Source organism: Bos mutus, chromosome 6 (assembly GCF_027580195.1).
Source record: "Bos mutus isolate GX-2022 chromosome 6, NWIPB_WYAK_1.1, whole genome shotgun sequence".
Taxonomy (NCBI): domain Eukaryota; kingdom Metazoa; phylum Chordata; class Mammalia; order Artiodactyla; family Bovidae; genus Bos; species Bos mutus.
Window position 1 is genome coordinate 92,255,094 of NC_091622.1, and position 1,153,433 is coordinate 93,408,526.

The 1,153,433-nt window shown below is 40.7% G+C and overlaps 5 protein-coding genes, 2 non-coding genes and 1 pseudogene across 16 annotated transcripts; 5 read left to right on the forward strand and 3 right to left on the reverse strand.

Moving 5' to 3' along the window:
• Positions 1–7,645: 7,645 nt before the first annotated feature.
• On the forward strand, positions 7,646–78,456 carry MRPL1 (mitochondrial ribosomal protein L1). The gene is made up of 9 exons (XM_005890199.3): positions 7,646–7,865; positions 16,102–16,213; positions 29,286–29,544; positions 31,955–32,038; positions 33,761–33,832; positions 40,666–40,777; positions 51,137–51,243; positions 76,448–76,529; positions 78,153–78,456. The coding sequence occupies exons 1-9, from the start codon at positions 7,835–7,837 to the stop codon at positions 78,269–78,271; spliced, it is 978 nt and encodes a 325-aa protein (XP_005890261.1). The 5' UTR covers positions 7,646–7,834; the 3' UTR covers positions 78,272–78,456.
• A 106,162-nt stretch (positions 78,457–184,618) lies between these two features.
• Positions 184,619–718,856, forward strand: FRAS1 (Fraser extracellular matrix complex subunit 1). Of its 2 annotated transcripts, XM_070372562.1 has the most exons (75): positions 185,674–185,742; positions 193,229–193,260; positions 282,559–282,618; positions 378,257–378,364; positions 389,606–389,698; positions 401,362–401,521; positions 403,985–404,118; positions 414,277–414,360; positions 416,006–416,107; positions 416,613–416,804; positions 421,695–421,784; positions 423,702–423,737; positions 425,036–425,183; positions 426,912–427,055; positions 428,522–428,656; positions 449,366–449,509; positions 461,103–461,243; positions 463,046–463,186; positions 464,679–464,855; positions 492,850–492,990; positions 495,928–496,071; positions 527,887–528,039; positions 528,306–528,452; positions 535,037–535,183; positions 540,431–540,571; positions 542,149–542,289; positions 544,108–544,248; positions 547,912–548,182; positions 551,983–552,067; positions 556,194–556,520; positions 567,951–568,104; positions 574,444–574,622; positions 579,686–579,802; positions 588,091–588,205; positions 590,507–590,644; positions 593,190–593,222; positions 604,468–604,599; positions 605,682–605,807; positions 607,761–608,008; positions 615,863–616,011; positions 616,195–616,357; positions 617,928–618,063; positions 621,945–622,135; positions 623,345–623,498; positions 626,229–626,492; positions 629,299–629,487; positions 630,896–631,015; positions 631,534–631,713; positions 640,052–640,176; positions 640,461–640,601; positions 642,452–642,679; positions 645,248–645,361; positions 647,052–647,202; positions 648,495–648,654; positions 651,175–651,343; positions 654,499–654,745; positions 656,101–656,445; positions 658,221–658,381; positions 659,277–659,424; positions 666,026–666,231; positions 670,271–670,427; positions 672,961–673,161; positions 674,913–675,100; positions 676,475–676,750; positions 679,682–679,914; positions 682,345–682,505; positions 684,720–684,934; positions 688,620–688,770; positions 690,628–690,735; positions 692,461–692,620; positions 696,729–696,845; positions 703,439–703,605; positions 709,941–710,146; positions 712,050–712,196; positions 714,668–718,856. In XM_070372562.1, exons 5-75 carry the CDS (start codon positions 389,660–389,662, stop codon positions 715,259–715,261), a joined length of 11,769 nt encoding a protein of 3,922 aa, XP_070228663.1. In that variant the 5' UTR covers positions 185,674–185,742; positions 193,229–193,260; positions 282,559–282,618; positions 378,257–378,364; positions 389,606–389,659; the 3' UTR covers positions 715,262–718,856. The 2 variants fall into 2 exon arrangements, with proteins under 2 accessions (XP_070228662.1, XP_070228663.1); XM_070372561.1 differs by lacking the exon at positions 282,559–282,618 and having other exon boundaries at positions 184,619–185,742.
• On the reverse strand, positions 455,455–456,486 carry LOC102280553 (heterogeneous nuclear ribonucleoprotein H3 pseudogene; annotated as a pseudogene).
• Positions 717,257–717,328, forward strand: TRNAC-GCA (transfer RNA cysteine (anticodon GCA)). The gene has a single exon. It is a non-coding gene; the product is annotated as a tRNA-Cys (tRNA).
• A 5,914-nt stretch (positions 718,857–724,770) lies between the features above and the next one.
• On the forward strand, positions 724,771–802,324 carry ANXA3 (annexin A3). 2 transcript variants are annotated; one of them, XM_005890201.2, is made up of 13 exons: positions 724,772–724,875; positions 729,783–729,835; positions 752,055–752,142; positions 759,101–759,195; positions 762,739–762,852; positions 766,810–766,900; positions 772,096–772,175; positions 777,884–777,940; positions 778,291–778,384; positions 781,224–781,319; positions 785,932–785,990; positions 787,949–788,071; positions 801,922–802,324. In XM_005890201.2, the coding sequence occupies exons 2-13, from the start codon at positions 729,821–729,823 to the stop codon at positions 801,979–801,981; spliced, it is 972 nt and encodes a 323-aa protein (XP_005890263.1). In that variant the 5' UTR covers positions 724,772–724,875; positions 729,783–729,820; the 3' UTR covers positions 801,982–802,324. The 2 variants fall into 2 exon arrangements, with proteins under 2 accessions (XP_070228664.1, XP_005890263.1); XM_070372563.1 differs by lacking the exons at positions 766,810–766,900; positions 772,096–772,175 and having other exon boundaries at positions 724,771–724,875.
• A 106,431-nt stretch (positions 802,325–908,755) lies between these two features.
• Positions 908,756–908,828, reverse strand: TRNAE-UUC (transfer RNA glutamic acid (anticodon UUC)). Its single transcript has one exon. It is a non-coding gene; the product is annotated as a tRNA-Glu (tRNA).
• A 54,903-nt stretch (positions 908,829–963,731) lies between these two features.
• BMP2K (BMP2 inducible kinase) lies at positions 963,732–1,079,365 on the forward strand. Of its 4 annotated transcripts, none has more exons than XM_070372564.1 (16): positions 963,732–964,418; positions 1,014,253–1,014,371; positions 1,017,187–1,017,292; positions 1,022,711–1,022,853; positions 1,025,720–1,025,841; positions 1,028,051–1,028,132; positions 1,032,128–1,032,260; positions 1,039,347–1,039,450; positions 1,042,263–1,042,342; positions 1,047,114–1,047,274; positions 1,051,560–1,051,744; positions 1,052,861–1,052,959; positions 1,053,760–1,053,944; positions 1,054,701–1,054,858; positions 1,061,267–1,061,377; positions 1,075,538–1,079,365. In XM_070372564.1, the coding sequence occupies exons 1-16, from the start codon at positions 964,259–964,261 to the stop codon at positions 1,076,938–1,076,940; spliced, it is 3,351 nt and encodes a 1,116-aa protein (XP_070228665.1). In that variant the 5' UTR covers positions 963,732–964,258; the 3' UTR covers positions 1,076,941–1,079,365. The 4 variants fall into 4 exon arrangements, with proteins under 4 accessions (XP_070228665.1, XP_070228667.1, XP_070228668.1 ...); XM_070372567.1 differs by having other exon boundaries at positions 964,331–964,450; XM_070372565.1 differs by lacking the exon at positions 963,732–964,418 and adding an exon at positions 966,794–966,927.
• Positions 1,076,835–1,107,458, reverse strand: PAQR3 (progestin and adipoQ receptor family member 3). 5 transcript variants are annotated; one of them, XR_011464527.1, is made up of 8 exons: positions 1,107,072–1,107,458; positions 1,101,472–1,101,634; positions 1,096,430–1,096,585; positions 1,091,788–1,091,985; positions 1,089,347–1,089,437; positions 1,085,411–1,085,559; positions 1,082,686–1,082,804; positions 1,076,835–1,076,971 (listed from the first exon to the last, which is right to left on the reverse strand). XR_011464527.1 is itself a non-coding variant. In XM_070372569.1 (6 exons), the coding sequence occupies exons 1-6, from the start codon at positions 1,107,254–1,107,256 to the stop codon at positions 1,085,417–1,085,419; spliced, it is 936 nt and encodes a 311-aa protein (XP_070228670.1). In that variant the 5' UTR covers positions 1,107,257–1,107,458; the 3' UTR covers positions 1,083,170–1,085,416. The 5 variants fall into 5 exon arrangements, 1 of the variants encoding a protein (XP_070228670.1); XR_011464529.1 differs by having other exon boundaries at positions 1,101,472–1,101,584; positions 1,107,072–1,107,200; XR_011464530.1 differs by lacking the exon at positions 1,101,472–1,101,634 and having other exon boundaries at positions 1,107,072–1,107,197.
• Positions 1,107,459–1,153,433: the final 45,975 nt, after the last annotated feature.

A 1,153,433-nucleotide genomic window follows, 5' to 3' on the forward strand; every position in this document is an offset into this window, starting at 1 on the left:
TGAAGAAAGCTAGTGGAGGTGATAGAATTCCAGCTGAACTATTTCAAATCCTAAAAGATGATGCTGTGAAAGTGTTGTACTCAAATTGCCAGCAAATTTGGAAAAGTCAGCAGGGGCCACAGGACTGGAAAAGGCCAGCTTTTATTCCAATCCCATAGAAGGGCAATGTCAAAGAATGTTCAAATTACCGCACAATTGCACCCATTTACATGCTAAAGAATCTGCCTGCAATGCAGGAGATTCTGGTTCTATCCCTAGGTTGGGAAGATCCCCTGGAGAAGGGAATGGCAACCCATTCCAGTATTCTTACATGGGAACTCCCATGGACAGAGGAGCCTGATGGGCTATAGTCCATGGGATTGCAAACAGCTGGACATGACTGAGCAACTAACATGCACATGCTAACAAGGTAATGCTCAAAATCCTGCAAGCTAGGCTTCAACAGGACATGAACCAAGAACTTCCAGATGTACAAGCTGGATTTAGAAAAGTTGGAGTAACCAGAGATCAAATTGCCAAAATCTGCTGGATCATAGAAAAAGCAAGAGAATTGCAGAAAAATGTATTTCTGTTTCATTGAATACACCAAAGCCTTTGGCTGTGTGGATCACAACAAATTGTGGAAAATTCTTAAAGAGATGGGAATACTAGGCCAACTTAACTGCCTCCTGAGACCGGACATGCAACAATGAACTGGCCCAAAATTGGGAAAGGAGTATGTTAAGGCTGTATATTGTCACCCTGATTATTTAGCTTATATGCAGAGTACATCACATGAAATGCTGGGCTGGATGAAGCTCAAGCTGGAATTAAGATTGCAGGGAGAAATATCAATAGCCTCAGATATGCAAAGGACACCACCCTAATGGCAGAAAGTGAAAAGGAGCCTCTTGATGAAGGTGAAAAAGGAGAGTGAAAAAGCTGGCTTAAAACTCAACATTCAAAAAATGAATATTATGGCATCCCATCCCATTACCTCACAGCAAATAGAATGGAAAAAATGGAAACAGTGACGATTTAATTTTGGGGGGCTCCAAAATTATTATGGATGTTGACTGCAGCCATGAAATTAAAAGACGCTTGCTCCTTGGGAAAAAAGCTATGACCAACCTAGACAGCATATTAAAAAGCAGAGACATTACTTTGCCGACAAAGGTCTGTAGAGTCAAAGCTATGATTTTTCTAGTAGGTATGTACAGATATCGGAGAAGGCAAGGGCACCCCACTCTAGTACTTTTGCCTAGGAAATCCCATGGACGGAGGAGCCTGGTAGGCTGCAGTCCATGGGGTTGTGAAGAGTCGGACACGACTGAGCAACTTCACTTTTACTTTTCACTTTCATGCATTGGAGAAGGAAATGGCAACCCACTCCAGTGTTCTTGCCTGGAGAATCCCAGGGACGGGGAAGCCTGGTGGGCTGCCGCCTATGGGGTCGCACAGAGTCGGACACGACTGAAGTGACTTAGCAGCGGCAGCAGCACGTACAGATATGAGAGTTGGACCATAAAGAAGGCTGCTAAAGAATTGATGCTTTTGAATTGTGGTGCTGGAGAAGATGCTTGAGAGTTCCTGGGGCAGCAAGATCAAACCAGTCAATCCTAAAGGAAATCAACACTGAATATTCATTGGAAGGACTGATGCTGAAGCTGAAGCTCCAAAACTTTGGCCACCTGATGCAAATGAGCCAACTCATCGTAAAAGATTCTGATGCTGGGAAAGACTGAGGGCAGGAGAAAGAGGCAACAGAAGATGAGATGGCTGGATGGCAACACTGACTCAATGGACATGAGTTTGAACAAACTCTAGGAGACAGTGAAGGACAGGGAAGCTTGGTATATTGCAGTCCACGGGGTCGCAGAGAGTTTGACATGACTGAGTGACTGAACATCAACATGGAACAGCAGTGTCAGTATCACTTAGGAGCCAATAGATTTCCAAAGAAGTCATAATCCTAGGCTCCACCTTGGGTCTACTAAACTAGAATATATATATTACGATTCCTGGATGATTTGTATTTACATTAAATTTTGAGAAGTGTGGCTCTAGAATTGGTTTAGAATAGGCCTTCTAAAGTGGCTTCCCTGTTGGCTCAGTGGTAGAGAATCTGCCTGCCAAGGCAAGAGATTGGGGTTTGATCCCTGGGTAAGGAAGATCCCCTGGAGAAGGAAATGGTAACCCACTCCAGTAATCTTTCCTGGGAAATCCTGTGGACAGAGAAGCCTGGTAGGCTACAGTCCATGAGGTCCCAAGAGTTGGGCACAGGTTAGCAACTCAACAACAACAAAGGCCTTCTAAAAGTTATCGAAGGTTTTTACAAACTCCCAGTAGTGCTCTAGCCATGTGAGAACCAGTGTTAAGTTGTCAGAATTTTGTAAGTTGCATGATTTTATGTTTGGTAGCTTGAAATTAGCTATTCTGGGAATGTTTATTCCATGGAAATTGGCAAATACTATAAATTTGTGTGTTTTGTACTGGAAAGCCTATCGTCAAACATTTACCAGCATTCCACTGGAAAGTTCTAAATCTAATTCAATCTGGAATTAGAACAGTCTCCTAGGGATTGTTGGACACAGAAGCTCCCATATATGGAAGGGACAAGACAATGAGTTCCAATTCCTCAGCAAACTTTCAATCTTGTATGACAATATTATTCTAGATAGTTATTTCTTTATAAAAAATAATCTGAGGGACCTCCCCAGTGGTCAAGTGTCTAAGACTTCATGCTCCCAATGCAGGGGCCCCAGGTTTGATACCTGGTCAGGAAACCAGATTCCACATGTCTTCAATCATTAGACTGAAGATTCCGAGTGCTACAACTAAGACCTGGTGCAGCCACGGAAATAAATTTTTTTTTTTTTAATCTGAGTATGAAAGAAGCACAAGGAGGGAGGGGAATGTAGGAGTTGGTAATACTCAAAATTTAGATAGGTAGGCAGGCAAACACTGAGGATTCTCCCCGCTGACAGCTGGACAGCTTTGGAGCTGAAACCCAGACATGGAATAGCAGTTTCCAAATAGAGGAGAAGACAAGGGTGAGTAGATTCTGGTCCTGGAGACATATCACATGGGGAAATTCATTGCTTGTATTGTATTGAATATAAAATTGTTAAACAAAATGACTCCTCCCCAAGTTAATGGTAGGTATGGATGTAAATGTTTCATGCTATAATATAGGGAGTGGATTTTAAAGTGTGATCTCTAGACTAGTGCATCAGCATCACCCAAGAATCTATTGTAAATGCAAATTAATGAGCTTTGCCTTAGACCTACCAGATCAGAAACTCTGGGGAGTAGAGAACAGTGAGCTGAGTTTTAGCAAGCCTTCAAGTGATTCTGTTGCACACTCCTGAAGCAGGAAATGTCGGAGAGTTCCTTTTTTGGTCCAATCAGAGGATCCATTTTCAACTTGAACCCCAAATGGGAAGTGACTCTTCTTGCAAAGGAGTTTCCAGCGCAACTGGAAGATAGGTGAGGAAGGCAGAGAACACAGGCTAAGAGAACTACAGGGCTGGGCAAATATTAAGAAGCTTTTTCCAGGGAAATCAGCCAGGCATGCAAGCACCTGGCATGATGCCAAGACTCCTGGAGAGTAAAAGCCTTCCTGGAAATCAATTGAGAAAAGTTGCTTCAAAGTGAACTTTGAGGAAGTGCATAAGTACTTGCAGTATTTCTGCAAATACTAATAAAAGTTCTCATTTAAAGAAGGTGACATCCTAGCACACATAGGAATAAATCAATTAAGAATTATTCAGATATTGGAAGAAAGGGTACTAGAACAGCTTATTCATTTTGCTTCTCTGTTTAAGAGCTCTCACTGATTCCTTAATATAATGACAACATTTAAAGAGTATACCATACCTGGCACAGGTATGGTAGTAAGTACTTCAGTAAATATCTCATTATTAGCCCCGTATCACAGGTAAGGAAATTGAGCCCCAGAAATGTATAGTAACTTGCCCCAACTCACACAGCTAGAAAGTGATAATACTGGGATTCAAATCTAAGAAGTTTTGTTCCAGAGCACCACTGCTTAAGCAAAATTGCTCTATTATTTCTCTTTAATGAGAACGTCATTAAGTCTTAAATATTCAGAGGCTTGGAGTTCCCATTTCAGAGGGTGCATTTTTGTGGTTTTTACAAGTCTCAAGCTAAATAACCTCTTTATATATTTTTGTATAGGGACTCTGGACCCTACGTGACTGATGCTATCAAGGTCTGACTGACAATCAGGTGAGCTACACCTCAACAGGACATTGTTTCAATAAGGCTACTATCACAAGCATATTACATGCTACTCTGAATCCACATATTGGATGTTTAAATTCTCTTGTTATAATACAAGACATAAAAGTCACATACATGGGGGCCAACTGATTCCAACTATGAAAAGGAAGGGATGTTGAATCAAAGGACCAGCACCTGTAATTTGGATGTTTGCATTTTGTCTGAGATAAATTAGGTGAACTTGCTCTAATTCTGGCATTTACCCTCATACGAAATTCATTTTTAAGCATCATGAGAGCAATGGCTATTTTATTCACTCTATGTATGCAGTCAAAAGGCACTGCTTGACACGTGGTAGGCACTCAGGTATTTGTGAAAGGAAGGGAGGAAGGGAGGAAAGGTAAGGAGGGAGAGAGAAAAGAAAGTTATAAAGGTATATTAAATGTCTTTGAATTTTTTTAACAGCCCTAAATGTGTGTGTAACCTTTGAAGTAACTGTTTAGGTGTTGACAAGCCAGGCCAACAAAGTAGAAGAAAACATATTTCATGTAGAGGAGTACAATATGCAAATATGAAATAAAGCATTTGTGAAATTTCTACTTTGATCCAGTCCTATGGGCAGCTTCATGGAAGCAAGTTTGCAAGTCAATAATTCAATAAGTATAATGACTTATTCAACAAATATTTATTGAGAGCCTCCTACCTGCCAGGCAGGTAGTATGTGCTGAGGTCACAAAAATGAGTAAGACACCATTTCTGGCCACAAGAGCTCAGACAATTAGTGGGAAAGACAGATGCATGGTGGTGATGGTCACACAACTCTATAAATTAAAAACCATTGAGTTACATAATTTAGATTGGTGAATTGTATGGTATGTGAATTACACTTCAATAAAACTGTTAAAACAGAAAAAAACAGGTATATCAGATCAGATCAGATCAGTCGCTCAGTTGTGTCTGACTCTTTGCGACCCCATGAATCACAGCACGCCAGGCCTCCCTGTCCATCACCAACTCCCAGAGTTCACCCAGACTCAAGTCCATCGAGTCAGTGATGCCATCCAGCCATCTCATCCTCTGTCATCCCCTTCTCCTCTTGCCCCTAATCCCTCCCAGCATGAGTCTTCTCCAGTGAGTCAACTCTTTGCATGACATGGCCAAAGTACTGGAGTTTCAGCTTTAGCATCATTCCTTCCAAGAACACCCAGGACCAATCTCCTTTAGAATGGACTGGTTGGATCTCCTTGCAGTCCAAGGGACTCTCAAGAGTCTTCTCCAACACCACAGTTCAAAAGCATCAATTCTTTGGCACTCAGCCTTCTTCACAGTCCAACTCTCACATCCATACATGACCACAGGAAAAACCATAGCCTTGACTAGATGGACATTTGTTGGCAAAGTAATATCTCTGCTTTTCAATATGGTATCTAGGTTGGTCATAACTTTCCTTCCAAGGAGTAAGCGTCTTTTAATTTCATGGCTGCAGTCACCATCTGTAGTGATTTTGGAGCCCAGAAAAATAAAGTCTGACACTGTTTCCACTGTTTCCCCATCTATTTCCCATGAAGTGGTGGGACCAGATGCCATGATCTTCGTTTTCTGAATGTTGAGCTTTAAGCCAACTTTTTCACTCTCCACTTTGACTTTCATCAAGAGGCTTTTGAGTTCCTCTTCACTTTCTGCCATAAGGTTGGTGTCATCTGCATATCTGAGGTTATTGATATTTCTCCTGGCAATTTTGACTCCAGCTTGTGTTTCTTCCAGTCCAGCGTTTCTCATGATGTACTCTGCATATAAGTTAAATAAGCAGGGTGACAATATACAGCCTTGACATACTCCTTTTCCTATTTGGAACCAGTCTGTTGTTCCATGTCCAGTTCTAACTGTTGCTTCCTGACCTGCATACAAATTTCTCAAGAGGCAGATCAGGTGGTCTGGTATTCCCATCTCTTTCAGAATTTTCCACAGTTTATTGTGATCCACACAGTCAAAGGCTTTGGCATAGTCAATAATGCAGAAATAGATGTTTTTCTGGAACTCTCTTGCTTTTTCCATGATCCAGCGGATGTTGGCAATTTGATCTCTGGTTCCTCTGCCTTTTCTAAAACCAGCTTGAACATCAGGAAGTTCACGGTTCACGTATTGCTGAAGCCTGGCTTGGAGAATTTTGAGCATTACTTTACTAGCGTGTGAGATGAGTGCAATTGTGCGGTAGTTTGAGCCTTCTTTGGCATTGCCTTTCTTTGGGATCGGAATGAAAACTGACCTTTTCCAGTCCTGTGGCCACTGCTGAGTTTTCCAAATTTGCTGGCATATTGAGTGCAGCACTTTCACAGCATCATCTTTCAGGATTTAGAATAGCTTAACTGGAATTCCATCACCTCCACTAGGTTTGTTCGTAGTGATGCTTTCTAAGGCCCACTTGACTTCACATTCCAGGATGTCTGGCTCTAGGTCAGGTATAAGCCTTGTACAAAACCAAGAAGAGGTGGCCATAACTCAGCCTGGGAAGGGAAGAAGTATGCTTCATCAATGAATAGAGCCTGAGCTGAAATCTTAATTAAAAACGAAACAAAACAAAACAACCAAAAAGTTACCTAGGTGATATGTACAGGACGTTCCAGAGGGGACAGAATGAACAAAGGCATGGAAGTGAGAAACCAGGTATGTGTACGGGGGTGGGGGGTCGGAGTCGGGGTCGGCGGGTGGGCTGTTGGCAGGGCTTTAAAGCCAGAGAGGTAGGCGGAGGCCAGAAGCGAGCTCGAGGTAGTCGTGAGAGGGTTTTATTTAAACTGGAAAGTGTTACAATTCGTGATCAGATTTGTTTTAGATAAGCCACACCATCAGCTGTGACGTAATGGAAAGGATGCTGATTTCCCACCCCACCCCCCGCCCCCGTCCCCGCACCCGCCCCCAGTCAGAATAACCTGTGCGTAGGACTTGGGTCTGCCATTTTAAAGCTAGAAGTGTTATATAAATTTGTCGTCCTGTTAGTCGATTGAGCCTAACAGCATGGTTTGTCAGCAGGGGGAACATGGAAAGTTGCTTAATGTTCAGATTACCTTAAAACCACGCTGATCCTGCGATGAGTGAAAAAGAGTTTGTCAGTGAGTGGGACACAGCCTGGCTAATTTTTAAAAAGTCTTTACAAGGCTGGAAATGTGGTGCTGAGAGTTGGTGAGATTCTCCAGATTTTCTGCTTTTCGTATTCTCCTGGGTACTCTCACAATTTATTAAAATGACCGTTCTAAGTACGCTTGTAGAATCAAATAAAAAGGAATAAAATAGTTGGAGCATCGCCAACAGGACCGCACTTTCCAGGAAGGGCAGATTTTTCCTGAAGGAGGTTGAACCGTCGAACCGGAACCACGAACACAGGCCCCTACGCAGCACGAAGGACTGACGGGAACACCGCCACGGGGCACCCTGCTGTCCGCCCTCCCCTGCCCCCCTTCTTGCCGGCTCGAAAGTCTACTTTGGTTCCCGCCCCTTTCCTCTTGCGCTTTCGAATCCCTTCCCCCTCCGCCATTTCCGGATGGGAACCCTTTGTAAATTTCTTTCACGTTGAAGCGTGGGACCAATTTCGTCAACACAATCCGGAGTGGTTAACATGGCGGCGACCGTAAGATGCTTCGGTAGAGGTAAAACAGAGGGTCAGCTGGGCTTGCGGGGAAAAATAGTTCTGGCGCGGGGTCTTCTCCGGCTGCGCAGTGCAAGTCGGACACTCCAACGTGCGGGTCTGCACTGGGGGCTTGATAAGTCTGTTAAGTCGCTTGCTCAGTCGTGTCCGACTCTTTGCGACCCCGTGGACCGTAGCCCACCAGGCTCCTCCGTCCGTGGGATTCTCCAGGCACGAATACTGGAGTGGGTTGCCATTTCCTTCTCCAGGGGATCTTCCCAACCCAGGGATCGAACCCAGGACCCCCGCATTGGAGGCAGACGCTTTAACCTCTGAGCTACCAGGGAAGCCAGGGGGCTTGATAAACCTCTACTTTTTCTTGGCTCTAAGTTCTCCAGAGGGTCGTTGATACTCAAAAGCTACCTCATAGAGGTTTTCACTCCTTTCTGGAGCTGTCCACCCTAGGACTGAAGTGGGAGGGAGATGTACATGGACATCCTTCCAGCCGCCGTAGGGAAGGAGTCAGAGACACAGTTTTGTCTCCGATGCTGGAGATGTGGGCTGCGAGGACGGGGGAGGAAAGGAGTTAGAATCAAAGGTTATCATTCTCTCCTTGCCACGTATTCTTCTCATGGCTCTCAGGATGCCTTACTCTCTTAATTTCCTTTTTATCTCACCTGTCGTTTGTCACATTACTTTGCTGGTTCGTCTTCCTGTTTCCAATCTCTTACCTTGGAATGCCTCAGCAGCCAGGATTCTCCATCCTTCAACCTCATGTCTTTGTATCTGAATTCACTCCTTTGGTGATCTCGTCCAAGTTGTGTGGTTTGACTGTTGTCTGTATCTTAATGGTTCTCAAAATTATCTACAATAAGTACTTGAACTGTAGATTTCTAAACTACTCTCTATTCTAGATCTCCAATTGTATATCTAATCAGCATCTAACTAGAATCAAACTCATTGTCATGACCTGGAGTCTTACCCGTCTCATTTGATGGTAACTTCATCCTTTAAGTTGCCCAGACACAAAACCTCAGAATATTCCTGACTCCCCCTCTTTTTCCTCACACTTCACATTAAGTAGTTGGCAGATCCTTTTGGTTGTACTCTCAAAATAAATCCAGAATCTGGCGGCTTCTCACTACTTCACTGAAACGACCTTCCAGGCCATTATCACCCCTGACTTAGATTTCTCTACAGTCTACCCTCAACAAGTAGTCAGATTGGTTCTTTAAGAACATAAATCAAATCACGTTGCTCCTATGATCAGAATTCTCAAAACCTCCCCATTTTTCTAAGTTTTAAGTCTTTAGAATAACCAACAGCTGTGCTGTCCATTTTGTTATCCGTGATTGAGCACTTTAAATGTGGCTAATCCGAATGAGTGTGTTAAACATGTTAGATTTTGAGGATGTGGTACCGAAAGAGGTAAAATATCTCTAATTTTTTTATATTAAAAACATGTTGAAATAATATTTTGGCTATTGGTTGTAATAAAATGTTAATTTTTATTATTAACTTTTTTTTTTTACCCTTTTAAAAATTGTGGCTATTAGAAAATTATTCCTGTGGCTTACATTATATCTCTGTTTGACAGCACTGACCTAGGGTCTTCCATGTCATTTGGTGCCTGCCTTCTCCTCCCTCCACTCACCCAGTTTACCACCCTGAGCTCTTTTTTCTCTTCTTTACTCATTGTACTCACAGCAGCTTCTTTGTTCCATAAACACACCAAAAACATTCCTTTGTTGGGAGGACGTTTTCTCTCAAGTGGAATGGGCCTGGAACACTTTTTCTAGGTATTTGCATTACTGACTTTCTCAATTGTTTCAAGCCTTTGCTCAAATGTCACCTTTTTAAAAGGGCCTACCTTAACCTTCTTATTTAAAATTACAACTAACTTTCCCCTTGATTCTCAATTCCTTTTACCCAGAGGGTTTTCCACTGAAGTGCAAAAGTGAAAGACTTGCTCATTTGTCTCCACTCTTTGTGACCCCATGGACTGTAGCCTGCCAGGCTCCTCTGTCCATGGGATTCTCCAGGCAAGAATACTGGAGTGGGTAATCATTCCCTTCTTGAGGAGATCTTCCTGACCCAGCAATTGAACTCAGGTCTCCTGTATTGCAGGCAGATTCTTTACTGTCTGAGCCACTAGGGAAGCCTCAGGGTTTCCCATTACCACTACCATATTATGTTTATTAGTATTGCTTCTCCTTACTACGATGTAAGCTCCATGAGCAAAAGGATTTTGTTCGTTTTGTTTATGAAATACTTAAAGCAGTGCTAGCACATTGTTTCATTGGCATAATTATTGTCCAATAAATGATGAATGAATACATGGATCTTCAACAAAATGCCACTCCTCTTTCATACGTTGTAAATTCAAGCTAGTTTTAGAAAAGGCAGAGGGACTAGAGATCAAATTGCCAACATTTGCTGGATCGTTGAAAAAGCAAGAGAGTTCCAGAAAAACATCTATTTCTGCTTTATTGACTATGCCAAAGCCTTTGACTGTGTGGATCACAATAAACTGTGGAAAATACTGAAAGAGATGGGAATACCAGACCACCTGACCTGCCTCTTGAGAAACCTATATGCAGGTCAGGAAGCAACAGTTAGAACCGGACATGGAACAACAGACTGGTTCCAAATAGGAAAAGGAGTATGTCAAGGCTGTATATTGTCACCCTGCTTATTTAACTTATATACAGAGTACATCATGAGAAACGGTGAGTTGCAGGAAGCACAAGCTGGAATCAAGATTGCCGGGAGAAATATCAATAACCTCACATATGCAGATGACACCACCCTTATGGCAGAAAGTGAAGAAGAACTAAAGAGTCTCTTGATGAAAGTGAAAGAGGAGAGTGAAAAAGTTGGCTTAAAAGTCAACATTCAGAAAACTAAGATCATGGCATCTGGTCCCATCACTTCCTGGCAAATAGATGGGTAAACAGTGTCGGACTTTATTTTTTTGGGCTCCCAAATCACTGCAGATGGTGATTACAGCCATGAAATTAAAAGATGCTTACACCTTGGAAGGAAAGTTATGACCAACCTAGATAGCATATTCAAAAGCAGAGACATTACTTTGTCAACAAAGGTCCGTCTAGTCAAGGCTATGGTTTTTCCTGTGGTCATGTATGGATGTGAGAGTTGGATTATAAAGAAAGCTGAGTGCCAAAGAATTGATGCTTTTGAACTGTGGTGTTGGAGAAGACTCTTGAAAGTCCCTTGGACTGCAAGGAGATTTAACCAGTCCATCGTAAAGGAAATCAGTCCTGGGTGTTCATTGGAAGGACTGATGTTGAAGCTGAAATTCTAGTACTTTGGCTACCTCATGCGAAGAGCTGACTCATTTGAAAAGACCCTGATGTTGGGAAAGATTGAAGGCAGGAGGAGAAGGGGACGACAGAGGATGAGATGGTTAGATGGCATCACCCACTCAGTGGACATGAGCTTGGGTAAACGCCGGTAGTTGGTGATGGACAGGGAGTCCTGATGTGCTGCAGTTCAAGGTGTCACAAAGAGTTGGACACGACTGAGTGACTGAACTGAACTGAATGAATAATGCTTAAAGTAATTTGAATCCAGGTTTTGCTGTCATTAGTTCACATTTCCTTCTTTCGTTAAAGAGATATTTATTGTGTTTTCATTTGAAAAAACACTGGGTTTTGTGTTAGAAACACAATAGTGAACAAGTTATATACATTCTTTGGCCATGGTGCTTATCTATTGAGAAGCAGACATTAACTGGATTGTTCTTTCCATAATTACAGATGTCCTAAGTGCTGTGAAGGAAAAGTACAAGTTGTAAGAGTGCATGTGAGAAACCTTAGTCGATTCTGAGCCTTTAGGGAAGACTTTTCTGAAGGAATAAGCTTAAGTAGAGTCCCTGAAAGATCACTCGATAGTTATGAATTAGCTTTGGGAAGTGGGGATTGCAAAGTAGTAGACGAGAATGTCACAGAAGGAGGGAAGATTATGTTTGAAAGTCTGAAGGTTGTAGAAAACTCGGTGTGTTCAAGTAACTCAAAGGAGGCAGTGTATTTGAAGTGCAGAAAGCCTAAGAGAGTGGTGTTAGATGAAGCTGCCTAGATAGGTTAGAGGTAGCTCACGGAGGACCTTGTTAAGTATTTACTTTATTTGAAGAAGCATCCAAGTGTTGTAAGGATATGTGATTTCATTTTTAAGTCATCCCTCTTAGTAGGAGGAGGAAAAGAAATGAAGAGGGCCAAAGACAGAATAGTTTGGAGTCTGTTGCAGTGTTTCATGTAGTAGATGATGGTGGCCTGCACTGGTGCTTATGGTGGGAAGGCAAGGACTAGATGAATGAGATCTCCTGGGGAAAACAAGGATTATAGAGTTAGGTTGAGAAGTCCTGGGGATCTCTAACCTTTCAGTATCCTGTGTAAGAAAATCAGCTAGCAAAGGTGATGGATTAATTTCCATCTTATTGCTGTGGGGTAGGGGTGGGGATGACTTTTGAGAATGAATGCAGATTTAGTTAGGTTCCTAAGTAGTGGAGGAAATTCGGAGAGCATCTGCTTTCTCTGAAGTAGCAAGTGAGGTTTTCTGCTGAGAGGAAAAGAAATATATTAAAGGAATATAATAAAACACTACAGATAGATAAACTGATTACAGAGGAATTGAAAATACAGATATGTTCTAATAGTGCTGTTTCTCTGTTGTTCAGTCACTAAGTTGTGTCCAGCTCTTTTCCAACCGCATGTACTGGGGCCCGCCAGGGCCGTCTGTCTATGGGATTTCCCAGGCAAGAATACTAGAGTGGATCGCCATTTCCTTCTGCAGGGGATGTTCCTGACCCAGGGATCAAACCCATGTTTCCTGCATTGGCAGGAGAACCATCAGGGAAATCAACAATGCTATTTAAGTAGTGTTTTTGTAGTTTGGTTTTTTCCTTAGTCTGAGGCAGTTTGATACCTGTTGAAAATTTTAATTTCTGGTTGTCATGACTGGGGATTCTTGAAAGTAGTGTTGATTATTTTATAGCAGGTTGCAATTGATGCAAGAGAATTATTATTATTTTGAGTATCCTGCCAAGGTTGTCGGGTTTTTGCTTAATACAGTTAGAATTATTTTTTTGAAGTGTTTGCCAAATCGTAAGTGGATAATTGCTCTTCCTTCACTTACCATACGTGATTTTTCAAGATAGCTGGCTTTAAAAATGTGGGGGATCTCCTCCTAGACAGTTGCGTACCAGCATAGCCCACTCAATTTGAGACTCTGAAGGGCAGGAACTGGATCTCATTAGTCTATTTCTCTTTTTTTCCCCTACCCATTAAAGCCCTTTGCGCCACAAAGAATTCCCAGTAATAAACAGGTCTCCTAGACTGTCTCAGATGTCATTTCCATACACTCATAGAATTCACAGTTTAGGTGGTTTTCCTGTACTTGTTGCTTTGTTGTGGGATATTAGAGATGAAATTGAGTTGTTAGGCATGTGATGCCATTTGAGCTAATAATGAGGGGAAGGCCAGGGCAAGATCTGGAGCTGGTCCATCCCAGTCAAATATCACATTAAATGTAAAGACCCTAAGGCAGGAGTTAACCTGAGGGACTGGAGGGATTCAGGGATCTGAAAGAAGGATCAGAGTGAGGAGGTTAGAGAGGGGTTTGGAGTAATAGGCAGGGACAAGCTCACATAGGGGCTGGTAGACCACAGTGAGGACGTGGGCGCTCCTCTGCAAGCACAGCGCTCTGCACTTGGAGGCGTAACTCACGAAATGAATTCATTTGATGTGTAGACAGGTCTCTAGTTTACATGCTCTCAGTTTGTTGAATGGATTTTAAGATTCTGGATTTTAATGGTCATTTTACATGAAAACTTAGTTGTGGAGCGCCAATTTAAAAAATGGAGTTTAAGTGAATTCAGCAGAAGATATAGATGATCAAACATGAAAGCATACTCAACCTAACTCTTAAGGAAATGCAGATTAATACAACTCCAATACCATCTTTCTTCTGCTAGATTGACAAAAGACCAAAACATTTGGTGACAGACTGTGTTGGCATGAGTGTACGGAAATAGGTAGCCTTTTCATTGTTGGTGACTATGTGCATGGCACTGTTATTGCAGAGAGCGGTGTTTATCAGAATTGCAAATGCTCATATCTTTTGACCCAGCACATTTCCATCTTGAAATTTATCCTGTGAAATACTTACTTGTGTGCAAAATGGTATTTGTACAAGGTCATTCCCTGCAGGATTGTTGATAATAGCAAAATATTGTAAATGACCTAATGGCTGGTCACTGATTAAATCATGATACAACCCCACAGTGTCATACTTTGCAGCTCTAAAAACATAGTCTTTATGAAGTGATGTGAAATTATTGCTGTAATATTTTCATATGAATGTACCGTTATGAAAGGTATACATGAGATTATACATATGTGTGTAGATATATATACATCTCTTATAAATAGGCGTGTATGTCTATATCTGCTTGTGAAAATGGGCTTTATCTAATACCTTTACATGAAAAAGCAAGGTGTAGGACAGTGAGTGGGCTTCCCAGGTGGCTCAGTGGTCAAAAATCCACCTGCCAGTGTAGGAGATACAGGAGACATATGTTTGATCCCTGGGTCGAGAAGATCCCCTGGAGGGAAGAAATGGCAACCCACTCCAGTATTCTTGCCTGGAGAATCCCATGGACAGAGGAGCCTGGGGAGCTATGGTCCATGGGGCTGCAAAGAGTTGGATATGACTGAGCACGCACACAGACCTGTGACGGGCCATCTGACTACTCCTTAAGCAGGGCTGTAAAATGATATCTTACTGTGGTTGAAATTAATATTTACCTGCTTGCTAATGAGACTGTACATTTTTCCATATAATAATTCATCGTTTGTATTTCCTTTTCAGTTAGAAATCGATTCATCTCTTTTGTTTATTTTTCAGTTGGGTTGATCTTACATATTCTGGGTGTTAATTCTTAGGCCAGTGTGTGTGTTACTATTCTCCCAGTTTTTGGCTTGTCTTTTCAAGTATCTTTTGATAAACAAGTGTTCTTTTTTAAAAATTTATTTATTTTAATTGAAGGCTAATTACTTTGCAATATTGTGGTGGTTTTTGCCATACGTTGACATGAATCAGCCTTGGGTATACATGTGTTCCCCATCCTGAACCCCCTCCCACCTCCCTCCCCATCCCATCCCTCAGGGTCATCCCAGTGCACCAGCCCTGAGCACCCTGTCTCATGCATCGAACCTGGACTGGCGATCTATTTCACATATGATAATATACATGTTTCAGTGCTATCATCTCAAATCATCCCACCCTCGTCTTCTCACACAGAGCCCAAAGGCTGTTATTTACATCTGTGTCTCTTTTGCTGTTTCATATATAGAATCATCGTTACCATCTTTCTAAATTCCATATATATGCGTCAGTGTACTGTATTGCTGTTTTTCTTTCTGACTTACTTCACTCTGTATAATAGGATCCAGATAAACAAGTGTCCTTAACACTAACAGAGTCACTTTTTAGTGCTTTTGGGTTTTGTTTGTGAAATTGTTCCCTCCTCAAAGGTTGTAAAGATTACTTTCCTATATTCTGGAAGTCTTTTAAATTTTGCCACTCACATATAAGTCCTTAGTCCATCTAGATTTGATTGTGTGTGTATGGTATGAGATAGGGATGTAAATACACTCTTCCCTATTGATAATCACTTGTCTTAGCGCCACTTATTGCATTCTTTGCCCAGTGATTTGTGATAACATGTCTATCATATTTCCATATCCATATGTGCGTAGGTCTGTTGCTGGGCTGTTTATTGTTTCGTTAGTCTGTTTTTCTATACTTGTACCAATACCAAAGTGCCCTAATTACATAGCTTCATACCAAGTCTTAACTTCTGCTAAGGCAGTTCCCTTCAATTTGTTCTTATCCTTCAGAAGTGATTGGGCAACTTGAATGCATTATCTGTGTGAAATTAAATAAATAAAATTTAAGAAAAGTTCAGGATACATATACATAATCCATAAAGATAGAGCTAACATATTCTGTTGAGTCCAAACTAGATTCAGTTAAAAATAAATGAGGATGCAGATCTTCAATTAGATTTGTTTACTTGGCTTTCATTTCAAGAAGAGCAGTTTCCATTTTTACACTTTTTAAAGATTGTGGTTAACAGTCACAAAATCTGGAATATTTTTGTTTTAGAAAACATGGAGAATGTAAAAACTATGAATATAATGATGAATATTAATATTTTATATGTTTTTTCTTTTAAGTCTTGATACGTCATCAAAGGTGTAGTCTTGCCACAGTGACTTCTCAGACGTCTCTCTATCCTTGTTGCATATACGTTCCAGTGCCCAACAGACATTTTGCAGCCGCTGCAAAGTAAGTATTTTATATCTTGGTTATTTCGTCTGCTACCATTTCAGTCTTTGATTAGAAAACATTGTGCTTGGTTCTTTAAAGATGTACAAGGACATATAGTTGTAAAAGTTTAACATCTCTGCTTCTTTGCCTGATAGTTCTGAAGGAGAGATATGACTAATTATAATAATACTTCATATGTATTGAACACTGACATTCAGTAACTAACTTAATCTCTACAGCAACTTTTTGAGGAAACCATTGTTGTTATGCTCTTTTTTAGAGGCGGAGAGCAAGGCACCAGTAGATTATTGTAACTTGCCCAGGGTCACAGAGCTAGTAAGTGTCAGAGCTAGGATTTTGTGACATAAGAAGTGTTTAAATTGGTCTCTGCCACCAAATCCTGTCTCACAGGTCCTAAAATCCTTGTGATCTCCTGAGCCATAGGGGTGCTGCTGCTAAGTCGCTTCAGTCGTGTCCGACTCTGTGCGACCCCATAGACGGCAGCCCACCAGGCTCCACCGTCCCTGGGATATTCCAGGCAAGAACACTGGAGTGGGTTGCCATTTCCTTCTCCAATGCATGAAACTGAAAAGTGAAAGTGAAGTCGCTCAGTCGTGTCCAACTTTTAGCGACCGCATGGACTGCAGCCCACCAGGCTTCTCCGTCCATGGATTTTCCAGGCAAGAGTACTGGAGTGGGGTGCCATCACCTTCGGAGAGCAGTTTTCAAAAATACCTGGCCTTTGGCCCAGTTCCTGATACAGAGCTCCTAAAACCCTTAATATTTCCTGGGTCATAGGCATGTCTCTTTGTCTAGTCAGGCATCTCTTGGTGGCCAGGGGGACTGGTCACTATAAAGACCAAGCTAAGATTAGAAGCTTGGAACTTCCAGCCCTGCCTTCCATCCTCCAGGGAGGAGAGAGCGGGCTAGAGATTGAATTCATAATTGATCATGCCTCCATGATGAAGCCTCCATAAAAATCCCAGAGCTGTGGGGTTTGGAGAGCTTGTGGGTTGCCGAACTCATCCAGCTTAGTGCATCTGGTGCTTCATCCAGATAGATGGTGTCAGAACCGTGTTGAATTGCCAGCTGTCTGGCTCGTATTGGGTAACTGGAGGTTGTGAGGGACGTATCCACACATTTAGTGTCAGAATTGTTGTGAGTAGAGGAAAACAGTTTCATATCTAACTATACTCCCTGTGTGCATCTTACTTCCTTGTTTCTAACTGGAGATTGTTTCAGATGGAGCTTTCAGTATTTTTCTTTTAATTGAGATTAAAATCAACATATAAAATTATGTTAGTTTCAGGTATGTGACATAATGATTTTTTTTAAATTTTTTTATTGAAGGATAATTGCTTTACAGAATTTTGTTGTTTTCTGTAAAACCTCAACATGAATCAGCCATTGGTATACATATATCTCCTCCCTTTTGAACCTCCCTCCCATCTCCCTCCTCTTCCCACCCCTCTAGGTTGATACAGAGCCCCTGTTTGAGTTTCCTGAGCCATACAGCACATTCCTGTTGGCTGTCTATTTTACATGTGGTAATGTAGGTTTCCATGTTACTCTTTCCATACATCTCACCCTCTCTTCGGAGAAGGTAATAATGGCACCCCACTCTAGTACTCTTGCCTAGAAAATCCTGTGGACGGAGGAGCCTGGTAGGCTGCAGTCCATGGGGTTGCTAAGAGTCGGATATGACTGAGCGACTTCACTTTGACTTTTCACTTTCATGCATTGGAGAAGGAAATGGCAACCCACTCCAGTGTTCTTGCCTGGAGAATCCCAGGGATGGTGGAGCCTGGTGGGCTGCTGTCTATGGGGTCGCACAGAGTTGGACACGACTGAAGTGACTTAGCAGCAGCAGCAGCAGCACCCTCTCTTCCCCTCTCTCCATGTCAGTAAATCTGTTCTCTATGTTTCTCCACTACTGTTCTGTAAATAAATTCTTCAGTATTATTTTTCTAGATTATGTATATACGCAATAGAATACAATATTTATCTTTCTCTTTCTGACTCACTTCACTCTGTATAATAAGTTCTAGGTTCATCCACCTCATCAAAACTGACTCAAATGCATTCCTTTTTGACATAATGATTTAATGTTTGTCTATATTGGGAAATACTCACCACAAGAAGTCTAGTTAACATCCATCACCATACAGAGTTACAGATTTTTTTTCCTTGTGATGAGAACTTTAGAGATTTACTCTCAGATCAGATCAGTCGCTCAGTCGCGTCCGACTCTTTGTGACCCCATGAATCGCAGCACGCCAGGCCTCCCTGTCCATCACCAACTCCCGGAGTTCACTCAGACTCATGTCCATCGAGTCAGTGATGCCATCCAGCCATCTCATCCTCTGTCGTCCCATTCTCCTCCTGCTCCCAATCCCTCCCAGCATCAGGGTCTTTTCCAATGAATCAACTCTTCGCATGAGGTGGCCAGAGTACTGGAGTTTCAGCTTTAGCATCATTCCTTCCCAAGAAATCCCAGGGCTGATCTTCAGAATGGACTGGTTGGATCTCCTTGCAGTCCAAGGGACTCTCAAGAGTCTTCTCCAACACTACAGTTCAAAAGCATCAATTCTTTGGCACTCAGCCTTCTTCACAGTCCAACTCTTACATCCATACATGACCACAGGAAAAACCATAGCCTTGACTAGACGAACCTTTGTTGGCAAAGTAATGTCTCTGCTTTTCAATATGCTATCTAGGTTGGTCATAACTTTCCTTCCAAGGAGTAAGCATCTTTTAATTTCATGGCTGCAGTCACCATCTGTAGTGATTTTGGAGCCCAGAAAAATAAAGTCTTGACACTGTTTCCACTGTTTCCCCATCTATTTCCCATGAAGTGGTGGGACCAGATGCCATGATCTTCATTTTCTGAATGTTGAGCTTTAAGCCAACTTTTTCACTCTCCACTTTGACTTTCATCAAGAGGCTTTTGAGTTCCTCTTCACTTTCTGCCATAAGGTTGGTGTCATCTGCATATCTGAGGTTACTGATATTTCTCCTGGCAATCTTGATTCCAGCTTGTGCTTCTTCCAGTCCAGCGTTTCTCATGATGTACTCTGCATATAAGTTAAATAAGCAGGGTGACAATATACAGCCTTGACGAACTCCTTTTCCTATTTGGAACCAGTTTGTTGTTCCATGTCCAGTTCTGACTGTTGCTTCCTGACCTGCATACAGATTTCTCAAGAGGCAGATCAGGTGGCCTGGTATTCCCATCTCTTGAAGAATTTTCCACAGTTTATTGTGATTTACTCTCAGCAACTTTCAAATATACATTATAGTATTATTACATTATAGTCCATTATTACATTATATAATTTTACATTGTAGTATTATTAATTATAGTCACCGTGTTGTACATTACATGCCCATGACTTATTTTATGACTGGAAGTTTGTACCTTTTGACCACTTCACCTGTTTCACTTATACCCCACTCCCTGCCCTGGCTCTGGCAGCCGAAATCTGTTTTCTGCATCTGTAAGTTTGTTTTTTTTTCTTTTAAGGTTATACATATATGTGAAATCACATGGTATTTGTTTTTCTGTCTGACTTAGTTCACTTAATATAAGAGAAAGGTCTATCTGTGTTTCACGAATGGCAAGATTTCATTCTTTTTATGGCTGAATAATATTCCTGTGTGTGTGTGTGTGTGTGTGTGTGTGTGTGTGTGTGTGTGTGTGTGTGTGTGTGTGTGTGTGTGTGTGTGTGTGTGTGTGTGTGTGTGTGTGTGTGTGTGTGTGTGTGTGTGTGTGTGTGTGTGTGTGTGTGTGTGTGTGTGTGTGTGTGTGTGTGTGCGTGTGACATTTTCTTTATGTATCCTTCCATTAGTGGGCTCTTAGATTGCTTCCATGTCTTGATTATTGTATATATGGCTACAGTGAACATGGGTATAATATTTTATTGGGTCTGTGTTCCATAATTTTACTTAATCATTCCCCTATTGATATACATTTATCTTTCCAAAAGACATGTCTTTTGCTATTATAAATGATCCTGCATTGAAGGGTCATGTACATAGAACTTGTCAAGTATTATGAATATTTGTAGTATGAACTCAGAAATAGAATTGAATCAAAAGTTGTGTGCATTTATAATTTTCATAGGTAATACCAAGTTGCCTTCATAGAGATCCTGTATACAGTGTAGTCAAAATTTTTGAACTTCGCCAATTTGGTAGGTAATAAATAGTCACATCATGGCTTTAATTTTTATTTTATTATTATTATTGAGGTTGTTTGTCTTTTTTTATCTGTTTAAGAACCATTTATGCTTTCTTTACTGTGAGTTTTCTGTTTATATCCTATTCTCAGTTTTTTGCTGGTGATTAGTAGAAGGTCTTTATAAATTAGCACATATGTGCACTATAACTTTAATATGTTTTAACTGTTATAGTGGAGGAATGGACCAGGTGCTATGTGCTCACAGATGAAAAGTCATTTAATTCTTCCTAGAGGAGAATACGGCAGGAAGTATTTGAGCTGAGTCTTTAAAGATAGATAGGATTTTGCAGGGAAATTGTGAGAAAGGTATTTCAGTGGTGCAGAGGCACGAAAGTAAATGACATGAATACAGGATGAAGAAAGAGGAGGCAGAAATGTTACTAGAAAGGAGACTTCCTTTGAGTCTGAATAGTACGTGGGTTCTTTTTGGTTGAGAATTTGAAAGAGTATTGGTTGTACCAACTTACATCCCTACGTAGTAGTGAGTAACAGTGCCCTAACTTGTAACAACTCTGGAGATAGTCAGTCTTTATTTGTGTTTCTTCATTATATATCTGATTTGTACATTTTGCCCATTTTTCTTTTGAGCTGTTTGTCTTTTTTCTTTCTGTTTTGTGGAAGTATTTGTTTGTTAGCAACATAGCTTATTTTGAGAATATTTTTTCTTTAAATGTTATTTTCTTTTATAGAAATTTTTCATTTTATGTCTTCCTCATATTCTATTTCAGTACAACTTTAAAAGAGTTTTCCCTCACCTAAAAACTGTAGCATATGAAATATGCATGTTAAAAAATGTTAAAATGTTTAGTGTTTAAAAAATTTTTTTTTTTTTTTTTTTTACTGTTAATTAAAAAAAAACTATGAAAACTTATTGTGGTGAGCGGAGACTACTCTCCCTCACGTTGTGTGGCTTCTCTGTGGAGCACAGGCTCTCGGTGCGCAGGCTTCAGTAGCTGCCCCACGTGTGCTCAGCAGTGTGGTGCACAGGCTTTATTGCTCCGTGGTATGTGGAGTCTTTTCAGACCAAGGATTGAAGTCATGTTTCCTGCATTGGCGGGCAAGAATTCTTGTCCACTGAGCCACCAGGAAAGTCCTAGCTGTGGTTTTAGTTTTTAATTTATTGGTTTTATAATATCCTAAAAAATAGTTTTTTCCTGGCTAATTTTTTATCATGGATCTGAGACAGGGTAGAGGAGCTTGAACTTACTCTTCTCTTCTGTCTTGTCACTCTGAATTTCCTTTCTTCTCCATGGTTTGCCAGTGATGTCTCTGACTCTGGTTCTGCTTCTCTCTTGACAATAGATTCTTTTCCTTGCTTCTTTGGTTGCATCTCAGAATTTTTTATTGACCGCTGGATACTTTGTGTACAATAGTTGAGGCTAAAATATATAATATTTATGACTGGAAAGGGACACACCTCTTCTGGCAAATGTTGTGTCAGTCCCATCAGAAGCTGAGCAGGGGACTGGTTTTGTCATTGCTGTGGTTACCACAGCAGCATCAGATTTCCGGACTGTTACCTTGTGCTCAGGGTGAAGGCTGGGTTGCTGGAAGGTTTTTCCCCTCAGGGTTCCTGTTCCGTGCTCAGTGTTGACCCTTGGCTGTGCAGCTACGCCTCAGAAGGGGGCTGCTCTCCATACTCTGGCTTCTCTCCTAGTAGAAGACTGCTGTTGCTTATTGCTCAGCTCTTGTTAGGCTGGTGATGGGTATGGACGGGATTCTCAGTTTCCAAAGCCAGCCTTTGTCTTGAGCAGGCCAGTGTTGTTGGTCCTTGGGGATTGTTTTCTCCATATTTCTCTCCTCTCCCCCCATGGCCTACATCTATCGAAGGTCTTGTGCCACAGTGTCTGGGCCCTTCCGGAGCTTTATCGGTAGAGGATATCGCGATCAGGACTGTGTGCTACCCTCCCTTAAGGATAGAAGTTTTAGTATTTTTTTCATCTTTCTAGTGTTTTCTTCTTCTTTCATTTCCCTACACATTTCCTTTCTTTCATTTACCTGTGCCCTAGAGCGGCAGTCCCCCACCTTTTTGGACCAGGGACTGGTTTCGTGGAAGAGTTTTTCCATGGACCGACCGTTTGGGGTGGGGATGTTGGTTGCAGGGTGATTCAAGTGCATTACATTTATCGTGCACTTTATTTCTGCTATTACGTCAGCTCCACCTCAGATCATCAGGCTGTAGATCCCAGAAAGCTGGGTCCCCTGCCCTCAAGGGCTTCAGGGTTGCTTGTCTTTCTGGCAGCAGTGGCTGCCCTTCTCTGTGCTGCACCCTCGAAGGAGGCTCTCTATCTCCTGGCCTATTCCAGTCTTTCCTAGCAGGACCTGGTGGAGGTCTGAGGACCAGTGAGCGTGAACTTCCTTTGTGTCTGGATCTCTCGGGTTTATACTGTCACACTAGCACTAAAAGTTTAGCTGAGTTTTTTTCTTCTTCTTCTTACCTGCCTCCTTACCTTCCTTCTTACCTGCCTTCCTCTCATTCTCTGCTCTAGGCAAGACCCTCCTGGCTGTACACATGTGGAGTAGGGGGTGTGGGAAGATTTTAGACCTACTTGGTTGCCCTGCTGTCATCAGCTCTGTGATGGGTTCAAGAAAAGTTGTGATTCTGTCTGCCTGTCATTGTTAATGCTCTTTCCAGCTTTTATTTGTATCAACTAGGTTTTATTCTGTCAGTTTTTACACTGTAAGTGTAAGCAGTACTTACGCATTTTGTTTAATGACTAAACCAGCATCAGAGATGTTAGTGAATTTATTTATGTGATTACACTGAGAAATAAGAATTCCAGACATTTGCATTCCATTAATAGTTATATGCCTTAGGCATTTTCTCTTTAGTTCTGTTTAGTTTGACTGAGGTTGTGTGTCCCCTACTCTCACCCTGATTCCTCAAATTAAAGACTTATTCAGCCTTAAAAAGACTTGGATCTCTAGGGTCACAGATCTTCAAGGATCTTGAAATGAACTTTATTATAGTACTGATTTTTTTTGTCTTGTTTTATTTGGTTAAGACCATGGAATTGTTTTTCCTTTCATTGTCTTGGAGTTAGGAGACAGGAGAAGCAGGAAGAAAGTTATTATCTGACTGCAGTCTCTTGTGACTCATTTAGTCTGCATGGTTTAGTTACCCAGGTAACTGCAGCTAGACTGTGTTTTCTCTAGCTCAGACTACCAGGTGTTTCTCCCTCACCTTCCCCCAAACCTTTCTAATACAATTATTTTACTCCCTGATAACATAGTTTTTACGTTCTCCGGATAGGGCCTTACATACTGAATAAACAACAGAGTTCTTCTGGATGTGATTCTTATGAATAGACACACCTTTTGGAGGGTCAGGGACAACAGCAGGTGGTGGGTTTGTAAAATTGATTATTATTGACAGATTTTAGTCAGTTGCAGTTTTTTTTTTTTTTTTTTTTTAATTTTGGAAGAAAGTGTTTCCCTAGAATCCTATTTGCTCTATGTTAAATGATGTTGTAGGCTTCCCTGGTGGCTCAGTAGTAGAGAATCCGCCTGCCAGTGCAGGAGATGCAGGTTTGATCCCTGGGTTGGGATGATCCCCTGGGGAGAAATAAATGGCAACCCACTTCAGTATTCTTGCCTGGAAAATCCCATGGACAGAGGAGCCTGGTGGGCAGCAGTCCATGGGGTTGCAAAAGAGTTAGACACAACTTAGCACTAAACAACAATGATGTTTTACTTTATTTATTTTTACAAGTATTCATTTGTAACTCAACAATATTTTCATTGAACCATCTCAAACCATTCAAAACACCACCTCAAATTTTGTGAAACAAGGTCCAAAGCATAAATAAGTAAACTGCTGTATACCCAGCTCAATCTCTTTATGTTCCTGACTTGTATCAGGTTTTGCAAATATTAATTTAAAAATCACATTTTAGTCTCTGGGAACTTCGTATTACTAATTGTAAATTAGATGGATAGGTTCAGTCATGATGAAGAATTTAGTGGTGAAATCAGTATTTATGTAAAGTAAATCTGTGGGTTATAGCTACAATTTTTATTCATTTGTTTATTTTAGATAGTTTATTACTAAAACAGGCTCTCTAGTCTCCTTCCCCTATTGGCCACTCTACTCTTTTACTAAATATAAAGTGTGATTTCTTCAGTTTGGAAGGTTTCAGGATTTTGTGGTGTACTTCCACATAGTACTGAGGCACGTTGCATCCACCCACTCAGGCACCTACTTACACTTGTCGGCAGTCCAGTAGGGCACCTGTGTCCCATTAAAAATGAGTGTTGTCATTATCTGCTATTCTGTCAAATTGCTCATTAGCTGGGAGGATACTATTATTAGTTGTAGTAATAAGGATTCATTGAGTGCTGTAAATGAGCATGGAATTATATGTTGAATTGGTTTTTGAGGTTTTTTTTTTTTTAAATATCATTTTATTGTCATCCATTTCTTTTGCATAAATTTTATAGGACCTCTTACTAAGTTTTCTATTGCTGCCATAGCAAATTACCACAGACCTTGTGGCTTAAAGCAGCTCAAGTTTATCATCTTGCAGTTCTGTAGGTCAGAATTCTGATATGGATCTCACTAGACTAAAATTAAGGAGCTGTCAGAGTTTCGGTCCTTTCGAAAGGCTCGAGAGGAGAATCTGTTTCCTTGCCATTTCCAGCTTCAAGAGCTACCCATATTCCTTAGCTCGTGGCTCCCCCTTCCTCCATCTTCAAAGCTAGGAATGGCATATTGGGTCCATCTCATGCTCAGATTTCTCCTTCCCATTGCTTTGAGATGAGGATGAGAAAGGAGAAGGTTTCTCTGCTTTCAGGAACTGTGTGATTAGATTGGGCCCACCTAAATAGTGCAGCATCCTCTCAAGGTAATCACTTTGGAAAGTCCTTTTTGCTGTGCAGATGTGGCCATATTTGGGAAGCCGTAATCCTGTCTACCACAGAACCCAGACGTCTTTTTAGAATAGTATTTCCCTAATTTAAAGCGTTTATGGTTAAAAGATTAAAGGTGTGATTGGAATTAATGCTGAGAAAGTGTATCATATCACCTCTACTTCTGTCTTCTTAGCTTCAAACTCTTACCTGCAATTACCTGTGGAACACATTTTCTTAGATTTTTTGTAAGCGCCTTGTTGGTGTTTGTTATGTAACAAACCACCCTGAGATTATCATTGCCCACATGTCTGTGAGCTGATCTGAGCTAGGTTTGTATAGGTGTCTCTGATGACCTTGGCTGGGCTTGCTGTGCCTCTGTGAATCTGCAGGTCAGCTGAGAGTTGTCTAATCTAGCCTGAGGCTCTGTGGAGCCAGCTCTGTTGTTCACTTGTCTCTCATCCTCCCACCTTTGGGCTAGCCCAGGCCTGTGCTTATGAAAATGGCAGAAAGACAAACTTACAAATGGAAACAGATGTAGCCTCTTAAGGCCTAAGCTTAGAGCATAGAATCTGTCAGTTTTGCTTTATTCTATTGGCCTACTAGTCATGTGACCAAATCAAGGCACTTTTAAGTGGGAGGAAGTGCAGAGTCACTTAGCAGAGGGACTTGAGAGAGGAGGCAAGGAATTGGGGCCAATGATGCAACTAACCCCACACTCAGACTTCAGACTCTCTATTGCCCCAAACTGAACTCATCTCCGTGACTACCTCCCTCAAAAGAAACCTGTTTTGCTTTCTTTATTTCTGGTTTTAGTTAACAATACCACTCATGTCTAATCATGCGAGCCAGAAACCTGCGTAGTATCCTAGAGTCATCTCTTTCCCCTTTGTATTTACCTTGTAAAATGTCTCTGTAATCTGTCCAGCCTAGTATCATCACTGTTCTGCTTCAGGCTGTCATGTCTCCTTGAGAAGAGAGGGAGGGTCCTCTCTTTAACCGTCTCCAGTCTGCTTCCTTCAGATCCATCCCTTATATTGCAGCCAGAATACTCTGTGAAATACAGACGCCACCCTCTGTCCAGTGGCTTCTCATTGTCTCTAGAGGAGGCCTCTATTATCTGGATTCTCCAGCCTCCTGTGCTGCTGTTTCCTGAGGTAAAGTTCAAGAGTCAGCAAAATGTGGCCAGAGGGCCATTACGTTTTTAAGTGATGTTTTTTAAATTTTTAAGGGGAAAAAAGAATAGCATTTTGTGACACGTGAAAATTACAAAATTTAAACCAGTGTTCATAAATTTTTACTGGAATGCAACTATGCTCATTCATTTTTGTGTTGTGTATGGCTGCTTTTGCATTTGAATGGCAGAGTTGAGTCACTGAGATGAGTCCATAAAACATTTACTGTCTGATCCCCTTCCAGAAAAAGTTTACCAACCCCTCCTCTAGTCAGCTAGAACTTACAATGGCTCCCCTCATGTACCATTCTGTTAATCATGCCTCAGTACTTTTATTACCTTGTTTCTTTGCCTGGATAACTCTGTTTTTTTAAATAATAGCTTTATTGAGGTACAATTTGCATACCATACAGTTCACCCGCTTAAAGTGTGCAACTCGATGGTTTTTATAGTGTGTTCACAGAGTTGTGTGACTGTCACCACAGTCTATTTTGGAACATTCATTATCTTCCCTGTAAACCCCACGGCCATTAGCAGTCACTTCCCATTTCCCTATCCCCTCCCCAGCCCTAGACAACCTGAATCTACTTTCAGTTTCTATAGGTATACCCATTCTTTTTTTTTTTTCCGCCCATTCTTGACATTTCCCGTAAATGGAACCATACAATGTGTGGTCTTTTGGAACTGGCTTCTTTCACTTAGCATTCTGTGTTTAAGGTTCATAGAAGTTGTAGCATGTATTATTCTTTTTCATTGCATTCATTTCAATGCTTCATTCCTTTTCATTGCCTATTAATACTCTGCTGTATGGATATACCACATTTTGTTTATTCAGCTTGTTTTACCTTTTGACTTTTATTGAGTAATGTTGCTGTGAACAGTTGTGTACAAGTTTTTGTGTGTCCATGTTTTCGTTTCTCTTAGGTTTATATTTAGGCTAATTAATTATATTTAGGCTAATTCTTCCTCATCCTTTAAGAATTGACTTTGGGATGAACATTGGGGTACATGTGTCTCTTTCAATTCTGGTTTCCTCGGTGTGTATGCCCAGCAGTGGGGTTGCTGGGTCGTATGGCAGTTCTATTTCCAGTTTTTTAAGGCATCTCCACACTGTTCTCCATAGTGGCTGCATTCCCACCAACGGTGTAAGAGGGTTCCCTTTTCTTCACACCCTCTCCAGCATGTATTGCTTGTAGACTTTTGGATCGCAGCCATTCTGACTGGCGTGAAATGGTACTTCATTGTGGTTTTGATTTGCATTTCTCTGATAATGAGTGATGTTGAACATCTTTTCATGTGTTTGTTAGCCATCTGTATGTCTTCTTTGGAGAAATGTCTATTTAATTCTTTGGCCCATTTTTTGATTGGGTCGTTTATTTTTCTGGAATTGAGCTGCAGGAGTTGCTTGTATATTTTTGAGATTAGTTGTTTGTCAGTTGCTTCATTTGCTGTTATTTTCTCCCATTCTGAAGGCTGTCTTTTCACCTTGCTTATAGTTTCCTTTGTTGTGCAGAAGCTTTTAATTTTAATTAGGTCCCATTTGTTTATTTTTGCTTTTATTTCCAATATGCTGGGAGGTGGGTCATAGAGGATCCTGCTGTGATTTATGTTGGAGAGTGTTTTGCCTACATGTACCCCAATGTTCATCGCAGCACTGTTTATAATAGCCAGACATGGAAGCAACCTAGATGACCATCAGCAGATGAATGGATAAGAAAGCTGTGGTACATATACACAATGGAGTATTACTCAGCCATTAAAAAGAAAACATTTGCATCAGTTCTAATGAGGTGGATGAAACTGGAGCCTATTATACAGAGTGAAGTAAGCCAGAAAGAAAAACACCAATACAGTATACTAACACATATATATGAAATTTAGAAAGATGGTTACAATAACCCTGTATGTGAGACAGTAAAAGAGACACAGATGTATAGAACAGCCTTTTGGACTCTGTGCAAGAGGGAAAGGGTGGGATGATTTGGGAGAATGGCATTGAAACATGTATAATATCATATATGAAACGAATTGCCTGTCTAGGTTCGATGCATGATACAGGATGCTTGGGGCTGGTGCACTGGGATGATCCAGAGGGATGGTACGGGGAGGGAAGAGGAAGGAGGGTTCAGGATGGGGAGCACATGTACACCCATGGAGGATTCATGTTGATGTATGGCAAAACCAATACAATATTGTAAAGTAATTAACCTCCAATTAAATAAATTTATATAAAAAATGAATAAACAACAAGGACCTACTGTATAGCACATGGAATTTGGCTCATTGTTATGTGGCAGCCTAGATGGGACAGGAGTCTGGGGGAGAATAGATACATGTGTATGTATGGCTGAGTCCCTTCTCTGTTCATCTGAAACTATCACAACATAAATCAGCTATACCCCAATACAAAATAAAAAGTTTTAAGAAAAAGAAAAAAAAAAAGAATTGACTTTGGGGTCTTTTTTTTTTTTCCTGAACTCTTCCCTGCCTGCTAGGCTGGGTTAATAATCTTTTCCCCATAGCCCTGATAACATTCTCATAGTATTTACCACATCATATTGAAATTATCTGTTTGCATGAACATCTTCCCTACTCTGAGTTTCTGGAGAGCAACATCAATACCTTATCCAACTTTGTATCAACTGCAAACAGTTGAAAAATTTGCTTAATATTTGTTGAACTAAAAAAAAAACTATAAAACAGTCTGTGCTTTTGAATTAAAATAAACTTTATCTTTTGTAATTTTTTTTGTTTAACTTAAGTATATTAGCTTCCTTTTTAAGTCTCTTGGTACATATTTAGATAACTGATTTGAATTTTTTTTTAAGGCCTGCAAAGAAAACAAAAAAAGGTACTAAAGAAAAAGCATCAAATGAGAAAAAAGATGATATAGAAAAAATAAAGTCATATCCTTTTATGGAAGGTGAACCTGAAGACGATGTCTACCTAAAACGCTTATACCCAAGGCAGATATACGAGGTGGAGAAAGCTGTTAACTTACTTAAGAAATTTCAAGTTTTGGACTTCACGAATCCAAAGCAAGGTGTTTATCTTGATTTGACACTGGATATGACACTGGGGAAGAAGGTATGTAGACTGAATTAAAATTTATTTGTTAACAGTGGTTGAATGAATTGCTGTTTCTTAACTTAAAATATGTTTTGTCTCCTGTAATAATTTTTAGAAAATCTTATGCTCTTTCTAAACTTTAGGATGAGAAATATTAAAGTTTGTCTTTTAGTTTTCCAAATATAAAATAGAATGTTGAACTCATTCTGTAGAGTCGATGAACATATATCCTATTTATCTGGAAGTCATTGGTAGGAACAAAAGTAGTGTCAAAATTAATTGAGGTATTACTGTAACTGAAAAATGACTTAAACTGTCCAGGTATTCGTTCCTTCTCGGTCAGTAAGGACTTTGGATAGCTCAGTGGCCTGAAGATGTGTTCCTCAGAATCCTAGGTTGAGACTAAGTTTGGATGGGGTGCCAAGCCCCTTACACTCATCTCAACCAAAACATTTCTGCTTTGTCTGCTTATATATTGCAGTTCCACAAAAGACTTGTTTATAAAATTCTAAAGGTGGGAAAAATACTAGATTAGAATGAGGTCCATTACAGCTCTTAATTTGATAAGCTTCTCACTTAATTTATTTGGAGATGATACTTTGATTTTTATTCTGAGGATGTCTTTTTTTTTTTTGTCAAACTGGAGGGTCTGTGTTTTTGAGTACAATTTAACAACCTCAGCAGCAACAAGTAATTGAGGAGGAGGAATAAAACATAGTGCTTAAGAGCCTAGGCCGACATTGCATTACAGGCCAGAATCCTGGGGTCACGAGTTACCTGGTCTTTGAGCTTCTGGTTTAACCTCTCCAAATCCCAGTTTTTCCCTTTCTTTATAAAGGGAAGTAAAATGCTTATTTTCATGCATGTTCTCATTTAATTCTATATTAATCTCAAAAGAGGAAGCTGAGACATTGAAAGTGAAGTAACTTGCTCAAGGTCACCAGAGGTGGGGGTGGAATTAGGATTTAAACCAAAGTCTGTTTCATTTCTTGGTTATTTTTTGTTCATTTCAGTCCTATTGAAATTTTATTTTATACTATAGTGTTACTGTTCTTTTATTTTAAAACGTTGTAGTGTCTAACATAACCACTTTCTCAGTCAACCAATAGTGTAATTTGTAATGAAGTATTGTAGGACCACAAGTTTCATTTTGTAAATGTTAGCCACTTGTAAACTAATACCATTGAAAAGGTTCAGTTTTCTTCCTGAGACCTTTTTTGTTCTTGACAGAGTGCTTGTAAAACAAGCCAGTATTCCCCCAGGGGATGCTATTATTGTGATTGCTTGCCATTGAAAAATTTACTGAAGCCAGTTGTGACATGTTAATGGCAAAGGAATGACAGTCAGTTAAAGTGAGTTGCACGTCTGACATAAAGTGTGCTTAAGAGTTTGTGCCTTCTTGTCTGAAAAGAAATTCTCAGGAGGTTATCTTACTCAAGTTTTTCTAAAAATATGATCTTTCAATCAGTTTTAATTATGAAACGACTCTTTTTCTGGACCTTAAGTTTGCACCAAAACTATGGGCCTAGAACTTGTTTCCGTGTGAAGTCTCCCTAAGAGATCCGAGTCACAGGTCTAGGCAGGTCCTTGGCCCAGTGACTAAACAAATTAGTTTTGAGGTCCTGTAAAAACTCCACCCGTATTAGGGTGCCTCAAATGCATGCCATTATTTGGGATTTTCCGACTGACTTCCCATACATGTCTAGAAGTGGTGGGTGGTCCAGGTTGTTTCAAAATAGGCCCGCTCGAAATAGCCTTGCAGATTTGGCAATCTGTCTTGGATTTAGAGTTAATATCATCAGATTCACCTGATTGTTTAGAATCAACATGGAAATTAGGAGTGACCCACTGAGCAGATTAGCTGGATATATTGTTCAATGTGCATAGCTGTATACATGTCCTCCTTGATGATGTAAAAAAAAATTACATGTTTTTTTGAATTTAATTCAAGGTAGAAAACATTTATTGGCATTCATCATGTGGAAAGCCTTGTACTAGGTGCTTGGGAAGATAACGTGAAAGTGAAGTCGCTCAGTCGTGACTGACTCTTTGCGACCCCATGGACTGTAGCCTATCAGGCTCCTGCGTCCATGGGATTTTCCAGGCAAGAGTGCTGGAGTGGACTGCCATTTCCTTCTCCAGGGGATCTTCCCGACCCAGGGATTGAACCTGGGTCTCCTGCATTGCAGGAGATGCTTTGCAAACACAGATTTTAATTTAATATGTAAGACTGTGTGGTGAATGCTATAAAGAAAGAAGCCACGTGCCATGGGAGTGTGGAGTTGGAGAAAGAGGTTTATATCTTTATTTTGATTTCTTACAAAGGAAATATAATCTCTTATGCTTTAACAGGTAATCAATGAATATTTTGGATATTGAAAAGATGAATGAATTTTTTATAATTGTTTTTCCATTGTTGTATATTTAGAAAAAAGTGGAGCCATTTGCCAGCGTTCTTAGTTTGCCATACCCATTCATTTCAGAAATGAGTAAAGTTGCCGTATTTACAGGGGTGAGTAACTTTTTATATCCTTTAGTTTTTTGACACATCACATTAATCAATGATTAGAATAACTGAATAGAGTTAGAGAAAATTCTGGCATCCCCCTAGAATATTTTCCCCATGTGAAACTCAAAGCAGTTAAATGGCTTATTTGAGGTCATATTATTAGTTTGAGAAAGAGCTGAGCCACAATATTAACTTCATCATTATTATCTACCATTTTATGTTTCTCACAAGAGAAGAATTTATCCTACTAGCTGCTGCGTCCTGCTGAAACTCTCCAAACGACAAAAATAACATTGACTTTAAAGCAGTGGGCCATTTAGTGCTGTGAAGACACAAAAACCACACTTTTAAAATGATCTAGTCTGTAAAGTCAAGAAAGTCACGGCAATAACGAGTATAGTAATACAGCTCTTTGTCATTGTTTTTGTGTTATGCACGTTTGTTTATAACATCCTGATGAATTTGTTTTGTAAACTGTTTTTCTTCCTGCCGTCTGTCTCACTTACAATGAAGAAATTCTTTGCTTTTTTCCCCAGAAAAGTAGAGAATATAGCTCTTAGAATGCCACAAAATTTGAGTAAATAGTGACATATTTTTACAGTAAATCCAAATGGTATAAATGAAGCATATAGAGAAAAAAACCAAATACTGTGTATTTTTCTTTTGGATTTTCAGACAGTAGGCTAAATTTTGGCTCTCATTTCTTAAATTTAAAAACCTTTACTCTTACAATACTGGATTGATAAAATGTCTCCATTTAAAGTAGCAAAACTAAATATATTTTAATCTGTTATTTTTGGAAAATGATGTATTGATGACATTGGAGACTTAGGAACACTTGGTGGGTTTTAAATATGCCATTTGGACATATTTCCTCATATATTAGTCAAGAAATGCCTTCAGTTCAGTTTAGTCACTCAGTTGTGTCTGACTCTTTGCAACCCCATGAATTGCCTCATGCCAGGCCTCCCTGTCTATCACCAACTCCCGGAGTTCACCCAAACCCACGTCCATCGAGTCGGTGATGCCATCCAGCCATCTCATCCTCTGTCGTCCCCTTCTCCTCCTGCTCCCAATCCCTCCCAGCATCAGAGTCTTTTCCAATGAGTCAACTCTTCGAATGAAGTGGCCAAAGTATTGGAGTTTCAGCTTTAGCATCAGTCCTTCCAGTGAATACCCAGGACTGATCCCCTTTAGAATGGACTGATTGGATCTCCTTGCAGTCCAAAGGACTCTCAAGAAATGCCTTGCTATTGCTATTGCTAAGTCGCTTCAGTCGTGTCCGACTCTGTGCGACCCCATAGACGGCAGCTCACCAGGCTCCCCAGTCCCTGGGATTCTCCAGGCAAGAACACTGGAGTGGGTTGCCATTTCCTTCTCCAATGCATGAAAGTGAAAAGTGAAAGGGAAGTCGCTCAGTCGTGTCCGACTCTTAGCGACCCCATGGACTGCAGCCTGCCAGGCTCCTTCGTCCATGGGATTTTCCAGGCAAGAGTACTGGAGTGGGGTGCCATTGCCTTCTCTGAAGAAATGCCTTAATCACCTACAAACTAAGCTTGTTCTGAATGTACTATCTCTGATGTATCTAGTTGAAAACTGATGCACTTTCAATTAAAAGTAAAAAATACAGTTTTTATTTTGAACTGTGGTATTTCTGACAAAATACTTGAAAGCAGACTGAATTTGTTTAAAGACTAATGTTCAAACTATTGTATTTTTTGGTAGAATGCATCAGAAATTAAAATAGCAGAAGAAAATGGAGCTGCATTTGCAGGAGGAACTAATCTCATTCAGAAGGTATGGTATTGTTTTCTTATTCATTACTTACAGAAATTATTCTGTTATCTTTGCCATCCATTGATTTATTACATGTGGAACGTAACTACTCTATTCATATCTTTTGATAAAGTGGTTAGTAGAGCTTTACAGAACAAATGATTTTCCTAATCTTTTGAGTCTCAAAATCAAGCTAAGAAAAAACTATCCAGACAGCCTGATATTAGTTATACTTGATTTGTATTTATGATTTTTTTGTTTCTTTCTTATATGTGTTTGTGAGAATTTAATGGATAGACTGGAAAGGACAGTATGACTCTTGTGGTTTTAAATGTGAGATTTAAGGTGAAATCTGAAAGGTAGCCTATATGGATATCCTATTCGGAGGGATTGGGGGCAGGAGAAGAAGGGGACAACAGAGGATGAGATGGCTGGATGGCATCACTGACTTGATGGACGTGAGTCTCAGTGAACTCCGGGAGTTGGTGATGGACAGGGAAGCCTGGCGTGCTGCGATTCATGGGGTCGCAAAGAGTCAGACACGACTGAGTGACTGATCTGATCTGATCTGATTCATATTTCAAAGGCCAGATGTTTATTTTGCCTTATTGGAGTGCAAAGTGTGATTTACTTTAGTCGATTACAAAGGACAGTATCTGACCTCTATAATATGGTACTTTTGGTTACTCTTAAATTTTACCACACCTGCTCTCCCAGCTCCATCAGTTCAAGTGGTATAGGCAAAAAAATGTTATGCAGCCTACCTTGAGAAAATAACAAAGAACTGGTGGAGCCCATTTGAAGCAAAGACATTTGTTTGTTTCAGTTAATTTATTTATTTTAATTGGAGGCTAATTACTTTACAATATTGTAGTCGTTTTTGCCGTACATTGACATGAATCAGCCATGGGTGTACATGTGTTCCCCATCCTGAACCCTCCTCCCACCTCCCTCCCCATCCCATCCCTCAGGGTCATCCCAGTGCACCAGCCCTGAGCACTGTGTCTCATGCATCGAACCTGGACTGGCGATCTGTTTCACATATGATAATATACATGTTTCAGTGCTATTCTCTCAAATCATCCCACTCTCGCCTTCCCCCCCAGAGTCCAGAAGACTGTTCTTTATATCTGTGTCTCTTTTGCTGTCTCACATATAGGGGCATCGTAACCATCTTTCTAAATTCCATATATATGTGTTGGTATACTGTATTGCTGTTTTTCTTTCTGACTTACTTCACTCTGTATAATAGGCTCCAGTTTTATCCACCTCATTAGAACTGATTCAAATGTATTCTTTTTAATGGCTGAGTAATACTCCATTGTGTATATGTACCACAGCTTTCTGATCCATTCATCTGCCGATGGACATCTAGGTTGCTTCCAGGTCCTGGCTATTGTAAACAGTGCTGCGATGAACATTGGGGTGCACGTGTCTCTTTCAATTCTGGTTCCTCTGTGTGTATGCCCAGCAGTGGGCTTGCTGGATCATATGGCAGTTCTATTTCCAGTTTTTTAAGGAATCTCCACACTGTTCTCCATAGTGGCTGTACTAGTTTGTATTCCCACCAACATGTAAGAGGGTTCCCTTTTCTCCTCACCCTCTCCAGCATTTATTGTTTGTAGACTTTTTGGTGATGGCCATTCTGACCAGCGTGAGATGGTACCTCATTGTGGTTTTGATTTGCATTTCTCTGATAATGAGTGATGTTGAGCATCTTTTCATGTGTTTGTTAGCCATCTGAATGTCTTCTTTGGAGAAATGTCTATTTAGTTCTTTGGCCCATTTTTTGATTGGGTCGTTTATTTTTCTGGAATTGAGCTGAATTGAGGTTGTATATTTTTGAGATTAATTCATGTCAGTTGCTTCATTTGCTATTATTTTCTCCCATTCTGAAGGCTGTCTTTTCACCTTATAGTTTCCTTCATTGTGTCAAAGCTTTTAGGTTTAATTAGGTCCCATTTGTTTATTTTTGCTTTTATTTCCATTACTCTGGGAGGTGGATCATAGAGGATCCTGCTGTGATTTATGTTGGAGAGTGTTTTGCCTATGTTTTTCTCTAGGAATTTTATCATTTCTGCTCATATGTTTAGATCTTTAATCCATTTTGAGTTTATTTTTGTGTATGGTGTTAGAAAGTGTTCTAGTTTCATTCTTTTACAAGTGGTTGACCAGTTTTCCTAGACCCACTTGTTAAAGAAATTGTCTTTTCTCCATTGTATATTCTTGAAGCAGACATTTATTTTTTTAAAGATGTGGGAAGAAGAGGCACATCTCTCCATGCTGTTCTTCAGAACTCTGCATTCAAATGGGTATATCTTTCCTTTTCTCCTTTGCCTTTTGCTTCTCTTCTCTTCTCAGCTATTTGTAAGGCCTCAACAGACAACCATTTTGAATTTTGCATTTCTTTTTCTTGGGGATGGTCTTGATCACTGCCTGTACAATATTATGAACCTCTGTCCATAGTTCTTCAGGTACTCTATCAGATCTAATCCTTTGAATCTATTTGTCACTTCTGTATAATTGTAAGGGATTTAGGTCATACCGGAATGGTCTGGTGGTTTTCCTTATTTTCTTCAATTTCAGTCTGAATTTAGCAATAAGGAGTTCATGATCTGAGCCACAGTCAGTTCCCTGTCTTGTTTTTGCTGATTGTATAGAGCTTCTTCATTTTTGGCTGCAAAGAATAAATCAGTCTAATCTCACTATTGACCATATGGTAAGGCCATGTGTAGAGTCTTCTCTGGTGTTGTTGGAAGAGGGTGTTTGCTATGACCAGTGCGTTCTCTTGGCAAAGCTCTGTTAGCCTTTGACCTGCTTCATTTTGTACTCCAAGGCCAAATTTGCCTGTTACTCTAGGTATCACTTAACTTCCTACTTTTGCATTCCAGTCCCCTATAATGAAAAGGACGTCTTATTTGGGTGTTAGTTCTAGAATGTAGGTCAAGAAGCAACAGTTAGAACTGGACATGAAATAACAGACTGGTTCAAAATAGGGAAAGGAGTACGTCAAGGCTGTATAATGTCACCTTGTTTATTTAACTTATATGCAGGGTACATCATGTGAAATGCTGGGCTGGGTGAAGCACAGCTGTAATCAAGATTGTCGGGAGAAATATCAATAACCTCAGCTATGCAGGTAATACCACGCTTATGGCAAAAAGTGAAGAAGAAATGAAGAGCCTCTTGATGAAAGTGAAAGAGGAGAGTAAAAAAGTTGGCTTAAAGCTCAACATTCAGAAAACTAAGATCATGGCATCCAAACCTGTCACTTTATGGCAAATAGATGGGGAAACAGTGGAAACGGTGAGAGACTTTATTTTCCTGGGCTCCAAAATCACTGCAGGTGGTGACTGCAACCATGAAATTAAAAGACGCTTGCTCCTTGGAAGAAAAGCTATCACCAACCTAGACAGCATACTAAAAAGCAGAGGCATTACTTTGCCAATAAAGGTCCACCTAATCAAAGCTATGGTTTTTCCAGTAGTCATGTATGGATGTGAAAGTTGGATTGTAAAGAAAGCTGAGTGCTGATGAATTCATGCTTTTGAACTGTGGTGTTGGTGAAGACTCTTGAGAGTCCCTTGGACTGCAAGGAGATTAAACCAGTCAGTCCTAAAGTAAATCAGTCCTGAGTATTCATTGGAAGGAGTTATGCTGAAGCTGAAACTTCAATACTTTGCCCACCTCATGGGAAGAACTGACTGATTTGAAAAGACCCTGATGCTGGGAAAGATTGAAGACAGGAGGAGGAAGGGACAACAGAGGATGAGATGGTTGGATGGTATCACTGACTCAATGGACATGAGTTTGAGTATGCTCTGGGATTTGGTGATGGACAGGGAAGCCTGGAATGCTACAGTCCATGGGGTTGCAAAGAGTCAGACACGACTGAGTGACTGAACTGACTGAACTGAATTGCTTTAAGTACATTTTGCTTTAATTTTAATACATGTGAAATGTCACAAGTATGCTTGGTTCTGAGGGATTTTAAAGTTGTTTCATTTTTACTTGTCTCTAAATTGTGATTTCCATCTATAGAGTTTTGTGATATTTTATGATATCATCTTAAAGGCTACCTGGAGCATAACTTTCAAACAGAATTTTAATTTAATCCAAAGGAAAATGTTTTAGAATCAGGATTAGAAAATCTTGGCTTGGAAATTTCACATATAGTTCTTTGATATTTCAAAATTGCCTCTGCTTTCATATTTGTAGTGATGAGAGCCCTGATTTTGGAGCCAAACTGCCTTTGTTTGGTTCTGGGTCTGCCACTTAAAAGTGCAGACTGATTTGTCCTCCCTAAGCCCTGGTTTTAGAAATGGCAGAGGATCCAGAGATCAAATTGCCAACATCCTCTGGATCATCGAAAAAGGAAGAGAGTTCCAGAAAAACATCTATTTCTGCTTATTGACTATGCCAAAGCCTTTGACTGTGTGGATCACAATAAACTGTGGAAAATTCTTCAAGAGATGGGAATACCAGATCACCTGACCTGCCTCTTGAGAAACTTACATGCAGGTCAAGAAGCAACAGTTAGAACGGGACATGGAAAAACAGACTGGTTCCAAATAGGAAAAGGAGTACGTCAAGGCTGCATATTGTCACTCTGCTGATTTAACTTCTATGCAGAGTACATCATGAGAAACGCTGGGCTGGATGAAGCACAAGCTGGAATCAAGATTGCCAGGAGAAATATCAATCATCTCAGATATGCAGATGACACCACCCTTATGGCAGAAAGTGAAGAAGAACTCAAAAGCCTCTTGATGAAAGTGAAAGTGGAGAGTGAAAAAGTTGGCTTAAAGCTCAACATTCAGAAAACGAAGATCATGGCATCTGGTCCCATCATGTCATGGGAAATAGATGGGGAAACAGTGGAAACAGTGTCAGACTTTATTTTTTTGGGCTCCCAAATCACTGCAGATGGTGATTGCAGCCATGAAATTAAAAGACGCTTACTCCTTGGAAGAAAAGTTATGGCCAACCTAGATAGCATATTGAAAAGCAGAGATACTACTTTGCCAACAAAGGTCCATCTAGTCAAGGCTGTGGTTTTTCCAGTGGTCATATATGGATGTGAGAGTTCGACTGTGAAGAAAGCTGAGCACTGAAGAATTGATGCTTTTGAACTGTGGTGTTGGAGAAGACTCTTGAGAGTCCCTTGAACTGCAAGGAGATCCAACCAGTCCATTCTGAAGGAGATCAGCCCTGGGATTTCTTGGGAAGGAATGATGCTAAAGCTGAAACTCCAGTACTTTGGCCACCTCATGCGAAGAGTTGACTTATTGGAAAAGACTCTGATGCTGGGAGGGATTGGGGGCAGGAGGAGAAGGGGATGACAGAGGATGAAATGGCTGGTTGGCATCACCGACTCTATGGATGTGAGTTTGAGTCAACTCCGGAAGATGGTGATGGACAGGGAGGCCTGGCGTGCTGCGATTCTTAGGTCGCAAAGAGTCGGACACGACTGAGCGACTGAACTGAACTGAAGCCCTCAACTTCCTTGCCTAGAATGTGTGGTCAATATTAGTACTTGCCTTGTAGGGTTGTTGTATACACTTGGTGAACTAAACCATGTAACGTGTTTAGCACGTTACAAGTATTCGAAGTATACTTAGTACATTACAAGTATTCTAAGAATACTTGTCACATGCCAAGGATTCTTTTTATGTAAATTATTATTGTTCAGGGCTTCCCACGTAGCTCAGTCGGTAAAGCATCTGCCTGTAATGTAGGAGACCTGAGTTTAATTCCTGGGTTGGGAAGTTCCCCTGGAGAAGGAAATGACAACCCACTCCAGTATTTTTGCCTGGAGAATCCCATGCACAGAAGAGCCTGGCAGACTACAGTTCATGAGATCACAAGAGTCAGAGACAACTTAGTGCTATCTTTCTTTCTATTATTGTTCAGGGGAGCATAGTATGCCATTTAGGGAGTAAAGACTTTGTATAAAGAAAAAATAGTAACAGGAAAATAAAATTCCAGAATCATGCTTAATTTTGCTAGAGTTCAAGTTTTTATAGTTTAATGTGTAACCCCAAACTAAGGCTTTGAATGACATATTGTGGTAAGATTTTATGCAAAGAGAATCATTGGTAAGATAATTGTTGCCCAGGCAGTATTACTCTAAACAGTTGCTTCAATTTTAAGTCAGCTGAATTTTTAAATGGAGTATACTGTAGAAGTAAAGTAATTATTCTGAGTACCTGCCTGAGTTAATTTAAAATGTCTTCTAAAAACGGAAATTACTCTCTTTACTCTTAGAATGGAATTAGACTACGCATAATAAACTGTAAGTAAACTTGTCTTTGACCATCCCACTCCTCCTTTATTTTTTGGAGGCAAAAGGAATTTTCGTTTCAGTTGTCTTGGTGCTCCAAATTTAGGAAAGCGATGTGGTTGCTAATGATTTGGCAGCTAGTGATTATTAATTTTACATGTGATCTTGCAAAAATTTCAGCATTTTTTTTCAGTTTTGATGGACATACAAATTCAACTTTTTTGGGACTGTATGAACCACGTACACATCAGTGCAGTGTTCTAGCTTGTAGAACCAACATGAGTAATCAACACTTTTGATTAACATAACCCCAAGGAAGAATTAAACCTGTTAAATGTTTGTTTATAATGGATGTGGCTATTTTTTAAAAGCAAACATTAGAAAATGTTTTGCTTCTGAAGATTTTCCTAATTGGTAAATATGTTCATATGATCCTTGTGTTTAAAGAAAGGAATTGTGCTTAATATGTATTTTCTAAATTGTAAAAAATGATTACTACATTAGACCTTATTTTTAGAAAAATAAAGCCTTTTCTGTAATCTAAGGTTATCTTTTCCCTTCTGATTTTCAGATTTTGGATGATGAAATTCAAGCAGATTTTTATATAGCTGTTCCAGAAATAATGCCCGAGCTTAATCCATTAAGGAAGAAACTGAAAACAAGATTTCCTAAGTTTAATCGAAGTAAGGGAGAGTTCTTTTACTACTTCAGTACTCTGTCAACAACTTTCTAATATATATGTTTAATTAGAAAACAAAATTGCTAATATATGTGTAGAGTAAATACTATGCTCTGGTATTTCAGTTTTGTGTTACACAAGAACGTGTAGAATTTTTTTCCTTTGGCATTAATATTGGTGATTTAATGTAATTTGAAAACCTAGTTGCTTTATAATACCAGATCTTTAAATTTAGGCCATATTCTTGTTTTAAATTAGTGGAACACATTACCCACTAGGTATATTATCATCATACTATCTTATGTCTCTTTATCAAAACAACACGTATGCTCGTTTATGTTAGCTTTCATCATCTATATATGCTGGCTTTCTGTGTATGGTTCTGCAGTTATTTTCCCTGAGAAACTTTCCCCTTGTGAATATTTGCCCCTTATGAAATTTAGTAAGAAAAGTACGGGTGCTCCATAAATAGCCTTGTTATAAAGTATGAAGTATTATATGATAAATTCACAAGATGCAGTAGATGTTCATTAGAGGAGGAATTTATACGTAGATGGGGAAATCAGAGAAGGCATCTTAAAGGGGGTGACGTTTAAACTGTACATTGAATAATTTGATGAGCAGACTAAGAGGGATATTTTAAGTAGAATCTGTTAATCATAGACACTGAAGTAAGTCAGAAATTACAGACTACATTGAAGAAATATCAGTTAGTTTTCTTTGGCGGTAGTGAATGGTACCCCTACTTTGAAATGAATATGTTAGAAAGGTAGATTGATGCTGTATTGAGCAGAATCTTGAATAAGATCCTCAGAAATTTGGACCTTGATTCTGTATTCAGCAGGACTCTCTTAGAAGTTTTTTTAAGTTGGGGGATTCTTTAGAGCTTTAATCTAGCAAGAGTTTGTAAAATGTACTGGCATGAAATCATGCAAGGAGACCAGTTCAGATGCAGTTGCCAGAGATTAATAAAGGTGAGGCTTAAAGTCTTCATAATGAGTCTGGAGTAAAGAGGACAGATGTCAAAGATAATAGGACTTTGCACTATGTAGTTAGCAATGGACATGTTGAGAGAAAGAAAGGGAAGAGTCAAATGATGCTGAGATTTTTCAGCCTAGGGATCTCTTCTAATAAGTTGATATCATTAATGCAAATGGGGAGTAGGTTTGGGAGGAAAGAGTACATTCACTAGCAGACATAGTTCCTTTTAGGTGGTGCTGAATATCTGCTGTAGATAGATGTTTTTTCAAATAAAATTTTATAAGGTAAAAGAGCAGATATTTTAAAATTATTTTACTAGATCTTCAAATTTTAACTCTAGTTGAGCTAAAAAAAATCCTGCTAAAATTCTTCATACATGATAGCCACTAATGCTCATCTGAGTTAAAGACCATGTTCTGTACTGTAAGCAAATTCAAATGGACTCTTCAGTTCTTTTGTTATATTGGAGTTTTGTTTATTTTTAATAGCCTGCAATGAATAACACATCCTTGTGAGATATTGGACGGAGGTTTGGTGCTTGTTAGTAGGAATTTCCATTATAGTAGTGTTTGTTTTCATGGAATCACACTACATTCTTTCCTAAATAAGACCTGAAATTGAACATTATTTTAAAAATTAAACCAGAATTGCAGTTGAATTTGAGGATAAGTCTCTTAAGTTTTTTCCTAATTGAATTCAAGCTCAATAAAGCCAAATAATACTAAATATAGTCAATTAAAAGTAAAACTGAATACCGAGTTTATCTGTATTCAGCTCGCTCATTGCTTTGCACGCACGGTTAACTGGTTTTTCATGGAAATTAATTTTGTCACCTTTGCGAACTTTATCCATTCTTTGAATAATTTTTGGTCTCAGTTTCCTTTAGTGTTGAGGTTTTTTAATTGCCATTTTCATCACAAAATTTGGGATAATTAGTTTTAGTCTGAAAGGTTTTCAAAGAACATTTCTTCATCACAAATAAGAAAAGTTTCCCCTGAAAATGTTTATTTTTATTAGTGGGCTTTACTTTATTTCTGCTTTCATAATGAATCATAGCTTCTGTATACTATGGTCAAGTTACCTAGGTATGTCCCCTACCTCTATTTGCTTACCAAAGCATCTTGGAAAAACAGACAGACCTTTCACCTTCCCCAGCTTTTTCTTCTCACCCCCACACGATCTGTTCAACAGCACTGGCAAAACATTTGTGTTCTTTAAACATGAAGACAAACGATTAACCTGTCAAAAATGTTAAAACAGAGTACACCAGATGTGCATTAGAACAAATGAAGCTTGTTTTATGCATTTTTAGAGCTTATTCAGATTCTTGTTTAGGAACATTTGATTCCCCTTACATCCAACAAAAGATGTAAGGGTAAAGTAGGAATTACGTTTTGAGCAATGGATGGAATTAAAAAACAAACAAACAAGCCCCTGCAGCTGAGCTCATTAGTTTCCCATTTTGTCTTACATTTTGTCTTTGTAATGGGAGTGGGTGTAACTAACTTGGCTGGACTGAATGTGCACATTTTGCAGCATGTTTAATGCTGCAGTTTTGTTTTATTTTAATTGCTTACGTAACTATAAGCAAGTTCTCTTTTTTTTCCAATGCACATTTGGCATATTTTCTTAGTATTTCTTTTTTATCTCATTAAAAAAAAGACATTTAAAACTTGCTTTTCAAAATTTCTTTGGAAGAAATTGGGTTTCATTTTCCTTGTCAACTAGCTTCCCCCCAGTTCCCTGCCACAATGTTAACTCTAACATTTTTTCATATCTAACATAGATATATACATTTTATTGATATTTTAAAAGTTTTCTTTATTCCTAATGTTACTAACATTTACTAAACAGAAAATACTAGTGTGAAAATATCTTGACTTATAAAGCATACTAAGTTGTTGGCAGGTAAGGGACATGATTAGAAAATTGGACCCATTACTGTGTGTTCCTCTTAACACATAGCTCTTAGAACTGAACATCAGTGTTGCAGTTGGGAGTCTTGTCAAAAGGATATTCCAGCAGGCTTGTCTATAGAGTATTCACATCTACTGAGTAGGGCACTGCTTTCTGTAAGGAAGTTGCTTTTGTATTGTATTTGAGAGTAATGGATGTAAAATGATTGAAATCTAATGTCAGTTATTTTTAGCTCATAGATCAACATGCTGTATTTAAGAGTATTGCTTGCATTATTGAAACAATTAGAATTCTTTGGTCATATGAAGAAAAATGATAAAGCAAATGGAATTTGTGCAGGGTAACAAATTTGAAATTTTTCTAAATTTCCCTCTCTCGTGTACTAATAATTTAAAACTATTTATGTGTGAAAGATTCCAGTGATGATTAGGTATGATTATTACTGCTATAGATGAATTAGTGATGTATTACAACTGGTGCTGTTGATCTTCTTTATTTCCCTTACTCCAGCCATAGTTGCTTCCTTGCTGTTACTCATACACACCAAGTTTTCTCCCTTCTCAGGTCTTTGGATTCATTGTCCTATCTGTCTGTAATGCTTTTTACTAATTTGTCTGGCTCACATTCTTATTCAAGTATCACCTAGATGGAGAGACCTTCTGTGACCATTCTATTTAAATATTAATCTCCACTTCCCATTACCACTAGATTTCTCATTATCGTATTTTTACCTTCTTTCTTTTAAGGCTTATCAATCTTGGCATCTTACATTTTTAATTTGTGGGTGTGTGTTCAATTTCTTCCATTAGCATAAGGGCGTTTTTGGTTTTGTCCACTAGTATAGTCTCATGACCTAGAATAGCATCTGGCACATAGTAGGTACTCAACAAACATATCATATGTGTCAAGCCTTGAATGTGATGGCTGTGAACAAGAGAAAGTCCATACGGGTACAGAGTGAATAGTTTTGTTTTCTGCACTAGACAAGCTGACTTACTAAGCATTTATTTTTAATTTAATTCACTCAGATTTCTCTAGTTAAAGAAATAGACCAAAACAAAGCACATAACCTCAAAACCTTTATTTGTTTCCACTGTCCTTTATAGCAGTGATCTTACTTCTTTCTGTTGTCTCATACCAAGTTTCTCAGGCATGTCTCTTTAGTGATTGGCTGTCTCTATTTCCTTTCCAATTGTTATTCTTCCTTATATACTTTTCTCTCATAACTCAGCTCAAATGTTGCTCTCACTACTAATCTCTGTTCTTTCTTTTGTCACATTTAAAGGTCTCTTTTTAATTTTCTCTTTTTCTTGATACTAATTTTTACACTGTACAATATATATATTTTTTATTTTATTTTATTTTTAAACTTTACAATATTGTATTGGTTTTGCCAAATATCGAAATGAATCTGCCACAGGTATATATGTGTTCCCCATCCTGAACCCTCCTCCCTCCTCCCTCCCCATACCATCCCTCTGGGTCGTCCCAGTGCACCAGCCCCAAGCATCCAGTATAGTGCATCAAACCTGGACTGGCGACTCGTTTCATACATGATATTATATGTATTTCAATGCCATTCTCCCATGTCATCCCACCCTCTCCCTCTCCCACAGAGTCCAAAAGACTGTTCTATACATCAGTGTCTCTTTTGCTGTCTTGTATACAGGGTTATTGTTACCATCTTTCTAAATTACATATATATGCATTAGTATACTGTATTGGTGTTTTTCTTTCTGGCTTACTTCACTCTGAATAATAGGCTCCAGTTTCATCTACCTCATTAGTACTGGTTCAAATGTATTCTTTTTAATGGCTGAGTAATACTCCATTGTGTTTATGCACCACAGCTTTCTTATCCATTCATCTGCTGATGGGCATCTAGGTTGCTTCCATGTCCTGGCTATTATAAACAGTGCTGCGATGAACATTGGGGTACACGTGTCTCTTTTCCTTCTGGTTTCCTCAGTGTGTATGCCTAGCAGTGGGATTGCTGGATCATAAGGCAGTTCTGTTTCCAGTTTTTTAAGGAATCTCCACACTGTTCTCCATAGTGGCTGTACTAGTTTGCATTCCCACCAACATACACTGTACAATCTTAACACTTTTTTTTCCTAACTACTCCTCCTTTGTCTTCCCTGCCTCCTTACATTCTACTTTCTTTATCCCTGTCATATTCTCTGGTGAAGAAGAGAGAAGGTACATTAGTATGAAATACCTATATGTTAGTGTAGATTATGTTCATTATGAAAATTAAATAGAATTAGGAGAAGAGAAAGGAAAAGAAAGAGGAGAAAAGTAGACAAATGTAAAAGCACAGAGAAAAAAGAAAATAGAGAAAGAGGAGGCTATAACTACATAATCTCAAAGCCCTAAAAATAGTGGGAAAGATTTAATCTTGGGCTATATTGAAAAGCAGAATTAAAGGGTGGCTAGCATAGACCTCCTTCTGTCTTGGCTTTATCTCTCACTGTGACTTTGAAAAAATTTTTGAACATTTTTGTGCCTTTGTTTTTCATCTCCAAAATGGATTTCATGATAACATGTCCCCATGGTGTTTTTATTATAATGTGCAAGAGCTCAGCACAGGCTAAGTACATGATGCATATGACCCTCTGTTACTATTGACTCCCTATAATTCCTAAACTAGCTATGCATGTTCCACAATTACTTTTTTCTTTTTTTAAAAAAGTTTTTCCTAATTATTTTAGAAGTCATTCTTTTTCATGGCTTCATATATCGTTTCTACCTTTATAGCTCATTTATTGAATCAGCATATATTTATTGGGTGTCTACTGTGTGCCAGGCAGTACACTTAGTGCTGAAGATTAAAAGATGAATAGATAGTTCCCAGCTTTAAGGAGATGAAAATTGACAGGTGAGAGATAGTAACAAACTGCTGCTCTAAGATGCAGGAAGTGTGCTAGTAGAAAATGTACAAAGTGCTTAGAGGAATGAGGAACACCTTGTAGAATCAGATTATATAAAGAAGGTAGCAGTGAAGTTGAGACTTTAACCATATATAGGCATTTTCTTTCCTGACATTCATGGGGAGAACATTCCAGGTGGAAGAAATGGCCTGTTCTAACGCACAAAAGTGTGAGTCAGCCAGTTGTGTTCAGAAAATTATAACTAGCTTTCTATCGTTTGTTACGTAACATGCTGTCAGATAGGTCAGTGGGGTTAGCAGTGATAAGCAGTGGGCCAGATCATGGAGGACTTTGTGTGCCATACTATGGAGATTAGATTTTTATCCTCTGTGAAGGTAGGTGCTGTTGAAATCTATTGCTCAGAGGAATGAAATATGATTTGCTTGTTAGAATGACTCTATATGGGAGCTTTGTAAGTGATAGGGTGGTGATGTGAAGATAATGAAATTTTAAGAACAGAGAACAGTGAGGTAGCGAATGCAGCGGGCTAGGGGGAAGAGGAATAAGGGCAGAATCTGAGCAGTAACAGTGACGACGACGAAGAAGGCTGTTGTGGAATAGTGAGGAGGTAAAATTAACAGGAGTTACTAATTAGGTGTGGAAGGTAAGGGAGAGAGGAGTCTTGAATGAGTCCCTAATGTCCTCCTTGAGTAGTCCAGTGAGTATGATTTTAAAGATAGATACAGAGGAGATGAAGCAGGTTTGGGCAGGACAATAACATCGTGATGAGATAGGAAGGATGGAGGTGGGCACAAATCTGTTGTTTTCTGGAAGAAAATGTTAAGATGAAGTAGGCTGTGATAAATAAATGTGCACATTGTAATCTCTAGAACAAGTAAAAACATACACAAAAAGAGGTACAGCTTAAAACTAAATAAAGGAATAAAAATGATATACTAAATTTTTTTCTTGAAAACAAAAGAAAGCAGTGTAGAACAGAGAAACAAATGAGATGAGGCAAATAGAAGATGTGTATCAAAAGAGACCTAAATCAAGCCATATCATTAGTCACGTTAATTGGAAATTGAATAAACATTTCAACCAAGAGGCAGAAATTATAAGACGATGAAAAAACAATCCAATTATATTCTGTCTACAGGAGACACACTTCATATTCATACACACAAAGAAGCTGAAAGGAAAATGAAGAGTAAAAATATACCATAAAAACATTAACCATTAGAGAACTGAGTTGGCTATTTTAATACCAGACAAAATGAACTTTTAAGACAAGGAGTTTACTAGAGAAAAAGATGGATATTCTGTAACAATAACAGGACATGCTCAGCTACAGAGAGAGCCACAAAATACATGAAGCACACACAGAATTGAAAAGAGAAATAAGCTAAACAAGTACAGTTGGAGATTTTAATGTTCTTCTCTTAGTAACTGATAGAACATATATATATAGAAAATCAGGAAGTACATAAAAGATTTGAACAGTACTGTCAACCAACTTGACCTTATTGTAGCTGTACTTAATAAGTGTTTGGTGTACACTTTTCAAGAGTACGTGGAACATTCAGGTTTAGACCATTTGCTGGGTTTTAACACAAGTCTTAATAAATTTAAAAGGCTTGCAATCATACAGAGTTTGATTTCTGGTAATAACAGTTAAGTCAGAAATCAGAAACTGAAAGAAATGCAAGAAATCTCTTTGCTACCCTATGGACTGCAGTACACCAGGCTTCCTTGTCCTTCTCCATCTCCCAGAGTTTGCCCATATTCAGGTGCATTGTAGTCGATGATGCCGTCCAACCAGCTCATTCTGCTACCAATAATATTGGTTATTAGGGAAATGCAAATTCACATCAACATGTTTTTGTTAAAAAGGGAGAGAGAGAGAGGAAAATAATATGTAAGTTCAAAGGAAGGAGGTTTTCTTTGTGATTGTTTTAGGATGGAACTGGTTTAAAAAACTCAAGTATATTAATACATTATTATCTCTGGTCTGTCGCTTTTTTCCAGTTTGTTATTTCTACGTATTGAGTATTCCATCAACACCTTCACTATAGTATTTTTTTTTTTTATAGTATGTTTTAATATGGAACTCTTCCTTCTTAAGCCCTGTCCTTTCCCACTTCATTATCATTACAACAGCACTGTGATATCAGACTCAGAATGATGAAGTCATTAATTTGTTCATTCTTTCAGCAAACATTTTTCATGTACTCCTTATTAATTACCTACCTGCATTTGGGTGGAGATACTAAGTAGGTGGTTGGAGAGTCTGAGGGAACTTGTGGCCAGAAATATAAATTTGGCAGTTATCAGTGGGTAAATGTTTAAAGCAGTATGTTTAAAGAGATCACTTAAAGGCTGTCCATGGGTGGAAAAAGAGAGGTCATGTGACTGAACCCTCAGGTAGTCCACCTTTTAGAAATCGGCCAAGTAAGGGTAGCTCAGCCAACAGGAATAGAATGACTAACCAGTGAGAATAGAGTTTCAGAGGCCAAGTCATGACTCAGTAGGAAGAGGGGAGACATATTCTGTGAACTACTGTTGACGGGTCAAGTCAGAGGAACACAGGATTATTCTCAGTGGAGTATTAGGGATGTAACTTGATGGAGGTAGGTCTGAGAGAAAGTGGAAGGAAAGAAAGCCGAGACAGAAAGGATGGGCAACTTTTTTGGAAAACTTAGCGTTCTTCAGAAAGTATTAGATGGTTATTGAAAGGCAGTATTTTGTTTTAAGATGGAACATTTTATAGCAAGTTTGTCAGCTGCTGCTGATGATCTGGGAAAGCAGAGGAAGCTGACGGTGTAGAGAGAGAGAGGGGTGGTGTCGCTCTATTGGTGAGGAGGTATGGGATCCAGTGCTTAGATGAAGAGCATTGGCCTTCATAAGAACACAGACAGTTCATCCATATGATAGGGAGGAAAGCAGGTTTGTAGGTATAGATTCAGGTCAGTCAGCAGGTAATTTTTTTTTTTTAACGTATAACTCCTCTTTTTTGGATTTCATTCTTAGCTAGGTCACCACAGAGCATAGATAGAGTTACGTATGTATGCTAAACAGTAGGTTCTCATTAGTTGTCTATTTTATATGTAGTAGTGTGTATATATATATATACATCAGTCTCAATCTCCCAGTTCGTCCCACCCCATCCCCCTTCCCTCCTTGGTATCCATACATTTGTTCTTTATGTCTGTGTCTATTTCTGCTTTGTAGATAAGTTCATCTGTACCATTTTTATACACTCCACATATGTACATTAATATATATAAACCGGATAAGCAACAAGGTCCTAGTATATAGTGTGATAAACCATAATGGAAAAGAATGTGAAAAATACTGTGTGTGTGTATATAGATAACTGAATCACTTGGCTGTATAGCAGTAATTAACACAGTGCTATAATTCAACTGTTACTTCAATAAAAAATGAATTTTAAAAAGTTTAGGTAAAACTAAAAATATATGTATATATATTTTTATGTATTAAATTTGAGTTAAAATGTTTATGATCAAAGGTTAGGAGGGTATAATGTATGTTTGGAGTCTCCTGCATGATCCTTTGAAAATTCTTGGTTTTTACCTTGATTCCTTTTTTCTCCTTTGTTTATTCAACTGCATCTTTTTCTCTACCTTAATGGAGGACAAAGTAGCATTAGAATCCAGTAAACTTTCAATTTTTATCTCTTTCTTCATGCCAGCTTCTGTAACCATTGGTTTAGTAATGAGCTGCCTCCAGATTGTATCACTCAGTGAGATATTATTTCTACTGCTAGCTCTTGCTGCTTTTCTAGTTCCTTCCTTATGGTAAGGCAGGTCAGATGAATTTCATGTAAAGGTAAGTAAAATGTTCTTCAAAGATTTCAAGACTCCCCTGTTTCAGCTTTTATCTTGTGTTACTCTATAGGTTTTAATTTGCCATCAATGTTTCTAAAGTTTGATAAGCATCATCATTATATACACTTATTTATTGTTTATTACTGTGGAACAATAATATCACAGATTTAGTGCCTTAAAACAACGCACATTTCCTGTATCAGCGTCTGTGTATCAGGAATGTGTGTGCAGCTAAGCTGCGTTTTCTGCTTCAGTTTCTCAGAGCTCCAGTCGGGGTATCAGCTGGAGCCATGGTTTTGTCTGAGGCTTGACTGAGGAAGATTTGCTTCCAGATTCATATGGCTTTTTGGCAGAATCCAGTTCCTTGCAGGTTTCTGGACTGAGGGTCTCAGTTTCTTGGCTCATGGCTCTCTCCATATGCCCCCGACAACATTGGATCTTGCTTCTTCAGAGCCAGTAGGGAGAGAGACTCCTTCAAGATAAGCATTGCATTTTTATGTCATGTAATCAGTTATGCATAATCATCATGTCTCTTGCCTAGAAGCATGTTGCAGGTCTCATCCACACTCAAGTGGGAGGGTATCACACAAGGGCATGAACACCAGGATATGGGTCACCATAAAGTCTGTTTGCCACAAATCATTTTTTATATCTTAACTTGGATTGAATGTTTCTCTTATTTAGTAATTTTTGCTACTTGTATAGATATAGTGATAACTTTGGATTTCTTGTTTTTCTAACCAGATTCCGTTGGCCGGGACATCCCCAAAATGCTTGAATTATTTAAAACTGGACTTGAAATTAAGGTAGATGAAGAAAGGGAGAACTTTCTGGAGACAAAAATAGCAACAGTAAGTTATAGTGAATATTATTCAGTAACCCCTTTCTTTTTTATTGAAGTGATTCATTAATAATTTATAACATATCAGTCCTTTGAACTTGTCCTTGTCACTGACATTAGGAGTGGCACTAAATATATATATACTTTTTTTGTGGGTTGAATTCATACATTTTAATGGTGCCGTAGAAGTCCTTTTCTAGAGTTACGTGCTACTCTCTGACATTTTCTTATACTTTGCCTTATTTGTCAACTCTGTGTTATTTTTGCTCTCTAATATTTTAAGCGTTTTGGGAGCTGGGTCTAGATCTTATATATACCTTATAGGATATTGCATAATGCTGAGTCTGTAGTAAATATTTAATACTACCTTAAGGGAATTGAGTAATTTGATTTTAATAAATTGTTTCTGATTATCCTTGCTTATGTTTTAAAAACTGCCCACTTACAGAAGATGCTGAAATTAATTTCCAAAATCATTTTTGAGACATTAATATAGATAAGTCAGATTTATAGAGGACTGTGTTTTGAAACATAGTTTTTGCTAGTATTTTTTAATACTACAGAATTTCTAACATACCTATTTAATGTATGTAATTTTTTTCCTATGCAATAACTATAATAATATTGTTAGCCAAATTTACACGATGTTAACCAAGTGCCAGGCACTATTCTAAACGCTTTTCATATGTTCTTTTAATCCTGAACCCTATGAGAGGTGAATTACCATCTCTGTTTTATAGATGCAGGGATAGAAGCCCAAAGAGATTAAGTAATTTTTCTAATGTCTCACAGCTAGTATGAGGCATACTAGGTATTTGAACCTCAGGAGTCTCAAGAGTCCAGGCTCTTTAGCCTTACACCATCTTGCCTCATAACTGGAATTACTTGAAGAGCTGTTATTCCTCCTCCCATGCTACTCCTGAGAGCAATTCTACATTAAAGCCAACAGCTAGAAGTCCAAGGTCATGAGCTGAGCGTATTGCAGATCATCAAAAATATATAAAGGGCCCTTCGCTAATTTTATGGAAGGAAAACTTGGTGCAGAAAGGGGGCAACAAGTTTATTCCAGTCAGGGATTGGGAAACCTCTTATCACCTCCATTATCATCAAAGCTTAGCTCTAATTCATTTGGCACTAGCTCTACTGGAATCTGATGTTGGAATTTTCTTGTTCCCGAAAGGCCCTTGGCTGTGCATCTTCTTTCTCAGGGATGACAACATTGTAATATGAAACATAAGCAGAAAACCAAATACAAATTTTAAGATCATATTCTGGAGTTGTAGAGACATAGCTTGACTACCTGTTCTGCTACTTAAAGGATGGCAGGTTTCGGACAAATTTCTTTCCTGTTTTTCAATTTTTTTAAATTGAAGTGTGGTTGATATATAGTATTATTTGTTACAGGTGCCCAATATAGTGACTCACATATTTTAGAGGTTATACTCCATTTATATTTTTATAAAATATTGTCTATATTTCCCATGTTGTACAATATATCCTTGTAGCTTATTTTATACATAGTAGTTTATATCTCTTTAACCCCTTACTCCTATATTGCCCCTCCTAAACAAGTTTCTTATATCTCAAACTTCCTCATCTATAAAATTTATATAGTAATATCTATTTCATAGTATGGTTTTGAAGATTAAAAACTTTAGAATGGTATCTATCAACTATTGTTACTCTTTTGGTTGGACGTTTTGGGTCTGTAAAGTATCTTTATAAGACTCTTTGTTCCTAGTTTTATCTTTTTCTTAAGTAATGTTTTCAGTATATTTAATAGTTAATAATTTATGTATATATCCTGACTCAGTGTATAATAAACCATGGCATGTCATTCATTCTTTTTAACAAATATCACAGTGATTGAGACATGGGCTTCAGACCAGACTTACCTGGGTTTTTTAGAGATATAATGCTTTTTTTAATGAAAAATAAATTAATCTGTGCTTAAATAGAATCTTTTTGAGTACTACTGAAATAGTATAGTAGAGTAGGATGTTTAAAGAATGGTTTCATAGGTGTGGATTCAAATCTTAGTTCTGGGTTAGAACTGATCAAACTTTATGAGCCTCAGTTTCCCCCCTTTCTCTATTTTCCCTATATATAACATGATGTTGTTGGTATATACTTTCTAGATTAGGAAGGAATGGATGAGATAATGACCTAATAACTATAAAAATAAAAATTCTAGGCTTCCCGAGGTGGTGCTAGTGGTAAAGAACCCGCTTGCCAATATAGGAGACATAAGAGACATGGGTTTGATCCCTGGGTTGGGAAGATCCCCTGGAGGAGGGCATGGCAACAACTCCAGTGTTCTTGCCTGGAGAATACCATGGACAGAGGAGCCTGGCGAGCTACAGTCTAGGGGGTTGCAAAGAGTCACACACGACTGAGTGACTTAGCACGCAAACACATGCACGCACTTCTGGCTAAGATGGAGTAACAGGGACTTTAATTACACCCCGCCCCAACACACACACCTAAAGCAGTCAGCATTATGTTGATACCAAAACCAGGCAAAGGAAATGACAGTCCATAATGTCATAAATGTAAATATTAAAATTATAAGCTAAACTTTAGCAAATAGAGTCTAGCAGTGTGTAAAAGAATAACATATCATGATCACTTAGGGCTTATCTTAGGAATACAGGTTGCTGCTGCTGCTGCTAAGTCGCTTCAGTCATATCCGACTCTGTGCAACCCCATAGACAGCAGCCCACCAGGCTCCCCCGTCCCTAGGATTCTCCAGACAAGAACACTGGAGTGGGTTGCTGTTTCCTTCTCCAATGCATGAAGGTGAAAAGAGAAAGTGAAGTCTCTCAGTCATGTCTGACTCTTAGCAACCCCATGGACTGCAGCCTACCAGGCTCCTCCGCCCATGGGATTTTCCAGGCAAGAGTACTGGAGTGGGGTGCCATTGCCTTCTCCGAGGAATACAGGTTAGTTTAATACTAAACAATCACTGTAATTTACCACATTTGTTTGTTGTTCAGTCGCTAAGTCATGTCCGATTCTTTGCGACCTCACGAACTGCAGCATGCCAGGCTTTCCCTGTCCTTCACTATCTCCCTGAATTTGCTCAAACTCATTGAGTCCGTAATGCCATCCAACCATCTCATCCTCTGTCGTCCCCTTGTCCTCTTGCCCTTAATTTTTCCCAGCATCAGGGTCTTTTCCAGTGAGTCAGCTCTTTGCATCAGGTAGCCAAAGTATCGGAGCTTCAGCTACAGGATCAGTCCTTCCCATGATTATTCAGGGTTGATTTCAACTAACTAAAAATCAAGTCATGTGATCATCTCTGTAGATACAGAGAAAACATTTGACAGAATCCAACACTCCTTCCTGATTAAAAAGTCTCAGCAAACTAGGAATGCAAGTTAATGTCTTTAACCTGGTAGAACATCTAAGAAAAATCAACAGCTGATATCATACATAGTAATGAAAGGCTGAATGCTTTCCTCCCAAGATCAGGACCAAGATACGGATATCCACTCTCACCAGTTCTTTTCATTGTTAATCTCAGGATTCTAGGTAGTATATTCAGGCAGAAAAAAAAAGACATCCCATTAGAAAGGAGGAATAAAACTGTCATTTTTCACAAGATGACATGATTCAGCTACTAGAACAAGGAAGTGAGTTAAGTAAGTTTCAGAATACAAGGTTAATATATAGAAATCAGATTGCTTCTATATAACAGCAATGAACGTTTGGAAATTAAAATTTAAAACTAAGGAATGTCAAAGTATTATTAAATAAGTATGAAATACTTAGGGATAAATCTGACAAAAGATAAAACTCCATACACTGGAAACTTCAAAACATCATCAAGAGAAATTAAATAGATCTAAGTAAATGATAAGATGAACCATCTTCATGGATCAATAAACTTAATATTGTGAAGATGTCAATTGTCCCTAAAGTAATGTATAGACTGTATGGATCAAAATCCCATTAAAATTTTTTGTAGAATTGACATGATTCTAAAATTCACGTGGAACTACAAAGGACTTAGAGGAGTCAAAATAGCCTTGACAAAGAACAAAGTTGGATGGAGATCTATCTGACTTCAAGATTTAAAAAGCTACAGTAATTTAGACAATGTGATATTGATGTCAAGAAACAAAACAATCAGTGGAATAGAGAGAAGAAAAAAAAGTATAAAACATGTATGGACAACTGATTTAAAATAATGTGCAGAAGCATTTCTAATGGCAAAGCAGTAGACTTTTCAACAAATGGCACTGGAACAATTAGATATCTATATGAGATAAAATGAACTTTGATCCATACTTCATACCATACTTAATTACCTCAAAATGTATCAAAGACCTAAATATAAAGTTTAAAATTATAAAACTTCTAGAAGAAAAAGTTGGATTAGGGAATAATGTCTCAGATATAAACCAAAAGCATGATCCACAAAAATAACAAATTGGTAATTCATACTTTTTAAAAATTAAAAGCTTTTTCTCTTTAAAAAAGCTATTAAGAGAATGAAAAAATAAATCACAAATTGGGATAAAATACTTGCAAATCATCTCTCTGATAAATCCATAATATATAAAGAACTCTTAAAACTCAACAATTAAACAGTCTAGTTTTAAAAGTCAGAAGATTTGGAATACCTCATAAAAGTATAACAAACACACGGCAGATAAATGACAAACATTGAAATATGCTCAGCATTATTAGTCATTGTGGAAATACAAATTAAAATCACAATGAGATATAACTGCACATCTACTAGAATGTCTAAAATTTAAAAAACTGATCATACCAATGTTGGTGAGGATATGGAGTGACTGGAATGCTCATATGTTGCTGTGGGGATGTAAATGGTGAAATCCGTTTGGCAAACTGTTCTGTAGTTTAACAAGTTTAATCCACCTACTATATGATCCCAGCACTTCACATTTAGATATTTGCTCAGGAGAAATGAAAGCATATGCTTAGATGCAAAGATTTATAAACAGATGCTTATATCAGATTTATTTGTAATAGCCAAAACCCAGGAAACATATCACATGTCCATCGACAGGTAAATGTATAAACAAACTTTGTTATTCTATACAATTGAATTTTCTTTCATAATAAAAAGAAACATTGATACATGCTCTAACATGAATGAATGTTTAAAATATTGTGCTGAATGAAAAGGGCATACAAAAGTACATACTGTGGGATTCCATTTATATAAAATTCTGACAAATACAAAGTGATATGTAGTAACAGAAGGCAGCCTGGGAGTTGCTTTAGGGACAAGGTGGCTGGGATGGGGTGGGAATGAGGGATGACAAAGGAACACAAGGAATTGGGGACATGATTGACATGACTGTTATCCTGACTGGTGATGGTTTCAGGAGTATGTGAAAGTGTTAGATGCTCAGTCGTGTCCTACTCTTTATGACCCCATGGACTGTAGCCTGCCAGTCTCCTCTGCCCATGAAATTCTCCAGGTAAGAATAAAGGAGTAGGTACGCTTTCTTTTTTTCTAGGGGATTTTCCCAACCTGGAAATCAAACCCAGGTTTCCTGCATTGTGGGCAGATTCTTTACCATCTGAGCCACCAGATAAGTGTATATGTATGTCAAAACTTGTTAGATTGACACTTTAAGAGTGTGTAGCATATCTCTTGGAATACTGTTTAGCAGTTAGAAGGAACAAACTATGGATACATAACCATGATGTGGATGAACATCAAAAACATGCTTAGTGAAAAAAAGCAGATGCAGGAACCACATTTATGTGAGATGTCCAAAAAAAGGGGTGAAACTGTAAAGACAAAAAGATTAGTGGTTGCCTGAGGCGAAGGGGTGGGCAAAACAGGCATTAACAGTAAATGCACTTCAGAGATCGTTAGTTTGAAAACTGACTTATGGTGTTGGTAGAAAAAATTATTTAAAAAGTCATTGAATTATGATTTAGAAAATGGTGAATAATATAATATGCAAAATATGTCTCTAAAGTTATCAAGTAAAGATTTGATAAAGATTATCAATAAAGATTTAAAAGGGAGTAAAAAATCTGTCTGTGATTGTATCTAATATAACTATTCCATAAAAATATTTATTATTATAATTATCAGAGGTAACAGACTTTAACAGAAAATCTTTGAAAACCCAAAGCACAGTAATATATCTTCCTTAAAAGTCTGAGATTTCCACAGGTGATGTCATTGTATAGTTGGAAATACTAGAGGTTTATTTTTTTTGTTGTTTTGTTGTTATTCCTTCGTGTGATACAAGGATTGGCTTTAGAATGAACGAATGGATGAAAGGGCACTGACAGCATTACATGCCCGTTAGGGGTCCGCTTCGTTTTGGATAAAAGGAGGCTATCCAGAGCAGAGTTCACAAACTACATATGGCCCATGGACCAAATCCAATTGTGGCTGTTTTTTTAACAGACCCGTGACCTAAGAATGATCTTTAACAGTTTTGTGCGTGTGTGTGTGCTAAGATGCTCAGTTGTATCCGACTCTTTGTGATCCCATGCACTGCAGCACGCCAGTCTTCCCTATCCATCACCAACTCCCAGAGCTTGCTCAAACTCGTGTCCGTCAAGTTGGTGATGCCATCTAGCCATCTCATCCTCTGTTGTCCCCTTCTCCTCCTGCCTTCAATCTTTCCTAGCATCAGGGTCTTTTCTAATGAGTCAGCCCTTTGGATCAGGTGGCCAAAGTATTGGAGCTTCAGCTTCAGCCTCAGTCCTTCTAATGAGTATTCAGGGTTGATTTTATTTAGGATTGACTGGTTTGATCTTGCAGTCCAAGGGACTCTCAAGAGTCTTCTCCAACACCACAGTTCAAAAGCGTCAATATATATTATATGTAGTGAATCAATAATTTATAAAAATTTAACTTAAACTAAACTTTTCAAACAATCCTTGTCAGTAATATTGAAAGTAAAAATTTTAATTCCTGAGGTTTCACAAAATGAGAGTCAGAATTAAGAGTGTTGTCCTCTATTCATTATAGGCATGTTTAGTCAGGTGTATTTTTTGACATTACACAGAAAAACTAAACAGTGTCCAGATACTATATATGTCCAGATTCTGTAGCCTAAACCTGCCAGAATAAAGACTTTGAAGTAATTTTCAAAGGGTGTCTGTTAGTATTTTATAACATACCACAAATCCATTTTATGTTAGCTGTGAGGCTGTCAGAAATATGTTTTGTTTTTTCTCTGATAGATTGCTTGTTTGATTTAAGAATCTTGGCCTCCAGCCTACTTTCCCAGTAAGCCAGTCCCATTGTTGATTGGTGTTCTTAACGTGTCCTTTATGATAAGGTAAAAGTTCTTTCTAATTTTCTGTTACTGTTGACTTTCCCATTTTACAGAGGCACGCATAGTGTCTTTATATTTGTCAAAAACTGAAATGTTCTCTGTCTGTCTGCCTTCCTTCACTTTTGTTAATGTTGACTTCTTCACATATTTCAAAATCATATGTGGTAGTGTTGTAGTTAGGTTTCATTTGCTGAGACTGATGGAGATCAAAGATAGAACTTTTCACTAGGAAAAAAAATTCTCGAGCCGTAAAATATGGCACATTAGGACTTGTACTAGGGGCATTTATCAAGAGGAAAAGACATGAACTGTAGTTTAATGGAAAGCGTGGAGTGTGCGTATTTGGTTATTTAACCTCTCATAGTACTTCATACTGTAATAAATTATGACTCCTGTGGCCTATTACGTCCACACCTGAAAGAGCCTATAAAATCTGACCCATGTTTCTGTGTATGTTTTCAAGTAGCAACTAGCTGACTTTTATGTCTGAATCCAGTTTAGTAGAATCTCACATATGTAGAAATCATTACTGTAGTTTTCATCCATTTTAGACTTTGATTTTCAAATCAAGTGTAACCTAGAAATCATCCAGGATTAATAAAGTTAGATGAAGTTTCAGAATAAAAATGTAGATTTGTGATACAATGCGCGATGGACCTTTCAAAGGGTGCAGTGTACTCTAAAATCTACTCAGTTTCAGGTTATGTTTTGGAGCTTTGGCCCCTTTAAATGCTTTGGTGTTAGCACAGTAACTTCATGGGATTTCCGATGATTTATAAAAAGTGTTTAGCTTTCAAAAGAATGTTTCGTGATGACCTGCTATGATTTCAGTCACCTTTTGCCATTTTCATTTTTCACTTCAAAGTAATTCTTTTCAAGTATCCATGTACATACAAGCTTTTTAAAATGACTTTTCACTGCAGTATTTTTAAAAACACCATAAAATCAGGAATCTTGATGGTTTATCTTCATTTTATCTTAGAGCATTGGGGGCTCCTTGGGTTCATATCTCTTTAGAAGAGAAAACTGTAAAGAGAAATTAAATCACATTCATAACATTTCAGGTAAGAAAATAATGAAATATGACAGATTTTCTTGAAATTTATTGCTTAATAAAGCTTATTTAAGCTCTTTTTTGAAATAGCTTAAGCTCTTGTTTGTAAATACCCTCCACATCTGCACATCTTTTTCTTCAGTTTATTTTGAAAAATTTTGAATGAATGGAAAGTTGAAATTATAACCAACACCTATATACTCATCACCTGGATTCACTGATTTTTGTCATATTTGCTTAGAACAACTAGTATACGTAGTTTGTTTAAAGTAGTAGATATTCTTTTATATTTTCTGAATCACTTAAAATTAAGTTGCAGAAATTATAATATTTCACCCCTAAATATTTTAATGTTCATAACCTAAGATACTGAAGTATAGTTGATTTATGTGTTAATTTCTACTATATAGCAAAGTGATTGAATTATACATGTATATACACTTTTTCATATTCTTTCCATTATGGTTTATCACAGTGTATTGAATATAGTTTCCAGTGCTATCTCAAATATGTTTTTTAAAGAACTTTTTTTAGTATAGTTTTTAGAATCTATTGCTATTTTTTTCTATCTATAAATTATCAATTTGCTCTTTTTATTATCTTGAGATTTGCTTTGTTGTTCGTTTTCTGACTTTCTAAGTTTTATATAAGATTTGTGAGTTTTGTTTTTTTTAATACTGAAAGTGTAATTTGCCTCTAATTACAAGTTTGATATTTAGTTTTTTTGTCATTATTTTCTTAGTAGTTTTTATTCTTATTTGGGAGAATATTTTAAACTTTTGGAACCTTTTTTGACTTGCTTAGATTTTTAGTATGTTCTGATTTAACTGCCTTAATGGTTGAAGAATGTATCCTTTTCTTAGTTTCTACTTTTAAAAAATTTCTCAAGACTTTCATTGTGGCCTGTAGTATAATATTAATATTCTTTTCCAAAGTATCACATGGACACTTGAAAATAACATGTGCTCTGAGGCTTCCAAGTAAAGATGGAATGAATACCACAGTGGTAACTGATTAGGAAATGTCAAATCTTAAGTCATCAATGGAGAAAGCCAAAGAAATAAATTTCAGGATTTTTAAAAAGGCTAGGATCTGGCTCTGGATACCACAGGGACTGAGTGTTAATGCTGTGTGTGGGGATGGAGCAAGAACCCTCTGAAATAGGTTTAGCTGAAAATTATTGAAGATTTTTATATATTTCCTAACCCTGAGTAACTGCCGTTTCCCATGCTAGTAGGTGGCAGGAAAGGTGAAAACAAAGGTCTCTGACTGGGAGAGATCAGGAGTTGAGAAAATTGAAAACAGGGAGATTAAATGAATCTATGTATATGAAATATTGAGAAACCCTCCCGTCCTCCCCACCCTCTCCTCTTCCCTTCACTCCACCCTCTACTCTCCCCTTACCTGGCTCCCAGAATCCTGGCCGCCAGCCTAGGCAGGAGATTGTTGCTTAGGTGCGGAATCATTTGCGACTCTTTGTGACCCCATGGAGTTTAGATGAGGCTTAATTTAAGAATAATCATCATAATTAGGCTTTTGAGCAGTTTTGTAGCTTTTTTCTTCCCACTTGGACATTCATGGTAGTTTTACTCTTTCAATCTCTGGATGAAGAGGTAATTGTTCATCTTTGGTACTTTGATGATTATTTGACATGATTTATTTGTAGGCTTTTTCTTTTTAATGTAGTTTGTTTTCAGGCTCCCTTTTCCCTGCCTTCTACCCTCCTCCCTCTTTCTCTGTCCTTTTATTTTTTCCTTCTTTTAATAGCTCTCTGAAGTTTTTCTTTTCTATTTTCTTGTTCCCTATTGCTTTTTTTTCCTTTTCTACTTTTCCCTTCCTCCTTGTTCATTCACCTGCAGATTGGAAAGACATGGAAAGAGAAATAAGTTTGTGGGAAGATTAATAAGAATTACTTGAAAGTGAATACCACAGAATAGTTTTTCAGTGATGTGCAACTTACTAATATGACAACATTGAATATCTAATCAAAAAATGTTGCTTGATAGATGCAGCCTCAGCTACTTGTGCTTAGTTGCCCTGTTGTGTCTGACTGTCTGTGGCTCCTTTGACTGTAGTCCACCAGGCTCCTCTGTCCATGGAATTTTCCAGGCAAGTATATTGGAGTGGGTTGCCATTTTCCTATCCCAGGGGATCTTTCCCATCCAGGGATTGAACCCACGTGTCTTGTATATCCTGCATTGGCAGGAGGAGTCTTTACCACTAGTGCCGCCTGTAACTAACAAATCAGTTGTTTATATTAAACAATGTTTTTAATATAAATGTTTCTTCTCTAAAGATGTTTAAATATTTTTCTGTAATCTTTATTCACATTATTCATTCATTACATCATAAAACTTTTGAAATATATTTTAAAATATATTTGACAGTCTTTGAATTATTACTAATTCCAAATTAGTGGCATCAGTACATTTATTATGAAACATTGATTCCTCCTGGGAATGAGTGGAGTCCTACTCTACCTATTTATTTTCTTCTATCCCCAGACAGATTCCTATTAGTATCCTATGAAATCTGCTTAAGTAAATAAAAGAGTAAAGTATTCTAAAGAAACAGTGTATTTTCAAAATATATATGCTACTTGTTGTATTTTAATTTGGAAGGTATTGCTAATTCTTTTAATTTATTAATATGAAACTAGAACATAAACTCTTAAAAGTAATTTGGATTGAGGAAGGGTTCTAAAAACTCCATTAAATATAATTGAAATTTTGAAGAACATCTTTTAAACATAATAGCCTAGCTTTGACATGAATGGTTATCATAGCATTAAAGGAAGAACAGCTGTAGCCCTTTTACAGTTACGTGAATATCCAGGATGAGAGGTTAGATAACATCACCAACTCAATGGATGTGAAATTTGAGCAAACCCAGGAGGTCGTGGGGACAGAGGAGCCTGGCATGCTACAGTCCATGGCATCTCAAAGAATCAGACACAACTTAAGAAATGAACAACAACAAAATATCCAGATTTTGAGAACTTGTAAATAATGCTATTAGCAAACAAAACATTTTCGTAACAGGAGAAAAAAAAAAAAAAACAGGATAGGACAGCTCAGATTTTTGTTTATACTAAATCATGCCAAGACCTGATTGAACTAGTGTTTCTTGTCTGGGCTTCAGATATACTTGGATCTTTGACATACTTAATATAAAGGCCCTGTCTTTGATGTGCTTTTTTCCTCCTTTTTAAAGTTGTAGACATGGTCCCTTTCTAGGTGTGTATCACTGTATTTTGCTTGTGTAATAGTGAATTGTTTTGTGGCAAGAATATTGTCAACTTGGCAGCTGATGAAAGATGATGTATATGGTAACAAAAATAAACAAGTTCAGGGGTAGGGAATATAAACATAGTAAAATCTTGTGTTGAAATCAGAGCCTTCAGATTTAGCAAACATGTTAGAACAGGAGAAGTGAGTGTGTTGGAGTTCAGTTTAAACAAGATGTGAATAGTATAGCACATGGAAAATGAAGGCTTATTTTGAAGGCCCTAGATCCTCAAGTTGAGAAAGCTGCAAGCAAGGAGTATTGCTGAAAACAATCAGATACAAACAGTAGTTGGATACAAGGCAGCAGCTCATTGGCACATGCTCACTGCCACTTCCCCTCCTCCTCCTCCTCCATTTCTTCTAGTTGATGATTAACTTTTCTTTGGTTGCATTATTTTTGGTATACTGCAGTATACTGTGTCACAGACAAATTTAAAAGTGGAAAATAGGCTGTAGAAAATACAAGTCAAATTCTATACTTTTTAGTTCTCATTAAAAAAAAGGAAGTAGATTGGCAGTAAATCCAAGAGTATGGAGTTAAGAAAGAGAATATAGTATCTATTCAGGGCCCAGTGTATGTCAATGTACTAGCGCTTCATTGTGATACCCAGTGCTTCATGTGAGAGATGTGTATTTATTTAACTGGGATGAATAGTCTTTGTAGTATTCTAGGTTACAGCCTTTGGTTGGATTTTTATCAGTGTTCTTACCAGTGGGAATATTAGAATTAAAAAGAGTTTATTATCATTTCTACTTTTCTTAGCAATACTGTCGTGAAATCAGATGCTAATTTCTCAGAACTTTCGGGAATTGAAAGTGTCACTCTCCCCTTCCATCAGATATGAATAATACCATAAGGAAAACCATACCATTTGAGAGAAACAGCATTAACTCAACAACGTAGTGATCACTGATCAACAGGAAAACCCGTGATAAAAAGTATAAATGTGACATAACGTGGAGTAGGGGAGGGCACTGACTTGCTTTCCTTTGTTTGCAAACCTGTTCCTTGCTAAGTAGTTGTCAGTATACTGCACACACAGCTTTCTTTTGTTAGCTTTATTTCAAAAACCAGTGATAAGCCACTTTAGAAACAGTTTGATAGTAACTTGTAAAGCTAAACATATATTTACTGTTAAGTTCATTTCAGTCGCTCAGTCATGTCCGACTCTTTGCGACTCCATGAATCACAGCACGCCAGGCTTCCCTGTCCATCACCAACTCCCAGAGTTCACTCACTCACGTCCATTGAGTTGGTGATGCCATCCAGCCATCTCATCCTCTGTCATCCCCTTTTCCTCCTGCCTCCAATCCCTCCTAGCATCAGAGTCTTTTCCAATTAGTCAACTTTTCACATGAGGTGGCCAAGGATTGGAGTTTCAGCTTTAGCATTAGTCCTTCCAAAGAACACCCAGGACTGATCTCCTTCAGAATGGACTGGTTGGATCTCCTTGCAGTCCAAGGGACTCCCAAGAGTCTTCTCCAACACCACAGTCCAAAAGCATCAATTCTTCGATGCTCAGCTTTCTTCACAGTCCAACTCTCACATCCATACATGACTACTGGAAAAACCATAGCCTTGACTAGATGGACCTTTGTTGGCAAAGTAATGTCTCTGCTTTTGAATGTGCTATCTAGGTTGGTTGTAACTTTCCTTCCAAGGAGTAAGCGTCTTTTAATTTCATGGCTGCAGTCACCATCTGCAGTGATTTTGGAGCCCAGAAAAATAAAGTCTGACACTGTTTCCACTGTTTCCCCATCTATTTCCCATGAAGTGATGGGACCAGATGCCATGATCTTCGTTTTCTAAATGTTGAGCTTTAAGCCAACTTTTTCACTCTCCTCTTTCACTTTCATCAAGAGGCTTTTTATTTACTGTAAGGTCCACCAATTCCATTCCCATAGAGTTGAAACATTTATGGTGAAATCAAAACATAACATTCACACAAATAGATATCCACACAAATATTTGTAGGAATTGTATTGATAATTATCAAAAGATGGAAAAAATCCAGTTATCCTTCCATACATGAATGGCTTTTAAAAAAAACCCTCCGATATATCTGTGTAATGGAATACTACTCAGTGATTTAAAAGAACGTGTGAACTATTGATAGGCACAATAATTTAGGACATTTTCTTAAAAGGTTGCATACTGTAACCTGATTGAAAGTAGTCTCAGAAAGTAACATACTGACACCAAAAGCACAGGCAACAAAAGAGATAAATTGTATTTTATCAAATACGTAAGACTCTTGTGCATCAAAGGATACTATTGACAGAATGAGATGGCAACCCACTGAATGGTAGAAAGTATCTGCAAACTATATGTGCGTGTGTATGTGTGTATATATGTATGTGTGTATATATGTGTGTGTGTGTGTGTATATATATATATCTGATAAGCATAGCTAAAATATAAAGTACTCTTATACCTCAATAATAAAAAGACAAATAAAATGAGCAAAGGATTTGAATACATGGGTTTGGAAGATCCCCTGGAGAAGGGAATGGCTACCCACTCCAGTATTCTTACCTGGAGAATTCCATGAACAGAGGAGCCTGGCGGGCTACAATCCATGGGGTTGCAAAGAGTTGGACACAACTGAACGACCAACACTTTCACTTTTTTCAGTTCTCCAAATAAGATGCACAAATGGCCAGTAAACACATGAAAAGATACTCAGCATCATTAGAATCAAGAAAATGCAAATTAAAATCAAAAGGAGATACTGCATTATGCCTATTGAAATGGCTGTTATCAGAAAAGCAGAGATTAGTGCTGGTGAGAATATGGAGAAGTTGGAAGCCTGGTGCAGTGCTGGTGGGGATGTGAAGTGGTGTAGGTGCTGTGGAAGATGGTATGGTAGTTCCTCAAAAAATAAAACATACTTACCATAAGATCCATCAGTTCCACTTACAGATATATACCTCAAAGAACTGAAAGCGGAGACATAGATAGATATATGTATATTCATAGCAGCATGGTTCACAAGCGTCAAAGAATGGATGGATGAACAGAAGGTGTATGTACATACAATAGAATATTATTCAGCCTTAAAAAGGGAGGAAATGCTGATATTTGCTACAACATGGATGAAACTTGGAGACATTATGCTAAATGAAATAAGCCAGTCACAAAAGGACAAATATGTGATTTCAAATATTACATGAGCTGCTTAGAGCAGTTAAATTCATAGAAACAGAGAAAAGAATGGTGGTTGCCAGGGGCTTAGGGTTGAAGGGAATTGGAAGTTAGTGTTTAATGGATACAGAGTTTTAGATGCGGAAGATGGAACAAGTGCTGGAGGTGAGATGGTCAGAGCTGTACAACAACGTGAAGGTGCTTAATGCCACCGAACCGTACACTTCAGAATGGTTAGAAGGGTAACTTTTATGTATATTTTACCACAGTTTTTTAAATTTTGGAGGAGAGAAAGGTTACATGTTATTCCATCTGTATGATCTTTTAGAAAAACGAAGCCATCGTGACAAGTCACTAGTTGCCAGGAATCAGGAATGACTAAGGGAGGTCACGGGAGGGAAGGTTTTTGGTTCTGTGTGTAGTATTGTGATGGTGGCTGCTCAGATGTTTGCATGAGTTAAAATTGATAGAACTGTACACCCTGAAAAGGTCGATTTTACTGCCTTTCAATTAAATATAATTATCAGTATATATAAGCCTCAGGGTGGGAGGGGGGGTGTCCCTCAGTACCAACAGTGGGAATGGATTTTATTTTGTTTCAAGGAAGCACGAAGAGATAAAGTATGCCTTGTCATTTTTTTACCATTGTAAAGGACTAGTTTTATAATTTAAAATGCTAAGTAAAGCTAGTGTTCTTTTTTGTAATTAACAGGTGATAACATGTATATAATATTTGAAAGATACCAAATAGCATAAACGAGAGGACAACATTTTAAAATTGCGATTGGTAACGTTTTAGTGCTGTTCATTATTGCGCTTTCTCTATGCGTGTATTTTGTGTGTATGTGTCTGTAGCAGAGCAGAAACCTTATTCGTGTCATCAGGGCTCCAGGAAAAGGGAGGAGACTTGCAAGGCGCTACGTGTTTATTTCCTGTTTATGTAATTACTGTTATCCTATATACTGAATTTTCTCTTTTCCTTAAATAGTGTATCTTGAATATTTTCTGAAATTATTACAATTCTTGCAAAGCATTATTTTCACAGTAGTATCTTGTGGATATCTCATAATTTGTTCAACCTCACTCCTTCTTTTGGGCCGTTGAGGTTTTTTCCAGCATCACTTGTTTGTTTATTTGGGTGTGCTGGGTCTTACTAATATTATATTTGCCACGCACAGCATCTTCACTGTGGCATACGGACTCTCTTGTTGCAGCCAGTCGGCTTCTCTCCAGTTGTGGCGTGGGCTCAGCAGTTGCGGCGCCTGGGCCTAGTTGCCCCACAGCGGGTGGGATCTTAGTTCTCTGACCAGGGATCTAACCCATGTCCCCTTCATTGGAAGGTAGATTCTTAACCACTGGTCACCGTAAGTGACCTCAGTCCATTCAGTTCAGTTCAGTAGCTCAGTCGTGTCCGACTCTTTGCCACCCCATGAATCGCAGCACGCCAGGCCTCCCTGTCCATCACCAACTCCCGGAGTTCACCCAGACTCATGTCCATCGAGTCAGTGATGCCATCCAGCCATCTCATGCTCTGTCGTCCCCTTCTACCTAGGTGTCACTTATTATTATAACCGTCACCCCTATGAACATATATTCACGTTTCTCGTGGGCACAGAATACGTCTGTGTGTAAATGTACAGACCTATTGAAAAGTTTGAATTTAGTGAAGTGCAAACATGAAATAGGCTTCCCCACTCCCTGACTCCAAGCATGCCACGCACAGTTTCGCTTCTGTCTTATGCACAGGCATGTGAGGTGAGTGACAGGCATAATTCTAGTGATCTAATTCAGAAATTAAAAGTGCAGTGAGATCCATTTCAAAACTCTGATCTCATATCCAAAGATTTTCCTTGTTCAAGTTGGAACCAGGCTTTTATGGCTCATGATCTGAAGCGGGGAGGGCTTATTAAAATTTCATTCACACCTTCTTCCGCTCTAGACTGTAGAGTGTGGCAGTGACTTAATTCAGCTGTAAATGCCTCGCTCCACTATGGGTTCCAGGCATAACTCCTCTGGGGTAAAGGCTTAACAAAGGGAGTAGAAGCAACTGCCCTGTCTTACCTGCTTGTGTTTGTGGCTCCACTTTGGTTGTCACTACTCCTCTGACCAGGGGACTTCCCTGGTGGCTCAGAGGTTAAAGCATCTGCCTGGAATGCAGGGGACCTGGGTTCGATCCCTGGGTCGGGAAGATCCCCTGGAGAAGGAAATGGCAACCCACTCCAGTACTCTTGCCTGGAGAATCCCATGGAGGGAGGAGCCTGGTAGGCTACAGTCCATGGGGTCACAAAGAGTCGGACACGACTGAGCGACTTCACTTCACTCCTCTGACCAGCTCTTACTGATTTGATGTCCTTCAAGCATGTATTTGTTCAGCCACTAGTACCCTCTTCTGGCAGTGCCCCTAGTCTACACAGGAGCTTCTTGGAGCCTTGCCTTTTGGCCTGCTTCTACTTTGCATGATTGTTGATTATGGTGAGAATATTATGACCTTAATTGTTGGTATCTTTCTTTAGAATATAGAGTGTGGGTGCAAGCGTGTGTGCTAAGTCATGTTTGACTCTTGGTGACCCCATAGACTGTAGCCCACCAGGCTCCTCCGTCCATGGGATTTTCCAGGCAATAATACTGGAGTGTGTTGCCATCCCCTCCTCCAGGAGATCTTCATGACCGAGGGATCAAACTTGCGTCTCTTATGTCTTCTGCATTGGCAGCTGGGTTCTTTACCACTAGTGCCACCTGGGAAGGCCAAGAATATAGGGCATTAAATGCCTTTTTTGCTTTCAGATGTAGACTCTGGTCATCAGTCCTGAACAAACTTCAGAAAGGCGGCATGCAATATCTTGTTTCAAGTGTGTGTGTAAAATTTGCAGCAGTTGTCAGAACAGTTGCTGAGCATTTTTCCTACTTTTATTTTAAATGGCAATTCAATTCTTAGCTTGAAAAAAACATTTTTTTGCCTCATCTGCATAAGTAGATGCATTGTAGGATACATTAAAAGTCTATCAGCACTCAACAAAGCTTTCTGTTAAACACACAAAACAAAAATCATTTCTGTTGTAGTGAAGATGATTGGTTTCTTTTAGCGACTACTTTCCCAGGCATCCTTTGGTCTGTCTTCCTCACCGGGGGTCTGCAAACTGTGGCCTGTGGGACCCTCCCAGCTCCCCAGCTGTTTCTGTAAGTTAAACTTCCTTGGAGCACAGCTGTGGTCATCGTTCATGTATTCTCTAGGATGACTTTTGCACCACAACAGCAGAATTGAGTATTTGTGACAGCCCATTTGGCCTGCAAAGCCCCAAATATTTTCTCTCTGACCAGTTATAGAGAAAAGTTTGCCAGCTCCTGTTATACACCCTTCCTCTAAAATTCTTTCTAAAACATAGCTCAGAAATACCAGTTGTTTACTTATAAACATTAAATAACTTCTCATGGTTGGCAGAATAGAGTCTAAAATCTTTAGGGCTTCCCAGGTGGTGCTAGTGGTAAAGACCCCACCTGCCAATGCAGGAGGCATAAGAGATGCAGGTTCGATCCCTGGGTCTGGAGGAGGTAGGGCAAGGCAACCCACTCCAGTATTCTTGCCCGGAGAATCCCATGGACGGAGGAGCCTGGTGGGCTGCAGTCCATGGGGTCGCAGAGTCAGACACAAGTGAGGCAACTTAGGACGCACGCATTCTAAAATCTTGAGCTATAGATTCCAATCTTCTTACAGTGTAGTCTCAAATCACTATGCCAAGTTCAAATTCAGGATTTCCTGTTATTTTCAGTGATGTAACTTGATGCCTGACGTTGCAAATGGGCTGAGTTTGGCTCCCAGACTTGTTTTGTTTTACTGATTCAGCATTTAAAAACTGGATAATATCACCCAGAAATCCAGATTCCTTGTTACTCTTGATGAGTCAAGAGTTCTGATAAACTGGCCCCAGAGACCTCAGTGTAACATTCTGTTAGCACTGGGTGGCCACTGCCTCCTCCCTGTGGGGCAGTGCTGTTCACCTCTGCACAGGCTGTGTCCTGCAGGTCATATCTGCACATGCACTCAAACCCAGTCTGCTTCAGTGGTGCATGTTACCAGCTCTGGCCACTGGAGTCATTTGAGTTTGCAGCCAGCCCTGAGCAGTGAGCCGCCTCCTGGTCACCTGAACCACCTGTTCTTACAGTAACGTGTGCTCCTCCCTCTGCCTAGATCCTCTTTGTCTTCAGAATTCTTCATCCTTTAAGCCTCCATCTGAATGTCACCTTTGTGAGGCCTTGCCTGTCACAGTCACTTCTCCTTCTCCCCTTGTGGCACTTTGTTCATTTAGTTTGAGTGGCACCTGTCATGTTGGATTCTAGTGACTACATGGGAAGCTCCTTGATGGTAAGATTTGTGTCTTGCTCATCTTCGCATTCCTAGCCCCAGTCAGTGCTCAACAAAGAGTGAAGGCCAAGTGAATGTTGCTAGATTGTGTGCTGTGAACAGTTAAAAGCTGGGAATGTAGAAAAGGATTCATTGGGCAGAAAGAAAAATTTGCATTTTTCCCACTTAAATACATATTCTTTTCCTTTCAATATTTCACCTAGTTTCCTCTTTTTCTTTCCTTAGTTTATAACAAGTCATTTGTGTTTTCCAGAGAACTGATACTTCAGTTTTCATAAGGATTACCATCACTTTCTAGCTGTGCTCAGGGTCACAAGCTAGTAAGCGGTGGAAGTGGGTTTCAGAGTTACATTTCTCTGCCTTTAGAGCTCATGCACATAGCTGCTGGACCACTCTTTATCATCTGGGTGCTTTTGAATAAGTTACAAAGTTTTCTAAGTCTCAGTTTCTAATTGTAAAAGGAAAATGATAATGGGACCCATATTTAGGATATTTGGGAGAAATAAGTGAGAATGTGTAAGTGCTTAGAATAGAGTTGGCTTAGAGTAAGCACCCAATAAATAGAGCTGCTCTATTTCTACTACTTCTATTATCACCCCTACCACTACCGCTGCTGCTATCACTTTCCTTGATGTTGTGTAGGAAATACACAGACTGTCTTCCTTTTCTTGGTTTAAACCTTCAGGAGTCAAGGGAATTAGGAGTGTTGGCCCACTTGCAAAACCACTGCCAGGCTACCCTGTGTATGAACTTAGATCATTGCACTTGGAAGAGATTTTGAAGGTCAGATGTTCTAACAAGTGCTTATTCAAAGCAGCAGTTCTCTCTGCAGTTTCCAGTTAGAGATGATTAGTCATCTAGAAGCTGTTGGAACATTTACAGTGACAGAAGCGGGCCACTCTAGGAGGAACACAGGAATGTTTAAAAATTGTGCGCACATACTTTGATTTTCTTTTTTTGGTCCGTCCCCTGTAAAATGTAGACAATTAAGTTGAATCCTTTTTCCATACTCTTGTCCTTAGTCTTTCAAAGTATTTGAGCTGACTTCCACCATTGGTGGTTCTCCAGGTGTGGCCCAAGGATTCTTTTTAACTGAGACCCTTTCCTCAGGAGCTTTTCTCCTCTCCTCCTCTTTCTCTTAATCAAAGAATCTTTGAAGACCCTAAAAACATGAGCTAAAATTTTTGTGTGCCTGAGTACCTTATTCTGGAGCAAGATTTGATAACCGAAAAAAGTTTTAAGAATCACAGCCTCAGACAGTCTCATGACTACAGTTTGTCCTGCATGTATTTGTATCTCAAAGGGACAAAAAGTGGTTAAGAATCACAGTTTTTTAGTTCTCCCATAATGGTAGAAAGTGCTTGAAAGCAAAAGTTACGAATTGCATGGAAAGAGGAAAATCTGAGAGTCAAAGAGATACAGTTTACCTGTATCCACTGAGCCACCACGCTGACATCTTTGGAAAGTTGTCTGTCTAGTGTGCTTAGAAGATAAGTGCATGCTCAGTTCTGTCCAGCTCTTTGCGTCCTCATGGACTGTGTAGCCTGCCAGACTCCTCTGTCTATGGTGTTCTCCAGGCAAGAATACTGGAGTGGGTTGCCATTTTCTCCTCCAGGAGATCTTCCCGACCCAGGGATAGAACCTTCGTCTCCTGCATTGTAGGCAGATTCTTTACTCAGTGAACCACTTAGAAAGCCTTTAGTGTGCTTAGTGAGGTATTTCTGATATAATAAGGACAAAAGCAAAAGGTAGGATTCAGTCAATCAGTCTTTTCTTAAAAACATTAATGGAGGCTTCCCTGATAGCTCACTGGTAAAGAATCCACCTACCAGTGTAGGAGACCCAGGTTCAGGTCCTGATCCGGGAAGATCTCACATGCCATGTAGCAGCTAAGCCCATGTGCTACAACTATTGAGTCTGTGCTCTGGAGCCTGGGAGCTGCAACTACTGAGCCCATGTGCCACGACTACTGAAGCCTACACACCCTAGAGCGTGTGTTCTGTAACAAGAGAAGTCAGTGCAATGAGAAGCCTGGCACCCCACTCCAATATTCTTGCCTGGAAAATCCCATGGACAGAGGAGCCTGGTAGGCTACAGTCCATGGGGTCACTAAGAGCTGAGCGACTTCACTTTGACTTTTCACTTTCATGCATTGGAGAAGGAAATGGCAGCCCACTCCAGTGTTCTTGCCTGGAGAGCCTGGGGGATGGGGGAGCCTGGTAGGGTGCCATCTATGGGGTTGCACAGGACAGGGCAGGGGAGCCTGGTGGTCTGCCGTCTATGGGGTCGCACAGTGTCCGACATGACTGAAGCAACTTAGCAGCAGCAGCAGCATGCTCATAAAACATACAACTTTTTCATAATTTTATACAATATCTAAAATAAAAAGTGAGCTGTGTGACTGAATTTATTTTAAGATTTAGTAGAGGACATAGTACTAACTATGAAAGACAAAGGGCAAGAATACACAGAAGAGCTGTACAGAAAAGATCTTCACGACCAAGATAATCATGATGGTGTGATCACTCACCTAGAGCCAGACATCCTGGAATGTGAAGTCAAGTGAACCTTAGAAAGCATCACTACGGACAAAGCTAGTGGAGGTGATGGAATTCCAGTTGAGCTATTTCAAATCCTGAAAGATGATGCTGTGAAAGTGCTGTACTCAGTATGCCAGCAAATTTGAAAAACTCAGCAGTGGCCACAGGACTGGAAAAGGTCAGTTTTCATTCCAATCCCAAAGAAAGACAATGCCAAAGAATGCTCAAACTACCCCACAATTGCACTCATCTCACAGAAGGCAATGGCACCCCACTCCAGTACTCTTACCTGGAAAATCCCATGGACGGAGGAGTCTGGTAGGCTGCAGTCCATGGGGTCGCTAAAAGTCGGACACGACTGAGTGACTTCACTTTCACTTTTCACTTTCATGCATTGGAGAAGGAAATGGCAACCCACTCCAGTGTTCTTGCCTGGTGGGCTGCCATCTATGGGGTCCCACAGAGTCGGACACTACTGAAGCGACTTAGCAGCAGCACATGCTAGTAAAGTCATGCTCAAAATTCTCCAACCCAGGCTTCAGCAATACGTGAACCGTGAATTTCTAGATGTTCAAGCTGGTTTTAGAAAAGGCAGAGGAACCAGAGAGCAAATTGCCAACATCCGCTGGATCATCGAAAAAGGAAGAGAGTTCCAGAAAAACATCTACTTCTGCTTTATTGACTACGCCAAAGCCTTTGACTGTGTGGATCACAATAAACTGTGGAAAATTCTGAAAGAGATGGGAATACCAGACCACCTGACCTGCCTCTTGAGAAACCTGTATGCAGTTCAGGAAGCAACAGTTAGAACTGGACATGGAACAACAGACTGGTTCCAAATAGGAAAAGGAGTCCGTCAAGGCTGTATATTGTCACCCTGCTTATTTAACTTCTATGCAGAGTACATCATGAGAAACGCTGGGCTGGATGAAGCACAAGCTGGAATCAAGATTGCTGGGAGAAATATCAATAACCTCAGATATGCAGATGACACCACCCTTCTGGCAGAAAGTGAAGAGGAACTAAAAAACCTCTTGATAAAAGTGAAAGAAGAGAGTGAAAAAGTTGGCTTAAAGCTCAACATTCAGAAAACGAAGATCATGGCATCTGATCCCATCACTTCATGGGAAATAGATGGGGAAACAGTGTCAGACTTTATTTTTTTGGGCTCCAAAATCACTACAGATGGTGACTGCAGCCATGAAATTAAAAGACGCTTACTCCTTGGAAGGAAAGTTACAACCAACCTAGATAGCACATTCAAAAGCAGAGACATTACTTTGCCAACAAAGGTCCATCTAGTCAAGGGTATGGTTTTTCCAGTAGTCATGTATGGATGTGAGAGTTGGACTATGAAGAAAGCTGAGGACCGAAGAATTGATGCTTTTGAACTGTGGTGTTGGAGAAGAGTCTTGGGAGTCCCTTGGACTGTAAGGAGATCCAGCCAGTCCATTCTAAAGGAGATCAGTTCTGGGTATTCTTTGGAAGGACTGATGCTAAAGCTGAAACTCCAATACTTTGGCCACCTCATGTGAAGAGTTGACTCGTTGGAAAAGACTCTGATGCTGGGAGGGATTGGGGGCAGGAGGAGAAGGGGACGACAGAGGATGAGATGGCTGGATGGCATCACTGACTCGATGGACTTGAGTCTCAGTGAACTCTGGGAGTTGGTGATGGACAGGGAGGCCTGGTGTGCTGTGATTCATGGGGTCGCAAAGAGTCGGACACGACTGAGTGACTGAACTGAACTGATAGTACTAATGATTAGAGGTGCTAAAATTTGGACAAACGTGCAAGCTGTATTTTAAAACAGTTTATGTATTTTAAGAGTTTATGAAATCATTGAGGGCATCTGTTTTGCATTTCTGGAGCCTATGTTGTTAGTTTACAGTAGGAATGGCAGTATAGGTCTGCAGGAAGAATAGTCACAAACATCTGAGGGTAGTATGCAATGTCCAGCAGTCTAGCTTGTAACTGTTAAGGAAGGTATATTGGGCCTCTTGCTTTTTCTTGTATCTATTACTTTCCCAAATTTAAGGTAGGTATAGGTCTTTGTGGGCTTCCCTGGTGGCTCAGTGGTAAAGAATCCGCCTGCCTAGCAGAAGATGCGAGTTGATCCCTGAGTCAGGAAGATCCCTGGGAGAAGGAAATGGCAACCCACTCCAGTATTCTTGCCTGGGAAATGCAATGGACAGAGGAGCCTTGCGGGCTACAGTCAATGGGAAACGACTTAGTGGCTAAAGAACAATAGATCTTTACAAAGGCTAAAGGAACTCCCCGGAGCAGTGTTGGTTACTTTAGTTGCTAATAGAAAGAAGGGCCTTTTGAGGTAAAGTGGAGAATTAAGAGAGGAATGAAAAGATACATGTTGATACTCTATATGTTTTGTTTTCTCTTTTCTGCCATAGCAAATGTAAGGTACCCTGTCTGTCAGTGAACTACTTACTTTGATGGAATTTAATGTCTGTAAGGTCTATGGATTTAATAAGGCTAACTAAGCATTGCTTTTTTTCCCCCTCTCAAAACTCCCACTTATGGATTGGCATAAAATGAAAATTCCTCCAATAATGTCCAGACCTTCTCATTTAGGGTTTGATACTGTATCATGCCCAAGTGCGTGTTGAATAAATATTGTCTGATGATGATGAGAACAATTTTCTTTTCAGGAGGAATTCGTCATATGCTTATGTACCACATTTCTCACAGTGATCTCAAGAGTCATTGGGAGATAGAATTCTTGTTTGATCTTGAATTCTTACTGTGTAATTTTTACCAATTACGCTATTACAAGTTTTATATGAATTTTAAAAACTGGATTCATTTGACAAAAGTGCAAAATCCTTTAAACATAGGACTGTAACAGAATTGATTTTTAGTGGCATATTTAAGAGAATAACATGCATTGAATTTTGAATGAGAAACTCAAGGACTTTCCAAAGATGCATGCTGGGTTAGGTGTTTTATGAATAGGGCTCATTCACTATATAGGACTTACTGTAGCTTTTGCGAAGTAGGAAGATAATTGTTATTACAGTTAAAGAGTGTTAGTATAGCATCTTGGAAATGTCTCTGTGTGAGATATATATTATCTGAATGTGTAGTCAAGGAATTTCATTTTGGACTTTTGAAAGCATTAACTTCTAAATATTTTAAGTTTCTTTTAAAAAATAAACTAAAAAAAATAATCAACAGCTTTAAGAAAAAAATATCACTGATTCCTGGGGTGGAATATTCTACCCTACAATATGCTTTGGGGAAATTTGGAATTCAAGGAACCACAAGTGGGAACCACTTCAAAATACTTTGCTGTAATATGCTCTAAAAGGTAATTGAGTCTTGACATGTAGAGACATATAAATGTAGCATTCTAAAAAAAGAGCTATGGAAGTTTTTTCTTTCACAATAGAGTCCCTTAGTAGATAATTTGCACTAGTTGAGTATTTGAAAAAACTGTCTGGAATAACTACTGATACAGTTACCAAAAATTGTACTGTTGTCTTACTTTTACATCATTAATGTTATGTGTCCTTTTCTTTCAGCTGGATATGCCAAGTGACCAGATAGCTGCCAATCTACAAGCCGTTATCAATGAAGTTTGTAGGCAAAGACCACTGAATTTGGGTAAGTGGTTCACTGGGGTTAGACTTCCCTATAATCCTGTGATGCTTTAAAAATGTAAAATATTAAGAAAACAGTCCAGTTAGTATGCAACTACAGTTGCATACTATTTCCAGGGGTTAAAGCAATACAATTGAATTCACCAAAGTATTCCTGATCCTTTTTAATAAGTTGTAGTTGTCTAGAGAGGAAACCTCTTTAACACTAATAAGGAATACACTGTGAAGCCTTTGTAAATTCCCACATTATTTCTGTCATTAAATGTAATCAAATTTGAAAGAAAACTGTAACAGATTGCCTTAAACTTAAAATAGTGTTTAAGCAGAAACTAAAATCATTTGTGAGATAGATCATATTTTGAAGCCAGACCATTCACTTTGTCACTGGTACTAGCAGTTGGCTTTCTTTATCTTATTTATTTTGGAAGAGAGACAAAGTTTTAGTCATGTTAGAAGAATCACATTTTATAAACGGGGTGATTCATGGAGAACAGTGAAACTTGATGTAGCAGCTGTGTCATAAGCTCAAAACATGTATAGTTCCCGCTGTATCACTTGCCATTCACAAAAACATGTTCAAGAGTCCATTTCCCTCAACTGATTCAGTACTTACAGGCTTCCCATTATAGGAATCTGTCACATTTTGTTTTATAAACCAAATGTATAATTAAAACACAATCTTAAGCTATATTTAACCATATTTGGGAGTTAAACCCACTGGTGAATAAATACCTCATATGTTAATTCTGTTCTCCTAAGTATGACCATAGTACTTAGTCATTGTATGTAGATTATATATATATAATTGTATATATAGATTCTTCTATGTCTTGGAGAACTTTTATTTCAGTTTAAAACCTCTGAGCCTATAGCAGGATTAGAATGATGAGTGTGTGTGTGTGTGTGTGTGTGTGTGAGTCGCTCAGTTGTGTCTGACTCTTTGCGATCCCATGGCCTGAAGCCCACCAGGCTCCTCTGTCCATGGGGTTCTCCAGGCAAGAATACTGGAGTGGGTTGCCATTCTCTTCTCCAGGGAATCTTCCCAACCCAGGGATGGAACCGGGTCTCCTGCATTGCAGGCAGATTCTTGACCACTCAGCCACCAGGGAAGCCCTAGAATGATGAATAATAAATCTTTAAAAGCAATGTAGTTATTTTCTCTTTGCCATTTTAAATGAGGTCTCTTTATGAAAGTTTTTTTAATTTTTAGGGAATTTTACTAAAAAATGCTTGGTAATACAAAGGTAGCATATGTGCTGACTGTTTTAAATAAATATTTAGAATCTTGCCAACTAAGGTAAATATCACCACCTGCTCCCTTTACTGTTGTCTTTGCAATAAAATGAATTGTAGGTGATCACCTTCTAGAAGAGAGAAATGAATTATTAGTGAATATGTATGATTTCATTGATAAATCTCTAATAAACTCTGGTACAACTAGTTTGCCTTCTTCTCTAGAAATGAAACAATCTTCCCTTTGTTATCATTTAAAATAATAGTTCAGTAATATCAGTACTTTTCAAGTGCAAATATAACACGAATCCGATAAAGGTTCTTGTTGTGTGTTTGTATTTGCTCATTAGGTATTTGGAATAAAATGAGAACTGCTTCTCGTCTCTCTTTACAGGCCCTTTTGTGGTACGTGCTTTCCTTCGAAGTTCAACAAGTGAAGGTTTGTTACTAAAGATCGAGCCGTTGTTGCCTAAAGAAGGAGAAACCAAAGAAAGTGACAAAAAAGCTGTGTAAACGTGTTGTATTGTGAAACTATTCTCACTGGATCAAGAAGCAACAGTGAAAATTATAAAACTGTCTGTTTTCTAAGTTTGGTGTCTTATTATTGATCATCATACGTGAAAGTAAATTTTAACCCTGGAAAATCTTAGAACACTGTCAAAAATAAGAAAATAAAATTTGCTATGTGTCTGAAACTACCTTTTAGATCCTGTTATATTTTCTTCCTAAGAATTCAGATTCTGCATGCTGGTAATTATAATAGCAATTTCTAGCTTAATAACTGTCCCTCAAGAGCTGTACCATCTGAGAGAAAAGTAAGGTCCTCAATTCCCACAAGACAGAAAATGGAAGAATTGTGGGCTCTATCACAAATATGACTCTTCTGAAGAAAAATTTTGGACAGTCTTCGTTCTGAAAACTCCTAATGTCTTTTGTGATAGCATGAATATAGAAAATGACTAAGCCATTAAAATGAATGGGAAATTTTTTTCCTCTTAGGAATCAATTTACATTATTTGTATTTTTTGTAATAATACTGTATATTTTAATGGTGCTTTGCAGTATATAAGGCACAGTGTATAGTATTTTCATATATTTACTTTGCATCATTTGATCCTCAATTCCTCTGCTTAATAGCAAGTTGTTCGTATCTGTAGAATGAATATCCCATGAGGTAGATAAAGCAACTTATTTATGGATGAAGAATTTATGGATGAAGAATCAGCCTAGGAAGTTCAGCTACCAATTTGCAAACTGGTGTTGGTCCTTAAATGTTTACTGGTAAGTGAAAAAACAAAAAAATTAAGGATACTTTTGTCATGTAGTTGCCAACTGTCCTTTCTTGGAAATGATTTGATTTCTTTTACTCTGAGACTGTCTTTCACTTTTTTAGGAGATGTTCAAGGGCTTTTTCTTATATGCAATTATATGCCATTCCTTTCTCCAGGAGATCTTCCCAACCCAGGGCCTGAACCTGGGTCTCCTGCATTGCTGGCAGATTCTTTACCGTCTGAGCAGCAAGGGAAGCCCTATGAAATAATAGGCCTGATAAATTTGTTGGTGGGTTTTAATAACACTCACTTTGTAAAGAATAATTTGACAGCTCCATGTAGGTCTCCCCAATTGTTTTTAAAATTTTAGTGGTCTGAGACATCCAAATGACTGTACCCCACTAAGCTTTTTTCCCCCACAGGAAAATTAAAATCTGACGAGTGTTTACTGAAAACAACTGTAACATTGACTACAAAGCAGTAACGGCAATTACCTTCTGTTGAGTGCCTACTGCTGTCTTCTGCAGTTACCTTCTGTTGAGTGCCTACTGCTGTCTTCTGCAGTTACCTTCTATTGAGTGCCTACTGCTGTCTTCTGCAGTTACCTTCTATTGAGTGCCTACTGCTGTCTTCTGCAGTTACCTTCTATTGAGTGCCTACTGCTGTCTTCTGCAGTTACCTTCTATTGAGTGCCTACTGCTGTCTTCTGCTTTGTGTGCATTCTCTCATTTCCTCCTCACGGGAGCTCAGAGAGGAAGGTGAGACTCTGATTTCACAGAAAAGGAAGTTGAAACTTGTGTGAGGTCCCATATGTGGCAATTTAAGATTTAAACCTAACTTTGTCTAATTTTGAAGCCTGTTCTTTTTAAAAGTCTGTTTGTCCATTTTACCTCCTTTTTATATATTCTAAGGTAAACTGACCAGTTTTAAGTTTTAAAAATATTGAATAATTACACTTCAGTTTCTTGGTGTGTCTAATTATGGGGTTCTGGCACAGCTGATGTGAATAAAGTAGAAATATAAGAGTTGGAGGAGTGGGTTGAGAAGGAACATTGATGGAAGGAGTGAAAAAAATCTCTACTTGTTTCCCACAGTTCCGGTCTTCTGAAAGTTGTTTTTGTTCAGTTGCAAAGTTACGTCTGACTCTCTGCTACCCCAGGGACTGCAGCATGCCAGGCTTCCTTGTCCTTTACTCTCTCCTAGAGTTTGCTCAGACTCATGTCCATTGAGTTGATGAAGCCATCCAACCATCCCATCCTCTGTCGTCCCCTTCTCCTGCCTTCAGTCTTTCTCAGCATTAGGGTCTTTTCCAATGAGTTTGGCTCTTCACATCAGGTGGCCAAAGTATTGGAGCTTTAGCATCAGTCCTGAAAACATACTGATTGTTAAAGACCCTAATTCACAGAGTAGAAGCACCATTACTGTTTGTAAATTTTTTTTCCAGTTAATAAAGTAAGTATACTCTTATTGGGAGAAGGCAATGGCAACCCACTCCAGTACTCTTGCCTGGAGAATCCCATGGACGGAGGAGCCTGGTAGGCTACAGTCCATGGCGTCGCCAAGAGTTGGGCATGACTGAGCAACTTCACTTTCACTTTTCACTTTCATGCATTGGAGAAGGAAATGGCAACCCACTCCAGTATTCTTGCCTGGAGAATCCCAGGGACAGAGGAGCCTGTTGGGCTGCCATCTATGGGGTCGCCCAGAGTCGGACACGACTGACGCGACTTAGCAGTAGCAGCAGCATACTCTTATTAAAAATTTTAGCAATAAAGTATCACTCAATGCTACTACTCAGGTAATCAGTATTAATATTTTGGTGCTTTCCATTATTTTATTCAGTTGACAGAAACAGAAAAACAGGAACATGCACACAAGTGATGTTATAAAGTAAGGATTTCCCCATATTATTTAAAATCTCGTGAAAAGCAGCATTTTAATGGATGAGCAATATTTCATTCTGTTGACCCTCTAATTTATGGAATCATTTCCCAATTTAGGGGCATTTAACTTGCTTTCAGTTTGGAGAAAATCTTTGAGCATAATTTATTTTTCTCTGTATTTCTAGAAGTGACATTCCCGAGTTGAAAGGTATGATATCGTTGAAGGTCTTAATTAAGGTGCCTTTCTGAGCAGAACAGACCAGAACAAGGAAATATGGTTGGAAAACTTGCTCTGGGCAAGAGCATTCCAGGGTCCTATTAACTGGCCTATGAATAAATTATTCACTAACCTTCCATTAGAGCATTTTTCCTTTTGGTTGTGTTCATAATGGTGTCCTTCTGGAAAAATAGAATCGCACTAGTTTACTCTTCACATAAACCTTTCCGAATTTATATCATTAATGTACTTTCTTCTTTATTAGAAAACAGTAAATTAAAGTCTTACGTTTAAAAAAGTAAAAAGTTTTAATATGTGTATGGTAAATACTTGTAACTCTCAAGCATTAGCCTGCATCCAAATCACCTGGAGAGCTAGCAGGCTCAAATTGCTTGACACCAGTTGGCAAAGTGGGGTGGACCTTGAACATTTACATTTCTAACAAGTTCCTGTTGCCAAACCCAAGTTTGTGTGCCTGGTGCACACTCAATAAGCCCGAACAAACCAAACGGGGTTTGGAGCAGAGAGAGGTTTATCACAAGGGCCGAGCAAGGAAAATAGGCTGCTAGAGCTCAAAAAGTCCGAACTCTCTGAAGAGTTTTTATCTGCAAAACGTGGAGGGGAGGGCTGCAAGGTATATGACCTTCCCCTGTAACAGTGTGATGATGTTCCAGGAATCTCAGTCATTAGCCTTCCGATCCCAACCAGTCTGGGATCCAGAGCTTGTGCTCTGCCTACAGTTACCATCCTCCACCTGGATGGGGTCTTGGTTCTCGTCGAGGAACTGTGAGGTTGTTATGTACAGCTCTTGAGGAGGACGGGCCCTGTCCCAGTGCTGCAATTCTGTTCCTTGACTGCCTTTCCTTTGTTGCTGCTTTTCACTCTTCTGTTTGAATCTGCCCTCTAGAACTCTGGGAAGTTCTAGGAGGTTAAACTTTTCCCTACAGACAAGGAAGTATGGAGACAAGGAAAGGCTTTAATACATAGGTCCTGCTTGGGTTCATTCCCAGATGATGTTGCTGCTCCAGAGACTATACTTTGAAAACCATTGATATTTACTAATGGATGTTTTAACCCTGGGTTTAAAAAAACCAAACAAACTCTGGTTTTGATATCATCATCAGTTTATTTTCAAATTTGGCAGGTAATTCTGTGTAGCAGGGTTGAGAATCACTGGTGTATACAATTAATGAAATTATAAATGATGAAAAATTTTTAATAAAAATCAAGATTTTAAAAGACTGAGATAAAAAAATAACACACCAAATTTAAGAGTCAGGACTAGTTTCTAGCTTTCTGGTCTATCCCTATGTGTAAACAATTTAAATTTCTATGGGAAAACAATTCAAAATCTGAGATCTTTTGTAAAATTAGGACAACAATAAGGTGATCATCAATACTCGAACAAATTTCATAATGCAGCTTTTATAGGTGGCATTTCATGTTAGAAATGATGTGATATAACTATTATCATTACTATTATAAACAAATTTACTGATATTACTTATCATTATCTTGTTAAAAACCAGATATTTATGCTGGGATGGGGAGACCTATTTAATAGTTTTGTTTTGTTTTCCAGTAGTGAGTTTTTTAAGAGCAAGTAGTTAATCACAGTGTCCAGTAGGTGGCAATAATAATCTTTCATACAACTTTTAAATAGTTGTGTACTTACTGGTAAATACTTGTTTTCTCATTTGATTATACAAATGAAATAGCAAAAATACTTTATAGACAACTTGGAACTTTGTTTTTGTTTTAACTTTTATCATCGAATTTTTCAAGTATGCAGGAAAAAAAGAACACCCATTTACTTACCCCCCAGCACCAGCAATGATCAAATTATGCTATTCTAGATATGTCTATCCCTTCCATCTACCTACCATTCCCCAGCTTGTCCTCATCCTTGCCAGAGTAATTAAAAGTAAATCCCATTAAGAGTTTTAAGAATAATCAAGCTATAATTACAAGACGATTTTAGATCCATTTTTCGGAACCCAGTTTATTTGTGTTCTGCTCTGGCCATTGAGAGCATTTAGGTTCTTAAAATTGTATTTTTCATGTAATAATGGGCAAAACCCCTGTTTCTAGTGCTTTGAGAATAGTAACAGATTAGACAAAAGATTGTATATAAATATTAAATAGTTTAAAAGTAAGAAAAAAGTTGGTATCCTCACTTAAATTTTTGTTTTGAATCAAAATATGAGATTAGAAATGTAACTATTATAAGGAATAGGTTGAAATAATATGCAGCTTTCATTCTGAGGATATCCATAGGAATAGAAAATAGTTCAGTCGCTCAGTCGTGTCTGACTCTGTGACCCCATGGACTGCAGCACGCCAGGCCTCCCTGTCCATCACCAACTCCTGGAGCTTGCTCAAACTCATGTCCATCAAGTCAGTGATGCCATCCAACCATCTCGTCCTCTATCGTCCGCTTCTCCTCCTGCCTTCAATCTTTCCCAGCATCAGGGTCTTTTCTAGTGAGTCAGTTTTTCACATCAGGTGACCAAAGTATTGGAGATTCAGCTTCAGCATCAGTCCTTCCAATGAACACCCAGGATTGATCTCCTTTAGGATAGACTGGTTGGATCTCCTTGCAGTCCAAGGGACTCTCAAGAGTTTTCTCCAGCACCACAGTTCAAAAGCATCAATTATTTGGCACTCAGCTTTCTTTGTAGTCCAACTTTCACATCCGTACATGACTATTGGAAAAACCATAGCTTTGACTAGAACTTTAACCATAGCTTAAAGTTTCAAGATGGAAGAGTAGAAAGACATGCGCTCATCTTCTGCAAGAACTCCAAAATTACAACTTGCTGCTGAACAACTGCTGACAGAAGAATGTTGGATCCCACCAAAAAAAGATACCCCACATCCAAGGGCAAAGGAAAAGCCCCAGCAAGACGGTAGGAGGGGCAAAACTGTGTTTAAAATCAAACCCCATACCCACCAGAGACGCTCAGAGGGCTCAAACAAACCTTGTGCACACGAGGACCCAGAGACTTACACCAGAACTTATGCATTACTGGGGAAACAGACTCTTGGAGAGCACAAATAAAATCTTGTGCACACCAGGACCCAGGAGAAACGAGCAGTGACCCCACAAGAGACTGACCCAGACTTGCCCAGGAGTGTCCAGCAGAGGCGTGGGTCAGCGGTGGCCTGCTGCAGGGTCAGAGGCACTGAGTGAGGGGTTATTTGAAGGAGGTTGCCATTATCTTCCTTACCTTTACCATAATTTGGCCTCAGGTCAAACAACAGGGAGGGAACACAGCCCCACCCATCAATAGAAAATTGGATTAAAGATTTACTGAGCATGGCCCCACCCATCAGAACAAGACCCAGTTTCTCCCTCAGTCAGTCTCTGCCATCAAAAAGCTTCCATAAGCCTCTTATCCTTATCCATCAGAGAGCAGACAGAATGAAAACCACAATCACAGAAAACTAATCAAACTGATCACATGAACCACAGCCTTGTCTAACTCAGTGAAACTATGAGCCATGCCACATAGGGCCACTCAAGACGGATGGGTCACAGTGGAGAGTCCTGACAAAACATGGTCAGGACTGGAGAAGGGAATGGCAAACCACTTCAGTATTCTTGCCTTGAGAACCCCATTAACAGTATGAAAAGGCAAAAAGACAGGACACTGAAAGATGAACTCCCCAGGTTGGTAGGTGCCCAATATGCTACTGGAGATTTGTGGAGAAGTAACTCCAGAAAGAATGAAGAGACAGAGCCAAAGCAAAAACAACACCCAGTTTTGGATGTGACTGGCAATGGAAGTCTGATGCTGTAAAGAGCAATATTGCATAGGAACCTGGAATGTCAGGTCCATGAATCAAGGCAAATTGGAAGTCATCAAACAGGAGATGGCAAGAGTGAACATAGACATTTTAGGAATCAGTGAACTAAAATGGACTGGAATGGGTGAATTTAATTCAGATGACCATTATATCTACCACTGTGGGCAAGAGTCCCTTAGAAGAAATGGAGTAGCCATCATGGTCAACAAGAGAGTCTGAAATGCAGTACTTGGATGCAATCTCAAAAACGACAGAATGATCTCTGTTCATTTCCAAGGCAAACCATTCACTATCACAGTAATCCAAGTCTATGCCCTGACTAGTAATGCTGAAGAAGCTAAAGTTGAATGGTTCTACGAAGACCTACAAGACCTTCTAGAACTAATACCCCCAAAAGATGTCCTTTTCATTATAGGGGACTGGAATGCAAAAGTAGGAAGTCAAAAGATACCTGCAGTAACAGGCAAATTTGGCCTTGGAATGCAAAACAAAGCAGGACAAAGGCTAATAGGGTTTTGCCAAGAGAACGCACTGGTCATAGCAAACACCCTCTTCCAACAACACAAGAGAAAACTCTACACATGGACATCACCAGATGGTCAATACCAAAATCAGATAGATTATATTCTTTGCAGCCAAAGATGGAGAAGCTCTATACAGTCAGCAAAAACAAGACCAGGAGCTGACTGTGGCTGAGATCATGAATTCCCTATTGTCAAACTCAGAAAGTATTACTGTATTCTTTTATTGAAAAGAAACAGAAGGACATTAGGTAAATTTTGCAAGTAGAGAAAGGAAGAACAGAGTGAAGAATTTAAAGAAAACAGTGACCCATAATTCTTTAAATAACTGCTTAACATTTTGTTGTACTTTTTCTTCCTTCTTCTCTTGTAGAAGTCTGTTTCTGCCCCCACCCTGCCCCCCCAAATAACATGGTTGTGATCATGTTGGGTATAGGGTAGGAAGAGAGGTTGGCTTTGGAGGTTTTCCACATGTCTAGCTCTTCAGGCTTTGATTTGAAAAAAGCCAACCAAAAGCAATTTTCAAGTATTTGCTAAATGAAAGGCCTAAACCTTCCTGTATCTCATCATTATATGTTACATAAAAAACTTTATAGCATTGTTTCCTAAGTTGGTAATTAATGAAAATTAATTTGTATAAAATTTTAAGTTAAATAGGATAAACCAGTGTTTCCCAAAGGGCAATAAGTATACCATTAATGGCAAGAAAGACCAAGAAAGGAATTTTGATGGTAAGTGAATCACATCTTAGAATTAATAATTAAGTATTTTTTACTGTATTATAGGAAAATATAACTTGCATATGAAAGAATATGACTTCATATTGTTGCCTAGGTGACTGTTTGTAAAGTCTATTTAAAAACATTATATATTTTTCAGTCGCTCAGTCGTGTCCTGCTCTTTGCAACACCATGGACTACAGCATGCCAGGCTTTCCAGTCCTTTACTATCTCCTGGAGTTTGCTCAGATTCATATCCACTGAATCGGTAATGCCATCCAACCATGTCATCCCCTTCTCCTGCCTTCACTCTTTCCCAGCATCAGGGTCTTTTCCGCGAGTTGGCTTTTCACATCAGGTGGCCAAAGTATTGGAGCTTCAGCTTTAGCATCAGTCCTTCCAATGAATATTCAGGGTTGATTCCCTTTAGGATTGACTGGTTTGATCTCCTTTCAGTCCAAGGGACTCTCAAGAGTCTTCTCCAACACCACAGTTTGAAAGCATCAATTATATAAATATGTAAACTATGTAAACTGCTTTTCAAAGTTTTTATGCCACTACTCTTAGACTGGAGACCACTAATCCGTGGCTCTCGTGTTGTCATCCCCTGTATCCAGCTAGGCAGATTATGACGGATGATGTGACTCATCAATCGGTGGCTTTCCCACTGACTGCTATGTGGTCTCAGGTATTTTTTTCTCTTAGTTCAGTGCTCTATGTAGTCACACTGTTGACTAGAAGTGTATTGGAATATTAAAACACTCTTTTCATCCCGTGCCTTACGGTACAAGGTAATCAACTGAGTCTTGAAATTTTTTCAAATATTGCCCCTGTCAGTTGGTCCCGTTTTATTATAGACTGACATAAATGCAGCTCACTCTTAGAAAGCTGTCATTTCAATATATTACTTAGTCATGCTAACTGAGGAGCTGGCTTATTCTTACTTTATTCTTGTTTAGTTAAAATATTTTGTTTTCCTTCCTATTTTAATGTTTAATTGAATTTTTTTCATTTGGACTAGGAAAAACTCAGACGTTTACTGCAGCTTCATAGCTCAAAGTTAGGGAAAATGACTTAAAAGAGGAGGAAAGATGATACAGATACAAGGTTACACATGAATGCTGGCAGTTTAGGAGGTTAGGGAGGACTTCAGTGGCCTATATGGATTTGGAGGATGTTGGTTATGTATGAAATATATTGATTATAGTTTGTCACTTGAAATTAATATATGGTTTTGAATTACAAGTAGCATTTATCAAAGTGGAAAGTTAAAGATTGAGTTGCTTCTTAAAATTTTGACTAAGCTAACATGATAAAGTTGATGATTAAACCCTAAAAGATAATTCAAACCTGAGAGGAATAAAGAAGGGAGGAGGAGGGATCGATGAAAAATAAAAGGGTTTTGTGATATACATGAAACCAGGATTCAAGTTTTAGGAGTTGTAGTTTATGCTAACATCACATTCCAACTCCAGCTCTTACTAAGTGAGCATTCACTGTCTTATGAACCTCAGTCTTTTTGGCTATAACACAATTGTAAGAAAGATCATCCTTATTAACTCAAAGTGTTATAAAAACTAATCAGACAATATAAATGAAATTATTTTATAAATAATTAAGATACAATCAACTGCTGTTATCATAAATACTAGGGTAATATGTGAGTCTCAACATGTAAATAACTCAAACTAGATTTAAAAAAAAATTCTAGCTATGCTTTTCTGCCCATAATGGAATAACATGTATCAGAGTTGTCCCTCTACCTGTCAACAGCTAGAAAACTGGACAAAATACTTGAAGCAATTGTTTTCTGACAATGGAAAACATGCAGTACTTGAGTGTGTTCTCTGAATGGATGGAAACAAATGAGTCATACAGAAGCCTCAGCATTCTACCTGATGTCACGTTCCAGACCCAGTACAGAAGAGGGAGACCAAGGAACGCATGGCAGTCTCTGTATAGAAGTCACTGAGATCTGATTTTGGGAAGGTCGTGGCAGCTTCAGTTTGTGAGGTGCAACACCAGAGATGTGGGAGCTATGCAGAGGAGCCCCAAGGCTCTGCAGGAGGTTTCATTGAGACTTTGCTCTGGGCTAAGTAAGGTGCACATGCATAGTATGAAATGCCATAAGGCTAGACTAAATGCAATTACTGGGAAGCTGTAAGTTAAACAGTTCCCAGAACCTACATGTGGCTGAGACACACTTCAGTAATAGATACCCTAGAGTTATGTCTTCGGATGGGGCTAAAAGAGCTCTAGAGTAAAGGCTACTCTAGACCACCAATAACAATTTAAAAACAACATCAAAAGAATCAAACTAATTGGCAAGTAACAGCCTGCCAAATTCCACACTTTAAAAGCAGAAAACAGAATCCAAAATTTTAAGAACATAGCTTTTATAGTGTCTATGTATATGGAGAAATATCAATAACCTCAGATATGCAGATGACACCACCCTTATGGCAGAAAGTGAAGAGGAACTCAAAAGCCTCTTGATGAAAGTGAAAGTGGAGAGTGAAAAAGTTGGCTTAAAGCTCAACATTCAGAAAACGAAGATCATGGCATCTGGTCCCACCACTTCATGGCAAATAGATGGGGAAACAGTGGAAACAGTGTCAAACTTTATTTTTCTGGGCTCCAAAATCACTACAGATGGTGACTTCAGCCATGAAATTAAAAGACGCTTGCTTCTTGGAAGGAAAGTTATGACCAACCTAGATAGCATATTCAAAAGCAGAGACATTACTTGGCCAACAAAGGTTCATCTAGTCAAGGCTATGGTTTTTCCTGTGGTCATGTATGGATGTGAGAGTTGGACTGTGAAGAAGGCTGAGTGCCGAAGAATTGATGCTTTTGAACTGTGGTATTGGAGAAGACTCTTGAGAGTCCCTTGGGACTGCAAGGAGATCCAACCAGTCCATTCTGAAGGAGATCAGCCCTGGGATTTCTTTGGAAGGAATGATGCTAAAGCTGAAACTCCAGTACTTTGGCCACCTCATGCAAAGAGTTGACTCATTGGAAAAGACTCTGATGCTGGGAGGGATTGGGGGCAAGAGGAGAAGGGGACGACAGAGGATGAGATGGCTGGATGGCATCATTGACTCGATGAATGTGAGTCTGAGTGAACTCCGGGAGTTGGTGATGAACAGGGAGGCCTGGCGTGCTGCAATTCATGGGGTCGCAAAGAGTCGGATACGACTGAGCGACTGATCTGATCTGATATGCTGTTTGCTCAGTTGTGGCTGACTCTTTGGGACTCCATGGACTGTAGCCCACCAGGCTCCTCTGTCCATGGAATTTTCCAGGCAGTATTACTGGAGCAGGTTGCCACTTCCTACTACAGGGGATCTTCCTGACCTAGGGATCAAAACCACTTCTCTTGTGTCTCCTGCATTGACAGGCAGACTCTTCACCACTGTGCCACCTAGGAAGTCCTACCCAATAAAAATTATGACATACAAATGAGCAGGAAATTGTGAAGCAGAAAATCAGTAGAAACTGACTCAGAAATTATGGAAATAAATGAAATAGCTGGCATGGGCTTTAAAACAGCATAGTAAATATGGTCAAGTATGTAATGGAAAATATGGACATAATGGGAGAAATGGAAGACATTAAAAATAGGCAAAGGGAACTTTAGAGCTTCAGTGCAAATTAGAAATACAATACCTGAATGAAAAATTCACCTTTGGATTATCAGCTGATTACTCACCACAAAAGAAAAGAAGCATGACTTGAAGATACTGCAATAGAAACTATGTAAATTGAGATACTGAATGAAAGTAATAATAAAAGGCTGCTGCTGCTAAGTCACTTCAGTCGTGTCCGACTCTGTGGACCCCATAGACGGCAGCCCACCAGGCTCCCCCATCCCTGGGATTCTTCAGGCAAGAACACTGGAGTGGGTTGCCATTTCCTTCTCCAATGCATGAAAGTGAAAAGTGAAAGTGAAGTCGCTCAGTCATGTCCAACTCTTAGCGACCCCATGGACTGCAGCCTACTAGGCTCCTCCATCCATGGGATTTTCCAGGCAAGAACACTGGAGTGGGGTGCCATTTCCAGCTAGATCCTCAGTAATCTGAGAAGTATGATCTCACATATGCATAATTGGAGTATCTTAATATGCCAGCGTCCACTGAATCATGGAAAAAGGAAAAGTTCCAGAAAAACATGTATTTCTGCTTTATTGACTATGCCAAAGCCTTTGACTGTGTGGATCACAATAAACTGTGGACAATTCTGAAGGGATGGGAATACCAGACCACCTGACCTGCCTCTTGAGAAACCTATATGCAGGTCAGGAAGCAACAGTTAGAACTGGACATGGAACAACAGACTGGTTCCAAATAGGAAAAGGAGTCCGTCAAGGCTGCATATTGTCACCCTGCTTATTTAACTTCTATGCAGAGTACATCATGAGAAACGCTGGACTGGAAGAAACACAGGCTGGAAGCAAGATTGCCGGGAGAAATATCAATAACCTCAGATATGCAGATGACCCCACCCTTATGGCAGAAGGTGATGAGGAACTAAAAAGCATCTTGATGAAAGTGAAAGAGGAGAGTGAAAAAGTTGGCTTAAAGCTCAATATTCAGAAAACGAAGATCATGGCATCTGGTCCCATCACTTCATGGGAAATAGATGGGGAAACAGTGTCAGATTTTATTTTGGGGGGCTCCAAAATCACTGCAGATGGTGATTGCCGCCATGAAATTAAAAGATGCTTACTCCTTGGAAGGAAAGTTATGACCAACCTAGATAGCATATTCAAAAGCAGAGACATTACTTTGCCAACAAAGGTTCGTCTAGTCAAGGCTATGGTTTTTCCAGTGGTCATGTATGGATGTGAGAGTTGGACTGTGAAGAAAGCTGAGCACTGAAGAATTGATGCTTTTGAACTGTGGTGTTGGAGAAGACTCTTGAGAGTCCCTTGGACTGCAAGGAGATCCAACCAGTCCATTCTAAAGGAGATCAGTCCTGGGTGTTCTTTGGAAGGAATGATGCTAAAGCTGAAACTCCAGTACTTTGGCCACCTCATGCGAAGAGTTGACTTATTGGAAAAGACTCTGATGCTGGGAGGGACTGGGGGCAGGAGGAGAAGGGGATGATAGAGGAGAAGGGGATGACAGAGGATGAAATGGCTGGATGGCATAACCGACTCGATGGACATGAGTTTGAGTGAACTCCGGGAGTTGGTGATGGACAGGGAGGCCTGGTGTGCTGCAATTCATGGGGTCACAAAGAGTCGGACATGACTGAGCGACTGAAGTGAACTGAACTGAATATGGCAGAGAAGAGGAAATGGCAGGAAATATGTATTTGAAGGAATAATGGTTTAACAAGCAGGATGAAAACTATGATTTTGAAACCGAAGAAAACAAACTCCCAGCAGGATAATTGAAGGGAAAACCATTTTAAAACATATCATACTCAATTTGTTGAAAACCAATGATAATATAAAACTCTTGAAAGCCACTGGAGAAACAGAAGCAGTTGGGATAGCAAGATAAATTACTGATTTCTTCCCAGAAATAATATAAGCCAAACAAGGAATGGAATGATAAATGTAATATGGTTTTAAAAAGTTATCGTAAGATTCTATGTCAAGTGAAAATATCCTTAAAAGATGAGAGCAGCATAAAGATTTTTTTTTTTTACAAAAGCACAGAGCATTCATTTATTTCCAGTGGACCTGAATTACAAAAAATATTAAAGGAAGTCTTTCTAGAGGAAGAAAAGTGATACCAGTAAAAACCCAGTTCCAAATGAGTGAAGAATGCCAGCAATGGAAAATATATGGGAAAATATGAAAAATGATTTTCTAATTTTGTCCTTTCTTTAAAAAAATTACGTTTTAAAACAAATGTGACAGTGAATGGCAGGGCTTTTAACAGATTTGAAGGAAAATGTATGAAAACAGTAACATATAGGTTGGCATGGAATATATTTATACTTGGCTCTTTTCATTTGGGTTGGGTGTAGTTTTCTGTGTTTATCCACTATTTTTTTTTAATCTACTATTTTTAATGGATGAAATCCAATGTCAAAAGTCAATATAAAATTTTTTGCTGTCATGTTAGAACCAATTTGCATTTTTGAAAACAAGTATTGTAGTAGAACTGACTGTACAGTTCACCAAGTATGACAAAAGTTTGCACCTGTGTTCAGATCAGTTCACTTCAGTCACAGTCATGTTCAACTCTCTGTGACCCCATGGACTGCAGCATGTCGGGCCTCCCTGTTCATCACCAACTCGCAGAGTTTACTCGAGCTCATGTCCATTGAGTCGGTGATGCCATCCAACCATCTCATCCTCTGTTGTCCCTTTCTCCTCCAGCCTTCAATCTTTCCCAGCATCAGGGTCTTTTCTAGTGAGTCAATTCTTCACATCAGGTGGCCAATGTATTAGAGTTTCAGCTTCAGTATCAGTCCTTCTAAGGAATATTCAGGACTGATTTCCTTTAGGATGGATTGGTTGGATCTCCTTGCAGTCCAAGGAGCTCTCTAGAGTCTTCTCCAACACCACAGTTCAAAAGCATCAATTCTTCAAAGCTCAGCTTTCTTTACAGTCCAACTCTCACATCCATACGGGACTACTGGAAAAACCATAGTTTTGACTGCTGCTAAGTCACTTCAGTCATGTCCGACTCTGTGCAACCCCATAGACGGCAGCCCACCAGGCTCCCCTGTCCCTGGGATTCTCCAGGCAAGAACACTGGAGTGGGTTGCCATTTCCTTCTCCAATTCATGAAAGTGAAAAGTGAATGTGAAGTCGCTCAGTCGTGTCCGACCCTTAGCGACCCCATGGACTGCAGCCTACCAGGCTCCTCCATCCATGGGATTTTCCAGGCAAGAGTACTGGAGTGGGGTGCCATTGCCTTCTCCCGTCGTTTTGACTAGGCGGATCTTTATTGTCAAAGTAATGTCTCTGCTTTTTAATATGCTGTCTAGGTTGGTCATAACTTTTCTTCCAAGGAGCAAGTGTCTTTTAATTTCATGGCTGCAGTCACCATCTCTGTAATGATTTGGGAGCCCCAAAAAATAAATTCTCACTATTTCCACTGTTTACCTATCTATTTGCCATGAAGTGATGGGACCAGATGCCATGATCTTTGTTTTCTGAATGTTGAGCTTTAAGCCAACTTTTTCACTCTCCTCTTTCACTTTCATCAAGAGGCTGTTTAGTTCCTCTTCACTTTCTGCCATAAGGGTGGTGTCATCTGCATATCTGAGGTTATTGATATTTCTCCTAGCAATCTTGATTCCAGTTTGTACTTCATCTAGTCCAGCATTTCTCATGATGTACTCTGCATATAAGTTAAATAAGCAGCATGACAATACACAGCCTTGATGTACTCCTTTCCCGATTTGGAACCAGTCTGTTGTTCCATGTCCAGTTCTAACTACTGATTCTTGACCTGCATACAGATTTTTGAGGAGGCAGATCAGGTGTTCTGGTATCCCATCTCTTTGAGAATTTTCCACAGTTTGTTGTGATCCACACAGTCAAAGGCTTTGGCATAGTCAATAAAGCAGAAGTAGATGTTTTTCTGGAACTTGCTTTTTTGACGATCCATGGTGCCATGATGAAAATCAAGATGCAGAACATTTGCATCACCCCTTGCTTCAGTAACAGTCAGTACACAAGACATTTGTGTTCTGTCTCTATAGCTTTGCTTGCTGTAGGATTTCACATGGATGGATCATACACAGTTATTTATAGGTTTTTATATTTTAAAACTCAGAATCCATGTTGCCACATGTATCAATAGATGTTTCTTTTCTATTGCTGAAATATATTCTGTTGTATACCAAATGTATTTATCCATTCATTCACCTGTTAATAGGTATTTGTGTTGTTTCCACTTTGCTGCTACTATGAATAAAAATTCTGTGAAGATTAATATACAAGGTTTTTTTTTGGTGGACATTTGCTTTCTTTTCCCTTGGATTAATAATGGAACTGCTAGGTCATATGGAAAGAGACAGCTTTCATAAAAAACAAACAAACAGGTCTTCAAAATGGTTGTACCATTTTATACCTTCAATAGCAATGTCTGAAAGTTGAAATTGTTTCATATACTCCAGGACAGTTGGATTTTTAATGTCTAATTTTAGCTGTTCTAGTGGGTATGGAGTGATGTATCTTTGTGATGTTAATTTGCATTTCCCTGGTGACTAATGATGTTGAACTTCTTTTTATGTGCTAATTAGCTATTCTTTTGTCTCCTTTGGTAATTAGTACAAGGTGTCCATTCAGATCTGCTCTTTTGAAAAATTGGACTGTCTTCTTCTTATTGAATTGTAAAGGTACTTTATATTATCTGGTTTCAAGTCCATTGTCAAACATATGTGTTGCAAATAATCTTCCAGTTGAAGGCTGGCTTTATTTTCTTAATTGTGTCTTTCAAAGAGCAGAATTTTTAAATTTTTGTGAAGTTTATTTTATTACTATTTCTTATATGGTCAGTGCTTTCTGTGTCCTAATAAAGCTTTTCCCTCATAGAAATTGCAACGTTTTTCTTCTGTATTTTCCTCTATTACATTTCTTTTATAAAGTTAATAAGTTTTAACCTTTACTTTTAGGTTTCTGGTTTATTTCACGTAACATTTTTAAATGATGTAATGAAGGAAGTATAATTGTTCCGTACTGATATTCAGTTGCCCTAGGACCTTTTGTTGAAAAGACTATTTCCCTAGACATTGCATCCTGGTCACAAATTTATTAGCCATATATATGTAGGTTCATTTTTGAACTCTCTGTTTTGTTCTACTGATCTATTTATCTGTCATCATAGTAATACCACACTGTTCTTAACTCTGAATCCATGTTGCCACGTATATTATAGATGTTTCTTGGTACATGTGGCAACATGGATTCTGAGTTTTAAAATGTTAAAACCTATAAATAACTATGTATGATCCATCCAATTTATAGTTAGTCTTGAAGTCAGAAAATATGAGCATTCCAATTTTTTGTTTTGTTTTGTTTTTAAAGATTTGTTCTGGCTATTTTGTATCATTTGTATTTCTATCTAAATTTTAGAATCAGGAAACACCTTGGTGGTCCAGTGGTTAGGACTCAGTGCTTTCACTGTAGTGGCCAACATGCAATCCCTAGTTGGGGAACTAAGATCCTGCAAGCCATGTGGTTCATCCCCCAAAAAAGTCTGCAAATAATAAATACTGGAGAGGATCTGGAGGAGTGGGGAGGAAGGGGAACCCTTGTTGGTGGGAATGTGAAATTGGTGCAGCCACCAAGGAGAATAGGATGGAAGTTCCTTAAAAAAAAAAACAAAAAAAACTAAAAGTAGAGCTGTTATATGATCTAGCAATCCCATTCCTAGGCAGATATCCAGAGAAAACTCTAATTTGAAAGGATAAATGCTGAAAATTCCTGGCAGACCAGTGATTAGCACTCAGTGCTTTCACTGCTGGGGCCTGGACTCAAAGAGTTGCAAAGAGTTGGACATGACTGAAGCGACTTAGCAAATGCTATTTTGATTGAGATTTTATTGTATCTGTATTCTAATTTAGAGAGAATTGGTACGTTAACAACACCGAGTCTTCTAATCCATGACTGATATATCTCTCAGCTTACTTAAATCTTCTTTAATGGCTCTCAGAAAGAAAAAGTTTGAAGAAGTTCCATCCTGTGCCTAATTTGATGATTTTGTTGATGTTGCTGTTGTTCATGAAAGTGTCGTCCAACTCTTTCTGACCACATGGACTGTAGCCCGCCAGGCTCCTCTGTCCGTGGGATTTCCCAAACAAGAATTCTGAAGTGGGTTGCTGTGCCCTCCTCCAGGGGATCGTCCCGACCCAGGGATCGAACCCACGTCTCTTATGTCTCCTGCATTGACAGGCGGGTTCTTTACCACTAGTGCTACCTGGAAAGCCCCAGGAAGTTGTTTCTCATGAGTAGGTATTAAAGTTTACCAAGTGGTTTTTCTGAATTTTATTTAAAGAACCATATAGATTTTCTTTTTTGGTTTGTTAATACGGTGAATTATATTGATTATTTTTCAGAGATTAGAACAACCTTCCCTTACTGGGATAAACCCCACTGGTCATGGTGCATTATTAAGTTGGATTTCATAATATTTTATTAGGAACTTTTCCAACTAGGCTCAGAAGAGAGATTGGTTTTTAATTTTCTTTTCTTATAATAGGTTTACTTTTGGTATCAGGGTAATGCTAGACTCATTCATAATAAGTTGAGAAGTCTGCCCTCTATTTTCTGAAACTTTCTTAAGACAACTATTATATCTGCCTCAGATGTTGGATAAAACTCACCAGTGAGTGTGTCTTGAATTAGAATGTTTTTTGTTGCAAGATTTTAAGATATTTCACTTATTCAAATAATATAGGGGTCTTTAGGTATTTAATTTCTTTATGCCAGTTTATGCTTTTATAAATTTTGGCTATCAAGGACTTGGTCTATTTCTTCTGAGTTCTAGAATTTATTGCAATAAATATGTTTAAAACATTCTTTTATGATTATTTTAATATGTATATAATCTATGGTGATATCTCTCTTTCATTTCTATACTGGTAATTCATGTCTTCTTTTTTATTTTTGATTCTTCTAGTTTATTATTCTATTGATCTTTTTTAAAAATTTCGATTTAGATTCATTGATTTTTCACTGTTGTTTGTATTTTATTTTTAATTGGAATTTTTATAGCAAATTTATTAAGATATAGTTCACATCCCATATAATAATTCACCCATTTAGAGTCTACACTCAAAGTTGTTTGTTTTGTTTTGTATTATATATTCAGAGTTGTACAACTATTACCATAATGAATTTGAGAACATTTTCATAACCCCAAAAAGAAATCTATCCAGTCACTCTTCATTTTCCCAATGTACCCTTCCCCAGCCCTAGGCAACCACTAAACTACTTTCTATCTGTATAAAGTTGCCTATTTTGGACATTGCATATAAAAGGAGTCATCTAATTTGTGGTTCTTTTGTGACTGGCTTCTTTCACTTAGCATGTTTTCAAGGTTCACTTATTCTGTAGCATGCATCTGTTTATTTTGATTGTTGAATAATATTCTATTGTATGGCTACATCACACTTTGATTATCCATTCATCAATTGATGGACATTTGGATTGTTTGCATTGTTTGGCTATTGTGAACAACGGTGGTATGGTATTTGTGTACAAGTTTTGTGTGGACATATGTTTTCATTTTGCCTAGTATATATACCTAGTAGTGGAATTGTTGCGTCAAATGTTAACTCTGAGGACATACCAGGCTGTTTTCCAAAGTAGCTGCATCATATATTCCCATCAGCAGCTTGTGAGGCTTTCTATTTCTCCACATCCTTACCAATTCTTGTCATTATCTTCTTTTGATCATAACCATTCTAGTGAAGGGCAGTGCCAAAGAATGTTCAAACTACTGCCCAGTTGCGCTCATTTCACATGCTAGCAAGGTTATGCTCAAAATCCTTCAAGCTAGGCTTCAACAGTACATAAACCAAGACATTTCAGATGTTCAAGCTGGATTTGGAAAAGGCAGAGGAACCAGAGATCAAATAGCCAACATCAGTTGGATCATAGAAAATGCAAGATAATTCCATAAAAACTACTTCTGCTCAGTTGACTACACTAAAGCCTTTGACTGTGGATTAAAACAAACTGGAAAATTCTTAAAGAGATGGGAATATCAGGTCACCTTACCTGCCTTCTGTGAAGCCTGTGTGCAGGTCACGAAGCAACAGTTAGAACCAGACATGGAACAACGCACTGATTCCAAATTGGGAAAGGAGTATATCAAGGCTGTATATTGTCACCCTCATTATTTAACTTATATGCCTAGTACATCATGTAAAATTCCAGGCTTGATGAATCAAAGGCTGGAATCAAAATTGTGAGGAGAAATATCAACAACCTCAGGTATGCAGATTACACCATCCTTATGGCAGAAAGCAAAGAGGAACTAAAGAATCTTTCAGTGATGTGAAAGAGGAAAGTGAAATAGCTAGCTTATAACTCAACATTCAAAAAACTAAGATCATGGCATCCAATCCAATCACTTCATGGCAAATAGATGGGGAAAAAGTGGAAGCAGTGACGTATTTCATTTTCTTGGGCTACAAAATCACTGCAGACAGTGACTAAAGTCATGAAATTAAAAGATGCTACAGCTCCATGTGACTCTGCAAAAAAAAAAAGATGCTTGCTCCTTCGACAAACCTAGAGAGCATATTAAAAAGCAGAGACATCACTTTGCCAACAAAGGTCCATATAGTCAAAGCTATGGTTTTTCTAGTAGTCATGTACGGGTGTGGGTGTTGGATCATAAATAAGACTGTGTGCTGAAGAATTGATACTTTCTAACTATGGTGCTGAAGAAGATTCTTGAGAGCCCTTTGGACAGCAAGGTGGTCAAACCAGTCAATCTTAAAGGAAATCAGTCCTGAATATTCACTGAAAGGACTGATGCGGAAGGTGAAGCTCCAATACATTGGCCACTTGATGCAAAGAGCCAACTCGTTGGAAAAGATCCTGTTGCTGGGAAAGATTGAGGGCAGGAGGAGAAGGAGGGACAGAGGATGAGATGGTTGGATGGCATCACTGACTCAAAGGACGTGAGTTTGAGCAAACTCTGAGAGATAGTGAAGGATATGGAAGCCTGGTGTGCTGCAGTCCATGGGGTTGCAAAGAGTTGTATATGACTTAGTGACTGAACAACAATCCTAGTGGATGTGAATTGGTATCTCACTGTGGTTTTGACCTACATCTCCATGATTACTAAAGCTGTTCCTTTTCTCTTGAGCCGGACGGAGTTTGGTAGAAATTGTGTTGACTTTGTAGATAATTTAGGGAATATTGTTATCTTGGTAACATTTTTTATTCCGTGAACACAGTATGCCTTTCCATTTATTTAGGCCTTTATTTTCTTCAGTGATATGTTATAGTTTTCAGCTACAAATCTTGTACTTTTGTTAAATTTATTCATAAATATTTTCTTCTTTTTGATGTTATTATAAATGAAGTTATTTTCTCAGTTTCATTTTTGGAGGGTTCATAGGTATTGTATAGACCTACAGTTGACTTTTGTGTACTACTCTTCTATCCAGCAAACTTGGATTGTTGAACTTGATTATTACTCTTAGTTTTCCCTGATAGCTCAGTTGGTAAAGAATCTTCCTGTAATGCAGGAAAACCCGGTTCAATTCCTGGGTCAGGAAGATCCCTTGGAGAAGGGATAGGCTACCCACTCCAGTATTCTTGGGCTTCCCTTGTGGCTCACCTGGTATAGAATCCGCCTGCAGTGTGGGAGATCTGAGTTCCATCCCTCGGTTGGGAAGATCCCCTGGAGAAGGGAAAGGCTACCCATTCCAGTATTCTGGCCTAGAGAATTCCACAGACTGTATAGTCCATGGGGTCACAAAGAGTCAGACATGACTGAGTGACTTTCACGTGTGTGTGTGTGTTCCTTAGGATTTTCCGTATTCAGGATTATGTCATCTGAATAGACATAGTTTTGATTTTTTTTTTTTTTTTCCAATCTGGATGCCTTTTATTTCATTTTTCCCCACTACCTCTCTGGCTGGAAACTCCAGTGCAGTGTTGAATAAAAATGTCAAGAAAGGATATCCTTGCCTTGTTTCTGATATTATGAGGAAAATGATTGATTTTTCATCCTTTAGTTTGATTGTTGTTGTTGTTTAGTCACCAAGTTGTGTCCAACCTTTTTGAGACTCTATGGGCTGCAGCCCACCTAGTTCTTCTGTCCATGGGATTTTCCAGGCAAGAATACTGATGTGGGCTGCCATTTCCTTCTCCAGGGTATATTCCCAACCGAAGGATTGATCCTGTGTCTCCTGCATTGGCAAGGAGATTCTTTACCACTGAGCTGTGAGGGAAGCCCGTAAGTTTAATTGGCTGAGGGTTTTTGTAGATGTTGTTTGACATATTGAGGAAGTTTCCTTCTGTTCTTATTTTGTTGAATATTTTTATCATGAAATGTTGAATTTTTTAACATATTTTGCATCTATTGGGATGAAATTGTCCTTTATTCTATTGACATAATCTATTAATTGATGTTTGGATGTTAAGTCATTGTTGCATTTTTGAGATAATTCCTGCTTGGTTATGTTGTATAATACTTTCTGTATATTGCTGATTTCAGTTTGCTAGTATTATGTTGAGCATTTTTGCTTATATACTCATACAAAATTGCTTTGTGGTTTTCTTTTTTTGTGAAATCCTTTGTGTGGTTTTGGTACTGAGGTAATACTGTCCTCATAGGAAGAGTTGGGAAATGTTCACTCTTCTGTTTTCTTATAGTTTGTGAAGAGTTGTTATTTTGAAAAACTTTGTTTGAATTAACTAGTGAAGCCATCTGGGTCTCAACTTTTCTTCTGAATAATTTTTTTTAAATTTCTAATTTAATATCTTTACTTTTTCTAGATCTATTTGGATTTTCTTTTTCTTTTTAAGGTAGCTTTGGTAGTTTGTGCCCTTCTAAAAGTTTGTCCATTTCATTTAGTTACCTAATTTGTTTCCATACATTTGTTCATAGCATTCCCTTGTTATCCTTTCTTGTATGGTCAGAAGTAATGTCTTCTCTTTCATTCCTGACTGTAGTAATTTGAGTCTTCTCTTTGCTTGAAGAGTGTATGTTTGCCAATTTTATCAATTTTTTCAAAAAACCAGGGTTTACTTTTATTAGTTGTCTCTATTGTTTTTCTATTTTCTATTTGATATATTAGTACTCTGATCTATTATTTCCCTCTTTTTGTTTGCTTTAGATTTAATTTATTCTTCTTTTTCTATTGTCTTAAGATGGAACTTTAGATTATTGATTTAAAATCTTTTTTCTTTTACTGTAGGCATTTAAAACAATAAAAATTTGCTTTAGATGTGTTCCATAAGTTTTGGTATGCTGTGTTTTCATTCATTCATCTCAAAGTGTTTTCCAATTTTCATTGTGATATCTTCTTTGACCCATTGGTTATTTAGTTGTGTGTTATTTAATGTCTACACCTTTGTTAATTTTTCCTATTTGCTTGTTATTAATTTATAATTTCACTCAATTGTAGTAGTTGGAGAACATACTTGATATGATTTCAATCTTTTAAAATTTATTAAGGTTTGTTTAATGGCCTAGCATATGGTCTATCCTAGAGAATGTTCTGTGTGCACTTGAGAAGAATATGTATTCTCCTGTTGAGTAGAGAGTTCTATAAATGTCTTTTAGTTCTAGTTGGTTAAGGGAAATAGATGGGGAAACAGTGGAAACAGTGTCAGACTTTATTTTTTGGGGGCTCCAAAATCACTGCAGATGGTGACTGCAGCCATGAAATTAAAAGATGCTTACTCCTTGGAAGGAAAGTTATGACCAACCTAGATAGCATATTCAAAAGCAGAGACATTACTTTGCCAACAAAGGTCCGTCTAGTCAAGACTATAGTTTTTCCAGTGATCATGTATGGATGTGAGAGTTGGACTGTGAAGAAGGCTGAGCGCCAAAGAATTGATGCTTTTGAACTGTGGTGTTGGAGAAGACTCTTGAGAGTCCCTTGCACAGCAAGGAGATCCAACCAGTCCATTCTGAAGGAGATCAGCGCTGGGGTTTCTTTGGAAGGAATGATGCTAAAGCTGAAACTCCAGTACTTTGGCCACCTCATGTGAAGAGTTGACTCATTGGAAAAGACTCTGATGCTGGGAGGGATTGGGGGCAGGAGGAGAAGGGGACGACAGAGGATGAGATGGCTAGATGGCATCACTGACTCGATGGACGTGAGTCTCAGTGAACTCCAGGAGTTGGTGATGAACAGGGAGGCCTGGTGTGCTGCAATTCATGGGGTCGCAAAGAGTCAGACATGACTAAGCGACTGAACTGAAAGCTGTTAAAGTGTGCTACATTTTTATTAGGTAGTATCTTTTTTTTTCTCCTTTTCTCCTTATCCCCACTACCCCTTTCTCTCCTTTTCTTTTGTGTCTGTGTATGTATGTGTGTAGAGAAGGCAATGGCACCCCACTGCAGTACTCTTGCCTGGAAAATCGCATGGATGGAGGAGCCTGGTGAGCTGCAGTCCATGGGGTCGCTAGGAGTCAGACATGACTGAGCGACTTCACTTTCACTATGTATGTGTGTGTGTGTATGAATGACATATTATTCATTATTTTTCTAAGCCCATTTTCCTTCTGGGTCCTTCATTTTTTGCTGAGGGGACTTTTATAGCTATATGATTTTTAGGAATGTTTGGGCTGAGTTATAGAACTGACTGTATGCTTAAAATGGTTAGTTTTTAAAATATAAATTATACTACATTAAAGTTGATTTTAAAAGAAATTAATAATTCTGGGTAAAAACTATTTAAGATTGTAAATTGTAGTTTCTTAGAGTAACAAATTATTGTATTGAACAGAATGATTTTGAAAACTTACTCCCTTAAAAGAGATTTTAAAAAATCTATCACACCCTTTTCTAATGGGTATTTAAATCTATTTTTTACTTCCCCTGAACTTATATAAATCCAATTTTTCTCTAAAAAATTTGGATTTTTTTTCTTTTAAATTGTTTTATAAAATGCTTCTGCCTTTATTGTTATTATTTAAAGTTTTAAAAAGTTACTGATGTTTGGAAATATGTGACCTTAAAATTCTAGCTGTCAACCATGTCAGGTTAAGAGAGCATATTTACATCACTTGTCCTTTATTCTAAAATACAGTGTTTTCCTTATGTTCATTTAAAAAGAAAGGGTTGGTTTCAACTCTTACTGTTCTCCCAATATTGCCTGTGAAGTAGAAAGCAATTTTGCATAGGTTAAAAGCCTAAATTAAACCTAAAAAAACAGCGGGTGGACTTGTCAAGTCGTCTCAATGGACTCATTCAGAATTCAAAGGAACAATAAATAAGAGCCTTCATTATATGTCTTTAGCTTGGAAAAAATCCTTTTGCAAGAGAAAGCTAATCATTTAACAAATATGCATTCCCATGGGAAAATGTTTGAGTATTAATGATAACCCTCAACATTCTAAAAGAATAAAGTACTCAACAAAACCCTTTGAGTACTTACTAAAAGTAAGGTATGGTGTGAATTTGCTTTAGCAATAGTTTATAATGTTGAAGGCATGTTTTGAGATTTATATCCAAGTTTTGATATTAAGGTCAATACATATCATTGGGCTTCTAGCTGTGAGAACTGAAGTGGTAGAGGTGAATGAATAATGCTGTCATTGTTTTTCCAAATGTTTATTTTAATAGATCTGTCTCAGGTGGTTAGTTCTAGTTGATGCTAATAAACTTCTTTTGATTTGGTTTGAAATAACGATATATAGAAAAATGAATGAATATTCTCTAAAAGGACATCTTATAAATGTAAAATGTAAGTTTTAACTTAAACATATAATCTGGCTGTAAATTAGGGAACATCAGATGGAGTTCTTCCTTTATAGTGCTACGACAATGTTGTTTGTGTGTTCATTTGTTTAATGTCGGCGTCCCACATCTGACTCTCGTGTATATATTTTTTACCACTATATGGCCAGTACCTTGAGGGCAAGAGGAGAAGGGGAAGGCAGAGATTGAGATGGTTGGATAGCATCACTGACTTAATGGACATGAGTTTGAGCAGGAGATAGTGAAGGACAGGGAAGCTTGGCGTGCTGCAGTTCATGGGGTTGCAAAGAGTCAGACGTGACTTAGTGACTGAACAACAACAATCCAGTACCTAGAACCATGCCTGGCATGTAGTATATACTCTAAAAAATTGTTGGGTGGTCAAATAAATAGAATGTCGAGACCTGCCTTGAAATCCAAGCTTAACTCTATTCTCACTTAAGAATAAGTTGAGCAAGTTACACTATTCTCTTCCTTTCCCCCTTCAGTAGTTTAGTGATAACAATACCTTACATATAATACATTATGTCTTTATAATATTCAAAACATTTTCACAACATTCACTGAATGATTACTATGTACCAGGTGCACTTCTAGGTTTTAAGGATACAGCAGTAAACCAAAAAGGACAAAAATCTGAACCTTCATTGAGCTTCTGTTGTAGTGAAATCTGCTGTTTTGTTTTGGTCCTCACAACAACCCTGTAAGGTGAGTAGGACTGACACTATTAACTTACTAATGTGGAAATAGAGACTTGAGGTTAAGTGGTTACTCCAGATCAATACCAGACCATGTGTATGGATGTGAGAGTTGGACCATAAAGAAGGTTGAGCGCTGAAGAATTGATGCTTTTGAACTGTGGTGTTCAAGATGACTCTTGAGAGTCTCTTGTACTGCAAGGAGATCCAACCAGTCAATTCTAAAGAAAATCAAGCCTGAATATTCACTGAAAGGACTGATGCTGAAGCTCCAATACTTTGGCCACCTGATGCAAAGAGGTGACTCACTGAGAAAGATTGAAGGCAGGAGAAGGGGGTGACAGAGGATAAGATGGTTAGATGGCATCATCGACAATGGACATGAGTTTGAGCAAGCTCTGGGAGGTAGTGAAGGACAGGGAAGCCTGGCATGCTGAAGTCCATGGGGCCACAAAGAGTTGGACATGACTGAGCAACTGAACAACAATCAGATCAATCAGCTAGTGAGTCCAAGAACCATCTATTTTATATCCAATGCTTTGTCTTCCTCCCCTAACTCCTCATTTATCAGGTAGGAACTTTTTTGAGGAAAAATAAGATCCAATTTATACAACATCTTCTAAATATACTGCATAAATACAAAGTGATGGTGTGATTCAGGCTTTAAAGTGGCTTTAAAAATTATGGCATTTCAAGATACCTTAAATCCAAAGGAAATTTAAAATTTTGGCCTGATCTCCTTTCTTTGGCTATGGCTTGTTATTTATGTAGTGCCTGACTCTTATACCTAGACCCTTGGCTGTAGGAGCGGGGCCTCCTGCTGTTAAATGTTCTAATACTGTACATTAGTATGGAAATCTAGACAGTGCCCATAGTAGATAACATATGAGTTGCTGAGCAAGGGAAATTATTATGCCATCTGCTGCCTCTTATAAAGTGTGTTACTACCCAACTCATTTTCTGAATCAACATACCAAAGGCACCATAAGTAATGTAAATGATAGTGGCTTGCACATTTTTTAACTAAAGCAGTTTATAAGAAAAAAACTTTGTGCCTCATCCCAATTTTAATGGATGCCATGGAAAATTATTTTTGTCCTTCAAACTGTTTTAATGGGATAATCTTTTACTAGACCATCAGATAGCCCATATTCAAATGAATGCAAGAATTTTTCTTTGTAGTGAACTTACAGCAGTTCTTGCACTGATAGCAAGCTACTCATGGAAAATCTGGCATTTAATTTGAGCACTTTAAATTTTAAAAAGGATAAAATACCCCCAAATATTCTTAGGCTTATAGAGGAACCTGGAAAAATAGATCTATTTGATTGAAGTGACAAAGTAATTTGTTTATAAATATGCCCTAAAAGCCATACATTTGATATAATCCTATTTGATCTTTTATCCTACTACAGAATTAGGTATCCATGGAAAAGCACTTCTCAAATTGTGTTCCTTGAGTGTGTTTCTTAAGATATTAATAAGTATTACTGGGAGAGAAGAAAGGTTTCTGTAGTCAAATATGATGAAAATGCTATTAAAGAGGTTTCTTCAGTCAGAGCCTATAATATGTTACTTGGCCAACAAAGGTCCATATAATCAAAGCTATGGTTTTTCCACTAGTCATGCATGGATGTGAGAGCTGGACCATAAAGAAGGTTGAGTGTCAAAGAATTGATGCTTTTGAACTGTGGTATTGGAGAAGACTCTTGAGAGTCCCTTGGACTGCAAGGAGGTCAAGCCAGTCAATCCTAAAGGAAATCAACCCTGAATATTCATTGGAAGGACTGATGCATTTAGCTTAGTTTGTCTTCATCATCTTACATAGATTGGTAAAGTAACCCTTTACCTCAGCACTCACTATTCAATAGAAATACAATGCAGGCTGAAAACCCAAGTCACATACATAATTTTAAGTTTTCTAATAGCCACATTAAAATACAGAAGACAAAACAGGAGAAATTAATTTTTATAACATGTTTTATTTAGCCCAGTATATCCAAAATATTATCATTTCAACATATAATCACTACAAAACTGCTGATATAGATGCATGCTTACGGAGAAGGAAATGGCAACCCACTCCAGCATTCTTGCCTGGAGAATGTCATGGACAGAGGAGCCTGGTGGGCTGCAGTCCATGGGTCGCACAGAGTTGGACACAACTCAGCATGGCACGGGATGCCTGCGTAGTCACTCAGTTGTGTCCGACTCTTTGAGTCTCAGGAATGGAGTGGATCCCAAACTGGAAGCCCAGGTAGGAGGAGATGAGTGCTGGGTAAATTTTCTCAGGTGTCTACTCTTTCCAGAATAATCGACTGAGAGAGGAGGAAGGTGTATAAACAAAGATGTAGACTGAAGGAACAGAGAAGGCAATGGCACCCCACTCCAGTACTCTTGCCTGGAAAATCCCAAGGACGGAGGAGCCTGGTAATCCGCAGTCCATGGGGTCGCGAAGAGTCGGACACGACTGAGTGACTTCACTTTCACTTTTCACTTTCATGCATTGGAGAAGGAAATGGCGACCCACTCCAGTGTTCTTGCCTGGAGAATCCCAGGGACGGGGGAGCCTGGTGGGCTGCCGTCTTTGGGGTCGCACAGAATCAGACACGACTGACGCGACTTAGCAGCTGCAGCGGAGTGAAGGAAAGATTTTTTCCCCCTTTTTTTCTATTTCCTTTTGTTTTCTCTTTCTTCCTTTCTTTCACTGGAAATAATTAAGCATGTTTATTGGCTCATACTTTCATTTGGATCTCATTGGTCAGCATTGTGTCACATGGCCATGCTCAGTTTCAAGGGAGGCTGGAAAAGTACAGGCCATGTAGTAGAAGTCATCAAGGGAAAAATAAAATGGGAACAGCTGGTGAGTTACCAAAACACAAGAATTTGCAGTGAGTACTTCTTTTGAAGTCTTTTTCTCCCCAGCTTCCAAGATTTTGAATGTGTTCCTTTCTTTTCTACTAAGATTGTGAAGTGAATGAAGTGAGAACAGTAAACACACACTCCAGGGTTTACTTTGCTGAGTCAGGGGTTTAGTTTTCTTGGTCAGACCTCCAGCTAACGTGAAGTGAATGTCTCCATGGGAGGGATAGAGATGAACCCTTGTATCATGGAGCATTACATCCTAGCAATTAATGTGTAAGACAGAGTAAGTCACTCTTTGATCAAGCACAATAGGAACCATTCCCTTGAAGAAGTAAAGTGTCAGGTTATATATGAACCTCTTGTACCAGTACTGTGACAGCTGATTCGGATGGCGAGGTGATCCCACACTGCTGAGCCTTGTTTTCTTCAACCAGAGATCGCATCAGAAATGAAGATGAATAAAAGTTGATCTACTATATAAAACAGATGATCCAGCCAGATCAGACCGCCTTCTCACAGGCAGGAGTGCTGCTCTCGCTGTGGTTCTGCTTTACAAGCCACCCTTCTTGACAGCAGCCATCAAGCAAGAGTATGAGGCGAAAGCGTCTATGGATCCTGCTGGCGTCTATTGACCTCACACAGCTCATTCTTCATCACTCACTTCCTGATACATAGAAATGAAGTCAGAGTGATTGAGCACCTTGAAAGGGCCAGTGTTTCCAGCTCTGGAAGCACACTGCTGTGCTTCCCCATTTATTTCTCATCAGTGGGTTTGCTTCAGCTGTTATCCAACAGCAGGGAGACCATTACTGCGTGAAAATGTTCCATGACAGTGACATTCACTCAGTGTTCTAAAGCTCAGCAGGGGCTCTGGACTTTCTGGATCCCTCTACAATTATAAGACAAGCAACTTACATTTGAATAGTGATCAGACTACAAATTTGGAAATTCAAGCTTATCCCTATTTTGTGAGCCATAGCTCATTTTCCATCTTCAGGTAAAAAGTTCTGAAAGTATCAAAGATAGTTAAAAATTCCCTGATAGTTAGATAATCCATAAACTCCAGTTTATCATTGAACTAGCTAGAGATGACTTTCCCTAAGGCATTTGTCTGTCCTTCTCAGACCAGCATCTTCTCTGATGGCATTATCCTGTTATGTGAACAAAGACACTGATTTTAATTACATGGAAATTGATGTTTACTGTGAACTTTTATGAAGAGTAATTATTATGTTTAAAAAGGATCCAAAGAGTACTTACTCATCTTACAGGCTTTGATATGGGTGTAAATGCATCTGATCTCCAGGGTACAGTAGTAAGATTGAATTTGTGTGTTGATCCACATTTATTTGTTATGTTTTCAGGTATCATATTTCTGATGCCTTTGTAGTTTTTGCTTATCCACAAATGTTGATGTCAAGGCTTTGTTTAGCTTGCCTCCTTCTCAATATATTGCTACTTCTTCTGTTACTTCCTAAGTGTGTTTGGACACATTATCAGAAATTTTGGTTTCATGACTAGATTTTGCCTTCCTCAAGTCAGAGATCCCTTCTTAGGCAGCTTTGCAAATCTTCCAACAAAGCCCGATGCCTGACTCATGGAGGGTGTTCATGTAAAAGCTGAAGAAAATAAGTCTAGGTCAGAGATGAAGTGGAACAAATGAAATAATCTGTTTGTCTGCATTGCCTTATCTGGAAGAGGTTAATAGTCTGATTTACATCAAGGTGCATGTATTTTGAGGATTGATATATGGTGGTAATCGCTCAGAAAATGATCGTTGGACAAAATTCAAAAGAGAAGGCTCTCAGCTGTAATGTGTCTGCATAAACCCTTCCTCTCCTTGTTTTGCTGATGTGGCAAGTACTTGAGCAATTTGCTGTTTGCACCTGTCCCTTCATGGGTCTGTACAGTATTACTGCTTTACAAGTTTCTCATTGTCATCGAATAGCTGTTCTTCAGAATCGGTATAATTTCAGAATTTAATTAGAAATCAGAACATGGGTCAGTTGGTCTCTCAAAAAGACGATCACCTTTTTGCCTGATACCCATTGCTCACTTGAGAGGAGAACTGGAAGCCAGCAGTGGTGTGAGGCCAGGTGTGTTTATCCATCTGCTCCACCTGAGGGCTGAGGCTACTTCACCTACATTGATGAATATGCTCTAGCAGGCGCAGGTCTTTAGAAATCAGTTTAAATAACTAAAAGCTTTAATGCCTTCTCCAACTTCACTTCCTGCCCAAGGTCAAGGGATCCTGAGGGGACTGAACAGTCCTCTGTGACTCTGTTCACTCCCATTTGAATTTGGAGTCTTCATTTAGAGCAGTGATCCCCAACATTTTTGGCACCAGGGGCTGGGTTTCATGGAGAACAATCTTTCCCCGGACTAGAAGTAAGGGGGATAGTTTCAAGATGAAACTATTGTTTCATTTATCATGTACTTTATCATATCATAATTTTGTAAGACAAACCATAAATATATCTATAATTTTGGGAAATGTATTTGGCTAGTGGGATTATTTTGATTTGGTCTGTGGGCTTCCCAGGTGGCACTAGTGGTAAAGAACCCAACTGCTAATGCAGGAGACATAAGAGATGCAGGTTCGATCCCTGGGTTGGGAAGATCCCCCAGAGGAGGGCACAGGAAACACTCCAGTATTCTTGCCTGGAGAATCCCATGAACTGAGGAGCCTGGCAGACTACATGGGGTCCATAGGGTCACAAAGAGTTGGACACAACTGAAGCTACTTAGCATGCACGCTGTGGGATTATAGGTATTTGCAAATATTTTTCCCATTTAAGCCTAACTGTATTTTCCAGGTTTTCTACAGTTTTTATCAAAAGAGCTAATTTTTAATAATAAATTAGTTCAGCTCTGTGTTTCTAAGTGATAGCCAAAAGGCGATGATTCACTTGAAGTGTGGGCAGGTCCTTATGAAGCAGACTGTAAAGGCAAGAAGTGGGGTGACAAGTGCAGCAAGGGCATGGCACCAGTGGAGGGGAGAGACCACTCGCAGAGTTGGGTCACCCTAGCCTAGGGGATGGCTGAGAAAAAAGTGGACATTCCTTCCCAAGTCAAACACATACAGAGCCTGAGACTGCTTTCAGATTATAAACTATTACATTGTTGATGTTAGGATGGAGACAGCCAGGCCTGGTTTTGTTGGCTGCAACAGAGTGACCAAGAAGATAAGAATGGGTCAGCAGGTAGAGAATCCATCTGGCTAAGGAAGAGTCTGGAAGCAGAGCTGGAGGGACAGAGCTTATTGTAAACGATGAGGGAGAAGGAGTAAACCCAGCAGACAGAGCAATGATCTGTCTGGGAAGAGGAAACCTGGGCACAGTTCAGTCTTCCTTTAACCACTCCTCTGCTCAGTACGTTCCAATAGCGACCCAGAGGAGAAGTCAGTGTTGTGAAAACCTAAATTTTAAAAGTGTTGTCCTTGGAAGCCGGCTGGAAGCTTCACATTGCCATCTTCTCCATGGTTCTTGGACTGTATGAGGCTGGCAGACTCTTCTGAACCCTCACAGGGTTCAGGGCCACAACAACTAAACCTGGAACCTTGGATGGAACCTACAGCAGATTTAATCCAGAAGGTACCCCGGAAGGAGAAACCTTGATAAAGAGACGCAAACTGGCATCTAGATGGGGAGGTGCTGTCGGGAGTGCAGTGAAGCTGAGAATTTGGGTCTGGGGCATAAGGTATCCTTGCGCTTTGGGCACAACTGCCTTTGTGCAGAGGTCGAGTCCTCTGGGTCCTGCAGAGAACATCACCAATGTGCTCAGCTACTTCAAACAGGTTTAAGTAATGAGGCTGTGGATTTGAGACTTACCTGCTGCAATGCCATTAATTTGTATCCCCAAAATCTGAAATTATACCACAGTCATCTTTATTACTAACTGGTTGACTGAATGGATATATGATAAGCAACCACTGTGGGAAGTTAAGGTGAAGGAAAGAATGAGATGTGGAGGAGAAGAAAAGAAGGTATTGATGTCGGAAAGTGGTCCCTGGGAAGCCCAGGGGAGGGGTCAGGATGGTGTGTGGCTGTACCTTGCTTTGTTTCAACAAAGCAGAATCAAAAGTGCTGCTATTAGAATTTTGAGTGAACGTTCTGATATGTACCCAGGAGCCATTGGTTTAAATCTACCTCCAACCTCTCTGAGGTCGGAGACAGAGGCAGCAAGAGAGCTGAGAATAGAACCCCTGAGCACCTGCCTCCCACTGTGACCTCCTTTAACCACACAGAACAAGGTGTATGCACACAAAGCATTTTTTATTATTAGTGATGGGAAGCAGGGCTTGCCAAGTTCAGAAGCTTCTTTGAAACCAGAGGCTTGATCTTTGCAAGCTGAACACTGACACACAAAAAATTCCTTTTTCTTCTAAGGAAAAGGAAAATTTTCTAATAATAAAGGATTCAAAGATGTTTTCCTAGACATAAGTGGTTGTTTTAAAGTAGCACTTTTTTTCTTATTTAAATATAAATGCATCTGAAAGGGCTGGATTTAAACTGTCACATGCATTTCTCAATCACATCTTCCTCTACCTGACTAACCCCACACAGAGAAATCCAGCAGTGAAGATCTGTGCTTGAAACCCGTCGTAAACACAAGCCGAGGTAACCACTCAGGTTTCTTGGTTCCACCTGCCTGGTTTTGCTGGGTTTTGACTTTGAATCAAATAAAAGAAAAGCCTAGTACAATGCCTGGCATGGAGCTGATGTAGGTTTCCCAAAGAAACTAATCATTTTTCCAGCTGAGTGTGGCATTAAGTAAGAGGACTTTTGTATCGGTACCTGGCATTTGCTGTCTTGCTGTCCAGTAGGGTAGCTCTTTGACATGTGACTATTTAAGTACAAGTTCATTAAAATTAAATACAGTAACTAAAGTTAATAATGTTGTCTGTTCGACTCTTTGCAACCCCATGGACTGCAGCATGCCAGGCCTCCCTGTCCCTCACCATCTCCCAGAGTTTGCCCAAGTTCATGTCCATTGCATTGGTGATGATGTCCAGCCATCTCACCCTCTGATGCCCTCTTCTCTTTCTGCCTTCAATCTTTCCCAGCATCAGGAACTTTACCAATGAGTCAATAGACAGGTAAGATGGTCTGGTATTCCCATCTCTTTAAGACCTTTCCACAGTTTGTTATGATCCACACAGTCAAAGGCTTTAGCATCATAAATCACTGCCTTGTGGTGGCAAAAGGGCTTGTAAGCTATGAGCCTTGCCATTTAGGGCCACCCAAGATGGACAGGTCATAGTGGAGAGTTCTGACAAAATGTGATTCACTGGAGGAGGGAATGGCAAACTACCCCAGTATACTTGCCATGAGAACCTCATGAAATAAAAAAGACAAAAAGTCAATAATACTGTGTGGCATATTGCAAGTTGCTAAAAGAGTAGGAAAAAAAAAAAGAGTAAATCTTAAAAGTCCTCATCACAAGAAAAAAATTTTTATAGCTATTTATGGTGACCACTTTGCAGTGTATACAAATAGCAAATCATTATGTTGTACACCTGAAACTAATGCAGTATGTCAATTATATCTCAATAAAATAAGATTAAATTTTAAAATTTAGCTATTGGCTAACACTAGCCACTTACCAAATGCTCGATAGCCACATGTGGGTAGTGACCATTGTATTGGACAGCACTGTTCTAGAACCATTCCATCATGGTAGAATGCTCTACTCTTATATCCCAAGTAGTTCAGGTTCTAAACATGTGTGCCCCTCAGGATGTATAGCAAGAGCCTTGAAGTTTTTCAACTAATAAGACAGTTCCATAGCAATCTATTAATCTCATTCAACAAATATGTATTGAGTACCTATTATTTCCTCATTTTGCTTGGCTATGGGTCAGGTAGGTGCTGTAGCTTAAGATTTCAAAGAAGGCCCTGGGATAGAAAATGCAAAGACTTGGTGGTATTTGAGGTGAGACTATTGTTTGCCATTAGGTAAGTGGCCATTAGGTAAGTGTTTGATGGGACACCATAGGTGTCTGCTACAAGTACTTTGCAACTATGAGTAATTATTTTGCCTTCATTTTAACATTCACTGTTACTATGATTTAAAATATTTTAGTATCCAATAGTAATGCCTTCTAAGAGTTCCTTTGAATGTGGTCCAAATAATAGTGCTGAAAAAGTGAGCCTGAAAATTGGTATCTTTAGAATAGAAATTAGCTGTGCTAAAGTAAGGCCAAACAAACACCCTAAGACACTGCTGTTAATTTAGGAGAAAGCATGTTATGAAATGGGACTTTCCTTGTGGCTCAGATGGTAAAGAAGTTGCCGGCAACACGGGAGACCCAGGTTCAATCCCTGAGTCAGAAAGATCCTCTGGAGAAGGAAATGACAGCCCATTTCAGTATTGTTGCCTGGAAAATTCCATGGACAGAGGAACCTGGGGGGTTACAGTCCATGGGGTTGCAAAGAGTTGGACATGACTGAGCAACTAACACTTTCACCATGCTATGAAATATAAGATAAGCTTGAGAAAAAAAGCAAAAAAGACAACACTGTAGTAGGCGGACATGCTGTGAGAATTCATCTCTCCCTAGTTGCCATGTTTTCCTATGGGGAAATTAACCTGGCATTATGTAAGGCTTAATGACCCTCACATGGGACAGCCATGAACAACTTTCTCCATCTAGATACATTTCTGGTGAAAGCAACCTATAGACTGGCACTCTAGGCAGCCCCCCGGATAGCTCCTGCTAGTTAGTTTCAATCTGGCACATGGTAGTAAAAAAACATCGTGGTTGCCTCTGTAACATCCATTTCATCCTCTTGCTTTTCCAGTGTGAAGCATAAGGATTTGGTTTTATGGTGGGAATGAAGAGAAACCCCTTGTGCCTCGAGGGTAAATGAGAAAGCATTTGACCCTGGGAGCTGCTGGTAGTCACTTTGCTACCATTAGGAAAGCCAGCCTAACTAAAAAGTCAGTACAAGAAGGAGAACACAGTCAAGGGAAGCACCAAAAAATGGGAAAAATGGCCCTGATGGTATTGCAAAGCTTTTGCTCAAAGTGACCCTAAAGTTGGCTCTCTAGGATTTCTCTTTATGTGAGTCAATAGATTCCCTTATTCTCTCAATTCAGTTCAGTCAGTTCAGTCACTCAGTCACGTCCAACTCTTTGAGACCCCATGGACAGCAGCACACTAGGCTTCCCTGTCCATCACCAACTCCTGGAGCTTACTCAAACTCATGTCCATTGAGTTGGTGGTGCCATCTAACCATCTCATCCTCTGTCATCCCCTTCTCCTCCTGCCTTCAGTCATTGCCAGCATCAGGGTCTTTTCCAATGAGTCAGTTCTTCCCATGAGGTGGCCAAAATATTGGAGTTTCAGCTTCAGTATCAGTCCTTCCAATGAATATTAGGACTGATTTCCTTTAGGATGGACTGGTTGGATCTCCTTGCAGTCCAAGGGACTCTCAAGAGTCTTCTCCAACACCACAGTTCAAAAGCATCAATTCTTCAGTGGTCAGCTTTCTTTATAGTCCAACTCTCACATCCATCCATACATGACTACTGGAAAAACCAAAGCTTTGACTGATGGAGCTTTGTTGGCAAAGTAATGTCTCTGCTTTTCAATATGCCATCTAGATTGGTCATGGCTTTTCTTCCAAGGAGCAAGCATTTTTACATTTCATGGCTGTAGTCACCATCTGCTGTGATTTTGGAGCCCAAGAAAATAAAGTCTGTCACTGTTTTCATTGTTTCCCCATCTATTTGCCATGAAGTGATGGAACCAGATGCCATGATCTTAGTTTTCTGAATGTTGAGTTTTAAGCCAACTTTTTCACTCTCTTCTTTCATTTTCATCAAGGGGCTCTTTAATTCTTCTTCACTTTCTGCCATAAAGGTGGTGTCATCTGCATATCTGAGGTTACTGATATTTCTCCCGACAATCTTGATTCTAGCTTGTGCTTCATCCAGTCCAGCGTTTCTCATGATGTACTCTGCATATAAGTTAAATAAGCAGGGTGACAATATATAGCCTTGATGTACTCCTTTCCCAATTTGGAACCAGTCCTTTCTTCCATGTCCAATTCTAATTGTTGCTTCTTGACCTGCAAACAGATTTCTTAGGAGGCAGGTCAGGTGGTCTGGTATTCCCATCTCTGTAAGAATTTTCCACAGTTTGTTGTGATCTCTAAGCCAGTTTAAATTGTGTTTGGGCTAGAGAAAGCTTCCTAACTGATAACAGACGCTTAGAAATAAATATTCCTTTTCCTTCCCTTCCATCAGTGGTATCTTTAGAGGACTTAAAACAGAAAGTTATAAATGAATCCTGTAGAAGACTATGTCTTTTTTCATAACCCTAATCAAATGTTCTGGTCTTTTTCCACTCAAAGTTTTTTTTTTATAACCTTACTGTTTTACTATTAGTCTCTCGTCATTGGCAATTCACTTCTAAATTGATTTACATTGCTTATAAAGTTAAACATCTATCCACTCAGTTTAATTACTGGACTCTGATTGCTTACATAAATAAACAACTCTCTGCACGTGAGAGTCTGGGCATTGCTGTCCTCAGATTGGTTGGACTCACTTGTGGCCCCAGGGGTGGTCAGTGATATGTGTGTGTAGGAGTTCTGGTTGTAACAATGGTCTGGTACAATAAAGTAATGTTGCATAAGTTCATATTTTACAAAGTACATAATTGCCTCCATTTGTCCTAGATATATTTCCAGCAACGTCTATTTCAAACAGATTCTGCAAATTATCTCCCAATAGAAATGGCTGAAATTATGGATGCATTTATATTTTATAGTTTACACCAGGACATCTGTGTAAATAAAATGTATAGCAGTGTGGGCCCTCTCTGTTGCTAGTGATGGAGGACCTAACTTAAACTGATTTAACAGAGAAGGAGAGTCTGTGTAACTGAGAAATCCAAGGGTGTTAGGTAGGGCAGGATTTGAGGTGCAAGCAATGCTGTGGGGATGCAGCTTCTGTCTGTCTCCATGTCTGTCTGAGCTCTCTGCTGCCCTGGCTTCATCCTCAGGCTCCACATGTGTCCTCTTGGCAACTCCGAGTTCCCTCACATCTCTTAGTCCAACAGAATCGAGCGTGCTCAATTTTTCAGCCATGTCCAACTCTGTGACCCTATGCACTGTAGCCCACCAGGCCCCTCTGTCCATAGGATTCTCCAGGCAAGAATACTGGAGTGGGTTGTCCTGCCCTCCTCCAGGGAATCTTCCCGACTCAGGGATCAAACCCACATCTCTTAGGTCTCCTATATTGGCAGGTGGGTTTTTTACTAGCATCACCTGGGAAGCCCAACAGAAGGGATAGTCTCCCCAAAAAACCTCAAAGAGAGGTCCCATAATTTAGGTTAGTTGGCATTGATTGGCCTGAACCAAATATTGTGATGGAGAAAGAAAACACAGAGATCAGCTAAGAATAGGTCGTAATCTCAACCTCTTCATTCAGTGGAAGAGTAGTTCCCTGGAACCACATCCACACCTCCTGGAAAGTAAACAGAATCCTAAATATGCATGCATTGCACATTCCTGCCTCAAAAAACGGGGCATTCGTGATGGGAAGTGAAAGGACTACAAGCCGTCACAAAGCGAGGTCATATCCCGCTCTTATATTGGAGCTCCAGGGGGTGGTCTCGTGGAGCAAGGCCTTTACCATTTACTGTGTATTTTCACATTCAGGTTCCTAGGAAGTAATCAAATTCCTTTTGGTGGAATTTCTTTGCCTTTCCTTCTGGCCATATTTGGGTCCTGTCTGACCACTGAGTTTTCTACAAGTTAAATTCTTGTCTTGACATCCAAAGTTCATGATTCCAAAAGGAACTGTTAAATCTATTAGCTGTTTGCTTTTTTTTTTTTTTCCTTAAGACAATTTTATCAGCCTCAGAGTTTGATTTATGAAAACCAGCAATGGCTGGTAGAATAGGAATATTCTGCTTGCTAGGTTCTGAGGCAGCTGGCTAGTTCTGATAAACAGGAAAATAACCAAAGAGAGCATGGAGAGTGCATTGGAGCCGTGAAGTATGCTGTGTAGACACCACCACTATCACCCCTCCCAGTCCCGGAATATTGGTTCTGATATATTTAGAGGTCTTAGAGATGGTCTGTCTTGGGGCCAGTGTCCTGAAACGGGGTTGGTTTTATTTTTAAAGAGGGTAGTGAAAATGCAAGGGCATTTCCAATTCTGGAAGGTTAAAATTGCCCACTGAGAAATTTGCTGATCTTCTAATTTGGCTGTTAATCAAACAACCTAAAAATAAGGGCTGCTTTAAATAAAAGGCTAAAATAAATCACTCAAGAGAAAGTCCCTATCTGTTCCTCTCCAGCAGTCCAAATATACCTTCTAATCACTTATTCATTCCCCTTTAAAGCTAACAGGGCTGGATTTGTTATCTTTACCTAACCAATATGAACTCCTTTATTTTTTAAAAAAATATTTATTTATTTGACTGCACCCGGTCTTAGTTGCAGCAAGTGGGATCTAGTTCCCTGACCAGGGATCGAACTTGGGTCCCCACACTAGGAACTTGGAGTTAGCCACTGGACCACCAGGGCAGTCCCTTGAAGCCCCTTTTTATTAAAGTTATGTGAAGAAATATACATTCTTTTTGCCCATTTAAAAGAGCATATTTTGTTATTTATTTATTTATTTTTGTCAAGGGAGATGTTACTTAGAGTAAATTCAAGGAGTCCCAAAGAAGAAGTTGAAATAATGTGAGGGAACTAGATGTCAGGAGAAAGTAATGAACTTTAAAAAGTTAGAGTTTAAATTTAGTCCAGCCGTTACAGTGTTACCTTGACCCGTTTGCCTAACCCTCTCTGAGCTTGCTTCTGAAGAATACAGAGAACAAGGAAAAGGGTCCAAAGCCACATAGTAATTCGACCCTCTCAGAGCTGAAGAGCTCCTGGGAGAACTTTGTATCTTTTCTCCAAATACTTAAAGCATTGTGGGTGGATGGATATTTACTCTATTTGAAATTATAACAATAATACCTCTGATTTATGTTAAGCTTTGCCCTCAAAGAACTTTCCTAAAAAAGAAATAATTTATTCTAAAATCTTTAATATGACTAGAATAAATGCCACTTCTTTATATCTGCCAGTGTTTCATTATCATGCTACGGAGATAAGCATTAAGTTCTGAGAACTGGAGTTAAGCCGAGTACTACTTAGATCATAGGTTCTCATAGGTGTGTGCTTGCTCAGCCACTCAGTCGTGTCCGACTCTTCGCAACCCTGTGGTCTGTAGCCTGCCAGGCTCCTCTGTCCATGGCCTTCTCATAGGTACAAATCCAAATCTAATTTGGATCATACCCAGGAATTGATGAAACTTATACCCAACCTTAACATGAAGACAGAGAAAAGAATGTGATGGGCTTGGGAGGAGAAAGCATTCAAATGCCAAGCTGAGATGTTTTGCATTCCAGATCCCAAACTCAGGGTTTTAAAATGAGCCTTTTTATTTTTTTAAAAAAGCAAGGTTTTTCTGGTTTCATTCTGTGGTTCTTGCCCCATGTTTGTTTTTTTTGTTGTTGTTGTTGTTGACATTTTACATATTATACCATGTACTCATATGAAAGAAGGTAATATTTGATAAATATTAATTTTCCCAAAGATAATTTTTTTACCTAGTCAAATTAATCCAAGTCATTCCTATCTTCAAACTCAAATCAAGCAAAAAGGAGAAAAACAAGACAACATAAAACTTGCAAAATTTTTCTTTTAAGTTAGCTTTCCTTTCTAAAGAAGTAAGTTCTGACTTCACTGGAAAGTTTTCTATGCCACTTTTTCAAATATAATCCTATCTTCTGATGATCCAGATTAGAATAAAAGTTTCTAAGCCTTTTGGAGTGAAAGCAACCAATCATGGTTAACTTGCAATTCTTTCTTCATCGTTGTTTTCTTCCTTATTCTATACATTTTTTTAAAAAATTACATATTACATGCATAATATTATATAACATTTTAGTTTTAAAGTTAGTACAGTTTATAGCAGCTTTATTGACATTTAATTCACATATCACACAATTCACCCTCTTAAAAAATTTTGCGTGCATGCTTAGTGGCTCAGTCATGTCCAGCTCTTTCTGACCCTTTGGACTGTAGACTGCCAATCTCTTCTGTCCATGGGATTTTTCAGGCAAGAATACTGGAGTGAGTTGCCATTTTCTTCTCCAGGAAATCTTCCTGACCCAGGGATCCAACCTGAATCTCCTGTGTTTCCTGCATTGTGGGCAGATTCTTTACCCACTGAGCTATATTGAAATCTAATTGATTTACAGTGTCATGTTAATTTCAGGTATATAGCAAACTGGTTCATATATATATATGTATACATATATTCTCTTTTCAGATTCTTTTCCATTATAGGTTATTTACAAGGTAACTCATCCTTTTGAAGTATATAATTCAGTGGTTTTTAATATGTTCACAGAGTTGTGTAATCATTATCCCCATCTGGAGAAGGCAATGGCACCCCACTCCAGTACTCTTGCCTGGAAAACCCCATGGACAGAGGAGCCTGGTAGGCTGCAGTGCATGGGGTCACTAAGAGTCGGGCACAACTGAGCAACTTCACTTTCACTTTTCACTTTCATGCACTGGAGAAGGAAATGGCAACCCACTCCAGTGTTCTTCCCTGGAGAATTCCAGGGACGGGGGAGCCTGGTGGGCTGCCATCTATGGGGTCGCACAGAGTCAGACAGGACTGAAGCGACTTAGCAGCAGGAGCAGCAGCATCCCCATCTAATTCCAGAACATTTTTTATGACTCCAAAAAGAAACCCTGTACCCATTGGCAGTCACTCCCCATTTCACCCTCTCCCTAGGACCTGGCAATCACTGATCTACTTTATGTCAGTATGGACTTGCCTATTCTGACAGTGTTTTACATTTTATGGTGTCATATAATTTGTAGGTTTTTGATTCTGGCTTATTTCATATAGCACAAAGTTTTTAAGACTCATCTATGTCTTAGTGTATATCAGTACTTCGTTTCTTTCTATTGCCTAATAATATTCTGTTGTATGAGTATACCACATTTTGCTTGTCCGTTTATCAGTTTATGATTGTTTCCACTATTTTTTAGCCTATAATGTTGCTATGAATGTTCATGTGCAAAATTTTGTGGGGACATATCTTTTCAATTTTCTTGGGTGTACCTTGAGTGGAATTACTGGGTCATATGGTAACTCTAGGCTTAACTTTTTAAGGAACTGCCAACCTGCTTTCCAAAGTATCTGCATCATTTTACATTCTTATCAGCAGTATATGAGGGTCCAGTTTTCCCACATCTTTGCCAAATCTTGTTATTGTCATTCTTTTTAGGATAACCATCCTAGTGTGTCTAAAGTGGTACTTCATTGTGATTTTGAGTTAAATGTATTTTGATTTGAAAGCATTTTTCAGACTTTTATGGTATCTTTTTTATTGAATATCTTTCTAAGCATTATCTTCAGTTCAGTTTAGTCACTCATTCATGTCCAACTCTTTGTGACCCCATGGACTGCAGCACGCCAGGCCTCCCTGTCCATCACCAACTCCTGGAGCTTACTCAAACTCAAGTCCATTGAGTCAGTGATGCCATCCAACTATCTCATCCTCTGTTGTCCCCTTCTCCTCCTACCTTCAATCTTTCCTAGCATCAGGGTCTTTGCAAATGAGTCAGTTCTTCGCATCCAGTGGCCAAAGTATTGGAGTTTCAGCTTCAACATCAGTCCTTCCAATGAATATTCAGGACTAATTTCCTTTAGGATGGACTGGTTGGATCTCCTTGCAGTCCAAGGGACTATCAAGAGTCTTGTCCAACATCACAGTTCAAAAGCATCAATTCTTCACTGCTCAGCTTTCCTTATAGTCCAACTCTCACATCCATACATGACCACTGGAAAAACCATAGCCTTGACTAGACAGGGACTACATCTACAGAGGATGAGATGGTTGGATGGCATCACCAACTCAATGGACATGGGTTTGGGTGGACTCCGGGAGTTGGTGATGGACAGGGAGGCCTGGTGTGCTGCAGTTCATGGGGTCACAAAGAGTCAAACATGACTGAGCAACTGAACTGAACTGACTAGATGGACTTTGTTGGCAAAGTAATGTCTCTGCTTTTTAATATGCTGGTCATAACTTTTCTTCCAAGGAGTAAGAGTCTTTTAATTTCATGTTAACTACAGTTACCATCTGCAGTGATTTGGGAGCCCAAATAAATAGTCTCTTATTGTTTCCACTGTTTGCCCATCTATTTGCCATGAAGTGATGGGACCAGATACCATGATCTTAGTTTTCTGAATGTTGAGTTTTAAGCCAACTTCTTCACTCTCCTTTTTCACTTTCATCAAGAGGCTTTTTAGTTCTTCTTCACTTTCTGCCATAAGGGTGGTGCCATCTGCATATCTGAGGTTATTGATATTTCTCCTGGCAATCTTGATTCCAGCTTATGTTTCATCCAGTCCAGTGCTTCTCATGATGAACTCTGCATATAAGTTAAATATGCAGGGTGACAATATACAGCCTTGACATACTCATTTTCCTATTTGGAGCCAGTCTGTTGTTCCATGTCCAGTTCTAACTATAGCTTCCTGACCTGCATACAGATTTCTCAAGAGGCAGGTCAGGTGATCTGGTATTCCCATTTCTTTAAGAATTTTCCACAGTTTGTGGTGATCCACATAGTCAAAGGCCTTGGCATAGTCAATGAAGCAGAAATAGATGTTTTTCTGAAACTCCCTTGCTTTTTTGATAATCCAATGGAGTTATAATTGCAGCCAGCCCTTTGTGTTCTAGGGATCCACATCCAAGATTCAACTAACCATGGATCAAAAATATTCAGAAAGAAAAATTCTAGAAAGTTTCAAAAAGCAAATATGAATTTGCCATGTTGGCAGCTTTTACATAGCATTTACATTGTATTAGGTATTATAAATAATATAGAGATGATTTAAGCTCTACAGGTGGATGTGTATAGGTTATATGGAGTTATTTACAACATTTTATATAAGATACTGAACATCTGCATATTTTGGTATCTGTGGGGGTCCTGGGACTGATCTCCTGCAGATAACAGAGGACCACTGTATTCCTATTCTACAAAGAGACCAAAGTAAGGAAAATCAAGTGCTGTTCATGTTTTTCATTAATGGTGGTGTCAGTTTTTGCATTCAAGGCTATCTAACACTCATGTCCCTGCTGTGCTGTGCTGTGCTTAGCCACTCAGTCATGTCCAGCTCTTTGCGATCCTATGAACCATAGTCTACCAGGCTCCTATGTCCACGAGATTTTCCTGGCAAGAATACTAGACTGGGTTGCCATGCCCTCCTCCAGGGGATTGTCCCAGCCTCGGGACTGAACACATGCCTCCTCCATCTCTTGCACTGCAGGTGCATTCTTTACCGCTGAGCCACTTGGGGGGAAGCCCCATGCTATAGACACACACTCTGAATCTGGTAGTTGTCAAACTCACAGCCTTTGAATTTTGATACAAAGTCCAATGAATCTTTTCATTCCAATAGAGAGACTTTAAGGTATTTGAAAACATCTGTTCAGATCCTGGTCCTAAATCTTGGAGAAGGATCAAAAGGAGCCTCACTTGAGCAATTTGTCTTGCTCTTCTCCTTGCCCAACCTAATCTGCTTCATTCTGATTGTTGGAATATTCACTAGATGATGTAGTCCTGACTTCATCAGGGATACTAAAATTTCTTGAACTGATGTAGATAATTTCCTGCCTCAGAGGTATAATTGCTTACATTATCTGGTCAACAGTCCTTTAATCCAGAAAATCGTGTTATTGGAGGAGTAAATTCAATACCTTTGTTAAGGAGAGCTGAGATCCTGTAGCAACTGCTGTCCTCAAGATATAGCCCCTGTGTCTATGACTTCCTTTCTTTCCAATTAATCTTACAAACTCTATGTTGCCTGAGCATGTATGTGCATGCTCAGGCGCTCAGCCATGTTTGAGTCTTGGCAACCCTACGGATTGTAGCCCACCAGACTCCTCTGTCCATGGAAGTTTGCAGGCAAGAATACTGGAGCAGGTTTGCCATTTCCTCCTCCAGGGGATTTCCTAACCCAGGGATCAAACCCATATCTGTATCTTCGGATTCTGTACTGCTGAGCCATTGGGAAAGACCTGACAATGCCTTTAAAAAAAAATAAATCCAGTCTAGATGTTTGTGTCTCAGTCTATTATTCAACCTACCTACGTATAATTTTTATTCAAGTAATATAGGTACATGATTAAGGGCACTAGTCCTTCACCCTATTTATTCCATCTTTATCCATTAAAGTAGCACATTTCTGAGATTACTTCTATGTCTCTAAATATGCTTTTTCTATTATGCTTGATTTGTCACTTTTAGACATTATCTAAATTTGCATTCTCAAAAATAAATGAGAAATGAAAGATTTATTCATCTCTTCTCTAGTAACTTAAGAGATATTCTCCCATTCTTAATTTTTTATTTCACCAACTATAGGCATTATTGTTGATTGCCTGTCTTGCCAGATGAGGATACTAATCCCTCTACCCTTCCATTTAGTTCTTCTCTATACCTTTCCCTTCCTAACTTTCAACATCTATACATTTTCATTTGCATTGTCAAAGAGTATAGCACTTATTGTCCATTCCGTAACCAGAAGTTAGTCTTCCTATAGGTTGAGTCTAAAAGAAATAAAATGTTACCATTATTTTGACTTTATAAAAAACCTTTCCATTCAGTTCAGTTCAGTTCAGTCCCTCAGTCATGTCCAAATCTTGGCGACCCCATGGACTGCAGCACACCAGGCTTCCCTGTCCATCACCAACTCCTGGAGCTTGCTCAAACTCATGTCCATTGTGTTAGTGATGCCATCCAACCATCTCATCCTCTGTCGTCCCTTTCTCCTCCTGCCTTCAATCTTTCCCATCATCAGGGTCTTTTTCAATGAGCCAGCTCTTCGCATCAGGTGGCCAAAGTACTGGAGTTTCAGGTTCAGCATCAGTCCTTCCAATGAATATTCAGGACTGATTTCCCTTAGAATGGACTGGTTGGATCTCCTTGCAGTCCAAGGAACTCTCTAGAGTCTTCTCCAACACCACAGTTCAAAAGCATCAATTCTTTGGTGCTCAAATTTCTTTATAGTCCAACTCTCATATCCCTACATGACTACTGGAAAAACCATAGCTTTGACTAGATGGAACTTTGTTGGCAAAGTGATGTCTCTGCTTTTTAATATACTGTCTAGATTGGTCATAGCTTTTCTTCCAAGGAGCAAGTCTTTTAATTTCATGGCTGTAGTCACCATCTGCAGTGATTTTGGAGCCCCCAAAAATAAAGTCTGACACTGTTTCCATTGTTCCCCCATTGATTTGCCATGAAGTGATGGGACCAGATGCCATGATCTTAGTTTTCTGAATGCTGAGTTTTAAACCAACTTTTTCACTCTTCTCTTTCACTTTCATCAAGAGGCTCTTTAGTTCTTCACTTTTTGCCATAAAGGTGGTGTCATGTGCATATTTTAGGTTGTTAATATTTTTCCCAGCAATCTTGTTTCCAGCTTGTGCTTCATCCAGCCCCACATTTCACATGATGTACTCTGCATGTAAGTTAAATAAGCAGGGTGACAATATACAGCCCTGATGTACTCCTTTTCCTATTTGGAACTAGTCTGTTGTTCCTTGTCCAGTTCTAACTGTTGCTTCCTGACTTGCATACAAATTTCTCAAGAGGCAGGTCAGGTGGTTTGGTATTCCCATCTCTTTCAGAATTTTCCACAGTTTTTTGTGATCCACACAGTCAAAGGCTTTGGCATAGTCAATAAAGCAGAAATAGATGTTTTTCTGGAACTCTCTTGCTTTTTTGATGATCCAGCAGATGCTGGCAATTTGATCTCTGGTTCTTTGCCTTTTCTAAATCTAGTTTGAACATCTGGAAGTTCACAGTTCACATATTATTGAAGCCTTACTTGGAGAATTTTGAGCATTACTTTACTAGGATGTGAGATGAGTGTAATTGTATGGTAGTTTGAATATTCTTTGGCATTGCCTTTCTTTGGGATTGTAATGAAAACTGACCTTTTCCAGTCCTGTGGCCACTGCTGAGTTTTCCAAATTTGCTGGCATATTGAGTGCAGCACTTTCACAGCATCATCTTTCAGGGTTTGAAATAGCTCAACTGGAATTCCATCACCTCCACTAGCTTTGTTCATAGTGATGCTTCCTAAGGCCCACTTGACTTCACATCCCAGGATGCCTGGATCTAGGTGAGTGATCACACCATTATGATTATCTGGGTCATGAAGATCTTTTTTGTATAGTTCTGCTGTGTATTCTTGCCACCTCTTCTTAATATCTTCTGCTTCTGTTAGGTCCATACCATTTCTGTCCTTTATTGAGCCCATCTTTGCATGAAATGTTCCCTTGGTATCTCTCATTTTCTTGAAGAGATCTCTAGTCTATCCCATTCTAATGTTTTCCCTCTATTTCTTTGCACTGATCACTGAGGAAGACTTTCTTATCTCTCCTTGCTATTCTTTGGAACTCTGCATTCAAATGGGTGTCTTTCCTTTTCTTCTTCGCCTTTAGCTTCTTTCCTTCTCTCCTTTGCCTTTTCCATTAGAACTATAAAATATTATTCCACTGTTTTCAGTAACCCATGTTGTCATTGTGAAGCTGTTTTCTATCCTGAGTACTGTCACTTTGTAGGTAAGCAATTTTGCTTTTAGGGAGGATTTGGTGATTTTTTTCTTTATTCTTCATGTTTCTGATTACCTATATGGTTAGTGGTCTTTTTTCATTCATTGTACTGAGCTGTTGGGGACTTCCTTAATATGGAGACTTATAAATCCTTCATCTCTAGAAAATTTTCTCATTTATTTGAAAATGTCCTTATTTCTGTTTTTTTTTTTCCTTCTGTTCTTCCTTCCAAGAACTTCTATTAATTGATGTTGAATCTGTGGTATTGATGTTATTCAATTTCTTTAGAAAAGAACCTTGTATATTTTCTTTTAGACTCTATAAATTATTCAAGAGAGCTGGAGAGGTGAAATTTTCTGAAAATACACTTGATTTTTTTTTTTTTTAATTTTAAAGAAATTTAAAAACTTGAAATACAGTTGATTCACAATGTTTTGCTAGTTTCAGGTGTACGTATTACAAGATATTGCATATAGTTCCCTGTGCTATACCCAGTAGGGTCCTTATTGTTTATTTTATATCTAATAGTGTATATTTATTAGTCCCAAACTCCTAACTTATCCTCCCTTTCCCTCTTTGGTAGTCATAGGTTTGCTGAAACATATTTTAATTAATTCCTCTCTTTTTAGCCCAAACTCAACACCACCATTTGCTGTATCTGGTGTCTGTCCTGTTGGTATTGTTTCAGTTGTTCAGTCATGTCCAGCTCTTTGCGACCCCATGGACTGTAGTTGCCAGTCCCCTTTGTTCATGGGACTTCCCAGGCAAGAATACTGGAGTGGGTTGTCATTTCCTTCTCTGGGGAATCTTCCTGACCCAGGGATCACACCCACGTCTCCTACATTGGCAAGTAGATTCTTTACCCCTGAGCTACTGGGGTAGCCCTCTGTTTCCTGTACCTCTCCTGTATTCTTCAGATTGTTATTTTCCCTGATTGTATTCCCTTTCCCACTCCCAATACTTATATATGTGCACACTCCTCTCTCTCCCTCCCACCTTCCCTGCCTCCATCTCTCTTGACTGAGGCTTCTTCTTGTTGCTTCATAAGGAAACACTTCTCCATCAGAAACTGATGGAGTTTTCAGTTTTCCAGAAATTGACGTAATATATTGTTCACTAGTAGAGCCCTTCCTCTTTAATTTTTTTGTAGTCTGTTTCTGACATTTTCATACCATCTCAAGAGGAAGAGAAGATAAATGTGTATAATTGTTTCACCATACTGACCCTGCAACAAATCAAGCTCTTGGTCAGGAACTATCTGCCTTTGATCTGTGCAGATCTTTCTCTCCTTATCATTAACTCAGCTTCCTTCATCAGCTGATTTTGCTCTACAGGAGCCATTGTTTTGACTCAGCTGCTCGTATTTGCCATTATTACCCTTGGTACAGAGAATTTCCTTGATGTATTACAAAACAGGTCTGAGAACCACTGTCTGGTGTTTAGGATTAGTGAATTATAACCTAACTGTAGTAAGATTATTATTTTCTTTAGTGAAAGTGGTAGAGTTTAGCTGTGCATTTGGGGTGAGTCCAGGGGAGTGAGAAAGGAAGAGGCGGGACAAGTCATAATTTCCTTAAAGTACAGCATCTACAAGGTTGCTAAAGAGGGTGATCAATTGTTTCCCATCCTCAGTAAGTATAGCCAAGAAGAAATAGGCTTATGTTGGAACATGAGAGGTTTTTAGAAAAACTAGGAAACATTTCTGAGCGAGAAAGAATTCCTATAGGAAATCATGTACTTTCCTTTTTCTTAAGTACCCTTAAAAATAGTAGAGGGATTCATTTTGTCTTCTGTAAGTATTTAAATGTGACCCAAAGTAGAAGCAGGAAGGTTGGACTAGAAGACCTATCTAGCTCTTTTCCCTACTAGGATGATGATGAGAAATAATAACAGTAGTGATAAAGGCTGTCATTTATTGAGCACTTATAATGCGGCTGCTTCTGGGCTAAGTACGTGACATGCTGATCTCATTTGATTTTTACTACAAGCCTGTGAAGTAAGAAATTTCATGGATGAAGAAACCATTGTCCCAGATCCCTAAAGTAACACAGATTCAGGGCCAGGTCTATTCGACCACAAACACATTAATTTGCCTCTTTTAGGATGACAGGATTTACATCTTCAAAAACAATACCTTTACTGAGGACCCCTATTCCTTCCCTATTCTAAGTAATATATGTAGCTGTAGCTGTTTTTAGGTGGTTTGTTCTTTGCTCTGTATTTTGTCATCTAGTCAGACTGAGATGATGCTTCTTTCTTTCAAGGACTTGAAGAAAGTTTTCTAGCATTATTAAAAATGTGTCACCTCCAGGCTGTCTTTCAAAGTCAGATTACTTTTCACTATAAACACAGAAGACCCTTAAAACTCATCATCCAGTGGGGAGCTTGGCTACAGCCCTGAAGGACTGACTATTCAGGAAACGGCTTCTTAGCCCAACCCCAGAGCCTCCGGCCAACTCTTAACAGCCTTGCAGGGTGTTGGCAGATCCTGAACCATGGCAGGCGACATTGCTTTCTCATGAGGATACTCTTCACATTCACCTTTTAAAACTGTATGTGCTTCATGTAGGATAAAAGGAAAAAACAAAAAACTTCTAGTTAAGGAACACATGTACACACATTGGCGAGTCCATGTCAATGTATGGCAAAACCACTAAAACATTGTAATTAGCCTCCAATTAAAATAAATAAATTTATATTAAAAAAAAAAGGAAAACCTTCATCCCCACAGAATCTTCAGATGAATTCTATTTCATTTTACAAGACTCAGTTGCATGTTTACTCTTGCTCTTGTTGGCTTTACTGTTCATTAAACAGTTGTTTGCCCCTTTCCTGTTTATACATCTGAGTGAATTGGAAGGCGCATGTGGTACTTATTTTAAACCCACTTAAAAGGCACCAGAGCAAAATAAGAAGAGGAAGCAAGGAAGGGAGAAAAGAAAAGATGTTTACTCACTTGTCGTAGTGGTAAAGACAAATCCAGTTGAGCACATCTCTGTCATAATATTGGCCAAAAAGTTCGTTTGGGTTTTCCCAAACGAACTTTTTGGCAAAACCCAAATGAACTTTTTGGCCAACTCAATACGAAGGGTTAAGTACACCCCAAACAAAGTCCTGCCAACTAAAATATAATCACAGAGTTACAGGTAGCCTACAAGGTGATTGCTGTTGCAAAGGAATTCTGTCTCCTTTCAGGCATCTATATTTTTCCCCTTTAGTAGTATTTATCCTGGGGGTGACCAAGTGGGAGGCTCCTAGCTGCTATTGACTGGCATGCCACTGCCCTCTAGTTTCCCTGTCGTTTCCTCTCCCTCCCCGCTTCGGAACTCAGTTTAACCAGGATTGTTGAAAAGATGGTGGTGGAAGCAGCAGAAATGACTGGACAATCTGGTCTATGATCCTCCCTTTGCATTTATTCGCCTTTCTGTCCATCCATATTTACTGACCACTTCTTTCATCCAATTATAGGAGATACTCTTGGTCACACAGTCGTGGGATAAACACATTTCTCTTTTCTTCACATCACTATAAAAACATACCGTAAGTAGGTCCTGTGATGTCCCTGTCACATTCTGAACCTAAGCTCTTAGTTTGCTCTGCACCAGAAGATAGGATGAAATTCATAGACTCCTGCATGAGCTAGAGAGGGCGTCCTAGTCACATTTGTACCATGTTTTAAACAACTCTGCTTCACAAATTAGGTTTTCCTCCTTTATGTAGAGGCTTTATGAGAATTCTCTGTATTATTACTGTCATTACTGGCCTCAGCAATGATGAATTTTCCAATCTGGGAACAGCAGAGAGAAAGAGAAAGTGACCCTGTCTAGACACACTCTAAAGTGCCATAACTGCACTTTGGAAAAAGTACAGAAGTCTACTGATTGAGATTCAACATAGCACATATTAAAACAGGTGATGTTAAACACATATTAAAACAATTTAGCAGATATAGTATATAGAAAGACAACTAATTTATGTAGCAGGAAAAGAATAAAGCATGTATACAATTTTAATAAATGATATTGGAAGACATGGAAAATCAGAAAGGGTAAGATTTTTCGTTAAGTGATCTAGGGAGACATGGTTTTACAGTCAGAGCCAGAAAAGTCAATTTAGATTTTTGCCATATGTGAAAATTTATTCCAGGTGGATTAAATATAAACTATTAATAAGGAGACACAGTAAGTGACTGATCTCTAGAAGAGAATGTACTCTCTTGGTGTGAGAGCAAAGATAAAAAATTACAAAGTAATTTATTATCATTTGACTATATAACAGTGTGGAACCTCTATATACCAAAACCCAATAATGATGTAAAGGGCTAATATCTCTTATATTTAAAGAACTTGTACAAACAGACAAGAAGAACACTATGACCCAATAGGAAAAGTGGGCAAAGAATATGAATAGTCAATTCACAAAGGAGGAAATTTCAGAGCCTACTTAAGATGAATAAATATTCAATTTTGTCTGTAATCAAAGAAATACAGCAAATGTCTTTTGTTTCTCCTATCAAATTAGCAGAGTTTCTCTACTGGTTGGGTCCTCTGGAATGTAGATGTAGAGATGGAGTTAGGAATATAAAGGTTTATTTGGGAGTAAGATCTCTGAAAAATAAGAAGGAAGAAGAAGGTCTGATATTGGTGTAGTATGCACATCCTGTTACAGCAATCTATCAGGAAAAACAGAGACAACATTCATAACTTTCAAATATAAACTCACATAATCCTTATAACAGCCCTATACTTTCCTGATTGTGTTAAAGATGAGGAAACTAAGGCACAGACGATAAGTAAAATGCCCAAGGCAGAGTTGGGCCTTGATCCCCGGCAATCTGCCTTCTAGTCAAAGCTATGGTTTTTCCAGTAGTCATGTATGGATGTGAGTGACATGTGAGGAAACAGTGACAGATTTTATTTTCTTGGGGTCCAAAATCACTGCAGATGGTGACTGCAGCCATGAAATTAAAAGACGCCTGCTCCTTGGAAGAAAAGCTATGACCAACCTAGACAGCATATTAAAAAGCAGAGACAGTACTCTAAGGTCCGTCTAGTCAAAGCTATGGATTTTCCAGTGGTCATGTATGGATGTGAGAGTTGGACTATAAGGAAAGCTGAGTGCTGGAGAATTGATGCTTTTGAACTGTGGTGTTGGAGAAGACTCTTGAGAGTCCCTTGGACTGCAAGGAGATCAAACCAGTCCATCCTAAAGGAAATCAGTCCTGAATATTCATTGGAAGAACTGATGCTGAAGTCGAAACTCCAGTACTTTGACCATTTGATGCAAAGAACCAGCTCACTGGAAAAGACCTGATGCTGGGAAAGATTAAAGGCAGGAGGAGAAGGGGACGACAGAGGATGAGATGGTTAGATGGCATCAGTGACTTGATGGACATGAGTTTGAGCAAGCTCCAGGAGTTGATGATGGACAGGGAAGCCTAGCGTGCTGCAGTCTATGGGGTTGCAAAGAGTTGGACATGACTGAGTGACTGAACTGAACTGAACTGAACTGGAGGAGGAAATGGCAAACCACTTCAGTATTCTTGCCAGGAAAATCCCATGGACAGAGGAGCCTGATGGGTTACAGTCTGCCGGGTTGCAAAGAGTCAGACATGACAGCAATGGATCATGTACTTGTATTACAGCGCCTCTTAAGCATAATGTCCAATATTAAGTAGTTTAAAAAAGTGATATAATGAAAGAATTTTAATGATGTGGAAAAATGCTTATGGCATAAAATTAATTGGAAAGAGCTGAATTCAAAATTATCTATATAATGAAATCTCAATTAACTGTAATATGCATAAAGTAATGGATGAAGATAGAGTAAATTATTAATAGTAACTACTTAGTGAGAGGTGAGGTGCAGGGTCACCAACTCATCCTGGCTTGCTCTGGACATGGCTGTTTTTCCCCACATTCTAGAAATCCTCTCAGTTCTTGCACAAACTGTGATGATTGGTCAACCCCAGTGATTTTAATTATCTTTTATATGACATAGGTTTCACCAACCCCCCCTACTCCACCATTTTCTAAAATAAGCCCGTATTACCTGGGTAATCAGAGAAAGAACAATAACAATATACTCATAGAAGAAGAAATGGAAGCATGCTGGCTGTATTTTGGCTGAGGAGAGATTTGAGATAGATGAGAACATCCCCAGGTAATGACTCAGATCAAAGGGATGAATCAGTAGCAGGAGATTTTAGTTCATCTCATCCATTCAGTGCAACTCTAGGCTCTGGGGATACAGAAATGAAGAAGCTGACAATCACTTGCTGTCAGGTGTCTGCTGCCGCCGCTGCTGCTGCTAAGTCGCTTCAGTCGTGTCCGACTCTGTGCGACCCCATTGATGGCAGCCCACCAGGCTCCCGCATCCCTGGGATTCTCCAGGCAATAACACTGGAGTGGGTTGCCATTTCCTTCTCCAATGCGTGAAAGTGAAAAGTGAAAGTGAAGTCACTCAGTCGTGCCTGACTCTTAGCGATCCCATGGACTGCAGCCTACCAAGCTCCTCCGTCCATGGGATTTTCCAGGCAAGAGTACTGGAGTGGGGTGCCATCGCCTTTGCAGGTGTCTACACCCTAGTAGATCAAGGCATTCAGTAAGCAAATGGCAGCACCTTCACACTGTGACGATACTGTGCAGAAAGGAAGTAGGGAATATAATAGAGAGTAATGGGTTGGGGATACTCTGGAGAGGAGGGTGGGGGAAGCCTCTGTGGGTTGGTGACTTTTGATTTGGGACTAAATGAGAAGTGGCATTATAAACATTTTTAATGCAAGTATAAAACTGAACTGAATGAAAAAATTTCTAGCAACTCATACCTTCTCAGACCTGGAGATCTGAGATAGAATTTTGAGAGCTCACTCATCTCTGGAATTCCTTGGCACCATATGCTCAACCCAAAGAAACAGTAACTAAAAGAAGTATGTTCACAATTTTGACGCCTGTGAGAAATTGGGCCAGTTTGTAAAAATGGAGGTTTGTGAAGGGTAAAATTCATGAAATGTCAGTTACCAGAGACTTTTTCCCCCAAGTATATTCTGGAGCAGTAATAACACGCCTTGACTTTATAATTATTCCTGCAAACAAAGGCTTGTAAAATTAGACTAATGCTTGTGTTTGAAGGATCTCATTTTTAGCATGAAACTACTTAGAAGCAATATACATTTTGAAGGAATAAAGACTAGCGTAAGGGAAGCTGCACTTAGCAAATGTATAACTCCTTAAAATGAAGGCTGAGCATTCAGTTTACAGAGAGGGAAAACGAAGTACCCAGGTTTGCCAAAGTCAACAGAGCTTTTGTGGCATCATCAGACTAGCAGAAGTAATGTCTCCTCTGAAACTTTTCTTAAACATTGAGAGTCTGTTTCATAAAGAGAGATAATAGGTTCACAGAACTCCTTGACTTTTCATCAAGGTAATGGCAATTGATAGAAGAAATCATTCAGTAAGAACAAGGAGGGGTCACGCTGGAGCAGGATGCTAAAAACAAAAGGGGGGTTCTTGTTTGTTGTATTTTATTTTTAATTATTTATTTGGCTTCACTGGATCTTAGTTGCAGCATGTCTAGTTCCCTGACCAGGGATTGAACCCAGGTCCCCTGCATTGGGAACATGGAGTCTTAGCCACTGGGCCACTAGGGAAATTGCTTTATTTTGTTTTACTATTAAACTAGAAGCTTGATGTATTCCTAATATCTAGCCAGGCAATAAAATAGGACCAGGGTGTCATAATATATTTTAGATTATACTGCTTATATTACAGAACTAGTCCTAAGAAGACTGTAGTATGTGTTCTTTCACATTCTTTCCCTGTGTCTTTCTGAACATACTCTTTAGGAAAAAATTGTTAAAATGCTTATTAAACACTTTTTTATGCTTTAAGCTGATTATGAATATGAACTTTAAGAAAGGAAATAAGCTGTAGAATGGATTTTTTAAATCCTCAGAGAAATTTCTATAGAGGAGATGCTTTTTCTGGGTAGCAGTTCAGGTTGGATATCAGTGTCTGGTGGTAGACTTATCGTAACTGAGAACACTGAGCTTTTCTTAAAAAACATTCCTTAGCTGAAGTGAATAATTGAAAATGCTGATCCACTAGAACTTCAAAGATTAATTCCTCCATTAATGGCAAGAGGTGATAGAGAGAAACAATCAGGCTAAAGAAGAATAATCAAACTAACCCAACTGGGGCATTTCATCTGATATTCGAAATTACTGGGCCAAAACTTTGATCTTCAGTTTTGTTTGAGGGAGTTTTTGGTCATTTAAAACTGCAGAAACCTTCTGTCTTTGTGTGTCCAAACTATATTCTGATATACAGATTTCTTTTAATCCTTTCAGGTAATAGGATACAAAGTGGTATTTCAGGGGACTGTGAGCTGCAGAATGGTTATTTAGTGACCAGTGGCAGATATTCCCAGAAGGCTTTGGGTATATTTTTAATGTGCTTACTTGATAGCCACAGGTCCATTCAGTTATATTAAACTCAGAGGCAGACCATCTTACTTTGCTAAAAAAGAACAATGATGTAACAGGAAGTCAGATGACAAACACAAGACATTTGTGTTTCAAGATAAACCAAATAAGGCAGACCCTGGATCTGAGTAACAGTTGGGGGTGGGGTAGATTTAATTTAAAAAATTTCTATTTAGTAGCTAGTTCTGCCAGTGACAGATACATTTTCTCGGCTTCCCTGGTGGCTCAGTTGGTAAAGAATCCAATTGCAATGCAGGAGACCTGAGTTTGATTCCTGGGTCAGGAAGATCCCCTGGAGAAGGAAATGGCAACCTACTCCAGTACCCTTGTCCTTTAATTGACTTGTCTAAGGGTTATAGATAATTAAGTAGTAGATTCAAGATTCCAGTAGGAGCTTCTTGGACTTTGAAAAACAAATTCCATCACAATCACTGTTTCTCAAATATCTTATACTGCTTTTCCTTGAGAATTAATGGATGGGGTGGTTTTCCTTGCCAATGTCACTCAGAAGAAACATCCTCTTTCTTTGCAATCGTATTTATGGAATATTCACAAGTTCTTCAGATCCATGGCTGTCTAACTGGTAAAAGAAGAGACAAATCATGATGGAGAACTCCACAGCATCGTCACCCTTGTGGGGAAGAAATCAGGCACACATCATTCCTTTAGCCCTAGCACTTGGAACTCTAGTGGGATTAGCTACACACACACAAGTCCTGTTCGAGTTTTCCGTGTGTTGGGCTTCAGAAGAACTGTTCACATGAACTAGTGAACAGTTCAACAATAGCCAGCATCCACGGAATGCTTTGCAGGTGTGAGGCACTTGTGCTGATTATCCCTTTTATCAGCACGTCAGCTCTCCAAGTTGACTACTGTCATTATCATCCTCACATTACAGATAAGGTCAAGGTCATTCATACTCTTATTGGTAGAATAAGAATTGGAACCTATATGACTCCTGACATCAAAATACTATAATTGTTGGGACTTCCCTGGTGGTCCAGTGGTTAAGACTCCTTGCTTCCAATACATGGGGTGTTGGTTTGATCCCTGGTGGGGGACCTAAGATCCCACACCGGGTATGGCCTAAAAATTTTTTTTTAATACTATAATTTTTTATGTGCTATCTGGTAGTTCTTTAGGTTAGTGTTATCAAGTGTCTGGAAACTGTGATGTATTGTAATTCTCAAACATCCTAAGTAGTTTGTAATTAAACTAAAATATTGAAGTTTGCAATGGTTTACTTTTTTGAAAACTAGGAATATTCAAGAATTTCTCTTAAATACCATCATCCTGTACTGTTTGTATTCAAATATATTTCATTTGGGGCTTCCCAGGTGGTGCTGGTGGTAAAGAATCCACCTGCCAACACAGGAGACATAAGAGACTCAGGGTGAATCTCTGGGTCAGGAAGAGCCCTTGGAGAAGGACGTGGCAATCCACTCCAGTGTTCTTGCCTTGAGAATCCCATGGACAGAGGAGCCTGGTGGGTTACCGTCCATAGGATCACAAAGAGTCAGACATGACTGAAAGAAGTTACCACCCATGCATATTTCTTCTTGTGTGAGATAAAAGTTTGTAATCGCAGCCAACATACAGGAAACTGAACCCAACCTTGTTATCCACTGTGCTACTTAGATTTCCTATCTTGGATCTTCAAAAGTTACCTACAAGGCCTGACACAAGCTTGTCTTTCCATGTAGCAAGTGCAGTCAGTTACTGGTAAAAGCGTGGGAGTAGGGAACAGAGTAGTTCAAAGAAAAGATGGCAGGGTCAAAGTCAGCCTTTCAGCACCTACCAGCTCTGTAATTTCAGGGGGGTTATTTACCCTCCCAAACCTTGATTTCCTCATTAAATAAATGAGGATAATAAAAGTATGCAACTCATAGGGTTGTTGTGAGGATTAAATAAGATAATCAAGTAGAAGCGTTTAGCATAGTGCCTGGCTTAGAGTAAGTGCTCAACAATGTTAGCTGATATTAGCTGCTATTCTAAAGGTTTCTTTTTTCCCCTCGACTCAGTCAAGTCTAGTTAGATCATAATAATCCAAAATAAGGAGCTATATTTTTACTTCAGGGTGAGCTAAAGAAGTCTGTGACATAGTATTATAAATGGATATATAATACTTGGTTTATTTTATTTGTAATGCCATGTATTATGAGGGAAGAGAGAAAATATGGTCAATAAATAGCCCTGGGAGGGTTAATAAATATTTACTCTTCTCCATCTAATCTTATAGACTAGTGAGCACCATTATTGAGTCTTGTTAATAACATTGTATTCAAGATGCTGAAGAATTTGTATTTAGAGAGCCTTTAATCATTTCTTGCTAGTTATTGATTTTTTTAAAAAGCTAATCATTAATGTAATAGAAATTAGCACATTTTGAATTCTTTTGGAATTTATTTTTTTTCTCCTTATAACTTGAAAATAGCTTATGCTATCTGCACAGAGAGTTAAGAAAAAAAAAAAAATCCACATTTTGCAGACCGACTTGGTGTTAACAGCCGGTAGAAGGCGCTGAGCAGGCTGGACTGAACAGTAGGAAGCGCCAGCACCAGGGCCTCCGATCCCCCGAGGACCTCCTACAAAGGTATTGTGGGGCATCACTGCTGTAACATCACCTGTCAGCATTATTGCTCTCATTCTCTTGATAGGTTGTTACATATTATGATAAAACATTGCTCGCATGTCTGCATGCATGCCAAGTCACTTCGGTCAAGTCTGACTCTTTGTGACCCTACAGACTGTAACCCATCAGACTCCTGTGTCCATGGGATTCTTCAGGCAAGAATGCAGGAGTTGCCATGCCCTCCTCCAGGGGAACTTCCCCACCTAGGCATCGAACCTACGTCTCTTATGTCTCTTTTATTGGCAGACGGGCTCTTCACTGCTACTGCCACCTGGGAAGCCTGCTCACATATCTAGGTGAGCCTTATTTTCAATAACTGCCACACAGGTTTCTCATCTTCAGTAATATTCTACTAGTATTTTCTGACTCAGGGCTGCATACCTTACACATACTGCAGGAGAGCAGTGAAGACTTTTGGCTTTCGAAATGAAGAATAGAGTTGCATATTGTGCTCTAAATGCTTTATGTATGCAGGCTTGTCTTCTCAATCTCTTTTGTACCTACCTCTGTCCCCAGAGCATCTGGCACGATCTTCCTTCTCTGTCTGAATGCCTTCCTATTGCCTGTAGTTAGATATTCTTTCCAGCAGGAGGAGTATGGTGATTAAGCTGGCTTTCTTTGACTTCTGAAATACAAAAGTACTTGAGCTACAATAAAAAGATGTCAGAAGTTGTGAATGATGGAAAAACTTGGAGGAAGCGATTTTGTTTTTATTGATATTAACCTTATTAACAAATGAAGTGAGTGGGAAGGCCTCTTACTCAACTCCCACCTCTGGTGAAGAAGGTAGTGTGATGAGATGAAACAAACATGAAGCAAGAATTGAATTTAGACAGAGAAATAAGAGTTCTGCTTCTAATCTTGTCAACCACTAGTCAGATAATTTTGCGTTAGTTATTGAACTTTCAAGGACAGAAACTTTTTGGACAGAAGGAGATCAAACAAGTCAATCCTAAAGGAAATCAACCCTAAAGAGTTGAAAGGCCTGATGGTGAAGCTGGAGCTCCAATACTTTGGCCACCTGATGTGAAGAGCTGACTCATTGGAAAAGACCCTGATGGTGGGAAAGATGGAGGGGAGGAGGAGAAGGGAGCAACAGAGAATGAGATGGTTGGATGGTATAACCAACTCAATGGATATGAACTTGGGCAAACTCCAGGAGATAGTGAGGGACAGGGAGGCCTGGTGCGTTGTAGTTCATGGGGTTACAAAGAGTCAGACATGACTTAGTAAGTGAAAAACAACAACACTGAACTTTTCTAGAACATAATTTCCTTATGAGTAAAATTAGAAGCTTGGGACAAATATTCTGAAATCCTCTTAAAAGTCTATTTTTTGGTGTTCTAAGATAAACAAAAGCCAGCATCTGCCGTGAACAATTTTCCAGGAGCTGATTATGAACCCATCACTGTAAATCAATACTGCAGTGTTAAAAAATGGTCTAATTCTATCCAGAGAATTTTAAGATAAATAGAAGTGAAATAGGTAAAGACATTTTAGACCAAAAAAAGGCAACAGTTAAATCTTAGTGATTATAAAAAGTTAGGTAATTAACCAAAGTAACTTAGCAAGAAAAGCAAGCAACAAAGCAAAACCTCGAATCTCAAAGAATTATTGACAAAATTTCTTTGAACTCTTCCAGGAGATGTTATTTAGGTTACTTTTAAAACCTGGCAGTTTCCTTTATAAAACTCGTAGAGACTTCCATTTCTGGACTTCATACAGTAACAGGTACCAGACTTTCCTTCCCATCATAAATAGCTGAAAAACTCAGCAAAACATGCGGAACAGTTTTTGTTGGACACTGGGTGTGCAATAGGCAGTGGAAGAGTGTGATCCCTAAGAGAAGGGAAGAAACAGGCTTAGCCTTACAATCAACCTGAGTTTTACTTGGAAGTATTTTCTAGATCATGATGTAGGGAGGGAAAAACCCAAGGAGAGCATGGTAGTCTCACTGAATTGAGGGGATAGAGTTTGGAGGAACCTGAGGAGGCTGGAAATTGTGGCACAGAGTAGCAGAGAAAAGAGTGTTATCTAACAAAAAACTCTTGCAAATATGAATAGGGTCTCCATGAATTAATTGTTGAACACTATATTATACATTTCTGAAATACTCATGAAGTCCAAATAAAAACAATAAGGGAACTGTAGATTAAACAATTTTCAGAGATAACATTGGGTGGAGACATCTGAATTCCCATCATCCAGAATGGAGAGAACTTATTCAATTTCTGGGACATTCATAGAGAATCCAGAGGATCATGGATAAACAGTATGGCTAAAAAGCCGTAGCATAAAGATTACTCTGCTGCCGAGTCGCTTCAGTCATGTCTAACTCTGTGCGACCCCACAGATGGCAGCCCACCAGGCTCCCCGTCCCTGGGATTCTCCAGGCAAGAACACCAGAGTGGGTTGCCATTTCCTTCTCCAGAAAGATTACTCTAGACCTATCTTTAAAAAGTTTAAAGACAAGTCTCAAAAGGATCCAGCTGATCTTCAAGCAACTAAGCTTGCAGTAACTTAATTGTTTTTTGTTACTTTGTTCATTTTGGCCTTTAGCAAGTAAATTTAATTTCTTTAAATTAATATTTAAATAAATTGTTACTGTTTTAGGCTCTGTTTTAGAGATCCTTTTTGAATGCTTCTAGCAGCAGTTATTCTGAGACTGTGTTTTTGCTCTTTATTTTAACCTGAGGGTTCACAGTGCTGTATATGTTCTATCAGCATATTACATTTGCAAAGAAAGTTCTGTGATCAAAGAAATTTGGGAAGTCTAAAGCAGATGCATATTGTAATTTATCCAAATTGTAAAAAATTATCTTCTCTTGATTGGAACTAAGATGCTATATGGAGATGGTCCTTTTCAACTTGCTTCCAATAAGTTTTTCTGAAATTTCTGATGGGCTGAATGATACATGGTGTGCATATGTAAAATTGCTTTTACTTTTGCTTATTGCTTTTTTCTAATATCTTTCTTGTGTCTGAATGAGACTCTCACTTTGTATCACTTTGCATGAAGATGACAGTTCATTGTATATGGAAAGGAATTGATTGATATCCAGAAAACTCTGGGAATTGCTGGCTTTACTGGGAGAGTTGGGAATGTAACAGGGAAAGTGAAAACAAAAGTAAAATTGTTAGTTGCTCAGTCATGTCAGACTCTTTGCAGACCCCATGCTGTAGCCCAACAGTCCTCTTTGTCCATGGATTTCCCAGCAAGAATACTGGAGTGGGTTGCCATTTGCTTCTCCATAGAATAGGGAACCTCACTGAAAATCAAAATTGTCCTATAGTCTGATCCATTCTCTCAAAAATTTAGCCACTGTCTAACGTAAAATACTCTTTAGCCTTTTGGGTTTGAGTTCTGCTTGCTTTAAAAAGGAAAATTCCAGATAACAAAGCATTACATTAATAGCCAGATGATCTTCCCTGCTGATTTTGTGTGACTTCCCTCTTTCTGCTTTTTCTCCCCATACCTATACCTAGAATCTCAGAATCAAATCTCTTATTTCGATTTTGGCAGAGTTTATGGAACAGGTGATGGACAAAGTTTAAGGTCCTTCAAAAAGAAGAGCTTTATAAAATTCAGAATGTTTTGTCTCCCCCCAACCCCCTTAGTGCTGTGTTGTAGTGCATAATTTCTTATTTTTCTCAAAATTTCTAAGCTCTACTTGACAACTTAATTAATTAACCAGGACTGTGTATGCTCACATGCATTTGTTGATATAAGGAAATCACTGTTCTGTTTAACTATTTTGAAAAACATTATCTTTTAAAAGTTTATCAAAAACAACAGCAGAGCACAGACCTCTACAAAGTTTTCTTTCTCTAAATACAGAAAATGTGTCTCACTGGTTCAAAAACAGTTTCTTCAATGTTCATTCAAAACATACTTTTGTATGCATGCAATGGGTATTACTAGAATCAACATGCATAGTTCCATCACTTCATTCTTATCAGTTTGAGATAGTGTCTAATTCCCTCCTTCCTACCACGCTTTGTTTCTGTGTTCTGTGAACTGATTCTGACAGAATCATGTTTTTACTTATCTACTGACCTGCCTGGTCAGGACAAGTCACTCATCCCTCATTGTATCAAACTCCTCATCTATAAAATAGGAACAAAGCTTGGTATTTTGTTTGTAAGTGTCCTTCTGAAGAGGAACTGCTGCTCCCGTGTCATTTAGTGTTTTTCTGCTAAGCAGCGGGTTGCCGCTGTGAACAGTCTGTGGGAGGGTACACTGATGGGGGGGGATGTTCAGTTACAAGTGCACAACCACGAGGAAAGACTAAATTGCTGACATCTTTGTTATGATGACCTTGATCAGACTGCCACCGAAATACCTGAGGCATTATTCACTTTATCCTTATGTGGTCAGTGAATTCATTTTTATTCTATTCTGCTAACATGTCTCATGGTTTTAAAACAGCTTCTAGCTATTTCACTATGCTGCTAAGTCGCTTCAGTCGTGTCCGACTCTGTGTGACCCCATAGACAGTAGCCCACCAGGCTCCCCATCCCTGGGATTCTCCAGGCAAGAACACTGGAGTGGGTTGCCATTTCCTTCTCCAGTGCATGAAAGTGGAAAGTGAAAGTAAAGTCGCTCAGTCGTGTCCAACTCTTCGGGACCCCATGGACTGCAGCCTACCAGGCTCCTCCGTCCATGGGATTTTCAGGCAAGAGTACTGGAGTGGGGTGCCATCGCCCTCTCCAAGGATTCTATACTGTCATTGTGAGCTATCCCTTAAGTCCAGTGAATGGTATCATTTCTACATGTCGCATTTAGATGGAAACATTCTTCACAAAACATATTGAGCTGTCTAATACGTCACATGATCCTGTGCACCCAAGCGGGATAACATGAATCTTGGTGGTATCGATGTGCTCCATGGGGAAACCATGGCTGCTTTCATGATCAAGAAATGAAAACTTTCTTCTGCATTCAGTTCAGTTCAGTACAGTCATTCAGTTGTGTCCGACTCTTTGCGACCCCATGGGCTCCAGCACGCCAGGCTTCCCTTCCAGCATCGCCAACTCCCGGAGCTTGCTCAAACTCACGTCCATCAGTCTGTGATGCCATCCAGCCATCTTGTCCTCTGTCGTCCCCTTCTCCTGCCTTTAATCTTTCCCAGCATCAGGGTCTTCTCCAATAAGTTGCTTCTTCACATCAGGTGGCCAAAGTATTGGAGTTTCAGCTTCAGCATCAGTCCTTCCAAAGAATATTCAGAACTGATTTCTTTTAGAATTGACTGGTTGGATCTCCTTGTAGTCCAAGGGACTCTCAAGAGTCTTCTCCAACACCACAGTTCAAAAGCATCATTTCTTCGGCTCTCGGCTTTCTTTATCGTCAAACTCTCACATCCATACATGACTATTGGAAAAACCATAGCTTTGATTAGATGGACCTTTGCTGACAAAGTAATATCTCTGCTTTTTAATATGCTGTCTAGGTTGGTCATAGCTTTTCTTCCAAGGAGCAAGTGTCTTTTAATTTCATGGGTGCAATCACTATCTGCAGTGATTTTGGAGCCCCCCAAAATATAAAGTCTGTCACTGTTTCCATTGTTTCCCCATCTATTTCCCATGAAGTGATGGGACAAGATGCCATGATCTTTGTTTTTTGAGTGTTGAGTTTTAAGCTAACTTTTTCACTCTCCTCTTTTACTTTCATCAAGAGGCTCTTTAGTTCTTCACTTTTTGCCATAAGGGTGGTGTCATATGCATATCTGAGATTATTGATATTTCTCCTGGAAATCTTGATTCCAGCTTATGCTTCTTCCAGCCCAGCGTTTCTCATGATGTACTCTGCATGCAAGCTAAATAAGCAGAGTGACAATATACAGCCTTGACGTACTCCTTTTCCTATTTGGAACCAGTCTGTTTTTCCAAGTCCAGTTCTAACTGTTGCTTCTTGACCTGCATACAGATTTCTCAGGAGGCAGGTCAGGTGGTCTGGTATTCCCATCTCTTTAAGAATTTTTCACAGTTTGTTGTAATCCACACAGCCAAAGGCTTTGGCATAGTCAATAAAGGAGAAGTAGATGTTTTTCTGGAACTCTTTCTTTTTAGATGATACAACAGATGTTGGCAATTTGATCTCTGGTTCCTCTGCCTTTTCTAAATCCAGCTTGAACATCTGGAAGTTCATGGTTAACATACTACTGAAGCCTGAGTTGAAGAATTTTGAGCATTACTTTGCTGACGTGTGAGATGAGTGCAATTGTGTGGTAGTTTGGACATTCTTTGGCATTGCCTTTCTTTGGGATTGGAGTGAAAACTGACCTTTTCCAGTCCTGTGGCCACTGCTGAGTTTTCCAGATTTGAAATAGCTGAACTGGATTTCCATCACCTCCACTAGCTTTGATCATAGTGATGATTCCTAAGGTCCACTTGACTTCGCATTCCAGGATGTCTGGCTCTAGGTGAAGGATCACACCATCATGGTTATCTGGGTCATGAAGATCTTTTTTGTACAGTTCTTCTGTGTATTCTTGCTACTTCTTCTTGATATCTTCTGCTTCTGTTAGGTCCATACCATTTATGTCCTTTATTGTGACCATCTTTGCATGACATGTTCCCTTGTTATCTTTAATTTTCTTGAAGAGATCTCTAGTCTTTCCCATTCTATTGTTTTCCCCTATTTCTTTACATTGATCACTGAGGAAGGCTTTCTTATCTCTCCTTGCTATCCTTTGCAACTCTGCATTCAAATGGGTATATCTTTCCTTTTCTCCTTTGCTTTTCGCTTCTCTTCTTTCCTCAGCTATTTGTAAGGCCTCCTCAGACAAGCATTTTGCCTTTTTGCATTTCTTTTTCTTGGGGATGATCTTGATCCCTACCTCCTGTACAATGGCACGAACCTCCATCCATAGTTCTTCAGGTACTCTGCATTAGTCCTATTTTTACTGATTCGTATGACTCCAAAATAAGTTCTTCAGTTCCCGGAAATGTCTTGACTCATGTTTCTTTATTTAAAACAATGTTTTTACTATGAGATTAAAAATTTAAGAATAAATTTAAAAAGATATGCTTCTAGTCAGACTCTACTCATAAAATTTTTGTATTTTTTTAATCAGTTCATGAACTCTTTCTGATGGTCTTTGATGAAGTAGATGTATACTTTACTTCACTTTGATGAAGTGAAGTAAAGGTCGCTCAGTTGTGTCTGACTCTTTGCAACCCCATGGACTGTAGCCCATCAGGTTCCTCTGTCCATGGAATTCTCCAGGCAAGAATAGAGGAGGGGGTACCATTTCTTTCTCCAGGGGATTTTCCTGATCCAGGGATTGAACCCAGGTCTCCTGCATTGTAGGCAGATTCTTTTCCATCTGAGCCACCAAGGTAAGCGCTTATGAATTATTTGATAACTGATTCTCAAAGCTTACCCTATCTCTCTCTATATATTTATCTTCTATTTTTAGGCATAAATATGTAAGTTTTTGTTATAACATTAGCTAAAATCAGTATCAAAGAAAATCATGGAAGAAGAATAAAAACTTCATGGATTCATTTTTTATTTATACAACTTAGAAATTTGTATTTAGTTGAAGCCCTCATTTTTTTTAAGCTGCATGAGTTCTTGGTTTGAATTGCACATCAAAGATTCTGGGATAGTGCACATTTTAGGTGCCCATATCTTTATGAATAATATATTCCATATCTTTTTTCCTCTATTGATCTAAGAGATATGTTGAAGTCATTCATTATGATGTTGTTTGTGTCAACTACTCTTTTTATTATCCACATTTTTTTGCTTTATACATTTTGATGTTATATTTTTTGATCCACAAATTTGGGTGATATAATATCATCCTGGTGGTTTGTAACTTTTATCAACATAAAATATTCCTTTTGTTTAGTTAATACATTACCCCTTTGAATTCTATGTTGTGTGTATATTTATTATTACCACTCTGTATTTTTTCTTGTTAGACTTCTCTTGATGTATCTATTTCTTTATTTTCAAACTTTTGCTGTCATTTTGTACCATATGTGTCTCTTATAAATAAGACATGAATAAGTTTCATTCCTCCAGTTCAGTTCAGTTTAGTCGCTCAGTTGTGTCCAACTCTTTGTGACCCCATGAACTGCAGCACGCCAGGCCTCCCTGTCCATCACCAACTCCTGGAGCTTGCTCAAACTCATGTCCATTGAGTCTGTGATGCCATCCAACCATCTCATCCTCTGTCATCCCTTCTCCTCTCACCTTCAATCTTTCCCAGCATCAGGGTCTTTTCCAATGAGTCAGCTCTTTGCATCAGGTGGCCAAAGTATTGGAGTTTCAGCTTCAGCATCAGTCTTTCCAATGAATATTCAGGACTGATTTCCTTCAGGATTGACTTGTTTGATCTCCCTGCAGTCCAAGGGACTCTCAAGAGTCTTCTCCAAACCACAGTTCAAAAGCATCAGTGCTTCAGCACTCAACTTCCTTTATAGTCCAACTCTCACATCCATACATAACTACAGGAGAAACCATAGCTTTGAGTAGATGGCCCTTTGTTGGCAAAGCAATGTGTCTTCTTTTTAATATGCTGTCTAGGTTGGCTTCCCTGGTGGCTCAGCTGGTAAAGAATCCGCCTGCAATGTGGGAGACCTGGGTTCGATCCCTGGGTCGGGAAGTTCCCCTGAAGAAGGGAATGGCTACCCGCTTCAGTATTCTGGCCTGAAGAATTCCATGGACTGTATAGTCCATGGGGTCACAAAGAGTCTGACTTACTGAGTGACTTTCATTTCACTAGGTTGGTCATAGCTTTTCTTCCAAGGAGCAAGCGTCTTTTAATTTCATGGCTGTAGTCACCATCTGCAGTGATTTTGGAGACCCCCAAATAAAGCCTCTCACTGTTTCCATTGTTTCCCCATCTGTTTGCCATGAAGTGATGGGCCCAGATGCCATGATCTTAGTTTTCTGAATGTTGAGCTTTAAGCCAACTTTTTCACTCTTCTCTTTTACTTTCATCAAGAGGCTCTTTAGTTCTTTGCTTTCTGCCATAAGGGTGGTGTCATCTGCCTATCTGAGATTATTGATATTTCTCCCGGCAATCTCCATTACAGCTTATGCTTCCTCTAGCCAGGCATTTCACATGATGTACTCTGCATATAAGTTAAATAAGCTAGGTGACAATATACAGCCTTAAATCCATTCCTTCAACATTCATATTTATCATGATTACTAACATTTTAATTTTTTTCTTACCATCATTTCTTAAACTTTTGATTTATCATGCTCTTTGTTTTTTTTTTTTTTTTAATTTTCACATTTTCTGATTTGAGGTTTGATATTTTTGCATTTGCTGATTTGATATTTTTGTTCCTTCTTTACTTCACCTTTAGTGATTTGGAGAGTGTCATTTGGTGTGATCTGGGGTACTTAGAAGTTTTGGCTTCCTGGTTCCCCTTCTTTTGGTTCTTTACAAAACTTCTTCCATCAATCTATATGGGGCTCTCAGTCACCATGACAGAGGTGTGGTCATAGTGACTGAACCCCATGTGACTGAAGCTGGCTAGTCAGAGCAACTCTTTTGTCTGCTCATGAAAATGAAATCAAGAATGAGCTCATCCCTGTTTGGGACCTTCCTGGGATCAAAATGATTATCACCTCCTTCACAATATCATATAACCTCTAGTATAGTTTGGGCTTCCCTGGTGGCTCAGATGGTAAAGAGTCTGCCTGCAGTGCAGGAGACCTGGGTTCAGGCCCTAGGGTGGGAAGATCCCCTGGAGAAGGGAATGGCTACCCAGTCCAGTATTCTTGCCTGGAGAATTCCATGGACTAGAGGAGCCTGGTGGGCTACAGTCCATGTGGTCACACAGAGTCAGACACGACTGAGCGTCTACACTATCACTTTTAATATATTTTGACTCCTCTCTACTCTACTCTAAAATCACCTATTTAACTGAAGTCATTTTCAATTTTAATTGTATTTTGAAGCTTTTACAGTATAGTTCTTTCATTTTCACAATATTTAAGTGTTTTCTTAAATTAAGCTTTAAGTCTGTATAAACATTTCTTTATATTTATGTATAAGTTTACTAGTTTCCTTCTTCAACACTATTTCTTATATCTCATGTCTTCCTATTTTTTAGATACTTTAATTGTAAGAATATGTATAGAATTTTTTCAGAAACCTTGAGCGAGTCATAAAGTTTCTGAGTACTTAGTTGAATAAAAATTTCTCATTTGTTTTCACTTTTCCATGGTGATTTGCCTTTGCATAAAATTTTATATAAAAATTCAGATTCAAAATTCCTTTCCTTTAGAACTCTATAGAAATATTACAGTATCTTTGCATCCCATGAAGAAGATAAAAAGTTTAAAGCCATCTGAGTCTTGACCATTTAGGACTATTTTTCTAAAATAATTTTATTTCTGGAGATGAGAAATCTTACCTGAATGATTTTAAGTGTTTCCTGTTTCATTATTACTGCTTGGGTAAAACTAAAGATTGTGCTGTTCCTTGGCTCAAAGAAAAAAAAACTTTTATTGTTATTTAAGAAACTGTTTAAAAATAATCTTTAAATAATTCAAGTTATATATAAATACATACTTACTGTGTTCAACTGCAGTAGTAACCAGAATAAAAGCCTAGAATCTACCCATCAGCTCTTTAATTTCCCCACTGTCATATGGTAGCTATAAATCTCACCAGCATGTACCTGTAGGAGCTGCTACTCTGAGACTGCATCTTAGGGTGCATGATCAAGGGGTAAAACAGTGGAAAGTTTATTGATTTCAGAGCATGTGCCTGAGATACAGGATTTAATGCTCTGGCAAAGTCCCCAGGAGATGGTATGGACGTGCTACTGGAATGACTTCTGCTGCTGCTGCTAAGTCACTTCAGTCGTGTTCAACTCTGTGTGACCCCATAGACGGCAGCCTACCAGGCTCCCCTGTCCCTGGCATTCTCCAGCCAAGAACACTGGAGTGGGTTGCCATTTCCTTCTCCAATGCATGAAAGTGAAAAGGGAAAGTGAAGTTGCTCAGTCGTGTCCGACCCTCAGTGACCCCATGGACTGCAGCCTTCCAGGCTCCTCCATCCATGGGATTTTCCAGGCAAGCGTACTGGAGTGGGGTGCCATTGCCTTCTCCGGGAATGACTTCTAGGAGCATAGAAAAAGTGTTGGCTCATAAATTATATGAACTTGAAATGCCAGAATTTCTGAGTGAGACAGTGGAGGAAGGGATCAAAAGGCCCAAAGAACTTGGAATGCTGAAGTGGGTCCGTGTTATGAAACCAGAAGACCCACTAGAGCATCATGTTTGTGAGCATTGCTAATCATGATCGCTGCTGCTGCTGCTAAGTCATGTCAGTCGTGTCTGACTCTATGCGACCCTTAGACGGCAGCCCACCAGGTTCCGCTGTCCCGTTAGTCTGTCCTTTGTATGGAAGAGGAGATTTTAATGGGAGGGGAGATTGTTACAGTTCTAGGTTGAAAAGAACCGGAAACAGTGTAGGCCAGGTGGCAGCACGTAGCACGTAACTGCTAGAAGCCAGGTGGATACAATTACTGTAATGAACTACAGGCCTGGAATGACAGCCAAGGGGATCTGACTTGAAGAGAGTTCTGTAAAAGGGTAATCAAACAAGTGACCCCAAGGGCAAAATAGATGAGAGCCAAAATATGTACCATCATAGCAAATCAAGGATAAATAATCAGAAACTTCCCTGGTGGTCCAGTAGTTAAGACTTTACCTTCCAGTGCAGGGGGTGTGGGTTAAATCCCTGGTCTGGGAGCAAAGATCCACGTGCCTCGGGGCCAAAGAAACCAAAACAGACCGAAGCAATGTTGTAAGAAATTAAATAAAGATTTTGAAAATGGTCCACATCAAAAAGTCTTTTTAGAAAAAAAAGGATAAGTGATCAGAATACTGAGAGCATTGCCTCAATAAAAATTCATAATACTTTGCTCAAATACAGATCTGAACCAATTTTTAGACCTGGAGCACATTGAATGAAGAGGAAGCTGGATCCACAGGAACAAAGTCCCTGCAAGGTGATGACAATGATCATAGTAATAATTCTGCCATCTCTTCTCCAAAGAGATGTTGTCATTTACCCAAGTAAATGCACTCTCAGAAAAGAAGAGTTGTAGGAACAATAATAGTCCCTGCAAAGATATCTAGGTTCTAATCCCTGGAGCCTATGACTGTTATGCTATATGTCAGGGAGAATTAAAGTTGCAGATGGGACTTCCCAGGTGTCCAGTGGTTGGGAGTCTGCCTGCCAATGCAGGGCACCTGAGTTTGATACTTGGTCTGGGAAGATTCTACATTCTACAGAGCAACTAAGCCCATGTGCCATAATTACTGAAGCACAGCCAAAAATAAAAATAAATAATTTTTTTTAAGAAGTTGCAGATGGTGGAGAGAGTTGCATGGAAACACATGTATTACCACATGTAAAATAGATTTCCAGTCGGAATGTGCTGGATGACTCAGGGAGCTCAAACCCATGTTCTGTGACAACCTAGAAGGGTGGGATGGGATGGGAGGTGAGAGGTGGGAGGGATGTTCAAGAGGAAGGGGGCATGGCTGATTCATGTTGATGTATGGCAAAAACCTAAAAGAAAGCTGAGTGCTGAAGAATTGATGCTTTTGAACTGTGGTGTTGGAGAAGACTCTTGAGAGTCCCTTGGACTGCAAGGAGATCCAGTCAGTCCTAAAGGAAATCAGTCCTGAATATTCATTGGAAGGACTGATGCTAAGCTGGAACTCCAATACTTTGGCCACCTGATGCGAAGAACTGAGTCATTTAAAAAGACCCTGTTGCTGGGAAAGATTGAAGGCGGGAGGATAAGGGGATGACAGAGGGTGAGATGGTTGGATGGCATCACCGACTCGATAGACATGAGTTTGAGCAAGCTCCAGGAGTTGGTGATGGACAGAGAAGCCTGGCATGCTACAGTCCATGGAGTTGCAAAGCGTCAGACACAACTGAGCAACTGAATTGAACTGATGGCAGGAACCAGCACAGTATTGTAAAGCAATTATCCCTCAATTAAAAATAAATAAAATTTTAAAAGTAAAAAAATATATAAAGTTTCAGATGGAATTAAGGTTGCTAATCAATTTACTTTAAATGTGGAAGTAAGAGAAGAGACAAGGTGTCAGAGTAATGCAACATGAGAAAGACTTGACCAGCTATTGCTGGCTTTGAAGATGAATGGGGCCCACAAACCAAGGGAATATGGGAAAATTTTAGAAGCTGGAAAAGGCAAGTCAGTGGATTCCAGAAGGAACACTAACCTTGATTTAGCCCAGTGAGACCCATTTTAGACTTTGACCTCTAGAACCAGAAGATAATAAATTTTTACTGTTTCAGTGTATGGAATTTGTTACAAAAGCAATTGGAAATGTACAAGCAATAGAGTACATACACTGATACTCATCCATTTAATTTGCAAGTCTAGCTACTACAGGAGCCAGATAAATCCTAGAGGATCACATTAGGCTACTGAAAACTTCCTCCAAGTAGTAGCCCCACTTGCAGCCCCTGTGTAAAGTGTTAATTTGCTAGCAGATTAATATGGCCTCAAGTACATGGATTGTGGCCCCTGAGTTGGCAAATGCTGTCTTTTCCATTCCAATCAGAAAAACAAAAAAACCCCACCTCTCAACATGGAATGGGCAACAATAGATATTTACAGTTTTTCCCAGGGCTACTTCAAATTTACTACCTTATGTCATAGGATAATCTATCATAATATAGTCTGAAGAGGTCTGGATCATGTGGATATCCCCTCAAAGAACACACTGAGCCACTACATCAAACATATTATTCTAGTAGTATCAGGGAACCAAAAGTGGCTAGCATCCTGGAGGCCTTGGCAAGATACCTAAGTACCTAAGCATTGAAGGTAAACCCTACAAAGATTCAAAGGTCTATCACACTGGAAAAATTTTCAGCTGTTCGGTAGTTGTGAGTGTGCCAGGATTTCCCTTCAAAATAAAAGACAAACTATCGCATCTTGCAACTTCCTTCATGAGAAAGAAAATACAATGCCTGGTAGGCCTTTTTGGATATAGAAGGCAGCACATTCTGAGCTGAGTGCTGAAGAACTGATGCTTTTGAACTGTGATGCTGGAGAAGAATCACTTGGACAGAAAAGAGCTCAAACCAGTCAACCCTAAAAGAAATCAAGCCTGAATATTCATTGGAAGGACTGATGCTGAAGTTCAAGCTCCAATACTTTGGCCACCTGATGTGAAAAGCTGACTCATTGGAAAAAGACCCTGATGCTGGGAAAGATTGAGGGCAGGAGAGGGGGCACGATAGATAATGAGATGGTTGGATGGGATCACTGATCCAAAGGACATGAGTTAGAGCAAAGTTTGGGAGATAGTAAAGGACAGGAAAGCCTGGTGTGCTGCATTTCATGAGGTCTCAAAGAGTCAGACACAACTGAGTGACTGAAAAACAACAACATTCTAATGTGGGAATGCTGCTCCAATCCATATACTGAGCATCCCAGAAGGCTGCCATCATTTTATGGGGTGCAGAACAAGAAAGGGTTCTGCAGCAGGCCCCTGCAATGTTAGCAGCTCTGCTGCTTGGCCTGAATGACATTGCAGACTCTAGTATATTCGGTATATGAATGAAGTGATGCTGTGTGGGGTTCATGGGAAACTACTGTGGTAGAATCAGGCTTCTGGAGCTAGACTATGCCCTCTTAGCAGATAATCATATGCTTTTTGAAAAACAATTCCTGCTGTGCTACTGGGCTCTGATAGAGATGGAACATCTGACTCAGAGATACCAAATGACTATGCACTTGAAACTGTATTCTATCAGATCCACTCAACTGTAAACCAGGGCAGGCTCAGTAGCAATCCATTGTTAGAGGAATATGGTACATTTGGGGTCAAGCATGAGCAGATCTAAGGACATAAGCAGCTGCATGAGCAGGTAGCCTGGATCCTCAGGCCATCTACTACTGTTGCATTTCTCAGCTCATCCCTGTTGACATTGGGGAGATCACTTATAATTAGATAACAGAGCTTTCCAGATGGGGCAGCACAGTATATGGTTTGTTGTTGCCCAGTTGCTCAGTTATGTCTGACTCTTTCCTTCACCATCTCCCAGGAATTTGCTCAAACTCATGTCCATTGAGTCGATGATGCCATCCAAACATCTCATCCTCTGTTGCCCCCTTCTCCTGCCCTCAATCTTTCCCAGATTCAAGATCTTTTCCAGCGAGTCAGCTCTTTGCATCAGGTGGCCAAAATATTGGAGTTTCAGCTTCAGCATCAGTCCTTTCAAAGAATATTCAGGACTGATTTCCTTTAGGATGGATTGGTTGGATCTCTTTGCTATCCAAGGGACTCTCAAGAGTCTTCTCCAACACCACAGTTCAAAAGCATCAGTTCTTCAGTGCTCAGCCTTTATAGTCCAACTCTCACATCCATACATGACTACTGGAAAAACCATAGCTTGGACTAAATGGACCTTGTTTGGCAAAGTGATGTCTCTGCTTTTTAAAATGTTGACTAGGTTTGTCATAGCTTTTCTTCTAAAGAGCAAGCAGCTTTTAATTTCTTGGCTGCAGTCACCCACTTGCCAAATCTGTATCAGATTCAGCTTCCATAGAATACAGTCTTTGACAGCCCACAATCCCACTTCCATTTCGAGCTTCAGGTACTAAGAAAATGTAGTGTATATTTTTCTAGGTCTTTCTTATAGGTCTATATGTGTGTATGTTTATATACATAAACACATCAACATTTAAAATGTAAACATTTTTCTTCAAAGAAATGGGATCATACTGTATATTTGGTTTTCTATGACTAGACATTGTTTAAGCAATTTTATTGAGGTATAACTTATATTTAGTAAAATTCACACTTTTAAAGTATATCTCAATGAGTTTTGAAAGGTAATTAAGATACAAGATATTTACATTACCCAAACAAATTCTTTCAGGCTCCTTGGCAATCAGTCCCTTTATTCCAGCCTAGCTCCTGGTCTGCGGACTGTCCCTATAGATCTGCTTTTCTGTAGTATCATTTAAATGGAATCTTAAACTATAAAACACTGGTGAAAGAAATCAAACAGGACACTAATAGATGGAGAAATATACCATGTTCATGGATTGGAAGAATCAATATAGTGAAAATGAGTATACTACCCAAAGCAATTTATAGATTCAATGCAATCCCTCTCAAGCTACCAACAGTATTCTTCACAGAGCTAGAACAAATAATTTCACAATTTGTATGAAAATACAAAACACCTCAAATAGCCAAAACTATCTTGAGAAAGAAGAATGGAACTGGAGGAATCAACCTGCCTGACTTCAGGCTCCACTACAAAGCCACAGTCATCAAGACAGTATGGTACTGGCACAAAGACAGAAATATAGATCAATGGAACAAAATAGAAAGCCCAGAGATAAATCCAAGCACATATGGACACCTTATCTTTGACAAAGGAGTCAAGAATATACAATGGATTAAAGATAATCTCTTTAACAAGTGGTGCTGGGAAAACTGGTCAACCACTTGTAAAAGAATGAAACTAGAGCACTTTCTAACACCATACACAAAAATAAACTCAAAATGGATTAAAGATCTAAATGTAAGACCAGAAACTATAAAACTCCTAGAGGAGAACATAGGCAAAGCACTCTCCGACATACATCACAGCAGGATCCTCTATGACCCACCTCCCAGAATATTGGAAATAAAAGCAAAAATAAACAAATGGGACCTAATAAAACTTAGAAGCTTCTGCACAACAAAGGAAACTATCAGCAAGGTGAAAAGACAGCCTTCAGAATGGGAGAAAATAATAGCAAATGAAGCAACAAACAAACAACTAATCTCAAAAATATACAAGCAACTCCTACAGCTCAATTCCAGAAAAATAAATGACCCAATCAAAAAATGGGCCAAAGAACTAAATAGACATTTCTCCAAAGAAGACATACAGATGGCTAACAAACACATGAAAAGATGCTCAACATCACTCATTATCAGAGAAATGCAAATCAAAACCACTATGAGGTACCATTTCACGCCAGTCAGAATGGCTGCGATCCAAAAGTCTACAAGCAATAAATGCTGGAGAGGGTGTGGAGAAAAGGGAACCCTCTTACACTGTTGGTGGGAATGCAAACTAGTACAGCCACTATGGAGAACAGTGTGAAGATTCCTTAAAAAACTGGGAACAGAACTACCATATGATCCAGCAATCCCACTGCTGGGCATACACACCAAGGAAACCAGAATTGAAAGAGACATGTGTACCCCAATGTTCATCGCAGCACTGTTTATAATAGCCAGAACATGGAAGCAACCTAGATGTCCATCAGCAGATGAATGGATAAGAAAGCAGTGGTACATATACACAATGGAGTATTACTCAGCCATTCAAAAGGATACATTTGAATCAGTTCTAATGAGGTGGATGAAACTGGAGCCTATTATATAGAGTGAAGTAAGCCAGAAGGAAAAACACCAATACAGTATACTAATGCATATATATGGAATTTAGAAAGATGGTAACAATAACCCTGTATATGAGATAGCAAAAGAGACACTGATGTATAGAACAGTCTTTTGGACTCTGTGGGAGAGGGAGAGGGTGGGATGATTTGGGAGGATGGCATTGAAATATGTATAATATCATATATGAAATGAGTCGCCAGCCCAGGTTTGATGCACGATACTGGATGCTTGGGACTGGTGTACTGGGATGACCCAGAGGGATGGTATGGGGAGGGAGGAGGGAGGAGGGTTTAGGATGGGGAACACATGTGTACCTGTGGCAGATTCATTTTGATATATGGCAAAACCAATACAATATTGTAAAGTTAAATAAAAAAAAAATAACAAAAACAATAGGCTTTGGGAAAAAATAAATAAATGGAATCTTACAGTATATAGTATTCTGTGTCTGGACTCTTTCTTTTAACACAATGATTTTGACATTTATTTACATTGTTGAATGTAAAAATAATTTATACCTTTTTATTGTTGAGTAATATTCCATTTATGAGTGTACAATATTTGTGTAGAGGTTTGTGTGGACATGTTTTTGATTTTTGTGGGAAACTGTGGAACGAGATTTTTGGATTATTCATTAAGAGTATTGTTGTAGATTTATAGATTTGTTGTTGTTTTAGTTGCTAAACTGTGTCCTACTCTTTTGCAATCCCATGAATTATAACCCACCAGGCTTTTCTGTCCATGGATTTCCCAGGCAAGAATACTGGAGTGGGTTGCCATTTCCTTCTGCAGGGGATCTTCCTGACCCAGGGATCGAACCCATGTCTCCTGCATTGGCTGGCTGATTCTTTACTACTGAGCCACCAGGAAAGCCCCATTATGAGAATATTTAACTTTAAAAGAAACTGAAACACTTCCAAAGTGGCAGAAATATTTTATATTCCCAAAGGCAATACATGTGAGGTCTCCAGTGAGCCTACATTCTCTTAATACTTGGTATTTTCAGGCTTTAATTTTAGTCATTCTAGTAAGTGTGTAGTGGTATTTCATTGTGGTTTGTTTTGTATTTCCTGAAAGACAAATAATGTTTAGCATATTTTAATGTACTTATTTGACATTCATATATCCTTTTTGGTGAAGTATTTATTCAAATCTTTTGCCCACTTTTTAAATTGGAATATCTATTTCTTACTACTTAGTTGTAAGATGTCTGTATATATTATGTATTCCATTTATTAATCAGATGTGTGTTTGCAAGTGTTTTCTCCCAGTATACCTTTTTGTTTTCTTAAACAGAGTTTTTCCAAAAGCAGAAGTTTAAATTTGATGGTGTTTAATTTATCAGTTAAAAATAGTTTGTGTTTTTTGTGGGCTATTTAAAAATCTTTACCTAACCCAATGACACAAAAATTTTCTCCCTATGGTTTCTCCTAAGAATTTTATAATATTAACTTTTAAGTTTGTGTCTATAATTCATTTCAAGTTAATTTCTGTATATAGTGTGAGGTAGGGTCTAGGTTCATTATTTTGCCTATGGATGTCTAATTATTCTAACATCATTTGCTAGAAAGACTATTTCTTTTCCTTATTTGTAAAAAATCCCTACAACTGACTATATACATTTAAAGTCTGTTTCTGAACTCTTTACACTGTCCCAGCAATTTATATATCTATCCTTATATAAATATTGTATTAGTTTTCTCCAGGGAAAAATCATCAACAAGAACTTCCTCTTTTTGTCTCTCTCTCTCTCTATATATATATATGCCTATGGAAGGAGAGATATATACAGAGATATATAGACACAGATTTATTATAGGAATTGGCTTGCACAGTTATGGCAGCCTACCACCTGCCATCTGCAAGCTGGAGAATCAGGAAATTTGGTGGTGTAATTCAGTCAGAGTCCGAAGGCCTAAGAACCAGGAGAGCCAAGGGCATAAGCCCCAGTCCAAGTCTGAAGGCCTGAGAACCGGAGCCAATGTCTGAGGGCAGGGGAAGGTGAAAGTGCTAGATAAGCAAAGGGAGCAATTCTGCTCTCCCTCTGTCTTTCTGTTCTATTCAGGACCTCAGGGGATTGGATGATGCCAATCTACATGAGTGAGGATTGACTCAGTCTACCAATTCATATGCCAAACCTCTTCTGGAAACACCCTCACAGACACACCCAGAAATAATATTTTACCAGCCTTCTGAGCATCCCTTTAGCCCAGTCAAGTTGACATATAAAACTAACCACCACAAACATCATATTATCTTGTTTACTGTAGCTTTGTAGACTGAGATTATTCACATTTTTGGATATAGCAGTTCATCTTTTCTTTTTTTTTTTAAACTGAAACCAAGTGGTACTGTGATTCCTTAAAATATGTCCTTTTTCAAATTTTTTTTCTCTTCTAGCTTCTTTATATTTTCACATAAAATTTAACTTCTGCTTTTGGCAAAGATGGAGTAACAGGGACCTGAAATACCCTCATGCTTGAAACAACTAGAAAACTGAATAAAATACATGAAACAACAGTCTTCAGGCATCGGACATCAGGCTGTGCCAGTCAGTGATCACTGAGATGAGAAACCGGAGATGAGCTTTGTGATTGCCTCTTTACTGCCTGGAGAAGGTTTCCAGGCCACAGCACAAGGAGGAGGAGACCCAGCAGAGCCTGACAGTCTTCCTGAGTAGAGGAGAAAATGTTGAGAACCTTGCGAGGACAAGCAAGAGTTCCTAGGGCAGAGTATAAAGGATCAGAGACTGTTAAGAGAGTTCTGAAGATCTTCTGATTTTCTGTTTTAGTTATTCCTCTGCTGGGTACTGATAATTACATGTGTATGAGGAAAGTGCTTGAGGCTGGGGATAGAATTCTATCCCCCAGGGGCAGAGGGAAAAATCCTGGGTGCTCACATGGGGCCAGAAATACATCACGTTCTCACCAGCCAGAATGAAAGATCTTGTAATTCACAGGGCATTGGGCAGAGAGTTCAGTAAGATATGGGAGCCAAATTAGATATTGGATAGAGCATTTTTTTGTATTTCACCTCACAAAGTTTAAAAGCAAGCCTGAAAGAATCGAACTGTTTCCAGATAACTAAACTTTGTATTCAAACACAGAAATATCCAGCATCCAAGCAAGGTAATATTCACAGTGTTTAGCATCAAATAAAAAACAGAAAGTACCCTATACTCTTTTTAAAATTTATTTTTAATAGGAGGATAATTGCTTTACATATGTGTTGTCTTTTTCCATACAACACAAATCAGCCATAAATATACACATGTCCCCTGCCTCTTGAACCTCTCTTCCACCCCCCACCCCATCCCATCCCCTAGGTTGTCACAGAGCACCATGTTGAGCTCCATATTATACAGCAACTTCCCATTAGGTATCTATTTTACATATGGTAATGTATATGTTTCAGTGCTACTCTCTCAACTCATCCCTACCCTAAACTCTTTAGTATAGTATAGGGTGCTTCCTTTTTTGCTGAAAAAAAAAAAAAAGATGCTAAACATTATGAATATTACCTTGTTGGGTGCCCTGTGATGACCTAAAAGGGTGGGATTCGGGGGAGTGGGAAGGAGGTCCAAGAGGGAGGGGATATGTATATACATATAGCTGATTCATAACTAGCACAACATTGTAAAGCAATTATACTCCAATAAAAAAAAAGAAAGAAAAAGAAAGCACCCAATGTGGTAAGCGGAATAATAGCCCCCAAAGATATCAACAGTCTAATCCTGGGAACCTGTGACTTTTACCATGTATGGTAACAGAGGCTTTGCAGATGTGATTGAGATAAGGATTTTGAGATAGGATGGGTTATCTTAGGTTATCCAGGTGGATTCTAAATGTAATCCCAAATTTCCTTAAAGGGGAGAAGACAGAGGGAGATTTGATTACAAAGACAGAAGGCAGTGTGATGACTGGAGCAAGATGCTACCCAGCTGTCTTTGCAGATGGCTGAGAAGCCATGAGCCAAGGAATGCAAGAAATATAGCCCTACATGCCAAGAAAGAAATGGAGAGAGTCACCCTTTGAGCCTCCAGAGTGAGTATGACTCTACAGACTCTGATTTTGGCCCAGAGAAGTGGATTTCAGACTTCTGACCTCTAGAACTATAAGAAAAAATGTATATGTTGTTGAAGAGTCAGAAACAACTTCAGTTCAGTTCAGTTCAGTTGCTCAGTCGTGTCCGACTCTTTGCGACTCCATGAGTTGCAGCACACCAGGCCTCCCTGTCCATCACCAACTACCGGAGTTCACTCAAACTCATGTCCATCGAGTTGGTGATGCCATCCAGCCATCTCATCCTCTGTTGTCCTATTCTCCTCCTGCCCCCAGTCCCTCCCAGCATCAGAGTCTTTGCCAATGAGTCACCTCTTCGCATGAGGTGGCCACAGTATTGGAGTTTCAGCTTTAGCATCAGTCCTTCCAAAGAACCCCCAGGACTGATCTCCTTTAGAATGGACTGGTTGGATCTCCTTGCAGTTCAAGTGACTCTCAAAAGTCTTCTCTAACACCACAGTTCAAAAGCATCAATTCTTCGGCACTCAGCTTTCTTCACAGTCCAACTCTCACATCCATACATGAACACTGGAAAAACCATAGCCTTGACTAGATGGACCTTTGTTGGCCAAGTAATGTCTCTGCTTTTGAATATGCTATCTAGGTTGGTCATAACTTTCCTTCCAAGGAGTAAGCGTCTTTTAATTTCATGGCTGCAATAACCATCTGCAGTGATTTTGGAGCCCCCCAAAATAAAGTCTGCCATTGTTTCCACAGTTTCCCCATCTATTTGCCATGAAGTGATGGGACCAGATGCCATGATCTTCGTTTTCTGAATGTTGAGCTTTAAGCCAACTTTTTCACTCTTCTCTTTCACTTTCATCAAGAGGCTTTTGAGTTCCTCTTCACTTTCTGCCATAAGGGTGGTGTCATCTGCATATCTGAGGTTATTGATATTTCTCCTGGCAATCTTGATTCCAACTTGTGTTTCTTGCAGCCCAGCGTTTCTTATGATGTACTCTGCATATAAGTTAAATAAGCAGGGTGACAATATACAGCCTTGACGTACTCCTTTTCCTATTTGGAAGCAGTCTGTTGTTCCATGTCCAGTTCTAACTGTTGCTTCCTGACCTGCATATAGGTTTCTCAAGAGGCAGGTCAGGTGGTCTGGTATTCCCATCTCTTGAATTTTCCACAGTTTATTGTGATCCACACAGTCAAACGCTTTGCATAGTCAATAAAGCAGAAATAGATGTTTTTCTGGAACTCTCTTGCTTTTTCCATGATCCAGCAGATGTTGGCACAACTTAGTGACTCAGAAACAATGTGTGTGTATGTATATATACATATGTATACTGTATATGTATGTATACATATGTGTGGGCTCTCCGGGTGGTACAGTGGTAAAGAATCCACCTGCCAATGCAGGAGACATGGGTTAGATTCCTGGGTCAGAAAGATCCCCTGGAGTTGGAAATGGCAACCCACTTCAGTGTTCTTGCCTAGAGAATTCCATGGACTTGAATTGCCTAGAGAATTCTTCACAGGCTACAACCCATGAGGTCACGAAAGAGTTGGACATGACTGAGCACACATACATATGTATATATATATATTCCTATTATATATATGGTAAAGAATAAATATATATATTTTTAAAAAGTATATGTTGCTGTAAGCCACCACATAGTGGTAATTTGTTACAGCAGCCATAGGAAACCAATATATATTTTTATCAGGAATCGAGTACTGCAAAGCGTTGAAGGTGGAACATGGTTTCTTCTTGTTGATTATAGTAAAATGAGAAAAGAAAGAGATAAATTAAGAGAAGAAATGTTAAGCAAAAAGAAAACAGAATTTGATGATTTAGAAAATCCTTTGCCTATCCAGACTGCAAAAAAACAAAAATGCTAAAATTTGGAGAGTCATTGCCAGAAAAGTATGCTCTAAAGTGGCGCAGTGGCAAAGAATCCTCCTGCTAAAGCAAAGGATGTGGGTTTGATCTCTGGGTTGAGAAGATCCCCTGGAGCAGGAAATGGCAACTCATTCCAAAATTCTTGCCTGGAAAATTCCATGGACAGAGGAACCTGGTGGGCTAGTCCAGAGGATTGCAAAGAGCTGGACACGACTGAGTGAGCACACACACACACACACACACGCACAAAGAGAAAACCAAGGATGTGTCTGTATATCTTTTGCTAGTGTTTTGAAAGAATCAAATGATCAGTATATTCATTCATGCAGAGGGAATTTGAAGGGACGAAGCACATGATTCATGGATCTCCTCAGCCATCTCAGCAGAAATCAGAAAAAGATGTGATTACTGTAGAGGAGCCTATTGTTTAATGGCCTACATTTCCATGACATACATTGGAGACTGACAAGAATGTTGTATCAGCAGAAAAACTGACAACTTAGACTGAAAAGGACAAGCAACAGGATGAAATGAAAGAAGATTGTTGGTCCCCCAGAATTCCACAGGCAGGAAACATGATAAAACTTCTAATCTGAAAATATGTTCTACCCTTCAAGAAAAAAGGACGACTTTAAGGGTAAGGCACTGGGTCCAGAGGTCAGAGCCAGGAGTTACAGAGGAAATGAAACCTAACAAAGTCTGGCCAGTTGGATTTTGAAATTGCTTGAGACCAGTGACTCTTTTTCTTCCATGGTCTCCCTTTTGCAGTGAGAATGTCTGTAACTGTTATCCTATGGCTTCACTGTATTGTATGAGCACACACCTTAATTTGTTATGGTTGCTATAATAAAATCCCACAGATTAGGTGGCTTATAAACAACAGAAATTTATTACTCGCAGTCCTGGAGGCTTGGAATTTCAAGATCAAGATGCTGGCAGTTTTCATGTTAGGTGAGAGCCTGATTACTGGTTAACAGACAGTAATTTCTGGCTGTGTTCCCACGTGGTAGAAGGGAACAAGGGAGATTTTTTTTTTTTAATTAAGGTTATTAATCTCATGAGGGTGATTAGATTAATCTCATGAGGGTGAAACCCTCATTACCTAACCACTTCCCCAAAGCCCCATCTCCTAATACCCTCACCTTGGGGATTAGGATTAACATATGAATTTTGGAGGATACAAACATTCAAACCACAGCAGCATATAAATAGCCTGCTAGTTTCACAGGTTCACAAATGGAGGAGAATTTTGCTCTAGAATGGATTATATCCAGAATTCTGTCCATATTTGGCTTAGATGATGAGATTTGGGACTTCTTGAGTTGATGGTATGTAGGTAAGATTTGGCACCTGCAATAATAGATTGAGACTTTTGGATATGTTGGGACGTAATAGAGCAACATCTCCCCTGACTGAAGTCATTAGGTTTCTTTTGCTTGAGAATCTGAAATGGCCTCCCATGAGTTGGTTAGTTTGCAGCAAAATGCTGATCTCCTTTAGGACCACTTCTGCTTCCTCTCATTACTGCTAGACATATAGCCAGACTCAGACCTCTTCACATCCCAGAGGGTGAGATCCCACGAGGAGACACCATTTGCCCCCAGATGACTGCAATATACACTACAGAAACACGTATGGAAATGGATCCTAAGGGTGCTAGGTTAGGATGTCCGGAAATCCTCAAATTCTGATTCTCTTCCTTCCCCTACGCGTAGTCTCCCTGCTAAATGACACCAAGTTTATTTGGTAGTCTAGAAGGAAGATATACCATATACATTTTTGGTAGGTTAGTAAGGTCCTTCCTCAAGAGAACACCAGCCTCCTCTTTATTCATATTCAGGGGACTTTAATCCTGGGAATTGACTGAGGATTCACAATTCTCTACTGTAGTGGTTAAGTCAGATTTTTTAAACATTAAGTCTAAGCCCTTTCACTTACATACATGAAGAAAGACTTGTTCACTGCCTCTCTATTTCAGTCCTAAGGGCACTGTGATCAATTCACCAACACGAAAGCTCTAAGCAGGTTTAAATAGCCTCATGACTACTTTGACTCTGCTTTCATTACAGTAACTGTAGATGCCTTGTCTTTGAGGATTAAGTGCTATCACTTGCTCCCTGTCACCCTGGCATTCCATCATCCTCAGTGAATTCACTGAGTCCAGTTAGACGGCAGCTTTTCTCATACTGGCTTGCAGAGAATAATCACCACCAAGCTCTTCAAGGACACCAGGGCTAACCTGATCAATGAACTCTCTTTTTCTCTAGGTTGCAAGATTTAGCCATTGTATTAGTTTTCCCCCCAAACTTATATGCTTTTGGTTTTATTGATATGCACTTAGTCTTTGTTTTGTATTTAATTGATTTTGTGTTTATTAATGTATTTCTTTAATTTTTCTGCACTTAATTCATCATTTTTTCTTGATTCTGAGTTAAAATTTTGGCGTTCTTTGTTTTCAATCTCTCTTAACTTTGATAAATTATTTTAATCTGTAAGCTTATTTCTTGCTTCTATATCATATGTCATATTAAACTGGATCACATATGCTTTGATAAGCAATTTTCTTTGTCATTCATTTTTCTGTAGTTTGTAACTTTGGTTTTGATATCCTCTTTAAACCAAGAGCTATTTAAAAGAGTACTTCTAAATCTCTAAGTGCACATATTTAAAATAAAAATTATTCTTTTCTTGTTATGCTTGCTTTTATTGTGGTTGTTAGCAAATATGTTATATATTATTTTTTCCCTTGAATTTATTAAGGTTTTATTTATGGCCTCATACATGGACAATGATTATAACTGTTCTCTGTGCTTGAAAAGCAAATACACCCTTTACTTTGAGGGGTTAAGAAGGAAACCTAGTTCTGTTCCTTTTTCCTATATCTACTGTCTTATCCCTTCTACCTCTCACTCCCAACAATAATTTCAAAATTCTGCTCTGGGTCTCTGTTTTAACATTCCAAAATTAAAATAGATCAGTGGCCTTCACCACTGTATTTCCCTACTTCCTCTTCCCCCTCCACCACCATCTTCTAACAAACTTTTATTTCAAAACAGCATTCTTTAACCCTAATTTCTAGATATTATTGACATTTTAGCTCTAAACTGTTGTTTATTTTTCCTTGAATTATGCCTTTTCACTTTTTATAATCCTCGTTGAACATATATTTTATTCTTCAAAAATTGCATTATCATCATTTTAATTTTAATATTTTTTAACAGTTTTTAAAAGCAAGGTTTTTTTTTTTTTTTTGCTTACACTGTTTCTTGTGAAAATGAAAGTAAAAGTGGCTCAGTCATGTCCGACTCTTTGAGACCCTATGGACTCTACAGGCCATGGAATTCTCCAGGCCAGAATACTGGAGTGGGTAGCCTTTCCCTTCTCCAGGGGATCTTCCCAACCCAGGGATCAAATCCAGGTCTCCTGCATCAGGCAGATTCTTTACCAGCTGAGCCACAAGGGAAGCCCAAGAATACTGGAGTACGTAGTATATCTCTTCTTTAGCAGATCTTCCCAACCCAGAAATCCAACCAGGGTCTCGTCCATTGCAGGCGGATTCTTCACCAAATGAGCTATCAGGGAAGCCTTGGACACTCAGTCTTTTACTAATTTGAGATTCTTTGTCCTGAATTAGTTTTCTCTTTGCTTCTTTGTTTCCTAGGGAGGATATAAAGGTAGTATATTTGAGAGCATGTAAAATTCTCTTGCTCTTCCATGGGGATGATATCTAGGCTGGTAAAGAATTCTTGAATCTTAGTTCTTAGAAATATTTTTCCCTGTCTTCCAGAGTTGCAAATGAGGAGTCCATTGTGATGTTCTTTCCTAAGTTAATCTGTGTGTGTCTATGTGTGTGTGTGTGTGTCTGTGTGTATGTATATGTATATTAATGTCTGGAATCATATTTCTTCTTATCCTTGGGAGTCATAGTTTTTTCAGATTTTTTCAAAATTCATCTCACTTGGAAATTAATTAACACTTATTCCTTGGAAGGAAAGTTATGACCAACCTAGATAGCGTATTGAAAAGCAGACATTACTTTGCCAACAAAGGTCCGTCTAGTCAAGGCTATGGTTTTTCCAGTGGTCATGTATGGATATGAGAGTTGGACTGTGAAGAAAGCTGAGCGCCGAAGAATTGATGCTTTTGAACTGTGGTGTTGGAGAAGACTCTTGAGAGTCTGTTGGACTGCAAGGAGATCCAACCAGTCCATCCGAAAGGAGATCAGCCCTGGGATTTCTTTGGAAGGAATGATGCTAAAGCTGAAACTCCAGTACTTTGGCCACCTCATGGGAAGAGTTGACTTATTGGAAAAGACTCTGATGCTGGGAGGGACTGGGGGCAGGAGGAAAAGCAGACGACAGAGGATGACATGGCTGGATGGCATCACTGACTTGATGGACGTGAGTCTGAGTGAACTCCGGGAGTTGGTGATGGACAGGGAGGCCTGGAGTGCTGCGATTCATGGGGTTGCAAAGAGTTGGACATGAGTGAGCAACTGAACTAAACTGAAAATTAATTATGCTTGGCACATTTAATCTGAAAAACAATCTTTCTTCAGTTCTCTTTTCAAACTTAGCATTTGTATGTTCTCTCTTTACCTCTTGGAATGGGCGTTGCTTTGGATCTGTCTTCCACGTCTTTTTACTCAGGACCCTCAACCTTTCTGTTACGGGGCTTCATTGTAATACACGTCTTCTATCTGACCTTTCATACTTTTAATTTTGTTTTCAAAAGTATCCACTCTGTTTCGGTGTTCCTCTAATGAATTTTAAAATTCAAGTACTATGATTAAAAAAAAAATCTTTTCCAAATAAATATTTTTGGTTTTCTGAACCTTCATTTAGCAATCTTCTTGTATGCCACTGATTTACATAGTACTTTTCTTAAATGTATTTTCTCTCTATCTAAATCTGCCTCGTGGGAGACATCTGTCCTAGTTTTTTGTTTTATGGTTGATTTTTTTTTTTTTTGCCCCGTTCTTCATCCTTTAAGCTGCTGAGCCCCTGACATAACCTGAGATCCTTTTTGCTTTCCCGTAGCAGGGCATGTGGAAGCCAGCTTGTTGGGATCTCGCAGTCAGTGGTGGAGGGACGATGAGAGCTAAGAAGGAGACTTTTCTAGTGAGGCATCCGTGAGTGCGAACTCAACACACTATCAGCATTCTTCACGTTGGGGTGTGTGTGTGTAGTGGATGGTAGTGGCCCTTCTTCACTCACAAGAAAGAGGGCAACTCAGACCAACAGTACAATTCCTCCTAAGAATGGTCTGCCATGGTAGAACTAGAGGGTTCCCTTGTTTGGAGCCATAGGCTCAAACCATTGGATGCAAAATCAATATGTGTCTCTTCCGTTTCCACCAGGGTGACAGGCCTTCTCCTCAGATGACTGACTTTGAGTCTTTTCAGCTTTGTAAAGATGCTTTACAGAAGCTGCCTTAACTAGGCCAAACAAACTGTCTGTAGGACACGAAATCCTAAGCAGGCCACAGTTTCTTCATTTCCCTTCCCAGTCCCAAGACCCTGCCCACGTTAGCCATTTATGTCACTAATCACTTGGGAAAGGGAGGCTCTGTGCTCAGCATAAGTAACTACTGTTTCTTTGCTTCTTTCCTTATGTTTTCTGTTTCTTCCATTGAGAACTCTTATTAAACAGAATCTCCTGGAGTTATATCATATTTTATTGCTCTAACTTTTGGAAATGTCTTCAGCTTTATCTTCTAGGCTACCAGTTAAAGTCTTCAGCCATGTATGTTTTATTATTCAGAAATTCTATTAAGTTTTTCTTATTTTGGAAATTTTATGTTTATTTTCTAAAAAGTCTTTTCTGTTCTTAATTGCTCTTTCCCCCCCCATAGCCTCCAGAGCTTGTTTTACAAAAATACTGTCCTTTTAAATAACTTGGAGGATATGAATTTAATCTTTTCAAAAATTTGCTTGCATGATGCTTTTAACTCTGGGGTCAGTTATTTTGTTTGTTCATCTTTATATTTCTGTTTCAAGCTGTGGTTCTTTTCTCAGAGACTCAGAATTAAAGCACTCTGTGGGTAAAAGCAGATAGGTAGGATTCCTTCCAGTTACTGGGCACTGACCAGGCAGGCTAGCAAGGGTCCTCTGTAACTGCTCAAGTTAGAAGGATATTACTAGGATGTAGTGCTTTATGCCATGAATAACACTAATTAATGTGACTATTCATCAGAGTGTTATTTTGTTTTTAAAATATATAGGTAGCCACTTATAGAAGCTGCAAATTTATACTAAAAATGAAAACAGTTAAGGTTATTTTTGGTTGTGTACATAAAGTAGCATCATATAAACAACTTTCAGTTCAAAACTTCAATTCTTTTAATATATTCAGGCTACAAGAGGATTAAATATAGTTGTGGATCAAAACAATTCCCCTCTTTCTTTTCAAATAAATTTTAGACAATCAAAGTAGGAAACTTTTGGGGGCATTTTTATCTATGAGGGGAGAACACAGAAAAATCATAATGTTCTAGCTGTGCTAGATCATGGAGGAATATATATGCATGAACTTTGTTTTGTCCTTGGATGTCTATATAATTAACTGCATTTTTACAGCAGTTCTTTCCCTTTACTTGTTTGAGTGGGCTTTCTTCTTTGTAACAAGTCTCTTTGTTATGTCCACATTTATGTAAATTAAGATAGTTGCATATTCTTTACATTTTATTAAAAGCTTTGGCCTTGCTTCATTGTAAATTAAATTTTCTATACCGATGCCATGTTTAATACGTCTTTGACATCTTTGGTTCAGATTCATACTAATTTTTTTGGACATCTTTTTAAACTTATTTGTCTGTGCTGGGTCTTAGCTGTGGCACACTCTCTTTGCTGCAGCATGTGAGCTCTTAGTTGCAGCATATAGGATTTGGTTCCCTGATCAGGGATGGAACCCAGACCCTTGAATTGGGAGCACACTGTCTGAGCCACTGGACTACCCAGGAAGTCTCATGCTGATACATTTTGTCGAGAAGAAGCACAGTGGTGGATGTTAAAGAAGGATGCTCAAGTTGATAAGAGCGAGCCAAATCAAAAAGATACCAACATCTCTCTCATCTCAGAGGCACTTTCAAATTCTGCACACTTTTTGGTTCTGTACAAGATATGAAGGGACACAGGGTCATGGCTCTTCACTGTCTGCTTTCCCACATTCTTTTCTTCTTGTGCCCACAGGGGAAATATTTCTCAACTTTATAACCTCCTAAAAATGACAGCAGGTTCAGGACTGCCTGTCTGCCAGTGGACTCCCATGAGACTCCATGGCCAGTTTTCCCCTGTCTTTTCAAAATCCACAATCGTTTTAAGATTGAATCACTCTAGGGGCACTGAAGCCAGACTTATTGCAGTTTGGCTGTTACTAGATGCTTATAAGATAAGAGATAAAAACAACAATATTAAATGCTAATGGATTAGTATGAGCAAACATACCAGACTCACAGTGATAGTAAAAGTTGCAGCTCCAGTTATATCATCACTGGAAATCTTCAAAAAATAAAGACACTGAAAGGTACTTTGTTTTCCATGGATCAAGGTATGAGACCATTATCTTTGCTTCCTGCTTCTTATTCACTATTAAAGAAATATCATCATTATCATCATTGACATCATCAGTTTTGATTTATCTGAATAGCCTGCTGAAAAAGACCTCTGGGAACATTTACATATCCAATTATTACAAGGTGATTATTCATAACCTTTAAACTGCCTCCCACAGAAAAATGCCTGACCTAGCTGGAAGTTCTTAATAATAATACTTTACACTTGTATAGTGCTCTTAAAGTTTCAAAAGATTTTCATATCTATTTTCTTAATTTGATCCTCCAAACAACCAGTTCGATAAGTAGATTACAAGTATTGCTATCTCCCTTTTATAGATGAGGACGTAGAGGAAGATCTATTAATGATTTTATATGAAGTCAGTCAACTAGCTGGTCTCAGAACTTAGACTGAGTCCTAGATGTTAGTCCCTGGGCTCAGTGAGATAAACTGCTTCTCTTCTCTCAGTTTGCAAAGGTCAGTATCTTCATATTGCACTGAAAATGATCTCAAAATAATAAAAATAATGAGTTTACTTCTGAAAATGTGGAAAATGTTATTCTTTGTCATTTCTGCTTTGAGGTCGTTAAAAAGCCTTGGTGTGGGGAATGGGAGGTCTGGTCTGAGTTCACGTAACATTGATTCCTAGTTGTGTTACCTCAGAAAGAATACCTTGAAAACAAGCCAACTTCAGGAGCCAGTCTGGCAGTCGGCGGAGTTTTCTCTAATAGAGAATATATCTGGTCTTCTCTGCCTTGTGGGCTTACTTTCTTTGCATGTGCTATTGATGGAATGCTGGTGTTCCATTCCCTACCCTCACCCCAGTTCATATGTTGCAACCTTCCCAACGTGATGGTATTTGTAGGTGGGGCCTTTGGGACATGATTAGGTCATGACAGGGCTCCCCTGGTGGCTCAAGTGATAAAGAATCTGCCTACAATGCTGGAGACACAGGAGAGGAATGTTCAATCTCTGGGTTGGGAAGATCCTCTGGAGGAGGGCATGGCAACTCACTCCAGTATTCTTGCTGGGAAATCCCACGGACAGGAGAGCCTGGAGGGCTACATTCCATGGTGTTGCAGAGTCAGACACGACAGAAGTAACTGAGCAAGCAGGCACAAACCATCACAAATGGGATTAGTGCCCTTATAAAACAGGCTCCAGAGAGCTTCCTTTCCTTTCTCCTTTGTGAGTTTACAGCCAGACAACCGTCCATGAACTAGGAAGCTCTCACCAGACACCAAACATGCCTGCACCTTCATCTTGGATTTCCAAGCCTCCAGAATTGTGAACAATAAATTTCTATTGTTTATCAGCTTCCCGGTCTATGGTATTTTATTGTAACAACCTGAATGGACTAAGACAGTAGGTATGTGATTAAAAATATATTTTTAGCATAGTTATTGTGGTTATTACCCCAGTAACCATTCCACTTTCTCTTACTACCTACCAACTGTTCATTCAGGCATCCACATCTTCCTCAGGAAGCCATGTACCTTGGGATCTCTGGTTTGTGTCTGTGCTTCTGGAATAATTATGAATATATTCTTTTTATCACTTTCTAAAGTATCTTGATTTGGGTAACAAATTAGTCTCCCTATTTTGAGAACTTGACTCCCGACTGTAGGGGTGGAGCTTGTCTTATGACTCAGGTCTGAGCTAGTCCATGAAATCCCATACTCTGTTAAATATGTTGATTCAGGGGTGAGCATGGGAGTGAATGTGAACCAATGAAATATAAGAAAATGTCTGCTGGGGGTTCACAAGGAAGCAAATTCCTTCCTTTGTTTTAAAGATAGTTCTGGATCAATTCTCTGTAAACTGAACTAAGAGGCTTGTAGCTCTGAGAATTGCAGGCAGTTATTTAGTACCTAAAATCAGGAGCCAAGTGGAAGGTGAAGTTGACACAATGGAAAGCAGCATCCATCATGATAGGTTAGGCTATTGCTTAACAAAATAAAGTTTATTTCTTACAGTAGGTGTCCAGTGAGTACTGGCAGGGCTTTGGTTCTAAAGAGTAATTCAAGAACTTGGGCTTATAGAGGCTCCACCGTCTAATGATGCTGCCATCAGAGGTTTCAGCCTTCACTCAGGCAGGGAAGGGAGCATTTCTGTAGTTGCTTTGGCTTGAAAGTAACATACCCTATTGTCTAAAAATAGTGCTGTCTGATAGAAACATAACGTGAGCCACATGTGTAATTATTTTGACTAACTTTATTGTTATTGCTGTTGTTACTAAATTTGGAGGTAGAGTTTGTTTTCTAAAACTTATTTGTTTATTGTCTGTTTGAAATTAGAGAATAGTTTTGTTGTTGTTGCTCAGTCGCTCAGTCATGTCCGACTGTTTGTGACCTCGTGGACTGCAGCACACCAGGCTTCCCTGTCCTTCACCATCTCCCAGAGTTTGCCCAAACTCATGTCCATTGAGTCAGTGATGCCATCCAATCATCTCATCCTCTGTCGCCCTCTTCTCTCACCTTCAATCTTTCCCAGCATCAGACTCTTTCTTTTCTAATGAGTCAATTCTTTGGTCAAAGCTTTGGAGCGTCAGCTTCAGCATCAGTCCTTCCAATGAATATTCAGGACTGATTTCCTTTAGGATTGACTGATTGGCTCTCCTTGCAGTCCAAGAGACTCTCCAACACTACAGCTCAAAAACATAAATTCTTTGGCTGTCAGCTTTCTTTATGGTCCAACTCTCACATTCATACATGACTACTGGAAAAACCATAGCTTTGACTATACAGATCTTTGTTGGTAAAGTAATGTCTGCTTTTTAATATACTGTCTAGATTTGTCATAGCTTTTCTTCTAAGGAACAAGCATCTTTTAATTTCATGGCTGTAGTCACCATCTGCAGTGATTTTGGAGCCTGTCTGTCCTGTTTCCATCGTTTCCCCATCCATTTGCCATGAAGTGATGGGATTGGATGCCATGATTTTGGTTTATTGAATGTTGAGTTTTAAGCCAACTATTTTACTCTCCCTCACTTTCAAGAGGCTCTTTAGTTCTTCTTTGCTTTTTGCTATAAGGGTGGTATCATCAGCATATCTGAGGTTATTGCTATTTCTCCTGGCAGTCTTGATTCCAGCTTGTGCTTCATCCAGCCCCACATTTTGCAGGATGTACTCTGCATATAATATAGTAAGCAGGGTGACAGCCTTGACATACTCCTCTTCCTATTTGGATACAGTCTGTTGTTCCATGTCCAGTTCTAACTGTTGCTTCTTGACCTGCATACAGATTTCTCAGGAGGCAGGTAAGGTGGTCTGGTATTCCCATCTCTTCAAGAGTTTTCCACAGTTTGTTGTGATCCATACAGTCGAAGGCTTTGGCGTAGTCAATAAAGCAGAAATAGGTGTTTTTCTGGAACTCTCTTGCTTTTTTAATGATCCAGCGGATGTTGGAAATTTGATCTCTGGTTCCTCTGCCTTTTCTAAATCCAGCTGGAATATCTGGAAGTTCATGGTTCACGTACTGCTGAAGCCTGGCTTGGAGAATTTTGAGCACTACTTTGCTAGCACGTGAGATGAATGCAATTGTGTGGTAGTTTGAACATTCTTTGGCATTGCCTAGCTTTGGGATTGGAATAAAAACTGACCTTTCCAGTTCTGTGGCTAATAAAGATATTTAAGTGCAAATTTTTGTGTGAAATGATAGGTTTTCATTTCCCTTGGGAAATATTTAGAGGAGTGAGATAGCTAGGTCACATGGTTGCTTCCTGTTTACCTTTGTAAGAAACTTCCAAACCGGTTTCCAAGGTGTCTGCCTTGTTTTACATTAGCATCAGCATGTGTGTGAGAGCACCAGTTCCTGTACATCCTTGCCAGTGCTTGATACTATCAGCTGTTTTTTCAATCATTCTCACAGATTAGAACTCATTCTCATATCTCATCTCATAAACAGATTAGTGGACATATGTAAACCCAATTTTCCAAAAGCTACATTTTAAAAGTAAAAAGAAACAAATGAAGTTAGTTTTAATAATACATTTTATTTAACAGAGTGAAGAGGAACTCAAAAGCCTCTTGATGAAAGTGAAAGTGGAGAGTGAAAAAGTTGGCTTAAAGCTCAACATTCAGAAAATGAAGATCATGGCATCTGGTCCCACCACTTCATGGGAAATAGATGGGGAAACAGTGGAAACAGTGTCAGACTTTATTTTTCTGGGCTCCCAAATCACTGCAGATGGTGACTGCAGCCATGAAATTAAAAGACGCTTACTCCTCGGAAGGAAAGTTACAACCAACCTAGATAGCATATTCAAAAGCAGAGACATTACTTTGCCAACAAAGGTCCGTCTAGTCAAGGCTATGTTTTTCCAGTGGTCATATATGGATGTGAGAATTGGACTGTGAAGAAGGCTGAGCACTGAAGAATTGATGCTTTTGAACTGTGGTGTTGGAGAAGACTCTTGAGAGTCCCTTGGACTGCAAGGAGATCCAACCAGTCCATTCTGAAGGAGATCAGCCCTGGGATTTCTTTGGAAGGAATGATGCTAAAGCTGAAACTCCAGTACTTTGGCCACCTCGTGCGAAGAGTTGACTCATTGGAAAAGACTCTGACGCTGGGAGAGATTAGGGGCAGGAGGAGAAGGGGACGACAGAGGATGAGATGGCTGGATGGCATCACTGACTTGATGGACGTGAGTCTGAGTGAACTCCGGGAGTTGGTGATGGACAGGGAGGCCTGGTGTGCTGCGATTCATGGAGTCACAAAGAGTTGGACAGACTGAGCAACTGATCTGCTCTGATCTGATTCAAAATACATGTAGTTAATATAAATAATTAATGAGATTTAAAAATTTTTGTGTGTTTGTACTAAGTCTTTGAAATCTGATATATATTTTATACTTTCAGCACATCTTAATTTGGACTAGCCACCTTTCAGGAGCTCAATAGCCATATGTGGGCAGTGGCTGCTCAATTGGACAGTGCAGGTCTAGACCTAGCTCATGGCCTCACTTAACTGTGAGCAGGCTGGGAAAATCTGATATCCAGTGTTTCCAGAAAATGACCATGAGCCCTAGTAATGTCTGTCACAAAGGCAGAGCAGAGAAAAAGAAAGAACTCAGGTCCTTAATGACATCATTCAAATGCTAAATTGGATCCAATCTGAAGGTCTTCTAAAGAGAGTGTTAGTTTCTAATTATGACAGAGTAAATACTACACATATGGTTTAGCCAGTTTGAATTAGCTGACTCTGTCATTTGAAAATTTCTCTAATATAATTTTGCATTGCACAGTTAAATGTGTTCAATAATATAGATGCATGAGAAAATACTGATTAGCTAAAAAGAAAAATTATTTTAAAAAATTTATTTATTATTATATTCTGGCTGTCTTGGGTCTTTGTTGCAGCATGGGTTCAGTCGTTGTGGCCGTGCCACCTTAGTTTCCCAGCAACTTGTGGGATCTTAGTTCTCTGACCAAGGACCCAGCCCACGTCCCCTGCATTGGAAGGAGGATTCTTAACCCCTAGACCACCAGGGAAGTCCTAAAAAGAGGAATGAAAACTCAGATTCTCAGATAATATTTTGGTGTATAACCTTTGAGATACGTGTGTATGAATGTGCTGTGCTGTGCTTAGTCACTCAGTCATGTCCAACTCTTTGTGACTCTATGAACTGTAGCCCATCAGGCTCCTCTGTCCATGGGATTCACCACGCAAAAATAAAGGAGTGGGTTGGCATGCCCTCCCCCAGGGCATCTTCCACACCCAGGGACAGAAACTGTCTCTTATATCTTCTGCATTGGCAGGAGGGTTCTTTACTACTAGCGCCATCTGGGAACACTGTGTGTATGAATGTGTGTATAAATGCATGAACGTGTATATGTATGAGCAAAATCATTGGAAAGTTATGTTATTTTCTTACAACCTATGTTTTTCATCCAACAATATTTTAAAAACAGCTTTCCATGTCAATACATATACATTTAAGATATAGTTTCTTCGGTCATGTCTGATTCTTTGCTACCCTATGGACTGCAGCATGCCAGGCTTCCCTGTCCTTCACTATCTCCCATAGTTTGCTCAAACTCACGTCCATTGAGTCGGTGATGCCATCCAGTCATCTCATCTTCTGTTGCACCCTCCTCCTCTTGTCCTCAATCCTTCCTAGCATCAAGGTTTTTCCCAATGAGTTGGCTCTTCACATCAGGTGGCCAGAGTACTGGGGCTTCAGCTTCAGCATCAGCCCTTCCAATGAGTATTCAGGGTTGGTTTCCTTTAGGATTGACTGGTTGGATCTTCTTGCAGTCCAAGGGACTTTCAAGAGTCTTCTCCAGCACCACAGTTCAAAAGCATCAATTCTTGGGCTCTCAGCATTCTTTATGGTCCAACTCTCACATCTGTACATAACTAGTGGAAAAAATCATAGCGTTGACTAGACAGATCTTTGTTGATGTGATGTCTCTCTTTTAATATGCTGTCTAGGTTTATCATAGCTTTTCTTCCAAGGAGCAAGCGTCTTCTAAATTTCAAGGCTGCAGTCACCATCTGCAGTGATTTTGGAGCCCAAGAAAATAAAGTCTGTCACTGTTTCCAATTTTCCCCCCATCTATTTGCCATGAAGTGATGGGACTGGATGCCATGATTTTAGTTTTTTGAATGTTGAATTTTAAGCCAGCTTAAACCACTTCAGCATTCTTGCCTTGAGAACCCCATGAACAGTATGAAAAGATATTGTTTTTAATCTCTGAATAATATTCCAGTTTATAGATGAATCAATTCACTCAACACATTTTGTATTACAGGTTGTTCACAGTATTTCACTGTTTAAATCGGGGCAGGGACAGAGGTGCTGAATTTTATAATATCTCCTTATCTGAAGCAAAAGCAAAGTGTATTTTCCTGATTTCTTTCTCTCTCATCTCTTCTTTTTACACCTGGCCTCCTTCAGTTATTTCAGTAGAAATAAATACAAATGAGGGTATACAGTTCAGCATGGCAACTGTGTGATTGGTAAAACTAGTTTCTTATAAAATTTTCAGTAATGTTTTCCCATTATCATGACCATGGTGTATTTATTACCAGTATTGTTTAGATAGGTAGGTTATTCTAGATGTTTTAGATGTAATCAGAAACAAGTTTAAAAAAAAAATCTATTGACAAGTATGTACTTGTGGGGTTGCCCTGGAAGCTCAGATGGTAAAGAATCTGCCTGTAATGCACGAGACCTGAGTTCAATCGCTGGGTTGGGAAGATGCCCTGGAGAAGGAAATGGCAACCCACTCCAATATTCTTGCCTAGAGAATCCCATGGACAGAGGAGCCTGGTGGGCTACAGTCCATGGGGTTACAAAGAGTCAGACATGACTGAGCGACTAAGCACAGCACAGCAAGTATGAACTAGTAAAGTGTGGGATGAATCTGGTCCAGTCCTGTAGGATTTTTATTTAAAAGACAAAAGCCAGTGTAATCTGTGCAGGAAAGCAACTGATTAAATGTGCAAAAATGACTTATCTTCTTTTTCTTTATTGGCTGCTGTGACCATTTGGTATTTTAAGTGACCTCTGAAGCTTGGTTTTCTGCTGTGCTGTTACATTTAACATAGGATGATATTACAGATATTTAACAGCATGGGAGGTAGGGACACTGAGCAGGGAGAGTATGCTGCAATTAATATGACCAAACCAGCATGGAAGAGTTGGGGGGCCATCCCAAGTGGGGAAGATAAAATAAGGAAAATTTAAAAACTTGGGATTTTTATTTTATCCCTGGAAAAAGACTGTAGATATGAAACCCATTTTCTTGGTTTTCATTTTGCATATCTTTCCACTAATAATGCTGGGAAAATTATCATTTCTCACAAAAATAAATGGCAAATAGCTACTCCTTTTCTGTAAAGCAATATCCATTTTCATAGAAAAGGATTAATGCTCTGAATATATGAAAAATCCTTATAATTCCACGTAGAACCAAAAACTCCACTAACAGAAAAATATAGAGGCCATTCAGACACACACACACACACACACACAAAAAGAAATACAAAAAATATAGGAATGTCCATTTCACAGACAGGGAATCTGAGGTTCATGGAGTTTAACATGTCAGTTAATAAGTGATGTTAAGCAAAATGCTATTTTACTTTCTGAGATGTGTAAAGACTAAATGATAGAATAAAAATGAAAAAATATGCCTGCCTTTCACCCAGAGATTTCACCTACAAAAGTTTATCCCAGAGAAATAATTGGGTAGCTGCAGAAAGAATCGTAAGAATGGTTAGTACTGGATTATTATAAAGGTAAAAATTGGAAACAGTATAAATGTTATTCGAAAGAGGATTGGCTCAATATGTAAAGACATATCTATACAGTGCAAACCCAAGCAGCTCTTAAAAGGAATGAGGTGGATCAATGTGATTTGGTTTGGAAATCTGTAGCCTAGCTATTCTGTTCAGTGGAAGAGAAAAGGCAGGTTACAAAATAGCATGTACATTCTGATTGCATTTTTTTAAAAATTATATTTAGTTAAGCAGAGAAAAATGAATGATTTTGCTGTGGCTATCTATGTGGAAGGGTTAGAATATAACAGAGCCCATCAGTTTATATTGTACTCATGTACAATTTGAATATTGTACTCATGAATATTTGATATTCTTTTTGACCTAAGTATTTGATGCAGAAAAATAAAAGCAAAGTTTCAGAGAATAGCAAGGAGAGATAAGAAAGCCTTCTTAAGAGAACAATGCAAAGAAATAGAGGAAAACAATAGAACGGGAAAGACTAGAGGTCTCTTCAGAAAATCGGAGATACTAAGGAAACATTTGATGCAAAGATGGGCACAGTAAAGGACAAAGATGGCAAGGACCTAACAGAAGCAGAAGATATTAAGAAGAGGTGGCAAGAATACACAGCAGAACTATACAAAAAAGATCTTAATAACCTGGATAACCATGGTGGTGTCGTCACTTCCTTACAGACATCCTGGAGTATGAATTCAAGTGGGCCTTAGGAAGCATTTTTATGAACAGAACTAGTGGAGGTGATGGAATTCCAACTGAGCTATTTCAAATCCTGAAAGATGATGCTGTGAAAATGCTGCACTCAATATGCCAGCAAATTTGGCAAATTCAGCAGTGGCCACAGGACTGGAAAAGGTAAATTTTCATTCCAATCTCCCAAAAAGGCAATGCCAAGGAATGTTCATACTTTGTACAACTGTGCTCATTTCACATGCTAGCAAGGTAATGCTCAAAATCCTTCAAAGTAGACTTCAACAGTACCAAGGTCTTACAAATAGCTCTGAAAAGAAGAGAAACAAAAAGCAAAGGTGAAAAAGAAAGATACAAGGATCTGAATGCAGAGTTCCAAAGAATAGCAAGAAGAGATAAGAAAGCCCTCCTCAGCGATCAATGCAAAGAAATAGAGGAAAACAACAGAATGGGAAAGACTAGAGATCTCTTCAAGAAAATTAGAGATACCAAGGGAACATTTCATGCAAAGATGGGCTCCATAAAGGACAGGAATGGTATGGACCTAACAGAAGCAGAAGATATTAAGAAGAGGTGGCAAGAATACACAGAAGAACTGTACAAAAAAGAGCTTCATGACCCAGATAATCATGATGGTGTGATCACTCACCTAGAGCCAGACATCCTGAAATGTGAAGTCAACTGGGCCTTAGAAAGCACCACTACGAACAAAGCTAGTGGAGGTGATGGAATTCCAGTTGAGCTATTTCAAATCCTCAAAGATGATGCTGTGAAAGTGCTGCACTCAATATGCCAGCAAATTTGGAAAACTCAGCAGTGGCCACAGGCCTGGAAAAGGTCAGTTTTCATTCCAATCCCTAAGAAAGGCAATGCCAAAGAATGCTCAAACTACCACACAATTGCACTCATCTCACATGCTAGTAAAGTAATGCTCAAAATTCTCCAAGCCAGGCTTCAGCAATACGTGAACCATGAACTTCCAAATGTTCAAACTGGTTTTAGAAAAGGCAGAGGAACCAGAGATCAAATTTCCAACATTGCTGGATCATTAAAAAAAGCAAGAGAGTTCCAGAAAAACATCTATTTCTGCTTTATTGACTATGCCAAAGCCTTTGTGTGGATCACAATAAACTGTGGAAAATTCTGAAAGAGATGTGAATACCAGACCACCTGACCTGTCTCTTGAGAAACCTATATGCAGGTCAGGAAGCAACAGTTAGTACTGGACATGGAACAATAGACTGGTTCCAAATAGGAAAAGGAGTACGTCAAGGCTGTATATTGTCACCCTGCTTATTTAACTTATATGCAGAGTACATCATGAGAAACGCTGGGCTGGAAGAAGCACAAGCTGGAATGGAGATTGCTGGGAGAAATATCAATAACCTCAGATATGCAGGTGACACCACCCTTCTGGCAGAAAGTGAAGAGGAACTCAAAAGCCTCTTGATGAAAGTGAAAGAGGAGAGTGAAAAAGTTGGCTTAAACCTCAACATTCAGAAAACAAAGATCATGGCATCTGGTCCCATCACTTCATGGCAAATAGATGGGGAAACAGTGCCAGACTTTATTTTTGGGGGCTCCCAAATCACTGCAGATGGTGATTGCAGCCATGAAATTAAAAGACACTTGCTCCTTGGAAGGAAAGTTATGACCAACCTAGATAGCATATTCAAAAGACATTACTTTGCCAACAAAGGTCCGTCTAGTCAAGACTATGGCTTTTCCAGTGGTCATGTATGGATGTGAGAGTTGGACTGTGAAGAAAGCTGAGTGCTGAAGAATTGATATTTTTGAACTGTGGTGTTGGATAAGACTCTTGAGAGTCCCTTGGACTGCAAGGAGATCCAACCAGTCCATTCTAAAGGAGATCAGCCCTGGGTGTTCTTTGCAAGGACTGATGCTAAAGCTGAAACTCCAATACTTTGGCCACCTGATGCGAAGAGTTGACTCATTGGAAAAGATTCTGATGCTGGGAGGGATTGGGGGCAGGAGGAGAAGGGGACAACAGAGGATGAGACGGCTGGATGGCATCACTGACTCGATGGACATGAGTTTGAGTGAACTCCAGGAGTTGGTGATGGACAGGGAGGCCTGGCATGCTGCAATTCATGGGGTCACAAAGAGTTGAACATGACTGAGTGACTGAACTGAACTAACTGAACAGAGAACTTCCAGATGTACAAGCTGGATTTAGAAAAGGCAGAGGAACCAGAGATCATAGATTTAATATCCATTGGATCATAGAAAAAGCAAAGGAATTCCAAAAAGAATCTACTTCTGCTTCATTGACTAGATGAAATCCTTTGACTGAGTGGATTACAACAAACTACAAAATTCTTAAAGAGATGGGAATACCAGACCACCTTATCTGTCTCCTGAGAAACCTGTATGCAGGTCAATAAGCAACAGTTAGAACCGCATGTGGAACAATGGACTGGTTCCAAATTGGGAAAGGAGTACATCAAGGATATATATTGTCACCCCACTTATTTAACTTATATGCAGATACATTGTGTGAAATGCTGGGCTGGATGAATCAGAAGCTGGAATCAAGATTGCCAGGAGAAATATCATCAACCTCAGATATGCAGATAACACCACCTTTACAGAAAAAAGTAAAGAGGAACTAAAGAGCCTTTTGATGAAGGTGAAAGAGGAGAGTGTAATAGCTGGCTTAAAACTCAACACTCAAAAAATTAAGATCATGGGATCCAGTGTCATCACTTTATGGCAAATAGATGGGGAAACAATGGAAACAGTGTCAGATTTTATTTTCTTGGGCTCCAAAATCACTGCAGATGGTGACTGCAGCCATGAAATTAAAAGATGCTTGCTCCTTGGAAGAAAGGCTATGACAAACCTAGACAGTGTATTAAAAAGCAGAGATATTACTTTGCTGACAAAGGTCCATATCGTTAAAGCTATTGTTTGTCCAATAGTCATATATGGATGACAGAGTTGACCATAATGAAGGCTGAGCACCAAAGAATTGATGCTTTTAAACTGTGGTGATGGAGACGACTCTTGAGAGTCCCTTGAACAACAAGGAGGTCAAAGCAGTCAATCCTAAAAAAAAAAATCAACCCTGAATATTCATTGGGAGGACTGATGCGGAAGCCAAAGCTCCAATACTTTGGCCACCTGATGCAAAGAGCCGACTCATTGGAAAAGACCCTGATGCTGGAAAAGATTGAAGGTGGGAGGAGAAGCGGACAACAGAGGATGAGCTGTTTGGATAGTACCACTAACTCAGTGGACATGCATTTGGGCAAACTCCAGGAGATGGTGAAGGATAGGGAAACTTGGCATGCTGCAGTCCACGGGGTCACAAAGAGTTGGACACAACTTAGAGACTAAAGAAGGGAAGGTTCAACCTGACACCTTGCTAGTGGGCAAGAGAATGTAAGGTAGAATAATTAAGATAGTTAAGGGCAAGGACTCTGCACTGAGGTGGTAGAGTTAATGCTTGCTGAGTTTCTACATGTTCCTCTATGGCCCCAGCTCCCCTTGCAGTTAGGTTAGAGTTACGGTGACTCTTGCCACTAGACTCTGAGAGAAGGGGCTGAGGCACTTAGGGATTTCAGCGCCTGTTTTATAGCTCTCTGGCCCTCCATGCAGAAGCAGTGCAAGCCTAGAGATCCATGATGGCCTAGGAATAAGAGGTTATCAATGCCCAGGGGCATATGTGCAGGAGCTATAAATGCACAGGGGCCAGGATGTGGTTGAGAAGTAAACTTGCATTATTTTCAGACACTGTGATTTGAGGGGTTGCCTGTCATTGCAGCTAGAGTTGCTTATTCCAATATACTTTGTCATGTATTAGCTGTCTTGACTTTGGATGGATTATTTAAATACCAGCATCAGTTATTTCTCTGGTAAATGAATATACTAGGAGTACCTATCTCACAAGAGTATTGGAGGATTAAATAAACAAGTATACAGTGTTAGCCACAAAGTAGTCAGTATGTGTTAGCTATTATTGTTGGTAATACTATCATTTAGAGCAGGAATGATAAATCTTTGCCCCTAAATGGGCAGTCACAAAGCCAGAGACATGCTGATAGATGATAGCAGGACTGACCAAGTAGATTTTGTGAGACATGTTAATGGGTGTCAAAACAAGATGTACAAAAAATGAGGGACTTTCCTGCAAGGGGCATGGATTCAATCCCTGGTCAGGAAACTAAGATCCCACGTGCAACATGATAGAACTGTGCACATGCTCAGTCATGTCTGATTCTTTGTGACCCCATGGACTGTAGCCCGCCAGGCTCCTCTGTCCATGGAATTCTCCAGGCAAGAATACTGGAGTAGGTTGCTATTTCTTTCTTTAGGATATCTTCCCAACCTAGGGTTTGAACTCATGTCTCCTATATTGTAGGTGGATTCTTTACCATTGGCTCCACCCAGGAAGCACGCAAATGGTGTGCCCTCCCAACCCCGCCCCCCCGCCCCCCCACCCCCGCCCCCCTGCCCCCCCACCCACCACCCCCCCCCCCCCACCCCCCACCCCCCCCCCCGCCACCCCACCCCCACCCCTACCCCGCCCTGCCACCCCGCCACCCCGCCCCCCCCCCACCCCCCGCCCACCTCGCCCCCACCCGCCACCCCGCCCCCCCACCAACACACAAAAGACAAATCAATAAAAAGCCTTGAGGAGGTAGACTTGGCTTTCTCTGCTCTTGGACTTCTGTCAGTGGAAGCATTGGTTGTTGAAACGAAGCACTCAGACTTAGAGGTTAATGTATAGACATAAGTTGGTTATGATTAGTTGTATATTCATAAAAATGCTTACTAAATTTCCACCATAATGAAATAGGGTAACATAAATCTTTTACCAATATTTTAAGTGGCCACAGGAGACACTAGATATCCCTCATGTTACTGGATTATTGGTTGACTCTTTTAACCACTGGGTCATCCAAGCATCTCAGTACACAAAGTCTAGGCCTATTAACTCTGTCTCATTAGATGATGTGAGTTGGCCAGTGTGTGTCCCTGTCTTGGGCTGCTGGTAGACTGAGCATGTGAGAAATCAATATAGCATAGATGAGTTCAGGGTAACGTGGCAGTGCCCTTCCCCTGGCCTGCCCTGCTGTTCCCTCCTACCTTCATTTCCTTTCCTTTTAAAAAACTGATATACTTGCATTAAAAACAAAATAATAGATGACTTATTGAGACTTCTGTAAGACTTTTTAAAAATAAAGTCAAATTGTTTCTTGAGAGAGCAGATTGTCTCAGTTACTCCTAGTCAGTGGTGGCTACAAAATTTCTGTAAAGTTGGCATTAGGATGGTAATGTGGTTGACAGAGTGTGCTGGAAGCTGAGTTTTCACAGCACTTTACATGGGAGAAAGAAAATGTCAACTTTCTAAATAAAAAAAGGGAGAGGATTCTTTTTTTGGGAAAAGGGTATTTTCCAAACCAACCTCATCTAAGTGACCACTGTTCTCAGGTTCTTCCTATTTCGCTCATTCTTTTAACAAACGTTTAATGAGTGCTTACTGTGTGCTCTCTGCTATAAACTGCAGAAAGCTCTTAAAGAGATGGGAATACCAGACCATCTTACCTGTCTCCTGAGAAACTTTTATGCGGGTCAAGAAGTAACAGTTAGAACCCTGTATGGAACAATTGATTGGTTGAAGATTGAGAAAGGAGTATGATAGGGCTGTCTGCTGTCACTCTGTTTATTTAATACAAACACTAAGCACATCATGAGAAATGCTGGGCTGGATGAGTTACAAGCTGGAATCAAGATAGGCGGGAGAAACATCAACAACCTCAGATATGTGGATGATGCCACTCTAATGGCAGAAAGCAAAGGGGAGCCTCTTGATGAGGGTGAAGGAGGAGAGTGAAAGAGCTGGCATAAAACTAAAGAAAAAACTAAGATCATGGCATCTGTCCCCATTGCTGCTGCTGCTGCTGCTAAGTCGCTTCAGTCGTGTCCGACTCTGTGCGACCCCATAGAGGGCAGCCCACCAGGCTCCCCCGTCCCTGGGATTCTCCAGGCAAGAACACTGGAGTGGGTTGCCATTTCCTTCTCCATTACTTACTGGCAAATAGGGCAGGAAAAGGTGGAAGTATGGACAGATTTCTTCTTCTTCAGCTCTAAAATCACTGTGGATGGTGACTCGGCCATGAAATCAGAAGATGTTTGATTTCTTGGCAGGATGGCTAAGACAAACCTAGATAGTGTGTTGAAAAGCAGAGACATTACTCTGCTGACCAAGTTCCGTATAGTTATGATTATGGTCTTCCCAGTGGTCAGGTATGGTTTTGAGAGCTGGATGGTAAAGAAGGCGGAGCTCTGACGAATTGATGCCTTTGAACTGTGGTGCTGGAGAAGACTCCTGAGAGTCCCTTGGACAGCAAGGAGATCAAACCTGTTAATCTTAAGGGAAATCAACCCTGAATATTCATTCATTGGAAATCAACCCTGAATACTCATACTTAGTCCTTCATTGGAAGGACTGATGCTGAAGCTGAAACTTCAGTATTTTGGTCATTTGATGCCAACAGCCGACTTATTGGAAAAGTTTCTGATGCTGGTGAGGATTGAGGGCAGAAGGAGAAGAGGGCGTCAGAGGATGAGATGGCTGGATGGCATTGTCGATTCATTGGACATGAACTTGGGCAAACTTCAGGAGATGGTGAGGGACAGAGAGGCCTGATATGCTGCAGTCCATGGGGTGGCAAAGAGTTGGACAGGACTGGGCGACTGAACACCAACCATGTGCTTCAGGTACAAAGGTGACAGTCTCAGTCCCTGTGACCACCTTGGACCATGGGAGACGGAGGGTGCACGATCCCTGGGTCCTGTAAAACACGCAAGTATCAGTGCTGGGTGGTCAGACGTTTCCTTTCGCTGTGGCTAATAGAATTAGTTACAGGGATCTGCCAGTTACAGTTTATCCAGTTATTCTGAAAAGTGAATCGTTCCCAGCAGCGCCAGTGTAGAGTAAACATCCAGGGATTATGGAGATGGCAAAGACTGGAAATAAGTGGGGGCCCCTGCTGTTTCACAGCTCAGGGGTTCAGTGCTTGGATAACTCCCCTCTGACAGGTTCACCCATCTCAGGTCAGCTGAGAGACCCAGATCGTCTCTTCTTGGGGCCAATCAGAATCTAGAGAGCATCTCTCTTTTGCAACTGTTTTCATCAAATAATTAACCCCAGACCAGCTATTTTCATTTGGTCCTATAAAAATCAGCTGCCCTCACTCAGTCCTGAGCCGGAATGAAGACCTCCCCTCTTCAAGTGCCTGTGCCAGTCTGCCTTGCCCAGACATTTCCTTCCCAGTCTTGGGCATTTGGGGGCGCAGTTGAAGGCACCGCGCCGAGGCCGTGTAGTGTTCCACTGACAACCTCTCTCGGGGAGGGATGGGGGTGCACTCACTGTGGGAGGCCCCGCCTCAGACACACACACACACACACACACACACACACACACACCCCGAGATCCTCCCAGGCTTCTGGTAAACCCACGATGCGACAACCCGGGGGTCCCAGAGCGAGGAAGATGGATCCGATCCGCCTCACACTCAGTCCAGCCGGAGTGGCGGGGTGTAGGGTGCGAGCCTTGCCGGGGCATTTGAAGGTGGGCATACCGCCTCCCAAGTGAGGGGTGTGCATCCTCTTGGCGGGCCCCTCGGCTGTTGAGTCAGGACCAGGCCATCTTCCCCTCCCCTTCCCTCGATCCCGCCCCAGACAAAGGCAATCTGAACTCCAGCCGAAAGAATCAGGGGATCAGGTTGCTCTCTCGGCCTCCCCTCTCTTCCCCTCCGCCCCTCCTAGCTTCTCCCCTTTCCACGTGACTCTCAGGAATCTTTTGCCAAAGCTCGGAGTCGCTGGGTCCATTTTCACTCCGAGCTCAGGAGAGAGGAAGGAGGGGAGGGAGGCGGAGCGTCTGTCCTTTAAACGCGGGGCTCCAGAGGGGGCCTGAATTTGTGCGTTTCCGGGCTCTCTGGTCCAAGTGGCTCTAATTCTGGGGTCCCTTCCGGGCTCTCCAGCTCTTTCCTCCTTGCATTTAAAATGATGATTCCTCCTCCGCTTCTGTAATCGCATCTCGACCCTGCAGACCGGCTCCGGGCGCACAGTGCGGAGGTGGCCGCCGGCACGGAGAGCGCCCGGTAGGGCTCCTCACCCCGGCTGAAGGCGGGGGCGCGAAAGTAGCGGCTGCGTGCCTCCGCGCAAGCCCCGGGCTCTCCTCCGGAGCATTCGCACTATCTGCGGCAGGGAGCGCAGCCCGAGGCGGCGCCGGGCGGCCGCAGCACCGGCGAGTCCCGGGAGCCGACCGCAGTGCCGCACAAAGTTTCCCGCGAGCCTCCCGGGGTGGCTGAGGTCCGCTGAGCCCTGGGGGCCCAGCCCAGAAAGAGGGGTGGCTGGGTCTTTCGGGGCTCCCGGCAACCCCATTGGCCGACGCGGCGCCGTCTGAGAGTGTCCTGCGAACTTTAAAAAGGTGCCGCCGAGGAACCTGCGCCGGGGTCTCCACGGTTTGGGGATCCGGGAGCCGACGTGCCGGCGTCTCCACGACCAGGGACCAGGGAGCGGTTGGGTCCGGCCTGAAGGAACTACTGGGAGATCAGGTCGGCCGGTGACCCGCAACTTTCCTGCGAGACTTGGCCTCGGGGAACTGCGTGCGCCCTGCCTTCTCTTTTATTCTTCCAGCTCAGCCCGCGTTGGCGTCCTGCTCGGCTGGAGAGCTGGGCGCGCTGTCCCCCGGCTGTGAGTGAATTGAAACCCCTTCCCGCCCCGGCGCCTCGGGGCTGATGTGAGTGTCGCTCTCGCCTCGTTTCCCCGGAGGTGACCGCTCGCCGCCGCCCTCTATTCTCGGTGCGCCCAGCCAGGGGCGCGGAAGCCTGCGTTTCGGCTGATAACTGGTTCTTGGTTGCTGGGCTCCTCCAGCGTGAGTGCCGAGGCGGCGATGAGTGTCTTCCAAGTGTGGCTCGGGATGGCTCTCACATTGGCGGAATTTGCAGCATTGCCTCATCATTCTGAAGGTGAGAGAGTGGTGCTGTGTGTGTGTGCGCGCGCGCGTGTGATCGTGCTCTTTTAAAAGCTCAGCCGGTTTATGGTATTGTGAGTCAGATGGAAGTTTTTTGGGGATGGGTAGGTGGGTGGCCGGGGAACTAGAGTGGGTTTTTTTTTCTGAGAAGATTCCATCCAACTCCTGATTGTTTTGCACGCGGATACCAAGCCCCACTCCCTCTCTGCCCTGAGCGCATTTGGGGGGCGGGTAGTGGCCGATGGAGGTGCCATCCCTGAAATTGGATTCTCTTTCTTCCACTTCCCTGGTGCCCCCGAGTGGAAAACAACTACATGGAGAGTAGGTGAGGAGAGAACAACTGCTCTTACCTGCGTAAAAATACTTCTGCTCCTATGAAACATAAAATCCGGCTCCTTAAAACCCCCCTCCTCTCCCGCCCTCCTTGCCCCAGTGGATCTCCCCGTAAATTCCAATTAAGATTTTATAAACCGGTTAGAAGTGGGCAATTCAATCGCACTAAAATAAATCTCCCTAGTACAGAAAGGCACCAGGCTGCCTCTACCGCGGAAAAGAAGTGGTTAATAAGAGTTTAGCTCCATTCTCTGACTTCGCCCTCTGCCTCCCAGTTTTCCTCCGGGGCTCCAGTCTACGTGTAAAAACCCTGGAGCTGGAGGAGAGAAAGGAGAAGGTGGGAATTGTCGCCATGATAGCAAAAGCGATGTGAGCTCGGGCAAATAAATGCATCGATAAAAAGATCAAGAGTCTGGGGGTCCTGGGATGCGGGCCTGGGGACGCGAGGCGCCAGGAATTCCCACCTGCTCGGAGTCGCCGGGAAACTCGCCTCTCTGGGCTTAGGGAGGGGGAAGGGAGCCGGCGGGCGGAGGAAGACGGCTTAATCCACCGCGCTGGGCTCTCGGCTTCCCCTCCCGGCTCCATTCATTATTCATCCAGCTTCAGGAAGGAGGGTTCACCTGCCCCGCTTCAAATCAGAGCCGCAGCGGCGGGCGCCGCGGGGCTGGGAGCCTTCTCCGCGCAGGTGCGGGCTGGCGGCGGCTCGCGGGTGCGGATCCGGGCACCGGGTGGAGGGTGGCCGCAGACCCCGGCGGGACACAGCCCTGCTCGGGTGGACCTGCAGCCACCTGAGCTGCTGCCTTTTCCTAGCTAGCTTCCCGAGAGAGGGTGGCGTGGCTTTGGAAACGCACAGCACTGGGGACTTGCTCGTAGGTGAAGGGACCGTCTGCCTGCACCCTCCCGGGAAGTATATTTAGAGTATACGGCCCCGGGAAGGAGCAGGTCTGGGACCTGTGCTGCCCTTTTCAAACAAGGCATAACCTGTAGAACCATGTCTTTATTTTATGTGTGCGTGTGTTTGCAGACTTAAAAAACAATAAAACTTAAAGGGCTTAATTGTAGTGAAGCAGATGGGAGAGTCAACCTAGGACATCCCAGTGTGAACTTGAGACGTAGAAAAATTACATTGTCACCGAGTGATGGGAGTTTCCTATTTAGGATCATATCCCGACCACGCGGAAGACGTGCTTTCGGTCCCCCATAGCTCACCAGGGAGCAGTTGGAATAGAGCAATGATTGGCTTCTCAGAAGCAGATCTTTTGAAATGACAAAAGCCATTATTATGAAGAGCCTGCAGGGTTCGCTCTTTGGAAGACTGGTTTACAAAAAGGGCAAAGTTTAAGAACGTCGAGTTTTCAGATGGGGGAGAGGAAGTGTGGGGCGTGAGGGGCACTATTCCTCCAAAGATTCTTTGGATACTTTGCTTCTTACTGTTTCAGCCCACCTTCAGAACATTCTAGAATCATCTCACAACCTGAACTGATACATGTTTGAGTTTCCATCCAAGTCATAAGGATGCTTGAAAGAAAGTGAAAGTCGCTCAGTCCACCCTATGGACTATATAGTCCATGGAATTCTCCAGGCTAGAATACTGGAGTGGGTAGCTGTTCCGTTCTCCAGGGGATCTTCCCAACCGAGGGATGGAACCCAGGTCTCCGCCATTGCAGGCGAATTCTTTAGGAGCTGAATCACCAGGGAAGCCCCATGCTTGCCTAATAATGAATGAATGAGAAGGGAATTTTATGGAGCACATACTATCTGCCTGGCACTAGGCTAAGCGCTTTACATATTTAATCTCATTTAATTAAATTAATTAAATGATAACAGCCCCACAGCCAGAAAATCAATTGTCATCTGATGAGACTTTTGATTTGATTCTGTCAGGGTTTTCTTTTTCTCTTAAAAAAATAAAAGCATTGAGGTCAGAGATGGAGAGCTTAAGGATCTTAGAGATTTCCTCAAGTTGTTAGAACTAGTCCTGGCAATGATTTTTAAAAACGGAAAAGAAGGATTCACATGTATGGGTCTCTTGATGTGACCAATTCTGTGATACTTTTGCTGTTCAGGCAGAATTTGTTTTCTTCTCAATGCTCAGAGAGCGTGTCATATATGTTTCTAGTAAAACACCATTTAATAATTCTATAATTTTAGTTGATAAAGATGCAGTCTTCTTTTTTATCTTTTTTTCTGGGTTAATTGGTTTTATTGTCCTCATTTTACATACAAAGAAATTGCAAATTTGTGCCTCAGCAAAATAACCAATAAAACTAACTTTAAAAACTAATAAAATGATTAATCAAATTAAAGATGCAGTCTTCTTCATTTAACTGTGTGTTCACTGAGGGCTGAAGATGGCTTTTGGTTATTCTTATATCTCCAGCTCAGCTCCTGGTGCACAGTAGGTACTAAAAAATATTGTTCAGGTGAATGAGTATTGCCAGATCACATTTCAAGTTAAGCTTAGACTGCTGCCGTGTGGCCTTGAATGAACCACCTAACTTCTTTAGGCTGTGTTCTGTTATTCACCAAATGCAGAAATTGGCTAGGTGATAGCTCTAAAATACTTGTGCTAATCATCCAACATAGAAAAAAAAAGTTCAATATTTACTGCTTTCTTTGCAATCGGTTGCAACTTCCTAGTTCTGAATTTTATTTTAATTATTAAAAGAAAACTGAGGTTTTACCAACAGGTAATTGACAGTGTTATTTTACATTTTCTTATATCACCAAGCGGACAAACCACTATGATTTGAGAACTTAATAAAATCAGAAAGTCACAGAGAAACTTCTAACAAACATGGCTGCTTTCTGAATCAGATGGGCTCTTCCATGACATTTCCTGGAGAAGAACATTTTGAGTTGTGTTGACCCTGGTTGTGTGAAGTTACATAGGTAAAACCTGTTGGCTTGTGGATAGAGAAAGACTCTTGAATTAGTCAGAGAACTGAGTTCTAGTCTGTGTCCGTCACACCCCATGTGACTTCAGCCATTTTTACAGTCTTCCAGACTTCTTCCTTTAAAGGCCATTAATGGAATATATTGAAAAGGATAATTTGATAGTGTTTCATTTATGGGTGGATCTACAGTCCATGGGGACGCAAAGAGTCGGGCAAGACTGAGCGACTTCACTTTCACTTTCATCCTATTTGGTTCCACTCTTGGCTGGAGAGTTCCTCCTATGTAGGAGTCAGTGCTTAAAACTCAATGTTAAGGAAGGAAAGACATTGGATAGGAAGAAATAACCTATCTCTTCACTGTTTCATTCCACAAATCTTTATTGAGAGCTTATGTATCAGGTTATCAGGTTATATCTGGTAGGGACATTTAGACATCAAAAAAAAAATCATAATACCTGCCCTGAAGGAGTTTGCATTCCTGGAAAACCATTAATATAGGTGAGAGAGCCATAGGGACATGTCAACATTGACCCTTGGTGGGTTTACCAATATTGAACAATTGCAACTCTGCATCTTTTGGCTTTTGCAACTAACTACTAGCAGAAATAAAGGTGTGTTTATATTGTCATAGGCTCTTATGTCCCTCATATTATATTTATGTTCTCCTCTGGGGATTGGATTCTAGGTGTTATCCTCTGCAAATAAATCCTTTAGTGAAGCATGGCCATCTGTATTCACTGTAGTGGACTTGAGTGGCAGTATTACTCAATTTTACTCAGACACGAGTAGTCGTAAAATACTCGGCCACCACTTGGCTCAGGAGAGGGGAGGGGTTGCCACATGGCATAGCTGGAGCCCTGTGCCAAATCTTACATGAGTTCAAAAACAGTTGGCCCGTTTTCGATTTAACTACACTATTAATTGATCTGACTTCTGGTTGACAATAATCAGGACATGAGCTGTCCTGTCAGTTCAGAAAACGATTCTGTTTTAACTGTTCCACAGTGTGCAGGCCATATGCTGGATTAGAGCACAACATAAAAGCTTGAATATTTAAATGCCAACTTGTGGCTGCTTGTTCCTAATGAGTCATGATTTTGTGATACCATGGTCTCCAAATTTTTTCATATCTTATAATCTTATCTGCCACTATTTCTTTGAACTAATGGATCTGACATTTTGTGATTCTTAGGTTTTAACATCTCTAATTTGCTTGTGTTATCAGGTAGGGGTTTCTATTATGAATAGTTTCAGGCTGTGAGTACAGGTGCAAATTGTATCTCAAATTTCCTCTGAAAACTTCAGACTTTATACAAGTGTTCCATAATAGACTCCCTTATAATGTGCCAGTGGGCCTAAAAACAGACATTTACCTGTTTACATGAATATGAAGTGACATTCTGTCTAAGGGACCTGCAAGAAAGGCACCAACCTCAAGGCGGGAAGGTCTCATGATCTTGGCTTCCTTCTTGGCACTGTCTGATCCCTTCACCCTGCAAAACTTCACGTACTTTCTCACAGGTGTCAGAACTTCAATTACTCGCCATCTCAGCTGTGTTCCATGTCCTAAAACTGGCCAAGTTCTTGGTCAGAGGACTCTGGTTCCTCTTGTCTTTTTCCTTGTTTTTCCTTCTAGAAGGCCTGTTTCTCCTTCTAGATCTGCATCACTGTGCATGCATATGAGTGCGGGCTAAGTTGCTTCAGTCATGTCCAACTCTTTTGCGACCCTATAGAGCCTAGCCCACCAGGATCCTGTCCTTTGGATTCTACGGGCAAATATGCTGGAATGGGTTGCCATTTCTTAGGGCGCGGTGTCTTCCCAACCCAGGGACTGAATCCGCGTCTCCTACATTTCATGCATTGGCAGGAGGGTTCTTTTTACCACTCGTTGGTCAGAATTCCCATTAATCTGGAGTTGCCTTTCAAGTTCAAATAAGCCAAAATTGAAACCTCAGAGTTGCGATCATTTCCTTAAGAGAAAAACTGATGATGAGTGGAGACAATAACTTTGTTTTCCAAAGTGTATGGGTTGATTGATTAGTGAAAAGGCAGCAGCAGAAGCTGCACACAGTGACTTTGTCTCCCCGTGGGTGTGAAGCTTGTGTGGGTGTGGCAAAATATGCCTGCTCACGAGGACTACATCTGGCATGGGGTGGTGATGAATGTTTGAGGGAACTGGGTGTTACAGTGGAATGCTTTCTGTCCTCCAGAAGGAAGCAGTGAGGTTTTGGAAGCCATGTTAGTACTCATTTCTGCAGCTGCCTTTTGGGTAGAGCTGTTGTGTTGTAGGAAAGCCTTCAGAGGCCAAGGCTTATTTCTTTCAGAGTTGTACATCCTGCAGCAACCCAAATTGAATTAACTCCTTTTCCTAATGATAGAATTTATCAGGAGTTACACATAGTTTTGACTTCAGTATCCAGCAGATATTTGGCTTAACGAAGTGTGTTTGTGGGGCCCCACTTACTGCCATTTTATTTTTTCATGGTACAAAGAATTTATAACATTTGTCCAAATGTCCAGAAATGGACTTTGATATGAATACTTGGATACTTCCTAAGATACCTGATACCTTTTGGAGGTTTGAAAGGATAGTGGCTTTTGAAGGGTAGTGCTGTGGAAGAGGGTAATAAAATTATTTGAGGATGGTTTTATCTAAAGGTTAAATTTTGTTAAATTGTACCTAAGTGATGATCTTTATGTTTAACTTTTAAATGTCAGAAGTTATTAAATAAGTATGTGTTTTAAGAATTGAATTGTGTTGATATGTATTTATTTACCTATATACGATTATTTAGTGGCTCAGACAGTAAAGCATCGGCCTGCAATGTGGGAGACCTGGGTTCGATCCCTGGCTTGGGAAGATCCCCTGGAGAAGGAAATGGCAACCTACTTCAGTACTCTTGCCTGGAAAATTCCATGGACAGAGGAGCCTTGAAGGCTACAATCCATGGGGTGGCAAATAGTCGGACACGACTGAATGGCTTCACTTCACTTCATACGATTATTTTGGAGAAAGAAATGGCAACCCACTCCAGTATTCTTGCCTGGGAAATTCCATGGACAGAGGAGCCTAGCAGGCTACAGTCTATGGGGTTGCAAAGAAGTCGGACATAACTTAGTGACTAAGCATATGTTTATTTTATATATATATCCACATGCCACATGATTATTTTATAAATGGATCTATATCCATATATATGTATATATATCCTTATGATATACTGTAGACTTACATAGTCTTTGGAATAGGATTTCTTAAAAGAAAAGTAAGTTACTTAGGAAGAATTTCCCCTCAAGGTTTTATCTCAATTTATTCTTATTTGAATGTCAAGGGCACAAAAGTCATTTCAGTAAATTTGCCCATAGAGATCTTTGATTCAAAGCCCAAGTGTAAATAATAATTTCATTTTCTTTGAATATTATTCTTCATTCCATTATTAGTAGATAATGTAGACCAGTCCTAACTTCATGAGAAGTTAATAGTATTGAGACTTTTCCACTGATCTGTTGGAGGCCAGGCCCTGTAGTAAAATGTGTCCTTTGCTTGTTGGCCATCCAAGTGTGGCAAATTGTAAGGGTATGCTCTTGGTGTGTGTATGCTATTTCAATCTGCTTTGAAACGTGTTTCTGAGCTAGTAGCTGTTTGCACACTGCTGCATGTTTATAGGTTAAATCAACACCTGTTGTGCTGTTCAAAAATCATTTTAGAAAAAGAATAATCATGTGGGCTGGAAAGCTTCATGAAGGAGATGGGATCAAGTTCAAGGAACTTGATTAGACCAAATGCATCTCCTGCAGGAAACGAAAATGAGTAAAGGCTTTGACAATATGAAAGTATTACCATGGGATCCTAAGTTGGCCTCTTGGGTTGGACTGGAGAATTTGTGTAAGCAAAGAAAGGCCAAGAAGCCTGGATCAGTTAACTGGGACTGGATTATGGAGGCTTTGCTGATTTGTCATATAGGAAAACGCACACTGTATGTATCACATGTCGTTGTAAACACAGTTATTTTAAAATTCAAACAATAAGCTTCAACACTGCTTTCCCTCATGTGTGTCCTAGAAATATTGTTTTAGTGTTTGGGGTTATTTTCCCAAGGGAAGAATCCTCAAGCTTTTAAGACTTTGGAGAAAGCAGAGTTTGCCGATTATGACGCATGTAGATGCAGTCTTTGTGTTAAGTTGGCCAGAGCTATGCCTATTGGTCTGTTATGCATCTCTTTTAATTCTTGTTTTGTTTTTCTCCCACAGGTGCTTGTGTCTATCAGGGTTCCTTGTTGGCGGTAGGTCATTCCTCATATATTTGACTTATTTCTTATGAATGTGAAATACTTGATTGAGGTTACTGAGTGAGGTGACCCTGTCATTGTAAAATATGTTTATTTTCCTTCTTGGTTTGATGATTATCCCTCATCCTGGCACAATCATGCTCAATTACTTAATACCTTTTCCAGAGTGAATTAGTTCCATTCAGATGCTCAGGTATTGGAAGAGAAATTCAGACACCCAACACGATTTGCATTCCATGGCTGTCTCGTGTGTTCTTTCAATCAGAGAGAAAATTAGGTCCCATTCTCTTGTCAGATATGAACTAGGGCACAACTTCTTTATCTCGCTGTTGCATTTTGAGTCCCCCCTCCAAAAAAATGTATGATTATTGAGTACAATGTGGAGGATCCTGATCATTGCTTTGCATTATACATTTAAGTGTTGTAAACAACAAACAAATTAACATTATATCTCTGAACCTTTGCCATGTAGAGTAGAATTGATTTTGAATCTAACATCAGAATGACTTGTGGGGAAAGCTGATGCAAGATTCCTGCATTTCTTTTCATTAATAGTGTACTGTGGTGCATAACAGTATGTTAATGCCTTATTGAAAAGACCGTCTACACTCCATCAACTCTAATAAATGGTGTGACGAGTCATTCTTCACCACTTTTTTATTTTAGTTTAATAAATGCTGTAATAAAAAAAAGAACTCAAATGGTTAGAAAGGGTTTGCTCATTTACATCCCAACCCGCTATTGACATGTGTGATACTAATGTGTCATCTTGAATTATCCTTGTGGAATTGGAATAAATGAGAAATATTTGAAATATCTGAGAGTCTAGATAATTGTAGATGTTCACAGTAATATTCTTGAATCTGAACTTTATGTAATAGAGTTACTGCTCTGGAGATTTATGAGCATTTTCCGTCCTTATATTTTTCTATAAAGAATCAGGAGAAAGCCCTTTTCCACTCTCTTTTCCATTCCATACCCTTAAAAGCCTACTTTTCCTTTGGTTTATTCTTTAGTACATTTTAAGAAGCATTTTAAAAATAAAGTGCTATAAAGTATATCATCAGTTTGGGGGAGCTGTAGAGATAGTTTGTCCATTTTAATACAAAGGAAATTACTTGTTGTATACAGTGCTTCGTAGCTTTTCAGTATATTTTCATAGCTATCAATCATCTACCTGATACATACAGTGGATCAGTGACATAGACAGGCCACATGTTATTTTATGCCCTCCCTCTTTTTAATGAAGAACCAAGAGTGAGAGAGACAGAGATCTGCTAAAGGTAATTGACCTTGAAGGAGTGGACCAGAATAAAACAACCTGACTTTTTTCTGGTTGTTCCTCCTGAATCTGAAGACAGTGTCCCGACTACCTTCTGTGTTTGATGCGGCAGCGTGGTAGTGTACATTTGAGTATGACTGTAGCAAGTACAGGGAGAGGTCAGTTCGGTTGGATCAAGTTAAGGGAGTGGTCACCAGCACACCTGTGACCCTTCCAGTTGTCTTCTTTACTTACCAAGACTTCGGTGTGTTTGTTCCTATATGTCCCCAAGCCTGGTATACTTACGATTGTGGTTATGCAGCTCAGTGAGAAAGACAATACATTTGCTGCAATAATAAAGCTTATTATTCAACAAATATTTATGGAGTGACACCCCTGGACCTGCTATTCTAGGCACTGGGAATGCATCTGGGAACAAGCAATATCAGATTAATGCTAAGAGGGAAAACAGTATAAGGAGAGGGGAGAGATAGAAAAGGCTAAATAGGGGACAAGGGTGGCCTCTTGAAATAAGAGGACAGGGAATGGCTCCCTGAGGAAGTAAGGTGACATTTGAAGAAAGACCTGAGGGGCACGGTAAGAGCTACCCCCTTGGACGTCTGGGAAAAGAGAATTCCTGAGCAGGGAACAGTGAGTGTAAAGGCTGAAGCAGGAGCTTGTTTGGCTGTTTGAAGATGGGCGTGGGGGCCATTGTGGATGGAGCATGTGACCCAGGGGAGTGTGGCAGGAGATGAGGTCCGGGAGGTGGGCGGTGACCGCACAGTGGGTCCTTGCATGGATGTTAGCTTGTCCTTTCAATCCGTGGGTGAGCCACTGGAGGAGCTAAGAGCAGAGGAATGACAAAACCTGACTTACCGTTTAATTAAACTGCTGGGGTGGGAATATGAAAAGAAATAGCATTTGTTTCTAGGGAAACTATATAGTTGAATACTTTAAGAGGTGAGTTGCTGAAAACTTGCTGTCAAATTAAGGGTGAGAGAAACAATTTTAAAAGATTGGGGGGAAAACATAAAAGTCCAGAGAGATTCTGGTTTGGGTTTATTTGCAACCGTGTGAAGTCGTTTTTCCATTTTAAAGAACTTCAGGACTTGAGGCTGGCAGGGAGGTTGGTGCATTGTGGCCACAGCCAATTGTCTGCTTAATTCATTGCTGTTCTCACCACACAGGCTGGTCTTGAAGAAAAGCACTGTACCTGCATCAGTGAAATTGAATGAATATGCATTTATGTATTTTTAATTTAAAATCCAGACTTAAGAACTTTTATATACTGTTTAAGCAACTCCTTGGGTGAGAGGATTTCTGTGGTAAGAGGCATGGCGTTTGGGAGCTGGCTGTGAGGATGGTGGTATGGAATTCTGAGTAAAGCTGGTGCTTTGCCATTTTTAACCAGATCCTCTTTCCATTTCTGGTTACTTACCGGCAATGAGGGTGACCTGGGTTTGATCCCTAAATTCACAGTCCCAAACTCTGTGAATTCTACCTGTGTGCCTTTTAGACCTGGGAGTGACTTCAGAGATCATGTAGTCCAGACTCTCCATTTATAGTTGGGGGAGCTGGGGCAGGGCTGTGAAGTTCTTGCACTTCTTTCGTTTCTCAGGTGTGTGTTGTGTGTTAGTCGCTCAGTCATGTCCGACTCTTTGTGACCCCATAGACTGTAGCCCATAAGTCTCCTCTGTGCATGGAATTCTCCAGGCAGAAATACTGGAGTGGGTTGCCATTCCCTTTTCCAGGGGATCTTCCCAACCCAGGGATTGAACCCTGGCCTCCAGCATTGCAGGCAGATTCTTTACTGTCTGAGCCACCAGGGAAGCTCATTTCTCAGGTGCTGTGCTTAGTTGCTCAGTCGTGTCTGACTCTTTGTGACCCCATGGACTGTATCCTGCCAGGCTCTTCTGTCCATGGGGATTCTCCAGGCAAGAATACTGGAATGGGTTGCCATGCCCTTCTCCAGGGGATCTTCCCAACCCAGGGATCAAACCTAGGTCTCCCTCACTGTCGGTAAGTAACCAGAAATGGAAAGTGGATCTGGTTGAAAATGGCAAAGCACTAGCTTTACTCAGAATTCCATGAAACATACCAAGCAAATGAGGACACGGATCCAAGCACTGGCTGCTGATTGCTCACTCTCAGCCTGTCTTGTGAGTATTCCTTCCCCTGGTATGGTTCCTATCTCATCATTAGTTGCCTTGAAAGTGGCCATATAGAGTGGAATATTCATGATACTTATAGTCTGACAGACCTTAAAAAAGTGATTTTAAATCTAAGTACAGTTGATTTACAATGTTGTGTTAGTTTCAGGTATACATCAAAGTGATTCAGTTATGTGTCTGTGTGTATGTATATATATCTTTCTCAGATACTTTTCTTTTTTTAATATAAGTTTATTTATTTTAATTGGAGGCTATTATTTTACAATATTGTATTGGTTTCATTTTAGATTATTACAAGATATTTATATACTTACCCTTGAGATATAGGAGGTCCTTGTTGGTATCTATTTCATATATAGTATTGTGTGTATGTTAATCCCAAACTACTAGTTTATCCCTCCCCCACTTTGGTAACCATAAATTTGTTTTCTGTGTCTTCAAGTCTATTTCAGTTTTGTTTATTGGCTGCGCTGAGTCTTTGTTGCTGCACGTGGACCTTCTCTAGTTGAGATAAGGAGGGCTACTCTTTAGCTGCGGTGAGTGGGCTTCTCATTGTTGGCTTCACATTGTGGAGCATGGACTCTAGACTGCTCAGACTCAGTGGTTGTGGCATGTGGGGTTAGTTGCCTGGTGGCATGTGGAATCTGCCTGGAACAAAGACTGAACCTGTGTCCCCTGCATTGGCAGGTGGATTCTTAACCACTGGACCACCGGGGAAGTCCCTCTATTTCCATTTTGTAAATAAGTTGATTTGTTTCATTTTTTTTAAGATTCCACGTATAAGTGATATCATATAATATTTGTTTTTCTCTGTCTGACTTCACTTAGTGTGATCATCTCTAGGTCCATTTATGTTGCTGCAAATGTCACTATTTCATTCTTTTTTATGGCTGCATAATATCCCATTGTATATACATGTTGCTGCTGCTGCTGCTAAGTCGCTTCAGTCGTGTCTGACTCTGTGCGACCCCATAGACGGCAGCCCACCAGGCTCCCTCATCCCTGGGATTCTCCAGGCAAGAACACTGGAGTGGGTTGCCATTGCCTTCTCCAATGCATGAAAGTGAAAAGTGAAAGTGAAGCTGCTCAGTCGTGTCTGACTCTTAGCGACCCCATGGACTGCAGCCCACCAGGCTCCTCCATCCATGGGATTTTCCAGGCAAGAGTACTGGAGTGGGGTGCCATTGCCTTCTCCGATATCAAAGCAAGGTCTGTCAAGAAAAACTCTAATTTGAAAAGATATGTGTACCCCACTGTCCATAGCAGCACTGTTTAACACATGTAACACATGCTACATCTTCTTTATTCATCTGTTTATGGACATTTAGGTTGGTTCCACGTCTTGGCTATTGTAAACAGTGCTGCTATGGACAGTGGGGTACGTGTATCTTTTCAAATTAGAGTTTTTGCTGACAGACCTTGCTTTGATTCTTCCTCGTCGGCTACAAACCAGCTATGTGACCAAGTTACATAACTTTCCTGAATCTCCATTGCTTCCTGTATGAAGTGGGGATATATAGAGCCTTTCCTGAATGATTTTGTAAAGAAGATAATGTGGGGAAGACACCCAGATGCAGTAGTTGGCATGTAATTTTCTGTAATAACAAAATTCCTCTTTATGAACCAAGAAGGAGAGGAAAGAAAGTTAATCAGCACCTGCTATGTATTTCACACTTTCAACAATCCCAGGAAACAGGCATTGTCTTTACAGATAAGGAACCTGAGTCTCAGAAAGTCTTAAGTCACTTGTTCCAAATCACACACAGCTAGTCGGCGCTTGACAGAGAACATGTTCCAACCCAGGACTGACCCTAGAGCCATTTCACTGAGCATGCTGTTTCTCGCAGCCAGGCCAGCCTGCTTGTTGTCTCTAAGCACAACTGGCTTATTTTGCTTTCAGCCCCGTGTGCCCAGCCCCTCCCTGCTGCACCTGTCATGCAGTTGTCTCTGCCAGTCTCTGGCCTGACCTCCTGCAAAAGCCAGCTGTCCCTGGCTAACCCCTTCCCAATTAGTGGAGGCTCTCCCGCACTGAGTGATGAGTGAAAGATGCTTAGTCGTGCCCGACTCTTGCAACCCCACGGGCTGTAGCCCTCCAGGCTCCTCTGTCCATGGAATTCTCCAGGCAACAATACTGGAGTGGGTAGCCATTCCCTTCTCCAGGGAATCTTCTGACCCAAGAATTGAACCTGGGTCTCCTGCATTGCAGGCAGATATTTTTCCCATCTGAGCCACCAGGAAAGCCCAGCTGTGCTAAATTCACCACTCGAAGCAAGGTGGGTTTATCAGTCCGTCTTAATGTGTAGTACATGCTGTATTATATATGTGTATCCACACAAATCTCAACTTTTGGTGGGATAATGTGTGGTGTTACCCAACTTTTGACAGCTCTGAGGACTCATGGGGACACTTTGCAGTGATTAGGTTCTAAGCCCCATGTAGCCATTTCTCAGTAATGTACTGACCTCAGCTGTCTCTTCTTTTTATGACTGTCTTCCTTCCTTTCTCTTCTTTCCATTCCTCAGGTTAGAAAATACCCAAGAAGGTCCTCTACCTTTAGAAACACTGCATAGTCTATTTTGAGGTATTTTTCTTACCTCACAGTATCCCTGCAGTCCTGGACTGTCTGGACTTTCTCCAAAGTCAGCTGCAGTGGGAGAGAGAGTGTGGTTGAATTAAATCAGGGATCTGTCAGAGGGAAACTCTCTACTTAATATGTTTACCTGTGACAGGGCATCATGTGTGAGGAGGACAATAGATTTTCTTTCAAAGTTTTCACCTATCTCTTGGTCTTTTCCATCTGTTACTGAGTAAAAAGAATTTCACTTTCCTTTGGCATCACCATAGTCAAACATCTCCTTCATAGATTCTTCCTGAGGGTGGATGGTTGGACTCTTCAGTTTTTATATCTGTAAAATGGAGACAAACAATTCACTTCACAGGATTGTTGCAAAGGTTGAAGGAGATCAGCATGAAGCACTTAACCCAGTGCTTGTGACTTTTGATAAAGTTTTTGTTGCATAGTTGCTTAGTTGTGTCCAACTCTTTGTGATCCCATGGACTGTAGCCTGCCAGGCTTCTCTGTCCATGGGATTCTCCAGGCAAGAATACTGGAGTGGGTTGCTATATCCTTCTTCAAGGGATCTACCTGGCCCAGGGATCAAACCCATGTCTTCTACATTGGCAGGCAGATTTTTCACCATGGAGCCACCAGGGAAACCCACAATAAAGGTGAGAAATGGCAGTCAGTCTGTAACTACTCCTTATGGTGAGCACTGAGGAAAAGCACAAGATACTAGCCCCAGATAGCTGAGATGCAAATGAAAGGAATGATTTCAGTGCCCAGACTCTTACATCTTCCCATACATAGAAAAGCGCTAACTTCCTTAACTTGAGATATATGGTTTTCTTTAATTCTCAGAAATACTTTTGATGTTCAGATTACCTGCTCTTTGTTGCAAACATCTATATAACCTGACTCCTCCCCTTTGCTCCTTGGAGCAGTTCTCTTAGGGTCACTTGAGATGCTGTCTCCTGGGCTTGAAGTCCTAAAAATTCCTCCTAAATAAAACAGAACTCCCAACCTTTAGGTTGTGACTATTTTTTAAGTTGACAAAGGTTAGCTCCTATTATTGTTGCTGTGAAGCAGTTTACACTTAGCAAAGGTGGACACAACTGTTCTTCTTCCTCAGATGAACAGTGTTGAGTGTCGGGATTTTCTTCCTTGGAATCCTTTTCCTCACAAATGCTGGCAAAGTTAATCATGAGGCATCAACTTGTAGCACATTTGAAAGGAGGAAAAAGTTTTCAAGAACAATGAAAATTGTGGAGTAGTTAGTGTATTCAGTTCAGTTCAGTTCAGTCGCTCAGTCGTGTCCGACTCTTTGCGACCCCATGAATCACGGCACGCCAGGCCTCCCTGTCCATCACTAACCCCCGGAGTTCACTGAGACACACATCCATCAAGTCAGTGATGCCATCCAGCCATCTCATCCTCTGTCGTCCCCTTCTCCTCCTGCCCCCAATCCCTCTCAGCATCAGTCTTTTCCAATGAGTCAACTCTTCGCATCAGGTGGCCAAAGTATTGGAGTTTCAGCTTTAGCATCATTCCTTCCAAAGAACACACAGGACTGATCTCCTTCAGAATAGACTGGTTGGATCTCCTTGTAGTCCAAGGGACTCTCAAGAGTCTTCTCCAACACCACGGTTCAAAAGCATCTATTCTTCAGCACTCAGCCTTCTTCACAGTCCAACTCTCACATCCATACATGACCACTGGAAAAACCATAGCCTTGACTAAGACGGACCTTTGTTGGCAAAGTAATGTCTCTGCTTTTGAATATGCTCTCTAGGTTGGTCATAACTTTCCTTCCAAGGAGTAAGCGTCTTTTAATTTCATGGCTGCAGTCACCATCTGCAGTGATTTTGGAATTAATGAAATTAAAAGTTAGTGTATTAATGCATAGTATAACACAGTGACTGGATCCAGACTTTGGAGTTTAAATCTTGGTTCTGCTACTACTTGCTGTCTGGTCTCAGCTCTGATACTTTAAATGGCTGAGTCTCAATTTCATTGTCTATATAAGAATATTCCTCATGGGGCCGGTGTGAGGATTACCTGAGAGCATACTTATGAAAGAACCCAGAACTGTGCTTGGCAAGAACGGATGCTCACATCATCTGGTGACAACAAGATGTCGGAGTGGAAATGACTGTGTGATAGAAGCCAGAGTGTCTTAGTTCAGGTCCTGGCTCTGCAATTACTGGCTGTGTAGTATTGAGTAAGTCACCTGAATGAAATGAAGTCTCAGTTTCTATGAGACCCTCTCCAAGATTCCTTAGCACAGTGCCATCCAATAGAACACTCTGTGCTGATGGGAATGTCCCAGAGCTGCACCCTCCAGTATGGTGGCCACAAACCACATGTGGCTGTTGAGCATTTGAAGTGTGGCTAGTGACACTGAAGAATGGGATTTTAAATTTTGCTTAATGTTATTCAAATGAAATTAATGAAATGAATGAAATTCAAATGACCACACGTGATTCATGACTACTGTATTGGACTGTGCAGTGTTAGAACTTTAAAATTCTTAACTTATAGTACTCCAGCTTGAATTTTAGTCTCATGGATGGTTCTCACCCTGGGTGAAGGCTTGCTGTTGTGTTGTTATTAGTTTGAGAAAGGTCACAAAACTTGTTAGAGCCCCTGAGATTGTTATTTGTTTGTTTACATCATTATTTTATAAATATATACATATGTGTGTAATTATTACAGCACTGCTCTCGCCATATGGCTTGATATATTTTCTTGAATAAAAGAAAAAGGAGTGGAGTTACAACTGAGCCTTCATCTGCAATCAGTCCTATATATTCTGGTAATTTTTTCCAGCTTTATTAGGTATAATTGATAAATAAAAGTTGTATATATTTAAGATGTACAACTTGACTATCTGATATGTGTATGCAGTGTGAAGTAATCACCACAATCAATGTAATAAAGATATCTATCAGCTTAGTCACCCCTTCCTTCCTCCCTTCCATCTTCCCTCCCTCTCTTCCTTCCTTCTATAGTGAGAACACTTCAGATCTACCTTCTTATCAACTTCCAAGTATATAATTTCATATTGTTAATTATAATCACATTGGTCCACATTTGTCATCTTGAGTAAGTGAAATCCTGGGCATGCATGTGTGCTAAGTCACTTCAGTCATGTCTGACTCTTTGTGACCCCATCGGCTCCTCTGTCCATGGGATTCTCCAGGCAAGAATACTGAAGTGGGTTGCCATGCCCTTCTCCAGGGGTTCTTCCCAACCCAGGGACTGAACCCGCATCTCTTATTTCTCCTGCATTGCCAAGCGGCTTCTTTACCACTGGCGCCACCTGGGAAGTCCAAGTGAAACCTTGTATCCCTTGACTAACCTCTTCCCTTTTTCTCTTCCTCCCTCCAGCTGCTAACCCTCTACTTTCTATTCTATGAGTGTAACTATTTTAGATTCCACCCATAAATGCAGTCACGCCATATTTGTCTTTCTGCATCTGGTTTATTTCACTTAGCATAATGTCCTTCAGGTTCACTTGCATTGTTGTGAAAGGAGGATTTCATTCTTTTTTAAGACTGAATAATATTGCATGGCAACCCACTCCAGTATTCTTGCCTGGAGAATCCCATGGACCGAGGAGCCTGGCAGATTACAGTCCATAGAGTTGCACAGAGTCAGACCAGACTGAAGCAACTTAGCAATATTCCATTATCAATATTATATTTTCTTTATCCATTCTTTTGTTGATAGGTATTTGGATTGGTTATTGGGAATAATGCTGGGAAGAATAAGGGAATGCAGATCTCTTCAAGATCCTGATTTCATTTTTTGGCTATAAATCCAGAACTGGGATTGCTACATCATAAAGTAGTTCTATTTTCATTTTTTTTAGGACCCTCCGTACTATTTTCCATAATGGTTACACCAATTTATATTCTCACCAACAGTGTGTAAGGGTTCCCTTTTCTCCACGTCCTTTCCAACACTTGTTATCTTTTATCTTTTTATCATAGGCAGTTTAACAGGTTTGAGGTCCTATTTCATTGTAGTTATAATTTCCTTCTATTATAGATTTTACAAAATATTTTTGGTGTTTTGTCAATGTCTGATGTATTTGTGGGAGTGTTATCCACTGTATATGGTGGTGAAAAAAATCGAAGTCTGTAAGTCTTGTTGATCAGGATTAAGGAGGGTTCGAGAAGACCAGGAGAGCTCTTCAGTGCTGTGTCATTTAAAAAACTTGATGTAGCATAATTTTCTTTTATTCGGAAGTGTAACACAAAAGAGGTTGACCATAGAGATGAAAATGTCTTAGACTTTTGTTTGTGCTGGTATTCATCAACATGCTCAAGAATTTTCATGGAGAAGAGAAATGAGAATTTGGAAGCTTTCTCTATTAAGTACTCAGCTTCCTCCTGCCCCCCCACACTTAGTAAATCTGTAATTATTCTGAGGTAAAAACTTAATTTTTTTTTAACAGAAAATTAACAGCACGTCATTACTGTGTTAGGTGCTGAAATGAAATTTAAAAAATAATGAGAGTCCTTTAACTAGAGATACTCAAGTGGAGGCTGGATAGCTTGTGTCATAAATGAGATAGTGCTGCTTTGGTCTCAGCTCAGTTGCTTAGTCGTTCAGTTGTGCCCCCATGGACTGTAGCACGTCAGGCTTCCCTGTCCATCACCAACTCCCAGCTTGCTCAAACTCATGTCCATTGAGTCAGTGATGCCATCCGACCATCTCATCCTGTCATCCCCTTTTCCTCCTGCCTTCAATCTTTCCCAGTGTCTGGGTCTTTCCAATGCGTCCATTCTTTGCATCAGGTGGCCAAAGTATTGGAGTTTCAGCTTCAACATCAGTCCTTCCAATGAATATTCAGGACTGATTTCCTTTAGGATGGACTGGTTGTATCTCCTTGCAGTCCAAGGGACTCTCAAGAATCTTCTCCAACACCACAGTTCAAAAACATCAATTCTTCAGTACTCAGCTTTCTTTATGGTTCAACTCTCACATTCATACGTGACTACTGGAAAAGCCATAGCTTTGACTAGACTGCCCTTTGTTGGGAAAGTAATGTCTCTGTTTTTTAATATGCTGTCTAGCTTGATCATAGGTTTCCTTCCAAGGAGCAAGTGTCTGTTAATTTCATGGCTGCAGTCACCATCTGTAGTGATTTTGGAGCCCCCCAAAATAAAGTCTGTTACTATTTCCATTATTTCCCCATCTATTTGCCATGAAGTGATGGGACCGGATGCCATGATTTTAGTTTTCTGAATGTTGAGTTTTAAGCCGAGCCAACTTTTTCACTCTCCTCTTTCACTTTCATCAAGAGGCTCTTTAGTTCTTCACTTTCTGCCATAAGGGTGGTGTTGTCTGCATATCTGAGGTTATTGATATTTCTCCCAGCAGTCTTGATTCCAGCTTGTCCTTAGTCCAGCCCAGCATTTCACATGATGTACTCTGCATGTAAGTTAAATAAGCAGGGTGACAATATACAGCCTCGACATACTCCTTTCCTGATTTGGAACCAATTTATTGTTCCATGTCCCGTTCTGACTGGCTTCATCTCAGTTCAGTACCGTTCAGTTGCTCAGTCGTGTCCGACTCTTTGCAACCCCATGAATTGCAGCACGCCAGGCCTCCCTGTCCATCACAAACTCCTGGAGTTCACTCAAACTCATGTGCATTGAGTCGATGATGCCATCCAGCCATCTCATCCTCTGTCGTCCCCTTTTCCTCCTGCCCTCAATCCCTCCCAGCATCAGGGTCTTTTCCAATGAGTCAACTCTTCAAATGAGGTGGCCAAAGTATTGGAGTTTCAGCCTCAGCATCATTCCTTCCAAAGAAATCCCAGGGCTGATCTCCTTCAGAATGGACTGGTTGGATCTCCTTGCAGTCCAAGGGACTCTCAAGAGTCTTCTCCAACACCACAGTTCAAAAGCATCAATTCTTCGGCGCTCAGCTTTCTTCACAGACTGGCTTGGTCTAGATGACTTCCAAAAGCCTTTCTAACTTGGGTTCTGACTTGTGTGAATTGAAGATTAGAGCTGTGTGTTTCTGCCGTAAGGAAGCGCTTGTAGGGGTGAGAAAATTTCCCGATCCCAGAGCCGACAATGATGGGCTTTTCCCTGCATGCCTTCAAAAGGACCTATTTTGTACCCTTGGGTACCAGGTGTTAAGGACTGGGCTCTAGGTGCCTCAGATGATTCTTTTTATTCTATTCTTCTTCTTTGTTAAAAATTTGGCCACATTACATGGCCAAACCCAAGGTTTGGCAGGTTCGAACCCAAGGCACCTGCATTGGAAACTTGGAGTTTTAACCACTGGACCACGAGGGAAGTTCCTCATTTTTTCCTTTGCTGGGTTTTTATAAATTGTCCACCATAATCAGATGTGGAGATTCATATCTTCTGAGAATAATTGTGAGAGAACTAATACAAGAGATTTTTTGCTTTTATTGATGAATAATCCATATGCATTTTGAGTTTTATTCATATTCTTGTGGTAGGAACAGATGTTTTAAGTTAACAAACACATTTCTTATGCTTTTGAATTTCGAAGATGCAGCTGAGCTTGGAAGCCATATTAATTTGTTCAGAATGTGGTAGTGTGATCGTATATCTCAATTTTCTGCTCAGATCATACATTTCCCACACCTTTTTTTAAGTTTGTGTCATTTTTACTACAATTGCCTAGTACCTCATTTTCTTTTTTTCTTCATTTGTCTGTTTATAAATACAAAATATATACATGTACACGTTTATTTTATACATAGTACAAAATAGATATGCATATGTATAGGTACCCTAGAAAAGAACTGTCACTCATTTATAACACCTTATGGTGTTATCTCATTATTGTTATTTTTAAAGCTGTCTGCCTAGTACGGGAAAAGATAATATATAAATATCAAATGATAATTTTGAGTTAAGCAAGCTTATGTTTTCTTGGAGTATGAGTGGCAAATGTCTAAAGAAAATTTTACTTTGAAAGTCGCATATGGATGGCATTCTGCTTCTGTGATAGGAAGGGACACTTAAATATAAAGTCAGCATAAAACAATTTTAAAAAATCCGAGCAGTTTTATGTAAAATAAGTCCATAGCCACTGGTATGCCAGCTAAATTATTTTTAGTCATGATTTCTTAGTTTCCCAGAGTTTATAAACAAAATGAAAGGAAGAAGGAAAGGGAAAAGCTTTCCTAGTAAGAAACAGTTTATTGTTAGTACCCAGAAGACGCTTGAGTTTGGGCCATGACCTGTGAGTTCTTTCCTGACAGCTCCCAAGATTGGTTATTTATTAAATTTATGTTATTCCTTTCTTCCAAAGGGAAATTGGGTGGGTGTGGGAGGGGCTGGGGAGAGGAGGGAGGGTGTCTACACGGGAGAGCAGATTTCATAGTTCCTTGAACCTTACATTCTTGAAATGGTTTTATGAGTAGGAGAGAATTATTAACAGAGATACTTATTCTGTGCTCTTACTGTACTTAGTTTCCTTCTAATCCAGTGAAAACTTTATCTAAAAGATGACAGAAGAGAAACAAAAGAAACTCTAACCTGACATCAGTGGCATGGGAGAACCCTCTCCCTCTCATATTTACCATTGGTATGCGTGGTAATAGTAGTAAAGCTTCTCTGGTGGCTCAGATGGCCGCCTGCAATGCAGGAGACCAGGGTTTGATCCCTGGGTTGGAAAGATCCCTGGAGAATTCCATGGACAGAGGAGCCTGGAGGGTTTTAGTCCATGGGGTCACAAAGAGTTAGTTTTGACTGAGAGACTAGGCATGCATATGTAGTAGTAGTGATCTACCTGGATTGCAGATATTTATCAATTAATTTCCAAGTACTAAAAGATATGAGTTACAGACCCTGGATTCTCCTTTGCCCTGCTGGCAAAGTCCTATTTTTTTTTTTTTTTCTATTTCCCAGCCCTTCCCCACTTGTGTAAATGCTAGTTGCAAGCTAGTTAGGAAGTTTATGTTTCCTTGCCAGGATTGGCTTACGAGTGAGTATAAGACCTAGTTGTGGCTAGTGAGATGTTCAGGGAAGTCTTGGGTGCTTGAAGAACGCTAAAGAGTTCCTTTTCCCCTCCAGTTCTGAAACAAAGAATGAATATAGAAAGTAAAAATACCACCATAAAAGTTTTTTAATCAATGAAATGAAGGTAGAGAGTATAATTTTAATTCTGTCTCTCTTTAAAAAAAAATTTTTTTTTTTAAATCTTTTTAAATTTGTTTTAAATCTTACAATATAGTACCTGGAAAAGTAGAGTTGTATAGTACAATAGTTGGCATACAGGGGCTGGCATTGAGTGAACAGGCAGGAAGAGTTTCTGATGGAGGAAGGAGAGGAGGTGAGAGATGGCAGAGCTGGAGGACTGTCAGCAATAGGAGACAGTGGGCATAGCTTTCATTTCTGAGTCAAATAGGCCTTCTGATTCTGAACCCCCACAATCCCCCACAAACCCCCGACTAGGCACCACAGACAAAGCTTTGCTGAGGCAGCTTCCTCATGTAGAAGGTCTGCTTGAGTGCGAATGATTGCTTCAAGAAGCAGAGGAAAACTTATGCTCTTGGTTGAAAGATTTGCTTCCTAGAAGAGGAAGGAAGACAAAACTGAGTTAAGCATGCCCAGTTACTCTGTTAAATTTACTAGTCAGATAGATCATGCCATTTTCCCAGTGATAAGAAGGCCCTGGAGTTACTCACAAAAAGGAAACCGTGGGAGAAAGAATTCTTTATTAATGAGAAATTTTATTTTATAATTATTAATTTAAATTTCTTTTTTTTTCTGGAGGAGGTTTGGCTTTTTAAATTTTATTGATTGATAAACTGAAGTGTAGTTGATTTTATATTAGTTGTGGTCTTGGAGAAGACTCTTGAGAGTCTCATGGACTGCAAGGAGTCCAGTCCATCCTAAAGGAGATCAGTCCTGGGTGTTCATTGGAAGGACTGATGTTGAAGCTGAAACTCCAGTTCTTTGGCCACCTGATGTGAAAAGCTGACTCATTTGAAAAGACCCTGATGCTGGGAAAGATTGAAGGCAGGAGGAGAAGGGGACGACAGAGGATGAGATGGTTGGATGGCATCACCAACTTGATGGAGATGAGTTTGGGTAGACTCCGGGAATTGGTGATGGACAGGGAGGCCTGGTGTCTTGAAGAGTTGGACACAACTGATCCACTGAACTGAACAAAGTAATTATATATATATATCTATATGTATATGTATGTATATATATATATATTTTTTTTTTTGGCTGTGCCAAGCAGCATGTGGGATCTTAGTTTCCCAACCAGGGGTTGAAACTGTGCCACCTGAATTGGAAGTGTAGACTCTTACTCTTAACTAGATCACCAGGGAAGACTCAATATTTTTATGGCTTATACCCCATTTAAAGTAATTGCAAAATAATGGCTATGTTTCCCTGTGCTATACCATATATCCTTGTTGCTTATCTATTTTATACATAGTGGTTTTTATCTCTTAACCCCAAACCCCTATCTTGCCCCTACCACTTCCTTCCCACTAGTATCCCCTAGTTTGTTTTCTGTGTCTATGGGACTTTTTAAGTTTTTTTAGATTTTTAAGATTACATGTATCAGTGGTAATGTACAGTATTGGTCTTTCTCCATCTGATTTATTTCACTAAGCATAATACTTTCTAGGTCCATCCATGTTGTTGCAAATGGGAGAATTCTACTCTTTACAGCTGAGTAATATTCCACTGTATATATGTTTAAATCTTCTTTATGCATTTATCTGTTGATGGACATTTGTGTTGCTTCCATATGTTCAGTTCAGTCGCTCGGTCGTATCTGATTCTTTGTAACCCCACTGACGGCAGCACACCAGGCTTCCCTGTCCATTACCAACACCTGGAGCTTACTCAGACTCATGTCCATTGAGTCACCGATGCCATCCAACCATCTCATCCTCTGTCAGCCCCTTTTCCTCCTGCCTTCAATCTTTCCCAGCATTAGGGTCTTTTCTAGTGAGTCAGCTCTTTGCATCAGGTGGCCAAAGTATTCGTTTCAGCTTCAGCTTCAGCATCAGTCCTTCCAATGAATATTCAGGACTGATTTCCTTTAGGATGGACTGGTTGGATCTCCTTGCAGTACAAGGGACTCTCAAGAATCTTCTCCAACACCACAGTTGAAGAGCATCAATTCTTCAGCGCTCAGCTTTCTTTATAGCTCAATTCTCATATTTGTACGTGACTACTGGAAAAACCATGGCCTTGACTAGATGGGCCTTTGTTAACAAAGTAATGTCTCTTTTTTAAACTGCTCTCTAGGCTGATCATAGCTTTCCTTCCAAGGAGCAAGCATCTTTTAATTTCATGGCTGCAGTCACCATCTGCTGATTTTGGAGCCCAGAAAAATAAAGTCTGTTACTGTTTCCATTGTTTTCCCATCTATTTGCCATGAAGTGATGGGACTGGATGCCATGATCTTAGTTTTTTGAATGTTGAGTTTTAAGCCAACTTTTACACTCTCCTCTTTCACTTTCATCAAGAGGCTCTTTAGTTCTTCACTTTCTGCCATAAGGGTGGTGTCATCTGCATATCTGAGGTTATTGATATTTCTCCCGGCAATCTTGATTCCAGCTTGTGCTTCTTCTATTTCAGCGTTTCTCATGATGTACTCTGCATATAAGTTAAATAAGCAGGGTGACAGTAGACAGCCTTGACGTACTCTTTTCCTGATTTGAACCAGTCTGTTGTTCCATGTCCAGTTCTAATTGTTGCTTCTTGACCTGCATGCACATTTCTCAGGAGGCAGGTCACGTAGTCTGGTATTCCCATCTCTTTCAAAATTTTCCACAGTTTGTTGTGATCCACACAGTCAAAGGCTTTGGCGTAGTCAATAAAGCAGAAGTAGATGTTTTTCTGGAACTCTTGCTTTTTTGATGATCCAGCAGATGTTGGCAATTTGATCTCTGGTTCCTCTGCCTTTTCTAAATCCAGCTTGAACATCTGGAAGTTCATGGTTCATGTACTGTTGAAGCCTGGCTTGGAGAATTTTGAGCATTACTTTGCTAGCGTGTGAGATGAATGCAATTATTTGGTAGTTTGAACATTTTTGGGCATTGCCTTTTTTTGTTATTGGAATGAAAACTGAGCTTTTCCATATATTGGCTTCCATTTATTGGCTATTGTAAAAATAATGCTATTCTAAACATTGAAGTGCATGTATCTTTTTGAATTAGTGTTTTCTTTTTTCTTTAATGTATTCCCAGGAGTGGAATTCCTGGATCATATGGTAGTTCTATTTTTACTTTTTTGAGGAACCTCCCTACTGTTTTCCACAGTGGCTGCACCAATTTATATGCCCACCAACAGTTTGGAAGGGTTCCCTTTTCTCCATATCCTTGCCAATATTTAGTTGTTGACTTTTTGATGATCTGACAGGTGTTATCTAGATGATACCTAGTTAATTAGGTGATAGCTAATTGTGGTTTTGATTTGTATTTCTCTAATAATTAGTGATATTGAGCATCTTCTAATGTGCCTATTAGCCATCTGTCTACATTCATTGGTAGAATGTCTGTTCAGATCTTTTGCCGGTTTTTAAATCCAGTTTTTTTTTTTTTTTTTTGATGTTGAGTTGTGTGATTGTTTATATGTTTTGAATATTAGCCCCTTATGGGTCATACCATTTGCACATATTTTCTCCCATGTTAATGGGAAATTCTAAAACTTAGTCTCTGAACATTGGCATGTGGAGATGTGATCCTTGGAGCTCCTCCAATTAGGTCTTCCTAATCCTTGCAGCCATTAGACTACCTAGCCAGCACATGCATGGAGGAAAAGGATGGAAAGAATTTGGTTTCTTGAAGAGTTTGGTTGTTGATCTGCTGAGTTAAGCAGCACAGGAACTGATCTTTCTGGGGAATTGTTACACGAGTTAAGAAATTCCCTCGTTGCTTGCTGCTGCTGCTAAGTCGCTTCAGTCATATCTGACTCTGTGCAACCCCATAGACCGCAGCCCCGCTGTCCCTGGGATTCTCCAGGCAAGAGCACTGGAGTGGGTTGCCATTTTCTTCTCCAATGCATGAAAGTAAAAAGTGAAAGTGAGTTGTTCAGTTGTGTCCGACTCTTAGCGACCCCATGGACTGCAGCCTACCAGGCTCCTCCACCCATGGGATTTTACAGGCAAGAGTACTGGAGTGGTGTGCCATTGCCTTCTCCCTCATTGCTTAAGCCAGTTTAAGTCGGATTTTATGGTTAGTGGCTGAAAACATTCTAACTGATATCCTACAGTCACATACTGAACGCAGTTGAAAACACTTTGGGATCAGTGTGATTGAGTGCAGCCGCATAGTTAAGGGTGTGAGCTTTAAATCCAGACTTCCTAACTTGGAGTCTGGGCTCTTGACTGTTATTCAGCCTTGGGCTACTTATTTCATCTTCAAGTTGGAGATTTTTTAAAAATTAATTTTTAAAGGAATATGGTTGGTTTACAGTGTTGTGTTTGTTTCAGGCATACAGTACTGAGAATACTGTTATTAATGGTGGACATCACTTTTCATCTTGGCCTGCAAATATGGGTCAGTTTAGAATTGGAAGAGATGAAAGAAAAGCCCTTTTGATAGAGGATCAGTGTAAATAAAAGCACGAATGGCAAAGACAGTCCGGTTTGAGTAAAGTGTGAAAAATGATGGGATAAAATACCGCAGAGGGATTTTTCAACTCCAAATCACAGAGGGCTTGGAATAAAGCATGTGAATTACATTCTGTAGACCAATTGGGACCCTTTGAAATGGAAACCATTTGCTCTTGAATTCTGACTCTGTTACTAGAAACTGATTGTTGTGCTGTTGGAAGTGAGAAACCATGGCACCATCCTCTGCCATGGTTCTCCCTCTTCTCATCCTCGTCAGAGTCCAGATGTGGTTGCCCTGTTGAGCGTTGGAGAGGTGTGAGTGGCTCCATGTAACTGGTCATCATTGCTGGAAAAAAAGATGAGTGTACCGATGTACTCCAAACAGTAAGTTGATACTGTTACATTCATTATTAGGTCAGCAAAAATGGGTACATCTTGGATTATGTGAAATGAAACTTCCTATTAGTAGGCATTAATCCACTCCTTTAATATTGATGCTTATAATGATTCTCCCTGAGGTGGTGGTGGAATCTTTCTCCTTCTTTAGTCAGCATTTCTTATTTCTACTTCACAACTTGCAAAGATTAAATTATGTTCCAGATAGTAGTAAGATAAATAAAGTACATTTTAGGGGCTTCCCAGATGGCACAGTGGTAAAGAACCCACCTGCCGATGCAGGAGACGCAAGAAACATGGGTTCAATCCCTGGGTTGGAAAGTTCTCCTGGAGTAGGAAATGGCAACCCACTCCAATATTCTTGCCTGGAGAATCCCATGGATGGAGGAGCCTGGTGGGCTCCAGTCCATGGGGCTGCAAAGAACTGGACATGACTGAATCCACACGTGGGCACACGCAAACATACACAAAGTACATTTTATTGTATTAAAGTTTTTCAAACGGAAACCTTATTTTATTTATCCAAACCCTAGGATTTGAAGAGTATAATTTTTCTCCTGTGCTGGACAATAGAACTTACTAGCTTTTGTTTGCTTTTAGAATTTTATCAGACTTATCATTCCTATGTTTAAAATATGTCATTTTAAAAAAAGATTAACTGTGATAAGATACTTTTAAAAATTGTTGGAACTCTGGAAAAATATGAACTGCTAGAAACAATTCTTAATAGTTTGACTTAGGAGAAGAGAGGGAGATTTTATGGGAATAAGATAACTCAAGTGCTTACAAAAAGGAGAGAAACACATATTTCTTTAGTAGAATGAATTAAGCTGTTGAAGATAAAGCACCTTTTTATATTTCTTACTCTGTTTCACTGATGACTTGGAAGAAAAGCTTTAATAATAAAAGGCAGGAGATAAATATAAAGCATAATAAAAGAAATTCTGTGAGCATCAAGGCATGTGAACTCCTGTAAGATGTTTTTATTCAAACTATTAGGGTCAAGAATACTTAATAAGTAAGCTTGTATCTTGAAAACTAAGAATTCTGTTTTTTTGTACTATAAATAAATTATTGAGCTAGGAACAACATAAAGAGAATAAATAATAGTATTTTGTAAAAAACCAAACCACAGACCTCAGAATATTATCTTAACTTTTGAGAATGATAACTTTGTTTTTTGGTTTTTCTAAATGAGAATGGCCATTAATATGTTTTAATATAATATTAATTATATTAAAAGTACTATTAGTTTGTTCTAAGGAAAAGAAGCCAGTTGTTGTTGTTCAGTCACCCAGTTGTGTCCAACTCTGTGATCCCATGGACTGCAGCACGTCAGGCTTCCCCGTCCCTCACCATCTCCTTAAGTCTGCCCAAGTTCATGTCCATTGCATCAGTGATGCCATTCAGCCATCTCATCCTCTGACGTCCTCTTCTCCTTCTGCCTTCAGTCTTTTCCAGCATCAGGGACTTTTCCAATGAGTCGTCTGTTCACATCGGGTGACCCCCAAATTACTGGAGCTTCAGCCTCATCATCAGTCCTTTGAATGAGTAATCAGGGTTGACTTCCCTTAGGATTGACTGCTTTGATCTTGCTGTCCAAGGCAGTCTCGGGAGTCTTCTCCAGCACCACAGTTTGAAGGCATCAATTCTTTGGTGCTCTGCCTTCTTTGCCGTTCAGCTTTCATAACTGTACGTGACCACTGGAAAGACCATAGTCTTGACTATATGGACCTTTGTCAGCAGAGTAATGTCTCTGCTTTTCAACACGCTGTGTAGGTTTGTCATAGTTTTCCTGCCAAGAAGCAATTGCCTTCACATTTCATGGCTGCAGGAGGAGGAAATAGCAAACTACCCCAGTATACTTGCCATGAGAACCTCATGAATCGTATAGAAAGACAAAAAGAAGTCAGATAAATATACAGTATAAAAGAAGGGAAAGGTATTAATTTCAGTTATTCCATACATAAGCAAAAGTAATGATTGCTAAATATTAGGTGAATTTATTGTAGAGCTTTTTTTTTTTAAGTGTGTGTGGTGAGTTGTGGGTGCTTAATAAAAACAAGCATCACAATATGCATATTTTGGGTCACTTTTAAAAATTTAATACTATGTAATGAATATCTTTATGTCAATATATATCAATCTATGTCATAAATCCATCATGTGTACACTGTAAGTTATTTTAGCCATCCCTGTTGATTGGTATTCATATTCAAATATATTAGTATTATAAGCGGCCCTGTGATTAATATTCTCGTAACAATTTTTAGTCATTTTCTGAGGGTAAATTCCTTAGAAATACAGTTTTTGAGCCACATGATATATACATTTCATTCTTTTTGTGACTGAGTAGTCCACTTTATATAAAGCAGATAAAATGGAATATATGTATATACACACACATATATATATGTTTATATTACGTCTTTTTAGCCATTCACTTGTTGACGGATGCTTAAGTTGTTTCCATGTCTTGGGCTATTGTAGATTGTTCTGCTATCAATGTTGAAGTGAATGTATCTTTTTGAATTAGAGTTTCATCTTTTCTAGATCAGTGCAAAGAAATAGAGGAAAACAATAGAATGGGAAAGACTAGAGATCTCTTCAAGAAAATTAGAGATACCAAGAGAACATTTCATGCAAAGATGGGCTCGATAAAGGACAGAAATGGTATGGACCTAACAGAAGCAGAAGATCTTAAGAAGAGGTGGCAAGAATACGCAGAAGAACTGTACAAAAAAAAATCTTCACGACCTAGATAATCATGATGGTGTGATCACTCACCTAGAGCCAAACATTCTGGAATGTGAAGTCAAGTGGGCCTTAGGAAGCATCACTACGAACAAAACTAGTGGAGGTGATGGAATTCCAGTTGAGCTCTTTCAAATCCTGAAAGATGATGCTGTGAAAGTGCTGCACTCAATATGCCAGCAAATTTGGAAAACTCAGCAGTGGCCACAGGACTGGAAAAGGTCAGTTTTCATTCCAATCCCAAAGAATGCTCAGACTATCACACAGTTGCACTCATCTCACACACTAGTAAAGTAATGCTCAAAATTCTACAAGCCAGGCTTCAGCAATATGTGAACCGTGAACTTCCAGGTGTTCAAACTGGTTTTAGAAAAGGCAGAGGAACCAGAGATCAAATTGCCAACATCTGCTGGATCATCAAAAAAGCAAGAGAGTTCCAGAAAAACATCTATTTATGCTTTATTGACTATGCTAAAGCCTTTGACTGTGTGGATCACAATAAACTGTGGAAAATTCTGAAAGAGATGGGAATACCAGACCACATGACCTGCCTCTTGAGAAATCTGTATGCAGGTCAGGAAGCAACAGTTAGAACTGGACATGGAACAACAGACTGGTTCCAAATAGGAAAAGGAGTATGTCAAGGCTGTATATTATCATCCTGTTTATTTAACTTCTATGCAGAGTACATCATGTACATCATGAGTACATCATGAGAAACGCTGGGCTGGAAGAAGCACAAGCTGGAATCAAGATTGCCAGGAGAAATATCAATAACCTCAGATATGCAGATGACACCACCCTTATGGCAGAAAGTGAAGAACTAAAGAGCCTCTTGATGAAAGTGAAAGAGGAGAGTGAAAAAGTTGGCTTAAAGCTCAACATTCAGAAAAATAAGATCATGGCATCTGGTCCCATCACTTCATGGCAAATAGATGGGGAAACAATGGAAACAGTGGCTGACTTTAATTTCTGGGCTCCAAAATCATTGCAGATGGTGACGCTTACTCCTTGTAAAGTTATGACCAACATAGACAGCATATTAAAAAGCAGAGACATTACTTTGTCCACAAAGGTCCGTCTAGTCAAGGGTATGGTTTTTCCAGTAGTCATGTATGGATGTGAGAATTGGACTATAAAGAAAGCTGAGCACCGAAGAATTGATGCTTTTGAACTGTGGTGTTGGAGAAGACTCTTGAGAGTCCATTGGACTGCAAGGAAATCCAACCAGTCTATCCTAAAAGAGATCAGTCCTGGGTGTCATTGGAAGGACTGATATTGAAGCTGAAACTCCAGTACGTTGGCCACCTGATGTGAAGAGCTGACTCATTTGAAAAGACCCTAATGCTGGGGAGGATTGAAGGCAGGAGGAGAAGGGGATGACAGAGGATGAGATGGTTGGATGGCATCACCGACTCAATGGACATGAGTTTTTGGGTGGACTCCAGGAGTTGGTGATGGACAGGGAGGCCTCGCGTGCTGCAGTTCATGTGGTCGCAAAGAGCTGGACACGACTGAGCAACTGAACTGAACTGAACTTTTCTAGATATATGCTCAGGAGTACAATCATGTGGTAGCTCTCATTTTATTTATTTATTTATTTTTTAAAACCTCCATATTATTTTCCAAAGTGGCTGCACCAAGTTTGTAGGAGGGTACCCTTTTTTCCACACCCTCGTCAGCCTTTAGTATTTGTACAGTTTTTGATGATAGTCTTGCATGGTGAATTTTTAAAGACTGATGGAAAATATTGATAAATTTGAGAAAAATTCAAAAAATATCTAATAATGTAAAACTAAAAAAATCCAAAATAGAATAAAGATTTTTAAAGAACTAGTGTATAAAGGATTACTTAGTACTTAAAAAGTGAAAGTGAAAGTGAAGTCACTCAGTCGTGTCCGACTCTGCGACGCCATGGACTGTAGCCTACCAGGATCCTCCGTCCATGGGATTTTCCAGGCAAGAATACTGGAGTGTGTTGCCATTTCCTTCTCCAGGGGATCTTCCCGACCCAGGAATCGAACCTGGGTCTCCTACATTGTAGGCAGATGCTTTACCGTCTGAGCTACCAGGGAAGCTAGTACTTAAAAATAATGCATTTAGGAATTTAACTGGCTAAAAATAAGAATACAGAATTCACATAAGAGAACTGATGCTGAAGCTGAAGGTCCAATACTTTGACCACCTGATGCAAAGAGCCAAAATATTGGAAAAGACCCCGATTCTGGGAAAGACTGAAGGCAAAAGGAGAAGGAGATGACAGAGGATGAGATGGTTGGATGGCATCACCGACTCAATGGACATGAGTTTGAACAAACTCCAAGAGATAGTGAAGGACTGGGAAGCCTGGTGTGCTACAGTCCATGGGGTTGTAAAGAGTTAGACACGAGTTAATGACTGAACCACAAAAACAATAATTAGAGAAAATACAAGTAGCAAACAAATATATTAAGAAGAATCATTGTTAGTAACGAGGTAAAAACTAAACCCATAATGGGACATCACCTTACACCTACTAGAAAAAAATTTAACCGATCAAATCCAGTTTTGATGAGACTTCTGGGAATTTTCCCTACAGAATTAATTTAGAAGAAAAATTATACATAAAGAAGTATTATTTATAAACTAAGAATTTATCTAAACGTCTGTATTACAGGAGTGGTTGAGTATATCATCATAGATTAAGTTGACATGGGACATTATACAGCCATTAAGATAATAGATGTGAAGAGCATCTAACCGTGTAGACACATTTATGAGGTAATGTTAAGTGAAAGGCAGAGTACTCAATTCACACCTCATGATTAAAACCACTCTAAAAAATATGCCTTTCTGTGATTGGAGTCTGATAAAACGGGAAAACTCATTTTATATCAAAAGTTGAAGGAGAAAGCTTATAAAGTAGGGGGTTTGGAGTCAGAGAAGAGAAAAGATAGAAGTTATGAGAATGAAGAAACAGGAGATGGAGACAAGAAAGGATAAATGGTTGGAGTGGGATCAGACCTTAGATGGCAGGGAGCCCCCAAACAAGGTTCTTTTTCTAAAATGGAAGCAAAGTAGGAGAAGGCATATGAAAAGTACTTTATTTAGGACTCAGTGTAAGTGATGGAAACTCAATTTAAACTGGCGTAAGCAAAGCCTGTGACCTGTGGCTCCCTTAACCCAAGCGTTTAGCTTCAGGGGGTGTGTCCCTTTGCTCGTGTGACACACCTGTCTCATCTGTGCACTGCTCTTGGTTGGCACTATCTCAAGGCAGTCTCTTTGTGGGGGCAACATTGGTTTACTTAGTTCAAATAGCTCTTATTCACAGAGAGCCCCTTTCTGGAGTGATATCGCCAGTCAGAATTCTAGAAAAATCCCTGCTTGGTCCGGCTTGAATCAAGGATTGTACCCTCAGGTATAATCATATCCTCACTGGGGAAGAAGAAAGCTTATGATTTACCAACATTACCAAGCAGAGGAGGGCAGTTTAACAATGAAAGCATGCTGGCCAAAGAGACAGAAACAGATATTCTCCATAAGGATAAATAGACATTAAGAGGCTGTGTGGCTAAGTCTTAAGTGAGAGCTACCATCTGCTTGATTGACCCAATCAGCGAGGCTAGAGCAAGTATCACTGGATCCAGATCTCCCATCTCTCGACTTCTCCCATTATGGTCAGCCCTGGACTAATATCCATGTTTACTTGCGTTTATCTGAAGTTGAGAAAGAAAGTTGGACCTATTTCGATCTATAATACACCTTTACTTGTCTGAGAAGAATACTCAGCAAATATCAACGGGCCTAGTTGATGAATTAAGGCCATGTTGAGGCTCTTTTTGCTAATTTGGAAGGGTGTGAGGTGAATGGGTGGTAGGTTAGATGTTAATGTAGTTTGAAATGGAATGTTTGTTTTCTTGAATGCTCGTTTGGAACATTTCTTGGATACTTAGTTCTTAGTTTCATTTACTTTCCTTTGATAAATGACTAGTACAAAGAGAAAGATGTCTGTAACGGAGACTGAAAATGCATTGACTAGAAAGGTGAGGCTTATTGCTTACGGGATTTTTTCCAGTCCTCTGGAATGAGCCAGTGATTTGTACAGCCTCCATGGTGAATTCATGGTCCTGCCGTGAAGAATAAGAGCAGAGTGAGGTAAACTGGGGCACTTCAGGGGTTAGGAGCTTTAGACTGTTATCTGATAGGATCAGCATTTCTAGCATTCTTGCAGTTGTTACTGTTCAGTCGCCCAGCTGTTTCTGACTCTGTGACCCCATGGACTGCAGCACAATGTCCAAAAGAAAACAAATCCCATTCTTTGATTCCTAAAAGTGTGGAAGGAAGATAGCAATTTTGTGGTATTAGACATAAGTTAAGAAGCTTGATAATTTCTCTGTCCTTAATTTGTTGTTGTTGTATTGCTAGTCGTGTCTTTGCGATTCCCATGGACTGTGACCTGCCAGGCTCCTCTGTCCATGGCATTTTCCAGGTAAGAAGACTTGAATGGGTTGCCATTTCCTTCTCCAAGGGATCTTCCTGACCCAGGGATCGAACCTGCACCTCCTGCTTGGCAGGTGGATTCTTTACTACCGAGCCACCCGGAAAGCCCCGCTCCTTAACTTGCATCTGTGTGTATGTGTGTGCACCAAGTTGCTTCATCGTGTCCAACTCTTTGTGACCCCAAGGACTGTAACCTGCCAGGTTCCTCCGTCCATGGGATTCTCCAGGCAAGAATACTGGAGTGGGTTGCCATGCCCTCCTCCAGAGGATCCTCCCGACCCAGGGATCAAACCCATGTCTCTTATGTCTCCTGCACTGGCAAGTGGGTTCTTTACCATTAGCACCATTTGGGAAGCCCCCTTTATTTGGAATAATTCGTTTACTTGCTTCTATTCATTGAGACCCTCAAAGACTGCTTTTAAGGAAAAGAAATAAAAACTCTGCCTTTTTGTATTTAATCATAGATAAAAGGATTGTGACTCAGCGTTTAGATGTACGTTGTATTTCATGCTGGCACTGACATTTCTCAGCATGAGTTTTGTATAGTTGAGACTCCTTACTGCTCAGGGATTCTAGATGCCATTTATTCAAAGCAAGGAGAAACTGGATAAGTTTTGGTAGTTTAGGCAAAGGAGCATAGGTCAGGATTGAGCAAGTGAGAGAGCTTCCCTGGTGGCTCAGATGGTAAAGAATCTGCCTGCAATATAGGAGACCCAGGTTCAATCCCAGAGCTGGGAAGATCCCCTGGAGAAGAGAAGGACTACCCACTCCAGTATTCTTGCCTGGAGAACCCCATGGACAGAGGGTCTTGAGGATGTCCTGGGTGGAAGGAGGCATGTCATTTTTCATCAGTGTGAATCCAAAATATTAATATTTATGAGTCTTTATGTAAGAGAACTGTGTGGAAACATTGGAGGATATGCTGGAGAGAAAGAACAAAGAAATAGAAATGTGAGTTATAAAGGTCGTTTTGAAAAGAACTTTGGGGGCCACTGGTTTTTATAGCTAGAACTGTCCTTAGAAAGCATGGCTTCATGCTTTCATTTCTTATTGTTGTTGTTTTATCTCCTTGTAAGGATTTTGTGTATAGATGTCAGAAGCAGCTTGATTTTTAGTGTAGAGGTTGTTGTATGTCTCTGCCTTTTGGCATGGTCTCTAAATTCTGTATTCTTGTCTTCCCTATCCTCCTCCTCACCTGCCTCCTCCTGTCTTCTTTTCTCTTTTGGTATATGTCCTAGCTTTTCTCATCTACATCTCTCTGCTCTAATGTCTCAATTTTAACCCCAAATTGATGATGTAATAAAAACATGGAAACAAATTAGGAGCCAGACCTAAGAGCTTTCATTTTCAATATTTACAATCATCTCCTTATTGTATTTGATTTTATATATATATATATTTTTCCCTAGTGGCTCAGCTGATAAAGAACACCCCTGCCAATGCAGAAGATGCGGGTTTGATTCTTGGGTTGGGAAGATCCCCTGGATGACAACCCACTCCAGTATTCTTGCCTGGGAAATCCTCTGCCATGGTCAGAGGAGCCTGGCGGGCTACAGTCCAAGGGGTCAAAAAGAGTAGGACACAACTGAGTGACTAATACTTCCACTATCTTTTCATATATGTGTGTGTGTGTTATAGCCATTAAAGCTATTTTGCTGTTAGTCCTGTCTTGAAAACTGCCATCTTCTGGCTCCCTGTTTGGTCTCAAGTATTAACAGGTGTGCTCCTGTGTACAACTTACTCCACACAAATGGGACGACATCTCACCTTTGGTAACTGTGCTCATGGCAAATACATCTGTTTGGAACATAGCTGAGAAACAGGAACTGACAACGGAGGTCTGTGAGGAGCCATGGGTAGCATGATGTGTATGCCTCCAAGGGCTTGATGGTTTCATTCCCCCAGAGCTGCAGAGAGCATTCCTGTCCATACGTGTTAGAGGAGGAGGCGTAATTGGAGTGTTCAGCAGTGTCGCGTGGAGAAGAGGCTGGTGCGCTCAGGCGTTTAAGAAGTAGCAGGCGTAGGTAAATGCCTTGGGCAAAGACTTGAGTTTTATTTCCATGTATATATAAAATACACATAATGCATATATGTTTAAATCATTTTTTTCTATCATAGACAAGATGTCAATAAAAAATGAAATCTTTTCTAAGTGAAGTAGGTTTTATTTTAATAAGATACTTTCTATTGTCCAGAGTTTCTACATGTGAATCGCTGACGAGGCATCTGCGTTGGGAAATACAGTGTGAAAAAATATTTTCTGTGTTCAATTCTGCTTTTGCCAAGAGTACATAGTTTCAACTGTACAAATCTGCTTTACAAGAAGATACATGTAAGCATTCCATGAGACGCGTCTTGGGATGCATTCGTTTTGGGTTCACTTTACCACCTGAAATTCTTTGACAGTTACGGGATATTTATTTTCAGTTCACTTCTAATCTTCCATTTGTGTGGCAAGATTATGCTATTTTTCTTTTTAAATTCTTCATAACTACATTACCTTTTTTTTTTTTTTTTGGACTGTGCTGTGAGACTTACAAGATCTTATTTCCCTGACCAGGGATTGAACCTAGGCCCAGGCAGTGACTGTGCCAAGTACTAACCACTGGACTGCCAGGGAATTCCCTTAATTTTTGTTTCATTTTGGGGTATAGTTGAATAACAGTGTTGTGTTAGTTTCAGGCATTGTTGATACTACCTTTTAAATCTGTCCTTGATGTCTTGCTGGATTGATCTGAACTGGGATGTGCAGGGGGGGGTGATGTTGGGACAAGTCTGTTCTCCTTGCCTGTACTGGAGAAACAAAACCTCCCTACCTGATGCTGAAAGCTTGTGTTTAAGTGCATTCCATGGTTTACCTGGGGCCTGATATCCCCCTGAGAAAGAGCTTTAACTCCAAAAGCAATTGAAATTCAGACATCAAGTGTCACATCTTAAGGCCTGTGAGGCTGGCATAGTATGGGGCCAAGGATAAGAAAGATTAAAGAGGGACAACAGGTTTCCTGAGAGGAGAACCTCACCCACCCCATACCTTCCAAGGACAGTTTGGCATGGTGGAACGTTCCAACAGAACTTTCTGTAACAGTGAAAATGTTCTGTATTTGTGATGGTGGCCACACACTACATGTGACTGTTGAGTCAATGACATGTGGCTAGTGTGAAAGAGGAGGAAGTGGATTATAAAGTTTCTTTTAAAATAAATTTAAATAGCTGCATGTGGCTAGTAGCAATCGTATCAGAAAACACTTGTATTGACTTTGTAGTAAAACTGATAACCCAAAAAAGCAGTGGTTCTCGGTATAGTTTTGGGCAACACATAAACACCCCACACAGCCTGTCAGAGCAGTTTTGCACATAGAAAGGAGATGCTGGAGGGGGTAAAACTGAAAGAACCACAATATTTGGAATTCAGACACTCTTATAGACTTGGGAGATAAATTGGCAAAAACCTTATCACTAGTTTCCCAACCCACCCTTTGCTGGCACCCCCACCCAGCTGCCCATGTCAGCTAGAGATATATGGGTGCCCCAGAGGTTGGTGTAGATGGCAAGGAACTCTAGATTTGGCTAAAGGTTCACACACTGCCAAGAAGACCTCCGTGTGCCACAATGAAGACCTGGCTTAGCCAAATAAATAAATATTTTAAGAAATGAACTCTGTTATTTTCAGGCATTTTTCTCTCTCTTGGCCATATCTTTTAGAAAAGAGGGGCCCCCTCCTCAGACGTAGTGATAAATTTTCTTTGGCCTAAGTCAGTGGTCTTCTTTTTCTTCATTTCTACTCACATATCCTCAATATAGTTTTCAAAATCATGTACATCTTTACATATTTACAATTTTATATCTAAATTTTTTTCAGAAGATGCATGAGTTGCAGTGGACATACTCTTTTGCATATGGAAAACATTGACATTTTAGGACTGTTACAGTTCCATCCTAAAATGTCATATACCCAAACAGAATCAAATGTAGCAATTTTATTTCAACCATCATCCATAAAAAGTACAGAAACTCATCTTTGTAAGGAAATATACTTTGTTTCCTTCTCAAACTTTCATTTCTGATCCAATTTTCCCTGCAGAATTTATCCTTATGTAATTTATTTTTATGCTTGAAAGTCTTCTATTGATTGCCCTATTATACTTTTCTGCAACAAAATATGTATATAAACTTAAATTTAAAACATTTGTAATGTTTCCTGTGAACATAAGGCTTTTAAGTGTTAAATAGTTTCCTTTGGATTGAGTTATCACAGTTGAGCAAAACAACATAAATACATTACAAGTTTTGATAAATACTTGTTAAATGTTAGGAAGTACAGTTTTATCAGGAGTGCATCTCTTAATGAGATGGATGGAGCTTTTTTCCCTTCAATTAGTTTATGCAGAATACATATTATTTATTACTATATGAGGCACAGTTAAGCATCAATTCTATTTCCATTTTTCATTTGTCTGCATGTAAACTCTGTGAATTCCTGTTCACATAATAAGTAGATAGGAAAGAAAGGAATTTGTTATAGCCTCTTTGAACTCCTAACCTTCTGTGTTGTAGGCTAAAAATCAATCGTAATCTATCATGAAACATTACTTTTAATGATCCACTGACAACTTAAGTTCCTCCTCAATTTTATTAAAAGCAAAGGATTGCTAGCTGTCTGATTTGCAGAAGAATAGTTGCAAGTTACCAGAGTAATTTACTTTCTTAACACCTACATTGATATTTCAAAATGCCCTGGTGTTTGGTGACCCTGAGATTTTAACATACCAGAGCATCATACTATATAAAAATTCAGGATGGGTGAGATGTGTGCTTCTCTTTTATAGTGTGAAAGGCTTAGCCTATCCTTAGAAAAGAAAGCATATGGATATGGGCATCTGGAAATTGCTTTAAATTGTCTGTTCTCACTCTACCCTTGAGGAGACTTCACATAGCCCCAGGGATACAATATCTGTGTTCAGTCGCTAAGTTGTGTCCAACTCTCTGTGATCCTATGGACTATAGCCCACCAGGCTCCTGTCAGTGGGATTTCCCAGGCAAGAATACTGGAGTGGGTTGCCATTCCCTTCTACAGTACTCTAAAAACCTCCATTTGAAGGCTGATAACCTACGTATTTGCATGGTTCCCTTCCCCTGACTTGCATGGCGTAAGATGCAATTCTGGATTCAGGGAGGCAAGGAGAAGTGTGCTGCAAGATTCTGGGAAATGTCTCCTTGTTCTCAAAAAGAAATCCAGGAAAGAGTCAGTCTCTTGTTCCTCTGATCTGGTTGTCTCTGGTGCTGTGGAGCAGCTGCAAAAATACACTGGTCATCAGGGGACTAAGCTTAAAGACAGAGTGCCACCTTAGCATGTCAGAACAGAAACAAAGAAGAGAATTGGAGTCGCTAATGTTGCTGTTGATCCCCTCAACTAACCAAGCCTAGAAACACTCTACCTTTGAACTTCTTAGTTAAACAAAAAAGATTCCTTATTTGTTTAAGCCACTTGGTTTTGGCCACTGCTGTATTATTATTTTGACATTTATTGTGATAGAATTAACATACGATATGATTAACTCATTGAAAATATACAATTCAGTGGGTTTTGGTATGCCCACAGACTTGAACAAACATCACTGCAGTCATTTTAGAACATTTTTATCCCTCCACAAAAAGAGCGTCTATACCCTTAACAGCATTATCTCCCTTCTAGTATTTCTCCCCACTCCTCACCCCATTTCAACCCTAGCCAAGCAGTGTGCTCCTTTTTGTCTGTATGGCTTTGCCTATTCTGGGTATTTCATATACACAAAATAATTTCTGTGTGGTCTTTTATGACTGGCTTCTTTCACTTAGCATAATCTTTCAAAGTTCATCCAGGTTGTAGCATGTATCAATATTTGATTCCTTTTATTGTCAAATAATATTCTGTTGTCTAGATATACTGCTTTTTATTTATCCATTCATCAGTCGATGCCATTAGGGCTGCTTCCACTTTGGCTTTATGAATAATTCTGCTATAAATATTTGTGTACATGTGTGTGTGTGAGTATGGATTTTCAGCTCTCTTGAGTATATACCTAGCAGGGGATTGGTGATCAGATGGTCATTCTATGTTTAATCATTTGGGGAACTGCCGAACTGTTTACCAAAGTGACTGAGCCATTTTACAGTCCCACTTGCAGCATATGAGGGTTCCAATTTTCCACATCCTTGACCACACCAATTATTTTCTGAATTTCTCCGACTGTTTAGCTGCTGCTCCATTGTGGTTTTCATTTGCATTTCCCTGATGACTAATGATATTGAGCATTGTTTCATGAGCTTAAGTGGCCGCATGTGTATCTTCTTTGGATATTGCATTATCGAAATCTCTTTTTTTTTCATGTAAGAAAATTTCATCATACACAAAAGAAGAAAGACTAGTATAATAAACCTTCATGTTCCCATCACTTATTAAAAATTATCAGTTCAGGACCATCAACTACCTTGTCAATGTTCAGATTTTTCTGATTTTCTAGTGGGTTATTGTTTGTATTTGGATTGTTTAAATATAATTCATATTGGTCCACACATCTCTTAATCTTTAAGCATATCTTTTCTCCCTAGCGGTTTATTTGTTGAAGATATTTGTTCGCTTGCCCTGTAGAATTTCCTACATTACAGATTTTTCTGAATGCATCTCTGTGATGTCATTTAACATGTTTTTCTATCCTTGGTATTTTCTGAAAATTTAAAGTTAGATTCTTTACTTATTCAAAATCTTTTTAAAAAAATTTTAATATAGATCTCAAAACTACTTTCATTAAGAGGTACATGGTTTTCTCTCTTTTATTGTGATGTTAAGAGTGATAATTAGGTTCAGGGTTATCAGTTTGACTATACATTATAAAGTAATCCATCAGCTTTTCACCTAATTAGTGTTAGCTGCCATCAGTGACCGTAACTTGAATCTCTTATTTTATTCGATTTTAGCAAAATGCTGATATTCCAGTTCCTCACTTGAATCCATCTAAAAGATGAAAGTTCCTGTGTCATGTAAATATCTGGTTATCCTAAGCCATAGTGCAGAGAGGAAAAGCTGGGTGGATTCTTGGTTGTTTGTTTTTCTCTTTTATTTACCAGTTTTAAGAATACTGGTGTGGTTCTCTGGCATTAACCAAAAGGGGCCAGTGAAGTTTCCCCTTTTCGCTTTTGAAAGCTATGTTATTATGGATTCATGGTTATTTAATGTGTTTGAGGTGTGGCAGTTCACTGCTGCTAATTTTCCTTCTGCTGCTCAGGCTGTCTCATCTTTGGGTGCCTGCATGCTCAGTTGCTCAGTTGTGTCCACCTCTTCATGATGAGTCCTATACTTTCGTTGTTCCCTGGTAGCTCAGTTGGTAAAGAATCCGCCTGCAATGCAGGAGACCCTGGATCGATTCCTGGGTCGGGAAGATCTGCTGGAGAAGGGATAGGCTACCCACTCTGGTATTCTTGGGCTTCCTTGGTAGCTCAGCTGGTAGAGAATCAATCTGCAATGTGGGAGACCTGGATTCAGTCCCTAGGTTGGGAAGATCCCCTGGAGAAGGGAAAGGCTACCCACTCCGGTATTCTGGCCTGGAGAAGTCCATGGACTGTATAGTCCATGGGGTAGCAAAGAGTCAGACACGACTGGGCAACTTTCACTTCCCACTAGTCCATGGTGACAAATTCTTTGATTCTGGGATAGAAGATGTTCCATCCTCATGCATTCCTGCCTTAGTCTGTAAAGTCAGCCCATTTTTCCAATATGGGAAGTGGTATTCAGGGGCCAAAATCTAGGTGCTGAAAACTACATATTGTTCCTGGATTGAAAATTGTTTCCTGATCCTTTCATAGGACAGAGATAAGAAATATATATTTCCTTTTAAAGAGAAAATGAAATATGAGTTAATACTTAATTCCCTTTCAAATTTAGAGATATTTTTGTTTTCCTGTGTCTTTTCTTTTGAAAACCTTATTTCACATTGACACTAATATAATGAAACATATGCAGGTACTATGTATCTGTGATAATTTTATATGAGCAAAGCATGCTGAATTGATCAATATGATTATTGAAAATAGTTTAAGTTTTTTTTCTCTTTAAAATGTACTCTGTTAAGGATAGTCAAACTTCTGTGTTTTAAGGTCATTTGATTCTTTCTGTAAGACTAAGTATGCTGTCAAACTTTTGGATTTGATAGGTAAGACCTGGTAACTCAACATAGTTTTAATTACATTTTTTGTGTTCATGTATTTACAGGCCATTTACATTTCTTTTACGCATTATTTACCCTTCCAGCCCATCAGTGATGATCTTTGGATTCTCTAGTTTTAAAGAAGCTTATACCACTTGTACTTGGTCTTTCTGTGACTTACACCTGAAGACATCCTAAAAAATAAATCAAAGCTACCAACTTGTGGGCTTCAGGAACCGATCGTAGCATTAAAAGTCAGATCGCATCAGCAAAGCAGTGATGACAGAGCTGGAGGCAGAAGCTTTGAATATTTGAAAGGCCTATCCCCCTGGCTCCCCATCCCAGCTTCCTCTTCTGGGGACTCTTAGTCACCAGAAGGGGGAGGGAGGCTCACCTCTCAGCAGTCATGTGAGAGTTGTTGATCCTGTGGACTTAGTTGTTGTTCTTGTTCTTTAGTTACCAAGTCGTGTCCAACTCTGCAACCCCGTGGACTGTAGCTTGCCAAACTCCTCTGTTGATGAGATTTTCCAGGCAAGAGAATTGGAGTGGGTTGCCCTTTCCTCCTCCAGGGGATCTTCCCTACCCAGGGAATGAACCCATGTCTCTTGCGTCTGCTGCATTGGCAGGTGGACTCCTTACCACTGAACCACTTGGGAAGCCTATGGACTTTGTAACAAAGTGTTAACAGAAGCCATAAATTGGTTGGATCCACCTAAGAGGCCCTGCCTTTGTTTTTATCTTCTTTTGATATATTTATTTATTTATTTGGCATGCCCAGTCTTAGATCAATGGACATGAGTTTGAGCAAACTTTGGGAGATAGTGAAGGACAGGGCAGCCTGGCTTGCTGCAGTTCACAGGGTCACAAAGATTCAGACACGACTTAGTGACTGAACAGCAACAGCAACAATGGGGTCTTAGTTTTGGCATGCAAGATCTTTAGCTGCAGCATGTGGGATCTTTTTCAGTTGCAGCATGCAGATTCTTAGTGGGATGTAGTTCCCTGACCAGGGATTGAACCTGGGCCCCCTGGATTGGGAGCGCGGAGTCTTAGCTACTGGACCTCCAGGGAAGTAAGTCCCCATTGTCTCTGAATTATGGTTTGATTATATATGGACCCTTTCTTTTGATTTCTTATTACTTTCCTTTGGTGAATTCCCAGTTTTTAATTTATCTCTGACTCTGGGATACAAACTCCAGGTCATTTGAGTTCTCATTTTGTCTGCCTGGAGAACACATGTGAAATTAGCTAGGTGTCTGGGCTCCTTATAGAATATAAATCGGATCTAGCTCTTCACACTTCACTTTTTCAAAATCTACTTGAAATCAGCCATGTTGACAATGTGTAACAATTTTCAGTGAAGACCTTGACATTGCAAACTTGTGACTTAGAACCAACCAGCCCTGAAGCTGTACTTCCTTGCTCTACACATAATTGGGTATACATAGGCCAGGCAGAGTTTATGTTGTACAAGAACATAATACTCTAGCAAAACACAAACAGTGCATTTATGACCATTGCAGAAGGCAAGAGCCTTAAGGCCCAAATTGGAAAGAAGCTAATTCACTTGATGTAAAGAACATATTAAATGAACTAAACAGTTTCTAGTACAGAACTGTATGCTAATGTAGAAAGTTCTGAGCATTTATGGAATTTGAGGGCCAGCTATTGGTTCAAAACTACAGGAAGGTAAAACGGTCTTAAAATTATACTAAGTTTGAAGCTGTTTTTTTTTGAAAAAAATTTCCCCCATTTTTTTCAAAACTTACTTTACAAACTACCATGATAGATAGAGTGCAAAATTGGGCTCTGAGAGCCCAAGAGGTCTTCCTAAACTCAGTCCCTTTCTTATTTCATCCTTGAGTTAGGCTAATGCTGTTCCCGTGGCCTTCAGATCATTAACTCATCTAGGCTCAGAATCATTGAACTTATAAATCACGCTGTTCCTAAAGTATAGCTGTGTGTTGCAAGACACGATTTTCTCATTGTCATTAACAGAACAAATGCCCATAGGAGATTTTTTCCTAGAAGTCAACAACAAAACAAAGGCATTTGTCCTCTAGTTGATATAAAGGTTGTCATTGCATAGAATGGTCTCTCTTATCCTTTTGTACATTAACTGAGCATAATTTTCAAATGTAAAACCTCGAAAAGGAGCATAATTCTGGAAATGGCAAGATTATAATTATGTGAAGCATAAAAGATAAATTTGTGGTTTATAAATCATGGATATTAATATTCAGCAGGAGCCTAATTCACAGCAAAACTTGAAATAACTACATTGTTAAAAATAATTGAATTGGGGTGTTAGAAGAAATTTTAGCAGTTAAAGATTATTTTTGTGGGGAAGGTTTTGGACCATCTGGGCTTTAAATTTGCATATAGGTGGGGCTGTTTGCATTGCTCTTCAAAACAGTGGCATACGTTTTAATTAATTTAGCTTAATTTTTTTCATCCCTACTATGTGTCCCTTATCCCTCTAATATGTCACAAATGCTTGGTTGTTTAACTTTCATTTATTTCTGAATTTCTCTTTCCTGCTCTTTATACTGCCATGGATCTTGGTTCATGCCAGCATTAATTTTTTTTTTTGGGTATAGTTGTTTTACAATGATGTGTTGGTTTCTGCCATACAACAAAGTGAATCAGCTATATGTGTATGTATATATGTCTCTTCCCTCTTGGGCCTCCCTCCCGCCCCCATCCTTCCCACCCCTTCTTGGTCAAGTTTGAGCTTAATTTCTACAGGGCCCTCGGACATGTACATGTTACCCTCCAGACCTGTGCCCTTCAGATCCGTTTGATACTGCATCAAGAGATACCTAGTTGATGGGTGAATCTCATGTTTCTCTTCTGCTTAAAACTCCTCAGTGCCATGCCAGTATCTACAGAGTTGGAATTTACTGTGCTGCGAAGGGCCCTGGTGGCTCTGGGTAGAGTGAATGAGTCAAAATATACTTTACTCCTGAGTAATGCTGGACTTTTCCAGCACTTGATTGTGGCTAATTTTCAAAAGGGAAAACAGATTCACTGCTTCTCAAACAGATTTAGTTTTAAAAATCATACATGCTGTGGTTCTGGGAGCTGAAACCTGGATGCCTCAGAGGGAAGCACTTCCCTGACTAGTATTTTTGGAGCTTTCAGTTCTTCTTATTTTCTCACTGGTTTGGTGGAAAGAAGTGTGGAATGGTGGGAAAAAGGGACTTCAGGATGCTCTTGACCATATCCTGCTCTGCTTTCTTATGTGGTAATTTTACCCTTTTTTCAGTGGTTATTTACTTAGCCAGTGTGCCCCTCAGGCTCCTGTTCTGTAGGATGGATTATCATGAGGACTAGCACACGGTGGGTGCTTCATCAGTGGCGGTGGTACTGTTCTTTGGGGTCTTTGGTGGACCTGCGGGGAGGTGGGTTTGAAGGAACTTACAGTGTTATTCCTTGCACCTGTGTCACGTTGGATGCATTTATAGATCACAGATTAAGAGAGATTTAAAGCCTTGAGAGTAACTCCGGTAGTTCCACACAGAGCTAGCCGAGGCTCTGTCCTGTGTGTGTATACAGCCCAGGCGGTCTGTGTGCATGGAGTGGGAGTTGCAAATCTCAGAAGGGTTGTTACAGTGAGTGATGACGTGAGAAAGAGAAAACTCATCTGGCTTTAACCTGTGCTTCTTGTGTAGCTTGGTGTCAATGAAAAATCACAATGAGGCACACATAATTTTCCTTCAGTGACCCCTTATTTTGACTACATTGGTTCACCCCAGGAAAATTCCAAACCCAAGCCTGTGGTCGTATTCCTATCTTGATTCAGTTCAGTTCAGTTCAGTCGCTCATTCGTGTCCGACTCTTTGTGACCCCATGAATCCCAGCACACCAGGCCTCGCTGTCCATCACCAACTCCTGGAGTTCACCCAGACTCACGTCCATCGAGTCAGTGATGCCATCCAGCCATCTCATCCTCTGTCGTCCCCTTCTCCTCCTGCCCCCAATCCCTCCCAGCATCAGAGTCTTTTCCAATGAGTCAACTCTTCGCATGAGGTGGCCAGAGTACTGGAGTTTCAGCTTTAGCATCATTCCTTCCAAAGAAATCCCAGGGCTGACCTCCTTCAGAATGGACTGGTTGGATCTCCTTGCAGTCCAAGGGACTCTCAAGAGTCTTCTGCAACACCACAGTTCAAAAGCATCAATTCTTCGGCGCTCAGCCTTCTTCACAGTCCAACTCTCACATCCATACATGACCACAGGAAAAACCATAACCTTGACTAGACGGACCTTTGTTGGCAAAGTGATGTCTATGCTTTTGAATATGCTATCTAGGTTGGACATAACTTTCCTTCCAAGGAGTAAGCGTCTTTTAATTTCATGGCTGCAGTCACCAGTGATTTTGGAGTGATTTTGGAGCCCCCAAAAATAAAGTCTGACACTGTTTCTACTGTTTCCCCATCTATTTCCCATGAAGTGATGGGACCGGATGCCATGATCTTCATTTTCTGAATGTTGAGCTTTAAGCCAACTTTTTCACTCTCCACTTTCACTTTCATCAAGAGACTTTTGAGTTCCTCTTCACTTTCTGCCATAAGGGTGGTGTCATCTGCATATCTGAGGTTATTGATATTTCTCACGGCAATCTTGATTCCAGCTTGTGTTTCTTCCAGTCCAGTGTTTCTCATGATGTACTCTGCATAGAAGTTAAATAAGCAGGGTGACAATATGCAGCCTTGACGTACTCCTTTTCCTATTTGGAACCAGTCTGATGTTCTATGTCCAGTTCTAACTGTTGCTTCCGGACCTTCATGTAGGTTTCTCAAGAGGCAGGTCAGGTGGTCTGGTATTCCCATCTCTTTCAGAATTTTCCACAGTTTATTGTTATCCACACAGTCAAAGGCTTTGGCATAGTCAATAAAGCAGAAATAGATGTTTTTCTGGAGCTCTGTTGCTTTTTCCATGATCCAGCGGATGTTGGCAATTTGATCTCTGGTTCCTCTGCCTTTTCTAAAACCAGCTTGAACATCAGGAAGTTCACGGTTCATGTATTGCTGAAGCCTGGCTTGGAGAATTTTGAGCATTACTTTACTAGCGTGTGAGATGAGTGCAATTGTGTGGTAGTTTGAGCATTCTTTGGCATTGCCTTTCTTCAGGATCGGAATGAAAGCTGACCTTTTCCAGTCCTGTGGCCACTGCTGAGTTTTCCAAATTTGCTGGCATATTGAGTGCAGCACTTTCACAGCATCATCTTTCAGGATTTGAAATAGCTCAACTGGAATGCCATCACCTCCACTAGCTTTGTTCATAGTGACGCTTTCTAAGGCCCACTGGACTTCGCATTCCAGGATGTCTGGCTCTAGGTGAGTGATCACACCATCGTGATTATCTGGGTCATGAAGATCTTTTTTGTACAGTTCTTCTGTGTATTCTTGCCACCTCTTTTTAATATCTTCTGCTTATGTTAGGTCCATACCATTTTTGTCCTTTATTGAGCCTATCTTTGCATGAAACGTTCCCTTGCTATCTCTAATTTTCTTGAAGAGATCTCTAGTCTTTCCCATTCTGTTGTTTTCCTCTATTTCTTTGCATTGATTGCTGAGGAAGGCTTTCTTATCTCTTCTTGCTATTCTTTGGAACTCTGCATTCAGATGCTTATATCTTTCCTTTTCTCCTTTGCTTTTCGCTTCTCTTCTTTTCACAGCTATTTGTAAGGCCTCCCCAGACAGCCATTTTGCTTTTTTACATTTCTTTTCCATGGGGATGGTCTTGATCCCTGTCTCCTGTACAGTGTCACAAAACTCATTCCATATTTCATCAGGCACTCTGTCTATCAGATCTAGGCCCTTAAATCTATTTCTCACTTCCACTATATAATCATAAGGGATTTGATTTAGGTCATACCTGAATGGTCTAGTGGTTTTCCCTACTTATTCAGGAGCAGCCAAAAGGGGGGAGCCACTCTCAAAAATAATAATATTAATAATTAGGTATGTATTGAGAAGCTTTCAAGATATGATAAAGTTACTCTAAAATGGAAAAGTACCACAAGTACCAGCTTAAAACTCAAATGCCTGTGCAGGAGCCATGAAAACAAATAAACATTTAAGTAATGGAAGGGAGTTAACCAGGGTTTCTAGGGGCTAAGATAGAAAATGCTAAGTGTAAATCGAAGTGAATCTCTATTTTTGCAGCTGTTATGACTGGGGCACGTTGCTTATATTGGGAAAGAAGAACAGTATTCATACCACTATGACAACTGATTATATTTAATATCTATTCCCATAAAAGCCTTATTAAGATTTTCAGAAGAGCCAAAGATTAAGTTACCAGGATTAAAATTATTTTTGTCTGAATAAATTAAATCAAGAATAGCAGGTATTTAAAATGTGAACTACCAGATCTGATGTATCTGGCCAGATGCTCTCCAAATTTTTATTTTATTTTTTTATAAAGAACCATCTGCTCTAAGTGGAGGTGCCTATTAACTTTTCTAGTAGAAAAATAAATTTGCATCTGAAGACACAAAGTCAGTGAATTGTGAAAGAACACAGTTATGAAGACAAAATTAAAAAATCCTCTGACACCCCAAGGACCAATTTAAAAGAGTTCTATTTAGAGAAATTCTGTTTGTGAAGCATCTGTTTTCAGTTATTTCTGTTAAGGTTGCTATGAGCAGCAGTCTTAGGTTTTAACAGATGCTGTATGATGTCGTAGGTAATGAGGGTGGGCTTTGCCTAACAGGTCATCTGTTTATGGAGCCGACTCTCCTGTCCTTTACCCCAGCCTTAGTCTTGATGGCCAGTCTGCGATGGCACAGCAGGCTATCTGAAAGTCATCATGCAGTTAGAAACACAACATCAATGTGAAAGGAATAGGTAAAATTTTATATGTCACTTAGTGGGTTTTTGTGACTATTAAAGTGAAATTAGGAAAGCCTGCAGCGCTCCATCTTTATATTATCCATATCTTTCCAAGGCACTTTGGGTCACACAACATCTCTCATGTTAGGGAAAAGATGAAAAGTGCGATCAGTGGATTTTGGATAATTCTCTCAAAATGAAAATGATGACAAGTGTTCCAGTTTACTTATTTGGGTTGTTTGAGGTAGCAGAGATTTTTCCTGAAGTGAATTCAAGCCACGTGCAATATTCTTTTCTTCCCCTATTTGGATTCAATATACGTTTGAATCTTTAGCTTAAAAAGCTTTAAAATTGGAATTTTTCTGACTCTTATCTATAATAGAATCTTAATAATGTGGAGTGTTCTAATGAGAACTGTGTGATAGGAACTCTCCTTTTTCGGTGGAAATTTTGCTGAGTTGAAATTTGACGTTGCATTAAGAAAAAATGTGTAATTAATTATCACATGTGCTGTGCTTAGTTGCTCAGTCGTGTCTGACTCTTCGCGACCCCATGGACTATAGCCCGCCGGGCTCTTCTGTCCATGGGGATTCTCCAGGCAAGAATATTGGAGTGGGTTGCCATGCCCTCCTCCAGGAATTATTGCATAATCATTGCTTAACCTGCTAAAACAGATTGTTTTCAAGCCTATTAATGGAACCTATTTATGTACTGTCAGTTGAGTATCTGATTCAGTTATAAAGTGCCACTTAGGAGTGTCAATTCTGGAGCCAGTTGATCTAAGTTCAGATTTGGATTCTTTTATTTAGCAGCTGTTGGTCCTTGAGCAAGTTACAGAATCCCTATGTTTTGATTTCCTCATCTGTACAATGGGATTATAATAGTATTCAACACATGGGGCAGTTGTGGGGGATCCAACAGTTTCATATATTTAATACAGTGTTTGATACAGAATAAGCACTCAATAGGTTATTATTTGGTAGTCTCCTGGGAGTTAACATATGGACCCAGAAGAAATGAAACTGAGTTGAAAATATATTATAGCCAAAATAGTCACTAATTCTTAAAGCAACTATGCTCCAATTAAAGAAAAACCAGAATATTCACTAATTCTTTTTGAAGATGCTACTTATTCTTTAAATGAATATTAGTATGTTTTTTATTTATTGTGTTAGCTGCTCAGTCATGTCTGGCTCTTTGCGACTCCACAGACTGTAGCCTGCCAGGCTCCACTGTCCATAGGATTCTCCAGGCAAGAATACTGGAGTGGGTTGCCATGCCCTTCTATAAGGGGATCTTCCCGACCCAGGGACCAAGCCTGGCTCTCCTGAACTGCAGGCAGATTCTTTACCATCTGAGCCACCAGTGATTTTTATTTATCAATTAACATTAAATTACAGACAAGATCAAGCAATAAAAGATATTATTCTTAATTTTATTCATATTTGCAAATTAAAAACTTTGTGACCAAATTCCTGATATGACCAAATTCTCGAAATCTTCCTGAGGTATTTTTGAAAAAACACAATAAATAACACCTTTATGTAACATTTACCTTTATTTGAATGGTTTGTCTCCCATATGAAACTGGCAATAATTAATTTTCACAGTGAAAACACAGTTACTAGTTTCTTTAATGATTTCACATATCAAAGAGGTCCCTGTATTGATTATTGGTAGACATTGCTTGTAGTCTATAGTTGATACAAGCCATGAATAGTTTATTTATATGTCTGTGTCATTAACTTTAGGAAGCAAACATGGATGTGAATAGCTCGTGAAAATGAGGGAGGAGGGACAAAGGTATAAGTGCCAATTTATCTAAAAACATTTCATTAACACTTGCAATTCATTTGGGTTTAGTGTAAATTCAGGGTCTGGCGTTGAATAATGTTCTTATTGGTTGTTTAGGTTTAGGCAAATGGCAGCTTCTCCATGTCTCAGTTTTGTCATTTTGAAAATGGACATGAGATTATGTACCTACTTCACAGGGTGCTTGTAAAGCCTATGTAATACCACTAACAGTTGTAACTGCAATTTACTATGTACTTACATGGTAGACATTGTATTAAGTGCTTTACATGCAGCCCTCGTGATTAATCTTCTCCAAAGCGCTATGAGATAGCTACAGTCATCATTTCCATTTTATGGAAAATCAGACATAGAGAAAATAGGGAACTTTTTCAAGGCTTCACTGAAAATGGTAGAGCAGAGACTAAGACACCAAGGCCTGTCTGCTTTGCCTCTTATAAAACTTCCAGAGTTTTTTTCCTCTTATAAAACTGGGAAAGTTTAGTGGCTACAATTCAGCATTTAAAGCATTAGACACAGGTAGATGCAAAACTATTATATATAGGATATCAAACAGCAAAGTCCTACTGTATGGGATGGGAAACAATATTCAGTGTCCTGTGATAAGCCATAATGGTTTGTATGGTTTAGCCATGTCTGACATTTTGCGACCCCATGGACTGTAGCCTGCCAGACCCTTCCATTGCCATTTCCTTCTCCAGGGGATCTTCTGGACCCAAGCACTGAATCCTTGTCTCCTGCATTGGAAGGTGGATTCTTTACCCTTGAGCCACCAGGGAAGCCCAACCATAATGGAAAAGAAACAAAAAAGAAAGTGTATATATGTTTAACTGAATCACTTTGCTGTAGAGCAGAAATAAACACAGCACTGTAAATCAACTATGATAAAATTTTTTAAAAAAAGAATATGTGCATTTTCACAGAGTGATTTAGTAATCTACTTATTATCAAGAGCACCATTTTGAAAAATAACAGAATTGTAAGGGAACTATGGAGAGGCTTCTAGATAATAAACTATTGCTAGAATTACCCAGTTTCTTTGAGGATAATACTTGCTGTCTGCTTGATACCATTGTCCATTTGAGAAGCAAAGTATCTGTGATGACTTGCTAGAATTTTCCAATTGTCATAAAGTTTACTAAAATTAAGTTCTGAATTTAGGGGTTTTGCTTAGTTTAGTTTTTTAGTTACATATATGCCAGCTTAACCTGTGAAGCCAGCCAGAATGAAGTTAGCTCTCAGCCTGTGTTCAAACTGGAGCAGTCCTCTTCCTGTGAGCGGCCCCTTCACCAGGAAATGTCTTCAAAATTCACAATTGTAAAAGCAATGAACTATCTGTAAGTAAAGAAATGTTTAAAATCCATCTAATTGACCAGAAAGATCTTTATTTTGAATGTAAAAATGTCAAAACTTTTTCAAGAGAAGGAATTCTATTCTGATGCTGTTAGATCCTGCTTGGTTAGGTTTTGTTCAAACAATGAAAGCTGCTTTGTAGGTGGGGGCTGGGGAAGACTATTTCCTGATGGTCTACTAAATTGATAATAAACTAAATAAACTAAAGAGTTTATTTTTAATTGCTTATTTGGAATTTAGAGCATATTTCTCCCACAAAATAGTTTACAAAATCTGGTTGGGTCTATTTAAGGCTTGGTGAAGTCTCACTATTATATTATCTTGGTTTTGAGCTTAAGAGTAGAGAGAGGACTGATAGGGGCTGATTTGTGTCCTCCTAAATTCACATGTTGAATTTGTAATTTTTGGTACCTTATAATACAACTGTACTTGGACATAGGGCCTTTAAAGAGGTTATCAAGGTAAAATGAAGTCATTCAAGCAGACCTTAATCTGAAATATCTGATGTCTTTATGAGAAGAGGCAATCAGAACACTGACATACACACACACTGGGGAGACTGTGAGAGGATCCTGGAAAAAGATAACCATCTGAAAACCGGCCCTGCCGACACCTCGATCTCCTGACTTCTACCCTCCAAAATCTGTTGTTTAAGCCACACACCTTGTGATACTCTGATGGCAGCCCTGCCGACTGAGACAGGCACCATATGGTGTGAGGAGAGTAGCCTTGGCTATAGACTGAAAATGCAAAGACAGGAGTTAGCCTGTAGTCCTCTTTTACTTTTTGTTCTGTTTCCCTGCTTTTCCCATTGTCTTCTTGCCATTCTGCATTCCTCTAGTATAATCCTCTTCTTCAATGTGCTGGGTCAGCATGGATCTTGATTCTCTCCAAAGTGCTCCCTTTGCTCCAGATAAAGTTAGGAATAAAGAAATAAGAGACGTTAGTGGTTTTAACCACACATACTAGAATGTGAGTGCCCGCCGGCCCCTTAATTCCCTAAATATGTGTGCCATGGGGGCATGGATTTTGTTTAGTGGCCAACATATTCCTATAGCCAAGAATAGCATCTGACATGTGGTAATTATTTCCCATTATATTCTTGAATAAAGGTCTTATTTTTAAAAACTAGAGTCAAACTCAAATGAATCTCTTAATATAGGAATTATAGACTATTTATGGGCTTCCCTTGTGGCTCAGCTGGTAAAAAATCTGCCTGCAATGCGGGAGACCTGGGTTCGATCCCTGGGTTGGGAAGATCCCCTGGAGAAGGGGAAGGCTACCCCACTCCAGTATTCTGGCCTGGAGAATTCCATGAACTGTATAGTCCATGGGGTGGCAAAGAGTCGGACACGACTGAGTGACTATCACTTTCTTTCTTTCAGACTGTTTATAAGCAAGTAGACTGCTTAAAGGCATTCTAGACTGTGGTTCCTTGTTTGTGGTAGTGGTGGTGGTTGTTGGGAGGAACAGTAACAGTAGCCCCCTAAGTGAATGCACACTCCTAGGATCACTATGTTTTGTTTTTTTTTTACATTTCCTCTCTTTCTAATTCAGTACACATAGATCTTTAAAAAATCTTCTCATTGCTTTTGCTTATAAGGGCTCCGCTGGTACTGCGGGCCAGATGTCAGCTTTTGGGACTGGAAGAGGCATGGGGCAATGAAGGAAGAGACCTTGGTGCATCAGGGTCATTTGAAAGTGGAAGGTGACATCAGAAAGTTATTTTTTTACTTCATCAGGTGTCATGTGATACCTGAAAGGGGTTGGTGTGAAACATGGAATAAGGATAAGTCAACTTGGAATGCTTCTGTAACTGGCCCTTTGAGACAGCAACAATGGCTGTGATGGGTATTTTTAGCAAATGACAGCAGGCTCTGAGCACTTCTGTCTGTGCCCTGGTTCCAGCCCCCTCCTCCACTTGTGAAATCCTTGGGGCTAAGTTTTTGAAGGATGGAGGTGAAGGGGCACATTAGATAGGAGGTAAATTAAAATTGTATTTATTGATTCAAATAACACTTAGCACTTACTATGTTCCAGGCACCGTGCCAAGTGGTTTATACATATTCGTTTACTTAATCTTTATAATAACCCTAGGAGAAGACTCTGGCAGGAGAGGTTTTCACTCTAGATCACAAGTGAGAACACAGTTGGGGGAGATTCGTTCCCAGGCTGTGTGATTCCGCAGCGTGAGTTTTTCATGAAGGAACTGATAGCAGCTGGGTGCTTTGTGGAGTATCAGGGAAGACAGAGAACGCCAGGTTTGGGAGAGAGATGTTGGATATAATGGTGGCACAGCTAGGGGAGAAATGACGGAAATAGCTTATTATCATACTGAATTGATCTCTAATTCATCCCGTTTTGTATACGTCTTCCTTCTCCATTGTGGTCATGTTAACGCTGTAGTCACCTCTGAGGGAGCTGGGTTTCTTGAGGCACTAGAAAGGGAATATCCCAAGAAGGAAGTAACTTCTGGAAGCTGGAGGGGAGAGAGGCAGCCCAGGAAAGAAACTGGTGTTGCGATGGGTAGGGCAGGCTTTGGGTCATGACGCAGCCCTAGACATGATGTTGACTCTGTATATTTTTTAACAAATGGAAGTGGTGTTAGATTTCTACTTTTAAGGCTGTGAAGATATGACAAGAAATAGAGCATGGACCTTAAAACTGGAAAGGCAGCAAGCTCAACAAATCTAGTAGTTTTCATTTATTATGTAACTCATTTTTTTTTTCCCAAATGAAGGTAAGCAAGTCAAACATAGTCATTCTGTTTCAAGTAAGAGTGACCCACTTGGCTTGCCCCCTGTCTGCCTGCGCCTGTGTCTTTGAGGGTACTCCAAGCCTTCTTCAGGGAATAGCTTCAAAGTATAGTTTGAAAACTACTTCTCTAAATCAACTTCTATTCTGAATATGGGAAAATTTTGGCCAAGAGACATTCAGTGTCTTTCCAGCAGTTGTTCCATGACATTTTCACTCTCTGAGGGTTGTGTTCCCATTAGGAAAACCATCTCTCCATGAAACATTTTGAAAAATTAAAAGTTCATATCAAAGTAAGCATTTTAGTAATACCTATCATTTATTGAATACTTGCAATGCTTTTTCAGGTGTGCAAGGACAGATTCACAAGTGTGTGACCTGTGCACTATCACAAGTTCCACATTCAGAAGGGCTCCACACTTGGGTTTATGCTCTGCTGTTGCCATCTTGAAAATTATAGTAGTTTTTGAGCGTGTTTTCATTTTGCACCAGACCACACAAATTATGTAGCTGATCCTTGCTCCTGATATGTGTATACCTCATTTACCCTAATACTCCAGTCATATTCAAGTGTGGATATTAGTATCCCTGTTGCACAATTAAGGGAATTGAGGCAAAGATTGTTTCCTGAGATCACATGCTTTGTGAAGGGGCAGAATGGGAAATGTAGTCAAGAATTGTTGGCTTTAAAGCCCATTGTCTTTACACCTTAGGTTAGTGTTAGTCTAAAGCAAGAATGTGCTGGAGAAGGGAAAGGATACTAGTGCTAAGTCTTTGTTTGAAGATATGTAGGAGCTGCCGAAATGCTTAGCTTGGCTACAGGAGCCATATAATATGGATAATCATCCTTTAATTTTTAAACATGGTTAACTTGATAGTTTAAAAGCATAGATTATTATAAGACTGATTTATATAGGACCATTACTCCATAGAGCTGGTGGCTGACTCAACAAGTGTGATTTTGTTTCTTTACAAAAGGAGAAGCTGAGAAACATTTATGAAAGAACATGTTTTAGTTTAGCTGTGAACTGCAGGCAACTTTAGGATCTAGAACTCCCTTGTGCTTGCTTTTGCTACAACATTCAGTCCTTGTGGTTTTTTTTTTCTTTTTTTAATGTCTTCCACATACAGACATGAGACAATATAGTGATTTTGAATTGTTTTGATGAGAAAGTTGTAGGAGTAAAAAATAAATTAGTTGGTATTCCTGTGTTTACATCTGGAATAACCTAAAACTATGCTTAGTCTCCTTTTCCTTTGAAATTTCAAAGTGACAGTGTAATTTTTAACATGTTTCATCCAAAGCATTGGTGAATTTTTTTTATCAGTACCTAGGCTAGAAAACTGGAATTTTCTGTCTAAAGAAAATTCTTGACTGAGAATTTCTGGTTGTGATATTCTTGGACAACATTATGGCTCAAGTTGTAATAATAATACAAATAATTTATATTTATATAGTGCTTTTAGTCCATAATGTGTTTTCACATTCGTTATAGGAAAAAGGATAAGACAGCTGAATGGAGGAAAGAAAGAACATTGACCTGATATTCTAACAGAACATGAAGAACACTAAATGAGAGTTCTAGAACAGGAGCAAAGCTGCATACATAGAGGCAGGGCCCTAAATAGAATTCAGGTGTGTGGTTGCTTGCTCTGCTACTGTCTTTTTGGTTTGCTTCACTCATTCAGCAAATAGTCGTTGAATCTCAAAATACCAAGCAAAATCCACTCCCTTTTAATACCTCGAATGATACTGTAGTGACTATCAAGACCTAACATTGCACATTTATATCAGTATCATTTTTTAATTTGAATGGCACTTCTAAAATGTTCTGATCAATTGAACTTCTTTGATCAAGGTTGAAAATGGTGATTTTCAAAAGAAAAAAAAAAAATTAGAACACTTTTTTTTTTTCTCTTTTCTGAACTGTTGAGCATACTTTCTTAGATACTTCCCAGAAAAGAAACCACTTCCAGAGGACCTCCAGCAGCACTTTTACAGAGGAAACAGCACAGAATGCATCCCTATCACTACTCCTCACCTAAGTCCTTGAAAACTCAATTAGTGAAGTTCATGCCCAGAATCTGTCAGACCCGTTGTAACCAGAGAGTGTTAATGGCTCAATTTTTTAGTTATCAAAATGTCACTTCACATGAAATGAATGAACCCTAAGTACCCATATGCTAATTGGATTTATTCCGTACATGTTGGCTGTTATCATTTTCACGCTGAGTATGAACTTTACTGAACGACTACAAATTCCCCTCAATTCCCCAAGTTAGGATGGCATTGGGTACCACCTTCACAGAGGTATTTTAACTTCTAGCTGAACAGTGTAGATCAGGTACAAGCTGCAAATTGGACAAGAGATTGAGTGGGGAAAAGGTATTTAAAAAAAAAACACAACTGAGTTAAGCTGTGTAAACTAAATAGATGAAGTCATGAGGACTATATTCTTTTTTAGTTTTTATTTATTTATTTATGGCTGTGTGGGCTTTGGCTAGTCGCAGTGCATAGGGTTCTCATTGTTGTGGTTTCTCTTATTGTTGCAGCTCATGGGCTCTAGAGCATGGGCTCAGTGGTTGTGGCACAGGGGGGGCTTAGTTCTCCCAAGATGTGGGATCTTCCTGGAGCAGGGATCGAACTCATGTCCCTTGTATTGGCAGGCAGATTCTTAACCACTGGACCATCAGGGAAGTCCAGTGTGGACTATTATAAAGATTTTATTAACTTGAGATTGAAATTAACACATTACTATAGATTTCTCTCAGGCAGACATATCTAAATTTATTGCCTCATAATGAGTACACTCACCCCTCTTTAGGCTCTGAGGGGTGGGGACACAAGAGAGAAAGTTTCACCCAAAGGAAAAGCAAGCGCAAAAGTAGAACACTGAGTGATTCTCCTATTCTTTAAACCAAAGTGAAAATGTATCTAAATTTGAAGTGACTACCCACCACTGCCACCATGGCTCAGAGTGTAGAGAATCTGCCTGTGATGTGGGAGACGTGGGTTAAATCTCTGGATTGGGAAGATCCCCTGGAGTCGGAAATGGCAACCCACTTCAGTACTCTTGCCTGGAAAGTTCCATGGACAGAGGAGCCTGGCGAGCTATATAGTGCATGGGTTGCAAAGAGTATGGACACAGCTGAGTGACTTTCACTTTCACACACCATCACCACCATAGAATAACAAAACACTCTTAGAGATGGTGGGGTGTGTGTGTGCATGGTGGGTGGCTTTATCTTCTACATGTGAAATATGCCAGTACCCACCTCTGCTTATTCTGGAGCCCAAAAAGAGGCAGGGGAAGCTGCTTGCTGCTTCTTAATGAACAGGTTTTTCTGCTTCTCCCTTTAAGACTTAGGCAAATAAGAGTACCTTGGGTTCAGGGACTTCAGAAGTAGCTACAGGGAAGCTCTGAGGAAAGCCAACTGAAGCCAGCCTGTAAGTCATGAAAGGACCAGTATTTAGACTTTTTTTTTTGGCTGTGCTGAGTCTTACTTGTGGCTGGCAGGATCTTTAGTTGCAGCATGTGGGGTATAGTTTCTTAACCAGGGATTGAACCTGGGACCTCTGCATTGTGGGTGTGGAGTCTTAGCCACTGAACCATCAGGAAGTCCCTTAGACTTTCTACATTATCTCTAGGAGTCACTCACTCTTGGATACTGGGTGGTATTGGAAGAAGACATTCACTAAAAAATTTAAATTGTTAAATAAAACATTTGGCATTGTTAGTCATTTTTTGTCAGTACTTTAGTATGCCCAAGAGTCTCAAATGCAAGTGTTTCAGTTCTCTCTTGCCTTCTGAGAGGCCATGATAGGCAGGTGGCCTTATAGGTCTACGTGTGTAGATTATGACTGTTTCTTACAGATCTTCTCCTCCTGGGGATGGAGTGGAGATGGGGGGTTGGGGACAGAATAGATTGCTGGGCTGGGTGAGGGATATCCATTTATGAAAAGTGGTATTTTACAGTTCTTCACCTTAGCCTTGTAGATCAGTCATGCTGATGGGAGGAGCTAAGCTCTGTGCCCAGCGGCCAGATTGCAGCCCCTGCACCTTCCTGCCCCCAGCATTTGATGGGATCAGCTGGAGCGGAACACCTACTTGTGGGCAGCAGCCTCCTCCACGCTCAGAGCTCATTTAGCTCAGTGCCCTCAGCTAGCACAACATCCTCTATTGCTATGGAACCGTGACTGTGTTTTTATTCACTATTTTACTCCAGTTTCCTCCAGGAATGATTGTGACAACTTTGACATTAAACACAAGGTGGAAATCAGATGTTGAGGAATAAATCAGAACAGAGAGCCCTTGAGAGGCTGCTGAGCCAAGATAGCACCAGACTCACCACACTTGTCTTGGTCACTATGATCTTAACATGCTTGCTCCATAATGTCAACAACGATTTGCAGAATATTTAGTATAAATCTATCAAGGGCAAGAGAAAGTGAAAAGGATGGAAACACAGCCTTGGCAGACATATAGAGAAGACAGAAATTCGATGCTACCCACCAGATTTTTCCTCTTTTGAACAATTATGGTGTGTACACAATTGGTCTTATCTGTAATACATGCAGATCACTATCTTCTTTTTAAATTCTTTTTTTTTATTGAGGTATAATCGATTTAAAATATTAGTTTAAGGTATACGGCATAGTGATAACAAGTTTCTGTAGATTATATTCCACTTAAAGTTATTGTAAACATTGACAGTATTCCCTGTGCTGTGTGAGCTTCCCAGGTTGAGCACTGGTAAAGAATCCACCTGCCAATGCAGGAGATGTGGCTTGCATCCCTGGGTTGGGAAGATCCCCTGGAGGAGGAAATGGCAACCCACCTCAGTGTTCCTGCCTGGAAAATCCCATGGACAGAGGAGCCTGATGGGTTACAGTCCATGGGATCGAAAAGAGTCAGACATGACTGAGCAACTGAGCATGCACACACATCCCTGTGTTGTATGAGATACTTATACAGAGTACTGTCTTTATTCTTTTACATCAGTAGGTTTGGTCTTGTTAGCAAGATTAAATGATTCATCCTATGCATTTTTTTTTTTTGCTTGCTTTCATGCTATTTGTTAATGAATGCATTTCAGAAAAAGAGAGAATGAGATATAAACTTGTTCATTCATTCTGTCAGGTTAGCAGAAATTCATTGCATAGCTGCTATGTCTACCATGCTAGTGCTGGTAGTATAGCTATGAAAGGCCAAATGCTTGTTTTTCAGGAACTTACAGTAACATCAGAAGACTTTTTAGCTAAAAATTTTAAAAGAAAGCAAATAATACGTACTTCCATATTAAAGAAAATAAGCCCTGTTTTGAAATCATACGTTTATCCTATACTTCATGTCCTGCAACAATTTTCTGCTGAAGTTATAGAATGCTTCATATTGTTATATTTTGTAAGAAAGTTGAATTAATCCTGAGGTTCCGACAAGGTGTTCAGCCTCACCTTGCATCATGTTGCCTTCCTCCATTGATTGTTCTTCTGATTTAGATTGATTGGATTTAGTTGTTTTCTCAGCAGAGGGTTGATTTCCTTCCCAGTCTTTCTTTACTTTAGATCCAAATTCTTTAGAAAACCTGCTGTTCCCTAGTCTCTCCTCCTGGCATCAGATGGCTCTGTGTGGGTGGCTCCCACCAGTCTGAAAGAGTATCTTGTTCTGAAGCCAGAATTCAGGCTCCGGTTGGCATAATCTTCAGAAGAGTAGATGTTTAAGGGGAGTAGTTGCCTTCCATGTCTGCTCTGTACTGTTGAACTTACCTAACATAGTATGTTTTTATATGATTGTGCAACACTCACTCAAAATCCTTATTTTGGAAGAGGTGAGAGAGGTGGTTGGCAGGCACCATAAAATTCTAGAAATTTGGTTGTTCAAAGCATGGAAGACTCAGTGACAGGGGAGATGCTGACATCCTAAACCAGGACCTCTTATGGCTCTTCTCAGAGGGTGTGGGGAGGAAATGAGGAGAAGCCATGGGGTAGGAGACTTCTTGGTGCCTATGAAGACCCCCGAATATTCACTTTTTGTTTCATTTGGATAAAGAGATGGTGGGGGAGATGACGTAGGCCCCTTACTGTTGTTTTCAGACTTCCTGATCTTAACATAACAGAGAGAAACTGTTGGAAATAGTCTAAAATATGAAACAGAGCAACTAACAGAGCAACTGTTGGATATAGGCTAAAATATGAAACATGACCAAACTTGAAATCAGTACATAAATTGTGAAATGTAAGATGAGGTTCTGTTTTGCCACAATGCAAAAGTCATGAAGAGTTAATTAGGGTAGAGACGAGGCAATTTGGAGTGTGTGGTGGGGCAGCAAGACAAGCCTACTGCGGCCATATTTACATCCCAAGATGGAGCACTTTCAAGAGATATAAAGGGATTCTGAACCAAGGAAAAGTGTATATTTTAAAAATGATATTGAAAAAAAAGACAATAAAAAACAATTTTTTGAATGCTTGACATCTCAATTTTTTTTCATATATTGAGAATTTCTTTGATAATCTCCTTCACTTTAATGAGTATATTGCCTTGCTTTCTATGTTTTTTTCCACAATAAATCTAAATTTTAGTTGAATTAAACATTTGTCAGAGTAAGAAGGGAAAATGTCTAATTGCAGGCAGTTATCATATTTTTGATGCTTGACTGAAAACTGTAATAAGATCGCCTTATAATAATGTGTAGAAAAGCAATATAGAAAGCTAACTGAACAAATGAAACTAATGAATAACCAACAAATATATTAAAACAGGTTCAATGCAGGATACAGGATGCTCGGGGCTGGTGCACTGGGATGACCCAGAGGGATGGTATGGGGAGGGAGATGGGAGGGGGTTCAGGATTGAGAACACATGTACACCCGTGGTGGATTCATGTTGATGTATAGCTAAACCAATACAATATTGTAAAGTAATTAGCCTCTAATTAAAATAAATAAATTTAAATAAAAAAAGAAAAAATGATGAAAAAAATTTTTTTGATTTTTGCTATTGCTTTAAAGGAATCATACAATCATTTCATGTATATATTTATAATTTAACTATTCCCTAGGATACATAATTCTGGAGATCATAAATCTATAATTTATTTTACTGTATTTTATACCTTAGTTGGGCTTCTGTGGTGGCGCAGCGGTAAAGAATCTACCTGCAATACAGAAGCTGCAGGAGACTCTGGTGGGGAAGATCCCTGGAGGAGGGCATGGCACCCACTCCAGTATTCTTGCCTGGAGAATCCCCATGAACAGAGGAACCTGGTGGGCAACAGTCTATGGGGTCCCAAAGAGTCAGACATGACTGAAGTGACTTAACACACACACACATACCTCAGTCACGTGTGAGCTTTTCTGTTAGGTGACTCTCTTTTCTCATAGCTATTTCTTGAGACCTCTGACTTGTGAAAGGGCTTTGAAAGCATTGACATACTACACAGAAATTAGGATTCAAATCATTCATATTTGGTGGTGGTTTAGCCTCTAAGTTGTATCCGACTCTTGCAACTGTAGCCCTGCCAGGCTCCTCTGTGCATGGGGTTTTCCAGGCAAGAATACTGGAGTGGATTGCCATTTCCTTCTCCAGAGGATCTTCCTGACCCAGGGACTGAACCTGGGTCTCTGGCACTGCAGGCAGATTCTTTACCGACTGAACTACCAGGGCATTCCCCTCATTAATATTTAGGTCTCCAGAAATGGCTCATGAAAGTACTACAAGAGTAGTGATATATAATTGTCTTTGCCAAATAAATTGTTTGTGGCTACTTGTTTCTTAGTTACTGTAGTTATGAAATGTCCAAACCAAAACCAATAAATGGCTATATTCAATATTTCTTTCTTTTACTACTTTTATTATATTTCCAATCGTTCCTCAAAAGCTATGGCAGCAAGTTCAGGTCAGACTTTTTAGACTAGTAGCTCTTAACCCTGACTTTGAGTTATAGTCAGGGTATTTATTACAAACCCAGCCAGCTAACTCAGTTCTGAGATTCTGATTCAGTGAGACAAAAATGGATGGCTGCAAGCTTCCCAGGTGATTTGATGTCTGGTCCATGGACTAAGATATGGGAAACTCTAATTTTGAGATCTTCACTATCAGGTAATGGAAACAAGCAAAATGTCGTGACTGACAGCTGGTGTTGGAATTGAGTGGTTCAGATTATGCTTTCTGCAAGCAGCTAATATTACTACATTGAAGAGAGAGGAAGAGCCTCTCTTGTCTGTTTTCCCTTCTTGTCTACTGAAGCAAAACAATTGTAAAATACATCTTTTTTTCCCCCTGTTTGCTCCTTTTTATTTTTTTTAGTCAGACTGATGGGGAGAATTTTTTGAAGTTATAAATGAATGTGTTTCCTTAACTGCTTGCTTCCTAGAACATATCTGAGCAGAGTACAAGTATATTGGAATTTTATATATTTTGCTTACTTTGGAGTTGACGGCGTGTTTGGTTTTATTTAAAATGTACACTGATTTTTTATGACCAGTGTATATGCCAAATATCTTTAATCTGAACAAATAAATTTCCTTATAAAAAATAAAACACCAACAATAACAAACTTTGTATATGTGACTGTAGACAATAAAATAATGCTTTCCTCTCTGATAGTGGCAGCAGGGCAAGAATCAACTTTGCCTTCATCAACATGTGGGGCTGTTACATGTATGAGTTTATCTCTAAGGCTTAATCTAGAGTTATCCAAGGTGTAGTACATATTCTCAATAAGGCTTATTTCTGAATCCATGGGGTCACAAAGAGTCAGACAGGACTGAGTGACTGTCTTTTTGAGATTCTCAAAGCATGTTTCATATTTCTCACATTCCTGCCAGTTCTCTGGATAGGAGTCTTGGTCCCATGGTGAGACGGTGGGAGAAGCCCCCAGTAGCTCTGGTTTGTTCTTTACTAGGGTCCAGGCCAGCCAGGTTGATGGGGCAAAGGAGCACATGTGTAGAGCTGCCACTTTGGCCGGTCTTGCTTCAGACGAGGGTGTTTGATACCATGTCTGACTTCAGTGCTGCTGTGCAGCTTTGAGCATACTCTTGGGGATTACGACTTTTGGGGTCTATTACAGAATGATTTATTGTCTCTCAGTCTTTGAATCTTAGGATACTTAAGCTCGGTTCCTGGACTTTCTCTACTGTGGTCTCAACTGAATTAAAATCTTGCAACACGTGGGTTCAGAACCTAGATTTGGGCCAAATCTGGTGCTGTGATACAGATAAGTTGGATGGAATGATTGTGGTTCTGGTGTTGGCTTCATAGTCTTAGCTACTTTGTGGGAAATTGTCTCAATCCCAGGACAAGTCAAGGAAGACATCCAGCCAGGGAACCCTAGAAAATACAGCCCCTGGATGCTATGATACTTTACTCTTCTGGACTACCAGCTTTCTTTGGAAATGCAGTGAAAGTTCAGAAACTGCTCAACCAACTTGCCTCTGAATTGGCCTTCTCTGGAATCTGAATGATCTAGTAGTGCAGGCTGGTTGGATCTTTCTCCTTGGAGCAATAGCCACATAAACAAAGTTTTGTATAATCTCCAGGGTGGGAAGAGGCCTGATTAGGGCTCCTGCTCTATGTGTGTGTTAGCCGCTTTGGTCACGTCTGACTCTTTGCAACCCCGTGGACAGTAAGTAGCCCACCAGGCTCCTCTGTCCATAGGATTCACTAGGCAAGAATACTGGAGTGTGTTGCCATTTCCTTCTCCAGGGGATCTTCCTGACTCAGGGATCAAACCCAGGTCTCCCACAATGTAGGCAGATTCTTTACCATCTGAGCCACCAAGTAGGCTAAAGTAAAACAAGTTCCTTTCAAGAGTTTGGCCCAATGCTTCTGATTGTAATGCTTTCTTTTTGCTGAGGTATAAATTTGTTAATAAAGCTCGCCCTCCTCTACACCTTGGAAGTATCCTGGGGCCTCTGTAATAGAGAGGGAACCTCAGTTAGGGTAAGGGACTTTGGAATGGTGCTGGCCTTCATTCCTTCCTTGGGTGTGTCTGCAGGGCCCTGGTCAACAAGTATTATAATCAAGCATACTGTGCCTTCTGTCCCTCCTGGCATGGCTTGTGAAAGCACTGTATTAAGTCATAGTGCAGAAATTAGCCATCCAGGCCTGGGAGACTTATCTCCTTGCTGGATAGTAGGTAAGGAGGGTATTTTATCAGACTCTCTGCCACCTTTCATATTTATTGATAAACAAAGACTTCTTTGGTAATACTTGAGCTCTGCTCAGACTGGATTGTGTATGTTTTGCAAGAAAATAGCTATGGTGTATGCCTGTCTAAAGCAGCAAAGTAGACTTGGCTGGATCTTTTTGTCTCATTGCACACATAGCAGATTTTATTCTGAATGGCCACCTATAGCAGTTGAACTATGAACAGTTCTTGGATGATGAGCCTCGGGTGCCAAAATTTAAAGGTGTTGCTGTGATCTGGATTTGTGTGGTCTATCTTAGACTCTAGAATCTGCAGTCTAGATCCCTAAAGGATAAGAACTGTATCTGTTTATGCCTCAGCAGCATAACAGGTGTATAATATAGAAATCCTTGCTACTCTTTGTGTTGAAAATTCTTGGTTTTATCCAACTGCACAGAGCTAGACCAGCCCACCTTCCCTTCCTCAAATTTTATTCTACCCTTTGATTTATTTTTGGATCTAGCACATTGTAAAATTTTAGTGTTGATTCATAATTTTATTCCTATCTCATGTCTAATCATAGATCATGAAACAGTGAATAAGTAAGATGGTAAATGGGGGAAGCACTGTTGACAGAGGATATCATTCACCAACTTCCTCATGTGCACGGAGACCTCTAGAATATGTTTATTTTATGTTAGTCAAAGCTTTTGTTCTGATAACAAGCAGTTTAATGGAACTTTGAAATTATTGCCACAGGATAATTAAAAGCCACTCAGAATGAACCCCAATATTCACTAATTCATAAAATACATTTTAAGGTCCTGGTAACTCAGACAGTAACAAATCCACCTGCAATGCAGGAGATGGCTTTAATCAGTGGGTCAGGAAGATCCCCTGGAGAAGGGAATGGTTACCCACGCCAGTATTCTTACCTGGAGAGTTCCATGGACAGAGGAGCCTGGGGCACTACCGTCCATGGGGTTGCAAAGAGTTGGACACAACTGAGCGACTAACATGTGCTCAGCATTTTACTAGCCATTAGAATATGGTGAATCAGACAGATGCAGTCCTGTATTCATGGAAATAAATCTTGATGGAGGTATGATTAAACAACTATTAAAGAGAATGGATGAAGGATGTTACAGGCAGGGGGAACAGTATACCTGAAAGCTGAGAGAGAGGGAGAGAGAGAGTGAGAGGAGTATAGCATATTGGAGGAACCAAAAGCATTTCATGTGGAGTAGTGGTAGAGAAGTGGTGAGAGAGAAGGCTAAGCAGAGAATTCTCGGCTCTCTAATGAAGGATTAGAAGCCTTTTTAAGAAGTTTGGACTTTATCTTAAGGCAGAAGGAATTACTGTAGGATTTTGAGCTAGATAGAGATGTGATTGTTTTCACATTTTCATAAAGGTGTCTATGCTCTGACTATGGCCTGGAGCACCACTGTCCTTGACTATTGCCCCATTCACTTGGGTTCGATCCCGGGGTTGGGAAGATCCCCTGGAGGAGGATCCACTCCAGTATTCTTGCCTGGAGAATTCCATGGACAGAGGAGCTTGGTGGGGCTACAGTCCATGCAGTTGCAAAGAGTTGCACATGACTGAGCAAGTAACACACACATAATTAGATTACAGGGTAGATTATAGGAATAAAAGAACAGCAGGAGGTGAGTGGTGGGTGAGCAAGCAGCCACTCCCCTTTGCTTACATTGCTGCATGAGCCCTACCTCCTGGCAGATCATCTGAGGCATTAGATTCTCATAGGAGTGCGAACCCTACTGTGAACTACACGTTGGAGGGGTCTAGGTTGCCTGTTCCTTATAAGAATTATCTGGAAACCATCCCAACTCCCCTCTGTCTGTGGAAAAATTGTCTTCAATGAAACTGATCCCTGGTGCCAAAAAGGCTGGGGACTGATGATATATAGAATACATTGACTAGATTTTGTTGTGTTTAATAGCGTTAGTAGCACTGAGTTTGTAATCAGTGCTCAGTGCTGTATACTTATTGCTATAAATGATGATATTAATCGAGTCCAGCCAAATCAGAATCACTGATTCACATCTTAGTTTTTTCCCCCATTCTTCTGTCTTAAAAAGTTGAAACTGTGAAAGTTGTAAGCAACTTCAAAAGCGTACTCAGCTGGGGATTCAGTCATTCATTAACCCCCTTCATTCATAGACAATCTCTGCGTCCACACTGCTTCCAGGCACAGGGGATGTGGGGATAGACATGGCCCTACCCTCGGGCAGCTCGTAGCTTGCGGGAGAGCTTGTTACAGGCTGTAGTGTTGATAGCCATCACTTCCGCTGCTATGAAGCTGTGGTACCAAATAAACTGAATTATTGCTTCTGATATTTTCTGATCTTCCTTTCAGGTATTATTAACACTTGAAGTAAAAATTACATTTTTTTTTCCTTAAGATACATGCAGGTTTTTGAAGACGTGCTGCATTCTCCTGTGCTTTCATTGTGCCTTGGATAAAAGCGTATTTCAGAGGAATAAATTCTTTTAGGCATTAAAATTCTGAGACTGGTATATAATCACATAGGATTTGCTATAGAGGTTTAAATTTATAGAAATCTTCTTGACTAAATCTATTTGACTGAGCCGGGCTCAGCCATGGCAGACTTTTCCTTTCAGCTCAGCTTTCCTTGAGACTCCTCGACCCCATCCAGACTATCATTCTTTCTCCTCCACCATTCCCGCCCATACCTCCAGAGTTATTATACTGTTTCTTTTGATATCAAGTGAGGAAAATGTTTGCATCTTGATGATTATAGAGGAATTATGGAGTCTGGTGAGAGGCATGACTGTTGTGTTGAAAATGTCTGTGCTTCATAATAAAAGCAGTGTAGGCAGAAGCCGAAACTGCTTACCGCTCCTGACACCTGAGTTTGTGCCACGTGGAGAAGATGATATGTTAGCATTAGAAAGGCGTGTTTACCTCAGAGACGCTTTTCAGGGCTGAAATCTACTGCAGTGTAAAGAACAAAGGAGCGTTTGAGCATCATGCCAGAGAGCCCAGTGGTGTTAAGTGACTGGCGTCATAGATTCAAGTGGGAAGAAAAAAAGTTAATTATTCATGACTTATTCGGCATGTATCCTACAAGAATGGGTAAATGTGAAATTATTTTGCCGGCATTAGCTGGAGTAAATTAAGGACTATGTAATAACTTTGGTGTGGTTTAAAGTAGTTGCTGATAAATAGGTACCTGGGACCATCTCCATGGGGATAGTTTGTTTCATTAAATGAATTCACTAACCAGGTTTTAAAGCGCTCTCCTGTTTCAACCTGTCCCAGACTGAACCTGTGTAATTCTTTCGCTCTCCCTTCCTGTGTGTGCTGCAGGTCTGCAGGGCTGGTGGCTGGTCAGCGCTGGCTTGTGTTTCTTGGTGGTTTCTCACCAGGTCTCCTACCAGTAAGTGACCTCATGCAGACCCGGGTCCCCGTGGAGAGGGTGTGTAGAGTCAGGAGGGGCAGCTAGTTGCTATTGATTTTTACTTCCGGTTCGACTGGGAGAACAACCCTATTCCTGTTTCATTTGAGAATTAGTTCAGTGTTTATACAAGAAGTGAGGTCTTTGTCTGGTGGTCCATCATGCTATGCTAAGTGCTAAGTCACTTCAGCCGTGTCCGACTCTGTGCGACCCCATAGATGGCAGCCCACCAGGCTCCCCCGTCCCTGGGATTCTTCCAGGTAAGAACACTGGAGTGGGTTGCCATTTCCTTCTCCAATGCATGAAAGTGAAAAGTGAAAGTGAAGTCGCTCAATCGTGTCCAACTCTTCGCTATCCCACGGACTGCAGCCTACCAGGCTCCTCTGTCCATGGGGTTTTCCAGGCAAGAGTACTGGAGTGGGGTGCCATTCATGGGCCCCTTAAAATAAGATAAAACAAAAGTCAGAAAGTATCTCTGGCAACATAAGCAGTAGGACCAGGCCCTGTCTGAATTTGGGTGTTAAAGCTCTCAGTCTAGCCAAGTCGTATTCTTAGGAAGCCCACAGCTTATGTTCCTGATGTGAATGCACACATGACAGTCTTAGGGTAAGTACTGCAGAGTTGTAACACTTTTGGGGGGCTAAAGTAAGGAAACAGCTAGAAGAAAAGGAATGTCTGGAGATGCAGGAGCCAGGAGCAGTGATAGATTTCTTTCAGGTAATTCAGGAGACAGAAGATGATAGAGAGCAGAAGCAGGGAGATTTTTGCCTGGGGCAGAAGGAGGAATGCTTCTTCCTTTGGGAAGCTAAAAAGAAGAAGGGATGGCAGTAGATTCAAATGCATATGTGGGAGGTGGGTGCGAGGAGAAGGGTGTGGTTTGCAAGTGAGGATGCAGGGTTTGTCAAGAGTGGTTGAAGTGGGGCACAGCCACTGAGTGGAATGGGAGGGAGTCTGGCTTTGTTGGCTCAGCCAGGGCAGATGCTGGGGGTTTGCATGGAAGGAATGGTCCTGCCAGATAGTCCAGTGTTTACAAGTTTGGATTTGGAGCCGTTTGCTGGCCTTGTATCTCATTCTGTCCTCTCTAGCTCCTTGAATTCTGACTTCTCAGCCCTAAGTTGCGTTTACAAGTCAACCTGTATGTGCTTATTCACTCAGTTGTGTCCGATCCTTTGTGATGCCATGGACTGTAGCCCGCCAGGCTCCTCTGTCCATGGAATTCTCCAGGGAAGAATACTGGAATGGATTGCCATGCCCTCCTCCAGAGGATCTTCCCAACCCAGGGATCGAACTCAGGTCTCCCATATTGGAGGCGGATTCTTTACCATCTGAGCCACCAGGGAAGCCCAAGAATACTGGAGTGGGTAGCCCATCCCTTCTCCAGGGAAACTTCCTGGGAATCGAACCAGGGTCTCCTGCATTGCAGGTGGATTTTTTTTTTTTTTTTTTTTTTTTACCAGCTGAGCTACCAGGGAAGCCCACAAGTCAACCTAAACCCCTCCAATTAGACATATAATCAGCTTCTCTGTATCTGTATCTTTATCTCTGCTTCCTGACTATATATAGGCTCAGCAGTTTGGCAAATGGATTTCTAGGTAAGAAATACATTACAGGATCCAGCCCTCAAAACTTTCTTCTTTTCCAACTTTAAGGCAGCCCTCACTGTTCCAGCTTGTGAGCTGGACTCAGACAAATGGAGCAGACCAAAGACAAATAAAAGGATTAGTGACCTGGTCAAGGGTCCAGTTGTGTTGGAAAGTGGAGTCATTGTAGGGGAATGTGAGGTTTGTCTAATTGTGTGGAGCACCCCTGAGAGATCAGGTTTTGGGTTGGATCCATTGTGGCTTGTGGGGAGTTATGAGAGAAGATACATGAGGATTTATGAGAGAAGATACATGGATGAGGAAGATGAGGGGTCCACAGTGGGGCTGTTGATAGAATGACAGCAGGGGATGTGTCAGCTGACCAAGACCTTAGTAATGCCCGAGATGGGAGAAGGAAGTGGTACTATGATCTCACACCCATCTTATATTTATGTGGACAACTCTTGTGTGTGCTAAGTTGCTTCAGTCATGTCCCACTCTTTGCAACCCCATGGACTGTATAGCCCACCAGGCTCCTCTATCCATGGGATTCTCCAGGCATTAATACTGGAGTAGGTTGCCCTCTTATTCCCATCTTAACTGTCTCACCTTTTTAAAACCATAGGTATATATTGAGAATTCATAGTCAGGTTAGAGTTAACCCAAAACAGCCTTTCAAGGCCCATAAGTCCATTATGTTTCAAACAGAGAAAGAGCAGATTGACTCACTTTATCAAGGACAGCAGAAAAGCAATGTATCTTTAGACCTTTAGCCCTATATTGGCCTCTTTTCTTTCTTTCTTTAAACCTCATTCATCTTGGATATGTGTTTTCAGTACTTTACCTGGAAGATTCCTGAACTGTGTCTTGGGAGGGCTGGAATTCTCTGATGTCCTGATGCCAGTGTTTTTCTTTCTTTCCTTTAATGATGTTTACTGTGACTCCTTCCCTCAAAATGATTATTTCAGAGTCAGGACTCCATTATAGGTATTCATGCAGTGTGGGCCGGGTTCCTATAGATCATATACAAGGAGACTCTTTTTCCCATTAGGGGAGGCAGGTCTTGTGATACATATTCTGAGATGCTGGACATGTTACGAGTAGTAGCCCTTTCTTTGGGCCTCTGAATTCTTAATTTTTCCTTCCCGAGTTGTTCATGGTGGCGACTTTGGCCCTCGAGGTTTTTTCCTTCATCTGCTACCCATTTTCTCAAGTCTATTTTCCTGTCGCTTGTCCCTCCTTTTCACGTCAGTGCGTTAGCACTGTGGCTTCCAAGAGCTGTGCCTGTAACCACATTATTTTCACTTGTAGGATTAGATTTGGTCTCTGGGAAGTCATTGATCCATTACTTAGCAATGAGAGAAGAAAAGTGGAAAGCCTGAGACGCTCACAAGAAAATTGCTGTTCTCTCTTCTTTTTCCTGCCAGGATCACTCCTTTCATGATCGATAACCCCAGAGGGGTTTCTGGGAGACGTGTTCAATGCTGTGGTTTTACTTACTGGTTTAAAACCCCATGTGACCTAGATCAGTATGTGAGTTATCAATTACTGTATCAAATTAATAAATGACATTTTCTGTATCCTACATATGGTAGTAAGTGCTTTTATATGTACTATTTCATTTATGTGGTAGAGGAATCTAAAGTTTAAAAGTTAAACCACTTACTGACAGCCTTTAGCTTAGTGGTATGCACACAGTGCTTAGTCACTCAGTCGTGTCTGACTCTTTGTGATCCTTTGGACTGTAGCCCACCAAGCTCCTCTGACCATGGGATTTTCCAGGCAAGAATTCTGGAATGGGTTGCTATTTCCTTCTCCAGGGGATTTTCCCAACCCAGGGATCAAACCCGCATCTCCTGTCTCCTGCATTGCAGGCAGGTTCTTTACCCACTGAGCCTTTGTAGCTTCATGGTATGAATGGGATTTGAGCCCTCATGTCTGAGTTCAGAGTTTAAGGAGCATGATCTTTTTTATTCAAATTTTGACATCCTCAAAGGACAATTGCATGCTGGCAGGGTTTATTTGTATGAAATTGTTACACCATGAGCAGTGTGATTAGGCTGACTATATATTTTAGCCCTCCAGTAACAAAGCATATTGTAAAAGCCAAAAGCCCCCGCCCACACTCACAAATAGAAAAAAATTTTGATCTATGTTGCTGATGCCTTTCTCAAGTGCCATTTATTTCTAAAACTCTTACTATTTTATACTCAGTCTTTCTCTTTCATTCTCTTTCTTCCTGATTTTTCTCTTTTCATTTTCCCTGCTTTTGTGTTCTCTCTTCTTTCAATAACTCTCCCAGTATATTTTCTTAGTATTGCAAGTGCATGCATGAATTATTTACTGTTACTGCCCTGTGTTTCTGCAGTGGATTTGTGGCAAACTTTCTCACAGGGGCACCATCTGCAATTATTAATGACAGTTACAAACTGATCTGAGCAAGAAACTTAGAAACACGTGGGCAGTTTCTCGTAAGATTCAGAATGCCGATGTAAGCATAAGAGGAATGGAGGAAAGGCATTCCAGGAGACAGTCAGGCTTCCAGATGGGTAGACCATGTCAAGGACAGTCATTTCATAGACACCCCATAGACAGTCATTTCATCCTGAGCGCTGGCTAATTCTAAAAGTTTTTAAAATTTGGGGTATGTTAAGGATAGGAGTTTCTATTTTGTTTTTCGGTAATATCCATTCCAACTAGATCATATCTCAAGGGCGGTGCTGCTCCATATGGTTGGGCATGCTGTGCACTGAGTAACTCTAGGGGACGCTATTTCCATTTCTACTCAACTGTATATGGAAGCCAGTCTGAGGATACATAGTCAGTTCTCATTATTTGCAATAGTTATATTCTATAAAGTTGCCATGAACAGTAGATTAGCAAACAATGAACCTTTGCTTCAAGGAGAAATACAGAGTAGGGCTTCTGTGAGCCTCTGATCACTTTTTCATCAGCTGATCAACACAGAAACTTGTTTTATGTGTGTTTTTATTGTTTAACATACGCCGTTGATCCATTAACACTAAACTTATGACCAACAGCAGTGTAACTCATGCCTTAATAAAGAGTATCTAACACATGTATTTCCTTCCTGAGAACCATCACAACATTCTTGAGCTTAGGAACACCAGTACCTCAGCACTCCACTCGGAGGGCATTTTAAACTGCAGAATCACTGATGAAAAGTACAGAAATGTGAAGAATGTGGCACTAAATAGACTGCAGAAAAGGACCCTGGTTTATAGTTTGGGATCAGAAACAAGAAGGCAGAGAGTCCTCTTATTTGACTTCAGCTGAGAATGTAATGGCAGGTGACCTAAATTTCTCGTTGCTCTCTTCATATGCTTGAACGACCATGAGAGCACAGTAAGTATTGATTTGGGGGTTACAAATAAATTGTAGCCAGTAGGTGAATTTGCAAATATGGAATTGGTGAGTAATGAGGATCAAAAACTTATGTTCTTTTAACTAAGAACCAGAGGAACCCAGGGTGGTAGGTGTTGCACTGCGACTCTTCCTATGGACAGTAGGATTTTAGCATTTAGAGTTGGGAAGAACTCTAGATGGCACCCAGCTTAATCTTGCCAGCTCTTGGATGAGGAAGAGGCTCAGAGACACTATGTGACCTGTGGAAGGCCATGCAGCTAATGCCTGTGGAGTAAACACTTAGGCTGGAGTAGTAGTTTATGGGGACAGAAGACCTCCTGCACCAGGGGTGCCCTGCCCCTCTCTGTGCCATGGTAAGAGTTCTTGCAGGGCTTCCTGGAGCTGATACTCGGAAGGGAAGGGCCAGGGAGGTGGTGTCATGAATTAGCTCTTTCATGTATGGGCTTCAGTCACTCTATTCAGGCTCCTCTTACAGAATACCTCAGGTATAACAGAATAAATACCTATTATAAACAACAGAAATTTAGTTCTAGAGGTTGGAAGTCCCAGATCAAGGCACCAAGAGATTCGGTGTCTGGTGAGACTCCTAGTTCCTAGTTCAAAGACAAGCATCTTATGTCCTCACATGGAGGAAGGGGACAGGGCTGTCCATTGAGCCTCTTTCATGAGGACATTAATTCTGTTTTTTTTCTTTTAAATTTCGCTGTGCCAGGTCTTAGTTGCAACATATGGCATCTAGTTCCATGACCAGGGATTGAACCTGGGCCTCCCTACCTTGGGAGCATGGAGTCTTAGCCACTGGACCACCAGGAAAGTCCCACTAATTCTGTCTTCATGACTTAATCACCTCCCAAGACCCCATTTCTAAATACTGTCGCACTGGGGATTATGTTTCAACATGAATTTTTTAGGGGCACACAGACATTCAGTCTATAGTTGCCTCCCACATATTTTATTTCTTTGTTCAAGAACTTTTTTTTTTTTTTTATATACTTGCTGTGTGGCAGCACTATGCTAAGTGCTAAGGTGTTAGGGGTGAATGGGACCTCATGAGGAATTAAGAGCCCACCCAAAGGCCCTCCTAGGGGTGGGCACCAGCATACACAGGTTGGAGGCCATTGGCACTGAGCCATCTGGAAGAAAAATTCCCAGCCAAAAAAACCCCCCAAAAAACAACTCCCCAAAGAAGCTAGACTTAATGTCACATCTCAAACTCCTGCCCTAAGAAGCCTCTCATGTCACCTACCCAGCAAAGGTTTTTTCTGAATCAAAATAGGGCTGGACTATACTTAAAGGGCTTTTATAGTCCTTTGGCTCATTTTCTATTCTCAGATACAGAAAAGATGTGAAGTGTGTGATAGAGTCTAATGCCTCCCCTTTACGTGGCCACAGTAAAATGCTTAAAGGCTCTCTGTAGGCTCTATTGGTTCCAGGGAATTAGAACCAATAATTCTTACTTGTTAAATGCTAAGTGAAGACTTTGCTCAGTCATGTCAGAATCTTTGTGACTCTATGGACTGTAGCCTTTGTCCATGGGATTCTTTAGGCAAGAATACTGGAGTGGGTTGCCATTCTCTTCTCCAGGGGATATTCCCAACCCAGGGATCGAACCTGGGTCTTCTGCATTGCAGGCAGATTCTTTACCCTCTGTGCCACCAGGAAGCCCACATGCTAAGTAAAATAACTTATTTAATTATGTATCTGTATGCATATAAATATATATGTGTATATGTTTTCTCCTCTCAAGCTTAAATGCATAGAAGACAGAATGTTTGATTTTGATAACCATATCCTCTCTTGGAGATAATTGACAAGGGAAACCTGATGCATTGTGGGGGGAAACTATATTGAGCTCCATGGAGGGTGCCCCGTCGGTGTGTGTTGTTTTGGCATTGGTGGATGTCTGCATTCCATCTCTGAAGGAGAGCTGAGCTTCACACCTGGATTGGGGGCATGTGCAGCGGTGTGAGTGGTAGTTAATAACATTTGCTTTGGAGTTAAGCCGAACTGGGTTCTAATCCTGTCTCCATGTCACCTTGGGCACATTACTAAAGCTCTCTTTGCATCTGGATTCTTATCTGTGAAATATGGTAAATAACACAATACATAGAGATAATTATATAAAATGCTTGGGGTTATGTTATATAGATAAGGCTGGATAAATGGTATTTTTGTAGTAGTAATTGGCCAGTAGATTCTAGTTGTTATCAGCGTCTGTGTGCATGCAGTGTACACTAGTTTAATCTAAGGCAAGAGCTTCCAACCTTGGACTCTGCCACTGGGCACTTGTCTTCCTTCTGCATGTGGTCTTAGGCTGATAGGCAGTTCTGCCTTCCATTCCTGGCCTGCAAAGAGCTTCACTTCCACTTGTATTGGTGCCACTTAGCCCTCAGCTGCTGTCATTTCAAGTAAAGATATTGTTCATTGCATTTAATAAGCACCATCATGGTCTATATTTTAATTTTATACAACTATGGAGCTTAGCTAAGAAAAGTAAGGATGGCCATAGAGAGCAGGAGCTGAGCTGTATTGTTTCGGGAGGGCTCCATGCCAGTTTCTAGTGAGGATGTGGTCAAGAGGTTGGGGAAACGTAAGCTAGGGATCAGCAGTATTACAGGTAAGCCCGGACACTCATCTGGGATGTGCGTAGAGGAATATGTCTGCAAGGGTATGCAATTTTTTTTAACTCTTGCTCTTACTGCTTGTTTTTATAATGAGATTGGGTTTTCAGCCTTGATAAAAATCCCAACTATTACATAGTAATTCTGTTACCACTGTGTATCCCTGGACAGGTGATCTCTCTGGACCTCAGTTTCTCTTGCTAGAAAATGGGGGGATAGCTTTAGTACCTATCTCCTAAGGTTGTTATGAGAATTGAATGAGATAAATGTGTGCATGAGGAAATGAATGTGCATGAGATAAGGTGGGACCATGAACTTAGCGCAATGGCTCCCTTATATCAGGCAAGCATTTGATAAATGACATTTGATAAATGTCAGCTGAAATTATTTAAGTTACTATTGAACTGTAGTTAATAAATAAAGAGTAAGTTTGATATTCCTTCACCTTAAATAAGTAAATACCAAACACTGAGGATCTCTGTAGTTTCCGGTCCCTGGGATTTATAAGCAGCGACTGTGTGCGTGTAAGTGCTTGCACGTGCTTGTGCAGATCTGTACATCTGTGTATTTAAATTGGGCTTCCTCAGTGGTTCAGTAGTAAAGAATCCACCTGTAATGCAGGAGATCCGGGAGACGAGGGTTCAAGCCCTGTGTTGGGAAGATCCCTTGGAGGAGGAAGTAGCAACCCACTCCAGTATTCTTGCCTGGACAATCCCATGAACAGAGGAGCCCTCTGTTTATTTAAACGAGAGTGATCTAGCTCCCTAGTTCACAGACTCTCCTAGTTTGGGAAAGTGGTGCGGTATTCTTCAGAAATAAGTCATCCCTCCTCACTGACTGGTAAGATAGTGGGCTGCCTTCTGCAGACAGTCACTGGACAGGGGTTAGCATGGTGCCAGCCTCAGACAGATGGGGAGGCAGGCAGGTATTGGACTTATGGGCTGAAGAGCAGGAATGTCAGCAAGAATATGGTGGAATAAAGAAAGAATGTGGGGCATAACCACCAGTGAACACCTAGCAGATGAATGATTAAGCAGGGAATATTTGATGGGATGTATGATAAAATCATTTTCTGAAAAAGTTCTCCTATTTTATATTTGATCTCTGCTCCCTATCCCCAAGTTATGACTTTTAAGATATATTCAGGTATGAAAGAGCAGTTTACAGGCGATCTAGGACAGTGTTAATTGGTTTTAATCCTGGTACTCATTTTTACCTTCTAATTCCTGCTGCTGCTAAGTCACTTCAGTCGTGTCTGACTTTGTGCGACCCCATAGATGGCAGCCCACCAGGCTCCCCTGTCCCTGGGATTCTCCAGGTAAGAGCACTGGAGTGGGTTGCCATTGCCTTCTCCAATGCATGAAAGTGAAAAGTGAAAGTGAAGTCACTCAGTCATGTCTGACTCTTCGCAACCCCACGGATTGCAGCCCACCAGGCTCCTCCTCCCCTGGGATTTTCCAGGCGAGGGTACCGGACTGGGGTGCCATTGCCTTCTCCTCTAATTCCTAGTTCCCCCAATTTATCCTTTTCTCTCTAGTAAGTCTTATGTGGATTCTGAAATATCATCAATGTGGCCAGCATTCTACACTGGTGATGGTTTGTTAGTAGGGAAGAGTCTGGGTTGTAGAATATTAATAATGTGTCAAACAATGAGTGCTGAGTTAGCATAAATAATTTCTTCTAGATTTAAAGAAAGATTATAGTTGATAACCCTGTATTATAAAATGAAATATACTAGGAACTGAAATGTTCTCACCAAAAAAAAAAAAAAAAAAGATAAACATGTGAGGTTATGGATGTGTTAATTAACTAGGTGGAAGAAATCCTTTCACAATATATATTGTGTGTGTGCGCTCAGTTGTATCTGACTCTTTGCAGCCCCGTGGACAGTAGCCCACCCCTTTCCTCTGTCCGTGGGGTTTTCTAGGCAAGAATACTGGAGTGGGTTGCTATTTCCTACTCCAGGGGATCTTCCCAACCCAGGGATTGAACCCATGTCTCTTGTGTCTCCTGCACTGACAGGCGATTCTTTACTATTAGAATGTGAATATATATAAAATCACCATGATCTTCACTTCCAATATCTTATAGTTTTGTCAAGTATTCCTCAATGAAGCTGAAATTTAAAAAAAATTTCTAGGAACAATATTATTAATACTTATGTGATCAAATGTTAAAAAGGAGGTTGAATTATGCTAAATAATGTATTATTTTGCCTCTTGCTTAATTTATAAGTTGCACAAGTTACTACTTAAAGCATTTATTCTGTTGGCTGAAATTTCTTATCTAGAGATATTTATTAAACTGTATTGGATTTGACTTTTAGCCCTCTTTATTTAACTGGTAACTCTTTTTTGATTAAAAAAACAACTTTCACTTTCTAATTCTATTTTTACTGTTTATTATGGAAAATTCCAACCAATTATAGATGATTAATGTAATGAATATCTATGTATTATCATCACCCAGAAACTCATGGCCAGGGTATTTAATCACTTTAGTCACATGCTTCTTCCCATCTTGTATTATTTTAAAGTAGTTCCATTTGCTTTATCATTTCATCAATAAATATTTAAGATGTGTGTGTAAATGATAGTGACTCTTTTAAAAATAGAGTCAAATAACATTTTCATATCTAACATAATTAGTTGTTCCTTTATAACTCAGATATTCAGTCATGTTTGCATTTCTGTCTCTATTTTGTTCTTGGTTTGTTTATAAGGATTCATGTTAGGTCCAGATATTGTAATTGGTTATGATTGGGTTTCATTATGTTCCATTTTACTTATCTCTTTAATAAACTTTTTTTGAAGCTGTGTTTTTTTCATTTGAGATACTGTCAATGTAGTTATTGACAATGTAATTATGTATATTGAAATACTGTCAAACTAGATTAGTTTCCTAGCTCTTTTAAGAACTGGTATAGTTCAGTTCAGTTCAGTCGCTCAGTCATGTCTGACTCTTTGCGACCCCATGAATTGCAGCACGCCAGGCCTCCCTGTCCATCACCAAGTCCCGGAGTTCACCCAGACTCACATCCATCGAGTCGGTGATGCCATCCAGCCATCTCATCCTCTGTCCTCCCCTTGAGCCGATTACTTCACCTCTCTGAGTCTAAGTTTCCTAGTTTGTAAAATGATAGTGTTGAGGTAGAAGACCTTTAAATTCATCTACAGGTCTCAAATTTTGTAATGATGTAAACTACTTGCAAGAAAAAAAAAGATATTTGTGTTTTCTATGTTCTTTTGAGAGTGGAAATGGCTTTTAGAAAGGTCACAAGTTAGAGCCACAGATAAAACATTGGATGTTGACTGAAAGATTCTTTTTGATTTTTTAAAAGAGGAAATTCTGTTTTCATGGAAGCTGATATTTGACATCACTAGAGCACTCAAACCATCCTTTTCACCTGTATTTAACTTATTATGCCAGCACTGATTTGAAGTTGGTTCAGTTCAGTTCAGTTCAGTTGCTCAGTTGTGTCCGACTCTTTGTGACCCCATGAATTGCAGCACTCCAGACCTCCCTGTCCATCACCAACTCCCGGAGTTCACTCAAACTCATGTCCATCGAGTTGGTGATGCCATCCAGCCATCTCATCCTCTGTCGTCCCCTTTTCCTCCTGCCCCCAATTCCTCCCAGCATCAGAGTTGGTTATGAAAGATAAAAATATTTATTTGGGATTTAATTTTAAGAACCTGTTAGGTTAGTGAGTTCTCTTGGCAGTGGTGGACAGTGTTATTTTAAACTATTCTCCTGCTAAAAACAACTGGAAAATATGTGCAAAATATGAAAAACATTTTGATTAAAGGTGTTAGGAGAGCTATTAGGATAGTAACTTACAGGAACAAGATACAGGTGAGGAAATGTACAAAAGTGGCAGTTGAGAGTGGGAGCATGGCTGGTAAATACCCCAGACTTTCATTTGAGAGCTTGAACGATTGCACCCTAGAAGCAAGAATAAGCAGGAAATAGACCAGTCCCACAAAGCCTGAAGCTGAGCTATGAATCAGGTCAGTCTGGTTGGATTAGAATGGTTTAAAAATTATTGGTAGCATTAGCTAGCTGCCTGCCAAAAGCGAAATTATTCCTCTCTGGAGGAAGATAGCATCATCTAGAGTTTCTAACGAACTCTACTAGTTAAAAAAAATACATAAAAATTGTTCTTTGCTCAAGCAGCAATATCCAGGTATATAAGACAGGCTGTAACTGAAAATTAAAAAGGAAAAAAAGATAGGAAAAGGCCCACCAGGGTTTCAGGTAATGGGACTATCATAGTCTTTACAACAATGATTAATCTGTTCAAGGAATTAAAAGATAGGACTGAGAATTGTACTGAAGAAGTGAAGTTGCTCAGTCATGTCCAACTCTTTGCGACCCCGTGGACTGTAGCCCACCAGGCTCCTCCGTCCATGGGATTCTCCAGGCAAGAATACTGGAGTGGGTTGCCATTTCGTTCTCCAGGGCATCTTCCTGACCCAGGGATTGAACCCAGGTCTCCCACATTGCAGGCAGATGCTTTAACCTCTGGGCCACCAGGGAAGCCCAGTAAATTGTAGTAGGCAACTGGAAACTAAGGAAAAGGACCAAATAAAGTTATATAATTAACTGAATAAAACAACTGATTAAGAACATTTAATGGCTTTAACACATATGACATGGTTGAAGAATGAAGTAGTGAACTGAAAGAGCAGAAGGAAATATTTAGTCTGAAACACAATGAGCAAGAAGAAAGGAAAATAGAGTAAGCAGTGTAAGAGATAAATGAGATCTGGTGAAAGGTACAGCATTTGTGTAATTGATGTCCCAGAAGGAGAGGAGAGATGGAACAGGAAAACATTTGAAGACTGAGAGAGATGAAGGATGGCCTTTGGACTCTATACAAGATAAAGGACAAAGAGAAATCTTAGTATAAGTACTGAGAACCAACACAAAGAGAAAATCATGAAATTAGCCAGAGAATAAAGATAACATTACCTTGAAAGGAGAAACAAGGTACTAAGAAGATTTTTCAGAGGAAACAATGAAAGCCAGAAAACAATGAAAAGATGTTTTCAAAATGTGAAGAAAAACAACTGCCAATGTAGTATTCTATACCTAGCAAAAAGAATCCTTCAAACTTAAAGGTGAAAAAAGATATCTTCAGACAAAACTGAGAGAATTTATTGTATATAGATCTACACTAACCAAAATACTAAAGAATATTCTTCAAGCAATAGAAAAATTATATCACAGGGAAGCTCAGGGATACAGGAAGGAATGAAGAACAAAAGGAAAAAATGGTAAATGGTAAATATGTGAGTTAATCTAAATGATTATTGACTATGCAAAAAGGAAATATATATATAATTAAAATGCACAGCCAAAATAGTACATAGTTTGGGAGAGGATTAAATAAAGAAAAAACATTCTAAAATCTTTGTGTGACCTAGGAAGTAGTAAACACACTAATTTAAGTTAGATTTTGCTAGGTCAGGGATGCATGTTGTAATTTCTAGGTTATCAACTGAAAGCATAGTTAAGGAATGAATAACTAACAAGAAAGTTAAGGGGAAGGGAATAGAATAATAAAAATTCTTGATAAACCCAAAATAAGGCAGAAGAGAAAGAGGAACAAATGTAAAGCAAATAGCAAGTGGGAAAATTTAAACATAAATATGTATTTAATTCCATTGAAAATAAAATATCAAAACCTTCCATCAAATGATAAAGATTATCAGCCTGGAAAAGTAAGCAAACAGAACGTGGGTATACGGTGCTTACAAGGAACACATCTTAAATATAAAAATTCCAAAACATTGAAAGTAAAGGTTTAGAAAATGAAAAATCATACAAACACTAAATGAAAGATAGCCAGTATAGCTATGCTATCTAAAAGCAAGAAGAATTTCTTGGAGCAGCATTTCATAATGATAAACAGGTTAATCCACCGAGAATCTATACCACTTTTAAATGTGTATATACCTAATAATATGACTTCAAAATATATAAAGCAAAAATTGGAAGTATGGCAAGGAAACGCAGACAAACCCACAGTGACAATGGAAGATTTTAATATAACTTTGATGATAATTGATATATAAGTGGACAAAAAAAATCAGAGGGTATAGAATATTTGAACAAATTAATCAACCTGACTTAACTGATATACAATATGTAGAATAGGACACACAACTGCAAAATATGCATTTCTTTTAAATGCACACTGTACAGTTGCCAAAAATGAACATGTACCAGTTATAAAGCATGTTTTAATTTCCAAGGAATTAAAATCCAAAAAGTACACTTCTGGGTACTGAGGAAAAAAAGCTAGAAATTACTAACAAAAGCAACTTAGAAAATTCTCAAATATTTTAGAAAATATCAGTGTTTTTCTAAACAGTAAGTCAAAGAAGAAATCGCAAGATAAATTAATATTGAACAGAATGGTAAAAATTGTATAAAGTACAGCTAAAGCACTGAATAAAGAGAAATTAAAATATTTTTAAATATATGTAAATAAAACTTTTAAAAAAAGGCTAAGAAAATCTCAAAAAGTTTTAGGAAAGAACAATAGGTGAAACCTAAAGAAAGTAGAAGGAAGAAAAGAATGAATATGGGAACAGTATTAATGAAATAGAAGCAAACATTCAAAATGAATGAATAATATCAAAATGTTTTGGAAAGATTAGAAAAATTGATAAACCTCGGATGAGATTGTATTCTTTGACTTTGGAGAATTACTATTTGGGCCAACAAATACATTCCAAAATTGACATTGCTGCTTGATCATTACCTTTTTTCCCCCTGTCTTATTTTTAAACATTAATGTATGTATATAACATTTAAAAACATTAGTACTTTGGTAGCCCTATGTTCTTTACTTAATTAGCTTTAAAAACAAACTTCTTACCTTTCTTTTCATTATAAAATGATATATGTTCACTGAATGAAATACACATAAAAGGAGATTTACTGGAAAAATTTCAAATTCCAGATAGCAGTTGTTTTTGTTGTATATTCTTTGAAGCTCATTTCTTTGCTTATAGAGTTACATATATTTATAAAAATGTGATAATGTGTATTCTGTAATCTTTTTTTTTCTACTTAATATTGTGTGATGACTATTTTTCTATGTAATTAAATATCTTTCTATTGAATTATTTTAATGACCACATGACCTAAATTACTCAAGTATATGAGTTGCCTGTGTTTGGACATTTAGATTGTTTGCAACATTTTTGCTGTTATAAACAGGTCTATAATAAACAGTCTTGTAACCAAATTTTTGTGCAAATCACTGATTATTTCCTTTGGATAAATACTTGAGAGTGAAATTGCTGAGAGGAAAAAATAATCATTTTTAAGGCTTCCTATATTTATTGTCCGATTATCTTCCAGAAAGAGTATGCTATGTTATAATGTCATCAACATCAACAGAGTATAAGCATATCCATTTCCAATACTGTCTCCAACATAAGGCATAACCTTTTGAAATAAACGTCACTTAATTATCTTAACCTATTCTAAAAGTGCCTCAGTACTAAGAATCCGCCTGCCAAGCAAGGGAATTGGGTTCTATCCTTGGGTCAGGAAGATCCTTTGGAGGAGGGCACGGCAACCCATTCCAGTATTCTTGCCCGGAGAATTCCATGAGCAAGGGAGCCTGACCTGCTGCAGTCCATCAGGTCGCAAAACATCAGACACGACTGAGTGACTACCCACTTAGAAGCCCAGAAATCACACTGTGGATACATGCAGGTCTCTTTTGGAAGTCAGCATCCCCAGTGAGCTCAACAACTTCAATTTATAAAGTACTTTAAAGTTTACAAAGATTTTTATGTTTTTGTTACTGATAAAACTATAAAAGAACTGCATTAAAAGATATTTTAAAAATGCACCCCCTTTCCAAACACTGTAGCACAACTATTTTTAATTCCTGTGTTCATTTTTTTTTAGCAAAGTAATAACGTGCATAGTCTTAAAATACAAATAGTGAAACAAGATTTTTTTTTCTTGTTAATTCTAACTTTATTTTATTTTTAAACTTTACAATATTGTATTGGTTCTGCCACATATCAAAATGAATCCGCCACAGGCATACACGTGTTCCCCATCCTGAACCCTCCTCCCTCCTCCCTCCCCATACTATCCCTCTGGGTCGTCCCAGTGCACCAGCCCCAAGCATCCAGTATCGTGCATCGAACCTGGACTGGCGACTTGTTTCATATATGATATTATACATATTTCAATGCCATTCTCTGAAATCATCTCACCCTTTCCCTCTCCCGCAGAGTCCAAAAGACTGTTCTATACATCAGTGTATCTTTTGCTGTCTCATATACAGGGTTATTGTTACCATCTTTCTAAATTCCATATATATGCGTTAGTATACTGTATTGGTGTTTTTGTTTCTGGCTTACTTCACTCTGTATAATCGGCTCCAGTTTCATCCACCTCATTAGAACTGATTCAAATGTGTTCTTTTTAATGGCTGAGTAATACTCCATTGTGTATATGTACCACAGCTTTCTTATCCATTCATCTGCTGATGGACATCTAGGTTGCTTCCATGTCCTGGCTATTATAAACAGTGCTGCGATGAACATTGGGGTACACATCTCTCTTTCAATTCTGGTTTCCTCAGTGTGTATGCCCAGCAGTGGGATTGCTGGATCATAAGGCAGTTCAATTTCCAGTTTTTTAAGGAATCTCCACACTGTTCTCCATTGTGGCTGTACTAGTTTGCATTCCCACCAACAATGTAAGAGGGTTCCCTTTTCTCCACATCCTCTCCAGCATGTATTACTTGTAGACTTTTGGATCGCAGCCATTCTGACTGGTGTGAATGGTACCTCATAGTGGTTTTGATTTGCATTTCTCTGATAATGAGTGATGTTGAGCATCTTTTCATGTGTTTGTTAGCCATCTGTATGTCTTCTTTGGAGAAATGTCTATTTAGTTCTTTGGCCCATTTTTTGATTGGGTCATTTATTTTTCTGGAGTTGAGCTGTAGGAGTTGCTTGTATATTTTTGAGATTAGTTGTTTTTCAGTTGCTTCATTTGCTATTATTTTCTCCCATTCTGAAGGCTGTCTTTTCACCTTGCTTATAGTTTCCTTTGTTGTGCAGAAGCTTTTAAGTTTAATTAGGTCCCATTTGTTTATTTTTGCTTTTATTTCCAATATTCTGGGAGGTGGGTCATAGAGGATCTTGCTGTGAAGTATGTCAGAGAGTGTTTTGCCTATGTTCTCCTCTAGGAGTTTTATAGTTTCTGGTCTTACGTTGAGATCTTTAATCCATTTTGAGTTTATTTTTGTGTATGGTGTTAGAAAGTGGTCTAGTTCCATTCTTTTACAAGTGGTTGACCAGTTTTCCCAGCACCACTTGTTAAAGAGATTGTCTTTAATCCATTGTATATTCTTGCCTCCTTTGTCAAAGATAAGGTGTCCATACGTGCATGGATTTATCTCTGGGCTTTCTATTTTGTTCCATTGATCAATATTTCTGTCTTTGTGCCAGTACCATACTGTCTTGATGACTGTGGCTTTGTAATAGAGCCTGAAGTCAGGCAGGTTGATTCCTCCAGTTCCATTCTTCTTTCTCAAGATTGCTTTGGCTATTCGAGGTTTTTTGTATTTCCATACAAATTGTGAAATTATTTGTTCTAGCTCTGTGAAGAATACCGTTGGTAGCTTGATAGGGATTGCATTGAATCTATAAATTGCTTTGGGTAGTATACTCATTTTCACTATATTGATTCTTCCAATCCATGAACATGGTATATTTCTCCATCTATTAGTGTCCTCTTTGATTTCTTTCACCAGTGTTTTATAGTTTTCTATATATAGGTCTTTAGTTTCTTTAGGTAGATATATTCCTAAGTATTTTATTCTTTTCATTGTAATGGTGAATGGAATTGTTTCCTTAATTTCTCTTTCTGTTTTCTCATTATTAGTGTATAGGAATGCAAGGGATTTCTGTGTGTTGATTTTATATCCTACAACTTTACTATGAACATTGATTAGTTCTAGTAATTTTCTGGTGGAGTCTTTAGGGTTTTCTATGTAGAGGATCATGTCATCTGCAAATAGTGAGAGTTTTACTTCTTCTTTTCCAATTTGGACTCCTTTTATTTCTTTTTCTGCTCTGATTGCTATGGCCAAAACTTCCAAAACTATGTTGAATAGTAATGGTGAAAGTGGGCACCCTTTTCTTGTTCCTGACTTTAAAGGAAATGCTTTCAGTTTTTCACCATTGAGGATAATGTTTGCTGTGGGTTTGTCATATATAGCCTTTATTATGTTGAGGTATATTCCTTCTATTCCTGCTTTCTGGAGAGTTTGTATCATAAATGGAAGTTGAATTCTGTCAAAGGCTTTCTCTGCATCTGTTGAGATAATCATATGGTTTTTATTTTTCAATTTGTTAATGTGGTGTATTACATTGATTGATTTGCAGATATTGAAGAATCCTTGCATCCCTGGGATAAAGCCCACTTGGTCATGGTGTATGATCTTTTTAATGTGTTGTTGGATTCTGATTGCTAGAATTTTGTTAAGAATTTTTGCATCTATGTTCATCAGTGATATTGGCCTGTAGTTTTCTTTTTTTGTGGGATCTTTGTCAGGTTTTGGTATTAGGGTGATGGTGGCCTCATAGAATGAGTTTGGAAGTTTACCTTCCTCTGCAATTTTCTGGAAGAGTTTGAGTAGGATAGGTGTTAGCTCTTCTCTAAATTTTTGGTAGAATTCAGCTGTGAAGCCGTCTGGACCTGGGCTTTTGTTTGCTGGATGATTTTTGATTACAGTTTCAATTTCCATGCTTGTGATGGGTCTGTTAAGATTTTCTGTTTCTTCCTGGTTCAGTTTTGGAAAGTTGTACTTTTCTAAGAATTTGTCCATTTCTTCCATGTTGTCCATTTTATTGGCATATAATTGCTGATAGTAGTCTCTTATGATTCTTTGTATTTCTGTGTTGTCTGTTGTGATCTCTCCATTTTCATTTCTAATTTTATTGATTTGATTTTTCTCCCTTTGTTTCTTGATGAGTCTGGCTAATGGTTTGTCAATTTTATTTATCCTTTCAAAGAACCAGCTTTTGGCTTTGTTGATTTTTGCTATGGTCTCTTTTGTTTTTTTGCATTTATTTCTGCCCTAATTTTTAAGATTTCTTTCCTTCTACTAACCCTGGGGTTCTTCATTTCTTCCTTTTCTAGTTGCTTTAGGTGTAGAGTTAGGTTATTTATTTGACTTTTTTCTTGTTTCTTGAGGTATGCCTGTATTGCTATGAACTTTCCCCTTAGGACTGCTTTTACAGAGTCCCACAGGTTTTGGGTTGTTTTGTTTCCATTTTCATTTGTGAAACAAGATTTTCAGTGAAAAATAGCTCCCCTCTTCACAAGTTCTGTCACCCTCCAGAAGCAGCCACTTTTAATACTTTTAGTTGTTTCTTCAGGCATATTTTTCCGCATTGCAAAATATCATAGTTACACTGCTATTCCTTGATTTTATTTTATTTTTAAGGTATCAGTTCAGTTCAGTTGCTCAGTCGTGTCTAACTCTTTGTGACCCCATGAATTGCAGCACACCAGGCCTCCCTGTCCATCACCAACTCCCCGAGTTCACTCAAACTCATGTCCATCGAGTCGGTGATGCCATCCAGCCATCTCATCCTCTGTCATCGCCTTCTCCTGCCCCCAATCCCTCCTAGCATCAGAGTCTTTTCCAATGAGTCAACTCTCCGCATGAGGTGGCCAAAGTACTGGAGTTTCAGCTTTAGCATCAGTCCTTCCAGTGAACACCCAGGACTGATCTCCTTTAGAATGAACTGGTTGGATCTCCTTGCAGTCCAAAGGACTCTCAAGAGTCTTCTCCAACACCACAGTTCAAAAGCATCAATTCTTCAGCGCTCAGCTTTCTTCACAGTCCAACTCTCACATCCATACATGGCCACTGGAAAAACCATAGCCTTGACTAGATGGACCTTTGTTGGCAAAGTAATGTCTCTGCTTTGAATATGCTATCTAGGTTGGTCATAACTTTCCTTCCAAGATTTAAGCGTCTTTTAATTTCATGGCTGCAATCACCATCTGCAGTGATTTTGGAGCCCCGCAAAATAAAGTCTGACACTGTTTCCACTGTTTCCCCATCTATTTCCCATGAAGTGATGGGACCGGATGCCATGATCTTTGTTTTCTGAATGTTGAGCTTTAAGCCAACTTTTTCACTCTCCTCTTTCACTTTCATCAAGAGGCTTTTTAGTTCCTCTTCACTTTCTGCCATAAGGGTGGTGTCATCTGCATATCTGAGGTACAGATAGCATCTGTTGATTTCCATAGAAGATCAGTAGGTAGTTCTCCCTTATATACACACATATCCCATGCCTCCTTCTTCTTCGTATTCTGTAGCACCTTCCCATGCTCCCTATATTATTGTTGAAAACCTTTTTTCATTATGGAAAATTACATACAAAAAGTCATGAGGAGAGTGAGCCTAAGTGTTCACTAGCTTCAGCAGTTGTTAAGTTGGGATTAATCCAATTTAACCATATTTGCTACCTTCCTACTCCTTCAAATTCCCCTGTAGTGAATATTTTGAAGGAATTCCTTCCCATTCTCCTCCTTTTCCTTCTGTTTCTCTTTCTCCCCATCCCCTTCTCCCTCTCCCTCCTCATCTCCACCTCTCCCTTATTTTTCCCCACCCTCCCGTTTCTCTTCTCTCTGTCATTTGATTTCGGATCTTTCTGCAAAGGAACCTGGAATCATTTCTGGGGACGGGGGCTGGTGGGCTTCCCATTGATATTCAGCCTTTCACTTATCTCTTCCCTTTTCATAAGATGTTCCATTCAACTATGCTTGGTAGTACCTGGTTCAAAGCATTTCTGGTTCAGCCTCTTCACAAGTAAAATCTTTCTTCCATCAGGGTTGTGTGGGGGTGGCTGGTAGCTCTAGTTTGCAGGTCAGAGGTGGCTGGTAGCTCTCGTTTGCAGCCTTTCCAGGGCTCTGCAATGTTGGCCACCACCTTAGAGGCACTTAACGCTGAGAAACCTCAAATGTCAGTCACTATTTGTCTGTCTGCTTCCTGTCTCTAAAAATTGTGAGCTCCATCATCCACTGTAATTGCTCCCTCTTCCCTTTGACAAGGATTTGTATGGCTTTATCTCTTTTCTTTCATTTTAGTGGGTCTTTAGGAAAAAGTGGAGGTAAACGCCTGTTCTATTCACTGCATTTCACTGTAAGACTTAACACAATGATGTTTATTTCTGCAGGTTACCTTTCTAAAGTATTTAAGGAGACAAAAAAGGAAACAAGAAGAAAGTAAAGGAAGGAAGGGGAGGGAGAAAGGAATGGATTTGGTTACACTGAAGGAGAGCTGCTGATCCTAGTGCCATCAATGCCCACAGGGAGTAAAACCAGGACCAAGTCATGGCTTGAGGACCTTCGTCTGGAGAATAAGAAGGATGACATTTGCCAAACAAGACACTGGTGATCTTTGGCTCAATACAGCAAACATTTATTACAAACAAATCCCCAAGATCACTTTTCACCTTTTAAACATAATTAATTTAATGATTTAGTTCTGCTTGATCAAACAGGGGATTAGATTTCTTTAGAAATGAATGGAGAAGTACTTCCATTTCCATTGTGGTTTACTCTGTTCTTCAAACAAGTTTCTTCTTTATCACCACTAGAATGTGGGTCCCACAAAACATTCATTCATTCACTTACTCATTGTTTCTTTCTTTTAATTCCCAAAGCAGGATAACTTTTTCAGTAGAAGATTTAAGGCTTAAAGTGGTACAGGCTTGTTTTCATTGTTAATCAAGTATTTCAGCACAAATTAATTGACCACTGTTATTTGGCATTGTTTAGGGTCCTTTGGACCAAAAAGTGAAGAAGGTGTGATTTTTTGGGGGTCAATTTAAAGAATTTACACCTTGTAAACATCTGACCTCCATTTTAAAGAATAAAATTGCGAGTTGAGAAAGTAATTTTGCACATAGAGTGAATCAGTAGTCAGGAAACCAAGTTCCTGGTAGGGAGGCCTTATTCCACAATGGTAAATCTCACAGGCTTGGAATCAGTAAGACTTGGCTTTCCTTCCAAGGTTTGCCATTATTTCTAGAGGGAAGTCATGGCTCCTCTTTTAGCCTCAATTTTTCCATCTGTAAAATGGAGAGAATAATACCACTTAGCACATTTGGCTTAAAAGGTGATAACACATGTAGACGACCTGAGACCTGACTCTGAGGGAGGTTAATGGCAGGTAGAAGCTTGTAAGGAGAGCAGAGAATGTCAAAGGTTGTGAGCTCACATTTCCAGTTCTGCCTCTTCTAGGTATGCAATGTTTGATGAAATGTTGTCTCTCAACTTCAGTTCCCTTGTGTTTAAAATCTGGATATGGTGTCTGTCTTATAGAGCTGCTCCAAGGATGGTGTTAGACAGGATAGTTTGCTCAGTCTTGGCTGTATGTACGTGTTTTGTGTCAGTTTTATTATTAAGAGGTTAGGGATACTGGAGGCTCGATCACATGGTGAGACTGTGTTTGAGGAAAGCTGAGCATTGGTTGGAGAATTTGCCTGCTATGCTGTTCGGTTACCTGATCTTTGTGATGCTTTCCTGGGTTGGGCTTTCCAGAAAATTTAACTTGAATCTACTTCATTGTAAGACTTTTCCTGACATGTTGTGTGGAGATAGTCCAATCTAGAGATGACCTTGGAAATTAAAATTAAAATGAACTAATTTATCTGGCATGGTATGTGGTGAAGTTGTCATTACTTCACTGTGAATTTTAAGACCTTCTCTTCTGTAAGACATGTGAACAGCTTCTAGAAATGAAGAGTTATTTGTGGTTTTGGTTTGCTAGTTTGAAAGAGCAGAGGAATGACTGTTTGTTTTTTTTTCCCTCCAATTGGCAAGTAAGCTGCTAGTGGAGAATCATTAGAGCTGAAAAGTGGTCTAGTGATCACCTGATTAAAATTTTTAATTTTATTGATGAAGAAATTAAGCTTTAAAAAGGCTGTTACTTGTCTAAGACCACACAGCTATTAACTAGTGAAGTCTAGGAAAATAGCCAGGTCTTTGTTTAAATTTCAGCTAAAACAACATTATATAGTAAAATAGCTCAATATAATATTATAATTGAATGGCTTAAATACTTTCTCATCCATCTCAACGTAGAATACAAAAGATGGAAACCCAAAAGTTTTCTAAACAAGTTTGTTGAAATCATATAAGAATTACAAAGAAACAACAAAAAAAATCAAATCATCAATAAATTGAGACTTAGTAAGCATTCTTTATTTTTTTTAAAAGGTTTTTAAAATGTGGACCATTTTTAAAGTCTTTATGGAATTTGTTACAATATTGCTTCCACTTTATGTTTTGGTTTTTGGCTGCAAGGTCTGGGATTTTTGCTCCCCAGCCAGGGATCTAACCTGCACCTTCTGCCTTGGAAGGTGAAGTCAACCACTAAACCACCAGGGAAGTCCCATAGCAATCATTCTTGAGTTTCTAGATTAATGCTCTGATTTTCATAGGCTATATAGATATTAATTATGTATTTGTATTCTTAATTATTTATAACAAAATATATCAAAAGCATGAAGTTCACCCCATGTGAAGAATTCTGGTGATCAACACTGCTTATTTGGGGACCATAGTCATTAATGCTCAATAGCTTGACCTGAACTTGGCCTCTTTGATTTCATCTTTAAGGAGATCCATCGTTTTCTTAATAGTGTTTATTGTTGCAAATTATATTGACCGTGAATACACAGTGTGTCTGGAGGAACACATGCACCAGCAAAATCCATCTGATTTGTGTTTCATCAACTGGAAATGAGGCATTCCTGATGGGCAGCAGAAGGGACCTGGCTCTCCTGTGACTAATTCCTTTTTAGTTTGAAATAGGGAGTGGAGAGGGCTTTGCTGGTAGCTCAGCTGGTAAAGAATCCTCCTGTAATGCAGGAGACCTCAGTTCGATTCCTGGGTCGGGAAGATCCCCTGGAGAAAGCATAGGCTACCAACTCCAGTATTCTTGGGCTTCCCTGGTGGCTCAGATGGTAAAGAATCCGCCTGCAATGCGGAAGACCTGGGTTCAATTCTTGGGTTGGAAAGATCCCATGAAGGAGGACATGGCAACCCACTCCGGTATTCTTGCCTGGAGAATCCCATGGACAGAGGATCCTGGTGGGCTACAGTCCATGGGGTCTCAAAGAGCCAGGCAGATTGAGCAACTGAGCACAGCACAGGAGCTGGAGAAATCTTCTTTTAAACTCTCAAAGATTGTAATTCACACACTTTGGGGAGAGTCATCTCAGTGTTGCTGTTCCTTTCTGTGTTGAGTGAAGCTCCGGATTTGGAATTCTGTTGGCTTTTTGTATTTTGACTCCCCCCAAATTCTTGGAGGAGGGAGTGACTGGGAACAGCACGGTCCTGGAAATGGTGGAGCTGAGGAGGCGCCTGCAGCGTGAGAGGACCACAGCAAGTGTCGTGTTTTGGTTAGCTGTCCTAAAAGCCCGAGCATCCTTGGCAGGAAAGAAGCAATTGGCTTTTAAATATCTAGTTTTAGGTTTGCATTACTGCTTCCTTCTCCTTCTTAAATTCTGTTTCTGAGGAGTTAGCTTTTCTTAGTCTTCTGTGTTAGACTTTATAGTAAACATTGCAAAATTATTATGGGGTCAATATATACTCACAGTTAAGGGTTTAAAGAGAACAAAATGTTTGTGCAATGCACTGCACACTCCCTCCAGTCTCACTCTTTATAGGAGCCACCATCTTGGATGTCCTAGATATTTTCTATGTGAACACACCCCTGCATGTATAGATATGCATTTTTCTTGAATGGGAGAGTAGTGTATATGTGTAGGCTTGCATGCATGGTGCCTACGTGCTCAGTCGTGTCTGACGTTTTGTGACCTCATGGACTGTAGCCCGCCAGGTTCCTCTGTGCATGGGATTTCCCAGGCAAGAATACTGGAAGGGGTTGCCATTTCCTTCTCCAGTTATATGTGTGTGTGTGTGTGTGTGTGTGTGTAGATATCTTTTTGCATTACTACATAGAGTGAATTCTTTCTTTTAAATGGCTGGGTAGTTCTGAATGTTAGGGATGTTCCATCTTTTATTGGTTTTCTCATATTCTTTCCTCTCTTCCTGAAATAATATACTTCAAGACAAGCATTTAGTCAATCTCACACCTAAGGCTTGTGTCCTCTGGAGGAGGCTTAATTTTCCAACCTTGAGACAGCAAGCTGGTGGCAGCCTGGGGGCTGTTAGCTATCACCATCTGCACCTCTCTTCAGTGTTTGAGGTGCGGTGTGTGTTTTTGTGTTTGCCAAAGCCAGAGCTGTGGTCGTGGCTCCTAGGCTCAGTGGAGCGTGGAAAAGTGAGTGGGAAGTTGGGTACGTCAGTGACAAATCTTCAGATTGGACATAATGAAGCAGAAAATCAAGGTCCTGTGCTGTCAGAATTTTCAAGGTCAATAATGCAGCTCACTCTCGTTTCAAGTCAAGCCGAATCCAGCAACTTTGCCATTTTTCCCAGGTAGGAGGAAAGTCCTAGAGCTTGTAAAGCCCATCTCAAGAGCCCGCAGACTCCCAAAGGAAATGGAAATGTCAGTTTTAGCCTGCCTTCGAGCGAGAGTGCTCAACTTTGGATGAGATAAGCAGTTTTCGTATTTCTTTTAGAAAGGGAACCTGTTTTTCAAATGAAATGTCTTTTACAATTCCCAGTATATAAAAGAGATGAAGGGCTTCCCAGGTGGAACTAGTGGTAAAGAACCTGCCTGCCAATGCAGGAGACATAAGAGATGTGGGTTTGATCCCTGGGTCAGAAAATAGCCCCTGGAGGAGGGCACTCCAGTATTCTCGCTTGGAGATTTCCATGGACAGAGGAGCCTGGCGGGCTCAGTCCATAGGGATCACAGAGTCGCACATGACTGAAGCGACTTAGCAGGCAAAAGAGATAAAAGTGGAACTGCAGGGTTGTGTATGGTAGATTGGGGATCTGTTTGGTTCTTCCAACTCCAAGCCCTCACAGCCCCATCAATTCCCACAGGCTGGCATCTTCCAGGACATAGACAGGAAAAATAGACAGTATTTCATTTCATCCAAGATGTTGAGTTTAATCTTTCTTTAACTTTAAATAGTATTTGGACACCATGAAGAGTTTCTACTTTGCCAATAATTTCAAGGAGGAAACATCTTCTTTTTGTGGTTAAAGAGCCTGCTGAGTCTTTGCTGGATCAAAGGGCAGCCTCGGTTGAAGATTGGATGTGTTCCATCAGTTAAATTTTAGCTCCTAAAGAAAAATTTAGAAATATGCAGACTGGAGAAACTAGCTTATAAGGGCAACAAGTCTTTACACAAATTCCAAAGCCTGTAAGATTGATTGCTTTCAGTGTTTACTGCAGCCAAATTATTAACTCAGGACCCTGAAACTGAGCTCTCTGGAGAAGTGATTTATGCTGGGAATGCAGAAAGGATGTTTGCATATGACCATCAGATTTCTTGGTGAAGCCTTTTAAACACTGTTTATCTTGGGGACACCCACTACTTACAGCGTTTGTATTTCCTTTTGTGTTTTATAGTCCTACACCAGAGGCCAAGGGCAGGCTTGTAGTAAGTACTGACTCTGATTGCTCAGGGCTTTCCAGGATGCCACTGAGTCTGTGGGGAAGTGTGTACATGCTCAGTCACTCAGTCGTGTCCAACTCTTGCCCATGGACTGAGGCCCTCCAGGCTCCTCTGTCCATGGAATTTTCCAGGCAAGAATACTGGAGTAGGTTGCCATTTCCTTCTCCAGGGGATCTTCCTGACCCAGGGTTTGAACCCCAAGTCTTTTGCATCTCTTGCATTGGCAGGTGGATTCTTTACCAACTACATTCTCCAAACTACCTGAAGTGTATAGTGCTTTGAAATGAAAATAGTTGGTTTTAGGATTAATCGATTTTTCTAACCCAAAGAAACACAATGCCCACAAACACTGAATCATAATATAAATATTTGGGATTTCAAAAATAAAATATGTGTTGATCAAAGAGCCAACTTTTATGGAACCTTCTTTTAAACACTTTTATCCCAGCTTTAGGTTTTATTATGGATTAAAAGTTCCCATTTCCCCCACACTGAAATAACATACATATTTCTTTAAAGAATGTTTATTGAGTCGGCCAGGTTCTAGGTCTTTGGGATACAGCAGTGAACAGAAGAGACAAAATTCCTGCCCTCAGGGGACTCTCACTTTTTTTCTCTTGTAACTAGTTTTTTTTTTTTTTTTTTTTTTGATCTGGCAGGGGCTTCCCTCCTGGTCCAGTGATTGAGAATCCCCCTGCTAATGCAGGAAACACGGGTTAGATCTATGGTCCGGGAAGATCCCATATGCCATGGGACAGCTAGGCCCCCTCGCCAGAGCTGCTTAGCTTGTGCTCTAGAGCCTGGGGGCCGAAACTATTGAGCCCATGAACTGCAACTAGCCCCTGTGCCCTAGAACCCATGCTCGACAACCAGAGAAGCCACTTCAAAGAGAAGCCCGTGCACCACAATTAGAGAGTAGCTCCTGCTCACTGGAAGCAGAGAAAAGCCGGCTTGTGGCAACAAAGACCCAGCACAGCCAAATGTAAATAAATAGATTAAATGAATATTTTTTAAAAAATCAGGTGAAAAACATGTGCTGCACATTCTGCAAAAGGAGTAACGTGAGGAAGGCAGTGTGCTGCAGGGTAGTGAAACCTGCAATTTTGGTAGGTGAAATTTCATTTTCTGTGCACTCAAGGTAGGACTCATGGAAGATGATCATGGGCTTGTCCTGAGTACAAAAAATAAATAACACACAGTTTCTCAAAATGTGTTATTACTTACCTGCATGGGAAGAGTCAGGCATTTTCTTAAAAATACACGTCCCTCTAGGTGTAAAGCAGGTTTAAAAGAAAAAGCACTCAGTTGCCATTCTCTTCCAATAAGGAGCATCAAGAGAGGTGAAGAGTAGCTGATAGAGAGATGCTTTCTTTCATTCCCCAGGGCCGGGGATTTCTAAAGCCTTCATGTTTCTTATCTTTCTATTAGAACCAGCAGATGTGCCAAAGCCTAACGGCTGATGAGAACTTTATAAAGAATTCTTACTCTTTCTTGGGAAGATATATAAATTTTTTAAGGTAGTATCTTTGCTTGCTTTTGAAATAATATCTTAGTCTATGGATGGAAGGAATCAAGGGCTGTTCTGAAAAGGACTGATTCTAAGCAGCATCCAGAAGCTAAATCATTATTTGTGTTGTTCTCTTTATCTCTTGTTGTGTTACTCTTCAATTTATCATACCATTTTGCTATATTTTAGAGAAATGAATGTAGATGTTGCCATTGAGAAGGGTTGAAATCTGTTTATAAACTTCAATCAGTGTCTTTCCTTGTGAACTGGTGTGTGTTTGGAGTGTGACTCCTGAAGAGATGGGGTACTGCTCCAGGGATCCCACCCAGCCTCCCCCCAGGAAAGATTGCAGAAAGGAGACTGAGAAGCTTAAGGTAACTGGACACATGGGGATCCATGTTAAGTTTTTCACCTGCATACCTTTGTCAGATAGACTAGTTCTTTATATATAAGCCTTTTTAAAAATATTTGCCAGTTCTCACGCATAGTGACTCATTCAGTTTTGGAGTCATTGATTCCTTCCATGGATATTTGTCAAGGTCTTACTGTGTGCTGAGGAAGCAGTGAGAATAAATAAAGTGCTCCTTTGGTTTGATCTAAATCTGTTTTTCAGCGGTAATGCATTATATATGACATGGCTATAAATTGATGAGACATTTCCCAGAGAAATTGGTCTCATTAGTTGCAGTCGTGTTCCACCAGCCTACTAGTCCTACTCACTTGACTGCCTAAATATAGCACAGAGCTCTCCTCCCTTCCTACCCTGTAACCTGGCGTAAGTGTGAACCTTCATGATTGCTTCCCTAGATTGTTGCTGAAACAACTCATCCTGTTTCACGGGTGTTCTCTTCTCATTCTTACTGTCTTCTAGGTTCTTCCACACTGATGCTACAGGGATTTTTCTAACCTGAAGTTTGATCATATACCTGAGGTATTTGTCCATGACATGTAAAATCTTCTGCTAGTCTTGTAGCCCTAATTCCAACTATGCCCCCTCCCCCACCCACGTTTTGTGTTCTGGGAATCTCCAGTGTCCATATCCACTGGACTGAGAGTTCTGCGAGGGTAAGGTCCATGTCTGCTTGTGCCTCTTTGAATTTCTGGGATCCAGAATGGTGCCCAAGATATAGTGGGGTTCTATAAGTTTTTGTGGAATTGAACTGAGTTGCGTATGCTCTCTGAAACTAACAAGATTTCAGCTTGTTAGTGAACCAAATTACATTGCCTTCTGTCTATTTCCTTAAATTCTTATTTGATGTATTCAGCATTGTTTGTCAAAGCACTTTGTGAAAATAGATGGCTCTTTCCTCTCACTGCTCAACAAAACTCAGAAGTAATTTTGTAACAGTTAGCACTTGATGAGTGCTAACGACTATATATTTTATCAGGTTGTCCTCCTCCTCATCTGATAGCAGGAGGTGGTATTGGCTTCTAACGTAATAGAAGGAGTAAAGCAAGGCAAGAGATTCGTTCACACTGTATTCTGCAAAGTATCTTTTGTCTTCAGTCATCTTGAGAACGGAACAGGCAATAATTTAACAGATTTGCTCATCATTTCTTGAATTTTCTTTACATTTCAAAATCATTCCCTTTTCATATTTTGTAAAGCAGTTTTCTTTATAACATTGATTCTTGCATTTACCCAGCAATGTTCAACCAGAATTGATGGAACCACTGTTACTTCAAGATCTCTTTTGTCCAATAAGACTAAAATCTTTACTCAAGAAATTTCTGCAAGTTCTTCAGTCTTCTTGCTCAGGAGAAATTCCTCTATCCTTACAAATTTAGATTGCAGATTATTCACTATGATTTGCCTTGTTCACAGCCAGATTTTTAAGTTTTTAAAAAAATTAATTGAAAGAAAATGTTAGTTGTTCAGTTGTGTCTGACTCTTTGTGATCCCATGAACTGCCCACCAGGCTCCTCTGTCCATGGAATTCTCCAGGCAAGAATACTGGAGTGGGTTGCCATTTCCTTCTCCAGGGAATCTTCCCGATCCAGCGATCAAACCCAGGTCTCCTGTATTGCAGGCAGATTCTTTACCATCTGAGCCATTAATTAATTAATTTTTGACTGTGCTGGGTTTTCGTTAGTGCACGGGCTTTTTTCTAGTTGTGGTGAGTGGGGGCTATTCTTCGTTGTGGTGCTTGGACTTCTCATTGCAGTGGCTTCTTTTATTGTGGAGCACGGGTTCTAGGGTGCGTGGACCTCAGCAGTGACGGCTCTCAGGCTTTAGAGCACAGGCTCAATAGTTGTGGCGTACGTAACAATAGTTGTAGCATGTAGGATCTTCCCAAACCAGGGAAGGAACCTGTGACCCCTACATTGGCAGGTGGACTCACGTCCACTGGGCCACCAGGGAAGTTCCACAGCCACTTTTAATTTATGGGATTTTATTTTCTTATCCCTCTTTCATGAGACCAAGAGATGATATATATATGTGTGCAGCCAATATATGGCATGCCTTTTATATTGAGAGATGAGTCCACTTATTATCAGGCTTGCTATCTTGAGTTGTGTTTCATGGAAATACATGGACAATAATGTCATCCATAATTTCTTAAAATCTCCTCATTCTCTTAGAACTAATGATGTACACTTCAGAGGGAATTGTATTGTCTCTGTAAAGAAGAGGAAATTCAGGCTTAGTGGAGTTAAGTAACTTGCTCAAGATAACCCTGCTCTGTTTGCCTAAAGTATTTTTTATCTTGAGGTTTTATCAAAGTTCTTAAACAGAAAAAGAACGTTATAAAGAAATCTAATGTACCCATCACTCAGCTTGGAAAACTAGCAACATTTGCCCATTTTAAGAAATCCAGTTGCATTAGAAGGATCAGAAGGCATTAAATTTCTTTTTAGGCCCATTTAATTTACATTTCGGAGAAGGTGATGGCACCCCACTCCAGTACTCATGCCTGGAAAATCCCGTGGATGGAGGAGCCTGGTAGGCTGCAGTCCATGGGGTCGCGAAGAGTCGGAGATGACTGAGCGACTTCACTTTCACTTTTCACTTCCATGCATTGGAGAAGGAAATGGCAACCCACTCCAGTGTTCTTTCCTGGAGAATCCCAGGGACGGGGGAGCCTGGTGAGCTGCCGTCTATGGGGTCGCACAGAGTCGGACACGACTGAAAGGACTTAGCAGCAGCAATTTACATTTATATAATTATTTTCATAACCATTTAAAATCATTCTCTTTGTTACTATATAAAAAGTAAGAAAATCTATTTTTAATCCCAGGAGGGAAAAATATGAAAAATAAGCACAGTGGAAATCTTAGCAGATGGGTAATTAAAAGCAAACAAAGCTGGATTATCTTGACAGTTGATCACAGTTCCATATATAAGAATGTGTACTTTGTTTGGGAGATTAGGCACACCCAGTCCTTGAATGTGTGCCTGTGTGCCAAGTGGCTTCAGTTGTGTCTGACTCTGTGTGACCCTATGGGATTCTCCCAGCAAGATTAGTGGAGTAGGTTGCCGTGCCCTTTTCCAGGGGATCTTCCCAACCTAGGAATCTAACCTGTGGGTCTTATGTCTCCATCAGCAGGCAGGTTCTTTACCACTAAAGCCACCTAGGAAGCCCCCTTGAATGTGTAGCAGCAGATAATTGAGTTTGTCTTAGGCCTTATCCACCCTGTGGTCTGGTGTGCTTCCTTCTACCCTCTTGCTGGCCCAGTGAGGAACAGAGGCGGTGGCGTAGCGTGAGTGGCCCTACATGACACTGTCATGAATTATTTTTGGATGAGGCATTGGTTGGTGTTTGATTATTTCCACCACTTTTCCGTTATGTTCACAAAGATAATAAGACACTGATGCAGGTAGCTGCAATAAACTAGAAAATCCTGAGGCCATGGCTTCTTCAGCTTGTATCCCAGGGCCCAACTTCCGGTAGGGTCTGGGTGTGGGTTTGTTGGCTGGAGCAGGACCACCTGAAGGTGCTGCACCACTGGCTAAGAACCTGCAAGGGGACTGCTTTATTTTTAAAACGAATTGATATAATCTGAGGCAAAACTTTCTGCCATGTGTTTAATGTAAGAAAAAGATTGTTATTGTTATTTTGAAAACACTGAAATATGAAAAAAGTAAATGGATCTAATTTTTCTTTGAGCTTGTTGCCAAGCGTAAAATAAATAGTGTAAATTGTACTGAAATGGGAAGAAAAGAAAACAAAAGCTAAGGGTGGGAGAGATTATTTTTAGCAGGCAAAGTTATTTTCCAATACTATTGTTTTTGTCATGATCTTTTCCTCAAGTTTACTGATGATACAGTCATTTGCTTTTTCTATATAGAAACACATGGACTTCTTGGGGCTTATTTATAACCCACTGTGAAGAGCAAGCAGCTAAGAAGGCTCAATTATGCATTTTAAACACCATGCTTCGTGTGGTCAGGATGAAATGTCACTCTGCTTGTACGAAGGTATCTTTTACATCTGAGCAAACATACCTGGCTTAGTTTCCTCGACTTCCTCTTCTCTTTTTTCTCTGTTCAGGAAATCAATTTGGTTGGGTTTCTTGTGCAGGGTGAAACCCATGGACTCATACAGAGCTGGCGAGTGGGCCATCAATGGGATCTCTGTTAGCTCATTTTTCATCAGGGAGATACGCTTCTTTCCCAAAGCTGTGATCTAGGAGAGCTGCCAAGCAGCTAGAGTTTTTTAAAAAATAGACACAAAACAGCAAACAACGTAATTCTTTCATGTGGCGATCTCTCCCTTTGTGCTCATTATGCTGTGGCTGGCTGATCAGTTTTAAAATAGAGCCCATGGTTCCTTTGCCTTCGGCTGTTTCTGGGCTCATGGAATCTTGGTCAAAGCTTGATTCCAAACAATTGTTCATGACAGCATTCAAAGGGTGAAAGTGAAAGACTGTCTTTTTTGTATGATGGGACTAAATTAAGAAATAGTAGAAGTTCATGAACAATTTCTCAGGTTCACTTCTGTAAGCTTAGTAACTTAGCATTTGCGAAGCTTTTCGGTCCTTATTAGAATCTGTGAGTTGTTTGAACCCAAAGTCCTCATCTTTTTTGATATCACTGTCTATCTCTTTGATAAGATCGATACTAGTGGCTTAAAACTCACATGTGTTTTCTTTCTGGATATTCATTAGGGCTAGTAATAGAATAAGCCAATGGACACAATTTGCTTGCATCAGCTTTGTTTTCTGAATGCCTTTTTGGTAGCCAGGGCCAGCTCTCTTGACCAGAGAAAGCAATGATGCTCACCCAGTCAGTGAGGGTTATTTATTTATTTATTTGTGGACACTTGAATTTAATTTATGTGCAAGATTCTCTAAAGAAGCAGTTGCTTTTCCCTTCCTTAAACGAGGCTTTGTCCCCAGGTGGCTTCAGCAGTCTGAGAAATGACCTCTGTTTTAAGGATGGTTGGATTGAATCTGCTGATTCTAAATATTCCACCATTAGCGAAAACTATCCAACAATCATTTTGGGGACCTGGAGCAAATGTTGTTTTAGCTCAGCTGGTTTCATCAGGGTACTGCTGTGGCCTCTCTTTCCCGCTGTATGCCCATACTCTCCTTTTACTGACCTCTGCCCCACCCCTTCATCCCTTCTAGAGTGGCCTTTCCAGCTGTTTTCTCTACTCTGTGGGAGCTTCTCCTTTAAGTCTGCTGAGAGAAGAGAGTGATCACCGGCTATGATGCTCAAGCAACATTTGATGAATTAAACTCCCACACAGACATTGTAATCGATAAGCAAAATATTTCTATTTTGCCTTGAAAATACACAGCTTATTATGTTTTCAGGCTTGCTGCAATAAATAATATGCTTGAGACAAATGGCACTTGGGGTCTTTTAATCTCAGTTCTTTGGAGCGAAGCTAATTTTTTGTTTGCATTCTTATACCCCACATTACCTCTTTTCCCAAAGTAGGCTGGCTGTTGGACTCTCTGGTCCACTTAGCTATGCCATTACCGTTTCATTCTCTTGCTGGAGAATGGCTGTTTTGTTTGATATGCTGTTAAAGTTACGATCACTGTGTTGTGGCCATGGGCATCCGGTAGTGATGAAGAGCAGCTTCAATGATTGGAATCACTACATGTTGTCTGGGGTAGTTTAACTATAGCCCTTAAAACCAGACAGTAAGTAGCAGGAGCTCTTTGACAACGAGGCAGAACTTCTCAATCAAATAGTCAGCAGTGTGTCACACACATTTGATACCATGTGTGGTGGGGTAAAGGTTACCAGTGTGTGGGTGTTCATGGACTTTCCAAGACCCTACTTTCCGAGAAAGAAGGACAAAACTCAACAAATGAATGTTTGAGAGAAAAACAATCAAATTAGAATACAAACTATTTCCTTTGGGGCTTCATTGGGAGGAACCTTGCTATAATGGGAATATGAAGGAGGGGCAGGAATAGTTTAGAGAGAAGTGACCTAGAAAAGCAGAAAAGGTATGATGATGCAGATAAGTGAGAGTTTTCTTACAGTGGGACAGTGAGTGGCTCCTGTAAGTCACTCACAGGAGTGAGTCACTCATGGGTTGTTTGAGAATAATATAAGATAGAGTTTTCAAGTTGCTATGGACTCTGTTCTTAAACTTCTTTAATGACTGTGAAAAATGCAAGAGGAAATGGAAATCCTTCCTCGGGTCACAAGTTTTAATTGTGACTTTGTTTCTGGACTGGCTGGATCATGGCTTTTGAAGTTTGCAGTGGTGATTAATATGAGACATTTTGGGGATGATTTACCTTTAAAGATAATTTAGTACTAATTTGTGATTATTCCTGTGTCATTACTGTCATTGATAATCATTTAAAAGATTTTTCTCCCATGGGAAAGAAAGGATACCCAAGGGATAGCACCTAATCTCCAACTTCTCTTATCTACTCTACAACTCAGAGTAGGTATCCATTACCATTAAGAGATACTATTAATAGTGTTAATCAGTGTGGCAGTTACATTTATTTATAGTGCTTGTGATTTTATAGTTTTTAATTTACCCATGGGTAAATTTTTAATAAGGAGGAAGGCAAGGGTAAATGAAGAAAGTCGAGTTATATGTCTGTATCTCCACTGACCATAAAATGTTTGAAATGTTTCTCTTAGTGAAAATACGACAGTTCTGTGAGTCATAAACTCAAGAACTGTAGGTCAAATACATCAAATAGTATCTATTGACATGTTTTATTTGTCTCTCATGGTGTTTTAAAAGAACTGCGTCTATTTCCAAAATGTCAGTTTATGGAGATTTCAAAAGAAAATCTGAATTTCTAAACTGCCTTAAAGAGTTGGAAGGTTTGGAAACACTGGCCGCATATTCCCATGGCCACTGTCATTTGGGTGTTTTCAGAAGTTCTGCTCATTAGGTGGGACTTGTACATGTCAGTTTCTTGTTGTCTCCACAATGCTGTTTTCTTAGACACTTCTTTTGTTTATATAGACTTTGTCAGTTCAGTTCAGTCGCTCAGTCGTGTCAGACTCTTTGCGACCCCATGAATCGCAGCACACCAGGCCTCCCTGTCCATCACCATCTCCCGAAGTTTACTCAGACTCACATCCATCGAGTCAGTGATGCCATCCAGCCATCTCATCCTCTGTTGTCCCCTTCTCCTCCTGCCCCCAATCCCTCCCAGCATCAGAGTCTTTTCCAATGAGTCAACTCTTTGCATGAGGTGGCCAAAGTATTGGAGTTTCAGCTGTAGCATCATTCCTTCCAAAGAAATCCCAGGGCTGATCTCCTTTAGAATGGACTTTGTAGTAAATGCTATTCCTAACTAATCACTAAATCAAAAGTAAACAAAATAAAGTTTAAAAAGCTTGTAATAATCCTAGTATTATGAATAATGTTAGACACCTGTACATCCTTTGTAATGTAATGTAAAACATAAAGTAGGGCTTATTTATTTTAATTAGAATATTTTATTTAATGTTTTTATACAGCAATATTTCTGATATTTTCCAGTGTCTTATTTTATTATCTAGATGCAAGCCTGAGCTTTGCAAAGATCTAAAAAGAAGATGTTTTATAAGAAAAAGAAAGAAATAGGATTGTTTTAATTAAAAGAAATAATCATATTTTTTTCTTTTTGATAAGAATTAGTCTTTTCCAGATCTCTAATCCATAGGTTATATTAGTAAGTGGGCCGGTGTACATAAATGAACTCTATTGTTTTACATGGCTTTAGATTGTCATGCTTCTGGATTAAGGTGGCCTGGGTTTGAATTCTGACTCTACCACATACAAGCTGTGTGAGCTGGAAAAGCCAGAGCTTCTCTGTGCCTGGATCTTCTCACCTGTGATTCAGGAATCATTACAGCACCTACCTTCAGAGGATTTTTTTGATGACTGAATTGAGAAATCTAAACAGGGCAGTTGGCTCAGAATGAGAACTTAATAAGTGTTACCTATTTACTTCTAGATAAAGCATCTTTAGTGCTATTTTTTTTTTTTCCTGGTGCATTATTGGGAGTATGCTGGGCATATCTACATTATCTGTCTGAAGTAAGGTTGTAAAATTCTGCCCTAGGAACTGCTCTTGTACTAAATTTCAACTTCAAAAATTTCATCTAAAACCATTGATCTTCATCTGTAAAATGAGGAGACTACTTTTTGTCCTCTACCTTGTAGGGCAAAACAAGATAGAAATTTTGTAGTGATAATTGAGGCTCTCAATAGGAAAAATGCTGAAAAGACTTTGTCTTCCATAAATGAATTTGATGATGAGTTTTATTGTCCATTTTACAATTTCCAATTCCATGAAATTTCCCAAGCATTGGTAATGAAATGTAGAAAAGCATGAGTGTCAAGTTGTGGCCAAAAGATAGGCAAACAGCTAATTTATTATATGGAAATATGTTTGTTCTTACTGTGTCTCTTGTAATTTATGTTATTTTTTTTAAAATTATTTTTATTTGGAAGATAGTTGCTTTATAATGTTGGGGAGGTTTCTGCCTTAAAACAATATGAATTAGCCATGAAAGTGAAAGTGAAGTTGCTCAGTCGGGTCCGACTCTTTGCGACCCCATAGACTGTAGCCTACCAGGCTCCTCCTCCTTCCATGGGATTCTCCAGGCAAGAGTACTGGAGTGGGTTGCCATTTCCTTCTCCAGGGGATCTTCCTGACCCAGGGATTGAACCCCGGTCTCCCGCATTCCAGGCAGACGCTTTAACCTCTGAGCCACCAGGGAAGCCCCACCCCCTGCTCTTGAACCTCTCTCCCCTCCCTACCCATCCTGTCCCTCTGGGTTGTCACAGAACACCGAGTTGAGCTCCCTGTAGTATGTAGCAACTTCCCACTAGTTATCTCTTTTACACATGGTAGTGTATATGTTTCAGTGCTATTCTCAATTCATCTCACTCTCTCCTTCCCCTGATGATATGGAGAAAAGGGAATGCTCTTGCACTGTTAGTGAGAATGTAAATTGATACAGTCACTATGGAGAACGGTATGAAGATTCCTTAAAAACGTAGGAATAAAACCACCATATGACCCAGCAATCCCACTGCTGGGCATATACCCTGAGAAAACCATAATTTAAGAAAATATTGCGGCACCATTTACAACAGCCAGGACATGGAAGCAACCCAGATGTCCACAACAGATGAGTGGATAAAGCAGCTGTGGTACCTATATACAATGGAATATTACTCAGCCTTAAAAAGGAACGAGTTTGAGTCAGTTGAATTGAAATGGATGTACCTAGAGCCTGTTACACAGAGTGAAATAAGTCAGAAAAAGAAAAACACATGTTGTATATTAATGAATATATATGGAATCTAGAAAAATGGTACTGATGAATCTATTTGTGGGACAGGAATAGAGATGCAGACATAGAGATCAATGTTATTTTTCTTGAAGTTGCATTTCACTTCTTGCTCGAAGGAAAGCAGGTTTTACTCCTATGCCTAAGAGGAATCCACAAGAACAATGTTTTCAATCATCATATAGGATAAAGCGCTAACTTGGATGATGTCCCACATCAACAGGAATTTATGATAATGTCCTTCTATTTTGTTCCTTGTTCCTCTGGAAAAAATTGTTTTTAAGTTGGAAGAGATAGAAATGGTGACATGGGAACTATTTTTTGGATCCAGAATTGCTGTTGTTTTACACCATAGGAATTCTACATCACTGGGCACCCACTGTCCTTTCTGAGGAGGCAGAAAGCAGTATTTCACTGTTGTAATTCAAGATTGAGAGTGATGGGTGACATTTGAGGCAAACATCCTCTTAAATGATTGCAAAAACAGAAATCTCTCTCAGCTGGGGGGTTTGCAATGTAGAGGATCTTGTAAATTGTGTCTGGCTGCCACTGACATTGTTGTTACGTTTATTCCATTTCTGTCACTGTCTGTTGGGTGAATGTTTGACTCTTATCTGATAACTCTGGAAACCCAAGTTATTTCTCCTGAGGCTATCAGGCAGAGGAGCCGTTCAGAAGCTGGTTTGTTCTAAAGTATGAAGCTGCTTTTCCTGAAGGGAAGACATAGTTTTAGTTCCTTGCTATGTGAGTGTAACGTGAAAGTGTTAGTCACTAAGTCGCGTCTGACTGTTTGTGTCCCCGTGGACTGTCCCCACCTGGCTCCTCTGCCCATGAGTGGGTAGCCATTCCCTTCTCCATGGGAGCTTCCCAACCCAGGAACTGAGCCCTGGTCTCCTGCATTGCAGGCAGATTCTTCACCATCTGAGCCACAAGGGAAGCCCTGGGGAAAGAATAAAATGGAATTATGTAAGAAAAGTAAGTTCTGAGTAGTTATTCCAGTTGTTTCTATAACTAATTTTTAAGAAACTATTTGTGGGATGAACTCTTCTCCTCTCTAGCCTTTTCCAGGATGGAGCATGGATGCTATGAAGCTCTGGTTCTTAAAGAGATATGAAACCAAGAAGCAACAGCAGATGACACAATTTGGCTGACTGCTTGTCTCTAAACAAACCTCAAACCCAGACAACAGAAATGATGCTGAGTGGGGCAGAACGGGTACATGTATATGTATGGCTGAGTCCCTTTGCTGTTTACCTGAAATTTTCACAACATTGTTAATCAGTTATACCCCAATTAAAAAAAAGAATCATTAGCTCTAAATAAAAAGATACCAAAGACACCACTCTTAATGGAGACTCCTGGAGCATTGCCCCACTCTATAAAAAATATTTTATTCACATTTTCTCATTCCATTTTTATTCATCTTTTTATGAGTAAATTTATGTGCATAGACCTTTATTTATATAGATGTGCACCTTCAAGTAATTTATATTTCTCAGTCCTTGAAAATCTTGTATTTTTCTCTCTATTATAAGAAAAACTGATATCCTGTCTCTCACAATTTAAGAAAATCTATTTCAATTAAATTTTAGGGTCAAAGATTTCATTTATTCCTGGGGCCAGTTAATCAAGTTACCTGACTATTCCAAGAGTTTTTTGTGTGTGTGTGTGAATGATATTTATAATTTTTTTCTCATAGAAATTAACTTTATTAAATGTCTGGTGGTTTGTACCATCCAGAAAATACAGTCTTTATCAATTATCCATAGAAAATTCACCTGCTTCTTTTTGACTTATTTAAAAATTTTAATTGCAGTATAGATTTACAGGATTATACTAGTTTCAGGTTTACAGCACAGTGACTCAGTATTTTTACAGATTATACTCCATTAAATATTATTACACAATAATGGCTGTAATTCTTTATCTGATACAATATAAACTTGTTGCTTATCTATTTTATACATAAGAGTTTGTATCTCTTAATCCCATATACCTAATTTGTCCCACCACCCTCTGTCTCTCCTTTGGTAACCACTGGTTTGTTTTCTGTATCTGTGTAGTTGTTGCTGTTTACTTGCTAAATCATGTCTGACTCTGTGCGACCCCATGGACTGTAGCCCACCAGGGCACCTGTCTGTGGGACTCTTGAGGCAAGAATACTGGAATGGGTTGCCATGTCCTCCTCCATGTGAAAGTCGCTCAGTCGAGTCTGACTCTTTGCAACGCCATGGACTATACAGTCCATAGAATTCTCTGGGCCAGAATACTAGAATGGATAGCCTTTCCCTTCTCCAGGGGATCTTCCTGACCCAGAGATCGAACGCAGGTCTCCTGCACTGCAGGCGGATGTTTTACCAGCTGAGCCACAAAGGAAACCCTGTGGCTCCTCCTCCATATAATGGTTTTATTAGCAGAGATTATAACTTTGTGACTGGTTTCTTTCTAAGTTGTGCGCATTTTCTAATGCAAACCCTCTTTCCTCTCTACCTCTCCCCTACTGCCAAGGGGATGGTATTTTAAATTACAGTGAATGAGGGCTAGATTTCCATTCTAACCCACAAGCCTTTGTAACTCAGATTGGGGCTGATCTAGAGTGCTCTAGTTTCTTATGGCTTCTTTGGAAATATTAGTCCCAAGTCATAATGTGACATATGATTTCCTCAATAGCTCCAATATTGACAAAAATAATATTTTCCCTTTACTTTTGCACTCCCCGCCCGCCCCACCCTGGGAACACACACACACCCATCCCCTCCGACCTGGGCAGTGTGAGGAGTTCTAATTCATTTTCTTCCTTTTGGTGCAGAACCATGAAAAAGTTGTGCGTGGTCACATCTGACAAAGATGGCAGGGGTATGGGTTTTTGCTTTGCTTGTTCAACCTCCAGTGTCCCCCAGGTGGGAATTACACTGGGCCCCATGCTGGAATAAAGTGATTCGAAGAGACTGGAGACAAATGCAGATTCCTGCACTGGACATAGAAATTGGGAGGGGTCAGAGTGGCAGCTCTCGTCAGAGTTCCTGAGGACAGATGTTAAGTCAGTGATAGAAAGTGAATCGTGAATTTCCAGATGTTCAAGCTGGTTTAGAAAAGGCAATGGAACCAGAGATCAAATTGCCAACATCTGCTGGATCATCAAAAAAGCAAGAGAGTTCCAGAAAATCAGCTATTTCTGCTTTATTGACTATGCCAAAGCCTTTGACTGTGTGAATCACAATAAACTGTGGAAAATTCTGAAAGAGATGGGAATACCAGACCACCTGACCTGCCTTTTGAGAAACCTGTGTGCAGGTCAGGAAGCAACAGTTAGAACTGGACATGGAACAACAGACTGGTTCCAAATAGGAAAAGGAGTACATCAAGGCTGTATATTGTTACCCTGCTTATTTAACTTACATGCAGAGTACATCATGAGAAATGCTGGGCTGAAAGAAGCACAAGCTGGAATCAAGATTGCCAGGAGAAATATCAATAACCTCAGATATGCAGATGACACCACTCTTATGGCAGAAAGTGAAGAGGAACTAAAAAGCCTCTTGATGAAAGTGAAAGAGGAGAGTGAAAAAGTTGGCTTAAAGCTCAACATTCAGAAAACGAAGATCATTGCATCTGGTCCCATCACTTCGTGGGAAATAGATGGGGAAACAGTAGCTGACTTTACTTTTTTGGGCTCCAAGATCACTGCAGATGGTGATTGCGGCCATGAAATTAAAAGATGCTTACTCCTTGGAAGGAAAGTTATGACCAACCTAGACAGCATATTCAAAAGCAGAGACATTACTTTGCCAACAAAGATCCGTCTAGTCAAGGCTATGGTTTTTCCATTGGTCATGTATGGATGTGAGAGTTGGACTGTGAAGAAGGCTGAGTGCCGAAGAATTGATGCTTTTGAACTGTGGTGTTGAAGACTCTTGAGAGTCCCTTGGACTGCAAGGAGAACCAACCAGTCCATCCTAAAGGAGATCAGTCCTGGGTGTTCATTGGAAGGACTGATGCTGAAGCTCCAGTACTTTGGCCACCTGATGCAAAGAGTTGACTCATTGGAAAAGACTCTGATGCTGGGAGTGATTGGGGGCAGGAGGAGAAGGGGATGACAGAGAAGGAGATGGCTGGATGACATCACTGACTCAATGGACATGAGTTTGAGTGAACTCCAGGAGTTGGTGATGGACAGGGAGGCCTGGCATGCTGTGATTCATGGGGTCGCAAAGAGTCGGACATGAGAGAGCTACTGAAGTGAACTGAGGATGTGGCAGAGCACATGGCTAGATTTACTGCCTAAATGGATTTCAAGGGTGGGCAGGAAGGAATACCTTTGTATTGGATGCTCAGCATTTTCCAATGGAGAAGGTGGAGCAGTATTTTGATGATTGAAAGACTATATAAGGGATATTTTTATGTATTTATTTGGCTGTGCTGAGTCTTAGTTACATGTGGGATATAGTTCCCTCATCAGGGATCAAACCTGGGCCCCTGTATTGAGAGCACAGAATCTTAACCACTGGACCACCACAGAAGTCCCAAAGGGATATTTTTAAAGTGATATGTTTGTAACTCCAGAGTCACTCATAATGCTTTAGAATAATAAAAGTTCTGAGTCAGTTCAGATTAGAGAATATCACATAAGGAGCAGAAACTGCATTTATGACCAATTAATACAACTAATCTTTTTAAAATTTCATGAAATGTTAAGATGTAGGAAAAGATTTAGAAAGGTTTTGATTTTATTAAAATGCTGGTGTGAATTTAGTACTTACGTAAAACATTAAAATTGTTCTGAAGGGGAAAAAACCTTACCTGAGTTAATGCTTTATATAAATGTAAGTTATTACTTCCTCCAAAAGAAATCTAAAGGCTATTTAAAATCTCAGTTTTTATTATGAAAAGTCGAGTATTTTAATGAAGTTGTATTTAAACATGGGCACAACATTGTTAATACTTTTTTGTTTTAAAAGCTTGGTAATATATACCTCTTTCTTTTTTGTCCTCTTTTTTATGTAGGTCTTTCTAAAAGTAACATCTTATTTTCCTGATTCATCAGTCTAAAGCCAGTCTAAAGCTATTTTTCAAAATTTCTATTGTCTTGAACCTATTCCTATGGTTTTTTAAAAAGATCACTCTGCTTAAGATTCATTCAGTTATTCATTCATTCAGGTTCAATACCAGGCTATAGGAATACACAGATAAGGAAAGTAAAAGTTTCTGCCCTTCTAGCCTTCAGTCCTTTAAGTCAGAATACAAATTAAGAAGTCAACTTTTGGAGTAATTCGCCTGATGCTCTATAAATTGAAGGCTAATCATCCTGGAATCCTCCTCTTCCCTCACCTCTACCACTCTACCTTCTTTGTTTTCTTTTTAGAAAAAAAAAGAAAAGAAGAAGAAGAATGGTTAATGTCCAGGTAAAAAAATCAGAGCTTTCTGAGCTAACAATTTTTTAAAGCTGACTCATGACCTTTCTTTTGACAAATCAGAAATTAATAAAATACTTTCATCAATGTCTTTAGCATATAGTAGGAATCCTTGCCTTACTTTTTATAGTATTTTTCAATGTGTTTTAAACAGTCTCGTCTTATGAAAAGCTCCAATAATCCTACATGGGGTTTTCTTTAGTGTCCAGCTCTTATTGGACACAAGTTGTGTTGACTTGAGAAACTCCAAAGATCTTGGAAGTGAAGCAAAATGTTTTCATTGAAAGCACATCAAACTGGTAAATTAGAAGAACTGAATTGTACTAGCTTTATTAGCGTCTACTTTTATCACTTACCTGCTCAAGACTATGTTTAAATAACTTGCAAAATGAAGGCCTATGGTAGATGATTGTTAAAAGTCTATGAGTGCTTGAGTGCTAATTCGCTTCAGTTGTGTCCGACTCTGCGAACCCATGAACTGCAGCATGCCAGGTTATCCTACCCTTCACCATCTCCCAGGGTTTACTTAAACTCATGTCCATTGAGTCGATGATGCTATCCAACCATCTCATCCTCTATCATCCCCTTCTCCTGCCTTCAGTCTTTCCCAGCATCAGGTTCTTTTCCAACAAGTCAGCTCTGGCAATACCAGCTCTGCAGTCTTGGGCAAATCACTTCACCTCCGCGGGAGGGGTGAGGCAGGAGAGTCCTAGAAAAGCAGAGAAGATGTAGAATGGCAGTTGTATAGGGATCTTCTTTTAATTAATAAGATACTGTTTCCTAACAGTGAGAGTTCAGGTGAAGTTCGTTTCATTTCAGTCCAGTCACTCAGTTGTGACCGACTCTTTGCGACCCCATGGACTGTAGCACACCAGGCCTCCCTGTCCATTACCAACTCCCGGAGCTTACTCAAACTCATGTCCATCGAGTTGGTGATGCCATTCAACCATCTCATCCTCTGTGGTCCCCTTCTCCTGCCTTCAATCTTGCCCAGCATCAGGGTCTTTTCTAATGAGTCAGTTCTTCACTTCAGGTGGCCAAAGTATTGGAACTTCAGCTTCAGCATCAGTCCTTCTAATGAATATTCAGGACTGATTTCCTTTAGGATTGACTGGTTGGATCTCCTTGCTTTCCAAGGGACTCTGAAGAGTCTTCTCCAACACCACAGTTCAAAGGCATCAATTCTTCGGCACTCAGCCTACTTTATAATTCAACTCTCACATCCATACATGACTACGGGAAAAACCATGGCTTTCACTAGACGGACGTTTGTCGGTAAAGTAATGTATCTGCTTTTTAATACACTGTCTATGTTTGTCATAGTTTTTCTTCCAAGGAGCAAGTGTCTTTTAGTTTCATGGCTGCAGTCACCATCTGCAATGATTATGGAGCCCAAGAAAATAAAGTCTGTCACTGTTTCCACATTTTCCCCATCTGTTTGCCAGTAAGTGATGGGACTGGATGCCATGATCTTAGTTTTTGGAATGTTGAGTTTTAAACCAGCCTTTTCACTCTCCTTTTTCACCTTTATCAAGAGGCTCTTTAGATCCTCCTTGCTTTGTGTCATAAGGGTGGTGTCATCTACTTATCTGAGGTTATTGATATTTCTCTTGGCAATCTTGATTCCAGCTTATACTTCATCCAGCCTGTCATTTCACATGATGTACTCTGTATATAAGTTAAATAAGCAGGATCTTCTTTCTATTATGAGAAGTAGAAGTGCCTGGGCTTGCAGGGATCTTTCATAAACATCTAGCTATCTGGGTACAATCCTGCTTTCTTTATTGTTCACATGCTAATTCTTTGTTTACAGTAAGAAATGAATGTGGCAGATGGCAGCCTCTCCCATTCCCCCAGCTCCTCAGCACTTGCAAGGGAGGAAGTAGCTGATGGCTTCCAAATAGCTGGCTTTGTTTCACCTGGGCATGGAAACTTGCATTTGGAAAAGGCTTGTTTACTGGTAGAGGTAAAGCAGAAAACTTTTCATTTCACAATTGTGTTTGCTGGTGCTTCTGCAGTTGCCTAACAGGTTGGCTTAAGGGCTAGCTCTTCTGGAATGACCTCTCTAGACTGGCTTTTGGCTAGGCAACTAGATGAGCGTTTCATGTAGTTCTTACCATTCCTAAGGCTGCTGCTAAGTCATTTCAGTCGTGTCCGACTCTGTGTGACCCCATAGACGGCAGCCCACCAGGCTCCCCCGTCCCTCGGATTCTCCAGGCAAGAATACTGGAGTGGGTTGCCATTTCCTTCTCCAATGCATGAAAGTGAAAAGTGAAAGTGAAGTTGCTCAGTCATCTCCAACTCTTCGCGACCCCATGGACCGCAGCCTACCAGGCTCCTCCGTCCATGGGATTTTCCAGGCAAGAGTACTGGAGTGGGGTGCCATTGCCTTCTCTGATTCCTAAGGCTAGCCTGGGCTTATTCTCTGGACAAAAGCTTGTGTCCGAAGAATGTGAACCTTGGGAAATACAAGGCCTTTTAAAGTCTGTTAATTCTAACACATTTCTGTTGGCTGAAGCAAATCTCAAGGCCAGCTCAGATCTATAAGTTGGGGAAATAGACTCCAAAGTCTTGTTGAAAGGGCATGGAAACAGGGAGGAGTGAAAAAGTAGTCTCTTCTGCAATGAACTGACTTTCAAGCCCCTTTGAGCTCTCAGGTTTTGCTTAATGGAAAGTGATCTAACTGGTTATTTAAATACCTACCACTGTGCTTAGGCACTGAAAGAAATATAAAAGAAAAAATAACACTTGATTATATGGAAGGCACTTTGTATTTTACAAAATCAGTTTTGCTTTCCAGAGAAACATAAAATAAATGATACCCTTGAGGGTCTGGCAATGTGGTTAAGCAAATGAGGCTCATATATTAAAACAGAAAACATTTCCAGACCATCTAATTTTCTTTTGTATGGAAACTTGTGAGAGCTAAAGGACAGGAGCCAAAAGTGGACTGGAATTGTCTGCTAAGCGTTGAAGGGTGAGGTGGCAGTGGTTAGATCCAGACTAATCAAACTTTATTGCTTTTGATCATCTCTTATATTCATACACACAAAGAGAGCAAACTACAATTTAATTTAATTAAGCTATGGAAACTAAGAGTTTGCAGATGAATAATTAATCTCAAAATTTGTTTCCTCCCAGTTTAAGGAAGAAGTTATATCTTGACTACAGAATTTTAGTAAATAAAATCTATTCTCAAAAGAGTATGGAATTTTTTTGATACTCGCAAAATACTTAAAAGTAATGGCTTTTTGAATAAAGTAAGTGGGATTAATATTAACCAGTAGCAGAAGTTGCTAGTTCATTAAAATCCATTTCCCCTTCCTGTATCTCCCAATCTCTCATACAGCTAGATATATCATTTGATTAAGTTCTATCTTATGAATTGTGAATAGAAAAATACATGCCACTTCCTGGCTTGTTCCATGAAACCTCCAGGAAGTGCTTTTCCATACTTCCCCTTTTATTGGCATCTGGGTTGGCCATACCCAGAGTGACTTTGGAAGCCCTTGACTGAATGATTGCCTGGAGCACACGCCTCTTTCAAACAGGAGCATCTGCCCTGGATTATTAACTGAGCAAGGCATGAAATTCTCTTGTGTTTATCACAAAACATAGTGGACCTATTTGTTTTATCAGTACAGTCTACTGCAACTAATACAAAAAATAATGCACTGACTTGTAAAATCAAGGTGGGCTAAAGAGTTTTCTAGACCATCTTCTCTATCTACAGATATTACTTCTGATACAAAGTTGAGTTCATCAAACATTTATTGACTTTTCCATCTATAGAAATCTGAGCTCATTGCTGAAGACAGAACTGAATAAGACTATTTCTGCTTCAGAGAGTGCATGATCTCATAGGAGAAATACATATATAAAATAATGATTAATATACAGTGTATTTTGTGGTATTGTTGTTGTTTAGTGGCCAAGTCCTGCCTGACTCTTTTGTGTCTCCATGGACTGTAACCTGCCAGGCTCCTCTGTCCATGGGATTTCCCAGATAAGAATACTGGAGTGGGTTGACATTTCTCTTCGAGGATCTTCTTGACCCAGGGATGGAAACCAGGTCTTCTGCACTGAAGGTATATTCTTTACTCCTGAGCCACTGGGGAAGCCCATTTTGAGGTATTTTACTCTAGAGACCCTACAATTTAGTGACTTAAACAAGATAAAGAATCCTTTCTTGAGGGGATTCAGAGTAAGGTGGACAATCCAAGGTGGGTAGGTAGCTCTACTCTAGAGAGTTATAATATTGATACTGATAAGAGTTATTGCTATTGATTTTTATTAATAATGATCATTCCAAGTCCTTAAGTATAATAACTTCTTTGATAGTTACAAAACCCATATTAACTAGGTACTGTGTACAAATAAGAAAATCTAGGCATAAGTTGTTTAAATTACCCAAGTTCATATAGCTAGGACAGGACTTAGCAGGGCTTTGAACCAGGCAACGTGACCCTAGGCTGTTAACCATTACCCTGTACTTTGATAAGTAAGCTGATGCAATGAGTAGTCATTGTAGTAGGGGACAGCCATTGATCTTGGTGACAGTTGACTGATACTTTTGAAGCATTTTCTATTAGCACTCATAAACTTAGCTTGTAATGGTGGACTTGGTGCTTGTGGTTATGCTACCTTACGTGTTTTTTATGTGTTTTATGTTCTAAACATATGCTTCTTCAAGGCAATTCTGATTTTTCTGGGTTTCTATTTTGTTATGCAGTCAATGAAAGTTCTACGAGTTCAGAAAAATTAGTGATGACTGTTTGCATATAGTCTTTCCAAGCTGAGTCTTTGTGGCTCTCAAACCTCTTCAGAATGTAGAATACTGACCTTCATTCACTAAGTGCTTGACAATTGCCTTCTTGCTGAACGAATATAGAATAATTCTCTATGTGGAGTTCATCTCCTGAGTGCCATCAGAAGCATTCTGGGTAGGTCCTCTCCTTGTCCTCTGTGTTTGCCCTGCAGCTCTCACTCAGACAATAGTGTCTGAATGTTCATCTCTCTCAGCTACTCCTTAAAGAAGATTGAAAATGATTTTTCATTTCATGTTTGCTTTTTTCTCCTATAATATTCACACAAGACAGTTCCTCAAATATAAACCTAATCTGAAACCTCAAGTTCTCTTTTCAGTGTGTGTGGGCTCAGTCATGTCTGACTCTTTGCAACCTCAGTCCATGGAATGTTCCAGGCAAGAATACTGGAGTGAGCTGCCATTTCCTACACTGGGGCATCTTCCCAGCCCAGGGATTGAACCAGTGTGTCTTGGTTTCCTCCTTTGGCAGGCAGATTCTTTACCACTAGTGCCACCGGGGAAGCCCCACTGAATGGGCAAAGTGCCATTTTTTACTACTGTCCATTATACTTTTTCGTTTAATCAGAGTACTGAATTTTCTTGTCTGAGACTTGAAGCGCAGCCAGAGCGTGTCCCCGGCCTTGATGCATTGACTTTCAAGTGAGGATAATTTTAGTTTTCCTTAAAATATTGTGACTGCTCTCCTACTTTTCTTGTTCCCCTCTGTGGTCATTTTCTCCTGTGGGGATAAGAGTGGATAGAAGTGAATCCTGAGCATCCCACCTGTTGCATCCTGAATGCCTCTGGTGATAAACCAACTCTTAATAAAGAGGCTAGGCAGGTGCTAAAAGCTTCTTGGAGATGCTTTCTCCCCGGGGCCACTGCATCTGGTTAATGCTGACTCTTTTTGGATTTTGTGAGGGTGCTCTGTGTGCAATGTCTGGCAAGACAGAGTAAAGGAAGGAACTGCGCAGTGTCAGTTTACTCAAGTTGGCAACTCTTCACTGGGAACTTTTGATGTAAATTATGATCCAGGTTGGGACTGCTTCATATTCTATAAGAAGGGTTCTGGAAGTCCAAAAGGCCTAACAAGAGAGTTGTAAGTTTACAGGCTGTCCTTTTATCCCTTGAGTATAATTGACTTGAGCCATTTAAGAATGAATTAAGTCCTTTTTGTCAGTTATCATGCATTCATCATCTTTGCCCAAAGTTACTGTGGTCAGTCAGGAAGTGAATGGGGAGCTGGGAATTCTAGGTTGCCCGACTGGGTCTACTTTTCTCTAGCCATGTTACCTTGGGCAAGTTGTTTTAGTTCTGTTCTTTCTTCCTACAGCAAAGCTAATTTCAGCTCATGGAATTCATGGGCTGGTATAGGAGGTGGCATAGAGAGTGTGCCACAGTGGAGTTTAAGTCTGTTCTCTGCCACTCACCCAGTGTAACCTTGGTCAGGTTGGTTAATCTCTCAACTTCGATGCCGCCTCTCAGATGGGAAGAGGCGTGTACACTTCACAGGACTGTTACAAGGATTAGGTAAGGCTATGCCCAGACATCACCAAGCACATGATCTAGCACATTTGTTGTTGTTGTTTTTGTTCAGCTGCTAAGTGGTGTCTGACTCTTTGCAACCCCATGGACTGCAGCACGCCAGGCTCCCCTGTCCCCAGCTGTCTCCTGGAATTGGCTCGAATTCATGTCCATTGAGTCAATGATGCACATCTAGCACATAATAGGTGCCTATTAAATTCTAGTTACTATGTTTCATTATTATTATTACTAGCTGTTATCAAGTTTTCAAACTAGGTGAGATGCTGGCAAAATAGCAGCAGAGGTGCAAGGAATGTTCTTTTGTAAAAAGATCATGCCTATTGCTATGTAAAGGCATTATTTTCCAATGCAGTAGTAATCATTATATTTATATTGGAAGGTGTTTCTTCAGAAACATATTTTCACAAATAAAAGAGAATAACTTCAGACATTTTCTGAGATGAGAATTAGTATGTCATAGCAGAAAGAGCATGATATTCAGGAGCTGCCCAGATCTCGCCTTAAATTCTGGCACCACCATGTACCTTGGAAAAGTACCTTGTGACCTTGGAAAAATTAATCATTCCTCTAAACCTCAGTTTACTCATTCATAAAATAAAGGTGAGATGATAATGTTCATATAAATAAGACTCATTCTGAGAATTAGAGCTAGTATATAAAGTTGGTTACATCTTATGCATACTGCACGATTACCTAATAGCACACAGCAGGATTCTGCTGTTGAATGCCGCCTTGAGCTTCCAAGATCCCCCAATTATGTTGTCTGTTGTTCTGCTCTTAAAGCACCCTGTTCTTTTCCTTCATGGAACTTAAGCACAATCTGCTGGGACTTCCCTGGTCATCCAGGGGTTAAGAACCTGCCTTCCAATGCAGGGGACGCAGGTCTGATCCCTAGTCGGGCAACTATAATCTCACAGGCCTGGGAGCAAATAAGCTGGTGCACCACAACTAGAGCAAGACCATGGCTCTGCAACTAAGAGCCCTCACGCAATCGTGATGAAGACCCAGCACAGCCAAGATTTTAAAAATTAGTAATTCATTTGAAAAAATCACAATGTGTCTTCCTTCGTTGTATTTATGTTTGTCGACTATCTATCTTTTCCCCCTGGGCTGAGGGCTGTCTGTTCATCATTATATAGCTAGCACACTGCCTGGCACATAGTTAGTGCTCAATAAAGCTTTGTTAAATGACTGGATGAAAGAATAGCCAACAACCAATGCTGGCATTTCTCCTCTGTAAGCACACATCACTTATTTGTCACTTCGTTTCATACTACCTCGTAACATTACTTGTTGTCTTGTTAGTTAGCTCTTGTAAAATTGCTAATTATTTTCTTATACTCTCTGATTGGTTGTAAACCCTTGAAATGCTGGAGCCCTAGACTAGACCTGCATCTGCACACACTACAGTGCTTTACACCGTCATTATTTGTTGAATAAGTGAACCAGAAAAGGAGAAAAAACTCATTCTGAAGATGTCACCCAAGATTAAGCTTTGGGGAAATGTCTGGAGGTCAGTTGGAGTTCAGCCTTCTTTGTTTTTCCTATCTATTGCATTGTAATTGGGCTTCCCTGGTGGCTCAGATAGTAAAGAATCTTGACTGCAGTGCGGAGACCCAGGTTCAATCCCTGGGTTGGGAACATTCCCTGGAGGAGGAAATGGCCACCCACTCCAGTAGTCTTGCCTGCAGAATTCCATGGATGGAGGAGCCTGGTGGGCTGCAGTCCACGAACTTGCAAAGAGTCAGACACGACTGGATGACTAACACTTCATTGTGTTAGTGATAGTGATCATGGAATTCTCCAGGTAAGAATACTGGAGTGGTAGCCACTGATTAAACCTGGGTCTCCTGCATTGCAGGTAGATTCTTCACCATCTGAACCACTAGGGAAGCTCCTGAGAGATGAGAAGAAAAGCTGTAATGGCCAACTCTCTGACACTGCCTAACCTTACTTATAAACTCATCTTGGTGATTTGTGTCCTCACTGCTGTGGTGGCCCTGCTCCCTGGCCACTCTGTGTCATCAGCAGAGATCCCTTGGGTTTTGAGTTCCTTTTTCTCGGGTCACTTTCCTCCCTCTCTAGTGTTGAATGGCTCTTTGGCATTCCTTTGGCTTCCTGCACCCCAGTCCACTCTTTTTTGTCAGTTCTTTTTTTCATTTTTAACACTGTCTTTAACATTCCTGTCTACCAGCTTTAGTCATATTCAAGTTCAGAGTAAGCCAGCTCCTTCTTTAAGTCTCTTCCTGTGAGCCTTTACTGACCTACCATCAGCTTGAATTTATTTGGCTCTCTTTCTGCCCTGATTTGGTACCTTGAAAACCATGAAATCTATCCTCACCTGAACTCTCACTGTTAGGAAACAGTATTTTATTAATTAAAAGAAGATTCCTATAAAACTGCCATTCCACATCTTCTCTGCTTTCCTAAGACTCTCCTGCCTCACCCCTCCTGTGGAGGTGAAGTGATTTGCCCAAGACTACAGAGCTGGTATTGCCAGAGCTGGTACTTGGTCCCCTGAACTCTGGCTTCTGAGTCACTTACATTCCCTACTGCTTCTTTATATATACAAAATATATACTTGACATAATTTTTTAATGATTTTCTTTTACATAAATATACTATATAATGCTTAAAATCGGGCATCTTACTCTTTTTCACTCAACAACGTATTTTGGAGTTGAAGGTATTCTTAAGTCCTCCATCTTTATACCACATTTTTGTCAGATTCCCCGTGGACTCTTTTTGTGGTTTCTCTCACCACCTGATCCATGCCCAGGGTCACGCCTGTACACAGTCCATTTTGCCCAACATATTGTTGTCAAGGAAAACATACTCTTCAACAAGGAAAACAAAATAAGCATACAGCTGTGAAACTACCACCTCCCGTCTGCTACTGGTGTTTCTCTCTGGCACATTACAGTAGCCTTTTCAGTTTTCCCAAGATTTAACTGTGATCTTGCTCCTTCCCTCCATCACATTCTTCTGTGTCTGCTTCCTACTAAATTAAATACAGGCTTCTGGCCCTTAAACCCCTATAAGCCAGCCTTGCCCCGTCATTCTAGTTGTAGCTGTACTTACCTGGCACAATTCTCTGTGCTTTTCTATGGCCATTCCTTCTTCATGTCATTGGGATGTAGGATTTCAGTTCCTGGACCAGGGATCAAACCCCCATGTCCTGCATTGAAAGGTGGATTTTCAACCACTGGACTACCAGGGAATTCTCAATGTAGTTTGTATTAATCGAATAGGATCATCCAAGAAAAGTTAAGTTACATTTAACACCACTGTTTAAAAACTTTTGTTTCCATTAATGTTATTAGCCTAATGAACTATTAGTCTATTGAGATTCTTTTGTGAAGTTTTTGATTGAAAAGCCCTTTGGGGCCCCTTTGTATTTTAAAACTAAACTTTTCCTCTGAGTGTCATTATTTTGGATTGAATTTAGAGATGACCGTATGATAAAAAATAATGCTTTGTGCCCTCTGTGTGGGTGGCAATATTTTACCCGTGATGTCCAACAAACAGAAGTGCATTGTGAGCTGTTAATTTAGAAGGTGGGTGTTAATATCGGTCCACAGCTGAGGAGTGCTGGAAATACTGGCTTTATGTTCTGCAGGCTGGTCTATTTTGGACACTGAATCTCCATGCTGTCAGAGGGACAGAATGATAATAGCCTAAGTTCTTCTGACATATTCTGTTATCTTCTTGGAGTTTTGTCACAACTGAAGTCTTACACACTGCCAGTTCTTCCCAGGTTTTCCAGGGAAGTAGTTAGGAGATCAGTCCTGGGTGTTCATTGGAAGGACTGATGCTAAAGCTGAAACTCCAGTACTTTGGCCACCTCATGCGAAGAGTTGACTCATTGGAAGAGACCCTGACGCTGGGAGGAATTGGGGGCAGGAGGAGAAGGGGACAACAGAGGATGAGATGGCTGGATGGCATCACTGACTCGATGGACATGAGTTTGAGTGAACTCCGGGAGATGGTGATGGACAGGGAGGCCTGGCATGCTGTGATTCATGGGGTTGCAGAGAGTTGGACACGACTGAGCGACTGAACTGAACTGAACTGAGTTTGTCTCTATCTTAAGTCAAAACTAGTTGCCGAGAGGTATCTCTGACACTCTCCTCACTACCCCTGAGAGCTCCTTGGGTTTAGGAGTCTTTGGCTGATCCTGAAAAAGTGTGAAAGTGTTACTCACTCTGTGTCCCATGGACTCACTTCTCTGTCCATGAAATTATCCAGGCAAGAATCCTGGAGTGGGTGGTCATTGCCTTCAACAAGGGATCTTCCTGACCCAGGGATTGAACCTGGGTCTCCTGCATTGTAGGAAGATTCTTTACCATCTGAGCCATCAGGGAAGCCCCTCCTGCTCTATCCTAAAAGCATAGGTATCACCCCCACCCCCCAGCCTCTGACAGCCTGGGGTGCCCTCTGCCTAGGGCCCTGTGAGCACAAAATCACATCTCTCTGCTGCTGCTGTGCTCAGTCGTATCTGACCCTTTGTGACCCCATGGACTGTAGCCCTCCAGGCTCCTCTGTCCGCGGGATTCTCCAGGCAAGAATACTGGAGTGGATTGTCTTTTCCTTCTCCAGGGGAATCTTCCCGATGCAGGCATCGATCCCTCATCTCCTCTGTCTCTATAGGAGGATGATTATTGCTGAGCCATCAGGGAAATCTCTGTCACTAGAGGAGTCTTATTACCTCCAGAGCTGCTGTGGAGAAGTGGGGTCCAGTCTGTCTTTATTCCCAGCCCCCCTCTTTCTTTCAGTTTCTTCCCTCTTGATATCAGCCATCCTTTACATAATCTCCTGCAATCCTATGCCCAAGAACTATCTTGTCCTTGAACACAGGAAGCAACTTAGAATTGAAACTGCAAAGTGATATGGCTCTTGCAATTATCCCTTTAGCAGAGATATTTTGACTCTATTCACTTACTTCATCACTACTCATTCTTAACTAACCCACATCTTTGTATAAAGTGCAGAAAGCTGGGACTGTGTTTACTGATTAGTGGTGAAAACCAGCAAATCCTAATGGAAGAAACTATTAGGTTTTTTTCAAGACCATTTTTATTTCCTATTGGGAAACTGGAAAAAGTACTCCTCACTTAAAACATTGCATTGGAGAGCCATGGTGGATAAAAATGACGGGGCAGTTAAAGCAATAAAAAACATTTCTCTTGGCATTACACTGTTATTGTCAATGTGCTTAATAATTCTTACCACTGCTTATCATCACTGACTGTGTACATTAAGCTTCATTGTACAGATGGCATAACTGGACGCTCCGTGACTGGCTCTTGATTACCGCATCCCTTGGTGTCTGCTGTTGTCTCCCAGGCTTCAGCTGAGCACACAACTGCATCTGTGAGATCAGAATAGCAGCTTCTTTTATTTTTAGGACCAATCTCTGCTGCTTAGCCTCTGAATGAGGCTCGTGTGTCCCAGGAGCGCTCTGTAAATTGAATTTTGCTGCGTTCACCGCTTCCACTTGGAAATGTGTTGGCTCATGTTCTCGACCACATGAAATCATGGTCCATTTAGGTCACATAAAACACCTTATTGTTAATTTAGGGCCTGGTGGGCAAAGCTCTGTTAATGCATCTCTTCCGTATTTGGTATGTTTATGAGACCTGCTTAACAAAGAGGTGAATATCATTTGAATATATAAGAGGATTATGTATCTGAAGAGAAGATAATGAGGGGACAGCTGGATGGATAATAATGCTGCCTGTCAATGGCAGCAGCAAATGCATGATTCCTGTGCATACCTCATACCCCCACCCCTTCCATCACAAGACCCTTTGTTTTCCTGTAACCAGGAGTGGTTATCTATTTGAAAGTGAAAGTGGAATTTGATCAATCTTGTCTGACTCCTGTCGACTCCATGGATTGTACCCTGCCAGCCTTCTCTGTCCATGGAATTCTCCAGGCAAGATTATTGGAGTGGGTAGCCATCTCCTTCTCCAGGGGATCTTCTCGACCCAGGGATCAAACTCGGGTCTTCTGCATTGCAGGTGGATTCTTTACTGCCTGAGCCATTATCTGTCTTGGGTGTAATCAGTACAGAGGAGAGGGGAGAGGGAAAAGATAGCAGAGGTGTATTCATTCCTCCTTCTCAAAAATGCTGAGCATACCAGTTGTCGAACAATTAAGATAAGCCAAGTATTTGGCTGACCAGTACTGGTCGTCTTCAGGCGCTAAAATAGCCTGGAATATAATTTGTCTTGGGGATAAAATGACAGGATTATAAATCTTTAACTAGGCTCTCTTAACTCTAGTAAGATGGAAAGCTGAATTAGGTCAGAAGTCTCAGGCAAGAGAACACAGTCTAAATCTTGAGCCATTTGCTTGAAGTGGGAATACCTGTGTAAGAATGGTAGGGCTGGATGTTTTCATTTGGAAACAAAATATAAACCCTAAATGTAAATCACTGAATTTTCTCCTAGCCGCATACAAATAATGCATTACACTCATGCCCAGTGTTATTGAGGCAGAAAGGCATTACTGTTTTCAGTAATGTTCTGTGAAGATTTTCATTATTGAATCTCAGCAGGCTTCATTCTAGGCAGAAAGATGGAGTAGATGAAATCAGCTTTTGTTGTTTCCAGCAAAGGCAGCCACTCCTCTCTGTTGGCCCCAACCTGACACTGCCCAGCAGAATTCTGGGCCCTTGTCCCATTGCCCAGGGTCTGTTTTTGATGGAGGGGCAGGTCCCTCTTTGGGCTATTTTAGCGCTCCTGTTCTTAGCTCCCATCAGTTAAACTCCTACTGTGTGCCTGCCACTGGGTAAGGTGCTCAACACACATTCCGCCTTTCATGTTTGCACCCTGGGTGGTGAGCACTTTCCTTGACATTGTTCTGCCCTCCTGGATCTCCCACCATTTCCTCTCACCTCTGACATCCGTCCCAGGGACATATCTACTACTCAGGGACCACATTTCCACAAATGAAGCTCTTAGAACTTCCAAGGAGAAAACCAAGACAACATATTTGTCTGGGATAATACTTGAAGTGAAGTGAAAGTCACTCATTCGTGTCCGACTATACAAGTCCATGGACTTCTCCAGGCCAGAATACTGGAGTGGGTAGCCTTTCCCTTCTCTAGGGGATCTTCCCAACCCGGTGATCAAACCCAGGTCTCCCTCATTGCAGGCGGATTCTTTACCAGCTGAGCCACAAGGGAAGCCTATACTTAACAGTCATTAAACGTTAATTGTATGCCAGACCCTCTGCTTAAACATCCCATCTCACTTAATCTTTACAATACCCTTTCAAGGTAGGAACAACCATCTCTGGGTTGTTTTTTTTTGAGGTGGGGGAGCCATGATGCTACTTCATTGTGATTGCGTCGCACAGGCTTCTCTAGTTGAGGCTTGGGTCTTCTCTAGTTGTGGCACGTGGGCTCAGTAGTTGTGGCACATGGGCTTAGTTGCCCCGTGGCATGTGGAATCTTAGCTCTCTGAAGGGATCAAGTTCAAGTCCCCTGCATTGAGAGGCGGATTCTTAACCCCTGGACCACCAGGGAAGTTCCCATCGCTGTTTTATAAATGAAGAACTGAGGTTGGAGAGGCCAAGTAGAGTCTCCAGGGCCAGTCCAGGGCTAGTAAGAGCTAGCACTAGGCTTTGAGCTTGGGGCTGTCTGTCCTCTGTTCTAATAACCTGCTCTTTCTAACCTGCTTTACTTGTTCTAACAAAGAGCTAGTGAGAGAAAGAGAAAGAGTGAGAAGAAGTGAGAGAGAGAGAAAAGTTGTTCTCCTCTGTGTCCTCTCCCCAAATGCATAGTTTTCCTTCTCTGGTTCCTTTCAGCATTGTGATATTGTAACATTGGCTTGCTAGTTAGAGGTCACATCAGTCTTAGATGCCCCTCACAAAGGAATTTTAGATGAAGTAGGGTCCAAGAAGAAATGGCAGACTGGACACTGACAAATCAAATTAGGAAGGCAGGTCCCTTTAGTGTAAACCTTAAGTGGTCCAGACTTGAAGCTTGAAAAGATGAAGGCATTTCTGATATCAGTCAGAAAATAATGTCATCCTTCTCTTCATGCCAATGGCTTCTTGCTCAAGTCTTATCAAATGGAACAAAGATTATTTTCCTCTGACTTGGAACAAAAAGACTAATGTTCGTCTCTTAGTACATGTTTTTAAAAAATTGTATTGTCTAGTGGATTGACTTCGTCTTCAGTGCTACCCAGACAGGCGCCATTGCTGTTCCTCCTGTGGTTGGAGCAGCGCTGCTGGAGTGACTGGAGGAGATTCTGGGCTTGTGTGGAGGTGGCGCACTGCTTGTGTGCCCAGGGGAGGAGGGGCACCTTGCTCTGCCATGGGGCGCACACTTCAGTGTTTTGATCTTGACTGGTGTCTGGCTGTGTCCATCAGGGCTTCTGCAGAAAACAGACTGCACACCTAAATCAAGTAATTTGAGGGGAGATTAAGGGATTCTTTTCCAAAGGTGAGAGCAATGTGTGGTATAAGGAACCCACAAGGCTGGTGCCCTGCCTCAGGGTTAGTTAGATCAGAGGGCCAATATTAATTCCCTGTCTGAAAGGGCCAGGGGATGGAGTGGTGATTGGACCTGGAGCAAAGCCAGCCTGTGGGGATGGTTACTTTATGGAAACCCTGCTCTTGAGATGAGGGATGGGCCATATGTTGATGCCCAGCAGGGAGGGAGGCAGGGCCATGAATAACCTCCCTCTCCACCCTTCCTCTGATCTATTGCTGGGCCTCACTTCTGGCCAAATCCTCCTGTGAGCTGGGCGACATAGGAGGCTGCTGGTGTGGTTCAAATGGGCTATCAGCCTTGGCTGAGAATGGGGCTAAATGGAAGACATCCGGCACACAGTCTGTCAAGCCTGCCGCATAGTTACACCCCTGAGAGATTCTAGCTCACTCTCTCCTGGTGAGTGTCGTTTCTGGGAATCAATGAGATTAAGACGTCAACCACTCAGATATTAGTGAATTGGATGTCAAATCCTTCATTGGCCCTCAGGGGAAGTTTCATGTCAACTCTAACCACATGAAAGGTAACACCTATAGTTTAGTTTACCCTGGTTCAGAAAACAAAATAATTTTTATTTTAGTAGGTATCTTCCTATTTTATGTGACATATTGCTTTATCTATCAATATTTATGAGAATTGGTAGTTTAAGAAAAAAGACTCAAAACTGAGAAGCCTGTAATATCATTAAAATCTTGGATGTGGAGAAGTGTACCTAATTTATTGTCTACTCAGAGCAGAAATTCTTTCTAAAAGGCCCTCTGTAATCATCCGTGGGAGGACTTGAAACTCCATCCATTCCCTTTCCATCAGATGTAATTGTTAGAAAGAGCTTCCTTCTACTGAACAGAAATCAACTCACTGTTCCTTTCACCAGTTCTAATTTTTTTCCTTCAGAGCCACATAGCCTAAATCTCATCATCCTTCAATTATGTGAAGACAGCCATCTTTTCTCATTTCTAGGCTATGCATCCCATTTTCTGCAACCTGTCCTTGTATGACACAATTTAATTCAATAAACATTTGTTGAACCCCTGGCTGTATACTAGGCACTTAGTCCAGGATCTAGGAGGGTATACCTACTAAGCTTACAACATAGTGGGGAAGAGGAATATAAACACTTAACAGACACAAGAGAGAAGGAAATGTGTTGAGAAGTTTCACTCACATACTGTTTCCAAGTTGTGGGTTAAACTTAAACAGGATAGGAACTAGGGAAGGGAACTTTAGCTTGTCTGTGGAAGCTTTCACCAGGTTGAAACCAGCCAGTTACATCAATGGGTACTGTCATTCAACCGACTCTTAGTTCTGGTCATCTTATCTACCCATCAAGCCATCATGGAGGGCGTTTGTCATGCCTTGCTGAAAGCAATATTATGCCTGTTCCAACAATCATCAGTCACTGGGCTACATGCCTCCATAGATACAGAGCTGGGTGAGGAGAGTGGAGGTTGCAGCCCAAACTGCATGTTTCCCAGGAAATTGCCGAGAATTTGATCTTCAGGACACTTTCCAGTACCTCAGTTTTCCCATCTGCCTAAAGGGAGCCAATCATTTATCTGTGAGGTGTACAGATACGTAGAGGAAGGTGATATATTCTTTTTTTAGTCTTGTTCTGACTTTTCAGTTAAGAACACAGCAAAAGAAATCTTGAAAAGGTGACTTAGAATGAGGACACAGAGCAGAATTGGGAAAATCCAGCTGTTCTCACTGAAAGTGTGTCCACAGCACAGGCCCCCTTTGGGGTCATTTGCATTCCTCTCATTCTTTCCGCCTGGGGGCCCTTTCTTGACATCTGGCTCTCCGCAGAGACGGCACCTGTGGTGGCCTCTTCTTTTTCATATCCAGTGCCAGCAGGTAGTGAGGCGTGTTTAGCCCAGACATTGCTCACAGTCTCCTCAGGCTTGGGATGAAAGAAAGTGGAATTCCCCTGAATGAGCGGAAAGTGTTTCATTAAAAATCTTCGTTGCATAAAACTGTTTATAATGTGGAGCTTGAATAGCAACTCTTTCCCTGCTCCAGAAAATATATTTAAATGACATCTCTATAAACTTTGAACGTGTCGTGTGTACAGAAATCCAGAGAAGGTAAATAAAGGGGAGAGTCTAGATATTTATTTAGTCCAAATAACTTACCTCGGAGGATTTACTTTCATCTAAAGGTAGAATAAAGCCTGATGCTCTTAAAAGACACCTTTTGCCTGTCTCTAGGCATTTAAAGTGCTTACTGGCAGACACTTGTGAGACAAATGGATATAAATGTCATCTCTGATGGCTTGGTAAATACTAACTGCCCCAGGGAGGCATGGGGCTGGGGGATAGGCTGATGCTACAAGGATGCTGTGGCAATTGGGATCCATGGATAGATGTGGCTGAAAAGATTTGATTAACAAACAGTCTTGTATATATGAAGCTTGCTCTTTAACTTCTGGTGATACCATTATATTTATATGAACTTATTTAACCAACCAGGGCTTTCCTGGTGGCTCAGCAGTAAAGAATCCACCTGCAATGCAGGAGAGGCAGGAGATTCAGGTTCAATACCTGGGTTGGGAAGATTCCCTGGAGAATGGAATGGCAACCCACTCCAGTATTCTTGCCTGGAGAATTCCATGGACAGAGGAGCCTGATGGGCTACAGACCATGAGGTCACAAAGAGTCAGAGATGACTCAAGTGATGGAGCACAGTACATTTAACCAACCAACACTGATCAGGTTTACTATGTGCTAAACACACATAGTCGGACACGACTGAAGTGACTTAGCAGCAGCAGCAGCAGCAAACACTAGGAATATAGAAATAATAGTCAGTTCCTATTCTTAAGGGATTCCCAGTCTAGTAGAGGAGACACACAGGTAAACATTCATTCATTCACTAACAAATAGAGGATAAGGAGTGTCTCAGGCACTGGATGTGCTGGTGGGTGTGTAAAATATAAGCTAGATATATCCTAATGCTATGAAATCTTTAGTAGGGGAGATGGACAGTGAATGATTATCCAAATAACCACAGAATTATATGCATAAGAAATGCTGTAAAGGAAAAGCTCTGAGTGCCATGAGAATGCATGACAGGGGCAGCCAAGTTGTTTTTTTCTAGTTATATTACCAGGCGATAAGTACTGCAGTGGGAGATATATACAGGGAGCGTTGAGCAGTGGAACGCTACCTAGACCAGGGCAAGTTAAGGAAGGTCGCATACGAGAGTCAGCAGCTGGATCTTAAAATATGATAAGAGGTAACCAGGCAAGGAAGAAGCGTGGACTCCCTCCTGGGTCTCCAATTTTCTTTCTCTGAGTGGATGGTGACGCTAGTCAGCTAAATAGAGGCATGAGGAGAGTAGGTTTAGAGAGAGTGACACTAACTTTGATTTGGGTCCTTTGGAGTCCGAGGTACTTGCACACATCTAAGTTAAGATACCCTGAAGTCAGAGAGCTCGTGGCTTAGTGTGGAGGTGACTTGAGAATCACCAGCAGCAGACGAAAGCTTAGGAATGGATGAGACAGGGAGAAAAACAGGGTCTCAGCCTGGGAGGGGTGCCCAGAGGGAGAGGGGAGCTGGAGAAGGAGGCTGGGAGCAGCTGGACACATAGGAGGAGAACCAGGAGAGAATCATGAGGATGTCACAGAGGTCAAGACAGGGATTGATAGTGTTCAGGGTTGTAAAAGGGTCAGGCCAGATATGGACTTATCTGGTCACTGGGCTTCTGTAAGGAGACCATTGACTTCTGCAGCTGCTGCTGCGTTGCTTCAGTCGTGTCCGACTCTGTGCGACCCCATAGACGGCAGCCCATCAGGCTCCCCCGTCCCTGGGATTCTCCAGGCAAGAACACCGGAGTGGGTTGCCATTTCCTTCTCCAATGCATTAAGGTGAAAAGTGAAAGTGAAGTCTCTCAGTCGTGTCCGACTCTTAGAGACCCCATGGACTGCAGCCTACCAGGCTCCTCCTTCCATGGGATTTTCCAGACAAGAGTACTGCAGTGGGGTGCCATTGCCTTCTGGTGCCATTTCACGGGCTAGTAAGAGCAACGGACTGAATGGTGGGCATGGACATGGTCACAAAGCTCACAGTTTCAGACAGGTGGTCCATCTTTCTGGCAAGAAGGGTCAGGTCTGTGCTGACTGTGCCCAGAGAAGGTATATATTCCATTGTTTCCCTGTTAGTATTAGACTGTGCTCTGTTTCAGCCCCTGTAAATAGTGGCCTTGCCTTACTCTACTGTTCAAATGATATCTTTAGTTTTGGTGTTACAATGTATCTTGTAGCAATTGGGTTATAACAAGGCAGACTTCTGTGATCAGTCTCTAGTTCTGGGCATAAGGTATGGGAGGGCATTATTTAGTATTTGCTATCTTTTCTGGTTTGTTTTTACTCTCCTTGTGGCTTTTTAAATTTATGTTTATATATTATAGCCATCCAGAGCATTCGATGGTCAATGCATTATGTATTTCAAATGTGTTAATTAATTAAAAAGTAAAAACAAACCCAGAAACATGAAAATTGTGAGAGCAAAGAGGTCGTATGGGGAAAGCAAACTAGCATTTATTTACTGCATACTGTGTTTTCCCAGATAGCCCAGTGGTACAGAACCTTCCTGTGAACGCAGAAGATGCCGGTTCGATCCCTGAGTCGAGAAGATCTTCTGGAGGAGGAAATGGCAACCAACTCCAGTATTCTTGCCTAGGAATCCCATGGACAGTGGAGCCTAGGGGGCTACAGTCCATGGGGTCACAAAGGAGTCAGACATGACTGAGCAGCTGAGCGCGAGCATAATGTTCTAGGATGGCTCTTGCTGGTTAAACTGGGTCCATTGATCAGCAGTGTTAGTGTCCACTGGGAGCTTGTTAGGAATGCAGACCCTCAGGCCCCACCCAGACCTGCTGACTCAATCTGTATCCCTGGTGATTTGTACTCACAGTAGAATTTGAGAAGCTTGGGTCTCCATACTTTTTCAGCTATCACGTTCAATCCTAATAGTAAACCTGTGATATACATATAGTCATTCCCCATTAAGTCAGCCTTCACTGGAGAAAGAAAACCAATAGGAGATACAATTAAGAGATAAATTACAACCATGTTGCTGTACATGAATATAGGGGCTAGTTAAGCATGTCTGTATCCATAGAATGGGCAGTTGGGAAGAGACAGTCTTGGGCAGTCTGTAATCCTGGGCATAGGCTGCGGCTCGTGTCCACAGGCAATCAGGAAGAAAAACATAGAGAAGGCGAGTTCAGTCGTAGACCCAGCTGTTGTTTGGTGACTTGTTCGCTGGGAAGAGCCCAGTCCCTTATAAGGGCTCACCGAATTAGTGCAGGCCCACTGGGGATGATGTCCCTGACTTAACATCAACCAATTAGGGACTTCAATTACCTCTGCAAAATCCCCTTGCAGCAGACCTAGGTTAGCGTTTGGTTGAATAACTGGAGCAAAGTTTGTGTGTTGCTTTACCCTCTCTTCCATCCTCATAATTTAGTCCAGCCAAGTTGACATAAAAGACCATGACATCTTCATTTTTTAGCAAACACAGGTCAAGTAATTCATCTTGGATCGTGCAGTTAGTAAATGGTGCCCTGGCATTCAATCCCGGGACTGTCTACCATGCTGGTTCTGTAAGAATGATCGCTTTTCAAAACTGTTGAGCAGGCCAGTACTTACAGGGTTAACACTGCCCAATTGAGTAACAACTATTTGCAGAGCTCTGGGTGTATCTTGTACAGGCCTATCTATGGTAGGTGCTGTGTCCCTGCCTGTCATTTAGCAGAGTGCAACTAAAGTGGAATGCAGTTAACTGATCGAAGTGGCTTATAGTATGTAGCTCTTGTATTGGGTTGAGCTTTATTAAAGTAAACTTGATTTATCAAGATTATTGTCTTATGGAATCTGGACAGAATGTATTCGTGCCAGAGTTTATAGATTGCAGGTTGGTTGCTAGCCTTTTCAAATAAACCTGCAGGTGGTTTAGAGTCTCTGTTTTTTTGAGTCTCTTTTTTTCTTCACTGCAGAGGTCTTCCTTTTTTAACCTCAGGGTATTTCAGATGATACTTGTATATGTATGTCTGTGTGTGTGTCTGTATGTTTTAGTCCAATAAAGTTATTTGCTTTTCTTGATTGTTGGAAAACGTGCTCCAACAAGTGGAGCCCAGGTGCCTTGCATTGCTGACTGGTTGATTGTCGTATGGTCCTAATTTTAGAACATGCATTAGTTTGGTTAACATTTAAAAATACCTACACTTAAAGCAGATGGTGCTGTGCCATGCTAAGTCGTTTCAGTCGTGTCCTACTCTGTGTGAGCCCAAGGACTGTAACCCACCAGGCTCCTCTGTCCATGGGATTCTCCAGGCAAGAATACTGTCCATGGGATTCTCCAGGCAAGAATACTGGAGTGGGTTGCCATGCCCTTTTCCAGAGGATCTTCCCGACCCAAGGATCGAACCAGCATTTCTTAAGTCTCCTGCATTGGCAGGTGGGTTCTTTACCACTAGCGCCACCTGGGATGCCCTAAGGCAGGTCAGGAGAAGCAAAATCTCTGACGCATAGACTGCTAATAAATAAGGGTAATTTGTCCACTTGAAAATCATCAGCCCTTGATTTAGACTCATCTGTCTTAAGATTTCCATGTCTTCATTTCTTGTTTCTATCCTGATGACCCACATTTCAAGTCCAGGCTTAATTTGGCATTTTCTATTGAAAATATATCTGTGGGTCCCTTGGAGGCTGTCCTCTCTGCTGACCCTGTCCTATTAACCTGCTGATCCGAGTTGCTTTCTTGGGCCTCATGACTCCTAAAGGATCTTAACCCCTAAGTTATACATTCTTCAGCTGCCCATGGGAGAGAGAGGGTGATCTGGTAAGATAAGTAACTCTTCAGTAACATTGGAAACTTGCGGTTTTCAGAATAAATAGGTCAGGAAATTAGTAACCTATGGTTCAGCTTGCAGAAGATTCAGATATAAATTTAATTTTACCTTTCCTTAAAAACAGCTTTGATGAATGGCTGATTTTATAGAGCGGCGAGAAACAGCTGTTTGACAGACTGCTTGGGAAATTAAGATCTTGCTCACACTTTTTTTGCCTTCTAGAATCATGAAACCTTGATATGAGGCTGGGCCAGAGAATACTAAATGGTGATCAGTTATCAGGGATATCTATTATAAATGCCATCTGTTCAAGGCTTCACATATATTTAATAGCATTTTTACTGAAGTACTCTATTTATCATAAAACCTGTCACTTGTGAACTCTGTGAAAGTCTATATTAATTTGAAGCCAGCCAACTAAGCTTGGATCACATGAGGCTTATTCGCATTTGCCAGGTCAGGACCTTCTTGGGCTCTTGTCCTGTCTCTTTATATAGATGTAGTTTTTAAAGATAGACTAGTATATATTTTTCATCCCAGATTTGTCAGCCAGACAAGAGCAGCAGTATGCAAAGTGACTCAAATTATTATACAAATGGTGTCACAGTCCTATTCTTTGGTGATTTCCCTATAGACCATATCAAAATTGTGTTCTGATTAATTACTTTTCTAGTGGCAACTAAATATAAAAATAACAAGAAGATCTGAGTTTGGTGGCTGTCTCCCATGGGGTAAAAGCTCTCAGCATATCATGCCATAACTTTTCTGTGTTCTTCTTTTCATCCTATCACCCTCACCATGCCTAACTGTGTCTAAACTCCTGCAGAATTTGTATTTGTTTATTTTATGCCAACTTGTATTCCAATAATATGTGTACCTAGCTACTCTTCAAATCCTCGAGCCTAAAATCTGGACTGATTTACTTTGGTTTTTTCCAAAGCACTCAATAAATACTTCTGAGTGAATGAATGCACAAGTGAAAATGTTGGTGCACATAAAGAGAAACTGTGGTCAGTTCTGTGTACAAAAGGTGCACAGGAGAGCTGAAAGGAGCACATGAGCTCAGCTTCCTTTTTGATGTTGGAGGTCCACACAGAGCTGCAAGACTACTTGTGTGTTTCTCACTGTGTTCCTCTACTAGAAAAATGAACCCTTTGACTGAGTGTGATGTTTGAGAAGGGACATACATGGAATGGTGAGAGGGGAGGGAGCCTCTGGCCTTGTCATTTTGGTCACCTGGGCAACCAACCAGAGGATGATGTCACCCTTACACCTGCCCTTCCCATTGGTTAGGATGATGATTTGTAGACTTCCCTTACACAGGCGAGGAGGGTGATAGGCAGAAAACTGAACTAGCTATTTGCTCTTTGGAGAAGGAATCACTCCACCCATCCTTGTCTCCATAGCACACAGCCCCAGATGGTCACTGTCTGCTCAGGCATTTCTCAGGGGAGAGCTCAAGGGACTAAACTCATGGAACTAAAACTGATTTACAGACAGCATCAACGATAAATTTTTATATTTGCATGCTAAGTTGTTTCAAGTGTGTCTGATTCCTTGCGACCCTATGAACTGTACCCCACCAGACTTCCCTGTCCATGGAATTCTGCAGGCAAGAATACTGGAGTGGGTTGTCATGCCCTCCTCCTGGAGATCTTCCTGACCCGGGGATTGAACCTGCATCTCTTATGTCTATTGCATTGGCAGGTGGGTTCTTTACCACTAGCGCCACCTGGGAGCCCCTTTGATTTTGTACTTGTTTCTATTTGTGAGATTCCACAGGGAGGTGCTTTGGGCTGTACAATAAAATAAGATCTAAATTTGAATTTGCCAAATACATGAGCATATGACTAAATAGGTGGAAATTTTCTGACTAGGGTCTTCATCATCCATCAATAGCAATGCTGTTAGCCTTTGCCTCCCAGATGAGAGGGGAGTAACTTTCCCCTTTCTCTTCTATGGAAGCTGTAGTGGTATGCATTTACGTAAGCTTGACTTCTTTATGGAGAAAGGGCAAGTGTATAAATCAGAGTTCCACCAGAAAAACAGAACAAGTAGAATACACACACACACACATTTATTTATTTAGTTAGTTATGCACGGCATTGGCCTGTACAGATTGTGAGCTCTGGCTAGGCCCGTGGACTCTGCAGTCCATCATGAAATCTCTTCTTTCTCAGGGAAACCTCAGCTCTTCTCTTGAGGCCTTTCAACTGCTTAGATCTGGTGCCCCCAGATTATTGAGCATAATCTCCTCAGTCAACAGATTGTAGATATTAATCATCTCTACAAAATACCATCACCGTGACACCTAGATTAGAGTTTGAAAGAATACCTGGGGACTCCAGCCCAGCCAAGCTATGATATGAAACTATCACTGAAGAGTTTTGCATGTTGAATTTCCTCTATATACTGATTCCGTGATGTGGACTTTTCTGCATTGTTCCAGTGAAAGGTCCCTGATACCATGGTCACGAGCTCAGTCCCTTAGTGGATACTTGGCATTACTCTGCCCACTGCCCTCAATTATAAGTGGCCATAAGAAAGCAGCAGCATGAATGGACAGTCATAAAAACAGCACCATAGGTGGAAAACAGCTCGAAGCACATGCCCTACAGATGTGGTTTTATTTCCAGCTGTTAACTAATTAGCTTTGTCCAGGTGAAGAGGCATTGTGGCATTTTCATTGAGTTGCAGGTGAGACATAGAGAGGGGTTAAGGGCTTGTCTGTGCTAAACAAGACAGGAAGTCACTGGGGGCTTGCCTTGGAATATCCATCATCGGCTTCCAGTTCTGATGTATTTACCTGTATGCTTCTCTTCTCCTGATTTATCTGATCACAGATGGTAGCACATCTCATTAAAAAGCACAGTTGTGGACAATATCTTCATTTTCATTGCACTTAGGTTTAATCTTTCAAAACTGAGGGGTGAGATGTGCGCTTTTTCTTGCTTATTTTGGGAATTGATGAGCAAGTCAGTGCACCATCTTGGTTTCCTTTGGTCATATTGGGCAACCTTAATCGTTTCCCTTAATATCCCTATGACAGGCTTCCACTCTCTTGATCACTTTTCTTGTGCTTCTTGGAATCTTCTGTATTGCTCTTCACTACAGAGGTTGGAAACGTGCTCTCAGTAGCCCAGGTTCAGGACATGGTGTGAGGAGAAGGTAAGGATGTGGTTTTCATCACCCTGAGGATGTGTTTGCTGCCTCTTTCTCCTCTGAACTTAGTGTGCCTCGGTTGCTGTTGTGGACCTGCCTTTTTAGCTATATATGGGCTCTGCCTAGGTTCCCATCCAGTTGTGTGGCTCCAGCTATGTCATCTCTATACTGACTCACCAGGGCATTCCTCTATCCCTGATCCCTCCCGTGTGGAACAGAAGGAACATCTCCATTTGATGGCTGGATGGCATCACCAACTCAATGAACATGAGTTTGAGCAAATTCCGGGAGATAGTAAAGGACAGGGAAGCCTGTAGCCCATGGGTTCGCAAAGAGTCGGACACGCTGAACAACAACAATTTGCATGTCTAGTGGATCTTCTGACTCTACAAGTTCAAGAGAGAACCATTGGTTCCATAACTTGTTCACAACCTGTTTCTTCTCATTTCCATCCATCTCATATAATTTTTGGCTTAAGATAAATCTTGTATTTTTTAAAATAACTCCACCCTCCAATCCATGATCATATCCTATGCTTCTATTCCCTAAAACAGATACTAAGTCCTTTCTAGTTCATTACCTCAACCCTACTCCTAAATACCCATCATGTTTCCCTGAACTGACGTACTAGCTTTCTAACCTGGTTTTTCTCTTTCTACTGTTGCCCAGCCATATCCTTTCCTGGCCACAGAATACCCAGCTGACCTCAGTGTAGTTAGGTCAGGCCCCTCCCCTGTGTAATCCCTCCAGTGCCTCTCTGTTGCAAGCAGTCTAAATGCAAACCCTTTGCCATGATCTACATCTCCCCACCTCCTTCTCGGACCTCATCTCGCATTGTTCACCTCTGCACTTATTCAGCTCAGCCACCGTGACTTCTTTTCCTCATATGTGCCAAGCTTATTACTAACTCACATTTTGCATGTCCATTCTTTTTTCTTGAAACACTCTCCCCAGAAACCTCAAGTGATCGACTCCCTCTCTTCTTTCAACATCTCAACGTAAAATCACTCCCTCAGAGAGACTATTCCCTCTGCCTGCTTCCTCCCCCATCACCCCACCCACCTCTGGTTAGTCTTTATTAAGTTGTTTGGTTATTTACTGTTTACCACTATTGACTAGAATGTACTGTTGTCAAGGCAGGCCCTTTAACCTCTCCCTGTCTCCCTTCATTCTTTCCTCTTCACAGCACAAGATAGTATCTGAAGCAGATTATTTACTTAATAAATGTTATTTTAATGATTGAATAAATCAAATTTTTTGTGCTTTTGGTCGGTAGCAGTGTACTAGGTTGTCAACTTTAAGGGATGCTGTGTATTGAATTGTCTACCCGAATTGTGTGTTGAAGCCTCAACCCCCAATGTGAGTACATTTGCTCTAGGGCCTCTGCAGAAGTGATAGCGAAAGTGTTAGTAGCTCAATCTTATCCCACTCTTGGAATCCCACAGGCCGTAGACAGGCTCCTCTGTCCATGGGATTTTCCAGGCAAGAATACTGGAGTGGGTTGCCATTTCCTTCTCCAGAGGATCTTCCTGACCCAGGAATTGAACTTGGATCTCTTATGTCTCCTGCATTGGCAGGTGGATTCTTTACCACTGAGCCATCTGGGAAGCCCTATTATTAAGATTAAATGAAGTCATCAGGATGGTTTTGATCTGGTTGGAATGATACTCTTATAAGAAGAGGAAGTGACAGCAGAGAGTGTTCCTCTTGCTCTCTGATCCCTGCCCCTACCCGAGGTCTGCGCTCATGTACCAGGAAAGGACGTGTGAGTACACTATGAGAAGGCAGCCATCTTCAAGCCAGAAAGAGAGCTCTTCAGAGAAACCTGGTTGGGTGCACCCTTGACCTTGGTCTTTCCAGGCTCCAGAACTATGGAGCCCCTCCACCTGTGGTGTTTTGTTATAGCAGCCTTAGCAGACTAGGGGGCTTCCCTGGTGGCTCAGACGGTAAAGAATCTGCCTGCAGTGCCGGAAACCCATGTTCAATTCCTGAGTCAGGAACATCCCATGGAGAAGGAAATGGCAACCCACTCCAGTATTCTTGCCTGGAAAATCCCTTGGACAGAGGAGCCTGGCAGACTGCAGTCAATGGGGTGGCAAAGAGTCGGACACAACTGAGCGACTAACACTAGCAGACCAACATGAGGGGTGACCCTCAGTGACTGTCTGGTTGCTTTTGTAGGTCCAAACACATGTCATCTTCCACATATAATTTCGGTTGAATTTTCCTAAATGTGCGACAGTCTGCTTGTTATTTCTTGTCTACCAGTTGTCTGTATTGTCACCGAGCTTCTGAGATCTTTTGTTAGGCTGGCATTTTATTGCCCAGGGAAGTTAATGTTGTCTGGTGTATTCGAAAAATCAGAACAATGTTAAAATTTGTTAAAGTAACATTTAAAAATGTTGAAAGAAAATTGTTCCCACTCTCAGGTCCTGGGAATCTGTGTGTTATTTTCATCTAGAGAAAGGCTCATTTCTTCTTCTTTTTTTTAATCTCAAGGACAGTTCCTTATTTATAACAACCATGTCTTATTGATTACAGTATATATAGTATATAGGGCAGTAAAGCGTCTATTCTAGAACATAGTATTAACTCAAAAAGGTTACTGAATGAATAATTAAAGTGTTCTGGACCCTTGCTAATTTGTTCTTAGTCTTTGATGTGAAACCTTGTTAGAAGTCTTTAGAAAGATTAAATAATTATATACTCTGGAATAATCAGTACATACTCTTATTATACCTTTTATTTTATCCTTCATCTTGGTGTTAAAACCCTGAGCTAAATCTAGAGATTTCCTTTTGTTTTTGAATGGGTTTCTTGAACCTTATCTTGTCGGTGTCCATGGGCATATATTTTACAGTACTGCTAGAAGTGGTTGCTCACTACATTTTCATATATTCTCTGATTCGGTAAAGAATCTGCCTGTCAGTGCAGGAGATGCAAGAGATGCGGGTTCTATCCCTGGGTCTGGAAGATCCCCTGGAGGAGGAAATAGCAACCTGCTCCAGTATTCTTGCCTGGAGAATCTCATGGACAGAGAAGCCTGGCCAGCTGCAGTCCATGGGGTTGCAGAGAGTCAGACATGACTGAGCACATCACAGCAGCACTGATCCTCAGAAATGGTAGAGGAAGGATTTGGAATAATAATCTCTGGAAACTCCAACATCATCTTTTAGGGCTTGAAGGAGAGTTTTTTCCCTGTAGAATTTAAATGAAATCATGGAAATTCCATAGGTGTTATTTGTAGACTTTCTGAAAATGAGTAATAAATGAGTAAAAATCTGTTGCAAGGAAGGAGGGTTTGAAAAACAGAATGGGGTGGCCAATGATTGTGACAAAGTGGAGCAGAAATGTGGATGAAATTCTGGGGATAGTATATGTTCTGGATGTTTTAGATGAGGTTTTGCTGAACTTTGCAAAAGTTCCCTTTATCCTTATGTTTCTACAGGCAGCTCATTGTTTTTACTTCATTAACCTTGCTACAGTCCATGGGGTTGCAAAGAGTTGGACACAACTGAGTGACTAAGCATACATAACCATGCTTATTGCTTCACTGTGGTTATTTTATCTCTCCTCCCACCCCATCCTTCCTGCAATGTTAGTCTAGGCTCTTGGAGTCAAATTGTCTAGGTTCAAATCCTGACTCCTCTGCTTAATATTTGTGTGATCTTGGGCAAGTTACTGAATTTCTTTATATATCAGTGGGAAAACATCTGTAAAATAGGGTAGAAGGTTCAAAGAATTGTCGTGGAGGTTTAATGTGCTCATACATGTAAAGGACTGGCACATAAGATGTTAATAATTGGTAGTTATTGTTTTATAATCATCATCATCATTGTCACCATCATCGTCATGATTGTCATCACCATCATCTTTATTTCTCCGAAGGATCCTAGCATATCAGTATTATATTAGTTGAATAATTTTTATAAAATGATACATGGCATTGTGAAGGAGTTTTAAAGTGGAAAAGCTCAGAAATTAAGCGTTTGTTGGATAGAAAATGTAGCTTATTTCGGATACGTACATCCAAGTAAGAAGGTGTGAGACAAAGGAAAATGAGAGTAGAGAGTGGATTGAGTATTCACAGGTGATCAGAGAAGTCACACAACGCTTTTAGAGCAGGACTGGGTAACAGATGCTTTCGATGATTCACATCACTTCTCCTTCACCTATCTCTGCTTTCAGATACTTCTTTTAGGGGTTCGATGTTTCATGATTCATGCAAGCTCAGAGTCAACATTAACAGTGCCTCACCTTAATCACCAGGAATCCTCTTTTCACTTTCTATCTCAGGACCTTCTCAGACCACTGAGGTCAGCTTGGCCAGCAGACAAATTCAGCTTATAAGTATGATGGCTTATAAGTTATGGTTTATGGCCCCTGGAAATTCTTGACCAATAGCCTCAGCCTGTAGCCCTGCAGATGAATATTCTGGGAGGTATTCTCTGCTTCTGAGACGTCCCACTGGCAAACAACCCTAACTGACCCTGGTCTTTGTAACTCTTCTTCTTATTGACTTTTCCTCTGTCTTTGTGTCTTTCTTCCCTCCCAATCACTCGTGCTTTAAGGGACATCTTCCAAATGAATTGTCTTTTCCCTGAGTCCTTGACCGTGCTTTAGACCCTGCTTTGGGAAGAACCCAAACAAATAAGAAGATGAAAGAAAGACTGCGGGAAATTAATAGGTCAGTGTTCATTTGGGATGCTCTTTACCATTCTCTCTGGTACATAGCTTACTGTTAAAACACCTTAGAAATATTTCTGTGTCTTAACTTCTTTCAACTGTATTGAAACTTCCTTGAGGATAAGGGCAATCTTCTTTAAATGTATTTACTGTATCCCACCTTCCGTCACTCGGTGGTGGAATATTTATCGATGGATTGGTTTTCTAGTTGAATCTCACAATTCCTCTTGGGACTGTCATTTCAGAGTAATCTAGTTTTACCAGTGGGGAATCAGTGGCAAGTGATAAATGAGTTCCATTAGTTTGGGGATTTTAGGCTTTACGAGCTGTGGCTCATATGATCTTCCTAGCTGAAGAACAACTGTGGCTTCTGTGAGTAATTATGTCTCCAAGAGATGATCACCTCTGAAGGTCCCCTTAGCTTGCTGTCCCTTCATGGACTGGTGACATTTCTTGGCTTTCTGTTTTCGATCTGTTTGTATGAGAAAGAAATGAATTCTTTGGGGAGGACACTACTGTAGGGCATTTGTCTACAGAGAATAAAAGAATTTTTATAAACTAAGAATGGTGCAAATCAGTAAATGGTCAAAATAAAGTAACACTGAGTATTTTGAAATATCTAGTGTTTGTAATATGCCAGTTTTTTGACCTAACTCATATTCCCTTATGAAGAGATCCATGAGATTATTTGTGTACTGGCATGATATCCAGACTTCCACTTCCTTCAGAATTGTCATAGCATTGATTTGATTAAGAAAAGAAAGAAAAAAAAAAAAAAAAAGAAAGAAAAGAAAGAGTCCATTAGGATCAATGATGTTGCCATGTGTAATCAGGCCTGTGTGATTGGAAAGACAGAAACTATTTTCATAATTCAATACTAGAAAAGTGCTTTTAATTGTACCTGGCACATGGTAAACACTTAGTAAATGTGACTCTGATGATGTTGTGTGAATTAAGAACCACTAAAACAGCTGGAGAAGGGCTCTAATGCCTTCAGCTTGCATTTCCCCCTTGTGATGGGGGTCACAGGGTGCGTGTGTGCGTGTGTGCTAAATTGTGCGTGTATGCTTCAGTTGTGTCCGACTCTTTGTGACTCTATGAACTGTAGCCTGCCAGGCTCTTCTCTCCATGGGATTCTTCAGGCAAAGATACTGGAGTGGGTTGCCATGTCCACCTCCACGGGATCTTCCCAACCCAGGGATCAAACCCGTGTCTCTTATTTCTCCTGCATTGGCAGGCTGTTTCTTTGCCACTAGTGCCACTTGGGTAGAGGATACTTAAAGGATATGCAGAGAGAGCTCCCTGAATGCCTTATCTCTGTTAGGATACCAGAGAGTGGGTGACTTAGGAACAACGGACATCTATTTCTCAGAGTTCTGGAGGCTGGGAAGTCCAAGATCAAAGTGCAGATTCACTGTCTGGCTAGGGCCTGCTTCCTGGTTCATAGACACCTGTCTTCTTGCCTTGTCTGCACATGGCAGAAGGAACGAGGGAGCTCTCGAGTCTCTAAAAAGTAATGATTCCGTTCAGCCTCATAACCTAATCATCTCCCAGAGGTACCACCCCGCATAAGCGGTTAGGTTTTAATGTGAATTTTGAGGAGATACGATCATTTAGTCTGTAGATGCAACTTCTTTATAGAAATATAGGTAGCGAGAACCTCTCCTCCCCTCCCCATACACCACCACCTTGCTTATTCAATGGGAAGAAATTGAAAGTTGATCTTATCTTACTGCTGACGTAATGTGAATTTCACTTGGGTTGATGAAGCAGTATCGTCAATAGTCAGTTTCTAGCCCTTTGTAGAACCTTATTTTTGTTGTGATTTTTTTACCACTCTAAATAGATGTCAAGTCAACCAAAAATGAACAGAGCTCTTTTCTTGGACACAGCATGTGTTCAGCCACAAATAATTCACTCTAAGTTTCTGAGAGGCATGAGTCTGTGCCTCATGTTAAACACACGCATGATACAGAGTTACTGACAAGGTCCCGCCCCGCCATATGTTATTACTGAAATTTTTCTCCCAGGGAAGCAATGCTGATTATTATGGAAGCCAGGCAGGTTTGAGTGGAGAAAGAATATGCTGAAGTTAAAGGAAAATCAGAGAGTAACTTCTAATACATACTTGGAGGCTGTTTTTCAACTTTTCCCTGTATTATTTTGAAGTAAATAAAGGGATTGCTGCAATCCTGATGTGATCAATTTATTCAAGAAAGTAATACATCCAAGTTTGCTATGGCCCTAGGATTATATTTTTTATCCAGACAAGTAGTTGCCAAAGAAGTCAGTGAGGCATTAATTTGATGAAACTTCTTCTAGCAAATTGCTGTTTCTAATTATCCGGTGTATTTACCTCTATAGTCGTATCTTTCATCTCTCAAAGTGGCTATACTTCAAGGGGAGATGTCTCCTCTTATGAAAAAGTGATGGGAATGCTGTAACTTGCAGTTTCCAGCATGCCGTGAATTGATCTTTGTCTTGTTTGTCCCCAAGTCTGGAACGCCAAGCAAAGATCCTTTTCTTTCTTTCCCAACTGTTCTGTTTTCAGCCATTTCTTTTTCTCAGATATGATGAATTCTCATTAACTATTTAATGTTAGTTCATCTTTTTCCCATCTCAGATATACTCTTATTGCATTTGCACAGAGCACATATTTCATTTTGTTTTTTTTTTTTTTTTTTCTGGTGTTTGTTCTATGTTTCTGCCTCTCCATTTTGGGGTCAGAGACCATGTCTTGTCTTTTTTTGGTGTTGCTTTTCACAAAGTAGATGCTCAAGAATTGTTACTTTGGTGAGTTCTCTGGTGGTCCAGTGGTTAAGACTGTGTTTTCTCTGCCAAGGGCCCAGGTTCAATCCCTGGTTGGGGAACTAAGACCTCACAAGTCACACGGTGTGGCTAAAAAACAGAGAGAGAGAAAGAAAAAGAACTGTTACTTTGATGAAATATTTATTGAGTGAATGTTAAAATATCCTAATTGTTAAGTTTTAATACTAAAAATAAGAAATTATTGACGAAGTAGAAGAAAGTATTAGTCAGTTGGAATTACAGAATTTTTTTAAAGCACATGGAATTTTAGAGGAGCTTGAAGCTTTTCACGGATGAAGAATCTTGACTTGCTGAGGATGAGAAGTCCTTGGGGCCATGCACTCCAGTCTTTTAGTGCTTTGATTAAAGAGCTGGGGAATTAGCTTATGAAAGACCTGTTGTCAAATTAATTCTAAGAGTGAACTAAGGGCTTTGAACTTTCACCCCACTTTCACCCCTCTACATATGATGTTTATGAATTGTAAAGTTAAGACTCAACCGTTTCTGAAAATTTGCAATATTAAGAATAAAACCTTGCTGACAAAGGTCTGTATAGTCAAAGCTATGGTTTTCCCATTAGTCATGTATGGATGTGAGAACTGGACCATAAATAAGACTGAGTGCCAAAGAATTGGTGATTTTGAACTGTGGTGCTGGAGAAGACTCTTGTGAGTTCCTTAGACAGCAAGGAGGTCAAACCAGTCAATCCTAAAGGACATCAACCCTGAATATTCATTAGAAGGACTGATGCTGAAGCTGAAGCTCCAGTACTTTGGCCACTTGATGCAAAGAGCCAACTCATTAGAAAAGACCCTGATGCTGGGAAAGACTGAGGGCAAGAGGAGAAGGGGGTGACAGAGGTTGAGATGTTTGGATGGCATCACTGACTCAATGGACATGAGTTTGAGCAAATTCCAGGAGAGAGTGAAGGACAGGGAAGCCTGGTTTTCCTCAGTTCATGGGGTCACAAGGAGTTGGACACGACTTAGTGACTGAACAATAAGAACAAAGCCAAGTTAAGTTTATAGCCTAATGCCTGCTCTTCGTGCCACTGATGTGAATCAATGGAGGTGTCAAAAATGCAGAAAGCATGGAGGACCTTAATGAAAATTGTCAGAGCATTCATCTCTGGGCATTCATTGTGAGTTGAGAGATAAGAAAGATAATAAACATTTACTGATAGCCTACCATATGTCAGACCCAGTCAAATTTATTAGATTCAACAATCCTTTAAAACAATGAGTCTTAACCAGCAGTGACTCTGCTCCTTTCTCTCCCCAGGGAAACTTTGGCAATATCTGGAAATAATTTTTTACTGGGGTGACAATTGTCATCTAGTGGGTAGAGGCTGTGGTTGCCGCCAACCATTCTACCATGCCCAGGACAGCCTTCACTGAAAACAGTTATCTAGCCCCAAATATCAGTAGCGTCTCAGTATGGCAACCTGTGAACCAAGTATTACATGTGTGCTGTGCTGTGCTCAGTTGCTTCAGTTGTGTCTGACTCTGTGCAGCCCTTTGGACTACAGCCCTCCAGGCTCCTCTGTCCATGGAATTCTCCAGGCAAGAATACTGGAGGGGGTTGCCATGCCCTCCTCCAGGGGATCTTCCCAACCCAGGGATTGAACCTGTGTCTCTTACATCAACCTGCATTGACAAGTGGGTTCTTTACCGCTAGCACCACCTGGGAAGCCCGAGTGTTACATGGGGTTGGCCAAAACGTTCGTTCAGGTTTTTCTAGAATATTTTGCAGGAAAACACGAACAAACTTTTTGGCCAGCCCAATATTACTTTCATATTTATAGAAAATTGAGGGCTCCATGTTACCTGATAGTACGTGGATTGGACCTTTGGACCCAAATTTCTCACGAAGCCCCAAAACTTGTGTCTTCTTACTAACCATTCTCTAGGTGGAGCAGCAACTCCCAAGCATTGATCTGCATGAGCAGCGGAGCTTGTTAGAACTCAGCTCTCTAGATCCACCCTTAGAAAGTCTCTTGTAGTTGGTCTGGTGTAGAACATGAAATCTGTGTATTTTAATAGTCTCTCTAGCTCCTCAGATGTGCACTCGAGAAACACTGCTCTGGACACAGCATCACTGCCTAGCCAAGGCTGCTGTTACTGTCCCTGTGGCTGGAACCTAGTGACTTGGCTGCTTTGCTTTACTCTGGGTTTTCGTCTCTTTAACCTCACACCTTCCCTTCCTTTCTGCCTCAGGTGGTGAGGGGGGCTTCCTTAGTTGTTTGTATGAATGTTCCCGGTGTTACTGGGTGAACCGAGGAGTTGGAGGCAAATGTCATCTTATTTCGTGGGGATATGTTATTTCTTCATTCTGGGCTACCATTCTTCAAGATTAATGATGTTTGGTACTTTGGGTATTGGAAATAATATAGAATCGCTTTGTAACACTGGTTTCAGGGAGGAATGACGAAAGCTTCCTTTAGGGTCAGCCAGATTGCTGTGATTAATTCCACAAACATGAAATGAATGCTGTGTCTCTGGCAGCTAGGAATTTTGCTGCATGATTGCTGGGCAATAATATATCATAAAACAGGGTCAGTGCTGCTGGACCTTAGAAACCAGGAGACCTCACAGTGTACCAGGGAGTGACTTAGAGGTGCCTAAGGATAACGAGGTTGGACGTGTCTCCTTCAAGTTGTGGTACACAGTCAATTCTTTTTATTTGTGGATTCTGCATTTGTGAATTCACCTACTCACTAACATTTTATTTGTAACCCCCAAATCAATACTGCAGAGTGGCGGAAAATTTGAGTGGCTTGACTCACATATTCCTGGCTGAAATCAAACATAATGATGATCTGCTCTCTAGTTTCACTTCTCATGCTGTAAACAAGTCTGTTTAGGACCATGTTTTTCACATCTTGGTGCTTTTTCGTGGTGATTTCACTTTTCAGAGTGCTCTTCGAGATTCCTGCTGAGTGCAGTCTAGTGTCCTGAGCAGGAAGTCTAATGATGTGCCTTACGGAGATGTGCTTTCCGTGTGTCAGAAAAGTTTCGTTCAGGGATTGATTACATATGGTGCTGCTGGCTGTAGGTTCAGGGTTAATGAATATATAGTGTATATCAAATAAGGAGTCCTGGTGGCTCAGATGGTAAAGAATACGATTGCAATGCAGGAGACCTGGGTTCAGTCCCTGGTTTTGGAAGATTCCCTGGAGAAGGAAATAGCTACCCACTCCAGAATTCTTGTCTGGGAAATCCCATGGACAGAGGTACCTGGTGGGCTACAATCCATGGAGTTGCAAAGAGTCAGACATGACTGAATGACTAACACTTTTACTTCACTTTTAAACAGAAACACAAAAGACAAGGTAATTGGTTCATTGATGAAAATGTTGTGACCAGAGGCTGCAGGAAGCTTGCCCTAAATTTCCCTTAGGAACAGTGGCTCAGTATTTACTAAGTGAATGTTATGGAGACTTTATAGAACACAACTACCACGAATAATAAGAATTCCCGGTATACAGTATCAGTTTAGTTCAACTGCTCAGTCAAGTCTGACTCTGTGACCCCATGGACTGCAACACACCAGACTTCCCTGTCCATCACCAACTCCTGGAGCTTGCTCAAACTCATGTCCATTGAGTCGGTGATGCCGTCCAACCATTTCATCCTCTGCCGTCCCCTTCTCCTCCACAAGCTTTCTCAGTATCAGGATATTTTCCAATGAGTAAGCTCTTCACGTCAGGTGGCCAAAGTATTGGAGTTTCAGCTTCACCATCACTCCTTCTAGTGAATATTCACAGTTGATTTCCTTTATGGATTGGTTTGATCTCCTTGCAGGGGACTCTCAAGAGTCTTCTCCAACACTACAGTTCAAAAGCATCAATTCTTTGGTGCTCAGCTTTCTTTATGGTCTAACTCTCACATTCATTCATGACTACTGGAAAAATCATGTTTTTGTTGGAAAAATAATGTCCCTGCTTTTTAATTATGCTGCCTAGGTTGGTCATAGCTTTTCTTCCAAGAAGCAAATGTCATTTAATTTCATGGCTTCAGTCACCATCTGCAATGATTTTGGAGCACAAGAAAATGAAGCCTGTCAATGTTTCCATTGTTTCGCCATCTATTTGCCATGAAGTTATGGGACCAGATGCCATGATCTTAGTGTTTTAAATGTTGAGTTTTAAGCCAGTTTCACTCTCCTCTTTCACCTTCCTCAAGAGGCTCTTTAGTTCCTCAGGTGGTATCATCTGCATATCTGAGGTTGTTGATATTTCTCCTGGCAATCTTGATTCCAGTTTGTGATTTATCTAGCCTGGTGTTTCACATGATGTACTCTGCATAGAAGTTAAATAAGCAGGGTGACAATATATAGCCTTGATGTACTCCTTTCCCAATTATGAACCAGTCCATTGTTCCATGTCTGGTTCTAACTGTTGCTTCTTGACCTGCATACAGATTTTTTAAGAGGCAGGTAAGGCGGTCTGGTATTCCCATCTCTTTAAGAGTTTTCCAGTTCGTTGTGATTCACACAGTCAAAGGCTTTAGCATAGTCAATGAAGCAGAAGTAGGTGTTTTTCTGGAACTCTCTTGCTTTGTCTATGATCCAAAGAATATTGGCAATTTGACCTCTGGTTCCTCTGACTTTTCTAAATCCAGTTTGAATGTCTGGAAATTCGTGGTTCACATACTGTTGAAGCCTGACTTGGAGAATTTTGAGCATTACTTTGCTAGCGTGTGTGATGAGTACAGTTGTGTGGTAGTTTGAACGTTCTTTGGCATTGCCTTTCTTTGGGATTGGAATGAAAACTGACCTTTTCCAGTCCTGTGGCCACTGCTGAGTTTTCCAAATTTGCTGGCATATCGAGTGTAGCGCCTTCACAGTGTTATATTTTAGGATTTGAAATAACTCAACTGGAATTCTATCACCTCCACTAGCTTTGTTCATAGTGATGCTTCCTAAGGCCCACTTGACTTTTCATTCCAGGATGTCTGGCTTTAGGTGAACGATCACACCATGGTGGTTGTTTGGGTCATGAAGATCTTTTTTGTATATTTCTTCTATGTCTTCCTGCTACTTCTTCTTAATATCTTCTGATTCTGTTAGGTCCATACCATTTCTGTCCTTTATTGTGCCCATCTTTACATGAAATGTTCCCTTGATATCTCTAATTTTCTTGACGAGATCGCTAGTCTTTCCCATTCCATTGTTTTCCCCTATTTCTTTGCATTGATTACTTAGGACGACTTTCTTGTCTCTCTTTGCTATTCGTTGGAACTCTGCATTCAGATAGATACATCTTTCCTTTTCTCCTTTGCCTTTAGCTTCTCTTCTTTCCTCAGCTATTTGTATATGGTATATGGATTATCTTAACTACTATATGAGGGAGTACTATGCAGCAATGGTGTAGAATTGACATGAAAAGACTTTCATTTTGCTTAAGACACAGTGAGTGATGTTTTTCCAAAGTAACTATGGCTGATCTCCATTCATACAGAAATCACAGTAGATTAAGATAATTGTTCCCTAAAGGAATAAAGTAAATGAAAATAGCCCTCACCTCTCAAGATGTAATTATTGAAGACATTTAAGGGCCATTTGATTGATTTTCAGCAACCAATGTTAGTATCTGAACTGATTTCTGTTATCATTACTATGTAGTTTTATTAATCTGGCCCTGGATTTTACATGATTAAAATTTTTTTTTTACCCGCAGTTCATAGAGCACTCTATATGGAAAAAGAGAAGACCCTTTGAATTGACTTAGTTGTTGTTGGTTAATCACTAAGTTGTGTCTGACTCTTTTGTGACCCTGTGGACTGTAACCTGCCATGCTCCTCTGTCCATGGGATTTCCCAGGTGAGAATACTTGAGTAGGTTTCTATTTCCTCCTCCAGGGAATCTTTCTGACCCAGAGATCAAACCCATGTCTCCTGCATTGGCAGGCAGGTCCTTTACCACTGAACTATCAGGGAAGCCCTTTGAGTTGACTTACTCATCACCAATTTAGATTGTGTATTTTCTAAAATTAAGAAAAGACATTTTTATTTGATTTAGACTTTTTTAGGTGAAAAGAATACAAGTCATCCCTACAAAGGAAGCAAATTATGGGAAGCCTTTAAACATAGATTGATATGTTTTGTGCTGTGTTTTCTTCACCACATTTTTAATCTTTTATGTATTTGAGGATCAGAGACAGATAAAGCAGTATCTTTGTTAAGGAGAATCTGCCCAGGAGGCAGTTGGAAGTTTGCTTTGTTCTCAAGCTCCAGAGGACTTTTTGGGTGGTGGATCCAGGTAGAGAATAAACATCCTAGTGATACTCAGATGCACTTCTGACTCCATGAATGGGAAGGAGCTGGGACCTCTGAAATTAAAAGAGCATATAAATGGGTGGTGCTCTTTAAAGTTTCCAGCCAATTAGATGCTTTGGGAATGACAAAACATCTGTACCTAAGAAAATGAAAATCTGTACATTAATTCCTTGAATCAGCAACTCTAACCATCATGTACCAACCACCATGTAACCAACCCTTGCTGCCCCTGAATTGTTAGGTTGAAAGTAGGAAATAGAAATTTTTGAATAGTGCAGAGGGCTGGTGCAGGTAGCACAGAGACCTTGTGACTTAAACTTCCTCTTCTTTGGAGAGAAGCAGTAGGAAGAGGGTGGTATCTGTAACGAAGGCACGATTTGATGACTTTGCTATTGTAGGTCTGGCCCGGGCTGCTAAGACTAGTTTAAGAGGAAGCCCAGCCTCTTCAGTTGAACTAATGGCTTCCATTTCCCCAGTCTGTTTCCACTGCTAAGAGGAAGCCCAGGGAAAGAGAGGGAAAAGGCAGGTTGGATCTTGGACCTTCAACTCCCTGAATACAGAATTCCAGCATAAAGTCTTAAAAATGATAATCACAAATATGCCACCTATAGTAGGGCGAGTCATAACCCCATGTTGTTTATATTCTAATCCTGTACTGTGCCATGTAATTGTAGATGGCAAAAGCAATGTGATGAAGGGTTTTGTGATGGGAAATAGAGTATCTTAGATTATCCAGGTGAGCGCAATCATGTAATCACAAGGGTTCTTAGGGGAAGGAAAAGACAGAGGGAGAAAACCACAGAAAGGGAGATGTGATGATAGAAGCAGCAATTGGAGTGAGTAATGTGCTTTGAGAGGCTTCCCTGGTGGCTCAGCGGTAAGCAATGCAGGTTATTCAGATTTGATCCCTGGGTTGGAAAGATCCCATGGAGCAGGTAATGGCATCCTACTCCAATATTCTTGCCTGGGGAAGTCCATGGACAGAGGAGCCTGGTGGGCTACATTTTGTTTAGTCATAAATAGTTGGACATGACTTAGTAACTAAACAACAGCAACAATATGCTTTGAAGATGAAAGAAGATAAGCCCAGAAGGGGCTCTAACACAGGTTGCTGAAAAACGCATGAAACAAATTCTTCCCTCAGAGTCTTAAGAAAGAACCAGGCCTGCTGACACTTTGACTTTAGTCCAGAGGAACTGAGGCTGGACTTCTGACTTGTAGAACTGCAGAATACCTATGTGGGGTTGTAAGCCACTAACATTGTGGCAATTAGTTACAGCAGCCATAGAAACTCATATACTCTACCTGAAGGGCATTTTTATGATGCAGTTATTGTATTATTTCCATTTGGAAAAGTAAGTTTACATAACATTTGTGGGAATATGCCTCGTGTGCAAATGTTCTCTCACATCTCATCTTTCCTTTATCGGGGTAACTAAGCAAGAGTTTTTCAGCATTTTAAGGGGAATGTCTGGGAGGAATCATAAACTTGTAGTATTCAAGAGGTCAGGGAAAATTGAGTCTATTTACAGATGAGTCTACTCTTTTTGACCCTGTCGACTGTAACCCACAAGGCTCCTCTGTCCATGGGATTCTCCAGGCAAGAAGACTGGAGTGGGTTGCCATTCCCTTCTCCAGGGTATCTTCCCGACCAGATAACGAACTCGTGTCTCTAGCATTGCAGGCAGATTCTTTACCATCTGCACCACCAGGGAAGCCTACAGATGAGTTAATTGAGATTAAAGTGTGGGGCTCCTGACTTCCAGTCTAATGAGGGTAGTAGATGAGGCAAGCGTCCCGCTGCTCCTCTTTCTGGCCTCCTGGGAGTTTCCTGCCTCCTTTATGAAGAGAAGCTCACCTCTCTCAGTTGCTACCATATGTGATGGTGACATTGCTGAGGGCTATGAGCCCAGGAACAGCTCTGACTTTGTTAAGGAGAGGAAGGGGGTATGAAGAAACAGGCGCCAATTGGAATAAAGTATTTTAAAAAATTATTCCAAATGCATAGTTATCACGACAGAACTGCAGTGTATACTCTGCTGTTTTAAGCCTTCATTACAAACTGAAAGGAGTTTTCTTCAAACCCAACCATTAAGCCTTGAAACCCAATTCCTGCTCATCAAATGCAGTCTGGAAAGGAAATGGAATGCCATAAATTACCTCAATTAAAACTTTTTCTTTTGTTCTGTTCTTTCGGAGACTAATCCAGGGAGGACAAGAATGCAGCAGAAATCCAACTTGCCAAGATGATTTTAATACTCCCAGACCTGAGCCTAATTATAACCTTTGTTTACCTTCTTAGACTGCTGTCTCAGGTAAAATAAAGGTTCACGAGGAATTTAGATATAGGGAGGCTTTTAAAATAGATATTTTTTCCATGTAGGTATGAGCTACACCTAGGAATTTAACAAATAATGTGGAATTACTAACCTGAAGTTTCCTGTGTTTTAAAGGGCAGGAGGGAGCTGTAATAATGTTACACATATGCTTCTGTAATCCTGGCAACAACCTGTGAGGTGCATGTTGTTATTTTACTTGTCAAGAAGCTGTAGTTCAGGGAGCTAAAGTGATTAGCAGAGTTACAATGAGCAATCTGAAAAGAATTCAAGTCTCAAAACTCTAGAGTGAGAAAGCAGGCAGTTCTCATTCCTTCTAAACCAGCGCTCTGTCCTCCACGTTTGAGGCCTGCGCAGGGCATCTGAGTGCATGGGGCAAACGTAGCATCAAGTCAAGCTTCTCAAGTCAAGCTTTTAGATACCTATGCCTTTGTTGATGAAAAATTTTATTTGTGTAAATGTCTTTTTGAAGAAATGCATTGCAGATTTCCTTATATGAAACCTTCCTCCGTTTATAATTTATTATGAAAGTAACAACACACTCACTTCAAGGTAAACAAAGCTAAAAGCCTAGATATTCTTCTATAGTTTTCTCCAGGTTCATACAAAGGAGAACTGTCATTTGAAGGAAAAGTATTGCCTCATTCAGTTCCCATCGAACAGAGAGAGATGAATTGCTGTTTGCATACCTGTTATTCACATGTAGGTCACTGCCCCTCAAGCGCTGCATAGACTTTGATCTCTTCTGAAGTTAAAGCATTTCCCTGCAGTTTTGTTTATCCTCAGCCTAGTCTGGGGTACCTCAAATTTGAACGAAGTCACTCATGAATGACTGAGGTTTTGATGTTGACAATTCTCTCTACTGCAACTCAGGCGTATGTAACTCCACTAATCTGAACATTTTTGCCATCAAAATGGCTAAGGATCTAAGTATCAGAGTCCTTGAGGAAGAAGCTTCTTTCGTTCTTGGGAAGACATCTTGTGCTGGCTTTAGGACTTCTTCACATAGAAGGGTGTTGCCACGCTTGTGGCCAACAGGCCCACAATGGCCTGTTGAAACAAGCAGTAACCCACTCAGGAATTCACCCTAGGCCATACTCAACTTCCCAGGAGGTTCATGGCTTGTGTCTCTGGATTTTGGTCTTCAGGCACCCCCTTGGAATTGCCCTCAGCCTCTGAGAGTTCCTGTGTCATCCCCCCTCTCCCTGTTTACTCTTCCTCTGAAACTGCAGGAACAAGCCCATTCTTGCTCCAACATTCCTAACCCAGCTTATCCCCTACCTCCTCACAGCATTGATCCCCCCTGCAGAGGGCTGGTGGTGGTCTCCTCATGGTCCTAATACATCATCCCTGCCTATTTTCAAGAAGATAGCCACAGAGACCAAATTGTGTAGCCAACAGTGTATTTTGGTTGGAGATCTTTTGTTTACCCTTCCAAACCTATGGCTCCTCTCTGGTCTGAAACCCTGGAGGCTGCATGCAGTGACTGGCGCTTCCCTTCTGCCTTCTGGTTGGGCGTAGGCATTGGGAAATGCTAGCAGGAGCTGAGAAAACTGCAGGAGAATGAGAAGATGGGGTGCCCCCCTCACCCCGTGAGCTGCTTGTGATTTGTTGGGTTCCTCTGCTTCCAAAGACCACAGCTCTTTCAGATTCTCTCCTGTGTCCTTCAGGCCTGGTGGTGGTATGGCTCCCTGGCTCCCTGCTGTTGCCTGGGCTCCCCTATTCATTGCTGCACTGCTGTCAATGGTCTCTGTCTTCTCTTTTCTTTGTGGTCCTGTTGGACTGAGCCATCTGTTTTCTGCCAGGACCAGGCTCTGGCCTCCTTTTCTGAGGTTTCCCTGACTCTTACCCATGAGTGACTCCTCTTTCCCTCTTTGTGTTAGTACTCACACACACTGAGTATTAATATATAGCATTGCCATACCTCTTCCCCTGGCCCTGTGGTTTGAGCAACTGTCATCTATCATTTCCACCTCAGTAGGAAATTATCTCAGAACTAGCCATTGGAGAAACCATGTAGCCTAATTTTTTTTTAATTCAAATATGATGAAAATAGGGCCAGAGATGATAGATGTATGGTGCAAGCTCCACTAGACACTACCTAGAGGCTGGTCCACTGTGTTTTGCTTTGCACAGTATAGAGACTGGGGATAAATATTGCAGACAAGAGATGTCTTCTGAAATGCAGGTCAGAAGATGCCATCTTCTGAAGATGAATGCAGTAAGATCCAACACCAAACAGATGAAATCATCCTTCTGCACAAAAAATATAAAATGCATTCTAAGAGAAGATATTGCTTTTGAAAATGTATTTCCAACAAGTCAAGAATGTTTCACTGCCTTCAGTTGGTAGACTTAGGGAGTTTCCCAAGAAATTAAGATAAGCTTTAATCTAGTGGATTTTATATGCATAAAAGAATGCACCATCACAGAAGGGAGAGGGTGTTATTTGTCTGGAGAAGAGGGAAGCGTGTGAGACTATTTGTTTGTGTCCTTTGCCAATTAATTATTGGCTTGGCCAAAAAGTTTTTTGGGTTTGTCCATAAGAGCGTACAGAAAAACTAGAATGAAGTTTTTGGCCAACTCAGTGCTTCAAGAGTCATCTCAACTGAATGACTGGAGTGTTCTGACTCAATTCTCAGATATATCCCTCTACTTGTAGGGTCTGTTAAATTCAGCACTGACCATCTACTGTGAGATTCTCACCGTAACAGGAATTGGATGCATTAAGATAGTCTCAACATAGATCCTGACTTCTGGGAGACTATACTGGGGAGAGAGACACAAAAACAAGTCTTTTTAAAAAAAAAAAATTATATATTTTTAATTGAAGGATAATTGCTTTACAGTATTGGTTTGATTTCTGCCATACATTGACATGAATTAGCCATAGGTATACATATGTCCCCTCCTTCTTGAACCTTCCTCCCATGTCCCTCCCTTTCACCCCTCTAGGTTGTTGCAGAGCCCCAGTGTGAGTTCCCTGAATCATACAGCAAATTTCCATTTGCTCTCTCTTTTACATATGGTACTGTATATGCTTCCATGGTACTCTTTTCATTCATCTCACCCTCTCCTTCCTCCCCTCAACCCTTGTCCCTAAGCTTGTTCTCTATGTCTGCATCTCCATTGCTGCCCTGCAAATAGGTTCATCCATACCATCTTTCTAGATTTCATATATATGCATCGATAGATACTTGTTTTTCTCTTTCTGACTTATTTCACTCTGTATGATAGGCTCTAGGCTCATCCATCTCATTAGAACTGACTGAAATGCATTCCTTTTAACGACTGAGTATTATTCCATAGTCTATATGTACCACAGCTTCTTTATTCATTCATCTGCGGAAAACAGTTGCTTTTAATGAAGCCTCTCCCTGTCATGCTCTCTCATAGCCTCCTCTTATTTTTTTCAAAATACTTAGCTGCTAGGAAACTCCTAGAAAACCATCTCTTGTGGTCTTTATTTTGGAGGTATCAGCCACTCTGTGACAAAGCATACTGACATGGCTTGGGGAGTACTCAACCTCTAGATTGGTTCAAGAAAAGGTGTCCAGGGCCAAGTGAGAGGTTCAGCTTTGAAGTGAGACTGAGCTATAAGGGAGAAGATAAGTCACCATCCATAGCAAGTGAATTCATAGAATAGTTATTTAACGAGCCTGTACTAAGTGCCAGGTGGCTCAGCAGTGAAGACTCCACCTGCAATGCTGAAGATGCAGGAGAAGAGGGTTCAATTCTTGGGTTGGGAAGATAGCCCAGAGAAGGAAATGGCAACCCATTCCCGTATTTTTGCTGGGAAAATCTCATGCACAGAGGAGCCCGGCAGGCCAAGAGTGTCCATGGGGTTGCAAAAAATCAGACTCAACTGAGCATGCAACAATACAAAAGTGCCAGGGAGAGGCATTGGTGTCAGGAGTCAGTAAGACCGTGTCCATATCTTGTTGGATCCTGTATGTTGGGAAATATCTTGATAGAGTGTTTCCTGAAGAATGTGGTGGCTCCGAGAGGCAAGAGAAGCAGATACACCAAGAGCTCAAATCTGGAGCAGAAGTGAAAGTGATGGAAGTTTGGGGTATTCACTGTGGTCTGGGGTTGGAGGGAGAGTTAGGGGAAGGGGGGTTGGAGAAGACTTGATAGAGTTTCAAATCCGGGTCAGCCTCTGGGTTACTTTTCCCTAAGGTCTGTGCATTTCTGTGGGTCTGAAGACAGAGCCTTAAAATGTTGGCATCCCCTAGATGCTCATTTGTTACTAGGAGGATCAGAGCAGTAGGGCTCACTGAAGCTGACCTTTGAAAATAACTGCTTTTAATTAAAAGGAGTATTTGGTTATGGGTAAGTCATCAAGAAGGCTAATTTCATTTATGTTTTTTTACTGCTGGCCTGCCTCCCAACTGAACTGACCAAAGAAAGACCAGTGTTTTCCAGAACAGCTCATGACTCTGCACCCTTTAGCTCCCTGTGCCCTGGTTCCCAGTGTCTCTGATTGTGTCCTGTTTGGGGTTCACATGACTGTCTTTATTCTCTTGACTTGGCCTCTTCTGAGCTCACCCACCACTTCTCCTGCTAGTCCTGGCCTTCCCCTCCATGTAGTGGTGGTACACACTGCACCCGTGTCCCTTCACGCCTCTCTCTCCACGTTCCCACCCTTTCTTCTTCTGGGAACTTGGTCTCCTGCCTCCTTCCCTCCTCCCAGTACCCTCCCCCACCTGTCCCCATCTAACTCCTTCCAAGACTCAATCCAGGCATCACCACCTTCCAGAAGTCTTCTGTGCTCCCCTAAAGTTGGGCTGAGAGCCCTGGACTTTGGTTCTCATTCTAAACCATGCGTACCTCTGTTGAAGCACTCATCACCTTTTAAAATTCTTTTTATTTATTAACAAATTATTTTGGGAAGTGGTGCTGTACTGGGTCTCTGTTGCTGTATTCAGGCTCTCTCTAGTTGCGGTGAGCAGGGCTACTCTCTAGTTGCAGTGCACGGGCTTCTCATTGTAGTGGTTTCTCTTGTTGCCAAGCACGGGCTCCAGGTGCATGAACTTCAGTAGTTGAGGCATATAGACTCAGTGGTTGCGGCTCCCAGGCTCTAGAGTGCAGGCTCCGTAGTTGAGGTGCATGGGTTTGGTTGCCCCAAGCGTGTGGGGTCTTCCTGGATCAGGGATTAAACTGGTGTCCCCTGCCTTGCAAGGGGGATTCTTAACTGTTGGGCCACCAGGGAAGCCCTCATCACCTTTTATGTAAATTACCCACTGTCATAAGTTTTGTGTTTAAATTTACTATTTATTCTCATGCTGGCCTCCTTCTGGCCTGGGTGTAGGTCACTTTAGAACCTCAGCAGCAAATACAGTGCCTGGCACACAGTTTATCCTGGAAGAAGTTATTCTAATTTGTTATATTCGGGGGCTTTCCTGACTTCTGTGAAGTCTCAACTTTGTGCTTTGCCTTCTCTGCCCCAAGTTCTTCATATCTCAGGGACACTTACATGTCCTGAGAAATTGGGGCCCTAGGGATGGTCCATGTGTCATTGTCCTGTTCCTGCCTGTGAGAAGGATGCTGAAGTTATGGGAAATAGGTTTGCCTGGTATGGCGGCAGCTGAGAAAGGGAGAGGGGAAGTGGGTTACTACCTTCATCCACATAATCATTGCAGAGCAAGGAGATTGTAGGTGTCAGAGCTCTTGGCAGAAACCAGTGGTTGTTAGGTTATAAAATCCTAGAGTCTGTTCAATGGCAGAGCCTCAGGAAAAGCAGTAAGCAGCTTTCTTTCTGCCTGGGTGTGCAGTGTGGAGAGAGTCTGTGATCATCCCACATCCACACCCTCTGAGGACCATGGCCTACCATATATACAGCAGTTTTCTTTCACCGAGACAGAAGCACTCGCATCCTGATGTGCATGTGGTGGTGGGTATTATGGGCTCGCTGTCATGTGAGATGGGACTTGCTGGCAAAGAAGGCAGCTGTAGCCATTTGGTGCTTATGTTACAGTGAGAAGTTGCATCTTGAAAATAATTGCCTGATGTGACATTAATGTTTAGAGGAGCTGGAATGGAAGTTATTGCAGGAGGTATGGGTTCTAGACTGGAAAGGGACATGAAGGCAACTTCTGGGGTGCTGGAAAGTTTCTCTCTCTAGACCTGCGTGGTGGTTATATGGCTGTCCCCAGATGGAGAAGGATCATGGAGCCATGCACTGAAGGCTGGCGCACCTTACCGTGTGAATGCCATCCTTTAAGATTTAAAAGAAGAGAAGAAGTCACTTGCAAGATGGATACACCATCATTGAATAAAACAGGGAGGCAGGAGGTGGATTCTGAACCTTAAATAAGGTGGTCTGTGACTGAACAGCTGCTTTCAAACTTACGTGATCCTTATAATCACACCAGGCCATGGAGAAGTCGCAGGGAAATTGCCCTGAGGCACATGCTCGCTAAAGCCCCTATCTTTTCCAGCTTCCTTCCAGGTTCCCTCCACTTAGACACTCAGCACTGGGACTCAGGGGCTCACACAGCTGTTTCACTTCATCATATTGTTAACTGGAGTTGGGCTGAGGTAAAGCTAGGATGTTAGGCAATTTTTTTGAAATTATTTTTTTGTGTGTGGTAAAATACATAAAACATAAACTTGGTCATTTTAACAATTTTGAGTTGCATTATTTCAGGAGTGTTAACTATATTCTCAATGTGCGATTAACACCATTATTTATTTCCAAAACTCATCATCACCCTAAACAGAACCTCTTGGCTGTTGTTAATAATCATGCCTTGTCTATTGGCTAAGGAATAGTTTTCAGAATTATGTAAAACTTGGAAATTGTCACCTTCTCACATTCTTACTCATTCTTCAAGTCTTGGCTAAAATATCACCTTTTCTGTGAAAATCTTTTGTCTCACTCTCAGTGCCTTTGGGCTAATGTCCCTTCCTCTAGGCCTTAGGTTGTTCCTCTAAGCTGGAGCTGTGGGCTAGGCATGTGGGTTTTCTCCCCAAAGCAAGAGAGAGTTAACACCCAAGGAGCTTGAGGAAGGGCGATCAAGGAAGGATGTCCAAACAGATCGTCTAGAGAAAGGAATTAGAGAAAGGTCTGTCCTATGGAAACTAATGAGGGATGGTGCAAGGTTTTTGAGATTGGGGGACAAGATGGACTTTTTTCCTTCCTTCCAAGTGGTATGGGACAAGCTTGGTGGTATTTATGAGATCAGGGGTCGTCAACTCTCTGCAGCCATACTTATTTACTCTGTATTTGCATGCTGTCACTGCACCACATTTGACATGCTCCTGAGCTCAAAGGTGTGATGTCTTAACATTTCTAGCTCTGAGCTCAGCACATAATAGTACTTGAGTGAAGTGAAATATAGAACCTACTTGTACGGCAGAGCAAATAACAGTGGCTTACTGGCTAAGGTTGGGCTCTCTGAGAAGTAGATTCCGGGGGGGGAAATTGGCGTGCAGGTGTTGCGTTGAGGGGGTGCTCTTGGAGAAACACCTGTAAGGCTGAGGAAGCCAAACCCAGCAAAGGGAGGAGTGGTGCTGTGACATGGTCACACACGGAGACCTTGCTGATTATGCGAGGAGTCGGGAGTTGGGGCAGCTCTTCAGATTTGGTCATGCATCCAGACAAGGAGGCTGGGTTTGTGCCTTCTTATGGACCAGTGATTGGACGCAGGCTGCCCATGGTGGGGAATACTATTAAGGGAGGCGGCTCCCTTCAGCCAAAGGCACTTTTCAGCCAACACTTCTGGCAGCTGGGGAAGTGAATGCTTCATCTTGAAGGGGGATATCTGAGTAGCCTACCAAGACTAGCGTGTGGCTCCACAGTTTTGGGGGTCCAGGCTCTTTCTAGTGTGTTGACCTATTGTTCCCCAAGTGCTGTATGGTCATGAAGGTTTACCCACACATCAGTAATCTCAGGGAAAGGGCAGAAGGGCAGTGGTTTCTCTTCCTTCTATCTCCTCTCCAAGTGCTTTCCACTTGGACATGACCCTTAGGTTGTACATATTATTCCATTGACTTGTTACTGGTTTCAACATAGTTGCGTGAACACACCCAGCTGTAAAAGGGTCTGGGACATTCCCCTCCCCCCACCAACTTTATTGAGGACAGCTGGCAAATAAAATTGTACATCAGTTCAGTTCAGTTGCTCAGTCGTGTCTGACTCGTTAGGACCCCATGGAATGCAGTACGCCAGGCTTCCCTGTCCATCACCAATTCCAGAAGCTTACTCAAACTCATGTTAATTGAGTTGGTCATGCCATCCAACCATCTCATTCTCTGTTTTCCCCTTCTCCTCCTGCCTTCAATCATTCCTAGCATCAAGGTCTTTTCAAATGAGTCAGTTCTTTGCATCAGGTGGCCAAAGTATTGGAGTTTCAGCTTCAGCATCAATCCTTCCAATGAATATTCAGGACTGATTTCCTTTAAGATGGACTGGTTGGATCTCCTTGCTATCCAAGGGACTCTCAAGGGTCTTCTCCAACACCACAGTTCAAAACTGTCAATTCTTTGGCTTGTGCATATATTAACTGTAACATGTGATGATCTGAGATACGTATCTATTGTGACCCAAGAAAAGGTGGAAGAAGTGACTGATGCTGAAGCTTTGACATTTTGGGCAGCTGATGTGAAGAACTGACTCCTTGGGAAAGACCCTAATGCTGGGAAAGATTGAAGGCAGAAGGAGAAGAGGGTGACAGAGGATGAGATGGTTGGATAGCATCAATGATTCAATGGACATGAACTTGGACAAACTCTGGGAGATGGTGAAGGATAGAGAAGTTTGGCATGCTGCAGTCCATGGGGTCACAAAGAGTAAGACATGACTTGGTGACTGAACAACAATATATATTGTGAAGTGATTACTTTTAATACAATCAAGTTAATTAACACATTCGTACTTCACAGAGTTACCAATTTTTTGTGTGTATGTGGTGGGAATGCTTAGGATGTACTCTTAGCAAATTTGAAGTGTAAAATACAGTACTGATAACTATAGTCACCAGGTTGTACATTAAAGATCCTGAGAACTTACTTCTAATTGGAGGTTCGTATATTTTGACCAACATCTCCCCATGGGACATTATTTGTTTTGTCTGTCTCTGTAAGGTACCGTGAAGGAAACCCAAATGATGAAAGTGGTTATTTTGAATCTTTTTTTTTTTTCATGTCTTATTTCCCAAGTTTTTATGATCTAGGATACATATTATCAAAACATACAAAAGATGTATATATAATTGCTGGAAGAGCATGAATTTTTAAAGGGTAGATTTTAACTGTTTTCTTTGTCAAATTTGAGAACCATGGAGGGGAAGAAGTCAGTAGACTTTTGCCCCCAATGGCTTTAAATAACATTTTCATGAATTCATTAACTCAACAAGCACTTATTAAACATTATTCTTGGCCAGGAAAAAATTTTCTTTTATCGCTTCTGTTCAGTTTTCATTAGTCATCACCTTTGTGACCTGCCAAGGTCAAAAGTTCAGTTCAGTTAAGTTCAGTCGCTCATTCATGTCTGACTCCTTGGGACCCCATGAATTGCAGCACGCCAGGCCTCCCTGTCCATCACCAACTCCTGGAGTTCACTCAGACTCACATCCATCGAGTCGGTGATGCCATCCAGCCATCTCATCCTCTGTTGTCCCCTTCTCCTCCTGCCCCCAATCCCTCCCAGCATCAGAATCTTTTCCAATGAGTCAACTCTACGCATGAAGTGGCCAAAGTATTGGAGTTTCAGCTTTAGCATCATTCCTTGCAAAGAACACCCAGGGCTGATCTCCTTTAGAATAGACTGGTTGGATCTCCTTGAAATCAAAGGGACTCTCCAGAGTCTTCTCCAACACCACAGTTCAAAAGCATCAATTCTTCGGTGCTCAGCTTTCTTCACAGTCTAACTCTCCCATCCATACATGACTACTGGAAAAACCATAGCCTTGACTAAATGGACCTTTGTTGGCAAAGTAATGTTTCTACTTTTGAATATGCTATCTAGGTTGGTCATAACTTTCCTTCTGAGGAGTAAGCATCTTTTAATTTCATGGCTGCAATCACCATCTGCAGTGATTTTGGAGCCCAGAAAAAATAAATTCTGACACTGTTTCCCCATCTATTTGCCATGAAGTAATGGCACCAGATGCCATGATCTTCGTTTTCTGAATGTTGAGCTTTAAGCCAACTTTTTCACTCTCCACTTTCACTTTCATCAAGAGGCTTTTTAGTTCCTCTTCAGTTTCTGCCATAAGGTCAAAAGTTAGTCAACCACAAAGTGAAAAGTGCAAGTGTTAGTCGCCCAGTTGTGTCTGACTCTGCGACCCCATGGACTGTAGCCTATAACAGGCCTCTATGCATGGAATTCTCCAGGCAAGAATACTGGAGTGGGTTGTCATTCCCTTCTCCAGGGGATCTTCCCCACCCAGGGATCAAACACCAGTCTCCTACACTAGGGGTGGGTTCTTTACCAACTGAACCTCCAGGGAAGCCCGGAAAGAGGGGTGTTTTTTTTCAAGTTAGAAGCACTCGTGCCTGTAATTTCTGAGACTCAAATCTTCACAGATAGACTTAGGTATTGGGTTCTCCATGGTTGCCCCTGGATTTCAAATAGAGCTGAAACACTACACATCCTGCATCCTCAGGAGAGTCACTGGCTATCTGTTTTGGTGGTGGCAGCTGACTTCACTGTCATGTCTCCCCCGATAGACTATGTTAAAGTCGCTGAGGAAAGAGGAGTCTAAAAAAACAAAGCCTCTTTTCTTATTTCTTGCTCCCTCTCCCAGCCTGTGCACTGAGTTCCATGACTCCTGTGGGCAAAGGCAGCATAACGTCCTATCAGTAATAAAGTTTACAGATTAATTTTATAGTATCTTGATGGGTGAGGAATCATCTAACTTTTATGTCTGTCTTGAAGTCGTCCGCAAGCCTGTCATAAACCGTTCTGACACACACACGTTTAAAAAGATAAATTTTTATTACAAAAATTTTCAAGTAAACAAAAAAGTAGCAAGAAGGATATAACAACCTCCCCCACAAGCTTCATCTAGCTTCACGAATTATGAATATTTTGCCAATCTTGTTTCATCTGCCTTCCTCATTTTTTCTTTTTTTTTTTGCTGGAGAATTTGGAAGTGAATGCTTCATTTCATCTGAACATCCCACAGACATCTTGATAAAAGCAGTAGCCTTCATGGATACCTCTCAGACTTCCTTGAGGGCTGCCTGTGAAAAGTCTTTGTGATTTTACAGCAGAAATTTGCCTCGATCCAATAAGATGCTAGTGCCAAGGCCAATTAATTGGCTCATTCATAACCAAGGGAAACAGTGTGTGCTCTGTGCACGTGTGTTGGGAGTCCTTACCTGGTCTGTGCTGCCCATTTATTTTAATTTGTTTGCCCTCACACAACTTCACTAGCCAGTCACGTCTTGACAGCTTTGAACGAACTAGCTGAGGGGCCTCAGTCTCAGGATTAGGGGACAAAGAGAGCCTTTTTTTGAATGCAGTTTGTGCTCTCAGCTGTTATGATGTAGGTACAGAGTCTGTGTTCCCTTAGTGTAATGACCATGCCAGAGGTGTCCTTTTCCCCGCCCCTTTCTCTCAAGCAGTCAATCATGGGCCAGTTTGTAAACCCACCTGTCTGATATCAAGATAGGTGGAGAAAGAACTGAGGTTTGAAGCGCACTTGATGGTGCTCTCAGCCATGCTATTTGACTTCACCCTGGTCTATAAGATTATTTTTGTTTTTTTAGTTGTGGTAAAATATATATAACATTAAGTTTACCATCTTAACTATTTCTAATTAACTCAATATGGATTAATACAACTATTCTTATCTGGGCTGTGCTGTGCCGTGCTTAGTCACTCAGTCATGTCTGACTCTTTGTGACCCCATGGACTGTACTCCTCCAGACTCCTCTGTCCATGGGCACTCAGTCATGTCTGACTCTTTGTGACCCCATGGACTGTACTCCTCCAGACTCCTCTGTCCATGCGGGTTCTCTAGGCAAGAATACTGGAGTGGGTTGTCTAGTATTCTTCTAGATCTCCTCCAGGAGATCTTCCCAACTCAGGGCTCGAACCCAGGTCTCCCACATTGCAAGCAGATTCTTTACCATGTGAGCCACCAGGGAAGCCCAAGAATACTGCAGTGGGTAGCCTATCCCTTCTCCAGGGGATCTTCCCAACCCAGGAATTGAACTGAGGTCTCCTGCAGGCAGATTGTTTACCAGCTGAGCTACTAGGGAAGCCCGTTCTTATTTGTATTTTTAGTCAAAACATAACCAATGACTTTTTTTCTGTCTTCCCATGATTTGAACATGGTGGGAGCTCAAAATATACTCACTCAAAATAGGAAACACATTAATGAATGTGTCTATGAAGGAATGATTTATTGAATGAGCCAAGTAAGAATCTACTCTTTGGTGGGTGGTATATTTCTAGGAGAGCTTAACTATGACAGGAGAGACGGAGAGGGGTAAAGAGGATTGGGACATCATTTATTCTCTCATTCCATGAATATGGACATTTCTGGATACTGAGGGTTCATCAGTAAACAAAGCAGGCATGGTCTGGCTTTCAGGGTTTTACCTTCTCCAGAAATTGACAGAAGCAGAGTGATTTCCAGGTTTTTATTGTGCCATGAAGGAAACAAGAACAGAAGGATTTATTGTTCTCTAATGACTGCCTACACTGGAGAGGGCAGTCAGGGAAGACACAGGTGAGGGGTTGACACCTTAGGAGAGTGTGCAGAAAAAGCCACAGGCCAGAGGAGAGCATTTTCATGGAGCCCATGGAAGGCTGATAGATCTAGGGTGAAGAGGGGAGCACAGAGGGCTGATGCCAGAGGCCATGGTAAGGAATTTGGATTTCTGTTTAAAGCAGGGAGCATCCATTAACCTATTTGAACTTGAGAATGGTATGAGCTAATTTGCATTTGAAAGGAGAATGAAAAAGCTGGCTTAAAACCCAACATTCAAATAAGGAAGATCATGGCATCTGGTCTCGTCACTTCTTGTCAAAAAGATAGGGAAACAATGGAAACAGTGACAGACTTTATTTTTGGGGGGCTCCAGAATCACTGCTGATGGTGACTGCAGCCATGAAATTACAAGACAGTTGCTCCTTGGAAGCAAAGCTATGACCAACCTAGACAGCAAATAAATATTAAAAAGGAGAGAAATTACTTTGCTGACAAAGGTATGTCTAGTCAAAGCTATGGTTCTTCCCGTAGTTTTGTAAGGATGTGAGAGTTGGACTATAAAGGAAGCTGAGCACCGAAGAACTGATGCTTTTGAACTGTGGTGTTGGAGAAGACTCTTGAGAGTCCCTTGGACTGCAAGGAGATCCAACCAGTCAATCCTAAAGGAAATCAGTCCCTAATATTCATTGGAAGGACTGTTGCTGAAGCTGAAACTCCAACACTTTGGTCACCTGATGTGAAGATCTGACTCATTGGAAAAGACCCTGATGCTGGGCAAGATTGAAGGCAGGAGGAGATGGGGACGACAGAGGATGATATGGTTGGATGGCATCATTGACTTGATGGACACGCGTTTGAGCAATCTCTGGGAGTTGGTGATGGACAGAGAACCTGGCTTGCTGGAGTCCATGAGGTCCTAAAGAGTCAGACACAACTGAGCGACTGAACTGAACTGAATTTGCATTTTTTTAATGCTGAGTAGTGTGTCTGGGCTTCCCATGTGGCGCTAGTGGTAAAGGACCTGCCTGACAATGCAGGAGATATAAAAGATGCAGATCCCATCCCTGGGTCGGGAAGATACCCTCTAGGAGGGCATGGTAACTCACTCCAATATTCTTACCTGGAGAATCCCATGGGCAGAGGAGCCTGGCAGGCTGTGGTCAGTGGGGTCACACAGAGACTGAAGTGACTTAGCATGCATGCAAGCACATGTCTGGAAGAAGAGCAAGCTGCCTTTGGCTGCTGGAGCCACGATCCAGAGATGAGGGTGGCCTGGCCCAGAGGTGGTGGTGGAGCCAGGGGGATGTGGACAGACTGAAGGTTCAGTTTGGAAATAAGAGATTGCTTTCCTCATCTCCCATGTTTAGTCTGTTTGTGCTTATGTTTATTTTGTTACCTCTGAAGGCACTTCCTCAAGGTTGACCTAATCTATTGCTGCTTTGTCACTGCTGTTTTTATGAATAATTTTACCTGGTACTGGATAAGATTCTTAGCAGTTCATTGGACAGTAGCTATTGCATACTCCTATCCTGTCTCTCACGAACCTAAAAGATCACTCATATATATATATGTGTGTGTGTGACTTTTAAACACCTACATTAAAAAAAAATTTTTACTCAATGTTTTTAAGTTAATATTTCACTGAATGAAATATAATTCTATGCATCAAGACACTTTCTTAGGAGACATTTGACTTCTAAGAAACTTTATTTTGAAGAATACACACAAGGAACAGTCCTGGAAGGATCTGTACTTAAGATACAACATGCTACACTGCCCTAAAACTTACTTTCTGTTCATAGAGGGTGGTGAGTTTTGAGTACATCTGAAAATATGTCTCCAGGGCTAGGATTTGTTGAACCTGTTCTGAACTGGAGAAGCATGGACTATCATTTTCCCTAGTGTAGCACAGCTCATTCCCTGCAGAGCCAAACCAGGGGTGTGCACTGCAGGAGGGACGTCAAGGAAACTGTGTATGGACTGGCCTTATGATTTATGTTAAGACCTTATGATACCTGGGTGGAACCCAGATTCTGACTAAAGTCTCAGTCTTGTCTAAGGGCAGATCTAAGAGAATTACTCTGTAATTATTTAGACCCTGCTCTTAAAATTGCAGAAGATTGGCCTCAGAATCAATCAAGTCAGTCTCCCTAGAGATCTTGAAACAAGTGATGGTCTTGAACCCCTTTGGAGGAACTTGCTTCTTCCCCTCATCCTGTGGGAAGGGCTGGGAAGCCAGTTGTCTGTTGCGATCACAGAGAAGGTGATACATGTGGGTTGCTCGCCTCAACGTATTCTGAATTCTGCCCTTTCTGTGTGTGATTTTCCAAATATAAAATGTGAAATAGCTTAGGAAATGGTCATTAAAATGAATACCTTGTCCTTTCAATTCACAAAAATGGAACTTGTAAATTACAAAAGACACATTCCTTTCTATCTCAGTGGAAGAGATGTTGTCAATTTCAGGATTCATTTCCCCTGATATGGGATTTCAGCTCCAGATATAATTTTGGAGGTACTTGTCTGGTAATTGCATTTTTTTGCTGATTTCTCTCTTCCTCATCTTGAAGATGATTTCACTTTTTTTTTCATGCTATAAGGTAAACGCTATTTAGTGTTCTTATTAGGGAAGAACAATTAACATATCTGTGAATTGTGACCCTATTTATACATCTATTATCAGAGTGAATTACTTGTTTGTTTTAAGAATGACGTTCTACCTCATTTAAGACCATTTTTGTCTATTAACAAATGAATTCTATTTGAAATTTCATGATTTTGTTTTACTTTATACCAAAGAGCCATTGTTTTAGAAAACCGGAACATCGAAACATTTTTTTCATTGAAACTATTTAAAACAAACAAAAAATGTGTTATCTGCTTATAAATAGTGGAAGTAGAACAGCAAATAATGTATTTCCTAATTGCTTTTTCTTTTAGACCTAGCTACAATAGATCATGGGTAATGTTGAGAGCAACCAGTTTCCAAGACAAATAATATATACTACTAAACAGAAATGTATTTTTAAAAAGCTTTTTAAAGAGCCATGTCAAATTAATTAAGCATCTAAGTAGTGTGTTGAATTTAAAATATTTTTGTATGAAATATCTGTGTTATCCTTGAGGAACAAGAAACTTTGCTGAAAGGTTGAGCTTTCTCCAGAGCTTACTTGAGATGTCAGGATAAGTAATTGCCTTACTGCTACATATTTGGAACTTAATATTTTGTTGGGCTTATTTTTGCTGCCACCCCATAGATAATAAATTTCATGAAGGATCTTTCCATTGACAGAAGTTAGTTCTTTTTGTTTTCTCTACAGAAAATGAGTTGCTTTGCTTTGTGATAGGCAGGTGTTCAAGCACTAATACTTCCCTTTTCAGTCTGAAATCAGGCAATGACAGCCCATCACTCTCCCTGACAGCAGTGGATGACAGTCTTGCCTGTCCTGTATCTTCTAGAATAGCTCAAGGACAGGAACAGTGGCTAGAATTTTTTAGCAGGCTCAAGAGTTGGAGTAGATGATTAACTCTGAAGATTCTTCTCATGTTTTCATTTCCAAATTGACCAGAAGTTGCTATTTTACTGTAGAATCCTGAATGCCTTTCTTCATTTATCCCTCTGGAATCATACAAGCATAGTCTGTTTCATCAATCCAGTCTTTCCTTCTATCTCTTTCTCTTTCTCTCTAAAATTTTATGCAGTAGATCAAGTGTCAGTCAGCTACAGCTTTGGGACAAATCCAGTCTATGGCTGGGTTTTGCATTTTTGAATGGTTGAAAAATCAGAAGAAAAATATTTCACCAAAATGATTTGTCAGTGCCCATCAGGAAAGTTTTCTTGGAACTCAGCGTGCTGAGTCACTTGCATATTGTCTAAAGCTGTTGCTTTGCTCCATTGACAAAGGTAAATTGAGGGATTAGGAGAGATACCAAGTGGCCCACAAAGTCTCAATTGAGGTAAGTTTAGGCAGATCTCAGAAATATGTTATTTATTATGTAAATTGTTATGATCCTATTGTTAAATGTAGTGGTGACTTTTCTGTGTTGTGGAAAAGGTATTTTTTTCAGGAGCCAAATGGAGAACACATTTCTCACCGAAGTGTATTAAGGTTAGAGTAAAGCAATAAGATGTCAGAGCCAGTTTAGACAGTAAGTCATCTAATCTGAAGGTGTTAGATTAGTGCATCCATGGATTTTGCCTGCTTCCTTTTTTCCCAGCCATTTTATTTAGGAGTTCACCTCAACTTGTCAGGTGTGCAAACTATTTAAAAGTTTCAAGAATACTAGTGTTACTGAACCAAACTTGGGTCCACTCACCTACCTTTTGGCAAAGTCAATCTACTGACACTGGGTTGTGGTGAAGGAAAGTGTGGCATTTATTTGCCAGGTGCCAAGCATGCAGATCAAACCAGTCCATTCTAAGGAAAATCAACCCTGAATATTCACTGGACGAACTGATGCTGAAGCTCCAACACTGACCACCTGATGTGAAGAGCTGACGCATTGGAAAACACCCTGATGCTGGGAAAGCTTGAGGCCAGGAGGAGAAGGGGTCCACAGAGAATGAGATGGTTGGATGGCATCACTGAGTCTTCAATGGACATGAATTTGAGCAAACTCTGGGAGTTAAGGAAGGACAGGGAAGCCTGGTGTGCTGCAGTTCATGGGGTCCCAAAGAGTCATACATGACTTGCTGCTAAGTCACTTCAGTCATGTCTGACTTTGTGTGACCCCATAGACGGCAGCCCACCAGGCTCCCCTGTCCCTGGGATTCTCCAGGCAAGAATACATGACTTAGTGACTGAACAACAACATTTTCTTGACTACTTTTCTTTGCTTTCTGCATTTTCTCACTTTCCTTCCTACTTTCTATTTTCTCACTTTTCCTTCAGAGTTCAAGTTGCTCTTTGAACTCAGGGAAGGATTTTTTGACCAAAGTCTTTTTCTACAAACAAGAAACAGAGGGCATGGAGGGGCTTTTGTACCTGGGAGGGTGCTGCTCACTTCAATCACTTGTTTTCTTTGATACTTCCCAATCCTGAGGGAAACAGAGGTGGGACAGGAAAGAGAATGGAATTTGGATAGAGAGGTTAATCACAGACTTGACAGGGAACTCAGTTTTAGGAGGGCTAAACTTCTCTAGTAGCATTTTTCTTTTAAAAGAAAATAACACATTTTTATGATAAAAGGTTATATGTGATCAGCTATCTTTTTTTGTTTTAACTAAAAAAGTGGGACTATAGAATTTATTATAAAGATTAATGATACCAAATTTCTTTAGTGGTCTCTAGTAAGATTTTTTTTTCCTCCCTTCTCTATAACAAATCTCTGTGTGTACACAGAGTTAATGTGATAGTATATAACTTCTGGGCTGATTAATTGACTGTTGAAAATTGATAGTAAATTTACTCAAGTATTGTCGCATATCTTCTTCTTGTTCACTCAGTCATGTCCGACTCTTTGTGACCCCATGGACTGCAGCACGCCAGGTTTCCCTGCCCTTTACCATCTTCTGGAGCTTGCTCAAACTCATGTCCATCGAGTCAGTGATGCCATCCAACCATCTCATCCTCTGTTGGCTCCTTTTCTTCCTGCCTTCAATCTTTCCCAGCATCAGGATCTTTTTCCAAAGAGTTGACTCTTCATATTAGATGGCCAAATTATTGGAGTTTCAGCTTCAGCATGAGTCCTTCCAATAAATATTCTGGACTGATTTCCTTTAGGATTGACTGGTTGGATCTCCTTGCAATTTAAGGGACTCTCAAGAGTCTTCTCCAGCACCACAGTTCAAAAGCATCAATTCTTCGGCACCCAGCCTTGTCTATGATACAACTCTCACTTCCATACATGACTACTGGAAAAATCATAGCTTTGACTATACAGACCTTTGTCGGCAAAGTAATGTCTCTGTTTTTTAATATGCTCTCTAGGTTTGTCATAGCTTTTCTTCTAAAGAACAAGTGTCTTTTAATTTCATGGCTGCAGTCATCATTTGCAGTGATTTTGGAGTCCAAGAAAATAACATCTGTCCCTGTTTCCATCATTTCTCCATCTATTTGCCATGGAGTGATGGGACCAGATACTATGATCTTCATTTTTTGAATGTTGACTGTTAAGCCAACTTTTTCACTCTCCTCATTCACCTTACTCAAGAGGCTTTTTAGTTCCTCTTCGCTTCCTGTCATAAGGGTGGTGTCATCTGTATATCTGAGCTTATTGATATTTATCCCCGAAATCTAGATTTCAGCTTGTGCTTCCTCCAGCCCAGCATTTCGCATGATGTACTCTGTAAATAAGTTAAATAAGCGGAGTGACAATATACAGCCTTTATGTAACTCCTTTCCCAATTTGGAACCAGTCTATTGTTCCATGTCTGGTTCCAACTGTTGTTTCTTGAGGTTTCGCAGGAGGCACAAAATGTGGTCTGGTATTCCCATCTCTTGAAGAATTTTACACAGTTTGTTGTGATCCACACCATCAAAGGCTTTAGCATAGTTAATGAACCAGAAGTAGATATTTTTCTGGAATTCTTTTGCTTTTTTTATGATGCAACGGATGTTGGCATTGTGACCTCTGGTTCCTCTGACTTTTCTAAATCCAGCTTGTACATCTGGAAATTCTTGGTTTCATGTACTGTCAAAGCTTAGCTTGGAGGATTTTGAGCTTTATTTTACTAGCATGTGAGATGCCTGCAATTCTGGTGTAGTTTGAACATTGTTTGGCATTGCCTTTCTTTGGGACTGGAATGAAAACTGAACTTTTCTAGTCCTGTGACCACTGCTGACATATTGAATGCAGCACTTGAACAGAATCATCTCTTAGGATTTGAAGTAGCTCAGCTGAAATTCCATCACTATTTCACTAGCTTTGTTCATAATGATGCTTCCTTGACTTCCACTTGACTTCCCACTCCAAGATGTCTGGCTGTAGGTGAGTGATCACACCATTGTGGTTATCCAGGTCATTAATCATTTTTGTATATTAAGTAGAAACCTTAAAAAATGTGGCTTTGTTCTTTTGCATGGCAGCCCAACAGAATGCTATTTGCTGTATTAAGAGTTGCCTGTTGGCTCTCACTGCATATTTTGGTATGTCTTGGAAAAGACTCTCATTCCCCAAATGCTGTTTCTACAGAGATCTCATCCTTGCTCATTCACTCTTTGAATTGCATGGATGACCATCTTCCCACCTTTAGAATGGAATCCATGTTGAACCACCTGCTGTACATTGAGCAACAGTTCATGGACCTGAGGTTCTACAGTGTTTTGAGACCTTGAGCCACCAAAAAGAACATAGCAATCCCTGATTCACAGAACGAACTCTTCCTCTTTCATACATTTGACATTGAGCTTTGGGACAAGATCACAGAACCTTTCCACTCTAAACTAAATCTCAATCACAGGGCCAAAAATGGATAAAGCCTAGAAATTTTGGAGGAAGCTATAAGGAAGTAAATTATAATGTGTACTCTGTTGTTAATGGAATCCTTCCCCCAAGGGATGCTGGAAATCTCAGGCTCATCCATAGTTAAACCAGAGAGAACTCTCCTATGCTGTCTGCAGGGCTGTCATTAACCTCCTGTAAGCCATGGAATGTATGGTCAAAGCTATGGTTTTTCCAGTATTCATGTGTAGATGTGAGAGTTGGACCATAAAGAACTGATGCTTTTGAACTATGGTAGTGGAGAATAGTGTTGAGAGTCCCTTGGACAGCAAGGAGATCAAACCAGTCAATCCTAAAGGAAAGGAAAGGAAATCAACCCTTAATATTCATTGTGTTAGGTAGGTAGAATAGGGAAAAGGAGTCCAAAATGGTGGTGGCTAAAAGACAAGGAAGGTCCGAGGACCAGAGTGAAGACTTCAGGCAGAACAAACAGAACAAACAGCACTCCTGGCTAAGCCCAATTTGCATAGGGCAGGCCCAGGTGGAGGAAAAAACATATAAAAGGAGGAGCCAAAGCGCTTTCTCTCAGACTCTGTCTCCCGCGTGCGTGCGCTCTTTTCTTTATCTCTCTCTCTCTCTCCTGCTATCTTCTAAATAAAATAGAGCTGAAACACTGATTTGCCTAAGAGCTGTAGCACGGTTTGTCCAAGACCCGAGAGCTGTGACGCACCGAGGGCTTTAATGTCCGTTGCTCCAAATCTTTGTTGTGATGAGACAAAGAACCGAGGAACATACACTCATGTGACAATTGGAAGGACTGATGCTGAAGTTGATGCTCTAATACTCTGGCCACTTGTTGCAAAGAGCTGACTCACTGGAAATACTCTGATGCTGGGAAAGATTGAGAGCAGGAGGAGAAGGAGCAACAGAGGACGGGATGGTTGGATGGCATCACTGACTCAATGAACATGAGTTTGAACAAACTCTGGGAGATAGTGAAGGAGAGGGTAACGTGGTGTGCTGCGGTCCATGGGGTTGCAAAAAGTCTGACATGACTAAGTGACTGAACAACAACACAACCTCTGGAAGAATCTAGGAGAGCAGGGCAGTACCATGGAGCTTGCTGAGTTTCAGTATGGACTGTTACGGGGCCTAAGGCACTGGTTGATTCTGCTCATTTCTCGAAGAGTTCTTGGAGTTATCCATTCAGACCTGTGAGGACATCAGTGAAATCTACTAGAACTCTTCTGTGGGATTCACCTAAGCTGCTGACACTAGTCTGCAGATTCTAATGGTTAAGTTATTCAAGCATAGCTCCTTTCACTGTTCATCATATATTCTCCTTGTTTCCTGTGTGCATTGCATCTCACTGATAAGACTGTGAGCCCCACTGGAAACTCAATGTCTGTTTCTTTAACAGCTCCGGAGTAACTGAGCACGTGCACGCACTCACACACACACACACACTCACACACACACACACATTCACACACATGTGGGACTTTGCTCTCTGTTCAGTAATTTCTCTGTAAATGTTGACTGTGTGGCAGGATGAGAGAAGCTTGACATTCTCAGGAGAATGTGTGCTTTTGCATGTCTCTGCTGTATAGTGTTAATATGTCCCAGCCAGACCTTGCAGGGCAGCAATTTAATTCTCTTGCCTTTAGTCAAACAAACAGTAGTTGGGATGGGTGTTAAGCTGAAATATCTCCGGTGTGCCATTCAAACCATACATCCCATCTGTGGGTCATCAGCAGCCTGCCCTTTTATTGCGACGGGTCCCCTAATTCTCTTTTCAGTCCCTTTCATCTCATCATTGTTCTCCAAGGCACAGCTCTGTAAATCACACAGAGGCCTTTCAACTTCCCTTGCATTTTGTTTAATTCAGCCAATTGACTAGTACTGTCAGCTAATTGGAGTGGAAATGTAAAATGAAAGCTGTATTATTCAGCTGCCAAGTCTCTTCACTTGGCAGGGAGTGGGTGATGCTGGTAATTGTACCAGAGGTGTAATTGCCTCGAGTTCTGCTTCTGGATTTAACAGTGAACCCTGGGAGAGTCTTCCTTGGAGACACTCGATACCTGCTTCTCTTCAGCGCCTTCCTGGCAAACGGTGAGGCTTGAAGCAAATCTAATCAAGCATTCTTGTGTCGTTAGAGAATACAACCACTGTGTATTTTGCTGACAGTGGGAGTGGATTGCTTGGTCTAAGTACTTAGTCAATATGTCATTCCCATTAGAACTGGCAGTTAATTTCCTCCTGATTTGAAATGGGGGAGGATCCGTGTTTCTAGAGGTGAAGAGGCGAACCTCTATGCCAGTTGCGGTCTGTGCCAGGGTGTTCTTGGGAAGAGTAGATGATGAAGAACAGAAGCCCATTTTGTAAACTGTTTATGAATAAGGGAAAGTTTACCTGTGTGGAAAATGTTGAAAACCTTAATGGAAAAATAAGGAAAGTAAAGTGTAGTTGTTAATTTATCATTAAAGTTGATCATCACAGTGCTTTTTGCTCTGCCAGTTTTTTTTTTCCCTTTGCCTTTCTTTTACAATTTAATTCACAGATCAAGTAATGGTGTGAATAGTATTTTAGAGTACGTAATGTCTGCTCCAGCATCAGGGGACATATGGCAGAGGTCACTTCCGGTCCTTTCTATATCTGAACCCTGATCATGTGACAAACAATAGTAATTTTCCTCATTTAACCTACCTGGACAGAACTTCAGGATCTTCCTCCTATTTTAAATTGCTTTTTTCCACAGCTTATGTAAGTGATAAAACCTGTTTACTGTCTCTACCTTAGAAGAACATTTCCACTATGAACCCAGGAACTGGAAATAGTCGCAGCTAAGTAATAAACTCTTCTCACTTGCCAAGATTAAGAATGTTGCTTTCAGCAGTGTTGTCTAGTACAGTTTTGTTGCCATAACATTATTATTTTATTATGCCATGTGGCTTTATAGAAAGCTTCCTAAAACATTGCCAGAGGAGAAACTGGTTTTGTTTCCTTAGAAGCTTAAGATCTCAAGATGTTGAGAATAAGATTGCTGAGGGAAGGCTAGCTGCCTTGTTGGTCTCTGATTCCCTCCCTCCTTGAAATCCTTGCCAACTGCAAGGATGTGGTGGGGGTGGCAACAGCAGCCAAAGTCAATTAGATCTGTTGATCAGTTTTGCTCAAACCTGTTGAGAACTGTTCTCATCAGAACTATAATTTTTCAGTTGAAAGACCTTGGTTCTTAAAACCAAGCAGGCTTGGCTTTAAACCCTGGCTTCATCAATTGTACAATTATTGACCAAATACTTTAAGTTTCTGGAGTTAAAAAAAAATTTTTTTTACTTATAAAACAAGAGCAATAATAACTAAGCTATAGGATATTTGTGGGGATAAAATGTTATATAAATTCACATATTTGTTGTTTTTAGTTGCTAAATCATAAATGACTCTTTTTGACCCCATGGACTGTAGCCAGCCAGGCTCCTCTGTCCATGGGATTTCCCACGGAAGAATATTGAAGTGGGTGCCATTCCCTTCTCCAGGGGATCTTCCTGATCCAGGGATCAGACCTGCATCTCCTGCATTTCCAGGTGGATTCTTTACCACTGAGCCACCAGAGATTCCCTGGGTTTGATCCCTTGGTGAGAAAGATCCTGTGGAGAAGGAAATGGTAGCCCATTCCAGTATTCTTGCCTAAAGAATCCCGTGGACAGAGAAGTCTGGTGCTATAGTCCACGGGGCTGCAAAAGTGTTAGACATGACTTAGCGATTAAGCAACAAATACATACATATACATAATACACATGTAACATGTATTTTATAGATATATACACACTATAGATGTGCATCTATAATATACACATATAATCAGTTCAGTCCAGTCACTTAGTTGTGTCCGACTCTTTGCAACCCCATGGACTGCAGCACACCAGGCTTCCTTGTCTATCACCAACTCTTGGACCTTGCTCAAACTCATGTCCATCGAGCCGGTGATGCCCTCCAGCCATCTCATTCACTGTCATCCCCTTCTCTTCCTGCTTTCAATCTTTTCCAACATCAGGGTCTTTTCCAATGAGTCAGTTGTTTGCATTAGGTTACCAAAGTATTGGAGCTTCAGTTTCAACGTCAATCCTTCCGATGAATATTCGGGGCTGATCTCCTTTAGATTGACTGGTTGGATCTCCTTGCAGTCCCAGGGACTCTGAAGAGTCTTCTCCAGTACCACAGTTCAAAAGCATCAATTCTTCAGAGCTCAGCTTTCTTTATGGTCCAACTCTCACATCCATACATGACTACCAGAAAAACCATAGCTTTGACTACATAGATCTTTGTTGGCCAAGTAATGTCTCTGCTTTTTAATATGCCTTCTAGGTTTGTCATAGCTTTTCATCCAAGGAGCAAGTGTCTTTTAATTTCATGGCTGCAGTCACCATCTGCAGTGATTTTGGAGCCTCCCAAAATAAAGTCTGTCCCTGTTTCCATCATTTCCCCATCTATTTGCCATGAAGTGATGGGACTGGATGCCATGATCTTCATTTGCTGAATGCTGGCTTTTTAGCCAACTTTTTCACTCTTCTCTTTCACTTTCATCAAGAGGCTCTGCACTTCCTCTTCGCTTTCTGCTATAAGGGTGGTGTCATCTGCATATCTGAGATTATTGCTATTTCTCCCAGCAATCTTGATTCCAGCTTGTGCTTCATCCAGCCTGGCATTTTGCATGATGTACTCTGCATATAAGTTAAATAAGCAGGGCAACAATATACAGCCTTCATGTACTCCTTTCCCTGTTTGGAACCAGTCCATTTTTCCATGTCTGTTTCTAACTATTGCTTCTTGACCTGTATATACAGATTTCTCAGGAAGCAGGTAAGGTGGTCTGGTATTCCCATCTCTTGAAGAATTTTCCACAGTTTTTTGTGATCTACACAGTCAAAGGCTTTGGTGTAATCAATAGAGCAGAAGTAGATGTTTTTCTGGAATTCTTTTGCTTTTTCTATGATCCAGCAGATATTGGAAATTTGATATATGGTTCCTCTGCCTTTTCTAAATCTAGTTTGAATGTCTGGAAGTTCATGGTTCATATACTGTTGAAACCTGGCTTGGAGAATTTTGAGAATTACTTTGCCAGCGTGTAAGATTAGTGCAATTGTACAGTAGCTTGAACATTCTTTGGCATTGCCTTTCTTTGGGATTGGAATGAAAACTGACCTTTTCCAGTCCTGTGGCCACTGCTGAGTTTTCCAAATTTGCTGGCATATTGAGTGCAGTGCTTTAACAGCATCATCTTTCAGGATTTGAAATAGCTCAGCTGGAATTCCATCACCTCTGCTAGCTTTGTTTGTAGTGATGCTTCCTAAGGCCCACTTGGCTTCAGACTTCAGGATGTCTGGCTCTAGGTGAGTGATCACACCATTGTATATATGTGTGATTAGTTGCTTGGTAAGTAGTAACTTTGTGTACTGGACATTTTAAAGGGGGGTTTGGGAAATTGTCCCTGCATTAAGTTAAATAAAATTAACTTTAAGTTAACATTAAGTTAAACAAATTTTTTTTTTTCAAAAAACATTTCTGTCTATGGTATCTTATTTTGAAATGTTTGATTTCTAACTTGCTTGCACATAATGAAGAGTGGTTGGTATATTGATGAACTTGGTCATGAAACATACGAGAAAAAAAATCCAACAACCAATGGGCTACTTTATAAATTCTGCAACGGGTATAGTGATGATTCCTCTGAGTAGCAGAGGTCATGGAGAGATTTATCTGGGTACAGGAAGGTCTAAAGTTGGAGAAGTGGGAGTCACTGCTCTACACTGCAATTTCTGGGCACTGTGCCAAGAAATGCAAATGTGTTACCTAATTTATCCTCCTGGGTAGATTTTATTATCTTTATTCTTTTTACGTAAAAGGAAACTGAGGTTGAATTGGGATAATTGTCTTGCTGAAGGTTTTGTAATTATTAAGGCAGGGAGCTGAATTCCAGCCCAGGATGTTTTGGTCCCAAAACCCATTTCTAGATTATGGATATATAGTCTGATCTCTGAATTTTATGAAAGAGGAATCTGAGACCCATGCAAGTGGTTTGTCTACTGTGCCCTCCTTGGTCAAAGCAGGTTCTGACTCTGTCTAATATTCTTTTTCTGTACTAGGTTTTTTCTTCACTTCTTGTCTTTGCTTTGTTGTGTAGTTGTTTCAAAACTCTTGCTTCTTCGATTGTATTTCAAGTTCAAGGGCAAATATAAGGGACTGGGTTGTATTCTTCTATCTCTGGTTTGGGCTGTATTTTTCCGTACTTGCATATTGTATCTGACAATGAAGAATCCTCAATAAGTTCTTGGTGAATTGAATTCTTGAAGGAATTAGTCTCTAAAACCTTATTTTCACTGATGAAGAGATATAAATGCATACAAATATACATATATATGATGCCAGCAAGTTTGGAAAACTCAGCAGTGGCCACAGGGCTGAAAAAGATCAGTTTTCATTCTAATCCCAAAGAAGGGCCATGCCAAAGAATGTTCAAACTACCGTACCATTGTGCTCATTTCACATGCTAGTGAGGTAATGCTCAAAATCCTTCAAGCTAGGCTTCAACAGTATGTGAATCAAGAACTTCCAGATGTACAATCTGAATTTAGAAAAGTCAGAGGAACCAGAGATCAAATTGCCAGCATCCGCTGGATCATAGAAAAAGGAAGAGAATTCCAGAAAAACATCTACTTCTGCCTTATTCACTATGTTAAACCTTTGACTGTGTGGATCACAACAAACTGGAAAATTCTTCAAGAGATGGGAATACCATACCACCTTACCTGACTCCTGCAAAACCTGTATGCAGGTCAAGAAGCAACAGTTAGAACCAGACATGGAAAAATGGACTGGTTCCAAATAGGGAAAGGAGTACATCAAGGCTGTATATTGTCACCCTGCTTATTTAACTTAATGCAGAGTACATCATGCAATGTGCTGGGCTGGATGACTCACAAGCTGGAATCAAGATTGCTAGGCAAAATATCAATAACTTCAGATATCTAGAATATACCACCCTAATGACAGAAAGCAAAGAGGAACTAAAGAGACTTTTAATGAAAGTGAAAGAGAAGAGTGAAAAAGCTGGCTTAAAACTCAACATTCAAAAAACTAAGATCATGGCATCCATTTCCATCACTTCATGGCAAGTAGGTGGGGAAACGATGGAAACAGTGACAGACTTTATTTTCTTGGTCTCCAAAATCACGGCAGTTGGTGCCTGTAGCCATGAAATTAAAAGATTCCTGCTCCTTGGAAAAAAAGCTGTGACACCTGTACAGTGTATTAAAAAGCAGAGACATCACTTTGCCAACAAAGGTCTGTATAGTCAGAGCTGTGGTTTTTCCAGTAGTCCTATAGGAATGCAAGTGTTGGATCATAAAAAAGGCTGAATGGTGAAGAATTGATACTTTTGAACTGTGGTGCTGGAGAAGCCTCTTGAGAGTCCCTTGGACAGGAAGGAGATCAAACCAGTCAATCTTAAGGGAACTCAATCTTGAATATTCTTTGGAAGTACTGATACTGAAGCGAAGCTCCAATACTCTGGGCACCTGATGTGAAGAGCCGATTCATTGGAAAAGACTCTGATGTCGGGAAAAATTGAGGACAGGAGGAGAAGGGGATGACAGAGGATGAGATGGTTGGATGGCATCACTGACCCAATGGATCTCAGTTTGAGCAAACTCCAGGAGATGGTGAAGGACACAGAAGCCTGGCATGCTGCAGTCCGTGGGGTTGCAAAGATTTGTACATGAGTGAGACTGAACAAGGATACATGTCTACATATGGGGTTTTACTTTGGGAAATTCAGCTGATATTTTATAATAAAGGCTCTCAATATTATTGTATACACTGCTCTGTTTTTCACCCAGTCTGACAGTCTTTATCCTTTAACATTTTTTGTCAATGTAATTGTTCATATGCTGTGTGCTTAATCACTCAGTTGTATCCAACTCTTTCCAACCGCATGGAATGTAGCCCACCAGGCTCCTCTGTCAGTGGAATTCTCCAGCAAGAATACTGGAGTGGGTTGCCATTCCCTTCTCAGGTGATCTTCCCAACCCATGGATTGAACCCAGGTCTCCCTGGGTTCTTTCCAGGCAGATTCTTTACCATCTGAACCACCGGGGAAGCCTGTAATCGCTCATAATTTAAGGTTTATATTTAATATTGCTGTTTGTTTTCTATTTGTCACTTCTGTTCTATTTTTTTAATCTTTTTTTATCTGTTTGTCTTTTGGATCTAATCCTTTTTGTGTGTATCTAATTTCACATTAGGTTTTTAGTTATACATGCTTTATTTCTTTAATGGTCATCCTAGAAATTATAGTATGTAGTAATCATTTTATTTATCTCCTCCCAACTAATACTAGAACATTGAAACATTTCAGCTTTATTTATTCCTCTACTATCTTGTTATTTTTATTAGGCATTTTAAACTTATATATTTCAAATCTCACAAGATGTCAACATTTTGTTTTGTACAGTTATTTATTTAGATTGCTTGCATATTTGATGTCTTAATTACTCTAAATTCCTTCTTACATTACTGTGTTTCCATCTAGAATCATTTTCTTTTTGCCTGCAGAATTTATTTAACATTTTCATTTCTTTAGTTTGAGTTTGTAGGTGACAAATTCTCACACATTTTGTTAATTTAAAATGTCTTTATCTCATTTTCATTGTTCAAGGATATTTTTGTTAGGTATACAGTTCTAAGTTGATGATTGTTTTGTTTCTTTCTTTAAATATTTGTTTTCTGCCTTTCACCATTTTTTTTTTTTTAATGGAGAAGTTAGCTGTCAGTTTTAGTATTAATGTTTGAAGTTAATTCCTCTGTGGCTTTGAAGATTTTTCTCTATGAAAACAACCTAAATGTCTTTTGATGAATGAATGGATAAAGATAATATAGCATATATAAATACAATGAAATATTGTTTGGCTTTAAAAAGGAAGGAAATTCTAAGTTTGCAACAGTATGGATGAATCTGGAGGGCATTGTGTTAAGTGAAATAAGCCACATGAGAAAAGACTGCATGGTATTAGCTATATGCTGAATATATATATATATATATTTTTAAAGGCAGACTCATAGAAACTGACAGTAGAAAGGTGGTTATCAAGACTGAGGATGGAGAAAGGAGGGACAAGTTGGAGGAAAAATTTTTTTTCTCTTTGCTGTGGATTTTTTTGTGTCTTACCCTGATGTTCTTAGGTGTTTTCTTTATGTGTATTCTACTTGATGTACATAGTACTTCTTGAATCTATGGCTTGATGTTTTTCTTCTGTTTGGAGAAATTCTTGGCTATTATTTCTTAAAAAGTTTGTTTCTGCCTATTTTCTGCTATTTCTTTCTCAGGACTGAGTTGCCCATGTATTAAACCTTATGTCATGTTCCTTGTGTCTCCCATGCTCTTTTCCATGGTTTCCATACTTTTTGTTCTTAATGTTTCAGTTTGGGGTTTTCTGTTTCTTATCCTTCCGGTTGTTGTTGTTGTTGTTATTGTTGTGTGTGTGTGTGTTATATCCAGTCTGCAGTTAAGCAAAATTAATCTCATATGTTTGTTTTCTGTTTTGCAATTTAAAATTAACTATGCTTATAGATATTGGTTATCTGATGAAATATTCATAGGTTTTATAAAATCTCTAATATATGTTTTTATTGTCTTCTGTTATCTTCATTAAATTCTAAACAAAATAAAGTAAAATCTTTATTTGAGTTACATGTTAGTTAATTTCCTGGACAATTCAGGGTATATTATTAGCACTCAGTAAAGTCTTTATATTTATGTGTAAAACAGGAACAGTTGACGTATATAATCAGATAATTAGAAACAGATTTTTCATTGCTGTGAATGTTTTGTGGGACACTTGAAAGTCATGTGAAAGTGGGACAGTTTCCTAGGTGCTGGAATGTCTTGCTTATTACAAGACATCTGGAATTTATGATCCTTGTCTATTAAATGTCACTAACACTCCCACCTTTATTCTTCAAAGCAAAATTTTAAATGCCTCTTGGGGTTGCATAGTCCCTGTTTAGCAGCATGCTCTACATTAAATCATGAAGCCAGCTCACCAGTGTTGAAGTCTTTGACTCAAGGCCTGGGCTTGGCCTGACAATAGACATAGTGGAATGTGGATTTACCTGGTGGAATGTGTATGCCAGTACAACTCCCAACCATTTACTGGTTGGCCAGTTTAACTAGACCAACTGCCAAGAGACTAGCTAGAAGGAAAAGTTAGGGATGAAGGTTTTGCTGCATAGCTTCAAGTGGTATGATGCAGCTTTGGCATGCTGGAATACAGTAGCACCAGGCAGAAATAGAAGGACCCTTTTAGAACAAAAGTCTTGATGGAAACATAGGTCTAGAAGGCCGGATCTCAAATAGCACGTATTGAAATGGGCTACTGCAGCTCCAAGAGCAGCTTGGAGAGTGAAGGGCTATTGTCTGTGTATTTGACTTTCAGCGATTACATCACAAAATTGCTAGCACTTATTTAGATTTGAGAATATCTATCCATCCACCCATCCATCCATTCATTAACTCAGTCAAAATCATTATAAGTGCCTGCTATTTTTCAATCACTATGAGAATGCAAAGCTACCTCTATGTAAAGAAACTATCCTCAATTTTGGGGAGGGAGATAGATGTAAACAACTAATTATAGAACAAATGAGAATGATCTAGTGGGGAGTGGAAGACAAAAACAGAAATAATTTTAATATGAGAGATAATGGTATAGCTGTACTTTAATTTCATGTGCAAACATTTTGAATGTTTGATTTTTTTCTCCATTTGCTTTAGAAATAGAAAATAAAGTCTTTGAGAGTTGAATTGCTAGAGAGAATTAAAAAAGCAATTTTAAGCTTAAGCTATCCTAGATTCTCCCTAGTAACTGGATTACTTTGAGTGGAAATATGAGACAGATTTTTTATTCACTATAGAACTTTCTGTGGTTAACATCTCCAGGAATTTATGAGGGTTATTTTGTCACTGGAGTCCTCTTAGGTTGGGCTTTTACTGAAACAGGATTGTGTTAGAACAAATGGAAAGCTGGGGGTAAAAATAGAAGAGCTAAGCCTGTGTTTCCATTGCTTCAGAATTTGGAATGTGAAGCACATTCACTGGATATTTAATTTTATTCTATATTTTGAAGAGTATTTTGTTTGTATATTACCCTAGGAATATAATTTACACAACACTCTATAGAAGAATATTTTGTAAACATTTAAACTATAGGAAAGTAAACTTTCCCTTATCTTGGAAGCTGAAGGGATTTTCTAAATAAATCTCTAAATGCTACAAGTATTCCCTCTGTCACAGAAAATACTGTGGTCAACTGGTTAAGATAGTGGCAAGTAATCAAACTCATGGCTGACATTTATTAAGTGCTTTTTATGCACTAGTCACTGTGCTAAGTAAGTACATTAGTTTATTTCATCTTCACTGTCACCCTATTGGATCCTATCTTATCCTTAGTTTATATATTAGGAAATGGAAGCTCAAAAAAGCTAAATGATTTGTCTAAGTTCCCAAAGCTAGGAAGTAATTGAATCAGTATTTGAACCCAAGTTTATCACTCTACTGTATTGGCTTCCCCAGTGGCATTGGTAAAGGGTCTGCCTGCAATGTAGGAGATGCAGGAAATGAGGGTTCAATCCATGGATCAGGAAGATCACCTGGAGGAACCCACACCAGTATTCTTGCTGGAAAAATCGCATGAAAAGAGAAGCCTGTCAGGGGACTCCATGGAATCACAAAGAGTCAGATGCACCTGAGCATGCACTTACCACACTGGCATTGGTACTTGAGTTGACATGCTGGATAACTTGTTGTATAACTTTGTGTCCATAGACCAAGGCTGTGGGTACAGATGTGGGTGTGGTGGGAAAAATGGAAGCTTTAGAGTCAAATGGACATTGATTCAGATATACGTAGAAATACCAGACCACCTGATCTGCCTCCTGAGAAATCTGTATGGAAGTCAAGAAGCAACAGTTAGAACTGAACATGGAACAACAGACTGGTTCCAAATAGGGAAAGGAGTATGTCAAGGCTGTATATTGTCACCCTGCTTATTTAACTTCTATTCAGAGTACATCATGAGAAATGCTGGGCTGAATGAAGCAGAAGCTGGAATCAAGATTGCCGGGAGAAATATCCATAACTTCAGATATGCAGATGACACCGTAATCCTTATGGCAGAAAGCGAAGAACTAAAGAGACTCTTGATGAAAGTGATGGAGGAGAGTGAAAAATTTGGCTAAAAATTCAATATTCAGCAAATGAAGATCATAGCATCCGGTCCTATCACTTCATGGCAAATAGATGGGGAAATTATGGAAACAGAGACAGACTTTATTTTGGGAGGCTCCAAAATCACTGCAGATGGTGACTGCAGCCATGAAATTAAAAGACACTTGCTCCTTGGAAGAAAAGTTATGACCAACCTAGACGGCATATTAGAAAACAAAGATATTACTTTGCCAACAAAGGTCCGTCTAGTCAAAGCTATGGTTTTCCCAGTAGTCATGTATGGATGTGAGAGTTGGACCATAAAGAAAGCTGAGCACCGATGAATTGATGCTTTTGAACTGTGGTATTGGAGGAGACGTTTGAGAGTCCCTTGGACTGCAAGGAGATCCAACCAGTCCATCCTAAAGGAAATCAGTTCTGAATATTCACTGGAAGGACTGATGCTGAACCTGAAACTCCAATACTTTGGCCACCCGATGGGAATAACTGCCTCATTTGAAAAGACCCTGATGCTGGGCAAGATTGAAGGCAGGAGGAGAAGGGGAAGACAGAGGATGAGATGGTTGGATGGCCTCAGCGACTCGATGGACGTGAGTTTGAGTAAGCTCCGGGAGTTGGTGATGAACAGGGAAGCCTGGTGTGCTGCAGTCCATGGGGTCTCAAAGAGTCTCTCAGGACTGAGTGGCTGAACTGACAGTCAGTTACAAGCTTTGGGAATATTACCTAGACTCTCGGACTCTTGGTTTCCTTATCTGTAAAATGGAGATGATGATAATATGTATCTCAAAATATTTTAGGAAGACATATGAAAGATGTGAACATGCCAAAGCATCTGAAATCCAGAAGATGTCTTCTTTCTTAGTTTTCTTTACTGTGCCAAAAGAACTTGGAGAAATAAGATTGGCTTTATGGAAGCAGGGGGAGCTTTGGGAACATGAGACAGGGAAATACTGAGTTAAGGAGGCAGAGAAGGTCTCCCTGGAGAGGTGATGTTTAACCTGAGACTTGGAGGATGTGTGAAAATTACATGAAGAGGGGGTGGGAGTGTGCTGTTGGAGTCATGGGGGAGTCTATTAGGCAGGTGTGTCACTTAACCTCACAGCCCTTTCCCCTGAAAATTAGCAGCACTGCCATAGTTTATCCTATCTTACTGACCTATTAAAGTGAGAAAGTGGAAGAGTGATGTGAAATGGTAAGACTGCTCTATAGTATCTATCTATCTATCTATATACACACTATATACATAAAATAAAGCATGTATAGGTACATGCTAAGTCACTTCAGTTGTGTTCAACTCTGACTCTATGGACTGCAGCCTGCCAGGCTCCTCTATCCACGGGATTCTCCAGGTAAGAATACTGGAGTGGGTTGCCATGCCTTTCTCCAGGGGATCTTCCCAACCCAGGGATCAAACCCATGTCTCTTACGTCTACTTGCATTGGCAGGTGTGTTCTTTACCACTGGAGCCACCTGGGAAGCCCCCAAATAAGGCATACATATATATATGTAATAAAGCATTAATTGTTATTAATATTACATGATAACAGTACAGCCTAGAAGAAAAAAGGATGGATTTGAATCCCAGATCCACCCATTACTAGATGTGCTCTGGACAATTCACTCAGCCTTTTCACACCTTGTTCCTTCATTGAAAAAGTAGTGTAGTGAGGCTTTGTCCACAAGATGCCGGGAGGGCCCCTGAGATGCTGAGTGTGTGGGAGATCTGGAGAAGTACTGGCCCTTGGTACTAGCTTCTTTCCTTTCCTTTCCTTTCATTTCTGCCCGTCCACCAGCTCTAGCTCACTATTCTAAGACATATGTATAAGAATATGATGGTAACTTGCCGTGCTTTTCAGGGTTTCTTGTCAGCCAACTGAACAAAGACATTTGCTGTTGTATAAAGAAGCTGTCTTTTCATGTGTGGTTCATGATGTTGTTTTGGTATCTAAGTTGATCTTCTTATGACTGATTCCTTCAACTTTATCATTTTAAGACAACAGCAGGAGGAGATCAGGTACAAGCTAATCACTCCAGAATGCTAAAATGTGAAACTATTTCAGTCCTTGGCGTGCAGAACAAACTCCATAAGGGGGTATTGTGTGGAGCAAGGCTTCCCTGATGGCTCAATGGTAAAGAACACACCTGTCAATTCAGGAGATAACGGGTCTAATCCCTGGGCTGGAAAGATCCCCTAGAGAAGGAAATGGTAACCCACTCCAGTATTCTTGCCTGGGGTATCCCATGAACAGAGGAGCCTAGTACACTTCAGTCCATGGGGGTCACAAAAGAGTTGGACATGACTTAGACACTAAACAACAACTGCAAATTTTAAAAATGGGTCTCCAGCAGGAAGAGGATCCCCATTTTCTGTTCTATTTGCCTTTGGCTTGTGTTTGGTCTTCCTGCAAGGGGGGAATTTAATGTAAATACAAGGACTCTTACCTTTTCTTACCAATAAGTGTCCTCTGCTCCCTTTTATTTGAGGGTGGATAAAGAGTTTCACATGAACTTTAAAATGAGACCAAATGAAAAAGGTACTGTTTATCTAAGCTGTCTGAGGAAGGGCGCTTGGGAAAAGAATTGAACTCTGAAATAACCTTATGAAAGTTATTGATTCGTTTCTTTATGGTTCCTTGACAAACAGGAACCATTATTTCTGTGTCCGAATTGGAGCTGGGTCAAAGAACCCTTATATATGGATTATCTTTCCTGAAAACCAGACTTGTCAGGAAAATGAACTTCCAGAAATGGAGACACGAGGCCCAGTGGAATATTGCAGTCCTTTCATGGCATTAAAGGACAAATAGAGACACAGTTAGTTTTTTAAAATCTTACTGAGCACAAGAAGAAATGTTTGAGAATAACACAAAGGTTTAGGTAAATGGCTCACTCTTAGGTATTTGTTGGGTGCTTTTAACTCCCCTCCCCCCATGCCAGTTCAACTTCAAAACTCAGTTGCTTTCTACCTGTGGTTTGTAGAGAAAAGGGTACCATATTTTTGTTTTTCTCTGTCTTATATTTTGAAATTAACTTTAAAAGATCACATAAGTTACATATATTTTGCTATTGAAATAACAAAAAATATGGATAAGGATAATGGAAAGAGACAAAAATCACCAAGAATCCCTACCCAGGAATCACCATGCACAGGAATATATTTTAATTATAAAAACACATTATATTCTGCTTATTATTTTGTAACTTGAAAGCATAATTTTGGGGTTATTTTATTCCTTCTTTCTCATTTTTGGCCTAACAAGCCAAGGAGATTTAAAATGGGATAAATAAATCAATAATTAAAATAGGGTTATTATAACATTCAGATAAAAAAATTATGTCAACAGTTGATAAACTATTATAGAATATCATAAATAATGTTTCCCCAGCAATTTGAGTACTCATGAGGGATGTAGTCATTGTTTATTTTTGGCATTAAACAAATATTTAATAAATATTTAACTGAGTGAAATAGTTTTTATTGTTTTTTGAAGCACCTTGCTATTACTTCAACATGTCTGGGGATGGAGGCACTGTATTATCTGCAAGAACACTTTATTCACTTATTACTAGAAATATTAAAAACCATTTAGGTTGCTTTTTAGGTTTATCGTAATCTAATCCTTTAATCTACATTCTAGTGAAAAACTATTTTAAGACTATTTCTTTTGCAGAGTGTGTTAGATTGGAAGAGAGGATTATAAAGCGACAGAATTGCAATGGTAACATGGAAAATCTGTAAAATTTACTTTACAGTGTTATTTCTTTGGACTTTATGGCTTTATCCAGTTTTAGCAATCGAGGAACTCTAGTATCCCTTCTTTCATAAAGCAATTTTATGGTACCATAGAAATTGATTCCTAAAGTTTTAGACCTGAAGAATATATGGCCATCAATCTAGGTGTTGGTAAAGGGCTCATTCAGAGAAGGCAATGGCACCCCACTCCAGTACTCTTGCCTGGAAAATCCCATGGATGGAGGGGCCTGGTGGGCTGCAGTCCATGGGGTCGCTAGGAGTCGGATACGACTGAGCGACTTCACTTTATTTTTTCACTTTCATGCATTGGAGAAGGAAATGGCAACCCACTCCAGTGTTCTTGCCTGGAGAATCCCAGGGATGGGGGAGCCTGGTGGGCTGCCGTCTATGGGGTCACACAGAGTCGGACACGACTGAAGCGACTTAGCAGCAGCAGCAGATGAAGAAAATTTTTCTTTGTAATTTGAAAGTGAAAGTTGCTCAGTCATGTCCAACTTTTTGCTACCCCGTAGACTGTAGCCTGCCAGGCTCTTCTGTCCAAAGAATTCTCCAGGCAAGATTACTGGAGTGGATTGCTATTCCCTTCACTAGGGCATCTTCCCAACCCAGAGACTGAACCCAGGTCTCCTGCATTGCAGGCAGATTCTTTACCATCTGAGCTACCAGGGCAGTCCTTGTAGTTTGGTTCCAATGAACTAATAAGCGTCAACATTATGGGGGTTTTGTAGTGAATGTCATTGAGATATTGTTTGCTCAAGACCTCTCATCCTAACTGGGATATCTCAAGTCATGGGGAAAGAAATTTTCTTCAGGATAAGTATTTGAGTTGTTCACTAATGAAGTCAGCCGACTCTCAGTAATTGTGCTCAGTGGAGGGGCTATACATAGAGGAATAAAGCTAGCCCTCCTTCCTGGAAGTGGCATACTGGAGGGAATACAGATATGTGAACAAATTCAGGAATGCTCCCTGGGCCCAGAAATTTCGTTTTTAATTAACATTGAAAAATCATGTTTCTACAAATGAAAATGAAAAAATATTCCATGTTTTTAGGACATTCTGTTTAGAGTTGAGTGAGCTGCGTCCAGTGATTGAAAGCTGTTAAAAGGTATACTGGACTATTTTGGAGTCTAGAGTCACTGAGGAAATAGATGAGGTGTGGGGAAGAACTTAATTCCTGGTGTAGAATGGAGGCAGTTTTAAAGCCACCCTGGGTTGAAGTGAGTACCTGGAACTGGTGTGGTCATCTGAGGTCTGAGTGAAAAGGAAGATGGGTTCATGGTTAAATGCTTTTCCAATGACCTAAGTGCTCTTGAAAATGCAATCTATGGATTCATTCATTTCTTCTAATGCAACATTCCTGGGTCTTTCCAGTGAAAGTGAAAGTTGCTCAGTCGTGTCCGACTCTTTGCAATTCCTTGGACTATACAGTCCCTGGAATTCTCTAGGCCAGAATACTGGAGTGGGTAGCCATTCCCTTCTCCAGGGGATCTTCCGAACCCAGGGATCAAACCCAGGTGCTTATTCTTTACCAGCTGAACCACAAGGGAAGCCCTTTCAGTGCTTGGGTGCTAATTAAATAACAGCTTCACTCTGTTTTGCCTGTAGTGGGAAGATGGGAAAGACAGGGTCCTTAGGGGAATATTTTCACTCCAAGAAAAGGAAATGTTTAGAAAGATACTTGCTAAATGCCTATGACATCGTAGGGAGAATTTGGAAATAACAATAAATTACATTAAAAATAAATAATGGGCCTTTTGATAAGTTCCAGGCACTGTTCAAATCTCTTTAAGCACATCATCTCATCTGATCTTTTCACGGACCCTATGAGTTTAGTTCTTTATCTGCTTTACAGATGAGGAACCTGGGACGTGGAAACCTTGATAAAATGGACTCACTGTTAATGACTGGTTCAAATCCAGTAGCCTGATTTCAGAGTCTGGGTTCTTAGGTCTCAGACAGCTTTGTGAACTTGAGCAAATTGCTCAATCTCTCACGTCTTGTTTCCTCATGTTGGAATAGTCGCGATAATTACAGTACCAGCTTCGTAGGGTTGTTGTTCCTCTAAGAGTTTCACGAAGCGCTGGTGCACACTGACTTCCCTCTCCGCTGGGCTCAGCCCTCTCCGGTGATGGCAGAGGCCAGGAATATGATCAAGGCCAGCCTGCTCCAGTGCTGCAAGCGCCTTCTCCTATCAGCACTTCCTGTCAGCACAGGATACGTGATCAATAAACAGCAGCTGCTGACTTCATGAAGTTGTCATTTTTATTTCATCTGTATCTGGAAGCTGATACTATTTTCTTAAATCAGCAGGGAACATATATTACATTGTGCTTGAGAATGAATTTCTTTTTTCCCCCCTCACCTATTTGTCATTGCTTTTTGGGTTAAGAGTAGACTATGGTTGGCACACAATTGTCATTTCAGAAGAATGTGCTGTAACATAAAGAGAAAGAAATTCAGAGTTATTCCAAGTCAGGTTCCAGTATGCATTTACTTTAATTCAAGTTTCTCATGAATTAGGCACTGGGAATGTCATCTCACCTCAGATAGGTTTTGTATTTCTTCTATCACTTGGGGTTTGAAGCACATTCCCTAAAAGCTTATACATTTAACATTTCTGAACAGAAAGGACGACTTCATTTTTCCTTGAGAGTGTTATGCACAATCCATATAAGTCTGTACCAGTGTTGGTATCTCAGACATGGTCCTTCAAAGAAACAGAACAAATAGGAAACATATATATTAGGTTGGCCAAAAGGTTCATTTGGGTTTTTTCCATAAGATGTTATGGCCAACCATATGTATATGTATGGGGGTGGGGAGAGGGAGAGAAAGAAAGAGGGAAAAGTAGAGGGAGGAAGTTATTTTAAGGAATTGGCTCATATGATTGTGGGGACTGGCAAGTTTGAAGCCTGTAGGGCAGGCCAACAGGCTGGAAACTCAGGCAGAATTTCTGTGATACAGTCTTGAGGCTGAAATCTTCTTCAGGAAACCTTGTTTTTCTCTTAAGGCTTTCAGTTGTTTGGATGAGGTTCATCCACATTGTTGAGGGTAGTCTCCTTTGCTTAACTGATGATACATGTTAATCACATCTATGATATACCTTCACAGCAACATCTAGGCTTGTATTTGACCAAACAGCTAGGTACCATAGTCTAGCCAAGTTGACACAGAGGTTAACTGTCACATTTGGTGTCTGCCTTTGTGTATAGCATCTTTTACGAGCACCCATGGTTTTGCCAGCTCATCGCAGTTCAGGTTAGTGCTAATAGTTTGTGACTCTATCAAAAGTTTAGAAGTTTACTTCTCTCCGATGTATTTGAGTAGTACTTCAGTTATTCGAGGACAAAAGGATGAGGAAGTATAGAAAGGAGGACAAAACCTTCACTAAGCGACTTGTGCACTGTGAACGTTTGGTTTAGAAAGACCTCCAGTGTGCCGGGCCCAGGACACTGCCTGCCTTGGGGTGCTCACAGGCTGGTCTGGGCAGGGTAACAGGAATTTGTGAGTGCAGTAAAAGTGTAGCAATATGTACAAGAGACAGTGGGGTTCCAGAGAAGCCATGAAGAGTCACACCCGAGTGGAGGATGCCGTGCGTAGGCGTAAGGGTTAGGAAATGATTCACTCTGAGGTTGAGGCTTACCTCTGAGGCTTACCTCAGAAGAAATGTGTCGGTCTGCGAGCTCTCTTTGGGAGAGTCAAGGAGAAGAGGGAACCAGGAAGAAGATAAGCTGTTGGGCCAGGAGAAAGGAGGCTGGGGCTGTCCAATGGCTTGACCATCTAGCGTGGACAGACAGAAGTCTCAGAGCTGTCAGATTTGCTGAGGCTAGGGCGAGAGGCAAGGGCCAGGTGATGGGTCTACACTTTATCCCATCAGAGGTAAAGGTGAGCTGTGGAATAGCTGAGTGTGAGCAGATTTAGTACCAAAGAACTGGGAAGTGAAGTGTGAGATGCTCAAAGTACCCAATGGCAAAAGCTGCTCTTAGGAAGCTGGTTAGTGCTAGTCCAAGCGTCGTTTTCCTCTGGACACACTCTGATGGTTTCTGCTAGTTAGCAGCACAGAGAAACCTCAAGTCAGGGAGCAACTTGTCCTCCTGAGATTTCAGTCCAATCGATTGTTTTTACTCTGGAAATCGACAGCTCTCTGCTGCATGCCCTTGTCTTTGAGTACGTGGGTTGACTGTGGTGAAATGGATTAGGCTGCTTTTATAGCTTCTCGGGGTTTAATCAGTACCCAGCAAGCTCTGCATGTGCCTATGACTTTCCTTTGCCTTTTAAATGTTCAGGCTGTGGGGCTGTTGATGGCACCACTTCTGTGTACTCCTACCTTGACTGATCAGTTTTTAACTCAGAGCTTATGCTTCTTTGCAGGATGCCACCATTTGGAAGCCCGATTCATGCCAGAACTGCCGTTGCCATGGTGATATCGTTATCTGCAAACCCGCTGTTTGCAGAAACCCTCAGTGTGCCTTTGAGAAGGTATGGTGTCCTAATTGTTTTCTAAATGTAAAGCTGGGGAAGAGTAGGCTGTTTGCATTTTTTCGGTCATTTGGTTTTGACATTTATCACAACCTCTAATTGCAAAGTTTAGGAAATACAGGAGACAGTTTTAGCATATCATTTCTAAGAATGTCTTAATTTCTTTGTTGGACATTTACTCTAAATCAGGCACTCAAGGTTAAAACTTAAAGGTCTTACAGTGTTACCCCATTTAAAGTGTTATCCCATTTGAAGTTCTGTGGAGTAGGTATCTATAGCCCCACTTTACAGAAATGGAAAGTGTAACATGGAGATTTTAGGCAGCTTAATATGATTATGCAGTTAAGAAGCTGCTGTCCAGAGATCTTCCCTGGATCTGACAATTGCCATAGCTACTGATACTAGACACACCATTTCACAAGCCACTGAATGCATTGCAAGTCAGGATTGACTTCTCGAAGATGACTTTCTAAATACATTGTTTATTCTGTGACTGACTGTATCACTGGGCTACCTACGATCATAGGATAGACTTTAATCAAGAAATCTGGTGTTTAACCAAATGTGTGTGGGATATTTCCTCATTTCCCCTTTATTAAACTGCTTTATTTTTACTTTTTGACGATACATCTATTCTGTTGGAATTTTTTCTCCCTGGGTACTGACTCTTTTCTTTTTAAAGTAAATCTGCTTACAAACAACAAAAAATTTTAAGCTTCAAATTTGAACATTGGAAACTCCCTGGAGAAGACCAATTATTTTCTTTAAAAAGCTTTCTGTCAGTTTCACAAACACAGTTTGTTTTTCTAGAGTTTTCCCTCCCCACCCCATAATAATTATTCTTGAGTCATTATGCCATCTAATGCTAAGAAGGTTCTGTTTGTTTCTAACATCGGAGTGAAATTTTTGTATCCCTTTAATAGTATTCCTAGATTTCTTCTTGGCTATATTTCTGAGAAGCTGAGTGTACATTAAATGTTGGTAAATTTGGTAGTATTTTGTTGTCTGTTCTGCGGCTTTCTATTTTATGGAGTGAGTACTCCTAAAAGATCTCCACTTTGCTTACTGAGTAACTCATGTCAGAATTTGAGCTGGTTTTATAAGGGCCATGAAGACATGCCCTCCTCCACTTCATGTGAATAATTATGGTTTCATGGAAGAAGCCTTGAATCGAATGTTGGAAGACATAGACGGTGCTACTGAAACCTGGATCTGCTCTCTACCAGGGGTCAACAGACTAAACCTGGCCTGCTGCCTTTTTTTGTTTTGAACTGTGAGCAAAGAATGTTTTTTTTATTTTTAAATGGTTGGAACAAACCAACAGAACAGTATTTTGTGATGTGAAATTTATATGAAATCAAGTTTCAGTATCCATAAATAAAGTTTTATTGAAACACAGGCACACTCATTTATTTAAGTATTATCTATAGCTAGCTGCTTTTGTCCTACAATGACAGTTATGTAGTTGGGGTATAGACCATATGTGACCCCCAACGGCTAAAATATATCTGGCCCTTTACAGAAAATATTTCTGACCTTTGTTCTGTACCAAGCATGATTTTTTCCTTCCCTAATTTGCTCATCTTGTGAATTTTCTCAGCAAATGGAACTCCTTTCTTCCCATTGCTCTGGTCAGAAAATGTAGCATCATCCTCCCCACTTTTTCTTACATCCCGTATCCAGTATACTAGCAGATTCCCAGCTTTTCCTTCATAAAACAGTATATTTCAGATGCAACTTCTCTGCTTTTCCTTTGGTTTTACCTACTATCATTTTTTGCCTGCATTCTTCCAGTGTCCTCTTCACTTGTTTCACTGTTTTTGTACTGGCCTTTTTCACTGTAATATTGATATAGAAGTTGGAGGCGGGGGGGGATCCTATTAAAATTTAAGTCGGATCGTGTTGCTTTTCTCCTTAAGTCCCTCCAATAGCTTTCAATGGCTTCTCTCCTCACTTTGAGTAACTCCTCACAGTGTCCTGTAAAGTGCTGCTGCTGTTGTTTAGTCATTAAGTCAAGTCCAACTCTTTGCGACCCCATGGACTGTAGCCTGCCAGGCTCCTCTGTCCAGATGTTCCAGGCATGAATATGGGAGTGGGTTATCATTTCCTTCTCTAGGGAATCTTCCTGACCCAGAGACTGAACCCAGAGAAGCTGCATTTGCAGCCAGATTCTTTACCACCAGCAAAGCCAACCCTCCGATCAACTGATTCCTCTCCCTGCTCTTTCTGCTTCAGACACCAAGCCTGCTTGCTATTTCCTGGATTTGTCCAGGGAATGCTTCTGCCAGGCATACTTCTGCCATTAAGGCCTTTGTGCTCTGCTCTTCTCCCTGACATTCTATCTGGGTCTTCTCAGGTGGCTAAGTAGTAAAGAATCCACCTATAGTGAGGGAGACGTGAGTTCGATCCCTGGGTCAGGAAGGTCCCCTGGAGAAGGAAATGGCAACCCACTCCACTATTCTTACCTGGAGAATTCCATGGACAGAGGAATCTGGTGGGCTATAGTCAATGGGATCACAATAGAGTCAAACAAAATTTAGTGACCAAATATCCATCTGTCTATCTATCATCTATTTATCTATTTTAATCCTTTACTTTCTCTAAGTCTTGCCTGAATGCCATTCTATTTGAAATTGCAGTTCTTCACCCCTACCACATATTTCCTATTTCTTTTCCATGCTTTATTTTTCTTCCTGGCACTAACTACTGTCTGGACATACTCTATATTTTACTGAAAGTTCTTGTTTACTCTTTTATTTGCTGTGATTCCTCAGCACCTACAATTGCACCTGACACATGGTAGGCCCTCAATAAATATCTTTTGACTGACTGAATGAATGAATGAGAGATGAAGCTAGAGAGTTGGTAAGTTCAAGGTTATGGAGAGCTTTGTATGCTGTACTGTGGGGCTTGGAATTTTATTTTTAAGTTGGTAGAATACTAATGAAGATTTTAAGGCATGTGGGTAGGATGGCCCACTTTTTGAAAAATCTTTCTGGTTTTTCAAAGATAATGCATAATATTGGAGATAAGGAGATGAGTTCAAAGGTTGTGAGAATAATCCAGATAAAAGGGTGAATACCTGAATCAGAGCACTGGTAGTGTAGGAGTCAAGAGGAAAGGGCAGGGCCTGCCCTGGTAGTCCAGAGGCTAAGACTTCATGCTCCCAGTGCAGGGGGTCTGTGTTTGATCCCTGGTTGGGAAACTAAGATTCCACATACAGCAACTAAAGATCGTGTGCTGCTACTAAGACCCAGTGCAGCCAAATAAATAATAAAAAGAGGAAAGGGGAGACAGGAATCAAGACCATCCCCAAGAAAAAGAAATGCAAAAAAGCAAAATGACTGTCTGAGGAGGCCTTACAAATAGCTGTGAAAAGAAGGGAAGCGAAAAGCAAAGGAGAAAAGGAAAGATATACCCATTTGATTCAGAGTTCCAAAGAATAGCAAGGAGAGATAAGAAAGCCTTCCTCAGTGATCAGTGCAAAGAAATAGAGGAAAACAATAGAATGGGAAAGACTAGACATCTCTTCAAGAAAATTAGAGATACCAAGGGAAGATTTCATGCAAAGATGGGCTTGATAAAGGACAGAAATGGTAGGGACCTAACAGAAGCAGAAGATATTAAGAAGAGATGGCAAGAATACGCAGAAGAACTGTACAAAAAAGATCTTCACGACCCAGATAATCATGATGGTGTGATCACTCACCTAAAGCCAGACATCCTGGAATGTGAAGTCAAGTGGGCCTTAGGAAGCATCACTACGAACAAAGCTAGTTGTTGGGGGCCAGAGTGAGGCACTCAGCCTGTGGCAAAGGTCATGAGGAAGGAGGCTTGACATACGCAAAGGCGGGATCAAGCCTCAGGAGTCCCCCTGGAAATCCTCGAGCATCTACCCCCATAACCAGAGCCTGCCTACTTTACTACTTTATGCTCTCACCTACACCTCTGACTTTATGGGGGGCTGTCCCCCACCACCTCTTTCGGAGAAGGAGTTAACCTAGGGCTCCAGTTAATAAAAACTCCTGGGCGTGACAAGAGTGTTTTAACCTACAAACTCCTCTGAAGGTTCTCTGGCCTGCCTGACAGGCTCATCCGGCCACATGTGATTGCTCACAGCCTCCCAACCGTGAGAGTCACGAGATGCTTTAAACCCTCTAAAAACAGGTTCTTTAGAGAAGTTAGAAAACTATAAGTATAGTGGGCTGATTAGAAATTGTATTGGTGAAGGGTTTTTCATTTGTTGAGCCAATGTTTGTTGCTAAGTCTCCATATCCCCTGCCCTTACACACATTAATGAATATATAGAAGAAATAAGTATTAACCTTTGATATTAATCACGTTAGACCTTAGGCTAAGTAAATTCTTTCCTTAACTAAAACCCACTACACCCTCACCCTATAGGAATGTAACTTTATTTGGGTGGCATCTGTTTTAAGAATAATCACCCCTGGAGAAATAAGTGTCCTGGTTGACTGACCTCTTCACAAGGAGAGGGTCATAAATTGTCAGCAGGCCCCCTGGCCAGAAGATGACGTAACACCCCAACACCCCTAAGATCTCTGTATACATTTGTATGAAGCACCTGACTTTGATAAAAGTCAGGACTGCTGACCCCACATGACTTTTGCATAACATCTCAGTGTATAAAAGTAGACCATGGAAAATAAGGAATTGGGATCAGTTTCTCGAAATACTGGTCTCCCCATGTCGCTCTCTCTCTCACTCTGGCTGAGTTTCCATCTGGAGCGCAGAACCCGCCATGCTTACTAATTATGCCTGGGCTTCTAAGATCCGACCGGGGAGGCCTCAGTGTCTCCTCTCCTTCGGGAGAACGGAAGGACGCCTGTGGCCTACGTAAGTGGTGCAAACTTCTTGTCTTGAAGTTTTATTGGTCTCCTGCATAAACCAAGCTACTCAGCCTCTTTTCTCCACTGAATTTTCCTACTGAGCTATCCTCATTCTATTACTCTTTACATCTCTAATTAATATCTAATTGAAGCTATTGTATCCTGATCCTCGCCGACGCCGTCCCCGCTTTGAATACCCTGGATCAGCCGGGGCTGGATCCCGGCAGGTGGCGCCCGAGAGCTAGTGGAGGTGATGGAATTCCAGTTGAGCTATTTCAAATCCTAAAAGATGATGCTGTGAAAGTGCTGCACTCAATATGTCAGCAAATTTGGAAAACTCAGCAGTGGCCACAGGACTGGATAAGGTCAGTTTTCATTCCAATCCGTATGAAAGGCAATGCCAAAGAATGCTCAAACTACCACACAATTACACTCATCTCACACGCTAGTAAAGTGATGCTTAAAATTCTCTGAGCCAGGCTTCAGCAATATGTGAACCGTGAACTTCCTGATGTTCAAGCTGGTTTTAGAAAAGGCAGAGGAACCAGAGACCAAATTTCCAACATCTGCTGGATCATGGAAAAATCAAGAGAGTTCCAGAAAAACATCTATTTCTGCATTATTGACTATGCCAAAGCCTTTGACTGTGTGGATCACAATAAACTGTGGAAAATTCTGAAAGAGATGGGAATACCAGGCCACCTGACCTGCCTCTTGAGAAACCTGTATGCAGGTCAGGAAGAAACAGTTAGAACTGGACATGGAACAACAGACTGGTTCCAAATAGGAAAAGGAGTACATCAAGGCTGTATGTTGTCACCCCGGTTATTTAACTTCTATGCAGAGTACATCATGAGAAACGCTGGGCTGGAGGCAGTACAAGCTGGAATCAAGATTGCCGTGAGAAATATCAATAACCTCAGATATGCAGATGACACCACCCTTATGGCAGAAAGTGAAGAAGAACTAAAGAGCCTCTTGATGCAAGTGAAAGAGGAGAGTGAAAAAGTTGGCTTAAAGCTCAACATTCAGAAGACTAAGATCATGGTATCCAGTCCCATCACTTCATGGCAAATAGATGGGGAAATAGTGGAAACAGTGGCTGACTTTATTTTGGGGGCTCCAAAATCACTGCAGATGGTGATTGCAGCCATGAAATTAAAACACGCTTACTCCTTGGAAGGAAAGTTATGATGAACCTGGACAGCATATTAAAAAGCAGAGACATTACTTTGTCAACAAAGGTCCATATAGTCAAGGCTATACTTTTTCCAGTGGTCATGTACAGATGTGAAAGTTGGACTATAAAGAAAGTTAAGCACTGAGGAATTGATGCTTTTGAACTGTGGTGTTGGAGAAGACTCTTGAGAGTCCCTTGGACTGCAAGGAGATCCAACCAGTCCATCCTAAAGGAGATCAGTCCTGGGTGTTCATTGGAAGCAATGATGTTGAAGCTGAAACTCCAATACTTTGGCCACCTGATGCAAAGAGCTGACTCATCTGAAAAGACCCTGATGTTGGGAAAGATTGAGGGCAGGAGGAGAAGGGGATGACAGAGGATGAGATGGTTGCATGACATCACTGACTCAATGGACATGGGTTTGGGTGGACTCTGAGAGTTGGTGATGGACAGGGAGGCCTGGCCTGCTGTGGTTCATGGGGTCACAAAGAGTTGGACACTACTGAGCGACTGAACTGAACTGAAGGAAGAAATTAGCAGAACTGAATGAAGTAGGAGGGTCAGAGAAAGGAAAAGGAGAGATGACTCTCATATTTATGAGTTGATGACTAATTGGTTAGCAGAGCCACAAACTGATATTGAGAATATAGGAGAATGAGGAAAAGAATCCTATCTGGGAACAAAATGATAATTTCAGTTTGGACACATTGAGTTTGAAGTGTTTGTGGAAGAGAAAGGTAGATATGTCCAAAAGGCAGCGAGATGTGTGACTGTAAAGCTCAGAGGAGAAGCATGTGCTGTGCTCAGTCATGTCTGACTCTTTGCAGCCCCATGGTCTGTAACCCTCCATGCATGGAATTTTCCAGGCAAGAATACCGGAGCGAGTTGCCATTTCCTACTCCAGGGATCCTCCTGACCCAGGGACCAAACTCACCAATCTCCTAGGTCTCCTGCATTGGCAGGTGGGTTCTTTGCCACTGACACTACCTGGGAAGCCCAGAGTTGGAGACGTTACATGGGTATCAGTAGCAGGAACACAGGAGTATAAACCTATAGGATGAGTGAGCTTATCCAAAGAGATTGTGTGAAAAAAGAATAGAAGATCAAAGATGAGATTTGGGTAGCACAATCATTAAAGGAAAGATGAACATAAGAGAAGAAACTTAGGAAGATTAAGAAGACATGGTCAGAGAGGTAAAGGGTAAGGAATGGTCAGAGGAGAGAAGAATGATGTGATAGCTAGAATAGAGTGTTTCCAGAAGGAGTTTATATCGACAGTGTTGATCCCACAACAGAGAGAAAGTGTGAGAAAATTTAATATGTTTCATTGAGTTTGGCAACCTGTTGGCCACTGGTGGTCCCGCTGAAGTTGGTGGCAGTGAAGTGGTGGGTGTGGTTGCTGTATTACAGAGGCGTGAGGAGTGGATGGATAGTGGGCCTTGGATGGCCAAGTACAGGCTACTCCTTCAGGGAGCTTCAGTGAGAATGGAAGAGAGAAATGGGACATTAGGTGCACACCACTAGATCTGTGAAGTTTCTTTGAACCTCTGTCCCCAGTCATCAAGCCTCCTGGGTGTTGCCATGTGCTTGCCCTTATACTGCCCTTGACCAGACTACAAATGCCTCTGTATTTGTTTGCTTCTTCCTCCATACTCTTAGCTCCTTGAGAGCAGCAACCCTCCTTTTCACTATATGTAGCCCATCGAACAGCACAGTGCATGGCACACAGAAGATACTTAATCAATATTTGTAAAATGACCAAACAAGGGAAGGAGAGGGTTTTTTTTTCTTTGCTTTTGATATTTCTATGAACTTGATATTACTATGATCACCTTGGGAGGCAAAGGGGAATGACCTTGAAGAGAGAGAGAAATTGAAGATTTGGAGAGTGGGGGAAACACAATGATAGAACTAGAAAAACCCTTTAAAATTGATTGTCAGACTTTCTCATTTTATAGACAAAAAAAAAAAACAGATTTTTTCATTCTTTAGTCACTTGCTCAAACATACAGCACTAGAAAGTGGCACTCCCATGACAAGAACCTTCGTTCCTGGCTCATGAGTCAATGCAATTTCTACTCCACCGTGTTTTCCCTTGTGTTTCTCAGGTTCATATGTTGTTTTACACATCTGCTGGGTAGACTTACATTAGTTCACGGCACAAGTTAATGAATCAGCATTGTCAGTCAGTCAGGTCAGTCGCTCAGTCATGTCCGACTCTTTGTGACCCCATGGACTGCAGTATGCTGGGGTTCCCTGTCCGTCATCAACTCCTGGAGCTTGCTCAAACTCATGTCCATCGAATTGGTGATGCTATCCAACCATCTCTTCCTCTGTCATCCCCTTTTGCTGCCTTCAATCTTTCCCAGTATCCGGGTCTTTTCCAATGAGTCAGTTTTTCACATCAGGTGACCAAAGTATTGGAGTTTCAGCTTCAGCATCTGTCCTTCCAATGAGTATTCAGGACTGATTTCCTTTAGGATTGACTGGTTCGATCTCCTTGCAGTCCAAGGGACTCTCAAGAGTCTTCTCCAACATCACAGTTCAAAAGCATCAATTCTTCATTGCTATTGTACCCTAAACTAAATTATTATTGTTATTAATAATATTTTGGATTCCTATCATTTTAAAAAAATTTTAAAAATCTGTTTTGCAATTTATGTTTGGCTCCGGAATTAACTGGAAATAACCTAATGTTAATTGTAGTTCTGTTCGATATTTGTATCTATCTCTCTATCATCTGTCTATTCATCGTATCATCATTTATAATAGATTCTATATTCTTATCCTGTATCCATATAGAATAGCTAGCTACAGAGTCAAAGAAAAGGGTCAGAGAGAGACAGACAGATATGAGAAAGATTGAAGGAATGAGAATAGAGGCTTTTAGAATATTGACTGTCTAGCCTGGAACCAACTTTCAGGATTTCTGAAGAACATATATACAGAGAGGACAGTGCCATGCAAAAGGGTACTGTATTATTAATGCATGGAGGGATTTTTGGCTGCAAACTTCAATGCAGAGTATTTACCTAATCAAGTTGTTGTAATAAATTATATGTATATACATGTACATAAACATGTGTATCATATGCTTAGAAGAGTACCTGGCTATTCTAAGTACTCTGTTTTAGCTGTGATTGTCACATGGTCATCATCATTATTGTTAGTTGGTTCCTCTAGATCCTAGGCAAGCAATCTTCATTGGTGTCTTGTTCCCAAGCCACCACTTCCTAAGCTCCCAGTGCAAAGCCTGCAGGGCAATAGGCTTATGTGTTCCATACATCCCACAACTCAGGAAGCTATGCATGGTTACAGGGTAAGGTAGCAAGAACTCCCTATCTTTCGTTCTCCAAGTCCTACATGCAAAACTCTTCGCCCCTCCTTTAGCCCCAAATCACCTCTTTTGTGTTCCCACGGAAGGTCAATAGGTCAACACTCAAAATAGGGAACATCTACTCACAAATAAACAATATTATATTCATAAAATGAGTTTTGAGGGGCAAATCTGAGGATAGATATATAAATATATAAACCAAATCTGATGTATGTATCAAACACAACTAATTTGGGGCATAAAATATCCCTTAAAGTCTTCCATCTTGCCTGCCTTTCTCTCTGCTTCCATATTAGAATAGAAACAACACTTGGATTATCTCATTTTAAATCTATATGCTCAGTGGGATTTAGGTTCATATATTTTCTAAATTTACTGTCTCAGTGGAAGTTAGGTAAGTACAGGTTCTACTTGGGGTTCAGAGGGTACTTTTGTGAGTAGTCACTGATGTTGCACTGTATATACCATTTTAGAAAATTCCACGCCATATGTTTTATCCTTTATTAAGCAAATAAGAAATTGTTGATCACTGTTACTCGTGTATTTATCTGTTTAGTGGATTAACAGTTGTGAAATCATAGTTTTATTCTCACCCACATTATTGGGTGGAGAATATACATATTGTAGATGTAATATTATTTGTAATTGTTGTATGTACAATTAACATTCTCTTGTAGGTACAATTTATTTTAATGGCCACAGCCCCAAGTAGCAAAGAAACATTAAAGCATATGTAATGTTTTGAATCTATCAGCTGAATTCTTTGTAGACTTTTATTCTGTGGACAGGTCATGATTTCCTGGTTAATTCAGGATCTTTTACCACTATTTTTGATCAAAATCACTAATTACCTGATCTGCCACATTTCTAGACTTGAGGAAATGCTAAGTGGAAGAGCAGGATAAATCCGGGGGTCTAGAAGGCTATTATTTTGGGGTAGGGGTCATGCCATGTGGCATGTGGGATCTTCGTTCCCTGACCACGAATTGAACCTGTGACCTCTGCATTGGAAGCACAAACTCTTAACCACTGGACCTCCAGGAAAGTCCCCAGAGGGTCTAGAAGGATCATTAAGCCCCAAAGACCCACATACATGGTACCATTTTAATCATCTTGAATAAACAGATCCTTCACAGTGGCAAATCGATGGTTAGTTAACATGTGACAACCTCCCAGTAAATCTTGGGGTATCACATGGATGTCTATTCTCTTGAAAGCATCACGGGTATTGATAAGAAACACAATTGCAACAGCAGAGGCCTTGCTAAACAATGTAGATCTTTATTGGAGCCCAGGAATTCTACCCGGATACCCACAGCACATGTGATACCTCCACAGAGATGCTGTTTCCTCTCCCAGCTCTGTCCTTCAGTCACCTGCCCCTTGCGCTTTGCTCCTCTGCCCCAGGTAAACGTCAACATTAGAACTCCAGCTCCCCCTCACGCTCTCCCCTTCTCCCCACAGCCGGCCTGTTGCTGACTCCATAAGGCCTCTATAACATGTTAGAAGACCTGCCAACTCTGTGGCTAGCCCCGCCCAAGTCTTCTCCATTACAGGGAAATACAGCTCTTCTATCACCCCCAACTGCTTTTCTGGTCTGACACTCACATGGAGCATTTCTATATTTCTAGTGAAGAAAATCCTTCACTTCATTATGTGTGAAAAGATGTAGACCATTTTCAAGGAATCCACTTTCACAACGGGGCTCCTTTTAGCTTTGAGAGAAGCTCCTCATGACGGAGAGTCCTTTTTGTTAGTGTATTCTGTTTATCCTGTTTATTGTTGTCACCCGTGGCAACTCACGAGATTTAGTGAATTCGATATGACTGTGTTCACTGCTGCTATTTTACACTGAGCTGCTTTTAAATGTTCAGGGGGAAGTGCTTCAAATACCCGCCAACCAGTGCTGCCCTGAATGTGTGCCAAGGATGCCTGGATCTTGCCATCACGAAAAGAAAATTCACGGGGTAAGTATTTTCTAACCCATGGTTGATTCCTTGTCTGTAGATCAGTGACAAAGGAAAGCTGAATGCTAAACTTGTGTTGACACGAGAGGATTTTTTTCTCCTTTGTTTGGGCTAGGGAGGACCTCAGCCTTATTTGACTTTCCGTGGGCACTTAGGTTTCTTGGATAAGATTAAAACTGTCCTATTTATTTCAGAGGCCCAGGTAAATATTTGCTGATTGAATTTGTGTCTGTCTAAAGGGTAGTCTGAGAATGTTGATGATGAAGAAGTTGTAATGCTGAATAATAAAAGGCCACCTTGCCTTTGTGTACCACATAAATTTTTCACTTGATTTTATGAACAACCCTGAGTAGATGACTCCTGTATTAAAGATGGAAGAGTTGAATTGCAAAGAATGGAAGATACTGGCCCCATGTATTACCAATAGGTGGTGTAACTTGGCCTGGAGCCCTGGTCTTCTGACTCCTCATTCAATGTGAAGTTTGTAAGCTTCAGCACTATGCACACATTAGGCTTTGTAATGAGGACCATCCTCTGCAGTATAGGATGCTTAGCATCGTCTCCAGCCTCTCAGTACCCATCACCTGTTAGTATCCTCTGCAGTCCTGACAACCAGAACTGTCTGTAGGTGTGGCCGTCTTTCCCCTGGGGAGAGGGGCAAAATGAAAATGCCCACTCCCCTCATTTAGAACCACAGTGCATGCATGCTAAGTTGATTCAATCGTGTCCAACTCTGTGCAACCATATGGACTGTAGCCTGCCAGGCTCCTCTGTCCATAAGATTCTCCAGGGGAGAATGCCCTCCTCCAGGGAATCTTTCTGACTCAGGGATCAAACCCAAGTCTCTTAAGTCTCCTGCATTGGCAGGAGGGTTCTTTATCACTGGGGCTACCTGGGAAGCCCATAGCACCACAATACTAGAAATCAACCCTCAAGTTCTTTTATTACACTTTCTCATTCCAGATCTTGCAGGGTTAGCTTAGAGATATTAAATACTGTTTTAAAAGGACCATTGCAAGGACTATAATAGAAATTTTGAAACTGGATGGCTACAGTTCATCTCCATTCATGCTTGCATACTCCCCTGAGGCAGCAGGTGAAGCCGAGTGTGATAGAAAGACACTCTTTGCTTTAATCTTCATCTTCCACCTCATACAAAACTTTCTCCAAGTTAGTGTCTCTACCCTTTCAGCAGAGAGCATAATAGGTTAGCCAGAATTGATATACCCAGTCTAGGCTGCTATTCAGGGTGCATACCTGAAACTCAGTGGGGACAGTGCATATTCCCCTGGGACAGGATCACCTCACTTAGCCATTGGCTCCGCATCACCTGAGGAAGCCACTGTTTCACATCGCACAGTGTGTTGCCAAATAATAGCATGGTGTGTGATCCGAATGGTAGGATCTGTGTCTTCATACCATGTGTCACCCTGTGCTGCTTGATTTAGGGCTTCCCTGGTGGCTCAGCGGTAAAGAATCTGCTTGTAGTTCAGGAGATGTGGGTTCGATCCATGGGTGGCAAAGATCCCCGGAGGAGGGCATGGAGATCCACTCCAGTGTTCTTGCCTGGAGAATTCCAAGGACAGAGGAGCCTGGTGGGCTACAGTCCATAGCGTCACAAAGAGTTGGACACGACTGAAGCGACTGAGCATACACACATGCTGCTTGATTCAGTCTGTGTTATGTAGGGTGGTGGAAACCACGCTAGAGGACCTCCTGTGAAATGGAAGGTGCTGCAGGGCAGGCTGATGTTGGAATTAACGAAAGTTCATAATGATTGGGGCAGGTATATGGATCAAGATAAAAAATCCCAAGCTGAACTTTTCAAATAAGGGAGCCCTAGGATGTAAAATAAGGCCAAGATCTGGAGGAATAACAAACATCTCAAGTAAGAGGGGGTATCAGGGACTTTTCATAGCCTCTCTAATGACACTTGTCATTTGCTTGCTCGTCTTCTGTTCTTGCACTTGTGAGATCTTCTTTTCTTGATTTAAGATTTCTGAGAACATTGACAATATTTTGTGTACCTTCACAGTGATCTTCCTTACCCCCCACCTAACCTGATTCTTGGCACTGAACTTTTCCCAGAGTAGGTGCTCAATAAACATCAGGACTCAAGCAATAAGTAAATCCTGCTCCAGCTTATCCATATCCTTGTCCCACAGGCATGTTGATCTTTGACCACCTGACCTGCTTGGCAAGTGGCTCAAGGACCAGAGATCTGCAGATGGGTTAGTTAGAAATCTGCTTGACCTTCTACTTTTTCAGGAAGAGTTTTGAAAATCTTCTTCTCCCCTCCTCCCTTGCAATTCACCCCTCTCTTCTAACACAGCACACGGAAAGCTCTAAACTGGGTAAGACAGCGTGCATGCTTGTTTTCCCATATGCAACTTTCAGAATCTACTCCCCCGGAAAGTGTTATATTTCTGCAACTTGATGTAACTGAGAAGAAGGCTGGATTTTAGGAACTGTAGTTTGAAGGAGAAAAACAAATCCCTAGTGGTCTACTTCTCCAAATAGAAATAGAAGAACAGCTTTTTTAAAGTTGAGATAAAATCCTCTACTTTCAGTCTTAATCAATTTAAAATGATCATGTTTCTCGTCTTTCTGTTCTTCTTTCCTCTCTTTCTTCACCTTTTTAGATGCTTGCCAAATCCTTCTTAATGTTATTCATTTCCTTGAGTGGGTTAAATGCTTGTCTGGGTTGGGTCTGAATCTCCCCTTGTCACTTGCATCACTAGGATTGTTCCTGAATCTTGGAGCCTTTTCTGTTTTGCTCCCTTGGCTTCTTTTAGAAAGCAGTTTCCAGAGCACTGCTTCTCCTGTTGGACGTCGGTAATCCTCTCTTTAGCCTCCGGCTTGCATCCCATAGGGCAGGTTATGGAGTCTCTCTCCCTGTAGATATAAAATAGCCTGATGTTTTGAGAGCTTTGCAGTGGTGAAATGGAAGCTTTCCCCTGAAAGAGAGATTTAGAAGTGGCTTTAGGGTAGAGTAAGTGTAGCAGGAAGAGAATCTGTTACAGCAATGCTATCCCCAGAGAATAGACTTGAAGGGAAGGAGAATCAAGATTGGGTTGAGCTCAGGGTGGCACGACAAGGCCACCTTTAATGAAACAACTTTGCCTCATGAGGGGACCTCTTTTTCTGGCATTGTGGGCCGGTGTTCCAGCAAGTCCAGACAAGCCCCTACATCTTCTTGGAGTGAGAAAAACACTTGAGCCTTTTGGCAGACTCCAGGTTATTTAAGAGTTTTGCATGGGCTTATTACAGTCAGCATTTGGGGAGACTATTTCATCCATGACCTCCCAAAGCTATCCTTTCAAATTAGCTTTTGGATCTCTGCCCAGCCTTGCCAACCAGTTAGGGAGACAAGCCTGAAATATGTTTTCCTAAAGGGTGTTGGAATGCTTTTTCCCTGGTCTTTTCCCCACAAATTAGCTTGTGAAAGGGAGGAGAAAGGACCTTAACCTCTTTCTTTTCCTCTTTACTAATTTGATCTCAGCACCAGATAATGTCCTGTCCGAGAAGATGGTGCTTGGAGATTTGCTGAAAAAGAAAAGTGGCAGGTGGTAATGCCCCAGTGCCCACATCTGATTGAGTACAGGAGCGTGGAAGAAGTCTGCTTGCTTTGCCCGGCTGTGAGGCTAAAAGGAGAACTAATTTATGTGTGTGAGGGAAGAGATGAATATTGAATTCTGCAGCCTTGTTTTCATCAAAGTAGAGGATGTAATTACAATATGCACCAAACATCCCCAGATATTTAGTATTCTGGATCTATAACATCATAACAGGAACAAATTATATAAAGAAAAATTATTTTTTTGTTCTGTCTGTAAGCCAGACAAATACTTTATGACCGTATCTTTCCTTTGGACTTAAGTCAACAGCCAACCCGACTTGTTATTTGGCTATGCAAAAGAATATGTCTAAGATGTTGTCTGCAGAATGTGCTTTTGCCCAGTGTCAAAGTCTCATGTTTCAGAAAGCTATTAATGGTGTTGGGATGGTACAGCTACAACACAGGTCTTATGGGAGCATTGCTTTGTATATGCATTATTTCTTGATATTACAGAGCTTTCTTTGCTGTTAACTGTGCTCATGAAAATTAAAACATTTGTGACTATAGACAACACAGTGAGATTAAAAAAATGTTTATCATGTATTAATATCTGTCCCCTATCTGTCATCTATCTATCTATCCGTCTATCTTTCTATCTATGTGTCCATCTACCATCTATCTGGCTACTTCTCTATCTACCTATGATCTAGCTATCTATCAGCATGTATCAAACTCCTTGATCTCTGGTCTCCTTCTGGTGAGAGAGGTGTCACTGACTTAGGAATAGGAGTAGGAGATGAAAGTGGAGGTGACTTTTCTCAGAGAGGTAAGAGTAATTCTTCTCCATCATTCTGTTCAGTTTGGATCACTGTCTGGCTTCTATGGCTTTGACATCAAGAGTGGAGTCACCCTGACAAATGTTCTTTGTTATTCCCATAATTCTCAAACTTATTGTGAAGGGAGAATCCGTTGCTTAAATTTTATGTCTCTTGAGATAGATAATAGATTCACATCACTGGAGAGCTTGAAGGTACCAAAGAGATGAGCTAATATAGCCCTCTTGCCTTACAGTTGAAAACACTTTGGCGATTGACAGGTTGTTGTTATAATTAATTTTTGTGGTCTCAGTCTGAGAGGTGGTATGATTGCAAATGTTTGAGAAATGACAGCTAGTGTTTCTCAGTAGTAACAAAAACGAGCTCTTGTTTTAATGTCTGGATGTTTAGAAGCAATCTCTTAACTTTTAGTAGGATAAAGATGTTCACTTCTAATTACTTTATAAGATGCTTTCAAATTTTACTTATTTAAGATATATAAATGATTTATTAGATATTTTAAACAGTACTTTTGCTCTCTGATGACAAAGTGAGTATTAGTTTATTGGTGAAAATGTGGAAAAAATATGCAAACAGATAAAAAATCCACTAGTTATCTCCAGCTATGAAAACCATTATTGTTTCCTCAGTTGTTTTTTTTGGGGGGTGAAGGGGAGATGGTAGTGAATATGGATGGGTAGATTGATAGAGATATACATGGTTTCACATAATTTCACATAATGTAATTATACTCTGTGTACAGTTTATGGCTTAATTTTTATACAACATGCACTAAATAATTCCCCTTGGAATACTCTTGGAGAATGTGATTTATTATTATTAATTTTATTATTATTATTATTAGAACATTATTATTTATTACATGCCTATTATTAGGCATTTGGGTAGCTTCCAATATTCACTAAAATATTTTCAATTTCACTGTAATGAACAATGAGATGGAATTCTTTGTATTCAAACTTTTTTGTGTGTCATTGATCATTTTCTTCAGATAACTTCTTAAAAGTGAAATTAGTAGGTCAAAGCATCTAAAGAGTTTGAGTATTGAAGCTGTGACATCTATGGTCATTAAAATTCAATTTTAAGTCTTCTCTGTCTGAAGATAACCGCAGTGGGAATATTACCAGTAGTACGGCTTTTTTTCAAGTCCGATTACCTGGGGTAGTTGCCGCCTGGCAGAGTTGTTCCGGGTGCTATCATGAGACGAGTCTCTGGGTAGGAGAGTTCCACTCCACTGCAGCTTTACTAACAATAGCTACTGTGAATTTTAAACACTTCTTATATCTGATATTAAAATATATCATTTAAGTTTATTAATATTTCTTTGTAGTTAATAAAGTTCTATATTTAAGTTGAATATTCTACAAGCTTGTTGCTATTTTTTTCCACTGGGGTTTTATTTCTTTTTTAAGGAATATAGTACAGTGTACTTACAATATAGTATTAGTTTCCCATGCACAACAAAGTGATTCAATATTTTTATATATCATGAAACGATCACTACTGTGAGTCTAGTTCCCATTTGTCACCATACAAAGTTATTTCAGTGTTATTGACTATATTCCCATGCTGTACAATATGTCCCTATGAGTTATTAATTTATTAATATAACTGGAAGTTTGTACTTCTTAATCCCCTTTGCCTCTTTCACCCATTCTTTCACACTCCGTCTGCTCTGATGGCCACCTGCTTGTTCTCTGTATCTCTGAGTCTGTTTCTGTTTGGTTTTGTTTATTCTTTTGTTTTACTTTTTAGATTCCATATATTAATATAAGTGAAATCATACAGTATTTATCTTTCTCTATCAAACCTATTTCACTAAGCATAATTCGCCTCTAGGTCTATCCATGTTTTTGCAAGTGGCAAAATTTCATTTTTTATGGCTGAGTAATATGTGTGTGTGTGTGTGTGTGACATCTTCTTTATCCATTCATCTCTTGATGGACACTTAGATTGCTTGTATATCTTGTCATTAATAATGTTCCAATGATATGAACATTAGAGTGCATATATCTTTTTGTATCAGTGCTTTTGTTTTCTTCAGATAAATACCAAAAGTGGAATTATTGAATCATATGATAATTTTATTTATAATTTTCCCTCAAAAATTAAATCTCCATACTGCTTTCCATAATAACTGTATCAACTACATTCCTACCAACAGTACAGGTAGGTTCCCTTTTCTTTACACCCTTGCCATCACTTGTTTCCTCTTGTCTTTTTGATAACAGTCATTCTGTCCGGTGTGAGGTGATATCTCATTGTGGTTTTGATTTGCATTTCCCTCACGACTGGTGGTGTCATGCATCTTTTCACCATCCTGTCGGCTATCTTTGCATCATTCTTTAGAAAAACGAATCTTCAGGTCCTGTGCCCATTTTTTAATTGGATTTTTAAATATTGAGTTATATATGTTCTTTTTATGTTTTGGATATTAATCCCATATCAGCTGTATGGTTTACAAATATGTTGGTTTTAAGCTGATAGTCACTTAAGTCTGAACACATTCTAAAAACACTAGATTTTTACTTCCCCTGCAACACATTTTATGTTTTTAATGTCATATTTTACATTTTTTACCCTGTCTATTCTTTAACTACAAATTGTAATTATGGTTGATTTTCCAATTTTTGTTTTTTTAATTTTACTTGCTTTTCAAGTAGTTGATCTTTTGGCTTTACTATGTATATGCCTTTACCAAGGAGACTTTTTGTTCATATATTTTCTTGTTTCTAATTATAACCTTTACTTCTAAAGAAGATCCTTTAGCACTTTTTGTAGGGCCAGTTTAGAGGTGATGGACCCTTAATTTTTGCTTGTCTGAGAAACTCTTTATCTTGCCTTCAATCCTGAATGATAGCCTTGGTATCAAGTATTTTTGGTTATGAGTTTTTTCCTTTCAGTACTTTAAATATATCACACTACTCCTTTATGTCCTGCCAAGTCTCTGTTGAAAAATAAATTGATAGGCTTATGGGACTTCTCTTGAATATCGTGCATTGTATGCCTCTTGCTGCCTTTAAAATTCTCTGTCTTTTGCCGTATTAATTATGATCTGTCTTGGTGTGGATCTCTTTGGATTCATCTTGTTTGAGGCTGTTTCCTTCCCCATGTTAGGGAAATTTACAGCCATTGTTTCTTCAGGTAAGTTATCTGCCCCTTTATTTCTCTCTCCTCCTTCTGAGACCCTGATAATACAAATGTTGGCATGCTTGATACTGTCTTAAATTATCCTCATCTTAAAAAATTCTTTTTTTTATTTTTTGCGGTAGTGATTGGGTGATTTCTATTACTTTGTCTTTCATGTTGCTTATGTATTCTTCCATATCATCTGATGCTCTTGACACCCTCTAGTATATTTTTCTTTTTAGCTATGGTATTCTTCAGTTCTGATTGTTTCTTTTTTATATTTTCTAACTCTTTGTTGAAGTTTTCCCTGTTTTCTGCCATTCTTCTCCTAATTTCTATAAGCATCTTTATGATGCTTATAATAGAGAATTCAATTTTTAAAATTCTTTATCAGGTAATTTACTTACCTTTATTTCATTAGAGTTTTTTTCCCCTGGGGTTTTATCTCACTCTTTCCTTTGGAACAGGAAAGAACTATATGCTCATTTCATTTGATTTTCTGTGTCTATTCCTGAGAATTAGGTGAAACTGTTATCTCTCCTGCTCTTGGAGCTGTGGTCTTGTGTAGAAGTGTTTCCAATGTAGGTTTCATGTGCTGGGTGGCACATGAAACTTGGCAGGCCAGTTAAGGGTGGAGCAGAAAGGGTGGGGTGGGTTTTAGGGCCTTTTAGGCTGGGCTGAGGCATCCCTGCCAAGATGCCTGGAGCTGAAGTGGACACCAGCCATGGCTCTCCTGGGCTGGGTTGGTGTTGCCATGTTGGTGGGATGGTTAGAGTTGGAGTGGGCCCAGGCTCGAGGGTGGGCTGGGGCTGCCTTAGCAGGCTGACTAGAATGGCAACTTTTCAAACTGCTGCCTCTGTGCTGGGACTCAGAGAGAGTAAGTTTGTGCACAAGCCCTTTAAGGGGGAGTCTTGGTTTCCTATAGTTCTCTGGCTTTCACAGATGTCCATCTCACGGGTTTTCAAATCCAGTTGTGGGGCCTCATCTTTCCAGAGCAAGTCCCAGGGCTATGGGACCCAGTGTAGAGCTCTACCCAGTGTAGAGCTTGAATTCCTCACTCCTTAGGGAGGTCCTCCAAGTTTGTGATATTCCATTCTGCGTTTGGGTTCCCTTCCAAGGGTATGTGTCCCCACCTACCCATCTCGATGAGGTTTTTTATTTATATCCTTAATTGTAGAAGAGCTGTTCTGCCAGCCTGCAGGTTGTTCTTAAAGAGAGTTGTTCTATATGTAGTTGCAATTTTGATGTGTCCATGGGAGGAAGTGAGCTCAGAATCTGCCTACTCTATCATTTTGATCTCACCTCCAGTCTCTTCTTATTGCTTGTAAATGGTTTTATATATTAGAGTATACTTCTAATTAATATCTGCATTTTAAAAAAATGTTTGTCATTTACCTTTAAAATTTTTCTCCCAATGTATTCACTATATTTGACTTTTAAAAGTTTAACTCATTAGAATGTATCAGTTTTTCTCCTACCATTTCTTCCTTTGCTTTTATGCTTAGGCCTTTTAAAGCATAAAGGTCAATTGCCTGCTATGTTTTATTAGCTAACAGTTTATTAGCCAGTTGTGGACTTGCCCATTTATTTATATGCTGTACTAAATTTGAAGTTTTATATTTAATTATAGAAGAAGTAAAAATTGATGGGGGAGGAGTTGGCCTTGGTATCCCGGTCTGTTGCCATGATCCCAGGCAGCACATAGGTGTGAAAAGGAGTAGGAAAGCCATGGACTCATGGGGAAAGGGTTAAGCATCTCCTACGTGCCACTTCCCTTGCTGCCTCTTTAACAACTACCTCATGCAACCTTTACAATAGCCAAGTGAGCAGGTTATCTTCATACCATTTCAGGTTTCTCTACCAGTAAACTGCAATTTAGAAAGATTAGGTGAAACACGCATAGTCCCCAAGGCAGGGAGAACTGAGCTGTGATCCGAGGACACATATACTTCCACGGAAACGTTTTGTTCATCCAAGTCAGTACATTCCTTACGTTTCTGTCCTCTGGTACTCCCAGTAGGTCCTGGGAAAGTAATCTTCATGATGGTAAGGCAATGTCTTGGTTCCCCAAAATTTAGATGGCTGTGACAACCTATTACTATTATTGTTACAATAATAGCACAAGTTATTAGTAATTCCCAAATGTCAAACTTGGCATGCTTGCAACCTGGCAGCAATTTGCACAATAAAGGCATAGTGACTTGTTTAGGTAAGACAGAGTTCTTTTGTGTTTGAGAGAGGGGGAATAATTATTCTGGATGATGGCTTGAGGAGTAGCAAGAGGATGTTTATTTTCCATGCTTCTCAGTGACACAGTTGAAATCCCCAGATTATAGTTAGGTGACTGAGCACCTAGAACGTGGGATGTTTTTAATAGAAGCCTGTATATGATTTGTGCAGAATCAGATTTCATCATATACTACACTTAATACAGGCAGAGGAAGGCACTATTTAAGAAAATGTTGTAAGAGGAAACTTTATTGATTAAGCTCACTTTTTTGCATACGTCTTTTAAAAGGCCACCATCATTCCACTCTGCCATTGAGAACATAATGTATTTTGACAGCTACTTCCCCAAACAATCGACATATTTGTAGCTTTTTACATTCATGATTCTCCACTGCCCTCTGAGCATGGCTTATTTAGATACTTTTGAAAAGTGTTAGCTGCTCAGTTGTGTCTGACTCAACCTCAGGGACTGTAGCCTGCCAGGCTTTTCTGTCCGTGGGATTTCCAGCAAGAGTACTGGTCTGGGTAGCCATTCTCTTCTCCATGGGATCTTCAACTCAGGGATCGAACCCAGGTCTTCTGCATTGCAGGCAGATTTTTCACCATCTGTGCCACCAGGGAAGCCCTTAGATACTTTTGGTAGTTAGTAAATGTTATGTATCAAAGCATGGATATGTTAGATCATCAGTACAGTGCCAGCTTTGGGAATGTGGTGTCCTAGCCTAAAGTGGACCAGGAACTTCTGGTGTGTGTAGATGGGCACCCTCACCAGGAGTGAGTTGGCTCTACAATTTGTGGGAGAACTGGTTGGACAGGTGCCTTCTGCTGGCTATCCCACCTTCCCTGGGACCATAAGATCTCTGGGATAGGAGAGAGAGAGAAGACTTGGGGAAGGGAGAGAGAGGACGGGAGTGTGGACACTCATCAGGGTAAAAGGCAAAAAAGAAACAATCGGAGTGTGAGCTGCTGAAAATAATGTAGCTAGTGTAAAGAATTCAGTAGATATGGATGCATGTATGCATATTTTACTTTGGTCCTCATAGAAGTTTTTTAAATAATGGGATTGGGGTGATTTTTCTTTCATTGTTGCGCTTTTTTGGAATTTTCAAACACAAAATCTTAAGGATAAATATTACTCAGCTGTGAAAAGGAACACATTTGAGTCAGTTCTAATGAGGTGGATGAACCTAGAGCCTATTATACAGAGTGAAGAAAGTCAGAGAAAGGCAAATATTGTACATTGACACATATGTATGGAATCTAGAAAGATGGTGCTGTCAATCCTACGTGCGGGACAGCAAAGGAGACACAGATGTAAAGGACAGACTTTTGGACACAGTGGGAAAAGAGACGGGTGATGATTTGAGAGAATAACATTGGGAACATATACATTAGCATATGTAAAATAGATAGCCAGGGGGAGTTTGGTGTACGACCCGGGGAACCCAAAGCCTATGCTCTGTGACAACCTGGAGAGCTGGGGTGGGGAGGAAGGTGGATGGAGGGAGAGGGCCACATGTATCCCTGTGGCCGATTCATGTTGATATATGGCAGAACCCATCACAATATTGTAAATTAATTATCCTTCATTTATTTTTTTTAAATTTTATTTTATTTTTAAACTTTACATAATTGTATTAGTTTTGCCAAATATCAAAATGAATCCACCACAGGTATATCCTTCATTTAAAATAAACAAAATTTTTAAAAAGGAAAATAAAAATCAATTGATAAATTGGTCTCTGCCTTGGAATATTGGAAACTCTGATGTCAACCTTGTAAGTCTAGAGCTTTCTTCTGTCATATTGGAGCTCCGTCATTCCCTTGTTTAAGAGAAGGCTTGTTTCTGTTTGATCAAATGCAAGTCTATGTTCTCACAGTAACGTTCTTTTTCTTTTCCTAACACCCAGCACGGGACAGCGTGGGCCTCCTCCCCTTGCAGCACGTGCTCTTGCACTCACGGGGAAGTCAGATGTGCCCCCCAACCATGCCCACCACTGATGTGTGGACACCAGGAGCTGGAATTCATCCCCGAAGGGAGCTGCTGCCCAGTCTGTGTGGGCCCTGGGAGTGAGTATGAGCTTGTAGAGAGAGACCCTCTTTGCCTGTGAGGTTTACCTGGTGACATCCCAACTCTTCTCTTTCTTGCCTAGTGTGTGGCTCAAAGATCCCTGACCCCATTCCTTATTGGAACCGAGTCATAGCCTTGCACTTGGCAGGAAATGATGTTGTAAACCGTGAGGTTGGAACAAATGCTTAAGCTCCATTCCAAACTTTGGGTGCTGAGGCTCTCTGATTTATTATTTTGTCTTGGCCGGATGAAACCCTTTGTGTTCACAGCTCTTGAGGAAAAAAGGAGGAAGGACCAGATCCTTTGATATGATTCCATAAGGCCCAGGTAGTTCCTACGGCTTTTGGTGGACAGAAGAACAAACATCACTTCTGGGTATCAGTAGTATCACAACACTAAGTCTGATGGCTGGTCTTTAAGATTTCATGTCTTTCTCCAAAACGCACTGAGCTGGAAGCAGTATTTCATTTGTCTTTATGGCCTCTTTGCTGGACAGATTATGCCTGCCTGTGAACTGAGGCACAGCCCAGCAAGCCAGGCATATGCTTCCAGCCCTCTACTTAAAATTCATGCTGGGACCGAGTACCCTTTTATTACATTTTAGAGTTATATGTCCCTTTCCATTTTTATACTTAAGTAGCATATACTTCATGACAAATACAAATTATTGTCACTGCTGTATTATATTCTCTCCTGGTGTATAATAGCTCAAATTACTCTTTTTAAGCAGTACCTGGAAGCTACATTGTAATCTTGCCTTTTCTCTTTAAAAAGACTTCTGGCTTCTTTCTGATTCCCAGTTATTCCATTCCTGGCCACCATTTACCCTGGAGAATCATTCCGGGGATGGCAAAGTATGGTAACGGAATGATGAAAGTAGAGTGCATTCCTCCTGCATTTCAGATGTCACCCACCAGAAAAACACAGCCAGCCAACTTTGGGCCAGATAAGCCTGCAGGGAAAATTATTCCAACCACAGTGTTTAGGGATGGGGTGGAGGGTGGGCTGTCTGGGTTTGTGGGCTCTTTTCTTACATTTTAGGAGAATTTCTGATTGACTCTCCATGAGAAAAATCTATTGGAAGCATTTTGCCTGGAGAGATTGGAGGATCAGCCAGCACCAACTCCATAATTTCCTGGGTACATAATAAAAATGCAGGGCCCTTTGTTCAAAAAGCACTTCCCCAGTGGCTCAGACAGTAAAGCGTCTGCCTACCATGTGAGAGACCCTGGTTTGATCCCTGGGCAGGAAGATTCCCTGGAGAAGGAAATAGCAACCCACTCCAGCACTCTTGCCTGGAAAATCCCATGGATGGAGGAACCTGGTAGGCTACAGTCCTTGGGGTCTCAAAGAGTCAGACGCGACTGAGCGACTTCACTTCACTTGTTCAAAAAGCAGGGTGGGGGAAGCTTTGGTTTTTCTTCCATGATCTTTCTCAGCCTGTCATGTTTTTAATTTGCTGTTAATGTCACCCACCCTCAGGCATGGGGATATTTGCTGGGTGGGTGAGTCCTCCTCAGGCACCCTAGACCCCTCCTGCTATGTGGTGCTTAGGGTGCATGCACTCCTGAGGCACCTGTACCCAGGTATCCAATACGGGTGGAGGGTGGCGGCTTTCACTGGGCACAAATTTGGGCTCAGGCTCCTGAGAACCCAGGAAGGCAAGGAGTCGGGGAGGTAGGGCCATTCATGAACTGAGGCTCCAAACCCCTGGTTTGGAGGGGTTTGGAGGGGAAATGCTACATTTCCCACCAGACTTCACTTAGGAAACTCAGAGAGAAAGTTGAGAACTCCATACAGTGGCTCCAGAGCTATACCCCAAGCCCAGGGCCCCCTAATTTGCATCATGCCCCAGAGCACAAGACTGTGTGTGACTGCATTGGCATAGATGCAGCCAGCCCTGAGATCGTGGAGCAGTTAAGTTCAGTCACTCAGTCCTGTCTGACTCTTTGTGATCCCATGGACCGCAGCATGCCAGGCCTTCCTATCCATCACCAGCTCTCAGAGTTTACCCAAACTCATGTCCATTGAGTCGGTAATGCCATCCAACCATCTCATCCTCTGTCGTTGCCTTCTCCTCCTGCCTTCACTCTTTCCCAGCATCAGGGTCTTTTCAAATGAGTCAGCTCTTCACATCAGGTGGCCAAAGTATTGGAGTTTCAGCTTCAGCATCAGTCCTTCCAAAGAACACTCAGTATTGATTTCCTTTAGGATGGACTGGTTGTATCTCCTTGCAGTTCAAGGTACTCTCAAGAGTCTTCTCCATCATCACAGTTCAAAAGCATCAATTCTTCAGCGCTCAGCTTTCTTTATAGTTCAGCTCTCACATCCATACATGACTCCTGGAAAAACCATAGCTTTGACTAGACAGACCTTTGTTGGCAAAGTAATGTCTCTGCTTTTTAATATGCTGTCTAGGTTGTGCAACACCCTCAGTAACCCTTATTGCTCTAACCTTCCAGAATCCTGTTCCTACGAAGGCCGTGTGTTTCAAGATGGGGAGGACTGGCCATTGAGTCGGTGCGCCAAGTGTGTGTGTAGAAATGGGGTTGCCCAGTGCTTTGCAGCTCAGTGTCCTCCTCTGTTTTGTAACCAGGTAAGGAAGACAGCCTCAGAAGACCCTTCACAGACTGTTAACTTCACTATTTGGGAACCTGGAGTCTCTTCTGAGATGATGGCAGGCAGGCCTTGCAAGTACTGAAAACGAGAAGCAAAAGCTGTTTTATTTTCCTTATAGTTTTGGAGACCACCCCTGAGACATTTCTTTTACTCTTAACAGCTACAGATAGGTCTAATTACCAGTCATTTAAGCTAATTGTTACAGAATGAAACTGAGCCTTCAGGATACACACAAAGGAGCCGCCAAACTCTAGTTGCAGGTGTTCCAAAAATGTCTAGCCAAACATCTGGAAAATTCAGTAAGATGATAGGATTGTTATTGTTTGTCAATATATAAGTACAGACAGCTTTTTAAAGACATATAGATGTTTCTTTGAACCTGATCATCCAGATGTACATGATTTAATTCTTAATGGTTCACATTACCAAAGGATTTTTTTGTGGGGAGGTTTAAAATAGTGGGAACTTGTTCTTCATTTAAAACTGATCTGAGAAGAGGGTGGGATGTATGGAGAGAATAACATGGAAACATATATTACCATATGTAAAATAGATAGCCAATGGAAATTTGCTGTTTGACTCCAGGAACTCAAGCTGGGGCTCTTTGACAGTCTAGAGGCGTGGGATTGGGGGAGGGGAAGTGGGAGAGATGTTTGAGTGGGAGGCAACGTGGGTAGACCTCTGGCTGATTCATGTTGATATTTGGTAGAAACCAACACAATACTGTAAAGCAATTATCCTTTAATTAAAAATAAACAAGTTTATTTATTTTTAAAGTCCTTAAAAAAAGGACTTTACGTGGCCAGAGCGCAACTTCTATAAAAATGTTTTTTAAAAGTAAAACAAACAAACAAAAAAACTGATCGGATTTTCAAAACATTACTCTTTCATACAGATTTGCAGGCGAAAGTCAATTGCAAATAAATTTTGTATCCATGGTATTTTGTAGTTTTTTATTCTTCCAGTAGCTCCCATGGATGTTCCTTGGCAGTTGACAGATAACCATGAAAGGAGCTTGCCTCCAGTTGAAAAATAGCTCATTTTTGATCTGAGAAAAAGCTGGAAGCCAGCATTCAGTTGATACAGAGCAGTACTTTGTGTCAAATAAAACAAAATCAATAACATTGCATATTGTGACAATTGGGCAATATTTTTTAAGGCAGACAAAAGGCAATTAGGCTAGAAATGCTAAATGCCAAATAAAGGAAAAACGTATCTAATTGAAAGACCAGATTGCATTACCCACACTACAGCAAATACTGCACACTTACCACGTTATCTCCATTCATCATGAAGTCTTGTCCTAGCTTTCAGATTACAAATGAGCTTCTTGGTAGAGTTGCAGAATATCTTACATTTAAAGATATTGTACTGTTGGAGCATTTTGACTTACACATCCCAGGGTTTAGTCTTTTGTGTAAGAAGCTTTAATTAAGCAGTTTGCCACCATTACAATAAGGGAGGTGGGAGGAGGGAAGGAGGAAACACTCCGTTGTGAACCTTCTGCTTCAAGTCTTTAAAAACAACAATGACTGCATATCATGGGTTAGCTTGGAATACCAGAAAGTGCTGGTTCCCATTTTTTAAAATGCTAAATTCTAGCTTCAAACAGTACTAACTTATAGTTTGCATGAATTAACTTAAAAAGATGAAATTTGTTGCCATACTGTAGAGCTAATTGCTATGCAAGCATTCTGGAGTCTTGACAATAGATTGATTTTAAGCACTCTTGCATCAAGTTTATAGTTTTGCTTTGACATTCAAAAATACCCAACTGTCAGATTATTTAAACCATTTTTCTTGATTTAATATCACTATTAAAACATTGGGTGTTCTGATGATATAAAGAGGCAGTCAGTCCTAAAGGAAATCAGTTCTGAATATTCTTTGGAAGGACTGATGCTGAAGCTGAAACTCCAATACTTTGGCCACCTGATGCGAAGAACTGACTCATTTGAAAAGACCCTGCTGCTGGGAAAGATTGAAGACAGGAGAAGGGAACGACAAAGGATGAGATGGTTGGATGGATTCACTGACTTGATGGACATGAGTTTGAGTAAACTCCAGGAGTTGGTGATGGACAGGGAAGCCCGGCATGCTGCAGTCCATGGGGTCACAAAGAGCTGGACATGACTGAGTGACTGAACTGAACTGATAGAGTCAGTGCCTTGGTCGGAAACATAATCATTGTCACCATCTAACCATCACCATCCCCACATTTGGGGTATTTATTATGTCATAATCATTAATTTAAAATCTTTTTTATTTTCATAACAACCTTATGAAGTATGAGCTATTATTATCATCCTGTGTTGCTGTAGACAAAGCTGAGATACAAAGTTTGAATAATCTGCTCAAGGGAAGTATCTGTGCTTCTAACCTAGACAGCTTGACATTACAACTTCAACAGACCACACTTGAGTTCGATTTTTACCTGTTACACTACATCACCTCCCCAAATGATGAGTCACATATTGTTTACATCTAATAATAATCACAAAACAATAATTGCTAACATCATCAATCACGATTGCAAGCATTTTATATGAGTTAACTCATTCAGTATTTAAAAAAAAAAGTTCATCAGAAGAAATGTATTTCCAGTCTTGAGCTCTAAAAAAATTTGATTTTTAAAATAAAGTGTTTTTTTTTTTATTGTAAAAGGAATCTGTGTTCATTAAGGAAAGCTTGAAAAAAGCAGTAAAGGAACTGATCATCCATATTTCTACCATTCAAAAAGATCATAGTAGAACTTTTTTTAAATTCATTCCAATTTTTTGGTAGGCAAATATCGATATATTTCATAGTTATAATCAGATTTTTGGAGTTAGTGATTATCTCTGATAAAAGGAGTAATTCCTGTGTTCAAATAAGGGGTTGTTCCCTTGGTGGGTAGTATAAATTCACACTGAAATTGCTTGCCTTCAGCTTTTGTCCAGATGCCATGTGAACAGAGGTCTCTGTTCATATTTTTGTAGGCTTGTTAAAATGATCTGTTCAGTCTGATGAGAGTTCTTCCTGTGGCTCTATTACCACTTTTTTTTTCAATACCACCATTTTCCCATTCCCAATATTGATTAATCTAAGTGAATTGAACATCATCTTCAGGTATTTTCTTAAAAAGGTGGAAAATTGTTATGTCTTTTGAGCCACTGATGTGTTGTAGAATTATTTCCTATTTGCCTACACTCATGAAAGATTATTTGTTGGGGTCCAAAATTTAAGGAGATTATAATCTCCTTTCCACCGAATTCTGGAATTTAGTGCTGTGGAGGAGTCAGAGGTGGGTCTGTTTTCTCTTCTGTTATATCATTTAGTTTACTCTGTTGAATTTTTGCAAGATGTTTCTTTATCTTTATAATTAAGACATTTCCCCAGGGTATTTCTAAGGAAGGTGTCTTTTCACATATTTTACCTAGAATATTGTGAAGCCCTTTCAGTCTGTATTCCAGGTGTGAAATGTTTTCTTTAGTTCTGGCCTTGATTAGTCATGTCTGTTCCAATTATGCTCAGTTCTCAGAAACACCTATGATTCTTAGACTGCTCCTCTACCATCTCCCCTCATTATTGGTCATGTTCTGCCTCATTGTTTTCACTTTTGTGTCTTTGCTCTGCATTATGGGGAGAGCTTCTTGAGTTTGTGTTTCCTGCCTCCATATTGATTTTAATTTGATGATTTCTTTAATTTTCTTTTAATTCTTCCTTCTTTCTCCTGTCATAGGTTCTTCTAATTTTTTAAAATTCCAATGCTTTCTCTTTCTATATTGTTTTTTGCTTCTTTAATAAAGACTGTATTTTCTTCTGCCTTACTCAAGTTGCAAAATGGTTTTAAAATATTTTATTTGAGATCTCGCAGTATGTAGGTTCAGAAATCTGCCCTTTCTGTGAATCTTCAGAGTATTATTACTCTTTGCTTGCGCCTTAGGATTTCCCCCCAAGTTCCATTCTTTCTATTTGCTCAGCCTTAGAGAAATCTGTTCATACTCAGTGCTTCAAAGCTGCAAAGGTAAGCAGCATGCCCTTGGCTAATACCCGCTTCTTGGGTTCACTGTTGTTGTTCAGTCACTAGGTGATGTCTGACACTTTGCAACCCCATGAACTGCAGTCCAGCAGGCTTCCCTGTCCTTGACAATATCCCGGAGTTTGCTCAAACTCATATCCATTGAGTCAGTGATGCCCTCCAACCATCTCATCCTCCATCACCCCCATCTCCTCCTGCCTTTAATCTTTCCCAGCATCGTGGTCTTTTCCAATGAGTCAGCTCTTCACATCAGGTGGTTAATGTATTGGAGTTTCAGCTTCAGCATCAGTCCTTCCAATTAGTATTCAGCATTGGTTTCCTTTAGGATTGACTGGTTTGATCTCCTTGCAGTCCAAGGAACTCTCAAGCACCTTCTCCAGAGCATCAATTCTTTGGCGTTCAGCCTTCTTTATGGTCCAACTCTCACATCCATACGTGACTACTGGAAAAACCATTCTTTTGACTGTGCAGACCTTGGTTGGCCAGGTGAAGTCTCTGCTTTTTAATATTGCTGTCTAGCGACTTCACTTTCACTTTTCACTGTCATGCATTGGAGAAAGAAATGGCAACCCACTCCAGCGTTCTTGCCTGGAGAATCCCAGGGATGGGGGAGCCTGGTGGGCTGCCGTCTATGGGGTCGCACAGAGTCGGACATGACTAAAGTGACACAGCAGCAGGTTTGTCACAGCTTTTCCCCCAAGGAGCAAGTGTCTTTTAATTGTGTGGCTGAAGTCACTGTCCTCAGTGATTTTGGAGCCCAAGAAAATAAAAGTCTAAGTGCTAAGAAAGGTGTGTGTTTCCTTGACCAAGGGTCTGGCCAGTTTTAACTTAATGTTGCTCTACTTTACTGAGATCAGATTTTTTGCTGTCTCTACTGCCCAATTTTCTTAAATTTTGAATTCATGAAACGTAAAACTCTAATCTCTAGTTTGCAAGAGTTCTCACCATGTTTCTTGGTGACTATGTGCTTTACATTTGGGGTGTCCTCGTCCCCATTTTTTATCACTTCCTCTACCTCCCCCAATGCATGTATTTCCCATTCATTTTGTTATCTTTCTTTTTGTTTCCTTTTTTACATGATGGGCTCTGATTAGATGTAGAAAGGGAGGTGAAGGCTACAGTGGGCACTCTGATGGCTTCAGGTACTAGTGGCCACAGACTGTGGGGATGAGCCATGTTATGTTTGGCACTAAGAGTCAGAGAGTTCAGAGGAAGTGATGATTCTCATTTCTATTTGGTTAACAAAGCAAAGAAAGGCCACCAAAATTCTAATGGTCCGTGCAACCCCTCTTGGCACTAGCAGGAGGTTGTCTGATCTCCTTTTTGATGGTACAGTTTTCATCTCATTTTTATATTTTCAGAGGTATCATAGGAGAAGATACTTTGTGATGAACTATTAGCCATAATATACTATAAAGTTTATCATAGTATTTTAATTTAAGGAATATGGTAAACCATAATTAAATACAGTTGACCCTTAAACAGCATGGTTTGAACATATGCAGATGTTGTCAATAGTAGATAGTACAATACCCTATGACCTATAGCTGGTTGAATCCATGGATGCGGAACCACAGATGCAGAGGAAACATGGATACCTAGGACTGACTAAAAATTACATTCCGATTTTCAATTGCATGATGGGTCAGTTCCCCTTACCTCCATTGGTTCAAGGGTCAACTGTATATCCTTAATGGTGGCCCTATCCCAAATTATAATGACATTAATCATACATATTTTTTTTTGTACTGAACTCCTGTGATTACTAAGGGTACTGTGTTAGACTTAGAGTTGGCAAATTTTTCCTGTAAAGAGCCAGATAGTGAATGTTTTCAGCTTTGTGTTCCATGTAGTTGGAACAACTACTCAACTCTGCCATCACAGCACAGAAACATCCACAGGTAATATGTACATGAGTGTAGGTGGCTGTGCTCTGGTCAAAGCTTATGGAAATTGGTGGTGGGCTGGATTTGGTCATATGTCTGTAGTGTGCTGGTCCCTGTATAGTCTATAGGTTTGGAAAGGCAAATCCATGAGTTGGAAGTAATGGAATTCCAGCTGTGAAAGTGTGTTAGTTGCATAGTTTTGTCTGACTCTTCGTGACCCCATGGACTGCAGTCCACTAGACTCCTCTGTCCGTGGGATTCTCCAGGCAAGAGTACTGGAGTGGGCTGCTGTTCCTTTCTCAAGAGGATCTTCATGTCCCAGGAATTGAACCCCAGTCTCCTGCACTGCAGGCAGATTCTTTACCATCTGAGCCACCAGGGATGAAAACAATGCCAGCTGAGCTACTTAAAATCCTAAAAGATGATGCTGTTAAAGTGATGCAGTCCGTATGTCAGCAGATTTGGAAAACTCAGCAGTGGTCACAGGACTGGAAAAGATCAGTTTTCATTCCAGTTCCAAAGAAGAGCAATGATAGAATGTTCAAAGTACATACGATTGCACTCATTTCACATGCTAGCAAGGTAATACTAAAAATCCTTCAAGCTAGACTTCAGAAGTATATGAACCGAAAACATTCAGATGTACAAGCTGTATTTAGAAAAGACAGAAGAACCAGAGATCAAATTATCAACATCTGTTGGAAGATAGAGAAGGCAAGGGAATTCCAGAAAAAGCATCTATTTCTGCTGCATTAACTGCGCTAAAGCCTTTGACTGTGTGGAAAGCAAACTGTGGAATACCAGACAGTATTCCACTTAAAGTGATGGGGATACCAGACCACCTTACCTGTCTCCTGAGAAACCTGTATGCAGGACAAGAAGCAACAGTTAAACCGTATGTGGAACAATGGACAGGTTCCAAATTAGAAACGAGTACATCAAAGCTGTATACTGTAACCCTGCTTATTTAACTTATATGCAGCGTTCAGTTCAGTTCAGTTCACTCAGTTGTGTCCGACTCTTTGCGACCCCATGAATCACAGTTACTGAAGAATGAATATGACGTCAGCTAAAACTTTATTTTTACTTCCTTGCTGAAATTTTATTAAACTCAAGAGCTGAGGTCAAGGAATGCTCAATTATTTCAATCCATGTCGAATTTTCACATACTCTATGAAACATCAATTGTCATATTTTTTATAGATTCATCCAGTAATAAAAGTAACCTAGTACAGAGAAAACAGTTGTCATTTTAATTCCAGTGATTCAGGTGTTTAAAATTAATCCCTAATAGAGAGTAATGCATTAATCTAGCTGATCATATGTAATTGGATTAAAATAACCACAGGCATGACTGGAAGTTTCCATGAAAAATTAAGGTTATTTGACAACCTCCACTACCCTCACCTTCCCCCAAGTACCCTGGCCTTATTTTCTTGCAGAGTGAATTCCATATGGATTATGATAGTGGAAGTGAGAAACAGATTCAAGGGATTAGCTCTGATAGAGTGCCTGATGAACTATGGATGGAGGTTTGTGAGATTGTACAGGAGGCAGTGATCAAGACCATCCCCATGAAAAAGAAATGCAAAAAGGCAAAATGGTTGTCTGAGGAGGCCTTACAAATAGCTGAGAAAAGAAGAGAAGTGAAAAGCAAAGGAGAAAAGGAAAGATATACCCATTTGAATGCAGAGTTCCAAAGAATTGCAAGGAGAGATAAGAAAGCCTACCTCAGCGATCAATGAGAAAGGTCTCATCACTTCATGGCAAATAGATGGGGAAACAATGGAAACAGTGAAAGACTTTATTTTCTTGGGCTCCAAAATCATTGCAGATGGTGACTGCCGCCATGAAATTAAAAGACACTTGCTCCTTGGAAGAAAAGCTATGACCCACCTAGACAGCATATTAAAAAGCAGAGATATTACTTTGCTGACAAAGGTCCGTCTAGTCAAAGCTGTGGGTTTTTCCAGTAGTCATGCATGGATGTGAGAGTTGGACTATAAAGAAATTTGAGTGCTGAATTGATGCTTTTGAACTATGGTGTTGGAGAAGACTCTTGAGAATCCCTTGAATGGCAAGGAGATCAAACCAGTCAATCCTAAAGGAAACCAGTCCTGAATATTCATTGGGAGGACTGACGCTGAAGCCGAAACTCCAATACTTTGGCCATGTGATGTGAAGAACTAACTCATTTTAAAAGACCCTGATGCTGGGAAAGATTGAAGGTGGGAGGAGAATGGGATGACAGAGGATAAGATGATTGGATGGCATCACCAATTCAATGGACATGAGTCTGAGTAAACTCCAGGAGTTGGTGATGGACAGGGAAGCTTGGTGTGCTACAGTCCATGGGTCGAAAAGAGTTGTACGTGACAGAGTGACTGAACTGAACTGAATGATTATGCAATCTCATTTTCTGCTTTTTGTGAGAAGAAGTGCAGATAACTGTTTAGGAGGTATCTTCTGTATAAATTCTACCACTTCTTTGTAATTGAAACTTGGTTTATTCTAATCTTTCTTCTTTTGGCTTTAATTTGCCTTCCTTTCTTCCATTTTAAAAGCTGTAGTGATGTCAAAATGAGAAGCTGATTCTTTGTCTTCTCATCATTGTGAAAATTCTTTTTAGGGCAGCAGAGACAAAGGGTCTGATATTCTGGGGGTGGGTGCGCTAGAGCTGAGACTGTAGGAATAAGGAGGTGGGGTGTCCCTTGGGCATTTAATGCTTGTCACCCATATTTCTCTGCACTGCCATATTCCTATTAATAGATATCTCAGGGTGTGACTGATTTTTTTTTTCATGTTAAAGTGAATAAAATGAAAATGTTTGTCACTCATTTGTGTCCGACTCTTGGGGACCCGCTTGATTATAACTCACCAGGCTCCTCTGTCCGTGAAATTCTCTAGGCAAGAGGACTGGTGTGGATAGCCATTCCCTTCTCCAGGGAATCTTCCCAACCCACACATTAAACCTGGGTCTCCTGCATTGCAGGCAGATTCTGTACCATCTGAGTCCCCAAGGTACTTAAGGGCATGATAGGTTTTTTTCATGTTAAGGACTCCCTCATGCATACAGTTGAATGTGTGGATTCACATAAAGTTCCAGAAGAACAGGGAGATAGTTGATCAAGGGAAGGATCCCCTCACTTTGAGATTAGTGCTAACTCAGTGGGAGTGTAAATGTTCTGAAGTGTTGAAATGGCTGATATTCTGAAGTCCTCTCTGCCAATCATTTACCATTACTGGTCACCTTGGACAAGGTGTCTCTGTGACCTTGGGTAAGTTCCACAGCCTTTCTGGTTTTCACTTTGCTTGTTTTAAAAGGGGAATAAGAGTCCCTATTTCACAGGTTCACATAAAGTACCTAGAACAGTACTTGGCAAACAAAACCTACTCTTCTTTTTATTATTATTATTTAAAGTTGGGATATAGTTGCTTTACAGTGTTGTGTTGGTTTCTGCTGCCCAGTGAAGTGAATGAACTAAATATATATATATATATATATATATATGTATATGTATATTCCCTCGGAGAAGGCAATGGCACCCCACTCCAGTACCCTTGCCTGGAAAATCCCGTGGACAGAGGAGCCTGGTAGGCTGCAGTCCATGGGGTCACTAAGAGTTGGACACAACTGAGCAACTTCACTTTCACTTTTCACTTTCATGCACTGGAGAAGGAAATGGCAACCCACTCCAGTGTTCTTGCCTGGAGAATCCCAGGGACGGGGGAGCCTGGTGGGCTGCCGTCTATGGGGTCACACAGAGTCGGACACGACTGAAGCGACTTAGCAGCAGCAGCATGTATATTCCCTCTTTCTTGGACATCCCCCCATCCCCCTCACATCCTACCCATCTAGGTCACTACTGGGCATAATTCAAAAAGACACATGCACCTCAGTATTCACTGCAGCACTGTTTACAATAGCCAGGACTTGGAAGCAACCTAGATGTCCAAGGAAGTACTATTCTTATTGCTATTAGCTGTGCTTTTATTTGTTCTTAGAAGTAGCTGAGAGTTGAGGAATGTGCAAACTTCTCAAGTTACACTGCCCTGAGAAGTGCTAATTCTTATCAAAGCACCAGGTGACTAATAAATACTAAAGGAGAGGAAATTGCTATTTCTGGCTGCTTTGAGGCACATGTTTGAGTTGGCTGTGAGTGGAGTTTTCCTACTGTTGTGGATTTTATTAATATCGCCTTCTGATGGACTCTTTTTGGGGTGTTAGGATGAAACCGTCATCCGAGTCCCTGGAAAGTGCTGTCCACAGTGCTCTTCGCTGTCGTGCTCTGCTGCTGGCCAAGTGTACGAGGTAAGCTTTGATGTGCCCCTCGTAGGTGTTGTGACACGCGTTCTTACACACCTGCTCACTGCCTTGCTAACCATCATTCCTTCCCCGCCCTCATCTGACTCTGTGCCAGCATTAGTAACTCAGTACATAAACGGCTTTTTTCTTCTCTTCATGGAAAGCCTTTCTGAAAAAATTAAATCGGAGAGGATTAGAAATATAAAAGAATGTGCTGGCAAGCAGCACCTGGTTCATGAACCATGGTGAACTCTCTGTTCACACGTCTTGAAGGGAAAAAGGAGTACAATTGGTTACTGTCAGTGGACACTTAACCTGGAGCCTCTGGGAATATCTGTCTGGGTTGGACTTTATGCACTGATATTCAAAGACAGTGTCTCCTGACTTACAGTGATGTTGGGAGCAATGTGGGGTGGGAGGACAGAGAGGGAAGGGCAAGGGGTCTGATGGTGGTGGAGCCTGCAAGCTTGAAAGTGCTATTGGGACAGTGTAGGTGACTACCCGGCACAGAGTAGGTACCAAACGAAAGTGACTTCAACAAATTGAGTGAATGAATGTTCTGTCTTGGGAGTGCCCAGCTGAACCAAAAGAAGGTTACATTATTCTAAAGCAAAGAATCTATCAAAAATAAACCCAACTACTTCCCTTGCTTACCAGTCATTCTGAGGAAAAGTAAATAGAAATTGTGATTTTTGACTCTCAGCAGAGAATCTGGAAGAGTATTAGGGGATGAATGACATAAATTCTAGATGGGTCCCTTGAAGGCTAGATGAAAACAACTCATGGGGAAATGATTTTTCTATATACTAGATCTCTGCTGTCTAATACAGTAGACACATACATGCTGGATTATTTCCTCCTGGAAGGAAGAGCCTCTACATCTGTTACGGTGTTTCAGGCTGCCAGCAACAGAAATGCTCCTCTAAATGTAGCTAAGATGAAACACTTATGACCTCACATAGCAGGAAGCCCAGAGGTGGGGAAGTCGCAGGGTTGGTCAGGTCTCCGTGATGTTGTCTTTTGATCTTTGCAGTCTCCCGTCCTCAGAATGTTGGCATTTGCTTTCTGGCTTGTCCCCTCATGTTCCAGCCGTTGTATCTTCCACGGCTTCAGGCAGCTCGTCCTCACCCACTCATTACTTAAGCCTGATGGAAGAAAGGGGTGGGCTTTTCTTCTTCTATGGGGTGAGGAGTGTCCTTTCCTCAACCTCTAGCATTCTTCCCCTGCGGTCCCCTTGGTGGGGGACTAAGTCTGTGGGCTGGCTGCAAGGGAAGCTGGAAACGTGAGTATGTGGCCATGAGAACTGGGTCTCTCAGCAAAGAGCTAAAGAAAAACCATCTATTAGCCAGCAACACTGACTTCCTATGACGCTCAGTGTTCCCAGGCCTCTGTGTACCTAGCATAAAGCAGGCAGGCCCTCAAGGCGTCTGCAGAATGAATCTAGTTGAATAAGAATGAATCCAAAGTTCTCATTGGACATTTCCTGACTTTTTTTCTTAGAGCCTCTTGCTGTGTGAATGTTATCATTTCTCAGGATTACATTCAGTGTGACTCAATTGAAAACTAATAAAAAGTTGTGTGTCTTATGTGCCTCAGGTTTCTATTTGCTACATGTGACATTTGATTTTCTATTTTTTCCCCCTTTCTTCAGCATGGAGAGCAGTGGCAAGAAAATGCCTGCACCACGTGTACATGTGACCAGGGTCAGGTCAGGTGTCACAAACAGCCCTGCCCTCCATTAAGATGCGAAAAGGTATTTGGGAGTGTGCAGCTTGATTCTCCAACTTTTATCGAGGTCATTTTCGAAATGCTTTTCTTAGTCCATTGTGTCCCTTGAAGAAAGACAGTGTTATGATGCTCAGATTATGAGATAGAGGTAGGAAGCACCTGCCTCCCAGGAAGGAGGTGGGGGTGGAGGGGAACCTGCCTCCATTTGGGGAGGTGGGGTAAGGGAAAGTGAAAGTGCTACTTGCTCAGTCATGTCTGACTTTTTGCGACCTCATGAACTGTAGCCCATAAGGCTCCTCTGTCCATGGAATTCTCCAGGCAAGAATGGAGTGGGTTGCCATTTCCTTCTCCAGGCGATCTTCCCTGCAGGGATCAAACCTGGATATCCCACATTGCAGGCAGATTCTTTCCCATCTGAGCCACCAGGAAATAGTGTACAAACTTGGTGTTTTGTGTCCTTCCCTTTTGCTCCGATGCTTTGGTGCCCTCATGACCACTGCCCTTCCCCTCCCTTCTCTCTGCTTCCTCAGGGTCAGAGACGGGCTCGGCTTCCGGGGCAATGCTGCGAGGACTGTGTGTCTCCTGCTGGAAGCTGCTCGCACAGAGGGCTCGTGCGATACCAGGATGATATGTGGAAGGGCTCGGCCTGTGAGTTCTGCGTGTGCAACCGTGGCCAAGTGACCTGCCAGACTGCAGAGTGTGCCAAAGTGGAGTGTGCCCAGGTAAGGAGCAAAGGCATCTCTGTTTGGACTTGAAACCCTCTCTGCAGTATGATCGGTGGTCCCCCACCTGTTCCCTCCCGTCCCTTCCCAGCAGAGGGGACAGCCAGGTTTGATGGCTCAATTTCAAGTTGTCTCCTAGCACGGAGCTTCTGTAGTGTAAACGTTACTTTCTGTTCAGATTGGCTTGGAACAGCTAGCCCGGAGCTGTTAGCTCTTGGTGCAGCTGGTTAGATGGGAAGCCCTGAGCCAGAGACATGGACACAGAAAGGGATGACGTGGACAGGAGCCTAACAGTCAGCACAGCTGGGCCTCGTCGTTGATGGCTGCCCAGCTCAGTCTGGTTCTGAAGCAGAGTCCGCAGGTGCTCTGAGGGTCCAGCTTCTATCACAGGCCCCACTGGCAGCTTTTAGTGGTGAGCCGGCACCTGGAGGCTCTTCCTGTGAATCAGGAAAGAAAATGAAATGTGTCTATGTTTTTGTTTTAAAAAGGCAGGAAGGGAGACCCCATAAATAATTAACTCTGTTGACCTCCACATTCTGCCGTCTGCAGAATTTCTAGAATCTTTTAACAAAGTAGCCTGTGTTTGGACTGTAGATATATATGGTAGGGAAATTGCTTTTTTTATTTTCCCTTTGAACTCAATTTTGACCCGCTGCAAAACAAATTGCTTTCAAAGCTGTCTCCCTCTCCCTGGCTGCTCCCATCCGCCCCACCAGTTTCCCGCGGGGTTGTAAACTTGAGTGGATGAGGGGAGCTAGGAAGATCTGAAGCACAGGGTGTCTGTGAAGGCATTTTTCTTTCTTGTTCTCCCCCACGTCTCAGCTGCTCTTGACATGGCTCCTGGGGAGGAACAGCCTATCAAACAGGGCTGTCAGCGACAGAGCTCTTTTTCATGTTGCCTCCTACTTCAGTGTCTCAGCAGAGCTGAGACACATTTAGGTAAAGAGGGCCTTGCCTTTCGCAGATTTATTTCCCTCCACATGCCTTTTCATCTCTCTTCTTCATGTCAGGGGAATCAGATTGGTTGGATGAAGATGAGAAAAACCCTGGTCAGGGCCCTCTTCTGTTTCCCTCTCTCTCTCTCGGGCCAAGACTGGGCTTCCTGGCCTTGGCAGTCTGCCCAGAGGATGCTGGGATATTTCCAAGGTTTTAATTTGTCTGATATCCCAGGGTTTGTGGAAAATCAGGGAGAGGTGATCCTTGTAGGGTGGGTCCCTTAACCACCTAGTTTCAGTCAGATCTATAGCAAGAGTCTCACTCAAAGGAAATAATCTGTTGCGCCCTCTCCCCCCAGTGTTAATGCATTTGCGAGTGCCTGCCAGTCTCCATGGCTCCTGCTGTGGTGGCATAAGCCAGGCCCTCTCCTCTGTTCTTAGGGAGGTGGGGAGCAGCCGCTGAAGCCAGGGGAATGGGTCTCAGTGTTCTGCAGGTCACCCCATGGCACTGTCTCACCTGCCTCTCATTCTCCGCCCAGGCCCACTTGTCTTCTCTTTATGAATTGAGTTCTAATGCCTTTGGCCTATATCTCCAGATCTTTAATCAATTAGCACATATTGTTTGAAGACCCTGGATTCTATGAATGTACTACCAGATGAGAAATTTTAACCAAGACTAAACTGTGCAAAAAAATATCCCTCAGCCTTCTTTCTATGCCATACTTCTGTAAATAGCTACGCTTAATGACCTTGTGCAAAAGTCACTTAAGTGTCTTTCCTGGTGGCTCAGATGGTAAAGAATCTGCCTGCAATGCAGGAGACATGGGTTCGATCCCTGGGTCAGGAAGGTCCCCTGGAAAAGGGAATGGCAACCCACTCCAGTATTCTTGCCTGGAGAACTTGATAGAGATTGCCTGACGGGCTACAGTTCATGGGATCGCAAAGAATCGGACACGACTGAGTGACTAACACTTTCACTTTCTCAATGACCTTGTGAAAGCCTGGGATACTCACTTTTGAACTTCTGTGTTGCTTGGAGATAACAGGATGAATAAGATACATTTTAATCTCAAGAGTTCCCAGGCTTTTTGAGGGAAATAGGATACATACATAGGAATTATAATATGCAATGACACCAATGATTAGGAATTAACATGAATAAAATACATTAGGAGCACCTGGAGAAAATGATGACATTTGCCAAGGCGAGCAGTAAAAGTACGCTATTGGTATTTTTACTCAATTCTACCCCACTTTCTGCCTGTTCTAAGATATATCAAGGTCATTTGATTTCTAATCTTCATACCAAAGGTAGAATAAGTCTGTGTCTCTATCCACAAAGGTGCAGAAAAGTAAACTTCTAGAGAAAGAGGCAAAATTGTGCAGCATCACCATTGTAATAATTATTGCATTGTTATCAACAGCAATATTATGATAGCATTGAAATAGCAGGGTTTTTTTTGTTGAAAAAGGAGCAAGTGGCATGACCTTTGTCATTGATGTATAAAACTAAATCCCTAAACACTGAAATATAAGTAAATCAGCAGTAGAATAGCGTAACAGGATTATTTCCATGTTTCTATATTTAGTATTATCTTTGAGCATGAATTCAAATGAAGAAGTCAATTTGCCATTTTTTTTTAAAGACCTCACATTCATATATGAGAGATAAAATGGTAAGGGAATAAAAGTTTCTAGCAAAAGACATGGAAGAAGGTAGTCATGCCATGAGGTGCTTTTCCCTTCTCCAGCAGAGGAAAATTCCCTCAAAAGAATGTTTTCTCTTCCAGTGAGCAGGTTGGTGGAATGACAAAGTCTCTATCTGGTGGATGGATACTGGTGTGATTCAATGGTGAGGGGTTAGCAGATTCCATCTGGCCTATGCAGCAGAATCCTCTTAAAAAGAAGAGTTAGTTTTGTTTCACAAAGTAATTTTTCTCAAAGCCGAAGTCTGATGCTAATTGGAGCAAGCTCCTCATCGCAGTGAACTGATGCAGTTTGGGGCATCCAGATGTCTATAAATAGCAAATCTATTTAGAACTTCCTGCCTCACGGAAACTGCATCCTTACTCACCAGGAGCAGGGCTAGTGGTTATTTTCAGGAGCTTTTGAAGACTCAGAAAAGCTACCTTCTTTGCCTTATCGGAGTGATGCAGGCTCCATTTTCAGTTTTGTGTGTCTGTATTGTAGTAGGCACTCAAGACGGAGAAGGCAATGGCACCACTCCAGTACTCTTGCTGGAAAATCCCATGGACAGAGGAGCCTGGTGGGCTGCAGTCCATGGGGTCGCTGAGTCGGACACGACTGAGCAACTTCACTTTCACTTTTCACTTTCATGCACTGGAGAAGGAAATGGCAACCCACTCCAGTGTTCTTGCCTAGAGAATCCCAGGGACAGAGGAGCCTGGTGGGCTGCCGTCTATGGGGTCGCGCAGAGTCGGACATGACTGAAGCGACTCAGCAGCAGCAGCAGGCAGTCAATAATGTCTCATGCACTTCAACTTTAATAGAAGTACGCATACTCTGTCTTGTTTCAAAACATTGTTTTAAGTGACTTAGATTACATGTTTATAAACCCCTTTATATGCTTGGAAAGCAAATGTCTGTGTGTTTGTGGGTTAGGCTTTCACTACCAACTGATCTGTCACGTTTCTGCAAAACAATTTATATGTAAATACGTCTGCTCCCTGTAGCACCCTCTGACTGGCATGAAATTTTGAGGAATGGTGATCTATCTAACCCCTTCCTTTTTGAAATAACTTTTTAGATATTATAAAAATTATGGTCATTCATATATTTTTGTGTTTCTTTTTAAAGTGATAGTTTCATTAAAATAATACATATTCACTTAGAAAATTGAAGGCTCAAGAGAAGTAAAAAAGAGACTTTAAAATCCATTCGTGATGCTACAATTGAAAGACAACCAAAGCTTTTCTTTCATATTTTTATTTAGTGCACAGTGTTTTTAAACATAAATACTGTGATTATTCTGTTTATGCAATTTTATATTATTCAGTTTTTACCTAAACATGGTTTTTACACTTCAAATGTAATATAGATCACAAATTAAATAATGTCTTCATGTAAAGAAACATCATCATTTTTTAAAAAGTAGATACATCTTTAGAAAGTGGGAAGTGTTTTAAAGAATACTTTTTAGCCTACAGATACTATATGCATATGAAAAGTTGTAAATAAAGCTTGTCTTTTTAATAGCAGATTTCCTGGGAGGTAGGACTTATGTTTAATGAAATTGTGTTTTCTAAGTTATAGAATTCAGAATTATTTTTATAGTAAGCATTTATTATTTTATAATAAAAAAATTTGAAATGATTGATTTTGATAAGTTAAAAGTGATAAAATGATGGCTTTGAAAGTTTAATATCTGCCTTCCTAGTGTGGCATTTCTTTCCTTCTTTCCTTTAATTTTTAAAATAGTGATTATGTGAATTGGATAACAGTTTCAGAATATTGAATAGAAATTAGTTTTCTGCTGTTTAATTTATGTCTGAGACTTCATCTGTGCATATAGGGATGTGCCTGATTTTGTATTCAAGGGAAAATGTTGGTGTGATTTGAGCACTGTTAATGAAGTCAAATCACAAGTTCAAACCTTGAACATAAATTTAAGGTCCTTTTCTGAAACTCATAACTTTCCATGACTACAAGATTACTTGTGGCCTTTCTTCTTCATGGGAGTTCCTGGTCATGGGTAGGAAATCATACACAAAGATCATCAGAACTGGAAAGAAAAAAACACTTCTGGAAGATGAGCTGTACTGACTAGGCTTTTCATAGGGATATAGCACAGGGGAGATGCAATAAGTCATAAGCCAAAGCAGAGGGGTGTGTTATGGCTTTTCATTCTACTTAGGGAATTCAGCCACTTCGCAATTTAGTGCTGCTACCTGGAGATGTTAATTTGATGTGTATTTCTGCAACCTTTATTCTGCAGGGTGAAGAATTAATTCACTTAGAGGGAAAATGCTGTCCTGAATGCATTTCAAGGAATGGTTATTGTGTTTACGAAGAAAATGCAGAATTTGTGAGTATCGGGCTAATAACTGAAGACTAATAAAAATGAATCTTTGGAAATTAGTTTAATAAGGGGGCATTACCTTCTCATTTCTTTTACCCATTCACTTGTTTAACAAACATGATTGCACAATTGTGCGAGGTTCTGGAGATACAGAAGCCCACACCGCAGACAGAGCCCCTGCTCTCAGGAGCTTTTGTTTCCCAGTGGGCATGTAGACAACAAACACACGTGCTGGGTGGTGACGGGCACCACTTTGAAAATAAAACAGCTGGGGAGTAACTGAGGGGAGAGAGGTGTCTTTTACATCAGATGATGGGGGCAGGCCTCTCATGAAGAGAAATTTGAGCAAAACCTGAAAGAAGATGCTGAGGGAGTGAGCCAGGGATATGTTGGAGGGGGATACATACCAGGAAGAGGAATCAGCAAAGGAAAAAACAGTGAAGCAGAAGTGTGCTTGGCAGGTCCAGGAAACAGCTAGAAAGTGAGTTTGGCTGGAACCAAGGGAATGAGGGGGAAAGGCTCTGAGTTGAGGTGCAGGAGGTAGCCTGGACCCCAGTTTCACCCGGAACCAGATGGGAGCTGCTGGACAGTCCTGAGCAGAGCAGGGCTGTGAGGGGCTTACTTGTGAGAGAGTCACATTGGCCACCATATGGGCAAGTGACAAAGGAGGTGAGACGGATACTGGGTGGTTCGGTTAGAAGGTTTTGCAGTAGTCTGGAGGACAGTGGTGGTGGTTTGGTCTAGGGAGTCAGTGATATAAAGCGATCAGGCTCTAGGTTTATCCTGCAGGTAGAGCTGAAAGGATTTTGATGTGTTGGATGTAGAGCAAAACTATTAGTTAAGGTTTTATTTATCCCTAAGTCTGTACTTGTTTTTTCTTCTATACCCCCAGGGAAACATATTTATCTTAATCTCTTCAAATTTGCTCTATCTTTATAGCTCTTACTTTCCATGTGGGGTTCTTGGAATGTTGATAAATTCAATGTGTTCTTAAAAGCACATCTGTTAATCACAGATACAACTGCTTCACTGACCAATCAAAGTGGGATTATCAGTATTAGGATTAGGTGCTCTGACTGGTGAACTGATTCCTACACCCTTTTCTCTTATGATCTGGGTAAATTGCACCTGTCAACTTGCCAATGTTTTGTATAAGCTGGGGATGCTGTGTGGTGCAGGGTTAAAACATGCAAGCTCTAAATTCAAACCCCGATTTTGCCATATACTGACAATGACCTTGGGCAAGTTACTTAATCCTCAGCTATAGAGATAAAAATAGTACTTATCTCATGGGTCTATTGAGATGATACATATAAAGTCAGAACAATACCTGGCATATAAAGAAGCTTAAGATTATTATTATTATCATCATGCTGGTGGTATTGTTTGCTTCATATTGATACTTCACAATTTAGTTACTTTGTTTCCTAAGAATTTAGGAGATTAAAGATTCCCTATAAATATTGAAGTTGTGTTTTCTCTCTATATCACAGTCTTAATTTTCCTGTCCATTTTTGGAGGTAAATAAAGCCCAGTAGAATTCAATAAAAGCAAGTTGTTTTAAATAAGCACCAATTCCCATGATGCTGCAGTACCATAGAAGTTTCAAGAATGTGCTCTTACAAGCTTAGGTCTCTTGCCTGCAAAGTCCTTCATTTTGAGGGGAATTGAAGCCAAATACTCCAGCACAAAGTGAGAATAAGAATTCAAAAATATTTCCTAGGCATATTGTCTTCACCTCATATTGGTATGCTTTTCTTGTTTTTGATATATATTTTATTTATGTTCATAAACAGTGACTGAAGTTGCTTGTTACTTAGGGAAAAATGGATATTTCCTATTGAAAAAAAAATGACTAGATCAGCCTAATGGTGTTTTTAGCAGTATAAAAATAAATATATTTCTGTTTTGCTTTGTTCCTAGATGTCCTCAAATGCAAGTAAAGTTAAACGTATTCCAGTAAGTATAAAGTTTTAGCTTGTAGATAAATATGTACAAAATTATTTTAAGCAATGATCTACATAAACTGTCCTGGGAAACCTTAATGCTCAGTATTTTTGTAGTCATATTTGATGGCACTATGGTCTGGGATTAAGAATTGTAAGGATAACAAAGACTGATTCGTTGAACTTTTGCTAAATACCGTCACATTAATTGTTCAGAATGCTTAACATCAACTGACTTAGTAAACATTTTATCAAAACTTTATTTTAAAGTATGCCCTTTTATTCTCTTTAACAATACCTCCTTCATGTCCCCAAACATTCTGGTAGGAACGTTTGTCTCTTTTCTATCTCCAGGGTGAATAGCACAGTGAGCAGAAAGGAATTGCTCTTTATAATTCACTTTGGACGCTCTGTCAAAGCACTAATGTTTATTATCATCATTTGCTTGGCTGAAAAGAATGTTTAGTGTGAGAAAGCCCATGGCACATCCATAGCCCACTAAATGTGGGTATGCGAGAGCTGTCACTGTAAGAATACATGACCTACTGTTGCTCTTACTATAGCAGCAATGAGGAAATTCAGCATTTTAATCTGCTTCCTACTGTTGTTATAAAGATTGTATTTAATGCACCTGCTAATCACCAGGTACACAGTAATCCCTTCTGGTGTTTCTGTTTTGTTTTGTTTTTGCTGAGATAGGTTGAGAAACAAGTGTTATATCCTTCTTGCATATTCTGGAAGCCCCAGAATGCTTTCACACTTTATCTTTCTGCCTCGGTTCTACTCTAAAATGAATCAATTATGAACAAAGAAGGGGAGACGCTATCCTTTTAAATTTATAACTCTTGTTGTTGTTCGGTCACTAAGTCATGTCCGACTCTTTGCAACCCCATGGACTGTAGCACGCCAGGCTCCTCTGGTTTCCATTGTCTCCCAGGGTTTGCTCAAATTCATGTTAACTGAGTCAGTGATGCTATCTATCTCATCCTCTGCTATCCCCTTCTCCTTTTGCCTTCAATCTCTCCCAGCATCAAGGTCTTTTCCAATAAGTTGGCTCTTCCCATCAGATGGCCAAAGGATTGGAGCTTCATCTTCAGCATCAGTCCTTGCAATGAATATTCAGGGTTGATTTCCTTTAGGACTGACTGGCTTGAACTTTTCTACTGATGTCCTATTTCAATTAGGTTTGGCATTGTACTAATCAGGAGCCTTCACTTTGACCCTTATGGAAATCATGCGTTCTCCACCAGCCACCTGGCTTCTGAATCTCTGCACTCTGATAACAACGTCCTTCTTTGCTGTTTCCTGCAGGAAGGAGAGAAGTGGGAGGATGGCCCTTGCAAGGTGTGTGAGTGCCGGGGGGCTCAGATAACTTGCTACGAGCCCTCTTGTCCTCCATGCCCGGTGGCCACACTAGCCCAGGCGGTAAAGGGACAGTGCTGTCCCGATTGCACATCAGGTGGGTCCGTGACCAATTTATGTCTGCTAAGCTGTCCTTAATGCCACACAGTTCAGAGAGATCTCCTCTCCTCCTGCCCCTTGCTTATTTTTCTCTACTCATTCACTTGGTTTGTTTGTTTCTTAATTTTTTCTAACAAATGATGCTAATTAATCTTGGCCCATGCATTTGCCAAACTCAGCTGATTATGAGTATGTGACCTCGCAGAAGTCATTGGTCCTCTCTGACTCTTCATGTTCTTGTTGATAAAACGGCCTTATCTTCCTTGCAAAATTATTGTGAAAATCAAATACAATAATGTTCAAAAACCTGTAAAGGCAAATATGGTTACTAGGACTGCTTCGTTGTCGAAGATCAAAGAAAAATTATTGCAAGTTTGTTATGGATGTTCATTTCTTTAAGATGAACTATTAAACAGATGGTTCCTTTTGGAGTTCTCAAACGGGTTTTTGAAGTTGAAGGACCCATTAATTTCTTCCAAAAGAAAATTTTATCTACTTGTTCTGCAACTCTGCCTTCAAATCACCTGGGGTTGAATTAGTTCCAGTTAATAATTGTTGGCAAGCCCTGGAGCTGCTCTGGCTGAGCAGTAATTTGCCTGAGAGCTCAGTCTGCCTTGGAGAAGTGGCATTTTCTTGCACTCATATTTCATAATTAATTGTTTTCATCTGTGAGTTGCAGTTTTTCATATTGGCGGTTGCATTTGTGGCACCCAACATATTTTGCCTGATCGGTGTTTCCATGAAGAGTTTATCATGGGAAAACCATGGCAATGTCAGGGTTTCGTTACTTTACCCTCACCAAAGTGACTCTTTGGGCTTTCTAAAACAAATATGTAGCGTATTATAATTTCCCAAACCTTGAAAATCAGGTCCTTGACAACGGTGAAACCTAAAAGTAGCCCTGTGCTGACAATTTACCACCAAGTTCAGTGATGATCCCAGTGATTGGTAATGAGGTTTGAAATCTTGGAGAAAAAGAAGAAAAAAATGACGTATTTTTTTTAAGAATATAATAACTGTTTTTCAGCAGTGTAGGTTTTATGTTTTAACCTTTATGCACATCAAAGGTTAGGAAAAACTTCTAGGAAATTATAAATCATTGAATCTGCTTAAATCATCTATCATGGAACTAGTCATTCCTGTTTCTAGAGGTATTCTAGGAGGAGACAGAAGCATGAAAAGGCCTAGTTTGGTAATGTTTTTAATGTTTTTACTTTGGGGACACAGTGATTGTATTTCAAACAAGGAGCAATTCATTGAAATCAATTTTGCTATTTGGAGTCCTTTTTCATTCCCAGAGTTTTCTCCATATTTTTTACAGATCCTCTATAACCCTTTTCATGCATAAAACCTATACTGTTGAAAAACAGTTATTTTCTTTAAAAAAAAAAATACAGCCACTTTTTTCTTCTTTTTCTCCAAGATTTCAAACCTCATTACCAGTCATTGGGATCATCACTGAACTTGGTGGTAAATTGTCTGCAAAGGGCTAGTTTGGTATTGTTTTTAATGTCTTCACTTTGGACACAGTGTTTTTCAGACAAGGAGCAATTCCTTGAAATCTTACATTGAAATCAGTTTTGCTATTTGGAGTCCTTTCTCATACACACTCAGAGTTTTCTCCATATGCTATACAGATCCATATACCCCATAAATCCCTTGTTAGAAGGAGGTAAGAGAAATTATATGGTCTTTACTGAGTTCTCTTCTTTGTCCTTGATCATAGTTCGTTGCCACCCAGACTGCTTGACCTGCTCTCAGTCTCCAGACCACTGTGACCTCTGCCAGGATCCCACCAAGTTGCTGAGGAATGGACAATGTGTGCACAGCTGTGGTCTTGGGTTTTACCAAGCTGGTGCTCTCTGTTTAGGTACGGCTCCAGGCAGACTACCCAGGGAGGGACTGAGGCTCACTGGTATCCTGGATGGGATCATGGTGCAGGAAATGCACAACTTCCAAAAGCCATGAGAAGAGGGTGATGTCATCCGTAGGCTCCTTGACCTCTCTACACCCATCTCACATTTGATGGGTGTTTCCACGCTTACCAGGAGGTATTAAGAGATGATGGGGCAGTCAGATGTTTACTAGGTAGTCATGGCTGGATTTCTCACTTTCAAGGATAGTCATCAGTTTATCCAAGATAGAACTTCAGAGGTAACATGACCTTCAAGAACACTTACTAGAACGTTATTGTTTTGCTAATGGGGAATCTGTGGACCAGAGAATGAGCTGGCTTGCTTAATATCACACAGATAATTGGTAACAGACCTTACCTCTTGTGGGTTACCAGAGGATCCAGAGGGGGTTCATGTGCGTTTCAGAATTCTTACAGTACGTGTGGGGCTTCCGAGTGGCACTATTGATAGAGAATCCGTCTGCAGGAGATGTGAGAGATGCAGGCTCGATCCCTGGTTCAGAAGGATCTCCTGGAGAAAGAAATAGCTACCCACTTCAATATCCTTGCCTGGAGAATCCATGGATAGAGGAGCCTGGCGGGCTACAGTCCGTAGGGTCACACAGAATCAGGCATGACTGAATCACATAATACATATGAAAGGGCGCTTTTACTGGGAGAATTTGGCTTGGTTGAGGCCAAATCATAGTTACTTTTTCTCCTATCTCTAACTCAGGGCGTTAATTATCCATTTTAGAATGTGTAGGTTTACACCCTGGCTGTGAGTATAACCTCTCTGCACCTCAGCATTCTTACCTGTAAAGTGGGGTGATTCCAGTATCTTCCTTAGGAGGCATTGTGAGGATTACATGTGTGAGTACACATCAAGTGCCTGGAATAGTGTCTAGGATGTTGTTAGATCTCGATAAAAGTCAACTGCTTTTATTATTTTTGTAGTTATTCACTTCTGCTTACTCTCTCTCCTGATTCATAATCTTCAACTTTCTTGGAAGTTATTTATATCTCTGAATAAGGGGTATTCTTGTAAATGATTGAGTGAGAAAGCTATTGGGGGCAAATGGATAAGAAAAGAGCAAGACCCTTGAGCCTAACTGCCTGGCTTCCAATGCCAGCTTCATGTGACCTTGATCTCGAGCAGGTTATTTTACCTCCATGAGCTTGCTCGTCATTTGTAACATTGGGATTGATACTCTATCTCACAGCCTTGTTGTGAAGATTAAATGCGTTTATATACGTAAAGCACTTCATGCATTGCCTGGCATGAAATATATGCTGTGTAAATGAAGGCAGGTAGAGTTGTTTTCCTGCCTTCCTGATTCTCTGTGTCTCCAGAATTGGGCTGTGTCGGGACTGGCACCAGGGCAGCGCACTTGAACTAATGAGAGGTTCCCTTTCTCTTTCTCCCACCCTTGTCGAGCCAGCCTGCCAGCCACAGTGCTCCACCTGCACCAGTGGGCTCGAGTGCTCGTCCTGCCAGCCTCCCCTGCTGATGCAGCAGGGCCAGTGTGTGTCTACCTGTGGGATCGGCTTCTACCAAGACCGCCACTCCTGTGCAGGTAAGCCCTGACCCGCCATGGTCAGGCAGGCCACCGAGAAAGCCACCCCCTGCCCCCAAACTACCTGGGGCCACCAGAGCTATAAGCAGCTTTTCAAGTAGGAGAAGAAATTCTGAATGTGATTCCTGATGGCATGAGAACAGTAGACGAGAGACCTGACAAACAGTGTTTTTATAATTTTATTAGTGCTTTAGTGATGTACGTTGTGATATGATTTCTAGAAGTCCTTTTGTGCATATCTGGGGGCCCTGGGACAATATCTGACGAGCATTATACTTTGACTCGGGCTTCCCAGTGGCTCAGATGGTAAAGAATCTGCCTGCAATGCAGGAGACCTGGGTCTGATAGCTGGGTCAGGAAGATCCCCTGGAAAAGGGAATGGCTACCCACTCCAGTATTCTTGGCTGGGAAATCCAATGGACAGAGGAGCCTGGTGGGGTACAGTCCTTGGGGTTGCAAAGAGTCGGACACAACTGAGCAACTCAACAATGACAAACAAAATACTTTGGCTCAGATTGTCATTTTAAAGGTGGGGCTGGTGCACTGGGACGACCCAGAGGGATGGTATGGGGAGGGAGGAGGGAGGAGGGTTCAGGATGGGGAACACATGTATACCTGTGGCAGATTCATTTTGATATATGGCAAAACCAATACAATATTGTAAAGTTAAATAAAATAAAATTAAAAAACAAAAGTTGTTAAGTCAGATTCCTTCATGGTATAAGAACACAGGACTTAAATGAAGAGGAACTATATTTATATATTTTTAAGCTTTACTTTCACTTAGGGAGAAACAGAAACAAGAAACTTGGACAAATAAAAGTAGGCTTTTAAGTGTGCTCCTACTTTAGTATCTGCCTACTTAGCATATGTATTAGTATTTATTACTTTAGTAGCCTTATTTGCCTATTTTTTGGTTTTTAAAATTTTATTTATTTTTTTTGTGGCTGTTTGGTCTTCATTGCTGCTCATGGGCTTTCTCTAGTTGCTATGAGCGGGGCCGCTCTTTAGTTGCGATGTGCCAGCTGGGCTTCTCATTGGAGTGACTTCTCTTGTTGCGGAGCCTGCACCCTAAAGGACTTGGTCTTCATTAGTTCTGGCGCATGGGTTTAGTTGCCCTGTGGCATGTGACATCTTCCTGGACCAGGGATTGAACCCATGTCTCTTGCGTTGGCAGGTGGATTCTTAACCACTGGACCACCAGAGGAGTCCTTGTTTATATTTTTAACTCTATATTTTTTTATTACAATCTAGTTGAAATTCTAGTATCTTAACCATCTCTGGAGGTGGGAATAGTCATAATATGATTTAATTTATTTTTTATACATGACTATTTTTTCAATAGTGATTATAATCATGGTTATAAGTAAAAGAGTAAATGTATAAAGAATTTTTTTAAATGCAGAAAGAGAGGGAGGTGTGATGGTGAGAACAAAGAAAAGGACAGAATCCTAAGTTTGTCTTTTGAAAGAGAGAGAGTCAGGTGTGCCCAGAACCTAAGGCAGGGTGTGCAGTGGCAGGAAAACCTGAGGAGGCAGATGGACCAGAGGGTGGGTCTTGGGTGTCATCCCAGAGAACTGTGATAGCTGCATTCTGCAGCTGAGCCAAAGGGCAGGGATGTTACAGGAATCAGGAGATAGGCCAGTCTGAGGATCAGCTAGTAGGCTCCTTTCTTTCATGTCCTTGGTTAGATTTTCAGAAAAGTCTGAGGGAAAATGGTAAAACAGAACCAGTGCTATCTAGGCTATCTAAGTAATAAAAGCAATTTACATGTCCACTTATGGATAAGCAGATAAACAAAATATAGCCTGTTTATGCAGTGGAATATTATTCAGCCTTAAAAAAGAAGAAAATCTTCCATATTAGACAGTATGGTTGAATTGGGGACATTGTACTAAATGAAATAAGCCAGTCACAGAAGGATGGATGCTCTATAATACCCCTTATTTGAGGTATATTGGTTTTCCTGATGACTCAGTGGTAAGTAAAGAACCCGCCTGCCACTGCAGGAGATCCAGGTTCCATCCCTGGGTCAGGATGATCCTCTGGAGAAGGAAATGGCAACCCACTGAAGTATTCCTGCCTGGGAAATCCCCATGGACAGAGGAGCCTGGTGGGCTACAGTCCATGGGGTCAAAAAAGAGTCGGACATGATTTTGGTGACTAAACAATGATGACATAGTGAAGTATCTAACTTAACAAAACTGACAGAAGCAGAGAGTAGAAGGGCGATTGCCATGGGCAAAAAAAAAAAAAAAAGATTCCTGCAGTTCAGCAAGTCTAAAATTTTGGTTGTGCAAGATGAATAAATTCTAGTGATCTGCTGGGAAAAAAAGAGAGTCAGCGCATGGTATTCTTTAGGTGTGCAGGCTGAATGAGCTCCAAGGCCAGGTGAAAGTCCCTCATGGAGGAGACTGCTGGCCGTCTCCACTCCTGGTCATGGTTATGGGCAGAATCCACAGGACTGTGGAAACCACCTTGAAAGGAAACTCTGGTACTGTGTGTGCCGTGTGGATGTGGGGATAGTGGGCCTGGAACCAGTCATATTCCAGAAAGGGAAGCATCCTGGCTTCTGAGTCTGACATGGGGGCTTTTTGAGATGTGGAAGAATTCTTTATTTCTGTATCCCCAACATCAAGGGCTGCACGAAGGGTTCAGATTTGTTTGACATTTGTTGAAAAAGTGTTTGAGTGATGAAGGAATGTCCTACCCCTTGGTGGCCCTTGAAGGACCAGCTTTTTGACAGCAGTGTCAGCCACAAAAGAGAAAAGAACTCTTAATGTTTATTGCAATCCCGGTCTATTTACTGGTTATTTTAGAAAAGGTTTAAAGTGGGTGCATATGAATGCTTTTTTAAGTGTCTAATGGTTCGGCAATTTAGGTAAACTGCTGAAATTTCAATTTGATGAAATTATTGAATGTATTCTTTATTCCTTTCTTCTATCCCATCAAAGAGACCTCCTGCTAACACTCTTGCAACAGATTTGCCTTTGAAAGGGAAGTAATTCCCCCTAGATTTTATTTCCCCCCCATACCTCCTCCACCCTGGCCAAATGTCCCACATACGTGTTTACGTTTTTCTTTTTTTGGCTACTTTCATTCCTCCCAAGCCCAGTGTTTTAATTGGTGTTGTTAATGTGGTTTCAGGGCACTTTGAAATGGGTAATGTTTCATTTGATTACTGGTTTACGTAGCTGGCTGCTTCCACATTCCATCCACATGCCCATACACAAATGCCTTAGTAGAAAGTTGCTGGGAAAATTTGTTCATGCTCCCTCCAGGGAATTAAACCAATTTGCTTTAGTTCAGCCTGGTTGCATTTTTATGCATAAAATGAGAAGAAAAAAGAAAGCAAGAGGAGAGAGAGAAGAAAGAGAACGATCTTAAAAAATTAAGGCTAAACTTGTGATCAATTTCCATATACTCGTTTGATGGTAAGATTGCCCAAATAATGTTTCCAAATAAACTTTCTCATTATCAGAATTTTTTTTTGTTGCAATATTTGTGCTTTGCACCATTTTGGGTGTTTTTTCACCACCGACCTTAGAAGTTGATCAACCAGTGCTCATTCAGAAAGTGCTAAACTTTTCAAAATGAAGCCTGCCATTTTATGGTTTTTCTGGATTGAATCCTTGTGCCAGAATCATTTATGTTCTGGCTGGCATTAATTGCCACTTTATTGACCCATCAAAAGCAAAAGGAAGTGAACACGTGCTGAGGGAACTCATTACCAGAAATTAGCTGATTAATATTCATGCTCACCATGTGGAATATGAGACAGAATGAGAAATTCGAGGCAGACCCAAGAGGCACATAGACCCATGACTCTTCAAAAAAGAGTCGAGAAAGTAAACCAGAGGGAGGTAAAAGAAGGGCCTGAGTCCTACCTGAGAACCACATCCTTAGGGGCCTTTATCATTGTTTCTTTTCCTTTGAGTTTTGTGATATAGACACACATATATGCATATGCCTACAAACATGTACATGTGTACATATATTCACATTATTGTTATAATCTTGTGCTTGATTAAACTGAATAACATAATTATAAATCACATATTGTGTCCCCCACCAGTCAGTGCTTCAACTTGAGAGTTTAATGCTTTGATCACTTTACCTGAAGGCTCAACACCACCCAGGCTTTATATCCATCTGAATTGGAGATAGACAATCTGGAAGTTGTCTCTGTCCCACAGCAGAGAGGGCCAAGGAGTAATCACCCTCCTGATGCCCAGAACTCACCCTTTAGCTGTGGCACTCAGGCATCTGCCTTAACCCCTAAACTTCTTTTGGTGCCAGCTAGATCTGGTCCAACATTCCTTTTTGACCCTGTGGACATCAGGTCCTAGTATTGAGTTTCTACTGTGGTTCCTGCCGCTTGCCTGTTGTGACCCATTTCCAGGAACTAACAGCCCATCTCTTAACCCTGACCACATGGTCAAGCTTGACCCCTGTATGGATGTTGTTTGCCCTCCCTCTATGCCACGTGGCCTTGTACCCTTCCACCATGGCTGTTGGGTATTGCTTGTCCTAGACTTACTGTCTTCTTTCTACCAGAGTGGTAGTTTCATTACCTCTTCTTAAAAACCTTGGTATTAAATCTAAATCTGGATCCAGACTGAGCTTGCCTGTCCTGAGAACATTCTTTCTTGTCTGTCTCACCCCTCTTTTCAATCAACTTCTGTCTCACTCTGGTGGGACTGTTAAACTGTGCAGATACATCATAGATATAAGAGCCCACAAGAAGTTAGAACAACTACATTAACACACACCATAGAAGATTAGTTTGAAATGAATAGCTCAAGACTGTCGACTCTGAGTAGAGAAAGAGTAGAATTTAGCCCATTTTTAAAATATGTATCAGAAGGTTGGAGGATGGAGCTGTATGTGCCCCTGGCAGGTGCTGCCTTCACTCTGCAGACCCAGAGATGGGAGGGAGGGTGACGCCTTGCTCAAGTGGAGACAAACCACCAGGATTCCGATCTGGGCTCTGCTGCTTCAAACAGCCTGTTCTGTAACTCTGTGTTTCAATTGCTTGTGGCTAAAGCAGAGGCAGTAATGTCTACCACACAGCATTGTTGTGTGGATTAAATGAGTGAATTCACATGTGTCAATTAGGATGACACCTGGCACCTGGAAACCCTCCATGTATATTTGGAGACTTGGATTTCTGCTTCCCATTGTCCGTCTTTCCCATTCCTTGTCCCAAACTCCATTTATCCTCTGTTGACCACTGCTCAAGATCTAGAGAATATGAAGATAAATAAGGCTCCATGTTTGTGTATAGTGATCTGGCAATCAAGGCAGGGTTAGCTGCTGCTTTCCAGAGATGTGAAAAAATAAAAACACTAACACAGAAACCTATGTAACTCATTCTATATAGGATTGCTGTGTGGTCTTAAGATTTTGAAACTTAAAGAATCAAGCAATTGAACAGATTTTAGGTTTGTGTGAGGGCATCATTTTGAATCTCAATGCTACCACTTTTTACTGTATGTTTGGGCAAGTCATTTAACCACCTTGAGCCTCATCTCTTCTCAGCTATAAAATGGGGTTAATATTATTTACTTTAAGCCATTAATATGAAGGTTAGAAAAGATGTCTGAAAATGTAAATATATTATGACTGACACATGGTATGTGGCCAGTGCATGCTTGCTAAGTCACTTCAATCATGTCCAACTCTTTGCAACCCTATGGATTTTAGTGGTCCAGGCTCCTCTATGCATGGGATACTCCAGTCAAGAATACTCGAGTGTGTTGCTATGCCCTCCTCCAGGGGGTCTTCCCCATCCAGGATTGAAACCCACATCTCCTATCTCTCCTGCATTGGCAGGCAGGTTAGTGCCACCTGAGAAACCCCACATGAACAATAAAAGGCAACTATTGTCCTTATCAAATATATTCCTTTGTTTTTCAATTTATGCAGGTGCAAATCAAATAGCTTGCATTAGGAGACAAAGGATTTTGTGCCATTTCTGTCTGATTTTAAATAACTTTTGTATATTATGGAGAAGTAAATATAATACAGGGAACAGTTTATTGTATTCATCACAACAAATTAAAATCATTTTCTTTAAATGCTTCAATCAAATGATGAGAATCTAGAATGACTTGTTTCTTCACCAGTATTATGCTACATTTAGAGGGAAAGCTTATGAAAAGAAAACCTGTAAAATTTACTTATACGATGCTGACTTAGCTGAGATTTAGAAGTTGTAATTTGAATGGAAGAACGTCTAAAGTTAATTATTTGTTGGAATTTGTGGACACGTAGCACTGACCCTGGAAAAGGCAATGGCACCCCACTCCAGTACTCTCGCCTAGAAAATCCCATGGACGGAGGAGGCTGGAAGGCTGCAGTCCATGGAGTCGCTGAGGGTCAGACACGACTGAGCGACTTCACTTTCACTTTTCACTTTCATGCATTGGAGAAGGAAATGGCAACCCACTCCAGTGTTCTTGCCTGGAGAATCCCAGGGAGGGGGAGCCTGGTGGGCTGCCGTCTATGGGGTTGCTTAGAGTTGGACACGACTGAAGCGACTTAGCAGTAGCAGCAGCGCTGACCTCTGAGAACCAGGTGCAAAGCAGTACTTGCTGGGTCTTGGCATTATATTCTCTACGTGGCTGAGCCTAGCCTGCCGTACTCAGGATGAACCTCTTGGCAAAGGCATTTATGAACTGCTGTCCTGAAATCCTCTAGAACGTGGGTTCCTTCCTGTTCTGTTGGTGTAGCCATTGTGAAGCTGATATCCTCCATGGTCCCTCCACACCTTCCAGAGTTGGAGGGTCAGTCCCCATTTTTCACTCCTAGATCACTCATTCAGTCTGGGGCTCAGCACATTCTGCCACTGTGTCTTCACTCACTTTGTTCTGCTTTTTACATCGTGCATACTAAGTCGCTTCAGTCGTGTCTGACTCTTTGTGACTCTATGGACAGTAGCCCACCAGGCTCCTTTGTCTGTGGAATTCTCCAGGCAAGAATACTGGAGTGGGTTGCCATGCCCTCCTCCAGGGGATCTTCCCGACCCAGGGATCGAACCTGTGTTTCTTACTTTTCCTGCATTGGCAGGTGGGTTCTTTACCTCTAGCACTACCTGGGAACATCATATGCATGTTCAAACATCTGGTATTCTACAGCAATTATGATTTCTCGATTAGCTGCTGAATATCTTGTAAGGATATATATATATACTGCTTCAAGTGATAGTCCCGTCTCCTCCACTCTGTTTATGCAACAAGTATTTGCTTAGGCTCTTCCATGTCCCAGGCACTAGGAGACTACAGTGAAGTGACAAAAAGCCACCCTATGGTTCAGGATTAGCTTCTCAACTGGAGAAGAGTGTCATTAAATAAGTAAATACATTGCTTCAAATAGTTACCACTATATAAATCCATTGCTTTCAGTGCTATACAGTTTAAAAGTCTATTGTAGAAAGTGAGTGATTATTGAGGCAAGGGCAGATCTTATCCTTCTGAATTCCCCACAATGCTAAGTACATATAAGACACTTTGCAACAATTTTTGATTGAAAAAAAAATTTTTTAAACCACTGCACAGAAGAGAAAATAGAAGAGTGTATAGGCATGCCTAGACTCTGGCTTCCTGGTAACCTGACTTCCATTTAGCTTCTATTATTTACTCCCTGTCAGCAGTTTCTAACTAGGCATGGCCTCAGGAAAATTACAGAATCTTATTTTTTCCCCACCCCTCTTTTTCTTGTCTTCATTTGACTCTTCTCTAAGATAACTGGGTGCCTTGTGAGTGCTGAAATGGTGATTCTTTTTGTTTAATTAATTAATTTATTTTAATTGGAGGCTAATTACTTTATAATATTGTGGTGGTTTTTGCCATACATCGACATGAATCAGCCATGGGTGTACATATGTCCCACTATCCTGAACCTCCCTCTTACCTCCCTCCCCATCCCATCCCTCTGGGTTGTCCCAGAGCACCAGCTTTGAGTTCCCTGCTTCATTCATTGAACTGGCACTGGTCATCTATTTTACATATGGCTTCTTTTTTTTTTTTCCCAATGTCTCGTGATATTTCTTTATTTTTTTTAATTAATTTATTTATTTTGATTGGAGGCTAATTACTTTACAATATTGTGGTGGTTTTTGCCATACATTGACATGAGTCATCCATGGGGGTACATGTGTCCCCCTGTCCCGAACCCCCCTCCCCTATCCCTCCCCATCCCATCCCTCTGGGTTGTCCCAGTGCACCGGGTTTGAGGGCCTTGTTTCATGTTTGACTGGTCATCTATTTTACATATGGTAATATACATGTTTCAATGCTATTCTCTCAAATCATCCCACCCTCGCCTTCTCCCACAGAGTCCAAAAGTCTGTTCTTTATATCTGTGTCTCTTTTGCTGTCTTGCATATAGGGTTGTCATTACCATCTTTCTAAATTACATATATGCATTAATATACTGTATTGGACCCACTCCAGTGTTCTTGCCTGGAGAATCTCAGGGACAGGGGAGCCTGGTGGGCTGCCATCTATGGCGTCACACAGAGTCAGACATGACTGAAGTGACTTAGCATAGCATAGCATAGCATACTGTATTGGTATTTTTCTTTCTGGCTTACTTCACTCTGTATAATAGGCTCCAGTTTCATCTACCTCACTAGAACTGATTCAAATGTGTTTTTTTAGAGCTGAGTAACATTTTATTATATATATGTACCACAACTTCCTTATCCATTTTTCTGCCAATGGACATCTAGGTTGCTTATATGTCCTAGCTATTGTAAACAGTGCTGCAGTGAACACTGGGGTACATGTGTCTCTTTCAATTCTGGTTTCCTCGGTGTGTATGCCCAGCAGTGGGATTGCTGGGTCATATGGCAGCTCTATTTTCAGTTTTTTAAGGAAAGGGTGTGTAAGAGGGTTCCCTTTTCTCCACACTCTCTCCAGCATTTATTGTTTGTAGATTTTTTGATGGCAGCCATTCTGACTGGCATGAGATGGTACCTCATTGTGGTTTTGACTTGCATTTCTCTGATAATTAGTGATGTTGAGCATTTTTTCATGTGTTTGTTAGCCATCTGTATGTCTTCTTTGGAGAAATGTCTGTTTAGTTCTTTGGCCCATTTTTTCATTGGGTCATTTATTTTTCTGGTATTGAGCTGCATGAACTGCTTGTATATTTTGGAGATTAATTCTTTGTCAGTTGCTTCGTTTGCTATTATTTTCTCCCATTCTGAAGGCTGCCTTTTCCCCTTGCTTATAGGTTCCTTCATTGTGCAAAAGCCTTTAAGTTCAACTAGGTCCTATTTGTTTATTTTTGTTTTTATTTCCATTACTCTGGGAGGTGGGTCATAGAGGATCTTGCTGTGATTCATGTCAGAGAGTGTTCTGCCTATGTTTTCCTCTAAGAGTTTTATAGCTTCTGGTCTTACATTTGGGTCTTTAATACATGTTGAGTTTATTTTTGTGTATGGTGTTAAAAAGTGATCTAGTGTCATACTTTTACAGGTGGTTGACCAGTTTTCCCAGCACCACTTGTTAAAGACATTGTCTTTTCTCCAGTGTATATTTTTGCCTTCTTTGGCAAAGATAAGGTGTCCATAGATGCGTGGATTTATCTCTGGGCTTTCTGTTTTGTTCCATTGACCTGTATTTCTGTCTTTGTACCAGTACCATACTGTCTTGATGACTGTAGCTTTGTAGTATAGTCTGAAGTCAGGCAGATAGATTCCTCCAGTTCCATTCTTCTTTCTCTAGATTGCTTTTGCTATTCAAGGCTTTTTGTGTTTCCATACAAATTGTGAAGTTATTTACTCTAATTCTGTGAATAATACCATTGGTAGCTTGATAGGGATTGCATTTAATCTCTAGATTGCTTTGGGTAGTATACTCATTTTCACTATATTGATTCTTCCAGTCCAGGAATATGGTATATTTCTCCATCTATTTGTGTCATCTTTGATTTCTTTCTTCAGTGTTGTATAGTTTTCTACATATAAGTCTTTTGTTTCCTTAGATAAATTTATTCCTCAGTGTTTTATTGTTTTCATTGCAATGGTGAATGGGATTGTTTCCTTAATTTCTCTGTTTTCTCATTGTTAGTGTATAGGAATGCAAGGAATTTATGTGTATTAATTTTGTATCCTGCAACTTTACTGTATGCATTTATTAGCTCTAGTAATTTTCTGGTGGTGCCTTTAGGGTTTTCTATATAGAGGATCATGTCACCTGCAAACAGTGAGAGTTTTACTTCTTCTTTTCCAATATGTTTCCTTTTATTTCTTTTTCTTTTCTGATTGCTGTGGCTAGGACTTCCAAAACTATGTTGAATAGTAGTGGTGAGAGTGGGCACCCTTGTCTTGTTCCTGATTTTGGAAGTTCAGTTCAGTTCAGTCACTCAGTTGTGTCTGACTCTTGACATTTTGGAAGAAATGCTTTCAATTTTTCACCATTGAGGATAATATTTGCTGTATGTTTGTTGTATATGGCTTTTATTATGTTGAGGTGTATTCCTTCTATGCCTGCTTTCTGGAGATTTTTTATCATAAATGAGTGTTGAATTTTGTCAAAGGCTTTCTCTGCACCTACTGAGATAATCATATGGTTTTTATCTTTTAATTTGTTAATACGGTGAATCACATTGACTGCTTTGTGAACATTGAAGAATCCTTGCATCCCTGGGATAAATCACACTTGGTCATGATGTATGATCTTTTTAATATGTTGTTGGATTCTGTTTGCTAGAATTTTATTGAGGATTTTTGCATCTATGTTCATCAGTGATACTGACCTCTAGTTGAAACGGTAATTCTTTAAAAAAAAAAAAAAACTTGTCCCTGGAACTTGGTTGGTATCCATGGGGTATTTTAAACCACTCAGAAGGGAGGGCAATAGGATTGTCCTTCTAGAATGTTCTTTTCCTGAGTAAGCTAGACCCAGTGAAGCAGATGACAGTGGTATTCCAAATCCCCTCCCTCTCTGTACATTCTTGTAAATGATAAATTGAGAGAGGAAGGAAAAAGCAGCTGGTGGTACTTTGCCTGGGACCTCTGCTTTATCAGGCTTCAACAGACTCTTTGGCATTTGTCTGTGCTGCTTATAGGACTTTGCTGTGCAGGCCAAAGACAGATGATGGAACAGACGTATCACATACCAGCAGAGAAAGCCCGCCGCAAGTACAAGGGAGTTTATCTTCCAGACAGATCCCATTCTTCCTGACACATCTGAACCCTCAAATATTTCAGCTATGGATTACAAAGTAGTGACAAGTCTTCTGGCTTTCCGCCCAGTTCCTAGGGTTCTCAGTTATTTCAGCTAGACTGTACGGCATATGTTTGTACATTCCTTCTCTCTCTTCCCCATCCCCCACCACCAGCACCCTCCATGTTCCGCCCTCGCCTCCCTTTTATGCCACCCACAGGTAACCCAGTGCCTCCACACTAATCGCCACCCAGTTCTGAGCAGGGTGCACAAGTGTGGCCAGGAAGTCTGGGCACCATTGAAAGCTTGATACGGCCTGGTGGGTCCCTCCTTTGGCTGTTTAGTTTTTATAGACAAGTAGACTCAAGGTATTGCTAGAAAAATCGGTATCCGTTTAATTTAGCGGGCTGAAGAAAACCCCAGGGAGTTCACAGTTGCCAGTGGTCACCGTGGATGAGTGCAATCTGAGAATTCCCTTTGGCTGTCAAGTCCAGCGTAGGTGGTCACTGCATTTGAAAATCTTCAGGGTGTGCTGGGTTGTAGATTTAGGAGGACAGGTATAGGAGCAGCAGACAGAAAAGACAACCTGAGGAGTGTTACTGGTGAAAGGAACGTCTGCCTTCATCCTCTGACTTATGTGCCTTTGAAGAGCCAGCCTGCTTGTAAATCTCTCTCCATGTGGATTTACCGAAGCCTCCTTCAGCTGGAAAGTTGCTCCTTCCATTCAAGCTCTCTGCCTATGGAAGACCCTGCTAAAAATATAAATACGTTACCCAAGATGGGTGAATCATTCAGCTGTATCATGAATGTGGTTAATAGATTAACTACCTATTTACTCACTTGTGCCTTAGAGGAAACGACTGCAGGATTTTTTTTCTCCTTTAGTAATTTTTTTCTGTAAGCACCAAATGAATTCATCTAATAAAGTCAGTAAAATTCAAGGTGCATAAAATCTGTGAAAATCCCTGACTCAAGCTCTCCCAAATCATGGCTGTTAGTAATTTGGTGAATGCCTTCCTAATTTATGTAGTTTTTGTGTGTTGTGCACACACACACATACAGATGAATTTATTTTTTCAAAAGTAAAGTCACACTATCTATATAGTTTTATGGCTGGCTTTTCCCATGTTATTTATCATCCTTCTACAGTGTCTTTTGAAACCTGTTGTATAACTTTTGATCTGTGGCTCTGCAAGAATTCATTGAGCTAATCCTCTGTTGTTTGACATTTCTTCCTAATTTTTCTATTATCATAAATAACCACAATGTAAATATTTTTAATAGAATTGTGGTTAAAGAATCTGCCTGCAATGTGGAGCAGCTGAGTTCAATCCCTGGATTAGGAAGATTCCTGAAGGAGGACATGGCAACCCACTCCAGTATTCTTGCCTGGAGAATCCCATGGACAGAGGAGCCTGGAGGGCTGCATTCCATGGGGTCGCAAAGAGTTGTACATGTCTGAGTGACTAAGCACAGACTCAAATATATTTGATTAAAGTAAATTATTAGACAATGGGTCCAAGTATAGATGTGCACATATTTAATCTTTTGATACATATTAACATATTACTCCAGAGAAGGCAATAGCAACCCACTCCAGTACTCTTGCCTGGAAAATCCCATGGACGGAGGGGCCTGGTGGGCTGCAGTCCATGGGGTCGCACAGAGTCGGACACGACTGAAGCAACTTAGCAGCAGCAGCAATATATTACTCTCTTTTAAAGAAGTTTTCATTTGCACTCCTCCTAGAAAGGCATGAAAGTGCTTATCTCCCACTACCTCTGTCAACACTAGGCATTACAATTCTAATTACATTTGTCAGTTTGATTTATCAAAATGTAATCTTGGGACTTCCCTGGCAGTCCAGTGGGTAAGACTCTGAGCTTCCAGTGCAAGGTTCATAGATTTGATTGCTGGTCAGGGAACTAAGATCCTACATGCCCTAAGGTATGGTCAAAAAAAATTTTTTTTTATTTTTTTTGCTGTAATCTTGTTTATTAACTTATTTATACTTATTTTGGAGATTTATATGAAGGAAGTTGAATTAGTCATTCTTATCCACTCATGGCCCCTTTTCATCATTAGCCTGTGCCAGGCTATTCTCCTCCTTATCTATCTTCCTGTTTATTCCTTTTCTTCCCATTACCTGTCCCCACTTCCCTTCCCCACTTAACTATTCTAATGTGATTTAATGTGGATTTGTTGTATGCATGCACTCTTACTGTTTTGTATGCACATATTTTAAATATTCATACATGTTGTTGTTGTTCAGTTGCTATGTCCTGTCCGACTCTTTGCAACCCGTGGACTACAGCACGCTAGTCTTCCCTGTCCTTGACTATCTCCGGGAATTCACTATAACTCATGTCCATTGAGTCTGTGATGCCATCCAACCATCTCATCCTCTGTTGCCCCCTTCTCCTCCTGCCCTCAATCTTTCCCAGCATCAGGGTCTTTTCCAATGAGTTGACTATTCACATCAGGTGACCAAAGGATTAGAGTTTCAGCTTCAGCATTAGTCCTTCCAATGAATATTCAGGACTAATTTATTTTAGGATGGACTGGTTGGATCTCCTTGCAGTCCAAGGGACTCTCAAGAGTCTTCTCTAACACCACAGTTCAAAAGCATCAATTCTTCAGCACTCAGCTTTCTTTATAGTCCAACTCTGACAGCCATATATGACTACTGGAAAAACCATAGCTTTGACTAGACGGTCCTTTTTCAGCAAAGTAATGCCCCTGCTTTTTAATACGCTGTCTAGGTTTGTCATACATATTAACAGAAGGATATTTCATTCTTTTCCTTTTTTTCTTAAATTTTAAAGACTTTAGAAATTCTTAGAGCCATTTTAGGTTCACCACACAATTAAAAGGAAAGGAAAGAGATTTCCCACACACTCCCATTCCCAGCATAAGCACAACCTCCTCGATTATCTCCATTCTTCCCCAGAGTGGTAGGGGCTTCCCCGTGGCTCAGTGGTAGAGAATCTTCCTGCAGGAGATACAGATTTGACCCCTGGGTCAGGAAGATCCCCTTCATTAGGAAATGGCAACCCACTCAAGTATTCTTGCCTGGAAAATCCCATGGAAAGAGGAGCCTGGCGGGCTACAGTCCATGGGTTCGCAATGAGTCAGAGGCAACTGAGCACACACCCTAGACTGGCACCTTTGTTGCCATGGATGACTTTGTTTCCCTCACTGACCCCTGTTTCTAAGATGCATACATGTTTCTGTGTGTACATCCAATCCTTTGCATCTAGTTGCTGCTCTCCTGGTCGTTTTCACATCTCCGCCTATTTGAGAGAGTGAAGATGTTTTCATTTGTTTTTATTTTTCTATTATGAACTCCCTCAAGTACATATGGGTCTTCAGAACACATGGAGACCAGGCATTGCAACGTCAGGTGTTAAAGCTTCTGGTGGTACAGGGAGGAAGGCCGAGGGCAGAGACCACTTGGTAGGGGCCAGAAGCAGGTGGAAGTAAAAGGATCACGAATGGTAGTGACTCAGAGGACACCCTCCTTTTAGATTTGTCTGGCGTCTGTTGTCCGTTCTTCTTAGACTAGTAGCCTTGGCCTCACGTGTGGCTGTGATGGAGGAAGAGAGCGCAGTTTGCCCAGCATCTGGGCTTCACTGTGAGCATCACAGAGCTGTTCTCAATCAGTTTCCAAAGGGTTTTTGTTAATATTTTGTAGCAATTACAAGGAAAGAACTCTACAGTAGGCAGCCTCTGGGCAAGACTGCAGCTCCTTTATGTAACTGCTGGAGGAATCCCTGTGGGCTCTGTTATTTCTTTTCGCTCCCTTTCTAAGTGAACTGTCCTTTCCCATAGTCTTTTTCATCCTTACCCTTTCTGCCTTGTGTTACATTTTAATTTGCTCCCTTTATAATTACTTTGCTTTGGGCACCAGATGAAATGAGATTTGTTCGATCCCATAGGGTGAGCCACTCATAGGATCGCATTCAGTGTCCTCTGCTTTCTCATGTACATCATCTTGCCGTATCCCCTTGAGTTAAGTACAACAAATATTATTATTCCCACTTTACAGATGAGGAGAGCAAGGGCCAGTGAAGTTGAGTTTAAGATGGGAAAATTTTTTTCATCCAACAAGAGTGTCTTACTAGAAATTTACTCACTGCCTCCTGATAAACTTTAAAACTTGGCAGGTCCTTCCTAGTCATGTGTGAGTCGTGAAAGATAGTTAGCAGTGGCCACAATGTGGATAAGGACCAGGATGAAGGACTTTACCTTGTGTATGGTGTCTTGCTTATGCCTGGAGTTTAGGCTGCTTCATGTAGTTGAGAGTGAAAACTTCTTGGCAATTTGGAAATCCAAACTACACCCTCACTGATGACTTTAAAAGGGCCACTAACCAAGCGTGCTTATTTTCTGGTTATGGATGGGAGACATTCCAGAATTCCATGGAATGGTGAGAATCCAAGATTCCTTCTTTTTCCTGGGGGGCAGTTTAAACTTGAAGGCTGAGGGAACAGGATCTGTGTCCACTACCTGGGGTCTTTTAAAGGCTTCCTGGAAAACAAGAAGTGGTCCCTAGGAGGTATTTTAACATTTCCTTGGGAAAGGGCTGCATTTTATTCTTTGAGTAGCACAGGTTGAATTTTTTTTTTACAACTTTCTATTTCAAAATTATCAAATATGAAAAGAAGTTTGTTATTTTTAGAGTAGGGTTTCAATAGAGAGTTGCCAAAAAGAAGAGTATTTCACTCCCTTTCATTTTGAAAGGAATTGCTCGGCAAGCTAACACATGTCTTGTTATTCTCTGAAAGAGTCAGGGGCTTTCCAAAATAAATTATCTTCTGCACGTGAGATAAGATGATGGCTTTCTCTTATTCGTCCTCTGTTTTAATTTATCATCACAGTATACACTTCAAACGCTGGGTGAGCTGAACATGTATCACTAAGAGAAATTATGGTGAAAAGTCAGGGACTGACCTTTTATTTTTCATAATAACCCAAATGAAATAAAAGCTCCATGTAAAATAAGCCTGCTAGGAGAGATTATCTGCAGTAGCATATGTTCAGTGTTAGAAATTAGAAATCAATTGCAAAACACAGTGGGAGTATGTCATTATGAGAAATGACAACTCAAAAAAAAAGGGGGGGAAAGAAATGACAGCTCAGCATAGTCCTGTGTTAAAATAAAAATCCCTTCTGCTGTCCTGCCTGGCTGTGGAACATGCCTTTTTTTTTTTTTTGAGATGGGAAAAAAGAGAAAGTCCAGCATCACATTTGGCTCTAAATGTAGATAGATCCAGCATGAGCTTCCCAGGTAGTGATTCAGTAAAGAACCTATCTGCCAATGCAGGAGATGTAAGAGGGGCGGGTTCAATCCCTGGGTCCAGAAGATTGCCCTGGAGGAGGGCATGGCTGCACACTCCAGTGTTCTTGCTGTAGAGTTCCATGGACAGAGGAGCCTGGTGGGCTATAGTCCATAGGGTTGCTAAGAGTCAGACTGAAGCGGCTTAGCATGCATGCACAGTCGGTAAGTAGCAGGAGAGGCATGTACAAAGGGCTGCAGGAACCTAGAGGAAGGAGTAACTGGCTTTGTCTGGACAAGTTCAGCAAAGCGTCATAGACATAGTAACACTTTAGGACGCCTCTCAGATGTATGCAGGATTATATTCAGGGACCGTGGAAGGAGCCAGAGGCATTGCTGGCTGGGTCAGTCCTGTGTGGTGTGGGGCATCCAGACCCTTGATCATCACATGGTCTTCTTAGGGTCTCTGCTCCATAGGGCTGGTATGGTGGAGGGAGGTAACAGCAGGCAGGGTGAAAGGTTAGGTAGGTCTCAGTGTGTGACAGGGCTGAGTGCCATCCCTAAGTCCAGGGCCTCCATCCTGCTCATCTTTTGACCCCTGTCCTCACTGGCAGCATGGGGGGTAATATTAAAAATATTTAACAAGCAGTATGGCAAAGATGAGACTGGTCAGAAGGAGCAGAGACCCAAGACCCTCTCCTATGTCAGACCTTTCATCGTTGGATATGGTGTCTGCAGTGTCCCCAGGGCTGAAGACAGAGTATCAGGGAGGGTACCATTTACCAAACAGGTTGGAAGTATTTGTAATGTTTCAACTGCCAGTGCAGCTGATATAATGCACTGCCATCAGACAGTCCCTGAAACAACTGGGAAATGCTCTTTCATTTCACATCTCCTCCTCACTTCTGGGACAAGGATGATTTCATTCCTTAAAGATGTCTTGAGTTAATCACCTTCTCCTCTCCCCACTGCAAAGTTCATACTCTAAAAAGCAAAACTGATCAATTCCTCTGCCCTGATTAAAACTTTTAAGGGGATGATATCCAAGGTCCTTTACCTCTGCCTGCCTGACACTCGTGATCTGACCCCTGTTGTCTTTTTCACCTCACTCCCTGTCATGCCCTGGGGACTTAGTCCCTGGTGCGCTGGCCTACCTGTGGCAGCTGGGAAGGCCCTCCAGATTAGTCCTTCACCTTGCATGTGGTAGGTGCTTCTGTTGAACATTGATAGATTAGCGTAGCATGCCTTCTTAGAAATGCAGTTGGATTTTTGTTTGTTTGTTTGGGTAACAGCTTTGAATCAACTCCATTTCCTCAGTAAGACAGAAGCCCTTAACATTGATAGACACTTCAGATAGTGACTGCAATCAGCTGTTGAGAGTAGTTGGATAAATGAATGAAAATTTTCATGTGCATTCAGGGTAGAATTTGCTCCTGGGATCTTTGCATCCACGTATTTGGTTTTAAGTAGCGTCAGTGGCTTATCTCAACACAAGCAGCGTTTTCATGCACCATTTGTAAATAAGGTGGCAAGTATAAGAGGAGTTTGTAGAGTACCAAGCAGTGTGCTCAACCGAGGTGACAAAAGAGTATGGACTCTGCCCCTATGGACCTTATGGTGAGGGAGCTCCCTAGTGAGAAAGCCAGACGACAAGTAAGTAAACTTTGTCTGGCTTTGCTTTCCACCTGCCACTTTCATCTCTTACCTGGACCAGAACAGTCAGCTCCATGCTCATCTACCTGCAGCATGCAAGTCCTTAAGCCCCCTCTTCATGACATCCAAAGAGAACTTTTAAACATCTCAAGCAGGGCTTGTGTCTATCCTATTTAAGCCCATTCTTGACTCATATCACAGTTAGGCTAAAAATCCTAATTTCTTTCCATGGTCTCTGAGATCAAGTTTGATAGGGCTTCTGCCTACCCCTCCAGCCATGAATCAGGTCACCGTGCCCTCTATTCCCCACTGTACCCTTTATTCCCCACTGTACCCTGAGATGTCCACCAGGTCCAGTCACAAGAGGAGCCTCCAGTTCCTTGAACCCCCAAGCTCCTTCCCTTTTCCTTTGTTGCTGCTGCTCTCTGGCTCTCTCCATGGCTGGCCACGTCTCATTCTTCAGATCTTCCTTCTGTCAGTCCCTTGCACTCCCACTACTGTTATTTTTTTTTTTTTTTTAACTTTTAATTTTATATTAGAGTATAGTTGATCACAGAGAAGGCAATGGCACCCCACTCCAGTACTCTTGCTTGGAAAATCCCATGGACAGAGGAGCCTGGTAGGCTGCAGTCCATGGGGTCCCGAAGAGTCGGACACGACTGAGCGACTTCACTTTCACTTTTCACTTTCATGCATTGGAGAAGGCAATGGCAACCCACTCCAGTGTTCTTGCCTGGAGAATCCCAGGGATGGGGGAGCCTGGTAGGCTGCCGTCTATGGGGTCGCACAGAGTCGGACACGACTGAAGCGACTTAGCAGCAGCAGCAGCTGAGTCTGTTGGAGAGAAAAGTTGTCTGAAATTAAAGCCTTTCTTTGCACTTTAGAACTGAGAGGACTAGGTCTTGAGATTTGCCACGTAGGCCTCCTTTCTTCTGATTCCAAAGGGACGCCTAATTAAGTTACTTAGGTATAGCTCCCAAGTCACCTGTGACTAGCAAAAGCATTCTCTCTGCCAATTCTGGTCAGAATGAATATCTCTGAAAAATAGGTTGTGCTCCATTGTAAAGAAAACATTTTGAAAATCAGGATACACTAACAGGGGCTTTCCTGGTAGCTCAGTCGGTAAAGAATCCACCTGCAGTGCAGGAGACCCCAGTTCGATCCCTGGGTCAGGAAGATCCCTTGAAGAAGGGATAGGCTAACCAGTCCAGTATACTTGGGCTTCCTCGTGGCTCAGATGGTAAAGAATCCACATGTAATGCAGGAGATCTGGGTTCGATCCCTGGGTTGGGAAGATCCCCTGGAGGAGGACATGGCAATCCATTCCAGTATTCTTGCCTGGAAAATCCCCATGGACAGAGGAACCTGGCGGGCTACAGTTTATGGGGTTGCAAAGAGTCGGATGAAACTAAGCACACAGCCCACACACTAACAGAAGGATGGATGATGTTAGCCCTACAGACAGTGTGCCAACTCTGAATATATTCAGTCATTCAGAATAGACCTCTCTTTATAGACGTAAGATGAAGAACAAGAATGAATAGTAATAAAACAATCAAATGCTGGAAAAGGAGGAGATGGTCATACCTTAAAGGAATAACTCTGGTCTAGAAACAACATATAGTTAAAAATCTAAGGTATAAGGGAAAGGCAGGCTTCATGAGTCCTCAAGATACCAGTTTAGAGCAGATGCTATGGGGAAACCAGAGGCTGAGCTGTAAGAGTTGTGAGGGAAGACAAGGGTGGGACAGTTGGGGTTGGGGAGAGATGGAAAGGGCAGGAAGGAGCAACAGAAGTCAAACAGTACTGGATCTTTCAAAGTCTATTCAAGGGTAAGAGGGCATCAGAATCAGTTCAGTCACTCCATCGTGTCTGAATTCTTGTGACCCCATGAACCACAGCATGCCAGGTCTCCCTGTCCATCACCAACTCCCAGAGTCCACCCAAACTCATGTCTATCAAGTCGTTGATGTCATTCAACCATCTCATCCTCTGTCGTTCCCTTCTCCTCCCACCCTCAATCTTTCCCAGCATCAGGGTCTTTTCAAATGAGTCAGCTCTTCGCATCAGGTGGCCAAAATATTGGAGTTTCAGCCTCAACATCAGTCCTTCCAGTGAACACCCAGGACTGATCTCCTTTAGAATGGACTGGTTGGATCTCCTTGCAGTCCAAGGGACTCTGAAGAGTGCATGGCATCCCTCATAAGCAGATGCTCAACATGTTGGAGGTTGAGTGCAATTATCTAGTTTGACACTTTGTTGTGTGGTTTCGAAGGCAAGGTGATGGAGGGCTTTCTAATTTCACTAGACAGACCGTATTTGTCTAGAAAATTATGATTCCATTCCCTGTGATTCCCATTATTCAAAAGCCTCTGGTTTCCTGTTCCAGTTCTCCTAGCAATAATTTACGGAAGTTATGCCTGTGGCCAACGGGAAATGTTTTTCTTTTATTTTTTGGTGGGGGGGTGGTTCTTTTCTCCTGCAGTGCACATATGTGCCTAGTGGTTTAGGACTGAAGGTTCCAACATCCTCCTTATAAATTCTAAAGCCTTTGAAAGAAAAATTGCAGTCAGTCTTTTCTACTCTGGGTTCTTCCTGCAGCCTGCCATGAGTCCTGTGCCGCCTGCTGGGGTCCCACAGAGAAGCACTGCCTGGCCTGCAGAGACTCCCTCCACGTGCTGAGAGAGGGTGGCTGTGAGAGCAGCTGTGGCAATGGGTTTTACAACAAGCAGGGGACCTGCAGTGGTAAGTGCCCCGCTTTGCAGGCCAAAGCGGTTTTAGCTCTTCCAGCATCCCTTGTTTCATTCAAATCATAGCACCAAAAACCATCGCTTCTTCTACTGAATAAATATGAAAATGATGCTAAGTTTGGTTTCCCAATGGGGCTTCCCAGGTGGCTTGGTGGTAGAGAATCTGCCTGCCAATGCAGGAGATGCAGGTTCAGTCCCTTTGTTGGGAAGATCCCCTGGAGAAAGAAATGTCAACCCACTCCAGTATTCTTGCCTGGGAAATCCCATGGGCTGAGGAGCTTGGAGGGCTACAGACCATGGAGTCGCAAAGAGTCAGACATGACTGAGCACACATGTAGCACGCTAGAATTGGCGGTGTTTTAGTAGTTTGTGGAACATGTTTTTTCCCAGTGAGAATTCCCTTGAATACCTTTGTCCCCCAACTGCTTGTTAGGTTGGATGCTCTCTGTAACCTTGTCCTACATGCATATGAGGACCACGAGGCTCAGGCCGCTTGCTTCAGACCCATAGCTGGAGGGAGAGGAGCCCAGCTTCTGTATATGCGTGGGGATCAAGGCACTCCTTGGGACTCCCAGGCCAGCCAAGGGCCACCCTGCTTTTGATGTTGGTGCCCTTGAATTGAAACTGAGGCAGTTATTGTCTATTCAACCTTCAAGACAACTTCAGACAATAAGAGTTAACCCAACTTCATGCTCCTTGTGCAGAGCACTGTCCCATGTGCTAAACATTAACCCATTGAGAGGCAGGAACATGTTGGGAGAAAAAGCATGACCTGGGACAAGTTACTTAATCTCTTCCTATGTCAATTTCCCATTTGTTAAATGCTGACAATAGTCCTTTCTGTGGGAGACAGAATGGCTCCTCAAAGATGCCCCTGTCCTAATCAGTAGCATGTGTGAATATTCTGCCTCAGGTGGCAAAAGGGACTTTGTAGGTATGATTAAGGAGAAGACAATGGCAACCCACTCCAGTACTCTTGCCTGGAAAATCCCATGGACGGAGGAGCCTGGTAGGCTGCAGTCCATGGGGTCGCTAAGAGTCGGACACGATTGAGTGACTTCACTTTCACTTTTCACTTTCATGCATTAGAGAAGGAAAGGGCAACCCATTCCCCTGTTCTTGCCTGGAGAATCCCAGGGACGGGGGAGCCTGGTGGGCTGCCATCTCTGGGGTCGCACAGAGTTGCACACGACTGAAGTGACTTTGCAGCAGCAGGTATGATTAAGGTAAGGATCTTGAGGTCGGGGTGGTTACCCTGGATTATCTGAATAAGCCAGTGTAATCACAAGGGTCCTAATAGGGAGGCAGGAGGATCAGCATCAGAAAAGGAGACCAGAAACAGAAGCAGACTTTGGGAGCAATGCTGGGAAGGGACCATGAGCATGCAGGCAGCCTATAGAACCTGGAAAGAGACAAGGAATAAACAAAGAAATAGATTCTTCCACCCAGAGCTTCCAGGAGTAATGCAGTCCTGCTAATGCTTTGATTTTAGGACTTCTGATCTCTTAAGCTGTATGATAATAAATGTGTGTTGCTTTAAGCCACGTCTGTGGTCATTTGTTACAGCAGCACACACCTAACTCAGAAGGCCATGCAAGACTGAATTAATGTAGGTGAGGCATTTAACACAGTGCCTGGTACAGAATAAGTGCTTTGTGTTTAGTGTTTAATCCTCACAGCAATTTTCTGAGGTAGTTATCGTCATCCTCTGTTCTCAGATGAAGAAGCAGAGAGACTAAGAAACTTGCCTAAGGTCACAGAGCTAATGAGGGGCAGAGTTGGGATTCATGCTGAGTCTTCTGAGTTTAGACCTTAACTGCCTAATAATTGCTCTGGTGCTGCTATAACATGATCCCTCTTTATGCACCTCTGCTCATTTCCTGTTCCCTATCCTTCTCCTTTCCCTTGACCCTCTTGTCCTCCTTCTTCCTTGTCTTCCTGTGCTTGTGTACATGCATACTCAGTCATATCTGACTCTTTGTGACCCTATGGACTAGAGCCCACCAGGCTTCTCTGTCCATGGGGATTCTCCAGGCAAAAATACTTGAGTGGGTTGCCATTCCCTTCTTCAGGGGATCTTCTCGACCCAGGGATCAAACTTGCATCTCTTGCATCTCTATCAGTCTTTAGATCAGCCAGCTATCCCTGTGGCTGGTCCACAGGGTGAGCACCTGATGGTGAATGAAAGGTTTGAATCAAATTTATTGTGATGGTCAATATTGAAAAGTCAGATGACATTAAAAAAAAATAATTTATTTATTTTCATTGGAGGCTAATTACTTTACAATATTGTAGTGGTTTTTGCCATACATTGACATGAATCAGCCATGGATGTACATGTGTTCCCCATCCTGAATCCCCCTTCCACCTCCCTAACCCATCCCATCCCTCAGGGTCATCCCAGTGCACCGACCCTGAGCACCCTGTCTCATGCATTTTTTTAAATAACTAAGTCCACTAAATTAAAAAAAAATGTGCAGCCCATAAAACTTTCTCAAGTTATTATGCTCATTTTGTTTACTGAGCAGGGCAACAGCACACATGAGATGATCTCTGAGACTTGACAAATGCACTTGTCTCAGAGAAGAGAGATAGCTCTTGGCAGCTGCTTGCTTAAAGCCATGCAAGGATCCATCAGTATCTCTGGTGTGAGAAACCTCACTCGATTTGGACAAGTCACAGGTGGCTTTAGTGTGGATTCAGGAGAGAACGAGGAAAGAAAAACAGGCTGCCATTACCCTGAGCATTTTAATCTTTTTCTGCCAGCATCACTTCCCTGCTCAATTAAGCCAGATGTATTCTCCTAAGGTCGGCAGATGTCAAATTTGCACTAATTCAAAGGCCTGGAGGCATCTACCCTTTTGATTCCCCGAGGAAGCTGGCTGCTGTCACTGTCGGGAGCAGTGACACAGACCTGCTACCGAGATGATGTTATCTGGATTGAGAAAGCAACTTTTGCTAGGGATGTGTGTAAGTAAAAGGAGTGATACCCAGTTAGTGTGAGCCTGAGGCAGTGAGGGGTGGGAGTCTACTTGGGCTAAGAGGTTGAGTGAAGAAAACCAGACCTCCTTGCAGACTGGAAGAATTTAAAAGAAGACTGCTGAACAGGTGGCTTCGGGAGAAAGTATACATCTGAAATGCTATCTGTATACATTTTGAAACAAAGCAGAAAGAGAACTTCCAAACACAAGGATGGACCAGTGCTGACATTAGTCAGCCAACCATTGGCCAACTGACCATTGGTTAATTAGTGAATGCCTGCCGTGTGCTTAGCAGATACAAGACTTTGTGATGCCGTTGGCATTGACCAATGGCCCTTTTGATGGACAAAACTGGAGTTTACGCTCTTCATAAAATTGTTCGAGTTCTCCAAGTCTGTGTCAAATGCCTTCAGAAAGGATTGTATAAATATTTTCTAAAGCAACGGTGAACCGAGTCACTGATTGCTATCGGAATGTTAATTAAGACGTCTGATGGTGATAAGCTGACTTACTTTCAATTCAGATTAGTGCTATTTGAGATAAAGCCCAGCTGGTGTTGGTTTAATAATTTATAACCCAAGCAACCCATATCTGTAGAAATCTCAAGTTGAGTGCTGAGAAAAATCCAGCACAACCTGTTATAAATGGTGCTTTGCAATGGCTGAAAGAATTTACAACAACCAAGTTTGTCTGTGGTACATGCTTTGAGTTTTACAAATATTAGGTATAAAGGGTGGGAAATTCGAAGGACAAAACCTCCTCATTGTTTAGTCATGTAAGTACCTGTGCTGTTATGAAGGGTTTTTCTGGCTCTGGCTAACACATAAATCAAAGCAAAGTCAGAGGTTTCTGTTAAACATTTTCTCTTCCTTCCGCCTCTCTTTTTCTTCTCTTTCCTTCCTTCCTTTTATACTGATTTCCCTTCCTTACCTGGGCAACTATTTTAAATTTTTTATCCTTTCGTTTTTATGGGCTCATGTAAAATGAGTTTTGTTTTCAGTGAGTACATGTATATTTTTCTTAAATGATACCATGTTTTTTAAATTAATTTGTTTTATTTGGCAAATAATTACAATATTGTGATGGTTCTTGCCATACATCAACATGAATCGGCTACCGGTATACATGTGCCTCCCTCATCCTGAAGCCCCCTCCTACCTCCCTCCCCATTCCATCCCTCTGGGTTGTCCCAGAGCACCGGCTTTGGGTGCCCTGCTTAATGCATCCAACTTGCACTACTCATCTATTTTACATATGGCAATGTACATGTTGAAGTGCTATTCTCTATACGTATATGTATATTTTTCTTAAATGATACCATGGTATAGAGTTTATACCAGTTTACAGAGTTCATGTTGTCCTTTTTGCACTCAGCAGTATGTCTTTCAGATTCACCCAGGTTGTTATAGCATCTAGGCGTTTGCTTCTCACTGCTGCGTGGTTCTTCCTGGTCTGCATTCCCACTCTCCCAGGGGCAGACTCCCTACATCTGTCCATCTGCATGCCATCACTAGGGAACACCAGTGAGCAACCTCCAACATATCCTTCAATGAGCCTGACGGGTGTGGGGAAGGTTTCATGGGATTGATGGATAACCCCAGAACAGAATTACTGGTTTCTTTTTTTAATTTTAATTTATTCTTTATGTGTTGACTCTGCATTTTCTTTATGGGACTAAGTAGTGCCAGGTAGCTCACCAGCATCTATACACCCAAGCTGTCTCATCTCCACATTCTGGCCATGACTTGACATTATCAAACTTCAGGTTTTTTCCTTATCAATACGTATACAGGGGCATTATGTTTTAATTTGCTTATTTCTGATTATTAATGAGTTTGAGATTATCTTCAACTCCTTTTGGACTTTTGTGTTTCCTCTTTGATAAACTGTTTTTAATGTGTCTTTCCCATTGTTTCACTGGCCTTACTTCCTTTTCGTTGTTGATGTAACGGAATTCTTTGCACTTTGTGATACTAACTCTGCCAGTTCTTAAATATACAAACATTTTCCCATTTTGTTGCTTTTTAACCTTTAATGTGGTGCCCTTCATTGAACAAAAATATGTAATTCATCATTTTTTACTTTAACTTTTTGCTTTTGAAATTTTAAGATAAAGACCTACCCTGTTCAAGTTCACAAAGAAATTACACTACAATTAATAGAAGAAATTCTATTAATTTCAGTTTTAACTTTATGTAGGCTCATCCATCTAGAGTCCACTTCTGTGAGATGCAGTTTGATTTTTCTCCGTTTCATGATCCAGTTTCCCAGCATTCAATCTAACTTTCTCCATTGATCTTTATTGGATATTAAATTTTCCTATGCACACAGGTCTGTCTCTGAGGTATTTCATAGTCTAAATTTCTATTCCTATACCACTGTCACATTGTTTGTTTTATTCCTTAATTTCTATTGCTTTGCAATATGTCTCAGTGTCTGGGCAAATTATCCCTTTCTTTCCTTTTTACTTATCTCCCACCTTGATATTTATTACATTAATAACATTTCTAGAAAAATCAAGTAGCAAGTTTAATAACTGAATTCACATCAACAGGTTTTATTTTGATCCATTAGCCAGTTTGGAAAAAAGCCATATTGATTAAAGGGATTAAAAGTAAAAAGTACCTTTTTCTTTGCCGCATATAATTATTTTTTAATGCAATGGCTCTAAAACTCCAAACATCAGATGCAAAATCCAATGGTAAGACTCTCAAGACATGGATTTGTGTCTTACATCTTTAAAAAGTAGACATAATGGCTCAGCTGGTAGAGAATCCACCTGCAAGTGGGAGACCTGGGTTCAATCCTTGGGTTGGGAAGATGCCCTAGAGAAGGGAAAGGCTACCCATTCCAGTATTCTGGCCTAGAGAATTCTTAAAATATAAAAGAAAGAAAATCTATAAGAAAGTCTAGTAGACCAGATGATGTTGGCAGGACTTTTATATCCGTGGTTATGTTTTTAGTATATCCCATGCCATCCACTTCCACTCATGCCACCTTGCCCATAGTAACTGCTACTGCCTCCACCACCCAGGCCAGAACAACTCAAGCCATCAGGAGTACCGTATCCTCCACTGTAATTGTTCCCCATTCCCATCCTTACAGCTGATCTGTGGGCTCTTTGATTATCCATTCCATCTCTGCCGTAACCTCCCATTCCTGAGCCGCCTTCCATGAATTTGATTCAAGAAGAGTTCAATGTATTGATGTTGTGTGTTATTCTTCTCTTTGGACATGGTAGCTACTGCATCTTCATATGTCACAAACTCTACATCTTCTCCTGTTGCCCTGCCATCAGTTCTAATATCAGTATGCATTTGGATTGAATTTAGTGGTGAGAAGAAATTAGCAATGTCATCTCCAGTTGCCTGAAAAGGTGGTCCTCTCATATGTACAAAATGACTACCATGAAAACCTGAACTTGTATCACCAACTCCCCGATAGCCATGTCCTCCCATACCTCTTCCATCGCTCATGCTGTCATCAAAGGCATCATTTCCGTAGCCATAAACACTGTGGCCACCATAGTCATCAAAACCTCCATAATCACCATCATACCCATCATCTTCTCATCGAATTCTGTCATACATGCTTCCATGCCCAGCTCCATAATAATTTCCTCTTCCTCCTATTGGTCTATCGTGTGGTCCTGGTTGTTGGCCCAGCAAACTTCTTGGTGGATCATAAAATCCTTTGATTTCCTTGCTGCTACTTCTGAGGTTCTCAATAGCCCTGGGCCTCATTCTTTCCTTGTGTTTCCCGAGTGCATTTTCTGCTATTTTCTTTGAAGCAAAGGCATGAAGGCCTCCCCTGTGCTTCTCCCATGGTAGTCCATCGTCAGAGTTATTCCATTTGGCACGATTTCCAACCCCTGAAAGAACTATTTCCTCTTTGCCGCAATCAGATGGCAGTCCACGAAGTTGTACTGTCCATCACTAGTATCGTTTGGGCCATTATGTTTCACAAGCCAATCCATCTCAATACTGTTTGGTTTAAATGCCCCTTGTACTTCAAATGCCCTGTTGGGTAACAGTAGCGCTGACTCCAGTGCCCATGGAATCTGGTTGTGAGGAGGGAGAGGTTGTCCACCTCATGTACTGCTCTCACAATGGTTCTTCCAGCTATCTCCAGCAGTGGCAACCACACCCTTTTCACTTTTGTTAAGTATTCATGAACTTTCAGTTCAGTTCAGTCGCTCAGTCGTGTCTAACTCTTTGTGACCCCATGAATCACAGCACGCCAGGCCTTTCTGTCCATCACCAACTCCAGGAGTTCACTCAAACTCATGTCCATCGAGTCGGTGATGCCATCCAACCATCTCATCCTCTGTCATCCCCTTCTCCTCCTGCCCCCAATCCCTCCCAGCATCAGAGTCTTTTCCAATGAGTCAACTCCTTGTATCAGGTGGCCAAAGTACTGGAGCTTCAGCATCAGTCCTTCCAAAGAACACCCAGGACTGATCTCCTTTAGAATGGACTGGTTGGATCTCCTTGCAGTCCAAGGGACTCTCAAGAGTCTTCTCCAACACCACAGTTCAAAAGCATCAATTCTTCAGTGCTCAGCTTTCTTCACTGTCCAACTCTCACATCCACACACGACTACTGGAAAAACCATAGCCTTGACTAGATGGACCTTTGTTGGCAAAGTAATATCTCTGCTTTTCAATATACTATCTAGGTTGGTCATAACTTTCCTTCCAAGGAGTAAGCGTCTTTTAATTTCATGGCTGCAGTCACCATCTGTAGTGATTTTGGAGCCGCAAAATATAAAGTCAGCCCCTGTTTCCACTGTTTCCCCATCTATTTCTCATGAAGTGATGGGACCGGATGCCATGATCTTCGTTTTCTGAATGTTGAGCTTTAAGCCAACTTTTTCACTCTCCACTGTCACTTTCATCAAGAGGCTTTTTAGTTCCTCTTCACTTTCTGCCATAAGAGTGGTGTCATCTGCATATCTGAGGTTATTGATATTTCTCCTGGCAATCTTGATTCCAGCTTGTACTTCTTCCAGCCCAGCGTTTCTCATGATGTACTCTGCATAGAAGTTAAATAAGAAGGGTGACAAAATACAGCCTTGACGTACTCCTTTTCCTATTTAGAACCAGTCTGTTGTTCCATGTCCAGTTCTAACTGTTGCTTCTTGACCTGTATACAGGTCTCAAGAGGCAGGTCAGGTGGTCTGGTATTCCCATCTCTTTCAGAATTTTCCACAGTTTATAGTGATCCACACAGCCAAAGTCTTTGGCATAGTCAATAAAGCAGAAATAGATGTTTTTCTGGAACTCTCTTGCTTTTTCCATGATCCAGCGGATGTTGGCAATTTGATCTCTGGTTCCTCTGCCTTTTCTAAAACCAGCTTGAACATCAGGAAGTTCACGGTTCACATATTGCTGAAGCCTGGCTTGGAGAATGTTGAGCATTACTTTACTAGTGTGTGAGATGAGTGCAATTGTGTGGTCGTTTGAGCATTCTTTAGCATTGCCTTTCTTTGGGATTGGAATGAAAACTGACCTTTTCCAGGCCTGTGGCCACTGCTGAGTTTTCCAAATTTGCTGGCATATTGAGTGCAGCACTTTCACAGCATCATCCTTCAGGATTTGAAATAGCTCAACTGGAATTCCTTCACCTCCACTACCTTTGTTCGTAGTGATGCTTCCCAAGGCCCAATTGACCTCACATTCTAGGAAGTCTGGCTCTAGGTGAGTGATCATACCATTATGATTATCTGGGTCGTGAAGATCTTTTTTGTATAGTTCTTTTGTGTATTCTTGCCACCTCTTCTTAATATCTTCTGCTTCTGTTAGGTCCATACCATTTCTGCCCTTTATTGAGCCTATCTTTGCATGAAATGTTCCCTTGGTATCTCTAATTTTCTTGAAGAGACCTCTAGTGTTTCCCATTTTATTGTTTTCCTCTCTTTCTTTGCATTGATCACTGAGGAAGGCATTCTTATCTCTCCTTGCTATTCTTTGGAACTCTGCATTCAAATGGGTATATCTTTCCTTTTATCCTTTATTTGACAACATCAATTGCCATATTTTTCCTCAAGTTCTTTAAATGTTTTTCAGGAAGTTAGGATGGTGTAGGTAGATTAAGAGAACAAACAGAATAAATCTCTCAGTAGTTCTCTCTTCCTGAATCATCGGTTCTCTGATAGTGAGAAGAAGTGTGTTTGGCTTGTTTTTAAAGAATTTAGCCATGAGTGTGTTTGAGTCATAGACTTACCTGCTACTGCATTTACCCTCAACTTTGTTTTCTGTTCAGCAAAGGAGTTTGTTCTGTTCAAGGCTAATCTCTCCATCTGTACTTTTGAATATATCTCCCTTCTTTCTCCTAGATATGCTTTCAGCAATTATTAAAACTCTTCTCTTTTTAAAAACCTCTCCTGGCATCCGTATTTGCCTTGGGCTTTTACAGTGTTGGAGAAATAATACATCTTCTTATGCATGTTTGCGTGCTAAGTCGCTTCAGTCATGTCCAATTCTGTCATGTCCGTGGACTGTAGCCCTCCAGGCAAGAATACTGGAGTGGCTTGCGGTACCCTTCTCCAGGGGATCTTTCCCACCCAGGGATCGAACCTGTGTGTCTTAAGTCTTCTGCATTGGCAGGTGGATTTACCACTAGTGCCACCTGCTGCTGGTGCTGCTAAGTTTTCAGTCGTGTCCCACTCTGTGCAACCCCATAGACAGCAGCCCACCAGGCTCCTCTGCCCCTGGGATTCTCCAGGCAAGAATACTGGAGTGGGTTGCCATTTCCTTCTCCAATGCATGCACGCATGCTAAATTGCTTCAGCCGTGTCCGACTCTGTGCGACCCCATGGACAGCAGCCCACCGAGCTCCTCTGTCCACAGGATTCTCTAGGTAAGAATACTGCAGTGGGTTGCCATTTCCTTCTCCAAGTGCCGCCTGGGAAATCCCTTTACTGAATAAATCAACTTGTTTCTGATTTCAACAACCACACCTGTATGTGATGACCCCCAGGGCCCTCCCCTGAGTCTCAGAACTGTCAGTCAGGCTGTTTACTGGACTGCACGTGTCCCAGATGAACCCCCACACCTACTCTTTTTTTTGGTTCCTCGAGTAGCATCACTCATTCCCTGTACTAGGCCCATGGCAGCCATCTGAGACACTTCCACCTACACAGCTCTTAAATTTATCACCTCATTCAGACTTGACGCAGCTCCCAGTCGTCTTGTTTCCCAAGCATTTCCACAATTTACCAACTGGGTCCCTTAGTCTCCTCCTCATCCCTCCAAACTGCCTCCCAGCTGAAGCCAAAGTGATCTTGCTTAAACACAAACATAGCCATATTTTTACTACGCTAAAAATTGTAGTGAGTGTGACAGTGTTAGTCACTCAGTCTTGTCCGCCTTTTTGTGACCCCATGGATAGTAGCCTGCCAGGCTTCTCTGTCCATGAGATTCTCTAGGCAAGAATACTAGAGTGGGTTGTCCTCCTCCAGGGGCTCTTCCCAACCCAGTCGAACCTAATCTGCATTGCAGGCAGATTCTTACCTTCTGAGCCACCAGGGAAACCCAAAAATTGTGTAGAGAGAAGCTCCTGAAAGCTTTCCTAAGATGAGCATCTAGACTATGGAGTCTGGTAGACAGGTTTCTGTAATCTGGCCCTTCCCACTTTTCTGGCCAAAAAAACAGAACTGCTGTTTCCAAGCCTTTCCCTGAGCAAACTCCAGGAGATGGTGAAGGACAGGAAAGCCTGGTGTCCTGCAGTTCATGGCTTTCCCAGGTTCTAGGCCTATACTTGCTTCGCTGCTTCAGCTGAGAGTATATTCCCATCATCTTGGCATGCTTTGACTTGATATCTAAGACAGCGCTCAAGTGTCATTTCTTCCATGAATCCTTTCCTCACCTTTCATACTTCTTACCCCACACACATTTTGTTGAAATTTTTATGATGCTTATGCAGACTAATCTGAGCAATACATTTAGTATTCCTAATATTGTATATGTTTATTTCCCTCTGGTAGACTTAACAAGTTCCTTAAAGCTGAGACCAAATTGATTTGGATTTTGTGTCTCTACTACCTGGCACAGTACTTGACACAGTTTAAGAAATGTGTTCAGGGCTCACTGAATGAATAAGTGAACGAGTAGATTTTAGAAGACTGTATGAAACTCAGCAATTTGAACTGAAGTTTTATAGCATGGCCTTGCTTAGTAGAACTCTGAATTCTCTCTCCAACTAGGGTTGTCAGATGAAATATAGGATGAACTATTTTGGACAAACTTAAACTAAAAACTTATTTTTTATTTATCTTGAAATTCAAATTTAACTGAGCATCTGGTATTTTATTTGTTAAATCTGGGAACCCTACTGCCAAAGCCGTTTTGACTTTAAATCCCATATTAAATTGGACACACTGGTAGGTGAGCCTCAGAATATTTGTTATGCTTAGTTCAGTGAATACTTATTGAGTTCTCCTTCAACTGTGAATACAGAACATTTTGAATCAAGGAAACAGACCTCAGCTGAGCAGCCAGAAATGTGATTACTATGTTGATGCCAACTGTGGACGTTGAAAGAACAGACTTCCTTTGCTCCCTTTGTTCATTATTGATTTTCTCTGATGGGTTTTCTTTCCCTTTAGCTTGTGATCAATCCTGTAAGAGTTGTGGCCCTAGTAGTCCCAGATGTCTTACCTGTGTGGAGAAGACCATGTTGCATGATGGGAAATGCATTTCTGAATGCCCTGGTGGGTACTATGCTGATGCCACTGGGAGATGTAAAGGTAAGTTACATGGGTAACTGTTACCATCATCCTCGTCATCACCAAAAAAGTAATTAACACATGTTTGATTACACGCAGTGCTGTATGTTGCTCACTTGGAAGTTTGTGTGCATGGTAAGTAAATGGCAAATTAAAAGGAAAATATATCTGTTATGAGGGTGGGAAATATGGGTGGATGCTGGGGGAGTAATGTGATTAAATAAGGGGCTTACACATACCAATCATCATTAAAGATCATGGGATCATTTTGAAATGCCAAGAAAACCTCTAAAGTCTTCACACAGTCCTTGTGTGTACTTGTGTACTTGTCAACCATTACTCACTCAGGCTGTAGGTAGGAGAGCATCATTCTTTAGATGGCATTTGTAAACACATATGTTGGCAACTATAGCACACCAGGAAAATAAAAAAGCAAACCAAGTTTGATAGCTTGTAAAGCTAAAGTGTGTATCTATCAAAAATTTGGTTTTATGTGCTCTTTATATAGTATTTTTTTTCAGACTTATACATCTTAAACTAGGAAACATTCCCGTTTGAGATGGGAATTTACTGCTGCCTCAGACACCCTGATGGCCCTTCTTCTCTGAAACAAGCATGTGTATTCTTACTTCCACTTCTAGCGTCTGTTTGGGCAGGATATTTAGACCCGTCCTACCACCTTGAATCATCAGCCTCCTGTTTGTTTGTCAGCCTCTTTACTCATCCACTCTTTATCTCTTGACCTCAGTATTCTGTCCCCAGCGATCTCCTCCTGTCTCCACACTCCCCTCTCCCAGCTCCTGACCATGGTCCCCCAGAACCTTCTTCCAGGGTTCACTCCTGTTAATTAGAACAGCGTGGTGCCATCTGCCTCTTGGAGTCAGAGTGTCCCGTTGTTACTAGCCAGGACCAAAGCAGGAGAGAGGCATGCCTGACGCTGCCATATGTAGTGGTCAAATCCTTTAACATAATTTTTACTTAGACTCCTAGAATGTCCAACTGTAAGTGTGTTAAAAGACCATTGAACCCAATGTCTCACCATGCATATGTCAAGGAAACTAGGCCTGGAGAGACCCAGTCTTTGCTAAGGGCATAAGCTAGGGGACAGGCCCTTCAAAAATGCCAGGGGTCCCAACACCCAGATCCATGAACTTTCTCCTCTTCCCTATTCACCTGGGGAGTCTTAGGTTCAGATAGACCTCGGGCTAAATTCCAGCTCTGCTACTAACTAGCTTTGTGATCTTTAGTAAATTTTTTAACTTTCCATGACCTTGGTTTTCTCATCTGTAAAATGAGGTTAATACTTCCTACTGCATTAACATTGCTATGAAGATTAAAAGTGGCAATATATATAAAACACAATACAAACACTAAATAAAGGATTTGTGTTGAGTTACTCAGTCATGGCCAACTCTTTGTGACCCCGTCTACTGTAGCCCACCAGGCTCCTCTGTCCATGGAGTTTTTCAGGCAAGAATCCTGGAATGGGTTGCCACTTCCTCCTCCAGGGGATCTTCCCAACCCAGGGATTGAACCCAGGTCTCTTGCATCTCCTGGACTGCATCCCCTTAACCCCTGTGCAACCTGGGAAGCCCAAATAAAGGGTAGCTAATAAATAATAGAACGTGGATGAAAGATGGGCAGAGTTGCAGCGTGAGCGGTGCTGGTAACATAACCACCTCCGAACACGTATGCCCCTTGATTTGGTGCAACACGTGAGGGGGATTGAGGATAGAAAAGCGGGCATCTTTGCACATGAGGAGGCCGGCCAAGAAGTGGACTCTCTAGTTACCCTGGTCCCATTGTATTCCTTTCTCCCTCAGTTTGTCACAACTCATGTGCCAGCTGCTCAGGACCCACGGCCGCTCACTGCACCGCCTGCATCCACCCCCAGGCCCTGCGCCAAGGCCACTGTCTGCCCAACTGTGGAGAGGGCTTCTACCCTGACCATGGTGTCTGCAAAGGTATTGTTGGTGTCATCATCATTTATTTATTTGCTCTGCTGGGACTCGTTGCAGCATTCAGGCTTGCGGGCTCAGTAGTTGTGGCATTGGGACTTAGTTGCCCCAGGGTGTGTGCAATTTAAGTTCCAGGACCAGGGATTTAACTCCCATCCTCTGCATTGGAAAGTGGATTCTTAACCCCTGGATTACCAGAGAAGTCCCTTATCATCACTCCTGATAAACTTTCCCATCACAAGGACATAGAGATAAGTTACTTTGTGGGGCAGCTCTTCTTCTAGTGTATCCCATGTGGTTATGCCTGTATTATTAGCTTTTTTTTTTTTTTCATTATCAAAGGGAGAATCTGAAAAATCACATTTGAATATTTGTCATAACACTCAATGGGCCACCGTCTTTCTGGTCATCCTTGAGGGGTGTGTTATTCCCTTTCCTGTGCCTTAAAATGAACCCAGTTCTTCTTTCCTCTCTTTTGAATCCTCTGAGCATTACTAATGTTTTTCTTAGTCTTCATTTTGTTTTTCCCTGAAGAACTTCTTTTTGTTAATGATGCTGCTGAGCAAACTGAGAGTTACCAGCAATGCCTCTGGGCTGAGTAAAACGGAAAATCTTCCATAGCTATTTGCTGGAAAGGCTCTCGGCTCATAGGGAGGGCAATCTCCTTTGAGCGTTTTGAAACTGGAACGTTGGGAGCAAACATTTTAATTAAGCGAAGTTAATTTATGTTTATTTATACGTAGGGCACCTTGGAAAAGTTGTGAAGGATAGTTACAAGGGAAAAAAAAAAAAGTATTTAAAACAGGGCAGCTGCTATAAATATCCCGAAAAAGACAATTTAGAGAATCTTTGAAAAGATGGGAGCAACCATTATATCAGAGTGTGGGCAGGAGAGATTTTGAGTACTCTGGCTCTGATTCTCGCCAGCAGCCAAGGAAAACCAGAAACCATGATGGATTGTCAAGTGTTTGTTGCTGCTGTAAAGGGCCTCTTCCTTGTCTAGAAAAGCAGCCTTTCCTCATATAAATTCTAACAGAATTTTGTTAGAATTTCTGGACCCCTCTGTAGTGGGTGATGGATGCTGTAATGGACAGTAACACAACTACCAGTTTTGCACATAATAGAGTAACAGCCTTTATAGGAATGCTTCTTAAAATCTTCCATGAAAAACTGAGATTATATCATCCTCCTCTGTATGTGACTCTCTGGAGAACCAAGCCAATATTGTCCAGTTTGCTTTTTTCTTCCCTCCATGATCTAGCCTGGCAGCTCTTCTAGGACCCGAGAGACATGGCTAGTTAGCATCACCCTCATTTGGCCTCTCACAGATATTGTTATTATCCCCCTGGGCTTTATGGAGAATGCTGGAAAAACAGTTATCTGCAAGGTTGTATCTGGTGAACTTTTCTGAGTGAATCGGACTTCCTTAGGGACTCCCCTCGGTTGCAATGCTTATCTGATCCTCGGGCTGACTCCTGCATTCTGTTCCCCTTGGCAGCCTGTCATACCTCTTGCTTGACCTGTGTGGGTCCAGCACACTCCCACTGCACCCAGTGCAGGAAGCCAGAGGACGGACTGCAGTTTGAGCCGCTGTCAGGCGCAAACATCACCTCAGGCGAGTGTCTGTCCCGGTGCAGAGCCCAGTTTTACTTGGAGATCACTGGACTGTGTGAAGGTGAGTAAGCCTGATTGAAGGAAATGTTTAGGTAGCTTCCAGACTTACCTCTTGAGGGATCCTGTGAGGCGGGACCCAAGCCAGAAGTGCTTTGTTTTCCCACCACAATAGTTTCTGAGTGTTTCTCGATGGAAGACTGACATGTGAGAGAATGGTCCCACTGACATCCCCCTTCCTTTGGTGAATAACAGGTGATCTTAAAGAGTTAGTTCCTTTTACTCCACTGTCCTCAGAGTCACACTCTCAGAAATTCCAGGTGGGGATTCATTCAGAGACAGTATGAGTAGCTGAGACAGACATGGAGCTCATTGTAAAATTCTATTTATTTGTTTTAATTTGCTACTCTGAATATAAGTTGATCTCTTCAGGACAAAATCTGGACTTCTGTCAAAATTTAGAAGTGATCCCTGCCCTTGCTTTGGTGTATTGCCCACAGAGAATTGATGCCATTCTGAATGGTGCGACTCAGAGCTGGGTCATCTATAAGTGGCTGAAGATGAGATGAAGGGGTGCATGCATGTGTAGTGGTTCAGCTGTGTCTGATGCTTTGTTTCCCCATGGATCGTAGCCCACCAGACTCCCCTGTCCATGGGATTTCCCAGACAAGAATACTTGACTGGATAGTCATTCTCTTTTCCAGGGAATCTTCCCAACCAAGGGATTGAAGCCAGGTATCCTACACTGCAGATAGATTTTTTACCATTTGAGCCAGGGAAGCCCCAATTTCTTAGGAGGTAGGGGAGGCCCCTCTCTGCTCCTACAAGAACCTTCCTTGCTATTGGATGAATTTTTTGACTCTTGGGCTACTTGGGGGGAAAATCCACTACTTATATTTTTCATTATGAACATATGTTCACTAAGGGGAATTTTGAATGCAGAAAAAAGTAGAAAAATAATCTCTCTACCATCTACCTGCCTAAACCCAATTGCCATTTATTTTGCTATAATATATCTGAGTCTTTTTTTTTCCCCTGTGCATAGCTTTGAATTTTTATTTTTGCACCATAATTGTAAGCATACTGCAGATTCAGGGATGTATTTGACAAGCCCACTTATTAAAATGGCTTCACTGTTACACTGGAATATATACTCACATGGAAATGCTGGATTTCAAGGTTAGGTTAAAAGGCTTTGGACACAGTGAGTGATATGGCATAGTAGAAAGTATGTGGAATTGGAGTACAGATACCCCAGGCCAGATACTTAAGCTCTCAGAGCCTTCGCATCTGCAGTATTAGAATAGGGATAATTGACTTTCACACACGCTTTCTGCCAGGATCAAAGGAGGTGCAGAGCGTGAAAGTGCTTGGTAACTTGTAAAGCCCTCATGATCACTTGGTGTAAATCTCAGTCCATGTGCTCAGGTATTCGGGGACGTTATAAGGGTCACCCCCTGCTCCCTGGGATGCACCAGGCTACAGGGTGTTTACATGGTGTCTAAAATTGGGAGAGGGCCTCTATTCCCCCAAACACTGGTTTCCACCCATGTATGCATTGTGCAAACTTCCCATGGTTCCTTAAACTCTCACAACTGTTTCCACAACCACTTACAAAATATGGGAATCTTTGCTGCTAAGAGCTCCAAATCCTCTCTTTCTGTTTTGCAAATAAGATCATTTATACCATTTTTCTAGATTCAGCATACAGACACCAAGAGGTAAAGGAGGGAGTGGGATGAATGGGGAGATTGCGATTGACATACATATACTGCTGATACCCTGTTTAAAATAGATAACCTGATGAGAGCCTACTGTGTAGCTCAGGGAACTCTACTCATGCTCTATGGGGAAATAAATGGGATGGAAATATAAAAAAGAAGGGATATATGTATATGTACAGCTGATTCACTTTGCTATACTATAGAAACTATCAGAACATTCTAAAGCAACTATTTTGTTATTGTTTTAGTCGCTAAATTGTGTCTGACTTTTTGCGACCATGTGGACGATAGCCTGCAAGATTCCTCTGTGAATGGGATTTCCCAGGCAAGAATACTAGAGTGGATTGCCATTTTCTTCTCAAGGAGATCTTCCCAGACGAGGGATCGAGTCCACAGCTCTTGCATTGGCAGGCGGATTCTTTACCACTGAGCCACCTGGGAAGCCAAAGCAACTATACTCCCAATAAAAATTAATTGTAGAAAAAGAGCCCCAATGCATTTCCAAGCCACATACCACACAGCCTTCACTTCTGATCCTAAAGAAGAAGTGAAGTAAACAAAGAAGAAACTTGCCTAGGCTGTTCACCATGGTTAGTTTCTTTCTACAATTTTGATCACTTCATTGAAAAAGAAAATTAGGGGATTTAGAGAGGGATCAGAAGCAATAAACAAAAATGATGACCATTTTTAAAGATAAATTGTCGATAAAAATTAGAGTAACCAGGGCATCTCAGGTGGCAGAGTGGTAAAGAATCTGCCTGCCAATGCAGGAGACACAGGAGGTGCAGGTTCGATCTCTAGGTCAGGAAGACCCCCTGGAGGAGGAAATGGCAACCTATTCCAGTATTCTTTCCTGGAAAATCCCATGGACAGAGGAGCCTGGCTGGCTACAGTCCATGGAATCATGAAGAACAGGACACGACAGAGCACGAATGCAGGCAACCAGGGTTATTCAGCCCGAAAATAATATTCCTGTGAATTTGGTGCTCAGCCTTGATGCAGACACTGTAAGAAGCACCTTACTTGTTCTATTTTTTCACTTGGTCCTGATACCAGCTTTACGGGGTCAGTGGGACAACTACTTTAGAGGAAAACAGGCAGGAGGAAATTAAGGCTGTAACTTGCTCAGTATCAAGTAGCTGGCGCCAAGTAGAGTCCAGTGGGAACCTGAGTCAGCCAGACTCCAGTATCCATGCTATTCACCAAGAAGCTGTTCTAATATGGTCCCTCAAGGGGCAAACTCACAGAATTACAGTGTTGCAGGGTTGAGACAACCTAAGTTTAAGAAAGCATCCTTGGAAGGAGGAGCTAAGATGGCGGAGGAGTAGGACGGGGAGAACACTTTCTCCCCCCACAAATTCATCAAAAGAACATTTAAACGCTGAGTAGATTCCACAAAACAACTTCTGAACGCCGGCAGAGGACATCAGGCACCCAGAAAAGCAACCCAAGTCTTCGAAAGGAGGTAGGAAAAAATATAAAAGACAAAAAAAGGGACAAAAGAGGGAGGGTCGGAGTTCCATCCCGGAAAGGGAGTCTTAAGAAGAGAGAAGTTTCCAAACACCAGGAAACCTTCTCACTGCCGAATCTGTGCTGAGCCTTGGAAGCACAGAGGGCAACATAACAGGGAGGAAAAATAAATAAACAATTAAAACCCGCACATTGCAAGCCCTACGCTAACTCCCCCAGCAGAGAAGCAGTGCAGACACCTGCATCCGCCATTAGCAAGTGGGGCTGGGCAGGGAGGCGCGGCGCGGGCTGCATCGCAAGAATCTGGCCTGAATACCCCGAGTGCTATCTGAGCGAAATAATTTGGGCTAGCAAACCAGACTGTGGAATATCTACCACGCGAAAAGCCAGCCCTAACCTATGACACCGCCACGCCCGCGCACGGAACAAAGGACTGAACAGAGATACCGGCGGCAGACCATCCCCCTCTGGTGATAGGCAGCCAGAGCCGGAAGGGGACAATCGCTGCCCCAGAGAGACATTATCTACAAAACTGTAAGCAGGCTTCTTTGCTAACTAAAACTTCTTGGGGGTCTGGACGGTCAACATCTGCCTGAGAAGGTGTGCTGGTGCACACCTAGATAACCGAGCGGCAGGGAGGCGACAAGTCACAGCAATTGCGCGTGCCAAACACCTCATCACCTGAGCTGCTCGGATCTGGGAAGGGCACAAAACGCAGGCCCAACCGAGAGTCTATGCCTCTGAGGACTACCCGAGTGCCTGAACCTGAGCGGCTTGGACCTGGGAAGTACAGGCAGCCCAGGGCCGGCCATGGATGGTTCCCGGCGGAGCAACCTAGAGCCTGAGCAGTGTGGGCAGAGAGGCTACACGCGCCGTGAACAGGGGGCAGACCCAATGTGGCTGAGGCACTGCGAGCACACACCAGTGTTATTTGTTTGCAGCATCCCTCCCTACCTCCCCACCTCCCCTCAGTGGGACTGAACAAGTGAGCCTAAAAAAAAAAAAAAAAAAAAGTGTCCTCCACCGTCCCCTTTGTGTCAGGGCAGAAACCAGACACTGAAGAGACCAGCAAACAGAAGAAGTTATAACAGAGGGAACCGCCTTGGAAGCTACAGGCAATAGATTAAAACCCTGTGGTTACTACCAACTACATAGGAAGGGGCCTATAGATCTTGAGAAATATAAGTCAGACCAAGGAACTAGCCAAAAATGAACTGAACCCACAATACTCACAACAAAACCGGAGAAAGTCCTAGATATATTTTTACTATTTGTACGATCATTCTTTCTTTCTTTTTTTTTTTAATTTTTTTTAATTAAAAAAAAATTTAAGTCCTCTATTATTCCTTTAATTTCCACTTTTATAACCGATTACTTTGCAAAAAAAAGACCCTTTTTTTTAAAGCAAACTTCATATATACATATATTTTTTTTTTTTTATAATTTTTTGACCTTTTTTTTTTCCTTCTTTTCTCTAACATTGTATTTTTGAAATTCCAAACTCTACTCTAGATTTTTAATTTTAGCTTTTTGGTATTTGTTATCAATTTTGTACCTATATATATTTTTTTTAAATAATTTCTGTGACCCTTTTTATTTTTTTTTTTTTCTTTTTCTCTGTTTGTTTTTCTCTTCTTCTTTTAAATAACATTGTATATCTGAAATTCCAAACTCTACTCTAGATTTTTAATTTATGCTTTTTTGGTATTTGTTATCAATTTTGTACCTGTTTTTTTTTATAATTTATGCGACTTTGTTGGTTCTTGTTTGTTTTTTTTTTTCCTCTCTCTTTTTCTTCTTCTTTTTTTAACATTGTATTTTTGAAATTCCAAACTCTACTCTAGATTTTTAACTTTTGCTTTTTGGTATTAGTTATCAATTTTGTACCTATATTTTCTTTATAATTTTCACGACCTTGTTTGTTTTTGTTTGTTCGTTTTTTCTCTCTTTCTTTTCCTTCTTCTTTTCTTTAACATCGTATTTTTAAAATTCCAAACTCTACTCTAGATTTTTAATTTTTGCTTTTATGTATTTGTTACCAATTTTGTACCTTTAAGAACCCAATCTTCAGTACCCATTTTTCACTAGGGAGCGAGATTACTGGCTTAACTGCTCTCTCTCCCTTTGGACTCTCCTTTTTCTCCACCAGGTCGCCTGTGTCTCCTCCCTAACCCCTCTCTACTCTACCCAACTCTGTGAATTTCTGTGTGTTCCAGACGGTAGAGAACACTTATGGAACTGATTACTGGCTGGATCTGTCTCCCTCCTTTTCATTCCCCCCATTTATCCTCCTGGCCACCTCTGCCACCTTCCTCCTTCTTCTCTTCTCTATATAACTCTGTGAACAACTCTGACCGGTCCAGTGGTGGAGTGCACATAAGGAAGAGATTACTGAACAGCCCACTCTCTCCTCTATTGATTCCACCTCATCTCATTCGGGTCACCTCTAACTCCCTCCTCACTCTTCTCTTCTCCATATAACGCTGTAAACCTCTCTGGGTGAAACAAGCTTCAGGGCAAGACATACCAAGCAAATTCTTCAGCAGCAAGGAACACAGCCCTGAGCTCCAAGATACAGGCAGCCCAAAGTCACCCCAAAACCATAGACATCCCATAACTCATTACTGGACATTTCATTGCACTCCAGAGAGAAGAAATACAGCTCCACCCACCAGAACACCGACACAAGCTTCCCTAACCAAGAAATCTTGACAAGCCACCTGTACAAACCCACACAGAGCGAGGAAACGCCACAATAAAGAGAACTCCACAAACTGCCAGAATACAGAAAGGACACCCCAAACTCAGCAATTTAAACAAGATGAAGAGACAGAGGAATACCCAGCAGATAAAGGAACAGGATAAATGCCCACCAAACCAAACAAAAGTGGAAGAGATAGGGAATCTACCTGATAAAGAATTCCGAATAATGATAGTAAAATTGATCCAAAATCTTGAAATCAAAATGGAATCACAGATAAATAGCTTGGAGACAAAGATTGAGAAGATGCAAGAAAGGTTTAACAAGGACCTAGAAGAAATAAAAAAGAGTCAATATATAATGAATAATGCAATAAATGAAATTAAAAACACTCTGGAGGCAAAAGATAGTAGAATAACAGAGGCAGAAGATAGGATTAGTGAATTAGAAGATAGAATGGTAGAAATAAATGAATCAGAGAGGATAAAAGAAAAATGAATTAAAAGAAATGAGGACAATCTCAGAGACCTCCAGGACAATATTAAACGCTACAACATTCGAATCATAGGGGTCCCAGAAGAAGAAGACAAAAAGAAAGACCACGAGAAAATACTTGAACAGATGATAGTTGAAAACTTCCCTAAAATGGGGAAGGAAATAATCACCCAAGTCCAAGAAACCCAGAGAGTCCCAAACAGGATAAACCCAAGGCGAAACACCCCAAGACACATATTAATCAAATTAACAAAGATCAAACACAAAGAACAAATAGTAAAAGCAGCAAGGGAAAAACAACAAATAACACACAAGGGAATTCCCATAAGGATAACAGCTGATCTTTCAATAGAAACTCTTCAAGCCAGGAGGGAATGGCAAGACATACTTAAAATGATGAGAGAAAATAACCTACAGCCCAGGTTATTGTACCCAGCAAGGATCTCATTCAAATATGAAGGAGAAATCAAAAGCTTCTCAGACAAGCAAAAGCTGAGAGAATTCAGCACCACCAAACCAGCTCTCCAACAAATACTAAAGGATATTCTCTAGACAGGAAACACAAAAACGGTGTATAAACTCAAACCCAAAACAATAAAGTAAATGGCAACGGGATCATACTTATCAGTAATTACCTTAAATGTAAATGGGTTGAATGCCCCAACCAAAAGACAAAGACTGGCTGAATGGATACAAAAACAAGACCCCTACATATGTTGTCTACAAGAGACCCACCTCAAAACAGGGGACACATACAGACTGAAAGTGAAGGGCTGGAAAAAGATTTTCCATGCAAATAGGGACCAAAAGAAAGCAGGAGTAGCAATACTTATATCAGATAAAATAGACTTTAAAACAAAGGCTGTGAAAAGAGACAAAGATGGTCACTACATAATGATCAAAGGATCAATCCAAGAAGAAGCTATAACAATTATAAATATATATGCACCCAACACGGGAGCGCCGCAATATGTAAGACAAATGCTAACAAGTATGAAAGGAGAAATTAACAATAACACAATAATAGTGGGAGACTTTAATTCCCCACTCACACCTATGGATAGATCAACTAAACAGAAAATTAAAAGGAAACACAAACGTTAAATGATACAATAGACCAGTTAGACCTAATTGATATCTATAGGACATTTCATCCCAAAACAATGAATTTCACCTTTTTCTCAAGCGCACATGGAACCTTCTCCAGGATAGATCACATCCTGGGCCATAAATCTAGCCTTGGTAAATTCAAAAAAATAGAAAGCATTCCAAGCATCTTTTCTGACCACAATGCAGTAAAATTAGATCTCAATTACAGGAGAAAAACTATTAAAAATGCCAACATATGGAGGCTGAACAACACGCTGCTGAATAACCAACAAATCACAGAAGAAATCAAAAAAGAAATCAAAATTTGCATAGAAACTAATGAAAATGAAAACACAACAACTCAAAACCTGTGGGACACTTTAAAAGCAGTCCTAAGGGGAAAGTTCATAGCAATACAGGCATACCTCAAGAAACAAGAAAAAAGTCAAATAAATAACCTAACTCTACACCTAAAGCAACTAGAAAAGGAAGAAATGAAGAATCCCAGGGTTAGTAGAAGGAAAGAAATCTTAAAAATTAGAGCAGAAATAAATGCAAAAGAAACAAAAGAGACCATAGCAAAAATCAACAAAGCCAAAAGCTGGTTCTTTGAAAGGATAAATAAAATTGACAAACCATTAGCCAGACTCATCAAGAAACAAAGGGAGAAAAATCAAATCAATAAAATTAGAAATGAAAATGGAGAGATCACAACAGACAACACAGAAATACAAAGGATCATAAGAGACTACTATCAGCAATTATATGGCAATAAAATGGACAACGTGGAAGAAATGGACAAATTCTTAGAAAAGAACAACTTTCCAAAACTCGACCAGGAAGAAATAGAAAATCTTAACAGACCCATCACAAGCACGGAAATTGAAACTGTAATCAAAAATCTTCCAGCACACAAAAGCCCAGGTCCAGACGGCTTCACAGCTGAATTCTACCAAAAATTTAGAGAAGAGCTAACACCTATCCTGCTCAAACTCTTCCAAAATATTGCAGAGGAAGGTAAACTTCCAAACTCATTCTATGAGGCCACCATCACCCTAATACCAAAACCTGACAGATGCCACACACAAAAAAACTACAGGCCAATATCACTGATGAACATAGATGCAAAAATCCTTAACAAAATTCTAGCAATCAGCATCCAACAACACATTAAAAAGATCATACACCATGACCAAGTGGGCTTTATCCCAGGGATGCAAGGATTCTTCAATATCCGCAAATCAATCAGTGTAATACACCACATTAACAAATTGAAAAATAAAAACCATATGATTATCTCAATAGATGCAGAGAAAGCCTTTGACAAAATTCAACATCCATTTATGATAAGAACTCTCCAGAAAGCAGGAATAGAAGGAACATACCTCAACATAATAAAAGCTATATATGACAAACGCACAGCAAACATTATCCTCAATGGTGAAAAATTGAAAGCATTTCCTCTAAAGTCAGGAACAAGACAAGGGTGCCCACTTTCTCCATTACTATTCAACATAGTTTTGGAAGTTTTAGCCACAGCAATCAGAGCAGAAAAAGAAATAAAAGGAATCCAAACTGGAAAAGAAGTAAAACTCTCACTATTTGCAGATGACATGATCCTCTACATAGAAAACCCTAAAGACTCCACCAGAAAATTACCAGAACTAATCAATGATTATAGTAAAGTTGCAGGATATAAAATCAACACACAGAAATCCCTTGCATTCCTATACACTAATAATGAGAAAACTGAAAGAGAAATTAAGGAAAGAATTCCATTCACCATTGCAACAGAAAGAATAAAATGCTTAGGAATATATCTACCTAAAGAAACTAAAGATCTATATATAGAAAACTATAAAACACTGGTGAAAGAAATCAAAGAGGAGACTAATAGATGGAGAAATATACCATGTTCATGGATTGGAAGAATCAATATAGTGAAAATGAGTATACTACCCAAAGCAATTTATAGATTCAATGCAATCCCTATCAAGCTACCAACGGTATTTTTCACAGAGGTAGAACAAATAATTTCACAATTTGTATGGAAATACAAAAAACCTCGAATAGCCAAAGCTATCTTGAGAAAGAAGAATGGAACTGGAGGAGTTAACCTACCTGACTTCAGGCTCTACTACAAAGCCACAGTTATCAAGACAGTATGGTACTGGCACAAAGACAGAAATATTGATTAATGGAACATAATAGAAAGCCCAGAGATAAATCCACGCACATATGGACACCTTATCTTTGACAAAGGAGGCAAGAATATACAATGGATTAAAGACAATCTCTTTAACAAGTGGTGCTGGGAAAACTGGTCAACCACTTGTAAAAGAATGAAACTAGAACACTTTCTAACACCATACACAAAAATAAACTCAAAATGGATTAAAGATCTCAACGTAAGACCAGAAACTATAAAACTCCTAGAGGAGAACATAGGCAAAACACTCTCCGACATACATCACAGCTGGATCCTCTGTGACCCACTTCCCAGAATATTGGAAATAAAAGCAAAAATAAACAAATGGGACCTAATTAAACTTAAAAGCTTCTGCACAACAAAGGAAACTATTAGCCAGGTGAAAGGGCAGTCTTCAGAATGGGAGAAAACAGTAGCAAATGAAGCAACTGACAAACAACTAATCTCAGAAATATACAAGCAACTCCTACAGCTCAACTCCAGAAAAATAAATGACCCAATCAAAAAATGGGCCAAAGAACTAAATAGACATTTCTCCAAAGAAGACATACAGATGGCTAACAAACACATGAAAAGATGCTCAACATCACTCATTATCAGAGAAATGCAAATCAAAACCACTATGAGGTACCATTTCACACCAGTCAGAATGGCTGCGATCCAAAAGTCTACAAGCAATAAATGCTGGAGAGGGTGTGGAGAAAAGGAACCCTCTTACACTGTTGGTGGAAATGCAAACTAGTACAGCCACTATGGAGAACAGTGTGGAGATTCCTTAAAAACTGGAAATAGAACTGCCTTATGATCCAGCAATCCCACTGCTGGGCATACACACTGAGGAAACCAGAAGGAAAAGAGACATGTGTACCCCAATGTTCATCGTGAGCACTGTTTATAATAGCCAGGACATGGAAGCAACCTAGATGCCCATCAGCAGATGAATGGATAAGAAAGCTGTGGTACATATACACAATGGAGTATTACTCAGCCATTAAAAAAAATACATTTGAATCAGTTCTAATGAGATGGATGAAACTGGAACCTATTATACAGAGTGAAGTAAGCCAGAAAGAAAAACACCAATACAGTATACTAACGCATATATATGGAATTTAGAAAGATGGTAACAATAACCCTGTGTACGAGACAGCAAAAGAGACACTGATGTATGGATCAGTCTTATGGACTCTGTGGGAGAGGGAGAGGGTGGGGAGATTTGGGAGAAGGGCATTGAAACATGTATAATATCATGTATGAAACGAGTCGCCAGTCCAGGTTCAATGCACGATACTGGATGCTTGGGGCTGGTGCACTGGGGCGACCCAGAGGGAGGGTATGGGGAGGGAGGAGGGAGGAGGGTTCAGGATGGGGAACACAGGTATACCTGTGGCGGATTCATTTCGATATTTGGCAAAACTAATACAATATTGTAAAGTTTAAAAATAAAATAAAAAAAAAAAAAAAAATAAAATAAAATGGGGTTGGACATCTGAAAATAACATAATATTGTGAATCAACTATAGTTCACTTTAAAAAATGGGCTTGATAGTCACACTGTATATGATTATCAGGAAGATTAGACAGTATAACCACAGCTCTACATGCAAGAGTTTTATAAATAGTGGTCCTTGCATAAATCGTTCTCATCATTGTTTTAATATTATTGTTAGAAGGAAGAAAAACTAAAGGATTTAAATCATAGCCTTAAACAGCAATTTAAGGAAGGAGTAATTCCAAAGACTAAAATGACCGAAGAGAAAGTGAGTTCATGGTGATTTTGAGTCAGTTTGTACAACTTTCAGCTGTAACCCAGTAAAGTATTGCTTTCCTTCTATTATTCAATAGTTAAATATGAAAGACAATTAATTGGTGTGCTTTTCAACTTCCTACTTAATTGTGTTAGTCACTCAGTTGTGTCTGACTCTTTGTGACCCCATGGATTGTAGCCTGCCAGGCTCCTCTGTCCGTGGGATTCTCCAGGCAAGAATACTGGAGTGGGTTGCCATGCCTTTCTCCAGGGGATTTTCCCGACCCAGAGATCAAACCCAGGTATCCCGCATTGCAGGCAGATTCTTTACTGTTTGAGCCACAAGGGAGGCTGCGGGGAGCGAGCTCCGCCTCTGGCAAAGGTCATGAGGAAGGAGGCTTGGCATACGCAAAGGCGGGATCAAGCCTCAGGAGTCTCCCTGGAAATTCTCGAGCAATCTACCCCCAAAACCAGAGTCTGCCTACTTTCTGCTTTGTGCTTTCACCTACACCTCTGACTTTTACGGGGGGCTGTCCCCCACTACCTCTCTGAAAAATGTTAGCTTACAGCTCCAGTTAATAATTCCTGGGTGTGACAGTGTTTAACCTACAAACTCCTTTGGAAATCCTCTAGCCTGCCTGAATAGGTTTTTCCGGCCTCATGTGATTGTTCAGAGCCTTCCAACTGTGAGAGGCAGGAGATGTTCTAAACTGTGTAAACACAGATTCTTTTGAATAGTTAAAAGATTGATTAGAAATTGTATTGGTGAAGGGATTTTCACTTGTTGGGCCAATGTTTGCTGCTAAGTTTCCATATCCCTTGCCTGCTGTGTCCCTGGCAGTGTATTGATTAATATAGTTGGTGTAAGTAGTAGCTTTAATGTTTGTAACCTGGGACCCTTGAGTTAATTCTTTTTCTTGTTATAGCCCACCACACCTTTGCTCTGTAGGAATGCAACTTTATCTAATGCTTTTGGAGGGTGGCTCCTGACCAATCACCTTTAGAGAAAAATAAGTTTTCTGAAGAAAAGGTCTTAAAATGTTCACAGGCCTCCGGGCCAGAAGATAATGCAAATCACCTAAGCTTTTGCATATGATAAGTTTGCAGGAAGAAAGCCTGGTTTGCTGCAAGACTCTACCCCTTCCCCCATTATCCTCTATGCATAACTTAAGGTATAAAAACTACTTTGGAAAATAAAGTGCGGGCCTTGTTCACCGAAACTTGGTCTCACCATGTCGTTCTTTCTCTTACCTTCTGGCTGAATTATTCAGCCTCTTTTCTCCACTGAATTTCCTCACTGAGCTATCCTTATTTCAGCCTCTTTTCTTCACTGAATTTTACTGAGCTATCCTCATTCTATTACTCTTTATATCCTTAATTAACATTTAATTAAGCAATTGTTTCCTGATCTTCGCCTACGCCGTCTCTCCTTCGAATACCCTGGATCAGCCGGGGCTGGTCCCCGGCAGGAGGCCCTTTACTTAATGCTTTAAAAAATAAATTTTACTTGAAAAAAAAAAAAAAAAGAAAGCATCCTTGATGAGGGGAATGTTCTTGGAATCCCTTTATACAGACACCTTTTACAAAGGAATCTAATCCCTCTGGAATGGTTTAATTTCGGTCCCATGTGAAAGGGCTGGATTGACCTCTAGAGGCCTGGGTAGCCTTGTGACTTTATGCTAATTCACACAGTACTATGAGGGAGGTATCACACATAGAGCTCTCTACTCACATTTATTATGAAATCCTGAGCCCTCTCTGCTCAAGGTAGATTGTTGTGCTTAATATAGTAGTGAGGGGGATGTGGGAGAAAGAGGTTAATTGAGTTGCCCAAGATTCCATTGGAAGACTGAGCGCAGCCACCAATTGTTTCCAAGCTCACTTGAGTTTAAGTGTGTTGATTGATGTGTTTCCTGTCACTCATCCGGTATCTCTGGCAACATTTCCGCCTTCCCACAATCTGTTCCTTTTTCGATTCTGCCGAAGCCTTGTGTCTGAACTCAGGCCTGGGAGCCCTGTGGGATTGCTTTAGGTGCTCCTTCTCACACACCCACGAAACTCCTTCTCCTCTATAAGGAACATTTTAAAAGGTTGGAGTTCTTGAGTGTGTGCCACTGAGAGTTGATTTTACAGACGTTTTCATCTCAAGTGCTTTGCTGTAAAGAAGCAAAAAACAACTGCTTTCTGGAACTCTCCCTCTGCCTTTCTTTGAGACTGCAGCAAAGAGTGATTAGACTATTACCGCAGTTAATGAAAGCAAGAGGCAGATGCATTAGAGGGAGAAGCAATTTACTTAGAGCCCGAATATTGTCAGGAGTTGTTATAAAAGTTTCTGCTCTGAGCTACCTGACAAACCCAGGAATTATCTATTGGAGGATGAGGCAGATTTATTCAGGATATTTGACTAAGATCCAAGTCTGTGATAGAAGGATGTAAAATGTATAATTAACAAGGAGTGACCAAAGAGAAAATTGTTTTTTATTAGCTGGAGGACAGTCTGTTTTTTACATTGGAAAAGACCCTGATTCTGGGAAAGATGGAAGGCAGGAGGAGAAGGGGACAATGGAGAATGAGTTGGTGATGGACAGGGAAGCCTGGTGTGCTGCAGTCCATGGGGTTGCAAAGAGTCAGACATGACTAAGCAACTGAACTGAACTGAACTGAGTCTGTTTTTATTCATTCATTCTACAAATGTTTTTTGAGTGTCCCCTGGGTGCCAGGTATTGTCAAACACTTGGGGTGCTCTCATCAATGAGTCTGATGAAATTCCTGCTCTCATGGAATGTATTTTGAGAGAAACAGAAAATAAAATATAAATAGCAGCAGCAACAGTGAAGCCCACAGTATACCCTTGGTTGGTACTATGAAACCCACAGCAACGTATGGGGAAGACAGAGCGGGTGCTCTGAGATAGACTTCAAAACAGACGCACTTTGGTAAGATGAGGATGGACACATGAATATATTTGTCCTGCATTTTTGGCTCACAGAAATGAACTTGGGTACTTAACCAGATAGACCTTTGACTTTACACTTCTTTCACACACAGCCTCCATGTTTTCAGCATGGCTGGAATTTCTGGTTCAAAATAAAATCTGTTACCAATTTTTTGAAGATAGTTTGGAGGCATTTTTTAGTAGTCAATCAAAATTTTACATGTCTGTTAAATATTAAGGACTTCCCTCGTGGCACTAGTGGTAAAGAATCTGCCTGCCAATGCAGGAGACATGAGATGCAGAGTCCATCCCTGAGTCCTTCCTGAAGATACCCTGGAGAGGGATATGGCAACTCACTCTAGTATTCTTGCCTGGAAAATCCCATGGACAGAGGAGCCTGGTGGGCTACAGTCCGTGGGGTTGCACAGAGTCAGATGTGACTGAGTTACTGAGCACAGTTAAATATTAATTGAGTGTTAGGTTTAAAAAGGGTTTTAGTGATTTTATCCACAGTTCATCTCTCCTGTTTAACTGATTGTTCCCTAGCATTGACAGATACTGACTTCCCTGGTGGCTCAAACGGTAAAGCGTCTGCCTACAATGCAGGATTTCTAAAACAAGCAAAAACCCCAAGAAATACCTATCAGCACCTTTGCACAAATAAAACAACTTCATAAAACCCCAACCTTCTAAAACAAAATCAAAAGCCCATCCCTTACTTTCTCGTTCATCTTTCTCACTAACTTTCCATACCTCTGGGAGCTCTTACGAGTCTAGATGAGTTCTCAAGAGTAGAGCTGGGTAGGGACCATTCTGTTCCCCAACTCCAGGGGCACCATTCTCACAGTAATTTATGTGATTGGTGCCTCCTGAAGTCCTTTAGTGTCTGTGAAGGCTGTGTGGCTGAACATGGCAGCTCAGGGTGGATGGATGGAAGGAAGGACCTGAGGCTTTTGTTACTAGGAGGCCTTGGCTCTCTCCTATAGGTGTTCCTAAGGTCAGGTCAGATTGCTCAGCTCAGTTTCAGATTCTCCTTCATTCTTGTTGAGGGCTTATTTATTTTTCTTTAAGGGATTCAACTATTTTGAAGATTCAGCTTTTAGTTGAGGTCTTTGTAGAGTAGAACTTCTCATAGGAATCTCTTGGCAATCTTGTTAAAATGTGGACTCAGATTCAGTAGGTCTGGGGTGGGGTCTGAGCTTGCATGTTTATAACATGTTCCAGGGGAGGCTGATGCTCCTGGTCCATAGACCATAGTTTGAATAAGCCAAGCCTCTGATTAAAAAGTTGTGTGAACTCAGTCATGTCTAACTCTTTGCAACACCATGGACTATATAGCCTGCCAGGCTCCTGTGTCCATGGAATTCTTTAGGCAAGAATACTGGAGTGGGCTGTCCTTCCCTTCTCCAGGGGACCTTTCCAACCCAGAGACTGATCCCAAGTGTCCTGCATTGCAGGCAGATTCTTTATCATCCAATTAATTAAAGAAGAATATCACTTTATCATATCACTGGTGTACTTCTTTCTAATGACAGCAGTATTTTAAAATCCCAATTTTTATTTATTTTCATTGCACACATTTTGCATATTACTGAAACTTTTAAAAAAGTATAGACCAAAAATGTTAAAAATATCTGAGTTACCAAGATTTAGCAAGTGAAGATTTGGGATTAAAAAAATCTGAAAAATTTGAAAGCCACCATCAAATTACTTTAAAGGAGAAGATTTATTGTCAAAATCAGTCCAAGAAGACATGGAAAGTATGAATACATCAAAAGTCATACATAAAATTGAAAAGGTTAACAAAGAACTTCCTCTAAAAGAGTGCTAGAGTTAATTTAATGTGTGAGTTATTAAAACCATCAAAAAATAATGTAAAAAAATCTTATATAAAATACTAGAGCATAGAAAAAGATAGGATGTTTTAGAGTACACTGTTTTTTCTTCCAGCATAGCAGTAATGTAATGTTACAACAAAACACAGAGAAAAACTACAAATTTTAGATAAAATATTAAAAAGATATCAAATTGAATTCAGAGCTATATATAAAATTGAATTGAGGTTATTTTAAGAATTTATAGATTAGCTTATATTGAGATATCTATTAGGTAATTTATCATATCAAAACATCAAAGGAGAAAAAAATATGATCACTTTTATTTGCTCAAAATCTGTCTACCTAGGTTCATGATCTATTCTTCACATAAGGAAAAACCTTAATTAGGAGTAATTAGGAGGACTATATTAAAAAATACAGAATTAAGAAATAAAAATATTTCAGTTCAGTTCAGTCACTCAGTTGTGTCCGACTCTTTGCAACCCCATGAATTGCAGCATGCCAGGCCTCCCAGTCCATCACCAACTCCCGGAGTTCACTCAAACTCATGTGCATTGAGCCGGTGATGCCATCCAGCCATCTCATCCTCTGTCGTCCCCTTTTCCTCCTGCCCCCAATCCCTCCCAGCATCAGGGTGTTTTCCAATGAGTCAACCCTTCACATGAGGTGGCCAAAGTACTGGAGTTTCAGCTTTAGCATCATTCCTTCCGAAGAACACCCAGGACTGATCTCCTTCAGAATGGACTGGTTGGATCTCCTTGCAGTCCAAGGGACTCTAAAGAGTCTTCTCCAACACCACAGTTTAAAAGCATCAATTCTTCAGCAATCAGCTTTCTTCACAGTCCAACTCTCACATCCATACATGACCACTGGAAAAACCATAGCCTTGACTAGACAGACCTTTGCTGGCAAAGTAATGTCTCTGCTTTTGAATATGCTATCTAGGTTGGTCATAACTTTCCTTCCGAGGAGTAAGCATCTTTTAATTTCATGGCTGCAATCACCATCTGCAGTGATTTCGGAGCCCCCAAAAATAAAGTCTGACACTGTTTCCACTGTTTCCCCATCTATTTCCCATGAAGTGATGGGACCAGATGCCATGATCTTCGTTTTCTGAATGTTGAGCTTTAAGCCAACTTTTTCACTCTCCTCTTTCACTTTCATCAAGAGGCTCTTTAGTTCCTCTTCACTTTTGCCATAAGGGTGGTGTCATCTGCATATCTGAGGTTATTGATGTTTCTCCCAGCCCTCTTGATTCCAGCTTGTGCTTCATCCAGTCCAGCATTTCTCATGATGTACTCTGCATAAAAGTTAAATAAACAGGGTGACAATATACAGCCTTGATGTACTCCTTTTCCTATTTAGAACCAGTCTGTTGTTCCATGTCCAGTTCTAACTGTTGCTTCCTGACCTGCATACAGGTTTCTCAAGAGGCAGGTCCGGTGGTCTGGTATTCCCATCTCTTTCAGAATTTTCCACAGTTGATTGTGATCCACACAGTCAAAGGCTTTGGCATAGTCAATAAAGTAGAAATAGATGTTTTTCTGGATCTCTCTTGCTTTTTCCATAATCCAGTGGATGTTGGCAATTTGGTCTCTGGTTCCTCTGCCTTTTGTAAAACCAGCTTGAACATCTGGAAGTTCACAGTTCACGTATTGCTGAAGCCTGGCTTGGAGAATGTTGAGCATTACTTTATTAGTGTGTGCTGCTGCTGCAAAATCGCTTCAGTTGTGTCCAACTCTGGGGGACCCCATAGACGGCAGCCCACCAGGCTCCCCCTTCCCTGGGATTGTCCAGGCAAGAACACTGGAGCGGGTTGCCATTTCCTTCTCCAATGCATGAAAGTGAAAAGTGAAAGTGAAGTTGCTCAGTTGTGTCCGACTCTTATCGACCCCATGGATGGCAGCCTACCAGGCTCCTCCGTCCATGGGATTTTCCAGGCAAGAGTACTGGAGTGGGGTGCCATTGTATGTGAGATGAGTGCAATTGTGTGGTAGTTTGAGCATTCTTTGGCATTGCCTTTCTTTGGGATTGGAATGAAAACTGACCTTTTCCAGTCCTGTGACCACTGCTGAGTTTTCCAAATTTGCTGGCATATTGAGTGCAGCACTTTCACAGCATCATCTTTCAGGATTTGAAATAGCTCAACTGGAATTCCATCACCTCCACTAGTTTGTTTGTAGTGATGCTTCCTAAGGCCCACTTGACTTCACATGCCAGGATGTCTGGCTCTAGGTCAGTGATCACACCATCACGATTATCTTGGTCATGAAGCTCTTTTTTGTACAGTTCTTCTGTGTATTCTTGCCACCTTTTCTTAATATCTTCTTCTTCTGTTAGATCCATACCATTTCTGTCCTTTATTGAGCCCATCTCTGCATGAAATGTTCCCTTGGTATCTATAATTTTCTTGAGATATAAAAATATTTAGCATATAAAGAATGAAATGTTTAGGATGTCCATATATTACCTGAGATATTCTAAAATATTTTTCATTGTTTATCTGAAGTTCAAGTTTAACTAGATGTCCTTTATTTTATCTATGATTTCTACCTGTAACCCTTCTATTCTCAGATAACCTCTTTTAATCTTTTGACATAGATTCCTACAGTTTTTTACATACACACATACATGTATGACTTTATAGTTTATGAAATTCCTTACAACCAAGAATTTGATTGGAAATCCTGTGAATGTATATTTACTCCCATTTTATAGATGAAGAAACTGAGACTTAGAAGGAACCAACTGAAGAATAATTTAGCATTGGGAAGATCCTGGGCTCTAATGGAGGACATGGTTACCTAAGGAATATTTACTTCTTTCCAAGCCTAGATCCCTTGTCCTTCTTTTCATCCTAGAGCTTTACAATTTAATTTCAGGCCAGGCCACCTCTCTTAATGATCCCATCCAATCACAAAGTCAGCGACTTGGTTGTGGTGGAGCAATGGGGTATGAACTTGGTTGGGATAATTAACTCAGCCACGTAATTGGCCCAATTCTGTGGCAAATTGGGCTTCCCTTGTGGCTCAGCTGGTAAAGAATCTGCCTGCACTGAAGGAGACCTGGGTTGGGGAGATCCCCTGGAGAAGGGAAAGGCTACCCACTCCAGTATTCTGGCCTGGAGAATTCCATGGACTGTATAGTTCATAGAGTCGCAAAGAGTCAGACACAACTGAGTGACTTTCACTTTCTGTGGCAAATTAAGCATGGATTTTTTAAAAAAATTTATATGCAGTTTAGTGAGAGGGCTTAAGATAATATAATTTTGAGGAAATTACTAGTTCTATTTTAACAATGAACTCCATAGTGCAATAACAAGTTTTACCTATATATCTTCTCATGTATAATGTCTGTAGAAATACTGTTCTTCAAAAAAGAATACAGACATAACAAACATCCCAGTGCCCCCTTCCATCCCCCATCATTCATTAGAAGTAGAATTATCATAGAGCTTTGGTCAGGGAGACATCTGGGAAATTTTAGTAACTAAACTTTTCCAAGCCTCCTTTGTCAGTCTTGGAGACAGCATTGCCTCCTTAGGCAGAACTTACACCTGAGTGGGGCAAAACTGCACAAAATCAATACAGATTCAGGATCAATTATTTTCCAGTTTTATTGAAATGTGGTGACATATAACATTGTATTCAATTAAGGTGTACAACATCATAATTTAATATATATTTATGTTGCCAAGTGATCACCACAATAAGTTTAGTTTGACATCCTTCACCTCACAGAGTTGTAATTTTTTTTCCTGTGATGAAAACTATAATTTACTGTCTTAGTAGCTTTCAAATATACATATAGTATTGTTAACTATAGGGCTTCCCAGGTGGTTCAGTGGTAAAGAATCTGCCTGCCCATGCGGGAGCCGAAGGAGACGTGGTTTCGATCCCTGGGTCGGGAAGATCCCCTGGAGGAGGAAATGGCAACCCACTCCAGTATTTTTGCTCAGTTCATCAAAGAGTCAGACACGAGTGAGCACGCACAGGCAGAGCAATTGTTAACTCTAGCGCCGCACTGTTCATTGGATTCCCCAGAACTTGTTTATCTTATAACTGAAGTCTGTACCTTTTGACCACCTTCCCTTGTTTCCCCTCCTCACACCCCTCCCCACCCCCTAGGATGCACGGTCTGTTGTCTGAACCATATCCTTCAGTCCAGATCTAGTCCTCCGTTGTCTCTCAAACTTCGGTGACTGTCCAAGCTACTCTCTGTGTTCTCAGTGGCATCCAGCAGTGGAGAGTATGCCCCGCCCTGTCTCTGTCCTAATGCAAAGGACCTTAGTCAGCATCTGAATGCTGGGAGATTGGAGCCAAACCCTCTTTCAGCAACTTCTAAAATGTCCAAGTGGATCTCTTTCAGAGACTGTCTCGGAGGTGATTGTTTCTGGGCAGGGGGAGCGGAGCGGGGTAGAGTCACTGGTTAACAACCATCCCTCTGTTTGCTACAGTTCCACAGAGCCCGCGAACTCGAGCCCTGCTGATCATCAGAGTCAGGGCACCAGTGCCCATGTTCTCTGGGCAGTAGTCAAAAAACCAGGGCCCTAGACCTGCATTCCAGGGAGACACGAGTGACCTGGAGCTGGGCGGAGGGTGAACATGAACACGCTGTCCTCCCGCCTCCCAGGTCTCTGGAGAGGATGGCGGGCAGTCAGCCTCTATATGGGGATTAAAGTAGAAGCCTGACCCTCAGGCTGCAGCCTGACATGTATAGACATGTGTCTCTTTCCGGAAAAGACTAGGAGATGGACATTTCTGATGGGTGCCTTCACACGGAGCCCTGGGGGAACAAGTACCATGACTCCTAGTGAGCCTGTGAAGAACTGTCTATTTGGATGCTCTGATCTCACAGGTCTTCTGGATTCAAGCCCTGTTGGCTTTTGGAGCTAGAGGTTGGAGGACCATTTCTCAGGTGGAGGTCTTAAAGTTGGGTAGTAGATGTTAGGTTCAAGCCCTTCAATCCTCAGGGAGAAGCTGGGTGTCTGTGAGTTCCCCCCTTGTTTATTGTATCAATATGCTGCTGTCCCAGGGGTAGGATTTATGACAGGAGTGTGTCTCGGCATACCTACCTTTTTTTTTTTTTTTCTCATTCGTTTAATGTGTAGGAGGCGCTCAGCTAGTTTCCAGACTTCTTTCAGAGGGAATTGGCCCATGTGTAACCGTAGATTAGCATGACCGCCAAAAGGAGTGAATTCAGGAGCCTCCTACAGAGTGCCAATTTCTTTTTTAAATGAGAAATTCACTGATTATTTTGGTTAATTAAATAACTTGCTTTAGATGAATGAGAAGGAGTAAAGCATATTGTGGTATTTTATCTATTTAGTTGTTCCTAAGATTCACCAAAAGCCTTAAGGCACAGAGCTTTAATTAAAGAAATAAATGCACAGGAGTCAGCCTGTTCTGCTTAAGAGTGTGTTGCTATTTATGAAGCTGGGATTCCCTTGAATTAATTGAATAAAATACCTGGCATTTATATTAAGCAACACTTTAATGTAGTCCCTAGAGTGCTGACATAAGCTGTACAAATGCGTGCCTTTTGGAGATGTTCGGTCTTCTTCTCTTTCTCCTTCTTGCTTTTATAGCAGGGATGTGCTAGGTTTTGGGGATAGAAAGATGAAAAAAATATAGACCATGCCTAAAGGAAAGAGTGATCAACTAAGGGAGACTGACACAGAACAAGTAACTAAAAAAACGGGATGCATGTTGTAGTGGCAATCGGCAAAAGATATATAAAGAACACAACATAAGAGACTGGCTCCTGAGGGGAGAGGAGATGATGAAAATTTTGCAGAGGGAAAACTCCATCATTAGGCTATTGAGGATTAATGGGAATTTATTAGGGAAGAAGGTAAGAAAGGACATTCTTTGCCCGGGAAACAGCAAGTGTAAAGGCATGGTGTGTTTGGAGAAGGACTGTGCATTTGGTTTTCCTGCAGGGTGAAGTCCGAATGGTGGATTGTAGGGATTGATACTGGACACGTGGGGTTGGGTCATGTCATGAAGGGCTGTGTGTGCAGTGTTTAAGAGTTGACACTGTTGGTTTTTGAGAACCATGAAAAGATTTTAAGTAGGGAAATAGTTTGGTCAATGTCATTTTATAGGGACCTCCCTGGTAGTAGTATGGCAGATAAATGGGGAGACACTAAGTGGGGCTAGTTAGGAAGCTGCCACACCAATCCATATCAGGAGTGACACTGAAGGTCTACATTAAGGGTCGCAGGGATGATTAAACTGGGATAGATTTGATGCAGATTTAAGACATAGAAATCAACGTATCACATCTGCATTATAGAGAGGAAAAGTAGAAGTCCAGCTTTCTCATCGTGAGTATCTTTGTGAATGGTGGGGTAAAGGCAAGCCAGGAAATATAGGAAGTCCCCTACAAATGAACCATCAAAATTCAAGTTGCAACCTGCCAAAGATGTGAACATGTTTTTTCATGTCCAGTCACATAAGTTAGTTCATGATGAAGTTAGTTAGTTAGTCCGATGAAGGGGGGCTACTGTACGAAAAAGACCAGGTAGGCGGTTAGGATGTGGGCGGGTCATGAGTACAGTTTGGATGGAATGAATGTGATGTGATCATTTACATTAAGTCATTAAGTAGGTAAGGGTTCAGAGAAGGCAATGGCAACCCACTCCAGTACTCTTGCCTGGAAAATCCCATGGACAGAAGAGCCTGGTAGGCTGCAGTCCATAGGGTCGATAAGAGTCAGACACGACTGAGCAACTTCACTGTCACTTTTCACTTTCATGCATTGGAGAAGGAAATGGCAACCCACTCCAGTGTTCTTGCCTGGAGAATCCCTGGGATGGGGGAGCCTGGTGGGCTGCCGTCTCTGGGATCGCACAGAGTCGGACACGACTGAAGTGACTTAGCAGCAGCAGCAGCAGCAGGTAAGGGTTAAGCTTGGATACTTAATGGATAATGGATAATGAAGAATATGTGGTAGCAATGGAACACCAAGTAGAGACATTCCCTAGACAGTTAGATTTATGTGATTAGAGTTCAGGGTTAAAGTCAGAGCTGTGCACATAAATTTGGGACTCACCAGCCTGAGGCTGAAAAGAAAAGATCAAAGAGAAGGGAGACCTAGCAGTGTGCTGCCAGCATTTCCATCAATCTACCCCACCCACTCATCTTCCTAGTTGCCCTTCCATTCAGTCAGCAGAAACTTATTTCCTGAGAACTTGTGACAAGCCAGGGACAGGGATTATGACAGGTATTGTGTGAATCACAGAGATGGATAAGATGTACATTTTACTCTTAAAGGATTCCCAGGGGGTTGGGGAGGTAGGGTAAATCACGTTTTACCATCTGATCCAGCAATTCCACTTCTGGGTGTATGCCCAAAATAATTGAAAGTGGGATCTCAAAGAGGTATTTCTATGTTGTATGAAATGTACCCCTTTTCATAACAGCATAATTCACACTAGCTTAAGAGTGGGAGCAATTCAGTGTGCATGGATGAATGAATGGATTACCAAAATGTGGTAAATATGCATACATACAATGAAATATTATTCAGCCTGAAAAAGGAAGAAAATTCTGACACATGTTCCCATGTTGATGAACCTAAACGACATTATGCTAAGTGAAGTAAACCATTCATGAAAATGAAGTAAATAAATAGCAATATGCCTTTTGTTCTTTCAAAAGAAAACAGAAAGAAAGAAGGAAAAGAAGAATGAGGAAGAGGGGAAGAGTAATTTTATTTGACTTCCCTCATTTCAACTTTCATCCCTCATCACAGTGTTCCTTCTGCATATCCTTGAGGATTTTGATATTTACATCATAATTCAAGAGACATCCACCTCAAAAATTGTTTTGACATGAAAAGCCAGGAAATTTTATATGATATGAAAACATTTTATGCTGCCCACTTCATATATTATTTAAAAGGAAAAAAAGAAATAGTAGTGTCCTTTGTCTGAAATTTGAACAGAATATAGAATGAATAAAAAATTGGTATGTTTTCATTGTTTTAGGTAAAACTTTTATTGGCGTCAAGTTGACTGGAATTTACAACCATCTGAGGACACTTTTGATGCCAAAACTTTTAGTGCTTAAGCAGCTCCGTTATGCTTTTTCAGAAATATACTCAGCCATCAACTGGAAAACCACTCTCTAAAAAATGTAGTGGGGAAATTACTCACAGAACTTACTCTCAAATCTCTTCCATATATGCCCTGTAATGGAGTTAGTCTTCCTTGAAGGATCTTAGACTTCAAACTGGAACTTCTGCTACGGAATCATCTTCCATTAAATGATAGACCCTCATAAAAGTCACTGAAAGAGTGTAGACATTTCCAAAAGCAGCACAGAATTGAAGTTTCATGAGCTTGTTTTAAAGACACAGATGCCAATAGTTACAGAAAAATAGTATTACAGAGGACCAAAGACTTGGAAAGGATGGTCATCCAGTGTATCATTTTCCCTCAGTGGCACAGGATGACTCACTAGGTCATTATCTATTTGGTTCTTAAACATTTCCAGTGAAGGCAGTTCTGAAGTCTGCCATAGGGATGTCCAGTGGGGCTTATTTCCAAAATCAAGTGGGAGCCAAAGGATTTTCTCCTGAAATTCTTAGCCCATCAACTAATTTGCCTTCATTGCTATTTTTGTTATTGTTGTTCAGTCACTAAGTTGTGTCTGACTCTGCGTGACCCCATGGATTGAAGCACACCAGGCTTCCCTGTCCTTCACCACCTCCCAAAGTTTGCTCAAACTCACGTCAGTTGAGTAGGTGATACCATCCAACCATCTCATGCTTTGTCGTCCCCTTCTCCTGCTGCCCTCAATCTTTCCCAGCATCAGGGTCATTTCTAACGAGTCAGTTCTTCACATCAGGTGGCCAAAGTATTGGAGCTTCAGCTTCAGCATCAGTCCTTCCAATAAATATTCAGGACTGATTTCCTTTAGGATGGACTGGTTGGATCTCCTTGCTACCTAAGGGACTCTCAGGAGTCTTCTTCTGCACCACAGTTCAAAAATATCAATTGTTTGGTGCTCAGCCTTCTTTATGGTTACTTTCTTGTTCTACATAATTCAGTAACAATCTTTATTCACATCAAGCCAGTTTATCTCATTGATTTTGTGACCAAATGAAATAAGTTGTCTGCTCATAATGCGTTAATTCATCTCCTCCCAGTTTTCAATTCAACAATGATATGCTTTGATTTCCTATTTATTAAGGAGGAAGAACAGAAGGAGCTGGGGATATTTGCAATCTTGTAAGGTCTGATATGAACATAATGGTATTATCATAGACAATTTTAGGTATGTAGAAGTTTGTTGCTTCCCCAATTATCCTAGAGGGCTTTGTGTTGACAACACAAGTTAGTTGTTTTTGAAATACTGCCACCTGACTTTTTATCACATGTCATTTCATTTGTGCTAAACATGTCTTAAATAATGAGCTGATACGTACCTCTCTTTTATAGCCATATTTGCTTACTTGTTCTATTTTGTTTTTTAAAGAGGAAATATTTTGTCAGTGATTCTGAAAATACTTGGGAAAAATTACTGTGACTTGTGCTATTAGAGTAGTTAACAAGGCAATCTAAAAAAAAAAGGAAATAATTTTAAAACTTGGAGCTCTGGCTCTGTTTTTCATAGAGCAATAAATACTGTTGAATAGATATAAAGCTCTGCAGTGCAGCTAGGGATAATAATCAAAATATTTATCAACCAATAAGTAAGGTGTGGGCTTCCCTGGAGGCTCAGACAGTAAAGAATCCACTTGCAATGTAGGAGACCTGGGTTCGATCCCTAGGTTGGGAAGATCCCCTGGAAGAGGGCATGGTAACCCACTCCAGTATTCTTTCCTGGAGAATCCCCATGGACATAGGAGTCTGGTGGGCTACAGAGTGTCTGGGCTCGCGAAGAGTCAGACATTACTGAGCAAATATACACAGCACACACAAGGTAGGGTGTGTGGCTTCATAGGGGGCTCAGTCATAAAAAAAAAAAAAAACCCGCCTGCCAATGCAGGAGATATAAGAGATGATGGTTCAATCCCTGGGTTGGGAAGATCCCCTGGAAGAAGGCATGGCAACCCACTCCAGTATTCTTGCCTGGAGAATCTCATGAACAGAGGAAGCTGATGGGCTACTGTCCATTGGGTTGCAGAGTTTGATAGGACTGAAGTGACTTAGCATGCATGCATGCAAAGTTGGGTGTACTGCCCAATCCAAATGGGTATGGCCTTAGCTCAGGTACAGGTGTTAAACCTTTAGGTGCTCAGTTAGGGATGAGATACTAGGGAGGAACACCAGAAGGTTTAGGACAGCAGTCATCTACCAGCCATATATCATGAGTTTAATACTCCTACAAACTAGTTCTGCTGGACAAGAACATCCTACCTTGCAGCAGCCCAATCTGTACATCAAGGATTGAAATTTACATTTTTATTGGGGATTGGTGGAAATGGAGACCTCAGTTGTAGAAAATCCCATATCCTTCTTCCAAGCTGCTGATCTCTTGAGTCTTCAGGAGGTTTGACTGAGGGGGCAGAGGAGGCAAAGAGGAGACTGAGGGTCGTGTCCCTGCAGTCAGTGGATCTTGTCCCTGAAATGCCTGGGTCCTCCTACTCATTGTCTTACTTACCTCTGTTTCCCCAACACCTCGACCTACTTGTGGCTCAATAACAAAAGATGAATGAGTGATTGAGAGTGATTGACTGGCTGTTTCAAATTGTGGGCTTTATTATTATTCAGATATGATGAGGCCAGCACATCAGGAGATGATTGTCTTGGGAAAGAACCCTTACTCACAGTTCCCAAGAGGAAGGGCATGTCACATCATGCAGGGGCCACAGAGGGAAGCACCAGGGTGGGGCAGGAGGCAGAAGGAGTGAGGGCAAAAGGTGGGCAAAAGCTGATATTGTGGTTTCTGTGGGAAGAAATGAGTGAGGCATAGTAAATAATCCACATGGTGTCCACAACATTCTGTGCGGTATATATTGTTTATATTCTCATTTTTATACATGAGGAAGTAGGAGCCTTGAGAAATTGCATAACTTAGTCAAGGTCACAGAGAATTGTGATATGATGCTCTTATTCTCTCTGTTATACTCCATTTTCCATTTGTTTTATTTCAGTTATTTGCTTGTGTGTCTGTTGATGCAGCTACTTTGAGCAGTTCGAAATGTTGGACAGTCCTTCTTACCTGTGTGTGTCCAGTCTCTGTCAGAGCGTGGGCTCCATAGAAACCTTTGTTTAATCAATCAGTAAGGCCTCCATCACCTTCCTCTTTAATTTGAGCAGCCTAATCAGCAGCCCAGTGATGGTACAGGAGGTGTCCTGGAAGGAGACCTTTTTTAAGGCTTTCTGTTCTTTATCTGACATCCTCTGAGACTGGGAACATGGGAATAAAGAATGATTCTGCAAATGGTTATTTCTGTTTTTTGTGTCACTTATCCCTTTCTTAATCTGGGTTCCCTGATGGCTCAGTTGGTAAAGAATGTGCTTACAATATCAACCAAGGTTCAATCCCTGAGTCAGGAAGATGCCTTGTAGAAGGGAATGGCAACCCACTCCAGTATTCTTGCCTGGAGAATTCCATGGACAGAGGAGCCTGGCAGGCTACAGTCCATGGGGTAGCACAGAGTCGGACACAACTGAATGACTAACACTTTAATCTGGGTTCCACAGATGCCTGCTTTGTAGGATACAGCCTGAAAGAAGTATGTGAGATGTCTGCTCTGTCCTTGGGAAAGTTAAGTGAATGTGTAGAACTTGTACCCAATGGAATATTACAGGAAAGTGAATGGGGAAGGCAGAGCTACTGTCCTTGTCAGATGGCGGCTCTCCTGATTATCTCCTCTGCCTTTTCTCCCTTCCAGCTTGCCACCCATCCTGTTCTGCGTGTGCAGGGATGAGCCCACACAACTGCACAGCCTGTTGGCCTTCCCACATGCTGTTGGATGGGGAGTGCCTCTCCCAGTGCCCAGATGGGTACTTCAACCAGGAAGGCAGTTGTACAGGTGAGTGTGTAACCCATATGTTGTCTTCATACAACCTGGCTCTGAAATTAGCAACCGTGTCATACCAAGGCACTAGACTTGAGCTGTGAGTCCTTCTGAGTGAGGAAAACACATGAAATTCTGTTCATCCAATAGGAAATATGGATGATGTGAAAAATGAGAATCAGCTTGACCCTCTGCATATAGTGAGGGGTGATGGGGGCCATCAAGGAGATGAACTGCTGCAGGCTCTCATGCATTTGTGCAAAAGCAGGCCTTGGCCTCACCTCTGCAGTCCTCAGCCCTTCTTCCCCCGGCTGCAGCCTAATAGAGCAAAAAGGGAAAGGGTATTTATTTCCTTCCTTGACACATCAGCCCAATATGTTTTTAAGAGCACCTGTATATTTCAGTGACAGAGATTTTAAGAATTACAAGTTCAGATTAGTGAAGGGTTTTATTGGAATCGACAAAATACTAAAATTTAAGCACCTTATTGTAGCTCTGTGTTTTCTTGTCGCTAGAGAAAAAAAGAAAAGACAAACACATTCTATCATGATTATGGTTTTATTTCTAAAAATAGACTGCTGAGGCCGACTGATAGGGAAAAAGCCCATCATTATAAAATTGTTTGATTTTTGGTTCTGGCATTGGAAAACACGTAGTAAATGTGTAAAATATTTTTGAAATAAATTAAAACTTGTCAGATTCATCAAGCCTCAACTCCAAAGAGGAAATTTAATGTGAATACAAACTTAGATGATTGAAGATCAATATTATTTTTCTGGAATTTTCTTCTACAAGTAGCTTTTTAATCTCTGTAGGTCCCTGATGGGTTGTTTCACTTGAAACACTCAATTAAGCTCAGTGGGGAGAATTCTTGGTTTCCCTGTCCCTGGGGTTGTCCTTGAAAACTGTGGTCTTTCCTACTGTGCCCTCACCCTTGCCCAGTTGGTTTCGTCTGTGGAAAATTGTTTGGGGGAAGAAAGTCTGAGTATCTGTAACTCTTCTCTGCCCATGCCCCTGCCTGCCTGAGACCAGCAGATGAAAGGTACTTTTATAGGGAAGAATAAAAAAATCTGGCTACAGGTTGAATCTGTTTCTTCTACTTTCTGTTGCTTCCCTAAACTGAAAGGATATTGTCTGTACATAATGCCCTACCTCGGGGAACCCGGCCCCTCTGCCTGAATGTGAAACCAAAGTGCTGTTGTCCAGAGAGACATTCTGACCCTGCTCACCTATGTATGGCTGCAAGAAAGAGGAAATTAACACAGCCCCTCCCGAAGCTGACCATTCCAGGGGGTATTTGCAAGATTAATGGCCTTGGTACTTTACTTCCTCACCTCTTCCTCCTCTGTAAAATAACCTGGCATCCAAACCCTGATAAGATGGTTATTTTGAGACACTAGTCTGCCATCTTCTTGATCTGCCGGCTTTCCAAATAAGGTTGTTATTCCTTGCCTCAACACCTCGTCTACTGATTTATCGGTCTGTCGTAGGGTGAGCAGAGGGGACTTGGACTCAGTAACAGTACCACAAGCAGCAGGGCTCCAAGGTCACTGGAAATATCCTGGCAGGGAGGGGCCACTGGGCAATAGAGATCAACCTGAGAGTGCCAGTATCTTTCCAATGGATATTTACAGATTTAAGAGCCTCAAGGAATGTAGAACTGGTGATGGTTAATGCTAGCCTTCTAATCAGCAGTTTGTTTGCTTGCTTTTTTTTTTTTTTTTCTATAACATCTTATCTTCTTTTGGCCTTCTGCCAGACAAAGTTGACTTTACTGGAAATCTGTGCCTTTCCTTCCCACCAGCTCTGCACCAGAAGGGAATTCTTTGTCATTAGTTCCAGCAAGCACTACCCGGCTCTGGTGCTTTACCTCCCCTCCTCTTGGAATCAGACAGGCTTAGATTTCCTCATCCTTGGCAGACAAACCCTTCAGTCTCCTTCCACGCACACTTGCTCCCGCTGCCCATCTTGGCAGCACAAGAGCAGTTGCAGCTGCAACTTTCTTTTATTCTTTGCCATCCTTATCTTTATTGCCTGCACCTACTGGGACTCCCTGCTCTTTTTCAGTGTAGTACCTCTCAGTAATTTGGTGGTTTTTCTGGGGAAAACATAGCTTTGACAGTTTTGTCTAAGGAATTGAACTTTAAACGTGGTTCAGGATAACCTCCAGAAAGAGGCCTTTTTCGGCTCTTTGTATTTTAATTAAGTGTTGCTGCTAAAACAGGCATTCAAGTTGTGGCCTGGAGGGAGAGCAGGGTTGGCATCTGACTCTGTGAGAAGTTTTCACTTCCCCTGCTGTGGGTAGTTCTACCTGTGCCTGCTGGGGATTTCTGAGAAGCAAACTGTCTCCCTCTTCTCCATCTAGCTCTTTGAATTTTAGAGAGGGAGAGTCTTACCACTTGTTTTTCTGGTTTTTTACTTTGATCTGAACTTCCTGATTTATATAGATGGGAATGGTCATACTGAGCAACAAATTCCTCTCATTTTATTTTCTAAAAAATTTTAAAATATTTATTTACTTATTTAGCTTCACTGGGTCTTAGTTGAGGCATGCACGATCTTCAGCCTTCCTCTCGGCATGTGGGATCTTTTTAGTTACAGCATATGAACTCCTAGTTGTGGTATACGGGATCTAGTTCCCTAACTGGGGATTAAACCTGGGCCCCCTACATTGGGAGATTAGCTATTGGACCATCAGGCAAGTCCCAATTTCTCTCATTTTAATGTTTCTAGATCCCATGTTCTGTTCGTGGGCAATGTTTTTGCTGACCCTAGAAATGCTGTCTTTTGGTTAATGCCAAAGGGCGTGCCAGCCTTGCTCAGGAGTCTTTTTCAAAAGATGGTTAGCATTTGAAGTCTGTTCTTAGTGTAATTGGTGGAGTACACCAAATACTTCGTGTGTGTACATGCTGAGCTGCTAACTCCAACCCCGATTCTTGCTTTTCCTTCCAGAGTGCCACCCCACCTGCAGGCAATGCCACGGCCCGTTGGAGTCTGACTGCATCTCCTGCCACCCTCACGTTCCTCTGACTGCTGGGAGCTGCAGGGCCCGCTGTAAAGAGGAGCAGTTCCTCAACCTCGTGGGCTACTGTGCTGGTAAGTGAGTCCCTGTCACAGGCTCAGAAATCCCTAGCCTAAGGCTGGGGCTCTTCATGCCAGGCCCCAGAAGGCTCTTATATTTGTCCTTTGTCATCAGATTAAGAGCTCTCTCTTGGGAGATGTTTGTCTCATGTCCAAAAATTCACTTCACTGCTTTCTATCTGACATTTAGTAAATATCTGTGGATTCAAGTGGAATCTTCTAATGATACTCTTGCAGTTCCTGAAAAAATCTTAGAACTTCATATTAATGAAAACTGAAGTCATGATAATGATTGCTTACATGCATGCAGCGCACTTTAGCTTCAGACCGCAAGAAGCAGGTTCAAGATAGTCACGCACTCTGAAAACTGTTGCCCTCTTGTCTGCTGCTATCTGTTATCTCCTGCTGTGAAGAACCTTTGTCATCAGCCCTGAGCTCACACAACGACAACAACCAGGCACAAAAGTGTAGGGAGATCAACCTAGAAGCAAATCAGTTGCTTCAGGAAATGGGATTTTTTTTTCCTCCTCAGTTTAGTACTCAGATCTTAAAAGGAAGTAAATTAGGAAACCAAAAAAGAAAAATAAGCAGCAATAATAACAGCAACGGCTTTACTGGGACTTCCCTGGTGGTCCAGTGGTTAAGTGTCTGTGCACTCAATACAGTGGGCACAGGTTCAGTCCCTGACCAGGGAACTAAGATCCCACATGCTGCATGGGTGTGGCCACAGATTGTGTTTAAAAAGCAGCTTTCTGGAAAGAAACCTGGAATTTGGATAATGATGCAGTAGCCGTGCAGTGTTTGTGTTCATCCATCCATTCCTACAATAAATATCTTTGAGTGTCTAACAGTGGTCATATGCTCAGAATATATTAAAAAAAAAAAAAAGATTAATAAGACGACGATTGTACCCTCAAAGAGTTTAAGTCTGGAAAGGGGGACTTACAGACTAGTGGGTTATTTTATATTTCTTGACCCAATTCTCCAAGTTGCATGAGAAAGTTGAAGAGATTTGCCTATAGCTGCTGTTGTCACGCTCTGAAGGGGTTGAGTGGGAAGCATCCTGGGATCCACTGGGCAAAAGGGGAAGCTGAAAATTCTGGTTAGACACACCCTGGAGGGGCTGACCTGGCTGTAGGGCTTGTTCCCAGGCAGGGAGGGAGTGTGGCCAGTTGTCTCCATCAGAGTATCGAGGTGGCCCGTTCAACACAGTGAGTAAATGGTATTGGTGCTTCATGTGTGGCTGGGGTGCCCCAGTCCCGGGTGATTTATTTCTTTTTGAGCATGACCTGGGCTCAGACAGTAAAGAATATGCCTGCACTGTAGGAGACCCAGGTTAAATCCCTGGGTCAGAAAGATCCCCTGGAGAAGGAAATGGCAACCCACTCCAGTATTCTTGCCTGGGAAATCCCACAGACAGAGAAACCTGGCAGCTACAGTCCATGGGGTCACAAAGAGTCATACAGAACTGAGCGACTAACACTGAGCTTAAAACTAGACATTAGAAGGAATTCCCTTGTGGTCCACTGGTTAGGACTCCACACTTTCACTGCTGGGGGCCTGCCTTTGATCCTTGATGGGGAACTAAGAAACCACAAGCTGTGTAGTACCACCAAAAAAAAATAATAAAAGAGTGAAAAAATGACTTGACATGAGAGTCCAAGATCTATACCCTAGGAAGACAGAACTCTTGAAAGCAGCCAAGACCTGCTAGGATTCAGAGCAAAACCTGATTATAGCGACTACAAACATTTTAGGAACAATGGAAAGTAGAAACTCAGAGAGTCCAGGCTTCAGATGGATGTGATAGCCCACAACTAGAGGGGCTTCCCTGATGGTTCAGACAGTAAAGAATCTGCCTGCAATGCCAGAGACTCAGGTTTAGTCCCTGGGTTGGAAAGATCCCCTGGAGACAGGCATGGCAACCCACCCCAGTATTCCTCCTGCCTGAGAATTCCAAGGACAGAGGAGCCTAGCACTGATTCCTATGTTAGGATACAAAGGAGCAACTCCTAAGAGGTCCTGACACGGTTAAAGCACATTGGTAGATATTTATTGAGGATCACCTGAGCCCAGGGTGCTGAGTTTGAGGGGACTTACAGATCTTCCAGGCTACTTAAGGAGATGACACAAGTACAGTTAACAGATAGTACAAAGCAATTTATGGATCATAGCCTCTTTAGGCAGTATGGTATGTATGGAGGAGGGAGGAATAAAAGATATGGACAGGTGGGGCCTAAAATTCTTCCTGAAGAATAGCTAGGATTCTGTTAGACAGAGGGAAATGGGGTGGGCATTCCAGGTGTATTTCTACTGGGAAACAGGGACAGCAGTAGAACATGTGGGCCATTCGTGGCCAGTGAGAGTGGTCCAACCTGGCTGAAGGACCTGGTTTGAATTAAGCCGAATTAGGTGAAATGATTGGAAAATGTAAGTTGGAGCCAGGGTCTACAGAATGCAGAGTTCTAGGCTGAAAAATCTGGACTGACTCTTGTGGGCAATGATAGGACTATGAGAGTTTTAGAGGGAACTGTGAGAGCTAAGACTGTGTTACAGGCAGGAAGGCTGCAAGCTGCATGGAAGATGGATTGGAAGCTGTAAAGATGATAGAGATGTTAGAAGGTTGAACCTTCATAATGGCTTTTCTATTTTCAAACTATTCTGAGTGTGGAACCTAAACACTTTATGCTAGGGCCATTTTATAAATAAATGTTTATATAAGCAGATCGGTAATTTTTAATTTTTAATTAGCTCAGTTCTATCCAATGTCCAGAGGCCTCTTTGATGGTAAATTAGGTGATTAGGAATTGCATTAACTTTTTAAGGCTTATATGGGATCAGTGGAATAAAGAATCATTCAGTTCATTTCAGTTGCTCAGTCATGTCTGACTCTTTGCCACCCCATGAATCACAGCACGCCAGGCCTTTCTGTCCAGCACCAACTCCCGGAGTTTACTCAAACTCATGTCCATCGAGTCGGTGATGCCATCCAGCCATCTCATCCTCTGTCATCCCCTTCTCCTCCTGCCCCCAATCCCTCCCAGCATCAGAGTCTTTTCCAATGAGTCAACTCTTCACATGAGGTGGCCAAAGTATTGGAGTTTCAGCTTTAGCATCAGTCCTTCCAATGAATACCCAGGACTGATCTCCTTCATAATGGACTGGTTGGATCTCCTTGCAGTCGAAGGGACTCTCAAGAGTCTTCTCCAACACCACACTTCAAAAGCATCAATTCTTCAGCACTCAGCTTTCTTCACAGTCCAACTCTCACATCCATACATGAATACAGGAAAAACCATAGCCTTGACTAGATGAAACTTTGTTGGCAAAGTAATGTCTCTGCTTTTTAATATGCTGTCTAGGTTGGTCATAACTTTCCTTCCAAGGAGTAAGCGTCTTTTAATTTCATGGCTGCAATCACTATCTGCAGTGATTTTGGAGCCCAGAAAAATAAAGTCTGACACTGTTTCCACTGTTTCCGCATCTATTTGCCATGAAGTGATGGAACCAGATGCCATGATCTTCGTTTTCTGAATGTTGAGTTTTAAGCCAACTTTTTCACTCTCCTCTTTCACTTTCATCAAGAGGCTTTTTAGTTCCTCTTCACTTTCTGCCGTAAAGGTGGTGTCATCTGCATATCTGAAATTATTGATATTTCTCCCGGCAATCTTGATTCCAGCTTGTGCTTCTTCCAGCCCAGCGTTTCTCATGATGTACTCTGCATATAAGTTAAATAAGCAGGGTGACAATATACAACCTTGACGTACTCCTTTCCTATTTGGAACCAGTCTGTTGTTCCATATCCAGTTCTAACTGTTGCTTCCTGACCTGCATACGGGTTTCTCAAGAGGCAGGTCAGGTGGTCTGGTATTCCCATCTCTTTCAGAATTTTCCACAGTTTGTAGTGATCCACACACCCAAAGTCTTTGGCATAGTCAATAAAGCAGAAATAGATGTTTTTCTGGAACTCTCTTGCTTTTTCCATGATCCAGCGGATGTTGGCAGTTTGATCTCTGGTTCCTCTGCCTTTTCTAAAACCAGCTTGAACATCTGGAAGTTCACAGTTCATGTATTGCTGAAGCTTGACTTGGAGAATTTTGAGCATTACTTTACTAGCATGTGAGATGAGTGCAATTATGTGGTAGTTTGAGCATTCTTTGGCATTGCCTTTCTTTGGGATTGGAATGAAAACTGACCTTTTCCAGTCCTGTGACCACTGCTGAGTTTTCCAAATTTGCTGGCATATTGAGTGCAGCACTTTCAAAGCATCATCTTTCAGGATTTGAAATAGCTCAACTGGAATTCCATCACCTACACTAGCTTTGTTCATAGTGATGCTTCCTAAGGCCCACTCGACTTCACATTCCAGGATGTCTGGCTCCAGGTGAGTGATCACACCATTGTGATTATCTGGGTCGTGAAGATCTTTTTTGTACAGTTCTTCTGTGTATTCTTGCCACCTTTTCTTAATATCTTCTGCTTCTGTTAGTAGGCCAAATGACTCTTAAAGTCCCCAGCCCTGGAATATCAGGTTCCATTAATATAAGCTGAAAGGAACACACCTTGTCTGTCCTGAGATTAGGTGAAAGTTTTAAATAAGGTAACCCGTTGTTTGGTACTTGGAAATCTTTTGTTGAGTGAGAATGCACTCGTGCGTGCTAAGTCACTTAAATCTTATCCAACCCTTTGCAACCCTATGGATCGTAGCTCTGTCTATGGGATTCTACAGACAAGAACACTGGAGTGGGTTGCTGTTTCCTCCTCCAAGGGATCTTCTCAACTGAGGATCAAACCCATGTTTCTAATGTCTGCCTGCATTGGCAGGTGGGTTCTTTACCACTAGCGCCACCTGAGAAGCCCTGAGTTGAGAGTAGCTTATCAATATTTATCACAGAAAAATATGACCAGTAATTTTAGTTGTTGACCTTTTAGAGAAGTGCACTGACCCCAAGGTTTATTTTTTAATCAATATATGCCCTTTCCAAATACCTCCCAATTGTCTCTGTAATATCATAATGGATTTGTTCATGTATGGCTTCATCAGGCATTTATTATCCACATTCTCCCTACCAGGCACTGTGCTAGGCTCTGAGGAGGCCCAGATGAATAAAATATAGTGCTTGCATTCCAGAAACACACTGTGTAGTGAAGGAAGGAGATGTTTGTTGAATATGACATTATTGTGACTATATGAGCTGAGGGACAGCACCCTATCCCAGGCTGGAATGTGTGTGTGTATGTATGTGCATTCATATGTGTGTGTGTGTGTGTGTGTGTATGTGCACGTGTGCATGTGTGTAGTGGGTGGTGAAGGCCTTCTGGAACTAGTCATAACAGATGATTTGGAAACATGAGTAAGAATGAGAGGGCTTTGGAGATTTGGAGAGGAGAGCATTCCAGAAAACAAGTCAAAGAAAATTTTCTATTCAGGCATCAACAGAGAGTTCAGTAGAATGCCAGGTCCCTCCAGGTGCTGGGCCCTGAAGCAGAAGGAAGCAGGCCAGGTCACAAGGCCTTTGTGGGTTCTGTTTGAGGAGAACATGCCCTGGTATCAAGGCTGTGATAGGTTTTTAAGGAAGGAAGCGTTTTAATCACGTTTCTGTAAAGAGAAAGTTGTGCAGAAGATTGCGTAGAAGATGGGGGCAGAAAGTCCTTTGGGAGGGAGTTGTAGGAATCCTTGTGAGAGATGAAGCCCTTTGATGAGAAAGTTGCTGACGGGATGAAGAGCAGGGCACAGCTTCAGTAAGCATTAATTGTATATTAGGTTGACCCATCTGAGATTGCTGTTTTGTGGGGGGGAAAAAAAGATCAAATAGTGTCAGTTTCACTGAGGCTAAGGGAGAGTGAATCTGGGGGATGATTTCTAGGATTCTGGTCTAGTAAGTTCAAGGAATGAGAGAAACAGTTGTGAAGGACCAGAATAGGAAGATGATATATTTGACCTTGTGCAGGTGGGACTATTGAACAATCTGGGGTAGCTGTCCAGGAGGAGGATGGAGGTCTCAGTGAGCCATAAACTCATCTGTTATCTTCCTTTCACCCTGAGCCTAAAGTCCTGGAACTCTTTTTTTAGCTCAAGTGTTGCTTCAGTCATGTCATAAGTTAAACTCCTGGAATATTTCAGTGGCTTTTATCTAAACGCTGGAAGGTGTTAGGAGGAGCCCTGGTGATAGCAAAGCAGAAGAGAGTCCACCCACGCAGTGCCCTCAATAGAGTGTATTTCCAAAGTCCCTGGGAAAATCTGACACAGGGGAAGCCCTGGAGAAGCACCCTCTCTTCTGCTTTTGTCTCGTGTGAACTTTAGAGGTTGATAGGACTTACTCACAGGATTTATTCTATCTCTGAGCTGTACCTAACCTAAGATCATCATCAGAGACCTCTTAATTGCTCTTAGCTGTTTAAGAAAGGAAATTACATCTAATTTATCACACAGACAAGAATAAGCACATCCTGGGAACAGGTCCAATAACCTCACTGTGTTATCACATATGGAGATGTCACACGTATGAGGTTTTTTTATCCCTCCAAGTCTATCAAAGCAAATACAGTTTGTGAGATTTGGGGCCAGAGCTGAAGGCTTTCAACAAAGACAAATGAACTGGGATGAGAGGTATGAGTGGATAAGATTGCAGCTGACATGGTGAGGTGTTATGGAAAACCAGTTGTTTTCCTCCATAGATTTTTGTTTTTTATACTTTGCTCACATCTCAACAGTGTTGTCCCCAAATTTCAAAGCCTGGGGTGCTCCTTCTCTTTGTCTTTCTCAGCTAAAACCTTTCTCTTTTTCATAGAAAAAGGATGAGAATTAAAAAGAAAACATGAAGAAGACATATTCAAATGAAGATGCATTAAAAAATGACATTGTTTTTCTGGAATGTCTAATGGGAAGGCTGTACTTTTTAGTTCTTAGGTAGAAAGGAGATAATACTGAGAGTGATATTGTAGAGGAGAAGGCTGAAATATTTTATTTATTTCACTTTTAATCTAGGTATTGTTTATTTACTATATTGTGTTAGTTTTAGGTGTCCAGCAAAGTGATTCAGCTATATTTGCATATATGTATACATGTTTTCTATTCTTTTTTCTTTTAATTAATTAATTTATTTATTTTTTATTGAAGAATAATTGCTTTACAGAATTTTGCTGTTTTCTGTCAAACCTCAACATGAATCAGCCATAGGTATACATATATCTCTTCCCTTTTGGAACTCCCTCCCATCTCCCTCCCCATCCCACCCCTCTCTTGATACAGAACCCCTGTTTGAGTTTCCTGAGCCATACAGCAAATTCCCATTGGCTATCTATTTTACATATGGTAATGTAAGTTTCCATGTTACTCTTTCCATACATGTCACCCTCTCCTCCCCTCCCCCATGTCCATAAGTCTATTCTCTATGTCTGTTTCTCCATTGTTGTCCTGTAAATAAATTCTTTAGTACCATTTTTCTAGATTCCATATATATGTGTTAGAATATGGTAATTATCTTTTTCTTTCTGACTGTATAATAGGTTCTAGGTTCATCCACCTCATTAGAACTGACTTGAATGCATTTATGTCATCTTTGATTTCTTTCATTGGTGTCTTATAGTTTTCTGTGTACAGTTCTTTCGTCTCCTCAGGTAAGTTTATTCCTAGATATTTGTTTAATTCTTTTTGTTGAAATTGTGAATGGGATTGATTCCTTAATTTCTCTTTCTGATTTTTGATTGTTAGTATATAGAAATGCAAGTGATTTATGTGTATTATTGATTTTGTATCCTGTAACTTTGCTAAATTCACTGATTAGCTCTATTAGTTTTCTGATATTGTCTTTAGGGTTTTCTATGTACAGTATCATGTCATCTGCAAACAGTGAGAGCTTTACTTCTTCTTTTCCAATCTGGATTCCTTTTATTTCTTTTTCTTCTCTGATTGCTGTAGCTAGGACTTCCAGAACTATGTTGAATAATAGTGGCCAAAGTGGACACCTTTGTCTTGTTCCTGATCTTAGGGGGAAAGCTTTCAGTTTTTCACCATTAAGAATAATCTTTGCTGTAGGCTTATCATATATGGCCTTTACTATGTTGAGGTAGGTTCCTTCGACATCCATTTTTTGAAGCGTTTTAATCATAAATGGGTACTAAATGTTGTCAAAGGCTTTTTCTGCATCTATTGAGGTGATCATATAGTTTTTATCTTTCAATTTGTTAATATGGTATATCACATTGACTGATTTGCATATATTGAGGAATTCTTGCATCCCTGGAATAAACCCAATTTGATCATGCTATATGAGCTTTTTGATGTGATGCTGAATTCTGTTTGCTAAAATTTTGTTGAGGACTTTTGCATCTATGTTCATCAGTGATACTGGCCTGTAGTTTTCTTTTTTGTGTGTTGTCTTTGTCTGGTTTTGGTATCAGGGTAGTGGTGGCCTCGAAGAATGAGTTTGGAAGTGTTCCTTCCTCTGCAATTTTTTGAAAAGCTTTAGAAGGTAGACCTTAGCTCTTCTCTAAATGTTTGATAGAATTCTCCTGTGAAGCCAACTGGTCCTGTGCTTTTGTTTTGGGGAGATTTTTGACGACAGCTTCAATTTCAGTGCTTGGAATTGGGTTGCTCATAATTTCTATTTCTTCCTGGTTCAGTCTTGGAAGATTGAACTTTTCTAAGAATCTGTCCATTTCTCCCAGGTTATCTATTTTATTGCCATATAGTTGTTCATTTCTTTTCCATGGGGATGGTCTTGGTCCCTGTCTTCTGTACAATGTCACGAACCTCATTCCATAGCTCATCAGGCACTCTATCAGATCTAGGCCCTTAAATCTATTACTCACTTCCACTGTATAATCATAAGGGATTTGATTTAGGTCATACCTGAATGGTCTAGTGGTTTTCCCTACTTTCTTCAATTTCAGTCTGAATTTGTCAATAAGGAGTTCATGGTCTGAGCCACAGTCAGCTCCTGGTCTTGATTTTGCTGACTGTATAGAGCTTCTCCATCTTTGGCTGCAAAGAATATAATCAATCTGATTTCAGTGTTGACCATCTGGTGATGTCCATGTATAGAGTCTTCTCTTGTGTTGTTGGAAGAGGGTGTTTGTTATGACCAATGAATTTTCTTGGCAAAACTCTATTAGCCTTTGCCCTGCTTCATTCCGTATTCCAAGGCCAAATTTGCCTGTTACTCCAGGTGTTTCTTGACTTCCTATTTTTGCATTCTAGTCCCATATAATGAAAAGGACATCTTTTTTGGGTATTAGTTCTAAAAGGTCTTTAGGTCTTCATAGAACCATTCAACTTCAGCTTCTTCAGCGTTACTGGTTGGGGCATAGACTTGGATTACTGTGATATTGAATGGTTTGCCTTGGAAATGAACAGAGATCATTCTATCGTTTTTGAGATTGCATCCAAGTACTGCATTTTGGACTCTTTTGTTGACCATGATGGCTACTCCATTTCTTCTGAGGGATTCCTGCCCGCAGTAGTAGATATAATGGTCATCTGAGTTAAATTCACCCATTCCACTCCATTTCAGTTCGCTGATTCCTAGAATGTAGACATTCAACTCTTGCCATCTCTTGTTTGACCACTTCCAATTTACCTTGATTCATGGACCTGACATTCCAAGTTCCTATGCAATATTGCTCTTTACAGCATTGGACCTTGCTTCTATCACCAGTCACATCCACAGCTGGGTATTGTTTTTGCTTTGGCTCCATCCCTTCATTCTTTCTGGAGTTATTTCTCCACTGATCTCCAGTAGCATATTGGGCACCTACTGACCTGGGGAGTTTCTCTTTCAGTATCCTATCATTTTGCCTTTTCATGGGGTTCTCCAGGCAAGAATACTGGAGTGGTTTGCCATTCCCTTCTCCAGTGGACCACATTCTGTCAGATGTCTCCACCATGACCCGCCCATCTTGGGTTGCCCCATGGGCATGGCTTAGTTTCATTGAGTTAGACAAGGCTGTGGTCCTAGTGTGATTAGATTGACTAGTTTTCTGTGAGTATGGTTTCAGTGTGTCTGCCCGCTGATGACCTCTTGCAACAGCTACCGTCTTACTTGGGTTTCTCATACCTTGGGCGTGGGGTATCTCTTCACGGCTGCTCCAGCAAAGTGCAGCCAATGCTCCTTACCTTGGATGAGGGGTATCTCCTCACTGCCGCCCTTCCTGACCTTCAACGTGGGATAGCTCCTCTAGGCCCTCCTGTGCCCGCACAGCAATGGCGTGGGGTTGGTCCTCCCGGCCACCACCCCTGGCCTTGGGCGTGGGATTGCTCCTCCCAGCTGCCGCCCCTGAGAAGCAAAAAGCAAAGGAGAAATGGAAAGATATAAACATCTGAATGCAGAGTTCCAAAGAATAGCAAAGAGAGATAAGAAAGCCTTCTTCAGCGATCAATGCAAAGAAATAGAGGAAAACAACAGAATGGGAAAGACTAGAGATCTCTTCAAGAAAATCAGAGATACCAAAGGAACATTTCATGCAAAGATGGGCTTGATAAAGGACAGAAATGGTATGGACCTAACAGAAGCAGAAGATATTAAGAAGAGATGGCAAGAATACACAGAAGAACTATACAAAAAATATCTTCACGACCCAGATGATCACGATGCTGTTATCACTGACCTAGAGCCAGACATCCTGGAATGTGAAGTCAAGTAGGCCTTAGAAAGCATCACTACGAACAAAGCTAGTGGAGGTGATAGAATTCCAGTTGAGCTATTCCAAATCCTGAAAGATGATGCTGTGAAGGTGCTGCACTCAATATGCCAGCAAATTTGGAAAACTCAGCAGTGGTCACAGGACTGGAAAAGGTCAGTTTTCATTCCAATCCCTAAGAAAGGCAATGCCAAAGAATGTTCAAACTACCACACAATTGCACTCATTTCACACGCTAGTAAAGTAATGCTCAAAATTCTCCAAGCCAGGCTTCAGCAATATGTGAACCGTGAACTTCCTGATGTTCAAAATGGTTTTAGAAAAGGCAGAGGAACCAGAGATCAAATTGCCAACATCCTCTGGATCATGGAAAAAGCAAGAGAGTTCCAGAAGAACATCTATTTCTGCTTTATTGACTATGCCAAAGCCTTTGACTGTGTGGATCACAATAAACTGTGGAAAATTCTGAAAGAGATGGGAATACCAGACCACATGACCTGCCTCTTGAGAAATTTGTATGCAGGTCAGGAAGCAACAGTTAGAACTGGATATGGAACAACAGACTGGTTCCAAATAGGAAAAGGAGTATGTCAAGGCTGTATATTGTCACCCTGCTTATTTAACTTCTATGCAGAGTACATCATGAGAAATGCTGGGCTGAAAGAAGCACAAGCTGGAATCAAGATTGCCGGGAGAAATATCAATAACCTCAGATATGCAGATGACACCACTCTTATGGCAGAAAGTGAAGAGGAACTCAAAAGCCTCTTGATGAAGGTGAAAGTGGAGAGTGAAAAAGTTGACTTAAAGTGTTTCAGAAAACGAAAATCATGGCATCCGGTCCCATCACTTCATGGGAAATAGATGGGGAAACAGTGGAAACAGTGTCAGACTTTATTTTTTGGGGCTCCAAAATCACTACAGATGGTGACTGCAGCCATGAAATTAAAAGACGCTTACTCCTTGGAAGGAAAGTTATGACCAACCTAGATAGCATATTAAAAAGCAGAGACATTACTTTGCTAGCAAAGGTTCATCTAGTCAAGGCTATGGTTTTTCCTGTGGTCATGTATGGATGTGAGAGTTGGACTGTGAAGAAGACTGAGTGCTGAAGAATTGATGCTTTTGAACTGTGGTGTTGGAGAAGACTCTTGAGAGTCCCTTGAACTGCAAGGAGATCCAACCAGTCCATTCTAAAGGAGATCAGCCCTGGGATTTCTTTGGAAGGAATGATGCTAAAGCTGAAACTCCAGTACTTTGGCCACCTCATGCGAAGAATTGACTCATTGGAAAAGACTCTGATGCTGGGAGGGATTGGGGGCAAGAGGGGAAGGGGACGACAGAGGATGAGATGGCTGGATGGCATCACTGACTCCATGGACATGAGTCTGAGTGAACTCCAGGAGTTGGTGATGGACAGGGAGGCTTGGCGTGCTGCAATTCATTGAGTCGAAGAGTCGGACACGACTGAGCAACTGATCTGATCTGATCTGATCTGATAGTTGTTCATAATAGTCTCTTATAATCTTTTGTATTTCTACATTGTCTGTTGTAACCTCTCCTTTTTCATTTCTAATTTTGTTGATTTGATTATCTCTCTCTGTTTCTTGATGAGTCTAGCTAAGGTTTGTCAATTTTGTTTATCTTCTCAAAAATCAGCTTTAGTTTTATTAATCTTTACTATTGTTTCTTTCATTTCTTTTTCATTTATTTCTGCTTGGGTTTTTATGATTTCTTTCCTTCTATAATTTTGGGGTTCTTTTGTTCTTCTTTTTCTGGTTGTTTTAGGTGTAAAGTTAGGTTGTCTATTTGATGTTTTTCTTGTTTCTTGAGGTAGGACTGTGTTGCTCTAAGCTTCCCTCTAGAACTGCTTTTGCTGCATCCCATAGGTTTTGAGTTGTCATGTTTTAATTGTCATTTGTTTCTAGAAATTTTTTGATTTCCCTTTTGATTTTTTCAATAACGTTGGTTATTTAAAAATGTGTTATTTAATCTCCATGTGTTTGTGTTTCTTACAGTTTTTTTCTTGTAATTGATATCTAGTCACATAGCATTGTGATTGGAGAAGATGGTTGATGCAGTTTCAATTTTCTTAAATTTACTGAAGTTTGATTTGTGACCCAAGATGTGGTCTATCCTGGAGAATGTTCCATGTGCACTTGAGATGAAGGTGTATTCTTCTGTATCTGGATGAAATATCCTGAAGATATCAATGGGATCCATCTCATCTAATGTATCATTTAAGACTTGTGTTTCCTTATTCATTTTCTGTTTTGATGATCTGTCCATTGGTGTGAGTGGGGTGTTAAAGTTTCCTACTATTATTGTGTTCCTGTCAACTGGGGCTATGTCTGTTAGTGTTTGTCTTATGTACTGAGGTGCTCCTATGTTGAGTGCATAGATATTTACAATTGTTAGGTTTTCCTGTTAGATTGATCCCTTGAACACTACGTTGTATCCTTTTTTATCTCTTGTAATCTTCTTTATTTTAAGGTCTATTTTGTCTGGTATGAGGATTGCTACTCCAACTTTCTCTTGCTTTCCATTTGCATGGAATATATTTTTCATCCTCTCACTTTCAGTCTATATGTGTCTTGCGGTCTGAAGTGGGTTTCTTGTTGACAGCATATATATGGGTCTTGTTTTTGTATCCATTCAGCTAGTCTGTGTCTTTTGGTTCAAGCATTTAATCCATTTACATTTAAATTAATTATTGATATATATATTCATATTGCCTGTTTTTCTATTCTTTTCCAGTATTTATTATATGATGTTGAATATAGTTCCCTGTGCTATACAGTAAATCCTTGTTGTTTATCTATTTTGCATATGATAGTGTGCATCTATTAATCCCATACTCTGAATTTATCCTCCCTACATTTCCCCTTTGGTAGCTGTAGGTTTGTTTTCTACAAAGACTGCAAAATTTTAAATAGCTGGTTTGTCAGGATGGCAGAATTCTAAGGGATTAAATTTTGTTTATGCAGTAATTTTTTAAATGCTGGTTTGTTTTCTCATAAATCTGTGCCAGAGTGTAAGCAAAAGAAGACAAGCATCAGGAAAGAACTACTACTCTCAGAATTTTCATATTGTATTCCAGTACTTGAGTTCTAACCAGTGGTTAATAGGTGTGGCATAAAAACATGTCTCCTGGCTGAATAAATTTGGCAAACTCTTGATTAAGTAAAGTTAAGCAGCTTTCTTTATTATGGAATTTATCAAAACCTTAAATAAGCAAGTGTGCATTGTAAATCTCTGAAATGAAGGAGGCTGTATCCCTCCCCTCGATTAATTATAGCTTCTCCCAGAGTTAACCAATGCTTTGCAGAACAATATTTGGGAAGCCCAGCACTGCTGCTGCTGCTGTCGCTTCAGTCGTGTCTGACTCTGTGCGACCCCATAGATGGCAACCCACCAGGCTCCCCCATCGCTGGGATTCTCCAGGCAAGAACACTGGAGTGGGTTGCCATTTCCTTCTCCAATGCATGAAAGTGGAACGTGAAAGTGAAGTCGCTCAGTTGTGTCCAACTCTTCACAACCCCATAGACTGCAGCCTACCAGGCTCCCCCGTCCATGGGATTTTCCAGGCAAGAGGACTGGAGTGGAGTGCCATTGCCTTCTCCTAGCTGGTGTTAGTATGTTGGACAATTTGTTGGCACTTCCTCAAGATCAAATGAAATACTCAATCTGTACTCAGATTGCAAATTTCCTTCCTTCCATCCCTTGGTCCCCTCTCTCTCTTCCTTTCTTCCTTCTTTTCTCTGTGGACAAACAGAGAGGGCCCTGAGATTGCTTAGGCTTGCCACTCTCTCAACTGTTGAAGAGCATCAGGGAGCAATCAGTAATTTTCCTCTAATGCTGGGTCTGAGATGTGTTTGCTCTCTGAATCTGAGTTGACAAATTAGAAAACCTGTTAATATCTTTTTTCTTCCAAATCATTAAAAACAAAACGAAACCTCTTGAGTCCCTTCCACAATTTTCCCCAATTACTGTCAATCATTTCTTAAAGAGGACACGGAAAAGTGTGGTGAAGCAGTTGAAACGCACAGGTTAAAGAGCAACAAATCCTTATTGTGAAATAAGCTGTGAGAATTGCAACACTGAGTGATGAAAAAAGAAACAGTTCAACTTGAATATCATTAAGAACTGGGTGGGATAGAGCCCTATAGAAACCAGTGCTCCAGTTCTCTGCTTCCAGATAAAGTGACTTGAAGCCAGAGATGTGGGAGCCAGTTCTGCTTTATAGCAGTTTCTATGTGTGGGGTGTGGGGGCTTCTCCAATGGCTCAGTGGTAAAGAATCCACCTGCAGTACAGGAGTTGCAGGAGACCCGGGTTCAATCCTGGGTGGGGAAGATCCCCTGGATGAGGGCATGGCAACTCACTCTAGTATTCTTACCTGGAGAATCCCATGGACAGAGGAGCCTGGTGGGCTACGATCCATGGGGTTGCAAAGAGTCGGACACAACTGAAGCAACTGAGCACGCACACACACGTGTGAGGAAGGTTGGCACTGTTCTATATCTTGCTGTAGCTGCTCCTGAGACTGTAAACTGAAAGAAGAAAAAAGGCACACACTAAAACTTGTAACAGTTAATACTTTATTTTCATCATCAAAATCCTACCCATCCATCCCTTCTGGCCTTGCTCAGATTCCTTCCCTTCTAGGACCAGCTTGCTTTTGGCAGCTCCTGAGTTGTCATTTTTGGATTTCGAACCACTTGGCTTTGACTGGCTCATGTTCTCTGTGAGTGGTCTTTTCATGGTGTCTGGTAATAGGTGACTGTACTGAGAGCTTAGTATATGACAGTGCAGTGCTGTGCTCAGTTGCTCCATTGTGTCCAACTCTTTGCAACCCCATGGATGTAGCCCGCCAGGCTCCTCTGTCCATGGAATTTCCCAGGCAAGAATAGTGGATCAGGTTGCCATTTCCTCCTCCAGGGGATTTTATTGACTCAGGAGTTGAACCCGAGTCTCTTGTGTCTCCTGCATCAGCAGGCCCATTTTTTACCACTGCACCACCTAGAAACCCCTTAGTATGTGACAAGCACTGTGCTAAATTGCTTTGAATGCATTTTGCCATTTAATACTGACAGTGATTCTCCAAGGTGGGTACTAATGTGATCTCCATTTTGCATATGAAGAAACTCAGCTGAAGAAAGGTTCAAGTCACTTACTCAAAATGACAAAATTTGGAAGATAGAGCCAAGATTTTAACCTGGAGAGTCATTCCAGAAGTTACATATTGGTTGGCCAGAAGCTGGTTTTGGTTTTCCCATAAGATCTATTTTTTTTTTAAATTATTCCTATTTTTTTAATTTTATTTTTGGCTGTGTTGAGTCTTAGTCGCTGCACTCAGACTTCCCTCTAGTTGTGGTGTGGGCTCCAGGGAGCAAGGGCTCAGTAGCTGTGACTTGTGGGCTTAGTTGTGCTGTGTCTCATGGGATCTTAGTTCCAGTACCAGGGATTGAACCTGCACCCCCTGAGCCATAAGGCAGATTCCTAACCACTGCACCACTGGGGAAGTCCCTTCCCTTAGAGCTTATGGAAAAACCTGAACGAACTTTTTGTGCAATGCTTAACCATTTTGTCCTACTTGATGAGACCAAATATAATAATAGGAACTCAAGAAATTTTCTGGTTGTAGATTAAAAGGTGGATCCTCAGAGTCTGGTATGGCAAGATGGTTGGAGCAGCACTACTGGGGAAAGCTGCAAGAATTTTTTGGTCTGTTTTAAATGCTAAGGAAGTCATTTAAGATTGCAGTGGATTTATATAGTGTATCCCTTGCCAAGTTGCTTGAGTCATGTCCAGCTCTTTGCGATGCCATGGACTGTAGCCCATCAGGCTCCTCTGTCCATGGGCATTCTCCAGGCAAAAATACTGGAGTGGGTTGTCATTTCCTCCTCCAGGGGATCTTCCTGACCCAGAGATCAAGCCCGTGTCTCCTGCATTGCAGGCAGATTCTTTACCATCTGAGCCACCAGGGAAGCTCCATATTATGTGTATCTGTATTAAATGAATAAACTTTAAATAAAAACATTAACACCTACTAAAATTCAATAATTTGTATTACTCCCACATGTACTTTAATCTTTTCCAGTGGTTAAATACATGCGTTTTTCATAGTTGTAATCAGCAGCTATGTACAGGCACACCTTTGAAATGTTGTGGGTTTGGTTTCCGGCCACTGCAATAAAGTGACTATCACAATAAAGCAAGTCACACATATTGTTTGGTTTTTGAGTACTCATAAAAATTATGTTTACACTATATTGTAGTCTATTAAGTGTGCAATAGTTTTAGGTCTTAAACACAATGACTATACCTTAAATAAAAATATTTTATTGCTAAAAAATGCTAACTGTCATCTGACAGAGTAGAGTTGCCACAAACCTTCAGGTTGCAAAAGAAAAAAACATAGGTGCAAAGCACAATTAAGTCAAACACAATAAAATGAGGCATGTCTGTATTTCTTTGTCTTTCTCTTAAGTATCACTTTGTATATTTCCATGTCTTGGCAAGTCATTGGAAGAATCCACGTAATTGTAGTTTTTAATGGCTAAATAACATTCCCTTGTATTTGTGTAACTTAACTTGATTGGCTATTTTTTGTGCTATGGTTCTGGGCAATAACCAGCAGGGGATAGAGTTACCGCTTGGTGAGTTAAGTATGACTTCCAAGGTTTCACCTGGGATGAGATCTGCTTTTCATGTTCTTATTAATAGCAATAATGGTGTGGTTTGGTGAATTTTATAATTTTTAAAGTATTTTCTCACTTAACTTTGTCATCCCAAGAAACCTTCCTGCAGAAGTGGGAATAGAGCTCAGTTCAGTGCCTAATCAGCACATAGATGGTGATCAAGAAATGTTGGAATGATTTGATTCTGGCGTCCTAACATCTACTTCAGTCTAGTCCCCTTTCAGTGTGTCCTAAAGTAATTACATCAAGAATCTTCTTGTACAACCCATTGTGTGTTTTTTACATTTTTTTGCTTCTTATCTCTTCTGTTTCACTTTCTATTTCATTCCATCTGGCCCTGTTCTTCTATCTCTATATTTTTTTCAATTTTCTTGTGTCTTATTTTTTTTTAACATTTCCCTCTTCATTTTGCTTATCTTCTTTTCTGGCAATGCACATTCTTTTTTCAATTTCTCATCTGTCACCCTATCTCCTATTGCTGGAACTAAGAGATGCAAATCCTATCTCTGTCTGGAACTTTCAATGATTGTCTCTCTCTTGTTCTCAGAGTTTGTGTTGTATTTAAGGGACTGTGCTGTCTGCTGAAAAATGGTTGAATATTTCAAAGCATTTCTTTTCTTTGAACTTTTGGGGAAAAAAAGAACATGACCTATGCTTAAATTGAAGCCTTCCTAAATTAAAAAAGAAAAAAAGAACAGCAGCTTTTCTCCTTTTTGTGACTTTTGTATTTTCTCCTTTTTGTGACTTTTACTAGACAGTATCTACCTAGCCTTGGAAATGACCTTACTTAAAAGTCTTCAACTTGGCAGGGCTCCCAATGAAGTTAGGATTGCTTTGTCTTCAGAACTACAGGCCAGGGCCTGAATTGTAGAGAAGGTTTGACTGCTTATGTGTAAAGAATACCATTGAATTTGGGTTCCACAGGTTGTCCTTAAGTACTAAAGACAGAAAAATTGCTATGGCTGCACTTACCTACTTTTTTTACACACATAAATCCCTCCATTTACATGTAATAGGCAAAAATCATGACTTAGATGTAAGTGTGATCATCAGTATCAATGGCAGTCCTGATTGGGCTTGCCCCAGATTAACAATAATGGCTAATGTGTATTGAGCACTTACTATGTACTAACTCCTCCCATACATTGTCTCATTTAATCCTGACTGTGACCCTGGAAGGTCAGAGCTGTGATTAGTAACATTTCCACGTTGTAACCCAAGAGACTAAGGTAAGAGACATTAACCAGCTTACCCAATGTTCCACAGCTAGTATGCAGTAGAGCTTGGCTTTGAAGCAGTGCCACTTCAGAGGGTACACGTGTGAACCCTGGGTCACCAGCCTTCATGACCCAATCTAGGTCCAGTAGGACCTTCTCTTCTCCGAAACAGTATTACTTGTCGTTCTTTCTGAGGCTTTGGCACCTTGCACACCATGGCCTTTCCATATACACTCACTACACTTTCCCTCAACTCTCACTCCCACCAGTTTATATCTGTGCTTTCTTCTGTGTTTGGAAGATTAACATAATCTCCTAAAAACAACAACAGCAGAAGAAACTTCCTCACTTCTTCCCCTTGAATCTCTCTGTATCTTCTTCTAAATACCTTTCCCTTCATTCCTTTCTTTGAGAAGGGATATGTCTGCTTTCTGAACATTTGATCCACAGGAACAATATACTCAAAAAGCACGAAAGAATACCTGCTCCACCTCTACCAGAGGTGGTACTTTTTTGCCTTCTCCTGACTCTCTTCATCCACTACTGATGTTTCACCGGTATAATTCAAAAGTAAGTACAGTTGATGCTTGAACGATGTAGGTTTGAACTGCATGGGTTTACTCGTGTTCAGATATTTTTCACTAGTAAATACTACAGTATTATACTGTCTGTGGTTGGTTGAATCTGAGGACATGGAGGAATGGGGATGCAGAGGGCTGAGTACAAGTTATACTCCAGTTAACCTTTGCATTGTTCAAAGGAGTTGATCATAATTATAATTTAAAATTGAGTTACACCCACTTCCTTCCCACCCCTCTTCCACATTCTAGTCACCGCCACATCTTGCAAAGCTCAAGTCCCTCTTATTTCCTTTGGATAAATAATTCTCTGGCCCTCCTTAGATGCCAGTTGTATTTTGTTGTTGTTCAGTCACTCAGTCATGTCTGACGCTTTGCGACCCCATGGACTTCAGCACACCAGGCTTCCCTGTCCTTCACTATCTCCCAGAGTTTGCTCAGACTCATGTCCACTGAGTCAGTGATGCCATCCAACCATCTCATCCTCTGTCACCCACTTCTCCTGCCTTCATCGTTTCCCAGCATCAGAGTCATTTCCAATGAGTTGGCACTGCACACCAGGTGGCCAAAGTATTGGAGCTTCAGCTTCAGTTGTATCTTAGGTGTGGCTTTCTTCTGACACTGGACCTTGTCCTGAGCGTCTTGAGGGAAGGGTCTCACTGACTCAATGCTCTGTCTGCCGCAGTAGCTTCCACAGTTCCTCACACCCAACGGACATCCCGGAGGTGTTACTGAAGTGAACTTTTTTCTATATTGGAGGGAAGGCAAGATTAAAACATAAACTGGGGGGAAGAGAGGTTAGATACAAGGTGTCAGGATACTTGGACAGGAAGGGTGCTTATTTCCCCTGTTGGCAGCAAGAAATTGCATCAGACCTGAGGAAGGAGCTTCACTCTTACATCTCATGCTGCCTCTCGCTCCCTTCTTCTTCTAGCCGCCTGTCTCTGTGGGTGCTACCCTGGGCTTCTCACCACATTTGTAAGTTTGTCAACACTGGGCAGAAATCACTGTCCTGTATCGTTAAGCTCTGTCTACAGTAGTGGGCTTTGTTGCTGTTTCTTTATTGGTTTTTCCCAGGGTAAAACTGCAGCCACAGACACTGAAAAATGGCAAGTTTTATTTATTTGTTTTTGTACTAACTCAGAGCTAACCCTAAACAGAGCACACGATTTATAAGCGCTCATGAGTGGGCTTTTCGTACTGTTCATCGGGTTCTCAAAGCAAGAATACTGAAGTGGTTTGCCATTCCCTTCTCCAGTGGGCAGGGAAGCCTGGCATTCTGCAGTCCATGGGGTTGCAAAGAGTCGGACATGACTGAGCGACGGAACTGACTGGTGGGTGGGCTAGGACCAAAGTAATGTTCCAAAGGGGAAGTGAGGGGCTTCTTTTACTTCTGCCATCTGTATGTTATTTTCTGGCTTCCTGCTATGCTTGCCTCACAAATAGAACCCCATCAGTTTTCAAAGTGGCATCCAAATTCAGAATCCATACACACTTCAAGGACCCTGAGCTTCAGCATGGAATCATTTCCTTCTCGCCTGATGAGGAATAGCTACAAGTTCTGATTATTTTAACAGCTTCCAAACACATTTAATGTGGTTGCATTAAGAACCTAATCGACTGACAGGACATTATTAAAAGCCTCACTGTGTATCTAAATACATTTTTATAGGTCCATTATTTATCAGCTAAGGAGTCATGGCCCCATAAAACCAACATGCAAAGCCATTGCTTCGACAGTACACATTTACTTTAATATCTTCAAGCTTTTTTGACTTGGCTCCAAAGACGTGAAATAAGTCATTTCACTGCCATGTGCTTCCATCCATCATGATTGTGGGTAATCCTCACTGATCCTCGAAGCAGAGCCTTTGTGATTTGAAGAAAGCCTCACACCGTGATGACCTCATATAATTTCCTCACAGCAGCAGGATGAAGTATTAGAGGATATTGCCACTGCTGAGTCAAAATATTAATTTTTTACATATTTACATTTTTAGCATGTGCACATGCTGTGCACATTTAGAAAACAAATGGAATCCACTGCTTGCTTAAAAATAAGAAATGTATTTATTTCAGCGTGAGCCGATACTCTGCTTCCAGGCTCCCTTATAATGTGTTCATTAATTTGTGGGTTTAACGTGCTACTTCACCGGGTTTGTGAGCAAGCAGACACATAAACAAATAACTGGAATTCCAGCTACCCTCCTCGCTCCACCTATTTAATATATAGTGATATATGAAGTCTGAAATGGAGGTAATGTGTATGATCTGAAACAGGCTACACGTAAATGTGTCTGGGGTCTCTCTCCTCTGTCTCCGCTGTCATCCTTAATGAGTCTTTTATTTAAAGACTCTTTACTGTAATTGAAATAGTGACAAATAAGGATTTACTTACTAAGTAGCAATGGGAGGATTTGAGAGACGGCCTCCTGAACTGTGCTGTTTTTAAGCAATTAAGGGATACGCGCTCACCATTTAGGCATATTTGAGGTTAGTCTCCTCTTTCGATTACAGACGGGAAGGTCAGCGGAAAATGCCTTTCTGCACAGATGGGGCTTTGAGAATGGACCGTTAATCCTCGCAGAGGCTCCTAGATTGGTGGGTTGGAAATTCAGTTCCTCTATTTTAGTAACTGTGGTTCTGGTACAAATTAAGCAGTGACAGTATAAACTTCCTCTGATGTATCCTGTGAACTTGTTCCAGATATCACCTGTAGGGAGGAATGGGACTGCAGGTGGGATAAGGAGGACTACAGAGGAATTTGCTGTTTTGTTGGCCTAATGGAGAAGGCAATGGCACCGCACTCCAGTACTCTCCTGGAAAATCCCATGGATGGAGGAGCCTGGTAGGCTGCAGTCCATGGGCTCGCTAAGAGTCGGACATGACTGAGCGACTTCACTTTCATCTTTCACTTTCATGCATAGGAGAAGGAAATGGCAACCCTCTCCAGTGTTCTTGCCTGGAGAATCCCAGGGACAGTGGAGTCTGATGGGCTGCCGTCTCTGGGGTCGCACAGAGTTGGACACGACTGAAGCGACTTAGCAGCAGCAGCAGCAGCTGACATTAATAGCATTTTAAGGACACTTTAAAAGCTTGTGTTCCCAGAGAACTCAACTCGGGCTCTCTGATGACCTAGGAGGGTTAGGATGAGGGGAGTGGTTGGTGGCAGGGAAGCTCAGGAAGAAGTGGAGATTTGTATTCTTAGAGCTGCTTCAAGTTGTTGTACAGCAGAAACCAACACAACATTGTAAAGCAATGTCTTCCAATTAAAAAAAGAAGATGTTGTGCTCCTACCAGTGTGAGTCCAGCAAGAATCTGAATCAGGACTTGTCAGATGGTCACCACCTACTAAGAAGAATTCAAGACTGGCCTCCAAATCAGCTTAATTCTTAAAAAATATGCCCCATTGATTTTATTGTGCATGAAGTGACTATTGTGGTAGCAGTTCCCTGGGACACATAGTCACCTCCTGCGGTGTCTGGAGATGGGCTCATAGCGCCTCTTAATTATGTTTAGATTGTATAATTAGTGCATCTGGCTGGCCATAGGGAGATTTCTCTCTTCATTATCTCGAATTGTACTGACAGGGCAGTTGTAAATTGCCACACGTGCAGCCAAGTTTCTCCCTGCTCCTCTTGGCCTGAAGTAAATTGAAAAATCAGGTGGTGCAGGCCAGGTCAGCCTTTTCCCAGGCCTTCAAATTCCCCACAGTTTCCTGGTATTTTCACTCCAATATTTTATTCTTTCATTTAACATATAGATAAGGGCTCCCTTATCTAGATAAGGACAGGGAAGCCTGGCATGCTGCAGTCCATGGGATTGCAAAGAGTCAAATACGACTTAGTGACTGAACAAGGGCTCCCTAACTAGGTACTACTGATTTAGCCAAATTCTACCTTGTAAATTTTAAAGGCATTTTGGAAGCTGGCAGATTGCTCAAAAGTCTCCCCTGGTCATGTCTGAAAGATAAACCACTGGTATATTGGTTTTCCTTCTCAAAGGACACCCAAGGTCTCCATTCCTGGTCTCGACAGCCTTTATACACTTACACAATAGTACTCTTAGTTTTCTGAATATGCCTACTCTAGCATAAGCCTCAGCAGGTCAGCAGTGGACGTTAGCAGAGAAGGGTCTTCTATGAATATAACGTAAGTGGGCAAGAGACAGAAGCCCGGGGACCTCTCTCTTCTTCCCTTAAGTTTGTGTTGAAAGCTGTCGTGTGGCAGTTTTCTTGGTTTGTTGCTTCTTGGTTGCTGTTTTCATGTCTTCTGCCATCACTAGTCACCTTTCATATAATGTCTCATTTAAATCTGTAGTAAAAACACAGAAGACCTCAGTAGACAGACTGGCAAAGAATACAGACACACAGACCAATTCCCAGTCGCCATGAGAATAAGTCCATACTCTTTCCTGACTTACAAGGTATTCCAAAACTAGCATAGCCAGGTCCTGAGCAGCTCTTTCGTAGTTCTTCAACATCCAAGTGTATAGAACCTTTTTCAGTTCCTTGAAGGCATCCTGTTCTGTTGAGCTTCTGGGTTTCTGCTTGTTTTCCTTCTTCTTGGGACCTTTCCAAGCTCCATCCCCCAACTCATTGCCTCTCGCAGCTAACTCCCACTTAGTTTTCCAGCCTCTTCCAGGCAGCCTTCCCTGACTCCTGGACTGGGCTGGTTGCCTGTCAGAGACTTCCATGGTCCCTGTGCTTGCCTCATTTACATTTTACAAAAGTTTGCACTGATCTCAATGTAGTCCCATATCTAAGCGTCTGCCTTACAATCTCTTGTTGCTCACCCTGCTCTGCCACCATCTCTATTGCCTTAGGACCCAGGACTCAGTTTGGGCACAACCTTCTTTAAAGTCAGGAAGCACAGACTAAGTCTATTTTAGTGTTGTATTCTTGAATATCCTACTTGGCTACTTCCAACCTGTTCCATGGGAGGGAGGGGAGAGGAGGGGCAAAGTGGAGGGTCTTTCTGCTCCTTCTTCCTCTCCAACTTGAAGGGTTTTTCTAGGCTGAGGGACTGAGGTGGAGAGCATAGGGGTTGTATTGGTCGGGAAGGGTCTGAGTCTCCTTGTTCCAGTTCCACATTTAAGTTTCTTTTGTCGTCTATCTTTCACCTGCTCCCTGGGCTCCATGAATTTGGCATCTCTGCTGGTCTGATTCTGCTAACTTTCTCCGGGAGCACGTGGTGCCCATGCTCCCTGGTCCAGTGGGGGATGGATGCAGTGGATGAGGAAAGAATTCATTGGTTGAGATCTCAACCTACTGTTTGATTACACATATCTGATACTCAACTGTCATCCTGTATCTTGGGTCCTCACCTGCACCATAGTGAAAGCTCTATGAGTACAAGAGACATTTGAACAGCTTTATGGTTTGAAATAAAGATTTGTTACATGTTCAGCTTCACTTATAATAAAAGAAATCTGAATCAAAACAACTATCTAACAGCAGTTTTCACCAGCCAAATTAGCCAGATTGTTTTATTTTTTAAAATGTCTTAGTGCAGGCAAAGTTATGATGAAACAATGGGACAGAAATTTGTAATACCTATTGAGAATTTCACGTTTGTTTCATGACTGCAGTGGCTAAAAGTGTATGATCTGAAGTCAGTGTGAGCAAATGACAACTTCTGAGTCTTTCCTCATCTTTAAAATAGAGATAATAACATTGCCTACCTCATCTTTTCAAATGAGATTATGCATTTATGATAATTAATACAGTGCTTGATGTATATTCAAACCTCAATAAATGTAAGCTATAATAATAATATTAGCTGTACTTATGACACTGTCACTTAGGAAATAATCTAAAAAGCACAAGTGAATTATCTTGGCCTTCATTATAAAAGTGGATGAATTGAAAGTAAGTGATCAAGGATAAGAAAAATGGTAAGGGACTTCCCTGGTTGTCCAGGGGTTAAGAATCTGCTTTCCAGTGCAGGGGACACGAGTTCAATCCCTGTTCAGGGATCTAAGATCCCACATGCCTTGGAGTAACTAAGCTTATGTGCCACAACTACTGAACTACTGAACTCTCACCCTCAGCTAGAGAGAAGCCCTCGTGCTGTGACTAAAACCCAACACAGCTAAAAATAAATATTTTTTTAAAAAAAGAAAATGGTAAATTTGGTTTATTCAATGCTAGAATATTATGCAGTCCCCAAAAATGATGTTTATGAAGAGTCCCTTAATGGCATATGGAAATGATGGCATTGAATTAAAAAAAAAGTACTATATGGTATTAAATCTTAAAAAGTTATTATATAATGACATTTAGTAGAATCTCATCTACATAATGGAGAAGGCAATGGCACCCCACTCCAGTACTCTTGCCTGGAAAATCCCATGGATGGAGGAGCCTGGTGGGCTGCAGTCCATAGGGTCACTGAGAGTCGGACACGACTGAAGTGACTTAGCAGCAGCAGCAACATCTATGTAAAAATCTATATAGGGAAAATTGTACAGAAAAAGAACTAAGAGAAAAAGTTCTATGTGAGTAGCTATTTACTCTGAAAGATTTATGTAGGGGGATTGTTGTGTTTATTTATGCTTTATAAAAATGCTTTTCATAGTTTCTTCCATGGCTCGCTTTGTAGTCAGAAAAATAAAATTGTAAGCTCCCTGTCTTGAGCCCCACTCAGCCCCTCTCAGTGTGGAAGATCACAGTGGGCTCCCAGGCTTGATTGGTGCCCAGGGGGACTGGCCACTTGTAGCCTGTCACCCCTGAGCAGTCTTCCTGTGGGAACAATGCTTTTCTGATTGTAGTCAGGACACTGGAATTAGTCCTCAAGCCCTGTTGCTCTGATTTCTGGCTTCTTTACCTGCACATCATAACTCATTTTGAGCTCTCCCAAGGAATTCTTTCCTATAATTTTGACTTCAAGCCTCTTAAGACAAAGGTGTTTCCTAGGTTTTAGGAATTTAGTTTTCTTTTCTAGTTGGTTTAATAAAAGTCAGTCAACCTTCAGGTTGACTCCATGCAAGATTTGAGAGCATTTTGGTTTTATGTGGTCTTCTGTTGGGGGGTTGTTATAAGACAGATTTAGGAAGAAAGAGTTGCAGGAATGTATTGTAGCTCAACTGATAAAGAATCTACCTGCAATGTGGGAGACCTGGGTCTGATCACTGGGTTAGGAAGATCCCCTGGAGAAGGGAAAAGCTACCCACTCCAGTATTCTGGCCTAGAAAATTTCATAGACTATATAGTCCATGGAGTCGCAAAGATTCAGACATCACTGAGCGACTTTCACTACTACTGCTGTTTACATTAACAACCCAGGAGGGCTTCCCCAGTGATGCTAGTGGTAAAGAACTTGCCTGTCAATGCAGAAGACCCAAGAGACACAGGTTCTGGGTGGGGAAGATCCCCCGGAGGAGATCTTGGCAACCCATGCCAGTATTCATGCCTGGAGAATCCCATGAGCAGAGGAGCCTGGTGGGCTACAGTCCATAGGATCACAAACAGTCGGACACGATGGAAGCAACTTTGCACAGTACGTACACGCATTAACACAGGACTCAGGCAGTTGTTTTGGGGTGAATCTATTCCTAGGATTGGGTGTTTAGTATGACTTATTAAAAATGATTTTATTCATTTATTTTTGTCTGTGCTGGTCTTTGTTGCTGCACGGGCTTTTCTTTAGTTGCAGTGAGCAGGGGCTCCTCTCTGTTGCAGTACGTGAGCTTCTCATTGTGGTGGCTTGTCTTGATGTGGAGCACAGGTTCTAGGGCATAAGCACAGGCTCAACAGTTGTGGACCACAGGCTTAGTTTCTTCATATCATGTGGAATCTTCCCAGACCAGGGATCGAACCTGTGTCTCCTGCAGTAGCAGGTGAATTCTTTATCATTGCATCACGTGGGAAGCCTCCAGCATGACTTTTTAAGCTATGGATAAATGAATAAGGAATGAGTACAGGTAGTGTGGATGCTGAAGCTGAAACTCCAGTACTTTGGCCACCTCATGCGAAGAGTTAACTCATTGGAAAAGACTCTGATGCTGGGAGGGATTGGGGGCAGGAGGAGAAGGGGATGACAGAGGATGAGATGGCTGGATGGCATCACCGACTCGATGGACATGAGTTTGGGTGAACTCCGGGAGTTGATGATGGACAGGGAGGCCTGGCGTGCTGCAATTCATGGGGTTGCAAAGAGTCAGACACGACTGAGCGAATGAACTGAACTGAACAGGTAGTACACATAAAGAATCCAACTCTCCAAACTCGAGTAGTTACAGTCTCGTGTATAATGTGAAACTGTAAACTAACCTGAATTAATGTGATGCTTTGGGTAATGTGCAGTTGATTGTTTTATTTTTTCAGGCATCACTCATTGATTTCTCCTTGCCTCTGGGTACTCACTCCATCATGCGTTGTGGTGTGTGTGGTGATTGATTCCACACCTCTTTAAGGCTTAATATGGAGCCGTGGAGAGAGACAGAGGCCCTGAGTAATTGTGAAGTCTCTGCAACTCTCTCCTTTATTTGTATTGAAATATAATTGACCCACAGCACTGTGTTAGTTCCTGGTGTACAACATAGTGATTTGATATTTCTATACATTATAAAATGATCACCACAATGAGTCTAGTTACCGTCTGTCACCATAGAAAGTTATTATGGTATTATAGCCAGTGTTCCCCATGCTGCACATTTTATCCCCATTACTTATTTATTTTGTCACTAGAAGTTTGTATCTCTCCTTCGCCCCTACCTGTTTCACTCATCCCCTCTCCAGCACTCTCCTCTCTGGCCACTGCCTGTTTGTTTTCTCCATCTTTGACTCCGTTTCATGTTCTTTTTTTTCTTGCTTTTTAGATTCCATATGTAAGTGAAGTTATATGGGATTTGTCTTTCTCTATCTGACCTATTTCATTTAGCATATACCCTTAAGGTCCATCCATGTCGTTGCAAATGGCAACATTTTATTCTTTCTATGGTTGAGTGATATTCCATTGGGAATATATATATATATACTACATCTTCTTTATCCATTCATCCACAGATGGACATTTAAGTGGCTTTCATATCTTGACCTTTATAAATAATGCTGCAGTGAAGATAGAGGTGCATGTACGTTGTCAATTTAGCGTTTTTGTTTTCTTCAGAAAAATATGCAGACATGAAATTTTTAAGCTTTTGAGACACCTCCATCCTGTTTTCCATAGTGGCTGTACCACTTCACATTCCCTCTCTCTGCAACTCTTGGCCCTTTCCACAGGCTTTTGGTAGCTGTTTACCAGACCAGGATGATGCAAACAGCCATGTCTGATTCTAAGACCTTCGGCAAATGAGAGTTAGGGGGATAGAAGAGGTTGAGGGTTGTGAGGTATTTCTACACTTATCAGGCAACAAGGGGCAGAGAATGACTGAGAGGAGCCTCAGGACAAAGCACAGGATGAGGGGAAAGGAGGTCGAGGAGGACGGGTGATCTGAAGTGTCGTGTGTTGCAGACACTTTGGGTGAGTTAGGCTTCCCACGTGGCTCAGTGGTAAAGACTCCACCCGTGGTGCAGGAGACTCAAGAGACACAGGTTCGATCCCTGGGTTGGGATGATCCCCTGGAGTAGGAAATGGCAACCCACTCTAGTATTCTTGCCTGGAAGGTTCCATGGACTGAGGAGCCTGGTGGGCCACAGTCCATGGGGTTGCAAAGAGCCAGACATGACTGAGTACAGCACATGGTACAGGAGTTAAAGGAGGCCATTGCATCTGGTCTTAGGTGGTCAGAGCCCTTTTCAAGAGTGGTAAAAGCTGAACTGTGGAGGCAGAAGGCAGATAACAGTGTGGTGAGAAGTTAGAGAGGCAAGACAGTTGGGTGGTGAGGGGAAGGCAAGAGATGGAATGGTTGTTGAGAAAAGTTTTGGGGGGAGTAAGTAATGCAGAACACATTTGGAGGTTGATGTCAAGGAGAATGAAGAGAGATGGGGGTAAAAGATGTAATAATGTTGCCATAATGTTCAAATAATGTTGAGTATTGGATCAAAAAATATGGGTGGAGGAATTAGCCTCCCCTTGGGAGGGGAGATGAGTTGAAATAAAAAGAGGTTGACAGGAAAGAAACAAAGGTACTCATGCTTGATGGGGTGAATCAAGTAGAGGGTGAAATAACCTGGGAGGAGCTGGGAGGGCGGCAGGGTGGGTTCTGATGACTGGGGAAGAGTAGCAAGGGTTTCAAAGCAGCTGCCACGAGGGACTCCCCTGGTGGACTGGCAACTGAGACTGTGCTCCCAGGGCAGGGGACCCGAGTTCAATTCCTGGTCAGGGAACAAGATCCCATGTGCCTCAACTAAAACCCAGTGCAGCCAAATAAATAAATAAAAATAAACATATTTTTAAAAAGCAGTTTCCATGAGAGCGGGAAGGAACGTCCATGAACTAGCTCCAGCTGCCTTTAGAATTATTTCATACACATCACACAATTCATTCAAACAGTTTCTAGAGTTCCACACAATCAGACAAATCCATAAATATTTGTTTATTGTAGTCACAAAATACTCAAGAGATCTGCTTACTTTCTTTTCAAAGCATCCCCTTGGTGATTATTCTTTTTCCTTTCTCTAATTGTATGCTGGAGAAAGCCTCAGTTAGAGGCAACTAGTTTTTAGACCATGCACACCTGCAGATCTCGTTGATGCATGCCTGAGCCCGGCACTCTCGTAAGCACTGGCTTAAATGAAGAGGAAGAGGCCAAGACTTTTCAGACAATGGAGCCTTGAATCCGTCCTGTTTCCTGGGTTTCCAATTCTAACCTGTACCCACTCATCAAGGTAATCATACAATAGAGCCACCTCCATCTGCTCCAGTGACTTTTCAGTGCTCCTGGCACTGAGAGGAGAGTACACAAAAAAAGAAAACAAAAAGGTTGGAATTGTGTGGAAGCCATACACTGAATCAGGGGGAAATAGCCTCCTTATCAGATTTCTCTCGATACACCCATCATTTCCTTTATAATTTACTGAAGGACTGTAATGGGGATTAATTTGCCTCATAGGATATCAAGAATAGTTTCTAATATTGACAAAAGGCTGCAAGAAACTTGAAACTCCTGAAGTTCAGAGAAAGGTCAGATGCTGTTCGTTTATGTGCCGCTATAAAAAAGTTGGCGTTTTTGAGGAGGACACTCCAGGTTCAACTTCTGGAGTGACTGCAGAGGCCCCAGAAAGACTTCTTGTGTGGATGAATGGGTACTGGGTATGGAGTTAACATCTCTTCTTTGGCATAGAACATGTCTCAGATGATCAGCAATTAGAAAGAGTGTCACTGAGGCTTAGAGAGAAAGAAAGAAGAAAAGAAAGTGCTAAGTTGTGTCCAACTTGTGATCCCATGAACTGTGGCCCATCAGGTTCCTCTGTCCATTCTTGCCTGGGATTCTCCAGGCAAGAATACTGGAGTGGGTTGCCATTTCCTTCTCCAGGGGAACTTCCCGACCGAGGAATTGAGCCCAGGTCTCCCGAATTGCAGGCAGATACTTTATCAACTGAGGTAATCAATTTTTTTTTATTGACAAGGATTCTTTAGTCTCAATATTTCTAGAAATCACAGTCTCTGTCTACAAGACTTTAGGATGATTAGACATACCTGGCTACTGAATGGTGCTTTAGTGACTGCAAACAGTGCTTTGAATCCTAGCGGGGAAGATAGACAGACCATATAACCAGACCTTTATTTTCCTAGGTCTTTACTCCTTTTTCATTTTGGGGGGTAATTTGTGGCTTCCATCCTTGGGATGGAGGGTAATAAATGGGACTTGAAGCATTATTACCACTTAAAATAGGAAAGAGGAAGTTTTCACCTATAGGGAGAGCTACACACAACCAAGTTCTCTAATCAGAGGAGGACTGTTATACGGGTGAGAACAAGAAAGAGTGCTGGCCGTCCCAGATAATTAATCTTTGACTTTTAAACTGAACTCTTCTTTGTAACTTGACCTCTTTGTTGCAGTTTAGTTGCTAAGTCGTGTTTCACTCTTTGAAACCCTATGGTCTGTAGCCCGCCAGGCTCCTCTGTCCATGGAATTCTCCAGGCAAGAATACCGAAGTGGGTTGCCATTTCTATCTCCAGGGGATCTTCCCCACCCAGGGATCAAGCCCACATCTTCTGCATTGGCAAGCAGATGCTTGACCATTGAGCCACCAAGGAAACTCTAACTTTACCTCTAGTTAAGGATTGAAAATTTCCCCCAATTCGATTATCAGCTAACCCTAATCCTCTCACACCAATGTCTGAGACTGGAGAGCTGACTCTGGAAGACCCCTTTGGGAGGTGGAGCCTCGTGGAGGTACTGAGCATACTAAGAAGCTCTGTGAATGAGGAGGGGCTCTCTGTATTTGAGCTCTCAGAGCTCTCTGTGTTGATCTGATGGACTGTTTCTGTTATCTGACAGTTCTTTCTACACTCCTGGCAAGTATCTATCACAGGCTGCGCTAGGGTTTGAAGGCTGTTCAATTGGAAAGGGACGAAGACTCAATCGCTGTGCTGGGCCTGGCCATTTGCTAAAAACCTCAAACACACTGTTTGTACTGGTCCCAGGCTTCTATTTTACTGATGTACACACTGCCTTCAGGCTACTCCCCAGCTGTCTGCGCTGCAGCAGTGGTCATTGCAATCCCTTTTACCCTTCAATATAGAAATGAGACACTGCTTTCATAGCATCCGTGCCTTCTCTCTGTGCCCCTCTGTCCTCTCCAGACTGCCACCCTCTGTGCCATCACTGTGCAGCCAACCTCCGTGACACTGGGAGCGTCTGCCTGCAGTGCCAGAATGCCCGGAACCTGCTGCTGGGGGACCGCTGTGTCCCTGATTGCCCTTCTGGGTACTTCGTGGAGAGAGGAGCTTGTAAAAGTGAGTAAGTGCTGGACGCAGGAGCTGGCGGTGCCTCGTGATCTTCTTTCACTTGGGGCTCGTACCTGAGAAGGCTTGAACCTCCAGAGAGAGAGATAGAAAGCGAGAAGCACACCAGTACAGGGGGGAGTCACGCCAGTGCAGGGGGAAGTAAAGCATACCAGTTAACCCTCTCCGTGCAGGAGCTTTTATTAGTGGCTCTGGGTGTGCTGCTTTGGAAGGGAATTTGGGTTCATGGGTTCCCTCTGTGTCTCATCTCTCTGCAGAATGTCACTCCTCCTGCAGGACCTGCCAGGGCAGGGGTCCATTCTCCTGCTCCTCCTGTGACACTGGCCGTGTTCTGTCCCACCTTGGCACCTGCAGTATCGCCTGCTTCCCCGGGCACTATCTCGATGATAACCGTGTTTGTCAGCGTAAGTTTTTTTAAAAAATGAACTGTGTATCCTTTCTTGCTCTTCTGAGGTCATGGAAGGACATAGAGATTTTTTTGCTTCCATATTCTTACCTAACCTTTATTTTTAGAAAAGAAAGAGAAAGAATCTACAAAGCATATGGAGGTGATGAATAGATGATAACTCAGATATGGGCCTAATTGGAAGTGCTGGGCTAGGTCTCTCCTTTGCAAATACCAGCTGTGTGATCTTGGGCCAATCATTTGACCTCTCTGTACTGTAGTTATCTCATTAAAATAATTAAAATGTTAGTCTATTTTTTTCCTATGGTTTCTTTTAGTGAGTCATTTCCAAGATCCTAAGCGGAGAACAGAGCTCATTTGAAGTACACAAGCCATGACCTCAGCACTTCACTGGGTTTGTTTTTGAGATATGTTTGTTGAATATTGACAGTATGCAAGGCTTGATGTGCTACAGGGCATTCAGTTTCTGCCCAAACAGTAGTTATTTTTGTCTTGCATGAGAGCTACTTGTATAGATGTCTTAGTTCTCAAATAAGCCAAAGCATGGTTAATTATCTGAGTCACGCACAAACGAAGAGTTGGGATAAATTGGGGCAAGGGCAAATCGGAGGGGGAAAAACCAGGAAGTGCTTCACAGATGAAGGAACAGTTTTGGGACAGGCTGAGGAGGCTTATTTCATTTCAGTCAGTAAAGTGTCAGTTGCCAAAAAATTGTGTTATACGTTTCTCATTTTGAAAATGACAGTTAGCAAATACAGTGCAGGTATTTCAAGTTTGTGTCCTAGGAAGTCCCATGTTGAAGGAATTAAAGAGCCATGGTTAGCAGAGTGGGCTCTCAAATCAGGTAATGGAATTGCAACTCCTAACTGCCCCTTAACTAGCTTTGTGACCTTGAGCAGGTGAATTAACCACTAGGCTTTAGTTTCTTTTTTCTATAAAAGGGGGATTGTAATAGTGCCCTCAGCACATCTAGGGCTTTCCTGGGGGCTCAGTGGGAAAGAATCTACCTGCCAATGGAGGAGTTCAGTTCAGTCGCTCAGCTGTGTCCAACTCTTTGCAACCCCATGGACCACAGCACACCAGGCTTCCCTGTCCATCACCAATTCCCAGAGCCTACTCATACTCATGTCCATTGAGTTGGTGATGCCATCCAACCATCTCATCCTCTCTCGTCCCCTTCTCCTCCTGCCTTGAATCTTGTCCAACATCAGAATCTTTTCTAATGAGTCAGCTCTTACAAATCAGGTGGCCAAAGTATTGGAGCTTCAGCTTCAGCATCAGTCCTTCCTATGAATATTCAGGACTGATTTCCTTTAGTCCTGGAGCCAATTTCCTTTAGCCAAAGGAAGAAACACAAGTTCAACGTCTGGTCAAAGAAGATCCCACATGCCCCAGATCAACTAAACTCATGCACCTCAAGTACTGAAGCCTGCACACCCTAGAGCCCGTGCTCCCCGATAGGAGAAGCCACTGCAGTGAGAAGGACACTCACTGCAACTAGAGAGTAGCCCCCCTTGCTGCAACTAGAGAAAGCTCGTGTGCATCAGTGAAGACCTAGCACAGCCAAATAAGTAGTTTCTATATCTAACATCATTGCACTTAGCATAGACTTTAGCAGAGACTAAGCTCTCAGTAAGCTATCGTTGTGTTACTGTCATCATTCGAGATGAGAGACAAATCAAGCATTAAAAGATACCTATATTTTATAGATACAGATAGATATTACTGTTAGTTTATGCAGATGCTTGCAAGGATTAGAATTTGAAATGAAGTTCTATGGAAACCCCTGTTTTGCATCATCTGTTGAGAAACCAGAGATAAAAATCCCTTTTGAAGACAACGAAAAGATTTTTTTCTTTTTACTTTTGTAACAAAACCTTTGCTTGGTATATATCAACTGTCTACCAGCATCTGTAGGTTCTGTAACACAAGAGACACGAATGAAATACTTAAATGTTCTGCTCAAGAGCAAGGGAGTACTGCTATAGAAGGAGTGACTTAGATTGATGAGGCTCTTGACTGCAGTAGAATCACAGAAATAAAAGTTCAAAGGAAAAAAACAGAATCCCTTATATAGTATATAGGTGACAAAAATACGTTGCATGGAAATACTTCTCTTCTGGGAAGCTTTTGCCCTGAAGAAATGCATTTGATATGCTACCATGTAAATAGGATTTTATAGACTAAGTCAGTTAAATTAAGAATATTCTAACTTTAGTTTTTGCTAAAGCTTAGGTTTCCTTCTTCCAAAGATTGAGTAAAGCATGCCCCTAAGTTGTGGTATTTTAATTTCTAGTACTTAAAAAAGTTATCCACAGTGTCCTTTTCTAATGATCTTCATTAGAGACAATTATAGGCCTGAAAATTGCAGAGATTGTTCTGTAAAGGGCTTTGTAGGAAATATAATCAGTGTAAAGGGGAGACATTAATAACTATATTATAGAAAAAAGTAAGAGCTACAGAGCTGTCTAGAGCCTGGTTACAGAAACCTTTAGAAATTGCATACTGAGCCCTAACATTCAAGGACCGCCAGTTGAGTAGATGAAGAAGAGATGATAATTGAGGATCTCAGTACTTGAAACCATAGGGCCCTAGGGTAGCAGGAGAACTCAAGTATCGGAGTCAACCTCGCACCCAGGGCAGAGGTTTTCTCTCACCCCTTCACAGGCATCTGCAGATGAGGAAGGGCGGTCCATTGGTGGGGGCTGTAGTTGTTGGACAGTTCTTTCTCATCAGCCCTAGAACTTCCCTCTGGGGAAGTATAGCATGGCTCCTTGCTCATTCATTCAGCCTGTTATCTTCAAAAGTTGGAAATTAGCCATCATCTCCCAGCTGGACCTCTCTGCTCCTGGCAGGACTGGAGTCAGTGGAATATAGGAGCGAAAAGAGAGGACCATCTCAGGGCTACAGTAGCAAACAGGCCTATTCAGGAGGGAGAATGGACTTCACAGGCTGTGAGGTCGCTTCCTCTTCTGTGAATGATGGTTACGGTACATCCGTGCTCCCCTCACTGCTCCCTGGTCCACTTGCCACCATCTTCACTATCTTCTTGGCATTTTCCATGGGGTCACTGACCTGAGAACTGTGCCTGTTACTCGAGACGTGGTCCCCCAGTGTGACTGCAGTAGGGCTAATACCCTCTGTGGTCTGAATGTCGTAAGATGGAGAAAAGGGCCTGCACCCACACAGCTCTGAAGGAGGACGCTGAGAACCCAAGGGGCTTGGAATGTGCAGAACCAATTTGAATGAGGCAAGATCATTCGGGGATTGGAGGATGAGGGGTTCAGTAAGAGAGGAAGGAAGATTCAAAGAGAAATGATGGAAGCCCTCTGCTCTATAGTCTGACACCACTGCATCCCTCCAGATCTTCCACATAGTCTTAATAATTCACAGCTCTCGGCAGGAACCCTTTACTTGCGGCAGTCAGTGAAGGGGCTGATTATGCTTCTGGAATGAGAGACTTCACAGAAGGACTCGAGAACACGCAGGCCGATGGAAGTTTGAAGAAGAAAACTTCAGGAAACTCTAAGCTGACCTGTCACCCCCATGTGGAGAAACTAGCCTTGAGGCTTCATTTTGCAGCTCTACATACAGCAGTGGGTCCAGCTGACATTGAGGTTTACATGAAGGCTCTTCAGCTTAAGACTGTGTTCATTTCTTTAGTACCATGTCAACTTTTAGTAAGCTCTTAATCAACTAAGATTCTTAGATTTTTTTTTATAATACTGCTGTTTAAACAGGCCTTCTGTCTCCTCTGTTTGTACAATTGGTTGTGGAACATAAATGCAGGACTCTCCGTACAGCGTAGCTTATCTCATCTGATTCAGTCAGTTCAGTCGCTCAGTCATGTCCGACTCTTTGCGACCCCATGGACAGCAGCACTCCACCCGGTGTCTTTCACTATCTCCCAGAGTTTGCTCAAACTCATGTCCATTGAGTCCACTGAGTCATGTCCATTGAGTCCACTGAACTGTGAATAGAGGTTCATGACAGGAGGCAGTGATCAAGACCATCTCCAAGAAAAAGAAATGCAAAAAGGCAAAATGGTTGTCTGAGGAGGCCTTACAAATAGCTGAGAAAAGAGAAGCAAAAGGCAAATGAGAAAAGGAAAGATATATCCATTTAAACTTCATCTGATTGCTTTTAGTTTGTTGCTGTGTTTAGTTGCTCAGTGGTATCCAGCTCTTGGCGACCCCATAGACTGTAGGCTGCCAGACCCCTCTGTCCATGGGATCCTCTGGGCAAGAATACTGGAGTGGGTTTGCCATTTCCTCCTCCACGGGATCTTCCCAACCCAGGGATCAAACCTACATCTCCTGATTCGCAGGTAGGTTCTTTAGCACTGAGCCACCAGGGAATCCTAATTTACTGCTACAACTGGCTAAAGTAAATTTGAATTTTTCTTTCAGATAGTATGTGTTCAGTATAATGTGTATAATATGTATGTGGCATATTTAAATATCATTAGCATGATCTCTGTTTTCATTAAAGTCATTGATGAAAATAATCGAGTAAGAAATTGACTTCATCATAATACTCTAGTACAGACATTCATTTCCAGTTACAAAGATTTACTGACAACTTTTTGAGTATGTATTCAACTATCTTCAAATCCACCTACAACTACTAGACACCACTTCATTTTTGTATTCACAGGTGTATCTTTGAGATTTTTGTCAGACCCTTTGGCAAAATTAAGATACAATGAGTATAGAAATCCTGCCTCCCAAAATGATAAAGTTTAGCCTCATATAAGTTTCCAGCAATTATTTTCTAATTATTGTTAAGCTAGCTGCTTGAAATTCCAGTCTAGAATTTTCCTAGGACTTTTAATTACCAGTTTACATATTGTAACTGATATTTTATACCAGTGGCTTTTCTTGTAGGTGAAACAAAAGGAGTTTCTTTTTATTTTAGTGGGAGGTCATTTTACTGCATTTGATATCCTTTAGAACTACAATTCACGTGATCGCTGTCTAGAATTTTCATCTGAAACATACTGAGAAAATTTTAGAGTGAGGCAAAGATGCTAGTGCTTGAGTATATATAATTACAGTATCTGGCTTCTATCATTTATATTGCTAGTATTTACTGAACACCAATTTCCCAATGGCTCAGTGGGTAAAGAATCCACCTGCAATGCAGGAGATGCAGGAGACACGGGTTTGATCTCTGAATTGAGAAGATCCCCTGAAAGAGGAAATGGCAACCCTCTCCAGTATTCTTGCCTGAAGGATCCCATGGACAGAGGAGCCTGGCAGGCTACAGTCAGTGGAATCATAAAGAGTTGGACATGACTTAGCGCAGACATAATTATAGATAACCAGCTGGGCACTGGGGACTGGGAAAGGAACAAAGCAAATCTAGTCTTTGCATTTCACAGCTTTAAATGATAAAGATGGGAAATAATCACTAAATAGAATGTTTCTATGTATGGCAAGAATAAAATGTGTAAGAACTGTACCTGGGAGACCTGAGACCTGTTCCAGACTGGAGAGTCAGGGAAGGCCTTTGTGTGGAAGAAACTGAAGAATAAGAGTTAAAGACAAGAGACATGGAGATTACATTGGGAGGATTCAAATATGTTTATCATGATTTCTAGGTAGGAAGAATGGAGGGAATGATGGAGGAGCAATATTTGCAGAAATGATGGCTGAAATTTTTCCAGGACTGAAGAAAGATATGCGTTCATGGATGAAAGTGCCCTCTGACACTTGATAAGTCTGAACTTTAGAAAAAAATCACTTTTGGGGATTCCTGGAATAGAATGCAATGAGTCAAACCAATTAGGAGGCTATGATAGTGATCAAGTAAGAAATCATGATGGCTTGGATGTCCTGGCATGTGTGGGCATGGAGAAAAGCAAAAAGTTCTGATAATTATATAGAAGAATTCATCTAAATAAGATCCAGTGAGTGATGAATTAGGATCGAGAGACAGAGAGGTGCCAGAATAGACTCTAAGGTTTCTAGAGTAAACAACTGAGCAGGTGGAGAAATGCTAGTTGTGAAACCAGAGAGAGATGGAAGCATGACAGGTGAGAGGGTTTGGGGATCATCTGAATGCCTAATAAGTGGCTGCTAAGAATTAGAACTGGGGAAATCAGTAAGCCAGGTCACCTTAGAGTCCTTTGTATCTTAATATACGGGATTTCCCAAGCTCCAAATTAAGTCAGTACCCAATTTTAATCTTGGCATCGCACAAAAATCTAAATCTACATCAAGAACTGTAGGAGCTTTGATTCCTTAAGAAGCAAAGTTCCAGTGACACTCTGGATTATTATTCCAGAGTTCTTGGAATAAGTATAAATTCTGTGGCTGAGCCATGAGACAGTTTGGATGTGGGATTTCTGTTCTTGGCTTTATAATTTATCTTCTCTGGAAAATAAACTTTCCCTTTTTGATTTTGGAAGTATAAGACTAACATTTTCTGTTACTGTGGATCACAGGGGAGGGTTCTGAGCAGTATTTAGAGAACAGGTTGGAGCGAGGCTGTTCCTTCACAGCGTCTGTCTAGGTTTGATCAATGCTTCTGTATTTGCAATTCTAATCATCTGGTCATTTTCTTTTCCTATCTGCTCAGCATGCAACATGCATTGTGGACGCTGTGATTCACAGGCCAGCTGTACCTCCTGCCGAGATCCAAGCAAGGTCCTGCTCTTTGGGGACTGTCAGCATGAGAGCTGTGCCCCGCAATACTATCTGGACTTCTCCACCAAAACGTGCAAAGGTAACACTCTTCCTGAATTGCATGACAGCTCTTTTAGTTGGCGATACCCCTTTACTGGAGAATTCCACTCCCCCAATTTGGAAAACACTGTCATCAGATATTTAGACTTTCTCTGATGATAGTGAGAAGTCATTATGTATGTATGTATATATTCATTGATTTATTTATGAAGCAAGTATTTTTGAGTACCTACCATGGCCTAGATATGGTGCCAGGTGTTAGTAACTAGAGGGCTTCCCAGGTGGCTCAGTGGTAAAGAATCCGCCTGCCAGTGCAGGAGACGCAGGAGATGAGGGTTTGATCTCTGGGTCAGGAAGATCCCCTGGAGGAGGCTATGGCAGCCCACTCCAGTATTCTTGCCTGGAGAACCCATGTGGCCTCAAAGAGTTGGAAATGACTGAGCATGGCACACATTAGTATTAATTACTAGACCAGAGGTGGCAAACTAGAAACCCTCAGGTTGTATTTGGTCCAAAACATGTTTTTCTCCCCACTAAATGTATTATAACAGTGTTTTAAAATTCTTAACTCTTTGCCTTCTAAAAAATCAGAAGACTTGACATAAAAAAGTTGAGATTTGCAGTTTCTTTTGAGAGTCAGAAGGTCTCGCAGTACTGGGTATGCATCCCTCAGAGCAGCAGCAGGTTGGAGACAAGTAGCAATTGTCTCCATTGGGGGAGCATGATCTCCTAAGATTGCCACAGTCCCTATCATTCCCTGTTCTATCATACCAGGCCTCTTTTGAAGATTTTCATTGCCTTCCTTGGCCTGGAGGCATTTGTGCTTACAACTCTAGATTGCCAGACTCTAAGCTTAATGAGGAAGGAAGGAAGTTGTGTCTAATTTGTTCATCTCGTACTTCAAAGAGTAAAGATGCAGTCCTTGTTCTCCAGGTGTTCTTAAGGAAGCAATGTCAAAAACCAAGTAGCTTTTACTTTGCTCTCCAATTTTTAGAATGATCGGAGCTTATGCTCTTCCAATGGCAGCCCTCAGCTGGGAGAAAAACAGAACTGAAGGGTGGATTTTCCTTGCTCCTGTTCAATTTCTCTTCTCCATTTCTCCATTCCATGTTCTACAATACACACTGTCCCCCTTACCCTTTCTGATTCTGCCAGAAAAGCTAGGTCTCAGAATTGGAGGTCAAACATCTGTCAGATAAACTCGGGATGCTTTAAGGTTTTACAAAATTGTGTATTTTCCATTCCAAGAAACTCTACCTAACTTTGGTGGTCTGCTGTGCTCAAGACTGCAAAACCTTTTCTAGTTTGTCTTTTCTAACTGATGGTTTTCAGTCTGTGGTGAAAAACAAGATTCCAACAAATCCTCCCTGTTGTGAAGTGATATCATAACACTGGCGGTCTTCAAGGCTCTGTTTTAGTCATTTTCCCTCAGGACTGAGTCAGTCAAATAAATGAGTGAGATTAAGTTTATGAATCTTCTTAGAAGCATGTGTACTATCTTGCACATTTACTTGCTTCTCTGGAACTTAGAAATATTGCCTCGGAGAAGAGAGAAAGGTGACTAACGAGAGGTTTCCTTAGCTTCTTAGTGAAGGGGACACAGGACAAGCCCACACTGAGTGGCGATACTTTCTCCAGGGAAACTAGTTTAGCCACAAACGTTTATTAAATCGCCAGGTAGCAGGCACTATGCTGAGATCCTTCAATTCATTATTCCATGTAATCTTCACAATTTGTTGTTGTTGTTGTTGTTCAGTCGCTAAGTCATGTCCAACTCTCTGAGACCCCTTGGGCCATAGCCTGCGAGGTTCCTCTGTTCATGGAATTTGCCAGGCAAGAATATTGAAGTGGGTTGCCATTTCCTTCTCCAATCTTCATAATAACCTTATGAAGCTGCTCTTCTTATCCATGCTTAACAGATAAAGAAACTAAGGTTCAAAAAGCTTAAGGAAGGTGTGTAAGACATGCAGATTAAAAGTGACAAAGCCTTGACTTGAATATCAGTTCAGCTCAGTCGCTCAGGACTGCAGCATGCCAGGCTTCCCTGTCTATCACCAACTCCTGGAGTTTACCCAAACTCATGTCCATCGAGTCCATGATGCCATCCAACCATCTCATCCTCTGTTGTCCCCTTCTCCTCCTGCCTTCAATCTTTCCCAACATCAGGGTCCTTTCCAGTGAGTCAGTTTTTTGCATCAGGTGGCCAAAGTATTGGAGTTCCAGCTTCAGCATCAGTCCTTCCAATGAATACTCAGGACTGATTTCCTTTAGGATGGACTGGTTGGATCTCCTTGCAGTCCAAGGGGCTCTCAAGAGTCTTCTCTAACATCACAGTTCAAAAGCATCAGTTCTTCTGTGTTCAGCTTTCTTTATAGTCCAGTTCTTACATCCATACATGACCACTGGAAACACCATAGCCTTGACTAGACAGACCTTTGTTGCCAAAGTAATGTCTCTGCTTTTTAATAAGCTGTCTAGGTTGGTCATAGCTTTTTTTTTACCAAGGGGCAAGTCTCTTTTAATTTCATGGCTGCAATCACCATCTGTAGTGATTTTGGAGCCCCAAAAAATAGTCTGTCACTGTGTCCACTGTTTCCCCATCTATTTGCCATGAAGTGATGGGAACGGATACCATGATCTTAGTTTTCTGAATATTGAGTTTTAAGCCAACTTTTTCACTCTCCTCTTTCACTTTCCTCAAGAGGCTCTTTAGTTCTTCTTCACTTTCTGCCATAAGGGTGGCATACCTGAATATCTGCATACCTGAAGTTATTGATATTTCTCCCGGCAATCTTGATTTCAGCTTGTGCTTCATCCAGCCCAGCATTTTGCATGATGTACTCTGCATATAAGTTAAATAAACAGGGTGACAATATACAGCCTTGACGTACTCCTTTTCCTATTTGGAACCAGTCTGTTGTTCCATGTCCAGTTCTAACTGTTGCTTCTTGACTTGCATACAGATTTCTCAGGAGGCTGGTCAGGTGGTCTGGTATTCCCATCTCTTTCAGAATTTTCCAAGTTTATTGTGATCCACACAGTCAAAGGCTTTGGCATAGTCAATAAAGCAGAAATAGATGTTTTTCTAGAACTCTCCTGCTTTTTTGATGATCCAGCAGATGTTGGCAATTTGATCTCTGTCTGGTTCCTCTGCCTTTTCTAAATCCAGCTTGAACATCTGGAAGTTCATGGTTCACATACTGTTGAACCCTGGCTTGGTGAATTTTGAGCATGACTTTACTAGCGTGTGAGATGAGTGCAATTGTGTGGTAGTTTGAACATTCTTTGGTTGCCTTTCTTTGCGATTGGAATGAAAACTGACCTTTTCCAGTCCTGTGGCCACTGCTGAGTTTTCCAAATTTGGGGCATATTGAGTGCAGCACTTTTGCAGTGTCATCTTTTAGGATTTGAAATAGCTCAACTGAAATTCCATCACTTCCACTAGCTTTGTTTGTAGTGGTTTCCTAAGGCCGGATTGACTTCACTTTCCAAGATGTCTGGCTCTAGGGGAGTGGTCACACCATATGGTTATCTCGGTCATGCAGATCTTTTTATAGTTCTTGTGTGTATTGTTACCCCTTCTTAATATCTTCTGCTTCTGTTAGGTCCATACCATTTGTGTCCTTTATTGTGCCCATCTTTGCATGAAATGTTCCCTTGGTATCTCTAATTTTCTTGAAGAGAGCTCTAATCTTCCCTTTTCTATTGTTTTCATCTATTTCTTTGCATTGATCACTGAGGAAGGCTTTCTTATCTCTCCTTGCTATTCTTTGGAATTCTGCATTCAAATGGGTAGATCTTTCCTTTTCTCCTTTGCCTTTCATGTCTTTTCTTTTCTCAGCTATTTATAAGGCCTCCTCACACAACCATTTTTCCTTTTTTTGCATTTCTTTTTCTTGGGAATGGTCTTGATCACTGCTTCATGTACAATGTCACAAACCTCAGTCCATAGTTCTTAGTCCAAAGCCTGATAGACAGGCACTCTATCAGGTATAATCCCTTGAATCTATTTGTCACTTCCACTGTGACTTGAATATAGATCTACTTGATTTCAAAACCAAGTGCTTAACTCTGCTTTCTTGTCCTGTCATCCATGCATCCATCCTTTCGAGCTAGAACTTTGCATTTTCTGACAGCATCCAAATTGCCTGGCCCAAAACAATGGCAGCAACAACCAGAATAATCATAATCACCAAAGCCATAGCCACAGCACCACGTTTTCCTGCATCCCACGCCCTGGGCCTGACTCGGTAGTTCTGACAGTGAACCTGATGATCTGTATTTCTAACGATCCCCTTGGATCACTTGTGTGGGCGACTTGGGCTGGGATCCACCCGAACATAAGCTTCTTGAGGACAGTTTACACCCACCACTTGATAAGCTGTCTCAAGGCTGTATCCCCCAGAGATGTTTGTTTGAGTCAATGAACATGTAAAGGAATCAAGTCTGCTCTACATGAGATCTGTTTTATTTCAGGAATCCCTTTCTTTCTGTACCGTTCTTTCACATCCTTTTAACTCCAGCATCAATGCTTCTTTGAGTTGTGGTGGTCACTGCCTGATTTCTGAGAGGAAGGGAGTCACGCAGCTGGTGTTAGTAGAGTGAGCAGATACATCCTTCCTCGAGTCTCTTGACATCCTTTGAAAGTGAAACTGTTATTTCCTCAATCATGTCCAATTCTTTTCCACCCCATGGATTGTAGCCTGCTAGGCTATTCTGTCCATGGGATTCTTCAGGCAAAAATACTTGGGTCAGTTACCATTCCCTTCTCCAGGGGATCTTCCTGACCCAAGGATCAAACCCAGCTCTCCTGCTTTGAAGGCAGATTCTGTACTGTCTGAACCATGAGGAAAGCCCCTGACTTCCTTTACCTGTTGGCATTTGGAGGAGGTCCTGTTAGGTTTGTGGAAGCAAATTGGCTAATCTCTGGAGCAGACTTTGCATGAAGATGCCGTGTCTCGGGGATACAGAACTCTAGAATCCATATCGAATAAGATCCAGTTGGTCTGGCTCCTCAGTAGCCCTGCTGACAAGCAGCCTTCACACAAGTGTGGAGCAATCCTTGTACGTGCTGTGTATGTGCCGTGTCTAACATAATTAGGAAACACTCAACCTCAGAGAAGCGTGCAGGCTACTACAAGCAGAGCCTCATTAGAGCTCATGTACCTGACATCTCTTATGGTGTCCTCACTTTACCCCGTGCAGCTGCAGACAGCATCCTTGTAAATTAGTCTCTGGGACTGAGGGTGGACAGAAAGGAAGCTGATTGAAGGAACTTTCTTTCTAGAGTGTGACTGGAGTTGCAATGCGTGCAGCGGGCCTCTGAGGACAGACTGCCTCCAATGCATGGACGGCTATGTTCTCCAGGACGGCGCCTGCGTGGAGCAGTGCTCAGCGTCATTTTACCGGGACCTGGGCCTCTGCAAGAGTAAGTGTCTGCAGCCCTTCTCTGTGCTCACCCAAGCTTCCATCTCTTCTGATTGCCCCTTTTCCGAGAAGGAGTCCATGGAAAATTTTATGGCTTTTTATCCGATTTCTGGTTTCTTTCTTAAGAGCTTTACTTTGTTATAATGAAAATGTCCCCTCTTTCCTTCTCCCGTGCCCCAACTTGTGTGCTAAGTTGCTTCAGTCATGTCTGACTCTTTGCGTTCCCATGGAATGTAGCTTGCCAGGCTTCTCTATCCACGGGATTCTCCAGGAGAGAATACTGGAGTAGGTTGCCATTTCCTCCTCTAGGGGGTCTTCCCAACCCAGGGATCTAACCAGTGTCTCTTATGTCTCCTGCATTGGCAGGGGGGGTCTTTACCACTAGCACCATCTGGGAAACCCATGCTCTAACACAACATTTGATCATTTCAAAGTCCACGTGGGAATCTTAGGGGTATATGGCCACACAAACAGGTATGTTTTGACCATTAGTTTTGGATTTCCTTTAAATTTGAACAGTGCTGTGCTCCAGATGGAGGAGTCAGTGTGCTCTGGTCATCTGAGCACATTAAAAGACAAGATTATTCCACCATCTGCCTCCCACAAGCCTCCAAATACCATATGTATCTAACTATCACCTTACTCCGGTCCAGTACCTGCTTCAGCCTTAATTTAATACCACACAGTCTTCACATCCTGAAATGCCACCCAAACTGCACAGGCAGCCTTCCTGGGAGCATCCTTGGGCAATACTCTGATAACTGACCAGGCCAGCCAGGAAAGACTGACACTTCAGAGAAGCAGTGCAGAGAGCCAAGGGCTAGACAGTAATGATGATACTAGCTTGTTTTCTTCAGTTTCTAAGTCATGTCCGACTCTTTGAGACCCCATGAACTACAGCACACCAGGCTCCCTTGCCCTTCACTATCTCCTGGAGTTTGCTCAAACTCATGTCCATGGAGTCAGTGATGCCATCATCCAACCATCTCATCCTCTGTTGCTCCCTTCTCCTCCTGCCCTCAGGCTCTCCCAGCATCAGGGTCTTTTCTACTGAGTCAGCTCTTCACGTCAGATGGCCAGAGTATTGGAGCTTCAGCTTCAGCATCACTCCTTCCAATGAATATTCAGGGTTGATTTCCTTTAGGATTGACTAGTGTGATCTCCTTGCTGTACAAGGGACTCTCAAGAGTCTTTTCCAGCACAATTGGAAAGCATCAATTCTTTGGCACTCAGCCTTCTTCATGGTCCACCTCTCACATCCATACATGACTGCTAGAAAATATCTGTCAGTTTATGGTTTGCAGAGTATTTTTCGTTGTGTACTTTGGCCTTTATCCAAAGAGCTGGGTGGAGCAGCGTGTTCTTTCCATTTTACAGGAGAGAACACTAAGGCTCAGAGAGATGTAGTAACTAATGCTAAGTCACCCAGTCAGTCAGCACAGCAGTCACAGTCAGAAGCCTGGCTTCCTGACTCCAAGTCGGCTGCCTGGCCCACTAGGTTGCCTGGCTACACCACGAGGGCCAGGAGCCGCTTGGAAAGCCACACACACTCCTGTCAACTTGCCTTGTGTCTTTCAGGCTGTGAGAGCCACTGTCTCCAATGCCAAGGTCCCCGTGAGTGCACCCGCTGTGAAGAGCCGTTTCTCCTCTTGGAAGCCCAGTGTGTCCAGGAATGCGGGAAGGGTTTCTTTGCAGACCACGCTAACCACAAATGCACAGGTGAGTTGGAGACTGTGCTGCATTCTTTAAAAGTGAGGGCAGCAAAGAAGTCAGGGAGTCAGGTATGTTGATTCTCAGGTAGCCAAGGAGAATCTGCATTAGGAGCAGAATGAAAACCCAGGGAGTGTGGCCTAAAGTAATTGATGGCTTCTTGTGCACCCCTGCCAATGGCTGGCTAAATAGAATGTGGAAGTGCAAACCAATAATTCTTTTGCACAAATCAATGTTGTCCCTAAAGGTCTGCGTGGAAACGAAGCCAATATTTCATGGAATAGAAAGCTTACATTGAACTAAGGTGAGGTGTCCATTAACAGTAGGTCAGCCCTATTAACATGGGGCCAGGGTTTTCAACGTGTACACTAAATTACCCATTGACCTTGTTATTGCCACTATATGCTTGAAGAATAGAAAATTTGGAAACATTTTAGTGAGATATGTTGAACTTTTATATTAAACTGAAGTTAAACCCAAAGTCTTAGTCTCCTTGTCCATTAAGTTATTCACAAGAGCTTCCTCAGTTTGTTCTCATCATTTCTATCAAAACTTGGTACCGTGTCGTTATTGTTCAGTCCCTAAGTCGTGTCTGACTGTTTGTGACCCCATGGACTGTAGCTCACCAGGCCCCTCTGTCCATCGGGTTCTCCAGACAAGAATACTAAAGTGGCTTGCCATTTCCTTCTCCAGGGAATCTTCCCAACGCAGGTATCAAACCTGTGTCTCCTGCGTTCGCAGATGGATTCTTTACCACTGAGCCTCCTGGGAAGCCCATACTTTAAAGGATAATTGATATTTAATGGTAACGCCTTTACCCAGGCATGGCATTTTATGTTTTCCCAAATTTCCTTCATCTGCGTTATCTCATTTAACATTCACAATCACTTGGTAAAATACGGCAGACACTATGAATCCTGTTTTACAAGTGGAAAAAAAAAAAAAAGGAAGGAAATGGCAACCCACTCCAGTATTCTTGCCTGGAGAATCCTAGGGACGGCAGAGCCTGGTGGGCTGCCGTCTATGGGGTTGCACAGAGTTGGACACGACTGAAGCGACTTAGCAGCAGCAGCAAGAATTAAGAATTAACCAGCGTGACATAAAATCAGATATTAAACTCAGATTTTCTGATTCAAGACTTTTTTAACAGCTCAACTGAGGAAGCAGAACAATAAGCAGTAAACACTTGATTTATAGAAGAAATTGACTTGATTCAAAGAAATAATCTATGGTCTTTTTAAAAGCTTGCTTTCTCCATATATTTAAAATAATAATAAAAATAAGAAAAGCCATGATAGTGGTACATTTGAGTTCTTTCGTGTACCCAGTACTCTTCTGGTCACTTCTGATTATGTAGAGCACCTGTAATCCAACCAACAATCCATGCATTAAGTGCTATTATCAATACTATCTCCATTTTTAAGATGAGAAAATTATTACAGCACAGGCTGTTAAAACAACTTGCCTGAATTCAACAGCTGTTAAGTAGTAGAAAAGAGGAATGATACCCCAACAGGATTTATGCTCTTAATCCCTAGAAACTGCCTCCCTTACAAGTCAGTATGGTTAACTTTTTAAACAATCCATTTATGTCCAACATGTTCAGGTCATAATGTGTAAAGCAAAGGTGCTCCTCCCTGTTCACTGCCTTTCTGGGGTAGACCAGCTGTCTATGAAATTCTATAGGCAATGGTCAGAACTGTCTTCTGCTACAGCTGGGGGTCAGATGTGGCCGTGCTTTCACTCTTCATTTCTTTGTCACTGGTGGCCCTCGCTGAGTGCCTATGCCTTCGTCCTGCCTGATTTGATGTGTCCTGTCTTTGATAGCCTGCCCTAAGGGGTGCTTGCAGTGCAGCCGCAGAGACCGGTGTCACCTCTGTGACCAGGGCTTCTTTCTGAAGAGCGGTCTTTGTCTTTCCAACTGTGTTCCTGGCTTCTCCGCCCACTCTTCTAATGAGACATGTGCTGGTAAGTGCTTCTCCCCCAATGGTCTGGTGAAATCACCTGTAATTTCTCCATGCAGAGGCTGAGTTTGCAGATACGATTGGCCCATGTGATGTAAAATGCAGGCTTCCCATTCTGGGAAAAACCTAGGTGCTGCTGTAAGGGACTTATTTAGAGACAATGAAAAATTGGGAGAATTCAACTTCTAAGATCTTTGGAAGGGAAAAAGAAGTAATTTGTACTTTAAAAGTCACAACTATCAGATCAGAAATTTGACATAAAACTTATTTATGTCCCTGAACTACAGCCATGTTATAGAACATTTTATTTATTTTTTTATAGAACATTTTATATATATATGTTTATATCAATAGATATAATTTATTATATTTTTATCAACATGTAGAAATAATTATGGCCAGGTGCAATGATGTATTCTTTGTGCACACTGGAGATAAATGACAAATAATTAGTGCTGCTGTTGCTGCTAAGTCGCTTCAGTTGTGTCCGACTCTGTGCAACCCCACAGACGGCAGCCCACCAGGCTCCCCCATCCCTGGGATTCTCCAGGCAAGAATACTGGAGTGGGGTGCCATGGAGTGGTGCCTAATTAGGAGCCTGCCCCGTTAGGTTCACATATTGGAAGTAGATGGATTTCAAGCCACTCTGTGTGCCATTAAGTATTAGGTAACATGTTAAAGAAATGGAACTATTCTTGTCCAACACATCAGTGGACATTTTACCTTAAACAACAAAGAGAATAAAATTAAATTCAGGCTGAATTTTGGACCCCAAAATTTTTACAGGTGAATGAAGATTGGGAGTTCTGAGCATTTCTTGGCTTTTGAGTGTCCTTCATCAATAACATGAATCATGTTTTATCACCTGCAGTCAATCATATTTTTCATCACTGTATTTCTGACTTCCTATGATATTAAGACTTCCCATGGGAAAAAATATCTTTGGCTTATTTTATTGGGATCCTTCTGAAGCCCTAAGTACTTGAGAGTCAGCTTACCCCACTTGGGATGTAATACAAGTCAACTTGTGCAAATGAATTCGACTTTGATTAGAGTAATCTTACATTAGAAGTAGTTCCCCTGAAACTTGGCATTCCTAAACTGCCCTGTCTGTCCTACATGTAAAAGGAAGCACTGCCAATTAAAGCTCAGGCAAAACAACTTTCAGGAGATGGGATGAATTCCACGTCAAGGTCAGAAATCCTAACTCATCCATCATATGTTTCCTGTGGACAGAGATCATATATTTTTAAAGCAATGTGTATATATTTCACTTGAATTCTGAATGTAAGCCACTAATAATCCTACTTCACTGTAGGTTAACTGGTGCTGTTCTTGCAAATGGTATCCGGAACTTGCCTCTCCTCTTGGCCGTGGTGGGTCTGATGGTCAGATATGATAGATGTGTTAAGAGAGGATTGTGTTCTCCAATGTGGCAATCAATTAGGATTACCTGTGGAGCTTATAAAATGACCAAGGTCCCACCCCAGAACATCTTAGTTAGAATCTCTGGTGGTGGAGCCTAAGTATCAACACTGTTTTTAAAAACCTCTATGATTCTTTATTGTTATTATTGAGATATAATTCACATACCATAGAACTTACCCTTGAAAGTATATAAGAGGTTTTAGTATATCCACAAGCTACACAACCATCATCACAATCTAATTCTAGGTCATTTTAATCATCCTAAAAAGAAATCCAGTAACCATTAGTAATCTCTCTCTACTGACCCATTGCCTTAGCTCCTGCTGAACACAGAAAGCACAGCGCTTTCTGTCTCTGTGGAATTGCCTACCCTAAATAGTTGACATAAATGGAAGCATACAATATGTGGCCTTTTACATCTGGCTTCTTTCACCTGGCATAGTATTTTCAAGGTTCAGCTGTGTTAGAACATGTATCAGTACCTCATTCCTTTTTATGCTTGAATAATACTCCGCTGTATGCATATACCACACTTTGTTTATTCATTTAATTGATGCTTGATTGTTTCAGTTGTTTCCACTTTTGTTTTTTGTGAATAACACTGCTATGAAAATTGGCGTTACAGTTTGTGTATGGACATATGCTTTCAATGGGCTTCACTGATAGCTCAGTTGGTAAAGAATCTGCCTGCAATGCAGGAGGCCCTGGTTCGATTGCTGGGTTGGGAAGATCTGTTGTAGTAGGGATAGGCTACCCACTCCACTACTCTTGGGCTTCCCTTGTTGCTCAGCTGGTAAAGAATCTGCCTGCAATGCAGGAGACCTAGATTCAATCCCTGGGTTGGAAAGATCTGCTGGAGAAGGGAAAAGCCACCAGTATTCTGTCCTGGAGAATTCCATGGACTGTGTGTATAGTCCATGGGGTCCCAAAGAGTCAGGCATGACTGAGGGACTTTCACTTTCACTTTCTATGCTTTCAGTACTCTTGGGTCTATGCCTAGGAGCAGAATTACTGGATCATGTGGTAGCTCTGTGTTTAATTGCTTGAGGAATCGCCAGACTGTCTTCCCAAATGGCTTACCATTTTCCATTCCACCAGCAATATATGAGATTTCTAGTTTCTTTACACCCTCAGGGACACTTTATTGTGCTTCCTAAAATGCATGTGAGATGATGATATCTTGTGATTTTAATTCAAATTTCCCTGATGACTGATAATATTGAGCACCTTTTCATGTGCTTATTGACCTTCCGTATATCTTCTTAGGAGAAATGTCCATTCGCTGCCTATTTTAAAATTGGTTTATTTGTCATTTATTGAGTAGCTCACTCGGTAAAGAATCTGCCTGCAGTGCAGGTGACCCGGGTTTGATCCCTGGGTTGGGAAGATCCCCTGGAGAAGGAAATGGCAACCCACTCCAGTATCCTTGCCTGGAAAATCTCATGGACAGAGGAGCTTGGTGGGCTGCAGTCCATGGGGTCCCAAAGAGTCGGGCACAACTGAGTGGCTAACACACTAAGAATTCTTTATGTATATCCTGGATACAAAGGAGATACAAATCCCTTTTCAGATATGTGATTTGCAAGTGTTTTCTCCTATTCTGTGGATTCTCTTTTCACTCTCCTGCGAATGTCCTTTGAAGCACAAATGTCTTTAGTATTAATGCCGTCTGCTGTAGCTATTTTTTCTTCTGGCACTTGTGCTTTTCGTGTTATATGTAAGAAAGCATTGCCTAATTTAAGATCGCAAAGATTTTCTCCTGTATATTCTTCTAGGAGTTTTGTAGTTTAGCACTGACACCCTATGTTGTTCTCATGCACATCTAGGATGAGAACCACTGGATTAGAAGGAGGCTTATGGAATGCAGTAGTCTAGAGTTTCATCTTTGTATGAATCAGTTCTGAATCAACATTACCCTTCTGTCATGAATGACTCTTTGCAACCCCATGGGCTGTAGCCTGCCAGGCTCCTCTGTCCATGGAATTCTCCAGGCAAGAATACTGGTGTGGGTAGCCATTCCTTTCTCCTGGGGATCTTCCCAACCTAGGGATCGAATCAATGAACCCACACCTCCTGTGTCTCCTGCATTGCAGGTGGATTCTTTACCACTGAGCCACCAGGGAAGCCCCATCTTTGTGGTTCTGAATGAATATTACATATATATTTCTTTAAAAAATAATAATAATAACCTAATTAGTGACTGCACCAAGCCTGACCTTTGGATTTGTATGTTTTCCAGGCAAAATACACACCCCTAGTCTTCACGTGAATGGTTCCCTCACCCTTGCAATTGGTTCAATGAAGCCACTGGATTTTTTCCTCCTGAATGTTCAAGACCAGGGTGGCAGGGTTGAAGACCTACTGTTCCATGTGGTGAGCGCCCCCACCAATGGTCAGCTCGTGCTCTCAAGGAACGGAAAAGAGGCTCAGCTCGACAAGGCTGGCCACTTCAGTTGGAGAGACGTGAAGGAGAAAAAAGTGCGTTTTGTGCACAGCAGAGAAAAGCCCAGGTGAGCCAGGGTTCTGTTGTTTCCCTCCTGTCTCCTTCCCATCAGTTCTCTGCGCTCCCTACCCTCCGCCCCTCAGAGCTCTCCCTCCTCTTCTGGGGGAGATCGATACTCTGCACGTGGCACTTTCAGCTGCCTGTCATCATTTCGCTGTAATTGCTCAGAGAGAGTGCTTCTGTTAGAAGCATTTTCATTTTATCACATAATTGTGGGTAATTCTCCGATGTGACGGGAAAGTCCTAGTACAATTACCCAGTTTTTTTGGCCCGGGAGGAACAAAATCGCTTCTATACCCAGATGCAGCTGCTACTTCAGCATTAGGGTTCTCTGCCAGGGGCCAGGGCATGGCTAGAGGATGGGGTACATACTTTTTAAGGCATTGTATGGTTCTTAGAATTTCAGAGTTGGAAGGAAATGAAAAGTCACGGTTAACTTGTTATTATCCACTTTCTGGGACTAATTGTGGTTAATTTTAAAGTCTGATCCAGTTTTCTTCTGATGCCTAACACAATTCTGGCTGTCTTCCTCCACCCAGCTGACATATGCTTCAGGAATGCAGCTGAGTGTTAACACTTCCCGAGCAAATTGAGCCGTATAATTAGCAGAGCAAATCTACTAACTAGAAATCAGGGAATGCACCCCAAAGATTAGCCTCTTGGATTATCCTTTACCCTGCTCTGCTTCATTAGTGCAGCCTATTTCAAAGTGGACCCTGTATGTAGATAGGGAGTTGAACCTCATGAAACAGTGATAAAGGAAGCAGTGAATATTTTCTACTATCACCACTAAATTTGAGAATTTAAAAAAATGTTTAAGATCTGACAAGTGGGGAGAAAAGTGGATCACATGTTCCCTGTTGCAGTTCAGAGCCAGTGATGTTGGTAACCTCAAAAGACCAATCTTACAGATGTAAGGACAACTAGTATTTGTTCACTATGACCCCACTATTGTGTTGCACACTTGATGTGAATTATGTATATTTGTGTTCCCAGGCTACAGATAGGAAAACTGAGGCCTTGAGCATATATGTAATCTTGTCCAGGCCTCACAGCCTGTGAGTGCAGAGCTGAGGCTCCAACCTAAGGCTCTCTGATTCCACACTCCATGCCTTCAAACTCAATGATTTCTGCTTCCTTAGTAGTACTTGTGGAGAAGGCAATGGCACCCCACTCCAGTACTCTTGCCTGGAAAATCCCATGGACGGAGGAGCCTGGTAGGCTGCAGTCCGTGGGGTCGCTAAGAGTCGGACACTTTCACTTTTCACTTTCATGCATTGGAGAAGGAAATGGCAACCCGCTCCAGTGTTCTTGCCTGGAGAATCCCAGGGACGGGGGAGCCTGGTGAGCTGCCGTCTATGGGGTCGCACAGAGTCGGACACGACTGAAGTGACTTAGCAGCAGCAGCAACAGTAGTACTTGGGATAACAGGTGTGCTTCCATTCTCGGGGGGCAAAATTTTGTTGTTATAGGAAAGTATTGTTCCAGCTGCTGCTGCTGCTGCTAAGTTGCTTTGCTCCAGAGACGGAGCTTAAGACTCTGGTGTCTGATGCTATAAAATCCCTTTGAGTTCTGTCTTCTCCATTCATTTTCCTTCAAGTATAGTTCTTCAGTGTTTGCATCACACATACACAGACACACATGCACAGCTCCATACCTGTAGTCATATGTCTCAGAATCACTTGTGAAAAGCATGTGAAGTATATAAAGATCCATAGACAACCAAAGTTAAGCCTCTCATCTGTTTAATCTCTTTAATCCCTTATCATCAATTTCTTTCCAGGGTCAGCTTTGCACCCTTAAACAGGACAAAGAGTGGCAACTATTTTACAGAGATTTCTTTCAGTATGCTTTTTACTTTTTAGTACTCATTTTAACATTGGATTTCTTATCTGAAAATTTTTTTTAAAGAAAGAATGAGAGGAATACTAAAACAAGATTAGTAGGAACTCATAGAAAAAGGAAATTATCTAAGTTTCTGGATGATACAGAAGCTAAAGGGGCTACCTGCCGCATGGGCTTATGGTTGTTTTCCTCATGAATGTGCCCACTAGGATTCTTTAGGATTGGCTTCCTTTGGGCTGGAATCCCTCTGTGAGTGTGAGATGACTTGGAAATATAGTCCTAGTGACCCTGATTAGCTGGCATTGCAGAGAGGCTGAACACAGTTATTAGAATCTAAGGGCCACCAAAATCATTTTTCCCTAGGAGGTTGCGGGTAGCCATCCTTTCCTTCTGCATTCAGCTGCTTCGTCACCTGTATCCTCTTGAAGTATAGAAGTAGGAGGGGAGAGGAATAGGATTTGAATGGAACCAAAAATGAAAGGAAGGGTGGAATGAGAGGGAAGACAAGAATTCCTTTTTTAAAAAAATCCGATTTATTGAGGTATAATTTGCACCTAATAAAATCCCTCATTTTAAACTATACTGTTCTATGCATGTTAACAAATATAGTCTTGCAGTCTTGAGACCTCAAGCAAGATATGAAACAGTCTTGTCACCCTGGCCCCATCTTATTTTAACAAGCACTCCCCTCCCCACAGTCCCTGGCAAATACTGGTCTGTTTTTCATTCTTATTGTCTCGCCCTTTCTGAAATGTCACGTGAATGGACTCATACAGTATTTAATCTTTTGGTTCTGGCTTTTGCCATAATACTTTTGCTATCTATCCACATTCTTTCATGTTTCACTAGTCAGTTCCATGAATGCCTTTTAAAGAACCTTTAAAACAATAGTTCCTATAGCAGGCCAGAATTCAAAACTCCCATAATGTGTTAATCATACATCTTACCAGCACAAAGTGAGTTCTGAACTTGCTTTTGGCTTTGAAGATGGGTAACTCCTACCTTTCCTCTTAGTAGTCTTTGAAGCTGCTGAGACAACACTCTTTTACAGGAAATAAAAACCACAGCAAAGAGTGAGTCTTATTTTATTCTAGGAATTAGGACTCTTTGATTACAAGTAATGAGAGTCAACTTGAACTAGAGTAAGCAAAATTTTAGGACCTGTTATGACATTGCAGGTATGGCTCAAATCTCAGACACATCAGGGACCACTGGGCTTCTAGGGCAAGCCCAGGAGTTAGAATGGGAAATGGGAAGCAGGACTCAGTTCCTCCTCTCATCTCAGTTGCTTTGCTGGAAGGCTACATTCACCTCTCTCCTAGAGACCAACTTGCTCCACTTTCTCATCAACATGGTAGACTGTGGTTCTGCCTTAGCCAAATGAGGCTCTCAGGCCAGTTCCAAATTTCCAGGGAAGCTGGAGTCCATCATACTTCCCTAGTCCAGGCCACAGTGAATATGCATGTGGCTAGAGGGAGGGGAGGGCGTAGAGGCATGTAATATAAACACTGCAAAATGGTTAACGGGGTCTACTCATGTGAATTGGGCAGTGGTTGGAAAGAGAATTCACAGGGACGAGGGAGTCACTGAGAACTAGTCAAAGACTGTGAAAGATTCCTTTCCATTCTCCAGCTTGATCATTAACCTTCAATATATCACTAACCGGTCTTGGCCTAACAACTCATTTTTCCACCTTTTATATATTTTACTTATAAAAATCCCAAAAAAGAAAAAGAAACATTATTATAATGAGATAGAAGAATAGACAGTACCTTTACCTACATCTCACTATGTTAATCTTTATGAGCTCCTTTCTAGTTATGGCATGAGTAGTATATTATTGTAGTGGTTTGATCCAAATTCATATATGCACATAACCTGAAAATATTTTTAACCCTTGTCTTTCTAAAGACCGATGTAATGATTATATTGTCTCATTCTTTTCTTGGGGGCTTCTTTCAGGAAAGGTTACTTTTCTCTGAAAATTAGTGACCAGCAGTTCTTCTCTGAGCCACAGCTGATCAACATACAAGCATTTTCAACACAGGTAAGAAAACGCCATACAGGTAATAATTTCACATGCCTACTGATGGGCTTCCCATCGGTAAAGTGGTAAAGAATCTGCCTGCCAATGCAGGAGCTGCAGGTTCGATCCCTGGGTTGGAAATATCCCCTGGAGAAGGAAATGGCAACCCACTCCAGTATTCTTGCCTGGGAAATTACATGGACAGAGGAGCCTGGGGTTGCAAAAGAGTCACACACAACTTAGTGACTAAACTACAACAACAACTCATTCTCAAGTACAAGTTCAGAGTTTCTGTAGTTTCAGCAAAAATGATTGAGCTGAATTGATTGCTCCTTAGTTTCCTTTTGAAATGCCACTGGAGTAATTTTTTTAGTACTTGTGGGTCGTAACAACTACAATAATTACTACTACACATATAATGCTCTTTTTCTGTTGTTCATGTAATTCTCATGCTAGCCCTGTAAGGTATTATAAGCCCCAATTCACAGGCCAGAAAACTAAGTCCCAGGGAGGTCCAGTAACTTATCTATGGTGATGTAGTTAACAGAGAGCCAAGATCTGTGCCCAGTGGATCTGTTTACACAATCTGTGTTCTTGACTATTAAACTGTACCTTACTTTTCTATACTGAATCTGATACCAGCCCTTCACAATGATTTGAAGCTGTACCAGTTGTTAAGACTTTCGTATCCCTAGGTGGATAAGTCTGTTTTGTCTAAATATTTCTCTCTCCAGGATATGGAATTATGTTGGCCTCTTTTGTCTATCATGTAGCTGAACTGCATTTAACTCAGTTTGCAGGAGTTAGAGGACCTCGTGCTTAGTCGCTCAGTTTTGTCCAATTCTTTGTGACCACATGGACTGTAACCCTCCAGGCTCCTCTGTCTATGGGATTCTTCAGGCAAGAATACTGGAGTGGGTTGCCATGCCCTCTTCTAGGGGATCTTCTCAACAACAGGGATCAAAGCCAGGTCTCCTGCATTGCAGGTAGATTCTTTACTGTCTAAGCCACCAGGGAAGCCCAAGAATACTGGAGTGGGTAGCCTATCCTTTCTCTATGGGATCTTCCCCAACCAGGAATCAAACCAGGATCTCCTGCATTGGAGGCCAATTCTTTACCAGCTAAGCTACCAGAGAAGACCTGGGAGCTTTCTTAAGCCTTATTAAGTATCTACTTAAATGAGGGTCCAGTGTGGTTGTCAGGCTAACATAAGCCAGAGGAAATCCTGGTAGATACTATGAAGTTCAGTGTGATGGCACTTCTGGTCTCATTGCTCATCTCTGTTAAGTTGTACTTCTGTGCTCTGAGTCCCAGGGATTGGAGAATTGAAAAGCTGAAATGTGCAAAGAGAGGAGGAAGATCAGTATATTCTGACGTTGTGAACGGCGAGAGACTGGGGTATCAGCATGGGGGAACTCGAACTACCTAAATAATAGATCTCAGTAGGATCAAGGAAGGATATGAGATCATTGTTTTTAAAACTGTTATTTTTATATTTTTGGTTCAAAAGTGAAAAGACCATAGACTTGAACCAGAAGTGGCTGCCAAATGGTATTCATAGCCAATCTCAGCGATTCTTAATGGCATTCTCACTTCAGTGATGACTGAAGTTGTGGAATGATTAGAAATCGATATTAAATTAATTTGACCTCTGGGTTGGGCTAAGAGTGTGAATTTTGTTTTAATTAAACAAAAATGTGATCTCTGTAAGTATGGGTCAGAGTGCTATCAAGTCTCAGGATTTACTGACTTAGATGTTTCTCAGTATTTAAGCTTAGATGTTCTGTTCTTTTTGTTTGTGCTAATATAGTTACTCTTATTAGGTGAATAAAAGACTTGGGTAGGTTTTGGTAAGTGACTTCGTAGTCTGAGATGCTGAGTTGTCATGGTTCTCTGTTCTTTGTTTGCTTTCCCCAAACCAATTGAGTATACAGTAAAGGCATCTTTTTATTTATAACATGAGAAACTTTTATCATTTTAACTCTTTAAAATTGTAATTTTAGAAATTAATTTTAACTTATTTTTTGTTTCTTTACATTTCTGTAATATTTCAAGATGATTTTGAACCTCCTTGAAATTTTCTTATGAGTTAATTTGATCTTTTTCATTTATAGATTTTTGACATCACCTTTGACCTCTCCTCTTTCAGACTCTGAGGGGCCACTCATTCCCATGTATAAGATTGCAGCTTTTGAAATCTCACTCAGGAATCCTGAGGAGTAGCTGTCTTCTCATTTCATATTATGTGATTATTATAGAGATGCATTAGTTAGACATTACTTTAATAGATATTGAAGTTTGCAGGAGGCCAGGGAGGGTATTTTTAAAAGAAAGCCATTTGGAGTCAAGAAAGCAGTGTGTTGAAAAAGTCCTAGATGGTTCCATTTTAAATGATATAAAAAACTAAGATAATGTTTTCTTTGGCTACTTGCCTTTTTTTTTTGGTGAGTTGTTGTTTTTTTTTCTGTTGTGGTTCATTAAGTTTTATCTCTTGAAAGAACATTTTATCTGCTTACTGAAGTTGGTCGGGGGAAACCTGATAATCTTAAGGAAAACACATTAAAATTTGCCACGTGGATTAGCCAGGTGGTTGCCTTACACAGACCATGATCTTATCAGGCTTAATAACCTGAGTTGGGGTGGGTCCCTTCAAAATATGGATGTGACGGCTTGAAGAAAATTACTGAGAAAGACCAGAATAGCAGGAATTCACAGTAAAGTATCTTCAAGTCAGCATGCTGCAGCATAGCCTGGAGTGAAACACACAATTCCCAGCACAGATGCCAAAAGTCCATACCTCTTGCTAGTCTCCCTTTCTCTCTTTTTTTTTTACTGAAGCATAATTGATTTACAATGTGGTGCAAATCTCTGCTCACAAAAGTGATTCAATTTTACACATATAAGCTCTTTTTGAGCTTCCCAGGTGGCTAAGCAGGTAAAGACCCTGCCTGTCAATGCAGGAGACACAAGAGACACAGGTTCGATCCCTGGGTTGGGAAGATCCCCTGGAGAAGGAAATGGCAACCCACTCCAGTATTCTTGCCTGGAAAATCCCATGGACAAGAGGAGGCTGGTGGGCTACAGTCCATGGGGTTGCAAAGAATTGGACAAGATTAAACACACATGCATGGTCACATTCTTTTTAAAACTTTCTCTTCCATTATGGTTTTTCCTGGGAGATTGGATATAGTTCCCTGAGGTATACAGTATGACCTTGTTATTCATCCATTCTAAATGCAATAATTTGCATGTGCTAACTCCAAATTCCTAGTCCATCCCTCCCCTTCCCCCTTCTCTTGGCAACCACAAATCAGATCTCTGTCTGTGAGTCTTTCTTAGATAGGTTCATTTGTGCAGTATTTTAGATTCCACATGTAAGTAGTATTGTATGATGTTTGTCTTTCTCTAACTTTTATGTTCACATCTTCTTTACCCATTCATTCATTTGTTAATGGTCATTTAGGTTGTTTCCATATTTGGGCTATTGTGAAAAGTGCTGTTATAAACATAGGGGTACATGTATCTTTTTGAATTGTAGTCTCTTGAATGAAGCAACTGAGTTCCCAACACTGATCTCAGTTACAACGCAGGGGATATTGTGTTAATCAAGACAGTGGCTTGAGAAACCTCCAGAACCAGAGGTGTGAAGTAACCTCCTTTGCAGTGCTTACTATGATTGACGGCACGTCTAACAAATCTTCGACTATGCAAGAGTTCAGCATTTGGCAGGAGCATCCGCTGTTGCTGCTGCTAAGTTGTGTCAGTCGTGTTTGACTCTGTGCGACCCCATAGACGGCAGCCTACCAGGCTCTGCCGTCCCTGGGATTCTCCAGGCAAGAACACTGGAGTGAGTTGCCATTTCCTTTTCCAATGCATGAAAGTAAAAAGTGAAAGTGAAGTCGCTCAGTCGTGTCCGACTCTTCACGACCCCATTGACTGCAGCCTACCAGGCTCCTCCATCCATGAGATTTCCCAGGCAAGAGTACTGGAGTGGGTGCCATCGCCTTCTCTGGCAGGAGCATCTAGATTTCCTTATAAATCACAGAAAGAGCAATCAGGCTACACACAACTGACTTCTGGTCCACCAGATTGTCCTCTCTTTTCCTGCTAATAGTGCCTCCTCTCTTCCTTCCCTTCAACTCCACAGGCCCCCTATGTTCTGAGGAATGAGGTCCTCCATATCAACAGAGGAGAGAGGGGAACCATCACCACCCAGCTGCTTGACATCAGAGATGACGACAACCCACAAGATGTGGTGGTTGAGGTGCTCGATCCTCCACTTCACGGCCAGTTGCTCCAAACGCTCCAGTCCCCGGCGGCCCCTGTCTATCAGTTTCGTCTGGACGAGCTCTCTAGGGGCCTTCTCCAGTATGTTCACGATGGCTCGGATAGCACTTCTGACATCACAGTCTTGCAGGCCAATGATGGACACTCCTTCCAAAATATACTGTTTCATGTGAGGACCGTGCCCAAGGTAGGCCTCATTCCTAAAGCTACAGTTTCCTTGCACCTAGATGTAAAGTTATATCAATGATGTTATTTTGCAATGTTTATAAATTTAAGATGCAGGTAGTTATTTATGTATTCAAACATTTATTAAGACCCTATTATGGAGGTTCTTTTAGGACATTGAAAGATTACAAGAACACATTGCTCAGTCTCAGGGGGATGGTGTATATTTTGTCTGGAGCACCCTTGGTTCAAAAGAACTGTCCCCATGGTCTCTGCAAAAGGGACACTTCTGAACCTTTGTGTTGACTTGCTGCCATGAAAATACCTCATTGTCCACTGATTTTTTTGGCTTCCTTCCTGAGCATGATCATAAGAATCAAGTACACCTCTGTTCTTGTCTGCTCTTTTAAAATAGCTCGTGTGATATGAAGCTTATAGTCAGCTTATTATAATGAATCAAAAAAAGATAAGTTCAGTCATCTGTTAGCCCAGCTTAAACAGGATGAGGAAACTCTGTCTTTTAGTAACCATAGGAATCCTTGGCCTAGCAGGTAGGTACCCAGTAAAGAGCAGTGGTTCTCAGCTTAAGTCATCCCCATGCCACTTCCCTGTGTTTTTGCTGTATCTGTGAGTGCCTGTCCTATTACTTACTGAATACTTTTATTTGAATCAACTTACTTTTTTAAATGGAGAAGGAAATGGCAACTCACCCCAGTATTCTTGCCTGGAGAGTCCCATGGACAGAAGAGCTTGGCAGGCTACAGTCCATGGGATCTCAAGAGTCAGACACGACTTAGTGACTAAAGCACCATGACCACCACTTTTTTAAAAAATAATTTTTATGGAGTATAGATTTATACTGTGTTAGTTTTAGGTGTACAGCAAAATGAATCAGTTATACATATGCATATATTCAATTCTTTGTTAAATTCTTCCCCATGTAGATCATTACAGAGTATTGAGTAGAGTTCCTGGTGCTATGCAACAAGTCCATGTTAGTTATCTATTTTATATACAGCAGTGTGTATATCTCAATTCTAATCTCCTAATTTATACCCTCCACCTTTCCCCTTTGTAACCATAAGTTTGTTTTCTACATCTGTGACTCTGTTTCTGTTTTGTACATGAGTTCATTTGTACCATTTTTTAAGATTCCTCATATAAGTGATCTCATATATTTCTCTTTCTCTGTCTGACTTACTTTACTCAGTATGACAATCTCTGGGTCAGGTCCATTCATGTCCATCCCTCAGGTCCATAAGTAGCATCGTTTCATTCTTTTTTATGGTTGAGTACTATTCCACTGTGTATATATACCACGTGTACACAATGGTGCACATACCATATCTTCTTTATCCATTCTTCTGTTGATGGGCATTTAGGTTGCTTCCGTGTCTTAGCTATTGTAAATAGTGCTGCAGTGAACACTGGAGTGCATGTATCTTCTCTAATTGTGGTTTTCTCAGGGTACATGCCCAGTAGTGAGATTGCTGGATCATGTCGTAGTTCTGTATTTAGTTTTTTAAGGAACCTCCATACTGCTTTCCATAGTGGTTGTACCAATTTACATTCCCACCAACAATGTAGGGAGGTTCCCTTTTCTCCACACCCTCTCCAGCATTTATTGTTTGTAGATTTTTTTACTTATGGCCATTCTGACCAGTATCAGGTGATACTTCATTGTAGTTTTGCTTTATATTTCTCTAATGATTAGTGATTCAACTTACTTTTTTAAAATCATGACTTCTTCCTAATAAATAGCACTTGTGAAATCCTGGACTTAATGTAGAATTAAATTTTTTTTCCAACTTATTAAAATTAATACATAGCCATTTTATACAATTTCATCCATGTACAACATAAAAGGTTTTGGATACCGCTCATAGGATGGCCACCACATTTAGGGAAATACAAATGGGCTAGCCCATGCTAATCGAAAAATATTTTCAAAGCCATGTTATTCCTTGATGATATTTCACTCAAAGCTCTTTTCTCTGTAAAAGCAAGAATGACTCTTTCCTATGATGGCAGGTTGGGAGACTTATAATTTTTTTATAACTTCTCATTCCAAATATCAGCACCTATTGAAGTGTCACTGATGATTAGCTAGAGAGATTGATGTGCTGAGGACAGTTTAGAAATCACTTGTCACTTTCTCACCAGCGATCACTTGCAATTTGCAACTGATCCCCGTGAAGGTGAAGAGCTGAATCTAATATGGTTTGCCAGATGGTTTCTTAGTCTCTGGTCTCATTATTTTCAGCTGTTGAAAACAGTGATGGTGGGATGAGATGGGAGGGAGGAGGCGAAGGCTGATGATGAGATCGAGTTGGCTGATAGCCACCTTGAAGCTAATCCTAATTATCACCCTCTTGCAATTGCCCTGGGAGATGAGGCTTACTTCTGAAGAGGTGAAGTCTAGACAGACACAGAAAGTTTTCTGTCCTTCCTTCTTGGTTTCTTTAAGATTGTTACAGGATTTCAGTGCAACCCTAGCAGCCACCTTTCCTATTGAGGTTTCAATCTCCATGTTTGGAGCTGAGTACAGTGTGTTGCACCATCATGGCCCATGACTGAAGGGTGTTTCTAGGATTTTAGATGTTTTGAATACCAAAGCATGACAAAGAAAAACAGAATTCTAATTTATAAATTAGGCTTAAGCATAGAACTTGAGAATTCTTACACTGCCTACAAGCTGGGGGTCATATGACTGTCCTTCCCCCATCCCCCTTCCATGCCTCCATCTCCTGTAGTGCTGTGCTTACCTGTCCATCAGGTGAGCTAATGGCTTCTAAGCCAATGAATTAGAAAAGTGAAACCAGTTACCAGAGCCCTGGCAGCCATTAGAATGTATGACTAATAAACATGTCAGTCTCATCCTGAAAATATTTTACAAATGTAGACTGTATCTTCTTTTAGGAATTCAGAGTGCTTTTTCTGACATCTATTCTGCTTATCTTTACAATATCCAAGTGAAGAAGGTTAAAATAGAGGCTATGTAATCTTATTACCTCTAAAGGATATTCTACTATTGGTGGAAGGAATTTTTGTTTGTTTTATCTTTCATTGGGCAGTAATGCTTGATGTGAATTACTTTTTTTGATCTTCAAGATCATTATAGGGAATTTGTCGAATTATTATCTTTAATTTTCCAAAAGGGGAAACTGAAATAAAGGAGGTTTAAAAGCATTTAAAGAGGTTTAAAAATGTTTATTTCTCCAAAAGTTACTTAGTGATGGATCTGAGATTTCAAATCAAGCATGTTCTGTCTCTTCACACTTAACCATATGGCTTTTTTACATTCTAGCTCATTTTTTCCCCAGTGTTTTTGGTCATATGTATTCTTATCCCCTTAATGGACAGAATGGAGACAATAATTTAGTCAGTTTCTCAATGTCCTATCCAAGCAGTCTGGGCTTGAAGTGAGTGAAGCTATTGATAATCGTAAGTCTACTCAAGCCCGAGAAGAAAAAATTGCCTTAACTGCTAATGGCGTCCAATAGGTACATAGTCAGCCATGATTGATTTTGTTCTGCTAGCCATTTCTGAAGAGAGCATCAAAGTCCTCACCCCGAGGCTACCTGTGTATTAAATTTGGGGTGAGGACAGTTACTGGCCGATGTATAGCTGGTGGCTTAAATAGAATGACCAAGGATTTTAGGTCTAATTCCTAGTGAATGAACATACAAATTAATCCCAGTGTTGTTCAACATAAAACTTAATCTAGTAAGATAGATGGAAAGGGAAGGAGGGATGGAAAAAGGAAGCTTTATGAGAGCAGGAACTGTTTCAGTATTGGAGCCCTGAGCCAAACACATTGTGGAAGCTTAGTATGTTTCTGTTGGATGGAGAGAGATGGGTGGAGGCATCAACTGGAGGTATCCTGGTGCCCATATTCCTGCCTTTGAGTACATTCCTTGCATCAGATTCATCAGCCTACTGGGCTCTTCTGCTGATGCTGGAATGGCCCATCTGAAACTGTGGCTAAGAGCTGTCGGTTCCACTCTTATTTACCAGATTCTATGTTACTTTCCCCAAATTTATGATTTTATCCTTGGCCTGACAGTGAGTAAACTTGACTGCTACCCTCCAGGCTTATACTGAGTTGCTGAGGAGAAAACAGGCCCAAGACAGATGTTGAAACATGTTCTGTTGGGGGAAGGAGGCAAAAGAATTCAAAAAGATTAAAAGGTAATAGGCTTTCATTAATTGGGCGGATTACCAAACTCAAGCCTGTGGAGATACAATTCTAAAGCAATCGGGGTCTAATAAGGGCTAAAATGTGGGCAGGGAGAAGCCTTGGTTATTGGCAGATTTCTCTCCACTGCTGGGCTTTCAAGGAATTACCTTCTTTTTCATTAATTAAAGCATCTCTGAAAATCATGCCTCTTTTTCTACTTTGGCAATAAATCTGATGATCTTTCTGACCTCATTTGTTGTTGTCTGAGCAGTTTTCTGCAACTGGGTAATGCTTTGATGTTAAAAACCCCCAAGTGTCATGCTATGACCTGGATGGAAAATTCTATTGCTGAAAGCCTTCTCTGGCTGTTTGGCCTTGGTAAGGCTCATGTGCTTTCCCTCAATTTTCTTAAAACCTGTCCTCCCATGGGTTGTCTTACAGGGACACAATTTGATTACAAGGGTGTTGGTGAGAGTTATAAATATCAATGGCATGAAGATGTTTATTTCCCTGAAAAAGAGTCTTCCTGCCTCATAAATAAATAAAGCCTCACCACATATCAGGTTTTCACCTGTTTTGGACTTGTTGAGCTAGTTCGATTTAGTATCTTGTAAGGTACATCACTCAAAGTACACTCTCAAAAAGTGTTTGTCAATTACAAAATATTTATGTATTTGTTTGTTCATTTATAAAGCAGTTGAAATCTACATGGAACAATGATTTTGTACTCTTGATCCAAAGCTGCAGTTTCTGAGACATATACACACACTGGCAAACACAGAACAGTGCAATTATCTTTTTGTTGGTTTTCATTCTGGTAGATAGCATCTGTGTTTCACCTTTTAGGTGTCACCTCACATAATCCTTCCCTAAAATCCACTATGACTTCCAAGATTAAATTTTAAAAGCCATGGTATAAATGACCCATTACAAATTATTTCTTATAGAATAAATAATATGTGAGGGTTGCTGTTATATCCAATTGTAGACATTTTCTATTGAATAAAGTTGGGTTGGGGTACACCATCATAGTGAAGCTCATCATTTATATTCCAATCTTTCACTGGGGAGGAAGGGAGTTTACACTTTGTTTGCGGGATTTTTCCTCCAAATGATAAAGTCATGCGCCTTTACTTCTGGTTTACAAAATTAAAATCTTTGTTTGTGATACAGCATATAATAGCTAAACTTTATTACCAGCATTTCTGTATGCCTGTTGTTTTATGAAATTAATTAGAACTATTTAATTTAAATCACTATTTTAATTATGCCTCCATATCCTTTGTTGAGATTTCATTTCCTTCTAATGTGGTACCCTGAAGAATATATAAAACATCACCAGGCAGAAGATTCTTCAGCTGAAATTATGGCTAATTTCTTGAACTTAGAAGGATATGTGTACCATTAAAAAAAAAAAAACCCTATACGCATACTTCATTTTATTGTGTTTTGCAAATACTGTGTTTTTTATGAATTGAAGATTTGTAGCAACTCTGTATTGAGCAAGTCTGTCAGGGCCATTTTTCCAACAGCATTTGCTCACTTCATGTCTTTGTAACATGGTTTGGTAATTTTTGCAATATTTCAAGCTTTTAAATTAGTGTTATTATATTTGTTAATGGTAATCAGTGATTTGGGGTGTTACTATTAAAGATTATGACATGCTAAAGGCTCAGATGATGGTTAGCATTTTTTGCAATAAATTTTAATTAAGGTATGTACATTGGTTTTTTAAAGACACTTAATGGACTATAGTATAATGTAAGGAGAAGGCAATGGCACCCCACTCCAGGACTCTTGCCTGGAAAATCCCACGGACTGAGGAGTCTGGAAGGCTGCGATCCATGGATTCACTGAGGGTCGGACACGACTGAGTGACTTCACTTTCACTTTTCACTTTTATGCATTGGAGAAGGAAATGGCAACCCACTCCAGTGTTCTTGCCTGGAGAATCCCAGGGACGGGGGAGCCTGGTGGGCTGCCGTCTCTGGGGTCGCACAGAGTCGGACATGACTGAAGTGACTTAGCAGCAGCAGTATCATGTAAAGTGAAAGTGTTAGTTGCTCAGTCACACCCAACTCTTTGCGACCCCGTGGACCATAGCCTGCCAGGCTCCTGTGTCCATGGAATTCTCCAGGCAAGAATACTGGAGTGGGTTGCCATTTCCTTCTCCAGGGGGAATCTCCCTAACTCAGGCATCGAACCTAAGTCTCCTGCATTGCAGGCATATTCTTTAGCATCTGAGGTACCAGGGAAGCCCCATAAGGTACATCATAATTTTTATATGTACTGGGAAGCCAAAAAAATTGTGTGACTCATTTTATTGCGATATTTGCTTTATTGCAGTGGTCTGGAACCAAATCCACAGTATCTCCAAGGTGTGCCTATATAAGGAGATACAGAAATTGCAAAATGTCAGAACCACTGGGGAAAGTAGGTTCAAATTTGTTTAGGACATGTTAGCTGTAGAAAAAGATGGTGCACAGACTTCTATTCTTCTCTTTTTGAATCTTCCCTGGACCCTCCCCCAAAAGAAAGCAATTGACAAAATAATCTTCATCATAATAAATGGGAAGAATTATACTTCTTTTCCTTGGATGGTTGTCCATTTCTTCTTAAGTACTGTCAACAAACAGTTCCAAAGCAGAGGCATATGTATTACTCTGTTATAAATGTAAATATTCTTAACGGCTTGTCTGTGGAGTTTGGGAGAAGCATTCTAAACCCATTGTGATCTCTGTCCTTGGGTCAGACTTCTCACACTTCAGCATGATTCCATATCTCCTGGGGATTTTATTAAAATATAAGTGGGACTAAAATGCTGTGCCCAAAGGAAACCATCAACAAAATGAAAAGGCAAAGTAAAGAATGGGACAAAATTTTGAAAACATCTATCCAATAAGGGGTTAATATCTAAAATATACAAGGAACTCAACTCAATAGCTAAAAAAAATAGAGATTTAAAAAGGAGCTTAGAAGGTACATAGACATTTTTCAGAGAAGACATACAAATGGCCAACAGATGCATGAAAAGGGGCTCAAAATCACTAATTAGGAAAAGACAAATCAAAACCACAATGAGATATCATCTTACATCTGTTAGAAGGCTGTTCTCAAAAAGACACAAATAACAAGTATTGGTGAAGGTAAGGAGAAAAGGGAACCTTTATACACTGTTGGTGGAATTCTAAGTTGGTACAGCTGCTGTGGAAAACAGTATGGATGTTCCTTAAAAAGTTAAAAATAAAATTACTGTATAATCCAGCAATCCCATGTCTGGATATACGTCCAAAGGAAATGAAGTCAGTGTCCCAAAGAGATATCTGCACTCCCATGTTTATTGCAGGACGATTTACAACAGCCAAGATATAAAAACAACCTAAGTGTGGATGAATGGATAAAGGAAATGTGGTTGTATATACAATGGAATGTTACTCAGCCTTTAAAATAAAAAAAAAAGGTTGTCATTTGTGACTGCAGACACGAGCTTATAGAATAAGCTGAAAGTGAAAGTTGGTCATTCGTGTCCAACTCTTTGCAACTCCATGGAATATACAGTCCATGGAATTCTCCAGGCCAAAATACTGGAGTGGGTAGCCTTTCCCTTCTCCAAGCAATCATCTCAACCCAGGGATCAAACCCAGGTCTCTCCCATTGCAGGCAGATTCTTTACCAGCCGAGCCACAGGGAAGCCCACACAGACAGCACTACCTCACATTTGTAATCTGAAGAATTCGAACTCATCAAAACAGTGTGAAATGATGGCTGCTAGGAGTGGGGGAAACCAGGAGATGTCGGTCAAAGAGTAGAAAGATTCTGTCATAAGTGATGAATAATTCTGCAGATCTAACGTATCGCATGGTGATTATACTTAAGAATTCTGTATTGTATACTTGCTAAGAGAGTTGATCTTCAGTGTTTTTATCATACACAAAAATCTATAACTCTGTGAGGTGGTGGAAGGCTTAATTAGCTTGATTGTGTTCATCATTTCACAATTTATACATACAACAAAACATCATGTTATATACCTTAAGTAAGTAAGTGTTAGTTGCTCAGTTGTGTCTGACTCTTTGTGGCCCCATGAACTATATAGGCTGCCAAGCTCTTCTGTCCATGGGATTTTCCAGGCAAGAATACTGGTGTGGGTTGCCATGCCCTCCTCCAGGGGATCTTCCCAACCCAGAGACTGAACCCAGGTCTTCTGCATTGCAGGTAGATTCTTTACTTTTGAGCCACCAGGGAAGTTATATATTTTGCTGCTGCTGCTAAGTCGCTTCAGTCGTGTCCGACTCTGTGCGACCCCAGAGACGGCAGCCCACTAGGCTCCCCCATCCCTGGGATTCTCCAGGCAAGAACACTGGAGTGGGTTGCCATTTCCTTCTCCAATGCATGAAAGTAAAAAGTGAAAGTGAAGTCACTCAGTCGTGTCCGACTCTTCTCGACCCCATGGACTGCAGCCTACCAGGCTCCTCCATCCATGGGATTTTCCAGGCAAGAGTGCTGGAGTGGGGTGCCACTGCCATACAGTTTTTCTTTGTCAAATATACTTCAATAAAACTAGTAAAAAATTCAAATGAAGATTCTACTTCAGAAGGTCTGGGATGGGGCCTGAGAGACTGAAATTGTAAGAGGCTTCCAGATGGTGCTGGTTTCTGAACACTGAGTTGCAAAAAGAACTGTTTCTTAAAAATTGACACTGAGACAGGAGTTACAAAGAATTGAATTGATAAAGTGTAGTCTATATAGAAATGCAGTAGAAGAAAGATCTGGGGATATGCATTCAGGGCACAGTGCTTATTTACTTATTTGGAATGTGAAAAACCACACTACTCATCAGTCCAATAAAATTGTGGTTGGTATGTGACTGATCATCACACAATCAAGTGTGCTGAGGCTGCTGCTATTAGAAAGATTTCTGGCAATTAATATTCCTGGGTTCAAGTAATTATTATGTTACATAAAACTCTGCTAGAGTTAATAGTAGAGAAGGAAATGTAAACCCACTCCAGTATTCTTGCCTGGAGAATCCCATGGACAGAGGAGCTTGGCGGGCTACAGTCCATGGGGTTGCAAAGAGTCAGACATGACTGAGCAACTAACACACACACAGTTAATAGGTCCCTTTCCCCCAGAATTCTGGTAGGTGACATGCCAAGTTTTTGGAGTGTCTTGATGTTTTCATAAATAATATGCCATCTGAATTGTGAAAATCCAGTGTGATTTTGCCCTTGATTACCAATCACGTAGAAGGTGTGTTGGCAACAGCAACCACATTCTCCTGGGCACTGACTCAGTTTCTCAGTGATTGTGGTAAAAATGGCTGTGGCCACGTCCTGAGAGGGGCAAATGCTCTCATTCAAGAGACAGCAAAGGAATACTTGTTGTCTTCTGTTCCGAATATTCTCCTCCTGGGCATGCTGTTTGCTCTGTCCTATTTATTGGCATATTTGAAACAGCAATCATTTAAAATAACATCCCTTCTGAAATGCCCTATTTTGAAATATCAGATTGTGAAAGTAGGAAAAATGAAACCAGAACACAGGCTGTCTCACTAATCCCATCCTGTGGAAGATGTCAATTAGGAAGCTTTGGAAGAGGTGTGCGCCTGCAAATCATGAGTGGCAGCACTTTTTAATGACATTAGCTTTAGCAATTAGAATGGTTGCCTTCTCAGGAGCACTAACGAGGTGATTTCTACCAGTCAGCTGTTCCCTACTGCTGCTTCTAAGGGCTTCACTTTCAATCAGTCATCCAGGCCCATCAGTTTGGCCTCTGCAGTGTTTCCGGAATCTGTTGCTCTTTTTTTAAAGTATAGGAGATAAAAATTAAAAACACTATTCATTCCCACCGCAATCACCTTTGTCTTCTCTCACCTAAGCCGTTACAAGAACTGGTTAAATGGTTTCTGCAGCCCCAGATTCATCCCAGCCCTAGTCCCTACCGTCTCTTGCTGTTGGAGGTTCTCTAAAACCCAGACCTGATCATCCTTTTCCTTCCCTGTTGATTCATGTTGACTTTACAGTGCCTACAAGCTAAAGTGAGACTTTCAGTGCAGCTTCTACCTTCTCCTAGCCAACATTAAGTTCACTTTTTATTCATCCCCTCCCATGGCTCAGGCTTCCCTGGTAGCTCAGATGGTAAAAAATCTGCCTGCAGTGCGGCAGACCCGGGTCTGATCCCTGGGTCAGGAAGATCCCCTGGAGGAAGAAATAGCAACCCACTCCAGTATTCTTGCCTGGAGAATTCCATGGATAGAGGAGCCTGACAGGCTACAGTCAGTGGGGTCACAAAGAGTCAAACACAACGTAGCGACTTTCACTTCCCCTGGCTCCCTAGATTCTTCTTGTCTGGACACTTGGATAGTTTATTAAGCACACATTGCATTAGCTAATATCTTCACTTAGGCTAGGCCCTCTTCCTGGAGTCTATTTCTCTTATTCACTTAGAAAAAGCCTTTTTCGGTCATTCAAGAATTAAGTGGCATTTCCATAGGAAAGCCTTCCTGAACATTCCTTCCCCAAAGAGGTATCTCCTGTCTCCTTTATTCTCTCCTAGTGCCCTGCTGAAGCCTCACTTGTGATGCAGCCTAACTACTTATATGTCTGTCTGCCCAACTAGACTGTAGGTTCTGAAACTGAGGTCTTATTTCAGCCAGCCTTATATACCTCAGTCCTCCAGCAAAATATCTGGCATATAATAGAGGCTTAATGAATAGTTGTTGAATATAGGTGGATGGGGAGGATGGAAGTTAGATGGACAAATGAAATAAAGAAATGGGGAGACTTCGTCTTTCTAAATGATACAAGTTACTTGCTCATGAGAAATTAGAAGAAAAAAGCAGCATATATACCTACCTACCTATATACTTAACACGTGTATATATCTACACATATACATATTGTTCACAGTGTGACTCTAAAGCTATGAATCTCTCTTTTTAGACAACATTTAGCAGGAGTAGGACCTAATAACTTATATCTTTAAAGACTGATACCTTATTTTTTGTTGTTCAGTTGCGGCCAACTCTTTTGTGACTGCATGGACGGTGGCCTGCCAGGCTTCTCTGTCCATTGGATTTTCCAGGCAGGAATATTGAACTGGGTTGCCATTTCCTTCTCCATTCCTTCTCCTGACCCAGGGATCGAACCCTCATGTCCTGCATTGGCAGGCGAATTCTTTACCACTGAGGCACCAGGCAAGCCAAAATCACTAAGGGGGCACCTGGATACGAACCAGGGAACCTAATGCTGTACTCTCTCTTTATTCTAGAATGATCGAGGTCTTCGGCTTGTGGCTAATTCAATGGTATGGGTTCCAGAAGGCGGGATGCTGCAGATTACTAACAGAATCTTACAGGCAGAAGCTCCAGGTGCCAGTGCCTCAGAAATCATCTACAAAATCACACAGGACCACCCCCAATTTGGTAACTTTTTTTTTTTCCTTTGTCATGATTTCATCATTGCTTTCAGCAGTCTTAGACTCGCTTCTGTGTGATGCCACACAGCCAGGTTGTGTTTCCAATGAACTTGTCTTTCAAACACATCCCCTTGAAAGAAAGAATAATCAAAGAGCACAATCACACTGTGTTCATATCAGGTACTAGGTAGTATGCTAAGTGATGGAAACATAGTATATTTAAACCTAAAATGTAAGTTTTAAAACAACTTCCCTTTAGAGCCAGTGCACTTGAGGGTAAGGATAGAGCACAGTGGGAATATGAAAAACTGAGTCTCTTTCTTCACAGATGGTGGGAGCTAAATTAATCCAGACTTCACTACTGTACAAATTAGCACTTTGTATCAAACTCACTGATAATTTGAATAATAATCCCCTTCTAGGCATCTGTCCTACAAAATAATAATATATGTGAAGAAAGATATATGTTTAAAACACCTGTTTTAATAGATCTTCCCAACCCAGGGTTTGAACCTGGATCTCCCACATTGTAGGCAGACGCTTTACCATCTGAGCCACCAGGGAAGTAATTAAAAGCATTACAAGATGTTAAAAATTTTTTTTAAATAAACAAATCCATTTTTCAGAGAGCATAACTTGTTAAAAGTCACCTGGCTAGCATTATGTCAGTTTAATGTCAAAGTTCAGGCTCTTAAACTCTACCTTGTGTCCATCACTGATTTTTTTTTTTTTTTTTTTTTTTTTTTTTGCCACCTGGCTTGTGAATGTTCCCCATCCAGGAACTGAACCCTGGCGCCAGCAGTGAAAATGCCAAGTCTTAATCACTGGACACTAGGAAGTTTCCCCTCACCTGCTTTCTTCTTGTGACTTTCTTTTTATTTTTTAAAAAAGTCTTTACATAAAAGCATTTCTCAAGTTTTCCATCATTACTTCCACTTCCAGACAGATAGTAGAGTGGGATAACCTACCATTGTCACCTAGAAATGATGGGTAAAAGAGATGAAGAACTAAAAGGCACTCATAGCTGATCCCTCAAGGATACAGAAGAATCTCCAGGTGCAAGAAACAGAAGGAAACCTGTTGCAGGAAACCTGCAAACCTGGGCAGGAGCTGATGGCGTGTCTTCTCTGAGATGGGTTGTGTATGTCTCAATAACATGGGGGGCTTGGGATTTAATCCCCATGCAGAGACAAAAAGCTGGAATTAAGGCAAGAAGCTCACCAGCACAGATAGATGGCAAAGAAACTACCAGTGTTTCCCAGGGCTCAGAGTAGAACAAAAAATGCCTACTAAGAATTCAGAACTTCAGACCTATTTCTCCTGAAGACCCAAAGTTCTCTTATACCATTTGCATTGTCTGAGAAACCCAAAGCTGAGGCAGTAATGTGAAAATTGATCTCAGGCCAATGATACTTCTTGAGTCCCTTGCAGAAAAAAGTAGAAACTACTGTGGAACGCCCACTCTTAACTCCAGACCACACAGATTCTCACAGATATAACCACTGAAGATTAGCTCAGAATTCAAAATTACAGAACATATGAGGAAATAATATGTAGTACCATAACCAAAACAAACAAGAAGATTAAAACCCAAAGAATTTCAAATGAAGGAACTAGCTTACAAAAACTATGAAATAAGCATATTTTAAAAGATTTAAAAACACAGAAGAAGGAATTGAAACTGTAAGGAGATAAAATGCCATTAAAAAATAAAAACAACAAACAGGCAGATTTTTTTAAAGAAATAGTAATTACTTGAAAATGAAAATTGTAGTCATTAAAATTGCTTGGTGTGATAAATAGTAGAGAAATAATAATTCATTTTCCCTCAGGTTATCAGATTCTTAAAATTATGTATTTTCTCTGGTGAAGAAAAAATTAACTCAGTATTGTTTAAGAATAACTTTAGAGTCCACAAAGGCATTGAAAGTCATAATCTAATCAATAATTGACAAAATTATAGAACAATCAGTCTAGCTGGACTGTAGTTTATTATGGATGTATAATCTTGAGGAGAGCAAGTAGACCCCCTTGAGCCATACATTTCTTTGAAAGATGAAACTAGATAATTTTTTAAATTTTTACTTAAAAATAATTTTAGACTTACTGAAAAGTTGCAAAAATAGTGCAAAAAAGCCCTTGAATATGCTTTAACTGCTTCCCCCAATATTAACATCTTATATAACCATAGAACAATGGGCTTCCCTGGTGGCTCACTTGGTAAAGAATCTGCCTGCAATGCAGGAGACCCAGGTTCAATCCTGGGTGGGGAAGATCCCCTGGAGATGGAAATGGCAACCTATTCCAGTATTCTTACCTGGAAAATCCCAGGGACAGCTTCAGTCTATGGGGTGGCAAAAAGTTGGACATGATGAAGCAATTAAACCACCACCACCACCACCACCATAGAACAATAATCAAAACCAGTAAATCAGCACTACTACAATGCTACTAATTAGTTCACAGACCTTTTTCAACTTTGCCATATTTCACACACTGATTTTAAGCTAGACAATGTGTAAGTCTTTTCAGCTCTAAAAATCTTTGACTCATTTGATGTATTAAATTCTTTACCTTTATCTTGATCATAAAAACAATCAAGAAGTTAAATTTCTTAAAGGTATCCCATCCCAATAGTCTATGCTCACTGAGGTGATTTTTGAGCCATTTCAGCTTGATAAATGCCATACAGACTAGATTTTGACCCTTTTCTTCCATAACTCTCTTAATTAACTTCTTCCTAGGAACATAATCCTATTTCCGTGTGTTCAGAGTTCCCCACTGGTAATAATCAAATCACATTACCCTTAGGAGCCATTCAAGAGCAAAAAAGGTGGTGGGAACCAGAAGCCCACTTAACACAAATCTACTTACATCCATCTATCCTGGTTTTGTGAATTATGGAGCCCTTACCCCAGTGCCACCCTAGCTACTATGCACTCCCTCATCACATTGGAATGTTCCGGTTGAGCTTTAGGCTTTGGTGAAGACCTGACTGTGTGACTGAGTCCAAAGTAAATTGCTCATGTAGTATATGCATAAAGGACCTACATTCAGACTCACCACTTTTTTCAAATGTAAGTTTAGGCAAGTTGATTAATATGTGTACCTTTAGCAGATTTGAGAGTAAATTAAATGAGATGGTTTTATTCAAGTAACTTGAGTATCATTTGAGGGAGAATCTGACTTACATTGCTGACTCTAAGTTATTTAGATAGTGTAAGGAAACTTCAATGCAAATTATCTCAACCCCAAAGTAATTCATTGTGATTCCAATGAGATTCTAATTCTTAAAACCTATTACCTTTTCCCTTCAAGATTCTTGGTTAAAATATTGACTTCAATATCAAGGAAAACACTAGTAGATATTGTTTTCTGTTTTTTAAGCCTGGACTGTTTTTTAAACCTGGATTTTCATATATTTAAAGAATCATCTTGTATTTTGTTATACGATGATAAAAGCAGAGATGAGTTACAATGCAAAAGCTCTCACCTAGAAGGAGTGAACCCCACAAAATATTGGTATTTCTCCCTGTCTACTTGTGGGCTTATCACAAAGAGACCTTGGATTCCACATACCCAGTGCTGAATTCCTCATCTTCTCTTCTACCAGCTTATCCCATTAGTGGGCTCGCTTCCTTACTCATCACCCAACCTAATAGGCGATTATCTGATTCCTCTCTCTTTCTTACCCTTTACAGACACACTTGTTAAGTTCTGTTGCTTCCACTTCTTTAATGATTCTAGTATCTGTTTATGTCTTTCCGATCTTACCTCTGTTACTTGAGTTTATTTCATCTGGGTTTTTCCAGCAACTTTGTAATTAGTCAAAGAAGGCAATGGCACCCCACTCCAGTACTTTTGCCTGGAAAATCCCATGGACGGAGGAGCCTGGTAGGCTGCAGTCCATGGGGTCGCTGAGAGTTGGACATGACTCAGTGACTTCACTTTCACTTTTCACTTTCCTGCATTGGAGAAGGAAATGGCAGCCCACTCCAATGTTCTTGCCTGGAGAATCCCAGGGACGGCGGGGCTTGGTGGGCTGCCGTCTGTGGGGTCGCACAGAGTTGGACACGGCTGAAGCGACTTAGCAGCAGCAGCAGCAGTCCACATAAATATTAGCTACTGTTGTTATTGGTTCTCTAAATTAAAATCCAGCCTCTTTCACAGAACTTTCACATACATTCTGTGTTCTACTAAAAATCAGTTCTTGCCGTTAACCTACTGAAACTCTCACAGTGGCTTCCAGTTGCTTCTGGGGCTGATCTCCAGAGGCAGGAACTGCATCCTGCTGATCTTTGAGTCCCCCGTCCCAAAGGGCTGACCACAGTAGTTAGCAACTAGAAGGTGCTCACTGACTGTTTACTGAGTTGAAATTAATGGGATTAGTCAATATCTTATGATTCTTGTTAATCTGCATAGTAGGGCAAGGGGTTTTTTTTAATCTGGAAAATAGGTTTATTTCATTAGGACTTGTTAAGAAAACCCTGCTTAATTAGCTTTCCTGTTATAAAGCAGAATATCTAGGAAACTGATCTTTAGATATTTTTCTATTCTCCATATTTTCATTGTGGAAATCTCCTCTCAGAATATTTTGCAACTACCCACATTCGTAAGCAGTCCACATCCTGGGAAAGCATGTTTATTAACAAGGTCTTATGAACAGAAGTTGAACCAGCAAGAGATGGGTAATGGAATTTGTGACTTAGGTACAAATGAGAAATAGTCCAAGAAAGAAATAGAGTGAGTTGATTCTACACATGATTACTTTAATAAGAATATTGATGTTTTTCTATTACTTCAGTATTTCATCACTATCCAGGATATTATGTTCATTTTCAACTTGAATTTAGTGCATGTTAATATTAGAATCAGTATTTGCTTTGAGAAAGAAAACTAATTTCTCTAGGGTAATCAAAGTGTACTGTTAATTGCCCAATATGTCTCATGCACTAAGATCTGGTTTTTTTTCTACATAACATTTAAAAGATATGTACAGTTTCTTTTTTTCTCTTTCTCTCTCTCTCTCATACACACACACACACACACACACACACACACACATACACTCTTCTCTCCCTCTTCATATCAGAGTGGTAGAGAGGCTTCTTTCAGATTTACTGTTAGATTCATTTTCACAAGAATGTGACTTCTGTTTTTTTTATTATTTTTTAATTGAAGGATACTTGCTTTACAGAATTTTGTTGTTTTCTGTCAAACATCAACAAGAATCAGCCTTAGGTACACACCCATGTCCCCTCCCTCCTAAACCTCATCCATTCTTCTTGGCCTTCCCTTGAAGGAACATTCTCCTTGTGAAATTTTGATTGTTTCTATAACACCTCTGAATTTGCAATCTCACTTTAAGAAAATAGTAGCTCCAGGTGAAGAACAAACAATAGAAACAGATTGGTGGTGGTGGTGGTGTTTAGATGTAGATTTCATTACCTCAATTCTAATAAAGTTTAGAGAGTGAAGGAGGAGAAAACATGATCAGTTATTTATCAAGGTAAATGTTGGTCTGTGAACATAAAATAATGATGGGTAACAGAGTTTCATGACTAGGAAAATGAGCTGCGGATTCAAATCCCAGCTCTTCCACTTCAGATCTGCCTGACCTCAAACAAATTCTTGAACTTTTCTGAGCACAAATTACTTTGTCTTTAAAATGCAGATGATAATAGCATCTTCAGGAGGATTCAGTAACACAGTGATAAGGATAACCAACATTCTTTTTAAGCACCTGTGAAGTATGTACTATCATTCTGTTTTCACCAATGAGGGACAGAGACTTTAGTACATAAGTAAGCTCACCCAGCTCTACGTGGTGGAGCTGGGTTTGAACCACTATGCGATGTGCTTCATGCAGAACCTGTCATATGCATTCCAGTATTAGCTATTATTATTTTCATTGTATAGAACTCTTCCTGATCTTTTCCTAGTTTCCCCTTTTGTTTACACCAAAAGTTTCCTGGTTAGAAAACATTTTCTGTTCATAGAAAGTTGTGGGGTAGAAATGAATCTATTCAATGCCCAGTATTTGCAATGTTCACGGCTATTAGAGTCTTCTTATATAATTTTAATAGATACAAGTCAGTAACTTCATACATGAATTGCCTTTGAATGGCTTTTAGCTCTTTTAACTGAAAGACTGAGTATTTTTTGTCTAAAGGTGGTTTTGATGACATCTACTGAGTTCTGTGTTTATGTCTTTTCCTTCACCTTAAATAAAAATAAAGAAATGTACCATATCTTTTCTGTTTAAAAAAGTGATAGAGAAGTAGATGAGAGTTCTGATTGACTTTTCCCTTTCCCAGGGTCCTCACTAACTATGTGCTTTTCCTAGGGGAGGTGGTCCTTCTGGTTAATATGCCTGCAGACAGCCCTGCAGATGGAGGGCAGCACCTGCCTGATGGGAGGACAGCAACTCCCACCAGCACCTTCACCCAGCAAGATATCAACGAAGGCATCGTGTGGTACAGGCACTCAGGGGTCCCAGCCCAGAGTGACTCCTTCCGCTTTCAGGTACCCTCTGCTTCCTGAATTTTCTGATATCTGGATGGTCTGATGAAAATCTTCACCCTTATTTATAAATGATCCAAGTCATTTTCTATGATTGCCTGCAAGTCACATTTGGGAGTGGAAAAAATGTAACTAGTAGCATCAAGAGACTTATTTTTAATTAATTTGCCAATTCAGCCTTATGATCTCTACATCATTTCATAGCAAAGAGATTTATAATGGATAATTGCTAAAGTGTTTGGCAAAAAGTATTTTCAAAATATTAAAATGCCATATGGAGAAAAAAAATCTTATTTTCTTTTTTCAAATGGTTTTGAAACATTTACCATCTTATGATAAGGTCATGGGTTTAGCAGCCAAACTCATTGGGTTTATGTTTTACTTCTGCCATGTACTAGCTTTGGAAAAATTACTTGGACGAAATCCTTGAACTTCAGTTTTCTCATCTGTAAAATAGGATTGTACGGATTTAATGAGTTGTAAGGATTTAATGAGTTAATACAGATAAAGCATTTAGAATACTGCCTATTACTATGTAAGGGTGTGTGACTATCATTTATTAAGATTAGTCAAATACCAGTGCTGTAGACTGAATGTGTCCAACTGAAGTTCATATGTTGAAATCTTACCCATCTATGTGATGGTATATGGAGGTGGTGCCTCTGATTAGAATTAAATGAGGTCATGAGGGTTGTCTGGAGAAGGCAATCCACTCCAGTATTCTTGCCTGGCAAATCCCATGGACAGAGAAGCCTGGCAGGCTACAGTCTGTGGGGTTGCAAAGAGTCTGACATGACTGAGGAATTCACACACACACACACACACACACATGAGGGTTGTACCCTCATGAATGGGATTAGTTTACTTACAGGAGTCACAAGAGCACTTGCTTCCAATCTCTGCTGCCCTCCATGGGGATACGATGAAAAACCTACAGTCTACAGCCCAGAAGAGGGCCTTCACCAGAACCCAACCATACTGGTACCCTGATTTCAGACCTCCAGCCTCCAGAACTGTGAGAATTACATTTCTATTATTTAGAAACCACCCAGTCTATGGTATTTTTGTTAGAGTAGCCTGAGCAAACTGTGGCAACCAGACCATAAGGCTGGTTTAATTTATTCTGTCAGTAAATTACAGAACAAGAAATTATACTGGGCACATTCTCTGTTATGAAATGATTAGAAATTAATAATAAAAGGGTAAAAAAATCAAGCCATTTGGAATTTCTAAATAATTCCTAATTCTAAAACTATTAAGAAATATTGATTAAGAGGAAACAACATATCAAAACTTAAATGATGTGGACAAAGTAATACTCAGAAGAAAATTGATGGCCTTAAGCTCTTATTATTGAGCAGAAAAGCATGAAAATGAATGGGCTAAATACTAAATTCAAGAAGCTGGTGAAGTATGAGAGAAGCAAAAGGAAAACATCGATAGACATAAAAGAGGAATTGACTAATTATAAGATTCTAGACTTGGTAAATAAGTACAAAATCTGAATCTTTGGAAAGACCCATACAGTTAGAGAAACCTCTGTCAAGGACAATTCAGAAATGAATAATTGAACAGAAATGCAAAGGAATGAGGAAGTATGAATGAGAAAGAACTTTTAAACACAGATACAGAAAAGAATTTAGGAACGCATCAGAGAAAATCTAAAGAGGCCCTCATGGTGATCAGTCAAAGCAACTTAACAATCCTGCTAAGTCTGAGCCCATTTCCTTTGCTTGGAATCCGATGGGGATAAACTATCACTACAGCTCACCTTGTTAAAATTATTTTCCATACTAATAAGCAGCAAGGTCCTACTGTTTAGCACAGGGAACTCTGCTCATTTTTATGTGGCAGCTTGGATGGGAGAGGAATTTGAAAGAGAATGAATACATATTTGTCCCTGATGGCTCAGACAGTAAAGAATCTGCCTGCAATGCAGGAAACCCAGGCTCGATCCCTGAGTCAAGAAGATTCCTTGGAGAAGAAATGGCAACCCACTCCAGTATTCTTGCCTGCAGAATTCCATGGGCAGAGGAGCCTGGCAGGCTACAGTCCATGGGGTCGCAAAGAGCCAGACACGACTGAGCAACTGACACTTTGACGTCATGTGTATGGCTGAGCTCCTTTGCTGTCCACCCGAAACTATCACAACATTGTTAATTGGGTATACCTCAATGCAAAATAGAGAGTTTAAAAAAATTATCATCCATTCTGTGCCGGATGCCTGGTGCACGTATCTTCATCGTCCAATTTATATTGTGTTGAAAAATGTGCTTTCCCAGAGAGCTGCCTGAAATAAACCTGGAAATCATTAAAATGAGATTACACTGAGCACACTGAATGTCCAGTGAGTGCGCAAACATGATGTGCCCTTTGCCCAAGTTAATATTTCAGTTTTAGCAGCTGGGGACTCAGCAGTCCTCAGGTAATGAGTCAGAACAGAGGCAAAGACCTCAATCAAAAGGAGTCACCTCAGCAAACTAGAATCCTCAGACCTGCCTTTGCCTTTATAGGCATCAATATGAAGAACATCATCAATATGGAGCATTTCCCTGGAAAGAGATTCTCAGCACCTGCTAAAATGATATTTATTGCTTTTGCAAGTCGGTTACTAAGTAGGTTATTATAAAATAGCAAAAGTTATTGATTTTTGGAAAACAAATTCACTTGAGTTTAAGACCTAAAACATCATTACTTAGAAAATGGTTCCCTTTGGAGAGTCTTCACACGTTTTGCTCAAAATGTATTTAAAAGGCCTACCTGAAATCTCCTTCAAACTCTGTGGAATATTCTTTAGAATATCTTCAATAATGACAATCTTCAATAATGACAAATCCTTGGGAGGTGAATCTTCAATGATGACAAATCCTTGGGAAGTGAATTTTAAAATATAACCCAATAGCCAAAAGTCATGCTGACTCATATCTGGTAAAAAGAAGAGTAGTGTTATTTTTGGTTAAAACAAGGACAAATTATGAAGTAACAAGCTCAGTTTTCTTACATGTTTTGTGAAGGCTTTCCAATAAGTGCATTTTGAATACTGATAACATCCTTATTTCAAGTATGAAACAATTCTCTCAGATCATATTCTCTTGCATATGGAAGCTTTGGTGTGTATGTTTTTAAAGTCTCATTATTTGATAGGCTTACCTATAGTTTGATGTGAAGTAACACAGACTCTGTAGCTATGTGCTAAAATAAATGGCTAGCAACTTTTCCCATTCATCATTTTAGTGTCCCTTGGGATTTTAGACTATTTTTAAAAAGATGCTGTTCTAATGGTTCTTCTCTTTGTCCCTTTTTTTCCTTTCAAGCAGAAAATGCAATACAATGAGTTGCATGGATTTAATTTCATTTTAATGTTGATATGCTGTCATGAGCCGTCAATGCAGTCCATCTGTTACTTTGCGTCTAAGACTTGGGATTTATGCAATGCGAATGGTGTGAAAAAATTAGAGCATGGCATAGTGAGAAGAAAGCAGGCCAAGGAAGGAGCCCTGGTTTTGGGCTTATTCAGATCACGTTGACACAGCCTCAGGGGATGTGGTTTGAAAAGGACCAAAATATTTTATAGCAGTATCTTTGCTAGGGAAGCTAGAATTGAGTCCCTTGCTTGGTAGTATGCTCACATCTCACTACCTGCAGAGTTCTATTCCTTTTCTTCAAGAGATAGGAGAACGTATCTTCCTCTGGCCTAATATCCTAAAGCTTCCAAATTGAGTCACCGTGGTCAGTAGGAAGATCAGGAACCCACTGACCTAGTTTTAAATACTGCTCCTTAGTGGCTTTTGATCTTGACACCTATAACTTTTTTACTTTCAGTTTCATCGTCTGTAAAAATGGAGATAATAATATCTACTTGGTGGGTATTCAGTAAAAAAACTTTTTAAAATTAGCTTGTACGGTGCTGAGGCTATGATAAATGCTCTGTTGCTAAGTCTCTAAGCTTTTGTTGTTAATATTATTTATGGCGACACTATGAGATGTCTTATTGGAAACATGTAGATATTCTGCAACTTGAGCTCTGCAGAGAAGTAAGCTTTCCTGTAGGATGTAATTTTAGAAGACATAGAGAAAGGGCTGCTGTTCTGCCTTTTTCTCAGGATTTACAAAACCCTGCCCCTTCTCATACATGTGCGTGTATGCTCATTCGCTTCAGTTGTGTCCGACTCTTTGCGACCCCATGGACTGTAACCCATCAGGCTCCTGTGTCCATGGGATTTTCCAAGCAAGAATACTGGACTGGGTTGCCATTTCCTCTTCTAGCGGATCTTCCCCACCCAGGGATCGAACCTAGTCTTATGTCTCCCACATTGGCAGGCAGGTTCTTTACCACCAGCGCCACCTGAATGCAATTCCACATGGCCACTTGGGCCTGACCAATTCTTCTAACAAGCACAAGGAATAAAGAAAGAAGGCACATTTAAGGGAGTGGCTAAGTAGCACTGAGGAAGGGGAGAGACTGCATGGGCAAACCATCATTTTTCAGTATGTTTGAAACAGGAGGAAATTGATCTTGTGACCACTACCCTAACTGTAAATGCTTTTAATCTTGCCTTGCAGTGATGAGGCTGGGATTTAGCATTTATAATCTAATTGTAGATATCTGCACTGGGTAAAGATTAAAGTGGAATAAACATCACTTATGTAATGTGTTGTATATGTTCATAATGAGACATTTTATAGCTATCAAAATTATGTTTTCAAGAATGTTTAATGATATAGCAAAATACCATAATATTAAGTAAATATTTAGAATATATACTTATATATAAAGATTCACATATGCATAGCAAAAAGATTAAATTGAAATGCAATGGTATATTCATTACTATTTATCAGTAGTGAAATTCTTCATGGTTTTTATTCCATATTTATACTTTCCTGCAACTTCAGAATTGCCTAAAATGTTTATTTTAAATGAATCTTAAAATATGAAGAGCAGAACAAAGATTGTAATGCAGGAGCATATAGAATTCAAAGACAAATGGTTCGAAAGGGAAAAAGTAAACATGGGCAAACTACTCTGCCCATCAGAGTCTCACCAGCATGCCATCTCTTTGCAGGTGTCCAGCGCCACAGAGGCCCACGCCCCTCTGGAGAGCCGCCTGTTCAACATTGCCATCTTACCTCACGCTCTGGAAACACCCCAACACTTTCCAGGATCTTCTCTCCACATGACAGTGAGTTGGGTGGGAGGGCTCATGGTTTTTGCTTGGAGGAGATGGGCTGATGCTACCTACGTGCGTGCTAAGTCATTTCAGTCGTGTCCAACTCTTTGTGACTCTATGAACGGTAGCCTGCCAGGCTCCTCTGTCCATGGGATTCTCTAAGCAAGGACACTGGAGTGGGTTGCCATGCCCTCCTCCAGGGGATCTTCCTGACCCAGGGATTGAACCTGCGTCTCTTAGGTCTCCTGCGTTGGCAAGCGAGTTTGCTTTTACCACTAGTGCCACCTGGATGAGATTTGACTTAATGCCTATCTTGGAACACAGACTCTGCGGTCACCAAGGCATGCCAGCCCTGTGAACACATTTCTCATTGATTTGAAAAAGCAATTAAAATTACCAGAGTGAAAGGAAGATTAGATGAAATCTACCCTAACCTCCCATCCATTGCTGCTAAACTTTTTGCAGCATCCCAATCATGGGCCCACTCCCTGAGTGGTGTTGTTCAATTGCTAAGTCATGCCCAACTCTTTGTAATCCCTTGGATGGTAGCCCAACAGGCTCCTCTGTCCATGGGATTATACAGCAAGAATTCGGGGGTAGGTTGCCATTTCCTTCTCCAGGGGATCTTCCCTACCCGGGGATCAAACCCGCATCTCCTGAATTGTCAGGCAGATTCTTTACCACTGAGCCACTAGGTACTCACTGAATACCTGAATGGATTTTCAGGTTTATATCCATTTGATGATTGCTGTTTGGGTATAAATGTTTAGCCAGTTTAGAGCTCTACCTAGCTGGAGAAACTGTTCTTTGTTTTAAAAGTCCTGTTAGTAGTTTTCTATTATAAAAGAAATATCAAGGCTCATCAGGGTCTCCCTGATAGCTTAGTTCATAAAGAATCCGCCTTTAATGCAGGAGGCCGCAGTTTGATTCCTGTGTCAGGTAGATCTCCTGGAGAAGGGATAGGCTACCACTCCAGTATTCTTGGGGTTCCCTTGTGGCTCAGCTGGTAAAGAATCCACCTGCAATGCAGGAGACCTGGGTTCGATCCCTGGGTTGGGATGACCTCTTGGAGACGGGAAAGGCTACCCGCTCCAGTATTCTGGCTTGGAGAATTCCATGGACTATACAGTCCAGGTCCAATGCTGTAAGCAGCAATATTGCATAGGAACCTGGAATGTCAGGTCCATGAATCAAGGCAAATTGGAAGTGGTCAAACAAGAGATGGCAAGAGTGAATGTCGACATTCTAGGAATCAACTAACTGAAATGGATTGGAATCTGTGAATTTAACTCAGATGACCATTATATCTACTACTGCGGGCAGGAATCCCTCAGAAGAATGGAGTAGCCATCATGGTCAACAAAAGAGTCCAAAATGCAGTACTTGGATGCAATCTCAAAAACGATAGAATGATCTCTGTTCGTTTCCAAGGCAAACCATTCAATATCACAGAAATCCAAGTCTATGCCCCAACCAGTAATGCTGAAGAAGCTGAAGCTGAATGGTTCTATGAAGACCTACAAGACCTTTTAGAACTAACACCCAAAAAAGATGTCCTTTTCATTATAGGGGACTGGAATGCAAAAGTAGGAAGTCAAGAAACACCTGGAGTAACAGGCAAATTTGGCCTTGGAATACGGAATGAAGCAGGGCAAAGACTAATAGAGTTTTGCCAAGAAAATGCACTGGTCATAGTAAATACCCTCTTCCAACAACACAAGAGAAGACTCTATACATGGACATCACCAGATGGTCAACAACAAAATCAGATTGATTATATTCTTTGCAGCCAAAGATGGAGAAGCTCTATACAATCAGCAAAAACAAGACCAGGAGCTGACTGTGGCACAGACCATGAGCTCCTTATTGCCAAATTCAGACTGAAATTGAAGAAAGTAGGGAAAACCACTAGACCATTCAGATATGACCTAAATCAAACCCCTTATGATTATACAGTAGAAGTGAGAAATACATTTAAGGGCCTACATCTGTAGATAGAGTGCCTGATGAACTATGGAATGAGGTTCGTGACATTGTACAGGAGACAGGGATCAAGACCATCCCCATGGAAAAGAAATGCAAAAAAGCAAAATGGCTTTCTGGGGAGGCCTTACAAATAGCTGTGAAAAGAAGAGAAGCTAAAAGCAAAGGAGAAAAGGAAAGATATAAACATCTGAATGCAGAGTTCCAAAGAATAACAAGAAGAGATAAGAAAGCCTTCTTCAGCAATCAATGCAAAGAAATAGAGGAAAACAACAGAATGGGAAAGACTAAAGATCTCTTCAAGAAAATCAGAGATACCAAAGGAACATTTCATGCAAAGATGGGCTCGATAAAGGACAGAAATGGTATGGACCTAACAGAAGCAGAAGATATTAAGAAGAGATGGCAAGAATACACAGAAGAACTGTACAAAAAAGATCTTCACGACCCAGATAATCACGATGGTGTGATCACTCACCTAGAGCCAGACATCCTGGAATGTGAAGTCAAGTGGGCCTTAGAAAGCATCACTACGAACAAAGCTAATGGAGGTGATGGAATTCCAGTTGAGCTATTCCAAATCCTGAAAGATGATGCTGTGAAGGTGCTGCACTCAATATGCCAGCAAATTTGGAAAACTCAGCAGTGGCCACAGGACTGGAAAAAGTCAGTTTTTATTTCAATCCCAAAGAAAGGCAATGCGAAAGAATGCTCAAACTACCGCACAAATTGCACTCATCTCACATGCTAGTAAAGTAATGCTCAAAATTCTCCAAGCCAGGCTTCAGCAATATGTGAACTGTGAACTTCCTGATGTTCAAGCTGGTTTTAGAAAAGGCAGAGGAACCAGAGATCAAATTGCCAACATCCGCTGGATCATGGAAAAAGCAAGAGAGTTCCAGAAAAACATCTATTTCTGCTTTATTGACTATGCCAAAGCCTTTGACTGTGTGGATCACAATAAACTGTGGAAAATTCTGAAAGAGATGGGAATACCAGACCACCTGATCTGCCTCTTGAGAAATTTGTATGCAGGTCAGGAAGCAACAGTTAGAACTGGACATGGAACAACAGACTGGTTCCAAATAGGAAAAGGAGTACGTCAAGGCTGTATATTGTCACCCTGCTTATTTAACTTCTATGCAGAGTACATCATGAGAAATGCTGGACTGGAAGAAACACAAGCTGGAATCAAGATTGCCGGGAGAAATATCAATAACCTCAGACATGCAGATGACACCACCCTTATGGCAGAAAGTGAAGAGGAACTCAAAAGCCTCTTGATGAAAGTGAAAGTGGAGAGTGAAAAAGTTGGCTTAAAGCTCAACATTCAGAAAACGAAGATCATGGCATCCGGTCCCACCACTTCATGGGAAATAGATGGGGAAACAGTGCAAACAGTGTCAGACTTTATTTTTCTGGGCTCCAACATCACTGCAGATTGTGACTGCAGCCATGAAATTAAAAGACGCTTACTCCTTGGAAGGAAAGTTATGACCAACCTAGATAGCATATTAAAAAGCAGAGACATTACTTTGCCAACAAAGGTTCTTCTAGTCAAGGCTGTGGTTTTTCCTGTGGTCATGTATGGATGTGAGAGTTGGACTGTGAAGAAGGCTGAGTGCCAAAGAATTGATGCTTTTGAACTGTGGTGTTGAAGAAGACTCTTGAGAGTCCCTTGGACTGCAAGGAGATCCAACCAGTCCATTCTGAAGGAGATCAGCCCTGGGATTTCTTTGGAAGGAATGATGCTCAAGCTGAAACTCCAGTACTTTGGCCACCTCATGCAAAGAGTTGACTCATTGGAAAAGACTCTGATGCTGGGTGGGATTGGGGGCAGGAGGAGAAGGGGACGACAGAGGATGAGATGGCTGGATGGCATCACTGACTCGATGGACGTGAGTCTGAGTGAACTCTGGGAGTTGGTGATGGACAGGGAGGCCTGGCGTGCTGCGATTCATGGGGTCACAAAGAGTCAGACACGACTGAGCGACTGATCTGATCTGATCTGATACAGTCCATGGGGTCGCAAAGAGTCAGGCATGACTGAGCAACTTTCACTTCTATTATAAAAGTTTCCTGGTAAAAGTGATGTCTATGCTGACTCCAGAAAGACAAGTAGCAAATATTCAAAAAGACTGGGGATGGGGGAGCAGGTTGGAAAGATTTGAGAGGTGAGGGCAAAGGGCATCACCAAGCATAGAAGGAACACATATGAAGACCCAGAGGAGAGAGACAATATGATTGTTGGGAAAATTGCCAGCAGTTCAGTAGGACTGGGGACATCAGAGAGGTGGAGGAGACTAGGGGTGTGGAGGTCTGTGAGCTGGATCACAGAGGGGCTTTGTGCAGGAAGGAGTGTGGACACATGGAAAAGTTTGAAGCAAGGTGACAGCTAAATTAGTGCATGAAGCTTAGTTGAGACAATTAGCAATTCCACCATAACCCTATATCTACAGGACATGTAATGCCAGAACCCCTCTTCTAGACAGAGCCACAAGCACGAAGTCCTTGTCAATGAATCATCAGAGAGCCACATTTTAGTTAGCGTCCACATAATTACACTCCAAAGTGGTGCAGCAGCCCTGAATCGCAACAAAGATAGCAGGTAGAGTTTTAGAAATTATGGGTCTGGGACGTGACATAGACATAAAAGGGGAAACAGAAAGTATTTAATGAATAGCTGGTATTGGCATTTCCACCATAAACCATAATTTAAAGAAATCATAATTCAGCAACACTAGAAAGTCTATAATTCATCATTCTGACTAGAGGAACTTGGATCAGAATTTTCTCTAAAGTGTAAAGAAAAATGTGCATACACATTTCTTGCCAAATGCTAATGCAGTGTTATTTTGAGTTTAGAAGGAAAATAAATGGGCCAGGAGCCATGAAGATGGCGTCACTCTCGCTCTGTGGCTGGGAACCTCTAACAACTTTTAAACACACTTAACCTTGAGAGTCTCAAGTTAGGTCTATCCTGTGTAATTTAGTGTATCACAGAGATTAGTCTACTAAATGTGATCAGGCTACTAAATGTCTACTAAATGTGATCTACTAAATGTAATTAGTCTAAAAAATGTGATCAGGCTATCGTTTCATTTCTTAAAATATACATGGTTTATATTTCTTTTGACGTTAATTAGGGCCATTACTGTAGGACATACAAACTAATCTGTGACGAAAGTGCATTCTCAATTCAGCGATTTGGGTTCACCTAGCCACACAAGTTTTGTACATATTTGGTAGACACATTATGAATGCATATGCTAAATTCATATATGGTATATTCATGTATGTGTTTAAGGGTAAGCGTCTACCTCTCCATTCATTCAGTTATTCAATCACAAACACTTTTGGGCCCCTAATTTATGCCAAATTCTGTGGAAGACATTGGAGATTGAGTGATCACATAATACAGACTGTATTCTTTTTTTATTGAAATATAGTTGATTTACAACATTATGTTAATTTTTATCAAGCACTCCCATGTACTGTACACTCAGTGCTTGAGATCCATGAACAAACTAAAACCGTGTTCTCATGGAGTTTAAATGAATAGACAATAAGTTATAAACAAAATAAATAACTCTCATGTAGCATGTTAAGGAGAAGCATTATTATAAAAGTAAAAGTAGATCAGAGTCAAGAGGATTGGAAATGTAGCAGGGAAGACCTAGGTTGTAAAAAGTTGTCAGGACAATGACATTTAAAGAAGGATTTGCAGGAGATGAGGAAGAGAGAGAGCTGTGCAAATCCCTTAGGAAAGGGGATTCCTGACCCAGGGAACCATGCATTTAGAGGCATCAGGCTAGGAGCATGCTTAGATAAACAGCAAGGAAATCAGTCTGGCCGGATTAAAGTGAGTACAAAGCAAGAAGAATCTGCATGAATGCAGATGTGCAAAGTTAATGGGGTGGAGGGCGATGTAGATTAGGGGAACAGATTGTATCCAGCCACACAGACCACTGGAGGGACTTAACTTTATTCTAAGTAACATGGAGAGCCATTGCAGGGTGTTGAGCAGAGGCCTAATGGCCTTTTTAAAGGCATCCACTGGCGGCTGTGTGGAAGTAGACTCTTGAGGAGAGAGAGAGAGAGCAGGTGGGAGGCCATGGTGGGAGGCCAGGTGTGGGATCTAGCTCCCCGCAGGGTGGTGGCAATGTCGTGGGGAGAAGTGATTGGACTCTGGATGTATTCAGAGGTAATATGGGTATTATGAAAGCCATTATTCTGTAATCTTCTTATGCTGACAGATAGTTTAATAGAAAAGTGTCTTCTATAATGATTTCCATGAAATTTAATCTCATATTTCTTACTGTTTCATTGATAAATATTGAACATTCCAAATAGCCAATATTAAAATTGATTATGCTTTGATGTACCTCCACCTCAATATTGCTTTCTTGAGAGAATCAAGTCCTTGCTTTTTCTACTTAGTGTCTATTTCTGTTAGTAAAGAAATTATATCAATAAATTCTGTAATAAAATGTCTGCTTTCTTGGCTATAATGCATTTCTCTTTTCCATTATTCTGTGTTCATAGTAATTCTCTTTTCCTATCACTTTATTGTTTTAGGGACATCTAGATTTTCAAAAATATCCCATAATACTTTGAGAATGTTCAGTTATTCTGATGGTTTTGAGAGTAAAAGTTGGCAAACGGTATTGAACAGTGTGCTCAGCCTACACTTTTTGTCCACGTATCTGTGCCTACATGTGTATGTGTTTACAGATGTGTGCACACATGCATGGGCTGTAAACATCTTGCATAGGGTATGTGTTTTTCTTGTGTTGCCCTTCCCCGTTTTATTTTAGAGAGACCAGCTGCTATTTGCAATTCTGATTTTTCTTGCTCATTACATTCCAGACCTGAGCAACGACTTGAAATATGACTCTGTACTAGAGGGGTTGTCCTAGCCTGCAAGTGCTGCCTCTCCCCAGGACAAGTATGGCTTAGGGACAATTACAAAATAACTGGAACCTTCAGTCTTTTCATGGTTAAAAGGAAGAACACCATGCCCTCCTCCATGAGACTTCCTGAGCCCTTCTTATTCCTTTCCTAGATGGGAAATTCCTTCTGAAAGTAGCAGAGCTTGGAAGAGCAGTTTGTTGTTCAGTCGCTCAGTCATGTTCAACTCTGTGACCCCATGGACTGCAGCACATCAGGCTTCTCTGTCCTTCACGATCTCCTGGAGTTTGCCCAAACTGACGGTGTTGCCATCCACCATCTCATTCTGTATTGTCCCCTTCTCCTCTCTCCCTCAATCTTTCCCAGCATCAAGGTCTTTTCCAGTGAGTCTATGAACAGTAAGAAAGAGCAGGAGAGCATGTCAAACTCTAACCCTTCAGGGGTCAATTAGAAAGAGCCTGTGATGAACCAGATATTTTTGTTCTGTTTTAGTATCAATATGTGACCTAGGCAAAGGGCCCATGTTCACTCTCCTTTTCAATTCCTCTCCAGTACGTTTCTGCTGCTGTTCCCAAATCTCTGTTAAGCCTGGTCATGGAATTCTGAATCTCTCTGTCTTTTTTAATGTTGTCACTGTTAATGGGTTGTGAACCCACACAGGCGAATGGATAGTGAGAGCTATACACACATTGACTTTCCAATTAATTTCACTTGACTCCTTCATTGGGTCCTGAAAGCTAGAAGTGGAAAGCAATATCTGGTTCTTTAGAACAGTACAATGGAGACAAAGGGAAATACTATTTCTATAAGCTTTAATAAACACGTAGCTCTTAAACCTCTGAACTCCAATGGTGAGCTTCTTTGGCATTTGAGGCAAGTTCATCTTTAGCCATTGGAAACCATCAAAGTTAAAGAAAAGAATGCATCACAGTTCCCGTCAGCAAGCTGGGGGGTTGGGAGAAATTCTCACCAGATACCATCTTAGCCCATTAAATTAGAGGAATAGAGCTGTAAGGATCCAGCTGTGAACAGTAGAATCACCAACTGTGATAGTTTATTTCCAAACATGTACCACTGTGAGCTCTAACCAGGAATAAGTGATCATACTGGGACTCCCACAGCATGTGCGGGCATAAACCCAGGAGGCCAAGGGCAGGGGAGAGAAGGGTCAGGTGCAAGACCCGAAGAGAGCTCTGTAACCCCGTGAGATGCTTAAGGCAGGGACAAGTCTGCAATGTGGGAGAACCAATCCTTCTTTTGAACTCTCAGAGAAAATTTTGCTCTCTGTGACGAATTAAAAAACCCAGAAAAAGTTGTTGTTTTTTTTTTAATGGGTTTTGTTTTTGCCTCTGGCTTTTGTTTTCATCATGCCATTTTTTTCTTCTTCCCTCTCAAATTTTGTGTAGGCTCGGGAAGATGGCCTGACTGTGATTCAGCCTCATTCTCTCTCCTTCGTAAACTCTGAGAGGCCAAGCAGAAAGCTAATATACAACATCACTCTACCGCTGCATCCAAATCAAGGTAAGACAGGCAGTAAGCGATCTTTTGAGTGATGCTCTTTGTCTTCTATTGTTGACCAGCCCTCAAAGCGCTGGAATTCTGTCTTCTTCTACTTGTTGAGGATTTAAGGAGTAACAGTTATTCATCACCTCTGAGTTTAGAGCCAGTTGAGAGGGAGACACTATGGTCGGACAGGTGGAGATGAATGTGTCAGCTTTGGTACTGACAGAGCGGTACTGGAGAGCACAGTGTGCAAATAACTTCATCACTCTTTGAGCTTCCCTCCCACCCCCATGTGCAGGCACAGCTGGACAGATCTAAGCACACCTGTAGCGACAGAGCCTGCCTTGGTGAGGCTCTCATGAGAGAGAGTGGAACAGAGTCAGCATGTGCTAAGGACAAACTAAGATCATGGTATACAGTCCCATCACTTCATGGCAAATAGATGGGGAAACAATGGAAACAGTGACAGACTTTATTTTCTTGGGCTCCCAAATCACTGCAGATGGTGACTGCAACCATGAAATTAAAAGACGCTTGTTCCTTGGAAGAAAATCTATGACAAACCTAAACAGTGTACTAAAAAGCAGAGGTATCACTTTACTGACAAAGGTCCACATAGTCAAAGCTGTGGTTTTTCCACTAGTCGCATACGGAAGTGACAGTTGGACCGCAAAGAAAGCTGAGCACCAAAGAACTGATGCTTTCAACCTGTGGTGCTCTTCAGCACTTCAGACTTTTGAGAGTCCCTTGGACTGCAAGGAGATCCAACCAGTCCATCCTAAAGGAAAGCAACCCTGAATGTTCATTGGAAGGACTGATGCTGAAGCTGATGCTCAAGTACTTTGGGTACCCGATGCAGAGTCTACTCATTGGAAAAGACCCTGAAGCTGGGAAAGACTGAAGGCAAAAGAAGAGGGCGGCAGAGGATGAGATCATCATCATCAGAGATGAGAGCATCAGCGACTCAATGAGCATGAATTTGAACAAATTCCAGGAGATAGTGGAGGACAGAGGAGCCTGGTGCTGCAGTCCATAGGGTTGCAAAGTCAGACACAACTTAACACCGAACAACCACAAAGAACAAGGAGCTCTGCCAGACAACCCGGGGGGGCTGACCCACACAAACTCAGTTTTCCCTCAGGTGGATAAGTTACTCCTCCTCTTTCTTTTTAACCAAGGGAATAAATACTGTTTATGACTTCTTTAAGTTTACATAGTGCTCCTACATATTAATACCCTGTGAGCTTCAAAAAAAAAACAAATATATTTACAGTAGCGTTATCGGTCACCCAGATGAATTCTCCAGGCCAGAATACTGGAGTGGGTTAGCCATTCCCTTCTCCAAGGGGATCTTCCCAACACAGGGATCAAACCTAGGTCTCCCACATTGCAGGTAGATTCTTTACCAGCTGAACCACCAGGGAAGCCCATCAGTTCTGTACCTGTGAAATTTAGAAACCACAGGCATATCTTCAGCCCCTAAGACATTTGTAACTTAAAGGTAATCCAGTTCTTTGAATAATCAAGATCCACGTTATTGTTGCCAGAAATCATCACAGAGACTATGGAGTTTCTGAAGGAAAGAAAGTGGGTTGAAAAAAAGTCTTTACAGCCTCACCAGGAGTTTGTGCCATTTTGGAGCGACTTTCACCTTTGAACTTGAATTTAATTGAGAGAATCTCATAATTACCGTTCATTGTCTATGACTTGTGAGGATCTCCCTGGTCTAAGCTACATTAGAGGGCAGTAGTTTGCATCTTACTATTGTTTGTGAGCAATGAATCCTGTGCTGTGCTGTGCTTAGTCTCTCAGTTGTGTTCAACTCTTTGTGACCCCATCGACTGTAGCCCACCAGGCTCCTCTATCCACTGGGATTCTCCAAGCAAGAATACTGGAGTGGGTTGCCATTCCTCCAGGGGATCTTCCCAACCCAGGTGTCGAACCCAGGTCTCCCGCATTGTAGACAAATTCTTTACCATCTGAGCCACCAGGGAAGCCCAAGAATACCAGAGTGGGTAGCCTGTCCCTTCTCCAGGGGAATTCCCAACCCAGGAATTGAACCAGCGTCTCCTGCATTGCAGGCGATTTCTTTACCAGCTGAGCTACCCGGGAAGCCTGCAACGAATCCTAGGCAAGAGTATTTGGGTTTCAGATTTACCCCTTTCTTGAATAACCAGGGAATAGTATGCCAAGAACAACCCGAGAGCAATTGTTCCTGAAGGATGATTTCCACCAGTGGGAAAGGCAGCTTTATGTCTCTAATCATTGTCAGCCTTCAGAATTACTGTTGATGCTCATGCAGACTCTCTTTCTTTCCAGGCATCATCGAACACAGGGACCAGCCTCACTCTCCCATCCAGTATTTCTCCCAGGAAGACGTTAACCAGGGCAACATCATGTACCGTCCTCCCACTGCAGCCCCCCACCTCCAGGAGATCAGGGCCTTCTCCTTTGCTGGTAATGCTTTTATTCCCCTCTATTTTGAGGTGCCCAAACTGCTCTCTGTGGAGCTTCATGGCATACTTCCGATAAATCTTTATTTTGTGTCTCCTAAATGGCCGGGCCTGAATGAGGCCTTGGAGAGCTAGTGGTGAGCAAAAAAAGGCATCTTGGCAAGTTTGGGGATCTAGGTATAGAGACAAAATTTGAGAAATATTCTAAGGGAGGTTTAATTGCAGGCTGAGATAAGTGCTCTAAAAATAAGGAAGAAAGTTCATCCCTCAGTAAGGGATGTTCAGTCGCAGGCTGAGATAAAAGATTCGGAAGGCTAAGATATGCAGGCTAAAGATAAGGAACTGGATGTAGCAAGTCTGACCTAGACTAAGGGTACACTGGAGGCTGCCTCAGGGAGGTCTTGATGGTGGAGGGGTGAGTAGGAGCTAACTAGGCTGAGTGTGTGTTGGGATCTTTGGGAGAACATTCTGGAAAGGACATGCAGCCCTGTGCAGAGGCCCTGGGAGAGAGAGAATGTGACTTTCTGGGGACTGAAAAAAGTCTTTGTGTCTGGAATGTGGAGGGTTGAGCAGAGTGGGGATGAACCTGGATGAGAAGAGAGAGGGCAGGGGCCCTGTGAGCCTGCAGAGACATGGAGCTCTGTCCCAAGAACAAGAAGAACCTGGTGGAGGTTTTAAGATACAGGGGGCTGGCTTTTCATAAGGAACTCTTTGACTGCAATGAAGAGAGAGGATTTGAAGAGGAGGCCATGGCAGATGGGCATGTGTGAGAGGAATCTAGTGAGAAGGATCCCATGCAGGCACCTTTTGGGATTAAAACCAGGATTTGACAAAAAATACCTTTTAAAAAAAGAAAAAGTTGGCCAAGAGAATAACTCCCATTTCTAATTCAAGCAAGTGTATGCCCTTCCATTAAGTCAAGACAGCCTTAATCCTTGCCACCCCCTTATGTCTCCCTTTGACCGAGAGTATTCAAAGCTGCCAAGTTTTTAAGTCTCTTGCCCCAGATACTGGGATGGCCAAGAAATTCATTCAGATTTTTCCACACCATCTTACGGAAAAGCCCAGATGAACTTTTGGTCAGCCTTGACACTTCTCTGCTTTGGAATGCCTCTAAAAATCTTGAAGCCTGTTTCTTTATGATCTTTAAGATGCTATGTCCTTTGTGGCTCAGAGGTAAAGCATCTGCGTGCAATGTGGGACACCAGGGTTCAATCTCTGGGTCGGGGAGATCCCCTAGAAGAGAGCATGGCAACCTACTCCAGTATTCTTGCCTGGGAAATCTCATGGACGGGGAGCCTGTTGAGCTACAGGCCATGGGGTCGCAAAGAGTAGGACATGACTGAGCAACTAACACTTTCACACTTTCAACACAGTTAATATAGAGAATTATTTTTGTATAGTAGCTTGAATCATGCAGAACAGTTGGTGATTTCTAATGGTGAGTTGAACACGGGTTGAATAGTTTCAGAGTTATGTTTTATAGTATGGCAAAGTTTTAAAGTAATATTTGCCATTATTTATATAGATGCAATTGTCCAGAAGATAATTAACTCAGATTGAAAATCCCTAAGCACTGGGATAAACCTCTTCTCTAAGAAGTATTCTCAGTGTTTGTGTGTGTGTTTAGTCACTAAGTCATGTCCGACTCCTCGCAACCCCATGGACTGTAACCCGCCAGACTCCTCTGTCCGTGGGATTTTCCCAGGCAAAAATACTGGAGTGGGTTGCCATTTCCTTCTCTAATCCCCATGTTTCCTACCTAGATACCTCTCAGCCAGTGAAAATGTTTCATGATCCTCTAACCCCAACTTTATAAGACCTACTTTTTATAAGAAACTCAGGTTATCCAGGGATTAGAGAAAAAGACAACATGTCAGCCTGGGTTGAAGTTATTTCTGAATCCACTATATTCACCTGTGTTTCTGGGGCCTTTTTAGGGAGAGCAGAGTTGTATCCTGTATAATCTATGGGATAAATGCCACGAGATAAATCTCTCACGCTGTTACAGTGTGTAGATCAATGTCCCAGGCATCACTCAATTCTACAGTGAAACTGACCCACCAGCAAGCCTTGTCAGTGATATATGACATTACCCACATTTACTGATTTGTAGGATTTTATGTACTGGTAAAATGGGACCTGAATGAATCTATTATAAATCACTCTAACTGCTGTGATATAAAATTATTCCACTCTGTGGTTCTTTTTGTTACATAAAATTAGTATTGGCATCATTAAATTCAACATAATGTTAGCAAACAATCTGGTGCTCTTTCCTTAAACCCCATGGACCGTAGCTCACCAGGTTCCTCTGTCCATGAGGCAAGAACACTGGAGTGGGTATCCATTCCCTAGGGGATCTTACTGACCCAGGGATTGAACCCAGGTTGCAGACAGATTTTTTGCCGTTTGATCCATCAGAGAAGCCCCCCTTAAACCATGATAATTTATTTTTCTAACTTCTCTCCTAATATATTTTACTTTTTCCATCCATTTCTGGCCCCCGGATGTTCAATATAATGATTTTCTGTCTTCTGTTCTCTCAGGTCTCCCAGAATCGGTGAAATTCCACTTCACAGGTAAAAATTTTAATCACAGTCTTTTAAAAAACCTTCTTTTTGCTCTCTTCATTGTTACTTTAGCTATTTTCTAAGAGCTATTTAAAAGTTACATAACACAAGTTTCTTCTAAAATAATCACATGCTAGTTAGATAGTGATAGCTCAACTTCATATTTACAGGGAAAATCTCCACCAAGGATACGAAAGATTAGTGTTCTTTAAGCCCAATTTCAACTTGTTCGATTATTTATTAAAAAGAAGTAATAATGGTTAAGATCTCAGACTTTGAATCCAGTCTGTCTCAGGTTCAGCCTGCTTTATGAAAGTTTCTTAACCTTTCTGTGCCTCCATGTCTTATCCATCAATGGGGATAATAAATAATAATTATATATGTGTAGAGCTTCCAAACCCTGGAGGAGGGCATGAAAACCCACTCCAGTATTCTTGTCTGGAGAATTCCATGGACAGAGGAGCCTGGCAGGCTACAGTTCATAGGGTTGCACAGAGTCGGACATGACTGAAGTGACTTAGCACGCACACATGCTGCTGCTGCTGCTGCTGCTAAGTCCCTTCAGTTGTGTCCGACTCTGTGCGACCCCATAGACGGCAGCCCACCAGGCTCCCCCGTCCCTGGGATTCTCCAGGCAAGAGCACTGGAGTGGGTTGCCATTTCCTTCTCCAATGCATGAAAGTGAAAAGTGAAATCGAAGTCGTTCAGTCGTGTCCAACTCTTGGTGACCCCATGGACTGCAGCCCACCAGGCTCCTCCATCCATGGGATTTTCCAGGCAAGAGTACTGGAGTGGGGTGCCATTGCCTTCTCCAGCACTCATGCATAGAGTTCCCAAAATAGTGATTGGCACATACATGCCTGCCTCACTTTATTGCACTTTTTTGTGCTTCACAGATATTGCATTTTTTATAAATTGAAGGTTTGTGGCACCCCAGCATAGAACAAGTTTTTCAGTGCCATTTTTCTAGAAGCATTTCTTACTTCCTGTCTCTATTACATTTTGATCATTCTTGTAACATTTCAAACTTTTTCATTATTACTGTATTTGTTATGGTGATCTGTGATGGGTGATCTGTGATGGGTGATCTTTGATGTTAATATTGTGATTGTTTTGGGGACACCAGGAACTTGCTGATATAAGACAGTAAGCTTAATAAATGTTGTCTGTGTTCTGTCTGTCACACCAACCGGCCATTCCTGCATCGCTCTCCTTCTCTTGGGGCCTCCATATTTCCTGAGACCCAACAATATTGAAGTTAAACCAATTAATAACCCTACAATGACCTCTAAGTGTTCAAGTGAAAGAAAGAGTCACACATCTCTCACTTTAAATTAAAAACTAGAAATAATTAAGCTTAGTAAGGAAAGAATGTCAAAAGCTAAAATAGGCTAAAAACTAGGTCTCTTGTGCCAAACAGCCAAGTTGTGAATGCGACAGAAAAGTTCTTGAAGGAAATTAAAAGTGCTACTCCAATGAACACACAAATGATAAGAAAGCAAAGCAGCCTTGTTGCTGATAGGAATGCTGATAGGTAGAAGATTAAACCAGCCACAACATTCCCTTAAGCTAAAGTTTAATCCAGTACAAGATCCTAACTCTCAATTCTGTGAAAGCTAAGAGAGGTGAGAAGCTACAGAAGAAAAGTTTGAAGCTAGCAGAGGTTGATTCATGGGATTAAGGAAAGAAGCCATCTTAATAACATGAAAGTACAAGGTAAAGCTACAAGTGCTGATATAAAAGCTGCAGCAAGTTGTCCAGAAGATCTAGCTTGGCTAACTCATGAAGGTGGTGACACTAAAGAACAAATTTTCAGTGTGGGTGAAACAGCCTTGCGCTAGAAGATGCTATCTAGGACTTTAATAGCTATAGAGGAGAAGTCAGTCCCTGGCTTCAAAGGACAGGCTGTATTGTTAAAGGCTAATACAGCTGGTGACTTTAAATTGAAACCAATGCTTATTTACCATTCCAAAACTCCTAGGGCCCTTAAGAATTAGGTATTGAACCTACTCCATCTGTGCTCTATATATGGAACAACAAAGCCTGGATGACAGCAAATCTGTGTACAACATGGCTTGCTGAATATTTTAAGCTCAGTCTTGAGATCTACTACTTGGGGATAAATGATTTGTTTCAAAATATTGCTTCTTATTGACAGTATATCTGGTGCCCAAGAGCTCTGATGGAGATGTACAATGAGATTAATGTTGTGTTCACACCTGTTAGCATAGCATCCATTCTGCAACCCATAGATCGAGGAGTAATTTTGACTTTCCAGTCTTATCATGTAACATATACAATTTGTGATGCTATGGTTAACATAGATAGGGATTCCTGTGATGGATCTGGGCAAAATATATTGACAACCTTCTGGAAGGGATTCACCATTCTAGATGTCATTAAGAACATTCATTTGTAGGAAGAGGTCAAAATATCAACATTTACAGGTGTTTGAAGAAAGTTCATTCCAACCTTCTTGAATGACTTTCAGGGGGTTGAGACTTTAGTGGAGGAAGTAACTGCAGATATGGAAATAACAAGAGAACTAAAATCAGAAGTGGAGTGTCAGACATGTCTGAATGCTGCTATCTCATGATAAAACTTATAAGAATGAGTTGTTTCTTCAGTTCAGTTCAGTCATTCAGTTGTGTCCAACTCTTTGCAACCCCGTGGACTGCAGCACGCCAGGCCTCCCTGTCCATCACCAATTCCCAGAGTTTACTCAAACTCCTGTCCATTGAGTCGGTGATGCATCCAACCATCTTATCTTCTGTTGTCCCCTTCTCCTCTCACCTTCTATCTTTCCCAGCATCAGGGTCTTTTCAAATGAGTCAGCTCTTCGCATCAGGTGGCCAAAGTATTGGAGTTTCAGCTTCAACATCAGTCCTTCCAGTGAATAATCAGGACCCATGATCTCCTTTAGGATGGATTGGTTGGATCTCCTTGCAGTCCAAGGGACTCTCAAGAGTCTTTTCCAACACCACAGTTCAAAAGCATCAATTCTTTGGCACTCAGCTTTCTTTATAATCCAACTCTCACATCCATACATGACTATTGGAAAAACCATAACCTTGACTAGATGGACCTTTGTTGGCAAAGTAATGTCTCTGCTTTTTAATCTGCTGCCTAGGTTGGTCATAACTTTCTTTCCAAGGAGTAAGTGTCTTAATTTCATGGCTCTAGTCACCATCTACAGTGATTTTGGAGCCAAAAAAAATAAAGTCTGCCACTGTTTCCACTATTTCTCCATCTGTTTGCCATGAAGTGATGGGATCGGATGCCATAATCTTAGTTTTCTGAATGTTGAGCTTTAAGCCAACTTTTTCACTCTCCTCTTTCATTTTCATCAAGAGGCTTTTTAGTTCTTCACTTTCTGCCATAAAGGTGGTGTCATCTGCATATCTGAGATTATTGATATTTCTCCCAGCAATCTTCATTCCAATTGTTTCTTATGGATTAGCAAAGAAAGTGGTCACTTGAGATTAAATGTACTCCTATTGAAGATGCTGCAAAGATTACTGAAATGACAACAAAGGATTTAGAATATTACAAAAAGCTTAGTTGATAAAGCAGCATTAGGGTTTGAGAAGACTGACTCCAATTTTGCAAGATATTCTGTGGATAAGATGCTGTCAAACAGCATTGTGTGCTACAGAGAAATTTTTGCAAAAGGAAGACTCAATCAGTACAGCGAACTTCATTGTCTTATTTTAAGAAATTGCCACCACAATCCCAACCATGAGCAACCACCACCATGATCAGTCAGCAGCCATCAACATTGATTCAAAGTCCTCCACCAGCAAAAAATATTATAATTCACTGGAGGCTTAGATGATGGCTAGCGTATTTCGCAATAAATTATTTTTCTAATTAAGATATGTACATTATTTTTTAATGTACATGCATAATGCTTAACATAATGCTATGGCACACTTATTAGACTACAATGTAGTGTAAACATAATTTTTATACAAACTAGGAAGCCAAAAAATTCGTGTGACTTGCTTTATTATAGCATTCACTTTATTGCAGTCATCTGGAACCAAATCTGAAATATCTCTGAAGCATGCCTATAATCATCCCTACATGATGCTCAGCTAATGAATGAATGAGCTTTCCTGGTGGCTCAGATGGTAAAGAATATGTCTGCAATGCAGGAAACCCTGGTTTGATCTCTGGATCAGGAAGATCCCCTGGAGAAGGAAATGGCTACATACTCCAGTATTCTTGCCTAAAGAATTCCATGGACAGAGGAGCCTGGTGGGCTATAGTCCAGGGGGTCTAAAGGAGTTGGAAATAATGAGTGAATAACATTTTCACCTTTCATAGTCTAAAATAGAGCCTTTCATTGAATGCTTTGCTACTGGAAGCAAAAGTGTTGTGACCCAGAGAGTGAGTTGTGATAGCTGTGTGTGAAAGATCTCAGCATCCTAGTTTTAGTTCAAAGTGTGATAGAAGCTGAGTGCCAATAAGCAAAAACAGAAGCAGAGCTGGCATCTATGCTGATGTGAAATAGAGACACGCTTTCTAATATAGATCTAGAGTGAGGTGATTGACCATAACTGGCATTGATACATTGCTGTTTCCTTGGGATTGACTATTTTGTTAGAGTCAACCATCCACACGTCCTATTACAGTTCATGTAGGGCTAAATGTTGGTGAGAGAGAATGTCATCTCCCTAAAATTCTCAGATATTCATTTGTTCTTTAAAGGCTAAAAAATCACACTTGAAGCAATGGTAAATTTAGTCTTCCATCATTTTTTTTTTTACTTTTTATTATTTTTTGAGATTTAATTGATGTATATGTATGAATGTAAAACATATAGTTAATGTATAACATTTCAGGTGTACAACATAATGAGTGATATTTATGTATACTGTGAAATGACCACCACAATAAGTCTAGTTAGCATCTGTCACCATGTAAAGTTAGTAAATGTTTTTCCTGTGATAAAAACTTTATTCTCTTAGCAACTTTCAACTATGCCAAATGTTATTATTAATGATTATAATCACCATATTGTTGTTGTTGTTCAATTTCTAAATTATGTCTGACTTTTTGCAACCTCAAAGCAAAACGTATGAAGACCCTCAAGGGGAACCACTTTTTGACAATATTCAGTTCAGTTCAGTTGTGTCCGACTCTTTGCGACCCCATGAATTGCAGCATGCCAGGCCTTCCTGTCCATCACCAACTCCCGGAGTTCACTCAGACTCACGTCCGTCAAGGCAGTGATGCCATCCAGCCATCTCATCCTCTGTCGTCCCCTTCTTCTCCTGTCCCCAATCCCTCCCAGCATCAGGGTCTTTTCCAATGACTCAACTCTTTGCATGAGGTGGCCAAAGTACTGGAGTTTCAGCTTTAGCATCATTCCTTCCAAAGAACACCCAGGACTGATCTCCTTTAGAATGGACTGGTTGGATCTCCTTGCAGTCCAAGGGACTCTCAAGAGTCTTCTCCAACACCACCATTCAAAAGCATCAATTCTTCAGCACTCAGCTTTCTTCACAGTCCAACTCTCACATCCATACGTGACTACTGGAAAAACTATAGCCTTGACTAGACAGACCTTTGTTGGCAAAGTCATGTCTCCGCTTTTGAACATGCTATCTAGGTTGGTCATAACTTTCCTTCCAAGGACTAAGCATCTTTTAATTTCAAGGCCGCAATCACCATCTGCAGTGATTTTAGAGCCCAGAAAAATAAAGTCTGACACTGTTTCCACTGTTTCCCCATCTATTTGCCATGAAGTGATGGGACCGGATGCCATGATCTTCGTTTTCTGAATGTTGAGCTTTAAGCCAACTTTTTCACTCTCCTCTTTCACTTTCATCAAGAGGCTTTTTAGTTCCTCTTCACTTTCTGCCGTAAGGGTGGTGTCATCTGCATAGAGCTGCAGTTATTGATATTTCTCCCAGCAATCTTGATTCCAGCTTGTGCTTCTTCCAGCCCAGCATTTCTCATGATGTACTCTGCATAGAAGTTAAATAAGCAGGGTGACAATATACAGCCTTGACGTACTCCTTTTCCTATTTGGAACCAGTGTGTTGTTCCATGTCCAGTTCTAACTGTTGCTTCCTGACCTGCATACAGGTTTCTCAAGAGGCAGATCAGGTGGTCTGGTATTCCCATCTCTTGCAGAATTTTCCACAGTTGATTGTGATCCACACAGTCAAAAGCTTTGGCATAGTCAATAAAGCAGAAATAGATGTTTTTCTGGAACTCCCTTGCTTTTTCGATGATGTTGGCAATTTGATCTCTGGTTCCTCTGCCTTTTCTAAGACCAGCTTGAACATCTGGAATTTTATGGTCCACGTATTGCTGAATATTAATTCTTCTAATTCATGGTCAGAAATATCTTCCCACGTATTTGTGTCTTCAGTTTCTTTCACTGGTGTCATATAGTTTTCATATTACAGGTCTTTCACTTCCTTTAATAAATTTATCCCTACATGTTTAATTTTTTGATACAACTCTAACGAGGTTATTTTCCTAATTTCCCTTTCTAATGGTTTGTTATTAGTGTACAGAATGCAACCAGTTTTTGTGTATTGATTTTGTATCCTGCAACTTTACTGAATTTATTCGTTCTCTCAGTTTTTTGGTGAAGTCTTTAAGGTTTTCTATATATAATATTTCATCTGCAAATACTGACAATTTTCTTTTATTCTGATTTGGACACCTTTTATCTCTTTTTCTATTATTGTGTCATTGTTGAAAAGAGCCCATTGTCGGCTCATTTCTAGACTTCTTGATTATTAAACAATTTGCAGTATTACTTGTATTTAAGCCTTACAGCAATATTGTAAATATAGGTTTTATTTTAGCATTTTAAAGCTGAGAAAACTAAGGATCATTATAGTAGTTATCTGCCCATGTGTCTATACTTGGTAAACAGCACAACCAGGAGTGTAATATAAGTTTCTGACTTTTCTGTGTTTAGTCTGGTCTGTATGTGTTCTGATCATGAAAAACAAACAAGTATCATGGTAGTGTGCCGGTTTAGATTTTAAGCCTCAATACTAATCTGAAAGCTTGAATAGGTGAAGGGGTTAACTATTAACTTCCCCAAGACTTTAAGTTAAATGATCCATGAACCTATTATACAGAGTAAAGAAAATAGACCTTGGGCTGACCTTAAATTAATTTATCTTGTTTCTGCCTGAGGTTCCTTTATTTTACTGTTCAGTGATTTTAAAAAATTTTTATTTTAGACAAATTTTTTTTTAGAGCAGTTTTGGGTTTACAACAAAATTGAAAGGAAGGTACAGACATTTTCCCTGTGCCCCCTACGCCAGCACATGCATAGCTTAGCCTCTCCAGTTGTCAGTATCAGTCACTAGAATGGTACACTTTTCACCAAGGATAAATCAGCACTGACACATAATCACCCAAAGTTGAGTTTACTCTAGAGTTCACTCTTGTTATTTTGCATCCTATGGGTTTAGACCTATGTATGGCATTTATCCATCACTGTATCATACAGAGTTGATACTGTAATGCCCGAAAATTTTTCTGTGCTTTGCCTGTGCCCCTCCTGCAACCCCTACTTCCCACCTTTCGCAAACACTATTCTTTTTATTGCCTTCCATGGTTTTACCCTTTTCAGAATATCATATAGTTGAATTCATACTTTTTAGACTGGCTTCTTTCAGTTAGCAATATGCATTTAAGATTCCTCCATGTCTTTTCATAGCTTGGTAGCTCATTTATTTTAGTGTTGAGTGATATTCCATTGTCTAGCTGTACCATAGTTTATTTATCCATTCCCCTGCTAAAGGACATTTTGAGTGCTTCTAAGTTTGGGCCATTATGAATAAAGATGCTGGAACCATCTGTGTGCAGATTTTTTGTGTAGACTTTTGGTGAAAGAGCCAATCTAAAAAGTATGAGACAAGAAACAATTTGACTATTTCTCAGAGAAATCAAAAATGTTGCTTAAAGAGAGGGTTAGACATGCAATTAACATTTTGATTGTAATTTCTTACATTTGCTTGCTAAGCCCTGCACCATCATGGTATATTTTGTTGTTATGTGATTTGTATTAGACTTTCCACATGGCTTGGTGGTAAGGAATCTGCCTGCCAATGCAGGAGACGCAAGAGACGTGGGTTCGATCCCTGGGTCGGGAGAATCCCCTTGGAGGAGGAAATGGCAATGAACTCCAGTGTTCTTCCTTGAGAAATCCTATGGACAGAGGAGCTAGTGGGCTATAGTTCATAGGGTCACAAAGAGTCAGACGTGACTGAGCGACCAAGCATTCACAAATTTGTACTAAAAAATAACTTTCCTCCCTTTACTTATAGAGGCAAGGATATACCTTGGTCACACGGATAGTTGAGTGATATGACCAAAGCTGTTTAAGTTTTTGGTCTTTCCTCCTCTTCTGTAGGGTAAGGATGGTGAAGGCTCCCAAAGGTGCTCCTCACTTCAAAAAAAATCAATGTAAAACATTAAAAAATTGTATTTTGCAATTATTTATTTTTATTTAACAAAAGGCCTTCTTAACTTAGATTCCAAGCACTTCAGAGAATCCAGAATCCACTGAAATTTATGGAAAAGTTGGTTCACTTGTCCTCAAGCTCCCCAAAATTAAGAGTCATTGGTCCCAGGGCTTCCCTGGTGGTCCAATGTTTAGGACTTCACCTTCCAGTGCAAGAGGTGAGGGTTCAATCCCTGGTCAGGGAACTAAGATCCCGTATGGCCAAAACACCAGAACATAAATCAGAAGCAATATAGTAACAAATTCAGTAAATACTTTAAAAAAATGGTCCACATAAAAATCTAAAGAAAAATAGAGGAAACATTAAGAAAAAAAAAGAAGAATCATTGATCCCTATCTCTGACCATCCAGAGAGCATGAAAGACTGAACTCAAAGAAGCAGATGTAAGAACTTTGACATTTGACCAAACGACCACAGTCATAAAACCGTCATTCTCCCAGGGATAATATCGTCTGTCCTTCAGGAGGGCTCTTTCTGGACTTCTCTAAGGACATGGAACAGACCTTGTAAAATCCAACCATATCTTTTAGTTGTGTTCTAAAGGAAAAGACAAATCTAAAACCTGTATGTACTTATTAGCAGGAGTCAATAAGTGATGCTTTAGAACGTCCCTGGTGGCTCAGACGGTAAAGCGTCTGTCTACAATGCGGGAGACCCAGGTTCAATCCCTGGTTTGGGAAGATCCCCTGGAGAAGGAAATGGCAATCCACTCCAGTACTCTTGCCTGGAAAATCCCATGGACAGAGGAGCCTGGTAGGCTACAGTCCATGGGGTCGCAAAGAGTCGGACACGACTGAGCGACTTCACTTTCAAGTGATGCTTTACTTGGCTGAAGTAGAGGTCAAATTCTCACTGACTTGTTACCAAGTCCAGGAGAAAGTAGAAAAGTAAAAAATTCCTTGTAATGAACCCATGTATAAGCAGACCACGCATTTAAAGTATCAACAGTGCAGCTTTTTCAGTAGGCACTGCAGATAAACCCATTGATGAGTCAGTGGTGCAGGTGTTCCTACAAACCTGACTTTTAGAGAAGGGAAGGCATGTGGGGTATGGAAAAATAGAAACAAGAACCAAGGGTCTGGCAACTCTGCTTTCATTTCCCTCCAGGGATCAGCTTTCACTTGGATACCTCAGGTAATCCAAATAAAATATTAAGGTCACTGCTTTATTCACAAAGATGTCTTCCACTTATTGCATTGGACATAATGACCAGGTAAAAATGGGTCTGCTTACTTCCAAACAAATACCATTAGAATTATGTGTAGACATTTCTATCCTTTTAAAAAATTATTTTCTGATGAGACATAGACAAGTTATTTCTAAAAGAGTTTTCTTGTAAATGTATTTCTCTGGAACATTGGAAGAATGAATTAAGTCTACAGTAATTCAAAAAATAAAAGCTTTTATCGGCATTACCTATGAGTGCCTATTTGAAAATTCTGAAAGAGATGGGAATACCAGACCACCCGACCTGCCTCTTGAGAAACCTGTATGCAGGTCAGGAAGCAACAGTTAGAACTGGACATGGAACAACAGACTGGTTCCAAATAGGAAAAGGAGTACATCAAGGCTGTATATTGTCACCCTGCTTATTTAACTTCTATGCAGAGTACATCATGAGAAACGCTGGGCTGGAAGAAGCACAAGCTGGAATCAAGATTGCCGGGAGAAATATCAATAACCTCAGATATGCAGATGACACTACCCTTATGGCAGAAAGTGAAGAGGAACTAAAAACCTCTTGATGAAAGTGAAAGAGGAGAGTGAAAAAGTTGGCTTTAAGCTCAACATTCAGAAAACTAAGATCATGGTATCCGGTCTCATCACTTCATGGGAAATAGATGGGGAAACAGTGGAAACAGTGTCAGACTTTTTCTGGGCTCCAAAATCACTGCAGATTGTGACTGCAGCCATGAAATTAAAAGATGCTTACTCCTTGGAAGGAAAGTTATGAAAAACCTAGATAGCATATTCAAAAGCAGAGACATTACTTTGCCAACAAAGGTCCGTCTAGTCAAGGCTATGGTTTTTCCAGTGGTCATGTATGGATGTGAGAGTTGGACTGTGAAGAAGGCTGAGCACTGAAGAATTGATGCTTTTGAACTGTGGTGTTGGAGAAAACTCTTGAGAGTCCCTTGGACTGCAAGGAGATCCAACCAGTTCATTCTAAAGGAGATCAGTCCTGGGTGTTCTTTGGAAGGACTGATGCTGAATCTGAAACTCCAATACTTTGGCCACCTCATGTGAAGTGTTGACTCATTGGAAAAGACCCTGATGCTGGGAGGGATTGGGGGCAGGAGGAAAAGGGGACGACAGAGGATGAGATGGCTGGGTGGCATCACCGACTCGATGGACATGAGTTTGAGTGAACTTCAGGAGTTGGTGATGGACAGGGAGGCCTGGCATGCTGCAATTCATTGGGTCGCAAAGAGTCGGACACGACTGAGCAACTGAACTGAACTGAACATTTATCAATATCACCTTGTGAAAATTACTTCTTAAAATGACTGTGTTATTATGGTCCTTTAGCCTCCTTGTTATTCAGTAGAAAGAGCTTTGTTAGAATAGCTCACAGTATCTTCACTTGCTGCCTTACTCTTTCCATTTGTAAGCATCTCTTCAGAGTCTTAAGGTAATAAAAAAAAAAAAAAAACTTTTAGCTACAAGTTTATAGAACTTGCCTAAAGGTGACCAGACTACAAGGTGATTTATGCCTCTGTGTGTGTGTGTGTGTGTATCCTTTCTAGTTTCTGATGGAGAGCACACGAGTCCAGAGATGGCCCTCACCATTCACTTACTTCGCACAGATCAGTACCCACCAGTGTTCCAGGTCACAGCTCCTCTGCTTGTGGTCAGCCCAGGAGGCAGCACTTCTATAGGTAAGAACTGAGAACCTGCAAGACAATGACTAGAAGATGGAACCCTATGTCATTAACAGTCCCTGTTTAAACCTCTTCATGGTTACCAAAAAGTAGTGAGCTTCTCTTCCAGAAGTTGCATGCTTTCTCAGCCATGGCAGTCCCTTTGGCCATTGCCATGCAAATGGAAGCAACAGAGAGAAGGAAATAAACCCTTCAGAGGCCAGTGCTCAGTGATGGAATACAACACGGAATTCATTTTCCAGCCTCCAGGAGTTTGATTTGTTGCCATCACTAAAATATAAAGTAACAGAGAGCAGAGAAGAGACGTGAGGGAAATGGTTTCAATGGCTGCTCTTGTTTTCTACTGAGAAAGGGAAAAGTAACAGGAGTGGCAGATCACAATAACCTTCAGAAGTTGTGAAGAGCTAGAGTTGACCCAAGTGTTTTTTATGTGATTTTATTTACCTATTAGTATACTTACTCTTTAGAAGTGTATTCTTTTACCAAGAATGTCTGAAAAGGGAAGAGTGGATATTTTGATTTTTGTAAGGTGTGTTCTTATACATCCTTATCCAGTTTCTACATGTCAGTATTGGCCCTAAAGTGAATTATCATTCAACGTATTAGCAAGTCATAGATATAAAGTTAACTGTCCCTTCTGTCCCACTCCTTCTCTTGTGCTGTGGTGGCCAGAGCAACCATTATTAAAATAAGCTGGCTCCTCTATAGATTCAGAGAAAGGAGAAGAGAAGAAACAATAATAAGCAGAAACCACTTTCATGAGTATTTTATGGAAGAAAACCTACCTAGTCAGTCAGGACTGACCTTTATGTGGACCGCCATTCCCTCATTTGTATGGGAGAAAAAAGGTGTTCTGAATTTGGAACTACCGACTCATAAGTAAACTCTTAAGGAACTTACAATTTGTGAATTGGCTGTATTAAGTTTTCTCTCTTTTGTGGTCGATTCAGTTTAGCGTCTTCTTTTAACCATCGGGTTTCCCACAACATGGCTTCCAGCCTGGCCTGGGGCTTTACTGTACGCAGAGTATAGAGTTGCTAACATCCACAGCTCACCATGCTCTATTCTCCTGACTACAGAACTTCGGCTGGTAGTACGAGACATGGAAACAGTGCCTGAAGAACTCCTCTTTGAGCTTCGGAAGCCTCCACAGCATGGCATGCTTATTAAGTACACAGCTGGGTCACCAGGGCCCATGGCCACAGGTAGCCTGCTCACTCCGTCACTGGCCTCCTGGAACTTCTTTTTTTTTTTAACTATTTTAATTTTATTGGACTATAGTTGATTTACAATGTTTTGATAGTCTCAGGTGTATAGCAAAGTGATTCAGTTATACATGTACTTATATTCATTCTTTTTTAGATTCTCTTCTCTTACAGAATATTGTTCTTGCTCCACAGTTGATTTTATGTCTCTGACAAGAAGTAAAGCAATATTGTAGGGTAAACTATAAGGAGGTGCTTAGAAAGGGAAGACCTTTAATGTTTAGTCCATTGACTGAAGTACTGGGGACTTGCTTCTCCGCACTACCACCCACACTCCAAAACTATGAAGCTCTTTTCTCAGGTTGTATATAAAATTGATTTCTGAAGCCTGGAGTGAGTACATTTAGAACAACCTCATATGAGTTGTCAGCTCCATGTGCATCTTCACAGTATCTTAAACGCTCTGACTCTTAGAGTATAAGCTGCATGTATTTTCATCCATTAAAAAAAGTGGTTATGTGACCAGCTTTCCAAAATAATATTTATTGTACTTTATCCAGTTATAAAAATCATACATGCTGATTGTTTAGGAAATACAGAAAAGTTCAAAGAACACAACTGAATCTAATTTTTAATAGTTGGCTCTCATATATTGAAGTGAATATTGTTTCAAAGTTGTCACCTTGGGATGCTATATACTTATTATGACAATCCGTATTTTCTCAAAACTTTCATGGAATTCCTAATAGGCATGTAATAATGTGTTCTTCTGAATATTGCTGCAGAGGGAGAGTGCCAAATTTTTTACCTTGAAGCTACATGGGATTTGTAAGAACAATAAATAGGCACTTGGGATTCACAAAGACAGATTTTTTTTTTTTAAAGTTACTGAGCAAAAGAAGTGTCACTATGATAGATTTCTGGTATCCTAAGGGATCTATGTTAGGAGCATAACAGTCATAGCCCAGTTTCTTTAATATTATATTTAACCAACATTTGTGTAATTAATATGTGAGTTTGAAAGATGTTTGTAAAATATTAGTTTTATTATTGTTTTAAGGAACAATTACACTAGCATCAAGAGAAGGCTTGGAAGAAGAAAACAAAGAATGGATAAATTCTTTAGTTTTCTTATATAACATCAATTATTATAGTCAGTAATCTGTGAGGAAATAGAGTTGAATAGAACATCTAAGAAGACCAGTTCCTCAGCTGTGCTCAGGAGTCATGGGGCCCCATGGCACTAAAGCAGCATTTCTCATAAAAAGGATTCTATGACCAAACACTTTTGAGAAGCTTTCATATTGTATATTGATGATTCTAGAATTCTAGTGAACCCTGACATTTAAATATTTTAAATTTTGTTTAAACCTATTTTTCTTAAATGTTTATGACCTTGAAAATTTTTTTTCTGTATGACACCTATCACCTAATTATGAATAGACTTTCGCAGAGTAGGTTTCTAGACTTACACAGAGTAGGTTTCTAACTTCAAGTATACTTTTCAAGTTTTAAGTGTTTTTTAACTTTCTTAACTTTTAAAATAAATCATCAGTATCATGATTAGATTCTAGAAGGGCTCTCATAGAGAATAGAAGCATGCTCTGTATTGTCTAGAATGAAACAGTGAAGAGTGGAGCTTAGAGAGGCAGATCTTGGCTCCATCTGATTTAAAGCTTTAAAAAAATTTTTAGAGTTATCGCCAGTTGAATTAGCTCCCTTGTAAAATGGTGAGCCTCCCACCTTGAGCCATGTTGAAGGACAGGCTAAAGAACCCTTTTCAAGGATAGTGTAAAAATACATTGGGTGTTTGGTTGAACTAATTAGCTTACAACTCCCAGGGTTTATGATCCTATATGTGCTTTGAAATCCTGAGTACAAAGGTGTTATGGAAATGAATAGCATTGTTCCCAGAAGTTCCTGGTTTTTTGCAATTTGTTTTGTTCTTGAAAGGTGACACTTTCACATATGAGGATGTAGAGAAAAATGTCCTGCGGTATCTACACGATGGCTCATCTGCCCGGGAGGACAGCATGGAGATCTCAGTCACAGACGGCCTCTCAGCCACAACAGTGGACGTGAGGGTGGAGGTATCACCGGCCGAGGCCCGGGGGCCCCGACTGGCTGCTGGTGCCTCGCTGAGCGTCACGGTTGCCAGTAAAAGCACAGCTGTGATCACTCGGTCACACCTGGCTTACGTGGTAAGTTCTTTCTTTTGTCTTTTTGTCCACTGCATCCTCTGATCAGGTTGACTAGAAAGTGATGCCCGTGGCTGAACATTTGGGCCATCAGGTCTATGGCCATAAAAGAGCTTTTTGTCAGCTTCCCTATCATTCTGCTCTTTGCAGTAGTAATGCTCTTTATTCCAGCTGTTCTCACTGTTTCCCTAGCAGACAAGTGAATGAGCAGAACATTGATGAAAATGCACTGAAAATGCACAATGAGATGGGTGATTTGCACTAGGAAACAGTAACAATGTCAAAAAGTCCAAGTTCCCATATTTTAAGCTCCCTCCATAGTATTTCAAATGGGAATTTTAGAGAAAGATCAACTTAGAAGAATTTACCCACCAATGACTGATAAGTTATGGTATTTCATGGCTCACTTTTCTGAGAGAAAGCCCACTTCTCACTAGCGTTTGTCTCAGGTCCAGCTCTGGACCGAATGCTGGCATGCTTGTTTGGCAGGATTCCTGACTCACCCTCCATTCCTTGCCCCATGAGAAGCAGGGACCAAGGGTAGATTCAGAAACTGTTGTTTTTTCCACTAGTCTAATCTTAATTTGATATGTGATCCTGGTCAATTAAACTCATCTTCTTTCCTTGACTTTACCTCTGGAGCTAAGGATAGTGAGGATAATTAATTTTATTTTTCATGTATGTATGTTGTGAATATAAACTCTCCGTGTAAAAATCATAATGAGTAGTTTTGACAAATACACTGAAATAAAAATGGTTATCTGAATGATAATCACTCTTAGTATTGAATTTTTCCTTTGCTAATCTTAAAATTTCCTCCAATAACCTGGCCTTTAAAAAAATTACTGTATAGTTTTATGAAATCCTTTTCTGAGCTGAAGAATATGGCTATAAAATCTAGGCCTGAATAGTAGCATGTAAGATAAAGCATTGGCCTGGGAACAATTGCTTCAATTGCTTTTGCACAGATTTTCCCCTAAAATTGTCTTTTCTTAACTTATGGGAAACTGCTTTCCACCCTGATTCTTCTCGTGGGTCTAGTACATTTTCAGAACACCTTTGGCTTTGTTTTTAAATTGACAGGTGATTCTTACCCTAGGTAATGGCCTTTTGAGTCTTATGAAACATGAATTCATAAAAATTTATGAATACAGATTTAATCAATAGATCACCAAGGCTTGAAAAATGTTTGACAGACCAAAATAGGATTCCAGAAGCAGTTCCTTCCCATTAAGTGCATATTATGAGCTGCAGATCAAAATGCAAGCCCATTGGCAACTGAATATGTATTTTCAGAAATTGATTGAATGTGAATTTACCCACTGGAGCAGAAAGAAGACTCCAAAAGAATTATTCTAGCTCACTGAAAGCATAGCATCTTTTAAAGACTTAGCTAAGTTATTTATTAATACTAACTTTCTCTGAGTGTTGTGGAAGAATTTTTTGCTTAATGTCATGGGAAGATTTTTCTAGGTATGCATAGTTAGTGAGTTTGCTGTGAACATCCAGAAAAGTTGGAAAAGCCATTCAAAACCTTGGTCATAAATGGGGCAGCTGTTGTGTTGTGCTCGTGTCTGACTCTTTGCAACCCCATGGACTGTAGCCCACCAGGCTCCTCTGTCCGTGGGATTTTCCCAGTAAGAATACGGGAGTGGGTGGCCATTCCCTTCTCCAGGGGATCTTTCTGACCCAGGGATCGAATCCACGTCTCCTGTATCTCCTGCATTGCAGGCAGATTCTTTATCGCTGAACCACTGGGGAAACCCAGACTATAACGTAAAGGAACATGTGAGCCTGTTCTTAATCACAGTATCGTGAACGCAAGAAGGTCAAATGACGTCAGGAGAAACAAAAGGCAAAAATGGGATTCTGTGTGATTTGCTTCTTAATGGTGGTTTCCTGTACACAATTTGCTATGTACTGCAAGAAAACAAGTAGGCGAGGGATGTGTGGGTTTTATGGTTAAAATGAATGGGTTCTCATCCAAGCTTACCACTTTTGCTAGTGTAATAACCCTTGACATGTTATTAAACTCCCTAGGGCTCAGTTGTCTCATTTGTAATATGGAGAGGATGATACAAGATTAATCTTAAATAGCTAATAGAATTGCTATGCACTAGCCAAAAATATACTAATTCAAAATAAACCATCTATAATAATATTACATAATGCATATGAGGTATAAATGTAACAAAAGATGTGTAACTTCTAGGGAAACTTGATGCTATTACTGACTATAAAGAAAATCCAAAGGAATCTCTTGACAAAGTTTCAAAAATAAGAGGAGAATTTAGGAAGGGGCTGGATAGAAGATCAACAGAACAATAGCATTTCTATATAAGAGCAAAAAGTAACCAGTACATTTAACTAAAAAGATGATACCACTTAACATCACAAAAGTTATATTCCTTGGACTAAATGTAATAAAAACCAGGCACTACTTTTACAGGGAAAATTGTAATACTTAATTGGCAGACATTTTTAAAAGCACTGCTGCTGCTGGTGGTAATTTGCTTCAGTCGTGTCCGACTCTGTGCGACCCCATAGACGGCAGCCCACCAGGCTCCCCCGTCCCTGGGATTCTCCAGGCAAGAACACTGGAGTAGGTTGCCATTTCCTTCTCCAGTGCATGAAAGTGAAAAGTGAAAGTGAAGTCACTCAGTCATGTCCGACTCTTCGCAACCCCATGGACTGCAGCCTACCAGGCTCCTCCATCCATGGGATTTTCCAGGCAAGGGTACTGGAGTGGGCTGGCCATTGCCTTCTCCATTTAAAAGCACTAGGAGATGCCATATTAATTGTAATATTTAGTATCAAAAAGATATCAATTCTCCAACAACATGATCTTTCCATTCAACTGAGTACTAGTCAAAAGTTCAGTGACCTTTTAATGATCTTGATAAGCTCATTCTATAATGTATCCATGCGTGCTAAGTCACTTCAGTCGTGTCTGGCTCTTTGCAGCCCTATGGACTGTAGCCTGCCAGGCTCCTCTATCCATGGGATTCTCTAGGCAAGAATACTGGAGGGAGTTGCCATGCCCTCCTCCAGGGATCTTCCCAACCCAGGGATTGAAGGCACATCTCTTACGTCTCCTGCATTGGTAGGTGGATTCTTTACCACTTAGCACCACCTGGGAAGGTGTCTATAATGTTTAAAGAACAAACGGCCAAAATTCTGAAAATGAATGACAGGAGGGCAGGGGCTTGCCCTATCAGATATCAGGATTTGATATAAATGTGCACTATTTAAATCAATCCACACTGGTATACACTAGAGAGTCTAGAAACAGACATACTTAGGACTGTAAAGTAAAACAGATACAGCAAACCAGACTGGTGCAAATGGGAGAAACTATTTGAAACATGAATCTGCACAAATTATTATTCATATTAAAAAGAAAACAAGAACTTGTACTGCTGCCTCACACCCTAGACAGATATTAACTAGTAAATCAAGTCCTTAAATGTCATAAGTAAAATTGTACAATTCTTTGTAGGGTATAGGTGAATATTTTCATGATAATGGGAAAAGGAAGAATTTCTTAAACTACAAACAGAAAATGCTAACTATAAAGAAAAGATTGACAATTTGATTATATTAAAATTAAAATTGATGTTCTCCAAAACACACCATTAAAAAACAAAAAAAACTACTTACAAACTGGAAAAAGATATGTACAACACATAGAACCAAAGATAACAAAGAAAATATAAAGAATATCTGCCAATCAAGAAGAAAAAGATAATCCATTTGAAAAATGAACAGGAGACATGAGCAGGAATTTCAGAAGAGGAATCCATAGGGCCAGTAAAGATAAGAGACATTCACCTTTTTAGACATCAGGAAACGCAGGCAAAGACTGTCTGCTGGTTAGTACCAATTCAACTGGCAAAAATGTTAAAATATGAAAATGCCAAATGTCAGAGAGGAAATGGATCTACAGGAGGTTCTTTTATGATGGAGCTGTAAATTAGAACAACCGCTCTGGGAAGGAATTTGACATTGTCTCGTAATGATGAATGCTCATGTTCCCTAACCATTCCTCTCCTGGATTCCTTTCCAAGGGAGACTTTCACAGGTACAAAAGATATGCACAAGAATATACACAAGGGTACTCACAGCAATGAAAGTGAAAGTCACTCAGTTGTGTCCAACTCTTTTGAGACCCCAGGGACTATACAGTCCATGGAATTCTCCAGGCCAGAATACTGGAGTGGGTAGCCTTTCTCTTCTCCAGGGGATCTTCCCAACCCAGGGATCGAACCCAGCTCTCCCCACATTGCAGGCAGATTCTTTACCAGCTGAGCCACAAGGAAGCCCAAGAATACTGGAGTAGGTAGCCTATCCCTTCTCCAGGGGAGCCTCCCAACCCAGGAATTGAACCAGGGTCTCCTGCATTGCAGATGGATTCTTTACCAACTGAGCTATCAGGGAAGCACTATTTGTAATAACAGTAACACTATTTTGTAGTAGCAAAAATATTGAAACAAGCCCAGTGTCTATCAGCATCAACAAATGGAATAACATAATTTGGAGCATACTTATTCTGTGGAATACTAGAGAACATTCAGAAGAGATGAACAATAGCTTCACAAAACAACATTCATGGATCTTGCAGTCAGTTCAGTTGCTCAGTCATGTCTGACTCTTCGTGACCCCATGGACTGCAGCACGCCAGGCTTCCCTATCCATCACCAACTCCCAGAGCGTGCCCAAACTCATGTCCATCCAGTTGGTGATGCCATCCAACCATCTCATTCTCTGTGGTCCCCTTCTCCTCCTGCCTTCAATCTTTCCTAGCATCAGGGTCTTTTCTAAGGAGTCAGTTCTTCACATCAGGTGGCCAAAGTATTGGAGTTTCAGCTTCAGTATCAGTACTTCCAATGACCATTCAGGACTGATTTCCTTTAGGATTTACTGGTTTGATCTTGTAGTCCAAGTGACTTGCAAGAGTCTTCTCCAACACCACAGTTCAAAAGCATCAATTCTTTGGCATTCAGATTTCTTTATAGACCAACTGACACATCCATACATGACATCTGGAAAAACTATAGCTTTGACTAGACAGACCTTTATTGGCAAAGTAATGTCTCTGCTTTTTAATATGCTGTCTAGGTTTGTCATAGATTTTCTTCCAAAGAGCAAGTGCCTTTCAATTTCATGACTGCAGTCACCATCTCCAGTGATTTTGGAGCCCAAGAAAATAAATAAATTAATGGATCTTAGCTGTCTTCTACTGAGTGAAAAGAATATAAATCATGGATCATGAAACATAAAATCATGGATCTTAGCAGTCTATTGAGTGAAAAGAAAAAGAAATCCCACAAGAGGAGGGTCTAACTCCCTTTTCATACATTTTAAAAAATACTGCAACTACTTTACAGTAGTTTGCCAACAAAGATCTGTATAATCAAAGCTACGGCTTTCTTAGTAGCCACGTACGAATATGAGAGTTGGACTATAACTCTCACCCTTGAGTATCAATGAATTGATGCTTTCAAACTGTGGTGCTGGAGAAGACTCTTAAGAGTCCCTTGGACAGCAAGATCAAACCTGTCAATCCTAAAGGAAATCAATCCTGAATATTCATTCGAAGGACTGATGCTGAATCTCCAATACTTTGGCTACCTGATGTGAAGAGCCAACTCATTGGGAAAGACTCTGATACTGGGAAAGATTGAGGGCAGGCTGAGAAAGGGGTGACAGAGGATGACATGGTTGGAGGCATCACTAACTTAATGGACATGAGTTTGAGCAAACTCCGGGAGATAGTGAAGGACATGCTGCGGTCCATGGGATCACAAAGAACCCGAAAGGACTGAGCGACTCAACAACAACAACAACTTTACAATAATATATCAAACTATTCCAAGAGATTCAAGGAAGTCAAAAAGCAAGATCCATGGTGTGATGGTAGAACCAGGGACAGGATGAAAGAGGGGCATAAAATGTTAATCATCAGAGTTCCCATCCTTGTGTTGAATGGTGTGTCAATAGATGTATAGATAATAAAAAAGAAAATGAAAAAGTGAATTAACACAAAATGGGTAAGAAGGTCTTCGAGTAGAAAAATTACATAAAATCAAGGTCTATGTTCTTAAGAATTTTTCACCCACAGTATCTTGGATATCTCAAAGTAGTAAGTTTCTTTAAACGATGACAGCATTCAGAAAAAAATCCAGCTGATTTCACACTGTTTCAAACCCAGCAGTCACTTGAGATTTGAAAAATTATAATAAGTTGGGCCTGACATGAGATAAGCATTTCTTTGCCAAATTTGCCAATGTGGAATTTAGAAGCTGTTCATTCTCATCAAGAGCCAGGAGCTCTGTCCTTGTAGTTTATCACCATCTCAGAAGACAGTGCCTTAGAACACTTGGCTGTCTTTTAAAAATTCCCCCTCAGAGGCTACTCACAGTAATATTATAGCAAGTAGTCTTTTGGAAGCCTGCATGTTGTATTTGATAACCCATAAAGAAAAATAGAGAAACTTTTAAAGTATAAATTTAGGGGCTGTTTTCTGAAGTTTTACAGCTTCGATAAATTTGCTTTTCCTTCCTTGTTACTGTCAAGTGATGTGAGGAAATATGGAAAGTTCTATGATCTTGCCTTGAGGCTCTGAACTGCCAACTTAAAAAGGTCCCCAAGGATAGAAATGAGAGCTGACCAAAAGCTGCTCCCCCAGATCACCAGGCAGCTGTGCTCACATTTCTGATCTCCAACCTCAGCTAACTGTGCATCATAGCTATGCAAGTTTGCATGTGAAAGTATACTTGGTCATGCAATATTTATCTTCATTGTTGCTGGGGTGAAGTGTAGAGTGCCCTCATGTTCACAGCCAACTGGTCTAAAAGATGAATGACTTGGGATCTTTCCAAGAAGATGTTGCCTCCCTTCTAGATACTTCCAAAAATATCCTTGAAGAAAGAAGAAATTGTTAAGATATTCAATTATTGTCTTCAATTATTCTCCATGTAGAAACAGGAAGCCAATTTTATTTCTCAGTAAATAAACAGTGCAGAGGACAGGGAAATAAACAGTCTTCATTAGGATTGGGCATCTCAGGGGTTGAGCATGCATAGGCTTGGTCAGAATGAAATTCATAAGACTTCTTAAATTTTTCTGTTAAGGTAAAATTTTTTATTGTGTTGACTGCTCTTTAAAGTGTGTCCTTACCTTCCATTCTTTGTTAAACTGAATTTTTAAATCATTGTTATCATACGGTTTAGCATAGGGTCGCATAGAGTTGGACATGACTGAAGCAACTTAGCATGCATGCATGCGTTGGAGAAGGAAATGGCAGCCCACTCCAGTGTTCTTGCCTGGAAAATCCCAGGGACGGAGGAGCCTGGTGGGCTGCTGTCTATGGGGTCACACAGAGTCGGACATAACTGAAGCAACTTAGCAGCAGCAGCAGCAGTAGAGTTTTACCTATTTCCAAAAATTTTACCTTTTTCTAAAAAGCAAACTGTACTAAAAAACTCTAGAAGAAGCCTACAACTGTGTTTCTAGAAGAATGACTTATATTTCTGACCATGTTTTGTACTTCACTAGCTGCTTGTAATAAAAACAAAACTTTATGTGGCTCTTACAGTAACCACTGGGCTTGCTTTCTTTCTCTCTTTCTTTTATGCCCCATACTTAAAGTGCATTTCAAGCTATTATCTTGAGCTACTCTTCAAAGATGACTGTCAAAGAGACATTTTAGGAGGAATAAATAGTGAGATTTTCATGCAGTTTAACATGGTATTGCTTAAGGAGATTTAGCAGAAAAAGGAGCACCTGTAATCTTTACTGAAAATATGTCTTCCTGCAAATGTGCATTCATGTCTTGTATCATGTTTGCTTGATTAGGATGATTCTTCCTCCGACCCAGAGATCTGGATTCAGATAACTTCTCTGCCCATGTACGGTGCTCTCTTAAAAACCTCAGGACCTGAGGTGGAAGAGCTCTCAGAGATTTCTAATTTCACAATGGAAGACATCAACAACAAGAAAATTAGGTATTATAACCACCTGGTACTACGCAGAATTTTTAAAATTGTATTAAAATATGTAAGCAACTAACTCATAGTTCCCGTGAAAGATTATGTTGCCTCTGGCCCCATTTTTAAACAGAGATTCAGTCGTCTGACTTGACCTGACAGTGTAGCTCATTCATTCCATTCTTCTCTTGACTTCTATAGGTATTCAGCCGCGTTTGAGACCGGTGGTCATCCAGTTACTGACAGCTTCCACTTCTCTGTCTCTGATATGGACCACAACCGTCTGGACAATCAGAAGTTTACCATCACCATCACGCCCATCAAGGATCCACCCCCAGTCATTGCTTTTGCTGACCTTATCACGGTAAGCAGTTCAGATCAATGAACGGTGGACGCTGTAGAAAGCTGGAGTCTGCGCCCATGTGAATGAAGGGTGTCTATCTAAACTGGCTGTCAGGTCCTCCCCCTCAACTATCTAAGCCATAGAATCAAGCTATTATGGCTTTCAATCATTAGTTTTTCAAAAAGGATGAAAATAATTAAATGTGTAAGATCAAATCATTATAACCACATTATTTAATTAGTCAACAAATATTTCTGTGCCAGACACAGATCTATTTGTGTACAGTATTTTGTATACTATGCTAGATGTGTATAGTAGTAGGAGTGTAGAGATGTATTTTTTGAGGTATTTATAGTCTAATGTTTGCAGCAACTAAAACATAGAAATATGGATAGTGTCCTGGGTCACATCTTAAATTGAGTTGATACTTACCTCAGTAAACAATATTGACAGTTCCTTGCTGTGTGGAGGGTGGGGGTCCATGTAATGTACCCCGATTATGAAGTTACCCGTACCCGAGTTCAAGTGCCAGTTTGGTTACTAGCTGACTGATCTTGGACCAATTATATAATCTTTCTTAGCCTCAGTTGCTTCATTTTTAAGGTGTTACTACTATTCCTATTACATAAAGGATTACTCTGATGGTGAATAAAATAGCATTAAAAAGCTCCAGTACAGAACTGGCCCACAGTAGGGATTCCATAAAAGTTAATTCACTTACTTATTCCACTCTATGTACATACCATAATGCCCCAAACTCAGGATTTCTGATTTTCTTGAGCAACTGAAAATTTGTAGAACTCAGTTGTTTCTGAATGGTTCTGATATTCCACCCATCTTTTCACATCCACAGTGGGGAAGCAATTTGCACCGTCCCCAGAGTCAGGGTGACCTTCCACTTTATAATTTGTAAATCTTTCTGTATTTAGCCAAGAGTCATTCAGAAGTCAAGTTGCATATCCAGGAGGCTACAAAAAACACTCGGCTCAGGTTGCAACGTTAGCATGCAAAACAGGGCGCGAAAGGAAAAAGGCAGCTGGAGCTACTGCTTTTACTTAAACCAATTTATTATTCTTTTTGACAGTAATGATAAGCACTAGCTTTCAGGTACGGTGAGCCCGGTCTTCCCTTACACCTTTAAGCATACGCTCTCACAGGATAAAGGGGACTTTATCTCTGGTGGGAACTCCTATAGGACAGGATGCACCCACAGTATCCAAGGGAGGACTGAATGGATCATCCTGAAGCTGCAGACTTTTGAACGTTGATGCGAAGGAAGGCAGTCCTCCTGACGTGCAGCTGTTCCAAGGTGGGTGATTAGAATGGGCCAGAGCTGCTTTATAACCAGATCCATCATGGAAGAAGCACAGCTTTGAAGGCAAACACGGACATCACTGTATCTGAGCACGGCTCTGAGAGATGCTGAAGGATGGCCAGGCCCCAGAAGCTGGCTCATTCCTCATCTTGTCTGTAGAGATCTGCCTCCTCGAACTCATGGAAGGTCACCCCAGGCAGCAATTTTCGATTCAGTCCTTTTTTACTGCAGTCCGCGTAACCGCCCAAGGACTCTCTCCAATCTTTTCTTTCTTAGGTTGACGAGGGAGGGAGGACCCCACTCTCTTTTCACCATTTCTTCGCTGCTGCTGCTGAGGACAGTTTCCAGGAGGATGCCATCATTAAGCTAAGCGCCCTGCCCCAGTACGGCTGCATCGAGAACACGGGGACAGGTACCAGCCTGGCTGTAGAATTGTTCCAGACCTGGAGAGAAGAGGCAGGGTGGCAGGGTGGAAGGGGGTCACTTCCTGCAATTAACCTGGACAAGGAGACCCGAAGAGGGGTGGAACCATTTCCAAGAAATGGAAGGAAGGTCTTGTTGACTCAACAAACATTGACTGAGCATTTCCTGTATGTGAAGCACTTTTTTAAGCACTGGGGATAGATCAGTAAGGGGCTTCCCTGGTGGCTCAGTGGTAAAGAATCTGCCTGCAATGCAGAAGACACAGGAGACATGGGTTCGATCCCTGGGTTGGGAAGGTCCCCTGGAGGAGGGCATGGCAACCCATTCCAGTATTCTTGCCTGGAAAATCCCATGGACAGAGGAGCCTGGTGGGTTTCAGTCTATGCAGTTGCAAAGAGTTGGACACGACTGAAACTGCTGAGCATACACACATGTAGATCAGTAAACCAGACAGAAACCCTTACCTTTGTGGTGCCTTAGATCCTGGTGGGAGGAGACAGATAAGAAACCTAAGAAATGAGAAAATTGTGGAAGATGTTAGGAGGTCAATCAGTGCCATGGGGAAAACTAGAACAAGGGAAAAGTGCCAGCCATTAGGACAGAGGGGCTTGGGGATTGCACTTGAAATTGAATGTCAAGGAAATAAGATTGTCTGTTGTTTTATTGTGAGGCAGCTACTGTTTAGCTGAACCAGAGCTGACGTCTCAGCTTTTTCTAAATATATGACGTGAATTGAAATGTGTGCTTGTCTGTCTGTGACCCTCTCCCCCACCATCTGCCCTGGACCCAGTGCTCTTGGTGGTTATCACAGAGGAGGGAAGGAGAGAGGCGGGGACTGTCCACAGGCCCCTGTGTCCACAGTGACTGGCAGTTGAGACAGCTCCTGGCAGGTGACCGTACCGCCACCTCTGCTGGGAGGCTCCTGAGTGCTGGCGCTCGGCTCTAATTGGCGTGCAGCTCGCAGCTCCCACAGAGAGGCTATTGACTGAAGGTGTCTGTGGCCGGCATGATGCCTGGGATTTGAGCCTAGTTTTACCAGAAACTCATTTAGCAGGGGTCATGTTTTCCAAGAGAAAACCTTGAGTCTTTTCCCCATCTTGCTTTGCAGCATGTGCCCTTAGATTTGTTTGCTGCTGAGTTAGATTTGGTAAAGAATCCGCCTGCAATGCGGGAGACCTGGGTTCAATCCCTCGGTTGGGAAGATCCCCTGGAGAAAGGAAAGGCTACCCTCTCCAGTATTTGAGAGGCAGAGGATTATAAGAGGAATAAGAAACAGCCCTGGACTCGTGCAGGAGACAGATGCAAAGACTGATGTTATAATCATGAAACACCAGGACAGGGAAAGGAGCAAAACACTGAGAAAGGATACAGGAAAGAGCAATTACTTTTGCCTGGGAAGGCGGGAATGTCTGAGGAAGGGTTAGTGGGAGTTGCTGTGGGCAGAGGGAAAACGGTGTTTCTCACAGAAGAAAGAGCACAAGGGAGCACAAGCAAAAGTGGGGAATCAGAAAGGGATGGTTGCCCCCAGCCTTCTCTTCTCTCTGGGTGGTTTCTGATAAGGCTTTCTAACACTGTTTTATGTTAAGAACACCCAGGCCTGATCTCCTTTAGAATGGACTGGTTGGATCTCCTTGCAGTCCAAGGGACTCTCAAGAGTCTTCTCCAACACCACAGTTCAAAAGCATCAATTCTTCGGCGCTCAGCTTTCTTCACAGTCCAACTCTCACATCCATATATGGGAAGTAAGGAAAAGACGTTCAGGGGGGCAAATCATTGTCCTAACACACATCATGTAAGGTCCCATCCTTTGCTTCGTGGGCTTTCAGAATGGAGTCTCATTTTATACATATGAAACTAGCTACCTAGATTCAGAGTCCAGCTGACCAAAAGGACATCTTTTTAAAAACATTAGAAGAAGAATCTTTTAAGTTCACACTAGCACAAGAACAGAATAGTCATATTGTTTAGTATAAAAGCTAACAGCGTGGAACCTACATTCCTTTAGTACCAGCACAACTAGTGAAAGTAGCTCAGTCATGTCTTATTCTTTGCAACCCCATGGACATACAAGCCATGGTATTCTCCAGGCCAGAATACTGGAGTGGGTAGCCTTTCCCTTCTCCAGGGGATCTTCCCAACCCAGGGATCAAACTCAGGTCTCCTGCATTGCAGGCAGATTCTTTACCAGCTGAGCCACAAGGGAAGCTCAAGAATACTGAAGTGGGTAGCTTATCCCTTCTCCAGGGGATCTTCCTGACCCAGGAATCGAACCAGGGTCTCCTGCATTGCAGGCGGATTGAACAACTGAGCTAGTATGGAGGGTGGTGCACAACTAGGGCCCCCCTTAATTACCTGTTGGGCATCGCTGTGTTCCAGCACAGTGCAGTAATAGATGTTCATGATATAGCCTCCACACATCAAGAACTATTTAATTTGCACATAGTATATTCTATTGAAGAAGGCAAGGAAGCTCATTAATAAGAATGGTTTACATGAAAAAATAGAAGGTGCAGTTTTAAGAATCAAAAGGATTGATGCTTAAAGCTTCAGTGACAGATTCACTTGTTGAATAGCTTGTTTTCTAATGATAGAATGTCATTCTATTTGAATACATTTTTAGGCTTCACTTACTTAGTGTATTTTTTACCCAAATAAAGATGCCATATTTCTTATATTTATAGTGATAAATAGAAAGAGAAAATTAAACTTTTAAGGAATTATAGCAATTCCTTTTGGAAACTCTAAACTGTGTGCCCTAGGGGTTATCAGGTCACTAATCATTTAGACTCCTCTATGCTTCTAGTATCCAGAGGAATCAAATCTGAGGGGTAAAATTTAAGAAAATTCACGTCATTGAAAAAAAGAACATTTGTCTTGAATTCTTGTCACAAACAAATTGTAAATAAAATGTTTTCATTCCTACTCTTTCAATTTGGAGGTCAACAAAAAATGACCCTGTCTGTCTTCGACTAGGAAGTCAGTGGCCTTTTAATATATGACCTCATCTTTGCAAAAACCATGGAAGAGGGAAAGAGAAAGTGTTATTGTTTTCAGATCTTCTATCTACACTTTTCTTTGTTGATGTGTATCTAGGGAGTGTTTGAAGATACAAGGGTTTCTTTTTTCTCCTCTTTTTAGAAGAAAATGTAACCATTTAAAATCAATCATTTGGAGAGATTTAGTCCAAATAAGAGGCAAGTCATCCAGCATTTAGACAGTGCTTATTCTTTCCCTTGGCCTTTGGGGTTGGAATGAAAAGAAGAGATAAGCAGCACTTTCCATGAAACTCTGAATAATACCTGAGCATCTCAGTACCTGAACTACACCTGAGCTCTGGACGGTCCCTGAACATCACAGTGACCCTACTGTACCATCCCAGGGGCTGAGCACTAGCCCATGAGGTTACTAGAGGTTTCTTAAGGACCTGAATTGTCAAATGAAAACATGCTTAAGGAGATATTTCTTAGATTTAAAGATATACAGTTCACTCTTTCTTGTGTAGAGAAAAAAGGTTCCTCTTGCAAAATGGTTTTGAAATTGACTAAAGTGTAAAACTTTTACTCCTATATCAATATTTGCCCCATGACTTATTTTGTCAAATATTTCTAACAAAACAACCACTGATTCTGTGCTCTATTAATTAATAGCATTCTGAGTACTTTCATACATGCGACTCATTTGAGTCCCATTTATTGATGAGAAATAATGGGGAAACTGGGGTCCCACCCAAGTCTTCAAATTCCATTCTCCCACCTTTATTCTCAAACTTGTTTTCATCTTTTGTTGATAGTGCTGTCCTGCTTTCTGGTTCAGCTCAGAAAGCAGGAATTTATGGATCAAGATAAAAGTTCCCTCTTGCTGTTGGTGCAGGTGATCGGTTTGGCCCTGGAACTACCAGTGACCTAGAGGCATCGTTCCCTATTCAAGATGTCCTGGAAAACTACATTTACTACTTTCAGAGTGTTCATGAAAGCATTGAACCAACCCACGATATTTTCAGTTTTTATGTAAGTGATGGAAACAGTCGATCAGAAGTCCACAGCATCAACATCACCATTGAGGTAAGGATTGTGGAAGTTGGAAAAGTTGGGCCTTTGACCACAATATCCCACCATTAGATAGGTTCAAAAGAACTCAAAAACAAATAAAATTGAGTTGGACCTTCAGTTTTAGAGGTCAGTTTAAAAAACATAACCCTGACCTTTAGGAAACTTGTAGAATTAAGGCTGACATTTGGAGATGGTATGACTTGGAAATCTGAATTTCCATTTCAGGATGAAATCTATCTGGTCTGTGTGAAGACACTTTGTTCTCACAGACAGAAAAAACTTGCTAGCCTCACATGAGATGAAAAGTAACATATGCTTATTTTTCCCTGCAATTATTGTATGTAGTTCTATGTGCAAACTTGCTTTTTCTAACATTTTAGTGCATTTGTTCATCACACTGTAACATTAAAGAAATGTGTTCCCTGATGCTGTATATATTCTCTTTTGAGCAACTACATAAGCTTGCAAGGAGAGAGAGAGATAAAAGATAAAACTCAGAATGGAATACCCTCTGCCTTGAAAAAACAAAGCATGGCGCTCTCAGCACCCTTGGGGGGCAAGGGTGGAGGGGAGCTGACTTCTGCTGGGGCTGGTCAGGCAGACAGTTTAAATACCTGCCCTTTCAAATATGTGTCCTCTATCATAGGTTCTAAGACAGCTATGATTTTTAAAAATGTGCCCTTTTATCCCCCCAGTACACTTGTACTTGTCTAACCACATGTCCATACTTCTGGCATCTGGAAAATGCTGTCATCGTACCCATGGAGAATGCTTGAGATTTCTGTAGCATGTCCATCAAGGGGATATCTGGTTTATGTGATCTGCTCAGCTTTCAACGTAACAATTTTGAGTGAGAATTAAAGACAGTGACATATTAGATGCAAACTATATACATAAAATAAACAATAAGGATTTACTGTCTAGTACAAAAAACTATGTTCAATATCTTGTAATGCCCTATAATGGAAAATAATCTCAAAAAATATATAACTGAACTGCTTTGGTATACACCTGAAGCTAACACAATATTGTTAATCAACTATATTTCAATAAAAATACAATAACAACAACAACAATAATAATAAGAGGTGATGACACATTAAATGCTATTTCAGTGGTGAAAGTTGATGTGATGATGTTACTGTCTTTGAATAGTGTGCGCTCTTTTTTTCTTCTTAAACCAGTATCTGTGTGAGACCTAATATTTTATGCTTTAATCAGAGGAAGAATGACGAGCCTCCCAGAATGACCTTGAGGCCCCTTGGCGTGCAGCTGAGCTCAGGAGTGGTGATAAGCAATTCTTCTTTGAGCCTGCAAGACCTGGACACTCCAGATAATGAGCTGATTTTTGTATTGACAAAAAAGCCTGGCCACGGTAGGACATAACCGCTATGGGAAGCTTCTTAATTGAGGTGCTCGATGGGTTATTAGAATAAACACGTAGATTTCAGCTGATCATTCCTCTACCTTCCTGGTGTATAGTCCATTCATTGCATCAAGGTATAATCAAATTCACAGCCAGTTTATATTCTTTGGGGTCACCATAGCCTGGTTGTTCTAAAAGCCTGACTCCTGGGTAATTGGTGTCTCTGAAATTCAATTTCAGCTGTTTTCTTGCTTTCTTATGTAGCCTCAGGCAGAACAAGTTTTCAGAATCTGCACATCCTCTTCTTGGAGGGGGTATCATTGCTTGATCATCCTGGGCTATTTCATACAAAGAACAGAATAGCCACCTTGTAATTAATTACAAAAGGTGTTCATTTCAGGTTAGAGGCATGGTAGGTAATCTTTATGAGCTCATTTGTTTTGCAAAGAAAGCACTTTTCCTGATTAAACTAGAGGTTTAAAACACCACCATGGTAATCTCCTACCTACTTCCTTTCTAAGTGCCACCTACCTAGTATTAGCTAAAGCTCTGCAATTTTCATCTCCTAAGTGGTGGCTTGGTGGCCTAATGGCTATTGACCTTTTACAGATGAAACTATCCTGTTGATGGAGAGTTCACCAGAGAAGCTGTTGGTCATTACATTTTAGCTTGCCTCCATCCACTTTGACTGGAGAAGGCAATGGCACCCAACTCCAGTACTCTTGCCTGGAAAATCCCATGGGCAGAGGAGCCTGGTAGGCTGCAGTCCATGGGGTTGCGAAGAGTCGGACAGGACTGAGAGGCTTCATTTTCACTTTCCACTTTCCACTTTCATGCATTGGAGAAGGCAATGGCAACCCACTCCAGTGTTCTTGCCTGGAGAATCCCAAGGATGGCGAAGCCTGGTGGGCTGCCGTCTATGGGGTCACACAGAGTCGGACACAACTGAAGCGACTTAGTAGTGGTAGTATCCACTTTCACTTTCTTTAATGAAACACTGGGTTTCATTGCATACACATGACCCTTGAAAATAGGATAATATGCCTCAGCCCAAGGATGCTTAGTGTCTTTCTGAACATAAATGGAGTTTAAAATAAATTCCTCTGTCTTATCCCAGACGCCTCAGGAGGAAGGCAGCAAGTGGAGAGTGCTACTTTCGCCCTACAGAAGGGGAAAATGAGGCTTAGATAATGAAGTGAGTTTGAATTCATGGAGAGAGATTTGATTCCTAAGCCACTGTATTTCCATATCCATCTGTGTCCCCTTAAGAGATTTTTAATTAGGAAAAGTGGAACTTTATCTTTATTTGGAGATGAGGTCATCAAGCATCACCCTGTTCTTTTGTATAAAATTTTGACTTGTTGGTTACTTATGCATGTGCAATCAACACGTCCAAGGGGCTTGGCGTTCTACCCAGGCTCAAAGTTGACAAAATTAGATAATGTTTAGTGCCATATTGTTTTAGTGCCATATTTGCTCTACCAGATGACACCACCCTTATGGCAGAAAGTGAAGAGGAACTCAAAAGCCTCTTGATGAAAGTGAAAGTGGAGAGTGAAAAAGTTGGCTTAAAGCTCAACATTCAGAAAACGAAGATCATGGCATCCGGTCCCACCACTTCATGGGAAATAGATGGGGAAACAGTGGAAACAGTGTCAGACTTTATTTTTCTGGGCTCCAAAATCACTGCAGATGGTGACTGCAGCCATGAAATTAAAAGACGCTTACTCCTTGGAAGGAAGGTTATGACCAACCTAGATAGCATATTCAAAAGCAGAGACACTACTTTGCCAATGAAGGTCCATCTAGTCAAGGCTATGGTTTTTCCTGTGGTCATATACGGATGTGAGAGTTGGACTGTGAAGAAGGCTGAGTGCCAAAGAATTGATGCTTTTGAACTGTGGTGTTGGAGAAGACTCTTGAGAGTCCCTTGGACTGCAAGATCCACCCAGTCCATTCTAAAGGAGATCGGTCCTGGGTGTTCTTTGTAAGGAATGATGCAAAGCTGAAACTCCAGTACTTTGGCCACCTCATGCGAAGAGTTGACTCATTGGAAAATACTCTGATGCTGGGAGGGATTGGGGGCAGGAGGAGAAGGGGACGACAGAGGATGAGATAGCTGGATCGCATCACTGACTCGATGAACGTGAGTCTGGGTGAACTCCGGGAGTTGGTGATGGACAGGGAGGCCTGGCGTGCTGCGATTCATGGGGTTGCAAAGAGCCGGACACGACTGAGCGACTGATCTGATCTGATCTGATCTGATCTTGCTCTACCATATGGATGTGAGAGTTGGACTATAAAGAAAGCTGAGCACCGAAGAATTGATGCTTTTAAACTGTGGTGTTGGAGAAGACTCTTGAGAGTCCCTTGGACTACAAGGAGATCCAACCAGTCCATCCTAAAGGAGATCAGTCCTGGGTGTTCATTGGAAGGACTGATGTTGAAGCTGAAACTCCAGTACTTTGGCCACCTCATGTGAAGAGCTGACTCATTTGAAAAGACCCTGATGCTGGGAAAGATTGAGGGCAGGAGGAGAAGGGGATGACAGAGGATGAGATGGTTGGATGGCATCACCGACCCAATGGACAGGAGTTTGGGTGGACTCCGGGAGTTGGTGATGGACAGGAAGGCCTGGTGTGCTGCAGTTCATGGGGTCGCAAAGAGTCGGACACGACTGAGTGAATGAACTGAACTGAACTGTTTCTTTCTTTCTTTCTTTTTTACTTCCTTCCTCAGGTCATCTGCTCTGGAGGCAAACTGCTTCTGAACCTCTGGAGAATGGGAGGGTTTTGGCCCAGGGCTCCTCCTTCACCTACCAAGATATCCTGGCTGGGCTAGTTGGGTACACGCCTGGTGGTCCAGGTGTGGCAGTGGATGAGTTCCAGTTCTCCCTCACTGATGGCCTCCACACGGACACGGGGAGGATGGAGATATATATAGAACTGCCTACAAGTGACATCCCAAACCTGGCTGTAAACAGAGGCCTCCAGCTCTCAGCAGGTACCATAGGCATGGAAGAGAGTGGCCATGGTTTCTTCTTTGATCCTGTGCAATGCTTCCTTCCATGTCAGCAGTGTGGGAGGATCTTGAACTGAGTGTGTAGAGTTTAGGGAGACCTGTTGTTTGGGGGACACTAAGCATTGTGAATGACAAGTGTGAAATCTCTGAAGTTCTTTGGACCAGATGCCTGTGTCTGTGAATCTGAGGAAAGACTGAGAAGAGTTTATAGTATTTCCAGGGTCCTCAAAATATTCATTTATCCAACCACTTGTAGGTCCCGATCTCTTAGAACATTGACATTGCCCAACCAACCCTACAGAAACAAACAACAAAATCTAGCAGGATTTTCAACATGCTCCTTTTTTTTTTTTTTTTGAAGTCATGGAGAGGCAATTGGGAAGTCATCATGCACTAGGAGAGATTATACCAGTGATTAAGAACCATTAGATACGGTGTTCTAGGATCTAACATTCACAGTTTGCTGGTGAATAAACAACACTGAAGGACCTGTGATAACTGTGGGTCTTGGAGTCACTTTGCAGTAGGATGTCACTTATAGAGAGTGGACCTTTGGTCCACAGAGCATCTATATCACACTGGACTTCTGTTTGCTTGTCTGTTCTTAGTTTCACATGTATTTTGTAGTGAAAAATATTTGGTAGAATGGTATTTGAAAATATGGAGATTCCCAAAGGTCTCAAGTATTAGTGCTGGGACTTAACCTTGGCCTATTTACAAGTTAATAAGTTGACCTATTACTCTTTCATGGATCCCGGTCAAACACATGAGATTCCTTGTTGTTTTTATTTAGTCCCTAAATCATGTCTGACTCTGTGACCCCGGGGGCTGTAACCTGCCAGGCTCGTCTGTCCATGGGATTTCCCAGGCAAGGATGCTGAAGTGGGTTGCCATTTCCCACTCCAAGGCAATCTTCCTGACCCAGGGATCAAACCTGCATCTCCTTGATTGCAAGCAGATTCTTTACTGCTGAGCCACTGGGGAAGCTGAGATTCCTTGGTCAGTAATAAAGTACTCTGTGACAATGCCTTGCAAGTCCCACAGGGGCGATGCCGAGGGCCCAGACGAATACATTTGTGTGCAGGGTGATGAATTGCAGAAGAGGAACCCTGAGCTTGGGAACTCTCCTTGTTATAGTAGCGATAAGCAAACCTGATCTGTGTCCCAGAGGAAGACGTCACCTCCTCCCTCAGGGATGCTGGCTGAGAATGGCCCAGAGGACAAGAGGTCAAACCTTGCATTCTTGGCATTACCCAGCACAAACATACAGAGACGCTCAGGGCCCATGGCAGACTGTCACTCTACAGACCAGATTCTATTACGCATGAGTAACTAACTAGGACCTCCTTTATCAGAATTCACTGTTTTAATGTGAAAAGTGGGCTAGAGAGGAGAACAAAGAGGAAGGCCCTGAGAAGAGGTGCTTGCCAGGAGGGACAGTCCCAGGTGGCTCAGTGGTAAAGAATCCGCCTGTCAATGCAGGAGACTCCAAAGATGCATTTCGATGGGGTCGCAAAGAGTCGGACATGACTGAGCATGCACACACGCACTCTGCCTTGCCTCTGTCCCCAGCACCTGGGCAGTCTTCCAGGACCCAGCATTCAGGTCTCCCTGTTCTGTGTCTCTCATCATAGCCTCTATCTTGAGGAACAGTGATTCTGACTATTCAGTGTGAGACGGCAACTAGATATGTTTGTGAGTTTGTGTAAAGCTGTTTTATGTTTTTGTTTTTTTTAATGATTTGGTGATCCTTAAGAAAATAAATAAATTAGGTCCAAGCTGGTCTCATTGTCGTTCTGAGAGTCATTTACATCACAGAGCTAGAAGTTCAGAACATAGATTTAGGTACTAACTGAAAAGTCAAGGGAGAGAGCGATCATGTGCAGAGTGAAATTGGATCAGAAGAAAAAGGGGCTCAGATCTAAACTCAAGGTAAAAGTGACCCAGCCGTGTACAACTCTTTGCGACCTCATGGACTATACAGTCCATGGAATTCTCCAGGCCAGAATACTGGAGCAGACAGCCATTCCCTTCTCCAGGGGATCTTTCCAACCCAGGGATCAAACCCAGGTCTCCCACATTGCAGGCAGATTCTTTACCAGCTGAGCCAAACTCAAGGGGTGATTAAAAAATTGGGAAGTTGGGACTATTCACTTAGGGAAATAAAAATGTATTCAGCTGGAACCAGAAGGGCAAGCAGCTGATATTTTCTTTTTATTTTAAGGAAGGAAATTATTTTATTTATTTATCTGGCTGAGCTGGGTCTTCATTGTTTCATGTGGAGTTTGCAATATGCGGGATCTAGCTCTCTGACTGGAGAAGGCAATGGCAACCCACTCCAGTACTCTTGCCTGGAGAATCCCATGGACGGAGGAGCCTGGTAGGTGGCAGGCCATGGGGTCGCTAAGAGTCGGACACAACTGAGCAACTTCACTTTCACTTTTCACTTTCATGCATTGGAGAAGGAAATGGCAACCCACTCCAGTATTCTTGCCTGGAGAATCCCAGGGACAGAGGAGCCTGTTGGGCTGCCGTCTGTGCAGTCGCACAGAGTCGGACACAACTGATGTGACTTAGCAGCAGCTCTCTGACCAGGGATCAAACCCTGGGCCACTATATTGGGGAGCATGGAATCTTGGCCACTGGACCACCTCGGAAGTCCTATAGCTGATACTTCCTTAGATCGGGGAGTGTGTGATAATTTTAGTCTCCAGTCTCCTAAAATCATTTGACCTGCTCTCCAGAAGCAAAAATGGGGAAAGACCTAGTCTCTCCCATTCTCTTCCAGGGTCCGTAGCAACCATCACAGATCGGCACTTGAAAGTGACGGCTCCTGACTCAGATGACCACCAGGTGATGTACATCTTAAAGGAAGACCCTGGAGTAGGGCGCCTGCAGATGGTAAAGCGTGACAGCCTGGAGCAGATCTCCACTAGAGGCCCCATCCAAAGTTTCACCCAGGCTGACATCAGTCAAGGTCAGGCACTTCTCCTACCCAGACTTCCAGAAACTCCACCCCCTGTAGTCAAATGGGAATTGGTGCCTGGTAGCCAATGGCAGCAAACTGCACACTCTTGTTTTGAATTAAGAGCTGAGTTATAGCTTCGTTTATTCTTACTTGTCTTCTCAGTTTTTTGGTTTGAAAAAAAACTTTCCTTCTTGACTAAAATGTTCTCATGCTTTGACATAGCCTTGATGAAACTGAGGGCTATTATAGAGGAAAAAATCATTTTGACTTGCTGTGATGCTAAAAAGTGTATGAGAGAGAGAGAGAAAAAAGAAGTGAATTGGGATGGATTAAGGTGAAAATTATGCCTGCCTTAGGTGAACAATTTATATCTCTCTCCAGCTCCCCAAAGAGCACAAGTTAATGAACTAAGCAAAATGGAAGGGCATAAATCGGAGCTGCCTCAGGGAGATTACATAGCTCATCCCTTCTCCAGGAAATGCTGATGTAATGTGAAAGCATAAATGTTAAATGCTACGTAGTTACCGTACAGTGCTTTCAGGGATAAGAAAGGAAAAGAAGTTACATATTGAGAGGGAAGTAATCCAATGTCAGGTGATGATGTGCAATTTCCGTTTAGAGGTGGAAGCATGCTCCCCTAGGACCAGAATACAGGTCCTGTCTGTGCACTCATGCCTAGAACTGATAGCAGCCCAAATATCATTGGACCTGTCTGTACTTTAGTGAAGGGAGTGGAATAATTCCTTAGTTATTCCTTGCTTCGGTGTCCCTTTTTAGAATATGAAAGCAGGGACTTCTTCCCAGATGTTTGGTTATATTTACATTGCTAGATCCTTATAAGTAATGCTATGGTTTAACAAAAATATAACATACTGGGTTTTTCCCTTTGGGTCCAATTGACGTCTAGGTAGAGTTTATTCATTTTATCTGTTTCTTTGTTGATTGGTTATATCCCATGCCTTTCCTAAAATGATTTAAGACTGGGAAGCGGGAGTGACACCTTAGGGGAGCATGTGGTCTGTGCCTCTCTGTCCTCCTGCCCTGTGACATGGATAGATAACAGGGCTGCACCGGTGATGTGGGTCTGGTCAGTGCCCATTTCCACATGGGCAGTTTTGCTGACCTCGTGATTCATGAGGCTTCCTTGGAGCCTTCCACAGATGCTGAGCCTCAGCTGTAAGCAAAGCCACTTGCTGCTTAGGGTGATTTTATCATGAAGTCACTGATGATGAGGAAGTCACTAGACGAAAGGGAGGAAATGAAAACATTAGACTAAAATGTCAAAGGCAATATCAAAGTGAGAGGGGGGGTAATTGATTCATTGGTGTGAATACCCATTGAATTCTCACCTGATATTTCAGAAATAAGGCCAGAAAACACAAAATAGCAAACTGTGATCTTCTTGTCCTTGTTATAGGCCTTATAGAATACAGTCATGGAAAAGGAGAATCTGGTGGGAACTTTGCTTTTAAATTTGATGTGGTTGATGGAGAAGGCAACAAACTGATCGGCCAGTCATTTTCCATCAGTGTTTCAGGTAAGGGGGCATTGGATGTTTGAAAGTTCTCCAGCAGTTCTGAGGTCATGTGGTGCATACCTTGAGGCCTGAGCCTTTTCTTTAAGGGCTTGTGTGGGAATCTGAAATCCTCTCAACTCTGTTGTGCAATGCTGTGGCTCTTTGATGTACTCTCTGAGAGTCAGATCTGGGGATTATGTTGATTATTTTGATTTTACTCCTGGACACTAGGCCCAGAATTGAAAAAAAAGGAAGCGTAAAAAGTTGCTGTTGTTGTCAGTCTCTAAGTTGTGTCCGACTCTTTGTGACCCCGTGTGCTACAGTGTGCCAGGCTCCTCCGTCCTCCACTACCTCCTGGAATTTGCTCAAATTCCTGTCCGTTGAGTCGATGGTACTATCTAACCATCTCATCCTCTGCCACCCCCTTCTCCTTTTGCCTGCAGTCTTTCCCAGCATTCAGGGTCTTTTCCAATGAGTCAGTTCTTCACGTCAGGTAGCCAAAGGATCACATTTCATGTTACTCTTTCTGACATTTTCAGAAGACAAATCCCCACCAGTCATCATCACCAATAAAGGGCTGTTCTTGGATGAAAACTCGGTGAAAAAGATCACCACTCTGCAACTCTCTGCCACTGACCAGGAGGCGGAACCCACAGAACTGGTCTACCGAATCATCAGAGAGCCCCAGCTGGGCCGCCTGGAGCACACAGCATCACCAGGTAAGCCCATCGTCTCTGACTTCATCAGACCAAAGCTGGGATTTAGTAAGTGCCGGGGGCAGCATATCATGTGTGTAGTTCACCTCCAGCCTGCCTTTGTTAGTATGTATTTCTGGCATCACTATTTCTGGCCATTGTATACTGCCTTGCATTATACTTAGAATACAGTGTACTCCATGCTTACTTGCTGGAAGTTGATTTGATAATTACAATTTGATGTAAACAGTCTTGTTTCCAACACTAGAATTCAACACATAGAAAGTGAGCATGCATATTGAATAAGACCCTGGTTCAGCTGCTACAGAGGAAGAAAAAGAGATGAATGAGACATTACCCCAACCATTAGAGTCTTCTGTTGGATGAGATAAGGAGCCTTTGCATATAACCATATGTAAGGGAAGATGGCAGGTGTTTTAAGAACTGTATAAACCTGCCATCCTAGGAGTTCGAAAGCAAAAGAGGTGATATCAGATGGGAAGGTGCTCAGAGGTGGTGTTTAAGAGTGCCCTTGAAAGATAGAATTTGGGCTGACAGAAATTGTGTTATTTCCAGAGATAGGAACAGCATGTGGACTCATTCCAAAAATTATGAGCGGGCCAGTTTTGCTAAAGCGTATATTCTGAAAATAGTAGTAGATTGGGTTCATGGGTAGACTGAGATTTTATGATGGGTCTTCAGAGTGGCGATCAGTAATCCCTATTTAATTCAATAGGCAATAAGGAGGCCCTGCAGAATTTTGAACAGGGAAGGGAAGTGAATTCCTCCAGTGTCCAATAGGATAAACTAAAAGAAAGGAAGAGAAAGGAGACAGTGACAGTAGGTAAAAAGTTTAGCATTTGGCCAGATGGAGGCTAGTGAGGCCTCTGGCAGTGGGGCAGCCTCCACGTGGGAATAATAAGATGAAAATAATAAAAGAAATTACACCTGCTACCTAGTAAGTATCCAGTAAACAGTAGTTGGTGGAAGGAAAGAGTTAATTTCAGGAGGAGAAACTATAGAATTTGGCAACTTGAACAAATGTGAAAGACAGGAGATATTTGCTGAATAAACAACCTGAAGGTAGAATTTATTTTGTCCATCACAGGAGCAGTGTCAGCTTGCAGGAGATTTAGATCATTGGTTTTCTTTGGATTTCAGGTTACAGATTTTTCTTTCATTCAACCAGGGAAATAGCAGAATAGAGGAAGTACCTGCCCTGATGCTGGGGGTCAGACGGTAGGCAAACAAGCAAGTATATATATCATGTCAGTGGTGATGAGTTAGGGAGTGAAATGAGGGCATTCCTGGGGTACGGGGACCAATGAGGTGAGGGAAGGCCTCCTAATAATAAGATGACATTTGAGCCGAGATCTGAAGAATGTAAGGGAGCCAGCCATGCTGACATATAAGGAAAGAACATTCAGCATCTTTCCAGGGCATCAGCAAGTATCAACATCCTGAAATGGGATCAGCCAAGCCCATCACGTTCCAGTTGCAGCAAGGAGACCAGTGTGTCTGGGGTAGAGTGTGTAGGGGAGAAAGTGAGGGTGGGTGAGCTAGAGGGGGATATGGTGGAAAGGGTGAGGGAGGCAGACCGTGTCTGGGTCCAGCATGATGATGGGGGAGGGAGTGTGTGTGTGTAGGGGTGGGGCACGGGGAAGGCTGAACAGACTGGCCTGAATCCCTAATGCAAATTAAAGCCCATGCCCTCCCCTTTTGTCCCGAAGTTCCTGGGGGCAGTGTGCAGATCAGCATTCCCAAGACCTTGGCTGCAAGAGATATTTGATAACTAATTCATGAGCTAATTGCTTCTGCCAGAATTCTGTCAGGTTGCTGATTGTATCTCTCCAAAGATGAAAGGGCAGACTCTTGGCTGTTGTGTTGGGACAACTGCAGTTACACTTTACAGTGCTCCAAAAGGCTTGGAGCATCATGCAAGGCCCTGCCAGCTACTGGTGAGACCCTGGCTCTTCTCAGCTGTGTCACGTCCTGGGGGAGGTGGCTCCAAATTTGCCTTTTCTGTTTTTTGCAGTCTCCACCTTCTCTGGGCTTAAATCCGGATGCCAGTACCAAGCTAGCACTGCTCAGAGGGCCACCCATAACAGATCCCCCTTCTCCCTCCTCTTGGGAAAGCAGACTCTAAAACAAAGGGAGGCGTGCTTCCTTGCCCTCTCCCACCAGGCTTGACTTCCTCATCTACATGCTCTCCCGTGCCCACCAGTTCTTCTCAATCCTCCTGTTTTTAGAAATTCTGAATAGACCTGATAAGACGATCTTTACTCCTGGAGGGCCCTGTCCATTTTTAATGAGCAGGACTTCCCTTCCCATCCCCTACTACCAGCCCTGCTGTCCATTCTAGAGAATCTAGTCAGCATTCTCTCCTTCCCTGTCTCCCCTAAGTGGAACTGGATTCATGAATTTGATTCTTTTTAAATGTCAAATGTTTCCCTTCATAGGAAGTCCGTGTTGATTACGGGTCACCCTCTCAGAAGACAGTTGGCTCCAGCTTGGAGAAAACCACTTCATCCCATTTGTCTCAGGGGATGAGGATTGGTCTACTGGGTGCCAGAGCCTCTTTCCAAAAGGAGCAGAACAGCTTTTAGACCCGTGTCTCCATGCAGGCGCTGAGCTATTTGGGGACTGGAGGCCCCTGGGAATTCTCATTTCCCACCAGTGCTTGCAGACATCCTCTTGATGGTTAACTGTGAAATGGATTTAGTCTTATGCTAGCTCTCTTAGTCAGCTGATTGTTTTCTTTAGATAGAAAAGGTGTGAAGGTCCTCTCTTCTTCCCCCAAGGAGACACAGGGAGCCATGTGCATGGGGGAAGACAGACACGAGATCCCTACCATGGAGGAGAGCTGCATTAAGCTTGAGTCCCTGTGTGGGCTCCTTGCAGGGTTCAGGGCCCACAACCTCGTGTCAGGGACCCTAAGAACTCTCTTATCCTTTTCATTTTGGGGGCTGTGCTGAGCAGCATATGAGATCTTAGTTCCCTGACCAGGAATCGAACCTGCTCCCCCCACAGTGGAACATGAAGTCTTAACCCTGGACTACCAGGAAAGTCCCAGGACCCTCTTATTCTAAAGAAATCAGAGTAAGGAGTTACATTATCAGGATAGAAACTAAGCTTCTGGGGAAAAGCAACTCCAAAATACAGTACCTTCCATAAGTTTATTTTCACTCACAGCAAAATCCAGAGGCAGGTGGTTCAGTGACCCTCCACGTGAGGCTCCCATCTCTGGTCCAAGGTGACTTCTGTATTGTCAGCATCCCCAGCCAGCAGCTGGCAAGAATAAAAGAGTGGCGTCCACATCCATTTCTTCTTTAGGAGAATTGCTGGGAACACATCCCTTTTGGTCACATCCTAAGAAGAAGGACATAGCCACACAAGGCTATGAGGTAGCTGGGAGATCTAGACCCTAAGTGGACATCCAGTCACTTAACTAATAAACAGCAGTTGTATTTTAAAGTCAGGGAGCAATAATATTGAACATAGCTATCTCCAGCACACACTGGTTCTCCCCTTCCCCAGACATTTACTGAGTAGCTGCAGCAGGAGAAAGCTTGAGTCTTGGAAGTGGAAGACATATAAGCAAATATCTGCAAGTGTATGTTGGTAGCTGTGACAGCACTGTGTGAGGATGTTAGGAGTCAAGGGGCTGCGAGTGAGTCAGTGAGCGCTTTACCTAAGGTATTCCTTGGCTTCCTATCTCAGCCTCTCAGGATTGTGACACCAACCAAAATTGAATGCACCTGGTGCCTTAGTTCAGGTTCTTCTGAGAGCAGAGGTGCATTAGTCTGCTGGAGCAGCAGTCATAAACAGCTGCTTAAACAGCAGAAGCTTAGAGTCTCACAGATGTAGGGGCTGGAAGTCCAAGATCAGAGTGTCAGCAGAGTTGGTTTTTCCTGAGGAAGACTCCATTCTAGGCCTCTTTCCTAGGCTCATAGATGCCTGTCTTCATGTTCACATGACATTCTCCCTGTATGTGTATGTCTGTGTCAAAACTCCCTCTTTTATAAGGACATTGGTCAAATTGGTTTAGGGCCCATCCTAATGACCCTACCTTTTAAAAATAAATAATTTTATTTAATTGTTTATTTTTATTTTTTGGCTATGCTGGATCTTCATTGCTTCATGGGCTTTTCTCCAGTTGTGGCAAGTGCGAGCTACTCTCTAGTTGCATTGTAAAGCCTCTGTTTGTGGTGGCTTCTCTTTGTTGTGGAGCTTAGGCTCTAGGGTGCATGGGCTTCAGTGGCTGTGGTTCCTGGGCTCTAGAGCACAGGCTCAAGAGTTGTACCCCATGGGCCCAGTTGCTGTGCAGCCTGTGGGATAATCCTGGATCAGTATTGAATCCGTGTCTCCTGAATTAGCAGGCAGATTCTTTACCACTGAGCCACTACAGAAGACCCCGCCCCAGTGACCTAATCTTCACAAATTACATCTGCAGTGATTCTATTTCCAAATAAAGTCACATTGTGAGGCACTGAGGGTTAGGACATCAGTGTATGAATCTGGGGGGATACAATTCATTCTGTTAACAGGAGGCTTGGAAGAAAATCAGAAGCAGAGAAGCTGAGAGTCTACCCAGCATGATCTTGAGGTGGGAACAGACAATAGGCACAGAGCCATCCACAGCTGCACTGAAGAAGGAGAGCCAGGACCGTTTCCTGACATCCGATTAGGAAGGCAATTTTTTCAAAGATGCTTTATTCTCACACCACTTCCTTGCCCTGGACTGAACTTTCTCTAACATACTGGCCCTCCAGGGGAGTTAGAAAACTGACAGGGTTAATGTGGATCTCCATAATGCTGCCAGATACATAGGTTAGCCAGAAGGTTGGTGACTGAAAACACCTTAGATGGGATTAAAAGCCTTCAAGATATTTCAAACAGTAACTACCTGCTGTGACAGTCAGTAAGGACAATATGTTATTAGAAGCAGCATCTTGCCAGGTGAGTGAACAGCTGAAGCCTTCCAATAGCCAATTAGCAACAGCTAAAAAAATGTTTTAAGTGTATAGAGATTGAGAATCTCTGCTTAATAGGACCTCTTAGATAGTAATTGTAGTCAGTGGACTAAATTCATTCACCAAATATGTTTTGAGAACCTCCCTTATGCTGGGTGGTATTCTCGATGCACATTAGTGAAGAAACAGCAAAAATCTTTTCCTCTTGAAGCTTACCTTCTAATGCAGCTTGTTACCCTCTGGCACTTAATTATGGCTATCATTTAAATCATAATACTAAATACCACCATCAAAATCAGCATTTCAGATAAGAAAGAGGTTATAGCCAGAAAATTACCCTATGACTCAAATTTTTTAAAAAAATTTGCAGTGGTGATATTTCAATGGTAGAACTATGAGTGGTTTGTGATTCTTTACTTTTCTGTGTTTCTCACATTTTCTTTAATACTCATTTATCACTTTTATTTGACAAAAATTTAAAGGATAAGGGTGAAATCCAAGCGGTTCCTTGTCTAGCCCAAAACAGCTAGATAAGTTTTACCAAAAGCACTCCTAACAGAATGAAAAATATTAAATATATATATAATCTCATTTCAATATGTAATCAACATAAGATAAAGAAGAACTTGCAGCAGGCCTAAACATTGGAAGTGAGCAACCTTGAGTTCCAGTCTCAGCACTGCCCTCTTATTAACTGTTACCTTCAGATGGGTCACATTTCTTATCTATTAGTATCTATTCTTATCTTATTAGTATCATAATCTAGAAAAATGATGCCAACCCTGACCTGCCAGAGCTGGCTGAGATAAGAAAAAATGATCTGGGTACTTCCGTGGTGGTCCAGTGGTTAAGAATCCACCTTGCAATGCAGGAAACGTGCGTTTGATCCGTGGTCGGGAAACTAGGATCCCACATCTAGGCAACTAGAGAGAAGCCTGCCAACTGCAACAAAGACCCCTGTGCCGCAACTAAGACCTGACACAGCCAAAAATTAATGAAATTTTAACGTATTTAAAAAAAAATCCATATAAGCAAATTTGAAACAACGTTCTGCACATGGTAAGTGCTCAGTGTTTGCTAGATTGAATTGGAAAAGATCCACTAAGACCACTCATGTACTGCCAGTGGGAATATAAAATAGTACTTTGCTTTGGAAAATAGTTTGGCCCCTTCCTAAAAAGTTAAGCATACACCTTATATGCATTCCTACTGTCCCCCCTCTTAGCAATTTACGCAGGAAGAATGAAAACTTCCACACAAAGACTTGTGCACAAGTGATCGTAGAAACTTTAATTGTAGAAGTCCCAAACTAAAAATAACCTAAATGTCCATGAACAGATAAATAGATAAACAATCTTTGATAAAACCATCCACTGGAATAGTACTTGCCAATGAAAAGGAATGAACTGTGAATACATGCTACAGTATGGATGAGTTATGTTTAGCAAAATAATCATGCTAAATAAATAAGAAGTCATTCATCAAATAGTATATACTGTATGTTTCTGTTTATTAAAAAATTTAGAGAATATGCCAACTAATCTATAATGACTTCATTTGTTTCTTTGGGATGGAGTAGAACATAGGAAAAGAAGGGATGGAAGGGTTACAGAATGTCAGGAACTTTTGGGGTGATGGAAACATTTCACTATTTTGATTGAGGTGATGGTTTCATGGACCTAACAAAGATAATATAAACTTATACTTCAAATATGTATAATTTATTATACATCAATTTCCTCTCAATAAAAAATGTGAAAAAAATAAGAAGATTAATCTCAGTACTTCCTTCTCAAGAGGAAAGGAAATCTATCACCTTTTTAAAAAATTGTTAAAAAAATAAGAAGATTAATCTCAGTACTTCCTTCTCAAGAAGAAGGGAAATCTATCACCTTTTTTAATCAGTCTTAGAGTTTCATAAAGGGAATAGTGAATTAGGTGACCAGTTGAGCATGAGAATCCACACAGGTGTTTCCTCATGAGCTGTGAGAATGAATTCACAGCAGGGGAAGAAGTTTAAATTTCTCCGTGTATCCAGTCTGAAGTTATTAAATTTTTAAAGAATGGTATGAATTTCTGTCCAGAACCCAAGATGAAACATAAAATGAGGGTGGGGGCCACATTTTTGCCTGCCAAGAGCTGGTCTAGTAAGCACAGAAATATAAATGCCTCATCAAAAAATTTATGACTCAATATTCAGGAGGCTATTGTATCTGAATGACATTTCAGATGATAAACAAAGATGCAAATGTTAACCACGCTGGTTGATGTGTTTTATTTTTAAGATAAAAATATGATATTAATATCACAGTTAAATGTAAAATAGTCAAAGTAGAATCTCTTTGTTTTTTTTTACAGTAAAGACTAACTGGTTTTGCTAGGATTAACAGTGACAAATATAAATAATAAATTCCAGGAAGCAGCAAATGAATTTCAGGACCAAAGCAAAGGACTGGATTAAATAAATGAATACTCTAACACCCAGAATCAGAAAGAGAAAATTTGTGCTGAGAGATTTAAGGATATGATTTTGTTTCAGACTTGTCTGGCACCTGGGGATGGACCCCAGGAGCCCTAAGATAGAAGCAAGAATTTGGGGCTGTTTTGCCAAATGTTGTTGAGTATTTGGAAAGATAGAGATATTATTCATTGGTGGCATACCTTGGCATTATTTAAAAATCATTTCAGGTTTTGTTTTTAACTTTAAAATGACTCTGAAAAATAGTTTTCTCTGTATCACATTTTTAAAAGATACTGGTAGGTCATTTGAGAGTTGAGAAAGAATGATTGCTCAAACTCCAAAGTCATGTGGTAAGTTTTGTTACTGCCATCTTGGCCAAAGTGGTATATACGAAGCTAGAATCATAAAACTGAGAATGAAAGAGACCTTGAAGAATATCCGATGAAATTAAGGCTCACCAATCTCAGAAAAAAGGTTGTGTGCAGCCAAGCCCTAGGACCCCAGTGTTTCAACACTAAGCATCACACAATATTCAAAATTAGGGCAGGTTTTCAGAAAGGACTATGAGGCAATGGGGGATGTAAAACTTCAGAGCGAGGAGTCTGGCAAAGAAGGCAATGGCTCTACCTTTCACAGTTTGACCTGCATACATAAACCCCAAGAGAGAAGAGAGTAACATTTATTGAGCACCAGCTGTTGCCTTGGCACAGGGTAGAAGCCTAGATAATTAACACATGTTCCCACAGAACATATGCTGTTGCAGGGAAAACACACAGACAGCTCTAACCCAAGGTCTTAGAGGGCAGCACATTGATACTGTAAGAAAAGGACAAAGGACTCTCTCTGGGGACATTGTGACATTTCCCTTAGCTGAGAGAGCCATGACTCGCCTCTTGACACCCTTTCTCTGGTTCTCGTCTTTTGCTAGGCATCCAGATTAGTTCCTTTACGCAAGCTGACCTCACTTCAGGAAACGTTCAGTATATCCACTCCAGTGAGACTGAGAAGCATTCAGATGCCTTCAGCTTTACGCTCTCTGATGGAGTCCACGAGGTGGGTGAGAAACTCGCTTCCCTCCTTGATGGGTATCAATTTAGCGTCCTCTCCTTTAACTGGAGGGCCCGGAGCCACCATTGTTGAGACAGCTCCGTTTCCCTCTACTCTCAGCCCAGGACAGAGGCAAAGAGAACTCTATCTTGCCAAAAAGAATTCACCTCTGGGTTCCTGGTCAGTCAGTCACGCCAGGAACAGTGTGAAAGGGAATGCAGAGAGCGTCTGCCTTCTCCTCGGGTGGCTGCTGGGGACAGGCAGCCCACCTGCACTTTTCCGCCCTGTAGGTGACTCAGACTTTCCGCATCACTCTTCGCCCTGTGGATGACTCGCTGCCCCACGTGCAAAACTTTGGGATGCGGGTACAGGAGGGTGTGAGGAAGACCATCACGGAGTTTGAGCTTAAAGCGGTGGATGAAGACACAGAGGTAGGAGTGCTCCCCTGGCCTCTCTGGTCCAATGACATGCCTGTTGCTTTGTGACAGTAGATCCCAAGGGTGGGGCAAAGGATGGGGGTGAAAGTAATACAAGCATCCTCAAAGGATTAAAAAGCAGAACATACCATGGCCTGCTGGAAAAAAAAAAGCTAATACATTTGAAATAAGTTGTTTTTAAACTCTTTTGGAAACCCTAAATACATTTATCCTTTCCCACAATTGCATGTTAACAATCATGTTAACATTCTGATTTTGATTATGATCCACAGAAAATTAGGTCGATGGCATTTTATCCAATTTTTATTACTCCCTGTTATTAATGAACAAGGATTTTCTCTCCGCTACACTTTTTCCTCCTTCATCGAGACTTCACTGGATGACAACTAATTATTACAGTGTGAACATTCTCAAAGAACCAGGCTTTATCCGTTAGAACAGGGCATGTCGAGACTAAACTCCTCCTCTCCTAATGCTTTCCAATTAAAGAACCTAATATTCTGACATGATTTAGCTCCCATTAAGGGTACCACTCACTTATTAATTAGTTCTATGTATGCCCTTCCCCGTGCCAGCATGCATTCGTTTATTTATTCATTCTTTCAGCAAGTATTTATTACCAAGGTCAGCTCTAGATGCTAAAGACAGCACTGTGAACAAAGCAGATCAAAGTGCTAGCCTTAGGGAGTTTACAACCTTTGGTTAGGGGGACAGATGATAAAGAAAGAAAGAACATAGACTATAGTGTCAGGTGTGATAAGTGCTAGAAATAAAAATAAAGTGACATGAAGGTGACAGAGATTGATGCGTGTGCTGTTTGAGGCACAGGTCAGGGAAGTTTTCTCTGAGTGGCTGATACTTGAGCAGAGATAGGAAGAGAAAGAGCAGACTGTGCAGTTTCTTGGGAGAATACCTCAGGAGGGCAAAAGCCCTGTGATCCAGTGCGCTTGGAACAATTGAGTAGCCAGGCCAAGGGTCTAGACCCCAGTGAACAAGCAGGAGAGGAAAAGGATGAGGCCAGAGAGGAACTGTGGAACCAGGTCACAGAAGACCTTCTTAGCCCAGGTCAGGCCTCTGCATTTTCTTCCAAGATGGTGGGAAATCATTGGAGAGTCCTGAGCAGGATTTTCTTTATCAGTATTTTTCCTTCTCATGTCACTCTAGAAGCAGTTATTAGAAATAGGAAATTTGTGGGATGAATTGAGAGAGTAGTGTTGACATATATACACCACATGTGTAAAATAGCTAGCTAGTGGGAACCTGCTGTAAAATAGGGGGAGCTCAGCTGGGTGCTGTGATGACCTAGAGGAGTGGGATGGGGGTGGTGGGAGGGAGTTTTGAGAGGGAGGAGATATATGTACATAGATGTCTGATTCACTTCGTTGTACAGCAGAAACTAACACAACATTGTAAAGCAATTACACTCCAATGAAAAAAATAAAAATGGGAAGTTATGCTTCTGTTCTGATGCATAGATTCTATGTATGAATTTTGGAAAAGTGTGTGTGCTGGGGGAGGAGAGTGGATGGAAAGGAAGTGAGTGATTTTAAAAGGTCTAGTTCTTACCATCTTAGAGGTTAAAAATTCAAGTTTTCCCCTACGACCCCAAAAGGACAAATTTAAATGTCTTATCTTAAAAACAGAAGGCAGCAGAATATAAGTTCGATTGTAGTAACCAATATAATTTCTCTCCTTAGCTTGATTTTTGGTGTCTATAAAGAAAAGGCAGTCTTTGTCTTATAAAGGTCTTTGGGTTTAACTACCCTTGGCCACCTGTTGGCCACCACTCACACGTCTGGCTCCTGATACAGAGTTCCCTTCTCCTCTTGTTGCCTCCATGACAGGCCGAGTCTGTCACGTTCACGGTCGTGCAGCCCCCACGCCACGGCACCATCGAGCGAACCGCCGATGGGCAGCCCTTCCAGCTCACGTCCACCTTCGCCATGGAGGACATCTACCAGAGCCGGGTCCGCTACAGCCACGATGGCAGCAACTCCCTCAGAGACCGATTTACCTTCACCGTGGCTGATGGGACGAATCCCTTCTTCATTGTTGAGGAAGGAGGAAAAGAGGTGAGGGGCAGAAACAGCAGAGAGGGAGGCGGAGCACAGCAGGCCAGAGCTTGTCTGGAGGCTGAACATGGCATTTTTAGGCAAAGGGTAAACCCACTCCAGTATTCCTGCCTGGAGAATCCCATGGACAGAGGAGCTTGGTGGGTACAGTCATAGCATCACAAAGAGTTGGATACAACTGAAGCAAATTAGCACGCATTTACTCAACACTGCTTGAGTTTTGGTTCTGTCACCTAATTGGCCTTGGACAGATGGCTTAACTTCCATAAGCCTCAGCTTTTCATCTGTACAGTGGGCACAAGGATCACCACTGGCTTCCATTGGTCTAAGGAACAAAAAGATCCATAAAAAATGCTTGACACTATTGGCAAAGACTGAGTACTCACGTAAAAGATGGTCATTATTGTTATTATCACTGCTATTATTTTTCCTTTTCCTTTGCACTCAACCTTTGTTCCTTCCTTTTTTCTTTCATCTGGGTTTTCAATAAGATCACAGGGTTCCAAATCGTCTCCTGAGCCAGTCAGAGCTTTCAGTCTCATGAAGAATTATAGTGGCTAAGAGTATGGCTTTTGCATCTGAAAGACACTGATTTAAATTCTGCTTCTGTCACTTACTACCTGAGTGTCTTTGTAAGTCATTTAACCTTTCTAAGCCTTAGCTTCCTTATCTGTACAATGAGGATATCTACTCCCCTGATTACACAAAGCACTTAGCCCACAGGAAACACAAGAAATAGGCAATAAATTGTGGCTCTAATCATCATGGTCGTCACTTTAGGACCAGCTTGTGGAACAAATGAAGTTGCTTTTCTTTTGAGGTCATGAAACTGTCAAGCTTCTCTCTCTTAAGGGAATTGCTCACTTCTAACATTTAGGTGTTCAGAAGAAACTATAAACATCCCCTTTCACTCTCTTCCCTGCAGTTCTACTCTTTTTTAGCAGATTTCCTGCAGCACCATAACCTTCCCCTAGGAATAACTGCAACTCTGATGAAAGGTGGACCCCTGACGTCTCACACAGCTGTCTGACTCAGCATAAGCAGTTTTAATGAGCACGTGATCACACCCTACTGTTTACTTTCAGCATAAGCGAAGGGTCAGCAGCTTCTCGGGCCTGCAGTTTTTTCCCTCCTTTGATGATGAATGATTCTTTGCCTGGCCAGGAAAGATCCTCTGGTGTGCTTTAGAAACCAACAGCCTGTGAGAAGGTCATTCTCAGTTGGCCAAGGTGTCAGTAGGATGGCTCTTGGGATTTCCCTGCCATTTCAGTGTGCGCACTGCATCTCCACCTGGCAGGTCATCACGTTCATTTTCCCTCTCCCATACTGTGGCTGCTTCCCCAGTTTGTTTGACTTTCAGAAGAGGAGAAAAAAAAAAAAAAGATTTCAGGATGAATCAACAAGAGGGCCACCTCTCTGATAAACATAAAAGGTCACAGCAGGTCTCCGGGGGACCGTGTCATTTTGAAAATGGAAATTATCTGGGAGGGTTGGAGGAGGCTGAAACACCAGTATCTTGCTGCCCTGTCTGCCAGCTTATTGTATCCGTTCCAAAATGGGGAGGTACTGGACGGGACTCTCCATGTATGTTGTGAATATGCATGTGTATATCTGTGTGGTGATAAAGTCATAAACTGAAATGTCTTTGCACTATTCTCACACACACTTTTTTGGAAGTGGTGGTGCTGGGTCTTTGTTGCTGTGAGCAGGCTTTCTCTAGTTGCAACGAGTGGGGGCTGTACTCTAGTTGTGATGCATGGGCTTCTCATTGTGGTGGCTTCTCTTGGTGTGGTCTCTAGGGCTCGTGGGCTTCAGCAGTTGTGGCCCATGGGCTTAGTTCCTACACACCATGTGGGAGGAACTAAGGATTGAACCCATGTATCCTGCATTAGCAGGTGGATTCCTAACCACTGGCCCACCAAGGAAGTCCTCACAAATGCTTTTATTCTTGATTTCTTCTGCCCCTTTTCCCCATGTGAACAGTTCTTTCTCAAAAAAAGAAAAAAGGAAATCTTTTCCCATGAACATCTTTTCACATCTAGCAGAATCCTACCTGAAGACCTTAACATTAACTAATTTTTTTTTTCCTGGCAACGCTGTGCAGCATGCAGGATCTTAGTTCCCCAACCAGGGATCAAACTGCGGTCTGGGAATGCAGAGTCTTAACCACTGGACCATCAGGGAGGTCCCTGGGATTCACATTTTAATGACGGAAGTTTTACCAAGAGTTATTGAAAGGAAGATATTTTGTTTATTGTTTCACCTTGGGGGCAATATTGAACTCAACTAAAGAAAGCTTAAGTTTGGGAAAACCAACTTCCATAGCAGCTGAAATTCCAGCAAGAGTGCGACTTGTGTCTTGCTTTTCTTCTTATATCATTTCCACTTTGTCAGTCAGCATTATCCCTGAAACCTCAGGAGCCGAGTGGTGATAAGCAATGGAAATTGCTCAGTTGCCTGTTGTAAAGTGTCAACAGATTTCAGGCGTTCCAGCTTCTGTAAGTCCTAGACCTGACATACTTCAGGTATGTGTGAATGATGAGTTTTCTTTTCTGGCTTTCATGACAGATCATAACAGCAGCACCTCAGCAGTTCTGGATAGACATCCTTCCAGTGGATGATGGCACCCCTAGGATTGTTACCAACCTCGGGCTCCAGTGGCTGGAGTACGTGGATGGCAAGGTAAGGCCTTTCCATCTGCTACTGTCTCAGTAACCAACTTGGGCTCTATCCTATTCTTGACAATATGAACAGAACTGTTCAACTTATCCCGCCCTAAGTAAGCTGAGTTCTTAAGATTGCTGAGCTCCATGAATCTGGTGAGAATTGTATTATAGTATAAGATGTTCTTACAGAATGACCTCCAAATATAGTAGCTCAAACAGGATAGAAATTTTTTTCTCACGTAAAGCACGGAAGTGGGGAGGTTAGGGCTCCACGTGACCATTCAGAGATGCATATTCCTTCTGACTTACTCTTCTGCCATCACTAGAGTGTTGCTATCAAAAAGCAGGGCGAAAAACTCTTCAGCTGTTCATCAGTACTGCATACCATGGGAAGAGGAATACAGAAAAATAGGGGCAAGGAACTTAATTTTAAGCAAGTGATACAGAAATTAAACACATCACTTGCACTCATATTGTTGTAAGAAGAAATTGATCCTATGGCCCTATCTGTTGCATGGAGTGTCTAGCTAGGCAGTTTGGTGCTCAGCTAAAAGTTTGTTGACTAGAAAAAGGGGAGGATGGATTTGGGAAAACTTCTCATACATGCCATAGATGGGAAGGAAGTGAGTTTTTTGGTAGATGAGTATCATCAGAGGATTTCTAGAAATTAAAATTTTTTTCTCCTTTTCGTAAGTTCCAATTGGGTCATTTTAAGATATGCCATAATTCTCACCTGGTACCATGTCAAGCATTAAATTCTCATTTCCACCTAAACACACACAGTTATTCAGTTCAGTTTGGGAACTGGTTTCATACTTTTGTTTGTGGTATTGCCTCTAGGATGTGAATTTTCCCATCTCCATGTCACTGATGTGTTGGTTTTATGTGTAGAAGTGGTGTTACAGTGTTCCACTGAACTCATTGGGAATTTTAAAATATATGAGACAAAATTAGTACAGATTCCTCTCATGCCCTATTCGAAATTTTTCTCAATACTCAGAATCATCCTATTCTCTTCTTCTCCAACTGGTCTTCCACTTCCAACTCTTACCCTACTGCAGTGACTCTTAATCAGAGTCATCAATGACCTCAGTTTCACCAAATCAAAGATCACTTACATGCCCTTATTTTACTGGGTCTAGTAACAGTCAACAGTGTTGACCATCCTTTTTTTCTCTCAAACCTTTGGTCTCATTAAATATTTGTTGAATGAATAAATGAGTGAATTAAAATTTAGCCAGTATATTTGAGCAGTATTGGGATATTATATATTTGTCTGTCTTAATTTCAAACACTGTAATCAACTCTTATACGGTATAAAGTGGCCATCTTCCCTGGATTGTATCCTTCTTTCAAAGTTCCAACCTTCTTTCAAGGCCAAACTCAAGCCACCCCCATCCCTAATCCATGTGGAATGAATTGTCCTGGCTCCCTAAAACTGTGGTGCAGTCTTTTCTGCATCTCCCACTATAGCACTCACCACAGTTACTTTCCTCATAAGCCTTTCTTCCCCAAGAAAGAATGAACATCAAGGACAGAGGCTGGGATGGTTTCTGTCCTCATAACCTCTTCAATCCTGACAAAGTTTTCCAGGCAGTAAATGCACTTAGTAAATCATGGTTGAACTGAATTAAATCTGAGTCAGAGGGTCTTGTTCCTGCTTTATTCCCATCTCAGGAATTAAATTTAATGGGTTTCTATTCCAGGCAACCAACTTGATCACCAAGAAGGAACTGCTGACCATGGACCCGGACACGGAGGACCTGCAACTTGTCTATGAGATCACCACGGGCCCCAAGCATGGCCACGTGGAGAACAAACTGCAGCCTGGCAGGGCAGTGGCTACCTTCACACAGGGTGAGCACTCAGGAGCTGGGCTTCCCTGGTGGCTTAGATTGTAAAGAATTCACATGCAATTCAGGAGACCCAGGTTTGATCCCTGGATTGGGAAGATCCTTCTGGAGAAGGGAAGGGCAACCCACTCCAGTATTCTTGCCTGGAGAATCCCATGGACGAAGGAGCCTGGCAGGCTACAGTCCATGGGGTTTCAAAGAGTTGGATACGACTGAACAACTAATATGAGAAGTGGGAAGGGTCTGTTCTAACCCCAGTTCCACTACCTCCCTCATCTTTCTTGCAACCACTGCCAGCTGCTTCCCCCGGACCTATTTACAGACAAATAGATCTTTTGGCATCTAACAATCCAACAGTGAAATTTTACTTCTCCTGATATTTTTCCCCTGTTACTCCAAATTATGGCCCCCAAAAAGAAAATTTTTATCTTTACCTGGCTTCCTCAGTTCCCAAATTGCTTTCAGTTTTGACCAAGTTGTTTGGAAAAGATCATGTGATACTTGTGGGTTTGCTTTCAAAACAAAAATAGCCACCAGACTTTATGAAACATCTGTGATCCTGTGTGGTTAAATTTTTTTCTCTAAAGGATTATGGATTTTTTTGTCTTCAGCAAAGAAAGAAAAATCAACATGGGTAGATTGCTCAATAGAATAGTTTCCTGTTTGGAATCACATCAAGCAAACCAATTTGTATTTTAGTTTACTGGAAACTTTTCAGAGTCTTCTAGACTGCTGTTGGGGATGGACCTAATTGGGAAGACACAACTGTGTCTCACAATTTATGTGCCATATTTCCTTTTAATCCCTGTCCATTTTCCTCAATCCATTTTCTTTCCTAGCCCCATGTTGTCTGTGCCTTGTGAGGGGGATGTTTTAATCCAACCCCAGCTTTTCTCAGTAACACATACCTTCCAAAGAACCTTTATTTTGAAGGAAGTAGGGACAGCTATAAGCATATATGCATGGCAGACAGGGTCAGAGACTTTCCTCTGTTGGCTCTAAGATTTGCTTTAAACTTTCCATAGACATTTATTAAACTGCTTTTTTTTTTTGCCAAGACCCTGGGATTGTCATTGTTCAACAGCATAATGGTACTTCTTGTACACAAACAGAATTACAGGATCTTATTTTAAGATCTGGTAGAAACATTTATTTTTCAGACTACAATCTTTTTTTATTCCTGGAAAAATAAGTTTTGTCTGTAATCCACTAGAAGAATAAACTGGATGTGTCGGGAGAAATCTATGAGGCTGTCTTTACATCCCCTGGTTAATTCAGTATCTTTTTTTCCCACAGAGGATGTGAACTTGGGGTTGATTCGTTACGTGTTGCATGAAGAGAAGATCCATGAGATGATGGATAGTTTTCAGTTTCTGGTGAAAGACAGTAAACCCAATGTGGTCAACGACAACATCTTCCATATCCAGTGGTCCCTCATCAGTTTTAAATATACCAGGTACAAGTGCTGTAGGTGTTCATTCTTGAGAAATGAAACAGGAAAGCAGAGGAAGCCCAGATGAAGCACCTTGGAGGTCAGCTGTAATCATCCAGTCATGATGGTGGGATGATAATAAGAATAAAAATAATAATTGCACCAAATATTTCTTGAATGCCATATGTAGTGGGTAATTGACATACGTCGTCTTGTTTAATGCTTGCAGTTATGAGATGAGTAACCTTGTTGCCTCCACAATAATGAAGCAACAGAGACAGAAATAGGTTAAGTAACTTATATGAGGGCTTCCCATGTGGCTCAGTGGTAACACGCCTGTCAATGCAGGAGATGCGTGTTTGATTCCTGGGTCGGGAAGATTCCCTGGAAAAGGAAATGGCAACCCGTTCCAATATTCTTGCCTGAGAATCCCATGGACCGAGGAGCCTGGTAGGTCACAGTCCATGGGGTCACAAGAGTCAGACAAAACTTAGTGACTAAACAACATTAACTTATCTGAAGTCATATAGCTAATAAGCAATAAAGTCCAGTGATCTTAACCATCATGCTTTACTGCTTCTCCTGAAAGTATTTTTCCTTCAGTCTTCAAGTTTAGAAGATAATCCAGAAGAAGTGATGGGGAAAAAATACATTGAAAAAAATAATCACTGGCCTGCAGAAACAGTCTTTGCCTTCTGTCTCCATTCTCCCTGTTCTTAAGCTTATATTCTCCCCTTCGCTCTTTTGGTGTACACAGAATCATGTATCTTTAGTTAAAAATTCATAGCTTAACACAGACAGCTCTTCAAGACACTTTTGTAGTCTTGTTGGGGAGTCCAGAGGTAGAGAGTCACTGAGTGGTAAAACACAGAGCTGATTTTATGGATTAGATTATAACTAGGACTGTAATTTTTGTGGGAGATATAATTATTTAAATCTACATTTCACAGACCCACTAAGAAACCAATCTCATTATAATTCAAATGAAAATTAGATCTTGGGAAGAAAAGAAGCATGCAAACTTGGTTTCATGTGCCCCAGATGGAGGCTATTCTATGGTTACACACACTTGGAGAATGAGTGGAAAATTAGAATTAACATATATATGTGTTTTATATATATATATAATATTTATATAGTTATTGTCTAGTCGATAAGTTGTGTCCAACTCTTTTGTGATCCCCACAAACTGTAGCTCACCAGTCTCTGTCCATGGGATTTCCCAGGCAAGAATACTGGAGTGGTTGCCATTTCATTCTCCATTATATACATACACTCTGCTGCTATTTACCTCTTACTTGTAACTCCTTCAGAATTAAATAAGTTGAATAAAACTGATGATGTTTTCTGGACAACCCTCTAATGTTTGATGGACTAACTAATACAGAGAGTCCCCAAACTGGCAATGAAAATAAACCCCTCAAAGGCACTTTGCCTGCAATCCTCATGGCAACAAGCCACAAGTCAAAGTTAATGGCCATCCTCAGTGATGAAAAACAAAGCCCAGGTCAGGTTGAGCTTTTCTCAACCTGGATAGCTTGTTATGAATAAATGGCACCTGTATACTTTGCCTCCTGCTTTGCAATTCAACAGAAATTCCTAGCAGCAAGCTAAGTTAATTCTATGTCTTAGTGATTCCAGCTGCTCTAACAGAATACCATAACTTTGGTGACTTATTATGTAACTTGACAACAGGAATTTATTTCTCACAGCTCTAGAGGCTGGGAAGTCCAAGACTGAGGTGCTGGCAAATTCAGTGTCTGATGAGGGTCTGCTTCATGGTCCATGGAGAATTGAGTTCTTGCTGTAACGTCTTGTGGCAGAAGGCAAATGGAGCTCTCTTCTATGATGGCACTAATAGCATTCATGAGGGCTTCACTCTTGTATGACTACACTAATCCCATTCATGAGGGCTTCACTCTTGTGACCTAATCACCTTTGCAAAGGCCCTATTACTGTCACAGAGGGGATTAAGGCTTCAACATACAAGTGTGGAGGGGCACACTTCCAGTCTACAGCACCTTGGCCCTCTCCCATTGTCATAAAGCCCCATTTGCCTCAACGCCTTTGTTTCCTTGGCCCAGTTCTCATTTTCTTACTTCTGGCACCACTCTGGCTCTTTTAAACACCCTAGAGACCTGGTCCAGTTAGTTCCCACCTGAACCAAGTTATTAATTGGCTTCCAAGCAGCTTTCTTCCAAAGGAACTCACTGCTAATTACTCTACCACACTTGGATGACAGTGTTTGTTATTTCTTTGTGTTCTGAAATATGGAGGGCATACCTCCTATGTGCTGTCTTCCACCTCCTTCTAAAAATGGGGCAGATATCCTTCTGCATCCACTCCTTCTTTGGTCACCTGCTTCTATGACTGTCACAAGTGAATATGTTCCATCAGTTGACAGTTAACTTCTTATAGGAACCAAACTACCTCCTCTCAGAACTGTCCGACCCCAGTAACCAACCCTCAGAGATAAGCATTAAGTACACGGATTCTTCGCAGCCCTTTCAGAATTTCAGAGATGGCCTTTTTGTGTGCTTCCAGCTACAATGTCAGTGAGAAAGCAGGGTCAGTGAGTGTCACGGTGCAGAGGATGGGGAACCTGAACCAGTATGCCATTGTCCTGTGTCGCACGGAGCAAGGCACGGCCACCTCCAGCTCCCAGGTGGGCTCCCAGCCGGGACAGCAGGACTATGTGGAGTATGCTGGCCAGGTAGGTGGGCATGGGGGCCTCTGACTCCCGAACTGCCGGTGGGCTGCAGCCAGGCTGGGAGGTGGCTCTCTTCAACTGTGGTAGTTTCCCCCTTGTTCACCCCACCTCCCTGCCCATCGCACCCTCCCTCGGGTCACTGCGCTACGTTGTCTTCCCACAGTGCTCTTTCCTTCACAGTCTGTCTAGTCCCTGCTACAGTTTTAACTGCTGTCCAGCTTCTCAATCTTCACATTTTGCTTCAAGAAGAGCCTCCCAGGCACCATGTTGTACACTCAGCCTTTGATATCCTAACTTTCCTCCTTACTTCTCATTACCTGAAGGGTAGGGAGACTAGTTGGGGAGCTCTTGGAATCGGTGTGTGGGAGATGAGCTTCATTTATAAAGTGAAGGTGGAGTTTTCAATTAACGAATACACACTGCTATATATATAAAATGGATAGCCAACAAAGACCTGTTGTATACCACAGGGGACTATACTTAGTATTCTGTGACAACTTATAAAGGAAAAGAATCTGAAAAGAAGAGATAGATACGTATAACTGAGTCACTTTGCTGTACAACTGAAACTAGCACGGCATTGTAAATCAACTCTACTCAATAAAACAAATGAAGTGAAGGTGGAAACAAGGGGGTGGATTCAACAGACCAGTAAGAATTGATAGGATTCAGCAGTGGGCTAGAGAGTGGACAGAAGGGAGAGATGGATGGTGATGCCTTCGCTGGGAGGGGATGCCAAAGAGGAGCAGGTCTAGCGAGGGGGTGATCTTGATTTTGCTTTGGACATGTTGTGTGTGAGTTGCCTTAGAGAAAATCCGTTGGCGGCTGTTTGGGTTTGTAGGAGTGTAGAGACACACACATGCATGCCTGCATGCACACACACACACACACACACACACATTTGCACATCTCTATGTGACAGCACTGGTAGCAGTGGTAATTAGTGCCAGGGTGTGAATGAAGGAGAAAAAAGAAAAAGTGAAAGCAAAAGAGAAAAGAGGACATAAATAGTAAACTCCTTTATGGCAGGACACCCTCTACATGTCAGATTTAAGTATTGTACAATACTTGGCACTTATTAGGTATTTATTAAGTGTTTTTTAAAAGTAGTTTCATTATTCTTATGGCAGCATGAATCCCTGTAAAGAGAAGTGGGCTCTCTTTCTGAAGCATTTCAGCTGGACTAAGCTAATGCCTCTTACATCAATTTTTTTTTTCATTTTTACTGAAATGTAGTTGATCTAAAATGTGTGTTAGTTTCAAGTGTACAGCAAAGTAATTCATATATATATGTGTGTGTATATATATATACATATATATATTCTTTTTCAGATCCTTTTCCATTATAGATTATTACAAAATACTGAGTATAGTTCCCTATGCTATAAAGTAGGTCCTTGTTATCTTATATATGTGAAAGTCACTCAGTCGTGTCTGACTCCTTGTGACTCCATGTACTATACAGTCTATGGAATTCTCCAGGCAAGAATACTGGAGTAGGTAGCCATTCCCTTCTCCAAGGGATCTTCCCGACCCATGGATTGAACCCAGGTCTCCTGCATTGCAGGCAAATACTGGAGTGGGTATCCTATCCCTCCTCCAGTGGATCTTTCCAACCCAGGAATTGAACTGGGGTCTCCTGTGTTGCAGGTGGATTCTTTACCAGCAGAGCTATCAGGGAAGCCCTGATATCTTATATCTATAGTAGTGTGTATATTTTAATCCCAAACTTCTAATCTATGTCAAATATAAATGAGAAATTAGAATAGATCAGATAAGCTAAGGAATGTTTTAGCAAAATAATAATAAAGAACACATACTTGTGCTTTTCAGAGAATGACAACAGACAGTGTGTTCTAGACCTAAATAGAAACCTTTGAGTGTTTCATTTAGCTGGGAGCATTTTAAAATGTGGATCTTAGTAAAACTTAATTTGATACGTTGATTAGATGCAGAATAGTACATTTTTATTGATGAAAAGCATGTGTTTTTCAGATTTGTGTGACCCTAGAGGTTTAGGACTAATTTTTACACATTTTAGCTATTTCACAAAATTCAGTCCAGACCCACTGCCTGTCCACTCAGTTTTAGACTGATCCATAACCCTGGTTCCATGTGTAGGTTTTAATCATCTTTTTTATAAAGACAAAGTACAACCAGAAGAAGTCCCTATAAATTCACAATTGTATGCATATAAATTAATTTTTCTATTTTATATCAGGCTAAGTTAATTCACATTATGGATCTACTACATCTAAATGGGAAAGGATGTAATAGTAAAGTTAAAATTCAGTCTGGCCTGTTCATAATGTGACTGTCTCTGAATTCAAACTCCATAATTCAGTACACTGAGATTCTATGTCAGTTTTGATTATATGAGTAATATGGTGATGATGGTAATATCTTGCATTTGTTCCATGCTTTAAAGTAAAGTTAGTGCCTTCATTTTACATTTCTCATTTAGTTCTCCCAGTAAGTATGTGAAATAGACATATTGTTGTTATTTAGCCGATGGCGAATCTGAGGTTTGTGAAGTTTTATAGCCTAACCCAGCTTGGAAGTAACAGAACCAGGACTTGAGGCCAGAATTTCACACTCCAAGTTCAAAGATCTTTCCAGTTAAACTTGCCACAAATGGAAGGAAAACCAAGTAATCAAACAACTTGTGCTGTGACTTTCCTGGTGGCCCAGTGGCTAAGACTCCATGCTTTCAATGCAAAGGGCCTGGGTTCCATCCCTGGTCAGGGAGCTAGATAGCACATGCCACAACTAAAAGATCCCCTGGGATGCAACCAAGACCCAGCACAACCAAATAAATAGGGAAACAGTTTTTTTAGGTGTTAAAAAAAATGACTCTTGCTGTCCCAGCTGAGTTAATAAAACAGGATATGAATAGTTACCTGCATGGTTTTCTACGTTTACCGCATGGTAGGAGACGTCTCTTCCTTCCATGTCTATATACAGTGAATCAGCCCCAGTGTGCAGAGATAGAATGGGGAGAAGTGATACAGCGGGAGGTTTTGACAGGAAGAACCAACTGTTTCATTCAGTGGCCTTCCCACTGGACTTGGGTCCTCTTTTTCCCCATGATGCCCTTGGGGAGCGGAGCGGGGGAATCTGAGGCACCTCTTATCTCCTTGCTGTTTCCTTCGTGACAGGTGCAGTTTGATGAGCGAGAGGACACCAAGTCCTGCACCATCGTCATCAACGATGACAACGTGTTTGAGGACGTCGAGAGTTTCACCGTGGAGCTCAGCATGCCAGCGTACGCCCTACTAGGGGAGTTCACCCAGGCGAAGGTCATTATCAATGACACTGAGGACGAGCCCACATTAGAGTTTGATAAGAAGACCTACCGGGTCAACGAGAGTGCTGGCTTTCTGTTTGCACCTATTGAAAGAAAAGGTCTGTTGGTGCCCAAGGCGGCAAGGAGCTGTAATAATAGCTAACGTTTATTCTGTCCCTTTCACATGCCACATGCTCATGTACCATGTTAACTCATGTGTGGGGGTGCATCGTGGGTTATCAACTCACTTCAATCCCCAATAACCATCCTCCCTACAGTGAATTCTACAGATGGCTTCTCTGTTGAAGTTGTTTGCATGCCCATTTATTCTTAAGTGGGACCAGAAGGCTAGTTACATTTGGCCTTGCAAATGACTCCTGAACTCAGAGTTCTTAATCAATCACCCAGTCCAAAAATATTTAGTAGCCTTGGTCAAGGCAGGCAGTTACAGTGTGCGAGAACTGGCTTCCTGTCTTCTTGGGAGACTGAAAATGTATTTAAAGATTTCCACATGTGAGTGTCACATGTAGAGCTCAGGTGAGAAATTAACTGTGTGTGAGAAATAAAGGGTGATTCCACTGGCGTGGAAAATCAAAAGAAAGATCATATGGATTTACGATTGTGAAATATTGTGACTTTAAAAACACATGGAAATTGAGGGAGGGGCTGTATGAATATGGACTTTTGGTTCACTTTGCTGTACAGAAAAACTAACACAACATGGTAAAGTAATTACACTCCAATAATAATATTTAACAACAAATTTTTTTAAACACTTGGAAATTGATCCCTATTCAAAGCCACAACCAGACTGTAAGTGATGATGTCAGGTATTTTGCTGTTTCTGCTGATGGTGTGTTAGTGTGGCCAACGCTGCAGGTAACACCAACCCTTGGTGATGCCACTCAGAGGACAGATAAGGCTTGTTGGTTGCTCTGAGTCAGCTGGCCAAGCCCAAATAGCCTATCACCCAGGTAAGTGGCAGTGCTAATAAGTAAAGTCGTTTGTTCAGAGAGGCAGGGTGTTTTTGTTTTGTTGTGTCTTCCTTTTTTTTAAACAGGCTTGTTTCTCCCTGGGAGCTAAAGTGCAGAAGTCTATTCAGAAAGGCAGTCAACTGTGCTCATAGCACTGTCTTCAGGACACAATTACTTTTCTACTTAAAGTACCAAGTATGTCTCTTTTCCCTCCACCCGCTGTGGTCTTAGATGGCGGGCAATGAGTCTTGTGAATTAATAGAGCACAAAATTCACAGAATAGGAAATCCATTCCAGGTTGTTTGGTGAAGGATCTGGGATATGTGAAATCCTCAAGTGGCTTAGACCACGGGCTTAAGACACTGCAAAGCAGGGACATTTCCGTTAGAGTTTGAATGGAATATGTCAAAAAGAATCATACCCATCAAAATTACCAGAGATTTTAAAACTTGAGAAATGCTCATTCAACTACTTTGGTATTCTTGCCATTTGTGTTTCAGGGGATTCAAGCAGCATTGTATCTGTGATTTGCTACACGGTCCCCAAGTCAGCTATGGGCAGTAGCCTCTATGCTCTAGAATCGGGCTCTGATTTTAAATCTAGAGGGATGTCTGCCGAGAGTCGAGTGATATTTGGGCCTGGTGTCACCATGTCCACCTGTGATGTCATGCTCATCGATGACAGCGAGTACGAAGAGGAAGAGGAGTTTGAGATTGCCCTGACAGGTGCTTCCGACAATGCCCGCATCGGAAGAATGGCATCGGCCAAGGTGTTCATTGCTGGTCCCAATGATGCTTCTACCGTGTCCTTGGGCAACACGGCTTTTACCATCAGCGAGGATGCAGGTAATGGAGAGCATCTCTGGGCTCCCCTCACTCATCTCCTGATCCCTTCCTTAAATAGTTTCCTCTTAGTTTTGAGAATGCCCTTAGGATGTTGAGAATGCCATTCCTCAGTGACACGGTTGTCAGTGTGAGGCAGGTAATACTCAGCATCAAAACCAAGAATGAAAGGTAGTGAAGATTAGGAAACTCCATTCACTTATCTTGCTCTGCTTACTGGTGGCAGGAAAAGACCTGACTTAGAGCTCACTGGCTGACCTCTGTGGTCCAAAGGGAGGGTGTAGTGCTAAACATTTGGCATGTGAAGGAGGGGGATGTGGTCTGTTGAAGATGGAGGTAAATTATTTAGTGTCCTGCAACTGCCATAACAAATAAATTCAAAATTTCCGTGTTTTAACAATGGAACTCTCATTCCCATAACAGCCCAAGGCAGTCAATGGGCAGATTTCTTCCACCCAGGTCTCTTCCCTCTTTGGGCTCCGCATGAATCTCAAAGTCTTCCTCATATTGTTGACAGACATCCTGCTATTAATAAGAGAGTCAGTGGTTGTGCTGAAGGTCTGCTAATCAGCTAATCTGTGCTGATCAAGACCTTGCACCTCTTTGAAGGTGATACTCTTAGCGATAGTGAAAACTAAGATTTTGGAATATTTACTGAATGCCAGCCACCATACCATGTGCATTGCATTCCTTCTTATTTATAGAGAAGAGCAAATGGGGTCCCAGAGAGGTGAAATAAATCATCAAAGACCAGCTAATATGACAGAACTGGATTAGAACCCAGACCTTTCTATTATACTGCATTCCCTTCCCCATACAACAAATGCCCAGCCATGACTACTTGTCACCTCATGGCTATTGGCTCGAAAAGTACTATTGATGGACTTGTCACGTAGCTTTTCTCTGACCTTGATTGTGAAAACAGCTAAAAATTTACATGCGTATCATTAGGGCCCTACAAATTATGTTGTCACAGTGGCCAGAAGATGAGCTTCTTTCTGAGATAAGCAATAAGCACATATGGTTTAAGTAATGATGTGTGCAACACTCAGATAGAAATCACCCAGTTAGGAACATTTAACTAGGGACATTCAGCTCCAGGCCTCATAGAGCCCCCTAGCCGGTTCTTCCTTAATTGGCTATTTTTTCTTCTCCATAAATAGGCTTACGGTGTTTTCAGTGGACCCTCCCCGCTTTGTTGTTGTTGTTCAGTCGCTCAGTCGTGTCCGACTCTTTGCAATCCCATGGACTGCAGCACGCCAGGCTTCCCTCTCCTTCACTATCTCCCAGAGTTTGCGCAAACTCATGTCCTTTGAGTCGGTGATGCCATCCAACCATCTCATCTTCTGTCATCCCCTTCTCCTTCTGCCTTCAATGTTTCCCAGTATCAGGGTCTTTTCCAGTGAGTTGGCTCTTCACATCAAGTGGCCAAAGTGTTGAAGTTTCAGTTTCAGCTTCAGTCCTTCCAATGAATATTGAGGGTTGATTTCCTATAGTGGACCCTCGCCTCTTAAGCCACAAAACTGCTTTCCCCTAAAGGTTGTCTTCCTAGCACCACCTCCGTGGGGCCCTCCTGCAGGTCTGCTCTTGAACTTAATATCCATACAGCCAGGGATGGTGACACCTCTGGGCCTTCAGAGGGCGCACAGAGTGTCACTGAAGGTGGTCTAGGCAAGTGGCAGGATGGAGCTGCTGCAGCGAGGGAAGACATTGTTCTGAAAACCACACTCACACTCTGATTCAAGACTGACCACTGAAACGTGTGCTTCTCAATTCAGGTACAGTGAAGATCCCAGTTATCCGCCACGGGACTGACCTTTCCACCTTCACGTCTGTCTGGTGTGCCACGCGGCCCTCAGACCCAGCGTCTGCCACCCCAGGAGTTGACTACGTTCCCAGCTCTAGGAAGGTGGAGTTCGGACCAGGTGTCACTGAGCAGGTGAGCATGCAGAGGTCAAAGGCCAGATGGGTTGTTCATGTCGTCTCTAGTCTGCTCTCCAAAGTCTCTAGAGGACTCTATTGAAATATTACTGTCTTCCCTTTCTTCAGACATCTTCCCTTTAAGATGTTTAGAAAAGCTCATGGGTGATAGACACCAAATTATTAGAAAGGATTACCTGTATGGCACAACTGTAGATCCCAAAGGTAATATTGTGAAGTTAATATTGTAATTTTCATCTTTTTAATGTGCGCTTTGGCTTCCAACTAGGCAGGATGAGACAAAAGCTGGCTTTGTCTATCCTTTCCCTAGCCTTCCCCTAATTTGGTGGTGTTGATGTCTGTGTTTCTGAAGGGCTAAGTTGCCGTTACTTTCCCATTCACCTCTGGGACGAGGAAAGGGGAGTATAGAAGAGGTGAAAGCCTTGTATTTCAGGACCATTGGAGAGTTCAAAAACACAAGCCAACAAATCAACCTAGATCTTTGACAAACTCTCAAATGCCATTTTCAGCATAATAATCCAGCATCACTGCGCTTGATTGATTTCAGATGTCTAGAGAAAAAACACCTAGGGTATGTGATAAATTGATCATCATTTTATGGATTTTAAAAATTTACTTTAAGACCAACAGAGAAATGCAAGTTGTTACTTTTATCCTAATCTCCCAAAGTCAAATGAGTGTTGGGTGGTGAGTATTCTATAAGATTTGCTTTGATTTTTCCTCGCTTTTTTAATTAGAAAAAAAAATTATGGAGGGGTATGTGCTAAGTCATGGTGTAATTGACATATAACATTATGTCAGATTCAGGTATACAACATAATGGTTCAATATTTGTAAATATTGTGGAATGAACACCACAATAAGTCTAGTTAACATCCTGATTTTTCTCCTAGTATTGCACCTTGACCATCTTGGATGACACTCAGTATCCAGTGATTGAAGGGCTGGAGACATTTGTGGTTTTCCTCAGCTCCCCACAAGGGGCCGAACTGACCAAACCCTTCCAGGCTGTCATTGCAATTAATGACACATTCCAGGATGGTAAGAGATTGGGGTTACCAGCTGGTGGCTCAGATCAGATTTCTATTACTTCCTTAACATCCACATATATAACATTGGAGCTCATTCACATTTTCACTCAAGAAACGTGTGTGTGTATGAGTACATGCATGTGCACATTTTTACATAGAAATATGGGGCAGAAATAATCATTCGTATTTCTGGCACTCTGCTAGGCACACTTGAGGATATTGCACATTCAGTCCAGGTCACCACTTTAAAGTGAGTATCACAATAAAACAAGTCAGATGAATTTATTGGTTTCCCAGTGTATATAAAAGTTTACACCATACTGTAGTTTATTAGGGGCTTGCACTGTGTCTAAAAAAACAAATGTACCTTAATTTTAAAATATTTTATTGCTAAAATGCTAATCATCTTCTGAGCTTTTCACGAATCATAATCTTTCCTTCATAGAAACATCAAAGATCACTGATCACAATCACTGTAATGAATATAATAATAATGAAAAAGTTTGAAGTATTGGGAGAGTTACCAACATGAAACAGAGAGACACAAAGTGAGCCAATGCTGTTGGGAAAATGGCGCCATAGACTTGTTCAACACATGATTGCCACAATCTTCAATTTGTCAAAAATATAGTTTCTATAAAGGGCAGTCAAGTGAAGTACAATAAAATGAGGCATGCCTGGTTGGGCTGTGTCCTCAGAAGCTCAAGCTCTAGTTGGGGGGATCAGAGCCTCAAACAGAAAAAGTAGAATATATTATGATAAATGACCTAATAGTATGATAAATCTAGTAGTGTACGGGAGAGGGGGCTGAATTGTAACTAAGTGTGGAAGAATCCTAGAAGATTTCACAAAGGAAGTGATATTTAAGCAGAGTCTTTAGGTGTGGTAGGAGTTTATCTGATGGATAATAAAATGTTTCTAAATGGAGAACTATAGTATATGTAAGGTATGCAATTTTGAAAGACGCATATTTGGAGAACAGTGAGATGCTTACTTTTGCTTCGAGCCTGGCAGGAGGTGAATGGAAGGAAATGAAATGGAAAGACATGTTGGAGACAAGTTCTGAGATGTCTTATGTTCCAGCATCAGGAATTCATAGGTACAGGGGAGCAGCGGATGCTTCTAAGCAGAGGAGTGGTGTGATTTTTGTTAGAGGAAACTAATACTGACCATCCTGTGGGTGATGTGCAGGACAAATAGACACAGGCACCCCGACAAAGTACCCCGACAAAGTGGTGCTGGTGGTAAAGAACCCCCTGCCAATGCAGGAGATGTAAGAGATGCAGGCACAGTCCCTGGGTCGGGAGGATCCCCTGGAGGAGGGCAAGGCAACCCACTCCAGTATTCTTGCCTGGGGATTCCCATGGACAGAGGAGCCTGGCCAGCTACGGTTCAGAGGGTCACAAAGAGTCGGACACAACTGAAGTGACTGAGCACACACACGAGCACCTGAACAAAAATATGAGTGCCCAGTGAAGAGCTGGCCTAAGTAACAAGCGAATGAACGGGAAAGCACAGTTGTTTCTGGGAAAGAATTGTGAAATCTAAAATTGCCAGATTCTAGAGTTGGGTAGAGAAGATCAAGTCAAACCTTTCACTTCAAGCAGGGGGACCCTCCTCAGCCTCCTTAGGGATCAACATAGAACCCATGATGACATTCTTCAGTGACTACACAGAGTCATCAAAGAAGGAACAGGAAACCCAGCAGGGTTATCATTAATGTCTTTGTTTTTAAATAATTTATTCACTTATATAGTTTTAAAAAAGGCTTCCTAGGTGGCTCAGTGGTAAAGAATCCATCTGCCAATGTAGGAGACATAGGTTTGATCCCTGGGTCAGGAAGATCTCCTGGAGAAGGAAATGGCAACCCACTCCAGTATTCTTGCCTGGAGAATCCCATGGAAGAATCCCAATGGACAGAAGAATCTAGCAGTTTACAGTCCTTGGGGTCACAAAGAGTAGAACATGACTGATCAACTGAGCACACATAACTAAGAAAAAGTAAACAGCAAAAATCATACTATGAAAATTGTCTTCCTTCTATCCCTGTCTCCCAGACTTCCATCTCCCCTCCCTGAAGACAACTATTTGAAGCAGTTTTTTGTTATATGTTTTCATATATCCAAAATAGTATCTTATTTTAGACTTATGTTTATTGAGGTCTAACTTACATAAATCAAAGTTCACCCACCACAACAATCCAAGATGTTGAACAGTTCCGGCATCCTACTTCCCTGAGTGGTTTAACCCTATGCTTCCACAGCAGAGGGTGTAAGTTTGATTCCTGGTAGGAGAAGTAAGATCCCCTGGTAGGGGATCCCACATGCTACCTCCATGGTCCAAAAAAAAAAAAAAATCCTTACAAAGTCAGCTTTCAGCCTCCCAAAGTGATCTTAGCTCCTTTTGTCTTTCTCCACTGGGCTGAAATGGCCGTTAAATCATCTAAGTGGCTCATCTCAGAATATTTTCTGTTTTCACCTTTCTCTTCTGCTCTGATACCTAGAATTAGACTTGGTGTTGCCCTGAAGATGCTGAGCAAGGCAAGAAAGGCCTTGTAGCTGCTACCGCATGGCAATCTTGTATGTGCAGTTGTGTCTCACCATTAACTCAAATCAGAGGCAGGAGTTTTCCTCAATCACAGACTTAACCATCACCCATACAGAGTCCACCGCATTCCAGGCGGGTTGTGTTTGCACTCACTTTGTCAGTTACTAAGAAGATTAGCAGGTGATATTTTCCATGCCTAAAACTGGTGCTTAACACTAGGGATTACAGAGGAGTAGAGAGTAGAGTCTTGCAATCTATTTCAGGACATCAGACTTACACAAATGTGAGGATAACTGCAAATTGATGTTCTCAGAGATGTGTTGGTGATAGTGCATGATTCCCACTGTGAGCCCGTGAGTCTTCCAGGAGCCTTCTGTGAGCCTTCCTTCTCCCATTCACACATCCTATTCTAGTGAAATAGAAATGGTTCTGCAGTCAGACAGAACTGACCCTCAGGGCTGGCACCCCTACTTCCTCTGAGGACTGTAGTGGGGTCCCCAGTCACCAGGCCATGGACCTGTACTTTATCCATGGCCTGTTAGGACCCGGGGCGCACAGCAGGAGGTGTGTGGCAGGCTGGGGAACTAAGCTTCATCTGTATTTGCAGCCACTCCCCTTTGGACTTCCCTGGTGGCTCAGACCGTAAAGCATCTGCCTACAATGCGGGAGACCTCGGTTCAATCCCTAGGTCAGGAAGATCTCCAGGAGAAGGAAATGGCAACCCACTCCAGTACTCTTGCCTGGAAAATCCCATGGATGGAGGAGCCTGGTAGGCTACAGTCCATGGGGTCGCAAAGAGTCGGATACAACTGAGCAACTTCACTTTCTTTCACTTTCCGCTTTGGTCTCATTACCACCTGAGCTCCGCCTCCTGTCAGATCAACAGTGGCATTCGATTGTCGTAGGAGGGTGAACCCTACTGTGAACTGTGCATGCGAGGGATCTAGGTTGTGTGCTTCTTATGAGAATCATCCCAAACCCGCCCCCTGCTCCCAACTCCTGTCCGTGGAAAAGTTGTCTTCTGTGAAGCCAGTCCCTGGTGTCAAAATGGTTGGAGATCGCTGCCTTGTAGGGTTTGCCAAGAGGATAAGAAATGACGTGTATGGAAGCCCTTAACACAATGCCTGACCTGGGTTGGGCCTTTGTACATCTTAACCTCCACGCATAAATTTGTCCCCAATCCAGATTGCCTTTCCTTTGTCTCTGCTCAGTCTCCCACTGAACTGAGGGCTCCTTAAAAGCAGAGACTTCCCAGAAAACAGTTATGAGAAGTGTTCACCCACTTCTTTCTTTTCTTTTTCTCCTTTTTTTTTTTTTTTTTTTAGCAGATAGGCATGGGAAAGAAAAGTGAAATGAAAGTGAAGTCTCTCAGTCGTGTCTGACTCTTTGTGACCCTGTGGACTGTAGCCTACCAGGCTCCTCTGTCCATGGGATTTTCCAGGCAAGAGGACTGGAATGGGTTGCCATTTCCTTCTCCAGAGGATCATCTCGACCCAGGGATCGAACCTAGATTTCCTGCATTGCAGGCAGATGCTTTACCCTCTGAGCCACCAGGGAAGCCATAGGCATGGGCCTATGTGTTAGAGGGAAAAGGGAAAGAAGTCTTTTACATCTCAAGAGAAATCTGGAGTTGATTAATACATGACATAGCCCAAATATTACCACTTAAGCTTTTAATTCACCTCCACCCTGATGCCTGTCAAGCCAGCAAAAAAAATCAATCTACAGCATTAGATAAAATCTGCCATGAGCAGAAAAGTTTTCTTGCTTGTGTCGCTTTTTGCCTGACAACAAGCTCCCTTCTTGTCGTCATGTGCAAGGTCATGTCATTCCCACCCCTTTCTTAGAAGCACAGACAGTTGTTCTCGATGGAAAGAGTCCCAGATGGGTAATGTGTAGGACCTCATACCGAAGTCACTCATCTTTTTAGAGATATCTTCTGGGTTTTTCTTTAGTGATAAATGGTAATAGGCTTAGCTCAGATAATAGATTTGTTTTATATTTGCCAATGCCGACAGTTCTGAGCCGTGGACAGGTTGGAGGCAGAGAGCTTTCTATATGTTGTCTTGCACACAGCTTTGTGCTCACTCCTTCTGTTCGTTCCTTTCAGTTTGGGCAAGGCATGTTGGAGGCAGCCAGGAAATACATGTTTTAGCTTTAAGGTCATCTTTCTGTAGCTCCAAAGACGATTTGACATATGACTGGACAGATGACTACCTCTTTGTATTTTTCATAAAGAAAATAATAACTGTCACTCAGCAAAATGTTGGTCTCAGAAGGAGACACGCTTTAATGCAGAATGTTACCTAAGGCCTTGTAGAAAGCAAGGAGGAAAAACTGATCCAATGTGTTCAGAAGCCTGGAGATGGGAAGCAATACACACCATGATATGGTAATTCCTGCCAACATTTGCTTCAAATTTTGATGCTGGAGAAGATTTGGAAGTCCCTTAGACAGCAAGAGATTAAACCAGTCAATCCTAAGGGAAATCAACCCTGAATATTCATTGATGTTGACTGATGCTCCAATACTTTGGTCACTTGATGCAAAGAGCCAACTCATCAGAAGAGATTCTAATGCTGGGAAAGATTGAGGGCAGGAGGAGAATGGGACGGCAGAGGATGAGATGGTTGGATGGCATCACCAACTCAACATGAGTTTGAGCAAACTCAGGGAGGTAGTGAAGAACAAGGAAGCCTAGTGTGCTGCAGTCCATGGGGGTCACAAAGAGTTGTACACACCTTAGTGACTGAACAGCAATAACCACATTAGAGTGCCCTCTTTTTGCTGTATTGAGCACTAATCTCATTCAGTTCAATCCTCCCAATAATTTTACAAGTTAGATATTAACATTTCCAATTTACATATTTAAAAAAAGGAAGAAGCAAGGTTCAGAATCTAAATAACTTTTCCTGCAGAGAGAGACTGCCAGCTTGCTTAGTCATGTCAGACTGTCGGACATGTCTGACTGTCTGTGGGACATGTCCAACTGTTGGGTGTATCCGACTGTGGGACATGGACTGTAGCCTACCAGGCTCCTCTATCCATGGGATTTCCCAGGCAGGAATACTGACATGGGTTGCCATTTCCTTCTCCAGGGGATTGTCCTGACTCGGGGATGGAACCCTTGGCCCCTGCATTGGCAGGTGGATTCTTTACCACTGCACCAGCCACTGGCTAAATGCAGCTTGTAGGTGTGTTTTGTTCGGCTGCAATAGTTTTGGCCTGAATGGAATTTTTTTTTTACCATTTTAAATGCTTGCTATTTTGAAATTTAGGAGCTATGACCTAAAAATGCAGATCTTTGGCTTTGTTTGAAAATAGGGAGACCTGCCAGCAAAAGAATGAAGCTAAGGGGCAGCCCTCTTTAAACACAACCTGTTCTTTCCAATTGTCCCTGTTCTCTATGGTCTTTCTGGCCTGGCACCCATGTGAGTGGTCATTTATCATCAGGTTTACACTGCTGTTTTCTTTGTAGCCTTAGAAGGAACATGAACTTTTTTGGGTTCTCAGGTCTCAACATTTTTCTTCCACCTGGCGCATATCTTCATTTGCATCACCTATCTGCATTTGAGATGGTGACTGTTCCCTGAAGCTGAGCAAACTTGATTTGTTCTATTTTGTTGGAACTACACTCACAGTGCAGCTAGCTTCCCTGGTGGCTCAGAAAGTAAAGAATCTGCCTGCAATGCAGGAGACTGGGGTTCGATCCCTGGGTTGGGAAGATCCCCTGGAGAAGGGACTGTCTATCCACTCCAGTATTCTTGTCTAGAAAACCCCATGGACAGAGGAGCCTGGTGGGCTATAGTCCATGGGGTCGCAGAGTGGGACACGACTGAGCAACCAACACTGTCACTTCACTTTCATTCACTCATGGTGGAAGCGGTTTCCTGGTCCTGAGAGCAGTAGGCAGGCCTTGAAATCTGCTGATTGCCTGTGATTTATCAGCCTCTGGTGGTCCTCAGTGGCGCCTTCCTGCCAGGTTGCTGAGGGCCCACGAGGGCTACCGCCACCTCCCTCGGTGTCCCGCTAACAGTGCCTCCATCTTTCCTTCTCTCACCCAGTGCCCAGCATGCAGTTTGCCAAGGATTTGCTCCTGGTGAAGGAGAAGGAGGGCGTCCTGCATGTGCCCATCATTCGGAGTGGAGACCTGAGCTATGAGTCATCGGTGAGGTGCTATACTCAGGGCCTTTCAGCTCAGGTCATGGAGGACTTTGAGGAGAGAAGAAATGCAGACTCTTCACGGATTACGTTTCTCAAAGGGGAGAAAGTAAGTGGATTCGTGGTGGCTGAAAGATGGGTTTCTCTCCTTCCTTGATGCCTTTATTTGTCCATAGTGAAGTAATTCAGACAAACTCTGAACATCCTAAGATGTTCTAATTAATTGTTCATATTGGGTTGGCCAAAAAGTTCGTTCTGAATTTTCCATTACATCTTACGGGAAAACCTGAACAGATTTTTTGGCCAATGCAATACTTTCAACGGTATCATGTCTTCTATGTAGCTGTCTTCTCTGTTGCCCACTTAGCACCAGCTACCTATGTCATTGGTTGAGCTGGGAAGTTTAGATGGTGTAGAATCTTTTTGGAATTTAGCAGAATCAGATGCCTAGGGACTTCTCTTAATCTGAAACCACATTGAAGAGGAATGCAGTCCACAAATGTTGTCTAGAGGAGACAGTTTTCTAATACCTGGGTCCCAGTTGCAGGCCAATACACATTCTGGTATAGGGCCCGCAGTACAGGATTGCACAGGTAGAGTTGAGCAGATTCAGGTTCGGGAAGTATTTTCTTGGTAATATAATGCAAAATGATGCATACAGACGAGGAAACTCCTGAGAAATTCCAGTCACTAAATATGGCTGCATCAGAATCAAATAGGGCTTCCCTAGTGGCTCAGAGTAAAGAATCCACTTGCAATGCAGGAAACTCGGGAGACGCAGGTTTGATCCCTAAGTTGGAAAGATCTCCTGGAGGAGGAAATGGCAACCCACTCCAGTATTCTTGCTGGGAAAGAGTCCCATGGACAGTGGAATGTGGGGGGCTGTAGTCTATAGGGTGACAAAGAGTCAGACATGACTGAGCACACACACACATCAGAATCAAGCCTGCAGCCTCAGTGTATATCCAAAGCACATACTGAATGGGAGTTGTATTTCCCCATTTTTTGGATCTCAGTTTCAGATGACTAAGTCAGTTGTGGCCCTGATTGCAAGGCCGCAGCCCTTGGTTCAAAGTATGGAGTTCCCATTGGTCATTTCAAGGCCTTTTCTCATTTTGTTGATTGATTCATTTCATTTTACCCCTATTCTGCAGACAGTCACAGTCCTTCCCCGTCTGAGGTCGTCAATCCATTGTCTGTTAATGTGTGTCTCTTATTTTGTATTTGTTCTTTGCAAAGGCCTCGTTCTTTATATATATAATTTTTAATTTATAAAACTGCTACTGTGTTATATTTTTTCACACGTTTTCTGTGTTTTCTCAGCAATATGTTTTGGGTATCTGTGCATGTCATTTATGTGTATATCTAATCTGTTGCTTCAAACTGTTGCCTAGTATTTCATGATGTGCATTTACTACCTTTTACTCATTCACTCTCAGCAACAGACAGTGAAGCTCCTCCATTTCAGTTCCCAGTCACCTCCTAACACTCTGCCATTACTAACAGTACCACCAGGCAAATCTTCCTACCTGTCCACTTCCTCAGCAGCAAAATTGCTGGACCCCAGGGCATGAATGTGCTTAATTAAAAAAAAAAAATAGTATTAGGATACTTTCCAAAATGTCACTAATGGGACATGAAGGTTGCTAAAACCCTACATCCTCTTCTATACTTTTCCAGTTACTGATTTTTACTAATCTGATATGTATAATGTTATATCTCATTTCAATTTGCCTTTCTCCAATTATTTCTATGCTTTGCTCAGATGGCAAAGAATCCACCTGCAATGTGGGAGACCTGGATTCGATCCCTGGGTTGGGAAGATCCCTTGGAGGAGGGCATGGCAACCCACTCCAGTATTCTTGCCTGGAGAATCCCCATGGACAGAGGAGCCTGGCAGGCTACGGGTTGCAAAGAGTCAGACACAACTGAGCGACTAAGCAAAGCACATGCTTGTTAGTTCATTGAGTTTCCTCTTACAAGAATCTATTATTTTTAACCTTTGTTACTTATTTTATTGTGTTGCTATCTTTTTCTTACTGATTTGCAGTAGTTTCTTGTGTACTCTTGGGTTTCCCTCATGGCTCAGAGGTTAAAGCGTCTGCCTCCAATATGGGAGACCGGGTTTCAATCCCTGGTTCGGGAAGATCCCCTGGAGAAGGAGATGGCAACCCACTCCAGTATTCTTGCCTTGAGAATACTCTAAATATTCTTAATGTTAATAATTCTGAATAGTAATATTAATCCTTGCCAACTTTAGACATTTTAGCTCCTATAAGCGTAGTTTCCTTTTCTGTCTCTCATCTACTACCATTGACCTTGGTGTTCTTAGTCGAACAGAAATCTTCATTTTGATATAATCAAGCATATGATTGATTATATCACTTCAATTGTATCACTTCAATTCTGTTGCTCAGTTGTGTCCGACTCTTTGTGACCCCATGGACTACAAGCATATGAAGGTTTTGCCTTATGATTAGTTCTTTTGAAGTTTAGCGGAAGACTTTACCCATCCCAGGTCACCCGATTCTTCCTCCATTCTTTACCACCAAAAGAAAGTAATAGTTTCCTTCTCTGAGACTCTCAAGTCTTTTACGCATGCATGACTCATAAAACCCCTGTCTTAGTTTTGTATTTTATGGGAATTTTACTGGTGGCAGGTTGAAACACATATTAAAACACACACACACATAAGTACTGTAAATATGATCTTCAGCTTTGAGTCTGCATGTCTGTATTTGTTTTAAATTCAAAAGAGGATTCTCTGCCTATCCAAGAGGCAGTTTGTAATTTAGTAAAATCATAAAGAAAATACAGCTTAGTAGTCTAGATGTTACCCACATGGCAGCCTATTCATAAGCACATTTTGGAATCTTCATCTCCTTCGTCATGCTGAGCAATGTCTTTGGAACTTGTCATTTACAAGAATGTCCTTTTTTAAAATTTATTTTTAATTGCAGAATAATTTTTTACAGTGGTTTCTGCCATAGAACAATGTGAATCAATCATAAGTATATATTATATCCCCCATCCTGCACCCTCCAGGGGGAAAGGGTGGGATGAATTGAGAGAATAGCATTGAAACATATTTATTACCATATGTAAAATATATAGCTAATGGAATGTTGCTGTATGACACAGGGAGAATGTCTTTTATTTTTAAGATATACTGAAGAGTCATTATTAAATTCATGCTTTCCATAAAGAAATTCTTGCTGTAAGAAAAATGTGAGAGGGATAATAAAAGCATGCTTCAGGAACTTAAAACCAGGTTAGCAAACCACAGGTAAATGTTCACAGAAATAGTCTCCCTCCATCTAGTATGACTCAGGGGGTGTGACAGTAAAAGCTCCATATCCACATATCCTATGCAATATGGTACTATAGTGAGTTTAAGATCAGCCAACTAAAAATAATCACACTTCATATCATGACTATGCTATCAAGGCTGCTCTGTTGTTGTGACCTTATTTTACATTTCCCCAAGAAGACAGTCCTCAGAAGAGAATATTCAGTTTGGGAAACACTTGATTTCTTTCCATCCAACAGGGATTTAGATTGTGTTCTCTGACATTCAGTTCTCAGCAGTTTTCAAGTGAGACACCATTTGGCAGCTCTTTATAGAGTTCTGCAGCTTTTAAAGGTGACTTTAGCCTAACAGGAAGCTTTTCTGACTTCCTTATAAGACTCCTCAATTTTCGCGAAGGAAGAAGAACATTATTCACCTCTCCAGGATTTCTAATCCATATGTTAAACCCTTACCATCAGAAATCTACCTATCATAACATGTACAAGGGTGTAGATGAGTCCAGGCAAAATGTGAGGAAGCACACAAATGTTCTCCAAATGCTTTTTAGTGATTCATTTTATTGCTCTAGTTTTTCATAACTTATGACCAATAATTCAAAATGGTTTGGAATATTGAATACAAAGCTCCACATATAGGTAGGTCCATCTAGGTATGACTGTTAAGACTTAAATATTCTATTTTATAAATGGTTGGAAATCTTTTGAATTTGTGTTGGCTCTTTTGAATTTGTGTTGGCTCTTTGATGCTGCAAAGAAGAAAAATTACTTTCCAGGGAAAGGTGAGCAAATGATTGATACCTCACTGCAAGTTTTAATCTCTCTTGTGCCCTTGGCTCTAGATGAAGAACTGTACTGTCTATATACACGATGACTCCATGTTTGAGCCTGAGGAACAGTTCAGGGTCTACCTTGGCCGTCCTCTTGGGAACCACTGGAGTGGAGCCAGAGTTGGAAAGAATCACATGGCCACCATCACCATATCTAATGATGAAGATGGTAACAGAAGAAATTGCCTTTAGTTTCTCTTAGGTTGATTGGGACTTGAACTGATGTTTCATAGTAATGTTTTAATGTAATTATAGGTGTTTTGAAAAATAAAAGCACTGTAAAAATGTCTAATGGTAACAGTTGGAGTATTCATAAAAAAAATAGTCTTGGAATATTTATAGGAAACAATTATACTCCAATTAAAAAAAAAAAAATGCAGCAAGGGATCCCTTCCACAGAGCTCCGATTTTTTTTACTATAATTTTTTTTTTAATTTAAATTGAAAATTTTTAAACATACAGTTTTAACTGGATGTTTATTTGGGCTTTTTTGTTCCTGCTGTGTGACATGTAGACTACTAGTTCCCTGACCAGGAATCGAAACCACAGCCTCTGCGTTGGAAGCAAGGAGCCTTAACCGCTGGACCGTCAGGGAAGTCGCAGAGCTCTAGTATTTTTAATCACATTGTTCCCTAGCACATCACCAAGACATAAGGAATGAGTGTGGTTAAGAGCTAGGACAGAAACACTAAGACAGACACAGAATAAAAATTGTTTAAGTCCCGGCAATTCAGGAGCAGGGCTGGAAATACAATCAGAGTCAGTTGAATCCAATGAACTGATTTAAAACACTGCCACCTTCCTGGAAAAGTCTAATTTCTCAGTTTTATTCTCTCTAATTGATTTGGCCTACTAACCTAAAAATACTTAAATTCTTTAGTCAAGTGCTAGCAAAGAATGACCCAGGCACCAAAGAAAACAAAATCTGTTTTAAATAGGGACATAGCTGTTTTATTAAAATAGATATTTTAATGAATGGACAACAATACTACAACTAGTAATAGCTTTTTTATTGAATACTGATTATATACCAAGAACTGTTATAAGCATATTATTTTAAAAAAAAACTTTATTTAATCCTGACAGTAAGCTTTTGAGGTAGGTGTTATTATCCTATATTATAGGTAAAGAAATTGAACCCCAGCAAAGTTATCTTATTTATGCTCTTAGTTACACAACTGTGAGGAATAAAACTGCATGTAAAACCTTATTGTATCAGATTCTAGAATCTACACAAGAGTCAGTGAGACTCAGGGTTTTTAATATAAAATAGAGACTAACTTGAATTGGGGGGAAAAAATTTAAAAGCCAGCCTTGAAGTTGAATTAGCCGTTTACCAAAGGAGACAGGTTCAGATCTGAGGTGAACCCCTCCTGTTCACGCAGTACTTAGATTGTATTTAGCCCAGTACTTAGGCTCAGAGAAGTCACCGGTTCACACTGTTACAGCGACACACCTCAGTCTCAGAGAGCGTACACAGTAAAACTATGAAGTCTCAAATGAGACGTGTCTTTGACAATTAGGAAGAATGGATTTTCTGAGAGAGAAGAGGGAAGTGAACATAGAGACACCAGACATTTCTGGAAAAGTCTATGATATGTTTTTAGAGGGTATAAGGTTTGTAATTGCTCCCAATTCTTCTCTCTTCTTATCTCACTGTTTCCACCACTACCTCATTGCCCTTCCCCATGAGAATATAATACAAAGGAAGGCATGGTTCGAACTTTAAAAAAAAAAAGTTATTCATTTCACAGCAATGAGGGTAGTACTTCAAATCAGATTGTGTTCGGAAATCCTATGTTTCTCAATTATTGTTGTAGCCACCACTAAAACTACTCACTCTTTTTTTTTTTTTTTAACTTTTTATTTTGTGTTGGAGTATAGCCAATTAACAATGTCGTGACAGTTTCCAGTGAACAGCGAAGGGACTCAGCCATACATATACATGTATCCATTCTCCTCCAAACCCCCCTCCCATCCAGCCTGCCATATAACATTGAGCAGAGTCCCCTGTGCTATACTGTAGGTTAGCTTGTTGGTTACCCTTGTTAAATATAGCAGTGTGTACATGTCAATCCCAAACTCCCTAACTACCCCTTCTCCCCATCCTTTCCACCTGGCAACCATAAATTGGTAAAACTACTCATTCTTAACTAACCTGTGGTATTTATAGATACAGCTAAGGGTGGGGGAAAGTGAAAGCAGTAGGAAGGAGGACCCAGAAGATGGAGATGAGAGATAGATTTGGTAAATGTAAGCAGTATATAAATGAAATTCATATCTCATAAATGAAAAAGAGTTGGTTCATACAATCAGTCAATAGATATTTATCAAGGGCTTACTCTGTCTCAGTCCCTTGATAAATTGTGCAGATTTAAAAACATGCTATGAGCTATAAGGCCTAGATGGAAACTTGGATAACATGCATTTCAAAGTGCTTAAAAATGTTTCCTCCACTGTACTCTTTTTAATAAGAAATATGTGAGAAACAGCTCCTGCAGAATCACAGATGAATTCCTTTTTCCAAAGTATTGCTTAGGGGTAAATACAGATTGATTTTTATGACTGCAAGCTATTTTGCCTTTTGTATTGTTAACTAGTGTGAAAAATTCCCTCTTGTTGTTATAAAGTGTTTTCATGGGAGTTGGAATTCTTTTTCACTTTTCCAACTTGCTCTTGTTTTCCTAACCTTGTTTCCTTAGCCCCTACCATTGAGTTTGAAGAAGCTGCATACCAAGTCCGGGAACCCTCAGGGCCAGATGCCACGGCCGTTCTGAATGTCAAGGTGATCCGCAGAGGGGATCAGAACAGAACATCCAAGATTCGCTGTAGCACACGGGATGGGTCAGCCCAGTCTGGTGTGGATTATTACCCAAAGAGCCGAGTCTTGAAGTTCAGTCCTGGTAATTGAATGCCAATCCCAATTAGTAGGTCTTCCTTAAAGTGTTAATCGATTAGTTGTGTCTGACTCTTTGCGACCCCATAGACTATAGCCCGCCAGGCTCCTCTGTCCATAGAATTTCCGAGGCAAGAATACTAGAGTGGGTAGCCATTTCCTTCTCCAGAGGATCTTCCTGATCCAGGTATCAAACCTGAGTCTCCTGCATTGCAGACAGATTCTTACTGTCTGAGTCACCAGGGAAGCCCCATAGGTATTACTTAAGAGAGAGGCTAATATCTTATATTCGAAGGAAAAAATAAGCAGAAAATTAAAAAATATATACATTTCCAATAGCATGAAGTACTTAGTAAGCACACATTTGAGGTTGTAGGAATCTTTAAATTTTTTAATTAGTAAAAGTGGCATAGGATAAGAAAAAAAAAAAAGAAGTGCCTTACTTCGGAGCATCCTAGGCATTTTGGATCATTCAAAAGGATTTGTTGTTGTTGTTGTTAGCCTATAATTTGGTTGAGCAATGGGAGCACCTGAGTTTTTAAAAATATATGTGATGCCATCATTCAGCAAACATCAGTACACACCATTGTGCTGGGCCCTTCAGGGCTTACTCAACCCAGAAGGCACAATCTCCATGTTCAAATGGCTTGACATCTATTAGGCGATGCTATGAAGATGAGTCATGGAAGAGAGAAAGATGAGATTCTCACAACCAGCTGTTTAATTGTTTGATGTATTTCCTTAATGGAAGGAATGAGACAAAAAAAGGACTGACTTTTACTCTAGACTTTTCCCAAAAACTTTCTGGAGCAATATAAGGTGAAAAGGCTGGTGTACAGCCTGGCACTGTTTGTGATGTAGCCAGAAGTGGGCAAAAGTGGTAGAAGCCCTCTTCAGAGATGGCATGGCAAGAGGAGGGAAGAAATGCCTCCCTTGGAGATGGAGGGGTGTCTCTGTATGTCTCCATCACCCCACGGAGCTTCAAAGGGCTTTTGGCTCCATCCCTTGTTCGTCTGGCTAGTGTTTACAGGGAAGTTAGGTGCCCTTCCTCCACATGCTCACAAGGACCTCTCTTCCAAGTGTCTTAGCTTTTTTCTCTTCTGCATAAGGATCTGGGGGAAAGGCAGGTCCTAGAAGTAACCTAGCCCAGGTGTCTATAGGAGGAAGAAGGCCATCTTGACCACTGCCAGGGATAGCTGCACCCTCATAGAATCACTTTATAGAAAACATGGGGGTTTCTGAGCTCTAACCCTCCCCACTCCATGCTGGCAAACTGTTACATTATCGTCTTGGCAGAGACGGCCCTGTAGGTAACCTTTGAGCTGTCGCTTCCCAGGAGACAGCTTTGAAGGGTGTCTAGTGTGTAAGCACTCATTGCCACACAGGGACTTGTTCCTAACTGTAAAGGGGAAAGAAAAATTAAGCAAAAAAAAAAACAAAAAAATGCATAACCAGGGTGGAGTGTTTTTTAGATCATAGATTTTTATTACTACCAGCTAGTGTCAGGCAGGGGCCATTAATTCTCATGTGTTGAATAGTAAATCTGTAGGACTGAGCCTCCACCATGGGTGGAATTTCACCTATACAACTGATCCCTCACTGGAGATGGGGCTAAAGTGATTAGCAGCCACTGCATTGATAGAAGCCCTCCGAGAAGAAAGGGCATATTTCAACATGAAGCCTCAGCAGTGCCAACCTGCACCGTCTTAAGAGGGTCACTGATGAGGACCTTTACTCTTTGTTCTGTCCTTGGCGAAGGTGTGGATCACATCTTCTTTAAAGTCGAGATCCTGTCCAATGAAGACCGGGAGTGGCATGAATCGTTCTCCCTAGTCCTTGGCCCAGATGACCCAGTGGAAGCAGTTCTTGGCGATGTGACCACGGCTACAGTGACGATTCTAGACCAGGAGGCAGCTGGGAGTCTCATCCTGCCAGCACCGCCCATTGTAAGTCTCATGACCCAAAGGATGGTTGCTTCTGTCCTAGGCGTTAGATGAGAACTTGAGAAAAGCAGGACTGCCAGGACTGCTCGTGTCCCCTTCCCCAAATCCCTCACTCCCATCACCTCCAGGGTCATCTGGTAATGTCTGGTGACATCTGTGGTTTTCATGACTGTCACACTGGGTGCTGTTAGCATCTAGGGGATGGAAGTCAGGGATGCTGCTGAACATCCTACAATACACAGGCCAGTCCCCCTCCTCCACACCAAAGAGTTGCCTGGCTCAAAAGTCAGTAGTGCTAAAGAGGAGAAACCTGGTTTCCACATAAGAGTGAGACCAAACTATGTTGAGACCTTTGTCTGACAAAGAAAGTACAATACCATTGATCTCGTTTCTTTGGTGAGACCTAGAAGAGTAAAAATGGAGTATTCCCCCATATCTATTATCCTACATACTCGCCATGGGCATAGAATTAAGTGTCTATGGAGATGTACCACCATGTTTCCCAATTTGGGGATGAACAGAATGAATGCACCGACTTCACAGTTAGGAGAAATACTCACAGAGGTTGCCATGTGGCTAGTCCCTCAGTCATGTCCGACTCTTTGCAACTCTGTGGACTGTAGCCCGCCAGGTTCCTCTGTTCATGGGATTCTCTAGACAAGAATACTGGATTCCCTTCTCCAGGGGATCTTCCTGACCCAGAGATTGAACCTGGGTCTCCTGCATTGCAGGTGGATTTTTTACTGTCTGAGCCACCAGGGAAGCTCCCAGAAGTTGCCAAGGGGAATTTAACGTAGGATAATGAAGCAGTCCGAATAACTCTTATAACTTTCCCTGACTAATCTCATACAATAGAAAGACCATTTCAAAATAGGTCTCTTTGACCATGGAAGAAATATATATGTATGTTCAGTCACTAAGTCATGTCGGTCTCTTTGCAACCCCATGGACTGCAGCATGCCAGGCTTCCCTGTCCTTCACATATATCCTTTATTTACTTGTATTTTGCCAGATGCACTACTGCCTGCCATTAACAGTTTAATGCAACTTTTAACTAATATCTGCCATTTATGATAGAGTTGTGGTTACAGTGTGTTGGGGGTGGAGTGTTTTTCACTTGAGTCATAGGAATCTGATTTAGGAATGAGACCATTAAGATACTAAAGCTTTTAACTCAGGGAGGAGGAGGATCTTCCCTACTATTGAAGATTTCCAAGATCTTTTAGGAATGCCTAGTTAAGCATTGTTAAAACCACTGCTATATTTTAAAGAATCCCTAGGAGTTAAGTGATCAGGTAGGTCTCTGGGGAAGGGAGCTTTAGTTTTCTGACCCTCCCGATACCCACCCAGGCCTGAAGCTATGTTGCTCCTTGGCAGGTCGTTACACTTGCTGACTATGACCATGTGGAAGAGGTTACCAAGGAGGGAGTCAAGAAATCCCCCTCCCCGGGCTACCCGCTGATCTGCGTCACGCCCTGTGACCCCCATTTCCCCAAATACGCTGTCATGAAGGAGCGCTGCATTGAGGCTGGCATCAACCAGACGTCTGTGCAGTTCAGCTGGGAAGTGGCCGCCCCCACTGATGGCAACGGGGCCCGGTCTCCCTTTGAGACCATCACCGACAACACGCCATTCACCAGTGTCAACCACATGGTAGGTCTGGTTACAGAGAGAGAGACCTGGCCTTTCTCTTTGTTACTCCAGTTCTATCAAATTCCTTAAGGTCCCTGCATGCCATTTGGTATAAACTAAACAATTAAGCGGGTACAACACTGTCCTTTTGTTCTTACGTATGAGAAAAGATAATACGGTGTGGCAGAAAGAGGACTAGGCTAGTACTCCAACAACCTGTTACAAATCTTGATTCTGCCTGTTCTGAACTATGTGATGTGAAGTGTTTACTTTACCTTTCTGAGTCTCAGTTTCCTGATCTACAAAATAATACCTCCTTTGCTTAATCAACTTGACAAGGTCATTGACAGATAGGAAAGTGATTTACAAATGATGAAGTAAGTCAAAGATTCTAGGTAAGTACGAATAATGATTAGTCTCTTTTCGCATCTCTTAAATCATTCAATACGGAGTAGGGTATAAATTCCTTAAGAAAAAGGGTTCTACCATATTTGTATATCCATCCCAAAGTGGCTGCCACATTGGTGGCACGCAGTGGGGACCAGTTATTAAATAAAATGAGAGTATGCTTATTAAGTGATCAGTATTTTTCGAAGCCTGGTGGGAAGATATGAAAAGAGGTTCAGAATGTCGTTGCTGTCCTCAGAGAGTCAGGAGGCCAGACGCACACCTCTGCCACCATCAGGGAGCCGCGCACAGCGGTGCTTTGCCCACGCTCAGGAAACAGCCCAGTGTTCTAACTCTGCTTATTGCACCAATGATGTTCTTCCAGAAAGAGCTGAAAGCAGTGAGACTCAGGCTCCACAGAGCGTCTGGCACCCAGGAAACAATCAATCGTTTTTGACTGAGATGAGTGCATTTAATAATTTTGGAAATCAGAGATTTTCTTCAGACTTAATTTCTCTAGATATTTCCCTACAAATCCACAGTCTGTTCTCACTTTAACAGTGCCTTGGACTTCCCTAGAGGTCCAGCAGTTGGGAATCCACCTACCTGCCAGGGAGACGAATTCAATTGGTCCCTGGTCGAGGAAGATTCCACATGCTGAGGAGCAGCTAAGCCCGAGCACCGCAACTGGAGAGTAGCCCCTGCTCACCACAGCTAGGGGAAACCCGTGCTCAGCAATGAAGACCCAGCACAGCAAGAATAAATAAATAAAAAGTTTTAAAAAGAACTCTCTTGAGTAGGTAGTGGAAGAAAGCTGTTAGATGTACATTGGAGGCTTTGGATAACGTGGGTCCCTCGTGTCCATTGTCCTTGGCACAGCTTATTCAGAAAGGCCAGAAGATTAATTCCTTTGCAACATAACCTAGTTCAAATTTAAATTATCTTTATTATTATTAGAAATGTAAATGGCAAGACTTAACAGCTTATTGTTTCATAAATACCTTGTTCTCTGTTCAACAAACCCATGAAGGGGCAGTTGGTTTGATTTGAGCCAAATATACATTTTTAACAGATACCAAGTTTACGATTTTACCTTATATTTCAGCTTGCCTTCTTGTGATGAATTGGTGACTAGTCCTCTTACCCCAGCTTCCTCTGCTCTGCCTTCATTTCTTCAATTATTTATTTAATACTGTTGTATCGTGTGCATTTTTGTAAGATGCTTCAAATCCCTTCTGAATGAAGTCCATGTATAAATAAATAAAGTTGTGGCAGCTAATTAAAAAAATTTTAATGGAAAAATCTTCTTCAATTTTTAATGGACTTCAGTGAAAATTGTTTCCATGGTAGAATTTATAAGTTTGTATGATTGCTTTGTGGGAAGTCTGCTGTGCATAGAACTACTAATGAGTTTTTCTTATTATATACTTCCCTATGTCAATGCACTAGTAACCTAGAGAGTTTTGGTGACCTAGGTTACCTCTGCATAGATTGCATTAAGCACTCATGGATTCTGTGTGTCTGGAGCATGAGAAAATCTGTAGAAAGACTTTCAAGGCCAGTAGGTGTCAGAGGCCAAGTTCTCAACTTTAACTCCACCACGTTATTGTAACCCTTAGTAATTAGAGGGGAGTTAAGGGAGGGAATGGCAGTAGGGAGGAAAGAAAACTAAGAACTCCTAGGAAAAAAGTGTTTTTCCTCTATATCCTGATACCATACCTTCAACAAAAGTGACTTAGAGGCAATGAGTCTTGCTGGAAGGGCTGAAAAATCATTAAGTACTTCTCTGAACCTAATATGTAAAGAGAACAAGTGTCATTGGGAATCAGTCATCTCTAGTTTCTTGCTCCACATTTGTCTACTTGCTTGTTACCTGGCTTACCACCCTCGGCTCTAAGTACCCAGTGCTCTGTCCGTGGTGCCTGGCTCCTGGTAGAAAGTCAATACTTAGGTGGTGAATGAATGGATAGGTGGGTAGATCAATGGACACACAGACAGATAAATGGATGGATAATGGATGGTGTGGGCTAAGAATGCAGCCTGCCATGTCAGTCAGCAAAGGATGTTACAGCATCAGCCACTGCAGCCAGTGGGGCACCCTAAAGAGACTCAGGATGAGAAAACACAGGATACTGGCCCCTGATAGCTGAGATGCCTATTAAAGGAATGATTTCAGTGAGCGACTTAGCACAGCAGCAGCAGCAGCAAACTATTTCATCTTCCCATACATGGAAAAGTGCACAATTCCTTAACTTGAGATATCCAGTTTTAACAGTCATCTTTTGATGTTCCAACTATCTGGCCTTTGTTGCAAAAACTCTGATTAAAATGTATCCTGGCTCTTCCCATTCCTCTTTGGAGCAGTCTCTCACAGTTACCTAAGATGCTGTATCCCGGGCTTAAGTCCTCAGTTTAGCCTGCTGTATAAAACATAACTCTCAGCTTTTAGGTTGTGCAGTGTTTTCAGCTGACAATGATCTTCACAGATTATCATCCAGAAGACACAGTATGAAGAGCTGTTGAGGCAGTATCCACGTGTCTGAGGTGATTTATTCTTCCTGGTAGGTCCTGGACAGCATTTACTTCAGCCGGAGGTTCCATGTACGTTGTGTGGCCAAGGCTGTGGACAAGGTGGGCCACGTGGGGACCCCCTTGAGGAGCAACATTGTCACCATCGGAACAGACAGTGCTATCTGCCACACTCCAGTGGTGGCTGGGACAGCCCGAGGCTTCCAGGCTCAGTCCTTCATCGCGACCTTGAAATACCTGGACGTCAAACATAAGGAGCATCCCAACAGGTCAGCAGGGAGTGCCCTCCATGAGGAGATGGCAGAGAGTCCCCAGCTGTGCTTTGCGTGTTTTCTAGGTGGGACAAATCAGTGAGTGATGCTTCTGCAAAATAAGAATAATGGTGATGAATGCTTCATAAAAAGTTGAATTTCTTCAAACGTGCCCTAATATCTGGCCCTTGTCAATCTTTCTAGCCTCATTTCCTTCATCTTGTTATTTTCATTTGCCAGTCCACCCACAGGGAATCACATGTAATTTCCTCGGGATTTCAAGCACTCTTAGGTAACCTGCCTCTGCCTGTGGCTACTCCTGGCTCCAGCTTTCCCCCGTCCCCTTCTAGTCCATATTCTTAAATCCCATTGTCCCACCATACCTAAGCCATGGCATCTCTTCTAGGAACTTTTCTGTCATCTCCCCCAATTTAGTTTGGAAGCTTTTACTTCCCACTTTTCTGGCACCCACATCTGCCTCTCTGAGAGTGTTATCATTATTCATTCTCTCCTTGTCATCCCCACCCAGGCGATGATGGTGGCAGGGACCATGACTGTTTATTTTGCATCCCCTCTGCCTAGAATGTCCTTCTTGGCACCTAAGGGGCACTCACTAAGTACCCAGTGAAAAAATTAGTAACAACACTGGTGAATTATAACTCAGTGGGCAGATATGCTTTTTTTTTATCCTGTGCCCTATGATCTTGATGGAAAATGGATGCTTTCATTTTTTATATAGCAAAAAAAAAAAAAACAAGATTTCAGGTAGGTTATACATATTCATTAAACCTGGTAGTATTTATGTGCATGCCTTTATGAGCAACTGAGTTCAGAGAAAGGGGCTCATTTACATGGAAAAAAAACAGATTTGAACATGGAGCCAAAAATATGCAAATCCTTTTTTCTAGCAGAATGAAATTTATTTTTGTAAAAAGCAATAACAGAAGTGTCCAGGGTTACTATTGACCCTGTTCCTTACAAAAAGAGCCATTCTGTTCACATTCTGAGGTTCTGATTCTTCTTTAAAACATGAGTCTTTGTTCTGGGAGACAAGCTGTAAAAATTCACAATGCATCCTCAATAAACATGCTGAAAATTTAAACTTGTACAGTGAAAAAATTGCAGCCCCTCAGTACAGTTTTGTTGTGTTGCAGTCTTAACCGGTATTTATTAAGCTCATATTTTATTTAGAATTGTGTACTACAGGCTCTGGAGAAACAGAAGAAGTGAAGGAAATGGTCCTTTGCCCTCTTAGTGGGGAGGCAAGACAGACTCTTAAAGCATATAAGAAATAGCAGCTAATATAAATAAGTTACAGACTTCCTGGTACAAAGGCACCTAGAGGCAGAAGAATGTATTTCAAGGCAGAGCTTGCTGTAGATTGAGGCCAGTGAGGGCTGGTGGCCTTGCTAGGACTTGCTGGTGGGGAAAGGGAGGTTTTTGAAGTTGGGGAGAGACCATGTGTGTCTTAGTCACTCAGTCGTATCTGACTCTTTGCAATCCCATGGACTGTATCCCACCAGGCTCCTCTGTCCATGGGATTCTCCAGGCAAGAATACTGGAGTGGGTTGCCATGCCCCCTCCAGGGGATCTTCCCAACCCAGGGATCGGATCCACGTCTCTTGGTCTCCTGCATTGCAGGTGGACTCTTTACCACTAGCACCACCTGGGGAGCCCCAAGACTATTGAATAGTGGAGTATTACTATTTCTAGGCTTTTTTCCTGGGTAGGGATACTGGCCTTAGAGTTTAAGAGCTCAGTGATGTCTTTTGGGCACAAATACTTTAGAAAATTCTGTGGCAACCCTCCACAGTCTCCATAGACACTCACTGTGACAAAGAAATTTAGCCATGCCTGTACCATCCACTCGGCTCCAGCTCATGCGGAAACAAAGCTTCCTTTTAAAGCAGAAGATAGCTACAATTTATGGTTGCGATGTTATCTTTTCTTGTACACGCAAAAAAATCTATGATTCTCGATTGCTATCAGTCCTGAGTCTGGAGGATCTCCCAGGGGCTGGAGGGAGGAGCATAACCCCGCATGCACACTATACCCTCATGCACAGAGAGAACTCCTACATGGAAAGCTTCAGAAAAAAAAACCTGGTAAATTCACTGGTGAAGACAAATTGAGTTATGAGAAAGCAAGGTACCATACTGGGGGCTTCCCAAGTGGCACTAGTGGTAAAGAACCTGCCTGCCAATGCAGGTAGACATAAGAGGTGAGGGTTCGATCCCTGGGTTGGGAAGATCCCCTGGAGGAGGGCATGGCAGCCCACCCCAGTATTCTTGCCTGGAGAATCCCATGGACAGAGCAGATGGTGGGCTACAGTCCATGGGGTCCCAAAGAGTCAGTCATGACTGAGTAACTCGGCACACAATGTACCATACCAACTACTTATGGCAGGCACCTGAAAGCCCTGATTTCTGCTCTTGTTTTCCCCCCTAGAATCCACATTTCTGTGCAGATCCCACACCAGGATGGAATGCTGCCACTCATCTCCACCATGCCACTGCACAACCTGCATTTTCTTCTATCTGAATCCATCTACAGGCACCAACACGTCTGCTCCAACCTCGTCACCACCCGGGACCTGAGAGGCATCTCAGGTGAGGGGAGACTTCCCTTTTAGTGTGCCCAGCCCAGCACGATGACCCTTAGGGATGTGGCTAAGTGGACTCTGCTTTTCATGTTTTCTGGTCCTCAAAATCTGCATGGTTAGTGGATCTGCTCAGCAGCAAGCAGCCAAACATAGGCAGCTTGGACAGTGACATGAATAGCAAAAAACAAAGACCTTGGAATCAAACTGACAAGGTTCATGTCCTTATTCCACTCCCTGTACAACTCAACAAAAATAGCTGGACAACTCTGAGCCAGCCACTTTCTTATCTATCACATGAGGAGAATAATTGCTCCCAAACAAGGTAGGGATTGCATGTGTCAACAATTTTAAAACCCCGGTCCTGGTCAATTTTAGCTCCTTCCTTCTCCTGCACTTGGTTCCCATGCTCTCAGCATTTTATAAAACACCTGTGCAAGGGTAGATATTATAGGATGATTCTCCAGGAGCAGTAGCCAAGGTGGAGCTTGGGGTATGAGATGTTTATTGGGCATCCGTATCTCCTAAAGGGAAAGGGAGGAAGCAGAACTGGGCAGAGGGAGAAGTCTGCAGTGCGGCCAATGAAACCGCAACCAGTTCTTACAGGGAGCTCTGGAGAGAGCCCAGCTGTCCATCATGTCCTGCTTCCAGCCCCAGTGGGCAGACCTCTTGGCCCCACCTCTCTCAGTCCGTGGATGGCAGACTGCTGGAGCAAATGGCGTGACTTGGGGCTCTGCAGCTGATACAGACCCAAGGGCGCTGACAGCTGAGGCAGCACATCTCCTGTTCACCAGGGCAGATGTTTTAGTTTACAAAGAATCCTGTCCATTTCCATTCACCTTAGCAAGTGCACATTAAATGCGCATTTCCTCCCTTTGCAACTGATGAATCATTTAACAGTGTTTCTGAAGACAGGAAAGCATTCGTGTGCTCTTCCATATTCATTAAGCATCACTCTGGGTAGTGATGGTCTTGATACAGTAGGAATTAGTGGAGTGTAAATGATTCCTAAGTCACTGGGCTACAGATGAAAGTTTCATTGGTCTGCATATGCAAGCTAGTGGAAGAAACATACCATGTCTATAGGCTGAAAGTTTGCACCTCTTCCTACTTAAACACAATTAGCTTCAGTACATGTTCACTGACACCCTAGTCTTTGTGGTGCAGAGGGCTGTGTGCTGGTGTCAAACATTCTGAGAAATGGATCAGCTCTTTCAGAATATCATAGTTGCTTTCAGGACCATACAAAGTTGAACCCTAATATTCTAAAATTGTGTCTGTATTCAGCTCTCTTCTGCATAAAGGTCATCCTTAATTTAGAACAGTTCAGTTGCTTGGCAGCATTTGATCCAATAATTTTTGCCTGTAGCATGGGAAGCTTAGTCAAGCATCATTAGCGAGCTATTTACTCATTAACACAGAATTAAGACTTTTTTTTTCTGCAAGAGTTCAGACACCATAGGAAGCAGGGGAGGAGGTAATCAGAGGTTTGTTTGCTAGCTCCCCATAAAAGCTATGTTTTAAAAAAATCAGTCTTGAGAAAGAATAATTCGCCAACAGATTCTCCATATAATAAATCCATTTCTTCAAGGACTGATTGTGAAGCATAGAACCAAGCTGGGCAGGTGTGACAGACAAGGCTTTACGGTGTTCTTTTCCAACAGATACACAGGGCCACCAGGCACTGGCTTCTTCATTTATGGTCTCATCCATTCATCTTTTCTTCCCTGGCTCCTGCAGCATCTTTCCTGAGTCTGTGACCCCAGTCACTCTGTTTAACACGTGGCAACAGGCAAGATGACAAGCCCCCCTCACCTTCTCACTGAGCTTGTGTCAGGAGCCCTGGTTAGTTAATTAGTGTTAGTTGCTCAGTCGTGTCCAGCTCTTTGCAACCCCATGGACTAAATAGCCTGCCAGGCTCCTCTGTCCATGGAATTCTCCAGGCAAGAATACTAGAGTGGGTTGCCATTCCCTTCAAGGGAATCTTCCCAGCCCAGGGATAGAACATGGGTCTTCCACATCTCAGCTAGACCCTTTACCGTCTAAGCCACCAGGGAAGCCTGGGAGCCCGGGGTGCTCTATTAGTCATCTCAGAAGAAAGGAAAGCTCTCCCTGTGTGTCCAAAGGATGTGTCCATTCTCACTCTCCCCCCAGCTCCTGGGAAGCTGGTGAAGGGCAGGTCCACAGACTGGATTACTGTTCCTTGCTTCTCCCTCCCTCGCAGAGGCAGGGTTCCTGGACGACAGGGTCCATGACAGCATGGCACTGGGGCCTGGCTACGACCGCCCCTTCCAGTTTGACTCCAGCGTGCGGGAGCCAAAGACCATCCAGCTCTACAAACACCTGAACCTGAAGAGCTGCGTCTGGACGTTTGATGCCTATTATGACATGACGGAGCTGATTGACGTCTGTGGGGGGTCTGTAACCGCCGACTTCCAGGTGGGTGCCCTAGGGGTCTGTCTGAAGGCTGTGTGCACCTGGATATCATGTTAAAGCTTGTTCATTCATTGAACTGAAGCACTTTAGCACCCAGTTGCTCCCAGAACTGCGCCAACCAAGGGACTGTTCTTTCTAAACCCTGCAAGAGAGACCTTAGCAGCATCATAGCTAGAGCAAGCCCCCCAAAGTCCTCTCAATCAGCTAATTAGAAAATTAATATGGAAGATGTTTAAATTAAGTTGAAGAAAATTAGCTGTCTGGCAGTCATTTATATAAAAATCCAATAGCCTTACTTCTCTAGGTATATATGTTTTTTACTCTGGGTGTATTTTGGAAAGGGCTTCCCGGGTGGCTTAGTGGTAAAAGAACCCGCCTGCCAATGCAGGAGACAAAGATTTGATCCCTGGGTCAGGAAGATTCCCCTGGAGAAGGAAATGGCAACCCATTCCAGTATTCTTGCCTGGAAAATCCCATGGACAGAGGACCCTGTTGGGCTACAGTCCATGGGCCTGCAAAGAGTCCAACACGACTGAGCAACTGAGCATGTGTATTTTGGAAAGTCAAAAAGGTTTACCTTGATGGGAAGATCGTGGCTAAGTCGATGTGTTTTCCCCGAGTGGGGAAATGAGTTAAAATGACAAGTTCCCTGTCTTTCAGCAAACAAGTAAAGCACTGTTGTCCCAAGTGTCACGGCAACTGTTTAAAACACCTTGCTGTCATACCTATTCCAAACCTATGGTTAATAGTCCTTAAACATCAGTAATAACGAAAGTCTTAGTCGCTCAGTCATGTCTGACTCTTTGTGACCCCATGGACTCTAGCTTGCCAGGCTTCTCTGTCCATGGGATTTTCCAGGCAAGAATATTGGAGTGGGTAGCCATTCCCTTCTCCTGGGGATCTTCCCAACTCAGGGATCAAACCTGGATCTCCCACATTGCAGGCAGATTCTTTACCGTCTGAGACACTAGGAAAGCCCAACAAAATAAAACATTATAGCAAGAAGTCACAGTCGTAGGAGGGCCATTAATATCAGAGGGACTAGGCTAATGCATCCTCATGGGAAAAACAATTCTAAAGCAGGTGCTACCCAATTTTAAGGAGTTATCTCAATGAACTGAGAAAATCAAATATTTGTTTCTCACTTCAAATCAGGTTTAACCACACTGAAAGAGGGGAACCTATAGAGGGACTTACACGTAATCATTTGAGGAAAGTTTCTTTGATTAAAATTTGTTTCCTTGAGATGCCTCTTGGTTTGGTTAATTCTTATTTTGTATACACTATTTGTTTCCTTGAGATGCCTCTTGGGTTGGTTAATTCTCATTTTGTATACACTATCGCCCTCTACTGAATAGAATTTTAAGGCACTCTGAGGTTTCCTTTTGCTTCTGCAGTTGCATAACCTACATTCACTTTCAAATATGCAAAACTCAGTGATTGGTTCCTTCTTTGGCCCCTCAAAAATTCTTCTTCTTTCTTCTCCCTGACTTTAATTATAGTTTTGGATATCTTTATTCAGAATATGCTTAAAAATGATAAAGACAAGAAATTCTTATTATATATGTCCCACTTTTTAAACCAATACATATATACCACAGAAGTACTTCTTTGCTGTCTGTTTCTTTAAAAATAGATGAAACAAGTGGTATATGGTGGGAGAAGGCAGTGGCACCCCACTCCAGTACTGTTGCCCGGAAAATCCCATGGATGGAGGAGCCTGGTTGGCTGAAGTGCATGGGGTCGCTAAGAGTCGGACACGACTGAGCGACTTCACTTTCACTTTCCACTTTCATGCACTGGAGAGGGAAATGGCAACCCACTCCAATGTTCTTGCCTGGAGAATCCCAGGAACAGAGAAGTCTGGTAGGCTACAGTCCATAGGGTCGCACAGAGTCAGACACGATGGAAGCGACTTAGCAGCAGCAACAACTTAAAACTCGCCCTAGTTCCTGTCTTTCTTTATCAAATATTGGCAGAATTAGAGAAGACTTAACCTCGCTGAACCTCATCTGCAATGGTCACTAGTAATCTCAAGGCGGGATAGCACCTAGCACAAGGTCTGCCACAAAAGAGCTGTGCAGTAAATATTTATGAGAGTTGTTTTTTCCTAAGGATTAATAAGTAATATGAAGGTTAATGGAGAATAAACAGAAACAGAGGAAAAATAATTTGACCAGTCAGCTAGAAAATTTATGGAGGGTCTAACATCAACAATAGTGAAATTAGGGCAAATGTATTTAGTAAAACCTGTACATAAGGGGACAGAACATGATGTGAGATCCAGATAAAATCAGAAAATTTCCCAAAGAAGACAGAGTAAGATTTTCCCAAAAGATTTTTAAGTGCATAAGGAATTAATGGAGCCTTTTGGAGAACTTGGAATCCAACTTTAAATCCCTGACAATTTTTCATATGAAAGAATACTTTGGAAAAATAAAGTTTCAATGTCGTAAGTATTGATTAAGCATTTGGCTCTTTCCCTTAACTACCCATGGGAAGATGTTTCATTGTATATTCAAACAAAATTATATGTAAGTTCTATAATGTATTACCATATATGGCCAATGACAAAATATAATTGTTTTAAAGTAAGCTTTTTTGTTATAAAGGAAATATGTATTTATGACAGAAAATACAATATTCAACTCAAAAATGAATAAACCAACTCCCTGACTCATATACACAGCTTCTCCATGAAGGCTTCTGCTCATATTTTGTTATGTCTCAATCCAAGTTTTGTTAATATTGTAGTAAATGAAAATAATAGAGCCAAATTAATGGCAATAAAAGGAACTCCTTCAGAAAAAGTGTTTTCTTGGAAGTATGGTGTGCTGCCTTTCCAACATTATTTCAACAAAGCATTGAATGAAATAGAAAGTTATCCAACTGTGAGCTGTCCGTTGGTAAGTTTCATAGTATGATATCCAAATCCCATGACCTTCTTTCCTTTTGGAGAAGGTCTGCGTACTCACTAAGACATCCAAGTCAGCCTCACATTCGTCCTAGGATGATGGGCATCCTCCCATTTAGGGTTGCTTTATGCTCTCCTATGGCTCTCTGAAAACTATGGTCAGCCAGGGACTGTGTGCTGACAGTAGATCCCAGATCTGCCCAGATCCTTTGGGAATAACTGTGATGCCTTAAAAATCTCAACCAAGGCTTCCAGCAAATGATCAGCGGAAGGAGAGCTTCTCATACTTCAAAAGTGTTTTTAGGGGACTGCCTAAGACTCCCTGCTCCCAATGCAAGGTCCCAGGTTCCATCCATGATCAGGGCACTAGATCCCACATGCTCCAACTAAAGATCCCACATGCCTCAACAAAAACTCGGCTCAGCCAAAAAAAAAAAAAAAGTGAAGTGTTTTTAAATATTACCTCTTTGAAAAAGTCTTCTCTGATTATCTTATTGAAAGAAGCATCCTGACCACTTCCCACCCCTTTATTTTTCACATTTATATATCTCCCCTACTAGACTATAGGTTCCATAAGGCAGGGATTTTAGGTTTTTTTCCACTGTTAAGGACCCAGTATCCTAGCTTGGTGCCTGGCACAATCATGAGTGCTTGATTAATACTGAATAAGTGGCTACATGAGTGAATGAAGACGGAACCAATATGAGATGCTCATCTATCTCTTCATCCCGGGGAGAAATAACCCTCTCCGTGTGCACCCTGCTTGCTTGGCAGGTGAGAGACTCGGCTCAGTCCTTCCTGACTGTGCACGTGCCCCTCCACGTGTCCTACATCTACGTGACGGCCCCCCGGGGCTGGGCCTCCTTGGAGCACCACACCGAGATGGAGTTCTCCTTCTTCTATGACACTGTTCTCTGGAGAACAGGTATACTCACTGACGTCTTAACAGGTCTTACCTTATGCTTAAGCAGCATTTTTTTTTTTAAGTATTGCGTTTTAATGGTAGCTGCATTCCTCATTCTGTTGTCCTATATACAGACAAAGCAGAGCCACCTGAAGTGTAGAAAAGATACAGATCTGTGGTTTCCAAGAAAGACTGATGTCCGTAGATGTTAATGCTGGAAGGCCTCCACCATCATGATAAATTCAGTCCAGGGAGCCAGGGACCCAGAGTAGAGGATGGCAAGTGATAGACAAGTCCCATACTGCGGAACAAGTGTGTGTTCTTTTGGAATATAGTCATGTTCATTTTCTCCTAGGTAAAAATGATGTGATTCTTGTTGTTTAAGGAGAACAGAGTCTTGAAATCAGATACACAGAAATGGAGAAATACATCAAGAATAACCTGGGTTACTTTATTCATTTGATATCGAGTTTGCTCTTTTGTTGCATCCTTAAAAGTTGGAATTTTAACCCTACTTTTACTTCAAAGATGGCAATGCTGAATTTTTTCAATTACCTTCACCCCAGGCTTATCTGTGTCATTGCTCTCCTTGAGAGGAGGCCCCCCCACAGAGCCTGGATGGGTGCTGATCCTTCAGCTAAGATCCTCAGCCCTCTCTCTTCTGCCTCTCTCCACCCACCTTCTCCCACTGCCACCCCATGAATGTCCCTTAGAACTCCATGATTCTCTCCTCCATTCACTCCAATGGGTCTGAGTTGATTTTTTATATTTTTTTTCTATTTTCAGTGTCCTCTACTTCAAACACAACCCCAAGCTCATTTCCTCTTATTGTATTGCTCCCATTCCTCCTCCTTCCCTGGTGGTGATTTACTTGATCAGAAGCAGTTACTTCATCTGAGTAGATTTCTTTAGATGGGGCTTCACTTCTACTAATGGAAAATACAGTCCTTCCTTCTGTTAAATCAAATCATTTATTTACATTATATTTCTCATCAGAAATAACCCCAGGGAGTTTTCACAGTCTGGGTCAGATAATTCTTGAGCTGGGGTTTTTTTAAACTTTCTTCCCCACTTCTTTGCTTCCCCTTTAGTTTTTGGCCATACTGAACTCAATGGGTATCATGATTGCAATTGCTCTTATTAAAGCCACAGTGGACTCATATGCTGTCATGTGTGACTAGCTTTCTACAAGCTAACCTGTAATTCTCTATTGCTTTCAATATGAAGTATAGCCACCAGAACATTGGTTATGGTTCTCTTAAGTCCTGAAAGATGTTCTGGTGAGGAAAAGAAAATACAGTCTGAAGCAGACATGCTGTAACCGCATCCTGGTGTAAAGTTAATAGAAGGTTTAGGGACCATTTTTTCTGTGCTCTGAGGTGGGACCCTGTACCTGCTCTAAAGTGACATCTGCAGGTATAAAGACTATGTCAGAAGAATAGAATTGTGAAAAAGAACCAAATTGAATGAGCTGTTTTACAACGCTGACTGGCACACATCTCTAAATAGACTTTGTTGTTGTTCAGTCACTAAGTCCGACTCTTTGCAGCCCCACGGACTGCAGCACGCCAGGCTCCCCTGTCCTTCACTATCTCCCAGAGTGTGCTCAAATTCATGTCCATTGAGTCGGTGATGCCATCCAACCATCTCATCCTCTGCCACTCTCTTCTCCTCTTGCCTCCAATCTTTCCCAGCATCAGGATCTTTTCCAAATAGACTCTGTGTTCACACAAGTATGTAAATTTGTCCTAAGTTACATTCAAGTAAGTGTGTGGCTCTACTTAGAGGTGTCCCTTGGGTAACTCATGTATAGGCTACTGTCTGGGAGCTCTTCTCCAAGCCTTCACGTGAATGTTCTGTGTGTGGTTGCCTACCCAGGAATCCAGACGGACAGTGTGCTCTCTGCCAGGCTTCAGATAATAAGGATCTACATTCGAGAGGATGGCCGTCTGGTTATTGAATTCAAGACCCATGCCAAATTCAGAGGTAATATCAGTGCTGTTCTTTTCCTCAAGTTTTTTTTTTAATTATTATTATTACTAAGAAATGTTTAAACATAGAGAAAAGTTGAGAGAATAGGACAATGAAGAACAAAGCCAACAATTGTTAGCATTTTGCTATGTGCATGTATGCACACACACACACACACATACATATTCCCATTTTTTTGATTTGAAGATAATTGTAGGCATTTGAAGATAATTGTAGGCATCATGCCATGTTACCCTAAACACAGTAAGCCCCTACATACGAACCTTTCAAGATGCAAACGTGTGTCTAGTTCCAGCAAGAAACCAAAACTTAAACCATCAATATCAGGCGTGAGTGACATTGCTACTTGCCCTCTGTCTCCTATTGCTGACGATCCTTTAGATCTATCATCTCCCATCTCCTCTCTCTCCTCCAATCAGTAATTCTTTTTGCCTGTTGACTTGATGCCAGCCGTTTTACTGTACTGCTATACTTTCCGAGGTACTGTACTGTAAGAATAAAAATGTTTTCTATGTTTTGTGTTTGCGTTTTATGTGCTATTTGTGTGGGAAGTATTATAAACCTATTACAGTACAATACTATGTAGCCAATTATTATGTTAGTTGCATACCTAGGCTGACTCCGTTGGACTTAGGAACAAACTGGACTTACGATCACAGTTTTGGAAGAGAACTCATTCGTATGCAGGGGCTTACTGTACTTCAGTAGACACCTCCTGAAACAAGGACCTTCTCTTACACATCACAATAGCATTACTGTGGCCAAGCTATTTCACACCAATCTAATAACATCTAGTTTCTATTCGTGTTCCCTCCATTTGTGTCCCGCAAATGTCTTTCATACCTATTTTTATATTTGTTTATATTTGCTTTGCATCTGTTTATATAAAACAAAAGTGAATCCTATCAGGATCCATACATTCCATTTTGGCTGTTATACCTCTTTAGTCTCTTTTAATATAGAATGAGCCACCCTAGTGGCTCAGTTGGTAAAGACTCTCCCTGCAGTGCAGGAGACTTGGGAGGATTCCCTGGAGAAGGAAATGGCAACCCACTACAGTACTCTTGCCTGGAGAATTCCATGAACAGAGGACCCAGGCAGGCTACAGTCTGTGAGATCACAGAGTCAGACACGACTGTGTGACTAATTTTTACTTTTTTATTTTTTCGATACAGAATAGTTTCCCTACTTTTATTTATTCATGACACTAAATGACTGTACTTTAAAAGAGTGGAGGTGTCTTACTGAGTAACCCTTACCTTTTTAAGGATGTTTACAATTGCCTCCTTCTGCAAAGGACTTGAGTGGTCCTAATGAGATTTTTAAAGTCTGAAATTGATATTTCTATTTATGAACTACTGAGATCTTTCTGCCTCCAAGAAACATGTTGGTTATAGTTCAAAGCTAAGTGTGTTCAATGTTCATTGTCACATAAGTACTGTATTATTGTGAATATGCTCATTAGTGCCATTTCTACAAGGCACATTCATTATTATTTATAAATATATGTAACCCTAACAATGATCATGAGTAGGGTGATGGACTGAGGTAAGAGGCCATGCTGTCCCACCCAGTGTGGGATATGTTCTCAGAACCAGGTGGGTAGGTATAACCTTGATTTTTTTATAGAAGAATATTAATTCAGTTTCAAGGCTTTTGTAGGGGATTGACCACAAGCAAACTTACAAATAAGTGTCTGTGTGTTTCCCCTTGAAATAGGACAGTTTGTGATGGAGCACCACACCCTCCCAGATGTGAAATCATTCATACTGACTCCAGACCACCTCGGAGGAATTGAATTTGACCTGCAGCTCCTATGGAGTGCTCAGACTTTCGATTCTCCTTATCAACTCTGGCGAGCTACAAGCTCTTATAACAGGTGAGTACAGGATGGAGTTCAGGGGTAAATCTGATATGTTTTCTGTTTCTTTAAGGGCTTTTCTTCGAAAGCTAGAAGAAAACTTTTAAAACTTTTCTATTTTAAAAGTGGGAGAGACAGAAGTAGCCATCTGGCAACTAAAGAAACAGATGTAGCTCAGATCAGTTTCTGATGTATAAATTGGACAGGGATCACCCTTATTTCAAGAGTAAGAATAGGCAGGGTGCACATCAATTTTTCTCACATCACATTAGCCGGAACTTAGTCACATGGCACATCTACCTGCAAAGGTAGCTGGGAAATGTGTCCAACTAATATCTTAGTATAATAAAGAAATTTCATTCCAGTGATCACAACCAGGACAAAATCCAGGATCATTAGTTATCAGGCCCAGATGTCACCCTTTACAATTCAATGTCCTGTAAAATAAACAACAAGATTTAGTCTTCTCCTACACCCGATATAGAGGTAGAATGAGATTGGAATAAATACAGTCAGCTATTCCATTTGTAAAAGGAAAGAATAAGACAAAATGAAAACTCTTACCATTAAAAGAATAATGGAACCTATAGTAAATATTGTTAGCCCTATTTTGTAGGTCATGAAATTAGTACCCATCTTTAGCATGAAAATCTTATTATTTGCAATTAAAAAGTGACAAACTGTCTTAAGAATAATTTTTTAAAATTTTATTTTAGTTACATGTTTGGTCTTATATCAGATTTTTCTTGTACATCCTGATTCCTTTGAAATCAGTATATAACAAAATAACCTTTATTGTGTATCCTAGAACCTCATGAGATTGTGCGTGTACTTATCCCAATTTATAGACACAGAAATGGTCCTCTTTAAATCCTTTGCTGACTCCCCACTACTTACCAAATGAAGTCCAGCTCTTTGAGCAGGACCCATATCCTTCCCTCTAAGCCTTGCCTCAAACCCAGCCTTCTAACCATGTGTGCTCCCAACCTCTGAATCCACCAGCCCATCCATACCTCTTTGCTTTTATAATCTGCCTACCCTTCTTGTTCCCTTCCTCCTGCACATCTCAAACTTCTCTGAGCTCCAGCTCAGATACCAAACCTTCCAAGAAACCTTGGCTGACTCTCCATGCTGTGTTAGAATCTCCTCCTCCTGATTCGCGTGTTGTTCTAGCTTTTACTGTAACACAGCTCAGCATATTATAATGCTCTGAGACCCATTTCCATTAGATTGTGAGCTTCTCAAGGGTAAGTCCCAGAATTGCATGTTTTAGCACACAGTAGTTCCTGAATAAGCATCCTTTATGAGCTAACATTTGCGGTAAGGAGATTAAATCCGTAGATAAATGACAAAGCAAAGAATAACACCAAGCTTTCTGTGCTGTGTACACCATGAGCCATGCCGAGCACTCAGACCACAGCTGCTTAGGGTTGGGAGACCATAGTAGCTGGGGAACTGACCAAGGCTTTTCCGGGAGGCTGAGCAACTAATGGGAGACTTCTAGTTTTCAGAAAAGAGGGGCAAAGAACCACAGGATTAAAAACCTACCTCCAGACTGTATTGGGCATGTTTGTAGGAATAGTCAGGAAATTGACCTAACTCATATTCAGGGGTGGGAAATGTAGGACTACAGCCTGGGGAGACCATGCTGTTTGTCTTGCATTCATTTGTTCAATAGATATTTACTGAACTTTTACTAAGAATACATCGGTGGACAAAATAAAAATCTCTGCACCCACAGGCAGACATAATGAATGAGTACAGTATCACATGTTAGACGGTGATGTTGTTGTTGTGTTGTTGTTGAGTTGCTAAGGCTTGTCCGACTCAGCGCTATGGAAAAATAAAAGGTGGAGAGCAGGGTAAGGGGAATCAGGAGTTGAGGGCATCATAATTTGTTGGTTAGGAAGTTCAGCCTAGGCCTCATTAAGAAGGTACATTTGAGCAAAGACTTGAAGGAAACAAGGGAGCTCACTGTGCAGATTATCTGGGGGAAGGGGTTCCTGGCAAAGTTCCAGAGTTTGACAAAATTTTGGTGGCTGGAATGGAGTGGATGAAGAGGGGAACAAGAGACAGGGTCGGGCTGCTGTGGAGCCTTGAAGGCCAGTGTGAGGACTTTTTCACTCTAGTGCAACAGGAGCCACTACAGGTTTGAGGGGAAGAACAACAGGATCTGGCCTTTTTGTTTTTGTTTTAATTGGAATATAGTAGTTTTACAATGTTGGATTAGTTTCTGCTGTACAGCAAAGTGAACCAGCCACACCTATACATATATCCCTTCTTCCTTGGATTTCCTTCCCATTTAACCCATCTCCCCCACTTAAAAATGGGTTTAACCCATTTCCCATCTGCCACAGAACACTGAGTAGAGTTCCCTGAGCTATACAGTAGGTTCTCATTAGTTATCTATTTTATATGTAGTATCAGTAGTATATATATATCAATCCCAATCTCCCAATTCATCCCATCCCATCCCTATCTTCCCTTGTTATCCATATATTTATTTTCTACATCTGTGTCTCTATTTCTACTTTGCAATGGCCTGACTTTTGGAAAGCAGGAGTCAGGCATGGACAGTTCTGCCTAATTAAGTATTCCTATTAAGAGCTACTATTCACATTACACAGGTCAATTTTTGTGTAATTCAAAGATAGTATACAAGATCTCATTTCCGGCTGGTTCCAGCTTTGGAGGAAGACAAGAATTGAGTGAAAAAACTGCAGACATGTAGACCTACAGGCATACAAACTTCCAGGGCACAAAGGGGCTTAGAAACCAAGCCCTGAAAGTTTGCCTGGTTTGTCTAAAATTGTACAGCCATGGCAGAAGCAAAGCAATGGCAGAGTTAGGCTGTCTCCCCATTTCCAGCCTGGGCCATCTCACTAAACTGACCCCAGGCTGTGTCCTGAAAGTTGTATTTACTTATTTATTTATTAAGTGTAAGTGTTAGTCGCTTAGTTGTGTCCAACTCTTTGCGACCCCGTGGACTGTAGCCTGCTGGGCTCCTCTGCCCATGGAATTCTTCAGGCAAGAATACTGGAGTGGGTAACCAATCTCTTCTCCAGGGAATCTTCCTGACCCAGGGACCGAACCCAGGTCTCCTGCATTGCAGGCAGATTCTTTACTGCCTGAATCACCAGGGAAGTTGGCTATTTATTTATTTACTAAATCTTTGCTATCACTTTACTAGTAAACAGACACAAATAATGCCGAAGAAATGGTCAAAGAAGGAACATGGAGAAAGTGAGGACTAATCACAAATCATGCTAGTTAGAATTAAGATTCACAGCCCTGAGCTCCTCATTCAATAGGTGGCAGCCTCCCAAGGCCCTTGAAGAATCTTCCTGCCACTTCTGGCTGTCTGGCTGCCTTTCAGGCAGCCTGCTAGGGGCTGGGCTGCTGGATGACAAGTGTGGGAAATGAAGTAGGTGAGGGCTACCAAGGCTCTGTACTCTCAGGGTCACGACCTACAGAATCTCATGCCTCACTGTAAACGTAGAAATTCCCAGCAAGTCATCTCCCATGAAAAGTGATCCTGTTCTTCAACTTCGTTTAAAGGATGAGAGTTTGGGAGAGAAGTCCTGAAACTGAATGCTAATGAAGTGGGGGTGGCAGCCGTCTCTGGAGTGGGGTTAGCTAACCCGCAGACCTTCACTACCTTTTCAGTCAGAGCAGCAGCAGCTGCTGGCTCGGTCACATCTCAGTAAACAAAGTTTTTGCTGTCCAGAACGTGTAACAGGGTGTCAGTCAGCAAGAAACACTAAACAGACGTCAAGTCAGTTTCACGGGGGTGTAAAAAAGGATGTGGCCAGGTCTGTTTTGCCCTCATTGGAGCCTTTTAGATTTTTATCAACAGTGTGCCTTTCTCAGCATTTCTCATGGAAAGGGCTTGAATAAATGAAAAGAACTCTATTTAACACCTCTGGCTAGTACTCTGAAGTGTGTTAGAACAATCACAAGTGTGATGAATTCCTGAAAATCGTGTCTGCAGACTCCTGAAGTTCTTGGTTGGATGCTGAGCACAAGTATCATCTGAAAACTTGTCTACTGAAGTCAGGGTATTTCTGGATAAGTAAGTAATCTCTAAATCCATCTCTCTAACCGCAATCTGCCTGCCTGTTTCCAGGAAGGATTACTCCGGGGAGTACACCATCTACCTGATCCCTTGCACAGTGCAACCCACGCAGCCATGGGTGGACCCAGGAGAAAAGCCTCTGGCCTGCACCGCACACGCCCCAGAGAGGTAAGGAGAGAGGATTGATCCTCACTATTTGTGAACTTAACTACTCACTGACATTTATTTGTGACCCCGAATCCAATTTTCGTGGTGCTATCCTGATCATTCCCTGACCAGCAGAGTGATGAAATAGCGGTCATCTGAGCCAGATTCCCAGCTCAGACTTCTCATCCTGTGAACAAGTGTCCCTTTTACAGTCCATTTGCTGCCAGGTTTTTCAAATTTTTGTTCCTCGCATTGGTGGTTTTGCTGTTTAAAATGGCTCCCCAGCAGAGCGCCGAAGGGCTCCCTCGTTTCCTGCATACAAGAAGGTGGTGATGAGCCAAATGGAGTGTTAGATGAGCTTCATTCCATCATGAACTTCAGGAATCAACAGTATATATCAAGTAAGGTGTCTTTAGACAGAAACACGCATAATACAGAGTTAGGTATTGATCACTGATGAAAATGTTGAGAGCAGAGGCTGCAGGAACTTGACCCCTGATTTCCCCCCAGGGGCAGCTGTTCACAATTCATTCATTCCATGTTCATTGCAGCTTTATAGAATGTAACTACCATAAATAATAAGAATAAAACTGTCCATCAGCCCATCCCCACCTCTGACCTGAGCCTGTCCTCATTGTGCCGATGTTCATTCATTCGGCCCGTATTTATTAAGCTTTTATGGTGTCCTTGGCTCTAGTCTCAGCATGGAGACTCTAGCAGAGGACTTAAAGTCACTGCTGCTCTCAAGCAGTTCCTATAGAATAGTGCCACCTTTCTAGGAGCTAAGCAGAGTGACTGGAAAACGTTTCAGAGAGAAGGCATTGCAAACAGAATCTGACATTTATCATTAAGAGAAGATGAATTGGAAAGTGACTTTCAAATTAAGAGTCTGAGACTTGGCCATTGGATTTGGCCACGCAGAATTCGTCCATAATCTTGATACAGGTTAGGTTCAGTGGACTGAGGAGGATGAGGCCTGATTAGAGTGGGTTCAAGAGAGAGAGGCAAGAACGTGGAGATAAAAGGGACAAATCGATGCTGCAGGAGTTTTGTTATAAAAGGTTTCAGATAGAGGAGCATTAGTGGAGATGAAGGATCGAAGGAGGTTTTGTGTGTGTGTGTTTTAGGTGCAAAATATTTCAGGATGTTTGTGTGCTGGTGAGAATAGCCCTATTGGTCTGTTGGGGGAAACAGACAATGCAGTGGAAGAGGGAAGATGTGCAGAGCTGAGTCCTCGAGTGGAACAGGGAACAGACCCAGCCATGCGGGGACGGGCCAGCCTTAGCCAGAAGCACAGACACTTCATCCACTCAGAAAGGAAGGCAGGCACAGTCTATGCATACAGGTGAAGGGAGAATTAGGAGGTTGGGAGGGTAAGGATGACCAAGGAGACCTCTGATTGAGTCTGTTTTCTCCATAATGAGAAGTCAAGCACAGCTGGAAGTAAGGACCAGTGAGGTTTGAGAAGAGAGGAGGAAGTGAAATAGGGTCATCTCTGAGAGTGGAAAGTAAGTATGGTAGAGAGTTACTGACAGCAGGTCAGCAGTGCTGAGAGCCCTATTGAAATTTTTTTTTTTTTTCAAAAAAACATTTACTTATTAATTTGTTGGCTACGTTGGGTCATAGTTGCAGCTCAGGGGATCTTTCGTTTCAGAGCACGGACTTCTCTCTAGTTGTGGCATGTGGACTTAGTTGCCTGGAGTAACGTAGGATTCCCCGACCAGGGATCGAACCTGCGTCCCCTGCATTGGGAGGCAGATTCTTAACCACTGGACCACCGGGGAAGTCCCTGAATTGTCTTTAAATTACCATTAAATTACTTATTAATGTAAGATGACTAGTATGTATTTAAAGCACATACAATTTGATCAATTTTGACATATATGTACTTGTGAAATATCACCACAATTAAGATGGTGGTGATGTCCATTTTCTTTAAAAGTTTCCTCATGATCCTTTGGTATCCCCCCTCCCATCTCCTCCCCACACCCAACCCCCTTGGTATCTACTGATCCTTCTGTCGTTACAGATTAGCTTGCAATTTATACTAATTTATATAAGTGGCATCATACAATACGAATTCTTTTTCTCTGACTTCTCTTGTTCGACATGGTTATTTTGACTCAGTCATGGTGGTTGTGTTATCAGTAGCTTGTTCCTGTTGCTGCTGAGCTGTATGCCATGGTGTGCACACACTATAGTTCATTTATCAAATCAGTTCGTTGATGGACATTTAGATTATTTCCAGTTTGGGCTGTTATAAATAAAGTTGCTATAAGCTTACATAGATAAGCCTTTCTATGGACACATGCTCCCTGTTTTCTTGTGTAAATGCCTAGGAGTGGAGTGGCTGGATTCTATGGTATGTTTAACTTCTTAGGAAACTGGCACACTGTTTTCCAAAGTGTTTATAAATGTGTAACTGTGTGTGTATCCCCACCATGAGTGTGTCAGTTTTCCAGGTCTTCTGCATCCTGGTAAATGTGGCTGCAGAGAGCCTGGTGTGGTTGAAGAATTAATGAGTGGGATTAAAAGAGGTGAGCTGGAAAGATAAGAAGTGGTAGGTAGAGAGTGAGACGTGTGAAAGCAAGGTTTTATGGAGGAGGTGCCTAGTAGGATGGTGGAGCATAGATAGCTACAGTGGAGAGGAGCACATGCTCTTTGGAGTTGAAGACATCAAGGAACTGAGAAGTTAGTGGGGTGGATGTTTCATCCATTGAAATCATTGAGACTGAGGGGAGGAATGATACAGGAGAGCCTGTAGTCAGTCAAGTGTGGGAGGGACGGTGACCAGAAAAATAGTGGCTGGCTGCAGTAAGGAAGAACAGAGGGCAAACTGTCTGAAGAGATATGCTGGGGAATTTTTTATTCATGTAATCAATTTTTATTTTATTTATTTACTTCTTATTTTATCCTTTTGGCTGTGCTGGAAGGCCCGTAGAATCTTAGTTCCCCAGCTAGTGCCCCCTGCATTGGAAGCACAGAGGCTTAAGTACTGGACCACCAGGGAAGTCCCTGTAACAAATTTTTTTAAATTATGAAATGTTTTAATACCCAGAAGACCAAACATCATGGATATATAAAACCTCAAGAACATTACCTCGTAAGAATTATAACTGCAATGAATGGGGTATCCCTTGCACTATGATCCTGATGCTAAGTGAATAATAGTAAATACCAGTGGTATTAGTGTCCGTGTATGGAGTGCAAGGAGATCCAACCAGTCCATTCTAAAGGAGATCAGCCCTGGGATTTCTTTGGAAGGAATGATGCTAAAGCTGAAACTCCAGTACTTTGGCCACCTCATGCGAAGAGTTGACTCATTGGAAAAGACTCTGATGCTGGGAGGGATTAGGGGCAAGAGAAGAAGGGGACGACAGAGGATGAGATGGCTGGATGGCATCACTGACTCGATGGACATGAGTCTGAGTGAACTCCGGGAGTTGGTGATGAACAGGGAGGCCTGGCATGCTGCGATTCATGGGGTCGCAAAGAGTCCGACACGACTGAGCGACTGATCTGATCTGATGGAGTGCAGACTATGTGCTGGGCTCTGTACTAAGTTCTTTTTTAAATTTATTTATTGATTTATTTTAATTTGAGGCTAATTACTTTACAACATTGTAAGTTCAAGACTCATTACAGTGATCGCCCTCAAGATTGTTTACTGTATTTCCACTTAATAACTAATGGAACTGGGAATCGGAAAAAAAAAATAAGAAAACATTCCTGATACCTTTTAAATACCTTCAATGCACCTTTCAGTTGTACTCTCCCCTAAGAGTGCACTAAGAGTACACTAAGCTCTCCACTAAGTTAACCACTAGCCTGGTATTTGTACTTATCATCCCTTGTTTTGGGTTTCGCTTGTGGCTCAGATGGCAAAGTGTCTGCCTGCAATGCAGAAGACCCAGGTTCAATCCCTGGGTCAGGAAGATCCCCCGGAGAAGGAAATGGCAACCCACTCCAGTAGTCTTGCCTGGAAAATCCTATGGACAGAGGAGCCTGGTAGACTACAGTCCATGGGGTCGAAAACAGTTGGACATGACTGGGCGACTTCACTTATCCCTTGTTTTGGCTTATGGTTCACCTCATATTTAGGTCTTCCCTATAGCTCAAACAGTAAAGAATCTGCCTGCAATGCAGGAGACCTGGATTCTATCCCTGGGTCAGGAAGATCCTCTGGAGAAGGGAATGGCAATCCACTCCAGTATTCTTGCCTGGAGAATCCCACGGACAGGGGAGCCTGGTGGGCTACAGTCCGTGGGATAGCAAAGAGTAGGACACGACTGAGCAACTAACACTACTACTACCTACCTCATATTTACTTCTACCTGGTTTTGCATATTTTTGAACTTTATATAAAATTTTCAGACTGCGTGAATTCTCTCTGTGGCTTTTTTTTCCTCTCAGTGAATCGTTCGTTGATTCATAAGTGAAATCAGCACAAATGTTGATCCATGTAGCTGCTGTTTGTCTTTCACTGCGTTAAGGTAGTCTCCATAGGAATTGCCCCCGATTTATTTGACCACTCTGGTTTATAATCCCAGATTATCTCTGTTACTCCATGTGTCTTGATGTGTCTCTCTTAGTTAACATGTGTGAGAAGTTTCTCCAGGGTAGGTGCTGGACTTTTTTTTTTTTTTTTTTTTTTGAGAAGAGAGAGGAATGATGGTTTGAAATGGCAAAAAGGAGCAAAAAAATCATTAGCCCCACTTCTAGTCCCGGAGTTGGTGAATGTGGAAGTCTGCAGGTGAAGAGTATTGTTGGGTATACTGAGGTGTTGGGGTTGGATGTCCTTGTCTTACATCAGGGAGATCCTTACCTGTGGGTTCCCCATTATTCCCAGGGTGAGCCTCCTTAGGCCTAACTGTACATTTGATCATCTCCACATCTTTTGATATGGCTTAGTATGTATGCAATAGGACTCCAAGACATACACAAATATCTAGTCTGACTCAGGAAATTCAGACTTAATTCAAAAGAATTGTGTCTCCTGTTATGCCCATTTTTGTGAGGTCATTATAACCTTATAAATTATGATTATCATCATCTCAGTCTGATTAGTCATCCTTTTTAATCAGTAAATATTTATCCCATGTCTTATGGCCTGGCACTGTGTAGATTCTGGTAATACCAGTATCAACCTATTTCCCTGAGTCAGGTAAATGAAGTCTTGGTACAATGAATAGTTATATCAAAGCTGTTAAAACAGGGTCAGCCCTGCTTTGTGTGGGTTTCTCCTGTACCCCAAACTCCTTCCACACCTCAGCCCTCTCAAATCTCTGCCCAGAGCAGTTCAATTAAAAGTAAGGAATGGTCAGACAGACTAGTTGGAAGAATAAAGCATTGAAATTACCACTTGTGCATTGTTCAGTCGTTGTTCAGTCACTAAGTGGAGTCTGATTCTTTGCTACTCCATGAACTGCAGTATACCAGGCTTTCCTGTCCTTCACTATCTCCCAGAGTTTGTTCAAACTTGTGTCCATTCAGTCAGCGATGCCATCCAACCACCTCATCCTCTTGTGCATTGTTCTTTAACAAATATATGTGTTAGGAACTTGGCTAGCATCAAAGGTACAGTGGTGAGCGGATAGATGTGGGCTTTGACTCTATGGAAATTGTAATGGGTGAATCAGACTTTGATCACACATTTAAATAGAATAGCAAGCCACAATAAGTACTATGAAAAAAAAAAAAAAAAAAACTGCACAGTGGATTGAGAACAAATAATAAGAGATCTGACCCAGCCTGGAAGGGAAGAGAAAGAAGGTAAGCTTCCTAGAAAAAGTAGTGTTTGAGATCTGAACAGTAAGAGTTCTCTAGGCAACGGGTGGTAGCAGACAAGGAGGGAGCATTCCAGTAGAAGGTCTGTCAAGGTCAAAGTCAGAAAACTAAATTCTTTACCACTAATCTCAATTTGAACCTCAGGGCATTCCAGAAAGAGAGGGCCAGGAAAAGCAGAGTGTTGAAGAGTCTAAAGACCAATTAGATTATTCCTGCTCCAAAGAGCAGATGAACCTCATAAGAACTTGAACTAAATGAAGTCTCTCGCCTGTCAGTTCAGTTCAGTTCAGTCTCTCAGTTGCGTCCCATTCTCCAACCCCATGACTGCAGCATGCAGGCCTCTGTCCATCACCAGCTCCCAGAGCTTACTCAAACTCATGTCCATTGAGTCAGTGATGCCATCCAACCATCTCATCCTCTGTCGTCCCCTTCTCCTCCTGCCTTCAATCTTCCCCAGCATCAGGGTCTTTTCAAATGAGTCAGTTCTTCGTGTCAGATGGCCACAGTATTGGAGTTTCAGCTTCAGTGTCAGTCCTTCCAATGAATATTCAGGACTCCTTTAGGATGTCCTGAATATGATATTATTCCTGATCTCCTTTAGGATGGACTGGTTGGATCTCCTTACAGTCCAAGGGACTCTCAAGAGTCTTCTCCAACACCACAGTTCAGAAGCATCAATTCTTCGCCTCTTGCCTTATACCCATCTCTGTATTCACCAAATGTTTTAGCACCTACAGCAAAATGCAGGGTGGGAACAGGAGGGCAGCCCAAAGGACTGATGAAAAATCAATCCTACTCTCAAGGAGCTCTTGTTTTTCTGCATTTAGATTCCTGATACCCATCGCATTCCAGCAGACCAACCGCCCTGTCCCTGTTGTGTATTCGCTCAATACTGAATTTCAGCTCTGCAACAATGAGAAGGTGTTCCTAATGGACCCCAACACTTCTGATATGTCACTGGCAGAAATGGATTACAAAGGAGCCTTCTCGAAAGGTAAGCGTTCCCTTCACCCAAAGACAGAGACTCAAATGGACTTGAGAAGCTATCAGATAGGTCTCCTAGCATCTCTGCTTGTCGGCTTTCAGTCAGCTCTCCAGGGAAGAGTCCCCTAGGGCTGGTTCCAGGGCAGCCAGGGTTTAGTCAAGGAATAGACTCATATTCTTCCTTCAGGTTATTTCAAAATAAGATCATATTCTTTGTGCTATAATGATCAGCGATGTGATGAGTGTGAAAGTACTGATGAGTAGTAAGAACACAGGGGCTTCCAGCCAAATTCTAATGCATTGTCTAACTTTGGGTGAATTGCTTCATCTCTCGGTTCCTGAGATTGCAATATGACTGCCTGCTGCTGCTGCTGCTAAGTCGCTTCAGTCATGTCCAACTCTGTGCGACCCCATAGACGGCAGCCCATCAGGCTCCCCCGTCCCTGGGATTCTCAAGGCAAGAACACTGGAGTGAGTTGCCATTTCCTTCTCCAATACAAGAAAGTGAAGAGTGAAAGTGAAGTCACTCAGTCGTGTCCGAGTCTTAGTGACCCCATGGACTGCAGCCCACCAGGCTCCTCCGTCCATGGGATTTTCCAGGCAAGAGTACTGGAGTGAGGTGCCATTGCCTTCTCCATATGACTGCCTACCAGCCTCAAAACTACACCAAATGTCCATGTCTTCTTCAGCAGGCTTTCTCTACTTGAAATGGTTCCTTTGCCCTCTCCCTGCTCCAGACACAGCTTCCTTGACTTTCTTCTTTTTCAGATCTCTATCTAAATGCTAACCTCCCCAAAGAGACTTGCTTTGACCATACCAGTCAATCTAATATAGGTTTTCGTATCTTTCACTTTCACTAAATGTTGTTCATTTTTTATAGTACTTCTCACAATTTTTAATATCATATTTCTTTACTTATTTATTGCCTGTCTCTCCCACTAGGACACAGATTGTGATTAAATATCAAATTTTCACATGATCCCACCAATGCCTAAGTGCTCAAAAAATATTTGTTGAATGAATAAACTATAGATGAATCAACCCATCATCTTTTCTTCCAGTTTCTCTCTTCCGCCTTTTTCTTACTTTTAATCTTTTGCTCATATCTGAGTGTTTTTTCTCTCATCCTAAAAACATATCCCATAAGAGAAAATCTCTCATCCCTACCTCTTGCTCAAACTTCAACCCACATGTCCTCCTTTTCTTTCCTCTGAGAATCTTCCTGAAGGAGTGGTGAACAGACACTGTCCCCATGGCCCTTCTTCCCAGTCACTCCTGTGTCGTCTGCTGCAGACTGGCTTTGTCCTACCACAGCTCAGAATTCTCTCTTGTCCATGAGGCTGGCTTTGTCCTACCACAGCTCAGAATTCTCTTGTCCATGAGGCTGGCTTTGTCCTACCACGGCTCAGAATTCTCTCTTGTCCATGAGGCTGGCTTTGTCCTACCACGGCTCAGAATTCTCTCTTGTCCGTGAGGCTGGCTTTGTCCTACCACAGCTCAGAATTCTCTCTTGTCCGTGAGGCTGGCTTTGTCCTACCACAGCTCAGAATTCTCTTGTCCATGATACCAGGCCCGTGGATTTTGACACTTTGTTTGGTTTCCTTTGCACCAGCCTCTCCTGATGCCATCTTGCCTTTCTGACCATTTCCCCTCCTGGCCCTCCATCCTCTGCCCTGTCAGTATGGCTGTCTCCACATTCCATGCTTGGCTCCTTCTGTTCTTACTTCAGTGCTCCTCCAGTCACCCCCATGACTTGGCTCCTCCCTGTCCTCTGAACTTCCTAACCTCCTGCTACTCCACAGCTGCTCCATGAAAATTAACCTTGTCCCTGGTCTCCTCTGAGCTTCTCTTCCACACGTCCACACACAGATTGAAACTACCAAACCTCTCCAAGTGATGGCATTCAGACACCTTGTTGTCATTGTTCCATTGCTCAGTCATGTCTGATTCTTTGCAACCCCATGGACTGCAGCACGCCAGGCCTCCTGTCCTTCACTATCTCCCTGAGTTTGCTCAAACTCATGTCCATTGAATTTGAGCAGACTCAAATGATGCCATTCAGTGATGCCATCCAACCGTCTCATCCTCTCTCCCCCACTTCTCTTCCCGCCCTCAATCTTGCCCAGTGTCAGGGTCTTTTCCAATGAGTCAGCTCGTCGCATCAGGTGGCCAAAGTATTGGAGCTTCAGCTTCAGCATCAGTCCTTCCAATGAATATTCAGGACTGATTTCTTTTAGGATGGACTGGGTGGATCTCCTTGCAGTCCAAGGGACTCTCAAGAGTCTTCTCCAACACCACAGTTCAAAAGCATCAATTCTTTGGCGCTTACCTTTCTTTATAGTCCAACTCTCACATCCATACATGACTACTGGAAAAACCATAGCTTTGACTATATGGACCTTTGTCGGCAAAGACATCACGTCTCTGCTTTTTAATACACTGTCTAGGTTTGTTATAGCTTTTCTTAAGAGGTCTAAAACTGGACTCATCTCCCCCCAGAAATGTTCCTCTCACATTCACTGCCCCACTGACTGCATCAGCAAGCTCTAGGTGGCCAGCCAAAGATCTCAGGGCTAATGCCTATTTCTCCTCTACCTCCTGTACCCCACCCCTGATGGTAATAAGATCCCAACTCTCAGGCATTTCTTCCTTCAGTCCCTTTGTTGTTGTTTAATCTCTCAGCTGTGTCAGACTCTTTGTGACCCCATAGAGTATAGCCCGCCAGGCTCCTCTGTCCATGGGATTCTCTAGACAAGAATCCAGGAGTGGGTTGCCATTTCCTTCTCCAGGGGATCTTCCTGACCCAGGGATTGAGCCCACATCTCCAGCATTGGCAGGTGGATTCTTTACCACTGAACCACGAGGGGAACCGTCAGTCCCCTTGCCTCACCACTATATTTTGTTCATTGGCTTGTTTTTACCATTTTTAAAATTGGATTATAGTTTCTTTGCGAGGATGTGATGAATCGGCAGACTGGGATTGACGTACATACTCACTGCTATATTTGGATACCTATTTCTTGCTAGAGCATTACAATAACTCTCTACTTGTACCTCTAGTCTCTCTGTCATTATTCTCCATGTTTCTAAACTCCAGGTGTGTTGATATTAAGTCCACATTTAAAACATTCCAGGGACTTCCCTGGTGGTCCAGTGCTTAGGACATTGAGTTTCCACTGCAGGGGGCACAGGTTCAATCCCTGGCTGAGGAACTAGGATCCTCCATGCCATGTTGCACAGCCAAAACCTTTCCGTGTTCCCTACTACTCCGGTACTCAAGTCCAGAATCTCGGCACTGTTAATCAATTTTCCCAGAGCCCCTTCCTCCAACCCCTCAGCTCCCATCACTGGCCTGCCTGGTGCCACAGGAAATGCTCTGATGTGCATTCTGAGTCAGACGGATCTGTGTTCACATCCTTCTCCCACATGTCACAGATATGAAACATTGAAAAAGTTATTTAACATAGGGGCACTAATTGAACCCAAAGTAGGGAAAACCACTAGACCATTCAGGTATGACCTAAATCAAATCCCTTATGATTATACAGTGGAAGTGAGAAATAGATTGAAGGGCCTAGATCTGATAGACAGAGTGCCTGATGAGCTATGGAATGAGGTTCATGACATTGTACAGGAGACAGGGATCAAGACCATCCCCATGGAAAAGAAATGCAAAAAAGCAAAATGGCTGTCTGGGGAGGCCTTACAAATAGCTGTGGAAAGAAGAGAAGCGAAAAGCACAGGAGAAAAGGAAAGATATAAGCATCTGAATGCAGAGTTCCAAAGAATAGCAAGAAGAGATAAGAAAGCCTTCCTCAGTGATCAGTGCAAAGAAATAGAAGAAAACAACAGAATGGGAAACTAGAGATCTCTTCAAGAAAATTAGAGATGCCAAGGGAACATTTCATGCAAAGATGGGCTCAAAAAAGGACAAAAATGGTATGGACCTAACAGAAGCAGAAGATATTAAGAAGAGGTGGCAAGAATAAACAAAAGAACTGTACAAAAAAGATCTTCACAACCCAGATAATCACGATGGTGTGATCACTGACCTAGAGCCAGACATCCTGGAATGTGAAGTCAACTGGGCCTTAGAAAGCATCACTACGAACAAAGCTAGTGGAGGTGATGGAATTCCAGTTGAGCTATTTCAAATCCTGAAAGATGATGCTGTGAAAGTGCTGCACTCAATATGCCAGGAAATTTGGAAAACTCAGCAGTGGCCACAGGCCTGGAAAAGGTCAGTTTTCATTCCAATCCCAAAGAAAGGCAATGCCAAAGAATGCTCAAACTACCGCACAATTGCACTCATCTCACACGCTAGTAAAGTGATGCTCAAAATTCTCCAAGCCAGGCTTCAGCAAAATGTGAATCGTGAACTTCCAGTTGTTCAAGCTGATTTTACAAAAGGCAGAGGAACCAGAGATCAAATTGCCAACATCCACTGGATCATGAAAAAAGCAAGAGAGTTCCAGAAAAACATCTATTTCTGCTTTATTGACTATGCCAAAGCCTTTGACTGTGTGGATCACAATAAACTGTGGAAAATTCTTCAAGAGATGGGAATACCAGACCACCTGACCTCCCTCTTGAGAAATTTGTATGCAGGTCAGGAAGCAACAGTTAGAACCGGACATGGAACAACAGACTGGTTCTAAATAGGAAAAGGAGTACGTCAAGGCTGTATATTGTCACCCTGTTTATTTAACTTATATGCAGAGTACATCATGAGAAACGCTGGGCTGGAAGAAGCACAAGCTGGAATCAAGATTGCTGGGAGAAATATCAATAACCTCAGATATGCAGATGATACCACCTTATGGCAGAAAGTGAAGAGGAACTAAAAAGCCTCTTGAAAGTGAAAGAGGAGAGTGAAAAAGTTGGCTTAAAACTCAACATTCAGAAAACGAAGATCACGGCATCTGTCCCATCACTTTATGGGAAATTGATGGGGAAACAGTGGAAACAGTGTCAGACTTTATGTTTTTGGGCTCCAAAATCACTGCAGATGGTGACTGCAGCCATGAAATTAAAAGACGCTTACTCCTTGGAAGGAAAGTTATGACCAACCTAGATAGCATATTCAAAAGCAGAGACATTGCTTTGCCAACAAAAGTTCGTCTAGTCAAGGCTATGGTTTTTCCAGTGGTCATGTATGGATGTGAGAGTTGGACTGTGAAGAAGGCTGAGCGCCAAAGAATTGATGCTTTTGAACTGTGGTGTTGGAAAAGACTCTTGAGAGTCCCTTGGACTGCAAGGAGATTCAGCCAGTCCATTCTGAAGGAGATCAGCCCTGGGATTTCTTTGGAAGGACTGATGCTAAAGCTGAAACTCCAATACTTTGGCCACCTCATGCGAAGAGTTGACTCATTGGAAAAGACTCTGATGCTGGGAGGGATTGGGGGCAGGAGGAGAAGGGGACGACAGAGGATGAGATGGCTGGATGGCATCACTGACTCGATGGACGTGAGTCTCAGTGAACTCCAGGAGTTGGTGATGGACAGTGAGGCCTGGCATGCTGCGATTCATGGGGTCGCAAAGAGTCGGACAGGACTGAGTGACTGATCTGATCTGATCTGAGCAGGAACTAAGAAAAAGTAACTACACCAGGACTGGTACCCTTCCAGCATTTCGTATTTTGTACATGGACTTGCTTTTACCTGGGATGCTCTTGCAGCCTCTCCCTCCCGACTCAGATGCCCCAGCTGACCACTCATGATTCAGGATACAGTTCAAATGTCATCTCCTCTTTATACCCTTCCATAGTGCTCTCCAGGCAGACTTTGGTGCTAAGCCCTCATTGTCAGCTCTGTGCTCATTTGATGTTGTTGACCTTCCTCTGTGGTGAGGTAACAGTATCGCACGGTGGTTAACAGTGTGGGTGTTTCAAACCAAGCACCTTCGACTTTGAATCCCACCCTCACCACTTGGTGACTCTGTGACCTTGAACAAATCACCTCACCACTCAGTGTCCTCATCTGTAAAATGGTGAGCACCTCCTGAGTTCTCCCATGGGAAGGACTTGGTAAAGTACCTTGCCAGGAGTATGAGTTCAATAAATGCTAGCTGCTTTTAGCAATTGCTTCGCTTGTATTTCTGCCCTCTTAGCTGTGTCTCACTGACCTTTGTATCCCTTGCACATGAGGGAATGAGTGCCCTACCCTAAATAGTTCAGGAACATTTCCTGATTAAAGGAAACAATGCATGAATCAATGTGTATTTTAGGGGTACATAGAAAGGTACTTTTGATTCTGAAGAAGCGTGTTAAAGCCTTCCTATCCTTGACACTATTTTTTTTCCCTCTTTCTTAAAGTCTGACCTAATTAAGCCTTGCAATCTTTTCAGGTCAAATCCTCTATGGCCGAGTACTTTGGAATCCAGAGCAAAACCTTAATTCTGCTTACAAGCTCCAGCTGGAGAAGGTCTATCTTTGTACTGGAAAGGATGGCTACGTGCCTTTCTTTGATCCCACAGGGACCATCTACAATGAAGGGCCACAGTATGGATGCATTCAGCCAAACAAACATCTGAAACACAGATTCCTGCTGCTGGTATGCTGTTTGTGTTAAAGGCCTGACACACGGATAGATTTCCTCAGCTATAAATTTTGCCTAATGCTAATAGAACCCCACACTCGATGGTTTCTACAGATACTGTTATTGTTTTGTTGATGTTGTCTCTGTCAGCTTAATTCTAGCACATATTACAAAGCTAGTGATAATTATGGTGGGTAACAATGTTACCGACCCAGGTCTGGCTGCTTGCCACTGAAAAGCCAGTAAAAAGGTTGGTGGAAAGGAAAGTTTGCTTTATTTTGGATGCTGATAACCAAGGGCAGATGCATGTCTAACGGCCAGTTCTTCCCCTGACAATCAGGGGGCAAGAGCTTTTATAGACAGAGGGAAGGGGTTACATGCAGAAACAGTATGGTCAGCTCTGACAGTCGTCAGTGGTCTGACCAGAGTCATCTTGATTGTCTTGAATACTGTTAGTCTTCAGTTCTAGAGTTCATTTGTTTCCATTTCTTTGCAATCAGTTCTCAGACCTGTGGCAGTTTGTATCATGGCTACAGTCTGGTCATCATGTACTTAACTTCTTCCACCTGGTGGGAGTTTCAGTAACTACAAGACACCTCACAGGATATGGCTCAGAATATTATCTGTAGCCCTTGGTACTGCTGCTGCTGCTAAGTTGCTTCAGTCATGTCCAACTCTGTGCCACCCCATAGACGGGAGCCCACCAGGCTCCGCTGTCTTGGGATTCTCCAGGCAAGAGTACTATAGCCCTTGAGAAGGAGCTAAAGGTCTTTGACTGTGCTTAATGACTACATTATTATTTGGTCTCCTTTGATTGTTTTCCTTTGTTTCTGCATTTTCTCACTTCTCTGATGAAACGTATTCTTTGGCCAAAGTTCTTCCACAGACAAAGGGCAGACTGAGGACGTGGAGGCAGGGGAGGGGCAAGGACCAGAGGGTCCTGCTCCATTTCAGCAAGACAAGCTGTCACTGACATTTTAGGAAGAGGAAAGACTAAGACAGTATTTCTCAGTGTGTCCCAGAGACCCCTCAATATATCCCCAGTATTCTTTCCGGGCCTCCATGAGCTCAAAACTACTTTCGTGATGATATGATGTTGCTTGTTTTTTTCACACTCATTCCCTCGCACTTGCAGAGAGTATGCAGGTTTACTGATATGGAATCACAATTCGTACTGTGCCTAATCTTTAAAAAACACCACCTCCTGAGGTTTGATTTAGTATCAAAAAAGAATGTGCACAATTATCTGAAAAAGTTATTCAAACATTTCTCCCCCTTCCAGCTATTAATACATAAGCTTATGTGAGGCCAGATTGTCTTCACATACTTCAGCCAAAACAACATATCACAACTGATGGAAAATAGAAGCAATTATGAGAATCTACTTCTTTTCTAGCAATTTGCCAAAATGTAAAACAAGGCCAACTCTCTTTTTGGGTGGATATGAATATAGGTGTTTTCACTAAAAAATATGTTACTTATGTTAACATGTAATGAGTTGCTCATTTGTCTCTTAAAATGAATTAGTAAATATCTATATTTTTTCATTTAAAAAAAATTGTTCATTGTAGCATATCACAGTGTTAATTTTAATACAGTAAATATTGATAGATATAAATCACATAAACGAAAGCTTTGAGACATCTTTCATTTTTAAGTCCTGAGGACACATAGCCTGAGAATTGCTGGTCTAGGCTATCTTACTTGTTATGTTTCAAGATCACAGAGACCACCAAGTGTCCTCCCCCAGAGGGCAGTGGGTGCCCTGGGGCAGCAGTCTACTTAAGGCTCAGGTGAGGGCTCCTGCAGCACACGTTCCCCCGATCCAAAGGGTGACTGCCTCCTCCCTGTGACCACCGCCTGCCAGTTCAGTGGCTCCATCTTGCTAGATCTTGTGTTTCTCTCTTCCAACTCCTAGGACCGCAGTCAGCCAGAGGTAACTGACAAGTACTTCCATGACGTGCCCTTTGAGGCCCATTTTGCTTCCGAGCTGCCTGATTTCCACGTGGTCAGCAGCATGCCAGGCGTGGATGGATTTACTCTGAAGGTAGACGCGCTCTATAAGGTGAGTGTGGTGAGAATAGAAGTAGAGCACCAATTCACTTTAAAGGTTACAAAGAGGAGGATGACATCATCTCTGCAATGGCAGTTTCTTTTTATAGCATTCTTGCTGGCAGGTCTTTTTATTGTTGTTAAACTTACCATTGTTTAACCACTAAGTCCTGTTGAACTCCTTGTGACCCCATGGACTGCAGCACGCAAGGCTTCCCTGTCCTTCACCATCTCCCAGAGTTCACCCAAGATCATGTCCATTGATTTGGTGATGCCATCCAACCATCTCATCCTCTGTTGTACTCTTCTTTTGTCTTCAGTCTTTCCCAGCATCGGGGTCTTGACTTCCCTGGTGGCTCAGACAGGAAAGAATTGGCCTGCCATACAGGAGACCTGGGTTCGATCCCTGGGTTGGGAAGATCCCCTGGAGAAGGGAATGGCAACCCACTCCGGTATTCTTGCCTGGAAAATTCCAAGGACAGAGGAGCCTGGCAGACTATAGTCCACAGGGTCGCAAACAGTCGGACATGACTGAGCAACTAACATAGTTACCCCAAATTTTTTCATCTATCCAATAGACCAAAGCAATAATAAAATTCTTTAATTCGCATATAGTCTCATCATGGCTCTGTGCAGCACCAGCTATTTTTCACAATTATGTGGAAATATTTAACAAAATCATAAATACAGTCCAGTGATTTAGAATGGTAAGAATTACTAGTATTTAATAAGCAAAAATACTCTTAAGTCCCAGTAATAAGCATGAATTTCCAAGATCAATTTCTACTCTTCTCCATCTTCAAATAGTAAGTCATGACCTTGAATTTCAGAACTATTATCACTCTTCAGAAGTTATTTCAAAATCATGGAGGGTCTCAATGCGTGGCAGATGAAAGGGAAATAAAATGCTTGATGACATAAGCACTCAGAAGATGATCCAAAAAGTATTCAGATTTAGCAAATTTTTATCAAGTGTCTGTTTATTAAGCGCAGAGTAGGTGTTTAATGAATCTTTATTGAATGACTCTATTTTAGCTAAAGTTCATCAATGAATAGTAAATTAGCATACAAACCAGTGGAAAGTCACTGGGAATGAATTGGTTATTAATACTATTACTCTACTTATGTCAATAAAGACCAACAAATCATAAGCATTCACTAAGCTACAGAAACCCTAAAAGATAAATTCTTAGGGCTATTCCATGAACAAGTAGGGAAACAGAAAAAAATATGAATATTTGCCCTAAAATCACTTTAATTTGGAAATAGACTAGACCCAAAATATTTGGTTCAGTTCTCTATTCAGACACCAACCATTGCTAATGCTTTTCTTTTTCTTTCTTTTTTTCCTGTACTTCATCAAAATCTTTATTTATTTTGCTAAAGTTATAGTGGCATACTTACTAATCCTTAAATGCACCACGCATAGTCTTACCTCAACATTTTTTAAAGGAGGCCAGTGACCAGTGATAGTCTGATTTATTCTATGACTTAAAAAAAAAAAAAAGATTCTTTCTTTAGTGGATCAGTTCCCTTTCTTTTTTTTTAATTGAAATATATTTGATGTACAATGTTATGTTAGTTTCACATGTGATACATAGTGATTTGACATTTGCATACATTATGAAATGATCAGTGTGGTAAATCTAGTAACCATCTGTACCATACAAAGTTATTACAGTATTAGTGGCCATATTCCTTATGCTGTGTATTACATCTCACAACTTCTTTATTTTATAGCTGGAGGTTTGTACCTCTTGAGCCCCTTCATGTATCCCGGCCCCCCACCCCCTCCTTCATCTGGCAACTACCTATTTACTCTCTGTATCTGAATCTGTTTTCATTTTGTTTTGCTTGTCTTTTTTTTTTTAATTCCACATATAAGTAAAATCATATGGTATTAGTCTTTCTCTGACTGACTTATTTCACTTAGTGTAATACTTTCTAGGGCTCCCCAGGTGGCTCAGTGGTAAAGAATCTGCTTGCCAATGCAGGAGATACAGGTTTGATCCCTGGGTTGGGAAGATCCCCTGGAGGAGGAAATGGCAACCCACTCTAGTATTCTTACCTGGAGAATCCTATGGACAGAGGAGCCTGGTGGGCCACAGTCCATGGGATCTCAAAGAGGTTGAAGTGACTGAGTACAGCCTGTACAGCCTAATAATTTCTAGGTCCATCCATGTTGGCACAAATGGCAAGATTTTTTTAATAGCTGAATAGTATTCCATTGTATGTGTGTGTGTATATATATATACACACACCACATCTTCCTTTTCCATTCATCTGATGGACACTCAAGTTGTTTCCATATCCTGGCTATTGTAAATAATGCAGCTGTGAACACTGGTGTAGCTAATGCTTTTCTTGAAACCATTTACCTATGGAAGCTTGTGGTGGGCAGTGGTCTTCCCGTTCCCTTCTTCAGCGGTGGTCTGTGGGCATCAGTGACATGTTCAGTTCATCTCCCGTCTCCTCCTCCTGCAGGTGGAAGCAGGACACCAGTGGTACCTTCAGGTGATCTACATCATTGGTCCTGATACCATCTCAGGCCCCAGGGTCCAGCGCTCTCTCACGGCCCCTCTGAGGCGCCACCGAAGGGACCTGGCAGACCCCAGTGGCTGGCTGAGCCTTGACGAGTCCCTCATCTATGACAATGAAGGAGACCAAGTCAAGAATGGCACCAATATGAAGTCCCTGAACCTGGAGATGCAAGAGCCAGTCGTAGCTGCTTCTCTCTCCCAAACCGGGGCGTCTATCGGCAGCGCCCTTGCTGCCATCATGCTCCTACTTCTGGTGTCTTTGGTGGCTTGTTTCATCACCAGGAAATGCCAGAAACAAAGGAGGAAGCCGCCCACGGGGGACATCCTGGAGGAATACCCTCTGAATACCAAGGTGGACATGCCCAAGAGGGGGGCAGACAGGGTGGAGAAGAATGTGGACAGACAGTACTGCACGGTGCGCAATGTGAACATACTTGGTGAAGCCGAGCGCGCGTACGTGTTCAGAGGTGCGAAAGTAAAGAAATTGAATCTCGAAGTCAGAGTTCACAACAATTTACAGGACGGAACAGAAGTTTAATGGAGGAGACCCATGTGTATTTTTTTTTTCTAAAGTCATTTTTATAAAACGGGGGGAAAATACTGGTATTTTTATAATCTTGCCAATTAAAAAAGGGAATACGATAGCGTTCAGTGGCGGAAGGCATACATCACTTGCATCAACTCACAACTGAGCTACCTCATGGGACAAAGAACCACTGAGACCCCAGAGGATGGAAGGAGTTCTTTCCGTGGATCCCATTAAGTCTCTGCTAAAAATTGTTCCTTCTGTAAGTCTAGTCTTGGAAAGCCAGTATTCAGAGTTAGGACTGGACTTTGGTCAGCAGAGGGAGCGCACAGGGATGTACTGAAAGGTCTCAAAGGCAGAAAGTGGCGGGGGGGGGAGGGGGGCAGTGCTTTTGGTCTCCACTCCCCCACCCTCCCCTCCAGCTCCAGCTCCCTTCTGCTTGCGCTTTTCCTGGGCATCTGGACCGCAGAGTTCACATTGCTGATGCACAGATCCCACTCAGAATTCTGCTAATAAGCACCTATGTGTTTGCTCATGCGTCCAGTTGACAGTCTGCACTCTACATCCTCCGACTGTACTTTGCATCACCAGCCCTTTTCACCTGGGGCTTTAAACTGCTCTGGACTAGAGCATTTCTCCGAGAAACCTCAGCCTCTCCTGTCAGGCATCAGGCAAGGGGGAAACCCCCTCCCACTTTATGGAGGGGGCACTGAAACCTGGGGGGAAGGAGGGACCTGGCAGGTGACTCAGAGCACATCAGAGAGGCTCTGCGCCCTCGGCCCCAGGGGATTTCTTGTACCCAGCTGGTTTATACTGCAGCCAGGAGACATCCTCCCTGGAACAGGATGGCTGCCAGGCAAGATCGCTCCACTGTGCCCCTTTAGCCAACGTTGCCTGTGGGTGCTTGACACACCTACCACAGTTCCTGCTGCCCCAGGCTTTTCCCAGTCCAGTAATAGACAAGCCCTGTGCTTTGCTAGCTGTGGGGCTTTTATTTTGTTAGGGCTTCAGAGAAGTCAGTGGTTCCTTTGAATAAAGACAATCAGGAGAAAGCTCAGGCCCCAAGTAAAACGGGAGTTGAGGATTCCCTGGTACTCACAGCACAAAAGGGCTAGTGCTCACAGCAGACAGAGTACTCGCTCAGCACATACAGGCAGGGCTTCCGGTACAGTATTTCAGGGATTTCTCTTTTGGGGGTTCTTTTTTTGGTAGCTCAGGCACTTATTTTACCATATCAGCACAGCACATGACAAGGCCATGAACACATGGCCCTAAAATGATTTAGTGTTCGAATAGCAGCTTAATGATGTAGTATGTAGTGTGCACACCACTTGCTTTTGTGTTGTTTTATCTCTGCTGAGTTGGCAAAAACGTAAGCATGCATGTCATGTTGTTTTGAACTGGAGGCACCTTTCTGTTGTTTGAGAGGAAAAGACACTTCCCCTTCTGACACCCGTCACACCTTTACCGCTGAGCAAATCGCGGAGCATTCACACTGTGTAATATTTGTATTAGAGTTGAGCCTCACTCTGAGAACATTCCACATTGGAAGCACTTTGGTACTCGGAGCTAGAAAGAATGAACCATGTAAGGTTTCAGGCATCTCTGCTGGAGTCCAAGCTCCTTGGGAGGAGGGCGGGTCTGAGCCATGCCTTGGGTTCTCCAGCAGAGCCTGGCACATCACAAGCACTCCAGGAATATGTTTTAAGTGAGGTGTTATGGATGAAGGATAGAGGAGTCGATTTAGGGCAGGGGACAGAGAGTATGGTGCCAATATCATAAGGGCAAGTAGAGAAAAAAAACACCTCTCCTACTTGGATCCTAAAATTGTCTTCTCACTGAGGCAGAGAAGCACCACTTGACACAGGCATGAATCTGGCATGGATTTGAGGAGGACTGAACTGAGAAGCTGGAATAGCATGTTAACAGGAGATGAGACTGAGTCAGTCTCCTGAGCAGGACAGTTGGAGGAGAGTTTGATGAGCATTCCAAGATGAGTGTGAGGCTTCCCTGGTGGCTCAGAGGTTAAAGCATCTGCCTGCAATGCAGGAGACCTGGGTTCGATCCCTGGGTAGGGAAGATCCCCTGGAGAAGGAAATGGCAACCCACTCCAGTATTCTTGCCTTGAGAATCCCATGGACGGAGGAACCTGGAGGGCTACAGTCCACGGGGTCGCAAAGAGTTGGACACGACTGAGTGACTTAACTTTCTAAGTTTCTAGGGAAGGGAGAGTTGGAGAGATTGGGTCCCCAAACCCGATTCTCCTGCCTGCTCAGGTGAGACCTGCTGGGGTGTTTGGAGGTAGAATGTCTCTACTGGCCTCATGAACACCAAGAACTGGTGTTTCATGACTGGAGAGTTCATCAACCCAGCACAGAATTCTCTCCAGGGCAATGAAATTAAGAACCCGCCTGCCAAAGCAGGAGACACAGATTCGATCCCTTCATGGGGAAGATCCCCTGGAGAAGGAAATGGCAACCCACTCCAGTATTCTTGTCTGGAGAATCCCATGGACAGAGGAGCCTGGCGGACTACAGTCCGTGGGGTCACAAGAGTCAGATAGGACTTAGCAACTAAACAAAAACAACCTATATTAGAAGGTTGCCACTATTTCTTCCAAGACAGAGCCAGTCACTCGCGGAGCAACTTTTGGTGTGGCCTGTGTGTCTCACCACTCCTAGATGCCTGAGTGCTTACATGTGAAAGCAGCAGCTTCCCACTTGCTGGGAGAGCCTTCTGGCATGGCCCTTCCGATCCTACTAAACAGGGCACGTGGGTGGGAAGAGTGAGGACAGAAGGCAGAAGGGGGCTGGTGTGGGAAGGAGTGGAGGCTGATCTCAGCGCGCTCCTAGCAGCCTCTGTGGAAGGGTCTCAAGTGACCCTTGAGATAGTGAGTTGTCAGTGTGAAAGGGAAGTCCTTGGGATCATTTGTGCCCCCCTTCCTTTCTATCCTCCACCCCCACCACATACACTTCATCCTTCTCTAGTGGATGCACACGTGTGAAATAGGAGGTGTTCAGAGATGTAAAGCGGAGACGTACTGCTTCAATACAGAATTTTTCATTTCATTTTATACATCATATGAGGAAGCAGAAAATTTGCTGACTGACCTGGGATGCTATTCCAGTCAAAGCTCTCCTTTCAATTCTTCTAACTCGCTCACTAAGGCCGTGTGTGTGTGTTTTACTAATCTTTCCTACCATGCCTTTAGGTGAACAGGAACAAAAGCCCCTCAGGGGTTGCTATTTGCTATCACAAGCTGGCTGTGAAGGTTCAAAGAAAGAAGAGTCTGCATCTTTGCCCTCTGATTGTGCCCCAGGCCTCCTGGCCTCGTGTGGATTGTTATGGGGAGATGCGGAAAGAGTGTGGGAATGTGTTTGCACAATCTTACAATATGTAGTCTTGGTGTACCCTAGGTATTCATTCCCAGATACTACACACCTGCTCAGACTTGAGTAAAACATCTGTGGTGCTGTCAACCTGATTCCTTGACTCTGAAATGATTTTTGTATTTCCAATACCAATCTGTGTGTTATGAATTTCTGATTTCTCCAATAGCATATGCCACTATATAAATTTGTATTAATAAATGGCAGTCTGTGTTTTATTTGCTGTGTTCATCTTACTAGATTCTTCATCTCATCAACAAAAAATAGTGCTATGGAGATGGCAAAATCATTCTAAAATTTGAGACATATTTTTTGGAGAAAATCCCTTTGAAGGGGTTGAATCTGAGACATTCATTGCTTGGACTAAGATCAAGAATAAATTACCTATCCTCATATTATCATAGTTCTTCTTTTGCCCTCTGTTGAAACCCCAGGAAAAGAAGAATAATTAAAATTTCCATGTGCAAAAGATGATCATTGATGCTGTATTTATCATCATAAAACCTCAGGACACTTGAAATAGTGTGAAAATGACTATGTCCTTTTATGCAGGCACAAAGTTTATTTTAATATTTATTTTTATTTATTTATTTGGCGGTACCAGGTCTTTGTTGTGGCACGTGGGATCTTTAGTTGTGGCAGGTAGGATCTAGTTCCCCAACCAGGGGTCAAACCCGGGCCCTCTGCATTGGGAGTGTGGAGTCTCAGCCACTGGCCCGCCAAAGACATCACTGGGCACAAAGATTTGTGTCCATAACTCACCCTGTAACTGACAAAAGCTCCAAATAAGAATGTATTGGCTGGTGCAGGAAAAATGGCAGAGTCAGAATGAAACTGAGGCCAGGCATTCCGCAAGCCTGTCCTCCCTGAGAAACCAATGACAGTGATCACCAAGGCTCTGTTGGTACATTCAAATAGCACATTTGCAAACCCAGCAAGACTTGGGAAAGATTTTTCATGAAATCCAGGGAAGAGATGCCACAACCTAACCTAGGGTTTCCTTTTCCTTAGATGTTGCCACGGGCTTTGTGTAAACTTAACTTCCTCAGAATTTCCTATGATGGTCCTTGGCCTAAAAGCAGGCCCTCCGCCCCAGAGTGCAATTCTCTTGGGCCCATGAAGAAGCTGATTCAGGAACCAATCTATGAATTGCTAAGAGTGGCTATCAAAATGCTTCTTGAGACCTGAAATTTCATGGAAACTTGGAGGAAAGTGGCAGAAAATGAGTTCTCGTTTAGATTCTGTGATATCTCAGACTAGGGTTTTGAAGAAACATAATGAGAGCGGGTGAGGGAGACTATGGAGAATATCCTACTAGATTCAACCCCATGAAATTGCTAATTTTATAAGTCAAAACAGTCCAGGAGCAGTGGTTTACACCTCTCAACCTAATATTTAGATGCCACTGCTACTGCTGCTAAGTCGCTTCAGTCGTGTCTGACTCTGTGTGACCCCGTGGACTGCAGCCCACCAGGCTCCCCTGTCCCTGGGATTCTCCAGGCAAGAACACTGGAGTGAGTTGCCATTTCCTTCTCCAATGCATGAAAATGAAAAGTGAAGGTGAAGTCAGTCAGTGGTTTTCTACTCTTAGTGACCCCATGGACTGCAGCCTACCAGGCTCCTCTGCCCATGGGATTTTCCAGGCAAGAGTACTGGAGTGGGTTGCCATTGCCTTCTCCAGATGCCACAGTGTGTACTAAAGATTCTATTCCAAGTTTCCCTGATGGTCTAGTGGTTACAAATCCACCTGCCAATGCAGTGGACACCAGTTCAGTCTCTGGTCCGGAAGATCCTACCTGCTGTCGGGCAATGAAGCCTGTGAGCCACAACTACTGAGCCCCCGCGCTTCAACTACTGAAGCCCAAGCATCCTGCAGCCTGTGCCCCACAGCAAGAGAAGCCCCTGCAGTGAGAAGCCCATGTAACACAATTAGAGAGTAGCCCCAGTTTACCTCCACTAGAGAGAGCCCGTGTGCAGCAGTGAGGACCCAGCAAAGTCAACACTAAATAAATAAATAAATAAAAATAGAAGTTTCTATCCCCAAACGAGCCTGTGATAGCTCTAACCAGGAGCACACTGCGACTAGCCCAGGTAAAATCCTAGGGACGATGTCAATATCATATTGGGCACACAGGTGGTGCTAGTGGTAAAGAACCCTCCTGCCAATGAAGAGACTCAGGAGACCTGGGTTTGAAGAACCCCTGGAGGAGGGCATGGCAACCAACTCTAGTATTCATGCCTGGAGAATCCCATGGACAGAGGAGCCTGACGAGCTACAGTCCATGGGGTCACAGAGTCGGACACAATTGAAGCAACCTAACATGCACGCATGCCAGTCAAGATCAATGATTTCTTCACCTTCTCTACCTCATTCAGTCCTGGTTAAGACCCTGTAAAATAGTTGAAGATCATTGTCCTGGACAATTTTCTCTGAATGTTCCACATGAATCCCAGGATTTCAAGTATTTGCACAAACTCATATTGCTTAAATATGGTCCAAAGCTCCTATACCTCTGATTTTAATGCTTGTCCCAAAAAATCCAGCCACTTGATTGATACAAGAAAATAGCCCCATGGTGCAACTCTCTCTTAAAAAAAACACAAAAAGCTAGCAGAATTTTATCCCCATGGTCATTTTAATTTAAGGCTGCAGGCTACAGACCATGAGGTCACAAAGAGCTGGACATAACTGAGCACACACAGAGCACCAAACTCCAAGACCTGCAAGTCAGAAAAGTTTATCAGAATCCAGGCTTTGGGAGAGTTTCTGTAAATTGTTAAATAAAATTAAAATGTTTCAAGATGTCTCCCTTAAACATTCCAACTAAATTAGGAATGTGTCCAAAATGGACCAGTAACTCACAGAAGTCCTTGTGCTGCTTATTCTGTTTGCCTGCACACCCATCCTCTGCCCCAATTCCTATGCTCCAGGAAACTGGCTTCTGAAATTGCTTCTCCAAGCCTTTCTTGGGCCCTTGGCCTCCACCTTCCCCCCAGTGCTAGGCCCTGGTTTTGGCCATGCTTGCATCCTTCCTAGGCTACAGGTCCTGTCGGGCAGCTCTCGCCCATGTGATTATAATTTCCTATGACTTTGCACTACAATGTTATATTTGACTCTCAAATTGTTCTTTTTAGCAGAGAAAAAGGGGGACATAGGAAAGGCAGCTTCTTATAAAACTACAGCATTGTTCAATGCATTCAGAATGGTGAAAGTTTCACCAAACAGTCTTTTCTGGGGTTTTTTTGGATGATGATAAACATGGTTTCTGGGATCCTAATATTTATCATTCTAATCATTTTACCATCTAAAATTTACTTCTGAGAAAATTCATCTTTTGAGGGAAAAGCATTAATTTTATAAATATACCGCAGCGTGATTCTAGTTTAAATGGTAACTGGGCAATTGTCACAACTAGAAAACCTCAAAAAACAAAGTGCATTTTGTTTTCAAGTTGCCATCCTAAAACCAAAGAGGTTAAACCCTGAACCTGGAGCAATTAAAATAAATCCTGCATGTAAACACCATGTGTTTCATATCCTTCTGAGTAGAAATCCAACTTTATTAGTTCCTGGTTGTGTGGGACACAACTGGTAGAAGTTACTGAATCCCACTGAGCCTGTCTCTGAATTTGCAAAATACAGGTAATCACACCTAATTGAAGCTCTTCTGTAGACATGAAATAAGGCAATATATGCCAAGCGCATTTCTCAATGTCGTATAAATTATGGGCTCTCAATACATATCCCCCTGTTGCTCCCATAATAATCCCAGAATGTTCCAGGATGAGCTGGGACTTGATAATCTATTGTAGCAGTCCCTGAATGGGAGTCAGAAATTATAACAGAACGGAAGGCTGTTCTATCTTGGCAGAAAACTCAACGTGTTAGATTTGGAAGTCAGCTGGTTCCCTGGCACTGACTTGACAAGCAAGACCACCTCTCTGCTTTCTCTATTGAAGCTCCTCTTCCATTTAAGGAAGGATGTCCTCTTAAACAGTCTTCCCTGGTGGCTCAGCAGTAAAGGATCCGCCTGCAGAGCAGGAGATGCAGGATACCTGGGTTCCATCCCTGGGTGGGGAAGATTCCCTAGAGGAGGGCATGGCAACCCACTCCAGTATTCTTGCCTGGAGAATCCAATGGACAGAGAAGCCTGGCAGGCTACAATCCATGGGGTTGCAAAGAGTTGGACAGGACTGAGCGAACAACACACTTTGATCCAAATCAAAGGTTCAGAATCTGCACCTTTCAAAGCATGGTATAATGGCTTTGCAATAGCCCAAAGTTTGGTTTCCCCATGCAACAAAATCCCACCATTCCTAGGAAAACCTTATCATTTGGCCACCAATAAATTATAAAAAGACCTCTTATAGGCCTAACACAAACAAACACACACAATAGAACAGCCTAGGAAGATCAGATAGAAATTTTCCACCTCAAAGATGCATAAAAACATACGTTTCCCTCTGAGAAGTCTTTGTTTAAAGTTACCAAGCCAGCTTCTCCTTTTTTTAAAAAAAAATCACCTTAATTACATACACAATAAAAAGAGCTCCCTCAAAAAAAATTTTTTATGTGTGTGTGAGCACTTTTAATTTCCAATTAAGTAAATACTCGTCCTAACTATAGGTTGCCAGTAATCTAGGATTTTTCCTAAGGGACTCAGATGAAATCTTAGAATAAGTGCTTCCCATTCCAGCTCAAGCAGTTAGGGTCAGATGTCTGTGCTCACAAACCAAAGTAAACAAACCAAACCAAACCCTGAAAGCAGGAAGTCACTAAAAACAAAACAAATGGCAAAGAGATGCCCAGAAGTCCAAAAACGAAATGGCAAGAATGCCCCAAATATGACTTTTGAGTACCACTAAGCCTGTGACGTATGTTCAAAGCGGTGCGTTACAAATGGGGACCCCCTTCTATAGGGAGACACCCCCAAACTGGAACTGCATCAGTTCCTCAAACGGAAAACATCATGAGGTGCACACCAGGGGACTTATCTAAATGCTAGTGAGTCTCCATATACCAGACGCCCCATTTCTGATCCTCCAATATCCAGTGTTTCTGGGATAGAAAGTTCAGGCTGGCACGAAAGAGAGAAGAAAAGTGTCCTCAGCCTTAGCAGCTGAAAGGGTAACTTCTCTCCTTTTCTCCATCACAGTCCCAGAGTTCCGCAGCTAAGTTGGGAGGCGGGTTGGTGTGATCCCAGCGCCTCCCTATGAAAGGAGTCCCTGGTGTTGCCATAGCCAAGGGGCCCTGTGGGGCCGCCTGCCCGCCACCAACTGCCAGACAAGCCTCCCAAATTGTTGCCAACCAAAATCTTGGCTTTTTCTGCCCACTGAAGCCGATTAAAAAATACGGAGACAAAGTTTGGAGGTAATAGAAAGGTGGCTTTATTTCTCAGCTGGCAGAGAGGGCTGCCCTTCACCCCCAACCCCACCATGAGGAGTCTAGGGGATGACAGCTTGCAGTCAGGAGTCAGAGATGAGGAACAAAGGTGTTAGGATCTTGTCAAAAACACTGATAGGCTGGCATCAGTAACCCAGCAATTGAGCCTTGTAGTTTGGTGGCTCTGAGTCCTTTTTTCTGGTATGTAACTACAAGGGGAAGGAAGTGTTGCAAGGGTAAGCAAAGGATAATACGTACAAAATTTGGCGCCTGCAAAGTTAGGGGGCAGAAAAGCAGGCTTAGTTGCAGATAGGCAGAGTTAGGAGCAATTAAAGTAAAAAAGAAGGAAAAAAAAACCTAAGGATGTTCAGGCCTGCTTACTGTTCTCTTTTTTGGTCTCAGGAAAGGGAAGGAAAAACTCATTCCTCTTTTTCCATTTCACTGCAACGTGGGAACTGTCTCATCTTTGAATCCACAAGGTCAGAACAAAACACGCATTGCAAAATATCTGAAAAAAAAACTTAATGTGACGGAGAAGTGAAAATGGAAGACACAGGGTTTCACTATGAGGATGAGAAAAGAGGGTGGGAAAGTTTAGAGATTGCCCCCACACTCCATCGGAGAGGTCTAAGACGCACCTGTGGGGAACTGCAGCCCGGGGACCCTGGGCGCGACTTCCCTTTTCCGGCCGCCGCTGGCGAGCAGGTGGAGCCGGGAGGAGGCGGAGGGGCGGGAGGAAGGGGTGCGGTCCCGGGGCGGGCTGCCGGGCGGGAGGGAGAGCGGAGCAGCGGCTCGCGGGGCGCACTCCCTCGCTGGCAGCTCTTCCGCACGCCGGCTCCCGCGGCGGCTCCCTAGGTAAGTTCAGCCTCCCCACGCCTAGCCGCAATCCTCTCCCGCTGCCCTCTCTGTCCTGCGGCCCGAATCCCCGGGTGAGCGTCGACCGGTTCCCCTGCAAGCTCAGCGCCGGGCGGGCACCCACGGCGCGCACCGACCCGGCTGCAGGGTCCCAGGGGGATGGGCCGGCATGGAGTCCACGGCCCCGGTTTCAGAATCAAGGAAGCCGAGGCCCCAGGCAGCAGAAGTGCCTGCCCTGAGAGGGTCACTCGGTCCTGGTCAGGGCGGGGCGCACGCTGACCAGCTTTTCATCACAGCGAGCGGCGCGGGGATGCAGTTGGCCATTTTGGTCTCCCCAACTCTGAAGGTCTTGGGAACAGAAAAAGAACGGGAGTTAGAATAGCCTTTCCGGTGCCTGGTGTCTCCGGAGTAGTTCTGAACTCGGTTCTGAGGACTTGGAAACCCACCCATCTTTGTGAGCACGTCTTCCTCTTCACGTAGGCAATTAATTTTATTTCACCTGACTTTTTTAGGAGTTGAAAGTTTATTTAGATATTGGACGTTAGGAGCCCCAGAAGTTTGCTTTTCCCTCAAAAGACTCACCTTTTTCTTTGATTACAGTAGTCTGATTCACTGGACGTGAATCATTCCCCTGGCATTTGAGTCAACAGACAAGGGATCTGAGTACTGATTGCAACTGACCATATATAGGAAATTGTGGTTTCCCCCTGGTCAAGAAGGTTCAGGGTCGCTGGAGGCCCCTTTGGCTGCTGATAAGAAGGTTGTTATCTACATCTATACTTTATTTCGGTTTTGTTAAGTAAGTTCATTTGGGTGGAAGGAGGGGGAGGGATAAATTAGGAGATTGGAATCACCCTATACACACTACTATATATATTAAAAAATAGGTAACTGATAAGGACATGTATAGCACAGAGAACTCTACTTAGTACTGTGCATTGGCCTGTGTGGAAACAGGGGGAAAAAAAGAGTGGATATATGTATAATCGATTCACTTTCCTGTATGCATGAAACTGAAAGATTTCATGCATACATAGTCCTGTATGCATGAAACTAACACAACACAATGAATCAACTATACTCAAATAAAAATTAAAAAAGAAGACAGTTGTAACATGGAGGGCTAAATTCTTTTTTTTTAATATGTATTTATTTTAATTGGAGGCTAATTACTTTACCATATTGTATTGGTTTTGCCATACATCAACGTGAATCCGTCGGAGGGCTAAATTCTTATCAAGGATTTGTGTTCCACATAGACAGACTTTGCCCTTTGGAGTAGCTACTTTCACAACTTTAAAAAAAAAAATCAACTTCGTGAAAATTGTAACTCATAAAAACATTACGCCATTTGCTCTCATGAAGGCAGAAAACTTCAGACTAGTAGGAAAACGAATTGAAAAATGTAAAGAAAACCAGAGGGCTTCCCTGATAGTTCCGTTGGTAAAGAATCTGCCTGCAATGCAGGAGACCCCGGTTCAATTCCTGGGTCCGGAAGACCCCCTGGAACAGGGATAGGCTATCCACTCCAGTATTCTTGGACTTCCCTTGTGGCTCAGCTGGTAAAGAATCTACCTGCAATGCAGGAGATCTGAGTTCAATCCTTGGGTTGGGAAGATCCCCTGGAGAAGGGAAAGGCTACCCACTCCAGTATTCTGGCCTGGAGAATTCCATGGATTGTATATTCCATGGGGTCACAAAGACTCAGACAAGACTGAGCGACTTTCACTTTCAAAGAAGACCAGAGCCTCGTTCCCAGAAGTCTGTGGCTCTATAGGGACATTTGTTGAAATATAGGCACCAAAGAGGAAGTAAAGGAATTGATGTGAACACTCTAATCTTTCAGAAAACGGTGTTTTAAAGTTCTATCATTGGGTCATTTAGACTCCACTGTGGAGTAATTCTTCACTTCTTAGTTCAGTTCAGTTCAGTCGCTCAGTTGTGTCTGACTCTTTGCGACGCTATGAACCACAGCACACCAGGCCTCCCTGTCCATCACCAACTTCCGGAGTTCACCCAAACCCATGTCCATTGAGTCGGTGAACCCATCCAACCGTCTCATCCTCTGCCATTCCTTTCTCCTGCCCTCAATCTTTCCCAGCATCAGGGTCTTTTCCAGTGAGTCAGCTCTTCGCATCAGGTGGCAAAAGTATTGGAGTTTCAGCTTCAACATCAGTCCTTCCAGTGAACACCCAGGACTGATCTCCTTTAGGATGGACTGGTTGGATCTCTTTGCAGTCCAAGGGACTCTCAAGAGTCTTCAACACCATAATTCAAAAGCATCAATTCTTCAGTGCTTAGCTTTCTTTATAGTCCAACTCTCACATCCATACGTAACTGCTGAAAGAACCATAGCCTTGACTAGACGAACCTTTGTTGACAAAGTAATGTCTGCTTTTTAATATGCTGTCTAAGTTGGTCATAACTTTCCTTCCGTGAAGTAAGCGTCTTTTAATTTCATGGCTGCAATCACCATCTGCAGTGATTTTGGAGCCGAAAAAACTAAAGTCAGCCACTGTTTCCACTGTTTCCCCATCTATTTCCCATGAAGTGATGGGACCAGATGCCGTGATCTTAGTTTTCTGAATGTTGAACTTTAAGCCAACTTTTTCACTCTCCTCTTTCACTTTCATCAAGAGGTTCTTTAGGTCTTCTTCACTTCTGAAACCTGTGATAAATGTTCATAATTTACAAATTATACTGGATCAACACATATTGGGGCTTCTCAGGTGGCTCAGCAGGTAAAGAATTCGCTTACAGTGCAGGAGATGTGGATTCAGTCCCTGGGTCGGGGAGATTCCCTGGAGGAGGGCATGGCAACCCAGTCTGGTCTTCTTGTCTGGAGAATCCAATGGACTGCAGTCCATAGGGTCACAAAGATTCATACACGACTGAAGCCACTGAGCACATAAGCACGTATTGACCATTAGCTTTGACAGTGTATTGGCTGGGCCAAGTAAGTAAGAAACTTGGGGTTAAATGCATATCTTTGGAGTGTAACTGCCTAGGTTCAGTAGGAGGCCACTCACTCCTTGTGTGGCTGGAATGTAGCTTCCCTTTCGCAGCCAAACTCTGGTTGGCGGAACCTGCCCGTGCGGAACCCCTGGATTCCAGGAGCCAACTGTACCGTGCCCTTGTGTATAAGGGATTTAAGCACCCTCAGATTTTGTTAAATGCTGGACAAGGTTGGGGAGAGGGCCTGGGACCATGGATATGAAGGGACTCTGGGACCATGAATGTGGAGGGACTGACTGTACCTTTCTGTGCCTCAGCTTCCTCATTTGCAACTTGGAGATGTTATAAATGATACTTGGCTCCCCTGGATCATTGTGAGGCTTATATTGAATCATTTATTCATTCCATAGCATTTTTTAGTGCTTTCTGTGCCCCAGTGAACAGACATGACAAAAATCTCTAGCCTTTCAGAATTGACCATATAGTGTTTTGGTATTATCTGCAACATAGTAGAAACTCAAAACATTTGCTGACATTATTAACACATATAATTTCATTTAATGCCAGCAGTGGCCATCCTCTCCCCTTTTTTTAAATGAGGAAACTGAGGCTCAAAGAGATTGTGTCTAGCTTTAAGGGGCAAAACCAGAACTGATGATATTTTGAATCCACTGTATGTTTAGAGGGATGTAGCATTAGCTGTCATAACTAGAGAGTCAACTGCCCTTCCATCAGTGATTCTGAGAATATTGAGGCTAAATGTTTCTAGGGACTAATAGTGTCATTTCCTGTTGAACTTTACTGTGGGCTATCACTGAATATTTAGAATATTTTGTTCCTGGGAAGAGTGGCAGCATGTTTGAACAATGTCTGCGTATGACAGGATTCCCAGGATTCCCTATGTATGTGACTGGATTCCCAGTCAGGACTCTGTCAAAAAAATACCCCTTTATACCTACAGGCTCTACCAAGATATGGACCTTCCTCAAAAAGCAAACATGTTTGTTTATAAAAGGCTGTAGACTTGGAGCCTTGTAAAATGTAAATGGAGATTTCAGAAACACAAGGATTCAAACTGAAGCTAGTTAAAAATTGGAGAAGAGGAGACACGTTTTTTTTGTTCCCTATGATGGTGGGAGGCTTCCCTGGTGACTCCGATGGTAAAGAGTCTGCCTGCAGTGCAGGAGACCCAGGTTCAAACCCTGGGTTGGGAAAATCCCCTGGAGAAGGAAATGGCAACCCACTCCAGTATTCTTGCCTGGAGAATCCCATGGACAGAGGAGCCTGTGGCTATACTCCATGGGGTCACAAAGAGTCAAACAGGACTGAGCGACTTATCTTTCTTTTTTTTGCTTTCTCTATGACGGTAGTTAATAAGGAAGTCAGCAATCAATGCAGTTCTCCTGGATTATAAGTGAGTCAAAAATTGGCTTTCCGTAAACATATTTGCAAACTTTTTGAGTACAGAGATTTTTTTCTTCTCTCTTGTTTTGAACCCTTCACAGGTCTAGCACAGGGCTTTACAGGTGACGCTAGTGGTAAAGAATCTGCCTGCCAATGCACAAAACACAAGAGATGCAGATTGATTCCTTGGTCAGGAAGATGCCCTGGAGTAGGAAGGAAATGGCAACCTGCTCGAGTATTATTGCCTGGGGAATTCCATGGACAGAGGAGCCTGGTGGGCTACAGTCCATAGGGTCGCAAAAGAGTTGGACGTATCTGAACACAAACAGACACACACAGGTCTATCACAGTCCCTTATAGCTAGTTATCAGCAAATATTTGTTTAGCAAATGGGGTACTTGATATTAGAGACAAGTCTTCTTCCTGAGATGGTTTCTCTTTGAATATTGGCTTCTGTTTCCTGGGGTTGAGTTTAAGGGTTAGACTGAGATGATTGTGCTCTGAACCCCAGGTTTATACCATTCGATGCTTTATTTTTCTTTTAATAGGTTAGTGTGATCTCAACTCAAGAGAAAGGTGGGCTATCATGGCATCTATCTGGGTAAGTAAAAATCAAGCCTTTGTAACAGTAACTTATCCGAATCAAATCAAAATACAGAAGATCAAAATGTTAAGAAAAAGTTGAAATTTGATGAAAAGTTCCTGTGAAAAATTAACATGCCCTCAAAGCTAGAGGATGTCGAAAAATAAGAAAATATTAAAATGTATTGTAAAGGTACTTAGTTAAAATAATTTGTACTGACACTGAAATAGGGAGGTCAATAACAGAATAAATTATGTGATATGGGAATTTATTGTAAGAAAAGCCATTTTATATCAGAGAGGAGAAGGCTTATATAATAAATGATGTTACGAAAACATCTAGCTATTTGAAGAAGAAGGTAAATCTGTATTCCATCTCTCCTCTTTCATGAAACTGAATTTCAGATATTTTGTCCAGATGTATAAAATATTGAAATGAAAGAGACAAAATATGGGTAAATTTTAAAAATTATCTTGGAGTGGGAAAAGCAGTTACAACCATAATACAAACCAAAAGCTTAAAAGAAAAATATCGATCTATTTATCTACATACAAATTTATAATTTATGACAGCAAGCAATACTATCAGTGGAGTCAGAAGGGAACCCACAGGGGAAAAGCATTTGCAACACATTCGACAAAAGATTCATTTCATTAACATAAAAATAGCTTGAATAAATCAATACGAAAAATGAACTTGATGAAAAAGCTTTTGAGGGACATGAATAGGATATGAAAAGAATTACAAATAACGTGCAAAACAAATATATAAAAAGATGCTATACATCACTGAGAAATAAGGAAATGTAAATAACACAATGAGAAATCATTTCTATCTAAGTATTGGTAAAGGTCAAAAAAATGAACGAAGACCAGTGTTGCAGAGGATGTGGTCTGAGAGGTCTCATATTCTGTTTATGGAAGAATAAACCTGGCGCTCTTTGGGGATGGTATTTTGGCAATATCTATCAGTGTCTAAATGCACATCCCCTGTAACCCAGTAATTCCACTTCTAGGTATTTATCATGCAGATAATACTTGCATAAGGTTGGAAAAATATAGGCTGATGGACATTCATTTATACTAATGAAAATATGCAGATAGCATAAGTGGCCATCTGTGAGGTATGGTATTACTCAGCTGTAACTTGTAGCCATTTTTATGTCATCACTTAAAAATGAGAAAAAGTGGGTCAGCTGTGTCTATATTGATATAAGAAAGTGTCCAAATATATATTTATAAATAAAAAGTCAAGTTACAGAATAGTATGGAGAGAGTGATTCTGTTTTAGAGAAAAAAAGAAAAAAATATATACATAAAGATTGTTTTCAATGCATCACCTTCCATGCTCTGGTCTTTTTTAATGATGAAAATGCATCATATTGTATAACTGAGGGGCAGAGAGACTTCAAGGGTAACTGCAAGGGAAATGTGAGCAAGCCCTGGTACACTCAGTGTTGGTATCTGATGTATCTGTTGGTATCTGATGAGATGTATCATCATGAGGCTTTGCCTGGTGCCACACGATTCCCCATCACTGGTCAGTAGGCTGATCTTCTGCTTTCCAGATCTGAAATTCCTGTTGCTATTATGGCTCTCTAAAGCCTCCTTGGTGGTTCAGACAATAAAGAATCTGCCCACAATGCAGGAGACCCTGGTTTGACCCTGGGTCGGGAAGATCCCCTGGAGCAGGAAAGGGCAACCCAGTATCTTTGCCTGGAGAATCGTATGGACAGAGGAGCCTGGTGGGCCATGGGGTTTCAGAATCAGACACGACTGAGCTACTAACACAGCACTTCATTATGGCTATCTAGTTGTGCTAATTACTTCAGTCATGTCCAACTCTGTGCAATCCTTTGGACAGTAGCCTGCCAGGCTTCTCAGTCCGTGGGATTATCCAGGTTTCTGCCAAAACTCATACAGCCCTAAATTCAGTGTCATTTGATTACAATTTTCTAATATAAATCAGAAATAGTCATTTGAATTCAAATCATGTCTTAATTTTAAATTTGCCCATTATTGTCATCAGTGGTGTGTGTGTGCGTGGTTAGTCGCTCAGTTGGGTCCAACTCATAGCGATTCCAAGGACTGTAGCCCACCAAGCAGGCTACGGTCATCAGTGGTACACTGATAAATATTTAATGCTCAGCTTTGAAGTCACCAATGGACTCCTCTGTTCATGGGATTCTCCATGCAAGAATATTGGAGTAGGTTGCCATGCCCTCCTCCAGGAGATCTTCCCAACCCAGGGATCAAACCCACGTCTCTTATGTCTACCTGCATTGCCAGGTGGGTTCTTTCTAGTAGAGTCTGATGCAAAAAAAAAAAATTTCATCTTTCCAAAAAATTAGTCTCCCTCTAGCCCTTGTCCATTGGTTTATTGACATTAATGATTTAGTTGGTCTGGCTCTCCCACTGACACACCTTCAAAGTCAAGGTACATTTTCTGAAGGTCTGGGAGAGACCCAGGTAAGTATGAGAGAGGGTGTATTCATTTCTTACTGCTTTCATAAGCAGTCACCACACATTTAGCAGCTTAAAACAGCACCCCTTTATTACCGCCACACAGTTATATACATTAGAGCCCAAAATGGGTCTCATGGCACTAAGATCAAGGACTCAGCAGGGCTGCCTTCCTTTCTGGACACTTTGGGAAGAATCTGCCTCTGAGCTTATTTATATACGTGCATGCTCAGGCATGTCCGACTCTTTGTGACCCCATGGACTGTAGCCCACCAGGCTCCCTGTCCATGGAATTTTCCAGGCAAGGAAAGTGAAAACCCACTGGAGTGGGTTGCCATTTCCTCCTCCAGGACATCATCCCGACCCAGGGATCAAATCTGAGTCTCTTGCATCTCCTGCATTGGCAGGCAAATTCTTTACCACTGCCTTACCTGGGTTGTTGGCAAAATTCAGTTTCTTGCAGTTATGAGACTGAATTCCTTGCTGGCTGTCAGCAGGAGCTGTCCTTATCTCCTGGAGGCCACTGCTAGTCCTTGTGGGTGGCCTCTACATCTTAGAGCAGCTACAGTGCATGGAATCTGTTTTGGGCTTTGCATTCTCTCTAGCTTGCCCTTCTGGGGCCACACCTGGATAATCCAAGATAATTTCTCCATTTTGATTTTTTTTTTTTAATTTGCACTTTTTGGCTGTGTGAGTGGCACATGAGATCTTAGTTCCCTGGCCAGAGATGGGACCCCTGTCCCCAGCAGTGGAAGCTTGGAGTCCTAACCACTGGGCCACCAGGAAAGTCCCTAATTTCTGTTTTAAGGTCTGGAACCTTAATTACATTTGCAAACTTCTTTAGTCATGTAACATTACATTTGCAGTGTCCAAGGATTACTGTGTGGACATTTTATTTGGGAGCCATGGTTCTGCCTACCAGAAGGGAATGGGAAGATGGGGCACCCAGTGACAGGAAAGAAGGGAAGGGAACAGAAAAGGGAAGCTGTGCTGTGGGTGGGCAATTGAGGGGTTCAGTGAAGAAGGAGGCTGTAGCCTGAGAGGGGCTCCCACTGCCTTGCTTTTTCTTCCTTATTTTCCTCCTCTCAAAAAACTAGCTTTTATGAGTGAGATGTATGAGAGCAAATATTAAAAACAACTCAGGGCTACTGTGGACAACACTATGATGGTTCCTCAAAACATTAAAAATAGAACTACCAGGACTTCCCTGGTGTCCAGTGGTTGGGGCTCCCCACTCCCCTGGTGATTCAGACAGTGAAGAATCTGACTGCAATGCAGGAGACCCAGGTTTGATTCCTGGGTTGGGAAGATCCCTTGGAGAAGGGAATGGCAACCCACTCCAGTGTTCTTGCCTGGAGAATTCCATGGACAGAGGATCCTGGTGGGCTACGGCCCATGGGGTCATAGAGAGCTGGACACAGTTGAGCCACTAATACTTTCACTTTTGCTGCCAGGGTGGGTCTGGGTTTGATCCCCAGTCAGGGGACTAGGATCCTGCATCTCACAAGGTGCGGCCAATAAATAAATAAATAAAATAGAACTACCATATGATCCAGCAATCCCATTTCTGAGTAAATATCCAAAGAATTGAAAACAGGATCTTCAAGAGATATTTACACACTTAAGGTTCATAGAAACATTATTCACAATAACTGAAAGCTGGAAGCAATCCCAGTCAGTGTTCAATGACGGATGAATGGATAAACAGAATGTGGAATATGCATATAGTGGAATATTATTCAACTTCTAAAAGGAGGGAAATTTTGATATATGCTACAATATAGATGAACCCTTGGGACATTACGCTAAGAGAAGTAAGCCAGTAATAAGAAGACAAAATACTGTATGATTGATTCCATTTATAATGAGATATCTGAAGTAGTCAAATTAATTCATGAAAGCAGAAAATAGAATTGTGGTTGCCAAGGTCTGGGAAGAGGGAGAAAAAAAGATTTGTTGCCTGATGGAGATGGAATTTTAGTTCCATACAATGAAGAAGTTAAATTCTGGAGATGTTTCACAGCAACGTGGATATTCTCACCACTACTGAACTATATACTTAAAAATGTTTAATGTGGTAAATTTTATGTTATGCTTTTTTTAAACCACAGTTTTGAAAAAGCTCTCAAGATTTCTGTAAATACGCTTATCACTAAGCTTTTTCTGTTCTCTTTTCCCTCTTACACACAAAAGCACGTATACACCCAAACACAAATGAGCAATGAGCCTGTGTTTTTCTACAAAACTGTTGATTGTTTGTGGTTACCAGAGTGTGGTCAATTTACTGGTGTGATAAGATCAAGAGGGCAGATTTCGGTTGCAATTTCAGTACGTTATCGTTGAAGATGAAATATTGGCTGGTTTCTTAAGACTGTATATTCTGTCTAGGAGTGTTGCAACCTTCCCATTGTTTCAGATGTTGCTTTGCTATTTCCTTTGTTTAGAATTCTTGAATAAGGTAACCCCACTTTTCGAAAGTTTACGTTACATCACTTGGCTTTTATGAAAGACCTACGCTAGGACAGGCACATATCGGCCATATTGCAGGTTGGTTCCAGACCAACCTGGAACCGCAATAAAGCAATAAAGCGAACATCATAAGAAAGCAAGTCACGTGAATTTTCTGGTTTCCCAGTACATTTTAGATTTTGGAAACCATGAGAGCTCCTAGTAGAAAACATTGATAGAATACTCTGTGATATAAATCTGTAGCAATATTTTTTGGATCTGTCTCCTAAAGCAAAGGAAATAAAAACAGAAATAAACAAGTGAAACCTAACTAGATTTAGGTTTTTGCACAGCAGCGGAAACCATCAATGACATGAAAAGGCAACCTATTGAAATGGGAGAAAATATTGGCTAATGAGATGACCAATGAGTTAATTTTCAAAATACATCAACAGATATAACTTGACATCAATAAAGCAAACAGCCCAATTAAAAAATGAGTATGTGTGTGTGCATGTGTATGCTCTGTCATGACCGGCTCTTTGCGACACCAAGGACTATAGCTCGCCAGGCTCCTCTGTCATGAGCCAAATAGACCTCTTTTTAAAGAAGACATGCAGATAGCCAGGAGACACATGAAAAGTTGCTCAACATCATTAGTCGTGAGAGAAATGCAAATTAAAACCACAATGAGATACCATCTCATACCTATCAGAATGGTTGTCATTAAATAGAATACATATAGCAAATATTGGTGAGGATGTGGACAAAAGGGAACCCGTGTACACTGTTGGTAGGAATGTAAATTGATGCAGCCAAAGTGGAAAACAGCAGGTAGGTGTCTCAAAAAACTAAAAATAGAACTACCATATGACCCAGCAGTTCTACTCCTGAGTATATATCTGAAGAAAACAAAAACACTAATTTGAAAATATGCATGTATCCCAGTGCTCATAGAAGCATTATTTATAATTGCCAAAATACAGAAACAATCTAAGCCATCAACAGATGAATGGATAAGGAAGATGTGGTGTAAATAGGTAGATAGACAAGGAACTACTACTCAGCCATAAAAAAAGAATGAAATTGTGCCATTTGCAGCAACATGGATGGCATGTTGGAGGGCCTTATGCTGAGTGAAATAAGTCACACAGAGAAAGACGTAATGTTAATATGTGGAATCTAAAAAACAAACTAGCGAATATAAAAAAAAGAAAAGAGAAGCAGACTCGTAGGTATAGAGAACAAACTAGTGCTTACCAGTGATGGGGGTGGAGACACTATAAGGGTCGGGGAGTAAGAGGTGCAAGCTATTAGGTATAAAATAAGCTCTTAGGCCTGAAGAAGGGAAAGGCCACCCACTCCAGTATTCTGGTCTGGAGAATTCCATGGACTGTATAGTCCATGGGGTCACAAAGAATTGGACACGACTGAGCGACTTTCACTTCACTTCACAAGCTATTAGGTATAAAATAAGCTGTAAGGATATACTGTACAACATGGAGAATATAACCAGAAAAAAAAAACTTGTACTATATTGTAGTCTATTGTGTACAATAGCATTGTCTAAAGAAGGAATTTGAAAATGCTTTATTGCTTAAAAAAAATGCTAATCATCATTGAAGCCTTCAGAGAGTCATAATTTTTTTTGCAATAATAACACCAGTGATCACTGAGCACAGATCACCATAACAAATATAGCAATAACGAAAAAGTTTAAAGTATTGCTGAAATTACCAAAATGTGATGCAGAGACATTCAGTGAGCAAATGAGGCTGGAAAAAGTGGTGCAATGTACTTGTTTGATGCAGGGTTGTCACAAACCTTTAATTTGTAAAAACACACTATCTGTGAAGCACAATGAATTGCAATAAAGATGTGTGGTACGATTGTACCTATTTTTGCTACTGAAAGAAATCTGAAGAGGATTTTTGCTTTTGTGCAAAAATTAACTATGTTAATGTGTTGTTTCTTGTTCAGTCACTAAGCCATGTCCAACTCTTTGTGACCCATGGGCTGCAGTATCCAGGCTCCTCTGTTCTCCACTGTCTCCCAGAGTTTGCTCAGATTCATGTCCATTGAGTCAGTGATGCTATCCAACTATCTCATCCTTCTCCTTTTGCCTTCAATCATTCCCAGCATCAAGGCCTTTCCCAATGAGTCAGCTCTTCACATTGGGTGCAAAGTATTGGAGCTTCAGCTTCAGCGTCAGTCATTCCAATGAATATTCAGGGTTGCTTTCCTTTAGGACTGACTGGTTTGATCTCCTTACAGGCCAAGGCACTCTCAAGAGTCTTCTCCAGCGCCACAATTGGAAAGCACCAATTCTTTGGTGCTCAGCCTTCTTTATGGTCCAGCTCTCACATCTGTACATAACTACTGGATAAACCATAGCTTTGTACAGACCTTTGTCAGCAAAATGATGTCTCTCTTTTTAATATGCTGTGTAGGTTTGTCATAGCTTTCTTTCCAAGGAGAAAAACACCTTTTAATTTCATGGCTGCATATTTAATGTAGATCTTCCTTAAAACAGAAGTGGTTTAAAGTGAACTTTCAAAAAGCTGGGTAGACTCTTGGCTTTACACCATTTTGGCTTATGGAAGGTTTCATAAGGATGCTCTACATTCAGTTAACAAGGGAAACTTATTACCTCTGTTCAGGCTTGACTTTTGCTACTTCACCCCAGATTAGAGGACCTGGTTTCCTATCGGTTTGTACTCTTTTCAAGATCTCTTCTCATATGTTGCCTTTACATCGATAGCAAGTACTCAGGCAGAACATGAATTAGAATGTCTTGGAGCATTCTTATTAAGATGCCATGGCAGTATTTTTCCTGTATACACCTCTACAGGGCTGGGTTTCTCCTGAGAATACGCTGAGCTCTTTTTTCCTTGGTCAGTTTCTAACTTTCTTTTACAGAACATTGATGAATGCAGGTCACTTTGTTTGAACTCTCAAATTGGTATTTTTATTACGCTACTAAAATTTTTCTACATATTATGCTACTGAAAGAATTTTTTTTTTAGCTCATAATCACTATAATCATCATGAACTCTTGTTACATCTGAACTTGCTATACACTCTCCCTTCCCCATTCCAAACTCTAGTTTGCAAAATGAGGAAGAGGAACATAGCGCAGCTCTGAAACCAAGGTATAGAAGAAATTTTATAAAATATAACTTCCGTTAAATATGAAGAATCTCATCCAAAGGGTGTGTGCATGTGTGCGAAGTCACTTCAGTCATACCTGACTCTCTGAGGCCCTATGGACTGTAGCCTGCCAGGCTCTTCTGTCCATGGGATTCTCCATGGACAGAAGAAAATACTAAAATAGGTGTGGTCAGAGAGCATCTGTTTGGGGAAAATCCATTGGTTTCAGATGGCTCAGAATCATTCCGATGGGCAGGAGGATGCTATCAGTTTGTAATAAATCAGGTCCAGGAAACAGGCAGAATCTTCTTTACTAGAACAGCTGCAGGGATATCAGTTATCAAGGAATATGTTCTTAGAAAAAATTACTATACCAAAATGATAATGATTACAACATCTACTGAGTACTCACTGCATGCCAGGTTCAGGCTTCACATGAACTGGTCTAATGGTTTCAAAGCTTAGAGGATATAGGTACTGTTATTGTACTCTTTCGGAGAAGGCAATGGCACCCCACTCCAGTACTCTTGCCTGGAAAATCCCATGGGCGGAGGAGACTGGTGGGCTGCAGTCCATGGGGTTGCTAAGAGTTGGGCACAACTGAGCGACTTCACTTTCACTTTTCACTTTCATGCATTGGAGAAGGAAATGGCAACCCACTCCAGTGTTCTTGCCTGGAGAATCCCAGGGACGGGGGAGCCTGGTGGGCTGCCGTCTGTGGGGTCGCACAGAGTTGGACACGACTGAAGCGACTTAGCAGCAGCATTGTACTCTTTTTACAGATGAGGAAACAGACATAGCAAGAGACAAAGTAATCTGCTCAAAGTCATATTCAAGAGTTTGCGTTTTAACCACTTAGTCATGAAAAGGAGAACTGGGGTCATGGCTGGACAGTCTACAGTAGAGTCCATTGAACTAGGTACTCGCTGCTTTCATTGTTTAACTACCCTTTGGATAAGCCAGGTGGTGCTAGTGGTAAAGAACCCACTATGCAGGAGCCAGAAGAGATGCAGGTTCGATCCCTGGGTTGGGAAGACCCCCCTGGAGGAGGGCATGGCAACTCACTCCAGTATTCTTGCCAGGAGAATCCCATGGACAGAGGAGCCTGGTGGGCTACGGTCCATGAGATCACAAAGAGTCAGACATGGCTAAGCACACATGCCACAGGTTTCAGAGCTCTGTTCTGACTTCAGACAGGAGCTTCAAGTCTCTGAGCCACTTGCTGTTCTGACCCAGGGGCTACACATTAAAGAGTGTCCATGACCCTGTTCAGTAATTCTCTAGAACACCTCACACAATTCACTGAAAGTGTATTTCGGACTGCAGTTTTCTGTAAGACCTACACATAGAGCAAAGTCTGGGAGGGGCCTGGATTCACAGCTTCCTCACCTCTCCCCATGGAGTCTGGGTGCCTCATCTTCCCTGCACATCTGGGGGTTCTCCAGCCGGGAAGCACCTCTGAGCCCTGACATCCAGAGCTTTCACTGGAGTTTCATTGCATAGCCAGGATTGATTAAATCAGTGGCCACAACTGAACTTGGTCTCCAGTCCCCTTCCCCTCCCAAAGTGGCAGCCTTCTAATCACATGACCAGGCTGATGTTTCAGTATCTTGGGGCCTGCCTTGAGTCACCTCAGTAGCACAACAAAGTCACTCCCGTCACTCAGGAAATCCCAATGGATTTTTAATTATTTATTAATTTATTTATTTTTTGGCTGTGCTGGGCCTTCGTTGCTGCAGGCGCCTTTCTCTAGTTGTGGCAAGCATGGGCTACTCTGTGTTGCGGTGCACTGCAGGCTTCTCACTGGTGGCTTCTCTTGTTGCAGAGCACAGGCCCTAGGGCACACAGGTTTCCATAGTTGTAGCACAGGAGTTTGGTTGCCCCTCAGCATGTGGAATCTTCCTGGACCTGGAATCAAACCCAGGTTCCCTGCACTGGCAGGGCAGATTCCCAACCTGGACTACCAGAGAAGTCCCTCAATGGTTTTTGAAGCTCTGTGGCTGGAATTCAGGACAAACATCAGTTATATCTTTACCAAACCATATATATATATACACATCAAGGATGAGTAAAGTGTCTAAAACATCATATTCCTGTAAACATATTCCTGCCATTTTTATGGAAATGGCACTGGTTATCTTAAGCTGATCAGAAGCTCTGATTGGAAGTCCTATCTTTAATCACAGATAAGACTGGAGGAAGTGAGTTAATGTTTTATAATAGCCCCAGATTGGCAGGCAGAGTCACTCAAAACATGGCGTCCATGGAGAAGAAATTCAAAAAAGGATGCTTGATGGTGGAAAGGTTGGGGAAGGTTTATCTAAAGTGCAAACTTGCTGGTAGGAAAAGCTAACCCATCCAGTGTCCCTAGTGAGTGAGAGAGCACAGCTTCCCTTCCCACCCCACCCTTCCTGTCTTTCCTGGGAACAAGATTGTTGCAGTTTGACACAGGAAGATAACAATGTTCCCGGTGTGTAACTCAGTTCAGTTCAGTTCAGTCCTGTCTGACTCTTTGAGACCCCATGAATCGCGGCAGGCCAGGCCTCCCTGTCCATCACCAAGTCCCGGAGTTCACTCAAACTCACGTCCATCGAGTCGGTGATGCCATACAGCCATCTCATCCTCTGTCGTCCCCTTCTCCTCCTGCCCCCAATCCCTCCCAGCATCAGGGTCTTTTCCAATGAGTCAACTCTTCGCATCAGGTGGCAAAAGTATTGGAGTTTCAGCTTCAGCATCAGTCCTTCCAGTGGACACCCAAGACTGATCTCCTTTAGGATGGACTGGTTGGATCTCCTTGCAGTCCAAGGGACTCTCAAGAGTCTTCTCCAACACCACAGTTCAAAAGCATCAATTCTTTGGCGCTCAGCTTTCTTCACAGTCTAACTCTCACATCCATACATGACCAACTCTCACATCCATACATGACCACTGGAAAAACCATAGCCTTGACTATTAGGAAGGACAGTAATGGTAGAGCTCCCAGGAAAGGTACAGTGTGCTAGTGTGGAGGGAATTTGGGGAAGGCAGTGCTTTAAATTCCACCCCATGGATAACATTAGCCCTGGGCATTTGGACATTTTTGGTCCTGGGTGCAAAGGATTTGTGGGCTTCCCCAGTGGCTCCATGGTAAAGAATCTGCCTGCCATGCAGAGGACACAGGAGACATGAGTTCGATCCCTGGGTCAGGAAGATCCCCTGGAGGAGGAAATGGCAATCCACTCCTGTATTCTTGCCAGGAAAATCCTATGGACAGAGGAGCCTGGCAGGCTATAGTCTGTGTGGTCCCAAAGAGTCAGACATGACTGAGCACACATCACACACAAAGGATTCATAAAAGCCCCATCCACTTTCATATTTCTTGCTTTCGTGGGGACTTCCCACTAGACCTTTCTTGCCTGTGTGTTTGCTCTTCCTGACCGTGCAAACTGAAACCTGGTGCAAGGATCACCTGTGCTACATACACGCGTATGTGCTGAATTTCTTCTCTGGTGTCCCTATTGTTTACTTCATCTCAGGGCTGGATGATCTAGCTTGCTAACTGTTTTTATGGAAACGGGCTTTTCGCATCTCAGGCAGTACAGCCATCCTGCCTGACTAGGTACTTTCAACATGACTGGGACTTTCTGTCTGGTGTATGTATCAAACCATGTTTCCCGAAACTTCTTTAGGTAAATATTGACACTCAGACAAGTTACGCAGATGGTCTTCTGCAGGTAGTTAATGAAAAACAGGTTAGACATGGATTTCAAATCACAACATTTAGAGCTTTGTTTTAGGACAAAGCCTGCAAAGAAATACTGTATTATCTGAGTGAGGAGGGAGAGGCTTCTTGGGAATGAATGGAATGAACATTAAAGGGCTATTCTTTGCCACTCCCTGACCCAAGCTCAACCACCAAGGAGGGAGGGTGCCTCTTTTATATTTTATCATAGTAAAAAGTGTAATTTGCCAGTCTAACGTGTAGCCATTGAAGAAGCCTTTAAATCAGAAGTGAAGAGGCAATGAGCAGGTTTTATATTGAGAGCAAGGAACATGAAGGGGAAAAGGGGAGATGTGATTCTCTTGCATGTCTTTCTTGGCAGATACAAAGCAGTTAGAAAGCATAAGTATTAAGTGATATGATTAATAACAGACATCTCACATGAATGAAGAAAATAAGTCAAAAGGGCAGAAAATTCTCACGTCTACCCCTTCCTCCATTCTCAGATCTTTGCTCCCATCATTTTCAACTATTTGTGTTTGATTAAATGCCTCACCTAGATCCTGGAGTCATGTTTAAATAAGAGTAGTGACAGCCCCATGTGAACAGGATTTACAAAAGGTGAAGAGTGCATTTGTCAGATTTTTGAGATATGGCATAGAGCTCTGAAAACTCTGGTAGAAAGCATTTTGTACTGAAAGGGCATGACAACGCACTCCAGTATTCTTGCCTGGAGAATTCCCTGGACAGAAGAGCCTGGTGGGCTACAAGTCCGTGGGATCGCAAAGAGTGTGACACTACTGAGCGACTAACACTTTCACTTTCATTTATTCATGCCACAGATACTTACTAAGCATCTACTATGTGCCAGATACTCTTTTAACCTCTGCAGATCCAGCAGGGAAAGAGAAATAAAAAAGCCATGGAGCTTACATGCCTTTAACTTTCTTTTAAATGATTTTTTGTTTTATTAACCAGCAAACACTTTTAAGCCTTTTATGTCCCCTGTGTCTTATTTATTTATTTATTTTTGGCTGGGCTGGATCTTCATTGCTAAGCACGGGCTTTCTCTAGTTGTGGCGAGTCGGGGCTACTCTCTGGTTGCACTGCATGGGCTTCTCATTGTGGAGGCTTCTCCTGTGGTGAAGCACGGACTGTAGGGGGCCTGGGCTCAGCAGTTGTGGCACACAGGCTTAGTTGCTCCGTGGCATGTGGGATCTTCCCAGACCAAGGATCAAACTTGTGTCTCTTGCATTAGCAGATGAATTCTTTACCACTGGACCATAAGAGAAGTCTGCCTCTGATTTTATCAGGGAAGACAGCTAGTAAATAAAAAATCAATTCAGTTCAGTTCAGTCGCTCAGTCGTGTCCGACTCTTTTCGACCCCATGAATCGCAGCACGCCAGGCCTCCCTGTCCTTCACCAGCTCCCGGAGTTCACTCAGACTCATGTCCATCGAGTCAGTGATGCCATCCAGCCATCTCATCCTCTGTCGTCCCCTTCTCCTCCTGCCCCCAATCCCTCCCAGCATCAGAGTCTTTTCCAATGAGTCAACTCTTTGCATGAGGTGGCCAAAGTATTGGAGTTTCAGCCTTAGCATCATTCCTTCCAAAGAAATCCCAGGGCTAATCTCCTTCAGAATGGACTGGTTGGATCTCCTTGCAGTCCAAGTGACTCTCAAGAGTCTTCTCCAACACCACAGTTCAAAAGCATCAATTCTTCGGTGCTCAGCTTTTTTATAAATGTGTAGTATATAAAGTCAGTTTTAACTACTCTGGAGAAGAGCTGAGGTAGAGCATGAGAGTGATGGGGTACATTATTTTCTGCTCAGTTATGTGAGCAGAAGTCAACATGGAGCCAGAGAGTGAACTGGGAGGATATCTGGGGGAAGAGCATCCAGGCAGAGGGAATAGCAGATGTAAAATTCTGAGGTGGAAGAGCAATAAGAAAACTCCCATGAAGTGACAAGATTTGGGGGAGCATAGAAGTTCTCTTTTTTGTTAATTCAGGGGCCCTCATGGGCCACGAAGACTCCCAGTAGTCCCCACAGGAACTGTTGGCGTTGCCGTTGCCTATGTTTGCATTTTCCCCAGTGGCTCCATGGTGAAGAATTTGCCTGCAATGCAGTAGAAGCAGCAGGGGATGAAAGTTTGGTCCCTTGGGTCAGGAAGATGCTCTGGAGAAGGAAATGGCAACCCACTCCAGTATTGCTTGGAAAATCCCAATCCATGGGGTTGCAAATTGGACACAACTGGGCAACTAAACAACAACAAAGATTTGCTTTGCATTAGGAAACTAAAAAATCTGTTGCAACTTGTTGTTGCCAATGTCACTTTCCAAACATACGTGTACAAAACTCATAAAATAATGCATTTTAACATCATATCATGTGGATATTAATGACCTTGGCCATCAGTGTAAGAAATCTTCTTCCCAAAATGTTATGAGCTGTAAATGTCTCTGATCTTAGTCCCATGGATTCCCATTGCCATAGAAGTGGAGTGGGAGGTGAGTGGGTGTCACCACTGTCCTCCTCCAATTCTGCCAAGGCAGTCACCATTCTGCAGCCAAGGACTTACTTAAAAGATGTAGATGATGCCAGATTTCTCACTGCAGTGAGTCAAGTTCCCTATATCTTTCACAGTTACAGTGACAGTCCCTTAGGTGGAGGCATCTCCCCCGAAAGATGGTTGGATATGCACAGAGCTGAGGGTTTGACCAGAAGAGTCTTCAACTCTTTGTGGTCCTTGACCAAGAAGAGAATTTGATTGTGACGTCTTAGCTAAGTTAATCTCCTGATTTTGATTGTGGTCTAAAACGTTAATCCTCAGACACTGGGGATAGAAGACTCAAAAGAAGATGATTACAACTTATGTATAAGCTGTCACAAACAAGTAATGAAAGTGATGCTGAGAAAGAAGTTTGTGTTGATGCAGTCTTTTCAGGGCTGCAATGGTTCAAGCTCAATCCAGACAGCTGGGTCTGCTGCCTTTGACAGAGAAATGCTGAGTGCATGGAGAGACAGGAAGGAAGATACAGTAGAATCACTGGAAACATCCCAGGTGCACCAGGCATGAAAGACCTGGTGCCTAAAGAGGTCACTTACATAGTCCTGACATCTTCCAAATCTCCCAGGATATGATGATCACTTTGATTTCTGGGGTATCGATATTTGAAGGAAGCAACTTTATCAGGCAGCCAATTTTCTAGGGTAGACCTCGGAGAAAGTCTACCCCTTGGGATGTCACTGTTTTGCTTCTGTCTACTAACAGATAGATGGGGAAACCATGGAAACAGTGACAGACTTTATTTTGTGGGGCTCCAAAATCACTGCAGATGGTGAATGCAGCCACGAAATTAAAAGACGCTTGCTCCTTGGAAGAAACACTATGACAAACCTAGACAGCATATTAAAAAGCAGAGATGTTACTTTGCCAACGAAGGTCCATATAGTCAAAACTATAGTTTTTCTAGTAGTCATGTATGGATGTGAGAGTTGGACCATACAGAAGGCTGAACTCCAAAGAATTGATGCTTTTGAACTGTGGTGTTGGAGAAGACTCCTGAGAGTCCCTTGGACTGCAGAGAGATCAAGCAAGTCAATCCTAAAGGAAATCAATCCTGAATATTCATTAGAAGGACTGATGCTGAAGCTGAAGCTCCAATACTTTGGCCACCAGATTCAAAGAGCCGACTCGTTAGAAAGCCCCGACTCGTTAGAAAGCCCCTGATGCTGGGAAAGATTGAAGACAGAAGGGGGCGACAGAGGATGAGATGGTTAAATAGCATCACTGACTCAATGGACTTGGGTTTGAACAAGGTCCAGGAGATGATGGAGGACGGGAGCCTGGCATGCTGCAATCCACGGGGTCACGAAGATTCAGACACGACTGAGCAACTAACACAAATCACTTGTTTGTCCCCATCTTCCCAAATTTCTGAATCACATTCATCTTTCTTGTCCAGTTCAACACCTTCCTTTGTTATCACATTCCAGTGCTCTGTCTCTGGGACTCCCCTGATGAAATCAGAACAAGAAAAGCTGGCATGTATGGGTATTTTCTCATTTGAGTGATCACAGGAAGGAATGCAAACTCATCCCTTGAACATCTTGGATGTACTGCAGACAAAGCCGTAACGGAAGCCTTGGGACTTCCCTGGTGGTCCAGTGGCTGGGACTCCATGCTCCCAACGCAGGGGGCCCTGGTTCTATCCCTGGTCGAGGATCTAGATCCCTCATGTCTCAACTAAGAGTCTGCAGGCCTCCAAAACATGCCACGTGCCGCAGTGAAGATTGAATATCTCACGTGCCACAACTAACAGCCAGCTCAGCCAAATAAACAAATGTTGTTGTTCAGTCACTAACTCATGTCCAACTCTGTGACCCCCATAGACTGCAGCATGCCAGGTTTCCCTGTCCTTCACCGTCTCCCGGAGCTTGCTCAAACTCATGTCCATTGAGTCAGTGATGCCATCCAACCATCTCATCCTCTGTCACCCTCCTCTCCTCACACCCTCATTTTTTCCCAGCATCAGGGTCTTTTCCAATGAGTCGGCTCTTCACATCAGGTGGCCAGAGTATTGGAGCTTCAGCTTCAGCATCAGTCCTTCCAGTGAATATTCAGCACTGATATCCTTTAGGATTGACTGGTTTGATCTCCTTGCAGTCCAAGGGACTCTCAAGTCTTCTCCAGCACCACAATTCAAAAGCATCAATATTTTGGCACTCAAATACGGATCCGACAACTTTTCTCCAGTAGCATCGAGCGGGGGCTGCTCTCCAGTGCAGGGTGCGGGCTTCTCATTGCGGTGCTTTCTCTTGTGGAGCATTGGCTCTAGGGCAAGCGGGCTTCCATAGTTTCAACTCCCGGGCTCCAGAGCACAGGCTTAATAGTTGTGGCGCACAGGCTTAGTTGCTCCAAGGTATGTGGGATCTTCCCGGACCGGGGATCAAACCCATGTCTCCTGCATTGGCATGTGGATTCTTTACCACTGGACTACCAGGGTATTTACCACTGGACCAGCAGTCACAAGTCCACTCCAGGGCCTTTAACTGTTAAGTTTCTTTGTTTTGGAAAACCACTTTTCCCTGGAAAATAGAATGAGAGGTTTTATATTTTAAAAGTTTTTATTGCTTTTATTTATTTTTTAGTCTACTTCATTGTAGTTTTTATTCTAAACCCTCATGACCCAGCAGACTCTTTCAACATTGGGCAGAGAATGACCATTTCTCCCTGGCTCTTTGAGAGTTCCCAAGTCCTAGAGGCTTATAAGAGGCTTTGATTTGAAAGCTTAACTCTGGGACATGGCCTTTCCAGGGCTTTATGAAGTGATGGGTGCTCTGGCTTTGCCTCACTTTCAAAATGTACCTGCAGCAGCTGTTATTCTTGCTCTGGAGCATTTGGCTTTAAATATGTTCCCTGTCAAGAGGATTGGCACCCTGTGATTTTCTCTTTCACCCATTCTTCTGAGTATAAAAGTTTGACTTCTTGCAAACACAGTGCCTTTTCATGAAGAAATAGATACGTTGACTTTTCTGAGTTAAGGACAGTCTGGCGTCTCTCAAGCGTAGTAGCAGACAGCTCCCCAGGACTGGCTTGGCCATGCCAGTGGCTTCAAGATGTCACGTGCTACAACCGACATGTGAAGGAGAGTTTTAGAGCATCATGGAAAATTAAGTAGGCATGAAGTAGATGCATCTAGCATTAGGAGCAAAGACTGACCACTTGCCAGTTTTGTGAACTTGGGCAACAGCTTCATCTTCATCTACAGATGGGATTTACTGATACTCTATCTGCCTTATCAGTTTACTGTGAGGCCTGAATGAGCTAATGCAGAAAACGTGCTTAGTAAATCGTGAGTAGCAGCAATTGTTATTAATGTTAAGAGCTGTTATTTCCTCCCTTTATTTAGACATTCCTTGCTGTAAATTTATTTTCCAACTGGTTTCAGGATCACGTTCCCTTTGGGGGCATCTGACGGTCAAGTTGGAGGGGGGAAAAAATGCTTTAAAGGGATGTGGATGAAAATCTGATCAATCTTGATTAAAAATAAAAAGACTTTGCCGTGCATTCATGTGATGTCCTGCACTAGCACTGACACTTTGTTAGGGTAGTAGCGTTCATGGAAATAAGCTAAGTATTGATTAATAATTTAAATGTCAAAGAATTAAGCCTGCCGTGGAGCAGGCAATGCAAGCAGTTTTGTTTGGTTGTAAAAATGCCAACATTCCTGAAACAGTGAGCTCATCATCAAATTCTTCTTCCACGCCTGTAAAAGAATCTATGAATTGTTTGCTCAATTTTGTTTTGGTTTTCTGGGCAACTAAGAACGAAATAGGGCAGTGATTCTCAAACAAGTTAGAGCATTAAATCCTCTAGAGGGCTTGTGAAAACATGGACCCTGAATCTTCACACCAGAGTTGTTGATTCAGTAAGACGGGGGTGGGGCCTGAGAATTTGCATTTCTACCAAGTTCCCAGGCAAGGCTGATGCTGCTGATCCAGGAACTGCACTTTGAGAACCATTAATATGGAGTGTCCTGAGGCCTTACAACGTGGTGGAGACCTCAGGGCGATTTAGTCACCAGGAAGTGGGTTCCAATTCCGGGTCTGTCCTTAGTAGCAGAGAGCAGAGTTATGTCAAGCAAATAATCTCTCTGAGATCCAGTTTCTTCTTCTGTTTTTAAATGGAAATGATACAGCCTTCCCCCTCCCCTCATTAAGGTCATCAGAAAACTTAAAGAAGATGTCTGTGAAGCACTTTGTTCCCTGCCTGACATACATTAATTTAAGAGTCCATTAAGTTCTTTTACTGTAAGATATTTTTCCATAAGTCGTGTTTTTATTTCTGAGTGTTTGGGGCAAGAAGCTCTGTCAGGTGAATATACTGCTCATTTAAATGTCTGAAGCAGTCTGAAAGATTTCACCAAGATTCCATTTCAGAATGCCCATTTGTCATGCTGATGTGTGTGTGTGTGTGTAGTTTTTCCTTTTAATTAAATTAGCTTTTTCCCGTTAAATTCTTATAAGAGTAGCAAGTTGCATAATGGGTTGGGAATTTCATCCTTCTTAGTTTGTGCATTGGAATTTCAGCATATTTTCATGTGTTGGTAGCAGAGGGCAGTGAAAAGGTCACAGCTAGAATGAAAACCCTGAGTTTTCATAATTCATGGACAATTAGAGTCTGACTGAATTTAGTCTTTTTATTCAAAAGCAACCATGTGAGTATCTCCCTGACACAGAAACACCAGTTGCTGTTCAGTCGCTTAGTTGTATCCGACTCTTTCGGACCCTGTGAACTGAAGCACACCAGGCTTCCCTGTCCTTCACCATCTCCCGGAGTTTGCTCAAACTCATGTCCATTGAGTCAGTGATGCCATCCAACCATCTCATCCTCTGTCATCCCCTTCTCCTCCTGCCCTCAGTCTTTCCCAGCATCAGGGTCTTTTCCAATGAGTCAGTTCTTCGAATCAGGTAGCCAAAGTATTGGAGCTTCAGCTTCAGCATCAATCCCTGCAATGAATATTCAGGATTGATTTCCTTTAGAATTGACTGGTTTAATCTCCTTGTTGTCCAAGGGACTCTCAAGCTTCTAAAACATGAAGTGTCTAACACCTCATTTCTAAAGACCATTATTTCATATGTCTAGAGTAGGGCCTGGTCATACGCATTTTAATCAACGAAAAATTAATCAGTCAATCTCTGAAAGAAGTGGAAAATTTTATTCAAGCCAGATTGAGGATTATGACCTGGGAAGAGGCTCTCAGAAAGCTTCAAGGACTGTTCTGCCCACGAGAAGTCAAAGCACAGGTGTGTTAACTTTTTTGAGACAGAGAGCTAGCTGTTCCTTAAATGACGTATTATTGACCGTTCACACAGTCCACATCGGTAGGTACAGTGTTGCGTCACCATGACCTCTTCCAAGATCAAGGAGAAGAATGTTATCTCTAAGAAGCTGTCATGTTGGTATTGGGAGAATGTTGCTCTTTATGGCTGAGCAGGTATTCCTGCCGATGGGCAAGGTCTGTTCTGTGCATAATGAATTTACATGGTGCACAGTGTTGGGGAGAGAGGAGACCAAAGGGCAGAGAAATTTTTATGTGTAAATTTTACTTGTCTTGCCATAAAATGTGAATTTTATTTCACAGCAGAATCAGCCCAGGCGGTGCAGAGACTGCATTTTAAGACAGACAAGGAAAGGGCTGCAATGGTCAAGACAGATTTCAGATTCAGATTCTGTTGCTTAACCAGCTATGTGGACTTGAGCAAGTTCTCCAATCTTCTCCCCTCTCCCCCCGACAATTTGGCTGTTTCTTTTTAAATTTATTTTTAAATTAATATTTATTGGAGTATATTGCTTTACAATGTTGTGTTCCTTTCTCCTGTACAGCAAAGTGAAACAGCCATACATAAACATGAAAAGTGAAAGTGAAAGTGTTAGTTGCTCAGCCGTGTCCGACATTTTGCGACTTCACGGACTGTAGCCAGCCAGGCTTCTCTGTCCATGGAATTCTCCAGACAAGAATACTGGAGTGGGCTGGCATTCCCTTCTCCAGGGGATCTTCCCGACCTAAAGATGGAACCCATGTCTCCTGCATTGCAGGCGGACTTTCTGAGCCGCCAGGGAAGCCCCATACATATTCATATATGACCTCTTTTCTGGATTTCCTTCCCATTTATAAATAGATCACCGCAGAACACTGAGTAGAGTTCCCTGAGCTACACAGTAGGTTCTCATTATCGCCAATTTTCTTAATTCTTGGTCTCTCATATGTGACATGGGTCATTCTTATTCATTGGGACCATTATACAGGTTATATAGTTAATGGATTTTAAAAATGCCTGGCATAGTGCCGGTCACAAAGCACTCAAAAGCTCCAATATTGTGATGGTTCTTCTAAAATGCCACACAGGAAAGGTGGACAGATAAGATAAACACAAAAGTTCACAAAGGACTAGAACTGAAATGAAGTCGATTGGCTGTGTGTTAATCCGTAAAATGCTTATTAAGTCTTGAAGAAAGAGAATTCTCCAAAGATTATGTTGAAGTGACTGATTCCTTAGAGGTGGTTTAGATCGAGTACATTCATGACTAGTTTCTAACTTGGTATAATCACTTTCCAAAAATTTTTATTTATTCATTTATTTGACTGCCCTGGGTCTTCACTGCTGTGTGGGCTTTCTCTAGTTGCAGCGCTCAGGCTGCTCAGTGCAGTGGCTTCCCTTTGGAGCACAGGCCCTAGGCCCACAGGCTTCAGTAGTTCTGGCTCATAGGCTCTAGAATGCAAGATCGGAGGTTGTGGCTGGTGGGCTTAGTTGCTCCATACCACGTGGAATCTTTCCGAATCAGGATCCAATCTGTGTCCCCTGCGTTGGCTGGCAGATTCTTATCCTCTATACCACCAGGGAAATCCTGTACTTACTTTTTTAGTATCAAAACTCTATTTTGGACACCTTAAGGTAAAATGATGTTGGATTGTATTGAAACAAATTACTCAGTCAAATCTACTGAATCAGCAGATTATCATTTTTTACTGTCAGTACATCAATTTTCCATTCACTTTCACATGACAAGATAATGTCCGTTGATGAAAATACTAAACACTTCAGGAGATCCTGAATGAAACATCGTAACACAAGACAACAGAGGCAGTATTATTCAGTAATAGGATGGGAAGATCAGTTTAGAAAGAAAGCAGTATTATTATAGACAGATTTTTATTCAGAGATTTAAGAAATGCCATAGAAGTACATGTTTACTTGGATTTTTCTCAATTTCTCTTAAGCAATTTTAAGAAATTTTTTTCCTTCTATAGAATAGTCTTTCCCAGCTTACTGAAAAAAATTTAAATTATGTGCTTAAAATTAGTATTATGGCATGTTTTCATTTCCATGCTGTTCCTGAAGACCTGTGTCGGTGGAGCCTTCAGAAGATAATTTATTCGCCACAATTGTATTTCCATTAAACAAAGCTTAAGAACAGACAGTCCTAATAGGGTTTTCATTTATGGATCCTTTGGGTAGGGTTCCCCAGGGAGGATGGTCAACATTAATTAAAACGTCTTGAGGCCTGTGAGCCACAATTACTTCGTGAGATGCAGTGAAGAGCTTTGAATAATCCCATGAAAACAGAGGATGCAGGAAATTCCTGCTTTCTCATCGCTTTCATGAAGATGCAGCTTTTAAGCAAATATTCTTCAGAGTTACCACAATTGACATAATTCATTGCTCTAGGGAACAAATGTTTTATATTTTCAATTTGTGACCCAGAAAAGGAGAGGCCTTTTATATGGGGTAGTTGTCATGTTGCCTGCGTATCCAAGCCAGGAGAGTCTTGAACCACCCCTGAAGTGATAAGAAGGTGTGCAAATTATGGCTTTGTTATGAGTTTCCAGTAGGCATATGGGAATATGCATATGTACTATAAGTAAAGATGTCACTGTGAACTGGTGGGACTGTCGGTTATTTCTTTCTAGGTTGGAAAGCGAGGGACAATAAGAGATTATGCTGGCTTTAACCCATCGGTGGATGCTGAAGCGATTCGTAAGGCCATCAGAGGAATTGGTGAGTAATGCTTTACCATTTCTTTCTTACTGTTGAAGCAGATCAGGAATTTAAGCTAAAAGTGCGTGGGTTCAGGTTGCCCAAGTCGCCTTTTTTACTTAATTAGAGAAATTGTAAGGCACTTTAAAAACTTGTGAAGAGCAAAAGTATAGGGTACCCAGTCTACATATGTGTGTGTGTGTGTGTGTGTGTGTGTGTTTTCCCACGACAATCGTATGAGGTGGAGACTTTTATTTTCTTTAGTTTACAGATGGGGGAACTGCAGCTCAGAGGTATTGAGTCATTTTCCTAGGGTCATACATGAGTGGCAGAGCTGGGATTCAAACCCGTGATTGAAATACCAGGTTTCTTCCAGCGTACTGTGCTTTCACAACACCAGGAGACTGTCAGTGGGGATAGGCATGGCCTTGAAGAGGTATTTACGTTCTTATTTATTTACTTTTATCTACGGCTGTGCTGGACCTTCGCTGCCGTGCACTGGCTTTCTCTCGTGGTGGCGAGCCGGGGCCACTCTGGTTGCAGCGGGAGGGCTTCTCATTACAGTGGCTTCTCTTGTGGAGCACAGGCTGTAGGGCACACGGGCTTTAGTAGTTGTGGGGCATGTTTCCCTACGGCATGTGGGATCTTCCCAAACCAAGGATTGAACCAGTGACCTTGGCATTGCAAGGCGGATTCTTAAACCACTGGACCAGTGGGGAAGCCCAGGAACCCAGTTTTATCCAGTCTTAATATTTGCCATGTTTATTTCCTACTAAACACTACCATGGCTTCCGGGGTGGCGCTAGTGGTAAAGAACCCGCCTCCCGATGCGGGACACTGACTGAGCAACTAACACTCACTTCCAAACACCGCCATGACCATCACTGCTATCAACAGTCATCGTCATTACCACCGGAGTCATTACAGACACGGTGCCTTCTGATTCTGTCTGGATCTCATTCCCACCCCATTCTCTAGAGATAAACACCATTCTAAATCAGAAATATATTTCCATGAAACTTTTAATTCTGTACTCCGTATGTACGTACATATTGTTTTGCATGGGCTCAAACAGTATAAATTGAAATCCTACAGCAGGTATTCTTCTGCAACTTATTTTTTATCCCTTAACATTATGTTTTTGAGATTTATCCATGTTGATATGTTTAGCTCTAGTTCATTAATTTTAACTGCAGAGTAGTCTATTGAATTACTATGTCGTAAGATGGAAATAGTGATGGAACTTTTAAATTGCCTACAATTCTTTTCTATTACAGTATAAAAGTACTGCACTGAAATAGTTGTGCTTATGTCTTTTGTGAATGTTTGCTAGCATCTCTCTAGAATATAAATTTACTAGAAATTTTGCCAAACCGCTCTCTCAAATGAATTTACAAATTAGCATTCCTACCAGCAATATGGTTTCCCAGGTGGCACAACAGTAAAAAATCCGCCAGCCAATGCAAGAGACACAGGTTCCATTCCTCGGTCAGGAAGATCCCCTGCAGAAGGAAATGGCAACCCACTCCAATATTCTTGCCTGGAAAATCCCGTGGACAGAGTATCCTGGTGGGCTGCAGTCCATGGGATCACAAAGAGTCAGACACAACTGAGCGACTGAGCACACACACGGCACCAGCAATGTATAAGACTTCCTCTTGCTCAGTATTCTCGTCCATACTTGCCATGATCATCCAATAGAGTGGGTCTAAAAATGTACCGCATTCTATTTCCTTCCTCTCTCTTATCCCTCATTACTGATGCAGTTAAGCATTTTTTCTTGTTTATTGGCTTCCTTTCCCATGAATTACTCCTCCATACCTTTTATCCATTTTTCAGTTGGGTTGTGTTCTTTGGCTTGGCAAGAAAGAATTTTTTAATTTATTTTTTAAAATAAATTATGGGTATGAAACATTTTTTTAAATTACAAGCTATGAAAACATCTTTTCTCAGAATGTGATTTCCTTTTCACATTGCCTACAGTAACTTTAATTGAATAGAAGTTTTAAATTTTAGTGAAATTAACTTTACCAATATTTTTTGTAATAACTTATACTTAGGGTCTTTTCTGTGCTGAGCACATAAAGATACCCTGCTGTATTTTCTCCCCCAGATTTTACAATCTTATTTTTAACATTGAGATCTTTAATCTTCCTGGAATAAATGTTTGTGAATGGCATTTAAATCTAATTTGATTTTATGTGGCTGTGCAATTGTCCCAGTGCAACCGATTGAAGAGTTCATCCTTTCCACACAGATTTGTAATGCCACCACTGTCTCATAAACTTTGCTATTTTTCTGCTCTCTGTTATATTCCATTGGTCTATTTGCCTCTCCCCATCTTTATACAACATTGTCATAACTACTATTATTATTTTATGGTGACACTGGTGTCTAGTAAAGCAGGAGTTTTTCTTCTTGGCTCCTTGCCCTCTCCTATAAATTTTAGGGTCAGTTTGTCAAGTTTCATGAATTATACTATTAAGGTTTTATATCAGTTTAATATTATTGTATTTCTGCCTGTTTAGGGTTTTTTTTTTCTTTCTATTTTTAAATGAAAGTTATTTCTTTATCTACCTCTTAGTTTCCCTATTTCCACACAGTGTTGAATAGACTTTTCCATGAGGCTATTGTCAAACTGAATGAATTAATGGTCTTTAAATTCTCTCTGTTGTCTTTCTTCCTTTACATTATGTTTCTTCATAGGTTTGCAGACCCACTCTGAGGAGGTTTTCATTTGTAAAACGAAGTGTCGAGGTGGCATTTGCCTTAGGGACATGTGAGATCCAGCCTCTGAACCATTAGGCATCTTGGTTTAATTTCTGGTCTTGAGCATTTGCAGAAATAAGAGAGGAGAGATTGCCTGATGTACAACCTACATGTGATTGTGGGTGGTTAGTTCTCTCTGGAATTTAGGGGCATAAGGTATAGAGTTGCAGAGAAGGGGGTGGGAAATTAGACAAGAGACATGAGGCAAGAGCTGGTGGTGGTGGTTTTAGTCACTAAGTCATGTCCGACTCTTGCGACCCCATGGACAGAGGAGCCTGGCAGGCTACAGTCCATGGGATTCTCCAGCAAGAATACTCGAGTGGATTGCCATTTCCTTCTCCAGGGGATCTTCCTGACTCAGAAATCAAACCCAGGCTCCTGCGTCGTAGGCAGATTCTTTACCAACTAAGCTACAAGGGAAGCCCAAGCTAGGTCCGAATAAACTGGTACACAAGCTAAGGAGCTTAAGCTTCATCCTGAAGATTACAGAGAATCTTTAAGATTTCTATCAAGGAATTGATATGATCTGATGTGTTTTAAAAATTTAGTTAAGCAGAACTCTACAGTATGAATTATAATGGGATCAAGTTAGGAGGCTATTGAAGTTTCCAGGTAAAATATGATGAATGCACAGTAGCAGAAAAGAGGACAAATTCAAGAGATTCAGTTGATTGCTACAACATAAAGAGTAGGGAAAAGAAAGGAGTATAGGATGACTTGAGCATCTTTGCTTGGATGACTGTATCTATTCAGTTCAGTTCAGTTCAGTTCAGTTGCTCAGTCGTGTCCGACTCTTTGCAACCCCATGAATTGCAGCACACCAAGCCTCCCTGTCCATCACCAACTCCCAGAGTTCACTCAAACTCATGTCCATTGAGTCGGTGATGCCATCCAACCATCTCATCCTGTCATCCCCTTTTCCTCCTGCCCCCAATCCCTCCCAGCATCGGAGTCTTTTCCAACAAGTCAACTCTTCGCATGAGGTGGCCAAAGTATTGGAGTTTCAGCTTTAGCATCATTCCTTCCAAAGAACACCCAGGGCTGATCTCCTTCAGAATGGACTGGTTGGATCTCCTTGCAGTCCAAGGGACTCTCAAGCATCTTCTCCAACACCACAGTTCAAAAGCATCCATTCTTCAGCACTCAGCTTTCTTCACAATAGACTGTATCTGTTGTGGTATCATTGACAGGGAACATAGAATGAAAGACAAGTTAGAGAGGAAATAGAATAGAATGAATAAAATAGAATTAAATCCAGTGGAATTAATGCAAATAGAATCCAAATAGAATGAATGCACCCTGGAGCAGCTGAGTTTGAGACACTTGTAGTTAGAGGTGTTCAGTCATACACCGGTCCAGATGCCATGACAGGTCTGAGTTGATAATAAGATTCACAGAGCACAATGAGAATTTAATCTAACTTTGTTTCCTTAACTATACAGAGAATACAAGACCAGAGATCCACTGGGGCAGCATCTTCCACTGGGAGGCCCAGCAGCTAGTCAAATACAGTTTCTTTTGCCCCATCATTCGTGTAGAGTGTGCACCACTGCCATGGACAAATGAGACCAAGGCGTGTATGGATCATGCAGCATGGAGAAGATGAGCCTTGAGTTCCTGCTGATCTTTTATACCATTCTAGCCAACTCACAGCCCCCAACCCAGGGGTAGTCCTCTACCACAAAGGAGTAGACACAACTTCCAACAATATCTTAATACTAAATTACTAAGAAAATGGTGACGTAGAGGTCATTTTCATGCCAGGCACGCATCAACCCTTTCAGTTCAGTTCATTCGCTCAGTTGTGTCTGACTCTGCGACTCTATGGACTTCAACATGCCAGGCTGCCCTGTCCATCACCAACTCCCGGAGCCTACTCAAACTCATGTCCATCGAGTCAGTGATGCCATCCAACCATCTCATCCTCTGTTGTCCCCTTCTCCTCCTGCCTTCAATCTTTCCCAGCATCAGTCATTTCCAGTGAGTCAGTTCTTCGCATCATGGGGCCAAAGTATTGGAGTTTCAGCTTCAACATCAGTCCTTCCAAAGAATATTCAGGACTGATTCCCTTTAGGATGGACTGGTTGGATCTCCTTGCAGTCCAAGGGACTCTCAAGAGTCTTCTCCAACACCACAGTTCAAAAGCATCAATTCTTGGGTCAGCTTTCTTTATAGTCCAACTCTCACGTGATGCTGAAGCTGAAACTCCAGTACTTTGGCCACCTCATTCGAAGAGTTGACTCATTGGAAAAGACTCTGATGCTGGGAGGGATTAGGGGCAGGAGGAAAAGGCGATGACAGAGGTTGAGATGGCTGGATGGCATCACCGACTCGATGGACATGAGTTTGAGTGAACTCCGGGAGTTGGTGATGGACAGGGAGGCCTGGTGTGCTGCGATTCATGGGGTCGAAAAGATTCGGACACGACTGAGTGACTGAACTGAACTGAACCCACATCCATACATGACTACTGGAAAAACCAAAGCTTTGACTAAACAGACCTTTGTTGGCAAAGCAATGTCTCTGCTTTTTAATATGCTCTCTAGGTTGGTCATAACTTTTCTTCCGAGGAGCAAGCGTTTTTTACTTTCATGACTGTAGTCACCATCTGCAGTGATTTTGAAGCCCCCCAAAATAAAATCTGTCACTGTTTCCACTGTTTTCCCCTCTATTTGCCTTGAAGTGATGGGACCAGATGCAATGATCTTAGTTTTCTGAATGTTGAGTTTTAAACCAACTTTTTCACTCTCCTCTTTCACTTTCATCAAGAGGCTCTTTAGTTCTTCACTTTCTGCCATAAGTGTGGTGTCATCTGCATATCTGAAGTTATTGATATTTCTGCCAGCAATGTTGATTCCAGCTTGTGCTTCATCCAATCCAGCATTTCTCTTGATGTACTCTGCTGCTGCTGCTAAGTCGCTTCAGTCATGTCTGACTCTGTGCGACCCCATAGACAGCAGCCCACCAGGCTCCCCCCGTCCCTGGGATTCCCCAGGCAAGAACACTGGAGTGGGTTGCCATTTCCTTCTCCAGTGCATGAAAGTGAAAAGTGAAAGTGAAGTCGCTCAGTCATGTCCGACACTTCGAGACCGCACAGACTGCAGCCTACCAGGCTCCTCCGCCCATGGGATTTTCCAGGCAAGAGTACTGGAGTGGGTTGCCATTGCCTTCTCCTGATGTACTCTGCATATAAGTTAAATAAGCAGGGCGACAATACTTGATGTACTCCTTTTACTATTTGGAACCAGTCTCTTGTTCCATGTCCAGTTGTAGCTGTTGCTTCTTGACCTGCGTACAGATTTCTCAGGAGGCAGATCAGGTGGTCTGGTATTCCCATCTCTTTCAGAATTTTCCACAGTTTGTTGTGATCCACATAGTCAAAGGCTTTAGCGTAGTCAATAAAGCAGAAGTAGATGTTTTTCTGGAACTCTCGCTTTTTCAGTGGTCCAGCAGATGTTGGCAATTTGATCTCTGGTTCCTCTGCCTTTTCTAAATCCAGCTTGAACGTCGGCCCTTTACTTGTACGTAAAACGGGTAGTTAAGTATATGGGTCTGAAATGCCTGAAAAAGGTATGGACCAGTGAACATAGAAATACATGTTTTGGGTTAAAAGATTTGGATTAAGATTCAAATTCTTGCTGTGCCACTTAAAAGCTGCACGACTTTGGCAAATGAGGTGAGTTTTCTAAATGTTTACATCTTTATCTTTAGAACAGTGTAATCATACCTACTTCCCTGGGCAGTATTAACTATGACAATAAATAAAAGGTGCCTAGTGTGTGGTAGGTTCTCAATTAGCATCAGTTCCTTTTTTCTAGAGAAAAAAAATGACTTTGTATACCAAATATGGAGATAAGAGAAAGACAGAAGGTGAAATGACAGTAACTGAACCTCACAAGGATGAAAAAAACCTACTTCAAAAGCAGCGTGATCCTTGGGCTTCTTCCTCTGTCTGATGTATGGATAGGAATATTTGAGCCATGATGGCTTTCTTCCCCTAAAACTATCCAAATAAAGTTAATTTTCTTTCCTCAAAGCCAGAGAATCAAAGAAATAAAGATGCCAACCTGATAAGACCTGGAAATTAGAAATTAAAATGCCTTCCTCTCTGCATCTGTTTCAGACAGTTAATCATCTTTCTTTTGTTCATGACAGATATATTAAGCATATTTGGGTTGATGGTGAATACAATTATTTTCGTCTCATTTAGGGACCGATGAGAAAACACTGATCAGCATTCTGACTGAGAGGACGAATGCACAGCGGCAGCTGATTGCTAAGGAATATCAAGCACTATGTGGAAAGGTACGGTTTCCCTAACATAACAGGCAGTAATGAGCTAGTCACTGCTGGATCAGGGCTGCTCCCACATGATGATGCCCCCAGATCTTTGATTTCAGGCCAAGTGTAACAGAAAGTGCCCAGTACATCCAGTCAATAGCCCGGAATAGACGTGGTTTTGCCCTTAACTGTCTGAATGGCCTTGGACATGTTATTTGACCTTTATGGACCTCAGTTATCTTCACCATTGAATAAGGAGGGTTGCCTTGGATCATTGGCTCTAAATCAAGGATGATTTTGCTCCCCAGTGGCTATTTGGCAGCATCTCCAGACATGCTGATTGCCACAACTGGTGGGAGAGGGATGTTGCTGGTACCTCATGGGACAAGATCAGAGAAGCTGCTCAACATCCTTCAATGCACGAGACAGTCCCCACAACAAAGAATCATCTGATCAGTTATCTGATAAGTCCTGTCTTAGGTGATCTTCAATTTCTCTTTCAGCTTTAATATATTTATGTAATTATAGAGTTTTTAATTCATTCAGTGAATGAAAACTTAGCAAACACCAGAAGTTTAATAAGAACTCTTCAGGAACATTTTGTGTGTCTTTTCCACCTAGTTTTTTGAGTGTTGCATTTTAGGCCAGCTTTTTCACTCTCCTCTTTCACCTTCGTCAAGAGGCTCTTTAGTTACTGTTCCCATGATGCCATTAGTTTGGTATCATCTGCATATCTGAGGTTATTGATATTTTTCCCAGCAATATTGATTCCAGCTTGTTTCTTGCATTCTTCTTTGCATTTCACATGATATACTCTGTACAGACTTTAAATAAGCAGGGTGACAATATACAGGCTTGACGTACTCCTTCCCCAAATTTGGAACCAGTCTGTTGTTCCACGTCTGGTACTAACTGTTGCTTCTTGAGCTGCATACAGGTTTCTTAGGAGGCAGGTAAGGTGGTCTGGTATTCCCATCTCTTTCAGAATTTTTCAGTTTGTTGTGATCCACACAGTCAAAGGCTTTAGCTTCATTTAGTCAATGAAGCAGAAGTAGATGGCTTTTGGAATTGTCTTGCTTTTTCTATGATCTCTTTAAGAAAATTAGCAGTGACCACAGGACTGGAAAAGATCCTCTCCTTTCCAGTTCATATCAGATTTGGCAATTTGATCTCTGTTTCCTCTGCCATTTTTAAATCCAGCTTGTACATCTGGACATTCTCGGTTCATATATTGTTGAAGCCTAGCTTGAAGGATTTTGAGCATTACTTGGCTAGCATGTGAAATGAACATAGTTGTGTGGTAGTTTGAGCATTCTTTGGCATTGCCTTTGTTTGGGATTGGAATGAAAACTGACCTTTTCTAGTCCTGTGGCCACTGCTGAGTTTTCCAAATTTGCTGGCATATTGAGCGCAGCACTTTCACAGCATCATCTTTACAGACTTGAAATAGGTTAGATGGAATTCCATCACCTCCACTAGTTTTGATCGTGGTAATGCTTCCTAAGGTCCACTTGACTTCACACACCAGGGTGTCTGGCTCTAGGTGAGTGATCACATTATCATGGTTATCTGGGTCATTAAGACCTTTTTTGTACAGTTCTTCTGTGTATTCTTGCCACCTCTTCTTAATCTCTTCTGCTTCTGTTAGGTCCTTGCTGTTTCTGTCCTTTATTGTGCCCATGTTTGCATGAAATGTTCCGTTGGTATCTCTAATTTTCTTGAAGAGCTCTCTAGTCTTTCCCATTCTATTGTTTTCCTCTATTTCTTTGGATTGGTCAATTAAGAAGGCTTTCTTATCTCTCCTTGCTATTCTCTGGAACTCGGCATTCAGTTGGGTATATCTTCCCCTTTTTCCTTTGCCTTTTGCAAAGGGAAATGCTATAACGTAATTTTTATTTTTAAAAGATTATTTTAGCTGCCTGGATAATGAACTGGTAAGGGAAGAGTAGAAACACAACCCAGTCAGGCTATTGGATCCAGAATCAAGAGGGTGTCATGACCATCCACAGGCAGCCAAGGCGTCACCCAACAATGTTCTCCCAGCCCACAGTTCCATTAAGACACCCTTCTCCGTGTTTCCTCTGTGTGTGTGCTCAGTTACTCAGTTGTGTCCAACTTTTTGTGACCCCACTGACTGTAGCCCACTAGGTTCCGCTGTCCATGGGATTTTCCTGGCAAAAATACTGGAGTGGGTTGCCATTTCTGCCTTCAGGGGACCTTCCCCACCCAGGGACTGAAACCGCATCTCCTGTAGTGCAGGCAGTTTCTTTACTCCAGAGCCATTGAGGAAGCACTGTGTTCCCTTTATCAGATATTTAATATATTATATTTAAATTTTATCTTTGACTATTTCTGTTTTTCCCTTTAGGTATAGTGTCCTAGGGGTAAGGATTGTGTCTAACTCATCATTAAGTGCCTGGCACAGTACCCAGTAAACACTTGTCAAATTAAAAGAATTGCCAAGCTTCTGGCCAAGGCAACATACCCATGTACAGGGAATGTGAACGATCCATTGGCCTTCCAGGATTTCCAAAACTCGGCAGAAGAATAGAGGGGAAGGATGACAATCACGCCTCACAGTGGGACGGAAGGAGAGCCTGTGAAGCAAGATCTGGTAGAGGACAGATGGGTTGGAGTGTAGCTGTTGAGGAGGAAACCCCTCATGATGACTACAGTGGCTCCATTCCATTTGTTTTGGCAGGAGCCTACCCCCACTGGGCCCCCAGGGTCACAGAAGATGTTGGTCCGCACCCAGATTGTCATAGCAGTCTGGTGGGCTGGGTGAGGGAAGAGGATAGGAGAGGAGCCCCGTAATTCACACTCAGTTTTAACCGGAAGTGCCCCATTCTGCCTGTCTTCTCAGTGTCTGCCAAACACCTTCAGGCTGGAGATCAAAAGCAGGAAAAATAATTATTCAGTAATACTCCTTTGGCTATTAAAAATAGAAACCATATTACTTGCCTTCAAGCAAGGGAAATGGATTGGACTTAAGTAATGTGTGAAAACACTGCCGAAAGAGGGTATCAATAAGTAAGGTTTCCCTGTTGCCACATTTCTAGTTTCCCCTGCCCTTGTTGCCAGAAAACCGCTTTGGATGCCTCCTGGTCCCATGCTCCGAGCAGAGGCAAATGACAACACACTGTCTTCCCTCATCTTCTCCCTTCGAAGCTGTTTGGCAGACACTGAGAAGCCAGGCGGAATGGAGCACCTCCCGTTAAAACTGAGTGTGAATTACGGGGCTCCTCCCCTATCCTCTTCCCTCACCCAGCCCCAGCACTGAGAACATCAAGGGCCTGGGAAATGCATTTTAATAGTTCCTATCTGTGCCCCTCACAGGACCTCCTCCACTGCCTTCCCTTCAGGAAACCATCTATAAAACAACATTTTGGAAGCAGTCATAAAATGCAGATTAATAGCCATAGAAGTATTTTCACCATTTCTCTTTATCTCCTGTGGATGTGCATGTTTTTTGTCTGAATTCATGCATTCATGTTCTTCTATTACTAGATGACTTTGGAGGAAGAGAAGTGGTTCATGATTTTCTCTTTCTCTTTCTTTTAATTTCAGGAACTGAAAGACGACTTGAAGGGTGATCTCTCTGGCCACTTCAAGCATCTCATGGTAGCCCTCGTGACCCCACCGGCAGTGTTCGATGCGAAACAGCTGAAGAAATCCATGAAGGTATGAGTTCTGCACAGGCCGTTTCTGCCTAGGATTTGATGATCAGAAAGTGTCTTTCTTCCAGTGCACACTTGAGCACATGCCTAGTTGCTCAGTCATGTCTGACTCTTTGACCCTGTGGGCTGTAACCCGCCAGCCTCCTCTGTCCATGGGCTTCTCCAGGCAAGAATACTGGAGTGGGTTGCCGTTTCCTTCTCCAGGGATCTTCCCGACCCAGGGATTGAACCTGAGTCTCTTGTGTCACCTGCATTGGCAAGTGGGTTCTTTACCCCTGAGACACTGGGGAAGGCCTGCATCCTTGAGGTATGGGAGTCAACGTGATGGATTTGGAGATTCCATGCTCTCCAGTTGTTAGAACAACCCTGAAATGGGAAGCAGTTGTGGAACCTTAAGCCCACATGTTCCTAGCCTGAAAGGACATTGTCCAACTTTGGCTTTTTGACCTGAGGAGTCAAATTCTCTATTTTGTTGTCATTGAGAGTTAGTGGCCCCATCATTAACCCCATTGCCTAGGCCCCAAAACTAGAACTATCCTTGATCCCTCACTTCCTCTCACACTTCAAAGCTACCATTTTTTTTTTTTTTTTCCCAGAGAAGCTCAGCTCTCTTCTTAATTAAGGCTCTTTGACTGATTGAATTAGGCCTGCTTAGAATATCTAAGATGCTCCCCCATGAGGTCGATCGATAATGGACTGTAACTGCAAAATACTTTCACAGCAACACTAGATTAATGTTTGATTGAATAACTGAGGACTGTAGCCTGGCCAGATTGACACATAAAGCTGATCATTACACCCTCTCCTCTCCTGCCCACCACCCCAATTCATTGCTGTAGCTGTACTGGCTTTCTTGCTGCTCTGCAGACGTTCTCAGCTTATTCCTATCTTGAAGTCTTTGTACATGATGTTCTTTCCATCTGGAACACTATTCTTCCAGATATTTTCTGTTAATTCACTCAGTTTAATTTTCTTAATTGCACCTATTACCATCTAAAATTATCTTGTTAATTTTTTGGTCCATTTACATATTATTTTTTCCATCCAATGAACAGGCAAACTTTGAGCATATCAGGGAACCTCATCCCTTTAGGAACCTCCTCGGGTTCTAGAGGAAAGCCTGTGATGAAATAGATGTTTGACATATGAATGAATTCCGAGAGTGAGTTTGTAAAGTCCAATTTGTTCATAAATCCAACAAGTTAGCCTAGGTACCCAGCTATCTGATTTATAATCCTGTCCACACAAATAATACATAAAAAACAAACGCAAGGAATAGAACAGTTTTAATCTTACAATATTAATACCTTGAAAAGTATAGTACAAAAGTTGGTATACAGGAGCACGTTCGAGTCTTTGAAAGTTTGCAACTTTAAAGTTTGTGTGTAGGGGACTTACTGTATTTGTTGACCTGAAGGAGGGGAAGGAAGGAGTCTAGTTCTGAGGTAAGACCATCTTCTCCTTCCCATCAGAGATAATCACTTTCTTTTCTGTGAAAGAAGTATCTGCTGCTGCTGCTGCTAAGTTTGACTCTGTGCGACCCCATAGATGGCAGCCCACCAGGCTCCACCATCCCTGGGATTCTCCAGGCAAGAATACTGGAGTGGGTTGCCATTTCCTTCTCCAATGCATGAAAGTGAAAAGTGAAAGTGAAGTCGCTCAGAAAGAAGTATAGTTACCCCACAAAGCAGATGACAAGACGTACAGGCGATATATTGGGTGAAATGCTTGCAAAGGATAAAGAAGAGACAGAGCAGGGCAGGTGGGGTGAAGCTGCTGACTACAATGCAAGTGTGACACCTGTGAAAGGAGAGGGGGAAGGAAGGAGGCTCAGACAGGAAGAGCCTCTGTCTACAGCACTGCTCTGAGGAAGCCGTGGCAGACTGATGGGGAGCCCTGAATAAGGTGTGCCCCTTGGAGGAGTCTTACATGGCGTGGAATGGTGGCCCAGCTTTGGTTCCCCTTCCATGCTCAGTCATAGCTGAAAGCAGCCTGGAGAGACCATGATCTTGGTGTGAATTTTGTGGCAGATCCAAAGGTTGGAAGCTATCAGCCAGCTACATTCTTTGCAGCGTGTTCTCTTGAAATGAAATCTCAGCAGTGCATTTCTGTGGCTGCTACGGGGGGGACAGCTTAGCAGGTGAAATGGTGAGAATTAGGTTAGCCAACAAGGATTAGAAATGTTCCATGTAAATCCAAAGGAAGCCATCCATAGCTCAGTATCATGGCACCGTCATCGTCAGACCTTCAGCCTTGAGATTCCACCATCTTCAGCCTGTAGATTGCACTTCTTATCTAGATGGCTGCTGAACATCCAGCCATTACACCTTTATTAAAGACAACTGAAAAGAGTCAAAGACTAAGAAGTGTTCATCTTTTCTCTTTATGGACTCCCAGAAATTGTACGTGAGGCATCACATATATTCATTTCATGGATCAGAATTTAGTTATATAGATAAACCTAGCTCTAAGGGAAGCTGAGAAATATGGTCTTTTTTGGGTGCATGTGTGCTAAGTTGCTTCATTTGTGTCCACCTCTTTGCAGCTCCATGGACTATAGCCCTCCAGGCTCTTCTGTCCATGAGATTCTCCAGGCAAGAATACTGGAGTCGGTTGCCATGCCTTCCTCCAGGGGATCTTTCCAACCCAGGGATCAAACTCACATCTCTTGTGTCTCCTGCATTGGCAGGCAGGTTCTTTACCACTGGGCCATCTGGGAAGCCACTTTATTTGGGTAGCTTTGTGCTACGTTTAAAAATGGGGATTCTGTCAACGATGAATTCTGATCAACGATGATAAAATAAATATTGGATCTGCTCAATTTTGCTGTAAACCTAGAACTGCTCTAAAATGAATCAGGAGCTTGGGATTAACATATGCACACTAATGTATAAAAGATAACCAGCAAGAGCCTACTGTATAGCCCAGGGAGCTTTACTCAACATTCTGTGGTAACCTATATGAGAAAAGAATCTGAAAAAGAATGTGTATATGTTTATGTATAACTGAATCATTTTGCTGTATACCTGAAACTAACATGACATTGTAATCAACTATACTTCAATAAAGTTTTAAAAAGAAGGAAAACACCCCCCCCAAAAAAAAAGTCTATTTAAAAATAATAAATAATTTGAAAAGGAGATCTATTGGGGAACCACTAGGAATCTTTGTCACAGAGGTACACAATTCAGCCTCTTTTCTTACACTACCTTGACCTGCTTTGATCAAGTGCTAGTGTAAATGGCTTCTACAGTGTGACTCAGTGACCTCAATATAAACCAAGACTCAGGAATCACTAGCCTCTAAACCATCTGGGCTCATGGTCCCATACAATATGGAGGATTTAAAAACCTCCCCAATGAAGAGGATGATGCCTGCTGACCAACCCGGTGCATTGGCACAAGGATGAACTCATTCAAAAGAATTGCAGAGCCCTCTCTAAATACAATGACACATTTGAATGCTCACTTCCGATCCTGAGTGATGTAAGCTTTCCCTTTATATACTCTTTCCTCCTGGAATTAGTCAATGAATTTTTACACTACAGCAGGACATTTTCTTTAAAATTTTAATGTCAGTTAACTTTAGATGATTCCTGTTATTTTAATACTAAAATATACCGAAAATTTAAATACTGGTTTAGAGAAAGTGACTGACTAAAAATGATTCTTTTCTTCCATGTAAAACAAGATATTAAGATGAAAGTGCATAAAGCTGAGTTTTTTAAAGTGTTCTAAAAATAGTTTTCCATGAGACTTCCCTGGTGATTCAGTGGTTAAAAATCTGTCTTCCAATGCAAGGGAGATGGGTTTGATCCCTGGTCGAGGAACTAAGATCCCACATCCTGTGGGGTAACTAAGCTGGTTTGCCACAACTGGAGATCCTGAATGCCACAACTAAGACCCAGTGCAGTCAAATAAATAAATATTAAAAAAAAAATAGTTTTCCTTTTTCTTTCTAGGGCATGGGGACAAATGAGGATGCACTGATCGAAATTCTAACCACTAGGACGAGCAAGCAAATGCAGGAGATCGGCCATGCCTACTATACAGGTGATCTTGTTTTCTGCTTATACCTTTACCGCTGTTCACACCTATATGAGCCAATGCTCTTTTCCCCCAGAAATCCACCAAGCTCTTCTTCATGAGTGATTTTGAGAAGGCAAGAGTATAAACAGGAGGACACATTCTAAAATGGGCTAAGGACTGTGGATTTTTCAGAGAACATTTTAATATGATCTGAGCTAGAAACTGCTATATAGCAATGGCATTAATGCTTTGCATGTAAACTTTACAACTCTAGTGGATTTTGCTCTCAGCAATTACTGCTTAATTGAATCAACCATTTTCATCAATGGAGGAGACTCGAATCATTGTATATTCATATGACATGCTAAAAACACTGGGCTTAGCCCCATGATTTTTGGTGTGGGAAATTGTGTGTGTGTGTGCACTCAGTCGTGTCTAACTCTTGGTGATCCATGGACTGTAGCCTGCCAGACTCCTCTGCCCATGGAACTTCAGGCAAGAATGCTGGAGTGGGTTGCCATTTCCTACTCCAGGGCACCATCAAGACTGGTGGCGTGAAGGACGTACTGGGAAAAGTCTGGGAGGGTCCCAAACACAGCGCTTTCAGTTCTGCAAGATGCACCCCCCTCCCAGCACAGTGATGTATCCATTTAACTGCCAACCAGGGAGGTTCACTTGGTCTTTGGTGTCTGGGGTTTTCAGTGGAGTGTCATTACACATACCTGAATTTTTTTTTTTAGAAACTAAGCAACAGAACATTTTACTTACTTATTTTTGGCTGCACTGGGTCTTCATTGCTGCTCGCAGGCTTTCTCTAGTTGCAGCAATCGGGGGCTACTCTTGGTTGTGCTGCATGGGCTTCTCACTGCGGTGGCTTCTCTTGTTGCAGAGCATGGACTCTAGAGCGTGCAGGCTTCAGTAGTTCTAGCACATAGGCTTAGGTGCCCCATGGCATGTGCGATCTTCCCGGACTGGGGATCGAACTCGTGCCCCCTGCATTTCATTGCACGTGGATTCTTACCCACTGGACCACCAAGGAAGTCCTACCCAGGCATGACTGACTGACTCCATCACAGCCATGTGACTGAACTCCATCTCTAGTCCCCTCCTGCCCACTAGAGGTCAGGCTGATATCACATGGTTCAGAGCCTTAACCCTTTAGTCACCAAGTTGATCTTGTGGTGTGACCTAGCGCCATCTGGAGTCATCTTGTTAGCATAAACTCAGCTGTGGTTCAAGGGACCCTCCATGAATAACAATGATATTCCTATTGGGGAAATTCTGATTGTTTAGAGGTTAGCTACAAAAATCAAGGGACAATGACCAGCCCAATTCTTATTAAACAGCAGCTCCCTGTCACCCCCTCCAAGTACCTTAAGGGAGCCATGGTTTCTATGGTTTTGTATCATGGGAGGTTTTGCAGTGGAAGAGAGCAAAAGGAGGGATATACCAGTCCCCAGGTGGGTGTTAGAGTTTACTTTGAGAGTTTCTCATTAAAATGTAGATCCCTCAATGACAGGTGACTATTTTATTGTTAATGTGCTAATCAGGTCTAGTCAGAAAACCAGAAACACACTAGGTGCTTAACAGAGAGAATTTTAATATCAAGAATTGTTTAAGCACCTTCTGGAAAACTGAAAAAGTGGAACAGAAACACAGGGGTAGCTCAGAAGTGTAACCCTCAAGGCCGAGACAAGATTATGGTTTTTAGAAACTAGATCAGAGGAGGGTGCTGGTACTTTCCGGGGTTGGTACTGGGTTGGCCAGAAGTTTGTTCGGGTTTTTCTGTAATATTTTATGGGAAAACCCAAACAAACTTTTTGGCCAACCCAATGCTTCAGGGGTTCAGAGGAGAGGCCTCAGGAATTGGAGTTCAGATTTCCATGGAGGGGAAGGGGGCTGCATCTCGCTAGGGCATGCACCTCCAGGGGCATGTAAACAGGGGACTTGTTCTAGGAGCCTGGAGCCAACTGCTGCTGTCTGGGTGAATCTCTTCACCGGGTTGACACTGTCCTTCCTTCCTCCTCCTGCCTTCCATCTAATCTCCCTCTACTCCCCTCATTGGTGGAACCCGAGAGGGAGGTGGTGTGGGGGGACAAAAGAGAAATATCATTTGTCGAGTCCCACCCCTAGCTCCACGACTCAAGGAGAAGAGGGGCAAATTTGGGGTAGATGAGACCGTTGCTCAAAAATAGGCATAGATGGGTACATGGTGGGTGTTTAATGTCTTTGATTCCCTCAGTTCAACAAGATGTACTTGTAAAAAATCACCAGACCCCGGGGCTGTATCCCAAGATGCTGTGTTGCTTTTTGGTATCTGTTAGAAGAGTTACCACTCCATGAATTGACTGACCCCAAAATTCTCCCTCAAGTTCAGCATTTATTTATGTACAAACAGCCCAGCGGTGTAATCTCTATGAAGGGGGAATTTTTGTCTCTTTTGCTCTATGTTTTATCTCCAGTGCTCAGAATATCTATTGAATGGATATCCTTAAGATTGAGATAGGGGACCTCAAGAGCCAAGTGAATGGGACTATTGTTTTGCAAATATGACAAGTGATCCTTGTTCAGAGTTACCAGATGCCCCGGTATCTGTGTGAGTTAAGCTCTCTAAAGCTAGAAAGAATTGAGCTACATTTAGGTTCCCTTGCTAAGTAGGGATTCATGATACACAAGAATTGAAAGAAGGAAATAGTAAAAGAAGGAAGAGAGCTAGAGCCAGTGGTCTCAATCACGTAGAGCCAAGCTGGTACAGAACACAGAACTTTCCTAGGGACTTAGCCTTCCAGTCACCCCCTTTGCGTCAGGCATCCATGGCTCCCCTGCACATCTCCATCCGAGCAACTCTTTCCCCTCCTTCTCTGCCTCTACTGTTCTTGAAGAGACCAAGTAACATCTCTTCACTCACCACATGGTATGTGTCTCCTCAAGGCTTGCATTTGCTCATGGTTTCTGATTTTTTTTTGGCTTCAGTTTTATGCTTTATTTCTAGGAGTCTTTCTACTTCATTGTTACTCTTTTTAAAAACTTCTATACGGCTCAATCTGTAACAGAGAAGATTCAGTGAGCTCAGAAAGGTGCTTTCTTTTGGGCAGAGTTCTCCCACAAGGTCACCTGGTAGGCTGCTGGCTACCTCTAGTCAGAGGCCAATCCTGTTAGAGTCAGCTGTAGTGAGAGCGATGGTGTCATATAATGTGAAAAAGTGACCTATGCATTAGAAATCCATCAGACGAACTGTCAACATGGCCCTCATAAAGGGACCAGGTATATGGAGTAGCTTGTACAGTACAACGATACAATAACACTTCAATGAATAGAGATCTAAATTCTGAACTCTTCCTAATATTTTAAAGTCAATGGTGCATGAGAAAACACTGAATCAGGAATCAAGAGCTCTAACTTCTGCATTATTAAGACAGTGTATTTGTTTTTCTGTACCCTACTGTGCCCCAAAATGCATAAAGTAGTTTTCAACTTTCATTGAAAAAATTTTCATATTTTTAGTCTAATTTCCTGCAAAAAATACCTGGAGTAAAAAGGAGGTGTGGGAGATTGCATGAGACCCATCTAGATAATTCTAATATTATAAAATACTTCTCCAAATTCTAACAAATCAGAGCATCATCCTTAGGCTTGATATTTTTAAATTAAAAATTTTTTTCCAAGAGTGAAGGATAGATGTAACAATAACATGTGAGTGTCAGGGAAAATGATGCCTACTAAATGTTAATATTACTTAGATAAATAATCTGTATTTATAGTGGATTTTGTTTACTTGAATTGCTCTGGAAAATTATAGATTTCATAAAAGAGACTTACTAAAATCATACTGAAAAAATTTTTGTCTCAACACAGTTCTTAAGATTAGATGATCTCAAATCATTTTCTTTTTTTAAATTTGTTTTTGGCTCCGCTGGGTCTTTGCTGCTGCACTCGGGCTTTCTCTAGTGGCAGGGCATGGGCTTCTCATTGCAGTGACTTCACTTGTTGCAGCTCATGGGCTGTAGATTGTGGGGTCAGTGGCTGCAGCACCCTGCAACTTAGTTGCCCCTCGGCATGTAGGATCTTTCTGGACCATGAATCAAACCCGTGTCCCCTGCAGTGGCGGGTGGATTCTTAACCACTGGGCCACCAGGGAAGTCCTCATATCACTTTCTATAGTTGTCCTTTACTGATTTAAAAGGACAAGTATTCATATGACTGATTTATAGAGTCCTTGAGAATGCGGGGCCCCATGGTATCAGCTGCATCCAGGTGTACAGGTGGCTCCAAGGGAAATACTACTCCGTGGATCGAACAGAACAGAGTTTTGAGATGCATCGAACACTGCACATCACAGGCTATGTAAAACGGGCTATTAACATATGTGAACACACAGTTGGCATTTGTTACGTAAAAACAGTATGTTTTAGGGTAGCTTTCTTACTTTTGAGAGCTATCAAATAAAGCAACCTAGCTGTATGCATTAAGATTAGAGATGGGTTCAATACAGCAAAAATAACAGTGGCTTAAGTAAGATGGACATTTATTTCTTTCATATACAGAAGTGTGGACATAAGCAGTTCTAGGACTGGTGTGATAACTCCTCAGAACTTTCAGGAACCCAGACCCCTTCCTGCTTATTTTTATGCCATCACTCAGATGTAGGTCTTCACAGACCAAGATGGCTGCCTGAGCTCCAGCAATCAATCTACACATCAAGGAGTAGGATGGAGGAAGGCACGAAGATGGACATGAGCCATCACTAAGGAGATCTCCCAGCAGTGTCCTAAAGGTCTGCCTACATTTCATGCCAAGAGGAGAGCTGAGAATGTGGTCTAGAAGCTCTGTGTACTATATCTTGCTTAAGGCCAGGTTTCTATTCCTATGGAAGAAAGATGTAATAGAAATTGGAAATCAAACTAATAGCTTAGCCACCCTAGCTTTCTCACTATACATTTCTTAGTACCGTAGTCAGATGAAATGAACCATGATTTGATCCAGAATGGCAGCCTTTTATTTTTTTCTGTTCTGTGGTACTACCACACCACACACTATTGTAATAGTTATAAGAAGAATTTATCTATTGCAGAAGAGCAGTAAAAGATTAAGAAGAGAAGCAGTAGCAAGATTTATTTTATCAGGTACTCATTCCTTGCCAATGTTGACATTTAAGCTTTTCTGTTTTAAAATGATATTTTAGCTTATCAAGGCTTAGTTTCATTCTTATCTGGTTTCAGCGTATAAGAAGAGTCTTGGAGATGAGATTAGTTCTGAAACATCTGGTAATTTCCGGAAAGCTCTGTTGATTTTGGCAAATGTAAGTTTTTATTTTTCATTTTTCATTTTCCCCAATAAGATGCATGCTCAATAATGATTTTTAGGAAGTTTTCAAACAACCAAACTGAGACAGTGAGATTGCAATTTTCCTTATAAAATGATTTGTTCATTTTACATTTGCATCACCACCATGCAGCATAATATTTAACTACCATCATAAAAGTATAACAAAATGAGTAGCCAAAAAATATTGTTTTGATCAGTATATGGATTAAATGTATTTTGATCAGGGTTTGTAATACATTAGAAAATATTCTGTAAGTTCATCTGGGTTTCCTGGTGACTCAGATAGTAAAGAATCCGCCTGCAATATGGGAGACCTAGGTTCAATTCCTGAGTCAGGAAGATCCCCTGGAGGAGGGGATGGGAACCCACTCCAGTATTCTTGCCTGGAGAATCCTGTGGACAGAGGAGTAAGGCAGGCTACAGTCCATGGGGTCTTGAAGAGTTGGACACAACTGAGCAACTAAACACACACACACAAGTTCATCTAGAAGAAAAATCATTTATTTCCATTGTAAGTGTCTCCATTTTTAAGAACATGCTGATTTTCTTCTGAACTCCAAAGAATATATAACTTTTGGTAGCATTTAAATTAAGTGGGAAGCATAATTGAGAATTACCTTCGGAGAAGTTGTATATCAGTCTCAGGACTTAAAAAGTGACTTTCTGCAACTTCATCCTTGCCCTCTGTGGAGGAGCCGATAAACCATTCATCACCATATGACCAAAATGTGGCCACACCTTGCTGTCTCTTTTAGGATGCTCATGGCTTTATGAAAAAGGTGGTAAGGTCAAGCACAATAAAGGGCGGAAATGGTAGGGGCCTGACAGAAGCAGAAGATATTAAGAAGAGGTGGCAAGAATACACAGAAGAATTACACAAAAAAGGTCTTCATGACCCAGAAAACCATGATGGTGTGATCACTCACCTAGAGCCAGACATCTTGGAATGTGAAGTCAAGTGGGCCCTAGGAGGCATCACTACGAACAAAGCTAGTGGAGGTGATGGAATTCCAGTTGAGCTATTTCAAGTCTGAATATGATGCTGTGAAAGTGCTGCACTCCATATGCCAGCAAATTTGGAAAACTCAGCAGTGGCCACAGGACTGGAAAAGGTCAGTTTTCATTCAAGTCTCAAAGAAAGGCAATGCCAAAGAATGTTCAAAGTACCGCACAATTGCACTCATGTCACACGTTAGCAATGCAATGCTCAAAAGTCTCCAAGCCAGGCTTCAACAGTGCGTGAACTGAGAACTTCCAGATGTTCAAGCTGGTTTTAGAGAAGGCAGAGGAACCAGAGACCAAATTGCCAGCATCCATTGGATCATGGAAAAAGCAAGAGAGTTCCAGAAAAATATCTACTTCTGCTTTGTTGACTATGCCAAAGCCTTTGACTGTGTGGATCATAACAAACTGTGGAAAATTCTTCAAGTGATGGGAATACCAGACTACCTTACCTGCCTCCTGAGAAATCTGTATGCAGGTCAAGAAGCAACAGTTAGAACTGAACATGGAACAACAGACTGGTTCCAAATAGGAAAAGGGGTACGTCAAGGCTGTATATTGTCACCCTGTTTATTTAACTTATATGCAGAGCACATCATGGGAAATGCCAGGCTGGATGAAGCACAAGCTGGAATCAAGATTGCTGGGAGAAATATCAATAACCTCAGATATGCAGATGACACCACCCTTTTGGCAGAAAGTGAAGAGGAACTAAGAGCCTCTTGATGAAAGTGAAAGAGGAGAGTGAAAAAGTTGGCTTAAAGTCAACATTCAGAAAACTAAGATCATGGCATCTGGTCCCATCACTTCATGGCAAATAGATGGGGAAGCAATGGAAACAGTGAGAGACTTTATTTTCTTGGGCTCCAAAATCACTGCAGATGGTGACCGCAGCCATGAAATTGAAAGACGCTTGCTCCTTGGAAGTAAAGCTTTGACAAACCAAACAGCATATTAAAAAGCAGAGATATTATTTTGTCGACAAAGGTCTGTCTAGTCAAAATTATGGTTTTTCCAGTAGTCATGTATAGATGTGAGAATTGGACTATAAAGAAAGCTGAGCACCAAAGAATTGATGCTTTTGAACTGTGGTGTTGGAGAAGACTGTTGAGAGTCTCTTGGACAGCAAGGAGATCCAACCAGTCCATCCTAAAGAAAATCAGTCCTGAATATTCATTGGAAGGACTGATGCTAAAGCTGAAACTCCAATACTTTGGCCACCTGATGCGAAGAACGGACTCATTGTTAAAAGACCCTGATGCAGGGAAAGATTGAAGGTGGGAGGAGAAGGGGATGACAGAGGCTGAGATGGTTGGATGGCATCACTGACTCAATGGACATGCGTTTGAGTAAGCTCCCGGAGTTGGTGGTGGACAGGGAAGCCTTGCATGCTGCAGTCCATGGGGTTGCAAAGAGTGGGACATGACTGAGGGACTGAACTGAACTGAACTGAAGGTCAGGGATGAGATACAGTCATAGATGTGTGTAAGAGAGGCTTCTCAGGTGGCGCTAGTGGTAAAGAACCCTCCTGCCAATGCAGGAGACGTAGCAGATGCAGGTTTGATCCCTGGCTTGGGAAGATCCCCTGGAGGAGGAGATGGCAACCCACTCCTGTATTCTTGCCTGGAAAATCCCTTGGACAGAGACGTTTGGCTGGCTATAGCCCATAGGGGCCCAAAGAGTTGGACACAGCTGAAGCAACTTAGCGTGCATGCATTCACATGTGCAAGAGAGGAAATGACTTAAGCCCTATCTCAACAGCCTCTTTCAGCTGATTTACACACCCCTTAATGTGTAGGAAAATCCCGATCACTGTCCCAGCCTGAGGGTCGAGGCAACACTTGTCATCATGCCACTAGGGAACAATTTATCCTCATTATGAAGTTTGAATCTATAAATCCAAGTTGATGAGACATCGTTACAAACATATAGTCCCACAGGTCAGTATTCATAAGTGTACATCTACTTGTATGTGTGGTGAGCCCACAGGAGGCAGTGGAGAGCAGGGCTCCTAGACAGGGTTTCAGAATCAGGCCTGGACCTTCCTACTCCTCTGCTGCCTACCAGCTCTATGTACTTAGACAAGTTACTTTAACTCAAGCCTTAAAGCCTTCATTTCACATCTGTAAAATTAAAATAATAGTATTACCAACCACAGAGGCTGCTGTGAAAATACAGAGAGAGAGAAAGTATAAATAACAGCAGAGAAAATCATTGATACGTGGTGGTGGCAGCTTATTGGAATTAATGCTAACGATCATCAACACTTTTATTATTGGAACAGAGTGAATGATGAAAGGAAAGTAAGAAAGCAGCAAACCAGAGAAGGCTAGTTGGAGCAAAGTAGCAGCAGCACTGGAAGCAACAGAGAAAAGAAATCATGCAAAAGTCAGGCAGACATACAAAGACCTAATATTTGTAAATAGGCATAAATATATTCTGTAAAATTTTTCTTTATTATTTATTTATACTGAAGCATAATTGCTGAATTGATGCTTTTGAACTGTGGTGTTGGAGACAACTCTTGAGAGTCACTTGGACTGCAAGGAGATCCAACCAGTCAATGCTAAAGGAAATCAGTCCTGAATATTCGTTGGAAGGACTGATGCTGAAGCTGAAACTCCAGTACTTTGGCTACCTGATGTGAAGAACTGACTCGTTGGAAAAATTCTCATGCTGGGCAAGATTGAAGGCAAGAGGAGAAGGGGACAAGAGAGGATAAAATGATCGAATGGCATCACCAACTCGATGGACATGAGTTTGAGCAAGCTCTGGGAGTTGGTGATGGACAGGGTGGCCTGGCGTGCTGCAGTCCATGGTGTCACAAAGAGTGGGACATGACTGAGCGACTGAACTGACTGAACTCCATTTATAGTTATCATAAAATATTGAACTTTATTTCCTGTGTTGTGCAGTGTATCCTTATAGCTTATTTTATACCTAATAATTTATATCTCTTATTCCCCTGACCCTATAATGCCCCTGCTCGCTTCCCTTTCCCCATTGGTAGCCACTGCTACTGCTATTGCTAAGTCACTTCAGTCGTGTCCGACTCTGTGCGACCCCATAGACGGCAGCCCACCAGGCTTCCCCGTCCCTGGGATTCTCCAGGCAAGAACACTGGAGTGGGTTGCCATTTCCTTCTCCAACGCATGAAAGTGAAAAGTGAAAGTGAAGTCGCTCAGTCATGTCCGACTCTTCACGACCCCATGGACTGCACCCTGCCAGGCTCCTCCATCCATGGGATTTTCCAGGCAAGAGTACTGGAGTGGGGTGCCATTGCCTTCTCCAATTGGTAGCCACTAGTTTAGAACAAATGCATTTTTTAAAGTATTATAGCCAAAAGTTTCATTCACCTGTAATTTGCAAAATAATTCAGGCAATCCTCTTTCCTTGTCCATCTTCCATCTTCTATAACATCCTGAATTATTTATGTGCAAGCACACACACTTAGCCACAGAGCCTTTAACAGTAGAGTTAGTGGGGAATCTTTGAGTTTTGGGTCTATTTTAATAGACTTTATTTTTAGAGCCATTTTAGATCTCCAGAAAAATGCAGCAGAAGCTACAGAAACCTCCCACATGCCCCTCCTCCTCGCACACATCTTGCGTTAGCGTGGTACATTGGTTATAGCTGATGAATGAATTAAATGATAAATGAATTAGACGATGATTACATGATGAATGAATGAACTGACACATTATTAACTACAGTCTGTACTTTACGTTAGGATTCACTCTTTGCGTTACTCGTCCTATGGGTTTGGACAAATGTTTAATGCCTTGCATCCACCATTACAGAATCATATGGAATAGTTTTACTGCCCTAAAAATCTTCTGTGCTTCAGCCATTCATCCCTCTCTTTCTCTCTCTGAACCTCTGGTAACCAGTGATCTTTTTATCTCTATAGTTTTGCCTTTTCCAGATGGTCCTATAGTTGAAATAATACAGTGTATAGGCTTTTCAGACTGCATCCTTTCATGGCTTAATAACTCATTTCCTTTTTTTTTTTTTTCCATCACTGAGTGCTATTTCACTGTGGGCTTTCCAGGTGGCTCAGTGGTAAAGAATTCACCTACCAATGCAGGAGACCTGTGTTCGATCCCTGGGTCGGAAAGATCCCCCGGATAAGGAAATGGCAACCCACTCCAGTATTCTTGCCTGGGAAATCACACAGACAGAGGAGTCTGGTGGGCTACAGTCCAAAGGGTCACAAAGAGTTGGACAGGACAGAGAGAGAGAGATGTTGAGCATCTTTTCATGCACTTTCTTGCCATCTGTGTGTCTGATATCTATTCAGATACTTTGCCCATTTTTAATTGGGTTGTTTGTTCTCTTTTTGTCGAGTTTTAAGAGCTTCTATGTATTTTAGATACAAGTCCTGTATCAGATATGTGTTTGCATACATTTTCTCCCAAGGTGTGGCTTGTCTTATGATTCCCTGAAGACCTTGAGTTTCCAGAAAAGGAAACTCGTGCTCAGAAGACTGTAAGGATTTGCTGCAGATTTCACGGCTAGTCAGCGGCAGGGCCAGAAAGAAAGCTGTGAATGCTCAATTCCTTTGGGCCGTGTGGTCCTCACTGGAAGAAACAGCTCTAAGAGGCCCTGCAGGTTCAAATGCCAAATGATGGAATATTTATCTTTAAAAAGACTGCCTTCAATTTTATCTTCTCTGATTAGGGCAGAAGAGATGAGAGTCTAAAAGTGGATGAGCAGCTGGCCAGAAAGGATGCTCAGGTCAGTAACAGAGCAGAGAAAACATCTCCTTGAACTCTCCTCCCTCCTGACTGCCTTCTAATATCTCCGGCATCAGTTAGGGCCATGCTCTCTTCTTTTCTGTCTGAAGGAGAAGCCTGAAGCCCAGCGATACCTTAGCTCCATCTTTCTGCCTTCCCCAGTGCTGGTTATTATTCCCCTGGCTTCTGCAACTTCAACTGTCAGATTTTTCTGCTAGAAGTGAGAGACATGGCTTATCAAAAACCTCAGTGACCTATAAAATAAACTTACCCCTCTTCTCATCCCACCTCCTCAAAAAGAGGCAGAATTGGGTCCGTACTAGCATTTACGTCTTCTCTCTTGTCCAACAGATTCTCTATAATGCTGGTGAAAAGAGATGGGGCACGGATGAAGATGCCTTCACTGACATCCTGTGTCTAAGGAGCTTTCCTCAATTGAAACTGAGTATGGACTCACGTTACAATCTTTTTTTTTTTTTCTCTGCGTTGTGGTGTTTTTGCAAGTACTTCAGGGTTTAATATGCATAATTGTGGAAAATGAAGTTAAAAATGGTGAAGGCGGTCCCATTTTCATGTACAGACATTTCAGGAAACAACCTGGGAAAGCTGTGCTCCAACTCAAGGGAGAATCAACAGTACTCGGTTTTATCCTCGGAGCTGAGTAGATTACCTATGTGTGTTTAGTCACTCAGTCGTGTCCAACTCTTTGCAACCCCATGGACTGTAGCCCTACAGGTTCTTCTGTCCATCGGATTTTCCAGGCAAGAATACTGGAGTGGGTTGCCATTTCCTCCTTCAAAGGGATCCTCCTGATCCAGGGATCAAAGCCACATTTCCTGTGTCGCCTGCATTGCAGGCAGATTCTTTGTCCCCTAGTGGTGTTGTTCAGTCACTCAGTTGTGTCCAACTCCTTGCAACTCTTTGGACTGTAGCATTCCAGACTTCCCTGTCCTTCACCATCTCCTGGAGCTTGCTCAAACTCATGTCCATTGAGTCGGTGATGCCATCCATCCTCTGTCATTCCCTTCTCCTCCTGCCTTCAATCTTGCCCAGCATCAGGGTCTTTTCCAATGAATCAGTTCTTTGCATCAAGTGGCCAAAGTATTGGAGCTTCAGCTTTAGCACCAGTCCTTCCAATGAATATTCAGGACTGATTTCCTTTAGGACTGACTGGTTTGATCTCCTTGCAGTCCAAGGGACTCTCAAGAGTGTTCTCCAACACCACCGTTCTAAAGCATCAGTTCTTCAGTGCTCAGCCTTTTTTATTGTCCAGCTCTCACATCCATACATGACCACTGGAAAAACCATAGCTTTGGCTAGATGGACCTTTGTTAGCAAAGTGATGTCTCTGCTTTTTAATATGCTATCTTGGTTTGTCATAGCTTTTCTTCCAAGGAGCAAGTGTCTTTTAATTTCATGGCTGCAGTCACCATCTGCAATGATTTTAGAACCCAAGAAAATAAAGTCTGTCACTGTTTCCATTGTTTCCCCATCTATTTTCCCTGAAGTGATGGGACTGGATGCCAAGATCTTCAGTTTTTGAATTTTGAGTTTTAAGCCAGCTTTTTCCTTCTCCTCTTTCATCTTCATCAAGAGGCTCTTTAGTTCCTCTTCGCTTTCTGCCATAATGGTGGTGTCATCTGCATATCTGAGGTTATTGATATTTCTCCCAACAATCTTGATTCCAGCTTGTGCTTCATCCAGCCCAGCATTTTGCATGATGTACTCTGCCTATAAGTTAAATAAGCAGGGTGATAATATAAAGCCTTGATGTACTCCTTTCCCAATTTGGAACCAGTCCATTGTTCCATGTCTGGTTCTAACTGTTGCTTCTTGACCTGCATACAGATTTCTCAGGAGGCAGGTAAGGTGATCTGGCATTTCCATCTCTTGAAGAATTTTCCAGCTTGTTGTGATCCACACAGTCAAAGACTTTAGCATCGTCAATGAAGTAGATGTTTTCCTGGAATTACCTTGCTTTTTCTGTGATCCAGCAGATGTTAGCCATTTGATCTCTGGTTCCTCTGCCTTTTCTAAATCAGCTTGTACATCTGGAAGTTCTCAGTTGATGTACCATCGAAGCCTAGCTTGGAGGATTTTGAGCATTACCTTCTAGCGTGTGAAATGAGTGTGTGACAGATAGTAGACAGGGTCGGTTTGTCAGGGAGGAAAGAGGAGCCGCCCTCTGGGCTGAAAGCAGAGAGGAGTGTTCCTGCTGATGGCAGATCCTAAATCAAGGCTTCCAGCCCCTTTCTTGCCTAGTTAGCCACTTTCCAGGAAAACCAGGCATTATGGGTGATCTCTGTTAATGCATAAATATGGATTATCATTCAACTTTTTCTGATATGAAGGTAAATGGGTGGGGTGGGGAAGCTGTTTTTCTCAGACCAGCTATTCCATGGAATTGCTAAGCACCCATCCCTTCACTCATGCATCTCCTTGGGTCATTCTGGAAGCAACAGCACCCAAAAATCTAGAACTCCACTTCCTGTGGACATCCAACTGTATCTTCCCTGTGCTGGTCTGGAGAACCACCACAGTGCATGACTATGCTTACGCCGAGTTCGTGGGAAAATGAGGAGACTTGGACATTGAAATTTCATCCTTTTTATAAAATAATAGTAATAGTATATTATAGTTGCTTTGTTAATGTCTTTATTTGAAAAATAAAAACCAAACAATCATAGGTCTCCAAATTTTCTGTTTTCAAAACTTACTTGGAAACAATACACTTGGCTTATGAAGTATCCCTCCATGCTAGGTGATGTGTGTACAGGTTTTACTTTCGGGAAATACTGACCAAAAACTTTCAATGCCTTCTAGGAAATAGGCTCTGCTGCCTTGGGGAGTGATTTATTCAGCACAAAGAAATCTTCACAATTAAGATTTCAGTATCAGATTTAAAATATATTTGACTCATGACCACATTCTTGTTTCCAGGTGCTGTTATCTTTTAAAAGTTAGCCCACCTTGCTAGAGAAATTGTTTATCATTTAACCTTTCAGGCTATTTTAAATGCTTACAGCCTGGGATGGGGAGGGAAGAAAGGAGAGAGAGAGATTAATCATTGAAGAAAATGGCCTATGAAGTTCAGGTTTTATTGTCGATGATATTTTTAAAAAGAAATTAAAAACAAAAACTTTCGTGCTGAGTTTTTGATGGTTTAAAGAAGTGTTTGTGCTTGCTACTTAATAACATGATGTGCTGCATATCAAATCAGAAGCTAAAATATATTCAGGTGTCAACTGGGATGCTTTCAATTTTTTTGCGATGCTGCTTTTCAGCATTTGATGAATACAGAAACATCAGCCAGAAGGACATTGAGGATAGCATAAAAGGAGAATTGTCTGGCCATTTTGAAGACTTACTGCTGGCCATAGGTAAGTCCACGAGTGCTTATAAACTGAGGTACTTTGCACTTGTTTTCAATCAGTGTCAGGATCAGCTCTTTTCTTCTCAGAATCCTGACTGATCCATCTTTATGCTCCCCCGAGCCCTCAGCACAGTCCATGGTACACACCTATGCTCAACAAATATTGTGAAATGGATGCAGGAAGATGTTCTCTGTTTAGGGCTTCCTTTGCCTTTTAACTTTGTGTTTATCTTGGTACCACGTTTGGATTATAAACTCCTTGAGAGAGAAAAATGTTACACTTCTACTGGCATTTTTATGGAGCCCATTGAAAGCATAGATCTAAGCCCATATGGTAATTAATCATGTTTGGTTATTTTTGGAAGATGTCAGTGGCCTCCCAACATTAAACTCAGGACAGAACTACGGGTCTCCTCCTTGTTGGCTGTGCGAACAGGGAAAATCAGAAAGAAAATAAGTCACGGACTGAATCTGTGCCTGGAGAGACACGTGGATTAACAAGCAGACAAAAACATGGTTATGTAAGCTGATCTGTCTTCTCCATCAGGTCTCTGCAGTCTGTGCTTTTAGGCACCCAAAGAACACCTTGCAAGAATGATGCATTCAGAGGAATGAGACACTCTTCAAAGACAGGCTTCAGTGACCATTCTAGTCCAAGTCAAGCGTGCATGAGTGCTTAGTCAGTCAGTGGTGTCCCACTCTTTGTGACCCCATAGTCTCTGGCCCTCCAGGCTCCTCTGTCCATGGGATTTTTCAAGCAAAAATACTGGACTGGGTTGCCATTTCATCCTCTAGGGGATCTTCCTGACCCAGGGATCAAACCCATGTCTCCTGTATTTCCTGCATTGTAGGCGGGATTCTTTACCAACAACTTAATCTAAATGCTCTAAGCACACAGGATTGTTCAGAATCCTAAACTTCTCCAATTTCTGGTGACTGTTGGTCTTGCTTCTCTGCTAATGCCAGGGTAGGAGTACCTGTACAGCTTATCATTTTACCAATGAAATGTCATATCTAACATCAATCATAATAATTAATAGCTTCTCCAGTGAGATAAAGATAGCTGATATCTAAGGGTAATCTCCAGAATGAGGCTCTGATTCATCTTTCAAATGTTAATTACCACCTCTGGAGGGTGGAAGCTGCCTCAAATTGTACTTTTTAAATAAACACTCGTCAGGCACTTACGACATGCTCGGCATTATGCTAACCTCTTGGCAAACATCAACCCATTTAAGCCTCATGACAATCCTATGGGTGAGGGACTGTTATTATCCCCATAGGAGACCTGAGGCACCAAAAGGTTAAGTTCCTTTCCCCAGTTACTCAGGGAAAGTGTGGTGGAGCTGGGATTCTAACCTAGGCATTTGGGCTCCACAGCCTGTGATGTTAACCAGCCTCTCCAATGTGCTTCCAGGGAAACAGAGATTGAAACCTGCATGTGTCACCCCGTCCACAGTGAAGTATTCTAAATTACAGAAAAAGTACCAGGGAGCAAGCCCTCCCTAAGGTTTGGCATCTATTCTCAGGATTTCCTCTGCATGTGTTATTTCACTAACTTCTGATCCTCTCTTCAGTGCCAAGAATAGGATCCAAATGCTGCTTTTAAAAAATACGTACACACACACACATATATATGGGCTTCCCAGGTGGCACTAGTGGTAAAGGATCCACCTGCCAATGCAGGGAACATAAGAGACACAAGTTCAGTCCCTGAGTGGAGAAGACCCCCTGGAGGAGGGCATGGCAACCCACTCCAATATTCTTGCCTGGAGAAGAATTCCATGGACAGAGGAGCCTGGTAGGCTACAATCAATAGGGTTGCACAGAGTCGGACACAACTAAATCATCAGCAAGCACATATGTGTGTGTGTATAGGTGACTTGCTAGAAGACAGGCCAAGAAAGAATAAAAAGCTTCTTTTTCAATTAAAAAAAAAAAAACAAATCAGAGATCAGTCTCCATACTTAGCTCTGAGAATATTCCAGTGTCAGTGATACAGTCAGTTAATTGTTTTCATTTCATCTTTTAACCTTTGCATCAGTCTTGCTGCTTTTTACCTTGCCTGCTGTATCATTTGAAAAACTTTATTAAGATGTACAAATTCTCATTTCATTGAGCTAAGAGGCATTTTTGGAAATAGATGCTGAATTATGCACTAAATTTGGGCTACAGTGTGTGTTATTTTATCAAGTGAAAGAAAGACTTTAAAATTTAACTAATTTAAAGTTCGAGATATGTCTCACTTTCATTTTCTATTTCAGTCTATCATTGGAATACATTAAAAAAAAATCTTTATTGAGATAGAAGTCAAGTACCATAAAATTCACCTGAAGTATGCAATTCAGTGCTCTCTGGTTTCACAGAATTGTGCAACTGTCACCAGAATATAAGTCTGGGATCTTTCCATCAGCCCTCAAAGAAACCCTCTGCCCACTGATAGTCACTCCCCACCCCTTGCAACCACCAGTTTCCTTTCTGTGTCAATAGATCTGCCTGTCCTGGCTATTTCATATACAAGGAATCTAATAGACTGTCAACACGTAGCTTTCGACATGAAAAACCATCTGAGTTCTAACGTCTTAGAAATGCACGGTAGGAAGATCACTAGTTGTCAAATCTGTACGTAGATAGGAAGAAGCTTTCTTCAAAAAGACTATTTCATTAGGGAGAAGAGTTTAATCTCAGAAATGTATACAGGAGTCTGAAAATCAAACAGAAAAAGCTTTTCTTTTATGGAGAAGAGATAAACAGATCTTAACAGAAGCCCTTTTTTTTTTTTTAAGATTGATTTTTCGCTGTGCTGGGTCTTCGTTGCTGCATGGGCTTTTCTCTAGTTGTGGCAAGGGGGGATATTCTTTAGTTTTGGTGTGGGCTTATCACTGAGGTGCCGTCCCTTCTGGAGCAAGAACTCCAGGGTGTGTGGGCTTCAGTAGTTATAGCTCGTGGGCTCAGTAGTCGTGACACAGCATGTGGGATCTCCCCGGACCCAGGGATCGAACCCGTGTCCCCTCCATTGGTACATGGATTCTTAACCACTGGACCATCAGGAAAGCCCGAGCAGAAATTTTTAAAGAAGTTGGACAAGCAAGGAGGCAGGATCATTGGGATTGGGGGTTGACAGGAAGCGTATCTCACCACATCAGCCTGTTCTTAGGACAACCTGAAAAGGAGGCATGTTGGCATTTTGGTACTTGCTCAGTCTGGGGACCAAGCGAGGATTCAGGGGCCTGTGACAGGGGTCAGGGGAAGGCCTGAGAAAGTTTGATCAAAAGAACACAGATGGTAAGAAGCAGGCAACCATGAACTCTTGATCATCATAACGAACTTCAGTGGACTCCCTGATTCTTTGGAATTTCCCCAAGTTTCCCTCCTGGGGTTGAGTCTTAAAGCAGGCTTCCTTATACTGTATATGCTACCACTTCCCCAAATATTCAGACATGAGGAAAAAATCTGGTAGTTAAGACCATAAAGCGAAGGAGAGGATAAAGGATTATGGAAAGAAAGGATTCCCTGCATTTAGTCTGTGGGGAGCGAGATGATTGAAAGAGTTAATAGGATAAAAGCGGGCACAAAAACTCTCAATCGAATGATTAAGGCTTGCTGAATGTAAGTTTGAGGAAAATATAGATAATACCAATTCACATCCTTGATTTCTTCTCAGACAGTTTCAAATCTGTAGCTGTTATCATGTTTGTCCCAGATTCCATGTGCCTAATACATTTCTCTGTTTCCCTTAAGACACAGACACAAAAGGTCTTTTCACTTTCCTTAAAAGAGTCTGAAAGGCACTATGAGAAAGCCACTGTTCTTGTTCTGATCTCCAAAATTCATTATAAAATTCATTCACTTTTGGTCAGCTTTCTACCTAGAGATCAAATTTAAGATGATACAAGTAATTGTGTTGCAATAAACAGACTTATTCCCTACAGACTTTTCTCCTGGCTACTTTCACTTTAAAGGATAATTCATTTGCTCATGTTTTTGCAGTTATTTATTATTATTGTTTCTGCTTTACTCATTATTTCAAAATAAAGAATTGAACGATTTAATGTGTTTGTTTTTAATGACTGAATTTAGATTACACGCACTGGTTATAATGTAATTAATCAGTCTATAAATTCTAATTCAGTCACTTAAGAAAAAAATCTTTCTGTTGGAAAAATTACTTTTAAGCTGAGCTCCAGTGCCCCTATTTACCTAATGAGTTATTTGGAGCAACATCTCTGCAATCTTTAGACCCAAGCTATTCATCAGTAGTCAAAGATGTTAGAAATGGAGCAGCGGTACACCCTAGGGAATTATCAAATGTAAGCGTAGGTGTTGGTGTGTCTGGGATCTGGAAATGAGTCAGCTACTGTGGGAGTATCTTTGGCAGGTAATTTTATTTTCCCTGTGGCTAAGGATAATTACTGTGTTAAAGTTCCATGCAAATATGACATTATAAGGCTTCAAAATTCAGGTTAAGCATTCATTCATTCTTTCATTCTAAAGAAAAGCTAGGAGTGGGGAGGAGGAGAATGGTATGGTTACCCAAAAAGAATCTTTTTAAAAAATGTATTACTATAGATTAACTCAATTTCTATTAAATGAAACTGAACATTGCTTTTTTGTAACAGTTCGTTGTGCAAGGAACACGCCTGCCTTTTTAGCTGAAAGACTGTACCGAGCTTTGAAGGTTGGTCTGGAAATTTCATTTATATTCTTAGCTTCCCTCAAGGAAAATGTAAAAATATTACTTAATATTGATGGCATTTCCTGCTTCTTTTCCATATTGATAGAGTTCTCTTTTGTAGCTAATCTGTCTGCTAATTTGGCTCATAGGTTGATAATGAGTTTCCTAATCATTACAGAGGTAGGTGCGCTGAAGTGCTGACTAAATTATTTCTCCCACTTCACAGTAATGTGGGCAGTTGATTGGTTTCAGGACAACAGCCCTCAAACGTGATCCAGTGGCCTCTCAAGCTGCCTTACTTACTTACACTGAGCTAGCCGCCTTTCAGGATGTAGAAACCCTGTGTTTTCTCATCTGCTGTCACTTCTGGGTGGGGAGCTCTGTGAATCTGTTCAGTCCTTTCTTGTTTATATCTTCAGACCCTCATAGTGAGCCTGGCATGCAGAAGATGCTGACTTCAGTTTCTTCCTGGACATTTCCTGTAGAAGTCCACGTGCCCTTTCAAAGCTGCGTCCACAGTAAACAGCACTTTGGTCACCTCCCATCCCAGTCTTGCTCTGCATCCTGCCTTCAGTCATCTCAGTGGATAACACTGATAGGAACTAGCCTTGCCTAACTCACTGAAGTTATACCTTTCCTCCCCAGCCTTGTTCTCTACGGCTTAGCCACATCAGCTTTCTTTCTGTTTCTTGATTACTCCAAGCGTCTACCCATGTCAGGGTCTTGGCATTTGTCATGCTCTCTGCCTTGTGTGTGTCTCCTCCATATCTATCTATGGTTGCCTCCTTCTGATCTCTGAGGTCTCAGCTCATGCGTCCTCCTGAGAGAGGTCTTCCCTGTCTACCCAGGTCAACTGACTTCCTTTCACTCACACTCCACCCCATCGTTCTCAGTACCACTAACTTGCTGTCCTTCCTGTCCACCTCCATCAGCAAGAACTCCATGAGAGTGTGTGTTCTGTAAGCATTTGTTGTGCTCAGTAAGCATTTGTTAAACGAATAAATGAATGGTGTCAATATCCACCTAACTGCTCAGCTAGAAATTCTGCACTTCTCTTTCCCTCTTTCTTCTCAAACATCATTAAGATTTGTCAGTCTACCTTTACAAGCATCTCTTAAATCTTATCAATTTTCTCCATCCCTACTACCATTATTGTAGATCAGGCCATCAACATCTCTTTCTCCCTCTCTCTCGGTTATATAAACACTTCTGAATGGATCTCAAAGCTTCCAGTCTTATTCTGTCATCTTCATCCTACTCTTTTTCTGAAATCCACTCTTCATACTGCTGCTGTCAAAGGAACCTTCTGAAACTACAAATCTGATCTGATCTCAACACACTCATTTTTAACAGACTGCAAATAGTTCTTCACACTCAGGATGAAGTCAGAATTTCATTTCATGGTTTATAAGGTCTGGCCTTTCCAGATATATTCCTTGCTGTTCCTTCTTATTACTTATGTATCCTTAAATGTGGTATTATTTCTTGCTCTAAAGCGTCATGTATGCTGTATCTTATATTGAAACTTTTTTTTTCCTCTGCGTAAGAACTCCATTCCTTCTTCTCCTGGCTGACTATTTAGGCCCCAGCTTAAATCCCACTTTCTCAAACAGTGCTTTACTAATCCTTGATTAGCATATGGTAGGCCTCCCTAACATATGCTCCCATGGTACCCAATACTTCCCATATGTCAGATTTTATTGTAATGGCCATTTTCTCACCTGTATCCTTTACAAAACTGAAAGCTTAACAGGGGCATCTCATCTCTGTTTTCAGCATTTAGCAATGCAATGGCAGAAAATGTGTCTTGAATAAATGAATGAGGATGTTTGATGAAAAATGAGAGAAGGAGAGTCACTGTGGTTGAATAGTCTGTGTACCATATCAGTGTCTGATGAATATCCACGTGTTATTTTGTGAGCAATGAGATTGGTCTCGTGGACACTTGCATTTCTTAACAGGGTGCCGGAACTGATGAGTTTACTCTGAACCGAATAATGGTTTCCAGATCAGAAATTGACCTTCTGGACATTCGAGCAGAGTTTAAGAAGCTTTCTGGCTACTCCCTGTATTCAGCAATTAAAGTAAGTCTCTTCTTAAAAATAGCAAAACATATCTTGCCTCTCTCTACCCATCGTCTTTCCCTTATAATTCTCAAAACATTGAAATTCATGATTTAGGTTTCTCTCTCCTTGACAGTGTGTAAATATGTTTTCTGAATTATTTGTCAGCCAGAAAAAGGAGTGAATTTGAGTCAGTGGTGATGTGGATGAATCTAGAGTCTGTCGTACAGAGTGGAGTAAGTCAGAAAGAGAAAAACAAGTGTCATGTATTAATGCACAAATACGGAATCTCGAAAAATGGTGCTGCTGAACCTATTTTCAGGGCAGGAGTAGAGGTACAGAGGTAGAGAATGGATTTGTGGACACCAGGAGGGAAGGAGAGGGTGGGACAAATTGAGAGAGTAGCATTGACATATAGACACCCCTCTGGGTGAAACAGCCAGTGGGAAGCTGCTGTATAGCCCATGGAGCTCAGCTTGATGCTCTGTGATGACCCAGATGGAGAGCGTGGGGGTGGCTGGGAGGGACTTTTCAGAGGAAGGGTGTATGTGTACACATATGGCTGGTTCATGTTTTGTACAGCAGAAACTTACACAACATTGTAAAGCAATTCTATTCCAACCTAAAGATTAAGAAAAAAGAAAGAAACCTCAAAAAAAGAGTGACAAAATATTTCTTAAAGATAGTAATTATTTTTCAGCTCTAAAATCCTAGGTACATAAAAGGCACTCAGCATTTTATTTTTTTCAGGTTTAGTGGCCACTGATTTTTCTTCTTTTGTGAACTGCATATGCAAATTGCTTATCTGTTTTCTTATACTGCACTGTTTTATTTCAGTTATTCTTTCTGGCAGTAGAACAAAAGGATATAGTTTACATTTCCTCTTTGTTTTACACAAAAGATAACATGATTCTGCACTTTGGGGTTCTTTGCATTTCAGGAAGGAAGCTTTCTCATTCTTTTTTTTTTTTAACCTTTTTATTTTGCATTGGAGTATAGCCGATTGATAAACAATGTTGTGATGGTTTCAGGTGAACAGTGAAGGAACTCAACCATACATGTACATGTATCCATTCTCCCCCAAGTTTCCCTCCTGTCCAGACGGCCACATAGCATTGAGCAGAGTTCCATGTGCTGTACAATGGTCCTTGTTGGCTATTCATTTTAAATACAGCAGTGTGTACATGTCCATCCTAAACTCCCTAACTGTCCCTTCCTCCACCCTTCCACCACCCTTATGCCGGCAGCCATAAGTTCATTCTCTAAGACTGTGAATCTCTTTCTGTTTTGTAAGTAAGTTCATTTGTATCATTTCTTTTTAGATTCCACATATAAGGGATGTCTTACAATATTTCTCCTTCTTTGTCTGACTTACTTCACTCAGTATGATACTCTCTAAGTCTACCATGTTGCTGCAAATGACATTATTTCATTCTTTTTAATGGCTGGGTAATATTCCATTGTATGTATGTATATACCATATCATCTTTATCCATTCCTTTGTGGATGGACATTTAGGTTGCTAGGAAGCTTTCTCATTCTTTTTAACAGCTGCATATCATTCCATTACTTGTATATTTGTACCTGCCACATCAACAGATGTTTCAAGTTTCTTGCTATTCTAAACAACACTGCAATATGCATATGTGATTTCATCAGGTACAAGTGCATCTGAAGGATGAGTGCTCAATAATAGGTAGGAGTGCTGAGACAGATGTCAGTATACCTGTAATTTTGATTGTTGTTCAGTTGCTAGTCATGTCCGGCTCTTTGTGACCCCATGGACTGCAGCACGCCAGGCTTCCCTGTCCTTGGGATTTTGGTAAATATTATCAACTGACTTCCACTGCACCTCAATTAGTCAACTAGATTTGCTCATCAAAATTTTTTTTTTTTCTTTAATGAGAGCTGTTGTTTTTGTACTAAACCTTTGCAGGAAAAGATACATGCTTAAGTTGAAAAAGAAAATTTATTCGAAAAGGCAACTGTCCGGTTGCGCCTGGGGCTTAGCACAGATTTCATCCTCTGCTCACGCTCAATGCAATTTGAATCGATTCTGACACATTACAATAGTTTCAATCAACAGAGGAAGATACAATAATGTTAACTAAATTGTACTTACCAAGGCAGAAAAGGAGACACATACATTTTATAAAGATTTCCAGTAACAAGGTTGAAACATGAAGAGGTCCTTTGGTTCACCCTTGGCAAACCAGAAAATTCAATTAACTCGTAGCTCTCCCTCTCCAGATGGCCTGGGTAATTGAGGCTTATTGTATTAGAAAACATGTAAGCAATGTGTATCTTGATAGAAAATAAAAATCCATTGCTGAAGAGTTCAGTGTGTAATTTAAAATTATCTTAGGTGTCTTCATTTCTGTTGCCTAACATAGATTATTAAGTAATTTCATTACGTTTTCAATATTGATGAATAGAATCTTTTTGTCTATCATTCCTGCCTTGGCTTCTGTCTTCTGCTTCCTTCTGCCTTTAATTTAGACATTTCTGTGCTCATTAACACCTTTCTCAGGTGATGATTGGAGAGGAGAAGAGGAAGAAAGTAGGTGAAAAACAAATGTGTGTCTCTTAATACTAAGACATTTTAAAAAATTGGATGAAATTAGTTTCTGGTAGATTTTCTCGATCAACAAGTTAAGTATCTATCTGAAAAATAACTTGATTCCAGAGTCTTTAAGGGAAAACGTAGTAGCTACCCTCAGTTAGTTCCTAATTTATATGTAGACTTGAGGTGGACATAAATAAAGCAATTTCAAGATAATAATCATATTTCATATTGGTACTACTTGCTAAAATGTAAGATTGTAAGTGCAAAGAAATTTGAAAAAAGGATAAAGTAGGCTGACAAAATAATGTGAAACAGCATAAAATGAAATATTAGATGTGGGGTATAGAGGAGTAATAGAGGAATTGAGAGTAAAAGATGTTTGGGATTAGATAGAGAATCTTCCCAGGTGGGCTGTGTGTGTGCTTAGTCGCTCAACTGTGTTCAGTTCTTTGCAGCCCCACGGACTGAAGCCCGCCAGGCTCCTCTGTCCATGGCATTTTCCAGGCAAGAATATTGGAGTCTGTTGCCATTTCCTACTCTAGGGGATTTTCCCGACCGAGAGATCGAACCAACGTCTCTTCCATCGGTACACGAGTTCCAGGTGGAGCTAGGGGTAAAGAACCCGCCTGCACGTGCACAGGAGGCGTAAGAGATACAGGTTCCATCCCTGGGTTGGGAAGATCCCCAGAAGGAGGGCATGGCAACCGACTCCCAGAATTCTTGCCTGGAGAATTCCATGGACAGAGGAGCCTGGCGGGCTACAGTCTGTATGGTCGCAAAGAGTCAAACACAACTGCAGCGACTTAGCACATGGCACATTTCTTAGGAAACTGAGTCTGAAGCTTACCTTTCAGGTTAATAAGCATGTGTTGCGTGCCTTAGGAGCCTGGTGCTATGCTGGTCAATAGAGTCTGAAAGGTGAGTGCTCTAGAAACATATGTTTGGGAGGAGGAGCCAAGATGGCGGAGGAGTAGGACAGGGAGAACACTTTCTCCCCACAAATTCATCAAAAGAGCATTTAAACGCTGAGTAAATTCCATTAAAACAACTTCTGAATGCCGGCAGAGGACATCAGGCACCCAGAAAAGCAATCCAACTCTTCAAAGGAGGTAGGAAAAAATATAAAAGACAAAAAAGAGACAAAGAGGGAGGGACGGAGCTCCGTCCCGGGAAGGGAGTCTTAAAAAGAGAGAAGTTTCCAAACACCAGGAAACCTTCTCACTGCCGAATCTGTGCCGAGCTTTGGAAGCACAGAGGGCAACATAACAGGAAGAAAAATAAATAAACAATTAAAACTCAAGATTGCGAGTCCTACGGTAACTCCCCAGTGGAGAAGCAGCGCAGACGCCTGCAGGCGCCATTAACAAGCGGGCTGGGCAGGAGGCGCAGCGCGGGCTGCATCGCTTAGAGTAAGAATCTGGCCTGAATACCCTGAGCACTATCTGAGCGAAATAATTTGGGCTAACAAACCAGACTGTGGGATATCTACTACGCAAAAGCCAGCCCCAACCTAAGACCGCCAGGCCCCCGCACGGAACAAAGAATTGAACAGAGATAGCCGGCTGCAGACCTTCCTCCGTGATAGGCAGCCAGAGCCGAAGGGGGCAATCGCAGCCCCAGAGAGACATTATCTATAAAACTGTAAGCAGGCTTTGCTAACTAAAACTTCTTGGGGTCTGGACGGTTAACATCTGCCTAAGAAGGTGCGCCGGTTTTGCGCCCAGATAACCGAAAGTGGCGGGAGGCGATAAGTCGCAGCATTGGCGCCGCCAAACACCTCATCACTTGAGCTGCTCGGACCTGGGAAGAGCACAATACTCAGGCCCAACTGAGTCTGCGCTCTGAGGACTATCCGAGTGCCTGAACCTGAGCGGCTTGGACCTGGGAGGTACATGCAACCCAGGGCCAGCCTTGGATTGTTCCCCGGCGGAACAACCCAGAGCCCGAGCAGTGTGGGCAGGGAGGCTACACGCGCAGTGAGCGGGGGCAGACCCAGTGTGGCTGAGGCACTGCGAGCGACGCCAGTGTTATTTGCTTGCAGCATCCCTCCCTCCCTCCCACACAGCGACTGAACAAAGAGAAGAAATACAGTTCCACCCATCAGAACACTGACACAAGCTTCCCTAACCAGGAAACCTTGACAAGCCACCTGTACAAACCCACACACAGTGAGGAATAGCCACAATAAAGAGAACTCCACAAACTGCCAGAATACAGAAAGGACACCCCAATACTCAGCAATTTAAACAAGATGAAGAGACAGAGGAATAGCCAGCAGATAAAGGAACAGGATAAATGCCCACCAAACCAAACAAAAGAGGAAGAGATAGGGAATCTACCTGATAAAGAATTCTGAATAATGATAGTGAAATTGATCCAAAATCTAGAAATTAAAATGGAATCACAGATAAATAGCTTGGAGACAAGGATTGAGAAGATGCAAGAAAGGTTTAACAAGGACCTAGAAGAAATAAAAAGAGTCAATATACAATGAATAATGCAATAAATGAAATTAAAAACACTCTGGAGGCAAATAAATAGTAGAATAACAGAGGCAGAAGATAGGATTAGTGAATTAGAAGATAGAATGGTAGAAATAAATGAATCAGAGAGAATAAAAGAAAACGAATTAAAAGAAATGAGGACAATCTCAGAGACCTCCAGGACAATATTAAACGCTACAACATTCGAATCATAGGGGTTCCAGAAGAAGAAGACAAAAAGAAAGACCATGAGAAAATACTTGAGGAGATAATAGTTGAAAACTTCCCTAAACTGGGGAAGGAAATAATCACCCAAGTCCAAGAAACCCAGAGAATCCCAAACAGGATAAAACCCAACAAGTAAAACACCCCAAGACACATATTACTCAAATTAACAAAGATCAAACACAAAGAACAAATATTAAAAGCAGCAAGGGAAAAACAACAAAAATAACACACAAGGGAATTCCTATAAGGATAACAGCTGATCTTTCAATAGAAACTCTTCAAGCCAGGAGGGAATGGCAAGACATACTTAAAATGATGAAAGAAAATAACCTACAGCCCAGATTATTGTACCCAGCAAGGATTTCATTCAAGTATGAAGGAGAAATCAAAAGCTTCTCAGATAAGCAAAAGCTGAGAGAATTCTGCACCACCAAACCAGCTCTACAACAAATACTAAAGGATATTCTCTAGACAGGAAACACAAAAATGGTGTATAAATTTGAACCCCAAACAATAAAGTAAATGGCAACGGGATCATACTTATCAGTAATTACCTTAAACGTAAATGGGTTGAATGCCCTAAAACCAAAAGACAAAGACTGGCTGAATGGATACAAAAACAAGACCCCTACATATGTTGTCTACAGGAGACCCACCTCAAAAAACAGGGGACACATACAGACTGAAAGTGAAGGGCTGGAAAAAGATTTTCCATGCAAATAGGGACCAAAAGAAAGCAGGAGTAGCAATACTCATATCAGATAAAATAGACTTTAAAACAAAGGCTGTGAAAAGAGACAAAGAAGGTCACTACATAATGATCAAAGGATCAATCCAAGAAGAAGATATAACAATTATAAATATATATGCACCTAACACGGGAGCACCGCAGTATGTAAGACAAATGCTAACAAGTATGAAAGGAGAAATTAATAATAACACAATAATAGTGGGAGACTTTAATACCCCACTCACACCTATGGATAGATCAACTAAACAGAAAATTAATAAGGAAACACAAACTTTAAACGATACAATAGACCAGTTAGACCTAATTGATATCTATAGGACATTTCATCCCAAAACAATGAATTTCACCTTTTCTCAAGCGCACATGGAACCTTCTCCAGGATAGATCACATCCTGGGCCATAAAGCTAGCCTTGGTAAATTCAAAAAATAGAAATCATTCCAAGCATCTTTTTCTGACCACAATGCAGTAAGATTAGATCTCAATTACAGGAGAAAAACTATTAAAAATTCCAACATATGGAGGCTGAACAACACGCTGCTGAATAACAAACAAATCACAGAAGAAATCAAAAAGAAATCAAAATTTGCATAGAAACGAATGAAAATGAAAACACAACAACCCAAAACCTGTGGGACACAGTAAAAGCAGTCCTAAGGGGAAAGTTCATAGCAATACAGGCACACCTCAAGAAACAAGAAAAAGTCAAATAAATAACCTAACTCTACACCTCAAACAACTAGAAAAGGAAGAAATGAAGAACCCCAGGGTTAGTAGAAGGAAAGAAATCTTAAAAATTAGAGCAGAAATAAATGCAAAAGAAACAAAAGAGACCATAGCAAAAATCAACAAAGCCAAAAAGCTGGTTCTTTGAAAGGATAAATAAAATTGACAAACCATTAGCCAGACTCATCAAGAAACAAAGGGAGAAAAATCAAATCAATAAAATTAGAAATGACAGTGGAGAGATCACAACAGACAACATAGAAATACAAAGGATCATAAGAGACTATTATCAACAATTATATGCCAATAAAATGGACAACGAGGAAGAAATGGACAAATTTTAGAAAAGTACAACTTTCCAAAACTCGACCAGGAAGAAATAGAAAACCTTAACAGACCCATCACAAGCATGGAAATTGAAACTGTAATCAAAAATCTTCCAGCAAACAAAAGCCCAGGTCCAGACGGCTTCACAGCTGAATTCTACAAAAATTTAGAGAAGAGCTAACACCTATCCTGCTCAAACTCTTCCAGAAAATTGCAGAGGAAGGTAAACTTCCAAACTCATTCTATGAGGCCACCATCACCCTAATACCAAAACCTGACAAAGATGCCACAAAAAAAGAAAACTATAGGCCAATATCACTGATGAACATAGATGCAAAAATCCTAAACAAAAATTCTAGCAATCAGAATCCAACAACACATTAAAAAGATCATACACTATGACCAAGTGGGCTTTATCCCAGGGATGCAAGGATTCTTCAATATCCGCAAATCAATCAATGTAATACACCACATTAACAAATTGAAAACAAAAACCATATGATTATCTCAATAGATGCAGAGAAAGCCTTTGACAAAATTCAACACCCATTTATGATAAAAACTCTCCAGAAAGCAGGAATAGAAGGAACATACCTCAACATAATAAAAGCTATATATGACAAACCCACAGCAAACATTATCCTCAATGGTGAAAATTGAAAGCATTTCTCTAAAGTCAGGAACAAAACAAGGGTGCCTACTTTCACCATTACTATTCAACATAGTTTTGGAAGTTTTGGCTACAGCAATCAGAGCAGAAAAAGAAATAAAAGGAATCCAAATTGGAAAAAGAAGAAGTAAAACTCTACTATTTGCAGATGACATGATCCTCTACATAGAAAACCCTAAAGACTCCACCAGAAAATTACTAGAACTAATCAATGATTATAGTAAAGTTGCAGGATATAAAATCAACACACAGAAATCCCTTTGCATTCCTATACACTAATAATGAGAAAACAGAAAGAGAAATTAAGGAAACAATTCCATTCACCATTGCAACGAAGAGAATAAAATACTTAGGAATATATCTACCTAAAGAAACTAAAGACCTATATATAGAAAAAACTATAAAACACTGGTGAAAGAAATCAAAGAGGACACTAATAGATGGAGAAATATACCATGTTCATGGATTGAAGAATCAATATAGTGAAAATGAGTATACTACCCAAAGCAATTTATAGATTCAATGCAATCCCTATCAAGCTACCAACAGTATTCTTCACAGAGCTAGAACAAATAATTTCACAATTTGTATGGAAATACAAAAACCTCGAATAGCCAAAGCGATCTTGAGAAAGAAAATGGAACTGGAGGAATCAACCTACCTGACTTCAGGCTCTACTACAAAGCCACAGTTATCAAGACAGTATGGTACTGGCACAAAGACAGAAATATAGATCAATGGAACAAAATAGAAAGCCCAGAGATAAATCCACGCACATATGGACACCTTATCTTTGACAAAGGAGGCAAGAATATACAGTGGATTAAAGACAATCTCTTTAACAAGTGGTGCTGGGAAATCTGGTCAACCACTTGTAAAAGAATGAAACTAGAACACTTTCTAACACCATATACAAAAATAAACTCAAAATGGATTAAAGATCTCAACATAAGACCAGAAACTATAAAACTCCTAGAGGAGAACATAGGCAAAACACTCCTGACATACATCACAGCAGGATCCTCTATGACCCACCTCCCAGAATATTGGAAATAAAAGCAAAATAAACAAATGGGACCTAATTAAACTTAAAAGCTTCTGCACATCAAAGGAAACTATTAGCAAGGTGAAAAGACAGCCTTCAGAATGGGAGAAAATAATAGCAAATGAAGCAAACCGACAAACAACTAATCTCAAAAATATACAAGCAACTCCTACAGCTCAACTCCAGAAAAATAAATGACCCAATCAAAAATGGGCCAAAGATCTAAATAGACATTTCTCCAAAGAAGACATACAGATGGCTAACAAACACTTGAAAAGATGTTCAACATCACTTTATCAGAGAAATGCAAATCAAAACCACTATGAGGTACCATTTCACACCAGTCAGAATGGCTATGATCCAAAAGTCTACAAATAATAAATGCTGAGAGGGTGTGAGAAAAGGGAACCCTCTTACACTGTTGGTGGGAATGCAAATTAGTACAGCCACTATGGAGAACAGTGTGAGATTCCTTAAAAACTGGAAATAGAACTGCCTTATGATCCAGCAATCCCACTGCTGGGCATACACACTGAGGAAACCAGAAGGGAAAAGAGACACGTGTACCCCAATGTTCATCGTGAGCACTGTTTATAATAGCCAGGACATGGAAGCAACCTAGATGTCCATCAGCAGATGAATGGATAAGAAAGCTGTGGTACATATACACAATGGAGTATTACTCAGCCATTAAAAAGAATACATTTGAATCAGTTCTAATGAGGTGGATGAAACTGGAGACTATTATACAGAGTGAAGTAAGCCAGAAGGAAAAACATAAATACAGTATACTAACGCATGTATATGGAATTTAGAAAGATGGTAACGATAACCCTGTGTAATGAGACAGCAAAAGAGACACTGATGTATAGAACAGTCTTATGGACTCTGTGGGAGAGGGTGGGAAGATTTGGGAGAATGTCATTGAAACATGTGAACGAGATGCCAGTCCAGGTTCAGTGCACGATGCTGGATGCTTGGGGCTGGTGCGCTGGGAAGGCCCAGGGGATGGTATGGGGAGGTTGGAAGGAGGAGGGTTTAGGATGGGGAGCATGTGATTTTTTTTTAAAGAAAATAAAAGAAGAAAAAAAAAAAGAAACATATGTTTGATGAGAAGTAGAAGGATAAGTACCCACTCCGGTGTTCTTGCCTGGAGAATCCCAGGGATGGGGGAACCTGGTGGACTGCCGTCTATGGGGTCAAACAAAGTCGGACACGACTGAAGCAACTTAGCAGCAGCAGCAGAAAGATAAGTATTAATAAGGTGCTTGATTAATTAGGAGCCTACCTTGGGAATATGGAAAAATACAATCTCAGTGGCAAGATCCATTCAGTTGAAAGAGAGCCTTGAGAACAGGAAATTGGTATTCCATTCATTCAATTTAAAATACTTACTGAAACTATATTATGTGCCAGGCTCAGGGTAACAATTATAAGTAAAGAAAAAAAGTTTTCTGCCCTTATGGAATTAGAAATAAATGTAAAATTACAGCCATGTTCGATGTAAAGAAAGAGATTGTGCTGTAAGATCACATAACGGGAGGGTTTGACCTACAGGAAGGTTTTATCTGAAAATGATTAGACTTAACAAGGCAAAGGTTGTGGGGGTCAGAATTCAGCAGAGCATTCTAACAAAAGGAGTCATAAGTGAAAAGACCTCATGGTGGAAGAAACGTAATGAAAAGCGAGGCTGGAGGAATCGGATCATGCAGGGCCTTTTTGGCAATGTTTAAAGATTTGTCTTTTGCTTAAGAGTGATGGGAAGCCATTAAAGTGTTTAAATTTTAAGCACACAGTGTCATGACCAGAAGTACGTTTAGAAAAGATCTCGTGACTATGGAGAATGAATTGGACATAAGATAGAAGGCATGTGGAGTGATGGGTTACTGTATTAGTCATATTAGAGTAGCTCTGATTCAAAATAGTGATGCAGAGCTACTGCTAATACAAAGAGAAGAAAAAGCAAAGACTCAAAAGATAGAAGTTAAAACTTCAATATGACATCTTGTTGTGAAAAGAAAGGAGAAAGAGTTGAGGATGACTCCCAGGTGTCTGGGGCTTCCCAGGTGGCTCAGCGGTAAAGAATCCACCTGTAGTGCAGAAGCTGCAGGAGACGCGGGTTCAATCCCTGGGTTGGGAAGATCCCCTGGAGGAGGGCATGGCAACCCTTTCAAGTATTCTTGCCTGGAGAATCCCGTGGACAGAGGGGCCTGGCAGGGGTACAGTCCATAGGATCTCAAAGAATCAGACACAACTGAAGTGATTTAGCACACACGCTTCTTTCCTTACAAGTAGATCAGGTTTTCAGTGGTTTTTCTTTTTTTTTTCCCCTTTGGGGGCAGTCAGGGAGAAAGTTCCACATGTTAAGTTCAAGATGTCTTTTGTTGCGTTAAAAACAAATGCACAACATCAGAGTTGCGAGTTATGTTTTATTTGGGGCAAAATGAGGACTGCAGCCCAGGGAATCTCACTTCAGATAGCTCTGGGGAACTACTCCAAAGAGGTGGAGGTGGGGAAGGCCAATATATATGTGATTTTGGTTAAAGGAGAGTTCATGGAATCAAGCGCTTATTTTACAAAAGGTTTTCTGCTAGTCATGAGGAACTGATGTCACCATGAAGGGATTTTGTGATTTTCTAGATATGAGGAAATGCAAGGATTGGGTTCATAAAACCAGTTCCTAAAAATATCTGTCTGAAGACCTGTTCTGCTAGTTTTCCCAGAGCACAGTGGCTCATTCCTGACCTCCACCCTGAACTTCCTCCAGGGGACGTTGAAGGTCAGCAGCTGCAGCAGCACCTGATTTAACCCTTGTAGAGGTAGATGGCAAATGCCCATGGCAAGTTACCATTTGTAACTGACACTTCAAAACGTGCAAATAGAGATGGCAAGTTGTAGCTAGTGGTATGGGATATATTTTCAGAAATAATTACGTCACTGAATCTTTGGACATGCATGCAAATTCTCTAGGGAGAAAATATAGATTAAGAGAAAATGTAATATGAATTTTAAGTGATAAATTGGGATTTAAACATTATTAGCAGTGACTGGCTAAAGAGTGAAGGATGAGTCTACAAAGAAGACAGAAGTGGAGATGGCAGAGAGGAAGGAAGAAAAGTCAGAACTATTTACAAGATAAGAGAGGGCTACTTGCTTAATGGGTATAACGGTCACTGAACCCATTTCCCAAAACAAGAAGTATTAATACCTTGGAAAATACGCATTGAGAATCCAAGGAGACTAATGACAAGAGATGAGAGCCTAGAATAGATTTGTTGTGGTCAGAATGGAAGAAGATTGGGAGAGGAGAGAACCACTGGTACCACTGTTAAAAATAGGCCAACAGAAACATTTAGTTTCTTAAGAACAATTAAGATGGCCTAATTAGGAAGCTGTAAATTATGTTTAAATGTTTTGAAAATACATTGGTATTTTGGGATAACAATTTCTAAAACTCCATAAAATAGAATTGTTTATTCATATAAAGGACTTCGCCTTTCAATATAGAGGATTTGAGTTTGATCCCTGATGAGGTAGCTAAGATCTCACATGCCTGGTGGCCAAAAAAACAAAACATAAGATAGAAACAATATTGTAACAAATTCAATAAAGACTTTAAAAGTGGTCCACATCAAAAAAAAAATCTTTAAAAAGAATAGCTGTTTTCCTGCAAGACATAACAGAATAAAGATAGGAGAAAAGGATGAACATTTATTGTCTACAGTGGTTCAAAATTTTATGTTTAGCTCTGTTTTAAACTACTTCAATGTATTTTCTCAGCTAACTAATAGAACCCCTAATACTTGTTTACAACTTTGATCAGAGATGGCTAGAGGGAGCAGTTTTAAAACAAAGCCAGAGCATTGCTGACTTGTCAGTGATTCAAGAGATCATTATACAGGGCAAAGCAAAACTTAAAAACTGAAATTTATATAAAACAGAAGAATGTGTATTAAGGCTTGTTGTGTCTTATGAAAGCAATGCTTAGTCTCTTCTCTAAGTGACCCTTCTTCATTGCTTCCTCTACCTTACTACAATATAAATTTTAAGTGATAAGAAGTTGCCTTGAATCAAATAAGAATAATGTGAGGATTTTAAGCAATCTTGGTCAAAAGCCAAGTTTTATCACAGATGCTGTGCAAACATTTTGCCTCTTTTATGTAACACACATGGCAACTCGTACTTTAAGCCTCAGTCTCCCTGACGGCTCAGTGGTAAAGAATCTGCTTGCCAATGCAGGAGATACAGAAGGCACGGGTTTGATCCCTGGGCAGGGAAGATCCCCTGGAATAGGAAATGGCAATCCACTCCAGTATTCTTGCCTGGAGAATTCCATGGACAGAGAAGTCTGGTGGGCTACAGTCCATGGGGTCACAAAGAGTTGGACACAAATGAGCGACTGAGCGCAGCATACACATGGTATCTTTTCTGAACCAAGATCTTTTTTGGCTATCCTAGGAGAGAGGAACTGGGAAACATACTTTATAGGAAGGTAGCTCATTTCACTTTCTTAAATCAGGAAGTATAGAATGGGGTTAAGCAGCCAGGTTAACTGGCTCTGAATTCCGATTCTGTGCTTATTCTCTATATAATCTGGGATAAATATCCTAACCCTCTGTCTTTCTCATTTTACTTCTTAGTTAAATGGAGACAGTTACGGTACCTACCACACAGTAAGGATTAAAGTAGCTAACCTTTAGAAGAGCAAGTGTTTGATAAGTATTAATATAAATATAATAAAATCATATTTTTTAAAAAGTTTGGTGAGAAAATAAAGCTTGTGTAATATTATGTAATTGATGTACTCTTTTTTTAAAAAACCCTAGTTGACATTTAACCGCAATATATCACGCAGAATTTAAGTATCATATATTGTGAAGAAGATGCTAGGCTGAAACACGATTTCCCACAGATACGACTGGATAGTGGAATTGCAGGTGTATGTTACTAAATGGTACAGGTCATGGGCTTCCCACGCCGGTGACTCCCCTAGTGCTGTGGGATTCGATTCATCCGTGGTCCCCTCATTATTTACGCTGTGTCTCTCCTTCTCTCCGCCTGTCCTGTTCCTTGCAGTCGGATACTTCTGGAGACTATGAGATCACACTCTTAAAGATCTGTGGAGGAGATGACTGAGTCAAGAACATCCTTTCCAAAGGCTGCCTGCTCCCACGATGGGCATTTTCCTCAGCTCTGCTTATTCCTTTTTCACGGTATTTACAAGTATAAGCAAGTGTCCACAATAACCTGTTTTTAACAGAAATTCTCATTGTTCCATAATAATAACAACCACAAAAAGTGATTATTGTCATAGAACATCTCATCATAATGTAGCCACTTATAAATGAAATTTTTAAATGAAATTAAAGATCTGCTAATACTACCCACATTGCATTTCTGCTTTGGAAGTGAGAATCGTTGTATCGTTCTAAAGCACTCAATGCCAAACAGTATAATAAAAGTTGTTGCCCATGTAAAAGGTGATGTGTCTGTTAGTTTTTATCATCTGCCACCGTTGTTTGGTACCTGGCGCCAATGACTAAAGATATTTTAAAACATGTTTTTGTTGTAAAAGCTGTAGTTGCTTCAATTTATCTAGTGTCTTATTAATCACATTCATCTTTAAGAAAGAAATAAAAATGAAGATCTATGTAATCCTGGCCTCCCTTTTCTAGTTTGATCAAGCTAAAGGAGTGGCAATGCATGAGAAGTTATTTTAGTCCTCAGAAAACATCCGCTAAACTATTGATCTAACCACTAGAGAACATGACTTGTGGTTGTTTCATGCTAAATACTACTTTCCCAGAATGAGAATTTAGAATTAAGTTTCTTAGGTATCTTTTTCCTCTAAAATAAGTTTGCAGAACTACACACTTTTAGAGATCTTTTATGTTATTTTTGAAAGGGACCTAAGATGAAATACCTAGACTAAAAGGAAATATATAAGGTACAAAGTTCTAGTTAGAGTTATGAGCCTGCGCAGAAATAGAAATGATAGATGTGTGAAAAGGAGAAAGAGTGATGTGTGAGTTCAGAACTTTTAATCAGTGGATTCCACACTTCAGCATTTCTGAGACCTTTCAAAAAGATGGCGAAAAAGTTATTTCTTGTCCTGAGATTTCCAAAATGCATATGGGAATAAAGCACAGGGATTTAGAATCTACATGCCAGGTTTTGACATCCTGCCTTAGAAAATGAAAGTGAAAGCCACTCAGTCGTGTCCAACTCTTTGCAACCCCGTGGACTATACAGCCCAAGGAATTCTCCAGGCCAGAATACTGGAGTGGGTAACCTTTCCCTTCTCCAGGGGATCTTCCCAACCCAGAGATCAAACCCAGATCTCCCACATTGCAGGAGGATTCTTTACCAGCTGAACCAACAGGGAAGCCCAAGAATACTGGAATGGGTAGCTATCCCTTCTCCAGGAGATGTCTGCGACCCAGGAATCGAACCGGGGTCTCCTGCATTGCTGGCGGATTCTTTACCAACTGAGCTTCCTGGCTTACCATATAGCCAAATAAGTATTAAAAAAATTAAATGGTGATACTTATACCACTTACTTCTTTTCTAGGTTTAAGTAAAATAATGCCTGTGAAGCACTTAGCCCTATGCCTGAACTTGACATGTGTTCAGTGACTGCGTTGTCATTCACTATTAGCAAGCAACATCAAAATGATCATGACAGCATTGCAGCTATTCTTCAACAGGCTTCAGTCCATCTATCACGTGCCATCCCCTGTGCTAAGTAAGTGTTGGATACTCCAAAGGAGCTCAGACTTATTTACTTTGGCCAGAGAGCTTTAAAATCTGTTTAGGGAGAGAGAGACCAATGTGGGTGGGGCTTAGCGTATAGGAGGAGGTGACCAGTGACAAGGGCTAGACTATGAAATCTCACAGACCATGCTAAAGAGTTTACAAGCAAGGGAGAGTCATGGAAGGAGCATTCCAGGAGGATTTCAGTCAGGGAAATGATGTCAAATTTTTGATCAAGGAAGAATGTGTGGGAGAAGACAGCTAAAGGCAGGGAGCCCACTTGGCAAATTAGTTCTTTAATCAATATAGAAGTGTCAGCCTGAGCTAAGATAATGGCAAGGGAGAAAAGGAAGAAAAATACACTCATTTGAGTATTTAGAAGATAAATGCTTCTTCTAAAAATGGATAGAACACAGTAATCAAAAGAATCAGGTGTCATGTATGCACTCACAATTTTGGCTTAAGTGAGTAAGTATATTACTGAGCAATAAATCATTGCTAATACTCATTGAGTGCCTATTGTATAGCTGTGTTAAACAGTGTAGTATATATTAAATCATGCATCCTCAAGGAACTTTCCAATGTAGGCATTAACTCAAAGACACAGGAACAGAAGCTGAGAGAAATCAAGTACATTGCCCATTGGAAGAGACAAGATTTAAACCCAAGCAGTCCAACTCAACCATGTCCAGGCCATTAACCACAATTTTCCCTTAGTATTTATCCCATTCTAAGGCCACTGTCCTTTTCAACCTTAAAACTTAGCTGTTTAAATGACGGGATTTTTGTCTGTTGCCTTCTCTGCTGTATCCCTAGTGTTTAGAACATACACACATACTATTGGGTGTGTATAGAAGTTTCTCACATAGTCTTGATCAATCATTAAGTCCATTTTCAGCCCTTTTCCCTTCTTAGAAATTTGAGGGACAGGGCTGAAAATTCCAAACCTCTAATCATGGCTTTTTCTTTCCAATGACCAGCCCTCATCCAGGAGTCCATCCAGAGCCACCTCTTTAGCAAAGACCAAATATTAGGACAGAAGATACTCCTAGTGTTCTTATCACTTAGAAAATTACAAGGGTTTTAAGCGCTCTGTGCCAGGAATGAGGGGCAGAGACCAATATATAATGTTTTCTGTTATCTCAGCAGGGATTCCCTGTGTACTCCTTCATAAACCACTGTGAATGTCAATGTAAATGTTATCCATCTCTAAATTTCTAGCCCAGTTCCCTAGTCATAGTAGGTATGTGACCAATTTTAATGACAATGATTTGTAAAGTGGGATAGTAGATCTTTCCTATCATTTGTACCAGGTTGATGTAAGGAGCACATGAGACAATGATTGGAGCTACCATGAAAAGTATTACATGTGATTCAAATGTGAAGTGAAATTGTAGACTTAATATTAAAAGAATCAATTTTGGTTGTGTATATGAATCAAGGACTTACTAGGTACTGAGTACAGGGCTAGATCTTTTAGATCTCATTTATTCTTGGAGCAAGATCATATGTGTCATTATCCCCATTTACAGAAGTAGAAGATGAGATTCGGAAAGTATGTACTTGCATGCATGTTGCATGCTAAGTTGCTTCAGTCCTGTCCAACTCTACAACCCTATGGACTATAGCCTGTTAGGCTCCTCTGTCCATGGGACTACTAGCCCAAAGTTACACAGCAGAGAAACCAAGGTTTCCCTTGGTTTCCCAATACAGATGGTATTTGTGCATGAGTGTGTATGAAGGGAGCGGTGATCACTCGACAGAACCCTGCAAAGAGAAAGGAATACTGAGTAAGGAAAAATTCCAGGGAAAGCTCTCTTCTCATCCCCTGGCCTCCTGTGCATTGGGCCAGCTGGTGGCTGATGGATTCTGATGATTCTGATGGAATATGGTTATCTCAAGATGCAGGGTTATTGTTAGTGACCCATCCTAAGAACTGTGATATTTATTTTTCAATATTTAATACATGTTTAAATACATGAAAATGAGAAGGGCTGTATATGGCCCAGGGCAGTGCCTGGTTTAGTACATGAGTCCTGGGGTCACGATGCCCCCATCTGTGACTGTAGGCCGATTACCGTGCTGAGTCACACATTCCTCACCCTTAAAATGGGGACAATAATAGTTCCTACCTCATAAAGTTATTCTAATAATTAAGTGAGGAAAACATTTAAAAGTTATTTTGCATAGTGCCTGACATACGATAAACCCTCAATAAATGTTAGCCCAGGTCATGTTGTTATTATCCAAGGGCCATTTTTTTTTATTGCCTCCAATTTCCACAAGGTGGCAGGTCGAGTTCAAAGTGGACCCCATGGCTCTGTGTCCCAAAGGCAAAACCTATTTTAATTGCTTCACAATAACGGGGCCCAAAATGAATTGTTTGCAGACATGTTCATTGTCTGTAGAATGTTTGTTACCATCCAGGCATCTTATTGTTGCTGTAAAACCGATCTTAATGGAACATATGTATCATTTAATTTCATCCTGTTGTTTCTCAAGATTCCCAGGACCATCTGCATTTACATGAAATGCATATTAACTCTGGGTCTCTTAGCTAAGTGAATACATTCAAGTCATCTCATTTCGCACTAAGTTTAGTCCCTGGACGGCTGTGAAGAGGAGAAAACTCGCAAGCTGGAACAAGTCCTGGTCTTGGTGAACTGCAGAAGGCACAAGATTTGTGCACCTCGTCCTGGAGTGAGAGGGTGCTTGGTCTATTTGTGAGGAGCTACCAAAAAATGACAAATGGAGATTTTGAATAGGGGTGTGTCTAACCTATTTGTAAGGGGATATTGAGAGAAATGGTTAACTCATAAAATTTCAGATTTTTCTTCTGTGTATCCTCACCTTTTTCCATTCTCCTAATTTCATGTCATATTGATAGCCTCCAATGTCTACAATTTTGCTTCATCTTTGACACATTGGTTTTGGGGTCAGATCAAACTGGGTCTAAATCCTGTCTCTACTACCCATTATAGCAGCATTTATAGCAGTAAGGATTTGACAAACACTTAGCTTCTTAATACCTCAATTCTTTTTTTTCCCTTTGGCTGCTCTGGGTCTTTGTAGCTGCTCACAGACTCTTGGTTGCTACACGCGGGCACTCTCTAGCTGCAGCGCTGCTCTTAGGTTGCAGTGTGCCTTAGGTTGCAGTGGTGTGTGGTTGCAGGTTGCAGTGGTGCTTGGGCCTATCATTGCAGCAGCTTCTCTTGTACGCATGGGCTCTAGGCGCTCAGGCTTCAGGAGTTGTGTGCTTGGCATTAGTAGCCCCGCAGCATGTGGGATCTTAGTTTCCAGACCAGGAATCAAACCTGTGTCCCCTGTATTGGCAGGCAGATTTCTAACCCTGGACCACCCGGCTAATCTCTCTCAATTCTTAAATTAATTTTTTAATTGAGGTGGCACTGATTCATAACACTACCTAAGTTCCACATGTCCAATGTTATATCTCTACTTCTATATACCCTACAGCATCAAGTCTTTACCTGATAATAAAACCTACCTGAAAGAATTGTGAGGATTAAATGAAATAAAGCATGCCAAGAATTTAATTCAATCAGAAATAGTTACTAGTAATTAGACTAACATAGCACTGCCCAAAAAATGGCAGATAGAAGGAGCTCAATAAGCATTTGTAGCAGAAATATTAATAAATGATGCTATTTTAGTACCACACAGTTATAACAACTCTAAGACTGGCCTTGGAAGTCTTCAAGGAGAACGCATACTGAAATCTGTGATTTTGTCAACTGTGTCCTCTGATGACTCAGTCAAAGATGCAAAGCTTCTCTGGCTTATTTCCTACTCATCACTTGATAAAATATGTGACATGTGAGCAGTCAATTTACTAACTTCTCTGTGCCTTTGTTTCCTTATCCGTAAAGCTGGAATGGCAATAGCATTTAATGGCTCAGATTCAGGTGACTTTGAGGTTTCAGTAAGCCTGCTGTGGGTTTCCCAGGTGGCGCAGTGGTGAAAGAATGCAGGAGACTCAAGAGACACAGTTTCAATCCCCGAATCAGGAAGATCCTCTGGACTAGGAAATGGCAACCCACTCCAGTATTCTTGCCTGGAAAATCCCATGGACAGAGGAGCCTGGCAGGCTACAGTCTGCGGGGTCACAAAGAGTCAGACAGTACTCAGCACAGAGCTTGCCATACCTTAAATGCTCAGTAAATGTTAGCTGTTATTCTCTGGCTCACTTTGGAAAACCTATAGTTGCTTCTCAGTGATTCACTTGGGGGATTTTCAGATGTTGGGAAGTGAACTCTTCTAGTTTGTAATTAGAAAAGACGATAAACCAGATCTCTTGGCCATTTCCTGCCTTTGAAACTTCATGTTTTATGAACCACGGAAAGTACCACAAATTTCTTTTCAACCCACCCCAGCAAACTGACAAATTCGGACCTTTTTCACCCACTCTCTGTACGTCTCCCATGGGACTGCGAAAATAAAGGAAGTATTCATTGCCTTGTGCCTAAGCTGTTTTCCTAGTGTCTATTTCTTCTGAGTTTCGACAGACTCAGCTTTCTGACAGTTTCATCTACCAGACGATCAGCCCTACTCCAAGACCAGAGTTTGCCTGTTTCTGTGGATTTTGCAGTCAAAAGAGGGAGAGAGGAGAATTTCAAATGAGGAGGAGAGTTAGAGTAGGCGCGGCATTGAAGAGCTGCTGCAGTAATCAGTGAAAAGAAATCCCAAACTCTCAAACCCAGGACCCCAAAACAGCCCATTCTGCTGCATGAGTTTTCAAACCCACATGAGAAAACAGGTCATCAAAACCTGCCGGAGTCCTCTTCCAGCACAAGCTTTGGTGGAACTGGATATGGCAGTAAATAATGGCCCAGGGTGACTTGCAGAGTGCTGGGCTTGCCCTGCGGTAACTGATAACAGTAGCAACCATCAGGCAAAAGAGAACTTTGACAAAGGACACTGATATGAAATCAGCTCCTACACACACCAGCATGCCACAGTGGGAGGAAGTGTGGAGAACAAAGGTCCCTGGTGGAGAGTGAGGGAGAAGGAGCCAAATTCACACCTCCCCTTAGGTGGAGAACTAAGAACTGCAGCCAGGGCATAACTGGCCTCAACCAGTGCTCTTGGCCACATCCATCATGCCAAGATTAGGGATTTTCAATGGGGAAAATTTAAACTTTGGTTTTGTGTTAGAGAGCCAAGTTTACAAAGACAAATTCAGATCGTGTAGTGCGTATTCTCTTTAAACAGGTGTTGACTGATCTCTTCAGTCAAAATATCTTCCTTGGTTGCTGTCAGTCACATCAACTCCGTGAGTCTTTTATTCCTTCAAGTATTTACGGTAACCATATAGCCCAGTAACTGTGCTCGGTGCTGGGGTTATATGGATGAATAAAGCTACTCATTTTCCTACCTCAAAGACTTGATATTCTAGGGGGAATGAGGAAGAGAAAGTAAAGACAGATGCCTGGCTAAGTAGCAAAGATGACATGGTGGTGATCGTGATGGTGTGGGGGGATGATGTGATGGTGTGGGGATGATGTGATGATGTGGGGGGATGATATGATGGCGTGTGGGGATGATGTGATGGTGTGGGGGGATGATGTGATGGTGTTGGGGGGTGATGTGATGGTGTTGGGGGGATGATGTGATGGTGTGTGGGGATGATGTGATGGCATGGGGGGATGATGTGATGGTGTAGGGGGGTGATGTGATGGTGTGGGGGGATGATGTGATGGCATGGGAGGATGATGTGATGGTGCTGGGGGGATGATGTGATGGTGTGGAGGGGATGATGTGATGGCGTGTGGGGATGATGTGATGGCATGGAGGGATGATGTGATGGCATGGGGGGATGATGTGATGGCGTGTGGGGATGATGTGATGGCATGGAGGGATGATGTGATGGCATGGGGGGATGATGTGATGGCGTCGGGGGGGTGATGTGATGGTGTGGGGGGGATGATGTGATGGCGTATGGGGATGATGTGATGGCATGGGGGGGATGATGATGGTGTTGGGGAGATGATGATGGTGTGGGGAATGATGTGATGATGGGGGATGATGTGATGGCATGGGGGGATGATGTGATGGCATGGGGGGATGATGTGATGGCGTGGGGGGATGATGTGATGGTGGTGGTGGTGGTGATTGTGGTAGTATGGGGGGATGATGTGTTGGTGGTGGTGATTGTGGTAGTTTTGGGTGGGTGATGGGTGGTCGTAGGATTAAGGGTTGATGGTAGTAGTGGATGATTTAGAGAGCAGACAGACCTGGCTGCCCTATTTTGAAGCTTTTTACCATCAGACAAGATTCTCATGGTTGTTTCTAACTTCCACAGTCAACAAATAAAATAGTTGAAGAAACTGCTGATTACTAAACTGAAGTGAAATTTGCTCAGTCATGTCCAACTCTTTGTGACCCCATGGACTATACAGTCCATGAAGTTCTTCAGGCCAGAATACTGGAGTAGGTAGCCTTTCTCTTCTCCAGGGGATCTTCCCAACCCAGGGATCAAACCCAGGTCTTCCACATTGCAGGCAGATTCTTTACCAGCTCAGCCACAAGGGAAGCCCAAGAATACTGGAGTGGGTAGTCTATTGCTTCTCCAGCGGATCTTCCCAACCCAGCAATCGAACCAGGCTCTCCTGCATTGCAGGCGGATTCTTTACCAACTGAGCTATCAGGGAATCCCTAAAGTGAAAGTGAAAGTCACTCAGTGATGTCTGACTCTTAGGGAACCCATGGACTGTATAGTCTATGGAATTCTCCAGGTCAGAATATTGGAGTGGGTAACCTTTCCCTTCTCCAGGGGATCTTCCCAACCCAGGAGTAAAACCTGAGCTGATTATTTGATGTTCAGTTATTTGTTGTTAAATTCATGAAGGGCAATGGTTAAGAGTCTAAAGCCAGACAAGTTCAGGTTCAAATTTTAGCTCTAAACATAGTCATGGAAAAATTATTTAAACACTTGGTCACTCCATTTCCTTACCTGTGAAATTTGATAGTAAAAATTGAACCAACCATCTCAGATTATACAGATTAAATAGATCAATGCATGTAAGCAATTAGAACAACTCAGGGAATATTATGTACTATGTGAGTGCTAGCTATTTATCTTGAACGGTAGTAAAAATGTGATATGGTCTGTAATGATCTTATTAAAAATTCTGAAACTACTACTCACCATTAAAATGTATAGATATAGATAGGTAGATAGATAGATACACTTGTAAAAGAGATACTTGATATTTTGCCACATAGAGGGGAAAAAAACATGTTAGCAAGACAGTGGGAGATAGAAAACCAGACAGACTGGAAAAACATATGACAGTGGTTATTGTTCATCTCTGGGTGGTTAAGGTAACTCATTTTCTTCTTTTTTCTAAGTTATACTTTATAAAATGTTAACAGTCGTTGGTTTGTGCGCTCAGCCCTTAGTGTCCTACTCTTGCAATGCCGTGGGCTGTAGCCTGACAGGCTCCTCTGTCCACGGGATTTTTCAGGTGAGAATACTGTAGTAAGTTGCCATTTCTGCCTCCAGGGGATCTTCTGGATTCAGGAATTGAACACACATGTCTCCTGCTTTGGCAAATGGATTCTTTACCACTCAGCCATCAAGGAAAATTTTTAACAATTATTTTTTTTACTCATTTTAAAACATTTAAAAATGAAACTTCAAATGACATGAAAAGATGCTTAGAGCTCCAGTGAAGGATTGATAAGATCTGTCAGGGAAGGATTCACTGGAAATGGAAAAACTGAGCTAAATATTAAAGGAATTAATTGGTAGGGGCTTTGAAGACATAAAGATTAGTACAGAGATGACAAGTTCCCAAGAACTGCTTCAGTTCAGTTCAGTCGCTCAGTCGTGTCTGACTCTTTGTGACCCCAAGAATTGCAGCACGCCAGGCCTCCCTGTCCATCACCAACTCCTGGAGTTCACTCAGACTCAACTAACCCCCAAAAAAGATGTCCTTTTCATTATAGGGGACTGGAATGCAAAAGTAGGAAGTCAAGAAACACCTGGAGTAACAGGCAAATTTGGCCTTGGAATACAGAATGAAGCAGAGCAAAGACTAATAGAGTTTGCCAAGAAAATGCACTGGTCATAGCAAACACCCTCTTCCAACAACACAAGAGAAGACTCTACACATGGACATCACCAGATGGTCAACACCAAAATCAGATTGATTATGTTCTTTGCAGCCAAAATGGAGAAGCTCTATACAGTCAACAAAAACAAGACCAGGAGCTGACTGTGGCTCAGATCATGAACTCCTGATTACCAAATTCAGACTTAAATTGAAGAAAGTAGGGAAAATCACTAGACCATTCAGGTATGACCTAAATCAAATCCCTTATGATTATACAGGGAAGTGAGAAATAGATTTAAGGGCCTAGATCTGATAGAGTGCCTGATGAACTATGGAATGAGGTTCATGACATTGTACAGGAGACAGGGATCAAGACCATCCCCATGGAAAAGAAATGCAAAAAAGCAAAATGGCTGTCTGGGGAGGTCTTACAAATAGCTGTGAAAAGAAGAGAAGTGAAAAGCAAAGGAGAAAAGGAAAGATAAGAACTGCTTAATTATGTATTATTTGATTGTAAGGGAAAGTCATGAGATAACTGGGCCACCCACCCTCAGTGAAGAGTCTTCTCTTGGCCTGAATATCGAGTCCATCCTCAAAGCCCACTTGTGTTCCTGCTTCTACAGTATCTGGCGGAAGGCTTGCTCCTCTCTCACCCTCAGAATCTCTCTCAGGCTTGCTCTCGCTCTTGCTCTTGCTCTCAATCTCTCTGATTTCAAAAACCCTATTGTGGAACCCTGTCTGTTGAAGATAGCTAGAGACCAGTTTAAGTCTTCTTTGTGATGGAACCTGCAGAATAGATAGATGCTAATTACGTTGCCTCTTTTCCAGATACTGACAGGTAATCTGAGAGCCGTGTGGACCTCCCTATCGTGGTGGAGGGCCAGTGTAAGATCTGTGTTGTGGATGGACACTCAAAGCTGAGTCTTTTCTAGGAAGTGGGTGAAACAGAGTGATATTCAACTGGGAATGGTCCTACTTTTCCAGCTCTTGCTCTGCTTCATCACAGACACTGGGATTCTAAAGGGAGTACCAAACTGTGTTGCAGGCAGGGCCCACCAGCCCAAGGCATCTGGCAGTTATTTCAGATCTTTAGGGTACCAAGGCACACCTTAGCCTTCTGTCACGGAGGGCTAAATGGAGGGCTAAATTTGACAGCAATGATTGGAGAATATGCTCAGATGTTCAGTTGTGCCTGATTTTTTGTGACCCCATGGATTGTAGCCCGCCAGGCTCTTTTATCCATAGGATTTCCCAGGCAAGAGTACTGGAGTGGGTTGCCATTTCCTATCTTCCCCACCCAGGGATTGAACCTGGGTCTCCTGCATTGCAGGCAATTCTTTACCAACTGAGCCACCAGGGAACCTTCAATTTATTCCTATATGTTTCTGGAGAGACTTGATGAGAAGGGGAAAAAGCAGCTTCCTTCCTCTTTCTACCTCCTGCCTCTTCTTAAGCACTCTGCCTTAATTTTCCTGGCTGACTTGAGCAATGTTGGCAAGACAAAGAGAAGTCTTTCCACTGTTTAGTCTACTTTTAATTATTTCAAGATGGGGTCCTTCCCTGGCCACCAGGCAATGAGCTGTCCATTTTTGAGTTTCTCCTCATTCTTACTTCTGGGTATTGGGGATGTAGTTTCGTTGGACCAGGTGCAGCTGGAAACTTCTTGGGAGGTCCGAGGTTTCCCAGAATTTATGATCTACCCAGAGAAAGCCCCTATGGGGAAACTCCACTGCTCCTTCTCTGGTTACCCACTCGGGGGACACTGTGGTTGTCCTCTTTCTCCTAGGCTGCCTTGGCTTCCTCAGTGTGATGTCTCTGTTTTCTTTCTTCAGGAAAAACAGTCTCCCTGATCCCCCCCTCCCCACTTCCTAGGTATAAAGGAAAGACTCTAAGCTCTGGAGCTAACCTCAGACTTCAAATACCACCTACGTGCTATGTAACTTTGGGCAAACTACTTCATGATTCTGATCCACCATTTCCTTTTGTTTATAAGATGGGAGGAGTGAAATAATCAGACAGAGAAAGATAAATACTGTATGATCTCAATATGTGGAACCTAAAAAAAAGAATCTCATATATATAGAAAACAGATTGGTGGTTGTCAGAGGTGGGGTTTGAGAGGTGGGTGAAATGAGTGAAGGCAGTCAAAAAGTACAGATTTCCAGGCATAAGATAAAAAAGTTATGGGGAAATATTATAGTGACTATAGTTAGTAATACTGTGTTGTATTTTTGAAAGGTACCAAGACAGTAAACCTTAAACTCCTCATCACAAGAAAAAAAAAAAATGTAACTGTGTGGTTATGGATGTTAACTAGCCTTGTTGTGGTGACCATTTTACATTAGCTATGTTTATCAAACCATTATGTTGTACACCAGGAACTAGTACAACATTAGTGTAAGCTATATCTCAGTTTGAAAAAAAGATGGGAATAATCTCTGTAACTCATAGTGCCAGAAGGCTCCAGGAGGGAATAATTAGATCTATTACGGAAGACCGGAGAAGGAAATGGCAACCCACTTCAGTATTCTTGCCTGGGAAATCCCATGGACAGAAGAGGCTGATGGGCTACAGTCCATGGGGTCACAAGAGCTGGACATAGCTTAATGACCACCACCACCACCAACCACCATTACAGAAGTTATGAAGAGTTTCATGAGGTAACAAAAGTTATCTAAAAGCACCAACACAGCATCTGAAATAGTGTAATAACTGGACATTATTCATCCATTCCTCTGTTTTCTGTTCTCTTTTGCTATTAGTACATGTATATGATCCTTTTTGTTTCAAATGTTTTACTATTAATAATTGTAGGGCAACTGACACAGGACTGCATATTCTGTTTAATAACCATGGGGAAGTTTGGCAGCTTAACAAACATCCTTGACTCCCTTGCAAAGAGGAGAGCTCAACTTCCCTTGGACTTTGGCTTCAAGACCTCACATTCTTTTCTCAGAAAACAGAACCAAAGACCCAGTAGGTGTTAACTGTGCTCTGAGCCTTTCAGGCATCTTTGTTTCAGTAATAAGAGACACCAGTTTCTTAACACTGAATATGAGCAAATGATAGATGTTATTTCATTTAACTTCAGCTCCATGAGGCAGGTGACATCATCCCCATTTATAGTTAGGAAACTGAGGCTCAGAAAAGCTAAGCGCCACCATACATTACATACCTAGATCATTCTGAAACCATAAGACAAACCAAGATATCTAAGACTCCAAAATCCATGTTCTTGGCACTCTCTCCAAGGTGTCTTGAGGCAATAGCAGCAGCAGTTGCAAAGCTCTTTACTTTAGAGGACTTTTTCCAAGGGGAGAAGGGTCTGGAAACTTGCAGGTTTCATGAACCCCTGGCTTCTCACCCCAAGCAACTTCACAATATATCACTGAAATGTAACAGTCACAGGTGTGCGCATGATAACTTGCTTCAGTAGAGTCTGATTCTTTGCAACCCCATGGGCATAGCCTGCCAGGCTCCTCTGTCCATGGACTTCTCCAGGAAAGAATACTGGAGTGGGTTGGCAGTATGACTGCCCTTCCGCAGTGATAAGGTCTGAAATCAAAATTAGCCTCTCGGAAGTTTACGGATCAATAAACTAAAGTCATCTAGTACAGGACAAAAGCCATCATGATAAAGAAAGCAGTGACTGTTATCTTCAAATCTGTGTCAGGGGGCTCTCAGACTGGAACAGAATGGTTGGCTGTATGTCTTCTGCTCACTGAGCACTGTGCTATTAAGGCTTGAGATCTCGCAGAGATGTGGATGGACCTAGAGACCATCAAGCAGAGTGAAGTAAGCCAGAGAGAGAAAAATAAATATTGTATATTAATGCATATATGTGGAATCTAGAAAACTGGTACAGATGAACCTATTTGGCAAGCAGAAATAGAGACACAGACATAGAGAACAAACGTATGGATACCAAGGAGGTGAAGGGGGCGGATGGGATGAATTGGGAAATTAGGATTGGCATATGTACACTCCTATGTATAAAATAGATAACTAATGAGAACCTACTGTGCAGCACAGGAAACTCTACTCAATGCTCTGTGGGGAGCTAAATGGGAAGGAAATCCCCAAGGAGGGTATATATGTAGACACGTAACTGACTCAGTGTGCTGTACAGCAGAAACTAACACAGCATTGTCAAGCCATTACACTCTGGTAAATATTTTTTAATTAAGGAGAATTTTTCTGAAATTTAAAAAAAAAAAAAAAGGTTTGAGAATTCTAGAATGTGCCAAGTTGGAACCCTGAACAAACTTTCCCGCATGACTTACAGAACGTCCTTGGTTCTGTGTTTCCCATACTTTCTGAGGGGGAAGTAGGCTTTTTGCTGTCTTCATTTCCCCATACTGCCTGGAGCAGCAGTACTGAAACCATTCAGTGGTGTGAACTGGGCAATGTCTAAAGGTCACGTCGCCGGCAGGTGCAGTCTGAGTTGAGGTGACCACAGATAGCAAGGAGATCAAACCTGTTCATCCTAAAGGAAATTAACACTGAATATTCACTGGGAGGACTGATGCTGAAGCTCCAATACTTTGACCACCTGATGCAAAGAGCTGACTCATTGGAAAAGACCCTAATGCTGGGAAAGATTGAAGACAGGAAGAGAAGGGGAGCACAGAGGATAAGATGGGTAGATAGCATCACTGATCAATGGATCTGAACTCAGGCAAACTCCGGGAGATGGTGAGGGACAGGGAGACCTGGTGTGCTGCAGTCCATGGGGTCGCAAACAGTCGGATGACTTTGCGACTGAACAACAAGAAGTGAAGGAATAGTGCATACTGAAGGCTTACTGTGTACTCAGCACTGTGCCGCTTGCTCTCTAGAGGCCCTTTAGCAGACCCTTAACGATGCAATTAAAAAGACTTCATTTGTCCCAACTCTGCTACCAACTAGTTTGGAGAAATCTTTGGGAGAATCTTTCAGTCTCTCTGAGTGTTTATCTTTAAAACTGAACTAATAATTTCTATATTAATCACTGAGCCCATCGATATTAATTGAAGGCCCACTGTGTGCTAAGCATTACAAAAGCTGGATACACATAGAGGTAAATTAAAATAAACCATTGTCTTATAAGTAAGTTTGGGGACTGCAATTGTCCAGGATGATGATTAAAGTTAACAATACTGTATTTGTTTATTTCCTGAAAGTAAATCTTGAAAGTTGTCATACAAGAAAAGAATTGTAACTATATGTGTGTGATGAATATTAACTAAACTTGTTGTGGTGATTATTTTGCAATATATATATATATATATACATACATATAAAGAAAGTTGAGCACTGAAGAATTGATGCTTTTGAACTGTGATGTTGGAGAAGACTCTTGAGAGTCCCTTGGACTGCAAGGAGATCCAACCAGTCCATTCTAAAGGAGATCAGTCCTGAGTATTCATTGAAAGGACTGATGCTGAAGCTGAAGCTCCAATACTTTGGCCACCTGATGAGAAGAACTGATTCATTTGAAAAGACCTTGATGCTGGGAGGGATTGGGGGCAGGAGGAGAAGGGGATGGCAGAGGATGAGATGGTTGGATGGCTTCACCGACTCAATGGACATGAGTTTGAGTGAACTCCGGGAGTTGGTGATGAACACGGAGGCCTGGCACACTGCAGTCCATGGGATCACAAAGAGTCAGACACGATTGAGTGACTGAACTGAACTGACTGATATAGACATAAATATGTATATCAAATCATATATATGTATACATATATAAATATCAAATCATCATGTTGTTTATCTTAAATTTATGAATCATGTTATATGTCAATTATCTAAAAAACCTCAACTTATCTCAAGAAAGCTGGAAAAACTTTAACAAAGTAAAATAATTCAGTGTCTATTTTTTGGAACTTATGATTTACGAACACAGGCAAGTGTGGTAAATTATATAAAATATTTGACATTTGGTCATTGTTTCATTTAATCTTCACAGTCATCCTATGAAGAATATGCTCTTTTCACATCAATGTTATCTACTATTGTTAAATGTTGAAAATAAACTTTCTCAGTCAGATACAGACTGAGAAAAAAAATACCAAGTACTAGATTCATCTTAATTGCAAAAGTTAAGTGGCTATCATTAGCTGATCGTTTCATATAATTAAAGTAAGTTTGAGAATGTGGTATATTTCATATTGAAAAATAGACCTTGTCTTTTATTGATTCATGCCTAGTTTCAGTGAACATTTGTGGTTCATCATTGTATTCTTATTAGCATCTGGCCCAGTGTCTGGTACATATTAGGTGATTAATACATAATTGTTTAATAAATAGACCACTTATTACATTATTACCAGGCATTACTTATTCTGGAAATTGGCATTGAATCTCATCTTTGTTCCTAGAAATTGTGTTAAGCCTGTGGATAAAAACATGAAATTCTGGCCCAATAAGCTTTAGAAAATCTATGTCCATACAAATAAAGGGAAGGAAAAGTAGTGGAGACTAGTCTCAGATGAGGAGTGTCCCCACAACTCCAAAATAACCCCTCTATCTCTACTCTGAACTGCTTTCCAGAGCACACCCTACAGGGAGAATGAGGCCCTGTTGCCCACGGTAATAACCTGCTGGTAACACAGCTGTATTGACTCCCTTCCTGAGTCTGTGTCACGTCTGCTCTCACTTCCCAGTGCCTCCTGAAATCCCTGGATCCTTATCTCAGAGGCTCTTTCTGGGGGGACTTACTCTAAAATAGTCAGATGTTGCTAAGCCCGAGGCATAACTGTGTATATAACTTTGTAAGGTTACAAGGGTAGAGACGTGGAAGAAAGAATATGAAGGCTTTGGGCTAGAAATAATTTAGAAAGGTCAATTCTCTTTGTCGGCATGCTAGGGAGTTACCAAGAGACCTAAAGGGAAATGGAAAGGTGGGGTCAGGCTGCAGCTAAAGTTAGAGAGCACAGGGCAGGACGTGAGCCTGTCTTCAGACAGCTGCCTTTTCCTCCAAACACACAGAGTAACTTGGAAACACAAGAAGAGGAGTGAGCAGAGGGCAAGGGATAGGAGCAAAATGAAGAGGAGGACGGGCTCCCATTTAATCATTATCTACCAAGTTAATAGTGGGCTTCTCTGGTGGCTCAGTGGTAAAGAATCTGCCTGCAAAGCAGGAGACCCAGGTTCGATCCCTGGGTGGGGAAGATCCCCTGGAGTAGGAAATGACTACCCACTCCAGTATTCTTGCCTGGAGAATGCCATGGACAGACGAGCCTGGCGGGTTACAGTCCATGGGATCACCAAGAGTCTGACATGACTCAGCAACTAAAACACCACCACCACCAAGCTACCAATACTGCCTCCCAGCGCTTTATGTTTATTTCCACGGGGTCTTTGAATGTCAAGTCTAGGGTTTGGGAGCACATGAGAATCAGTGATTCCAGCAAGCAAGGCAGGAAACAGTGAAGACAAACAGAATTACCTAATAAAGGAGGATGGACTGTGTGAAGCAGGAGAGGGGCTTACTGAGTGGGGTGGAGGGCATGACAGGCTGTGGCTACAAGCAGGAAAACAACGCTCTGAAACAGACTGGTGAAAGCCCTGAGTGTGACTCCACGGACTGGTGGACCAGAGATGGAGGTCGTTAGCCCAGGAAATGTGCATAGGGTCAAGGGATCTGAAGGGTTAACTCAGATTTGAAGTCACTAAAGATGAGGGCAAGGGACAAGGCAGAGGGGGAGGGACTGGCATCAGCTCAAAGAGTCTCAGGAAGTGAGAACAGATCCTATGAGTCACAGTGCTGAGATGGTGCAGGCTTCACCTGAACAGGTGAGATTCCCTGAGGGTAGGGAGAGTGTGAGCAGGTACACCGCCAAAGGCAAAGAGCTGGCGCTCCATCCTGCCTGTGACTCAAGGCGGTGAGGCACAATGAGGAGAACTATTGGGAGAATAGCAATTTTAGGCGACAAGAAGAAAGGGAGTTTCCTGGTAGTCCAATGGTCAAAACTCTGCCCTTCCAGTGCAGGGGGCCCAAGTGCGATTCCTGTTCAGGGAACTAGATCCTTCATGCTGCAACTAAGAGCTGGCACAGCCAAATAAATAAATAATAAATATTTTTTAATAGGAGAAGGAAAAAAGTTTCAAAAACATGGATTTATATAAATGGAAATGTAATGGTTATTTTTACGTGTCAACTTGGCTAGGCCACAGCACCCAGATATTTGATCAAACATTATTCTATATGTTTCTATGAAAGTACTTTTTAGATGTGGTTTTTCAAGGTTTATTTTATTTTTGGTTGTTCTGGGTCTTTGTTGCTGCATGAGGGCTTTCTCTAGTTTCAGCAAGCGGAGGGTACTCTCTGTAGCCATCATGGTCTTCTCACTGTGGTGGCTTCTCTTGTGGAGCACAGGTTTAGGTGGGTGGGCTCAGTAGTTGTGGCCCATGAGCTTTGTAGCCCCGAGGCATGTGGAATCTTCCAGGACCAGGGATCGAACCCATGCCCCCTGCACTGGCAAGCGGATTCTTATCCACTGTACCATCAGGGAAGTCCTAGATGCGATTTGAATTTAAATCAGTACACTTTGAGTAAAGCTGATTGCCCTCCATAACATGGGTGCGTGCATGTGCGCTAAGTTGCTTCAGTTGTGTTCAGCTCTTTGCAGCCCCATGGACTGTAGCCCAACAGGCTCCTCTGTCCATGGGATTCTCCAGGCAAGAATATTGGAGAGGGTTAGCATTTGGTACTTTAGGAGATCTTCGCAACCCAGGGATCAAACCTGTGTCTCTTAGGTCTCCTGCATTGGCAGGCAGATAACACAGGGGGGCCTCATCCAATCAGCTGAAGGCCCTCAGGGAAAAACACTTTCCTCCCCCAAAGAAGGGGGAATTCTGCCAGCAGGCTGCCTTTAGGCTTGAACTGTAACTTCAGCTCTCTCCTGGATCTCCTGCTTCCTGACCCAGCCCTGCAGATTTGGACTTGCCTGCCACCACAACGGCATGAACCAGTTCCTTAAATTAATCTCTTTGTTGCCTCCCTAACCCCTCTCTTTCTTTCTCTCTCTGTCTCTCTCAGTAGATGATAGATGATAGATGATAGGGATGTAGTGAAAAAGAAACATAATCTGCTGCCTCTATTTGATATTACATTATAAACAAATAGCCTTCCCAAATGGCTCAGATGGTAAAGAATCTGCCTATAATGCAGGAGAATGGGTTTTGATCCCTGGGTTGGTAAGATCCCCTGGAGGAGGGCACGGCAACCTATTCCAGTACTCTTGCCTGGAGAATCCCCATGGATAGAGGTGCCTGTCAGGTTACAGTCTGTAAGGTCACAAAGAGTTGGACACGACTGAGCCATTAAGCAGAGCAGAGAGCAGAAGGATGTAGAGATGTAGATATAAATATACAACTTTATATCTACACATCTACATCTAGATACACACACCCTATTGGTTCTGTTTTTCTGGAGAAATCTGACTAATACAAGGACCCCAGGACTTTCCCACAATAGAGTGGGGATTCCAAAGATTACAGCGAAAGCCAAAATGGTAATAGAGTGAGGGAGAGCAGAAAATGGGCGAGAGGGGTGAGACTGACCCAATGGGGAATTTGAGAATAAGGAACAAAGTAGAGGGATTCATGGGGATAAAGGCATAAATCCCCGTCAATTGAATTTAAGTGCAGAAAAAGACCATTCTGGTTATTTTAATCGAGTTTGGATTTAACACAGGGAATTGGGTGCTTACAAAACTTTAGGAAAAGCTGGCTTTCTGGAAAAGATTCCTAGAACAACACAGCCAGCGGGCCTTCTGGGAGCTGCTTCCTGGCCACGAACAGGAAGATGGGCACTCGGAGCTGCCACAGGAAGACAGGAAAGATTGACCTCACAAATACATGGCTTTAGCTGAATTCCTGGGAACCTAACACCATGGAGGTGGTAGATACAATGCCCAGTGCCAGCAATACATTTAGGGGCCCATAAAACTTCTTACCAACAAATTTATTTTTTGCGTTTTTAATTATTTTATTCTATTGCATTACAGTTGCTTTACAATGTTGTGTTAGTTTCTGCTGTATCACAAAGTGAATCAACCATAAGCGTACGTATATCCCCTCCCTCTTAAACTTCCCTCCCACACCCCCATAAAACTTAACTTCTTTTAAAATTAGATTAAAAATGAAATTTTAGGCTAAATTAATGTTCAAGTATTTAATAATAACATTAACCTTTATCCCAATGTAGTCATAGAGTATAATTTTTTAATGAAGGGAGGGATTCATGACGGTAGGAGTGCCTAGGGCCGATGAAAGTCACAAGGGGGCCCCGGAAGCCATTGCCGCTGCCACCTTTGCAATTGCCTTGCGACTTCTGTGCAACTAGTGGATGGACCCTGTAATGTGCTGCAGAAAACAGCACAGTAAACAAAAAGACAGTGAGGAGAAAAGAAGAAAACCTTGCTTCCACCTTCTTAACGGAGGCAAACGCATCTCATCAATGGGAATGATTTGTGTCTGAACTCTTAGCTCCACAGGAATCTGGAACATACAGTTTTAGATTTCTAGTCTCCATGGTACCAGAAGACACACACAAAGGAAGTCAGATCAGACGCTGAGAGCTCGTCTTGCCACATTCAGCACACTTGCGTTAGGGAGCACAGGAGGACCTCAGGGCCTCCCGATAGAGGGAAAGGAAGGACAGAGGGCCCTGATGTTACATAAGTTAGACTTTGCTGAAAATGAAAGAAATGCCCCTTTACTCTCCAAGGAACAGCACATGTTTCTGACAGCGAGTCTCAGGTTCTGATCCCACCCTAGTCCAAACAGCTATTACAACTGGACTGAACCAGCCTACTCCCTCTCCCCAGTTTTACTAGCAAAGATCCATGCATACGAGGATGGGGACAATTCATCTTCAAATCAACAGCAGCTTCCAGCTTCTCTTGGTATTTTTCCTCCCCGCTGATCTCATCTTTACCTTTCTTCCCTTTTCTCACTGTGTTCCAGTAACAAATGCTCCTAAAACATGACAAAACACGCTCACCTTAGGGGCTTTGCACTTGCTATTCTTTAGTAGGAAATAGCCAGACTTACCCTCTCACCTTCTTTAGGTACCTCTTCAAATGCCATCTTATCTGTGGCACTTTATGTCAGAGGGCGAACGGCAGACTCAAGCACATCCTGTCTTTCCCTCTGCCCTAGTTTCCTGCTAAGCACTTAGCATCTTCTAACACACGCCATTGTGTTTTTTTTGGAGTAAAATTGATTTACAGTATTGTGTTGGCTTCTGGTATATAGCACAGTGTTCAGATATATATACATATGAAGGACAGGGAACTATATTCAATAATTTTTTAATAAACCATAATAGAGAAGAATATGAAAAGGATGGATGTATGTATATATATAAAATAACTGTTGTTTATCTGTTTTGTATATAGCAATTTGTATCTGCTAATCTGTATCTGGAATAGCCACTATGGAAAACAGTATGAAGTTTCCTTAATAAACTAAAAATAGAATTACCATATGATCCAGCAAACCTATTCCTAGGCATTAGAGAAAACTCTAATTCAAAAAGATACATGCATCCCAATGTTCATAGCAGCACTATTTATAATAATCAAGGTATGGAAGCCAAGACATGGAATCAACAGATGAATAGATAAAGAATATGTGATACAGGGATTTCCCTGGTGGTCCAGTGGCTAAGACTCCACACGCCCACTGCAGGGGGCCTAGGTTCAATCCCTGGTCCGGGAACTGAATCCCACATATCCCAACAAAGATCAAGCATGCTGCAACCAAGATACAACACAGACAAATAAATAAAATATATATATATATTAAAAAGAATATGTGATGCATATATACCATGGTGTATTACTTGGCCATAAAAAGAATGAGTTAATGCCATTTGCAGCAACATGGATGAACTGAGAGATTATCATACTAAGTGAAGTAAATCAGACAAAGAAAAATATCATATCACTTATGTGTGGAGTCTAAAAGATAATGCAAATGGACTTACTTACAAAAGAGAAACAGACTTAGACACAGAAAACAAACTGACACACTCCATTTAATATATTTGATTAGGATGTATCGTCACCTCTAGAAAATAAATTCTATGAAGAACGAGACTGTTCACCCATATCCTCAGCACCTGTCGTAGTGCTTGGTGCTTCTGAAGTCCTCAAAAATATTTATGAGTAAGTGAGTGAATGAAGGAATGAAGAATATTCACCCTTAGAGTCTACTTTTCTCCCAGCTAATTCATTTGGCTAATGTGATCATCTTCAAAGTTCTCTGACGTATACAGTTTGTGTTTAGATTCATGCACAGAATTGAAACTGAGAAGAATAATGTCTCCTAATGCTCTGTTTCAGTCATCCAGATTTATAGCTCTATGTTTCCTCATGTTATGTGTGAGGAGAGATCCAAAGAGGAGTGACTGCAAAGGGGTGAAAGTGAAAGTCAGTCAGTCGTGTCCGACTCTTTTCATGGACTATACAGTCCATGAAATTCTCCAGGCCAGAATACCGAGTGGGTAGCCTTTCCCTTCTCCAGGGGATCTTCCCAACCCAGGAATCGAACCCAGGTCTCCTGCATTGCAGGTGGATTCTTTACCAACTGAGCCGCAAGGGAAACCCAGAACAAAGTTTAGGTCCTCCGATTCTGAGCTCAGAGTATTTTCTGCTCTAAACCATCATGATTTGTATTCTTTTAGCATCCTTATTTTCATGTACACTCTAGGAATAATTGAGGGGAAAGATAGCTAACATGGGCAAATGCAAATTCAAATACTATTGCTCAGTCGTGTCCAACTCTTTGGGACCTCATGGACTGTAGCCCACCAGACTCCTCTGTCCATGGAATTTCCCAGGCAAGAATACTGGAGTCAGTAGCCATTTCCTCCTACAGGAGATCCTCCCAACCCAGGGATCAAACCCGTGTTTCCTGTGTCTCCTGCACTGCAGGCAAATTCTTTACCTGCTGAGCCATCAGAAAAGATCCAACATGGGCAATTCTCCAGAAAAGAACTCTAATTTTACTCTTTCTCTTTCAAGAAAAGGTATGGAATACAACTGAGTGAGAGTATATTATCATAGGATATATTAGTTAAGGGGCTTCCCTTGTAGCTCAGTCGGTAAAGAATCTGCCTACAAAACAGGATACCCAAGTTCAGTTCCTGGGTTGGGAAGATCCCCTGGAGAAGGAAATGGCAACCTACTCCAGTATTCCTGCCTGGAGAATCCCATGGACTGTAGCCTGCCAGGCTCCTCTGTCCATGGTGGGGTTGCAAGAGTTGGACACGACTTAGCAACTAAACCACCACCATATTACTTAAGATCTTTCTGGATGATAAAGACAAAATCCATCTCAAAGTGACTTAACCAAGAGAAGGTATTTATTGGATTTTGTACTAAAAACCCAGAGATAGTGTAGACTTCAGGCACAGTTGGATTCAGGCTTCAAAATGTATCATAAAGACATGGTTTTTCCTCATCTCTCAGCTCTGCCTCCCACTGATGAATTTCAGCCTCAGTCTCCACATGGGAACGAATGACTGCCGGAGTTCTGGCCTCATGACAGCTCCATGATAGTTCACACCAATTGAGAGGGAATGTCTGTTTCTGCTCCAAAGCCTTACCAAAGCTTCTGTTGAATTTTGATGGCTGTTATGGGCCATGTGTCATCCCTTAATTAAATCTACAGTCTAGAGTAGGCTAGACTCCCATTGGCCAGAATATTTTGGGGTTGGGGATGGAAAAATCACCAGTACCACTGGAATTGAGAGTGTGGAAGAAGTAAGTCCCTAATTCAAAGTAAGTCCTTGATCAGGGAGTGATGTAAAGAATGCTAAAAATCCAAATAATTAAAAATGTCCACAAGACATGGAAGACCTAAAGTTTATTCATATTCAAATTTACTACATTAATACTATGTGACTTTTGACACATCCCACAACTGCAGGAGACAGCAGAGTGTATCGATTGTAAGATAGAGAGAATGAGCAACTTTGAGTTCATAGACAAGAGTATAGAACTGGGCTTCAGCATGGCTGAATAATAATCTTGAATCTTGTTTTGACCTCAGACTTTTCCATGTGATCCTGAGTAATTCACCTTACCTTTCTGGCTCTCTTTTTTTTTTTTTTTTTTTTTTAATCTGTTAAACAGATGAAAGAAACATCTACTTGCATTACCTAGCTCGCTGGTTACCATGTGCCTGAAATCAGATAAAATCATTATGCAAGGTGAGGCACATAATTTTATTAGTTTATCATGAGAGATTTTCCATGCAAATATCACATGTTTTGTTTCAATAAAGGATGATGAGGCTAATCTACCCAGTGACTTTTAGTTCTAAGTGTTTATACAGTTGAATTTCTGACTGCAAAATTGAAGCAACTTTCTTTTGTTGGTTCCAACATCTGAGTCCAAAGTTTAACCAGGTATTCACTGACTGACCTCTCACTAAGAAAGAACATTTGAAGAGTTAGCCTAAGATCTGAGATGAAAGTAATCCATGGACAGATTTTTTAAATTCTCGTTCATTCATTCCTTTCACAGATAATTTTAAGTACCTATTACATGATAAATAATATAAACAAGGTCCTGAATCCATAGCACTTAGAATCAAGGCGGCATTAAGTTTTTTTTTTTTTTTTTTAAGATTTTAAACTAATAATCATGCCAGTGAACGGGCTTTCTTGGTGGCTGACTAGTAAAGAGTCTGTCCGCCAATACAGAAGTAGCAGTTTTGATCCCTGGTCTGGGAAGAGGAAATGACAACCTGCTCCAGTATTCTTGACTAGGAAATCCCATGGACAGAGGAGCCTGGTGGGTTATAGTCCATGGGTTGCAAAAGAATTGGACATGACTTCAGTTCAGTTCAGTTCAGTTCAGTCGCTCAGTCATGTCCGACTCTTTGTGACCCCATGAATCACACCACGCCAGGCCTCCCTGTCCATCACCAACTCCCAGAGTTCACTCAAACTCATGTCCATCGAGTTGGTGATGCCATCCAGCCATCTCATCCTCTGTCGTCCCCTTCTCCTCTTGCCCCAAATCCCTCTCAGCATCAGGTTTTTTCCAATGAGTCAACTCTTCTCGTGAGGTGGCCAAAGTACTGGAGTTTCAGCTTCAGCATCAGTCCTTCCAATGAATACCCAGGACTGATCTCCTTTAGGATGGACTGGTTGGATCTCCTTGCAGTCGAAGGGACTCTCAAGAGTCTTCTCCAACACCACAGTTCAAAAGCATCAATTCTTCAGTGCTCAGCTTCCTTGACATTCCAACTCTCACATCCATACATGACTACTGGAAAAACCATAGCCTTGACTAGATGGACCTTTGTTGGCAAAGTAATATCTCTGCTTTTCGATATGCTATCTAGGTTGGTCACAACTTTCCTTCCAAGGAGTAAGCGTCTTTTAATTTCATGGCTGCAGTTACCATCTGCCGTGATTTTGGAGCCCCCAAAAATAAAGTCTTACACTGTTTCCCCATCTATTTCCCATGAAGTGATGGGACCAGATGCCATGATCTTCATTTTCTGAATGTTGAGCTTTAAGCCAACTTTTTCACTCTCCTTTTTCACTTTCATCAAGGGGCTTTTTAGTTCCTCTTCACTTTCTGCCATAAGGGTGGTGTCATCTGCATATCTGAGGTTATTGATATTTCTCCCGGCAGTCTTGATTCCAGCTTGTGCTTCTTCCAGCCCAGCGTTTCTCATGATGTACTCTGCATAGAAGTTAAATAAGCAGGGTGACAGTATACAGCCTTGATGCACTCCTTTTCCTATTTGGAACCAGTCTGTTGTTCCATGTCCAGTTCTAACTGTTGCTTCTTGACCTGCATATAGGCTTCTCAAGAGGCAGGTCAGGTGGTCTGGTATTTCCATCTCTTTCAGAATTTTCCACAGTTTATTGTGATCCACACAGTCAAAGGCTTTGGCATAGTCAATAAAGCAGAAATAGATGTTTTTCTGGAACTCTCTTGCTTTTTCGATGATCCAGCAGATGTTGGCAATTTGATCTCTGGTTCCTCTGCCTTTTCTAAAACCAGCTTGAACATCTGGAAGTTCACAGTTCACGTATTGCTGAATCCTGGCTTGAAGAATTTTGAGTATTACTTTACTAGCGTGTGAGATGAGTGCAATTGTGAGGTAGTTTGAGCCTTCTTTGGCATTGCCTTTCTTTGATACTGGAATGAAAAGTGACCTTTTCCAGTCCTGTGGCCACTGCTGAGTTTTCCAAATTTGCTGGCATATTGAGTGCAGCACTTTCACAGCATCATCTTTCAGGATTTGAAATAGCTCAACTGCAATTCCGTTACCTCCACTAGCTTTGTTCATAGTGATGCTTCCTAAGGCCCACTTAACTTCACATTCCAGGATGTCTGGCTCTAGATCACACCATCGTGAATATCTGGGTCGTGAAGATCTTTTTTGTACAGTTCTTCTGTGTATTCTTGCCACCTCTTCTTAATATCTTCTGCTTCTGTTAAGTCCCTACTATTTCTGTCCTTTTTCGAGCCCATCTTTGCATGAAATGTTCCCTTGATATCTCTAATTTTCTTGAAGCGATCTCTAGTCTTTCCCATTCTGTTGTTTTCCTCTATTTCTTTGCATTGATCACTGAGGAAGGCTTTCTTATCTCTCCTTGCTGTTGTTTGGAACTCTGCATTCAGATGCTTATATTTTTCCTTTTCTCCTTTGCTTTACACTTCTCTTCTTTTCACAGCTATTTGTAAGGCCTCCCCAGACAGCCATTTTACATTTTTGCATTTCTTTTCCATGGGGATGGTCTTGATCCTTGTCTCCTGTACAATGTCACGAACCTCATTCCATAGCTCATCAGGCACTCTATCAGATCTAGGCCCTTAAATCTATTTCTCACTTCCACTGTATAATCATAAGGGATTTGATTTAGGTCATACCTGAATGGTCTAGTGGTTTTCCCCACTTTCTTCAATTTAAGTCTTAGTGACTAAAAAACAACAGGCCAATGAATATATAACCAAAAACTGTCAAGAGCTATAGGACCATCTGATGAGAACTTGTAATTTGACTGACAGAAGCCTCTCTGGTGAAATGACATTTAATCTGAAACTCAAATGACAAGTATACTTAGTCATTAGAAAATTGTGGTGATGGTGGAGGTGGTGAGTAAGAATCAGGAGTGTTCTCAGAGAGGGAAAGGCTGTACAAATGAGCCATACTGAGTGTCTGCTGTTTTTGTCTACCCAGAATCCCTATCCCCCTTCTTTTTCTTTTCTTTTGGTAACCTAAACCTTCTCTCCTGTGAGGAACCCATTCTGCCACGGTTTAGGTAGATATCTGGCTGATACTGACCACAACGCTCCTTCTCCCACTTATGGGCACTTACATCAAGCTAGCCAGCCAAGGAGTCACCTGCAACCTTTCTTATAGAGTTTCAGAATAAACAGAATCATGTGGCTATCATTATTAAGTGAAGAATGTGTAATGTGTAAGAAAATGTGTAAGAGAGTTAGCCAATGGTTAGAGAGGGCATGTTCGCACAAGACCATCCTCACTTCTGACACCAAGCGCACATTTGGTAGTTCCCACAGCTACCTTCAGTTTTGAGAATTAGTTAGAAAAACAGAGTTCACTTAAAGCTGTGGAATTAAAGGTTATAGTTTATTGCAGGCAAAGGACAGATTAAAATCAGCCAAAGGCTGGGAGGGTACCTCACTGGCCGGGAGGGTACCAAACCTGGAGTATTGAGCTGTCCTCTCCCAGTGGAGTCAGGATTGCATTACTCTCTTGACACTATGTGTGACAATATGCAGAGAATGTTGCCAATCAGGAAATTCATTTGACCATCAGCAGACAGAACTTTCTGGAGAAGGCAATGGCACCCCACTCCAGTACTCTTGCCTGGAAAATCCCATGGATGGAGGAGCCTGGTAGGCTGCAGACAATGGGGTCGCGAAGAGTCGGACACAACAGAGCAACTTCACTTTCACTTTTCCCTTTCATGCATTGGAGAAGGAAATGGCAGCCCACTCCAGTGTTCTTGCCTGGAGAATCCCAGGGACAGGGGAGCCTGGTGGGCTGCCGTGTATGGGGTCGCACAGAGTCGTACAAGACTAAAGCGACTTAGCAGCAGTAGCAGCAGCAGACAGAACTTTCACAAGGGCTTCATCCCCTAAATATGATGTGGGTGGTCTCAGTCCCCAGCCCCTCCAGAGGTCAACTGATACCACTGACTCAAAGTCACCTTAAGATGCACATTGCTGATATGGATCAAAGCCCTTGCCTTAACTCACAGTGTTACTATCTGGCTGGTGTACAGCCCCCAGACAAGTAGACACTTGTATCAAGCATGACATTCAAAGCGCCTAAAAATTACTTCCCAGAAGCCTAGGATAAAGGGATGAAGGCCAGACCTCTCTCTGGGTAAAATTAATTCTTCATTACATAAATCAGCGTCTTAGAGAGTGGATATCTTACGTCTGTGAGGACAGATCATGTCAAATCAAGAAGAATCAAACCAAAGATAAGCAGAGTCATAAAATAAAACAACACAATAAGGTCATAATTTGAGTTTCTGGAATTAGCCACGTTTGAGTTCAGTTCAGGCGCTCAGTAGTGTCCAGCATTTTGTGATCCCATGGACTGCAGCATGCCAGGCTTCCCCGTCCATCACCAACTCCTGGAGCTTGCTCAAACATGTCTATTGAGTCAGTGATGCCATCCAACCATCTCATCCTCTGGCATCCTCTTATCCTCCTGCCTTCAATCTTTCCCAGCATCAGGGTCTTTTCCAATGAGTCAGTTCTTCACATCAGGTGGCCAAAGTATTGGACTTTCAACTTCAGCATCAGTCCTTCCAACGAACATTCAGGACTGATTTCCTTTAGGATGGACTGGTTGGATCTCCTTGCAGTCCAAGGAACTCTCAAGTGTCTTCTCCAACACCACAGTTCAAAAGCATCAATTCTCTGGCACTCAGCTTTTTTATAGTCCAACTCTCACATCCATACATGACTACTGGAAAGACCATAACTTTGACTAAATGGACCTTTGTCGGCAAATAATATCTCTGCTTTTTAATGTGCAGTCTAGGTTGGTCATAGTTTTTCTTCCAAGGAGCAAGCATCTTAGCCATATCTGAAGCCGCTTAGTACATGACTTACTGTGTTCCCTGTTTTTGCTTAAGTTTATTTGAGTTGATTTTTGTTCTTACAATTAGAGAGGTTGTCAGACAGGTTCAATCCTTGGATTGGGAAGATCCCCTGGAGTAGGAAATGGCAACCCGCTCCAGTAGTCTTGCCTGGGAAATTCCATGGACAGAGCAGCCTAGGGGCTTACAAGTCCACTGGGTTGCAAAGGGTTCAGTAGGACAGAATGACTAAACACACACGAGGTGGGAAAGAACTCATTCATTTCAACGGTTTAAAAGAAGAGCCATAATGTAATGAACAAAGGGGAGTGATTGCTAGAAGACACTAAAGACATAGGAAAGACAAGACCATATAAGAGTTTATATGCTGTATTTATTAAGAAAAATTTCAGGGAATTTATTCTAAGTAGAAATTTTCTAAAGAATTTTAAGAGGGAAGTGACATTTGATTTACAATTTTAATCATAAATCACAAATTTAATCATAAAATGGGCGGGGATGAGGGAGAATGCAGATGAAGAAGAATATCTACTTTTGAGAAAAATTAGGAGGTAAAACTGGCAGGACGTGATGATTGATTGGCTATGGATAGTGAGAAAGAAGGATGTGTTCAAAGTGACCCTCAGACTCTTGGCGTGAGCCACTATGATGAGTGGAATTAGCACTTACTGAGATGAGATAATGAAGGGGTAGAAGTTAGAGATGAGTTTTAGATATTATACATTCAAAATGCCTGTCATTCACATAAGAGATTATTTCAAGGACCCAAGAGAAGAAAATATGTCATGAAGGAGAGGGTGACTGATAGTATTAAATCCTGGGAGCTACAATCAGGACCAACGAGTGTCTGCTGGATTTGGAAATATGGCATTTATAGAGTGCTTCAGCAAGAGCAGTTTTAATGGAGTGGTGGCAAAGAAGCCGTATGAGTTGGGCTGCAAGTGAATGGGAAGCAAGCAATTAAGACTGCATAGAGAACTTTCCTAATAAGCTTGTCTGTGGAAGGAAGTCAAGACAAAACTGGGCAAGAATGTGGAGTCAGAGGAAGTATATTTTTTGGTTTTGTTTTCTTTTAAGATAGAAGATGCTTGGTCATGTCTGAATTCAGATATAGATAGATTCTAGTAGAGAGAAAGATATAGAGGAAAGAAAAATAAAGTGCTAGTTAGAGTTACGATACCTGCTATAACGAAGTGACTCAGCAATATACAGTAGGTCAAACATGATAGAAATTTTTTCCTGTGGTATATACGATGGAATATTATTCAGCCATTAAAGGACCACAATTGGGTTCTCTATGTAGCGACATGGATGGACCTAGAGACTATCATACAGAGAGAAGTAAGTCAGAGGAAAACAGTACCATATACTAATACATAAGTATGGAATCCAGAAACATGGTATAGATGATCTCATTGAGAAAGCAGAAATACAGACACAGAAGTGGAGAACAAATGTATGGACACCAAGGGGGAGAAGGGAAGCGGTTATTATGAATGATGATATTATGGATGAATTGAGATTGACATGTATATGCTAATAGATAACTAAAGAGACCCTACTGTACGGCTCAGGGAACTCTACTCAGTGCTCTGTGGTGACCTTAATGGGAAAGAAATTCAGAAAAAGAGACGATATATGTAAACATGTAGCTGATTCCAAGAAATTAAAAGATGCTTGCTCCTTGGAAGAAAATCTATGACCAACCTAGATAGCATATTAAAAAGCAGAGATATTATTTTGTCGACAAAGGTCCATATAGTCAAAGTTATGGTTTTTCCAGTAGTCATGTATGGATGTGAGAGTTGGACTATAAAGAAAGCTGAGTGCCAGAGAACTGATGCTTTTGAACTGTGGTGTTGGAGAAGACTCTTGAGAGTCCCTTGGACTGCAAGGACATCCAACCAGTCCATCCTAAAGGAAATCAGTGCTGAATATTCATTGGAAGGACTGATGCTAAAGCAGAAACTCCAATACTTTGGCCACCTGATGTGAAGAACTGACTTATTGGAAAAGACTCTGATGTTGAGAAAGATTGAAGGCAGGAGGAAAAGAGGATGATGGAGAATGAAATGGTTGGGTGCCATAACTGTCTCAATGGACATGAGTTTGAGCAAGGTCTGGGAGTTGGTGATGGACAGGGAAGCCTGGCATGCTGCAGTCCATGGGGTCACAAAGAGTCAGACACATGAGTGACTGAACTGAACTGATAGCTGATTCCTGGTGGCTCAGTGATAAAGAATCTGCCTGCTAACAAGAGATGCAGGTTCAATCCCTGGGTCAGGAACATCCCCTGGAAAAGGAAACGGTTCCTTATTCCAGGATTCTTGCATTGGAAATCTCATGGACAAAGGAGCCTGGTGGGCTACAGTCCTTGGGGTTGCAACAGAGTTAGACACAACTTAGAGGCTAAGCAATAATAATAGCTGACTCACTCTGCTGTATAGTAGAAACTAGCATGGGCTTCCCCTGTGCCTCAGCTAGTAAAGAATCCACCTGCAAAGCAGGAGACCTGGGTTGGGTCCCTAGGTTGGGAAGATCCCCTGGAGATGGGAAAGGCTACCCACTCCAGTATTCTGGCCTGGAGAATTCCATGGACTATACAGTGGTATTGGACTATACAAGGTTTACAACATGATTTGATGTATGTGTTAATATATATCTTGAAATGATTGCTACAAAAAACTTAGCTAACATGCATCACTTCACAAATGGCAACCCACTCCAGTATTCTTGCCTGGAAAAATCCCATGGACAGAGGAGCCTAGCCAGCTACAGTCCATAAGGTGGTAAAGACTCGGACACGACTAAGTGACTTTACTTTCACTTTCAGAAACTAGCACAACATTGTAAAGCAACTATACTCCAGTAAAAAATAATTTTTTTAAAAAAAGAAATTTTTTCTCATTTATGTACCATTCTTAACACAGAAGTTCTTAATGGCAGGTGGGTCTCTCCAAACGATGATTCAAGACTGAGCCTCCATATATCTGTGGATCCTTTATCTTTAGTATATGAGTTTTAACTTTGCTGTGCCTCTCTGCACCAAGTGAGTGGAAGGGGAAAGAAGCATTTCTGCTTTTTATTTTTTTAATTGGAGGATAATTGCTTTACAGTGTTGTGTTGGTTTCTGCCATCAGTTCAGTTCAGTTCAGTCGCTCAGTCGTGTCCGACTCTTTGTGACCCCATGAATCGCAGCACGCCAGGCCTCCCTGTCCATCACCAACTCCCAGAGTTCACTGAGACTCACATCCATCGAGTCAGTGATGCCATCCAGCCATCTCATCCTCTGTCGTCCCCTTCTCCTCCTGCCCCCAATCCCTCCCAGCATCAGAGTCTTTTCCAGTGAGTCAACTCTTTGCATGAGGTGGCCAAAGTACTGGAGTTTCAGCTTTAGCATCATTCTTTCCAAAGAAATCCCAGGGCTGATCTCCTTCAGAATGGACTGGTTGGATCTCCTTGCAGTCCAAGGGACTCTCAAGAGTCTTCTCCAACACCACAGTTCAAAAGCATCAATTCCAATCCCAAAGAAAGGCAATGCCAAAGAATGCTCAAACTACTGCACAATTGCACTCATCTCGCATGCTAGTAATGCTCAAAATTCTCCAAGCCAGGATTCAGCAATACGTGAACTGTGAACTTCCAGATGTTCAAGCTGGTTTTAGAAAAGGCAGAGGAACCAGAGATCAAATTGCCAACATCCGCTGGATCATGGAAAAAGCAAGAGAGCTCCAAAAAAACATCTACTTCTGCTTTATTGACTATGCCAAAGCCTTTGACTGTGTGGATCACAATAAACTGTGGAAAATTCTGAAAGAGATGAGAATACCAGAGCACCTGACCTGCCTCTTGAGAAATCTATATGCAGGTCAGGAAGCAACAGTTAGAACTGGACATGGAACAACAGACTGGTTCTAAATAGGAAAAGGAGTACGTCAAGGCTGTATATTGTCACCCTGCTTATTTAACTTCTATGCAGAGTACATCATGAGAAACGCTGGGCTGGAAGAAGCACAAGCTGGAATCAAGATTGCAGGGAGAAATATCGATAACCTCAGATATGCAGATGACACCACCCTTATGGCAGAAAGTGAAGAGGAACTAAAAAGCCCCTTGATGAAAGTGAAAGAGGAGAGTGAAAAAGTTGGCTTAAAGCTCAACATTCAGAAAACAAAGATCATGGCGTCTGGTCCCATCACTTCATGGCAAATAGATGGGGAAACAGTGGAAACAGTGTCAGACTTTATTTTTGGGGGCTCTAAAATCACAGCAGATGGTGACGGCAGTCATGATATTAAAAGACGCTTACTCCTTGGAAGGAAAGTTGTGACCAACCTAGATAGCATATTGAAAAGCAGAGACATTACTTTGCCAACAAAGGTCCATCTAGTCAAGGCTATGGTTTTTCCAGTGGTCATGTATGGATGTGAGAGTTGGACTGTGAAGAAAGCTGAGCGCCGAAGAATTGATGCTTTTGAACTGTGGTTTCTACCATACAACAATGCAAATCAGCCATAATTATATATCTTCTCCCTCTTGAGCATTCCTGCTTTTTAAGCTACTTGGTCAAGAAGCAATGTATATCACTTATCATCACATTATATTGATAAGAACTGGTCACATTGCCTCACCTGAAGGTAAGGGAGGTTGGGGAATGTCGTCTGTATCTGGACAGCAACTTTCTAGCAACAACTGCACATATCACAAGACAGAGGCCTGAAGTCAGGAGGACAGTTACTTCTGTTGCATAAAATAACCAACTGAGGGACTTCCCTGGTGGGTTAGTGGTAAAGAATCCGCCTGCCAATGCAGGAGACTGGTTTGACGTCTGATCTGGGAAGGTCCCACATGCCACGGAGCAACTGAGCCCCTGCATCACAACTATTGAGTCCATGCTCTAGAGCCCGGGAGCCGCAACTACTGAGCCTTAGTGCCCTAGAGCCCATGCTTAGCAACAAGAGAAGCCACTGCAGAGAGAAGCCTGCACGCCACAGCTGGAGAGTAGCCCCCACTCACCACAACTAGAGAAAAAGCCTGAATAGCAATGAAGACTCAGGATGAGTCATTCAGTCATGTCTGACTACCCCATGGACTGTGCTCCTCTGCCCATGGAATTCTCCAGGCAAGAATACTTGAGTGGATAGCCATTCCCTTCTCCAGGGGAGTCTTCCCTAGCCAGGGATCGAATCTGGGTCTCCTGTATTTCTGGCAGATTTATTACCACTTGAGCAACCAGAGAAGCCACTCAGCTCAGCCAAAAAATTTTTTAAATAAGAAATTTTAAAGAAAAAGAAAATAACCAATTGAACATATTCCTTGAGAAAGCAGGATGGAATGGGTTCCAGAATACACATGAAGAATTTGATAGGCAGAGGGACAAACTCTGCGTTTTGTGGGGAAGGAAGAAGGAGAAAATGAGCATTTGTGTTTTTATCACAAAGCACTTACAGGGAGTATCAGTTGAAGGAAAAGAATAATGTAAGAGGAGTTGAAACCTGGCTGTGCCTAAATTTGAAGTCCCAGACTATCACCCAGAATTTGGCTAAAGAATCATTACTGCCTGGTCACCTACTTTAGCAAGAGTTTTTACTAATAGGATAGAATCAATAGACTCAATACAGCCAGGATCAGTCCTGCCTACAGAAAGTTAAGAGTAATTCTTAGGAGGCTACTCTGTACTATTCCTGTCCTTTGCCATGATAACCTCAAAGAAACACTCATAGAGAGTGAGTTTTGTCTTAAAATGAAATCATCTTAAAGCAGAGCCAACGGCTTTGCCCTCCCTTGAATATAATAGCTTAAAAAACAAACTGAAACCTTGCTAAAAGTAACCTGAGGGGACGAGGCCAAAGGATGAACAATATCTCGGTCTCAACTTTGTCGAAGCCAAGGGATAGCTGATCAGGAGCTGGGGCGGGCAAGTCAGTGTCGATACCACCACTGGAGAAGAAGCAAGCAGCACAAATTCAAAAAGCCTTGCTGTACTACACAAGCTGCACAATCTTGGCTCCCAGACAAGAAAGAGAACTTGTGACCAAAAGGGACACTCCAAAAAGAATTTCAATGAAGCACAACTTGAGTCAAAACAATAAGTTGCCCAGATTACTTGGATCGTGGACAGACAGCCTGGCATGTGGAGTGAATGTCATCAGCTGAGAACACAGCCTTGACTGGTAGCCATGGCGCCTGCTGCCCACGTGGTCCCCTCAGGCTGGCTTCCCGGTGAATGCTATTTGGTGAGTGCCAATCCACTCCCCTTCTGTTTGCTGTTTTTTCCTCCCTCCAAATGATTCCCACAGAAATCTTTCCCACCCTAGACACTGTGATAAATATGCTTTACTAAAATACCATCACAGTTTTATAAAAAACTTTCTTCAGCATGCAGAGCAACACTGATGATATGAATATAAAATGGTTCAACCCTTTGAAGGACTGTGTGGCAGTTTCTTATGATGATAAATGTACATATAACCCATAACCCAACAATTCCATTCCTAAGTAGGTACCATCACTTCATGACAAATGGAAGGAGATAAAGTGGAAGCAGTGACAGACTTTATTTTCTTGGGCTCCAGAATCACTTCAGATGGTGACTGTGGCCACGAAATTAAAAAATGCTTGCTCCTTAAAAAGAAAGCTTGACAAACCTAGACGGTGTATTAAAAAACAAAGACATCACTTTGCCAACAAAGGCCCATATAGTCAAAGCTATGGTTTTTCCAGTAGTCATGTATGGATCTGAGAATTGGACTATAAGGAAGGCTGAGTGTTGAAGAATTGATGTTTTTGAATTATGGTGCTGGAGAAGACTCTTGACAGTCCTTTGGACTGCAAGGAGATCAAACCAGTCAATCCTAAAGAAAATCAACCCTGAACATTCACTGGAAGGACGGATGCTGAAGTTGAAACTCTAATACGTTGGCCATCTGATGTAAAGAGCCGACTCATTGGAAAAGACCCTGATTTGGGAAAGATTGAAAGCAAAAGGAGAGGAGGGCAGTGGATGAGATGGTTAGATAGCCCATCACTGACTCAATGGACATGAATTTAAGCAAACTCTTGAGAGAGAGGGAAGGACATGGCATGCTGGAGTCCATGGGATCACAAAGAGCAACTGAACACACAATGAAAACAGATGTTCACACGAAGACTTTCATCAAAATGTTCCTAGCAGCCTTCCATATAATAGACAAAAACTAGAAGTAACCTAAACGCCTACCAACAGGACAATGGCTTAACCATTGTGGTATATCTATATAACAGAATACTATTTGGCAAAAAAAAAAAAAAGATGACTGATCGATGCACTGACATGGATGAATCTCAAAAACATTGTTGACTGAAAAAGCCAGACACACATACAATATGATTCTAGGGTGACAAAAATGTTTTCTATCTCGTTTCGAGTAGTGGTTGCGTAGATATAAAGTTCTCAAAACTCATCTAACTAAACATCTAAAATCAGTGTTTTTTATTGAATATAATTAATGCCTCAATAAAAAGAAATAATCTGTCTCTATGAAGTGTTATTAACACGTCCTCTGTATATTCTCAGACTTCAGGTGCTTGAAAATAAACTGTCTATCTCATTTCATACCTTAGAATGGCTTATGAGGTAAGTCTCAGAAAAATTCGAAGGCAAGCACCAACAGAGATAAATGACGGATTGGTGCTAACTCAAGGGAGAATCTGGGCAAATTCTGGGACCCAGCCAAGTGGCTCTGTGGTTAAACTCTCCTGGCTGTTTTTGCCAACAACAGACCCCTCTTCTCGTGTGCCCTGGAAGGAGGTTAGTGCTGTTTTAGCTGAAGTTTACACAGACAGAATTTAGCAGGAGTTAACCCCTAAGGTCTTCTGTGTAGTCATCCTTAACTGATCCCTATAAAGAACACTCACCTCCCTGAATTCCTGTTATATTCTTAACTATGCCATACAGCTCAGCATCTATTTTATACTTAATACACTACAGAAGGCAGGCAATACAGTAGAATGTTTAAAAGCATGGTCTTTGTAATCAGAGACCTCAGTTCAAATTCTATCTCTGTCACTTCTTTTTTTTGCCTAAATTTGGAGACTGCACTCAATCTCCTTAACCTTCAATAACCATTTGCAGAAGACAGGGGTTTTTCCAAGATGGAAAGATTGAAGAAGGAGGTATCATACTACCACTTAAACAATCAGTTTCACCCTCCTGGAGGGAGGCTGTTGTGCTAACAGGCTGTTGTGCTTACAGCTTGTTGTGCTAACAGAAAGCAAACATTGGAAGTGGGGACAAAGCATTCTCCCCTAGCAATTTGTATGCGATCTCACCATTTTCAAAGCTCTTTCACCAGTATTACCTACTGCGCAGCAGTTACTATTATCCACACCTTATAAATATGGAAAATGAGGTTCAAAATCATCGTCTGTACCAACACAAAGCTGACAATAGCATCTACATCTGTAAGTCGACAAAGGGATTTCAAGGTTTTTTATTAATGTCTAATTGGGGCAAATATTTTATATTTTTATTGAAGAATTAAGTACATAAGCAAAATGCATAAGTAATACGTGTATACATTGATATATGTTTACAAATTGAACATACTCATGTAGTCATAGCCCAAATTAAGAAATCAAACACTCTATGCTCCTCCCTTGTGGCTCAGCTGGTAAAGAATCCACCCGCAATGTGGGAGACCTGGGTTCGATCCCTGAGTTGGGAAGATCTCCTGGAGAAGGCAACAGCTACCCACTCCAGTATTATGGCCTGGAGAATTCCATGGTCTATATAGTCCATGGGGTCGTGAAGAGTCGGACACAGCTGAGCGTCTTTCACTTTTTCACATGCTCCTCCAAAGATCAGCCCCTCTCGCAGCCTGTGACCCTCAGAGATGACTAGCCCACCTTCAGGAATAACCATACCTTAACTTCTGTGTTAGACTGAAAGTTTGTGTCCCCCCTTCCAAGTTCATAGCTTGAAATCTAGTCCCCGGATGTGATGGAATTTGCAAGTGGGCCCTTTGGAGGTGACTGAGATTAATGCCCTTATGAAACAGACCCCAGAGAGCTCCCTTGTCCCCTTTGCCACGTGATGACACAGCAAAAAGACAGCCATCCATGAACCAGGAAGTGGGCTCTCACCAGACACTGAATCTGCCGCTGCCTTGCTGTTAGACTTCCCAGCCTCGAGAAATGTGACAAATACATGTTTGTTGCTTCTAAGCCACCCAGTCTATGCTGTTCTATTATAGCAGCTGCAACAGACTAAGACACATAGCATCAGAGTTAGTACTGCCTGTTTCTGAACTGCGTGCAAATGGAATCCCGCAGAATTACACAGTAGGTACTCCTTTGTGTCCATTGCTTTTGCTCAGTTTTGTAAGATTCATCCACGTTGTTGTGAGTCTCTCATTTTGTTGCTGCATAGTCTTCCACTTCGAAGACACACCTCAGGGTGTCCATCCATTGCCAGTGGATGGGCATTTAGGTTGTTCCCAGTTTGGGGCTTTTATGATTCGTGCTGCTATTTAGCTTGAATGTCTTTTGGGCATTTCTGTTAGGTAAACACCTCAGGGTTGAGTTGGGGCTTTCCAGGTGGCACAGTGGTAAAGAACCCACCTGCCAGTGCAGGGGACACAGAGATGTGAGTTTGATCCCTGGGTTCGGAAAATCCTGGAGGAGGGCATAGAAACCCACTCCAGTATTCTTGCCTGGAAAATTCCATGGACAGAGGAGCCTAGCAGGCTGCAGTCCATAGGGTCACAGAGTCAGACACAATTGTAGCAACTAAGCATGAGGGGTAGAGTTGCTGAGTTCTTGGTCGTGCAAATTTACCATGAGTTTTCCAAAGTATTTGTACCAATTTGCACGACTACCAGCAGCAATTTCTTGTGTTCCAGTATTGTCACCACCAGGCTTTTTCATCTCAGCCATTCTAGCGGGGCTGGGGCGCACTTTTATCTTCATTTGATTTCAGTATCAACTGTTGACACCTGTTTTTTGTTTTTTTTTTAACTGTGGCTTTAATTATTGCATTTCCTTTCACATGGTGGCTGAGATACTTTCATTCTAGTTTCTTTGCTTTCCTTAAAATTGCTCATCCTATAGGAGATTGTTGAGTTCTTTCTTATCTCTTCAGCTCATCTTTCATTTTCTTTCCCTGATTGTTGCTTTCTGTCACTGTTACACATACTTCACAGCCACCCTTCAGAGCAAGTCCTCCTGCAACATCCACCAGAGGTCTCAGCCAGGTGGATTCTCAGGGTCCCTCAATTCAAATTCTCTCCCCTCTCTAGTCTCATTCACACTCATCTTGAGACTAGTTCCAGTCCCCCCCCCTTTTTTCCCCCAGCAGGTTAGGCCTTAAAAAATATCTTAAAAAATAAAAATATCTCAGATATCAAAAATAAAAAATATCTCAGATATCAAAAATTTAGGATTTGAGCATCTGTGGATTTTGGTGTCCGTGTAGGTCCTGGAACCAGTCCTCCAGGGTACCAAGAAATGATTGTAGTTTAAAGTTTTTGAGGATTTACTCTATCTCCTCCCTGTAGCTCAGTCCGTAAAAAATCTGCCTACAGTGCAAGAAGTCTGGGTTTGATCCCTGGGTTGGGAATGATCCCCTGGAGAAGGAAATGGCAACCCACTCCAGTATTCTTGCCTGGAGAATCCCATGGACTGAGGAGCCTGGTGGGCTGAAGAGTGGGGTGGGGACCCCTGGTGGTGTTGCAAAGAGTCGGACAGGACTGAGCAACTAACACTTTCTGTTTATTTCTTTACTGTGCACCAGAGATATCACAGTACTCCTACACCCACCACAAAAACTCTGCACCATACCGATGAGGAAACTGAGGTGCAGGTAGCTTAAGCAAATTTCTCCAGCTCAAATCATTAGTAATGGACAGAGCCAGGATGCATATTCAGGACCACTAACCCCAGAGCACGTGCTCTTAAGACTGGTTAACTTGGCTAAACTCAACAGCCCCTGCTGTGTGCTTCACTCATCTTGCAGTTGTGTTTTGACCCTTATATTGTTGGTCATCCTTTTATTTCCATCACCATGATGTTGAGTCTTTCAGATTTCCTGTCTGATTGTGTAAGGCATTTAAAGAGTGGAAATACTGACCAAAAAGTAAAAACTTAAAACTTATACATGAGAAAAAAAACCCAGAAAGTAAAATGACAGGTGACAAACGAGAAGAAAAGTGAAATGGATGACAAAAATTTCATGTCTTTACTATAGTGGACACTTTTACAAATCCAGAAGTAAAGAAGGCAAGCCACTGATTCCATACTTTTTTTTAAGAGTGACATAGAAGTAATGTGAGCAATTCACACTAGCAGAAATAACGAATTTACAAGAAGTTCTACTTCAGTGGTAATCAAATGAATGAAAATTAAAATGACTTTTCACTTTGTTTATATTCTCCTATGTTATTTATGTATTTATTTGCAAGGAGTATGTGTTAGTTTTATCCTTTTTAAAAGAAAGTCGTTTCTATCTTGGGAAAACAAAAGAGTATACATCACTATGTCACACATTTTGTGAGGCAGTATCAGAATCTGAAGCTTGCTGGCGTCTAAAGGTTGGCGTTAACCAGTTTCAGAGCAAAGAGCTATATTTTAAAGAAACCGTGTATCCTTCACTCAATTTTGTAAAAAATACCCTCAATTTTCTGACACTGTGCTTCCTCTGTCAGTCATGTCCCAACCCCGTCATCAGGATCTGACATACCTTGCTTCCCCTACTACTCTCCCCAACCCCACTTTTTGTCCCAAATATAGTAGAGCCCTACGAATGAGACTTCTTGGGGTAACAGCAATGTTACCTTTCCTACCCAGATCCCAATCAGGCTGGGCTCCTTTTTGGCCAGATGTGCCAACCTCTAAGATAGCCTATTAAAAAGCCATGTTACTTGTTGTTGCCAACAGTTCTCCTGGTCAGAAATCTCATGTTAGGCTTGCCTTTCTTCTTCAAGTCGTCTCCTGACTTCTCTACATGCAGCCATGAATTTAAACTCTCCTACCTATGGGAGTCTTCAGCCCATAATACTGTCTGTGAAAGTGATGCTCACTCAGTCATGTCTGACTCTTTGCACCCCATGGACTATACAGTCCACGGGTTTCTCCAGGCTAGAATACTGGAGTGGGGAGCCACTCCCTTCTCCAGGGGATCTTCCCAACCCAGGGATTGAACCCAGGTCTCCCACATTGCAGGCGGATTATTTACCACCTGAGCTACCAGGGAATACTGTCTGTAATTTATGGGTTTTTTAATTCTTTTTTTAATTTGGTTGCACTGGGTCGTAGTTGCATCATGCAGCATCTTTTCCTTGAGGCACGTGGGCTCTAAAGTGCATGAGCTCAGTAGTTGCGAGCAGGCTTAGTTGCTCTGTGGCATGTGGGATCTTAGTTCCCCAAACAGGGATGGAACCTGTGTCGCCTGCATTGCAAGCAGGATTCTTAATCACCGGACCACCAGGGAAGTCCCCTGAGTGTTTACTTCATGCCAGGAAATGACATATATCCTCTATTTCAGTCCCTCCAACCATACTTTGAGTTAAATATAATCACTATTTTACTGACGAAACTAACAAGCGTCACCAATCAAAGCACAGTCAGTATTGAAAGATGCGTCTGTTTTTCTCCCAAGCTGGGGTCTTTCTCTTGTCAGCTTTCCTTTTGCCAAGAGGAGCCCCTGACTGTTCTCTGCGGAGGGCTGGATTGCTACCACGACAGGTGACCTGCTTTCTCTCCTAACAGAGCTCAAGCAAGCCCTTACGTTTCCTCACAGCATTAGCTGCAGAGATATTTGTATGATTAGACCTGCCCACTCGTCTCTTCCTGAATCATTACTTTTAGCACCTGTTAATCAAGTACAGCCCAATTAGGAGACCCTTCTTCCTGTCTCCAGGGACAGATAACATCAGGTCCCCTTCAAATTTAAGTGAGAAGATACTTTGTGTTTCTCTTGATTGAGAGACTGCAGAGACTTGGCCCTACCAGGATATATTTGTGCTTTTAAAAGAAGAATGTATCTATTTAAGTAAATCTCTTATACAAGTACATTCTCTAGCAGGAAGAAATTCAAAACAAGGGGAAGGGGGCATCTGTGAATCCCTGTTTTACCAACAAGGCAGCTGAGCCTCAGAAAATCTTTGGCTTGGCTGAGAGTCAGCCACAAAATATGAAAATGAAGCTCTTCCTTCTAATCGCTGACTCCGAACTTCCTTCTCCCCACCCCAGTGCCCATCTCCACCAGCCACCAAGCTGCCCTAAAACTCTTCCTCCCCTGTCTCTGTGCTTGTAGGATAATCATCTCTTCAGAGTGCCCTGGAGAGGGGGCTGGGACAGCGCTCCCTTCGTTCTTCCCCTCCAAAGCTGGACTCCAACCAGGCTGTCAGTGAGTCCTCTCGATGACTAAGTGTTGATGAGACTACTCACTCCATTGCAACACTCTGTATGTCATTATTATTTTATGAGATAAAATGTTCAGCTCTTGCTCACCAGTCTTTCACAATTTCCCACCTAGGAGATGCTCCCTAGGATATACACCCAAGTTCCATAAAGCTTTTTCACTCATACATTTGTTCAGTAAGTGTCGGAGCCAAAAGCGTGTCAGGTCCTTGGGAGAAAAAGAAGAGCTCCCTACTCCATAGAACCAGGGGTTTGATTTTATAAAAAGATTTGCTTCCAATTTACTGGACTCTCCTTGACTCCGAATTTCCAAGGCTTAAAGTGAGCCTACATACTTGCAATTCTTAGACAGTTGGTCGTTGGTCATAAAAAATGGTGCTCCGTGGCTTCACCTGAAACCCCACCCAGATCCACACACACAGGCTTTGCACACAGCGGCCCAAGCAACAGTCTGCATTGTCCAAGGGCACAAAGCCAAGTCAAGACTGCCACCTTTGGCTCCCTGACACCATCCGACAGAGCATTCATTATTTCACTTCCACATTCCATGCCTCCTGCTTCTGGGTATCTCTGTTGTTACGATGCCCACACTCAGCAGGGCCATGCTTACTGCTTCAGCAGCTGTCCTGAGACTCAGCTGCCTGACATTCCAGACACAGGTACGTGGTCTCAAAGTACACCTTATCCATCTTTGTGTCCTGGCACCTAGAACAGTCTCTACCACCTAGTAGGAGCTCAGCAAGTATTTGCTAAATGAAAAAGTAAAGGGCCAGAATACTGAAGTAACTCGCGTATGATATCTAGCTTCATTGTTGTTCAGTCACTTACTCACATCTGACTCTGTGACCCTATGGAATGCAGCACGCTAGGCTTCCCTGTCCTTCACCATCTCCAGGAGCTTGATCAAACTCATATCCATTGAGTTGGTGATGCCATCCAACCATCTCATCCTCTGCTGCCCTCTTCTCCTCTTGCCCTCAATCTTTCCTAGCATCAAGGTCTTTTCCAATGAGTCAGTTCTTCGCATCAAGTGGCCAAAGTATTGGAGCTTCAGCTCCAGCATCAGACCTTCCAATGAGTATTCAGGGTTTATTTCCTTTAGGATTTACTGGTTTGATCTCTTTGCAGTCAGAGGGACTCTCAAGAGTCTTCTCCAACACCACAGTTCGAAAGCATCAATTCTTCAGTGCTCAGCCTTCTTTATGGTCCAACTCTCACATTCATACATGACTACTGGAAAAACCATAACTTTGACTATATGGACTTTGTTGGCAAAGTAATGTTTCTGCTTTTTAATACACTGTCTAGGTGTGTCATAACTTTTCTTCCAAGGAGCAAGCATCTTTTAATTTCATGGCTGCAGTCACCATCTGAAGTGATTTTGGAGCCCAGGAAAATAAAGTCTGTCACTGTTTCCATTGTTTCCCCATCTATTTACCATGAAGTGATGGGACCAGATGCCATGATCTACGTTTTTTGAATGTTGAGTTTTAAGCCAGCTTTTTTACTCTCCTCTTTCACCTTCATCAAGAGGCTCCTTAGTTCCTCTTCACTTTGTGCCATAAGGGTGGTGTCATCTGCATATCTGAGATGACTGATATTTCTCCTGGCAATCTTGATTTCAGTTTGTGCTTCATCCAGCCTGGCATTTTGCAGGATGTATTCTGCATGTAAGTTAAATAAGCAGTGTGACAATATATCAAGTTTAGAAGAGAACTAGACGAGAACCCTGGCTCCCCAAGTCCAATATCATGCTCATTCATCTCTATCACCTCAGGCTCTATTACATGAGCCTCCTACAAAAGGAGGCTCATGTAATAGAGCCTAAAAAAAAGAAAAATAAAATGAATGAGAGCAAGGGAAGGAGGAGAGGATATAAAAGAGGAAACATAAATAAAATCTGGGGGTGAATTTATAGGTGGCAGAACAGCAAGACAAGAACTGACATTTTCTTGGGTCATAGGTGGTCTGCTCCAAGGCAGATACATTGTATTAATGGTTAAATGGTAGTGTTGTCCAAATTCTTACATCTGAAACAAGTCTGGAAAAGCATGTGACTCCAGGCATAGTGAAAGTGGCTCAGGATGCATATTTATGAGATTGAAATATGGCTATTTAAAAAATCTGCCTGCAATGCAGGAGACCCGAGTTGGACCCCTTGGTCGGGAAGATTCCCCTGCAGAAGAAAATGGCAACCCATTCCAGTATTCTTGCCTGGGAAATCCCACAAAGGAGTCTGGCAGGCTACAGTCCATGGGGTTGAAAAGAGTTGGACATGACTTAGCAACTAAACAATAACAATCACTTACCCCACCTTCAAGTTTTGTTTTTGTTTTAAATCTCACTTAAAAGATAAATAAGGGGACTTCCTTGTGGTCCAGTGGTTGAGAATCTGCATTCCAATGCAGGGGATGTGAGTTCAATCCCTGGTCAGGGAACTAAGACCCCATATGCCGTGAGGCAACTGAGCCCACACTCTCACTCAGGCAACTAGAGAGCCCGAGTGCCACAGAGCCAATGCTTTGCAACAGGAGAAGTCTGTATGCTACAAAGAAGGCCCAGCACAGCCATAAAAAGATAAATAAAATATTTTCCTAATTATCCCAGCCAAGTAGATATCCCCTAAGAATTTGGAATTGTTTTGGCTGCTGTAACTTTAAATAGCTTAAGTGACGCAAGCATATTCAATATCATTTATTTTGATTTAATTAGTATGGATCAATTAGAAATTCCAGTAAGAAAATTTTTTTCAGATTATGACTTAGATGTGCATTTTTTTCCCACAAGGTAATGACTGATGAAGATTAGGGAAGAAAAGTATCATAAGAGGAGACTTCTTCGCATTAGCTGTACATATATTAAGACTAAAGGCCTGAGACAGAGGACTGGAGTAATGAGAAAAGGATGACAAGGCAAATTTAGGCATGCTGTCAAACAGCCCAATAAAGTGGTTTTGGAAATTATCATGAATTCTTTACCTTAATTGGGAAAAATTTATACAGAAAGCTATAAAGAGATCAATATTTCCTGTCATTTGAAAAGAACTGCAGCTAAGGTTTTAGTACATAATTATGCAAAGTTAGTTTTTGGTGCATTCTTAAGTGATCTCAAATTATTAAAAAATATAAAGAGGTAATAAGGGACCTGGGGAAGGATGGCTAGGGAGTAGAAGTGGGAGAGAAATTTTTCATTGTGTAAACACTGTTATGCATCCTTTAGAGCTTGTCTTTTTTGAATGTATCTGCTATCAAAAATAAATCAAAGTTAAATTTAAAATCAAGATTTTAAAAATATTTAAATAGGAACAGAGTAGTTTTAGATTCACAGTAGAATAGGGGTTTTTTCCCACAGTAATTACAATAATAAACGTGTTTTTGTAACCATAAATGTATCCAGTTATTGCCAGTTTAAAAAAAAGGGGGGGGAGAATCAAAAAGTACAAAAACAAACAGACTTTTCCTTCCTTGCCATTACTTCATATGTTCAGTACCCTGTTTCCCTATCACTCCTGCTATGCAGTTCTGCTTACAGCCCAGTCTATAGAAGCTAGGTTATACACAGCTTTTTTAATTTTATTTCTATTCTGACGATGCTAATTCCCAATCAGTTCTAGTTATCACTGAGACTTGCTCATATAAATTATGTTTCATTATTAGCTAACTGTTCTATCTAATTCTTGTTATGAATGCTCTAACTATAGGAGAACTCATTTTCCATATTATTTCTTCAAATTTTTTCAAGTATGTGTACACACATTTTACATAGAAGTTATGTTTTCTTTTGTTTTTACCAGCAAAAAAAAATGAGATCATGATAAACATATTACTTTAGACATTTTGGCGGGGGAGTGGCGGGGGTAAGGTGCTTCCCTGGTGGCTCAAACAGTAAAGAATCTGCCTGCAAAGTGGGAAACTTGGGCTCAATTCCTGGGTCCAGAAGATCTCCTGGAGAAGGGGATGGCTATCCGCTCCAGTATGTTTGCCTGGAAAATTCTACAGATAAAGGAGCCTGGATCCATGGGGTCGCAAAGACTCAGACATGACTGAGCAACTAACACTTTCAGACATTTTTCAAACTGAGTGATACATTCTAAACTCTTTCACGCTAAGCAACATAGGTCTTCCTTATCATTTTAATTCATCACATTCTACTTTATCTACAAGAAAAGTTTAATGAAACCCTTAGATATTTATGGTCTTTGAACAAATGAACACTTCAAGAATTTGCTTTTCTTTATTTAAAAAGGCCATGCTAGTCTTTTCAGTATCTTTACAATGTTAGTATATAAACTATAAAAATGAGTGTGATTCTGTTATCATTTAAAGACAGACACAAAGATCAGTGAAGGCTGAGATTTCTATAGGCCAAAGCAACCCTAGGAGGTATTGCCTTTGCTGAGGCTATAACAAACCCAGAAGTAACTGAAGGCCACACAAGGTTTCAAATCCACCCACTGAAGGGAGAATTTGTGTATGAGTTGTCATTTTCAGATCTGCTAGAAATCAAATCATTTCCTTGGATGGGGATTTCATTCTATTCTATTCAAGCTTTTTTTTTTTTTTTTTAGTAAAGAGCAAGGCAGAGTGTTAAGGAAGAGGGATACAAACTAAACTGAGTCACTCTAATTGTTCAGGACACTAGCAGTCCAGTAGGGAAATATATAGACATAAGACATACTTAAATAAGTATGATGCAAAGAAGACTTCTAAGTAAGACAAAATAAAAGTATTCTAAGAAACATAGACAGCATATTAAAAAGCAGAAACATTACTTTGTTGACTAGGGTCTGTCTAGTCAAAGCTATGGTTTTTCCAGTAGTCATGTATGGATGTTAGAGTTGGACCATAACCAAAGAACTGATTCTTTTGAACTGTGGTTCTGGAGAAGACTCTTGAGAGTCCCTTGGACTGCAAGGAGATCAAACAAGTCAATCCTAAAGGAAATCAGTTCTAAATATTCATTGGAAGGACTGATGCTGAAGCTGAAACTCCAATACCTTGGTCACCTGATGTGAAGAGCTGACTCATTGGAAAAGACCCTGATGCTGGGAAAGATTGAAGGCAGGAGGAGAAGGGGACGACAGAGGATGAGATGGTTGGATGGCATCACTGACTCAATGGACATGAGTTTGAACAAGCTCTAGGATTTGGTGATGGACAGGTAGGCCTGGCATGCTGCAGTCCATGGGGTCGCAAAGAGTTGGACATGACTGAGCGACTGAACTGAACTGAAGAAACATAAAAGAGCAGGTTAAATTGGGCTGGGAAAGGTAGCATTGGAGTTGCTTTTATATGAGTCAGTGGGTGAAATTGACATAGACACACTATTGATATTATGTATAAAACACACAACCAAAGAGAACCTACTGTATAGCAAAGGGAACTCTACTCAGTGCTCTGTGGCAAGCTAATTGGGAAGGAAATCCAAAATAAAGGGGCTATATGTATATGTATAGCTGATTCATTTTGCTGTACAGTAGAAACTAACACAACAGTGCAATTATACTCCAATAAAAATTTTTAAAAAGTCGACGAGTTTGCAGGAGAAGAGAGAAGACATGAGTTGTTGACACGGGCTTGATTCAAGCTGCTCCAAGCTGTAGAGACCCTCTCATGTTCTCACTCTGCCCTTTTCAATTCTCTCTTCTTGCTACGTTTCTGGGCACCCCTGAAGGATCTTCAGACTTTATAAACCAGCCATGCAGAGCCTGGCATTTCAATAAGAAGCAAAATGCTGAGTAATAACATGAGGTCAATCCATTGCTTGCCAAGAGCTGGGAGGCCTGGATTGTTTCCCAATCTTAAAGAGATAGAAGTATGCTAAAGCCAGCCTCCTGGAGGAAAACCTGGGTGGATTTACCAACATAGTAAACGTTATGCAATTTGGGTAGGTACACCCACTGCGATCACTACAGGTCACTCCCAGATCAGATGGGCTAACTGAAGCTTTCAATTACTTTGCCTTTTTTTCCCGTGACAGACTAACATCCCATGAATGGCTTACTTTTGTGAAGAATCTGTCATGCCCTGCAGAACATAGATATTGTTCAGTCAGTTCTGGGTCAAAGAGAAAAAGTTGAAGAAATTTAAACAGGAAATGACTCAACTACAAAGAATTCAAAAGTATAAGTGAATGAAACAAGCCAGGCATAAATGATGAGTCCAAGGTGTCCTAGTAACACCAGGAAAAACACTGGAGTAGACTTGAGTCACTTCAACAGCAAGGAGATCAAACCAGTCAATCCTGAAGGAAATCAACTCTGAATACTCACTGGAAATACTGATGCTGAAGCTCCAATACTTTGGTGCCGCGAGCCAGCGTGAGGTACTCTGCCCGTGGCAAAGGTCATGAGGAAGGAGGCTCGGCATACGCAATGGCGGGATCGATCCTCAGGAGTCCCCCTGGAAATTCTCTAGCATCTACCCCCAAAACCAGAGTCTGCCTACTTTACTGCTTTGTGCTCTCACCTACACCTCTGACTTTACGGGGGGCTGTCCCCCACCACCATCTCTCTCTCTGAAAAAGAGTTAAATTACAGCTCCAGTTAATACAGTTCTTGGGCGTGACAAGAGTGTTTTAGTTCACAACTGTGAGAGGCATGAGATGTTCTAAACTGACAGAATACAGATTCCTTTGAGCAGTTAAAAGATTGATTAGAAATTGTATTGGTGAAGGCTTTTTCACTTGTTGGGCCAATGTTTGCTGCTAAGTTTCCATATCCATTACCTACTGTGTCCCTGGCAGTGTATTGATTAATATAATTGGTGTATAGGAATGTAAGTAGTAGCTTTAATGTTTGTAACCTTGGACCCTTGAGTTAATTCTTTTTCTTGTTGTAGCCCACCACACCTTTGCCCTATAGGAATGCAACTTTATCTAATGCTTTTGGAGGGTGGCGCCTGACTAATCACCTTTAGAGAAAAATAAGTTTTCTGAAGAAAGGGTCTTAAAATGTTAACAGGCCTCCGGGCCAGAAGATGATGCAAATCACCTAAACTTTTGCATATGATAAGTTTGCAGGAAGAAAGCCTGGCTTACTGCATGACTGTACCCCTTCCCCCATTATCCTCTATGCATAACTTAAGGTATAAAAACTACTTTGGAAAATACAGTGTGGGCCTTTTTCACCGAAACTTGGTATCCCTATGTCATTCTTTCTCTCACCTTCTGGCTGAATTTCCATCTGGGGCGTGGAGGCTCGTCAAGCCTACTAATTTTGCCTGGGCTTCTAAGATCTGACCAGGGAGGCCTTAGTGTCTCCTCTCCTTCGGGAGAACAGGAGGATGCCTGTGGCCTACTTAGGTGACGCAAATTCCTTATTTTGGGATTTTATTAGCTTTCCACGTAAACCAAGTTATTCAGCCTCTTTTCTCCACTGAATTTCCTCACTGAGCTATCCTTATTTAACCACTCTTTATATCCTTAATTAACGTTTAATTAAGCAGTTGTTTCCTGACCCTCGCCGACGCCGTCCCCGCTTCGAATTCCCTGGATCCACCGGGGCTGGACCCCGGCACTTTGGCCCCTGGATATGAACAGCTGACTCATTGGAAAAGACCCTGATGCTGGGAAAGATTGAGGGCAGGAGGAGAAGGGGGTGACAGAGGATGAGATGGATGGCATCATTGATTCAATGAACGTGAACTTGAGCAAATTCCAGGAGATGGTGAGGGACTGGGAAGCCTGGTGTGCTGCAGTCCATGGGATCACAAAGAGTTGGATACGACTTGGCAACTGAACAACAAGTAACAACAGAGCCCACTGCCAGCTCAAATGGGTGGAATCCAGGCTGATGAAATGTTTCAGAACTCCAAGGAAGTCGCTCCTGAATTCATCACACCCATGTCACAGGTTTTCCACCAGCTCAACTCTTATTCAACATCCTGAGGCCTTTTGTCCAATCTCGCATGTCTGACCAATCACATGTTCTAGGAACACATATAGGGGTGACTTCAGAGTCTATAACTGAAATGAACAGAGTAATCAGCAGTCGGACAGAGCACCCCAAGCAAGACTGAGGCCAACTCAGGAATTTCTTAATTTAATCTTCCCTTACAATTTTCAATCAAAAATACAAAACATGAATATAAAAATAATATCTACTCTTGATGGAAAATTTGGAAAAACAGAAATGTAAAATATAAGAAAAAATACAAGCTCACCACTGACATACATTGGGTGTATTTTCGTTCTCTGTTCTCTGCTCACCTGAATACATAAAATTGAGATCATATTATATATGCATGATTTTAAGTATTTATACTACAGTCATTTCCCATGTTATTAAGCATTGAATTTAATGGCTGTATAATACTCCATCCTACAGGTAAATGACAATCTATTTAAACATTCCTCTTATTGGAGTACTTAGATTGTTTCCAGTTATCTTTTCATTTGTTTTTGTAGGAGTTTTGGTTTTGGTTTCTTTTCCTTTTTTTTTAAAGTAATGCTGTGATGAATATTTGCACGTGTCAGTTCAGTTCAGTTCAGTCCCTCAGTCATGTCCACCTCTTTGCAACCCCATGAATAGCAGCACGCCAGGCCTCCCTGTCCATCACCAACTCCCGGAGTTCACTCAGACTCATGTCCATCGAGTCAGTGATGCCATCCAGCCATCTCATCCTCTGTCGTTCCCTTCTCCTCCTGCCCCCAATCCCTCCCAGCATCAGAGTCTTTTCCAATGAGTCAATTCTTTGCATGAGGTGGCCAAAGTCCTGGAGTTTCAGCTTTAGCATCATTCCTTCCAAAGAAATCCCAGGGCTGATCTCCTTCAGAATGGACTGGTTGGATCTCCTTGCAGACCAAGGGACCCTCAAGAGTCTTCTCCAACACCACAGTTCAAAAGCATCAATTCTTCGGTGCTCAGCTTTTTTCACAGTCCAACTCTCACATCCATATATGACCACAGGAAAAACCATAGCCTTGAATGTGTATTTTACTACAATTAAATTTATTTTCTAAGGATTTGAGCCAACTAGAATTATTGAATCAAATGGTACTCTCAATTTCTTTTCAAGGTATAAACAGCCAAACCATGCTGTATGAGCAAATTTATTACAGTGTCTGAACATGCAGCCAAGGTCTTTGAATCACTGTGGGTGAATCAGGTTGTCCAAAGCCACACTCAGTAGTCTTATTTTGGGCATCTCACCTGTAGTCCCTTGAACTTCCTCACACCCTGCCCCCAGCCCCAGTCTAACCAGTGCTGTCTCATAGCGGATGATCTTTTTCACTTGAAGAGTTTGAAAACTGTTGATCTCAATGGTTCCTTCTTCTTCCCAGGCATTTTACTTCTAAACGGTTGGAAGGAGCAGGTTCTCTGAGTTGTGAGACTAAATTCTCTATTCACCTGTTTTATCCATCTGCCTACTTCCACACACACATATATATGTGTCTTCTCTTCTATAAATATCATATACAGGTTGTCAACACCCAAGCTTACCTCTCCAGCCCAAATTTCTCCCCTATCGAGCTGCCGACATGGCATCTCTATTCAGATGTCTAATAATTATCTCAAACTTAGTATGTCTAATACCAAACTGCTGAACTTTCCCAAAGCAGTTCTTGCTAGAGTCTTCTGCATGTAAGTTAGTGGCAAAACCACCTGTCTCTTTTTCATGATAAAACCCTGCAGTTCATCTTCACGCCTCTTTGACTCTCACACCCCACATCCAATTCATCAGCAAATATCAGTATCGTTTCTCACTGAATTATTGCAATAATCTCCTTACTGGTTTCACTGCTTTTCAGCCTCTCAATACAATAGTCAGAATGGTCCTATTAAAACATACATCAAATCATGTGACCTCTATGTGCAACTCCACCAAAGACTTCCGTTTCACTTAGAGTAAAAAAACAACGTCCTTATAATGGCTAGACACAGTCTTCCCCTCCCTGCCTTCATAGCCATTTCACTTTGTTTTACTCTCATCTCTTCTACTGTCTTTGCTGTAGCTGCACTGGCGTTCTCGCTCTTCTAAGAACTTTCTTTCTTCTGGGTTTAAACCCATGCCTTTCATGCTCCTCTCAGATTTCTGCACCGCTTACTCCCTACTTCCTTCAAGTCTTTACTGGTTTATCTTCTATTCGACCTTTCCTAATCATTAAATGTTAAATACGAAACTCCTGTTCCAGCACTCCAGATCTCCTTTTCTACCTTATTTATCTCCATCACACTTACCACTCACCAATGGGCTGTATTCATTTGGTTTATTGCCTGCCTCCCCACCAAGGGCAAGCTCAGTCCTTTGCAATAGAAGATGAGTCGGGACAGTGGAGTACTGGTCCTGAGGCCTGGCCTTGCACCTGGGACCCTCCACCGTGAGGCACAGATGATCCCAGAAAGTCACACACCCAGCCCAGCCCCAGGGTGGCTTCACAAGCTGTCTGTTTCGATGAAAGCTAGCTAGGGCAATCATACATTCTGGTTTGTCCTGTTGGCCAGGGCAATTATGTTTAGTGCTCCCTGTTATTCTCAGAAGTGTCCCCAGTTCAGTTCAGTTCAGTCTCTCAGTTGTGTCCGACTCTTTGAGACCCCATAGGCTGCAGAACGCCAAGCTTTCCTGTCCATCACCAACTCCCAGAGCTTGCTCAAACTCATGTCCCCATTGGTTGATAAATTACATAGTCACTGTATCAGTTATCCATTGCATGTTTATTACTATATCCTTAGTGCCTCAGTTAGTGCCTGGCAAATAGTTTGAAGCATCTAACATACTTGCTGAATAAAGTAAAGGCAAACTATGAAAAAGTATTGGTAAGGACTTCTGGGTCTTGATCATGAGAAAGCAATAGGCACCAAAATGCCCCCATTCAATATTTCTGATTCCTATTACAGAATCAGGGCCAAAAGTACACACAATCAGAATTATTGTAGGTCAAGTAAACCAGGCTTAATGTCTTCTAGTTAATTCTTAGATTTCTTTGTGGATTTCACACATGACAGGAATTTTTTAAACTTCTGTACACTAAAGCAAATTATAACATTTTGAAAAAAATTTTGGAGGCTTTCTCAGCATTTCTACTTGATCACAGAATTCTGCGAGGGTTTCTGAAAATGAAACCAGTATAAAAGGAGGAAGGACTGAAAATAACATGGAATTGAGTGACTTCTAAATTGCTAAGCATCTTACAATATAGTCAAGGAATAGTATTCCGATTATAACTATATTAAAATTGAGATCTTCAAACCCACACAGGTAGTCAATGGAATACTTAGAATTCTTCTCACTAGCTCCCCAATATAGAGCTCAGAATCTGTCGCTAATATTTCAACTGATTAAATGACTTAGGAGAAATCATTTAATATTTCTGTCTTGGTTATTTGCAAAACAACGTACATTCACTTTAGACACATACCTTAGAGTGAATCAGAGTGATGACCTCAGTCTTTCTGGCTCTTATTCATTTCTCAGTCCTTTCAGCAAAAAAGAAAATGTTCCCAAATGATCAAGTCCTTGTGGCTCTTGTGTTTCTCATTCAAATCTTTAAACCTTCAAGTTAAACCACAACCACCACCACAACACAAAGCCTCCTGGAACATTTTCCCAAGTGGAACAAAGAGTCTAGCTGGGTGAGGGCGTCAGGCAAAGCTAGAAATGGAACTCCTTGCTGGCTATCCATGTGAAGGACTTTGTTTAAGGGAGCCCCATGTTGCCGGCACAGTCGTTTGTCGAGGACAATAGCTGCTGGCACAGCATTAATATGTGAATATTGGGAGAACTGCCAGTGAAAGCAAACTCTTTTGTGGTGTGTGCTATGCTGTTTTGGGGCATCAGCCGAAGTTCACCACTGATGACCATCTGAACACTGCCTTTCACTGACCATCCACCAAACAGGCAACTCAGCAAATTGGAGGATGAATTTCTAGGGAGAGGCCACATAGCCTAATGGGGGGGGAAATAGATTAGAGGTGAGGAAATCTTAATATTAATTCCAGCATTGTGACAGATACCTCCTTTAACTGACCTAGGCCCCATTTTCCTTTTCACTTACTCATCCAGTCACCCATCCAGACATCCAGCAGGCGTTTATCAGATGCCAGCTTGTTTTTAAGGGATTGGGTCAGATGATGTGAGCATTTCATGTTGCTGCTTTCTGTGTACAGGGGATAATAGTAGTCTCAGCTACCTCAACGTGATGTAACGAAGAGGAAAATCCAGTTGTTGCATTAATAAAAATGGAAATAATTATGTTTGTTTTGCTTACTCTGTGGATTTACTTTGAGAGTCACTTAAGATAATTATGGGAGTAAACTTTATGAACTGAAAGCATATAGAAATGTGTAGGAAAATAGGTACTTTGAGTAAGATGAAATCTATACCATTGTTGAATATTAGTGAGAGAGAGAGAAAAAGAAAGTGACTGTAGAAACTAATGAGATCTAGTGCTATTTTTCTTATTTATTTTTGTGAAAACAAGACTTCTGAAACTAAACATAGAAGTTACTTTAAATAATTGTCTTTATAGTTCTTCTAAGAAAATACACAATAATAACCAAGCCTGTGGTTCGAACTATACTCTTGTATTATACTGACTACCAGTACTTTTAGGTGTTCAATCTCTACAATTCAGTATTAGAACTGGGCATGTGTGTGTGCTTAATCACTCAGTTGTTTCTGACTCTTTTGCAACCCTGAGGACTATAGCCCGCCAGGCTCCTCTGTCCATGGAATTTTCGAGGCAGGAATACTGGAGTGGGTTGCCACTTCCTCCTGCAGGGGATCTTCCTGACCCAGGGATCGAACTCATGCCTCAAGGGTCTCCTGCATTGGCAGGTGGATTCTTTACCACTGAGTCACCTGGGGAGCAGAACTGGGGGCAGGAATTTGTTCTTGCTAATATATCAGTTAGGGTTAGGTTTTGCTGCACATTAAAATAAAACAAGAAAACCACTTCCAGTGTCTAAAGCAATAACCAAGATAGAAATATTAAATAGTTTCTCCTAAGTCATCTAATTAGTTGAAATATTAGCAACAGATTCTAAGTTCTATATAGGGGAGCTAGTGAGAAGAAATTCTAAGTATCCCACTTACTACCTATGTGGGTTTGAAGAAGTTATTCTCTTAACCTCAATTTTAATATAGTTATAATTGGAATACTATTCCAATTCCTAAACTAACTTTCCCTATTATCTTAGAATGTCTTTTATTATTAAGGCCATTTCAGGGCTGTAAAAGTTTCGATGATCATATCTGCATTGCAGGATAAAAGAAGGAAAAACAGAAAGGACCCCTCCCTGCAGAGCAGCCTTTCTGGACTTCACAGCTAGTAATGATGCTTTTCTCTCATTGATAGAAAATAGTCACATGGCCACATTTAGCCACAAGGGAGGCTGGGAAATGTAATTTTCCATAGAGACCTTGTACCTGACTAAAAATTGGGGTTGTGTTAAAGAGGAAGGGAAAATTGGCTGTGAGGGTAGTCAACTAGCAGTCTCTGCCACACAAAATGGTAATAAAATAAAGTCAATGGAAAGAATTCCTTCAATTTAAAATTTTCCTCCATAAATGTTCTATATTCTTTGGCTTTGCTAATATTACCATCTCTATAATAGAACACAATAGATCTGATTCAGTAAAAAATAATACACTTTTTTTGGTAACTTGAGTATTTGTATTTCATTTTACTCCGCAAAAGCAACATAAGGGACTTCCCTGGTGATCCAGTTGCTAAGAATCCATGCTCACAATGCAGGAAGCCCAGGTTCGATCCCTGATCAGGGCACTAAATCCCACGTGCTGTAACTAAAAGACACTGCTTGCCACAACTAGATCTGGTGTAGCCAAATTAAAAAAAAAAGCAACATGATTTTCAGGTGCTTCATCACAGGATTATATTTGAGCCCCATTCAGTTCAGTTCAGTTCAGTCACTCAGTTGTGTCCGACTCTTTGTGACCCCATGAATCACAGCATGCCAGGCCTCCCTGTCCATCACCAACTCCTAGAGGTTACCCAAACTCATGTCCATCGAGTCAGTGATGCCATCCAACCATCTCATCTTCTGTCGTCCCCTTCTCCTCCTGCCTTCAATCTTTCCCAGCATCAGGGTCTTTTCAAATGAGTCAGCTCTTCGCATCAGGTGGCCAAAGTATTGGAGTTTCAGCTTCAACATCAGTCCTTCCAATGAGCACCCAGGACTGATCTCCTTTAAGATGGACTGGTTGGATCTCCTTGCAGTCCATGAGCCCCATTAATCCAAATCAAAGGGCTTCCCAGGTAGTGCTCATGGAAAAACTTGCCTGCCAAAGCAGAAGACGTAAGAGATGCAGGTTCAATCCCTGGGTCAGGAAGATCCCCTGGAGAAGAGAATGGCTACCCACTCCAATATTCTTGCCTGGAAAACCCCATGGACAGAGGAGTCCTGAAACCAGGCCCTGTAAATACTACAAATGCTTCTGGACTGAGGCTGTTGGAGGATGAGAGCTGACAGGACTCCTGCAGATACTAAAATTCTTGAATGCTCAAGCCTTCCATATACAATAACATGGTTGCACAAAACCTGTGTACACCCTGTCATACTTTAAATCGTCTCTTGATTACATGTAATCCCTAGCACAGTACAAATTCTAAGTAGATAGTTACCATTGCTCACTGCTCAGTTGCTAAGTTGTGTGTGATTCTGAGACCCCACGGACTGTAGCCCGCCAGGCTTCTCTGTCCATAGGATTTCCCAGGAAAGAATACTGGAGTGAAAAAAAAAAAGAATACTGGAGTGAGTTGCCATTTCCTCCTCCAGGGCATCTTCCTGATCCAGGCATGGAATCTGTGTCTCCTGTATTGGCATGCAGATCCTTTAACACTGTCCCACCTGGGAAGCCCGAATAGTTGCCAGCAGACAGCAAATAGAACTTTTGCTTTTTGGAGTTTGACTTTCTGGAATTTTTTTTTTTTTTTTTTTAATATATTTCCTCTGAGAATAGTTGAATCCATGGATGCAGAACCACGAATATGGAGGGCCGACTAGACTATACTAAAAAGCATACTGACATGAAAACCAGCATAAAATGAGGCATCTCTGAATGTTTTTCAATCCAGAAGAATGTCCTCCCACTGTGGCCACAGCGTGTGCATCTTTCGACATGTGTCCTCAAATTCCTGCCAACATGGTGGTGCTCTGAGCAAAATCCCCTTAAGTATTTCACATTGAGCTGATCCATTATGTGTTTTTGTGTTTATTTAAACTTTCTGTTTACTTAGAATTTGCCTTAAGACCTTAAATAACTCCAAGCAACAGTGTCTGAGAAGGTCATTTCCTAACTCAAGGAACATGGCAAACCGACTGGGTAATGAAAGAGCAGGGCAGCCTCCCAAACAGTCCAGATTGTTTGAGGAGTGCCCTCTGCACACCACAATGCTGGGACGCCAGCAAATGGGAAACATAAGCTCTGGATTTCAAAGCAAAGTTTCTATTTCTCTCAAAGCAATTATCACTATTATGACATAAACTTAAATTCAACCCAATTTGGGCCTTGCTGGCAGTAGTACAATTCCTGGATGAAATCAGGTTTGGAGAAATTTGAAAAATCTAATACTTTATGTGACCCTGGACAAGTCATTTAACCACACCAAATTGTTGTTATTTTATGAATAACAATAATAATTACATTAGATTATTAACATACTAATCCCCCCAAGGTATTACAATACTAATAAATAAATGTAAGAAAAATGACTCCTAATCATCCCCTATTTGGCCAAAGAATTTTTGTCGCTTACTAGGATAGTTTTTGGAGAAGGCAATGGCACCCCACTCCAGTACTCTTGCCTGGAAAATCCCATGGATGGAGGAGCCTAGTAAGCTGCAGTCCATGGGGTCGCTAGGAGTCAGACACGACAGAGCGACTTTCCTTTCACTTTTCACTTTCATGCATTGGAGAAGGAAATGGCAACCCACTCCAGTGTTCTTGCCTAGAGAATCCCAGGGATGGGGGAGCCTGGTGGGCTGCCGTCTATGGGGTCGCACAGAGTCGGACATGACTGAAGTGACTTAGCAGCAGGATAGTTTTGGCAAAACTTTCAATTGGAGGTTCAATAAGTTATTCTATTACAGGTTACAGAGAACTGAACTCTATATAATATCCGAGCTGGCTTTAGTGCCAGCTAAAGATCTTACCACTCAAGATCTTACTATCTTTAGACTTTTTTTCTTCCTTGGGTTGCTCCTTAATTCTGGGCATTTTACCACCCATTGTTTCTCTCTCTAAAGGTTGGCCAAAAAAATAACAGCAATTCTGATAAATAGAGCAAATATTAATGGAAATGAGCCAAACGGAGCTCTGTTATATTTAGTAGAAAATCATATATTGATCAAATGCACTATAACTTGGGAGGCAAAATAGAATGGTACCCTAGAACATAAGCTTTGGAGTCAAGAGTGGGAAATTCTTGCCTTGAAAGTATTCTGTCCTGGCCACTTGACCTTCAACGAATCATACAGCCTGAGAGACATCATCTAGAGACCATAGGTGGTAATAATACCTACCGTCTAAGATTTGTGAGAATTCGGTGATTATTACCCATATTGTAAGCGTGAAAGAATTTCAATCTAAAATAGAACTGAAGGATATAAAATGAAGAACTTCATGCATATGCCCTCTGCTGCTGCTACTGCTGTTAAGTCGCTTTAGTCGTGTCTGACTCTGTGCGACTCCATAGACGGCAGCCCACCAGGCTCCCCGGTCCCTGGGATTCTCCAGGCAAGAACACTGGAGTGGGCTGCCATTTCCTTCTCCAATGCATGAAAGTGAAAAGTGAAAGGGAAGTCGCTCTGTCGTGTCTGACTCCTAGCGACCCCATGGACTGCAGCTTACTAGGCTCCTCCATCCATGGGATTTTCCAGGCAAGAGTACTGGAGTGGGGTGCCATTGCCTTCTCCGGGAGAGGAGCCTGGCAGGCTACAATCCATGTGGTCGCAAGAGTCGGACACGACCTAGCGACTAAACCACCACCACCATCAACAACAAAAGAATTTCCCTAAGCTGAAGGTCCATTTAGTTCAAGCAATATTTTTTTTAAGATTTTTTTTTTAATGTGGACCTTTTTTGAAGTCTTTTATTGAATTTGTTATAATATTGCCTCTGCTTTTTTTTTTTTTCCATGTTTTGGTGTTTTGGCTACGAGGCATGTGGGATCTTAGCTTCTTGACCAAGGACTAAACCTGTATCCTCTGCATTAGAAAGTGAAGTCTTAACCACTGGACCACCAGGGAAGTTCCTCAAGCAATGTTTGATCCAATGCAAATTTAGTACAATAAGACCCTCCTGGAACGACTGGAGCAGGACTGAGTCTGTTTCCAGGTCGTTTCAATAGGAAATTTGAGACTTCATTATCTGTCTCAATGCGTTATTTAATCCACAGTTCACTCGTCATTCCTCGCTAATTTTCTGTTGCCCTCTTCCGGTGTCTTTAACAGCCATGTGGCTTTGAGGCTTTTTGCCCTTCCCAAGTTACAGTTCAGTTTCATCAGCACTCCTGTTTCCTGTTTTGTCCCTGTCTAGGCTGCCTGTTTTGCACCTAAAGCTCCTTCCCCTTCCTCTTCAGAGACTTTCAGCAACATTTCCAGCAGGAATGGGCAATGCCACCAGCTTCTCCTGCTGCAGCTTTTCCTCTTCTTTCTCTTTCTTTTTTTAACCTCCTTTGAACCTTCCTAAGCTTCCTGTAATGACTACATCTCTGTTTCAGCTATTTCAGTACTCCTGTGGCTTTAGATTTTGATCCGGATTCATGTCTTCTAGCCGAAACCATCCAAACAAGTAGTTTGAGGTTTTTGCTGGAAGGTAATTTGAATTTGTTTACATGGCCACCAACTCCCAATTTAGATGTCATGAGATTTCTGGAGGGGAGGAGTGACCTCCCAGATTACCTTTCTCTTGTTACCACTGAGCTGTGTTATTAGCAGGGATGGGCTGTTTTGTTCATGACTCAACTTCTCTTCTTGTAATTCTAAATAATCACTGCTAAATCAGGAAAATTAGGAGTCTTTCAGGACGGTTAATGAAGAGTTAACAAAGGTCAACCATAGATACGACTGTATTCCTATGACTTGACGTACCTACATCAATATGAATGATCACATACACATACACAAATGCACACTCACATATAAACACACAGTTATTCCTTTATAATCTTCTGGCATCTTTTCTGCAAGGAAGATACGAATTCAAATTGAATATGAACAAAATAACTCAGCTGCCATGGCAAATGACAGATGATGTCTTCTGCTTCTTTTCTTTTTCTTTCATTCTTTTTTAAAATTTTATTTTTGGTCATCACTGGTTAGGTGAAGAGCAAAAAACCCCAAAATATTTCTCAAGCAAAAAACCCCAAAATATTTCTCAAGCTGTCAAATGATTGAGCTCTTAGATGTGTATTCATTCATTCAACGAATATTTACTGAGCACCTACTGTGCTACAGGTGCTCACAACATGTGCGTGTGTGCTAAGTTGCTTCAGTTGTGTTCAACTCTTTGCAACCCTATGGATGGTAGCCCACCAGGCTTCTCTATCCTTGGGGATTCTCCAAGCAAGAATACTGGAGTGGGTTGCCATGCCCTCCTCCAGGGCTCACAACACAACTATTTACAAAACAGATCCCATGACATCCAGAACCTTGTGTTCAGTTGTGTAATTATCTTTCAGGATTAGCCATCCTGCTCATTTGATCAAAATCCAATGTGGTTTAAGATTCCATGGGGCAGAGGGTTGAGGCAAGAGCAGAGAGTGGAGTCTATCACATGACCCATCGTGTGGTTTCCTAACAGGCCAAATGCAACACAAACTGGGGTATTGCTCATTCTTCCTTCCTGTTTCTGTCGCTCAGAACTCAGAGACACATGAGGAGCTAGATATTTCATTTCCTACCAACGTTAGACCTTTGCTGTGTTTCTTATTATTCTCACTAAGTGAGAGGGCCGTTCTCTTACCTAACAATATTTCTGCCCCACACTCTGACAACTCTGAGTAGAATTCTTATCTTGCATTGCTTGCTTTTTTCCAGGAGGCAAGATAGTTTCTTCTTTTTTTTTTTTTTTTTTTTTTTTTGGGCCATGCCTCGCAGCACGTGGGAATCTTAGTTCCTCAACAAGGAATCGAACCGGTGCCCCCTACATTGGAAGCCTGGAATCTTAACCACTGGACCACCAGGGAAATCCCATGAGGCAAGATAGTTTCTTAGAGGGACTTTCTCTTGTTTTGTAATATCACTGTTCAGACTGACTGAGATGTTTACTGAAAATGCTACCTGTTAAAAGTCAGCACAAGCTTCTTAACTGAATCGCCACTTTAGTCTTTTTGTGTTTTTGGTTTATAAGCTAAAAAAAGTAAGCGAGTGTTTGCTATTCACGTCTTTTGCTCATTTATATGAGTATGTTTTTGTAGCATACCTATAGATAAAAAGCACTTTTCCATGTCTTTTTTACTACTATCTGGTTTGTGTGGAGTGAGGATGTAGAAGTGAGTATATTTGCCCTTTGTGTATAGATAGTTGTGAGTATTTCTAAAGATCTGCTATTTTCTAAGAAGTCTTACTGTTCTTGTTTTCAACCAACAAAAATGGGAAAATAAAGATTGTGGGAGTAGAAAATGAATGCTTACAATGTTTGTCATTTTTTAAACCCTAGTTCTGTGGCTCTTGACTTTTTCTATGATGACTTCACCTAAAAGCTAAGGCCAAGCCAGAGCCCTTGTAAACAAGTGACAAGGGACATGATAGCTCATAATGAATGCAATCTGGGCACTCTGTGGCGTATTGTGTGGATGAAAAGTAAAAGGCTAATTTTGAACACAAAGGAAATGAATAAAGCCCCTTGCCACTAAGAATGAAGAGAAGACTATGAGAAGGCAGAAACGTTCTGTGCAGCTGGTGCTATACCCTCCCCTCGATTGGCCAACATACCATATGGTAAGGAAGTCTGGCTCTTACCCAAGCAGCTCGCATTCAGTTCTCCGTTTGGGTAAGATTTGGGAGGAGATGGAGAAATAGCAAAGACACCGCCTGGATGCAAGTCCTGCCTCTACCACTTGTTTGCTATGTGTTTTCTTTAATAACCTGAGCCCAGAAAAATACTTGCCTCATAGGGTTGTTTTAAGATTTAAATGAGATAATTTACATAAAGCATACAGCTTAGCTGGCACTTAGGCATCAGTATGAAATATTGTTGTGATGATGATAATGATGATGATTCTGGGTGTCCAAGGAGACACCTGGCTGAGGGTATCTGGCGTGACTCAATAGGTTACTGGAAGTCAGGAGTCTGACATATGAACCAGGCAACAAGCTTCAAAATGTGGTTAGAGAACTGAGGGGGTAAGTTGGCAGAGTTATTAAGAAGGACATGGGGCAATGCCTATAAAATCAAAAGGGATAAGGAGACCTTTTGTCTCCTGTGGGACAAAGTGTATGACCTGGTCTAGATCCAACTACGCAAGGGCCTAGACCTCAGCAGAGAAGACATTGAATCCAACTAGCCTGGTCAAGGTCAAATGGGGCAAAGCTTTTTGCTTTTCTGTTTGTTTGTCTGGTTTCAAAGATTCCTGAAGAGGAATTTCATGGTTTTCACTCTTCTAAGATCTGACTTCTGTATAATGGAAGGAAAAATAGTACTCTAGTAATCCTCTCTAAAGCCATGCACATGCATAATTAAATAAGGAGACCCTGTGTAGAATGATAGGAATATCTCACTCTACCAGATCATGAAGGAGAGAAATTCCCTTCTAATGATGGGAATCAGTTACAGTTACATAAGCCATAAAATATATTTCTATAAAATAAGCCATCAATTTGAGAATACCACTACCTAGAGCTTTTATAATTACCAAACTGGCAATTGAAAAATGTAAAGTTGACAAGACTCAAGAAATAGCTATGGAAGGTCTATTTTGTGCATTATTACAGAAAGACAGAATCATGCTATTCTGTTGCTTTATGCATAGATTTGCATTGCCTGGTCAATTTGTAACTAATTCCTTCAACCTTTATGAAAAATAATGACCCAGAAATACAGTAGCATAGATTCATAAATTCATAGTATTTTAAAGCTGGAAGGACTCTCAGAAGAGAATAATAGGTTTGCTTCAAAATGTTGGTTCAGGTCCCAAGGAGGTTTTGAAATTTTAAAATAGTATTTTGAAACCGTCTTATAAACAAAATTATTTAGTCAAATATATCAGCTGGCTGACTGGAAACCCACCTACAGTAAGAATTTATTCATCCTAGCATTGTCAATTTTAGGAAGTGCAAAATAGAAATTCAGATAACATAAACGATGGATTCAAGGTGAATGGCATGAATCATTCATTACAGAGAGATGACAATCAGTAAGACATCTAAATGAAGACAGAAATGGCAACCCACTCCAGTATTCTTGCCTGGAGAATCCCATGGACAGAGGAGCCCAGCAGTCTACAGTCCTTAGGGTCACAAGAGTCAGGCACGACTTAGCGACTAAATGACGACACAGACATCTAAAAGAAATAACAGCCAACATTTGACTTGTTTGGTTATTTCTGTTTCCAGCTGAAAAATATTTTCTAAATTCTGCCCAGCTCTTCTTGAGGTAGACAAATGTTAAAATAGAAAGAAGTGGTCATGTGCTTTTGCTCGGTATGGGCTCATGGGGAAAGCCCTATAATATTTTCAGCTGGTTGCCATGGAGCCAGCCAACAGTGAGCTCAGCTAATAGATTTGGGCTGACATTGTTGCGGGATGGTAGGACAGTGGCAATGAATAGATAAGTAAGCATTGGAATTGTACAGCAGAGGGAAAGAAAGGCAGGAGAATGTTAGCAAAGTTCACCAGAGTGAACACAAGTGCACAAGAACACAAAATCACAAAGTGCACACAAGAATGGTCTGGTTTTCAAATGTCACAATGTAAATACAAATCCTGATGAATGAGATATGCACATTGCTTACCCATGAACCTTACCACAGGTAAATATCCCAAGGGGAGCAATTTACATGCACAGTGTAGCCAGGGCACTAGGGGAAGCTGGTTAAACTATCTGAAGCAACTCTGAAAACCCATGTTCCAGGCTCATTGGATTTCTTAAGTTGTTGCATATCCACTGTAGAACTTCTGAAAATAGTCAGAGGTTCAATTGGAAAGGGTTAAAGAACTAGCTGCCTTCATTTTGTTTAAACGGGCAATGAAGTCACAGTGACAGTCATCGTTAGCTATTCTCTTCTACTATGGCTGTGGACAGTCCTGTTTTTTTTTTTTTTTTTCCTGTTCAGGGCTTCCTGCTTGGTGTTTGTCTAAGCAGGGAGGAAAGTCATGGTTCAAACTCTGTGACAACAGATTGCAAGCTAAGGCTTTTCTACGCTTTGTTTAATTTTCCTGAAATGTCTTTTTTTCCAGAAATGATTTATTGGTGACCCAGAATGCTTTACTTCTTACTCAGTACTCCCCTGGGGATGTAGTTAAAACACCACTTAGCTGTAATTTTGTAATTCTCCTGGGTGGGGAAGTGGCGGATGGTGGCAGTGAAACCAAAGCCCAGATTTGAGCAACTGCGGGCTGTTGACTTTAGGCTAGTCTTTCATGAAGGGAACCCTCAAAACACCACGGCCATTTAGCAAACAGTGTGCATTTCATCTAAGCCTGGCTGGCTTTGTGCTTGCCTTTCTTCAGGCTAGAATGATCCTAACCAGCAATGTCTTTGTGTCATGATGCAGAAAGTTGGCAAGGACACATGAGGATAATGCTGAAGTCTAACTTCTGAGTGGGGGAGGGAAAGAGAGTGAGAAGTAGGCTCTACACAATGGCTAGTGGTTTTCTCTTCTGATGTTTTTTATCCAACAGAAGTCAATCATTGTGCATTGTCTTTTGGTAAGTGAATACAGCATATTATTTTTGAGTAAAATTTGAGATTTCTTTTGGTGGTAAAGTATTGATATATAGAAAATAGAAGCTCTCTGTACTTGATTTCTTTGCTTTCACTTAAATATCTCCTAAAGGCCTTCTTCTAAGAGAAAGAAAATGACATAATAGGCCCCTAAAAATGAAACTGTTTTAATGATAGAAATGTTCGATATCAAATCTACTGGAATTATTAGGATATGTTACCAGTGTTTTTAGGCGTTTTCATATATAGTGAACTACTCTTCTAGTTCTTCCCTTCTTCTCAAAATGTCTTTCCCTTCTTCCCAAAAGAACCTCAATTTTGCTTTCCTCTTACCTAGCCATGTACCCAGAAGATATTGATTGTAGTGCAAGAGAGATGTCTGATCAGTCTAAGCAATGCAACCCTCTGTCAGTCAACCAATCAGGAAATGGACATGCGATTCAGTTCTGGCCAATAATGTGTAAGTAGAAGTTTGCTGAAGGATTTTGAGAAGTTATCCTTTGCTATTCAGAGAATCCCAGTTATCCATCCTTTTCCTCCTGCACAGAAGCAAGGGAGCACATAGTCTCAGTAGTATAGTCATCCTGCATCCAACAAGAGGCACAGAATGATGTCAAAGCTGTGAGTGGTCCTTATGACATCATTGAGCCAGTAGATCAATCAAGATACTTCCTTGTTGTTTAAGCCATTTAAGTCGAGTTTATACTACCGCAGTTGACGGCATTTTTTTTAATATAAATTTATTTATTTTAATTGGAGGTTAATTACTTTACAGTATTGTATTGGTTTTGCCATACATCAACATGAATCCGCCACAGGTTAACACAGAGTGAATCTACCTGCCAAACCTCATCCTGCACATCTCTTAGTGTTTTACCCTCTCTTCTTTCCCTCTCTCCTTTTCACATATGAACCCCAACCTTTGTTCTAATTCACTTTATCCCTCTCTGACACTCCCTTCCTTGCCTTCTGTGCCTCTGCTCTCTGTTCCTCTCCCTTTTGCCCTTCGTCCCACCAGCGGTACTCACAGGTATGTATTAATCTTGTTAGTCCACGGCCAGGATCAAAAGAGTAGGACTGCCACCAGGTATCACTCTGAAACAGGGGGAGTTTTCCTCCTTTTTCCACCTTGCACTTTGTCTCTCAACACCTCTCACCTCCCAGCAATTTCCTCCCCTGCTCCATACTGACCTTTACTACCTGTGATACATTCTGACCTTTTTCTATTCTGTTGTTATACTTTTAAAAACAATTTGTCTCTACTTGCCAAAGTGACTTCATGGGGAGGTTGTGACCACCCCAAACAGGGCCTTAACCCACAGCAGAAATTAATGGGCAATATGACAATCACACAAGGAAGTTTTTGAGGGGAGTCGAGGTCTTACTCAAACTTTGATAAAACGGCAGCCAACACCAACTGGAGGGGTTCAGTTTGTGTGAGTTTCTGTAATATCTTTTTTCTGAGAAAGCAAAGAGTAAGAGAGACAGGGAATACTGCAACTGACACAATCCTAGTAATGTGGGGATCTCTTTCTGAATGACAAAAGTATTTAACAAACACCATCACAGCTATTCCCAAAAGTTAGAGGTCTTTTCTTCAAGAGCTGTTGATGTTCCAGAGTGAACTTATTGATTGGATTTGTATGCTTAACTTTTTAGGACTTATTAAATACATTTGTTTGATCTTTCATTTGCTGGCTTTGCTCCTTCTTTAAAAGAGCTGGGAATCTGACAACAGCAGATTATCTGTGAGCACCATTTTTATACTATTGGATTGTGTCCAAAATATGTTAGCTTTCCTGTTGATAACTAGTCATTATCAGCTGTAACCATTTTTGCAGCCTGTACCCGACAAAGGCTGCACGTATAGAGTCCATAGAATGCTTCAAGATCACATTATATCCTGGAAAGCCCTGTTTATAAACTGTAAAGTGCTATGTAAATATAAAATATGATTATCAATTTTTAAAAGTAAAAAACTCTCTTTGCTTAAGAAATCGCTTATGATTTTTTATCTTTCTGTTAATGGTACCAAGTCCTATGAATTTTCCCCCACAACTCTAATATACACACACATACACACACACTTTAATTTTAAGTCTATATTCAAAACAAGGCAGGCTGCTTAATTATCCACAAGCCTCAAGCTCTTCCTTACAGAATATACTAGGAGATAGGTCTTCTCCTTCTATGTCTAATTATATTTATGGGCTTCACTGGTGGCTCAAATGGTAAAGAATCTGCCAGCAATTCAGGAGACCTGGGTTCAGTCCCTGGGTCAGTAAGACCCCCTGGAGAGGGGAATGGCTTTCCATTCCAGGATTCTTGTCTGGAGAATTTCATGGACAGAGAAGCCTGGCGGGCTATAATCCATGGGGTCACAAAAAGTTGGACAAGTGTCATCTACTCATTATTAATTGTTAAATGATGTGACATACCCTTAATAGTTGACAAGGTTTTGGAGACAGAAAGGCTCCACATTCTTACTTCTTACTAACTCTGTGAACTTGGGTGAGTTACTTAACCTTCTGAGGTCTGGCATTTCTCATCTGTAAATTAGTGATAACATAAATCCTTTCACAAGAATATTATAAGATTGAGGTTATCTCTGCCCATTAAATTAATTTCATGATTCACTAGTGGATCATGACCACCAAAAACACAGCCTTAATCCACAGCATAAACTCTGATCTTTAGCATCAGAGGCACATGGCAGATTGGTAGCATGCAGGCACGTGTGTGGATGGGGTGTGTGTGTGTAAAGCACTTAGCACAGCAACGATACCTAGCAAACGTTCAGTAAATTAAGTAAATTCAGTAAAGCTCAAGAAATTATATTATTAACAGTAGTAACTCGTGACAGTTGTGACATTTTTATCTCATACTGTAAGAAATGCAGAAATCTAGAATATGATACGTCTTGCTTTCTCTTTAGTGTTAAGAGTCCTCTCCATTTCTCCCCAAATACCCAAGTGTACAACTAAGGATGTATATCATGGCCATGATACTTCGAAGAACACTGCAATACACATTTCTAACTCTTCAAGGTGTGCATGTCTGTGTTTGAGTGAGGAGGGACAGGGTGCTGGTTTCAATCTTCTTGCTAAAGGAACTTCCTTAAAAATAAATATGCTGAAAAGTAATGACAGGAAACTTCACCAAATCAAAAAAGAGGATGTCAGGAAGTACAGGATGTGAGGTTGTTTTCATTTCCTTCAGTGCTTTTCTTATTAATCATATATATTTATAACTTTAAAAAGCTGAAAAAGTTCATGTCTTAAGACCCAGTTTATAAAATAAAAAAGCTGTGATGGAAAAAAGAGCTAGCTTAATCCTTTCTGTATTATAAATAGCTTTTCAGTCTCTGATCCTACGTTGCTGGACATCTGAAGAGGGACCTGTCACAGTCATTCTCATTCATTTACAAAACAGCTGCACTCTCAGGCACTTCATGCCAATATGGAAAGGGCATAAAAGCAGAGCAATAAAAGGTAGAAATTGAAAAGAAAAGGTTTTTTCTTTTTTCCCCTTAAACACTGATCATTACAAGGGGCCTGGACACAGCAATAAATGCTCAAAACTAAATCCCCCTCCTCCCTTTAAGAATCGAGGCCACAGGGACTTCCCCGATGGTTCAATGGTTAAGGCTGTGCATTTCCAACACAGGGGGTGCAGGTTTGATCCCTGGTCAGGGAACTAAGATCCCACATGCCTCAAGGCATGGCCAAAAATAAAGTACTTTTTTTAAAAAGGATCAAAGCTACAGCAATATTAGTACCCTCAATGCTCGAGCAGCCATGTGCCAGAGGAACATTCTGTGTTTTTTCACTTAAGAGAAAAATGAGCGTGTTGCCTGCACATTTTTCTCCATGAACTGGGGACCTGCATCCTGTGGTCTAATGACCAAGGAGCACCTTTACTCTCAGTCACTGTGGTCCTCTGTTTTGCTGAAGAGATAGATATGAAAGTTGTGAGTAGACTTATCTTTATTACTCTCTTTGACTTATTAACACCTTGGTACTCAAAGCGTAAAGTTCAGTCTATCTTTTGAAAAATTATGACCTCAGTCAAATGATTTAAGAAGACATCATTTAGCTCCATTTGAGAGACTGAAAGTTTCTTTCTAGTAAAAGCAGCCTCTCCTTTACTTCTTGATAAAATTCCTTTTGAAAGTGTATGGAGGGGCTATATTTACATGTGCCCAGCATCCCTTGCTCTGGACAAATAACACTCTCCCTTCCGAATGATTCTAGTGCAGACTAGGTCGTTTCAGTCACGTCCAGCTCTTTGTGACCCTATGGACTGCAGCCCGTCAGGTTCCTCTGTCCATGGGGTTCTCCAGGCAAGAATACTGGAGTGGGTTGCCATGTCCCCCTCCAGAGGGGCTGCCGATAAATGTACCTCACTCCCACATAGGACATAGATCTGATCAATCCTAAAATTTTCTTTTCCTGCAATGAAGATATGATGCAAAGTTCAATCGATATGCTTACTTTCTCCTGGGATGCTAAACTAGACCAGAGGTCCCAGAGCCACTAGCTACCAACTTCACAACCCACAGAGGAGATGGCAAAGGCCCTGCCACAGAGGGAGAGGATGACAGAGAGAGAAGAATCAGAAGAAAAAGGGAAGGAAAGAACAGCAAGAAAGAGGAAGGGAAAGGGGAAGACAAGAAGAAGAGGGAGAAAAGAAATTTAATCTAATCTCAATGGAGCTATGACTGAGCTAGCTGATTCTTGAATTTTCTAGATACTCGCATCAACAAAGTCCTTCTCTGTTCACACCAGTTTAAATGAGGAATCTGCACCTGGGAGAGTCCTACCTAATACAGTAGCTGATGGTCTGTGGTTCATTCATTCAACAAAGGTCTATTGTGTGCTTCCTATATGCCAGGCACTGAATGGTAGGGGGTGGGGGCGCATGGTCCTTCCCTCACAGAGCTTATATCCTGACTGAGGAAATAAACACTACACACATATTCATTCATTCTATTTGACTATTTATATTCAATTTTTCATTTTGTGGAAGAAATAGCACTGGAAGAGAATGAGTTGAAAGTCTCCAGTGTTGTTAGAATAACACTTAAAAGGACACGCATGGGTTGTGGTTTGGGGACACCCATGAGGCAGCTTGGAGAAAACTTCATTCATAGTCCAGAGACCAGAAGCCTCATCCTAGCTTCATCAAAACCTGCAAGAGCTTGCCTCATCAGCAAAGAAGCAATAACTGTCTTTATTTCCCAAGGGTTATAATGAAAATCAAATGAGAAAATACAGTTGATGCACATTTGAAAAGAACAGTGTGTTAAAATCCAGCGTGCACAGGATAGAAGACAAACAGGACAGATTGGCTTGTCTCTTGGGAAGCCTGGATGCTGTCCCGTCATCTGGACATTTAGCTGGAAAAACGTGTGAAGGTTAATGACCCTATGGTGGTCGCTATTAGCATTGTTTGTGTACTGAAAGGCCATGTAACACAATCTTTATTTATTCTTCACTTATTTATTCTAGCCTTTGATGTGTTGTTGCTTACATTTTAGTTAATAATGTTCTGAGGAGACAGCTCTGAATAATGTTTAATATAATAATGGTTTTTTGAAGTCACTTAAGGTGTTTTTACTTTTCATTTCCCTGATGGCTTTTGTGTTCTCCTTACAAGACACTTTGGGTTATTTTTAAAAGAAATGGCAAAAGGAAAATAGCAAAGAAGGAGTCACCACTATTTCTCTAACTTTTGAGTTAACATTTAAAAATATAAATTAACATATAAAATAATACCCTAGAGTGTGAAAAATTCAAGTAATATAGAAGAGCATAAAGTGAAAAGTCCTCTTCGCACCCACCCTATTCTCCTTGCCCAGAGGGAACTAATCTTAACAGTTGACTCTGAATCCTTTTACAACTTTCTTTATCCGCATAGCGGCTGACTCTTGAAAGCTGAGTAGCTGTCCCTTGGTAAACAAAAGGGCGATTATTCGTACAAATGGAGGACTAACACGAGTGTGCACTGTCATGGGTGTGATTGACTCCCCGTCCATGTGCATACAGGTCTTCCCTAAAGTAGGTAGTCCCTTCAAAACCTAAAAATAGAGTTATACCATATGACCCAGCAATTGCACTCCCAGGCATATATATCCAGGGAAAATTCTAATTCTAAAATACACATGCATCCCAGTGTTCATAGCCACACTATTTAAGATAGCCAAGTCATGGAAGCAACCTAAACATCCATCAACAAATGAATGGATAAAGAAGATATGGTACATATATACAATGGAATATTACTCATCCATAAAAAAGAATGAAATAATGCCATTTTCAGCCGCATAGATGGACCAAGAGACGATCATACTAAGTGAAGTCAGTCTGACAGAGAAAGATAAATATCATATGATATCACTAATAATGTGGAATGTAAACTATGGCTCAAATGAACTCATTTACAGAATAGAAGTAGACTCATGGATAGCAGACTTACGGTTATCAAAGGGAAGAGCGGGGGAGGGATAAATTAGGAAATTGGGATTAACATATACACTGTGCTGCCGTGCTTACTCACTCACTTGTGTCCGACTCTTTGCAACACTGGGGACTGTAGCCCCCTAGGCTCCTCTGTCCATGGGGTTTCTCCAGGCAAGAATACTGGAGTCAGTTGTCATGCCCTACTCCAGGGGATCTTTCCAACCCAGGGATTGAACCCTGATCTCCCACATTGCAGGCGGATTCTTTACCGACTAAGCCATCAGGGAAACTCTACATACACATTCAGTTCAGTTCAGTCCAGTTCAGTCACTCAGTCGTGTCCGACTCTTTGAGATCCCATGAATCGCAGCACATCAGGCCTCCCTGTCCATCACAAACTCCTGGAGTTCACTCAGACTCACGTCCATTGAGTCAGTGATGCCATCCAGCCATCTCATCCTCTGTCGTCCCCTTCTCCTCCTGCCCCCAATCCCTCCCAGCATCAGTCTTTTCCAATGAGTCAACTCTTCGCATGAGGTGGCCAAAGTCCTGGACTTTCAGCTTTAGCATCATTCCTTCCAAAGAAATCCCAGGGCTGATCTCCTTCAGAGTGGACTGGTTGGATCTCCTTGCAGTCCAAGGGACTCTCAAGAGTCTTCTCCAACACCACAGTTCAAAAGCATCAATTCTGCGTGCCGGGAGCCAGCACAGGAGTTCTCACTCAAGACAAGGTCATGCGGGAGAGCCCTGACGGGCAAGGGGAGTCAGGGCTTGAGGGGCCCCTGAACCTGCCTGTGCGTCTACCCCAAAACCAGAATCTGTCTGTTTTACTATTTTATGACTTTTACCAACTCCTCTGACATTCACGGGGGGCTATCCCCAACCACCTTTCTCTGTAAGAAAATCAACTTAGAGCTCTAGTTAATAAGTCTCCTGGGCATAATAGGAGTGTTTCAATTCAAACCCCTCTGATGACTTTCTAGCTTGCCTGACAGGTTTGTTTGGACTCCTGCAGCTATGCATGTGATTGTTCACAGCCTCCCAACCACGAGAGGCACGGGAAGCTTAAGGTATTCTAACAGTGCAGAGCTTCTCAGAGAGTTGAAATTGTTAGAATAGAACTGGTAGAGGATTTCTTTGTTGAGCTAATGCTTGCTGCCAAGTTTCCATATCCCTTACCTACTGTGTCCCTGGGAGTGTATTGATTAATATAGTTGGTATATAGAAATGTAAGTAGTAGCTTTAATGTTTGTAACCTTGGACCCTTGAGTTAATTCTTTTCTTGTTTTAACCCACTACACTTTTGCCCTATAAGAATGCAACTTTATCTAATGCTTTCAGACTTTAGAATAATCGCCTTTAGAGAAAATAAGTTTTCTGATTGACTAACCATTATTCAGAAGAAAGGGTCATAAAATGTTAACAGACCTCCTGGCCAGAAGATGATGTAAATCACCTAAAGCCTTTGCATATGATAAGTTTGCAGAAAGAAAGCATGGCTTCGATATAGAGTCAAGGACTGCTGACCTTGCATGACTCTACACCCCCTCTTATCCTCTATGCACAACTTAAGGTATAAAAACTACTTTGGAAGATAAAGTTGTCAGCCTTGCTCATCAGACTTGGTCTCCCCATGTCATTCTTTCTTGTTTCCTTTTCTCTCCTTTTCTTCTCTGTTCTTCCTTCAGGATGACTAATTTGGAGCACGGGGGCCCTCTGAGACCACTTATTTGCCCGGGCTTCTAAGACCCTCTCGAGAAGTGCCTAAGGTGGGGCACTTTCTGCAGTTTGAGAGGGCGCCTGTGGCCTCCGTGGTCAATACAAACCTGATGTCACAGGTTTTATTGGCTTTCTGCGTTAACCAGTTAGTTCAAGCCTCTGTCTCTTTTTCCGCTTTGCTATCCTTTCGCCAACGCCGTCCTCCCAAGGGAATCCCTGGATCCAACTGGGGCTGGACCCCGGTATCTTCGGCGCTCAGCTTTCTTCACTGTCCAACTCTCACATCCATACATGACCACTGGTAAAACCACAGCCTTGACTAGATGGACCTTTGTTGGCAAAGTAATGTCTATGTTTTTCGATATGCTATCTAGGTTGGTCATAACTTTTCTTCCAAGGAGTAAGCATCTTTTAATTTCATGGCTGCACATTACTATATATGAAATAGATAAGCAACAATAACCTACTATACAGCACAGGGAACTATACTCAGTACTTTGAAATGACCTATAAAGGAGAAGAATCTGAAAAAGTATATATATCTGAATCACTTTGCTGTATACTTGAAATTAACACAACATTGTAAATTAACTATACTTGAATTAAAAAATAAATTAGATATAATTTGATGTGAGGTCACCTTGGTTATCAGGCAAAATATTCCAGTGTATTCATTTGAATGACTTTCAGAAATTCATGGGTCAAAACAAGAATCCCAGGAGCATGTTATCCAGAAAAAACTGGGGTTGAGGGGTGAATTTGTGTCTTGGCTACTTCCTGCTCTTTGACATTGGTCCTTGCCCTCTGCAACTCGACGCTATGCTCTAGGCAAGCTCAGTGGTCATCTCCACTAACCACAGGCTGTCCATGCATCCATCTACAGCATTATCCTGGCAGAGTTTTAAGTGTCTGTATGGTATTTTAACTTACACATACATAGACATCTGGAGCTACCCCAGTGGTAAAGAATTACAAGCGGTAAAGAATCTGCCTGTAATAAAGGAGCTGCAGGAGCCACAGTTCCATCCCTGGGTCAGGAAGATCCCCTGGAGGAGGGCATGGCAACCCACTCTTGCCTGGATAATCCCATAGATGGACGAGCCTGGCAGGCAAAGAGTTGGACATGATTAAAATGGCTTAGCACAGCTCCAGCATCCAGGGGAGGGGATGGTTGAAGGCTTTAAACAGAGCAGTGGCAGAAATCAGATTTTCCTTTGAAAAAGTATCTCTGATGTCATCAGGGACAGTGGGGTGGAGGGGAACAAGGCTGGAGGCAGTGAGACAATTTAGGAGACTGTGGAAATAGTCAAGAGAGAGTCCTTGTGGACCCAGCACCTTAATCTTCTCCTGTATGTGAGGGAGTTTCCATTCTTTTTCCTACGATTTGGATTATAGACTAATCTCCTACCATAAAAGACAAAAAATCAGAGGCATGCATTTCTAGCCTTCCTTATAGTTGAAAAGCTTCCCAGGTGGCACAGTGGTAAAGAATCCACCTGTGATGCAGGAGACACGAGTTCAGGAAGATTGCCTGGAGGAGGAAACGGCAAGCCACTGGTAACATTCTTGCCTGGGAAATCCCGTGGACAGAGGAGCCTGGCGGGGTACAGCCCATGGGGTGACAAAGAGTCATACAACATGACTGAGCGAATGAGCACACAGCACACTTGTAGCTGAAGGTAAGACTTAGACAAGAGTTCATCCCAGTAGTGCTGGTTGCACTGGAGGCGACAGTGATGGTGGCCAAAGGGAAGTTTTCCGGAGGCCACTGGTGGGGCAGCAGCGCCTTTGCTACAGGGGTTCAGTGTGATGGTGTTTGTGGCTCTGGCTGCCTGAGCTCCCTTTGTTCCTGCCCATTTTCCACACCTGTTTTCAGATCTCTGAGCAATTGTCACTCAATTTTTAAAATAATCCTCAAGGAGGTTAGGGAGACAGACAAGGCAATGGCACGGCACTTCAGTACTCTTGCCTGGAAAATCCCATGGACGGAGGAGCCTGGTAGGCTGCAGTCCAAGGGGTCATGAAGAGTCAGACACAACTGAGTGACTTCACTTTCACTTTTCACTTTCATGCACTGGAGAAGGAAATGGCAACCCACTCCAGTGTTCTTGCCTGGAGAATCCCAGGGACGGGGGAGCCTGGTGGGCTGCCATCTATGGGATCGCAGGGAGTCGGACACAACTGAAGCAACTTAACAGCAGCAGTAGCAGCAGGTTAGGGAGATGGTATGATTCTCATTAAGATGAAACTGGAAAGATAGATGATTTGTTTCAGAGCAAAAACTGGTAAGCAGCACACTGAGGCTTGAATCCAAGTCTTTACAATGGGGCCCAATACTCTCCCCACTACCCCTTTGCTTATCAAACTTGGCAGCTCATAATCCCTGGCTCATGTGGCAAAGCGAAAGGAAGGGCTAGAAACTGTGGCTTACTCCTGGCACAGCTTTCTACAGTTATGTAGAAGTCTTATTAAAAGCTACGTTGTTTATGATCATATACAATGGGTTAAAAAGCAAAATCTAGGTACATTCAGAAAATTCAAATAAAAATTGTACCTTTGTAAGAAGTGAGCATCTAGATTCCCCAGGGGTACAAAAGCATTCATCTCTGTAGTTTATACCTTGGCTGAAATGTGTAAGGCATTCTGAAATGAAACATCAGCCAATCCCTGGGTTAGTGTTGCAATTAACTAAATGTCCCCATTTGACTTAGTAACCACCTAAGTTAACCCTGCATACCTGATCTACGTGTACACGTATAATACCCTCATCCATACATGTTCTTAAAGCTCAGAGGCCCAGAACATCTTAATAAAGGTGTAATAAAATGAATTTGACTAAAAATCGGAAAAGATGCAAATGCTAATGCTACTGAAGACACATGAAACACTTTGGTAAATACCCTACTGAAAAAGAGATAAAATGTCTTTTTCATATCTGCATGTTATATGGAAATGACTATTTGTCATCTGTAGATAATTATGTGTGATGATTTCATAGTGAGGAAACAAATTTATATTTCAATGAAAGGGTAAGGTAGTTGTGAATCGTAATCATTCTAAATTATAGTTATTAAAATTCTATAAATTCAAAACATTTCAGTTCTATAACTTGGGCACTGAGTCTACTCTGAGCAGCAGTGAACAAATAGTATTATTTTCAGATATTCTAAATATAGTAGGTTACAGCTAACCACAAAATGTTTCTCTAGGTTACTACTGCTGCTGCTAAGTCACCTCAGTCGTGTCCGACTCTGTGCAACCCCATAGACAGAAGCCCACCAGGCTCCCCCATCCCTGGGATTCTCTAGGCAAGAACACTGGAGTGGGTTCCATTTCCTTCTCCAATGCATGAAAGTGAAAGTGAAGTCGCTCAGTCGTGTCCGACTCTTAGACACCCCATGGGCTGCAGCCTACTAGGCTCCTCCATCCATGGGATTTTCCAGGCCAGAGGACTGGAGTGGGGTGCCAGTGCCTTCTCCAGGTTACTACTACCTATGCCCATATATTCATTCTGCTGTTCATCCAGGCACTGCTAGGGCTGAAGGCAAGATAAATATCACATAAGTAAGGAATTGTAATATGATGTGATATATAGTAATGGAAGTACATAGAAGGCACAGCGTAAGCATCAAATAAACTGTCTATTGCCTTCCCTGAAGGGTTGATTCTCATCCTTGGGATTGGGGCCTAAAGGCTGAATATGAGAACAGCTATGGACAGCATGCTCAGAGGAGGGAAAAGTGAGCAGACGATAGGATTTCAGACAGAGCGGTCTGCGTGTTCAGGGAGAAGGAGGCATAAAATAACTTAATGAATTCAAAGACTTGCAAGTATTTTTGTGTTTGTGGACTCTAACATTGAAAGGCTATGATGGAATAGAAGTTAGGCAGATGATGGACAGCTCATATCAAGTACCTTAAACAATCGTGCTATATGGGCTTTTACTTAATGGACATGGATGACACTCTGAGTTTCAGGTAGCAAGTACATGGCAAGCACACGCAAGAGAGTTCTTACCGTTTGGGAAAATGACTTTGGAGGCACTGTGGAGATAGCTTGGAGAGGAAAGAGACAAAGGTAGAGAGTCCAGGTGAAAAGTTATTAAGACGCGCAAATAGAGATGAAAAAATGAGAACATAAGTGAGAAATTTCTAGGTAACATCAATAGAATTTTCTAATACATTGGATGAGAAGGGAAAAGACTGGTGAGGACTTAGACAAATGAGTTATTATCAAGCCAAGAAACAAAATAGAAAATAGAGAACAGATTTGGTCGATATAAAACATAAGCTCAATTTTGGCAAGGATGTATTAGATTTATCTGTGAATGACACAGGTAGACCTATGGGACAGGCGATGGTATACATGGAAGAGGTCAGAGCTGGTGATACTAATTTAAGTCATTGATAACACAGGTAGTAATGACAACTATGGGAATGAGATTGCTCAATGGGAAAAAGATATTTTTAAAAATGTTATGTATATGCCTGAAGTGTCATTAACAGGTACCACATCTTTGTCGATTACAATCGTTAGAGTGTGTTTTTTCATTCGTGCCTAGAAATCTGCACCATGATGTGGCAGAAAGAGTGCTGGATTGGGGAGCAGAAAGCTTGGTCCAGACCCTGGCTCCCTTGGGAAGTCATTTCAGGAAGTCATGTTGGGCAAGTCACTCACCCCTTCCTTTCCTTGGTTTCTCCATCTGTGAGATGAGGAGGCTGGATTCAATGAGCAATAACACTCTGTAATTCTTTAATCAGCTCTCCAAAGCTTGTGATTTCCCTCTGATGGGCTCTGATGAAGCAGCCAGTGAAACCTGAAATAACAAAAAATACACGTTGAGGGTGAAATGTGACCCAGGAAGAGCCACAGACTTTATAATTTTCCCCTGAGTAATGAAAAGTTAACCTTGAAAAAATATTTTTGTTGTAATTTGTGGGTGCTTATTGTAAAGTATTATGAAAATGTAGGGCTATTTATTGAAATTAAATATTTGGTGCAAAATATTTGGGTTTTGATCGGATGACCATTCTGGTCCATGTTTTTTGGAAAGTAACTATGTAATATTGTCCTATTTAAAAGTCATCCACTCATAGTTTCATACTCATAGTCAAAGCTATGGTTTTTCCAGTAGTCATGTATGGATGTGAGAGTCGGACCATAAAGAAAGCTGAGCACCGAAGAATTGATGCTTTTGAACTGTGGTGTTGGAGAAGACTTGAGAGTCCCTCTGACTGCAAGGAGATTAAACCAGTCAATACTAAAGGGAATCAGTTCTGAATATTCATTGGAAGGACTAATGCTGAAGCTGAAGCTCCAATACTTTGGCCACCCGATGTGAAGAACTGATTTATTGGAAAAGACCCTGATGCTGGGAAGGACTGAAGGCAGGAGGAAAAGGGGATGATGGAGGATGAGATGATTGGATGGCATCACCGACTCAATGGACAGACTTTGAGTAAGCTCCTGGAGATGATGATGGACAGGGAAGCCTGGCATGCTGCAGTCCATGGGGTCACAAAGAGCTGGACACAACTGAGCATCTGAAAAGTTTCATGTCATTAATGGTTGTGTAATAGGCCTGATAATATTTGTCCCTTTTGGCCAATTATGGCTACCTACAAATACTCTTGCCTGGAAAATCCCATGGACAGAGGAGCCTGGTAGGCTACAGTCCATGAGGTTGCAAAGAGTTGACACAACTGAGCAAAATTTTCTTTCTTTCTTTCTTACAAGTAATACAGGAATAGAAAATATTTACTGCAATTTTCTTGTACTAAAATTGTATGTTCTTAAAACATATACATTACCATATGTAAAACAGATAGCCAGTGGGAATTTGCTGTATGTCACAGGGAGTTCAAACCTGGTGCTCTGTGATAACCTAGAGGGTGGGATGGGGTGGGAAGTGGGAGGGGGGTTCAAGATGTGGAGGGACATGTATATACCTGTGGCTGATTCATGCTGATGTATGGCAGAAACCAATACAACATCGTAAAGCAATTATTCTCCAATTAAAAATAAGTAAAAATTTAAAAGCTATATGTTCTTATGATGGCTAGCGGTGCAGGGATTGAGAAGAAAGAACTTATTGATAGGTGGGCTTCTAGGTGCTGAAGTGGCACCGAAACTAAACACATGAAAACCTTTCCCTTTGTGTTCCCCAAAATGTAAGGTACAGTGGATTACAAGCACCAAGGAAACACACACTGTAGTTCAACTAACAAATCAAAAATCTGCGAAGATATTCCCTAGCTGTGTTGTACTATGTAAGTGACACAGTTTTTATTAAATTGTTTGTAGTTTCAATTGAGTTGTATTCTGGAAGTACCCTTATACTAAGCATCTGAATTATAATTACTCTCTGAATATTAGAGGATTACCTTGTCATGAAGAGCCTTGAGCTCACTGACTTACAGCAATCATGGCACCAAGAATTTCAGAACATAGAGCACTGCATTATAAAAAGAAATCTGGGCCAAGAGCAGTTTATTTAACTTAATCCAAGTTGTGAAAATGTTTAAAAATCAAAGCAAAGTAGAAGAGTAAAGAGTTAATGAATGAAATTAATCTATATAAACAGACAATAACCTATTGAAAAATGGAAAAGAATACAAAACCAAGCCCCAAAATACACGAAGAGTGAGTGAAGTCGCTCAGTCGTGTCCGACTCTTTGTGACCCTGTAGACTGTAGCCCACCAGGCTCCTCCATCCCTGGGATTCTCCAGGCAGGAATACTGGAGTGGGTTGCCATTTCCATGATACCTAGGAATAAACATAAGAAGAAATGTGTGGGCTTCCCCGGTGATCTAGCGGTTAAGAATCCACCTACTGATGCATGGGGCACAGGTTCGATATCTGGTCCCAGAAGATGCCACATTGCCAAGGAGCAACTAAGCTTCTGAGCTTGCACCACAGCTACTGAGCCCGCACTCTTGAACCTTCGCACGAAAACTAGAGTGTAGCTCCTTCTAGGGAAAAGTCACAAGGAAGACCCAGCGCAGCCAAAAATAAATAAACTAAAAAAGAAATGTTTAAGACCTAGGTGAAGAAAAATTTAAGACACTACTGCATGGTTAATCAATTATACTTCAATATAATATAAAAAATTTTTATAAAAAAGCCACTACGGCATGAAGTTGAAGATGACTTTGGACAAATGAAAGAATTCCATTTGGAAAGACATCCAGGATATATTATTAAGTGAAATAAACAAGGAACAGAACAGTATGTAAAAAATCTTATCACAAAAAAAGAAACAATAAGAACTTACATTTCAATTTACTTGTGTATAAAGAAACTCTGAAAAGAGTCATAAAAATGTACCAATGGAGGACATGGAAAATGTATGAATAGGAGACAGGAGTGGAAAAGAGGATTTTTTTAATATCCATTGTAGAGCATGTCTTCATTTAGCTCTACGACTACATAGCATTCCACTCTATGTTTGTACTGTAGTTTGTTTTAACCAGACTTCTGTTGATATGTAAATTGTTTTCAGTCATTTACTATTACAATCAAATCTGCAATTAATCATTTGAATGATTACCTTTAAAAAAAAATTTTAAAAACCCAAATAAAACTTTCAGATGAAAAAAATCCAGAAAGAGAAAGCAAACACGTTCCTATGAAAGCTCTGACTTAAATATAAACAGAAAAGGTCAAAACGGTAGGTCTTAGAGTGGCCAAGTCCAGACTATATAGCAAGGCATCCTCACTCTCCTCTCCTTTTTCTACTCCAACCACAGACCACATACCCAAACCCCACCAGTTCTCTTGCTTAAGATGAAGCAGCGTCCCTGGTCATCTTCAGAAAACCTGCTGTGCAGATGAGAAACAAGCCAAGGAATTTCATCCATGCAAGTCAGCGCTGGGCTCAAAAGTCAGTCTAGTTCATCAGCTGTCATTCTCACCCTGTCTTGCCATGGTGACTATTTTGCTAGACTGGTAGGTGTAGCAAGGTAATTTATTACAATATTAACTTGTGTAGTTTTCCATCCTACATTTGAAGCAGATAGCTCAGGTTTTGCTCTCTTGTCTCAGAGGTGGTTGGTTGCTAAATGGAAAATGGAGTTTCATGAGAAAAGGCACTGCATTTATTTGTACACCCGTCAATTCACAGAAGAGAGTGTAATAAATGTCCTGAATTGATCAAAGAGAAGTGTCTATGACAGTGGCAAGAGGAGAAAAGGGTTAACTTGTTCATTCAGAAGAAGGCTAGCAGTCAAAAGATTTGAAAAGTGCCACCTGCTCCTGGCTCCCAGGCCAGGCCTCAGTTAGGATCGCTGCATGGCCTGGGAGCCCTAGGCATCAGGGTCCCAGCCTTGGTCATCTCCTATGTTCAGGGGCCCACGAGCAGTTTATCACTGAATTTCAAGGAACCATTGGACAATAAATATATCAGCAGCCATCCAAGATGGACTGGACAACAGAGTTTTTTCCTCTTTGAATCAGTTAAAAATGCTTTAAGCTGCAAATAATGAAAAACTCACAATACAGTGACTTAAACAAATTAAATGCTTATTTTTTCACTCACAGCAAGAAGTTCTGGAGGAAAGTGAGTCCTAGAATTGGTTCAGTGGTTCAATGATGTTGGGGCCACCAAATCTGCAGTTCTCCTGGCCTATTCTTCATGGTTGCAAGATGGCTGCTCCTATTCCAGACATCACATCCATATTAACTCAGGAGAAAGAGAGGAAGAGGGGGTCCTAAGATTTTGCATACATTTTATAAGGAAAGGCAAAGCATATCCTATGCACCCAGCAGAAGTCCCCTTACCTCTCATTGGCCAGTACAATCACTTAACGATTTGTCCACCCCTTGCATCAAGGAAGGTGATCAAAGCAGGAGTTTGGAAATTTCTGTTGGGTTGGACAAAACCACATCCAATTTTCTGAGCATTACATAAGCATCCTTGAGTCCTGTGTGATCAGTGGGAGATGAAACCACAATAATGACAATTTTCTACCACCCAGTGGATTAGAATGAATTTTAAAGAAACCAATTAAGAAAAAATAAGTACATTTAAAAAAAAAAAGAAAAACAAGAGGTAAAAGGTGATGTTTTTTACATATCACAGTCTGAGGTGGTAAATGTATTACTTTTTACATGGGCACACACACACACACAAAAAAACGGTAGCGGTAGACACTTCGTCGCAAGCAGTCAGCAGATCTATCCACCAAGGACCTGCAAACTCAGCTGTGCACGTTTAAACACTGGCAATGAATGTAAACCCTGTTTTTGAGGGACATTCGACTAAAGGTCAACATTATTTGAACTTAATCACAGAGACTCTAACCTTTGTGATGCGGGTGGCTGGATATGGACTCGTACCAAGTCTCTTAACTGGATAATGCCTATATTTTAAATGTCAGATGAGAGTCTTTCTTTATTAAATGTAATCAGTTTCACTAAAACCCTATTCTTGTTTGGCAGGCACCCCATATTTCTAAATTTCTGTTCTGTTCTTGCTCTGTGTCCTTTGGGACTTGATTTTCACTTTGTTTTTAACTGACATTAAACTAGTGAATTCTGTTGTCTCTTAACCAGGTTCCGATCCCTCTTCCCTTTCCCTTCTGCACTGTTTACGTTTTCTCTCCCAGTGCTCTTCCCAGGAACATTTGTCTCGTTGGCTGACTTATCCCCCCAGAAATACCACGATACTGCCTAAAGAATGGCAGCAGAATCTGGGACCCGGCAAACAAGTGACTGCTTATTATAGAGATAGACAGTTACCTTCAAGTCATGAAGCACAATTCGTCAGCATATGTCCTGCAAACTTAGTATAAGAAAGTCATTTCCCAGTGGTGACCACTTGACACTTATACATATGATCAAGATAGATGAAACTGATGGGGGCCTTTGAATTCTTCCTGAGGAATTGTCTCTATAATGTGATGGGTTGCTCCATATCATGATTGCATTGCTAATATTAACAAGAACTACTTATAAGGGGGTTGGAGTTTCTGAGATAAAAGACATAACATAAATAGAATGAGTCCATTTGGGTAGATTGAATGTGAACACAAGGAATATTACATACACCATCAAAGCACTGTGAACTTATCCTCTCAGTCATGTAGTTAAGGACAGTGGTCAAAGCTTTTGAACATGGTTTCCCCCATAAGACACAACTTTCCATTTAAAATTTTTAGATACATCCAGTATTTTATTGAACGTGAACAAGTACATTCGTGGAATCGTTTAAAAAATCTATTTTATTTGCTTCTCTGGCTTATGGTTAGCTTTGTTTAATCTAACTATTTGGAGGCATTTTCATATAACCCCTATGGAGTTCATATAACCCCAATTCAACAATAGCTTTAAAAAAATGAATGTATTTGTACAATTATAAGTTTCCATATCTGCAAAACTATTCAATAACCAAAGACTGGAAACACCCTAAAAGTTATCAATAAAAAAGACTAGTTAAAGACATTATGCTGCATCTAAAAGGTCTCTATGTGCCAATATGGAAAGAGTTGCAAAAATACATTGTAAAATGAAGTGTAGAATGATATATATTTGTATGTGCGTGTGTATATATATATTGCTGATTCAGTTCCAGACCACCACAATAAAGTGAATAGTTACATAAAATGAGTTGCATGATTTTTTTTTGGTTTCCCAGTGCATATAAAAGTTATTTTTGTACACTACACTATCTTCTATTAAGTGTGCCATAGCATCACATCTAAAAATACAATATACCTACCTTAGTTAAAAAAGACCTTATTGCTAAAATGAACCCAAAACAATTACAATAGTAGCATTAACGATCACTGAGCACAGATCACCATAACAAATATGATAATAACAAAAAAGTTTGAAATAGTGTAAGAATGGTACCAAAATCTAACATAAAGTGAGCAAATTCTGTGGGAGACATGGCACCAATAGACTTGCTCAATGAAGGGTTGCTACAAACCTTTAACTGGCAAAATACACAGTATCTGAAAATTGCAATAAAGCAAAGTGAAATAAAATTATGTCTGTACATAACATATGTGCTGCTATATAGTAGAGTAAAAGATGGGGAGGGGGAATAAAGATTCATATTTACAATGTCTATATTGGTATAAAATAATTCTGGAAGTTTATTTGCTTTAAAAAACATATTAAAAAAAAAGATTACTTTGTTTATGAAGCAACCTAAATGTCCATCGGCAGATGAATGGGTAGAGAAGATGTGGTATATATATACAATAGAATATTAGCCATAAAAAGGAACAAAATTGGGTCATTTGTAGTGATGTGGATGAACCTAGAGTCTGTCATACAGAGTGAAGTAAGTCAGGAAGAGTAAACAAATATTGTATATTAATGCAGATATATGGAATCTAGAAAAATGGTATAGATAACCCTATGTCCAGGGCAGGAATAGACACGCAGATGTAAAGAACAGTCATGTGGGCAGAGGGTGGGAAGGGGAGGGTGGGTTGAGCTAGGAGATTGCGTGCATGCTAATTCACTCCAGTCATGTCCGACCTAAATGGACTGTAGCCAATCAGATTCCTCTGTCCATGGAATTCTCCAAACAAGAATACTGGAATGTGTTGCCATGCTCTTCTCCAGGAGATCTCCCTGACCCAGGGATCAAACCTGTGTCTCTTACATCTCCTGCATTGGCAGGCGGGTTCTTTACCACTAGCACCCCTTGACATAAATACACTACCACGTGTAAAACCGATAGCTAGTGGGAGCCTGCTGTATAGCTGGCACAGGGAGCTCAGCTCAGTGCTCTGTGTTGACCAGAAGGGTGGGATTCGGGGGTGGAGGTGGGAAAGAGGTCCAGAGAATATATGTATACACATAGCTGATTCACACTGTGGTACAAGAGACACTAACAGAACCTCATAAAGAAATTATACTGCAATTAAAAAAATAAGTGAACAAATTAAAGCCTGAGAACAAAAAAAAAGAGAGTGAGAAGAAAGAGACATTATCTATGGTAGTGTTAGGTCTGGGAATTGGATAAGGGAGAAATAGGAGTGGAAGTAATATTTTACAGTTCACAGCTTTATCTATTTTATATATATTACAGTTCATATATTAATATTTATCTATATTTATATATATATATATATATATAATAATATATATAATATTATTATATTATATAATATATTATATAAAATATAATATATAATGAAAGAAATATATATAATATATAAATATTATATTCTATATATAAATATAAATATATATACACATACATGAAAGAAAGTGTATGTGAAAAAAAAAAAATATAAATATATATACACATACATATATAATAGAAAGTATATGTGAAATAATTAAAAATATATATATATATACACATACATATATAATAATATTTATATATATATATATATATAATATATATATTTATATATATAAAATATATATATACACACATACATGAAAGAAAGTGTATGTGAAAGAAAAATATATATATAAAAATATATATATTATATAATATATAATATAATATATAAATATATATAAATATATATATGTACACACACATACATGAAAGAAAGTGTATGTGAAAGAAAAATATATATATAAATATATATATTATATAATATAATATATTATATATATATAAATATATAATTATATATATAAATATATATATATATACACACACACATACATGAAAGAAAGTGAAAGTGAAATTTAAGTCACGTCCAACTCTTTGCCACCCGTGAACTGTAGCCCACCAGGCTCCTCCATTCATGGGATTTTCTAGGCAAGAATACTGGAGTGGGTTGCCATTTCCTTCTCCAGGGGATCTTCTCAACCCAGAGATTGAACCCAGGTCTCCCACATTGCAGGCAGACCCTTTAACCTCTGAACCACCAGGGAAGCCCATATATATATACATAATACATTATATATATATGTATGTATACACACACACACATATATATACACTGTGAGAATGTTTATTTTCTCATAAAATCAAGAAAAGAAGAAAGTGTTTGGATGCTCTGCTCCTGTCTCAGTATACTTATATTCTTTAGCCTTCCAAGTGTAAGTGTCATTATAATGAGCTCGTGAAACTTCTGCTATAGTGGGAATCTTGCCATTCTCTTCGCTTCCATGGCACTATTAGGACAGATCACTCACCCCCATGTCTGATTATCATTTATAGACTTCATTTTTCAGGCTGTTCTCTACTTACCTCCTGCCATGCAGGAGGAGAAGGGGGTGACAGAGGGTGAGGTGGTTGGATGGCATCACCAGCTCAGTGGACATGAGTTTGAGCAAACTCCAGGAGACGGTGAAGGACAAGGAAGCCTAGAGTCCTGCAGTCCACGGGGTCACAAAGAGTCAGACACAATGTGACTGAACAATAACAAATGCTTGCCCTCACCTCTACATGTTGTACTTTCTCAGTTTCTTGAACAGATTGCGTTCCCTCCCACAGAGAAGCCTCTTCTAATCCCCTTAACTTGGTTGGGTTCCCTTGCTATTATTTTCTATCCCTGTACATTCTTTTTCAAACTACCTATCTCACTTGTTACTACTTGTCACATCGGTCTTCTCCATCCGAGTCTGGACCAAAAGCTCCGTGAGGGGACTGGGCTGTATCATGTCATTCACTTTTGTGTCTCTAGGGTTTAATACAGTCCCTAACAAAGGTTATGGCACCCCACTCCAGTACTCTTGCCTGGAGAATCCCATGGACAGAGGAACCCGATGGGCTGCAGTCCATGGGGTCGCACAGAGTTGGACACGACTGAAGCAACTTAACAGCAGCAGCAGCAGCAAAGGTTAGCAAATACGTGTTGACTGGAAGTGAATGTTATTCCTCCCTTACCAGAGAATGATTTCCTTATGGGTAAGTTATGCCATCTGTCTACAGCCCACATAATATAAAGGACAGCAGGCACAGTGGATACCAGACAGGGGTTCGAGTAAGAGCACTGCTATTCCCTCCCTCTGGAATCTTAACCTTTTAACCACTCTGGGTTTTAGAGTTCTCATCGATGGTAAGTTTTTTATTCATTCTGTCATTCAATAATATTTACTGATTGCCAACCATGTGCCAGGCACTGTTCTAGTAACTGTGATACAATGATTTGCAACCCAGAAAAGTATCTGCTGTCTGAGACACACATTCTAATTGAGATAGGCAAGCAGATAGTGGAGAGAGGCACAAAACACAAATGAATCAAAATTCCAGGCAGTGATCAAGGCTACCATAGAGCAACAGAGGGTGACTAATTCAGAGCAGCCAGGGAAGGCTTCTGAGGAGATAATATTCGAACTGAGGCTTTGAGCAGATTAAGTGAGATAGCATCTGTCAATATTCTTTAAAATGATGTCTGCTCTTATAATAAACTTCAAACTTTAAAATGATAACAATAAATGATAACTTACTATTAACTCATCAAAAGAATGAACTGGAAGTTTGAGAAAATATAAACAGGTTGTCTTTAGATAGAAAATACTATAATCATAACATTTATATGTGGATTTATATGTATTTATATATATTTATAAATTTATGTATTTATATACATATATATGTATTGATAAATATACATTTATACATTATATATGTATTTATATGTATGTATATATATGTATGTATTTATTTATATGTATGTATATACATATAAATCCACATTTATATGTATGTATGTGTATTAAACACATTATATATATGTTTGCGTGTGTGTGTGCTGAGTCAGCAAGCTCTTTTGTGACTAGGAGAATCTCTATTTTTGTTTTTGTATAAAGTTTGTTTTTGTGTGGACCATTTTAAAAGTGTTTATTGAATTTGTTACAGTATTGTTTCTGTTTTCTGTTTTGGTTTTCTTGGCCCTGAGGCATGTGGGATCTTGGCTCCCTGACCAGGGATGGAACCCACATCCCCTGCATTCGAAGGTAGGGACCTGCACTGAAACTCCAGAAAAGTCCCCAAGAATCTCCATATGTCCATTTTTTATTCTAAATAGTTGATGTCCACCCCCTGCCCCGAGGCAGTACAATTTTTACCCTGAGAGTGATTTAATTACTCACAATACCAACTGACAACGTACTCAGGGAGAAATCACAGAAACACATGTAACATTGGTTTTCATAAATGGATTCAATGCTCCCTGGTGGAGATGGTTTAGTCTCTAAGATGTGCCCAGCTCTTGCGACCCCATGGACTGTAGCCTACGAGGCTCCTCTGTCCACGGGATTTCCCAGGCAAGAATACTGGAGTGGGTTGCCATTTCCTTCTCCAGGGAGTCTTCCCGACCCAGGGATCAAACCCAGGTCTCCTGCATTTCAGGTGGACTCTTCACTGACTGAGCCACGAGGGAAGCCCTCAATGGACTCTAAGGGCCCATGAACCTATGAAGTTTTCTTTTTAAATATTTATTATGTCTGAATAATGTAAACACTAACTTGTTACATCCGAGGTGATGAAAGAGAATGGTTAGGGGTAAAGTTCTGAGAGATAGACTAAGGATGTGTACAAACTATAAAAAAAAATCACTGACCATTCACATCTTCCTGGGGTGGTAGTAAAATTACTGGTGTGTACTGACTGGTGGGTTTCCCTGATAGCTCAGTTGGTTAAGAATCCGCCTGCAATGTGGGAGACCTGGGTTCGATCCCTGGGTTGGGAAGATCCCCTGGAGAAGGGCAAGGCTACCTACTCCAGTATTCTGGCCTGGAGAATTCCATGGACTGTAGAGTCCATGGGGTCACAAAGAGTCGGACACGACTGAGCGACTTTCACTTCACTGACTGGTGTATATAAACAAGGTGGGGCTGAGAACCTTCTCTGTGTCAGACGCCACTGGTTTCATCCCTCAAAGCATATGGAATGAGTAGCATCTTAGGCTGAGTTCTCAGAAGCTGTCCCCAGATGTGGAAGCAGGGGTCAAGGTATGATCTCCACGTGAAGTCTTATGGGGCCAGAGGTCCCAGGGAAATTCAGGGGTATGAAATGTGTCCCCACTGGAGATAGGGATTGAGTGTGTACATGAGCAGAAACAATAAATAAGACCCAGAGAGGGACTTCCCTGGTGGCCCAGTGGTTAAAACTTTGCCATGCAATGCAGGGAGTGCAGGTTCGATTCCTGGTCGGGGAGCTTCAATCCCACATGCCTCTAGCCCAAAAAAACAAAACATAAAACAGGAGCAATATTATAACAAATTCAACAAAGATTTTAAAAACAGTCCACATCAAAAAAAAAAAAAGAAAAGAAAAGACCCAAGGAATCTGGGCAGAGAACTGACAGTATCCTCTGCCTTATTCATATTCCTAAATTACAGAAGAGGACATTTGGGAGTGCATGCACTCAGAGAGGTTGGATACTTGTTCAAGGTCACCTATCTATTAAGTGGCAGAGCTTGGATACAAATTCAGACAAGCTTGAAATCACAGTTCATGCTCATTCTCTTCTACCAAATGTTTCTCCCTTTCCTGACCATCCATTAGCCAAATACACAGAAACATATTCTGTATTTATATAAATAGACATTCTCATCCAGCTTCCTGAGGCAGAAGGTTATTAGAAATTACCATGAAACATTATATTTGGGAATCTCTAGAGAAGCACTTGTCCAATGGAAATAGAATGCAAGTCATGTATACAGTTTAAGATTTGCTGGTAGCCACAATAAAAAAGAAACAACTGAAAGGACATTAATAGTATGCTTTATTTAGTCCAGTACATTCATAATATTGCTATTTAATATGTAATCAATATAAAAAAAAGACATTTCAAGTTCTTATTCCATACAAAGGTTTTTTGTGTATTTTACACAAGGCTTATCTCAATTCAGCTGTGAAATGTCTACTAGAAATATTTGATGTGAATTTAGATTTCATAAAATTGACAACTGAAAAAAGTAGATTCTCATAGCCAAGTTGGTCCAAACATATTTAAAAGTTTTCCATGACAGAATCAAGTACCACTTTTGAATGTAAATCAATTAAAATTAAACACTAAAAATATTCAGCTCCTCAATCACACTGGGCTTCCCTGGTGGCTCAGATGGTAAAATAAAAATATGCCTGCAGTGCAGGAGACCAGGATTCGGTCCCTGGGTCAAGAAGATCCCCTGGAGAAGGGAATGGCTACCCACTCCAGGATTTTTGCCTGGAGAATTCCATGGACAGAGGAGCCTGATGGGTTACAGTCCATGGGGTCACAAAGAGCTGGACATAACTAAGCAACTTTCACCTCACTTCAATCACGCTAGCTACATTTCAAATGCCCAGTAGTTTCATATGGCTAGTGGTTACCATATTGAACAGGACAGAAAACTTGTCCTATGAGAAGGTACAAGGTCATGACTCTGTACACCATCAGGAACAAAAACAAATCTTGTGTTTATCATGCTGCACACAGATGTAGATACAGCAGTGAAAAAACAACACATGACCAGGAACAGTGAACTACAGGAACTTTGCAATTGGAGTTGCTCAAAGAGAATAAGAATTAGCCCTGTTAATTGTTTGGGATCAGAACCATTCAGGAAGAAGATGATCTTTGCTTGATCTTTGCTAAACCACCTACATGCACTACTTTATTTTCATTTCCTGGGGCCTGATTACCCAGTTTCAGTGCATTTTGTAATCTGGTGAGATGCTCTGCAACCAACTCAACACAGACAGGTAGACATTTTGACCCCATAGCCTCATCTATACTTGCCAGATGGTGCTAGAAGCATAGCCAGGTGCAAATATATGAAAGCGCTAGAGAGACTCAGTCAAATCTGTAAACGTACGTGGTGGTCTCTGCTCAAAAAGGCTTCTCTCTTAACCCAGTTGGTAAAGAATCTGCCTGCAATGCAGGACACCCAGGTTCGATTCCTGGGTGAGGAAGATCCCCTGAAGAAGGAAATGGCAACCCACTCCAGTATTCTTGCCTGGAGAATCCCATGGACAGAGGACCCTGGCAGGCTACAGTCCATGAGGGTCACAAGAGTCAGACACAACTTAGTGATTAAACCACCACCATGCTCAAAAAATATTTCCAAAAGTCCTGTGCCAAGATGTTCATGGTACCTCTATTCCTAATCTCCAAAATCGGAAATAATCCAAACACACATCAGCAGTAGAACAATTTAATAAATAGCGGAATTTTCTGAAATATTCATGCAGTGAGATACCCTACAGCAATGAGAATGAAAACCCTACAGTTTTAGCTAGCAAAACTAACGAATCTTTAAAATGTACAGAGTTTGTCTGAGGCAGACAGAAGAAAAGAACAGAATGTAGGATTTCATTTATTCCAACTTCAAAAGCAGGCAAAAGTCATCTATGATTTTAGAACTCAGGATAATCTTTTGCTTTGATAGAGGGGGAAAAGATTCTGATTAAAAGTGGCATGAAGCAGGCTACTGAGATGCTGGGAAGTTGTGTTTCTTAATTGTAAGCTGGTTATGCAGGTATGTTTGTTTAATGAAAAGAGATGATTTGTGCACTTTTGGTATATATATATATATATATATATTGTGTGTGTGTGTGTAGACACACACACACAAATATATGTTTGGCTGTAAAATATACATAATAAGTAAATCAATCGTTGAAGACAAACAGTTTTGTTGTCCATTCTGGAGCTCTAAAGACAAGCTGGGAATGTATAAGAAAGTCAAAGTTATCATTCCACTCTGTGGTTCTACCTTTTTCAAATCACAAACATCTTTCTAATAAAAGATGCTGAAACAGCTTTCAGCAAAGGAAAACCAAGCTGATCATAGAACCAGAGGAGTCCAGGAGGACAGACGATAATAAGGAAAGAGAACTGGTTTTCATGGATGTTCCTTTGCCTGCCATGTCCTTCCCTCACTTCTGCACAATGAAAAACTGCTTCTGTCGTGTCCGACTCTGTGCGACCCCATAGACGGCAGCCCACCAGGCTCTCCCGTCCCTGGGACTCTCCAGGCAAGAACACTGGAATGAGTTGCCATTTCCTTCTCCTACGCAGGAAAGTGAAAGTGAAGTCGCTCAGTCATGTCCGACTCTTAGCGACCCCACGGACTGCAGCCTACCAGGCTCCTCCATCCATGGGATTTTCCAGGCAAGAGTACTGGAGTGGGGTGCCATTGCCTTCTCCAATGAAAAACTAACCACCTTCACGTTCCATTTATGACACTTCCTCCATGAAGGCATCCTTTATTGTCATAAACAAAAATGATCTCTCTTTCAAAATTTGTAGGCCACTTGTCAGCACTATTCATCATATATTATAATGCCATGCATGTGTGCATGTTCAGTTGCTCAGTGTCCAACTCTTTGCAACACCATGGACTGTAGCCCACCAGGTTTCTCTGTCCATGGGATTTCCCAGGCAATAATACTGGAGTGGGTTGCCATTTCCTTCTCCAGGGGATCTACCTGACCCAGGAATTGAATCCAGGTCTCCTGCATCTCTTGCACTGGCAGGTGGATTCTTTACAATCGAGACACCTGGGAAGCCCCTTTCAGTTCAGTTCAGTCATTCAGTAGTGTCCAAGTCTTTGCAACCCCATGGACTGCAGCGTGCCAGGCTTCCCTGGCCATCACCAACCCTTGGAACTTTCTCAAACTCATGTCCATTGAGTCAGTGATACCATCCAACCATCTCATCCTCTGTCATCCCCTTCTCTTCCTGCCTTCAATCTTTTCCAGCATCAGGATCTTTTCAAATGAGCCAGTTCTTCACATCAGGTGGCCAAAGTATTGGAGCTTCAGCTTCAACATCAGTCCCTCTGATGAATATTCAGGACCGATCTTCAGAATGGACTGGTTGGATCTCCTTGCAGTCCAAGGGACTCTTAAGAGTCTTCTCCAACACCACGGTTCAAAAGCATCAGTTCTTCAGTGCTCAGCCTTTTTTACAGTTCAACTCTCACATCCATACATGACTACTGGAAAAACCATAGCTTTGACTAGACTGACCTTTGTTGGCAAAGTAATGGCTCTGCATTTTAATACGCTGTCTAGTTTACTCATAACTTTTTTCCAAGGAGCAAGCGTCTTTTAATTTCATGGCTGCAGTGATTTAGGAGCCCCTCAAAATAAAGTCTTTCACTGTTTCCATTATTTCCCCATCTATTTGCCATGAAGTGATGGGACCAAATGCTACGATCTTAGTTTTCTGAATGTTGAGTTTTAAGCCAACTTTTTCACTCTCCTCTTTCACTTTCATCAAGAAGCTCTTTTGTTTCTTCTTCACTTTCTGCTATAAGTGTGGTATCATCCACATATCTGAGGTTATTGATATTTCTCCCAGCACTCTTGGTTCCAGCTTGTGCTTCATCCAGTCCAGCATTTCTCATGATGTACTCTGCATATAAGTTAAATAAGCAGGGTGACAATATACAGCCTTGATGTACCTCTTCCTCAATTTAGAACCAGTCTGTTGTTCCATGTCCAGTTCTAACTGTTGCTTCCTGACCTGCATACAGATTTCTCAGGAGGCAGGTCAGGTGGTCTGGTATTCCCATCTCTTTCAGAATTTTCCACAGTTTGTTGTGATCCACACAGTCAAAGGCTTTGGCATAGTCAGTAAAGCAGAAGTAGGTGTTTTTCTGGAACTCTCTTGCTTTTTCGATGATCCAACAGATGTTGACAATTTGATCTCTGGTTCCTCTGAAGCTCCTTAGATGCTTTATAATGAATAAACTTATTATGCATGAAACCAAGCAGAGCCCTGAGGGGCCTTACTGAGGATGAACCCCGACCTGTCCCCTGCCTGTCTCTTGTTTGTAGTCCTTCTTTGAGATCCAAAGAGCAAATTCAACCAGAGAAGGGAAAAAAATGCAGAAGCAAAGGAAATGAATCAAGCAAGATGAAATAATAATAGTTAAGCCATAAAACACAGTCAAGGACCTTTTGTTTCTTCCTAATGGTGATCGATAATATCCTGAGCCATATCCTTGAGTTGTTTTGCAGATACTAAAACCCCTACCAGCTAGACGAATTTAACTTCATGGTGACCCCAGACTAGTTGGAACCAGAAGATTGATGACTGAGATTCCTGAAACATCACCATGTTACCTCACCTTCAGCCAATCAGAAGGAGGTGTACAAGCTGACCACACACCTTATGACTCTCTCTTGTACCTTGCCTTTAAATACCCTTTTCTGAAAGCCACTGGGGAGTTTGAATCTTTTGAGCATGAGCTGCCTGTTCTCCCTGCTTGGCTCCACACTGGGCATCTTGCAATAAATGTTTTAATTTCCTTCATCACAACTGGTGTCAGTAGATTGGCTTTACTGAGTATTGAGTGAGCAGACCCAAGTCTGGCTCAGTAACACGTACATCCCATGTAGGCTTACCTTCCAGGAAGTCATGTTATTTTCTATGTTTCCCACTATAGCCTAAGCTCCATAAGAACAGGCACTTATAAACAGTAATATCCTCCACATCGTGTAACTCTGGGATTTAGGCTTTGTAGATGCTTGAGTTGAATCACCTAAAGAATGCTTGCCCTTTCTCACATGGCAATACTCAAAGCAATCAAAGGAGAACTTCTATAAAACTCATACCACAAATTTTCCTCTCTCTGGGGTGACCAACCTACTCCCATTTACCCTTGGCTGTGCCAATCCCTCAGTCCCAGACAAACCAGGAAGGCTGACCTCCCCTACCTGCATCGGTGCTTATACACCCAGGCTGGCAGCTGTTTTTATGTATGAACAAGATCATGATCCTATCTAAAGCCAAGCCCTTGTTCTGGTCGGCATTTCCTCTGCCCACTCTCGGACTGAGCTCTAGAGACTCTCCTGTCTCCTTCCTGCGTGAGCAGTCTTTCCTCTCTACTGAGCCACTCCCATTGCATATGAACAAGCTGTAATTTTTCCTATTTAAAAAGGTGTTAAACTTTTGAAAACAGTAACAGCAACAACAAAAACCTCAAAGCTACATGTTTGTCAAGCTACAACCCATTTCTTGCCTTTAAAACAAAATTTCTTGAATGAATTGTCTATATGACATCTCCTAGTCCTCTTTACCCCATTCTTGGTTGACCTCTTCAATCAGGAGTTTGTCCCCAACTCGCCATAGATACAGGTCTTATCACAATCTGCCAACAATCTGAAATCTTCCTTGACTGTTGAGTTATGAGAAATAAACTTCTAAGATTAAGCCACTAAATTCTGTCATTTTTCTTAAATTTTACTTTTTTATTAAAGGATAGTTGATAGTGGGCTTCAGGTGGTGCTAGTGGTAAAGAACCCACGTGCCACAGCAAGAGACAAAAGAGATGCAGGTTCTGTCCTTAGGTTGGGAAGATCCCCTGGAGGAGTGCAAGGCAACCCACTCCAGTATTCTTGCCAGGAGAATCCCATGGATGGAAGAGCCTGGTGGGCTATGGTCCATAGGTCCCAAAGAGTTGCACATGACTGAAGCAACTTAACATGTATGCACACATAGTTGGCAGTGTCATATTTTTAAACATAGAAGTTCCCTGATAGCTCAGTTGGTGAAGAATCTGCCTGCAATGCAGGAGGCCCTGGATTGGTTCCTGGGTTGGGAGATCCGCTAGACAAGGGATAGGCTACCCACTCCAGTATTTTTGGGCTTCCCAGGTGGCTCAGCTGGTAAAGAATCGGCCTGCAAAGCAGGAGACCTGTGTTGGATCCCGGGGTTGGGAAGATCCCCTGGAGAAGGGAAAGGCTACCCACTCCAGTATTTTAGCCTGGAGAATTCCATGGACTCCATATAGTCCATGGGGTCACAAAGAGTGGGACAGACTGAGCAACTTTCACTTTCACTTTCAAGTAATAGAGCTCAGAACTACCACATGTATTTGTTTGGTTTATATATCTTTTCTGTACTTCACAGTTGTATATCCAGCTATTATATAAAAGAGTAGGACACGACTTAGTGACTAAATCACCGCCGCTCTGCAACCAGTTGAATGAGGAATCAAACTAGATTTTTAATTTCCATCCCTAAGCACTCCCCTTCTCTTAGAAAAAAGTCCTCCATTCTTCTCATCCAGGTTCCAAACCCTGAAACCACCCCTATCACCTCTCCTCTCATATCCCACATTCAGTCCACCAGGGAAGGCCATCGGCATCTCTTGCTAGATACTTACCAAGAGTTTCCTAACTGGTCTTGCCACTTCCTCCCTGGCCCTAAGTCCTGTCACCACAGGAACCAGAATAATCCTTTAGAAATAGGTCAGTATCAGTCACTCTTCTGCTCAAAACTTCCCCCAGAGGCTTCTCATCTCATTCAGAGTAAAATCCAGAGTCCTTAGCTTGACCTGCAAAGCCAGACCATCTTGTTCTGTTACCTGTGTGACCTCCTTTCCCACCACTGTCTTCCTCGCTTCCTCTGCCCTGCCCACTGGCTGCCTTGCTCTTTCTGAAACACCAGAGCCACCCTAGCTTCCTAGGCGTGAACTTGCTGCTTCTCCTGCCCAAAAGGCCATTCCCCCAAATGATAACATGACCCACTCCCACACTTCCTCAATCTCTCCTCAAATTTTACATTCCTTCTTTTGACTTTTATATCATATGTGTTCTCAGCCACTTCAGTTCAGTTCAGTTGCTCAGTTGTGTCCGACTCTTTGAGACCCCATGAATTGCAGCACGCCAGGCCTCCTTGTCCATCACCAACTCCCGGAGTTCACTAAGACTCACGTCCATCGAGTCAGTGATGCCATCCAGCCATCTCATCCTCTGTCGTCCCCTTCTCCTCCTGCCCCCAATCCCTCCCAGCATCAGAGTCTTTTCCAAGGAGTCAACTCTTCACATGAGGTGGCCAAAGTACTGGAGTTTCAGCTTTAGCATCATTCCTTCCAAAGAAATCCCAGGACTGATCTCCTTCAGAATGGACTGATTGGATCTCCTTGCAGTCCAAGGGACTCTCAAGAGTCTTCTCCAACACCACAGTTCAAAAGCATCAATTCTTTGGCACTCAGCTTTCTTCACAGTCCAACTCTCACATCCATACATGACCACAGGAAAAACCATAGCCTTGACTAGATGAACCTTTGTTGGCAAAGTAAAGTCTCTGCTTTTTAATATGCTGTCCAGGTTGGTCATAACTTTCCTTCTAAGGAGTAGGCGTCTTTTAATTTCATGGCTGCAATCACCATCTGCTGTGATTTTGGAGCCCAGAAAAATAAAGTCTGACACTGTTTCCACTGTTTCCCCATCTATTTCCCATGAAGTGATGGGACCGGATGCCATGATCTTCGTTTTCTGAATGTTGAGCTTTAAGCCAACTTTTTCACTCTCCACTTTCACTTTCGTCAAGAGGCTTTTGAGTTCCTCTTCACTTTCTGCCATAAGGGTGGTGTCATCCGCATATCTGAGGTTATTGATATTTCTCCCAGCACTCTTGGTTCCAGCTTGTGCTTCTTCCAGTCCAGCGTTTCTCATGATGTACTCTGCATATAAGTTAAATAAGCAGGGTGACAATATACAGCCTTGACGTACTCCTTTTCCTATTTGGAACCAGTCTGTTGTTCTATGTCCAATTCTAACTGTTGCTTCCTGACCTGCATACAAATTTCTCAAGAGGCAGATCAGTCATGTCCAAATCTTTGTGACCCCATGGAATGTAGCCCACCAGGTTCCTCTGTCCATGAGATTCTCCAGGCAAGAATACTGGAGTGAGTTGCCATTTCCTCCTCCAGGGGATCTTTCTGACCCAGGGATCAAACCCTGGTCTCCTGCATTGCAGGCAGATTCTTTACTATCTGAACCACCAGGAAAGTCCCAAGATAAAACCGTGTGTGTTTGGGGGTGGTGAGGGTCGGGAGTGTGTGCAGGGATGTGCTTCCCAGGTGGAGCTACTGGTAAAGAATCCACCTGCCAATGCAGGAGATGTAAAAGTTGTGGGTTCAATCCCTGGGTTGGGAAGATCCACGGAGGAGGGCATGGCAACCCATTTCAGTATTCTTGCCTGGGAAATCCCATGGACAGAGGAGCCTGGTGGGCTAGAGCCACTAAGTCAGACATGACTGAGCATCTGGGCATCAATTTAAGAAATACTTTCCAAGTGATAGACTCATGTTATAAACTCAATACATGTTCTCTGTACTGAGAACATGAAGATGAACACAATATGACCTCTGCCCTTAAGGAAACTGCTAAATCAGTCTGGAGACTGCGCTTTCCAGAAAGCTTTCCTAGTGACGGTGGCCCCTAAGATGAATCTTGCAGGAAAAGTAGAAGTTCATTGGTAGAGGAAGGAGTGATCAGGCAAGTAAGTGACTTTCAGAAAGAGTAGAGCAATTACTAATGTGTGTGGCTATGACAAATGCCACTTTTGGAGGTCATAAAATCAGACTTACCACTCCCCAAACCTGGTCACATGCTATATTATGTGAGCATAAGAGACGCTCAGTTAATCACAGAGGATGGGAGCCAAGGTGACATGCTTCTAGTGTGGCCAAGACCCACGACCTGACATAAGGCTGGAGAGCACTGCTATGACAAGAGGGAACTCAGGCAAACTGTTAGAATGAGCAGCCCAATAGAAGGAGGGAGACATAGCCCAGCATATGGGCAGAACTGAAGAACAGGGATTCCTGCAACAAACAACATTTACAAAGAGAAATAGTGGTGAGTCCGTTATGCTGACAGCCTCCAGTGAACTAGGCTCCTGATACTCCATGCCTTCCTCAGGCTCTCCCCTTGAATCTGGGCTCCAGCTGTGACTTGCTTTAACCAAACAGATTGCAACCAGGGGAGATTTTTTTCTCCAGGGGATATTTAACAACGGAGACAATTTTCTTTGGCACTAGTGGTAAAGAAACCTGCCTGCCAATGCAAGAGACTTAAGAGACACAGATTCAAGGCCTGGGTCAGGAAGATCCCCTGGAGGAGGGCACAGCAACCCACTCCAGTATTCTTGCCTGGAAAATCCCATGGACAGAGGAACCTGGTGGGCTACAGTCCATAGGGTTGCAGAGTCAGACATGACTGAAATGACTTAGCACACATGCACAGAAGAAGTGGACGCTCTACTGGAATCTAGTAGGTAGAGGCCAGGGCAGTGTTAAATATCAGACAGTACAGTTCCTCCCACCATCCCTCTCCCCATAACAAGAATTCTCTGGCCTCAAATGTGAATGGTGCTGAGGTTGAGAAATCAACAGAAGACAATCTAAGCCTTAAGACAATATGCCTTAAGGGTCTAGAAGCTTCCACTCTTGCACCCTTGGAAGCAGAAGACTCCCTAGAGAGACCACATGAGTGACTACATGGAAAGGGAGCAATCCTAAGGCTACATGGAGCACTGAGCACTCAGCTGACAACAAGGAGCAAGGTCCCAGGCAGGCTCTTTCAGCCAGCCCCCAACCATTTGAGATGCCAGTCATATGAACCAAGATGCTGTCATGGATGTTCCAGCACCAGCAGACGTCACACACTAGTTGTTCCTGCTAGGCACTGTCCAAATCAGAATTGAGAGCCAATAAAAATGTCAACATAAGTCACTAGGTTTGGGGAGGGTTTATTACACAGGAATAGATAGATGATAGAGCCAACAGACTAGGCACCGTTCCAAGCACACTCTGACTGTGGTGGTGGTTTAGTCACTAAGTCATGTTCTACTCCTGAGACCACATGGACTATAGCCTACCAGGCTCCTTTGTTCATGGGATTCTCCAGGCAAGAATACTTGAGTAGGTTGCCATTTCCTTCTCCAGGGGATCTTCCTGACCCAGGAATCCAACCTGGGACTCATTCATTGCTGGCAGATTCTTTATCGACTGAGCTACAAGGGAAACCCACATTCTAACTACAGTCTTACAAAATGAGACATTATTATCAATATCACTTTAACGAGGACACCTAATCACACAAACATAAAGAAGTTAAATACCAGCTCAAAGTTAACAAAACTAGGAGGTAAGAGAGTTGGGCTTTAAACCCAGGCAGCCTAACTCCAGAGGCTTATCCATCAAGTCATACAGGCTGTCTGGTCACTGATTCATTCACCCATTCAACCAATACTCATGAAGAACACACCCTGTGTCAGGCAGGCTCTATGCACATGAGATACAACATGTATCCCAGGTTATATTCTCAGGGGATATAACAGAGATCAAAAGAGAAAAATTCTGGTTTCATGGAACTTAATTCTAGTAAAGTCTGAGAAGCATAGGAGTATGCTTTGGGTAATAAGACATTGATTTCTTTCCTGGCTACCAGGCATGTCTTCTAGCCTCCCCAGTTCCACCAAAGAATTACCCTTCCTTTGGGATACAATCTGCTAGGACTGTTACTCAGTGTGGCCAGCCCTCCCTCACCAAGCCAAGCCAAACATTTCTATTCTAGGATCTAAATCTTCAGAAAAGTAACAAAAAGACCAAAACTGGTTGGAACTCATTCATTCCAGGGATGGCTCTGAGACAAAACTGTTGAAAAGCTCTTGCTACCCAGATCTCCAAATCTGCCCTGCTTTCTACCCATTTATGAGCCTTGTTCTGTAGGCATCTTGTTGTTCTGTGAGCCATCTGATATCTTGCTAATAAATTCCTGTGTTGACTTAGGCAGAGGATGGTTCTGATGCTTGTGGTTGAAGAACTCTAATTACAAGCCTGGAGTTCAAGAGGTCTCTGGGCCCAGAGGTGAGACAGGTAGGAATAAACAGTAATGATGTCCCCCAGTAATCTCCATTAACTTCGTCTCTGGTTTCTCGATATGGGTAACTCAGGCTTCTTCAATTTTATTTAAAGTGTTAAACAAAAACAGTTTCAAGCCTCCTTCTTCAAATTAGATTACTGTACTAAGATTACTTGGGTAAAGAATCTGCCTGCAATGCAGGAGACACGGGAGACGTGGGTTCGATCCCTGGGTCAGGAAGATCTCCTGGAGGAGTGCAAGGCAACCCACTCCAGTATTCTTTCCCAGAGAATCCCATGGACAGAGAAAGCTGACAGGCTACAGTACTCAGGGTTGCAAAAAGTCAAATATGACTGAAGCAACTGAGCACACATGCACCTTAGAAGAAAGTCTACAGAGGATGAGATGTTTGGATAGTATCACAACTCAATGTCCATGAGTTTGAGCAAACTCCAGAAGACAGTGAAGGACAGGGAAGCCTAGCACACTGCAGTCCATGGGGCCACAAAGAGTCAGCTGTGACTTAGTGACTAAACAACAACAAAGACCTTTCTGCATAGAAATCCTGAAGAGACCACTGGAAATAGTTTGTAAAGCAAAGATTGAGACCCAAGACACCAGTGAATAGAACTGTAATAAAGACACACGACTATTTAGAAGTCCAACTGGCAGGATTAAGCTTGAGCTCAGGACCAGACCAGCAGCACCTGCCTGAGGAAAGAGAAATTCCAGGCCCTGTCCCAGACTCCCTGAATCCAATCTCTGGGGTGGACACCAGGAATTATCATTTTTGTATAAATTGATTCTGGGGCTCATGAAGATCTGATAACCATTTGTTCAGTGCTGGGCTAGAGCCCCTAAGAGTAGTGTTTGTCAAACTTTAACATGCAGACATGTGATCCTGCTAAAATCAGATTCTGATTCAGGAGGTTTGATGGGGGGAGCCTGAGATTCTGCACTTTTAACAAGCAGGCAGATGATGCCTTATGGGTCATAGTCTGGGTGGGGCAAAGCCTGAAGCTGGGAGGCAGAAGGCACAGACCCAGGGAAGTAGCTGAGAAGTAGACAGAGCCTGACAGCTCACTCCGTGGTGAACCGACAGAAGGAACTCATAGAACCTGCAAAACCAACAACTAGATTCTTCTTCTTCTTTTTTTTAATGTTTCAGTCTTTTCTAAAGGTTGGAAATTAAAGTTACAACATATGAGAGAGAATTTTAAACAGCCATTAATAGCATTTTTCCTGGAAAACATTCAAGAAATTAAATGTTTCATAGGAGGAAATGTTTTTGGTGGGGGCTGTGCAGAACCTAATTTTGTTCCCTTGATTTTATATCTGCCTTCCTTTTAGAGACACACCCCCCTCATCAAACCCCCTCCTCTGGAGTGTGCACCCCTTCCTGGTGTTTAAGAAATACCATTTTCCACCTCTAGGGCCTGGTCTGTCACACAAGGATCTCCACAACCCACCCAACTCCCCAGGAGTTCTTTAAGCCAAGGCTTAGTTATTCCATGCAGAATGGCTCAGCAAAATCATCTAAGAGGCACATGGGCCCTCCAGGCCCTTCAGAGTCTGATAAGCTGTGGGGGATGTGGAGATCCCATTGTTGTTGGTGGTGTTAGTCGCTAAATCATGACTGACTTTTGTGACCCCGTGGAACTGTAGCCCTCCAGGCTCCTTTGTCTATAGGATTTCCCAGGCAAGAATACTGGAGTGGGTTGCCATTCCTTTCTCCAGGGGATCTTCCTGACCCAGGGGTTGAACCCATGTCTCCTGCTTTTGCAGGCAGATTCTTTGCTACTGAGCCACCTATGAAGCCCAGGGATGCCATTCTTGATCCAATTTTGGGTCTCTCTCCAATGTGAATTGAAAATGGACCTCTTTATTCTTCAAATAGACAAAGAAGAATGAACAAGCAGTCCGGCAACTGGATTTTTAACCACTGTGATGCTGCCATTCTTCTGGCTTAACCCAAGGAGCCCCTACAGCAGCTAGGAGACTCAGTCCATTAATTCAGTCCTTAAGTAGGTACTTTGTCTGACCCTTTCTCTCTGGTTCCTTGTCCAGCATTACAAGATGAAATAAAAACAAAGTCGTGACTCCAAAGTTCAATCTGATGTAATTGGGTGCTTTGTTCTTAATTACAGTGTGAAGTACTCCTTTTGCAGGCCATTGCATTTGTGTAGATAAGTTTCGTGTTTACCATTCTAATAAAAACTACTTCTCATTATGATAATAAAAGTGCCACAAAGCTGACCTAGACAGTTTCCAAATGATGGGTGAGACAGAATCAAATTATTCTGAAGAGCTTGTGAATATTTACTTACTAGACATGATTCTTCCCTTTCTGTTCATTGATTCACTCAACGGTAATCATGGCCCAGGTATTATGTTGAGCACTGACATTTTTCATAAGGATTATGTGGTCCCAAAGGCCAAGAAGCTCAGAAACTCAGCCTCTGTGTATTGTCTGATGAACCTCACAGGATCCACTGCATTGCTGGATTTATTTATTAAATGGAAAACTATGTGCAAATCCTTGTTCCGTGTCCTCTGGAGGAAACCCAGAAATGAAGGTAGAGTTCCAAATGGTAGGGAATAAACAACAGGTGGTCTGGGCTTTGTTCAAAATGTGAGTCACACCAAAAATTAGTGTGGGTTTTTTTTTTTTTTTTTAAGAGTCATTTCCACTCCAGATCTGAATGTATGCTACTCAGCACAAAGTGAGTATTTAATAGCCACCATAATAGCTGTCTATTAAGGCAAAGCTCTATTGAACTGATATTTTTTTAAGTGTGAGCCGCACTTGCAAGGTTGAGCTGGGAATGGAACCTCTTTCAAAGTCTTTTATCCCCTACAGACAGAAGTCCGTCAAATCAAAAGTTTGAAAACCTCTGGTTTATGTTAGAATCATGTCTCAAATAGCAATATCAAGACAGATAAATGATATTAACATCACTTGAAGGTATGTGTTAAGCACCCAGACACAAATTCTTTGTGACAGGGCTATGCTGGAAATGATTAGAGAGAGAATGTGAGACCATAGGAAGAAGAAGTGCAGAATCAGGACAAGCAGAGGAAGCAGGACCATCAAGGAAAGGGCAGAAGGGAAGGATGTGTTGACACAAGCTCCAGGTAAGAAGGTACAAAAGCTCATCACCAGCACCTTCAGAACCTGAAGAAGATAATAAAAGCATCGCAAGGAACGTCACCTTATTGGAGAGGCCTGCCCTGACCTATGTACCTAAAATAAATATTCTCATCTCTACACATCATTTTCCATGGATCGATACTGCTGTATTTTTCCCCATGATGCTTTTTACTACATGATGTTATTTTACATGCTATGAATATATATTTGTTTATCTTCTGTTTTCAGTTACAACATAAGCCCCATGATGTCAGGAACCTGGTCTTTTTCACTATTGTATCTCTAAACCTAGAGCAGTGCCTGTCAATGGCAAGCACTCAACAAAATATGTATTAAATGAACTAAATGAACGAAACCAGTAAAGGGATTTGAGGAGAGGAAAAGGCTAGTACAAGTTTAATATTATAGATGCAATGAATAAGGATGGGGAAGAAAGAGAGAAAATAAAAGTAGAATATTTTATCAAATTTCTCGAGATTAAAAAGATAGAGGAGATCCTAAACTCACTCTGAATCCAATCTAAGCAGCCTAGAAGCACTGTAAAACATTTGTGAGCGATCCCATGGACTGTAGTCTGCCAGACTCCTCTGTCCGTGGAATTCTCCAGGCAAGGATACTGGAGTGGAGAATACTGGAGTGGGTAGCCGTTCCCTTCTCCAGGGGATCTTCCTGACCCAGGGATTGAACTTGGGTCTCCTGCTTTGCAGGCAGAGACTTTACTGTCTGAGCCACCAGGGAAGCCCACTTTAGAATAGAAGCATCAAATAATTCTCAAGGAGAAAAACCAAGCCCTTGATTCTGGGTAAAACGGCTCATAGACTTCAAAGACCCTCCAACCCCACCCATTCCAGCAACTTGACTTGCCCCAGAGGTGCATCAGATCCTCCAGGGAAGTCACGGTAGAGGGGGCATTGAGTGTCACTTGGAGGACTGCCCTGGTGGTCCAGTGGTTAAGAATCCACCTGCCAAAGCAGGGCACATGGGTGTGATCCCTGTTCCAGGAAGATTTCACATGTTACAGGGCAACTAAGCCCATGTTCCACAACTAATTAGCCTGTGCACCCTAGAGCCTGTGCTCTGCAACAAGAGAAGCCACCACAATGAGAAGCTCGGACACCACAACTAGGGAGGAGCCCCTGCACAGCAATAAAGACCCAGTGTAGCCCCCACCGCCCCCCAAAATGTCACTTCAGAGCTGTTCAAGAAAAGAGGCAAGCAGAGTTAATAAGGGCGAAATGCTCTATAAATTTAGCGACTAATCAGAAAAGAGAACTTGATTAATCATCCCTCCTACCGCCCCCTGGTCCCTGCGGACAGTGTCTCATTGTTGGGATTATGTTTACTCAAGAAAAGACAAAGCCTCAGCTGTGAGTCTGTGGTTGTGCACGCCTAGTACTTATTTTACCAAATGTCTTGGTGCCGGCAGGAGTGATGCGGTAGGGACCAGTTTAGGCAAAGGATAAAGGAGCATCTTGTAACTCCACCAAGAAGAAAATGCATCCCCAAACACCTTCTCCATCAGAATCCTGCATTCATTTGTCCTTGCCTTGTGTGTACTGACTGCCAGCCCTTAATCATTCTCAGATCAAAAGGATATACACACAGCAGAATGTTTCTTTCCTGAAAACAAAATTCAAACACAAGTTGATTTGGAAATAGGGGTTATCTCTGAAGAGTGAAGGGGAAAGTGAGGGACACTTTATTATTTTATGAAAACAATAACATGATGAAATTTGTTGCTTGTTTCCTTGCTTTATTTGTTCTACTTAATATTTTTGAAACTATAATTTTATTTTTTAAAAGTGATGCATTTGAGTACTTATTTTACTTTCTTTTTTTTCCATTTGACATTTTGAGTGTACATATTTTTTTAAGTAAATCAGATTATAGGAGAGGATTGTGTTAATAAAGGTGATGGCCATTAGATTTAAAACTATTTGAAAATATAACTACTAGCACATTCCACACCAGTCAGAATGGTCATCACCAAAAGTCTACAAATAAGGAATTCTCTGGTGGTCTCCTGGTTAGGACTCAACACTTTCACTTCTGGGGCCGGGCACAATCCCCCATCCCAGAGCCTATAAACAATAAATGCTAAAGTGGATGTGTGTGGAGAAAAGGGAACCCTCCTACAATATTGGTAGAAATGTGAATTGATATAACCAGTATGGGGAAACAGTATGGAGGTTCCCTATAAAACTAAAAATAGAATTACCACATGATCCTGCAATCCCACTCTTGGACATCTATCCACCTATTAAAGGAAACTTTAATTGGAAAAGATACATGCACACTACTGTTCATAGCAGCACTAGTCACAGAAGCCAAGACACAGAAGCAAACTGAATGTCCACTGACGAATGGATAAAGAAGATATTGTATATACAATGTATACAATGGAATACTATTTGGCCATAAAAAAGAGCGAAATAATGCCATTTGCAGCAGGCTACAGTCCATGAGGTTGCAAAGAGTCAGATACAACTGAGCACACACACGATTTTTCTACCATTATTTATCCATTCTTCTATTGATGGACTTCTGGATTGTTTCCAGCTTTTGAAAGTGAAAGTCGCTCAGTCGTGTCTGACTCTTTGCAACCCCACGGACTATACAGTCCCTGGAATTCTCCAGGCCAGAATACTGGAGTGGGTATTCCTTTAATTTATTTAAAAATAAAATTATAGTTTCAAAAATATTAAGAAGACTTTCCTTTCTCCAGGGCATCTTCCCAACCCAAGGACTGAACCCAGGTCTCCCACGTTGCAGGTGGATTCTTTACCAGCTGAGCCACAAGGGAAGCCCATTGTCAACAATAGTTGCACAATTCTTTTTCTTGGCCTTGTTTCGAAGCTTGTGGCATCTTAATTCCCTGACCAGGAATTGAACCCAGGTCCTTGGCAGTGAAAGTACCAAGTCTTAACCACTGGACCACCAGAGAATTCCCTTCCAGCTTTTAGTTCTTATGAATAAAACTGCTATGAATATTATTTTTCAAGTCTTTTTTTAAAAGTGCTCTTTTTTTTCTTGGGTGTATACTTAAGAGTGGGATTCCTGGTTCATAGAGTTGATACATATTTAGAGTTGACAGATATTGCCAAACTGTTTTCTAAAATGGTTACGTTGGCTTACACTCCCACTAGCAATGCAGGAGAGTTCCAGTTGCTCCACATCCTCGCCAACTCTTTGTCATTCAGGTAGGTGTGTAGTGGTATCTTATTGTGGTTTTAATTTGCATCTCCCTGTTAAGAATGACAAATGGCTTTTCACATCCTTGTTAGCCATTTGGATATCTTTTTTGTAAAGTGCCTTTTAAAATCTTCCACTTATGTTTTTTAATTAAGTGGTTTGTCTTTTTCTGGTTGAATTATAGAAGCTCTTAACACATACTTATTAGGATTCCTTTGACAAATACATGTAATTTGAGAATAAATTCTCATAGCCTGTCTTCTCTTTTCACTCTCTTAATTGTGTCTTGTAACACCAAGTCCTTTTCAGGAATTAGGTAATAAATATATTTTATATAACACAAAAAAAGGAGAGAGCTTATCTTATTAGGTTATCAACATGTACAGTGTAATATAATTTATGTTAATAACACCAAATTAAATCTATTTCAAATAGCCATTTTACTCACTCAAACATACACTTCAGTATTCATCCCAATTTAATTATGTGCAAGGAAACACACATGCCTGAGATACTTCTTGCCCTCAAGGAACTCTATGAGACTGACAGGAGATAAGTTGCAATAATGTAATAAGAGAAATGAGAATAGATACATGTACATTTCCATGAGATCAGGCTGGAGTGAATGAATGAACTACTAGGGAGATCAGTAGGAAGAACATTAAATCAGTATCACCCAGGGACATTGCCCAGACCCTTTAATGAAATGGAAGGAGGCAAACTTTCCAGAAGGGGCATGGAAGGCATGGAGGGCTCAAGTGTGAATATTCTGCTCTGTCTAAAGCACTGATTTCCAATATGTGGTTTTCAGACCATCTGTATCAGATTGACCTGTAGTACTTGTGAAAATTGCAGGTAACTTACTAACTTTTCTCCTAGAACTTTGTAACTCAAATCTTCGGAAGTAGGGGTTTATAACCTGCATTTTAAACACACCCCTTTAGTGGTTATGGTCTTTTTTACACCCTTATGTTTGAAAACTATTGATGTAGGGGAGGAGAAGGCAATGGCACCCCACTCCAGCACTCTTGCCTGGAAAATCCCATGGATGGAGGAGCCTGGTAGGCTGCAGTCCATGGGGTTGCTAAAAGTCGGATACAAATGAGCAACTTCACTTTCACTTTTCACTTTCACTCATTGGAGAAGGAAATGGCAACCCACTCCAGTGTTCTTGCCTGGAGAATCCCAGGGAAGGGGGAGCCTGATGGGCTGCCGTCTATAGTGGAACCAATAGGATACAAGAAATGGTGCCTAATACTAGTTAAGAAGAGCCTTTCCTGGAATTTCATGCTGAAGAGTTTGGATTAGACCAAGTGGACCATACAAGGACATTAAAGGGGTTTTTAAAGAGAAGAAATTTTAAAAATTAAGTTGAGTAATCTTGATAAATTTACTTCTTTTTACTTCAAGAAGTAGAAAATCATCATCAAGGAGATCTGTATGATCTTTCTGATAGTATTTGAATCGTGCCTTGATTAAAAGTCAAAGGAGAAAGTCACTTTCATATTTCTTATTCTAGATCAAGGATCAACAAACTTATTCTGTAAAGGGCCAGATAGTAAACACTTTATGCTTTGCAGGCTACACATTCTCTGTTATACCTACTGAACCATGCTCTAAACATGAACGCAACCAACCAGTCATAGAAAATAAATGTAAATGAATGGGCGTGACTGAGTTCCCACAAAACATCCTTTACAAAATCAGGCAAGCCAGAATTGGCCCATGGGAATTAGTAGTTTGTTTTCTTCAGTTCTATAGCTTCCCTTAGTCTAGTTAAAGGCTTAACTTCAAGTTTAACTCACAGCTATCTTCTCCCCTAAAATCATATGCAGCATCTGCCATTTTAGGTAAATATAAATCTGAAACAAATTATGAAGAAAAAAATTAGTAAAAGCTAGATTGTCATATATTTTTAGAAGAAAACGCACAATCAGATGAAAATGTAATGAGAAATAAAGGTGAAAAGCAGGGAGACTGTTTTAGTATACATATTTTAAAATTGAGACTTCACCACCAAATATAATGCACGAAAGTTGATCCCAAAATTAAAAAAACAGCTTTAAAGAATATATATGGGACATTTGGGGAAGTTTGAATATGATCTACATATAGTGTGCATACTCAGTCATGTCTGACTCTTTGCAACCCCATGGACTGTAGCCCGCCAGGCTCCTCTGTCCATGGAATTTTCCAGGCAAGAGTGAGTTTCCATCTCCTCCTCCAGGGAATCTTCCTGACCCAGGAATTGAACCTGGGTCTCTGGCATTGCAGGCAGATTCTTTACCACTACTCCACCTGAAAGCCCATGATCTACATATTAGATGATATTAAATCAATGTTACCTTTCTTAGATGAGATTATGATAATGCATAAATGTAGAGAATGTCTTTGTTCTTGGAGATACAGGCCTATATTTAGGGATTAAAGTGTTGTGAAAAATAGTTCAACAAAACAGAGAGAAAAGGACAAAATCTCATCAAACCACAGCTGAGGTTAAGAGCATATAAATTTCACTGTACTATTTTTGCAACTTTTCTGGGGCTTTGACTTTTAAAAAAAAAATAAAATTGGGAGAACCATACATTGCAGAGCTGAAAATACAGTAGGCTCTGTTCTCCTTTGGAAATGTGGAAGAGGACTGATCTACGTCACAAAAGTGAATTCCGTATTAGGATTCTATCCTAAAGTAGTGGACCGCCAATAGACACGTTTAGCTGTCATTTATAACTTTTGGCTCCGCCTTGCCACAGTCCCACCCCAGCCCATCCGCCTTTGTTTTCTGGTTTTCTTCCCCCAAGTTGCCTGAAGGAGGGGCGGGGAAAAAAATTCGCATTCCACAAGGGCGTATGAAATGTGTAAAACTGTGGCCGGAGCACTGCCCCAGGTCTTTTCTGGCAAGGGTGTCCCATGGTGTGGCCCTGACTCTGTCTTTGTTGAGATTTTGAGTCTCTTCTGTGTGGAGTGTGGGAAGGATCGGGGTGGGGTGATAGAGGGAGAGCTGCCAGAGGGGACAGAATCATCTGTTTACACAGTTCTCCTCTGTCTCCGGTTTTGAGTCCTGGCCTCTTTTATCTCGCTCTTCTTTCTGGCACAGCCCCAGCTCCTCTGGGGGTCATTTCCGGAGTGGAACCCTTGCTGTCACTGGGCCTTTCTGTTTCCTTCCCCTTCCCTTGGCGGTTACAGAACCTCCTGCTTGAAAATTGCTCCAAGGGGGACAGGGAGGTTGGCAGTTGCAAATAACTAAACCTTACAAAACGTAGCAGGCTGCAGTATAAATTTATCCTGAGGGAAAAAAAAATATATATATACATATATATAACGTGAAAGGGAAGACAAGTAACGTGCTGTTTAAAAAGAATAGAGCTAACAATAGCAACCGCAAAAACATCGTGCATTTGAAAAAGCAGGAGCTTTACTGTTAGGTAGTGAAGTGAAAGTCACTCAGTCATGTCGACTGTTTGTGACCCTATAGACTTTACAGTCCATGGAATGCTCCAGGGCAGAATACTGGAGTGGGTAGCCTTTTCCTCGTCCAGGGGATCTTCCCAATCCAGGGACTGAACCCAGGTCTCCCACATTGCAGGCAGATCCTTTACTAACTGAGCTACCAGGAAGCCTTCACTGTTAGGTAGACCTGGGCTTGAATCTCTGTGATGTCACTAACTGGCAAGATGATCTTGGAAGAATTACTTAACTTCTCTGCACCCCAATTTCCTTACCTCTAAAATGGAACAAATAGAACCTACTTCTTGTCAGGATAAACTACTGCAATGCAACTTTTCTTCCTGGCTGAGAAGCTTCTAGACATGTGAAGTGAAGTCGCTCAGTTGTGTCCGACTCTTTGCGACCCAATAGACTGTAGCCTACCAGGCTCCTCTGTCCACGGGATTTTCCAGGCAATAGTACTGGAGTGGGTTGCCATTTTCTTCTCCAGGGGATCTTCCCAACCCAGGGCTCGAACCTGGGTCTCCCGCATTGTAGACAGACGCTTTACCGTCTGAGCCTCCAGGGAAGTCCGATGTGAACATTGGTCTAGTATTACTGCTGGTTTGGCCTTAAAGTGATCCTTTATTCCACAAGGATGACTGAGTTCACAATCCAAGCTGGGAGAAAGGGGGCAGCTGGATGTGCTTCCCCAGGGTAAAATGGGAAGCTCTTCTTTGAAGTCTTTTTCATTCAAATACATTCAGATATTCAAATACATTCAGGTATTATCAGGGTTTCTCAAAACTGTAATGTGAAGAGAGAAATCACCTGGGGCTCATGTTAACATTCAGATTTTTATTCCTAAATCTGGAGTGGGGCTGGAGTTCTGAACTTTCATCAAGCTCCCAGGAATGCTGCTGCTGTATTTCTCCAAACCACACAATGCTGAGAAGACCCCCAGAGTCTTCTCTGAAAGACTGAGGAAGCAGAGATCTCCCAGACTGGGAGCTCCTAGGACTTCTGCTGCTGCTGTTTGTTTAGCCACTCAGTCATGTATGACTGTTTGCTTCCCTATGGACTGTAGCCTACCAGGCTCCTCCATCCATGGGATTCTCCAGGCAAGTATACTGCTGTGGGTTGCCATTTTCTTCTCCAGGGCATCTTCCCGACCCAAGGATCGAACCTATGTCTTCTGAGTGTCCTGCATTGACAGGTGGATTCTTTCCACTGAGCCACCTAGTAAGTCCTCCTAGGACTTCTAGCCTTCTTCTAATTCATCTTTATTCTAATTCTTGTTTCGGGGCAGACATTCATTTTAATGCCTTTTTTTTTTTTTTTTTTTTTTTTTCTTTCTTACCATGTTCTAATGAAGTAAAGCTCTTTTGCAAGAGGAACTAAGACAACATTGTTAGCTGCCCGTTGAAACCTCACTACGGAATTAAATAAACCATGAGTGTCTCCATGAGCATGAAAGAATGAGTTTTGCTGTGGAAAGATGGGAATGAGAAAGGAAGCTTGGTGAACAAGTCCCCATGTGTAACCTTGACCCCCTGGGTCCCAAGGGTGGGCAAGAGATCTACAGTCTCTTGCAATTGTGAAAGAGAAAAAAAAAAAGGAAAAAGCAAAACATCTGAGACATGAATCCTTGAACTTGTGCGTTTAGGCTTCTTTCTTCACTTCTCTCTCCAGCCTACAAGTCAGTGCATGCACAGCCCTCCCTCCTGCGGAGCGACTGGGAGCCCAGGACTTGCCCAGCAGGTTCTGACCCATTCAAGTCCTCCCTTTGTGAGTCCTGGTAGCTCACAGGTCCCAAAGCTTTTTAAACGGCTTGACTTAGCATATGTTTTAATGTCAGGGAGTTGTTAATGCAGGAAAGAGTTGGCTAAATTTCTCATCTACAATCACCGAAAGCATTTTAAGGGTTTTATTATTTTTTTTAAATCAACCAAAGCAACAAATACTTATGGAGAGTCCATTAAAAGCTAAGAATTAGGTTAAGGACTGTGGAAAATCAAGTTTAATGAGACACTCCACTGCCTTAAGGAGTTTTCATTTTATTAAAGGAGATAGACAAACACATTTTAAAAGCCACAAGACATAAATAAATGCTGTAACGCTGAAATGAGAAAGAAGGTACAACTAATCAAGAGATTGGAATGATGGAGTCTAGTAAAGGAGAGTCTGTTTTTGCCTAGTGAGTGCCACAGGGCTTGTTATATAAATGCATAAATAGTCAGAATAAATGACCTGATAAGTATGAATGAGTAAATGCACACAGAACAAAACCTTAATTTCTTAGAAAACTCGATCTATTTTTTTCCTGTTTTTTTTTTCCTTTTTTCTGAACTGTTATGTGGTAGCCTCACCCCCCCACCCCGCCAACAGCCCACACACTGCTCTCTATCCTTTCCCGTGACAGCAGTTAGGCTTAGAGCGCAAATCACCCCTCACATGGCCCTCAGAGTCGCGGGATTAAGGGGGTGGGGTGGGGGAGGCTACTTGTATATTGGTAGCTGTATGCTCCAGCTAGAAACAGCTGTTGGCAGTTTTCTCACTGAAGGAAACAGGAGGAGGAAGAAACAGGAGACAGCATGGGGAAGGTGCAATCAAGCAAAGGACTGACCCTTTCTGGAAGGATAGTTACCCAGCAACCTGCCAGTGACCGGTCATGCCCCGGAATCCCATGCAGCTGAATGAGGCCAAAGGCCACTGCCCTGTTCAAGTCGGAAGGTGCCTGACTGTAGATTCTGCTCAACTGTTCCTCACTTTAATATCTTCAACAGCAGAGTTATATTCTGGGTATGAAAAACTGAGAAACTAACAATGTGCAGAATCTATAGAGCTCTATTCCAACGCTTAAACATCGCTCTATTCAATTAGCATTTATGGAGTGGCTTTTCAGTGCCTACTCTCAAAACCTGTTGATTGTCTTCTATTGTGACACTGTGTGTGATCAGGAACAGGTTTTGATGAAAATTTGTGAAAGACTTTGAAATGGACAAATTAAAAAAGAAAATGATTTAGATGTGTAGATGTCCTTTCAGTGGAATACTAGGTGGTGTTTTGTAAACCCACCTTTCAGGATTTATCTCATTCGGTAGGGTCTATGCCTTTCATTGCCTTTGAGCTATTTCATGACTCTGTAAGTTGTGGAGCAATTGATAGTAATGTCAACAATTCCTGTTCACAGAAATGCAGTTTTGTCAAGGTGAACGTGCAGTTCGTTCACCACTGGAAGAGGCCAGCTTGGCTTCTACTGGTACATGTACCTCAGTGCTCTTGGAGGCCTACTGGTACATGTATAGACCTGTTCTTTGAGATCTCCTTTGAACTGGTTTTTACATTTTACTGTTTCTTTCTTTGAACTGGTTTTTACATTTTACTGTTTCCTCAGTAACTGAGTTAAAGAAAGTGTTTAATACATACACATTTTATTTATATGAAAGCCATGATACTAATTTTTTTTTAATTATCCTTTACTGTAGGAAAAACAAGATAATAAAACATCAGATATTTATACCTTAATGGCAATAGAGAAAATAGATCAAATGGAAGCTTGTAATTAGGAAAACGTTTTGTATACAAAATAAGTGTTAAAATTGTATCCACTGGAGCTGATAACTATAAATATAACATGTTCAAGCCTGGTAGTTCTAAGACAGAGGACAATTTGGCACCTTTTTTTTTTTTTTTCCTCAGTGGTTATCAGTGCAGTACCATTGGTGTAGAGGAGGAAAAATTTTCCTCTACCCTCTTATTGTAAGTGCCTATGGCCTGCAAATTAAATTGACAAAAGATAGATTGACAGGAGAAAGTGTTTATTGGGCATGGACATGTTGTCACAGAACGAATAAGTGAAAACTAAAAGAAATGGTTAGGCAAGCAGAAACAGACTCTCAGGGGAAGAAAACAAACTTATGATTACCAAAGGCGAAAGGTGGGGCTGGCAGATAAATCAGGAGTTTGAGACTGACATATACACACTACTATACATGAAATAATCAACAAGGACCTACTGTATGTCACAGGGAACTCTACTCAGCATTCTGTAATAATCTAATGGGAAAAGGATTTGAAAAAGAATAGACATTGTAGATGTATTAATATAACTGAATCACTTTGCTATACACCTGAAACCAAGGCAATACTGTAAATCAGTTATCAGTTCAGTTCAGTCACTCAGTCATGTCCAACTCTTTGTGAGCCCATGGACTGCAGCACACCAGGCTTCCCTGTCCATCACCAACTTCCGGAGCTTACCCAGACTCATGTCCATTGAGTCAGTGATGCCATCCAACCATCTCATCCTCTGTTCTCCCCTTCTCATCCTTCCTTCAATCTTTCCCAGCATCAGGGTCTTTTCAAATGAGTCAGTTCTTCGCATCAGGTGGCCAAAGTACTGGAGCTTCAGCTTCAGCATCAGTCCTTCCAATGAATATTCAGGACTGCTTTCCTTTAGGATTGACTGGTTGGATCTCCTTGCAGTCCAAGTGTCTCTCAAGAGTCTTCTCCAACACCACAGTTCAAAAGCATCAATTCTGCACTCAGCTTTCTTTATAGTCCAACTCTCACATCCATACATGACTACTGGAAAAACCATAGCTTTGACTAGACAGATCTTTGTTGGCTAATCAGTTATACTCCAACATAAAATAAAACTTTTAAAAAGAAGAAATGGTTAGGCCTGCAAGGAAGTTGTGGAGGACCTGTCAACACAAAATAAAGGGGTGATAAGTTGTAGGAAGGTAAATATATGGGAAAAAATTACTAGAAGTTAAGGATTATTTTAGTAAGCTTTGTTTTATGCAGACTCATTTCCATTCTGACTTTTTATTTCCTGTGATAAGGGTTGTTTTCCTCCATACGGTCTTGGAGAGGGGAGAAAGCCCATCTTCACAAAGGGAATTTAATGCCCTGCTTTAAGTCACAAACAGGGAGGACAGAGACTTCCTGCTGTGTCTATTTCTTCACTGTCATCCACTCAAAATAATCCTTATGCTGAAGTGACATAGTTTGGACTAGTATATTCTGATCCCCTTCATTGACATGAATTCAGTTGCTTTATTTATGCCCCCTCCCTGACATTGGTACAATATGTACCTTATTTCTCCTGATATAATCACTGAAATTCCCTTTTAAAGCTTTCAGAGCCAGGTATGGATTTCTGCATAGCTGATCTGCATTCCTTTATTTTCCCAACACACCTAGTTCCCAAGACTTCTTGCCGTTAGGGATCCATGAATGAGAATCTAGATTGCATGAAAACTGTTGCTTTAATCAAAGTAATTAAAGTTATAACCAATTCAGTCTCCAAGGGATCTGGAGAACGATACAAAGGAAGAATGAAAAGACAGGCTTGAAACTCAACATTTGGAAAACTAAGATCATGGCATCCAGTCCCATGACTTCATGGCAAATAGAAGGGGAAAAAGTGGAAACGATGACAGATTTTATTTTCTTGGGCTTCAAAATCACTGCAGATTGTGACTGCAGCCGTGAAATTAAAAGATCCTTGCTTCTTGGAAGAAAAGCTATGACAAACCTAGATAGCATATTAAAAAGAAGAGACAGTACTTTGCTGACAAAAGTCCATCCAGTAAAAGCTATGGTTTTTCCAGTAGTCATGTATGGATGTGAGAGTTGGACTATAAAGAAAGCTGAGCGATGGAAAATTGATGCTTTTGAACTGTGGTGTTGGAGAAGACTCTTGAGAGTCTCTTGGACTGCAAGGAGATTCAAACTAGTCCATCCTAAAGGAAATCAGTCTTGAATATTCATTGGAAGGACTGATGCTGAAGCTCCAGTACTTTGGCCACCTGATTCTGACTCATAGGAAAAGACCTTGATGCTGGGTAAGATTGAAGGCAAAAGGAAAAGGGAGCAGCAGAGGATGAAATGGTTTGATAGCATCACTGACTCAATGGACATGAATTTGAGCAAACTCCAAGACACAGTGGAAGACAGAGGAGCCTGGCATGCTGCAGTCCGTGGGGTTGCAAAATGTCGGACACAATTTTGCAACTGAACGACAACAACATAAGAACTGACTATTTCACTTTTGACATGTATTCAGTGGTTCTAACATGTATGTGCTTCTCTATTGTTCTATTCTGCACCTTCACGTACTAATATGAAGTGACCTATGATATGTTAAATGAAAAAAAATGAAGTGCAGAACAGAGTATACAGGATGCTACCTCATGTGTAAAAAAGGGAGGAAGGTCAGAATCTGCCTTAGAATTTGCTGGTATGGAAAAGATGGGAGCAAAGTTGGGCATTGGGGAGGCAAGGGTAGGAGGGAGATTTTTAGACTGTACACTGGTTTATGCTTTCTGCTTTTTGAATCTCATGACTGTTTTACTATTTTTAAATTAACCATTTTTCAAAAACTGAAACCATTTTTAAGTATAATGTAGCTCATTAGGCTTAAGTTCAAGTTTCAACATGTTAAACAATAAAATAAATACTGAAATAAAATGTGAACTGTAAAATTATGAGTGTTATATATTTGCATGTGCTCTACATGCTAGAATGAGCCATCAAGATAGTCTGTATGCTCCAAGCAGGTGACCCCTGGCATGCTGAGGGCACAGTATTATAGTATATACAGAATTATATATAGCCTTTAACTTGCAAGCTAAACAGGTTTAAAGAATGAGAGAATTCATGTTAGAGAGGAAAAAAACTGCAAACATAAGACTAATACCTGACACTTTTCTCTGCTCCCCATTCTAAATCTCCAAAAGAAAGAACTCAGTTTCCAGGGGAACCTCTGATAACATTTATACACAGTTTAAGAGTCCTCAAGCATTTTAGTTACAATTGGAGTTACAGTTAAACTATATTTTAAGATGTTTGGGAACTCCTTAAGACTTTGGTCTGCATTGGAAGTGTACAAGTCAAACGATTTACATGGGGATACATAAAAAGTCTTACAAAAAAGATATTTCCCACTTTGAAATATTACTAAAAACTTCAATTCGCACAGGGCTGGTTAGCACCAGTAAAGGAAAAACCTAGGCTCAGTTGCTCAGTCATGTTTGACTTTTTGCAACCCCATGGACTGGCTCCTCTGTCCATGGGATTCTCCAGGCAAGAATACTTGAGTGGGTTGCCATTTCCATCTTGACCCAGGGATCGAACCCGTGTCTTGTGAATAGGCAGGCGGATTCTTTACCACTGAGCCACCGCAAAGTCCATGATTCTATTAACTCTAGGGACCCTCTTCAGACTCACGTTAATCCAAATAAAAGCAATACAAACAGAAAATAAATATCAGAAAGTCTGGCAGATTTTTTAATTTTTCCTAAGATGACCACTCTAATGCCATGTTAAAAATAAAAAATGCCTCAAAACTTTGTCTTTGGAGGGAGGCATGCTCTGTTTCGTGAGAGCCTTCAGCCTGGGCTTAGTTTGTCTGCTGCGTAATCCAACCATAGGTCTGCTCTACATTGTTGGAGTCAAAAACATGCTTGATAGATGTTAAAAAGTAAAGACATGTGCAAGCAGATGAGTTTGACTCCCAGCTCCAGTATTTACCAATTGCATAATCTGGGGCAAGTCAGTTGGTTTCTTTAAATCTCAACTTCCTCATCTTTCAAAATGTTCAAAATAATACCCACCTCTCAGGCATCTGCTTGCTGTTCACCAAGCCTCACTCTGAGCACTTTACAAATAAGTCATTTAATTATCAAAATGACTAGGAATTATGTACTCATGCCAAACCTGAGAGGGCTGAGGGACTTTGAATAATTCCCCAAAGTCACAGAGCTGGCAAATGGCTGAACCAGAATTTATACACAAGCAACCTAGATCCAGAATTTATGCTTTTCACCACCACAGAATACTGATAACGCTTCTGATGTTCAGGTATCACTTATCACACAGCTTTGATGTGCTGACAGAGACTAAGGTAATAGTGGGTTATATCAAAGAGAATTTCTTTCTCAACTCACAATCTACGTATTAGCATTTATGTCACGGACCCAAGCTGCTGCTTTGTTTTCTTCTATCTTGATGAAATTGCTGTCAACCATCTAGTTCAGGATGACTCATCATTAGACACACATTCCATTTGGTCAGAGGGCTGAAGAGGAGAGGCAGGCATGTGTCCTCTCTGTAACAGTATCCCTCTGAACTCGCACATCTTACCTTAGCATACTTTCCATTGCCTAGTATACGGTCATCTAGATAACTTTCATAGAAAAGAGGCTGCTGCTGCTGCTGATAAGTCGCTTCAGTTGTGTCCGACTCTGTGCAATCCCATAGACGGCAGCCCAGCAGGCTCCCCCGTCCCTGGTATTCTCCAGGCAAGAACACTGGAGTGGGTTGCCATTTCCTTCTCCAATGCATGAATGTGAAAAGTGAAGGTGAAGTCGCTCAGTCGTGTCTGACTCTTAGTGACCCCATGAACCGCAGCCTACCAGGCTCCTCCGTCCATGGGATTTTCCAGGCAAGAGTACTGGAGTGGGGTGCCATTGCCTTCTCCAGAAAAGAGGCTACGAACATTTAATCAAGCAAAATGTTTAAAACTTAGAGAATCTGGGTAAAAGGTATACAGGTGTTACCTATACAATTCTTTGTATAACTTTAATATTTTATTTATTTTTTATTGGAGTATAGTTGCTTTACAGTATTGTATTGTATGAGTTTCTGCTTGCAATTTTTTCCATAAGTTCAGTTTTAAAGTAAAAGTTTTTTTAAAGTCTATTTATGACAGGGAAAAAAAGATATCTACTACTTACTCAGAATTTAAATTCCAGATCCTATGCTAAGTACCTGTGGCAAAACCTGCAGTTTTCCCAGTATCGACTCTTCTTTTCGTCTGAAAAGTAATATAACCCTGATCTGCACAGGAGATTAGAGTGCAGAGCCAAATCCCGCCACCTGTTTTATTTAAATGAAGTCTGTTGGAACAGAGCTATTTGTTTATTTATATTTATAATATAATATATTATCATATATATGGAAGGGATTCCCTGGTGGCTCAGACAGTAAAGAATTTGCCCACAGTATGGGAGATCTGGGTTCAATCCCTGGGTTGGGAAGATCCCTTGGAGAAGGGAATGGCTACCCACTCCAGTATTACTGCCTGGAGAATCCCATGGACAAAGGAGCCTAGCAGGCTACAGTCCACGGGGTCACAGAAAGTCAGACACAACTGAGCAACACACACACGTATGTATGAAATATATATTAGTATATGTATTTATGGCTGCTTTTGTGCTACAATGACAAGTAACCTGATCCACGAGGCAGAAAATATTTGCTGTCAGACCTTTTACCGAAAAGAGTCGCTGACTCTCACAGTTATCACATATGAGATTTCCACATGTAGCTGGGTCTGTTTCTGAACTTTTCACTCTATTTCACTGGTCTGTTTGATTATGCATGTGCCAGGATCACATGGTTTTAATTACAGAGGCCTCGCTGTATATTTCAATAACAGGCGTGCGAGTCCCTCATTGTAGCTCTTTCTTTTGCCATGTTTTCCTAAATATTCCAGAATGTTTATTTTTCCATATGAACTTTAATTCAAATCAACTTGTCTAGCTCCAGAAAAAAAGTGCTGGTGTTTTTACTGGGATAACATTAAAATTCCAGATTAGGTACAAAATGATATTTTGAGACGAGGCTAAGAGACTTTCCTCATTTGTTTTAATCTTCTTTTGTGTCTTTCAGGAATGTTTTATGGCTTTCTTTGTATGCATACGCAATGTGCTTTGTAAAGTCTATTATAAACATTTTATATTTTGGGGGTGCCTCTGTAAATAGGCATTAAGAAATTTGAGGTTTAAGAAATTTAAGTGTTGCGTATTAACTTTGAATCCTGCTACTTTTCTAAATAACTTTATTGTTATCTAAGTTTTACAATTAATTATCTAGGGCAGCACTCTCCCAATGAAATATAATGTAGTCACACACATAATTTTAAATTTTCTAGTAGTTAAGGTAAAAAGAAACAGGTGAAATAAATGTTAACAATATCTTGTATTTAACGCAAGGTATCAAAAGTATTATTTCAATATATAAGTCAATAGTAAAAGCAAAATATTTTTAAAAATTGTATATTGACATAGATTTTCAAAATCCAACATGTATTTTATTTACATACAGACTATTTCAATATGAATCTTAAGCTTTTATCAGAAATGTTTTGTGAGTTTAGATTTCATAACTTTTACAGTTGGAAGACGATATTCACATATCCAAATTATTTCAAGCATACTTAAAACTTTTTTTGCCACTGAAGTAGTGCCAAAAAATCATTTTCTTCTAATATTTGTGTTCTCACTGGCAAAACTTGTTTTTTCTTAGAAAAACTGACATGAACTTTATAGCCAAAGCATCTATCTGTTAAATAAATTCACTGATTCTTGTGTCAACTCGGTATCACTAACATCAAATTTTAAAAGGTATTTCATAAGTTGAAATTCAGCCTTGAAGTAAGGAATTAAAATCTCCCCCGGGGGACTCTCACCCAGTGGGGATAAGAATCTAGATAACTACTCCAGCACATCATTGTTCAGGTGGACATTTCTGTGGCTTTGTGGATTACATGATGTATCCTATTAATACGTTTCCCTCCTTCCTCAGCTCATCCCCTCCTGTGCTTCACTCTGGCTCCCTGGGATCATCTCCTCCAAAAACAGCCTGCACCTAAGTCCTTATCTCATGCTTTGTTTTTCCAAAAGGAATTCAAGAAAAGACAGAGATCTACCGAGTTTGGAGCATAGCATGTGTAAAATGTGGAATGCTTGTAGAAAAACAAATTAGAACTATCTGATAAGTCCTCAAAATATTATTCTGGATTTTGATTAGAAAGTGAGATCTAGATGTATAAAAGTATGATTTAAATTTGTTATTAAATTAAGAAAGGAGAAAGACAATGTTAAAAACTGTAGTCTGTTCTGTGGCTATGTAAGAGAATATTTATTTTTAGGCACATACAGCTTATTCTTAAAAGTTCAGAAAAATATGTATATCATTTGTATATGTATGCAAATGCATACATATAAAAATGGTATGCATATATGCATATACATACATATACAAATGATACATGTAGGTTTCTAAACTTTTAAGGATAAATTGAAGAAAAGAGAGGGAAAGAGAGAAAGAGAATCTGGGTAAAGAGTATATGGGTGTTCTTCATACTCTTTATGGAGATTTTCTGTAATAAAATTATTTCCAGATAAAAAGTTCCAAAAAATCTATTATCAGGGGTCTCCTGGTGGCTCAGTGGTAAAGAATTTGCCTACCAGTGCAGGAGACATGGGTTTGATCTATGATTTGGGAAGATCCCACATGCTGTGGAGCAACTAAGCCTGTGTGTCACAACAACTGAGCCTGTGCTCTAGAGCCCAGGAGACACAACTGCAGCCCATGCGCCCTAGAACCTGTGCACTGCTACAAGAGGAGCCACTGCAATGAGAGACCTGCTCGCTGCAACTAGAGAAAAGCCCGAGCAGCAATGAAGACTCCGCACAGCCAAAAATAAATAAATAAAAAATATTATTAAAAAAAATCTATTATAGAGTTTCTTTTCAAAAACAGCAAACTTGAGTCATATAGCTTCAGGGTCAGCAGGCTTTTATCTTTTGTACTGCCTACCTATAACAAAATTTCCCAAAATGCTGACAAGCTAATACTATCAAAGACTCCACATTTAGGTTCACTAAGAAAAAAGAGGAAATATTCACTCGGAAGTGATTATAAACAGCCACACTTTCCCCCACTTGAAAACAAAAGGTAATGTTGCCTATTGCCTTGCAAAACTTGGCTGGCCCCTTCCTTACCGTGATGACCTGATTTACAGAGGCGCTGAGGAAATTCATTAGAAAATGGTAAAACAGCTGAGATTTTGGATTCAAAGGTCACGTGCTGACGTAATTTCTTTCCTGAATTTCTTGGAAATTTTGGTCAGGAAATCTCTTGCTGAGTTAGTAAGTAGACACAACACAGATAAGATGGGGGAAAGGTCTGTGAATGAACACTGGCCAGCAACTCACAACCGTCATCCATTCTAATTGCTCATTTGCAGTTTTCCACAGTCTCTAATCGTACCTGACAAGTCATCATCTGGTCTATGCTTAAATTCATTATACATGAAACAGCACTATTAATCTGTCTCCTTGTATTGACAATGATGTTCATGGCATTAATTTTAATAGGAATGTAAAAATTAGGAAGACTTTAATATCAGTCGGTAGAAAAACTCATAATTCATTGAAATTCTGATTATGATTAAAAAGGGGAAGTTGGATTTATTTATATATACTTATTTGGAAGAAAAATGTTTATAAATTATCATTAAGCACAAAAAAAAAGATTGTAAATTAGTTTACTTAATATTGCTCTGACTTTTGTACAAAAAGCTGTAAACTTGATCCCCACCTGCCCCCCAAAACAATCTAGAAGAATAACTCCAAACAACTCCAAACCATTAACAGTGCTTTCCTGCAGGGAGGGTGGTGCTATGCTATGCTAAGTCACTTCAGTCGTGTCCAACTCTGTGTGACCCCATAGATGGCAGCCCACCAGGCTCCCCCGTCCCTGGGATTCTCCAGGCAAGAACACTGGAGTGGGTTGCCATTTCCTTCTCCAATGCATGAAAGTGAAAAGTGAAAGTGAAGTCGCTCAGTCGTGTCCAACTCTTCGCGACCCCATGGACTGCAGCCCGCCAGGCTCCTCCGTCCATGGGATTTTCCAAGCAAGAGTACAACTTATTCCCACTTCTTGTGTTTCTTTGTGGAGAGAGTTTCCCTTACACTTCTGATCTCTTGATGCTTATTCCTTGTTCCACTCCTTGGAGGTGTGTGGACCATATGGTGGGATATGTTTATTCTCTCCAACTCTTATTTCCAGGAAAGGAATAGGTATTAGAGAACTACCACTCAAGGGGTCGATTGGTAGATTTGAAGAAATGAACAAGTGTGACTCAGTCACACTGTCTCTTCCCCTCTGGAAGCAGACTTCGGCAGAAATCATCCTTAATTTCAGGCTGTAAGTTGTGGGGGGTAGACCCTCTGAGGAGAGGAGGCTGTGGTTGTGAAGGGTTCCCCAGGACTCACTGACTGACACCGGTAAGTGCTGGGGTTTGGTATTAGCAAGCCCGCAGCTGTCTCCCACCTAGACCATAGCTTCTCCAGTGGATCCCACAGTAACAAAGCTGATGTGCTATCTACCTGATTCCTTATTTCTCACTGGTTCTGAATTTGGATGAGTAACAAGTATCATTTATTGGAGCCCCTCGAACATGAAAACACTATTTTCTTTTTATTTGTTATGCTTATATATGGTCTGAATATTTTGTAAGGATGACATGTATTATATGTACTGATATCTTTAGATACAGAGGTATAAGCTTATAAAATCTATATCCTTCATTTTTACCTAATGCGTGCACGTGCTAAGTCACTTCAGTCATGTCCAACTCTGTGACCCCATGGACTGTAGCCCAGCAGGATCCTCTGTCCATGGGGTTCTCCAGGCAAGAATACTGGAGTGGGTTGCTGTGCCCTCCTCCAGGGGATCTTCCTGACCCAGGGATCAAAGCCACGGCTCCTGGGTTGCAGGTGAATTCCTTACCCCTGAGCCACCAGGGAAGCCCTTTTACCTAATATCAATATTCTTATTTCCTCTCTAATATGTATGTTCCTTTATACTTTATACTGCTTAAAGCAACCACATTGCCTTCCAAGCTTAGAGGGGGTGTTTTCCTTGATCTGCTTTCTACTCCCTTGGTATTGGACACTAATTCTCTAGTTCTGTACATACTTTCTGTTATGATATAAACTGTCTGATTTGACTTCTCTCAAGAAGGTCATTGCCTTTCTTTTCCATTAAGTCATTCCTATTCTGACTTGGGAAAAAGCTCTCCCTATTTTTCCAGACTCCCAAAATAATTTTTCTTTGGTGACGGCCTAAGAGTGGTCTCCCAAGTATTTCTGGAATGCTTTCTTCATTTTCCACATCACAGACTTCAAATATATAAAATACTATGTCCTCTCAAATCTCTTTCTTTCCAGGCAAAATGTTCCGACTTTTTTAAAGCTATCCATCACAGGACATGGTTCTGATTCCCTTTAATGTATTGGCTCAGTGGTAAAGAACCCGCTTGGCAATGCAGTAGATGTGGGTTTGATCCCTGGGTTGGGAAGATCTCCTGGAGAAGGAAATGGCAACCCATTCCAGTTATTCTTGCCTGGGAAATCCCGTGGACAGAGGAGCCTGGAGAGCTACAGTCCATGGGTTGCAAAAGAGTCAGGTACACCTTAGTGACTAAACAACAGCAACCATATATTGGCCAGTTTCCTCTACATGGCCCCCAGTTTGTTGATAAACGCCCCAAAAGATGTTAAGTGATGACACCCACAGTGGAATACAGCTCTCTGGGTATGATCCAACCAGTGCTGAACAGAAAAGGGTCACAACCTACTTGTTCATGTGTGGTACACTCTTAGCACAGTGGGAAAGTGGTAATTACTCTTACCATATGCGTGATATTGATGATCATATCATAGGATCCACTCATACTGGGATAACTGTAATATGTAACACACAATCACTTTCATCTATGCTGTTAGTAACACAGGTTCATTCCTGTGTTATATATATTTCAGTCACTTCCACACTAAATTATAAACACCCCTATTTCTACTACAGTGATCATCTCTTCACAACCAAATATCCTTCCTCCTCTGTAGTCTATCACCGCTTGAACCTGGTGACTCTGACCTGAGTAATTTGAAGTTACTCTTGTAAATACCGCTAATAAGAAAAATCCAATAGTCCCTTTTCAGGCCCAGTACTGCCCTCTAGAATGTTGACATTGATGGCCATCCCCTTGTTCTTGGCTTCTAGACCCTTCAGTGTTCCAGAAAAACATCTATTTCTGCTTTATTGACTATGCCAAAGCCTTTGACTGTGTGGACCACAATAAACTGTGGAAAATTCTGAAAGAGATGGGAATACCAGACCACCTGACCTGCCTCTTGAGAAACCTCTATGCAGGTCAGGAAGCAACAGTTAGAACTGGACATGGAACAACAGACTGGTTCCAAATAGGAAAAGGAATATGTCCAGGCTGTATATTGTCACCCTGCTTATTTAACTTATGTGCAGAGTACCTCATGAGAAACACTGGGCTAGAGGAAGCAAAAGCTGGAAACAAGATTGCCAGGAGAAATATCAATAACCTCAGATATGCAGATGACACCATCCTTATGGCAGAAAGTGAAGAAGAACTAAAGAGCCTCTTGATGAAAGTGAAAAAGTTGGCTTAAAGCTCAACATTCAGAAAACTAAGATCATGGCATCTGGTCCCATCACTTCATGGGAAATAGATAGGAGAACAGTGGAAACAGTGGCTGACTTTATTTTTCTGGGCTCCAAAATCACTGCAAATGGTGATTGCAGCCATGAAATTAAAAGACGCTTACTCCTTGGAAGGAAAGTTATGACCAACCTAGACAGCATATTGAAAAGCAGAGACATTACTTTGCCAGCAAAGGTCCACCTAGTCAAGGCTATGGTTTTTCCAGTGGTCATGTATGGATGTGAGAGTTGGCCTATAAAGAAAGCTGAGCACCAAAGAATTTATGCTTTTGAACTGTGGTGTTGGAGAAGATGCTTGAGAATCCCTTGGACTGCAAGGAGATCCAAGTAGTTCATCCTAAAGAAAATCAGTCCTGGGTGTTCATTGGAAGGGTGTTGAATCTGAAACTCCAGTACTTGATGTGAAGAGCTGACTCATTTGAAAAGACCCTGATGGTGGGAAAGATTGAAGGCAGGAAGAGAAGGGGACGACAGAAGATGAGATGGTTGCATGGCATCAACGACTCGATGGACATGGGTTTGGGTGGACTCAGGGAGTTGGTGATGGACAGGGAGGCCTGGCATGCTGTGGTTCATGGGGTCGCAAAGAGTTGGACACGACTGACACTACTGCCTTCCAACTCCCAGAGCGCTTTCAAGGTTCCCTTCCCATTTTAAACAGCTTCTCTTCAGGCTGTCCCGCCCAGATCTCTGTTATTAACCCACTTAAACACTTCAATAACTCTTTAGAGAAATGGTTCCCAAGCCAGTTGTATGTTGGAATCACCTGTGGATCTTTTAAACACAGCTAAGCCCAGGCTCCATCCCAGAAAAATTGAATCTGAATTAATAGAGAGGCCTGGATTTAAACCACCAGAGATGACCCCTGTCTTTTGTCCTGCTTCACCTCTCATCCCTTTCCTAGTGATGTAACCATATTAAATAGATTTTTTCAACATGAGCGGTTTTCTCTCTTAGCTTATACATGCTCAGTTTAAGTGTCATCTCCTCTGTGAAGCCTTCCCTAGGTCTACATCTCCATAGACACCCTATTTTTCCCTTACTGTTCACTTCCTTCGACTTGATAGTGAGACAAAGTTTAGGTTGACTAGTTGGTAAAGCTGTAAGTAAGTAAGTAAGTAAGTAAGTGTTAGTCACTCAGTCGTGCCCGACTGTTTGCGACCCCATGGACTGTAGCTCACCAGGCTCCTCTGTCCACAAGATTTTCCAGGCAATGATACTGGAGTGGGTTGCCACTTCCTTCTCCAGGGGATCTTCCCAACCCAGGGATTGAACCCAGGTCTCCTGCATTGCAGGCAGATTCCTTACCGCCCGAGCTACAAGGGAAGCCTAGTAAAGCTGTAGGCATGGTCAAATTAAGGGGCCACTCAGAGTAGGGAGGGGTGGAAGGTAGGGTATGCAGAAGGGGTGGTACTCATATCCCTTTTAAAACCTTCACACCCATGTGCACAGACACATAGATACACACACACTCACACACACACTCACACACTCACACACATTCACATATACACAGAGTGAAGAAAGGTCTCAGATTGCAAAGGAGGGAAAAAAAAGCATTTGGGGAAGAGACTAGGGATTTGGGAGGATTGTTTTATAATTAAAGGATCAAAAGAAAAAAGGATGTAGGAGACTGGGTATAATAGCGAGACAGAAGAGCTTGCAAAGGGCTTGGGGTGACTGAAATGAGAAGTCTTGGGCAGAGGTGGGGAACTCGTGGGATTTACATAGCTGATGGAGTGAGAGGTGTGTAGTCTGGGCAGCTGTCTGCAACTTCTCAGGACCAGTTTTTGATTCTGAACTAGGATTGATGTCAAGGTCATTGGTCTGTTTTTGTGGTCAAATTTCATTCTAGTTTTGAATATTTCTTGTTTTTTGGATTGTTTCGAAAGTTGTTGTCTTGTAATTTCCCTCCTAAGCTATCTTAGTATCTTGAGACAGAGAATAATAATGGTTGCCCTACCTATTCCCATTTACTCCTTAAATAACTTCTTTCCCATGCCATATGTGCTTTAAAGAAACATGATTCCATCCCCGCCTCCTTATCACGATTAGTCTAAAGTTTAGAGCAATCTATGCATGGTGTTTCCCAGGCAACTGCAATTGGTTTTGGGGAGAATACCTAACCCAAAATCTGATTGGTTAGCAGATAGGGTTTCTCTTCTGGACACATAGAAGAATGTTTGTAGCTCAATAACCACAGATAGCCATCTCCCAAGAAAGAGAAAAACAAAGGGATAAAGCCACTCCTGAAGACAGCAAAACTCAGAGATTCAGAGACATCATTGGGCTACTGAATCAGCTAAAGTTGGATCCTGCCCCATCTCTGAACTCTTTGTTATATGAGAAAATAAACGGTATAAGTGAAGCTATTTCCAGCAATGATTTCTGTTATTGTAGCCAAAAGTATCTTTAATCTTCACCTGAATGTAATTTTTAAAGATTCAATGCCTTAAACTCACTTAAGTGAGATGCTCCTCGCCTCAAAGTTTCTTCAGCCTTCTTAAATTTTGGCCTTAGTTCTCTCTTTCCAATATTTGTTCTAGAATAAAGATTCAACATTTATTTTCTTATATAACAGAATCCAGAAGTAGGGCAGGATCCAAATTGGGCTGATTCAGTGGTCCAATGATGTCATCACAGACTTAGATTCCTTGAATCTCTCTGTTTTGTTCCATTTAAACATCACATACTTTCTAGCAGAGTGAGGGAGAACTAATATAACTTCTTCCCAAGGCTTGGAAGGGAGTCAAAACTGATTTTAACTCATCCAGTACAGCAAGTGAGTTGTAAGGGCTTTTAAAAGTATTATTTATAAAATAATATGTGCCTCTGAGATCGCTCAAGAATATGATTCCCAAATGATAGAACTGTTTGATTGGAAAGAGGAAAAGAAAAAGTGAACTTGTCATCCGGTGTGTGAATATTTTATTGTCCTTGGGAAAAAAAAGTTACACGTCCATTCATCACGCTTGTTTGCTACTCTATATCCTTTTCCTGTTCTTCAGAGGAACACAGAATAGTTTTTTTGTAGCCACAACAGAGGCACATCTGCTAGTTCCTGAAAGTTTTATAGAGCAGAAGCAGGAAAGAATCATTTCCAAATGATCTCACAGTTGACAAAAAGTTATGATTTTGTTTCTCTTCAAGAAGGTGGTTTTTCAGCAATTGAAAGTATAAGACTTTTTAAAAATGATAATACAGAAGAGATAAACTGACACTTGGCTGATGATTTATTGTCTTTGCCATCACTGTTGTTAACACAAGTCACTTTTAAGGTGGTTTCCCCAAAACACCTAAAGGACACCTCTAAAAATTGTGAACTAATCAGATGAATTAAAATTTAAGGAAGAGAAAGTTCAAGTGATCCTTCTAGTTAGAGAGTATAGACCAAGAGTAGAGTATTTCACAGTCAAATTTGGCATACAAACAATCAAGGAAACATATTTTGAATTATTTGCATGTCTAAATATAAATTTATTTATTAACACATTTAAATTATTATTTATTTATTGGTTCTGCTGGGTTTTCGTTGCCGCTTGGGCCTTTCTCTTGTTGCAGCAAGGGGTACTCCTTTCCAGTTGCCCTGCTCCGGCTTCTCATTGTGGTGACTTCTGTTGTGGGGCATGGACTCTAGAGCATGCAGGCTTCAGTAGTTGGGGCACATGGGCTCTAGAGCACAGGCTCATCAATAGTTAAGGCACATAGCTTCGTTGCTCCATGACACGTGGGATCTTCCCTGATCAGGGATCAAACCCATGCCTCCTGCACTGGCAGGCAGATTCTTTACCGCTGAACCACCAGAGAAGCCCATATAACTTTAAAATATCTTAGAGTCTTCTTTAAGTTGATAAAAAATACATTCAGGAACTATGTGGAATCACTGCTTCTCTCTCTTTGTAGCCAGAGGACTCTGCAATAAGATTAGGCTGTCCTGCATTTGCCTGTGTAAATTCAGTTAAGTTAAACTTCCCCTAATCACTCTCTATCCAATTAACGTTTTATTTTCTTTAGAGCACTTATCATCATTCTGTGAAATGTTCTTATCTGTTTTCTAATTCCACTAGAATGTAAACTCCACAAGAGCAGCCACCTCATCTAGTTTATTTGCTCCTGTGTTCCCAGCCAGTCACTTGGAACACCTGAGACCTTTAAGGGACTTGATAAATATCTGTTGCATACATAAATGGATGAACAAATAAATCTTGGTGAAAATATGTTTTAATTTATATAGGAAAGGAAAAGACTCTGTACAGTGTATTCTAACTAATTCAACTAATAAGGAAAATTTTCTCAGAGAAGTATTAATTATGTGACATTGTTAACAGATAGACATGATATTTAGAACCTGAGAATATTTGTAATCAGAGATTTCTGACCTGCCTGAGACCCAGGGCAGCAATCACAGAAAGTATTTCTTCTAATTGCCCTAACTAGCTAACTATTGGAGAAGGAAATGGCAACCTACTCCAGTGTTCTTGCCTGGAGAATCCCAGGGACAGGGGAGCCTGGTGGGCTGCCGTCTATGGGGTCGCACAGAGTCGGACTGAAGTGACTTAGCAGCAGCAGCAGCTAACTATTCTTTCACATGTAGTCAAAATATCTGAAAATGCCGAAAACTTGCCAAACAGACTGTACTAGTTCGTTCAGATTGTATAACACAATGACATAAACTAACTAGCTGATGAACAACAAACATCTTTTTCTCATGGTTCTGGAGGCTTGGTGAGAGCCCAGTTCCTTTGATGTCTATTCTGCTGTAAATTCACAATGTAGAAGCATGCAGAGATCTCTCTGTGGTCTCTCTGATGGGATAAACTTACTGATGGGATACCATTCATGAGGGCTCCACTCTCGTGGCTTCCCTGGTGGCTCAGGTGGTAAAGAGTTTGCCTGCAAGGTGGTAGACCCAGGGTTGATCCCTGGGTTGGGAAGATCTCCTGGAGAAGGAAATGACAACTCACTCTAGTATTCTTGCCTGGAAAATCCCATGAACGAAAGAGCCCCGAGGGCTACAGTCCATGGGTTCACAAACAGTTGGTCACGACTGAGCAACACAGACATACCACTCTCATGGACCTAATCGACTCCCAAAGACTCCATCTCCTAACACCATCACCTTGGTGGTGAGGATTTCAATATATGCAGTTGGGGGAGACACACACATTCAGACCACAACACAGATAGATTAAAAGTGAATTGAAATTTCAAGTGTCTAACCTCAAAGCCTGTGTTTTTTTTCAACATATAATATTTTCCAGTAGGTCAGAGTTTGATGACATGTCAGACATGAAAATGAGATAGAGAGAAGGAAGGATTTAGAATCTTTTTGAAAAAAGAAACCTGGAATATACAAAATACCTGGTTTTCATGATCTTAGAATGTTTGTAGTTAATCAAAAAGTGAAGGTCATGTTAATAAGAAACTAGATGCAGTCAGGTATCAGGTAATACCTACAAACAGCATCCATGGTATTCCATCCAGGGAGGACCATTTCTATCATCGTCATCATCGTCTAACAATTCCAACTGAAGAATCTACTGGAAGACAAAGCAGGTGTTATACTAAGGATTTGAAATAGTAAATTTGATACTCAAAAGATCTCATTTCTTGAGTTAACCACAATTAACTGAAAGCTCAAATGTGTTGACAGTATGTTAATGTGAAACAATTAAGATACGGATCTTTGTCAAGGAAATTTCCTTCTTCCCATTTCCATGTACTAGAAACCGAATACTTCTAGATTAGTATGGGTTTGTTTAAAATGTATAAAGTGGCAAGAATGCAGAGTTAGTAACTGTATATATTGAAATTAAGTGGCCCATACTTGCTCTTTGGCCTTGAACATTTACAGTAATATTTTGTTTCCTCTGTGAGAGTCTTACTGCATGTAATATAAGTGAAGATAAAAATGTCTCAAATACAGGAGAGTCTATAAGGTCATTTGCAACACTTGTGAAAAGCTTTGAAATGTGGCCTTTAAAAAAAGTAAGTTTTAAAACATTTCATCTATCAACACTTATTTCAAATCTATGCTAGCACAGACCAACATCTGATATAATTACAGCTTTGTTTTTCTCAATGCAAATGCAAAAAAAGAAAAGAGAGAGATAGCTCCAATTAAAACAAGCCACATAGCTCCAAATTTTTTGTAAGTTCTACTGTAAAGTCTAAAGGTTTTGTCTGGACTTCTAGCAGGACTGGGAGTATAGAAAACTTTGCATGGATGCAGACTATCCCTGGTTACCTTTTGCCCAAAGCTGAGATTATCACTTTCCTGATGAGTATTAATACTTCCTTTAAAGCAATCTGCTTTACCACCTGTTGTTGAAAACATTCTATTTTCTTTCACAGTTGCTAGAAGATTGTTTACATTCTGATTTCACACAGCTTCCGTGAGTCCTTTGTTAGAAACAAATCAATTCTGTAACTAGATTAATAGAAAATGTATGTTTATATTCTAAACAATCTGGTCAGGGGTGGTTGAAAGGAGAGCTAATATTAGGTGGTTGAAAAAATATTTGTAGTTTCAGACCTTTTTTTTTAATCATTTAAAAATTTTAAACCATTATAACTAGGCTCAAACACATCTTTATTAATCAAAATAGGAACCATTACAATCAACACATTTTTGCCAATGAGAAATAAGTTGGTTTATCCCTTAGTGTAAAAATCCATGCTTTAGGATTTGACAAACTCTTGGAAAGCATTTTCTGCCTCCTGCTGATTATGGAAGTATTTTCCCTGCAAAAAGTTGTTGAGATGCTTGAAGAAGTGGTAGTTTGTTGGCAAGAGGTTTCAGGTGAATATGGAGGATGAGGCAAAACTTCGTAGTCCAATTCGTTCAACTTTTGAAGCACTGCTGGTGTGACATATGGTTGGGTGTTGTCTCGGAGAATAACTGGGCCCTTTCTGTTGATTAATGCTAGTTGCAGGCATTGCAGTTTTGGGTGCATCTCATCTCATCGATTTGCTGAACATACTTCTCAGATGTAATGGTTTCACCAGGATTCAGAAAGCTGTAGTGGAGCAGACCAGCAGCAGACCACCAAACAGTGACTATGACCTTTTTTGGTACAAGTTTGACTTTGGGAAGTGCTTTGGAGCCTCTTCTCTGTACAACCACTGAGCTGGTCATCACTGGTTCTTGTATAAAATCCATGTTTTGTCGCACATCACAATCAGATCAAGAAATGGTTCATTGTTGTTGCATAAAATAAGAGAAGATGGCAGTTCCAAACAATGATTTTTTTGATTTGTGGTCAGCTCATGAGGCACCCACTTATCGAGCATTTTCCAATTTGCTTCAAATGCCACACAACCATAAAATGGACAACATTAAGTTTTTTGGCAACCTCTCATGTAGTTGTAAGAGGATCAGCTTCGATGATGGCTCTCAGTTGGTCATTGTCAACCTCCAATGGTTAGCCGCTGCACTCCTCATCTTCAAGGCTCTCCTCTCCTTTGCAAAACTTCTTGAACTACCACTGCACTGTATGTTAGTTAGCTGTTCTTGGGCCAAATGTGTTGTTGATGTTGCGAGTTTTCTCCACTGCTTTATAACCCATTTTGAACTTGAATAAGAAAACTGCTCGAATTTGCTTTTTGTCTAACATCATTTCCCTAGTCTGAAATAAAAATAAGATACATAAATAAGTAATAAGTCATTAGCAAAAAAAAAAAGAACCAAGAAATGTGCATTATAATGATGTATAACATAACCACATTTATGTAAGAACAGATTCCAATATCAAACAGTAAACTTCAACAATGCAGAACTGCAATTACTTTTGCACCAACCTAGAACTTGAAGTTTCCAAACTACCACTGGCCCAAAGCCAAATATATCCTGGGACTGCTTAGTGGCCTGCAAGACATAAATTGATCTTGGTTGTAGTCGCAAAGTGCAGCCAGGTGATTCTGGCCCCAAACGGGTGCATTTCTTGGCCTTCTCAGTTCTGGCAGCATCAGATGTAAGGCCAGGTAGCAGAAGAGCCTGTAGGACTAAACTCTTTACTGTAAGTGACTTGATTCATCTGGGGAGAGAATTCAGCCCTCTCTTGGATTTCAGCTGACAATTGCTGTAGCACCATCTTTTATAAGCATGACACTCAAGAGAAAACACATATTAAATTTCAAAAGACTGTTCTTAGATCTTTAATCTCCATATTTATCTTTGAAAATCATGCTTTCCATGAACATAATAGAGCATCATGAGAAGTTAAATAAAATAAATACTGAACTATAAATTCTTATTAGGAAATGAAATGTAGCTAAATTTTTAGTTCTGGAAAAGTATCGCCTGTTTTAATGGAAAGAAAAAGTGTGCTTTTAGAAAAAAGATATAGAATAGACCCCATCTCAAACTTTGTACCAATTTTTAGGAGACACAGAGAAATTAAAACCCATAGCTAAGCCTGTGCTGTGCTCAGTTGCTTCAGTGGTGTCCAACTCTTTGTGTCCCCCATGGTCTGTAGCCCTTCAGGCTTCTCTGCCCATGGGATTTTCCAGGCAAGAAAACGAGTGGGTTGCCACGCCCTCCTCCAGGGGATCGTCTCCACTCAGGAATCAAACCTGGGCCTCCTGCATTGTAGACTGATTTTATACCGCAGAGCCTCTGGGGAAGTCTACATAATTACAAATACATGAATTCAGCTAACAAAGTAAATTCCATAAAAATCAATAAAAGCTTCTTTAGTTTTCTTTTCAATTGCATAGGTGAGATAAACAGTTGATTAGCTGAGGATATTTTAAAATCTCTAATACAGCCTTTTAAATAAATATCTATTACTATTTTATTTAATCAGAGAAGTAATACATGCTTATTATGGAAATTTTGTAAAATATGAAAAAATTAGAAGTACAAAATAAAATTATCCACAAAGCCATTGTTCATAATAATAAAAATCATTGTTCAATAATAAAAATAAAAAAGCCATTGTTCAATAATAAAAATCATTATTACATTTTTATTGTATGTCTTTTGGACTTTTCTATGTATAAATCATGTATGTGTTTACACAAAATTGGGTTGAAATTGTATGTATTGTCATTTGTTTTCTCCCCCTCAATATTATACACAGTTTTCCTTTATTCTACTACTTTTAATCTCTTATGATTGATATATGAATCATTGCCAATGTTTTATTATTATAAATACAACTGCAATAAATATCTTTGTAAATAAATTTGTACATCTACTTTCCATTCATTATTTCATTAGGGAAATATTAGCACTGGAATTCTAAGATAAATATTTAGCCTTTTAGAAACACTGAAATAAATTATACTCTCACAAATAGTGATAAGAAGGCTAGTTTGCTCATGCCCCAGCTAACACTGTGTATTATCAACTATCTGTCTTCATATGTAGATGGAGCATCATCTAACACATGCAGGAGATGGACAGATACATTGTCCTTCTAAATGGTCCAGAGATTTCCCTGGAGTTTCCCTTATGCTATTATAATATGAGTCAGAACCAAGTCTTAAAAAGCAGGACAGAGGGACTATATTGACAAAAATTTGGGCCACCATGTCCATAATTCCCTTGTCTGACTCATTTGTTCCTGCATATTCATGGCCCTTAGCTCTGAGGCTGCCTTTTGTTTCAAGTAACTCAATAAATTACAAAAGTCAGATCAGCAGCAACAGAAGTGAGTTGCAACACAGTCCCATGGAGGGCCTTTTTATCCCTAAAAATTCAGTGTTTTATTAAAGTATATTTGTCTATTTATCCATGAGACTAAAAAGCTGTGATTTGGTCAATCTTTCATTACCCACAGCAAAATCAGTATATTTAGAACAAGCAAAGTCAAATTAGTTTCCTAAGAAAATTCCAAAGGAATTATACTATCCCAGGCCTTGACAATGTTTTCTATAAAGGACCAGATCGTAAATGTTTCAGGCCTTGCCAGCCATATGGTCTCTGGCACAATTATTCAACTCTGCCCTTATAATATGAAAACAGTAATAGACAATAAGTAAACAGATGAGCATGGCTGTGTTCCAGTAAAACTTTATTTACAAAGATAGGCAGCTGGCTGGATTGGACGCTTAGGCTCTACCCTCAGCAGAGCTTCAGTCTCCCAACACTGGCTCCATCTTAGTGTTTGATTATAAAGAAAAAATACACTGAGGAATGTTTGTATAATTATCTCTCTGAAATGAAATCATTGTTTATGAAGTGAAATCATTCTTTTCATTAAGATATAGTTTTTATTAAAAATCTGTTAAGTGAGAGGGATCATGCGAACCCTTGACACTGTAAGAAAGGGCCATAGAAGAGACAAGTCAAAGAAAGGGGTGAGGCTGAAAGGCTTGCCACAGGGTGCCCTTTGTCTCACCCAAGTCAAACTTAACACTGCAACTCTTCTGAAATACTGGATTGGCAAAAAAATTCATTCGGTTTTTTTCAGGAGATGCTATGGAAAAACCCAAACAAACTTTTTGGCAACCCAAGAATTCAGAGCTTATAAATCTTCATAGATAAGAAGAAAGACTCCAAAGCCAAAACAGAGCTCTACGTGGGTGAAAAGGCACAGCTCTATCATCTCCAGGGAAGAGGAGCCATTGTCATCTTGATCACTGAGGTGTGAACACTGGCAGGTTTGGAGCACCTTATCACTTATGGTGGTGCTTATTTGGAGATAGTTTTCAAATCTGAGCTATCATGGCTAGTAAGAGCAAATAGCGAACAAATGACACAGCAGCTTAAAAGTGCTTCATGAGGTCTAAAATGACAGAAGAAATGTTCAAATGTAAAGTCAGAACTAATATACAATTCTTAAATAAAACAACTTAATATAGATGTGTCATATGGTATATGTTTTTACAGTGTCACGTTGGCTTTATGAATAAAAAGCCTTATGTATCAAAGGGCTAACAGTTCAAACGTTCAGGGAGTGTTTGTATTCTTTCCTTCATGACACAAACCTTTCTGACAAAGTGTTTTAGCCTATGTTTAAGATCATATTAAGATCATCATTTGTGATGATGATCACAAATCCTTTGGCACCTTTCCTGAGAGCTGGGCACTACGCTGTCTCAGACTCTCTGACTAGTAGAATACGTGTGAAAGAATGGAAGCCCCTTTCTCAGTTTTCAGGCCCAGACCCTAGGAGCCCATAGTTTTTATTTTCTGTCTCTTAAAGGCCAAGTAAGAAGTCCAGTTACCCTCTGGAGAGTAGAAGTCTAACTACCCTAGGACAAAGAGAGGTCCTAAGACTACATAAAGAGGGACAAAGGCTCAGCCATGCCATCAAGTTATCAGGAATGTAGGAAAGTCATCTTGGACTCTCAGGAACAATTCAGTTGCCATAAGTTGAGCAGAAGAATCACCCAGTTAAACCATTGCCAATTTCCTAACTCACAAAACTGTGAGATACAATAAAAATTTTGTTGTTTTAATCCACTATGCTTTGGTGTGCTTTGTAATACAGCAATAGGTAACTTGATTGTATACACTAATGACAAACATCAAAAGATGCTTATGCGCATTCTAGCAATGAATTACTTAGTGTTTCTCCCTTTTATCTTTCCAGTTACTCTCAATAAAATACACATCCCCAGTTTTGCCTTTCTGGCTGTCATCATCTGAAACTTCTATTTCACTTCCTAAACAATGACCTTCACTGAGAAATTCCCAAGATTGCTGTTGACACATGATTACCAACTAAAAAATTACTTTTTAAAAATGTTAAAACCTGCCACAGAACCCATGTGAACTGGCAATAGATCTTAAAAATAAGCAATGGACCAAACAGTTGAATTTTGTAATTAATTTCATAACCAAACCCAACTTAATTATTAGAGACAATGATTTCCAATCCCAGTTTTAAAACATGCCAGGCATCATTAATGGATTCAAGCAATCACAAAATTCTCTGTAATATTTCAACAACTCCTTTTCCTTAATTTCTCATTGGAATAAAAATGTAAAGTATGTCAAGCAACAAGAATTTGGGAAAGGGGTAAATGGTATGTTTCATGCATAAATAAACTCCTTCAGAATGTAGAATATGTACCATAAGAAAATGGAATACTTGTTTATGTGCTTTTTTTGTATTCCCATTTGGTAGTCTTGTCTGTATAATTCTACAGCAACATTCTATTCTCCTAGGTAAAGAGCCAGGAAGTTTGTTAAATTGCTGTAGCCATCTGGCTTACAGTCTCATGAGATCTATTGGTTAACTCATGGGAAAATATATTTTTTTAACATAAAGAGAAAGGATAGCTTATGATGAGAATTCTTTTCTATAGAAATTACTTTCTAACATAGGTTGGTATGGTATAGTATCTCTCAAAGGGATACACAGGATTTGAATAACTCGTGATATTAACATGTGTTAATTGAATTAAAAAGTGCCTTTGCAAATACGTTTAGGGAAATCTAGGAAGGAAATTATTAAACATGTTTCCTTTCCAGAAATTTCTGGAAAACTTGAATGTGCTAAGTGCTATGAACTTCTAAGGAATACCACCGTGTGCTGGATCGCACTGTGGCATTCTTTTTTGGAAAAGGATTTTGGGGAATGAATGTGAACTGAAACACACTTTGGGAAATACTGGCAGAGTGGGAAGATCTGGAATGTGGAACCCAAAGGCCTTGGTTATAATCTTGACCTTCTACTTACTGATTGAACAAGTCATTTACCCACTGTGTAAGAGAATAATTACACATGCATTAACTGGTGCTTCACAGAGTTCTTATGAGAAATAAATGAAAGATTTTAAGTAAAAGTGACTAAGCCAAAGTTTAGTATACAGCAGGCCCTAGTGATTGTACGCTAAAGGAATGACTGTCTTTGTATGATAACATCTTTGGAAATATTATTCACTCAATTGTGTCTGACTCCAAGCTTCTCTGTCCATGGAATTCTCCAGGCAAGAATACTGGAGTGGGTGGCTATTCCTCTCTTTAGGGGATCTTCCTGACCCAGGGATCACACCCATATCTCCCTCATTGCAGGCAGATTCTTTACTATCTGAGCCACCAGAGAAGCCCATCTTCAGTTTTTTTTTAAGGTACTGGTGAGAGGAGAGAGGTTCAAGAGGGAGGGGATACATATATATGTATGGCTGACACACAGTGTTGTACAGCAGAAAGTAACACAACATTGTAAAGCAATTATCCTCTGATTAGAAATAAATTAAAAAAATAAAAAAGTAAAAGTACTGGTGAGAATTCTGGTGCTGATTTCTTCTCAACTTCCAAACCTTCACCCTGCTTGCTAAGCCTAGGTCCAGTTCTCCAAAAATCAACCCCTGCAGCCTCTCTGTATCTCATGGCAATGACCACAGAACATGGCACATTGTCTGCTGAACTGAAGGTCAGCTCGATTTTGTTTTCAGACCCATTTGAAAGACAACCAAGCTCAGAGATTTTAAAGTTAATTTCTCAAGAAAATATAAAATGGAGATAAAACCTATCATAGAGCAGAGGGCTAGTATCAGAAATTCGGAACATGGCTTGTTTAATTTCTTTGACCCTTTGCTTCTTCACTTGTAAGTAAAAATAATAATTTTCCCATAGGATTATTATGAGAAATTTGAAATTATGTATGGTAAGCACATTGTATGTTATAGGATATAGTATACAGTTAATAGGAGGCTTTTCAGGTGGCATTAGTGGTAAAGAGCCTGGCTGCCAGTGAAGGGGACACAGAGACATGGGTTTGATCCCTGGGTCGGGAAGATCTCCTGGAGGAGAAAATGGCAATCCACTGCAATATTCTTGCCTGGGAGATGCCGTGAGCAGAGGAGCTTGGAGGGCTACAGTCCGTGGTGTTGCAAATAAGTTGGACACAATTTAGCGACAAAAGAACAACAACAATGCAGTTTATAAACCATTCTACACTGGCATCAAAAGAGATTTTTCATAGAATTATATAATGTTGAAATTAAATAATCTGTTAAAGATCATGACGTCCAATTCCCTCCTTTCCAGAATTAAAAAAAAAAAAAGTGAAAAAAAAGAAAAAGCTCAGAGGGTTGAAGTAATTTTGCCATGCTTATGCTGTTCTTAATGGCAATGGCAGGCAGGAAGTAATAGCTTTCTCCAAATATTCAAAGAAGGAGAATGGATTTGTCTTGTATGGCCTCAGGGGATAAAAGCAATGGAGAAAGGTAGAGCAGATGATGTGAAGAAGACATGTCTAAAAGTCTCATCGTTCCCCTGTTGAAATGGGCTGCATTTCCCGGTTGAATGTACTGAAGCTAGCTCTAGGAAGATAAAGCAGGCCAGATGTACACTGATCACTCCCTGGGGTGTACGCATTGGAGATGAGTTGTGTGCATAATGGCCTGGCCATAGTCATGACTTAGCCACATGTTTGACATATTACCTGAGATGAGCCCAGACCTATGACAGAGCTAGCTCTAGAACTTCTATTTTACAGGAATGTAGAAGCCACCATCTCACTGGAAGCAAAGACTTAAAGCTTTAATTTCTCAGCACTTTACATAAAATTGAGAATATGTCAAGTATCCATATCAAAGGATAGGTTTTCAAGGAGATTATAGGGAGACTATATTCCTTTAACTAGACTGGCATTGTCACTGGGTATACATTGACCTTTGGCTCAACTCTACTGGATCAGTTAGTTCAGTTCATTTGCTCAGTCGTGTCCGACTCTTTGCGACCCCATGAATTGCAGCACGCCAGGCCTCCCTGTCCATCACCAACTCCCAGAATTCACTCAGACTCATGTCCATCGAGTCGGTGATGCCATCCAGCCATCTCATCCTCTGTCATCCCCTTCTCTTGCCCCCATTCCTCCCAGCATCAGAGTCTTTTCCAATGAGTCAACTCTTCGCATGAGGTGGCCAAAGTACTGGAGTTTCAGCTTTAGCATCATTCTTTCCAAAGAAATCCCAGGGCTGATCTCCTTCAGAATGGACTGGTTGGATCTCCTTGCAGTCCAAGGGACTCTCAAGAGTCTTCTCCAGCACCACAGTTCAAAAGCAACAATTCTTTGGCGCTCAGCTTTCTTCACAGTCCAACTCTCACATCCATACATGACCACTGGAAAAACCATAGCCTTGACTAGACGGACCTTTGTTGGCAAAGTAATGTCTCTGCTTTTCAATATACTATCTAGGTTGGTCATAACTTTCCTTCCAAGGAGTAAGCGTCTTTTAATTTCATGGCAGCAGTCACCATCTGCAGTGATTTTTGGATCCCCAAAAAATAAAGTCTGACACTGTTTCCACTGTTTCCCCATCTATTTGCCATGAAGTGATGGGACCAGATGCCATGATCTTAGTTTTCTGAATGTTGAGCTTTAAGCCAACTTTTTCACTCTCCACTTTCACTTGCATCAAGAGGCTTTTTAGTTCCTCTTCACTTTCTGCCATAAGGGTGGTGTCATCTGCATATCTGAGGTTATTGTTATTTCTCCCGGCAATCTTGATTCCAGCTTGTGCTTCTTCCAGTCCAGCGTTTCTCATGATGTACTCTGCATAGAAGTTAAATAAGCAGGGTGACAATATACAGCCTTGACGTACTCCTTTTCCTATTTGGAACCAGTCTGTTGTTCCATGTCCAGTTCTAACTGTTGCTTCCTGACCTGCATCTAGATTTCTCAAGAGGCAGGTCAGGTGGTTTGGTATTCCCATCTCTTGAAGAATTTTCCACAGTTTATTGTGATCCACACAGTCAAAGGCTTTGGCATAGTCAATAAAGCAGAAATAGATGTTCTTCTGGAACTCTCTTGCTTTTTCCATGATCCAGTGGATGTTGGCAATTTGACATCTGGTTCCTCTGCCTTTTCTAAAACCAGCTTGAACATCTGGAAGTTCACGGTTCATGTATTGCTGAAGTCTGGCTTGGAGAATTTTGAGCATTACTTTACTAGCGTGAGAGATGAGTGCAATTGTGTGGTAGTTTGAGCATTCTTTGGCATTGCCTTTCTTTGGGATTGGAATGAAAACTGACCTTTTCCAGTCCTGTGGTCACTGCTGAGTTTTCCAAATTTGCTGGCATATTGAGTGCAGCACTTTCACAGTATCATCTTTCAGGATTTGAAATAGCTCCACTGGAATTCCATCACCTCCACTAGCTTTGTTTGTAGTGATGCTTTCTAAGGCCCACTTGACTTCACGTTTATATCTGGCTCTAGATGAGTAATCACACCATCGTGATTATCTGGGTTGTGAAGATCTTTTTTGTATAGTTCTTCTGTGTATTCTTGCCACCTCTTCTTAATATCTTCTGCTTCTGTTAGGTCCATACCATTTCTGTCCTTTATCGAGCCCATCTTTGCATGAAATATTCCCTTGGTATCTCTAATTTTCTTGAAGAGATCTCTAGTCTTTCCCATTCTGTTGTTTTCCTCTATTTCTTTGCATTGATTGTTGTAAGGCAAAATGATAGAATACTGAAAGAGGAATTCCCCAGGTCAGTAGGTGCCCAATATGCTACTGGAGATCAGTGGAGAAATAACTCCAGAAAGAATGAAGGGATGGAGCCAAAGCCAAAACAATACCCATTTGTGGATGTGACTGGTGATAGAAGCAAGGTCCAATGCTGTAAAGAGCAATATTGCATAGGAACCGGGAATGTCAGGTCCATGAATCAAGGCAAATTGGAAGTGGTCAAACAGGAGATGGCAAGAGTGAACGTCAACATTCTAGGAATCAGAGAACTAAAATGGACTGGAATGGGTGAATTTAACTCAGATTACCATTATATCTACTACTGCGGGCAGGAATCCCTTAGAAGAAATGGAGTAGCCATCATGGTCAACAAAAAAGTCTGAAATGCAGTACTTGGATGCCATCTCAAAAACAACAGAATGATCTCTCTTCGTTTCCAAGGCAAATCATTCAATATCACAGTAATCCAAGTCTATGCCCCAACCAGTAATGCTGAAGAAGCTGAAATTGAATGGTTTATGAAGACCTACAAGACCTTTTAGAACTAACACCCAAAAAAGATGTCCTTTTCATTATAGGGGACTGGAATGCAAAAGTAGGAAGTCAAGAAACACCTGGCTGCTAAGTCACTTCAGTTGTGTCCGACTCTGTGCGACCCCACAGATGGCAGCCCACGAGGCTCCCCCATCCCTGGGATTCTCCAGGCAAGAACACTGGAGTGGGTTGCCATTGCCTTCTCCAATGCAGGAAAGTGAAAAGTGAAAGTGAAGTCGTTGAGTCTTGTCCGACTCTTAGCGACCCCATGGACTGCGGCCCACCAGGCTCCTCCATCCATGGGATTCTCCAGTCAAGAGTACTGGAGAAGAAACACCTGGAGTAACAGGCAAATTTGGCCTTGGAATACGGAATGAAGCAGGGCAAAGACTAATAGAGTTTTGCCAAGAAAATGCACTGGTCATAGCAACTCTATTGCATGGTTAATCATAATTTTAGGATCTGTAATTTTCTGTTATCTGGGCCAACAAATTTTCATGTTGATAATTCAAAATTGGCTGCAATGATGAAATCTGACCACTGAAGACAAACTTGTTGAGCATCACTCGAGAAACAATGTGGACTGAGATGTTCCATCCACTAGGCAATCCAAGTAATATTGCTCATGATGGAAGAAGGTGCTGTCAATCACAATACCCCAAACCGAAAACAACAACAAAGAAAGTCCTCTCTTAGAAACAATCTAAGTGAAATAGGACTGACATTAGCAACAAAAGAGAAGTGAGAGGTGATTTGCGGAAGTAAAATAAAGTTCAGAAAAGGCTGGGATATTTCTGTGGAACCGATTAAAAGGGGAACTCCAAGAGATGTCTTGCATTTGCTCAGATTTGGACCTGAGTTTGCATATTTTGTGATTTCAGGGTAGGCTCTGACTAAAACAGCAAACATACTCAGTACTAGTGGTTAATGAGGCTGGCAGTTAAGTGGGCACATCCTGTTACAGTGTGCATAACAACACAGAGCTGACATTAACCAACGTTCACCACGGCAGACACCATGCTGAAACGTTTCACATGAGTTAACTTGTTTAATCCTCTTAACAGACTTGTGAGGTAGGTACTATTCTTAACCCGTTTTCAGGAAACTGAAATATAGAAAGATTAACTACTTTCCATAGCTGATAGGTGTCTAACTTTAGGTTTGAATTAATGCTTTCTGATGCCAGATCCATACTTGTCATCATAGGGCCCTGTAGGCTATACTGTCATTTCCACTCATGACATCTGAAATGAAACCCAGTCTTGTTGCCTCAGTGCTGCTGCCTTAGCCCCTAAAAAAGCCCATCATTTCCCACCTCCAATGGCCAGTTCCTAGGGCATGACAGGCCTCATTCATGTTAATCCTTGGAAGAAAACTACCCCCAGATAAGTTTTCCCATTAGGGCCATGATAGTCAAAGATCTACTAAAGATGATTAGCTTTGATCAGAAGTGGCATAAATTGAAATATAATTAGGAAAATTGTCTGATCATTATTTCATTTACAGTGATAGTTAAGTGTGGTGCTCAGGTGCTGCTGAGAAAACCTCTCAAAGGTCCAGACTATCTGTGGCAGGTGTAACTTTCCTCAACACAAGGAAGGTTGAGCATAGGGCCAGATGTAAGCATGAATAAAGCAGGTGGACTTTCAGGATGCTGAAAAGGGCACCAGAATCCACAGTGTTTTTCCCTAGAACTGACAACTGGTCTGAAATTCTTACCACTCCTTTCAAAATTGGTTAGAACATGCACATGTTCTTGAAAAGATGAATACATTTATCCATCTGAATCCACTATAGACCAGTGAGCTATAATGTTAGAAAAGAGAACTGGGCTTCAAGGGAATGAGACCATGGTAGGTAAATTTTGATGAATAAGACAACTGGAAAGTCACTACACTGGTTTCCAAATACAGATCTGTAGACTGAGATTGGCACAAGGTGAAGTTTTCATTGATTTATGGTGAAACATGAGCAACAAAGACAATGTAGTAACTTTTCAAATTAAAATTGTAAATTCTGAGGTTACGATCTCCTTTTTGGATGGTACTATGTCATTTCTTTTATGAAATGATTGTGATAGTAGATGGAGCTTCTGCTTTTTCCTTCATGTCTTTACTTAGCAAAATAAAAAGCTAGCCAACTTTTTGTTAATCTTTAATGTGTACATACACATATGCTAAATACTTCACATTCGATAGTTTATTCAGTCTCCATAGTGACTATATGTGGAATATACTGTGATAATTCCTACTTTATAGATGAGGAGTCTCAGGCCTGGAGGATAAATAACTTACCCAAGGTTATATAGCTACTGAGTAGCAGGAGGTAATTTGTCCTCCTTATTCCCAACTTTTAGGGCATGAATACTAAAGCCTTTGTGGGAGGTATGGGTGCTGAAAAGAGAGAGAGAAATGTCAGAGGAACGGGATAACAGAACATAAATTTCACCTACTTAATTTTACCATGTGTGCGTGTTCAGTCATGTCCAACTCTGTGCTGCCCCATAGACTGTAGCCTACCAGACCCCTTTGTCCATGGGATTTCCAAGCAAGAATACTGAAGTGGATTGCCATTTCCTTCTCCAGGGGATCTGCCCAACCCAGGGATCGAACTTGTGTTTCCTGCATCTCCTGTGCTGGCAGGCAGATTCTTTGTTGCTGAGCCACCTGGGAAACCCATAGGCTCCCTGGAACTTTGGTTGCAAAAACATTTCCCCTTAGAGTCAGCATTTATAAACTAACATCATAAAATCCTAAACGGCTAAGCAAAAAGAGTCTTAAAGTTTATCTTCTTTTTAGTAAATGAGAAAACTTAGAGGTAGTGTCTGACTTAAAATTCTAAATGCTTGCATTGCACTAGCCCTAGAAGTGTTTGCTTAAAGCAAAAGATAGGACATAGCCACTATTGCCAGTGTAGAAAAAGAGAAGAAACCACAGCCAGATCAAACCAGCAAAGTACCTGAGTGTGACAAACTCTAGCTCAGTCAACTCAATCATCCATGACAAATGAAGAACAATAAATAGGAATAAAGACCCCAAAATACAGTTAATTTCATTTCAGTGTTTTTGTATGTAGTAAGCACTCAACAGTCAAGTACTAAAAGAATGAATGAATCCCTGATTTTATGTTACTCATCATCACATGGGAAACATGCTTCTTTTCTTGTTCAAGAAATGAATCCTGAAGACCTATGAAAATGCTTAACCATGAGATAACTCACAAGGTTACATTTTGGTCAACTAAGTCCTGCCATTAAATATAGATATGAAATGAAAATGTTCAAAAATGCTACTATAGACATAGTACATGTAGTGATTAAGTCTTAAGAATGAGTATCATTCATTTGGCTTTTTTCCAAACTCAGCATTTGAAAAAAATTTTATGTTACTGAGCCTTTTTGCCACCAGGGAGCTCAATTAAGTCCAGAATTATGCTAACTTCATGAGGGGAGGTGAAATTCTTATTAACCACAATAACCTTGGCAGATAGCTCTCTTTATGCATGCTCTGGAACACACTTCCAAGAATTAGAATTAAGACTAAAGGATATTCTCAGCATTTTCAAGTATAGGGTTGGCCACAAAGTTCGTTCGGATTTTCCTGTAACGGCATATGGAAAATCTGAAAGAACTTTTTGGCCAACTCCATACTTCTGTATCTATAATTGCATCTCCTGTTGACTAGAAAAATGAGTAAGGAGTCATTTAATTATTTATTTTTTTTGGAGGGTGAGGAGAACAGAAAGAGAATGGTGTTCTGTGGATTCAGCCCAAATGCTGAAGAAGTCCATATAATGCTTTTGAAAGGCAGGCATGGAGGTGGGAACCTCAGAGAATCCCTCATCTACCCTGTAGACCAAGATACAACATATTAAGATGGGAACTCATGTTCCATGTTGAGGAGTTTCCCATTAAGGCTTGGGTTTGCATGAGAAACATGATCAAACTGAATTTGATTCCTGAAAATGTGTAGAGACAGGTAATTTTCAAGATTCCTTTCATTAGGGATGAAATGAGGACTTGGAATTGTGAGTGATAACCAGCATAGTTCACACGCTCCGCTGAGTATGGGGCCAAGTGATTCCTTACTTAAATCCCTGTCTTGTACTTCACTCATCCCCCCAAATAAATGAGGCATTTGACATCATATTCATTTTTATTGGATTTTTTTCCTCTTGAAAATTTCTAAGCCAAGATCTAATTACATAATCTCATGATACGTCTACCATATAGGACATATCAAGGCTAACACCGTTAGACTATATACTAATCAATAAAAACTAGATCTATTTTAAATCAGTAAAAGAATTCTCTTTGGCCTCCAGTGCATAGCACAGGCTTATTCCATAGTGGACATTTCATAAATGCTTATTGCATTGAAAATAACTCCTATGGCAAGGACTTTTTACCTTTATCTTTTTTGGCTGGATGGAGTTATTTTTTGGTATTTTTTCATTTGAAATGTTTTGAACCAATGAGTAGTAATACTGAGTACCAATAGAATAACAATGGATTTACTTAACTTCTAAGCTACAAATATTTGCCTGCTTAGGCAGCAAATTTAGTCATTCAGCCTACTGAGTATTTGCTTGCTTTAATGCCAAAATTTCAGCTTCTATTGATGTATCCATCAGGAGTGTTCCTCTGAAACTATTCTAAAACTATTGACTTTATAATTTTTGCCCTTTGACTCAACATTCCAGTTTGTAAAATCAACGTTGTAGCTGCCTATTCCTAGAAATAGGTAGAAGTTTTATGAGTTACCAACTAGATATTACTAACTACCAACTAGAAATTACATGTAATTGCTATTACTTTAAATGTCAATGATTCAACATGAAAATGTGTTGAAATAAATTGTGTATTGCAAGCAATAAAGGAGTACATTTTAAAAATAAAAAAAAATTAGTTGCTCAGTCGTATCCAACTCTTTGAAACCCCATGGCCTGTAGCCCACCAGACTCCTCTGTTCATGGAATTCTCTAGGCAAGAATACAGGAGTGAGTAGCCATTCCCTTCTCCAGGGGATCCAAAGTATTTTAAATGTATATTCAAATCTAAGACAATCCCAGAAGCATATATTCTCACTCATTCTCAATGACATTTGAGTTGCTTTTCCTGAGTGAAAGGTGGAATTATAGCCAGGTACCAGGAATTACTCATGGCACACAAGAAGTCACTCGTCACTGGTTCACTTATGGGAGTGTGTCACACATACAAATATCATTAGTCATGTACACCACAGTAGAGCAAAAGGTTGCAAATTCCTGTTCGATAGCCATAATCTTTTACTGAGAATTGTAAGTACCTTTGGGAAACTGGGAAAAAGAAATGGCAACCCACTCCAGTACTCTTGGAGAAGTCCATTGACAAAAGAGTTGGACAGGCTGCAGGCTGTGGGATCGCAGAGTCGGACAGGACTGATTGGTTAACTAGTAACTAGCGACTTAGCAGCAGCAGCAGCAGTTAAGAAACTTACATTTAAACATGTTACAGTGTGATTATTCACTGTTATAAATAAGACAAGAGCTTCCCTGCTGAAATTATTTAATCATGCACCTAACTAACCTACATTCCTTAGTCCCTTTTTTTGCCTTTTTCTCCATAGCAATTATCTCTATCCGACACGCTATATATTTCAGTTACCTGTTTCCATTTTCCTTCTATAATATAAATACTCCATGAAGACAGGAATTTTTTGTCTACTGTTTCCCCCACCTCTAGAATAGTGCCCGAAATATAACAGACACTCAGTAAATGTTTGTTGAATGAATGAATAGTATGGAAAGTTTTGCTCTCATGAAGACACTGCAGTAGTTTTTATTTATATTTAAATTCTTGCTTTTATTGAAACAAACCTGGATGATGAAGTAAAAACAGTCAACAATCTAAAACATGTTAGTCCAAAAGTAAAAACAGAGCAGTGATAGAAGACAAACCATTGAATACGGTGGTTCTTTTCTCTGCCTGACAAATTAGAGAAAGATACAATATTTTTCAAAGACTTGAATAATATATAAATTACAAGAGCTTTTGAAGATAGGAGCACTTCTCAAATCAACATCTTTTAAAGGAAAACTAATCATCAATTGTCAGATTAGTTATATTAGTAAACAAGAGAGTAGTAATTCTACTGAGAGTAATAAAACATTCATCTGAACTACAGCATTAAGAATGAAAGGATGAAACTAAGATGAATTCATTTTTATTGATCAGCTAGAAGCTAAAATAAAGTCCCATTTTATTTCACAATAAATCCTAAACTTAAATAATTTAATGCTGAACATGAATTGACTCATACAATTGTTTATTTTTAGTTAAACTTTTATAAGTGTGAATTTACAGGCAGTGGTAAGAAATAATACTGAGAGATCCCATGTATCTTTTGGTAACACCTTACAAAACTATAGTAGGCTATCACTGACATTGATCCAGTCAGTTCATACAATATTTCCACCACCACAGGGAACCCTCAGGACCACATCTACTTTCATCCTACTCTCAACTCTCCTCAGCTCCTGGGAACCACTAGTACCTTCTACATTTCTATAATTTTGTCATTTCCATAAGGTTACATAAACACACACACACTGACACACAAGCACACTTCATTTTTTTCAGCTGTGCCATGCAGCTTGTGGGATCACGCCCCTGATCAGAGGTTAAACCCAGGTCCCAGCAGTGAAAGGCTGCAATGCTGACCACTAGGCTACAAAGGAACTCACAGTAATGTTACATAAATAGAATAATTTGTTCTAAGGTTACAGTTTGCAATTTTGGGGATCAGCATTTTTTACTCAGCATAATTCTCTGAAGGTTCATATAGGTCTTTGAATGCATCAAGAATACCTTCCTTTTTTTATTAAATAATACTCCTTGCTATGGATGTACCATAATTTGTTTACCTTACACATGTTAAGTGAAAGTTGCTCAGTCGTGTTGGACTCTATGCGACCCAGTATTCTGGTATCCTCCTTGAGTGGATAGCCTTTCCCTTCTCCAGGGGATCTTCCCAACCCAGGGATTGGACTCAGGTCTCCCACATTGCAGGCGGATTCTTTACCAGCTGAGCCACAAGGGAAGCCCAAGAATACTGGAGTGGGTAGCCTATCCCTTCGCGGTGGGGCCGGGGATCTTCCCAACCCAGGAATCGAACCAGGGTCTCTTTCATTGCAGGCCAATTCTTTACAAACTGAGCTATCAGGGAAGCCCTGTTGCTTCACATGTTAAAGGACGTCTTTAACATCTGGTTATTTCCAGTTTCAGAAAATATGAATAAAGCTGCTATAAATATTCATGTACAGGTTTTCATGTAAAGTCCAGTTCTCTGGGATAGTTGCTCAGGAACACAAAGGCTGGGTTGTATAGTAGTTGCATGCTTAGTTTTTAAAGAAACTGCCAAACTGGTTTTCAGAGTGGCTGTACCATTTTACATTCCCACCAGCAATGTACTGAGTAATTTACTTTCTCTGCATTCTTGCCAGTATTTGGTGTTGTCACTATTTTTTAATTTTAGTCACTCCAGTAGGTAGGTATTTACCTACATTGTGGTTTAAATGTACACTTTCCTGATGGTTTATAAAATTATATATCTATCATGTGTGTGCATTTTCATATCCTTTTCATGAGATGTCTGTTCGTATCTTTTGTTCATTTTTCAATCAGACTATTTTGTTTTTCACTATTGAATTTGGAACATTCCTTATATATTCTAGATACTAGTTCTTTATCACATATGTGGTTTACAAATATTTTCTTCCCGTCTGGAGCTTATCTTTAACAGGGCTTTTCCCAAGCAAAATTTAAAATCTTGACGAAGTCCAAGTCATCAGTTTTTCATTGATTCATCATGTTTTTGGTGTCAAATCTAAGAACACATTGCATAGCCCTACATACCAAATATTTTCTCCTACATTAAAAAAAAAGTTTTATCGTTTTAAGCTTTCTATCTGACTCCAAGATCCATTTTGAGTTGACTGTTGCGTATTATGTGAGACTTACCTCCCTGTGTGTTCCTTTGTTCTTCCTTATTTACAGTACACATAACTTAAATATTTCCTATGTAGAACCACAACAGACAGTGTTATAATTTTTGGCTTCCACCATCAATCTTAATTTAGAACCAAGAGGAGGAAGAAAACCTACTGTATATTTTTGCTTATCATGTTCTTCTGATGGTCTAAGTTTTCTTTTTCATCATTCCCTTCCTGTTTAGAGAACTTCCTTCAGTCATTCTATTAGAGTAGGTTTGTTGATGATAAACTCTTTTAGTTTTCCTTTATTTGAGAATTTCTTGCCTTTTTCCTTAATTCCCGAGGGATATTAAAGCATTCTGGATTGACAGTTCTTCTCTTTTAGCGCTTGAAATATGATAGACTACTCTTCCAACCTCTATGATTTCTGAAGACACATTTGCTATCATTTGAATTATTTTCCCTCTACAGTAAAATGTCATTTTCTCTGGCTGCTTTCAAAAGTTTTTATTACTAGAAGTGTAAGTTTTCTGTGTGGTGGTATAGGTTTCTTTGAGCTTAGTTTGTTTGGAGTTTGCTGAGCTTCCTGAATCTACAGGTTTTGGCCTCTTCCAAATGTGGCCAGTTTTCAGTAATTATTTCTTCAAGTCCTGTTTCAGGCTCCTGTTTCTCCTTCTGGGACTCTAATAACACAGTGTTGGCTTTTGTTTTGGTGTCACTGGTCCCTGAGACTCTGATCATTTTTTAAAATTTATTTTTTCCTTACTGTTCAGATTGAATAACTTCTACTGCTGTATCTTCCAGCTCATTAATTCTCTCCTCTGTGCCCTTATTTCTGCTGTTGAATCCATCTACTGCATTTTCTATTTTGGTTATCATATTTTCCCACAATTTTCTAAAATTACCAATTGGTTCTTTGTATCTTCTGTTTAATTTCTGAGACTTTCTATATCCTTCCATTTGTTTCAAGAGTGTTTTTAATGGCTCACTGAAGCTTTTAATTATGACTGTTTTAAAGTCTCTGTTAGATAATTTTAATATCTTTGTCACCTTACTGTTGGCATCTTTTGTCTTATTTTTGAAATACAAGTTTGAGATTCACTCAGTCAACTTAGTTTCATTCATTATGGAACCTCTGAAAGAACGGTATCAGTTTGAGTTTTTCCCACTTCTTGGTGTGGTAAGTCATTTTTAAAAAATGAAACTTGAATATTTTTGTATTCTTGAGCTTATTTAAACCTGTGCTCAATAATAGCCATATGTGTCTAGTGCCTATCATATTGGACTGTCAGATACAGAACATTTGAACATCTCAGAAATCTACTGGAAAAGGGTGAAACAGTGAGAAAAATGGCTGATGATACTACTAAATATTGATTAAAATACAAGGGAAAGAACAAAAATATGAGGAAGATAAATAAATGAACCTATGAATAACTTCCCTGGTGGCTCAGAAATAAAGAATCTGCCTGCAATGTGGGAGACCTGGGTTCAATCCCTGGGTGGGGAAGATCCCCTGGAGAAGGAAATGGCAACACACTCGAGTATTCTTGCCCAGATATTTCCATGGACAGAGGAGCCTGGTGGGCTACAGTTCATGAGGTCACAAAGAGTCGGACATGACTGAATGATGAACACTATGAATTACAGGGAAGGATAATACTATCATACCATGGACTGAATTTTTAGCGACTCTAGTTGCATGGGTCTGTCCCTAAAAAAGAAAAAGAATCCCTTTTTCTATGAGCTGATGCAATTTGGAATAGTAAAGCTAATTGTTGTGACAGCTGAGATCAGTGTGTATTGACCCTGACATTGTGTGTTATGTTACACTGAGATATATCTGACTTTAGCAAATGCTGGACATATTCATTCAATATCATTTTATTTGACAGAGAGGTTACATCTACTTCTTAGAGTCAGTTTTTTTTAAAGATCATGTGACTTCCTTTCTATTTTATTTATTTTTGGCTGTGCTGTGTCTTCGTTGCTGCGAGGACTGCTCTCTAGTGTGGTGCAGAGGCTCCTCATTGCAATGGCTTCTTTTGTTGCAGAGCATGGGCGCGTGGGCGTCAGTAGTCGCAGCACGTGGGCTCATGCGGTTCCTGGGCCCTAGAGCACAGTTTCGGTAGCTGTGGCCAGCGGGCTTACTTGCTCTGCGGCATGTGGGATCTTCCCGAATTAGGGATCAAACCCATATCTCCTGCTTTGGCAGGCAGATTCTTTACCACTGAGCCACCAGGGAAGCCCTAGAATTCAACTTTTTAAAACAATAAGCTGAAATGATACAGAGATGACTTTGGCAAGAGAGTACAATTTCAGGGCAGCAAAGCCCAAATAAAGATAAAATATATACAAATAAATGTAAAATGGCTAAAGATCATAAAGATTTTAGAACTAGAGCTTCTTGCTGTATAATTTATTCCACAAGTATTTATTAACTCATGTTATTACAGTTTAACCATCAATTTCTCAGGTGAGAAACTGAGCTACAGAGAAACTGGCTTCATTACTTAATGGGAAAACAAAAAAAATAAAAAAACTTAGGCCATTTCATTCTACATCTAGTTTCTTTTTGATTTACATCATGTGGCTGTTAAATGTCTTTCATAGTCATGTCAGCCACATAACTTTGAAAAAAAAAAAACAACCTTGGACTTTCTGACTCCATGATTAACTTATATTTTTCCCTCTAATTCATTCATTCCACATTTATTTACCTAGTGCCTACAATGAGCCAGGCATTAAAGTACATCAGTGAATAAAACAAATATCTGTGTCTGAACACTTATATTCTAGTGATGGTAAAAAAAAAAAAAGAATTATATATATATATATATAAAATATAATAAATTAGAAGATGAATACTATGAAAAAAAAAGAAAATGTAGTACCGGTTAAAGGGGAATGAGATGGGAGGTAAGTCATTCTTACAGAATCTATTGTAACCATCTGATGGAATCTCAACTCTTTTCCAATATCCATTTCAAATGCCACCTCCTCTATGAAGCCCTCCTTAATACCTTAGCTAAAATTTATCTTTTCTGCTATGTTCCTTTAGCTCTTCCTATCTCTATTCCAGCACTTAGCATTCTGCCTTGTGTAAGATATAAAAGTATCTTTCTTTTCATTAGGCTGTAATTCCTGAATAAAGAGAATGTGCCTTATTAATCACATCAACATCTTAAAAGAATCACATGTGGTGGTAGGCGTAATAAGCATTTGTTTAATAGTGAAGGCTAAATTAAATGAATTGACAAAGACCCAGATTGTTTATAAAAGGTAATCCTGATATTAGAATTCAGAAATATAAATTCAGCATGTGGATATTGGGTGCCAATGTTCTGTCAATGCTAATTTTATTCCCTTCTGCCCAAACCTATGTGGCTAGAGAGAAGGTTTTCAGTTTTGTTGGAGAAAGCCTTTATTTTCTGCTCTTGCTGGATTTCTAATAAAACAAATACCACATATTAACAGACTTAAATCAAGCAAAATAGTGGCATGGTGAAAACCCTAAATTTGTCTTCAGAGCTGTCATGCATTATGCACAATCCATAAATTAACTGTTATACATTAGAATTTAGGCAACTTAACCAACACTATAGCCCTTATATGATATCAGACACTTCTCTGAGAAAATAAGATTTATGTAAAATTGTCAATTTTCATTTCTCTTTTTGCCAATCAATTAAAAACACAGAAATAATCAAGCTATATTCTGTTTCTTTCATGAAATATACTGCTTTACATGTCCAAGAACCAATAGGGCTTGGTTAAGAAATGTATTTTTTACAACATAATAACATACCATCTTGAATGTGCTGTTATAAACAATATTTACTACATTCATAAGTATTGAATAAAGCATAGATAGCTATGAATTTGATTTTGATTATACATTCTGTAGGTATTCTAATCAGTAGGTATGAATAAAAGACATCCCCTAAACATTCATATAACTAAAAGTACATATAGTTTTTGCAGTTTAATTCTTTTTAAAAATCAGTTTTAGATTTGGTTAGTGCATAAATGTAAGGTGTTTATAAAATCTCAGTAATTCAGATATATTGAATTGGTTGAATTAGTGTCACTTTTTTGAATAGAGATGTGACGACATGAAATATTAATGAATGTTCTACTGGAATTGCTAATGATGGATTCTTCTGATGAAGAAGAACTTAAAACAAATCTCTTTTAAATAAGGGAATGTGCTTACATTTTTGAAATTTTTATTAGACTGACACATTGATGTTTCTCTTAGAGGTCATTATTTTTATCTGAGATGCACATATACTGTGCATTTCAATTAAAATTTACCCTGATGTGCAGGGCATCACTATAGAGGATAATAATTAGAATTTTCATTATTAGAGAAACAGGGATTGACTACTCATTATGACTACTATAAGAAAGCCGATGGGTTGTAAGTGAGGAAGGCAACAACGGTGAGTCAAAGAGAAAATGTGCAGGTCAGAACAGAAGAAATGTTTAAAAAAAACACACACAATGAGCATGAACACAAGAAAACATGCCTATACCCACGAGATTCAATGTCTGTTTGGCGTAAAGTTTGGATCTTAAGTCCTAACTCTGTTTTCCTGTGTGAGTACTATAAGGCTGTGTGCATGTGTATGTATGGGCCTGCAAAAAGCTCTATTTAATTAATTTTTTATACAAAGGACAGCCAAATTGCTAAAGTAACTCTTTGAGGCTGTGTGTAAATGCTATCAAAACAAGTGATAAATTAAAAAAAATTGTTATGTAATATTACTTCAGTTTTAATTTTTTAAGGTTTGATAAGTATTTTTTGTCATATTGACATAAAAAAGTTCCAAGTTTAAATGGGCCAAATTTATAGTTGGTTAATCCTCTTCGGTATAAAATATCTCTTATGATAACTATTTTGCTTAAAATGTACTGTGAGATATTTCAAAGACCAAGCCTATTTACATATGTGTGCAAAATTTGAGTTTAATATTTGTCAATACCAAATGAACATTTTAGCAAAAAGCTGCTTAAACACACACACATATGTCAAATTTATGTTTAGATTTATAAAAATGTACTAGTTTATGAAAACGATGTAAATGGGGACTTAGAAAAAAAAATTCACTTGGATAAAAATGACAAGAATTTTAATAAAATGTTAACAATGTATAAATTTATTTTAGCTATAAATATTTTTTCCACTTTTGAGTTAAAGTTTTTACTCAGGAGTGCTGTTTCCTCTTGCATCTTGTAGATATTCTGACTTGCTACTAGTTTATCAGCAAACATTAGCTGGGTGTTGTCATGGTAAATGGGAAAAATGTTTTTAATCGGTCCCTATAAGCGGGCCCAGTGCTGTCAGCTGATAAGACAGAACAGATACAAGGTGTCTGTTGAAGTATGAAAAATTAAAAGGTTAAAAAAGTACACTTATCCTTTAAGAATGATTTCCTTGAATATTATGTTTAGAGCAAAAGGCAAATTATATAATTGGATAAGACCAACAAAAAGCAATTTATAAACATTATAACTTAAGAAGTGGGTACATAAAAATTTTCCATGTTATCTTGAAATATGCACTAAGGTGGTGTTTGATATTCCCCATGATGAAAATAAATGATAAAAGAATAGGTTTTATATAATATTGGGTTACACTTCATTAAGATTCTTCCAAGGAAGGATCTATAACAGGAAACCTCTATTTTACCTTTAAACCAAAGTACAGTCAAATTTGTCTTTGTTTACCTATACACTGATTGCAACTCTTCCCTCATAACATCTGTCTGTTATTCCTTTCTGTGAATCCAAAATGTAATTTAAAAAACATTTCAAAATACCAATCCAAAGTGGCATTTATTTTCCAGGCACTTTGTTTAATTCAGTAAGTATTTTTTTATTCTTTAAAAAATTAAAAAAAATTATTTATTATTTTTGGCCGTGTTGAATCTTTGTTGCTTTGTGTGGACTTTCTCCTATTGTGGTGAGCAGGGGCTACTCTTCATTGCGATGGACTTGCTTCTCATTGCAGTGGCTTCTCTAATTACAGAGCTCTGGGTCTAGCCACATGGGCTTCAGTAGTTGTGGCCCACTGGCTTAGTTGCTCTGTGGCATGTGGAATCTTCCCGAACTAGGGATCAAAACCGCGTCCCCTGCATTTGCAGTTGGATTTTTATCCACTGCCCCACCAGGAAAGTCCTTAGTAAGTATTTAATACCTGTAATGTGCCTGGTGTTGGGTTATTTATGCAATGGAAATAAACATGAAAACTATATTTTATTTGACAGTAAGATTTATATACACTCTGCAATTAAGGGACACAGTATGTTAGACTTCGCTTGAGGAACTGATCCTGTGGCCATGCAGCACAGCCAAAAAATATCCCCCACAACCCGTATTCTTCCTATTTTAAAGATGAATAAGACTCAGGTGTAGAACAGCTAAGACGCTTGGGATTTCAGACACACTTGACATTTGAGCCTGGCCTCAACCCCCTAACCCTACCACTTACTAGATTTTGGCTAAGTTATTCACTGATTTATTCAAATCTCACTATAAGCATGTTACTTGGACCTGGGTTTTAAGAAAACAATGTGGCACAGTGCCTTTCCTTAAACCTCTTCAATGGCAGCAGAGGGTGACAGGCATGGCATGAAGCCTTTATAATTAAGTGATCAGTGTGGTTCTAGATGTCTGTGAAGAGTCGTGTGGGGGACAAATGAGTCCCTTCTACCTGGGACTGGCAGATGGCAGAGGTCAGGAAAGCTTTCACAGGGACATGGCCCTTGAGTTCCATATAGTCATCCTCTGAATCAGGTGATTGTGAGAAAGAACAAGACATTCTATCTTGCATGAGCCTTGGGGCCTAAAACAGCTTTGGAAGAAATGAAAATGGTTCAGGGTGGCTGGAGTGAGAGAGCTGTAAAGTCAGGCAAAGTAATACCTACTTCCCTTGTGAAAGGATTGAATACATACAGTGTTAAGCACAATGCCAGAGACATACTAGGTGCTCAATAAATGTTCCTGTTCCTTCTTCAGTTTTTTCATTTATTATATCGCCTTCCAGCTTGAAATTCCGTGACTTACAATATTGTATGTGTTATTGTATGTTGGTTCATATTTAGCACTATTCATGCATTGAAGAAGGAAATGGCTACCCACTCCAGTGTTCTTGCCTGGAGAATCCCAGGGACAGGGAGCCTGGTGGGCTGCCGTCCATGGGGTCACACAGAGTCGGACACGACTGAAACAACTTAGCAGCAGCAGCACATTGTATCAATAAATAGTCTCTATCACAGATGACAGAAGTGTGGGTAAATAAGAAGTGAATTTTGATAAGGGATTGATGCAAAAGCTGAGTTTAGCTTCAATCTTTTCTTTCTCTGTGTTCCTCTATAGTAACCTAAAGAGTGTTGCTTGAGTAAATCTGAATATTGTGCAAATGCAGAGATTCAGCATCAGTTCAATACATGGGAACACAATTCACTACGTGTCCATAGGAATTGCCCACCTGCTTCCAAACCCAGAAGAGCTGTTTTTCTGTTCCCAGAAGTTTTGATGATCATAACATCAACCATACTGTCAGGGATCAAAGTACCTCTCTTGGTGGTAAAGTTGCCTACTTCTTGCAGTCTTTTTTAAAAGCATAGTAACAGTTATAGGAAAAATTCTATCACAGAAAAATAATATATGTCACACGAGTCATTTCTCTTAAGAATATTCTTGAGCATCTTGGTATTTTAAGCTATGAGAGTGATCTTTCTTACATGCATATATACATATTTTACAGGTATATTCATGATGCTGAGTAGTCTTAACAGAGGATTTAAATATTACTGATACTTTAAAAGAATTGCTTTTTAAATGGATATACCCATGTGCATGTGCACACGCACACAGTCATGTGGACTCTGTGACCCTATGGACTGTACCCCACCAGGCTCCTCTGTCCATGAGATTTTCCAGGCAAGAATACTGGAGTGGGGTGCTATTTCCTTCTCCAGTATATATATGCATATATTCTTTTAATGGACTTTGCTGCTACTGCTAAGTCGCGTCAGTCGTGTCCGACTCTGTGCGACCCCATAGACGGCAGCCCAACAGGCTCCTCTGTCCCTAGGATTCTCCAGGTAAGAACACTGGAGTGGGTTGCCATTTCCTTCTCCAATGGACTTTAGGACTACCTTTTTTGGGAAAGCAAAGATACAGGCATAGGTATAAAATAATTGTTAGGCAGGGAGGATAATTTTTCCTGCTAGTAAAACATAATGAGGCTAATAATGATTGAAGACACATCATCAAAGGAAAACATTGACTTGGGAGGAAAAATGATCAATCAGGCTTTGGAAGAGATGACTTATAAAAGTAATTAAGGCACTGGTATGAATAAGCCTTTTGGGATGAGCATACTTTGTTCATGCCAGTCTTTCTTCACATATGTCTTTGAGAGCCACCTTAGTACAAAAAAGATGAGAATCAAAGTAACAAGAAGCGTTATAACTTTCCAGAAGACAAAAATATAACAATAATCTCCCCCACCCCCATCCCTTGTCAAATTCCTTCCCATTTGAGGATCTCAGAATGCTTCATTTGGCTACAATGATTTGTTCACTTTATAGGTATACCGTAACATGAAACCTTGCAAGCTGAAACAATCTGCTTTTTTAAAAAGTCTTTATCATGTGGCTAGTTTCCAACTATTTTCATTGCAGTACAACTATGAACATTTGAAAGATTGACATACGTATCAAAAAAAACCCTGAAATGTAAATTTTACTTTTATTAAACTATTTTATACCTGTATTCTGTTAAGACACCTTGATGACAGTGGTTAGCATGGTCAGAATGTACATTATCCACAGTTTTTTTTCCTAGAGATTTTCCAACAGGTAGCCCAAGTGAAAGGAGTGCAAAACTAAGACTAGAATTCTCAGTATAGTTTTTCCACTGATTAGTATCTCATTTTCTGCCTACAAATTGGTTTAAGGACACTCAATTTTAACTTAGAGTTGCTAGAAGTATACAATCTGACAGTTAATATCAACATCTTTTGGTACTGTTTGTAAATGTTGGCATTCTTATTAGTAACACAATGTTTCTGCATTTTTATTTGTCACAGAATATTGTGGAGTAAACAGAGATCAAACAATATTCCTATTTTTTATTATGTGCTTGGTGAAAAATTAAAGAATATATTGCTTAGTGTTACCCATAATTTTTGAGACGGGGCCTATGTCTTTAATTATCAACTTCCACGTCAGAAGTCAGGTTATTTGGGTACACAGAAGTGATTTTTTTTTTTTTAACCACAGCATTGTGGTAAATTGGCTGCCAAACTGATCACAAGAGACTTCACTTACTCTTGTGTGGTCATCAGGTGAAGCCGTATTAGGCCCAAACTTTGCATATTAGGCTGACTGCAGTTTTGCCATTGTATGAAATAACTAAAATTTTCAATTTTTCAGCTTGAAAAACTATAATTCGAATACTGTAGGAATGAAACTCCATAGTGAATCCCCACAGTTAGGAGAATGGTCTGCTTATTTCTAAATGGAAATCCCCTATTGTCACACCACATCAATGATCTGCATATAAATCTGAGTTCCATAGAGCTGGAATGTGCTTCAAAGGTCACATCTCTAGATGAAGAATCTTAGTGTTATGCAGTAAAAATGCCCCAAATCCAGAGCACTGTGTTGGCAGAAAGAGCTTCTCTCGAAATAGCAGACGGGAAGAAAAAAAAACGGAAGATTTTAAGCCCCCAAACTTTTGCCTAAGTACATTTCCTAACGTTTCTGCCTGTATCTCATTAAAAAGCTGGATTAAGAAATGAGGGGCGGGGCGTGGTGGGGATAGAACCACAGTATCTAATTTGACAGAAGGTGCATATTGCAGGCACAGTTTATTTGGCCTACATTTAAAAAACTTGGGAAATGCCGTATTAAGGGAAAAAAAAAATCTAGATGTTTCCTTTACAAATGGAACGTTTGGCCACAGTGGGCCTGTATTCATACAGGGTGGTGGTGCTGCGCGGGTGGGGATGGATGGGAAACAGGCTGGATTTGAGAATGAGCTCTGTGATTTCCCATTCCTTACCATTCTGAACGCCTTACATCAACGTTCACTGCCTGCCTCACGCCGCAGGCACTGAGATTCCTGCAGTTTATGAAATGGATGCAACGGGTCTTTTTTTTTTTTTAATGGGCAAATCTCTTTGTTAAGGGGCGGGGGGCCAATGACTGGTTTTGCTTGCAAATAGTCCTAAATCTGTCGTTTTTCAACGATCTGAGCCTAACCTACTTTTCCCGAATGGCCCGAAGTATGAAACTAAGTATCAAAGGATGGCCCTAGCAGTCGCAGCTCTGTCACAAGCCAGCCATGTGACCTTGGGCAAGGCCGTTAAACTCTCTTGCCCAAAGGTGATGAAAGGTCTTGAAACGGACTGAATACCTGTTCTGAACACTTCGCAAGGTTGTTGCAGAGCACACACGAGATTCTGAAAGTACTCCTAAGTCATTTGTAAACCGCAAAACGCTCCCAGCACAAGCGGCTGTTACACAGAGTGCGACACCACAGCTTTAGAAGTTAGGTTACTGAAATCCGCTCTAGTTCTATGCTGCTCCCACCTCCCACGTTCGAGGGTGGGCGAGCGGAGGAAGGTTCTCAGGGAGAATTTCTGGAAAAACGACTTCGAAATGCAGGGAGAAAAGTCCCTTCACAGGGGTGAAGTTGTTGGCGGCATTTTTAAGCCCCCGAGTGACATACCAATCTCTCGCCGCACAGCCGGAGGCAAAACCGGTCCCCTGACTACCTCCCTGCTCGAAGCAGGGACCTCAGGAAATCGGCCTGAATCGTCCCAGCCGGGACCCCCGACCCGGGATTGCGGACCTCGCCCTCGTCCCCAACCCCCACTATCGCCTCCCCCGTCCCCCCCCTCCACGTGACAAGAGCCGGAACCGTCACTTCCGGCGGCGCAGGCAACGCGCCTGCGCGGGGCGCCTTGCCTCAGTGAGCCGTTGGCAGGGGCGCCGCGCCGCCAACGGCCGCGAGTGGCGGGCGGCGCGGGTTCGGCCGGGGTGGCGGTGGTGCGGCCCAGCGGGTGTGAGGCCTGAGTGGTCCAGCCCACTCCCCGGAGGGACCGGCCGCCCCGCCCCCTTGACCCTCTCCCTCCCAGGCGCCCTCCTCCGGGGTTCGCGCTCCGGCCGCCTAGCGCGGCGGCGAGGGCGCCCGAGGCACTGGCGGAGGCGGCCGCGTCGCTCCCGCACTCGGGCCCGCCCCCTCGCGCCCCGCCCCGTCCCCGCCCTCCTCGCCGCCCTCTGCAGGAGCCCGGCAGCTGCAGCGGAGCCGCGGAGCGGGCGGCTGGGCCGGGGCAGTGCGCTCGGGGCGCGCGGAATGTGAGGCTCGGCGGGCCGCAGCGCGCACGGACGCTCGGACAGGCGAGGGGCGGTGACCCCTCGCGGACGCCCCGGCCGCGCACGCCGGGCCGGGCACTCGCCCTCTCGCTCGCCCTTAGGCGCGTCCCGCGCCCTCCAGCGCGCCGGCGGGACCATGAAGAAGTTCTCTCGAATGCCCAAGTCGGAGGGCGGCGGCGGCGGTGGAGCGGCGGGTGGCGGGGCCGGCGGGGCCGGGGCCGGTAGCTCGTCCGTGGGGGTCCGGGTGTTCGCGGTCGGCCGCTACCAGGTCACGCTGGAGGAGTCGCTGGCCGAAGGTACGGGCGCCCGGGGAGTCTCGGGCAGGCAGGTGAGGGAGGGCTGGGGTGTGGCGGTAGCTTCTCCCGTTCTCTCCCGCTTCTTTCCGCGCCCTCGCGGCTCACTCTTCTTCCCTCTCCTGCTTCCTCGGCCAGGCCGGCGGGGGCTCGCGCCTAAGTCGGCTTTTCTTGCCGCCGGCAGCTCTGACCCGTGCACAGTTCTTTCTGTACGAGTTTGTCATTTTCACTCCCTCTTGAGGCTGGGAGATAAATAGGAAACGTCTTAGCGAGGGCTGCGGTGTCATGATTGAACCAGTGACTCATTAGAGGTTCAGATCGAGCAGGATTGGGTCTCCTGTCTCCCCGCTGTGGCTCAGGCGGCTGTCCTGCACTAGCTTCTCCACCCGCGCCGCAGGGCTCAGGACCCTGCAGCCCCGGGTGTTCCGCCTGGGTTTGCTCCTGCTCAGTCATCAGTTGAAAAACAATTTATTTCTGTGTGTGCGCGCGCTGGAGGTGATGCTTTGCCCCAGATTTCATTCAGTGGGTTGCCATTGGGGGAGCAGGTAAACTTGGAAGTCCGCCTTGTTATTTAGAATCTTCTCTATGAGACCAGTCATATCCTTGCAGGACGTCTCTTGATAGTACTTTAAAAAGCCGTAGGAAAGGTTAACTTTCACTTGAGAAGTTTTGTTTGGGAACCCTCATAATCTTTACCGGGTTATGTCAACAGTTGCAAGGCTGCTTACAAAAAAGTTTACTCTGTTAAAAAAAAGAAAAAGATCCTACACTTTAGTTTTGTGTATCGTGTATAATTGGCTTGTAGGAGATAACTCTTGTTTTGTCGCATGTTTCACTGGCTTTTGAGCTTTTAATCGCAGAATGATATTACCAAAAAAAATACTTAAATACTTCTCAAGAAATAATTTGTTGGTGTGCTCAGTCCCTCACTTGTGTCCGACTCTTTGTGACCCCGTGAACCGTAGCCCACCAGGCTCCTCTGTCCATGGGATTCTCCAGGCAGGAATACTGGAGTGGGTTGCCATTTTCCTCCTTCAGATTTCTTGGTAAATGGCCCTTTTAAGTTCCGAGATTAAGAGGGAAGAAATCAAAGACAGTAGTTTTGGTTCTCTGAGAGCTAGTTGTTGATGTGGTTTGGAGACAGTAGACTGAGATTCCACTTGTGCCTTTTGAAATGCTGTAAACAATAGCAAATGAGTACAAGAGGAAAAATGAAAGGTTATTGTCTATAAAATACTCTAAAGGGAAAGAAGATTTGAATGGTTCAGGGATGGATGCATTGTTTGGCAAGCCATTGCCCCTAGTAATGAGCCTGGCTGAATCTTAGAGAGGTGGGAGGAGGATCCTTAGCTTGTCAAATAATGAGTGTATGGTAATGGGTGTTGACAGACAGATTTACTACGCTGTGAAAGTTCCTATCGCATTATTTTACAGGAATTTCAAATGTTTGAGTTGTAGCTGGAGCTGTAGGTTTTCAGAAGACATGGCTGTTAACTCACATGCTGTACTTCTGTCTTTTGAACTGTAGTAACTAATTCAAGTGTGACTTGAGTAATATTACACTCACTTCATTTCACTAAACCCTAGATGAGTCTTTTATTTAATAGAAGGAAATCATCAACATTTCATGAAACTGGACTTTGGATTTGTAGCTTTTGCCACTGCTCCATGCATGTCCTATGATTACTTCTGAGCAAGCTATTTTCAACAAAAAGTAATTTTGGAAAATGCAAGTAAAAAAATTTCAAAAGGGGAGTGCTCAACCACACACAAAAAAATTTAAAAGAAAAATTTTTTCAGTCACTAATGTCACTGTTAATGTTCTGCTGCCTTTTGCCATTATTTGTCATTTCTCTTGGAAAAACCTGCAGTCAGTCAAGTGTGAGGAGGAAGCAGGCATTGAACAAACTCTTGAAAGATGGCACTACTCCCCACCCCCCACCCCAACCCCGCCCCCAACACCCCAGCTCCTGAACCTAGGCTTTTGGCCTTCTGTGGAGGGAAGGCCGGGTCCTTGGTCTTGTTCCCTTGTGTATTTCTTCTCTTTCCAGCACACACACCACTGAAATTGTCTATATTCGGCTTACTCTGATTCTGGCGATACATTGTCATTTCATATGCTTCATATGATCTCTTCTTTCCAGATATGCCACAGTGTAGATATTTAAGCACAAATGTGGTTTACATTCAAGAATGATCATTCCTTTAATTTACAGATATATTTGCCCAGTTGTAAGATTATGGCAAGTGCTTATGAAAAGGCGTTAGCGTTTAGAGCACCTGAATTGAGGAGAGGTTTACCATTGAGTGGGAAAAAGGTAGAAGCAAAGATAGCAAAAAACAAGCTTAGTGGGTTTTACATTTTTGTTTTGTGTCAGTGTTGTTTAAATGGAGCCAGGACTCTGGATGCTGTGTCCTGAGTGTTTTGCCATGCTACTGCTCAGAATGACTTCTGCAGTGTCTTTGAGTCTTCAGTCAACCTGGTGGGAGTGCTACCTGTCTCCCTTCCCATGTACGTATTTGATTCTCATTATTCATAGAACTTATGTTCTTTAAAGTTGTCGTCAACCGTGATTTAGCAAATATGGAATCATTGTGCCTAGGGGAAATACAGTATTAGGGTGCCACAAGTCTCTGTTCACATTTTTGCCAATCAATATAAACCTTGTTTTATGTGTGTTTCTGTTTAAAGACACCTTGTTTAGTATGTATATTGTTCGTTCACTCATTAACATTGAATTCATGGCCAACAGTACTGTTCAGTTCAGTCGTTCAATCGTGTCAGACTCTTTGCAACCCCATGAACCGCAGCACGCCAGGCCTCCCTGTCCATCACCAACTCCCTGAGTCCACCCAAATCCATGTCCATTGAGTCGATGATGCCATCCAACCAACTCATCCTCTGTTGTCCCCTTCTCCTCCTGCCCTTAATCTTTCCCAGCATCAGGTCTTTTTCATTGAGTCAGCTCTTTGAATCAGGTGGCTAAAATATTGGAGTTTCAGCTTCAACATCAGTCCTTCCAATGATACCCAGGACTGATCTCCTTTAGAATGGACTGGTTGGATCTCTTTGCAGTCCAAGGGACTCTCAAGAGTCTTCTCCAACACCACAGTTCAAAAGCATCAATTCTTCGGCACTCAGCTTTCTTTATAGTCCAACTCTCACATCCATACATGACCACTGGAAAAACCATAGCCTTGACTAGACGGACCTTTGTTGATCAAGTAATGTCTCTGCTTTTTCATATGCTGTCTAGGTTGGTCATAACTTTCCTTCCAAAGAGTAAGCATCTTTTAATTTCATGGCTGGAATCACCATCTGCAGTGATTTTGGAGCCCAGAAGAATAAAGTCAACCACTGTTTCCGCATCTATCTGTCATGAAGTGGTGGGACTGGATGCCATGATCTTCGTTTTCTGAATGTTGAGCTTTAAGCCAACTTTTTCACTCTCCTCTTTCACTTTCATCAAGAGGCCATTAGTTCTTCACTTTCTACCATAAGGGTGGTGTCATCTGCATATCTGAGGTTATTGATATTTCTCCCAGCAATCTTGATTCCAGCTTGTGCTTCCTCCAGCCCAGCGTTTCTCATGATGTACTCTGCATAGAAGTTAAATAAGCAGGGTGACAGTACTGTAGCTCATGCCTAAATGAAGCTTAGCGAACACACAGATTTTCTCTGTAAGGGTCATCATAGCCTTCTTGCTCTAAGGAATGCTAGGTGGACAACATTTTGGCACTATGCTTGAGGGCTGTTTTAAACAACAGAATTGTCGGTAAAAAACACAAAAATGAGAAAAACATGACGCTATATAGACCTTGAAAAGGGCCCTTGCTTACAGTATGAGAGCTGAAAGAAGGCAGAGTAATACTTCGTTGATGCCAGCTGGCCTACTCAAAATTTTCGCCACTGCACAGTCTGCAAATGACTATGAAAGTGCCATTGTTTTGATTTTGGGATATTGTATTGATTTCAGGGATACAAATAAATTTTGGCAAGTAAGCAGGTTTATAAATATGAACTCAAATAATGAAGATCAGCTGTGTGTGAATATATACATGTACATATATGTATTATATAGTATACGTAATTTTAAAAACCTAGATTCTTATGGGTATACTTGTGTGTTGATGTAGTTTCCTTTCTGAAATGTTATACACTTGATAGCGTAATCTCTTTTGAGTTAAGAATATATGTGTTGGAAGATGCTGAGAACTTGCACCTTTTTAGTTCTCACTAAAAGTCGAAACAGCTGATATGACAGGCATTTTTATGGTTTTCCTCAAAAAACAGTTTTGTTTAGTTTCAGGAATGCAAGTTCAGTTTTAGGTTAGGCTGTAGAAATGAGCTAGAGCCATATGTAAATTTTAGCTTGAAACAGTATCAAATTGTCAAGCACATATAATTCAATGTCACCTTCCAACTTTTTACTAAAACATAGGACCACTTTTGGATAACATGACTTCAGTCTAGTCAGAAGAATTTAATGTTGATTGATAATGGGAAGAGTGGGTTCTCCAGTAGGTGACCTTTCCCTTTAAATGTCTTTGGTAAAAAGTGGACTTAAATGGGGAGCAGTGTAGAGGGCAGGACACCGTTCATAATTTGTTGACATAATCTAATCTTGAGGTTATGGGGCTGGATAGGAATGATATTTTGAATATAATTGGGTGCATAGGACTTTCTGACATGGGCATGGTGGGGGGTGGGGGTTGTTGGCATGTCAGAAATTGGAGGCCAGGAATTTACTACAGATTTCTGTAAAAGTAGCTCAGTAACTCTTTCAGAGTTAACTGCTTGGAGTAGGGTGAATTTAGCCCAGGTGCCAGTTAATTCTCAATGTTAATTTTACAGAAAGGTGCTAAAGTACGTCTGATTTTGCAACATAAATCAGTAAGAAAAATGATGTATTTAAGCATGATGTTTCATGTAGGAATTTCTGTAGCTACCCAGTAACATGTAAGTTAAAGTTCCTAAGAGAGACAGCAGAAGGGGAGGATTTAATAAAGATATCAACAACTGTTCCTATTCCCTATTTATGAAATGCCTTCTTTTAAAAAAATGACAAGCTCTGTACTAGGAGAACAAAACATATTTCTTTGGCCTTATGGAACTTACAGTCTAGTGTAGATGATAAAATCAGTCAGGTTAATGTAGTTAGCAGTTTAGATAATTGTTGTGACAAGAAAGGGTTTTATGAGCAAATAACTGATTCCATTTATATTGGTGGATTAGGAAGCCCCCACCCCCCCCTTTTTTTTTTTGACATTTTAGCAGAAATCTGAAGTATGAGGAGAGTTAAGTAAAGGCAGAGGTGTGAAGGTGGGGGTGGTGTGGAGTATGTCATGAAGAGAAATTCCTCTGTAGGGAAGAGTTTCAGAAACTGAAGTACGTCAGAGCCATCGACCATAGTGAATGAATCATGTGAAAGAAGAACCAGGATGGTTTCGGAGTGGTGACTTAGGATCCAGGTCTTTGTATGGCATGTTGGGCATTTAGATTTTTATCTGAAAATGCGGTGGGAAGCTAGTGAAGGATTTAAATTTGGGCTGTGACATGATCTGATTTGTGTTTTCGTAAGATCATGGTGTTTGCTGTGTGGTGACTGAGAGGTATACAAGTTAGATGATGAGTTAAGAGGGTGGCAGCGGGGACAGAGCCTAATGTTACTGATGCTTGACTGGGAGGACCTGGTGTGGATTACGTGGAGGTGGGTGTTGTAGGAAGTCTGAAGAATGACTTGCTTATGCACCTCTTGGATGGACGTGCTTTTATTGAGGTGGGAAGAGTAGAGAACAGAATTTGGGGGTTGGGGGTGGAGATTGGAAGAATATCCAGTAATTCTGGACATGTTTAGTTGAGAAATCTGGGAGGAAATACTTGTCAAGTGGGATGCTGAGTATATATGGTCTGGTACTCAGCAAAGGTGTTTGGGCTTAGAGACAGGTACTTATGATTAGTGAGCATTTATTTGACTGTTATTTTAAGCCCTGGGAGAGGATGGGTGAAGGAGAGCGTGTAGAATGAGAAGGGCAAGGCTCTCATGAAGGACTCCTGTGGAACATTGGTTTCAGACATTAGAGTTTATTAGAATCATTATTTGGAGAGCTTAGTAAACCACAGATTGCTGAGCCTGACATCCAGAGTTTGATTTTGTATGGCTGGGCAGAGCCCGTAATTTTCATTTCTACCAACTTGCTCATCAGTGCAGATACTGCTGGTCCAGGAAGCATGCCTTGAGATTTAAGAGTAGGCAGAGACTGAGAAGACTAAAAAGGAGCTGCCAGGGAGGCAGGGGAATACAGGAGAATCTGATGCCTTGAAACTGAGGAGTGAAGGGAGGGAGGGAACAGTTGTGTTGCTGAGAAGTCATCTTACTTGGTTATATTTTTTTGGTCAGGCATTTGTGATTATAATGGGCTTCCCTGGTGGCTCAGGTAAAGAATCCTCCTGCCAGTGCAGGAGACAAGGGTTCAATCCCTGCGTTGGGAAGATCCCCTGGAGGAGTAAATGGCAACCCACTCCAGTATTCTTGCCTGGGAAATCCCATGGACAGAGGAGGCTGGCAGGCTATGGTCCATGGTGTTGCAAAGAGTTAGACACAACTTAGCAACTAAACAACAAGTTCATGATTGTGCATGCTCAGTCATTCACCTACCTTATGAAACGTAGCTGTGATTATTTTCTGGTAATGCTCTTTGCTCCAGCCACAGTGTGCTTCTCGCCTCCTGGTTCCGGGGTTGAATCTCCTGTTTGCCTTTCACTCTGCCTCTCTAACCTTAGCTTCCGAACTGCTGGCTCTGATCACGCCCTTCTTCCTGTGGACATTTGTAGCTGTTTGCTTTTTCTTCTCTTATCACATTTAATCTTTTGAGATACAATTATGTAAGCACTTGGAAACAGGTGATTAATTATTCTTCCTGTCTCAATGCCCCTAGCAGATAGTGAAATTCTGGAGGCAGAAGGACACTCCGTTAATTGCTTTTTGTGTCACAAAAATTGCCTCACCATAGGCATTCAAATACTTTTCAAAGGAAATGATTTTTGACTTTTTTTGGGAAACCAGAATTCTTCAGTAGAATTTAGGACCTAATTTGCAAATTAAGAAGTACCATTGGAGGACTCTTTAGTTCTTGTCCCCTCAGAGGTCTTCTGCTTAGGCTGGGGACCCTGAATTTTCTACTTTTGGTGAAGACACATTTGCAAAGTGTCATTTCATTTAGCTTCTTTGAAACAGCAAAGAAAGAACAACATGGATACCCTCTTAATGTGAACCTTCTCTGTTCACATTATATTTTTCTTTATTTAGCAAAAGTGGCCGAATTAAAAAAAAAGAAAAGCATTTTTACATGCCATTGTGAAACTGCTTTATATTCTGCAGTTGATTTTGACAGTCTTTTTTTTTTTTTTTTTGGATGGAGAGTATGTTGAGGACAGTGTCTTATTTATTTATCTCTGTATCTTTAGTTCTGTGCAGTAATTTTCAGTTGTTGAAATTAAACTGTCAGGAAACATTGTTTCCTTTTCTGTTAACACATAGCTAATACCTAGTATGAAAATCAATAGATAATGTGTGATACTGACAAGATAATTTGTGACAGTACCTAACAGTGCATGCCAAATCTCTCAATAAATATGGATTAATTTCTGGTTCAGATTTAGTTGTAAGCTTTCAGTGAAATCTGATTCTGGCATTGTAGTAACTTGCTTTTAGATTAGGTTGTACATTTATCCTGAAGTAAGTGCCACATGTTTGTAAAAATTCCAAATCATTTTGATCAGATAATTATTATATGGCATTCAGCCACATATAATTTTTAGGTTCCTGTTAGCTGTATAGAATTTTGACCTTGATAGCAGCATGTGCTTTCACAATAATGTGCAAGTAATTTGCAGCAAAGGGTATTACATAGAATCCTGTTAACACATGCTTCTGTTTTGGGTTATGTTATCATTGTAGGGACAGCTCCTAGGATGTAATTTTGATCGCTGATATATTTTCTTTAGATGTGGCAGTTTATTCAAGGACAAGATACTAATGCTAAATTTCCAGTACTTCAAAAATACGTAGTGGAAATTGTACATTTGCCTCCAATGTGTGTGAGCTCAGTCGCTGTCATGTTTTTTGAGACCCCATGAACTGTAGCCCGCAAGGCTCCTCTGTCCGTGGGATTCCTAGGCAAGAATAGTGGAGTGGGTTACCGTTTGCTTCTTTGGGGAGCTTCCCAACTCAGGGACCAAACCCATGTCTCCTGCATTGGCAGGTGGATTTTTTACCATTGAACCACCTGGGAAGCCCATTTATCTCCAGTAAAGGTGCTAAATTACACTGATACGTCAAATTTCTGTGATTTTAGCTGTAGTCAAGTTTGTGGGGTTAGTACTGACATTTTCATGCTGAGCAAATTGGAAAGGTTGTCTTCGGTTATTTTAAAAATAATGGGAATAAATTAATATTTGTTAGTATCTTTCCATTATGGAGTTTGCAAGAGAGAAAAATAGAAAATTTGTATTAGAAGTATTAAGTAACATACTAGGAGGTAGAATTGATGTCTGTCCTTACGTTGATTCCTGATCTTCTTTGGTGTTCTTTACTGATCTTGTGTATCATCTGGGGTTCTCTTTCACCCTTCTCTCCTTGTTTTTTTTCCTTTTGTTGTCAAAACTCAAAGTAGAACATACATATTTATTAGAACACATTTGATAGCTATCAAGTGATTAAAGCCTTGATCTGGAATTCTGAAATTAAGAGTCTGAATGGCAGTTTCAGAGCTTCACAAGGTTTCATCTGCAAGGGCTTGAGGCTGCTCATTCCTTGATTTTTATCCTGCATCCATCTGGTGAGCCATTTATGTACCCACAAGCCACTATTTTTAGGGGACTCGGTTGGGACGTTGAGTGGTTAATGACTGAGCTGTTTTAAATAGTTGGGTGCTTAGTTAATTTGGAGATTCTCAGTCTGTATGTATCATGTTTACAGTTGAGATCAGTCAGCACATTTCTGCTAAGTTTCAAGACTTAGGAAAGTGGTTGTCAGACCTTTTATAGAGGGACTTTGTTTATCGAATTTTGGGTTTGTCCTAGAATTCCAGTAACCTTGAGGGCATAGTTTGGGATGTAACTTTTGGAGAGGCACTTTGCAATGGATATTGTTTTAAAATGTGAAATATTTGTTGTTACTAGTTTTCCTGTTTTAAATTTAATTAGATTTTGAAATGGTGCCTTCTTGGAGGCAACTATTAAAAAAGGTGAAACTTCGAAGTTAGACCATCTGCTAATCCCAGTTAATGCCACTAACTCACATTGTGACATTTTGACCTCACTTCCCTCAAGGAAAAAAATGAAGTGGGTTAAGATAAATCTGTAACATCTTTTTCTGTTTGACTTTTGCTGATTCTACCTGTGTAACTGAATCTTACTGCTCCTGCGGATAGGAGTGGAGCATGGGAAAGGAGGGCTAATGATGAGCAGTTTTAGGATTGAGACTGTAATGAAAGGATTGTGCGTGGTTATCATACATTTGTGTTCTTTGGCAAACTTCAGTATAGGGTAGCAATTTATTTCTTATTACATAGTATAAAGCTATTTCTTAAGCATTGGGAAAGAGTCTTTTATAAGAAGTTACCTTGTGTGTTAGCCTCAAGGTAGAGGACTGATACTCAGGTGAAATAGCATGGCATTTCAGAGCCCAGTTCAATTTCAAGGGCCGAGGCACCTTAGTTGCTGCTTTTGTCATTTTAATTTGTTATCTCCAAGTGATTCCTTTATATATGTTTTTTGAAGAGTATCTGGAAGTAAACTCGTTTTACAAATGTTTGCTTACAAAGAATATATGAGGAAGAGTTATAGTAATATTTTCTCTGAGCAAGCTTATGGCTAGAAAGTTTAACTGTGGTATGTGTGAAGAACTTGCTACTTTTTGTTTCCATTGCTGTCAGCTCTAGTTTGGGTCCCTGCTGCTGCTACTGCTGCTAAGTCGCTTCAGTTGTGTCTGACTCTGTGCAACCACATAGACGGCCCTAGAATTCTCCAGGCAAGAACACTGGAGTGGGTTGCCATTTCCTTCTCCAGTGCATGAAAGTGAAAAGTGACAGTTAAGTCGCTCAGTCGCGACCCCATGGAGTGCAGCCTACCAGGCTCCTCTGTCCATGGGATTTTCCAGGCAAGAGTACTGGAGTAGGGTGCCATTTCCTTCCCCAGTGCATGAAGGTGAAAAGTGAAAGTGAAGTCACTCAGTCGTACCCGACTCCTAGCTACCCCATGGACTGCAGCCCACCAGGCTCCTCTGTCCATGGGATTTTCCAGGCAAGAGTACTGGAGTGGGGTGCCATTGCCTTCTCCATTTGGGTCCCCAATACTTCTTAAAAAAATACATTCTCATGTGGGCTATTCCTCCCCTTTTAGGCTCTTTACTCATCAAAGCAACTCTTGTATTCCTTCTAATTTGTTCTTCTGGAAGTGGACTTCTGATTTTGTCACCCTCTTATTTGCTTAAGTAAGTGAAATTCGGACTCAGTACTCTGGGATTCAAGGTCCTCTGTGACGGGACTCGAAACCCCTTTCCACCTTCATCTCTCACTGTACCCCTGGGTGTATGTCACTACTGCACATGTGCTTCTGTCTCCTGCACTTCTGTCATGCTTTCATTCCCGGTTTTCAGTTTATGTTGTTACATTTGCCGGAATGCAGATGCCTGCCTCTCCAGGTCCGTTGAAACGGGATCTTGCAGCACTCATTTAATGTACAGTCAGTTAATTGCAATCTTTATTTTTCCATGAAACCCTATGTGCAACCAAATGAGTGCAGTTATGTCTTCCTTTGATGCCTTGTGTAGCAGCTGTTTCTCATGTTGCACTTACTTTACATGGCTTTGTTCTATTCCAAGAAAATGGCTGATAAAAAGTTTCCTCTACTGCACGATTAAAAGCTCCTTTAAAATTTGGCTTAAAAAAAAAAAAATAAAATTTGGCTTATATTCATCATTTATCTCTTGCAGTGCTATACTTGTGATACATGTAAGAGATTGAGGTTTTTGAATTGAAAACAGTCTGAAGGCCTGTAAAAATTTACTGTTAAACAGTTGGATGGCAAACTAGACTTGACGTATCCTGTTGTTCAGTTGATATTTAGAAATAGATTGGCCCTGTTTTTCAAGTTATGTCCCTTTATAGAAATTAAAATAAGTAGATGCATTTATAATAATGTAGGTACAATATTGTCTAGTAGATGAAAAAAACACAACCAGATTAATTTTGGAATTTCTAGCCTGTTTTACTTCTGTTATGATTACACAAATAGTGCATTTTTATTTCGTGGCTACTGCGTTGCCCTTATTAGGTATGACTCTCAAATACTCTAGCCTAAATTTCCCTGATCCATGTCATCTTTAAGAAAGCCACGACTGTAGGACAGAGAGTGAGCTGAAGAGGCCTAATGTTATGTGCTCTGAGTAACAAATTTTAAGGAGGTATCAGTGTTGGAAATGATCAAAAGGCTAAGGCTTTCTCTTCAGTGACTGATAGTACCAAGGTTTAATGTGACAGCTGGAATCTAAGAGGAGAGATTAGCAAGAGGGGCATCTCCTTAATGCTTTGCTTGAAGGAACATATGATCATTTCTTTGAAGGACCTCTCTAATTAGTCTGTGATATTGGAGGTGCTCATTTTCTAGCAGAGAAGCATTGACTTTTTGTTGATTGGGAAATTTGTAAGCGTTAGCATAACAGATCAGAGGGTAGCAAACTAAGTCTTTATGCAGGTTTCTTAGTAACTCATCATTACCACCCTTAGCATTCTTGTATTTCTTCTTTGGTTTTCTGGAAGAGAGGTTCCTTCCCTTGCCTAATTGCTATATTTACTTGTTTTCCTTAGATTTTGTGTGTGTGTGTGTGGCTGGGCCATTGTTTGAGCTGATGGAGATTTTTTACATACTTAACTATGGTCTTTTGAATGAGGTGGTCAGTGGTTAGTCTAAATTTTGATATTCATTCTGGAATCATTAAGATATTAGTACTTATAATACAGTAAACTATTTTACTTAATGAATGTTGTCAGGACTATTTTTCTAGGGAGTAGGATTATGCATCACTGACCATGACCCACTTTTCCATTCTCTTTCCTGCATAACAGAATCTCTCCTTCTGAATATTAATGGTCTGTCTGTTCTTTGTGTAACAGCAACAAAAAAGATGCCACTGACTCATGACCAGTAGGACATGGATTTTGAGATACTTTTCCAGAAGAAGGATGAGTATGTGTTCAGCTGTGCTTAGGATTTTAATGGTCTGTTTTGCGATCAATGAGAGAAGTTTGTAAGACAGTTAACTAGTGCTGTAGTGCAGAAATGTAGACCTAAAAAAGAAGATTTTGTTTTCCAACTAGCCTAGTTCAAATCCTGGTGAATAGTTAACCAGATTGTTAAATCTTTGTTCATTTTTTATCTTTTAATATATTATTTATAAAATTCTGAGAATCTCAATTCATATTGATAGTTATATGTATGTATTTAAAATCTGGTGAACTAGCTGTTACATCTTTGTTTTTCAGCTCACTGAAGTGGGGACTTGAGAAATGTTGCAAATCCATGGATTGAAAGAAAGCATGTGTTTGTATATGGCATTTTGCCCGTAGTATCATGTTAGAAGTGAGTTTGCAAGGTGCTGTATGAATCCATCTTATTCAGAGTTGGATGTAACCATTTTGATGGCCCATAAATTTCTAGCATGAGAAACTCCTGTTTACAGAGTTAAGGTTCAAATTTGTCCTCACTTTAAAATAGTAGCTGTCTTAAAGGTTACAGGTATTTTAAAAGGTTACGGTGGGCCATTATGGATATTATGAGGTCAATTCTGTTGAGTTTTGCTCTTTTGGAAGACTAAATATAGGGATGGAGTGGTGGGTGGTGTACAAGAATCTGCATGAAGGCAAAGGCCTTCTCAGCTTCCTTCAGAGAATATTCCCAGTGGTCTATTAATTGGAGTTGGTGGTGCTGGACTAACAGTCTATCTTTTAAAATGTTAGAGCCTCATTAAATCTCCTGTAATTGCAGCAGTTATCCAATTTTAGCTCCCTTATTTAACTATGAGAAAATAGATTAAGGGATGAGCCCTCCAAGTCACACTGTTAGTGTTGGTTGTGGAGGGCTTCAGTCTCAGGACTTTAACTTAGCACTCTTTCCACTACATGTGGGCTCTTTAATTGGCACTTGTTCACATTCAAATTTTGGCCTTTGGTTGGAGTGGGACTTTGAGCAGACTTAAGGGATCAGAGGACTTTTAATATTCTGGAGGCAGCTGGAGTATTAGCGGGTACCTGAGGAGTCTGAGGTGGAAGGAGGTATTCCCAAACATTTTTGAATTTTTTCACTTTGCTCTTTGCTAAGGCCATGAAACCATGTGTTGCAGTTGTTTAAGGTGTCAGAATTAACATTAAAAGGTTTAAAATTACACTTTCCCCCAAATTAGTCTTATCTCAGTTTAGAAAGATTCAGCCCTGAGTGAAATAATGTATTTGTGAACTGTGAAGTAAGATAAATTCACATTACTTTAGCATCTTCTTGTGAATCTAGCTTAGCAATATCTGGGACCTCCTGGTAGGGAGGAAAGAAAGTGAAGAGAAACAGATGAATTCTTACCCCCTACTTCCTTCTGTTCCTAGTTCAAAGTTATGGGAACTTTAAAGCTTAGAGTCTAATGTGCTATAGTATCAAATCCCCTTTTGCATTTCACTTAACCAATTTGTGCTACATTTATTCAAAATAAAAGAAAAGACACAGAATCTTTCAAATTTTTATCTTTAGATAGTAGCATGTATACATTTGTCTTAAACCTGAAAATACTACACTTCTGAGTCTTTGCAGGAAATAAGATCATGTGACGTCATATGAATTTTATTAAAAATGACATGACATTACTTCTGTGATATATGTGGCATATTTTTATACCCATGCAAGTCAAAAGTTAGAATGGAATGGTCCTTGATCTGTGATTTAATAATATTAAAAGAAAATTTCTTAATATTTTTTGTTAAACTATGGGACTGTCAACATCATTATCAAGAAACATTGTATTTTTTTAAGTAAAGAGTTTTTTTTTAATTGAGATAGAGTTGACATATAACATTATATTAGTTTCAGATATGCAACATGAGTCCACATTTGTATACATTGTGAAATGATCATCAGAATGTCTATCCATCACCACATATAGTTACAAATTTTTTTCCCTCTGATGAGACCTTTTAAGATCTCTTCTCTTGGCAACTTTTAGATATACATACAGGATTATTAACTGTTGTCACAGGCTGTACATTACATTCCAAGCACTTAGAGCCTTTTTAAAGCTAAAATACAACCTTGCCCATCCCCCATCTACCTCTAATATGGGTCTCTCCTTTACTTCCAACTTGAGACTTCCCCCTCCCCTATTTCTACTTGTGCCTTATTACTTATTCTTTCTATTCAACATATCTGCCTGTTTATCTAATTTTAAAAGACAAAACAAGAATAAAGGTTTTTCATGGTCTTTTGTGTGTCTTTCCTTCTTCCATCACTGACTTCTGAAAGAACAGGCTTCAGTAATGGTTCTCAAAGTGTTGTTTGTGGGCTCCAGGGGGGTGGGTCCTCAAAACCTTTTGATGGGGTTTATCAGGTCAAAATTATTTTCATAATACTTTTAAGACATAATTGCCTTTTACACTTCATTGGCATTTTCATTGACAGTTTGAAAGCAATGCTAGTTAAAACTGCTTTAACATGAATCTGCGCAGTTCGCACCAAAATGTATTAGTAGTCATTGAGTTCTTCACTGTCACATGCGCTCAGTTTTGTTTTGTTTTGTTTTTAAAGCTGCTTTCTCTTAATGTCTTTGATGCAGCTGGAAAGAGTCTTTTCTCAATCTCAAAAGTACGTGTCTTTTTTTTTTTTTTTTCTGATTGTGGTAAAATACACCGTTTTAACTATTTTTAAGTTTATAGTTCAGTGGCATTCACATTGTTAGGCCATCATCACCACTATCCATTTCCAGAACTTCTTCATCTTCCCAAATTGAAACTCTGTATCCATTAAGCACTAACTCCACATTCTTCCTTTTCCCCAGTCCCAGTAACCACTATTCTACTTACTGACCTTATGAATTTGACTATTATAAGTACCTCATATAACTGGAATCATACAATAATTGCCCCTTTTTCATTGGCTTGTTTCACTTACCATAACATTTTCGAGGTTCATGCATGTTGTAGCATGTATCAGAATTTAAGTCTGAGTAATCCATGAGTGGAATGTCACATTTTGTTTAGTCACCATCAGTGGACACGGTTTGGTCATTTCCACCTTCTGACTATTGTGAGTAATGCTGCTCTGAATATAAGTGTATAAATATCTACTCAAGCCCATGCTTTCATTTCTTTTTGGTATGGACCCAGAAGCAGAACTGCTGCATTATGTATGAACGATTCTATGTTTAATTCTTTGAGGAATTGTCCTCCTGTTTTCCATAGTGGCCAGCTATATCATTTTAAGTTCTCATGTCCTCACCAACACTTGGTATTTTCTGCTTTTTTCTTTTTAAAATTTTATAATGACCATCCAAGATGGGTATGAAGTGGTGTATCACTGTGGTTTTGATTTGCATTTTCCCAAAGATAAGTGGTGTTGAACATCTTTTCATGTGCTTATTATTGGCCATTCATAAGTTGACATCTTTTTAATATGTGAAGAAATGGGAAGTATACATCAAGCACTTGCTGCATGGTGAAGTTTATGGTGGTATAATTGAGGAAAAGCACTTAGGTGATTCAGTTGTGTGCTGAACCTGCTGCTTTTTTCGTGGAACACTTTTTATTTGAAAGTGATTGACAAACTATGGGTATTCATTAGATCTGGATATTTGGCTCCCATTTTCTCAAAAAATGAAGTGAGACTGTCACTTCAAGGAAGACAAGTGTTATTAATGACAGAATTTGATTTTTCAAAAGAAAGTTAGAGTTTTGGAAAACTTGTATCTGCCGGTTTGAACTTGATAGCTTCCTACCCGTTAAAGGCTTTTCTGAGGAGATAGGTGATAATGTTTACAAATACAATTTTTAAAAAGGGTAACATGATTTCTTAAACTCGGTGAACTGTTATTTTCCTAATACATGATGTTACTAATATAAGATTGACCATTTGATTTTAATGTAAGAGGGCAAAGAATTCAGTGATGTGGTTTGAGATACCATGTTGCAGTGACCTTTAAGAAGTAATTGTTATGTTTTGCTACAATAGCAGAGAAGAACATCCATAGGTATGTGAAAGGCCTATTAAAATAGTCCTCTATCTTTACTTCATTACAGTCTTATGAACAGGAGTTGTAATGAGGTGTCCGAGGTACCGGTGACAGAGCAGGGAAGTTTGAAAGAAATATTCCTTTGGACTCAAATAGCTGGTTCACTTTAGAGTGTGTGTGTGCATGTTCAGTTGTGTCTGAGTTTTTGCGACCTCATGGACAGTAGCCCACCAGGCTCCTCTGAACACAGAATTTTCCAGACAAGAATATGGGAGTGGGTTGCCGTTTCCTTCTGCAGGGGATCTTCCCAACCTAGGGACTGAACCAGTGAACCAGCATCTCTTGCATTTCCCGCATTGGCAGGAGGATTCTTTATCAGCTGAGCCACCAGGGAAGCCCGGTTCATATTAAGTGTAATAATTTTTTAAAAGTAATTTTGAGGAGTCTTATTCTCTAATATACTGCTTCTCAGACTCTTAATAAGTATATGAATCACTTGGGGATTTGTTAAAAAGTAGCTTCTGACTCAGAGCATCTGGGGTAGGGCCTGGGGTTCTACATTACCAGCACGCTCTTAAGTGATGCCAGTGCTGCTGTTTCCACAGGTCACATTCTCCTTTAGCCAGTCTCCTAGGAGAGGGAGAGAGAAAAAAATACCCTCTGAAGTGATCAAAGCAGTTCATGATGAATATCTTGTTTTATTAATGGCCTTCAGATTGATCATTAGGAGACAGCAGGACTAATGCAGGGGTTCTTAAATTTTACCTGGAGTGCTATTGAACACATTTCTGGGCATAAATCCCAGAGATATAATCTTAGGTTTAGAGATCTTTTGGGAAAACATTAAGTTTAATAAGCACTCCATATAATTCTGTTGTGTTGGGATTTTGATTGACATTACTCAAAACTGCCTGTTAACTTGGGGTTGAGCATATTGATAGTATTGAGCATTCCTTTCCAAGAGCATAGCATCTCTATTTTATTGAAGTCATATGTGTGAGAATGACTAGAAACCTTGTTAGATTTTGTTTGAAAGAAACAAAGGATAAGGGGACATAGTACTTGTTGGGTGCCTATGGGAAACTTGCCTAGACTGTTGAAAGGCTGATCTTTATTACAAAGGTCCTATAAGGTCAAGGGGGACAGTGCATTAAGTAATTTATGGTTTATGGGGAAATTTTTTAGAACTATTGTTAGTATATATAGAACCTCACCATGGAAGGAAATAACTAGTTTTACTTCTTTCCTTAGCTTTCTTTCTATTGCATTTCTATAAATTATTTCACTTTGAAAAGAATTTGTTCTTAGAAAAGCTGTGATCATATACTTTCAAAGGTGTGACTTTCTAACAGTAGTCTCTGAACAGATTACTTCAGGTGGGAATATTTTTAGGAAAGTTCCAGTGGGTATCTGAAATCTCTTACCCGAGGGTTTCACTTTAGTCATTGTTAACCAGAAGTACACATTATTATGCTCTTTCAGATAAAGTATATTCAAATATAAACCTACATGTCTTAAAGATCCACAATCTGTATGAGAAAACTTGGTATCAGTGCTTTTAAGACAAAACTTGTTTTAATTTTTTAATAGTACTTGTTCTGAATGAAATTTAAAATATCTTTTTATAGACCATTGTAACATAAAAATATCAATGATAAACATTATAAAGTTATTGCATATTGACATATTTTGATAGAGACTTCTAATTATCTAGAGAACTTTCTTCTACATAGCCAAATTTAATGTATTCACCAGTTCTTAAGTAGACAGGGCAACATAACTATGTCCATTTTTAAAGAGAAGGTATGTGAGGCTAACAAAGGTCAGGTACCTTTAGAAGCCAGTTCATAGACAGTGTAAGGAAGGGGAGATACACACACACACACACACACAGAGCGTACCAGAATTTGAAAAAGTTATAGTTGTTGTATATTCCAGTCGAAGTAGTAAAAAAAAAAAAAAAAACTTTTTGGATAGCACATTTCTTTGAGAAGTTATATAGATACTTTCCTCAGGAGAATTTGCATATATACAAATTGTGCAGATTTCAGAGAGTATATATGTATTATGCAAATTACCCCTGTGGTATATTCCTTGATTTTTATAATTTAAAAATGTATTCAAGCTTTTGTGTTATAGTAGCTTAGATAGTAGTGGCTATAGGTACTAATACATGAAAATAAAGTCAAAGAATATAGAGAATTCATTTTTCTAACCTATATACACTTAACTTGATTTTGAGGAGGAGATTCTGCTGATGCCAATATTTGTGTGTGTGTGTGTGTCTGTATTTAAAGAGTTTTGTGTACAGTTTCTCTCAGTAAGATTGGCCATTCTATTAAAAGTGCATAAAATATTTGTAAGGCTGTGTTCAACCTTTTCGCTGAGTATCAGAAGAGCTTGACCAAATTCTTCCTTACCGATGTGCTGTGGTCATTAACAGTATGCACAGATGGGTTGTAGGTGTGCCCAGATGGTTCCCCTCAGCCCTCAAAGTGGCCCTGTTGTGGTTGGAGGTCCCTGCTGGTCAACTCAGACTGAAAGCAGACTCTGTCATTCACATCATTTCCCCAGGGCGCTGGCCAGGTGGTTGGGAAGCACTGAGTTGGATAATAATACTGGATGGTTTTCTATTAGTAGGATAAATACGGATTCAGTCAATGGAATATTAAGCCCAGGGAGTGTTAGAGGCCCGTGAGAAAAATATGCTCCACTCGACCTGACAGGCCTAATTAATCAGGAGATAAATTTGAGCTGTCTTTAAAAAGGAGGAATTACGCAGGCTAGTCTTTCAGTTTGAGTCTTGTTTGTGTTTAGTAACATCAAGATAAACCAACTTCAAACTTGTAGGGTGTGCTTTTCTTAGCCTTACACAGAATGTTTAAATATGTATCTGTTTTCTGAGCCAAGGTTTTGCTATCAGGCCTTGAAGTAATAGATACTGGTCCTCTGCTGATACTTTGGCTCCATGGGGTGATTTTTCTCAGCAGTTCCCTCCTCCTCTTCTGAAGTAATTACAGAAGGCGCTGTGTTTACTTGGCACACTTTGAACTCGTTAGACAAAGTGCATGCATAAGCATCAACATGTTAGGGCCAGTGTAGTGATAAGGGATAATACCAGGAGAAGTTAACATATCCTGTTCAGTACACTCTATCTTCTGTGACTTTAAAGAAGATGTTTCTCTTGTTTTGAATCATGTGGAATTACCATGCTTCCCAACTGTCTCATGCACAGTCATAACTATTTTTTTTGTGCTTTTTATTTGCTAACCATAGCTGTTATGTATGATTTTAATTCTGCTTTAATGAACCAGATAGTGGAATGTAGTTATGGATAGAAGTTGTGTAGTGTTAAGTTAGCTTAATTTCTATGTGTTGAAAAAAATGGGTTTTGCCTTCTCTCATCATTTCATGTTAACGTCTTAAATTGTAATGGCTTGAACTGCAGCTGTCTTCAAAATTTGGAAATAAAGCTGTTTTCATTTAATAAAAATATAATTTATATTGTAAATATCGAAAATAAAAAATGGGGAAGAATTCACTTGCTAATGGAGTTTAGATTGAATTGCCTTGCTTATCTACAATAAATATCTGATACTGGAATTATAAACAAGTTTTCCGAGGGTGAGTGTTTTAAAGACTTTGTAAACCTTTCAAGGTAAAGAATCAGCCAGCAATGCAGGAGACCTGGGTTCGATCCCTCGATTGGGAAGATCTCCTGGAGAAGGGAATGGCTACCCACTCCAGTATTCTTGCCTGGAGCATTCCATGGACAGAGTAGCCTGGCAGTCTATGGGCTCGCAAAGAGTCGGACACAATTGAGCAACTAACACAAACAGTATTTCAAGTTTTTTTAAAAAGAGTTTTCTTTTAGTATTTTTTTTCCTAACGGCAGTTGTCCAAAATATTTTAAGATAGAGTTAAAACATTCCATAGAGCTCATTTTCATTTGCCTAGTGTTCTTATTTTACCTGTCCTTTACTCCCCCTCAGTATCTGTGTGATGGATTTATTCACAAACACAAATTCCCCAAATCTCTATCTCTGTAGTATACTCCTCCTTGCCTCTGTTGTAGACATGATCTAAAAAACCTGAACTCCCCAAATCAACTTCTCTGACTCCATTGGAAGGGAAGCCCACTCATAGTCACCCAGGTGAGAAACAAGAGATGAGTTTGTCATCTCCTTTCTATAAATATCTTTTTTGCCTGGACTGTTAAAGTAGCTCTGTGGGGGTGTGAGAGTGTATGTATGAATGTCCCAGTAACCTTGTGTTAATCCTCTTCCTGTATCTGTTTGAGACTTTTTTCTTCATACTGAAATTCCTTTCTAATTTGGCTCCATCCTGAAATTCCTTTGTAATTTGTCTCTTCTGCCCTTGACTTCTCTTCACTCGTCAAACAATGCTGGTTAATTATTATCTTTTATAAAAACTCTTTTTTTTATCTTTTTGGACTGATTTAGGTTCTCTCTATCTTATTCTCCCACCTCTCATTAATTGGAAGCTATATATATTTTCTTTCCTCTATTTTTTTAGTAGTTGTTTAATAGAAGACTACTTCCCAGGTGGCACAGTGGTAAATAATCTGCCTGCCAATGAAGGAGACGCAAGAGACGCCGATCGAATCCTGGGTCAGGAAGATCCCCTGGAGTAGGAAATGGCAACCCACTCCAAAATTCTTGCTTGGAACATTCCATGGACAGAGGAGCCTGGCGGACTGCAGCTCATGGGGCTACAAAGAGTCAGACATGGCTGAGGAACTGGGCACAACAACAGAAGACTGTAGTTAATATTTCTTTAATGCACGAATATTATGAGAACTGTAGAATGCTCTAACTCCTACATAGCATCACCATTATCTCTTCCTGATTTATGATGTCATTGTCCAGGATTTTGCAACTCTTGTCTCTTTTCATTATAAATTGGAATTATACTTAGTATTTTATATTGTTCAGTTGGTAAGTTCTGTCTGACTTTTTGTGACACCATGGACTGCAGCACACCAGGCTCCTCAGTCCTCAACTATCTCTTGGAGTTTGGTCAAATTCATGTTCACTGAGTCGCTGATGCCATCCAACCATCTCATTCTCTGCTGCCTTCTTCTTCTATTGCCTTCAATCTTTCCCAGCATCAGGGTCTTTTCCAGTGAGTCAGCTCTTTGCATCAGGTGGCCTCGGTATTGGAGCTTCAGTATCAGTTCTTCCAGTGCATGTTCAAGGTTGATTTCCTTTAGAATTGACTGGTTTGATCTCCTTGCAGTCCAAGGGACTCTCAAGAGTCTTCTCTAGCACTGCAGTTCGAAAGCATCAATTCTTCTGCACTCAGCCTTCTTTATGGTCCAACTCTCACATCCATACATGATTACTGGAAAAACTATAGCTTTGAATGTACAGACTTTTGTCAGCAAAGTAATGTTTCTGCTTTTTAATACACTCTGCAGGTTGGTCATAGCTTTCCTTCCAAGGAACAAATGTCTTTGAATTTTATGGCTTCAGGCACTGTTCACAGTGATCTGTCACTGTTTCTGCTTTTCCCCCTTCTGTTTGCTGTGAAGTGTTGGGACCGATGCCATGATCTTCGTTTTTTTAATGTTGAGTTTTAAGCCAGCCTATTCACTCCTCTCTTTCATCCTTATCAAGAGGCTCTTTAATTCTTCTTCACTTTCTGCCATTAGAGTGATATCATCTGCATATCTGAGATTGTTGATGTTTCTCCCAGCAATCTTGATTCCAGCTTGTGATTCATCCTTCCCCGTATTGCACATGATATACTCTGCATAGAAGTGAAAAAAGCAGGATGACAATATACAGCCTTGTTATACTGCTTTCTGAATTTTGAACCAGTTGTTCCACATCCAGTTCTAACTGTTGCTTCTTGACCCACATACAGGTTTCTTAGGAGACAGATAAGGTGGTCTGGTATGTCCATCTCTTGAAGAATTTTCCACAGCTTGTTATGATCCACACAATCAAAGGCTACACTAAAGTGTAGTCAATGAAGCAGAAGTAGATGTTTCTCTGGAATTCCCTTGCTTTCTCCATGATGCAGTGAATATTGATTATTTGATCTCTGGTTCCTCTGACTCTTTGAAACCCATCTTGTATATCTGTTCTCGGTTCAGGTACTGCTGAAGCCTTGCTTGAAGGATGTTGAGCATAACCTTGCTAGCATGTGAAATGAGCTCAATTGTCTGGTAGTTTGAACATTCTATCTCATTGCCGTTCTTTGGGATTGGAATGAAAATGACCTTTTCCAGTCTTGTGGCCACTGCTGAGTTTTCCAGATTTGCTGACATATTGAGTACAGCACTTTAGCAGCAGCATCTTTTTAGGATTTGAAATAGCTCGGCTGAAATTCTGTCACTTCCACTGACTGTGTTCACACTGACTGTGTGCCTCTTAAGGCCCGCATGACTTCAGACTCCAGGGTGTCCTGCTCTAGGTTAGTGACCCTACCGTTGTGGTTATCCATGTCATTAAGACCTTTTTTGTATAGTTCTTGCCACCTCTTCTTAATCTCTTCTGCTTCTGTTAGGTCCTTACCATTTCTGTCCTTTATCATGCCCACCCTTGCATGAAATGATCCCATGATCTCTCCAGTTTTCCTGATGAGATTTCTAGCCTTTCCCATTCTGTTGTTTTCCCTGTTTCTTTGCATTGTTCATTTCTTACCTCTCCTTGCCATTTTCTTGAACTCTGCACTCAATGGGGTCTGTCTTTCCCTTTCTCCCTTGCGTTTAACTTTTTTTTCCTCAGCTATTTGTAAAGCCTTCTCAGACAACTACTTTGCCTTCTTGCGTTTCTTTTTCTTTGGGATGATTTTAGTCACTGCCTCCTGTACTGCGACACAAACCTTTGTCCGTAGTTCTTCAGGCACTCGGTCTACCAGATCTAATCCCTTGAATCTATTCGTCACCTCCTCTGTATAATCATAAGGGATTTGATTTACATCATACCTTAATCGCTTAGTGGTTTTCCTTAACTTCTTCAGTTTTAAGCTTGAGTTTTGCAATAAGGAGTTCGTGATTTGAGCCACAGTCAGCTCCCAAGTTTTGTTTTTGCTGACTGTATAGAGCTTCTCTATCTTTGGCTGCAAAGAACATAATAAATCTGATTTCAGTATTGATCATATGGTCATGTCCATGTGTAGAGTCCTCTCTTGTGTTGTTGGAAAAGGGTATTTGTTGTGACGATTGTGTTTTCTTGACAAAACTCTATTAACCTTTGTCCTGCTTCGTTTTGTACTCCAAGGCCAAACTTGCCTGTTAGTGTTTAACAGTTATTTTCTTTTTTTTCCCCTCTTCTTTTCTTTCTTGTATGTTGGGGTTTCCATCCAGACTCAGCTGCTTTTACTCTGAAACATTCTTCCTTTTAAGTTATTTTAATCAAGGTCATTTTGTTAGCTTGAAAAATTTTTTATTTTGTCTTCATTCTAAAAAGACTCTTACTTGATACAGAATTATAGGCAGATAGTTTGTTTCTTTCAGCATTTAGGTATCATTTCTCTGCCTTCTTCCTTTTATTTTTGAGAGGTTGGTAGTCACTGTGATCACTTTTGTGGGTAATCTGCATTTTCTTACTGGTGGCTTTGATATTTTCTGTTTGTTGCTGTGTTCTTTTACTGTGATGGTGTAAGTTTGGTTTTCTGTTATTGTGGAGTCCTTGAGTTTTCTGAATCTGCTGATTGGTGTTTTTCATCAGTTGTGGACAATTCTCAATGATATCCTTTCTAATAATGCCTTTTCTCAGTTCTCTTAGGTGATGGATGTATGTTGAATCTTTTCACTGTGTCCTCCGAGTCTCATAACTTCTCTTTCTCATTTCCCATCTTTGACCCTTTGTCCTGCATTTTGGTAGTGCCATCATTGTGTGCATTCAGCTTCTCTTCCCGGTTCTGCTCCTTCATGTGTACTTCATCTGCGGTTTCCCCTTTTCAGTTACTGTATTTTTCATATTAGAAATTCAATTTGTATTATAAAATTGGCTGGTCAGTTCTTTTGGCCTTGTCAATTTTGATAACCTCTTAGTCCCTTTTTATACTTTTATTTTCCTATTTTGTTTCTTTAAACAAAATAAAAAGTGGAACATTGTTATTTGATATACCGTGTTTGGTAATTCCAGTATTTTTTAATCTTTTCTGGTCTCATTGTGTAGTTTGATTGTTCCTTCTGACTTTTGTTCATGGTGGCTGGTTTCTTGAATGCTCAGTGATTTCCTTCCTTCTTTTAAAAATGTTTGTTTGTTCTGTGCTCACAGTCTGTAGAATCTCACTGGCTAGAGTTTTTTGAGGTTTGAGTGCCTTCCTCTAGAGAATATGAGTTTCTCTCTGCCAGAATTCTGGGTGTACCCATCTGAGCTATTAATAAATTGTTGGTTTAGAATTTTTTTTTCTTGAAAAGTTTCAGGCGACTCTCCCACTTTATTCAGAGCTGAGGCTAACTAAGGCCAGTGCATGTATCTCTTTAGCATCATCTGTGGGATGCACTGGTTTCTGTTTTACATTGAGGGTGCTTTATGGATGGATCCAGGCTTTATGTGGTGGTCCCATTGTGGCCTTCTGCTTTATTCCAGTGTGGGCCTGCGTCCAGTGAAGCTTATGGATTCATGCATTTTTCTTGTTTCTTTTTGCTTCAAGGAATTGTCTTGATCTTTCTCCATGATTATGTTCCAGCATTTTAAGGACTACTATACTAGGAAACTGGAGAAGGCATTGGCACCCCACTCCAGTACTCTTGCCTGGAAAATCCCATGGACAGAGGAGCCTGGTAGGCTGCAGTCCATGCTAAGGGTTGGACACGACTGAGCAACTTCACTTTCACTTTTCACTTTCATGCATTGGAGAATGAAATGGCAACCCACTCCAGTGTTCTTGCCTGGAGAATCCCAGGGACGGGGAAACCTGGTGGGCTGCCGTCTATGGGATCGCACAGAGTCGGACACGACTGAAGCGACTTAGCAGCAGCATACTATAGTATACTAAACAAACTATAAACTGTACTATACTAGGAAACTAGGGTCACAGCAAACTAGGGAAAATTCTTAAAGAGATGGGAATATCAGGCCACCTGACTTGCCTCTTAAGAAATCTGTAAGCAGGTCAGGAAGCAACAGTTAGAACTGGACATGGAACAACAGACTGGTTCCAAATAGGGAAAGGAGTATGTCAAGGCTGTATACTGTCACCCTGCTTGTTTGACTTATATGCGGAGTACATCATGAGAAATGCTGGGCTGGAGGAAGCACAAGCTGGAATCAAGATTGCTGGGAGAAGTATCAGTAACCTCAGACATGCAGATGACATCACCCTTATGGCAGAAAGCGAGGAATAACTAAAGAGCCTCTTGATGAAAGTGAAAAGAGAGTGAAAAAGTTGGCTTAAAACTCAACATTCAGAAAACTAAGATCATGACATCTGGTCCCATCACTTCATGGCAAATAGATGGGGAAACAGTGGAAACAGTGAGAGACTTTATTTTTTGGGACTCCAAAATCACTGCAGATGGTGACTGCAGCCATGAAATTAAAAGATGCTCGTTCCTTGGAAGAAAAGTTATGATCAACCTAGACAGCATATTAAAAAGCAGAGGCATTACTTTGCCAACAAAGGTTTGTCTAGTCAAGGCTATGGTTTTTCCAGTGGTCATGTATGGATGTGAGAGTTGGACTATAAAGAAAGCTGAGTGCCGAAGAATTGATGCTTTTGAACTGTGGTGTTGGAGAAGACTCTTGAGAGTCCCTTGGACTGCAAGGACATCCAACCAGTCCATCCTAAAGGAAATCAGTCCTGAATATTCATTGGACGGACTGAAACTGAAGCTGAAACTCCGGTACTTTAGCCACCTGATGTGAAGAACTGACTCATTTGAAAAGACCCCGATGCTGGGAAAGATTGAAGGTGGCAGGAGAAGGGGATGCCAGAGTATGAGAGGGTTGGATGGCATCACTGACTCAGTGGACATGAGTTTGAGTAAACTTCAGGAGTTGGTGAGGGACAGGGAGGCCTGGCTTGCTGCAGTCCATGGGATTGCAAAGAGTCGGACACGACTGAGTGACTGAAGTGGACTGATAACTAGGAAAGGTCATCTACCTTGCCTCTGTAGTCTGCCTAACATGTTGCTAGAAGCAGAAATTGTCATTTAAATTTTAATATTGTAAAATTTATTAGTTTTCATCTTTTTAGTCTTTAAAATAGCTAACGTAAGAAATTCAGTCATACATACCTTTACTTACATATTCTTTTAAAACTTTTAATGTTTTATTTTTTAATATTTATATCTTTGTCATCAAACTTCTATTTGATGTGTTATGGGATAGTGCTCTAATTGATGTATCCTTTTCCCAGTGATATATATGCAGTGTTTCTGATGCCATTTATGCATTTTTTAGATAGCTTTCATATATAAGTAGATTTGTTTCTGAGTTTGTTATTCAGTGGTTCTTTGTTTCTATGCCATTACCATATAATATCATCAGAGTTTATAATTTTGATAATTGGGAAAGTGATTAACCCCAATCCTTTATCTAATTTCTTAAAAAATAATTGTTAGCTAGTCTTAGTTCTTTGTACTTCATGTGAGTCTTAGAATCAGGACATCTAGTTCCATGAAACACTATTAAGGTTTTATTTAAATGATATTGAATTTATCACATCTGTGGGAAATTGAAAGCTTTCTAACATGGAGCCTTATATAGAAAGCTGCACTTAAGTTTTCTGTGTCTTGTATTAATGTTTTATGATTTACCTCATACATCTCTCACACATTTTCTAGTTGATTTATTCCTTGGTGCTTTTGTTGGTTATATTATTGATATCATAAATAATATCTTTTTTTCTCTTAGTTGCTCCTGTATAGGAATATAATTACTAGAGAATTACTTTCTGATGTAAATCTGATGAATAGAAACCTTTGCCTAAAATCCTTCTGTGGTTTCTTTATCTTCTGCAGGGCAGGGTTTAGGCATCTTAGCATAATGATCTTAGCAATAATCTTTCATGATGAGGATTATTTCTGACTCTTTACCATGCCTCACCCATAACTTCATGTTTTGGGACCTGTGTTTCAGCTGTAAGGAGCTAGTTGTAATTCGTTGAATATACTCTGGTTTTTAAAATAAAAGGTTTATTGGAATATAGTTTACATATAATTGAATTTAATTTAAAATGTATGATTTAATGAAGTTTAGTAAATTTTAGTATATAGATCTTTGTCAGCTTACAACAGGGCTGTGTCCCAGTAAACCTATTGTATGTTGAAAATATAAGTTGAAAGCATTTTAATACACCTAACCTATCAAACATCATAACTTAGCCCGCCTTACGTTGAACATGCTCAAAATACTTACATTTGCGCTCTTACAGTTGGGCAGAATCATCTAACACAAAACGTGTTTTGTAATGAAGTATTGAATGTCGTGTAATTTATTGAATGGTTTTCAGTGTTTCGGTTGTTTACTCTTGTGATCATTGGGCTGACTGGGATCTGGGACTCACTGCTGTTGTCCTACAGCACAAAAGAATGTCCTGTATAACCCTACCTCAGGAAAATATCAAAGTTTGAAATTTGAAATATGTTTCCTACTGAATGTCTATTGCTTTTGCACCGTCATAAATAAAGTCCTGAGTTGAAACATAGTAAGTCAGGGACTGTCTGTATATTTAATGTATTTGGATCACCACAACTGTCTAATTCTAGACTGTTTTCATCAACCCCAGAGAAGCCCTGTACTCATGGTCAGTCACTTCCCACTTTGCCTTCCTGGTTCCAAGCCCTTGCAGTGAGCAGTCTGTTTCTTTTCTTTATGGATTTGCCTGTTCTGGGCATTTCATGCAAATGGGGTCATATGTAGCCTTTGTGTCTGACTTCTTTCACTTAGCATATTTTCAAATTTCATTCATGTCTTAGCACGTATCCTATGTCATTTATTTTTACTGCTGAATCATATTACATTCTTTGGGTAATACTACATTTTATATCAGTTGATGGACATACGTGTTGTTTCCACTTTTTGGCTATCATCAGTAATGCTGTTATGAACATTTGTGTACAAGTTTTTGTGTAAATGTATATTTTCAGTTCTTCAGGGTATATTTTTAGGAATAGAGTTACTGGATTGTATGATAACTCCATGTTTAACTTCTTGGGGAACTGCCAAGAGTTTGCCAGAGTGACTGTATTCTCTTGAAATTTATGAAGGTTTCCAGTTTTTCTGTGTTTTCACCAGTGCATTGTCTTTTTGATTAAAGCCATCCTAGAGAGTGTGAGGAGAAGGCAATCGCCCCCCACTCCAGTACTCTTGCCTGGAATATCCCATGGATGGAGGAGCCTGGTAGGCTGCAGTCCGTGGGGTTGCTAAGAGTCGGACACGACTGAGCGACTTCCCTTTCACTTTTCACTTTCATGCATTGGAGAAGGCAATGGCAACCCACTCCAATGTTCTTGCCTGGAGAATCCCAGGGACGGGGGAGCCTGGTGGGCTGCCGTCTATGGGGTTGCATAGAGTCGGACATGACTGAAGCGACTTAGCAGCAGCAGCAGCAGAGGGTGTGAAGAGGTATCTCATTATGGTTTTGATTTGTATTTCCTTAATTACTAATGGTCCTGGGCAACTCTTCCTGTGCTTATTAGTCATTTATATGTCTTCTTTTGGGCTTCCCTGATGCCTCAGCTGGTAAAGAATCCACCTGCAATGTGGGAGACCTGGGTTCGATCCCTGGGTTGGGAAGATCCCCTGGAGAAGGGAACAGATACCCACTCCTGTATTCTGGCCTGGAGAATTCCATGGACTGTATAGTCCGTGGGGTTGCAAAGAGTCAGACATGACTGAGTGACTTTCACTTGGGGAAACTGCTGTTAAAATCTTTTGCTCTTTAATTGCATTATTAGTCTTTTATTGTTCAATTGTAAGAGTTCTTCATAGATTAGATACTAGATTTTTATCAGGTGAAGGATTTGTAAGTATCTTCTCCCTTTCTTTGGATTATCTTTCACATTTTTTGAGAGTTTCAAATTGAATAATTTTATTAACAGCACAGTTGTCTTTTTTACCTTAATAGTGTTCTTTGAAGCATAAACGTTTAAAATTTGATAAATTTCCAATTTTTTTCCCCTTTGGTTGATTGTACTTTGGTGTCATGGTAACACCATTGCCTAGTCCAAGGTCATGATGACATACACCTATATTTCCTTATTTTATTTTTTGTTTTTTTTTTTTTTTTTATGAAGTGATTTTATTTATTATTTAGTTATTTTTTGACCACACTGTGCAGCATGTTCTCCAGCTAGGGATCAGACCACATCCCCTGAGTCAGAAGGTAGAGTCTAAGTCACTGGACTGCCAGGGAATTTCTTCTTCTGTGTTTTATAGTTTTTGCTCTTATGTTTAGGTCATTCATCCATTTTGAGTTAACTTTTATGTGGGGTGAGGTGGAAGTCCAACTTCATTCACTTACATGTGAATATTCAGTTGTCCTAGCACCATTTATCAAAAAGACTTTTCTCATTCTGTTGTCATTCTTGCTGGATATCAATTGACCATAAATGTATGGGCTTATTTTTGACTCTCAGGTCTGTTCCACTGATCTATATATGCCTGTCCTTCTACGAGTACCACACTGTTTTGATTGTTGTAGCTTGGTAGATAGTTTTTAAATTTTTTTATTCTAAAACTTTTTTTTTTTTTGGCTATGCTAGGTCTTCATTGTGTGTGGGCTTTCTCTAGTCGCCATGAGCAGCGGCTACTCTTCCTTGCAGTGTGCAGGCTTCTCATTATGGTGGTTCTCCTGTTGCAGAGCACGACTCTAGGTGTGAGCTTCAGTATGAAGTGTGTCTCACGGGCTCTAGAGGGCAGGCTCAGTAGTGTGGCACATGGGGTTAGTTGCCCAACCACATGTGGAATCTTCCTGTAACAGGGATTGAATCTCTGTCCCTTGCATTGGCAGGCAGATTCCCAACAGCTCTACCACCAGGGAAGTCCAGTAGTTTTGCATTTGGAAAGTGTGAGTGAGTCCTTCAACTTTTTTCTTTTCGAGACTGTTTTTAAGTCCCTTGAGTTTCTGTATGAATTTTAAGATCAACTTGTCTAGTTCTGAAAAAAAAAAAGGCAGGGGGGGGGGCTTGATAGGGATATTGCGAGTTTGTTTTTTCTTTTTTAATAGAAATTTTGATACTACTTGGGGAATATTACTGTCTTAAGAGTTCATTCTTCTAGTCCATGAATGAGGGATGCCTTGACACTTATTTAGATCTTTAATTTCTTTCAGTGACATTCTGTACTCTTCTGTATACAAGTCTTTCATCTCTTAAATTTACTTTTTTTTTTTTTAAAGATTATTGCTGCTGTTGTCAGTGGAATTGTTTTCTTAATTTCTCAGATTGTTCATTGCTAGTGTATAGAAATACAATTCATTTTTACAATAATGATTGGGTATCATGTAACCTGTTGAACTTGTTTATTAGCTCTTTTTTTGTGTGGGTGTTTCGGGTTTTTCTGTGTACCAGATTATGTCCTTTACAAATAGATAATTTCACTTTTAAATTTGAATGATCTTTCATTTATTTTTCTTACTTAAGTTACCCTGGCTTGAGTCAGCACCATATTGAATAGAAGTGGAAAGAACAAATGTTCTTGTCTTGTTCCTGATTGCACAGGGAAAGTTTTCATCTTTCACTATTGAGTGGATTTTTCACATGGTTTTCTTTTTTTTTATTGAGATGATCATGTGCTTTTTGTTTGTTTGTTTATTCTATTAACATGTTTTATTATGTGATTTTTATATGTTGATCCAGCCTTCTGCACACCTGCCCACTTGGTCACAGTGTATAATCCTTTACATTCCTGGATTTGGTTTGCTATTGTTTTGTTGAAAATTTTCACATTTGTATTCATCAGGGACATTGGCTTGTAATTTCTTGTGACATGTTTGGTTTAATAGAATGCATTAAAAGTGTTTCCTCCTCTTGGAATTTGTGAAGGATTGGTGTAATTCATCTTTAAATATTTGACACAATTCACTAGTGAAGTCATTTGGTCATGGGCTTTTCTTGGTTGGATGTTTTTTGATTACTAATGCAGTTATCTTTGGAAGCTTCCCAGGTGGTGTGGTGGTAAAAAATCCATCTACCAATCAATGTAGGAGACCCAAGAGACTCGGGTTTGATCCCTGGGTCAGGAAGATCCACTGGAGGAGGAAATGGCAGCCCACTCCAGTATTCTTGCCTGGAGAATCCCATGGACAGAGGGACCTGGCAGGATACAGTTCATGGGGTCACAAAAAGTCGGACGTGACTTAGTGACTGAGAATGGACATGGATGGATGGCGGTATCTTTATTTGCTACAGTTATTATTTTTTTTAATTTATTTTTTGTTGTGCTGGGTCTTCGTTTCTATGTGTGGGCTTTCTCCTGTTGTAGTGAGCAGAGCTACTCTTTGTTGCAGTGTGCAGGCTTCTCATTGCAGTGACTTACCTTGTTGCAGAGCGCAGACTTTAGGCACATGGGCTTCACTAATTGTAGTTACCGTCCAACTTTTTCATCTGTACATGGCTACTGGATAATCTATAGCTTTGACTATACGGACCTTTGTCAGCAAAGTGATGTCTTTGCTTTTTAATAGGCTGTCTAGGTTTGTCATCGGAGAAGGCAATGGCACCCCACTCCAGTACTCTTGCCTGGAAAATCCCATGGATGAAGGAGCCTGGAAGGCTGCAGTCCATGGGGTTGCTGAGGGTCGGACACGACTGAGCAACTTCCCTTTCACTTTTCACTTTCATGCATTGGAGAAGGAAATGGCAACCCACTCCATAACTTTTCATATGGGCCATAATTTCCTGTTTCTTCCCATGCTGATAAATTTTTGTTGAAAACTACATGTTTAAATGACATATGTGGCAATTCTGGAAATCAGATTCCTCCACTCCCTAGGATTTACTGTTTTTTTTTTTTTTTCATTTAGTGACTTTTCTTCAGTAATTGTATAAAGCCTGAATTATTTTTTCTTTAATGAGAAAAAGACTGGTCTTTGCTCTGTTATGTAAATAGTCAGATAATGATAGAACAGATATTTCCTTGAACACCTGGAATCCATAAGTCTTCCAGCTTTTGCCAAAGGACTTTATGTATGTGTTGGCATAAATTCAGTTCTCTCATGCAATTTACAACTCTACTCTACTTTAGCCTGGTCTTCCATCTTCTATAGAACCTCAGCGTTCTATAGAATGCTAGGGCTAGTTGGGGATAATAAGGGATGAGAGGCTAGGGCCTTCTCAGTTCTGCCCTGGGTGTGCCATTTTACTCTGTATGTGTGTGGCCTTCTCAGTTCTCATGAATGTGTAATAGCTTTTCAAAGCCCTCTATAGACATCTCATTTCCAGTTTTTCTGTGTAAATATTTTTGGTCAACTTCTTATTATCCCCAACTTGTTTGACTGCCAAAGATGGCTGCAATGTTATACAATTGCTGTTGATTGTTTTAAACAAGCTCTCTAGTTATAGAACTAGAATGAGTCGGGTTAAATAAAAACAAACCCTGAGAATGGAGCTTTTCCGGAGAGCTACCTGACAGATCTGATAGTGAGGAGTCTTGGGCTTTTTGGTAGCTCTGAAGAAGTGAAGTGGAGTCACTCAGTCGTGTCCGACTCTTTGCGACCCCATGGACTGTAGCCTACCAGGTTCCTCTGTCCATGGGATTTTCCAGGCAATAGTACTGGAGTGGATTGCCATTTCCTTCTCCAGGGGGTCTTTCCGACCCAGGGATCAAACCCAGGTCTCCCGCATTGTAGACAGATGCTCCATCTAAGCCACCCACAAAACCTAGCCAGGCCTAATTGCATGGCCCCAGCCCTTGCCCTCAGCAATGGTTCACTCCCTGAAGAGTGGCTTCTTTCTGGATCTTAACAAATCCACCTCTTATTGCTTTGTCTCTAAATGAATTTTTGCAATGAGACATCAGAGCCTGAGTTTCATTAGTTTTGGCCGGGCATGAGTCCCTGGAGAGAGCTGAAGGACAGGAGGAAAAAGCAGTGGGAAAAACATGCCAAGGAATCCCCTTCATAGCCCACTGGAAAATTTGCTAAACATCTGACTGGTGCTCACAATTTCATTGGTCTGAGCCTTGGCACAGAGAAGAGAAAGGACAGAAGAACCCCCACCGGCTTGGGTAAACAGCTACTGGGGCTCAGCAGATAGCGCCCTTGGGACATGCTGAGGAGCAGCCTCTCCAGAGTCCCTCAGTTGTGCCCCTGCCTAAGCCTGTTTTATTTCTTCCATTGTCTACAGGACTGCAAGGCTAGTAGTTTTGCATTTGCTGTAGTTGTGAGCTTTCTTTTCAAGACTGCTGTGGAGCTGGGAGAGAATAATGAGAATAGGATAAGTTGTCACAAAGCTCATTCTTTTTACTGAGATTGTCATTTTTCTTGAATAAGAACTCTTTGAATTATTGCAAGTCTTTGTGTAATTTCCTGAGTTGTGGAAATACAGGTGTTGACAATTTTTGCCAGTGTTCTTATTGCTTTTATGGAGGTATAGATTTTTGAAGGTTCTTAACTTTCTCTTTTGGAAGTGTCCCACTTGTTTTTTATACTTGTTTTTGGGGAACTACTACACATCTTCAATATTCAGCTCATAGATTACTTCTTTCTTCTGCTTAGTTGCTTCAGTCGTGTCCAATTCTTTGTGACCCCATGGACTGTTGCCTACTCGGCTCCTCTGTCCGTGGAATTCTCCAGGTAAGAATACTGGAGTGGGTTGCCATGCCCTTCTCTAGGGGATTTTCCCGACCCAAAGATCCAACCTCGTTCTCTTATGTCTCCTGCATTGCAGGCGGATTCTTTATTGCTTAGCCACCAGGGAACCCCTATTACTTCTACAGTGACAGCTATTCTGATTTTTCTCCATATACTACAACTTTATTGGTTTCCATATGCTTTGAACATAGTGTTTTTATCCCACTTGTTACAATAGTTTGTTTATCCATATTTCTTACAAGCTTGTGGGGTATTTGAGACTACTTTTTATCTCATGTTCCTGAAAGTTGAAGAATCCCTGGAGATTATCTGTAACTGTTAACATAATTTTATAAATGATACAGGCCTAGAAGGGTAAGAGAGTAAATACTTAACTAAGTATGTTTCTAAAACCCACTTCTGCTATTTGTGCAGTATATAATCATTATGCACTTAACTATTAATATTATATAGGATTATGTAATATAATGTTATGCATTGCTAGATTTTGTAGGTGGAAACAAGTCTATCTTATTAGAATTTCATATATACATGTGAAATAAGATTAAGAGATGACAAATATAAGGCTGCTACTGCTGCTAAGTTGCTTCAGTCGTGTCCGACTTTGTGCGACCCCATGGACTGCAGCCTACCAGGCTTCTCCGTCCATGGGATTCTCCAGGCAAGAACACTGGAGTGGGTTGCCATTTCCTTCTCCAAATATAAGGCTAGTTAATTTTAAACATAATAGCTTCTTTCTTTCTGAACTTCATAAAAATAGTTTAGAAATTAGTGTATATGTATAAGTAATGAGTTTGATCTTTTTGATGAAAATTATAAATAAATGTTTCGTCCATTGATAAGTAGTTTTCTTTTAACATGTTTCAGAAGTCATTAAAAATTTTAGGACCATTTTATAAAATACACATTAATTTTTTAACCTTTCATGTACTGGCTTCCACATACTGTTTTTTCTTTCCATCTCAAAACATTGAAACCTATCAAAGACTTTTATCTAATTTAGTTGACTTGGTTAGGGGCAGATTGTAACTATTTTTCAAATTCTGTTCCATCTCAAAAGTGGGAAATTTCTCATAGTTATCAAAAAAATTTATGATGGGTCTCTGAAGTCTTTTTCAAACTGTATTAGAGGACTGTGTTACATTTTTAGCAATGTTGTGGAAAAAAATCACTGTTAGTAACTTTGACAATATTCATATTTTGAGTCTGGGTATATAATGTCTATACCTGCAAAATATAATTTCTTTTGTTTAGTATAAGCTGGATCTTAAAGTGGTATTAAGTATTGCAGGGAACTATCTATATGGTGGGCTTCTGTTGTGGCTCAGCTGGTAAAGAATCTACCTGCAATGCGGGAGACCTAGATTTGATCCCTGGGTTGAGAATATCCCCTGGAGAAGGGAGAGGCTACCCACTCCAGTATTCTGGCCTGGAGAATTCCATGGACTGTATAGTCCGTGGGGTCGCAAACAGTTGAAAACAACTGAGCAAGCTTCATTCACATCATACGGTATTAACCCACTTTATCTTACTGTTACCTAACACCCCGAACACAGGAGTATCACAGTGCTAAATCACTGATTTTTGTTTGTAAGCTTCTGCTTTGGAAACATTTTATATCGTTCTTAGTTAATGAGAAATGCATGATCTTTGCATCCTATAGAAATAACCTTATAAATGAGGGCTAGCTTCTAAAGCTTGATCCTACTGCCCATGTACTTGATGCCTATGTAGGACTCTCTTAACTACAAACAAAAGTTTACAGTTGAATACATCTCAACTTGGTGTACTAAAAAAAGGAATTTTATTCTTTGAAAGACAAGAGACTGTCCTGAAAGCATCTGTACCTGAAGTCAATTGAGCTTGCTTTGTATATATAGTAATCCTTTATACCCACAGGAGATTGGTTCCAGGACCACTTGGGGTCACCAAAATCTGAGGATGCTCAAGTCCCTTATATAAAATGGGAGATAGCATTTGCATGTAACCTATGTACATCTTGTAATCTTTAAATCATCTCTAGATATAATACCTAATACAATGTAAATGCTGTGGGAATAGTTGTCAGCATGTGGCAAATTCAACTTTTGCCTTTTGGAACTTTATGGAGTTTTTTTGGGGGGCGGGATGTTTCAATCTGTGGTTGGTTGAATCTGCAAATGTGGAAGCTGTGGATATGGAGGGCCTAGTGTAGTCTATTATATGTTTAAAATTATATTAGTGTTATTACAAGCATCTTTAATGCTTCCACAAACTGTTGTCCTATATGACATTATTTGCATATTTATTTGCATGTTGCTTGAAATACAGGTTTCTGTTTCTTCACTAATAATTTTTTTATGGTAGAATTCTATGAATAAAATCATGAGAAGAAGAATATAAATATTTTTAAGGCTCTTAATACATGATATATAATCTTAAAGTATGGTTATGGTGGAAATATTTTACTAATTTCCACATCCACCAAGAGCATATAAAAGATTATTGATTTTAGAGCATCCTTGATGACAAGTTTAATGAGGCTTTACTTTTTAATAATCCTTTTTTTGTGTGTGGGAAATTTTTTTAGGATACAGGAACACAATTATCCCCTTGTCTATAGCTAATGATAGATTGATTAAAAACTAAGGTATAAATAAGGATAGCTCTTAAATATATCTCTTTCCCTTTGATCCTTTCTCTGGAGTTGATACTTGGAAATCTAATTGCCAATTCCACATCTCAACTGAATGTCCAACAGGCACCTCTAACTTAACATGTCCCAGACTGAGAACTTATTCTACTTCAAACCTTGCCTGTTGTCTGTTAAGAACTGTTAAGATTTTGAGATTTACCTTACTTGTAAGTGGGAACTTCCCTGGTGGCTCAGTAGTAAAGAGCTAACTTCCCAATGCAGGAGATGCAGGTTCAGTCCCTGGGTTGGGAAGATCCCCTGAAGAAGGAAATGGCAACCCACTCCAGTATTCTTGCCTGGGAAATCTCCGGGACAGAGCCTGGTAGGCTACAGTCTGTGGGGCTGCAAAAAGTTGGACATGACTTAGTGACTAAACAACCAGTTGAGTTAGCCTGCTATAGTTTCATAGATTCTGGCAGAAGACATGAGAGAAAGGATTTTGTTACTGCAGTTTCTGTGTCCAGACTACCAGGGTTTGCTCCACTTTGTAGAGCCTCCATTCCCACAGGGCACCGTGAAAGGGCCAGCTGATGCCTGTGCATGTGGTGCGATTGCATTGAGTTGGCAAAGGTTCAAAACCCAAACGAACTTTTTGGCCAACTCAGTTTTACAGGAGAGGAACACTGAGTTTAGGGAACCAGATGTTTTTATAATGGTTATTGTATTTGCTCCAGGAGAGTTGGGGGCCAGGTATTATCATTATTATGCTGGGCAGTAAACAAACCTTCCCTTTGCTCCAAAGGAGATACAGGGGCTCTTGTCTTCTGAGGCTGTTCCTGATGTAGACAGTCTTGAAAAGATTGTCCAGAGCAAAGACAGTCAGTGTCTCTGCCTGCGAATAGGCAGAAATGTGAGAGATGCGTATTAAATTGTTTTCCAGCACAGTCTTCTCCATCTCAGCGGTGACTTCATCCTTCTAACTTCTCAGCCCCAAAACCTTGAAGTCATTTTTAGCTCCTATTTTTCTCACATCCAGGGTTGTCAAGAAATCCTGTCAGCTCTATCTTAAAATTGTATCTAGATTTCTCTCTCTCTCTCTTTTTTTTTTTTTCCATTTTTCACTAGTCCCACTGCCCTGCTCAAAACCACTGTTATCTTTCAGCAGAATTAGTGTGGTAGCCTACCAGCTGGCTTCCCTACCCCCAGTGCTGCCTGTCTCATTCGGTTTCCACATGATAGCTGGAGCAGCCATGTTGAAATACGGATCCAGGTACGTCACTCCTGCTCTGTGGCTTCCCATTTTACTTAGAGCAAAAGGCAACGTCTTTACCCTCATCCCTACCCAAGAGCCTGTGTGATCTGGCTCCCTTTTAATCCTTTGGCCTCTTTTTTTGTTACACTTACCTTTGTTCATTCTGCTGCAGAATTTCTGGTCCCTTTGGTGGTGTTTTCCGTTTCTGAGTCGTGTTTGACTCTTTGCGACTCCATGAACTGCAGCACACCAGGCTTCCTTCTCCTTCACTGTCTCCCGGAGTTTGCTCAGAAACATGTCCACTGATTCAGCGATGCTATCCAACCATCTCATCCTCTGTCTCCCACTTCTCCTCTTGCCTTCAGTCTTTCCCAGCATCAGTCTTTTCCAGTGAGTTAGCTCTTTGCATCATGTGGCCAAAGTGTTGGTGCTTCAGCTTCAGCATCAGTCCTTCCAATGAATTCAGGACTGATTTCCTTTAGGATTGATTAGTTTGATCTCCTTGCTGTGCTAGGGACTCTCAAGAGTCTTCTCCAACACCACAGTTTGAAAGCATCAGTTTTTTCGGTGCTCAGCTTCTGGATGGTCCAGCTCTCAGATTTGTACGTGACTGCTTGAAAACTATGGCTTTCACTATATGGACCTTTGTCAGCAAAGTGATGTCTCTGCTTTTTAATATGCTGTCTAGGTTTGTCATAGCTTTTCTTCCAAGGAGCAAGCGTCTTTGAATTTCATAACTGCAGTCACCATCCACAGTGATTTTGGAGTCCAAGAAAAGAAAATCTGTGACTTTTTCCACTTTTCCCTATCTATTTGACATAAAGTGATGGGACTGGGTGCCAAGAGCCTGTGTGAGCTGGCTCTCTTTTAACCCTTGACCTCTTTTTCTGTTACACTGCCCTTAGTCCATTCGGCTCTAGGCTTTCTGGTCCCTTTGCTATTTTTCAAATGTATCAGTAGGCTTCTTCCTTAGGGCTTTTGCATACCTTCTTTTATCTCCCTGGAATGAACTTGCCCTGTTATCTCTGTGGCTCATTCCCTCACTTCCCATCTTTATTCAAAGTCACGCCAGGCCTTCTATAGGCATCTAGCATCTAGATTAAGCATTTTAACCTCATCCCTCCCTCCGCCCAACACAGTTTTACAGTCTACCATCCATCTCGACTTCAATTTTTTCTCTCCTCAGAATGTGTCATCATCTTTTATATGGCATATATTTTACTTGTATATCTTGTTTCAACCTCTCTAGGACATAAGCTCACAAAGGGTACAGGGATTTCTTTGAATTACTTATAGTTTTGTTTCTAGCACGTAAAACAGTACTTGGCACCTTGTGAGCGATTAATATATATTGTCCAATGAATGAATGATTTACATGGTAAAGAAGTGAAATTCTGTTTTCTAAATTTGTAGTGTATATTAAAAGTCCAGTCAACACCAAGGGAAAATGATGAATCAGCGGTTAATTGCTTTTTATTCACAGAAGATCAATGTAGTAATTGTAATTTGTCAGTTAAACTGTTTCCAGCAGAACCAGTTTATTAATGTGAAGTCATTCGGTCAGTAAATATTTGAGTGCTAGGCAAGGTGGTAGGCATTGATGATGCTGGGATAAGTGAGGTGTATGTAGTTTCTTCCTTATAGAGCTTATGACCCAGTTGAAGGGAGAGGCACTAAGTATAATAGGTATAATTACTGTGATGGGTAAATTTTTAAAAGTTCAATGTTGCAGGGGTTGCAGACTCAGATGCCTACACAAGCCAGGCGCTTAATGTAAAAGAGCAGGGTGGGCCAGTACCTCATCGAAACTTCAAGAAGAGAGGGAGCTATGCTGAGCTACAGAGCACATGCCCTGTATAAAGGAGTGGCAACTGACTGACATCATATAGGAGTAAAAATCCTCTGTCTCATTTCCACATTTTTCAAGAAAAACAGGAAAATCAAGATTGTCATCTTAAATATACCGACCTTCTGAGGTACTGTGCAGTCCAAAGCAAACCTGGTTTTGACTCACAAGCCTCTTCTGTAAGAAATACTGCTTATTAAGTAAGGTATATCAAGAAGAAAACTCTGGGTATTGGCGGGGAGGACATTGTTTCCTCTCAGTAACCCCGTTTTCCTTGTTCCTCCTAAATTGTAATGTTATTCCCAGATCCTGCATAGACTTTTCTTCTGGAGTAACAAAGACAGGTGTGGATATAAAAACATCATAACGTGAGGTTTTTGAGAAAACCCCCTCTGGCTTCATCTTACCAGTGTTGTGTAACTGGGCCAGGTGCTTACCTTCTTTCTCAGTGTTTAGCGTATTCCTCATCTGCAGAATGGGCACAAGTTAAATTGCTTCATAACATTACGAGAACCAAGTAAGATAGTGCACTTAGCAATGCTGTCTGTGGTTAGGGCTGTGTGAATGTAGTGCTCTTGCTTTTTCCCTTTCCAACTCCCCCCTCCCTTTTTTCTCCAGCCAGTCAAATGTAAGTGACTTATTCTTTCATTACCTTGTACCAGATAGCACAAACGGATATGATAACTTTAGCATGAATTTAAGTTAGTAATTCTTTTTAGAGATATTTTCACTTTTAAAAATAAAACTTCTGGAGTCCTTGCTTTAACCTAGAGTAACGAAAGTCTGATGTATCACAGGCCAGTGGTCATTGGCTCAAATCCTGCAGCCAAATAAGTGCCTGTTCCACTTAACTTGAAGATAGTTTTCAAATGACATTGTTTTCTTTGGCAGTGGTTGAAACCAGAAGTTGCTGACAGCTTAGTATTTTTTCTGTCTTGTTGACGAGCATGATGTCTGATGATACACACAATACAGAAAAAGTCCATGTGTAATTTTACCCATTCCTCTCAGCTCTCTCCATTCCCCAGGGAAACAAACTTGATAGAAGTAAACACTGCTAAAGCCCAGTCTTTCATAAACATGAAGTGCTTGTGTGTATCAGGATACTGGAACCGTAGGTATCTAAGATACCATAAACATTTTCTGTGGCAGGAGACTTATGGTGCCTTTGGGGAAGTTGTGAGTCTGGCTAATCAGCAGCAGCATTGTTATTCTTGTAAAATAATAATTCTCAGTGGTGGTGGTGGGGTTGTTGGGTGGCAAGGGAGAGAGGAATTACTTGGAGAAAAACATCCGGAGTCTCTTGTTCTTTTTCTTCCAAGTTTATTATGAAAGATTTCAAAATGTACAGAAAGTTTGAAGGAGTAGTACTGTGAATAAGCATATGAAAATCATCTAGATTCAACTACTGATAACATTTTACCATTCCATTCTTTATACATGTTTTAAAAACATGGATAATTTTGAATCAGGACTGTGTATTAGAAGAATTATTGTTCATTTTCTTAGGTGGAACAAAGATATTATATAGGATAATGTATGTATTTTAAGAATGTATATGTGTTTAAATACTCATGAAATATTAATAGTAAGAATAAAATGACATGAATCCACAACTCATTTTCAAGTAATTCACTGCTAGCCAGAAGCAAGTTTTATGGTTTCTTTCAAAATAGAGTTTAATCAAGAATTATGTATTTGATTATAATCTCATTTAAAATCTAGGATAACCATACCCCCCTCATTAAAAAAAATTCAGTTTTTTTAAACTGAAAAAACAAAACAAAACAAAACAAAACCAAAGTGATTCACCCAGTTCTTCTAATCCCCCACCCTTCACCTCTGGCAACTACCAATTTATTCTGTCTGTGAGCTTAGTTTTTTTTATATTTATTTAAAAAATATTTTTAGATTCTACATGTGAGAAAGATCATATAGTATTTGCCTTTCTCCATCTGACTTATTTCACTCAGTGATTCACCCAGTTCTTCCAATCCCCACCCTTCACCTCTGGCAACTACCAATTTATTCTGTCTATGAGCTTAGTTTTTTTATATTTATTTAAAAATATTTTTAGATTCTACATGTGAGAAAGATCATATAGTATTTGCCTTTCTCCATCTGACTTATTTCACTCAGCATAATGCCCTTGAGGTTCCTCCATGTTGTTATAGATGGCATGATTTCCTTCTTTTTCATGGATGAGTACTGTTTCTCTCTGTGTTTGTGTGTGTGGCTCAGATTTTAAATCTATTCATCCATCAATGGCCACGCTGTTTCCATATCTTGGCTATTGTGAATAATGCTGCAGTGGATATGGGAATACATGTAGTATGGTGGTTTAGTTGCTAAGTTGTGTCCATCTATATCTTTTCAAATTACTGTTTTTATTTACTGCCAATAAATACCCAGAAGTGGAATTGCTGGATTATACTGTGGTTCTATTTTTAATCATTTGAGGGACCTCCATACCGTTTTCCATAGTGACTGCCCCCAATTTTTATTCATTCCAACAGTGCACAAGGGTTCCCTTTTGTCTGCATTCTTTGCAGCACTTGCTATTTCTAGTCATTTTGATAATGTCCTAACAAGTATGAGGTGATATCTCATGGTTTTGATTTGCATTTCCCTTGTGATTAATAACATGAAGCATATTTTCATGTACCTGTTGACGGTCTGTGTCTTCATTAGAAAAATGAAGATTATTCAAATCTTCTGCCCATTTTAAAATCAGATTTTTTAAAAACTTGAATTGTACAAATTCTTTATGTATTTTGGACATTAGCTTCTATCACATGATTTGCAGATATTTTCTCCTATTCAGTATGTTGCCTTTTCATTTTGTTGATAGTTTCCTTTGCTGTGAGAACTTTTTAGTTTGATACAGCCCCACTTGTTTAGTTTTGCTTTTGTTGCCTTTGTTTTTGATGTCAGGTTCAAAAAACTGTTGTCAAAACCTATGTCAAGGAGGTTACTGCCTCTGTTTTCTTCTAAAAGTTTTACGGTTTCAGGTCTTACGTTCAAGTCTTTAATCCATTTTGAGTTAATTATTGTATACGGTGTAAGATAGTGGTCCAGTTTCATTCTTTTGCATGTGACTGTTCAATTTTCCCAACACCATTTATTGAAGAGACTTTTTCCCATTGTATATTCTTATTTCTTTTGTCATAAATTAATTGACCATGCATGTCTGGGTTTATTTAATTAATCTGGGCTCTCTATTCTGTTCCACTGCTTAATTTGTCTTTATGCCAATAACATACTGTTTTCATTACCATGCTTTTGAAATATAGTTTGGAATTAAGGAGTCTGATGTGTCCAGCTTTGCTCTTCTTTCTTGAGATTGCTTTGGCTCCATGGGAAACTTTTAAGTTCCATACAAATTTTAGAATTTTTGGTCCTATTTTTGTGAAAAATGCCCCTGGAATTGATAGAGATTGCATTGAATCTGTAGATTGCTTTGAACAGTACGGACCTTCAAACTGTACTAATTGTTCCGGTTCATGAGTATGAAGTGTCTTCCGTTTGTGCTTTCTTCAGTTACTTTCATTAATGTCTTGTAGTTTTCAAGATACAGATATTACACTTTCTTGGCTAAAATTTTTTCTAGGTATTTTATTTTTTATGCAGTTGTGAATGAGGTTGTTCCCTTAATTTCTCTTCTGGTAATTCATTATTAGTGCATAGAAATAGAGCATATTTTTATGTATTGATTTTGTATCCTGCAACTTTACTGAGTTCATTTATTCTAACAATTTTTTAAATGAAGTCTTTATTAGGGTTTTTTTTTTTTATATGTAATATCGTATCATCTGTGAATAGTGACAGTTGTATGTTGAATAGGAGTGGTGAGAGTGGACATCCTTGTCTTATTCCAGATCGTAGTGGAAGAGCTTTCAACTTTTCTTTGACTTTTGAAGTGAAGTGAAAGTCCCTCAGTTGTGTCTGATTCTTTGTGACCCCATGGACTATACAGTCCATGGAATTCTCCAGGCCAGAAAACTGGAGTGGGTAGCCTTTCCCTTTTCCAGGGAATCTTCCCAACCCGGGAATTGAACCGGGGTCTCCTGCCTTGCAGGCAGATTCTTTATCAACTGAGCTATGAGTCATCTAATATTATTTTGTTACTGTCTATTTCTCCTTTTAAGTCTGTTAATATTTGCTTTATATATTTAGGCTGTCCTATTTTGGGTGCAGAAATATTTACAAATGTTATATCTTCTTATTGGATTGACCGCTTTATCATGTAGCACCCTTCACTGTCTCTTATTACAGTCTTTGTTTTCAAGTTTGTTTTGCCTAGTGCAAGTGTAGCTACTCCAGCTTTCTTTTGGTTTTTATTTGCATGGAATATTTTTTTAATCTCTTCACTTTGATTCTGGGTGTCCTTACATCTAATGTGAGCCTTTAGTAGAGAGCATATAGGTTGGTCTTTTAAAAAATTTATTCAGCCACTCTGTGTCTTTGGTTAGGGAGTTTAGTTCATTTACATTTCAGTTAAGTAGGTGCTTACTGCCATCTCACTAATTTTTTTTTTCATGTTTTTTGTTCTTTGTGCCTGTCTTCTCTTGTTTTCTTCTTTGATGGTTTTATGGTTTGATGATTTTCTTTAATGGTGTGCTTATATTTCTCTTTGTATTTTCTGTCTGTATTTACTACAGGGATACCTTGTTTTATTGCGTTTCCCAGATACTGCCTTTTTTTTCTTTTTTTTTTTTTTTTACAAATGGAAGATTGGTAGCAACTTTGCATTGAGCAAGTCCACCAGGACCATTTTTTCTAACATCTTTTGCTCACTTTGTATCTCAGTGTCACATTTTGGTAATTCTTTCAATATTTTAAACTTTTTCATCATTATATTTTCCTTGATGATTTGTGATCAGTGATATTTGCTGTTATTAGTAAGACTCCCTGAAGGCTGAGATGGTGGTTAGTATATTTTTACAATGAAGTATTTTTTTAATTAGTGTGCACATTTTTAAAAGACATGATGCTGCTCTACTATTAATAAACTATAGTTTAGTAAACATAGCTTTTTATATAATGGGAATCCAACAAATTTGTATGACTAGTTTTATTGAACTATGCTTTGTTACAGTGTTCTGGAACTGAATGTGCAATATCTCCAAGGTATGCCTATATAGGCTCTTTGCTTTGTGGTTACCAAGTCTTAACATATGACAACTTATATCTGCAGTAGTCTATTTTAAATTGAAAACGCTGAAGTTTAATCCCATTGTGAAGCTCAACATTATTGCTCCCTCCCCTCCACATGTTATATTATTGATTTGCATTTTACATCTTTTTATCTTGTGTATCATTTAACTAATTATTGTAATCATAGTTATTTTTCTTACTTTTTTCTTTCAACCATCATACTAGTTTATAAATAATTAAACCTTTACCTTTACTATGAATGTATGTTTACAGTGAGACTTGTTCATTTATGTGTTCTTGTTACTAATTAGTACCCTTTCTTTTCAGCTGAAAGAAGTCCCTTTAGCAAATTTCTTCTAAGATCCATTTAGTGGTAATAAGCATGTTTAGCTTTTGCTTTATCTCTCTCACTTACAAGTGATAACTTTGCCAGGTAGAGTATTATTGGTTAGAAGTTTTTTTCTTTCAGCACTTTGAATATATCATGCCACTCCCTTTGGCTTGCAAAGTTTCTCCTGAAAAATCTGCTTATAGTCTTATTGGAGGTTCTCTTGTACAACAACAGGTTGTTTTCCTCTTGGTGCTTTTAATGTTCTCTCCTTGTCTTAAACTTTTGACATTTTAATTATAATGTGTCTTGATGTGGGTATCTTTGGGTTCCTTTTATTTGGAACTCTGGGTTTCCTGGATTTGCAAGTCTGTTTTTTCCCTTAGATTAAGGAGAATTCAGCTATTATCTCTTCAAATAAGATTTCTGCTCCTTTCTATCTCTTTTCCTTCTGGGAGCTCTGTTTTGTGAATTTTAGTTCGTTTGATGTTGTCCCATATACCTCTTAAACTGTCTCCACTGTTTTCCATTCTTTTTTCTTTTTGCTGCTGTGATTGGCTGAGTTCTGCTGCCTTGTCTTAGAGTTGACTGAACTCTCTGTTATACTTCATCCAGTCTGCTGTTGAACCCCTCTAGTGTATTTTTCAGTTCAGTTATTGTATTCTTCAGGTCTGTGACTTCTGTTTGGTATTTTCTTAAATTTTAAAATCTCTGATGAAGTTCTCACAGTTCATCTGTTCAGTTCGGTAAGCATCTTTATGATTATTGCTCTTTATCAAATAAGTTACTTATCTCTCTTTCATTAAGGGTTTTTGTTTTCCTGAGGTTTTATCTTGTTCTTTTATTTGGAACATATTCCTCTGTTTCTTCATTTTGCTTGTCTCTATACCATAGATGAATAGCCGGTCAGTTTGGAAAGAGTGGCCCTGTGTAAGAGATGAACTTTGTGATTCAATCCTGCCTCAGCTTTTGGTTATCTTTTAAACGTCTGTCCTTGTCCAGGTAGCCTGTTACATTTTTAATACCTACCAGTAGTTGTGGGTGTGCTATGACTTGTCATTGTCCCAAAGGGCAGAATCTCAGCACCTGGCTGCAGGCTTCCTGGAAGTCAAATCCTCAGACACCAGCTTTTAAAAGTATGCAGATATGTACAAGCTTATGAGACTAAAAGTATCAGCTCTGCTGGCCACCAGAACCAGGTGATCTGGAAGTCTCCCCTGAGTAGCAGTGTCAGAAACTGGGACTCCAGATGAGGGTATAAGCTCTTCTCTGGGTGATACCAGTGAGCCGGAGCAGGGCAGAGGGAGAATGCTAAGATGGCATCCAAAGCCTGTGTTCCTTTGTAGGCCGCCAAATGTGGGTCACACCTGAAGATTGCCCCTTAGGGTGAAGCTCCAGAACAAATAAAGAGGCCGCCTTCACAGAAAGACTTGGGTGTGCCCATTACCCACTAATGAAGAAAATGACCTTACTTTCAATTGGGCTTCCCTGGTCGCTCAGTGGTAAAGAACCTACCTGCCAGTGCAGGACACATGCATTCAGTCCTTGGGTCAGGAAGATTCCCTGGAGAAGGGAATGGCAACCCACTCCCAATATTCTTGCCTAGAAGATCCCATAGACAGAGGAGTCTGACAGGCTACAGGCCATAGGGTAGCAAATGAATTAGACACAACTTAGTGACTAAACAATAACAGCAACAACAACTTTCACATAGTTGACCAACAAAAATCATGTTTTACAGTTTCTTCTAAAACTAGTAATTAACCAAGAACTATGTATCACACTTGATTGTGATGTGACTCTGCTCCATTTTTGTACCCCACATGGAATACTGTACAAGACAACTAACCAGAGTCAGGATCCCAGGCTTTGTCCTAGTGTCACTTGGTGGTGTTTTCCATATTCTTTTAGCCCCTGTTATCTGTAAAGTGGAATTTAGGCCTTTAAGGTTTATTAGGTTAAAGATATTTCACAGGTGATGCTGTTTAATTCATTTTCTATCACATCAGGAAGCATGTAATGTCAATATTAATGCCAGTATTAGTGACCCCCAAATTTCTTCTGTGAAAAGAAATGCTTTTCCTTTTGATGCTTCGACACCATGTGAATATCCTATTTTTCATAAACCTTTCATGGATTTTAGCATACAGTGATGATCCTTGCAGAATCAGTTTCATAATATCATATTTCTCAGCTTTGATGCCTTTCTCACAATTCCATTGACAATCTCTGTCACTTGGGGAATGAGTAGGGTCCATCAGTGTGTTGGGCAAAAAAATGAGGATCTCAGTTACAGGAAACTGATAATGGTATCTAATTTTATGTCACTTTTGAAGTTGGATTTTCAGTTCTTTGGAAAGAAAATACTGATTAGGAGCTGAGAGACGTAATTAACAAATTATGTCTGATGAATTGACTTCTTGGTAGTGATTGGAAAATTTTTATACTTGTAATCAGGTTACGTCAAATAAATTAGTGCATGTTAGATTTCAGTTCAGTTCAGTCATTCAGTTGTGTCTGACTCTCTGTCACCCCATGAACTGCAGCACGCCAGGCCTCCCTGTCCATCACCAACTCCTGGAGTTTACCCAAACTCAGGTCCATTGAGTTGGTGATACCACCTAACCATCTCATCCTCTGTCGTCCCCTTCTCCTCCTGCCTTCAATCTTTCCCAACATCAGGGTCTTTTCAAATGAGTCAGCTCTTTGCATCAGGTGGCCAAAATATTGGAGTTTCACCTTCAACATCAGTCCTTCCAATAAACACCCAGGACCAATTTCCCTTAGGATGGACTGGTTGGATCTCCTTGCAGTCCAAGGGACTCTCAAGAGTCTTCTCCAACACCACAGTTCAAAAGCATCAATTCTTCTGCGCTCAGCCCTCTTTATAGTCCCAACTCTCACATCCATACATGACAACTGGAAAAACCATAGCCTTGACTAGACAGACCTTTGTTGACAAAGTGATGTCTCTGCTTTTTCATATGCTGTCTAGGTTGGTCATAACTTTCCTTCCAAGGTGTAAGCGTCTTTTAATTTCATGGTTGCAGTCACCATCTGCAGTGATTTTGGAGCCCCCAAAAATAAAGTCAACCACTGTTTCCACTGTTTTCCCATCTATTTCCCATGAAGTGATGGGACCAGGTGCCATGATCTTAGTTTTCTGAATGCTGAGCTCTAAGCCAACTTTTTCACTCTCCTCTTTCACTTTCATCAAGAGGCTCTTTAGTTCTTCTTCACTTTCTGCCATAAGAATTGTGTTATCTGCATATCTGAGGTTATTGATATTTCTCCTGGCAATCTTGATTCCAGCTTGTACTTCCTCCAGCCCAGCGTTTCTCATGATGTACTCTGCATGTAAGTTAAATAATGTTAGATGTTAGATTTAACAAGGGACTAAAAAATACCACCCCCTGCCCCGCCACCCCCGCCCAGAGCACTTAGTTAATTCAAAAGTGACTTAACTTATGTTCTAAACACATTAATTACTTGTCCTCTGTCCATGGCAATTCTCCAGGCCAGAATACTGGAGTGGGTAGCCATTACCTTCTCCAGGTATCTTCTCAACCCAGGGATCGAACCCAGGTCTCCTGAATTGCAGGTGGGTCCTTTACCAGCTGAGCCACAAGGGAAGCGTTGTTTTAGAAGGACAATCAAATTGATGAAAGTGACATAAAATATCCTATGCCAAAGTGAGTTTTAAAAACTTAAGGTGGAAATCTTTGTTTAAATGTAACAGAGGTAATTGTTCTTTAGAATACCTGTATATTTCAGATACTGATGCTTTCTCAGGTACAGTGAACAGACTGTGGCATAAATAATGAAGGCATTTGTTATCTAGCATGAGAGATCCCAAAGGCTTGTCTAATTCAGTAGCCTGACTATGTTAGTATTCTGGGTCATTTTTTCTCTGATTCTTTTTTCCATCATAGCCACATATGGTTGCCTTAGGTCTAAACATTACCGTCTTACACAACAAAATCCAAAAGCTCGAAGGAAGAGAAAGGCATTCTTCATAAAACTCTCTCCCCCAACCCCCCGTTCCACCCCCCACCCCCTGGATGGAAAATCTTTCCTGCAACCCTCAGCAGACTTTCCCATATGTCCCATTAGCACAGTCAATCCTAAAACAGTTGCTGACAAGAGGAAATGAGGTTCTCGTTATCGCCTTAATACAATGTCAGTTCACCCCCTAGGAGTGGATGAGGGACCCACTCCTGTGAGCCTGTTGGTGTTTTGTATCGAATCGTATCAGTGTTTTGTCATCATGGAGAGGGGGAGGCTGATGGGTAGACTATCAGTAGTATATGCCAGATACAGTGATATAGTTATGTTGTAATATTTTCCATATCCCATATAAGGAATATTCCCATTCAGATGCTATTTTAATATTTTAGCCTTTAAAAGAGAAGCATGTAACCTGAGAAGCATATTATCCTATATGTGCTAGTTTGTGATTGGTATAGGAAGCCAGTGTTTTGGCTATAATTTAATATATATTAGTTGCTTACTGTCCTTACTTTTGTGTTGTGTACAGTCACTTTATTTCCCTCTGAGATTAAGCTCCCCAGTGATGTTACATAATTTTAGTGGTAGTTTCAAATTCTTTATATTTAATTGGTACTTGTTCTCGTAGGTGGCTTCTCCACTGTTTTCGTGGTGCGGACTCATGGTGGACACCGTTATGCATTGAAGCGAATGTATGTCAATAACACGACAGACCTCAACATTTGTAAAAGGGAAATTACAATTATGGTAAGTGAGAGTAATTCCATTTGGAAAAACTTGTATTTTCTTTCAGTTTTGCAGCATAACATTAACCAGCTTTTAGGCAAGCTGCTTATTGGCTCACGCACATCTTGAAAACTTTTGAAGTGTACTCTTTAAAGCCACACTCAGGGCTAAATACAGCCAACTCCTGCCTCTTCTTCCTTGCTTTTAGAAGTTCAACAGGGAGGCTTCTCTGCTTTCTTTTTTTTTCTATTTAAAATACATTTTAATTATGGAATATTCTGAGGATCGAAAAATTGAGAGGACTGGTGAATACCCCTTCACCCCCTACTCAACTTAAGAATTAAAAGCTTACAGATACAGTTGAAGCCTTCTGTGTATTCCTCTCCAGTGTCATCTTTATACTGTTATCCTCATCCAGAAAGAAGTCCTTATCCTGAATTTGGTGCTTACCATCCCCATGGGTATTTAATAAAAGTATGTGCTTGTATTCACAGGCAAAAGTTAGTTTTGCTTTTCATTTTAAAAGTAATGCTGTAGAATTGATATTTTTGTGTAGGTGTGTACTTTAGTTATGTGGTAAGGTATGCTTCAGTAAGGAAAAAATTTCTTCTTAAATATTAGGAAAAGTGAAAAATACTTTACTAGGCCATTAAAGAAAATTTCAGTAATTCAGTTAACTAGACTAACCAGTTCAAGGAAACTACAGAATAAAAGTTTCCTTTTTGTCTAGAGTTGCTTGTTGTCATCGCTCTGGGCAGTTTCTTATTCTTATTCTCCGCTCCTTCTCTCTGTTCTCCTCTGCTTCCTCCTCCTCATCCATTCTTTATCAAGTGCTAATATATATATATATATTTAATGTTTTTGTTATATTGTGTCAAAATTCACACAATATACATTTTATAATTCGCACTTTAAAGTGAACAATTGAGTGGTATTGAACGCATTCACAGTGTGTGTACAGACTGCTCCTGTTGTTCCAAAGCATTTCATCCCTCCAGGAGGAAACGCCTGCCCATGAAGCAGTTACTCCCCATCCCACTCTTGTTAAGGGCCTGGCAACCACCCAGTCTATGCTATGTCTCTATGGATTTGTGTCTTTTGGATATTTTATATCCATGGAATCATGCAGTATGTGACCTTTTGTGTCTGGCTTCTTTTCACTTAGTATATTTTTAAGATTCATCCACATTGTAGCACTTATTAGCACTTGATTCCTTTTTATGGCTGAATAATATTCCATAATATATGCTATGCATATATATCAACATTTGTTTATTCATCTATTGATGGACTTTTAAAAAACCATTGTGATGGTCATTTGGACTCTGTACTTTTTGGCTATTGTGATTGTTGCTATATATATGTATATATATATATTTGAGTATTTATTTTCAGTTCATTTGCTATATATCTAAGAGTGGAATTGCTGGGTCATACGATAATTCCATGTGTAACTTTTTAAGGAACCATTAAACTGTTTTCTACAGCAGTTGAACCATTTTATATTCACACTAGCAGTGTAGGAGGGTTCTAGTTTTTTCACTTCCTTGTAGACGCTTGTTATTGTCAGTCCTCCCCAACTGCTAAGAGGGAGATTTTCTTATTCTGGATCAACATCTCTATCAACACACATGTGGTTTGATCCTTTGTGTTTTAAGACAGGCACATTTATACAATATGACTTACCTGAATTCTGCTTTTATCGTCCCTATCCCTCAGCTAGTCTAGAGTTGATTAGACTTTGAGACTTGCTTTTTTTCAGGTAAGGCTGTCACAGAGGGAAAAGATTTACTCTGAGATAACAGGAAACCTTGGAATGTTTTCTAGCTTGAGCCCAGATACGTTACTATTATATTGTAATAGTTCCTTCAATAGAATTTGTTTAAGTTTGAGATATATAAGACGTAGTCATCATCAATCTCAGTTAACACTCAGATCTTATGCTTTGAAAGAAGATAGTTTGGTAAGATGAGCAGTTGTCTTCCAACTGTTTTTTGATGACTAATCCTCCATTATTTATGTTTATTTGTGAATTATTCACATGTTCAACTTCCATTAGCTAACATCTCAAATTATATTGCATAGTTAAAACTAGATTTTTTTCTTTAATGATAGTGGATGCAATTTATTTTAAACAGAATTCTTTAAGAGTTTTAAAATTTAAAGACAAAATGAATTTAGATAATTTTTGTTTTTAACCTTATTGTATATTGATGATTGTTTTATACTAGGAGCAAAGTGTCAGATTTCCCATTTTCTTCTTATTTCCTTGTACTCATTATGCTAGTACTATATTTAATCTATAGTTTCTTTATAGGAATCCTATTTAGCTACTTGTTTATTTTTTAGGCTATTTAGTTGAAAGTACGTACATTCATAAATTCTTTTAACTAGGTGGATATAAATTGCAGTCTCTTGCAGAGAAAACAGACAAATAAGAGTATAGTTGTTAGTTTATGAACTAACAATTCATATTTTTAAATAAAATATGAATTTAAAATACCATATAAAATCTGGTATTTTATTCTTGAGTCCCAAAGTGCTATCTTGTGTATTCACTTTTGAAGAGTATTGTTTTGAATGAACAAAAGTGATGTCTTTCATCTCTATTGAGTTTAAAAATGAGTATTCATTAACTTTCTATTAGAAAATGACAGTCATGTGTAACTAAACTTTCCATTGAAACTGCAGAAAATTTTTTAAACATGTCACATTCCATACTTAAATCTTAATTTTGGAAATTCTTTAAATATATTAGTTTAAACTTCAAATCATTAACAATAGATGTTTAAAATACATGTTTTCCAGTTTTTAAAATTTTGTTTATTTTTTGCAGAAAGAGCTATCTGGTCACAAAAATATTGTGGGTTATTTGGACTGTGCTGTAAATTCAATTAGTGATAATGTATGGGAAGTGCTTATCTTAATGGAATATTGTCGAGGTAAGTATTTCTCTGCATTTGTTTTATGCCAAAAGAATTTGTTCATAAAATGGGTTATTAGGTGTCTTGGTCTCTCCCTGGGCAGCTGTTATCTAATTCTGGACACTCATTGCACCTCAGCTTTAATTATTTGCCTAATTAAGAAATGCTGTTGAAAAATAATTTATAATATTATTGCTTTGGTGATATGAGCACATGTAAATGGACAAATAGAAAAATGCCTTTGGGTTTAAAATAGGAAATCTAAGCAATCACATTTCCTGATCCCTGTACATTTCATTTACAGCCTAACCAGGAAGAACATGCTGTGTCCGTATTAGTATTATACTGTGTTATTCTTGAGCGTATTGAGTATAATAAATTTAAAGGATACATTTTGATCTATAATTTTTATAAATTTATGTGCTCTTTTGTAAACATCAGAAGATAGAAAACTACTTTTTATTTGGATTTAATGTGGTATTTTCAAAGAAATATTTACTTCTAGCATATGCTTAAGAATTAAAGTCTTGACTTTTTTTTTAAACTTTAACATGTGTGAAGGGGTCAATTAGTCACTTTCCTGCAAACTTGCCTTCTTCCCCCCACTCACACCTGGCCCCCCCAGACTGTAACTGGCAGATTGGGTTCTAGGGAGACCTGTTTTATATTTAGATTCTCTTAAGACAGTTATGCAGAGAAGGCAATGAATGGCAACCCACTCCAGTGTTCTTGCCTGGAAAATCCCATGGACTGAGGAGCCTGGTGGGCGGCCGTCTGTGGGGTCGCACAGAGTCGGACGCGACTGAAGCAACTTAGCAGCAGCAGCAGCAAGACAGTTATGATTGTTAACTATCATACCAGGAATTCTGGTCAGTTCCTGAAGTTTGGAAGAGGAGGAGGATGGTGATAGTAATTGAAAAGATTTAGTCTTATTTTACTCCAGTCTTGTAAGAAGGGAAGGACAGAGGAAAATGAAGTGAATCAGTATTATAATATCTATTGTGATATGTTTGTAACTTACATAAACAATTAGATATTTTTGTGATCGTTCTTCCTTATTTTTATCTTTTCTACTGTAAAGCATTATGATCCCTTGAAGGAGACAATACTGATTTTCCTTACTTTCCTGAATTCTAGCATTTAAGATACTAATTCTTAGCTCGATTAGAGTTGACTAATAGCCCTTGACTATTGATAACTTTTTAAAAATAATTGAACATAATCATAACCCTGAATGAGTTTAATTAAAATTGTCATTCAGAGGACATTTGAAAAGGCGAACCAAATGAGCTTCAGTTTTTAAGGAAGTGAGTATTTGGGGAGGGGGGCAATGGTACAGTCTGTGGCAGATGAAATTTAATTATCTTGTAAAAAATAAAGTTGTATCAGCATTTAAATAAGATGGTAGGTTGCACTGTTTGGCATTTTAAATTAAATGGTAATGAGTGCAATCTCAGAGATATGAAGATTGTTGAGGCCAGAAAAATGGTGACTGTTTAAATTTTAATCATGAAATTGGGCAGAGGATAAAAGTTTTGTTTGGGGGATGATATCTGTTTGAAAAATATGTGAAGATTTGGAAGTTACCCACATCTTACTTTAAAAGACGTTCAGTCTTCGGCAATATTTGCTTTTAGGATATGATTTTTAAATTTTTCATTAGAATAATTTTACTTTATGTCTTATTGTTGCTCAGTTGTTTCTGACATTTTGCGATCCCGTGGACTGAAGCACACCAGGCTTCCCTGTCCTTCACTGTCTCACAAGAGTTTGCTCAAACTCATGTCTCTTGAGTTGGTGCTATCATCCAACCATCTCATCCTCTGTCGTCCCCTTCTCCTCCCGCCTTCACTCTTTCCCAGCGTCAGGATCTTTTCCAGTGAACGAGTCAGCTCTTTGCATCAGGTGGCCAAAGTACTGGAGTTTCAGCTTCAGCGTCAGTCCTTCTTATGAATATTCAGGGTTGATTTCCTTTAGGATTGACTGGTTTGATTCCCTTGCTGTCCAAGGGACTCTCGAGAGTCTTCTCCAGCACCACGGTTCAAAGGCATCAATTCTTCGGGCTCAGCCTTTTTTATTGTCCAGCTCTCACATCTGTACATGACTACTGGAGAAACCACAGCCTTGACTGTTTGACATTTGTGGGCAAAGTAACGTCTCTACTTTTTAATACGTTGTCTGTTTAGAAGACTTCGGTTTTGAATAATTAAATTTCATTTGTTTCTACATTTGAAGTGTAGCTCAGATAGAGCTTTTAGCTTTTTATGGGAACTTAGATTTTGTGATTCAGGGCTTCTAACCCAAAGATCTCTAAAGGGAAAAAATACTCTTTGTTTAAAATTTATTCTACTCATTGAAACATTGAAAGTTTGCAAGAGGCAGAAGGAATTCAAGGGTATGATTTCTTTAACTGTGAACTGATAGTTGAATAACGTGAATGTTGTTGTTCAGCCGCTAAGTTGTGTCCGACTCTTTGTGACACCATGAACTACACATGCCTGGTTTCCCTGTCCTTCACTATCTCCTGGAGTTTGCTCACGTTCATGTCCATTGAATCGGTGATGCTGTCTAACCATCTTATTCTCTGCTGCCCTCTTCTCCTCTTGCCCTCAATCTTTCCCAGCATTAGGGTCTTTTCCAATGAGTTGACTCTTCATATCAGGTGGCCAAAGTATTGGAGCTTCAGCATCAATCCTTTGAATGAGTATTCAGGATTGATTTCCTTTAGGATTTACTGGTTTGATTTCCTTGCAGTCCAAGGGACTCTTAAGAGTGTGTGTGTGTGTGTGTGTGTGTGTGTGTGTGACTTGCTCAGTCATGTCTGACTTGTGACCACATAGACTGTAGCCAACCAGGCTCCTTTGTTCGTGGAATTCTTCCAGGCAAGAATACTGGAGTCTGTAGCCATTCTCTTCTCCAGGGGATCTTCCTGACTTAGGGATCAAACCCAGGTCTCCTGCATTGCAGGCAGATTTTTTTCCCATCTGAGCCATCAGAGAAGCTTGAATAATATGAATAAACACCAATAAACCACTTCTTTTACTGTTTAATTTTTGCGTAAAATGAACCAGGACATTTGACAAAGTATGGAGAAAATTGCTTCATAGTCAGATGCCTCAGTCTTATATGAGATACTTTGAACAGATTATAACTAAATAGACCTGAGTTTTCTCAAAATTGAGGATTCATGGGCAAAATTAATGTTTTTTCCCTCTGCTTTAAAGTTCTAAGGAAAAACTAGCTATTTCAGAAAACATACGAGAATGCTGTTTAGATAGTAATAATAGAAGGAACAAGTGTGTATGCCCCTTCTTCAGTTCAGTCACTCAGTCGTGCCCGACTCTTTGTGTCCCCATGGACTTCAGCACACCAGGCTTTCTGTCCATCACCAACTCCCAGAGCTTGCTCAGACTCATGTCCATCAACTTGGTGATGCTGCCCAACCATCTCATCCTGTGTCATCCCCTTCTTCTCCTGCCTTCAACTTCCGAGCATTGGGGTCTTTTCCAATGAGTCAGTTCTTTGTACCAGGTGGCCAAAGTATTGGAGTTTCAGCTTCAGCATCAGTCCTTCCAGTGAACATTCAGGACTGATTTCCTTTGGGATTTGATCTCCTTGCAGTCCAAGGGACTCTCAAGAGTCTTGTCTAACATACAGCTTGAAAGCATCAATTCTTCGGCACTCAGCTTTCTTTATAGTCCAACTCTCACATCTATGTATGACTACTGGAAAAAACATAGCTTTGACTAGAGGGACCTTTGTTGGCAAAGTAATGTCCCTGCTTTTTAATATGCTGTCTAGGTTTGTCATAGCTTTTCTTCCAAGGAGCAAGTGTCTTTTCATTTCATGGCTTCTATCACCATCTGGAATGATTTTGGAGCTCCCCAAAATAAAGTCTGTCACTGTTTCCATTGTTTCCCCATCTATTTACCATGAAATGATGGGATCGGATGCCATAATCTTAGTTTTTTGAATGTTGAGTTTTAAGCCAACCTTTTTACTTCTCTTTCACTTTCATCAAGAGGCTCTTTAGTTCTCCTTCACTTCCTGCCATAAGGGTGGTGTCATCTGCATATCTGAGGTTACTGATATTTCTCCCGGCAGTCTTGATTGCAGCTTGTGCTTCATCCAGCCCAGCGTTTCTCATGATGTACTCTGCGTATAAGTTACATAAGCAGGGTGACAGTATGCAGCCTTGATGTTCTCCTTTCCCGATTTGGAACCTGGTGTTGTTCCATGCACCTTCTTACACATCACAAAATAACAGACATTCATTTATTCAAACTTATTAAAAGAAAGTTTCAAACTTAAACACAAGCTTGCCTTTTTAAATTTCCAAACTTTATTTAGGTTAGAATGTTTTCTGAATGAATCATGTATTTGTATTCTGAGAATATGATAGTAAACTTTCTCTTAGTATAAGAATTGTCACCATTATGATATCAGTTATTGTAGTCCACTCAATACTTATTTAACGACTCTCTCAGGGCTTGTTGGTGTGGCTGTTTGACTTTGGTAAGTTACTCTGCCCTGGTAAGTTATCTCTTAACCTGGTTTAGAACATGACTCTTATACATCTCTTTTTCTCTCTTGAGATTCCTCCATCCCCCAGTCAAGGAGATCATTTCAAAATCAGATCAGGAAGTTTTCTTGATTCTCAAGATAAAATCTAAAATTTCTCTCTCTCATCAGTATCATCTTATTTTACTCTCTTCTTGATGCTTTCTAGACCATACTCACATTGGTTCTCTTTTAGTTATTCAAAATCATCAAACTCTTTCCCAAACTAGAGGCCTTTTTACATGTCACTTGCTGTCACTAGGGTGTTCTCCTAAATCTCTGCCAGGTTAATTTGTAATTAACCTTCAGTTTAAACATAAATAATCACTTCCTTAGATAGGGCTTCTCTGCCAGTCGCTTCTTCCTATCTTTTACCAATTTAAATTTGGGTTTTTCTTATACTATCCTTGTTGTATGTAACTTTGATAAATACTTATGTGTGTGATTATTTAGTAATTTATCTCTGCCTTCAGTTACAAATTTTGTGATAGTAGAGACTATTTTCGTTCACTATGTTTACCCCCAAAATTAGCATAGTTGAATAACTGTTGCTTCAAATTTATGATGCCGTCAGTTACAAGGTACATCTTGATTTTGGAATTGTTAAAATGTTAAAATATGGCCAATGGTATTAGCAGAACATCAGTTATTTGAAATGAGAACATCAGATGTTCTCATTTCAAAGATGAAAAAAGTGAAAAAAAAAAAGTATGTCATTGAATCAACAGAATATGGTGTATAATAAGCATCCTTACAGGAAAATTATTAAAAAGCCAGTTTCCCATTACCTGAGACCATAAAGTCATTTCTTAATTTCTTTGTCTGTGGTAGTCTTCGTTTATTAAAAATGTCATCAAAATTACTTTTTTTGGTTAGCTGGGCAGGTAGTGAATCAGATGAATAAGAAGCTGCAGACTGGCTTTACAGAAGCAGAAGTGTTACAGATATTCTGTGATACCTGTGAAGCTGTTGCAAGGTTGCATCAGTGTAAGACTCCGATAATTCACCGGGATCTCAAGGTATGAACTTCAGACTCCTTATGGATTACTGCCTTTTAAACTTTGGAGTTAAAATGTCCTTGGACTGTCTTCATCTAAAGCGGTTCTTGTTACCAGGACTGACATCGGTCTCTCCATTCTCTGCTGCGTTTCCTGAGGCCATGTAGAGACTGACTCTAGAATTGAAACTGTGCTTTCCATGACCCTGACAGTTTCTCGCATGGTTGTAGAGATGGATTTTGTACTGCCTACTCTGCTTCTGTTGTACTGAGCAGGCTTCTTTAAAAGGTTTCATATGAACAAGAATATGAACGTCACTGACGCAGGTTGGATGTCTCTCCACACTGTCCTTCCAACACTCCTCCTGTTTCCTATAATTCATTTTAAGCATCAAGGAATTTTCCAGAGATATTGGAGCTCACTGTAAATGGGTCTCTTTACTGATTTATTTATAATTCACTACAGTTTTAGATAATTTCTTACAATTTGGTGGTGATTGTCACTTTAAGGTTACTTTGTCTTTCATATTCATAGAATCTGACCTTTCGTATATGGTACCCACCTGTTACACTGGAAAAAGTGCCCAAAGGGGGTTGAATATTCCTGGAATTATATTGCTTGAGCTATCACTACATTCTTTAGAAAGATAGGTGTCTTCTTTGATACTTGCAAACACTAGGATTACAAAAATTCCTCTTCCTGAAATGTTCTGTGCCCAGATATCCCAAGGTAAACCTTTCCCCCACTTCAAGTTCACTCAGATTCACTTTCTCAGAGTCCTGTGCTAGTACCACCGTATTTATAATTACAACATAATCTTTCCATTTTCTACTTGTTCTACTGTTTATTATTATTTGTCAGTTTCTCAGATACTATGTAATTTGCTTATGTACTAAGACTATTGTTTTATTTTCTGTCCTCATCCATTGGAAGGTAAGCTCTCTGTGAGCAGGGATTTCTCTCTTTTGTTATGATGTATCCAAGCATTTAGTACAGTGCCTGGCACATAACAGAGTCTCAGTAAATATTTACTGAATGAATGAATCCCAGTTCTGACTTATTCTTGGGCTTCCCAGGTGCCACTAGTGGTAAAGAACCTGCCTGCCGGTGCAGGAGACGTAAGAGAGGTGGGTTTGATCCCTGGGTTGGGAAGATCCCCTGGAGGAAGGCATGGCAACCCACTCCAGTATTCTTGCCTGGAGAATCCCCATGGACAGAGGAGCCTGGCAGGCTATAGTCCATAGGGTTGCAAAAAGTGAGACACGACTGAAGCAGTTGAGCACTTAGCACATACAGCTTTGAAAAGTGATAATAAAATGCTCTTAAGATACAAGAAAATAGAAGATGTTACTCATAATATAGGTTGTTAACCATGAAAGCATCTTTTAGGGAAACTTATGCTAAAGAATACAAACTTAAGGTAAGATCACAGTGTTTGACTCCTCATCTGTCACTTAATTTGGATAATCAGTGTAGCATCTTTCATTTCAGTTCTTCTGGATATGTAGCTCTTTTATATTTTCCCTAATAATTTGGTCAGATGTTTTTGTGCTATTTTAGCTCATTAACTTTTTTAATGTAAAGTTGATGTTTTCAGCCAGGTCTTCCTTGGCTTTAAAACAAAGTCATTGAATTGCATACTTTTATATAGACCATATTGAATAGAGTTAGTTCTTTTTACATGTGGAAATTTATTCATACCTGCTTAAGTAGCTTTTTTTAAATAGATTTCTTGTATAAATCTTTATTTTTTACAAGTATGTTTAAAAGTAAACTAAAATGAAATATAGAATAAAAATTATAAAGAAACTAATGTATTTTGGTAGTGTGGAGAGAAATTTAGTTACTCATTCAAGGCTATATCATAAAAATACTGTAAAAAAGTTAATAATAGTGTCATTTATTGAATGCTTACCTTGTATCAGTTGTATTCTAAGCTTTTTACATGTTTCAATACATTCAGCTTTTACAGTTTTTACAACAATGTCATGTAGCAGATGTTATTTCCTCCAGTTTATAGGTAAGGAGACTGAAGCACAGAGTGGTTAAGCAAATTGTCCAGGGTACATGCGGTAATAAGTAGCACAGTTGGGCTGTGAACCCACACTCTCCTGTTTTAGAAACTGTGCACATAACTTTAAGTTATTACGACTGCGATCTCTTAAGTTAAGACACAAAGTTAGATCTGTGTTTTTCAGTGTAATGTTTTAGATAAAAATGGAGTTAGGAGTTAATCAGAGGTAGAATTGGAATGGTTTATGTTTTTTCTGTAGAAAAACTGAAGTGTCAGAAAAGAAGGAAATTGGAGGTAGGGTATAGGCTCACTCCCACTAGCTGTTCTCTCTTATCGAAGCAGTTATAGAGAGGACTTACAGTTACTGAGGGCTCCCAGACGGCTCAGTGGTAAGGAATCCAGCTGCTAATGCAGGAAACGCAGATTTGATTCCTGAGTTGGAAAGATCCCCGGGAGAAGGAAATGGCAACCACTCCAGTAGTCTTGCCTGGGAAATCCCATGAACAGTGGAGCCTGGCAGGCTATAGTCCATAGAGTCACAAATCGTCGGACACAACTTAGTGACTCAACGTGTTACAACAAAAAGGGTTACTTGACTCTTGCAAAAGTTATCCTGGGTTGGAAGAAGCACTCCTCTGTTCTTAGTGAGAGAAGCAGTAGATAAAGTAACATGTATTTTTGTTCTGAATCATTTGTCCTTTCTCACAGTTTGAGGTACCTTCTCTCTCTATATACTTGTGTATGTGTATGTGTAGGGGTGTGTGTGTATGTATATAAAACAAGTCCTTTGGTGTTTATTGTGTCAAAACATTGTTGTAAAAAGACAATTTTCACTTAGAAAATACTACTAATTATTGATTTTCTTTTCTGAAGGTAGAAAATATTTTGTTGAATGATGGTGGAAACTATGTACTTTGTGACTTTGGCAGTGCCACAAATAAATTTCTTAATCCTCAAAAAGATGGAGTTAATACAGTAGAAGAAGAAATTAAAAAGTAAGTGTTAATTTTGTTTTGTCTCATGAGGATTTTAGGTAACTTGAGTCTGTGACCAGCTTTGCTAGCTTAAACTTTAGGTATTCCATTAATAGATCTCTTTAAGATATTTCTGTGTGATATAATTGATTAGTTTACATCTCATCTAGTTCAATAGGAAATACATTTTACCATGGAAGCAAACTTTCATCTACATTGTAAACAAATTAGTCAAATTTAACAAATTTGTTAAATAAGCTGTAGTAATTAGTGGACTCATTAAAGGGAGTTTGAAGTTATTATTGAGTTCAATTAAACATCTTTGTGTTTATTGATACTGAGTGAGGATTTGTGCTTGTTAGGAAAAATATTTAAACTTTGACCTTGTATTTACTATTAAGAAGTTGATATTATTGCATTGAAAACTGTGTGGAAAACTTGTTACTTTCTAATGCTGTTTTGGAGAACTCTTTGGTAGAAATATAAATCATATCTGCCTTATGTTTTCTTAACCTTGTATTTTCCATGGTTGCTAGAGTATTGTAAGGACTTTTCCCTGGCTTTTCTGTTTTCTAGTTTTAGAAAATAGTACTGTTTGTAAATCTTTGATCATCTTAATAAAATGAAGCAGAATGCAGAAAGATCTGTAAGAATAAGATTTTCTAAGTAGCTCCCTTTTTCTAAGTTACTTTTCTTCACTTCCTCACAGATTCTCGCTTGTTTAAGGCTACCTATGAGCTTTTGTTTGAACTACGACATGTATTTTGAAATAGGCTCAAATAGAGCAGTGTTCTTGCCTGGAGAATCCCAGGGACAGGGGAGCCTGGTGGGCTTCCGTCTGTGGGGTCGCACAGAGTCAGACACGACTGAAGCGACTTAGCAGCAGCAGCAGCAGCAGAGCTGATCTTACTCTGGTCCATTTGTATAAAACTATGGTTTTCTAGACTTGTGTATTTCTACTCAGGAACAGCCTCTGATGGTTATGTTAAGATTTCATAAAAACAAATTCCTTAGTAAACATATAAACATCCTGAAGAACACCAGAACAATGAAGTATTGAATTGGCTTCTTGTGGGTATATGTATATACATATAATTTAAAAAGTTACTGGGTTGTGATATATAATGACTGTTACAGAATTCTGCTCAAGCATCTTTGGCTTGCTGAAAGTTTAATTTTTTGCTGTTCAGATCTGAAGTATAGCTTAAGTTTAGCAGAATTGTACACTAGTGATGAACGTAATAAGCTCATGGGTTCTTGTACTTAGTGGCTCACAGGAATTAATGGTCTAATTGTTTATTCAGTTAACAGGGTGTACAACATATTAGACACTGTTGTTGATGCTACAGTATAGCAGTGAACAAAAAAAAAGGCCTGTCCTTATGTAGTTTATATTCTGGTTTCTTAGATCACTCCTCTGTAGTAGTATCATTCAGAATGTATCACAGTTAGGGTGATTTGAAAAAAAATACGATGGTAGAATATTGAGTTTTAAGATACTTCATGTAAAATAAAACATAAAAGCACTTAAAGTGAATCTTAAATTATGCCATAATACAGGTATTCCTTGATATTCTAATAATTTCTCCCATGAAATTGAGCAATACTTTGTCCTGTTCATAGTGGATTTGGAGTTTTTATACTTGTAAATATTTATTCACCGTATCTTTTAATTCCAGACTACTTATGCTAACAGTTTTGGAAGTGTACTTAATGTAATTAATAATTAATTATGACAATTAGATTACTTTTAAAAGAATAATTATAAAAACAAACCTCGAGGACATTTACTACCATGTGTAAGGAATTATGTTAGGATTCATAAAAGCAAACTGCTTAATAAACATATAAATTAATTTTTTGAGAGGGTAGAAGTTTTACTTTTAAATTAGTTGACTAAAATATTTTGATAAGGATATTTTTATAGTTAAATTGTATTATTTCATCTAAGAAATTCAAGGAAAACCATGTTTCCAGTACATTGTCTTTATTTAATTTTTTCTATTAAAAATTGTGTTTATTATTAAAGATGCAATTGCACTTGTTGAATAAAAACGTGTATAATGCTTTGTATTGTTTAATCCTTGATGGGCTTTTAATGAGCTTTTAAAATAGTATTATTTCTCTATAATGTTATTGAACCTAAAAGTTTTTGTAGTATTTTATGTAGAAACAATGTAGTATGTCTTTTTTTTTATATCTCCACTCCATTTTACTTATTTACTGCCAGGTATACAACTCTGTCATACAGAGCCCCTGAAATGATCAACCTTTATGGAGGGAAGCCTATCACCACCAAGGCTGATATCTGGGTAAGGCCAAGAAAGGCTGACATTTTCACTAACCAAATTAACAAAATCTGAGTTCAGTTGATTATCTTCCCCCTGTCCTCCACAAGGTTATTTCCTAATAAGTAGAAGAGAGTGGTGGACAGTAAAGCTTACTAATAGCAGAAGAAAAATATTAGCACATACCTTCTTGATCCGGAGATGGAAAACTTAGGTATAAAAAAGCAAGTAAACAGTTGCCACATAATGCAACTTTTTACCACAGTATTTTTTAGAATTTAAATTATATATGATTGTTAAAATTTTTTTGATTTGAGTGCAGTTTTGGAAAAGCTGGCCATAACTCTTAACTGGTTATGCTTATAATTTTCTCAAGTATTTTAGGATCTTTTTAGTGGAAACTAACAGTAAAATTTTTTAAAAAATATAAACATACCGTTGACTAACCTCTGTATATTGAGGTTCTTTAGCATCTATATCTAGATTGAATTATTGAGGTATAACATGTTTCTATGGCTTCCCTGGTGGCTCAGATGGTAAAGAATCTGCCTGCAGTGCAGAAGACCCAGGTTCAATCCCTGGGTCAGGAAGATCCCCTGGAGAAGGAAATGGCAACCCACTCCAGTATTCTTGCTTGGAGAATTCCATGGATGGAGAAGCCTGGGGGTCTACAGTCCAGGGGGTCTCAAAGAATTGGACACGACTGAGTAACTAACAAACACATGTTTCTATAGAGTTGAACTTTCTGTTAGAATGTCAATACCTCTTTTGAGGTTATTTCATAAGTAAAATGTGTTTTGTCTGTATTTAATAAACTGGCAGGAAACTATTTTAAATGTGAATTCATTTAAATTTAACAAGCATTCAGCCATATCTGCCACCAGTGGCCATATTAGGAATTGAGGAAAAACATTCAGAAGTATTTCTAGAGTTTACAAGAAAAGTCATTTGGTTTCATTTTAAAGCATAATATTTAGAAAGCAGTCAAGCGTAACGGGTGAAACCAGAGTATCTTCTTGGTGCTCCTCTCCTGGCCAGAATTTTTATAGAGATTGGGAAATATTCTTGCAAGGTAATAAAAAAAGAGTATCTACAATATTTTTCCCTCTGTCTACTAATATATACTTTTTCATCAGTGGTTCTTAAATCTTGTGGTAGTTGAATTTTTAACCATATATGTAATTTAATGAAACCACAGATAGGTTTGATTTAGTTAATTTGTTCCTGCTTACAGATCCCCAGCTTGTATGACTCAAATTCAGTTGGTTCTTCTCAGCATTGACATTTGATTCATTAAATGGCTATAGTAAATGGCTTGTAGTATAATATAGAAAACAAATTCAGTTGAATCTTAATTTATAAAATGAAGGTATTAATGAGAGGAGGTGATTGTGGAAGTCTTTTCCTGGCCTAATTTTGTGACTAGTGTTGAAACCCACATTACCTAAAAGAGTATTTCAACAGTGGAGGAAACAAGACTCATACCTTAACTACTGTTTTGAAATCATCAAGGGTTGGTTTTTAAAAAGTCTTTTAAGAACATGTTTGTTACCCAGTGTCTTAACAAAAAGGAGGGAGTCTTTGTTTGTTTTTCCCCAGGCTTAGAATTTGTGCCAGGATGGCTAAATTGTCAGTGATAGGTGGCTCAGTGGTAAAGAGTACATCTGCTAATGCAGGAGACATGAGTTTGATCCCTGGGTCAGGGAAGCTCCCCTGGAGAAGGAAATGGCAACCCACTCCAGTATTCTTGCCTGGGAAGTCCCATAGACAGAGGAGCCTGGAGGGCTGCAATCCATGGGGTCACAAAAGAGTCGGACATAATTTAGCAACTAAACAGCAATAAGTTTAAAATTTATTCCATTTACAGGTTAGTAGGAGTAGCATTTCTGTAATGGGTAACTGGATATAGCTGTGGGATGACAAATAGATACTCAAAGATAAAAAAGAAGCCAGAAAAATTATCAGAAAACAGAATGTATATATGCTTGACAGAGATAGAGTTTTAATTTCCATGATACCATTTTTATGCTTGTCATAGCTCAGATGAAATGCCTACAACATTTTAGGTGTGAATTTGAGACTATTCAGAAAAAAAAAATCAGTTCATAGCAGTTAAGAGCTATATTTTGATCTTATTTCAGAATAGTATTTAGAGAGTTATGATATTGAGGTTAAAGTATTCATTTAGCATGTGTATTTTGGAGAAATTTATTTTTTACTTTGAAATTTCTACTGTAGGTTATTTTTATCCTGAGAACTAGGATGCTGATTTTATTGACCAATAGGAAATTCAGTGAGAGATGCTTCATGTTACCATTTGATGGGGAAAATGGAAGATGGTGATACTCAACCCTCAAAATGAGGTCATTCATTCCCTCCTGTTTCCTGAACAGTTCTCATTGTATCAAATGGAAAAAGAGGGAAATGCCTTTGGTGTGAAAAAAATTAGGACACCTCCTTGTGTTCATACTCTGTGAAGTGGAGTGTTTTAGATGAATGTTTTTGAAGTACACTGGCATTGCTATCTAAAATTGTTACCTGGGAACTCCCACAACATATACTCTTAACAAAAGACACATTACTGAAGGTTTGATTGACAAGATAAAACTGGCTAAAAGGCAGATCTCCTTTGCCTCACTGTCATCTGGGCAGAAGAAAGGTGTAATTTAATGCAGATATTACACCATTAATAGTCATTTTTTTAGTGCTGTTAAGGAAGCCTTATGCTCAATTTGCAGTATAGAAGCTGAGAATATCTTCCTTAGAGAAAAATGCATCATAAATTTTTTAAAGCCACATTGAACTCATTACTTCCATTCAGAATCTTTGTAGTTTTGTTAGTCACATAGTAAATAATCTAGTAATGTTTTTGAGCTAATATATTGAAATTTCTAGAGTCTTTAAACTTTTTTCATTAAAGGACTATTGTAATATTGAAAATAATGTTTTATAAATTAATACTGTTGAACTCAGAAAGGTAATTCTGTATTTTGTCATCTTTGTAGCAGTTATAACTAGTGTATTTGTTAACTGGCTTGCCAGGTTGCTGTGTGAAGAAAAAGCCAACAAAGGAAACCTGATGTGCTAGTGTTTAGATAGGCTAGATTTCAGTTATGGCTAATGTAACTGTATAGTAACTACTGGATAATTTTATATAATCAATTAAGAGTTAGAATTGTCCCTTACACTCATAACGCTTTGTAGGCGACACTTCTTGTGACAGCATAATGATCTCTTGAGAGAAAATCATATTTTATTACCACATCTCAGATTTGAGCTGTTGGCAGTTTAGCTAAAAATTTCCTGTGCTACTTTTCCAGACACAATTTGTGTCCTTAGGGTGTTTTATATTCGTTGTCAGAAAGTAGATTTATTGGCACTGTGATGACTATGAATCTGTACAAGCAAAGCAGACAGAGCCCTTTCTTTCTGAATTTTATATAGATTACTCAGGTACAAATATGACTAGTATAATGTCAAATGGAAATTGTAGGATTATGTTTAGAAGTTGAGAACTAATTTTTATAGTGTAAAATAATGACATGTGCTCAGTGAATAATCAGTGTTGATGGGTGTCTGATAAATTTAACTGTGCTGGCTAACTCCTGTTTGAAACCTGGAATTTTAAAATGTGTTTTATAGTGAATTTTTAAAATATTCTACTACAGGGAGCTTTGTGCTTGGTTTGTTGGTTGTTACATGTTAGCTGTGTACTAAATATATATTTTCTTTGTGAAAGAAATAAAAATGTAATTTTTCTCCCAAAGGGAAGCAGTCACTTCTAATTTTAGTTCTGTCATTCATGATCTAGTGTTCTATGAGAGCATGAATTCAGCCATCTAGCCATACGCATTAATTTAAATTGTAATTTGTGAAAAGATTGAGCCAATATAGGAACATTAAGCTTTTGTTTTTTTAATAAGATATTTAGTTTTTCATTTGTGGCTTTTTTTTGTTTGTTTGCTCTTGTGATTAAGTTGATACTTGAGTTCTGATGATATTCCTGCTTTGTTTTCCAGGCCCTGGGATGTTTACTGTATAAACTTTGTTTCTTCACTCTTCCTTTTGGTGAGAGCCAGGTTGCCATCTGTGACGGCAGCTTTACCATCCCAGACAACTCTCGTTACTCCCATAACATACATTGCTTAATAAGTAAGTACTTGGACAATTTATGAAAAGAATTGTAAGGTACTATATGTAGGGCCTGATATTTCTGTTCCTTTACTTAAAACTAGTCTTTTAATTTCATGTTATTATAATTTTGTAAAACTACTATAGTGAAGAAATACATTGAAGAGGATGTTCAGGGACTTCCCTGGTGGTCCAGGGGTTGAGACTCTGCCTCCAATGCAGAGGGTGCTGGTTTGACCTCTGGTTGGGGAGCTAGGATTCCACATACCTCAGGGCCATGAAACCAAAACATAAAAACATAAAACAGAAGCAATATTGTAACAGATTCAATAAAGACTTTAAAATTTATCTACATCAAAAAAAACTTCAAGAAAAGATGCTTATAAGACTTTTATAGGAATGAAAGTAGCCTAATTACTGATTAGTATATGGATGTTTTTAAGCTCTAGATAAGCTTTTATAGAACATAGAGATTATGTAATTAAGGAAACTGGAATTTGTGGAAAAACTTAACAGCATAACGTTTCATTATTCAGTCTTTGTACTTTTGAAGTCAAAATAACCTGATCTGTTTCTTCTTTAGATCAAACTATTTCCAATTTAAAATTGTAGTTTATTTGCCACTTTTTTTTTTACTGTTTATTCCTTGTTGATTATAAAACAAGAAAGCAACCTAAAGTGTAATAATCAGAAGGCATAATCTTGTGGACCTTTCATTCCAAAAGAATGCCTCAGTTTTTCTTATAGTCTCTTTTAAGAGTTTTTTCTTCCTTTTTGACAGATACTGTAACTTAATTTCTTGACTATGCACATTGTATAATTTCTGCAAAAGATAATTTGTTATACATTTGGTGATTGACTAACTTTTGTAATTTATGAGGCTCATTTAACTCAAAAAGAAAAAAAAAAAACAAAAACAGAGCAAACACTCCAAAAGAAAAGCAATCAAAATGGAGCATAAAAGGATATATGTTGCTTCACTTGGCAAACTTATTTAAAGCATAATCTTCTTTGTTTCTTTAAAGAAATCCACATTTCTTTAATGTGGATTTGCTCATACATGTTGGAAATTAGAGGATTATGTCAACTGAACACAAAAATTACACTGCGTCAACTGAACACAAAAATTACACTGCTTCACATAGAGTGTTTTTCCTAGGTGAGGGGAACCAGAGTAATGGCGTAGGGGAGGTGGTGTTATAACTTACAGGGAAAAGGAAATAACCCTAAGCTTGGCTGCTTCACTGCCAGCCTGAACTTTCAGCTCTAATTGGAGAATATTAAACATGAGTGCTTGCACCTGGGGTTTCCTTCACAGAGAGGTCTACCTCTCAGCTTTTGTGTGACTCTCTGCTAATGGATGGCCTCCTGAAGAGCATCCTTGCTGGCTCAGAACTGCACTTTTATCTTGATTGGTGGAGAACCTCCTAGTCTTGTTTTGATATGTTTTTCTGTCCTTCTGACAGCTTTCAGCCAAATAAGCTACCTGCCTGGGCAGTCCAAGTTACCTTTTCAGATACCAATTGATGTTTTTGTCAGTGTTCTGGTGATTGAGCTGTATAGGTTTTCAGTGGTTTGTCCCAGCTCTCTTTTCCCCATTAGCCTTGTTATTTTTAGCTTGCCATTTTGCAGAATGTTTTTTTAAAGAACAAGTATACCTTTTGAGTATATATGAATAAACATCAGACCCATCAGCTGCTTTGTCTTAACCAGTTGCTTTCTTCCTTCATTGCAAAATTTAGGGCATTAGAAGCATGAAAGAACTCTGATTAATTGGAATGCTCAAAAAATAGATTGAGAAATTTCCTTTGGCTGTTGAGTGTTCTAGCCAGTTGAAATTTAACCTTTCTTTGAAGCCCTTGTTATAAATCACCTTATCAGTGGCATGGTTTTGTTGTTAAGTATAATGTTTTTATCACAATTGGACTGAGGATTTTATTGAGAATCTTGCAGTGTCTGCTGATTGCCAAAGGTGGGAGATGGGCAAAAGAGATGAAGGTGGTCAAAAGGTATAAACTTAGAGTTATAAAGTAAGTCCTGAGGATGTAATATACAGCATGTGACTATAGTTAAAAATACTGTACTGTGTACTGTATATTTCAAGGTTGCTAAGACAGTAGATCTTAAAGAGTTCTCATCCCAAGGGAAAACAATGTTTAATTCTGTGAGGTGATAGATATTTACTATATCTACTGTAGTGACCCATTTCATAATACATATATACATAAAATCATTATGTTACTCACATAATGAACTTCTCTGTCTGACCTGGGCTTTCCTGGTAGCTCAGTTGGTAAAGAATCTGCCTGCAATGCAGGAGACCCTGGTTCGATTCCTGGGTCAGGAAAATCCTCTGGATAAGGGATAGGCTACCCACTTCCCTGGTGGTTCAGTTGGTAGAGAATCCGCCTACAATGCGGGAGACCTGGGTTCAGTCCCTGGGTTGGGAAGATTCCCCTGGAGGAGGGCATGGCAACCCACTCCAGTATTCTTGCCTGGAGAATCCCATGGACAGAGCAGCCTGGCGGGCTACTGTCCATGGGGTTGCGAAGAGTAGACACGACTGAGTGACTAAGCACAGCACAGTGCTGTCTGACATATTTTACTTAGCATATTATGCTACCCTCATGTTTATTCATGTTGCAAATGGCAAGATTTCTTTCTCTCTTTTTTAATGACTGAATAATATTCCATTGGTACACACACACACACACACACACACACACACAGACACTTCACATTTTCTATTTGCGTTCATCCATTGATGGACACAAGTTGCTTTCTTGCCTTGGCTATTGTAAACAATGCTGCAGTGAACTTAGGGGTGCACATATTTTTTTGAGTTTTTGTTTCTTTCAGATACATACTCAGAAGTAGGATTGATGAATTATATGGTAGTTCTTTTTTCAACTTTTGGACATACCTCCATACTGTTTTCCATAGTGGCTGTACCAATTTACATTCCCACCAACATTGCACAAGGGTTTCCTTGTTTCCGCATTCTACCAACACCTGTTGGGCTTCCCAAGTGGCTTAGTGATAAAGAATCTTTCTGTCAATGCAAGAAGACACAGGAGATGCAAGTTCTATCCCTGGGTCAGGAAGATCCCTTGGAGGAGAAAATGGCAGCCGATGCCAGTATTCTTGCCTGGGAAATCCCATGGACAGAGGAGCATGGCAGGCAACAATCTGTGGTGTCACAGAGAGTCAGACATGACTGAGCAACTAACACACACATACATGTATACTTTTAAAAGTTGATTTTATATCTGCAATAGAAGCAAAGTTAATGGGAGTGGTCTTGTGGTGACTCACATGATCATTTTAAGTTGGGTAAACAGGGGTGTATTCTAGCTTCTTTGTCTTTTCTAAAAAACTTAGTAACTTGATTCACTTTTAGATCAATTAGACGTGTGTATTCATTAATCAGCAGTCCCCAACCTTTTTGTTACCAGGGACAGCTTCCCTAGTGGCTCAGACAGTAAAGAATCCGCCTGCCAAACAGGTGACCTGGGTTCAATCCCTGGGTCAGGAAGATCCCCTGGAGAAGGAAGTGGCAACCTACTCCAGTATTTTTGCCTGGACAATCCCATGGACAGAAGAGCCTGGCAGGCTATAGTCCATGGGATTGCAAAAGAGTTGGACACAACTTGGCGAGTAAACAGCAACAACAACAACAGACAAACTAAACAGCCTCCAGAAAATGTATTCCCACATGAAAACATGAGCTAGGGGAGTTAGAGGTCCTTTTGTTTGCTTGTAAGATGATGTCAATCCACCGACAGCCTGGTTACTTGATCATTAGGAGATATGCTATGCTTAACTTGAAAGAGAGAGTTACCTGTACAGATATTGGTTAGAAAACATAAAAGCTCAAATTTATTTATTTTTCTTCAATGCTTCTCATCTACTGTAAAAGAAAAGAAATATATATATAGGATTGCCTAAAGGATTGCCATTCCTCTCTAGATACTCAACAAACCTTTCCCAAGATTATGCCGTGCCAGGGAAGTGTATTTTCATACCCTCACTGTTCTCTACTCCTGTAGAATTTCTTCTCCTGAACTGCATTTTGTTGTTGTGTCACTGGTCTGCACGAAGGCAGGTGTAAGACCTGACTGTATGTCACTCATTGTAGCTTCTTAGGGACATTGTTCACTCAGTGTGAACCATCTTTAGAAAGAATCAAAGGAGAATTTACGCTTTGCTTTCAGTATTAGACGTGGTGCTTTTTCTTAGCACCTGGTTTGTTTTTAAGAATATTGCAATTCATATAATGGATCATGTTGCCCTATCTGTGTTGACAGCTAGAGAGCTAAGTTTTGCCAGTTTTGGCCCCGCATTGTAGGACCAAACATATGTAATTTCTTTACTGACAACATTATCCCTCTTTTTTTTTTTTTCCCTTTCAGCCATTACTTTTTCATTAGTCTTAATTTTCTCATATACTAAAAAAGAATTACAGTTTTGTATGCCACTTCAAGTCCTCTATAGGAAAATAATTATAATTAGCTAGTATTGAAATAAGATTTTAAAGGCCAAATAAACTGAATTATTAGGATAGAAAGTTATAAGTTTATGAATTTTATAAGTTTCTTGTGATTTGTTTCATTTTTACAAATTACATGGATAAGCATTTATAAAAGTTTGTATAAATGTATTCCCATATCATGTACTGTTGTTGCTTCTTAAACAATGTCTGTTGCTATCAAGATAAAATATGATTTTGGCCGATAAAATAAACCTTGTAGATTTTTCAGATCTTTTCTGGAATGAGGTTGAATATCAACTAATAAATATTAGAATTAAATGTTTTGAGTTATTTCATTCTAACAGATGATAAAATAATAAAATATCAATTTTATAAGTGGTATATGTTAGCCTTTTTAAGTGTATAAAACCAAGTGACATGCAGAATATAATAAAACTGAATTCAGAATCTCCCAAATAAATTGTTTGTGCTTAGTGTCACTTGCCATACAACCATGTTTTTAACCAAGTTAACTTATCATGCTGTCGGAGATGTATTACACATTATTTGTTCAAATGTTACTTATGATTGAAAGGATTTAATTTTGATTTGTAATATTACTTATGATTGAAAGGAGGATATAATTTTGATTTGTAATATTAAGGTAGTTATTTATATACTTTTATCTCTGAACACAATTTTGTTAGCAAATTTCAGAATATTGTCTAATTAATGCTGTAAATTTTACATTGCAAATAGGTTTACAAATGATTAGAACACGATAAGAATTTAATCAATGAAGCAGAGTTAGAACATGAAGAATACCATAACAAAATATGGTTTTTTCATGTATAGGATGGAGTATAAATGTCTGCTTTCTTGTAAAATTGTAATTTAGCAAGTAGTTCAAGAAATGTAGTGGCCATTTTGGTTAGAAAAAATGTCAGGCCTTTCAAGCAGTGCGGTAGGATTGGTGTGAAAACGGTTCATGATAGAACCGTCAAACTATGCTTGTATTTCTAAACATGTTGTGGATCAGATCAGATCAGTTGCTCAGTCGTGTCCGACTCTTTGCGACCCCATGAATCGCAGCGCGCCAGGCCTCCCTGTCCCTCACCAACTCCCGGAGTTCACTTAGACTCAAGTCCATCGAGTCAGTGATGCCATCCAGCCATCTCATCCTCTGGCGTCCCCTTCTCCTCCTGCCCCCAATCCCTCCCAGCATCAGAGTCTTTTCCAGTGAGTCAACTCTTCACATGAGGTGGCCAAAGTACTGGAGTTTCAGCTTTATCATCATTCCTTCCAAAGAAATCCCAGGGCTGATCTCCTTCAGAATGGACTGGTTGGATCTCCTTGCAGTCCAAGGGACTCTCAAGAGTCTTCTCCAACACCACAGTTCAAAAGCATCAATTCTTTGGCACTCAGCCTTCTTCACAGTCCAACTCTCACATCCATACATGACCACAGGAAAAACCATAGCCTTGACTAGACGGACCTTTGTTGGCAAAGTAATGTCTCTGCTTTTGAATATGTTATCTAGGTTGGTCATAACTTTCCTTCCAAGGAGTAAGCGTCTTTTAATTTCATGGCTGCAGTCACCATCTGCAGTGATTTTGGAGCCCAGAAAAATAAAGTCTGACGCTGTTTCCACTGTTTCCCCATCTATTTCCCATGAAGTGATGGGACCGGATGCCATGATCTTCGTTTTCTGAATATTTAGCTTCAAGCCAACTTTTTCACTTTCCACTTTCACTTCCGTCAAGAGGCTTTTGAGTTCGTCTTCACTTTCTGCCATAAAGGTGGTGTCATCTGCATATCTGAGGTTATGATGAATATTGCTGTCATCAGTGTGGGAAGAAAATGTGTTTTAAGAAAACTATAGTGCCAACCCTGTGCTACTTCCCTATACTACTTTGTTAAATAGATTGTAATGCATACAGTTTAGTCTTCTCTTCATAATTCCCAAGCCCTTAAAAATTAATAGATATCTAAAAATATTAGTAGATATGTAAAAATTATTTTAGATAATAGTGAAAATAAGGACCCCTACTATAGCCCAGAAATTTTCTTGAATAATTCCCCAGTGTTGACTAAACTCGCTTTTTGTTTTGTGTCAGAGTCTCAGAAGAGTATTCATATTTGTAATTCATGCTTTCAGTACTGACCTGTCCTAGGGACTCATTTATCTTTAGCTTGCTGCTGCTGCTAAGTCACTTCAGTTGTGTCCGACTCTGTGCAATCCCAGAGACGGCAGCCCACCAGGTTCCCCCATCCCTGGGATTCTCCAGGCAAGAACACTGGAGTGGGTTGCCATTCCCTTCTCCAATGCATGAAAGTGAAAAATGAAAGTGAAGTCGCTCAGTCATGTCCGACTCTTAGTGACCCCGTGGATTGCAGCCTACCAGGCTCCTCCATCCATGGGATTTTCCAGGCAAGAGTACTGGAGTGGGATGCCATTGCCTTCTCCGATCTTTAGGATAATGTATAAAATAACCATTTTTGTATTTTCTATAAACATTCCCAAAGTTTACTGGAAGCATCACTAATCTTAGAATGGGAGTATATGTCTTTTTAATGTACCTCTAATTGCTTCTGTGTTCAGTGAAACTTCTTAACATTTTGATTTATTCTTGTAGGGTTCATGCTTGAACCAGATCCAGAGCGGAGACCCGATATATTTCAGGTGTCATATTTTGCATTTAAATTTGCCAAAAAGGATTGTCCAGTCTCCAACATCAATGTAAGTAGTTTGTGTATTATAAGTATCATAAGTATATATGAATTTAAAATCCATTTCATCATGTGTGGGTATATATACTTTCAAAGTCACTTGTTTCATGACAGGTGACCTAATGGTATATATGTAATTAGTACTTTTGATGCAAAGTTGCAGATACAAAGTATATGTGCTGGGGAGCTACAGTGGACTTGATGGCACTGCAGGACACTTTACATCATTGAGGGGATCGCAGTGACATCTCTGAAATAGCACAGACTATTATTAACTATTGAAAAAGCCGGACTGTTAGATTTTTGAGGAGCATAGTGGGGCCGGGGGTGTCATGAAAAATGGCTGAGGTACTCAGTATTCTGTAAACCGAGAAAGTTTGGTTGCCCTTGGTGTACAGAGCATAGGCATTGTAAATGGAGAGAAGTGGGTTCATTTCCACAGGACTGGAAAAGGTCAGTTTTCATTCCCGTCCCAAAGAAAGGCAATGCCAAAGAATGTTCAAACTTCCACACAATTGCGGTCATCTCACATGCTAGCAAAGTAATGCTCAGAATTCTCCAAGCCAGGCTTCAACAGTGTATGAACTGTGAACTTCCAGATGTTCAAGCTGGATTTAGAAAAGGCAAAGGAACTAGAGATCAAATTGCCAATATCTGTTGGATCACAGAAAAAGCAACAGACTTCCAGAAAAACATTTACTTCGGCTTTATTGACTACACCAAAGCCTTTGACTGTGTGGATCACAACAAACTGGAAAAATTCTCAAAGAGGTGGGAATACCAGACCACCTGACCTGCATCCTGAGAAATCTGTATGCAGGTCAAGAAGCAACAGTTAGAACTGGACATGGAACAACAGACTGGTTCCAAATTGAAAAAGGAGTACATTGAGGCTGTATATTGTCACCCTGCTTATTTAACTTCTATGCAGGGTACATCATGTGAAATGCTGGCTGGATGAAGCACGAGCTGGAATGAAGATTCCTAGGAGAAATATCAGTAACCTCAAATATTCAGATGACACCACCCTTTGGCAGAAAGCAAAGAGGAACTAAAGAGCCTCTTGATGAAAGTGAAAGAGGAGAGTAAAAAAGCTGGCTTAAAACTCCATTCAGAAGACTAAGATCATGGTATCCAGTCCCATCACTTCATGGCAAACAGATGGGGAAACAATGGAAACAGTAAGAGACTATTTTCATGGGCTGCAAAATCACTGCAAATGGTGACTGCAGCCATGAAATTAAAAGATGCTTACTCCTTGAAAGAAAAGCTGTGTGCAAGCTAGACAGCATATTAAAAAGCAGAGACATTACTTTGTCAACAAAGGTCTGTCTAGTCAAAGCTATGGTTTTTCCAGTAGTCATGTATGGATGTGAGAGTTGGACCAGAAAGAAAACCAAGTGCCGAAGAATTGATGCTTTTGAACTGTGGTATTGGAGAAGACTCTTGCGAGTCCCTTGGACTGCAAGGAGATCCAGACAGTTCCTCCTAAAGGAGATCAGTCCTGGGTGTTCATTGGGAGGGCTGATGTTGAAGCTGAAACTCCAATACTTTTGCCGCCTGATGCGAAGAGCTGACTCATTGGAAAAGACCCTGATGCTGGGAAAGATTGAAGGCAGGAGGAGAAGGGGATGGCAGAGGATGAGATGATTGGATGGCATCACTGACTCGATGGACATTAGTTTGAGCAAGTTCCAGGAGCTGGTGATGGACAGGGAGGCCTGGCATGCTGCAGTCCATGGGATCACCAAGAGTCAGACACAACTGAGGGACTGAACTGAACTGGGCTTGGTTGTGTTTATCAGTGACTGGTTTTGTATATTTTGGGAAGTTACTTTTGTTACTTTTTCTGTAAAACAAGGATGGTAATTATGAGGATTAGAAATAATAACTATAAAACGCAGTGTGTAGTTCAGGGAAGATGTATTATAGCTGATACCATTAAAAGGCTTTGAATTGTATCTGTTGTCTGCACCCTGTCCTTAACTATATTGGATTAACAGTACGTGGCAAGTCTGGTAAGTTTATTAAAGGTCTAGAATCAAACACTGATTTTTAAACTGTTTTCAACTTGAGTGGCCTGACTTTTTCTTATAGGTGTCCTTTGTGAATAACTTAATCCACTCCACTAAGAAAAAAGAAATTTGGTGCCTTTCCTTTTCGATTTTTGAAATTCTTGTTATGTCAGTGTAATATATTCTTGGTTGAAGCTGAAAGTCGTTGCTCACATTCTAGTAATGAATTTTATTTAACATTTGCCTGGATTTTTAGCTTTTCACTCTGCGAACATTTATTGAATACTTACTGTGACATTTTTTGAGTAATTATTGTAAACTGAACACTAGAGAGCAGAAGCAAATGAGTGAAGCCTCTGCTCTTGTTTCCTGGACTTGACAAGCAATGTCATGAAAATTACCACCAGTCTGTAAAACAACACTTTATTCATGTCCTTGGTGTTTGCTGCTTTTTCCAGTGTGTGAAATAGTCATTGTGTGATCCTTTATACCCAGATTATGGGGTATATATATTATACCCATTGGTAAAGTGGGTATACTAAATATATATTATAATATCGTTCTGTTTTTTTTCCAAGGGTTTCTCTGGAACACAAATAAGGAAGTGACATTTGTGTGTAACACATAGTGATATTTGCAGATTAGATTGGGCAAAATATGTGTCAATTTGTACAAAGTGAAGAGGTGAAGAAATAGTTTTTCACAGACAGTGCTCTTAAAGTTTAAGAATGTATTTGTAGTGTTTCAGTAAAACTTTCTGCAATTGAAATGAAAACAAATGAAAAGTTTTATTTTTTTTTTTCCAAGAATTCTCCTATTCCTTCAACTCTTCCTGAGCCGATGACTGCTAGTGAAGCAGCTTCTAGGAAAAGCCAAATAAAAGCCAGGTAGGCAAAGCTATGCTGAAATTTGAAAAGGCATTTATTAAAAAAAAAAAGGGAGGGGGAACAGTACTCATTTTTAATCCTAGCAGATGTCATTGATTAAATAGCCTCTTCACCCACAAAAAATACTGTATTCCTTACTGCATGTGGTATGATGTTGAGACAGCAAGTTCGAAATAAGCTTTTTTGTATGAGATAACAGGGTTTGACAGTAGTTTCACTTGAACTTCTCCCTCTCCACCTTCATGAGGTGATTGTGTAATTGGTGATGTTATGTTGGGTCATCTTATGAGTGGCACTTGTCATTATTTCATCACATGACAACTAATTTATGAAATATTATGTTTTATTTTATTTGCAGTGACCTTTTATTGATTTACGAAAAGAAGAGCTGTATGTAATTTACAATGAATAGTTACAGTGGCAACATTTTTAAGACCAATAGAGGAATATTTGTTGTTCAGTCTCTCAGTCGTGTCTGACCCTTTGAGACTCATGGAATATTACAGTGTTTTGAATAATTTTATAGTTATTCACTGCATTAGTGTTTGATCAGATTATGTAGGTTAAGGCCTAAATTTGAGTAATGATTGAATTAATGATAACTTTTTCTCCTCATGCTTTTTTTTTGAGTTTAAAAGTGAATAGACAGGACTGTATTTTAGATTATCACATAGGTATAGTTTTATATTTGGGGAGATTTCTCGATCACAGCTGATTTTTGTATTGTATTTCACTTATGCAAAGTATTTTGACATGAAATACATAAAACCATTTGTCACACACTTGTTATATGCAGGATCTAGATATGGAGAACACAAAGAAAAAGCAGCAGTGTATTTCTAAGGAGTTCATAATCAAGTGAAGATACACCAGCGAACAGTTACAACTTGCAGGTGATCAGGCAGCTGTGAGAGTGGAGGAAGGGAAAGACTGGGCACAGAGGACAGGAGCACAGGGGAATCCTTTCCCTGGGGGTGGGGGTTGCTAAACTCTTTCTTGAAGGATGAATAGTCTAGTCATTTGGAGTAATGGGTAGGAAGCTATGACAGGCAGACCTTTCAGGTGAGAATAGCCTTTGTGAAGCTGCAAGACTGGAGCATAATAAGGGCACATCTACAGGAGGTTGGGAAATGAAGCTGAGGAGGTAGGTGAATGTCAGTCATGAGCAACTTTATTCTGAGAAGTTTGGATTTTGGCCCTTAGGCAGGTGAATTTTCAACCTTATAATCAGTTTGCTATTTGGAACTTGGTTGTGAGATGTGTTAGAAATAATCTGCTATTTGTAAATTGTTGAAATATCCATTGGGAATGACTTAATTTTTAAAAAAGATATAGCATCACTCTAAAACTGTTATCTCATTCATTTGAATTTAAAATACTCTTGAGTAAGAGACAAAGGAGTAAAGTTACATCTAACTTGCAGGGAGGGATCCAGCACGACTGACTGTCTTACTCATAATATAGCTGGAGTTAACAGCTGCTGTTATAGTTGAATGGTCATTATGAATTATTGTCAGACTTGTCAGCTAGTTTTATTGTTGTCTTTTAAAATAATTATTTTGTCAATGATTAAATCTTTAAGTAAGTATAAATTTTTTAAAAAGCATGAGTCAGTTGAAAAATAATGCTTTGAATGTCTTTTCACCATGACACAAGCTATAGCTATATAGTTACAAACAAATGAAATAGTTAACAAAAATTCACAGTGCTATTCATAGTATGTTAAACTATATATTATGTATATTAAATAATAGGGTTCATTGATCCTTACTGGTCAATAATATAAATTTACTTTTTATTGATAGTATCAGTAAAGAACTTGAAAAATTATAAATGGTAAAAAATCTTTTTTTTCCATGTAAAAGGCGTATTCCAATGAGGGGAAGAAGGGGAGTCTTTAAATAGCCAGTATTATTTACATGTTTTAAAACTTTTATGAAGTTTTAAAACTTTTATCTGCCTGCCCTACCTTCAATCTGTGAACTTTTTGTTTTACTTCTTAAAAGTTCCTTTCCATCCTCCCAAATTTGCATCTGCTCTTGGGACTGTTACACATGTGAAACTTATATGATTTGTATCTTCAGGATGGCAGGGTTGAGAATCACTGTCCTGGCAGATGGAAACACTGAAGGATTTTAAGAGAAGAGAGAGTTTATATTTTAGGAAGATTGTTCAGGTTAGTGAGCAGGAAAGAAAAGAAAGCAAAACAAAAGAAAAATCAGCTCTGTGTCAACTACAATAGTGCAAATGAGGTTGTATAGCAGTGTTGATACCAGTAATTACTCAGTTTTTCATTTCAGTTAAATTTGTATTTTCACTTTGCCTAATTCATCTAGGCATTTTCTTCCCATTTTTTTCACAGGCTGTTTAATGTCTTTTACTATCTGATTAAGTCGTATTTATTTTTGTACCTCCAGTTCTCACCTGAGCCTTCTCTAGCCAAGTTAGGTTAAAGGTAGAATAACTCCTCTGTCGAACTCTTGACATTACTAGTGTTAGTGCTAATTATTTTTTCTGTGTTTTATTTTCATGAACATGTGCCATATCTTCCTAGGGAGACTGTAAATTCTTTGAAGACTGGGTACTGTCATGTTTGCAGGGTATCAGTAACAGTGATTGTATAATAGATACTGGTGCATTCAGTTCAGTTCAGTCTCTGAGTCGTATCTGACTCTTTGCGACCCCATGAATGGCAGCACACCAGGCCTTCCTGTCAATCACCAGCTCCCGGAGTTCACTCAAACTCATGTCCATCGAGTTGGTGATGCCATCCAGCCATCTCATCCTCTGGCGTCCCCTTCTCCTCCTGCCCCCAACCCCTCCCAGCATCAGAATCTTTTCTGGTGAGTCAGCTCTTCTCATGAGGTGGCCAAAGTACTGGAGTTTCAGCTTTAGCATCAGTCCTTCCAAAGAACACCCAGGACGGATCTCCTTTAGAATGGACTGCTTGGATCTCCTTGCAGTCCAAGGGACTCTCGAGTCTTCTCCAACACCACAGTTCAAAAGCATCAATTCTTTGCATTAGGGAAATAAATTAGGCAACGCTAGACTAAACAATTGAGCCACCAGGGAAGTCTGCACAGCTTTTCGATATGGTTTTTAGAGGTTTGTTGTGCTTGTGTGTGTTGTGAATCCTCTGTGGAGTGATTTATAATAAAATCAGAACAAGGCAGGATGAGGCTTTGCCTATACTACCCCTGAATAAAGAATGGTTAGACAAATAGAAAGACTGTATATAATATTTCCACCAGATTGCTTGAGTTTAGAGAGTATAGCATGGGCTTTAGTGCCTGCCACATCCATAATTTGAACTCAATAAATACTTGTTTAGATTAAATGAGATAATTGGTTATATGCACATATGATCTTTTATTGCCTTAAGTTTAGTTCAGTTTTCATTGTATCGTCTGCATTCCGTCTAAAACATAAATACTATTTTCAGAAAACTGCCCGTATGCAATGTGTTTCTATGATTTTCCAAAGTCTTTCTATTCAATTTCACTTCCTTTCTTTCTGAGAAGATAGTTGTTGACAGGGCTCCCTCTTGTGGTGTCTACGGATAGAGGAGAAAATGACAAATCTGTGCAGTAGACAGATCTATAGGTCTGTTAAGGTAGACAGGGGAGAAGGCAATGGCAACCCACTCCAGTACTCTTGCCTGGAAAATCCCATGGATGGAGGAGCCTGGCAGGCTGCAGTCCACGGGGTCGCCAAGAGTCGGACATGACTGAGCGACTTCACTTTCACTTTCCACTTTCATGCATTGGAGAAGGAAATGGCAACCCACTCCAGTGTTCTTGCCTGGAGAATCCTAGGGACGGTGGAGCGTGGTGGGCTGCCGTCCATGGGGTTGCACAGAGTCAGACACAACTGAAGTGACTTAGCTTAGTAAGGTAGACAGGACTTTCTCTACATGCCGCAGATGTCTCCTTGACGAATCATTCATACGCAGAAATTTTAAGTGTCAGGTCATTTGAAAATGTGCTAAGGGAACTTGGTAAAGAGATTTTATTGCAGTCCTTTTGAAAAATGAACTTAGACCTATTAAAAAGTATGAGTTTTTGTATTGAATTTATAAAAAGCAGAGTTGATAATTACGTAAGTTAAACATTTTTTGTGGCTTTTTTTGAAAGAGAAGTGTCTTCTCAGATTATATTTAGTGTTTCCTGATTTCCATTTAACCACTCAAATCTGTGACCTAAACTAGGTTCTAGTGTGAAAACTTTTATATAATTTCCATTCAGTGTTTTAAGTCAAGCGACGATAAAGATTTGAAAAGATGAAGGTGAGCCGGTAGCTCCACCTGTTACAAGTTTTGGTTTCTTTTGTTTTATGTGCCCTAGGGCATATTCCTTCTTTCTTAGGCCGAGTCCAAGCTAAGGAAGACTGTTACTTGTTGTTTATTTTTATTTTTCTGACTGGTTTAGAAAGTTGGCTCTCAATTTTGTCTAAAACCTTACTGAGAAGGCTTCTGTGTGTTTATTTTATCTCCTTAAGAGCAATCCTGAGGTCTTTTTTTCCTGCCAGCTTCAGTGGCAGACTATGAGTGGAAGCAATCTGGTTTGAGGAAGTTGGTTCATTTTATTTCATTTACTTCCTTATCTTTATTAACATTTAATACTTGATAATGAGACTTAGGAAGAAGCCAAGAGGACTAACATGATCATCAATAATAATAAATATGCACCTGCTGAAATAGATGCTTCATAGAACAAATAGTAAGTTAGAAATAATCCCAGTATTTGGAATGACATGTCCTCTTCTGTTGTAGAATAACAGACACCATTGGACCAACAGAAACCTCAATTGCACCAAGGCAGAGACCAAAGGCCAATTCTACTACTGCCACTCCCAGTGTGCTGACCATTCAAAGTTCAGCAACACCTGTTAAAGTCCCTGCTCCCGGTGAATTCGGTAATCACAGACCAAAAGGTAATACAGCCCTGCCATCCTCGTCCCCTTTATAGTTGATTTACATAAACCTTTTATGGCTTGGTTACTTAGCAGTGTAAATTATTGGCAGACTTATTGTGAAGCAGGTATATTACATAGTACTTTAAAAAACATAAAGCTACTAATGTGTAATAAACTCTGTTAGTTATTTTCCTAATGTTCTCAGCAATGTTAAGTTACTGGCAGTATAAAAGTATGGTACAAAAAGCTTACAACTTGCTCATCCCTAGAGTCATCATCAACTAGTAGGGTTTGAAGTTGATACTAAAATTCCTGTGTTATATTGGAAAGGAAGAATTTGAAACTCTAGCCTTACAAAGCATTTGTGTGAAATTGTTTTCAACCAGTATGTTTTAAATTAGGATATTCTTAACGGGCTTCCTCGGTGGTGCAGTGGTAAAGAATCTGCTTGCCAGTGCAGGAGATGCAGAAGATGTGGATTCAGTCCCTGGGTTGGGAAGATCTGCTGGAGTAGGAAATGGCAACCCAGTGTAGTATCCTTGCCTGGAAAATTCCATGGACAGAGGAGCCTGAAAGGCTGCAGTCCATGAGGTTGCAGAGTCGAGCATGACTAAACAACTGAGCACTCACACACAGTGCTTAAAAACCCACGTGTGGAGTCTCGTGAACCTGAATTTCAGTCCTGTATCTTCTGCTTTTTAGTAGCATGTATTATGAAAATACAGGATTGCTGTGAAGATTAAATGACTGCTCATTGTAATGCTTGCCATGTAATATGTCCTTCAGAAATGTTCACTATTAACTATTATTACTACTATTAAGTAAAATATATGCTCAAGAAGACAGTATATTATCTGATGTCACATATGCCTGTGGTGATCAGGTATACCCGACGGAGGAGTATTCTATTGAAAAGGGAAAATAGGGAAATACGAAGTCTTTATGTCTCATTCCCCTTTTACCATTTCTTAGCCTCACTGTTGTCTCTTCTGTAAAATGGGAAAACAGCTATTCTGTTTTAAAGAGTAAATAACAAGGTGTATTGTATCTTGGAAAATTCTGTTTCATAGTAAGCATTCAATGTTAATTTCCCTTTTTATACCTTTCTGGGTTGGGGATGCTACTTATCATTTATTTCAGCCCTTCAGCCAGAGACCACTAGGAACACACTTATATTTGAATAAATTTTATTACTCAGATACCCTGGAAATCTGTGGGAGTATCTCAGTAAGAAGGTATCTGAAAAGACTTATGAAAGGGGTTGGGCTTGTTTTTGGTAATTTGGGGGAGGTAGGGATATAATATCATTATGTAGAAGGAGAGCTCGAAAAGCCTCATTTGGAAATGAAGCAGCATTCAGTCACATTGACCAGGATTGAGAGAAGTTTGGTCATTTTTGTGATTTGGACAGTGTTCCTGATTTTGCCAGTGTTGAGACATGATTATGGAGTGGGCTTGTCATGATCCATCACTGTCACAGGATAGCCTTGTCTGATGCTGCTGTTCTGTAAAACTGTTCACATTTATCAGGAGAATCTTCCATGCAGGGGTGTCAGGCCTGTCTCCCCATGTCAGGGGCAGTACTTCTTCTTACATGCTTCCAGTTTAAGTTGGGGGAAAAAAACCCCTTCCCCCATATGTATACATCTCTTAAGATTTCTTTTCCCATTAAATCTTACATAAAAGTAACACATGAATAAAATTAAAAAAAAATTCATACAAAGAAGTAATATTCAGAAAACTGTAGATATCTCCATTCTTTTTCTTCCTGGAGTAGACTAGCAACAGTTTGGTGTACCTCCTCCCAGTCCTTTTTGTGTTTTTGCATGTGTAAACACAGATGTAAAAAATTCATGTTGGGTTAAATACAAATGCATTCATACTCGATACACTTCTCTACAGCTTGATTTTTTATAAACTTAGTATGCTTTGCGGGGGCCTCCCAGGTGGCTCAGTGGTAGAGAATCTGCCTGCCAATACAGGAGACCTGGGTTTGATTCCAGGATTGGGAAGATCCCCTGGAGAAAGAAATGGCAACCCACTCCAGTATTCTTGCTTGGGAAATCCCATGGACGGAGGATCCTGGCCAACTATAGTCCATGGGGTCACAGAAGAGTGGGACATGACTTAGAGATTCAGTAACAACAATAAACTTTGGAGAGCTATGCATAAATCTGTATGCATAGTGCATAGAGCTTCCTTGTATTTTTATAAACACTTTTAAGAATAATTTAAAAGGAACATGCATATTCTTATAATTTTAAGAGTCGTTTTTCAGTCATGTCTGACTCCTTGTGACCCCATGGACTGCAGCATGGCAGGCTTCCCCGTCCTTCACCGTCTCCCAGAGCTTGCTCAAACCCATGTCCATCGAGTCGGTGATGCCACCCAACCATCTTGTCCTCTGTCGTCCCCTCCTCCTGCCTTCAGTCTTTCCCAGCATCAGGGTCTTTTCTAATGAGTCGGCTCTTTGCATCACGTGGCCAAAGGTGCATACAGGTTCCTTGTATTTTATAAACATTTTCAAGAATAATTAAAAGAAACATGCATTTTCTTATAATTGGAAGAATTCAGTTCATTTCAGTTCAGTCGCTCAGTCGTGTCTGACTCTTTGCGACCCCATGAACTGCAGCACACCAGGCCTCCCTGTCCGTCACCAACTCCTAGAGTCCACCCAAACCCATGTCCATTGAGTTGGTGATGCTATCCAACCATCTCATCCTCTGTCATCCCCTTATCCTCCTGCCTTCAATCTTTCCCAGCATCAGGGTCTTTTCTAATGAGTCAGCTCTTTGCATCAGGTGACCAAAGTATTGGAGTTTCAGCTTCAACATCAGTCCTTCCAATGAACACCCAGGACTGATCTCCTTTAGGATGGACTGCTTGGATCTCCTTGCAGTCCAAGGGACTCTCAAGAGTCTTCTCCAACACCACAGTTCAAAAGCATCAATTCTTCAGTGCTCAGCTTTCTTCACAGTCCAACTCTCACATCCATACATGACCACTGGAAAAACCATAGCCTTGACTAGACGGAACTTTGTTGACAAAGTAATGTCTCTGCTTTTTAATATGCTATCTAGGTTGGTCATAACTTTTCTTTAGAAGAGTTAGAAATAGTCATAAAACTATCTTCCTAGAGATGCTGTATTTAAGGCCTATGGAGGTTTGAGGACATTAACATTGATGAGAAAGAGTTCTTCTCTTTCTCCTTGCATGCTCCCTCCTTTTCCCCCTTAGGATTGAATAGTCACATATGAATTTACAGTAACTTGTTGGAAGATAATATAGAAATTATCGTCATTTTCTCTTTTGAAGTTGTGTATTTCATCCTCTTTAGGTTATTTCCGAAGTTTATTTGTAGGGTTTTCCTGTGGTACGGTTTATAAAGCTTATAAATAAATGCCTATTTAGGAGCCAGTGTTAGTAGATTTTTCTACAGTAGCATTTAATTTTGAATATCTGTTATTTAAAAAGTTCTTCGGGGTGCTAAAATAAATAATAAGACTTCACCCCATCTCTCAGGGGTACTAGTTAGGAAATAGCCATGTAAACAGTTAATGTGTGCAGTGCGGAAATAAATGTTATAAAACCAAGTGGAAGCTTTAGATGAAAGAACAAGGAGGAGAGATTTGAGATAATTTTAAAGGATAACAACAGTTGCAGTGTGTGGAAACTGGCATTTTGGTTAGAGAATCCTGTCAGCAAACACGCAGACTCAGGATGCAGACTCAGACTCATCATACAGTTGAGAAATGTGGAACGTTTCAAACTGGCCTGGCTGGTGTGTCCATGGAGAGAGAGTGGAAAATGACGTGTTTCTAAGATAGCGACTTGTTCATAAGTTGTAACTGTCCAAATTAACTTTCATGAATTCTTTTGCTATAGTAAATAATCTATTTAGACTCCATTCATATGGAAGTTTCTATAAAATAAGGATATAATGCCTTGGTTAATGACTACTGAAATGAGTGTTTTGAAATCCAACCATTTTATTGAAATCATGAGTATTTTTCATTTTTACTCCATGAAATGGAGTGTATTTGCTTTGCAGTGTTGTATTAGTTTCTGCTATGCAACGAGGTGAATCAGCTCTACCTATACATATATCGGCCCTTTTTTGCCGTCCTTCTCATTTAGGTCAGCACAGAACATTGAGCAGAGTGCCCTGTGCTATACAGTAGCTTCTCATTAGTTATCTGTTTTATACGTGATAGTGTATGTATTTCAGTTCCAATTTTCCTATCCATCCTACCCCCTTGAAATCATGATTATATTCATACAAGTTTTTGAAAACCTCTTTTAGGACCACTGAAACCTGGAAATGGCCCTGAGATTTTACTGGGTCAGGGGCCCACTCAGCAGCCTCCACAGCAGCATCGAGTCCTTCAGCAGCTACAGCAGGGAGACTGGAGACTGCAGCAGCTTCATCTGCAGCACCGCCATCCTCACCAGCAGCAGCAGCTTCTTCAGGATGCTTATATGCAGCAGGTGATTCTGTTACTTGAGATGCAGAAGTATCTATCTTTTGTATTTATAGCTTCTATAGCTGTGAGATTCTTGCCAATTGTAAAAAGCAGTGAATTCCCTTTTGTATCATGGGTACGTTGAACGGTGGACTGAAATAAACAGTTTGCTCAGTTTCCTGCTTATTAAAGAAAATGCATTTTATTTGCATTCTGTGAGATACTTCAGAATGCTCTGTGGAAATAGGCTGCATTTTGGCTTTACGAAGCAAAGAATGTTCACCCAGTCATTTGGCACCACAAAAAAGTACTGCAGTTTATGATGAGCAGTATCTTTTGAGTTATGTTTTGAGTTCATATATATATATATATATATAGACTAATAATGTTGTTGAAAAGGTGGTATTAGGCTTTCAGAGGTAGCATTGTCTTGGGTTCTTGTTCTTATTTTTATGTTTTTCTTTTTTTGCCTGTGTTGGGTTATGTGTGTGTTATGTATGTGTGTAGGTGTATGGGGGTCAGCATTTAGAAGGGACATAGAAAAAAATGACCTTGACTTCTGTTTTGTCCTTTGCCTCATCAGAACCTGCAGATTTCTAGTGTCACTAAGCTATTTTATATTAATGGCTGTTGTTATCATCTTTCTATCATTTCCTGAACTATTTTTGAGCCAATTGTATGCATAACACTTCTTATGGGTGTACTTGTGGTCTGCTCTTGACTGATAGACCCAGAGTGAAGAGGAGTTAAATAGGGGTGCCATTGGATGGCCAGAAGATATCATTGAAGGGGAGACAGAGGAGAGTGGGAATTTACCGTTATAATTCCTGCAGACAAATCACTTCAGGGGTCTTCATCAACTAGTAAATGGGTTTAGGTTTCTTCCAGACATCCTTAAACTGTGCTGGAAATTGCTTTTAGTTGAATCTATTATGTTGCATTGATAATTTTGAAACCAGTTCCAATAAACAGATGTAAGTTCCAGTCACTTACTGATTATAGGTATTCCAGGTATTTCACATTAGTGTTTGACTATTGAATACCCAAGTCATTGTTACGGTAGGATCAATACTTCAGAATAAAAGGCTATGGGACAAAAGTGGCATGAGTAATATTACTGAATTTGTTTTTCAAATTGCAGTATCAGCATGCAGTGCAGCAGCAACAGATGCTTCAGCAGCAGTTGTTAGTGCATTCGGTGTATCAGCCACAACCTTCCGCATCACAATATCCTGCAATGGTAAGTGTTACATAACTTTCAGAGGTTGCTTTTGGAGTATACACTCCAGTGTTGGGATTCACAGTGTGAATAGTATTTTCTAGAATTTAATAATTCAGAATTAACTCAAGTTAATTAATGAACGTATATTTTATCAAAGCCAGTTATGTATGCTCAAGCAGTTTTACATTGGGTTGAACCTGGATTTGGCAGATCATAATTGACTGATAGTATTTTTCTCTTATCTCATAGTATAAGGAGATGACTGCTCACCCAGGATATCTTGTCATATGTTTCTTTCATTTGACAAATGTCTGTTGAATAAAAAAAAGTAAGGAAGGAAGCCCAAAGGAAAATTACATTTGCTTCAGAGAAATAGTTTGACCTTTTTTTATAGCAACCACCATACCAAGTGACTTTAAACTACTGTATTGTTTTTTTCTTAAACTATTTAAAGGAGAATTTTTGAATCCTGCTAGGTGAGCCTAACTTTCCAGTTTCTTAAAAATTGAGGTATAATTGACATAAGATTATGTTAGTTTCAGGTAGATAATGTAATAATTTGTTGTGTGTCTATATTACAGAATGATCACTACAATAAGTCCAGTTAAACAGCTTCTTAAATAGATTTATTTTACCTTGTTGTAGTGTTCTGCAGAAGCTGCTCCTTCAGATAAAAGTTGATTTTCCAGTTTCTGATTTGTTGCCAGTGTTAAAAGGAAGGAATGAAGTAAATAAGGGCACTGAAGTAAATAGGTGCACTGCTGATGGTGCTTAGCGCCCTTGGGTGTTGTTTTGTGTGATGGCATATTTTGTTTCAGATGCAGCAGTACCAGCAGGCTTTCTTGCAGCAGCAGATGCTCGCTCAGCATCCGCAGTCTCAACCACAGGCATCACCAGAGTATCTCACCTCCCCTCAAGAGTTCTCCCCAGCCTTAGTGTCCTACTCTTCGTCACTTCCAGCTCAGGTTGGACCCATGATGGACTCCTCTTATAGTGCCAATAGGCAAGTATTTTTCCACTGAATACAAAGGAAATCATTGTGGGAATGGGTGTTATCATGGAGTTGGAGTCATTTCATCAATTCAAGTGGCTCCTGAATTTGGAGCCCATCTTTTTTTCGAGTTCCCCCTTTTCTCTTACTAGTCCTCTCCTCTGGTCCCTGTGCGTCTCTGTCCTCTTTTCCATTTTCATCTGTTAATTCTGATAACTGCTATCTGCAGATAAGGCTTAGCAACATCCAGCAGCATTTAAGGCTAAGAAAAGGAAAAGGAAAATTATTGTCAAAAGCAAAGCTATTGTGGTGTCTCAGCACAACCAGGGCATAAAATCACTTTATTAAGTAGTGATTTTAGAGTGGTACTGTTTGTTACGGCAGCTGATTTTCACTTTAAGGTTTATTCACTCTGATAATAATAGTTAATATTTATTGAAGGCTTATTTATTTATGTTCTCTTTGCTTTACATGTATTAAATCATTTAATCTTCTCAGTAACCCTATGAGGTAGATACTGCTTCTTCTGTTTCACAGATGAGGAAGTTGAGACCTACAGAGGTCAAGGAACTTGCCCAAGGGTGAACAGCTAGTGACCTTTATGGAGGTGATTCAAATCCCATGTGGTCCCTCTCCCAATGCATGTCCTTATCTACCACCTCCATCATAATAAAATGATTTGCTTTATCAAGTATTTATAAAGTATGAACCAGGACACTTAAAAGTTTTCAGTTATAATTTTTTTTCGTCTTTTAATTTTTACTCTAGGTCAATTGCTGGTAAAGAGGCAGTTGCAAATATGACAAATCAGAAGAACATCAGTAACCCACCTGATATGTCAGGGTGGAATCCTTTTGGAGAGGACAATTTCTCCAAGTTAACAGAAGAGGAACTGTTGGACAGAGAATTTGACCTTCTCAGATCAAGTAAGGGACACTTGAAGGCTTATTTTGCTTCACAGTAAAATAACAGCTCTGTAATTATTCAGCAAGGCCAAAGACTGTTTTGGGATGGTAAAGAGAAAATTCTTTTTGCGCATTTGAGGGCAAAATTCAGGCCATCTTCTTTTACATATACTATCATACTATCTTGTGTGCATTAGAAATCAGTTGCTTGATGGTAGCTATTAAACCTAAGATTACTGATAATATGTTGATTCCTAACACTTAAATACTGTATATCTTTGAATGTTAATTCAGAAACCTCCAAAAAATGGAAAGTTAATGTTCAAATAAAAAGGGAGACATTAGTATCTTGCCTTACTAATCATTTTGCAGCTCTGTTTTCTTGCACACTCATTAGAAGATTTTGTGGGTCTGAGATGCCCTTTGAAAGTGCCTGAAAGAAAACATGGGCTACTACATTATGTTAATGTTTTGTAATGCCCTTTGAATGAGTGGTGACATAAAAGGGCTGCTTTGTTATCCTGGTATGGCAAAAGTGAAATAAATTCTTTTCCATCTTATATCAGATATCTCAATGTTTTTACTTGCAGTCATTGCCTTTTATTAAACTACCTAATACATTTGTCAAACCTCACCGTACATATATTAGAAATTATTTTTTGGAAAAGAGATATGTGGAGTGTTTTGAGGAGCTTGCGAAACAGTAGTGAAAACTCGCTCCTGAAATTTTAATTATCAGTTCTCTGAGTCTTGGGTGTGTGTGTGCGCATGAGTGCCTGTGCCAAGTGTTTTTCCCCATTTTGCATGTGAAAAGGTCATTAGTTACAGTTCCTAGTTTCTATTTTGTTTTCGGTAGCTGGCCTTATGAGAACATTTATTAGGTGAAGTACTTTGTTTCAAATTGATATATATTTTATGTTAAAGTTTATAAATGCCCTGAATTCATGTAAGAATAGTTGTTTGGAATTTAAATTTGTATTTTACTTATTGGTTATATGATTATGAAAAATTAAATTGATTAAATACAGATATAAAAATGAGTTCTGAGCCTTTAATAAAGGTTTGTTAACTTTGGTAAAACCAATTTACATTTTTTCATTAAAAAAATTATTTTTAAACCACAACATTTTTTGTTTGGCATTTTTCCTACAATTTATGTTGAGTTGGCTAAAAAGCAGGGTTTTTAAAAAAGAAAAGTATCTCTTTCCTTTAGAGAGATGGTAGGGAGATATAGGGGGTAACCAATCATTGTAACTTATAGGATTATTTTTAAAGCAAAAGATAAAATTAAAGTATTCATTTTAATGTATTCTAAGCAGGATAGTAATAAAGGTTTGCTAAATCAGTATTTTCTACTCTCTGGGTGAAAACTCCTGTCCACACTGTTTTAAAAACATCAATCAGTTTATGGAATGGGTAAAGTATTCACATTATTCTATACCTCATAAAAATGTTACTCTAAGCTCCCTAGAATTTATGATAACACCACGTGTTAGTTACTTTGCACAGGCAGGAATGGCATACAGGTATATACTTCATAAAAATTGGATTTAGCTTGTAAAACTCTTAACCAGCTAAATATTTGCTTTCAAACTTAAAGGTCTGCTCACATGTGTAATTTGTGTTTGTATTTGTATACATGTGTATGCCAAAGAGAGAGTTCACTGCAGTATTAGTTATGAAAAGATATTAGGTTCCAAATGAAAGTGCAGGAGGAACTTTATCTAAAGGTCAGACTTGGAAACAACTCAGCCATTTGGAAAACCGCCTAGATGGTTCCTGAGCTATTGAACTCATTGTCACAAGGATGATTTACTTAAGTTAGCACATAGCAGCAGAAAGCATGAATTCTGATACCTGGCCGTGCCATTTAACTAGGTGTAACTCTGTAAAGTTACTTAACTGCTGTTCACTTGCTCATTTCTAAACTGGTTATAATGATGCTTATCTCATAGGGTTGTCAAGAAGGTTCAATAGTCTGCACTCCATAAATGCCACTTCCACTTTTTTTACCTTCTGTGTAAGTCTTTGGGGTCTTATTTCTGAGGTTATTTTTCTATAAAAAGCATTTAAAAATTATATCTAAGCTGTCAGGTTTCTCAGCTGGCAATTAAAAAAACAAATGGAAGGGGTTTTGTGGGCAAACATGTCAACAGCAGAAGTGATTTATGACAGCATGGAAAGAGATTGACTACTCCAGGCAAGAATATTGGAGTGTGTTGCCATTCCCTTCTCCAGGGGATCTTCCCAGCCCAGGGATCTAACCTAGGTCTTCTGCATTGCAGACAGATTTTTTACCAACTGAGCCACCAGGGAAGCTTCTAATAATTGATAGGCACAGTAATGGGCTTCAAAAAAAGTGAAATGTCTTTAATAAAGTTTATGAAGAAATCAGTAATGTATAGAATATAGTTTAGAAAGATTTCCTCCCGCATTTGACTTAATTGTAAAGCTGAGTCATCATTAGCACTCCTTTCATTCAAAAGCAATAAGGTATCTAATATTTGATCTACTTGATAAGATTTAAATTACACAGATGGATCTCTTCTAGAACCTTGAGTTTCAATACACTAATGGTGTAGTGGAAAATGATTGTTGGTCATTACTGGTTGGTTCCTCTGTCTCTATCAACATTTTCCAAATTGAAGAAATAAATTTCCAATGAATGTGAAATGCCAAATTTATCTTTTTTATCAGCACAGATATTTATCAACAAATTTTCAAAGTCTTTTTAAAGATTTTTTATATTTGGCTTATGAAAGCTTTCCAGTGAGAAACTGAATACTTTTATGTTTGGACCTTAAAAATACTGGCATTGCCCATATAATGATTGTTCAGAATAAAACATTGCCATTTGAAGTTTTATTTTTAAAATAGTATGTGGTTATTTATTTTGAAAAAAAAGAAAAAAGATGTACTGTCTAGGAAATACTCTACTTGTATTTTGCAGGCAGTAATTCTAAAATTTTGAGATGTTACAATTCTAAGATATTCGTAATTGGTAATTTAAAAACCCGTTTTTTTAATCATTTTTAAGAAAACAGTGGAATCCACCTGGCCAAGGGAGTTAACATAAAATATGAGTCAAAATCTTCTTGCTTTTGCTTTCAGTATAACAGTATTTATGGTTTGGGATTTTTAACCTGTTCCTATTTAAGACCAAAATATTACATTGAAATTAAGCATTATTAATAAAGCTAGTCTCAATATTTTTTTAAAATTTAAACTTGTATTTTTCATGGTCTTTTGTATCAAAACATTCAGATTCATATGTTAACTTTAGAAATCCAATTGTCATAATCTTTAATACATTAAGCACTGATTAGAATATGGGTGTTTGCTTTGGGAAAATTTAACTTGCCTTTGAATAGTCGTGTAGCTCTACACATTAATTACAAGTAATATTTGATGATATATTTTCTTGTTTATGGATTTATTGTTTATTTCTGTTTAAAATTGCATCAAAATAACTAAAAGGAAGAGTCGAAAAAACTAAAGTCTGTGGCTCCTTTGCGTATTCTACTGAATGTGCGTTTTTTTTCTCTGACTGAAGCCACAGTATGAAGTAGATATTAGTATCAGTATATAAACTTAGTTTGTGGTAAAACATTACCTCTCACCATTTTAACCTGATTCAGACCTATTGCTGTTCTTTTAGGGCAGAATAACAGAACTTTTCAGGCATATTAGAATGGTGTCAAAGTATCAGATGATGACTCTACTTTTAAATGTTATTCTTTAACCTTTTGGCTGTTCAAGCCATTATCCATCCATATAAGCTGTTGAATTAACTTTTTAGAGTATATTCATTTTTCTGATGATATTATGGAATATAATTTGATTCTAAAATTTTAAAATTGTCTATTTTTGCCATCTGTATCTATTAAAATTCTTGAAAAAATGCTGTCTTCATTCAGCACAAATATTTTGGGAAGGCAGGAAGAGGTAAGTTACAAATCAAGCTTAAGTTTTACTCTAATGAAAAGAAAACAATTCAGAAAAAGAAAACAAAAGTTCTTTGAAAATGGAGCTTAAATACATTTTAGGGGTGACTGTATTTGAAAAGTAACTCTACATACCATTTCATTAGTTTTTATTTATACATAGTTGTGCCCTGGGATTCAGATTATCATGAGAACTTTAGAAATCTAAATGATTAAAAAAAAAAAATCCTTCTTGGAAAAATTTATCCTATTTTGTGGAACAATGAGAACATGATTCACTTGATAGTGAGTTTATTCTGCTTCCTGTTTTGAAATAATTGGATACATGAACTTTGTACAGAACAGTATCTTCATATTTTAAATTGTGGGGACCCCATATATAAAAAAATATTACTCCTACATGGTAGCCTTTATATTTTTTTCATAGTACAAACAGCATTTGTTACTGATTTCCTGAATTAAGGATACAATGACTATTTTGAAAAAGAACATCTAAATTGAATTTTCATTGCTTTCTATTTCTATATTGGATTTGAAAATAACCTCTTGAGTTTTGAAAGTTTTATTTGTACATAAATCAGTTGTCAGGTTTGTTGCCTTAAAATATTAGTGTTTCATTCAAAATTTTAAGTAAAAATTTAAACAACCTGAAGTTTCATGTGTATATTAATAGACTTAGTTTTAGCCATAAAACTGATAATTATATCATAAAGGTGTTCCAAGGGTCAGTTGTCCATAGCAATAATTAAGTATTTTCAAAATACCTCAGACTTTAGGGCCTTGTCTTCTCAAACCTGCACTCTCTGGACCAGCAGTGTCCTGGCATCTGGGAGCCTGTTGAATTGAGAATCTCAAGATCCATTGCAGAACCACCCAGTCTGATCTGCATTTTAACAACTCCCCAGGTGTTTAGAATGCACATTAAATTTGAGAAGCACTGTCCTAAGAGATTGCTGCTTTAACTTGGGGCTTTTTACCTCACTCTGCAGTTAATAGTCTTTTTAGAGAAGTCTAATTCGATCTGGATTTCCCCTCCCCTCCTGCCATCCCTTAGAACTCACATGAAATCAGCATAGTTTACCCATTGTGTGTGTGTGTGCGCATGTGTGCGGACGATTAGTCCTGGCTGACTCTGCAACTCCATGGACTGTAGCCCACCAGGTTCCTCTGTCCATGGAATTTTCCAGGCAAGAATACCAGAGTAGATTGCTGTTTGCTTCTCCAGGGGATCTTCCCGACCCAGGGATCGAATCCATGTCTCCTGCTTCTCCTGCATTGGCAGGCAGATTCTTTACTGTTGAGCCACCTGGCCTGGGAAGAAGCCAGTTTACCCACAGAATTCCTCAAACATGAAAAGAATAGTCCTGGGAATGCTTAAAATATCTGTAAGGGTAGAATGGATCTGATTATCAGGAATCAGAGGATAAAGAGACATTTTACAGAAATCCAGAAGTTGTCAACTGATAAAGTGCCTGGGTTGTGCAGAGTTTAAGGGCAGGGAAAAATAATCACTACTAGGGAATCAGGATACACTAAATCTTCACACATACCAGACCTGCTTCTACCTTTGAGCCTCTGCTCTGGCACTTTCTCTGCCTGTCTGTTCTTTCCCAGGAATCCACTTCCACCTCCTGGGAATCTTTTCTCACCAGGCACCTGTTGGCATCACTCCATTCACTCTATTTATTACTGCAACCTGTGCCTGCTCCCTTATTTCCTTTTATCGTGCTCTACATATTTCTCTCTCACTTTGTTTTTAAGTCGGTATTCCTCGTGTTTCTTTCTTATTAGTCGTTCTTCCATGCTAGCATGTAACCTCCATGAGGGCAGGAGTCTTCTTTTTGTTTGCTGTTGTATGCCCATGCTCTAGAACAGTGCCTGGCACATACTAGATGCTCAGCTATTTATTGAATGGAAAAAATGAATTCTGTTAAGTCTTTTAATTTAGTACAGAAATGTCTATATATTTGTATGTATGAGGATGGTTTAACCAAGTAATATGAGAAATGAACAGTAACACAAATTAACATACAGTGAATTATATTTTATTGCTATTGAAAAATATGATTTATCTCTTTTATGAATAAATGACTGTTTTTTTTCTGTGTGTATTTTTAGAGAAAGTTTGCCAAATATGTCTTTGTTTAATAATTGGGGTTTAACTTCAGACCTAATATGTTACAAGTTAAAAGATAACTGTTGTTTAAATAAGTCAACCTAAGTTATTTGTTAGGTTAATTATATTTAGTGAAATCTAGCACTGTGATTATTTTGTTAAACTTGCCTTTGTAGAAACAGATACATATTTAAACTCAGGACTACCCCCTGATACTTAAACAAATGAACTTTGAATCTCATATTTTTCAAGAAGGCTGTTGCTTTGCTTAATTTTCACTTTTATTTGTACTGTGTGCCACTTTTTTTAAAATTTAAAGATCATTTTGTTTTTATTTTATTTTTTGTTTTGTTCATCTTATTTTTGCAGACAGGCTCGAGGAAAGAGCAGCCTCAGATAAGAATGTAGAGCCACTTTCTGCTCCATATAACCATCCTCCAGAGGATCCTTTTGGTTCTGTTCCTTTCATTTCCCACTCAGGCAAGTTACATATGGAACATCATCACTATCATTAAAAAGAACACACAAGAACAACAGTAGTAACAAAGGCAAAAACCCTTATTATAAAGTCGAAGTCGAAATCAGATGTTAGTTACAGAAAATAGAACAGAAAATTATTTTAGCCTCTAGCTATCCTAGTTTTCCTAATGTTTTTTCCACTGGGTTATTTAATATGTGCCTTTTGCTGACACCTAAAAATGCTGATTTGCGTAGTAGAATATTAACTATTTCTTTCTACCTTTATCATTGGATACTGTTTTCATGCATGAAACTGTCTCCACTTTTATATACTTGAAATACTTTTAAAGACATTTTTATACTTAGCTTTTGCTTAAAAATCCCATTTTCCTAGTTGATACATGCTCTCTTATAGCTGCATTTTAAAAGTATTAGTGATTTTCTGTTTGTCACAACTTGTAACAAATTACCTATTCTTTTCTTCTTATTCCTTCTTTGATTTCAATCCAGAATTTAAATATTGTTATTATTTACCATTTAAGAATACTTGTAATAATATTTTCAAAGTGATTGCCTAGTTAACACTGTTGAAAATACAAGGATGGAATAGGATCCCACTTTGGCATAAATGGATTTGTGTGTATGCTTACATTATAGTGGAAAAACTGAGTTTAATCTTAGAGAAAGGAAGTGCAGTAGAAGAAATCACGCTTTACCAGAAGGTAAAGATTTTGTTTAATGTATTCAAGGTAATTGTTGACCATGTTCTTTGGTTCTGTTTTGTTTATTTCTCACTCAGGCAAGTTACATATGTGACTTCATCACAGCCATTTAGAAAACTTCATATAAGAGAGAGCAATAACAAAAGAAAAACGTGAATATAAAACCAAAATAAGATATAGGTGTTCAGGATTTCTGATAATGCACCGAGGCGGTGTTACGGCCTTTCAGATTTGGTTATCCAGAACACAACACAGTAACTAAGAGTGTTTCCTGGAGGGTTTCTTTATCTTATATTGGGGATGATAGTAGATACTTGATGAGATTATTGAAAGGATTAAATGAGAGCATGTTTATAGAAAACACAAAGCTCCTCAGTGTTGGTTGCTGTTGTGGCTGTTGTTATTGGTATGTTATTAAATAGTATTTTTACTACTTACTACTGAATTCCAAAATCTTAGTGTTCAGTAAGTTTTGTAGCTGCTATCCAGCTAGTAGTAGTACAGAGTTCCAATAATAATAAGCTAATTAACTACTGAATGAAATCTTTTCATAAAGTGTAGACCCAGGTTATGAAGCTGCTCCTCCACCAAGGACAGTTTTAACAGTGCCATTTGTATTTTTATTAAAGCATTCACTACCAGTATTCAGTACAGTATACATATATACATATCTGTTAAAAGCATGGTATTTGTTCCTGGTCTTGAAATGCACCCAGCTTTCCTTCTCCCTGAGACATGGTTGTTAGTTTGTATACTAACATGGGATGTGTGACTCTGTGAGTTACAGCTTGGACTATCTCATTTTAATAAACACCCTCAACTTCTGAAACATACAGAGTTTGAACAGTTCTGTCAATGAAATTCTGGATTTCTTGTGTTGCATTTCATTTTTAATTAGGTTTGGTGAACTTCCTTTACTCTCCCTAACCTTAACCTACCTCTTGGATCTTGTTATCTAATATGAAGTTAAATTGAATTTAAGGATGGGAAAGTTCACATGGTATATAGCAAATACTTACTGAAACATAAATTATTACAGATTGTCAGTCCAAATGCTGGATCATTATATAAGCCATGATGAGGTGTATCATTTATACCTTTAGAGTCTAGTGATTCTTTTTTTTTTAAGTTTTTTCCTTGAAATTGTTGTTGTTGTTCAGTCACTCATTCATGTCTGACTTTGTGACCCCATGGACTGCAGCACGCCAGGCTTTCCTATCCATCATCAGTTCCTGGAGCTTGCTCAAACTCATGTCCATCTGGTCGGTGATGCCATCCAACCATTTCATCCTCTGTCATCCCCTTCTCCTCCTACCTTCAATCTTTTCCCAGCATCAGGGTCTTTTCTAACGAGTCAGATCTTTGCATCAGGTGGCCAAAGTACTGGAGCTTTAGCATCAGTCCTTCCAATGGATAGTCAGGATTGATTTCCTTTAGGACTGACTGGTTTGATCTCCTTGCAGTCCAAGGGACTCTCAAGAGTCTGTTCCAACAGCACAGTTCAAAACCATCAATTCTTCAGCACTCAGCCTTCTTTATGGTCCAACTCTCATATCCATACATGACCACTGGAAAAACCATAGCTTTGACTAGACGGACCTTTATTGGCAAAGTAATGTCTCTGCTTTTTAATATGCTGTCTGTTTGTCATAGCTTTTCTTCCAAGGAGCAAGCGTCTTTTAATTTCATGGCTGATGCTCTTAATTTCTCCACATATGAATATGAGTTATGAAGTTATTCTATAATGAATAAGTATGAACAACTTTTAAGAAATCAAGCACAGTCTTTAATTTTGAGCACTTCTTTGGAATGCTCCCTACCTTCAGGTTCTAATTAGAACTTGTAGATTCTACTGATTCTTGAAGATCAAGGATTTTCTTCTTCTAGAGTGTCAGCAGTGGTTACTATTGTTGAATCCTACTGTATACACACAGTGGAAACTGAGGCTCTGAAGCGGGGGCAAGTGACTTGCCTAAGGTCAGATAGTGTATAATCCAGCTCTGTCTGATGCTAAACTCTGTTCTGTAAAAATAGCAAAATGAAACTGTTGCATGACTTTTTTTTTTTTTTAACCAGTGTTCAGTATATATTCTGTTCTGTGTGAATTGTTCCACTTGTAGATGAGTTTTTGATGTACTGTGGAAAGAAGTGAACTCCATGTCCTAATTCTCCACCATCTTGATTTCCCAAGTGTCAAGTGTCTTGTTCTAAATAAAAACCTACAGTAAGAGGAGTAACATAATAGAAATGTCAGTTCTATGGCATTTTTAATCTGGCTGGCAAATATTACCCACCTCTAGTATGATTCTCTTCTTATACTCAGGCCTTGTTGCTTGGCTCGTGTTCTGAGAAATTGTACAGATTTTGATAAAACCTTCTAATCCAGTAATCCTTGGGTCTGGTGGGATAAATTGCTGAGAAATGATGGCAGGCAGTATGCTTCCAATTCCAAGTCTTACAGCCCCTCCTTTATACCCTAAATGATGAGACAACAGAAGGCATGTAATTACAATAGCAGTTTCAAGCCATTCATCCTCTATAATCCGATAGCAAGGAAAAGAACATCAAAATTTTCTTGAAACTGGAAGCTTCTTATATGATTAAAAAGTACCACCTGCTTTATAAGTAAAAGAACTGTCCTCTCGAAGATGGAAACCTGATTAAAAGAGTGGTAACATGAATGGTAAGATGCAAATATTCCCCTCTCCTCACACTGTTTTGGACGTATTCTAAATATTTTAAGTTTTTAAAATTATTCATATATATATATAGGCAGTTTTATATGTAAACTATATATATAAAATATATATATTTGTTTATATATAAAATATATATATTAGTTTATATATAAAAACTAAAGACACAGTTTATGTAAAGGTTCATTTATGTGATTTAGGAATACATTTGCAATATTTATTTAAAATAGTGTGGCATTGGGACTTTCCTAGCAGTCCAGTGGGTTAAAACTTGCACTTCCAATGCAGGGGGTGTGGGTTTGATCCCTGGTTGAGGGCCTAAGATCCCACATGTCATGTGGCTCAGTCAAGAAATAAAAAAAAAAAAAAAATATATATATATATATATATAATGTATATATAGTGTGGCATTAACTAGAGTTCATTCTTTATATAAATTTTTTGTTTTAAAAATACTAATAAACTGTATGAAAGTCTATGAAAATTGAGAAATTTTAGCTTTTGAGTTTGGAATCCTCTTTTGGACACTGAAAGACCATGATGTCTTTGAAATTTTAATACCTAGAAATATCTTTTTATGAAAATTCAAGCTTGGAATAGATGAATTCATGTTCTTAAATTCATTTGTTTAGGTAAGCTTATTTTCCAGAATCTTTTAATAGTTTTTACCTTGTTCAGTCATTTTCCAGATCACTAGAATCAGATTAGTATGTGTTTTTCACAACTGTTGGCTTAGATGGTAAAGAATCTGCCTGCAATGTGGGAGACCTGGATTCAATCCCTGGGTTAGGAAGATCCCCTGGAGAAGGGAATGGCAACCCACTCCAGTATTCTTGCCTGGAAAATTCCATGGACAGAAGAGCCTGGCAGGCTATGGTCCATGGGGTTGCAAAGAGTCTGATTCAACTGAGCAACTAACACACTTTCGCAACTGTTTAAATGAATGATAAGTTCCTTGAAGTTAGGAATTAATCATATCTTTGCATGCTGTATAATACCTTGTTGAATGAATTCACTATTGAAGTGTACTTTGGTAATCTAATATAAACTTTCTATCACATACCCTAATATTTGAGTTTTCACTAGATAAGATGGATTTTATAAATGTTTAGCTCTATCAGGTAAGTTCCATTAGTGCCTTTATTTCCTCATTCCGTATGTGAGGAAGTTGAGACTTTTTTGGATGTCTGTCTTCCATGGATTTTGTAAAGTTGTATGTGCTTTTATTTGTTGATAAAGCCTTATAGTATTTCTAGAACTTAACCCTATGGTGAGTGAAAGTCGCTCAGTTGTGTCCAACTCCTTGTGAACCCATGGACAATATAGTCCATGGAATTCTCCAGGCCAGAATAGTGGAGTGGGTAACCGTTCTCTTCTCCAGGGGATCTTCCCAACCCAGGGATCAAACCCAGGTCTCCCACATTGCAGGCAGATTCTTTGGCATCTCAGCCACGAGGGAAGCCCGAGAATACTGGAGTGGGTAGCCTGTCCCTTCTCCAGGGGATCTTCCTGACCCAGGAATCAAACCAGGGTCTCCTGCATTTCAGGTAGATTCTTTACCAGCTGAACCACCAGGGAAGCCCTGTATGATTAAGATATTTATGATAGTGTTCAACAAACACTGTTTGCTGAAATAGAAGCAATATCATTCTCATTCTGTTAGTTTTTTGTTTCTTTTTTAAAAATGTTCAGGCATAGGTTTGTAAAGGGGGATACAAAAGAAATGTAAGGCAAGCCTGTGGTTATGTTTTGAAAGGGGTCGGTTCTAAGCTGTACTGAATGTTTGCTGGTGATGATATTCTCCTGGTAGTTTATAGGATTTACAGAAGAGAGTTTTAGATTAGTGTCATCGGCCTTAAACTTGGACAGGTCATTCAGCTTTTCTCTAATTTCAAATTACTTTTGTGTTAAAAGAGATTGGACTTGTCTTTAAAAATCTCTTCTTGTTTTTTTGATTTCAACATATAGTTGAAATTATGAAACAGGATTAAGATCACCAAAAGAAAGAAACAAGAAGAGAAACGAGAAAGCCAGGGAATGAGCATTGGTTGGTAACGTGTCGTATCTTCAAAATGGTAGGAAGTCATGACAGTAAGCTGACATAGAAAGCAAGGGGAACATTTTTGAAGACGTGGTTCATAAGGCTGAAGGGGAAAGATTGTAGCAGAGCTAGCTTACAGAGCATTTTCACCCTAATGTTACTGTGGGAGCTTAAATGGTGGGGAGTTAAGAGAATGTGTGAAAACCCCTCGGCACTTCATTCGCACTCAGGACAGTATTAGTTACTATCTTCTCTGATTGGTTTCTCAGGACCGTTAGCAGTGTGTGGTAGGTACTCCATACTCATGAAATGATGGTATAAGCCCGCACAATAAGACAGCCCTCTACTGAGCGCCTGCAATGTGCCGGCACTGTTGCAAGCTCTTCACCTGTACTCTCGCTTTAATCTCTGCTGCAGTTCCCTAAGGCGGACACTACTGCTGTCCCTACTTTACAGATGAGGAAACTGAAACAATAAGTCATACCTGACTCCAAATGAGAACTTGAGTCATCAAAGGACACTTTGATGAAGGGAGGGAAGTATGCTGTATATTTTGATATGGGCAGTTGCCAAATGGTTAATTTGGTATTTAACTTACTTAGTAAATACTTGTTATTTTATGCATAGTACTAAATAATTGAAGCACGGTTTGTTAGCTTTGAATTACTGTTTTGACATTTCATACAGAGATGCATAATTAAGCCATAAAGCAGTGAGAATTTATGTGTCAGTAGGCGCTGATTCTGTTGGTACTTTGGTGACTTCCATGGTTTTTTTTTTCCCCCCAATACATGGACGGAATTTCCCCGAGGAGACAAGTTCATATGCCACATGAGAGTTTAACTTCATAGGGTCACTGCTGCTCTTCATACTTTACCTGTATCTGCACTGTCTGTCTTAGTCACTCACCCTCTTTTCAGGATTTGGCTCCAGTTAGATTTTAGATGGTTCCAGTAATCAAACCCAACCTCAAAAGATGAGGATTACTCAAAAAGCTGAAATTTTTACAGTTTGTAGTTCCAAGGCACAAAGCGGAGAAAAAAGTACCTTGACTGGAAGCCAGCAAATCTACCATATTTAGTTTAAGCAAAGAAGACTGTGCTACTCAGAGCCCAAAATAAAAATTAGTCAGTATATGACATTTTATAGTGTATTACTGATATCAGTTAATGAAGAAGAATGTAACTGAGATGTGATACTGAACACATTGTAGACATTTGTTTATGCTTTAAATACATGTTCCTGGTGGTTATTAAAAATACTGTAACTCCCCTTCTTCCTACCTGAAAACCAGCCATTTTTACATTAATCATACAAATCTCAGTAAATAAAGGGATTATTAGGATTTGGGATATATTGAATTATAAAGCAACATATTTAGGCTATCCTTTTGGGAAATTAACTAAAGCAGTGGAATAATCCTGATTTAAATTTTATAGCAAATCAAATGTGTAATATTTGCTCTAACAACTTGGAAAAAGCAATCTGGCACCAAGAACAAGCAGTAGGAATATCTGAATTTTTTAAATTACAGGAATATGTTTAGGCAAAGAAATGGGTTGAAAAAGTTGATGGCACTCAGCTGTAAGTTACATTTTAAAGTACTGTAAATTGTACAGTTGGTAACCAATTTTATAACTTGGTAATTCTTATTTTGAGTCTTTTGTGCCTGTGGAACAGGACTAAAAGTCTTAGAATATATTGAAATGATTAAAAAAAAATTTATTGGAGTGTATTTGAGTTACAATGTTGTGTTACTTTCTGCTGCACAGCAAAGTGAATCGTTACACGTGTACATACATCTACTGTTTTTTAGATTTTCCCATAAAGACCATTACAGAGTATTGAGTAGAGTTCCCTGTGCTATACAGTAAGATTTTATTAGTTATTTATTTTATATATAGTAGTGTGAATATGTCGATCCCAATCTCTCATTTATCTCTCCCTCCTTTAATTTCCATTTCTTTCTCAGTTTTTTTTTATCGTTTTGCATCAAAGAGAGGACAATTAAGTAGATGGCTGTTGTTACAGAGAGTAAAACCTTACCTGGGATGGTTGAAACTTGAAGCTTTGGAATTTACCTTTTCCCTAGCAAGGGGTGGTGCAGAGCAGTGACCACTTGTGTTTAACTTTGGGCTTCATGATGCTTAGTATTTGCGTTGCTCTTAGGATGCTGGCAGAGAGGCCTGTTGCTGCTCTTGTCTCCACACTAGGTTATGAAGGAATGGAAGGATGAAGAAGCAGAGAAACATTTCAGCAGGGTCAGGGTGGGTTATGATCATATGGGAGGAAAAAGGAATTTGGAAAATAGTTTTGATTGCTTGTTTTAGTTTTGTGAAGAGGTGACGATAAAAGAAATAAAACCAGTCTGTCTACACCAACCAGAAATTTACCCAGTTGTCCATACTTTGCAGAAATGTAACCTGAAGCCATAAAGCCAGTATAGATCATTGCATGTGTCTTTTCATGTTCTTTTTGAAAGCATTCCTTTCAATTTCCTATATTGTGCTCTTAACTATAGCTATTTAAAAACCAGAGATAATGTTTCCAGGATCCGAAATGTACCCTTGTGGTGTGTGAATATACATTTGTTTGCCTGGTGATTTGTTTGGACCTGAGTCACTCTTGAATTATCCATAGAATTGCACCCTCTTGTATCTTCTCCCTGTTCTTCCCTCTCATTTAGGTCTGTCTTCAACCATTGAGTCCAGAGAAGTAGGTGGGAAGTTGGAGTATGATGTGTGAGATTATTGAGTTTGGCCTTGTCCTGGAGATGGCAGTTAAACACTTTAGTGCTTTTGTGTCAGGCACTATTTTAAGTCCTTACTTTACAGTAGTCCTATAAACAGAGCCTGTTATTACTGTATTATTCTCTTGTAATATGATAATATGTGTTCCCTCAGGAACAGACCAGAGGATTTAGCTGTGGTCTTAGTAGTTAACAGTTAACCTGGTAACTAGGTTAACTTTATTAGCTGTGTATTAAACATGCATAAGGAAGGAATAACAGTAAATCACTAAATTGAAATTATTAGTAAAAACATGCTTCCCATCCCCGCTTCCCTGGTGGGTCAGAGGTTAAAGTGTCTGCCTGCAATGTGGGAGACTTGGGTTCAATCCCTGGGTTGGGAAGATCCCCTGGAGAAGGAAACGGCAACCCACTCCAGTATTCTTGTCTGGAAAATCCCATGGACGGAGGAGCCTGGTTCGGACACGACTGAGCTACTTCACTTTCACTTCACTTTCATAGTTCTATTTAAAATCCAGAATAACTAGAAACAACCTAGAGGTTCATTCTATAGGTTTATAGTTAAATGTTATACAATATTTTATTACATCTCTATCAGAATTACTAATGGACTATATCGAAACCTGTAAAGATGCTTTAAAAATGGTAAGTGGAAATCCCCACAAATTTATATCCATACTGATAGTTTAAAAAGTAGATCTGTATAGCGCTTTACAACAAAGAAATACACAGTCTGTATTAATACAACTTTGCTGCTGCTGCTAAGTCACTTCAGTCGTGTCCGACTCTGTGTGACCCCATAGACGGCAGCCCACCAGGCTCCCCCGTCCCTGGGATTCTCCAGGCAAGAACACTGGAGTGGGTTGCCATTTCCTTCTCCAATGCATAAAAGTGAAAAGTCAAAGTGAAGTCGCTCAGTCGTGTCAGACTCTTACCGACCCCATGGACTGCAGCCTACCAGGTTCCTCCGCCCATGGGATTTTCCAGGCAAGAGTACTGGAGTGGGGTGCCATTGAGAAGCTGACAAAAGGCAGAGTAGGAAGTAGGTGACAAATGTGTTTTGGAAAGCAGTGTTGACAATTTAGGTAAAGGAAACAATTTAGAAGACTAGAGTTATGTAAGAGTACCCAAAGAAGGTCAGTTGGAGGACCTCTGTCCTGTGTTAAATGTTCCAGAAGACTTCTAGGAACAGAACTCTGTGCCCTAGAAATGGAATATTTTCCAGGGGAATTAACAGAGCAGCATTTTCCCTGAGTGCTTTGTGCAGAATTGTATATAAAGGTTAATAGGTGTTAACGTGTAAACAAAAGTGTTCGTAGTGAAGGAAGTTGGGGAAACTAGGTTTCATTAAGTCACATTCTTTTGTGTACGACACGTCCGCACCTTTGGTTTGATGAGCACTTTGCAGATGAGTGGTGGTGGGGGGTTACATTATAAATGTACACTCAGTTGCTTGAGACCACAGAACTGTTAGGTTCTTATGGGAATAGCATTCTGCAGAAGACACTTTAGGGAAGATATTGGACTGTCCCTGGAGGTGTCCACGAGCAGGAATGAGGGGTGCGTGTTGTGGCTCTGGTGGGCAAGTCGCCTGAGGAGTAATATGTTAGCATGTCTCTTAGAGGGACTATCTCACTAAAGATAGTGAGGGATGGTTGCAAGTCTTTGCCATTACGTTTTTGCTTTGAGATAAAAATTCATGGAAATAAATGCTCTGGCTAATCTAAAAGCAAGCTTTCTTTTTAATATCAGAAGTCTGCTATATGGAGAAGTCAAGTGAGAATCCTCATTTGACTCGATTTTAATGTTAGGATTTAAGATAAGCTTATTATGAATATGTAAAGATACAGCATATAGCTCTTGGCTGGTTTCAGGGAACTGGCAGATGAATAATGCATGAAGATTATATTTGTGTTTAACTGATGGAAATCTCCGCATCTTCTCTCCCCCTCACTGCTCAGCCCCACTAGGCTTCCTCCCCACCCCCCACTTCAAGGCTGTCAACAACCTTTGTGAGCTGACTAGAGCCAGCGGCCATTTCCATCCTCAGTTTGTTGGGCCTCTTTGCATCACCCAGCCCTGTTGTCAGTTCCCTCCCCTGGGAACACTCTCCTCTCTTCAGCTTAGGCGACATGGCACTCAGCTGGCTGTGGTCCTCCTCTCTGGCACTTTCCTGTTTGCATTGCAGGTTCCTCTGTTGACTTCTGAAAGTTTTATACCTGAGTGATGGATCCCTTTTCCTCTTGTACTCTCTTCATCAGCGATTTCCTTCAGACTTGTGCCTTTCTCTGTACAGTGATGACTCCCGAGTCTGTTTTCTCCAGCCAGAAACTAATCGTGGTGCTCAAGCCACAGATACTTTGCTCACACTCAGATGTCTCACAGATACTTCAAACTTTGTGTCCAGACCAAATTCTCCTCTACTTCCCAGTGTATTCTTGACTCTCTTCTGTATTAAAGGCATTGCCATCCATCCAGAGTTTTCCGCCCGTCTCTGATTCTGCCACTTGTGTTTTCCCTGCCACCATAACTTCTAACTTGGTGTTAGTGGCTCAGTTGCATATGACTCTTTGTGACATCATGGACTGTAGCCCGCCAGGCTGCTCTGTCCATGGAATTCCCTAGGCAAGAATACCGGAGTGTGTTGCCATTTCCTTCTCCAGAGGATCTTCCTGACCAAGGGATTGAACCTGGGTCTCCTGCATTTCAGGCAGATTCTTTACTGTCTGAGCCATCAGGGAAACCCAACTTCTAACTTAAATGACAGTTTCCTCTCCTTGATTGGTACTTTTGCAGCCACCCGCTTCAGTCTTTTCTCTATGGTATTCACTTAATCTTTTTGAGATCTAAATCTGATCATTGCACTTTAAATAATTCATGACAGTTCCCTACTACACACTGAATTTAGAACAAAACCCAGATTTCTTATCATGGCCTTAGAAGGACCCTCATGATCTGGTCCTTTCCCCTTTCTTTCCCTCCTCATCTTGAGTAGTATCGCCTTTGTTCACTGTGCCCTGAGCACACTGGTCTATTTTCAGTTCTTCAAACATGCCAGCCACCGTCTTTCTTGACTTGGTCTTCACACATGCCGTAGCTGTTACTTGGAGCACCTCTTTGCCTGCGCTTTGTGTGGCCGGCTTCTCACATAACTGTCTTAACTGTCATCTTCTTAGGGAGGCCTTGGGCAACTGTCCAGACTAGCTTCATGCACCCTTGCCCCCTGCCCCATGACTTAACACCTCTGCTCTATTATTTCAGAGTGCTAGTCACAGTTTAGGTTTCTTTATACTCTCTGAAATTCTTGAAGGCAGGGACCAAGTTTATTTTATTCACCAGTGTTATGCTCAGTATATATCATATAGTAAAGGGCTTCCCTGGTGGCTCAGTGGTTAAGAATCCCCCTGCCAATGCAGGAGACGTGGGTTTGATCCCTGGGTCAGGAAAATCCCCTGGAGAAGGAAATGGGAGCCCACTTCAGTATTCTTGCCCAGAAAATTCCATGGACAGAGAGGAGCCTGGCAGCCTATGGTCCATGGGGTCGCAGAGAGTGGGACATGACTTAGCGACTAAATAACCAACTACCCTATAGAATGTTTCGTTGAATCAAAAAAATGTGACTGGATTCGAAGCTAAGAACTCTGAACGTGAAGTTTCTTTTTCTATGTAGCTTTCTTGATTGTATCCTGAATGTATTAGATGTATGTCTGTAGCTGTGAGCTTACAGTAGTTACTTGTTTTGCTTAACATATATTGATTGGTTCAGCACAGCATTAGGGAATGATCTATGAGGTAAATGCTAAATAGGCCTGTGTCTAAAGTAGGTGCTACAATTAAGGCTTGTACGAGGTTCATCAGGACCACCAAATATGGGTGTTTTTCGAGGGGTGCCTCAAAAGGGCTCTGACATGGGCTAGGTTTTAGAACACAGCCAGGCACGCTGGGCAAGTCAGGTGGGAGTGGAGTGCTAGAAGGGCGTTCACGCCAAGGGCCAGTATTATGTGTGAGAGGCTAAAGTAGCATGGTGCTCCTTGATCCCCAGCTCTATTCGTTTCCTTGGTTTTTGAGAGTAAACCTTAACAGTTTAGGTAGCAAGAGCCCCAAAACCCTTGTCCACAGCTATTCCGTTTCTGAATTAGAGCAGGGAGAGTTTTGGTGTGGCTATAATGAGGAATACCCATGGGAGACATCAGGGTTTGAGGCTCATGGTGTTGGAGGACAGAAGCCAGGTAGAGAAGGGCCTCTGTGTTGGGCTGCGGGTGGAGACTTTAGAGAGACACCGAAGGGTTTTCAGCAGTAGCCACGTGATGAGTACTTCGGCAGGGTCATTCTGGTGACAGTGTAGAGGATCTGCTTTGAGGGATATGGGACTGGAGGCAGGCAGGCAAGTTGAGAGCCTGAGGAGTTGGTAAGTGAAGATAAGGAGAGGGTAGGTGGGATGCACAGCTGGTGGAGGGAGAAGAGGGACCAGATCCTTGAGATTTTAAAAACACTGGTGGAAGGGGAAGATGGTTTCCAGATTTCTGCTAGTTTGCAGAATTTGGTAGATGGAGATATTATTCATTACTTTAGAGGGAACTGGTGAGGAGCACATTTTAAGAGAAAAGATTAACTCTCTTGAAATTACTGAGTTTAATGGTAGAATATATATATATATATATATAAAAAGAGTATTAGGTGACTAGGGTAGGTGAGTATGTATGGTAACTATTAGAGATCCAGTCATCATGGTACAAACGTTGATTAACATACAAGTAGTTAGGACCCAGGGCAGGACATACAGAGGGAGAAAGGCAGTCAAGGTTAGGACCCTGCGGAGCATCTGTGTTTAAGGAGATGTTTGTGAAAGGGAAGTTGCTAACAAATTTGAACAAGAGGGAATAGTCAGAGAGGTAGGAACACAACAGTGCTGACTTTCAAAGAGAAGGAAATAATGCAGAGATGTCCTGTGCCATGGGAACCACCATTTAATCATGGGAGAGTAATAGCCCATCCATCATAAGGTATTTAGTTTTCATGACTGAAGACTACTTCCAAGCCTAGCTAATTGTCTTGAAAATATCTGATGTTAGAGGGGAAGGGATGAATGGATATGTAATTGGATCAATTCAAATTGTTTCCTACTTCTGGAAAATCAGTACACCCGTGTATTGGGAGGGCCATATATTTTCATATGAACTAACATACTCTATCTTTACTATGTATGTGCATGCGGTGAAATTGGAGAACACCGTGTTTGATGCATTTTTGTCACCTACCATACAGTAAACATACTGACAGTTAAGATTTTCATTAAGGTAGAGTGCTTTTAATACAGGGTCTACTAGTACAGGTATGACAGTTAAAGGAAGATGTATCCTCTTGGGAAGGCAGATGTCCTCGATATGGTCTCAGTTCAGTACCTCAGCTTGGATCAGACTATGGGGATGTTCACCCAGCCCATAAGATACTTGTTCACAATAAAATCCCAGAATGCCAAATATAAATAGTACAGTGAAACATATCTAAGCAGATAAGCTATTCATGCTTGTTGATCTCCATAGGAAAACTTTATAACAGAGTCGAAATAGAAGCATAAGGTTGGGGTGAATGGGGGGATCTGGGCAGGGCAATTGGCTGGATAATCTTATTTTGAAGCTGGGAGAAGAAAATTTGCTTGTGTACCATATTCAGAGTCCTATTCTGGGTACTATAAGTAAGACAGCTGTCAGTGACCACCTGTGGTGAGTAAGTGGTGTGTAGGGTAGAGACACAAGTCAGTCGGTCTGCACTTGAAGGACCTAACCATCAACTAGGGGCCAAGTGCATCACCCCCCCGCCCTCCCCCGGAGCCTAATGACCAAGTGCCAGTAAGTTTTCCTGTAAGGGAACTGATATGAGTGATCTGTAAGTCCTTTGTATTAGTACATGATGTTTACTGCAAATGGTTTTTGAGATGCATTGAGATGATACAATTTTCGTTTGAATTGGCAGGTTCTCCTGAAAAGAAAATTGAACATCCCTCCATGAATCAAGAAAATGGCACTGCAAACCCTATCAAGAATACAAAAGGAAGTCCAGTCTCTAAAGACCACCGGACTGGAAAGAAAACCTCAGAGAATTCATTAGTACGTGCTCAAGTGCAAAAGGGGAACGACGAATCTGAGAGTGATTTTGAGTCCGATCCCCCTTCTCCAAAGAGCAGCGAAGAGGAAGAGCAGGAGGATGAGGAAGTTCTCCAGGGAGAACAAGGAGATTTTAATGATGACGACACTGAACCGGAAAACCTGGGGCACAGGCCTCTGCTCATGGATTCTGAAGATGAGGAAGAGGAGGAGAAGCACAGCTCTGATTCAGACTACGAACAGGCCAAAACAAAGTACAGCGACACGAGCCCGGGCTACAGGGACTCCGGCGGTGGAGCGGTCCAGGGTCATAGCGCAGCACTCCTCACGCCCGCCCGGGCGCCCTCGGACATGGGAGCAGGGACTCCCAGACCCGAGTTTGATGTCTTTGGCGCTGTCCCCTTCTTCGCAGCGCGGGCTCAGCTGCCCTGCCAGGGGGAGCAGAAGGACCTCTCTCCGCACAGCCGGCTTCCCGCCACGGGGCTCGAACCGGAGGAATTCGATGTCTTCACCAAGGCACCCTTCAGCAAGAAGGTGATGGCGCGCGATGCGCACGCCGCGCCAGCTGGCCCCCCCAGCGTGGATGTCTTTGGCTCCACGCCGTTCCAGCCCTTCCCTCCGTCTGCCAGTAAAAGTGACAGCGGCGAGGACCTTTTTGGGCTGGTGCCCTTCGAGGAGATAACTGGGAGTCCGCAACAGAAAGTCAAGCAGCGCAGCCTACAGAAACTGTCCTCCCGGCAGAGGCGCACCAAGCAGGACGCGGCCAAGAGCAACGGGAAGCGGCACCACGGCACCCCGACCGGTGCCAAGAAGCCAGCCAAGCCCGCCTTCCGCACCCCCGAGCGGGCCCGCCGGCACAGGAGGGTGGGCCGCCGGGACTCGCAGAGCAGCAATGAGTTCCTGACCATCTCGGACTCCAAGGAGAACATCAGCGTGGCCCTGACCGATGGGAAGGACCGCGGGCATGTCCTGCAAACCGAGGAGGGTCTATTGGACCCCTTCGGGGCCAAGCCTTTCCACCCTCCGGACCTGCCATGGCACTCCCCGCACCAGGGCCTGAGCACCGACCACAACCCGGTCCTGCCCGGGAGGCCCCGGCCGAATTCACTGCACGGCTCCTTCCATGGGGCAGAGGCGTTGAAAATGGATGATTTTGGTGCCGTGCCCTTCACAGAACTCGTGGTGCAGAGCATCACCTCCCATCAGCCCCAACAGCCCCAGCCCGTCGAATTAGACCCCTTCGGTGCTGCTCCGTTTCCTTCTAAACAGTAGAGGACTTCTGACGGACTCTTGGTATTAACTCCTGTTTCAAAGGAAAAAGTATGAATAGTTTTATGAATTTGAAAGAAAATTTATTTGTATAGCTCTTTATATCATTCATTCTTACAGGTCAATCAGAATAGGCGATTTTTAAATAAACCAAATAGAAAAAGGAAGTATCTGCACAGGGTAGTGACTCCACGTCTTTCCACGCAGGCGCAAAGGAAGCGAAGGTGGCAGGTTCTAACCTGGGGTTTCAGCTCCCCACCTGACCGCACAGAAATCTAGGGAACGCGTGTGGCCCCTGAAAAGTGACCGGGAGCTGTGGCGTTACTTTTATAACAGAATCACTTTTGTGCGCACATCCCAGGCTCATTCCAGAATCTAGCATTTAAAACTAAGGTTACTTGTATATACACAAATTGCATTTGTGGATTTTTTTTTAATATCTCTTCTAATTTCCACGAGGTTAAAAAAAAAAAAATCCATTTCTCATAAAGAATGAGAAAGTTATCCGGAGAGTGCAGAGATTTTGTCCTTACACCTTTCTCCACAAAGAGGAGCCAGAAGTCACTGACTGTTGTGCCTAAAACTGTTTCATTAAAAAAAAAAACAAGTGCCATTAATATGGACTATTACATAGAAGCCTAGAACAAAAACTAGAGATAGCTAGTTGATGGGCAGAAAAATGGAGAGAAAAAAGGAATGATATAGAGGAGAGGAAAAAACATTCAGTAGTACTTCAGGAACACTTTATGTTCTGATTTTGAATGGCTTCTAGCTCAAAACTTTTATCATGTCTCTAGTAAAACACTTATTGGGGAAACTGGGAGTGAGGACAAGGTTCATAGAGAAATATTATTCTAGGGAAAAATATGTAGCTGAAACCCTGAGTTTCTGAGACGTTTACAATGTAAAATCATGTTGCATTTAATAATGTGCTTTATTACATAACCACCTTCACCAACTATTCCCCAAGTTGTCTGGTGAGCAGCAGTGTTGGAGTTAGGTCTGAAGGGTGGAGTAGTTTTAATACAGAGAACAGAAGAGCAAATCCCACAAAGCCTTATGGGCAGGCCTTGCACATCCTGCCGCAAGTACCTCTGCACTAATACCTGAGATCTGAGAGTGGCTGTAAGGTGTCAAGGTGATGAGGGGCTAGCATCTCAACTCTGCTAGTTAGCTGATTGTGACTTTAGTGAAAAGAACCCAGCTACCAAATTGCCTTTTGATTTTTACATTACAAATCCTAATTAGAAACTTGAGATTTTATAGAAATTGTTTAATAAGGTAGAAATCATTAATGTGAATACAGTCTGTTTCTCCTGTGTCTCCATTTTAAGTTACAGTTAACTGTCCCTGCCTTGCAAGTGAACATTTAGAAGTTTCTAGAACCATTAAAGCTATTTACAGAAAAGGGTAGAAACTCCTATCAGCTTGCACTCTCCTTGATTGCTATATTTTAAATTAATGCTTTGAGCCCAATTAAAATTTTATCAGTAATCTTATTAGAATCTCAATTATAGTGCCCCAACTGGGATGAGCTATTTGCCTGTTTTCATAGTCTAAACTTGGAAAGAAACAAAGTATCTAACTAAACCCTCTGTTTTCTTGCTTCTCTCTTCTATGTTTTAAATCAGATACAGATTTGTGGACAAACAGGAAAGCAATGTGTGAATGATGTGTAGCAGAGACAGATCGATCATGAGAGTCATTTCTGCGTAAACGTTAGAGCCCAGCTGCACCAGTTTTACTTGTCCTTGTGCCAAAGGCAAATGTTATGTTTGCACCTTTTTTTTTTCTCTTTCTGATTCTCAGGTTGATTAATACTGCTAATGCAAATGCTCAAGTAGATGTTCTTTAAAACTTTACAAAGTAGATTCAAGTGATACTTTCTTTTAAAAGTGAAGAGTTGATGATTACACATAGTTAATTCATGAACTACAGTAGGTTTGTATCAAACAGTCTGTTAATGAAAATCTGTTGGTTGATGTATATACAAGATGCTTCTTTGACTATTTTAGTCCTTATTAGCCTTTGTCTCTGCTAGACCTCATGAGTTTCATAATTTAGAAGGGGTACAGATGAATCAGTGTGGTCCCCTTGGGATGTAATATGAAATATCTAGAGTCTGTCAGATACCAAGGCCTTGCTTACACTCATTTTCAATACACTGAATAATTTTAAATGATTTAGACACTGACAGACACTTTGGCTTATAATTCTGGATAAATTCTAAAGAAACACTTTGACATTGTTTAAAATATTGACAGTCATACGTTTGTTATATCACAAATGACTTTCCTCTGGAGATTACAGCCAAGAGGAAACATTTAGTACTTATAGGGGACCCAATGGGATAGAAATGGGGAGATTCCTTTGTGTTGAAGTGGAGGAATTTTCCCAAGGAGTATAGGATTAGGGTTGCTTTCTGTTTCCCATCATGTTTTCCCACTACTGTTAGACTGTAGGTCACTCTACACAGTTGATGCCTGGCTAATTCCCTTATGAGAATAAAGCTCACAAGACGTGTGAGAAAGCTTAATGCATACTTGGCACACAGCACTCGGTTTGGCTCTATTATGGGATGGTCCAGTTCTTGTATAAGGAAGGAACGCTCAAAAGAAATCATGTCTCTATTAATCAGCTATCCTCTGTGCTTTTTTAGCATGTAAAGTCGTCATAACTCTAAACCTGTAATACTTGAACATCACAAAGGGAAGTGACATATTACAAAGCTAGCAAAAGTCTGAGGCCAAAGTTATTTCTGTCCTAACAGCTTTAATCATGCTTCTTGGTTTTGAATTATCTTTTAAAAAGCGGACCATTTGCTTAATTATTTTAATGTTACCACTTCAGCAAAATGTTAAGTGTTGAAAAGACCAGCTTCTATGGCACTGAGGAATGTCAGACATTCTGCTAGGACACAAAAGTTGCTTGGTATATATGTTTTAGGTGGAGGAGGAAAGGTGGTGGGCTGGGTGAAACTGACTAGAATATTTATTTCCATCAGGAAAGTGTGATTCTTCCACTGATGTGACCTCCGCCCTGTGTGTGTGTGTGTGTGTGTGTGTGTGTGTGTGTACTTGGGCCCAGTTATGCCATTATTTGGAATCGTAGACAGAAGCAGCTTTGGATCCTCCCGTTTGTTGTGTGACAGGGACAGACCGCTGTCCTCATCTTGCTGGTGGGAAACCCTCCTCTACTCTGGTGGGAAACCCTCCTCTACTCTGGTGTGCAGCAGGCAGAGCCCTTTCCTCCTCTCTGCTTAGCTTATTTTAGGTTGTGGTACTTCATATCAGCATTGAGAGAAGGTACACGTGTATTCTTATCACTGGTTCTGAGAAGTTTGGGTACATTTGTTTTAATATGTGTAGACTGTGCAGTAAACATTTTCTTTTTTTTTAAGCAAAATTACTTATCATTTATCATTTTAGGTCCAGTGTTGAGCTGACAGATCTACTGTGAGAATGAACTGACAGATCTACTGTGAGAATAACATAACGATAGTTTATATGAAAACTTTTATACACAGTGGGGTTTACACATTAGGGTAAATATATAAATCCGCACTTGCATGCACATGTCACATCTCTCTAGTGTGGAGTTAATGTGAATTTTTACATTTTGAATGGAATTGCAACCACAATCATTGCTAAAAGAACATTCACTCCTCGTGAGGGTTTACAAAAGCCACTAAAAGAATAAGGTAGACAGATGAAAATGCAAAGGGCCATCATTTGGGGTTATTTTTATTTAAAAATTTATTGTGCTACTTTTGAAAGAGAATTGTTTTTATGACTATGCTCTTTTTGTGATTGAAAAGTCATCTAATAGTAAGCAGTATAGTAATAATAATAGGCTACTTTTTAATTGCTGGCAAACAGCTTTAAGTGCACTTTCTTTGATTACACTTCCATTTTTTGTTAAACTTGAATTTTCTGAAGCCTTTTATGTACCACTAAGCAAATAATTTTAACTTTTAATAAACCTGATTTTCATCTTTATTATATTTCTAATTGTTAAGATCATACTTTCTAAAGTTAACTTCAGTCCTCAGATACAGCTGGGAAACTGTTATGAAATAGCATCAGTTGCTTTTTTTTCCCTCCTTCCTATATCTAATTAAGCACTAACTGATTTTAGTACTATATTGCCTTTACACTGCTTATTCTTATTGACTGAATCCTATCCCTCATTCACTTTGTTTTGTTTGAAATTTAAAGTTATTTTCTTACTGTATTTATCATACCTACTGTTTTAATAATCTGCTTTCTTTAAATGCAATAAATCCCAAATGGATTGCATATTCTTTATAATCAGTGACTTTGAGTTTTTCATTATTTGTCGTCTTATTAAAAGTTTTGGATGCCAACTTCTAGTCAGTTCTTTCATTCACACCACAGACATTTAAGCATCTATTATGCATGAGCTAACGGAGGAGAAAAATGAGTAAGATTAGATCTCTGGTCTAAGGAGCTCCCAGTTTTGGATTTAAGTAAGAAAATACATTTTGTGTTTGTACATTTGCCCTAGCATCTGCACAACCAAAATGATCATACAATTTGTTCAAGGATTATAGTTACTGATACAGTGATGAAGGTAAGGTAAAAACATAAGACTCTGAAGTAACTTTTGAATATTTAGCATAGTTTTTGCATTATATAAAATTTATTTTTAAACTCTTTAAAAACTGATACCATTTTTCACTGTTAATAAGTATTTAGTTAAATAAAATAACTTGATTACAGATGTGAGGCTTTGGCATGTTAAACAGAAAACCTATTTATTGGATTGATGGACTAAGTTTGGTGTTGAGATCACAATATTATGTATTAGTCCACAAACTGGAGTTTCAGATTGGTGGCTTGTGGAAAGATTAAACTTATTTGTTAGATATGCACTTCCCCCCCCCCTCAGAAACTGTAACATTTATCTAAGGTTATATGGAAAAATAAGGGTCCTGTTTCTTTTCAATAAATTAATGGTACAAAGGAGCAAAATATCACATATAAGTTATATAAAATGCATAGTGTGGACCGTGCCACTGTGCAAATTTGGTTATAGTTTTAACTTAAGAATATATGCTTCAGTTAGAGCTGTTTACTTTGAGCAAGCTAATTTTGTTTTAAGAAAGTCCAACTCCAGCATCGTATGTAAGATGAAGTTAATATTTTCCTACTGAAAGCATGAGCTTTTGAAGTTTTCTTTGTTGCACATTTGAAAGACAGTTCACTTTTGCTGCAGATTGTTGACACTACTGAATTTACATGTGTGCTCTGCAGTGTTTTTGATCCCGGGGTTGCAGAGTATAACTAGACTTTAGTGCTATCATGCCTGCCCTCTAAGGATGGAAGTTTCACTGTTCACAAGAGACCCCCGCCCACAGTGTTACTGCTTCTCCTTCCTGAAAATGTTTTCTCAAAGGTAGTTTCAAGTTTGGGATCATTCTCTCACTCTCCTACTCAGCAAGTATGGTAAAGAATTTCAGGGGATGTTGGTACCCAATTGCATCTGTACCTCTTCTCAGTATAAACACAGTTACTGTGATAATGCACATAAATAAAAGACACTTCTGCCCCTCCCCAAAGAGCTGAGCTGACTCTTCATTGCACATATTCTGGCAAGGGTGAAACTGCCCAGAATGATCATTACAAGGGAATACAGATCTACTCGGCTCACCAGGAATCTAGATGTGCAGGCTATGCCCCTTGATACTTAATGCAGGGCAAGCAAAGGTTATCTCTAGGTCGGTACCTGCCAAGTGGAGAGCTGTACAGCTTTATGCCAGTCAATGCCAATCTTCAAATCGGTTACTCTGTCCAGGTGGGATGCCAAAGATGTGACACATACTCCCTGAAGCTTCATTCCTGATTCTAAAACATGATTGTGAAGCTGTTATGTATTATAAAGAAAGACAAACAGCACTTATATATTTAGTAAACCCAGTTTATTTACACATTTTGCCATGCAGCTCACTGAATTGCTCTTAGTGTAACAAAAAAGACAAGCACTATCTTGCTATTTGAAAGCGGTTTTATGTAGAAAGATAATTCCCTTAAATGAGTTAACTACAACCTTACAAATCACTATAGACAATTTAAAACAGCCATGAATAATTTTAAAATGTAAAGTCTATAAGTAAAGAGCTTTTATAGTTTACACATTGGTAAAATTAAAAGCAGTCTTTTTTAGTACTTTTAATACTGTAGCTGACTAGTGTACTTTTAAAATCTTAATAAATCTACAAAAACAAAAATATACATTATTACAAGGCTCAGATTCATAGGCAATTTTTAAATATTTATTCTTTAATGTTTACAATGTCTTAAAATTTTTGCCAGTAGTGATGTGCACACAGTAGGTGGTCAATAAATGCTGATATACAGAAGTGCTTATAGTTGACAGCAATCCACATTTGTTCATTCCCTACTTTATAATAAGTACATCATAGTAAAGATAAAAAAACTTTCTTAAAATATTTTATATTTTCATAAAAAGATGAAATGTTTACAACGGTATAATTTAGTTCTCCTTTCAGTCAGACCTGTATGCTTTTTAAGTTCAAGAAGTCTTAAAATTGGTCATTTTTATCAATTAATTCAGAAGTCAAGGATTAAATAACTCATACACTATAACAAAAAAGGACTTTTTCTAAAAATTGGAAAAAAATGAAACTTTAATGTTTTTGAGATTTTGTAATTAAAAATGGTGCCAGACCTAAAGTAGACTTTTCCTTCATTTTTAAATTAATTATAACTACTCAGTATATTGTTTAGCAAAAATGACAAAATATCTATTTAAAAGCAATAGTATCATGTAAGTCAATAGGGATACTTTAGAGAAAATATGTCCTATTATCATTTCACCAAAATCTTCTTTCACTAAGCATACGGATCAAATTTCTGGCCATTTTCTTTTGGCCAGTTCTTTTAAAATAGCCATTTTCAAAGTGGTGTTCCATCAGAATAATGGGTATAATGTGGTGTGCCCTTAGTCTACTGGGGGAGAATTTGCCTTGCTGAGATACTAGCATGGGAAATTCATATTCCAGCAACACTACACTGAAAAGAGATACAAAATTTTACAGATGCATAAACTAGGGCACATTAAAGTAACATTCTAAATATCGAATGTTTAAGTGGCATTTTGGGAATAAACTTTACTATCAATCAACACTTCCTGATACTTAGAAAGTTCAATGTTTTGAATATACACCAGTAATTAAAGCAGCTGATATCAACCCATTCAGAAACTTGGATAATATTTTATATTCCAAAAAACAACATGTTTTTATGAATGACTGCTTTAAGGGATTTAACTTATGCATATGAGAAGACCAGAAAACAAGGGTGCGAAGCTGTGGTATAGGGCAGCGAGATCTGTTTTTTAATATATACAATAAAGTATCAGACCCAAATGTTAGCTAGTGTATATCAATACTGTTTGAGTTGTCAGCGCAATACTAACACATGCATACAGAGGGAAAGGCCAGAACACAGGTGAATTAATCATGTCATCAAATGGGGCATCTGCATGACTTTGTTCTAAGGCTTAAGGTTCATTTCAGTGTCAAGAACTGGGCCATGTGGATTCTGTGGCCTTGAAAGTAGCACCATATACCTGGGAATACCCATCAATCAAGAAATTAAGACCGCAAACAGAGAGGTGAAAAGTCTGCTGTTATAGGAATTCTGGAGCCCCAAATCTGCCATCTATGGGTAGGAGCTCAACTCTTCTATATGGGATTAAATCATAATACTGGAAACTGAAAAGCTTAAATGGCCAATAACTTGGTAATTAGACCACAGAGTTTGTCACCTGTCATGTACTTGGTTCTTAGTATGATTTTTATTGGATGGGAAATGACAATGCAGTTCTTTTCCCTTTCTCAACACCTCTCTCAACTTGAAGAAGAGGTTTAAAGTTTTGTTCTAGCAAACTAAAAAGTCTAGTGCTCCTAAGAAGAGAACCTACAGGAAATAAGATCTGAAGTGCTGGTTTCTCACAAACCAGCCATAGAAAGGCTAGTGATTACTCAGAATCACGATCAGCTTGCTTTGAGCACAGGCCATCACAAACACTGCCTTGATTAGGCACTTAAACTTGATCATCTACTCTGTCTTCTATTAAAGGAACCATACAGGAGAACTCCACTTTATAACAGAGATGAGCCCTTCCTAAGAAGTTAAGCTGGTGCTCAGGAAAGAGTACTGGCTTCACATTCAGGTTATTCAGATGATTCTTAGGGAATGCCAACTAAAATTTTCACTTTCTGTACAAGCAGCAAGTTAGTAGTCTTAAGGGCCCACAAAGCAGTTACTATTACTGATCCCCAAGTATATATTTCCATATTTATATTACTCATGATATTACCCAATCAGAGGGAAAAGGAAAAATGAATGGGAATCTTAGAAATGGTGGGGTCTAGAGCTCCCCATTATATATTGCTTAACAACTGAATATACCCAGGCGGCCATACCTGAATTCACAAATGTGAAACATAGTCAGGACAGGGTTTGCTGTGTCTATACTGCATGACATACACCGTCGACTGATGCCACCAATATAACATCACGACTGCAAGGATGTGCCAGATTTGGTGGCTTGATCCGAGGTAGTTTAGTTGTCCTGCAAGGGAAGGTAAAGAAAAAAGAGTACTGATTAAGCTAGAGTCCCTTGGACAGCAAGGAGATCAAACCAGTCCATCCTAAAGGAAATCAGTCGTGACGATGCATTGGAAGGACTGATGCTGAAGCTGAAACTCCAATACTTTGGCCGCCTGATACAAAGAACTGACTCTTTGGAAAAGACCCTGTTGCTGGGAAAGATTGAAGGCAGGAGGAGAAGGGAACAACAGAGGATGAGAGATGGTTGGATGGCATTACTGACTCAATGGACATGAGTTTGAGCAAGCTCAAGGAGTTGGTGATGGACATGGAAGCCTGGCATGCTGCAGTCCATGGGGTCACAAAGAGTCAGACACAACTGAATGACTGAACTGAACTGATTTTGACTTTAAATAAAAATATACTTCCATCTCTCACCTTGGAAATATGACTGAGCAGCAAAAAGATTTTGGCAGTCTCAGAAACTGAGATTAATTCAGACCCAAATGTTTTCTAAAAAAAAGATTAATTCATATTGAGTCTGACTTTAAGGTTGTATTCATGAAGAGTACTGGTGAATTTCAGAAATACTATTCTAAATGTCTTTTCAAAATCTAGATGTGGTTAATTTCAGGAATTTGACCTTTTGTCTCCCATGTCTCAACATATATATCTGGTGAGGAAAAGACAACATGTAAGAGAAGCAATGGAAATTAGTGCTACAAATCATGGAGTTGATTAGGCATGAAGCAGAGACACAGCTGTTTTTGGGTGTAAGTCTGTTTGAAGCATTTTTAATTTTAAGCAGGTATGTAAGGAGACAGCTCAGACCTGCATCTTGTACTATCAGACAAATGGAACAAATAGAAAAATTTAATTAGTAATGCTGAAGCTCTAATACTTTGGCCACCTGATGCGAAGTCAACTGCTTGGAAAAGTCCTTGATGCTCGCAAAGATTAAAAGCAGGAGGACAAGGGGACGACAGAGGATGAGATGGTTGGGTGGCATCACCGACTCAGTGGACATGAGTCTGAGTAAGCTCCGGGAGATAGTGAAGGACAGGGAAACCTGGCGTGCTGCAGTCCATGGGGTCGTAAAGAGTAGGACATGACTGAGCAACTGATTAACAAGAACAAAAAATAGGTTAATTAACTAAGGCTGGTTAGTTTCTCTATGGGCTTCCTTGGTGGCTCAGACAGTAAAGAATCTGTCTGCAGTGCAGGAGACCTAGGTTTGACCCCTGGGTTGGGAACATCCCCTGGAAAAGAGAATGACAACTTAGGAGAATTAATTTCTCTCTGGTTACAGTATAAATTCCAAGGAGATTAAATAACAGGTAAGAAGCATACTGAAAAATAACAAAATACAGAACTATAGAAATTGAAACGTAATTCCTGGTGCATCTATGGTCACATAAATATTCTCTAACCTTCTGTCTTCTCTACCAAGAACAATAATCAGTATAGTATGTAGATTTTAAAGTGTAAGTCAATAGAATCCTTTCTGTTCTTAGACTTTTATTTATTTACTTATTTTTGGTGCCATGGAACCGTTTAACAGCCTAGTGAAGTTCAGACTCATTTTTAAAGCATAAAATACTGAGGATCATAAACCTGATCGGTTGTAATGCAAATATCACAGATTCACTGAATTCTGTCCATGGAGAACTTGGGGATCGTTGAACCCAACAAATGCCACTGTGATGTTTACATTAAAAAAAAACAACAACAACAAACTGACATAAGCTGAGAGGAAGCTCTTAGGTTTGAAAGGTTTTTGATTTCACAGTATTCACCCCCCGTCTCCCCACGACTACAATGTGCTTCTCTTTAGAGCCAGGTCCTCAGTGAGGACCGGCCAGACAAGGTTTCTAAGCCATGCATTCATGAACACCTGAAACTTTTATCTGTAGAGACTTTTCGTTTTTCATGGACTCTGTTTTCTCCCCTGCACAAATGTAGCACACACTCAGCTACATGGGGCACGTTTTATGTCAAGCTCATCTTGAGAAAAGTTAAGTTACATAACATTTGACCTTTTATAGGTGTCCTGTATGAGACAACTGAGAACTTTTGATCTGAATATTTTAGGGCGTAAAAACATGATGGCTATAATCACGAGTGTAGAGAACTTTCATTAGTTAATTTTCTACCTGTATGTATGAAAAAGAAGAAATTCATAATAAAATCATTATTAATAAAGTGATACGAAAATGTATTTCACCAGAACGGTTTTCTGAGGAGAATTCTGACTGCCTAGAACATGGGTGGGTCTTCAATTCAGGGAGATGTCCGAGTTATGTTCCCAAATCCAAATGTTTATACATAAATTCTCTGTATTCCACCCTTATTTAAAACAGCGAAAGGTCATGTGCACAGAGGAATGCCTGAGGTTCTGCGGTCTATTCATTCTCTACTTCATGGTTTCTCTTCCTTTTTTCTTCCCCAACTCATGTGACAAATGGCACACTATCTTCAATTCACTGTGGAAGAGGTTCTTAACCCAAGAGAGAGGGAGGACAATTTTCAATTTGAACTTAAACAGCTCCCCACTCCCAGCCCCCACACCAGAAAACCACTATATAGGCTCTGTCTCCTGTTATTCTTGAGTGGCGCCAAAGCTCACCTGCGCTTGCCCCACTCTGTCCCTTCCTAAGGCACTTACTTCATTTATGGGCTGGGGCGGGGGCACTGGAACTACAGCTGCTAACATTTACTGAGGGCTCACTACCTGTTGAGGAACTGAGCTAAATGTTTCACGTGCACGTTCTCATCTAATACCCATGAGAGAAAAGCATCATCTTCACGTTTCAGAGAAGGAAACTGGCCTGAGAAATCTTGTGTGACTTCAGTGCAAACAGCTAATGAGGGGCTGACCGGGGATTTCAACCTAAGTCATCTGACTGCAATGGCACCCCACTCCAGTACTCTTGCCTGGCAAATCCCATGGATGGAGGAGCCTGGTGGGCTGCCGTCCGTGGGGTCACGAAGAGTTGGACACGACTGAGCGACTTCACTTTCACTTTTCACTTTCATGCATTGGAGAAGGAAATGGCAACCCACTCCAGTGGGACACTCCAGAGTCGGACACGACTGAAGCGACTTAGCAGCAGCGCAGCAGCAGCAGCATCTGACTCTAGAGCTGAAGCTCCGAAACAAGCAAATACATGCTTTGGTGAACATTATTCTCTTTACCCAGTGTCCTCTTAGCTCTTTTCTATCAGAAGGCTTTTTTTTACCTAAACTGAAGCAGGGAAATGTGTCCTTAAGTTCCTGGCTTGTGTAAATCTTGGGGACATGAAGATCCTTAATTTCCTCTCACCACTGGGTGCCAGGAAGCTGAAAGTCAGACTGATGGGCCTTATATAGAAACTTACCACAGATACTTATGAAGTAATCCTAAACCTGGCTTATTTCCATTATCCTATTATTTTCCTTTGCTTCTAGTTTGTTTTATGAATCTTGCATATATAAATTAATTTTTAAGCATAAGCAACTTTTGTGGAACAAAGCGCTCCACAAAAAAGCAGTGGTTGAGAACTCACTATTGAAATGGTGAAGTGAAATGGTGAAGTGAAATGGTGCAGTGAAATGGTGGTAACCCTATCTACTGGACTCAACTTCTATTGTGACAATGAAAGAAAAAGTTTGTGAAAGCCATCAGAGAGTTCAAATTTTAGATAACATTTGAGAAAAGCCATTCTATAATCAGTAATATTGGAAAAAAAAAATCTGTTTTGATACTCTGACGTATATACCTCCACCATTTAGACTAAAGTCATAAATCCATTCTAAAAACATATACCTACCTGGAAAATACCTTTCTGGAACTTTGGAAATGTAGAACAGGAAAGCAAGAAGAGCAATCACATACATCACAACTACACGGGGTGCAAAGTCCTGAAAAGCAAAACACAGTTTTTCACAGATCTCCCGACTGTGACTGAACTTCCAACTTACTGATATTATAAATCTAATTAATATAATTAAACACAGAGAATTAGAATTCATAGGTGGGATTTAAGTCTATTGAATCTTACAGACAGTCTCCAGTAATAGAAACCTAGCTCTCAATACTTTCGGAAGCGTTTCATAGGAGTGGAACACAGAGACTGCCCTAAGGGTCAGGGCACTAAAGCAGCTAAAGCTTCAACAGGGTGAAAGTGCAAAGGGCAGCCAACTCCCATTTTTACAACATGGGTGCCTGCGTGGAATACATGTGGGAATGGAGTAACCAGCTGAATAAGCAAAGAGACTAAACAGGGATCTGTGGCTGGAAAAGACCCAAGAGGCTCAGCCCAACAGTGATATCTATTCCACCATCCCGGATAAATGATTCTCTTGAATACTACTGTGCAAAGATCTCTTGGAAAGCTTTCCTTGTCCTAAGAAAATCAGCCAGCTCTAATTTATACACCTTGTTCCTAATTCTGATTATAAACCTAATTTACTAAGAAGCCATTTAAGAAATAAAACAAATGACTTTTCTTCCCTCTACACATATTCGAGAACCATCATGGAGCCCCTCTCCCCTGAAACCTATGTTCTCAGACAATCAACCTCAGATTCTACAAACATTCTAGAACAAAGCTCCACTGTACCTCCAGGATAGCTGTTTGGAACTTTGCATCTTTGGTCAAGCACCTCTCTCTCCATCTTTTTAAAACTAGACCTTACTGGAGAATTTCTCTGGAAGTCTCCCTTTGTTTCTGTACTGGGATGATCTCTGTTTATATTAGATTTCCATCTTAGAGAACCAGTCTTCCTAAGCCATATTTCAAGACTGCTGAACACAGGAAAGTGTCCCCCCGCCCTCCCTCACACTTATTTTTTTCAATTTCTTAAAAATCTACTGGCCTAATAGGTCTGGTTCTCTTTCTTTAATAACAAGATAAGCTTATGGTAAGCTTGAAAGTGAAAGTGAAGTGGCTTAGTTGTGTCCGACTCTTTGCGACCCCATGGACTGTAGCCTACCATGCTCCTCCATCCATGGGATTATCCAGGCAAGAGTACTGGTGTGGGTTGCCATTTCCTTCTCCATATGATAAGCTTAAAAAGATGCATTTCCCTCATCCCCAAACATTCACTTCTGTATCAACAATTACTCACTTCTGGTTAGGATTGAATCTATTAAGAGAGTGGCACTTCTCCATTCTATTTCCTGGGCATCAAAACTGTCACAAAAATGATGTTTTCACAGATACCAGGATCACTGAAGTTATTTATCACCACTATCACACCTTTATCCCAATTTTTTAGTCTTATAAAGCATCACCCTCATTCTCAAGTTGGCAACACAGCCAAATCATATCACTCAATTCACTACACCAGACTTCCTTTCTTTTTAGTTTTATATGCAGATGATTTCCACCATGCTGTTAGCAATAGTATATAAGCCTACCATTAGCCTCTACTCTTCTAAAAAAATATAATTCTTTTGAATAAAACCTGCATTTAAATCTCCATATTTCAAAGGTCCTATTGTAACAAGTGTATGCAATTTCTTCTAGATTTCTCAGCATAATTATGTTAAAAATTCTTGTTTACTCCCTAGCACATACTTAGAGCATTTATATACAAATCTCTAAGAATTTAGATCTTACTTCTAACTCCCTTCTCAAGAATGCTGAGGAATTCTGAGGTTCTCCCTAATGTACTCCAGCTCTCCCCGTAACAACTAATGGTCTTTTATTTCTCAATATATTTTCCCTGCGGGGTAGAATATGGTCCCATGGCTCTAGCTGCCAAGAGATTTTCAAATCTCTATTACTAGTCTCAATCTCTGAGCTAAATCCACACCTGATCTCCACTTTAACACCCCACAGGTACTGCAGACTCAAGAGGTCCAAGAATAAATCCTTCCCAACTCCTTCCCTTCCACAAACAAGCAAATCAGCTGCTTCTCCTGGCACTGACCTTGCCCCAGCTGACAAAGCTGGAAACTTAGGAGTCCTCCTCTACAGGGAGGACCTGGATATTTACACTCCAAGGGGAACAGAAAACAGTTAAGAATGTATCATCTTACAGAAATACATCTCAGAAGAAAATAGTAGTTAGAATCTATGCTGCAGAGTATGTTTTATTTATTTATTAACTATAGATGTGAAAAATTACTGCATCATTATGCAATTATAAATGTGCCCTCAAATGACAAAGACCCACCCGCTTGGCCGGAGTACACTATTTTACCCGAAGGAATGAAATTAAAAGGACAAAAACAACGGGAACATACTGACCACACTCAGCCTACCTGGACGATAGGAGCACCAATTCCTCCATTGAGCCACACCCAGTGGAGAGTAGGGATGACTCCATACCCGGAAACAGAACAGAAGATGATAGAACGCAGCCTCTGCCACTGCTGTGTGAGGTAATTGGGATGGATCTGAGCAAAGAACACGGCCAGGATCATAGCAAGCACGGTGATCAGGTACACCTGACGCCAATACTAGAATGAAAGGACATCGCATTTCAATTATCACTGACAATAAGGAAAGGGAATGAGCAATTTTCAATTTTGGCTTCTAAGGAATGCATTCCAAACTGTACTTACTTTGGTATTTTCACTTCCAAACACAATTACCTTCCTTCCTTAAGACAATGCACGTTGCATACAATTGTTAGGTCTCTTAGGATGACAAACCAAACCCCAAAGTGAGGCGGTAAAGAACACATTTATTCACACAAAAGCATTCCCTGCTGCTGCTGCTGCTAAGTCACTTCAGTCGTGTCCAACTCTGTGAGACCCCATAGACGGCAGCCCACGAGGCTCCCCCGTCCCTGGGATTCTCCAGGCAAGAACACTGGAGTGGGTTGCCATTTCCTTCTCCAATGCATGAAAGTGAAAAGTGAAAGTGAAGTCACTCAGTCGTGTCCGACTCCTAGGGACCCCATGGACTGCAGCCCACCAGGCTCCTCTGTCCATGGGATTTTCCAGGCAAGAGTACTGGAGTGGGGTGCCATTGCCTATTATATGCCAGGGGCAACTAAAGTTTTGTGGAAACAAAGACAAAGCTCAATGGGCGAGTTCACAGGCTATGAGGGGGGCAGACGTATAAGGAGATGATTATAATCAAAGGATAAGGACTGCAGTTGAGTTATGAACAGAATGTTGTAGGACCATAGAAGAGGGAGCAATTGCTACCTGAAAGAGTTAAAAAATGCTTCATAGAGGAAATGACAACTAATCTGGGTCCTGAGGAATATGTAAGATTTTGTGAGAGGAGGGAGCTCTCAAGGAAAAGGAAGCACAATGGAGCAAGGAAGCTTTGTGAAGGGAACTTGAAAGGCAGATAAGCTGTTGGGCTATGTATTTGTAACTTTTCCAAGCTGGCGCTGAGGGAGTAGCAGAGCTCTTGAAGAAAAAGATGATGTAGTTATTTTTCAAACTAACTTATTAGAATAACTCTGACATCAGTGTAAAGAAAGAAAAAAAGAGGTGACAGGAAGCCAGCTAGGAGGATATTAAATATTTGATTCAAAGAGAAAATGGCTTGGACTGTTGCTGAACAAGAAAGACAGATGTGAGCACCAGATTCAGGAGGCATTTTTGAAGTAAACTAAAATTTTAATGGTTGACTGTTTATGGGATAGGGCAGCAGAGGATGGGTCAGCTGTTTGCTGTAGAAAAGGCCACGCAGATGGCTTCTACTAGTGGAGCAAATGAACAGGTGACCCAGCATGAGGGTGTGTGTGTACTGGGGGTAGAAAATGGTGAAACATGAAATATCATTCATTTCAAAGTACATCAAGTGTGAAGGGCTTACAGAATTATTTAGGTATCTAAACGAGAGGTTGAAAAGCTAGTCCTGAAGCTCAAAAGTTGTTAGTTGTCCTAACAACTCAGTTAGGACAGAATTCTTAACCTGGGCTCCAAGGACTTCTCTGGGACCATTACAACTTGCTGAAACTCACATGTCAAAATGACTGGTCAGTCTGCACCCAAATGCATATTATCTGGGATGGAGGGTCCACAGTTTTCAATCTCATTCTCAAAGCAGCCTGTGTTCCTTAAAAGGTAAAGCGCCATTAGAGCAACTGAATATTTGGTTAAATGATGAGATATCAGAGGTAAGAAAACAATTTTTCCTTTAAATGATTATGGACTATATTAGCTCTAGCAGACTTTTGTTTTTTTCCTCTTTAATCTACCTTGGAGTTCTGGTTCTTCTGAAAAAAGATTTACAGTTTTCCCACTAGTCTCTCTGATGATCAGAATGCTTGGGAAGAGGTAAACAAAAAACCGGTTTCAGAGAAATACAGAATAAGATAAGCAAAACATTTCTAGTATTACATACTCAAAAGCCTATTTTTAAAGATGTCAACATTTTCATGTAAAATGAGTAAGTTGTGAAAGGTGAGCAGATATGGGCAGTTTACTACTAAAATCAAATCAATTTACAACAGGGTAAATGGCATATATATTTAATTATATGCTTCCATTCCAATGTAATCAGGCCTGAGGAACAAATGGCTTATGAGCAAGTGGCTATCATTAATAATGTTCTTACATTCAAACCAAATTCTGAGTTTTCACTTTGCTAGTTTTACACTCTAGCAGTGTTGCCATTTTTCTCCATTACTGTGGAGTGACAAAGATCCTACTTAAGAATTCCCAACAATCAGAGGTCTCCTGTGCTGCAGCCTACCCTCCCAGGGAGTGAAGGCTGGGGATATGGTCTGGACTCCTCATTCCAAGGGGAGGGCTCAGACAGGACAGACTCTCGTCCTGTGACTAGCAGGTCCGCTGTTCCTTGGAGAGTGGCTCAGTTTTGGCTCTGAAAGGGAAGGAACTAAAAGGATAAAAGGAAAAGAGAAAATGGTTTGGTGGGGGGCAGGAGAAAAAGAGAGGCGGGTCGATGGGGACTTTCTGAATGGGAGGTCTTGAGATGGACTTGACTGAGACATGAGATGAGGAGGGAGTTGGCCAATAAATTCAGATCAGCTGCTGTATAATTTGATCACAGTGTTTCAAATGCTGCTTACCCAAGGCAAAAACTGACTTTTCTAACTTGAGGCTCAGAAAGCAGCGGTGATCAAGAATTCAGATAGTAGTAGTAGTGTTAGTTGCTCAGTCGTGTTAGACTCTTTGCGACCCCATGGACTGTAGTCTGTCAGGCTCCTCTATCCGTGGGATTCTCCAGGCAAGGATACTGGAGTGGGTTGCCATTCCCTTCTCCAAGGGATCTTTCCAACCCAGGGACTGAACCCGGGTGTCCTGCGTTGCAGGCAGATACTTTACCATTTGAGCTACAAGATATGTTAGAATTCAGAGCAGACACATGTTAAACACACTCACCACTCATCTGGTCTGTCTCTAGGTCTGACTCTAACTATAAGACTAAGGAAAGGAAAATATATTTCTTATATAAGAATATTGGTCAACACATTCACAGATATACTTTTCTTTTTTTTTCCACTGAGAGAGGAATAAAGGATAAGAAGGGAAAATGGAAAGCAGCACCTAGCTTCATAATTTTAACCAGCACTAACTTGATCTTCAACTCCAGCAACACAAAAATAAAAGATGTGTAATGTGCATCTGAGGACTCAGATAGCTATATGGTTTTAGTGAGGAAATAGTAAAATTTAATATTTCACAATAAACTGTGGAAAATTCTGAAAGAGATGGGAATACCAGACCACCTGACCTGCCTCTTGAGAAATCTATATGCAGGTCAGGAAGCAACAGTTAGAACTGGACATGGAACAACAGACTGGTTCCAAATAGGAAAAGGAGTATGTCAAGGCTGTATATTATCACCCTGCTTATTTAACTTCTATGCAGAGTACATCATGAGAAACGCTGGACTGGAAGAAGCACAAGCTGGAATCAAGATTGGTGGGAGAAATATCAATAACCTCAGATACGCAGATGACACCACCCTTATGGCAGAAAGTGAAAAGGAACTAAAAAGCCTCTTGATGAAAGTGAAAGAGGAGAGTGAAAAAGTTGGCTTAAAGCTCAACATTCAGAAAACGAAGATCATGGCATCTGGTCCCATCACTTCATGGCAAATAGATGGGGAAACAGTGGAAACAGTGTCAGACTTTATTTTTCTGGGCTCCAAAATCACTGCAGATGGTGACTGCAGCCATGAAATTAAAAGACGCTCACTCCTTGGAAGGAAAGTTATGACCAACCTAGATAGCATATTCAAAAGCAGAGACATTACTTTGCCGACAAAGGTCCGTCTAGTCAAGGCTATGGTTTTTCCAGTGGTCATGTATGGATGTGAGAGTTGGACTGTGAAGAAAGCTGAGCGCCGAAGAATTGATGCTTTTGAACTGTGGTGTTGGAGAAGACTCTTGAGAGTCCCTTGGACTGCAAGGAGATCCAACCAGTCCATTCTGAAGGAGATCAGCCCTGGGTGTTCTCTGGAAGGAATGATGCTAAAGCTGAAACTCTAATAGTTTGGCCACCTCATGAGAAGAGTTGACTGATTGGAAAAGACTCTGATGCTGGGAGGGATTAGGGGCAGGAGGAGAAGGGGACGACTGAAGATGAGATGGCTGGATGGCATCACTGACTCAATAGACGTGAGTCTGAGTGAACTCCAGGAGTTGGTGATGGACAGGGAGGCCTGGCGTGCTGCAATTCATGGGGTCGAAAAGAGTCGGACATGACTGAGCGACTGAACTGAACTGAACTGAATGTTTAAGTTTCAGAAGACAACATATATATATTTTCCATGGAAAATCAGTAAAGGAGTAGGAGCTGATAACAGATGTTAGAGATCATGGGTCCCTTTTGAAAAATGAGTTTATGACTCCACTAGACTTTACTGTTTCTTCAATTAATTATGTGTCTATTCAGAAGTTCAAGGGAATCATGGAAAGATAAAAGACCTATACCTGAAAGGGAGTATGTAAAATGTTTTTAAGTTACTTACATTATTACAATAAAATGCATAAAATACACCGGAGACATAGCAGCCCAGTATTCCAATAGAAATTCCTGCATAATCTAATGCCATCCATCTTCGACAGGTTTTTTCTGATCGATGGCAGGAAAAGAGATGATAGCCCACGGAGCAAAGCATACAGACCTAGGGAAAATAAAACAAACATTATCAAAGTGAAACAAACAAAATGATAAAAGCAACTCAGGCATGACGTTCAGGGAAGTGGCCAGGTGAAGTCCAGGTTTTTCAGCCAAACAGACCTAGACGCGGATGCTGGCTTTGTGCATGACTATATGTCATTTTCTTAAGCCTCAGTTTCCTCATGGGTAAAATGGGGACAAAAATCATAAAGAAAGAAATCTATACTGATAGCTATTTTATAAGACAAACAATTTAAATGAGTAGTACAATAGAAGGAAATCTATCTATTGCATCTTATTTTGATCCATGAATGTTTCCTTTTAAAAACTACTTACTATAGAAGTAAGGCATGTCCTTAGAAAGATGAAAAGAAAAAAATGCAATTTGATGATATAAAAAAATAAGCCCCACCCAATCTACTCTTCAGTGATAGCCACTGGTAACACCTTTTATGTGCCTGTCCAGATATTTTCAACGAACATATCAAACACCTATGAAACAGAAGTCTATATATACACACATAAGAACACATTTTAAATTAATCAGATAAAATCATATTATATAGTTTGCTCTGCTATTTGTTTTTTTCACTTAATTTAAGATCTTTTATGCCTGTATGAGACTTCATTGTATAGAGTTTAAGTTAAAGTTAAACATGGCTTTGGTGCATTCAAGGAAAAATAATTGTGACTTATGCTGACTATATGTTGCCAAATTGAGAGCAAAGCTTATCTAATTCAATCGGGTGCTGTGAAGATTGATAAGGTTTCTGTAGCTGAACTCCCTCTAGTCATTAAATACCAGCTGTGTGTCATGTACTGGGGATACAAAGATGAAGCCTCTACTATCAAAGAGATTTTTTTTGGGCAAGTGAGCAAATGGTGATGTTGGAAGTCCTATAGGAACCGTGCAGAGCACAGTTAGAAAACAGAGGAGGGAGGGAACTGGGTCTGTGGGTGCATGCGTACCCTGGAGGGTGGGAGCTGCAGGAGGAAGAAAGTCACATATTTCATAGGAGGGCTGCCGCTTGAGCGGCACCTCAGTTGCTCTGGCATTCATCAAGGACAGAAACAAAGGTGTGCGCGGGGTTACGGGTGGGTCCACAGCAAAAGCAGCATATTAAACACAACACCCTAAGCAATGAATGCCATGTGGTCTTCTTCATGATATGATTAGGACAAGTCCTATACATCAAGGAGTCTTAACTTCAATATTATGGACTCTGTGATACTACTGAAGATTTTAATGCACCTTTATAGAAAGGTTGACATGAGAGGTTACAACACTAGCCTTAGGAAACAATGACTAGAGCCTACACTAAGGCAAGGACAGTGGGGATGGGGAAAATGGGCCAGATAAATGGTCATCTAGCCATTCTATTGGAGAAGGCAATGGCAACCCACTCCAGTACTCCTGCCTGGGAAATCCCATGGACAGAGGAGCCTAGTAGGCTACAGTCCATGGGGTCACGAAGAGTCGGACACGACTGAGCAACTTCACTTTCACTTTTCACTTTCATGCACTGGAGAAGGAAATGGCAACCCACTCTAGTATTCTTGCCTGGAGAATCCCAGGGACAGGGGAGCCTGTTGGGCTGCCGTCTATGGGGTCACACAGAGTTGGACACGGCTGACGTGACTTAACAGCAGCAGCCATTCTATGGGGTTCCTAGGTGGTGCTAGTGGTAAAGAATCCGCTTGCCAATGCAGGAGACTTAAGAGATGCGGGTTTGATCCCGGGGTTGGGAGATCCTCTGAAGAAGGAAAAGGCAACCCACTTCAGTATTCTTGCCTGGAGAATCCCATGGACAGAGGAGCCTGGCAGGCTACAGTCCATGGGTTCCAAACAGCTGGACCCAACTTAGCAACTAAAAACAAACAACAATATACAAATCAGTCCCCACAGCCTCAATATCAACATTCAAAACAAGGTTCCTAACTAGAGTCTGATTTCTTCTTCTGCTATCTAAAATCCTTAATGCTCTGTGGCTTTGGCTACTAAACTGCAAGTCAGAGTGCACTGACCCAATTAAACGTAACTTTAAGAAGTTATGTTTTCTATTATCCTTGAGATAAAAGGATACATCCAGAGAACATGAAGGGGTACTTTCTCACTGCCTGGAAAAGACCTCACTGCCACAGTGCTGAGTGACATAAGCAGAGTCGATGCCTCTCAGAAGGAGGTAGAAAGGTAGGCAGGCAAGTGTGAGGCACGTGTGCATCCACAAACATCTGGAGCGATTTTACCCCAAATGTCCACCGTGCAAGTGGAATTTCAAATGGCTTTTTATAATACTTTCTTCCAAATACCACTTGTTTGCTCGAATTTCTACATGAGCGTATCTTATAGTAATAAAAAGAAACAACAAGAAAGCTACTTTCATTGTGAAAAGGAAAGTAAAACTGGAAAGAGAAAAATAACAGTATCAAGTGGAAAAGATTAATAAAATATAGGGTATTCACAGAGGACATGTGAATGTTTGAAGAGTTAGCCTAAACTAAAGTATGTTCTGTTTTGAAAGGGACATGTTGTTAGAGTTGCTTAAAAAAAACTGGCTGAAAAATTATCTGACATATTGAGTATGTCTGTTTTCCGTGAAGTTTCCTTCTGTGGAATATCTCACTCCATCCAGGTAGACAGACAACCACCACCTACAAGTCCAGAAAGTGCTAAGCTGTCTCTTGCTTCCGGGCCTGTCCACACATTTTTCATGCTTCAATGCCCTGCCTCACTCTCCCTCTGGGATGTGATCTTGATGTCAGGCTGGTTTTGTTCTGCACCAGAGTCCCAATACCTGGCTTGGTGCCTGGATATAGACAGGAGATATGAAAAAATTATTTCTGGAACTGAATGTTAAGGAACTGAATATAGGGAAAGGCATTCTCAAATTTTATTTTTCTCTAAGATAGAAAGATTTCTGAGAAAGCACAAAGCCCCTGAAATTACACTCTACTATTTAGAATGCACTATATTAATCTTATTGGTAGGAAAGCATGAGCATTTAAAAAGTTCAGGAAAGAGAAAAAAAATGTTATATATCTTTAAAAAATTAAATGTATATCAGTATTAATACATACACTGATGATTTATCATGCTGCCTGCTGACTCGAAGAATCTGGAGAAACTGGGTGAACAAGTTATAATATCATAAAAATAACAAAAATGGTATTTGTAAGTAGGGCAGGTGTGCTCATGTGACTTCAGCAAGCTGTGCTGTGTGTAACAGAAAGATCACTGCACCAGCAGTTAGGAGAACAGGACTTTACTGGCCTACTGAACAGCCTTGAGCAAGTGACTCTAACACTTTAGGCATTTCTTCATTGGCAGGTGTTTTAATTATTTCATCTTCTCAGTTTTGTAACGCAGTGCTTTCTTAAACCACTATGAAAATAAACATATATTCCCTGAACTAACATCAGCTGTGGCTGGGAGGATAACGGGCAGGCCGAGGGTCAGAGGAAAGCTTGTGGGATCCTCAAAGGAGATAGTATCCATATAATTAGCAGTAGAGCATAAACCAGTTTTTCTGATTATTGATTATAAGAGCATCTTAATAGTGGGCGTGTGTGTTAGTCACTTAGTCGTGTCTGACTCTGACTCGAGACCCCATGGACTGTAGCCCACCAGGCTCCTTTGTCCATGGAATTCTCCAGGCAAGAATACTGAAGTGGGTTGCCATTCCTTTCTCCAGGGGATCTTTCTGATCCACAGGTCAAAGTCGGGTCTCCTGCATGGCAGGCGGATTCTTTACCATCTGAGACAGGTAAGTATGGGCAAATGGATTCATTTCCATTTTAAAAATAGAGATAGGTTTTAAAGAGATGTTTAGGCTCTGATCAGGACAAAAATTAAACCTGAGAATGAGTATACTGTAAAAAAAAAAAAAAGAAAAAATAATTTTCTAATAATAACACAAAAATACAGAGTATTCTTTCCCTCAAAGAAATTAAAATCTTATTCTAGAAACTAGAATTAGAAGAAAAGGGAGAAGGGGATGTTTCCATTGTGTTTCTTAATCATTTAAGTCCAAAGTTTTGAGTCAGATGATGAAGGCCTGAAATGGATTAACACACAACGAAAGCACAGCTGTGTGGCTGACTTATGGATTCCCCTTTCAGGCAGCAGCAGGTTAACTGCTGGAAGTGCTGGCCTATGTCTGGGGAGGAAGGATGATACTTTTTTCTTTCCATTTTTATGTTTTATCTGTACTTCGCGTTTTTTTTTTTAATTTAAAAAATATCATCTGGATTTTGGTCCATATTAGCTTTCTTCTTTAGAAACTCGTGTTTGAAAAATTATTAAACATGACTTTTAAAGGCCTTTTTACAGATTGCTGAAGAAAAGTAAAAGTGCTGAGGGACCAACACGTTAGGTCAATGGAGGAAAAGGCACAGAGAAGAAACGAAGTATTTCAAATCAGGAAAGTGCAAAAGGCCCAAAGGAGACTAACATTAAAGTGAGAGAAAAGATTAATACCAGCAAAACGAGGCAACAGAATTAAGACAATAAGGAAACAAGTACAAAAGTCATAGACATATAAAAGGTGAGAAATGTTCCCAAACAAGTTTTAAGCACACAATAGGGTTCTACTTCAGTTGGCAAATAGAACACAATGAGAGATTTCTATCTCTGGATTAATCTTACAGCACAGATGTCTAGAGAAAGGAAGAAAAAAGAAATTTTCTCAATCTTTCAAACTTCATGGATTTCAAATACACTCTCAGAAAAACATACTTTGGGTGCTTCTATTAGGAAATCGAATAAGCTAGCTTACACGCTGCTTTGGGGCTCTTTGTAGCAAGTGGTGGGTGTGGAGTAAGGCCACCTGCCCAAGCCTGTGGGACCAAAGTTCTCTTTAGCAACAACAGTGCTTGTGAAATGAGACTTACCTGGAAGCAGAAGAGACAAATGGAACAAATTACAAAATCTTCTCTGGATGCACTTGCTGAAGGTAACACAGATGTCATGTCATATATTCCCAGCGTGAAGAAGAGGAAGAAACCTAACAAATGACTCCAGATGTTTACTGTCTCATTAGATAAAATGAACAAACTGGAAAAACAAACAAACAAACATGCAGCTCAGATTCAGATCTGCTGGCTCACTGGAGGCATTTATAAGGGTAGGGACAATTTGGTTGGTGGTGGACGTTATCAAATACTCGCTACTTTAAGCCCTTAACTCCATCTTGGCCTTTTTAAATTTGATGTACCATTTAGTTTAAGTTTTTCCACAACTCCATCAATCCTGGGATCTTACAGTTTTTTGTTTTTTTTTCCCCTTCCCATCTCTTATTATATTTACCATTTCAGTTATTTATGTATAAATTCCATCTCATTCTCTAGCATATCAATTCCCTGACAACTGGCACCATTAATCTTTATGATACCACTGTTCTCAGCACAGGGTCCTGCTCAGATTAGATGCTACGTGTCTACAGAAATAAACATACAGATTAAAACTGGGTGCTAGCTAACACAGTCTGACATTCAGTAATAGGCATCTGAAAACCTGCTAAGCTTAGGCATACTTCAAAATACCTTTTTAGTATACACTGGGTTTCCCTGGCAGCTCAGATGGTAAAGAACCTGCCTGCAATGCAAGAGACCCAGGTTCGATCCCTGGGTTGGGAAGATGCCCTGGAGAAGGGAATGAATGGCTACCCACTCCAGTATTCTTGCCTGGAAAATTCCATGGACAGAAGAGCATGGCAGGCTACAGTCCATGGAGTCACAAAGAGTCGGACATGACTGAGAAACTAACACTTTCACTTCAGTATATATAACAGGCAAGTGCAAAGTTAAATGGACTTGAAACAAGCAGGATAAATACAAATGGATCCACCGGAGATGTTCTTTAAGACAGGCATGCTCCAACAACTTTGCTGAGGTTGTTCTGAAACCAAACTAGTTTCCAGGTAGCATGAGTTTATTCTTTGTTGGAATAACAGGAGGTTACTTTTAGTATCTTTCCCAGCTGAGCTACCAGGGAAGCCATAAAGGAAAGATATAAGCATCTGAATGCAGAGTTCCAAAAAATAGCAAGAAGAGATGAAAAAGCCTTCCTCAGCGATCAGTGCAAAGAAACAGAGAAAACAACAGAATGGGAAAGACTAGAGATCTCTTCAAGAAAATGAGAGATACCAAGGGAACATTTCATGCAAAGATGGGCTTGATAAAGGACAGAAATGGTGTGGATCTAAGAGAAGCAGAAGATATTAAGAAGAGGTGGCAAGAAAACACAGAAGAACTGTACAAAAAAGATCTTCATGACTCAGATAATCATGATGATGTGATCACTCACCTAGAGCCAGACATCCTGGAATGTGAAGTCAAGTGGGCCTTAGAAAGCATCACTACAAACAAAGCTAGTGGAGGTGATGGAATTGCAGTTGAGCTATTTCAAATCCTGAAAGATGATGCTGTGAAAGTGCTGCACTCAATATGCCAGCAAATTTGGAAAACTCAGCAGTGGCCACAGGACTGGAAAAGGTCGGTTTTCATTCCAATCCCAAAGAAAGGCATTGCCAAAGAATGCTCAAACTACCGCATAATTGCACTCATCTCACACACTAGTAAAGTAATGCTCAAAATTCTCCAAGCCAGGCTTCAGCAATACGTCAATCGCGAACTTCCTGATGTTCAAGCTGGTTTTAGAAAAGGCAGAGGAACCAGAGATCAGATTGCCAACATCTGCTGGATCATGGAAAAAGCAGAAGAGTTCAAGTAAAACATCTATTTCTGCTTTATTGACTATGCCAAAGCCTTTGACTGTGTGGATCACAAAAACTGGAAAATTCTGAAAGAGATGGGAATACCAGACCACCTGACCTGCCTCTTGAGAAACCTATATGCAGGTCAGGAAGCAACAGTTAGAACTGGACTGGAACAACAGACTGGTTCCAAATAGGAAAAGGGGTTCATCAAGGCTGTATATTGTCACCGTGCTTATTTAACTTCTATACAGAGTACATCATGACAAACGCTGGGCTGGAAGAAGCACAACTGGAATCAAGATTGCCAGGAGAAATATCAATAACCTCAGATATGCAGATGACACCACCCTTATGGCAGAAAGTGAAGAGGAACTAAAAAGCCTCTTGATGAAAGTGAAAGAGGAGAGTGAAAAAGTTGGCTTAAAGCTCAACATTCAGAAAACGAAGATCATGGCATCTGGTCCCATCACTTCATGGGAAATAGATGGGGAAACAGTGCAAATAGTGTCAGACTTTATTTTCTGGGCTCCAAAATCACTGCAGATGGTGACTGCAGCCATGAAATTAAAAGATGCTTACTCCTTGGAAGGAAAGTTATGACCAACCTAGATAGCATATTCAAAAGCAGAGACATTACTTTGCCAACAAAGGTCCGTCTAGTCAAGGCTATGGTTTTTCCAGTGGTCATGTATGGATGTGAGAGTTGGACTGTGAAGAAAGCTGAGCGCCGAAGAATTGATGCTTTTGAAATGTGGTGTTGGGGAAGACTCTTGAGAGCCCCTTGGACTGCAAGGAGACCCAACCAGTCCATTCTAAAGGAGATCAGTCCTGGGTGTTCATTGGAAACACTGATGCTAAAGCTGAAACTCTTATGGTTTGGCCACCTCATGCGAAGAGTTGACTCATTGGAAATGACCCTGATGTTGGGAGGGATTGGGGGCAGGAGGAGAAGGGGACGACAGAGGATGTAATGGCTGGATGGCATCACTGACTTGATGGACATGAGTCTGAGTGAACTCCGGGAGTTGGGGATGGACAGGGAGGCCTGGCGTGCTGCGATTCATGGGGTCGCAAAGAGTCGGACACGACTGAGCAACTGAACTAAACTGAACTTTTAGTATCAGTACTTGTTGTCATCTTTCAATATGCCCTAACTGGTTTTGAGTTTAAATAGGGCTTCCCAGGTGGCTCAGTGGTAAAGAACCCACCTGCCAATGCAAGAGACTTGGGTTCCATCCTTGGGTCAGGATGATGCCCTGGAGGAGGAAATGGCAACCCACTCCAGTATTTTTGCCTGGGAAATCCCAAGGACAGAAGGGGCTGCAGGCTACATTCCGTGGGGTTGCAAAGAGTCAGACATGAGGGAGCACACACGCAAATGTATAACTCTAACACAGAATTTGCAGCAGTCACCATGGTTCCCATATTCCCATGCCATAAACACAGCGGAGTCTCACACAATCAAACTATATCAAGGATAGAGTGGATCTCGTATCATTAATGTCAGCCTTTATCCTGTACAAGCTCCAAATATAAACACTACTTATATTGGGGAGGGGGAGAAGAGATTCAGGAATGTGAGGAAACATATCTAAGCCCAGGACTGTTTGACAGCCAGTACACATCCGTTACCTCAGAACTTTTCATGTGGTGAAACCCAGGGTAACCTGGTTAAGTGAGCAGAGAGGCACAATCATGGCACGTTCCTTCCAACTAACAGAGTACTGGCAGAACAGCTGTGACCTACTAAACCTCTCCTTATATCTAAGAGATAGATATCGGTATCTATATAGATATAGACACACAGCTGGCCCTCTAGGCAGCTAAAAGAAGAGAGGGCAAAAGCTGAACCTGGAAAACACCAAGCTGGTAGGAAGGGCACTTAGAAGAATATCCCTAGGAGGGGAGCTACTCTTAATCAATGAGAAGTTAGACACATACTCTGATCAGCTGCAAAATCAACAATCAATTTCTTCATCAGCATCTATCCGGCTTCAAATTCAAAGGTCATGGTGTTAACAAGTCACCATTTACTGAGTGTTTATTATGTGCCAGGCTGGGTGTAGTATTTACATACACAAGGACTCATTTAGTCCTTACTACTTTCTGAAGCAGATACTATAATTACCCTCATTCTTACAAACGGGGAGAGTAAGGCAGAGAGAGGTTAACTTTTGTTCAAGGTCCCACAGCTGTGAAGTGGCAGATCTGCATACTCAAGTCTTTTTCACTCAACGGCCTGAGATCTAAAGCACTGTATTTTCACTCCTTGATCTATGAGATTTAGACCTTAACATCAGAATGCAGAGGTGGGTTTAAAGCTATTATTTAAGATAGTTCATTACCCGCTCTATCCATGTGGAACTTCACATCCACAGCAGGGGCTAGCTCTGATTTCTTGTGTAATAACTTATGCAAAGAAGGTGATGGGGAGGAAATGGCACTCAGGATTCAAACTGTCAAATGCCCTGGGCCATTTATTGAAGCCAAGCAGAGATGGACAGTGATGTCACCTTGTGACTCTGAGTTAGAGAAGAACTTCAAAGGCAGGCAGGGTGAAGGAACAGCAGAAAGACGGTGCCAAAAAGAAGATCAAGAATCAAACACGTGGTTGCTGCTTAAGCAACTCAATAGCTCACATTCCAGCAGTGGGGTCTGTCACTACACTGACGTAGAGCTAACCAACATCAGTATCTCAATTGTCTTAAAGTGGGGTCCTGTAATTAAGTACATATAGTGAGTTGTAGGGCTTCCTAGGTGGCTCAGTGGTAAAGAATCTGCCTGCCAATGCAGGAGATGGAGGTTTGATTCCTGGGTCAGGAAGACCTCCTGGAGAAGGAAATGGCAACCCACTCCAATATTCTTGCCTGGAGACGTCCATGAACAGAGGAGCCTGGTGGGCTACAGTCCATAAGGTCGCAAAAGAGTTGTATAGGACTTAAAGACTGAGCATGCAGGCAAGTGAGTTTTAACAGAAATCTAGTCTAAGAACTAGAACGCTAATTTTTCAGTTTTGTTTTCTTTTTAAACTCAGGCTTTCAAGGGACTCAATTTTAAGAATGTAGATGAAGACATTCCTTTTTTTAAAGATGTTTCTATAGTGCTCTAATGGAGGGCGGCACCACCTTATAGGCCCCCTCTGCCATTGTGCTTTTCCCACACAGCGTTTTTCACAATGGTTATTACGTAATAGTGTAATTAGCTCTTTAATGTGTGTCATCCAGGCTAGAGTTCAGTAGATTCACGAGAACAAGGGCCATACTGAGGGGGCTCCATACTATCTACTAAATGCATGAATCAGGAATTTTTAAAAATTTCTATGCCAATGTGAACTTGTTTCTTATTATACCAGCATTTATCTGGCCCCAAATATCTGAATTTCCATACGGCTGCCTTAAAAATAAACAAAGCTTAGGTATACATAGGAGCAAGTATGTCCTCGCCATTGCCAGTGGGGTCGATTCCAACATGTACCCCCAATAAACACCGAATGGAATAAAGGATGTGAACCCTTTGTAAACAGCAAAGCCCCACTGGAGTTAGTGACTATGATCATTGTTACCGTCATTAGTCCATGGATCAAGTACCCCGGCGGGGGAGAAAGAAAGATCACGAAGAGAGGAGAGGTGGCAGAAAAGGATGGAGCAGCTAGGGAACAAGGGGCGCGGAGAACAGCGGGGAAAGCAGCAGGCGGACCAGACAAAAAGGGTTTAGAGGAGGAGGAGCCGCCGGCGCTCCCCACTGGCGCACCCAGCGGAGGCGGCCAGTCTGTACCTTTTGATACACAGCCTGGAAGGCAGGTAGGCCCGGTAGCCGTCGGTGATGTACGGGTTGTCCTTGAGGGACACAGGGATCTGCTCGTAGGTGTAGAGGCGGATGCCGCGGGGCACCAGGACCGGCCAGTACTGGTAGCTGCCCAGCTCGATATAATGTGCGCTTTTCAGCAGCTTCTGATGCATCCTTCCCGGCCGCCGCCGCTCCCCAAGCGGGGAGCTCACCCAGGCCCCGCCTCCCCGGGGAGGGGGCTTCGCCGCCGCCGCAGCCCCCGCCCCGGAGCCCGCGGACACCGCGCGAGGTCCTACGGCCCCGCCGCTACCCAGGCCCGGCTCCGCGAACTGAGCGTCCACCGCCGTCAGCGCCCCGGCGGACCGGGCGGTGTCGCAGCCCTCTCTGACGTCAGCACGCCGCTGCGGGCTCCACCCCTCGGCCCTGGCTTCGATCGGTGTGGTTGGCGACTGGAGGGGGCGTGGTTGGGAAGTGTAGGGGGCGTGGTTATGAAGGAAAGGGGGCGGGGCCAGGGTCCGCGCGGGCGCGCCTTTGTGCCGGGGAGGTGGGTCTCCGTAGGAGCTCCGCTACCTGAGCGCGTAGGGGCGGCGGGCCGCGTCTACTTATCGATGACAAGAGTGCAAAACTGTATAGCAAGTACAGCGGGTTTTTTCTTATTCTGTGTTTAATTAGAAGCAATATATGTTTCATTGTGAAAATCAAAGAGAAAAGACTAACTGGAAGAAAAACAAGAACTAGAAGTAACTCTCACCGGTTACTTTTTTCTTGGCATCTCACACACTTGGTGTCAGAAGGGACCTTCGAGGTTTTCTCGGCTAAGGTCAGTCTTTTGAAATAGTTAGAGATAGAGAAATCTAATGTACATAGGATTTTACCAAAATCGAGCATACACTGAGCCGTAAAGAAAGCCCTAACACATTCAAAGCACCAAAACCACGGAGTATTTTCTCTGACCATGATAGACTTAAACTAGAAATTAACAAGAAAACGGAAAATCCCCAAATGTCTGGAATTGAAACAAACGCTTCTAAATGTTTAGTGGATTGATGAAGAAATTGCAATGAAATGAGAAAATCTAGTGAAATGAATGATAAAAGGTGGAATATATCAAAATTTGGGGTGTAGCTTATATAATGCTTAGAGCAAATGTTATATCTTCGTCACAGACTTCAAATTATAATGCGAATGTTTAGTCATAATGGCAACTGGGGAGAACGTCAGTTTTGCATCCATGTTTGTAGAATCCTTAGCCTGTGTTTTGCTACATGTATGGTAACAGTCACTCATGATGCCAATGATTTGTGTATCGTTATTGTACAAGTAGTATAAGTTGATGTTTGAAAGGCTGTATGGTTTACTTATAACTTCTAGGCTTTGAAGCCTTTATAAACTACCCGAATTTAAATTCAACCATTTACTAGCTATGTGTCCTTGTACAAGTATTTAACCTTTTTGTGTCTCAGTTTTCTTACTAGTAAAATAGGGATAATAACAGAACTTTGTGTTGTGAGGGTTAAGTCAGTGAATCCATAAAACATTCTTAGAAAACTGCCAAACATATTGTTAGCCCCCAAAAGCTTTATCTATTATTAGGGTTCAAGGGAAGATATATTATAAGTAAAACTAGAAAAATTTAAATAAATCCTAAATGGACTTAAACATTGTGTAAAAGGAAATGTGGGGAATCTTCTTTAAGCCATGAAGCTAAAACTAATATTTAAAAACTTACTCTGTGGCCAGTACCTTAGCTCTGCTGAAGTTTTCTGTGTATTGTTGCTATTCAGTTGCTAAGTTGCATCTGACTGTTTGCAACTGCATGAACTGCAGCCCACAAGGCTTCTCTGCTGCTGCTGCTAAGTCGCTTCAGTCGTGTCCCACTCTGTGCGACCCCATAGACAGCAGCCCACCAGGCTCCTCCGTCCCTGGGATTCTCTAGGCAAGATCACTGGAGTGGGTTGCCATTTCCTTCTCCAATGCATGAAACTGAAAAGTGAAAGTGAAGTCGCTCAGTCGTGTCCGACCCTCAGCGACCCCATGGACTGTAGCCCACCAGGCTCCTCCATCCATGGGGTTTTCCAGGCAACAGTACTGGAGTGGGGTGCCATCGCCTTCTCTATCCTTCACCATATCATGGAATTTGCTCAAACTTATGTCCATTGAATCAGTAATGCCATCCAACCATCTCTCCTCTCGCCCCCCTTCTGGGAGGCTCTTCTGAATGTATTCATGCTGGTGCCACCTGAGATTACCATGTGGCCACAGCTGACCCAAAGGTGGATCAGTGGCCCATGAGATGTAACACAAATGTCCATGCAAGTGTCATGGTAATTAGCTTTCTTCAATCAGTTTCTTTCTTGGGAATTTGGCCTGGAGATGTGGGAAGAGTGCTTCCAGCCCAGTATTTGAAACAGAAGTAGGAAGATGCCCAGAGATCATCAGAGGCAGAGGACTGTATCATGGTAATAGTGGGACCACTGGAATGAAACACTGAGAATGGAAGCTATGTTGATTGTCATGAGACCTGCTGCAAAATGACTTCTGGACTGACTTCAATAATTTATAACTCACGTCAGTTCTAATTAAATATTTATGTGTTTTGATTTTTAAATTAAGCCTTCTTTAACACTAAATACTTAACCACCCACTTTTGAAATGAATGGACAAATATAAAAAGATAGATATACAACAATCTATGTCTGAATCCTAGAGAGAAAAAGAAGTCTGTGAATTAAAAAAAAAAAAAAAGGGAAAGCGTTCTTTCACTCGGGTCTGTAAGGCAGTGGAAACAGGAGCAGCGCTGCATTGGGAGCACCTCTAACAGTGACAACAGGGAGGGGAGAGGGCACAGTTCCCCTCACGTAGCAGTGGATTTTTAGTACTTTGAGGACTCTGGCTCTTTAGTTATGATGCTTGATAGAAGGCTTCAGTGGCATGCCGGATGGAGGAATAATGCCTGGTGGGGACATCCGTAGCTGCATCTAGCAGAAATCTCAGTGCCCTTGAAGGGACAGGATGGGAAGTCGTATCACATGGGCATTTGAAGTTTGGGGAAACTCAGATTGTGCCTTATTTTATAGGATGACTTTCCGTGATCTGGAATGGGGAGACATTGGGGCTCCATGAAGCATTGTGGATGAGTGAGATGTTTTTCCTTTCCTTTCCTTCCCTCCTTCCTTCTTGTATATTCTTACAAATCTAGACAGTGTATTAAAAAGCAGAGACATTACTTTTTTGTAAGTGAATGGGTTCACTTAAAAATGAAACATGGAATTCACTTAACAGAAAATAATTTTATTATCAGGTAGCATATAAATATTTTATTCTATTGGAACCTGTGAATATGACCTTATTTGAAAGAATGGCCTTTGCCATTTTTTCTTCTTTTTTTGCCACACTCTTATATGGTATCCAGTACTCTTCCCTGGAAAATCCCATAGACGGAGGAGCCTAGTAGGCTGCAGTCCATGGGGTCGTGAAGAGTTGGACACGACTGAGCGACTTCACTTTCACTTTTCACTTTCATGCATTGGAGAAGGAAATGGCAACCCAATCCAGTGTTCTTGCTTGGAGAATCCAGGGACGGTGGAGCCTGGTTGGCTGCCATCTATGGGGTTGTACAGAGTCCGACATGATTGAAGCGACTTAGCAGCAGCAGCAGCAGCATATGGTATCTTAGTTCTTTGACCAGGGATCAAACCCATGTCCCCTGCACTAGCAGTGTGGAGTCTTAACCAGTGGACCTTCAAGGAAATTCCTATATCCATGTTCTTAAGGGTTCTGCTCTTAATCTTTTTTTCTTGTCCCTTTACAGACTATAGTTAGACTGTAACTGTCTTGATTTAATTTCCACATATATGCTATTAATACCACATATATGCTATTACAATGCCAGGTCCCAATTTTCATCCTAAGTTATATACTGAAATATCCAGTTTCTTATTACATATTTCCACTTGGATATGTCTCATGACACACACTGCTCCCAGGTTGGGAAAATCCCCTGGAGAAGGGCATGGCAACCAACTCCAGTATTCTTGCCTGGAGAATTCCATGGACAGAAGAGCCCAGGGGGCTACAGTCGATGGGGTTGCACAGAGTCAAGACATGACTGAGCAACTAACACTTTCACTTTTCAACACTTGCATGATTATTCATTAGGGATGTCTGTTCTTGGCTGGGAAGCAACATTCTAACCCTGCTCATCTTCAGTCATGCCTAGAGTTTTCCTTTATCACACTCGGTGACCATATACTGTTGGATTATGTCTCTGTTTAGTGTCTCAGATCCACCCTTTTTCTGCATTCCTGTTGTCACTGCTGTGAAGTGAAGTGAAAGTCCCTCAATTGTGTCTGACTCTTTGTGACCCCATGGACTACACAGTCCATAAAATTCTCCAGGCCAGAATCCTGGAGTGGGTAGCCTTTCCCTTCTCCAAGGGATCTTCCTGACCGAGGAATCAAACCAGGGTCTCCTGCATTGCAGGTGGATTCCTTACCAACTCAGCTATCAGGGAAGCTCTGTGGGTTAGCCCTGGGATTTCTTTGGAAGGAATGATGCTAAAGCTGAAACTCCAGTACTTTGGCCACCTCATGCGAAGAGTTGACTCATTGGAAAAGACTCTGATGCTGGGAGGGATGGGGGCAAGAGAAGGGGACGACAGAGGATGAGATGGCTGGATGGCATCACTGACTCGATGGACGTGAGTCTGAGTGAACTCCAGGAGTTGGTGATGGACAGGGAGGCCTGGCGTGCTGCGATTCATGGGGTCGCAAAGAGTCGGACACGACTGAGCGACTGATCTGATCTGATCTGATTATTTTTTTGGCTGTGCTGGGTCTTCGTTGCAGCGTGTGGGCACTTCTCCAGTTGCAGCACACAGGCTTCTCTTGTGAACCACGGGCTCTAGAGCACGTGGGCTCAGTAGTTGTGCTGCACAGGCTCTCTAGTGGTGGCACGTGCACTTCTTTAGTTGTGGCGGGTGGGCCGGGTTGTCCCTGCAGCATGTGGGATCTTAGTTCCCCGAGCAGGAATCAAACCTACATCCCCTGCTTCAGAAGACAGATTCTTAACTACTGGATCACCAGGGAAGTCCTGTCACTGCTGTATTTTAAATCTTTATCATGTATCACTGGCTACCTCTGGTCCCCACCATCAGCCCACAGTTCAGTCTCCACCTCCATGGCCTTTAAAAGCTACATCTTATTTATTGCTATAAACAGACAGACAGACAGACCTATAATCTCTAGCTATGCCCTACAGGATATACTTCAAGCCTCTTAAAATAATATATCTCGAGACCTGGACTGTGCTTTAGGACTGACACGAGCCTTGTCTCTCCCGGCAACTTGACCCACCAGACACAGGACATTCCGAACTTCATAGTTTCCTAAAGGCATTACTTTGTTTCCAATCTCCTTGCCTTGGCACTTGCTGCTCCCTCTGGCTGGAATATCCTTCACCAATTTCTCCCCTTTCTTTGCCAGAATACCTCCTAGTAATTTTTCAAGCCTCTGCTGTAGCATCCCCTTCTCTGGAAATCTTTTCATTTACCCTGTTCCATGTATAAGTTCAACAGTGCTTTGTCTCTGTGTCTCCATGACATGTATGCAGAATAGAGAATTTACCACACAACTGTGGAATTACCTTCTTTCTTGTAGGTATTTAGTGTCCTTTGAGGAATCTTTATTCTTTCTGTAGTTCCAGTGCCTTAGGTATTCAGCATCTTTTTTTTTCAGTAAACTTTTTTTTTGGAGATTGTTGAAGACTCCCATGCAGTTGTAAGAAATAATAGTATTATTTCTTCAGTGATAACACTGGTTTATAATATCAAAGTCGTCCAGGTATGGAATGTTTTCATCACCACAGGGGTCTCTCCTCTTGTCTTTTAATGCCACACCTACTTCGCTCTTATTCTCACCCTCTCCTTAACCTCTGGCAACCAGGAATCTGTTCTCCAGTTCTGCAATTGTGTCATTTTAAGTATATTATGTAAATAGAACCATACATTGTGTAACCTTTTAGAGTTGCCTTTTTCAACTCTGGATAATTCCCTGGCGATTCATTCAGATTGTTTTACCCAGCAATAATTTGTTTCTTTTTACGGTTGAATAGTACTCCATAGTACGGATGTACCACAGTTTGTTTAACCAGCTACCAGCTAAAGGACATCTGAGTTTTTTCCAGTTTGGGGCTATTACAAATATAGCTGTAGGAACAATAGTATACAGATTTTCAGGTAAACATATTTTTTTTGTTTACTGGGCGTAAATGCTCCCAAATGCAGTGTTTGACATGGTCATATGGCAATTGCATGCTTATATGGAACCTGGAGGAGCCTGGTAGGCTGCAGTCCATGAGGTCGCTAAGAGTTGGACACGACTGAGCGACTTCACTTTCACTTTTCACTTTCATGCATTGGAGAAGGAAATGGCAACCCACTCCAGTGTTCTTGCCTGGAGAATCCCAGGAACAGAGGAGCCTGGTAGGAGGCCATCTATGGGGTTGCACAGAGTCGGACACGACTGAAGCGACTTAGCAGCAGCAGCAGCACCATGGAACCCCAATCTGTTTTACAAAAATTTTTAATGGATAAAGGAATGACCTAATAGCATTGTTCAAAATCTTTAGAGTGAAGATTAGGATCAAATAAATCTGTTTTTAACTAATTGCACAATCAATCATATTAGCCACAAGAACGATATTCTAAATACACTGAAACGTACTGTGGAGCAGAAATCAGTAAAGCTTAAATGTGATAAGCTTCTCCATTACTCTCAGAGTCAGGGTTTTTATCCTAAACTGTTTATAGCAATAGTGAGGTTAAATTTCTCACCAATGACGTGCACACACTGCACTATAATGTTTAATCTCTAAATGGCTGTTCTTTGAAAATTACATTTAAAAGCCTCCACAAATGATCAACACAGTTTGTTAATCACTAATGTACATTAAATGTGTAACCACAAAGCCCTTTAATTTTTTTCTATTTTTATTGTGTTCTACTGGACACCATAAAGTGCTACATCCTTGATAGCATTCTCATTTCATGCCGAGTCTGTCTTTTCATTTGAAATTCACACCCTGCACTTAGAATAATGTTTTTCGGGTGTCATGGAAGGTGCTTGTGATCTAGACCCAGATGGACATGAGGCTGAATATGAACAATGTCACTTACTGACAAGTTTCAGAGTCTCTCCTGGCTTTTATTTTCCTCTTCTGTTAGGTGAGGATAATTCTAAGCAATCTACGTGATTTGACAGGGCTCTCAAGAGAAACATGAAATAACATGTACAAAGTGTACTATGTAAAAAGCATCAATACTGTTCAGTTCCTTTTTCCTATGGCATTTAAAAATATTTGGATTTATCTTAAAAAAATTTTTTTGTTGAAGTATAGTTGATTTATAATATTGTGATAATTTCTGCCATACAGCAAGTGCTTCACACACATACATTCTTTTTCATATCTTTTCCATAATGGTTTTTACAGGATATTGAATATAGTTCCCTGTACTATAGAGTAGGACCTTTTTTATCTATTCTATATATAATAGTTTGCATCTGCTAATCCCAGACTCTTTTATGGCACTTTTAATTTCCTGAGGAGTAAATTCCTAAGGTTTATTTATACACTTTGTTCATATTGTCCAGGAGATATGAGAGTAAGTTAAAAAAAATCAAATCCAAGGAAATATTGAAGGGTAGCTGGTATAATCTGCTAAAGGGACTTCTTAATATTAAAGGTAGATATTAGTATGAAGAAAAACAATTATGTACCATTGAAAAAGTTGACTTCTTGGGACACAAACTCTATTTTCATATTTCTTGACTTCTTTTTCTTGTTATTGAATATATATCCACTATAATTCAGTTCAACTAAGTGAAGGAGTTGTGTTTCTTAATTTGGACTAATATATTTTATTTTGAATAATTACATGCTATCAGAAACAAGATCAACACTGACAGAGCCAAAATTTTAAACAAACACCCACTTGGCAAATGGCCAGGAGCACAGATCAAGAACTGCTTGGAGTGATCACCATGTATAACAAGCAGGAATAGTAGCTTTCCGATCATTTTGTATCTGATTTGAATTGATACATTTGATAGTGGTAGCCATTCCATCTGACTACTTGCTCTGCAGAATTTAGGAAAATAAGTGTAATTGATGAAAAATGCAAGTTGACCTCATTTTGTATTTTTCAATGGCAGCTTTGCATTACTCTGAGGGGCCTCTGTATGTCATAAAGAAGAATGAGAAGAGACATTGACCAGGAACAGAAAGGAGCTACTCTACGATAAAAAGTGATTGGGTGTTTCAACTCTATTGAGGCTAATAATAGATTTAAATAGTGGCATTAAACCAAAAACATCAAGGTTTGACTCTGTCCTCTGGCAACTAGTTAGCACATGGGTGAGATAGGACTGCATCACTTGTTTCCATGAGCCCAACACAAAGGTCTAAGTGATTTTAGTCTTCTTCAGGAAGACCCCTGGAGAAGGCAATGGCACCCTACTCCAGTACTCTTGCCTGGAGGATCCCATGGATGGAGGAGCCTGGTAGGCTCCAGTCCATGGGGTCGCTAAGATTCAGACACGACTGAGTGACTTCACGACTGAGTGACTTCACTTTCACTTTTCACTTTCATGCATTGGAGAAGGAAATGGCAACCCACTCCAGTGTTCTTGCCTGGAGAATCCCAGGGACGGGGGAGCCTGATGGGCTGCCGTCTATGGGGTCGCACAGAGTCGGACACGACTGAAGTGACTTAGCAGTAGCAGGAAGACCCCACTAAAATATATGTTCAAATCACCTTGGTGATAGGATCCATTAGCCCTTGACCTGGAGTAGTTTACCAGGTCAGCTAGTATCTACCTAGATTGGAGCCCTGTGAAAATTAAGCACAGGAAGTTTAGTTTTGTTGAAAGTGAGGAAGATTACAGGAAGTTGGCATCAAGTGCTTATAAGGAAAAAACAAATGAGGAGCTAAAAAAAAAGAGGTGGGAGACAGGGAAAAGGAAGCAGGAGCCCCCTGGGGTCTTGCAGGATCAGCAGACTGGGAACTTTTCAAGAGCAGGAAATATGTCTAGTTCCCATTGTACACCATGATGAATACCACAGACTGAATACCAGAGTGCCTGGAACGTAGCATGTGCAAAGTTGCATTAGTCGTGTCCAACTTGTTCCCATGGACTGTAGCCTGCCGGACTCCTCTGTCCATGGGATTTTCCAGGCCAGAATACTGGAGTGGGCTGTCATTTCCTCTCCAGGGGATCTTCCCATCCCAGGGATCAAACCCAAGTCTTTTAAATCTCTTGTATTAGCAAGTGGGTACTTTACCTAGTGGTAACTGAGAAGCCTGGAACACAGTAGGTGCACAGCAAATCTATTGAATAGATATTCTAAAATTGTGCTTAGTCGCTAAATTGTGTCTGAATCATTGTGACCCCATGGACATAACCCGCCAGGTCCTCTATCCATGGGATTTCCCAGGCAAGAATACTGGAGTGGGTTGCCATTTACTCCTCTCAGGGATCTTCCCATTCAGGGACTGAACCCACATCTCCTGCATCTCCTGCATTGGCAGGCTGATTCTTTATTGCTGAGCCACCTGGGAAGCCTGTTCTAAAATTGGGAGGTGTGTCTATTCTGAAAAGAGAACTGGAGCTTCTTAAATTTATGTACCTAACCAAAGTTTGCTTGAGCCTGGCCCTGCTGGAGATTGTCGAGCCACAGTGTGGATGGATGAGGTTATGGAATTCTTTCTGTAATATCTTTAGAAACAAGATTCTTGTCTGTCTGGAAGGGTTTCTATGAAAAAATAAGAATGATCAGAATAATTTGATGAACCTCTGACTCTTTTCATCTTTGAGCTTTTTAAATTTTCGTTTTTTAATTTCAAGAAGTGCAAAAATGCATTTATGACTAACATGACCATCTTGCAAATGACAGCCATCATTTGTTGAGAGTCCATTGTATGCCAGGCAGCACGCTGAGTATGAAACCTGAACATTGCGGAACTGGCAGATTTTTGAGAATTCCTGTGGATTCTGCCATGTAGTGACACAGTACTCCTGCAGGTGTCAGTCTTTCCCTGCAGAATGTTACCCATTGAGCCCTTGACTTGAGCCTTGTTCTGAGATAGGGCCTGAGAAAACAGTGGTTTTTAAAGTTTGTACTCTAAGGTTAAAAAAAAAAAAAAGATTTATTTATTACCTATATCTGAGCTGATTTCCTACATATGAATCAGCCTGACAGTAAGGTAAAATTAAAAGTTAAGAAAGTTAGTTGCGACCCTGTGGACTGTAACCCGCCAGGTTCCTCATGTCCATGGAATTTTCTAGGCCAGAATACTAGAGTGGATTGCCATTTCCTCCTCCAGGGAATCTTCCTGACCCAGGGATTGAACCCAGGTCTCCTGCATTGCAGGCAGATTCTTTACCATTTGAGCTACCAGGGAAGCCCTTAGAAAGTTAAATTAACGGCATTAAAAAAAAAAAAAAGAAACCTTGATGATTAAGTTCACATACTTTTTGAATAGCTTTGCAGTTTGACCTTACCTTTAGCTTAAAAGAAGATAATTTGTTGTATTATTTTCTTTAGGAAAACCGAAACAAAGACTTTTTTTGAAAGGCAAGCTCCAGCTCAGATGAATGAAAAGCTTCTGGCCTCTGCTTATGCCTCATTTTGAACTGTCCTCTCCACCTCATTTATGACTTTTCCCCCTTTTCTCGGAAGGGCTAGTGTGACTGAGCTTGGGAAAATGACTGGTCAAATCAGATTGGTTCCTGGGTAGAGGCACAGTTCATCAGCCTTACTCACCTCCACCTGGGCCTCAGCTTGACCTTCCAGCGTGTGCTGCGGCAGATGCTTGGCGTGCGTGCATGCTCGGTCACTCAGTTGTGTCCAACTCTTTGCGACCCCGTGGACTGTAGCCCACCAGGCTCCTCTGTCTATGGGATTTCCCAGGCAAGAATACCAGAGTTGGTTGCCATGCCCTCCTCTAGGGGATCTTCCCGACCCAGGGATCAAACTCACGTCTCCTGCATTGGCAGGAGGATTCTTTACCAGTCGTGCTTAGATTTATGTGTGTGTGCTAAGTCGCTTCAGTGATATCCGACTCTGCAACTCTATGGACCCACCAGGCTCCTTGGTCCATGGGTTTCTCCAGGCAAGAATACTGGGAGTGGGTTTCCATGCCCTGCTTCAGGGGATCTCCTCAACCCAGGGGTTGAACCCTTGTCTCTGGCATCTACCTGCATTGGCAAGGAGGTTCTTTACCTCTAGTGCCACCTGGGAAGCCCCATGCTCAGGGTATAGCCCTTCAGAGACATGCCAGGACAGGATGGAAGAGTAAAGCAGAGTTAGCAGCATGCCCAGAAATAGCAATTTTAAAATGACTATCCCATGGTATTTACAAAAACACTCTTCTAGGCTTCCATCACTTTCTTGTTGCTTCTGGGCAAATGCGCAAAATATTTTTACCCCTGCAGCTCTGGTGAGGCAGTGTGTCATACACAGAGACAGCATCTGATTTTCTTGTACACTTTTGAAACATTTAGAGTTTCATATCTCAGAGCTGTGGAAATTTTACCTCTTCCATCAGACCAGCTCTGATGGCAGTACTTCTTAGAGTGTGGTCTGTTGATCATGTGCATCGGACTCCAGGGGATCTTAGTTAAGGGGAAAAAAGAAAAAGCAAAGTCTTTGACTTACCTCTCTCCAGAACTATAGAACCAGATTCTCTGGAGGATGTACAAGAAATTATATTGATTTTTTTTCTGCACTGAAGTTTGAGAAATACTCAAAAGCAGTGCAGGGCTTCCAGATGGCTCTAGTGGTAAAGAACCCATCTGTCAATGCAGGAGATGCAAGAGATGCAGGTTCAATTCCTGGGTCAGGAAGATCCTCTAGAGAAGGGAATGGGTCTCCACTCCAGTATTCTTGCCTGGAAAATTCCATGGGCAATGGAGCCCGGTGAGCTACAGCCCTTGGGGCCGAAAAGAGTCAGACACGACTGAGTGATTGAGCACACACACTCAGAAGCAGTGCTCCCAGGACCCCTCAGTTCCTGAGCCCAGATTACAAGTCTGATTTGGTCCTAGGCATCCACTGCTATCCCTGTTCATGTGGGTATCTTCAGAGCTTTCCCCCATTCCTTGTTCTCAGTTGAAATTTATCCCCAGAGGCTTTATTCACTAAAGATGTTCTGAGACTCTCCCAGAAGACAGTGGTTGAATAAAGCCCCCACTGCTAGTGTCAGTTCAGTTCAGTTCAGTTCAATAGCTCAGTCGTGTCCAACTCTTTGCAACCCCATGAATTGCAGCACGCCAGCCCTCCCTGTCCATCACCAACTCCCAGAGTTCACTCAGACTCACGTCCATTAAGTCAGTGATGCCATCCAGCCATCTCATCCTCTGTCGTCCCCTTGTCCTCCTGCCCCCAATCCCTCCCAGCATCAGAGTCTTTTTCCAATGAGTCAACTCTTTGCTCGAGGTGGCCAAAGTACTGGAGTTTCAGCTTTAGCATCATTCCTTCCAAAGAAATCCCAGGGCTGATCTCCTTCAGAATGGACTTGTCAGATCTCCTTGCAGTCCAAGGGACTCTCAAGAGTCTTCTCCAGCACCACAGTTCAAAAGCATCAATTCTTCGGCGCTCAGCCTTCTTCACAGTCCAACTCTCACATCCATACATGACCACTGGAAAAACCATAGCCTTGACTAGATGAACCTTTGTTGGCGAAGTAATGTCTCTGCTTTTGAATATGCTGTCTAGGTTGGTCATAACTTTCCTTCCAAGGAGTAAGCGTCTTTTAATTTCATGGCTACAATCACCATCTGCAGTGATTTTGGAGCCCCCAAAAATAAAGTCTGACACTGTTTCCCCTGTTTCCCCATTTATTTCCCATGAACTGATGGTGTCAGGGGAAACCTGAATTCCAGCATGCTTGTGCTAGGCGAAGCCTGGCACAGTCGGGACCTTTTCTTAACCTTTTTCCTTTTCTGCCCCGTTTGTCAGGTGGTATTCTTGGCTACCCTTCTTCTCTCCTGTTCTTTACCGAGTAAGAAATGATCTCTTAAGATCTGATCCTGTGTCCTTCCTCAGGGACAAATTCAAGTCTACCAGGAGAGTGGTTGATTGCTCACAGAGTCCAGCACTTGTTGCCTTACCCTCTAATTTGATTCCTGTCAGCTTCTTGGAAGTAACTTTTATCTTTTTTGTATTCCTGGCCTCGAGCCTAGTGACTTGGGCATTGTAGGTGCTTCCTATATGCTGACTCACAAAACGATGTTTCAAAAATCCCACTCTCACTTCTATCTCTGTAAATCAGTGTAAACCAAATATTAATAATAAATACCTCCTTGAGGATAAGGCCCAGGGATGCTTCATCTTTAACGTGAAGAAATGAATCTATGAATGGAAATGCATGTCTTTCATGTCTGTTTCCATGTATCAATTTGAGATACTATGATAGGGAACACTAAGGGGAGGGGCTGTGTCTCACTCGTGTCCAGTTCTTGACATGATACCTAGCATATAAAAGCACTTGCTAAATGTTTGCTGAAATAAAATTCAAGAAGCTCCCTAGGAATCCCTTTCCGTGAACTCATGCGGTACAGAAAAATTACCCTCACTTTTACATATGCGCCTGGAATGTTCCCCTAGACAAAGTTAAAGGACTTTCCTGGGTGCTGCACGCGGTAGAAATGGATTCAAGACTAGAACCCAGGGTTTCTCAGGTCTTTGGAGGAGCCATTCTGCAACAGAACAGAGAGCTGCAGTGCTCTCCTGAGTCACTGGCTGGGGAGCCTCCCAGTGAGGATTTGAAGATAGTTCTCACTTTCCAGAGATGACCATTCAGTGCATACATGTCATCTTTCACAGCTCAGATGGTAAAAAATCCACCTGCAGTGCAGGTGACCAGGGTTTGATCCCTGAGTTGGGAAGATCCCCTGGAAAAGGGAATGGCAACCCACTCCAGTATTTTTGCCTAGAGACTTCCCTGGACAGAGGAGCCTGGTGGGCTTGGACCACGGGGTCGCAAAGAGCTGGACACGACTGAGTGACTAAAGCTTTTACTTTGTTTTATCTTCTACCAAGCGGTTTTGCTTGCCCATACTCTAGCGAAAAATCTATGAGGTCTTGTAAAGATGAAGGTTCATTATATGATATCTTTAATACATGCATTCCTCTATCACAGGTGGAAGAAAAGCCCATCTTTTCGAGTAGGTTGTAATGTAGCATATAAGTGGGTAGAGGGCAGTGCTGGAATACAATATATATTAAAGAGGCTGAATTACAAAAGAAGTGACTCAGGCAAATGTAAGGGGTTCTTTGGAGTCAATTGATTTAATTTTCTTGCTCTAACAGCATTCACTACTAGCACCAGCACCAGTATTAATGACCATCTATTTCATGGCTGCTGAGTGACAGCATTGATTTTTGAACCCAAAGCTTTCCTGGTGGCTCAGATGGTAAAGAAACCACTTGCCAATACAGGAGGTGCAGTTTCAACCCCTGGGTTGGGAAGATCCCCTAGAGAAGGGAACGACAACCTATTCTAGTATTCCTAGTATTCTTGCCTGCAGAATCCCACGGACAGAGGATCCTGGAGAGGTACCCTCCATGGAGTCACAAAGAGTTGGACATGACTGAGTGACTAAGCATGCCCTACTGATTTCTAGTTCAGTATGTCTTTTATTACACCATAATATGATTTCTTTGAATAGGTTTTGTTTGTTTGTTGAAAATAATTACATATTTTTCCAGATTACAAGCACAGTAAAATTATCCTTATAAAATTCAAACTTAGAAACATGGATATTTAAGAAGGTAGAAGTTTCCATTTTCCCAACTTCCTTCCATGTACAAATAATGATAACAGTTCAGTATTTATTCTTATATGGGCTTCCCAGGTAACTCAGTGGTAAAGAATCTGCCTACCAAGCAGGAGATGTGGGTTCAGTCCCTAGGTTGGGAAGATCCCTGGAAAAGGGAATGACAGCCCACTCCTGTATTCTTGCCTGGGAAATCCCATGGACAGAGGAGCCTGGTGGGCTACAGTCCATGGGGTCTGGAAGAGTCAGACATAACTTAGCAACTAAATAATAACAACAATATATTCTTATATGTTTTCTTATGTATAAACATATTATATATATTTAATAGAAATAGAAACATATTATGGATACTTTTTTCCATTGAAAGGTTTGTGCAGACTAGACCAAGACTTGCTTAATGCATACTGGACTAATATGTTTATGCACAACTTTTTTGTGGTTACTTTTAAATGCTGGTCCTGCATCCTCTAACAATTGTTTTTCTCCTGTTCTTTTCTAGATTAGCATTATTGTGGTTTTAGCCCTTTTAATTTGTAACACATGGTGCGATTCAAACCACTGAGTCTTAGCATCTGTCAATGATAAGATCATTCTTTTTAGTGATATAAGGATGGTTGCCAATAATGTGGCAGAATTTGGCTTTTCATTGTTGTGTTATTAATGACTACAAAAAAGAGCTCATGGGTAAAATTGTTTTTTGTTTTTTTTCTACTTAAGCTTCCAGTTAGTAACCTGAAATCTCTTTTAGATTTTTGCACAAAGTTAAAATTAAGGTGGCTTTGGATTTTCCAAAGCAAAACTATTTTTCTCTGTCCCCCAAATTTTATTCCAACCCATTTATGTAGGACTGGCTGACACTACCCTCCCCCACCTGGGCATCTTATAGGCTGCAGTCATCATGATGGAACAGGGCAGACTGGCATGAGCAATGGCTAGGACCAACGTGGATGGAGCCACACTGGGGCCACTGAGTGCTTAGAAGAGCTCAGGACTACCTTTGTGAAAGAGCAGGGCTAGCCCCTGCTGTTACTAACTCAAGGGCCTGGTTCTTTCCTCTGAACTCTCTTTTACTCAATTTAGAACTATTTATTTTTCGTTTCATTATCTTTAATTGATTTTTTATATAATTTATCTCTCTAGCTACATATAGATATACATTCTGTGAATATAGTAGTATGTATTATATATACACACATACTTTACTACTATAGTATTCAGTTCACTTCAGTTCAGTCGCTCAGCCACGTTCGATTCTTTGCGACGCCATGAACCACAGCACACCAGGCCTCCCTGTCCATCACCAGCTCCCAGAGTCCACCCAAACCCATGTCCATTGAGTTGGTGATGCCATCCAACCATCTCATCCTCTGTCACCCCCTTCTCCTCCTGCCCTCAATCTTTCCCAGCATCAGGTCTTTTCCAATGAGTCAGCTCTTTGCATCAGGTGGCCAAAGCATTGGAGTTTCAGCTTCAACATCAGTCTTTCCAATACTTGTTCATAATTTATAAATTAGGAAATATACATTTTTGGTACTGGGTATATGTGCTCAAAATTTTTTTCCTGATTGTTGTGTTCCGTGCATGCTCAAGTTGAGTCTGACTCTTTGTGACACCATGGACTGTGCCTGGCAGGCTACTCTGTCCATGGAATTTTCCAGGCAAGAATACTGGAGTGTGTTGCCATTCTCTTCTCCAGGGAATCTTCATGACTCAGGGCTCGAACCTGCATCTCTTGCATTGCAGGCAGATTCTTTACCACTGAGCTACCAGGAAGCCCTTTCCTGATTGTGGTGTATGACAAAAAGTATTTGAGACCAGTGTACAATATTATGAATTCCTCATGGACTTGGCTCATTAGTTTCTTATTGATATCCCTAATTGCTTAGCACAGTGTCTGGCATATAATAGGTGGTTAATAAGTATTGTTGGCTGGCTGGCTTGCTGGATTGATGGATACATTAATAAATCATGTAAGTGTTTCTCTTTTTGAGTAGATGGTTATCTTAAGTTACCATTTAGTAAATACTTTGGGTACTAAGAACACATTGGGGGTGATCAAACAACTAGATGCTGGGAATTGATCTAGATGTTATGATTGGATGAATTAAAAACTGATTCAGCTTGCCACATTTTTCAACAATCTACCAGATTGATGGATTACCAAAAATAAATGGTGAATATGATCGAGAAATTTTATGTAACTCTGTTCCCCAGGATTTATTACTCCTAAATATTATTAGAATCCAGTCTAGGGTTTATCAAATGACATGATCTCTACAACCATCTATATTTAGATTTCTTTATATTTCTTTGCCCTTTGGGGAGAAAGTCATGTGGTTAGAACAATACCTGATCAGGGATGAAGAAGTAAGGGGAGAAGAAAAGTCCTTAAAAGGTTTGTGTGGGGACTTCGCTAGCAGTTCAGTGGTTAAGACTCAGTGTTTCTAGTGCAGGCGGCAGAGGTTTGATCCCTGGTCGGGGAACTAATCCCACATGCGGTGTGGTGTGGTGTGGCCAAAAATAAATAATTTTTTTTTAAAAACGAAAGGTTTGAATTTAACAGCTAACAGTTTATGATAATACAAATAAATAATTTAATTAAAAAAGGTTTGTGTGGCCCATATTCAACTGAAATATTGACCCCCCCCACAACATTAGTCTTCTCACCCCCAACTCTTTAAGGTAATGGTGAGGGGACTCAGGGTCAATGCCAAGCAACAGTGTCCCCGGCTCAATCTTCATACCACCTCTCCTGTGCCCGATTCTTTCCTATGTTGCTGTCATCCTGATATTCACTTTTACAGCTATGTAAACAGAGCCTAGTATATAGTAGGAACTCAAAAACTTCTGTGTGTGAAGCATATCTTCTCTGTGTAGTTTGTGCTCATATACATACAGATGTACCGTGTCTTTGGTGGTGCAGGTGTTAGCCACGTGCCAGCCAGGGCAGAGCTGGGAGGGGACCAGGATCTCTGCATCCCTCAGCCACGTGGCTTGGTCAGGTGGTTCTGTTCAGCACCGCCTGTCTGCCTGGTGGCGGGGGAATGACAGTTGTCTTCTTCAGCCTTGTCTTCTTTGTGTCCAAAGATAGAGAAGAAGGATCTGACTCTTCTAGGTACCTTGAATTAGTGGAATCAAACAGTATTTGTCTGCACCTAATATATTCCCTGCCTAATATATTGCCTGATGTTGAAGAAGACTCTTGAGAGTCCCTTGGACTGCAAGGAGATCAAACCAGTCAATCCTAAAGGAAATCAGTCCTGAAGAGTCATCGGGAGGACTGATGCTGAAGCTGAAACTCCAATACTTTGGCCCCCTGATGCAAAGAACTAACTCATTGGAAAAGACCCTGATGCTGGGAAAGATTAAAGGCAGGAGGAGAAGGGGACGACAGAGGATGAGATGGTTGGATGGCATCCCCACCTCGATGAGCATGAGTTTGAGCAAGCTCAGGGAGTTGGTGATGGACAGGGAAGCCTGGCGTGCTGCAGTCCATGGGGTCACAAAGAGTCAGACATGACTGAGCGACTGAACTGAACGAATGTATTCCCTGGTGTATTCAGATGTTAAAGAATCTGCCTGCAATGTGGGAGACCCAGGTTCAATCCCTGAGTCAGGAAGATCGCCTGGAGTTTGACGTGGCATCCCACTCCAACATTCTTCCCTGGAGAATCCCATGGACAGGGGGATCCTGGCGGGCTACAGGCCATGGGGTCACAAAGAGTGCTAGACTGAGCGACTTGCACTTTCAATGTATATTGGAAGGCATTTTTAAGGACTTCCCCGGTGGCTCAATTGGTAAAGTATCTGCCTGCAATGCAGGAGATCCACGTTTGATCCCTGGATATCCAAGTTCCATCCCTGGGTCAGGAAGATCCCCTGGAAGAGGAAATGGCAACCCACTCCAGTATGCTTGCCTGGAAAATTCCAGGAACAGAGGTTCCTGATGGGCTAAAGTTCATAGGGTCCCAAAGAGTTGGACATGATTGAACAACTAACACTTTTCACCTTTTTTAAGGTTAACTTACTATATATATGCCCTACACACAGATTGTACCTTCTTTTTTTCCCCCATGTGCTATAATAGTACGTTCTCCCTAGTCATCCGCTTTATACATAGTAGTGTGTATATGTCAGAAAGTACGTTAGCAAGTGCCAGGGGCTGGGGGATGGGCGGTGGGGAGGGGGAATGGGGAGTTGGTGCATAATGGGTGGGGACAGAGTTTCAGTTTAGGAAAATGAAAAATTCGGGAGATGCATGTCAAGAGTTGTTCTATCATGTGAGTGTACTTAGTGCCACTGAACCACACGGTTAAATATGGTTAAAATAGTATGTGTTATATTATGTGACTTTAACCACAACAAACAATTTTAAAAACTAGACAAAAAGACAGGTTGGATACTGTAATAAATCCTGTGTTTTTTCCTTTAGAGTTTTCACATCAAATTCAGCTTGGTGCATTGCTGACATTCTCAACAGTGCATGATTTTTTTAAATGATGTGAGTCGAATAGAAGGAAATATGAATTTCTGTAAATGTGGGCATATTTTTGAGTCCACCAATGAATTATTTGAACGTGTAGTTTTTGTTAATAGGACCATTTTCTGTGTCTTGCTCTTCTCTCTTTTTCTTTGGGCTTTGCTCAAAATCACATATTAGATGTGAATGCCCTCTGTTAATGCTGTTACCATGATATTCCCAATCAGTTTTACAGGAGAAGAAAAGCACATTGAAGCAGAAAAATTTCTGCTAGAAAGTGAGGGAAAGTTCTTCATACTTTCTTCTTTTTATTTTAACTCAAGTTAGTTAATTTTTCAAAAAAGGTTTTAAGGGTCAATTATGTCTGTCAGTGGTTTTCCTTTATTAGTGGATGGTTTTAGCACATGTTCGGATATAGCTGTCTTTTATGCTGGAAGAAGATTCTAAATTTTCCTCAGAGCCATAGTAGAGACATAGTTTATTAGTCAAGATCTGGAATATACAGTTTTTAGCCTTTACTTTTTTCTTTATTGACTGTGATTGGTACAAACTGTAAGCCACAAACTCAGGCAGATGAAAGATAAATTTCATTTTTCTAAAGCTTGCTTGACTACTATTATAACCTGTAACTGAGTTGAACCCTCTATGAAGATAGGGTTTTTGCAGACATAATCGACTTAAGATGATGTCGTACTGGATTAGTTGTTTTTTGGTTGCTAAGTTGTGTTCAACTCTTTGTGACCCCCGTAGACTGCAGTACCTACCACAGGCTCCTCTGTCCTTCACTATCCTGGAGTTTGCTCAAATTCATACCCACTGAGTTGGTGCTTCTATCTAACCATTTCATCCTCTGCCACCCCTTTCTCTTTTTGCCTTCAATCTTTCCCAGCATCAGGGTATTTTCTAATGAGTGGGTTCTTCCCATCAGGTGGCCAAAGTATTGGAGTTTCAGCTTCAGCATCAGTCCTTTTAATGAATATTCAGGACTGATTTCCTTTAGGATTGACTGATTTGATCTCCTTGCAGTCAAAAGACTAGGGAAGCTCTAATAAGCAGAGTAGAAGATGTGAACACAGAGAAGTAACGTGCATATGGGGGCAGGGGAAGAGGCTGGAGAGATGCATCTTCAAGTCAAAGAAGGACAGCCTTGCTGGCCACGATCAGATGCTGGAAGAGGCAAAAAAAAAGATTCTTCCCTGGAGACTTCAGCCCTGCTGACATCTTAATTTCAGAACTTTAGCTTCCAGAACTGTGAGAAAACGTTTCTGTTGTTTTAAGTTACCCAGTTACTGAGGATTATTTTTCTAGCCTACTTCAATTCCTGTTCATTCTTACAGCTTTCTCTGAGATCTTTTGTCCATGTCCTGCTTCTTTGTAACCCCTCTGACAGGCTCAATTAGTGACTCTCAGCTGGAGGTAATTTTCTCCCCAGGGGTCATTTAAAAATGTCTGGACACAGTTTTGGTTGTCACAACTGGGGAGTTGGAGGGTTGATACTATTATCTGGTGGGTAGAGGCCAGCATGCTGCTAAATGCATAGAGAACAGTCCCCAGTCCTTCCCAAATCCTCTTTCATGTAAGTAAATTATTTACATTAAAATATAAAATATGTAAATGCATAGCATTTATTGGATCTTCTGAATTTGTTAGATAGCCAAACCACTGAATTAGGAGGAAAAAAATATCTACTTTGGACCCCGACCTTTTTTAATTGACTAGAGGTGTTCAAATGACTTGCGTGTGTACTAAGTGGCTTCACTTGTGTCCAACCCTTTGCAACCCTGTGGACTGTAGCCTTTCAGGCTCCTCTGCCCATGGGATTCTCTGGGCAGGAATACTAGAGTGTGTTGTCATGCCCTCCTCCAGGGGATCTTCCTGACCCAGGGATCAAACCTGCATCTCTTAAGTCTCCTGACTTAGTCAAGTGCATATTTTAGCTAATTCATGCCATTCTCAGAGGAATGTTGGGCTGAGACTGTATGAACATGGATTCCAGTCTAGTTTTTCTTAACTGCTAGTTAAGCAGGCAACTTCACACCTCTGGGCCTCAATTTCTCATGTGTTAGAGATTTAAACCTGGTTATCTCTGAAATTCTTTCCATTGAATTTTTCCCTGTGATTTAGGAATAGATTGTGAATAGAATTGATTTTTTATTGATTTTAAAGGTACAAATAAAAATCATCTTTTTTTCATGCTATTTTTATAAATATGAGGATTTCTAGTTGTTCAACAAAATTTATTCTCCTCTTCTTTCGCATGCCCAGAAATTAGAGTAAAAGGATAAGTTTCTATAATGAAGTGATCCACAAATAATACAGTGACTCTAAAAAAACAAGATCAGACCACATTTCCCATATTCCTTTGCGTTTGTATGTGATTAAGTTCTCACTAACAGAAGATAAAGAAGGGTGAGGTGTCTAAACTCTTACCCCAGTCCTGAAGTCAGTGGTGGGTGCGCCTCTTTCATGCCTTTCCTTTTCCTCCAACTGGAATCCCAGGTCATCCAGCTTCAACCATGCCAGGTAACAGTGATGCCCTGGAGGATGATGAGATAGCAGAATGAAAGGGGTCTGGAAACTCAAATGATGGAATGGAACAGAACTGTCCCATCAAAACGCATTGCTGTCCTCAGAGCTGTTTAATGGAAGACAAATGGCTATTAAACGCTGTTAGTAAAAATGCTGTTAGGAGTTTTTATTGGGCTTCCCAGGTAGCTCAGTGGTAAAGAATCTGCCTGTCAGTGCAGGAGCTGCAGGAAACATGGGTTCGATCTCTGGGTTGGGGAGATCCCCTGGAGAGGGAAATGGCAACCTACTCTAGTATTCTTGCCTGGGAAATCCCATGGACAGAGCAGCCTGGTGGCCTAGAGTCCATGCACTTGCAAAGAGTTGGATATGACTGAGCAACTGAGTATGCAGGTGTTTTTATTATAGCAGCATAGCTTTTAGCCATAATAAATAGAGGAATTCTCCACATAATGACTAAAACAGCAAATTTCAAAAATGCTGTTATAGCCACTATGAAGTGCTAGAATTGACTCTTAATATTTCATCACCAAAATGTAAGTGAAACATTTTAGAGCAAAGAGAGAATATGGACACGATTAGGTCTATCTTATTCATAATCTCTTTATTTTTGTCACCTGGCTCTGTACCATTTTCTCTTGTGAGTACTGTACTAAATAATAATCCTCATAGTCTACTTTGAGTAGATGTTTTCTTGTGTTAAACATGACCTCTGTGGTCAGAGAATTATCATTTTCTCTATCTGCAGTTGCACAAGTTTTAGGCTTAGTGTATTGTCTTTCCTACCATACAGTTCTTCTTATAGCTCTCTCATTTTCTGGCCTTAATGCATGACTGATGTAGGGCATGTGGCTATCGCCCGTGTGTCTAGCACAATTGTCTACATTAGCCGTTTGGAAAGAATGCCAGGGAAAGTTTTCTTCTGTATGATGTAGGAAGATAGAAGCAGAGGTAAAGGGGACTGGTGGTCTAGATCACCTTGGCTTTTATTGGGAAGGCAGCGACTTCTTGCCAGTATTCTATAAAAATCACTGCCATCTCACAAATGTTCTCTCTGGCTATTTTCATTGTGACTCCTCTGTAAATTATAGTATTAGTAATTATTAAGTATTAGTTCAAGTGTTATCCTAATTCTAACTCTGATTTCATGTTTAACTATGCATATTAATAGAAACTATTTTGTTGGGATAGATATTCATTGAATCATAAGATCATGTATAAGAGAAAGACTATAAATTGAATATTTAATTTTATATATGTTCAAATGGGCTATCCAGGTGGCGCAGTGGTAAAGAATCTGCCTGCTAATGCAGGAGATGTGGGTTCCATCCCTGGGTGAAGAAGATCCCCTGGAGTCGGAAATAGCAACCCACTCCAGTATTTTCCAGCAACCCACTGGAAAATTCTGTAGACAGCAAAGCCTCGTGGGCTACAGTTCATGGGGTCGCATAGAGTTGGATGCGACTGAGCATGCATGTGTGCATATGTTCAAATATGGAAAAATAGATTAGTCTTTCTCCCATTGATTTTTTTTCTGTCTTAAAGGCAAAGTTGATTAGCTTAACTGTGGCCTGAATGAAAATGGCAGTGATCATCTTATCAATCTTTCTTCCTAGCTCTCTTTAAATGGACTTATGTACTTGGCATAGGATGGCTTACAATATGAATGCTATTTGAAATGAACATCCTTCTGAGGTTTGTAAGGTGATTTGGGTTAGAATGTTAGTTCAGTGACTTTTTAAAAAAATGAACTTTCAGATATAACTTCCCCTAACATCACTTCTTGGCAAATAGGAGGGGAAACAATGGAAACATTGACAGACTTTATTTTCTTGGGCTCCAAAATCACTGCAGATGGTGACTACAGCCCTGAAATTAAAAGACACTTGCTTCTTGGAAGAAAAGCTATGACTAACCTTGACAGCATGTTAAAAAGCAGAGACATTACCGACAGAGGTCCATCTAGTCAAAGCTATAGTTTTTCCAGTAGTCATGTATGGATGTGAGAGTTGGACCATAAAGAAAGCTGAGTGCCAAAGAACTGATGCTTTTGAACTGTGGTGTTGGAGAAGACTCTTGAGAGTCCCTTGGATAGCAAGGAGATCAAACCGGTCAATCCTAAAGGAAATCAGTCCTGAATATTCATTGGGAGGACTGATGCTGGAGCTGAAGCTCCAATGCTTTGGCCACCTGATGTGAAGAACTGACTCATTGGAAAAGGCTCTGATGCTGAGAAAGACTAAAGGCAGGAGGAGAAGGGGACGACAGAGGATGAAATGGTTGGATGGCATCACCGACTCAGTGGGCATGAGTTTGAGGGAGCTCTGGGAGTTGGGATGGACAGGGAAGCCTGGTGTACTGCAGTCCATGGGGTTGCAAAAAGTCAGACACGACTGAGTAACTGAACTGAATTGAATAATTTTAAATTGATTCTTTGGAAAGGAAACTTTGTGCACGTTTTGACTTGCTGTTAGTTCATGCGGGCCTACACAATGATTTTTGTTTTTCAGGTGACACAGTGAGACTAATCCATACTTGCTTGCTGTGACTTCATTTGGATTTAACTGGGAGACCCACCTTTCTTCTTCTGTTCTGAGTAGGCAGCTGTGGATAGTTTCACAGGAAGCAAATCCCCAATAGGGAACTTTTTGGAGTTGTTGCCTCTGCGCTGTGTGCTCTCTGTGTTTTGATACACTGAGCAAGGAATGTTGATGAGACATGAGGCAGAACAGCTTGTTCCTCCACAGCTATTTTGACTTTGCAATGCTGGCAGTAGTAAAAAGAAAAAAAAAGTTGAGTGTGTTAGCTAAGCAAACACATGGGGCTTGGAAGAAGGCTAGGGAACAGTTAGGCTATTCTTGGTATCGAGAACCCTATTGCTTAGGAACTTTGAATTCCAGTTCATGAATGCATCGTACTTGGAGTTCTGCATTTCTCTAGATGCCCTTTATCTCTGGGGGTGTTAATAAGAACAAATGGTGTGGCTAATGAAGCAAAATTCAAGTTGTGTTCAATAGTCAAATTTCAGTACCAGGAAGATGATGATGCGATACCTCAAAGGATTCAGAATGTGATTATGGAAACCAAACTTGTTAAATACCCATGCAACTGTCGGTATTAATAAATACAGATTATCCTGAAGAAATAGGAAATATCAAAGATAGGGATTGGTTTGATTAGGGGCACTGCTAGGGATTTTAGAAGGACAATGTGGGTTATAAGCTTGGTTTTGTGAGTTATCGTCTCTGTTTATCATAGAAGCTACAGTGTGCCAGCTTTGAGCTAGGGCTTTAAGAGGCATGGCAGGCTTCCTTCTGCCTCTCTTAAGCACCCGCAATCTGTCATGAGAAGAACAGGTCATAGGTAGCAACAGCCCTTTTGCTGGGTCCAAGAATCAGAGATGCAAGGAACCAGCCTGAACGTTGGCCAAGCTGAGCTTCCAGTTCCCAGTTCCAATTCAGTTGCTCAGTCGTGCCTGACTCTTTGCAACCCCATGAATTACAGCACGCCAGGCCACCCTGTCCATCACCAGCTTCTGGAGTTTACTCAAACTCATGTCCATCGAGTCGGTGATGCCATCCAGCCATCTCATCCTCTGTCGTCCCCTTCTCCTCCTGCCCCCAATCCCTCCCAGAATCAGGGTCTTTTCCAATGAGTCAACTCTTCACATGAGGTGGCCAAAGTATTGGAGTTTCAGCTTCAGCATCAGTATTTCCAATGAACACTCAGGACTGATCTCCTTTAGAATGGACTGGTTGGATCTCTTTGCAGTCCAAGGGACTCTCAAGAGTCTTCTCCAACACCATGGTTCAAAAGCATCAATTCTTCAGCATTCAGCTTTCTTTACAGTCCAGCTCTCACATCCATACATAACCATTGGAAACTGAACTTAATTCACTCCCAGCCTGCAGACTTGTGGAAGAAATAATTTTTTTGTTTGTTTTAAACTTTAGTGATTATTTGTTATGCAGCATTATTGCAGTAAAGCCTAACTAATGCACTTTTATTAGAGGTATCTGATTTTATCCTGTTGGTATGTGAGAACCAGAGATTATCTGACATAGATATGTACAGTCTCAGATAGAAACTGCTGTCACAGTCTGTGGTTGCTGCAGTACAATCAGGTTTTCTGGCTACAACTCCGAGTATCTGACTCCTCACGTCACTTTAGACTTGAATGGAATCCCACTGTCCTGGGTGTGGCGCTTCCCATCTTAAGTGGCCACCTAAAGAGCTGGGTGACACAGTCCAGAAGTGTGATGTGCTAATTCCCATGGAACAAACTTAAGCCATGGGAAACTGAAGATGGTAAGGAGAAAGTAAACATCCCTGCCCTCTTCTTCTGCTTTCCCATGAACAATTCCAACCACACAGCCACGTAGCTCATCTGAGGGAGCCCTGTATGGCTTTCACTGGCTTGGTTTTAAGTTTTTACATCCCAAAGAAAGCACCAGCACTTAATCTTGATCCAGTATCTGTCTTCTAGAGACCCAAGCTAAGGTGTAGACCTTAATCACCCAGGCAAGATTAAAATGATAAAAATGGTGATGACAATGATCTCAGCCATTACATATTGATGACCACGTACTGTGTATTAAGCAATATGATGACTGCTTTGAATTCATTTCACTTAATACTCATGACAGCTCATAAACTGGGTAACATTGTTACTTCATTTTATAGAGGAGGAAATCAAAGCCTCAAGAGGTTTGGTTATTTGGCCAAGATCACATAGCAAGTAAGTGGAACCAGCATCAAGTCCAGATATTTCGAATGTCATATGAGTTAACCACTAAGTAGCACAAATAAACTGCAGGGTAGGTAATAGGTGCCAAACTGCATCGTCTGTGTGCTCCAGAGCACCCAACACAGTATTGTATACAGTGTACATTTACTATGTATTGGGTTGGCCGAAAAGTTCGTTTGGGTTTTTCTGTAAGATATTATGGAAAATCCCATTTTTTTTTCCTGAAAAATTTGATCAAACTTTTTGGCCAACCCAGTAATTTATTCATTTTATAAGGGGTTGGCCAAAAAGTTTGATCAGATTTTTCAGGAAAAAAACAAAAAAAAAAAACAAATCCAAATGGGATTTTCCATAACATTTTACAGAAAAACCCAAATGAAGTTTTCAGCCAACCCAATACATAGTAAATGTACACTGTATGCAATACAGTGCATTGATTTTATAAATAGTTTAAATTTTCACTTATTAACAATATGGTAAATCTAAAATTACTCTACTAGTATTCATGGATTGTCAGTTTTAAAAATTAAACTGAGTCATGGTTAGTAATAAAACATGTTCTGAATCAGAAATCTTTTAGAATTTTATAGGGCTTTAAAAAAATGAGATACAATTGCTTTAAATGTTGTGTTAGTTTCTGCTGTACAACGAATTGCATCAGCTATATGTGTACATAGATCCCCTCCTTCTGGGACCTTCCTCCCCCACCCCATCCCACCCTTCTAGGTCACCCCAGAGCAACTGAGCTGAGCTGCCTGTGGGAACCCACAGGTTCCCACTGTTGTTTAGTCGCTCAGTCATGTCTGACTCTTTGCAACCCCATGGCCTGTAGCCTGCCAGGCTCCTCTGTCCATGAGATTTCCCGGCAAGAATACTGGAGTGGAATTCTCTAAGAATATTGAAGTGGGTTGCCATTCTCTTCTTCAAGGAATCTTCCCAGCCCAGGGATTGAACCTGTGTCTCCTGCATTGTATGCAGATTCTTTACTGTCTGAGCCACCAGGGAAGCCCAGGGAAGGTTCCCACCAGCTATCTCTTATACACATGGCAGTGCATGTACATCAATACCAATCTCCCAGTTCATGGCAGCCCTCTCCCCTAACGGTGTCTGTTGGCCTCTTCTCCACATTGCATCTCTATTCCTGCCCTGAAAATAGATTAGTTTGTAGCATTTTTCTAGATTTCACAAATGTGTATTAATTGCTGGTATGTTGTTTGAAAGTAGTAGTTTTTGAATCTGAAGAATTTGGAATAAAAGGATATATATTACAGAAGAAGTACTTTTTTTTTTTTTTTTTTTTAAGTTCTCTTTGTTGCTTAATGGAGAAAGCTCATTGTAGCGGAAAAATAGTGAGCTAAAAATAAGTGAACCTGAATTCTGCACTTGAGTTTTTCACTAACAATTTTACTTATGATCTGGGGAAAATCAGTTTGGGCTTGAGCTTCAGACACATCATATGTAAAATGCAAAATTGGTTGAAGGATATATCTACCCCTATTAACATTTTCCTGAAGTTTCTGGGGAACCCGTATCCAGGTGGCATTTGAAGACAGAGTTGTAGGCACCCTTTTCATGACATGTTCTGCCCTCTCCCTCTTCCAAGACTTTCTTTTTTCTGTTTCTCAGTATTGCACTTGTTCTTTAGGATTCAGTTCAGATACCTTTCTGTGCATGTGTGTGTGTGTGTGTGTGTGAGAAAGAGAAACTTCCCTGGCTTTCTCAGACAGTTTCCTACTTTTTACTCCTACTTCACATGCCTATACTATAATTTTTACTCTGTCATATGTGATCATTTGTATCTTTGTCTCAGTTCAGTTCAGTTCAGTCACTCAGTCGTGTCCGACTCTGCGACCCCATGAATAGCAGCACGCCAGGCCTCCCTGTCCATCACCAACTCCTGGAGTTCACCCAAACTCATGTTCATCGAGTCAATGGTGCCATCCAGCCTTTTCATTCTCTGTTGTCCCCTTCTCCTCCTGCCCTCAATCCCTCCCAGCATCAGAGTCTTTTTCAATGAGTCGGTTTTTCCATGAGGTGGCCAAAGTATTGGAGTTTCAGCTTCAGCATCAGTCCTTCCAATGAACACCCAGGACTGATCTCCTTTAGGATGGACTGGTTGGATCTCCAAGGGACTCTCAAGAGTCTTCTCCAACACCACAGTTCAAAAGTGTCAATTCTTTGGTGCTCAGCTTTCTTCACAGTCCAACTCTCACATCCATACATGACCACTGGAAAAACCATAGCCTTGACTAGACAGAATTTTGTTGGCAAAGTAATGTCTCTGCTTTTGAATATGCTATCTAGGTTGGTCATAACTTTCCTTCCAAGGAGTAAGCGTCCTTTAATTTCATGGCTGCAATCACCATCTATAGTGATAATGGAGCCCCCCAAAATAAAGTCTGACACTGTTTCCACTGTTCCCCCACCTATTTGCCATGAAGTAATGGGACCAGATGCCAAGATCTTAGTTTTCTGAATGTTGAGCTTTAAGCCAACTTTTTCACTCTCCTCTTTCACTTTCATCAAGAGGCTTTTTAGTTCCTCTTCACTTTCTGCCATAAGGGTGGTGTCATCTGCATATCTGAGGTTATTGATATTTCTCCTGGCAATCTTGATTCCAGCTTGTGCTTCTTCCAGCCCAGCATTTCTCATGGTGTACTCTGCATATAAGTTAAATAAGCAGGGTGACAACATACAGCCTTGATGTACTCCTTTTCCTATTTGGAACCAGTCTGTTGTTCCATGTCCAGTTCTAACTGTTGCTTCCTGACCTGTATAAAGGTTTCTCAAGAGGCAGGTCAGGTGGTCTGGTATTCCCATCTCTTTCAGAATTTTCCACAGTTTATTGTGATCCACATGGTCAAAGGCTTTGGCATAGTCAATAAAGCAGAAATAGATGTTTTTCTGGAACTCTTTTGCTTTTTCGATGATCCAATGGATGTTGGCAATTTGATCTCTGGTTCCTCTGCCTTTTGTAAAACCAGCTTGAACATCCGGAAGTTCACGGTTCACGTATTGCTGAAGCCTGGCTTGGAGAATTTTGAGCATTACTTTACTAGTGTGTGAGATGAGTGTAATTGTGTGGTCGTTTGAGCATTCTTTTGCATTGCCTTTCTTTGAGATCAGAATGAAAACTGACCTTTTCCAGTCCTGTGGCCACTGCTGAGTTTTCCAAATTTGCTGACATATTGAGTGCAGCACTTTCACAGCATCATCTTTGTCTGTCTCTCACAATTGTGGACATTTTCAAAACCACAGGCTCAGATGGTTTAGTATCTGCCTGCAATGCAGGAGACCCAGGTTCAGTCCCTCAGTTGGTTAGATCCCATGGAGAAGGGAATGGCAACCTACTCCAGCATCTTTACCTGGAGAATTTCATGGACAGAGGAGCCTGGTGAGCTACAGTCCATGGGGTCACAAAGAGTTGGAGACAACTGAGCGACTAATACTTTCACTTTTCAAAACCACAGCTAAGCGTTTATTATACTCTTAAGAAGGGAATCAATTGCAGTGGTATTACAGAAGCTCCATCTCCATCCCCCAACAGCAAATACCTTCGGTACTCATAGACTTTAATTAGGTATAAGCTCTTTGAGAGCAATTTTTGTGATCCCTAAATCCCACTTTTGTAAAAGATATACTAGCTCAAATGTACAAGGAAACATGTACAAGGCTGTTTATTATAGCTTGTTTGCAATGATAAGAAGCTGGAATTATTCATAGTCCTTAGTAGAGGAACAGCTGAACTCCTGTTCTCTCTTTGTCCTCCTCCTCTGTATCTTCCTCTAGTAGTACTCCTTTCTTTCGTACCACCAGTGCTACAGCCACCACCACACACAATATTGATGCCACTACCAGCAATGATTAATTATAAAGAGCTTATTGTATTGAAGAAGAGAGTGGGGAGACAGTATTGTGGATGGCAGTAAAGGGACTTTTAACATAATGTTTCCTACTTTAAAAGAACAAGATGTTCTTTTTATGGTTTTAGCAGTTTTATTTGTTCTATGAAATCTTTACCAAGTCTATGATTATGAAAATATTGTCCTAGGCTTTCTTCTAGAAGCTTTGTAGTTGTAGTATCTACGTGAGACTCTGTGTTACATCTCATGTCAATTTTTGTGCATGCAGTGAGGTAGGAGGTGAGGTTTACTTTTTTATTTCTCACATGGATTTCTAATCATTCCAGTATAATTTGCAAAAAAGAATTTCTTTCCTCAGTAAATTTACATGCCACCTTTGTTGATAATCAATTGACCATATATGTTGTAGGTATATTTCTGAACTGTCTGTTCTGTTTGTTCATATTCATTTTAAGTCAGTAACACACTGTCTTGATACTTTCTGATCAATGTATGTGTTATCTCTTTGTATTTTGTTTTTCTTTAATTCTATTCAATAATGTTTTCAGGGTTTCAGTGTTCGAGATTTCTACATTTTTGTGTGATTTATTCCTAAGTATTGTGTATTTTCAATGCTATCATAAATGACATTTTAAACATTCAGTTTCTGATTACTTGTTGCTGGTGTATAGGTATTCAATTGGTTCTTGTATGCTGAGCTTAAGTCCTAAAACTTTCATAAACTCACTTATTAGTAGCTTTTACTCTACGTTTCATCAAACTTTTACACAGATGATCATGTTTTCTGTGAATAGAGACAGTTTTATATGCTATTTATTCTGGTTTGTATGCCTTTTATTTCTTTTTCTTTCTTTATTTCACTAGCTAGAATCTCATTACCGAGTTGAATAGAGGAGATGAGAGTGAATATTCTTGTCTTGTTCCAGACTTTCATCTGTAAGTATGATGTTAGCTCTAAGTTTTTCATAGGTGCATCATATAAGGTTGAGAAAATTCCCTTCAATTCCTACTTTGCTGCTTGATTTTATCACAAATGGATGATGAGTTTTGTCAAATGCTTTATGTGCCTATTCTGCAAAGATCTTATTTCATTTGTTTATAGACTGAATAGCATGGATAGATTTCTCATGTTAAAGCAGTGTTACATTCCTGGGATAAATATAAGTTTGTCATGGTATATAATCTTTTTTAATATTATTGGATTCAGTTTCTAAAGTTGTCTTATATTTTTTACATCTCTTTTCATGAAAAATATTGGTCTGCAATTTTCTTGTAATGTTTTTAATTTTGATATCAGGGTAATGCTGATCTCATATCATAGTATAAATTGTGAAGTATTCCCTCTTTTTCAATTTTCTGGATGAGATTATTTAGGATTGGCATTCTTCTGTCTTAAATACTTGGTAAAATTCCCCAGCGAAACCACCTGGAACTGAAGTTTCTTTAGACAGAAGGTTTCTAACTACAAATCTAATTTTTTTAATGGATATAGGGCTGCCCATGTTATCTGCTTCTTCTTGAGTGAGCTTTTGTTGTCATATCTCAAAATTTTTTGTGCATTTCATCTAACTTGAGAAATTTATTGGCATTAAGTTGTTTAGACTTTCCCCTATTATTTTAATATGCATAGCATCACTGATAATGTCACTTTTTGATATTTAGTGTTTCTTTTTCTATTTAAGTCATTTTATTTTAACTCTTTTTTTTTGTTGGTTAAGGTAAGAACTCAGATTATTGATTAGATTATTGGTTTGTAATATACATATTAATTACTTTAAGTTTCCCCCAAGTTCTGCTTTAACAAAATTATATAGTTTGTACTCATTTTTTTGGTCTGGCTTCTTTCATACAGTATATTTTGAAATTCATCCATGATCAAATTTCCTCTGTACTTACCCTAATCTTCAATATAATTTCCCTTTCTGTTATTGGGAGTGGAGTATTAAAATCTCAGTCTATAAGTATGTATTTGTCTAATTCCCCTTGTAGTTTCATCAGTTTTGCTTTATGTATTTTGGCCTCTGTTATTAAATCTATAAATATTAGGATTATTATGTCCTTTTGCTGATTGGATCTACTTATCATTGCAAAATAACAGTTTATTTCTGATAATTTTCTTCCCTCTAAATCCTATTTTGTCTTATATCAACGTATTCACACAGCTTTTATTTTTATTAGTAATTTTATCTTGTTACATTCTTTTACTTTTAGCTTATTCAAGTCTTCATATTTGATAAATTGTTTCTTGTTGACAATGTTTTAATTTGGTCTTGCTTTTTCTTTTTTTTAATTCAGTTTGACAAACTTTGTCCAGACCATTTATTTTCATTAAGTTTGTTGATATGGTTAGATTTAACCCTATTATCTTGATATTTTCTGTTTGTCCCACCTGTTCTTTGTTCTTTTTCTGCCTTCTTTTGAATTAATTGAACATTTTTTCATAACCTATTTTATCTCCTTTTGTTTGGGCTTAAGGCTATAACTCTTTGTTTTGCAATTTTAGTTTTGCTTTAAGGTTTATAGTACACATCTTTAACTTATAAAAGTTTGCCTTTTTCACTTTCAGACCATTTCACATATAGTATAAGCATTTGAAAATAGTATATTTCTTGTATTCCCCAATCTTTATGCTATTGTTATCATATATTTTGTTCTCATGTATTCTGTAGACTGCACACTACATTGCTATTATCTTTTAAGAAGATTTAAATAAGAAAAATATCTAATAGCTTCAATTGAGTAGTTACTTTTCTTGTGCTTTTCATTCCCTTATGTATTAATAGAGCCATATTTCCATATTGCATCAGTTTTCTTCTTCCTGAAGGACTTTCTTTAACATTTCTTATGGTGTGAGTTTGTTGGTGATAAATTTTTTCATCACCAAACTTTCAGTTTGTTGGTAATGAATTCCTTCCTGTGTCTGAAAAGGTCTATTTCACCTTTGTTTTTGGAAGATATGCTCACTGGATACAGAATTTAGATTGACAGTTTTCTTTTATACTTTGAAGATGTTGCTTCATTGTCTTCTTGCTCGCACTGTTTCCCACAGAAAATCTGTCATCAGCTTTATTTTTGTGTCACTCTTTGTAATGTGTGTGTACATTTAGTGTGTGTGTGTGTGTTTTAATTTTCTCTATAAAACCGATTTTGACCAATGAGATTTTGATGTGCCTTGGTGTAGTTTTTCATGTTACTTATGCCTGAATTTGTTTATGTTTCTTGAGCTGCTTGGAGCTATAAGATTATAAGTTTTATCAAATTTGGAAAATTTTTGCCATAATTTCTTCAAACTATCTTTCTGTCCCATGCCTTTCTCCTCTCTTTTGTGAACACCAATTTTACATGTACTAGACTGCGACTTCACTTTCACTTTTCACTTTCATGCATTGGAGAAGGAAATGGCAACCCACTCCAGTGTTCTTGCCTGGAGAATCCCAGGGATGGAGGAGCCTGGTGGGCTGCCGTCTATGGGGTCGCACAGAGTCGGACACAACTGAAGTGACTTAGCAGCAGCAGCAGACTGCATTAAGGTGTCTCACAGCTCACTATTGCTCTATTTGTGTCTTTTAAAATTCTCTTTTCTCTCTACTTCTATTTTGGATAGTATCTATACCTTCAGGTTTACTAATCTTATTATTCCCTGTTATGTTTAATCCGCATTAGTCCAATCCAAAGTATTTTTTACCCTCCATATTGTATTTTTCATCTCTAAAAGTTTGATTTGGTTCTTTTCTATATTTTCCATGTCTCTGCTTAACTTTTCCTACTTATGGAATGCATTTTAAATAACTCTTGTAATGACCTTGTCTGTTAATTCTATGATCTATGTTATTTTTTATTAGGATTCAGCTATTTCCTCATTATGGGTTATAATTTCCTACTTTTTTATATGCCTGGAATTTTTTAATTTCGTATGAGTTTTATCCTGTTGCATAATGGGTATTTTTAAATATACCTGGTTGTTGTTCTGGGATGTCATTAAATTACTTGGAAACTGTTTGATCCTTTGGGTCTTGAATTGTTAGGTGTGAGCTTGAACAGTGTTCAATCAAGGATTGTTTACCACTGCTTAGGTAAGACCTTCTATATAGTCTAATCAAAGCCCCATGGATCTTAAAGTTTTCCAGTCTGGTTGGCAGGAATAGGCATTTTTATTTACAGTCCTGTGTAGGTACCAGGCATTTTTGCCTCAGTGTGTTTTTTTTCCTGGAACTTGGGTAGTTTCCTTATGTGTCTGTGCTGGTAAGTACTTTGATAAATACACAAGAATGACTCATGGTAGATCTCTTAGGTCTTCTCTTTGTGCAGCTCTCTCCTCTCTGGTGTTCTGCAGCAAACTCTTGCTGCCTTGGGAGTCTTGAGCCCTCAGCAGTGTCTTCCTACTCAGTGAGTCTCTTGGTCTCTGCCAGGGGTCTCTCTTCCTAAAAATTCTGAGTCTTAAGACATAGCCGAATCCTAGGGCATGCCTCTTTTCCCCCTGTAGGAGTCCCTGTTTATTACCTGATGTTGAGTGTCTTTCAAACCATTGTTTCATATATTTCATATATTTTGTCTATAGTTTGTTTCAAGTAGGAGAATAAATCTAGTCCTTGTTACTCTCTTGGGGCTTCCCTGGTGGCTCAGTGGTAAAGAGCCTGTAATACAGGAGACGCAGGAGGCATGGGTTCAATCCCTGGGTTGGGAGGATCCCCTGAAGGAGGACATGGCAACCCACTCCAGCATTCTTGCCTGAAAAAGGCCATGGACAGAGGAGCCTGGCAGGCTACAGTCCATGGAGTCACAAAGAGTCAGATATGACTGAGTAACTAACAATGTTAATCTGTAATGGCCAGTAGCAGACGTATGCTGATTTATTTTTTAAATATAAAACCAAGTTTGATTTTCTTGGATACTCCCTACTTGACCGTGTTTTTTGTTTTTTGATGCAGGTTTCAGGTTTTTTTTTTTTTTTTTTAAGTTTATGAAGGATCTAGTCCTTTGGTTTTCTTTACTTGTAATATATTTGTCAGGTTTTTGGTCCAGAATTGTGCTGACTTCCCAACTCTTCACAAAAAGAGTTGGGAATGTTAACCTCTATTTTCTGAGTTTTTGTATTTGTATTTTTTTCTTCCTTGAATATTTAGTAGAAGTCACCTGTCAGGGAAACTTTGCTTAGAGTTTTTTTTGTGGAAAGATTTTGAGTACATATTTAATGTCTTTAATAGATATAGGCCTGTTTAGGTATTCAGTTTCTTCCAGTGTAAATTTTGAAGTTCATGTTTTTGAAGACATGTGTCCTTTTCACTAAGGATATAAATTTTATTGACATAAGTGTTTTTATAATATTCCAGTATCATTCTTTTAAAATCTAGAGCATCTATCCTGATAGTCCTTCTTTAGTTCTTAGTAGTAATAATATATATTTTCCTTTTCACTTGATAAGACTTGCTAAGCATATATCAATTGAATTAATCTTTTCAAAGAACCAAGTTTGACTTTTTTTAAAATAGTTTTTATTATTTTAAGCTAGTTTCTCCTTTTCCCCTCTATGAAGCATTCTGCCGCCTACCACTTCTCCACAGATGAAAGCATTTATTGGTCTCCTTTCTCTTAGAATAGGGTCATACTTACTTTTAATTAATTTAGCTTTATGTTTTCAGTTCTCATGATAGGTTAAAAAAAGCTATGATTTTGTATATTATCTGGCTTTTCCCTTAGTCTTAAGTTTGAACAGTCATCTCCATGATTTCTAAATTTCAATCTTCTTGATTAATTAAAATTTTTTTTTTAAAGCAAGCATGTATTCAAGTCAGAAGAATGGGTTTTCAGACAGAGTTCTACATGTTACTGTCTGTAGCCTTGGATAAACTATTCTGTGGACATGCCCACTTCACAAAGTAAACCTTTAGCTCCACATGAACTAAGACCAGGTCTGTATTTGATTACCATTGCATCCTCAGTGCCGAGCGAACTAACCAGCATGAGTGTGTGTTTGTTAGTCGCTAAGTTGTGTCCAACTCTGCGACCCCATCAACTGTAGCCTGCCAGGCTCCTCTGTCCATGACAATTTTCCAGGCAAGAATACTGGAGTGGGTAGCTATTCCCTTCTCCAGGGGATCTTCCCAACCCAGGGATTGAGCCTGGGTCTCCTGCATTGCAGGCAGATTCGTTACTGTCTGAGTCACCAGGGAAGCCCATGTGCAAGGCACTAAATGGATAGTTAGTGAACTAATGAAAGAGATTTCAAAGAGAAAATTGAATCTGATTTTATAAATCTTAATTAGCTCTAATTTTTAAAACCAGTTGAAGTTTTTTCACTCATTTAAAGTTTGGGATATGGCTCTTAAACAGGAGTCTGTAGAACTCTGTAGATTTGCAGATGTATTCATGTTTGATAACCATTGAGTTATAAGGTGGGTAAATGATTGATGTTTGTGTGTTTATTAAAAAATATGAATAGAAAGCTCATATGCTCATAGGTAGGCCTCAATTGAGAAGAAAAGCTGAGGCTGCCGGGTATTCTGCATTGAATAGATGGTAGTGATGCCTGGCTTGGTACAAGTTGCTGTCTTAACAGGGTTAAGAGTCACAATGAGGGATAGAGCAACAGGTCGAGTCCTTGGATTTGTACCAGAGCCCCATGAAAAGGACGGAAACAGTACTATCTAAAAGTGTGGTGATAATGAGAGGTGGGGAAAAGAGATCATGATATATGTGTGTGTGGGTGTGAACACAACATATGTTTGGAGAACCCTCTTTACCAGTCCTTTAAGATAATGGAGAAGTATCTGTCCAGAGTTTAGTTAAGCTACTCCATTGTATTGCTGCTTTGGCATTCATTTCGTTTGACCAAGCAGCCTATGGGGAACTTCTACTGATACTTAGTCTCCTCACGTAAGCGCATGCCTGGATAACAGCCTGGAAAGTCACAAGCAAATTAAGTCTCTAACATGACTTTCCCAACAGCCCTTATAATCAAGTTTCTCATTCCTCCCAAGGTCTTCACTTTGAACTCATTGGTGAACATTTTTCCATTTGCTTTATTTCACATATTCCACCCAATAATCCTAGGAGGTGGATACTCTGATTTCCAATTTGCAGATGAGGAAACTGAGGCACCAGAGGTTAAGAAACTTGCTCAAGATCACACAGCTAATAAATGACAGAGCTGATGTTTTAATCCAGGAAAGACTGGCTCCAGAACCTGGTGCCCAAATACTGTTCTAGTCTACTAACAAATTCTGACTCAACTAACATCTGTGAGAACTGTAGAGACAATGAAAGGATCAGGTGGGTTTTGAACTCAATATGGAGGGTCTTGGAAGCCTTGCATGATGAAGTGATGAGGACGGCTACAAAGACACTGCCAAGGAAAGGTGTGTATGTGTATGTGTGCATGTGTGAAGGGTGGGCTGGCTGGCAGAGAAGCTGAAGAAGCATTCCAGGCCAAGGGAGAAGCTCATTAATAGGGCTTGTTGAGAAGTATCTCTGTAAGCATCTTCAAAGTCAGTGGCAACTTGTGATTTTTTTTTTTTTAATGAAAATTCACTTTGTGTACAACTTTCAGATTCTATTTTGTTGCATGATTCAAAATGATGCTGAGTTTGTATGTGCCTTAAAGCCAGCTGTTGAGCACATACCTCTTCTGCTTCCTGTTTTTTAGGCAGTGAATTGTAAAGAAGAAAAGATTTGGGAATCCTGGAAAGTGAAGTTCACATCTCAGCTTCATTTAGTTCAGTTCAGTTCGGTTCAGTCGCTCAGTAGGGTCTGACTCTTTTTAATCCCATGAATTTCAGCACATCAGGCTTTCCTGTCTATCACCAACTCCTGGGGCTTACTCAAACTCATGTCTATTGAGTTGGTGATGCCATCCAATCATCTCATCCTCTATCATCCCCTTCTCCTGCCTTCAATCTTTCCCAGCATCAGGGTCTTTTACAATGAGTCAGTTCTTTGCATCAGGTGGCCAAAGTATTTGAGTTTCAGCTTCAGCATCAGTCCTTCCAATGAATATTCAGGACTGACCTCCTTTAGGATTGACTGGTTTGATCTCCTTGCAGTCCAAGGGACTCTCAAGAGTCTTCTCCAAACCAACACCACAGTTTAAAAGCATCAATTCTTTGGCGCTCAGCTTTCTTTATAGTCCAACTCTCACATCTATACATGACTATTGGAAAAACCATAGCTTTGACTAGATGGACATTTTTTGGCGAGGTAATGTCTCTGCTTTTTAATATGCTGTTTAGTTTGGTCATAACTTTTCTTCCAAGGAGCAAGCATCATTTAATAGTCAGCTACATAGTCATGGTCGTTTCATAATTATTTGGGATTGTGGTCTCTCTTTTTTTTATCATTAATAGAAAGTGTACTGAAAATGCATATCTGAAGGCTTTCATTGCTTGCAGCTGTTAGGTAACCATCACCACCTACCCCTCTCCCCACTAGTTAGACAATCAGATTAGTTCTGGACCCTAGCCTTTAGCCAATGGATCCTTAAAGAGGAAACTGTAGTTTTAGCAGAGACAAAGGGAGCCTGGATGGCTGTGGATTCAAGTACTACAAAGACAGAGTAGAGGAATTTCAGAAAGGGAAGGAAGAGGAGACTGAAGCCCTGAGACTCCTTCTCTGCCTAACTTGATTCTGTTCTAATATGTAGAAAAAAGAGATTAACTAGGAAGCAAGTAGAAATTAGATTTTTAACAAGCTTTTAGTGATCTCTCATCAAGTGATACATGTGGTGTTTAGTGTTCCTAATGAGTTGCACTAAAATTATTTTTATATTTTTGGACATCTGTGGAGTGGTAAGTGCATTCCTAAATATTAGAAATAATTACAAGGAAATATGTTTATATAAATCCATTTGGTAATAGGTTCTGAAGAGCTCTGTTTTAATCAGGGTTTTGGTTTATACATGACTTTGATTTGTCTCTCCCTTTATCCTTCTTGATCAAGAGCTGATGGTGTCTGAACTTGAGTAGACATACCAGATTGCTTTGAACTTTGTTTTCTTGATTGATGAAAAATGAAGCAATACCTCTGTCACTCAGGATGTTTGTAAGGATGACATAGATAATATGCAGAAAAGTGACTTGTGTGAAGTTTAGTACAGGGTGGATACCAAAATCATTTTAAATTCCAACTTCCCTTCCTCTCTCCATTTTACCCTCCCTTTCTCCCTTCCTTCCTTCCTTCTGGCCTGCTTGCCTTTTTTCCTGCCTTCGCCCCTTCATCGCCTCCTGGCAGTGGAGCAGAAGGTATAGAGGCCATATCTCAGGTTTGACACTCAGAGACTGCTGAGCTTGACTTAATCTTTCTACTCCTTAGTTTTCTCATTGGTAAAATGAAAGAATTTGTTAAATAGACCCCTTACGAGTCCTACAAGTTATCAAATTCTATAATCCATCATTTTGATTCTTGAGTTATGCCTGAAAATGAGTGTAATTTTAGTCACAAAATTGTTCCAGTTTTTGCCTGTTCAGGAGAAGGTTGTGACCCTAGCTTTCCACTCCTGTAAAGCTGGGAGAAATTTCCACAAAAACAGTTTGACTAAATTTATAGGCTCCCAGCTGAGTTCACAGAATCCAGGCAGCCGAATGGATGACTTTCCATTAGCACAGTGATGTTTGATTATGCAGCTGCAGCACTGGGGAGAGAGACTGAACTGGTATTAATGAGGTGAAACTGTGACTTGAACTTTAAAACAAGTTCTCTTGGAGGATTTAGATCATGCTTTTTCATTTCCTTGGAAAAATGAAGAGCCATGTATGATCAGCCACATAATGCCCTTCCTCCCCCAAACCTGTGAATATGTCAAATTTACATGACAAGATGGATTTTGTGTGTGAATAAGTTAAGAGTTTTGAGATGGGAAGATTATCTTGGATTATCTATTGACCCTAATGTAACCATAAATGTCACTGTAAGAAGCAACCAGAAGAGTCAGAGGAAGGAAATAATAATGTAGTGATACAAGTGGAGAGAGAGGAGGATTTGAAGATGCTACACTATCTTTTTGAAGATGGAGGGTGGGTCCACAAGCCAAGGAACATAGGCAGCCTCCAGAAGCTGGACAGGTAAGGAAATGGACTCTCTCCTAGAACCTCCAGAAAGAATACAGCCCTGCCAACACCTTCATTTTAGCCTGTAAGTCCAATTGGAATGAAGTCTACAGAATGAACTTCTGAATGAATGAAGTCTTCTATAGAATGGTGCAGAGAAGGCAATGGCACCCTGCTCCAATACTCTTGCCTGGAGAATCCCAGGGACGGAGGAGCCTGGTGGGCTGCCGTCTATGGGGTCGCACAGAGTCGGACACGACTGAAGCGACTTAGCAGCAGCAGCAGAGAATGGCAAGATAATAAGTTTCTATTGTTTGAAGCCACTGTTTGTAATTTGGTAAAAGAGTAATAGGAAACTAATCTACCACGACTACCAAAACAAAAACTCTACATGTTAAGTCCTTTATTCTTCCTCCCAAATAAGTCTGGATGAATAACTCTAAGGATGGGAGGATAATTTTACTCACTACAGCTTAGTGGGCTTCCCTGGTGGTGCCTACAGTAAAGAATCTGCCTGCAAAGCAGGAAACCTGGGTTCAGTCAGTAGTTGGAGAAAAGCCTTGATGGAAGGAGGTGACCTGGACCTTCCAACACTTTGATGTTTGAAAGCTTTGAAATTTTCATTCACTGTGGAGTCCTAGATAAAGCAGAAAACTTCACTTGAGGGAGTTACTGATTCAGTGAGAAGGAAATTGGTTGAAATGAATCTGTCTCCTGTTGGGAATCTTCATGAATTATTCAATTTCAGCTCTATGTCCTCTTCCTGTTTCAGGAATATGATCAAGCTTGCTCCAGAAAGACTATTGAGTATTGAATAAGGTGATATTGAGACATTTACTGTTCTACTGCATTATTCCTTATCTCCTTCCCCCAACCTGACTTTTCTATAAAGTTCAATATGATTTCTCACCCTTGGTAAAGGTAGGTGGCTGTTAGCAAAAGGGCGCCTCTTAGATGGAACAGTAGGTGGGGGTAAGGAATAAAAAAATAACCATTGGGTATTTCTCAATGAGATTTTTCCTCTCTAGGTTTCAGTCCAGGTAGATCAGGTTCTAGGGAGTCAACTCTGAGGCAGAGATTTGTGTGCAGCAAATTTTGTAAGAGTCTTATAGGAACAACACTTGTTTGAGAAGTAGGGTTGGGCAGAAAGAGAGTTGAACTGTGATACAGTTTCAACAGAGCCCTCAGCTGATGCCACAGGAAACTCTGAAGCTTGACAAACCCTTTAGAAAGGGTCCTAAATTGAGGTGAGGGGTGTTGTGTTAGTCGCTCAGTCATGTCTGACTCTTTGTGACCCCGTGAACTGTAGCCTGCCAGGCTCCTCGTTCATGGGATTCTCCAGGCAAGAATACTGGAGTGGGTGGCCCTGCGCTCCTCCAGGGGATCTTCCTAGCCCAGGGACTGAACCTGGGCCTCCCATATTGCAGGCAGATTCTTTATCATCTGAACCACTAGGAATGAAGGGACTGGGCCTTGGTACTCCTGTATTGACCAGTTGCTGGGTATGTGGATGTCCCAGGGAAGTTTGCTTGATTTGGGGTGATGCAGCTCCCTTTTTCTGAGGGCAGTATGCACAGCCAGCACATCCAAGGAGCAGGGGAAATGAGTGCTCAGTCCTGAAGCAAGGACCTGGGTGGTGCACCAGAGCTGTCCTTTAACAGTGAGTGAATGTGGAGACAGCAAAAGCAGAGGACTGAGATCAGCACCAAATCGAGTGCTCAGTTGGATTCTGGAAAAATAGTTTATAAGTTTCTGTGTGCATGCGTGTTCAGTCACTTCAGTCATATCTGACTCTTTCTGACTCTGTGATGCTATGGACTGTAGCCCGCCAGGTTTCTCTGCCCGTGGGGATTCTCTAGGCAAGAATACTGGAGTGGGTTGTCAAGCCCTCCTCCAGGAGATCTTCCTGACCCAGGGATTGAACCCTTGTCTCTTATGTCTCCTGTGTTGGCGGGCAGGTTCTTTACCACTAGTGCAACCTGGGAAGCCCATAGTTTCTATGCCATTGGCTTAATGAAAGTTGCTTACTTACTTAGTTTCACTTTCCAGTAATAACCCTTTTCATTGCTTCTGCATCTCCTTGAGGGTGTAAAATAGAGAACTGAGATAGCTGAAAGCCAAAGATAAACCTGACATTAAATCTCAAATTTCAAACTTGTTGAAAAAAAAAGTATCCATGTGCCTTGTCACATTTACCTTCTTTGAACATTTTCATCTCTGCCTTCCTTTGTCTATCCGGAAGGAAATAGCATTAAGCAAACATAATTGTACAAAGTTGGATAGCAGAAAGAAAATCAGTGCAATTAAAGGACCTGGATTCAGTGTGACATGTTTATGGAACTCCTACTAAGTCCAGACCAGATACATCTTCATGAAATATTTATTTTAGGTATTAGATAATCCATGGATAAGACCTCCTTTTAAGTACAAGGAGGCAGCTGGGTTGGAATGATGGCACAATAAGGAAGTCAGGGGTTTCTCTGGAAATTAATTTTATGCAAGTTATTCATAGTTTGTTGCTGTCAAGTTGATGAAAAATCAGTTTTCTTCTATGAACTGTTTAAGGTAGAACTAGCTTAATTACACAGAGTTTCCAGCATTTCTAAATGTTTTTTTAGCCCTTGTCACTTTGGTTGTTAGCTTTTTGTCTTTTCCTCATCTCACTTCTATATTTTACAAATATCAAGCCCATCTCCTATATCTTTATTATTAATTCATTCAACTTCTGTTACAAAGAGATCAAACATTTATTCCTTTGTGAACATTTACTTCCCGACAAGCTTAGAAATAGTTGACTGACAGCAAGAGCTACCCCCGTGGAGCCTGTGTAAACATGAGTTTATGGGCTGCTATGCAGGCACCTTTGGTGATTTACTTTCTGGTTATTGGAATTTATTTATTTTTTGATGGACTGATAAATTATGAGGCTGTGGACCTTGCCAGGTTTCCAGGTATCAACTCAAAATGCCTTGCTGGAAAAACTGGTTGGCATTGCAACACAGAGAATGACCAATGATGCATCATATATTTTTAATAGATATAATGTTTTAATAAACATTCTCCTCCTAAAGCAATGGGTTTTAAAATAGGCTTTTGCCTTGAGCCATGTAGCCACCCAGCTGTGAGTTTTATAAGGCAACAATCTCCACATCATTAGATGTTATGACTAATATTCCAGCAACTGAAATAATAGCTATTTACATGCGCATAAAAAGTGAAAATGACATTTAAGGTGCACCTACACTTAGAAAAGTGAGGTTGTAAAAGTTATACCACAAGTTCCTCATTCATTTTTCCCATATTGACTTATCCTGTAAAGATCCCTTACAAACCAAAAGGCAGCTTACAAAACTTATTCCATACTGATCCTTGGGACCTCTTCAACCTTGAGAGCAAGATGGGCTTGCCTTCTACCTTCAAACCCACAGGCCTTTAGAGTTCAGGCTTCCTAAAAGTATCTGCTAATTTCATTGGCTCACTGGTATATGGTCTGTTCCAACCTTTGCCTTCAATGTTTGCAAGTTACTATTTTGTTCTTTTACTGGTTTCTATATGGAATCTGCTCACATTAAACTTGTGGTGTGGTTTTTGTGGGCTTCTTTGGTGGTTTAGGTGGTAAAGAATCTGCCTGCAGTGCAGGAGACCCAGGTTCAGTCCCTGGGTCGGGAAGATTCCCTGGAGAAGGGAATGGCTACTCACTTCAGTATTCTTGCCTGGAGAATTTCATGGATAGAGGAGCCTGGCAGGCTATATAGTCCACGGGGTTGCAAAGAGTCAGACACAACTGAGCAACTAACACTCCTGTGGGTTTTACTAAGAATTTGGAAGACTAAGTCACTTTGTGCACCTTACCGCCTTCTCCCATTTCCCTGGCTCTACTTGCTTCCCTTCTAGCCTGGTGTCCCCCCATCACTGAAACAAACACATTTCTTTCCTTGTCTTTTTCAGAGCACAGCTTGGCCCCCTGGGGACTCATCTCTTATTCCAAGTACTTTTCAAGGTGTTTTTTTTTCCCCTTCAGACAAAAAGTCTGGTGCCAATTTAAGTGAAAAGTTATTTTTCCCTTCTCACTGAAGACTTATAGTTTCTTATATTTTCTATTCCTGCTAAGAAGTTTGCTCACAGGCATTCACCAGTTATAATGAAGGGAAAGTTCTCCTGAACTTTCCCCTGGTGGTCTCTCTTCTGGGCAAGTGAAGAAAGGAAGGCAGGCGGGAAGGAAGAATAGTACTCTAGCAGGAAGTTTCGGATGGACAGCTGTTAGAAGGGGAAATGCTGGTCTTTTGGTTTCCTCTCTCTAGCACTGCGTGAGAATGTTCATTCAAGAGAAGTGATTTGTCTTTGGTCAGTCTTACTGGCCCAATCCTGGAAACACGCAATCCAATCTCATCTTTTTTTTTTCTCTTTGTTTTAAAACTTGTAAATCTCTATCATCCAAATGACAACCAAGTGGCTTCATTCTATCTATCTCCCTTGCTACTTTGGCCCATCACATAGAAACTTTTGGAAGTCTGTCCAAGGCTTTTGTCCAAGTTTATCCACAAGGCTTTTTGGAAATACAGAGCAGAGTGATTTTTCCTATACCTACCGTTTTCTTCTCACATCTTACTGTAGCGTGAATATTTGTGTTCCTGACAAATTCAAATGTTTGAATCCTCATGTCCAGCATGATGGTATTAGGAGGTGAAGTCTTTGGGAAGTAATTAGGTCATGAGAGCAGAGTCCTTGTAAATTACATTAATGCCCTTAAAAAGGAAGCCCAAGAGACCTTCCTTACCCCTTTCCCATATGATGACATAGTGAGAAGTCTGTGACCTGAAAGCAGACCTCATTTGACCATGTTGGTACCCTGATCTTGGACTTCCAGCCTCCAGAATTGTGAGAAATAAATTTCTGTTGTTTACAAGCTGTCTAGTCTGGTATTTTGTTATAGCAGCCAAAATGGACTGATACATCTAAGTGATTTATGCTATTAGAATAATAAACTGAACATATTTGGCTCTGCTATTTCCTCTAAATGAAATACTCAAATATAGCGTGAATATCTACTTGGATTATGATATCAAGGGTAATTTATTTCCTAAACTTAATCTAGTTTAAACCTAAACCAAACCAAATCTAGTTTTAATTATATAATGTTAAAGACTGTACTTGTTATAAAGGAACTGAATTTTATTTAACAACCAAGTTTTAAAAATGATAACTTAGGCTTCAGTGGATCTTCCCATGACAACTTGTTTTCAGTGTTTTTTAAATGATGCTACTCAATGGTGAAAAGCTAAAAGCATTTTCTCTGAGATTAGGAACAAGACAAGCATTTCCATTCTCACCACTTATATTCAACATAGTTTTGGCAATCCTAGCCACAGCAATCAGAGAAGAAACAGTAAAACTGTTACTATTTGCAGATGACATGATACTATACATAGAAAATCCTAAAGATGCTATCAGAAAACCACTAGAGCTTGTCAATGAATTTGGTTAAGTTTCAGGATACAAAACTAATACACAGAAATCTCCTGCATTCCTATACACTAAGAGATATTAAGGATACAGTTTCATTTGTCATCACAACAAAAAGAATAAAACACCTAGTAATAAACCTACTAAGGAGGCAAAAGACTTGTACTCAGAAAACTGTAAGACACCGATGAAAGAAATCAAAGGTAACACAGAGAGATGGAGAGATATACCATGTTCTTGGATTGGAAGGATCAACATCATGAAAATGACTATACTACTGTAGTCTACAGATTCAGTGCAATCCCTATCAACTTACCAAGGGCATTTTTCACAGAATAAGAACAAAAAATTTACACTTTGCATGGAAACACAAAAGACCCTGAATAGTGAAAAC

Coding starts and splice junctions, on each gene's coding strand:
- ANXA3 (XM_005890201.2), top strand. Junction 766,901..772,095: donor CGGCCATGCCTACTATACAG/GTGATCTTGTTT, acceptor ATCTGGTTTCAG/CGTATAAGAAGAGTCTTGGA. Junction 781,320..785,931: donor AGACTTACTGCTGGCCATAG/GTAAGTCCACGA, acceptor TTTTTGTAACAG/TTCGTTGTGCAAGGAACACG.
- PAQR3 (XM_070372569.1), bottom strand. CDS start 1,107,256: ATGCATCAGAAGCTGCTGAAAAGCGCACATTATATCGAGCTGGGCAGC. Junction 1,101,635..1,107,071: donor TCCAGGCTGTGTATCAAAAG/GTACAGACTGGC, acceptor TTGTTTTTCCAG/TTTGTTCATTTTATCTAATG. Junction 1,085,560..1,089,346: donor TCCAGAAAGGTATTTTCCAG/GTAGGTATATGT, acceptor CTTCCCTTGCAG/GACAACTAAACTACCTCGGA.
- BMP2K (XM_070372564.1), top strand. CDS start 964,259: ATGAAGAAGTTCTCTCGAATGCCCAAGTCGGAGGGCGGCGGCGGCGGT. Junction 964,419..1,014,252: donor GGAGGAGTCGCTGGCCGAAG/GTACGGGCGCCC, acceptor TTGTTCTCGTAG/GTGGCTTCTCCACTGTTTTC. Junction 1,025,842..1,028,050: donor GTAGAAGAAGAAATTAAAAA/GTAAGTGTTAAT, acceptor ATTTACTGCCAG/GTATACAACTCTGTCATACA.
- FRAS1 (XM_070372561.1), top strand. CDS start 185,667: ATGAGTGTCTTCCAAGTGTGGCTCGGGATGGCTCTCACATTGGCGGAA. Junction 449,510..461,102: donor CAAGCAGGGGACCTGCAGTG/GTAAGTGCCCCG, acceptor CTTTCCCTTTAG/CTTGTGATCAATCCTGTAAG. Junction 673,162..674,912: donor AGTCTTGAAGTTCAGTCCTG/GTAATTGAATGC, acceptor TCCTTGGCGAAG/GTGTGGATCACATCTTCTTT.
- MRPL1 (XM_005890199.3), top strand. CDS start 7,835: ATGGCGGCGACCGTAAGATGCTTCGGTAGAG. Junction 32,039..33,760: donor AAGTTGCCGTATTTACAGGG/GTGAGTAACTTT, acceptor ATTTTTTGGTAG/AATGCATCAGAAATTAAAAT. Junction 33,833..40,665: donor GAACTAATCTCATTCAGAAG/GTATGGTATTGT, acceptor TCTGATTTTCAG/ATTTTGGATGATGAAATTCA.